This window comes from Lacerta agilis, chromosome 10 (assembly GCF_009819535.1).
Source record: "Lacerta agilis isolate rLacAgi1 chromosome 10, rLacAgi1.pri, whole genome shotgun sequence".
Taxonomy (NCBI): domain Eukaryota; kingdom Metazoa; phylum Chordata; class Lepidosauria; order Squamata; family Lacertidae; genus Lacerta; species Lacerta agilis.
The window spans coordinates 65,143,117-66,296,549 of NC_046321.1; the positions used below are offsets into that span (position 1 = coordinate 65,143,117).

General features: G+C 42.4%; 7 protein-coding genes across 29 annotated transcripts; 3 read left to right on the forward strand and 4 right to left on the reverse strand.

Moving 5' to 3' along the window:
* Positions 1-487: 487 nt before the first annotated feature.
* On the forward strand, positions 488-40,380 carry RSBN1L (round spermatid basic protein 1 like). Of its 2 annotated transcripts, XM_033163508.1 has the most exons (9): positions 488-1,252; positions 19,036-19,155; positions 19,480-19,740; positions 20,059-20,123; positions 29,388-29,525; positions 30,239-30,381; positions 32,988-33,155; positions 36,460-36,568; positions 36,659-40,380. In XM_033163508.1, exons 1-9 carry the CDS (start codon positions 607-609, stop codon positions 37,301-37,303), a joined length of 2,295 nt encoding a protein of 764 aa, XP_033019399.1. In that variant the 5' UTR covers positions 488-606; the 3' UTR covers positions 37,304-40,380. The 2 variants fall into 2 exon arrangements, with proteins under 2 accessions (XP_033019399.1, XP_033019398.1); XM_033163507.1 differs by having other exon boundaries at positions 491-1,252; positions 19,480-20,123.
* A 3,742-nt stretch (positions 40,381-44,122) lies between these two features.
* On the reverse strand, positions 44,123-49,113 carry TMEM60 (transmembrane protein 60). Of its 2 annotated transcripts, XM_033162730.1 has the most exons (3): positions 48,948-49,112; positions 45,303-45,462; positions 44,123-44,790 (listed from the first exon to the last, which is right to left on the reverse strand). In XM_033162730.1, exon 3 carries the CDS (start codon positions 44,742-44,744, stop codon positions 44,340-44,342), a length of 405 nt encoding a protein of 134 aa, XP_033018621.1. In that variant the 5' UTR covers positions 44,745-44,790; positions 45,303-45,462; positions 48,948-49,112; the 3' UTR covers positions 44,123-44,339. The 2 variants fall into 2 exon arrangements, with proteins under 2 accessions (XP_033018621.1, XP_033018622.1); XM_033162731.1 differs by lacking the exon at positions 45,303-45,462 and having other exon boundaries at positions 48,948-49,113.
* A 726-nt stretch (positions 49,114-49,839) lies between these two features.
* PHTF2 (putative homeodomain transcription factor 2) lies at positions 49,840-125,045 on the forward strand. The gene is given in 20 exon segments (XM_033162897.1): positions 49,840-49,882; positions 68,073-68,151; positions 80,225-80,281; positions 81,237-81,248; positions 96,291-96,360; positions 97,805-97,963; positions 99,091-99,256; positions 99,709-99,873; positions 105,560-105,761; positions 107,543-107,701; positions 109,437-109,655; positions 109,859-109,987; positions 111,191-111,463; positions 113,775-113,829; positions 113,832-113,905; positions 117,006-117,092; positions 118,972-119,127; positions 120,342-120,437; positions 122,321-122,446; positions 123,974-125,045. Coding segments are annotated over 19 exon segments (2,271 nt in total). The 5' UTR covers positions 49,840-49,882; positions 68,073-68,106; the 3' UTR covers positions 123,995-125,045.
* Positions 125,046-138,330: 13,285 nt separating this feature from the next.
* On the reverse strand, positions 138,331-738,932 carry MAGI2 (membrane associated guanylate kinase, WW and PDZ domain containing 2). Of its 18 annotated transcripts, none has more exons than XM_033162890.1 (27): positions 738,562-738,931; positions 690,041-690,094; positions 617,078-617,194; positions 409,940-410,059; positions 370,061-370,276; positions 362,606-362,816; positions 354,809-354,888; positions 332,366-332,446; positions 302,024-302,081; positions 294,407-294,528; positions 292,708-292,836; positions 291,586-291,768; positions 273,223-273,858; positions 237,240-237,271; positions 234,423-234,612; positions 222,276-222,317; positions 217,714-217,805; positions 213,192-213,384; positions 211,876-211,962; positions 204,726-204,974; positions 190,414-190,599; positions 187,276-187,432; positions 182,683-182,923; positions 180,497-180,640; positions 165,949-166,087; positions 159,761-159,849; positions 141,158-141,347 (listed from the first exon to the last, which is right to left on the reverse strand). In XM_033162890.1, the coding sequence occupies exons 1-27, from the start codon at positions 738,860-738,862 to the stop codon at positions 141,291-141,293; spliced, it is 4,206 nt and encodes a 1,401-aa protein (XP_033018781.1). In that variant the 5' UTR covers positions 738,863-738,931; the 3' UTR covers positions 141,158-141,290. The 18 variants fall into 18 exon arrangements, with proteins under 18 accessions (XP_033018769.1, XP_033018770.1, XP_033018767.1 ...); XM_033162891.1 differs by having other exon boundaries at positions 141,244-141,347; positions 159,761-159,871; positions 738,562-738,932; XM_033162878.1 differs by lacking the exon at positions 159,761-159,849 and having other exon boundaries at positions 138,331-141,347; positions 292,708-292,833.
* Positions 527,706-528,170, reverse strand: LOC117054246 (ATPase inhibitor, mitochondrial-like). The gene has a single exon (XM_033162896.1). The coding sequence runs from the start codon at positions 528,162-528,164 to the stop codon at positions 527,817-527,819; it is 348 nt and encodes a 115-aa protein (XP_033018787.1). The 5' UTR covers positions 528,165-528,170; the 3' UTR covers positions 527,706-527,816.
* Positions 738,933-1,041,495: 302,563 nt separating the features above from the next.
* Positions 1,041,496-1,059,761, forward strand: GNAI1 (G protein subunit alpha i1). Of its 4 annotated transcripts, none has more exons than XM_033161775.1 (9): positions 1,041,585-1,041,667; positions 1,043,129-1,043,235; positions 1,050,648-1,050,693; positions 1,050,775-1,050,916; positions 1,052,118-1,052,275; positions 1,053,642-1,053,770; positions 1,054,703-1,054,832; positions 1,055,698-1,055,851; positions 1,058,890-1,059,761. In XM_033161775.1, exons 2-9 carry the CDS (start codon positions 1,043,163-1,043,165, stop codon positions 1,059,078-1,059,080), a joined length of 1,023 nt encoding a protein of 340 aa, XP_033017666.1. In that variant the 5' UTR covers positions 1,041,585-1,041,667; positions 1,043,129-1,043,162; the 3' UTR covers positions 1,059,081-1,059,761. The 4 variants fall into 4 exon arrangements, with proteins under 4 accessions (XP_033017665.1, XP_033017666.1, XP_033017667.1 ...); XM_033161773.1 differs by lacking the exon at positions 1,041,585-1,041,667 and adding an exon at positions 1,042,816-1,043,047; XM_033161774.1 differs by lacking the exon at positions 1,043,129-1,043,235 and having other exon boundaries at positions 1,041,496-1,041,667; positions 1,050,651-1,050,693.
* Positions 1,059,762-1,111,393: 51,632 nt separating this feature from the next.
* GNAT3 (G protein subunit alpha transducin 3) lies at positions 1,111,394-1,130,462 on the reverse strand. Its single transcript, XM_033163173.1, has 8 exons — positions 1,130,074-1,130,462; positions 1,120,373-1,120,415; positions 1,119,375-1,119,516; positions 1,116,418-1,116,575; positions 1,115,116-1,115,244; positions 1,113,538-1,113,667; positions 1,113,169-1,113,322; positions 1,111,394-1,111,792 (listed from the first exon to the last, which is right to left on the reverse strand). The coding sequence occupies exons 1-8, from the start codon at positions 1,130,189-1,130,191 to the stop codon at positions 1,111,602-1,111,604; spliced, it is 1,065 nt and encodes a 354-aa protein (XP_033019064.1). The 5' UTR covers positions 1,130,192-1,130,462; the 3' UTR covers positions 1,111,394-1,111,601.
* Between the last annotated feature and the right edge of the window lie 22,971 nt (positions 1,130,463-1,153,433).

The window sequence follows — 1,153,433 nt, forward strand, 5'->3', positions numbered from 1 at the left end:
GCGCGGCCCAATTAAGCGCAAACGCCTTTTTTGGCGACCCAAAGTCGTCTGTTCTCGCCTGCAACCCTCGGCTGAACGTTACCCGTTTCTGAAGGGCAACATGGGAAGAGCTGCGCTCCGCCATCCGAGCAACGCAGCCGCTCAGCCGCCGCGGAGAGGAAGGAAAATCTAACCCGCCGCAGAGATGGAAGACGCAGAAGCCGCCTCCGCCGCTAACCGCCCTTTCCCAGGTGGCCGGTCGCCTCTCCAGGTTCGCCTTCGCCGCCGCCTCTCGCTGCCCCTAAACCACCTGAAGTAACGCACGGAATCCGCGACAAGCTCCGACTCGCCCGGCCTCCCTTTCTAACTGCGCCACTCGCGGCGGCACCCGCCGCTGCTGCTGAGGGAAAGCGACCAGACGGGCCGCAGCTGCCCGAGTTCAAACCCCGCTAGGCGATTGGCGGCTTTCTTTGTCCGTCCAATCCTGGCGCCGCTTCCATTGGGAGCGGAGAGTGGCGCTCGCGAGCCGTGAGCCCGCCCATCTCTCTCTCTCTCCCCTCCTCCCTCTACCGCCCGGGCTCTCTCAAGCGACGAGCGCCGTGAGGTAAATACAAGCAGCATCTCAAAATGGCGGCGCCACCGAGTCCCGGACGAGGCGCGGTGGTAGCGCCGCAGCCGGAGCCCTTCTCCTCGAACTTGGCGGCAGAGAGCAGGGCCTCTCCGCGCGGCTTCCTGTCAGCTGCCAAGCGCATGAAGGGAGCAGAAGAGCGGACGCTCAAGGGGCCTAAGCGCGTTAACGGCGAGGGCGGCGGCGGTAATAGGCAGCAGCAACAGCCGCCGCCGCCGCACATACCAGGAGCGCCAACCCCGGTCGGTCACGGAAGCCCCGCCGTGTGGAGTTTCACGGCGTTCTCATCGGGCGGTGGCGGCGGGAGCGCGGCGAGCAGCGGCGGGTCTTTCGTTTTCCCGCCTCAGCTGCCCCACAAGTTGCTGCTGCCGCCGCCGCCTCCGCCCTCCCACCGCTGCCTGGCCTCGGGCGCCGACGGAGGCGGCAGCAACAGCACCAGCGCCGGCGGCGGCAAGACCAAGAGGCCCAAGGAAAAGCGGGACAAGGAGAAGAGGAAACTCGGGGCCCTGCCTGGGTCGTCCATGGTGGCGGCAGCAGGAGGCGGAGGCGGCGGCCCGAGCGCGGCTGGCCGGGAGGAGAACGGCGACGTGAAAGCGCTGCTGCTGCAACAGCAGCACCGCCACCGCCACAGCCACCGCCGGGAAGGTGAGCGGAGTTTGACCCTGGGGGAAGCAGCCGGCAGGCCCCGGTGTGTGTGCGGGGGTGGGGGTGTGTGAGCGGGAAAACGCCGAGAGCGGGGCGGGGAGGAGCGGCGGTGGGGAAACGGCCTACCCGCCGCGCCGACTCCTTCCTCGGGGCTCCCAGGAAAGCAGCCGCGTTCGGAAGAGAGGAGGAGGAGGAAATGGTTGCTCTCTTCAGCGAGTGACACCGGAATGGCTGACTCGGCGGCACATGGAATAAACACGTTGGCTCGTTGCTTCGTCGCGTGTCTCCGGTGGGGGGGTGGGTGCCCTTCGGCCTCCCGTCTTATAGGGGCTACATCTGGGAATGATTTGAGGCTGGTGGGCTCCGTCGGCATGGGGTCTGTCGTGCTGCTGGTGGCGTGTACGTTTTGCAGGGAAAGCGGCAACGGCAGCGCTGTCTGGCGGCTCCTGTCAAAAAGGGGGTGTGGAAACGGCCACTGCCGTGGGTGGAAGCTGCCAGAGGCCTTAGGTTTTCAGACCTATTAGGGAAATAAGGGTGCCTTGTAGCTGGCAGCAAAGAGTCAGATGGGGATCTTAACAATGAAATGACGTTTTATAGTTGAGATTAAATTTTGATTATATACATTAATGTCTCATTGAAAGGCTGCATTTATTAAGTGGGCTAATATTGATAGTTCATGCCCAGTGATAGGCGCACCAAACATATTACAGCTGTGTAAATGATTTGAATGTTCAAAATGGTGTGCTGAGTTCAAAATGTTGTTTTCCATTTTTAAACTAGAAATGGCTGACTTGTATTTTGCAGCATATAGGGTTTCAGCCATAATGCAGTCACCTAATAATTATGGAAATTGTAAAAGTGCTGTAAACTTGAGCGCAACTTTGACTGCTTTTAAAATCCCAATGGGATGATCATATAAAAGCTGTTTGATATCCTATCTAATATCAATATGTCTTTGAGCTGGATAGGATGCAGCTAGCCCAGTTTTGTGCTTATTTATGGGGAAGTAAACCGCACTTGTTCCCAAACAATTTAACTGTCTAACTGACCCTGCCCAGTTGCAGCATTATTAGACTCCACTTGGTACTGATGCAGCTGAGAAGTCTGGTTCTTTACTTCAGTATAGGGAACTTAGGCAACTTGGCTAAATCTGTACAACTGAACCTGCATATGCTTGCGTAAATTTCAAGTGCAAAGAAATGGGGTGTGGTAGGATCAGTGTTAGTTGGCGGGATTAGCTCCTTGACTTGCACTTCTGGAAATCTGCAAGCCAATAACAAGAGTGATGTCAAGGGAGACCACCATAATATAGTTTAAGAATAAACATGCATATTCTCTTCCATGCATGCAGCTGGCAATAATACTAAATGCACCCCACAACCACACACAATTATTGCTTAATAGAATAGCAAATGGACAGACTGATACATTTGTTACCAACTAATTGATCCATTTGGCAGCAGGAGTTTAGTAGTATCCATCTTAGCTGGTGTATAGAAATGGACTCCGTTTTTCAGAAGTACAGGCAGCAGAATTTAACATGTTGGAACAGGGATGGGGAATGTTTGGCCTGCAGGACTCTCTGTCTGGCCCTCAGAACTCTCCCCAGACCACATCCTTTACTGACCCTGTTTTTTACTCCCAAAAGTTTTTTTCGTTGCTGAAACATGCCATTGAGTTCTGATAATTCCCCTTGCTTGCCTGGGTGGAGAATAAAGAGGAGTGTGTGTAGAAACTAGCATACTATAGAAAGGCAAAAATTACATTTGTTGCTTTGCCCACTTTCACTTTTGCTACAGTGCATGTTGCTTGGAAGAAGTTCCCCCACCTCTGTCTTAGCAAGCTTTAACTGTAGTGCTGCAGGGACTGTGTATAGTTCCAGAACAGTGCTAAGTTGATATGGATACATTTTAGAGATGAATAGTTAGTTCGTGGTGGTTAACATTGCAAAGTTGCATTTTGCAGCTCACCCCTGTTGATTCAAGAGGACAGTATTGATCTATGAAATTTCTGGATTACACTAAAAGGAGATTTACAGTGTTGAGTAAAAAATGTTTACTCAAAAATAAGTCTCACTAAGTCTAGGGTTTACTGTCAGATACACATTTGATTGCAGCCTTTGGTGTTTTTGTTCATTGAAAAATAATCATTGTGGAATGCTGAGGTTCATTTGTGTCCTTAAATCTCCATCCAATTTTTTGTCAAATGAGATGTTCCTATTGATCTGATTTTTTGTAAGAAATGGCACTACATTGGTCTTAGTTGCTGTTCAGTGGCAGGATATGTATCACAGATAAAGACTACATAGAGTGGGGGAGAAATACTTGAGGACCTCACTCAGTGTGATGAGGCTGCCATGTGTATTCATTCATGTGCCTGCCTTCTTCACGTATAAGGTGTGGGGGTGGAGTTTGTTTATATAAAATGAAGCGCAAGGGTGAGTGGAGTGAAACTATCCACCTTTCAGCTTATCTTGCTATACTCTGATATCTGGAGCAATTTTTTAAAGCCCAGCTCTGATACTGGGTGGGGAGCCAAGTTGGGGACAAAATTCAGTAAAACAGTGGAGCACAGTAAAGTAAATCAGGAAAGACTTCAGTTCTTCTCACCTGTATGCTCCTTTCATGTTCTGCAACTTCATGTGTGAACTGGGCAAACGTGTATAAAAGCCATATGGCTGCCCTATTACATGTAACTTCAGTTGTAAAACCATGTAGATACTTGTCCTTTTCAAACACTGCTTAATGCACAGTAGTAAGCCTTTCACTTATTTTAACTTACCCAGAATGCTTCTATCTTTAAGTCTATAGGTATCACATTTTTTCTTTTAATGATGTACAAGAGCAATTTTGAGGTACATCACAGGTTCTTCAAGTTTGTAGTGTGAATATATATTACATCCAGGTAAACATAGCAAAATTTCTGTAAACTGGAAAATAATTGATTTTCTTTACTCTATTCCACCTGTCATGCTTTTGGTGTACAACAGATGGGAAAAAATAACTGTAGACATTCAGTCTAGTAAAAATAATAATACATGACTGGTCTTCTAATCACACCAATATGAAGAATGCTTTCCTAATATTTCTAATTAATGTTGTGTTCCACTTAGAGCTTTTATAACCCATAGTTTGTAGTTAGTGTGGTGTGTCAGATAGTGTTGAACTTGGATTGGGTAGAAGAAGGTTCAGCCATGTAGTTTACTAGGTTGGGCCAGTTGTTATCTCTCAGCCTAACCTATCTTATAAAGTTACATGAAAGTAAAAAGTGTTTGTGTGAATGGAGGGAAGGGAAGGGAAACTATGTACTCCACACTAAGGTGTTTCTTAGACTCATACAGTTGTAGAGTTGAAAGGTATCCCTAGAGTCATCTAGTCTAACCTCCTTTTTAGAGGAAATGTGGAATAAAATGTAATACATTGTAGATAAATTTGGCTTTTCAGAGTAGTAGCAAACTTTGTGAAAGATGCTTGTTTCTTATGGTAGTGACAGCTGACCAATCTGGATAGTCTTATGCATCTCTGGATATGAAGTACAGTCCAGGTGATTAGTGTGTCCAGAGTAATTTATCCAGGCCTCCTTTTCCTTTCACAGGAATTTCATCACTTGATTTCCCAGTGTTGGAGCACCAAATGCATGTTTAAATGGTAATATAAAAGTGCTTTGTCCTAGGGAGTGTTCCTGGAAGATGGAAAATGACCTGGCCTCTAGCACAGGGGTCAGCAACCTCTTTCAGCTGCGGGCCGGTCTACCGTCCCTCAGACAATGTGGTGGGGCAGACTATATTTTTTTTGGGGGGGGGAAATGAATAAATTCCTGTGACTCACAAATAACCCAGATATGCATTTTAAATAAAAGCACACATTCTACTCATGTAAAAACACCAGGCAGGCCCCACAAATAACCCAGAGATGCATTTTAAATAAAAGGACACATTCTACTCATGTAAAAAATGCTGATTCACAGACTGTCCGCGGGCCGGATTGAGAAGGCGATTGGGCCACATCTGGCCCACGGGCCTTACGTTGCCTACCCCTGCTCTAGTAAGTACCCATTTGTGCCTGAGAGTACTGCATCAGAAACCCAGGCTCTAGAATAGTGCAGGGGTTCTGTTGCAGCAGCAGCAGCAGCAATTCTAGTCTTAACTTTTCCTTGCTTGTACAGCAGACAAGGACGTCTGGTGTTGTGGAAAGGAAGGAAGAGGGAGATTCTCTGCGGCTCCACCAATTAGTCTCTTGTTTGACTTCTTGGAAAACTCTTAAGTGCTAAAGAGCCTTCTCGCATAGAAATCTCCATCTGCTTGTGTTTGACCTGGGTCAACACCAATGCTTCCAAAGGAGGTGTGAAAATATTGCTTCAAATGCTAAACTTTAAATTACTAGGCATTGATAAATTGATTTTATAACACTTAAGAATCCTTTTCCATAAAAGGGTTAGCTGTTATAGAGCTTTTCCAATACAGAAGCAAAGAAACATAACTAAAATCTACACAATTGGGAAATGCAGAGTACAGCTAATCTTAATCTGAATAGCTGTAACATTTCCCCCTCTCCTTGACACGTGGATATAAAAAAAAGAGGTAGATGTTGTCAGAGTTAATAGACAACGTTACAGGTTAATTTCAGAGAATTGTTGTTTTCATGTTGTGTCTCATAGACTGCAATTTAAGGTGTCGTGGCTGTCAATCTAAGCCAAGGTATATCTGAACAATTATACCATATTCTATACTGCTTAAACTGTAAATCCTCTGTATTGTATATATTTGTTGGACTTAATTCTTTTGGTTACTGGGGAGCTAACATGCACAGAAATGCTTTCCATGTTTGAGAGGCAGGATCCTGGTTCCTGCATTTTTACTTCTTTGAAAAGGAGGGATAAGGGGTTGGGTTGCTCAGTGTTTCTCAGCACAGTAATTTAATGTCCACTGCTCAACCCACACTGAACTAATGTCCTGAAGTTGGGTGAACAGATGAGTGTGAGCTATGAAAACAAGGTTTCCAAAGCTTGAGGAATTGCCCTGTTGTTGCCCAGGGAACAAGAAAATCATTTCTTGTAGGCCTCATTTATATATATAATTTTAGCATGAGCCTATGTTCATTTAAAAATGTTCTGTGGTCACTGATGGGATAGTTTTGACATTTACAGGACTTATTTAAAAGTCAAGTCTGTACCTGTCACTTGAGATCATGAATTTAGAATGATTTCATATATGTTAATGAGTTCATGGTGAAATGAGTAGGATAGAGCTTTCTGTTTTCAAGCTATGACTCAAAACTCGTTGTCCTAGCCCTTTGTTTAAATGATTTAATCATTACTTGTTTTAGTTGTAAGTTAATATTTTATTTTTACTATTCAGCTAAATAACATGGGCAACTTCTAATAAACATTCAAACAAATAAATACAAAACAGGATCATAAATTCATAGAAGAGAATCAAATTTAATACAACATTTATGCTATATTATAGCAGAAAATAAAATCAATGTGACAGTACTTTTTAATAAAAAGTGCAAAACTTTTGAAGCAGTTGCTTAGACATTTGAAATGGCTCACAGGGCCAGTACAGTATTCGTTTTTACTTTATCTTGTCTTTCTGCTCTTATACCAGCAGATTCCTTTTCAGTATTTGCAATGCTTAAACTATTCAAGTGAATTTGGTTTTAGTGCTGATGACAAATTTCTGGACTGAGACTCAGAAACATCCTGTACCTAAATTCTTAAGAGTGTGTCCACCTGGCTTTCTGATTAACTATTCTGCCCCATCCCTGTTTGGTGGACCTTCAGGTTTTAGTGAAAAAACCCAATCAGATTCTGAAAGCTGTGCTACGACAAGATAGAGAAAATGTTACTGCTTATTCTTACTAGAACAGTAAATATACATTTACATGTTACTATTTTCAGATTTCACTTGGAATGTCTTGAATATTGTGTTTGGAACTGATTTAGATCAAAATGATATTTGCCAGAAATGACAGTACTGAACTTGTGCAAAATAAAACTAATCCTCTTTGCACTTAACTGGTAGTAAATAAACACAATGGGACTTATGAGTAAGTTACCGGTAAATACAGTAATGAGAAAAGTCAATATAGATATGCAAGATAAAGAATGGATATGAATTTTCTATTATGAAGCAACAAATTTGATCAGCACAGACTTAAATGAAAACTTAGTGTAGGTGGTATTTAACTTCACATACACCTAGCACTATTTACTCAAATATGTTGGACAGTCTTCTCATGATAATTTTTTAACACAGCTTTTGAAATTGTCCAAAATTTAAAGACGCATGAAAAGAGATTTTGTCTAATAAACAGTACCCCTTTAATTTGGTTTAACTTTGGATTCTGGAAAAGTTTTACTAGGTTTTCTAAAAGAGTAAGTAGAACAGGTATATTTACAATTAATCATTCGGTTATTGGTAGCTTACACTTTCAGAAATAGTTGTTGCTAATTCTACGAAAACACGCATTACACAAATCTGAGTGGTTTTAGAAGATTTGGGAAATAGTTAACTTTGTTAAACATATTTTACAAAAAGTTATTTTAGATCTTATATCAAGAGGTTCATAGAAAGATTATCTTTGTTTATTTCTTGAATAATAAATTTATTAATGATTTGCAACTGTATAGTGTTATAATTTATCCATTTTTTACAGATTATGTCTGTAAAGCTTTTAAATCCTGTATATGTGATTTTTCTTTTGTTTTCATATTATGTTAAATTTCATAAATACAGGAAAAATGGACATAATATTTCTAGTTCTTGAAAAATAGTTTACAAACACTGAACAAATATTTCATTTTCTGTCACTCTGTGCTTCCTTTGCAAAAAAATTGTTACTCAAAATATCAGCCCTCAGTTTTATTTGTTCTAAAAATAGCTTAAGGTGTGTGTGGGGGGGGGGAATGGTTCTGGCTTTGCTATTTTATGAATTTATTCTTACAACACTAGACCACATTGATGCATATGATACATAGCCAGAACATGTTTTGTTTACCTGGCTTTTAAGAGGGCACACTTCCATTAATAACACACAATGAAACATTTCAAATTAACATAGATGATAGTTTACATAAGGAACCTACTAATTCTTTTAGTGAAGGTGTCGGAAGTTTGGGGACAGTTTATAAAGTAGGTCACGCTTTCAAGGGAGGAGAGGGTGCCAAATCCGTGGCGAAGGATGGATGGGGCACCAACTAACTGATGCCCCAACAGACAACGTAATTGGAGAAGATGACTTTTTTTTTAAAGACAACTTTGCTGATGAAGTCATCTGTAAGATGCTTCTTATTTTTCAGTCTCTGAAACTGACATCTAGAATTGGGAATGGTACAAAGTGCTACATAATCCATGTTGAGTTAATGCCAGAGAGTCGTTTTAACTTCAAATCTTGGCTTGCTGTGATATGCATAAGCAATAGAACTTTTCCTTTGCTCTAAAGCAAAATTATATTCAGAACCTGCAAAGGAGCATATTTTCTATTTTTATTTATGATAAGTGACCCCTCCCCCCCGTATTTTACACACACATCAACACACCCTGCTAGATTAAGCACAAGTGGAGTTTTTTATTGCTTCCAGAATGCCCTTCTTTTCCTTCTCACTTCTCCTCATTGTCCTGCTTTCACAAGATTTTCTCTCTTGTCAGCAGTTGGCTCTCCTCTCTCTCAGTGAATTCAAACATTCAGGAATAGCTCATGAGACTCAAAAGACAGTGCCACTTTGGGATTCAGATGCAGAATTGCATGCTGGAATATTCTGTCAAATAAAAATACTGTTTCATACATAAAGATAAAATGCTGGGAATAAAAAGTAAGATTCTATTGTTTAACCTGTACAGGCCAGCTTTGCTTTGCTCTAACTTTGCTGAAGCAGACATATTGCAGCCTGTGGTGTTTGGCAGCTGGAAAAGCAAAGATGAGCTCCCGTTCTGATACATGTGGAACAAAAAAGGGGCATTTACAATTGGAATGATCAGTGCTGATAACTGTAGGAAGGAAAAGCTGAAGCAAATTAGAAAGGAGGCCTGCTGCTTGTGTGAAAGGAATTGCCACTTGCCGTAAGTTATTAGACACGAGACAATCTTTGAAATTTTGGTGGACAACTAAGAAACTGGTATTTGGGTTGGTTTTCTTCCTTTGTGCTGCTTATCCATGTGGCCCAAATCTAGGTTCAAATTTGGAGGAAGAAGTTGGGTATATAAGTGAGTCAATAGATACCAGCTTTCTATTGCTGAGCATATTTTGAAACTGATGGACTTGCTAAACAATCATGTAGGGCAACTGGTTGCTATAGCTATTTAAAAAACCATTAGTTTTGCAATTAAATAGACTTAATAAATGATCCATAATCAAATAGCTTGATTATTTATCCTACATGCCTTTTGTAAAGTATAATTGTTTTTTTTTAAAAACGGAGATAGGTCTTTCTTTGTTTTCTGTATACCTGCCAAGATGCTACAATCACCTTTTTAAATCGCTTCCTGATCATTTTCATATTTATTTAAAATGAATGATCAGACATTTCCAGAAGAAAGCACAACATTGTTTTCACATAAAAGCATGAACATTCTTTCCATCTTTGTAATACAGGTAAGTATTAATAAATAATATGAAAGCTGAACATGAGCAGAGCTCAAGTAGTTGCAGGGCACAAGTTTTTCCAGGTTACATGATGTTCGTACATAAGAGGATACTCTTGGACCCTGGAACAAATTAATGTTTTGTCACTACTTCAATTACATTACTTGAGAAATAATATCATCAGCATGTTTTAAACTGTAGTTGTTAAGGAGATCCGTCCCCCACCCTGGCCAACTTTAAATGTTATGTCATTTGTTTTAGTCCTTTAAAATTGTAAACTACCTTGGGTGCCTTTGGCAAAAAAAGCAGTATATAAATGGAATGAATGAATGAATTCTTTCACTTCTTCTGGAGATTTTACAGTTAGGTGTTTCTTTTCACTATGAAAGTTTGATGACTTGTATGAGGTTAGGAAAGGACTGACCAAGGTAAAACGTTTGAAGTTTGTAAAACATTCTAATGCCATTTAGTAATCTAATAATTGTCTATGGCAATTTTTTAATATCTTCTCTCTCCTCTTACTTAGGCTGTCGCTATTTTATCTGTGACCTTTCAGTTCCTCCCATTATCTGATAATCTCTTGCCAACATTTCTTCCCGAATGACTCCTTGACTTTGCAAGTTAATTGTGATAAAGTCAGAAGTGCATGATACATAAAGAGATCTCAAAAGTGTGTTCACTGTGCTGTAAGCTTAATATATTTCTCTAAAATAGGAACAGATCAAATTTGGAAGGTTGTCATGCTCTTCCTCACTGTTTGACTGTCAGGCTTCTGCCTTTTCCTTTGGAGGCAACAACGCCTTGCAGCAGACTGCCTGAGACAGTAGGTGTTTTGCATTGGGACAGTCCCCCCCCCCCCCCAGGAGCAGCTAGGAGCAATTGCGAGAGGAAGGCAAATGAGTTGGGCAGGAAAGTGTTTTGCAACTGAGTACTTGAGATGGAAGTGGTGCAACTGTCTGCCCAGCTGCAAATTATGGATGCAACGGTCCCAAACAAACTGTCTGTTTGAAACTGCTTATATGGAAGGATGGAACATACGTTCAATATCTTGTCATAATGAACATTTGACTTTTAGCTTTACATCTTCAACTAAGTGAATAGGAACCACATTGCATTTAATATTAAAACAGTGGTCATACACCTAGAAGCCATGCATTTTGAGAGAGACGGCTGAAGCTATCAGTGATATAGTGCAGTGTTTTTCAACCACTGTTCCGCGGCACACTAGTGTGCCGCGAGATGTTGCCTGGTGTGCCATGGGAAAAATTGTGTTTATTTGATTCCTATTCAAGAGAATTACTTTATATATAGTCAATATAGGCACAGAGTTAAATTTTTTAACATTTTCTAATGGTGGTGTGCCTCGTGATTTTTTTCATGAAACAAGTGTGCCCTTGCCCAAAAAAGGTTGAAAAACACTGATATAGTGATATTGTGTTAGTGTGTGGCTTTGTTGTAGTGAATGGGAACAAACAGCATAATTTTAAAACTAATGCTGTTCCAGAGTTTTTCAGAATTCCTGTACTCATCAACTCCTGCACACTTTTTCATTGGTGTTATACAAGATTTCACTTAAACACACAGTGCCTTGGAACACAACCCCTGCATAAATTGGGAGTTGTCTGTAGGGCATTGAAATGTAGCAGAAAACATAAAAATAAATAAAACAACACTTCCTGTTTGAACTCAAGCTAAAAACGTATACCATATATAATTTGGCTCATAGGGTTGTATTGTTTGGGTGTGTGTGTGTGTGTGTGTGTGTGTGTGAGTGTGAGAGAGAGAGACAGAGAGAGAAATATATATATATGAGAAATATGTATTTGAAGGTACATTTTAGTATTTTACTCTTGCAGAAAATTGGAAGGAAATGTTGAAAATCATCAACAGCAGTAAACAATTGGAAGGTTTTTTAAATCTAGGTTTATACCGGTATATGATTTGCTGACCTCAGTATCATACTGCACAAGGAATATACAGTACTTTTCAGTGGAAAAAGCTCATAAAATATCCCTACCTTATAATTAAGATGTAGCAATATATTTGGATATTGTCAGTGCTTTGCTGTGGGCAGGAGTCTGGAGTGAGCCATGAACTGGAAACTATGGGACAAAGGAGAAGACGAGACCAGTGACTAACCAAAGATGTAGGAAAATGCCAATGGTCAGGAAGACATTGTTGCTTGAGCAAACCTCACCTTGAAAAGAGAGACTTTTATACTTCTTCCTACTGACAAAGATCCAGTGGTTAGCATGAGTGGGATGTCAGTATGGAATGTTTTTCACTGAGAAGGCTGCTGCCTGTAGTTGAATGAATCAACAGGGCAGCCACAGACAGATTGAAGCTGCATCCTATAAATATTTAGCTACTCTTGATAATATTAAATAATATTAAATAATTATTGTTATTATTTAATTAATATTAATTAATTAACATTAATTAATATTAAGAGATACTATAAAATTCAGATTATTAATTAATTAATATTGTTTAATATTAGTAAAAGGTAAAGGGACCCCTGGCCATTAGGTCCAGTCGTGTCTGACTCTGGTGTTGCAGCACTCATCTCGCGTTACTGGCCGAGGGAGCTGGCGTATAGCTTCCGGGTCATGTGGCCAGCATGACAAAGACGCTTCTGGCGAACCAGAGCAGCTCACGGAAACGCCGTTTACCTTCCCCCTGGAGCGGTACCTATTTATCTACTTGCACTTTGATGTGCTTTCGAACTGCTAGGTTGGCAGGAACAGAGACCAAGCAACGGGAGCTCACCCCGTCGCTGGGATTCGAACCGCCGACCTTCTGATCAGCAAGCCCTAGGCTCTGTGGTTTAACCCACAGTGCCACCCACGTCCCTAATTGGTGTCATAACAACCCATCATTTATGATTCTAACCCTCATGCTGATCTTTGTGGATATGAGAGAGTAGGAAGTTTGCAGAAGCTTAAAAAGCTTTTCTGCTGTTTCACATGTTTGTTTAGTTCCTTGATCATGTACATTTCCAAAAATTCATCACATTTAAACTGAGCTAGAAGTTGAAAGACTATATTGTGAACATAAATGTCAAAGCATGTCAGACAGCCAGATGGTACTCCTGGACCAAATACCTGAATGTAGTCTGTATTTTTCAACATTTGAGATTACTCTTCTGATTCCAAATCCAATGTCCCTTGTTTAGTAATCCAGTAAAACTTCCATTTCAGGGCTTGGTGAAACACCTATCCCTAATACACAATGGTGTGTTTCAGAATGCCTTTTCCATTTCTTTCAACACTAAAATGGTTGGCATTGTTGCTGTAAACCATCTTCACGGTCTGTTGTTTCTGCAATTTAAAAAGGAAAGCTTTCAATTTTTAATGATAAATTGATAAGCTGGAAGTCTATTGTATTTTTAGTATTGTTGCTGACAAACTCTTTTCAAACATCTTTCCTTGCACTCTTAGGAGATAATGAAAAAGGAACATGCTAATAAATATCTATACAGCCTCCTTGCTATCATTCAAAGCTTTCTGTGTCATAGTGCATGTAATGGATTTGGCAAACAATTATTACATCATAATTGTTTTTGTAAGTGATTAGTTTCTTTCTTTCTTTGTGCTTTTTATGCTTTGCTAAAAGAGTTTTGCCTGGAGTGTGTAGAGCAAGAGTTGTTTTCATAGTGCCTTGTACAATGACCTGTGATTAGATCTGTCTCTACTGCAATGATGCAGTAACCTTGCCCTCTTTCTGTGATGACAGTCCTTATTGTGTGGAGTTTTGTTGCATTAGCTGCCTTTGATCTTGATGTGGTTCTTGCATAATCTTTTAATGCTGAAGTGGGGTGCCGTCTCTCAGCTGATGCAAACCAGCTGCTGCTTTTGGCATCCTACATTATTTTAGAACAGATGGGAAAAACTTCTGTTCACTTGTAGGTTTTGAAATGCTTGGTCAAATACTGTTTATTTTGTGTTACTTGTATATTATAACTCAGAAGTTTTCTAGTAACTTGCAGTATATGTACAGTATATAAAGGTAAAGGTACCCCTGACTATTAGGTCCAACCGTGGACGATTCTGGGGTTGCGGCGCTCATCTCTCTCTATAGGCAGAGGGAGCTGGCGTTTGTCTGCAGACAGCTTCCGGGTCATGTGGCCAGGATGACTAAGCCTCTTCTGGTGAACCAGAGCAGTGCACGAAAACGCCGTTTACCTTCCCGCCAGAGTGGTACCTATTTATCTACTTGCACTTTGACGTGCTTTCAAACTGCTAGGTGGGCAGGAGCTGGGACTGAACAACGGGAGCTCACCCTGTCGTGGGGATTCGAACTGCCTACCTTCCGTTCGGCAAGCCCTAGGCTCTGGTTTAGACCACAGTGCCACCTGCGTCCCTATATATATTTGTTTAAATGGGCTTGTCAGGAGCTTATTTAGTTCTCCGCATAGGAACCACTGGGACATATTGAAAATGGTCTAGCAACTGAACCAAAACTTTCCAACTGATCAGAAGCTTGGTTGGCTGGAAATTTCCAATATTTGAGTTGCTGCATTCTCACAGATGCACAGTTGCTGTTAATTAAGCAGGTCTCCATGCTGACCTGGAGCTAGCTACCAGCCATAGTTAGGTAACATGGATGCACTCAATCCATGATCTCATCCTAATTAGTAAGAGCTGAGTTGTCACCAGAAACCATGTTCTCTGTTACCCAGAGATCTGCAAGTACCAGACTTCAGTCAAGGCCTAAACAGAATAAAGGCTTTTATTGACAACACCCACTCCCATCACCAGATGTCAGACACAGGAAAGTTAAAGTGGTGGCTGCAAAGGAACAAAGAGGAGTGCGTTCTAAGGCTATAGTAGAATCCCAATTATTCCTTTGCCATTGCATCTTGAATGTGGAACTTGTGTGAACATGGTACCTTTTTCTGTCAACTTCTCTTTTTATCAGATAGTGCCTTTGACTCTGACCTTCCCACTGCTTTTGACAGGGATTGGAACTATTCAAAAGATTGGTAACTTTTGGTTGCACTCCAGTTCATCTGATCGCCACCAAAAGCAGCCAAAAGGGTTGAGTCAGAGGCAGTATCTGGTAAAAAGAAAGGTCACTTCACACGTTGGCTGCTTCAGTTGAGGTCGTGTTTGTTTGTTTTTTAAAAGATTTATTTTCTTGATTCTACGTGACAACTCTCGGGTAACTGAATTGACTGTATATGGTCAGTTTGGCAGGACTGAACATTGAGCCAGCAGCTTCACATACCATAGGCAGTGGGTTGGCATGGGAACTCAGGACAGTTGTAATGGATTACATTAGAAATTTTCCAAAAGTTGAGTATTGATTTAAATGAGAACTTTTTGTAAAAATGAACAGGTGGCTCCTGTGGAAGAGGAATGTCAAAGGCACTAGCTCATGTCTAGTAAGCTTTCAGCAGTGTTTCATTCCAGCAGTATTTCTTCACATTATTTGCTTCCCATAGATAGTTCCCATCAGCAAGTCCTTTACCTCTTCTTCTCAGGACTGCTTCAGTCTTGTAGTTTCTTCAGAATGTCTAAGTTGTTGTCTTCTTTTTAAATTCTATTTTATTGGTTTTCTATTAATCCAGAATGTACAAAGTCATTTACAAAACATTTTGTTACCGAGTCTTATTTTTTCTGACCAGTCTCCTTGGTAGTACCGTAAGTTCCAAGCTCTGGGGTCATTAGTTCCTCCCAGAGCTGCCTCACAGTTCCATGGGAGGCTCCTTCCCAAAGAGAATGGAGTCTTCTATTTCATTACTATTTCCCCAGGGAGAAGGAGAGCTAGATAAGCATAGGTTGTTGGTATCTCAGACAGTGTTAGAAACTCAGATGTACAAGTGAGGGGCTAAATGGCACTTTAAACCTGGGTTGCAGTCACCACAACAGAATGTCTATTCTGGACTTGATGACCCTCGGGATCCCTTCCAATGCTACAATTCTATGATTCAATGATCTCAGCTATATTGCACGACTGTAGCTTGCTCTTACAACAATTAACTTGTTTCCAGTATGGAAGAGGGAGAAACAAGCACAATGGAAATGGTATTATCTATGGCCTAAGGCAAAGGTTTTCTAACTGTGGTCGCCAACTTGGCACCCAGAAATCACCACATAGTCACAGTTGGACCCATGCCAGTAGCAAAATGCACCTGGTGCCTGGCTAATTTCTAATGCTGCTGAATTTCTAACTTCCTGAAAAAGACCTCTTACAATAAGCAAGGACCACTTTAACCCAGCATCTGAAGAGATGCCTTATTTGGGCAGCCTGATTGTCTAACCTGTTGCCTGTGTTTCCACTGGATTTCACTCCCCTTTTCTCTTTCTGAAGATTTTTATATCTGCCCTGTCTCCCCTTTCTTCTTGGCAGCTGATGGAGAGTGCCTCATCCTTCTTCCACAGGTGGAGTCTCCAGGCAATGTCCGAATGTGTTCTTCTCAGGATTTATTGCCTGGTGGGTGCCTGCTGGTGCAGAGTGGGGCATACTGAAATGGCCAGGTGCCATCAAAGGACTGGGAAGTCCTGACAGCAATTCAGATAAAGGAACTGTGTTCCTTTTTAAACATTTGTTCTAATTAATGTGATTTTAATTTATTCCAATGGAGGAATTCTATTCTTTTATTTTTCTTTGTTTTTGCCTCACTCACTTTCACCTTTTGGCTGCTCTAGGCAGTGGCCAAACCACCTTCCACCATTAAAACAAGGCTCTTTTTTAACCCTTTCCTTCACCTGTACTGGAGTGTTTTTTCTTCTATGCAATATTAAAGTCTGCCCTTTTCATTGGTGGTCTGTCCCTATTCCCCTAGCAAGTTAGGGGTGCATGACTCAAGTCCTTAGTTTTCCCCCTACCCCTTTACCCTCCCTTTTTGTGGTTGAAGTGAATTGCTGGCCTATTTTCTACAGAAAAGAAAGTATGGGAACAGTTTTATAGTGCACAGTTATTGACTCCATATGTCTACAATCACAAAAGAACACTCTTTTCTTTCTCCTGTCCCCTTGCTTCCAGTATTGAGGTGTATCTTAGATCCTTGTTAATTCCATTATGGAGACATTATACCCACCATTCATATTGCAAGATCAGGTTGCCAATAAAACTAAAGTTATAGCCAAATAACGAGAAGAAGAAAGCACAGCCGCCCTATGCAACAAGAACTGGATTTCTTTAACTCAGACCTGAGCAGTGACAGAGTGAAAAGAGTTAACTGGTTACCTAGAAAGTGATAGGTAAAGGTAAAGATAAATGATCCCTGGATTGTTGTCCAGTCAAAGGCGACTATGGGGTGTGGTGCTCATTTCGCTTGAGGCTGAGGGAGCCTGTGGTTTTCCACAGACAGCTTTCCAGGTCATGTGACCAGCAACCACTTCTGGCACAACGGAACACCAAAATGGAAGCCAGAGTGCACAGAAACACAGCAGTACCTATTTATCTACTTGCACTGGTGTGCTTTCAAACTGCTAGGTTGGCAGAAGCTGGGACAGAGCAACAGGAGCACACCCCGCCACACACATTTGAACTGCTGACCTTCCAATCAGCAAGCCCAAGACGCTTAGTGGTTTAGACCACAGCATCACCCACGTCCCATGTCTATAAAGTGATACAGTAGCCCTGAGCTGACTCTAATGGAAAATCTGTAGAGTCGATTAAAGAAACCAGTCAGTCAGAAGCAACCAAGGAATAAAGCACAATTGATAGAAGCAATCATATTATCTTCGTTTCCATATTATAAAACCTGACAAACTAAAATCATTGGTTCATTCCATTGGATGGTGTTGTAGGGCTGTAATTGTGGCAAAAGGTTTCTAAACTAAGTACTAACTGAAATGACGAGAAGTTACAAAATACCCTTTATCATTTTTTCTGTGTATAACTTCTTTTATTTGTGTATAACTTTTGATAGAATAAAGATAATTAAACACAGTTTGTTGTATTATATTCTTTCTAATGATATTATGGCATTATTCTAAAAATGACTTGTTATAAGCCATCAAACCTCAGAAATACATATCTTCCAAAAGGTTTCCACAATTTTGGCAATGTCTAACTGGGTAAGAGAAAAGCAAGCATACAAATCATCATTAAAGCATTTGTATTGGAATAGTTTTGAAGCAGTGTTAGAAACTCAAGATACATAAGTTAGGCATCAAATGGCTCTTTAAACCAAGGTTGTAGTCAGCAAAACAGAACGTCTAGTTGCCATTTCTGGGCAAGATGGCTCTAGTGAGGGACTGACTGTGTTCATCGGTAAATCTTCTGGCTAGTTCAGATGACAACCTTCAGCTCAGTTGAGAACTTGGGGAACTTAAAGAAGAAAAGTCACTTGATCCAGGGACAGTTCTTGTAGCTATTTCTACCTCTTTTTCTTAATGGTGACATGGACCGTTCATAGCATAAAGAATATTTTTCACAACTGTGAGCAGAGCAGTTGGGTGGGGTAGGTGAAGACAAGCTACAACAATTAGGTAACTATGACATTGTTCACTGCTTCTGCTCAGGCTGCACAGAAAAAGCATTTTGGTTCCTGAAATTCATTCCAATTGTGCAGATAAAATATAACAGAGAGAATTCTACAGAATGTGGTATTAGTGTGCGAAAACAGTCAAGATCCAGTGATCCTGGCATGCACCTCCAGATGGTGGAGATGTCAAGCGCCATCCTGGCACCCAGGCATTCACTTGGTCGCAAGTGGCTGATAGTTGCAAAATGCGGCTTCTGCCTGGCTAATTTCAAACACTGTTTTGAAGATGTTTTTATTTATTTACACTAGTAGTTTTGGGGGAAAGCGTGGGATATAATATACAAAATAACAATAATAAATTATGCTTGGGAACACACCTGATTTAGCAGAACTGAAATCTTCCTGTTTCATTGTTTTCTTTATCCCAGCAATATCAACTCGTATGTCTTAAAATGTTAAGTTGTTTTCTGGGGGCTTGGGCTTCTCTTTGTTTTTGGAAATCTGATCTATTAGGCTGTTAGAACTGTGGCTCAGATTCAGTTCAGGAGTTTTGGTCATATGGTAGATGTAGAATATACTTGCTGGTTTCAATTTTTTAAGTAGGCCCCAAAACAGTTATATATGAAGTGTCTCTTCTAAATATCCGAGAGTTCATTTAGCCTTAGAACTCTGTAGAATATTTACTTAATATACAAAATACAATTGTGGTAATTTTTCTTTGTAAAGTTCTGGTTAAATATGAATTGTTTCCTTTTTAGATCAAATCATCAGAGACAAAATTGCAGAAAGGGATAAGGAAAAGCAGAAAGAAAAGAAGAAACACAGGTTAATGTCTGAAATTAAGAAAGAGAATGGAGAGATGAAATTATTTCAGAAAGGTAAGCACACACAAATGTATACTGTATTGTATAGCAGCTGCCTTCTTTCCTAGAAAATTGTACTACAGGCAATTCCCCATTTACATGAGAGTTGCATTCTGAGGGACTCTGTGTGCCAGCTTGCCCCAACCTTCTGGTGCCGAAAATGACACACACCACCTTGAGCTCCTTGAAGAAAAGATGGGATAATAAGTAAATAAAATATTGTTTGTGTTATGTAACCTCACTTGGCCTATCACTTCACTGTGCATGTAAATCAGTTTTTCATCTTCTTGGCATGTCTCTTTAGACATACAAAAATGAAAATATTTCTTTTTTTAATAGGTATAAAGGAGAAACCAAAAAGCAATGCAGAAGATCTACAGATTAAAAAAGTAAAGAAGAAAAAGAAAAAGAAGCATAAAGAGTGTGAAAAAAGGAAGCGTCCAAAAATGTACAGTAAATCTATTCAGACCATCTGCTCGGGATTATTTTGTGACACTGAGGATCAAGATGCCAAAGGCATAATCAAAAATCATCTTAAGGATTTCAATGGAAAAAATATGGATCCCAAGAAGGACTCTGAGTACAAGATATCAGAGAACAGTGAGTTTCCATTTGTCTCGTTAAAGGAGCCACGGGTTCAGAATAAACTCAAAAGGTTGGACATGTTGGAGTTCAAACAGTTCATTCATATTGAGCACCAGCCTAATGGAGGTGCTTCAGTTATCCATGCCTACAGTAATGAACTCTCCCACTTGTCTCCTGTGGAGATGGAGAGATTTGCAGAAGAATTTGTGGGTCTGGTTTTTAGTGAAAATGAAAACTGTGCAGCTTACTATGTAATGGGAATTGTTCATGGGGCAGCTACTTACTTACCTGACTTTTTAGACTACTTTTCATTTAATTTTCCCAATTCGCCAGTGAAAATGGAGATTTTGGGAAAGAAAGATATAGAGACAACGACTATGTCAAATTTTCATGCTCAGGTAAGGTTTTTTCACTTTCTAAATATTATTTCATACTGTGATTAATTTCTTTTGTATAAATGAAATCTGTTAGCAGAAGATTGAGTTGACTAAGGAAAATACAGTCAGATGCTCCCCCCCCCTCCCTAGGTGTGCAATGCAGGAACAGAAGGTATTCTCCATTATGTATGTTGGTACAATAATAATTCCCAAATTCTGTAGTTGGACAGGCTAATATGTTTGATAAATTGAATAATTAAAGATTTGTGTGAGTATGAGGTACCTACTCACAGAAAAGGTTGCCTATGGCATCACTGCATAATTTGTTGATTGTGGTGTAGTTCCTTCCAATCAGCCTGTGGGTGGGGTAAGGGAGAGTTTTTCTGTTTCAGTGGCATTGAGTGTGATGGAATAATTTAATGAGAGCAGAATGACCCAATCTCAGAAGAAACATAACTGACTAACGGAGAAACACAGCAGATATACCTCTGGGTGTGGGTAGTTCTTACTCCTGTACCCTCAAAAACTTATTGGACATCCATTTTTATTTTTTAAAAACTGATTTTTCTATAAGATTTTAGGAATATTTTCTGAACTTTTCCTTAGCATGCAATTGAGTAGCATGACCTGGACTTGGTAAAATGATGCATTTTCAATTGTATGTGCTCTGGCTGCAGTCCTATGAAAGATTCCTTAGGAATTGGTCCCTTTGGATCCAGAGAGGCTGACAGTCCAATCTAATGCATATTTAAAGCAAGTCAATTTGTTTTGCATTATTTATATCCTGCTCCACCCCTGAAAATGCCATAATACCCCAACATTAATATGAATTAGTGTCATAACATCTCCATAGCTTCTGACTCTTATTTTTCAGCATTGAGCTTTGTGAACTTCAGAAAATGAAATGCTTCTCAACTCCTTCAGCTGTTAGTGCATTTCCAGTCATCAGCTGTGAGAAGACAAAGACCTGGTTAGCATGTAGTGCTAATAACATTGATTTAATGTGAACCAGTGGTGTAGCAAGGTCAGGTGGTACCCGGTGCGGAAAATTTCTTGTCAACCCCCCCAATTGAAATTATTATTATTATTATTATTATTATTATTATTATTCCTCCTGCCTATTAAAAGCACCCAAGAATAGTGCAAAGCAGGAGCAATAAGGGAGTATGTAATCTCTCATACCTGCATGCTGCTTCTGTGAACAGCCATAAGTAAAGTGCTCAAGTGTAGTGGATTTTGGTGGTGTCATAGGTGCCCTCCTGTGCCTGCAGCAAGCCCCGTTGGGCCTTTTCACAGCTTGCTGCAGGCATAGGAAAGCCCAGTGGGGCTCGCCACAGGTGTGGGAAGGCCCAGCAAGGCAATTAAGCAGTTATAAATAAATGAGTCCCCCCACCCCGAGAATAATGCACTCAGATAAACTGGTTTGTGCAGATCTTTTTGGGTATGATACTTTAATCATAATAACAGGCTACATCCAACTAAATTCTACTTAGGGCAGACACTTTGAAATTAATGTTTGGATTTTTAATCCATTTCAGTGAGTCTACTCTGAGTAGGACTAGCATCTGAGGCAACTGTGTGTGAGAGAAAGGGGGAGGTGAGGGAGATCTGTAATTCACACAGGAGGAGGGCAAACGAGGGCTGAGCATATGTAAAAAGGATGGGACAGCTGCATATTCCTGCATTGCAGAGTGTTGGACTAGATGATCCTCAACAGGGTCCCTCCCTTCCAACTCTACAATACTATAATTCTAGGGGAAAGGAGCCAAAAGGGCAAAATCACTTCCCAAAGTTGTCTTTCCACGTAAGAAAGGATTTAAAGCAAGGCAGGAAACAGTTAAGCAGGGAAAGGTGGGAAGGGACACACACACACGGGGGGGGGGGGAGTCACCCTGTTAATTTGTTCCCAACTTCAGAAATATAGCCCATTACTCAAGAAAAGAAACCCATGAATACCTGAGTGTAGGTGCTTAAGAGATACAGAGTGCATGTCAGCAAAGAGAGAAGTGACTGCGCAGCTCCCAAGTGCTGGTGGGAGAGCTCTCTTTCCCCTCTCACCTGCCTCTGCCTCCTGGCGGTGGCTTTAAGGGTGATGCCTGAGCCTGAGTGGGTTCAGGGGGCAGTGGCACAGGCACACGAGAGGGAGGGGGGAAGCCCTGTGGCCAGCGGCGGAGCAAGCTGATCGGATGCAGGGTGGGGCAAGCTGGGCCTCAGAGGATATTGATAAGGATGTCCTTTATATGTTGTTTGTCAGTCTCACAGTTGCTCTTGAATCAAACTTGGGACCAAAACGTGTTCCTATAGTGCAGTGGTGGCGAACCTTTTAGAGACTGAGTGCCCAAACTGCAAACCAAAACCCACTTATTTATCGCAAAGTGCCCAGAGTTGTTGAGCTATTTGGGGGAAGCTGCTGACCAAAATTTTGGAGCTTTTTTGGGGGGTCTCACACAAAAGTTGCTTTGCTTTTGTGGGGGGGGGGTCCCCAAGCTGCTGAGCTTTTTTGGGGAGAGAGAGAGAACAGAAAAAATTGATGAATAATACCTTCGCTGGAACTAACGTGCAGCACCGACATCATCGTCTACCAAAGTGCCAAAAAACCCAGCACAATAAGGGTTAAAAATCGAACGCTGTTACGCCCAATCAGAAACAGCCACTGACGCAGCAAATTGAAAAACAGACCAATTGCTGAACACAATCTCTGGCTAACAGCAAAAAAAGAAAAAGAAAGAAAGAAAGAAGGAAGGAAAGGTTCCGGGTTTTAACAGCAGAAGCAAGCTGTAGCTGGGGGGGGGGGAGAGAAAATGGGGAAAAAACAACAACAGCACGGATGGGCCGATGGCGCTCGTGCCAGCAGTGAGGGCTCTGCGTGCCAAGTCTGGCACGCGTGCCACAGGTTCGCCACCACTGCTATAGTGTATATACATGCCACCTTCAGGTTTAGCCTGGATATTCCTTAGAAGGGTATGAATGTATACTAGCCTCTTCTCAATTCTTATGTAAATGTTATGGTTGATTTGGTTTAATCATAATTTATTATAGTGTTTAAATTGCTTCACTGTGTTTGTCGGTTGTCCTTGATCTGTTGATTTACAGGCTGCCGAATTGTTTTAAATGTAGCTTTTATTGATTTTATTTTGGGCTTTGCAATGGTTCTATGTGTTCAGGAATTTATTAAGCTGCCCTGAGTGCTGTTTGGCAGAAATGCAAAACTGAACGGCATAGCCTCTCAACATGAAGGTAAAAAAAGTTTCAGTTTGTGACATCTTCATTCCGATTACTTTATGGATATTATATTTTCCTTCACAGTTGGTGAAAGGATCAAGGAGATACTTATTGGGTACATATTATAAGAGTGAACCACTGTTCAGCAGTCATTTAAAAAGCAAGTCAATTTATTCCTGGTTGAAGGTAAACAGTAGATTCATGACTCATATAATGATTAAAAATAGAACAGTTAAGTCATAACCATGTCTGGCTATTCTGTTCTCTTTAGATAGCTGGACAAAATGCCTGCATTCAGCAACATTAAAAGCAAAACTGTTGGCTCTTGATGTACTAAAATTCCAGAGACAAGGATAGGGCTTGTTTTCCCTTATATTATACTTTTAAGAGTAAGATTTGGCCACATAACATAATTGTATGCAAGTTCTGAGAGCAGAGTTTTGGTGCCACTGGAAGCACTTTAGAATAAATCAGTGACATGAATCATAGGGCTTCCAGGTGTATGTCTACTGTGCTCTTCTTCACTATAGAAACAGGAATTTTACTCTTGGAAACAAAAGTGTATGTTCTGCTACTTAAAATATCTGCATTGAAGAATGGGAAACATCCAAATTTTGTATGCTTGACCAGTTAGCAAGTTGTTCATACACGGTTGATTCAGTTAGATCCAGGCTGGCCATCCTGTGAATGTGGAAGAGCTCTTTCTCTTCATAGAAAGGACCAGAAATTCCTTGCTAGATGAAGAAGAGGGATGTGGCTTTTGTCAATTTACCCTTCCTTTACAGTGCCCTGCACCACCTCTTGTGCTCTTCCAGAGTCCCCCAACTCTTCAAAGCAGATTTTCCTTGGGCTGAAGAGGGAAGAAGGAATTGTAAAAATAGACTTACCCCTTCCGTCTGGCACTAGTGAAATGTCACAGAACATGTGGGGAATCTGGGGATCCAACCCTTTCTGTTTGCACACACAAAAACCCTTAAGTTTCCCCCCCCCCTAAAAGCTTTTTGCATGGTAGAAACTTTACAGACAAATATTTTATTGTTTAATTTGAATTTCTTGGGCAGCATTCTTCTACGATTCAAATGCTCCATGTGCTTCACTATGTATAGCTGTGTTTTCTTGTTTTTTGAGTTCTCTTTGCAGTTTTCCCTTTTGAACTGTACTATAATTGGATGCAGATAAATTTCCATTTTGGAAGCATGCTGATAGGCCTAAAACAACAACAACTTGGATAGTCTGCTTAATTAAAAAGTTTGCATCTCTTCCATGGTTGTACACTCCTATGCTTGGTGTTCACCTCTTTCCTCTTTTACCAGAAAAGCCATAGCTATGTGTTTCAGCTTGTGATAAACTATGAGTAAGATGACAATTTTTTTCTCTTGCCTAGGGTAGCTATTTACATCATTTTGTAATATTTATAGGATGCTGAGATACAACAGAAAAGCATAGTTTAGCACTGGAGCCTTAAGTTTGCACACTCACTCCTCTTTTGTATGCTGCAATTAGTAATTCTCAATCCTAGTTTTTAGCAATCCTTAATTTATTGTTTCATCTGAAAAAGGCAAAATGTGGTGAGCTTGCATAAAACCAAGATCAAATCGACTAGGTATAGCAAGCTATTCTCCTGGAAGGAATAGATTGCTATTATTCACATGAGTGTGAAGGGTTAATGACCGTGCTATATTGGGGAAAGTAACTGTAAGTCCAGGATCATGTTAATCTTACGTAACTGTAGTTGCCAAGGGAACAGGTTCCCCTCCTATTTGAGTGCTTTTCTAGTAACCTTATCACAAGGAACAAATTGTGTTGCAAGTGTAGGTGCTCTTTGTTGCTTCCTTCCCCAAACTGGTGCTCTTCAGTTTTTTTGGAATAAAACTCAATTATTTCTCACCACTGGTCATACTCACTGGGCACATGAGAGGAAGCCTTCTCTGTTGAAATGGACAGGGGAGTGGCTCCAGCCTTTCTTCCAATAGCATCCTGAGGTACATCACCTAACTTGGTTTGCTACATAGTGTGATTTAAGCCTCACTATAAACCTATTTTATTCTCCATTCAACCCTAAAGAGTAAAAACCATATACACAAAATGCTACTCTCATTGTAGAAAAGCTAATCACCCACAGCCCCCCTCCTCTCTTGCTAATCAAACTTAGGACAACTGACTGTTTCTTGTATCTGGGAAGCATTATCCCGGATCACCCCCCTTTCTTTTGTAACATCTTCAGGGCTCAAGTGTATAACTAGCCAAGCTGACCAGACAGCACATGTCCATGCTCTGTCCCCATTCCTGAGTTGTGCTCCTTCTCTCCTCCAGACTCTTATTCTCTTGAGTCTTCCCTTTTCTGAGCTCCTGACTGCTGTCCATCTGCTTCCTGGGATCATCACCTCTTCTCTAATGTTCAGAGCCTAAGTAGAAGGCAAGGTAGTAACCCAACTGCTCCTTCTATTTCCCTGCCCTTTTCTCAGTCTTACTGCAGTCATACCCATTCTTTTCCACCCCTTTATGTGCAAGCTGAATACAGTGGTACCTCGGGTTAAGAACTTAATTCGTTCTGGAGGTCTGTTCTTAACCTGGAACTGTTCTTAATCTGAGTTACCACTTTAGCTAATGGGGCCTCCCGCTGCCACTGTGCCGGCGCCACACGATTTCTGTTCTCATACTGAAGCAAAGTTCTTAACCCGAGGTACTATTTCTGAGTTAGCGGTGTCTGTAACCAGAAGCATCTGTAACCCGAGGTACCACTGTATGTATTTTATACCCATTCCACCAGCTCACCCCACAAATCATCCTCCTTCTTCTATCTTCCTTTCTAGCAAATCCAGTTAATTGCTGCTTTAGCACTCTTTCAGTAAAGAAAACCTTTTTCGGTAAAGTCTTTAACTTGTCTCTTGCTCCCTGAGCACCTTACAAAGGCAATCCACTGCCCCAACTAAACAATATGAACATTACCAGCACTTAACTCATTGGTATTTTGATTGTTATATTAGCTGGAGCAGAATGCACCAGACTGACACCAGGCTGTTCTTTGGTGGAATAGGGCCATAGCCCCATTGGAAAGAGTTGTCTGCTGCACACCACATGAGTTAAATTTCCCTAACTGCTTGTGTCCTGGAAGGGCTTGTTCCATGGACACAGCAAAGTACTATGAAGACGTGTACTGAGTAAGTAAGCCGGGCAATGCTGTCATAATAGAATGTTGAGACATACAATGATCTCATAAGCAGAGTTGTGCTTCTTACATGAGCATCTTAGGGTATGAATTCCCCCCCTTCATTATTCAAAATACTTTCTTGCATTAAAATCACATGGCAGCAGAGCTGATTTGGCAGGTGCTCTGATATCAGCCATTTCCTCCCAACATGCCCCAGATATTGAATCATTACAGGGAAAACATGACAACCCCTACTGTTAACTTCTACTCCTCTCCCAATAGCTAAGGAATTTTGGAAAAATAAAATGGTAGGTGCTAAGTCATCACTAAAATCAGGCCTGTTGCTTCCTCCAGAGAAGGGTAAGCCCCACTCCCAAATGAAATTAATTGGATAATGAATCTGGATTCATTTCACTGCTTGATGATGTTTACTTTATAATAAGTATGTTAAATGAAATGGATCCCATTTGGTTCTATTTTTCATTAATTAAAAAATAAATTAACATCCCTTCTTCTATTAATGATGCGGGGCGAACACTTGCAGCAGCAAGCAAGCAGTCATCAAGATTTGTCCGCAAATGTTAAGCATTTTTTTTACAAAAAGCTGCTGCATATGTCAGCTTGGCCAGAACCTCTCCCCAATCCACCTGACCCCAGGGCATAGGTGGCAACTATCCAAGGCTTACCTATCACTCCCATCTCTGAGCCCAGAGCCCAGCATCTTAGGCCTCACTGATAAGCATAGTAACAAAGCAAGCCAATTGGCACATATCAAAGCATGTATGAGCTCATTCCCACAGCAACTATCAATTAATTTTGAGGTTATCTTGACTACCAAGATGACTGGCACAGGCCCAGTTGCAACCACACGGAGATTTCTGGACTGACATCTCCACCTGGCTGGCCTCTCCATCTTTCTTAAGCAGGTAAGCAGAGGAGCTTATTTATTGTGTTTATATCCCAACCTTTTTTCCAAGGAGTACATGGTTCACCGCCTCCTCAGTTAATCTGTATAGCAATCCTGTGAGGTAGGCTGTGGCTGCCCAAGGTCACCAAGTGAGCTTCCTGGCTGAGTGGGTATTTGAACCCTGATCTCACAGGTCCTAGTCTGACACTCTAACCACTACACCACACTGACTTCCTAGACGACTTCTGCTATGGTGCAGCTATATAAATTAAGTAGATAAATAAATAATGGGGAAAGCAAAATGTAATTTAAAGAAGGATCTGAACTAATTTCCTTAAAGCTTGAATTTTTTTATTTTAGATTGTTTTATTTGATGTTTTAATGTGTTGTAAATCTTGATTTTTTTAAAAAAAATAAAGCGGTATAGAAATGGAATGAAAATAATAATAAATATATTAAGTATAATAAGTTCCATGGAGTGGGGGGAGGTGCCTAGACAGTCTGTACTGGCAACCGCAACCTAGTTTTAAGGTGCCATTTGGCAATTAGCTTATATATCTGAGTTTCTAACACTGCAAGATGGCATTTGCAGGCCTTCTACAGAGAAAGAAACCTAGTTTGTAATATATGTCTTCATTTTTATGCTATCCATTCCTTTGACAAAATATTAAAACATCTTGCTACAAAACAAGAGCTGGGAGTGCCTTTTTCCAGCCTGAGTGCTTATCTTTCAATACTGCATGTTTAATTTAAATCTGACTACAGTATGTTGCCGTAACTAGTTGTATGTAGACAGTCCTAGGAAACTTAAAATTTCTTAATGGCAAGCTAAATCATCTATGTCTAAACTCTTAACAGTGTTAGCTGATTGATTATTAAACAAAAACTGGCTGTTGGCGTTTCTGTGGAGGAAACGTGTAGCATTTTGTTGCGTTGCTGACATTTAGACAGGCTGATTGCTGGTCAAGAAGTCACTGTATTTGTGTCAGTGGAGAACAGATGGTTGTAGGGAGGGCATATGTCCAAGAGTGGGAAATGAGGTAATGAAAGGGGGGGAGAGAAATATATATATTAACACATTTAAAATTGTCATAAGCATAAGGCTATAAAAATTAGGCATCTAGAAATTAGATACGGACTCATTTTAAAAGAACAGAAAGCAGACATTGCTGCCTAGAAGCTTTGAATACATTACCATTTAATGAAAAGTGCTGTCTTCTCCATTATTTTTGTATCAGTGCATAGGAAGGCAAATGTATAAGATCCTAGGGTTTGCATTGGACAGCACAGGAGAGGTGAATGTACTGGCTGGTAAATAATCTGCTATGCATATTAGTGTTGCTCCGGAAAACATCGTTTTCTTAATCCCTTGCTCCAGCTTTGTAGTTAAATTTATTGATATTCTACCCAGCAGATATTAGTTAGATATTCAAACAAGGCAATGTATTTTATAGTATAAATTCTCTTGCTTTTATTGTAATTCTCTTGCTTTTATTGTAAATAATTGTGCCTGGTAACATGAAATGCATGTTCTCTTCCTCTGCTTCTATTATGTTTGTTCCTGAAGAGAGAAATGAAAGTCATATATTTTTCATTATCTTTTTCAGTTGGGTTGCAACATTTTTATACCAAAATATTAAAATATAAATTAAACATTTTAAAAATACATATAAACAATTTTTTTTAATGCAGCCACCTTTTCTTATCTGCTACCTTTTGTTTAACTTGCATTGTTTAATTATTTTATTACCATTTGTGGGTTTTTTTTGCATTTCATGTTGAGTATGATCTTTTATTTATGTTGAAATGCTAAGCTAGCATTGCACTTGCCACCTTTTAGCCTGGTCAAAATTTCAGATCTCCTTTTACAGTACTATGAAAAATGTTTAATTTGTACTTCTGTACTTTAGAAAATATTTTGCATATTTGTGTAAATGTAAATTGTTTTGTAATTTATTCTATGTATAAAACTGACCCTTGTTTACTGTATATGACTTTCTTTTAGGTAAAAAGAACATATTCTCATGGTACATACAGAGCTGGCCCAATGAGACAAATCAGCTTGGTTGGAGCAGTGGATGAGGAAGTGGGGGACTATTTTCCAGAGTTCCTAGATATGCTGGAAGATTCACCTTTCTTAAAAGTAAGAAGGAAAGGGAATTGGGGAAGTAACTTTTGCATAGTTTTGTTAAATCTTAAAACTTTGTTTATTATGATAAACAAAAGCAAACTTCTAATATGGTGAAGAGATTAGATCCAAAATCTGCAAGTCTTTAGTACAGGGATTATCGCATGCTAAAATAAAATACAATCCAATGCAAGAAAATAAATAGTAGGCAACATTTTTGTTTATGTGCATTTTTCTGTGGAGGCGATCAATAGCTTTCAGGGTCCATGATCCCAAAAAAGTTAAGAATCACTGTTTTAGAAAGTCACTTCCCAAACTTGCAAATGATTGGGTATAAGGCAACAATTAAATGTATTGATTTTTCATTTTGTATTCTACATTCATATTTGAAGGCCAATTCAAGTTCTTCATAACTGATGCTATTAATTTCTTATGAAAGCTGCAGTCCTGATGAAATTTTCAAGGAGCACTGAAAACACTCAGATTCTTAGGTTGAAGAATACTGTGTGCCACAATGCAATTTATATATAGATATAAAATTGTCTTTGAGGTATGCATTATTTTGAATTGAAAATAAATGCACAAGTAAAATTGTGGTCCTCTACATTGATGAAATTGCCCCTGTTTTTCAGTAGAATAAAATATGCAGAGTTTTCATGTTGTGAGTTAATGAAAATGTTTCAATTGGTGGTGTTTTAAATAACCTTTAAATAACTGTTTCTTCTTAGTGTACTTTGCCATGGGGGACACTTTCTAGTTTGAAATTAGAGAGTCGTAAAGATAGTGATGATGGTCCTATTATGTGGGTACGTCCAGGAGAACAAATGATCCCTGTGGCAGACATGCCAAAGTCACCTTTCAAAAGGAAAAGGTATGTTGAAATATCTGGATTTATTTGATTCCATACTATAGAGTTTAAAACTTCCTGAGCAAACTTTAAAAGAATTTTTTAAATTGAAGCTAAAAAATCTCAGAATCCCCAAAGCTCTAAAAATCCTGAGTGAATAAAGATACCTTCATCTGGTACAAAAAGACATCAAGCTAAAAGCCCCTTTGGCAAAAGATTGCAGTAGTTGAGGTGTGCCAAAGCAAAAAATACCTTGGTGGAATCTACACACATATAAAAAACATTCTGAAAATGCTTTTTTATTTTTATTTTTAAAAATACATTAGTGTGCATGCACATGAAAGCTCATACCAAGAACAAACTTAGTTGGTCTCTAAGGTGCTACTGGAAGGATTTTTTGATTTTATATTTTGTTTTGACTATGGCAGACCAACACGGCTACCTACCTGTAATTGAATTTTCCATAAGGCTCACTATCGCCATCTAGTGTCACATTGTATATTGCACTTAAAACACACTTTATTTGCAGTTGTAAAGCTGAGTCCCTTGTCTCCAGAGTTAGACTCAAAGAAGGGCTTCAGAAGATGACCTTAATATTTGTGTAGGCTTATGTGAATGGGAGAAGATGTTCCGTATGGAATATGTTTAAGATCTTTGTTCTAATTTTTGTCGCCGTTGTCCACATACACTGGCCTTTAGAAAGATTTCTTAAGTAGCCATTCATTTCTAAAGGATCAATGAACCACATTCATTTTTAAGTTCTTTTTGAGGAGGTTGGTTTAAGCCCATGTTTTTTCTTCTTTTTGAATAACTTCTTATTGGGTTTTAAAAATCAAGGATCATAGGAATAATAAATTATACAAATAGACCAAGTCTTTTCATATAATTTATACATCACAAAAAGAGCACAATAAGTTTGCAGTAATATCTATGACATATGATTTATTATTAGTGGTGAGTATATAAGCTCTTGGTTCATTGATTGGTTAAACAAAAACAAAGGGGAAACAGGATAGAACAAAGTTAATAGATAACATTCAACATCACATAGCCCCTGTGGTTGTGCATAGATTAAGTATGAGTAATAGTCATTTTCCCTCTCATGTTATTAATGAAACAATATAGAGTGCTGCTTGTATATTGATGAATGGGGGGGGGGTTTCCAAAGTGAATATAATAATTTATGTTTACATTTAAATTTAGATAAACAGGTTGAGCCAAATGCTGATGGTGGGGGGGATTATTCATTTTCTGGAATATGTTTTGAAATTAAACTACAGGTATATTGGGGTAAAGCCATCTTTCTTGATCTGTCCATGTGTCAACTGTAGTTTATTTGTAGTTTATTTCTTAAGGAGGGCTGTTTCCCAAATTGTTTTGTACCAATTGTCTATTGTTGTGCCAGAAAGGTCTTTTCAGTCTCTAGTTATGTTGTGTCTTGCCACTTGTAATAAATGGCTTATTAATTCTTTAAGTTCAGGCCTTTTTGACTAAACATGTTATATTTTCTTTTCTGAATAGACACTAATACTGTGTACTTGTAATACTTGGCTCTGGTAATAGAATTACTGACTGAATTGGATAGAGCTGGCTCTATCTCTGAAGTGATGTACTTAGGCCCTTGTGAGATCAAAAAAGAGCACTTTGTTCCATAGAGGGAGAAAGTAAATGATCACAGAGAGCTGGGGTGGCAGCTAGTTCATCATCAATTATTGTTATGATTTATTTATTTTTATTTCAAACAGTTTTAAGTCACTTAATAGTTTTAACGTAGGGTATATACAACATAAACAGAAAATTATAAAACCAAGAATTCATAAAGTCAAAAACATCCCCTGAACGTATGGGTCAGGGGAAAACCAGGCAAAAAGTTATGTCTTTACAAGACACGTGATGCAATTGGCCAATTTCTCAGCCATGGAAAGCACTCATCCTCAGTGTCCCTGCCTTGCTGAGATTCATCCAGCCGACCACTGCATCCAGACACTGGCCCAGGTTCTGCATGGCATCTCCTGATTCATTTGTTATTGAGAACTAGAACTGGGTGTTATCCTACTCATGGCACCTTGCCCTTATGACGGCTCCCAGTAGTTTCATATTGCCTAGAGCATAATTGCTAGGGGGCTGAAAAGCACTCTTCTATTATTACTGTCTGAACTTGGCCACATGGGTAGCACAGTGCCCCCAATTCCCATTCCATAGCGCCAGTCCAGGAGAATGCAATACTGTAGTCAATGGTGTCAAAAGGCTCAGAGAACTAGACGTGGGAACAAGATTACACTCCCCTTGTCCTGCTCTTGTTAAACACAATCCATCAGGGTGGTCATGAGCGACTCAGTCCCATAGAATAGCAGTCTTTCCATTTCTAATGTATGTATAGAATGCAATTATAATATCAAATGAACATTGCACTGTGTACAAGAAATGTACAAAGAGATCTGGAAATGTGGGTACGTATTAGCTTGTTCGTTTGTTTTTAATCACTGCACAAAAATTCTAAACCAGCACCTTTTATATTGGATGGCATTCCTTTTATACTTGTGTAATAAGTTGCTAACAATTTTATATGAAGGGGGGGGGGGGAATTGGACAATTATTCTTAATTTTTCTTTCCCCCATCCTTTTAACAGAACAACCAATGAAATAAAAAACCTGCAGTACCTACCTCGTATTAGTGAACCTCGTGAAATGCTTTTTGAAGACAGGACACGAGCCCATGCAGATCACATAGGACAAGGGTTTGAACGACAGACTACAGCTGCTGTGGGAGTATTAAAGGCAGTGCATTGTGGAGAGTGGTATGTATTTGCCAGGTTTTTTTCAGGATAAACATCTGAAAAATACCTGCATGAATTGGACAGTGCTGAGATAGGTCCCAACTAATAGTCCTGTCATCACTCTTGGCCTTCAGTTGGCATGCAGAAGAGATTTGGCCCAGTATTGCTGCAAGTTGCTGTTCCTAATATAGGAAGTAAAAAATCCTAAAGATAAATGCTATTTGTGCATTTAGCTTGATGCATTCTATAACAGATAAGCATTCCATATCAAATCTGCGTTGGCACAATGGATAGGAAATGGTGAGATAGTGATGGAGGTGATTAGTAAGTGTTAATCTTGCCATGCAGAATGGAAATGGACAGGATTTTTAATTTGAGGTGTGATTTTCTTCCATTTTGAGCTCTGGACTAATCTGTTTTTGAAATCTTAGTTGGCTGAATTGTGCAATTTAATTGAAAACACAGATGAAATGTTAAGAAAGCAAAATGAGCATTTGCCTACCTTTTGATAACTGGATTTGAAAGTAAATGCAGCTTTTTCCTCTTTGTGTGAGTGTTTTTTAATAGCTGTGAAATATGAGAGAGTGGAATGTGATAAACAATTATGATTTAAACAATAATTTAATGTTTTGGAGACTGATAGTGTGACATATAAGCAGGTCATAACTTAATCTGTAGCTTCTGGGACAAGGAACCCTGAGCACTGCAACCTCTAATTTAAACTAATTTGCAGATGCTGTACATTACAGCTGTGTGGAAGAAGTAAGTAAATTACCGGTAGCATACCTGTACTTGCCAGAGCATCCTGTGGCTCATGTGAAACTAGTAGCTACCTAATAAAGTATGTGCACAGTTGGGTTTAAATATGTATGGGGAAAGGAAAGAATGATACCCTAAACCCAGGGGTCAGCAACCTTTTCCAGCCGTGGACCAGTCCACCGTCCCTCAGACAACGAATTCCTATGCCCCACAAATAACCCAGAGATGCATTTTAAATCAAAGGACACATTCTACTCATGTAAAAACACACTGATTCACGGACCATCTGCGGGCCAGATTTAGAAGGCGATTGGGCCGCATCCGGCCCCCGGGCCTTAGGTTGCCTACCCCTGCCCTAAACTGTAGAAGCAGTTCCATAACTGGGTGTGCCAAACCCCAGAACAACACAATCTTTACACAAAGAGAGATTAAGCGTGTCTAATTAAATGCTGATAATCTTAAAGTCAGTGTTTTATTGTGAGAAATACAGTGGTACCTTGGATTACATACGCTTCAGGTTACATACGTTTCAGGTTACAGACTCCACTAATGCAGAAATAATGCTTCAGGTTAAGAACTTTGCTTCAGGATAAGAACAGAAATCGTGCTCTGGTGGCACAGCGGCAGCGGGAGGTCCCATTAGCTAAAGTGGTGCTAAAGGTTAAGAACAGTTTCAGATTAAGAATGGACCTCCGGAACAAATTAAGTACGTAACCAGAAGTACCATTGTAGCATAGTTGGAATCCAGAAAAATTCTTCTTCAAAATCCTGAAATGGGGAATAACTTGTGCCATAAATGTGTACATGAATTTCATGTTTTAATTAGAAATGGAGCAGGAAGAAACTGGTCTTGTCCCATTCCTGGAATGCAGGGCAAAAGCAAGGCATAACTTACATACACTGGCCAAACTGGGAAAGCAGGCATGGGGAAGGGGGCACACACTGGGGAAATATCTATGTATAACTGATTTTATTCATGTCCAACCCATAGTTGTGTGTGCAGGCCTGCGTGCAAAAGATTATCTAATACTATTTTTGTGGTTTAAAATTTGTTGTACCCTGCCTTTCTGTTAAAACGATCAACACAGTTTCTCACATCTATAAAACACCAGAAGCAACAAACTTGAAAAGTGAAGACATAAAGAAAAATTCAAAAACATACATTGCAGGGAGATCTATGGGATGTGAGAGTATGTGTACATTTAGATGTAAAACTGGAAGCAGCATTTAGGAAGAGGGAAAGATGACAGAGGTTGCGTGCTTAAGGAACCCCAGAGTTCAAATCAGGATCTCTGCAGATAGCCCAAGAGTTCACGAAGGACTCCTTAGGGCAGAGCTTTCCAAACTTTTCATGTTGATGACAGACTTTTTAGACAGGCATCATTTTGTGACACAGTAATTCAGTTTTACTAGGAAACCGGAGGTTAAAGTAACCCCTTTCCAGCCCTGGGAGGAGTGCAGGGAGCGTTCACAGGACACACACACACACTGCAGCTAACACACTAACATGTCGTGACACACAATTTGGAACGCTCTGCCTTAGTAGTTAATCAACATACCTCCCCTGCCCCTGCTGCAAGCATAGGCCAAAATGTCACATTAGGAAGAGTGACACACCTCAAAGAGTACCTGAAATGTGATGTCCTGTAGATACAAATATTTGGCCAGTCTTGTATCATAACTCACAGCTCGTGAACATGGCCCAAATTTTATAATGAGAGAACTGCTTTCAATTGTCATAATAGTGCATAATAGAATGTGCAGCAGAATTTACCTTAATAGGTGTAAAAATAGACCAGATACATTACTACTGGTGAATCTGAAAACATTACAGCAAAAAAGAATCCTTTGTAAAATAAATGTAAATATTTGAATAACTTTGCATAGTTTTTGCCACACCAATAACCTAGATTTCAAATGTATGTACAGCATTGAATATGGGAGGTTAAATTTAGGCCCAATCTGAAGCTGTACTTCACAGATCGTGTTTAAGGATAAAATGTGTATCTGAACAGTGAATCATAGTGAGTCCCAATTAAGTGTCCACTTCTTTTTGAAATAAATACTTTTCTTGGATATTTCATATTATCAGTGATCAAACTGGCATGTGTACTGCTTTGCAGTAGTGATGGGTTGTATGTAACATAGTGTTTAGAGAAGTTTAAGATTTCTCCTCAGATTACTTAACTTGGATTTGACTGCTTTCATATAACCAAAGTAGAGAGCTGGGATATTTTTTTTTAATCAAAATTGGGTGCATGTTTAGTATGCCTTTTGCTTTTAGGCACCTGTAAAAGGTCATGCTTTCTACAAGGAAGTTGTAATAGAGTAGTACACACCTGAACACCTGTTATATTAGCATGAGAAGACAAAGGATCAGCTGCTGTGTTAGTAATGTTTATAAAAAATAAGTTTCAGTTGCTGCTGTTACTTTTCGTTGGACTTCTGCAAACTGAAAAACAACTGTATATTTTCATTGCTTTATTTTGTGCTTACAAGAGCAGCAAACAGCTGGCTGGTTTTAATATATTAACCTTGATGACCACACTTTCTCCCCTATGTATAGGCCTCAACAACCTCGTATAACCAAAGATGTAATTTGCTTTCATGCAGAAGATTTCTTAGAGGTAGTTCAACGAATGCAACTAGATCTGCATGAACCTCCGCTTTCACAGGTAAGTGTTTTGAAAGACTTGATAATTATTTCATTGAGAATTACCATGATCCAAAAAACATTTATTAATTTTCTTTTTTTCTCTTTCTAGTGTGTCCAGTGGGTTGATGATGCAAAACTTAACCAATTACGAAGGGAAGGCATTCGATATGCCAGAATTCAGTTGTATGATAACGATATTTATTTTATTCCAAGGAATGTTGTGCATCAGTTTAAGACAGTTTCAGCTGTGTGCAGTTTAGCTTGGCATGTTCGGCTCAAGCTCTACCACTCAGAGGGAGAAAATCAAAACATCTATGAAGCAGGCCTGCCAACAGATCCCACATCTTCTGCTATAGGACTTCAAACTGACAGTGTAATCCATGCAGCGAGTATAAATGCCTCTGAAGACACTAAATTTTCAGGCATTCTGCAAACTAAATATGTCAAACAGGAATTTTCATGCACACATGAACCTGCTGTATCTTTCCAAAATAAAGAGGAACCAATTATTGTTAATCTTCCAGAAAAGACAGTAGCACCTAATGTTATGGAATGTCAGAATGTTAAAGCAAAGCTGGATCATGGTCAGTTGACAGGGTCTACGTTTGAAACTGCGTCTGAATTTGAACCTGAAGACAAAGACTTGCAGGGCAGCTTAGGTCTGGGGGGTCATGTGAACCTGGAGGATACCAGACAAAGCAGTTCAGCATATTCAAGTCTGCATGGCAAACAAGAAGATGACTTTTTGTGTTGAAGTTAGTCTGTGTGTGTATATATATTTTTAAATTCATTTTTAAACATAATAATGTAAAGATGCTTAAATTCTGTGAGTCAGGTTTGTTACTTGCCTCACATCTGTTACAGAAAATAGTTTATGTAGCTTTGTAACATTCCTCAGTGCCTGTCCATAACTGTGAAAGTATCAAAGCACTTAGGGCCAGATGCACTGTAAACACTGCAGGTGTAAAATAAAGAAGTCTTTAAATATGAGTTGTAGGTTTTAGACTAGAGCTGACATTTAACATATATTTTTTGTAAGATAAGCCAGAATTCTTTTTGACAATTCCAGGCTTTTCCATAGAGCTTATTTATACCAATTTTTTTTTCTTTTTAACGTGTCAGCACTGTAGTGTAAATAGCATTTTTTTAAAAAATCTTTTTAGTGTGATTTATATTGAAATGTGAGCCACTTAATAAAGGTTCATAATAACAATAATGGGTTTTATTTTTCAGTCTCTTTTAAAAAAACCCTCAAAACTTCTGAGCTAATTTTCAAAACACTTAGTTTTGCAAGAAAGTAATATTATTGTATGATGAAACAAAAACCTTAGACATTTACGTTAAAATGCACAGTTTCACTTTCAAAGTGAATTTGGATGAGTAGTTCATGTGGTGGTTATACATGCAATGAACTTCTCATCATCTTATCTTACATTGGCAGGTACTTTGCTCACAATACAATTATGATAAACTTCAGAGATCCCACTATTTCCTGGTGTTCCCTACATGAAGAGAGATGAGTCAGGAATCCAAAGGGAAAAAATTGCACACATAATAAAAACATCAGTTAGAATGTTTTGGCATACCATACAGGGATACTTGTATAATTTTTGAAGGTTCATTTTGCAACCTGAAAATTCTGTAACAGCAGACAAGTATTGATAGGAGCCCAAAGATAGAAGGTGACTAGAATGCGTGACCTACCTGACCTTTGAGGGAACCCAATCAAGTTTTTGATTCTCAGCCTTTAGCTGAAACTGCATGCCTATTTTTATGCTTTAATCCACAACCACAAAGGCCAAAAGAACAACCATAAACTTGGACTTTGGGGATTTTGGAGAAAAGCAGTACATAATTGAATACAATAATCAATTTACATTTTAAAGTACTTGTATAACTTAATGCTAAGAAGGCCCCTTGATTAAATGTAAGACAGAATCTTCATAGGTGCACTTAAAGCACAATTATACATTAGGGCTGTATTCTAGAGGGTATTTAATTTTGTCTTTAGCTCTTGAATTACTGAATTGGCTTCTTTGGTAGATGCAGCCAGTTGAGTTTGCCCAGCCCATTGGAAAGCATGGCCACTGCTGCTGGAACTGCTAAGCCTCATAGGTTTTGAAAGGAGTTAACACGCAGAATGCTTAATTACAGCAAAGGTTTAACAGCCCACAACATCTTCCCCTTTCAGCTTTAAAAACATAAACACACTTCAAGGCAAGATGCTGCAAAGATAGGAGGCCCTTTTTTTAATCCCCAGTGCATCTTAGTAATATGAACTACAATTTGGGCTCAACTTGTGCATTCAGGGAAAATTGAAGGAAGGGTTGTCGCTCATACATTGCATATGTAAGAGGTCCCAAATTTAGTCACCCACATTTCCAGTTAGGGCTGGGAAAGACTTACCTGAACCCTTGGAAAGCTGCTGCCAGTCTGTAGATAGCTGTGACCTAGATGGACAAGTGTTGGGGTATAATACAGTTCCCTATTATCTTACAAGGTACAGCTTTTTTTGGATTGTGCCACTTCAAAATCCAGGTTGAGATGTAGTCCATATTGGGGAGTTATTGAAGGTTTAAGGAAAGCATTTTTAGCTTTGCCTTTTCCCAAATATTCTACTTTGATAGGTACAAAGGGTTGTTCACAGGGGGGGGGGCACTGCAGCATGCATTTTTCACCTTTATTCTGAGTGGTACAGTCCTAAAAGCACAGTGCAACATGGTGGGGAAAGGGATGTGCATCTTTTTGAAGTTTTTGAAAGGGATGCGATATTTTTTTTAGTTAACTAATGGGCTGAACGTGTTACCTCCTTTTTTAAAGCGCTAAAACCTGAGCACTCTTAAACCTCCAAGTTGTTCACCTCAAACTAAGCAGTAATTGGCTATGACTAGCTTTTGTTTACCACCTGAGATGTTGCCCTATGTATCTTCCTTTCAGCTAGATGCTCTCTACCTGAGCATAATTGGGTATAAAGTACCTTTTCCTATGAGATGGATAATAAGGCCTGCTCGCTCCCAAAACCCAAATCTCTAAATCTTGAGTGGACACCAGTTCCAGTCTCCTCAACTTACTCTCTACCAGTTATTACATCCTCTCTTTGGCATTCTATCCTGTATACATTGAAACTTACTTGAGGACTCAAGTTGGAATAAATATAGCTTGCAATAATGGAGTTGGGAGTTTAATATAGGAGGCAGGATTCCCCCCTCCCCCCAACAAACCCAAATGTACAAATTAACAATAGCCAGTCAATTTAAGCTGTTACACCATTTTGTGTGATTTGTCCTTTTCCATGAATGTTAACATATAAATTGGCTCAGAACCTGATGGTTTTTAAGTTGTACAAATGTAATTCACCTACATCTGGCCCTATACCATTTTCCAGGCAGAAATAAGTAGAGGTTTTAAACTCAAGGTTCATACTTGCATCAAGAAATGTCACTATTAGGTTGCTAACTGGTAAGACAGATACAGATGATTGTAAGAATCATTAAGGCTTCCATACTATGTACGTGTGCCTGAGAATAGGTCTAAATTAACTCAGTGGGGGCTTCTGAGTAAATATTTGTAAGATTGTGCTGCCAGAGCAAGTTCTCAGACTTCCAAGTTTTTCATAGAATGAAACAGCGTAAGATGGAGACATACCGAATTGCTAGTATATCCTGAGGAGAGGGCCTGACTCAGTCACCAGTTCTTACTAATACATTATCGTCTTAACTCACTACTCTCAGTCACACTTCTTTAGTGCCTACTGTAGCAAGAGACCTCTATTGGTAAATATAGTTGGTGCACCATCAAAACAAAAATAAAATAACAAATGCTCTAACTTAACCTGTGTGTTTTTAACTTTTGTGCAAGTTTGTTATATTTTACACTTGTTCTAATCCTTCATTTCATTTTCTAATGCGTAATACTGCTGTCAAGCGACATTTTTTGCTTCTTTTTAAAAATGCCTCTAGGTGTACACTTTGATCAGGAACTTCCATAGTGCTCTGTTTACTCTGGGTTGAATGATGCCGGACTTTTGTTTTGCTTCTTGTATGCAAGAGCCATAGAAAGTTTAGCACAACTGGCCTCTTGACATGAAGAAATGTTATTATAAGAAGTGTGCCGCCACAGCTTCTGTTTCTTCTTCCTTCCAGGCTGCCCCACCATCAACAACCACCTCTTACAATGGGCAGAGACCAGGTATTTACCGGTAGACTCCAGCTGACTCCCACTTCAGCCAATCAGATGAAAGTGGAGTAGAATTCCCTCTCCTGCATCAGACTACCTCATATCCAATGAGATGTAGACAGAACTTCCTAATCAGACCAGAGCTATCCAATTAAAATTGCCAGCTTTTAAGCCTCTAGCATAGTGTTGCTTCTCAAAGCTGCCACAACTGCAAAGCTGCAACTGCCTGCCATGAGCTGATACCACATAATTCAAAATTAACTGTTTACATTACCCCATGCTGTGAAACTTACCATTTTTTAAAAAAGCAAACTTTACAATACGCTTAAACAAATGGCAATTTCACCACAGTAGCATTCTATATTGGATATTAATTAGGTTCTAAACCCAAATAAAAAAGGAAATAGGAAATAAAATAGCACTGAGATGAGAAGGGCCCTCCATCATGTAGTTATGTGTTTAGCAATTTTTAAACTGGGATAACTTTTATAACTCTTGAGGTCCAGATGGCTAGATGTTTGTGCCCCTTGGAATATAGCCTGCAAGTTTGTTCGTTCTCTCTCTCAGCTCAAGGTGGCATACATGGTGCCTTGTCAGCTGCACGTTTTTGCCATTCAGAGAGATTTATGAAGGGTGGGATGTAAATTAATGTGCTGTGAAGGTGACTTGTTTTATCGAGCATGATCATATGATAAGGATGCTCATCACATCTAGGTTCTCGCTTAGCTCAGGGATTTTCCTACATAGGTGTGGTAAGCCAGCTGTGATTTTGAAAGGTCCTTTACTGGGGCTTCCTCGTGCTACGTGTGTGTGTGTGTGTGTACTATTCCAACAGTTACAAAAAACCGCAACCTATGGGGAATAATGCACATTGGATTGGAATGTATAGTAATAGCCAATCACCAGCCATTTTCTCTGAACATAAAAGCCCTCCTGCATCAGACCATGTGTCCATCTAGACTAGTGTCCTGCTTCCAACAGAAGCTGTGACCAGCTTGTGCCACTGCATAGAAGATGCACAGGACTGGAAGACTGCCTATCTCCGCATGTGCCTGTGTGTACGCCAAGATCTGCAGATATGCTTGGAAACATCATTTCAGCACCAGACAAAGACCTTTGTATTTTCCAAAGCTTTTATCTTCTCTATGTTGCTGCTGTTTGGTGTTTGATTTTAAAATTCTGCTAAGTCTGTTTATATTGCTTGTTAGTGTCTTTTATGGTTTTGGTTTTTTGGGGTTGATTTATCCTAATTTTAAACTTTTGCAAAGGGCGTGGTATAAATACAGAAATTATATGGAGTTTATAGCTCACCATGCCCATATTTCAAAAAACACCAACAAGCCAACAGTCATATAGTAATGTTAGTCATAGAAGTCTCATCTTAATTATGGAAGTGGCTGCTTCATTCTATAGCTATAACTATTCACAGCTATAACTATTTAGGTAACTAAAAGTCTTAAGAATATCATTACTCTGTGGGTTTTTAAACAGAAACAATGACTAAATCTGACTAAGCACGCATAGTTGGGTATATGTGACTGCAATTCTGTACAAAAGTACCAGGGTGAAAATGACTCTCTGCTTAAGGATATACAAGATTAAAGCCTTAAATAAGACATGGGGCCCCAACATCCATAGTTGTGTAATAGGAAGCAGAAGTAAGTGCAAAATACAGTCCTACAGATTTTTCCAGAGGATCTTCTGTGTGATTCTCATTAAGCTGTTGAGATCTTTCCCCTTTTTAAAGCATGCCAAAATATACCGGTAAGTTGTAGCAAAGATTATAGAATGTCATGCTTTAGGCTACTGCTGTTTCGTTACCACTACGGGACAGCGACAGGAGACATTTAGTAAAGATTAGGTAATTATGGTTTGTTTCAAAACAGGTGTGGACATCCACTCACACAATTAAGCTTTCCAACATCACTGCAGAACCCTTCATACCCCTCCCGTCTTTCCTGAGAGTCAGAAAAGCCTGACATGGGATTCAGGGCTGCAACAGTGAGGACAGAAACCCCATTGTGACTGGACTTCGGGTTGCACAGGTTTCATTGCAAGCCATTATTTTACAGAAGGAAACATAAGAAACTGTTGCAGCTAAGTAGCAAAATAGGTGGGAGCTGTGTCTACTCATAACCCTCCTACGTCTCGATCCAGCAAAACCATTCTGCCATCTTATTGCATGTTTTACAAGAGACCAAAAGAATTCATTGGTCGGAAAAGAGAGAAAAAACAAACCTACTCATAAGAATATTGGTGTGTCTTTTGTCAAGTAAAGCAAGAGTACCTTCAAGTTGGAGATGCAACTGGATTCTAGTACACCGTAGTCATTGGCAAGTGGAATATTCTTCCCATTCATTCTGAGGCTATGATCAAAGCACACTTAAGGGAAGTAAACTTCTGTTTATGAAAGTTGCCAACTGCGTCAAACATTGTGAAATGTCTTCTTTTACACAGCACCCTTACTACACAGAGGCAATTGTGTGAAGCACAAAAGCATGCTTTTATTGTTATCCCAGGTTTTGTTCCTATAATGCTAGAGTGTGACAAATATATTTTCGGGCACTCTGTTCTTTTTCCTCCCTTGACCTATTTATTTTCTTCAACAGGAAGATCGCACCCCCTGGAACAGGGTAGAGAAGATACAAGTAGGATGATGTGTTAAGACTTGGTGATTCCTGACTGTTTTATTTTATTTTGTACAGTAGTTTAACGTCAATTCAGTTCACACTGGGCAGCTTAGGGACAGGAAAAAAATGAGGAAGTGAAGGCAAATACTAGTTAACATATCGCATTAAGCATATACATTTATTACAATGCTTGAATCTTAAGAGCACAGAAAGGTTCTTATTAGCTAGAACAGGGTTTCCCAAACTTTGGTCTCCAGCTGTTTTGGAACCATAATTCCCATCATCCCTGTAGTCCAACAACAGCGGGAGACCCAAGTTTGGAAAACACTGAGGTACAGTAAACTAAAGCATTTTAAAATGCTTGCCTGCAGTGTTTCATTTGTAAGATGGAAAAGCATCAAATTTCTACAAGAAAGATCACTATCATTGAATCTTTTGCAGATTTTGCATGCAATGATTAACTAGAGCCTGTGTGCTTTGTAACTGTTATGTTCCTCTCAGTATTACTACATGATTAGTTACAAGTAAATCCACTTTGTGTACAAAAATATACTTCTGTGCCTTCAGCTCACTGTCTGGAGAATAATGTGACTGTTGAGAATGCAGAAGTTGGCCATCTGTTCCCAGCCATTTACAGAAAAGCCATTTCAATTTAGTTTTGTGCAATGGCAAGTTCTATAGTGTAATGACTTAACACGCTAGACACATACTTGACACACATACACACACACAAACAAACAAACAAACACAAGGATAAATAGAGAGAATACTTGGAAAATATTTTGATAATTTATTTACAGTATTTACATATAAATCAGATAGCTGTGCTCCACACATTGAAGAGCCTAGTCCAACGGCATATAGAATGTCAACATACAGCTGTTACTTGTAGTTCCTTTGGGTGTTGTAAACCTATAGCAAGCTAATGTTGTTAAGGAATGTGATGTTGGCTGATGAAAGGCTAAACCCAAGTCTATGGACAAGTTATTCCCTTCGTACATAGAAGATGTTGTATCCAAGTTCTATTATCCCTCCAATGAGCAACACCCAAAAGGGAATAAAGACATAAGCTAGCTTTATTTCAGCAAGTTGTTCCAATTTTGCACAGAGGGCGAGGCAGAAGGCCAACTTAAGCAGCATTGCTACAAGGTACCAAGCTTTCTTCTTGAGGTGACGGGAACCATTTCGAGGGTCATAGCCAGACTTACAACGGCGAGCCATTTTTACAATTATCATAACTAGAAGGATAGTATCAAATATCCAAACTGGGATAAATATGAGAAACCAGTTCCATGGTGCCTTTTCATCCAGTTTCAACACTAACATGATCAGGAACAGCAATGTGAAGAGCCATGTGAGCAGCACTCTCTGTGCCAAGGACATTCTCATTTAAACAGCTTTAGTGGGTGGTTGGCAAGAGTAGAAAAGATGGTCCCTAGGATAAAGCAGAACAAAAACAAAATGGACTGGGGAGATATCAGTAATTCTAGCAAAAACAAACCAACAAACAAACCGCACACCATCAAGCTAGGTTTATAAATGAAGCTTCACCCAACTTGCAATTTAAAAAGAAAGAAAACAGTCTCTGGGCCAAGTCTAGTTTACATTTGGGGCTGGATTCAACTAATTAGTTCCATTAGTAGAAGCCCACGCAAGGACTTCCACTGGCGCAATGGGGCTCCCCCACTGCCCCCAAATTGGCTTGTGTGTGTCAGGAGAACCCCAAGAACAGTGCAAAGCGGGAGACAATGGGAGATTATGCAATTGAGCAAGAATAAATGCTTCTGCAGATGGAGCAATCTTAGCGCTACGCTGAATTGCTCTCTTTATCTCCCGCATGTTGACTTAACCAAAAACAGTTGTGTCTGCCATTTTTATATGAAGCCATATAAGGTTACATGTTTGCTATTGACTTAGAAAACCCCAAACGACTTGGGACCAGGTTACCTGAATGAACACCTTTTCTCGTATGGACTTGCTCGCTCTCTAAGAACTTTGCATGAGGCCCTTCTGGTTGTGTCGCAGCCTGCTGAAGTCCATTTTGCAGCAATTTGGAGGAGGGCCTTTTCGGTGGTGGTGGCAGCCAGCTTGTGGAACAGTCCCCACTCTGAAATAAGGCAAGCACTAGCTGTAATAGGCTTCAGGTGCTTGCTAAAAACATACCTGTTTCCTTAAGCATTCCCTGACTACCAATACTCAGTCTTGCATTTTTTTCTGGTTCTGTGAATATTATGGTACAGTGGACGCTCGGGTTGTGAATGTGATCCGTGCGGGAGGCACATTCACAACCCACAGCGCCGCGTTTGCGCGGGTCACGATTAAGCACTTCTGTGAGCGCCGAAACCCGGAAGTAACCCGTTCCATTACTTCCGGGTTCGGCGCAGTGCACAACCTGAAGCGGCCGTAACCCGAGGTATGACTGTACTCTTGTTTTAAAGATGATATTACTGAATTCTTTTTATATTGGAATTTTTTTAAATTAAAAGCAATATAAAAGTGTTTAAATAAGTAAATAAATTTGAGTGTGCTTTTATTTTGAGAATCTTTAGTAAGCCATTTTGTGAGTCTCATGAGGCCATAAAACAGCATATAAGCATATTCTGCTTCCAGAATTTGTTATCTTCTTTCAGGTCTGCATAATATGTTACCCCTAGACTCAAATCCCTGCTCCCTGCTCATGCTGTCATTGTGTGGTGGTCAGGTGCAAAGGTGAGTCAAATGAACTGTAACAGGCTGGGCAGGAGGTGGGCACTGGAGATGGAGAGATGCTCGACCAGCCAGAGGATAAAGATGTAGCAAAAACACTGGCATAGGAAGGGCAGGGCACCCCGGGCAGCGGGATCCCGATACGGTTCCATCTCGGCGCGCCCCACCCCCCAGAATGTGCGCCATGTCCCTGCGGGTAGTGCGCCCCGCCACCAGAACGCGCATGAAGCTCCGCCACTGAGCAAAAATAGCATGTTTAGAGGGAGTTCCAAGCAGGAAGGGAACAAAGAAGGAGAAGGAGCAGTGGTAAAATAAAAAAATTAAGAAACAGGCAATGGGCAAGCTTCAGCAAGCAACTTAGGGTGGGATGAAGGAAAAAGCAGGAATTCCAGGGCTAGCCACTCGAGGAGGAAAAGTATTAACTGGACAAGCTATTTACACACCTGGTGGTGGGATTAACGGGGAAGGAAGACCACTTAAATAAACACATCTTAGAAAGGCTCTGAGGATGAGAAGTACTTGAAACGTGTCCAAGTGACCAGGTACTTTCTGAAGGCAAAATAACCTCCGAGGCCCTGAAAACCCTTTCGATCCACAATTGAAAGGTAGACACTCACACCAAACTATAGTAAAGCTCATATGTTTCTCTTCTTATGCTTTTGAAGTCCACATATTAATTCTACAAATTTGGGAGAAAGAATTTCACAGCCTGATTCTAACCATGCTGCTCAGAAGTAAAATATGCTTAGGACTGCAGCCTTAAAATATTGTAACTATCGGTTATATTTTGGCATCCACCAAGAAATCTGGTGATTTATTTCTTGCTAGTACCATATCAAAATAGCTGTAGCCTATAACAACAACTCAACATATATCCCATATTACTTTCAATTGTGGGTACACCCACCCTTTTCTCCAGATTTGGATTTTGAGGGGGGGGGAAATTGGTAGACTGAGATAACCTTTTATGCAAGATTTTCCAGATCACTGGTACCACCAAGTAACGAATTTTCTTATAAATCATAGTACATTAGACATTTTTTGTACACTGCTTCAGCATCCAGACATTGTAAAACAGCATGCAAAATTAATGAAGGCAATAAAATTATTTATATCACATCACTCAAGTGACTTTGCTATTGTAAGCAATAGTTATGTATATGATTGTCAAGAGAAAGGCAATCATTTGTTTGTGATGATTGCGAAGAATGCTGGACCATCTAATGTAGAAAGCCACTCCTTAAGCAAGACAGCATATTCAGGATCCCTTAGCATCAGATTGGTTATGCCTTATTAGTTAACTAATAAGGCATAACCAATCTGCAGCAAAGGGATCCTGAATATGAACTTTTGTAATTTCACACTCATATATAGGGGCAGGGAACAGCATCCTAATAAAAGAAGGCAGGTTGCAAAAGACTTTATTTAAAGATTACATGGCAATGGTTGCCTTGGTCCCACTTTTTATGAATGTTTAGATATTTAATTTTTATATTTCAGGATCTATGGATCTCCTTGCCACAGTAACTCAAAAGTACCTTAGTGTGACCTTTTCCTACTGCCACCTTACAATGCTTTTAAAATTTAAATAAAAGAATACCCTTAAAGCCTCATAGGAGCTAGGAATAATAGGTTTAGGTGTGAGACTGACACCAACACTGGAGACAAAATGTTTCTTAAATACATAAGGAAATACTGATATTTAGTTTTGGATCTTAAATATGCTTGATGACAGTTTCTATGGACTCAAGGGATACTGTTGCAGACACCTGTCAAATTCCCTTGATCTCTGTCTCAGCCAAATTCTCACAATCCTGTCCTGCTACTGGATGCAATCAGCCTCTGACCCCAAAGCTCCTCTGACTGTACTTCTAGCAGCTTGAACAGTTCAGCTGATTTTTTAAAAACTCACTTGGCAACCATTTTTTGGCAAGACCTTAACACAGCGTAGCCTCTTGGTTCCCTTCTTCTGAAGCAAAGTACGTATAGTTACCACATTGCAGAGGAATAGCTTAATATTCAGATGTCAACCATTCACCTTCAGCTCAGTCTTTGCCTCGCACCTCCATCATCAACCGACTTCCCAAATGCAATTATTTCTCCCTACTGACTTTCTTTGCTGATGAGAATTTGCAGCCAATCAGACAGTGCTGCTTCCTATACCAGTAAAAACAAATTTACCTAAGGCAGGCTCCATCTATAAATGCTAAAAGGATGGTGTCTCTCTATCTGCTTTCTGATCGAATCACCAAGCACATACTGCTACTCAGGCCTGCAACACAGTAGCAGCACAATGCCTCAAACTTTGACAGTTGCTATGCTCTGACATCAACAGAGGCCACAAAACCGTTCCCCAAAGCACAAAACATACATATGAAAAGTACAAAACGCAACATTTATTGGCACAGCTCCTTCCCACTGAGCCCTTGACCAGCATTCAGCTGACTAGGACCAAGATCACCTGAAGGGGGAGAAAAGGTCTAATTTTCTTTTTAGGAAGCCTTATGGGCCATGAATGGACATTCTCCCACTGAATTGCCTGCTAGAAGCTATTTAAGTTCTTGCAGTTTTTATGCCGACTTTTAAAAAAAGCGATTTGTGAAATATATGATTATCACCCCACTATGAGGGCAATAATACACTCAGGTAAAGAAAAACCCCTATCCATGTGTATTCAGAAGTAATGTTCTATTGAATTCAATGGGACTTGTCCCCGTGCAATGGTATCTCCCGCCCTCCCCCCCCGGGGGGCTCAACCATAGCAAGTAAGAGAAGGGAATCTATGAGGGGACATACCAAAGGGGACAAAAAAGGGGGGGGGGAGGAGGGGACTCCACAACCACCACCGGCCTGAGCTAAATACCCCATTAATTCCAAATTACCCACCAGTCACGCTTCTGGCGTGTCTCGCAGCAGCAGCCGCTGCCCTAGGACGGGGCCCCAGAGACTCGCTTCATCACAGCCCACCACTCGAGGCCTCGGGCAAACCAGCGAGAAAAGAGAAGCCAACGTCTAAGCTGCTCCGACAGCCCCAGAGCCGACCGGCCGATGATATATACGTCACGTCCCGGACGACACGCTCATCGGTTGCAGAAGGTGCCTGTCATGCCGCTTGCTCCAAGCCCATTGGGTTTCCCGCATCAAATCCCACCTCCTACACCGAGAATCGCCCGGCCCCTCGCAGGCAGCACGCCTTCGCTAAGTGCCCATTGGACAGGCCTGAGGAGGTTTCCTCCCCTCCTTATCCATTTCTGTCGAAGCATGACTTTACTACGCTCTCTCCTCCCTCTTCTCCTACTCGCGGGAACAGCTGCCCATCACAGCCTCTTTTAAAAAGCCCGTTTTGCGGCTACCAATCGCTTTTCACCGACGGGCTCCTTTCTTTGGCACCATTGGGTGAAACGCTCGCTCAAACCGCCTCAGCCCCGCCTTCTCCAGGGGCTCGCCGTCCAATGAAGGAAGTTGTTTATGTTGAGGAGGCCATCGGCGTCGAAGAGAAGCGGCTGCCCCTCGCTGGATTTTTTTTTTCGGTCGCCGCGCGCCGCATTCCTCCCCCCCCCCTTCCTCAGAGAGAGAGAGAGAGAGAGGGAAGGAGGGGCGATGATTGACGTGCCGCCTTTCCCGCGGCAGCGCGCTGTTGCTGCCGCCGCCGTCTCGAGCGCGAGCAGTTGCCTCGCGCGGCGGCTCGTGCCCTTCTCTGCTGACTGACTGACTGACTAACGGACGGGCTGACAGGCGGGCGGACTGACTGTTGTCTTCGCGGCGCGCCCCCCCACCCCCACCCGCCCTTTTCTGCCGCGTGCAGCCAGTACGGAGACCCGGTAAGATTCGAACCTCGCCGCCCCCCCCCCAACCGCGCGTGCGAGCGCTGAGGCGATGAAGGGAGGGGAGGAGGAGGGGGGGGGATGTATGGCGGGGGTCTCTCCGAGAGAGCGGGAACGAACGGCTGAGGGGAAGGGGCAGAGCGGGAGAGGCGGGCCAGGGGGCGGCGGCGGCGGCGGAGGACCGTGGGGGTGGGGGGGGCGTTTGCAGGTGGGCAGCGCGGCCCCCGGTGGTGAGGGCGCCGGCGCCGCGGGGAGAGGATGTCCAGAGGGCGCCTCCTGCCCTTGGAAGGGAGCGGGAGCGGGTCCGGCAGGGAGGCTCGGGGTCGGGTCCTCCTTGCTCCCCCGCAGGTGTGCCGCGGCGCCGCGGGCGAGGGGTGTGCCGCGCGTGTGGAGAGGCGCCGAGCGGGTCCGGTGCCAGGGACACACACCGGGGAGGGCCGGCCGGCCGGCGTGCGGCGCCGAGCGGGGTTCACGCCGGGACAGGGCAGCCTGTAATTGGAAAGCGAAGCGGGGAGGAGGAGGAGGAGGAGGCGACGGGCTTCCCAGGGCGCGTCTGAAGGGAGGCGAGGGCAGCCCGGTTGCGGTTGCAAAGCTGGCCTTATTATAGCCCCAAGTTTTTTCCATGAGCTGCCAGCTCGGCTTTGGCCCGCCTCTTGTGTTCCTCCTTGTAATTCTTCCAGCGTTTGCGCCTGAGTTGCTTCATATTAAAGTGTTTGCGAGTTCTGCTTGCTCCCACAGGATTAAGGTAACGGCTCCGATCATTTTGGATTTGTGTGGGATTCATACAGGCCGTCCTGGTGACTGCCATTGCGTCCTTTGCTGCAGGGGTGGTTGTGCATGTGCTGATGTGCTCTTTTCCAGATCAGTTAGATGCTCACAACTCTCAGAGAAAAAGCTAAGAGAAAAAAAAGAGGGGGGTATTGAGACCCTGTTACCTTTCTATCAGTGTATTCCCCCTCCCCGGCTTTATCAGTATCTTCATTGTGCTTTTCTGTCACTCACAACAAAATTTCTGTGGTCTGCACCACAAGATTATGCACAATCTGTTGCACCATTGTGCCTTTGAAATAAGGTGATTTTCTTTTGTCCAGATAATAGTTCAGTAAAGATGTACTGTATTGGGTTCGTATTGGTTACAGCAGGTGAATCAATCATAACCCTTGCTCTTAAATTCAACAATCTATACAACCAAACTTGTTGTTCTTCCCCTTTCTTTCTCACCACACTTCCCCATCTCTTTTAGTCAAAGGATGCTAACTTCTGTAGTCTATTTCACAAGCAGACCATGTTGATCCTTTCACCTGGAATGTCTTCACTGACAACATCTGCAGTACTACTATGTTAAAATTGTTCCTAAAATATTGCTTGGGATCTGCTCAAGGAGAATGAGACAAGTAATTGCAGTAAAATATGGGGTACTGAAACACCAAATAAAACCTTTAACTTTGGAAATCTGTATTTGTAATGAAAGCTTTTATGTTGTTGGTGGGAGAGGACAAGTAAGAAGACTATATAAAGAAATCCTTATGTAAAATCTTTGTAATGCAATTTGCCTTTGGAGTGGTCCTCTTTGTTCTTAATGGATCATATTCGGCAGTACACTATTACTGCTGAAAAATATGAAGAGTTTGCAGCAATGTTTACACTTAAATAAGGATAAGATTATATTGATTTGCAGTTTAGACAAATGATTGAAAGACTGCTTCTCTAGGAATGCAGCTGTAATAAAGTGATTTAAATAGTCCACTTCATTTGATAAAATTTGATAAAACCCTTAAAATTCTATGTTTCTGCATCACATACTGTCTTTATTTCACCCACTTGACCCAGTGATCTCTAGAGTGATTAAAGCTGATACTTGGCAAAACCATATCTTTAGAAATCCTTTTACTTTGACTACATCAGCCCATGAGCCTGAGGAACAAACTTTATACACTTTTGTAGCATGATTTCTGTTCATGTTTTCATGCACTCCCACAGAGTGCAGTAGGATTTACTTATAATATGTGTGCATATTATTTCACTTTTAATTAAATTTAGTTTTGAGACTTGATCTACTCTGGGAATGTCCCAGTGCAGGAATTAATGTGTTAAATTCCTTGGCTTGTTTCCAAAGAACTACTTTAGGCAAGCTTAGTATTTTTTTAAAAAAATCTGAATAGTGGATGAATATAACATATTGCAAGCTGCTTTGGAAACAGCCAATCTTTGAGAGTTGCTGCTGGAAAATACAAGCCCAAAGGCACACTGTATGTTTGGCAATGACTGAATTACCAGGAAAAATTAGAGATTCCTTGAATATAATCCACAAGCCGCACCTCCTGCATGACCTCCACCAGTTTAGTATCTTCCACTGAGCCTCATAAATCACACAGGGGTGCCTACTCATAGGAGCCTGTATAACAGCACTAAAATATGAGAAGTATGTCCTCATGAGTGTTATTTTTGATGTTTTTTTTTTTTTTTTTACAAAAACCTGGGGGCACAAAACAAACAAAACCTTGCAGCAATAATCATCTTCTTTGTTATCACTATACTTAAGGGATGTGGTGTCTGCAAAGGGAAATACCTCATTTGCTGGGCTCCTTTATTAGAGAATATTCCAGGGAAGTATTTATACTATTTTTATTCAACAACTGAGATATAGGGTGGATAGTACAGGATAGGAGTGATGAACCTTTCAAGTTGTGATTTTTTATTTGCACTACACAGACACCCTGCACTATTCCAGAATAATATTTAATAACAATACCACCTCATTTTATGGGTTGGAACCTTTTCTTCTACCGCTCCTTTAATCCTAGAAGTGAACTTTCGGGAATTCAATTGTTTTCATGTCTCCACTCTGGACTTTCATCTCAAAAGAGGTCATGAGTGGGGAAGCTGTGACCATTCAGATGTTGTGGTATTCCAACTCCTCTCATCCCCAGCCACCATAACGAATGGTGGGAGTTGCATTCTAACAATATCTGAATGACTGCAGGTTCCCCCATCCCTATCCTAAGTGTTTCTTTTGTAGCAGAAGTTCTGTCACTGCCCCAAAAGGAGATCTAGCCCAAGTTCCTTATGGCCACATGAGCTCAACTCAGTCCCCAGCCCCTCATTTTCCTGCTGGAGTTCAAGAATTGGCATATGTATGTAGCTGTTCCACTTGGCTAGTAAGTTCCCAGTCTACCAAGACTAATGCAGCTAGACATGTGTGCTAGAAGAGTGACTGAATTGGGAGTACTTGACCAAACCAAGTACAGTGGTACCTCGGGTTACAGATGCTTCAGGTTACAGACTCCGCTAACCCAGAAATAGTACCTCGGGTTAAGAACTTTGCTTCAGGATGAGAACAGAAATCGTGCGGTGGCGGCACAGCGGCAGTAGGAGGCCCCATTAGCTAAAGTGGTACCTCAGGTTAAGAACTGTTTCAGGTTAAGAACGGACCTCCAGAATGAATTAAGTTCTTAACCCGAGGTACCGCTGTACAAGGAAGAAGAGGGGCAGGGAGGCAGCTCACTAAAAAGAGATTCTTCTTTTGGACCTAACTTTGGTGGCAAAAAAAAAAAGCAGTGTAGCTGTGGAGAGATCGAGGCGTGGGGATCAAATCATGCCTCCCCCTCTAGACTTCTGAAACAATACCTAAGAGGGCCATCAAAAGGGAGGGAGTGCCCCTAGCCCCTCCACTCCTTTGGGGGTGTAGAATTAGTTGCACAGTTCATCTGATTCCTGACAGTAGAGAAATGACCAGTTGGTTTCCCCAGAAAAATGAAATATCACTGAGTGGGATAGCAAACTTTTTTTAGAATGAATAAAAAATAATCATGTAGCAGACCACTTTATAAATAAATTAAAAAGAGACATCTCCTACTAATTGAGGGTCCCTCATGTTACATGTGTGTCATTGCATCACTACATTGGGACTCCTTCATACATCACTTAAATAATGCTGGAAGATGTAGCAACAGTTCCCATGCTGTAAACATAAAGTAAGAAAGGGACTGAGCTCTTTAGCCTCATGATCACCATATTATTTGTTAATCTCTGAATTGTTCATGTGATAAAAATTAGCCATTTTGTGTAGATGACATGTTTGTGCCAAGTAAAGGAAGTCCTAGGAGGAATGAGAAAAGTTCTGGCAAATGGGTTCGGTTGATGTTTATATCACCAAGTTCTTGGAAACGTTTGATAGCATATTATACCCTGGAGACAGTAGCTTGGATCTGAACATATTCTTGTCCTGCCTGTAGACAACCAGGGTACTTAGAATTGAGGTAGTTCAAAAATAGCTTTTATATGGCATTCTTAATGAAGGGTTTTAACACAAACAGGCCAGGCATCATGATAACAGTGCAACTCTGTAGAAGCAGGACATGTACCATACAGGTCCACAGCAGAACTTGTCTGCAACTACATTCATCTCAAGACTACGAGAATAAACTTGACTGAGTGGTGGTATGGCCGCAATAACATATATGGTGCTTGTGAAAAGGATGCTTGTAAATTTGATCAGTGATGGAATTTGCCTAAGACAGTGATGAGGAATAGAAAGAATATGACTGGATTCTGCCTCCTCAAAACCTTCTTGGTTGGTGGGCAGGGCTGTCAGTCACCTGCTAACAAGTGGATGTTAGGTGAACCAAGAGATCCTGTTTTGGGCAGGGTTCAGCTGCATTATGGAGTGCCAATCAGTTGATTAGTGATCACAGTAAGCCACTGCAGAATATGATTTTTTGTCACTAACTTGAATTCAAGCTGGCAATTGACAGCAAGGAAAGGAAGCATACTTAAGAGGGTGTTCTCATTTCTTCATTTTAGCTGTGGCTTGAAGTTCATTGTATCTGATATCACATATGATGCCTAAAGTGGGGGAGGTGGACACGGTTTGCCCAAAGCAGCCTGGCAAGCCAATCTCCAATGCTTGGAGGTCTAGTTAGGCTCACCAGTCCTGATCTAAGCTGTGGAAAAGTTCATAAGTGAAGCTATGGTAGCTAATGAGGCATATGTATAGTAATGATGTAGAGAAGCAGGCTCATATATTGCAGAAGTTAGCATCTCTGTTTCAAATCAAAATAACAAAGCTGCAGTTGTGCAGGCAAAGTGCTGCCATTCATAGATCTGCTGGCAGAGGCTACTAGAAAGCAATGGGAAGTCCTTCTTTTCACTAGCCTTATGGATGAATGATTTTATTTACTGCAGTAGAACTTTGCCATAGACAAGGACTCCACTGTGTACTTATTTTGTAGTGCCTCAATAATAAGCTTTTATTATAGATTCCTATCATTTTTCACATGACAAGATTAAGGGGTATATTAAAAAATGATGTATTTCTTCGGTTTATTTATTTATACTATTATTAATTTTGCATACCGTCCTATAACCGCAGGTCTCAGGGCAGCTCACAGGATAAGATCATGATATAAAAAGCACAAAATACATAATCAAAATAAAAACAAGAACAACCCAATAATCCTTCCCCCCCAAAACACATTTTAAAATGGCATCTTTGGATTGTGTGGCCATGATTGAGTAGCACAAAGGATTATAAATACAAGTGAGTATAAGATCTAATGGTATAGCTGAGTGTGAAAACTAGTTGAGTATTTTGAGATGTACTGCGTATTGTGACAATCCTGGAATTTTTCTGAAGGCTGTATGTTTTTATAACCTGTAGAAAACCACAGAGTTGAGTTACATTACTTATTTCCCACACATATACACACAGAACTCATTGATATTCCTGAGAGATTAACAAAATAGGAAGAATTATATGACTCACTTTTGTTGTTCCAAAAATATTTTAGTAAAAGCTGTTATTATCCAATATCTTCTCTGAAATCCTCCGTCAAATCTAGTAGAAAAGGTCCAATTCATATTTTCACCTTCCTAAATTAAGAGACATTCAGCAGCATTTTGTATGCAGGCATCTCATAGTATGTGTGGTGTTCCAGAATGAAATGAATATTAGCTTAAAAACAACATCTGGGGCTGTCTGTTTAGTCAGCAAGGCGGCTGCTGAGTGGAGCCAAAGAACTTGAAGTGGAAAGTATTCTTACAAATATAGCAAGTGGTATAAAGCTTTTTGAATGATGATTTAATATACTTGGCTCCTTGTTGTAAAACTTTTGGATCACTTATGGGTTTAAATATAAAAATGTCCTACCACTAAATTGTCCAGAACAAAACAAGTTTTGCTGCTGCTAGAGGAGAAATGGGAGTGTCCCTCTGAGATTCATTTAGTTCAATGCCCATATAAGATAATACCCAACACTTCTGCGTGCGAAGTTTACCTAGTACCTGACATGACTAAAGACTCAAGTTGTAAAAACACTGGATTATGAACTTCTTTACAAACCAAAAGTTTGATTCTTCAAAGGAGATGTTATAAAAGTGCTGCCAGATGATATTTTAAACACAGCACCTTAACTTTATAGTAGCAAACTTTGTTTCATGGGTTTAGATTTCAAGCCTTCATCAATATAATAAAATAGAGATTATTGTTTTATCAAATTACTGTATTGCTTTAGTGTGTTAGCTGTGTAGCTCTTAGCCACACTTTCAGAGTACTTTTTGGACTAACATGAACATGACATTGTAGAATGAGGAAAGTTAGAAGGCATAAATAGTAGCATATGATCATTTAGCTGAGTAAATTATCCCAGTCAGATACATAATTTTGTCTCCAGAGCTCCTTAGTCCCAGTACCAACATAATATAGTATATGATATGTTGTTCATGATCCAAGCTTTAAATGTCTTTAACCCAGTGCTTTAGAGAATGGATCATGTTATTGAGAGTAATGTATTTAGTGGTAAGGGTTACTTCAACAGATTTGTCTAACCTCTTACGCATTTTATTTTAAACTAGTCTCCTTTCTCAGTCACTGCTTTTATGCTTTTTTGATCCAACATCATGTGAACAAAGGTCTGCTCTCACATGGGACTTCCCTGCCTCTCCTTCCTGTTGCAACCTCCTACCCCCCTCCTCCCAGCCATCCTGAAGAGTCAAGGGATCTGCTGGAATCAGGTAGGTAAAGGCCAGGCATGTCCAACAGGTAGATCGTGATCTACCAGTAGATCACTGGACATCTCTGGTAGATCATTGGCTCCCCCCAAAGAAGCTCAACAACTTTGGCTCCCCTAAAAAAAGCTCATGATTTTAGCCGTGCTTTCCTCCTCCCAAAACAGGGCTTTCCTTCCTTAAAAAAAAGCTCAGCAACTTTGACCTGAACCCCCAAAAGGGGGTAGATCACTGCCAATTTTTAACTCTGTGAGTAGATCGCAGTCTCTTGGGAGTTGGCCACCCCTGGTAAAGGCTATGGGAGGAAAAGGAATGGGCATGAAAGCCCCATTGTGTGTGAGCAGCCTTCTCATGCAAATCTGGATCCAGCTCCCCTGCCTTTAAGCCACTTTCAGCTATGTAAGCAGCCTGTTTCCCTTTAAAAGTACACTATAAAAAACAAAATATTTCCATTGAACCAACAACTGTAAAGTGGATGGAAAGAAACTGCTAGTTTGTTGATAGTACAGTAGTGGTGGACAAACATGAGGTTCTGTGAAGAAGAGACTTGTATTTTGACAACTAACTTAATCAGATATTTATATTTTGCCAGCACTTTGAAAGCTAGTAGTGTTAAAATGTAAGCTTTATTTGTTGTCCCTGCAATTTATTTAATGGGTATATTCTAGTACTTCCAGTGGAGCAGTTAGAGAGCAGTTTACCTGAAATAAATTGCATGCATGTTCCTTAGATTTCATAGTAGATCATTACAGGTACCGGTATGTCTGAAAATAAATGAACAGGAAGAGGAAACACAATTTTAAACTTTTTTTGTGCACTGGAACAGAACCTGGTAATTCTGAGAAAATGCAATCTAGAGGACATAAGTGTTTATTGTTATTATTATACAAATACTATTGTACTTAATTGTATTTGGTTTGCTACACTGGTTTCTTTCACATCTGTCTGAAGATATCTAAAGGTTATGCATGGCTTTGCCATTGTAGCCTGGCTTATGCTGAAGACATCCACTTGGACTCTGTGTGGAAACCCATTAACTTTAAAGATTGCAGCCGACTCCTAAACATGTTTACTTCATGGAAGTCTCACTTAACACATACTTGATGGTCATGTCTCCACTCTGGACTTTCATCTCAAAAGAGGTCATGAGTGGGGAAGCTGTGACCATTCAGATGTTGTGGTATTCCAACTCCTCTCATCCCCAGCCACCATAACGAATGGTGGGAGTTGCATTCTAACAATATCTGAATGACTGCAGGTTCCCCCATCCCTATCCTAAGTGTTTCTTTTGTAGCAGAAGTTCTGTCACTGCCCCAAAAGGAGATCTAGCCCAAGTTCCTTATGGCCACATGAGCTCAACTCAGTCCCCAGCCCCTCATTTTCCTGCTGGAGTTCAAGAATTGGCATATGTATGTAGCTGTTCCACTTGGCTAGTAAGTTCCCAGTCTACCAAGACTAATGCAGCTAGACATGTGTGCTAGAAGAGTGACTGAATTGGGAGTACTTGACCAAACCAAGTACAGTGGTACCTCGGGTTACAGATGCTTCAGGTTACAGACTCCGCTAACCCAGAAATAGTACCTCGGGTTAAGAACTTTGCTTCAGGATGAGAACAGAAATCGTGCGGTGGCGGCACAGCGGCAGTAGGAGGCCCCATTAGCTAAAGTGGTACCTCAGGTTAAGAACTGTTTCAGGTTAAGAACGGACCTCCAGAATGAATTAAGTTCTTAACCCGAGGTACCGCTGTACAAGGAAGAAGAGGGGCAGGGAGGCAGCTCACTAAAAAGAGATTCTTCTTTTGGACCTAACTTTGGTGGCAAAAAAAAAAAGCAGTGTAGCTGTGGAGAGATCGAGGCGTGGGGATCAAATCATGCCTCCCCCTCTAGACTTCTGAAACAATACCTAAGAGGGCCATCAAAAGGGAGGGAGTGCCCCTAGCCCCTCCACTCCTTTGGGGGTGTAGAATTAGTTGCACAGTTCATCTGATTCCTGACAGTAGAGAAATGACCAGTTGGTTTCCCCAGAAAAATGAAATATCACTGAGTGGGATAGCAAACTTTTTTTAGAATGAATAAAAAATAATCATGTAGCAGACCACTTTATAAATAAATTAAAAAGAGACATCTCCTACTAATTGAGGGTCCCTCATGTTACATGTGTGTCATTGCATCACTACATTGGGACTCCTTCATACATCACTTAAATAATGCTGGAAGATGTAGCAACAGTTCCCATGCTGTAAACATAAAGTAAGAAAGGGACTGAGCTCTTTAGCCTCATGATCACCATATTATTTGTTAATCTCTGAATTGTTCATGTGATAAAAATTAGCCATTTTGTGTAGATGACATGTTTGTGCCAAGTAAAGGAAGTCCTAGGAGGAATGAGAAAAGTTCTGGCAAATGGGTTCGGTTGATGTTTATATCACCAAGTTCTTGGAAACGTTTGATAGCATATTATACCCTGGAGACAGTAGCTTGGATCTGAACATATTCTTGTCCTGCCTGTAGACAACCAGGGTACTTAGAATTGAGGTAGTTCAAAAATAGCTTTTATATGGCATTCTTAATGAAGGGTTTTAACACAAACAGGCCAGGCATCATGATAACAGTGCAACTCTGTAGAAGCAGGACATGTACCATACAGGTCCACAGCAGAACTTGTCTGCAACTACATTCATCTCAAGACTACGAGAATAAACTTGACTGAGTGGTGGTATGGCCGCAATAACATATATGGTGCTTGTGAAAAGGATGCTTGTAAATTTGATCAGTGATGGAATTTGCCTAAGACAGTGATGAGGAATAGAAAGAATATGACTGGATTCTGCCTCCTCAAAACCTTCTTGGTTGGTGGGCAGGGCTGTCAGTCACCTGCTAACAAGTGGATGTTAGGTGAACCAAGAGATCCTGTTTTGGGCAGGGTTCAGCTGCATTATGGAGTGCCAATCAGTTGATTAGTGATCACAGTAAGCCACTGCAGAATATGATTTTTTGTCACTAACTTGAATTCAAGCTGGCAATTGACAGCAAGGAAAGGAAGCATACTTAAGAGGGTGTTCTCATTTCTTCATTTTAGCTGTGGCTTGAAGTTCATTGTATCTGATATCACATATGATGCCTAAAGTGGGGGAGGTGGACACGGTTTGCCCAAAGCAGCCTGGCAAGCCAATCTCCAATGCTTGGAGGTCTAGTTAGGCTCACCAGTCCTGATCTAAGCTGTGGAAAAGTTCATAAGTGAAGCTATGGTAGCTAATGAGGCATATGTATAGTAATGATGTAGAGAAGCAGGCTCATATATTGCAGAAGTTAGCATCTCTGTTTCAAATCAAAATAACAAAGCTGCAGTTGTGCAGGCAAAGTGCTGCCATTCATAGATCTGCTGGCAGAGGCTACTAGAAAGCAATGGGAAGTCCTTCTTTTCACTAGCCTTATGGATGAATGATTTTATTTACTGCAGTAGAACTTTGCCATAGACAAGGACTCCACTGTGTACTTATTTTGTAGTGCCTCAATAATAAGCTTTTATTATAGATTCCTATCATTTTTCACATGACAAGATTAAGGGGTATATTAAAAAATGATGTATTTCTTCGGTTTATTTATTTATACTATTATTAATTTTGCATACCGTCCTATAACCGCAGGTCTCAGGGCAGCTCACAGGATAAGATCATGATATAAAAAGCACAAAATACATAATCAAAATAAAAACAAGAACAACCCAATAATCCTTCCCCCCCAAAACACATTTTAAAATGGCATCTTTGGATTGTGTGGCCATGATTGAGTAGCACAAAGGATTATAAATACAAGTGAGTATAAGATCTAATGGTATAGCTGAGTGTGAAAACTAGTTGAGTATTTTGAGATGTACTGCGTATTGTGACAATCCTGGAATTTTTCTGAAGGCTGTATGTTTTTATAACCTGTAGAAAACCACAGAGTTGAGTTACATTACTTATTTCCCACACATATACACACAGAACTCATTGATATTCCTGAGAGATTAACAAAATAGGAAGAATTATATGACTCACTTTTGTTGTTCCAAAAATATTTTAGTAAAAGCTGTTATTATCCAATATCTTCTCTGAAATCCTCCGTCAAATCTAGTAGAAAAGGTCCAATTCATATTTTCACCTTCCTAAATTAAGAGACATTCAGCAGCATTTTGTATGCAGGCATCTCATAGTATGTGTGGTGTTCCAGAATGAAATGAATATTAGCTTAAAAACAACATCTGGGGCTGTCTGTTTAGTCAGCAAGGCGGCTGCTGAGTGGAGCCAAAGAACTTGAAGTGGAAAGTATTCTTACAAATATAGCAAGTGGTATAAAGCTTTTTGAATGATGATTTAATATACTTGGCTCCTTGTTGTAAAACTTTTGGATCACTTATGGGTTTAAATATAAAAATGTCCTACCACTAAATTGTCCAGAACAAAACAAGTTTTGCTGCTGCTAGAGGAGAAATGGGAGTGTCCCTCTGAGATTCATTTAGTTCAATGCCCATATAAGATAATACCCAACACTTCTGCGTGCGAAGTTTACCTAGTACCTGACATGACTAAAGACTCAAGTTGTAAAAACACTGGATTATGAACTTCTTTACAAACCAAAAGTTTGATTCTTCAAAGGAGATGTTATAAAAGTGCTGCCAGATGATATTTTAAACACAGCACCTTAACTTTATAGTAGCAAACTTTGTTTCATGGGTTTAGATTTCAAGCCTTCATCAATATAATAAAATAGAGATTATTGTTTTATCAAATTACTGTATTGCTTTAGTGTGTTAGCTGTGTAGCTCTTAGCCACACTTTCAGAGTACTTTTTGGACTAACATGAACATGACATTGTAGAATGAGGAAAGTTAGAAGGCATAAATAGTAGCATATGATCATTTAGCTGAGTAAATTATCCCAGTCAGATACATAATTTTGTCTCCAGAGCTCCTTAGTCCCAGTACCAACATAATATAGTATATGATATGTTGTTCATGATCCAAGCTTTAAATGTCTTTAACCCAGTGCTTTAGAGAATGGATCATGTTATTGAGAGTAATGTATTTAGTGGTAAGGGTTACTTCAACAGATTTGTCTAACCTCTTACGCATTTTATTTTAAACTAGTCTCCTTTCTCAGTCACTGCTTTTATGCTTTTTTGATCCAACATCATGTGAACAAAGGTCTGCTCTCACATGGGACTTCCCTGCCTCTCCTTCCTGTTGCAACCTCCTACCCCCCTCCTCCCAGCCATCCTGAAGAGTCAAGGGATCTGCTGGAATCAGGTAGGTAAAGGCCAGGCATGTCCAACAGGTAGATCGTGATCTACCAGTAGATCACTGGACATCTCTGGTAGATCATTGGCTCCCCCCAAAGAAGCTCAACAACTTTGGCTCCCCTAAAAAAAGCTCATGATTTTAGCCGTGCTTTCCTCCTCCCAAAACAGGGCTTTCCTTCCTTAAAAAAAAGCTCAGCAACTTTGACCTGAACCCCCAAAAGGGGGTAGATCACTGCCAATTTTTAACTCTGTGAGTAGATCGCAGTCTCTTGGGAGTTGGCCACCCCTGGTAAAGGCTATGGGAGGAAAAGGAATGGGCATGAAAGCCCCATTGTGTGTGAGCAGCCTTCTCATGCAAATCTGGATCCAGCTCCCCTGCCTTTAAGCCACTTTCAGCTATGTAAGCAGCCTGTTTCCCTTTAAAAGTACACTATAAAAAACAAAATATTTCCATTGAACCAACAACTGTAAAGTGGATGGAAAGAAACTGCTAGTTTGTTGATAGTACAGTAGTGGTGGACAAACATGAGGTTCTGTGAAGAAGAGACTTGTATTTTGACAACTAACTTAATCAGATATTTATATTTTGCCAGCACTTTGAAAGCTAGTAGTGTTAAAATGTAAGCTTTATTTGTTGTCCCTGCAATTTATTTAATGGGTATATTCTAGTACTTCCAGTGGAGCAGTTAGAGAGCAGTTTACCTGAAATAAATTGCATGCATGTTCCTTAGATTTCATAGTAGATCATTACAGGTACCGGTATGTCTGAAAATAAATGAACAGGAAGAGGAAACACAATTTTAAACTTTTTTTGTGCACTGGAACAGAACCTGGTAATTCTGAGAAAATGCAATCTAGAGGACATAAGTGTTTATTGTTATTATTATACAAATACTATTGTACTTAATTGTATTTGGTTTGCTACACTGGTTTCTTTCACATCTGTCTGAAGATATCTAAAGGTTATGCATGGCTTTGCCATTGTAGCCTGGCTTATGCTGAAGACATCCACTTGGACTCTGTGTGGAAACCCATTAACTTTAAAGATTGCAGCCGACTCCTAAACATGTTTACTTCATGGAAGTCTCACTTAACACATACTTGATGGTCATAACTTCATATGCCCCTATTCTTTAATGTGTGGCTTCACAAAATGGCATCTTCTATTATGTGTGTTTTATGTAGAGTTTATACATACACTGCAAATAGAAAAAAATGGTCCCAAGAAAGTTATTTGTGTCTCTTACAGAAAGAAATTAAGTGTAAAAGACATAGGATAAAATGAAAATGAATATAGGCAGTTCACATGCAGAAACAGGAAACCACAGAGCTACAGATGTCACTTGAAGTTAAGCACCAACTGTGAAGTTTCTAATCTTGTGAAGATTTACTAGGTTGTTTTGCTCATACAATACTGACAAACTGTCTTGGTGGCAATTTTTAAGAACTATTGTTATCAGGCAAATAAAGTGACTCTTTTTGGTAGTTTGAGTAGGAGGATTTTAGCAAATGTGGCATTTTACAAGTATTTAACAACAATTTAAATAGTTTGGGGAAAGGATGGGAGGTGCAATAAAAATAATGTTGTCTCTACTGACTACCGGTAATTTATGACTAACTTACAGTAAGACTACTTTGGATAGCCTAGCTTGGGCTTTTTAAAACCCCTTTTAGATAACCAATCGTTTGATCTCTTTGCCTTGAATAATGTACAATGGGGAGAAATTCACTTCTAGCCAGTGGAAGAAGTCTGCCAACAGAACTACGTAGATAAAAATATTTAAGGCCTACATTAGGGGGCTCACTTTTGAGGTTTGCCAATGTTACTGCTGGTCGTTCTACTGCAATTAAAGTCATGGTATCTATGTTTATGTTATGTAACATTTAATTGAGTCAAAAGGGTAAGAGCTAAGCAGGGGGGATGATAATCTATCATAGGGTATACATGGCTTGTACCAGGCCTCAGTCCACTGAGATTACCGGTAACTAGATTCTGGTGCCATGTGCCAGTCGCCCCCCCCCCACCTAACAACTTAGTGAAACACGATGGCTGTCACATATTTACTGGCACTAACTTGCGCTGGACCCTTGGGTGTTCTTCCATTACCCAGAGCTGACTCAACAGGACTGGCACTGCTAAGACAGCAGCAATCCAGAATATCAGAATCACCACAGTGGGATGAACCATGTTTAATAGCATTTCTGTGTCACTGTTGCTCCAGCCTGAATACAGGGTCCCACCAACCGTGCTCTTTTATAGTTTCAGTCTTAGTTGTGAGGTTTATAATGCCTTAGCAATTGTCAGGGACTGGCTGGATGCAGAGGAGTGTTGGAAGGCATCAGCTGGGAAACCCCGAAGGGACACACACACACCCCGAGCCAGGAGATCCGTGGTGGGACAACAATGAGTGGTCAGAGGGAGCAGACTGGGAGTAGGAGGCTGGAGAAGAGGGGAGCCAAGAGGCAGAGATCAGGCAGGCTACTGAAGAAGCCAGGGAGTCTCCCCCTCCTGCCGCAACCAGCTCCCCTCTCCACTGGTCTCCCAGAACCCAAAGAGGTAGCAAAAACGGACAAAGCAAAGGCGTCTCAGATTGCTTGGGAAGTAGCCGGGGGAGAAGGAGTCTTAGAGAGTGGTAGAAAGGCAGGGACCTTCAATCCTTGCAACTGCCTCATTGGGGCAATATCTCCTGGGAAGAGTTGCTGTGCTTACAAGGCCTGAGCTCTTTTTGTTTCTTTGAATAAAGATTTAACTTCACTGATATCTTGTGAGTTATTGCTGACCTGCCCCTGACTCCCGCCCTGGCAGCAATCATGTTTTACCTGTAATGTAGCTATTACTTAACTATTTCATCTGAGGTCCTTGCTCACACTTACTCAGTCGTGGTGCTGATATTGTGGAATGTCATCCCCTGCCTAGCCCTGACACAATACACTTCAGTGAGCACTGTGAAAACCTAGCTTATATGGAAGGTTTTTGGTACGTGCTGAGGTTGTTTCTAGGAGCTGAGTTTGGTTACAGGTTGCTAATTTGCTTGGTTTTGTTTCTTTATTATTTTGAGATTCTGTCATTATGCTGCTGTGGGTTTTTCTTTTCTTTTTTAGATTTGGTTCAACCGCGAGTTTGTTTTATAGAGAAGGGTGGGAAGTACCTTTTAAAAAAAAAAAGTACCAGGATTATCGGTAACCAGTATTTTCCTGAGCCCTTTATTCAGCCTTCACTTCCAGTCTAGGAACATATGAAGTGAACATATAATTAGGACCAGTTTGCACTTGTGCTTTGTGAGTAAGTTGTGTACAGTATTTCTGGCCCATATACTGCTACTCTGTATAATCCACATTCTGATATCAGGTTGTACATTGACTGAATACTGATGACACAGTTAAGAAATGGATCTAGGTGCAGGCTACATAATAGGTGTGACTGTAATTTCTGTGCTTTATCTGTAGCATGGGAGCAGGATCATGCTGTGCACTGGGCTCTTGTTTTCAGGTATTCAAAATATGGGCTACTTCCTGACCTGAACAAGAGCAGCAATTATGAGTGGCACCACAGTAGCCCTTCAAGAATTAACCTATTTGGGAATTTGCTTTTCCACTGTGTAACACATTAGCTGTCCTTGGTAAGTGTTGCCTTGATAAAAATGGATTCATTAATCACTGTAAAGACAATGTGATAGGAGCTTAGATGAAATCTCAAAATTTCTATTGCTGATTGCCAAATGTGTCTAATGAATGCTGGTTCAGGTCCTTGTTTGTGCATCTCATAGATGTTCTCCAGATAACAACTTTGCTCTCTGTTAAATAGAATCATTAGTGTCTCGATTTTGATATTTGAAGAAGTGTGCATGCACACAAAAGCTCATACCAATAACAAACTTAGTTGGTCCCTAAGGTGCTACTGGAAGGAATTTTTTTAATCGATTTTACAGGGTTGATATTAAGATGAATACTTTCATCTTGTTTCTTAAGGAGTGAGAGCTGCTTCAGAGGGAATTTCAAATTAATCTTTAGCTACTCATATAGTTCCTTATCTGTGCAAAACTTAAATTTGGGGCCCAACTCAACTATGATAAGTCCTAAACTCTATGACATCCATTCAGAATTATTTATTCATAATTCCACTACAGGATTGCAATATAGAATTAGGACTCAAATTGCCTAATTACCTCTGTCAAGGCAAACATTCACTGTAAGAAGTCATGTTGCTTCTGAGATAAATACAGTACTACATTCCACTCTCTCGCTGCTTCTCTCAGTTTTTTCTCTCCTGGTGGAGAGTATCAGCAAGCAACATGTGCACATCCACTTTTTTATTAATTTTACTAAAATAATGTATGTACCACCCTTCATTTTAAAAAGAAATTCCAAGGTGATTCACAAACAAACAAAAAAGAACAAAATATAATAAAAACCAGCTCACTAAAAAGAAGAAGTTAAAATCTCAATAACAAGGACACAAGGCTCAGTAATCATCACGTAACTAGCACTATGGAAATATAGCACAATGCAAATAGTAATTGCTTTTCCCAGAAGATATGGAGGGAGCTATAAGACCTACTGTCTCAGTAGTACACAATGGAATCCCAAATGAGCCATGAATGGCAAACAGGAAGTGATAAACAGGTTACAAACACAATTAGAACAAGTCTACAATTGATGAGGGGGAAGGCTTCAACTTAAAAGACTTCTTCAAAGAGGAAAGTCTTCAGGTGCCAAAAAGGTAACTGAGATGTCACCAATCTAATATTCAGAGTGAGGGAATTCCAAAGGGTAGGTGCCACCCTTAGGGAAGTTTTTAATGTTTGATATTTTGTCGATTTATTATTATTATTATTATTATTATTATTATTATTATTCTGTTGGGAGCCACCCAGGGTGACTGGGGAGGCCCAGCCAGATGAGTAGGGTATAAATAATAAATTATTATTATTATTATTATTATTATTATTATTATTATTACTACTACTAAAAGCCGAAACAAAATTAAAAAAAATCCTTCCAGTAGCACCTTAGAGACCAACTAAGTTTGTTATTGGTATGAGCTTTCTTGTGCATGCACACTTCTTCTTACTAAAGGCCGATTCCAACATTGTCCAGGGCAGACCTCCTGACTAGATGGTATCTGCAGAGTGCAGCGTGCAGCGATCAATTAAGGAGTGAGATGATCTTTCAGGTAGCCTGGTCCCAAGCTGTATAGGGCTTTATACTTCAAAACCAGCACTTTGAAATTAGCCCGTATCAGTTCCCTTGCATGCACAGTTCTGATCTTGCTGATTGCTCCCTGCAAAAGGTACCAGCCACCTTCATAATTGGCTTATTAACAGGCAGAATGGTTGGAGAAGTATGGTGTTTGCATTTCTAGTATGAAGCCTCCAGAAACCCAAGTACAGCTCTCCAATGCTATGCTTTAAAATTCTGATTATCTTGGCAACCCAAGTAGACTTGACTTTATGCATTTACTTTATTCTTCCTCCTGAATCCTGTGTTTCCTGTACAGAGATGTCAGCAATTAAGCAAACAGCAAGTAGGAGTTAAGCCACACTAACTAATTGGGAAGGAAGATGACCTTAACCCTCTAGAAAGAGTTGAATGAAAACTAATGCCTATTTCTAAACTAGGAGTACATACGTGTGTGATGCAGAGAGACTGTCCCTGGCTCCTGCAGCGCTCCTGTTGTTCCTATTAGCCCTCTGTCATTTGCATAAGGACAATCTCTGTTTGTTTCATTGAATATTTTGCAACATTTGAACTGGGTTGAATAAGAAGTGGTCAGTTAGCGGTATTTGATTGGTCACTTGACTAGCCTCACAACTTCAAATTAGAATAGTATGCATGTTTTTTATATATTTTTTTAAAATTCCCTTAGAATATGAATGTAAAATTATGCCTCTTTCTCTTTACAGCTAAAATGACTACTGTATAAATGTCATAGAATAAATGGCGTCCAAAGTAACAGATGCTATAGTCTGGTACCAGAAAAAGGTAAGCGATGATTTATCTAAAAAAAGAGAGCTTCACTTTGGTTTGGTATTTACTGGTAGCTAGTACTGCTTGTAATTGTTAAGAGTGCTTGCTTGCCACCTTCTATATTTGCTTGTGCTGTGCCATGTTTCCTTCCCCAGAGTCTTTTTGCTCCTGCATCGCCCACTGTCTCACCATCTACCGGTATATTTTCTCCTCAGAGGCTGGGAACTCTGAGAAGACAAGAGGAGAAGGAGCTTGCTTTGCATTTTAGCCTTACTCAAGAGTAAGGGTGTATTTTCTGAAGGTGCAAAGGAATAGGGGGAAGGTATCATTGAAAAGTGGCTGTGGTGCAGTACTTAAACAGAGCTGCTCTGTTGAAGCTCTGTGCTGTGCTCTGCTTTATAGCATTAGAATAAGTGTGTCCTTTAGAAAGAAGTTTGAGAGAGAGAGTTCAGTCCTTATAGACCTTGCAAAAGACAGACCAGAATGGACAATTAAGAGATCAGTTTTTCCTATCTTCCGCCACCCCATGTTTTCTGACAATATGGCTGCTGTGAACCAGCAAAATGCTTGTTTAAGGCTGCTTATTTGTTTACAGTACTACACACAGATCTGGAGATCTGAATCTGTAGTGTGTATAGTGAAGTTTGGGTACTAATTCCTCATTTTTGTATAATGAACATTTGGATAGGAGGACCTGCCCTTTCAAGCACAGTTTTGCAGCAGAACTGCCTATTCTCTCCCTATACTATTTCCCCTGGTTGTTGGCTCTTCTCACACCCCCAAGTTAGTCAACATTATGTGGCCCTTTGAGCATGCTTAGTCCTCATTGAGCTGTTTTCAGCTTCCCCATTTAGGCATTTTCCCTAAATAGTTTTTGTACTTCTGGAAACAATGGGGTTGCTCTGAACCTGATAGCACTTCCCTCTTGCGTATAAATGGTGCTCTTTTGGTTACATCAGAATCTACACTTAAAGAAGGAGTACACTCTTAGTATATATGATACCAACAATACTTTTTGTTTTTATCCATACTCAGTAATTGGACAACACAATGTATATCCGTGCAGTTACAGGTTTCAGATATACATATTGTAATTGTCACTTGTCATGTTACTGAATTTCAGTTCAATATAATGATAAAGCGGAAAGACCAATCTTGGTTATAAAAAGAGCTGAATTGTTTAATCTTCCTTGTTGTTTGGTTATATAAAAATATTTTGTGTATGTCTTACATTACGATTTCATGAGTGGCAGCCACTTTATTTATTTAGAAACTGGTTCTCTACACAGTTGGTCTTGGAGGGGGCAGAAATATATTTAAAGCTTAAATGTGGACGCTTTTGTACGGTATGTGGGGAAACGCAACTGAAAAATCAGTGATAATTAAGCTAAGATTTTATCCTCTCTTTTTGTAACTGAAATAATTTTTCATGAGTATGAAGCAAGATTATTCTAAGGTGATAATGCATCTGTTACATCTGTGAGCGAATAACTCATATAGTAGCACATCTCTAGTGTTGTCTATACTAAAGGCAGTGAGTTCTCACTGAAGCTTTGACCATCACATCAGTTGCTTCTCAGAATCCCAGCAGCAGAACCTAAGCAGTGGTCTTCTTCCACTGTTGGTCCCCAGCAACTACCAGTAGCAGTCAGAGGTATGATACCTCTGATCCTGGAGAGTAAACAGAAAGTTATGACTAGCAGCCATTTACAGCTTTCTCAGGGGAAATGTGCTGCAAGGAAGGGAGGTGATGGGAACAAATGTGGCTATTTAGTTTATCACATTATCTTCATGAAGTTGTAGCCCAAGGGTAGACTAGCAGGTTCCCTACACTAAGCGATAAATGTGATTGATGATGTAGAACATGGTACAATTAGGAGTGTCCTAGAGCTTTAAAATGCAGCATACCAAACATTTTGATGTTTCCTGGTTATAAATCTTTGTGAGTTCTCAAACCTCAACAACCAACTATTTAAGCCTCCTCAAGGGTAACAGTGTGAGATTATCTGAAAACACATGTTTTCCCCTTGAGTCATGAGAGGGGCAGATCAAAACAAAAGAACAGTGCTACAGCATTTTCTTTTTTTTAGGTTGGAATGGATCACAGAGAATCAGGAAATTAGCAAAAGGTAGAGGATTGCCCTATTGAACTCCAACAATGATACTAAGCATTGCATTGCATTTTGCATGGAAGGAAACAGAGATTTTTAAATATGTGTTCTCATTTTTTATTTTTGTTGTGAACGTCCCTGTGATCTTCAGATGAAGGGCATCATGCAAATTTAATGAATAATAATAGTAAATATATGGGTGGTAGTTGTTGTTTGCACCACTCTTTTGCTTGGTATAATTAAGGTAAACACAGAAGTGTGCATGCACATGAAAGCTCATACCAAGAACAAACTTAGTTGGTCTCTAAGGTGCTACTGGAAGGATTTTTTTTATTTTTTTTATTTTTTTTTGACTATGGCAGACCAACACGGCAACTACCTGTAAACAGAAGGATAGGGAAAGTCATAAAAATTTACACAATTTCTGAGAGAGAGTGACTTGCCTTAGACCAGCTTTCATTACAGAGCTAAAATCTAAACCAGGGACAACTAAATACATAACTGACTCTTGTCACTATTTGGTATCCAAGTGTATGTATCTCCATGTTGGCAAATTAAGTATTTATGAATAAAATAATGCAAAGTGTGCTTTTATTTGGGTTGATTTTGTGAAGCTCCAGAATTGTTTGAAGACTTTGGATCCTTCAGTTGTAGCTAGCAATGTATCATCCTGACATGGCAAATAGCTATGTTGCTAGCCTCACTTACGTGAGCTACGCCTTTCAAACAATATTGGACAGGTGTGCAAAGTCAGTCAACAAGTACCTTGACCACCACAGCTAGTAATGTGTGAATTTGGTCATTGTGTTCTCTGCTTTATTTATTATGCTTTTGAGTTTTTAGAAAAGCAGTACAAAGACAAGTTTTTTAAAAAGCACTTTAAGGAGCTGAGCCACCTCTTTGTCATCACCAAGTATTCCATAATGTTGACTCAGTGTTTAGGTCATTGAGCATTACTTAAGGTGAGTGGATGTTAAGTAAGGACTTGCATGCTTGCATTTTGTGGATACACCCCAATGAACATTAGACTTCCAATAGGAATTCAATTTATTGTGGCTTGGATCTAAAAGTATCTTGTGTGAGTTGAAAGGCATTTGTGCAAAGGAAGTCTACCAAATTCTCCCAACTTCCCTGTCCTGCTTCTGCAACACACAGTGTCATTTTACTGGATCACTTGACCCTCAAGAATGGTTTTTGGGGAAGCAGGAGACTGTGGTGATGAGGAGCCAGGAAAAATTCCCATTGCATGAGCACAGTTCCGTTCACTTCTCTGATTAGGCCTATGATGTGAAAGGAGTAGACTTACAAGATTCTAACCTATTTCTTCATCGATATGCACAATTGCATGGAATTCTCCTATGTACACACAGGTCCCACCATTGGAACACTTGTTACCTGAAATCTGTTATCTGAACACAAGGAATTATACCCAAACCTAGCTACATGAACAGCTGATTCAGACATTTGAACACTTTGCACTTCCTTAGTTGTTTTTGTTTTGCTGGTCAGTTTCAGGCAAAAACCATGGAGGGAAGGAGAGATAACAGACATATCGGGGAGCAGGAGAGAATTGGAAAAACCGTATTTCCTTTGTTTTGCTGTTGCTGATTGGCTGCAGAGAGAATGGATTGGAAATGTTCACATAGAAAACAATGGAAATCATCAGCTCGCTATGCAAACACTTACCTAACAAACTTTTTGCTAGGAATGCATTGTGTTTGGAAAGTGGGACTTGCACATATAACAACAACAACAACAACAACAACAATTTTATTATTTATACCCCACCCATCTGACTGGGTTTCCACAGCAACTCTGGGCGGTTTACAGGATATATAAAACATAAGAAAGCACCAAACATTAAAAGCTTCCCAATACAGGGCTGCCTTCAGATGTCTTCTAAAAGTTGTATAGTTCTTTATCTCCTTGACATCTGAAGAGAGGGTGCCACAGAAGACCCTTGGAGGAGGACCTCAGTGTCTGGGCTAAGCTTCTTCAGGTATACTGGGCCAAGGCCGTTTAGGGCCTTAAAGGTCAGCGCCAGCACTTTGAATTGTGCTCAGAAACGCACTGTATAAAACATTATTGTGTTGGAATGAGCAACAATTTACTGAAAACAATTGCAACAGATATGGCTGATGCTGTTACTACTTTTCAGTGCATGATGGTGATTATGATAATTTAATATTTGTACCCCCGCCCATCTGATTGGGTTGCCCCTGCCATTCTGGGTGGCTTCCTACATATATAAAAGTGTAATAAAACATTAAAAAGCTTCCCTTTATGCAAGGCTGCCTTCAGATGTCATACCTTTTGATGGTTCAACTAAAACTGTAGTGTAATCACTTTGTGATTTAAAAGACATGGAATTCATAAAAACAGGAATGGTTTTAAAGGATATACCACAGATGAAAATAGATTTCTACATACAAGTTACATTTAGGCTAGCCATGTGAACATTCCAAATTTAACTCTTATATACAATAGTTGCTAATGTTTTTAATACAGTGATATTCATTCCTTAAACTGTAGTTTTATTTGGAAGTTCATCCAGAAGTACATCTACTGTCACTTCACCTGGGCTTTCTTTCCCAATTAAGAGGATAAATATGCATTGCAGAATTAATACTGCTTAAATCTTGCTTGCTTTTTCTATTGCTTAAAATATTTTAAGAAAGGCTATTATAATATTCCCAGGTTGATTAAAACAATATTTATACTTGGGCTATCATCTTGGAGGATGGTCGTCCTCTTGGACATGAATTATAAATGTCTTCTGAAATATTTATTGTTTCTATTAGAAACACCAGGCTTCGTGAGTATTGGACTACAAGTTGATCCTATCACAGCCTATGCTTAAAGTGAATATCGGTGTCTGTCACAAAGCTCAAGTTTAGTCTTGGAAAGAATACACATTTTTCTTTCCACAGGACAGTAATGGGGAAGAACAAATCAATAGATATAATTTTTAAAGCAGTGATCCTTGCACTATGCCATACAGTGGTACCTCGGGTTAAGAACTTAATTGGTTCCGGAGGTCTGTTCTTAACCTGAAACTGTTCTTAACCTGAAGCACCACTTTAGCTAATGGGACCTCCTGCTGCTGCTGCGCCGCCAGAGCACAATTTCTGTTCTTATCCTGAAGCAAAGTTCTTAACCTGAAGCGTTATTTCTGGGTTAGCGGAGTCTGTAACCTGAAGCATATGTAACCTGAAGCGTATGTAACCCGAGGTACCACTGTACTTAATTTGTCTGCATTGGGTTAATTTGAGAGACATTTTGTGATGTAAGAAAGTTCATAGCAAAATGACCATTCTAAATGAGTCCCTCCAGATTTTATGTGAAATCTGAAGAATTAGGGAGTCAGTTATGATATTGGCAGGTAGTTGGCTTTCTTCAGCAAATCCAGAATTCTGTGACTATGATCCCCATGTTTCACAGTTGGGTATTTTATGCTAATTAAAATAATTTGCACAACTATTTGTAATATTTGAAGTTTCACTTTTGTTTGCTTGCTTGCTTGCTTTCAGAATTTATTGAGAGTCAAAGCACTCAAACACAAGAAGATAATATTGTAGAGAAAGGTGTGTGCATACTAATAGTTCTTATCACCATGTCCCAGTTAATTTATATATAGTAATATTTTCAGCAGGGGGCGGGAGTTGACACGATTTATAAATTACCGTATTTTTTGCACCATAAGACTAAGACACACTTTTCCCCTCCTGCAAAGTAAGGGAAAATTTCAGTGCGTCTTATGGTGTGAAGGCTCCCTGTCAAGCAAGCTGCCCCTTCCCTGCTCTGTGAAGCATCTCTGCTGCCCCCCGAAACCAGAGCAGCGCAAAGAAATGCCCCTTCCTTGCTCCGTGAACCATCTCCTCTGCCTCCCCCGCCTCTGCTGCATTCAGCGAGAAGCGGGGGGCGGCAGAGGGATGCTGCTGGTTCTTCCCCACCAACTCTGTTCACAAAAACAAGCCTGCTTTCGAGAACGGGGTTGGTGGGGAGCACACTGGTGGGGGGGAGGAAGATCAGCCCGGTAGTGATGCTGTAGCGGTGCTTCCGGGCTCCCCCTGCCTCCCCTGCCCCCTTCACCAGACTGGTCCCTCTGCTGCCACTGCCTCCTCCGCTCTCCCTCCTGCGCCCCCCTGCCAGCCTTTTAGAGGAGGAAAACCAGAAAAAATATTTTCTTTCTGCTTTTCCTCCTCTAAAAATGAGCTGTGCCCTATGGAGCGAAAAATACGGTAAGCAATTTGAAGAGGATCCATCATATTGTACCCAATATGTGTGTGTGTGTGTGTGTGTGTGTGTGTGTGCATAGGAAAAAAGAAGTACACCCTGCAAGCTGAAAGCCTGCCCTCCCCTTTACCTCCTGCCCTCCCTCCCATTCCATGTTTCCTTTCAGTCGTTCTCCTTTCTGTTCAGCTGCTCAAATCCCGGCCTGACCCTCGAAAAGCACCTAGAGTCAAAACAGGAAGTAAGAGCCATTCTTCCAATTCCTTCCTTCAGTGCTGTATCCTTTTCAAAGGAGGAAAAAAGCAACCATCCTCATCACATCACAAAGAAGATGGCAGTGTGTGGAGTGGGGGGGGCACTAGGTTGCTTTGCAGCAGCAAGATAAAGTCAGCAGAACCATTGTGCCCATGAGCACTCTGTTGGCACCCCAGAACTAGACTATAGTTCTTAGCTTTATGCTCCAAAATGGCCATTGTATGGCTTTTTCTTTGAGAAGAGAGAAACGTGCCATGGTCACTTGTTTAATGGAAGTTTTGAGTCACAGGTTTTTGCTCAAGTTGTTGGACTAATTTGAGCAGCGAAGCTACAGTGATATTTTGCCTTTGTTTATAATATATAGCCTTCTTCTCATTCTTTTAAAAGCTTTCAGACCTCCAAGATGCAACATTCTCTTCAAAGGAAGTTTTGTTAATCAAGGCAGCCTGAAAGTGGGTGTGATCAGAATTCAGCTGTTTGTTTTCCTCTGTCACCAGCAGCTAGTTTGCTATTCTAGAAACAAATCCTTTTAATCTGGTTCATTGGGGTTTTGCCTGCTTGGCACAAATGGATGATCATTGGGATTGTTTAGGCATGAATCATGAATTAGGAAATAAACAGATTTACAGAGCATGGCTTTGTCACTTAGCAGTAGTCATCTTAACATCTTAATAATATGTCACCTTTGTAATTGTCATATGTAAAACCTTTTTGGTTTAAATTTAGCCCTGGGGGAGTTAAACCATGGTTTGACATTGGCTTGTCTCAAATAAACCAGAGTTAACATTTTGGATTGCATAACTCTGGTGATTGAACAAATTCAGAATATAGTCATGCCTCCTGCAAGAGAAGGGAATATAGATATGCCAGCCCAAGATTTGCTGCCACTTGTTTCGTTACATTAAACTGTGGTTTAGCAGCAGAACTTGGACATCTAATAGTGCCCTGTATGTTTATATCACTTTTCAGAATTATGTTGCATCAAATAATTTCTCCTTCAAATGAGGAAGCCAAACCATTTAATTTTCTTGTTTTGATTTCATTGTAGTTTCAACTGCAGTTCTGATTCAGGCTAGTATTAGTTTAGTAACAGTTTCAGGAGCACTTTGGAATTGGTCCAGAATAGGTTAATGTAGGGGAATTTTAACAAAATGGTAATTGCATATGTGTTAAGGTGACTGATATTGTCATGTTAGTATAGCAAAAGGTAGCTATCATGTAGATGAGTTTTGAGAACCTGAACAATCTGAATGAATGAATTATGAAGTGTGTATTATACACGAAAGCTCATACCTTGAAAGTTTATACAGTATTTAGTTGATCTTAAAGACCACTGGAATTATTAAAAAAGATTTTTTCATCTTTCATCTTGTTATTTATTATAATCTGAAGTTCCTGCATTCTACTTTGCCAGGGTTCCTGCGGGTCTGATCACAGCAGATGTAGGCTGCAGTAGAACTCACTTCTTAATAAACAATTGAATATATGCTGTCTTTTAGGTCAAAAATTCAAAAGTAATTCAGTATTGATCTGTAGGACTTGCGCACCCCCAGCCTCCAGCTTTTCCAGCTACCGGCATCCATGGCGCGCAAGACCTCTCTCTTTTGCCTCTACTCAACCCTCCGGCTGAGCAGAGACAGGTCTCTTTCGCTGCCACCACCCCCTGAAGTTTGGAACCCGGCTGAAGCCACAGGACAAAACGCGAGGGCCGTTTTTCCTGCGTACCGGCAAACAGCCTTCCCAGCTCAAACAGAGCCACAGATGATTAACCCTTAACAGTAGTATGACCAAGCGGTAGACCTGGAATTAGCCAAGCAAACACCGGGGTGAACAGAAAACCAGAACAAAAGTTCTTTTAACCACTTTATTCAAAAGTTACTAAAACACAAAAGGCATAATTCTCAAACATAAGGTACATGCGATAAAACAAAAACATGCTTTCTAGACTAGTCTACAAACTTTCTCTCTAATCCCTCTCCATTGTTTGGCAAGGACTGATACTTAGCTGCATTTGCATTCGAACAGGCTGGCAAAGTCCTTAAGCGGCAAGCTGGCCAAGAGCCGCCTTCTAAGTTCTCGTTAGGCTCCCATCTTCAGATGTTCTTCCAAGCCATAGCCGGCGGAGTCAGGTGTCAAAAGCCCTCCAGCTCCTCAGCCCCCTGTTCTTCCTTTGCATTTCAAAGCCCGGGACAGATAAGGCATTCTGCCACGTGGGATCCCCAATCAACATCCTATAGGGGACCCAGCTCTTAATCCCGTTAGCCAATCACTGCCCCATGGTCATTATTCTCACCTGTCAAAGATGAGGGGCAGCTGCAGGTCTCTGAGCCGTTACCTCCCTAATTTTCTCATCCGCTTGATAAACACCAGCTGGCCCCATCCTAGTTCTTATCAGGAGCCAGGATGTCTCCTTGTAGCTGGGATCTTCACACCCCCAGCAATCTCCTAGTTGTAAAACCCTTCAAAGACATCCCTGTTACATTCCAAGCAGGGCACTTTTAGGTCAGTTTCCCATGGCACAGCACACTACCCATGATTCTGTTTTCCCAGAAATCCTTGCTCCAGAACCAAGGATTTTGGTCCGACACTACATGATCACTTAAAGTACATTTCAGTAATCTAATCTTTATGTGGGGCTTCTCTTGTGCTTGGTTTGGATACTGCATGGTTGCTGATGGGGATGAGACCCTGTAAGTATGGGGATGTGACAGCTGGGGGAGGCTTGGGAGTTGTGGGCGGGCGGTGTGCCGTTGTCCTGCACCCCTGATGGCCCTCCTGGGCAGCTATTTCAGCAGCGATATCATAAGGTCACAAATATAAGCCACACTTTAACTCTTCCAGTTCGGAATATGGGGGGGTGGTGGCTTATATTTGGGTCAATACAGTACATGGCAGTTCATATAGCCACCAATAGACTGAGAATAGGAAGACTAGCAAAGCCCTCCTGGTGCTGATTTGATCCTTCTTGACTTTTGCCCATCCTGGCTCATAAAATCTAGCCAGGCAGGGCTGGGCAATCGATTCTGTGGTGTGGTCAATGCTTCTCTCTGTGAGGGAGTCTTCCTGGAACAGTTAAAAGAGCTGTTACTAAACTTCTTGAAAAAAAAAACATATTTGGCCCCAACCATTATTGCCAATTATCTTACAGTCTCAAGTATTCCATTCAGCCTTGTTTGGAGGATGTGCACCATTTGGACCCTTTCCAATCAGGTTTCAGGCTCCACAGTAAGATTCAAACTGCCTTGGTTGTACTGGTCAATGATCTTCGGAAGGCTAGGGATAGAGATGAAAGCTATTTTCTGGTTCTGCTGGATCTCTCAGTGGCTTTTGATACTATCAACCATGGTATCCTTCTGGACCGTCAGCATGCAAATTAAAGCAAGTCAGAAATATACTTGGAAAAAACCGTGCATAAGCTCTGAAGCTATTGGATTGAATAAGCCTATACTACATTGTACCTGACAAGCATGTGTTGAAGATGCAAGCATTCCTTTTGACAGAGCAGCAATATGTAATACATTTGTAGTTTATCATACTTAGTTTCCTGTTGTGGTAAAGGGCTGGTTTGATGACTAAATCACTGTAATAAATTTTACTCACTCAGTTTGGCAATTATCACATATGTACTGGAACGTGAGCACTCTCTGAGTGGCATAATGGCAGTGGCAACTGTTAAATTTTCAGTGAACCATAGTAAGAGGTTAGGAGGCTTCTTGACAGTTCATAATAAAGTCCTCCCTGTATCTTTAGCGCTAGCAAGCTTCCTCACTTCCTTTTCCTTACCTTGTCCCCCCCACCCCCACCAAAAATAAATTAAAATCCTATGTACCTTTAGGTTGTATACTACTCCTATCCTCTTTATAAGATATGACTCCACTTGTCAGTTCTTGATTGAATTGCTTATTCTCTTCAGCTTTGCAAGCCACAAATTTTATTTCGTGTAAGAAGTTTGCAGTATCTCCCATCACTTCCCCCACAAGAGGAAAGTTTCCTGCTTTGTGCCATCTGTTTAATGTTTCATATCACTGGCTAGTGGTGTTCATGCAGTCACACTCAGTACTGAAGCCAAGCAAAGTGAGGCAGGGCCAAATGGTCTAAAGTTGTCTCATACTCAAGGCTCAAAAAATCCTGGAGGTGAGCCTAAAAAATAGACTTAATCATGCTGACAGAGAAGACCATTGTTGTAGCTCCACTCTGTGTGTTGTTTTTGAACTGCTGTTGTGTGTTCCATCTACAGCCGTGAAATTGGGAGGATTATATATTCAAATGAAAACAGAACCTCCTTGGGTTATTCAAGGTTATATGGGAACCAGATACTACCCTCCAGTCATTCAACTGACCCATGACCACATAACAACATTTTCAACTCATCTTCTTTTATTTCTTCAGCATTAGTCTGTCTCCAGTATTCCCTCTCAGCATATTTGTGTTCTTTCTCTTTTCCTTCATCTGGCTTATAATTATATTTCAGGGATGGCATATTACCAGTATGCAACTTGTGACTGTTTATATTCGAGTACTGTAGTAGTATATTGGGTAGATCAGGTATAGATCAAAGAAGAATCCCACAAACAAGAATTGCACATGACAGTATGCATAGGTAAACTATGGTCTATGCAAATCATGTTTTATCAGGTGTGTGTGTAAGAGCTTAAGGTTTGTATTTGGAATGCCATGCTTATGTCTGCATAGCTTCTTAACATTTCCAGTGATATCCTGAGTGCAACCTGATTTTTTGGTTTTTATTCTAATAAATTCCACTACAGTTTGGAGTCTTTCTGCCTAATATTTGACACCCAGGCATGGTCCTTATCTAAGCATACAGACAGGAACAATAATTGATCGAATGGGTTGTCCACGTAGCAAAAACTACATACAGGGCCTCACAGAAATCTAGTATTCTGCGAATGGAGCAGTTGTTGATATGTTATGTAGATTCCGATTTGGTATTTTCACATTATTGAGAACCATTATTGAAAGTGATATAAACCTCAAATAATTTCTATTGGTTCCCTTTCTGTCAGCACTGTTGAGTCTGCAACTGATGCTAGAAGAAATCCTGCGAGTAGTCAGGCACATAGACTGCATGTTGGGCACAAAGCAGATTCTGTGAGAAAAGTAGCTTTATTTGTCAGACAGTCCTAAGCAGTGTCTTGGAGCACTGGGGCAGAACAGTGGATCAGCCGCCATATCTAAAGCCCTGCTGACTCACATTGTCCAGGGCCAAAAGTGGGGGTGCTTGTATTGTTTTTTCCTTTTCCCACCTCCAGGAAATGGTTTAGGATCCAGAAGACCCATAGCTGGCCTTGCCTTGCCTCTGGATTGCCCTGTTCTACACTGGCCACCGCTGGCGGAAACACTTCTGGCAGTAGTCTTGGATCCACATGCTTTCTTGGAGACTTTAAGTGTGGTGAGGGTGGGCAGGTATTGTTTATGATTATACTGTGAATAATCTCATTTTAATGTAGACTTTCCTCTTTCCTGTTTAGATTGGGGCATATGACCAGCAAATATGGGAAAAATCTGTAGAACAAAGAGAAATCAAGGTAAAGTTTAGCTTTATTTTTATTGCTTTATGGTACTGAATGTCAAACTTCATATCCTCAACAAGCTCGCTCCAAATCTGTTAATTTTCTGCACAACTCCTGTGCAGAGGATTCTGGGGTGCACTGTTTTTTTGTGCAGGATATGAGCAAGGTCTCTTTGGGCTAGTTCTTGTCCTATGACAGCTTTGTGTACTCAAGAATATGTCCAATGTCCCCCTCAAATGTGTATTGTACGGGAAAGTCATTAAGCAGCAGGGAAGTTTTTGAGAAGCTTGTCCTCTGTTATTTATATTGCCATTGATAAAGCACGATAAAGCACATAGTTCTCAGGTATATAGTTTGAAAATCAGGGATCTATTGTAATTCAGAATTTATTTTGATAAGACTTCATTGTGACACAGGTGTGTGCTTTTTTTTTAACAAGACAAAGGATGTTCCATTGGTGAATTATTTTAATAGCATTTGTGAATTATTTTGTTATCATGTAGTGGTAGTAATGGTAATTCTTACCAATCTGCAGTTTTTTGTGGTGGGTGGGTTAAACTTTAAACAAGTTCTACTGAAATGAAAAGACTGGTAGAAGAGTTAGGGTGGGAGAGGACATTTTGTGGGTGTAGGAAATCTTTAGATTATGGAATCTTGGCTAGGGTTTGTCTCTCACTTGCATCAAAACTGTATGCTATTTGGTGTGGTTGTGAGTTTTTATGTGGAGGAGCCTCCTTAAAGGAAACTGCTAGGATAGATCTTTTACTTGGGGAACTCCCAGTTACAGTGCTTAAAAATAATATTGGGGTGTTTTTAGTTATGTTGCACTAAGCTGCATTATGCCATATCATAGATAATTCCATTCATATTTTACATGCTTTTTGGTCAGATATCACTGACTATCACATGGTTACCTTTATAGTTCCAGTTTACTTTTCCTCCTTTTTCATCCTGTCATTGTTTTGAACAGTTTATTAAATTGGTAAGTACTTGATTATGGAAATTTGTGTTAAACAAAACAGCATTTGTAGATTAACTGTGTCTCTGCATCTTAGTGTGACTAACAAAAGCCTTCAAGTATCTGATGAACAAGTAACTACTTCAAAAGGATCTAAATGCTTTAGCATCACTTCTGTTTTCCATTTAAAACAATTATGCTGTGATCCTACACTTTAGCCTGGAATTAAGTCCCATTAAGCTCAGTGGGACTTGTTTCTGAATAGACATTCATAGGACTACATTGTTTGGTTTCACCTACTCTTCTAAAGAGACAAGAAACTGTAATGCTGGGATTATAATAAACCCCTGCTTTCTTTGAGATGATATAATACCTTCTGGCCATGTTTTCGTGTACCATTTCCATCTGAAACAGCACCTTTTCATTTTCCAGAAATGAAATGGAAAACAACCATTAGATTCCAGCTCTGAATGTGCTGCACTTGAAAAAGGTTAAAATCAAGCTTCTGTTGGCTTGAGTGCTATGAGCTAACTATTGGGAATCCTGCTGTTTGTTCCACAAAGCTCTGCAACTAGTGAGAGTCCTTTCAAACAGACAGTAATAGATAACGTTGTAACATGCTTCTCGCCTTGAAACTGTTGTCTCAGTGCAAAGTAACCAAGTGGAAAATGCACTTGCCTGGTGGTTCCTCCTCCTGCTGCCTACCTGCATGCATTTCATTCAGTTGTGAGGCTGGCTGTGTTGCATCAGCTGGGAAAACACAGCCGAGCGATATGGCTGTTGTGTATGCTACCTGTGTTATCTCCTCTGTCAGGAAGAGAGATGGAGGAGTGAGATAAGACTGACAGAGTGCTGTGCCTGCTGCATGTACACCCGCTCTTTTTCCTGACAGAAGAAAGAACACACAGTAGTAGTGCTGGGAGGGGATATTGAAGCAGGGGGCAATGAGCAAGTACTTTCATTGTTTACAGGGGCAGTATGACTCACTAAGGGACGCGGGTGGCGTTGTGGGTTAAACCACAAAGCCTAGGGCTAGCCGATCAGAAGGTCGGCGGTTCGAATCCCCGTGACGGGGTGAGCTCCCGTTGCTTGGTCCCTGCTCCTGCCCACCTAGCAGTTCGAAAGCACGTCAAAGTGCAAGTAGATAAATAGGTACCGCTCCGGCGAGAAGGTAAATGGCGTTTGCGTGCGCTGCTCTGGTTCGCCAGAAGTGGCTTACTCATGCTGGCCACGTGACCTGGAAGCTGTACGCCGGCTCCCTCGGCCAGTAACGCAAGATGAGTGCCACAACCCCAGATTCGGACACGACTGGACCTAATGATCCCTTTATGACTCACTAACAAAGTACTGTATTGAAACGTAGAAACACACCAGATTTTCTCAGAATAGGCCAGTTGATGTCATTGAGAATTCTACTGATGTGCTCTTAGATCCCATTGGAGCTCTTAAGAACAAGCCAAGGTCCAGCTGGTCAGGCACTCTGCCTCCATCATTGGCTAACCAGATGCCCTTAGGAAGATTACAAACAAGGCCTGAACTTGAAGGCTTAATTTTTAGTTTTTGTGCCTATATATATATATATATATATCTACTGATGTAGATGACAACACTTTCTGGCAATGAATTCTGTAAGTTTTATCTAATGCATATAATACAGCTACTTTTGTTTGTCCTAAATACATCATCATTATATCAAAATATAATACTGACTGTGCTTGAATCTTCCTGGCACACTTGCCGTCTTCTCCTGCTACACTTTGTGAGAGGTGTACCTGTAAAGTGTTCTGCTCGATAATCCTTTTCCAAATTTAAACTTTTGTCTTCCTTTACAGAGGAAACACTTCAATCCTCTTATCATTTCAGTTGCTCTTTGTTCAAGCCAGAATGTAGCTTTCAGAATAACACCTGAAAGTATAATAAACATTAGAGTGAGTTTAAAACAAATAAGCATTAAAAGAGAACAATTGAATGGACCTATAGAATACCGGTAAGTACAGTGAAGCAGCAATAAAGTTGTCTGTACCTTCTCATTTTTACATGAGGCAGCTAGAACTGTGCACAAAATTCTACATTTGTGCACGTTATCAGTTTATAACATGAGATTATTGGCTGTTTTTATTTTATTCTTTATTATGATTGCTATACTGCCTAATTATAAATGTTCTTTGGACATAAGTTATTTGTTTTTTTTCTTTTTATCCCTTTCCTAACAATTCTCAATACTAACTTCTTTTATTGCAGTAGCACTAACAGATTTAGTGAATTTTCTACTATGGCCCCAGGATGTTTCTGGGGTTGTTGGTAGTCAGTTCAGACCGCATCAGCACATATGTGAAATTAGGCTTTAAATCTCCTGCACACAATTCTGTTCTTTGCTTTTGTTGGATTTTCAATATGTGGTCCATTCACACAGCTTTGAAATACCCTTTTGAAGCTCGTGGTAATCTGGGATTTTACAATTTTTAATAGTGGTCACCTGCAAATTTAGCTACCCTGTTTCTCTTCTTTTGAGTTGTGCCATATTGATGCTTTTTAATTATGGTGCTGGAGGAGACTCTTGAGAGTCCCATGGACTGCAAAAAGATCAGACATATCCATCCTTAAAGAAATCAGCCCCGAGTGCTCACTGGAAGGGCAGATCCTGAAGTTGAGGCTCCAATACTTTGGCCACCTCATGAGAAGAGAAGACTCCCTGGAAAAGACCCTGATGTTGGGAAAGATGGAGGGCACAAGGAGAAGGGGACGACAGAGGATGAGATGGTTGGACAGTGTTCTCGAAGCGACTGGCATGAGTTTGGCCAAACTGCGGAAGGCAGTGGAGGATAGGGGTGCCTGGCGTGCTCTGGTCCATGGGGTCACGAAGAGTCAGACATGACTGAACGACTGAACAACAAATATTTGGGTGACTAGGAAACTCTTCTAAAGGTTTCCCAGCAGCTGAAAATGGGAATGATTTGAAGTATTAAATCCCATAGATTCATAATGAGTTCATCATGCGCAGTATGGGATCAAGTTTTCCTTTGGGCAAAAAGAAGTGGAAGATTCTCACTTTTTATCAAGATTTGGATTTGACGCAACATTAAGCCCAACCAAAGCTTAGTTCTGAGTGGTATGGCAGCAGCAGCAGCAGGACTGTGGGAGAAGCTGGCCACCATCCAAGAACCTGCATGTTTGCTTGTTCACACTAAATCATTGTTTGGTTTAGAGTTACCTGAAAACTGTGCTGTTATTTGAATAACACAGCAACTATTACAGAATTTCCATAGGTAAAGCACAGCAACTAGAAAGGCCCACAGTATGCCTCTGCTGCCAGATTCCAAATAAATAAGTTTATTTCTATTCTCTGCTTCCTGTGTGTTAATCAGTCTCTGATTGATGAAATAACCTACCCGCCTGGATTATGACTGCTTTGTTTGCAGATTTTATTTTGGCTAGTTCACATGGCTAGTTTATTTTGGCTAGTTGAATTCTTGAACTCCTGGGCAAAATGCAACCATCATAGATGACTTGTTACACATTCTGTGTCCTTGTTCTGCCATAAAATAAGGTCTCATGAGTTTGTATGCTTCAGCTTCATTAAGATTTTCTGCAGTTTCCCCCTCTCCTTTATTTATTTTGGTCTAATGTCTCCATTGTACATCTTGTTTGCTACCTTGCTGCCAGTGTTATTCATTTTTACATCACTATGAAGTTGCTCATAAAGTTCCTTCTTGGCTTTCTTATTGTCAACCTATGTTTAGTTTGCCAGACCTTGCTTAGGTGTGTGTGTGTGTGTGTGTGTGTTCATGTTTTAATAGTTTAACAAGAAGTAATCTTGTCTTTTATAGTCTCATTTAGTCTGAAGTTTAACAGATAATTGTTTGAACTTGCCTTATCTAATAAGTGGTGTATGTTTAACTGGAAGCCCTGTTATCATTGTAAACAACTTCCAAGTGTCTCTAACTACCTTCTCAGTTTCCTTTTAACTGGAGCTCTACATTCTCTTGGCAGATCTATAATCTATTGTGGTTGCAGCAGTGAAGCCTTTGACATTGATTAGTTGAGCTGATCTGATAGCCTGGAATGCTGTAAGATCCAAACTGTTCAAGGAACAATGTTGTCAGTGTTTGCAGGCCCAGCTCTGTGAGGGAAAATAAAGTTTTAATTTTGTTTAGTGAACCATTTTTATCCTGCTCTTCAACTACATAAGGGTGTCTATAGAATAGAAGTTCAAACAAAATGCAGAGTTACATAGGATTAAAATGCCCAAGCAAACACAAATCTAAAAGGTAAAAATTCCACCTGGTACAAAAAGCATGTGAGGATCTGAAAGGGTTACACACAGATCTAGCTACGCCGTCACACAGGAACTGACATGGGATGTTATGCTTTGTAATATGAGACTGCTGTAATTCTCAGACCGAGTCTGAAGTCTGTGTGAGAAGGTTGCTTTCGTTTTTGCCTGTACCGGAGAGGAGCCATGAACGCCTCATCTCCGGGCTTTTGAGTTATGCTACGCTGCAATAAATCTGCTTTGCTGACAGTGGAGGAGTCAGTGTACGTTTGTTAAAGACTGCTGATTAACAAAGACGATATTGCAGGGGGTTTCGCTTCAAGAACGCTGTGCATTTGAACTCTGCTATGAAGGTGAAAGTGTTTTGGAACTGCGCGATCGGGAAGCCTGCCGGACCCATTTTGGTGATTTGTGGCTTCTGAACGCAGGGGTTTTATTGCTCCTGACCCCTCGCAACACAAAAGGTTATGGGCAAAAGGTTATGGGCAAAAGGTTATGGCTTTGCTAATTGCCTGCCTGCTATCGTCTTCAAAGGGAGGAATGGACAGCGTGCCACGGCAGTGAAACCCAGCTGGAGTGCAGCCAGGGCTGGCAAGCATTCGCTGGTGGGACGACGCCATTAATCCGGAGCCGGGAGTTTGAGTTCTACAGCAGTAAGTAGAAAAGCCCCGGGGGGAGAGAATGGCTGCCGCTGCTGAAGGAAATGAATCCTTTTCCTGCCCCTTTCCTCCACTGAATGGAGAAAATTATTTGGAATGGAGAGTGAAAGCCCAAGCTTGGATTCTTGCCAGAGGGCTTAGTGAATGCCTGAGAAACCCCCCTGTCCAAGCTGCTGCTGGCGCTGGAGCTGCAGCGGTCGCAGCTGCACAAGCTGAGCAACGCAGGGATGAGAGAGCCAGGGGAATGCTCATAATGGCCCTGGAAGGTTCCCAATTGCCCCTGATAGCTGGACTTGAGAGTGCCCACGCTATCTGGGCCGGGCTGGAAGGAATTTATATGAGACCTACAGCTGGTGCAAAAATCCATTTGACCAGGCAGCTGTATGGCTTAAAGCTAACTCCTGGACAGAGCGTCCAAGACCATGTGCAAAAGGTGATAGCCACGTTGGAAAAGCTGAGGCTTTTGGGCATCACGTATACGGAGGAGCAGAAGTCGTATATCCTGCTCACTTCTGTTTTTGATGAGTATGAGAGCCTTTGTCTCACTCTGGAAGCCATGCCTGCTGCAGATCTTAATCTCCGGTTGATTGCGGGACGCTTACAGGAGGAGGAGAGTAGGAGGCACAGTGACTCCGGGAATGGATATGCTGGAGGCTGCCCTGTTCCCAGCAGGAGAGGGGGGGCAGCTAGAAACAAAAGCCATGATGAGTCAACTGTGCAGGCCTATGCTGCTACACGTCGCTGTTATCTCTGTAATTCGAGTAGCCACCTGCAACGAGACTGCAAGGCCAGAGGCGCTGCTAATGTAAACACACAGATAAGAGGTTTTGGCAAGCCTGGAACCGCACGTAGGAGAGACAGAGGTGGGGGCTCGACTGGAACAGGCCCACGTCATCTTGCTGCTGCTATGGCTACCGTCAAGGACGTTCCTGTTGCTAAGTTACAGTTCATGATTGACACAGCAGCATCTCACCATTTTGTGCCATCTGGTGACCATGCTCGGGACTGCAAGGACATTGTTGGAGGCAAACAAGTTTCCCTTGCTGATGGTTCAAAGAAAAAGCTACAGACTGAAGCTACTGTCTTTGTTGATTTTTTACAGGCTGATCTTCAATGCTTTGTTCTTCCAGGCATGAAGCGCTGTTTATTGTCTGTGTCTTCTCTTTTAAGGGATGGGTATGTGGTTCATTTGGAGAATGATGTCTGTACCATCTCTAAAGGGGGTAAACTGTTGGTCAGTGTTCCTTGTAATGATGATGGAGTTTTTGTTTTGGAAACAGGTAACAGTACCTCTGACACAGCACAGGCGCTGTGCGCGAATACGCCGATGCATCGTGATTGTTTACACTTATGGCATCGACGCTTTTCTCATAGGAATTGGCAGTACGTAAAGAAGGCCCCAGGTAACACGCAAGGGTGCGAGTTTTCACCATGATCACGGTTTCTTGACTGTGCTGCATGCAAACAGGCCAAGGTAAAAACGTGCCATTTTCCTAGATCAGATAGAGTCACCACGGAGTGTTTTGCCCTAGTTCATGCAGATCTCTGTGGTCCGTTCCCGACGCCCAGCATGGGCGGAGCCAAATTCATTCTAACTCTCACGGACGACCACTCGAGAGCAGGATGGTCGATTCCGCTCAAACACAAGGGGGAGGCGGCCAACATGATCAAGGAGTGGGTCGTTGCGGTTGAACTTGAGTTTTCCTGCAAAGTTCGCAGCTTTCAGTCGGACCGAGGAATGGAATTCTTAGGGTCCACACTGCAAGGGTTTTTCCGCCAGAAAGGTATCAAGCACAGGTTGTCAGCTCCATATGCTCCTCCCCAGAACGGAGTTGCCGAGAGGAGGAACAGGACGCTGCAAGAGGCGGTGTCAGCCATGCTTTTCGATGCTAAGTTGCCTCAGAAGTTCTGGGCTGAAGCATGGAAGTGTGCTTCTTTCTGTTTGAACCGCACCTACAATTCGGTGGTAGGTGACACGCCCTATGCTCTGTTGTATGGCAAGAAGCCAAAGGTTCACTTCATGAGAGTGTTCGGCTGCCAGGCTTATGTGCTGCTGCCTAAAGCCAAGCGCCGCAAAGGTGGACCTAGGTCCCAAAAGATGATCTTCGTCGGGTACGAGCCAGCCTCCAAGGCCTGGAGGTTCGTCTACCCTGAGGGGAAGGATCAGTCTCGGGTAGTGCTCAGCTGCAGTGCTGAGTTCTGCGAGCAGGAGGGGTGGAAACGTGTTCACGGCAATCCAGAAGTTCTCACTGACATTCTGGAAGGTCCTGAAGATGTGGGACAAGCAGGTGCACCACCGGCTGGTGGTAGTGGTCCGGGTGGTGGTCCGGCTGGTGGACCAGGTCCAGCTGGCGGACCAGCCCCGGCCGTTGGTCCAGCTCCGAGAGGTGGTGGTGCTGCCACTCCTGGCACTTCTGGTGGTTCGGGCCGAGCACCCAACCAAGGCCAGGTTGCACCACGTCCAGTAGCTACTCTGAAGCAAGAGCCGCGGAGTGCACCAGTTTCTCCAAAGGCTAGATCTGGAAGACAGTTCAAGCGCAGTAGAACGTCTCCAGAGGCTGGTTCAGGGGAACAGTCCAAGAGGAGCAGGTCAGTAGGAGAGTCACCAGACGCCAGGGACTCACAGGCAGAGTCCAGCTCGTCTGAGTCAGAGGGGGACTCCGATGACACACTGAGGAGGTCCCAGAGGACCACGAAAGGAATTCCTCCTGACAGATACACAGCCACTAGCGTGTGGGCTTGTATGGCTCTGTGTGAGCCAGAGAGCTTTGAGGAAGTGCAGAAATTGCCTGAGCCGGAAGCCAAGAAGTGGCACCAGGCAATGCAGAAGGAGATGAACTCCATGAAGGCACTGAAGGTGTTCTCCAAAGTGACGCTGCCCAAGGGCGAGCGTGCTGTGAGCAGTCGCTGGGTGTTTAGGCTTAAACCCACAGCAACTGGAGAACCTCAGTATAAAGCTAGGCTAGTAGCCAGAGGCTTCACGCAGAAGAAGGGCTTGCATTACACGGAGGTGTATGCGCCGACTTCTAGAAGTGAAACTCTTCGCTTTTTGTTAGCTGTAGCTGCTCAGAGAGGCTTTGTAGTGCACCACTTTGATGTGGATGTCGCTTATCTGAACTCGTCTTTGGAGGAGGTTCTGTACATGCTACCTCCACCAGGGTTCGAGGGCAATAAGCCGAATGTCGTGTGGAAGCTACACAAATCCATTTATGGCTTACGGCAGTCCGCCAGGAACTGGAATTTGTGTCTCCATCAAGCGCTGGAAAGCATGGGTTTCCAGCGGAGTCTTGCTGACAGTTGTCTTTACCTGGCAGGTTCCGGCCAGGAGCAAACTCTGGTGCTCTGTTATGTCGATGACATCATTTGCCTTGCCAAGTCAGAGAGTCAGGTGCAGGAGTTTGCACAGGAGCTTAGTAAGCACTTCAAGCTCAAAGAACTAGGTCCAGTGAGTGTTTACCTAGGAGTCAAAATTGAAAGGACTGAGGATGGCAGTTTCTTGCTAAGTCAGGAGAGCAAGATCGAACAGCTATTGGAGAAGTTCAGGATGTCTGACTGTGCCAGTGTCAGAACACCAATGGAGACTTGTTACGTAAAGGACAGTCAGTCCGGGGAACACTCTGCGTTCCAGAGCCCCGAGGTGTTCCAGTCAGCACTTGGAAGTCTGTTGTATCTCTCCCAGTGGAGCAGACCGGATATAGCCTTTGCTGTAAATCTGCTCAGCCGGGAGGCAGCACAACCCAGTGTGCATGCCTGGAATGGCATCAAGAGGGTACTGAGGTACCTACAAGGTTCCAGAGATTGGCGCCTCAAGCTGTCATCAGAAGGTGGAGCACAGCTCTCTTGCTGGTCTGACAGCAGCTGGGCCAATCTGGATGACAGGAAATCAGTGTCTGGACTCGTTGTCAAGTACGGGGAGGCTCTGGTCGGGTGGAGATCCAGAAAGCAGAGTCTTCTAGCTCTCTCCTCTACAGAGGCTGAATTCAGTGCGTTATCTGAAGCCTGTAGGGAGATGGAGTTCTACAAGTGCTTGGTTCAGGAAGTCAACGGGGAGTGTTGTTTACCCATCACAGTTTGGGAGGACAACCAGCCCTGTATGAAGCTGGCAGAGACTGGACAGTTCAAGTCCAGAACCAAACACTTGGACATCCGGTTTAGGAATGTTTGTCAGAGTATTCAGACAGGCTTGGTGAAGCTGAAGTATTGTCCAAGCCAAGAGAACCTAGCGGATGGGTTCACCAAACCTTTAGGGTTCCAACTGCATTGGGAATTCTGCAATGGTTTGTATCTGGTGTAGGTCACAACCTGCACCATGCCCTGTGTGTCCGGCGAGAGGGGGTGTGAGGATCTGAAAGGGTTACACACAGATCTAGCTACGCCGTCACACAGGAACTGACATGGGATGTTATGCTTTGTAATATGAGACTGCTGTAATTCTCAGACCGAGTCTGAAGTCTGTGTGAGAAGGTTGCTTTCGTTTTTGCCTGTACCGGAGAGGAGCCATGAACGCCTCATCTCCGGGCTTTTGAGTTATGCTACGCTGCAATAAATCTGCTTTGCTGACAGTGGAGGAGTCAGTGTACATTTGTTAAAGACTGCTGATTAACAAAGACGATATTGCAGGGGGTTTCGCTTCAAGAACGCTGTGCATTTGAACTCTGCTATGAAGGTGAAAGTGTTTTGGAACTGCGCGATCGGGAAGCCTGCCGGACCCATTTTGGTGATTTGTGGCTTCTGAACGCAGGGGTTTTATTGCTCCTGACCCCTCGCAACACAAAAAAGCACATAAAAGTTGGTGCTAAGTGACCATCTCTGGGAAGTGGGTGTTGTCCAGTTTGGCTAGCGTTAAGTTTCTTAGAGGTATTTGTAGCAGTGTTAGAAACTGAGATATGAAAGCTAGGAGCTAAATGGAAGCTTAAACCTAGGTTGTGGGCACAACAATAGAATGTCTAGGTGTGCTTTTTTATAACAAGAATACAAAGCTGAAAATTAATGAACTGCAGCAAAAATATGTTCATTTTTCACATCGTCTAGTCCGGGGGTCAGCAACCTGCGGCTCCGGAGCCGCATGCGGCTCTCTGACAGGTCTCCTGCGGCTCCGGCATGCCCCCTTTCAATGCCCTTTCAATAATAATTAAATGGTTATCGGCAAAAAAAAAGGGCCAAAAAAACCATGAATAATCCGCATCAACGTTGAACAGCTGGGCGGTCTTTCTCAGCCCTCTCGGGGTTCCCGAGGACAGACCCAAGATTGATGTCCACCTTGACCACTCCCAGAGAGAGGAAGCGACTTCTTCACACCAATAAGCGTGTGGGGAGGGCTGAGCTTTTACCACCTCGGCGTGCCGATTGGCAGGACAGATCGCCCGCCTTGGCGCATAGGCTCGGAGCCGGGGCCTTACTGCCGAGGTAGCCACTGAGGATGAAGGCGGGAGGTGGGCACGGGAGAGCGATGCTTCGTCCGGCCAATGAGCCGCCGGGATGCCTGTAACTGTTTGGGGGAACATGCCAATGAGGGTGGCGTTAGGGCGGGGAGAAGAAGGAGCTGAGCTTTGCGAGTTATCGAGAGAGAGAGAGAGAGAGAAAAGAGTCGGGATAATAAACGCGGCGGGAGGTGGCGGCGGCGATTGGAGCGGCCCCTGTCGGGCGGAATCCTTTTCAAAGCGGCTGCGCGGAGGGTGGAGCAGGCGGGCCAGGCGTCGCCGTGACGGGAGGGCGGTGATGGTCGCCGACAGGATGAAGTAGAGCTGCTTTGGGTGGGGGCGGCGAAAACGTCTGGGCTGCTTCTGAAACCTCCGCCAACCGGTGCTTCGCCAGCGCTTGCTGCGGGCGGTGTACATGCTTAAGACGGCCCCAAGGGCGGCTCGGGGGCCCGGAACCCCGAGGCCGGCGCGCTGCAGTGCCTGGCGTGATTCCCCCCCCAACCTGTTTTTTGCTTTTTGGCTTTTTGCCTTGCTCTCCCACCCCCCTCTCTTTTTCTTCCTCCTCTCCTTTTTTAATCCAAGGGGAGAAATCCCATTTTTAAAACAAACGAAAAACAAACAAACACCCCCCACAGCTGCTGCAGCCACTCTATTTGAATTTTTATTATTACCCTTTTCTCCCTCTATCCCCCCTTTTTCTTTTCTCTTCCCCTTTTGTTTTTGTTTTCAAAAAAAGGAAAAAGAAGAAAAATATTTTCCCCCTTTATTTTTATTTTTTAAACTACTACATATTTTTAATAGATATTCTCCCCACCCCACCCCAATTTATATTTTTCCACCCCACTTTTCCATTCCCACCCCCCCTTTTTCTTTCTTTATTAGTTCGCTTGCCAACCTATCTTAGAGGGGGAAGCCCTCTCTCCCACCCACCACACCCCCCCAAAACAACTTTGAGCTGAACCCCAAAAAACGGGGGTAGATCACTGCTGAAAGTAGATCACAGTTTCTTGGGAGTTGGCCACCCCTGGTATAAGACATGTAACTAGAATAAAAATTTTAAAAAACCAAGCAAATAATTGTAATAACTACTGTAATAAAGCACTGCTATAATTATATATAATTTCCCTAAAATTTTGGTTTCATTCGCCTTTCCGTGCTGAAATGTCACAACCTGAACGACCATGGCTTGCCCACCCCCCTAGTTTTGATCCTGGGTACGCCCCTGAGTCAATGCAAAAAAGTAATAACTTATTCTTGTTGTTTTTACTAATTTTACTTTGCATTGGCTCCTATACGTTATTTATTATTATTGCATTAAGGTAAGAAACAATATATGCAGCGTTATATTTGTTTTAAATGTCGCAATGGTTTTGCGGCTCCCAGTTGTTTTTTTTCCCTTTGGAAACGGGTCCAAGTGGCTCTTTGTGTCTTAAAGGTTGCAGACCCCTGGTCTAGTCCTTCCCCTGCCCACCCACCTAATATTCTTAAGAGGGTCTCTTATCCAGTCTTCTTCACTACAGTGGTGCCCCACTAGACGAATGCCTTGCTAGACGAAAAACTCGCTAGACGAAGGCATTCGTCTAGCGGGAGGCTGCCCCGCAAGACGAAAAAGTCTTTTTTTCCCGTCTAGCGAAAACCGCGGTTTACATTGCTGCTTCGCTAGACGAAAAAACCGCTAGACGAAAAAATTCGTAGAACGAATTGTTTTCGTCTAGCGGGGCACCACTGTACTCCAGTCTTCAAAGAGTAGCTGGAAGTGGGCAGGCAGAGAAAGGTCCTCCATTCCTTCCACTCTGCAGTTTTAATCTGAAATCTTAGACACAGTACTGTGCCCAGAGCTCAGAAACTGCTCACACTAATGAAATTCCCTGTCGCAAAATGCGCCTTGAACAATTGGAGTTTGGAACACTGATTTGTAGCTTTGTGGGACAGGCTGAACACATCCCAGGAATTCAGAAAGCTAGAAGACCTGGAGACTAAAGATGGAAAAACAGGAACCTAAAGGGAAGGAGTGGTGAATAAATCTTTGTTAAATGAGTGGAGGAGACAGAGACTAGATGGTGCTCTAAAGAAAACCCAGTCTTCCAGTCAGGAAAATCTATATAGTGTCCTCTCTGTGTCCCTAGCAGTAGCCAAGAGATAGATGAAAGGAAGCAAGACAAAGTAGGTGTTATGTAAAATACAATACGAGGAAACAAAGGTTAAGGAAGACATGAGGCTACAGTAAGAAATAGCCGAGGATTATGTAATGACTGCATTAAAGCTTCACATTGGAACAGTGCGGGGGGGGGGAATGGATAAGCTTGGGATTGTGGGCCATGGGTATAGGTGTGATAGCTCTTCTAGAACCTAACAGGCAAATCCTACTGGTTGTGGCATCTACTATCACTAGAGTATTGTGATTTGGCTATTCTATGAGTCACATACTGATTTAAAAATAGTTGCCAATACTTTGGCTGCAGGTCTCCACTATGAATATTGTGAACTTAGCTGTCCATTTTAGATGCATCTGTATGTTGGAATTTGGTCGTATTGTGGCTACTGAGTCACATCGTTCTGTTGGGTTATAACGCCGAGGCCTGGTGCCTCCCCCCCAACGCAGCGTTGCCCGGGATTCATCACTCCGGTCTCCCGTCACGCTGATGTGGCCCATATCCAGAGACATGAGCACACAATGAGCAGAGTTCAAAACAGAAGCTCAGCCTTGAGGAGTAACATCTAAGCCTGATTTATTGCGTCATAAGAATTTGGGGGGGGGGCCTTGAAAGCACCCCAGATACATTATTTACAACAATTGCAAAATAAATCAAACGTAACAGAACAAAGAAAACATGGCTTCTCTCTGTGTCTTTCTTCCTCGGAGAGAGAACTGCAAAAGCAAAAGTTATACAGAGCGGAAACAGCGTATCTCAATTTCCTCTCGCAAGACTCCAATAATCAGTGCTGACATGGAACAATTCCACACACATCTGCAGCACGGGAGGAATGGAATTGTCAACATGTTCAGGGCTCTATCTATCTATCTAAAAAGGTAAAGGTACTCCTGACCGTTAGTTCCAGTCGCAGACAACTCTGGGGTTGTGGCGCTCATCTCACTCTGTAGGCCAAGGGAGCTGGCGTTTGTCCGCAGAGCAGCGCACGGTAACGGCGTTTACCTTCCCGCCGGAGCGGTACCTATTTATTGACTTGTACTTTGACGTGCTTTCAAACTGCTAAGTTGGCAGGAGCAGGGACCGAACAACGGGAGCTCACCCCATTGCACGGATTCGATCCGCCGACCTTCTGATCGGCAAGCCCTAAGTTCTGTGGTTTAGACCAGTGTTTTTCAACCACTGTTCTGCGGCACACTAGTGTGCCGCGAGATGTTGCCTGGTGTGCCGTGGAAAAAATTGAAAAATTACTTTATATATAGTCAATATAGGCACAGAGTTAATTTTTTTAACATTTTCTAATGGTGGTGTGCCTCGTGATTTTTTTCATGAAACAAGTGTGCCTTTGCCCAAAAAAGGTTGAAAAACACTGGTTTAGACCACAGCGCCACCTGCGTCCCATCTATCTATCATCTATCTATCTATCTATCATCTATCTATCTATCTTTTATGTATTTCAGCTAATTAATTTATATTTAGCATTTAAGCTAAATTCCAGTGTGTGTTTTCCATAAGAGGAAAATGCATATGATACTTAACAGCTTCTAGCAGAGTATGAAGAGGATTAAAATAAGTGGTCTCTCCTGCTGCATTTGATTCAGGATGCAGCTGAAGATTACGAGACGGACAAATTGATATTCAGAGCCATGTATCTAGCACCAGCTCTGGAGAATGTCATTGTAGGACAGTACCTGTCAGTAAAGAGGATGTTAAAGGGCTGCTACTGAAAAGGTTGTCCATGTGTGCTATAAGCAGTTGTAGAGTTTGAGATGGGCCAGGGGGGCCATGTTTTGCCATACTTTCGAGGACTAGCAGATAGGTTGTCAGAGATGCAAATAGGAATCTCTCTAGAGTAGGATGAATAGTAGCTAGATAAGTTTTGTTCTCAGTATCTTGGACGTTCTGATATTTTTCTCCAAAGTGACAAGTTAATTTAAACTTGTTTTAGATCCTTACTTTAGAAACAAATACTTAATATTGTGGTGTGTTCTGTTTTATTTAGTTTTTTCTTAGTCTGTAAATTTACACACGTTTTAGCTTGGAAGCTTTGTGATGTACGTTTTGTCTCTCAGAAAGACAAACTTCAAACACTTAGGAAGAGGCCTATAATAAGTTTTCATCTATTCTTGTACCACAATTTGAATTTCAAAGTCTGGTGGATATGTTTCTTTGAAAATTAAAGGCAAAATGAAATAGATGTCAAAGTAAGTATTTACTAACTGGCAAGCATGTGTGTGTTCGTACGTGGCTGCATAATTGAACTTAATTAACTCCTTTAGGTGTTCTGGAAAATATAAATAAAAAGACAGTAATTTTCATTATACCTTTGTATTTGCATCAGCAATATACTTGTATTTTTAAAGCAAAATTTATTTTTCATTAGTAGAGATACATGGCAAATTGGAATCTTTCTTAAAAGCAGATTTCAAATTGGAAATAGTGCACAGTTCAGGAGATGAAAACCTGATAACGTTAAGTTCACCACAATTACTGGCCGCTGCTCATATTGAAAACTGTTTTTCCTTTAATAATAATAATAATACAATATTATTTGCATATTACAGGGTTTGAGAAACAAGCCAAAGAAAACTGGGCATGTAAAGCCAGATCTCATAGATGTTGATCTTGTAAGAGGTAGGAATGGATCTCTTAAATACGGAATGCAGTATTGATCAATATGTCAATTTATTTATTTATTTTATTGTTTTACACGGTGGAGTGCATTTGGGGACATCTTTTTTTTAAAGGCAAAGACATATGGTGTTTGTGTATTTCCTAGCCTAGTTATACCCCGTCAGTGTGCAGCTTATTGCAGGTTGGGCAGTTGCAATGTAAAAACTCTGTGGACAAATTCATGTGTAATTGATTAAAAGAAACCAGAATGCTGCTCAAAATGTGCGTTCTCAGATTTATTTATTTTTAGATCAAGGGTAAGCTGGATTTGCAAGGTGAACTTGGAAGTAATAGCCTGCAGTTAAATTTTTGCTGCAGTTCTGAACTTGCATGTATGTGCACAACATGTGGTGTTAGATACATTCACCTCCAAGTTGTTTCCCTCTTCAGAGCAGTGAAATTCAGGTTACAGGAAGTAACTCCAATAAAGGTAGCGAAATTTCACAAAGCTGTTAGAAAACGCACTCTCATGACTTGACATCGCCTGTTTGGAGTATGATCACAAGATGAGGTTAGAGCGAGTCTCCCTCATCATAAGACATTTAATGATTGTAATTTCAGGAGCAATGAATGCCTCTAGCATTTGATTGTGACTAATCTCTAGTGCTCCTGAAATCATAATCATTAAATGTCTTACGATAAGAGAGGTCCCTCTAACCTTATCTTGTGATCACGCACTTGTTAACATTGCCAATCATAAGTTGATTACCATACATTGTATATCCTAGACGTATTTTGTTATTGTCCTATACCAGGGGTGGCCAGCTCCGAAGAGAATGTGATCTACTCAGAGTTAAAAACTGTATGTGATCTACCCCCGTTTTGGGGGTTCAGGTCAAAGTTGTTGAGCTTTTCTTTTAGGAAGGAAAGCCCTGTTTTTGCAGTCAGAAGTTCGGCGATTTGAATCCCCCGCGGCGGGGTGAATGCCCGTTGCTCAGTCCCAGCTCCTGCCAACCTAGCAGTTCGAAAGCATCCCAAAAAGTGCAAGTAGATAAATAGGTACTGCTCCAGTGGGAAGCTAAACGGCATTTCTTTGCGCTGCTCTGGTTTCGGTCTTCTGTTGCACCAGAAGTGGCTTAGTCATTCTAGCCACATGACCCAGAAAAACTCTGCGGAGTGGACAAATGCCGGCTCCCTCAGCCTGTAAAGCGAGATGAGCACCGCAACCCCAGAGTCGTGACTGGACTTAACTGTCAGGGGTCCTTTACCTTTTTATGAAGTACTACTACTTAATTTGCTCAAAGTGCACAGCTTTAGAAGTTCAGTTTCACACACAGGAATATGTTCCATGTAAATATGGCATATATATCTCACTCAAAGTCTTAGGATTTTATCTTAGTCAAATGGTAATTGTAAATTGTCTATATTGCTTGCAGCCTAAGTGATTTGTTTGTCTTCTGTTTAGGCTCTGCATTTGCTAAAGCTAAACCAGAAAGTCCCTGGACATCTCTGACTAGAAAGGGGATTGTTAGAGTTGTTTTCTTCCCATTCTTCTTCAGGTGGTGGCTACAAGTGACATCAAAGGTTATTTTCTTCTGGCTCCTTGTCCTTTATCTTCTCCAAGGTATAACTGATGACATTATTAGTTTTTTAAAAATGTTTTGATTAAAAAATGGACCAAATCCTATCTTTCAGAGTTCTAATGATGCATTTCCATTTATATTTTTTAAACTCAAGTTACCTCAAAAGTTAGAGGCTCCTATAAGGATGAAACTAAATTACAGCAATTCCCAAAAATGTTAACTTCTAAGAAAATGACTTCACAGTATCCCTTGATCATTAATTATCCACAATGCAGCACTGCAATAAATCAGTTACATTGATACATTATTCCAGCTCCTTCAAAGGTACTAATTTGCCTAAAGGTACAAATTGAGGATGCGGGTGGTGCTGTGGTCTAAATCACAGAGCCTAGGGCTTGCTGATCAGAAGGTTGGCGGTTCGAATCCCCGCAGCGGGGTGAGCTCCCGTTGCTCGGTCCCTGCTCCTGCCCACCTAGCAGTTTGAAAGCACGTCAAAGTGCAAGTAGATAAATAGGTACCGCTCCGGCGGGAAGGTAAACAGTGTTTCTGTGCGCTGCTCTGGTTCGCCAGAAGCGGCTTAGTCATGCTGGCCACATGACCCAGAAGCTATACGCTGGCTCCCTTGGCCAGTAAAGCAAAATGAGCGCCGCAACCCCAGAGTCGTTCACGACAACTTAATGGTCAGGGGTCCCTTTACCTTTACCTTACAAATTGAGGCACACATATTAGATGTGCTGCATTGTATGCCTGTGCCAATCCTATTTTGTTGTGACTGTTACGGATGGTTTTAAATATGTTTTCCAGTTGTCTTCTGAGATCAGCAGATTTGAAAGCTTGTGCCAAACATTTTAGTTGTTTGTATGCAGGGTAATGTAATCTTGATGTATACTGCTTATATTTAAAAAGTTTTGTCACAACAATATCGGAAAACATGTTAACTGTTCAAATAGAGCACTATAAAAAAACCAAGCTTTTAAGATCAATTGATTTCAGTGAGAGTTTGCTCATATGTTTAAATTTCCTGTATTGATTCTTTTTAATACAGTTTGATCATATTTATTTCTCAGTTTAACGAAAATGACTTATTAACAGTATCATTTCTTTAATTATGAATTATTGTTGTGGATTTAATTTTTCACTGGTTGTTTTCCCCCCATGTCTTTGAAAGTTGCTGCAGTAGTCTTGTTCTACACAGTAGAAGCCACACATAATATACCTCTGACTGAAGTAATAGGTCCTGTATGGCTCATGTTGCTCCTTGGAACTGTGCATTGCCAGATTGTTTCAACAAGAACCCCCAAACCACTTCCAAGTACAGGAGGGAGAAGGCGAAGGTACAGTTTATTTTAACATAGTGAGCCTTTTATGCATGTGCTTACTTTTTATTTCAGAATCTAAACTGTTTTTGAAAACGGCTTAAACATTATGCATTTTTAAAAAATGGGTGGTGGGTGGGTGGGAATGTTCTTGTTCCACTAAGTTCCTTTTATTTGTGTCCGACCTTCTCATGAAATTTTAGTGATTAGACAAAAGCGTTAAATGCATAATGTGCTCATGTTTTTGTTTTTTTTCTGGACTGGTCTAGCTCAGAGGGATGATTTTTGTGCTTAGAGGAGATGCTGACGAAAATGTAACTTTTCTCATGTGCAATGGCAAACTGTCTGTTAAGCCCAGGCAGTGGCTGAATTCAAAGCTCTTTGCATGCTTACAAGAACGCTGACCGTGTTGTAGTGCTAGCGAATGACACTTACAAGATGCCTTCCACTTTTAATCTCTTCTGATGAAGGAAATTAAGGAAAGCAGCACATTTGGAAGTACATAGGGAAGGAGATGGCTCTAGTACCACAGATAACACACAGGAAGGAACAGTGCAGAGCTACGGTACAAGCACCCCTTACAGTATTGGCGCTGTCTTCAGAGATATCTGGCATGCTGCTTTCTTTTTATCGGGGTTTGTATTTTATTCAAGGCTATGTTTGTCTTAAAGATGCACTATCCTTTTTCTGTACTGCTGACATTCTTCTGTACATCCAGCTAGCTTTAGTATAACCCTGTCAAAGTATTCTAGCACCTGTGGCTGTGTTCTTCTTACTTTAGCAAATGAAGACAACTTTTCTTACAAATGCCAAGTGGATATATAGAAACTGGAATGGTGGAAAATATTGTGCAGCCATTGCCAAAGGGCAAGAAAAAGTAAAAACAAAAACGGGTTCTATTCTTCTAAATTTGCTAGTTGTCTTGCAGTGTAGGTTTCCATATCCTGGTATTGTAGTTTCAGTTCATTAATGCAGTGGTCTTCAGCCATTCCAGATCTGGGCTCATCTTTCATCTCAGCCTGCAATATAGACCCTACTTTTAGGGGTCTTCCCCTCCTGATGTTATGCAGTTGTGAAGGAGAGAGTTAATAGTCCGTTTGTTTCAACTATAAGGGCTGGTACAGTGGTACCTCGGGTTATGAACTTAATTCATTCCAGAGGTCCGATCTTAACCCAAAACCTTTCTTAACCTGAGGTGCGCTTTCACTAATGGGGCCTCCCGCTGCTGCCGTGCCGCTGGCGCACGATTTCCGTTCTCATCCTGGGGCAAAGTTCTCAACCCTGCTAAAAACATTTATCTTTAGGCAAGCTTGTCAAGACATGTTGAATGTTGGCATGTGTTCCAATCTGGTTTTAGCTGATTGTTGATTTTAATTATTTTTGAAGGTTTTACATTGTTGTTCTTACTGATAATTTCATTTTTTATCCTTTTTGTAAGCCACTTTGATTGTTATTTTTTTTAAAAAAAAACAACAACAACCAAATGGCATATAAATTGTATGACATAAATAAACTTTAGAGTGGGTCATTGAAGCAGTTGTGGGTCATGTGCCATCTACTGAAGACCTATGCAGTAATGAAATGATGCAGTCTGTGACTGACTGACTAGCAAGCAAAAACAACAAAGGTGTTTGCTCCAATTAGATTACAAAAAAGCTAAGGTTTGTTAATTGGTGTAATATATGTAGCTTTAAAAGCTATTAAATCCTGCAGATGTAAATTATCATATAGCCTCCTTTTTAAACTATGCATCTGGCCAAACAATGATGGTTAGTTTCTTTAAAATTTGTTCCAAACGGTTCAGAAACAAGTATATTAATGCACATGTATTAAGCAGTCGGGGAAAAGGATAGTGCAGCTTCCTACATCTACATGTTTTACATTTTATGTGTTCAGCATTATTACACTAGCGTGTGTCACACTGATGCTCTTATATGATTATGCTGTTTCCTGTAAACTAAAATTATGGCCTATAATCATCACATGTTGCTTCTGGCAGGCTATTTAAGCACATCAAGGCAATAGAGGTCCCATCCTTCTTTAATTTATAAAACACACTTCTTCCTTAGCTCGTGCTTGATCTCAATTATTATAATTTTAATTCTGCCCTAATTTTTCAGTTGCATTTTCATCCTCTGTTTTAATGTTTTGATTATGTACTGTATTTTAATATTCTTGTGTAGAAATGTTTCTAATAAATTCTACACAATGCAATTTATCTTCCACTGTAAAGAAGTTTGCAAGGTATGGAAATCTTTCATTTTTAAATACATTTTTGGCTGTGCTCTGTGTTCAGAGCAATGGTGATCTAGCTATGCAGTCCCAGAATATTCATGACTTCCAAAGCAATTACATGCATCATCTACAATACAAAAATAGGCCTTTTTTTGGGGGGGGGGAATCCCTTCCTTCACCAAGACTCAGAGTCCTAGTCAAATTCTTTGCATGTAAACTGGCTTATTTTTATTTAAAGAGATGTGGTACAGCTTTTATACCCTAATGGAGGAAATTCAAAGCTGTAAACTTAATTTTGTTTTGTAGGAAATGTTGCAAAACATGGAGAGTCTGGGTTGTTTAAAATGCTGTACATTATTATGTATTTGATGTAGTAAGCTTGAAGCTCCCATATGAAAATGCTTAGACGGCTTACTTTAGCATCAGTGAATTTAAACAGAACTCTAAATATGCTCCATTTTTTTGAGAAGCATTGAAAAAGAAACTAGAATATGACACAGTGAGAAAATTTGTTTGTAGAGAGAAAGCGAATCCAATAATCTTGGAGTCATGAGATTGTGTCCAGTTAAACAATTGTTATTTGAAGCTATCCTTCACAAAGTCAAAGTGCTTTAACTGAAGGCTCTGTTCAATGTTAAATATGGCAACTGTTGGATGCTTTTCTTCAGAAGAGCCTTTTTGCAGTGGTAGATCACAGCAGAACTTGGCTTTATGAAGCTTCATGGTGTTGTTCCTCCTCGTCTTACTGCTAGTGCTTCAGTGTTAGGTGGAACAAATTAGGAATAATCTGATTAGTTTTTCTCCTTTTGCATAAGTGGAAGTACAAGTTTCAGGTATTTCCTGGGCAGAGAAATCTTACCATATTTTATCTGCCCTGAATCTTCCAACATTCAGCTTCATTGGATATCCACAAGTTCTAGTGTTAGGCTTGAGGGAGAAAAGATTTCCTTTATCCACTTTCTCTCTGCCATGCTTAATTGTATAAACTTCAGTCATGCCACATTGTCTTACCTTTTCCCTAAAAAACCCAAATGCTGTAACCTTTCCTAATAGGGGAGCTCTAACTTCTAGTTTTAAACAAAATGCACACTTGTTTCCCTGAGTGGTGAGAAGTTCCAGGGAAACAGCATTTAGCTGGCTTTGATTTTCTTTGGGAAAAGGTCTCATTGGAGGCTTAAGGTAGTCCTGTAATATTTAAGTTTCTTTAAATATATATATATATATACAGAATGAGCATAAGGCTCCTACAAACAGCAAATTCCGCTGTCCCACATCAGATGTTGAGATACAGTCCCTCAAAAGAGTCTTTGCAGATCACAAAGCCTATAATTTCACCTCTTCCCCAGTCCTACTTAAAAAATGCAGCTGCTGTTCCCTCTCTCTTGCTGGAGCAGGATAGTAAGAATGAGGCATGTTCTCTAACCATCTCTTCGCTTTCTTGACTATTTTTGTGCAATCTCCCCGACAACAGAAGTGTCTAGCAACTTTGCCTGCTGACTATTGAGGAAATTTATGCAATTGTTCTGGCCCTCATTGCCACCCTTTCTGTCAAAATTCCTTTGCGGTAACCAAATGAGTATCTTGGGAAAATATTGTTGCATGCATTTGAATCACTGAGCTACGAAAGACTCTTGGGGTTCCAGCACCTACCCAGGATTTTGTTTCCTTGGAATGAAGGTCAATTGAGACTCTGGTATCTTTATGATTTTCTTATATGTGGTTTTATTTACAAATATATACTACCTGAGAATGAGGTAGAGGGGCTCACAGCTTTAACACTCCAGCAGATCTTGCCTCCCCATTAAGTTCCCAGGGAGAAGCCATAGTTTTGGGCCCAGCATGGAGCATTGCAGGCCTCTTCCAACTTTGGTCAAGACCTGAACACATCCCCCCTTGGCCTATTGTTCTCTATCCTACCTGACCTGGGATCCAGTAAAGTGAAGTGGGAAATGGCCCACCCATTGCTCTATAAAATGCTGATGATGGGTACTTAGCTGAGTGGCTATTACCATAACAAAGGAACTGGTTTGACTGGTCCACTGAGTTTCCTCCTACAGATTCTAACCTCATGGGTACAGGATCAGAGGCCTGGAAGCAACCCAAGGGTATCATCCAGACTGACCTTCCCACAAGGTTTTGCACTCCCCCATGTAGAGTTGCTATTCAATAGAAAGCCAGATTGTATTAGATTTTCATAAGAGATTAGATTATGGCAAAAGGGTAGTTTAATTCTCTTCTTTGTTGATTGTACTTTGCTTCTTCTTTTTTAATATAGTGGCTTCTTTTGCAGTTCATTGACCACAGGCATTAACAAATTAAGGGTGTGTTTGTTTTGTTGACTTCCTTTGTTCTTTGTTCTGGATTATGTTCTCCCTATAGACTTGAAATAGAGAATATTTTTAAAATAGTGGATGTTTCAGATTCTTTCTCTTTTGAAACCCTTTCGTGTGTGTGCACATGCAGCTTAGCATTAAAAGGTGTGGCTATCCTTGGGAACCTCAGCTTCTCGTACCTGTGACCTTTTAAACACTAGTTACAGGTAGGTAGCCATGTTGGTCTGCCATAGTCAAAACAAAATAAAATAAAAAATTCCTTCCAGGAGCACCTTAGAGACCAACTAAGTTAGTTCTTGGTATGAGCTTTCATGTGCATGCACACTTCTTCCGATACACTGAAACGGAAGTCACCACTGTGACTTTTAACACTGTGATTTGAGGGATTAATTCAGACATACTTTGTATTTAGTTTTTACTTTACTGATACCCACATCTTACCTTCTTGCTTTAATATTTGATCCAAATTAATTGGTGACCTGAGGCCCAATAGGCAGTGCTGAAAGTTGGTTGGCTGAAAACTGGAATGTGAGGAAGAGTCCCAGGTCTCAACTTCCCAGTTTGTCTTCTGTATGAAGAAGATAGGTCTGAAGAGTCTTTTTATTGCTGCCATAAGGACAGAGTTGACAAGAACATACTTAGTTGGTCTCTAAGGTGCTACTGGAAGGATTTTTTTTTTTTTTTACTATGGCAGACCAACACGGCTACCTACCTGTAACTGAAGAGTTGGCAAGGACTGTGTTTTATCTCCCTGTTGCCTTGGGAATTACCGGTAGTTTCTCCAGAGGGCACATGCAGGGCTGTGCAAAGCTGGTAATAGCCCAGATCTGATGGGAAATGTAGGTCCCATTTCAGTAATCTTTACCCAAAGGTCCCCCTTTGCCTCTACCAGGGGGACTTGGAGTAGGTCTCCTCAAAATCATAGGCCCATGCCAATTGGCCCACCTGCTCTCTCCCCCACCTCCGTTTTGGACTAGGCACATGCATAGTACTGTAAAAGGATTGTGCAACCACACAATGGTGAAAGCAAAAGGTTTTGCTCTCCCTTCCAAGGATGCCATTCGCAGCAATGGTGTTCAGGACTACCATCAAGAGGTGGCTTCTCCCCACCTCGTAGACCATAATTATTAAATATGCAGAATATACAATCAAATCAAGGACCAATGAAACAAAACACAGAATAAGCAAAATAAAGTACCGGTAACTTAACTGGTATAATTTAAGCAGTGTGTTCCAAGCCACTTGGAGTTATTATGTATTTTGTGTATCCTTTGCTGCTGTTCCCTTTTGTGATGCATTTTATCACCTTCATCTAGCCTTTTGTTGAGATTCTGCTGCTTAGAGAGGCCTTATACTCTACTATTGATTTAAATAGTACATAGAAATAAATTTAAAGAGGAGTAAGGTACAATTAGCCGTGGGTGGTTCAAAATGACATTTTTTCAAGGGGGAACCATGGCAGTCATTATTATTTTGTTGCTCTGACAAAGTTCTGACTTACTTTGTTCATGGGCATATCCAAACTTTTGTTTAAGTCAAATATCACCTTCAAGACTAGCAGTTGACTTTGGCAGATTTATATATCCCGAATTAGTGATTCTTTGGGGGTACTTTGTAGATTAAAATGTACAATCTGTTCATATGTGAAATGTTGCATGCACATTTCTGTTCTTGTACAGCATATAAATTTGGAAGACAAGATGAGGAGGAACTGTAATGCAAACAATTATTTTATGTATATGTTTAACTCTAGAGCAAAGAAAGCAAAAAATTCAATAGATAAGTCAACAGAGACTGACAATGGGTACGTCTCACTTGATGGGAAAAAGACCGGTAAAAACAATGAAGATGTTTTACAATCCCAGGAGCCGCAGTGTGAAGTTATCAGATCAGAAGAGACATGCTGGAGCACAGGAGCAGTCAGAAATTCATTCAGTAATGCAAATCATCACAAAGTGAGTGTCTCATTTCTTCTAGAATATTTTTATAGTTCAACATCAATATTTTCATATTATGAGAATGCAAGAATTCCCATGCTGGGTTAAGACAAAAGGGCCATCTCACCCAATGCTGTTTCCCTCTCTCGACTGCATTTTAGATGATCAGATCTCATATGAATAGACTGAAATATAAACAAATCTTTTGCTCGCAGACACAGCCCCTTTATATGAGCTAGCAAAAAACAAACAAAGTGTTCCATTAACTGTAGCTTCACAATGATTGGTTAACATCTTTGGAATCAGCCAGGATCATAGGTTGAAGTTAGTCTAATATCCTGGCTTGCTGCAAACCTTTTAACTATTAGGTCCACTTAGGGACATTAAGGAAAATATTGTGGGAAATATAAGGGGGATCTTCTAAGCACAGGCAGGAAACATTAGCCAAGGATTTTTGAAACAAAATAGAAAATTCTTTCCAGTAGCACCTTAGAGACCAACTGAGTTTGTTCTTGGTATGAGCTTTCGTGCGCATGCACACTTCAAAAGCTCATACCAAGAACAAACTTAGTTGGTCTCTAAGGTGCTACTGGAAAGAATTTTCTATTTTGTTTCGACTATGGCAGACCCACCTGTAACCAAGGATTTTTGTCACACTCAATTTCTTTGATTTTTTACTTTTCCAGTCTAGGGTGCTGACTTTACACAGAACATTTGTGCAAAGTTAAAGGCACCCCACTGTAAATCTAGAGTTGTGTGTGAAAACACAGCCTTTTAATCTTAGACAGACAGGATTTACTTCCAATCTTAGACCTGTGATGTTTAGCTCTAAATTCAGAGAAAAAATATCCCTCTGTCTCTAAAGAACAGGTTAGGAATTTTATCTCCTGATTGGAAGATAAAATGTTCCTTCTACTCTTTAGAGACTGGACCCCAGGCAGATTACTTTAATTGCCAATCAGATTGGGAGATAAGGAGAAAGGGCAGTTCCCACAGCATCCTGGGCCAAGATGGCCCTGTTAGCCCATAGCGAACTCCTTGCTCTACAAGCTTGTCTCTTCAGAAAGTCTTAAGTCCCTTGACTTAAGGGGGACTTAAGTCTTCGAGGGACTTGATTGACCTCTCTTCAGACAGCGCTTTGTGAAACTGGAACATGCTACCACAAGATGTAGCAATGGCTACCAACTTGGATGGCTTTAAGAGGAGTTTGTACAAATTCATGTACAGCAGTGCAATGCAATGTATCGTTGGCATATTTCCCTGGCTTCAGTTGGCAGTAAAATACTGGTTTACAATCCCAGCAGTGTTAGCAACCTCCTTACTTTTAAATTCTTATAACCTACTTACTCATGAAGATACAGGGTGGCATTCAACTATGTTTTACTCAGAGGAGACTCACAGAAATTAATGAACATTAATTTAATGAACTTTGCTGGTTCTGGGAATTATAGTGGTCTGGAATTTCCTGGAATTAGAAGCCTTTGATTAAATTCCAATACTTATTGGTTCCAGGAATTTAGAAATGTCTAGCACCCACAAGCTCATAACAATACAGAAAGATACTTGTTGGGTTGGCTAATCATGTGCTCTGAATTTTTGCCTGCAATTCTTCAGTAAGCAGTGTGCAGATTACCTTATTGCATAGTAACAGTACTATGGTGATAGTGGAGACAATATTGCTTATGTCTGATTTTACGATTATAAAAATGTATAGAGAATAATTGTAATGTGTGTAAAGTGAAATTATGTTTTAGTAAAAAAAGTAGTTTTTACTAACAGCCAATTTTTAATTGATCTAGGATAATCACAGAACGGTGGCAAATGTGTCTGATGAAGTTTCAAGTGAAGAGGGACCGGAAGCAGGATATCCTTTGCGCCGTAATGCAGAACGTACTTCCAGCGACTGCACATTTCGGAATAGGAAATCCCATCATTATAAGAAACATTACCCTGTGGAGGTATGCTCTTGCAATGATCTCAAACAAACTTTCATGAAAGCAGTAAGATATATAATTGGAAAAACTATTCCACCCCCCTATAACAGCTTCCCTGCTTAGGGAGTTGATATTCTTGAGGGGTGGTGGGCTCAGGGATAGGGCTAAACAAAATCAAAAATTCTTTCTGAAGAATCTGAAGAAGTGTGCATGCACACGAAAGCTCATACCAAGAACAAACTCAGTTGGTCTCTAAGGTGCTACTGGAAAGAATTTTTGATTTTGTTTTGACTATGGCAGACCAACACGGCTACCCACCTGTAACAGGGATAGGGCTATTCAGGTTGCAAAATTGACTTTCTAGAGATACTCTCTTGGTGTCAGCTCTTTGTTTTTGTTGAGTGGTTGTGGTACAAGAATGTGTATGGCTGTTCTGCACTGGTGTAGAAGCCATAGCATGAGTTGTGTTAAACAACCCCCCCCACACACACACAACCAAGGGGGAACAAGGACAGAACTAAGTGGCATTATTAGAGCAAGGAATAAAATGTCCCCTTGGGCTAACAAACCCAGTGCTTTGTTATTTTGTGGAAAATAGAGCTTGTAATAGAGCTATAAACCTATAAAATTATCAGAAGACATACTATTTTAGAAATATAAGCATCACTATTTCTAAATACCAAATGTCTGTTTTTGCATGGCAAAAAGGCTTTATTTTTACAAAAAGGCCCCTAGGCATGTTTTTGATTTTTAATTCGAATTGGCTATCAACTGAATATTTAAAACAGGCTAATGTTTGGCATTAAATGAATATGAAGAAATTTCTAGGGGTTATGATGGCCTGGGGTCCCAGTGGAATAACAAGCAGACCCAGGCTTTGATTGAAAACTATTCCTTTACTGGCACAACTGTACCAAGGGAGAGTCTCCAGAAAATGAAAAGGAAACTGCAACATGGTACAAATAAGCAGCGTTCTTAAACATTTCTGTACTACACATGTGATTACCATTAACCAGTCATAGGCTTACAGTAAGACATCCTATAGCAGTCACAACCTACTTCATCAAATCTAAGCCAATCAGAAATCTTTTAACTCCTCTGACTCCCCAACTCTCTGATTTTAAAAAACGTATGATTAAATATAATTATTCTTCAATGTCCTTCTTTATTAACTTCTGATTATCTTATTCACTTGCTGTTCTACCTTGTTAATTCCTTTTTTTTTAATTCAGCAAACTGTGATTAAGTGAAATTGTTCTACCTAGCTGGTTTCTTGCATTCCTTTAGCATACCAGAGTACTGGTTGTTATGGTTGTTATCTACTAGTTCCAATAAATATTACCTACAGATTTTTTTCTTCTATTAGAAAGGGTTTAGTTCAGGGGTCAGCAAACTTTTTCAGCAGGGGGCCGGTCCACTGTCCCTCAGACCTTGTGGGGGGCTGGACTATATTTTGAAAAAAAAAATGAACAAATTCCTATGCCCCACAAATAACCCAGAGATGCTTTTTAAATAAAAGGACACATTGTACTCATGTAAAAACACGCTGATTCCCGGACCGTCCGCGGGTCGCATTTAGAAGGCGATTGGGCCGCATCCGGCCTCCGGGCCTTAGTTTGGGGACCCCTGGTTTAGTTAAAGTTCCCACTCCCATGCCAAGCTACAAGAATCTGGAATAAGAAGCAAATGCAGTTCTAGGAAAAAAATGAGTTTATTATTGAAACAAGAAAAAACCAAATATGCAATGTCTGTCTTTCAGGATATCCCTAAATCAGGCACTAGTTGCAGTTCGCGATGCTCAAGTTCCAGACAAGATTCTGAGAGTACAAGACCAGAGTCTGAGACAGAAGATGTATTGTGGGAGGACCTTCTGCATTGTGCGGAGTGCCGCTCCTCTTGCACCAGTGAGACAGATGTGGAAAACTCTCAAGTTAACACATGTATAAAGAAAGAGTATAGAGATGACCCATTTCACCAGGTTAGTGGGAAAAGACCACATTGCGTATCCTGCCAAATCTATCGTGAGTTAGAATTGTGGCAGAAAAAGAGGTAAACTCAAAAAAAATAGTTATTTGCAAATAGGCACTTTTGGTAATGAAATACTTTTTTGTAATGGTAAATTAGTGCTTGGTATACATTGTGCAGAATAACACCTTCTTCTTTTCTTCTCCTTTTACGCAGAGTCACCTGCCCTGGTTTCATAGCTCTAACCCTGGGCTCGAAAAAGTGAGTGCAATTGTTTGGGAAGGTAATGACTGCAAAAAGGCTGATATGTCGGTGCTTGAGATCAGTGGCATGATAATGAACAGAGTGAGTATCTATTAGAAATATTTTACTTGGCTTGATAATGCCCTTTACCCAAGTTAAAGATACTTCTGTTTCCCTGATGATGTCTGTACCATGTTGCAGTTCTGTAGGTTTCAATTTGCTTCGTATTCAGTCATAAAAGTGGACACGATCTTTTCTTTTTAGCAACAAGTGGGGCAGCAGACCTGTCTAGAGTTTGCCTCACTTCCTTTGCTCAGTGTGCAGATTACACAGAGCAGCTGACTATTAGTAGCCTATATAATAAATAAAAGACGCACAATTTATTGGCAGAATAAAATTGAGTCTGTAAAACTGGAACACCACTACACATGAGCATGAAAGGCTGACTAACCTGAACAACATTTTTTTTCCAAAGCTTCAGAAATATTAGGTTGGATTCAAAAGACTAATTGTGAAAGCAGGAGCATTTCCTTGATTTTTGCCAATTATCCCCTTCCCTCCTCCACATTCCATACTGTTCCCATGGGTTTCCCAACAATCAGGATTGACTTTGGGGAACAGCAGGGCTCTACAGTGAGTAGGAGGCAAGAAAAAGGAAATAAAGCAGTCTCCCTTGGGGGGGGGGCTGTGGACTCTCCCTCCTTGGAGATTTCTAAACAGAGGTTTGATGGCCATCTGTCACGAATGCTTTAGTTTAGATTCCTGCATTGCAGGAAGTTGGACTAGATGACTCTGAGGTTCCTTCCAATTCTACTATTCTGTCATTCTATGAAAACTGAATCGCATGAGTGGAATTTGCTTGAGATTCTTAGAATGCAACTTGTTATCATTTTTGATCCTTTGGTCCTTCATCGCCTATATGTATAGGCCCTAGGAGTTTCCCTTTTTATATTGCCTTTCAACTCTGTCTTAACAAATTTGAAAACCGTTCTGGTATATTACACATTTTAAGCGTATTTGCAAATAACTACTTTTATGGAAGAGTACTAAACAGTATTTCTTAACATGCCACTTTATATTATACTGCTGGGGTTTTGTTGTTTGTAGTATTTTTATAATATAGTTGGCTTGTTTGTTGTTTAGCTGGGGAAACCCAGCCAGATGGGCGGGGTATACATAAGAAATTATTATTATTATTATTATTATTATTATTATTATTATTATTATTATTATATTATTATTATTGTTATTATTATATTTGTCATCGTGTTGGGTTTTAAAAATATATATTTCTCTCATCTTTAGGTAAACAGCTATGTACCAGGAATAGGATATCAGATTTTTGGAAATGTTGTCTCCCTAATCCTGGGTTTAACACCATTTGTATTTCGAATTTCCCAAGCTAAGGATCTGGAGCATTTAACTACACATTCTGCTGCTGAACTTTATACTATTGCATTTGGGTCAAATGGAGACATAATGGTTCTTTCCATGGTTATAGTATGCTTCATAGTTCGTGTTTCCCTTGTATGGATATTCTTCTTTTTATTATGTGTGGCTGAGAGAACCTACAAACAGGTAGGCATTTGCAGCAAACTGCCCATTCACATGAAGAAAAAAAACTGCAATGTATTATATGTTATGCTTTTTGGCATATATGTTTTGATATAGAACACAGTTTTAGATATTTATTATCTTATTATTTTAAGATTTGCATCCTCTTCTTCAAAAAAATTATAGAATTGAAAATTAAAAGGAAAATAAAATAGAATTAAAAGGAAAATAAAAACTATTATTTTCCTATTATTTATGATTTATTGCATTTGTATTTTGCCTATCCTTGCTAGAGTGCTCAAAGAAGTAGTTCTCCCTTCCTGTACTTTAAATTAGTACAGGAAGGAGCTGTTTGTTTCGCATTGCTTAATTCACTAAGAAACTGCCACAAAACAAGGAAATGCCAACCTCAGGTAGAAAGCCACAATATAAAATTGTGTATGCATGTATATATGGCTGTGATGTTTTCCTTGATTTATATTCTTTTTTTGTAAACTACAGAGAGTTTTTAAAATAATTTTTTTACAATCAAGTGGTGTGTTAAATTTATGGCATTGTTTGCATCCAACTGTCTCAAAAGACAATGGAATGTGCTTCTGGGGTGAAATCAATTGCGTGTCGAGACCCCGCGGAGCCGCCCCCTCGGGGATGAAATAAAACACAACGACACAGGAATATAGGTTAATGTTATTGGGCAAATTTGGCCACAACATTATTGGTTACAGAATGTGAGCGGTATTGGCTTAGGCATTGAGTGGACCTGACTATATCTGACTCCTGCCCGCAGAGCAGGAAGTCAAGTAAGGGTAACCACTGTAGAGGGAGCTCCGATTCAGACCAACTCAAGCTCCCCTGGTTCCCAAGGGGTCGCGGCATGGCCTTAGCCCGCCCCGGGCTTCGGACAAGATCCGCACCCCCGGAATTCCTTAACGGAATACCCTTAAGCTTGGAGGGGCAGGCGATGGCCAGGTCTCCCCTCCCCCATCATAAGGTCAACCCAATCCCTAACCGCAACACCTTACAAAGTTGTGATAGTTGCTAAGCGGTAGGCGAAAACCACATGGCCAAGCCAATCTGCCAAGTGGAAAAATTCCTACCAGGCCCCTGACAAGGGCAGGCGACCAACCGAAGTCCAGAGCAGGCCATTGAAGAAAAACCTGCAAATAGGGAGGGAGGGTGGGAGATTGAGGAAGCGAGCCGAAAGGAAGCCTCCGGCTCGCACTTCTGCCTTTAAATGGGAGTCCCGGCCCGCCCCCCCCAGCTGGCCAGTTGGCCAGCTGTTTGCTGGCGTGGCGGGAATCCTCCGGGCAGCGAGGGACAAAGTCCCCGCCCACCGGAAGTGAGAGGGCGACCACGTGGTCCCACCACAAACTCCTTCCCACAGGCAATTGGAGCGGATATCTCATGTTAGCACTGAAGTGACCTCCCCAGAGCACAATCTGGGCATGTGTATGGAGGTCCTGGGCTGCCCAGACAACAAGATCCAAGGAAAGCAGAACATACATTTGGCACCAGCGTGGTTGCCGGAGGGAGGTGTACAAGGGCGCCATCCAACACTCTTAGGGACTCCATTCCAGATTTGTGTAGGGTTTACCCCTTAGCCCTTTCTTCTCCTGGAAGATGTCCTGCAAGCCAGTGGAGGTTTAGGAACAGAGTTTTCCTTTTCTTAGACGGGCTGCCTTCCCAGGGTGATGAGCCCCACCTGCCCCTCCTTTCCTTCTACAGCATGTGTAGTAACCGCCTTCCTAACTGTTGCGTCCACTATTCATCTTATCCACTCAAGTTGCCCAGATCCTGTCTTCTCATGCAGGGGAAGTCCCTAACTCACTGAGGGTTTGAGACCCATCAGCTACCTTCACCTGGTTTAGCCAGCCAGTCACAGCCATTGTGGCTGCTGTCTCATGCTGACAGCTTCTAGGAGCCTCAGGTGAGAGCTGAGTGGAGGGTGGAGATCAAGGTGGACAAAGTACCCAGAAGGAGCACAACATGTTCTCTACCAGTGCTACTACCCGTCGCCTAACATGCCATAAACATATACATTGCATATATGTATATAAATATAAAATTTGTAGTACAATATTTATACAAATATTTATTTATTAAATTTTATACCGATAATTAATATATAAAGTGGTAAATGGAAATTTCAACTTTAATTCGACCACAGTATTAAATATGGACAATATGTAACGCATCTAAAGTTACAACGTCTTACAATGGTTTAAACATCTGTATTGGTATTATGGGTATTTCCTAATATTATGAAAAACCAAATGTAATCAAATTCCAAATGCATTTCAGTTCTTAGCTCCTAAACATAACTTAGTGCTTACAGAGGCTACTCTTTGCCAAACTCTTTGGCCACCTAACATCGGCAAGAAGGGCACGGAAGTCGAGGTTCCTCACTTCCGACTAAAGAAGGTGCAGAATATTAAAATGTGGCTTTCCCTCCGCTCCTATCTAAAGGTTTGTTGGCCCTTATTTTTTGTTTGCCATGTATGCTTTTAAACCAGATGTGTGTTATACTGACAGTACTTAATACTGAGCATTGCCCTCTTCTGAATTTTTGCATTTCTCCTGAGCTTTGTAGTACAGGTAAGTAGTATTCTCATTGTGAAAATCAGAGGTGAGCAACTCAGATCTTCTGCCAGTCTTTAGTTTTAGCAGGTCACGTTTTATAAGGCCAGCTTTCTGTTTCTGGTTAGGCAGAGTGGTTTTTAAACGACACAGTTTGGCATAATTATTTCATTTCTGTAGTCTAAATATTGTGGAAAGAAGCCTTATTTGTAAAGAAGGGTGATGCCTTTTAGTTGTTTTATAAATCAGCTGACTCTTTGCCTAGTTAAGGAAGAAATAAAAAAATAAAAGGTGTTTTCTTGATGGACTTTAAAAGCACAGGACTAAAAATGTAATTATTAATAACACTTCTGACAGACGTTCCTGGGAAATTATGGTATTTTAGTCCTCATATGTCATCATTACTTTCCAGCAGCGTAGAGAATTCTTCTGCGTTGGTGTCGCAGGCATCTGTTAAATGCTGCTGTGATGCCGTATCTGATGCTGAATGTTACAAGACCCTTCCCCATACTGTGTTGAATTTTCTCTCCCCACTCCCCACACTCTGTGTTGTCTTTTGATTGTTTTCCCCCCTTCGGGTTCAGTTTGCTTGCTCTCTGGAGCTCATACTTTACGTTTCAAGAATAGTGATTCCCCTTGCAGGGGGGGGGGGATACCGTTTGCAGTGGCAAATGCTAGTACTATTACATTGCTAGCCATTTGCAGAGCTTCCACTGTGGGAGGAGATCTTTCATCCGAGAGTCATTTATACTGCAAGTGTGTTATGAATATGCTATTTAAATAATGTTTTTCCGCCCCACTCAATGTTTCCATATACGTAGATGGTACGTTTTTGTTTTTACCTCCATAGATTTTTCTACAGAACTTTAAGGGCTTCTCAAAGTTTATTGCACAATTTCAAAGAGAGAAAGGTTTGGTGGAACTTGATTTCCCTTTTTTCCTATATCAACGGCAGGCAACACTTCTTCTCCTATTCAGAGGTCACTGGAGGGGTTATCTTGCAGCTCCACAATATCTGTAGTGTCGTAATATCCATCTTAGTATGATCATCTGCGGCTGGCTTGTTCTTCCATGATAATGAATGTATTTGTTATCTTAAAACAATGAAAAATACTAAAAAAGTTTACTACACAAAATATTTGTTAATTGTAGAAGTGTTGACCACTTTGAACCACATAAATAAGTTGAGATATGATTGAGGCTTTTGACCACATGACCACATGACCAGTGACCTGGGTTCTCCCTTTGTGCAAGCTGGCAGAGAAATAAGGAAGAAATATCCTGTTAACAATAGTTTTCCCTTTTGTCTGAGCTAGGAAACCCTGATTAAAAAGTTCAGAACAAGTAATATATTACCGGTAAATCATGAAGTAGCCTTCATGTCTTTACTTGTTCAAAAGCTGTTAACCATGGCTTACCAGTTTAGATGAAACAGGAACCTTTAGTTAATGAAAAGTTTCTAGGTTTGAGTAAAGGGGTTGTATGAAAGGGTGTTCATACATTGATTTATGAAGCTGATATATTTACAGACTTTCCCATTGTCTCACCTTGCATCAAAGCAGTGGTATTATATAATAATCATAGCAGGACACCTTAATGTTGTTCAACTACCCCTTGTCCCCTATGTGGCTAAACACATTGTTCATGCCTCCTATTTTGTTCTTGTTGAAAATTTACGGATGTGTTAAAGAAAAAAGACCATTTTTTTGTTAATTGCTGCCTTACAATCCAGCAGAGGGAGCTAAAAGGCCTAAACGTAGGGGGTTACTCACCTGGAAGAACCTAGCAATGAAACTCATGAGTCCTACCATTCCAGGTTAGCATAGCAGTTCATTGTCCCTCAATAAAAGTTGCAGAATATCAGTGGTTCAGCTTCTTAATAAACCAGCCCTGCACTTTCCCTCTAATTCGAGAACTTTTGTTTGGCGTTCTCAAGTCTAGGTCATACTGTCTTTCTAAGCAACTGATATTTCTTATGTCTACACCCCATGCACAAGGCAGGAAATCCTACAGTAGGCTAATTTCTCTTCAGTCCTGCTGTCCCCAGTCTTAGAAATAGTGTTTTTTCTATGTCCTGCTTGTATGCTGCTTAACTTTCAGAGAGAATTGTATGCATTGTATTACTGTAGGTGACTTGTTAGAATGATAGCAGATATCTTTTCATGCCCCCCCTGTGCATTACTTGGAGGTGGATTGTTGTTGTTGTTCAGTCGTTCAGTCATGTCCAACTCTTCGTGACCCCATGGACCAGAGCACGCTAGGCACGCCTATCCTTCACTGCCTCCCGCAGTTTGGCCAAACTCATGCCAGTCGCTTCAAGAACATTGTCCAACCATCTCATCCTCTGTCGTCCCCTTCTCCTTGTGCCCTCCATCTTTCCCAACATCAGGGTCTTTTCCAGGGAGTCTTCTCTTCTCATGAGGTGGCCAAAGTACTGGAGCCTCAACTTCAGGATCTGTCCTTCTAGTGAGCACTCAGGGCTGATTTCCTTAAGAATGGATAGGTTTGATCTTTTTGCAGTCCATGGGACTCTCAAGAGTCTCCTCCAGCACCATAATTCAAAAGCATCAATTTTTCGGCAATGAGCCTTCTTTATGGTCCAGCTCTCACTTCCGTACATTACTACTGGGAAAACCATAGCTTTAACTATACGGACCTTTGTTGGCAAGGTGGATTGTAGCACATGGTAATTGGAGAATGGTGATACAGCTGAAATTCAGACTCTTGTGATCAAGACAATATCATTTCATGGCACAAAGCTGTCTTATTAGAACAATTTTCTTCCAGCCACTATTTCTCCCTTGTCATTATTAATAACCTTGCTTAACACCATACTCCTTTAAACCATAGGAAGGAAGTATTTGATATTTGCATTTAAAACTTGTCATTTAATTGCATGATCAGTCTACAGACATGTCACCCCATTTACCAGGTTTCTATGGTTAATCCCTCCAGAAAACTACTCACTAAGTTTCCCTTTTATTTTCAGCGTCGAGGTCCTCAACGGTCAGTGGATGTGATAGTCTCATCTGCTTTTTTGTTGACTATTTCAGCTGTATTTATCTGCTGTGCACAGGTAAGGAAAACCTGACAAGAACCAATTTACTCAATTTAAAAACCTAGCAGTAAAATAACTTATCTAACCATAAAATATGCGTACACACTCTGTGTGGTGCATGTGTGGGCCTAAAGATTTGCAGGACGCCTGAATGTCGTTCAACCATTTGCCTCGTATCTGTACTTAAAAAACCCCTCAACTGATCTGATCTTTCTGCGATTGGATTATGAGCCCAATCAAAGCTCTGTGTTCCACGTTTGCACTTAAGGGGAATTAAAAACTGCTATATTTCCCCCCTTTTTGCCAGAAGCAGATTAAATCTTCAGGCACAGGAGCTCTCCAAAGTGGATTAAGCCTGCTAATTTGCACACAAATAGGTCCAGGGGCTTTGGGGAGCAAAGGAAAGAAATACTCATTTCCCTCCCTAATCCATATTAAAGCAAATAGCTTTATTAGGCCAACTGAAACTCCAAAATCTATACCGGTTTCATATTTTTGAGTAGTGGTGGTGGTGGTGGGTTTTCTTTTACTCTTTCTTACCTTAATATAAGATGTGACTGACTGGTGGTGTCTGTTCATTATGGTGTTGGTTGACAACTTCCTAGGGTCTCCCTTTCAGCACACATCAAGTGATTGGTGCTGCATTTTCAAAGGAACTCCTCTCAGTGCCAATAAGCCGATGGATGCTGAGAGAGAGCCCCTGTTTACAACTGATAGTATACTTTCAAAGGGACATGGCCAAATTAGGATCATTGCATGAACTAATTAGACGCACAAGCCAGAGATTCCCCGCTACTGCATTACAAGGTGAATCTATCCTGAAGAATTCAGGAGGATTTTTTCCATAAGCAGCACAGGGCACAATTTTTCAAAAAGTTCAAATAAGCTTTTAACTAAAATAATAATCCTCTGCTTCTTTGCTTTAACCAAAAAAATCCTCCCGTGCTTCAAAGGCACCATTTTGACAGTCTTGCTTCTTGCAGAACCCATGGAACTAGAGTACAGAAACATAGATATATTGTATATTGAAAGGTATAAGGATGTAGAGAATAGAGAAAAACAAAACCAGGCTTTGTGGGGGCCCTGATCTGATTCCAGCTGCTTTGTTGATTTGTGATTTGACTCAGGAAGCCCAGAGCAGCTGCACACCCCGGTCCACAGACATGCCTGCATGAACAGTACAGTTCTACGACCAATGAAGTTGGTATTAATTAGGCACCATACTAATGAATATCAGGACTCAAATGAGAAATCAAATGATTTTAACCTGAGCGGACAGCCATCATGTTCTCCTCTGCAAACACACTGAAACAAACGGAGGTTCCCTAGACAATGTTGTAATTTTACACAGCTCCATTGAATTCAGTGAGACTTACACAAAAGAAATTACGCATTGTACCCTTAGTCTTTAAAGTACGCGGGTGGAGCTGTGGGTTAAACCACAGAGCCTAGGGCTTGCTGATCAGAAGGTCGGTTTGAATCCCTGCGACGGGTGAGCTCCCGTTGCTCAGTCCCTGCTCCTGCCAACCTAGCTGTTCGAAAGCACGTCAAAGTGCAAGTAGATAAATAGGTACCACTCCGCGGGACGGTAAATGGTGTTTCCATGCTCTGCTCTGGTTTGCCAGAAGCAGCTTAGTCATGCTGGCCACATGACCTGGAAAAACTGTCTGCAGACAAATGCCTGCTCCCTCAGCCAGTAAGCAAGATGAGCGCCGCAACCCCAAAGTCGTCCGTGACTGGACCTAATGGTCAGGGGTCCCTTTACCTTTTTACCCTTAGTCTTTAACTACATTGTAAAAGTATCTACATTGTATGATAACTTGATTCTCTGTGAAGTCTAGATAAATTTGAATGTGTTTCCTACCTTGAGTTTTGTTCTATTTATTTTCCCTTTCAGCTACTTCACGTACATGAGATCTTCCTTGATTGCCATTACAATTGGGAACTAGTGATATGGTGCATTTCATTAACTCTCTTTCTTTTAAGATTTGTTACACTTGGGTCTGAAACAAGTAAAAAATACAGCAATACCTCAATATTACTTACTGAACAGGTGAGAACTCTCTTGATAAGAGTGGTGAATGCATCTCAACATGCAGTGATGTCTGGCACTTTGTCTTGTTTTTTCAATATGATGAACAAAAAATGTCTTGCTTATATAGAGTAGGCATGGGATATTGTTGTTTGAACATGCATTTAAAGATTAGTTGACTTGAAGCCTATATAAACAATAATGTTATTACACTATATACATAATGCTTTCATTTCACATGACACAGGTCCACAAATTAACAGATTTACTCTTCAGAGTATGCTGCTGAGGAACACCAGAGATTCAAATATGTTTGACTATTTGAATAACACATGGACTTGAGTTTCTAACAATACATATTGTGGTAGTACCTACAACCGTTTTGTAAAAGGGAAAACTTGTTCCCATTGCTTCATCAGCTTTTAAAGTACTGTACAGTGGAACCTTGGGTTACGTACCGTCCTCCTTAAGATGCTTCGGGTAATGAGCTCCGCTAACTCAGAGTAGATGCCCCTCCTTGCGAGCTTTGCCCCGGGACGTGAGCGGAAGTGGCGTGCCAGTGGCGTGGCAGCAGCAGGAGGCCCCATTAGCGAAAGCGCGCCTCGTGTTAAGAATGGTTTCGCCTTAAGGACGGAGCTCCGGAACGAATTAAGTTTGTAACCGGAGATACCGCTGTAAATGAAAGTACTAAACCAGGAATTCTGTGTTTGACTTGGTGCACTCTTTCATAAATATGGCTGCTGTAGTGCAATACAAGTGCTGATGAGTTAGCTTTTAAACCACTCGGAACAAGACTTAATTTATAAAGTAAGCGAACCAGCTTCTACAACCTGAGCCTGTGTTCATCTCCAGAGGCCTTCTATCTTGAGTTTAGGTGAGTTGTGACCGCAAAAGGGTCTTCTCAGCTGTGACACCTGTGGTTTCAATGCCTTCCCAGAGCAGGTAGCCTGGCACTAACTTTGATAAAAAATTTACTTTTGACAGCACATTGTGTAGCTTGTTTTAACTGATATTTTTTTACTGTTCTGTTCAATTTTACCGGCTGTGGCTTTCTTGTTTCCAATTTAGTTAAAAACAGTAATGATTATACACTTTCCAGGGAACCTTATGTTGAAGTGTAGTTACGGATTTTCTAAATAAATTTTAGTTGGCTGATAGTGAGAAAGAGTTTTAGAAGCGTACTGGCAATTGGGCAGTGAATTCTTTTTTATAAACTTCAACCTATTTTTGGTTAGATCAATTTGTACTTGAAAATGGAAAAGAAGCCGAACAAGAAAGAAGAACTGACATTAGTGAACAATGTTCTGAAACTTGCTACAAAATTACTCAAGGTAAGAATTAACATGGAATGTAAGCATAGTTACTTAAAAATAAATGCTGCTTAATAAGATATTTTGTTATGCTTTTTCTTATTCCTCTACCTGACAGTTCAAATTATTTATTGATTGAAAAAATTAGATCCTGCCATTTGTACCCCCAAAAGGTGCCGAAGCATACTAATAACTAAATAAAGAAAATGCATAGTGACCATTAATATAAAAAATAAGAAAGAATTGTAAAATAGCTACACCCAAACTTCAGAATATAACATAAAGGATTTGGCGATATGTTTGACGGCTGTTTGATGCTTACAAATAGAACTTGGTTGTCAAGGTCTTTAAAATCACTTTGGCTGCTTTCATACTGCAAATATGAATAACTGGTTAAGCATTTATGTGTGGGGAAATGGTATTGCAGTTGCATACACTATCCACTATTTATGTGTACCCATTTTTCTGATAGCTCAAAGTGTTAACAGGTTCATATAAACTCGCTAAATAAATGCTGATACTGTAGAGAGAGTATGTAAGTGTGTGTATTCCCTGCCCACACCTCCAAAAAAAGGAACCCAGGAAGAATCGGCTGCCATGAGTGCTGTGCTGTTCTTTTCTCAGTGCAGTACTCAGAACAGTTGTTTTCAGTCCTGCATGTGATCTTGGGTTGCAGCCCTTTATTAAAAGCAGGAAATTCAGGGCCTGTGCCTTGGAGGCAGTACAGAAGGCTGCCTTTATCTCCCAAATATTTTATTTTCAGTTACCACCCCACATAACAGGTGAAAGTTATATGACTATGGAAACTTGCAAATTGCTCAAGACCCCACACACTGAACCCACACACTCGGCCCATGTGGGAACGGACAAGATTCGTTACAGCCAGTGGGGCTTGTTCAAGTAGATGTGCATTATATGCACATCACAGACTTCAGGGTGTACTTAGGTCCTGATGAGTCCTCGCTGAATGGCCTAGACAGATTTACCACCCATGGAATTATTTTTAACAAGACGTTCTATATGATATTTTTCGAATCTGCCATCCAATGTAGCTTCTCAGTCAAAGGTGTCCTCTCAAAGATTTGGCATAAATGCAAGAAGTTATTTCAGTCAGTGCATATACATGAACTGCTTGGCAAAAGGTAAAGGACCCCACAGTTAAGTCCAGTTGCAACAACTCTGGGGTTGTGGCGCTCATCTCGCTTTACAGACTGAGGGAGCCGGCATTTGTCCACAGGCAGTTTTTCTGGGTCATGTGGCCAACGTGACTAAGCCGTTTCTGGCGAACCAGTGCAGCGCACGGAAACGTGTTTACCTTCCCGCTGGAGCTGTACCTATTTATCTACTTGCACTTGGATGTGCTTTTGAACTGCTAGGTGGGCAGGAGCTGGGACCGAGCAATGGGAGCTCACCCCGTCATGGGGATTCGGACCGCCGACCTTCCGATCAGCAAGCCCAAGGCTCAGTGGTTTAGACCACAGCGCCACCCATGTCCCTGAACTGCTTGGACATCCCCCCAACTTACTGAGAAGTAACCCAGAAGCCATTCAGTAAGAATGGCTATACTGTTGTCCATGATTAGTTTGAGGCCTATTAGTAGTTCTCACTTTCCCTAAAAACAGATGTATCAGTTTTTGAATTGTATGCAGGTATGTTTGCAGTGCACTGGTTGTTTACGTGCTAAACATATATGTGCATAGCCCCACGGCTCCAGACCTCAAGTGTCTGAGCAGCTCCTTATGAAAGTCGTTGCAGCCATGGCATTGGGGGGGGGGGAGAGAGATGTTCAGGGAAGGACCACTCCTCCTAAAGCATCAACCTAGTAAGCCACTAATGTGGTATCTCCTCCAGCTAAGTGAAAATTCACAGGCCTCCACTTAAGTAAATATATTTCTCACTCCTAGGAACTGGACAGCCCCTTCAGGTTATACGGATTGACAATGAATCCTCTGCTTTATAACATCACTCAAGTTGTCATTCTCTCTGCTGTTTCTGGTGTTATCAGTGACTTGCTTGGATTCAATCTAAAGGTATTAAATGTTTTTCACTATTTCTGCCTTAATTAGTAATTTTGGCTCTTTTTAAAAAAGAAATCTATTGTTTAATGTAATTGATTCATTCCTATCAAAAGCTGGTTTTCTCTTTGAGTTAGTTGTGTTATATAAACAGGCAAACATATTACACGTTTTGGGAACTTCTTAAATATTTGCATTAGTATATTTGCCTGAAAACCAGAATAATTATCCTGGAATACTGTTTGACATCATGATTTGTGATACGCATTGGTTCACTGGTAAGTACACCGCCCAATGAATATTTATTTGCAGCTCAAGGCATATTAAAATGAAGCCACAGTGCAGTGTTTTAATAGTGACCTAACTAAAATACTGGTAGCAATTGCCAAAAAGAGCAATTGTCATTGTTTCTGCTGGTTTGTAGAATCATTGCATCAGCCTATTCTCAATTTTGGTTTTTTTATTAAAGTTAATCTTTCCTTGGGGTAACCCATCAAAAAACCCTCTACAATGGAGCATTCCATGTTCATAATGACCCAAGTTGCTTCAGATTTTTGTACAATGGCATACTATTGTGTACAATTGAGGGAAGGAGCATTCATCAGTGGCAGCACATGCTTTTTAGGTAGGCAGTCTTCATTGAAAGGAAATGGATATCACAGATGGGAAAGACCAGCTTAAGGACTTAGACCAGATGTGGAACCCCTGTTCTCCCTCCCCCCAGTTCTTGTGGGAAGGAGAAGGCTGCTTGGTTTGGCTATGTGTGCTTCAAGCAGCAGTGGGCAAAAGAGCTGGTTTCTCCCTCCCATCAGCCCACAGCTCTCATTTTCAACATCTGCTTTGCCCCCTTGCCTTGCTTCGGGATGGTGGAAGGTACATGTAAAGCTCCCCACAAAGCAGAACTGACAACCCACCACATTAGCTGTGCTAAGATTGAGCTTTGAAGTCCTGCCTTTGGGACTTCAAAGCATGACATCATTTGTGTCAGATTTGGCTTGCAATGCAGATAGTGGTAAGGATCTGATGCACAGAGCCTAAAAGGTTGCCTTACATAGAGAGCTACTACCGTACCAGTCATAGTAGGGTAGATGATCAATGCTCTGACTCAATATAAGATAGCTGTGTGTGTGTGTGTCAGAGAGATATACTGTCTTTTGTGGTTGATTACCTTTGACATTTTTTAGCCATAGCTTTCTTCCATGTTAGCAGATCGCTTAAATACTGAGAGCCAGTGTGGGTGTAGGTGTTTGGAGTATTGGACTAGGGCTTGGAAGGCCAGAGGTTGAATCCACACTCAGCCATTAAGTTCACTGGGTGTCCTTGAACCAGTCACTATCTCACATCCTAACCTACCTCACAGGGTTGTTGTGAGATTCAAATGGGGAGGTGAATTGTGCAACACCCCCTTGTGTTCCTTGCAGAAAAGGTAATATAAACATAATAAATAAATACACAATCTTATTGACAAGCTAAGCACAGCATAAAACCAAAACTGCAGTTGATCTTATTTCTAAAAACTTTTTCTGCTGTTTTAATCTTCAGCTCTGGAAGATCAAATCCTGACATTTTTTTCCAAAAAAGGAAAATGGACACAATCCTCTGGAGAAGAGAACTGATCGACTCAGCTGCCTCAAAGCAGTTGCTGATTCTATATTTCAGAAGTTTCGATCTCTACAAGGATTATTATCATTTGCAAAGTTGAAGTGTTTACATCTGACTGTCTTGTGCAATCTTAATATTTATTTTACCTTTTCATTTTTGTAAATTTTATTTTAGCTGACATTGTATTTCATTTTGAAACATTAATATGCTTTGGTTATTGGGAGGGTAAAAAAAATGGATATCCAGATACTTGAGATCCTGGCAATTGGTCACACTAAATTGCTCAAACATGCTTCATCTGTTATGAAAGGTGAAGCCCTAATGCTAGGCTTTTATACTTCAGAATTTCTTGTTACATCAATGTCATGCTGAAGTCACTTTATTGAACATGTACTATAAAATGTTTAAAACATTTTATTTTGTACCTTCCTTTCAGGGGTAGTATCAGAGCACCAGCATATTGTTGGTTACAGTAGAAAGTGACATTTACTGTAATTACAATGCAGTAGGCCAGGTTAACTACATTTTTATATATATATATATAAATGCTAGAGCCAGCACATTTCTTACTGAAGTGGTTCCAGGATCCTAAATATATCGATCTGAAGTTTTAAGCATTGTTGAAGATTACTAAGGTATTATAGCAGGTCAACAAGTGCTCTTTGATAACATTTTTATTGGAGCAATAACTGTAAACTGTTACTGTGCTGTAAGATATTTTGATAAAATTAGCTATAGTATTTATTTGAGACACTGGGCTGTTTGCACAGTTCTGACTGTGCCGCTCAATATGTGCACTTTTATGTTACTTAAATAGTGATCTTTAGCTATACTAAATCGAATATATTCTGGTGGACTATGTGCAATAGTGTTACCATTTGCAAGCTCAATATATTATGTAGGAATGCCTCTCCCACAGTACACTGTAGTATATGTGACTTATACCACACAGGGAATATAAAAAAATTGTAAGATAAGCAACTTTTGAAATTGTAATTTCCAAAACTCCGTCTTAATCATCCTGTATTGAAGAAAGTACTGATTAGTCAATTGAATCCTCTCAAATTGCAAAATGATTATGGTTTTATCCATATGTGCTTTGGAGTAAATCCCACTGAATTTAAACACTCTGGCTTAGCTTGCTGTTTACTCAGAAGTAAGTCAGAATGTTCATTGGGTTTACCTTCCAGGTAAGCGTTCAGCCTGCAGCTGATTTTCAGCGGGACGCTTTTAGGACTGATGCCAGATCATGACCACGTTGTATCTCTTTTATTTAATTTCCAGAAGACGTAGGCTGCAATTCTGTATTTTCCCCCCCCCCTTCTAGGAATAAGCCCCACTGACATCACTAGGGCTTCATATAGGACTGACTTTACAGATAACATTAGCCGGTGTTCTCTTAGCAGCAGGTAACTAATTTTAATTATGAAGTGGAAAGTGCTCATTTGAACACTGATGCACCTTTACCAAGCCACAGGATCTAGCAAAGTGCTGCATCTGATGCCCTGTGCCTACCTGAGACCTCTGGGATTGTCCCATTAGTGGCCAACTTTACACGCACCAATATATTAATATATTTACACCAAGCAGCCTCTCCCTTGAGTGGATGAATAATCCCCATGCTCAGTGTATGTATTGGAGCACACAGAATTCCAGATAAAGGTAAGGGCATCTATAGAGTTGACACTCTCTCTCCATATTGAGCTTCAATAGCTTTCAATAGCTGAACATTTTATAAGCTGTCAATTTGAGCTACAAAGAGTAATTCGAAACATCATGTCAAAAGGGACAATGCTATCATGTTGAGCATACATATAATATTCTGAACTGGATATTGTGTGCATTGTGCTTATTATTTCAAAAAAAATCTATTGGACTGTATAAACAATAGAAAATAATGTAGCTGATCTGAAGTAAATAATAATGAAACCTTCCAAAACTCCCAGTTCCAGAATTATTGCAATATATCTTGTGTGGTATAAGGTATTTTTATATATAAAGCAACACAAACATTTTATATTTTATTTGTTTCTGTACTAATGTTTAATAATGTTTAATAATGACCACAAGTGCATTCTGTTATTGTTGGGTTTTTCACCCCCAAGGAATGTATTACTGGAGCTTTAAGAACATGCTATGTCTAGTTTATAATGTACAAAACTTAGGTTCTGTGATCTATCGTCCTTCCTCTATGTTGTCTGATATTGGGATTGTTGTTTAGGAATTGCCTGTTTTATACCCCATCCCCCGATACGGTACAGGCCTGCACAGAACTAAATTTTGCACAGAATTGATTTTAAGAATAAAAAAAGGAACAGTTTGAGTTGGTAGGGGTAAAGAATGACTCTGTTTCCACAGTCTGCCACTCCCCCCTCCTTTTCAATTAAAAAGTTGTTTTAAGAATTAAAATGTTTTTAGACACTTAAATGTTGACTATGGTCTTGTTAAAGAGGAGCAGCAATTTGACTGCAAAGAAGTTTGATTGTAACTACACTATACCTCAGCAACTAGCAGTACGCTAGATTGTTGCACTAATTAGGACAGCATGAGAAAACCTAGAAATGAGGACTTGCAAATATGAAAAGTACCTCACGATAAAACAGGTATGTTTTAAATGGTTGCCATGCAAGTGAAATGCTAAGTGTGTTTTACATCCCTTATTTGGAAAAATAGAGGTGAGCAAAAAAAAAAAAAAAGGTGGCAGATCTTGTGTGCAAACTGTTCTGACACATGTTTGTAATAGACAGCATGATCAGGCTTGGAATAAAACATTCTGTGGCTGATGGTATTAAACAAAGCATTGGATTGCGTTTTTATTGTAACAAAATTAGCAGGGGCGTTACAGGAAGCATAAAGTAGAAAGGTAAATACAATTTCAGTACAATTCAGTTGGAGGAGAAGAACGAAGACATTAATTCAGCACAGCTTTTTGATTATGTAAAGCTTTGAAGCTCATATTTCAGTGCCTAGTTTTGGCAGGAAGAAGGCTTATTAATTGGGATAGTCTAAACTACCTTGAGGGTCCTAATTAGAAAAGTGAAGTATTAAATATTGAAAAAGTAAACACCATTAAAGTAATAAAGATAATAAAATAAAATAAAATACTAACCTTTAAAGTTGTAATCTGTTTACATTTACCTGGGAGTAAGCTGAGTTGAGCATTGTTGCATTTCTGGGTAAACACCTAAATAACTGCAGGACGAGGTTAGTCCTCTTATGCAGGAGTAGCTTATCTCAAGAAAGCGCAAGAATAGCGTAAGTTACGGTATAAAGTGGATGTATATTTCCTGGCATGTCGTCATCCCCATATCAGGTAATAGCGGCCGCCTGATCTATAAGTGGAAGGAACCCATGCTGTCTTTAATTGCCCTGTTCCAACAGGAAATCAGTTGAAAGTGCCGCTTGGCAGCTAGGTTGAAAAGTATGATCCGGAGTTGGGATTGAATGCTTCGAATGCTGTCATCTGTCATTGCAGAGCACAGGAGGCAGTGTGGAGGTGGAAAAGGTCTTTTTCCTCGGAACAATAGAAGGCCGGTCATTCATGAAACTGAGCAGGACCTGCACCAACATTTCAGCCCCAGAAAAATGGCCTGTAATAATCATTTTGAGTGCAACTTTCACCTTTTTGAATTGGAACACATAAGTAGTTTCCCCCCCCCCCCCCACATAATTAGTTTCCAAGAGTCCGCATATCTTTGCAGCTTACAGACTTGAGGCTATTTCATATATTGCACCTTCCTATGTTAAAATTATTTGGCACTTTATTATTTATTGCAGACAACAACCAGAGTTGTGGAGGCTTACTTGCCAAAGTAAAGATAAGGCATGAACAATCCATTGAATTGCATATGTTCTGTTTAAAAATGGGGGGGAGATGAGTGCCTTTTTGCTAGCGTTTGGGCAGAAATATCACTGACGCTATTTGGTGTGAGAACCTAATATTAGAGCTACAGTAATATGTTTTTTTCTGGTTGCTGGGGAAGCTGGGATTCTTTGACTGCTTTTCACTGAGGAATGGTGAATGATCTTGCCAGTTACTACCAATCCTTGCCTGCAGTTTGTATCCACAGCGGGAGAATGTTGGAAATCACTTCTGAGACACCACAATCCATAAAGAAAACCACCAAATCACTGTTTAATTTCAGTCTCAACTTCCTCTGAATGTGAGGTATTAACTAGGTGCAAAAAGACCTTTAAATATTCCTAAAAGGATTTGCCCTCCCTTTAGACAAAATAAAAATGGTGTATTTATTTTTAGTGTTTTAACAAACAATGGCCAAACTGTTCCCTTGTTGCATCTCATTTGACCTAATATAAATATTTTTTTCTGTTTAGCAGCTGCAGTCTCCTTTTATGCTTGTTCAGTCCTTAGAAGTCATTATTTACTAACAGCTCCCAAATGAGCTTAATCTATCTGTTAATGAAAGTTATTTATGAGGCTACCATCATTCTAGCACAATCATAGTCCTAAACCCTAAACCCTGAAGACATGATCGTGAATTAAATGAATATATTTTCTGTTTTTCTGAAAAGTGCAGCCAAATGGGATGGAAGTCATCTTAAAAGCCCAAATGGCTGTATTTCTATGCAAGCTCAAGCTGATGGCCACACAGAGCATTTATAGGATTTGAACCCCCTCTTCTCCTTTACCACTAAAAGTCACCATCAGCAATCGGTTCCTATTGCCGAGAGGCGTTTTTGAACACCAGTTTTTCGTCTTTGAAATGGGTATTTTGTGATGTCCCTCAATGTACAGCGGAGATATCATCTGTGTCACATCTTCTTTAACAGCATAACACTGCTGCTTGAGGTCATCTGGAAGTTTGGGGCAAAATGTTCTCAACCTGCAGATGACAATGTTCTTTCCTTGAAATTCAGTTGAATTAAATGCCCGCTCAGTGCCTAGTTGCAAGTGGCAGAGGCCTAATAAACTGATACTCAAGTTAAGACAAGAGGGAGTTATTATAACTATTGTTAATCTGCCCAAGGGTGTGGTCTTTACCATGTACAAGGCAGACCCGTCCCCCCAAAGAACATGCTCACCATTTAAGAGTCTTTAGTGTTTCACCTTTATCATTAGAAACTCAAGTGGAGTGACTTTTGCGAGCTTCATCTGGTACATGGACCTTGACCCTACCTAGACAGAGATAGCCTGGCCACAGTTATTCATGCTCTGTTTAACCTTCAGCTTAAGACTACAGTATTGTAGTGCAATATGCATGGGGCTATCTTTGAAGGCGTTCGTTAGTCCAGAATGTGATTGCCAGCCTGGGCATTTTGATAATATTCTGTCTGTGTTAGAACCAGCACTCAGTCAATTTCTAGGCCCAATTCAAAGTGCTGGTCTTGAGCTTTGAAACCCTTCACAGCTTAGAATGAGAATAGTTTAAGGGCCATCTGCTTTTGTATGTATCTACCTGTGCATTAGGGACGCGGGTGGCGCTGTGGGTTAAACCACAGAGCCTAGGGCTTGCTGATCAGAAGGTTGGCGGTTCGAATCCCCCGACGGGGTGAGCTCCCGTTGCTCGGTCCCAGCTCCTGCCCACCTAGCAGTTTGAAAGCACGTCAAAAGTGCAAGTAGATAAATAGGTACCGCTCTGACGGGATGGTAAATGGCATTTCCATGCGCTGCTCTGGTTCGCCAGAAGCGGCTTAGTCATGCTGGCCACATGACCCGGAAGCTGTACGCCGGCTTTTCTCAGCCAGTAACGTGAGATGAGCACCGCAACCCGAGTCAGACATGACTGGACCTAATGGTCGGGTCCCTTTACCTTTACCTTTACCTGTGCATTAAAAGCTTCAGTGAATGGCCTCCTACAGGCGTCTCTCACATCTGAGGTGAGCTGGCTGGTTATCAGAGAGGATTTTCATGGTGGTGCTTCCTCAGCTGTGGAATGCTTTACCCAGAGAGATTCACATGGCACCTATCTTGTTATCCTTTGGGTGCCAGGTGAAAGCCTTTTCATGTCCCCAAGCTTTCTTCTTTCTGCTGCTTTGTGTGTAGCTTTACTCTTCTTAACCAAAACAAAATAGAAAATTCTTTCCAGTAGCACCTTAGAGACCAACTGAGTTTGTTCTTGGTATGAGCTTTTGTGTGCATGCACACTTCTTCTTAACCAATTTATTCTCATTATTTTCCACTGTGCGGATATAATTTAAGGATGGTATAAAAATACCCTCTTCCCTATGATAGAAGACATATATATCTTCCAGTTCATCTAGCAACTGGATGAAAGTCCGGCTAGGGGGAAGCATGTTGGTTGAAAATCAGCAGAGATATAATGTTCTACAGTAAAGGCAATACTTTTAGCGTAAGCCCAGCAGCTATTCTTTGGCTTGGCCCTCAGCGGATCACGGCAGCACCAGGGCTGGTCTACTATTATCCCTCTCCTTTGTTCATGCCAGCATGTCTAATCTGCAAAGCCCACCGCGGTAAGAGTTGCCCCTCTGGTGAACTTTCCATTTCAAGATTAATCCTACATCTGAGGGGGGTCATCTTAGGGAAAACGGGAGGGGAGTGCTCTTCACGCACAGAAGATTTAAATATGGGATTTAGAAGGGAGGAAAGCAAAGATATTTTATTTCCTGAGTTTTATAGTAATGCCAGCTGGTTGCCTGTATTGTTATAACAGGGATGAGGAAACATACCCTCCCAGACGGTATGGACTACAACTTCCATCATCCATGGCCTCCGGCTGGATTTGTTGACGCTGATGGGAGCTGTAATCTTGCAGGAAGGCCACAAGTTCCACAAGGTGCTTTTCATATTTCTGTTAATTCCGATGCAAATTAAAATGAGCCTAAAGCCTGGTTTACTAATTCTGCAGCTGACCACATGGGGTAATTACTCCTTGTCAAAACAAAATAGGAAATTCTTTCCAGTAGCACCTTAGAGACCAACTGAGTTTGTTCTTGGTATGAGCTTTCGTGTGCATGCACACTTCTTCAGTATCTGCATGCACACTTCTTCAGTATCTGCATGCACACGAAAGCTCATACCAAGAACAAACTCAGTTGGTCTCTAAGGTGCTACTGGAAAGAATTTCCTATTTTGTTTCGACTATGGCAGACCAACACGGCTACCCACCTGTAACTACTCCTTGTCAGTCCTTCACCTGCTAGGGGACAGATTTTAAAAATAGGAACCATAGGAAGGCAGATCCACCAACACTTAGTGACACCTGCATCTGACTTGAGCAAACACATGGGTCAGCTGGTCAGCCTTACCCACTATGATGAGGGCAGCAGTGGCATAACTGGGGGGGGACAGAGCAACGGCACCCCCCTCATAATGGGACCACTGTGCTAAGACAGGCAGGGGGTGTGCAAATCAGCAGCACGTTTGGGGGAGTTCTGGCAGCAGCCCTGCAGTTGCATCTAAATTTGCATCTATATAAATTAGCAAATGCAACTTTTATGCAGATCCTTTGTGATGTGTTCATGGCCATCCTGCTTGAAGGAGAGAACATGCCTGGAGAGTTGCAGAAGGAAGAAAATGGTGTAAATGACTTTGATGAAGGAATAGAGAGGATGCTCATCAAATCTGCAGATGACACCAAACTGGGTGGGATAGCTAATACCGCAGAATCAGGATTCCGTATGACCTCAACAGGTTAAAGAACTAACAAAATGAATCTGAAGTAGTGTGCATGCACACGAAAGCTCATACCAAGAACAAACACAGTTGGTCTCTAAGGTGCTACTGAAAAGAATTTTCTATTTTGTTTTAACAAAATGAAATTCAACAAGGGCAAATGGGATCTTCTACACTTAGGCAGGAATGACCAGGTACACAAATATACTTGCCAGTAGTGCGTGTGAAAAGGATCTAGGTGTCTTAAACCACAAGCTTAACATGCATCAACAGTGCGATGCAGCAGTAGCAGGAAAAAAACAAACAAACAAAAAGCCTAATGCAATTCTAGGCTGCATCAACAGAAGCACAGTGTTCCAATCAAGGGAAGTAACAGCACTACTTTATTCTGAAACCAATGGGATTTCAAAGGGCTTAACTTTGGAGGGATCACGTACAAAACTGCTCCTTACTATTCTTGCCTCTTTTTTTAAATATTAAACTTTCCCACCTCTGTAACTGGATCAGATCTCCACGACCCCTGGTATTACAGGAAATTGGGTAGGATTCATTCACCTCCAAATAGGTTTCAAGTGGAGGAGCGGGGAATAAGAACTTGTTTCGGTGCATAATTTCAGCTGTGGCTGTGTAGCTAAAATGTTGCTTTACTGTTGGGATCCTAGAACTGAGGGAGAGTGTTGTTTCTTTCATTTTAAGCTTTCACAGAATTCTGCTTCTGTCCCACTGCTGTTAGGCTACTACACAACCGACTCACTTACATTTGAAATTAGAGAATTCCATGGCTTCCATTGCAAAAGGGTATGGATTCTCACCTGACAATAAGTATATTGTCTGTTTATTATTTTATCTAAATGCCCAGGTGGAAAGAACCGAACAGGACTTGAAAGCTTGCAAGTTCTTTCTAGTTTGGCTAACTGATCAAATAAAACCATGATTTCACCTTCCAGATCTTTTAACACTTCCCCAATGCTGCCACCAGATGGCTCTGTGACCCAACAAAAGTCTGGAAGGCCAGCTTTCTGTATACATAGGGTTCCCTTCAGAAGAACTTATTGCTTTATTAGCCTGGAGTTAATATTATCACCTATTTGGTTTGTATCGGTAAAATATTGTAAATTTCATACAATTAAATACCACCACCCAGTCTGGTTTCACAATTAAAAGTGAGATTAACACCAAGCGTGCTTCCATCAATGGAACTCTCTGCTCAGAAAGAGCAGATATTGCAGTGAATAACGTGAAGATGCCAAGTTGGATAGGAAGCATCCAGCCACTGCCTGCAAAACGCCATGCGGATGAATGCATATTTCTGCTTATCTTGCACTGAATAGATGCACCCTTCTGCTGTCTCTCTCAGGACAAGAAATCTGATTTATGTGCAAACCTGTTTGCGTAGGGCCCGGACCCTTATCACACGTATTTTAAAAAGTCTCTATTTGCACCACCATATCTACTACCAGATAAGGTAGTGCAAATAGAGATTACTACTGGTTTTCCCAGTAGTAATGTATGGAAGTGAGAGCTGGACCATAAAGAAGACTGATCGCCGAAGAATTGATGCTTTTGAATTATGGTGCTGGAGGAGACTCTTGAGAGTCCCATGGACTGCAAGAAGATCAAACTTATCCATCCTTAAAGAAATCAGCCCCGAGTGCTCACTGGAAGGACAGATCCTGAAGTTGAGGCTCCAGTACTTGGACAGTGTTCTCGAAGTGACCGGCATGAGTTTGGCCAAACTGCGGGAGGCAGTGAAGGATAGGCGTGCCTGGCGTGCTCTGGTCCATGGGGTCACGAAGAGTCGGACACGACTGAACGACTGAGCAACAACAATCTACTACCAGGTGCACCAGCTTCCCCCACGATTGAGGGGGCTGGTGCCTCACGATGTGCTGGTGTCACTTGGGGAAGGAAGGGATAAACTTCCTCAACCCACAGGTTGTGGTCTCAGTGACAAATCCCTTGTGACAGGAGTTCGAGGGAAAGTGCAGGCGTGGCTGCATGCTACACATTTAGCAGAGTGTACAGTTTGAACCAGAGTTTTCCCATTGTTTGCCAATTGCAGGTGCTGAACAGGTGCTGATGTTGCATGCCTTCATTCCACTCAGCTGTCTCAGCAAACAGTTTTTGCTTCAAGCCCCAGACAAAATGAAAAACACTATTTTTGTGTAAAGCTGTCGCCAGAGGCTTTTTTTCAGCCGGAACTCACTAGAACTCAGTTCCGACACCTCTCAGGTGGGTGCCATTGCCATTATAAGAACAAAGGAGGCAATTGTGGTGAGTTCCAGCACCTCTTTTTCTAGAAAAATAGGACTGACTTGCCACTAAGTCAATATTTGTACAGAGGGGATGGGGGGGCATTTTTTCCTTTAACACACCTTCTTTTTAACCTCAGGTGTTCCACCATTTCTAGCCTCCAAACACATGTAAAGGCCTTAAGAAGGCACATTTAGTGGTTAAAAAAGATTAGTCCCTAAAATGCTTTATTCATAAAAAGAAGCATATAATGAGTAATTCCCCAGGTAAAACAAAATCTGTAGATTTGGCACTAAACTTTCCAAGTGCAGTTTCACTCAAGGCCTGAGCTGATACACCCTCAATACCACCCCCTCTGCGGTCAGCAGTTGGCAATTCTCATTCTGGAGAGTCTCAGGTGCGGCAGTGAAAGAAGGTAAAGCCAGCAGTTTCGGTGTTTGCTGACCATCGTATTTCCGCTCCCATTATATCCTAGAGTGAGAATGAGGAGCCTGGAGCCCTTCAGATGCTGTAGGACCACAACTCCCTTCAATCCCATACAGGATGCCCAGTGATGGGAGTTGTAGTACATTTGGGGGTATTGCATTGGCTAGCTCTTGCCCAGGTGTCAGGTGGCAAAGGAACCAACACCCCCCATGGCAGGTTGCCAGGAACAGATAAGACAAGGAAAAGACCTTACTATCTGCCTTTTATTCTATATTTACAGAGAGAGGCTTGGAATGCAGCCTCTTGGAATAATGGCGTTGTCCTGAGCGACTCTCCACCCCACCTTTTCTCCCACTTCCTCATTCGTCATCTTCTCCCCTATGAGTGGCGTTAGGGCCCTTTGCTCCCCTACTTTCAAGGCTTGCCAGGTTCTGGGAGGAGGGGGGTCTGGAATGTTTCCTAAAGACACTGTGTCCGTCAGCTGTTGCCCTCCTGGTGCTTCCTCTTCCTCCCCCTCCTCTCCCATTATTTCCCAACTTCCCCCCTCATCTGCCTCTGTGCTGTGACCTCCCTCAAACCCCTGTTATAATTGTTAACTGCCTTCCTTTTTTCTGGAAGGGTCAGGCTGGGGAGGCAGTCTCCACCCTTCCTCCTCTGCCCAGTCCTTGACATCAGGATAAGGACAAGAATCATTGTCCTCATGACTACCATATGTGGTGTGTGTGTGTGTGTGTGTGTGTGTGTGTGTGTGTGTGTATATATATCTCACTACATATATATCTCGGAGATGCTATCTAGTGAGTAGAGTGAGGACTATGCTACTTGCCCTCACTAGCAAATCATGGGAAGGATATACTGTGCTTGCTAGACCCTTGCAACAGGCAGGGGCTGTGGCAGGAGCAAAAGTGGACAGCTTTTCAAGAAACATTCTGCACCCCAATTGTGAAGCAGAAGTTCTCTTAAGACAACACCCACCCGTCCTGAAACCCACAATTTATTGGCAAAACAAAAGGCACCCGTATACCTGAAGGAGCATATCCACCCCCATCGTTCCACCCGGACACTGAGGTCCAGTGCCAAGGGCCTTCTGGTGGTTCCCTTGCTGTGAGAAGCCAAGTTACAGGGAACCAGGCAGAGGGCCTTCTCGGTAGTGGCACCTGCCCTGTGGAACGCCCTCCCACCAGATGTCAAGGAGAAAAACTACTACCAGACTTTTAGAAGACATCTGAAGGCAGCCCTGTTTAGGGAAGCTTTTAATGTTTGACGCACTATTGTATTTTAATATTTTGTTGGAAGCCATCCAGAGTGGCTGGGGAAACCCAGCCAGATGGGCAGGGTATTATTATTATTATTATTATTATTATTATTATTATTAATGTTTTACAGAAGAACAGGGTCTGGGGAGCTAACAAAAATGTTTAAAGCAGTTGGGAAGGGTACAGTTTTTGCTGGAAGAAGTAGCAGGGAAGAGAGGAAATGCTTAATTCACACACACACCCCGCCACCAATGGGTTCTCCTATGCACCTTTCCCAAGATGTCCCCATGCATTGACCGTCCTACAGACATCTTGTCTCACGAGCCCAACTGCAGGAACAGTTGTAGGAGAGGGTGAAGGGGAGATGTGCAGAAGTGTTAAGCATCCACAACTCTCCCATTTCCTTATCAGTGTAGTGCCAACCCAAGGGGACTGTGGGGAAACCCAGAGCTCTGGGGAAATCAGGCAGCCTTGCTAATGTCCCTTCAGATGACTGCTTTTTGGATAAAATGTAAATATGAAGGAAAACTGGAAAAGATACCTTAATACTAGGAGCAGGAATCCCTTCCAGTCAGGCTGATCTTAAGCAGGATCTGTAATCAGCTCTTGTAGGGCCGAGATGTTTGCACACCTGAGCAAACAAGAAATTCATTCCTTTGAAGAAATATCTCTAACAGGTGCTAAAAGATATTCTTTAGAAATTCAATTTAATGTGTAGACTCAGGTTTGACAGCCCAGCAACCTCTGATTAATAATTGCATTATTAATCCCCCAGATTGCAGCAAATGTCACTTCAAAGTCAAGATGTCCCTTTGTCACACCCCACAAATATTTGATGGAAGCAGGTCAAAACAGGCTTTGAAACATTAGCGAACAGAAAGGCTTTGTATTCTGTACGTGGGCACATGATTGTTTAATGACCTTCGGTGAACTACGAACTATTTACTAAACCAGAGATCCAAAAAGAAGAACAGAACTCATTTTAAAGCTTATTTTTAAGGAAAGTCATCAAAAGCTATACTTCCGACATGGGTTGCCATATGTCCGGATTTTCCTGGACATTTCCGCGATTTCCACCCGGACACCCTTTCTGACAGCCGAATCTCGGCTATTTCTGGGAAATCCTGGACATATGGCAATCCTGCTGGGATGAAACTTGGGACTGTGGGAGGATGGCTTCTGCCTGGGGGGGGGGAGAATTTGTATTCCATTAAAGGTGGACTATGAGAACCGAAACAGTCAGCCTTAAAAATTCACTCTTTGCTGAATTTTGCAATGCAGTTCTTCAACCGGTCCTGACAAAAATGCATATATTAGGTGAAAGTGTGCATAAACAAATAATATATCAGTGAAACTAACATGCAAAAATGCATTACAGTAGGAGAAATTGCTTGCAAACATGTGTATGCCTGTCAAAAACTGCATTAAAACATGTATACATTAGAATAAAAATTCACTAAAATGCTGGGGAATTTTCATGCAGGCAGCAGAGCCATACTATCATACGTCCCGAGCAACAAAGACGTTAGGTTGGCCTCAACTAGGGCCAGGGCCTTCTCAATATTGGCCCCGACTTGGTGGAACAGCCTATCACAAGAGACCAGGGCCCTACGGGATTTGGCATCTTTCCGCAGGGCCTGCAAGACGGAGCTGTTCCACCTGGCCTTTGGGTTGGTTTCTGTTTAATATTTATGCTTCATCTTTTATTGGTGGGATATTTTGAAATTGAGACCTGCAGTTTTAATTGAATTTTTAAATTTGTATTTTAATCTGTTATTTTAAATTGATCGTTTTTATGTTTCTTGCTGTGATTTTAATTGATGTTAGCCGCCCTGAGCCCGGTTTTCTGGCTGGGAAGGGCGGGGTATAAATAAAATTATTATTATTATTATTATTATTATTATTATTATTATTATTATTATTGTAATTAAGTCTTGCAGCAGCTACATGTGGACAACTTCGGTGTAAGAGGGGTTTGTGTAGTCACCTTGTACAGTATGTGGGGAATCTACTGTGTAAATGCATGTGCTGAGCGAAACCAGGCTGCGGGTTAATGCAACAGAAGAAAATTGTTCACCTTTTATCACAGCACTGACTTGTAATTTGGTATTTTTTTTCCACTATGGGGAGGGGCGATGGCTATGTGAAATAACAACAATGTAATTCATGGTGGTGCCCTGGTGGAATCCTTGGTCCTCACTGCCTGATGTTGACGGTGTGGGTGCTGCTTTTGCATTGTTCTTCCATGAGCTTCTGGGTTCGCCTGAAAAGTCGCAGGGCATGCAGAGGGCACCCACATAGAAAGCCGCACCACTAGAACATTGCATATAATGGGGTGGCAGGGAAAGGAGAGAAGCCATTCAGAGCGATAACTGGGGGGTTCTGCATACAGACCAAATAGGACACGTTGAGATCATGCGTATCACCTTGCCAGTTTTCCATATATTCAGATCGTGCTTGTCAGGCCAGCGAGATTGTTCCTCCTGTGCTAAATAGCAGATTTGGGGAGGGATTTTTTGTTGAGACTGCATTATCGGTTAATCCTTCCTCCCCTTCTGTCGAGGCCCAATTCTGCACCGACACCACAGCTACAATCTACAGGTTGGTTTTAAAGGTTCACACAACTCAAAGTGTGTGATTGGCTTGGTTGTCTTATAGAAAAGCGGCACTCTCTTTGCAGTGGGATGTGCATGGACACAATCAGTATTTTCATCATATATATCTCTCCCCCCCCCCCCCCCAATAAAAAAATTAGTACACAGCATAAGTTGGGAAAAAGATTCTTGGATATATATTTTATTTGAGTGGTTTAGAATATCATACAGTAAACAAGATTTCTGTAAAAGTTAATTTATCCATAGTGGTGCGTTTCATAAAAATAGTTGCTCACTTACAGCCTTTCTGTGACTATTAATACATGGAATTATATTTATAGCGATAGAGCTGTACAAGGTAAATTCACAGCTAACACTACACAGAAATATTATTTGGAATGGGGTTTAGATGATGTGCTGTCTTCACAGGTTATCAATTACAACCGCATAAAGTAATTACTGCACAAGGATTTGCTGGGCACTGTGCAAATTGGAGTTTATGCAAGCATAATCTCAACTATTTACTCCCCAATGCTGTTCGTTTCTGTTCATTATACATAGGAAATAATATTGATGGATGTGCATTTCCATTTAGATTAGGGAAATTTTGTCCAACATCCAGATTTAATAAATTAACAGCGAATTATGCCAAATGTCTAGGTTGGAGGATAAAGATATATCTCTAATTTCTTAATTAAAAACTATATATATATATATTTTGTAAACAGCTACATATCTTTGTGCTTTCTTAAAAAATTATAATGGGACTAGTTCTTAAAATAAGCATCTTGTTTAAAAGGTGCAAAATCCTTTCTTTTGACTTTTCCCAACTATGGTAGAACGATGCCTCTGTATCTCCTGGAGGAAAAAATGAAGCTTCAGCTGCTCTTTCTGATAAATGAGCTGGGAGAGCTAGCAAGAGGCTGTTCTCCTGCACTGCACATCACCAGAATGGCTAACATCCCATCACTGCCTCACAGCCTTCTCCAAATCAAAACTTCCACCAACAGGATTTTTGCTCCATCATCGAGCGATGTATTTCCCAGTTACACGAGAGTTTGCCAAACACATCATTCCTAAGCACAGTTATCTTTGTGATTTTTATTTATTTATTACAAAAAAACCCCACATTATTACTGAGTTGCTGTTGTTTGTATTGCTGTTGCTGGGAAAATAGCAAACCTCTCAGGGATAAAGAATTGATTAATGGAGCTCATTGGAGAAGCTGTACTTCACCGGCGTGGGATGAAATGTTCTCATGGCACTTGAGATTCGAAAGTTAAAAGCAAGAATGTTCTGAATAAAAATATGGAAGCAAGATAAGAGCTGGATGCCTGATGTATATATGACTTTAGATAACGGATGAGGGTGTCTCTTGGAACTCTGCCTTAGAGAGTGTGATGGGAGACAAAAACCCAAGGATAGTCATATTAAGTGAGAGTTGGACAAGTGTTGAGACAATTATTAGTTCCTGCAGGAGATGGAGGCTTTCTGAAAGGAAACTGCATTTTTCAATCTTTCAAGAATCACCTTCTCATCATAGTGGTCTGGAAACTGCATGTCACAGTTCTCCATGTCAAAATTTGTGTGGTACCAAGTAATCCTGGTGCATGGCGGGGGGGGGGAGAGTGTAAGTAACCTGTGGCAATCTCCTTTTTGAGGCTAGGTTTGTGGATACAATTCCACCCCAACGTACAGAAATATGGGTCGTTCACAAAAATGGCAGTAGAAATGGTATCGCACCAGCTAATCCGCTAGGATTGCACACTTTGCATAACGAATTATGCTACTGGTTTTGGGTGATCTTTTCCAAAGTGTTAACAGTGGAGACATGTCATGGATATACAATTTCAAATGCTTCAAACCCCTGTCTGGATATGTTGAGAACAATTTATTTACAACATTTAACTCAGATAAAAGATTTCTTTTTTCCACTTTTAGCTTTCTCCGTGCAGTTTTATTTAAGGCGATGTTCCAGTTTGTGATTGCTCTAACTTCTTCCAGTTTCTTGATATAAAGTTTGAACGAAAATCCAAAGTCCTTCATGCAGTGGAAAACAACATACTAAAGCTACACTGCACTGTCCTTGTGGTTGACTGTCCTTCATATTATTTTGGTTTCTTCCATAGCTGCCAAAGTCTCTGAAATGAAACTGGGGGGACTTTAGGGTCACATTTAAATACTGTGTGACTATATGCTGCTTCAACTTATTAGGGCGCTATGCACGTTGTCATGGAAATACATGTTACTGTTTCCATTTCTCAGTGTTTTGAGCATGTATGTGTGTGTGTGACAGTTAAAATAAATTAAAGTAAATCAATGTGAGACAGACGCTAAGAAGAATGTTCTGCATCACTGCGAAACAGTTAGAAGGCAACAGTCCCTGATTTATCTGCTCATAGCTGAAGTGCCAGATTTTAGTACATCAGGTAGCTTGTCAGAACCAGGAATCTTCCATGGTCCTGGTGAGACAGTTGCCTTCCGGGCTGTCGTGTTCGTGCTACGTGTGCTAATGGAGTGGAGGTGTCCCTTCCGTGGGAACTCACTCAGCTTCCATTCGGATTCCTTCTGGCTGTGATCCGTGTCACTTCCATGCGAGCTGCTGCTATTGCTACTGTATGTCTTTGTAGCACCAATGGAATCGAGCTTGATGTGTTCGGGAGCTGCAGCCAACTTCTTCCCTCCTGTGGCAGCTGTGGCACTGTGATCTTTTGCACCGAGCGACCCTCCTCTTTTGCTTTCCACCCACTTGGATCTCCCGGCCAGTTCATCATTGGTTCCTGCACACCCAAGATCTCGTGCCGCAGCCTCGGCCATGGTGCTCAGTCCAACCGCCTTGCTTTCTGACACCGGCCGGCCGCTTTCACCAGCCTTACCCTTGCCTTCTGAGCTTCCTTTCCGAGAAGCCTCTTCATGCTTTGACCTGTCAACCTTCTTAGGACTTGCCGACCTCTCTCTCTGCTCACCTACCCTTTTCTTTTTGTGGCCATTTGCTGAAAGCTCCTTTGGTTTTCTTACATCATGTTCCCTCTTGATATCCCATGTTGGCTCTGGGTTTATCTGGTGGGAAGGGTCAGAGGGTTGGGCTAGATGTGATGAAGATAATGGTGAGACAATGTCATCAAGGGAAATAGTTACTTCCGGCAGACCTGGGGAGGTGGCAGAGGGAGAACTCCAGGAGTTTGGTTCGTCTGTTGCAACAAAAAGGAACAACAGTTATTTCCACTGCTCTTTCACTGAATCTGCATCACAATTCCTAGCAGCTAAATTTAAACTCTAGAGACATTTTTTTCAGGTGTAAGTCTCCCCCTTAGGTGAGAGGAGGTGGGGAACCAAGACAAATCACGCCAATGGAAATAGTGATCATTGACTCTGGAACATTGTGAGCAGCTCTAAATGCTAGCTTCTTAGGGTCAGCGGGCTACACATGACATGGAAATTGTGACTGGAATTCCCATCTCCTTTACCTGCTCACCTGCTCTGCAGCTTTATGGGGGCACTTTAAGTTAGGGAACTGATTCAAGGGGCCCTCCCTCAGTGCCATAAGCCTAATCCAATTTATCCCCCCAAACCATTGCTCACGATTGCTCTTTCTAAAATAAAAAGATGTTGGGAGCTCCAATCAGGGAATTCCTACATCATGTGTAGTTTGACCCTTGCACACATAGACTCAACTTTGCTATGAATAAAAACACTGGTAAAAATAGGCTGGATTAACCATTATGCTATGCACCATACAGAATGGAGATAAATTCATACTGGAGCGCTATCTATTTTGTAATTCACTGAAAGCACTGTCCTTACTCTTCTAAAATAATCACAGCTTATTGTCCAACGCAGCTCATAATGGATTGCTCTGCAGATCCTGTGATCATTTTGTGGCCACTTCAAATGTTACACATTTCACACAAAGAAAGCACTTCTATATATGGAAAAAAGACTGATTTGGCTGAATACAGACTATGTTAGCTGAAGCTAATTCACATTGAAACCACTCAAACTTAAGTCACGACTAACTTGCCCCATTTATCTAAATTGGTCTAAAGACCAACTAACTTAGATTGGATCTAACACATTGCCTGTGGTATTATGGGCAGGTCTTATGATTTTCTGTAATTAAGCAATTTATTTTGTTAAGGTTGCAATTCTTTGCACTCTTACGTGGAAGTAAACTTCATTGGACACAATGATACACACTTCCAAATAAACATGGATGCTGCTGTGTTGTAAAAGGCCAAAAACTTGCAAGCAAACAAAAAAAGCCAGGAGCCACATTTCCAAATGTGTGCATTCAAGAACACGTCTCATTAACATAATATGGACATAGAGAGGTATGTTCCTGAATTCACACATACTGAGTTGTGGCTCCTTGTTTCTGCAGCTGTTATGGACAGGTGTGAGACAAAATGACACATCAGTGGAATATAGTGGGAAAATCTTTGCCAATCCACTTAAAAAAAAAGTAAGATGAGCTGAACTGGGGTGGGTGGGGTTTGTGAACATAGACTTGGTGATTTGGTTATGCTCAAAAGGATGTGAAAGTGCTCATGGGGGGAAATGGAAGACATCTCTGTTACCTTTGCTGTGCTGGATTGTGCAATGGTAATGAACTTACTACAGCTTGGCAAAAGTTAGAGCAATGTTCCATAGAAACATCTGGGAATAAGAGAGTGCATATGAATATAAGGAACATCCTACTCATCAGAGTATACTTAATAAAAAGTGTGACTGAATGCCCATTGCAATGAGCACAAGTCGATTTAGAGCAGTGCTTCAGAGTACGTCCATTCAGTTGTTACCTGTGTGAGTAAAAAGAGGCTTTTGCCTTTAGGCCCATTGGTAGGAGGCTCCTTTGGGCTTTCCACATGCTCAAGGCAAACACTTGCAGCGAGGCCCCTCTTGTGCACTCCCTGTTCAATCTAGAACCTGGCAAAATCTGAGTTACATCTTCATCCAGCTTCCCTGATGTCACCATGCAGTCAAATCTGAATAGCGCTGTGATGACATAACATTCACTACATGATGGGCCAGATGAACATAGAAGTCTGCCACCGAAGTAGCAGTGGATCAGGGAAAACAATGTTTTCAAAAATAGGTGTGAAAACGGCACAAAGTGGGTAGGAATGGGAGGGTGAAATCTGACTCAGTTCATACCTTAGGGCAAACCCACAAAATCCACATGTTTCTTTTGAAGCAAGACATGAAACAAAACACAGTCGTCATTCTAAATTTATGCTTTTTTGAATTTTGCAGTGCAGCTCTTCAGCCCAGTAATCTGTACAAATATGCATATATTATGGTAAAGTGTGAATGAAATGCATTCTATTACAGAAAATTGCTTTGCAAAACCTGTATCTCAGAATAAATTCTAAGACTGGATACAAAATTGGATGCAAGTTGGATACAAAAATGTGTGCATTAGAAGAAATTCACACTAAAAAGCTGCTAGTTTTCATGAGGACATGGTTTGTTTTTTTAATTGCAAACTGATATTGGACTGTAGAGAACTGAACATTAGATTAGAAAAACAAGAAACAGAGAGAAACTGAAATGGACAGAGTAGGGGGTAGTTTTCACATCCCCTGAAAGCATACAACTTGTCTTCAAAATGTTTGAAGGTGAAAATTCAACAGAGCTCTATTTAAAAACATCCATCTTCATAAAGGCAGTTAACAAACAACTCCATTAATCTGCTTCTCCAAATCATTACTGAAGAAGGGGAAGGGAAAACTCCACACCAGTTGCAGGTCTAATCAGTATCTACTGATCCAAGGCTGTACCAAATTATCGTTCCCGTATAAATAATTATCAGGCACAAACTCAGTTTCATGAATTATATGCATGTGCAGAGCTATCTAACAGATTTGAATCCCTTCCGCCTCATATTATACTTAGTAACAAGCCCCAAGGGGCTTAGACTCCAACATTTTACAGTGAGAAGATGACAGGGAGGAGGACAAGGGGAACGTGAGCGGATACCTCTGCTTGGTTTCTTGGGCACATGGGGATACAATGGCTGGTTCGCACGTCACACTGAGTCAATCCATTGCTACGTGTGAATGTGTGAGCATGTGGCCGCTTGGATGCTGTACCTTACTGAGCTAAACTACGGCTTGGTCTAGCTCTAGCATGTTGCCCATAATCCTGCCTGTCTGGGACCCAGGTGAAAATTCTCTTGATCTGATGACCTGCCTGTGAACCTATGCACTGCCAGCCTTCCTCTTTCTCTAGCTGAGGGTGCACAGGAAATTATTACCACCTTTGCTGTTATCATCATCATCATCATCATCATCCCGGTTACCTGTGTTGTTTTGGGGGTGGGGAAATTTAAAATCTCTAGGGTATATCACAGGCCATTAAGATCAAGTGATTTGCTGCTCAGAAGGAAAACCTTTAAAGAGCTCTGTTCAAAACATAATGGCTCATTTGGAATTGTTCAACCATTACTAAGATGATTGCTTTTCATAACATATCCAAACATGAAAAATGCACAATTTTACGCTTTAGAGCCATTGGATTAATGCTTTTTCTCTTTCCGTGCTTACAGGAAAATTATGGGGACATTTGGTAGTATTTCTGAGGTTTTTACTCTTTAACACTTTGCACAGACATAAATGAAATAGGGTATCTTTTCCTTCACAGCTCCGGCAATCCTATCAAACATCAGATGAATGTTTTAGCAGTGTTTCTGACTAGAAGCACAAAAATTGTGACATGGTGAACAACAATTTTTTCCATATGGGCTGGATCTTGGAAGTTTTCCTATATTGCTGAGTTGACATTGTGAATAATTGGACACTGCTGCTTATTTATGTATTATATATTGCTCAATATTATGAATTGTATTTACATAACTGACTGTTTTAAAAGGTAAAGGGACCCCTGACCATTAGGTCCAGTCGTGTCCGACTCTGGGGTTGTGGTGCTCATCTCGCTTTATTGGCCAAGGGAGCCGGCGTACAGCTTCCGGGTCATGTGGCCAGCACGACAAAGCCGCTTCTGGTGAACCAGAGCAGTGCATGGAAATGCCATTTACCTTCCCGCCAGAGCGGTACCTATATATCTACTTGCACTTTGACGTGCTTTCAATCTGCTAGGTTGGCAGGAGCAGGGACCCAGCAAACTGACTTTTAATTTCGAGTATTTTATGAAAATTATTATATTAGGAATGCATAGTACATTGTTTATTAAGTTTAAAACACCCTATGGTCTTGAGAAACATATAAATGTCTAAATACATACATACATACATACATACATACATACATACATACATACATACTTTAAATCTTCTCTCCACGGCATTAAGAGTGGCCTGTCTGTTTCACTGAGACTTCTGTCTAATAAGACAGTGACTTGTTAAGATGCTACATAGGGAGAGTCACACCTAAGTGGGGATTTGAATCTACATTTCCTAGAGCTAAACCCTAAGTTCTAACCCCATGACCTCATGGCTTCCATAGTTCACAGGCATGAGATTGAAAACATTTAATAACTTTGGATCATCTACACTGGACAATCGCCTGAGACAAATCTATCCAGGAATGCAGTGTAAGGTCACAATTTGGATGAAGTTACAGGGATGAGAAGTTCTAGCTTAGACATCCATGGAATTCATGTCATGAATTCATGTCATGGACATGAATATTTAGCTCCTGCCCTTTTCTGTTCTCCCTCCTACAGTCATGGAATCCCAGCAGTGGTCAAAAGGGATATTATTATTATTATTATTATTATTATTATTATTATTATTGGTATTATTTTAATATTTACAACAGTTTTCTAAGGTAGGTCCCAATTATTGCAGACTGGAATTGAGGTCAAGAGAGAATCGCCTACCTAAGATCAGGGACAGACTTTGGTAATATAGTGATCTGAGGGAGGACATCAGTTGGTGAACTCCCCTACATACATAATTCTTATTTTCACAATAATTCCTTTTTTAATTTATCATTATTTTGCGCCCCCTTGGCTCAGAGCTTGTGGGGGAACCACCCACACTGCCCTAAATCTGGTGCTGCTAATGAACAAGCTGAGGAGAGATTCCAACTACAGAATTCCTGATTTATAGCTCATGCTCTTAGCCCCAGCCCCAGCCCCAGCCAGGTCTACACCAGCCTCTAAGCATGTCCCAGAATGTTCTGTCTATGCAATTGCCAGAAAGGCGGTGGATTTTACTCTCTACTGCAGATACAGCTAGTAAAGACCACAATGCTAAGGTTGGGATGGTGTCATATATCACAAAGACTTTGTTTCATTTCAGCCTTTTGGCTTGAAATCTTAGCACACCAGCTATTCTAGTAACTAGGGTTTCCCGCAACCTTTGCTCAATCAGATCTTTGAGTCACAACCGGCTTTGTTTTGCTGCTTCCGCATCGCAGCACTGGAAGACGTTACTTTTTTTAAAAAAAAGCCCGTAAAAAGATATATTACAAGCTTGTTTTGATGAAGGCCTGGGAAACACTTAGCAGATTTCGTTCAATTAAGAACAAGCAACAAAAAGTCACCCAAGCCCCAAATCCTTCCATCATGATTTAAGATATTGCTTAGTTCAACTTCTCTCTTCTTTGTCTCTCCACGGCTGATTCTGTTGTTCACAGAGCCTCCCTGGGTCTGAGTCTCTCCAGAAGGAGAGCAGCTACCAGGCCTGTGCGGAGGGCAAGGGGAGGGCAGCCAGGTACTGTCGCCCATGCTGCTTTTCCGTTTGAGTTTATGGCTTTCTTCTAACGAGACTCCTGCCCCAGGCCTCAGACAACCTCTGCAAGGGCCTGGCAGCCACTACGCCCTTGTTGCACATGCATTAAAATAATAGCTCAAACACCTCTAACTCTCTGATCCTGTTACAGGTGGGTAGCCGTGTTGGTCTGCCATAGTCGAAACAAAATAGAAAATTCTTTCCAGTAGCACCTTAGAGACCAACTGAGTTTGTTCTTGGTATGAGCTTTCGTGTGCATGCACACTTCCTCAGGTATCTGAAGAAGTGTGCATGCACACAAAAGCTCATACCAAGAACAAACTCAGTTGGCCTCTAAGGTGCTACTGGAAAGAATTTTCTCTGATCCTGAACAGGGATGTTATTGAGCACTGCAATTACAGGCAGCTCCCTCCCCCCCCCCCAGTTGCCGAGTGTTTAATATGTGCACAATAGGTGCATCACACCGCATCCAGAAGTGACCCGGAAACGTCATAAAGATGTCACTGGAACATCACTAAGAGGGAGGAATGGGGGCAGAACTGGGGGCTTGCAGGCTTTTTCAATGCGTTTCAATTATACACGATTTCACCAACACGTGTGGTGCCTCAGAATGTGGTTTGCCTTCAGCTGCTTTGCATACCTACATACACTGTTTAAGTGAAATTAAATATGAATCAATAAATGCTTTTTACTAGTCAAGTAAATAGTCCCATAATACACTATTATTATAAGCTTATGAAGATATGAAAGGAACCAGTATTCATTTTCATTTTGTTTTTTTAAAATCTCTTTTTATCTACTTTTAAAGAAACTATTTAGCTCCTTATTAAATCCCTTTTGCCTAACTGCACAAAAACCGATTTCACACTGCACACATATATTGACACTGAATAAAATGTGTCTAGCTGCACATTAGAATAAACCCAGTTCCTTTATTGCATCTTTACACTCCCCCCCCCCCCCCCGGTTTGAGAAAGGTGAAAGCCGTAATAGACAATGGAAAGTCTTTGCTGAGAGAGTGCTCTATGGTCCTTAAGTTGTCTTTATTCAAAGAGACCGCCAATGCCCTTTTCACGACCCACTTTTTTGAAATGACATCTCAAACACTGCAGTCTCTAGAAAAATCCTTGATGCTCCATATACATTGTAAATATTATGTTGGAAAGCAAAAGACTAGCTTCACAAGGAATGAAGATAAATGTTCTACAAAAAAGAAAAATCCCATCACAGTGAGGGAAAAGGAACGATCCAACCAGCATATCCATGAGATGGATACCAATGGATCAAGAGGCAACCCCCTTTTCAAAACTCATTTCAGCTGAAGGTGGAATCGATTCTAACGGAACAAGAACATTCTAAAAAGCAGTGAGACTTGTTTTCCCCATTAATTTTTTTTTTAATGAACAGCAATTTTACACACTCAGGAACAGGAAAAGACATGCTTTTGGGTCTCATTATCTGAAAGATGTTGATAGATAAGAAAATAATTGCAGAGTTAACATGAAATCTCTATTGAACTTTTCTTTTCATTTTTCTCTCAGTTATTCACGTTAAGTTCTAATTTGTGAATCGTGACGAAAGAATGAAGTATTATGACTTTTCGACACCATCTTCAACCCCTTGTCCCTGCTTACAACAACTTCTTCCGCATCTTCCTCTCCCAAACTTTAACCTGCCCCCGTTCCAGCGCTCTTGATGCAGGCAAGATTGTTGTCCACATGCTTCCATTAGTGACCTTGGGTGCATCAGAAGTGTGGAGGTGGGGATTACCGTAGGTTAACGCGTCCACTTTCCCAGTGAGCCTGATGCTGCCAAAATTGCTGCAATCTATTCCCCCGCATCCAGCTGATGGCTGGTCAGTGCGGGGAATGGAAGAGCAGTTTCCCAGGACCAGGCAGGCTGCATGGAGAGGGGTCAAAGGCTTCATGCATGTGCTCCAGTACATCACACATTTTGAGCTTTGCCACCCCAATTTTTCGCCTTAATGCTTTGACATCTTTAAAGTAACTAAAAAGACAACTTTCCTACGAATAATTTCCTTTCCTTCTTCAGATGAACTCCATCCGGGGAGGAAGAAGTCCTGCCAGAATATAGCTTGTGCAGAGCGGGAGGAGAGCTGCAAAAACTGTATCACAAGGTGCCGTAGAATTTGAAATTATAATGAGTTTTGGATTAGTTTTTATTAATCTAATTAAGCCAGAGCCAGTCATAAGATGGGTCCATAAATAATGTAATAAAGGGGGTAACTTTAATAAATTAGTAAATGCGCTATATATTATATACGTGGAATAATTTAGGAGTTAGGTAGTGCACAATTTATTAGCCACCATCCTGAAGGCATAAGCGCCTTTATGGTGATTGCTTTTACGTTAAGCCCACAGATAATGACAAGGCAACCGTTCTCCCTCCCTCCTTCTTTGCCCTTTCTGCCCTGCTCAAGAGGAGTCGGGAGGGCTGTGCATGCAGGGAAGGAACCGCTACTCCGTGCTTCCTTGGCCTTTCCTAGGATCGCTCTGTCTGCATATTTAGCAATGCAACCGATAAGCAGTTTACATTTCCAGAGCTTCACAGATAACACTCCTGAACTTATCAATTAAACAACAGTTAATAGATAGAAAAACCTGGAAAACTAGTTGTGAGCCTATGTTTGATGTAATACTCTACTGAAGGAGTGCCCCCCCCCCACTTTCTTTCTTTACCAGCCTCTTATTCTATAATTTCCTGCCAAGGCTTTGAACAATGTTGGCTTGAAGGCCTGTCACTCTTCCTCAGCCTATTTTTTTTCTGCTCAGATAGCTCTTCGTATTTCCTTGTCTTTCCTACTGGTATGCCAGATCAAATGCTTTCAGATTTCAGCTTCTGTCTATTTGTTCTGTCACAAATGCTTTTGTGGGATGAAGGACCGTATCCTCTTTCCAAAAATGACCAGAGCTGACATGGTGTTTCCCCCCTTCTTCTTACAACCAGGCATAGCAATAATGTTTGTGAGGTTACTGATCTTCCAAGCCGGCAATTTCTGGGAACTAGTTTAAATGCTTCTGCTTTTGAGATCTACAAAAATAATTCCCACACAGTAGCACAGGCTGTGTTTTTGTGTCCCCACAATGTGCTCTTGTATAATTCTCCTCTATCTTCTCTCTTCTTCTGTGTCCAGTTGACTGCTTGGACACTCTGCAACATGGTAGGCTCATCCCTTGGAGTTGAGACTTTCCTATGCCTTTCTGGCAGCCCATTCGTCCAGCAGATCCCGGCCCATAGGCCGCTCACATGGCAGAGGACTTCTCAGATCAAATCCCATGACACAGACCCAACGGCAAGCTTGCAGATCTTGTGATCCAACCACAGACAAATCAAAGCCCACCTGCCTTGTACTGGGGGCTTGTCAATAGTGTCTTCTCCTGCTTTTGAGGTTCTCAAGGGACAGCAAAGAACAAAACAAAACAAGATTTTTCCCCAAGCCCTTGCTGGTGGTGGGCTGCCCTACATGGTTGATGGGTTTATTGGGCTTGGTGGGGTCATAACATTATGCAGGTCTAATCTGAAGGCACTCTTCCCAAGTGCCTATTGTAAGAGAGACCCTCCAAGAGAACAGTTTCAAAACAATCCTTTTACAAAAGGGGAGGGGAGATGATATATTCCAGTTATCCCAATAAATAGTTTATCAAACTGTGGGGCTTCTTATAATCCTTTTATACAAGAACATTTCTATGTAGTGCCAGCTTCAGGCTTGCCTCTTTTATCTTCCTATTTAGCCCCTTCGATGTTCATTCCCCACTGAATTTAAACACCAAATATAAAGAAATCCACTACACATACTTTACAATTCAGGTATGTTTTGTCTCCTGACTGCCAGTTACCACCTATTTATTAAATCCTTCAATAGCTGTTCACCCAGAGGCAGAAGACGGCAAGAACATTTTGGATATCACATTTGAAATGAAGGCTACAGAACAATGTTATTAATGACTAGTTTGATCCATTTAATTAATCTCTTCTTTTCCACACCACGGGTTTTTGAAATTGGTAGAAATGAAGAGTATGGCTACTGGGAATGATATATTAATATGAATGAGCTATCTTAGCACAGTCAAGGTTGTCACAAGAAAGCTGGCGCCAGAAGCCAGAATAACTATGGGGGCAAGACTGTCTGAGCACATAACACCAATCCGGGTATAACTGCACTGGCTACCAATCAGATTCTAGGCCCAATTAAAAGTGATGGTTTTGACCTATAAACCTTATGCAGCCCAGCAGCCCAATATCTCAGCTCAATACATTTATGTGTGGGGACTGCCTCCCCCCCTTCTTAGTAGTGGTTCCCCGTTTATGGAATGATCTCCCCGATGCCATCACTATCTGTTTTTTCGGTGCCAGGCAAAAACATTATTATCCTTTGGACCTTAATTTTCTGCTTATCTTTTGGTGACAGTGGCCACACACTGGGAACAGCTCCAACTGGCTGGCTAAACCCGGTGACCGCAGCCAATGGGACTCAAAACTCTTGGTGAGTTAGGTTACTTCTGCTGCATGTGAAGACAGGCTCTGGCGGATTAGGTGGACGAAACCAATAGTGGGTCCAACGTTCAAGAAGGTGGCTTCTGTATGTGTTGTAGAGGGAAATGAGGTGCAGGTGGGGGATCATCAGCTTGGGAAGGAGATGGAAAACTCTGATCCTAAACCTCCGCTGCCTTGCAGGATATCTTCTGGACAAGAAATGGCTGAGGAGTAAAGGCTACAGAAAGTCCAAAAGACGGCTGGATGGTGCCTTGTATGCCTCCTTCCGGCAACTCCTGCAGTCATGCTGGTGCCAAATGTGCTGTTCTGCTTTCCTTTGGAACATATCAGCACGGCTGAGATTTGAGTCTTGTCATTTGAGCAGCCCAGGAGCTCCATACACACTGCCCAGGCTTGTGCCCTGGGAAGGTCACTTCGGTGCTGCTAATGCTGTGGTTTGAATTCACCCCAAGAGGTGCACTCCATTGTCTTTTGAGACAGACAGATGATGCCGCCACCACCACCACACACACACACACACAATGCTAAGTTGTTTTGTCCTTGTTTTTAATGTTAATTTTTGTAAGCTGCTTTGAGTTTCACTTTTCTGGGGGAAAGTGACTAAAAATTATCTTCCTCTATGTGGTATTCTCGAAGCTACCAACATGAGTCTGATCAAACTGCGGGAGGCAGTGCAAGACAGGAGTGCCTGGCGTGCTCTGGTCCATGGGGTCACGAAGAGTTGGACACGACTAAACAACTGAACAACAACAACATCATCATCATGTGGTATTCAATAAGCATTCCATGCTACTGGCCTTTTCTTTCATAAACAAGAATGAATGGCAGACACTGACATCACCACCGTATGTCTGGAATTCTTGTGTACGTAGCTATTATGCTTCATTAACATCAATTTCCTGTGTGGCTGCATCTTTTAGTTTAGAAGAATATTCAGAGGTTTTAACACTGTGATTTATGCCATCTGACTGAGTGCAGACTGGTCTAAAAACTGATCTCCTTACAATATTGCACACTGCTCCACAACTCATTATTTGCTTCTGTCAACAAAGGGACACACCCCAAGGATGCATGCAGTTAAAATTAGATGCGCTCTCACTTTTTTCAGGTTCTGACTGCTGTAATTTGTAGAGCAGAGTCACGTACACTTTATGCATACTGATGAAACAGAAATGCTGATTATTTTATGCCTTCAGCAGTTCTCCAAGGGAAGTACAAATGGACCCCATTGTGCGAGAGATACTGCCTGTGCGGATCTGGAAAGCTGCAAACTACTGGCCACATACTCCTGCGATGCTGCTTCTACGAGGAGGTGCGAGGCGAGTTTATCCACTTGATGCTGGCTGAGCTACCTGGATGCTTGGACAATTTCTACATAGAGTGGCTTCTCTCAGATGCTAACGCTAATGTGACAGCAAAGGTAGCCAGGTTCTGTGCTAGAACCATAAAAATTCGGCCCGATCTAGTTCGCAGTACCCACACAAATTCAGGACAGAGCTAAAGACGAACCAGTGCTATAACCGGCTGTAGCCCACCTTTTAAAGTAAAAATTTAAAGTATATTTATAGTTCATATTTTATCTAAAAAAATTAAAGTATATTTATAGTTCATATTTTAGAATGTATTTTGGATTGTTTTTTATGGATATGTGTGTGCTGGTTGAGAACCGTAACAATAAATCTATCTATCTATCTGATTATTTTATTCATTGACATCTTGTTCCCCTGGAAAGACTAAAGGGTTGCCTTAGAAGTCTTCTGGCCTGGTTAAGACCTGCTCAGCTTCCAAGACGAAACTGCATCAGATACTTTCAGGCCATTGCCATTTGGCAAAGAGTCTTTGTTCTGAGGATGGACTTTCTCCAACTGCAGGGTGGTGGCTGTTCCTCTCTTGGCAAAATATTACAAGCGGCAACAATGGCAGTGCTTGCAGCAACACTTTCAACCCCAACTAAAGAAAGATGCTTGTAATGGGAGGGAGATGGGTATTCACTTATTCCTTTAAAGCACCCAACTGCTGCTTTTCCACGCAAGGTCACAAAAACATCAAAACTATTTTAAAAACAGAACAAGCAATTATAAAAAAGCCTTCCATAACTGCCTCCTCCCTAGTCAGCCACAATTTACAAAGAAAAGCAGCAAGAAAATAATTTATTCCAAAGTTTATATGCCAAATGCAAAATAAATGTATATTTTTCAAACCACCAAGAAGAGTAAAAATGGAAAAAAGGGGAGGGAAAAGTGTCTGCTAGGAATGAGAGTGGGGCAGTGGAGAGAAAGTGGTTCAGTCTGCATTTTAATGAGAACCTACCTAATTTGCACTTCCCAAAATTTAAATATACAAATTTATAGGAAGCTACCCTTCAAACTTCACGCTTCTCTGAATTTGGTAATGCAGTCCTCCAACAAAATAATGTCTACAAAAATGCATATATTAGGACAAATTGTGTATAAAAATGCATTACAAACAGGTAAAAATGTCAAAACAAAACAAAAAATTCTTTCCAGTAGCACCTTAGAGACCAACTAAGTTTGTTCTTGGTATGAGCTTTCATGTGCATGCACACTTCTTCAGATACCTACAGGTGCTACTGGAAAGAATTTTTTGTTTTGTTTTGACTATGGCAGACCAACACGGCTACCCACCTGTAACTGGAACTAGGTAAAAATGTGTACCGTATATTTAGGCAAAACTGCATACAAAATCCTGTACATTAGAAGAAGCACTAATATGCTGCCAAATTTTTGTGAGAACTTAAAAAAGGCAAATTAAGGTGGAGACTGGAAGCATGAGAAACAGAGAAATCAAAATTGATAGATTAATCCTTCTCTGATGTCCAGCAGCCATTGGTGTCCCTCCTTCCAGAGGTAAAGAATTCCACAGCCTTGTTGGTAAAAAAGAGATGGTTGAGGGTAGAAGACAGACTCAGCTTTTGCATTTTAAAGCCATGCAAAAGACTCGGCTTCAAACAGCCACTCAGCCATGGAGATCAAGAGCTGTTGAGTAGCTGACCCCATGTTCCATCTAACCCACCTGCTTTTGTCTGGAATAAATGAGTTATGAAATATAAAACCCTTTTAAACTGACAAATGCTACAGAAATTATAAACAAACGTGCTTAGCATGATGCGTCTGCCTATATACAATGGCGGCTGCCAATAATCTGTTTGTGTCTTCAAAGCATGAAGCGACAATTGGCCTCGAGTGCAGATCCCCAAAGTTCATTTTGGAATCTTTTATTTTATTTAGTTTTTAAGGCCACGATACAAGGTCTGGATCCCTGTGTGTACATGGGGATCTACTGTGTGTAGAACTTTACATATGCCTGACCTCAAAGGAACAGATCACATGGCCAAAAGGCAGGTCATGTTTCTATGCACTCCCATCATACCTGCCTTCACACTGGCAGCAGCAGCAGCAGCCAATTTTGAAGCTCCTGAAAGCATGAGAGTTGCCATGAAGTGCAATCACACGCTACTGGCACATATTGTAATATATTTCTCCATTTAATCTTGTACTCGGGAATAGGCTTGCACAGAAAAACAAGCCAAATCTGAAAATGGGTCTAAGATACATTACAAAGAGGAAGTCTTATGCAGACGCAGCAAGTGCTTGGGAGCAAAGTGATTATCCCTCACCTTTCCTGCTGCAACCATCCCTTTAAATCTGTGTTAAGGTCTATTTTATTCAGGGCCCAAGGCTGGGCAGATTGAGTCCTCATGGTTTACTGTCCTTGCATCTAGGAATGTGGTATGGTTACAATACACTACGTGCTATGAAACAGCCTCCAACAAGTTCTAACCTAACAGAACCATCTGTAGCACAACTGTGAAATTCATGCCCACATTTCTGCTAGGGTTGTGAATAGCTGTGTTTGCACATAATGCAAAGCTAAACCATGGCTTAGTGGGACTTGCTTGCTCCCAGGGAGGAGATCTCATCCACTTTGCATCTCGCTAGTGCATATGGCGCAATTGCCTCAATTTGAGCGGGGCACCCCAGATTCACAGAAGCCACCTCAACTTCTGATGCCAATCCCAGATGTCCCATTTTAGCTCTCTCTGCCTCCGTGGCCCCCACCACTGCTGCTGCCACCTCTGCCATAATTCCAGTAGCAGGCACCACAATAGCCTGGGATCCAAAAGATGTGTGTTTTTGGTGCCACACTCTCCTATTCCTCTGGTCTTGCTTCCTGACATACATGTGTGTATGGGGGGCAGTGGGTGACGGTGCTGGATAAGGGCGTCTGGTGGTGAGATGGAGGTGAGCAGCAGTGGTGGTGTGTAAAGGTGGCTGGGGCAGGATGGTGTGGAGGCAGCAGCAGGGGGGAGGTCATGTCCCAATTTGCCCTCCCAGAATGTTGGATGGGTACGCTAGTTCTTTTAGCTCAGTGGGGTGCCTATTAGCAGTCCACATTGCACAGATGGAACTACATTTGAGAAAAAGAACAAGCACAATTTGACATTAAAAAATAAAGATGCAACAAACAAACATGTAAATTCCTCAGTGCAGCCATCTTTGGAAGGAAAATTTGGTTGGACATACAGAACCTGAGTCCCATCAAGGAAGACGGCAGGGTATAAATATACAACAACAACAACAACAACAACAACAACAACAACAACAACAACAACGGGGAGCAGAACCTATTCAAGAATGTGACCATGTGAAACAGAATCCAATTAAGGCTTTTTCTGACATTCTAAGTTATGAGAATAATTTCTGACTGTTTTTTTTTTTAACCAGGTATTCTCAACTGCATTGTTCACAGAGGAGGTAATAGCCCTTTTAGAAACTGAAGAAGACTTTAGTGTAAACAACCCATTAACTGATTTCTCTGACTTGTGGCCTACAGTTCCAGTCCAGCATCTGGTGAAGTAGGGTAATTGCTCACGGAAGCTCAAGCTCCATTGATAAAAAAGGTGCTGTGGGAGGAATTTTCAAGCACTCCAACGCAGAGAAAAGAGTAATTACATCTGTGATTGCAATGCCAGTCCCAAGAAATTAAATGGTTCAAAGTGGTCCAGATGACTGAGTCAGCTTCTTTGATTGAGCTAATTGTGGTAAAGAAGGAAGCTTTGCGGTTATGTGGGCACCTTCTTCAGATGAGAAAAGCAGGATACACACCCTCTAAACGCTCAGATAGATCTCAGCCATAACAAGGCCCTCAGATTAGTTAGAGCCCCACTCTGTAAAGGTAATTAGCATAATGGTTAATCCAGCCTGGATATCAGATCAGCATGGCATGCTTGCTGAAGGGAGTGAGGAGAGGTAGACCTCCTTTTCTTGGAGCACACGCAGAAAATCAGATGTTAAGAAAACCATGATCACAGAGGAAGTTACATTGCAATGATTTGGCCTTTCAAAAACTTGTGAACAGGGTATACTATTTTGACATGCGTTTGTCATGTTAACTGTAATAGTTTACTGGGGACTGGAAAATAAGCATACATTTATGGCACCAAACGGAGCTTATTTCCATTCATCCTGAACCATTTGCTGTGCTGTTTGAAATGGATAAAACAAATCAGACTGCAATCAGAAATCTTTTTACTTTTGATCTTAAATGGTTTCTGGATTGCAGCCATGCAAGTGGACTGTTTTATTTCAGATGCTGCCCAAGTTTTGTACACAGATACTGACTATATACAGTGGTGCCCCGCTAGACGAAAATAATTCGTTCTGCGAAAATTTTCGTCTAGCGGGTTTTTTGTCTTGCGGAGCGGCAATGACAGCCGCGCTCCGCAAAACGAAAAAAAAAAAGACGAAAATTTTTCGTCTTGCGAGGCAGCCCCATAGACTTTTTTGTCTTGCGGGGCAGCCTTCCGCTAGACGAATGCCTTCGTCTAGCGAGTTTTTCGTCTTGCGAGGCATTCGTCTAGCGGGGTACCACTGTAGTTGGAACTTGAACATGTTTTGAATAAATTGCCAATCCTTAAAATAAATAATTTGCCATGCTATGCCATTTTTTAAAAGTACATTTTCACAGCTTGGTTTTGGCAAGGGAGCTGAACTCCGAAACCACCGTTTCGTTGTGGGATGCACTGATGAGCATGGAAATGAGTGATGGGATAGAGAATATTTTGGCTCCACGCCTTTTGTATGCGCAATTCAAAGCTAGGCACATCCGAATGCCATCAGTGTTAGCTATTCAAGAACAGGGAAAATTCATTCTGAAAAACTTGGGTAGACTGAAAAATTAATCCAAGCAGAAAGTGCTTTACTTTGACCTCTTAATTAAAGGATGAAGGCGAGCTTGCTCACACCCCAGTATATTGTTCTGCCAACACCCTGTCAAACTGCATTTCAAATGAACTGCCTAAACAAAACACTGTAGTGCTTAGAACGATAATGGACTGCTATATTTTGTATGTTGTCCTGTCTTTCATGAAGGATTCATGCCTTTTGTTTTATGATGGGGAAACTCCATCAGCACAAGTCACTTGTAGGCTCTTCATTCTTTTCTATGGGAAATTAAAGACTGCACTCCTGTACTCAGCCCTGCTGAATTGAACGGGATTTACTCCCAAATACGCATGAATAGGAGGAGTGCAGCCTTAACTCTGTCAGCTAGAGTTCATCAGGTTTCATTAAGGTTTCTTCTCACCTTTTCACTGTGAAGGTGAGAGATGAGCAATGAAAAGTGACCTACTGGTAAAAGATTTTTTTAAAAAAGGTATCTCTTACTTTATACAAAAGCATCTAGCATTCTTTTTATGAAAGCAGTGAAGGTTCCATCACGATTCTAAACACGATATGCATCATGGGAGTTGTATTACATATAAGAAGTACTACACTGGACATCAGCAAAGCGTGACAAAATGATACAAACATTTTAGGCATGGGGAAGTAGAGAGAAATTTGAGCAAAAAAGAGCCAATTGGGACAATCTAAGTTAGGTTGCAATCCTCTCTACGTGTGCATGAGTGATTTATCACCGAGTAAACATGCTTCGGATTGGACCACAAGACTCCTAAGAGACTTAGAAGGGGGTGAAATTTACATGGTTCAAAGTTGTATCCCCACTGCTTGTGGAAAGCAGCTTATGTTCATTTGAAAATTAATTGTGCCTTGGCTGTTTTGGGATGTAATACCAAACTATGCTTTACTTTAGTAAACTAACAGCCTTAGGGAGCCTCATTTTTCATGAAGTGTGGGAACTCTGGCTAGTTTGAACTAACCTTCAAGTCTGGATGTAATGAGAAACATTATATATATGTGTGTTATATGTGTTATAAGTGAACCCAAGGCTCTCTGCTGCTTATGCATCTAACACTAAACCATGTTTTAGCACAGGTGTCCTCACTGTGGCATGCACAGGTGCAATGCCACTCCTGAAGGCCTTCCCGAGGCCTGTGAAGCCTCTGTGCTCCCATTTTGCTAGGGGTGACCACCACCTTCTCTTAGGGAGTGAGAAATGAACCATCTCAGCCTTGGAAATTACAGAGTTGAGAGAAGAAGAAGTGGAAAGAGTGTCTCTCTTTCCCACTTCCTTCTTCAGCTACTGTATCTAGTTTTCTAAGCTGCGATCTGCACGCAAGCAGAAAGCAATGTGATGGGGAGACAGAGTGTCTTGAAAATGTTTTGAAAGAAAGAAAAAATATATTTTGGGGGGGACAAATGGGAGAAGTGGAGGATGAGGAGTGGGGTAACCTAAAAGGTAAGGGCCAAAGTATGTGTGCTTGCTATTTTCTTCCTCCTCCTCTGTTTTTTTTTTTTTGTGTGTGTGTGTGTGTAGGGGGGGGGGAATTAATATTTGTACTTTGTTTCCCTCTGGGTTGAGGAGAAATCTGAGCTTGGTGGCCACCCTACTTTCTGGGATTTGTGTTTCCTCCCTCTACCATATGTCTCTCCCAATCCCAAAGAAACCCATGCGCAGAATGTGCAAGTGAGGGGCAGGCCCAACGATTTGATTCTGTGCATGCCTCAGGCGGCAGCCATTTTGTGACTGGCGAAAGCCATTGTGGCAGCAATTTTATGGTGACGCCCAGAGTCCTTTTTTGAAAATTCCAAATGTGTCAATGTTTCAATGAAGCTTACTCCCTTGTAACTATACAATTGCCGCCTTAGGATGTTGTTGAGATTCCCTTGTATTCTTTATGAACTTTATGTGTATATATATAAAATCCTGAAATACAGGGATGCTGGGGGAAATAACAGGATTAAAGAAAGCCCCATCTATCAAATCAAAAAATACGTCCAAGGCCTTGTGTTAAAAATATGCACTTTGATCTTGCCTTTTAAAATATTTTCAATTTCAAGGAGATTGTAGAATGAACAGAGGCACCAAACAAGTTAAGTTGTAAGAGAAAACTTGTCAAAGACTCAGTTAAAACAATTCTGTAAAATGAAAGCATATTAGAGAACAATAAATATGCATGCAGAGTTTACACACCGTGTCTTTAGGGTGGCCCAATAAGTAGAAATAAGGGGAGCCATGCTTGTCACTTTTCATGCACATGGAGAGGCTGGAAGATACCATTCCTAAAGGAAGGGGAGGAACAGCCTAGGACCAATCATTAGAATTAACAGAACCAGTGACATCAAGACATATTATTATTATTAATTATTATTATTATCATTGCAAAGAATTCTTAGCTTATTAGAACAGCTGAGCAGATTGCTTACAAGTAATAGCCAATTTATTTTTTCTAATTAAAGTCAGACAAAGAGGCATGCAGGCGGTTAATATTAGTGAAAGAATGAAGTATTCTACAGACATATTTGAGAAGCAGATAAAGAAATGTGAGATAAATATTGAGGCGATTTGTAAAACCATCCTAAGTCAGAACAAATTTAAAGTGTGAAGGAAACCCAAAACTGACTTGAGATGGACCTGTTTCTGATGGACCTGTTTCTGAGTTGCATTAATGAATGCGTACGGTCCCTCCAGTGTGCACACAAAGGGGAAAGGATGCATAGAATGCCACTTATTGCTCACAATGCCGTGCTAACACACCTCCTGCTTAACACGTCAGCTCTCTTCTCCTCTGCAGAGACCTAACCATCAAGACATGCCATTTCTGGCCAGAATTTATTTGGCAGTTGTAGCTCTGGAGAGGAGATAAAGGGCTGTACAAGCTAGCAGAGAATGTGCCGCTACAGCCTCCTCTTCGGGGCGATGACTGGCGGGCTGCACTTGCACCCGTGTACCAAGGAGGAGGAGGGCAGTAGGAAGGTCCCACTGATTCCTACGAAAACCCCGCTATAGCATCAAGGCTTACTTGTATGGGCTATTTATTTCACTGAAAATCAGGCCTGCAGTTTGGGGCTAATTCATAAATCCACCTAGGTTGGGGTGGTGGTCAGAAGCAATTTTGCTCAGCAGAGATTTGCATGCTCTCATCCCCAGGTGTGTGTTAGGTATTTGGATTATTACAGGCTTCCTGAACCTCGGCCCTCCAGATGTTTTGAGACTACAATTCCCATCATCCCTGACCACTCGTCTTGCTAGCTATGGATCATGGGAATGGTAGGCCAAAAACTTCTGGAGGGCCGAGGTTGAGGAAGCCTGGATTATTACAATATGCTTGATGTGGAGCTACTTTTAAAGACTGAGGACTTTGGGTTGGTTCAGAAAGCTATAGCCAGTCTGTTGACCGAGACCAATTACAGGAAGTCTCTTTGGAACTTCCTCTCTAAGAACATCCAGCCCCCTTGTTGATGGCCGGGCAGGTAAGCAGCCATTTGGCCTTGTGTTATGTACTGAGTTGAATAGGATCCAAACTGCAGCAGTCTGATTGGTCCTAGAACAATAGGATTGAGATTGCAGCAGTCTGACTGGTCCCAGAACAATAGGATTGAGATTGCAGCAGTCTGATTGGTCTGCAGGAGCCACCCAATCCAGCTCCAGGTGGAAGTGAATCCGCACTCTGATTGGCATACAGGAGTATCCCTGAATTAGCCAATCACGTGGGGCCCATTGTGTAAATAGTGTATATAAAGCAAACGTTTTGGGGGAACTACATTCCTCACTACTATGAGCTGAATAAAGAGCATGAAATTCACACTCGACTCCGAGTATATTTCACCTTGTGAGTGGATTCGTTGTTCTCTCTGCTGTGTGTTAATCTGTAAGTTTAATTTAATAACATTTTAAAACTGGCAACCTTTTTTAAATTGACTTGTTAACTCATGCCTGGTTTTTATATGGCTTCATTGTATTACTACTTATTATGTCATGTGGGTTGGTTATTTTTCTGCTGTTGTTTGCTGCCTTGGGCATTCTTTCATAAAAGGTTGAGTATAAATGCAATATCTAATACAGGCAGACCTCATTTTTATTGCCTTTGCTTTATTGCACTTCGCAGATATTGCTCCTTACGAGAACATGGGTGCAGCTGTAAGCAGCCACTCACCACCCCTTTTCTGGCCATGGGAAGGGGGTCATGACTTGGCCTGGAGGCAGGTTTTCCCCCTTCCGCCCCTGCAGCCAGGGGGGGCCTGGCTTAATAGACCGCAGTAGCTGCAAACATAACTTTTATATGCACTGAGAAACAAAACAAAAAAGTGACTCGCTTTAATGTGATATTTGCTTTATTGTGGAGGTCTAGAACCGACCACCTGTATGCCAGTGTGTCGTTTACACTCGGCCTTTCCATTAACCCCCGCCACTAAACTGGGGACAAGTAAAAGGTAACAACTCCCCCTCCCAAAACGATCCAGTACTGATGAAAACACCACCATGAGCAACAGCACCAACAAAAATTCAAAATAAATATACAGACCAAAAAAATAAATAAACAGTGATCTAAGTGCAACATTAATATGAGAGTGTGTGAGTTGGATGAGGCTTTTGGTGGAATTTTTAAAAATCAATATATGACTCCTGTACTTTGAGGAAGTCTGAGCAAGGGCCTGCTATGGATGTGCTTTGGGAGGCAGGCGTGGGGTGGCCTATTTCTGGAAGGCAATGTGGGTTCCGACAGGCCTGCATGACTTCTGATTCACCAAGCAGAATGGAGCCTCTGGCAAGGCTCACCAACCTCTGAGTTGCGTTGCCTGCCCAGAGGCTGCAAAAACACCGAAACTGTGAAGCACCTGGCAGCCACAGTGAGCAAGGAGCCTTTCGCTTGGTGATTCACAAGTAGCTGTGCAGGCTGGATTGAAGTCAGGGTACATGGAAGTGGACAGGAGGAAGGATGGGGTTTTAAACTGCTAGCCAGCGCTGATGAGAGCTATAGCCCAAACACCTAGCGGGCACCAGTTTGAGGAAGGCTGGCCTAGGCATTAGCAAGAAAAATAGGGGGTGGGGTGGAGTTTATCTGTATCGTTACTGTGGGGTGTAAAAGAGGACAGGAGCAGTCAAACACAACTTTTGCTAGAGTAGACATAAAGGTTGTCTCAGTCCTTGAGCTGGAACTTCCTGCCTTCCTGGACTGAGACAAAACTTCCTTGTATGGGTGCGGCCTCTGCTTGAAGAACCACAGGCCAGGCCTCCATTTTGCCTCTTCAGTCTTCTCTCTCTCATTGCCATCTTAACAGCAGCATTACTAAGATGCCCCCTTGGCTCTAGGCCAAGAGAAGAAAAGGGGGACTTTCTCCCATAAGGAGATAGTCACCACATGTATACTGTTTAGTAACTTTTAAGTCTGCCTCTGGGATCCTTTGTGTGAACAAATGGTTTCTTGTGAGTAAACGTTTTATACTTTACTGAAGACTGTGTAGTGTTTTATTAAAAGAGGGATTAAAAGGGGAAGACACCAGGATAATATTTCTAATGACTCTAGCGAGTCTGTGCAAGCTATCTGCTGTGTGTGTGCTAAAAAAGGGAATGTTAACTATGCAGATATTATAGAACTTGTAAACACAAGTTGGGACAGGATATCTTAAACAATATATTCTCCCCCACATCCCTTAACATTCCCACAGTTACTGCAACAGTTTCTGAATCTAAAAGAGTTGAAAAAGCAGGTTATTTTGCAATGGCCTCCAGCAGCCATGTTGGGCTAGTACCCATGACACATTTATAAACATATGAGTCCCAGCACCTCTTTCTTCTACCAAATCCCCCTATGTATGTGTTTGTGTGTGTTGTGATTATTTAATCAGTTAGATGTCTTGAGTTTCACTGGAAAGTGGGATATATTTTTTAAGAATAAATATGACAATGTTTTTAATTGCTCCCTGCCTGTTTTGATGTAAACATGCTACAAAATTTACATGCCATTTTGGGTGGACGCTGAACAGCAGCACTTTATTTTTTGAGTATAAAGCTAAAAAGACATTAGTTGTTGGCCGTGGATACTATTTCTAATTCCTGATCAAGCCCAAGAGCCTTTAATTAGGGCATTTTGCACTGCAGTGCATCTCAGAAACCTCCACATTAGCTGGAAAATTGAACTACCTTCTGAAAAACAAGATAAGGACTCAGCCACAGAAGTCAGCTACCAAAATGAAATGAAATTTTGGGAGTCTGAAATTGAATCTGGGAAGATGCCACGTTGAATTCTAAGTGCATTTATGCAAACTGGGAGGCAGGCAGCCATTTCAAAGTTAAACAAATGAAGGAAGGTAACTAATAATCAGCCTGCTTCAGCTAATACTGAATGGATAGTTTTTCTGTGGGCTGCCATCTTCTGTTTTGTTTTAGAGTTAAGGGCCAGCTCACACGTAGGGGACAGTTCTTTATTTAACATTTTTAAGCTGCTTTTCTGGGCATACCTATCTGAAACCAGATTACAATATTAAACTTCCCCACAATGAATAAGCAAAAATAAACTATTAATAAACAATCCTGTAAAATCAAAATAGTATCACCTTTTAGGCAATAAAACAATCTTGTGTGTGGAGTTATACTGGAATCTTGTGTGAATATGCCACCAGGTATGCGGCAGTGCCTACCAACTCTGGTGTGGGCAGAATCTGCATACATCTGTATAGATGCACACTCAATTGACTGAATGAATTATATGAATTGGGTACCTATACTGTACAGCAAGCCAGCCGCTTCATGTATTTTAAAGATGTCTTGCCATTCCCTCATTACTTGCTTTGAAGCCATTTGTCAAAATGTTGATTTTTTTTTTAAAAAAAACAACTCAGAGAAGTGTGCTCATTCTCCCTTGTGAAGATTTCGGTTCCTCTAGCCATTATTATCCTCAATAAACAGGTTTTGAGATATGAGGTAGATATGCAACATCCATTTTCCTTAAGCTATTAGCTGGTGCATCCTTCTGTGAAGGCAACTCCACTGCCAGAGCATTAATCAAAGCTTTTCCTCCCGTAGAGATATCCTGATCAAATCCATGAATGACTGACTGGGCATGATCAGGCTACATTTGGGATTTTCTGCTCCCCACTCCTTTTTTTTGGATTAGTAACAGAATCTTTTATTTCTTTCTACCCAAATACTGCATTCCCAGAGACAACATGGAGATTACATTCTTTGTACTGTGTTTATATAATTAGTCCATCTCAGCCTATAATCTCCAGTGAATTTTACAGCGAAATCTTAAGGAAATACACATGCAATTTTCTACTTCCTTTACGGAAACTGCTGCCAGGCTCTAGTTAACTGGGTGGTGGTGAAAATGTTTAGAAGCATAACTAAGTATCTCCCCAACTGGGGATTCATTGATATCTAAGCTGCTTCCCAGAATGCCCTCATGCCAGCCTTTTGGGCTGTTCCCAAGGCTTTGGAGGAGCTGGCAGAATTGGGGAGGAAGGCTCCGCCATTGGAACTGTATCTTTAAAACTGATCTATCCCATGGCAATATTCCAGGGACACAGTCTTTATAGTGCAATCCTCCAGGTACCCTGACTCCACCTTTCAAACCTGGGACTTGGAAATGAGGACTAGTGACATCTAGAACGCTTTGCAAAGCATCCCATGAACTGTGAAGCTCTTGACCCATGCCTAGTTCCTCTGGCTCTCTTGCATCTTTGCATGGATACAGAAACAAACAAGGCTGGACAATCTTAACGATATATTATGCATGTTTATACTTTTTTATAACTTGTATTGTGTTCCTGTTTTCTAGTCTATTAGGTTCCCCAAACAGCTTGCAATTCCCCCCCCCCATTGCAAACAAACAGTTAAAAGCTCATTGAAACCACTACCATAAAACCAATTTTAACCTCCCCCCCCCCAACCGCACAGAAATGAAACTGATCACAAAGCAGCAAAATCGACAACTAATTCAAAACAGACATCAACAGAAAAAGAAAACGCACACTCTGGAAATCTCTTTTGATGATAGTATTCACAAATGTTTGTTATTTCGATTAGCAATTGAATTATGTACTTCTCCCCAACAAGTTTATGCAGCCTGTATATGAGAGAGCTACCTGAAAATCATTGATGAAACTATCCTTACGAGTTTATAGCATCTCTTCCCCTGTCAAGCATTGCATCTAATGGGTCCTTTGGGCCCTGTGTAGCTGGGAATAATGCAATTCTACCTCTGCTGCTGGTAGGTATCTACAAAAGGCATACAGCCATTTAACTACGCATTATGGCATGTACTTCCAGAGGGATGCCGTACTGATTTGACACATTTGCAATTGACACATAACACTGAACAGTAGCAATTTCCAAGACAAAAGAATCACAGATTGATACTAATAAAAATGAAAACCCACCATATTCTGGGACCTGCCCGGTTCCACGTTTCAGTAGCAACCGCACTCTCCTGCCGCCAGATTTGATTAGTTCTATTGCTCTGGCGTGTGTCATGTCCCTTGTGCTTTCCCCATTAATTTCAATTATTTGATCCCCCACCTGCCAGACAAAAAGAAAAGAGTGCCAAGTTAGACGAAGGTAAACAAAGCATTTAATTTTGAAAACACGTAAACACACAGTATCATTCACATATCATTCATTTAATGCAGGGCCCTCCAAACTAAGGCCCGGGGGCCGGATGCGGCCCAATCGCCTTCTAAATCTGGTCCGGGAAACAGCGTGTTTTTACATGAATAGAATGTGTCCTTTTATTTAAAATGCATCTCTGGGTTATTTGTGGGGCATAGGAATTAGTTCATTCCCCCCCCCAAATATAGTCCGGCCCCCCACAAGGTCTGACGGACAGTGGACCGGCCCCCTGCTGAAAAAGTTTGCTGACCCCTGATTTAATGCATTGGGATGTACTAGATACCTTAACATATTTTTTCCTCCTGCCTTGAATTAAAGATGAATGTAAGATTAACCTCAGTCATATCCTAGGGTCTCTCTCCTCCCTGACCCATAAGCCACATTTAGTTCAGACCGTAACTTGTACAGATGCTCAGGACCTAAGAAACAGAACTGTAGTAATGGGTGATGATAGAGTTTAACAAGAACCATTCTGCTGCATATCCGGAGCACCTGGGGAATTCTGAAGGCCCTAATCCTGGGAACGGGATGGGCGTATTCACAGCTGCTCTCATAAACTATGCCAGTGGGCCAAAGTAGTCTGAAACTGAAGGCTGCCGTGTAATTTTAAGCTTTCATATGGAAGATATGGAATAAAAGCAACAACAACGGCACAACGTAGCAAAGTCAGCCCATTATTTAAATCCCATTTGTTTTCGTGATGGAGTTAAACATGTGCTTAACTTTCTCCTACTGAAATCAATGAGAATGAAGAGTGCTTAACGTGGGATGGATTGTGCCCCAACTATAAAAGAAAAGAAAATCCTAGCAAATGATAGGGCACTTAAGACATTCTTTTTGAAAAGCATGCTGCCTGGCAAAAGTGAGGAGGAGGCCCAATCTTCAGTTAGGGTAGGAAATAGCAACCCTATTGATTGCTTTGTCACTGTAATTACAACACTATTCTTATGCCATTCTTAATCCATCATTATTTTCTGAAGAATGTATTATGGCATTTTCCTTTACATCACTGTGTCTTCAAAGCTCATCTTATTTTTTTATGTGAAGATATTATTCTTTGAAAGAAGCAATCTATACCAGTACACTGAACAAATGGTTTCAGTTATAATCTTGAGTCAGGTATTTGCTCCCTGACCCACCGGATGGCAAAAGTGCAAATTTCAACCCAAGTTAAATTAACTCCCTGGTTTAGCAGATTTTTTATTTGCTGCTGTTATTACTGTTAATGTCTTTTTATGTTTCGTACTATCACCCTCTCCCATCTTTGGAAGAACTATACAGTTCCAGCTGCCTTAAAAAAGTAAACAATATTTTACAGGATCCATCTCATCCAGGATACAGTCTTTTTGCACCACTGCCTTCGGCCAAGAGATATAGAACAATTAAAGCAAGAAGAAATAGATTAAAAATAGTTTCTACCCCAGAGCTATAACCATCTTAAATGCTGTAACCAGATAATATGACCTTGGAGAGTTGTGATGGGTGTGTATGTATGTGCATGTTTGGCTGAAAATGTGTTTTTTGTTTTTTGCCTTGTTTTTATGAGATGGCATTCAATTTTGGTGCACTTGTACAACATTGTGCTTGTACTTGTACAATGACAATAAAGATATCTTATCATCTTGTTGTTCAGTCATTCAGTTGTGTCCGACTCTTCGTGACCCCATGGACCAGAGCACGCCAGTCACCCCTATCCTTCACTGCCTCTCGCAGTTTGGCCAAACTCATGCCAGTCGCTTTGAGAACACTGTCCAACCATCTCATCCTCTGTCATCCCCTTCTCCTTGTGCCCTCCATCTTTCCCAACATCAGGGTCTTTTCCAGGGAGTCTTCTCTTCTCATGAGGTGGCCAAAGTACTAGAGCCTCAACTTCAGGATCTGCCGTTCCAGTGCGCACTCAGGACTGATTTCTTTAAGGATGGATAAGTTTGATCTTTTTGCAGTCCATGGGACTCTCAAGAGTCTTCTCCACCTTATCTTATCTATCTTATCTTATCTTATCTTATCTTATCTTATCTTATCTTATCTTATCTTATTGCTGTTCCTACTGTTTTGGATTGCTGTTAGCCTATGAGCTGCCTTGCAGGCACCCTGAAATTGGAATAGAAATATATAAAATAACAAATCAATAAGCTGGCCTTCTTTTTTTTAACTTCAGCATAATTCATACCTAGGTCACAAGCTGCTTCTTTTATGCCATATGTGCACTCTATATTTATAACTGCTCTGCCTTGTGTTTTTTTTGAGAAACATGTTAGAAACTAGTTCCCATGAACGAGTAGCTTGATTTGTCAAACAAGCTACACTGATAAGAACGGCCAATGCGACACCAGGGCTCCCTAAACCCCACAGCTGTCTGTTTTCTTGCGTATTGATGGGCCAGAGGTTATCACCCACATGAACAAGAGCATGTGGGCTCAGTCAAAGAAGCACAGTATCAACAGAACAACAGCAGCTCATTTTGTTGGGACATTTGATCACTGCAGCACAGAATGTCATAAAACTTAGATGGGATTTTCTAAACAAGTAGAGCTGCTGGAGAGCAGGACACATGGCTGAGCAGATTAAATAAGCACATTTATCAAAACCAGAGCAACACACCTGCTCTGCAATAGCTCAGCATGGGGAGAGCTCTCCCTGAGAGCATGGAGACAATTCTCACTATGGGAGGTATCTGAAAATCAACTCAGAATTTTGGGTGGAAATCTAAGTAATATTTGAATCCGAATGATTTACACACACACACACTCTCTCTCCACCCCCACCCCCCAATGAAGCTACCTTACCCTTCCCTATCTGATTGGAGCTGGATTTGTTTGTTAGCATTGATGTCCACGGTTGGGAAGCCTTTGTGTGTAGACCTCTATCAGTGTAAGTTTCCTGGATTCTGAAATCAGGATCCTGCAGGGCCCCAGGGCCTAGGTCTGGCTATGCACAGAGAGAGATGTACAAAGGCTTCCTTGCCTCAGACATCTACACTAAAATGATGTGGGTGGTGGGGCTGGCAGGACCTGCATGTCATTGGTGGGCCTCCCAAATGTGCTTCTCACCAGCTCCTTCCTAAGCGCTTTCACTCTTCATACAAGTACAGTGGTATCTTGGGTTACAGACGCTTCAGGTTACAGACTCCACTAACCCAGAAATAGTGCCTCGGGTTAAGAACTTTGCTTCAGGATGAGAACAGAAATTGCGCAGCGGCAGTGGGGGCTCCTATTAGCTAAAGTGGTACCTCAGGTTAAGAACGGACCTCCAGAACGAATTAAGTTCTTAACCCGAGGTACCACTGTAACGGGAAAGCCATTGGTGTGCTTTTTTCATGGACACCAATGCATGCCAGTGCTACCTTAAACAAATGTCCTTGAGATATTATTTTTTCAAGTCACATTCAATGACTGAAAAACACAAATTGTGTGGCTATTTTCTCCTAGGTTCTAGCAGATGACGAATCTTGCTTTGATCCTTGACACTACTTTATAAAAAGCATGTGCATGCAGAGTCACAGCCCTTATGAGACCTAACAATTCTAAGAGTTAGAAAACTCCCTTTCATAGCAGTAGTGGCCCATGAAGTTGGCAGTTACTTAAGGTGCTACTGGAAGGATTTTTTTATTTTTTATTTTGTTTTGACAATGGCAGACCAACATGGCTACCTACCTGTAACTCTCCTATACTGGTTAGATTAAAAATGCAGTTTCTGCTCAAGAGATTCTACATTCCTATAGTTGCTAGCAGTGCTATATTGGTAGAAAAAGAGGTGCCAGAACTCACCATGAATGTCTCCCTCATTCTTTCTCTTAGAATGGCAATGGCGCCCACCTGAGTGGTGCCAGAACTGAGTTCTGGTGAGTTCCGGCTGAAAAAAAGTCCTGGTTGCTAGCAGCATTTCAGCCGATGGGCTATTTGTTCCTGACCATTCTGACTTAAGATGGGAAAGGATCCAACATCAAATGCAACTTCACTCAGGGAAGTGTGAGGTCAATTGCCTCTAGTCACCAGACCCTTAAAAGCTACTGAACAACTAATTTTAAATTATAAAAGTAAAGGTAAAGGGACCCCTGACCATTAGGTCCAGCCACGGACGACTCTGGGGTGCAGTGCTCATCTTGATCATGTGGCCAGCATGACTAAGCCACTTCTGGCGGACCAGAGCAGTGCATGGAAACGCCATTTACCTTCCCGCCAGAGTGGTACCTATTTATCTACTTGCACTTTTTGGCAGGAACAGGGACCGAGCAACGGGAGCTCACCCCATCGCGGGGATTTGAATCGCTGACCTTCGGATCAGCAAGTTCTAGGCTCTGTGGTTTAGACCACAGCGCCACCTGCATCCCTCAATTCTAAATTATATCTACACATAAATAAATAAAAATACTCTCAAAAATCTACAAAGTTATCTGCAACGTGATGACAGCAGATCTAATCTCATTAAAATCTATATGGGAAATGGATTTATACTGCAAAATTGATTACGCACACTGGCAAAACCTTTTAAGTCATTGTCAGCAAAAATGAGTGAAAATAGTTTTTAAACAATGCACAGATGCTGCTACACAGGTTCAGCTCCCGTTCAAGTCGTTTATGATGCAGAGGATGTCAACAGTTAGGTTCGTATTTCCATACATGACCAAAATGAAATCCTGTACAATTGCTTTGGAAAATCATCTTTCTTCTATTACAGGACAGGTAATACAACCCGATCTGGAGTTAGCTTTATTAAATCTGTTTATAGATGACCCAAATAATTTACTGTTTAAGGGCCTTCTAAACTTTTTAATGTCTGCAGCTAGAGTGATATTAATATTATTGGAAAACAGCTACTAACTTGACTCTACAGAGGCAGGGTGGAATAGATTGTGGAACAATCTTACAGCGAAACTAACCCAGCATCTTAGAGTGCTAAGGAACACAAAGAGCAAAGATGACTTTGATACATTATGGTACATGTTTATTCTGCACACTGGAAAGGACAATGTTGTTCCCTCAACATTAGCTATCTATGGCTCACTCTGGGACAATCTGTTAAGTTGGAGAGTAGAGGACATTAAACTGCTATAATAACCTCATGTTTGGCTGTATCTTTTACATTGCATATGCATGGAATATTTATTGGGAAGTGGAGGAATGTGTGTTGTTTCAGGGAGGAATATTCAGGAAAGGGAAGGCTTGGGTGGCAAGGGGGCTGGGAGCCAAGGATCTGCGATGATATTTAGGGTGGAGATGCGGGAGTTGCCATGCCCAGCCACTCATGTACCTAGCTGCTTGGTGTCGGCACACCCCAAAAATAAAATGCAGGCTTTCATCAGAACACAGTGTTCGTGTCACACCCCCACACAAAAACTTCGTTTGCATTTTTGATCCATTGTAAGCTGTGTCTTAATTACTCTTTTCTTTTATATTTATGAAAGCAGGAGGGTGTGTTGCTTTAAAGAAAAAGCCATTTCAGTTCAGATTAATTCAGATTCTCCAGCCAGGCTCCGGAACAACTGAGCTATGAAATTGAGCGGCCTGTTTTGTGACAATAATGAGGAGATAATATTCCTAGGGAGCATCTAAGTGACATTTTTATTGATAGGTTAATTACAAATAAAATGGTAAAGCTTTTAAAAACCATTAAAATAAAGAGACTCAGATGTATGCAACATTTGTATGTACTTTTTTCTTTTAACCCTCTATTTAGCAGGTAAATCATTAATAAACTTCCTACTATATTTCTCCCAATAAATAGCTATATTATTTTCTTTGACATGCCAGGTTCCCGCAGATAAGTGTATTTATATTGATCCGGCAGAACTGCATTTCTGATTACTTTCCCCTTAGGATTCTGGTTTGGCACTACATGAGATGCAGGGGAAGCATTTCTTTTGGTGGCGGGGGGCGAGGAAGACTAGTTGGTCTGGTGCAGAATTCGGTGGCCAGTTTGCTCACCAGGATTTGAGCATATTACACCGATCCTGGCCAGACTGCACTGACTGCCAATTGGTTTCTGGACCCAATTCAAAGTGCTGGTCTTGACCTATAAAGCCTTAAACAATTTAGGAGTGCAATACCTCAAAGACTGCCTCTGCCCATTGGAACGGACTCAGACCCTGCGATCATCCTCTGAGGCATCTCTTCTATGAGAGGTCTAGAGCAGGGGTCAGCAAACTTACCGGGCCTCGGGCCAGTGTCTCCAGTGCTAATCACGTGGTGGGCTGGAGGGCGGGGGAGCGCGCACCCATATGCGTGCGCACATGCTATTTCTGGCGCACTTCTGGGTCGGAGGAGCAACAGAAATAGCTTGTGCGCATGCGCACGGGCCTCCCCCGACCCGGAAGTGCACCAGAAATGACGCTTGCGCATGCTATTTCCCGTGCTCCTCCGACCTGGAAGTGGACAGCTGTGCTGGTGAGAGCGGATGGCAGCAGCAGGCAGCGGGGGTTGCCACGGGCCAGATAATGGAGTCCCGTGGGCCGTATCCGGCCCACAGACCATAGTTTGGAGACCTCTGGTCTAGAGGGTGGCAGAATGAGAACAGACCATTTCTGCAGTGCCTCCCTGTTTGTGGAATGCCCTCCTCAGGGAGGCTCACCTGGCGCCTTCATTTCATGTATTTAGGTGCCAGGCAAATACATTTTTTCTTCAACCAGGCCTTTGGCTGATTAACATTCTGTGGCCTTTTGGGTATGTATGTGGGAATGGGGTTATTGGTTTGTTTTGCTTTTTAATGTATTTTGTGTTTTCACTTTGTATTTTTTGTGTTGTGAACCGCTCTTTGAGCTTCAGATGAAGGGCAGTATACAAACCTAATAAACAAACAAACAAAATTTAGAGGGGCGCAGAAAGATCCTGCAATGACTTTGTACAGCTGTACAGTTTGTGGAGGCTGCCTTTAGAAAAACCAGACTGCTGGATCAGGCCAAAAGTCCACCATCCTGTTCTCACAATGGCCAACGAGATGGCTATGGGAAGCCCAGAAGATGGACCTGAGCGCAACAGCACCCTCTCTGTTTCTGATTCCCAGCACCTGGTGCTCAGAGGCATACTGTCTCCAACCATGGTCGTAGAACCTAGGCATCATGGCTGGTAGCCATGCAAAGCCCGATCCTCCATGACTTTGCCTAATCCTCTCTCAAAGCCATTCAAGTTCATTAATTGAAGGTTCTAGTATTATGGGAGTATTAACCCCAGGTTCTAGTATTATGGGAGAGGGAGAAACACCTCACTTTCTTCCCACCACACGTTTTGCTCTGTGTACGTGCATGAATCATTTTACAATGAGGAAACGTATCGTGTGAAGTATTCCTGGAGGAGGGAGGGTTCACTCCTCAGGAACTCCAGTGATGTCTGGGAATGAACCTTGGGGAGCCTCTGTCTGCCAGGGCAGGCAATACTGAGCCAGAGGAACCATGGCTCTGACTCAGCTTCCAACTTCCCTGTGAGAGCCTGGAAAATCGGCAACAGAATAAAGATCTAGGAATTGGAATCAAAGGAATATTGAGGAAAGAGCTGAATTGTGGTGGGGGTCAGTGGGAAAGACAGGCATTAATTGGGCCTTTTGATGAACGTAGGTTACTAGATGTGCTTAGCAGGTTAGTAAATATTTTCAGCCGACGTGCATGGTTGGTTTATGACGTGTCTAAGCAATTACAGTTGCCTAACTTAAAAAGCAAGTTGCCTGCTGTGCCATTCTTGAATGAGCAGGCCTCTGCCAACAAAAAAAAAAACTCATTACAGGTGTGCCGCTTCCCTGCTGCACCAGAAATGAAGGTAATTGCATATGCGGGCTTTCAACCTGCGTTAAGTGGGGAAATTTAATGGTAAAAACAGCCCCCGATGATTGTGCACAAAGGGCACTGCTGTCTGCCATCTCCTTAATGCATTTTATAATTAAACCTCTTGAAAGAGACTAATTACCCTATGGAAAGTGACATCTCCTATTTATATGTGCACTGTAGCTTCCAAATTAAATATTCAATATCTTATTACTTTTTTTCATCCTTCCTTCCGATAGAAAGAGGCAGCCTGGGAAGGGCCCCGCATTGTGCAACTTTCCCCATAGCATGGGGCTCCCTCTCTCCTGAGCCGAAAGCCCCTCTCTCAGTGAAAGTTAACTCATTAAAGCAGTCCTCACATAATGGATCTCATTACAGCAGATCCAACGCACAGGCTGTTGCCATTGGTGGATGGTGTAGCGTAATGGATGGGAGCTGAAGAGTTCCTCAGCTCAATTTTTGCTCTAGCCATTCACTTACTAGGTGGCCTCAAGCAAGCCATAAGAATGTTGGACAAGGCCAGCTGGATCAGGCCAATGGGTTAATAACTGGATTGATTAACTGCCCGCCCTTTGAATGGAAGAACCTAGACAGCTGCCCAGGAGAACGGACAGATATTAGCTTAATTGCTTCCAGATGGGGTTTCCATGATGACTTCCCATCTGGGTACTTGCTCAAGGGTGTGACTGTCTAGAGTCCACATGGATTTGGTAGTCCTCTTGCCAAATACAGTGTCCTTGGTTTTATCATAGTTAATTTTTAGGTGTTCTTTTTTCTACAGCTGTCCAAATTTAACCAGTATCCTCCTGAGATATTGGAAGTGTTGAATTTTTGGCGAATATCCCAAAAAAATAGCTAACAACTTTTGTGTCCGGATTTTCACTTCTTGAAATATGGCATCCCTAACCAACACAAGTTCAGTAGTAGTAGTAGTAGTAGTAGTAGTAATACCACCTTTATTGTCAATGTACAACATGTGTACAATAAAATTAGGAACATGGCTAACAGCTCGGCACTGCCTACCAACCAAACTTGCTTCCACCAAGCAGTTGCCAGTTCCTTTATGTCCTCCTAAGACCCTACCTACTCCTCAGCTCAAAGTTTCCCTAGCAGCCTTAAACTACAGCTGAAAACTTAAACTCTGTGCCCTTTGTTCTGCTACTTGCAAAGCCTTCTCTGCTCAGTTCAGTAGGAACAGCAAGCTCCTGGGCAACTTCTGCAAATACTGTCCTCTCCTCCCGCTTCATCAGCAAAGCCTGTCTTGCTTTCTGCACCTGGCTCTTCTTGTCCACTCACATCTGCTTGCATCTTCCAGCCTCCAGCCATTCCTCCCCTCCCCCCCTGACCTCTCCTCAGTGTCCCACTCCCCTGGTTCCGAGCCTTCCTCTTCTCAGGCTTCCCTAGGGGGCTCCCTGGCTGGTGCCTCCCACCACTCCTCTTCAGCCAGCCAGTCCCTGACACAAGGAAGTGGTCTTTCAGATATCTGGGGCTTAAGTTGTTCAAACACTAGCGTGAGCACCTTAACTTCAATCAAGAACCAAACTGAGTTCTAAAAGGAATCCAAATCAGGATTCTGGCCACTGTATTCTGCCAAGATGACGTTTCTGAATTGTCTTCAAGGGCAACACCACCTAAATTCCTGATCCCAGACAAGATCTGCACACGACCTTCCCTTCCCCAAGTCTTTCCCAACCCCCAGACATTTTTTTTCAGCCCTACCACTAGGCAGAGTGAGGCAGTCACCTCAGGTGGCTGATAGAGTGGGGAGCTGTGGAAGCTCCTCTTGAGCCACTGGCCATTGCTCTTAGCTGGAGAGATTAGAGCTGTGTGTCCCATGACCTGCAAGGAATCTCCTAAACTGCCCTTTGGTGCAGATGGGCGATGCTACCCCATTGCCAGTGTTGAAGGAAGATTCAGCTGCCAGTCCAGTCAGCTCCTGTGCATGAGATGGAGAGGGACGTGTGCAGAGCTGACATCCATACAGCAGTGTGGCATAATGATGCCCCTCATTGTTTTCTCTGCTTGCTAGGCCTTTGCTTTTTGTCACAAAGAGCTTCTCATTTGTCTCACTGGGAATCATGTTCTGTTTTTATGTTGGTGCAAAGGCCTAGCCTCCAGGTAGGATATTTAGAGATATAGCATATCATTACAATGCCCCTTTTTATGGTATGGAGCATGTTGCACTAATTTTTCGAGAGCTGGCGCGCTGCTCTCCCCTAACGTGAGGCAGAAATGTTTTCTAGATTGCAATTTAAAATATTTAAAAGGTTACAACTGCCTGTGATATTCTAACGGCAGAAGACTTAAAAGCATGAATGTTGTGCAGCATCTTAGATGAGAGCTATACTTTTAAGAACTTATTTCAAACACTAATGTATAATTTTTGACCAAACTGTGGGAGGCAGTGGAAGACATGACTAAACTACTAAACAACAACAATGTATAATTTACCAACGGTCATGCTAATCCACTCCACAGAGCCCAAAGTGTGTATAACTCCGGCAGATAATGCAGTCTCAAAAACAATTCTGTTTGAAATTTCATTTTTTTTTTATTTTTAAAAAAGTTACATTAAAAGTTGAGATTATTAGCTGACCTTTCTTTTGTGGCTGCTGTTAAAGATTTCCTCTGACCCATGAGATTCTAAAGACATTTCTAACAAGACAACCTGAGTTGTTCTGGAGAATCAAGTCAACCATATATAACAGCAATCTTGTTCCTTCCCTCTTATTTTCCCTGAAATAGATTCTGTGGATTGTCCATACTGTATAATGGATCACCCATTTGCTTCTGATTTATGATAGCATCAACTGCACAGCTGAAATAGATTTAGCATCCTAGAGGAACTCATTTTGCATTTCTTTGTTGTGTATACAATAAATCTCGCCAATTTATGTCTCTTTGTCAATACAAGTCTGCTTGGGACGAGTGTTTGCGGGAAACTAGCAAACTGGTGCCCCTTGCCACACTTTAGTGTGCTGTGTAACTCAGGCATTAGTGCTCAATTTAGTTTCAAGAATTATCAGAGCAGTCAGAATCCAATGCCAGTTTTGCTAAAACTGGATAATGATATATGAAGCAGGGAATTAGGATAAAGTCCTTCAAATGCCTTCAGAGTCTGCTTCAGAAAACAAAGGATGGTTAAACATAGATCGTGAGTTTTGAGGTTTATTAGAAGCAGATTAATTTAAATGTACGGTTCAGACCACAGGCGATGCACAATTTTCAGGCAGGAACTACAGTATCTGAATTGCCAGTGGCTTCCTAGTTAATGATTATAGACAGCCTCTGTAAACTACTATACTTATCCTCGGTCATTTTCACAACTTTGTTGGGGCATGTTAGGTTGAGAGATGCAAGTGACTTGTTCCACGGTCACCCAGTGACCTTCCAGGCTGATGGGCAGTCTGTGTGCAATAGGTACATGGAGCAGACTGTGACTGCTGGCTGGCCCCCACATCCTCTGCACATTCACTAGAAACTCTGAACAGAGCCCATGATGTATGCAAACTGGACACATAGGGCTAAGGTAGTTGGCAGCTGATAAGCTTTCAAATATGACACTCATATTTCAGGAATTGGCATAGAGACTGCGAGACTCCTTAGCAGCAGAGAAACATGTTGAATAGAAGGAGAAGGAGAAGGAGAAGAAGAAGAAGAAGAAGAAGAAGAAGAAGTAGTAGTAGTTTGGACTTGATATCCCGGCCTTTCACTCCCTTTAAGGAGTCTCAAAGCGGCTAACAATCTCCTTTCCCTCCCCACCACAACAAACACTCTGTGAGGTGAGTGAGGTTGAGAGACTTCAGAGAAGTGACTAGCCCAAGGTCACCCAGCAGCTGCATGTGGAGGAGTGGGGAAGCGAACCCGGTTCACCAGATTACGAGTCTACAGCTCTTAACCACTAGAGCACCGTCATATCAGAAACATTGATTACGGAAAAGAAAACATCTTCAGGTAATTTCAGCTGTATGTTGACTTGAATATCTCTATATCAATGTAACCTAAGTAAAGAGTTCTGTTTACTCAAATATTTTATTAGCGGAATGTCTGGGGCAACTAGAAAATGAGATTGTACTGTAATTTTGCTCTCAGCACCCAGGAGGCTTTGATCCGTTGCACTTGTTGAATACAAATGCGTCCTGTTTGCTTTCTGTTCCCGGCTGCACTTTCAATTGTTTTTTTTACCCTTTGGTGTTCCCAATGTTTCTTCTATAAATGAACACCTCTTCTCTAATCTCTGATGAGTTCAGTTCCATCAGTCTTGTGTACCCAGCATTCTTAGTTCCTTTATTTGTACTGGGTCTATTGACCCATCCAGTGAGCCTCACCAAAGAGGCTCTTGCACATCCTGTTAAATGCAGGACTGCCGTTTCTTTTTATTTCACCTGCTTTTCTCTCTCGCATGAGTTTGCTGAATGAGCTCCAAGCATCCCAGCCAACTGCAGCCTTCTCTGACTCACAGATACCTTAGGGTAGAATGCTTTTGGGTAATGCTTTATTGATGATGACAAACTCTCACTGTGCGACGCAAAAGGCTACACACTCCCCAAAAGCACCCATTTACAGTGAAGTGCTTCGAAACCACCAGAGTTAGTTCCTCAATAGCTTAAGCACCACCTGTACTTTGAAGGCATGGGCAATTTTGGTGAGTGTAGAATTAGGAGGAGTACCTCTCTGCCCCCAATTCAGTGTGTCATGAATGAAAGGTGCAATATATGGCAGGTTCCCCCCCCCCCCCGATAGGATGCTTATATATTGTCAGAAAGAAACTGCAAAACAAATCCGGGGGTATCAGGGAGTAGAGGCATCATCAAATCCACAATGCACGATGGAAGAGTCTTGTTTATCTTTGTGTTATTTCTTCCCTATTTAAAGGTAGCACTTTTGGAATGATTATGAACGCCTCTATTTTTAGTTCTCAGGTCTCTTTCTGATCATTCACACAAAGCCCAACAACAAATACATAGTTTGCAATAAAAAAGTAAACAAAATACTCTACAGGCTGGTAGTTAATATTTAGATATTGCCCTTCTCAAGTCCCTGAGTGCTGTCTCATAGATTAATTCCCGAGGAAAACCCTTAGTTGCATAGAGATCACTGCAAAATTATGGTTTCCAGGGCTAAAAATAACTTTACATTAAGAGAAGCTATTTCCTGCATCAAGAAGAAAGAGCAGCCTCTGAACATTTGGATGAGCTCCATGGACTATTATGCATGAGTAATCAGGCGCAGGCATCTTTTTAACTTTCTGACAATGCAACCCTATACTGTACGACGTGTTTCACCAGAAGGAAGGTCCACAGAGTTCAATGAGGCTCCCTCCCAGATGAGGAGGTATAGCGTAAGTACCACCTCAAGACTCTGGAGAGGGAGATGTTTAAGAGAAAAAGTTGCAGGGCAGCATTCATGCAGCACAGTCCTACATGCTTTGAGTCCGGCTGGGAGTCATTTTCAAGTAAGTGTACACAAAATTGCAGCCTGACATCCTGACCCTCCACATGCTTTCTTCAAAGTACGTTTGACTTTGTCCAATGATAGTTGCAGAACAACCAGTACGTTTGTGTTGGTGCTGACCTTTAAAGCCCTAAATGGCCTCAGTCCAGTATACCTGAAGGTGCGTCTCCACCCCCATCGTTCCACCCGGACACTGAGGTCCAGTGCCGAGGGCCTTCTGGCGGTTCCCTCGCTGCGAGAAGCCAAGTTACAGGGAACCAGGCAGAAGGCCTTCTTGGTAGTGGCACCCGCCCTGTGGAATACCCTCCCACCAGATGTCAAAGAGAAAAACAACTACCAGACTTTTAGAAGACATCTGAAGGCAGCCATGTTTAGGGAAGCTTTTAATGTTTGACAGACTATTGTATTTTAATATTTTGTTGGAAGCCGCCCATAGTGGCTGGGGAAACCCAGCCAGATGCGCAGGGTATAAATAGTAAATTTGTTGTTGTTGTTGTTGTTGTTGTTGTTGTTGTTGTTGTTGTTGTTGTTGTTGTTATTTGTTGTTGTTACCATAACTATAGAAAGCCACCATAGTGCACCCCTAGTAAAAACTCAATTCAGGAGGAATATGACTTAATGGCTTCAAGTTACTAAATAGCAGGAAAAACTTTCTAATAGTTTGACTGTGGAGCAGTCTCCCTTGGCAGGGTTGTGGACTCTCCTTCCTTGGAGGTTTTTAAGCCGATGTTGGATGGCCATCTGTCATGCATGATGTACCCGAGATTCCTGCATTGCAGGGGATTGTGGACCTTGGATTCCCTTCCAACTCTAGAATTCTATGGTTCCATGATTCAAGGACTTATACCACCAGTGTATGTTTCACCAGGTTTTTGGTCACATGACAAACCTGAAAGGGGTTTGGAAGTCTCTCCTTGCCCCTTCCCCAGAATTTCCCCTTTTGGGGACTCACACTGTCTTACATTAGACTGGCTGAGCTGGCTGAGCCACTGCTAAATTGGGACAGCCCAAGATCCGCCAAATCCACACTCTCTAATCCTGCAAGATTGTGGGTTTGGATTGTGCCGTTCCTTTCAAGTACCTCTGCTAGCTCCCGCCTCTTCAACCCAGCTTACCCTCATTCTTCCGTTTCTTATTGCTGGCCCATCTTCTGCCAACCTCAACACATAGAGATCCATTTTATACTCTCTTCCTCCTCGAATACTGAATCCAAATCCTTTGGCTCCCTTCTCCATGTCCACAGTAAAATAATCAAAGTCCTGTATGGTCAAAGAACAGGGGGGGAAATGAATCATTTTAATGAATGGAGAGTGATTTTCTTGTATCGAGGCTACAATTCTCAACCCATAGCTAAATTAAATGAAAATACTTGTGACTCAGCTTGATTTACTGCAGGCATGGGGAACCTTTGGCCTTCCAGATGTTGCCGAACTATAACTCCGATCACCCTTAGCAAACATGGCCAGTGGCCTGGGATGGTGGAAGTTGTAGTTCAGCAATATCTGTAAAGGCCAAATGTTCCCAACATCTGTTTTAATGTTTGATGCTACAGCCTGGTTCAAACACTTACTAGTTGGCAGCAGTTATCACGTGGTGAAAGGCAACTAAAATTATGTGTGATACATGTAGTCCACATGGAGGCTGATACTCAAAAAGGCCTCATTCCAAAGACCATTTGTTCTTTTTTTGTTGTTTTACTGGGAAGAATCATGCAAATCTGGTGGTTGTGTTTTCAGCCTTAGATGTGTGTTGAAGAGGAAAGGAGTGTACTTATTTCTCCACACAGGCTGTTGTTATCTGGTAAGTATCTGAACTGGGTACATGGGTGTTTTTATATGTTTTTGCTGCTTTGGGGGAGATGTCTGAATGCAGCCGTTATATCAGCAGATAAGCACTTTGAATGGAGTGTGCCAATACCTATGGCGAATCAGTGTCACAAACCATAGCTCCTTAAGATCTGTCCCAGGCAGATCGATCAGTGGAAAGAAAACCTGGAAGTAATCCTTGTGAAATAAATGGGACATACTTCCATGGAAATGGTTATATGATTGGGATGCAAAACAGCTTAACTCTTAAGTATTTCAACTGTGGATTGCAGATAAGGCAGTGAAGGAGATTTTGAGGGTATTAAACACTTCTCTTAAAAATATTAAAAAACGTATACATAAACAGAAGTTTTCTTACCCTTCTGAATCACCAAGGCACTCTCAATCTGAATTATACATGATGCATTAATAATCTCTCTCTTTCTCTGTGTAAATTTCTTTCCCCCTCCTCTCAGGTCCACTTTATAAAATTAGCAAAACCAAGCAGGAAAGCTTTCCCTAGGCTATGGGGTGACGGAGGATTGCATGTCTGAATGCTTCCCCACAAAGGAATACTTGGAGCTTATCCACGCCATAGGTGCCAACTCCTAGGGGCCCTGCTCTGCTGCCCCTCCAATTTGGGGATGCCCTCCCCAATGTTCAGAACAATCAGGGGGCGGAATAGGCCAAGCATGGGGCTGAGTGTAGCACAGCTCCAGTGGCCAGCTCCTCCTCCTCCTGCTGCTGCTGCGGAGGGGAAGAAGGGGAGTAGCAGCCCCCAGCCGGTGTCGGTGACAGGAGGAGGAAAAGGAAGCTGATTGTGGAGCTGAGCGCAGTTCAGTGCAGCTTCAGTGGCCGGTGGCTCCTCGTGGCGATTGCCCGAAATAAGCTCAACAACTTCTTTGTCGATCAAAGCTTAACAACTTTTGTTGGGCCACCGATCGTCTAGATTTTTACTTCTTGAAATATGGCAGCCCTACCAAAGTAGCACTGAGTAATGTAAAATCTGTTCCAGGTTTCCCCCTGCCCCAATCCTCCACAGCAGATTTGGGGAGGAGGGAAGGAAAGTGGGGGAAGGCCCATTGCACAAGTAGAAATCCTCGTGCTGAGGAACGTGTTAGTTGGATACTGCCCGTAACAATGCATTCAAAATTAAATTGATCCTGTGAATCTGCCTTATACTAACTCATTAGACCAACTAGTCCAGTACTGTCTACTCAAACTGGCAGCAGCTTTCCAAAGTCTTTGGCAGAGCCCTTTCCCATTGCCTTTGTTTAAGTGGGCATGTCAGGGATTGAGCCTGCGAACCTTCTACATGCCAAGCCCATGCTCTACCCCTGACTGGTGTCTCTTCTCCTTTCCCGCATGCAAACCACTAGGTTTGGGATTTCAATTAAATATCAACAGACAGAAGTATCAAGCTCCATCATGAACGGCTTTGGGCATGGTTTAATGGAAAAACGTTATTAGAACGATAGATACAAACAGACAGATACCTGGGGCTGCCTGTAATCTGATAAAGGGTATTGCCTGGTGTCAGGAGAATGTTGCCTGTAGTCTATCAACGGGGGCTGTCGGTAGTCCAGAGGTGGCGGTTGCTGGTAATCCAAAACTGGAGGGTGTCGGTAGTCTAACGGAGGCTGCCTATAGTCCGTTGAAGGCTGCCTATAGTCTGTAAAGGGAGGTTGTCGGATGTCGGGCTTCACATCCTGCCTTGCTTTTACCTCGGACCTATAACTAAGCAATAAAGAATTGTTACGTCGGAACCTTAGTAAGGCATTATTTAAACTGAAAACTGGGCAGCTGTTAAATACGTTTCAAGAAATGAAAAGCATACTGCTGGGTTGCAAAATGAGGTGAACTGAATTTGGGATTGGGTGGGAAATGATCTGTGTCAGGAGAGACCATAGGGCCATTCCATTGTCACGGATGGGACACTTTGACCATGTTTTTTGGTATTCACACATGTGTAACAATGTAAATATACATAAAAATTAACAACCAAAATTTAAACTATGTTCTTAATAAGATACTGAACATTTTACTAAATTTTTATTATTAAATGTTAAAAGTGTTGTCACGGGTGGGACAAAAAAAGGACATGGAGCTTGAGATGTTTGATTTATGGAAAAACTCTGTGAGTTGGGAGGTGAATCAATGATAAACACAGCATATCTGTTTAAATCAATGTTTATTGGTTACAACTATGCAATCAGGAATTAAGTTTAAGAAATTTAACGATACAAAATTAAGGAAAAAATGCTGTCACGGGTGGGACAATCATCAGAAAACTTTTAACTTGAACACTTCTGTGAAGACTACGTGGGTGGACTTTTGAAAAGGAGGTCCATAAAATAAACTTCTTTTGTCTTTAGCTTTTAAAAAAATGGTTAGACTGCACGTTTGGAATCTTCCTCACCAAAGTCCAGCGCTCATCTAGCATTCTTATCAGGCTCATTTTTCATGGAATGGCCCCATACCAGATCAAGGGGGTAGTTAAAAGCATGAGGCCCACGGTTGGTAAATGGCGAGTGGAGACTGTGACCTGCTCAGTGTAATGAAAGCAGGCAACTGCAGAGTGTCTCGTTGCCCACGCACAGATGTGACTGGTGGTAGCTGGGCAGTCAGCAACTGCGCTTGTTTTTTTTAGCACTGACTGCACCATCCTCTGCCTCCCAGCTGTTGCTGGCGAGGACATACTTATCCTCCCTCTTTGATTGTCCTACGGTAGCTGTAGGTGCTTTGTCTCAAATGGCTGCTGGTATGGGGGAACACATGCGCTCTAGTGCAGTCCAGACTGGCAGCACCTTCATTCTTTGAAGCTGGCGTGTGGCTAGACACCACTCCCTTAGGAACAAGACTCATTTTCAGAAAGCGCAATATAAATGTTTGTCTAGTTTTTGCCCTGAAGATTAAATAAAACAAATGTGGGCATTTATTGCAATGTTCCCCATTCCATATTTTTAAAATAACTGCATAAAAAATTCACATGCATCTTCAAAGGTCAGAGTCAAAAGAGTGTAGGGCAGGCATAAGGCAAACTCGGCCCTCCAGATGTTTTGGGACTACAACTCCCATCATCCCTGACCACTGGTCCTGTTAGTTTAGGGATGATGGGAATTGTAGTCCCAAAACATCTGGAGAGCCGAGTTTGCCTATGTCTGGTGTAGGGTCACCCCCAGTCTGCCATTCCCCTTCTCCCTCTCCCCCTCTCTGCTACTCCTTTCACTCTCTTTCTCCCACCTTTCTTCACTTTTTTCAGCTACCCCCCCTTTCCTCTCTCTTTGCCACCCAGATGACACTAGGCCAAAGGCCACATGAAACTGAGCTGTTCTCTACTCAATGTCAAGGATCCAAAGAACTGAACAACTAGCTTCACCCACTTACAGAAGTTCTGGCCCTGCGTTTCTCTGACTTCATCCTTCGTAGTAGCAATGTTTCTTTATTTCTATTTGACATTTATGCCCCACTGTTCTTCTGTCCTGGAACCCAAGGCAGCATACACAAGGGGCACAAGGCATCAGCCTGCCATCCTGAGCCAAGCCTACTTGGCTTCAGCAAAGTTGGTGCACTGGGTTCCTTCAGATCTTGCCCTACAACCTTCTGAAATGGAAAATATGTTCAGAAGCAGTTTGTGCTAAGGAATCAGGAGGTCTACTCTCCAAAAAGCACAAGAAGTTAACAATCAAAAGCTCCCACTGGGTGCACCTAAGCTTTTTAAAAGTACCTTATAAAGATTTTGCATCATTAGCATCTCAGTCTCCAGCACGTTACTTAAAAGTAGACCCCACTGATTTCAAAGGAACTTGCTTCTACAGTTAAGTGTGTTTAGGACTGCAGCCTTAATTTTGTAGGAGTGTTAAATGAATACGACATACAGAGCATTGTACTTGAACCACAACTAATTAGTCCTTTTTATAACACTGTGTAGGAACTTTGAAACTGTCATTTACTGTTGGGCCAAGGTTTGGACGAGGTACATTGGTAAATCAATGATGTGAAGTGACTATAATGATAATGTATTAGGTCACATTTTACAAGATGAAAGTTAATCCAAGGACAAAATATAATTGTCCGGAAATTACAAAATGGCCATAGACGTTTAACCTGATACTTTCCTTTAAGGTAGAGCTTTCTTACTTGTGTCCATGAGGGATACAAAATAGTAGATTGGTAACTAACATTCAGAGATTAATGATCTGCTATAAACCAAGAAAGCTGTAAATTTGCTTGAGAAAATGATTTCTAATACTGGTTTGTTTGTGTGGCTCATGGGAGGGAGTCAGTTTTAAGATTAAAAAGATGGAACAGCATCATAACCATATCTGACCCTCATGACCACTTCTGATGTAGCGGTCATTCAAAGTAACTTTTGTGCACCATTTTCACATGATAAGGTGTTCTATAGCAACAATGCAAGTCACATTGTCAGGAATCTGGCAGTGCAACCAGTGATCTAATATTCTGAGGCAGTACCATAAGAATTCTTAACATGAATAAGGTAAAATCGTGTCAAAAGTCATCAAATGAAAGCTTTGGCAATTACTACATGGGCAAAGTGCCATTTGCGCTAGGTTCTACTAACAGCAAGTGATAAGTAATCACCAAATTATGTGCTGTTTCATTGTGTGTCAAGGCCCCGAACCCTCCCCCATTTGTTGAATAATGAAAGACATGGACACCAGTATTTTAGGTTAATGGACAAATTAAGGCCACAACTTTATTGGTTACAGAATGTGAGTGGTATTGGCTTAGGCATTGGAATTGAACCGACTGTATCAGACTCCCGCCCCCCATGCAGGTAGTCCAGCGGAAGCAGGAACCAAGAGAGAGACCCCCGGCTGCGTGGCTGCTTAAAAAAGGTAAGCCACACACCCCGGCCAACCGGATTGGTCGGCCGGGGGTGTGATGCAGCCGGGGACTCCCTATGACGTGGGGGCACTGCCAGGCCCCTGCTGTGCACAGGGAGAGCTTGTGGCCTGCCCGCAACACCGCACTGCCAGGAAGTGGAGTAGCCTTAGTGTAAAGGGCTGGATGCAGGTAGCCTGTGAGAGGAATTCTGCTCAAAGAATGGTCCCTCTCAAAGAATACCACTTCCGTGCATGCGCAGGAGGTGGCATTGTGGGTATTCATGACCTGATCACATGCACAGGGGCCTGTGCGACTGGAAGGATTCCCACCACATCGCCCGAAGGCTGACCAATCCAGTCGGCCGGGGTGTGTGTCCTGCTTCCCTTTAAGCAGGAAACGGCGGGAATCCTCTCTCTTTCGCTCCGGACCCCAGCTGCAAAGGTTCTCCCACCCACCCGCCCTTTAGGTTAGCTCTTGACCTTGCTATGGACTTCGGTTGGTTGCCTCGGTTGGCGGAGGGGGCTGGTAGGATTTTTTCCACTTGGACTAGCCAAGGCGGTTTTTTCACCTACCTCGTAGCAACTCGTCACAACTTTGGTTTGGCGGTTAGGCATTGGAAAACATCAATAGAGGTGAGAAGAGGAGGTAGCGCCATCACCTGCCCCTCATTTGAAGGGTATTCCGTTAAAGGATTCCGGGAGCGTGGCCCTGTCCGAAGCCTAGGGAGGTTAGGGCCTAAGGCACGCCCCTAACGGTGATCGCAGGGGGAGTCCCAGCAGATACGCATCACTGGGCTCCTTCCTGGTGGTTAACCCTTCCCGGACTTCCAACACACGGGTTGGGGTTGGATATAGTCGGTTAGGGTCCAATGCCTAAGCCAATAGCGCTCAACATCCATAACCAATAAAGTTCCGCCCATCAAACCTATATTACATCTCACGTGTCATTATTTCCCACTGGGAGGGAGGGACATTGCCACGCAAAGAGTTGGGGAGGTACTTCCCTGACTTAGTTCCTGTAGCTCCTTCTGTTTCTTAAAAATATGCTCTGGAACAATGCATGAGTGGGAGCCTCTCCTGATCACGAATGGAAAGAGCCCTTCTGTTTGTGGGAGGGCTATTCCGATCTGAGCCAAAATGTTGACCCAAAGGGTCTTCCAAATCCACCATCAGGGAACCACAGTCTTTCATTGTATACCTGGAGAAATCAGAATGCTGGATCACCTGCTCTTTCCTTACCTGTTTTCGTGTCCTTGGGACTGCAGAGGCTGTGGAGGCACCGGTTGTGTTACGGGGCTCTGCTGGGATAGGGGGCTTTGTTGAGCCATGGGGCTGTGCTGCTGTGCCATGGGGCTCTGTTTTTCTGAGCTGGGTGCGGAAGCTGGGCTGTTCAGCTCTGCATAACGGAACACTGGTGATTAGAGAGCTGTCACCGCGTGGCATTTGGTAAAGGGCAAAGGGAGACAATCATTGCCGTGTCATTCCCCATCTCAGACAATTTATGTTCTGTTGCTTTTATTATCATGGCTTGTAATTAGATTTTAAGACACCTGAACTTAGAAAGCTTCATCTGATCGTGTTTGAAATCTCATCCCGCTCTGGCTGGCATGCGTGTTATTCAAAACCCAGTTGGAATTGACATACACATTTCATTTCTCAGAGTTCCTTCCAAGGGCAGAGAGAAATATGGAAAGGTTCCATTTTGAGAAAAAGAGAGAAAATGAGAGCCCGTAGCAGCTCACTACAGCTCTGCAGTTGAAACTTTAGACGGCTTAGGCCCACATGTCTAAAACGTGAGCACAACAGTATCCGATGGAAGATTTTAATAGATAATATCGTGCTCATGCAAGGTTTCAAATCTGGACCCCTGGACCTGTGAAGCATGATGTAAGAAGGAGAGGAAGATGATAGTGAAAGTAAAGGGAACTGGAAGAGAGAAATCTTGCTGGGATTCAAAACCATTTGTCCACAGATAATAGCTTTCCCAAATATATGTTCAAGATCTGTTTTGAATGACTAACAGACCAATCACAGACTTCCCACAGGGTTCATGTGCATGAGGAAGTGTGCACAGGATTGCAGCCTTATTTACTCAGCGAAAAGGAGCTGAAGGATCACCCGTGTCACAGTAAATCTTTGTCAGTCTTCTAAGGCACCATAATATTCTTTGCGCTTTTCTTAGGCTTTCCTTCTTCTATTCTCCATGCTCTGTTTAACTTCTAAGTACCTAAATATCTAGCCAGCTATTAATGTACAATTGCTATTACCCACTTTGAATCTGTTGGGCAGTGCACATTTAGACAAATAAGACAGACAGGAAAGCAGAACTATGTAGGCTGGATCAGCTGCCCTTGAATTCAGCTAAACATTTGCCATTGCCAAACAAGGTCAGCCCCTCTTAGGTGCATAGGATATTAACAAATATTGTAAATGTGTATATGATATAGTGTTCTTTTTCATACTTTTCCAATAGGGAAAATATCTCCAGGAAGCAAAGGAGTTATCCATCCAGCAACACAGATTGCTACAGAATCACTCAACTTGTGTATTCAACACCTCTAGTCTTTTAGTATTGTGCTACTGGGATGTAAAGCTACACAGACTACTTAATGAAACAGAACTCATCTCCTTGCCCTGTACCTCTAAGAACACAATTCTCATGCCAAATGTTGATTGCTTTGTGGGCAGAGATGGTCAGAGAGAAATCTGTTTTTCTCCAATCTGTCTTGCATAGTCTGCAACTATATTTATCTCTGCATAAGCCCATTGTAGCAGCAGCAGCAGCAGCAGCAGCAGCAGCAGCAGCAGCAGCAGGAGGCGTTGCTGTGGCATAACAAGAGGGAGAGGTCAGTGTGGTGCAAACACACAGCTAGAACCAATCTGGTGTTCCTACCAATGTGCTTGCACTATGCCAACCTCGTCACTTCCTTGCCCCTCCCTCTCTTGGGGCACTGCAGCAATGCCAGCGCTGGGACATCAGGTAAGTGCTGCTGTCCAGCCACCCACTGCTAGCTATCAGTACCAAAATTTGGGAACTGGCTAGGGGAGTAACACTGGGTTGCAAACAACACAGGAAGCTGCCTTATATCAAGTCAGATCATTGGTCCATCTAGCTTAGTCTATACTGACTAACAGCAGCTCTCCAGGGTTTTAGGCAGGAAAACTTCCCAGCCTGGAGAATGCCAGGTATTGAACCTGGGACCTTTTGCACCCAAAGCATGTGCGCTATCACTGAGCAATGGCCCTTTGCATGATGCAGTTAAGGAAGACACTTGATTTGTCTTCAGACAGTTCCAAGCCCCTCCCCCCCCAAAGTGCCCCCAGCCTTCTTGAAAGGTAAGTTTTCTTATAGAAGAAAAACAGCAACAACAGAGTACTGTGATTTATCAGTGGGGACAGCCAGAGACATTGTTGTACTAGAGGCAAAAAAATCCAGAGAGCGCCTCACAATGGTAAAAAATATAATAAATGAAAATGACCAATCATTTGCTAGCGGCCCGTTAACCTTCTGACCAAGGAGGGCCATTCAGCTTGCTATCATTGAGTTTGATCCAGATGAAGTTAGTCAAACTTGATTTTCGTTTAATTTAATGGAACATTATGAATTTTTCACGTTGATTTCAGTGATAAATGTGCAACTAACTTAGTTTGAATCCTGCCTGTTTAAGTTAATCAAATGGTGAAAATTATTATATTTTTAAAACATTTTATTCAGTGACAAGAGACAAACTGTTAAAACTGAGAGGGGGTGGGAATCTGTATCTTATGTTGCTTGCAATGGGGAAGGAGGATGAATTTATGCCTTTCCGGGCAATAAGGTATGAGCAAAATTACCACCATTAGATCAGAATGCTCTCCTCATATTTTGGGCAGAATTTAACACTGTGTACTCTGTGAGTACACAAGGTACAAAACCATTGGCAGGACAAGTTCCTAATGCTGAAGAGTCGTCCTGTTAGTGCTCCTGTGGTTTTGTATCTGTTCTCAGTTGCACAACTGGGAGGAAAAAAACCCAAGCAAAGCTGACGTCAGTGGAGTTGCAATTATGTAAAGTGGGGTGAAAATGGAACAGGGGACGCTAGCGATTATTTCCAACTGCTGTATAATGTTAGTTCTCCCAGGAGGCAAAGGAGCAGACCCTGCAGTGCTTCATCAAGGCCTCTCCTGGTGGTTCAAATATACTTTTGCCATTTGAAGTGTTTCTGAAGGGCTCAGATTCTCTTCTAGCAAGGTCTGCGGGGATCCAGCAGTAACATTCATATAATGCCACGCACTGGCTGCACATATAACAACTTCCTCGCTTTCCCAGGGGTGCAGTTCAGATTAATTGGTTGCTACTTCTATTTTCCTCCGGGGTTTTAAGGGTCAGTTACTTACCCTCCTGAGGAATGATGCGAAGAGTTACACTAAGACCAGCATCTTTAATTAGCTTCACGATATCTGCATGAGGCATGTTAATAATAGACTGGCCATTCACAGCTAAGATCCGGTCTCCGACTTTGAGCTTTGCGCAGCGATCAGCAGGGCTTCCATCAATTATCCGGCCTATTTTATGGGGTACAGCTAGAAAAGAAAAGGAGAAATGTATATATATATACACACACACCGTTAACCTAAGACGGCAGTCGATACAAGATAGCAGTTACAAGGAAGTAAACTAATGTTTGCATGTAGGCAAAATGGGTTCCACTGGGAAATGTCTAGACGGTCTTACTCTGCTTTGTAAGCAGCTGCAGCATGCAGTCCCCGTCCCCCCCTGCGCTTCCACTTCAGTGGGTTTGGGTTTCTGTCTAAAATCTCAACAGCTAAATCAGCATTATTGGAGCTTATGCCAATAACAAAGTAAAGTATCCACCATCATTTTGGAAGTCATGACATCCATTAGGGATAAGTCTTCTTTTCGAGATTAACCAGGAGAAAATGTCCTTCCTTTTCTGCATTTTCCCTTTGCCGTCTGTTTAGTTGACTAAAGGTCAATTGGAAGAGCAGAGATTCAAAGGTCTTTAATTTTTTTTACTTATTTGTTTAGGAAACTTCTAGTCCACCCTTTCTCATTGCCAACACACACACACACACACACACACACACACACACAGAGTGGTACCTCAGGTTACAAACATTTCGGGTTACAAACAACGCTAACCCGGAAGTAGTACCTCGGGTTGAGAACTTTGCCCCAGGATGAGAACGAAACCGTGCGGCGGCAGCGGGAGGCCCAATTAGCGAAAGTGCACCTCAGGTTAAGAATGGTTTCAGGTTAAGAATGGACCCCCAGAACGAATTAAGTTGGTAACCCGAGGTACCACTGTATTTAAAAGCACACAGAACCTTTTTCCATATGTGGTGGACGTGCCCCAAAATAAAGGAGTTCTGGGAAAGGATTTATAATGAAATGAAAAAGGTGTTAAAAGACACCTTCTTAAAAAAACCAGAGGCCTTTCTTTTGGGAATTATAGGGGAGGAAATCCCCCAAAAGGACAATATTTTTTTTTCCTGTATTCCACAACAGCAGTAAGAATATTAATTGCAAAGACCTGGAAGAACCACGAGTAACCAACAGTAGAAGAGTGGCAAATGAAAATGATAGACTTTATGGAACTTGCCGAGCTCAGCGAGACCAGAGGGACGAAGTGGTGCAGAAAGATTGGAAGAAAATAAAAAATTATTTGAAAAAATATTGTAACGTTTAAATTTTTGAAATTCTAGGGAAGTATCTATAGGTTTCTGGTTGAAAAAATGAGATTATATGATTTAAACAATTTAGGGTATTATTAAGTAATAATGAAATAATAAGTGATTGCTACTGATAATAGATAATTGATTAATCTATGAAACCGTTAAAGAATAGTGGAAATGAAATCCAGAAAGGAGAGATTGGGGAAAGTTACCCTAAAATGTTATAGAAAAAATATGAAGATTGATAAGAAATGTATGTTTTGTGTTTGTTTGTATCTGTTTTGTATGTTTTCCTTATCTTACAAAATGAATAAAAATTAATTAAAGAAAAGCACACAGTGCATATCAAAACAATGTACTAAAAGAGCAGATAAAAGCCTATAATAACTATTATTTATTAAATTTGTATACCACCCTTCAAGATTAATAGTGAAATCAACAAATGCTGGGGTAGTTTTAATAAAATATTTTGCATTCCATCCCAATAAAATCTTAGGAAAAAATAGGTTTTAAGCTGGCACCAAAAAGACAGCACAGGAGATGCCAGCTGAAGTTAGTTTTTTGGGGGGAGGGGGCAGGGACCAGAGAGAAAGCTTCTTGCCATGTTACTGCAGAATGTACCAGCCCTGGATGATAAAGAACATCAAGAACAGCCTCTTTTCTGACCTTAACACCAGAGCATGTTGCAACAGGAAGAATGGCCATTTCATATACCTGGGTCCTAAGTCATGTTGATAGGAAGAGTAACACCCTGAGTTGGACCAGGTAACCTATTGAAAACCAGGGCAAATCCCGTAGAATCATAGTATTACGATTCCAGCTGGTTGACACACTTAATAATCTGGCCACCACATCTGCACTTGCTATAGTTTATGGCCCAAGGGTAGCTCCACATAGAGCACATTACAATAAACCAAACGAGATGCTACCAGGCATTTAAACCATCTGGAACTGGCAACAGGTACTGTGTGATGATAAAGGAACACTCCCAAACTACACAACTGCCCTTTCACAGGGATACCCCATCTGGTCATGCTGGGTGTGACACAAAGTTGTCCAATGAAAAAGCTTATGATTGTTCTCTGCTGATTTCTCTTATGGGACGATAAATTAGGAGGTTAAAATTAAGCAAATATGGAATGCTTGTAAAGACTGCACAAAGAGGCAAGCATCCCAAAGCTGGTTTGAGAGAAAAAGCATACTGAAGGCAAAAGGTAACTAGACATTGCAGGCACAACCCAAGATTTGTTAATTTCCCTTATATATCCGAAGCACTGATTTGTGAACAGAAACCCCAGGGTCACCTTTGCAGTATGCAGTGTGTTGCTTCACAACCAGGCCACACACATCACAGAATGCCTTTCCATGCCTAACCGCTGGGAGCATCAATTTCTTCCAGGGCTCTGCATGCTCCTGTTTATTCCAGCAGCCTGTGTGCCAGGACCGCAGGTGATGTTGCTAGATACTTTTAGGAGAGACCTGGAAGGACTTGAGAAGCTCCCAGCCATAGTGGGGCAGGCCTGCAAAGCAGTGATGCTGTAGCAGAGGTCAGGACTACTCTAGCTTCTACATGGCACTTCTTCCTGCTGTTTTACATGTGTAGGCACAACAGGATTGCACCTTTGGTCCTTAGAATGCAAACAAAAACATGGAAAAATGAATGGAGATTTCCTCACAAGCGGATGGATCCAAATGTTCCTTTCCTCTAATAGAAAGAGCTTCTCTGCTGGAAGAAGGCAACGTCTGGATTCAACCCAAGTTCAGAAAATATAATTTTGAACTTCAGCTTTAAGTCCATCCATTTTTACATCTAAACCTGTTGATGTTATCCATTAGATTAAAAATGAAGCGTCAAGTTGGAAGCTTGGCAACATAATTCACCACTGCCACCGCCCCATGCTAAAACACTTCCTGAGCCAATATCAGGAATACAACTTCTGAAACTTGCTGATTAACTATAGTTTTATTTTCAAGCAAAAAGTGCTTTCATAGGGCTTTTTTTCAAGATACAAAATAACGATGCATGGCTTTTAGTACAGAATTAATTCCTTCTCATTAATTTCTAGTGCTTTAGTATTTGAAGCCCTTTTAATTAAGCAAATTGTAATTTGATTTAATGCTCTGCTTTAGAGGCACACTTAAGGAAATGCAAGACAGTCTGGATATTTGCAAATTATTCAGTTTAAAATAAAACAACAATATGTAAACTCTAAAAAAAAACCAACCCTATTGATTTATTAATTCTAGGATCTAAGTTGAAATTTTACTGGACAGGCAAAATAGCCTGTAGTAGCCACAGATTTTAGTCAGCCAGGGCTCCCTTTGTCCAGTAGGCCTACTATTGTGAGCTCAAAAGGCTGGGGAAAAACCTGACCACTATAGTCAGGCATGTACTGAGTGCAGCTTGGATTGGCTATTTCCAATTTTAGGAGGCAGTTACAGTCACATAATGAAGTGCAGTGTTCAGCCCAGCAGCAGCAAATGAGTATTATCCCACAAGCTTTATAAATTCATCCTGGGCCATTCAAATATGCAGATCAAAAGGTTGTGCTAATGAGTTCTACGAGTCAATGAAAAATTATATGGAGGCATTGCTAGGGCTGCCATATATCTGGATGGTTTACCTAAAAACAAACAAACAGGGTGTCCTGGTTTTTACTTTTTTAAACATGGCAACCCTAGGCATTGGTACAGAGCTGGTTTTGATCACCTCTCAAACGCACATGGGAGAAATCACTTGTTTGTAAACACCATGTTAACATTTCCTTGCATCCATTTTAAGATGAATGAAACACCCCAGTATACTGGTGTTTGTAAAACTATTGTTTCATGTTCTGCATTTGTTGCTGGCCAATTCATCCATCCATTAACTGCAAAAATTATATGGTTCTTTGCTTCTTCTTCTTCTAAAAAACAAACAAACCACTTTTTGCAATGTGTCTTCCAACCCCTTTTATTTCCTGTTGTTCCGCCCTCCTTTTCTATTTCCTGTGTCTGCACGCTGTAACTACTGGTATGCTATTGCTGTCCCTCTGGCACAAACTATGTATGGCATACAGCCACATGGATTGTTTAAAAAAACAAACCCCACCAAACCCAAACTAAAAGCAGCCTCAGAGATTTGCAGTATTGAGCAGAGGATCAGCAAGAATAGATTTACAGGGGGCAGGAAGGGCCGTTTAATACTTTCTCCTCTGGCAATTTTTCCAGTCAATATCCCCAACCTCCCAGCTGCTTTTCACTCTGCCAGAGAAAAGATAATGGTAGCCGCAGCTATTCCTGTAAGGGCAGAAAAAGCCAAGGAAAGGAATTCTGAGCAGTAAAATGGCTGGATGGGAAAGGATTAAGCCCTTCCCTACCGCCCCAGGCTGTTTTTGGCTTTCAAAGAAACTACCAGAAGAGTAGGGGACTTCTGCATGTTTACATGTAGTTTCAGTGCCATTTACATTGTCATTTGATTACTCCTGACTTATTCCCATTTCAAAGATGCATAGAGCATTTTTAAACAAATGGGAAAAAACCATACCGTGTAGGAAGGTTCCGCCTAGCCTCTTCCCTGCCACGTGCATCATTTCACACTTGGAATGGGAGGAACACTGATGGCATAACTTGCAGCCTCAAATACTAACTGTCAGTGCATATATTAATTACCATAACGCTAATGAACCTCTCTTTTGTATTAATCATGTCCCTCACAGTTCTACAAACCATTATAGACTTAGAGACCTTTAGCTGCCTATTATATGAGCTGCCATTTCCAGGTTTGGTCTCCAATCGAAAGAAGCTTGTACAGTAGTCAGTTCTGCAGACCCCAAGAGACTCTAATCATTTCATTTGGGGAAGGATTTAATGTTTGATGGATTATTGTATTTTAATATTTTGTCGGAAGCCGCCCAGATTGTCTGGGGAAGCCCAGCCAGATGGGTGGGGTATAAATAAATTATTATTATTATTATTATTATTATTATTATTATTATTATTATTATTCCCCGACAGCACATTCCCTGCCACCCCACATGGCGTCTCAAGCTCTTATTTCAGAAGAACTTCAGAAGCAATTTCTGAAATAAATAAAGTACAAGGCATGGGAAAAACCAATTGGTGGACTGGAATCAGAAGCCAGAACAAAAGGCAGTTTTGAAATGGGGAAGATCAGGCTAAATGTTACTACCTATTCTTCAGTAACAGAAAAAGTGAAATATCCTATTTCATGCTGCAGCTAATTACATATATTCGGTGTCAAGATATCTATCTATCTATCTATCTATCTATCTATCTATCTATTGATATAGATATGTACCACATACACACAGACATAATACATATCTATGTCTATGTATATAATTTCATCTATATAGGTTACCCAACTTCCATCATGGAACGGAAAGGGCCATACATAGGATTCCCAGACAATCTCTCCCATGTAGACACTGACCAGGCCCAGAGCTGCTTAGCACCAGCAAGATGGCTGCATCACATGCCCTCAGATCATGAGGCACTTCAATCCAATGATCTTTTGAAGCTTCCTCCTTATGAAGGCCACTTTTGTGGAGCTCCATAAGGACCAAGGGATATTTGTATAGAGCTGTGTCCTGAAGGGTAGAGCGGCCTCTCTCTGCTTTACATCATAGGATGAAAATCTCCCAAGGTTTCAATGTGCTATTCTAACCCTCACCCCCAAATCACCGCATTACAAGAAAAATAAAAGCAAAACAATAAAATATTACAATATAAAAAATGCTGAGTTATTAATATGATACTCTTGTTTCCCTCCAAATTTGCATGCAGAAAGTTAGAAGAAACACTGGGCGCTGAAGAAAACACTTCACCTTTCTGTTTCTTCTTCTTCTTAAAACAAAAATTATTTCTCTTGACAGAAAATCACTAAACTCATACTGAGCTCCGGCTAATATCACAGCATGCCCCCAGAAAGCGCTGATCGTTACAAGCTGGTGTCAGTGACAAATAATGTTTCTCACTTTTACAAGTACGGTGTCTTTTCATCTGTTCTGTATGTATTTCCCATAACAGCTGAGAGACTGTATTTTGTAAAAAGTCACTTGCCTGTTTTCTCACATTTATTTCTGTACACTGGGTAAATGTCAGATGCGATCAGGTGTGTGTGTATGTGTGTGTGTGTGTGTTGGGGAATCCAAACCTGTATTGTATCTACTATAACCTCTGGCAGATAATAACTTCTTACAATAGTTTTGTAATGTAAACAGAAACCAATAGAAAACTAAGCCAACAAGCCCTCCTGAGCCAGCTGTCCTTTCCAATATGTTACACAGCTGATCACATGAATATTTATTGTGCCCACAATTCTCCATAGGTGCGAGAGCTTTAATTCAGCTTTAACTCCCAGCATGCCATGATTTAATTGGGAGATATAACACATAACTCAGTATGGTTAGCTTGTTTCCCTTCAGATGCCTTTTTGCCACCTAACACCAACTATCAATCACTCCTGCGGTCTTTTCCTCGTGTCTCCTCACCAGTGAAACTCCAGGAGTTGTGGGGCAGCCAGAAGATGCGCAATACACAGCTATCAGAGGAAGATGATGTGAGAAAATGCTGCCTGACGTTCCCTTCCTGTGGACCTCATGTTCCTTGAATAAAGGCTTTATGCCATAGTTCAGGGGGCGGCCTGTCCCGTTTTGCCGCCTGAGATGAAATGGGAAGGTGCCCTGCAAAAGCTTGGCTTACCAGGGGTCAGGCTTCCGGTAAGATCTCAATGAACTCTCACAAGATCTCACGAGAGCTCTTGCCGGAAGCCACTGCTGCTTCTCCTTGCTTTTCTGGTGGCACCCTGCAGGATTCCACCACCCAAAACAGCTGCCTCAGTCCGCCTCATGGGTGGGCCGGCCCTGCCATAGTTCCACTGAAACATTTTTGTTAAAGCTATGCTAGATATGAGGAAGTGAGGATGGAAACTGTCCCTGAACCGTATATCCCTCACCCAAGGGTTAAACCCAGTGTAAGAAGAAGAGTTTGGGTTTGATATCCCGCTTTTCACTACCCGAAGGAGTCTCAAAGCGGCTAACATTCTCCTTTCCCTTCCTCCTCCACAACAAACACTCTGTGAGGTGAGTGGGGCTGAGAGACTTCAGAGAAGTGTGACTAGCCCAAGGTCACCCAGCAGCTGCATGTGGAGGAGCGGAGACACGAACCCAGTTCCCCAGATTACGAGTCTGCCGCTCTTAACCACTACACCACACGAGTCTGCCGCTCTTAACCACTACACCACACTGTATGTACACAAAGGGCTATTTGTGTACATGCAGGACTTTTTTGGAGGGGTGAGGAGTTCTCAGATGCAGTGGCAGAGCCAATTAGAAATTCCAGTTGCTGTGCCCACACTGCGCTGAACTCCTTGCTGCCTTGTACCTCTTGGTAGTGACACGCGGTCGCCGCGGCATTGGGAAGCCAGGAGAGCAACGTTGCCCTGCCTTGACTGCCCCACCGATTGTTTCCAGCCCAGCATTCTATTTTGGGCAACCTAATGAGGGTCACATGCAGACAGAGCAACGAATGCCAGTTTGTACAGTGGGCTAGCTTCTGCACAGACTCCCTGGTATCCTCCACCCAGGAGACCAAAATGCATGATCAGTACTCAAGGACACATTTCAGGCCCTTCACATTTCAAGGAGACTATGCAGTAGCGGTGGCAAGGGATATGACCTGGGGAGAGGAAGTGTGTCCTAAGGAGATTTCCGAGGGTCAGACTTGGAGGGGTGCATTTGACTCTCGGGCCTCAGGTTCCTCAACCCTGTTCTAAAGAAGCAGGGACCAGAATATCTGAAGGACTGCTTCCTCTCACATGAAGCTGCCTTCCAGTTGCAGTTATCACCTGAAGCTCTGCTGCCATACTGGGCATGTTGGACAAGGCTTTTTTTGGTGGAAGCAGCCCAGTTATGAAACACTTCCCTGAAGGAAGTGTGAGTGCCTTTAACAGTTTTTAGCAGAGGGAAACATTTTTATTTCCTGAAGCTTCTAAGGATTTGTAAATGATGCTTTAATACTCTTCTTTTGATGATGATTCTATGTATACCCTTTAAGATTTTCCTGCTCTCGGTTCTTACTGTGTTAAGGTATTTGTTGCAAAATGCCCTGAGGGCTCTCTTGAGAGTGCAGAGGTATTGGGTAACTATTTTAAATTAATAAACCATTCTCAGTGGCAGGAAACAGGTGAGCTAGACCGCACAGCTCCTTGTCGCTATGCATCTGGGAAAGGCATGGCTGGAAGCTGCCTATGCTCCGGGAGGATTTGTTTAGGAGGCGGAGGCCCTGGGATTGCTTCTTGTGATTGACGAGGTAGTGGAAGAATGACTGACATTAGTGGAGTGGAATGGATAGCTGGGCAGAGTTAGAGTTGAGTGACTGATAGTGTCTACTATGACAGAGTGGAGGCTGGCTGTGACAGACAAGAGAGACTGAGGGGAACACAAGATGGTATTTAATAGAGTTAGGATAGCTGTTATGACACTTTAAGATAGACAGTGATGTTTAATCAGGAAACTAGAAGTGTAAGAACTCTGTAGAGAAATATTACTTGTTCTGAAAGTTCTGTTCCTTAATTAAATCTATGTTTCTGTTTAACTCTCTGGGTTCTGGCCTTGATGGATCCCAAGGAAGGAGTGGCCACCAGGGAGCCTGTGTGTGTGCGTGTGTGTGTGTGTGTGTGTGTGTGTGTGTTTGCACTGTGTACAAGGACAGGACAGGTCTGGGGCAAGGCAACAGCGAGGCCAGAATAGTGCTGCCCCACTGGCACTGCCCCAGCCTCACTGCTACTGTGCCCCATCCCCACATCATCCCAATACATGGCAGCAATGCTGGCTGCTGGGAGGCCAGGGCTGCAGCTGCTTCTGTTTATCTCATTCCACATACTTGGTGTAGATGTGCTTGATTCAGGGTGTAAAAGGAGAGTCCTACTGCTTTCTCTAAGTCTGTAATATTCAGGAAAGTGAAAAGGAGGCACTGTGCAAAGTTAAACTATGGAACATGCTCCTACAGGAGGCAATGATGGACACCAAATGGTAAGGCTTTAAAAGAGGGTTGGGCAATAACATGGAGGACAGGGCTATTGATGGCTCCTAGCCATGGTTGCAATGTTCAACCTCCACTATCAGAGGCAGTATGCCTCTGAATGCCCGTTTCTGGGAGTTGCAGGTGGGCAGAGTGTTACTATGCTCATGCCTAGCTTACAGGCTTTCTACAAGCATCTGTCTAGCCACTGTGAGAACAGGATACTGGACTAGATGGGCTATTGGCCTGATCCAGCAGGCTTATCTTATATTCTTAGTAGGTGGCGGCAGCAAGCACTCTGAGAGAAGTCTACACCCAGTGTAATAGCTGAGGACTGGACACAGTGGCCACTTGAGGACAGCTCGAGGTGACAGGGAATGCCACATTACTTTTTCTCATAGACAATATGCTCTTCTATCTTGCCTGCTCCCCATAATGGGCTGGCCATTGAAGTAGACCTGCTCTGGCTCACCTACTTCCCTCATGGCTGTCACACCTACCTTCTTAAATTATTGAGCATTTATGTGACTGGACGTGGTGCCAGGCTACCAAGTAAGAAATTAGAGAGGGAAGCAGACCCTCTGGACTTGTCAAGGCTCATGATCTGGAGACAGGCAGGTACCTAAGCCAGGGAAGAGGCTAAGGAGTAAACAGGGACTGGTAGCCTGGAACAATGCCTGAGTGAGTTGCTTAAACTGAGGAGCCAAGCCAGAGTCAGGTGCTTTATGGGACCGGGCAGAAGCCAATTGGTCCCTTTAGTTACCTGACCTCTAGCTGCAGTGGTTGCACTGAAGCCCAACTCATCTCTCCCTCCTCTGGCAAATTCCCATGGGGATGAAAAGAACCAGGCATCTCCCAGTTCAAGTCCCCTCAGCACATCACCTTGTTTCCAATGCCCAGGCCTAAAAAATTCCAATAATATAAGGAGAAAGTTGGTGCTGATAAAACCTTTTTTAAATGCACAAACTAATCTTGCTTACTGTTCTGCCCCAAAGGTTACCTCCTATGTGGGTATTTCTTGGGCTGTACTTATTCATGCCAGCTCTAACAATTGCAAATAAAACTGCAGGACTCTATTTGAAATCCTAAGACCAGGGGGACAATGCCTACCTGACATTACAGACAATTCTCTTTCCATTCCTGTATTTTCAATGAATTCTCCCCTTGGCTGGCTTGCAGTGAATACATTAACATTTTTACTGAACATATTTAAATATTTATTCTTCACCTCCTTTGTTTAATGCTATGGCACACCATGTAGGGTAAGAAAGAATGGCTGGTTGGCTGGTTGCTCTGAAAGCTTGCTTGTGAAAATGTCAACAGCGTTGGCTGTCCAATAAATGTTCAGCTTCCAGGGCTCAGGGACCTACTGGGGTTTTTTTTGGCTTATATTACTCTCTATAGTGCTGTGCAACACAGTTGCTACATAAGGAACTAATAAGAATAACATTTTTTTAACTTTGCAAATATAACAAGCATACATTAAATGACAATAGTATTTGCAGTAACAGAATTTAAAAGCAAGTTGCTTCGATGCTCTTTTAGGCTACTGTGAAAGCAATGCAACATCTCCTTCCTGGCATCTCATATGAGGTTGGGCCATAGTTCAGTTGGCATTGCCCGCCAAAGGTCCCAAGTCCAATCCCTGGCATCTCCAGGTAGGTCTTGTCTGAAGGCCTTCAACTTGTGTTAGCCATGGGATCTGCCACAATTGGTAGTGGCGGTGGGATCTGCTTCAAGTGATCATGAATTTTAAATAGATCTCCTCTGAGTAAAACTTAATTGAATACCAACCAATTACTTAAAAAAAAATCAATACAAGTCTAAAAACCATATGGTTCAATTCTGTACCTCTTCCCACAATATATATTATTTCAGGCATAGGTAAACTCGGCCCTCCAGATGATTAGGACTACAACTCCCATCATCCCTAGCTAACAGGACCAGTGGTCAGGGATGGTGGGAACTGTAGTCTCAAAACATCTGGAGGGCCGAGTTTGCCTACGCCTGTATTATTTAATAATACACTTATGGCATAATCCTATGCTTGCTCACCCAAACTATTATCCTCTGTATTCCACAGGGCCAGGAAAACTGGGTACAGGATGGCTAAAGCCCCTTCTCCCTCTCTGATTTAAAAGTCAATTACATCACTAAAGCTCTCACTTCTAACTGGCTAGTCCTGGTTGGCAGCCTAATCCTCTGATTGGCTACTGCTCACCTAATCCTCTGATTGGCTACTGCAGTGGCGTCGCTAGCCTCTGCGCTGCTGGGGGCGGCGGCAGCGCAGAGGCACCCCCTGGGGGAGGGGCACGACGCGCGCGCCGTGACGTCATCATGACGTCACGACGCACGTGTATACAGAGAGGGGGGATTTCCCCCTTTCCGAGGCTTTTTTTCGGCGGGGGGGTGGTGACCAGCAAGGAGGGGGTGACAAGGGTGACCCCCACCTCGCTGGTCGGGGCCCCCCCGCCGAAAAAAAGCGGCGGAAAGCGGAAAAAGAAGCAGAGCGGCGCTTAAACGCGCCTGCTCTGCTTCCTTTCCAGGCTTTCCCCGCCCCCCCCGCAGTTTTTTCGGCGTGGGGGTGGTGACCAGCGAGGAGGGGGTGACAAGGGTGACCCCCACCTCGCTGGTCGGGCCCCCCCCCGCCGAAAAAAGCGGCGGAAAGCGGAAAAAGAAGCAGAGCGGCGCTTAAACGCGCCTGCTCTGCTTCCTTTCCAGGCTTTCCCCGCCCCCCCGCGGTTTTTTCGGCGGGGGGTGGTGACCAGCGAGGAGGGGGTGACAAGGGTGACCCCCACCTCGCTGGTCGGCCCCCCCCGCCGAAAAAAGTGGCGGAAAGCGGAAAAAGAAGCAGAGCGGCGCTTAAACGCGCCTGCTCTGCTTCCTTTCCAGGCTTTCCCCGCCCCCCCCGCGGTTTTTTCGGCGGGGGGTGGTGACCAGCAAGGAGGGGGTGACAAGCGTGACAACCCCCCTCGCTGGTCGCCCCCCCGCCGAAAAAAAGCGGCAGAAGCACCTCATCCGTGTGCTGCTGCTCCCGGGGTGACGGAGGGAGCGGCGGCGCGTGGGAGTGGCGGGAGGGGCCGCCGCTTGTCACCCCCACCCGCCGCTGCTCACCCTGTCACTGGGGGCGTACCGCCCCCACCGCCCCTCCCCAGCGACGCCCCTGGGCTACTGCTCACCGTTATTTAACTTAAAAGATGAACAAACTTCAATTTTCCCTATACATTTGTGTGTGTAGAGGGGGTTTAATCACCTCAAATTGTTTCCCAACTGCCCGGCCCAGTTTTAAATGTCCCAGTGACGACGATTTTCTACAGTCCATGGGCAGTTGACTCAGAAAGGCACGCTTTGCTCTTGACAGTCCTTTGAAAAGTGGAATAGCTAATAATGCTGCTGCTGGTGAATAATAATAATCTGGAAAACCTCTGCACAAAGACCCAGTCAGATGCTGCTATATGGAAGGGAGGTGAACGCTGAAATACAGTGGGCACAATCCAGAGAAAGTTAACCATGAAATCAATGGGACTTAAGTGCTTAACTGTGAATATAAATCCCATTGATCTCAACTGAACTTAAGCTCACTTAGCTTTCTCTTGATTGCATCCAGTGGCATCTTCCAGCCTAGTCCTCTTGGAATTCAAGTAGCTTAAGGCTTAAAATGGCTCAGTGAGCAGCAACAGCCCCAGTAATTTCTCAAAACATCATGCTTCCATCAAGGGAACTGCAAAACAAACAAACAAAAACCCACGGCAAATTTCCACAATGAAATCAAGTCACACCTGCTGTTCAAATTAACATATGAAGTAAAATTAGATAAAAGTCACAGTATTAATACCTATCTGATTGTTGTTTAGCTTCTTTTGAGGGCCACTCACCTCCCATGTTACATTTTAAATTTGAAGGTTATCCAGAAAGTGGCTACTGTTTAAAATACTGTTTCAACAATACTGTTTAAAATTTATTTATTTGCTTCACAGGTTACCTTGTGTCAACATTTATCATGCCAGAAGACTCAGTGTATTCAACTGCTTCTTCTTTTTTTGCAGACTGCTTAAATGAATGTCAGGTACGGTTGCCATTTCCAAAAGATGTTGCTTTGTCCTAGATCTTAGGCAAGTGAAAATCACTTTTTTGGCATTTTTGTCAAAATAAAAATAAAAAATCTCAACAACTTTTGGGTTTTCCAAAAAAACAACAACACTCAACAACTTTCAGGGTGTCCTTGTTTTTACTTTTTTAAATATGGCAACCCTAGTTTCAGTTTCTCATTAGTTTAAGACTGCGATTTAGTCGTTTAAAAAAAAATCCTAATGGAAATCTGTGAGCATTTTAGTATAAACTTCTGATATATATTTGTGTGTTTGTATGCAGTTTTAAGTAATAGACGCGGTTTTTGCAAGCAATTTCTCCAACAGGTGAATTTTTGTACACATTATTTGGTTGTATTTTTGCATTGCAAACGCCTGAGAAATGCAAATTTCAAAAAAATAATTGTGTTTCTGTCTGTGTATGAGAAGTGCAATTTAGGTACGGTAGTTTCTCATGAAATTGAAACAGAATTGAATTTCTCCCCAACAAGTATTAGGGGTGAAGAGCAAACACAATTATACCCCTAACACAATTCTGAATCTAAAATTTCCTGCAAATTATTGAACCCACTATTTTTAGTCTGGTTGTTTGATGTACACAGTGCTTAATGCCTTATTGATAGCTTTATTATTTCAGAGCACAGCCTAACGGGAGACAAAACCATACAAATAGAATCTCTCTAAATCACGGGCAGGAAACATTTGAAAGAGAGAACTGTGTGAAATGATTGGTCTCTTGACCCAAGGCACACAAGGATATATGACTTTACAAATGCTGAAGTCTATGAATAAATAGAACTCAATGGATTAGTTGCATATACAGTTGGGCAAAGGAAAATTTACAGGATTTTTGTAAAGGAATTGGAATAACAATTGACAGATTTTTTTTTTTAAACTTACTTATTGTAGATCCAGATTCAGGCCTGTTCAAGGAGCTAATGATAACGAAACCAAACCCTTCATTTTCTTTGCGATGGATGACAACGTCGCTTGTTTGCAAGCTGTGCGAAGCAAAGCCCTCTGGGGGTGTAGCATTGCTACTTGATGGAGCATGATTGCTGTTAGCATATGTGGCATAGTCGCTTCTTGGAGAACTGTGGTGCGTAGACACAGAGCCTGGACTTCTGCCATTCTCAGGGCACGGTTCTCCTGAAACAGAAATCACACAAAGGTTATGAATCTAGGTTGCCTGTTGACAAAACAGATGCTCACCAAACTCAAATCCACCTGGCTTTCTAGAACACAAAATACTGGGCATGCGAAACAAAACGGCACCCAATATAGGAGGACTGGATCTAGTAACAGGGATCTACTTGATAAGGCAGCAAAACAATCAAGGCGCCCTTCCTTAAACTAGTACATATGATCCAAAATAGAGACCTAACATTCAGAGCAGGTAATTACTAGTGAGACCTGACTCAATTTAAGTCTTGTCTATTGTGGATTTATTTAAATTAACACTTAATCAGTTCTAATTGGACCTGATCCACCGTAATTCTGCCTTAGGAATACATGGACCACTGTAACGTTTTCCCATAGACCAGACTTCTTATGATTCAAGTCAGTGACCACAGTTATCACTGATAACAATAGCAAGCAAAAGAAGTAGAAACATTTTGGCAATGAAGGGTACAGAAAGCCTGAGACAGGAAAACAGTGGTGGCCTTTTCAGTGACGGCATTCTAGCTCTGGAGTTACCGGGAAGGTTCACTTACAATTTTTCCGCACCACGTGAAACCTTTTTACGTTCCCAGGCCTTTAAGATCAATCCACTTTAATAATCTAGGTGCTATTCAATGAGTTTTAAAATGGTGGCTATTGTTTTTATAGGTCTGATTGGTATGGATTTCAGCTTTTACTGTAAACTGCTCTAAGAATCCACCTGAAAGCTCAGAATCCAGGTACCATCAGAGCACTGACTGGAAACTATGGAAATTGAGTAGTAATCTGAATTGTGTAAGCGATTCCACAACTGCTGCCACGCACAGCACCTCTGCTCCCCCCAGTGAGAGACTAAAACTATATTCTGTGGGGGTGGGTTGCTTATGTTGTGCACATGCTGTACACTGATAGCACATTAATAATGCTATATAAAATTATATCATTACTAATAATGGGTGTTGAATTCCAAGGAAATGAATCAGACATTTCTTTTATCTATCTATGTCTATTTGTTGTTGTTGTTCAGTCGTTCAGTCGTGTCCGACTCTTCGTGACCCCATGGACCAGAGCACGCCAGGCACGCCTATCCTTCACTGCCTCCCGCAGTTTGGCCAAACTCATGTTAGTAGCTTCGAGAACACTGTCCAACCATCTCATCCTCTGTCGTCCCCTTCTCCTTGTGCCCTCCATCTTTCCCAACATCAGGGTCTTTTCTAGGGAGTCTTCTCTTCTCATGAGGTGGCCAAAGTACTGGAGCCTCAACTTCAGGATCTGTCCTTCTAGTGAGCACTCAGGGCTGATTTCTTTGAGAATGGATAGGTTTGATCTTCTTGCAGTCCATGGGACTCTCAAGAGTCTCCTCCAGCACCATAATTCAAAAGCATCAATTCTTCGGCGATCAGCCTTCTTTATGGTCCAGCTCTCACTTCCATACATTACTACTGGGAAAACCATAGCTTTAACTATACGGACCTTTGTCGGCAAGGTGATGTCTTTGCTTTTTAAGATGTTGTCTAGGTTTGTCATTGCTTTTCTCCCAAGAAGCAGGCGTCTTCTAATTTCGTGACTGCTGTCACCATCTGCAGTGATCATGGAACCCAAGAAAGTGAAATCTCTCACTGCCTCCATTTCTTCCCCTTCTATTTGCCAGGAGGTGATGGGACCAGTGGCCATGATCTTAGTTTTTTTGATGTTGAGCTTCAGACCGTATTTAGCGCTCTCCTCTTTCACCCTCATTAAAAGGTTCTTTAATTCCTCCTCACTTTCTGCCATCAGGGTAGTATCATCAGCATATCTGAGGTTGTTGATATTTTTTCCGGCAATCTTAATTCCGGTTTGGGATTCATCCAGCCCAGCCTTTCGCATGATGAATTCTGCATATAAGTTATGTCTATTAAATACGTCTAATTCAACATTTAATTCAATATTAAGGTATTTGCCTTCAAACTAGAAAAATTTAAGCAGGCAACCAACAGAGTAATGGGGATTAATTGCTTGACTTCCCTTTTAAAAAGAGAACAGCCTATTCAAAAGATGTTTGTGGACTAGAGGGATTAATTCAGGGAAGATTAATCCCAAATAAGAACCTGTTATCAAATATAGGTTGTCTTACAAAAAGAAAACCTGTCCTTTTACACAGAACTAGAATCATTAGCTTCACTTACATCATGGACCAGCCTTCTCTCAACTGGTTAAGAGCATGGGGCTGATAACACCAAGGTCGTAGGTTCGATCCCCATATGGGGCAGCTGCATATTCCTGCCTTGCAAGGGGTTGGACTAGATGATCTTCAGGGCCCCTTCCAGCTCTAAAATTCTACAATACTCCATATACTTTATATACATACAAATGCAGAGAACGTATAAGGATAGAAGTAGTATTGTATTTATATCTTTGGTGGTCAGCAAAAAGTAAAAAAATAAAATGTGAACTTTGGACAAAACACTGCTCTATTTCTCTGGCAGATCCTTTATTGTAGATTAATAATACAGTAAGAGACGTGGGTGGTGCTGTGGTCTAAACCACAGAGCCTAGGGCTTGCCGATCAGAAGGTCGGCGGTTCGAATCCCCGCAACGGGGTGAGCTCCCGTTGCTCGGTCCCAGCTACTGCCAACCTAGCAGTTTGAAAGCACGTCAAAGTGCAAGTAGATAAATAGGTACCACTCCGGTGGGAAGGTAAACAGCATTTCCGTGCGCTGCTCTGGTTCGCCAGAACGGCTTAGTCATGCTGGCCACATGACCCGGAAGCTGTATGCCAGCTCCCTCGGCCAGTAAAGCGAGATGAGCGCCACAACCCCAGTGTCATCCGCGAGTGGACCTAACTGTCAGGGGTCCCTTTACACTTTACCTTCAAGAGCTACTGAACACAATGCAGCATAACTCATTCCAGGTGCTAAAATGAAAATGGTACCAGCAAGAGGGAGGTTGGTTCACTATGAACACTCAGAGCTACCAGCCACAGAAGAATTTTAGACTATGATCCTTTCTCCTCCCTGGTCAGTTCTATAAAGCATTCTTATATGGGCCAACATAGTACCCTCCAGATGTTCCTGACCATTGGCCATGCTTCCTGGGACTGAATCTGGAGGGCACCCTGTACTCGTCCGCATCCAGGTAAGCAATCAGGAAGCCATAGAGCAGGCATAGGCAAACTCATCCCTCCAGATGTTTTGGGACTACAACTCCCATCATCCCTGGCCACTGGTCCTGTTAGCTAGGGATGGTGGGAGTTGTATTCCCAAAACATCTGGAGGGCCGAGTTTGCCTATGCCTGCCACAGAGCCTCCCTTGTGCCTCGCCCTGCTAGCTTTGAATATGCGAAGTTGACAGTGCAGTCTTACAGGAAAGCTGGACAAAAACGTGATTGTCTCTCTTCAACAAGAACAGAATGGACATTAAAAACTCTTGGTAATTCTAGCACAACTAGTGATTAAACCAGAGGTTGCCAACCCAGCAAGACTGATTGGCACTGCTGGGCAGGTGCTCCAGATGCTGAGCTTTTTCTTTTTCTTTAAAAAGTATTTCTCTAGCCCTCCTAGAATATAAGTTATGGGGCAAAACGTACAGGTACTTTCTGATAAATTTATGTGAAATGAGAGTGAGTGTGGCGTAGCTATCTTGTATATCTTCCCTGGTACTGATAAATGTTCCCTGTGGCTATTAGACAGCAACCAGTACCTCTCTCTGTGTGTAAAATCAATATTGTGTGATCTCTACAAACAGTAGCAACAAGACACAGCTGACACCCCATGGCAAGCATAATAATGCCAGGGGTCTCTCTCTCTCTCTCTCTCTCATAGAAGAAGAAGAAGATGAGTTTGGATTTGATATCCCGCTTTTCACTACCCGAAGGAGTCTCAAAGCGGCTAACATTCTCCTTTCCCTTCCTCCCCCACAACAAACACTCTGTGAGGTGAGTGGGGCTGAGAGACTTCAAAGAAGCGTGACTAGCCCAAGGTCACCCAGCAGCTGCATGTGGAGGAGCGGAGACGCGAACCCGGTTCCCCAGATTACGAGTCTGCCGCTCTTAACCACTACACCACACGAGTCTGCTGCTCTTAACCACTACACCACACGAGTCTGCCGCTCTTAACCACTACACCACACGAGTCTGCCGCTCTTAACCACTACACCACACGAGTCTGCCGCTCTTAACCACTACACCACACGAGTCTACCGCTCTTAACCACTACAACACACTGGGTGTTATGTCACCCCCCCATCCCCCATGACCTTTTTGACTCTCTCTCAAAATTCTGTCCACTGGTCCAAAAAGGTTGGTGACCCCTAGATTAAACAATATAATGATGCTTTTCATACCCTATGCATGAATTCACATGAATTCAGTGAGGCTTATTCCCAGGAAAGTGTGTATAGGATTGTAGCCGCAAGCTGGCTTCCACTCATAAAACAGATAATGGGTCCATATTTGGAATGCTTTAATTTCAGATAAAATCAAATCTGTATTCCCCCCCCCTCCAACTGATAAAGAGGCATATTACAAAATCGCTGATTAGCTTTCTCTCTGTCACACACATCACAACATATCAAGCAAAATCTTCAAAGTGCAAAATCAAGTTTGGTTTCTCTGAATCAAGGGTAAGTCTCTCTTTTCCCAGGCAGGTTAGCATGTCCTCTAGCAGTCCTTGTGCAACTTTGAAACGAAGTGATTAGCGCAAGGGAGACGGAAGGAAAACAAACAATCATTATGCCGCCACGTTAGAATTGAAAATCTCCCAAAGTTATTGAACCGGAGCTGCAGCTAAATGCCATAGTCAGTGACAAGAAAGATCTCATTTTCTGGCTGTCATGTTTTAGAAGCCTGAATGCGGTTTATGTCACTGCGGGTGCAACAGAAAGAAAATTATCTTACCCCACAGAATTACCAAGTGCTGCCTCAGCTATAAATGAATGTAACAGATTCCCATTAAGTACAGGAAAGAATGATAAACCAGGTAGAGCAGATTTTATATTGCTATTGGATATCCGTCTATTCTGAAAGATCTGTCCATGGGAGGGAGAGTTAAAGATTGGGTATGCTCTCCACAAAGACTAGCATTTTAGTCCTTCTATACATTGGAATGTCACTCTTTCCTCATCAAGTTTCAATACCTGGCATTTCTCTTCCTCATTTTTTTTTAAGTTCTGAAGGTATTATGGCTCTTTAAATCTATTTAAATATTAAATGCTCTCAGAATGAACAAGCTCAAACATACTTTTTCCCTGTGTGGTTGTTTCATGACTGGACTTTATTAGATCCCTCCCATTCTTGCAGTTTTCTATGCCGTATTCATTCTCAAGAGCTTCGAAAGTACTTGAGATTTGGGGACAGCTATTACCCAGCCATGAAACACTGGCTGTCTTCCCTCCAAGTAGGTTTTTGCTCTTTCAAGAGTGCTTCCTCAGGCCTGTTTTAGGTTTTTTGGGGTGTGGAGGCATGGGGCAGTGAAGATTATGGAGGAGACTTTGCTTATCTTTCCTAATAGCAGCTATACATTGGGGATGTGGCTCTCAAACCCATCACCTCCATGATATGCTTGCTCGCTGGGGCTATAGCCAGAAGCTGGTGAAGATTCAGCATGGCCCACTCATCTGCTAGAAGTTCTCATTCTCAAGCTGGAGCTTACCAAAGTGTCCACCCCCCTTGCCGTATGAACTTAGTGAGTGGATACTACATTCCAGAGCGCACAGTCAATTAGAGAAATGGTCTGGCGTTTTGTACTATAATGATACCATGACAGAGCTGTGTGGCAACAGTGGTTTCAGCCCACAAACCTGAGCCACCTGGGAGGGAATGGCTGAGGCACAAACTAAAAATAGCAGAGTGCTGGAAATGGGTGTGTGGGTCTGTGCATGTGTGGGTCCATCTGCTTAGAGCTTCATGGGCAGTCTGGTAATGATGGCATGCTGTGTGACTGTCAGGGTTTCTCTCTTAGTTTTGTCCTAAAACCAGTGCTTTTTTCTGAAAAAAAAAATGTTTAGGGGTACTCTCATTTTCCTACTCATATTGAAATACTGCTCCTCAAGGAGGTCAAACTTAGATTCACAATATGTTTAGGGGTATGTGTACCCATGTGTCCCCCCCAGAAAAAAGCACTGGTACTAATATTCTGTTATAAAGGCTGTCAACAACCTGACTCTTCACCTCAAACTTTGGGCATGACATCCTGACTTTGTCTTCCACAAAGTTAGGCTGGGAGAACTTCCAGTACTTTGGGGGAATGTGCATGAATATCATTTACTTTGACGAGCGGGGATTCTTTTGCTTATTGCCTATGGAGGCAGCCATCCTTTTCCCATACAATCCCACAGCAACAATGCAACATCATCCAGTGGGCATGTTCACCTTAGCCATCTCCAAAGTGAGTGGCAGCCACGCACTCAGGCTGGGAACCAAGCCACTCTTAGCACTTAAAAATGGTTTCTAAAAACAAAGCAAAGCAAAATACGAAATGAAACAATAAATAAATAAATTGAAAAGAAGTGAAATATAAGATAATAAATAAAATAAACTTGTCCACCTCACTTAGTTGTAAGTTAAAGATCCCTCTCCAAAATTCGCCCACACACAAAATCCTTTCACCACCCCTCCGTAGCTTTACGGGAGGATTTTTGCTTACTGTCTCTCTCAAACATGCTGAAAAGTTTGCTAATAGCCTATTCAAATTGTTTTTCTGAAGATAGGTTCCTGTTACTCAATACGGGATTGATATTTGCCACCAAAAAGAATATTCAGCTACAAGTTCCAGACCAGAAGAAGTTCCTTCAGCTGAAAGTTCCAGACATGCAATTAGCAGCAAGGACCAGCAACAAATAAAAGTGGTCACCCCCACAAGCAGAAGCATAATTAATTTCCTCAAGGAATTAATCATCAGGTGCTGTGTGTTACCTTGGCTATTGGCCATTTTCCTAAGGTTTGGGGAGCTGCTAGGGGGCGTTGCACCAGGCTGGAGAGAATTTTTCTGACTCCAGGAGTCTATAATGGTCAACAGAAGAACATCAGTCTCCTTAGTGGAATGACTGCAATACGGCTAACAATGGGACATAGGACTGTGCCAAAGAAGAAGATGACACTGTGAAGAATGAGATGGGGTTGGAAATATGAGGTTTTGATCAGCTACAATGTGTAGGAATGGAAGGCAACTAGCTAGGTAAACAGGGTAGAATGAGTTCTTTACTGAATGGGAAGGAGTAGACAGAAAGGGGTTTAAAGTCATATCTGCTTATTCCAATTGCTCAGTTGAGTGCACTTGTGACAAACGTATCCCAGATATGGCCTCCTCTTCACACATTACCTTTTTCTAAGTGTACACCTAAAAATGTAAAATGTGAATGTGTCAAACCAGTTTTTGAAAACACAAGAAACCTATTGGTATTCTTATCAGAGTGCAGGATTGCCTTCAGCTCCCTGTTGACAGTAGTATTTGTTTCTGTGTCCTGTCTGAAATGGCCCACAGGCAGTAGGCTTTGAGATGTCCTGCACAAATCCACATATGGCAACATTGCAGAGAAGTGAACAGACTCATAGAAAGACACTCCAGATGAAAACTGTGAGTTAAGGCCTCATCTTTGGGTTATCTATATCTAGAAAAACAAAACCACTCTGATGACTCCTTAAATGTCTTAAGAGTGAAATAATTCTGTATCTATGGTTTAGATTTTAGTATAATGCCGACTGGTTAAAAGAGACAAGTCAGCTGCCCTATTTCTAGCTGTTGCTGTTTGGTTTGTGCTAAAAGGCTTTTACATTGTGCTCCTAATGAATGGGTATGAGCTGAAAACTCATGAAATCACTTCTTGCCCTGGAGACCTAACAATCTTGACGCTTATTTCATTTGCCTGCAGTCTGTGGGTCACACAATGGCTGTTAACAGGACAGTTGAATTAGCAGGAGGACGGCATGTGAGGTGATGGTGGGAAGAACATAGAGCCAATAGAAAAAGGAATATGGAACAGAGTGACTCATGACTAGTACAGTTCTATGCCAGTTCTACTTTCCTAGTCTCTGTAAAATAACCAACATACTTTAGCATTTGTGTCAGGAACATTGTAAGGGGAAGCTGAAAAACAAACATTTTATCTGATTTCTTTTAAAAGCAACATCTCTCTGAATATTAATGCCCCCCCCGAACATTTTATGTATGATTTGTCCTAAGTTGCATCCCAATTCTGAAAGATATTTGGTTTCCCTTCTGTTGAACATACCTGTGGATAGCACCTTTCTTCTCACAGTTAGATTCACTTGCCCATTTCGAGCTGCGTTATGCATGAGGTCAATCACGTATCGGTGAGTTTTGCCAGCCACTGGAATTCCATCGACGAAGACCAACTCATCACCAGGATGTAGGCGGCCATCTCTGTCGGCTGAGCCCATGGCAATTACTGCTCCAATTAAAATCTAAGTAATGGGGGGGGGGGGAGGAGTGTTACAAGCATAAATCCAAAGGGCAAGGCAGCAAAGAAATCTCCAACACTTTCTGGTGATGCGTAGGCAAAACTTTTCTCTGTTGCAGAGTGGTGTCCAAGATGCTGCTGCCAATATGCCAGCGCTCAGATAAGCCTATGAGAAATGCCCCATATCCTTTCCAATTACAGTAGCAATTAGTAGTAATTAATGTTACACTTTTTCCTAAAGGAGTAATGAGATTAATAACCCAAACAGCAATGAATATTTTAAGAATTACAGCGCTGGCTCACTTTCTTCTTAGAAAATACATTTCATGTGTGTGTGTGATCATGAAATTAAGAAAAGTATAATCATTAAGGACACTGCAGGCACAAAGGTTTCAGGGTAAGGCTATGTGTTTGGCTGTTAAAGGGGATTAATACACAATATCTAAAGATTAGACTTTCAAAACCCTGTCTCCCCTGTCCCTTAGATAAATACCATTCTTTGTGATGGTGGGTCACTGCAAAACCTATTGAACAGACTCTGTGATAAGACAATTACAGTGGCTTGATCCTGTCCACTTTGCACATCTCTTGGCATTTTAATGCGATAATAGATTTCTTGTTGTACAATGTTGATTGGGGATTTGTGCTATCAAAGAAGTGGCTGGTCCCTGTAGAGGGGAAATGAACGTTTTGAAAACTGCTTTGAAACTCTTTGGTATTTCAGAGCTGATTTGCGCAATACATTCAGGCTTGAATGAACCATATAACATGTGAGCTGGGAATCTAAAGCAGTCAAGCCATAGCTAGGTACCTCTGCCATTTTATTACAGGAACTTAACATTATAGCATCATGGAAGTTGCTATGGTTCCTCACTTGCACCACACACACAGCTTGTGTGTTTGCATAAGAGGGGGAAAAGTACTAGTAAGGTCCTTCGTTTTGAGAGCCACCATGTGCAAGTCAGTCATTAAGTGAAGACATCTAGTGATAAGGCACTGAAAGAGGTACATGCATGGGTGAAACAGCCATTAGCAAATATATTAGTCAATAGGTTCTTAGCCTGGGGAGAACCAATATGCTGCAGCAATATTAAGCTTCATCATGGGGAAATGTACTAGCGCAGCCATTTAGGATCAGAATGCTAACTTAAAACTAGCTGAAATTTTTATATATCTCCACCCTTCAAAGGTTTCTTTATGAAAAGGTGGCTTCAGTTCAATTGTGCACCCTAAGGCAATCACCACAAAAGCAACAAACAAGCAAAAGATTTAATTCCTCCACCCCATGCTGAAAAATTCAATACTTTTTTTTTGAAAACGATAAATATTAAAAAAGAGAGAAATAAAGGCTTTCTCCTGAGCTCAGAGAAGAAGAACAAAACAAAAAGCTTCTCCAGCATCTCTCAGGCCTTACATGATTGAAAAGTTAAGCAGCTGGTTGGAATAAAGTTGTGTCCAAGCCAGTTTTCACATTTAATTTAATTTAATTTAATTTCTCTTCTCTTCTTTTCTTTCATGTGCTAGTGCAAAACTTTGTGTGTTTCCAAATCATGCAACCATTCTCTGTCTCCAATTGCAATATTGGATTTTATGGCTTCCTCTTAAAATCATACTGAATCTATCCAATTACAGCCACATGCCAGCATTCAGACATCATTACCACGAACATGCCAAAAAGAAATATTATCATAAATTCACCAAGGGCCAGGGCAGATGTTGTTTATTACACCAATTAAGAGACTTGTGCCTGAACATCCCACCCTCCTCTTCCCTATTGCTTTCTCTGGAGTGCCTTGATTCAATAAGTCTGGGATTGATCAAATTCTAATTTTATATTTTGGTTTGTAAACAGAATAACAGCACAATCCAAACCCAAGAGTTTGGATACAACACTTCTCGCAAATTCTTACTAACTTCCAGTGAATTATGTATTGCTTAGATTATCAAATTATCCTTTTGGCTAGATCTTGTATGGTAGATTATAGTGTGTGTGTGTGTGTGTGTGTGTGGGAATACGTTTTCAGGTGCTCCTGCACCTTGCCGTTTGGTAACCTTCCGCGCTATGCGTGGAAGGCAAGGAGATCCGGCAGAGGTTTGCTGCCTGGATCCCTCCGCGCTTGAGGCAAAGCGCGCCAAAAAAGCCTTTGGTAACAGTCGGAGGGAAGTTTCCCGCCCGGAAACTCACCCAGATACAGTGTTGTGATTGGTTATTGATGATGTTATGACGTTGTTCAGTTTACTAATAAAAAGCCCCTGCTCTCTGTAGCGGTGTGTAGAGTGCGCGAGACAAGCCAAGAGAGAACAACTGTGCGAGACAAACCAAGAGAGAGAAAGCGAAAGGAAAACTAAGCCACACAGAGCAGTAGCTGGGAACGCGCAACTCCACCATTGACTGCAGTCTCTTATTTCATTTTATTTCTAAGTTTTATTTGGTCGCTTAGTTTTGGCCACCTCCTTCATCTTTTTCCCTTTTGGAACCTCAAGCCTTCGTAACTCCAGAGGAGCCTTCGTGACTCCAAAGAAACCTTCGGAACTCCAGACAACAATCTCACGACCTTCAGCATCATAACCAACGTAAATTACCCGTTCACGGCCAGTGGGAGCAGGCACTCCGGGAATTACTGGCTGTCCCAGACGTTGGTTATCCCCACATGTGTGTGTGATAGAAAGAGCACCATTGCCCCATTTTGTGTAAAAGTTTCCTATGAATCCAGCATTTACCAACGCACTTGTCATGAATCATGACCCTGACAATAGGACAGTGTAAATAGCTTCCACCATTCTGATTCTAACATTAGCACCAACCTGTTTGATTGCTATGTAACCCTGATATAACTCCAACATTTTTATTTTTATTTTTGGTTTTCAGCGATTTTATGGTTGCAAAACTGGCTAGAATGCACTGTGATTTTATGGGCAAGGGCAAGGGCAAGGCAATCTAGCAGGGACATTACAACCTCGATCTCTGACTTCTAGACAAAATTGGATCTACCACCGTCTTTTTTGGATAATGATGATTATTATAATTTCATTTGTTACGCATCTACTGCAAAGAGCCTTGAAGTGACTTAACAACACCAAAGAAGTTGCACTGCATTTCAAAATATACAAAGGCATCAAAACAGCAACACAACAATACAAAATATACAAAAGAATTTAAAGGACTAAAAATAACCACAGACCAATTCTACAAGCACCAGACAGAAACCCCACTTTCCTGTAGCCACATCATAATTCTTGTATATAAAACTTCTACGAATGGAAAGCAACTGGCCCATATCTGGATATCTCAGCGTTGTGTGTTTTGTCCCATCCCACCAGCCATCAGTGATGTCTGTACATTCAAAATGCTATGATGTCAGAAGACATGTAAGTTGTCATAGATATATTTGTCATTGTTGCCGGAAGCCCCATGTTTAATGTAGCATGCATTGCAATCTATGACCACAATGTCTTTCTTCCACAGTCAGTTGCACAAGTGTTTTATGCTGAGACAGCTTGTGCTTCTCACCATAGAAGGCGGGGGGAAGGGAAAGATTTTTGAGGTCTATTTTGGCCAGTACAAAAAAATACAAAATCCAGAAGCCACCAAAAATGTTCGTTTCCTGTCCTATCTGCATTCAATAATATTTAAAGCCGTATTCTAAGATTCTTTACTGTACACTGGGATGCTGAAGGGCTAAAAATACATCCAGAATATGTAAAATAAAATGATTACTACTTCTTTTTCTATGCGTGATGTACTAAAAGTCACAAGTCCTTAAGCTTGTCATGGCTGAGGAGAACTATCATGGGAACGTTTCTATTTTGATACCGCAATCTTCCAGTATATGACTAATGGAAGTCACTACTGTGTGTACTTCAGAAAGCAATATGTCTCATTTCGGGATGTCTGTTACATTTTCTCAAGAATGTACAATATAAACAGTGGGCAGTTTCAAATCTCAAAATTACTGTATTTTTCCAGCAAACGTTTCTCAGTGCTGCGTCTCTCAAAGCATGACATTTGTTTGTTCCCACTAAGTTTGAATGTTGTTTTGCTGTTGTAAAAGCAAGTCCCTGACCATCTGCAGAAGTCATGTAAGTCAGTAATTGAAAGATGTCACAGAAAAATGAACTGTGTAAAAGGCTGGAGAATATACTCCTGGCAACTTAATACAGACTGATTCACAATGACAGATTTTAGATGGAGACGCTGATAGCTCGAGAGTCCTGTCTTTTTCAATGTCTGAACAAGAAAAAGTGCCATTCCAATATGACCATTATACAAAGTGATATTTTTCTGACAGATAGCAAAGATGCTGAAGCTATAAAGTCAAAAGAAACAACTCACGGGCTGTCCGGGTTCATCTCCTCCAAGGATTCTGAAGCCAAATCCAGATTCCATTCTCCGAAGATGAACATCCAACTCCTTGTAATCTGGACCTGGTATAAAATAAGACGTCATTTTTAGGTGTAAAACGCTTTGAGTTTCTTTCTACAAAAAACCTAGCTGCCCAGTGTTTAGATCATTAAATGATACATGACAGTCCCACCAGAGCCGATGCAAACAGAAACAAGACGGAGTGTGTTGAATACAGACAGGAAGGAAACACAGGTACTTGAAGATGGAACTATCAAATCAAATGCCACAAGGAAAATTGACTGCTACACATAAACTGCTCTGCATTCTGAATATGAATAAGAGTATTTCTAAGAGGCACATTGCGTTTTCCTCCTTCCAATGAGAAATTCTCTATTTAGAAATAAGTGGGTTTACCCTGATGTCTGAGGAGTGGCGTAAACATTTTTAATCATGCACATATGACTTCCTGCCACTCCTTTCCCAATATTTTCCCACCATAAGGAATGCCTTAAGAACATACAAGAAGTTTTGCTAGATCACAGCAGTGGTCCATCTAGTTTAGCATCCTGCTTCATGCAGTTGCCAGCCAGATGCCTTTGGGAGGCCCACAAGCAGGAAGTGAGCTCAGCGGCCCTCTTCACCCCAAAGGAACTCCAAACATGGAATCTGCATATAGTCCTCATGACAAGTAGCCATTGACTGACTCTCCTTGATTTGGTCTGTTCCTCTTTGAAAGGCACTTGAGCAAGCCAGCCTGTGGCAGTGAACTCCATAAACCAATTTCAACTTGTCATTTGTTCTTTGATGGAAACGCATTCTTTAAAACCAGGGAGATTTTGTAGCACGAGAAACCTGCTGCAAAAACTTTCGAGCCCTGTCACTGAAAATACCAATTTTGAAGAACCCCTGCTCTGAACGCTCATGATCACTGTCATTAGTGCCACCTGTAAAAACTGAGGCTGAGGGACAGATTAGCTGTGATGTTGACAGTTATATAGGTTTAAACCTGGCTCTGCCCATATAACATATAGAGCAGTTCTGATTTTTAACAGCAAAACAGGCTAATAAATGTGTGCTCTGAAGCTCCCGTATCAGGGAAGGAAGCTGTGGGCAGGAGAAGGGTGGGGCACACCTCGCTAGAGCAGCCAGCTTTTTCTGTGACTGCAGTACCACCCTGTGATGAAATGTAGTATAATTTTTTAAAATAATAATAACAATATTATTATTATTATTCGAAACAAAATAGAAAATTCTTTCCAGTAGCACCTTAGAGACCAACTGAGTTTGTTCTTGGTATGAGCTTTCGTGTGCATGCACACTTCTTCAGATACACTGAAACAGAAGTCACCAGATCCTTAAATATAGTGAGGGAGTGGTGAGGGGTATTTGTATCTGAAGAAGTGTGCATGCACACGAAAGCTCATACCAAGAACAAACTCAGTTGGTCTCTAAGGTGCTACTGGAATGAATTTTCTATTTTGTTTCGACTATGGCAGACCAACATGGCTACCCACCTGTATCCATTATTATTATTATTTATTATTATTATTATTATTATTATTATTATTATTTATCTGGACGGACACAGACCTGCCACTGTCATGTTTACTTTGAACCTAGATTATTGTAAGGTTACCTGAAATGCATTTGAAATCTTCTAAAGGGTGAATAGTTTTATCTGTAATGAAGATAGCAGGGATTTAGGGATATATATATATACTGTATTGGGGGGGGGGAGCAAGTCCAAAATTGTACGCCCCCACCAGCCCCTGTACTGCCTTCCCAAAGCCGGCTAAGCGAGGTGCCGGGCTTTGAGGAGGTGCAAAGCTCTCCCATCTCCTTCCCAAAGCTGGGAAAGTGATAAATAAGCTTTGCACAGGAGGAAGCCCAGCACTTTGGTTGCCTGGCTTTGGGATGGCAACATGTTGGACCACCCTGGTCTAGAGGAAGGAGGTTGTCCCAGGAATGAAAAACTTCCCTTTTTCTAAACAGCAGCGATTGGTGGCTCTCTATACATTCCACTCCCCCCACAATAGTAAAATGTGTGTGTGTGTGTTTAAAGAACATCCTTACGCTTTGGAACTAGCAGAATTATTCCTGGGATATTTGTGTTAGTAGGGCTCTTTTGCAATTCCTATATGAAACTATTGTAGCATAGCAGGTTGGACACGGTCAGAATATGCCCCAAAGAAAATAATTTGAAAATTCTTTTAAAAAGTCAACATGTATACAGTAGTAAAATCCATAACTATTAATAATTCAACCCATGTTCATTGATTTGCTATGGAATGTCCCCAAAGTAATGCTTCGGAGCTACTCAGAAATATGTTTCAGCAAAATAAATACTGGGTTATTTAGTAATAATTGAAGCGATTGGCTTTTTTTGGGGGGGGGGGAACAAATGAATAAATAACAGCAGGATCCAATATGGGCTGTGAATATGCATACTCTACCGTTTTTCAAGCTGAATTTTTCACTATGCGTTCTTAACAATTTATTGTTGATAAATGTAGAAAGTTGTATTTTATGAATTGAGGCCTCACAAATGTTTCAGGGGGATTAACCTTTCACACTGGCTTAAGCTAGAAACGCTGTATTATGTATTTCTGTACTTGAATCTTGTCTGCAGTGTAATGAAAATAAATAGAGAGCTTCATGAAAAGGAATGGTGCCCATGTTTATTCAGTTTTCCCGGAAACCAAACCAAAACATCCGAGTACAATAAGCCCTCTAGGCAGAGACTGTGCTTTGTAAAGCAAACAGCCCACTGGTCACCAATGTTAAATAATAGGAAGTGGCAACAAGAGGAGACTTTTCCCTTTATCTTTGCCCGAGAGACAAAATGTCAAGGAGGGAGAAGTAGAATTCCAATGCAAATGTTTTTTGGAAACGCAGTGAATTGGATCCACTAGAGGAAGCTTCTTCCTTTAGGGAAAGGGAACCTTTGCATCCAATCCAATGTTTTCAATTCAGCTAAAGAGCAAACACTGTAGAAAAGTAGGAGGGGGAGAATTAAAAATACCGTGAAGGCCAACCTGGAGGCTTAGGTTAGGTTTGTGAACTTTGGGCAGCCTCATGAACCTTCCATTAACAGTTCCATAGCATGCAGAAATTCAAGAAATGCCCCTCTTTCCAGCAGGGAGGCCCAGCTGTTAACTATATCACTAGTCCTGCTGGATGAAAAAAGAGTAGTAGCCTTCATTACCATAACAACATACTCACTGGCGTAGGAAGGCTGGGGCATAGGGGGTGGGGCTGGGGCATAGGGGGCAGGGTGCCCTGGGCAGCGGGATCCCGATAGGGTTCCTGCCCCCAGAGCGCACGCCAGCCCCGCCCCCGGTGCCGGAGCATGAAGCTCCACCACTGAACATACTGCCCTCCATTGTATGCATTCTTTGAAGATGACAAAGGGAGCCACCACTTCACCCAGCAGTCCTGCTGCGCACACAAGCCAGGGGGGAAAGCGGAGACAGTTTCAACCCATGGTTTGCTGCACCCACTGGTTTGTGCACACTGCTGGTTGCTGAACCAGCTTAGGACACAGCAGATCCTTGGCCCAGGCCAACTCCATCCTTCCTGCGTCCCACTGTATCCCAGAAGCACCACGTTTTGATAGTTTCCTGCTGGTAGCTATAGCTTTCACTTCCCATGCTTTCAGCTTCTGCTGGTGGAGCCCAAAGGAGCCAAGCAGAGCCACGCATAGAGACAGCACCACTTCACCCTTTCGGTTTGTCAGATCAGGGGGTTGTGTTGTTCTGTGAACTTATCCATATGCCCATGTATTTCGTCATAATGCCAAGCCCATCAGCGCACACTGGTGGGGCACTGGTGTTTACCTGAACTCTGGTCATTTGCATTGCTGCTGCTTACTGGGAGGGAGAGAGGGAGAGGCCAGGTTGGTGCAGTGCAAATGCACCTGAAGGGGCACTGGATTGGCTCTGCTGATGCATTTGCACCCCACCAACCTCGCTGCCTTGCCCTTCCCACTCTCTGTCCTGGTAAGCTGCAGTGACCTGACTAACTGGAGGTCAGTTGAGAAGTTATGCCCCGGCCTGCCATCTGCTAATGATACCATTATGGCATGGAAGTGAAGGGCTACTTTTAAAAGAAATAATAAAAATTAAAAAATTAAAATTACATACAAGGATGATAGTTATAGAACAGGATCCACCTCTCCTTCTATCCCACCATTTCCTTAGGCAGGGCAGCCTATATTATTGTGAAAGCCTAAATGTCAATTAATGTGAACACAAATCCTCTGGACTTTGATAAGTTATTAAGCTTATTAGCCTAATGATCATAAACATGGCCACATGTTTCCACATATGTTTTTGAGATTATTTTTTTTAAAGGAACACCTGCTCCATCTCATAATGGGTATTTATTAGATGAAAAGTCTTTGTCTTTTTAAAGGAGAAAAAGAACACAGAAGGATGATTCGGCACTCATGATTTACCCGACCCCCGAGCCATGATTAAAATAAGCACAGTCACTAGGACATGCAATGGACAATTGTTATGTTAGCACAATGAAGGCAGAGGAATACTTGCCAGAGGAATCCATTCGAAAACCAGTCCTGGGCGGCACTTGCTCTGAATAGGAAAATGTGGAATTAAAGGTGAAATAAATTTGTCTAGACACGTAAATACGCAGTTCTGCTTTTTCTGCTTCAGTATGAAATAGCAAACTCTTTTTATTTATTTATTTAATCTTTGAACATACTTTTCTCACGTTATTGTGTCTGGTTTTAGCTGAAGCACATCTGTATGGATACATTCTTTGAAAACAGGGCAAATTAAGAAGTAACTTCAATTCAATGATATGTCAGTTGCTTGTTATCAACACGCAGTTGTTAAAAATAAAAAATAAAAAAATACCACACTTTCTTTTCAAATGACAGCCTTCAGCATTAAGTTAAATACCTCAAATGAAACAAGTTTGCCCTGCTCAATGAAGTTGCCCTTGGACAGGTGCTTGAGAGATGTATATGTTAAAGGGTATTTTGGGACATTTATAAGATTTACAACGCAACCCTGTACACATCTACTCATTTTATTTTAGTCAGGCAAATAAAAAGTACAAAGTTGTGTCTATGTTCATTAGGTTTCACAATATGCAGGCAGTTTATAGCTTGCTTGGTCACAAAAGCAGATGGCAGGAATAAGAAATTCATGCTCTTTTCTACCTCTTCTGCAGAGATGAACAGCATGGATTTCATTTTTCCCCCAGCTGTGATGGAAGACTGAACACCAAAGACCCCTCCAAATAGAACTGACAAATAGAACTGACTATAGATTTACAGGAAAACTTGGTTATTAGCTGCCCCAGGGCACAACCTGATCCCTGGATGGTTGAGTAATAGAATAGGCAAGTATAGACTTGTCCTTCTGAACATAAACACAGTGTCCGTGGTTGCCCATACATATGTGGGGATCTTGTCTGGGTTAAGAGGAACAAAAGCCAGGAACAAACAAGAGCTATGTGGAGGAAGAAGAAGAAGAAGAGTTTGGATTTGATACCCCGCTTTATCACTACCCGAAGGAGTCTCAAAGCGGCTAACATTCTCCTTTCCCTTCCTCCCCCACAACAAACACTCTGTGAGGTGAGTGGGGCTGAGAGACTTCAGAGAAGTGTGACTAGCCCAAGGTCACCCAGCAGCTGCATGTGGAGGAGCGGAGACACGAACCCAGTTCCCCAGATTACGAGTCTACCACTCTTGACCACTACACCACACTGAAATGGAGGCACTCTGGCTAGCACAGTTACAGCACAACCAAATTATATGAACACAGACAAATTAATACTTCTGAATCTCATATGTGACAGCCCTCAGTTCAAGTTTGGACAAATCTCCAATGCTCAAGCAACTGTTGCTGAGGGGCCACATCTAGCCCAGTGTGGAAGAGAGAGATCAATTTCTCTTGGATTTTCAGTTTGACTTACACTGCAGATTCAGGACAAACTAGTCATGATGCTGAATGGAAGAACATTAGGGACTATTTATTTATTTGTTTATTATTATTATTATTATTATTATTATTATTATTATTATTATTATTATGTAAGCTGCCTTGAGCCATTGTTTTAATTGTTTTAATAAAATTATGCTGGTGGTGATGATGATGATAACGACATGTGGAGTGGACGGAGATTTTCATCAAGACTGCTATACACAGAGGAACAGTTTAACCCTTTCATCAGTGGCTGAAATGCCCCTCTACTGTATTAGTCTCGTAAAAAATGCTTTACTCGCTTTGGGGGCGATTTTCAAGGATTTAGTCTGGGAAGGGTAAAGTTAAATCTTCCCTTTGTGTACTGTACTCCCGATGAAAATTGCTCCTCCCCCAGCTATTTTATTTTTATTTTTAAAAAGCTCAGTGATGTCTTCCAGCTTGGCTCTTAAACTGGTCAAGTCTGGGTCTTCATTCTCACCAAGGAAACCTGGAAATGGTGCTTCTCTTCCCCGGCAACCTCAACATACTACAATTCCCAGCATGCTCTGGGGGAAGCTACAGCACTCAAACTGCTGGAATACTGATGTATGCATACAGCACAACCCTGCTTCTAGAACTGCTCTTAACCATCAGTGGAGTGGGTCGGGGTGGAGGCAAGACTCACTGATGCTCCGTCTGCACTCTACATTTAAAGCAGTATCATACCACTTCAAACAGCCATGGCTTCCCCCAAAGAATCCTGGGAACTATATATACCTATTCCGCTCACAGAGCTACAGTTCCAGAGTTATTTTACAGCTGATCCCTCTTCAAAGGAAGCAACTTTTAACATTTGTCCAAAATTAGATGGGCATAATTTGTTAGGCTAATTGAACAGCAATGATCATAATGAGATGTCCTGTCCTGCCCCAAGTGCAATTTGTGTATTCATTCGCCTTTTTGTTCCCATTCTGGAATTGGTGCGTAGCATATATGCTGGGAACTATCAAATAGATCTTGGAAAAACCAGTGGCTACATATCTGGGGATTTTCTGCATTTCCAGCTTCAGTGAAATTACATATACCTCTTTTCTATCCCCCCCTCCCCAAAATAAAATCAATTAATTTGGTGAATAATAATCGTCCAGTAGATCATGTTAGGTATTCTAAATAATTACTTGTGTGTGACAATAAATATTTCAATAAATTATTCATTCCAGCTTTGTTTCCATGGAAAGCAATATATCTAGTGTTGTGGTTCTACAATGCAATGTTTGGATAATTACTATTTAAACTAGAAATCTCTGGCTGCCATTTCCCCCCCTGAGAAAAACATTTCTTATTATATGATTATTGCCCAATATGCATATTTTGTAAACAAACAGAAAATGAAATCTGGGAGAAAAATGACCCTGAATACTTAGAATCATAGAATCATAGAGTTGGAAGAGACCACAAGGGCCATCCAGTCCAACCCCCTGCCAAGCAGGAAACACCATCAAAGCATTCCTGACAGATGGCTGTCAAGCCTCTGCTTAAAGACCTCCAAAGAAGGAGACTCCACCACACTTGTTACATAGTTGGTCTATTCTGCTCAGCCTTTTCGGAAAAAAAAAACAACAACTCCCTATATTATTTCTTTTAAAAATAAAATAAAGAAATCAGGCCACAAGATATTATTTGATCCAGCACAACAAGTGCTGAAATGAAGGTTCTTGTGGTATGAGAAAACTGTATCAGAGGCCAGATCACATGAAAGTTTTCAAACAACCGTTCAGAAATGGAGCTGATGCACCGTAAGGATGATGCATCAAGGCTAGAGAAGGCAATCAATCCAGAGTAGAGGCAGCTTCCCAGTGGGGTGGAGACACAGCACTAGTTTCCTGGCAGTGGCATTGCTGATAAGCCTGCACTGCGTTGACCTCCCTGCTGCTTTGTTCCTCGCCCTCCTATTGAGTGAGCCACTTCTGATCCATAGGAAGAAGCAGCCAGCTCTTATGCCTTCCCCTTCCCTATCTTTCCAGTATCAGTCCAATCTTTGCTGTAGGAGAGCCAGTGTGGTGTAGTGGTTAAGAGCGGTAGACTCATAATCTGGGGAACCGGGTTCGCGTCTCCGCTCCTCCACATGCAGCTGATGGGTGACCTTGGGCTAGTCACACTTTGAAGTCTCTCAGCCCCACTCACCTCACAGAGTGTTTGTTGTGGGGGAGGAAGGAAAAGGAGAATGTTAGCCGCTTTGAGACTCCTTCGGGTAGTGAAAAGCGGGATATCAAATCCAAACTCTTCTTCTGTCATCCTGTGGACACTTCTACACAGGCATACACCGTGAGGATTCACTCCTATGAATGCTACATTGAACACAGTTGGTCTTACAGCTGTAGGACTGTACTTTTAGAGGATAATAAATTATGATGGCTGGTTTATGTTTCATTCCTTCAGTTACATGGTGAAATTCCCATGGCATCGCTTCTCAGACAAAAGCCTTCTAATTGTCTAACCGCAAATGTAACTTGTGCAACTTTTTCCTAAATGTATGTGTGCAGGGTTGAAGAGCAGCTGATTGCTACGTCTTCTTAATACAGCCATCAGTCGCAGAGCTGGCACGTCTATTAGCGTAACTCCTCTGGGGCCGCCTTGCCAGGCCGCAATCAAAACCACTTCTCATCCGCTAGCACTTTCTCTAATGCTGATATTTTCATAATCTCATCTGAAAATGCTTTGGATACATTGTCAGCTTCCATAACCAACAAAACATTTTGCCATGACGAGTAACTCTTTCTGCCAAGATGAGCCGCACAGGGAAAAGTTTAATCTTTGCTGCTTACATTTTCCTCTCCATTTGATGCATATTCCCTGTGATGCCAGGAGGGTTAATTCTTATTTTAAATCCACAAAATGTATGAACTATCACATATCCTAGATCTGGAGGAAAGAAGTGTAAATACGTATTTTGTGTGTATGCATGCAGGAAACGGGACAAATAGCTTATGATCATTGAAGATACTTTACGGCAGGGATGTGGGACTGGATGTTTCTGCATCACAACTCTCGACGTCCCTAACTGTGGCCATGCCAGATGGGAGTGATGGTCACAAGTTTCCTAGCCCATGATCTAGCCTCCGAATAGTTTGAGAAATATAGAATATGTTTTGTATTATCCAACATCTAGATGTGCTTTTGAAAAGTGGGCAGGAAAGAAGCTCTAGTACATTTTTTTTTTCCAGAATGAAGGCAATTTACTGAATGCCTGACAAAAAGGCAGCTCTAAAGATTAGTTTTTAGCATGTCATTTTTGGGGAGGTGGGTGGGAGGCGGATATGCACAGACTGCAAAGTTGCCATAGTAGCTCACAGGAGTCCCCCCCCCCCCAAAGTAAATAATGGTTGTTCTGCCAGTGAAACGTTATATAACGTGTGTGCTCTACTTGACACTCACAGCCAAGAAAGAGATCGTGGCCACTCTAACATGCAGTTGGGGTACCAGAGCCTATATTTAGTCCACTGGAAACAGTAATGTGTGAAATACTAAATTTGGAAACAGAGTTCCGATTCCCCATCCTGTCAACGGGTGAAAACTATTCTATAGTAACATTCTTCGCCATTCATGGCAGGGTTTCGGCAGGGTTTGCTGAAACCATTAAGTGTGTGTGACTATGCAAAAATGCAGCTACAGAGATGTGGAAGGGAAGAGAGATGGATTTGGCAAGCTTACTAAACTGAGAATATTGCCCATTTTCAGTCTGAACATCTTCTTAACCTTATTTTTAATCAAAGCTCTAACTTCTTGTTATCTTCTCATCACCCTCTTGTAAAAAAAAAAATCATTGTGTTTTGGACCATTTTAAAAACCGTTTCAGCTGTTTTTAACGGTATGTTTGTAAATCACCTTGAGATATATATGTAAAGGGCAATTTGTTAATTATATTGCACACAAATTGCCTATAGCATACCGGGCAAAATATATAGGTATGTGTTAATTTGATTGTTATGAAGCAGACAATGCAATGGGAAACCATGGAGATGTCTTCCTCCATGGGGATTGGAAGGAGGGTGTAGATTCCACCATAAGGGCAAAGAAGACCTCCCCCCGCCCGGCCATATATTACTCCAGAGGTTCTGATCTGGTCCTAGGTTCTTAGAAATGCCACAAAGGGGACAAAGCAGGGATTTCGCACTTCTTGTATTTCAACTGTAGCTAATAATGGCTGTAGTGGATGCCAGGTGACTTTTGAACAACAGGCTATCTATGGCAGCCACAGTAAATTCTGCCACCACCTTGTACCTCCACAGACGCTGATGCTTCTATTAAGTGCACAGGTAAGTGTGCATAGGGAATCTATGCACACTTACCTTGGAGTAAGTCTCATTGAACTCACTGGAGCTTACATGTATAGAATAACTCTGCTTGCTAACTCATAAGTCCTTTTGGCTAGAATGGGCTTAAGGAGCACTGTAACGACTTAACATTCTACTTTACTTAACATTCTCCTTTATTTAACACTCTCCTTCAAAGAGATATACTACAGATGCTCTTCAGCCAATTTTACCTGATTGCATATGTACTTAACTAATTCTCAAATTATCCGAAGACGGAAAATATGAAGTATGCATTAAAATGCAGGAGCAAGTCATTTACAGAAAAAGCTATTAATAAATCCCAGGCTGTAAATGTTTAGGGTTATTAATTCTGCCCCTTTTCATACTAGGGAAATCTGCGTCTAGGAGATCTCTTTCAAGTAAACTTGAAATGAGTCTTACATCTTTCGCAACCTTGTATATACTAATCAACACCACAAAGTAAGAAACACTCTCTGACTGGGTTTTTTTTATAATACCCAGAAGTTCAGGAATATTTGTAGCCTCTTTCATCATACTAACAAGCATTACAAGCGTTTGGAATAATAAGCATTTTAGGCTGTATACCTATACCAACTAACCCGGGAGTAAATGCGGTTGATCTCAGTGGGACTTACTTCTGAGTAGATGTATGTAGGGTTATGCTGTTAGATCGACATTTTAAAGTTCCTGCTTGTTTTTTTTTTCTTAGTTAAAGCTGAATCTCTTATGTTTCACATTTTAAGTTTCATCAGATCTTCTCAGCAGCATCTTGTTTTCCTGTTTAATGGCACTTGCATGTCACCCATCAGCCTTGGATTGCAATTTGAAGTGCTTCTGATTATGTCTATGTGTTTGTATATACATACATTAAACACAAATTGTAACCTCACAAGCATTGTAACCTCAGAAACACAAAGCTGCCTAATGGTTTTGTGTTACGGAAAACACAAAGGATGTTCCATTGTGTACTTTAGAATTTTCTGTGGATTTCTGCCAACTTTATACTTTGGTGCATGATTGACGTCTTAATATAGAAAGCTTCAGGGAAACTCTCACTTTAAATCCAGCAGCCAATTTTCAAAGCAGAAAAATAACTGAGGGAAGGAAGTGAGGACTGGTGTAGCATCTCAAGCAGGTTTTATGTAAAATCAAATGAAAAATACAACCACTCTCACCCAAACTCATTTGCTCATTTAATACCACCTCTAGAATTTCCCTTAGTTTAGCAAGCAATACAGCTCATTTCACTAGAAAGATACATGTCCTGCTCTCACTGGGGAAAAGTCTTGGAATCTGTAAGCAATATCAGCATAAAAATATGCTAACGATGACCATGGGCTGCTGAACTTATAATATTCTTCCTCAGGCGAGAGGAAACTTCCATTGGCCAGTATTCAAAGACGTGATGCAGCAAGCCTCATAATGACCCTCCCATCTCCTCAGTATAAAGAGCACCTTGGATTGTACCCTAAAGGGAAAATGAAGTTGAGGAAAGGAATGGAAACCCCTCAGGGCATTAACTCAAGCTCAGGTGCAGATTTCAAGAGAACCACTAAAATCAGACTGCACCCAATGTTGACCTTCTGCAGGTGCAAAGCCCTTTCTGCTAGCACAGGCATAGGCAACCTTCGGCTCTCCAGATGTTTCGGACTACAATTCCCATCATCCCTGACCACTGGTCCTGTTAGCTAGGGATCATGGGAGTTGTAGGCCAAAACATCTGGAGAGCCGAAGGTTGCCTATGCCTGCGCTAGCAGAAGGCTGTTTTGCAACTTTGCATAAGAGAGTTGCATGAGAAAAGGGTGCCCACATCCAAAGTGGAAATTTTGCTAGCTTAAGATGTTATGCAACATATTGGGCTAATTATTCTGCAGATCCCCTGCCAGTCTAATTGCTGCAGCATGCCACGAACCTGTTGGGGTTTCAAATTGATGTTGAATGTTCCCAGGGCACTTTTCTGTATAGTCTTGCTCAGGAAGCAAATTACACCCAATAAAACAGGCAATCTAGTTAATATATTAAGACAATATAATGCAGGCACAAGAAATAGAAACAATGCATTGTAGCAATGTGAAGACGGGCATATGGTGGTGTAGTCTTAAGGCTTGCTTGGCCAAGGGAACCCTTGATTGAGGCTTTCTGCAATGTATGTGTTTGTTCTTAATGCTTCCTTCATTATACAAGAACAAAGCCCTGCTTGATCAGATCCATGGTCCATCTAGTCCAACATTTTGTTCCCACTGGGGCTAACTAGATGCCTATGGGAAGCCCGTAAGATGGACATGAGCACAATAACGCACAACATTTTGATTTTTTGGTGCTAAACAGTTTGCTTCAAAACCATTTATGGCCATAGTGGGGAATCTGTGGCCCTCCAGATGTTGCTGGACTACAACTCCCACTATCCCTGACTATGTTGGCTGTGGTTGATGGGAGTTGGAGTCCAACACTATAAAGAGGGTCAATGGTCTCCAGAGATAATTTGCTAAGAATCACAATCTACTCAAGCAGTCATGTTAGTGTTATGAGCAGACTGACAAGAAGTCAGGCGTGTGAGTTGCATAGATTTTAACATAAGAGGTTATTTTTTTTCGTTTCCAGATGAAGCAAAATTGAGCAGCCTCTGTAAGCTCACCAAAGTGTTGGTGCTGGCCTTTAAAGCCCTAAATGGCTTCAGTCCTGTATACCTGAAGGAGCATCTCCACCCCCGGATACGGAGGTCCAGTTCCAAGGGTCTTCTGGTGATTCCCTCAGTGCAAGAAGTGAAGTTGCAGGGAACTAGGCAGAGGGCCTTCTTGGTAGTGGCGCCCAACCTGTGGAAAGCCCTACCATCAGATGTCAAACTGATTTGCCCCAGCCACTCTGTATGGCTTCCAACATAATAAAAACACAGCAAAACATCAAACATTGAAAACTTCCTGATATCAGGCTGCCTTCAGATGTCTGTTTATCTGTTTGACATTTGCTGGGAGGGCGTTCCACAGGGCGGTGGCCACTACTGAGAAGGCCCTTTTCCTGGTCCCCTGTAATTTCACTTCTCTCAATAAGGAAACCACCAAAAGACCCTCAGAACTGGGCCTCAGTGTCCAGGCTGAACGATGGGGTGCAGTGGCGTACGGAGCCGCTTTGCCGTCCGGAGCAGCAAATGCGGGGGCAACCCCCAGGGGCGGGGTGCTGCTCCGTAGCATGCGTGCGCCGTGACGTCAAGACGCAAGCGTGTTACAGAGTGCAGTCTGTGTGGGATGCCGGGCGCAAGCAGCCGCATGGATGGGCTGTCTCTGCCCGTCCGAGCGGCTGCTGCTCGCACCTGGCATCCGGGACGGAGCCGCTTTGCCTCAGCTCGTTCGTGTGGCGGATGCTCATGCAGCAACTCGTAAGGCTGCAGTGCGCGAGCAGAGAGTTGCCACGCAAGCAGCTGCCGCATGGAAGTGGTGCCAGGCGGTGGCTTGGGAATCGTGTGTGTGTGTGTGTGTGTGGTGGCGCCGAGTGTCACCCCCCCTCTAGGCTGGAACCAGGGGCATGCTGCTCTCAACTCCCCCACCTTGCTACACCACTGTGTGGGTGCAGATGTTCTTTCAGGTATACAGGAACATGTGGGATCCACTGCAATAGTTTTTAATATAGGCTACAAGGTTCAAAACTTACTTAACTTTAACTTTTGCTTAACTTTTGCTTAACTTGAGCAGTCTTAGTCATCTTTTTGTAGCATCTTGCCACAGGAGCCCGTGCGGCTTCATTTTTTCAAAGTAATGAGTTTTGTCATCAAAATTGTTTAGGTTAGCTAACCTGAGTTCAACTAACATGAAATAGTTTGGGAGGATTCTCCCCCTACTGCTCTTTATTCTTTTGGTTTGACTTTCGTAGCTTTCTGTAGTTTCTATAATTAATTCCCCTCTGAGGAAACAGACTCCATCCAGTGAAACGAGAAAAGAGCCGGCATCTCGTTAGGGTTTTTGTTATGAGGGTTTTCATTTGAGTTGTATATTCTTGTCTAATTCCACTTAGTTGTTTAGGGGCCCTCACCCCAATTTTTTGGAGTTGTGTTTAGTTAAGTTTGGTTTATATCTTTACAACATCTCCATCTCGTTTCAGGGATTGTCATGGCTGAGTATTTTATACTTTTTTCCTTGGTAACTTGAAGATTTGGAATGACATTTAGGCCAAAATATGAATTAAATACTACCCTTACAAATTACTTGATATTAGGTAATTTTCTGAAAATATTATTTTTCCCAGGCTGAAGATTATAATCCAGGGATCAGCAAACTTTTTCAGCAGGGGGCCAGTCCACTGTCCCTCAGACCTTGTGGGGGACCGGACTAATTTTTTTTGGGGGGGGGAATGAACGAATTCCTATGCCCCACAAATAACCCAGAGATACATTTTAAATAAAAGGACACATTCTACTCACGTAAAGACTTGCTGATTCCTGGACTGTCCGGATTGAGAAGGCGATTGGGCTGGATGCGGCCCCCATGCCTGAGTTTGCCTACCCATGTTATAATTCTTCTACTGATTTATGCCTTCTCTAATTCTTCTTTATCTCTCAATTCCTTTTTTTATTTATTAACCAGATAAAAGTTAATCTTTACTCTGCATTTTTCTGTTCTGTCTATGGTAGTTTTATTCAAGAGCCTCCCTGCTGAATAACAAGTGCAAGACTGTGAAAATATTTCATTTACTGTTGAGCGACTCCCATATGGGGAGCAATTATTGGGGAAAAGGACTGCCCTGTCTTTAAAGTGTTAGATCAAGTCAAGTCAAAGATGCTGAGTTTCAAAAAGTGCTTGCTAATTACAGGTCCTCCCGTCACTCCTTCTGACAACCATTCCCAGAAGGGAGTTCGCTGGGGAATAACCTTTCGGCACCACATCCACATTCTGCCATTAAAGCAATAGATGCACCAAGGGGAAAAGGCAAGTCAAAAATCAATCCAAGCTTGTTTTCCAAAAATGGGTTTGAATAGGGTCATTACTAATTCCATTCCTGCTGTCTTGGTCCACATTTGTAGAGGTAAAGGGACCCTTGACCATTAGGTCGAGTCGCGGACAACTCTGGGGTTGCGGCGCTCATCTTGCTTTATTGGCCGAGGGAGCCGGCGTACAGCTTCCGGGTCATGTGGCCAGCATGACTAAGCCACTTCTGGCGAACCAGAGCAGCGCACGGAAACGCCATTTACCTTCCCGCTGGAGCGGTACCTATTTATCTACTTGCACTTTGACGTGCTTTCGAACTGCTAGGTTGGCAGGAGCTGGGACCAAACAATGAGAGCTCACCCCGTTGCGGGGATTCGAACCACCCTAGGCTCTGTGGTTTAGATGACAGCGCCACCCGTATCCCATTTGTAAACAGGCCCAAATGAAGGTAATTCTGAGAAACACCATGGCTGAAGCCCACAACCCTTTGCACTCATGTTACTCTTTGTAAAACTGAGCTCAGCATGCAGCTATAGCTTTTTCCAGCTCCATAGCAGGCCATGTGAAAGATTACAGCTTATGTATTTTCTGTAATGTTGGGAGAATCTTTTGTACAAATACCTAATGCAGTGCCCAAGTAAGATGTGTGCTGCCTCATAGGAGGCAAACGCCAAGAGCCTTAAGTAAGAACGAGATTATGGGTGCATTCAGACATAACACTAAGTCACAATTTAGCACTATGTCTAAATAACGCTCTGTCTGTCTGTCTGTCTCTCTCACACACATAGAGGAATGAGAATATGACTTCCCATTCTAGTAGAAAGCTCTTTGTATGCATGGTCCCCTCTTTCGCACCCACAAAGCTCCCCCATCCACAAGAGCGTCCTCATTCGCTCATTTCTTTCATCCTGACTCAGCCATTGTTCCATCTAATTTGGCCCTTGGAGACCAGAAGCTGTAAATATGACACCCTATTGTAAGATGCTGGAAGACACTTTATAAGATCCATAAAAACGTGTGGGTCTTATTTTCAACACAGCGTTCTGATAGGACTGCGAATACACCAGGGGAAATAGATGTACGTTTTCAAGCACTTCCATCGTGAAATATAACAAAGGTTGCATTGTAAAAATTACATTCATTGTTCTGCATTGTTGGGCGGGAGAGTCAGAGCAGGTAACCTAAACAAAATGCCAATTTACACGCATGCAAATGATTACAGGCATCAACCAAAAGCAGTTATGGCTTCTGGAGAGCTCCCATCTATTTATATTCAGGTTAATCAGTAGAGACATAGATGGAAGACACTCTCAAATGGAGGCAAATTTGGGATAAATGTTGGAAGGCACTCGTGGCAGTGTTATTTTTGTAATATCTACACTAATTGGAATCATTATTTGTTTTGCTTTGTCATGGCAAGCAGTGCCACTGTGCCAGCTTTGGAACGTGTATAAGGCAATGTTTAAAGTTTCCAAGTGCTCGGAGGGGAGGGGGCCATATTTTTCACTTACGCCTACTTTCATAAATAGCTCGTGATTTCTCATACAGCTCATATGGGTCAGGTTTCCTTGGGTCAAAGGCCTCTGTTGAATCAGGAAAAGAACTCCTGTGAAGGGCAGGTGGAAAGGGGATGTTCTGTGGGATAGCTGGAGCAGATAAACTTGTCTGCGGACTGCCTTGATTCTCCCATCGTTCCATCATCTATAATAAATAACACAGACAGCAGAAAACAAAGGTTTAGACTGTGAACCTGCAGGCGAGGGCTACGTCTTGTTTATACAAAACTGTACAATGCCCATGCGGTTCATAGCTTGCATGCTGTACCTACTCAGAAATAAGCCCCATTGGGTTTCACGGGCTCACGCTCAGGTAATATGTATAGGATTGCAGCCTTGAGCATTTTATCAATAATGAATGTGATTATTACAAGGTAAAGCACGGTTTGTATTTTATCTTGTCCTGTTGTCTTAGTCGGCAGATACCACAGCCAACAGCACTTTTTAAAAGAAGCGTGTTTTGCATCAGTGGGGATTTGGGCTGTGATTTGCTGAGGAATTTTATCTGTAGCTGGCTGAAGCAGCTTGGGTTCTCTTTCCCTGCCCTCCCCATCAAGAGTCTCCAAAAGCAGGATTTGATGTATTTGCAGAGTACATGGCAGCTAAAGAGCAAAGGTAAAGGGACCCCTGACCATCAGGTCCAGCCGTGTCCGACTCTAGGGTTGCGGCGCTCATCTCGCTTTATAGGCCAAGGGAGCCGGCGTTTGTCCACAGACAGCTTCCGGGTCACGTGGCCAGCATGACAAAGCCGCTTCTGGCGAACCAGAGCAGCGCACGGAAACGCTGTTTACCTTCCCGCTGGAACGGTCCCTACTTACCTACTTGCACTCTGACGTGCTTTCGAACTGCTAGGTGGGCAGGAGCTGGGACCGAGCAACGGGAGCTCACCCCGTTGCGGGGATTCGAACCGACCTTCCGATTGGCAAGCCCTAGACTCAGTGGTTTAACCCACAGCGCCACCTGGGTCCCTACATGGCAGCTACTACTATGTAAAATAGGGGTGGGGAAGCTTTTCCATTATGAGGGCCACATTCCTCGGTGAAGGATATAAATAATTTTACTCCTTTTGCCATTTCCGTTAATTCCCTTTGAGAGAAATACAACAGAAATATGTTGCGTTCACCATGTGAAAAGTAGCTAAACTATGGACTGTTGAAAATTCTATAGGAGACACATTAGAAATGCTTGGAGGTCTTTGTCAACACGCTGAAGACAGGGATGGAACTGCTGCCAGCTGATAGGCTTTTATTTCCCGTTCTCTCTCTCATTCTGCTACCCTTTTCCCAATAGTGGCCAGTGTGGTGGGGCAGAGCCACCAACTGCCCTCCTGACACCGCCATTGCTACAGCTTTATTTGGCCTCTGGCTGGCCTTAGTCCTTATCTGTTGCCTGGCCTTCAGAAGGTTGCCCAACGGGAGAACATGGCCCTATGGCAGAAAATGGGTTTTTTGACCCTGACCCTCCTTGGCTCGAGTTTTCCTGCAGGTCTAACATGTTGTTGCCTAGCTTAGATAACAAATACCTGCCTGCAGCCAGGCCACAAGGCAGCCAGGATCTAATATAATCTACTTACCTTTGGGCTAATCCTATTGAGAAATGCTTTGTGAATTATGCTGAACAGACTGGTGGAAGCAAGGAGGATTAGATGCTAGGAAGAAAATACTAATTAGCTAGCTGTTTTTGCAGAGAGTTTTGAAGCACAGGAAGCACTGTGGTTCCAGGTCAAAACACAGGAACAAAGGTTACACTATAATCCTAAAAATGCTTTTCCGTAGGTAATCCCCACTAAATTCAAAAAGGCTTACTTCCACGTTGTGACCACTCTGCAATCATAAGGCAAACTTGCTTGAAATGAGTACAGTATAAAATCCTGAAGAGGTAAGATGTGCTGATTGATCTTAAGCATATGCTTTCAAAAGGAAGCCCCATCCAGTCCTATGGGGTTTATTTCCAGGTGTTTATGGTTAGAAAGGCATTCTGATAAATAATCACATAATACACAATCCAGCTAAAGTAAATAATATTGTTCTCAATCTTAATTGATGTTGATTTGGTGCTCCCCTCAGTAGCTATAATGGGAGGGAAATTTTCAGGGAAATTTTGTGGATTTGTTGGGAAGAGTAAGGAGGCTACATGACGGCCTCCAGCACCACAAGTCTGGGAATCCCCTGTTTTAGAGGGGGGGGGGGGGGACTCTTCGCTGGGAATGGCACTTGGGCTATAGCAGGGGTGGCTAACTCTCAAGAGACTGCGATCTACTTTCAGAATTAAAAACTGGCAGTGATCTACCCCCCGTTGTTGCTGGGTTCAGCTTAAAGTTGTTGAGCTTTTTTTAGGGAGGGGAAATAAGGAAATAATGTTTTTAGGGGTGAAAAAACAAGCTTTTGGGGGGACTTCTGTTTTTTGGGGGGTTAAAGGCAAGGGACAAAGAGGTGAACTCACTCACGAAAATATCTCTATGAATGAAAATAGCAGCACAGAGATCTCTTCCCTTCCAGAGATCAAACAACAATGGAGGGCGGGGTGAGGTGGTGGGGTAGTTTTAGCGACGCTAAGGAATGGGAGCCAGAGATCGACCGTGATTTGCCAAAACCTCACAGGGATCTACTAGTAGATCGCAATCAACCTGTTGGACATCCCTGGGTTATAGGATTGCCACTTCAAGCACACAGTTACTGGTAATTTTCTCCCACTGAAATTGATTGCACTCTAAAGCAATAACTAGCACATAATCACATGTTAAAATGCAAAGACTTTGAGAAGTCAACTTACAGGTTTAGGAGTCTTCCATGGTGAAAAGAATCCTAAAGAAAGGAAAAGAAAAGAGAACATCAGTGCATCTTTGTTTTATTTTTATTATGCAGATTGGACAACAATAGACCTTTTTGTTGTTGTTCAAATGTGTATTTTTTATTAATGTTGATGAGAGCACACAATAGTCCCTAATGGGAGGTAGGAAGGGCCTAGGAGAATATTATTAATCTGAACATCCAAGGTCACCTTAACTTCTACGCAGTGGAGTCAAAAATACATTTGACATTATCTTTAGAAAGAGCATGTTCAGGCACAATTTCCCAAAATTCAATTCTCTGCTTGCTCAAGTTGTACCGGGACCTAGAGAGTGGATTTCAAGGTACTCAGCAGAGTACCACTGAACACAGCTAACAACTCAGAATAGCTACAGTACTTGACTATAACATAAAACATATTATTACATTATATTTAAATTATGTTATCAAGCAACACTGCCAAATAAATCAAGGAATAAGTCTTTTTTTCTGCATAAATAATCCTGCAAATATTCCTTCTCCTAAGAAACTTTTTATCTTCTTATGAACACCAGAAACTTCAAACTCAACTTGTAGAAATATGGCTTGTTTATTGGAGAATGGAACGAGCAACATATTGATAATTAATATTGATACGAACATATCTAAATGTTTTAGGGAAGTGATAAAATGAATAAAGAAATGACCTATTGTTATTTACTTTGGTAACAGAACACATTGAAAAACATTGCTTTATATGTGGCTTCTATGTTAAAAACAAGTTTCTGGCAATAAGTACTTGAAAAGTGGAAGGCTTTTTTCATGGAAAAGTGTCTGACTTTATGCATACTTATTTTTGAAGGTCCAGAAACATTTGTCCAAAGACTGTGGACTCAGCTATACAGCTGCAAATAAAACATTTTAAGTGTTTTAAGTGCAATATATAATATGACACTAGATGGCGATGGTGAGCCTTATAGGAAATTCAATGTACTTTTTAACACTTTTTTAAAAAGAAGCATTTTCAGAATGTTTTTTATATACGTGTAGATTCCACCTAAGTCCCCCCCCCCCTTTTCAGGATTTGTGTTACTAGAAAACAATACCTTGATAAATTTAATTCTTTCTAGTATGTTATGGGAACTATGATTTGGACTGGAAGTTTTGCTCCATTCACAGACAGTGTGCATGTTCCTGGAAGGAGAATTAAGTTCACCTAGGGGACCTTTCTGTGAGCAGCAGAAGCCCCCCTGTCTATGTAAGCATGGTGTTGGAGATTTGTGTAGGAAAGCACCTTATAACAGCCTCTGCTGTGAAATTTAATCAGTACACTAAAGATGTCTACAGTTGATCTAAATGTTAAGAGTAAGAAGTTGGGCCTTGAAGCAAAATGTGACACTGTGGAATCCTTCTACTGATGGTTCCCCCGACTTCACTCCATGCCTACCCACCCCATTTCCCCCCACCCAACAGTCCACCAGCATTCCACACTCAGAGGACTGTGCAGTTCTTACTGGCCTGTTTTGAGTCCCCCACCCATTTTGGGTTTTCGCTCCATTATGGATTGCTGGTGTGTGTTTGTGTGTGTGTGTGTGTGTGTGTGCAGATTCACAGCTACTGTACATTAAAATCTGTGACTTTTCCACCGATATTTACGACCAGTTATTTCTCCCATCCCTAGTGACATTTTAAAATAGTTTCCCAGCGTGACCTATCTAGACAATGAAATGTTTCTTTCTACTGTTTTCTACCCATTCCTTCATCCTCCCTCCCTCTCAGTCACTCAATATTCAATGTCACTGAGTATCTCTGGGACTGCTTGGGTATTTTTTCCTTCCTTCTTGGGCCTTTTTTTTTGGGGGGGGTACCTGTTATTTCCTTTCTTGCGTATTGGTGGTACCATTTTTGTTGCAGCTCTGTCATTATGGGATAGGGGTGACTGCCTAGGAGCTACTCGTATGCTGTGTTGGATTCCACGACGCAAGAAAGGCTGGTTATATGAATGTAAGAATGAATGAATGAATGAATGAAGATTTGAACTGGAAACCGAGAATGATTTTGTATCAATATTCATTAACATTCTGTGGTATTTAAAAGAATGGCTAGGCTAATGTTCATTGCTTGTAAAATGAAAATGTAATTATAACAGTATTCTCATTCCACGGTGTGACGCTAACCTCAACAGGAGTGTTCCAGAATCCATCAAATTCCATGATTCTGTTAGAGTGGGCCTTCTCAGTAGGTCCCCCCTCCCCCCGTAGTGCAAAGTAGCCATGTTCAGCCCAAACCTCACCCAGGGCATGGGAGAACATTGGTGATATACCATCAATTGAAACAACCATTCATCTCTATGATCAGATTGCTGGGGTAACTAGGATAGGAATTTTATGACAAAACATGCTCACATACCACCAGTGGCAAGAGAGCACATTTTAATCACAATAAGTTACCAGTCAGGAGAGCAAATACGCTCTCTGGCGGCACCTATGGTAACTGCCCATCAAAGAATAAGATCCCACTCACTGTCTCCCCTGGTATACCCGGTGGTTTCATTCCTGTGGCAAACAGCCTTGAATCTCTCCCAGCAGGAGATTCTGGAAAAATCCATTGGTGGATTCTGGCTGTGCACAGTTGACCTTCAGTCATGTGTTATATCTCCTTTGGAGAGAGGTTCATCTCACAAGGAAACTCAAGAGGATTCAGTAAAACAATGTCACCCTTGTTCTTGGCTATATTAAATACCCACGTAGATCAGTCTGACCCTGTCCTTAGCAACTAGTCCATAGGCCTTGGACCTGAAGCACTGGCCAAGAACCAATCATTCCTTACTGATCTGAGAGGGGATGTTGCTCTGCTTCGCAGGCTCCTCATAGCCCTGGAACCAGCACAGCCTGACAGCAGGACCAGCCACTTTCTTCCTCCAACTTTCACTTTCAACTTTCATTTTCAGAGTGAAAATGCTGTGTCCTAGCAGCAGAGACCAGGAAACAAAGCTGCTGAGCTGTTCTGTTCCATCTGGAACAGTTTTATTTGTTCTATCATTGCAACTGTTTTATCTGTAATTGTTTATTATATTGTTATAATCCGCCCTGGGACTTTAAGATGAAGAGCGGGTAAAAAACACAACAAACAAACAAACAAAAACGAAAAAACCACCCTTATAAATAAGTAAACAAAACAAAACAGCCCCCGTAGCTTCAGGGACTCAGCTCTGAAATGGCTGCGTTTATCCTGATTCTCCACTTTTGGGATGTGTTTATAAGATACATTTGCATAACAGTTATGTACATTTCAATAGGGAAATATGAAGCTACAAATACTAGCAAACTAAAATGATTGTGTATCCGACTACACCTGGGGGGCCTAGGACACCAGGAAGGCTGTGACGTTGCAGAGAAGGACAGGTTTCATTAGCAGACAGACCCAACACACTTTCAGCCCAGCAAGAAAGCTCTACACGGCAGCCACCTCCCAAACATCTAGCTAACCACGGAAGCCACAGCAGCAGGTGCTGCTGTGAGCTTTGCTGTACCTGCTGATTTTACCCTGTGTAAGATTTTATCCTTTTACAGCCCGATTTTTGTGTGTAATTGTTTTCCAGCTTCTCTTGTAAGTCACCCAGAAAGATTGTATTGCCGGGCAAGAGGAAAATGTCAACAAAAATATAGTGGAGTAAAAACAAAATAAAAACAAATGGTTCAGTTCCACAGAGCTCAATGTCAAAACCCACACTGATCTTAATAGAGATAGACTCCACCCCAAATGGCATTCCTTGTTAATTGAATTAACAATTGCCACCTGAAGCATGAAGCTACTCTTCTTTCAGTATTAAAAAATGGCCTTTGCAGGAGTGCCAAAGATAGAATGGGATATATTATAAGCACACACAGTTAAATTTTCTGAAAACAGGCTGATTAAAAAGATGGGCAATGCAATTATACAAAGACAAGTTTTAGATTTGATATCCCGCTTTTCACTACCCGAAGGAGTCTCAAAGCGGCTCACATTCTCCTTTCCCTTCCTCCCCCACAACAAACACTCTGTGAGGTGAGTGGGGCTGAGAGACTACAAAGAAGTGTGACTAGCCCAAGGTCACGCAGCAGCTGCATGTGGAGGAGCGGAGACACAAACCTGGTTCCCCAGATTACGAGTCTATGGCTCTTAACCACTACACCACAGAGTGTCACTCTGTGAATTGCCCCTGCTGCATGTTCAGGATACTAAGTTCCATTCCCAAGAGAACAACTGGTGGGGAGGGGTGGCCCCACGGACCTGGCCTCCCACCAGCAGTATTGCTGTCACACTCTGAGATGGTACAGGGCGGGGAGATGGCAAGGTGGTCCCAAATCACTCCCGCTCACTGTCACCCTGCCCTTGCCCCATCCTGGAACCCAGCAGTGCTGCCACTGCCCAGAGGCCAAGCAGGAGCTCTCTTCACTGGGCTATTTGGGAATTAGACCCTCTAAAGAGTGTTTTCTAAACCCCCATTTTTTCTCTCTCTACACTTAGGGAACCATGCTGCTATTTCCTTCTCATTGCACAGCTGTCAAAACATAGCACCCAAGTTCATTGTAAGTACATACGTACAATGCTCTTTGGAAAAAAGCTTTAGGCACATCAACTACAAATAGAGCCTCGTGCAACTTAACTGGCATAATGAAGGCAAGTGGGGTGGGAATGTAGCTAGAACACTTGTTTTTGCCAAAACAAATAAAAAATTCTTTCCAGTAGCACCTTAGAGACCAACTGAGTTTGTTCTTGGTATGAGCTTCTGTGTGCTACTGGAAAGAATTTTTTATTTTGTTTTGACTATGGCAGACCAACACGGCTACCCACCTGTAACTTGTTTTTGCATTCAGTTTAGCTCTTTGTGAAGGAAAAGGGCAAAGTCCAACTTTTAGCCGAGCCCTAATCTAAGATGAAATCTTACGGCAAATGACAAATTACCCGGTCACATTCATTTTATTTTATTGCACTTTGAAAACATACACATAGTTTCTACCTACTAGCCTGGCAAGGCCATTTACAGTTTGCAAGGCTGTCTACAGTTAATATCTGTCCTTCATACCGTGTATGTTCTAGTAAGTATGAAAATTCTTCTATTTGGAAACAGGGCTCCAACTTTTGACTTTATAACCTACTTTTACAATTCCTGTCACAGCTGTGTCTGGCGAAGCTCTCTCTCTCATCCGTTCACATTATCTTAAGATGTTGTGCACTCTTTTGAAGCTTCTGAAAATTTTCAGCGATGAGCATTATTCTGGATGCTAATAACAAGTAAGGTTGTTGAAAGTTAAGTTTAGTCAATGTTTGGAAGTGAGTGAACTCGGAACCTTTACAATAAAATTTAAGGTAGGGGTCGCAAGCCTGTTGTCTCTTAATCTCTAATCACTGGCCATGCTAACTGGGGCCAATAGGAGTTGGAGTCCAGCAACCTCTGGAAGGCCAAAGTCAGTCACTGCTGATTTCATGGATGCCATCTTGTCTCCACACCACTTGATGCATGGATGATAAGGTCCATAAGACTTTGCTTATTCCATTTTGTCATCAAAATGTCTCTTCGCATATGGCTTCCTCAGCTATTTTGCAAAGGAACAGAAGGTTGCCTGCACTTTCCAGGGGGATAACTGATCTTGGCATGTACTTTCAAGGTCCTGCATGATGCAACCTTTAGTTCACTTAATCAAAAACTTTCTTTCCCAGAGTACAGGTCATTGGTTTCATGTTAGGTTTACATTCAATTTTGTGGCAGTACTGTCTTCATAAAGGACAAATTCTATGTTTTAGTTTTCATATTAAAAAGATACCAGGGCTGGTCCAATATTTCGGCACCTGTGGAGAACCACAACATGGTGCTTCCTTCCCTGCTGGGGAAGAAGAAATGAGTGTACTGTAGATCTAAAACAAGAACAAGGGGGAATACAGTTCTCCATTGGGGACTGGTGCCCCTGTGGATTCTGTTGTCTGAGGCAGTCACCTCACTTTGCCTCTTGGGTGGGCCAGCCCTTCTGTGGATGCATGTTGGGGCACATCGGTGATAATCAACTCCCTTTTGTTAGTTGGTACCATGCCCTTGTGTTGTACTCAGGGATCCTTAAGTTCTTATCCTCTCTGCCCCCCAACACCCCATGAGGGTCACAAGGAAGACCAATTTACCTAGGCATCCAAGTGCCCTGCCTTTATCATTAAACAGACCCTCCAAGTATCCCTATTTTCCAGGGACAGTCCTGGATTTATCCCATTTTCCCCGAGAACGTCTCTATTTTCATCAGAGAAATGCTGGAGGGTATGGAGTTATGAGACCCCCCAAGCCAAGGAGGTAAGTAACTAGGCAACCTTTAGAAGACATCTGAAGGAGCCCTGTATAGGGAAGGTTTTTTAATGGTTAATTTTATTAGTATATGCTGCCCTGAGTGGTTGTTATTATATATGTTGGAAGCTGCCCTGAGTGGTTGGGGCAACCCAGTCAGATGAGTAAGGTATAAATAATAAATGGAATTATATTATATTATATTATTATTATTATTATGGAATGGGACGTCCCTATTTTCACTAGAGAAATGTTGGAGAGTATGAATTAAACCCACAACAGAACAACCCAATTGATTGTAGCTGCCACCACCTACTGAATAAAGCAGTAGGACTCTATAATAAATAATAATAATAACAACAATAACAATAGCAACAACAACAATTTATTATTTGTACCCCGCCCATCTGGCTGTGTTCCCCAGCCACTCTGGGCGGCTTCCAACAAATATTAAAATACATGCTGCACCTTGGCTAAGAGGCGCAAGGCAAAGTGCTCATGGTCCCCTGGGATTAAGCCACACCAACTGTACTTTAACCAAACAAACTGATTTTTGAAGAAAATCTACTGAACTTGGTATTGCAGTCAAATAAACAATGAAGAGTTGTTGTAACCTCTGAACTCACCCTAACTTAATATTAGCAGGTAGTTTCTCCTGCATGCTTGAGGGCAAGTTAAGCCCTGAATCAGCGGTTTCCTGTCTTCCTGGCAGATCAACAGAATGGATTTTGTTAGGTTGTGGGTGGGACACAGCAGACACAGTGATTTCCAAGCAGCTCTTGTTTATTCTCTGGCTGGAACAGAAGTGAGCTGAAGGCCTCAGCAGCCTGATATAGAACTCAGCTACAAAGCAACAGTAACAACTTTCTGTAGTTAACCAATCCCTGAACGTCACTTTACAATCCCTCCTTTGCATATGCTGACCTGAGTGAAAACTGCAGCAGAATGAACTATACACACACACCCTAGTGGCCTAGGGTGAGAACTTCAATACATAACAGATTTCATGGAGCTTCACCACCTGACCCTAACAGAAGACCCCAGTGCACAGCTGAGCTAAGCATCCCGAGACGAAATTGACAGAGCACAAAATGGCATCAGGATTTGGGCAGGGGTGAAACAAGGGTGGCAATGGTTGGCCTTGATTATGAAGGAACACAAATGGCCACTGAGAACAGTTTTTGTTTTTTCCATAATTTAAACCTACTCTCTGTGATAGCACTGAAGAGAGAGATTTAGGATTCTTACACATGGATTCAAGGACATGAATTAGTCTGGATAGATGTAGATTAACTATTTATAATCACAGGGAAAACCTTTCATAAGAAAATGCAGAAGCATTTCAACTGGAGTTATGTAAAGGGAACCAGCAGTTTGACTAGAAAAAAACAGTTTAAAAACCAAATATGCTTAAAAGGTTAAATGTATTTTTAAAAATGCCCCACAGTATAGCTGGTTTGAAAATTATAGCAAGTTACATTGATAGCAAGCATGAAAAACGGCAACAGTTAGTGGTCCATTAATCCACAAAAAAAATCACCACCAAAAGTTCCCCAAGCTGCTAAAATTAACGTGTTTTAGCTTGGGGGTCAAAAGCAGGTTATAGGTGATTGAAAGCGTAAGTTGTTCAGAAACATTTTGGTGGTATAATAGGCTGTCAGTCTCTCAAACTCAGAATAATGAGGGTGTGTCATGGAACACGGAGGCCGACTTCAGCCCTATGTGATCTATTTTTATTTTATTTCAGTAGAGCCCAGGATATGCAAAGCAGAGCCAGTCATAAAATGGTTTTTTAGAGGCAGAAGCAACCACATTTACTTCCTGTACCCTATTTACCTCAGGGTGACCTGCCTATGCAAATACAAACCCACAGTCCCTAAAATACCAGTGAAAATACCTGGACATTAACCAGAGACAAACCAGGGATCAGAGACACCCCTAGGAACTAGTTTTGGCTGTTCAGTGGTGTGATATGTGAAACCTGTCAACCTAAGATGTGCAGTTATTTCATGTTCCTTGAAGTTCCTCCCAAATAACGCTATCCACACAGGAGACCACAAATTGCGACACAATCCTGACAACAACTGTACCACAGTCACAATACTACAATTAAAGAGTAGAAACCATAAAAAGTGCATTCACGTTGAGCCAAGTCATAGACTACAGCTCCAATCACACACTGCTTAAAAGATTTGGGGCCTGGTTCCCTGGGTTTCACTGAGAAAGTGCTAAGGGTAACAAGAACAGGGCCCAGTCATCTTGAGTGGTCATTTTACAAAAGCTCATACCCTCAAGTGCCCCTATTTTCCAGGGAAAGTTCTGGAATTACAGAAGCCTCCTGGTTTCTGATTTGATCCCAAAATGTCCCAGTTTTCCTTTTTCCTCCCCTCCACGTCTCGGAGAACAGTTAAAAGTGGTGTGGGGGGTGTGTAAAAACGGAATCTTGTTTATATTGAAAATAAAATTCCTGCACCCAATTAAGGAAATGATGCTGTCATACAAAGCCCTTGCTATAATTTTGAAGGTGGGAGGCAAAGCATGTGGAACAGAGAGAGGAGGACATGATGAGAGATGCTGATATATGCATGGTGGAACTCAAGATGGTGGACATCAGGTTCTTAGGCAGTTTCACATCCAGCCATTAACCAAGCAAGGTTGCTGCATCATGTGCCTTCTTCTGTCTCTTTCTTCTCTTTCTCACACAAAAGTAATGGGAAAGGTACTTGTGCCTGTTCTGATTCTTTCACCGATTGCTGTTTTACAGTCTTGTTCTATATACAGCTACAGTTTCTACCTGGTAGGCAAGCCAGTTAATTTTGGATTTGGCCACTACAAATGCTGCTGCTGCCACCACTGTTCTTGCCGGGGGCGGGGGGAGAATAGGCAGAAACGTAGGAAGGGTTTGGGTAGAATTAGCATATACAAAAACATAATAAAACATCAGACATTAAAAACTTTCCGATAGAGGGCTGTCTTCAGACGTCTTCTAAAAGTTGTATAGCTATTTATCTCCTTGACATCTGATGGGAGGGTTCTACAGGGAGGGTAGCTTTCCATGTTCCTATGTCCTAGCTGAGCTTCCAAATAGCTTAACTGTGATAGACAGTAGCAGCCATCAATATTGGGAGGATGAGCCAAGAAAACATGGACCAGGCAGGTGTTGGGAGGAAGTAGCTGCTGTTCTCAGATCCCACTTTTGTTGACCTCTGAAGTTTCTTTCCTGCTAATCCAGGACAGGTGAGTGATTTGGGTGTCTGTCAGAGGAGCACCAAAGTCCCATTGCACAAGCTCTTCTGCACAACCAGTATCACTTCCAATGCACAGCACCATGAGAGGAAGGAGCAGGCCAATGGCTGTTAAGTTTGTATTTGGTGGGCTCTGTCCCTAGTCTAGGCCAGTGCAATAACCATGAATGGTATTGTGGTGATGACACAAACGTCGCAAGAGATTGTGGGACTCTGCTGACAAAAAGGCACACTCGTGTGTGGAAGTGAGAACCAGCAGTGGGTGGGGGTGGGGAGACCTCTTAAAAATAATGGCACTGAAGACCCAGCAAGAATCCCTGTCCCACTGAAACCTGCCTGCAGTCAACCACACGGACATTCTGTGGCCCTGCCATAAAGGATCCTTGTACGATTTGATTTCAGAATGCCCAAATGAAAATGTCACACACCAGAGAACCCCATTGGTAGGAGCTACAGGCTCAATGTGGATCTCCTCTCGTTTCATTGCAAAGGCAAATGATGCAAACAAGAAGTTCAGCAAAACTTGGTTTTCAGTGGCTTGCAATGCAGCTATGGTTGCCAGCACTCCACAGCTCTTTCTTAAAAATGCTACAGATGTATTTCATTTTCTAATCAGCTTTACCTATAGCGCTTATAATTTAATAGCAGAGCAAATATTTAGTATTTAAAACCACAAAATACTCACGAATCTCCTGTTTGTTGATAAAAGCAGCGAAAACAAATGCTTATTAATATCATTTGATTTTGTATAGAAAACCAGGTTTTTTTGGGGGGGGGACGACTCCCAGATAATGGCATGTACCGCAATGCATTTCAACTTTGTAAGTTATGTATGATCTGTCAAGCTCAAAAGCACTGGATTAAAACAAAGGATCAAATGCTGAATAAGATCCCTTTGTGGTCTTGAGCATTTGAAGCTCTATCAACTTCTTTTCTCGAACATATACACAATCTATTCACACTCTCCATGCTTCAAGTTTGACAAAATGGCAGCAAAGCCTGTCACCGGTATGCCCTCCTTTGATTCCTAGATTAAAGTACTTGATATGACACTTTGAAGAGTTATAGCTAAATGGCAACAGAGGGGGCATTACAGAGGGTGTGATTTTATAAAAATGATTCCCAGTAGTGCAAGTTCAACTCAAGTTGGTACTGGAAACATCAAGGTGGGATGGCTCCAAATGGTGACATTCTCATATGGATGGAGGCAACAAGGCCTCTTACAGAGTTTGAAGCTCTTACTGCTAATGCTAGCTCTAAAAGCAAAGTATTAGTCTCAAGTATTTAGAAGATCTTAATAGAAATTGTGACAGGCTCCCGTAGAGGATTGAAAGCAGTTTGGGAGACAGATACGGGTGAGCAGATTGATGAAGTGAAATGGACAGATTTGCAGTGTTCTAGACCAAAGAACTGATGCTTTTGAATTATGGTGCTGGAGGAGATTCTTGAGAGTCCCATGGACTGCAAAAAGATCAAACTTATCCATCCTTAAAGAAATCAGCCCTGAGTGCTCACTGGAAGGGCAGATCCTGAAGCTGAGGCTCCAATACTTTGGCCACCTCATGAGAAGAGAAGACTCCCTAGAAAAGACCCTGATGTTGGGAAAGATGGAGGGCACAAGGAGAAGGGGACGACAGAGGGTGAGATGGTGGGACAGTGTTCTCGAAGCTACTAACATGGGTTTGGCCAAACTGCGAGAGGCGGTGGAGGATAGGCGTGCCTGGCGTGCTCTGGTCCATGGGGTCACAAAGAGTCGGACACGACTGAACGACTGAACAACAACAATATTGGGGGGTTCCAACTTACTCAAAAAACTCCCCTCCCTCAAAACAGCTTGGAAACTCATGGGTTGTTGGGTGGCAATCTGCTCAGCAACACCCACTTAACCCCTTGTGCTTATAGCACCACACTTGGGTGTGATTTTGTTCTTAGGCTGTGTACACACAGTAGCAGCTGGTGTGGCTGTATCCCTGCACACAATGCTGCGCACTACTGCCAGTTACTGAGAGGGAAGCAGCGGGGACTTCAGCATGGCACACTGGCAGAGCCAATCCAATGCTCCCACCTGTGATTCCCTGAGCTTCCCCACCTCCCTGCTCTTCCCCTTTTGGTAGTCAGCAGTGGTGCATGGCACTGGGAAGCCAGGATTGTGACACAGCCCTGCCCACACACCCCACTGGCCTCTACTTGCATGTTTATAGCACACCCACCACCCCAAGAATCCTGGGAACTGGAGTGACGTGCTTAATTTAAATGTATGCTATGTATGCAAAAAGCCCTGACTATTTGCTTTCTTAGAATTCTGTATTTTCTAAATGAGGCACTACTAAATTTAATGCTGATATCAAACCAGCAAAGGATACAACCTCTACTCTACTGTTGAACAGACACATGGCATGGTCACGCTTATGCCCTCAAAACATTGTCCACTTCAATATATGACACCAAATCATCCAATCAAATGGTACAGGACAAAGCTGACCTTTCAATATTTGAGTACATAAAATAGTAGGCACCAGGGGATCAACAATGTTACCTAAGAAGTAGGTACAAACTCATTGCAGAAAGGGAGGTGTTGTATCCCGCAGAGCCAGAGGAGGGCTCACGGGAGGGTCTGGATACTCAGTTCCCAAAGAAGGCCCCCACACTAACATGCTGGACAGGTCTTAGTAGTTTATTTAAAGGGAAAGCAAACTCACAACAAAAGTCTGAAGGCCTCCTTGCCCTGCTTCCAGCAGTCTTGGACAGACTCCACAACAAGGAGATGGCTTGTCCACACCCTGGCATTGGAGCAAATGCTTTATACAGTAGAGCAGCCCACAGGTGGTCATGATCTCCATCACCCTCAAGGTCCCCACGGTTGCTGATAGTTGCACATGTGGTCTGGAGCCTAGTACCCCCCACACCATGGTAATTCCCTTCCTTGAGCAGTCAATTAGCCTGCTTCACAAGTGTGTTGTGTGAAAGCTTAGCACTACAGCTAATTGTGAGGTTATACTGAAGCACAACAATCATCATTCAGAAGACCTTAGGCAGTTTACTGAGGCAATCCAAAGGGCTTATGCTTCCCAGCAGGGCTTTGGCTGTCAACTGATGACATGTTGGCCATGATGACTAATTTCCATTGAAAGGAACAGACTGCTCTCCATTTTATGTGGCTTCCCATGGCTTTGTGAATTGCCTCTGAATGTGTGACCTTTAAGAAACTTTCTGTAGTTTTAAAAGATAATCAGTAAGGACCAACAGTCTCCCGAGGAGTCTTCATGTTCATGTTCAGAGAAGTAGAAACTAGTATTCACTATTGTTCAGTCACAGTAGTGTGTAAATTGAAATAAAACAAGAGTAGCAGAATTGCCTATTGAATCCAGCTTCCGAAAACTATTTTGAGACATTGGAATATAGGGTAAAGGTAAGGGACCCCTGACCATTAGGTCCAGTCGCGGACGACTCTGGGGTTGCAGTGCTTATCTCGCTTTATTGGCCGAGGGAGCCAGCGTACAATTTCCAGGTCATGTGGCCAGCATGACTAAGCCACTTCTGGTGAACCAGAGCAGCACACGGAAACACCGTTTACCTTCCCGCCGGAGCGGTACCTATTTATCTACTTGCACTTTGACGTGCTTTCAAACTGCTAGGTTGGCAGAAGCTGGGACCGAGCAACGGGAGCTCACCCCGTCGCGGGATTCAAACCGCCAATGTCCAAATCTCAAGTCATCCTTAGTGGTTAATAGTTTGCATGTCACTGTCTCTCAGTCTAACGTGCTTTACAGACTTGCAAAGCCCATATATTTCTCTTCTTAGATAGAAAAGAGATATGTAATAAATACATTAGTTTTAAAGCATCCCAATGATTTAATGATCAAGGACGACATCTTGAACAAAGGCTGGAAAGTTTAGGGCAGCATCCCTAGAAAGTGAAAGTATGAGAGTTCAAAGTGGGATGGGATGAAGTGGGGTTTGGCCAACTTTGGAAAACAGTGAAGATACAGACAAAATAAATAACTGGGTTCTGAACCTACTGAATTTCGCTCCCATTATTGATGGTAGTTGCTTGTTCTTGTGTGCAATGCAAAAATAATGTTATGGGGTACAATTTGAAAGGCCAAATGTATGTCCAGTAAAATATGTGTAGCTTACAAAGACCTGTAAAGCAGTTTCTCCTCTGTGTACAATAGAAACTAACAAACCAAGTTCAGGCCGCTATTAGCTGATGTTTCGGCAACCACAGGTGTTTCTCCTTGAAAAATGGTTTGCTCTCTGGGTTGTTAGTATCTACACAGGAGAGTCTAAGATTAAACTGTTCTGAAAGCAAAGGTGGAATGTTACAAGCAGGTGTTAGATCTGTGACAATCGGTCTCCTTTGCAAAACGCTTGCGAGTGTCAAAAGTTTTCAGTAAGCAGCTCTCCCTTCGCTAACCAACAGTGCATGCGATAAAATGTTTCCACCCAGAACAATGTCACAGAATGTGGATGTGTGGCCTTATTCACAGGATTGGTGGACAATACCTTCAGTAGGACCATCAGGAACATAATTATTATTTGTTAAATTTGTATACCAAAGTGGCAATGTTTAAGCCTCACAGCAACACTGATAGCACTGGGGCAATTTACACAGATGCTATCCCACCAATCTACAAACTGAAGGGAACAGAAAAAGGAAGCAGAAAGGAAGGCTATCAAACCAGAGCTCACATAGCAAACACCAGAATGTCATTTGACTAGGAATGTTATAAACCGTGGTCACTTGACTTGTCTAAATGCATCTTTGCTATATGGAATGGTGAAGCAAACCAGAGATGTGAATTAATTGCTTGACAATGCCTCAAGGGTGGGGCTGGCCTGTATACGTACATGGGGGACAGCTGCAGCTCAGTGACAGAGTACATGTAAATCCCGGACATTTTCAGGTACTGCTCAAAAAAGACTCCTGCCTGAAATGCGGGAGAGTTGCTTCCAGTCAGATGGAGCAATGATCTGACTTTGGATAAGGCGGCTTCCTATGTTCCACGTATATGTTGGTATATGCCTTCTCCTTTAAGCATCTTCTAAGCCCTTTCTTCCACATGTGCCAATATTATAATTACAGTCCCAACACTATGGAACTATATGCCTCCCATGATCTCCAGGAAGCAAAGTCTCTAGAGACAAGTAGCAAATTCAAACCCTGTGGATGTGTTTGGTGGTTCCGGCTAAAATGATGCCTAGGTGTCCCATATTCCTTGATAGCACAACCACTTTGCAGAGCGTGGAATTAAAGAGAGTTGCTATTCCAAAGGCCTGTCTAGAGAAGGGTACGCAGTAGCTGACACAAAGCACAGATGATCAGAGTTGAAATGATTTGTATAAATGATTTGCCTTCAGCGCTAAGGTAGCTAAAGCCAGTTCACTTTGATTCTTCAGCGGGGCAGAGGCATTCTGTTTCCGGTACCCTACCATGAATAGTGAATGTGCAGGCTAAAGTGGCATTAAACCAGGGCTGGGGTATCTGTGGCCCTCCAGATGGTCCTGAATCACAGGCGTGCAGTGAAATGTTTTGTAGGCAAACAGTTAGAGCCAGAGGCACCAGCTTGTGGGGTGTGGGGTGTGTGTGTGTGTGTGTGTGTGTGAACATCATTCCCACCCTCCCTAAGCTGGACAGAAGCTTCCTGGGCTTTGAGAAAGGGGGTGCCCAGAAAACATTTAGTGGACTAGCCTAGTCCCCTGACCTGAATTATAACTCCCATCATCCCTGACCAGAGGCCCTGCTGGCTGGCCTGATGGGCGCTGGAGCTCAATAAGAGCTGTGGGGTGACAGGTTCTCCATCTCTACTTCAGACATTCAATTACTATGAGTTCTCCTATGTGCAATGCTTGGCACCAGCCATATGAAAGCACACATGAAATGCAGGTATTTTTTGGTAACATGCCAAAGCCAATGGAAGCCTGCAGGTACAATAAATAGATTATTTGGGGGGGGGGGCTGCTGCTAAATATACTCTATTGGGAAGTTTCATTCAAGCGGAAGGGACAGACTGAATGCCTTAAGATCGAGAAGAGCTTTGGTAAATAAATCACCACTGCCCTTCACGACAGCTCATATAGCATTATGCATTGAAAGAAACTATGAGCAAATTAGGATGCACGACAAAAGACCCTGAACACCATTGCAGCAAAGTCAGCTGTGAAATGGGGAGGGGGGGAGTCATTCAAAGTGGAGAGTTTCAAGCATAGAACAAGTGCACTGAAGATGATACAATTGGTACCAAAAGAGTGTTTTCTTTAAGCAGAGAGAGAGGATGCTGCCTTCAGATGAGATGCTGAACTGTGGAAAACACACTGATCAGTTTACTTATTCAGTGGCTGGTATTAAGGAGCACATCCTCAGTCTCCTTCAAGGCAGGAAGCAACAGTGTCACTCCTGCGCTTTTAATTCCCACCCCTGCCTTGAGTTAATCATGCCATCCTTTTTTTTAATTGTGCATCCATGCACAATCTCAATTATCTACTATTTTTTTCCGTCCAGTTATTCCTCATGCTTCTCCTCCCTTCAAGCCTTTCCCCCTTTAGGCACTGCCAACAATTTTTCCATCACCTGACATGTAGATGTATAAAGGCCATGCAATATTAGAGATAGTGAGGTTTTCGGTATAGCAGCACAAGAGCCCAATCCTCCACGCAGAAAAAGGCATTCAAACTGTAATGAAATCAGAGGCTGAAGATGACTCAGCAACCAGCTTGCATGATCAGACTTAAATCATCTATGCTGGTTTAAAAGATTTAGTGAGTATGGGCAGGAAATGAATCAGATTCTTTTCACACATTTTTTTGGGGGGTGGGTGGGGGCAGATTGTAGCAGCAGCTGCCTGTCACCACAAGGAGAAGGTACCAGTTTATTACGATACACGGAAGGACAACTTAAATTCACAGTGAGAGAAGAATGCAAGTCTGTCTACGGCCATACTACCCTGAACACGCCCGATCTCATCTGATCTCGGAAGCTAAGCAGGGTCAGGCCTGGTTAGTACTTGGATGAGAGAAGAATGCAAGTCTGAGTCTCTGTGACAACAGTGGAGGTACCAAGAAGATGAAAATGCAACCAAAGAGCTTACTATCTGTCAATGGGACCAGTGGGATATCCTATTAATTTGCTACTGGTGCTTAGATTTCCCACTGAATTACAAAATATCAAGTTTCAGCTCCTGGTTGTAAGATGCATTAAGCTGTCAAGATATTTCAGACTAACGTTAATTTGTGTTTAGAAACCTATTTCTGTAACAACAGGAAACCTAAGTGCATTAACAATGTAGCATTTAAATATTCCATTTTTTAGACATGCAGCTTAGTGATGGATGCTTTTGCCAGATCTCTCTCTCTCTCTCTCCTGATGCCCTACATGACCAGAGTAATTAGATCTTATTTAAATAATAACATACTTCACATAAATTAATTGAGTCTGGCTTCTAAGTTATTTATTTTTATTTGTCTGGGGCCCGTATCAGTTAGTTAGTGCTGTAGACACAGTTCAATATACATGTTTTAAGAGTTAAAGTTCAAACAAGGAGTTTATATATCGATGGAGATTGCTGTAAGTTTTGTTCTGCTGGAACTGTAAATAAACACTTTGGGAATGTTGAATCTATTTGCATTTTTAATTAGCCTGGGCATAATTCAACTTTGTTTTCTGTTCCTGTCTTTTATTTTGTTGACACAAATTACCGGTACATTTTTTCTTAATATTTGCCCACAGCAAGCAGGGACCTTAGTTAGTCTTGGGCCCTAGGTTATGACTTCACTTGCCCCGTGGCCTCAGAACCTGACTTCTGGTGGCATCGGAAGTCAGTTTCCAAGGTCACAAAAGGCCTCACACAGCATCTCTGAGGTCTCATGAGGCCTTGGACATGACTTCCAGTGCTTCACAAGGCATCAGAAGTTGCACCGGGGGCCCCTTTGTTGTGGGTGCTGAGCACCCACAATAACTTTTTTGTGGCTGCTTGGGCCCCCGGGCCCTCCTAGAGATGGTGCCCCTGACAGCAAGGAAGACATGGAATTAAAGGTAGTAAAAATATGAAGCTTAAACTTTTGAATCAGAACTTTTGCTGTTATTAAATGATTAGAATCTTGATTTTTCTGCAAATGTGAATATAATCTAAAATAATAATAGAGAATTGTTTTGAAATAAACTCTAGTTTAGAATTTCATATGTATGTTACCTAATATACATTTGTTCATTTGTTTGATGTAATAAACAAATGTAGAAATGCATATTAGATAACATACATATGAAATTTATAACCCATACTTCATCCCCAGAGGAGCCCAGGGACACTTACAGCCATAAAATTACATAGAACAATTCAAAACATCATTATAGCCTACACAGCAATTAAAACCAGGAGAAAACTTAGTAAAACTATTAACCAAAAACCTGGATAAATAAAAAAGGTTTTTAGATATTTACTTAATGCAGACGCGCATTCTGCATGTCCATGGGATACATCCAAGGGTGGATTTGTAAATTTTAGTTTCTCTCAGTTTCCACATTACTTTGCAATTTTTTAAAAAAAGAAGGCTTAAAAAAATTAATCAGAATTTTAGAGGAAATTTATCCTAATCTACACCTTTTTGCATGTGAATTCGCCTAATAACCACAGTTCTGGAAAGCAATTTTCCTTAACGGAATGCCCTTTTTTAGACTCTTTTCATTAATACATGCATGCTGGCGTTGGGTGAAGGAAAGATGGCGTCTTATTTCACTGGGCTATAAATTTATCCATAGCATCTTCATTACTTTTTGCACCTGTGCAGCAGTTCTGAAACTGACAGAGTTAACCCCCACCCCAAATTCTTTCAATACTGAAACATTTACAGCACTTCTCTGAGGAAGAGATGTTATTTAAGCAATACAGAATAAGTCCCAATGAAAATAGTTTCTTCGAAGAACGGGAAACTGGTGAATGACATTCTGTTAATTGCCTTGCTGTTTGGTTTCAGAGCATGCGATGATCCCTTCATTGGACAAACACCAATTAAAAAATTGGGATCTGGGACTAGAGATACTTATGAGGCCTGCAAAGTGCTTCATGGTTGTCAGTTCCGCGATGTTCTTTAATTTAACATGTCACGTTTTATTGCACTGCTTCCAGCTTCCTCAGTATTGAACAGTTACTGGTATTTCCATTTTGTTAAGCGTGTGTTTTAAATCTGAACATTCTGAATCAATTTCTGTCCCAAAGAGAGATGGAGAGCTATAAAAGGAGATGGGAGTGTCATACACTCTGAGATGCATTTCCTTTCTTTTTTTTAATGTGCTCATTTAATATGGAAACTAAGCTCTTGCCAATTGTGTTGGTGGGATAGCCTTTTTGTGCACTCATTCATTTTTTTTTTTAAAAAATAGTGCCACACAATAATGTATGAAAATATGTGGTCGTTCCAATCACCACAAAGTGCTGACTGCTATTGATCCTTCTCGTAGAATCATTGGAAGTTATCACATTGGAAGGGACCACGAGGGTCATCGAGTCCAATCTCCTGCAATGCAGGAATCTTTTGCTCAATGTGGGATTCTAACTCAAGACCGTGGGGTTAAGAGTCTCATGCTCTCATTCAATTCTGGGACACCTTTTACTCTATACCATCTGACTGATGTAGGAATTATAGTTTAGCTCCCGGTGAGTATGCAGACATTAGGAAATCAGGTATAGAAGCATGCAGAAAGTTTAGTCATTAAGATTTTTAGTCAGGCAGGAATTCAGGAAGCAGTTCTCATAGCTAAATCTTTTGTTATGGGATGTTTTCATGCAGGGATGTTATTGAGAAGATGGGTCATTCATTCAGTAGATTTCAAGGCACCCCCATCAGATTTCTCACTCCCAGAAAAAGGGGTCTCTCCCCCTTCGCTCTCAAAACTGCAGTTAGAGCCTCAGAGAGATTTTTGGTCACAGGAGATCGAAACCTACCCCTCCTCCTGTGCCATTAGTCTCCGAGGCAACAGTTTTGCCAGCTAATTCTCCAGGAGCAATTAGAATGGGTTTTAGGACAGAGCAATTGATAGGGATGCTTACTGCTACGGAACTTGTTTCATGGGTTGTAGATGCCCAGGGGCAAATTCAGTATCAGTGGGCTCCTGTATCTTATCAGGTTTTGAGAGAGCAGAGGACTAGCTTCCTGGAAACAGGCTTGCTTTCTTCATTTACACAGGGTGATTCTCTGCTCCCAACAGAAGGGGATGTTAACCCTTCGCTCTCAGATTTGCATGTAATAGCATTTCAGAGAGCTAAGTCATCAGTTTCTTCTCTAAAGGAGTCAATGAGAGCTGAGGCACTGAGATTCAGGAAAGGGTTAAAAGCAGAGCTTCAGTCTTTCCGTGCTATGCAGGTAGGAGTGTCTTGAAAAGGCAAGGAGGAAGCAGGGCAAGCAGACAGCTGGCAGGATTTGTTTAAGGGAATTCTGTTTGTTGGTTTTGATATTATTGCTTTTGTTATTGTTGCTGCTGCCAGAAGCACATGGTAGCCAAGCCCCCCTTTCTACCTCTGTTTTGTAATACCTGGCCTTTTAAGAAAGTTATTTTGAAAGTCTCTGCTTCAGGCAAGCTTAAAGTAGCTTGGAGTTCTTTTTATGCAGAAAGTTTAAACTGGATGCAAGAGAGAGAGGCTGGGTGCCACGTGGGCTCCCCATAAAGAAATTTTATAGGATCATTGAGACAGGAGGAGAACAGGTAATCAGGAAAAAAATAGTCCATCTCAGATTTAGGAAAGTTTTTTGTTGGGCAATGCAAATGAGGGTGGCTGAGAAACAAAGGCAGCTTCCCCCTCCCCTCGCGTGAGTGGGGGGGAGGGCTAGTTTTGAAATAGCATGTTTGGCTTTTCCCACGTGTTTGAATCTCTTTGTTTGAATTTCTCTTAAATTTCTTTTAAGCTTCAAAGTTTTTGATTGGTTGCTATTAACTGAAAGGCACAATCAGAGAAATTTTCATTTTAGGGGACCCTGGGGCAAGGCAGAATAAGGTTTGGGAAACCTTCCTTTAAAGAGATTGCAGGATAGGTGAGAATGAGCTTATAGGAATGGTAGTGTAGGAATAGAATTAATTAGGAAGATAGATTTTCCATGGGGTTGTTATTCTTATGCCATCTCTATTAAAGGGACTCTTGCCAAAACATATTTATTAAATGGCAGGTCTTTTTGAGGTATGCTAATCTCTGCCAAGCAGTGGCCCCCAGATTGGCCCATTAAAGAATAATCTTCAGTCTGGGGTATCTGAGGAACTCAAAAAGCACATTGCAGTCCTTCCCATTCATGTTAACTTGTGGGGAAGGGACTTAATGAAGCAGTTCAATGAAAAGTTAGTAATAAGTTAATTGTAGATGACTAGAGTTTAGTAAAAAGTTATTTATAGATAATTAGAGAACAATCATAGGTCTTTCTATGCTCACTGCCTACCTATAGTGTGATGTTTTACAGACTCTATTTGAGAAAAACAGTTGCAATTTACTCAGGAGAAGTAATTAATTCTTAAAGCATTGGTAATTAATCATTTTAGCCTTTCACTAATTTTTTTGTAAATATCAGGCAAGTAAAAAGATTGTTACAATGTGGTTTTGCCTAATCCTAATTTGATTACAAGTAAGCTTCCAGGTAATTTTGAGTATTGTTTTTCCCCATTCCATTGTGTAAAAAGTTTTACCACTAGGCATGATTTGGCACAGGCTTTGAAACGCCATCTAGAGGTTTATCTGGTGCATTACAAGAGTTTTGCACCTGGATGGCTGGAATAAATTTTGAACAATTTGGCTTAATTTTAGTTTGCAAATTACTCCTGAAAAAAGTTCAGCTGCAGAAGTCATTCTTATATTTGGCCTATAAACATATTCTCATTCACAGATACTACAACTTAAGGTGGCAGATTCTCTTTTCTTTTCTTATTTTCAGTTATTCTTTTTTGTTTAAAGCTTTGAGATTCAAAAGGAATCCAGCAGAACTGGTTTTTAGCAGACCTTGTTGGTTAACATCAGTACCACAGGCAGTATTTCAAAGGGTTAATGCCAGGATGGCACAGCATTGTCTTTAATCCTCATCTCCATAGCTGGCCAACAACAGGAAATTCAGAAGCACAGGCAGCTAAAGAGAAAGTTTTTTTGCTAATTTAGAATAGATTTCTCTAGTGCATACACGTAAGTTTTATTGTTAATATTGTAGTATATTTAAAATTAGAGAGAGAAGTAAAGTTCTGATATTTAGATTTAGTTGATATAGTGATCCCTCTGCCACTGAGGGAATAGGAAAGAATGGTTTATGCAGTTGCAAACAGTTTTAACAGACTATGTGGAAAAAAATTTCTTATCATATTCCATCAGATCCTCATCTGTTTGCTTTTGATCTAATTAAGTTTATTCTATAATTGCACAGCAACCTTTACAAGATGCTCTTATAATTTTTTATTGATCGAGGTCCAAGGATTAACTGTAGTAACTTTAGCACTTCAAGAATTCCTAATGCAGGATATTAATATTATTTTAGATAGTATATTTGTCAGGTTATTTGCTTTTCTTTCAGGATCTATATCACACCAAGCATAGCAGAAAATCTTTTAAGTTTGTTTCTAACATGGCAGCAATTAGTACAAGCATGCAGTTGCCAGCTTTATATTGCTCATATTAGATCGCATCAGTCCTTTCCTGGACTTTTATCACAAGGCAATGCTAAGGCTGATGTGGCCACAAAAGAACAGATTTGTGTTATCACACCATGGGACAGTCATGCTATGTTTCACCAACATGCAAAAGAGTTGAAAAAAAAAGGTTTTAGCTTCTTTAGAACATGCAACAGCTATCTTAGAGCAGTGTCTTCAATGTTCTCAGACTGCACCATCACCTTCTACTGGTGTAAATCCCAGAGGGTTTACAAGCGAATGTAATTTGGCAACACAATATTTCTCCTTTGTTTTCGTTTTTTGGACACATTCTCTTTATATTTGGACAACTCCTCAAGAAAGGAGAAGCCACAAGGCAAGTTCTCAAAACCTGCTTACTGTAGTCATAATTTTGCAGAGTTTTGTCAAAAAATGGAAATTTATTATTAATTTGGAATATATTGAGAGATTTCACAGCACCTTAAAGGCTGCTTTTGTTAAAATTAAAAGGAAAAAAGTGGAAATGGTTTCCCCGCAAATCAGGAATGGTAGCTAAAGATTCTAAGTTCTAAATTTAAACATTACAAATTTATTTAAACATTACAAATTTATTAATTCAAATTTATTAGCTCCAATTGGAAATCATTTTGGCCAATCCCAAACCACAGGGGAAATGGGCGGGGCTATGTTTTGTGCTTACTTTTTCAGATTTAGTTTGGTTCCAGTTCACTGCGTAAACAGCTCGCTGCGTGAAACCATGGAAAGATGGATTGGTGTCAGGATCCAATGTTTCACCTGACGCCCAACCTAGCATCACTGCAGATCCAGGATCCAAGACTCGCACTCAAACCCGATGCTCAACCTGGCCGCACTACAAATCCATGACCCCCAGAGGGACCAGAACCGCGTGTTGCTATAGCGTTCCAGATTCAAGACCCACAGAGAGGCACTACAGCATCATCATGTCACTTGGGGACAAATCAAGGCTCTCTCATCACATCATGGCAGCTTTTACTTGTCTAGCACTAACTCGTTGCAGACACATGAACATAACAACATTAATGTGTCAACAACACGTTTATAGAAGACACCACCCCTCCGTTGAGGAACAAGTTTATTTTGTTGAACTTTTGACACAGACATTAAGCTATTGAGCCCTCACTTTCTGAGAGACTAAAAAGTATTCTTATTGCTAATTGTTTCATTGTTTGATGCAAAGTGTACATAGGGTTTTATATAAAGTTTATGTTTGTATAATGTTTCATATGAAAAGGTTTACAAGGTTAATGCAATTGTTGCACAAGTTTTGCCTCATGACATACACATTATGCCCATAAAAGCGGCATTCCTTACCCTCTCACAGAAGTGACTTTCCACGCTTGACACAGATATGCTGACACCCTTGCTCATCTAACTGATTTGGCCTTTTGCATTTAATAAATTAAAAAGGGGGAGATGTAGGAATTATAGTTTAGCCAGGCGTTGGCATACCACGCCGCTCTTATCAAGGTAGAATAATTAATATACAGTGTTGGCATACCACACTAAATTAGGTAAGCTACAGAGCTTCATTTGGCATACCATTTGGCTCTGTGGGCACCAAGTTGGGAAACACATGTTTAGGCAGAGCAGGAGAACAAAGGAATAGGTGGAAAAGTACTGGGGATCATGAGGTGTTTAGAGGAGGGGGTGAGTGATAGAGCTGTAAGCATGCATCAAGTCACGTACTGGATGAAGGGAGGAAAAGGGTGTGTTATTAGGAGGGGCTTTCCATATTTGGTATCAGAAGGCACACCTTTCCTTATTTGGTCTTTGGAGTTCTCTGTGTATGTTAATGTTTAACTTAGCTGTGAGTTTTCAATAAAAGGAGCCTCCTAGAATGCTCTGGGCGGCCTTCCCTTCACATCATCCTGTTCATCGCGTCAGTTAATTTCCCACAAGCAACAATATCTAATATTGGTTTTAATATCTAATATTCCATAACAACAGACTGATCCCTTTTAGATAAGTTATTTTAGTTTATTTCAAAAAATTTAAATATTGATGATGTAATGCAATTTGTTGTGCTGGTCGGTGACCACAATAAAGAATTGATTGATTGACTCTATACTATAGCATCCTTCTCCCTTCAGGTGTCATAAACAGCCTGCTAATTGCTGCTTTTTGCACTGAAAGTACATCTACAGCACCATCTGTTTATTTGACTTTGTACTCTTGTCCTGCCTCTGTTGCAGTCAGTCCTCTCTTTGCTACGGTCCTTCAGTTGCTAGCCTCTCTGTTCTAGAGACTCAGAGGAAGGAGCTTAACCCAAAGAAAGGCAACTTTATCAACTCATGCAGTACTAAGAGCTAATTAAGGCATCTTCAAAAGGCAAATAGGAAAAGTACTTATGTAGGGGCAAGAGGAGCCAGAAAAAGTAGGAAAATACTGTCCTAGTAAATAAAGACAGAACTTTAAGAGGGACTGCATGGTTAAAAGTTTCTTTACTAGATTCAAATTGAACTTGAAAATCTATACGGTAAAGATAAAGGTACCCCTGACCATTAGGTCCAGTCATGAACGACTCTGGGGTTGCACCGCTCATCTCACATTACTGGCCGAGGGAGCCGGCATACAGCTTCCGGGTCATGTGGCCAGCATGACTAAGCCGCTTCTGGCGAACCAGAGCAGCACACGGAAACGCCGTTTACCTTCCCGCCAGAGCAGTACCTATTTATCTACTTGCACTTCGTGCTTTTGAACTGCTAGGTTGGCAGGAGCTGGGACCGAGCAACAGGAGCTCACCCTGTCGTGGGGATTCGAACTGCCAACCTTCTGATCGGCAAGCCCTAGGCTCTGTGTTTTAGACCTCATACCAAAAAATACAGATAAAATTACAGTTACAGTGGTACCCCATGTTATACTCGTAATCAGTTCCAGATCACGCTACGTAACACGGGCGTGCTTAACAGGAATGCCTCCCCAAAACAAAAAAAACCATAAGTTTGCGCGTTTTTGCGCTTCTGTGCATGCGCAAAGTGCGCAGAATGCTTCTGTGCACCTGCGCACTCCGGGGAGGACTTCCGGGTCGCGGAGGTCCGTAAGTCGAACGTACGCAACATGGAGCGTACGCAACTCGAGGTATGACTGTATGTGCTCAACTCTGTAAGGTTGTAAATAATAATAACAACATACAATAATCACATAAAATTGAATAAAGCAATTAATTGATTACACCTTCTTTAGAGGTTTTTTTTTAAAAAATAACAATATTTCCTACTCCATACTACGAAATATGGGTTGGCAGATAAAAGATACCAAGTATTATGTATCTAATCTCAAGGTCGTTTTATCACCCTAGCCATAAAATGAGTTTCCAAGATAGCTATATCTCACGGAAGTAGAATTCTTCACTCTGCACTAGGCTGAAAATACTCGCACTGCACTTCTAAACGAGTTGCCTAAGGACCAAGCTGGCTGTTATAGCTGCAAATCTACATGTTTAATAGAGACCAGTCCCAAGCGCGCAGAAAGATGGGGGTAGGCCCATGGATCAGTGAATCAACCACTCCCCCAGTCGCTGCTTACCTTCCCATAGCCCTGCCTCCAAAAACATTTCTTCCAACTAGAAGAAGAGTATCTGCTATCTGAGATTGGCTGGTTGGGAAAGCTAAACTGCACTACTTACCTATGAGTTCTCTTTGCTATTAAAAATGCCCCACCCCATGTTTGGGAAACATATTGAGATCTGATTTAAACATGACACAAGTTATGGGTAAAACACTGATCTATGGAACTGTCCTGTCCATACAGCTACAAACATGTTTTTTTTCCTGCTTTTTGTTGCAATTTTAGAGACTTTGTTTCCCTCTTACTTTCAAGTCCATAATTTCCTCTGTTTTCATCAAAAGAGTCACTTGCCAGAGGGGTAGCCATGTTAGTTTCTTGCTGCAGAAACAGCGGAGTCTTTAAAGAGGAACAAATAAATTGTTTTTGTTTTTGTTTTTTAATTACAGACTAATCCTAATCAGGGTTAAATCCAACAAGACAATTAATCCACTAAGCAAAAGTTTTAAAAACCGCAATGTTACAGTGAAATGCAGCTATGCCTATTTTACTCAAAAGTAAATCCCACTTTGTTCAAGGGGATTTTACTCCTTAGTAAGTGTGTATATTAGCCTATAGCTTATATCTCATGAATGCTTAATGATTACATCACCCCTTTCTACTCTAGGGCCAAGACCTCCATTCAAGGGTCAGGATTTGCACAGAGGATTGGAAATCAGGATTTTGACAGGACTTGCAGCAGACACACAGGAACCAGAGCAGGAGATGCTCATTCAGAATGCAACAACAGGGGCTTCTTTGAGAGAGTGGAGCTTAATCCGGAATAGACTCTAATTGAGGCAAAACCAGGACTAAACGGAAACTTCCTTGGACTGAATTAATTCAGACTCACTGCAAGGCAAGATAAGGGTCCAGGATAGATAAAATGGACATAGGATTTTCAGGGGGGAAATTCTGAAAGTATCCCCACAAGGACATGAGGAACAACTAGTATTTCATAACCTTGTTTCATCTAACTTTTGGAATTTTAAAACATGTAGATTATACTGAAGTAGCAAAACTATCTGCATTTTTTTTGAGGCTAGCTAATCCCAGATGAATTATTTAGCATAAGCTACTTTCACTCTTTTTTTAAAAAAGAATAAAAAAAGAAGAAGCTGCTGCATCGATTTATTTCCCCTAGACATTAGCAGACTGCTCTGTTAGAAATGCTGAAATGTAAATTATTTCTAGCCTCAAAGAAAATGACAAAGCCTGGGCTTTAAGACTCACATGTGGAGTCTCTGATTTCTCCCCATACTGAAAATTCATACATTGATTTTTTTTAAAAAAAAATCATAATAATTAGATATCTTAAATCCCTCTACTGTGCTAAAGCACAAGGCAGGGAATCATTTTATTTTTTTTTTAAGAGAAAAAAGATGTCACAATACTCAGTAAGCTGAATGCACACAATAATACTGTTACTTAAATAGAAATGTCTTCCTTGCCTATAAAAAAATCTATACTCTGTATAAACGAAGGCCCACGTGAAGAGAATATGGAATAGATTGATTTAGAGTTAGCCTCACAAAATAGTCAAAAGTATGCAGCATGTATGCACAGGTGAAAATATAAGCATGATTTGAAAAGCCCCTGGGCAGATCTACACCATAAAGGATATGATGTCCCCATTAACCTTCCCCTCACAGAGCTACAATTCCTAGTACTCTAAACAAACTACAACTCCCAGGATTCTTTGGGAGAAGACAAGTGCTTTAAATGTGCATTGAATTTACTTTAAATGTATGGTGTGGGTGTCCTCCCCTGTTTCAAATTTTACCCCAGCCAAGAAGAATCCACCTGGTGTCCCTAGAGTTATCACTAAAAATGCAACATGTAGATAATAACACTGGCCTACCTTGCAGGGCTCTTGCTAGGATTATGGAGCTAGTGGGTTGCATCCAATGTTAGACATACCCAGAGTAGACCCACTGAAATTAATTCATAGAACTGTAGAGTCAGAAGGGTCCCTGAGGTTAATCTAGTCCAGCCCCCTGCAATGTAGGAATCCTGCCTATGGCCATCCCTGGGTGGGCTTGAACCACCAACGTGGTTGACAGCCAGACACACTGACCTATTGCACCACTGGAGGACATCATTAACAGGACCAACTTAGGTCCCTAAATTTCAATGAGTCTACTCTGAGTAGAAATTAGATACAACCCAATGGGTGTGAAGCATTTTGAAAACAGGAACACTAAGATAATCATTATTATTTCTCCAGATCTGTCTGTCTGTCTCAAACAAACAAACATCTTATTATGACTTTTGGTTTCGGTTTTTTTTAACAGTGGTAAATCACTGATCTTCTGAAAAGTTTTTGAAAAAAATCTTTTGGATTAAGTGTGCAATATATCTGTGCGGAGTCTGCCAAAAATAACTATGGAACTAAATGGATAGGTGAAAAGCTGACACTGAAACAGTGCTGCTTTAGCATTTGTTTTCACTTATGTGAGATTACTACTCAACAGGAGTTTTTGAAACAATGCTTGGTTTGACACCATAGACCACAATTTTACACTTACATCCACAAAGCAAGGACCGTCACCATTGCCGTACATCAGGAATGGGGAACCTGTGGCACTCCAGATGCTGTTGATTACGACTCCCATCCCCCTGACCATCAGTCATGCTGGCTGGGGCTGAGTTGGAGACCAGCAACATCTCGAGGGTCAGAAATTCCCCATCTCTGCTTTATATGGAGGGAAGCTATGAGATCTCACCTGCTTGTCTAATGGGCTTTTGAACTTCACAGGATTAAACATCATTGTAATTCTCTGCACCTGCAACAACCTTTCAATTAGCTGAAATGGGAGTTTAGCAGATGGATCAGCCTAACTGGATGTTGCTGCCTCAAAATGTGCACCAATCACAGCTATCTGGATCTAAGGAGGAGGCATGAAGAAAGTTTTCATGCTTTTGGAATGATAAAGGAACTTCATCTGGTAATTCATCACAAAGAAACGCTACATCTAATACCTCTATCACAAAAATGATTTCACTTGTTTCATAGTATATTATCTCATTTTATTTCTGTTATTGCCACAAAATATTGTTCTGAGGTTACAAATCACATCATCTACACAATGTACTCCAACAAAAGCTCAGAAGCCCAACAGAGAGATTAAAAAGAATATTACACATGCTGTGTGGACTAGAAGGAAAGACATTCAACATATTTTGCTAAATCTTACATACACCCTTATACACAAGCACAACATTTTCAGTTAGAAAGTCAGGTATTCCTAATGGCATCTCACTGTTAAGTGTCATCTAAGTTAGGGAATGGAACTTGTGGTTCTCCAGAGGTTGTTCAACTCCAACTCCTCCCATCACTGCCAACCACTGGTCATTTCGGAGTTAGAGCCCAACAACTTTTGGGGGGTCACAGCTCCCCCTTCCCTGATCTAAGCCAATCTCAACAGATAGACAAGATTTGGTTTGGGTCAGGCATAGGGAACCTTTGGCTCTCCAGATGTTTTGGACTACAATTCCCATCATCCCTGACCACTGGTCCTGTTAGCTAGGGATCATGGGAGTTGTAGGCCAAAACATCTGGAGAGCCGAAGGTTCCCTATGCCTGGTTTGGGTGGTTCTTGGGCAATATGCTTCAAGTCCAAAAATCAACAGGAATCCTGCTTCCCTTCAAGCTATTGTCTGTCTCTCTTCCAAATGAGCATTAAACCAGCATCCCACTGTGACGATTGGATATGCCTCCAAAATTTGCCATTTCCCCCAGTGATGCATAACAAAGAAATCCCAGGCACTCCACACTCAACATTGTACAAGACTTTCAACAAGGACAAAAGTTCACATCCTGACCAATATCCAATGTAAGCAATTACTTTCTGCATAGCTAAATAGCTTTGCTACTTCATATTGAAATAAATGTTCAAATTTTGTCCTAAAGCTATTCTTGGCAGTTTTATAATAGCTACAGAATTAAAACAGCACACTATAGCCTTAGTTTGCATACAGAGGCTTTAATGTGTAGTTCCAATATTTCATGTAACAGGAATGCCAACATCTACATATGCATAAATGAATATTTCTGTCTAATAAAAAGCATTATTCGGAGATGTGTTTCCTCTTACTGTGTGCAATGCAACTCTCAATAATGCTAATGGAAGTTAACTTAGGATATATATATCCCCTTGATAGCTGGCCCTTTAATTTATTTACAAAATTGCCACTTAAGTTTAGTACATACTACTTAAGCAAATGTCTGGAGGCTGTGCTACCATTACTAGTTATAAAAACAGCTATATCCACTAATTTTAAAGCCTGTCATGAAACATATAGGAAAATTACATATCTAACACAAAAGCAATATTATACAAAAGTACATAGCACAAAGAAACTTGTAACAAGGGTTGACATTTCCATATTGCTACTTTATGAGTGCGATTAACATAGTTTTTTGTTGTCACTGTTTATTATTACTAAATAAAACTCATTCTTGTCTTTAACAAATTAACAGACTCGCCACAGTGATCTATGTTTCCCTATCTCTAATTCAGAAATATGAAGCAATTGCAAACTGCTCTACAGAGATGCACAACGAAATATGAAAGCTATTAATACAAATGTTAGGGTGCTTAGACGTGAATAAATAAACACGAGTAAATGTTTATATCAGTTCCCATAGGTGTGTATTTGTTCCAGTGGTATGGAAGGTGGTTGACACACAGTATTTAATTAATTAATTAAATCTGTATACCGCCCTTCGTCCGAAGATCTCAGAGCAGTACACAGCATAACATCGAACTTTCTGGAAACTTTTGCACTACTCAATCTCTTTACACTCAAAAGATTTCCAGAGAACCTTCATGTGTGAAAATGAAATTGTTTTGATGCTGAGCCTGCTAAGATTCTGATAGAATCTTGAGATGCAAAGCCATGAAAAGACAAGGAGAAAAGTTAAGTGTGCATTCATGCCATCTTAAACTGAACCCTGGAAAGGTTAGTTAGAGGCTATGGGATAAATGAATAGTGGCACCAGGGCACGGCATATTCCGAGGAAACAGAAAAGAGAAATGCTTATGCAGTCAGACGCTAGAAATAGGAGAGATAACAGAAGGCACGAGAAGGAATGAGAAGCAAAATGGGAGAAGCAGCAACGAAGATGGTTGGACATGGTTCAAGCAGGTCACAGAAATGTCTTTTTTCAATAACCTATTCACATTTTTTTAAATTGATGCTGAGAACATGGGCTTGACATGATCTATGCAAGTCCCACAGCAACAATGCAGTCCAAATCTGTGACTGTGAGGTAGCTGTCTGGGCCCATTCAGGGATAGGAGAGGACATAAACCAATAACAGAGCAGGCATCATAGATGGGTGAACCAGAGCTTTATTGACTAATAAAAGCAGGTGGGGCTGGACGAGGCCTTCTGACCCTGCAGGCCCTGCTGGGACATACAATGGGAGTTATCCAGCCTTGAGGACCCAGCATGGTGCAAAACCATGTGACTGGGACAGCTGGTAACTTGACCTGCCAAGCTAGGGCTGGGAGCTGGTTGAGACCTCAGGGCCTCCAAGGGGTGGGCCCCCCTTTATACTTATCAAGCCCACCCCATCACATTCCCATCAAGTTGCGACTATGCATATAAGATGCCTAACAACTGCTTACTACCCACTGAGAGAAAGCCAAGATATCCCTCCACACCAAGGGCCAGTTGTGGTTGGGAGTAAAATTTCTTTCTGGCCCTGTAAACCAGTGACAACTGAAGCCCTCAATGGGAGCCTGTAGAGGAGGAGGAAGAAGGCCGAATGGGATGGCAGCAAGCCCTTTCAAAGGGGAGCACAATCCCACCCTCCTCGAGTTCCCGTTCCCCAGCCATGGTGGCCGCAGTGCTGCCCTGCAAGTTGGCCAGCAGCTTCAACAGGCTCACGTGGTGCAATGCCCTCTGGTCAGTGAGGTGCAGGAAACTGGGAGTCACAACTGGCCTTTTTCTGTAGCATTGCCCAGACTTTGGAGTTTGCTTCTTGGGAAGGATAGACTATCCGCCTTACTGTGTGTGTTCAGGAGGAACTGACATCCTAAATATACTTGGTAGGACACAGTGAGACTTACTCCCAGGTAACCATACACAGGATGTGCATTAAAAAGTATTTTTAAGGTAACCACAGGGTGTGCATTAAAAACGTATTTTTAAACTACAACTAATCCAGAATGCGGCAGCTAGACTGGTGACTGGGAGCGGCCGCCGAGACCACATAATACCGGTCTTGTAAGACCTACATTGGCTCCCAGTACATTTTTGAGCACAATTCAAAGTGTTGGTGCTGATCTTGAAAGCCCTAAACGGCCTCGGTCCAGTATACCTGAAGGAGCGTCTCCACCCCCATTGTTCCACCCGGACACTGAGGTCCAGTGCTGAGGGCCTTCTGGCAATTCCCTCGGTGCGAGAAGCCAAGTTACAGGGAACCAGGCAGAGGGCCTTCTCGGTAGTGGCACCCGCCCTGTGGAACACCCTCCCACCAGATGTCAAAGAGAAAAACAACTACCAGACTTTCAGAAGACATCTGAAGGCAGCCCTGTTTAGGGAAGCTTTTAATGTTTGACGGACTATTGTATTTTAATATTTTGTTGGAAGCCGCCCAGAGTGGCTGGGGAAACCCAGCCAGATGGGCGGGGTATAAATAATAAATTACTACTACTACTACTACTACTACTACTACTACTACTACTACTACTACTACTTTTCTTATTTTGTATACCAGTACTTGCTGTAAAGCTGGTGGGTATCTAATTTGGAGTGGAAGAGAGGGATAAAAATGTTTGAATAAACAGATAAATAAATAGCTTGGCCCATGTTTATTGCACTACCACATAGGAGCTTAAAGTTGTGTTGTTGTAACATAGCCTTCCCCAACCTGATGCCCTCCAACACCCATCAACCTCAGAAGAAGAAGAAGAAGAGTTTGGATTTGATATCCCGCTTTATCACTACCCAAAGGAGTCTCAAAGCGGCTAGCATTCTCCTTTCCCACAACAAACACTCTGTGAGGTGAGTGGGGCTGAGAGACTTCAAAGAAGTGTGATTAGCCCAAGGTCATCCAGCAGCTGCATGTGGAGGAGAGGAGACGCGAACCCGGTTCACCAGATTACAAGGTTGAGGAAGGCTGCTGTAATAGATGTGGCTTGCCATGGGAGGCAGTGCATGGTAGAGGCTGGGTGCATGTGCAGGCTACAATTATCCCCACCACCACCACCATGCACTTAATGTTTAGCTTTGTGGAAAACAGGCTTTTATCAAGTAATCTAACCAGGGGGTCCTTTATTCACCCCATTAATGATTACAATAAGCCTCAGGTCATGTGTGCAATCTCCAGTTCACTTCAGAAAACCTACTTTCCATTTTACGTCAATTGTACATAAAACACTACAGCTTTCTATTGTCGGCTCCCAAGAAATGTTGACAGTCTAGAATCTAGATGTACAATATCACTGCTTTAGTTACAACAGTGTAAAGGGGGAGAAAGTATTTCATAGACAACTATTCAGGATTGGTTTTTTTTTTTAAAGGCACTAACTATGCAATCCTATGCATGTCTACTCAAAAGTAATCCCCACTGAGGCACCAAAGAAAAAACACATGCACCAAAGAATATTTTTTTAGGTACCAAATTTTTATTGCTATGTTAAATACCAGGGATTGAACAGCTGCACTATGAGAGTAATTTAGGCTTCACTCCAAGGCCCAATTACCTGGCAGTAAACCCCACTTAACTCCGTGGGATGTACGACTGACTAGTCATGTATAGGATTGCAATGTTAAAAACAGAGGAAGATTAGTAAAAGTTCAAAATGCTACATTTGAGTAAAATATATCTTAAACAGAAAACAGAAAAAATTGTCAGGAGCTAACTTGGTAGAGCAACAGTTAAAATCCAAAACCAGTAATGGTTTCAATAAACCAAAGCTTCATTCTTCATATGTTCATCTCTTAGATTTTTTAAAAAGATGGTTGCTTTAAACCACTTTGCATTTGTTTTGCTATTCACTGCTTAAAATACTGAAATTTGTCTTCCCTCCTTTAAGTCATTTCTGGTATTTGGTCTTATTTAGGGCTCATTGACAGGACCAAAGCATTTTATTCTAGATGTTTCAAACAGTTATACAGTAGGATTGCAAGTTGCACAGATTTTACTTAGGTGATCACAGAATTAAAAGTGGGGTGGAGGAAAGAGGGGGGGACTGCCAGAAGGGGCCATCCAAGATGGTGTGAGGGCTTCCCAGGACCAAAAAAGCAAGGAGGAGAGCTTAAGAAGCTCTTTCTACACCAGGTTTTTCCGGACACTGTGAAGTATTATGTGAGCTCTGGAGGCTCCCACAAGATCTTCTGAAGGCTTCCAGAGCAAGCAATGGGGAAATCAAGCATGAAAAGAGCATTTTTTTTTCAACCCTCCACATTGTTTCCCAGGCTCTGGGAACATCTTGTGTGGGCTTTAGAGGGCTCTGTGAGATCCTGTGAAACCTTGGATGGCCCCACAAATTTTGCAGTAGCTCCGGAGGTGGTCCCAGGGGGGTTGCTCTGACTTTAAGTGATTTTGCCTTTACACACTACCTCCCAGAAAGTAATATCAAGCAAGATACGTTCCTACTGTACATCTGATTAAATTCACTGCATCACACTAGTCCTGTACACACACGACATGTGTGTTGGATGAATGTGTGGCTTTGTCCTGCACCTACATGCATAATATTGGCATAGAGCCTGTACCAAGTGAATGTATACAAGCTTTCTGCAGGGAATCCAATTGCATATGTGAGATCAGTGAGAACGGCATATGAGCACAGTTCTGCTCTCCCCCAGGCCCTTATGCATAATTAGTGTACGTACATGTGATGTGAGTACAGTATAGGACTCTAGAAACATTGAAAAAGTAAGAAAATCCTAGCCTATGCCTAGAAATGGAAATAGGTAACATTTATTAAGAGATAACAGATTCATATTCAAATGAGCATGATCTACCCATACTTATAGCCAGCTAAACACATCCTATCTAGATACAAACTGTTTGGAGAAATTGACTCAGTAGCAGTGATGTAATGCAATCAAAATATAGGATAAGAAATATTATTATTATTATTATTATTATTATTATTATTATTATTTGAATTTATATACCGCCCTATACCCAGAGGTCTCATCAATGCTCCCCAGCACAAATTTAATTCAGAATTATACTAAGAAGTTCAAACCAAAACTAATGCACGTATTTAAGTGGGTTTCTTAAATCAAATGCTACCCATTCAAACATTTCTCTGCTTCTTCATAAATAAATATTCTTCATTTCAATGACTTTATTGAGCCCAGTGCGGCAGGGACTCGCCCAGGAGGGATCATGGTTTAAAGGGAAGGGATGAAACCTCCTCTCTTAATACACACAAACATATAGAAAGGCAAAAGGAATGCCATCCTAGTTTCTTATTAAATCACATATGTGTTTGCTTGCTACTATTGGTTTCTGGAAAAAAGTGCTGAAAAAACATTTTCAATTTTACAACTGCAATGAAACTTACAAGTTTTCTCAGCTCTACATACATATTACTATTTCATCTCTTTTGGGTAGTCTTTTCAGTTAATTTTAATTCCACAGGGTAGCTTCTAATTAAATCTAATCTGTAGTAATTGTTCATCAAAGTCTTGTAGATATAAGTAATCATATATTTATGCCACAGGGAGAACAATCAGATATGTAACTAAATCTCTTAATATGGACTCTGTGAGATATTAGATTTTCCAAATCAGAGAACACTCTCAGAATCAACTGATACATCTGAACATGTTGTGGGTGAATTTACAACCTGCTTCATATGAACCATGTACTCTTGGTTGAGTGGATCATTAGGTCTCTTGATCCAATCCGCATATGAGAATTACACTTAAATACTGCAACGCCATACATCTTGTAACATTCTACGTACAAACATCATGCATAAACAAAACAAACTAACAAAAAACAAGAAGAAGCAGCTGGGACACACAAGAACATCTACATTTTCCACTTACAAAGACAAAAATTCTAATGGGTGTTAAATGTCTCAAAACATAACAGAAGGGCAATTTAAACTATAATATCACATTTTGCCTACATGCCACAGTATGTATACATTTTTTCCTTCCAGATTCAGGAAGAGAACTTTCTTCCACACAGTGACATAGCAAACATATTTTAGATCCTTTCATACATATTATTGTAATTGTGCAGGCTTTCTAGACTTACCTCCTCTATGGATAATCAAAGAAGTCTCACTTCCAACTGGACATTCTTTAAGTATATCCACTACTTCTGCATGGCTCATGTTCTGTACATTCTGCTGGTTGATCTCAACAATGAGGTCACCTTCACATAAACCAGGGCACCCCTGAATGTCTAGAATTTGCTTCACCCTCTGTCCTGTGGGACTGTCTGCTATAGTGAAGCCAAAGCCCTGGGCCCCTTTCACAATGGTTAAGGTCATGAGTTCAGCTTGCGTGGCCCCAGAAGAAGCCATTGATACATTATCATCATGAACAGGTGGTGGGAATGTGCTATCAAGCTGACTATCTGCTGGAATGGAGTGCAAGGAATGTGGTGGCCGATCTGTTACATCTGGAACAGACTGAGAAGTTCTAGAAATGTATTCCAAATAAGTTTCATAGTTATGTCTTCCATTTACTACTACTGGAGGCCTCTCCATGACTGCAAGTGGTGGCACCATGCTGTTGGCAGGATCTTCAGGATCAAAGGGCAGAGGGTATCCACGACATAGCACCAGGTTGACACTCTGACCAATGGGAACAGACTGGAAGAGTTTGACTACATCTGCGTGAGTATGCCCAAGGACACAAACTTCATTAATATAGACAATGACATCACCTAGAAAGAGAAAAAAATAGTGATATGAGATAACTTCAACTACTCTTGAATATAAAAAAGTGAATCAGTTTGGGATCTCCAAAAGGGATCACCATTTTCCTGCAGCTGTTGACACAATAAAGTATGCCTGCCTGCAAAAATAATGTTAGAAGCTGAAAAAGTGGCATGGATTGACCTTAAGTTTTGAAATATTTTCAAATTAAAAATAAATCACAGAGGCTACTAGGAACAGATAACTTTTCATCTGTTGTGTACATAGAACTGGAGTTTTTGTTCTCCCATAGACACAAATAAAAGCAATATCCTCTTTATTTTCTAATTTCTTATGGAAACTGATATTTAAAGTTGGATCCTTTTCTTCTGAACACATTTGTGAAACAGGATTTGTTTATTATTTTTGCATGTGACATACTTTCAGTCGTGTTTATTTTTAGAAAGTTGTAGCATTTAACCTCCTGCCAATATCCATTGCTTATTTTTGTGTGTGCACTGACTGCTGAACATATCTATACTACATACTTCTAGCTTCCAGAGGACATTACAAGATCCATTTTTCTATAGCCAATCCCTGTGATACCACTACATATGTTCCAGAACATTGGACAGGGACATACTGTAAGAATTTACAACAGACATTTTTTTTTAATAAAAAAAATCACACTATGAATCCAACAAAGTAAAAAGGCCGTTCAGCAAGGACAGAATGGCACCCAGAAATGATCTGCTTCAAGACTGAGCCAGAAGAGACAGTGATAGAACACCATGTGCTGTTACCTAAAAAAAATCCAATATATCATCGATAATCTATAGTCCACCCTAGAAAATGATACTTGCCTCTCCCAAGTCCAGGGTGGTAGACCTGCCCTTGCCTGTAGAGAGTTCCCTAATCTATAATGGATGCCCATCAGCAACAACCGAATATACACAGGGACCAGACCCTGCAAGAAACCCAGATGCGCCAGTACCATCACATCAAAGGTTCATTCACTAGATCATCCTGGACCTGCCAGCAACGCCTTTTTGCATAACAATTAGATAAATGAACAAGAACAGATACAAATTTGACAGGAGGGAAGGTTCTGATGGCCTCTCCCACAGTCAAGGTACACATTGGTGGTGGTGGTGGATGTTTCTTGCCCAGGCACATAGTCTAGTTCCACTCCTCAACCGCAATCCACCTAGACACTTGAATTTTCCATCTCATAATAGATCAAGTTCAAATGCTTGTGTCTGGGTCTTACTTTCCATCTTCGATTGAAGCTTTAGAGGGGGGGGGACAACCTAAGGGGCAGATAACCCCCCCAAAAAACACCCCATATGTACTAAACGGTACGGGATGTTGAGACAATGAATGCATGTGTCTGTGAGAGAGAGAATAGAATGGAGCGGCTGGAAAAGGAAGACATTTTTATATATAAAGGGTAGAAAGAAGCTTCTGGTGAAGGGTGGCTAATAAATCTAATACCACGACCACCACCAGGGTTGGTATTCAATGAGACATTTTATACAATAGGACAGAGGGAGATGGTGGAATTGTAGATTGTACCACTTCAGAAGGCAGGTGGTATATTAGCATATCAGAAAGTTACAAGAAACTCGGGTTTGGGAATGGATGGTTTATTCTGTTTCTGGTCTGTGTTGCTTAAATTCATTTTCTCTCAATGTGTTTAAATTCATTTTCTTTCCAAATTTGCCTTTCTAAACTCCACCCCCCTTAAAATGTGCATTAAAAATGCATTTTGATATTTTTGGAAGTGAGGATTGCACCTCAGCATAAGGAAAAGTACAAAATCTAACGGGGAGCTACATTCTAGTCTACACGTTAGAAAAGGCACAACTGTATGCTTTTACAGATGAAGGTTGAATCAATTGCCAAAACATGCCAATCATAATCTCTTAGGATTTTGTGTCTATAAAAGCAGCAGGCATCGATTGGGAGAGAGCTGTATACTGAACATGTTAGATCTTACCACTCTGCAATTAGCTTTAAAACAGATCTAATAAATGACATTTTTGCAGACATCTGTAGAATTAAATAGGTAATTGCAAAAGAAAGGACTCCTGAGAAATCCATAACACTGTCTGTAGCTTTTTGTCTTTCTGAAGTGTTGTAACATCAAACTGGAAGGAGATTTCGGCAGCTTTGTGCCACTATGAGCGAAGCCATGGTTTGGCTTAGTGTGTCATCCAAACCAACGTTCATGGTTTGTCTCACCCAAACCTTGGCTGTTGCTTGTACTTTTCCCAGGTTTAAATGACCTGCTAAACCAAACCATGGTTAGTTCACAGTCGCCGCCATTGGTAGGTTCCATCCTGTTCACTTTCTGCATCTGTTCTCAGCAGCCATGAGCAACTGTAGCAAGCAAAGCATCAAAGCTATGATCATATGTTTCACATGGGGGGAAATCCAAATTCTGATGTCTTAGTAAGCGCAGCGCAGCGGATCAGGGCACTGCAACAATGGGCCACACCTGTAGGTCTAGAAAGGACTTAAATGTCTTTAAGGACACCAAAGGCAAAGTACATCGTGGCATAATCTTATGGCAATCGAAAATGACTGCCTGATACAGACATATAAACATAAGGCAGAGATATTTGATGGAGAATTGAGCCACACTCACAGGGGGGGGGATTTATCCAGATGGAATTCCTCTAGAAACACAACAGCAACTGAAGGAAGCTATCCACTGCACTCAGGTTGTTTTTTCTTTTTTTCTTTTTTTAAGTGTGTGTTTAATAGCAAAATAGCAGGGGAATAATGTACTCCATTGCAATGTGTATTTATTTATATTTGAATTTTAGATTCCTTTTGTTAAGGGGCTGTAGTACCCAAAATGCTGCGGCAGTTTTGGGACAGTGGGGCTTGAGTAGGCATTTCCTGCAGTGCCCCTGACAGTGGAATGCCCTTCCCTCCAAGATGTGTCTGGTTTCATCATGGTATGCATTTTGATGTCAGCTCACGGCGCAGATTTTTCCACAGGGCTTTGAGGGGTGGAGGTGGAGGATGGTATGTGAGTGATGCACCCTAGGAACGCACAGTGAAAGGTGAGATATAAATGCCTCTATGTAAATACATAAAACAAACCAGGGCATTTCTGATAATAAAACTAGTTATCCACAACAGAGCTACACTAAGTGGGGGCTCTTTGGGCCAGTGTCAGTCCACAACCTGGTACCTGGCACGCTGTGGGGAACAAAATGCTGACCCACCACATCAGATAGATTGAGAGTGGTTGATCCATCACATCAGAGTTGTTGATCTACAATACCTTTGGTTAGTTCCCTCTTGTTCCTATTGTAAAGTTGAAAGGGACTCTGCTTGCTGACCCTTCAATGGCTCTGTGATCTTAGAAGAAGGTTCGGTTAACTTTAAGCAGTTAAGCAGCCCATCTCTCTCTCTCTCTCTCTCTCTCTCTCTCTCTCTCTCTCTCTCTGTGTGTGTGTGTGTGTGTGTTTTGCTGGTGGGACTGTCTTACCCTACCCTCACTTCTCCATAATACAGCACATCTCCTCCTGCCTTCCCTGCCTTCCTGAAAATCCTTCAGAAATGTGGCCTGGAACAAGATACAAGCCCAGAGAGATTGTAGCAGGCTTATTAGAAACGTAAAAGTATATTTGGTTAAAGAAAATAAAATAAACTTAGCTGGTGAGCCTGACAGGAAGTGGATATTTTTTGATAAGGATCTGCCATTTTATATAGGCTTTTTTTTGAGAGAGAGAGAGACCTAGTATAATTCTACTTTTACCCTGTGCACATGTTTTAATTAAAAAGCTGGCTTTTCAGAAAAAGAAAAAGTGCTTAACCAGCATGCATCCGGTAATTACACACAGGCAGATGTGGATTAGCCGGCGAGGCTATTTACATTTCCATTGTATTCTACATACAGCGGCATGATCTATTTAAATGAAAGCATTTAATTTTTTTTTCCAGGAAAGGAAGTATAAAATAAATTATGAGAATCTAAAGGCTTTGATTATTTGCTGATGTGGTAAACATGAAACAGCGGAGCTTAAAACTGCAAGGATAGCACTAAGAAGGGAATCCAATAAATGAATACCAAGTACAAAAAGCAGGCAGGTTTCTCTTTCGGTACCAGATGCTGCGCGGAGAACTGGTCTTAGGAGCTTGCACTGTGCCAAAGAGAAACGTATAATAAACAAAAATAATGAATCCTTTCTCATCAAGACCACATGAAATAAGAACAGCTCTACTCACTGCAGAAGGTTTCTCTCTCGGGAGGTAAAATAAGTCACTCTGTTCTTGCCTTTGCGTATGGAAGCCCTTTATCATAATAAAAAACCTGGAGCCAGTGAACTGCATAACAGGACATCAGTGGATTTGAAGAGCATAGTGAAAATTGTCTCCCACACTTACTCTGCTATTTGGGAACTGTGAAATATATTACTGCATGTGGAGAAACTCTTGCGCGCACACACAAAATTGGGTTTTTTAAATGTAAAGAGGTCAAAATTTATAATACATTTGTGCTTCTGAGGATGCTGTACTTTATTTCTCCACACGAAGCTTCACATTTATCTAGGTAATGGCTCCCAGAAGCAGGGAAGTAGCTCTGCAAGCTTCTCGGCAGCCTAAAAGCTTAGCTATATGACAAAGCATGAGGTAACTACAAAGCAGCCACTGTTGCTGCCCAGGAAGACTGGCCGGGCGCCATGTGTCATCAGCCGATGAATATCTTTGACTGCCGCCTTAACTGTGCTGGCCCACAGTTCCGAACTCCCCTAAAAAAATGGCTCCATAGGAAGGGGAAACAAGAAGTGGGGATAAGTGAACTGTTTTTATAAAGAGAGACAGGAAGGGGTACTAATCTCACCACTTCAAAACACATCTACTTTTACCTGAAATTTTTGACCATATTTATGACGAAGATTTAAATTCTTATCCGGTTGAATACAAAGCCAATTGTCTTTCAGTGGTTACGAAACAGATCCATTATTTTAAAGGCCACGAAGCTTAAAATATATGGCCTTAAATAAGCAATTTGTCAGTGGTTAATACTCTGAATGAAGTCTGTGCCTCTGAGGGCAGAATGAGACGTTCCAGTTTGTCTGGCAGCCAGACCCTGCCAAGCACTGGGTGCAGCTGCAGCTGAAGCCAGGCACAGCACTGTGGCACATCAGCGAAAGCAAATCTACCAGAATGAGATGCCTAACCAAAAGGCATACGTTCACTTTTTGCTTAGTAATTCAGTTCTGTGACTTTAGCTATTTCTTTACAGTATTGATATTGTGTCTTACAGTCGTTGTAACTACAGCTACCCAATTAATTAAAAAAAAATAGTGGGCTCTGGAAAACTGGGGTTGTTTCATGCATGCTACAGATTTTTGTTTTTAAATAGCAAAGTCATTTCCATGAAGGAAATTACATGAATCATTATCGGTATGATCCTAAATGTACATTAATCCCATGTACATGCTGCTATTTATATTTATGTGGGATTAACGCATCAAAAGTCACACCCAGGATTTGCAGGAGCCCCTAGAGAGGTGAATGTTTTGTGTGAAATTAGAGAAGGGTGGCTAATTTAACCAGTGTAATGTACCATCCGTACATCATTTTCATAACCTCCCTCTGGCTGAGTCACTGCTGCATACATACCAGGATGGAGAGGTTGGCATGGTGCAAATGCGCCAGCAGAGCAGCTCCAGTGTCCAGTCAGTGCTTCTGCAGAGAGCTGACCTTGCCACTGCCTCAATCCCTCCTCTTCAGCCTGGTATGCAGCAGTGACTTAGCCAGATGGAGGTCAGGTGAGCAGTGCAGCCCCATCATGCCATCTGCTGTAGCTAAATGGAACCTCAATGTGAAGAGGTAGCTAACTTCTGAATATCAGATGCCACAGACAAATAGACAAAGGCACTGACATTGTCTATTGGAAAGAGAAATTTGATTAGGAACCTGGATGAGAAAGTTAAAACGGGGATATCTGACTAGCTGGATCTTGGTTGGATCCAACAAGAGAGTCACATCCACTGAAATCAATAGAGTTAGATTAACCACAACTAATTCCATTTAATTCAGTGGGTCTATACAAATTTAGGATGCAGGTGGCACTGTGGTCTATACCACTGCGTCTCTTGGGCTTGCCGATCGGAAGGTGGGCGGTTCGAATCTCCGTGATGGAGTGAGCTCCCGTTGTTCCGTGCCAGCGCCTGCCAACCTAGCAGTTCAACAGCACAGCAGTGCAAGTAGATAAATAGATACTGCTGTGGTGGGAAGGTAAATGGTGTTTCTGTGCACTCTGGCTTCTCTCACAGTGTTCCATTGCACCAGAAGTGGTTTAGTCATGCTGGCGACATGACCCAGAAAAGCTGTTTGTGGACAAATGCCGGCTCCCTTGGCCTGAAATAGAGATGAGCGCTGCAACCCCATAGTCACCTTTGACTGGACTTAACTGTCATGGGGTCCTTTACCCTTTTACCTTTTTACACAGACTTAGTTGCCTACCACCCTATGTTCTTAAAAACAATTCCAACTTGTTAAGCTATAGCAAAACATGTGCAAAGAGCACAAAAAATCCCTAGGCAAAACATACAGTGATATGCATTCATATTACTTTAAGCCTATTAGAATTTCAAGGCACAGATTTATTTAAATTCTATTAAAATAAAAAAAGGTTATGGGGTGTGCGTGTCTTGGTCACTTCCAATACAGCTTATTTATCTGTAACATGATAAACAAGTTTCAGAATTGATCACTACCTGGCTGAAAAAATGAGGGATAGTTTAGAGAAAGTGAGGAACAGCAAAGTCAGGTGCACATGGTCTCATACACCAAGAAATATGTAAAAGATTAAAAGCTATCTCTATTAAAAAAAGAAATTGCCTATGTTAACATTAGGCAATTTCTTTTGATATCCCATCTCCTAAATTAAGGAACAGAAGGGCTGCCTAATTCAAACACAAAAATATATGAGGTGTTCATTTGTCTAATGGCATGCATATAAAACTGCATTATATCTGACTGAAGTGCATGTACGCACATGGGGAAATGTTCAGGATTTAGGACTGCACTTGCACTGCTTTATTTAATGTTCCAAGAAATAGCATGACACTGAAATCTGAAATACATTTATCTGGCAGTTCTGATTTTCCATCTGAATGGCGCTTCTGCAATTCTGAATGTAATGTTGATCCAACATTTCTGTTTATTTAGTTTTTCTTTATCCTAACCTCTCAGAAGCATGAATGAACATGAAAACGGTTCAGCAGAACAGCATCTGCTACACTGGCCCAATACTTGAAATGTCCTGGATTGCAAGGGGGAAGCTCTCAACACTGTAACAATGTAATGGAGGGGTGGAATAGGAACAAGAATTGGGTTTCAACTTCCTGTGAAGCCATGAAGACCTTTGGGTGGACTTTGGCCAATCACCCAACCACAGGCTTGTGAGCAGGGAAAACTCCATGAGTTATTCGATGGAAGGACAAGATACCTAAAACAGTAATATATAAAAATAGTTATATTGTCATTGTAATAGATCTGACTAAGCTCTAATGATCAAGGCATAATGGTCCATGGTTACATGCAGCTTCCTCACTGTTTAGACTACGTGTGCCCTTGCAAACCGTCAAGACGTGGAACTATTTGCTCTCCGTGAAGCCAAAAGATGCAGATGAAGTTTAGCTGCTAAAGTGTCTCGGGCTCACTCTCTCCTGAAGAATACCCCCATGGAGACTACAATCTGACAGGTTCTCACATCAACACTTCCTCATTCCCGAGAGGATTCCTGAGATTCACCTGTGTGCAATGACAACCACTTAGCAAGAGCTGTTCTTTCCACCAAGGCTCTCTGAAGAGTCGTCATAGTCCTTTATCAAAAGCCCAACTCCCTTTGTTGTTTTAGCCCAAGTTTACTAATCACATCTTTCTGTAGTGATCCGACCAGCATTTGATGCAACCTGTTAACAACTTTCAAACTTCTCTAACACCACCACTCAGGCTCTTTGCTGCTCTTTCCTCAGAAGGAAAAGGGACCCAGAGCTCCATTATAATGTTACAGACGTGTTGCTGTGGTCTTTTTGAGTCCTAACTATATAACTAGATATTGCTTATTCAATTGTGAGACACCCCAGGCCTGTGATTTTATAATACTCCATGAACATATAATGGATTATATGTTTTCTGTTATTTGCTTTCAACCCTTTTATATCTTAACTTAAATTGTTTATTTGTATCATGTGTTGCCTCCTTTTTGCGGACCCCATCATGGGAGGAATTCTTTAATCCTAAACACTTTCCTATACCTTTAGGGTGATTTATTAACTGATATGTAGCTTTCTTTTTTAACGCTAACTGCAGCAGTTATTTCAATGGCCACAACAAATGTCTGTAAGTTTGTATCAGATGAGAGCAAACAAAAGTGCCTATATTTAATTAGAAGGCAGGCAATTTACTTCTTAGGACAAGAGCAATACAAGAGCTCAGGTCTTCAGCGAGAGGAGTTGTGCAGAAGTTTGAAATGGTGCCTTTGAAATGCTGCCGTAAGAAAGCAGAAGACAAACATAATGAACTCAGAGATAAACTTAGCATTTGGTTAATATTAAGTTAGCTGCAAGAATGACTTATATTTGATTTGCATGAGCTTGATAAATAGATTCTGTGCCCACACAGCATCTCGAGGAGTTATGGTCCCAACTAAGGTAGACCCAAGTCATCATGTTTGTCATTGACAAATATGTAGCATTTGCAGCAGCAGCAGCAGCAGCAGCAGCAGGAAGGAACTGCTCAAGCCTTTGGGCATCTAAACATCAGGCCAGAGCACAAAATCATACAGATGTGTCTTCTTAAACAAGTGAGCCATACAATCATGAAGCCAGGAGGTGATCAAAAGAAACCCCTGCCAACAGTCTCTAGCCTGGATAGCTCAGCTGGGCAGAGGGTGGTGCTGAGAACACCAAGGTTGCAGGTTCAATCCCCATATGGGGCAGCTGCATATTCCTGCATTTCAGGGGGTTGGATTAGATATTCCTCAGGGTCCCTTTCAACTCTACAATTCTATGAGCCCATCGATCAACCTATAGAATCAAAACCACACAATAGTCAGAGAGCAGATATGCTGTAGTAAGATTTCTGTGGAACAAGATTCCCCAGGGCCATTTCAAGACATTTTGTTGCCTGAGGCAAAGGAGAAGATGCCACCCATTTCCATATTCAGAAACTGAATTTCACTTCAACACTGGCAATGGTCCCTAAAGCAAGGTATGAGCATACCAGCATGGAAATAATATGAAGCACCAGAACAATGAAATCATTCTAGACTCCAAATCTGGAGTTTCACAGTTTTATCCCTCGTATGAAACAAATAAGCAGCAGCATTCTGGTTCCAACACCAGCTTCTCTTTCTATGGGTTAGATGCAGGCTTGCTCTCAAGTCTCAGAGTTTTCTAGCTCAGGGGAGGGGGATAAAATTATGGTAGGGCTTTGGGATAGGCAATAGGATTTGTCTTGATGTTGAAACTCTGAGCTTTTAAGGCAGTGCAGGTGTTGCTGCAGCTGGCCAGCCCCATTACATGGCATGATGCCGGGAATGGAAACATACAGAAGACTGCAGCAAATGCCTCTCACCACAACACAAGTAAAACTGCAAGATTTGTGCTTGCCGTGGCAGTTAGCTGCTGGGACCTTCCATGGGTCACCACTTCAGATGTTAGTTTATACACAGAAAAACAACCAGCAGATCTTTTAATATAGAACATCAGTGCAAGTTCTTAAGCTAGATCCCATATGCTACAAGATGGGTGTAAATGTGTTGAGCTGGTCTCTGAGCTCTTTCTCTTTCTCTCTAAATACATCAATATCTATATAATCTACAGCCCAAGCTTCTTTTTATCTGCAAACCAGAACTCTGATTTCTTTTTCTTAACAACTTCCAACCCTTTTCACCCTCTCCCTCTGACAAAAAGGGATTCTCAGTTGTGCTGGGGAACTACACTGAACAGGGCCATTCATAGAGACAACATGCTTCCTGTTTAGCATTCCACTTGTGAGGGGTTTCATGAGAAATCCTGTAGCTCATACATTAAAGGAGAATAAACCTTCATGCAATTGGTCATGACAAAGCAGTACACTGTCCCTCTTCCTAGCCATAGTGGTATCCTTCCATTCTCGGAGCCCTGACTATTTTTAAAAAACACTTAGGCTGCAATCCTGTGGCCTTTTACCTAGGAATAAGTCCCACTACTAAACTAAATGAAACTTACTTCAGAGTAGACACAAATCTGTCACCCTCCCGCATTTCCCGACACATTACCTTTAACAGTAGTTTATGACCGACAGCATAGGTATAACTGGGCAAGTTTACAAAAATTAACAGTCCAGGTTCATAATTTCAGGAGGTGAAGGATGCATTGTACTGGAAATGTAGGTCGTCTTCATACTGTTAGTATTTTGTAAGAGGGTTTCAAGTGCATACCAGTAAATTTAGGTTTGCTCAGTTGGAGTGGATAAAAGTGTTTTGTTGCCCTAGCAAAACAAATCCACTTAAAAAAATAAATAGTCCCCCCCCCCCCGGGTTAGGAAAGTGATGAGGAAATGAAAAGTGTGGAGTGAATGGGTGATTAATGGGAATACATAGCAAATCAGGTTGGATGCTCTCTGTCATATAACCTCCTTCCAAACCATTAAGAACAAAATGCTCAGTATGGGCTGTATATAATCTAACCTCCGTGTAAGCTTTCTGCAAGAAAAACTGGATAAAAGCTCAATAAATAGGTCATCCACAGGAACGCATAAGCTTTGTACTGGGACAAAAAAGGTACAAAACTGATATAAAAATAAAAGAGTGCTAATGCAGACATAGACGTATATGCTGTCACAAGTAAATATGTCAGATGTCTGATGATCCAAACAACACTACACACACACACTGAGAGCTGTATTATAAGAGAAGTTCTTCTTAATAAAACCACAAGCAGAATGAAGTTAAGGATGAAAATTCTGATGGGAGAAACTCCTTTCTACCATGTGAATCTAGCTATCTTGATAAATTGGAAAAGACATGTAATCTAATATGCTGATATTCACACTTGCCATTTAATTTACTCCGCAAATTGTTTCCGTATCTACTGAGAAATCAAGAGCAAAATAGATTAGTAAATTGCTCATAATGCTTATTTCAAGGGCTATTTATATGGCAGTATAATACATCATGGCAGTATAATATATCACATATGCAAAGAATATTAGCACTTGAGTCGGTTTAGCTTACCGTATTTATAGCATTTTGTACCAATGACCTCGAACATCTATATAGGTCTGCAGGGCATAGAAGTTATCTCAAAGATTAGAGCACTCTGAAATTTCCAAAAACTCTTAGGAGAACCTACGTGATAGGTGGAAGTGGAAGTGAATCCTGAGGGCTAATATGACAGGAACTAGAAAGAGCCCCCAGCTTGTTTGCCTCTCCCCATGGCAGCTTGCTTTTCTCAGCCAAAGCCCACTTAACACCATGTGTTACATGAATGAAAAGGGGGGGGGGGCGACAGAAGAGGAAGAATGTAGCTTCTAGAAAAGAAGGAAGAGAACCTTTTACTTCAAGTCTATCTATCCTTTTGCAGCTACTTACAAACAGGCTTCTGGTCACCTCATGTGTAACGTAGCAGTGTTGATTATCAAATGAAAGGAGAAGAACAGACTCGGAGCAACTGTCCAACTTTAAGGGCTTTGACCCAAGTGGGCCTTGATTGAAAGGTGGCGATAGAATGAGTGCCATGTGGCCCAGAATCTGGACTAGAGGATGAAACAAGTAAGGTGGCAACAGGACAGGGAGGCAGGGTTGCCAAGGTGTAAGAGAGCAGCCTTTCCTCAGCATATGCATTGGGAACTTGGTGGTACTAACACAATTCCTCCACTCATTTGTGATGGAGGATGGAAGAGACTGGGCGATCTTAAAGTGACATATGGCATGCCCATGTTACAGTTCATGCCAACGAAAACCAAGATCTATAACCTCACAGTTTGAGACAGTCATGAAATTTCCATGCTACTAACATAGGAAATGTGTTTGGTAGTACAAATTAGCTGCAAACCTCAAAAGAAGTAAAACTGATTTATGTAGAGCTATTCATAAATCAGGCACCATAATTACAACCCACTGAAGTGGTTGGGCTCTGCTCCATTGCTGGCCACAGAAACCACTAAACTTTGCCCAGGGCTTGTTTCTGTGGCACCAAACCATGTCTTGGCTTAGCATGAATGAATGTGTGTATTTGAAGTGTGCATGCATTTTTTAATTTTAAATTTTGTTTTGACTATGGCATACCAACACGGCTACCTACCTGTAACTGAAGTTACATACTGTGAGGGGGAAACGAAAACGTGAGTTTGAAATGAAATGATAGCCAAATGGGCTAAGTATACCCGGTCCTCATAAGTTCAGGTAACACTTTTCAAGAGAATGGGGGGGGGGGGGAAGTTTCACTATAGTTATCCTACATCCTTGCATATGACCACTGGGAGGAGCATAGAGAGGAGAAACGCCATGGTGCCTCTGTAACAGCAAAAATGGATGCCTTCATCTCAGTGGTGTGCAGTCATTGGACTAGGGAGCTAGTCTAGTCCCCTAAATGTTCCCCTGGCGCCTTCTTCCCAAAGCCCTGGAAGCTTCTGCCCCGGCTTAGGGAGGGAGGTGCAATACTCACGCATGTGGCACCCCCCCAATCATCCTCACTAACTGGCGCCTCGTGCCCTAACTGTTGCCCTACCAAATAAAAAATTAAAAAATTCGCCACATGCCACTGCCCCTCTCTTGTATTGGTCTCTCTTGTATTGGTCTCCACAGCCACAGCTGTATCTTGAGACAGGTGGTTGCCAACAAGAAGTGCATTTTATTATTATTAATTTTTGTGGAGGTCCACATACTTTCAACTTAGAGACTTGCAGTTGGTTTAAAGATAGCAGTCTGCCTACTAGATAAAAAGTATCTGCTGGAGAAGTACAATGCGGGTGGGGGATTATATTATATAAAATAACAACATGTAAAAATGCAGTGCCATTAAGTTGAAACCAAAGATGGAATGCTGAAATGATACATTTCAAAAGACAGTTCTAGGTTATTAATCTTTATACATCACTACGAAGTCTCATTTGCTTGTCATTTGTTTATACAAGACCACCAGATCCTTTCACCCTCCTGATACCTCATGTAGTGAAACAATACACATAATTTGCCATTAGTGAACGAACTGGGAAATTAAATTGTGACAACTACCATTTCCAATTTGGAGATTTTTGTCATCCTGTGCAAACAGAAAACCAAAGAGATGTCAGCTCTGCTTTTCATTAGACTCCCCCCGCCGGCAATTGCTTCATAAGAGCTCACAGGGCTAGGGTCTTTCTTGCAGCGGGGGCTGGAATCATGACAGCTAGGAAGGGCTATAAAACGTCCCGTCTGCAGCATGCCAGGCCCAGTTAAGGATAGACAGCTGCATGGTTGGTGCTATGAGGAAGATAAGAAATAAATGAACAAGCTCCATATCATGTTACGTTTTGTAGGGTCTCACAGAAGGGGTCTAGATGGCCTATCACACTGAAAGATGGCACAGGTGGGTGGACCTTCCCATGTAGATGACACCACAATAATGCCACTTTACAGTGGTACCTCTAGTTGCAGACACAATCCATTCCGGGGTGCCGTTCACACACCGAAAAATCTGCAACTAGAGCAGCGCTTCTGTGCAAGCGCGGAGCATGATAGAGCGCTTCTGAGCATGTGCGAAGCGCACAGAACGCTTTTGCACATACGCGAAGAACGCTTCTGCGCATGCGTGAAGTGCGCAGAACGCTTCTGCGCGTGCGGCGAAACCCAGAAGTATACACTTCCGGGGTTGCTGCATTCACAAGCTGAAAAGACGCAACATGAACCTAACGCAACACGAGGTATGGCTGTATTTAAAAAATGAATATGAAATCGCATTCTCTGCCATCACTTCAGAAACTGTGAAAACAGAAACTGTGAAAACAGGATTTCTGGTTGGAAGGATTTCTGATTAGGGGCAGACAAATATTTCAGTTTCAGTTTCTCATTTTTCCAATCCTGACTTCGGTTTTCCACATTTCCATAATAGCTTGTGGATTATTTTAAGTTCTCATGAAAATTCATCAGCACTTTAGTGCAAATTTGTCCTAGTATATACATTTTTGCGTGTGCATGTAATTTTGCTTAACGTATATATTTTACAAGCCAAATTCCCCTAACAGAATGCATTTATGTTAGTATCACATGATGTCAGTGGTCAAACTGGGATATAAGGTTTCATGTAAGTATCTAAGGTACAATGGGTCTAAGCTGTCTGGGGCTTTCTCAATTAATACAAGAATTTCAAACCTGGCTTGCTAGCAAATGGGCGGACAGAACGGATGCTGGTGGCCATGTTCCCTCATCAGCAGACTAGCCTCTGCGTTCTGCACCAGCCGGAGTTCCCAGAGCACCAGCATAATGCACTGCAATATAATCCAGCCTCAAGGCTTCCAATGCATTGACTACTGCGGCCAGGCTACTCTTGTCTAGGAATAGATGTAGCTGGCAGACTAGGTAAAGCTAGGAAAAGGCACTCCTGGCTACAGAGGAGGGCATGCCAAAGGTAGCTGATGCAGTAGCACAGCAGACTGATCACAGAGAAAGCCAAAGGCATTTCGTGATACTTGCCTGATATGATCTATGTTTGGTCCTGGGGCTAGTGGGGCAGAAAAGAGAGTCTAAAACACACAGAGAGACAGACAAATGCACACGAAAGCTCATACCAAGAACAAACTTACTTGGTCTCTAAGGTGCTACTGGAATGAATTTTTTTTATTTTTTATTTTGTTTATAGAATCATAGAGTTGGAAGAGACCCCAAGGGCCATCCAGTCCAACCCCCTGCCAAGCAGGAAACACCATCAAAGCATTCGTGACAGATGGCTGTCAAGCCTCCGCTTAAAGACCTCCAAAAAAGGAGACTCCACCACACTCCTTGGAAGCAAATTCCACTGTCAAACAGCTCTCACTGTCAGGAAGTTCTTCCTAATGTTTAGGTGGAATCTTCTTTCTTGTAATTTGAATCCATTGCCCCGTGTCCGCTTCTCTGGAGCAACAGAAAACAACCTTTCTCCCTCCTCTATATGACATCCTTTTATATATTTGAACATGGCTATCATATCATCCCTTAACCTTCTCTTCTCCAGGCTAAACATACCCAGCTCCCTAACCCGTTCCTCAAAAGGCATCGTTTCCAGGCCTTTGTTTAGACAAAAGCGAGTTATGTTCTGGCTGGTGTGTTATTATTTTTTAATAAACAGAAATGCAGCCTGTCTTTGTTGGCAAGTCAAATCTGCTAGTCTTTGTGCCACCTTAACTGGTCCACTAGGGAAATGTTTATGTGCCACTCTGGCCTTGACTATGCAGTAGCTATTGCTAGTTCCCAAGACTTCCACTTGTCTCCTTGCATCTGCTCAAGGTCTTTGAGCCTGGTCCCTGAAACTGATGTGTGCATAGAACTGTTCTAGAACTGAGTTGTAATAAAGATCATCCGAGTGCCCACAAGCTCAATAAACAACTGGGGTGAAAGCAGCAATTAGAATAAGAACGGGAGCAAAGTACCGGTATATCAGACAGAAAGACAGAAAATAGAAGTCTATACCCAAGAACAACTGAATAGCATAACAATGTAATAATGTAGAGATGTGAACAAATGAAGGTACGGTAACTTTTCATGGAGAAAAGGTGAAGATAAGGGGAAAAGATAAGGGAAAATGGCAATGGAACAATGGAAATGAACAGGCAATGTTATTTTAGTGGTTGTAAGTAATACTTGCCTCCAGAAGCACACATATTGATGGAACACTGAAGCTTTTATCTGAAGATTAGCTTTTTTCCTGAAAATTTAAACTCTTCTAGATAGGCCCCAAACCAATGCCCATTTTATGATATTTTGCTCTTTATTCATATCCCATTATTTTTCATCACAAACCAAGAAAGTCCTGAGCTCTGCAATATTTGAAATCTTATTTGAAACTGTGGCTTATGTAAGGTTTTCAACAGCGTGCAGAAAATATAGAGATCTGCCTAGTTCTGATAGGAAGGCGGGGGGAGGGGGGGAGCTCAGAAGAAAATGCAATAAAACTGAAGCCTCAAGAGGATTTGAATTCAATAACTCTGAAATACAAGAAAATACCTTATCCAGAGATTTTGTTTAACATAAATGGGAATATACAGGTATTATCTTGGCACTGGAGGAAGCTCAGATTGAATGAAAGTGATAGAATTACTGTGAAGTAAAACAGAAATATTAATTTTCAAAAAGATGAACACCAGGGCAATGAAGTCCCTCTGTTCCTGCAAGGTCATCTTAATATGAGCTGAGACCAGGGTTTAGTGAGTAACTTCATTTGAGGAATGTAAGAATCTGAATTACTCCAAAAAGAAGATGTTGCGATTGTCCATTGTAAGATCATAATGGTTGTAAATGGCTGTCATAGGAAGCTCTCTACAAATACTAAAGTGAAAAAAGAAAGGAAGGACTTAAGAAGGACTTAAGAAGTGCTACTTTTACACAGCATATTCATGTGCAATAGATATGACAAAGGGTGCCATGAAAAATCAGAAAAATCAGAAAGGACACAGACCCATTTTGCATTAATTCCATTGCAACACAGTGCCTATATATGCTCCTATTTTTTCTCACTTGCAAGCAGCACCCTCTTTTTCAAATCTTGCCCAATCCTGCTGCAACAGTTTGCTTATGTGAGTGAAAAGTCAATGTACCTGTATAACATAAGCCTCTGCTTGTAGATACAAGCCTCATGGTATCATCCCTGCTGAGCAGTTTAAAACTTGTCTGCTTTTATATCCTGTTTACCTCTATTCTATATTCAGAATTCAAAGTACCAAAACAACAAGATAACTATATCCAGTATACAACACAAACGAAGATGCAGATCTGTGGGACACCATCAGACAGGAGTTCCCCATAAATCACACAGGCTAGGGAATATGTAAAGCCAACAATCTGGAGCACTCTTAGTAATGAAACAGCAAAGCTGGTGTAGAAAACTAGATTCAGGGAAGATATCTGGTGATCGGGAACTCAGAAGGAAGCAGAAGTGACCTTTTCCTATGTTATATTCAAGACTCAATTTCAAGTACAGTTGTACCTTGGATCTCAAACGCCTCTCCTCTTCACATATCAAACAGGATGGCTAAGAACAGACTTGGAACATTAAGCTGTGCCCTAGCAAAGCATAAATGCACACTCTTTGCATGACTGAATACAGAAGTGGAAATACGTCCAAGTGCCATTTGAAATCTGGCACTCTTGTGACTTGCTGGACCACGACCTCTAGATATTATTATTATTATTATTATTATTATTATTATTATTATTATTATTATTAAAAGTGTAAAATAAACACACATCTGTTAAATAAAGTTGCTACCTCCCAAATAGTCCTATTCTCCAAGAAAGCAAGAATGAATTGATTCATTTTCAACCTCTTGCTTGATCAAAACATAGTGCTAGCTCCGCTGTCTGAATTTGAAGTTAGCCAGTCCTACAGTCCAAATAAACAGAGGAGGGGCAATCACTCTGTAGAATGTCTGAACAGAGAAAGAACAATCTGACTGGTTGCTCTCTGTGTGCAAAGGTCTAATGTACACACAGGCCAACTGGGAAATAACAACGGGTGCTAAGTTTAAGCCATCCTCCTCTAAATTAAGGAAAGCCTCCGACTTACCTGTTTCCATTTTGGCATCCTGTGCTGCAGGCCCATCAGGAATGACACTCTTCACCTGGAGAAACTCATCGGGCTCATCCCCACCAATGATGGTAAATCCAAACCCCATATTGCTTTTTTTAAGAGTCGTGCTGAGGAAAGTCCCTTTCAGTTGTGAGGCATCACGGGTGAAGAGCGGTTTTTCTACATCAGTCAACATAAAGAGAAAACAAACAATGTTTTGGCTGTGCTGTAAACAAAGTGACTGGGTCCCCAGAGTGCAGCAGAAGCAACAGCAGGCAACAGGGTGGCAGTTTTGAAAAATAAAAGCAAAATAAAAGTGCAAGCATTCCCAGTGAAACAAAAGCATTACTGAGTTATCTTCTACTGGAGGTAAAAACCAGCAAAGGCAGGGTTTCCTTATCTAAAGTGTCTTAGAGTGCAACCTTATGCACACATCTAATTGGAATTAAGTCCTATTCAATACAATAAGAGACCCACTGAGTTTGTTCTTGGTATGAGCTTTCGTGTGCATGCACACGAAAACTCATACCACGAACAAACTCAGTAGGTCTCTAAGGTGCTACTGGAAAGAATTTTCTATTTTGATTCGACTATGGCAGACCAACACGGCTACCCACCTGTAACTAATACAATAAGACTTAGTCCCAAGTGAGTGAGTACAAGGTTGCAGTTGTTTGTTTGTTGCAAGTTGTAAAAGAAAAGTTAGTCATTCATTTTTTTTTAATTTATTGAAGTAGCTTTGTAAAATAATTCCAAATAGCAGTGGAATTTGCTTAGACACACACAGCAAATGTGTGTGTGTGTGTGTGTACACAAGCATACACATTATGTGAACAAGCAGGGTTTTAGTATGGGACAGATAACAGTTACAACTTGTGAGACGGTTCTGTGACCTAGACATCAACGTTCAGTGTGATTCTGTGTAAAGTGTGACAAAGACCAGCAGGCAAAATTAAATGGCCTCACCTGACATCCAGTGCCTCTGCTCTGTGCTTTATTGTGTAAGAAAAGGTATGGGGAAAGGTGAAAAGGGTGGTTTTTTTTCCTTAAAAAAAAAATGCAGCTCGCTACTTGTTTTACAAAAGTGCCGCCTGGGTAAACAGCAGCACTTGAACATACCATAAAGCCTGTACACTCCAGCAATGTCCCGCCGATACAGAGACAGGTCACTCACACTGCGAGACCTCTGAGGCGCTGGGCACGGGTGAACAAGTTTGGGCCTAGGTAATGTTGATGAGGAGCTTTCTACTGTTATAAAGGAGAAGAAGCCTCATTCTTTGGCTACAAGCTTAGGTAAAAAAATAATAATCTCTATACCCATATATAGATTGTTAACCAGCATGTTTCCGCATCACCAAGGTATTCAATCTCAAAACTTCCCAACAAGCAGGGCTCTAAAGCCATCGTTCTCCAAATGTGAGGAACAGCTCCCTAAGAAGAAGCTTCAATGTGAGGTAAAATTCCTCTAACAGAACACTGTCCAGGTTGACTGTATATCACTGGCCCCAAACAAAGATGACATTAAATGCTTGAATGCAGTTAATGTGTTTGGTTCTCCCCCTTTAACAATAGTAGCTGTGGAGTGGGGAGCGATGAGCAGGATGAGGAACATGGCACATGGAGTTTGGGCCACCCTTCCACTCACTCTATGATCCTGATCCTTGCTTGTGCTATCATCCCCACCAGGGTTAATATCAAGCAGTTTTTGTGGGGAAGAGGATTGGCGGGATCATAGTGTACTGCACCCTCCCCAGGCGCTGCAGCTAAACTTGTTAAAGGAGGGGGGGGAACAGGTATGTTCACTGCATTCACATATTTAATGTCCTGTCCATTTTGGTCCTACAGCTGGACCAGGAGAGACACTTTGAGCCCCTACACCCTGTGAGCCGCTCTGTGCATACTTACTTGTTGAGGTGACAGGGCAGAGGACCCATGAACCACCTCTTTTCTTTTTATTTAAAGTTTATTTGTATTTATAACCATCTTATATATCACCCACTCACAAAAAAATACCAATAACAATAATATATACAATTACAATAAAATGTACGATACATAAAAGCAATACAAAATAATCATAAAATGACTGACTCATCTTGAAAAGAAGAACTTAACAGGCATATTGGCATAAAAAAAGAGAATGGCCACTGAATCTCCACTAGAAGAGTATTTCATAGCATGAGACCAGCAATACTAAAGGCCTGGCTTCTATGGTAGTTGAAGCCAGCTGGTGTATGAAGCATGGGAGATAACAAACAGCAGCTCTCTGGATGATCTCAGTGATTGAGATCACTGGAATATAAGGGCTCAGGTGGTCATTCTGGACCCACATTGTTCAGGGCTTTGTATTTTTATTTGGGTTCTTGCTTCTTGGATGGCCCCTCCCCTGAAACTTTAAAAGCTTCCTACGGTCTCAAATGTGCAACCCCAATACACTTAATTTTATTTGTTCTTTCTGTTTCCATGCACAAGAACGAATCCCACCGGCTAAGAAATTTAACTTTTATTTTGTCTTATATAGGCTGGCCCATACAGGATCATCCCCCATTGGTAAAACTTTACTATGACAAAATCTAAGACTCCCTGTGGGAGAAGATTCAGTTACAACATGTTTTTGCTGGATTTGTCATCTCAGAAAATTTAAGAACACGAGCTGAACTCAAGGGTAACATTCCTTTTCATATTTTCTTCTCTATTGTGGAAAAATAGAGGTTACTTTCATTTCTATATTTATACATTGATCATTTTGCCATAAGAATTGGAACATTTAATGGAATTGATTTAGTTTTAAATATGGTGCACTGACATGATACTGTACCTCGGAAACCTTGGGCCGGCATAGGCTTGGTTCCAAGTTCTGCATTGGTCATGGCACGCTGCTGTAGCTTCCTCTTTGCTTCCAAAACAGGATTTTCAAATTGTGTTCTTCTATTTATGTGGCTGAGGGAAAAGGTAAGACTGTCAATCCCAGTTGATCCTTTTCCAAATCTGCGTTTTGAATAGTGATCATTGGCTGCACTCTCTCAAGCAGGCAAACCTGAGGCATCCCTATAGTGAACAATTTGTCAGGATACATTTAGGTCCTTTAGCAGGAAACTGTTAGGGTTGCTTTTTTGTGGGGGCAAAGTTGTTGGCTGAGCATTTATTTATTTTTTGCCCAAAGTTCTTGAGCTTTTCTTGACCATACATCCGGATTTACCCAGACATTTTTACCGATTTCCACCCGGATACTGCTTCCGACTGTATGGCAACCCTAGAAATGTAATTTTGAGATGGACCATAGAGCACATGGTTTGAGTGCAGAAGATCCCAAGTTCAGCTCCTGGCTGGCAGGCACTTCCAGGTAGAACTAAGAAAGGCTCTGCCTGAAACCTTGTCTGCAGTGTAGACAAATGCTAATGGACTGACTGGGTATAAAGTCGCGTAACTCAGCTTCCTATGAGCCTAAGGAGAATTCAAGGGCAGTATTTCTGGAGATGATTCATTTGAATACATACTGTTATTGGAAATATGATTATTGAAACTGAATGTGGTGTAGTAGAGTGCTGGGCTTGGATGTTGGAAATCCAGATCTATGAAGGACCATGGCGACCTTCCAGCTTATCATATGCCACTGTGAGACATGAATGTCTCTCTGGACTCCTTGGAGGAAGGGCAGGGCACTAAACAAACAAATAAGCAAACCATACAAAGTCAACGCTACTAATTTTTTAATATGCACAGTTTAACGATGCGTGTCAATGCAAGAACATTAAGAACGGTCGCTTGAGGCTGAAGTGGTCTTGGAGGGCCTTCCATCAGCTTCAGCTTTTGGCCCAGCTGTGATCCTATCTGGACAGGGACAGTCTAACTTCTGTCTTCTGTGCTCTGGTAACCTTGATGTTGTACTACTGCAACGTGCTGTACATTGGGGTGCCTCTGAAGTCAGGTTGGAAAATGCAGCTGGCGCAGAACCTGGCCTCACAGTTGTTGAGCGGGATAAGGCAGTCTCAACATATAACACCAATGCTAGCTTCCAGGCTGAATTAAAAATGCTGGTTTTGACTATAAAGCCTTGTAAGGTTCAGGACCCCAATACCTCAAGGACTGTCTTTCCCTCACATGAACCAATCCACAGGTGTTCATCAGTACAGGTGAATGAGAATTTCATCACATCCCAATACCAGAAAAAAATTAACAGCTTCTTTGAATGGAAACTCTTACTCAGAACCCCCAAAATTGTTGCCAATGCACTTTTTAAAGAAAAAAAGTCATACTTTCTACTTTGAAACATTTGCTAGCAGATTTGTATCTGACCACCACCACTGCACAGAACATAATGAATGCTCTTTTTCATCACATCTTTAAATAAATACTGTTTTCCAACGAGATAGGAATTACGGTCTGTGGTGTATACAAAGAGGAAGCTAGAAGGCAGTCTAACAAACATGTCAGTTCAAGCTTTAAAAGTGCAGTCCGGGCAAGTAGGTAGGTGCTACTGAAATCAATGGGATTTACAACACATATATTTACTTGGCTGAAAGTGTTTCTCAGCTAAATGGGACTAACAAAATTGATGAGAAAGGCATGCAGAGTGGAGGTTAGAGCGGCCACTTCTGCAACACCAAAAACAGGGGAAATGCACTACCAAAAAAATAAGAAGACAATATTTGCATAAATTTTCATATGCATATCTGTATGTAAAGATGCAAATTTAGAAACAGAAATACAATCCATCTCATCATAGTGGAGAAGAGTGTAACCGGGTGACCTATGTGCTCGCTCAGTCTCCTGTACAGCTGTTAGGTGTTGATGGGCGATTTAAAGGCCCTGTTCTCCCTTCCAAGGATTCATTTTCTATAAGGACAGGGCAGTCATTTAAATAGAACATTTCTACAAAGAGAGGCCTGTCCTCTGACAGCTATTCAAACAGAGAGGAGTAATCTAGTTGTGGATCTATTCTGCCTTGTTTATGAGACCTGCAACCACATGAGAAGATTAATAAATGAAATTAACAACAATCGCCACCACGAGAAAAGCCACCGCCTCAAAAGGAAACTGTAATATTTGCACCATCAACATTTGCATCAAATACAGATTCTGCATCACTAGATCTGCCAATTGTTGTTGTTGTTCAGTCGTTCAGTCGTGTCTGACTCTTCGTGACCCCATGGACCAGAGCACGCCAGGCACGCCTATCCTTCACTGCCTCTCGCAGTTTGGCCAAACTCATGTTAGTAGCTTCGAGAATACTGTCCAACCATCTCATCCTCTGTCGTCCCCTTCTCCTTGTGCCCTCCATCTTTCCCAACATCAGGGTCTTTTCCAGGGAGTCTTCTCTTCTCATGAGGTGGCCAAAGTACTGGAGCCTCAGCTTCAGGGTCTGTCCTTCTAGTGAGCACTCAGGGCCATTAACGTTGTGAATATTCTTTATGAACTAATCACAGAACGATACATGTAGAAAGGAATATCCCAGGGATATTTTGCTCCATGGCAGAGCACATGGTATTGCGTGCGAAAGGTTCTAAGTTCCATTCATAGTATCTCCATTCAACCAGAGCTTACCCAGAGCTTACCCAGCCATTAGGCAGGCTGAGGCCGCTGCCTGACACAGCAGAAGCCTCCCAGGCAGCATGTCCATGGGTGCCCTGCCAGACCCGCTGCCGCCACTAGCAGTGGAGAAGCGCCACCACCATTGGCACCGATTGGGGGCAAGATTGTGTCCATTTGGAATGAGATCTTACCTGAAATTGCCTGAGCAAGATCTCCCGCAATTTTGGAACAAGATGTCACGCAATTTGGGACCAGGTCTCATCCAAAATCAGTGCAATCTTGCCTGAAATTGGTGCTGCCAAGGGCAGAGAGTGGCAGCAGAGTGGCAGGCAGTGGCGACGGCAGGAGCAGGTAGGGAGTGGCAGGAGCAGCAGCAAGGCAAAGCGACACTTCCCATTTCCCACCTCAAGCATTGAAATGGGAAGTGCCCTCCCTGATTAGATGCTACACAAGATGCTGAAGAAAGAGCCGCCACCAAGACTGCAAACTTATGCTGGTCCCCTGGCTGGGAGATGTGTGAACTGACCCATGGAAAGAAAGAAGGTGTCTTCAAAAACTGAGGAGAGCATTCCCCCACCCCCCACTCCAAAAGACCAAATTTGCTACGCAATTTAACTTTTTATGATTTATCCATTTTTATGACATAATTAAGACACTATATTATAATGGGATATTGTCTCCTTAAAAACCAAGTCATCTGTTAAACACCAGTAATAAAGGAAAGTGTTACACTGTCACTTTTTATAATGAAAAATGGGAAGCAATTTTCACTTCGGGCCTATTGAGCTTAGACAGCAGATTAAAACACAGATCTTTATGCTGACGATAAAAGACTTTATGAACATGAGAGTGCTGCAACTTTTAACCCCACCAGGGCTTCATCATATTGCAGGTCTTGACCAAAACACCTTTTATAGATGATAGATAGATAGATAGATAGATAGATGCTGCAATATGTAGAGGCACATAAACATTTTTTAAAAAAGAGTTAGGGTATGTGCTGGGGAGAAAGCAGCCTAAAAATATTTTAAGTTAATAAAGTAACAAGGCACCAGAGGGCCGTTTGTGGGCTGCTCCCAACAAAGTTGGATTTTAGTAGTAGAGCACCAACTTTCCATGCAAAAACTCCCAGGGACAATCCCTGGCTGGAAGCGACTCCTCTTTGAAACTGTAGAGAGCTGCTGCCTGTCGATGTTCCCAGGCTGCAATTCCCTTCAGCCCCAGCCAGCATGGCCAAAGGCACCATGTTGGAGAAGTCCATTGTAGACAATACTGAACTAGGTGGGCCAGTGGTCTTATAAGGTAACTTCCTAGGTTCCAAAAATATTGTTTGCTTAAATTATCTGAAGTGGAGAAACAGCCACCAGGAGGATCAGGTGTGTGTGGGTGATTTAAGCACCCTCTTTCTCCCTTCCATTTTCCCAGTCTAAAGCCTTATCTCCCGTAGTGACTTTTCCTCCTCCTGCTTTTAAAAGGAGCACAGAAGCTTTTTGGATGTAGCTAGAAACAGTGTCAGAAGCAATTAAGTAGCCCGTAAGGACTTACGACAAAATAAAATTTGACAGCAAAATTGGGAGCTGCTAATAGAAACAAAACTGCTCTTTACAAGCCTGATATGCTGACCAGAGAAAGAATGAAAGGGGAAAAGGGAAATCATGGGGAAAGTAGGTAATGATTTGTCTCATAAGACTCCCGCTTCATTCGAGGAACAACTTTAAAAGGAATGAAGGCAGATGATCTATTAGTCAGTCTCCATTGTAATTTGCTACCCTATGGGTGGGTTCTACTGCCTTCGAGAATTGCTTCCTGTAACGTGACTAAGCAGATTCATTTCATGTAATTTAAAGTCCATATACAGCTTTTCTTTTATCCATAGGCAAATATGAAGAGCTTGAAAATACATTTAAGCTAGTGCTGATTGCAAAATGATCCATAAAGCAACCTTTCCGTAGTTCCTACTTGGTATTTTTCAGGCACTTATGATAGTTTTGCATAGTGCTTCTGATCTGCAATGGGTATCTAGCCCATGGCACTCCTTGATGTGGCCAGATTGCAGTTGCCACCCCCCTGACCACTGACCACACTGGCTGGGGCTGATGGGAGTTGGGAGTCCAACAAAATCTGGAAGACCACAGATGCCTCATCCCTGTTATGTAGCCTTCATTGTTGCCCTCACAACACACTATAACTCACATTGTTTTGTTTTGTTTTTAGCAGTGAACTGAGGCAGAGAAATTGCATTTTGCTCAAGGCCAATATGATGCGGTAATGTACTAGCTAACCAACCAGAATATTATGTGGCTCAGCCAGGTGGGTAGCTGACCTACAGGAACCGCACGTAATGCGGTCATCAATCCAACAGAAACATGATGTGCATAGGCTCCAAATGTCGCCACACAGAGCAGGATTGAATGTGAGTTTTAGAAAGGAGACCTTTTGCTGTGAAATCTATCTTGGGCCAGGGAGCAGTTGCAGCCCTGAATGTTGGGCTTAAGCCTTGATCCTGGTGAAGAGGGACATCCTTGCAAGCCCTTTGATACAGACAGGCCAGGTAAGAGGTGTACATTAATCCACTTATAGGTTTGCCCTTCAGCTTATCAACTGCGTTCCCTGCAATGAACAGCTGCCGCAAAAATGCTCCAGAAATTACAGTGTGCACCCGTAGGCCACATCCCTGTTAGCCAATCAATTTCTAGCTGCCTTTTTACCACAGGCAGTTCAACTGTATGCAGGCACCACTACTAGAGAGTAAGTCCCAGTGGCATCGGGGGACTTACTTCTTGAGTAAACCTACATGGACTCCTGCTCGCAATCTTTAACATTCTGGAAAGCTATGCTCTTAAAAGCTGTCAACTCAAGGAAAACAGTTTGACTCAATTTATTGAGGGTACTTCCAAACCTGTACTACAAATGTTATGCCCATCTCCACTGTAAGATAATGCAGTGCCAATGTCAAATCCAACGTGCACAGAGATTTATTCCTTATGATTATGCATTTCTGGCAGTGTGGTTTTATTAGCTCTTCCTACATATACATAATACATTAAAAAGAGTGTGTGTGTGCGCGTGTGTGTGCGTGTGTGTGCAAATAATGAAGCATTCCTTTGCATTTCTTTCTCTTTCATTGCTTGCAGATTTGGAATAGTGTCTCACTGGGGTAAGATAATTAATTTTGTCTATTTATGGAAGCAATTTATCCTTATAACCTACTTGCACAGAGAGCAAGCTGAAGATGCATACACATAACGCTTTTTGAAAACATAGATTACGTTGGGAAAATATTAGAAGTGATATTTCCCATGGTAAATGTCATGTAATTGAACGTACAAAAATCTGGCTTGTGTGCAATTAAAACTCTTCAACTAAAAGATGATTACATTTTATTCCCCTCCTTTACAGGCATTGCGAATAGCTGAGGAATGTAATTGAAGTGGCAAATCTCATTTCCTGCCTTTTACATATGATGGGAAAGGTGACAAACTGTGTTTCCAGGCAGCCTCCTGTCCAGGCACTGACCAGTGCCCGAGAAGGATAGATGAATCTGTCAATTCCAGTATCTCCCAGTTTCTAATTTTTCCAATCTTTAACTAAGTTCTCCTCATTTCCACATAAGTTTGCGTGAAACACATATGCCTGTTTGTGGACATTTCACCCAACACACACATTCTGTATGCGACTTTGCCTAATATAATAAAATTATTGTTGTTATTTAGAAGACATCTGAAGACAGCCCTGTTTAGGGAAGTTTTTAATGTTTGTTGTTTTATCACGTTTTCACTTTTCTGCTGGGAGCTGCCCGGAGCGGTTGGGGAAACCCAACCAGAAGGCAGGGGTATAAAATTATTATTATTTATTATTATTATGGGATATAAGGTTTGAGGAAAGATGGTGCAACATCATGACAAAATGGTTTTCGGTATGTTCCACTACTAGTAGTGAATCCACAAGCATACTTGTTTATTTATTTATTTAACATAACATAAAATTTATACCCTGCCGTTCAATGCTCATAATCATAGATAAAATTTATATATTACAGAATAACAACAAAATATATAATTTTATCCGATTCATAGTCATCATCTTAGCAGACATAGTTGGAATGGGTGGACATCTAAAAACATAGAGAAAACATAACAGTGCAGAAAAAAACCACACAAATCAGACCAAATACTTGACAAAATAATGAATTTACAATTTGCCTTAAAGTGACTAACAGCACAATCCTATGCAAATCTACTCAAAAGTGAATCAAATGAAATTCAGTGGGATTCACTGTCAAGATTGCAGCCTAAGGAGAAAACCAAATGGACCTCTCTAGGTAAAGGGTGCCACAGTTTGGGTGCCACATCTGAGAAGGCCCTGCATCCCATCCAATACTTATGACACACAAGGCAGCAGGAAAACACAGCTAGGCCTCAGGTGACAAGTGAGAGAAAGCAAGTCTTTAAAATATTCTGTGGCAGCAGTATCCAGTCACCGAGTCACTGCTCTTGGCTTAGCTACTCAGATGTCACAGTGGAACATCAGCTTTGGGTTTGGCAGCTGAGTTATAAAATCCACATATAATTTTTGTTATATCTAACCATGTAAATAACGTCTACAGCTGTGGATTTTTGAATAAGATGATTTCTTATGTTGGTACAAATGGACTGAGGAGCTTCAGACCTCAACGGTTGCTTATGGTATGTGATGAGGAACACATGGGGATCCCAAGTTCTCTGGATTTCACATTAGAAGTTTGCAGATCTTTTCTATTGAGTCTTCTATTTCCTGACACATTTCTATGTGTAGGCAAAAAACAGTGGGGTACACATCTTCTCAATTTGAAGCACTGTTCTGGGACATAGACAACAGTTTATGCAAGATTAATAGTAAATTAATATTGGTCTTGGAAACTTACTCAACATAATAAGTGCCATAAATGGGATCATCAATTTTCTCCCAGCCATATGGTAGCTCTGAAAAACAAAAAGTAATGCCTCTCAGTAAATACAGCACTGGATGCCAAGATTTCTAATACTGTAATAATGAAAGAGTATTGTTGTCAAGTGTGGCAACCACATTACAAAGTTAAATATAGTGCTCAAAACCAATGCCAAATTTTAGACATATCCCATGGCAGTCACAAGTAGCTCCAGCTTGAAAGCTGGCATGAAAATGCAGGGTAATCACCGTCTGAGAAGGATTTTAGCTACTCTCTTACTGTGCAGTTGTCTGTGCCAGAAATAGTAGCATATCGGCTACGATATTATTGCCCAGGGAAATCAGGGAGAGTCTTTTCTACCCAAGAAATTGTATTTGCCATAGATGACAAAGACAAAACACGAAAAATATTGTAAAACAAACAAAACAAAACAAAACAAAACAAAACAAAACAAAACAAAACAAAACAAAACATCACCACTACACAACACCTGCAAGAGGAATGTTCCCAATTCAGTACAGAGACAAAGCTGCATGTTACTGCCTAAACCAATTCACAGGGCGGTTATTGAAGGAGGATGACAGCTGAGCTCAACCAGAGAAAATGATTTTTGGGAACTGCAGATTATTTATGATACCATCAGGAAAAAATAAAAGTTTTTATTTGAAACTAATCACGTGTTGCTTATTTTTTAACTCCACTCACCAGACTGCAGCAGCACTAATTGCACCATCCCATTTTACAACCAGAAAAGGCTATTGCATTATAAATATTACACTCACTGCAAAGGTGATGACTGTTTATGGGAAAGCTAGGCCATCTTTAACAGGTTAATCACTTTGTCCTTATTGCTAAAGAGTGGAAAATAAGAGGGCACCCAGTGATATTGGGAGAACAGCCTCAGAACAAATGGTTTGCATATACAGTGGTACCTCAGGTTACAGACGCTTCAGGTTTGACTCCACTAACCCAGAAATAGTACCTCGGGTTAAGAACTTTGCTTCAGGATGAGAACAGAAATTGCGCGGTGGCGGCACGGCGGCAGCAGGAGGCCTCATTAGCTAAAGTGGTACCTCAGTTTAAGAACAGTTTCAGGTTAAGAACGGACCTCCAGAACGAATTGAGTTCTTAACCCGAGGTACCAGTGTAATTCTTGCTATCTCCAGGCAGGGCTGGGAAAAAATCTTCTCTGAAATTTTGGAGAGCTTCCGTCAGTCAGTATGGAGTAAAAATCAGTAGTAGATGGTGCAGTGGGGGTTTGAAACAGACAAATGAATTACATGGACATGTTATTTCCAAAGTGAGTAGGGATTACTGGTATACATGGCATGTGACATGTGACCATTTCTTCCCCTAGATCAGCCTCACACCTGTGCATTGGATGTAATTGGATGGGCTGTGTCTGCAGAGAGCCTAGTGTGCCAGGGCACCATCCATGCAGTCTTTGCTCGCCAGTTTTGAGATTACGTATTGTGTTGCATACCCTCCAACATTCCTCAGGTGAAAACAGGGACACTTCTTACTCCCCTCCAACTGACCCTCCTTGACCCCTCCATTTTTATCCCCCCCACCCCCAGGACCGGTGCTAGGGCTTCTTGCGCCCTAGGCGAACCACCTTCTGGTGCCCCCCGCCCCCCGCCAAAGCCTGCTTTAGCGGGAGGTGGGGGGGTGGAGAGAGAAGCAGCAGTTTCTCCGCTGTAGTGGAGAAGCTGCTGCTCACCCGTCCCGCCGCCCCCCCCCACCAAAGCCTGCTTTAGCTGGAGCCGGGGTGGTGATGTAGGGGGCAAACAGCACCTCTCACTGCTAGCCCGTCCTGCCCAAGCCTAGCCAGCGCCTCCTCTATTTTGGCGCCCTAGGCAATTGCCTAATTCGCCTAAATGGGCGCGCCGGCCCTGCCCACCCCGAACCACAAAGCACCACTTCACCAACAGGACACAGCACACAACACCCTCCACTGTCCTAACCCCCTCCCTGAAATACCTATTTTATTTTATTCTTTGGTAGATTTACAAAAATAAAAGCACACACCAATAAATAAAGTTTAGAAAGGGACAAGATTAGACGCAGATGCACAAAGCATTGGGTTTTTTTTTAAAATTAAGACTCCTTGCACTCCATTCCGCTTCCCCTTTCTTCCCATCCAGGGTGGCCCTGCCCTCTGCCTGCCCCTCAGAGCTGGTGGGTCACAGGAGGCTGCCTTTCCTCCTCCTTGTCTGCTCTCCAGCAGCTATGAGTTGCGTGTTTAGACCTTTAAACCTCCCCCTTAAATAAATTAAGACAAGACTCAAATTTTGGTTTGGTTTTTTGGCAGAATTTAGGCCACAACTTTATTGATTACAGCAAGTGAGTGGTTGCATAGGCTCTGGTTCGACTAGCTCCCTGCACTGTTGCAGGTAGCGCTGACCCAGGTCACCAGCATAGGTCAGCCTAGGGTGAACACCCAGAATGGCGGAAAGCCAGGGACATGCTATGTCCACCACCCAGATGTCCCCCTGGACTCAGGCACGGGCACAACCCCCTCTCAGGATTGACCAAACCATCGAGTCCCTGGATTCCTTTAATAGAATACCCTTTACATAGGGATGGCGAGAGCGTTCCCCCATCCCTATCACCTGAACCAGAGCCTATCCGCAACCTTACAAGTTGTGACGATTTGCTACGCGGCAGGCGAAACCAAAATGGCAACAGGCAATCAGCCAAGTGGGGAAAATTCTTGCTGTGCCCCCATCCCAACGAGAGACGACACATGGCGGCATAGCAAGGTCAAGCGCACAAGCCCTAAAGTAGGGAGAGATGGGAGGGTGTTCCAATGCACTGACCAAAAGAAGAAGCTCTGGGTCACATGCATGAGCATATATATAGGTCCCTTGATCCATTTGGCTAGCGTCCCATTGGCCTGATTAAACCCAGCATCAAGGGACCTACCAATAGGGTGTTGTGGCTATCCAATCGTACCCACCCACAACACAGGGTTTGGTTGCCATGTCTCACCGCAACACGTGCCCTCTTTGAGGGAGGACAAGATATGCCAAAGGGAGGAGTCTGGCCAGGGAGAGGCTGCGGTGAAGAAGCAATGGGGTGCTCCCTCGCAGTTGCCACTGCTGCTCTGTACAAGAGCTAGGTCATTTCCCCTCCCCAAGCTTGCTGCATGTGATGCAGGCAGGGGAAATGGGGACATTCTGGGATCAAATCAGAAGCTGGGGTGGCTTTTGTAATTCCAGGACTGTACTTAGAAAACAGGGACACTTGGAGAGCACAGAAAGTCCTGTGTAGATTGGACTTTCCGTGCAAAGATCCTTTCAGAACATCCCCTGTGTGCAAACACAAGGATAGGCCTGAGGAGGGTGATCTGGACTCTCGGTCACACTTTCTCAGACGTTTGTCTTCTGAAAATGGAAGCCAAGCACGCCCTAGCCTTTTAAAGCCTAAAGAGATAGAAGAGGGGGTTTTCAATGTGGAAGAAGCAAAAACGCAACTTTATACTGCCTGTTAAGCAGGTCCACTGGACCCTGACTGTAATAAAAAAAAAATCAGCACTCATAACAATTTTATGTCCTAGATGTTAGTTATTTAATTATCACAGGCAGTAATCCTGAATCTGTCCTAAAGGTAGGAATACCAGTGCAACTCTGTTGTATTTGGGAGAGCAGTTATCCTGTTTAAATATCCATTAATTTACTCATTCCTACTAAACAAAGAACTTCTGCTTTCAGCACAGCAAGGGAGCGTTTCCATATAAATGAATATATCAATGATTTTTATATCAATGAATAAATGATTATAATCCTTCAGGAGGAAAGACAGAACCTATAGCTACTGTTGCTTTATGATATGTTATTTACATTCCGCTCCTTTCTCCTGTGCCATATCCAGAAATTGGGAATTGGGGGAAGAGTGTTCGGAGCCCCTGGGTGCTCACTTGTGGCTGGGTTGCCATGTGTCCTCTTTTTCCAGGACACGTCCTCTTTTTCAGGGGTAAAATTTGAGACAAATTGCATTTATTTGCTTTGAATGGCCGTCATATCATCCTCTTTTTTTGCTCTTCAAAATATGGCAACCCCAAATTGTTTACTAAGTTTCTATGCTGTTCTTATTCCCAAATATGTCCAGTGTGAAAAGACTGACATATTTTCATTAATCAATGATATTAACCACATTTTATCTTTCATTCTTCTGTTTATGTTCCAATAGACTAAGAGAACAGATGAGTGGGTACTAATCAGAAGTAAATTATCCATGGTCTGATACTATATTTGATCCTCTTCCATTATTTTAAAACTAAATGTAAGTATATATTTATCTGAACTGGATATAATACCTCATCCACTTAATAATTATTGTATATTCTGTGATTTTTTTGCACAGAGGAAGAAAAATATATGAGTTACTCCTGCATGTTTTTCCAGTGCAATAATGCATAATGGTATTTGTGTGGTGGGCAAACAATGAAGAGTTCAGATAGCAAATCCCATTTTTGAGTGTAAAAGTCAGTAAAAATTTAATGAGTTGGGAGTATTATAAAGGACCCAGTTTTTTAAAAGGCAAGTGCAGAACTGCTAACTATATTATACCCATTCAAGCTGCAGGTTTTACAAAAATTAAATTTCAGTACTACTGTTGTGGATCATTAAAAAGCCATATAAATTCTTCACAAGGGTATGTGTTAATTCCCTCTGCGTCCGTGATGCAAAATGTGAGCTCTACATAATTAAAATTCTATGCAGGCCAGTAAAACAGAATTAGTAGAGCTCAAACTCTGGGCTAGTAGTTGAAGGTTGAAAGATAAGGTTGGCCAAAAGATAAGAGTTGACCGCAGAACTACTGTTTGAAGACTTGTCTCCTGCATTTTTATTCTAAGCCAATTTGTGGTTATTTTTCATTAGAGAAATATTGAACTGTATGTGTGCGTGTTTATCTCCTCAGCTAACATTGCAGCAAAAAGACCTCAACTTTCATTGAGGCTAAGACACACCAACTCCACTGAATTCAAACATTTTAACTTTATGGGATGCTTCACAAGTTTATCTGTAAAATGCTTATTAGAAGCAAGTCTCTGAGAGTGAATAAATAACCACCCTTGTCCAGCACAAACAGTTCTCCAGGTACACATCCCTTCTCTTCTATGCAGAATCACAAGGACAGAGGACACTGCCTTATCCAGAGCCCGGCCACTGATTTATGTGACCACTAATTTATGCCACTGACTTTGCACACATCACCGTCTTTCAGGATGACCTACTTTACAAAGCAGTTATGTTGATACTACAGGATAGTCCCTTAAATTACCTGCTCAACTCTTTGAAGAATGATAAATAATGAACTGGGAGTCTAGGGCGTGTCATTGTAGACTAGGGTGAAACTTATTTTTTGCAAAATTCTTCAGTGAAAAATATGTTTGTGGGTGTGAGGAGATCAAATCTGCTGTTATTTTGTGATTGGCCAACATCTAGCTTGGGAAACCAAAGAATTTCAATTTTACCATCTGAAAAAATAATATATAACTCCAAGTACTTTGCAATCATTTATTGATTTCTATGCAGTTTTACTTAGAAAGCTAAACTAAATTATATTAATTTAACTAAAACATTTCAGGGGGTGTTGGGACAGGTGGAAAGGCCTTCAAAGGTCTTCAGTAGAACCACTACACACATATTGTCATGGAATCGTGGATACTTCCCCCTCACATTGTAGAAACATGTGCTCAGCTGAAACCGACTTACCCTATAAATGCCTGTTAGCTTTAATCAATTCAATGATTAAATTAGAGGCTGATTTGGTTTGACAGCTATATATTATATCCAAATTACACTACCAGTTCTATATCTTCTTCTTCCTGCATTACTCAGATAAAATTTACCCAGCCTGAAGTGCTTCCGTCAATATTTTACCTTTCTTTTTACAATTTTACAATTGCTCAACAAAACACAGAACTTGAGCATTTGCATCTTGCACACCATAAAAGCAAACCTCACAGTTTTTCACATAATTCATTTTTTAATTAAAAAGGTAAACATACAGGTGAAACTCAAAAAATTAGAATATCGTGGAAAGGTTCGTTTCTTTCAGTAATTCAACTTAAAAGGTGAAACTAATATATGAGATAGACTCATGACATGCAAAGCGAGATATGTCAAGCCTTTATTTGTTAAAATTGTGATGATTATGGCGTACAGCTGATGAGAACCCCAAATTAACAATTTCAACTTTGGGGTTTTCATCAGCTGTACGCCATAATCATCACAATTATAACAAGCAAAGGCTTGACATATCTCGCTTTGCATGTCATGAGTCTATCTCATATATTAAACTCCTGTAGCTAATGAAAACAATTGCTTACATAAATGGACTTTTCCACGATATTCTAATTTTTTGAGTTTCACCTGTAGGCTTCAATCAAGAGTTGTGTGGGCAGACTCCTGGCTCCTCCTTCATACCGCAGCCAAACCACCAAAGTCACAAGCTCAAAAAGCAGGTGCCTTGAGGACATCCCTCTCCCCTTCCAAGACCATCATCACAGCCTTGACTAAGCATCCCTAAAAGTAGTTGCTTGTCTTCTCTCTGATTCCATTGCTGCTTCCAACTACGCTGTCCAGATGTAGCAGTAGGATGACCAAAACGGAGCCAAACTTGCCCTGAAACTTATCCATCTTAAAATGAAGCAGTACAGATAGAGGAATGAAGTGCATACTGTATATGAAATTGTGCAGAACCAATATAGCCCCATCAGCTGTTTGCCAGTAAGCAAGGAAAAAATTATCCTCCAGAGGAAAAAGCAGCTGGGTGTCATATAGTCCATATTTTGTCAGAGTTGGAGGAAGTGGACTTTATAAAGCCCAGCTGCCCTGTGCATGGTCAGATGCTTCTCGCAAGCTCTTTGGGCTCATTAACTTTTCCAGACACAATTACCATTACCCAAACCCCAGAGCTTTTGTAAAGTGAAATGTTTTCATCCCTTGGTCATCATTTTACCACATACATACATTTTTAAGAAGCCCTCGCTGAAATTTGTTTTTGTTTTTGTTGTTGTTTCACAATAGATAAAAATCATTTCTGTTGTATATTACTGCCATCTGGAAACAACTAGCAGTCATAGAAGTTATTCCTCATCATCGTACAATAGCGATGGATATACAGATGAAGGCATTTGTATTGAGTCATTCGGAGTTTGGAAATTATGTTGAACAATACCCATACATTTGAATGACAAGGAAGTATGTATGCACTTGGAAGCTTATTTTCCTCTATTTGAATTGTAATGCCATCTGCCAAAACTAGCTCACTCTGTCTGCCTCTAAATGGTTTTCTTCTGACAGCATCATCAGAAAAGGAAGCCTTCCTGACAAAGAGGCATCTGGTCTTAATCTAAAAGTGACACATTTTGTTTGCATTTACCATGACACAAGGGCATTTTGCAGATTTTGGGTCCAATTAATATGCCACTTGACAAAAATAATAAGATGCTTAGCTAAATGACATTTTCTTATTCTGTAAAGGATAAAAATAAAATAGTTATAAAAAGAGCTAACTGTATTTTAATTAAGCAACATTAATTCATATTTTTCTTAGTCTTAAGCATATGGATTATGTTGGGTGTCTGTGACAGAGACAGAAAAATGCATATAAAAACCCTGTTACTTGAAATCGTCTGCATTTTATTTTGTTTTTCCAAAATGTTATGAATTTGAATTGAATATTATTTGCATGGCCTATGTGACTACCTGCAAAACTAGAACTGAACAGATGAACAATTTTGTTTTGTCTTGACAACTTTCACTGAAACTATTGTTTATATCTGGTGCGATGCAATTGTTTTAGTCAACAATATTATTCAACTTTCTACAAGTCCTTCCTTGGATTAAATTATACAGTGGAACCCTCGGTTACGCATGCGATCCTTTCCGGGTCGCCGTGCGTAACTCAAATGCACGTAAAAAACTCCCGAAAAACTGGAAGTTGCACAATTTGAGCACTTTTGCGCATGCACGAAGTGCGCAGAAGCGTTCTGCACATCTGGCGGTCACGCATGCTCCCGCAAGCTCCAGAAAACACTTCCGGGGGGCAGGAGTGTGTATCCTGAATGTACGCAACAAGGAGCGTACGCAACACAAGGTATGACTGTACTGTAGTTCTCTCATCTGAAGCAAACTATGAGGTTACCTACTAATGAGGTTTTAGACCAGAACTCTATGTTTTTCAAAGTTTCTGCCCTCAAGGTTCATTTCACCAAGACCTGGAATGTAGGATATCTTTGAAGAAGCACTCCCCACTGCACCACCAGCCTTTTATCCCTGCAGCTCCAGCAACCTTGAGAAGCCATCAGATCCACACATCCCAGCCCCAGGACTGGAGGTCCCCATAGCAATTGCCTTGGTTCCCAGAAGCTATTGGGCATCCTACTACTTACTACCTCCAAGGCCACAGGAGCAGAGGAGTTGGTGAGCTAGGAAAGAGCTTCAGGGTTGCTGGCAAAGTGCCTGGCTTGCTGTGCATGAGGCTACTTTGAAGGAGGAAACATATGCAAGTACTTGCCTGGATCAAGCTCTGACTGAGAGCCAGAAAGGGTATAAATAAACTCCAGCTCTTAGGTAAGTTCTCCATCTGAGCTGCCTCACTGCTAAAGCAACAGCTCTCAGGGAGCTCCAGTGCAAAGCCTTCGACAAAACTCTTTACATTGACCTAACATAGCACAGAATTTCAGGGAATTCTAGGGCCAATGCTTAGTTCATATGGAGAACTAACCAGGCTTGTTGGATATCACTCCTGTGCTCTGTGAAGCAGGAATGCAACCTGGAAGACACCAACACTCTCCAGTGCCTATACATTGCAGGGAAAGACTGATAGCAAAGGACTAGTTGTCTTTCAGATAAGCTTGTCCACATTATTGATTTTCTCTTTGAGGAATCCCTGATGTTTCTAAAGAACCTCAGGAAACACAGTTTCAAAAACAACTGCAACAAAGTCATCTCATGCTTCTGTCTTGCTTTATACTTCATTTTCATTGAAAATCTCAAACGGCACAACAAAAGAAATAAAATCTCAAAAGGTGGTTACAACTATGTGTAGATGACAGAAAACAAGCGGGTACAAGAGTTCAAACGTCGTTAAGTAAACAGTAACAATTTTGTCTTTTGTTTGGTTTCAGGTTGTTTTATGAAGAGATGGCATCTTTAGTATAACTACAAGTCTAACTGTGAGTTCCAAAACAAAGGATAAAGGTGTGGCACTTGTGTTTCAGTTGGAATCAGAAAACCTTGCCAAGTTGTTATGACGGAGTTTGTAGCATTATCATCTCTCAAGGTTCTGAGGTGCCATATTAGCTCTTCCTTTGGTTCCACTGCTTTTCATAACAGCCTTGGAAAATCAGTTCAATCACATCTTTGCCCTGCTGCACAATGACAAGTCATGCTGCTATTAGCAAGTATTGTATCAGTTCCTTGGAGGGGGCATACACATTTCGCCCCCCAAAAGATCAAGTGTAAGTACAGTTTTTGGTCTTTTATCATGGAATAACATATAATTAGTTCAGCAACAAATTATTCAGATTCACTTCAGCTGGAACATCTTCTTGATATATGTATACCATAAGGTACTCTCACAATAAATAAAAGAATGGTGTTCAAAAGCTACCACTTCTGCAGCTATTGTACTACCAACCTTATGAAACATGGACCACTTAGAAACACCACCTCCAGCTCTTTGAAAGATTCTATCAACGGACTCCAATTTTTTTTACATATCACTTGGAAAGACAGGCGAACTAATGCCAGTGTACTGGAAGAAGCAAAGATCACCAGTGTCGAAGCAATGATTCTTCAACATCAACTTCATTCGACTGGTCATGTTGTGTGGATGCCCAATTATCGTCTTCCAAAGCAACTACTCTATTCTGAACTTAAAAATGGAAAGCGTAATGCTGGTGGTCAGCAAGAGGTTTAAAGACTGTCTCAAGGCAAATCTTAAAAAATGTAGTATAAGCACCGACAATTGGGAAACACTTGCCTGCAAGCAGTCCAGTTGGAGAACAGCCTTTACCAAAGGTGTCATGGGTTTTGAAGATGCTCAAACTCAAGATGAAAGGAAGGAACAAGCTAAGAGGAAGGCACGCTTGGCAAACCCTCACCATGATCATATTAGTATTTCACTCCTCTGATGAAGCATTTGTGTTTGCTGTAATTCACATGCCTGTCTGAGAATACTGTGAGAAAGGAAGACGGTCTTATATCTCTTCCGCTGCGGGTACTGTGCTTTCACTTTTATTTCTGCCGGTTTGTTCTCTGAGAGCTGGAGAGACCAGGCACCATTATGCCTTTGTCTGTATATAGTGTGTAAATAAATAGTAGATTAGACTACGATGTTTCACGCTTCCTGCTGCGTTATGCTAGAAGATTAGTGTGCATAAATCAAGCTGGTTTATGTCACTGAGTGCCCTGGAGAAGAAGGGAGATGCCTTTTCCAGTGCTGCGCACACCAGAGGATGCTCAGAGTTCCGGAAGCTTGCAGGCGGCTCCAGGGCATTTTTCCAACATATCACCTCCCGCCCGGAAACCTATGTCCCCACTGTGGAAGGATGTATGGATCCAGAATTGGCCTCCATAGTCACCTACGGACACACCATTAAGACCATGCTCATGGAAGACAATCTTACTCGGCTACGAGTGAATGCCAAAGAAGAAGAAGAATGCTACCTCTGGAGAGTTTTCTCATACTACTGCAGAAACAGAGTGTAAGGGCTTGGTTAATGAAAACTCTTATTCAACTAGCCACCATGGAATTAGAAACCTTGGAACTCAAAGAAGATTGTCCTGGAAACATGGGTCCTGCAAAAACAGAAGCCAGTGTAATGCCAATCCTTCTCTTTTGAAAGAGTGATTTAGGCAGAATGAGATCAAAACAATTTCTACAGACCTACAGAGCAAATAAATATTGGAACAAATGCAACACGTGTGGAAGGTGCATTAAAAGAGCTTTCCTTATTCGGTTACCAGGCAGGCATCTAAGGCTGATGCACTTTGAGATATTTGTGCTGAGAACTTGTTTGTTTGTCAAATCAGCACAGCCTGAACCAGCTCTGTTCCAGGAATCTAGCTTTTCCTGTCACACCAATCTACACTGCATGGATAACCATTTTGCTGATATTGAGTGGGAGTAGCTAAAGCAGATGGCTTTGGCCAAAGGTGTGTTTGTGTGTATTAGGCTGGCTGATGCTGAACGCTACCTGTTTGAATACACGGGAGTAGAGAATCTACTCTAACTCACCAGTCTCTTTTACTTTGCTGCAGGCTGCTTTCTTGCTCTGGGTGGGAAGGGGGGAGAGCCATGCTAAGAGAGGAAGTCTGTCCCTCCTCAGGAATGCTCTTCTCAGTGGTGCTCTTCTTCTCAGCTGTGAGGGTCAGGGTGAAACCGAATACTGCCCTATCTGAAAGAGTGAAACTGTGGTGGAGCTCCCCTTGGAGTTCTCACAGGAGGTTTTCGTAGAAAGTCCTGTCTGTCAGCCAGGAAGAAGTACTACCCAAAAGTAAGTAGCTATGTTGGTCTGCCATAGCCAAACAAAATAAAGAAATAAAGAAATAAAGAAATCCATCCAGTTGCACCTTAGAGACCAACTAAGTTTGTTCTTGGTATGAACTTTCATGTGCATCTGAAGAAGTGTGCATGCACATGAAAGCTCATACCAGTACTTTGGCCACGTCATGAGAAGAGAAGACTCCCTGGAAAAGACCCTGATGTTGGGAAAGATGGAGGGCACAAGGAGAAGGGGACAACAGAGGATGAGATGGTTGGACAGTGTTCTCGAAGCGACTGGCATGAGTTTGGCCAAACTGCGGGAGGCAGTGGAGGATAGGGGTGCCTGGCGTGCTCTGGTCCGTGGGGTCACGAAGAGTCGGACACGACTGAACGACTGAACAACAACAAAGGTGCTACTGGAAGGAATTTTGTTTGTTTGTTTGTTTTGACTATGGCAGATGAACATGGCTACCTACCTGTAACTGTAACTATTATTTTTTATTTTTTATTTTGTTTTACCCAAAAGTAAGTAATGCTCCACCTCTGAGCCACTGGAGAATGCAACAATGTTTTACTGGCATCAGATGACCACCAAACAAAGTGACATGGTCACTAGTAAGAATAAGCTCAGTGTCTGCTCCAATGCTGTTGCTCCCATGAGTTGGTGGCTGGGATTTAGCAATACTTGAGGAATTTGATTTCTGGGCATTACACTGTGAAGTGATCTGGTCTTCTCCCCCCAAGACTAATGTGTGGAACTACCGTAGATGTATTTATTCTTCAAACTTCGTACTTTTCTGAAATTTGTGATACTGTCCTTGGCTCAAAAATACTGCCTAAGACAAACGTGTATTATAGCATAAAATACATTTGAAATGTGTTTTTTCTAAAAAAAGTTTTGATAAAATACATAATATGCATTTAAATACAAAATGTTTGTAGTTGGTGTCTTTTTCCTTAGAAAAAAACAACAGATTAATGTGAAAGCAGGACAGGACAGACTACGAACACATGCAAAATGGATCTGGAAGAAATAGAAAAGGCTTATTTTGCTTCCATGATACAACTTTAATATTTGAAGGAGATGAGAAACTGGTTGAACAGATGCAAAGCTAGTCTGTGAAGTGTAAGGACCTAATTACATATCAAAGGAGCAAAAGGGGACCAAACTGTGTCCACAAATCCTGCCTGTAACTCTGTACAAAAGGCAAACCTAGCATCTGATCCTATATACATATACCTTTTCTTCAAAGGTGTCAAATACAGTAGATAAAACTTCACTAATTAGTGATCAAAGTCAGGCAAAGGATGCATGTACATAGAGCAGCCTGCTTGCAAAGAAGACCCCAACCCTCGCAAATATGTAGGCATAAGATGAGTTCCAGACTTTTCAGCTCTATGGTTTCCCAAACTGCTGCCATGCAATGAGGCACAGTGGCAGAGGAAGCCTCTTGGCCACGTGGGGCGGCGTGCGGAGGCAGCCCCCTGGGGGCGGGGCGCCGTGACATCGCAACGCATGTTGGACGGGCTGCGCATGTGCGGAAATTCTGCACGTGCACAGTCCATCCGCCCTGGCGCTGCTGCTCATGTGGCGGCCAGGCAGCCTGTGAAGCGGGCGGTGGGTCGTGGGGCTGCCCCGCCCGTGCTGCTTTACAGACGGGGCGGCCCCGTGGACCGCCGCTCACTCAGTGGCTCGCTCAGTCGCCGTGGGAGCAGCGGCACCGACTCGGATGCACTGTGCATGCCGGTAATTTCCAGGCATGCGAAGTGCATCCGGCCCGGCGCTGCTGCTCCCATGGCAACCGGGGGAGCCACTGGGCGAGCGGCGGCTCATGGGGCTGCCCTGTCCGTCTGTGGAACAGCACGGACCGGGTGCCAGACGGTGGGGAGTGGCCGCCAAGTGTCACCCCCCTCCCCTGGAACCTGGGGTGCCACGCCCCTATCGCCCCTCCCTTGCTACACCACTGATGAGGCAGGGTGGGAAAGTGGCTGCATTTTCATGCATAAAAGTATCTGAAATAGCAAGGAAGCAAAGGCACTGGTAACAGAACAGGCAAAAAGGGGGAAAGAAGAACTGAGAAAAGGTTTGCGAAGTTATACCAGCTATAAACAGGGTTGCCAAACTCTGCAAATATTATCCTTAGGTCTATAATTTTTACGTATTTCCTGTAGTCCTTATCCCAACACACCTGAGAACTGGCCTTTTCACTGGTAGTTTTCCTCTTATGAAATGCTCTCCACAGGGGCATATGGTTAGGTGAGAAATCGCCTCCTGGGTCCAATGTATAGTGGGCAATATAGGAAATAGTGCAAGATGTCTTCCACCTGCAGTTGCTCACATATTCAGAGTCTGTCTTCATATGGTACTGTTATATCATCCATCTAGAATGGCGGATGGCATAGCTTGAAAACACAGCTCAGTAAAAGTGAATCTAAGTGAGGCTGGCCGGAGATTCGACAGGTAACTGGCTCTAAAATGGACCGTTTTTAGAAGGGGGAACCAAGGAGAGCGTTTAGAGGATTAGATCGGTTGCAGATCATGTAGTGATTCTGTCCAGTGGCACCAATCCCTGAATTGGCATAGGTGCTAGGCAAAAACATTTGTGCTAGCCTCATGTACAATTTTGGGGTACATTTTGTATAAAGAAAAGTGACTAAAAGTGCAGTAAATGATTATGAAAATTCTACTGCCTCACATGAAAAATCATTCAGATATCCACGCTACCCTGTTTCTGCACCATTACTTTGAGACTTCTGACTGTCATATTTTCCTTTATTTTAAAAATTAATTCCAGACAGTCACATTGAATCAAATGGAGCATACTCCCTAGTAAGTATGTTTAATTATGTAAGTATGCAATCATATACCCACCTACCTGGGAGTAAGCCCCACTGAATTTAATGGACTTACTTTTGAGTAGCAGTATGTAATACTGCAGTGTAATGGTGCAATTGAATACATGTGTACTCAAAAGCAAATCCCAAATTGACTTCAATGGGACTTTCTCTCAGGTATGAGAGTATAGGTTGTCAGATTTAAGTTATATCAGCTGTGAGGAACATTTGGCCTACCAGTTGTTGCTGAACTACAACTCCCATCAGCGCCAGGAAACAAGTCCAAATAGCAATAGATGATGGGAGTTATAGTTCTGCTGCATCTGGAGGGTTAAAGATTCTCCATACCTGAGTGTAGGAGGAAAGAAGGTTTAAACAACTACTACTACCACCACCACCACCAAAAGAGAGAACAACAAAAATCCAGCTAATGTAACTAACTGAAGTTGTATGGGATATTTTCTTATTAGCACTGGATGAATCTGGGACAACATCCCTCCCTCAATCCAAACACTATTCAACGCCCAAGCAAGAACAAATATGGTAGCATGGCTTAATTCAATTGTATGGCTCAGCTCCGATGTGCCAAATTTGCCTGAAGGGTTAGAGGTAGATGAAAAAATTGGAAGTCCTTGGGGGAATTCAGGTAATCAAATAGAAAGGTTGCAAGGACTCAGGCCAGGACGAAAAGAAACAATGGTTTTTATTTGGTAATCTATTTTTGTTGTTTAAAGTATGAAACAAATTCCAGCTGCAATGATTTTCTGACAATATTATCCATTTTGTCATTTCTATCAAAACAATTGTGTGACAAGCATTCCGACATCCAGAAAAAGTTTATCTATGTTTTATCATATCTATATGAAAGAATACACATAAAAAATTATATATAGAAAATTATAGCAAATAATATAGCGATTCATGTAGCAAACAGAGGCAGCTCACCTGTCATTTCTTAGTTTTATGGTCAAAGTGTACTGAGTGTGTCTGACTAGCTAACTCTGTTTGCAACTTATAAATGTAAGTTGAGGTGTGATCTACTACACAGTTAAAGAGACAGGACTACATCTGCAGACACTCAATTCAGCTGAGCGAGTTTAAAGAGGCGGTGTACTAATAGAACTACAGACTGTATATAAGCGTAATATAAATTATAAAAATGCCAAGGGTCCAAATTCATACATCTCTTCAATACGCTACATCCGTGGGGGTTAAACAACAGTCTTGACTTCTTAGCATTTTTATAATTTATATTACGCTTATATACAAAGAGAACGAACAAACAATAAACCAAGCACAAAGCAAGAGCAACCACCATCCTTATTCCCTGGAGGCCTGGAAAACATCCCCTGCAGCAGAAGGATAAACTGGGTTTCTGCCGTGGGGCGAAAAGTGGGCAGAAGTGTCAGAGAGAAAAGCTGGATGTGTTGGTGACCAAGGAGAAGAACAGATTGCGTCCTCTTCGTGTTTAATTTAAAAACACCTCCTTATCCTTATTTCACTCTGTTAGCAGGATGTTTTTAGATAACATTTATCTTTACAGCTTTTTTCTGGTGGTGGTGAAAGGGCGTTAATGGACTCTAGCAGGCTGCTGTGCTGCAACATATGGCTACCCTGTCTGCTTTTGTCACTGAGCATTTCTGTCTAACATCCGATGCATACAAATAGGCTTATGTAAGGTTATTTTTGTTGTCAGAAGTGAAAAACAATGTAAGAACAGTGACAGCATGCAATATGTCTTGTGTTGCTTGCTGGAGTGCAGGAAGCATACTTTATTTTCATGATAAGAGAGCATACCTGGGACTTCCTTGTTAGTTTTCTAGGTGGAGCTAATCCTTCCCCATGATCCATGATCACTGCAGATAGTGACAGCAGTCACGAAATTAGAAGACGCCTGCTTCTTGGGAGAAAAGCAATGACAAACCTAGACAGCATCTTAAAAAGCAGAGACATCACCTTGCCGACAAAGGTCCGTTTACTTAAAGCTATGGTTTTCCCAGTAGTGATGTATGGAAGTGAGAGCTGGACCATAAAGAAGGCTGATCGTTGAAGAATTGATGCTTTTGAATTATGGTGCTGGAGGAGACTCTTGAGAGTCCCATGGACTGCAAGAAGATCAAACCTATCCATTCTGAAGGAAATCAGCCCTGAGTGCTCACTGGAAGGACAGATCCTGAAGTTAAGGCTCCAGTACTTTGGCCACCTCATGAAAAGAGAAGCCTCCCTGGAAAAGACGCTGATGTTGGGAAAGATGGAGGGCACAAGGAGAAGGGGACGACAGGGGACAAGGTGGTTGGACAGTGTTCTCGAAGCTACCAACATGAGTCTGACCAAACTGCAGGAAGTGCCTGGCGTGCTCTGGTCCACGGGGTCACAAAGAGTCGGACATGACTAAACAACTAAACAGCAACAATCCTTCTCCTGCTCCCTGGTGGCAGTATGTGAACCCCAGGCCAGGGGAATGGAAAGGCAGTGATCCTCCCCCTCACTCCCCCTTCATGCAAAGAGGGTGTCAACGTGCATAAAGGTCAAGTTAAAATGAAAAATAATGTTTAGGGCAGGCATCCCCAACCTGTGGCCCTCCAGATGTTTTGGCCTACAACTCCCATGATCCCTAGCTAACAGGACCAGTGGTCAGGGATGATGGGAATTGTAGTCCAAAACATCTGGAGGGCCAAAGGTTGGGGATGCCTGGTTTAGGGTATTTGGATATGAATGAAATTTAATATGTTGAATTCTCTCACCCTTTTTGAGAGATTCCCAGGAACACCGGACTCAAACATTTGCCTTTGCCTGCAGCCTCTTTCACCTGTGGTCTGTCTCTGTGTCCCGATTCTTCCTGAACTGAACTCTGATCACATGACTTTTACTCCCGCTACTCAACATTTATCAAGAGCCAATATTGAGCTGCACAGGCCAGATAAATGATGCAATCACAGTCCAGCAAGCATAGCGTGTAAAGAAGATAAGCAAAACGGGAAGGAGATTAGAATGAAGAAGTTATCAGGATGGGAAGGGGGGGATGGAGGGTTACCTGGTAGCTGATAAGGAGAAGGCTCAGTTATGAGAAAGTGCATATTGTTGCCATCTTAGATTCAAGACAGATTTTTAAATCTATAGCAAACACAAGTAAGAAGTGCACCCCTGGACCAGACCAAAGGCCCAGCTAATCTAGCATCCTGTTTTCCGCATGTTCACATGTAAGGCCAAACCACAGTTTGCCTCTCTGTGTATGAGCCACAGTGAACATGAATGAAGCATCAGGCTCACTTACCGGTATTCCCCTTCTCTCTCCTCTTCCTATGTGCCAAATTTTCTTTCAGATTCAAATAATCTTGGTTTAGCATTATGAGTAAATTAAGAATCCTGGTTTAAAACAAACAATGATTAGTTTAACAAGCCAGTTTCCTAATCCATGAATTGGGCTTGTTCAGTAGCTAATCTTAGTTGCAAACCGGGATTGCTGATTCATGCAGAATGCTAAAACAGATTTCCTTGAAACTGAAAGTAAACACATAAGTCCTAATTCAAGCCATGCACAAGAAACATGCAAGTCCAACTCTTCACGTGGGCTCACTTAGGCGTGTCCATGTACTGCTGTAAATTGTGGTATGGTAACCAAAAACTTCCAGGAAGCCCACAAACATTCAATATGGATTGTGTTGACAGACAGAATGAGCAGGAAATTTATTCCTGGCATAAGACGATGGGTGGGTGGGTGGGGTGGAATGACAGACAAAAGTGAGGACAGATGAACTTTCCTGAAGTGAAGAAAGTAATTCAGGGAAGGTACAAGGAGAATAATGTCTAGGGATTTGAAGTTGACGTAGTAAATGTCAGGGGTCTGGTACACAGAAACGTAAGATGTGTTCATAGCAATGAAAGAAGGATTATTTCAACAAAAGTATACTGAATTAATAGAAGCATTGCGATCACAAGAGGGAATCCAGTTAGAGAGAGTACAGCACTCAAGATATGGAAGGGAATATAAAGATTTGGCAACAGCCTAGATATGCAGGACAAAGTAAATGGGAGAACTGAATACCCCACTCCCATTGTATGCCTAAAACAGGGGTCCTCTGGTCAGAATGGTAGGAAGGTAGATTCCAGTGCTGGCATCCAGTGAGATGTAGGGATGTTTAAGGCAGCCATTCTATGTGGAGAGACCAAGCCAGTGCATCAAGTACTGAGCAAACAATCTCTAATGCAAGGCAGATATTTGAGAAGATATTTACTTAGACCTTTCACAGGCAGCAAAGGGCACACTGTGACCCCTTGCCAAAAACAATCACAATGCACTTTATTAGCAAACAATTAATAGTTTTCCTTAATGATGCTTTATCTTCACAAAATGTATACAAGCAAGTGATGAATTACCATGTGTGAAGTACAATATAGTTTTAATAGTTAATTCATGATGACAGAGAGTGCTTGGGGCAGGGCACTGAACAGAGGTCTTTAGGGTCCCAGCTATGTGGTCTGCCAAACCACTTTTTCCTATCATACACAATGGATAATATGCTACCATGTCTAGTCCAGTACACAATGTATGGTGTACAAAAATTAGACAGGGAAACACCTTAAGCAAAGGATATGAAGGGAAGACTCCACTTGAAGACTTTCCATTCCATTCCTGCAATGAGCTGCTGTGTTTTTAATGGCCAAGTCTGTAACATGGGACAATCCAGCAATACTAATTTTGTAGCTGCCAGATCCTATCAGATGACTCCGCTCTGCTAACATATGCAGCCAGCTTCCATTTTAGTATTAGACTCAAAGGTCTCGTCTAGGTTTTGTCTTTATGTATATGTGAGAGGATCTTGGCAGGCACAGCTAGTCTCTGTGTGACTCCTTGACTGATCAGACAAAATGCAGAGGTGTTGGGATCAGAAGTGGAGCTGCCCAGGGCAATACATGTTGGAAGAATACAGACAGAAAATGCACTACCTAAAGGGTGGAAGGAAAGAGGAACAGCGCATAAGGGTCTGGAGTTGCCAGTAATGAGCTGGGGAGGGGAAAAGAAGGGAAGTGTCATGGACTGGCTGGAAGCAGAGGAGTGGTGGGAGACACCAGCTGGGGAACCCCCTAGGGAACTCCCAGGGGAAGAAGGCTCAGAACCAGGGGGTTGGTGGTGGGATGACAATGAATGGCCGGGGGGAGGGGGCAGACTGGTGATCAGAGAGGGAAGAAGCAGACCGGGAGGAGGAAGTGCCAGAAGCAGAAGAGGTAACAGGGTGTAGTGAACAGGAAGAGGCTGCGGCAGAGCACAGCTCAGACACTGAGGCAGAAGCAGAAGCCAGGGAATCTCCCCCTCCTGCTGCGTCCAGCTCTCATCCCCCTGGTCTCCTAGAACAGGCAGAGAAATGAAAAGAGTAGAGCAGAGGGAGGTTGTGTGCGGACATAGTCTGAGACTGCATGGGAAAGACCCTGGAGAGGTGTCCTAATGGGCACTAGGAAGGCAGGGACCTTCAGTCTTCGCAACTGCTTCATCGGGGGGTAAGATCTCCTAGAAAGAGTTGCTGAGACCACTAGGCTGGGGCTGTGGTTTGTTTCCTTGAATAAAGAATTAACTTCACTGGCCTTGGTTGATATATTGTTTTGTTGCTGACCTATGCCTGATTCCAGCCCTGACAGGAAGGAAGGGTTGGCAGGAGAACGAGGGAGTCTAGATCTTATAGATCTCATTAAACACAGCTGTCCTCAATAATTAGGGGAAAACAGGATAAAACCAAACAGGAAGATAAACTTTATTCAATGAAAGAAATTGAAACCTGGTGGAATTGCTGGATTAAACACCAAAGTTTTCATTGACTATAGCTAAGCAGTCGTGTTTATCATCCTGTGCCCTGGGTAACACATTTCCATTAGGCTAAATGGTCTAATTAAAGCTGTTCTGAGCAGGTATCTCAGAAGGAACTTTATTACACAAAGTGCACAGCAATTTAGACAGATGACAAACTCAACTTGGCAAAGACCATACCATTGGTCTATCTACACAATTTATGTGATTATGAATAAGTGTTTGTTTTGTCCTAGTTTATCTTAGGAGAATATGAAGGTGATTTAGAAGATAGTGAGCTTCAGAACATCTGTCCTAGTCATTCATCTAGGACAGGGGTTGGCAAACTTACCAGGCCTTGGGCTGGTTCCTCCAGCACCGATTGTGCGGCGGGCCCATACACGTGTGTACTCACTATTTCTGGCGCACTTCCGGGTCGGCGGAGCACCAGTAATAGCTTGTGTGTGTGCATATGGGCCTCCTCAGACCCAGAAGTGCGCCGAAAATGATGCTTGCACATGCACACAAGCTATTTCCGGTGCTCCACCAACCTGGAAGTGGGCAGCCATGCCATGCCGGTAAGAGTGGGTGGCGGGGGTTGCCGTGGGCCGGATACAGACCCGCGGGCCTTAGTTTGGAGACGGCTGATCTAGGAGTACCGCACTGAACTCAATGGGACTTTCTTCCTGGTAGACCTGTATAACACTGTGGTGTTAGTGGGATAGCAGACATGTACATCCTATCTGAATAGTTGCATGTTATTGTACTAATGCAGTTCTTACGCAATATTATCAATAACTAGAACATTTGGCTTGAATGCATTCTGTTCTTGCCAGAAATAGTTCTATCCTTGACATCTGCCAGACAAATACAAAGCCCGCAATGAAAGGAAGCAGAACCGTGTGATAAAAGTCTCTTATCTGAAACTAGAGGAAGCTTTAACTCCAGCCAACAGGAAAACAATTTAATTTTCTTATCGAGGCCGGTACTGCAGATTGAGATAGCTGAGTGATGTGCTTAGTTGAGTTATGTCCTTTTCACAGCATTTTCTCTTCTAAAAAAAATCCCACCGAATATTTGCTACTTATTCTGTTTTCCAAGTAACATTTGTTAATGCCTCTTTAATCCAGTTTTAGTCTGGTTTGCAATGCAACTTCCACTTGATTTCCCAGAGCTTTAGCAACCAGAAAATGCTCAATAACGAAAAATATTTGCTTTTTATGTTGCTCATTTTTTTTTTTAAATCACTGCTCTTTGGACTGCTTACCAATCCAGTTGCTCATGGTTGGGGCTTCACTCTGCACCAAGGCAGACTTGAGGGGTTTTCACCTTATTTTCACTGGGCAGCAGGCTTTTATTAGGCATTTAACCAACTTACCTGCTACAACTTAGGTGGAAATGGCATTGGGCAGGATCTAAGCATAAGGCGGAGCCTCCTACAGGGTCCTGAGAGGGTGCACCAGCTCCTGGCCTGAGCTCAGGTGGGCTGGGTATGGCGCCCCTCACTTCAGATTGCCAGTGGGATTCCAGCTGCATTGGTCTGTGCTGTGATGGGTCCTTTTATGCTAGTTAATTTCCACAGATCCCCTAGTGCGCCTGCCACACAAATGAATTCACCTGCCCTCATGCCTCATCAGGTGGCTTGTCCAGATTAAACAAATAAAAAATAAAAAATAGGTGTGCATAATTCATCTACATTAAAAAAAACCATGTTCTCAGAACAGGCAGGTTTTTAGTGATGTCACAAGCACTAGCCAATCATATTCATATGAGAGAAAGAAAAACACGTTTCCTGAGTTTAATTAAACTGCAGCACTGTGTCATCTCCCCCCCCCCCAACCAGGCTTGCCTGAGAATGGAAACATGTACATGGATTTAACAGTAAACACAAAATGCTAGCAATATACTTAAAATATGACATCAGTCTTCATCTTTAAAAATGCCTAAGATGACACGATTTCACAGTTCCCTTTCTTGGCTCCCCAGCATAGCAGAATACCATAGGTTTGACCCATCTAGCTCCATATTGTCTACACCGACTGGCAGCGGCTCTCCAGGAATTCCAGCAGAAGTCTCTCCCAACGGAACCTGGAGATGCTGAGCATTGAACCTGGGACCTTGTGCATGCAAGGCAGGCTCTCTACCACTGAGCTACAGCCCAGGCTAGCAAACATTGGTTCTCATTCTAAACTTCATTCTCCAGATATGTATTATTGTTTCCTTGCAGATATCTAAAAATATGTGTTAAGGGAGCATTTATGTTTCCAGGTGGTATTACTAATTTATTTTGTTATTGTAGACACCCCAAGATATCATTTTATTAGTCTGTAATATACCTTTATACACGCGTTTCCTGCACTGCTTTGGTTCGCCAGAAGCGGCTTAGTCATGCTGGCCACATGACCTGGAAGCTGTACACCAGCTCCCTCGGCCAATAAAGCGAGATGAGCACCACAACCCCAGAGTTGGACATGACTGGACCTAATGGTCAGGGGTCCGTTTACCTTTAATATACCTGTTATTGCAATATAAGTATGATTGGATCTTTGAAAGGACATAGCATCATTTTCATGTGCAGGAGCTAAACCCTCCATATTTAAGTACAGCTTAGGAATTAGAGCTGTACTTACAGTGTCAGGTTGTAAAATCCCTTTGGATATAAACTTTAGGTAAAGGTAAAGGGACCCCTGACAGTTAAGTCCAGTCGTGAACGACTCTGAGGTTGTGGCGCTCATCTTGCTTTACTGGCCGAGGGAGCCGGCGTTTGTCCATAGACAGTTTTTCTGGGTCATGTGGCCAACATGACTAAGCCGCTTCCGGTGAAACCAGAGCAGCGCACGGAAATGCTGTTTACCTTCCCGCTGGAGCAATACCTATTAATCTACTTGCACTTTTTTGCTGTGTTTTTGAACTGCTAGGTTGGCAGGAGCTGGGACGGAGCAACGAGAGCTCACCCTGTTACGGGGATTCGAATCGCCAACCTTTTGATCGGCAAGCCCAAGACTCAGTGGTTTAGACCACAGTGCCACCCGCATCCTTATTGCAGCTTAAACAGAAGAAACAGATATGCTAATTGCCGTCCATTAAGTTAGGACAATCAGAGAGGCTGCATTCACAGAAACACGGAGCCAAACCATGGCTTAGAGCAAACAGAAAGGCTCCCAGGGAGGAGATCCAAGCCGCTTTGCTCCCTGGTCTTTTTAGCACAGCACAGCAGCTAAACCAATGCTTGGTTCATCTGAAACCAGGCGCATAGTTTTATTATTATTTTTATTATTAAAGATTTTCTTGATTTACAAAAGTGTGTGCAATGTCTTTCTCTCTCGTATTTTTCCCATGTAACATTTTTACACATCAGTTTGGACTCGTGAGACATTAGGGAGAGAAGGGGGAAAGAGGGGAACCAAAGATCACCACAGCCAGCCAGGCTCACAGTTAAGCTTTCTCCTCCTCAACTACTACAAAAGCATTCATGTGTTCAGTACGAATGTGTGAATGAGTGAGCCAGCCTCACCACCTACTTATGCTCTAGTCATGTCCTCCTGAAAAATGTATGCAAGGCTCTCCCTATGGGGGATCTTCACACTCATGCTTATCACACTCATACCATGCTGAGGGGGCATGGCCAAAGCACTTGTTGGCATTGAGTGGGTAGGGCCGTCTGTCTTGTACATGAGTTCCCATTCACACATTTAATGCTGGATGCCTGTTGAAGGGGGCTTCTGTGTGAGCACGGCAGAGGTGTTGATCTGATTCAGAATTTGGTTGGCTATTTGGCCTGAGAAATGGCTTGGCAGAGGGGTGCCACAATTAAAGGTACCAGAACCTAAAACTGAATGAGATGTACCATTCTGATATTTCACCTGGATTACCTGACCACAGAAGGACAACTGAGCGTAGAAGCAATGGTAATCTATCTAACAACAAATAGTCACATTTTCAAAGAACAATAGCTGGCATTAATTAATTCCATTTGTATCCCGCCTTTCCACTGAAAGGAGTCCAGGGCAGTAAACAACAAGTGATAAAACATCTTTCTTTCTTTTTTTAATCCAATACAGATGCAGACTGGGGAAGTTTTGCTGAAAGAGGAAAACGAAGGGCCTTCCAAAGGGCAAGAGCCACAACACTAAAAGCCTGATTCCTGCATTGTAAGGAATTGATCTCCTAATAAGAGGATATCTGCAGGAGGTGCTTACCTGTAGAACACAGTGATCGACTGCGTATACAGGTATAAGGGGTGAGACAATCTTTCAGATACCCTGATCCCAAGCTGTATAGGGCTCTATACACTGAAACTAGCACCTTGAACCTTGCCTAGTAGCTAATTGCCAGTCACTGCAATTGTTTCAACAGCGGTTGCTGATATCCTGCTCCAGTGAGCATTTTACATCAAACTAGCTTCAAGGACAGCCTGACATTGAGTTACCATTTCTAAAATTCAACCTAGAAGTTACCAGTGCATGGATGGACAACAGTGGTCAGGGTATTCCAGTCCAGAATTACTGCAGCTCCAACCTAGCCACTATGGTCAGCTGGGCATCTATTGACAAAGATGGATCCAGGAGCACTCCTGATCTTTCAGAATAAATATGACCCCATTCAAAGCAGGAAACTGACCAACTATTTAGACTCAGGAACCACCACCCACAGTCTTGCCAGAATTCAGAGTCTGTTTCTTGGTTCTGATCCAGCCTACCACCAAGAGCAGGAGGAAGCCCCAGAAGTTATTTTCTCTGAACCCAGATCTGAAGAGCTTCACTTATAAATTGGATTTATTCATTTGGAGTCAATGAATCTGTTCTGCCATGGCTTATGGTGTATTAATGTGCTGCTGATTTAAGCTTATATTTGTATTTATTTATTTTTTTGTCTTCCACTGGCATTTCAGGTTATTTCTGTAAGTGTTATTTTAATATATTCAGTCTTATCAACAAACATTATTTTGGGCTATGTGTTGGTCTCTGTGAAGCAGTTGTGTGATAAAGGCACTTTGATGTCTACTGGTGATCATATTTGGAAATCCCGATAAAACCACAATTTACGGGTTTGCTATGGAAGGTTTAGAATTTGTTGACATACATATTTATTGCAGGTATTGATGTGAAATGGTTGTCCTAAGGATAATAAATGCCCACACTCAAATGTGAGGCACAGAAGCTGATTAGTATCTTCCTGATAATGGCCTCCCAGTTCTGCAGTAAATATCACATATAAACACTTGACCAAACCCTGCTAGTGGGATAGTGCACTGTTAGGCTCCGATTCACAAAACAGCAGAAGCCAGGGGTCCTTTCCTTTAAGCCAGTTCAGTCTTATTCAGTTCAGTGTGCTAAGTTATCTGAAAAGCATGTGTGTCTCTGCTGGCTCAGTTTGTGCCCTAAAAAGTAATCCGGTTATTTAACAGCACTGCATGATTGATGAAGAGAGCCAGGAAAAGAAGACTTGCCAGCTGAATAGTAGGCCATTAATTCCTGTTCACACACGGTTGAGAATTAAGCGGAGTAAAATGCAAAGTTCAAGTCTTTGGAGCACCTGTACGTAAGTGTGTGAAATGCGTAGATACAAACACGACACAAGGGCAACCTCGAGGTGTTATGCTTTCTGTGCTATTAATACATGGAAACAGTCTTCAGCAAACAGAGATTAGCTGGATATGAAACTGTGAGATAAGCAGGTTGATTAAAAAAATAAAGTTGCTTTTGATCACAATTTTAATGCAATCCATCCCAATCCACCTTCCAGTAAATGCTGCTGGAACAATAATTGCGAGCATAAACCATGAGGTTTTGAGGCATCTCTCGTGTTTTTCCCCCTCTCGTGTTTTTCCGTGTTTAGCTTCTTTCTCTCCCCCACCCCACCCCCAGTTCAGAAAATATAATTATTTCAAAGCTCATTGGACTGTCCCTAGGTGTAGGTGGTCTCTCATGCAGCTACTGGTACTCTGGCTGGTACTGGCCTGTGTAGACTGCTCTAGGCATTTCCTTCTCTATGGTCTATCTCCTTCTATTGCTCTCTGGCGCACTGTTCCCACGCCACTGACGGTTTGGATGCAGCTTGATCCTGCAAGTGACCACGACTGCAGTTTGGCAAGGAGGCAAACTTGAGATGCCACTTTAAGGATTGGTGTCCGAGTTTCCTTTTGTGTCATGACCTTTCTATTATGAGCTTGCCAGCAGGAATCGCCTTACTTTTATTGCACTTATGTAAACCACTTTATTTTATGCTTTAAATAATTAGTAATTAGTAATTAGTAATTAGTAATGGCACTCTCCAAATATTTCTCCCTTAAAGGAACATTCACATATCAAGAAACTAGAGCAGTCTCAGCTACCAAAACAATATTGAGCGGTAGTGTATGAGAACCATAAACCCTGTACATATGCCGTACATTTTAGAATATGATTTGGGAGGGAAATGCATTTCAGGGGAAAGCTGCGTAGCGTGCCATGAAGGGGTAATTTCGGGAAGCTTGAGGAACAGATGTGGAGAAGCAGGCACATCCTTTCTCGTCTATATATTATGGCAGGCTTTTAGTGTGTAATTTTAGATCTTGCTGCTGCCTTGATTTTACTGTCATTCTTACTGTGTTAATGGATCATCTGTGGTATGCTGCATTTTTTTAAAAACAGTAATTAGATTTTACTATTATGTTTTATTAATTTATGTTTGCGAGCCACCCAGAGAAAATGGTTATGGGGTAGCCTCTATATATATCCCATAAATAAATAAGTTTAATTAATGTTTATTTGAATTTATTATGATTTTTAAAAAGCCTTTAGCCTCTCTGAATATGTTAGCAGGCGGGAAGGGAAGAAGCAATCTATTATCATCTTTTGTAAAAGTTTCTAGTTATGTTATCATTCATTTGAAAATGCAGAATGGATTCCTGGCAAACGTAATGAAGTCTATATGGCATAACTTGATTTCAAAGATTACCGTTATATCTTATTGCAGAGGGTCAATGAAAGCAAAACAAACACTCCTTATTTCAGAATAATACAACTTCTCAAAACTAAAGAAAAGAAGTACTTCAGCTGTACCATATCGTCGCCATTTTCATTGTCCAAAATATTGTATAGGAAGAAAGTTAACTGAGGTTTCTATGGCATATTGAAGCATGCATTTTGTGTTTAGAACTTCCCTGGTCCCAGTTTGATACTGAACAAGCTTCAATACATATTTATAAACTTGATAATTTCCCCATTCTTTGAAATAAAAGTCTGCGTTTGGAAGGATGTAACCTATTCAGACTAAGTCAAAACTTGAAAACACTGTTTGAGGCAAATATTGTAGGAGTTTACTAAGTGAATAATAATGGGACCCACAGAAGCCTGTGTTCACAAAATAAATGTGCTCAAAAAATATGTGCTACAAGACAATTTGCTGCCATAGACTAATACAGGAGTAGGCAACCTAAGGCCCGGGGGCTGGATGCGGCCCAATTGCCTTCTCAATCTGGCGTGTTTTTACATGAGTAGAATGTGTGCTTTTATTTAAAATGCATCTCTGGGTTATTTGTGGGGCATAGGAACTCGTTCATTATTATTTTTTTCAAAATATAGTCCGGCCCACCACATGGTCTGAGGGACGGTGGACTGGCCCACGGCTGAAAAAGGTTGCTGACCCCTGGACTAATACATCTATCACTCTGAGATACGGCTGAACATGGATGAAACAACTGAAGATACTGATTATCTCAGTTAGCGGTATGCTACTGTTTTGTTTCACCAAGTGAAAAGTCTCCACATAGTAGTTTGAATTTGTATCCTTGTCTATTCAGTGAAACAGTGGGTGGTATTTTGCTAACAAATCCTTTCATTTACACAACTGGACTTCTCCTCTCTCCTTCTTTGTGCACCCCTGAAGTGATGTGCAGGCAGAGATCCTTGTGCTGATGGAATGATTGCCTTAGGGTCCACTCAGCATGCAGGTGCTTCTCTCATTTTATCCGAAGTCTCTTTATATTTGTTTAGATATACAGAAGCAGAAGGAGCACACTGTGCACTGAGTACACAGGTCACTGTGGAGGTCCCTGCTGTAGTGTGGCAGATCCAAACACCCCTCGTGTGTTCCCCCTCTCAAAAATAGAGCATTGTGGGCAGAACAGGGCTGGCCATAGACATGCTGGATCTTGAAACGGACCAACTCCCCAAAAGGAGGCCCACTTGGTTTCTTCAGCTGCACCAACCTGGAGCTATCGCAGCTAAAATAAAATGTCAAAGGCAAACAATCCAAGCACCCCCACCTTCTGCCATGGCTGCTGTGAAGTGAGAGCAGCTTTGCATGTGGCAGTTGATCTGCCTCTCTGTCTTGATGAACCCTACCAGGGATCACTTTGTTAGCCATTCTCTGTATTGGAACTTTCTTTTCTGTTTAGCTGGATACAAAGATGGAACAAGAGTGCCTTTATTTCTACCATCTAATTTGTGTTTGTGTGCGTGGATCTAAACAAGCAGAATGAGTACAATAGTTATTTTTGGCCCCTGGTTTGGATTTCTATTTATAGAAATAAAATCTAGAGTGGACTCCACTATTCCCTCCACCTTTTTGGACCCGTTTGTATTTGTTAAGATTTAAAAAGTTAACAAAGTACACAGCTTAGTTATTTCCTATCCTTCTTTGGATTTCTACTTCTATTTACTTGGGCATGAAGAAGAAACAAAACTGTATTCAGTTATTCTGACATCTTATAGGAACTTACATTTGTGTATGTTTGGATAAAATGAAGTTTTATATTATTTGCCTTTTACTCTTTGTTATTTGGATTTAATATGAATAATCTGAGTGATTAAGCTGATTTAGATGTCTGACGTGATTACTATTCCTTGAATGGATTGTTATTTTTTTTTACCAATTAATGTATGATTTATTAGAGTTGTTAATTCTTTTGTATAATATTGAAGGATTAATATTATACTTTTGTATAATATTGAATGATTAAATGTATGACTTATTAGAGTTGTTAATTCTTTTGTATAATATTGAAGGATTATTTTACTTTGGGCTGTATACAAACAGAATAGCTCAAATATTTGATGGAATTTACATTGACATAAGGGTAAAATAAGTTAAGGAAATATTTCCTAAGCAGACATATCTGACTGACCCCCTCTTGCTATCTCATTTCTCCAGCATATGGCTGAACATTTAAAGACAGTAAAATAAATTGAAACAATGCGAAGAAAACACCCAAGAGGAATGATGCTAAGGAGCAGGGAAGGGGAAGGAAAGGGTCAGGTTAGGGAGGTGTGGGTGAACTGAGAATCTTGACTGGTGTTATTTTAAAACCAAAACATTTGAAAGAAATGAGAGAAAAAAGAATTTGAGACTGAGAAAACAATTCAGAAGATTCAGAAACAAGATAAATTACAAAGCACCATAGATAGCAAATAACAAGAGGGAAGGTTGTAGGATCAAAATTAAGGGTTTATTTTTCAAAACAAAGGTAAACTAATAGGTGGGAAATTAAACATTATAAGGGACAAAATTCACTGATTGAAGCCAAATTGGGTAAATCTTGAACACCTAAGTGAAACACATATTCACTATCAGGAAGAGGCAGTTATGCTGGTTAAAAAATAAATAAAAAGGTTGTAGGATGTATGTATAAATTAGAATTGAACACAGAAGGGGCAAAACTAGAAATAATCCAGAATGAAACAAGAAGACATAATTTAAGAATTCACGGGGTTCCTGAGACAGTAGAAGGAAATAATTTGGCAGAGTAACTTATTTAAATTTTAGAATGGGTGGAATAAAAAGGCTGAGTACATCTGGTGCCCTTGAGCTCACAGATGGGCTTTTGACCCAGTGGAAAGCTCCTCACTAACAGGAGAGGAAGGCGGCTGCCCCCCAAAACCCAATTCACCCTCTACCCACATCCCCAGTGCCTCCTGAACTTAATCTCCAGATATTTAGGAGACCCTTCAGCACAGAATGTAAGGCGGCACATGGAGGCTAGAAGAGAAGAAGGAATCAGTTAAAATCTCCTCCCCTTGTCTTCTGTTAGCAGATGCGTCCAGGGGATCAGAAGCATTTTTACAACTGCAAGAGTATCAATTGCATTTCTTTGTTTAAACAGCACTGCAGTGGCAGGGATGAAACCAGCCTTCTGGATAGGTGCTGGCATTGTTAAAAACTAAATAAACCCAGAGACATGTTAGTTACCTTTATTACGTTAATTTTTGCTTTATTACCTTTATTCTCTTCCTCTGTCAGAGGAAAGCTTCCTCCGTTGGAAGAAGGGAACCTTTGGATCCGACCCATTAGATTAAGATCTGTATGGGGAGAGGAAATTGACGACTGAGGGCCATGGCATTATAGTTCTCAATTACATTTATCCAGAGATTGGGACTTCCAATTTTTAACTAACAAACCTAGGTTCTAATTTGAATATTCAATTTCAGTTAAAAATATCTATCGTATGGGGAATAATGGAAACATTTCAGGAGACTCAACAAGTGCTTAGGCCCCTATGCAGATCAATCCTAAGTAGGTCTGTTTAGAAGTAACTCCCACTTAGTTCAATGTAACTTACTTCTAGGCAATAATGCATAGGATCAGCCATAAAGGACTTAAAATATACACCTACAAAGATAAGAATTATTTTGATTTCCCTTTAACAGCTCTGTCCAATAGCAATGACATTTACTCTTAAAGATCATCACGATAATAGGTAGCTGTGCTTTATCAGTTCTCTTTCTCTTCATATAGCGTATGAATAATAACCACAAATTCCTTGAAGTTTCAGTTAATGTCAAAGGACCAAACTTTCCAAATAAAACAACTTATTCATGACTATCTAAAACAGAAAAAAACAATTTAATTTATTCAAGTCACATATAAAAAAGAGAGACAAATACCTGGAACAAATAAGAGTTGGCAGAGTTTATGTTGCATGTAATGGAACTAAAAAACCCCACACTTTATCTATTATAGTTAAAAAATAGTGGGGAAATTTTGAGTAAGTGCTAAAAGTGCCAGTCCCAAAATGGCTTCAATGGGAGCAAGGCACAACATGAAACGGCTGTCATGGGCGACATGACGTAACACATTGTTGCTCCCCCCCCCCCAACCTGGACATGCTTGCTGTGGGAAATTACATATGTCCTGCAAGTCCTAATTGTGGAAATGATACAGTATTAATTCCCACAACACTCCCAGTGTTGTTGCTGTTTAATAACAGAGAGCATCCCAGGAAAACTATGCAAATATGTACCACTCACTGCACATATACCTACCACAATCACACATGGATTTCCTCTTGGGATAAGGACATCACTCCCTTTAAAAAAAAATCTCAATTGTCCCTCTCAAAGAATAAAATGAAAATAATTTAAAATTTAAAAAATGCACAAGGGTTATCAACCTAGTGCCCATGGGCACTATGGCACCTGTGGGAGCCAAGTTGGTGATCCCTGCTGTATGCTTTCCAACATCTATATGATGCCACCGGGAGCTATCAGTCAGGAGCTTCAGGTGCAATGTAATGGTCTGGGAGGCCAATACCCTGAATCTGAATATAATAATAATAATAATAATAATAATAATAATAATAATAATTTATTTGTACCCCACCCATCTGGCTGGGTTTCCCCAGCCACTCTGGGCGGCTTCCAACAAAGATTAAAATACAATAAAATGTCACACATTAAAAACTTCCCTAAACAGGGCTGCCTTCAGATGTTTTCTAAATGTCAGGTAGTTGTTTATCTCTTCGACATCTGATGGGAGGGCGTTCCACAGGGTGAGCGCCACTGCCGAGAAGGCCCTCTGCCTGATTCCCTCTAGCTTTGCTTCTCACAGTGAGGGAACCACCAGAAGGCCCTCGGCGCTGGACCTCAGTGTCCCAGCAGAACGATGGGGTGGAGACGCTCCTTCAGGTATACTGAGCCAAGGCCGTTTAGGGCTTTGAAGATCAGCACCAACACTTTGAATTGTGCTTGGAAAGTGGTTAGTTCTCTGGTCAAGGAATTATGGACTTAACTTGTTCTGGTCGGGTAGCATACCCCCTGCTGTCTGAGGGCCCTCCTTGATGCCAATTGTCACTCAAAACACTGGGTACATTGGTGGTGAGGAGTGCCTATGCCCAGTTTTGTCTGTTTTTACAGGTATGGCCGTTCCTGGGATGCAAGTGTGGCCTCAGTCATATCAATGAAAATGTGGACATAGCTGGCCATGCAAATGCAGTGTAGCTAGTGCAGAAATAAGTGGCTTAACGGTTGGGTAGATCAGCCAGAGAAGAGCACACTACTCCAATTCTGAGAGCACTGCAGACCCCCTCGTTTGCTATTTTTAGGCAGAATTTGTCTAGGCCAGGTATGTCCAAAGTTACTTTCGGGAGCCTAATTTGGCCCTCTGGTTGATTTAATCCAGCCCCTGTGGCAAAATCCTCCCCCAAAGCTCTATAACGTCTGGTCAACAACTTTGGAATAATCCCTCAAAATCCCTCAAAAAAGCCCAACAACTCCAATCCAAACTCAACAACTTCAATCCTAAAAAAAACGGTCGACAACTTTGATCGGCCCTCATTCATGTTCACTTCATCAAATCCAGCCCTCTTTGGAAAAAGTTTGGGCACCCCTGGTCTAGGCCTTTGGAAGGGGACAGGTACAGTTCAGTACTGTATTTCTTTGCATCTTTTCCTTTAATCATTCTATATGGTTTTATCAGATGTTATGTTATTAGTTCCTCTGGACACCCTTCAGGGTGGAAGGGTGAGATATAAATTTTAAAAATTAAGTATTATTTGTCCCTTGCGCCTATAAAGCAAGCAAACTCATTTAGAATTCAAACACGCCCACTCCCCAACACCTTCCTCATGTGCTGCTCCCATACCTACCAGGGTAATGTGGTGAATCAGGGTGTGGCAACAGTGCAGCCACCTGCTTGAATCTGGCCATAATTCCCTTACACTCCAGCCCTAGAGGGAGGGGCATAGATAGCTGCTCCAGCACCCGGAGCGGCGGGGGAAGGGCGAGCCGCCTATGGGGGCAGGGCAGCAATCCGCGCATGGGGGCACTGCAGTGAGCTGCCCATGGCAGACACAATCTCCATGCTGCCATTTCGGGTAGTTCAGAGCCCCAAGCCATCGCATCACTCCTAGGAAAGACATGTGGCTCGGGCGCAATGCAGGCCAGGCCCTGCGGTACGTGCCGCCGTCCGTGGTGTGCCATTTTGTCACCCCCTCAGGGATGACACCTGGGGCGGCCTGCACCCCCTCTCGCACCGCCCTTCTTACGCCCCTGCCTAGAGGGCACTCCTATGTAGTAAAGGGTGATATACATCACAGTGCCGAAAGGGAAAAATTGCATTAACAGGTTTTTCCTAGAGCATTCATGGTACTAGTACTATAGATAGCAGTTGTTATTCACTTCCATTTTGGATACTATCCCAGCTTGCTTAATGGCAATGAAGGAAAAGAAGGCAATCAAGAGGTGGATTTTTCAGGACCCTGGACAGCGCCCAGGAAGCCTGAAACTTTTGTGAACGATAGGTCTGCTGTCAATTGAGCCTTTTTATGCTTCTTGTGCCTGACTGTACTTCTCAGGCTCTGGCCCTTGCTGTGGAATCCAGTGGTCAGGGGTGATGGGAGTTGTAGTTCAACAACAACTGGAGACCCATGTTTGAGAAACATTGCAATAGAAGCTTGGTGACCCAGGGGCAAACGTTACTTTTCAACTGACCCTAGAGTTAGCAAAGAGAAGTTCACAAATCTTTACTTAACCGATATTTCAGGTTTCAGTGGATCCCAATCTTTATAACAGATATGCCAGCAGAAATAGAGTGAATATTAATTGAGTGCACTGATAATCAAATGCTGATTACCCTAGAATGTATTGCATTGTAGAAACTCGGTTCATTATTGTCTATCTAGCTAGAACATCTTTTGTTTTCTCCCTTGACAATAGGCAGAATATTCCAATTAAAGAATAAAGAGTCCCTGGCTAGAACACTAGCTATTCTGTAGTTGCATCAAAAGCAGGGTGCATTATAATCTGCCTTAAAGTTCATAACCCAAGCTAAAACATGCAATTGAACAGAATCCTTGCAAACACACAGAAACAACATTAAAACTCAATGCATTACAAAAGGAAAGTACTAGCGTGGGTGTGCTATGCTTTTGCTATGTATTTATCACATAGCCCATAGAGAGCTTAATAAATAACCTTACACAAAGAAGCCAACCAGACCTGCAGCATGACTGAAGAGTAACAGTGGATAATGAAGTAGTAGCACTTCTGAGCATTCGAATGCCTTTACGAAGGCATCCATTTCAGAGGCAAATTTTCTATTTTATTGCCTGTGGATCTACACTTTCATTTCAAGTGGCCAATTAAAAATTCAGGGATATAGACAAAAAAAAGTTTTGCAAAATAATAAATAACAGTACTATCAATGCTAGTAACATCAATTATAGGGCAATTTTTTTAAAAAAGAATGCACATAAAGTGAAAATGAAGTTTTTACTCTCTTTGCTTTTATTACACATCACAGTATAAAACAGTCTAAGGGAAAATTATGTCACACTTTCTTACATTAATCAATTTAGAGCATGTATGTGGTCTAGTTTTGCTCACAATCCACTGGAATGACTTATGGTTTACTTTTGGTAAACAAAATCACCAAATGCTGGTGTAGTAAAGGCAGAGCAGCAAGGTATATTTTGGCTTTTCTTTTGGTGACTTTGTAAGCCAGAAACCAAGCTACTGCTGGCAATTTCAAATGACCATGTATTTGCCATGAATGAAATTGCAGAATTTGGCATCTGTTTGACTTTTTTTTAAAATGTGCGTATTAAAAAAACCTGCTTTCCTTGACATGGTGGACAACAGCAGTTGCTGTTTGGTGTGGCCACGGTGGAGAGGGCTTGGCTTTGTCATGGCTGGCAGGGGGTCACTTCCTTCTCCACTGGCCATGCTGCCTGCTGGGACTCTCTTGTGGGCTTTCCATCTCCACCGTGCTAAGCAGTTGGTCCCTTACCCCTCTCACCCTGATCTCGCCACTGTGATCTATGTGACGGTCACCTCCAGGCCCTCCACTCTACGTGGGGCTGCCCTTGAAACTGACCCAGATGCTCCAGTGGGTGCAGAATGCGATGGCGAGACTCCTTATAGGGTCTTCACCGCGGAATCACATTCATCCAGTGCTATACCAGCTGCACTGGCTCCCGGTGGAGTACAGAATCAGGATTAAGGTGCTGGTTTTAACCTTTAAAGCCCTATATGGCCTAGGACACTTGTGCCTACAGGACCGCTTCTCCTGGTATGCCCCATGGAGGACCTTTTCGGCCTTGGCCCCAGCCTGGTGGAATGCTCTACCACAAGAAATCAGGGCCCTGCAGGATTTGACATCTTTCCGCAGGGCCTGCAAGATGGAGTTGTTCTGTCAGGTGTTTGGTCAGGGCTCAGCCTGACTCCCCTTTTCTTTTGTATAAGAACTAATATGAAAGAGACTCCCAGCATTCTCACAGGCCCATATAAGATCAGCGTAAACAGTTGGGCCGATGAACACTTACTATTCCCAACCCTAGCCCTGCAGAAAGCCATCTAATTAGACTTTAATTTGATTTCAACCTGTTTTTAGGAGGTAATTTAATTATTGTTTGATTTTATACTAATGTTATATATCTGATGTTAGCCACCCGGAGCCTGTCTTCAGCCAGGGAGGGCGGGATATAAATAAATTGTTGTTGTTGTTGTTGTTCAGAAAATTGTGAGCAAGCAGGGGGCACAGTTTGGGAGTAGAACACAGGGAATACTTCTTCCCTTTGGTCTGCTCCCTCGCTATAAAAGTCAGCTGCACCCAAGCTCCAGTCTCAGTTCTCTTTGGATTCCCCTCCATCACTCCCTCCCTCCTCTTTTCCTATGCTTATGTAGGCAGAGCTGCGTGTGAGACCTTGTTATGGAAGTTCTTTGGACACTGTATTTAGGGCCAGGAAGAATTTGCCTGCAGACTAACTGGGCCTGTCTGAAGTGACAGTGACTTGCAGTTCCCTCACAGGGCCAGTGAAGCAAAGCTGGAGGGCTCCTGCCTCCTCTGGGAGGTCCATTGATTTGTATTGTATTTTAAATTTGTATTGTATTTTAATATTTGTTGGAAGCCACCCAGATGAGCGGGGTATAAATAATAAATTATTTATTTATTTATTTATTTATTTATTTATTTATTTATTTATTTTATTATTATTATTATTATTCTGTTTCTGACCTATCCTGGGTGATTTTCTTTTATGCATCTGTGATGGACAGCTGAGCCAGACCAGAGTCTGGTGATGCAGTGACTTGGAATTCCACCAGAGGGTGGAGCCTCTCTCTGATTGGCTACCAAGACAGGGGGTGAAGCAGCACTTGGGGGGGGGGATAAAAGGAGCAGTTTCTGAGAGAGAGTTCGGAGAGGGAGATGGATGAAGAAAGAGAAGGAGGGAGAGAAGGAGAGTTGGTTCTGATCTGTGTGTCACATCCACTATGAGGAAAATGTCTACAACTAGAGAAAGGAGTCTCTGAGCTTAGATTGGAAGACAGTGTTTAGTGTCTTGGGAGAGTATTGAGACAGGAGTTAACCGGAGAGCTGAGTTTGAGCAAGGAGAAGGTGTGTTGATACAGTCTACTTGTGTCTCATTTCGGTCAGGAGAGCAGAGATCTTCTAAAGGAGAAGACTCTCAAACCAGTTAAGGGATGGTGTGGTGATTCCCTTGGTCTGTTATACTATTCAAAAGACCTCACGCGTGTGATTGATAGACGGTTGGGAAACAGACAGAAAGTGTCACCTTGCTTGAGAACCAAAGTCTTAAGCATAACACCTATGCAACAACTAAGTTAAGGAACTGGAGTGAAATAGCTGGAAATAAGCTGAGCATTTACCATCCTGTCTAGACACCTGTAACATCTAACTCAAAATAAGCAACTGAAAGTTAAAAGAAGCCAAGCATTTACTACCTCGTTTAGAAACCTGTAACATCCACTAGATTTAGTAAAATTATTAATAAGTTAACTGTTTCCTGAAAACACACTATCTCTTGACACATTCTTTGTTTTATCAATCTTTATTTGTTCAACTTCTACCTGAGTCTCCAAGTGTCAAAGTTTTACCTCATGCAAAAAACCATAAGACAACCTGTGATGGTTATATAGCGTCCATGGAGGGGGGGGAGTCACCTCATTTTGGTGGTAGTGGTTATAGCATGTATGCGTAGGTGGGATCCAAAATTGGTAGCCAGATCTTCTGCATTTTGGTGAGAGTGGTGGGATCCACTACTACATCATTGCTCTGATGTCACAACAGTAGCACAAACTTCTTGCTGCCCACTTCATTGCAAAAGCCCATCACTCAAGACCACCCATGTGGAATCTGATCTAGACTGATCTTGACTGCCGCTATGGTTCCTCCATTTGAGCCCATGGCATTTGGTTAGAGTATGCTGCTGATAACACCAAGGTTGCGGATTTGATTCATATGGGATAGCTGCATATTCTTGCAGTGCAGGGGGGTTGGACTAGACGATCCTCGGGGTACCTTCCAACTCTATGATTCTATGATCACTTCCAGGTCAGCTTGATCATCACTTCCAGGTCATCCTGCAGGTTGGCAGCACCCAGAGATGATGGTGGATTTCAGTGGCTGTAGCCAAGCTACAGCCATACAGGTGCTTTGTATATCAACCACTACAGAGAGTGTTAACATAATTAAGGTTTGCAGGATTTGTTTCCATGTTTCCTTTGATAATGCCTTGTCACGCTGCTTTTTAATTAATCACTTCAAGGTCACCCTATTTATTTAAAAGGTAAATAATATTTAATGAGTATTCTACTAGTGGCAAGGCTTAATTGAAGGCTGTTAAAAAGAGTACTTAATAGGAACAACCTAACCTTCTCCTACATGCCTTGGGTACCGACACATACTTGAAAAGGGTAGTTTGGGGAGGGAGCTCAAAGCCAGTGTCTTCAATGGAACTTGCAATGATGATAATCTGAAGAGAAATATCACATTCATTGAACATTCAGAAAAGGCTGCAATGTACTAAATTTGGGCTTGGAAATTACTGATCTAAACAAGGTCAGATGAATTTATTTAATAATGTATCCAGCACTCCCTGTGCTCAGAAAGGACTTGCAGGAGTAAGAACAGTAGCCTACGCATGAGGAAGAAGGACCTGCCCTATCTTCTGCAACACACCTTCCAGTGTTGGTACAAGCGATGTGGAAAAGAGTTAACAAACACCAAGCTCTGTCTGCCATGGAAACCTCAGCTTCTGAGATGTAAGCAAGGCTTGGTTTTTGAAATACTGGCAGTCATGTTTTCATTAAAATGATAATGCAAAGAAAAAAAAGCTAGTCTTTGAAAGCATATTTCTTCAAATGAGTGAAGCTTTCCTGTAAAAGATTAGAGCCCCAAATGCAGCATGGAAAGGTGTGACTAATTAGTGCACAGTTCCAAAAGTGGGAAAAATTGAAGAAGCAGGAGACACATCTGCTGATCCAGAAGGAAAAGGTTGGGGAAAACATTGTTGGTGTCGTCAAGTAGTGCCTACCTGTTTTCCCAAATGGATATGGAATAGTCAGTGCAAGAAACACCAGCCTCCTAAATTCTGCCACACACTGCCTTAACCTTGAGCCCTATGTTTCCCACTTACTGTTAGCATTCACCTCTCTCTTCAGCTAAACCAGAGACGGCCTCTGTTGCAAAGGTGTTGGTTCTGTGGTCTACCAGTTCCCAAAGGAAATGCGAACTAGCAACAGGGAACTAGGCAACCACAGAGACTGATGATCAGAGTGGTTGTAAAAAAAGATGTAGTGCTGGTGACAAGGACCTCTGAAACTGGCACAAGGAGCCCACACAGTCTCTCCAAAATACTGAGCTCTATATTATTGTGTGTTTTTATGTAAGCATTAGTGGTTGGCGGACTGAGGCTGCTCTGCTTACTTGACCTCCTAGCATGAGAGTCACTGTGGAATACCAGGTGGGAGAGAGAGATGAGCAAGGTGGCAGCAAATGGACCAGTAGAGCCAATCTAGCTCTGCCATCAGTGTATCTGCACTGTGCCAACCTTGCCGACACCTCACCTCTGCTACTCTCCCTCCCAGTAATCTGCAGTGACTCTGTTACCAGGCCAGGTAAGCAGCAGAGCCCCACCCTGTAACGGATCAACCCTTAGTCTGGGTATGGTCAGGAGCCCAGCGTATTATGAGTTAACTCCCACTCTATGTGACTGGCGGCTCACTTGCAGGAGGCGGGGCTTTTCGCCCTTTTAAAAGGGGGGAATGGCAGTTGGGCGGTTGGTGAGGGTTAGAGGGTTAGAGGGTGAGCGGGTTGGAGAGAGCTCATGAGAGGTTAGGCTTTGGGAAGGGAAGGAAAGGTCTTTACCCTTGCTATGTTGTAACAAAGCTGACTTACATGAAAAGAAGATTTGTAACAGTATTAACCCCGGACATCCATGTTGTTTAAGTTGCCTCAATAAAGTTAATTGTGTTTCAACGTTCGTTGACTCTGGCAGCGCATCAGTGCCTTAAGAGGTGTGACTAAGGGGAGAGAACAAAGTTTTCCTGTGGAAGAGGAAACGGTTTGCTTATTCTCCTGTCATACAGAGGGCTGGGCAGTGAAGCCAAAGGTGCCACGCAGTTGCCAAAAGGGAAGGCAAACTGCAGTAGTTGGGAACCCTGGGAGGGAGATCCCATAGGTGGCAAGAGGATTTCGAACGTGGAGCACTGAGGTACCCCAGAGACATCTCCCATATGAACACTTTAGGATTCATTTTAGTCGTCAGTGAAACCTAGGGAGAGACACAGTTTGGGGAAGCATCGAAAGCGAGGGATCGGGAATAAGGGTCCCTCACACACCCCAACAGCCACTACTGCACATAATTATGTATTAATTCATTTCAATTACTCAGTGCAAATTAATTACATCATACTAACATGTTGCACTGAAACCAGGTTCCTGCAAAGCGCAAATTTCCAAATGGCTTACAGAAGTGACCCAAGCTTCACCTAAATGAAATGGCAAAAACCTCAAAGCCATTAGCTAGTCTGATTTATGGGGGGAAATTGCTTGCTTGTAAATTATTATTATTATTGTAAATACTGCAACTGGTTAGAGTGAATTAGAAGAGCTTGTCTACAAATCCATTATCCAGTACTGGTGTACTTCAAACAAATCTCCTTTTTGGGAAATTACCGGTATTTTCTAATACAGTACAAGTACTCCAGTGCCCATGAAGATTAATAAATAGCACACCCATCACCTTTCAGTTATCTGTTTGAAAGTTCTGATTCATTATTTAATTTCCATTTTATCAAGAATTTTCTGTGCCAACCAAAATTGAAAAATCTTGTTGTGATGTTATTGTGTTTATGTTGGCAGCCAGCACGTTCAAAATGGCAAAAAGTGATAATATTTTGCTTGCTATTTTTGTCTTAAGCCTTAAAAAGATTCATTCTGTGCGCAAACAGAAGGGAGAGTACATTCTATTTTTCTTCCACTTCAAAAATAATGGGGGATATATTTAGCTCTTACCAAACAAACATTATTTTAATCCTATTTGTATAAGCCTTTCACAGTGTTTATGGACTCAGAAGTATTCTGTGTCTTGTCATGTTTCATATTTTATTTTTTTTGGGGGGGGGGAAAGAATTTTCATTTGAGATTCGCTATCCCTTGTACGATTGTGATTAAACACTTTTTTTAAAAAAGGGGTCTGTACCTTAATGTGAGGCAGTACAATTTCCAGAGTGCATGGATGAAAACACATCCAGATAAAATAAAACCCACTTAACTAACCCTATAAGATGGGCGAGACACAGAGAAGTCGAGAAAAAAATGCTCTTAGATCATTCCTAGTATATCATACATCTGCATCACATCCTGTATTGTTTTCTGGTATTTTTCCAACACCAGAAAAAAACAAATTCCACTTCTGTATGAATTATTTTTTGTTGTTGTCTGCCCTCCCTGGCTTTTATAATATTAGTAAGTTTGACCTTGGAAGCGAAATCCCAAATCCATCGGAGCCCATATTCAATAGATGGTGGATTAGCGTTTCCCAATTTATAACCAATAGACAATTGAGCATTTGTCAATAAGTGTATGATTATTCTCTATCATCAGGATGAATGATGATATCACATATCCAAAGAGAATGGTTAAATGGTCAGGAGGCAATTTGTATGAATTTTTTGCCAACCAAAATTTACTATTTGAGCCCAGAAATGCCTGATTTTTGGACATGCCCAGAATATGTGGCTCAAATTAGTACAACCCATAACACATCTCTTGCGCTTGTCTATCATGCTATTGCATATTTGACTTGGACCTTACGTTCAAGTAGAAGTCTGCAGTAGGTTGAAGGTGGATAAGGATTTAACTGTGCCCAAGGTCGTTCTATGTTTATGAAAGGTGGTTTACACCCACTTTTGGACAATTCCCTGCTCCTCCAGGAGACTCCTGGCCTCCATCTCATATTGTTGACAAGGGTTCCCTGATACTAAGAAGAGGCTTGGGAGGGTCACAGGGGAATGGAGAAGAAAAGTCGGTGGGACATTTCCTTATACAAGGCTTCCTTCTGCTAACACTAGCTCTGGATGCAACCCTATGGTTGCAAGCTGTTTGGGGGCTTCATATTTAAACAGGAAGGTGTGGGGAAACTGAATGAGCTGACACCAGCAATTGTGATGCTAAACTTAGCTATATCCCAAAGTACATTTAAAACCCTTTTTTGGGATGATAGTTTTTATGATGTAAAATGTACATTGGTCCTGTTGTTTCCTTTAATTTTAATGGCAGGGTTTACAAGTTATTTTCTAGCTTTTTCTCATCACATATATATGAAAATAGTACTGGAATGGTGTCTAAGTGCTCTATATTGCTGTGAAAATGTTATTAATGCCGTTTGGCCTTTTGCATTGATTTTGAATCATGAATATTATACATTTTAAAGAGCACTGCACATCAAACTGTTTCTTTTCATTAGGCAGTTATATATCTTAACAGATAATAATATATAACCCTACAAAAAGAGTTAAATGCAACAAGAGCATTCCTGAGTAGAAACAGGTTGCAGCTAGGTTCAATATCTATTTGATCATTTTTTTTTCATAGTGAAACATTAAACTACTTACCGGGGGGAAAGGCTTGTGTAGCATAATCTTTCATAAAGTGAAATCCACTCTAATGACATAGATGCTGTTCCATGAAAGCATTCCCCATGATAAAAACATAATGAACTGCAACTACACTTGGACAAAAAAAATGAAAGGCACAAATACAGGATGGGTGACACCTGGCTTGAGAGCAGTACATGTGAAAAGGATCTAGGAGTCTTGGTAGACCACAAACTTGACACGAGTCAACAGTGTGATGCAGCAGCTAAAAAAGCCAATGCAATTCTGGGCTGCATCAATAAGAGTATAGCGTCTAGATCAAGGGAGGTAATAGTACCACTATATTCTGCTCTGGTCAGACCTCACCTGGAATACTGTGTCCAGTTCTGGGCACCACAGTTCAAGAAGGATACCGACAAGCTGGAACGTGTCCAGAAGAGGGCAACCAAAATGGTCAAAGGCCTGGAAACAGTGCCTTATGAGGAACGGCTTAGGGAGCTGGGTATGTTTAGCCTGGAGAAGAGAAGGTTAAGGGGTGATATGATAGCCATGTTCAAATATATAAAAGGATGTCATATAGAGGAGGGTGAAAGGTTGTTTTCTGCTGCTCCAGAGAAGCAGACACGGGGCAATGGATTCAAACTACAAGAAAGAAGATTCCACCTAAACATTAGGAAGAACTTCCTGACAGTGAGAGCTGTTCGACAGTGGAATTTGCTACCAAGGAGTGTGGTGGAGTCTCCTTCTTTGGAGGTCTTTAAGCAGAGGCTTGACAGCCATCTGTCAGGAATGCTTTGATGGTGTTTCCTGCTTGGCAGGGGGTTGGACTGGATGGCCCTTGTGGTCTCTTCCAACTCTATGATTCTATGATAACTGCAAAAGCAGGGGGGGGGGGGGGTTGGACAGCTGACCTCTGGCTAGTTGTGCTGGTGCTGCTTACCGAGAGGTAGAGGGGAAGGTGAGAATTCAGCGCAGTGCACATGCACCACCAGGAATGCCAGACTGGCTCTGCTGGTGTCTTTACACCACACCAGCCTTGCTGCCTCCTCCCCCTTCCATCTACCTCCTGATACACCACAATGACAAGAGGTCACACTGATAGTGAATGATGCTATTTAGAAAATACTGAGGTTTCCCAGTAAAACCAGTTAGTATTTTTTTTTAAAAAAAATCTGATAACTCTTTGGTTGGAAACAACAACAACAACAACAACTTTTTTAAATTAATATCCTGCCCATCTGGCTGGGTTTCCCCAGCCACTCTGGGCGGCTTGCAACATATCTAAAAACATAAACAAAGAAAGATAATGGCATGCGTACATCAACGGTGAAATAATATTTGTACCTGTTTCTATGTTTAAGAGAACAAATGCATTAGCTTCACAAGTGATATTTTTCTAGTTGTGAAATTGGAGAGACAAAATATTGTTGTTATCCTTGTGGCGGAACAAAGGATGGAAGGGGGAATGAATCCTGGTACTGTTGTGGGTAGCTTGATTATGTCTTTCCCTGCTGTGTAGAGATTCAGAGTGACAGAAACTGGAAACCTGCATTATTTAATTATGTTAACAAAGAATGGAATGGTAGTTATTGCCATTTGGACCATCTTTCTGGAGCATTTAAATGGCGTTGCCATATGGCAGTTCTGGTAAGTTGTCAGACAGGGAAGAAGTCCCAGCTGCTTATAAATACATCAAGAGGAAGGGCTATTCATATTTGCTTGGATATATGTAGAGAAGGTGGAATGAAGTGTAAACTTCTCAGAAGATGTGCCCGATATATTAGATATAGACTTTCCTGTTGCCACCTAACAGGAATTCTTATGAGATGGCATAAATTTCATTGCCGAGGACTTTTAGTCGGCTTTATTTTCAGAAGGGGGTGCATCCTTTCCTTAGGAAATTAGAAAGGAATAGGTGCAGAATGGAATGTATTGCTAAATCTGGAATTCAAGTGTGTTTTGAATAAGCTCTTTCTGGGGGAAGAGATGAAAATGTAGTTCAAAAGGTTCTGAGACTTAAGTCCTTTTTCTGAAGATATACAACTATACTTAGAGGTGAGTAGAAGGAAGTCATTCCACCATACAAAGTTTTGGTAGAGAGTGGACTAGATTTGTTTCTCTGTATCAAATCACTGGTGTGGCCTACCGAAACTGGAATGGACTCAGCAATCATTCTCTCCTTTCCCCCCCAAACTGCAGGTGCTTAAGCACCATTTCCCCCTTATGCTTAGTCTTTTACCATTCTCTGTGTTTCCTGCAAGTGTAGGCAGTTTTTCTTCCTGCAAAACATTTATGTAACTGAGACAGGCTCCCCTGACATCTTGGCACCCCAGGGCACTTTCCCAGTTCCCCTCTGTGGTGAGGACAGACTTATGACTATGTTTCTGAAATGATGATACTGGTAGCGTGCAAGGCAAGAGACAGTGGAGAGAAGGCCAACAATTGGAATGGGGAACCCCTTCTTCCCCTGACTCATGTGGCCAGACATACCCTCAATCTGGTCTTTGCCCCAGAGCAGCTTGGTAAGAAGAAGAAGAAGAGTTTGGATTTGATATCCCGCTTTTCACTACCCGAAGGAGTCTCAAAGCAGCTAACATTCTCCTTTCCCTTCCTCCCCCACAACAAACACTCTGTGGGGTGAGTGGGGCTGAGAGACTTCAGAGAAGTGTGACTAGCCCAAGGTCACCCAGCAGCTGCATGTGGAGGAGCGGAGACGCGAACCCGGTTCCCCAGATTACGAGTCTACCGCTCTTAACCACTACACTACACTGGTAACCGTTGATGTGGTGAGGTCTAGGTTGAATACAGCTACTCCACTCTGGAAGACAGACCCTCCAAGTGCCTGTATTTTTCAGGGACACCCCTGATTTAGAGAAGCCGTCCTGGTTCTGATTTGATCCTGAAATATCCCTCTTTTCCTTAGGACAGGGATAGGCAAGCTAAGGCCCGTGGGCCAGATGCAGCCCAATCGCCTTCTCAATCCAGCCCGCGGACAGTCCGGGAATCAGCGTGTTTTTACATGAGTAGAATGTGTGCTTTTATTTAAAACGCATCTCTGGGTTATTTGTGAGGCATAGGAATTCGTTCATATTTTGTCCCCCAAAATATACTCCGGCCCACCACATGGTCTGAGGGACGGTGGACCAGCCCATGGCTGAAAAACATTGCTGACCCCTATTTTCATCAAGAAATGTTGAAGGGTATGAGAAGGCATGGAGATGGTCTGCCCAGAGGGATTTATGGAATCTGGTGAATTCCTGATCACTCGTCCTTGCTGCTCACACAGAATTCAGTTGAGAGTCAAATGTGGCCCTCAGGCCAGATTCCCCACCAAGCTTTAGAATAAAGAAATAATGAACTTCCACAAATTTTACTCTAATAAAATAAATTCTTCTTTTCTTTTTTACTCCTGGATATCCAAGGCTACTCCACAGGTTTTCTAATTTTGTTCATTATGTTCTCTAATTTTTCCACAGAGACAAAATCCAGTACCTATTTGATAGACAACTGCTGCACCCAGCTGGCTTTCTCTCCAGCAGTGGCTTTGATTCAGCATCACGTGATCTTCCTCATTACTTCAGATAAATTATTCAGAAACTCCCAGATGCCGAGTCCCACAGTTCACTAAGCTCCTGCCTGAATTTGACAAAAATGTGAGCCTTTCACATCACAAAACAAACGTGAGTTTGTGAATACCGTACATTCCCAATTAGCCATAAGAAATCATGTACTGGCTCATGGGTCACTGAGTTGTATTTAAAGAGATTAGCATCTTTGGTTTGGGTGCCCTGTCAAGGCAAAGTTCTGCTTTTTTGTTTTACCACAAAGGTTTGTAAAGTTTCTTCTTAAGAATTACCGGCCAAAACATCTAAAGCAACATTTTAAAAGGCAGCTAGTTCCCTTACAGTGTAAGAAGCCAATAGGTGTTGCATTTGGATTTGAAACTGAGCTCTTGTACATCACCAAATACCAACATGTAAACTGTTCAACAAGGGTTGCTAAAGTTTGTGTGTCTGTAAATACTGGTTTTAAAAGGTGTCAGTTGTGTCCCAGTTTAATTGAGGTGCACTGAGAAGGTTAATACTTCAGAACTGCTTTGCACATTATGGAAAGACGAGTTTCTCTTTGTCCACGTGCCTCTGTGACTCAAATTTAAGAAAATGGTGGGAGATGGCTCAGAGTTGTTGAGTTTTTTGGGGGGGAAATGCAGAGATTCACTAACCTGAATGGCAAACGCTGACAATCGTGCACGTTGCATAAGCCGACATACATCTGTCCGCTTGCCAACAGCAGCCAGCAATCACACAGGAGATTGCCGCAGTGTCAGCCAATCCACAGCAACACTTGCCGCAGCAACCAATCACCCACCCAAGTACCGCAGCAGCAGCCAATCAAAAGCAGCCACAAATCTATAACCAAATCGCCACTGACAAGCTGCAGATCGCGGCTCCAACCAATCACCAGTCCCCCATATGCACTATCCGTGTATAAGACGCCCCCCATTGCATTATTTTAGAGTAATAAAAGGTAGTCTTATATACTGAAAAGTACGGTAAATGGTTAAATTCATGAAGGAGAGGTATGTCTGAAAACATGTGGTTTCTGACAACAGCAAGGAGGCAGCTATCATTTTGACAGTTTGCATCAGGTGTTTGATAACAATCTATAGCAGGCATCCCCAAACTGGGCCCTCCAGATGGTTTGGGACTACAACTCCCATCATCCCTAGCTAACAGGACCAGTGGTCAGGGATGATGGGAGTTGTAGTCCCAAAACATCTGGAGGGCCGAGTTTGGGGATGCCTGATCTATAGGATCAGGCCTGAGATTATTTTTAAAATAGGCCTTAAGTGTTTGGGATAGAAAAGAAGGCAGGGGGAGAAGTGTGCTACATTTCTGCTAAGAAAATCCCCTGCCTAAGCTGTATTCAGATTTCCACTGTGGGTATAGTTGGGTCCTACCGTATTTAATTGTATTTTTCTGAAAACCTAATAAAAATATATTTTTAAAAATGTTTAATTGAGGTCAATAAGCTTCTTTGGCTCAGATTTTTAATATATTGGTATTACAGAGTAATATTTTTTTTTTTTGCTGTTAGTTATTTTCAGGTTGTAGTAAGTACAACCTCTAGAATGACTCTTATGAAGATGAGGAACAAACAGAATGCCAGTAATGGCCTGAGCTGTTTCTTTCCCCTTGACTATGGTTTTGTGTGTGTGTGTGTGTGTGTGTGTGCCAGTTATATGCATTGATATATATTACTGTGGCTTCCTTATACTCTTGAGATTCACTTGCTAGAGCAAACTAGAAACGAGGCTCCCTGCCTTCTCTCCTTGATATTTATTCTAGTGCTCAGGTTGATTGAACGACAAGGCAAGATGCTTAGCCTGGGCTGGCACTTCATTTATTCTCTGCAGGCCATCAGTTGATACAGGGGCAAAAATGCCAGGAAAAATCTTCCCGCACTTACATCAACTACACTCAAAGCACTAATGTGTTGTACATCTACAAATGTCAAATGCGTGATATCGAATCAAGGCCAGACTGGCTTATGTATAAGAAAAAGGTGGAATACATGTAAATCTGATAATAAAAAACTGATTAAAATTTCATGGAGGGGGGGGGATTCCATTTTCCTGGGCAGCCTGTCAAAAACCTCAAAGCCGTTGTCCTAAAACAGAGCATCTCCAGGAAACAGCTGGATCATTAAGTGTCAAAAACTTATCCAAATGTGTAAATGAAGGTTGACACAGGGACCAGAGGCTTTTCTCCTAAAATGAGAAGAGCCTTTAAAGAGCCTTTTAAATCCATCATGATCCAGTAGCATGTCTTAAGGCTCTTCCAGTCAGCATAGGAGAAAAGCCCAGTTTCAACCCTCATTTACACATTTAGATTACTCCATGTTAAATATGTGAATTTTTGTATGGGGCATGTCCTATAAAATGCTGCCCTGTTGATGGCAGAGTTTTCTGTGAAGGGAAAATGGTGGGAATTGTTGTGTTTGTTTGCATCTACTGAACATCTATGGGAGTTTAGGAAGCCACCCTGCTTCTATGGACCTTTTATGCTGAAAAAAGTTTAAGTGAAAGAGATGAACTGAGCAGATGAAGCTTTTCCTTCTTCACTACATAAAAAAGGTAAAGGACCCCTGACAGTTAAGTCCAGTTGTGAACGATTCTGGGGTCGTGGTGCTCATTTTGCTTTACTGGCCGAGGGAGCCGGCGTTTGTCTGCAGACAGTTTTTCCGGGTCATGTGGCCAGCATGACTAAGCCGCTTCTGGCGAAACCAGAGCAGCGCACGGAAATGCCGTGTACCTTCCCTCTGGAGTGGTATCTATTTATCTACTTGCACTTTGACCTGGTTTTGAACTGCTAGGTTGTCAGGAGCTAAAACCGAGCAACGGGAGCTCACCCCGTCGCGGGGATTCGAACCGCTGACCTTCCAATCTGCAAGCCCTAGGCTCAGTGATTTAGACCACAGCGCCACCTGTGTCCCTTTTTCACTACATATGTCCATACAAAAGGGGTTTCAGGCTGTGCTTAAAGATGGCGACCACAGGACTCAGAGGAAATGGAGTGGAATGGTGGGAGTTAAACGCCACATATTGATTTGAATCAAGTACAACATTCTTAATTTGCAGGCTTGTAGGAGCCTATCTGGCATGAGGCCGAGATGGCAAAGTGCAAGGCAGCAACCATATTGATTAGAAGAAAGAAGTGTGGTCATGAACAGGCTGGAGCTACAACACTAGATTGGACAGATAAAGTGAGGTGGATAATGGTGAGACAGGGCAGGGCAGGTTCGAGGAAAAGGAAAGGTGAGGTGAAGTATGTACAATGCAATGCAGGTGAGAGAGCTGGTGTTGCTACTCGGTGCAACTGGTTGCTCAGACTGAGAAGCTAGGTTAGATGTTTTATTGGGCACAATGCCTCTTCACTAGGTTGGGAACCTAGCCTGATTGGCTGGCCATTAGTGATTGGCTGGCCACAGAATATAAGGTGCCAAAGACCTGTTGCTGGTTTGATATCCCTCTCAGATGGGCACAAATTTAGAGTTATTCCAAATGGCCAGTCTCCCCTCCCAGGCACCTCAATATAAGGGCTTAGTAACTACTGTGGATGTGGCAAATTTTGTCAATAGAACTTTTCTCTGCATGCCTGCCAAATGACTACAATCGTCTTGCCAAGCAACTTATTTGGGCACTCATTCCAAAGTGAGAAATACAAAGAGAAGCCCACACATGCACAATATTGTTCTACCTCTGATCCCTGGAGAACAGAATCATGCAAAAGCTAGTTTTTTCCCTCATGAATAACACACAACACTACTTCCTGGCCTTTATATGTCTTGGCAAAAGAGTAGAAATGCTAAACAAAAGGAATATATATTGGTTTCCCTTTTCATCGTAGAAATTAAGAAGCCCATTGGTCCCCTGCAACACCAAGCAACGCGAAAACCAAGTGAATGGGAACCTAGTGTCCATGTCCTGGCCCAAAGAAGAGAAAACAAAATAACCAAGGCTGTGATGTATTCTTACAATGCATTTTGTGTGTTTAGTGTTGGCATTCCATTATCTGATTATAAAACCCATAGCTACTGTGCCGGTTGAGGACAGTGGGTGGTGCTGTGGGTTAAACCACTGAGCCTAGGGCTTGCCAATCAGAAGGTCCGCGGTTCGAATCCCTGCGACGGGGTGAGCTCCCGTTGCTCGGTCCCAGCTCCTGCCAACATAGCAGTTTGAAAGCACATCAAAGTGCAAGTAGATAAATAGGTTCCGCTCTGACGGGAAGGTAAACGGTGTTTCTGTGTGCTGCTCTGGTTCGCCAGAAGCAGTCATGCTGGCCACATGACCAGCTGTCATTGCACTGTGCTGGTTTAGTGCAGCGCACGAGTGGGCATCTCGGTTCGGGGGTGGCTCATGGGCCGGTCAAACGACCTCCACTCAGTTTATTATTTATCAAGAAAGCGAATTAAAAACAAAACCCCCTACTGTTTATTTCAAGCTAATCTTATTTTCTCATTTATCTTGTGAATATACTGTTCTCCCCCACCAACACAAACTTCGGTTAAAATAGCTTAAGAGGATGAGCACCCCTTAAAGGAAGAACTTTCTGGTGGTAAGAGCTGTTCAACAGTGGAATGGACTCCTCCAGGAGGTAGTGGACTCTCCTTCATTGGAGATTTTTAAGCAGAGGCTGGATGGCCAAATGCCATGGACGATCTCTGCATCGCTGGGGGGTGGAATAGATGACCCTTGGGGTCCCATCATCCCTAAGCATTAGCCATTCTCTCTGAGGCTAGAAGACACCAGTTTGGAGAAGGGCAAAAAAGGCACAGGAAAGGAATGTTTGGGTGCAGGGCGGAGCATGGTTTCTCCATAAATGTGCCCCACCATCTCTCCACATTTATTTGTGAATCTCTTAAAATCTGCACCAAAGTACAGATCTAAATAAGTATGGTTAAATTTTCTCTCAAAATATGCATTTTAAAATGTGTTTTGCTATATTCTTGAGGTGAAAATGATGTAGGAATATGCAGGAATTGCAAATGCCTGTTGATACCTAAGTACCAATTTTCACAGATCTCAGGTCTCGGTCGCACAGGCCATCACTTTAAGAAGGACCTTGTTGGACCAGATATACGTTGGAATTGGCTGAAATTGGGGTGGGTTTTCCCCAAATATTCTTAGAGTGGAAGTGAAATTCTCCGAAAACACTCTTCTGATAAATTTTGTTGGATGAAACTCTTATTGCTAGTTCATTAGAAGGATGAAGAGAGGAATACTGGAAGGAGTAAGGACCAACCCCGTTTGCTCCCTTCAACAATTTTAGAATAACATTAAACAATACTAAAACCACATCGACAGAGGCACTCAAAATTCAGAAAAGGTGAAACTGGGGTGGCCATTTCACTGAATATTCTCCAGGAAATGGCTGAACAGTTCTGAAGCTCCAAAAACATTTCTCTCAAAAATCTATCAGAAAATTGCTTTCTGGGGGGGAAATTGGGCCCAAGTTTCCTTTTTGTATCACCTTATTAGCAACGACACTGGTGGTTATGGCAACACTCTACAGAGCACCAGATGATCCTTAGACTGGAGCATCTCATCAAATTTAAGAAGCATGTATTAGCTGCTGTTTAAGGAGCACATAAATTTGAGGGAATTCCAAAGAGATAGCCAAAAAAGAAAAAGAAAAAAAAAGGTTTGGAACACACAACTTATGGTGAAAAGCTGCAAGAGCTCACTTTATTTAAATTAGGGTGGATTTACATTATTTTGTTTTAGTCTTTTTTTAAATGATAAAAATTAACATTTTCTACAGTATAGTTCACAACATCAATATTAATCTGCCACCTCATGGTGACTTTCTTCACATAAAATTACAGTGAAAATTCACCTTCAGAGAACATAAATGCTTGGGTGAGTGACGTGCTGTTTCAAATATCTAACAAGTTGTCATAAAGAAGACACAAAGCAAGTGTTAATTACAGCTCTCGAAGGCAGGATAAGAAACAACAGATACAAATGGAAGTCGAAAAGATAAGTTCTCCGGGGAAATCTGGATATGTTCTTCTCCTTAGTATTTAAACGGAAAATGGATTAGTACCTCTGGGGAATTTTTCCAGCCCGGGGGTTTTCAGGTTCTGACTGATTCTATAATTTCAAGGTTGTAGCCTGCTACTTTAAAGAATGGACTGCTTCATAGAAAATTCTTGTTCATGGTACCCTAAATATAATTACAGACGATCGCTAAAAAAAATATAAAAAATCTCAGCAGCTATTTTTAGCACTTAAAATGGCTTGACCAACCTAATTTGCATGCACATTGCTTGTACTGGAAAACGTGAAAAAATGGGTCGCTTATGAAGACAAACAGATCTGTATTATTTACTTGGTAACAGTCGTTAGTCCTGACAAACACACTGATCACCATGGTTCTACTAACACAGTCATATAGAGGACAATAGTTAAATAATTGTTCACTGTTGTACACGATTCCAGGGGGCTAAAAATATCCTTCTAACCGAAGAAGCGACTGATCTGACACCCCTCCCCTCCTCTGATTCCTCTCCCTCCCGCTAAGTAAACGTTGGTTTATTTAAACTGTCCACCACTTAACTGGCACAGAACTGCCCCTTTGCAAAGCAAATCACATCGTAATAAGCATAAACCACCTCTGTCACAATAGCTTTCGGCACTGTGTGTTTTACACATTTAAAAGCTTGGGATCTAAGCACGCTCTGCAGATCCAGATAGGAGAAAAGGCAGTCCAAGAGTCACATATGCTACAAATGACAACCCCCCCCCCCCTTACACACACACTTGTTATTATCGATACCAACTTCAGAACAGATATTACATAGAACAGAAGCAGAAATACATGGTACATTAAGAACTGAGGAACACACACAACTACAGCAGTGATTAAATGCCTTTCCCCCCCCTCATTCCTTAAATACTTTCTACAATCTACAGTACAAGGAAATAAAAGTCATCTTTTTTTTCTTTCTTTCAGCAGCAACAATGAAAACTTAATAGCCTACCGTTTTCTTTGCACTCTTCGGGAGGTTTAGCCTTTTTCGCAAGTCGTGGATCCAGCCATGATGTTGTCTTTGTGTTATGGCTGAAAAGAAACGAGATCACCCTGATCAGACACATGCTGAACGGAACCAAGTTTATTCCTTCCGATACAGTGGGGGAGGGGAGGGGGGAGGTTGGTGCAAAATTGCAATCAATATACTGTACTCGATTTGCTTACTGGTCTAAGTAGACTTGAAGGAGGTGTAAGAGAAATTGTGGAAGGCAACCTCTGAATTTGGCAGCCTAAACTCCCTATCCTCAAAGCAGCTATTTTTATTAAAATCAACCAGAATGTTGCCAAGTTAGCCTAATTGAAAATGCAAAACTCATCTAGGGCAAAAGGAATGTGCAGCGTTCTTCAGCTGAAAGGGGGTTGCAACCAACAGTCTTCTATACCCATTTGCTGAAGTTTGGTTTTAGAATTTATTTTAGACCTCAAGGATTCATAAGTATAGGATGGTTATTTCTCAGCAGCTATACTTTCAGAATAAGATGCAAACTGAAGTGTCCCTCAGTGTACTCTCCATTTCCTAACAGGATGATTAATGACGCTTTGATTAACCAACTGTTATCTATTCCATATCTAATTCCGCTCCCATGATAAAAGTACATTTTGCAGAACTGGAAGTAATAATGTGTCTCGTTCTACAAAGACCAGCATAGCCTTTTAAAAAGAAAGAACCTGACTAAGCTGGTAAGACACTGTTCACAAAAGAACAGTTTCCCAAATGAATGGATATTTAGAATAGCTAAGGAGCTACATAACAAGATTTTTGAAAACTGCTTATCCTTTTTCTTTTTTACAGCCAAGTGAATTTGTAGTGTCATAGCAACATAAGGACCATAAACCAGAAAGGAGAAATTAATATTAGTTCCATATTTTAAAGGAATTTACAAATTCTTCTTACAAATACTCTCATCTCTCTTCCTGTTTCATGCACACACTGCCAGCCCTTTGTAATGCATGTTTTATTTATTAAACACATCCTGGGAGGCTGTTCACTTTGTACTGTTTAGTTTTACATATTGCTGAATTATTAAGGTTTTTATTTATGTAGCATTTGCTGACTAATTCAGAAATGCATGCAAGCCCTTTGTTATAAAGGGTAGTGTTGATGGGGAAAATATCTCAATGCCCTGTAAAAATCCAGATGCATTGCTCCTATTGATTTATACTCACGACTCGACTGGCGGGACAGTCTGGATGCAAATGGCGGTGCCCTGGGTTTTTAAGTGTGGCTTCTTTACTTTGAGATAAGTAGTTAATTCTGCAGCTGTATATGTTGCTTAAAACCGTAACATTTAAGCAATGTACAGTAAGGTTCCTATACAGCTCAAATTCTACCTGGAATTAGAAAACTTACTTAAAATGCCTGATGAGATTTAAAAAGTTGTCACCAGGACTTGAAGAAACCGTGGAGAGACAAAAAGATGGTCCCTCGCAGCCACCACTCATCCCCCTCCCAAGCTTGGTGAATGTATCACTGGTGTGAGAAATAGGGACATTCTGGGATCAAATCAGAAGCTGGGGTGGCTTTTGTAATTGTGGGGCTATCCCTGGAAAATAGGGACACTTGGAGGGTATGTAGTTTTTTATTTTTTTATTGAATTTATATACTGCCCTATACCTGGAGGTCTCCTGGTGGTTGTACCTATAAAAAAAACCACAGTGCTGTGTGATTCTCTCTTCTGCCCACTCCCCTTGGCTGAAGCAAGCCATTCACTCTGCTGCAAAGAGTATGAGCCTTTATAACCCTGAAGCCTCCACTCCTCTGAACTCATAGTACCCACTTGCATTCAACTTCCCAGACTGTGCTTTTAAAGCTTAACCTTCACCAACCCAAAACTTCAATTACAGCGAACTTTTGAAATAAGAAAACCAAGAATTATTTTCTAAACGTCACCTTCTGCTCACCCACTCATTCAAGGGATTTGTGCCACTCATGCACTCATTCAAGGCGATCCATTCAAGGCATTCATTGAAGGCAAATTATCACTGGCAGGGAGGATGGAGTGGAAGGATACAAGAAGAGTACCCAGAAAGAGATGATTATTTCAGTGCCATTAACTTTTTATTTCCTAGCTGGCTACTGTTCGGTCAGCCAAGAATCCAGCTGACCTCATCACTAGAAGAAGAAGAAAGCACCCAGTGAAACCCAACTCTTTATAATCTCCCATAGCGTGTGTACTAAATTCACTAATTAATTTGGAAGGAATCTCTCTACTGCTGGAACAGGGAACCTATGGGCCACAGCCACAGCTCATCCAGCATGATTCATGTGGGGCCCCTCTGTAAAATAAATTATGAGGGGGCCCTTCCAATTCAGATTGATTATACACCAGCATCAAATAACATACTTTCTGATCTGAGATGAAACATTATTATGATAGGAGGAAACTGAATTACATTTGAAGTACATGAATTCAGAATGCATAAATTAACGCCTTTTTCAAAGAAAATTCACATCTTCAACTAAAAACTATCATAAATGATGCATTTAACAAAATGATTGCATATACTTTAATATTTTTGGATTTGGTGGGCCTTAGAATCCATGGGGACTCATATACTGCACATCCTGAAAACCTCTATGGTCACACACCAGCACATCACACGGACGCAATGCAAGGATTTCTGACTGTGGCTTCCCAGCCAATTGTGAGCCATGCCTCGTTTTTTCTGCAGTCTTGGCTGCTTTAGGGTAGAGGTGGTTTGCCCAGAGCAGAGGGAAAGCTGAAAGGGCCACATGGATCTGCCACCACATACAATGAAAGTGTGGCTCTTATTTTTTTTTTAAGAGGGGATGGCAGAAGGATGGAGGGAAGAGTGAGAGACATGGTGTGGCAGGAAGAGAGAAAAGCCAGCTCTAAAGGACTGCAAGTCAACAACCCTTTATAGAATGCAGTTCCTTCCTTATGTCCTTCCTTTAATATACAGCGTGCATTTGCAAACCTTGCTAGACAGATTTTCCAAAAAGCAATGAAAACTCACAGCAGCTGCTTAGTAGCAAGATGACATAATTTACTTTTCAACTAATTATTGCTGTCCTACATGGAAAGGCTGATGACGGAAGCAGGAAGGTATAAATACGCCAGAGCCTGTTTGCAGAGGGGCTCCCAGACCAAACCATTACAAGTAGAGGTCTACCCCATGAAGAGAAAAAGGGTCCAAGGGCTGGAAGGAAAAACAGAAGCTTCACAGAGAATTATGCCATGCCAAAGGTTAGATGGGTGAGCTATCTGCCTCCTGGTCAAATAAGGAGGGGCCACAGAGGAGTTTGCACCTCACTAGTAATGACAAACCTAGACAGCATCTTAAAAAGCAGAGACATCACCTTGCCGACAAAGGTCCGTATAGTTAAAGCTATGGTTTTCCCAGTAGTAATGTATGGAAGTGAGAGCTGGACCATAAAGAAGGCTGATTGCTGAAGAATTGATGCTTTTGAATTATGGTGCTGGAGGAGACTCTTGAGAGTCCCATGGACTGCAAGAAGATCAAACATATCCATCCTTAAAGAAATCAGCCCTGAGCGCTCACTGGAAGGGCAGATCCTGAAGTTGAGGCTCCAATGCTTTGGCCACCTCATGAGAAGAGAAGACTCCCTGGAAAAGACCCTGATGTTGGGAAATATGGAAGGCACAAGGAGAAGGGGACGACAGGATGAGATGGTTGGACAGTGTTCTCAAAGTGACTGGCATGAGTTTGGCTAAACTGCGGGAGGCAGTGGAGGATAGGGGTGCCTGGCGTGCTCTGGTCCATGGGGTCACGAAGAGTCGGACACGACTGAACGACTGAACAACAACAACAACAGGTAATGGAAACTATGATTTCTGAAGTCCCTGCTTAGGCTGTAAATAGATACACTTTAATAAAGCAGCATTTCCCAGCCCCATTGCTTGGGTTGGAGGCACTGAATTAATAAAACAAGTTTGTGGCAGGGACTCAATGTATGTTGAAACTCACAACTTTTTAAAATAATGATAGTAGGTGCCTGACCAGGTGGAGCAGAACAAACCAATCCTCAGATGTGCTAGAAGGTCTAAAGCAGAGATGCCAATAAACATGACCGATGCTCAGGGATGATGGGAGTTCAACAACATCTGGCACGGTGTGTGTGTGTGTGTGTGGACAGGCTCCTCATCCCTTGTTTGAAGTGTTTGAATTTTCCTGCTGAATACAAACTCCATGCACTCCCAATCCAGCTTCCTAATTGCGAGGAGACTATATATGAAACAAACCATTTTACATTAGGATCTGAATATTCTGTAAGACACTTACAACCAGGAAGTCAGGAGTTTCTCGACACAATCTGCCTGACATACCTCAGCTCAGAGACTTCCCTGCCTGCTCACCATGATACCACTGAACCGTCTTCTAGTCAGAAGTAACTACCTGATAGTCATAGCTTTTTGAACACATAGAGAGCCACTGAGGTTGAAAAGATGCCGTCAAGTGTCACAGCAAGAAATCGTCTTAAGTCCTGAGGGACAGTGATTCTTGACCAACAGGGTTAGTTGTCACTGCAATACAGCTATAATAGGGTAATGACCAGTTAATTATGAACCCACTAATCTAATGGTAATCAACTGGCTGAAAAGCCCTGGGCAATTCACTTTGCTTATGAAATATGGGTAGCATTCAAGACCTCTACTGTACAGCCTTCACTACCAATGAGAGCTGAAAATTGCAAGCTGCTAATCATGACATACATTCCTTCCAAACGTCGTGTTCAAATAATGACTTCAGTTTGGTGCAAAGGGAAGCAAAAGCTTTATTACATACATAATTTACAATGCACCATGAGATTAGACTATTACAATTACTACAACCAATTCAAAACAAATGCTTGCTTAGATGGCTAATGAGTGGGTCTGCAAATGTAAACAATTGCAAACACTCAATATGCATTAGAGAAGAAATCACTTAGAAGCAATGGATACTTCAAGCAATAGCAAAAACAGAACATAGTTGAGAGAATAAAAGAAGAAAAAAAGGAGATTGGAACTCTAGGCGAAAGAGGCTAAAAATAATCACTCTTCTGAGTGACGGAAAATCTCCACCTCATAAGAATCCAGGATTTAGTTAGTGTCCACTGTGGGTATATTTTATGGCTTTTTATGTGGACAGTATGGCTATAGAACACCTAGTAGAGACAATGCTGTTATTTTTTTATTTTTTTTGACAATGCTGTTATTCACCCAATATTGATACTGGATAAAATTCAGATGTTGAGCAATCATTTATTCACAAACTCTTCCCTGCAGTTCCCCTTGTGATTTAGGGCCAAATCACATGTTACATTAACCATAGTTCTTCAAGTTTAGACATTGCCGGCTGAGGGAGCTGTGGTTAATGTAAAGGTAATATTGTGATCTCTTCCTCTGGTGCATAAAGAGGAGGAGAGGGGGGGAAGGGAATGCACACTACTGTAGGTTTGTTCATGTTACAGGAAACCGTAATTTAGTTTGACCTATTCCCACCCCCCTTCTGAGTAATACCCCTCCTCACCCTATCACTATATATAAAGGGTCTGGTGACTTCTGTTTCAGTGTATCTGAAGAAGTGTGCATGCACACGAAAGCTCATACCAAGAACAAACTTAGTTGATCTTTAAGGTGCTACTGGAAGGATTTTTTTTATTTTTTATTTTGTTTCGACTATGGCAGACCAACACGGCTACCTACCTGTACTTAGTTTGGTAAGGTAAAGGTAAAGGGACCCCTGACCATTAGGTCCTGTTGTGTCCGACTCTGGGGTTGCGTTGCTCATCTCGCTTTATTGGCCGAGGGAGCCGGCGTACAGCTTCTGGGTCATGTGGCCAGCATGACAAAGCCACTTCTGGTGAACCAGAGCAGCGCACAGAAACACCGTTTGCCTTCTCGCCAGAGCAGTACCTATTTATCTACTTGCACTTTAACGTGCTCTCGAACGGCTAGGTGGGCAGGAGCTGGGACCGAGCAACAGGAGCCGACCTTCTGATCAGCAAGCCCTAGGCTCTGTGGTTTAACCCACAGCGCCACCCGCGTCCCACTTAGTTTGGTAGGTTGGTGTTAAAGAGATCAAATCCCATTTTTGAACAGACACTTCCTGTGTGTTCCTGGGAAAGCCACGTGAGGATTATTGAAGCTATAATGCATTTATTTCAATAAGACTAATATGCATACAGATGAGCACTGGATTGTGGCCATGTGTATAAATAGAAGCTCCATCCCAACATGAATGGGAAGAAGGCCAATAACAACATGGAACTGCTGAAGGTGTTTTGTAAAGGGGGGGGGGATATCAGGCTCATTTTGCAGCTACTATTTTGTCATTTTGGGAATGCCTGGCAAATTAAAGTAGCAGCAGATAGCTGCAACTTCAGTTGCTGGTGCTGTGTACTGGCAAGCTCCCTATGGCGTTGCCCAGCTTCTAGGCCCAAAGTGCAGCAGAGGACAGTGGGGAGAACAGCAGGCAGGAAAAGATTGTGACGGTGGGTGGGAGAGTAGCAGCAAATTTGCTCAAAAAGGTAAACAAAACAGGCTGGTATTGGTGGCAGCACAAGCATGGTGTTTCGATCTACTATTATTTACATGATATAATATCTGATATCATATTTGTTACTTAACAGTCTGATGGGCTTATTATGATTCTCTTTAAGTCCTCTTCTTAACTCATAAACTAAGGGGCTAGTTAATAGGACCTGAACAGCACGAGATTCTTCTTAACCCTGTGAACTCTGGACAATTCCAAACAAGAAAGCAGTAAATACTATATAGGTCCACACAGGGCCGTAGCAAGGGGGTGCGGGAGGTGTGTCCCCACTGAGGGGGGTTACAAAATGGTGGGCGGCACTGACCATAGGGCCTGCAGCACACCCAAGCCACGCATTTTTCCTGGGAGTGACACAGTGGCTTGAGTGCCTGCAGGCTCCACACTGCCCAAACGGTCTGTTGCTTCCACCTCAGCTGTAGGGTGGCTGAGTGGGAGGAGGCAGGCAAACTCCGGAGGCCCCACAGTGCCCTTGTGGGCGACTGGCCCCACTCCCGGGCACAGGGCACACGCGCCACCCAAGGCGCCCGATTGGCTTGCTCCGCCGCTGGGTCCGCATTCCATAAATTAATGGCAATCAAAAATATACCATATATTTAAAATAGGTATATATTGGGAGTGACTGGGCATGTTTACTTTACAGTTGGTACTTGCACCAATAAAGGGTTGTAATATTTCAAAGAGTAAAAATCTGGAGACAAAAGTTGTACCTTTTTTTGCCAAAGTTGTTTGCAAAAGCAAAAAAAAAAAAAAAGAGTTTTGGGGCTATTGTTAATGAAATTCATCAAAATCTACACTTCCGACATGGGCTGCCATACGTCCGGATTTTCCTGGACATGGCAGCAATTTCCACCTGGTTGCTGCTTAAGAGGGAGAAATACCTGCTCTGTCAGGAAATTCCGGGTATATGGCAACCCCACACCAATAAAAATGAGAACTGGTAAAATTTAAATGTATAAACCACATATTTCATCTCAATACAGTTTTGTTCCAAGAACTAGCAATATATCAGCAGTGTGGCCACAGGAAATATTTTAATTTCATGCATGCCCCTATCATATTGGTTCAGAATCTGTTGGCTGCAATCCTACCCTCACTTACCTAGGAGCTAGACCCACTGAATTCAATGGGCCTTACATCCAAGTTGCCATGTATAGAACTTTGCTACTAACTCCGTAGCTTGCATTGAGAATGGCACGCATCTTCTTTTCAAATGTGAAGTACTTACTCAATGAAGTAGACTTCTCCCTTCTCCGTGTAAGCCATTTCCCAATTGTCAGGCAATGGGCCCAATTCATCATTTTCTTCTGGTTTGGGTTGTTTTGTTACATCCATATCCTCTTTTACCTCTTCAGGTTGGCTATATACTGGTGCAGGATAAGGCTGTGAGGAAGTTTCACCTGAGGCACCTGTACTCTTCTCGTCATGCTCACTTGATTCTGCACAAGAGAAGACATGCGTGTCAAGATTGCTGTGCTATTGAAGTATCAATTGTAATAATACAGTAAAAAGACAACACACCACCAGATATTAAAACTAGGCTGAAGCAGGAAGAAACATAAAACAGGAGCAGTGGGCTGTACATTTGCAGTGATATGGGAGAGATTATAATCTCGTGTGTGCTCCCTGTCGGCCACAGTCCCACTAGGTGCGAGTATCACTTGTCCAAACCTCAAGAAATTAACCATGGCCTGGGTCTGTGCAATGGAACATGTGGGATACGATTAGACAGCTGCCTCATAGACTGTGGACCAACCCTAGTTAAGTCCCACCAAATTTTGGTGCATGACGATTAAGAACATAGTGAATTGGAAGTTTTTATTCTGCTGAGCAACTTCATTGTGGGAAGGATCCTGTCAGCTATCCATGGGAAGGGTAGAATTCACTTTTGGAATAGGGAACTTAAAAGTCTAAAGACAAAAAAAATGCCTAGGTGCATATTTATTTTATTACAAAAACTGATATTCCACAGATTTTTTCCAATGAGATTCAAGGTGGCAAACACTCAAAAATCCACAACTGAATCTACAGTTCAACCAATTCATAAATCAAAACAACAGTACAAAAACCAGGATCACAGTAACAATTATAAAACAGTCACTAGAATTAAACATCGACATCAAATTCTCATGCATCAATCAGATCCATTGCTGCATATTTTAGGAAGGACAAGTCATTTCCAATGACTAATTAAATTGCACAGGATTTAGAAAAAGATGGTATTCCTCCATTTTCTTCTGGTTCCAAAGGATGAGAATCTCCATGAGAGGAATGAACATAAAAATATGAGTTCACAAGCTTTTTTTATCTGATTAAAATCCACTTTGGGGTGGTGCTAAATGTTTACTGCTACACATGATAATAATTCTCCTGCAGTCCTGAGGGATTTCCTTTGGATATTTGCCTGGTCAGCAGCAATTATGAAGTGAAGGTAGCTTTTCCTCCAAACCCCTACCTCCCTAAAGCTATGTGATCTGATGGAGACAATCCATAGTTTAATTAACGGAAACGGGGGAGGAGTTGATTTTTTTTGCTTCACAAAAACTTCATTCTATTGCCTGGGTTCATTTAATCAAACCTTTTAAGTATACACATATATATCTACACATAGAACTAGACCTAGAATCTCTATCTTTATCTAGATCTATCTATCATCTATCTATCTATCTATCTATCTATCTATCTATCTATCTAAAATCCAACAACCAGATAACTTAAGTCAATATATTAAACATAGGTCAAGTTTCCCATGATAGAAAATGAGATTCTAAATTAATCCAGCTTCCTTCCTGTAACCAGAGGCAACGTTCTTACATCTTTAGGTGACCTACTTTCAAAAATTAAAATACTTCAAGCCTGGAGTATAAAAATAGTGCAAATCTGGTCTTTCCATGATAGTTCCCCCCCCCCACGGGAGAAAGTCAGTAGCTGATGACTTCCTATTCTAACATCCACCCCAACAGAGAGATGCTAGTCCTCATGCTTTTCACACTGCTGGTTCACAATTTAGTTGTCCAATGCTTTATAAAATTATCCATCCTTTGAATTGTAACACCACCACCACCACCTACTATGCATTAATATAGCACTTCATATAAATCATCAAAGCACTTCTTATACATCCTGGTTGTAGGAATGGGAGGGGGAAAACCCGGCTCCAGCCTTAGCCAACTCCACTGTTGTGGCCAGAAGAGGAGTGGTGGCAACGGGGGCTTCTTTTCCTTGGACACGGCCAGGCTGCCTGCTGGCTGATGCACTCACAGCCTCATAAGGAGCAATATCTGTGAAGCGCAATGGAGCAAAGCGGAATAAAATGAGGTGTGCCTATATATGTTACAGAGTAGTGGGAGGAAAAATTCTGGCCACTGTGGTGGCGTATAAAAAAAACTTTGATCTTTCCCTTTAATCTCCTCACCTACCAAACCAAGCAAAAACACCTCAGGTTTTTTTGGGGAATGTGTATTGAAGTATCTTCTTTAACTCATTATATATTGTCTCCCAGTAAACTCTAACTTTTACTGGCTCAGAATTGGAAACTGAAAGGTATACCAAAGGTAGAGGATTGGAGAATGAAATTAATGGAGTATTCGGAACTAGCGAGACTGACTGCGAGGATAAGAGACCAGAGAGATCAACAGGTTCAAGCTGACTGGAGTAAATTTTTGAAATATTTAGAAGTCTATAATTATGTAATTCACTAACAGGTGTGATAAAATTCTTGCAACCTAGTAGAACGTATGATTAAAGATGAAGGTATTGTAATATGGAAAATACAATTTGGGATTTAAGGGAAAGCGGATGAATGATGGAACTTAAAAAAAAACTAAAGTAGAGAAGGAAGGAAGTCAGAAAACTCGGCGGAGTTTAGGTATTATTGTAAAAATTGTATCTGACAAATGTGTGTTAAGCTTTGTTTATTTTTGGAAAATAAAAAATATATCTGCAAAAAAAAAACAGAGTAGTGGGAGGAGACTTGGTAGAGAGATACCATTTTCTGAAGCAGCCTCCTTTTATTTGTAATGCATGAGTTTTGCTCTGGCTTCCTAATAATAATAATAATAATAATAATAATAATAATAATTTTTTATTTATACCCCGCCCTTCCCGATTTAAAAACCAGGCTCAGGGCGGCTAACAACAAATATAAAACATTGATCAAAAACAACTTTAAAAACAGCACAAAGTACAACATAAACGTAGCATTGCAGGGCTAACTGGCCAAGTTAGTCCTTCTAGGGCCAGCAAGGAGACCAGGGAAGAGTTTAAACATGGGGTCTCAGAAGGGTTTCTTCATAGAAAAAGAGAAGGGGAAAAGGAATGAAGGATGAGGATAAATTGAAGGCCAGGCGGAATAGCTCATCTTAGAGGCCATGCGGAAGGAGATCGAGTCCTGCAGGGCCCTGGTCTTGTGGGACAGAGCATTCCACCAGGTAGGAGCCATCACTGAAAAAGCCCTGGCCCTGGTGGAGGATAATCTAGCTTCTTTAGGGCCCGGAACCCTTAAGCTATTATTATTCATGGACCTTAGAGTCCTCTGTGGGACATACCAGGAGAGGCAGTCCCGTAAGTACGAGGGTCCTAGGCCGCATAGTGCTTTAAAGGTCAAAACCAGCACCTTAAACCTGATCCGGTACTCCACCGGGAGCCAGTGCAGCTGGTAGAGCACTGGGTGAATATGCTCCCATGGCAAGGACCCCGTGAGGAGCCTCACTGCAGCATTCTGCACCCACTGGAATTTCTGGGACAGTTTCAAGGGCAGCCCCATGTAAAGCGAGTTACGGTAGTCAAGCCTGGAGGTGGCCGTCGCATGGATCACTGTGGCCAGGTCGGGGCGGGAAAGGGAAGGGACCAACTGCTTGGACAAAGGCAGGGGAAGGAGGCACAAGCTTAAAATGAGGACAAAATGCATCAGAATTGCTCTGTACATCTTAATGCAAATACAGTATTAGCTTTTTAGGAAAACCACCTTCCTCTTCATTGCTACAGAAATAAGGATTGTATGTGTAGATAAAATTACAAAAATGTGCTTTTGCAAGTCTTCCAGTGAGTAACATACTTGCTGCTTTCTCCTTCTCGCTTACTTTTGAGTTGTGAGACGGGGAAGTGACTTCCATTTTGTTTCTCATCTCATCAGTCAAATTGCTAGCTAAAAGCTGACAGCAACCCCACGAACCTGACATTTTCCCCACAGTAGGTAACAGAAAGCATGACTAAGAACTACAGGGAACAGAGGAGGCTCAGCTGGCATGCAAAATATTGCACAGAAGGGCAAAAGAAACCAAGTTGAATTCCTTGGAAATGGGTCTCGCAATTAGGAGAGAGATCTTTCTAGTTGTGTAAAAAAAGAGGTATGAAAATTGTCTCTCTGCTCCCACTTTGCATTCTTTTTGAGGATCCGTTTGAGCATTTAAAGCATTTTAAACAATGGCATGACATTGGAATTACAACCTTGGAAATGAACCATCTGGCCACTCGTCTCCCTTAAGGGGTGACCACCTGAAAACCACCTGAGAGACGACGCGGTGGAAAAAGAATGGGGAAAATTTAAATTGTATTTAAAAAAGTATTGTAATATTTGAAATTTTGATTCTAGAAGAAGGATAGGCTGTCACATGTATAATTTGAAGCAAATGAAAATTTCAGGAGATTATAGAATTTAGAATTTGATTGAGAATTTTTTTAGATATAAATGATTTTAGATTTTAAATGTTTTAATTTCGAAGATTGAATGGTATTTATAAAAGATAAGGGTTAAATTCGGAAGTTACGTGAAATATTCTGAGGGACGTAAATTAGGGGAAACAGGAGGAAGTCAGAAAAAGATGATAAGAAAATGGAATTTTTTTTAGCATAATGACATATTGTTTTTTGTTGTTATTTTTGGATGTTTTTTCTTTTAACTGTTTTGTATTTGGTTTTTCTTTTTTAGTTTGTTGTTGTTGTTTTTTGTTTTATTTGTTGTTGTTTTTGGAAAATACAATAAATATTATTTGAAAAAAAAGAAAAAGAAAACCACCTGAGAGAACAATGCACACTTTCAAAGAGTGAGTGCCATCAAAGTAAATGTCATAACTTAGGGTAAGCAATGTTATTGCATAACAATATAAAAGAAAAAGAAATATATGCTTGGATGTGAAAAACACCATAGTTAAGAATAAAGCAAATAATGGTTTCCAGTGAATCAACGAGTGAGTCAAACCGCACAATGTAAATGACAGCAGTCCCCTGGCAAACAAATTGCCATGCGCCACAAACCTAAGGAGGCTCACTGAGAAAGAGTCCCCACACTATCCAACAAGCCATAGTCCCATGCACACGCATGGTGCCTTTGTGATTTGAGATCCCTCCTCCCCAAATCTCCATGGCCTTATCGCAATTCCTTTTCTTTCCCACGAAATCGTCTAAGCAGAAACCTCCCACGCGTACTTAAAAAAAAGGAAACTCGCTTCAGGTGAAATCCAGTAGCAACTTTACACCTTGGTTTTAGTCCGCTTTATCAACTGCCTAATAAAGAGCAGCACAGCTCAACTAACGAACTGTAGCCGTGTTGGTCTGCCATAGTCAAAACAAAATAAAAAAAATGAAAAATCCTTCCAGTAGCTCCTTAGAGACCAACTAAGTTTGTTATTGGCATGAGCTTTCTGAAGAAGTGTGCATGCACATGAAAGTTCATACCAAGAACAAACTTGGTTGGTCTCTAAGGTGCTACTGGAAGGATTTTTTATTTTTTATTTTGTTTAAACCGAATGAATGTTTTCTATTGATTCCTAGTAGGAGGTGTACACAAAAAAGCACCTTAAATGAATTTCAGTTCTGTTACCCTTATCTTCTTGTGCTTCCTGCATAATTCTTCACATTTGCCTTCTTTAGCGGAAATCTGGTGGCCAAGAAAGGAACAGTGTGCATAGCAATGTATTGTATTTACACCATTGCATAGCAATGGCTTGTATATACACCACTGTATACTTGTAACGGCAACGTTTTGTATGCATCTCTGTATGAGATTGGAAATCATTTTTATGTATCAAATTGTCTTGATATATGAATTTGTTTTATTGTTGATGTCTTTATTGTTAAATCACTTTGCGATGTTTTACAGCAAGCCATTGATAGATGGAAATATATAAACAAATGATACTTTATGGAGATGGGGGGACTCATTCAAATTGAATGTGCTATTTTCCTCAAATGGAAAAAAGGAAGTCCTGTATTAAAAGCTATGTGTATATAGTGTAATTTTTACAGTTCTTAAAGATTAGGTGCTGGATTTATTGTTTTATATGTGCTGTATATTCAGAAGCTTTTAATGCAATGATTTATCCTTCAATCTATGCTTCAGGAAATAATATTTCACTCTTTTTATTGAAACTTATTTTTTCCAATAGGATTATTAGGTTCTAAATCACATATATTCTGTTTCTACGGAAGAGAAATGAAACACCTATTTCCTACACATGAAAACTCAAAGAGTTTTCAGAATCTTTTATGTGATGTACACTTTTGAACTGTTCAATTAATTTCTTAAATTAAAAACAATTTTGTGCATTAAAAGGCAGATTGAGAGACCCAACTTGATAGCCTTCTAGACCTCCCTCAAGGACATAGTTGTCAACCTTCCCTTTTTTTGCAGTGGGAAACAGCGCTGGAATAAGGGAATTTCCCACAAAAAAGGGAAAATTGACAGCTATGCTCAAGTACGAGGTAAATCAATACAGAAATGACTTGAATTCTTCCGAGCGCAATGCAAGTATGGGCCAGAAAAGATTCTCGATGGCTAGAAACTATCAGAGAAGAAAGCGGGTGGGAGAGACCACACCTGTACTTTAAACAACATGATCTCCGGTCACAGTTCAAGACATTGCTAAAGAAGCAAGTCAAAGCAGCAGTGTCTGTAATTGCAAGCCCCGACTTTGAGTCAATGAAATACTGTAATAGATTCTGGGGTCATATCCAAGTTTCAGCATCTGGCATCCAGCAGGGGTAGACTTTGATAATATGGCACCTTATTAGGACAAAATTTGGTGTCCCCTAACTTTGAGCAGGTATAAATTTAGGTTGTATCATCATCATGATACATGAGAGCCAGTGTGGTGTAGTGGTTAAGAGCGGCAGACTCGCAATCTGGTGAACCGTGTTCGCGTCTCCACTCCTCCACATGCAGCTGCTGGGTGACCTTGGGCTAGTCACACTTCTTTGAAGTCTTTCAGCCCCACTCACCTCACAGAGTGTTTGTTGTGGGGGAAGAAGGGGAAGGAGAATGTTAGCCGCTTTGAGACTCCTTAAGGGGAGTGATAAAGTGGGATGTCAAATCCAAACTCCTCCTCCTCCTCCTCCTCCTCCTCTTCTTCTTCCTCTTCTTCTTCTTCTTCTTCTTCTTCTTCTTCTTCTTCTTCTTCTTCTTCATCAACATCATGATGTGCCCCCTTGACTCGGTGCCCTGTGGGGTGGGGAACCACCCACAGCGCCCTAAATCCAGCATTGCCAATGGGCCCCACTGTTGTTACCTGTTCCAAGTCCCCCATTTTTCCGGCCTGGTCCTCTGAGCAGCACTGGGTGGCTCAGTTTAGCTATCACAAATTTCACACAATGCTGCTTGCTGTTAACGTCACTGCTCTTTTGCCTTTAGCTACAATGGCAAGGAGCTGAAACCCACGTTAGACATAACAAGAGGAAAAGCACTGACCTGGTGTTATTGCCATGCCATTTCCGTTGACGACAGATCTTTCTTCCTCCTCTTCCTCTGGGGGCTCTATCCCAGTCTTCTCCATATTGCTCACCGACTTATTTCTTTTGCGTTTGCCTTCAGCACTGGGTGTTGCACCGGGGAGTAACTGGTCTGTTACATTTAACAATAATGGGGTTGGCTCTGCTGGAGGCTTTGGGGTACCGTAGTAGTTGTCTAGGACAAAAAAAGAAAAGGAAAAAAAGAGACCACAAATGGAGCTGTGTGAAAACTACCCATTTATTTCACCATAGTTTTCAGCTTTGCTTTGTCTCCTCTCAGACTTAGGTTTCCATGAAACATCTGTAGAGTGTTTTGGATATCTAAACTGAAAAAGCAGCTGCACAAACTGCGGTGCAGCATGATAACAGAGGTCTGGCGCATGCATGTCAACTAGTTCCTATCCTCTAGTTATAGAGAGGAGTATGTATTAAAATGTGCATCAAAATGTACATTCCACTGAGAGCGATGCAGTACTGGCTTTCTTCTTATAAAAGTCCACAAGACGTAAAAACCAATGAAACAACTTTTTAAAAGAACTACACCACAGACTTAGAAATAAAATAGAGGCGAAATGAACCACAACCAACAACATAATAAAATAATCAGCTTGTCCACGCCAGAGTTTACTGTGTGTTTGTAGCTGTTTGCATTCCTATTTTATTTGACTCGTTCACGTGATGTTACTCCCAGGCTGGATCTAGACACATCAGAGAAGCAATTCAGTGAAACGCATTGTAAACTCATACAGGGAAATCTGGTAAGGAAAGATAGGACTCCAGAGGGCCACCTGGTGTCAAAGTGTTATATCGCATATACAATGCATATAAAGGGATTTTTCTTTACCAATCTAGCTGAGTCCTCAAACAACACAAATCTTGGGGCTCCCTCCCTGTAAATTTGGCTATAATCTGATAAATTGGGAAAAATTGGGCTCCAAACCACGCAACTGAGTTTAGTGTTTTAGGGTGGGGGCCACTTTCTGCGACAACCCTTTCCATGCCCACTCCTTACTCGGTGCTTTATTTTCATTTCTAGCTGTGCTTGCAACTATTTGCAGCATGCTACTGAATGGAATAGGGACGCGGGTGGCGCTGTGGTCTAAACCACAGAGCCTAGGGCTTGCTGATCGGAAGGCTGGCGGTTCGATTCCCCACGACGGGGTGAGTTCCTGTTGTTTGGTCCCAGCTCCTGCCAACATAGCAGTTCAAAAGCACGTCAAAGTGCAAGTAGATAAATAGGTACCGCTCCGGCGGGAAGGTAAATGGCGTTTCTGTGTGCTGCTCTGGTTTCGCCAGAAGCGGCTTAGTCATGCTGGCCACATGACCCAGAAAAACTGTCTGCGGACAAATGTTGGCTCCCTCAGCCAGTAAAGCAAGATGAGCGCTGCAACCCCAGAGTCGTTTGTGACTGGACTAAAATGTCAGGGGACTATAGCATATATTTCCTTTATATTTGCACAAAACTGCACAGAGAACTGAACCATATCAAATATTGTCAGCTGAGAATTTTCAATTGCCAGTGTGCTTCTGTGCACTTCCTAGGTGGGGGTTGTTGTTGTTGTTGTTGTTGTTTAAACCAAGGCACTCATACAGCTATCTGCATGCATGCCCTATCAGCATTTAATTGGCACCACAGAATCAATAAGTTACAAGGCGAGGAAATACAGAAAAAGGAATGCCTGCTGGTGTTATGGGAAAGATCAAAGATGCGCCTCATATACAAATTCAAGTATGTGTGGCTGTGAACCACTCTGATCTACTTCAAATAGGGGGAACTTGGATAAATAACTAAATAATGCTCAAATGTGGACAAGGCCCAAATTAAACAGAAAGGTCTTTAAAAGGCGGGGGAAACTAACTAGGGGGAGCTAGAGAGATCTCTCTGGGCCAGTTATTAATATGTCAAGTGTCCTTTACCCACAACAAGGGGTAAATTGGTTGGAATCTGGGAAAATGAGGGTTTTGGACAACTGGCTGCAACAGCAAGACAGTATCAGTGCTAGAAATTGAAAATAGTGGATTGCTGCTTCATCTTTAACCAGCACCATATTTAAGTTCTTAAAGCACATCTGTTCCTTCCTCTTGCCTATGCTCCCTGAAGAGCCAGTGATAGCACATTTGTAAACATGGAGCTGTTCTGCTATTTTTAATTGAAATTGTATTTTGTTGGAGAGACAGTTTGAAATGGTTCAGACAGGTAGCGTCATGTGAAATGCAAAAAACGCCGGGGATTTTGAGGCAGAATAAATTCACAGTCCAACCCTCAGCACAAATGTTCTGAGCTAAGCAAGCCTATCAAAGGCAATTATTTATTTATTCCATCAAAAGAGTTAACTGCGACACCGATGGGTGTACAGATCGCTGCAAGGTAAGAGAATACTGGCTGACCCAGGGTTACGCAGGGAACTCTACGGCTCAGCAAAGATTTGAACTCGAGTCTACGTGCAGCCATAGCCGGCTGACACTCTAATCACAACTTCACGCTGCCCTTATTGGCACAACTGCTATGAGGATGTTTAGCCAGAGTACGTGATTATTCATTGTACTGTATCTTTTCTCAAGACATGGGACCTAAAATTATCAATTTAACCTTTAAAGCCCTGAATGGCTTAGGACCAGAGCCACAGGTATCTGTCATGGATATTTCAGCTGAAATTCTTGCATTGCAGGGGGTTGGACTAGATGACCCTCGGGGTCCCTTCCAACTCTACAGTTCTATGATTGTTTTATCACGTTCCCTCGTATGGACCTGCCTGTTTGGATGTCGATAATCAGCCCCAGGGAGAAGCTGGGCTGCAGCATTTTGTACCAGCTGCAGCTTCCAGACACAGAGTGCATTGCAGTAACCCAGTCTGGATCAGTAGAAGGTGTACAGACTATAGCTTTTTCAGAAGTGGTTGAGTCACTGCTTTTTTCAAGATGTCTGGGATCACTTACTCCTGCAGGGATGCCTTTACCTCGGCCCATGTCACCTCCCCCTCAGCATGCTTTAGTAATCCCAGAGGGGCAATGGTTGGGGGGGACACGTGTTTGGGTGCATCACTGAAGGCACCTGGTCCACATCTGAAGGCCACATCAACTCAAACTGATTCCATGATGTTACAGTAGATGCACTGGACATTTCATAAATGAAATAAATAAATACATACATTTTAAATAGCCACCGCTAAGACAGACAGACAGACAGACAGACAGAAAGGCGCAATTTCACATTTCTTTCAGCAAAACATTAATGTGTCAGAGAAAGCCACATGCAAAGTACTGAAAGGCAGTTACAAAGTTCTCTAGAACCACTGAAGCAGGAGTGGCTTATCTATGGCCCAAGAGATGTTCCCACCGACTTTTAGGTATGGACTGCTTTTAATAAAAGGGCTGGTGTCATGCTGTTTTGATTGTCATGATTTAAACAGATTTTATACATTTATTTATTTATTTATTTATTTCTCATATTTTAAGTAAATAAATGTATGTATGCTGTGGTACCAGAATTCCCACTCAGCATGGCCAAGGGTTAAGAATAACGGGAGCTGTATAGACCAGCAATGTCTAGGGACCTCAGTTCAGCCACCCCTGCTGGTTGCAAATATTTCCTCTTCTTCACTGCAATACTTAATCATATGTGACTCCTCTAATGCACTCTACTCCGAATTGCTCTTGAAGGCGGTTTGGATGTTAGTTTGAGTGAGGGAAGAATATAGCAGCTTATCTGGTGACTACAGCATTTGACATAAATCTTCATGAATTCATTTATTCATGCTGTTGGAATCGACCACACAAACTGTTCACCTGTGGTGGTGAGGGGGACGGAATATGCTCCTTGAAATCAGAGTCTGTATTTTGTGGTCTGAGGTGCATCATTCACCCCAAAGTCAAGCTGTATAGTACCCAGAGCTGGTGAAATTACTATGGCAAATGGGGCAGAAAAATCCCATGAGGGCATCTCTCCCGGACAGCATAAATACAACAATAATAAACTAAACAACTATTTGCTGCTCTTGTGTGACATCCTAAATCAGCTGCCTGAGGAGGTTGCCTTCCTTTCCCTGGCCTGGCTTGCAAGAAATAGCAAGAAAGTGGAACAGTTAACACTGAAATGAACACAGTAGCAGAATCTGAATCTGCTGTTATCATGAGAAGTGGGAAGTATGACAATATACCAATAAGGCATTGAAAGTTCACTTTTCATCCTCAAGACAGTTAGCTGGATTTCCCCCCCTTTCAAAACTGAAAGAACAGCTGACATCGTAATCCACCAGCAATGGGCTGGATCCATTTCCTTATGCCAGTGAGGAGGACAGATGTGCTGAAGCGGGGTTTTCCAGTGATGCTGGAGCTCTTCCAGGGAAAGCAGCTTTCGGTAACTTCTGGAGAGCCCTGATAAACGAGAGCTTAATGTAACTTTCGGCATCCATCCTCTCCAACTAGCCTGCACACAACTTTGTGGGGTGTGCGTTTTAGATATGCTTTCTGTCCCCAGACACCACCCATACAGAAGAGAGAAAGCCCCAATCACTCTAGGGACTAAATTTGTCTGCTACTTCTTTAAAACAAAACAAAATAAAAACACTCCACTTGTCATTAGAGAGGGCAGAATTCTTCTTTCATCCATCCGTCCATGCATGTGTGTAGACAGACAGACAGACATGCACACATACACATTTTGGGCACCATTCTTCATCCGGACACGGCTCCCAGAGCGGCTTACAAATCCCAACAGTAAAACATTTTAGGTTCAACATTTCATATTTTCATTACATCCTGGTTCAAGTAGAGCCCTTTTGTCCCAAAATGTTCCCTAGTTCCTAAACAAACCCCAGTCCATCCTCCGATGGATTATCATTGCTTTGCTCTGCCACAGGTAGTGGCATCCCTTTGGTCAATTGGGCTGATGAAGAGGACTCTGATTGAGGCGCTGAGCTTTTACCTTATGCATGACAAAAAATATAAAGCATTTTGTTATGAACTGGATTGGTATGGATGTTTCTCTCACAACAAAATTATCAGAATAGGTAACAAGCCAATGACTGACAAGTTCCTGTTGCTTGGTACATCTGGCTTTCTTCCATCTTTACTTTTCATTTCCCTTAGTTCAAAATTTTGATTGATTTCATCTTGATTTGAAAGATTTTAAAGAGTTGGAAACCTCTGTGGGTCTAACAGCCAGTCCTAGCATTTTATCATTGATTATAAACTGTCCCTCAGTTCTAGGCACTCAGTCAGAAGCCATTTACAGGACATGCTATGAACACAATTTCCAAACATTTGTTATCTTAAAATGTGCATAGTGCTTCCTGAAATGATCTCATTTGATTCCTCAGAAAAAAATGGACCATGAATTGCAGCCCAAGCCTCTCAAAGTGACGTCCCATGCAAAATCTGGAGTCGTATTTCAGTTTTCTGTGAGTGTTTCTCTGAAGTTGGAGAAGCAGAATTGGTGAAAGTCTTGTCTCAGTGAACAACATATTAACTATTTTCTCTTGTAAAGCTTTCAGTCAAATGTTATATAGATTGTGCCAAAAAAAAAAAAAGTTGCCTCGAAGTGCAGGAGATTTGCTCAGGATTCAAAGTCCTTTGCAGTTTAAACCTGAAATCCTGTATAGCTGCATTTCTGTTAAATCAAACTGAAGTCAATTGGGGATTATGCATGCAGATCCTTGTAGAGGACTGCAGCCTCTGGACACAAGCCATTAAGGTTCCATGTCTCTTTTGTAGAAAATGTATACCTTTTGTGTGTTTAGGGAAGTTTTTAATGACTGATGTTTTAATATATTTTTAATCTTTTGTTGGAAGCCGCCCAGAGTGGCTGGGGAGACCCAGCCAGATGGGCGGGGTATAAATAAAATTATTATTATTATTATTATTATTATTATTATTATTATTATTATTATCATTAGCTTTTACTGGCACACATTTAGCCCCACAGGGTTCAATGCAACAATCATTCCCCGTGGTTTTTACCTTAAGTACCGGTAAATGTCATCATGAGTTAGAAACTGCCATGCCCAAATTACCAAAGCCCTGCTTCGTTTGGAGCGTATGGTATTCAAGGAATCTGAAAATACTCCGCTTTCTTGGTGTAACATAAAAGCAGAGTTTTGTCCTGTTCCCTAAAGGTGTGCTTCTTGTCATTTGTGAATTAGCAGAGATGCTGAGATAATGTTACTCTTAAAAATGAATGCCCTTTATTTTCTGGTACGCATGCTTCGGTCCTTGTTAGCTAAGTCAGAAAGTACAATTCTAATTATTTTTGTCAGCCTTGTCCCTAAATGTTTGGTAACAGTGTTGAGTGCCCTTTAAGATCTAGGATTATTAACTACCCTGGCACCCCGCAAATACAAGATTACATCATGTCGAAACTACCAAAAACTTTCTCCCCTTCTCAAAGTTGCACATCACTATAGAGCTCCAACTTCTCACAGGGCTTCAGGCTAGTTTCGCAAAACTACAGTTATTATAGCTTGTGGTGCAAAGGCCTCCTGACATTAAACCATTTCAATCCGATGCCTGCCTGATTTCAAATGGGAGAGAGTTCCATAGAGTTGGGCCCACTGAAGACACAACTCCTTGTTGACACTTCTGGTCCATGGGTAGGCAGCATTAACCTCCCCAGGTGATTTCATTCATTGACCAGCGGCATACAGGACAAAGTAGTTCTTAAGGGATCCTGGGCTTAAATTGCTGAGGACTTAGCTCCCAGTGGCACGGCAAGAGCAATGGTGCAACAAAATGACCACAGTTTTTGTACTGTATGGCACCAAGCTGGCCTGAATATACTAACAAGGCCAGAGGAGTTTGTTTCCAAGCAGACGTGTATAGTAGTGTTCTGTTAACATATTTTTGTTTACAACCTAGTCGCAGAATGAGGTGTACTAGACATAGATCTAGATCTAGATTAAAGAACACCAGTCACTAAGAGTATGAGTTGCCATTTGTTACACATTTTATCATGGTTTCGGGCCAGGATCCAAAGATACGGTAACTACTTTTCATATGCCAGATGGGTTTCCTTATGATTCTTGCAGTCTACTATCCCCAGACAGCACACTGTTATTCAAAAAACACTACTGGGCATCAAAGGGTAGGGTAGTACAACCGGTATGGTCGCACTATTGTGTCATGCTGCAGGGGTTACCAAAACAATGCTGTAGAATGGAAGGTGTGTTCGTGTGCTGAATTTTAGCATCACACAGGGCAGTGCTGAAATCTGAGAGCCAAATCCACCACTATGAGCATGCTCAGGCCTTCAGGCACACCTAAAGCATCTGCTTGGATTCTGCCTACAATCTAAATAGTACAACTGATGTGAAAGCTGTTGAGTCTTGCAGCACAACACAAGGAGGAAAACAAAATGCAGAGCTTCTAAGGGATGGAGGGCATGTAAGGCGATCAGTAATAGAAAGAGGATTAGTTTAATGAATAAATTGGGATTACGGTGTGATTTCCTATTAGCCTCTACTAATGTTCTATAAGCACTTAGATCAATATCTCCAATGCAAGTGGAATTGGGATGCAACAGTTTGCTAACTAAGAGACCAAAAAGTGAACCCTTTCATCAAGGGCAACCAAATGTTTTTGAAGTTTAAGACAGTCACACAGTCCGTGCAGATTGGAATCAATGTCCATGGCAGATTAATGCTTCTTATCTTTGGTTTCTCATTGACAAGCCATTTTGCCTGGGGCTGATTGCATTACTTCTGTCTCATCTCCCACCCTGTTTTCTCGGACACGTGCAATTTTGATACATTTCCACTGAAACATTTGTCTGCTGGCTACTGGAAACAAACAGTATCAGTTCTATAAATTCTTCTTGATGCAATGGTTTGCAGGCCTGTTTCTGCAAATGTATCTGTTGCATCACAAGCACACATCTAATCTGGGGGCCCCTGTTTAGGTCTGAAAGGTGGCCCCAGAATGCTCTTGCTTCTAAATGAATGAATGAATGAATGAGCTGGAAAGGCTGGAGGGACATTCTTTGTTCAACTCTGGTTTGTATAAACAAGTGTACAAAATAAACTCCTAAATGGGGCAAGTAAACACAAAGTAGGGATGAACAGAATTCAGACTTGCGGCATCTGCTTGGTTTCTTTGTTTTCTATTAGAAGGCCAGCTGTGGGAATACACTTCATGGGTTCCTTTGAACCCGCGGTTATTTGTTTAATTTAATGATTATTTGTGCACTATTTTATTTATACTTCCTCACAAAAGTTAAAGTAAAAGTAAGAGACAGTGGACATTTTGCCACTGAGATCACTCCGCCTAAAAGTTAGTTCCAGAGGTTTTTTGAAGTTTTATTCTGCTTCCCGCCTTTTTGGGGGGCAGCAACAGTGTTTCTATTGGTTAATATATTGGTTATGATGTCACTATTGGTTATCAATAAAAGGCTGAGGCTCCCCGCTTAGGCATCTCAGTTCGGTTATGTTATTTTGGGGTTTAGTTTAGTTTAAGGGTTTTTGGGGAGCGGGCTGGATGGGTTGGATGGTTTAGAAGCGCGTGTAGGATTTAGTTAGGATATAGTTTGTGGAAGATCCTTTGGTAAAGGTTTAGTTAGGTTTTAGTTTAGCATAGGCTTAGATCGCGGAAGATTTCTCGGTTTAGTTTTATTTAGCCTTAGCATTGCGGAAGATTTGGCGGTGCAGGGTTTGTTAGTTTAGGGAGAATTTTAGAATAGGGCTAGGAACAGTGAAGTGTGAAAGCCTATGCGGGTCAGCCAAAGCCATTCAAAGAAACATCTGTGTCTGTATTTAGTGTTTATTTAGAAAAATTTCGGGGTCTACTTAGCCTTAATGCTTGAGTACATAACTTTAGTATAACTCAGGAGGTTGCAAGTATTTGTAGCTATTTTCACGAGGCATTTTCATCCGAACCAACTCACGCACCTTCAGACTTAGCTTGGCAAACAGCAATCCGGTGTGAGTTTATGCTCCGGAATTATCGGATGCCTCGTTCGCAGGCCGGCCGGCGCCCGTGCTTTTTACGCATGTGAGGTGCTGGCCGCTTTTCCCCGGCAACTGGAATCCCACGTGTAGGTGGCCTAAACTTACACGTGGGAAGCTCCAGCAAAGAATCCCCGCAGCCAGTTAGAACCAGGGGCAAAAGATATACACTTAGAATGGTTGTGAACAATTCCTGGGCCCACCTCTGCACTGATTCCACTCACCAGCCCAATTTGTGGGCCTTGTATACATGAGGAACACCAGTGGTCAAAGGGATGGGCAGGCACACACACACACACACAGTGCAGGCAAAATACTTTAACTTGATTCATGACGGATACAACTTGATGGGAATTCCCTCATGACTGCTTAACGAGGAGTGGGGAAAGCATAACATGAGACCATTATCCCTATTAGAGCTTTCTGCTTCATAGCTTTATTTCACAGCTCAGTGGCAAAGCACATCATTTGCACGCAGAAAATCCTGGGCCACACACTAAACAAGTGAACTTGGCACCTCCGCTTCAGGTAAGAAGTATGAACAAGACTTTACCTTGGAGAGTGACTTGACATAGTCCTGAGCTCGATGGGCTAACAAGGCAGCTTTGTGTAATGTTGATGGAAAATAAAGCTCCTGGTTTTAATCTAAAAACTCTATAGGAAGATGGTACAGGCATGTAAAAATGATGCATTGCTTGTGAAATTAAGTACACCACAACTATTCTGGTGTATGCTAGAGATGTAATTTACGATACAGGTATTCTCCTTTGGTGGCACTGTGAAAAAATTATGGCAAATTTGATCACAGAAAATATTTTAAATGCGACTTTAGACTTCATAATAACCATAATTCTATTGCTGGTTTTATTTGGATTAATTAAAGGTGTGCGTTCCCTCATATTAAAAAATAGATCTGATTTGTCTGCTGAGTAATATAGCTAGAAATTGAAAATTAATTAAAATTGAATTAAAAATTGAATTTGGTTGAAATGAGTAAGTTGCCTTAGTTAAAGAAAATGAAGCTGGAATTACTCCTAAAGCATAACTTGGCAAACTCCAGGAGTTGCTCGAATCAAGCAAAAATATCTAGCCAAATTGTCAAAGGCCAGAATAAAGAGGTGCATCTTCAGCATGTGACAGAAATTACATCATGAAGGTGCCGGATGCCACTCTGTGGGGAGGGTTTTTTTAGGGGCCACCATGGAGAAGGCTCTCTCCTGCACTCCCCTCCTCCCCTCCACAGACTTCTGGGCAGAAGAACCAAGTGACACCTCCTCTGCTGGTCTTAACAAGAAGGTTTGTAAGGAGGGCAGTGGTCTTTCAGCTATTTGGGACCAAATACCTTTAAGGGTATTTTGGAGTATGTGTGTGTTTTACACTTTTGAAAAAAAATGATTTTATCCTCAGAAAAAATATAAATAACATAACTTACAGTATAGATGAAAATCACTTCCAGAGACTGATGGGGACAGCAAAAATTACACAGGAATTGCTCTTCATTAAGTACTGTATAAAGATACCAAGTTACTCTTATTGTTATTACAGCATAAATAAAGAACTGTGAGCTCTACAAAGTAGCATACTGAGATGGCGGCGTTACATCATTCTTTTTCTTATTCACATACAGTACAAAGTCAAACCACCTATAAATTAGAGGTTTTTAAACAAAAGTTACTTTTGCACCTCTTTCCATTTCTTTGCAGCATCAACATGAATTGTTGGTTATACAGTGAAATCTAATTTTAATAGATTAATCACTCAAATGACACTAATGTAGGTGTTTAATCAACTAAAATCCATTTAACAAGTTGACTGTTCTAGTTTTTCGGGAATGACACCAATCAGTGACATGGACTGCAGCAACAGGGTTATGTAAACGAAATAAAATATTTTATGATGGCACAAATGCGTGAATTTCTATTGTTATCATATCTGCATACTGCCCCACGCCCATAGATCTCAGGGTGGTTCACAACACAAAATCACAATATAAAAAACACAAAACCTGGTAGCTTCAGCAATAAGTTGCCCTGATAAAAGTCAGCAGATCTGGGGACAGGGGGCGGGTGACTATATAAGACTGTGGCATGCGATTGACCCTTTCGTGCCACCTGACCCCACCCCACCCCACCCCAAGAGGCCTTGGGGCTGTTGTGGTGGAGTCCCAGCTTGAACAGCCCACAGGTCGGTCCCAGGTAATCCAGAGAGCACCTGATATGCAGAGCTCTGGCTCCAATTACACAGCGCTTGACAGAACAATAGTATTGTGTCTACAAATCCATCAACGTTTTTTGTATATGCATTTATTACTGTTTTAGAATGGCACTTCTATTGGGATGATTAATTGGTTTACACAATGCCTTTCTAATATTAATATGATCTGTTCTCTCTCAAAAGCTAAAACAAATTCCTGAGCAAATCAACGAAATGATTAAGTAGCAGCATCTGTATACTCCTTTCTCGTAACATTTATTTGGCTCAAAACGGGGTGTGTATGCGTGTGACAGCTTTCCCCTTAAAATATTTTCAAATATTTTAAATCGCTTTCCAGAGGAAATTGAAATGTACAGTACATGTACAAATATTTGATCATTTAAACAGAAATCTATCAAATGCAAGGGTGCTCTTAAAATGTTAATAAGGCACAAATATTCAACGGAGTACTGACTTCCCTCAGCAATTTCATTTTCATAAGGTCATTTGGGTCATGATCAATTTCCCCTGCTTTAAAAGGCAAGTTCTTAATGGGGGAGCTATCTTACCACAATGAAAAACAACATTGAGCAGGGATGGGAAATACAGTGGTACCTCTGGTTACGTACTTAATTCGTTCCGGAGGTCCGTTCTTAACCTGAAACTGTTCTTAACCTGAAGCACCACTTTAGCTAATGGGTTCTCCCGCTGCCGCTGCGTCACCAGAGCACGATTTCTGTTCTTATCCTGAAGCAAAGTTCTTAACCTGAAGCGTTATTTCTGGGTTAGCGGAGTCTGTAACCTGAAGCGTATGTAACCTGAGGTACCACTGTACCTGGCTGCCCGGAGGCTGCTGAACTACATCCTCCATCAGCCCCAGTCAGCAAGGCCAAGAGTCACAGCTAACAGAAGTTGTGGTCCAGTAACATTAGGAGGGCCAAGTAAATGCCAAGTCCTGTGTATGTTGCTAGTGCCTGCTGGTGCTCCGTCAACCATTTTTTTCCTGGGCTCTGCAAAGTGGCATGGCTGTGCCTGTGGCTGTTAAGCAAATATGTTTCTCCTTTTGTAAGGCTCTATTGCCTTGCTTGTGCTCTGCAAACCCATTTTCTTTCTTTGTACTCTGACAGCCTGTTGTTGAGATTATTATCTCCTATCTTACAAGCATGGGCAGCCCTCTTGTTTTTCACCTGTTGTTCTTTTCTTGTCTTCTCCCCTAGGTTATCCTTGTATTACCAGTCTCCTCTTTTTTTCTTATGGAGATGCTTTCTGATGGTACGTTTTCCTTCACATGACCACCAAGATTCAATGAATTAACCTCATTTTTTTTTCTTGTGGTTTACTTAACTATCTACCTTTGGTCAACCACTAAAAAGAATGGTTACCGTATTTTTGGCACCATAGAAGAGGAGGAAAACAAGAAAAAAAAAAATTCTGAATCAAACCTGTGGGTCCCCAGGCATCTCACCACCTGGGAAACAAATTTGACTTTTTGAAATGTGGAATATTCCTCAAATGAAGGAGGAAACATGAGCCATGCTTTTCATTAGCCCTACTGATTTCTGGAGAATCACTTCATGTGTGCTTCCTGCTCCACCCCCTGCAGCTATCTTTTAAGCTTTTTAATTAAACTACCTCTGTGGTTTGTGGCTTAATTCCAGGTGTTACCTGGATGAAAAGGTAACTGCACAGTGGCTGTGGGGTCCACACACTACAGTGACAATATCTGCAAAACTTAATGATGTGGTTAATCTGACCTACACTGGGATCTTCCATGCCAGCACCACTTAAAAAAAAAGTTCTGCCTACATTCTGAGATCATATAATGGCAAAGACACCTTCCACTTGGGTTTTTTTTATCCCTTCCCCATGCATACATCTCAGCACGAGATCCATCATTTGTGTGCAAAGCAAGGCATTAAGCTCTAGAGCTGGGCTAGGGGATAGAAACTGACCCAAGTCACAACTGGGTGGAAACCCTCTTTCTCGCCCTCTCAAAGCATCACCCACCACCTGGGATTTTGCCACAGTGGAGGCGCTGTGGCTAAAGCTCTTTGCAAGCCAGCAAGTGCATCGGAGACATTAATGACCGAGGCACTGACCAGCATTGATCAACTGGTGCTGGTGTGCGTGTGCAGCTGAAAGATGTAGAGGACAAAGCATTCATTGCCTGCTAAGCTTCAAATGTGAACACAGCCTTAGTTAGAAAGTGGGAAGGATGGGGACAAGCAGGGGCACCTACAGCATCAATGACACCCAGTGGGTTTATATATGAATAATTGACGGAGGTGGGGTGTGTGGGGTGTGTGGGGAACTGAACATCCCTGAAATCTTTATTTTAAGCTTCTCAAGGGCAGGGGTCGCCCCACATTTCTCTTTGGAAAGCATTTAGCATATCTGGGATGCTAAATATATGACAAAGTTGTCAACTACAGGTAGTACTGAAAGGAATATTGAAGGCAATCTGTCTCCCCAGTTGCAAAGAGTGAATGGCTTGTTGCGGCAGTGCTTCTTCCTTCTGAAGGAGCATGGGGGGGGGGAGAGAAAGAGTTCAAGGTGGGCTACTTATTGTCCAGCTTTGTCCCCTTCAGTGGCCTCAGAAATGTGCTGGGAGCAGCTGGGCTTCTGCAACCCTCGCAAAGGGGTGTGTGCGAACACACCTGTCCCCAAGTGGCCTTTGGGATCCACTGGGAATGTGGGCTGGCATCCATCAGAATCGGACCCCAGAGGTCTTAAAATAAAGCTATTCAAAAGCCGTATCATTCTGAAAAGCCAGATAAATGCAACCAAGCAGCATCCCATTGAGCTGGAGGGAACCTCAGAGGTCTCCTAGCCCAGCCTCTTCCTGCTGAAGCAGGGTCCCCGCTGCCATAGCCCCTGATTTATAGCCTCCAAGTGCCCTTTCTCCAGGAAGCCCTTTCTGGTGAAAGCCACAGGGCTCTCCTGCGTTGCCTGCCTATCTCCGCCACGGGAACACGAGTGGCGAGTGGGAGGAGGAGGCGTTGGCGGTGCTGAGACTGGCTCATGAGCCTGCCTTTCCTGCCTATCGCCACCCTCCTCCTCCTCCTCTTCCCGCCACCCCTCCTCCCTGGCTCACTGTAAAGGAAGTGGAGGGAGAGCAGCGCCTCACTCGGACACCAGCTGAGGGATCCCGCTGCCGTCCAGTGCCTTCGCTCCATGGGCTGCACAGACATTTCCCCTTGCTTTTTAGGAGGAAAAAAGTGTGTCCTATGGAGCCAAAAATACAGTAAGTAAAGCTTTGGAAATATGGGAATGGACAAATTGATTGACTGGACAGGAAGAAGAAATGTGTTTGCCTGCTTCTATATCAATGAGTGGTGAGATGAATGCCGCTGGTGACTTAAGGAGGAAGACTGTTCAGGAATCCAAAACACTGTAAAGGGCTTTTTTTTGGGGGGGGGGGGGGTTATTTGGCTTCTGATTGCTCCTAACAGTAATATGTTATGTGTTCACAACTTATGATAGACCATGCATGCTGCAACTTGTCTGTGTTAGGCCTGGTAGATCACAGTAGGCTGAAGATGGAGAAATCAATTTCTCTGTTGCAAAGTGGATGAAAACACTTCAGTGTAAATGCAATCTTCCTGACTTCAGACATGATATGGTCATGTACAGTGCTTTTTTCAGGGGGTACTCAAGAGTATGCAGTACTGGTATCTCTTTTTTGTTGTTCAAAAGTGTGGCACTTACTGTAACAACTTCATGGGGGGGGGAAGCACTGGTCATATACTCTGAAGGTCAATATGGACTATGGACTCAGCTATACAGCTGCAAATATAACGGTTTAAGTGTGGTTTAAGTGCATTATACAAATGTGACACTAGATGGCAATGGTGAGCTTATGGTAAATTCAATATATTTTTCAAAACGTTTTTTTAAAAAGCATTTTCACAGTGTTTTTTATATGGGTCTAGATTCCATCCCTGTCTCAGAAAGGAAAATATTTTGAATTACGGCGGTACCTCGTGTTACAGACAGGATCCGTTCCGGAGGCCTGTCTGTAACGTGAAAAGCCCGCAACTTGAAGCACTGCATCTGCGCAGGCGCGCGGTGTGATTTGGTGCTTCTGCGCATGCACGAAGCGCGATTTACAGTGTCTGTGCATACGGCAAAACCTGGAAGTAACCCATTCCGGTACTTCACGGGACGCAAGATGAAAACACGCAACCTGAAGCAGGCGCAACATGAGGTATGACTGTACAGGATCCAAAGACAATGATCCTTGATAACTTGGAAAATACACAACAGGCAGTGGGCTTGTTCAGATGTAACAGACAATCTAACATGTGCTCTGTTTCCCTCCCTAACTTTCTGGTTAGGGAAAAATAATAGTGTATTATAGCCAGGTTTGGTAAATAGAGTCCAAAGTGCATTTCCCATCCTGTTTTGGAAGGCAAGCATAAGCTACAGTTTACCTGTTTGAACCTAACAGCAAGCTTTGGTTTACCTAACCATAAAGCCAGGAAGAGAACTAGAGCAAGTGAAAGCTGTACAGAAGGGAGAGATGGAGCATATGAAGCAGAGGCTGAGAATAAATGGTGAAACCATGGCATGGCCATTGCACATGAAGCCAGGAAAAGCTTTGTTTGAAGTTGTGTTGATTCGGATAGGCCTTTCCTGAGAGGTGATCCCAGCCACGCCCCTCTGTAATGAAACAGCAGAGTAATGTTTCATATTGTCTGGTGTGCTCTTATTATTATTTCATATGATTTGCTTTTGTAAACCCTGTTTTACATTGCTTTGAAATTTATTTGCAAATAAATACATCCAACTGAAAATCCCAATGATAGAATGTAAGCTATGCAGGCAGAAGCAGATGGCATGGTTGCTGCACTGAGTTCTGCTGCTGTGTACTGGAATTGTGAAGGAGAAATGTGACACAGCTATGAGGTCAGCATGCTGCAACCACACCAGCACAGCCAGTTAGATGCTCCTGCTGCCATGTTCACAACAGGGTGTGTATACTCTTGACTAGCTGTGGAATTGTACATGCAGAGGTGTCTTCCCACTTGACTGATATCCTTGGACTGGAGATGCTGGAGACTGAACTTAAAACCTCATGTGTGCAAAGCACATGCTATATTAGGGAGCTACAGGCCCCTCCCTACAATCTTTCTGTCAATAAGATGAGGATGGGGAACCTGTGGTTCTCCATCTGCTGCTGTTATCCAACATCCATAAGCCCCAGCCAGCCTGGCCTGCGCTCAGGGATGATGGGAGCTGAAGTGTAGCAACATCTGGAGGACCACAAGTTCTCCATCCCTGACGTAGGAACTGATCTGAACATGCAAGAGATCTATTGAGCAGGTTTGATGAGGAAACTGCTTGGCCTGCTTTCCACACCCCTTCCTTGTTTTCTAGCTCCTTTTCCACTCCTGACACTATATGTTATGTCCTAAGATCTCACATTCACCTAGTAAATTGCCTTCAAAGTCATGAAATGCTTGAGTCCAATTTGTTAACTCACAGTAAATCTATGTGATTAAATGGGTGAGTGAGGCATTTCACTTTGTGCTACATGCTGTTTTCCTTCTCCAAGTCGCTGTATGCCCTCAGAAGATATTGAATTCCTCTGTGAATTTTCTGACAAATGATATTTACCACTTTCGCAAAGTCAAGTACATCCTGCTCACTAGATAGCACTCTGAGGAAGTTATTTCTGGTTTAGCTAAAAACTCAGTGATGGCAAGAAATCCAGGCTTTTAAAAGGTCAGACTTTATATTGGGTTTTTATGCAAGTCACTAATATCTAGAAAATCCAGAGCAATTAATGACTGGCATAACTTATGAAATCATCTTCTCTTCAGGAAATGTTCTGGAAGCTTATTTCTGTCTTTCTGTCTTTCCCTTTTATTGCCCCTGATGTTTATTACAGCTTACATAATTATATAATGTGCGTGCCCCATGTATCAGTTTTCTACCTTATATAATTATGCATTAAGGATCAGGTTTCATGTATGTTTGGATACAATTGGACATCATCTTGAATCAAGATGACTGACTGAACCTTTCAAAACTGAACTAATTTTAACAACTGATTTCAAATTTGCACTGATTTTTTAAAAAAAGTTTCTTAAACAACAAGTAGAATTAAATGTGTGTTTAATTAACTGATTTGTCCTGTCCCCCCCCCCACTTCACATCTTTTCCATTTTTGCCAGACAGAAGAAGAGATCAAACTGGGACCTTTGTTCTTTTACGAAGCAACTACAACAACAGTGACAAGTGATTAAATAAGTCAGTGTAGTATCATGGATAGATTTATAATTTAAATGGAGAGACCTGAGTCCAAGTCCTAAGTCAACCATGAAGCTCACCGGATGGTATTGAGACAGTCACTTTCTTTCTACATCAACAAGTCATTACAAGGGTAAAGCTGAAATCCAGCCCCATGTACACTATGCTGTGCTCCTTAGCATGAAAATGTAGCATGGATACAAAACAAAACAAAACAAAACACCATTGTACAATATTTCATATCCAGCTTGCATTTTATATTGCCCCTCCCCTCGTCTGCTACTGCTGCCTTTGGTGTTACATTCCTATTCCCCAAGCTTAATGTTTGCCCTCTTGAAACTTCCCCAGTGTCTCCTTGCAATCCAAGTCAGGCAATGATGTGCTACTTTCTGGGAGAGTGGGATTCTGCTTTAAGAATGGGGTATTTTGCATATCTAGGCCAAACAGCATGCTCCTTCCAGGGAACTGTCTGTTTTGCAGTTTTCTTGTGGCCAAAAGCATATTAGGCAGAGGTGTGCATATGAAGTTCGGGACTCCTCACACAGCAAAACAAGACCACTTAAAAATCTGGAAGTTGGACAACCAAATCCACAATTCCATGCCTACATGATAAAAACCCAATAGCAAAGGAAATGAATAATACTATGCTCATAGTCAGCCACACTAAGAGAGGCATGCAGAGAGAATGCCAATTGCCCATCTTTTCGGGGCACCTTGTCTTTCTGAAGCTACTGTTGTGCTGTACCTGCTCAAGGCATAATTATATTTTCTTTCAAAAGGTCATTAAAAAAAATTAAATGGTGGGTATTCACAAAGTGGGAGGCTGTCATTTACAATTCAAATGAGCTGACACGCAAAGCATTTAAATCAGCATATAACTTATGGTATTGCTGAAACAGCAAGGCCTATGTCCAATCTTTCTGATTAAGGATATTTAAATACATTATCTGAACTGCTGGATCGTCCACCCAAAAATATCCTTCTGAAGAGGTAGTTTAAATTAATAAGTGGGATGGGTGGTGGGATAGATTTTTCAATGTTCCACAAATCAGAAAATGTAAACCAATAAAAAAAGGAATATAACGCATTACCACCACTTGTAAACTATTTATTACATGATAAACTCTGCAATTTACATTTGCTGGAAATAACACATTATAATTCTGGGTTTTTTTTAAATACCTTTGATCAGCACATCTCTCAGAGTTGTACTTTCTGGGTTGTTTGCTTGGGATAAAACTAACAGTGAGATGAACCCATTGCTGGCTCCGGTTTCTGGCCAGGCCTTAGGCAAGATTCTTTCAGGGTGAGCCTGTCTCCTCTTGGTTGCCATTGTCACCAATTGAGGCCTTCATGCTTGCTTCCCAAGGGGAAAGTTGGCAAGGGGGTAAGTGAGGAAGCAGAAGCTGATACTTCTCCTTACCTGTAGGTTAGAGGGAAAGGCAAAGGAGTAGCAAGGATTGGCAGGAGTCTGGGAGCTCTTAGCCATTGGGCCCCTGCAGAGATGTTTCAGTGACTGCCCAATCATGCCAACTGCTGATGACTGTCCCAGATAAACCTCAAATAAAGCTGTACACATCAGGACTGCAATGCCTCAAGGACTGCCTCTCTCCATATTAACTGAACTGGATGCTTTGATCTTCATCTGAGGCCCTTCTTCATGTGCCTTCTGCACAGGAGGCCCAGAGGGTGGCATCGCAAGAACAAGCCTCTTCTGCAATGGCTGCCTGCTTGTGGATCGCTCTTCCCAGGGAGGTTCGCCTGGCACCTTCATTACATATCTTTAGGTGCCAGGCAAAAACATTCCTCTTCTCGCAGGCTTTTGGTTAATTAAACTATCTATGGCCTTTTAGAGAGATGCGGGTGGTGCTGGGGAATGAACCACGGAGCCTAGGGCTTGCCGATCAGAAGGTTGGCGGTTCGAATCCCTGTGACGGGGTGAGCTCCCGTTGCTCAGTCCCTGCTCCTGCCCACCTAGCAGTTCAAAAACACATCAAGTGCAAGTAAATAAATAGGTACCGCTCCAGCGGGAAGGTAAACAGTGTTTCCGTGCACTTCTCTGGTTCACCAGAAGCGGCTTAGTCATGCTGGCCACATGACCCAGAAGCTGTCTGCAGACAAACGCTGGCTCTCTTGTCCTATAGAGCGAGATGAGCGCTGCAACCTCAGAGTCGTCCGCAACTGGACCTAATGGTCAGGGATTTGTTGTTGTTCAGTCGTTCAGTCGTGTCCGACTCTTCGTGACCCCATGGACCAGAGCACGCCAGGCACGCCTATCCTTCACTGCCTCTCGCAATTTGGCCAAACTCATGTTAGTAGCTTCGAGAACACTGTCCACCCATCTCATCCTCTGTCGTCCCCTTCTCCTTGTGCCCTCCATCTTTCCCAACATCAGGGTCTTTTCTAGGGAGTCTTCTCTTCTCATGAGGTGGCCAAAGTACTGGAGCCTCAACTTCAGGATCTGTCCTTCTAGTGAGCACTCAGGGCTGATTTCTTTGAGAATGGATAGGTTTGATCTTCTTGCAGTCCATGGGACTCTCAAGAGTCTCCTCCAGCACCATAATTCAAAAGCATCAATTCTTCGGCGATCAGCCTTCTTGATGGTCCAGCTCTCACTTCCGTACATTACTACTGGGAAAACCATAGCTTTAACTATACGGACCTTTGTCGGCAAGGTGATGTCTTTGCTTTTTAAGATGCTGTCTAGGTTTGTCATTGCTTTTCTCCCAAGAAGCAGGCGTCTTCTAATTTCGTGACTGCTGTCACCATCTGCAGTGATCATGGAACCCAAGAAAGTGAAATCTCTCACTGCCTCCATTTCTTCCCCTTCTATTTGCCAGGAGGTGATGGGACCAGTGGCCATGATCTTAGTTTTTTTGATGTTGAGCTTCAGACCATATTTTGCGCTCTCCTCTTTCACCCTCATTAAAAGGTTCTTTAATTCCTCCTCACTTTCTGCCATCAAGGTAGTATCATCAGCATATCTGAGGTTGTTGATATTTTTTCCGGCAATCTTAATTCCGGTTTGGGATTCATCCAGTCCAGCCTTTCGTATGATGAATTCTGCATATAAGTTAAATAAGCAGGGGGACAATATACAGCCTTGTCGTACTCCTTTCCCAATTTTGAACCAATCAGTTGTTCCGTATCCAGTTCTAACTGTAGCTTCTTGTCCCACATAGAGATTTCTCAGGAGACAAATGAGGTGATCCGGCACTCCCATTTCTTTAAGAACTTGCCATAGTTTGCTGTGGTCGACACAGTCAAATGCTTTTGCGTAGTCAATGAAGCAGAAGTAGATGTTTTTCTGGAACTCTCTAGCTTTCTCCATAATCCAGCGCATGTTTGCAATTTGGTCTCTGGTTCTTCTGCCCCTTCGAAATCCAGCTTGCACTTCTGGGAGTTCTCGGTCCACATACTGCTTAAGCCTGCCTTGTAGAATTTTAAGCATAACCTTGCTAGCATGTGAAATGAGTGCAATTGTGCGGTAGTTGGAGCATTCTTTGGCACTGCCCTTCTTTGGGATTGGGATGTAGACTGATCTCCAATCCTCTGGCCACTGCTGAGTTTTCCAAACCTGCTGGCATATTGAGTGTAGCACCTTAACAGCATCATCTTTTAAAATTTTAAGTAGTTCAGCTGGAATATCATCACTTCCACTGGCCTTGTTGTTAGCGAGGCTTTCTAAGGCCCATTTGACTTCACTCTCCAGGATGTCTGGCTCAAGGTCAGCAACCACATTACCTGGGGTGTATGAGACCTCCATATCTTTCTGGTATAATTCCTCTGTGTATTCTTGCCACCTCTTCTTGATGTCTTCTGCTTCTGTTAGGTCCTTTCCACTTTTGTCCTTAATTGTGGTAATCTTTGTACGTGGTTCATGGTCAGGGATACCTTTACCTTTACCTTTTATGGCCTTTTAAACTGTGGGGGTTTTATAGTTTTGTTTGTTACTATGTTGTATATTTTGGTGTTTTTATATTGTAAACCTGTGATCCTTGGATGAAGTACGATAGAAAAATTCAAGAAAGAATAAAATAATAATAATTTCAGTTTGAAAGAAAGTGGCCATGTGTCCTATTTTACAGAGGACACTTCTCTATTTGAAAGAGTTTTATCTTTGAAGAGCTGTCTAGTGCAAGAGAGAGACATGAGGCTGGGAGGATGATCTTACTTGGGAGAAGGGGGTTACTGAAACCATGCTTTGATTCAGGAATGTGGAAAGAACCACAATACAGTATCATGTTGTACTGTGCATACAAGAACTCTTTGGTCTTCATCAACAAAGTACACCTTATTCATCTGTTTGCAAGTAACCTATAACTACAACGTTCTACTCTAGAACAGGTAACTTTACTGGGAAATTGGAAGCACTAGCTTACAAAGCAGAAATTTTTATCTGATTGCCTACTGTTATAAGAATTTTAAGGTCATATATAAAAATAAATAAATGTTCTTAACTGTATATAGGCAGTGAAGGATAGGCGTGCTCTGGTCCATGGGGTCACAAAGCGTCGGACACGACTGAACGACTGAACAACAACTGTATATATAAACCACGTGTCTGAAATCCCACAAAAAGAGGTCCTGAACAAATTGACCTCAAATATTTCTCTGCAAGGTCAAAGTGGGAAACCTCCCCATTGTCTCTTTCCTCACAAATCCTGTCTTTAGGGAACATTCAAGATATGAACAGGGTGTGAGCCTGTGACCTAGATTCAGGAATTACGTAGTTATAATAACGAAAGAATGGCCAAAACCCAGATAATGCAATCAGGTAACTTGCCAGACAGGAGATAAACAACGCACTCAGATTTCTGTTGTAGACCACCTTTTCTGCGATGTAGGTATGATGTATCTGGGGGGTGGTCTTGGGCTACACCCCTTCTGTGATGTACTGTATGTATGATGTTCCTGGGGGTGGTCTTGGACTCCAGGGCAGGCAATTTAAAATGTCTATATAAGGGCTTGCACACATGGCTCTGGGTCCTCCTCCTCCTCTCTCCTGCATGTGGGGGAGCACCCTGTTGCAACAGTTAATAAAGATCAGGCTTACTAGCTGCTTTGCTTCTCAATAGTCCCTGGTTGGTCTCTGTTATTTTCTCTTACTGATAGAGAACCTACAAAAGGACTCTATATGGGCTTTTGGGTACCCCATAAGGGAAAAGGAGCAGGGTGTTTTTTTTTAACTTCTATCACTACCATGTATTAGTTATAGGGTGACCAGGAGTAACAGAGGACAAGGTTCAATAGTTAGGTAGAAGAGGGAATTTCAGCAAATGTATCTTGTTACACAACAACAGTGAATTGTGCAGGAGCTCTGCCTATATTTGCTTGTGCATATTGCAACATAAGGCTGCCTACTTTCACCGAGAAAACTGTATGGCAGAAAGGAAGACAGACAGTGATGGACTTGTGGTGGTTCAAGTTATGGAGCCTGTCATTAACTAACAGTAGAATAATGTGTCTGGAAAAGCAGCAATCTTTCTCCAAGATACATCTGATGGCATCCAGAAGCTTTCATCTCCATTCGTTTAATGAAGACAAATGCACACACCTCAACGCTGCTCAGCATTCTAAAGCACCCGGAGTCTCAGGTCACTAGGTAGTTTTGGAAACCCTTTACACAAGCCTTTCTTTATTTACAACAAGCGCTGAGATTTCATTAATTCCACTTTTCATCCCCCGACACCCTGCTGCGAAGTTGTCCTTCGGCAAGCCAGACTCAAAGTGACACAGATGTCCCATGCACTGAAATAAAAAGGAAGTGGTTTCCTTGGCAACAATAATGGCACAAAAGCGCTCTGAATTTACTCTCTCGCTCATGCAGGGCTCCAGTAATCCAAACAGTGCAGAAGAATAATAAGGAGCATCTGATCTGAATGTACGGCAATGGAGAGAGTCAGGGAGAAAGAGAGAAAAGGTATGTGTATCTCTGTGCGTGCGTTTGATTGATAAACCTGGCCCAAGTGTTAATTTGCTTCTGAAGGGAGTTATTTGCAGTGGCTTTTTAAAAAAATCAAAATCAAAACAGGGTGCAAAGAATATCCTCATATTACATTCCAGCCATACCAAGATTAGACAACAATAGGAAAGGGGGGTAATGCGGTCCTTGAATGTTGCCTTGGAAAAGAGCCAGGCATGGGGGGTGTTGTAAAAGGCAGCGAAACTCTAATGGATTTATGCATAATGGAGGAGATTAGCCAATTAAACTTTTCAAAGAATCCTGATGACTTTGTGGTTTTGGAGCTCTCAGTGGTACTTGCCCTTCATGCCCTAGAGATTTAATAAGAGCATGCTATATTTCCTTCAAACAACAACAACAACAACAACAGCAACAGCAACAAAAAAGTATCTCTATAAAACCCTTTTTTGTTTGAAGGAATTTGGCAATTAAGTACAACTTTTGGGTAGGGTGGCGGCAAAATTGGGTCAGTAAATTGTTAGTCTTTCGTATACTGTTTAGACATTTATTTGAAGAAGTCCTATATCGTAACAAAATAAAAAACAAAAAAATCCTTCCAGTAGCACGTTAGAGACCAACTAAGTTTGTTCTTGGTATGAGCATGCACACTTAGAAAGGTTATGGGTTTTTTTTTTGTATGGTATCTATTTATATATAACCATTGAACTTTGACAAGCAATATTTCAGGTAAGGTAGTGATGAGGAGATCCAAGGGTCTTGACAGAAAGACACAACTGTTGAATATGTGTAGATGTGAGCTTAGCTACACATCTGCTACAGTTTTAAGAATAAAACGCAGTGCACTCCATCTGTTAGTTGTAGGTGTACAAAGCTCAAGGACCTTTAAGAGTCAGGTAGAAGAGAGCTATACCTGTTGTCATACAAACTACACCTTCCCTCTTCCGCACCTGCAGTAAGCTGCAAGACAAACAGGGAATTTAAAATTTCAATGTATGGAAGGAAACAAAAGCCCTCAGGTTTTTCCACAGATACTTGCCTGTAACCACTTCACGAAAAACAAATACTTCATGGGTGGCCTATATTTTGAACATGCTTATCGTTTTATACCAAAAGGTGGTATAAAAATACTTGAAATCAACCTCCAATTCAAAAAATAGACTTTGGGGCTTCAACCCTTCTCTTTCTCTCTCCCCATTAAATAACTGTCTTTCTGACACAGAGATAAAGAAGTGCTTAGCAGACAGTGAACGCTGATATCACTCTTCAGTTTAGCGGCTTACATTTCAAAGTCATGTAAGCATATAGTTCTGAGGAGGAGAAGAAAGCTTAATTACATGGAAGAGGAAAATACTAGTTGGGCAGATATTACAGGGAATAATTTGTTTAGGCTACCGTTTGGTTGAAAGTCAATACTATAGGAAAAGGGGAATGTCACAATCATTTATATAATTTTTTTAATTAATTGTCTACATATTAAAACACTTAATACTTATTTTCCATAACAAGAAAAATACATATTATTTCTAAACAGTATTCTTTCTCACTTTGTGTCATGACTTCCTCAAGACCCTCCTTACTGATTTCCTTATATTTCGTCTTCAGCAGTCTTCTAAATCAATTTAAACATTCTTGTTTATAATTCTCTAATTTACCTTCCTTTTCTTTCTTTCTTATCTATTCTTACTATGCTAATTCTAATTAATTCCAATTTCTAATTTCACACCTAGGTCTCAACTTCTTCCAAAAACTTTCCTCTTTTTCAAATATTACAATTTTTTTTAATAATACATTATACGAGCACTACCCAGTTTATAAGGGGCAGATGGGGCTCATCAGCCTTGGAAAGTAGCCCATCTAGGAGACTCTGGATAGTGCCTTGTACACCTCCTTCCTTCCAGCAACTCCTGCAGCCAAGCTGGTGCCAAACGCATTGCTCTGCTTTCATTTGGACCACATCAGTGAGGCCAAGAAGGGGGTCTTATCGTCTGGGCAGCCCCAAGACCTCCATACCCACTGCCCAGGCTTGCGCCCCGTCATGGTAACTTTGGCCACTAACGCAGCCCTGGAGGCACACTCCATTGTCTCTAAACATAGATAGATGCCAACAAATCTCAGTGTAGAAGCCTTTGCAGAATTCCTTTAACATTCATTGCAACGCAGAAAACGGAGGCTGATTATGTTCCATGGGACAGGGAAGCAGTGAACAATTTTATAGCTTCAGCAAATCTGGATTTACTTAGCACTGGGTGCGGGGATGTGTTGCTGTTTATGGAAGCAGTTGCACCCTATGTTTCAGACCACACATCTGAACTGAATGCTTCTCAAGTTTGCTTCCTGGCTTAAAAGTAGAATTTTCAGATGGGATGAGTGGGGAGAACTCTATGAAAAATCCTTTCAACATATATCTTTCATGGCCGCTTGCTACTGCTCACAGCCATTTCCTCCAACCCCCTGCTGCATTGGCAGCTGTTGTTATTCTTTGTTTCATCACTCCTCAGCCAATCCAAGATCACATACTGCCCAAGAGGGATAAGGAAGAAATTTGTTCACTTTGCATTTTAATGTAAACCAACCTAAAACCATGTTTTCTGAACACAGGACGTGATCTGAAATGCAACTTGACCCCTGAAGGTGCACTCTTTCATTGTCTCCCGAGACAGATGGATGCCACCCAATAAAGATTGGGTGAAGCCAATTTAAAGCGAGGGCAATGCTTCCTGTGCAGGTCACATGTGCAATCCAGCTTATCAATGGACATTATACAATTTCAGCTATTTCATAAAAATGCTGGAGAAATTGCTGAAACAAGAGTCCTTTTTGTTTCTGATTAGAAGTCCAATGATAACAGGATGGGGCCCTTTCAGCTGAGCCCTACACATAAACATGCTTCAAGAGGTAACACCAACAAGTAATGTACTTGGCTGGTCAAATCTGTTTTATGTCCAGCTGAGGAACAGAGATGGCTGAAGTGGTGTGCTCACTCCCGATGCCAGCTCCTTGAAAATGGTGTCTACCCATTTCATTGACGAGACTCATAGATCCCTTTACAAGTACCAACACTTCCAAACAGAAAACAAACAAAGAAATCAATTATATAAAAGATTGATACAATCCAAGCTCAAGCACTTTCATAAAAAGGAATGGGGAGCTTAAGTTTATCAAAATGTTCATGCATCAAACACTTTAATAAACACTCTGAACAGTATTTATCTGTCTTTATTTTCCTAATTTAATCTTTTAAGTATTTGGTAAGGAGTGTCTCATTACCGGTAAGTAGCTGACCTATATTAGCATATCAAGTAACCTAGTCAGGTGGGACGCAGGTGGCGCTGTGGTCTAAAGCACTGAGCCTAAGGCTTGCTGATCGGAAGATCGGTGGTTTGAATCCCCGCGATGGGGTGAGCTCCCGTTGCTCGGTCCCAGCTCCTGCCCACCTAGCAGTTCGAAAGCACATTGAAGTGCAAGGAGATAAATAGGTACCGCTCTGGCGGGAAGGTAAACGGCGTTTCTGTGCACTGCTCTGATTTCGCCAGAAGCGGCTTTGTCATGCTGGCCACATGACCTGGAAGCTGTCTGCAGACAAACGTTGGCTCCCTCGGCCAGTAAAGTGAGTTGAGCGCCGCAACCCCAGAGTCGTTCGCAACTGGACTTAACTGTCAGGGGTCTTTTACTGTTAGCATTTAACCTAGTCAGGTAGGCTATGGAAAACGTATGTGAGTTGGTCACCCAATCATGTGAGTAGGGTATGTTTATGTCATGTGATAAAGGGTTTATATGACACATAAACAGAGGAAATGTTCTGGCAGCAGCTGTCTCGCACCAGGGAAAAATTCTGCCCTCAGTTAGGAGAAGGAAATGTCAATGGTACCTAGGCATATCCCTGAACATCTGTATAGTAAGGAATTATCCTAGGATCACAGGCATCAAGCCATAAAGCAAGCTGTTTTTATGCATTCATGTTTACATGCTCTGCCACAAAGACGAATGGTGCTTATTACAAGTGCCCTTGCCTAAATTTATAGTCATAGAACAACTGTGATTTCTTCTGAGCCCACAGCTTGGCTTTTCCGAGTCCTGCGGTTCCATCTGCAGGGAGACTGTCTCCTTGGGCTGTAGATCCAGAAACTTCATAGGCCTCAGCAGGAATCTGGCAAGGCTATAAATATGCTGATCACAGATTATTTCCTTTTTCTGCAGAAGCCATGCTTCCCCTGGTGTGAGGATGAAATGCAGACAATGAATTCAAGTGTCTCTCATTTTCATCCATAATCTGAGTGCGCCCAATACTTTGCACAAGGAACGCCATCTAGTTTTGCTGTACATACTCCATAAAATCTTTAACCAGTCACTATTCTAAAGGCACAAGGTACATTCACAAAGCCTCACAGGCTGCAGGATTGCATGGAGACATCTGCTTGGTTACTTGGGCCGTAGCTCAGTGATAGAGTCTGTCTCTTGTGCGCAGAAGGTCTTACATTCAGACCCTCAAATCTTCAGGTGGTTATAGGATATACTTCTATCGAAAATCCTGGACAGCAAATGCCACAAAGCATGGCTATTACTGAGCCAGTATAAAGAGACTTCCTTTATCCCTATATTCACTTCCAGGTGAGCAGGCAGGTGATTATTGCAAAACAGAAACACAAAGTTAGAGTCAACCTACCTTGAAATGAAGCAACGAATGGGAGGAAACTATTGTTTGATGCACTGCACTTCAAGTACTGTTGTTAAAGTCTAAATGAACAATGCTAACTGATAGGAAGTTGTAGAAAGCAACTAGTGCAGGGGTCAGCAGCCTTTTTCAGCTGTGGGCTGGTCCACTGTCCCTCAGACCATGTGGTGGGCCGGACTATATTTTTTTTGGGGGGGGGAATGAACAAATTCCTATGCCTCACAAATAACCCAGAGATGCATTTTAAATAAAAGTACACACTCTACTCATGTAAAAACATGCTCATTCCCGGACCGTCCGCGGGCTGGATTTAGAAGCCAATTGGGCTGCATCCGGCCCCCAGGCCTTAGTTTGGGGACCCCTGAACTAGTGGAAATTGGGTTGGGGACTGCTGTACAACTTAATAATGAAACCGGGGTCGGGGGTGGGAATCCAGTGGGGATGTTTGTGAATAATAAAATAGTTTCTGTGAAATTCACTGTCTAGGACTAGGTAATGTAGTTTCTTTTGCTGATCTCCCTTATCTAATCAGAGTGCCACACTTCAAAAGCAACAACTCGAGCAGTTATAAGCTATCATGCCAGTAAACACAATATTTTAAAAGATTATTTACAAGCACTGTTCTGTTAAAAGTAAATATTGCTAACAACGATTCTGTATATGTAAGATAAAACTCTGAAGAAATGTTCTGAAATATGAATGATTCCCGTAGGATATTCTCCTTTAATCTTTTTCAGGCTTGCTGTTGTTTTCTGCCCCATATCACTGATAAAATTGCTACTGCCAGAATTGACAGCTCCTTGAGGAAGATGCGTGCAGACAAGGAGCCAGTGAGTTCTCCAGTCTGCAGGAGACTTTCCTAAAAGGCCTCAGAAAGGCACCTTCTCGACAAACTGACCCCATTTTAAATTAAGACTAGGTTAAGACCTTCAGAAAAGTTACATGCTCACAGTTTTAGAGAACTGTGAAACTGACTATGGTCTGCTTCACACATTATCCTTGCAAGAATGACTTCCATCACGAAGCCAAGCTATATGGGCCTCTGTGTATGGTTAGCCATGTGTGTAAAGGAAAAAAGATGTGTGGTTTGGGCCAATTCTAACAAATGCCAAATGAGCTCCACATTTCTGGCAAACAGCAAATGAATAATAACAGATTAAGCGCCAATATGCTTAACTGAAGAACACATCTGCACAATTTGTTGTGTGTGATGTAATATACACACTTCTACTTTTAAAAATGGCCTACTTAATACTCTACCTTAATACAATGAATTGAAACAAAAAAACATACCCTCCATCATTTCCCCGATGAAAATAGGTGTGTTCCATTCCATAATGATAATTTTACTATTTATAACTCACACATTATACTGGGTTGCCCCAGCCACTCTGGGCAGCTTCCACCATATAGAAAAACATAACAAATCATTAAACATTAAAAAAACCCTCCCCTATAAAGGATTGCCTTCAGACGGCTCGGGGGTTGGGTTACTCCATACTCTCCAACATTTATTCAATGAAAATAGGGATGTCCTAAGGTAACCTAAGGCCCGTGGGCCGGATGTGGCCCAATCACCTTCTCAATCAGGTCCGCGGACGGTCCGGGAAGCAGTGTGTTTTTACATAAGTAGAATGTGTCCCTTTATTTAAAACGAATCTCTGGGTTATTTGTGGGCCCCGCTTGGTGTTTTTACATGAGTAGAATGCATGCTTTTATTTAAAATGCATCTCTGGGTTATTTGTGGGGCATAGGAATTTGTTCACATTTTTTTTTTTCAAAATATAGTCCGGCCCACCACATGGTCTAAGGGATAGTGGACCGGCCCACGGTTGAAAAAGGTTGCTGACCCCTGTGCTAAGGAAAAGTGGGACATTCTGGGATCAAATCAGAAACCAGGGTGGCTTCTCTAAATCAGGGACGTCCCTGGAAAATAGGGACACTTGGAGGGTCTAAAAAAAATGCTAAATATAGCACATTAGTCTCAGAGTATGGTAGTACTATAAGACATGAAGTGTTACAGTAATTTGTCCTTCTAGGGCTTGTTCTCCTGGCTCTAATAAATGTTTTTTAAAAAGAATTTGATCTAATCTGTAATACCCTCCTCCTGTACTTGACTCTTCCTCTGGGCTGGGTCACAAAATAAAAATAAAAAATTAGCAGCAAATTCAATGATCATTACAGCTAGCAGTTTTGTGAAGCTTTGATCTGATTGTTGCACTATCATATAGTTGGATCAATTTTCGGCTCACAGTAAGATATATATCTTCCCTCATTCAAACCTAAATGAACGGATGAGGACATATAGTCCCTGACAATCGTCCTCTGACGGAATAAAACTGTCACTCTGTGAAACACATTCCGCATAATTCCTTAATGGCTTTTTGTTCAAAAGAAACTCAAAGCAACGGACAGAAAACAGAAATCAAACACAATAAGGGCAATTCCCCATTGACGTGGGAGTTATGTTCTGAGGCACCACAAGTTTAAGTGTGTATCTGAAGAAGTGTGCATGCACACGAAAGCTCATACCAGGAACAAACTCAGTTGGTCTCTAAGGTGCTACTAGAAAGAATTTTCGATTAAGTTTAAGTGAAATCACGTATATTGGGAACAACATTGAAAAAGCCTGCAAACACCCTCAAAACCTCTGTAAAAAACCGAAAATGTTAAGAACTCCTATATTTCCACCTTTCCATGGGTGCTGGCAAACTAAGACATTCAAGCACCAGCTAAAGGAACATAATATAAGATGTGTCATGATGCTGCCTTCAAATTTTTCGGCAGAATTATGTTTGACATTGGTATAAAACTGAGCCAGGGTTAAAAAAAAAATTGTATGTAACCAGGAGGAACTGTGTCTCACTGACCTCTCTGATCCCAATTATCAAGTCTTGCAAAACTGCAGAACTTGCAAGGCAGTTGTAAATTGTAACTGTGAAAAGTGAAGTGTAAAACCTAAACATCCAATCAAAAAAATATTTACTGGAGTGAGTGTATGTGTTGTCTCTCTCTCTCTCTCTCTCTCTCTCTCTCTCTCTCTCTCTCTCTCTCCCCCCCCCCCCACCCCAATTTCATCTCTTTTTCTTCACTTAGAAATTGGCCAAACCCATCTCACTGTTGATACAATAGTTATTTATCTTACAAAGATACCTAATGTAAGAAAATAACATTTTCAAGAGTTCAGCTCTAACACTCATTGAGGTGTATTAGATGAGTTACTTTATTTACTTTACTTTTTTTTAAAAAAAACCCACTTTTATATAATACCACCTTTCATAGCAATCCTAATGTGGTTCATAACTTAAAAGAAAATCCAATTAAATACCCATAAGACGCCTTACAATAAATACAAATTAAAATACACAATCATAAATTCAATAACCATGATTTATTGTTATTTTACAACAACAACATTTATTAGGTTTGTGAGGTCCATGCCTTTACACAAAACACCATACAACACCATTAAAAAGTAAACAATAAAATTATTAAAATAGGTTTAAGATTTTAAAAGCCTGTGCCGCGCTGCCGCAGCAAAGGGGACAAATCCAGACCAAACAAAAAAAACAAAGAGGCAAAAAATGAAACCCAACACCCCCCATACAGGAAAAAGGATTCAACAGGTTAGGAGAGCGATGGGAGGGCCTTCTCTGCCTCATTCAGGAACCTCACCTTTTTTTTACGGCAATAAACAACACATGTAAAATTCCAGCAAACTGGAAACTAAGTGTGGTAGCCCCTATCTACAAGAAGGGAGATATTCAAGATCCAGCAAACTACCGCCCTGTAAGCCTTCTGGACATCGCATACAAACTTTATACCCGGTACTTATTAAACAAGTTGGTAGACTGGGCGGACCACACCAACCTGTTCAACGAGGAACAGGCAGGATTTAGAAAGGGCCACAATACGATAGGTCACTGTATGGTACTACAGACCCTGGTAGCTAAATATTCAAAAGCGTATAAGAGCAGACTCTTTGTGGCCTTTGTAGACTTGACATCTGCCTTTGACTCAATCTGTAGAGATAGACTATGGAAAAAACGATATGAAACAGATATTGACAGACGACTTTTAAAAATTCTCAGAGAGCTACACACAGATACTACAGTTAAAATCAGAACTGGGCCATCGGGAACTCTTACGGACCCACTGCCATTGGGGAAAGGGGTCAAACAGGGATGCCTGCTAGCCCCATTTCTTTTTAACTTTTATATAAACGACATTGTCCAGTATATGGCAAAGTACAAGTCATCGGCTCCAGCCCTCGAAGGTAAACGTCTGAATATACTGTTATATGCCGATGACATGGCTTTAATGGCACTCACCCGAAGAGGCTTACGCAGCATGTTGGAGGGGATCGCAGCCTACTGTTCCCATAACTCACTAAAGATAAACTATGACAAAACAAAAATTGTGGTGTTCACTAGAGCTCGCCACACTTTTAGATGGTCTTTAGATGAACATGTGATTGAACAGTGCCCTTTTTTTAAATATCTGGGTGTTACATTCCAGGCTACATCTAGTTGGCAAGCCCACTTTAAGGCTGTAACCCTCCTAACACGAAGAACAATTGGTGTCCTGCTTAGCTTCTTCTATACCCGGGGAGGACAATTGGTGATCCCGGCAATAAGAGCTTTTGTTGGGAAAGCTATTCCCCAGATGTTATATGGGGTAGAGCTCTGGGGGTGGAACCAGAGGCTGTTGGAACGGCTTGAAATTTTGCAATAACCAGAACAGCTCCCAAGACTAAATATTTGTAAGCCTCAAAGACCTGGACTAAATGTATTATTCAGCCCAGACTTTTCTATTACAACAATATGTAAAAATTCCATAGCCTAGACAAATCTAGTTTCATATTTATCGTTTGGTGTGCATAAAGCACTGTTCTTCCTAGTCACTTGGAAGAGCCACTGAAATACAGTTTTTGTAGTCGACAGTAGTCTGCAGAAGATAGGTGTGTTGAGCGGTTCAAAATTGACCTACAGCAATTCAGTGCTATAAATATACCTTGAAATTCCTACAGAAATTTCTCCTGAAGAGAACCCTCTCAAGTCGCCTTGTATTTTGCATTCGACTTCCTAGAGCTGTGATCTCCTCCCTCCCAAGAAAGTTCACATGCTATCCCTCATAATTCCTACATTTCGTCTGAGCAGATGCCTTCCACATTACAACTGGATTTGGGATTAAATTACACTTTTAGCAAATCTCTCTCTCTGTGTGTGTTATGTGCCATTCTTTAGAGGGTCGACAACTGCGTCCCTCTTGGCAAGATCTGATCCCCTGAGTGATATCAGCTGGCCTGCAGCTGCCAGCCAAGGTGTGAAAGAGATCTGAAGAAGAATTTGTCCAAGGAATAAAACTTGCCAGCATATGCTCCTTCGTGTATTTAAAGCACTCACCCGTCATCCTTCACTCACTTTTTAAAGTGTATTTCTGAGGGGGAAACTAGTTGCTGATGAAGCCGTGCTGGGCTCCCCTGTGATCTGTGAATTGATACTAACGAAATCATTCCTTTGGCAGACTCAATGGAATTGAGCTTGATAAGATCCACTAGCGCTCATAACCTAGGAGGGTGCTGTTTTGGTTTTCTATACTGCAGCTCCCACCCTGAACCCTACCAATTCAAAATTCAGATCAGTGTTTAGATGTTGTTGTTGTTGTTGTTGTTGTTGTTGTTGTTGTTGTTGTTGTTGTTAAGGTGAAGAAGGGGATAAACTTTTTTTTTTTAAAAGAAAATTCCATTTGTGTATAGAACTGGCCCGCATACCTCTCTGGATGGTAAATTCTAGGAATAGTGAGACACACTCCCTAGGGCACAGTTGCATGAGAATAATAATATGTGAAATCAGCTTTTACATTCTATTTTTGTTCTGCACATTACTGCCTAACGAAGAATGTGCCATTGAAAGCTCATATGCAATATTTTAGATGACTAGTTGATCCAATAAAAGGTGTCACTACACTTGGCTCTGCATCTCTTATCATCAGTTTTACAAACTAAGGCAGTAATACCCTGATCCAATTAAAAACGAGTAACTAAAGTCAGACCTTTTTTTCCTCTTCCAGCCAAACACCACAGAAAATAGCTGTATCCATAAATGAAATACATACTGCACATTGTTTTATCTCAATTTATAATCCAATTACACCATTTATAATTAAACCCAGGATCAATGTCAGGGGATTTCTTCTTCAAGCACATACTGATGTGTTCTAGTGAAAATGAATACAATTGCTTTTCAATAACTTCCCTTGCTTAAGTTCCACAAAAATGAACTGGAGCTGTGCAAAAATAGCCATGGTGCTTTTGTGAAGCTTTCATATATTCCAGGGGACCTCCTGCAGAAAGAGCTTCAGTCCAGCAGCCCCTGACATGTTTGAGTAGCAATTCACTCATAGGAATGATGACATTAGGCTACATTTCTCTTTTAGGCAATATGTCAATACTGCTCTAATTGAATCAAGATTTTCCCATGCCACAAAGCTTGTTAGAGAAAAATATCTTGTTAAGATGCTGAGATACAGAATGCCAATTATTAAGGCAATCAATATTTATACAGTAGGTAAAATTCACCTCAGGCAGGTTTGAGAACCATCTGTCAAATCATCTCTAAACTGCAGAAGTTTAGAAATGCATGCAAGATACTGTTGAAAGTCACCTTCCCAGTTTGATAATACAAACAAGATTGACAAAGTTATCTCTTGAGAGAGGGGGGAAAAACAGAGGAAAGGATAATTAAAAGTTAATTTCATTTTTCAGTGCAGCACATGACTGCATACTGAACAAATAACTGATTACATAGTGTTGCTGCTATGACTGCTGTAAGTGCTGAAGATACAGAAAAATTATAATGGGAATGATCCAACTCCTGTTAGCTACTTCAAGATCTCACATCAATTTTCTTGAATAAGGTTAAGTACAGGTTTAAGACGGAATCCTGAGGAGCAGTGGATGCGGTAAAGAAGAGCTCAGCTGGTGAGGGGGCACTGATACCTCAGGTCTAGATGTAGTGCCAGCCAGTAGGGCTTGAAAGGGGAGGCCTTGGACTGGCAGGATCCGAAGCCTGAGGGATCCTGTGAAGACGGCATAGTGATTTGATCCCCCATTTATGCTAATAGGAATTTTTTTTAAATAAAAAAAACAACTACAGGCAATTAGGTCCAGGGGATTTTGTGCTCAGCACCTCTAAAATATGTTTTTTTAATGTGGTCTTTAATAAAAAAGGAAATGTTTGTAACTTTTTGGCGGCAGAATCAGAAAACTGCAGACCTAAGAAAGGTGAGAAACCTGCCAGAGTGCAGACAAATAGGTCCAGGTAAACAAATGGGTAAAGTTGATTTGAGGGAGAAACTTTAAAAGATCTGCTTTCTGTGTAAAATCATACCCTATGACTACAAGCTTGACCTGCATCATCCCACCCTGAAATTATAGTACGCCTCGCAACATTATTTTCACTTCATCGATATGTCTGTAGCATTTATTTCTTAGTCTGACATCTGAATTGCAAGGGCACCTTGAGCGAAGCACTTCGGTGGTCCCTGCCTCAACTGGGGGATGTGATGCAGCTCAGGGGTAGAAGAACGCCAATTCAGTCCCTGAAATCCCTGTGGAACCAGGGAACTGGTCAGGGGAGAAGGTGCCACTGAGGAAGAAAACCACGTGTGTCTGAATTATGGGTGGGCGTTGGGTGGGAAACAGTGACAGTGGCCTTCCTCCTTGAAACAGCAAGGCTTTGAGAAGCCAGTCAAAAATGACGATGAAGATCTGCTAATACTCTATAACAAAATAAAAAAAATTCTTTCCAGTAGCATCTTAGAGACCAATTAAGTTTGTTATTGGTATGAGCTTTCGTGCGCATGCACACTTCTTCAGATACTCTATATAACATACTTGGCAAGAAACAGGCTAATGTTAACATTCCCCTATGGCTGGACAACATATATAGGTCCCAGTCAATATCATCTTTAAGTTATTTAACAAGATACTGACATGGATGCTATAATGGGATGCCACTCATTTCTCCCAGCTTCTGTAAAGGCCAATATTGCTGTATTTGGAAACAGAGCTTTGTTTCCTACCTAAGAAATGCAGCCTGTACCACACACACTTAAACATTAGCTGGGTTTGAAGACTGCCTCAACAGAAAGGAGAGGAAACAGTGGGATCAACTGGCAGATGAATCAGATCAGATGACATCTTTTTGACAGATTTCTATAGGCAAAAAAAGAAGTCCTTTCCCGCCTCCCCCCCCCCACCTGTGGCTGTCACAAAAGTGAAAGGAGGAAGATGGAGGTAAATGGAGAAGGAACTTTTCAATGACTTCAGTAAGCTGAGTTACAGGTGGGTAGCCGTGTTGGTCTGCCATAGTCAAAATAAAATAAAAAATTCTTTCCAGTAGCACCTTGCAGACCAACTAAGTTTGTTCTTGGTATGAGCTTTTGTGTGCATGCAAACGTGTGCGTGCACACGAAAGCTCATACCAAGAACAAACTTAGTTGGTCTGCAAGGTGCTACTGGAAAGAATTTTTATTTTTATTTTCAGTAAGCTGAGTCAGGTGTCTACTTGCCAGTGGCAATAATGAAAGTGTCCTAACACTGACCATTTTCCACAAAGGGTTTGACAGGTCTTGATGTCAAATCCAAATTCTACCCCTCCCTCCCACCCACCACCCACCCCGGAAAACAGCAGCTTTATTTATTTATTTGTTATATCAACAGTTTGTTCTTCCTCCAATAGCTCAAGTTAAAGCTACACTCTACACTGAAAAGGAGTGTAATATTAATCTGATAGCTAAGCATCCTCGAGGAGGGAGGATGGGGGCAGGGCAAGGAGATTTTGTTCCCCTTAAACTCCATGCCTAGCAGGTAAATATGACCTTTGCTGGGAAACATGCCTATAATCTTTGCTTTGCAAATTACCCCCTCCCAAGGATCATGCTTTGGAGCATAGAAGCATTTGTCTAAGTAAGATTATACAACACATTGTAACGTGTTTTTTGGCATTTAGACCATATACGGTTCCAAGGTGGTTTTGCAATCAAGCGCTATTCAGGTCCAAACTTTCTTAGCTTGAAATGTGCCTTCAAGAACATTCATTGGAAGATACCACATCCTACAATTAAATGGTAGGTCAGCAGGACAGAAATAATGTTAGTAATATGTTCCTTTAAGCCTCTGGATGTATTTGTCAATAAATATACTTGATATATTTGTCAGTTAAACACTGTAACCAGTTTTGGTATGAAAGTGATGGCACTTTAGTCTCTCACTGTGCAGCCGTCACTAGGAATATTACAAACAATGAAGGGAAGGTTCTTGCATAAGAGTATCTGAATGTTTATGAGGAAGACTGGGGTAAGCAAGGCTCTTTTATCTGGGGTTGCCATTTTTCAAAAAAGTAAAAACCAGGACACCCCAAAAGTTTTTGGGAAGACCCCAAAATTTAGGAAGACCCCCCAAAATAACGTGGTTTATCAACTGACTTGCCTAAGATCCAGGACAAAGCGCCACCTTTCGAAAATCCTCCCCAGATGTCAATTCTGCCTTTGAAATCCTGGAAAATCTGGACGTATGACAGCCCCATAACTGGGTAAATACAGCCCTACTTGCTGTGACCCACCAGCACCCTCACCCTTCTCCAATGGGAAGAAACTCATTTTGGCGTAAGGGGAAGGGGAAGGCAGAGGTAGCAGCTGCAGATGCTCCCAGCAGAACAGTGGTGGCAAACCTCCAGTCCATGGGCCCAATTTGGCTGGCAGGGGTCTGAATTTTGTCTGTGAGGTAATTTCCCCCAAACTACACCCATCTGCCCCACACCTGATGTCATATGCGGGACAGGCAAAGATGTACCTGTATCTGTAAGTGAACCATTGGGAGCTTAAAGTGTGCTCCTGATTGTTCCTTGGTCTTGCTGAAAGCATCCAAGAGCAATTTGGAGCTGAAACTGAAAGCCCCTTTTGAAACTGTCCATTTGCAGATGCAGTTTGGACTCAAACTATGCCTTCAAAGGGATTTTTTTTTCCTGCTGGAGACCAGCACTGTAGACAGCTTTGCCAGTCTGCCAAGGAAAAAAAATGTCTGTTTGCTGGCATGGTTTGAATTCACATTGCACTTGCCCACAGATAAAGTGTGGCTTGCTATCAGCGCCAATCACTTCTGATATGATGGCAGGTGGCTGGGCCTACCCTCTGTCGAAAATGGCTCGTGAATTGTGGGCCACTTCCAGATCCAGTCATCAAGCTAAAAACAGTTCCCCACCTCTGCAGTAGAATGTCTTATATATGTATTTATTCCGTCAGAGACCAGGACTGAAAGTATCAGTTGCAGCATCTCCAGTGGGTAAATGGTGCTGCCTGGAACCATCTCCTTAGTGGGAATGTTGCATCCAATGTCATTTTCCTGGTGGAGATGCTGGGACTATTAATTCCAGTCCCAGCTGCTGGTGGGGAAAAATAAGTTCCTAGACAGCAAAAACAACATCATTTTAAATTATAAGTCTGAGCCCTACACTGTTCCTTCACAGACAGATGATATCACCCAATATATTAGACTTCTACGGAATGTACTTGTTTTTAATGCGCAGCTTGCAAACCTATAGTATCTAGAGATAAGCAGTCAAAAAAGACCAAAGACATGATATAATGTGGTACTGCATTTATGTACTATAAGAAACGTGTTGTTTACAAGTTTCTATGGTGTTGTGGGTTTTTTATGCACATTTCCATTCCATTCCTCTTCCAGTATTATGCAACATACTTCCATTTCACACACATTTTTTTTTTTATTCATCTTGAACAAGTTTGACATGAGGTGAATCAACAGTAACCCTAGAGGTATCATTAAGCCGCCAGCTTGTCACTTCTCAAGCAGATATTTTAAAATCCCATTGCGGAAATTCCACATCTACTTGCCATGGAGTTAAGGTGCTAGGATTTTTATTTCTTTCTTTTTAAAAAAAGTTCTACAAAAATCTGCATGGCATCAATTTTAAAAATGCCGATTCAGCTTTCAGTTTACACAATTATCTGCAAGATCGTCAACAATGTATGGGTGTGTGTGTGTGTGTGTGTGTGTGTGTGTAGAACTGTCCACCTCAATCTAGCATTTTCATTCACCCTCTCTGCCCTGCAACAAGCAGTGCCTGGCTTGAAGCATTTGCAAGTTAGGCTCAGGTTTTTGGTGTAATGGTAATCTCAAACAATTATGAAGCATGATGATATTCAAGAATCTCAAAATGAAGGTTAGACAACCAAATACACACTGGCCTGACTCTGGTTGCTGTGTTCAGAAGACAGGAATGAGCCACAACTGAACACATGCCCTCCCCCCTTTAGTGCAGCTGGCCCAGTGAAAATGCCCCCAAATACCTAGATACAAATATAAAGGTATATTGGTTAACTCCCTTGATTCTCTGACCTTGTGGAATCCTTTTGACTCAGCTTTAATGCTTTAATTTATTAATATTTGTTTTATACAATTTGTGAATTATTGCCCAAGGACATTAACTCTGTCTTTTTTTTGGTATGTATTCTATTATACCTTATTTCGTTAATTAAATAAAAAAAACTTGTTTAATGCCTTAACTTTGCTGAGCGCTGAGTGGTTTAGCTTTCACTTTTTATTCTCCCTTCCCCTTAACTGACACGAATTCCAATTAAATTGAGCCCATTTGCATTTAGATATTTCATAGGAGAGAAAAAAATACTTTCACAACTACCATCTGGCTGCTCATAAATTTAAGATAATGGGTGCTATGATACAATCTAATGGGATGTCCTAATGTAATTCCAGAAAATGGAGGAAAACATAATGAAAACATAAAGCAGATTTTGCAATTAAAGAACGCAGCTTACCTTCATATGTCCCGCTTTCTAAAAGAGCACCACTTTTCTCTAGTTCCATAAAATCTTCAACAGTGATGAAAATATAATCCACACCAGGGACTTCCCCCTCCTTATGAGGCCTTGTAGTGCCTAATTTGAAGGAAAGAAAACACAAACTGCTATTATGAACATTAATGGGCATCTATCTGAAAGACTTATCTCAGGTTTGGTTTATTGTATGGTTTCGTAAAAAGTACAGGTTGCTAACTACAATATTTATTTGCTGCAGATTGCAGAGCTTCACATATAGGCGTCCATATGACTGACAGTGGGCATGGCCCCTGGCAGGAGGAGGGGTATGTCAAAACTCCTGCCCTCCACTGATTCTACTCTCATGAACTCATATAAGATGAAGTTGGAGCTTTTGTACTGCTTTATTGGTCAGAGTTAACGACACCCTTCCCTGTTATATCACTTTGCTTCACCCTATCCTTTTGGAGACTGGCTTGGCAGTGAGTCAGAGTTCTGTGCCCTCTTGGTCTCAGGCAGTGCTCCCCCACAGGGGGTACTCAAGTGTATACAGTACCAACAACTCTTTCGTTGTTGTTGTTAGAAAGTCAAAGAATCATAGAATCATAGAGTTGGAAGAGACCACAAGGGCCATCCAGTCCAACCCCCTGCCAAGCAGGAAACACAATCAAAGCATTCCTGACAGATGGCTGTCAAGCCTTTGCTTAAAGACCTCCAAAGAAAGAGACTCCACCACACTCCTTGGTAGCAAATTCCACTGTCCAACAGCTCTCACTGTCAGGAAGTTCTTCCTGATGGTTAGGTGGAATCTTCTTTCTTGTAGTTTGAATCCATTGCCCCGTGTCCGCTTCTCTGGAGCAGCAGAAAACAACCTTTCACCCTCCTCTATATGACATCCTTTGATATATTTGAACATGGCTATCATATCACCCCTTAACCTTCTCTTCTCCAGGCTAAACATACCCAGCTCCCTAAGCCGTTCCTCATAAGGCATCGTTTCCAGGCCTTTGACCATTTTGGTTGTCCTCTTCTGGACACGTTCCAGCTTGTCAGTATCCTTCTTGAACTGTGGTGCCCAGAACTGGACACAGTATTCCAGGTGAGGTCTGACCAGAGCAGAATATAGTGGTAGTATTACTTCCCTTGATCTAGACGCTATACTCCTATTGATGCAGCCCAGAATTGCATTGGCTTTTTTAGCTGCTGCATCACACTGTTGACTCATGTCAAGTTTGTGGTCTACCAAGACTCCTAGATCCCTTTCACATGTACTGCTCTCAAGCCAGGTGTCACCCATCCTGTATTTGTGCCTTTCATATTTTTTTTAATTTTTTTTTTGCCCAAGTGTAGTACTTTACATTTCTCCTTGTTAAAATTCATCTTGTTTGCTTTGGCCCAGTTGTCTAATCTGTTAAGGTCATTTTGAAGTGTGATCCTGTCCTCTGGGGTATTAGCCACCCCTCCCAATTTGGTGTCATCTGCAAACTCGATCAGGATGCCCTGAAGTGCGGCACTTACTGCAACAACTTCATGGTGAGTACTGGCACACATTTTTTATAGAAAAAAGCACTGAATCATTCCACTTGGCAGCTTCACCAGCTTCGATTCAGGCTGCACCTCGGATCAGCTGCACCAGCCGTCTGAGTTAAATCAGTGTCGTGGGTGCATGAGGCATCTCCTCCATCCTGTCTTTCCTCGTCCTGCAGCTGCTCTTCTCCCATTTTCTCTGTTCTTAGCTTAATCTCTGGGGGCCTAATCTCCCCGACTTCCATTTCAAATGGAAAAGAACCAAGAATCATCCCTGAATGTGACTCCCACAATGGTTTATTATGGGATACCATGGTATCACATGCGTGCTCCAAAAGCATTTTCGAGGAATACAACATGAGGACATGATGTATAACAAAATGCTTTCCATATCCCCAATTCACTTGCAGCTGTGGTGGGTGCATAAATTTAAAACCTAAGCTTTGTCATATTCTGCCAGTCCCAGCTCACCCCCCCCCATTCAGTTCAATGGGACCTTTGTCACCAGAATCCCCCTTTCCTCGGATCACACTATTAGTCTACTTAGATGGTTTTGGGGGGCGGGGCTATTTCACTGAGCAGTGAAACCATTTGCTGTCATTATATCAACAAACACTTTGGGACTACTTGGGATTGTCCACTAGCTGTGCCATGATAAGTCCAATTCCTCAACTTCTCTGGCTAAAAAATCTGATGGTACCATGAGTGTGCCAATTCTGACAAATAATGCGACAGTCTGTCTTTATTATTCTGCACTAAGTGACACCGTACTATATATAATCCTGCCACATTTGATGCTGAAAAGCAATTGCTATTCAAAATCAAGTCTCCCTCGCTCGCTCGCTCTCTGTCTCTCAACATGTAATTTGCATCTTTTGTGAAAGGACTTCATAACCCTGATGTTGCTGTAGCTACTGAGAGCAATTAAAGGGAAGTGTGGTTCCAGGTAGGCTACAACACAATAAAAACACAAAGGGCCATTATTACCCATGTGCTTTAAAGAAGAGTTATACTGCCCCAATTTCTCCAACTGGTTAGTTTCAGGGATAACACAATAAGGATCTATTTGCCTTTGGAAGAGCACACCCTTGAGACATACCCATTGGTGTTATATTTATTTTATTCACAAATATGCAAGGAGAGCCTAGCAGGTGCAAGCGCACTGCTATAAACATGCAACACAGTCTGTCTATCCTGCTGATCAGGGCTATCATGTTGGGGGGCAGGGGACTGAGGGCCCCCAAAAATGTTCAAGGAGGGAGCCTAGCCCCCTCAAAATTCCATGGCAATTGTGCATGCACGCCGCACATATGTGCTTCCCTCTCTTGTGCATGCCGCACGGCATGCTTGTGCCACACCCACAAGCCACGCAGCATGCACATGACGTGTCAGCACATCACACAGTGTCCATGAGTGACATCAGCATGCCCCGCGGCATGTGTGCATGATGTCGACACATTGCACATGTGTGCATAGCATGCACACGCCATGCTGCCTCGGCCCCTCAATTGCAGGGCAAGCAGCACACTTGCTGCTGCGAGACCAACCACATTTTAGCCTGAGCGCTGCAACAAACAGCTGATTCCAAAGTTCCATTCTAGATTGGCATGGGCATAGCGGGGGGGGGGGAGGTCAAAAACCTCACACATTGCCCTTAATAGACAAACACAATTGAGCACAATGTGCTCACACTCTTGGCGAAACTTTCACACATACATACAGAACTGCCCATTTCAAAGCATATGTGCATTTTATTGGGAAGCACAAAATAGGTAGGTCGTCATTAAATTTCTCTCCCATCCGTACATCTGGGACCTTGATAGCTTTTGACAATGTTTGCATGTACTGTTTGGGTTCATTTGTTTCAAGGGATCTTTTCTGGAAATGGAAACCGCAGGTGTGAGAGGTCTGATCTACACTGGGACCACAATGGGCGGCAAAGGACTAAACCCTCCCTACCTTCAAATCAACATGGGCATAGTCAGGGACTGGTGCTTGAGTTGTCCCCCCTCCTTCCTTTTCCCCTTTTCTTTTTTGTTAGATTGTAAACGTAAGGGCAGGGACTCTCTTGTATGATATTGATCTCATATAAGCCACAAAGTAAGAATGCTTTAAATAAACAATGAAACCAAGCTAAACTGTTTAAACTGACTTTGATGTACTTAAATCGGCATAGCCCTGTACATTTCAAAATAGCTGTATATATTTTCAGATCTTCTACAAGAAGCAATACTTCCCTGCCCACTTTGCTAAATAAAGAATTCTAGGCCGACATGGCGTGCAAGAGCCATATTGGTATGTTCAACATGTTGACATTGCTCCAAGCCCCCCAGTGTCATAACATGGCATCCAACGACTTTTTAGGCTCAAATCATTTGGGGCCAAGATATCTGGACCTTAGTCCTCATGACCCCCCACTACCACAACAGTTGCTAGGAGGTCAGGCGGAGTACTGCAGTTTTCCAAGCCTGGGGGGGGGGTTACTTTGTCCTCAAAATACTTCCTCCCCCCCCCCCGACTTGGAATTTGCTTGTTTGGGATGTACTCCCAACTAGTTTGAATTATATGCTCAATTTGCTGACACCATGACAATCCCTGAACTCTCTGTGTGGCAGATGGGAAGCTGAAAGCCATCCACATGGGAGATCTTTATAATTTATACGCCTTTTGTTTCTTAGTTGTTTCTAAGGCATTTAGAATGTGGGAGTAGAGGATGAAATCCTTCAGACAGGAAATCTGCCAATCCCCAGCCAGCACACGATAAACTAAAAGGGTGGAGGGGGAAAGGGTTTACAACCAACCTCCAGACATTCTTCTTGTTGTGCTTCTGAAAGCAGGTATAGGGTGCAACCGCAAAGAGTCTGACTGGGAGCCAACAACCAATTTAGATGTTAAGTCTCTTGGTGGCCTTATGGCAAGCCACTTTTTCTCTCCCCATCAGCTCCACATCGGCAATAGGGCAGTTCTGAGGATTAATGATATGATAGATGTGGAGTACCTGGAATGCTTAAGGCAAACTGCATAAATGGCTATTGTTGCAATTAGTACGATTTTTCCAACAAAATAGATATAGTTAGCTGATAAGCACAAGGTACTTGAAAAATTAATAATTAGAAATTGGTGAAGCAGTTGCATTGAAAATCACACTTAAACATAAGTGAATGCTGAAAGGAAGGGAATCAAGGCTGGTGCACATTGCTAGACAGGCCATCCTGGACTCAAGAGGGATCTCCAAAGAAGACGACTTGCTTCCTGGGATTTTGTCCTATAGTATTATTTCAGCTTGAACGAGAAACACATCCAAATGTGGACAGGGCTGGGTGTCAAACTACCTTGGCAAACCAGCAGTTTCTTCCTCTGATTAGCTCCCTTGGTGAGTAGCCACAGCTGTGAACAGGAGAGTGTGAGTCTGAACTTATGATTTATCTCTGTAGATCATGGCATAAGTAAGAAGATTGACAAGACATAATATGACACGAGAGTCTCCATCTTCAACATTGCTTGATACCAGCCTCATCTCAATCAACTCCACTGGACTGGTCAAGGTTGCGTGGATGCCTGATTATTGCCCTCCAAAGCAACTACTCTATTCCGAACTTTAAAAATGGAAAGCATAATGCTGGTGGTAAACAAAAGAGGTTCAAAGACGCTCTCAAGGCAAACCTTTAAAAATGTAATATAAACACCAACAATTGGGAAACACTGGCCTGCAAGAGCTCCAGGAGAACAGCCTTTACCAAAAGTGTCATGGGTTTTGAAGACACTCAAACTCAGGATGAAAAGGAGAAATGTGCACACTTGGCAATCCCTCACTGTGATCAACTCCCACCCAGAAACCTATGTCCCCACTGTGGAAGGACGTGTGGATCCAGAACTGGCCTCCACAGTCACTTACGAACTCACTGTTAAAACTGTGTTTATGGAAGACAATCTTCCTCAGCTAGGAGTGATCGCCAAAGAAGAAGACAGGATACTCAACTCCTCAATGGGAGCCATCCACAAAGGTACTTTGCAGGCAGAGAACTAACAAAGGTATGGCTAGTTACAGGTAGGTAGCCGTGTTGGTCTGCCATAGTCGAAACAAAATAAAAAAAAATTCCCTCCAGTAGCACCTTAGAGACCAACTAAGTTTGTTCTTGGTATGAGCTTTCATGTGCATGCACACTTCTTCAGATACACAGATATACAAAGATATGGCTAGATTCAGTTAAAGGCTCACTATCACCATCTTTTACTCTTTTGTTAAGCAAAACACTCAAGAGTGAGAAGCAAGCAGGATGACCAGTTTTCAGTCATTTTCTCACTATAGAATGGGCAATGGTGAGAAAGGGGCAGGACTTGTTCATTTCAAAGCCTCTCTCTGCCCTACTGGGAAGAATATTGTTGCAAAAACTCAGATAGGCAATTGGCTCTGCTGGTAGGCAGTTAGCTTTTCTAGCTCCAACAGGACAGAATTTACCCAGCACTCCCCAGGAAACAGTTAAGGCACCCTGTCATTCTTTAGATCAAGGTGAGTACAGTAGTATGTATTGCAGAATTTTGCTGTCTGAAGCAGCATTGATATACCCTGTAACTTAGATTTTGTATAATAAACCAAGCTTCTTTATTCCTAAATGTGAGAGCTTCTTGTAAAATACATACTCTCAGACAAGCGCAAATTGCACCTCCAGCAAAAGAGTCTAAACCTCTCAGCGGTGTGTCTATAGATGGCTGTATAGCCATGAGTGACGGCTGTGTACTTGTGAGTCCAGGTACATACTTGTAACATAGTAGGGAATCAGAGAATCACAAATTAAAGCCTCAGTACATGTGACATACTGCTTATGCCCTCTCTACTATCATGTTATCCACCATGTTAAAATAATTGCTTTGGCTGCAACCTTCCAATGTCTGAAAAGTGGCTTTCATCCACAGAGCCTAGTTTTACTGAAATTACAACCTTCAGCATTGGTTTTGAAAATATAAGTAGCGTTGCTGGACAAATGAATTCAGCAAACTGCCCTGCATTCGGTGCAACAGATACAATTTACTTTGTGGTCTTCGCACAGGAAATAGTCTGTGTCTTACTATCTTTGTCAGTACTTAGAGCACTTTGATAATGTCTGCTGGACGTGAAGATTTCGGTTCTTGCACACTCATTTACTTATGCAAATGCATTAGCTACCTCTGAACATTTGCTATGTCTCTCATGTGAATATTGTTAGTGATTATTAGAAAATGAGATGCATATTTTTTTTGGGGGGGGGTGCCTTTCTTAGCAGGCATGGCTCTATGCGACAGAGAGATGTCAAATGATAGAACACAGGAAAAAATATGGTAGAGCTTCTCAAGGAGTTTATGCATAAGCTGTTCCTTGCATAATACATATATTTTTGTTTGTTCACAGGCCACATATTTCCCCATCAAAACTGATTCCGACAGTTGGTAGCATCACTGCTCCTGCAATTGTGTAGGGGCACTGCTGGGTTCATAAAATGCTAGAGTGAGATATGCAGAGACACCCCGCCCCCTTTTGAATCTTTAACTCACAGTCAATGCGTGGGATAAAATACACAGCCCTCATGATTTCTGTGTTGTGACTGCTTAAAAAGGGGGGCAGCTCCAGTAGCACACCTCCAACAAATTGAATTGGATTTGGAAGCATATTGTAAACCAGTGCAGATATTTAAGGACTGGTTTAATATGAGCCTGGCCAATGGTGCCCATTAGCACTTTGTGTTCTGCATTAGTTGAAACAGTCTTCAAGGTCAGTCCTACATTGAGACACAGTACTAGTCCTCTGGTGGTTGCAAGAGCATGGACCGTAGTAGACAGACTACCCCTATCCAGAAAGGCCCATAGCTGGTGAACCAGCCGTGACTAGAAATAGGCACTTTTCGCCACCAATGGCACCTAAGTGTCATGTGGCAATGCTGGATCAATGAATAACACCAAGCTATGTAGTTGTTGTTGGTCCCCCCCCCCATCTAGAACAGCCTTTCTCAACCTTGGGTCCCCAGGTGCTTTTGGCCTACAACTCCCATGATCCCTAGGTAGCAGGACCAGTGGTCAGGGATGATGGGAATTGTAGGCCAAAAATATCTGGGGACCCAAGGTTGAGAAAGGCTGGTCTAGAACCAGTCACCTATGCATTTCTCAGACTTGAGAGCCTGCGACACACAATACCTCTGTGTTGTCTGGATTCAGTTTCAATTTAGTGGCTCACATCTAGCCCATTACTACCTCCAGGCAACAGCCCAGCACCAGAACTGCCTGTCCTGATTGAGATGTCATGGCTGTCATTGGCATACTGAAGGCACTTCAGTCCAATTCCTTTAAGAAAGCAGAGCACACTGTGCAGAATCCTAAAAGAAGGTTGGAGCATGCTTTTTGAATGATCATATGGAGAGGCCTTCAGTGTCATTTCCAAGCACAGAAAAATAAACTATTGAAGTGAAGAAAAGCCTTAGGAAAAGATACATCTTTACTGTTCAATTTATAGCAAGGAGGACTGCAAGGAAATCTCCTCAGTATATGATGCTCTTTGGTTTTGCTGGACACGTACCTAGAGTGAATGCATGTTCTGCAGCTGAAACAGCTTGTTACTGACAGATGTATGCAAGGCTTATCATGCCTTAATATGGCCAGAGGGCTCCTGCAGAATTGGATTGCTAATCTTCAATAATCATCAGATGCAACCTTACTATGACCTTGAATACACCTTTCCATAGCAAACCTCAACAATATTTAATGAGCCTTCTTTGCTTGCTTTGCTACTTTATATAGGGGTAATATTGCCATAAGCAATAAAACTGCCTGAGAACGTCTACTCATCTCTGTCAGAAGAACATAAAACAGAGATATTCTGCATTTGTCTTGTTCTTCTAAAACTCCCAGATGGCACAAACAGTGAACATTATTTTCAAGGAAACTGACTTTACATGTATTACCAGGCAGGAAGCTCCAAGGGTTTATGATACTTGCTCTGAGTAAAAGAGTGAAACACAACACCGTAAAAGTTTAGAAATCCTTCCCTTGCTGAGAGTTACAATGAAAAAGGGAGGGGGGGGCTACATTGTTGCTGCATTACGCGATGCGCATGTAATGGGTACAGATACACCATCACAGTTCAAATAAATGTCCCCATGACACCCTGTCCCAGACAGCCCCCCCCCCCCAATACAATGAAAGCAAGTGTGTTGATAGTCATTGCAGGTAGGAACTGGGTCTTAAGAGAGCAATATGCTGGGACCATATTGTGTAATGACATATACTCCCCATTTTCAGCTTGACTTCGATAGGCCCAGTTATTCTTAGGGGCATAGTAAAATACTCAGGGAAGCAAAAAATCAATAGCCTGCATTCAAATGCCTGCACCTGAAAGATTTTCAAAAGGACCATAGCTCAGGAGCAGAGAACATGGTTTTTGTATGCAAGAGGTCCCATGCTTGGCATCTCCACAAAGGGCTGGGGAAAACCCCATGCAGCCTGCACAGTCCTCAGCTAGCTGGACCAATGGTCCTAATTTGGTATAACATTTATTTATCTCTTAAGATTTATATGCCACTTGATTGGAGATAAAACCTCAATGCAGTTACAAAAAAAGGTAAAACAATAAAATTTTCATTAAACATTTTGCAACCATAATTTAAAAACATACAGAAGGTTAAAACTGCAATAAAACAGGCTAAAACAAATTCAAACTCCTACAACCTTTGAGTAAGGTAAAGGTAAAGGGAGGACCCTGACCGTTAGGTCCAGTCGCGGATGACTCTGGGGTTGCGGCGCTCATCTCGCCTTGTCCAAATAAGAATTTATTCAGCAGGCACCAAAAGGAATACGGTGAAGATGCCTGCCTGTGTTCGAAAGTGCTGGTGCTGCCACACTAAACTAGTTTGAAGTCCATATTGTGGTATCGGTTTCATAATTTTTGACCTGGCAATATATTGTGGATCATGATGTGGGTGCTCCTGTGGGTGGTATGCAAAAATCACAATGTGGGGGAAACCGTGAAGCCAGCCATCCTTATTTCAGACATCATGATATATTAGTATATTGCGATGTTTAGCTGGTGACACATATCGCCCAGCCCTAGTCTCCAGCACTCTCCAATAGCAGTGCCACTCCAAAAGGTCTAAAGCAGGCTTCTTCTGGAGCAGTCGCTTCCTTTACTTATTTGTTTGCTAAGAATCTTGTCATCTGCCATGGATGCTTTAAGTGAGAATCCTGCCTTGCAGTGGGTTGTACTAGACGACCCGCAGGGTCCCTTCCAGCTCTACAATGCTCTGCTTCTATATTGTTCCAATCTGCAACTGGTGCAGACTGGTATGGCTTAGCTTTGCTCCACTTCAGGCAGCTATGTTGGTATCCTCATAGGATAACAATGCAAGTCAGTGCCAGAACTGATCTGTTGGGCATTTTCATGACCATATAGCACAAGTTTGATCCAATAGTGCCCTTTGAAATGTGGAGGACATGTGAAAGACCGTTTTATACCTTGCACTGAAATACATGAAAACAGTGGAACTGAAAGAGGAGAACTTCTGTGATACATACATAAAGGACCTTCACAAACTGAACAGTTCTGTTAGTGTGGAATGCTAGTAGTGATTTGCTTTCCATTCATGGTTTTCAGATCAAACGCCATGACTTTCAGACTAGCAATCAAAGTGTTAATTGAGTCATCTTTGTGCTGTTGGCAAACTCCCAATTCCACCTACAATGAATCTACTCTCAAGAGTAGTCCTGACCGAAGATTAAACCCGTCTACAAAGGAGCTCATTCTTAGCTCTGTTCCTAACCCATAAAACATCTTTATTCCATTATCTTTGCAAAGAAGGCATTTCAAGATGTTAATAATAATATTCACAGGGTAAAGAACCTTAATAGTAAGAGGTGCGAGGTGAATTCATTGAGTTAAATCAAGCATGGAAGATTATTGTCACGTGTGTACATGTATGTGGGTATGTATTTGTAACAGTATGTTTGTATATAGGAATGAAATGAATACAGCTTTTTACATTGCAGAAGAACACTAAAAATGTGCTCTGCATAGTTTTGGGGTAATTGTGTGATTTTCAATATTTTAGAGCAACAGAGGAGGCTTGGCGTTTAAATGCTTGAGACTCCTCAGTTAAAGATGAAAAGAGGAGAAGTGATGTTTGGTAGAAATTCAATCTGCAAATTGCCATTTCAAAAGAAAGTATAATGCATGTGATTCAGAGAAGCTAATAGCAACCATCTGTAAAAGAGCTTCCTTTAATTGAATTTACAGGTGCCCAAAGATCCTTTCATAAAGTGCCCCCCCTCTAGGGTCCCTTTTCAGTAATATATGTTAAAAGCATTACAGAAAAGTTGGATATTAGAGATTGCAAGAGACAGACAGGAAAGAGGTTTCTTTGTTCTCTACAGGAAAAACAGAGGCATGCTGCACTGCAATGAAGCGCTGTCCAAAATGTAGGGTAAGAAGCAGCTTAGAAGGAACTCAAGGCATACAACAACAATTATTTTATGATTATCCATATGCCGGCCATCTGACTGGGTTGCCAAATGTTTAAAATGTTTTGCAATACTCAGGTTGCCTTCTGGTATGCACAACGTGGCCTAAATGACCTAGCCCATTGGTTTAAATTAAGTAGATGCTTCAATCTCCTTGAAATCAACAGTAGTCGTTTAGAGACATGATGCCCAACTGTAGTTAATCATTCTCCAGTGTGCTGTTCAAGCAAGTTAGTACCTAACCGTAGTTTATGATATCCTGGCTCATTAACAAACCATAGCTTAAATTAACCAAAATTACCCCCAGTTTAGACATCATACTGGGGAATTCTCTTTAGCATGCCCTCCAACATTTCTCAGATGAAAATAGGGACACCCTATTCCACACCAGGAAGCCTCTCCTGCGTTTGATCTCACCACACACAGAGACATCACATACATCAGTCACCGTGAACCAACTACAACCTCTTCGCTGAACCTACCTCGCAGGATTGTTGTAAAGAAAAAATATGTGACGGAAGGGATCGTGTACAACACCTTCCACAGATAAATGGAATGAAATAAAAATTTAGCTGGAAGCTGCCTTGCTATCAGGGGGGAAAGGTGGGAAAGAAAGAAAGAAAGAAAGAAAGAAAGAAAGAAAGAAAGAAAGAAAGAAAGAAAATAATAGTAGTAATTGAAAATGATCCTATTTGACTCAGTGGGATGTAGTTCTGGGTAAAAATGCTTAAGATTGCAGTGTAAGGTCTTTACCCAGTTACCTGAGAGTGAGTTCTATTGAATACAGTGGGTCTTACTTCTGAGTAGACAGTGTAAGGCTCCATTTACAGCAAATGAATCAATACACCTTGTGTTTCCTAGGAATTGTCTGGCTGCTGAAGCACTGCAATGAAAGAACTGAAAGCGGATGGGAAGCGGATGGGTGACCTTTTCCTTCAAAATTATAGGAAGGGCTTCGTATAGCAGCATCACCATTTCCTTCATATGGTGCAGGGATTTTATTTTCCGTATAAAAAAGACTCCATTTTTTGCACCTACACACACACACACACACACACACACACCACTTTTAAATGGGGCGGGATAGAGGAGGGTCAGTTTGCAGGGGAATGAGAAATGATCTACCCATTTTTGTCTCTGGCCCTGCCAGCCACAGGCCTGCATCCTGTCAAAGTCTGCCTACAAGGGAAGGCTGAGCTTAGGATGAAACTAGTTACAGGTGGGTAGCCGTGTTGGTCTGCCATAGTCAAAACAAAACAAAATAAAAAATTCCTTCCAGTAGCACCTTAGAGACCAACTAAGTTTGTTCTTGGTATGAGCTTTCGTGTGCACGCACACTTCTGTACATTTAAAGCACACAACCCTCTCCGAATAATCCTGGGAACTGTAGATGGTTAAGGGTGCTGTGAGGGGTAAACTACCCTTCCCAGCATTATTTGGGGAAATCAATATGTTTTACATGCAGACTTAGAAGCAAGACACACTGGCTTTTTTATATGCAAAAGAACAAAAACTACACTTGCATGGGAGGAAGGAAGCTCCATTGACTAGGTGGGTCTTCCGAGTGGACGTTCTGCAGTTAGACTAACACAGGCATAGGCAAACTCGGCCCTCCAGATGTTTTGGGACTACAGCTCCCATGATCCCTAGCCAACAGGACCAGTGGTCAGGGATGATGGGAATTGTAGTCCCAAAACATCTGGAGGGCCGAGTTTGCCTATGCCTGGACTAACATCTTTAAGAGGAAGAGCCTTGGGCCTGATAGCCATCCCTAGTACTAAAGAGTTGGACGGCAAGACCAAGAGCTGGTTGTTGATTATCTCTGCATTCAGTAATGAGGCAAATGACGGGCCTGTTGCATGATGGAATTACATCACATGGTTTCATTACTAAGATATGCCAAGATAAGACATCTATAAATACCTGCATCTATACTACAAAATCATTACTTAGAAGTCTGTTAGACATCTAGTACATGCTCAATACTTCAATGTGGCATACGAAATTAAATGAAATGTTAAGACTTATTTTAATGAGCTTATACAGCCTTGACTAGATAAAAATAATACATGAAACCAGCTACACTTAATATTTATGTTTGCTCTCTTCTTAAAATTTCTCGTGCTTTATAACATCACAAATTAGAGATTAAAGGGTTTAATCTATTTTAAATCCAGTGAGAAAATATTTAGATAAAATTGAAGCTGCAAAGAAATCCAATCATGCCTGCTCCCCTCCTTCAAGAAAACAACACATTTGTGTGTCAAGACTTCTCATAATTCCTCCAGAACCAAAGGCTCTCTTTAGAAGTTGAGCACTTTACCTCAACTTCTAAAGGAAGTGTGTCTTTTGTGACTTTGCACGCTCCTGATAACATAGGGAGCTCCAGATCTCAGTGTGTCGATTCTAGGATAACTTGTGGCAGTTTGATACCCATTCAGTTAAGCTGAATATGTTCTTAGCACTGAAGAAGGTTTAAAGGACAAATGCAGAATTTGCAAAGCAAGCTAATAATAAAAAAGGGATATTACTCATTGAGAGCAGGGTATAACTTCTGCCATGTAGCAATGCAACTGTACAAACAACAAATGATCTATATAGAAAATGTATTGGCGCCATATTTGTTATGCTCATCCCAACCCAAGCAGACATTTCTGTTTAAAGCATGAGTTTTATGTTGTTATGCAGTGTGGCAGCAGAGTACAAGTCCAACATTTTCTTCTTCTGAGAGACACTAAGCTGCTCTGCATTCATAGGATTTCTTTGTCCTTTGGCTTGGTCTCCCCAGTCACCTTCTTTGGCAAGGACAAAACATAAGGCAAAGCGTGAGAACCAGGAACCAGGGCAAAAGCATACTCTAGCTCATGGGTAGGCAACCTAAGGCCCGGGGGCTGGATGCGGCCCAACTGCCTTCTCAATCCGGCCTGTGGACGGTCCAGGAATCAGCGTGTTTTTACATGAGTGGAATGCGTCCTTTTATTTAAAATGCATCTCTGGGTTATTTGTGGGGCATAGGAATTTGTTCATATTTTTTCTTCAAAATATTGTCCGGCCCTCCACAAGGTCTGAGGCACAGTGGACCGGCCCCCCGCTGAAAAAGTTTGCTGACCCCTGCAGCTGAAGCACATTGACTTGAATTGAGCCACTTTAGCTAAAGCTGTTTAGTAAATTACTGCAGCCCAGGGGCTTTAACATAGATAATGACAGTTGAAGTTATTTAGGTAAAACTGCTCCCCTCTCTTAGGTTCCTCACATTCCCTTTAAAAAAAATATAGTTGGGGAATCAGCCAGGAATCAATTACCTCAACACCATTTACCTCGCAAGCAGCTTATCAGAAACATGGTTGCAGCTATATCGGTCAGATGTCATTTGGCTAACCCAGTTTTGGATCAATTAGGTTCTAATCATCAACAATCAGATGTAGCTCAGTGGCTCAGAAAAACTCCCAATTTTAGTCTCAGGGCTCTGTTTCAAATCCAATTCACAGGCTGCAAAAGGTGAGAAATGATTCTCATTGTAAGCCTCAAAGGCTTCTGTTAAGATTTCATTTTTTGCAAATTCAGACATTTCTAGATAGGATGAATCACACAGTCTTTTTTAAAAAAGTAAATATACGGTACTCTTCAGTCAATAGGTTTACATTGGCATAAACTCAGTCAGTATTTCTTTCTTTCTTTCTTTCTTTCTTTCTTTCTTTCTTTCTTTCTTTCTTTCTTTCTTAGAATCATAGAGTTGGAAGAGACCACAAGGGCCATCCAGTCCAACCCCCTGCCAAGCAGGAAACACCATCAAAGCATTCCTGACAGAAAAGAAGGAGACTCCACTACACTCCTTGGCAGCAAATTCCACTGTTGAACAGCTCTTACTGTCAGGAAGTTCTTCCTTAACCTTCTCTTCTCCAGGCTAAACATACCCAGCTCCCTAAGCCGTTCCTCATAAGGCATCGTTACCAGGCCTTTGACCATTTTGGTTGCCCTCCTCTGGACACATTCCAGCTTCCCAGTATCCTTCTTGAACTGTGGTACCCAGTTCTTCCTCTTTTATTTTCTCTCTGGAGCATTAAGTATGAATCAGGCCAGTTAATGGCAAGTCATAACTAGGCTCATGTCTGCTTAGTGCACTTTTAGGTTATTAGCTCACCTTTTCCATCTTCATATAAGCTGAAAATGTACACTCGTGAATGTGTGTACTAGCATATGATTCTCTCCAATTAACAGCAAATACCTCCTATACCTCATTTTACCTCCAAATGGCGCTTTTAAAGAAAAATATATCCCTATAAGTGTAACTATTTGAATGAACATGACCAAAGCTATTATTTTATCACCATTAATTTTGAAATAATAAAATATCAATTTCCTTAGCCTTTTTCTATGTTTTTATCATTGATGTTCTGCAATGTGTTTTTAATGTTGTATACCACCCTGGGATCTTATGATAAAGGGCAGTATATAAATTGAGTAAACAACAACAACGTCAACTTAGAAGTAAGACTCACTGATCTGAAGGAGTACTTCCAAGTACTGAACCTTGATAAATGTGGGCCTGAGATCATCTTCTGAGGCCCCTTTTGTGTGCCTCCTCCAACATGAAGAAGGGTCTTTTCTGCAGTGGCTCCGTTTGTGGTATAAAGACTGACAACTGGGAAACACTGGCCTGCGAACGCTCCAGTTGGAGAACAGCCTTTATCAAAGGTGTCTTGGGCTTTGAAGACACTTGAATTCAGGGCGCAAGGGAGAAATGTGCTAAGAGGAAGGTACGCTTGGCAAATCCACACCGTGATCAGCTCCCGTCCGGAAACCAATGTCCCCACTGTGGAAGCACGTGTGGATCCAGAATTGGTTCCACAGTCACGTACAGACTCATTGTTAAAACCGTGTTTATGGAAGACAATCTTACTCGGCTACAAGTGATCGCCACAGATGAGAGAGATAAGAAAACACCTTTAGGTGCCAGGCGAAAACATTCCTCTTTAACCAGGCCTTTGGCTGATTGACATCCGATGACCTTTTAAAATGTGTTGGGGAAGGGGGTATTATTGGGTTGTCTTCATTTTTGTTTTTATTACGTATTTTCTGTTTTTTTAAATTGTAAACATCCCTGAGATCTATGGGCATAGGGTGATATACAAATTTAATAAATAATAATAAAGCAAAAATATAGCATGTGCATGTCCCCCACCCCCTTCTTCTGGAAACAGTGCTGACTTAAATAAGCTAACACCTTAAATTCCATGTTTGACGATAAAACACAATAGAGAAATCTCTGTATTTCTTTTGCCTGCAGAAGAGACATCATTCACCATTAATGCAGTGAAATATGAGGTGAAAAAGTGTGCTACTATAAAAATGTGCATTGAGTGTGTATTAATGTGCTGCTTTTGAGAAATGAGGCAAGAAATATTGACGTACTTGAGATGAAGAGAAAGGGCACTTAAATTTGTTGACAGTATGATAAATAAACTAGGAAAGGAGCATGAAGGGGAGAGAGAGACAAGAATGAAATGAACCAACGCACAACATAAACAAAAATAGGACCACACCCAAATCCACTCACGGAAATTTGAACATGGGATATGGGGAAACTGCAATTCAGACAGGGGCCAGCTTGGTTCAGAATTATTGTTACTGAGGTCTATGAGGTTCAGGCTGGGCCTCAGTTGACAAAGAGGAGGAACCTGACCAATGGGGTTACCAGAGGAAGAGGGCAAGTTGGGGTGTCTGCTTGGTGGAAAGGTGGGCGTTCCTACTCCCATTGCTCCTCCTCTGAGATCAGGTTTGAAGTTGGGGTGAAGCTGAATACTTCATGCTGGCTCACTATCCTTTTGATCTGGATGGGGTAGGAAGGAATCACTTGAAAGCACGTTCCACGGCTGCCTTTAAATTTGGTGGCATACTGACAGTAGCTGGACAACAGCCAGGTCCTACCATCTTTGCTCCCAAATCTTAGAAGTGAAAGAAAACCAGCAGGCCTGGATGCCCACCTTAGCTGCCTACATTTTTAATAATGCTGCAAATTGAGAATCAGAATTGGCCTCCTCTTACCCTGTCTTGTCCACTGAGGGATTGCAGTAGGGAGAGGGGTGGAGAGTCCCCAGCATGCATGTGGAGTGGAACACACAGCTCTTTGCCCTGTGTGCGATTTCCAAATCATAACCAAATTCTGCGGATTATTACACGTGCAGCTTCCATTTCCCTCAATTTCCACAATGCCACCTATCCTTTATTGTTTCCAGGCCCAGCTCACACGGTAAAATGTTTTATGGCCTTGGGACCACAAGCGACTGGATTTGTTGCTGGCAGCACTCGCTGAACGAATATCATCTACAAGAATCTCTATATTGATTCCCTCCCGCCGCCCATCTGGGGAAGAGAGAAAACATTAGACATAAGGCCAATACCCTGCAGTTAAATTGCACTTGACATTACTGGCAGCCTGACTGGGCTTGTAGTTAATAATGGCATCCAAAGTACATTGTGTACTAAAGAAGATACATATATGACATCTTATTTGTGGTATTCTGTATTCTCCTTTGCTTTTCAGCTGCACGGGGCTGGAGCAAACAACACTTATCTACGCATTTTATTCCATAGCTACTTTGAAGAGAATGTTGTGCAAAGTGGGAGGGAGCTTCAGGGGCTCAGGGTTACATTTCTAACAAAGAGAGGCAAGCAAAGAAGATGCACAAAAGCCGTACTATCAGATTCCTGCCCTTGGCCTTGTAATGCCATTGTCATCAATACAGCTTTTTGGATGCTGCAGACCAAAGGGCTACATTTCACAAGCAACACATTTCACATGCAGAATTACTTCAGATTGGAGAGGAGATTCTCCCCCAAACCCACATGGGGCTTGCCTCTTGAGCAATGATGTAGGAAGCCACTCAGGCACCCAGAGCAGCAAACCCAGAGCAGAGGATCCCAGCACCATCCATACAGCGCTGGAGCGGTGCCGTCGGCAAACCGCGTGCCTTGTCACCCCTGGAGACGTGGCACAGGGAGTGCACTGCCCCTACCGCCCCCCGTTTGCTACGCCACTTCTCTTGAGTTGCTTCCTCATTCTTGCAAGCCTCCTCACACACATGTCATTCTCAAGGGTTACCTCAACCTCCAGGAAAAGATTTACAGGGAGCTGCAGAGGGAAGCGGGAGGCAGGAAAACCCTGTTCTATGAATGAGAACTGTGCTCCATTCACGGAAGAAAAGTTAGGATCCAAGCCATACAACACTGGCATGTCTGGGAGAAGCAACCCTTCTTGTGGATCACAGTGCCAGGAAGCAGTTGTTTTGGGAAACAGCAAAGAGTAGGTGCCTGTCATAGCTCAACATGGATGCTATTCCACAAATCAGGAGCAGCTACGCTGAAAACCCTGCTCCAATTGCTCTATTTCAGGAGACTTCAAAGAGAGACTGTCTTGCAAAACACAGCAAGCTATTGGGTATGTAAGGAAACTGGTCGTAAGCTGCATAGGGTCTTAAATGTTACTACCGAAACCTTGAACTTGGCCCAATAGTAGACTGGCAGCCTGTATAGATCCCAGATCCCAAATGATGCACATAGAGACCTATAAGCTCAGCCAACTAGCCAGGCTAGAGGCCTTGTGCCTATTGTTTCTTTGTAGTGCCTTATCTGGTGCTAGGAGCAACTTTAGTCCCAAAGTTGTAAACAACATTCCTAAGTGTCTACATTTGACAATGAGACTGTGCTGTGCTCAAATGTGCTAACAGGGGCTGCTTATAGAGAGAGAGTCTTTTAGAGTCATAGAGTTGGAAGAGACCACAAGGGTCATCCAGTCCAACCCCCTGCCAAGCAGGAAACACCATCAAAGCATTCTTGAGAGATGGTTGTCAAGCCTCTGCTTAAAGACCGCCAAAGAAGGAGACTCCACCACACTCCTTGGTAGCAAATTCCACGGCCGAACAGGTCTCACAGTCAGGAAGTTCTTCCTAATGTTTAGGTGGAATCTTCTTTCTTGTTGTTTGAATCCATTGCCCCGTGTCCGCTTCTCTGGAGCAGCAGAAAACAATCTTTCACCCTCCTCTATATGACATCCTTTTATATATTTGAACATGGCTATCATATCACCCCTTAACCTTCTCTTCTCCAGGCTAAACATACCCAGCTCCCTAAGCCGTTCCTCATAAGGCATCGTCTCCAGGCCTTTGACCATCCTGGTTGCCCTCTTCTGGACACGTTCCAGCTTGTCACTATCCTTCTTGAACTGTGGTGCCCAGAACTGGACACAGTATTCCAGGTGAGGTCTGACCAGAATATAGTGGTACTATTACTTCCATTGATCTAGACGCTATACTCCTATTGATGCAGTCCAGAATTGCATTGGCTTTTTTAGCTGCTGCATCACACTGTTGACTCATGTCAAGCTTATGGTCTACCAAGACTCCTAGATCCTTTTCACATGTACTGCTCTCAAGCCAGGTGTCACCCATCCTGTATTTATGCCTTTCATTTTTTATTTTTTTTTGCCCAAGTGTAGTACTTTACATTTCTCCTTGTTAAAATTCATCTTGTTTGCTTTGGCCCAGTTGTCTAATCTGTTAAGGTCATTGGCCCAGTTGTCTAATCTGTTAAGTGTGATCCTGTCCTCTGGGGTATTAGCCACCCCTTTTGTTTCCTTGCCTAATGAATATGTAATGAAGAAAAGACCATACATGGTATAATTAGTATTGTGTTGCAACTTTAGATTGGAGGAAGTTTGTGCGTATGTATATCCTTTGGTGGCACCTGGCATAAGGCTTCAGTATCTCCCTAAGAGAAATGTATTTCATGATTTAAATGCAGTGCTCAACACTACCTTCAGATGCTCTAATATTTTTATTTGTTCAAGGAGGAGAGGGTACTGGATGAGACCTACAGGAGACCATGCCATGGAGCAGGAGTAGCTTACAGGGATTTGGTGGCTGCACACTAACTCTGTGGTAAAACACAGAAACTATTTCAGTGGGAACTATTAAGACTTTGTGTTAACAGGGTGTATTTAAACTCACTCGGGGGCATTGCTACAATTCTTTAAAACTTTCGGGAAGCACCTGAGAGTACAAAACAAAGGCAATCATTTTTACTGGCTGCTGGGACATCTATTGTAAGAAGCAAGGCAGCGTGTAGAGAACACCCCAAACATCCCAAGGCTCTGTTCAATCATGTGTTAAATCTTCATTGATCTTCTTGTATTTTTTGTGTTTCAGAGCAATTTGCACCCAGCAGGAGCTGGCAGCTCTGACATAAAAAGACACTGAAACTGTCCGGCCTCCTTCAAGTGTGGATGATCTCCAAAGAGCCTAAATGTATCTGGCAGATGTAATAGGGTTAACGGTTGAAGCAATAAGGATATTTCTCAGGGTGCTGAAAGACACATACACTGCAGCTGCTTCACTTATAAATTTGCCAGCTGAATTCAATTAAGTTACTTGCAGTTATTTGAAAAGCTTAGGAAAGAAAAACCTACACTTTAAGAAATGAGTATTTTTCACTCTCAATTCTTCTAAACACAAGAATCACTTTAAAAGAAACAGCATTCTGTTTTCAGCAATGGTGACACAGATGCCTGCAGGCACTTAGAAGCAGGGATTGAAAATGATGGCTTTCTCCTTTTCTTTCTGCACAGCACCTGCTATTCACAGATAGACTGCCCCTGAACATGCATCACAGCTAATAGTCAGGGCTCTTCCTACCATTAGGCAGAACGATGAAGCAGGGCCTGGGGGCTCAGGGAAGCAGCAGCAGCAGCTTCACCCCCAGGCCATTTCATTTTACTGGAGGATATAATTTGGTGTGCCCCATAAGCGAGTCTTATTGGTGGAGGATCCAGATGCTTCTACATCTGGAACTGGGTTGGGCTTGAAGGCCCTGTGCCTCATGCAGTGAAATGGCTTGGGCCAGTTATGCTATCTAGTCTAACACTCTCAGGCTTGAACAAAAGAACCAGTGTCTATTACCAATAGCCTCCCTCCTGCAAAAGTAAGATCTAAAAGCCAATGAAGATATGACAGATCAGGATGACAGATCAGCAATTAATGCAAGCTATGGAATAAATATATTGACTTACACATTTTTAGGAATTTCAAAGTGTCCATCAGTAAAAACTCTCATGGGAGTGTTCAATAAAATAATAACTATATATATTCTTTCTAGTATGGGAATACAATTCTGGGCAAAGCTTCACCTAAGGACATTCTGTCTGGCACACATCTTACCATGTTTGTGGCCTGTCTTTTTCTGTGAGTCAACAGTTCAGAAACTTCCACTGGCTCAAAGAGCTGCAGGCGGACTCTTGTCTGGGGCTGGTTTTAGGGAGCATATGACCAGTGCTTTTTTCCCTACAAAAATGGGTGCCGGTGATCACTATGAAGTTGTTAGCTTAGGCCCAAGCTAACAGAAACATATTCCCTCATACAAATCTGTCCTGGTTTTGAGATCTTCAGGGGATGCCCTTCTCTTAGTCCGGCCACCCTCACAGGCACACTTGATGGGGATGCAGAAAAGGGCCTTCTTTGTGGCAGCTCCCAGACTCTGCAACTCCCTCCCAGGAGAGGCTAGACTGACTCCTTCCTTGTTGTCTTTCTGCTGGCAGGTGAAGACCTTCTTGTCCCAACAGGTTTTTGGGAACTGACTGCTTTTGATGAAAGGGCAAGTGCCATGCTGTTTTTATTCTAATTTGTATGTTTTAAATGGATTTTTTTAAATATATACATATTTTTATATATAATTGTTTTAAAATTATTTTTGCTACTTTTTTTTTTAGTGATTCTTGTTTTTTATCTGTAGGCTGCCTTGAGCTCCATAAGGGGACATGGCAAGGTATGAATAAATATATAATAAAATAGATAAAAAGTTTCCCACTGCAAAACAAAGAGGTCCAAATGGCAATAAGACATCACCCATGTTCACAGCCCTCCCCATTATTGTATTGTATTGTTTCTAAATATGCATCTATACACAATAAATTAGCATATGCTGATTTTATGTAAATATCTGTCCTTTTTTCTGGGTATGGTGAAGGGCTCAATCTTCATCAGTAACAGGGCCGTCTTAAGCCTATCCTGCGCCGTGGTGCAGGGATCTCTCCGGCGCCCCCACACCCCCCCATCCTTTGGCAAACAGCGCCCGCTCGGGACCCCTCGTGTTCCTTCCCGTCGCCCCGCGCCCTACTCCAGTCCTGCGCAGCGGCAGGCTGGAGAAGCGCTCAAAGGAGCGGCGGCAAGTGGCGTAGCGTGGGTTGTCAGCACCCGGGGCAAGGCAAGTAATTTGCGCCCCCTAACCCAACCAGATGCCTAAGGGAAATCTGCAAGCAGGATCAAAGCATAACATCACCCTCCCCTTCTGTGGATTGCAGGAAGCATTTCTGCTATTGAGGCCAAGCTGCTTAAAGCACAGGAACCCCTTTGAACCAGATTGGGAAATATTCTCTGCATGAGCAGGGGCAAGTGAGGAGCAGAGAGCAGTCATTTTGTCATGTAGGAGGCCACTAGCCCTTTAAGACAAACCTTGGATGACCAATTGAGGAGCGGATCGAGGCCGATTTTGTGTGCATGCACACTTCTTCAGATACACTGAAATAGAAATCACCAGACCCTTAGGTATAGTGAGAAGGTGGGGAGGGGTATTACTCAGAAGGGTGGTGGGAATGGGTGATTGGCTGATAGGTGTGGTAAACCTGTTGACAACTTAAGGACAGCAATTGGTCTTACAGGACCAATTTCAGTGTATCTGAAGTAGTGTGTGTTATTTTATGTGCATGCACACAATAGCTCATACCAAGAACAAACTTAGTTGGTCTCTAAGGTGCTACTGGAAGGATTTTTTTTTTAATTTTTTTTTTACTACAGCAGACCAACATGGCTACCTACCTGTAACTAGAACACAGAGGAGAATGCATTAATATAAGCTACTATTATTATCACAACAATTGAAACGCAATACTCAAAACGGTTTAAAGCAAGCAGAGAAACTCCCAGTTTGTCTTTTGGTTCCTTAGGGAAACGTGCAGAAGGAACAATTAACCAGAAACAAGAGTATCAGCAACAATAGGCAAAGTTAGAAAACACCACCTCTTTTCAGAGGCTCTCAGATTAGGAGCATCTCACTCACCTCAATCTGAGAGAGAGAGAGAGAGAGAGAGAAAAGTATCGTAACTTGGAAAGCTTTTCCTACACGGCTCCCTGCGTCATTTGCTGGTGGGGGGGGGAGAGCCTGGCTTTGTGCATTAATGCAGGCTGGGGAGGGGGTTTGTTTTCTTAAAGGTGCACGTGTGGCCAAAGTTGGTGCGCCGTCTTCGGGGCGCGCGAGCCAAGGTGCCCTCCTCCTCTTTCTCCCGTCTCGAGAAGCCGAGGAACTGGCCGGGTTGCAATCGGGAATGGACAGCCGGCAGGAAGGGGCTGGAGCCCAGCGCCCGAGTGGGAGGATCCGCTGCAGGAGCGGACGACGCGGGGGCGAGAGAGGGGTTGAGGAGCGGATCGAGGCCGCTGGGTTGCCGAGGTGCTGCTGGGGAGGTTGCGCGCACGGCGCACGGTCGGGTGCGCTCACCCAGCGCTGGGGCCGCTTTTGGAGAGGGGCCAAAAACAATATCCGTCCTTCCCAAAAGACCCCTTGGCTCCTCATCTGCTCATCTGCTCCCCCCCACCTCCACCCCTGGCTTTCCAGAGCGGCAGGGGCAGAGAGCTGCGGGGCTCTGCGCGCCCTTCCAGTGCTCCCGGGACGGGATGCGAGGGCGGCCAGCTCGCAGCCCGCCCGGGAGTGGCATGGGCGGCAGAGGCTGTGCTGCCGGCGCGCGAGCGCCCGGCTGCCAGCCCGCCCGTGGGGGCGGGGGCGGGTTGGGGAGGGGGCGCCCGGTATGCCAGCGGGCTCACGGGGGCGCCCCTGGGGGGCCCGGCGCCCTGGCGCGCCGCGCCACTAGCCCCTATGGGTGAGACGGCTCTGATCAGTAAACTTCTGTTATGCACCTCTCTGCACAGTGACATTCACATTTCCTGAGATGGGTTGCTCCGAAACTGCCACTATTTTAGAAACTCATGTTTCAAAAGGAATCCCCACTAAAATATGACAAAGACCGTAACACCAAGATAGACCATACCCAGTTGCCAGACCCTGATAGTTTAGCTTTTGCCTGCTTCTCTTGATAGAAGATAATCAAGTCAGCGGAGGACATTAAGAAAATCCAGAGCAGAGGAGCATTGATAGATTGGTCAAGCGCCGTGAGCAAGAGAAGATGAGGGCAACCAAAGTGAGATGAATCTATCTTAATAAACCTGAGTCTGGCTAAGAAAAAAGAGACAGAGAGAAGATGCAGTGACAACCTGCATTTTTGCAAAGCTGTTGGCATTGCAGAATGCTAATAGAGACTGTATGCTGCTAAGGCTGCCAGTGATGCTATACGGAGCATATAGAAAGCAGACTACAAGGAGCTTACGCTTTCAGCTTCACGAGGTGCTGCAGAGCAATTAAATGCTGGTGATTTTTGTTGTGTATTGAAGTTCTCACCCTAGGCCACTAGGGGGTGTTGTGTATATAGTTTCACTCTGCCCACCGTGGCTGCAGTTCTCACTCAGGTCCACAACATGCAAATGAAGGATTGAGAGTGCTGTTCATGGATTGGGTAGCTAGAGAGAGTTGTTACTCTTGCATGTTACTGAGTACTATATAAGTAGGCTGGCTGAGCCCTTCAGTCCAGTTCTGTTCCAGCCTGAGAATAAACAGAGCTGCTTGGAGAATTACTGTGTCGTCTGCTATGTCCACCCACTACTTAATAATTTTGTAGTCTGAAATGGCCATATAAAGGCTTCTGTGACCGTGAATGCCACCGAATGGCCGCTGTGCTTTTCATGCCAACAAGAGCTTGCTTGGAAAAAGAGCATTCATATGCATGCCTTTTATTCAAAATAATGTGCTTTTATTACGACGACTATCTACAATTCTGTGATTCGTCTTGTTTTAATAACCCCCTTTGACCTATATTTGCACCTAAATCGAGCAGTTGAACTCTTTATTTAAAAGGCCAAATAGCTTGAGCAGTCTGCTCTGAGCAGTGCATGGCCTGACCCATAAAAAACCCCACAGGGTTTAAGCTTCCATCTCTTTGCTTGTGAGCTTGGAACTGTTGCTCCAAAGGTTTCCACGCATTTAAGTCTACAAAATTTGTGTTGTTTTCTCAGCTAATTGTTTTGAAAAACTGTTGATGGCTGCTGGTGTATCATGTTAAGATTGTGACAGTGAGCTAGGAAGTTCAGATCTCATCTGAGTCATGAACTTACTCAAGAGAGTATTAGCAAACCTCCCCCCCCCCAATATACTGTAGCTATAGGCCCACTTTAGAGAAATGCCATAGGTTTCTGAGAGAAGTACTTAGAACATAGAGGAATTATTGAATCATAGAATTGTAGAGTTGGAAGGAATGTTGAGCATCATCTAGTCCAGGGGTGGCCAACTCCCAAGAGACTGCGATCTACTCACAGAGTTAAAAACTGCCAGTGATCTACCGAGCTTTTTTTAGGGGAGCCACAGTTGTTCAGCTTCTTTGAAGGGAGCCAATGATCTACCAGGGATCTACCGCAGCCGTCCAGTGATCTACCGGTAGATCACAATCTACCTGTTGGACATGCCTGATCTAGTCCAACCCCCTGCAATACAGGAATATGCAAATGATCCCCATTCAACCTTCAACCTTGGCATTATCAGCACTATGCTCTAACCAACTCAGCTATAATGTACCATATATATCATCAGTGAAAACATTGACGTACTGACCTGGTTCACATGATGACATGATAAGCACGCTTGCAGACACTTTTGCTCCTCCTTGCTCTGTTTGGCTGCCATGCCAAGCTAAGCCAGCTCCCAATCTGGGTCTCACTGTAAAGCTCCATAGTCACTAACCAGGAGCTCCAGCCAAGGTTTCTTCTTGGTCAGAGGTTGCAGTTAGTGAGAAGGGGGCTTAATCCCAAGTCCCAGTTGAGATAACAGGCAGAATCAAACCTTGGTTTAGTTTAGCATGACAGCGTGGCAAAGAGGACCAGAGGGAAGCAAAGCTACGAGCTCACCCTTTCCAAGAGAAAATGCGGCGTAGTGTGTCAAGCAAACCAGAAAACTGTGTTCCATACCAAAGCCAAGACAACTGGAGCATTTTTCATAGGTGCCTGAGGATTCTCTCCCCACCCCACCCTGGGTCCTGACTGTAACTGGGGCATAAAGGAATAAACCCACCCTGGCCTGGAAGAACCCCCTGCAATGTGTCTCCTTCTCCACCGCCTTTCCATTTCCTGCTCTTCTTCCTTTTTGTTCATGTGTATAGTTAGACTGTGAACGTTTGTCATTCTTAATTCTGTGTTTTATTCTACATAACACCTTGTTTTCTTTTAAGGACTTAAGAAATAATAACTATTATTATTAGATTGCCATGTTTTAAAATATTTTTTCCCTGCGCTGCTAACTGAAACGAAGACTTGAACTGAAAATCTATTATATTTGCGCAGAATGTATAAAATTGCTAAACAAAAACCTGTTGTAGGGCTCATCAGCTGGAAAATCAGGAGAACAAAGCAAGCATATACATGTTGGTTTTAAAAGTTCATGGAATTATAATTGGCCGGCATATTAGAGAGCAAAAAGGAGAGAGGAAATCCCCAATCTGATGGTGTATTCATATAATGAGACCATGTAAGATGCTCTCAGCTGTCTATGGTAGGGTCACCATATTTCAAAAAGTAAAACAGACTTTCCTGAGCTATTTTTAAAGGAAATCGGCAAAAACAACACTGCCAGTATAGCTTGCCATACGTTCGAATTTTCCTGGACATTTTGCAGATCTCCGCCCAGACACTGCTTCCAACTGCTGTATTCCAGGTATGTCTGGGAAATTCTGGACATATGGCAATCCTACTTGGTTAACATCCTAACTTGGCTAACATCCTAATTGGTTAACAAACCTGCACAGAAGCCAAACACACACCTTTACAGGCTTGACAAACCTTTCTGTTTCGGATGCCAGCTTGGATTTTTTTTTCTTTAAATGTGCATGTACGAACACAAGGATTCCATACAAAAGCTTTCTTAAGCAAGCTTAAGAAATGCACATGCCGTGTGTTTCTGTGCTAAACATGCATACTGCATTGCTGTCAACCTTTCCCTTTTTTGTGGGAAATTCCCTTATTGTAGCAGTGGGGAACAGCAGGGAGGGTGGACAGCTATGCCATAAGTTCTAATAAATTCCACATTCTTCAGTTTTGATGATAAGCATGTAAGGCAGTATGGGGACGCTTAGACCTGGGGGCCAAACATCTGCCTGCCCCCAGGCCACACCCCTCACCTGAAGCCAGGAGTGCCAGCTTGGCCCCACAACCTTGGGTGCCCAGGGCAGTGGGTGCCATGCAGCGTGCATGGCCTGGCACCAAAATTTGTGGGTGCCTGGCCCCTTCATGGGAAATTTTGTGGGTGCTCAGGCGCCCAGGGAGTTGGCACCTTTGCTTGAAGCAGTGCTTCTTTCTTAGTGTAATATTATCCATGTAACCACTATTCCTTGATCCATTTGCACTAAGGCAGGGCTGGGGGAACGTGTGGTGTTCCAGGTATGCTGAACTACAACTCCCATCGTCCCCTGACCATTCACCATGCTGACTGGTCACAGGTTCCCCACATCTGTCCTAAAATATATAAATAGCTGCCACCATCCAGGTACCATAATCCTTACACAGAAAGAAATAGGTCCTGGAACCTGTTTGTGATGTGGGGAGCAGGCTGCTTTGCTGAGGGATTCCCACCCCACCCCACCCCACAATCTGCCTGAGACATGTTGTGTTAGTTGCTGCCTCCGTCCCCAGGAGGTTGATGCAGTGAGAGACTTTCCAGTAGGGTGGGAGGGAGGAATGTGTGGTCCAAGACTATTTCATGGGATTATTTCCCATGTTGTCCAAGAAAGAGCCCACCACACAGAAGGCGGAAGTACAACATACACATGTAGATGACAAACGAATGCAGAAGCACCAAATAGCACATTGCATTATAGCTTTCTACAGCAGGAGGAAAAAATTATTAGGAAAGAAGAAAAGCAGACTACAAAAGAAAGAGACTGAAAACACTCATTTATATGAGGCGCATGTATGGTATTGCCATGGTGATTCTGAGCTCTGGGGCGTCACATTTTATGTAGCAAAACTGAATACTTCCCATTGAACTTACTATATAATTCATCTAAAATCTATTCTGATATTCATGAGAAGTTGGTTAAGATATGGGGAAGCTTTTTCAATCTTTACAGGTGAACAGAACAAGGGCCTCTATTTATGCATGAAGCATTTTAAGAAACATTTCATTTTCCCTATCGTCTTGGGCTGTGCATCAGTCTAGAAGATGCACTTTCTTGACACCCTTTTTCCATTCTTTCGAATGCACTTCTTGAGGTTCCACTGCATCAAAAGATTATCTGTGTATGGACTATTTTGTATAAATTGCCTGGTCAATTTGCAATACAATCTTGCAGAGTTATCTCACGTACAAAGCTATTTCACCTTGGAGTACTGAGATTCTCTATTTTCTCACATCATACTGTGCCTTCATGCACACCAAAACAGTATTCTTGAAATGAAATTGGTTGCTGATGTTTTGAAAATTGAAACAATACCAGCCTACTTATTAACCAATTTGTGTGATCAAGTCTTGTATCCCCAGGAAAGTTCAAGCACACTTTCAATTCATGAAAGTAATTTTCAAACATCAGTGTTTACAGCAGCAGTGTGGATAGGTGGTCAGCAGTTAAATTACTATGGTTCAGGAGTTTTAGAAACCTCTGAAAACTTGGGGCAGGGCCATTGCTCAGTGTTAAGAGTTCCTGTGTTTCTGAGGTCTGAGGTCCAATTCCTGGCACCTTCTGTCTGAAACCCAAGAGTATCACTGCCAGTTAGTGTAGGAAAATATTGAGCTGGGTGGATCAATAGTCTGACTCAGAATAAGGCAGCATTTTCACCAACCCACTGAACGGTGCTTGGGAGCAATTTCACAACTGATGAAGACACCGCAGTGCAAACCAGGTCAAAAACTGTGTGTGCTGGTCCCAAACGGAAGGTACTGCAGCATGACCCAAGTGTTTCAAGATCTGTTAATATGTAAAGTAGATTGATATTTTTCATATTTTGTTGCTATGGATCTGAAACCAAGTAACAAGAAGTCCTAATCCATCATACTTATCTGTTTCTGGACTGAGATGTAGCGTACACCATTAATTTATTCATCTTTTTTTTGTATATAACTCTTCATAAAAAATGTGGTTCGCCACCACCACACAACAAAAACTGCATTAAAAAAATACAAAATTTGAGATCATCAAGCATTACGGAAAGACATTTTTCTTAACAGCCTGCAGAAGCTTGGCAACATAGTCAAGTTTTCAGCTAATGTTTAAGGCTTAAAACAGAAGGTTTCTGCTGAAACTCAGTTGGAGAAGCATTCCACAGAACTAAGCCAATGACACGAAAGGCTTGGTTTCGTGCCACTGTACAGTATCTCACCTCTATTACTCAACTTTTCTGAGAAAATAGCCTTTGGGTTGTGAGACACCATCCTGAAGGATTTTGTTCATCTCATCATCGGTCTTCTAGCTTCCCTTAACATCCTTCAGAGGTTTTGCCCAAGTAGACTACTCCACCCCCACCCCCCTTTGGTCAAATCTGTCCTGAGGTTCATTTTAGGTGAAATGTTGTGGTGGCAACTCTGCTTTACAGGGTAAGATTGAGTACATGTCCTTCCTTTTAAAGGAGATTTCTACTAACTGAGGCAACAATTGAAGCTCTGTTATTTCCCTGCACATGGCCTTTTCAGCTGATACTGTCAAAAAAAGGATGCCATTTAAAGCGATTTCACAGTGTGAACACATCTATCTACAAGAAAGGAGACAGACATTTCCAGCCTAATTTCAAGCTATTACACTTATCAGGTCACTAAGTTAGGTCACACAGAACAGGTCTATTGCTGAGTTGTAGATCATAGATCGAAACGCAGTAAGACATAGTGATTATACATCCTTATTCAGAGACTCTCCAGTCTAAATGTTGACACATTACTGTATCTTGGCTGAGGACCGGCTATACAGAAGATTCTGGTAGTGAGTTCTCTGCAACTTAAAAGTGTTCTTTCAGTTTATTCTGATTCCTACAGTGATTCCTACAGTCTTCCGACCTGAAACTTAATATGCAGCTCTAGTTTCGAGCCGTTCTATGAGAATATTTGCAGAAGAAGCACTTGGGAGTCATCTGTAGATAATAAAAAGCAAGTGGTTATATGGTAATATGCATTCCATGTGCACTGCTAATAATACACAAGTTTCTTCTTTAATACTTGGATTCACCTCACTGTGGCAGGAAGCTAAAAATATCAGAAACTCACATTACACGTCAGTACGATGAATTGTATTCCACCCCCCCTACCATTAGAAGTGTGTGGTTTCCATTGAGTACTATGGGAAGAAGGAAAGGAGTCTGAGAGACACAGCTGAAAGAGAAGCAAGAACTAGCCAACAACCCAGGCTCCAATAGCTCCAGAGTCTGGGGGCAGACAACATGCTTACCATTGCATCTTTGAATGGTGTGGTTTTAAGTCAGAGTTTAACTATGCCATTATGATTGGGGAGAGGGGGTGCGCATTCAGAAAGTGAGGCAGGACTCTTTGAAGTGATGAGGAAACACTTGTGTTAAAAGTTGTGCTTCTTTGTTTAAAAAAAGAAGTGTGTGCCATTCTGGACAAAATGCAGAAGCTGAAAGGCATAGTGCCATCCTGCATCACTCAAATGTCCCCCGGCTCTCTGCTTCATTAGGTCTCTGTTTTATTTCCAATCCAAGGGAAAACTGCATGTTTCCCCTCTGCTGTTCTTCTAAACTCCTCTTCCTCCTCTTCAGTATTTAACTCTCTTATTGCATTAATTAAAAGCAGCCAAGCAGAAGGTGATGCAGCTTGTGGGAACAAGGCTCAGAAACATTTTGTACTGTCGGTAACTACACACGGCATGACATCGCCCCACACTGTTTGCAGTGGTGCACAATGGCATATAAACATTTTATGCCACAACCCAATCCAGAATTTACTGTGTTTCAGCTCCTTGGTTTCTGTGGATTCCAAGACAATTAACTCCGTGATGCAAAGTGAAGTCTAAAATGGATGAATAATGACAAAAACACCATCTAACTAAATTTGCATAAAATACATGTTTGTTTTTGCAGATAAATATGCTGAGCATACTGAGTTGCTTTTCAATGAGATGGAAACATCCCTAGAAATAGATCGGGTTTTGCCTATCCAAGTTTTTAAGCCCTATTGGTTTCTAATGGGAGAGATTTCAAGCGGGGTGTAGCAAGGTAAATCGGTACCCGGGGGTAATTTTTTTGTCACCCCCCTCCCCCCCGAAGCATGGGAAGGTCAGGTGGTACCCGGTGCGGAAAAATTCTTGTCAACCCCCCCATTGATTCCCCCAGCAAAAATGGTTTTAAGTTATTTCATATTTTCTTACAAAGGAATAATAACAAGTAATAATAATAAAAAAACTTTTATTTATATCCCACCCTCCCCGGCTGAAGTCGGGCTCAGGGTGGCTAACATCAGATACATAACATTGGTATAAAATTGGTATAAACATTGGTATAAAATCAAACAATAATTAAATTACCTCCTAAAAACATCTCAACATCAAATTAAAGTCTAATTAGATGGCTTTCCACAGGGTTAGGGTTGGGAACAGTAAGTGCTCCACTGAACTGAAATTTCAGCCTTCACAACATAGGAAAACAGCCAAGTGAACAGCTATTTTGGTGGAGGGTCAAGATATTAACCGATATGCATGAAATTTCATATATAGCTATGTAATCCCTAGTATAGTAAGATAAGACCTTCGGAGCAGGCATTTAAAAAAAAAAATCCATTTTTTTTTAAAAAAATTGTTCCTTGGTAATTTGTCACCCCCTCCATTATGGAACCCAGGGCGGACCACCCCCACCCCCTTGCTACGCCCCTGATTTCAAGCATTCACTTTATTCTTCCATTTGAGATGATGGAACTTAAAAGTAGTTGACTGGTTGCATTGGACCCCATTTTTTCAAAAGGGCACAAATAGAAAGTCATTTGTTTTATTCATTCACTTCCTCTCCTCCTTGAAATGGGCAGTGCCAGCATGAAATTCTGAAAGATACATATTTCCAGCACAGTTGCTTTTGTTTCTGGCTTTTGTTTCTGGCATCTTTTAGATTGCCTGGCAGCATGGAAGCTGGAGCTGTTATCTGGCCTTCTCAGTGTTCCTGCTGCTGTTTTCATATGGATTCTAGAGATTTAAACAATAATTATGTATTTGTAAAACAAGACTTCTTTTTAAAATATTACGTTGACAGGCTCTGGCTCTAAACATCTCAGCAAATCTTTATTTGCTAGATGTTTTTTTGACATTTTTGGTCAGGAAGCAAATAGGCAACTTGGTGCCCACAAGTTTAGTAGGAAAATTCTGCTATATATTCTTGGACCTATATCTGTGTTTTTTTTAAAATTCTAGCAAACATTTTGCCAATGACATCCCAAACTAGCTTGGGTGATTAGCGGGGGACGGACGGACGGACGGACTGCAGTTGATCTTCTCCAGTTCTTTATACGAGTACCAGGTCATTTAAAATGTTACATTTCCGCATCTCAGCCACACAAACATGCAGTTTTTTGAAGTTATTTTTATGGATCAGTAGTGAATTTTAGTGCTAAAGATTTAATTAATGCAAACCTTACTTTGTTGAATATTTTATATACAATGTCTGTTCTGAAATCGTCTAGTCTTCTATGCCTAGTAAAGGTTATTGAATTGAATTGCAGTTTTTTAAATAAACATTTAGAATACACATACAAATCATTTTGCCGCCATACACATACCCCATTCTTGCTATAAATTTTCACAAACACACAATATTTGCACAACTTGCAACAATAACAGCATACATTATATAACAAGAAGGTGAAACAGCAACAATAAAAAAAGAATCTTGTAGCACGTCAAAAACATTATTATGGCAGAAGCCAGACAGTTGTGATGAACATTTTTCCTTTGAGTCTGTGTTGAGCTTTGTTTGTGGTTGAAGTCAACAAATATACACACACACACACACACACACACACACACAATATTAAAATATGTGTAATATGCAACAGTCTGCCTAGATCAAAAAGTTGACAGCTGTGTTGACAGAATTTGTTAACTGCAAAAAGAGGAGTATGGTACAGTGGGGTAAAGATAAAAATTGGATATTGAAGCAGGAGGATGGTCAGGGTTATCGGAGGAGTAGGCTAAAGATCATGGCTTTGTACCATTTGGGTGGGGGAAATGACACCTTCACTGGTATCCTTTAGGCTCACAACAACACTGCAAAGTAGGCTAGCATGAGAGAAATTTTCTCAAGGCTGAGCATAGATCTGAATGTGACTTTCAAACACAGTACACATTTCACTTATACCCAAATACACCATGTAAGCGTGTGGCGCTGTGGTCTAAGCCACAGAGCCTAGGGCTTGCCGATCAGAAGGTTGGCGGTTCGAATCCCCGCGGTGGGTTGAGCTAACTTTGCTTGGTCCCAGCTCCTGCCCACCTAGCAGTTTGAAAGCACGTCAAAGTGCAAGTAGATAAATAGGTACCGCTCCAGCGGGAAGGTAAATGGCGTTTCTGTGCACTGCTCTGGTTCACCAGAAGTGGCTTAGTCATGCTGGCCACATGACCTGGAAGCTGTCTGCGGACAAATGCCAGCTCCCTCGGCCAGTAAAGCGAGATGAGCGCTGCAACCCCACCTTTACCATTTTAAGCTAGAAATAGGGAAGTGACAGCCATGCTGGCTGGGGCAGATGGAAGTAGGGAGTCCCAACAACATCTGCGGGCTAATTGTCAGGGATGAAGGTACAGCAACACCTGGAGGGCCACAGATTCCCCATCTCTAACAGAGCCAGTGATTCTACAGTAGCAGCCATGGAGATCCATCCAAAGCCTCAGGAGACAACAACAAAAATTAACATTGGGAATGGTTGTTTAAGAAAATAATAGTTCAAATATATGGATGAACATGTAGCAAATCCAAAGATGTTTCCTGCACCCCTTGGGGATCTTCTTTCCAACTATCTACTTTTCTGTGTGTCTTTAGACATGCACACACAGTGAGGTAACTCCTTCATCTGATGAAATAAACTCTCCTGAAAATGTATGTCGCAGTAAATCAGTTCTACAAGAGTCAGTTAGGAATTGTTTTTGGTTGTACTCTCCTGAGTGCTCCTCCCAGACAATCTATTTATTAAGCATTCTTCCTGATTTGCTTGTACAAAGCTTTGACAGAAGTTAGATTATATCCAGCATTTATTGAACATTCATTCTGATTTCTTTGTGTTGAGCTTATATAAGAACATAGCAACATAATACAGTAAACATTCGTTCTAATTTGCTTGCGGGGACTGCGGGTGTTACCATATGACTTCCATTAATCATTTGTTCTTTCCCTCAATGCATTTCCCAGTCACTTCTCTAACAGCAAAAAGTCTGTTTGGTTTTTCTTAAGTGTATCTGTTGCTCTGAGGTGCCAGGGCAAGTTAACTCACTTTAGTTGCAGAAGCCTAAAATTTCTGGTATGAGCTTGAATCCCTCCTGCAAAATACTGACAGTCTGGACTGGAGGATCCCTGACTCCTACAAAGAGATTGTAGAACAAGACAGAGCTGCCCCACTTACCATGAACAGACCTGCCTCATTGCTTCCCCAGTAAAAGTTCCTTTATGCCCTGACACAGTAATGTATATGTATCCAATAATGTTGGCTGTCTGTGTTGTTATGCGAAAGACTATCTGGAGTTGCAGCGTGATCTTTTCTTTGGAAAAACACATTCAGTTTCCAAGGCAGATTATGTCCCATTAGCAGACTCTGCTATGGACTGATTTAACCTTTTGTTCTCTTTTAATAGCCACAGAGTGTTCCTTTGAAACAACTCTCAAATGCATGTCAGGAATATATAGAAGACATGAATGCTCATGGCAGGAGTTGCCCTTCAGTTTGGAAGGTGGGAGAGAAATTGTCTCTGTTTGCTTACTGCACTTCTCATTTGACTGTGGCAAAATGAAAAAGGGAAACTAATTACATCGCACACTTTCAGTTTTTCCTCTTGCACAGAGAAAAACAACACTTTGAGTAAAACTGTTATTGGTAAAAAGAATATCCCTTCAGCTGCTTTTGATCATTGCTTCTGTTAGGTTGTGGGTGGACACAGCAGACGACACAGTGATTTCCAAACAGCTCTTGTTTATTCTCAGAAGTGAGCTGAAGGCCTCAGCAGCCTGCTTATATAGAACTCAGCTACAAAGCAACAGTAACAACTTTCTGTAGTTAACCAATCCCTGAACGTCACTTTACAATCCCTCCTTTGCATATGCGGACCTGAGTGAAAACTGCAGCAGAATGAACTATATACACACACCCCTAGTGGCCTAGGGTGAGAACTTCAATACATAACAGCTTCCACAATCCTGATCAGGATTGGGATTTTATACGATATGATAATCTTTATTGTCATTGTCCCATACAAAACTGAAAAATCTATAAACTCCCATTAAAAAATTACTCTTTGAAACTTTTGCTTCCTGGTGGGTGAGCTCTCCTCCTTAAGAGGAGCGGTGGTAGCACAGAACATTCTGAGCCAATCCAAGCCCAGTGGATATCCCATTGTGGCTCTATTGCTCTCCACACCCATGGAGTCACCAAAACATATAGGAATGTGAGGCTGCTACAGATTTTTCAGGAGCCTGACGTATATGGTAATAGGAGTGACATAACAAAGGAAGTCATGCTCTTGGCAAATTCCTGCATTTAATGGGATTTGTGCAGTAGAGGGTCCAAGTGGATTACTCCAGTAACTGTGAATAAGCACAGCAAGTTGTGTTTATGCAGATTTCTGTAATCTTGTTATCTGAAGACCCCACTAACAAAAGGTTGGTTAATAAAGGAGGTTGCCACCAAATGATGTGGAAAGTCATCTGCATATATGCTGATTGTTTTACCAAGTCTGTTGAATGGAATGCAGGTGGATACTCAGCACTGTTTTATTAATGTGTGTGTGGAAATGCCCATCTGAGGGTTCATCCACACTTCAGCTTAACCCATATTTTGATTTTACAGCATGCCAATTAATCCCCCCCGCTGCTGAGTCTGAGAGCTTTTCTCTTTGTTCCACAGCTGTGCCTTGCCAAAATCCGGTCTTACCCGCTGAACTGAAGCTCAGTTAAACAAAACCTCTCTGAAAATTTTCCGCACATCTGATATAAGATCAGACTCAGAATTGTGCCCATACCTTCCTGTGGAACTGGAAGAAACTGATTTCCTTTCCCAGATTCAACTTGGGAAATTAATATGCAGGTTGCAATGGTTTGTCTTGTTTTACCAATCTGTCTTCCTTACCTTTAAAACATCCAAGGTGTCAGATAGAATGAGGAAATTATCTTACTGCAATTTTATGACAGCATAGACAATGAGGCTCATCTCTCTCTCACACACATAGATATATGAGCTGCAGTTATCTGCATTTTGTGTTAATTATGAAATTCATTTTTCACTGATTTATTTCTGTCTTTTGTAGGAAGTTATCAGCTTTTACTGATGATTTTAAAACAGGGGGGTGAAACCTGTGAGAGTTCACGAGGGACATTCTAACCTTCAGCAGCATAAGAGGAGTAATGGAGGACAGTAACAGTTCCAATAAATAATAAACTATCTACACACACACACACATGTAATTTACTTGTATAAGAATTTGCTTATGCTGAATATAGGTAAATACAGCATTTTTTTCTCCTTTGCAAATGAAATTATGTGGTTGTTTAAAGCCAATTGAAAAGATTTCAGCTCTCAAAGGGCTCCAATGTACAGAGACATATTTTATATTCATTTACAATTTTTGAAATAAATAAAAAATTCTGATGATACTGGATTTTGAGATACACACACACACACACACACACACACACACACAATACAGTTAATTTTGAAAGGGTAAAAAAATCCACTCTTGTGTCCCATTGACCTGTATTCTGTTCCTCTTGTTTTCCCCCCAATTGTGTATTTCAGAAACACCCAGTAGCTTGAATCTAGCTACTCCTGTGAGTGCACAGGGCCTCCAACCTGCACAAAAAGCTGTTTCCTTTTTTTTGGTTGGGTCCAACACCATGTCTGCTTGAATGAAACAGATGCATTATGCTTCCCTGACAATGAAGCAAATAGAGATGCTCTTTTTCACCTGGAAATCTACCGGTAAGTGTGTATTGGGTGACAGCAGAGCCTAGCAGAGTAGCAAGTAAATTAAATCCTGATGCCATTGAAACTCCAGGGTTGTTTTTTTAATTCTAATTAAGCATGTTGCAGTAGAGTTTTGCCTGACAGAAGTCTGCTTGGAAGTAAGTCCCATAGAGTATAACGGCTCTTAATCCAGGTAAGCATCCATAGGATTGCAGTTTAGCAGATCAACCTGGCCCTGTCCTTTCCATGGTTTTCACACTCATTCATTTTGCTCCAGCATCACCTTTGGTCAAACAGGTTTTGCAAAACTTGCAAACGAAGGTGATCCTGAGATGACTTTTAACTCTCTGCCTGCTCCCAGCCTAAGAACGAGAACGGCTGCATAAGCATATGGTTTTTCAAGATCCATTTTTTCCCAATGAGTTTACGGACTGTGTGTGCATATACACCTGGAATTATAGGTACCAAACACGGGCAGTTATACCAGATTTAAATAGCAAACTATGGGAAGATTTGGTCTTGTAGTCACAACAGGCTTATATATACAACAGGGCTAGTTTCAAGAACATACTATTATGGGTGTCGTGCTTCAAAGTTCTGGGAACCAGAATGTAACCCACTATGTATCAAGAAAACATCAAATTTGAGATAATTGAAACATTATTAAAGTGGCATGCTTAATAACTAGCAATCTCCACAGGGTGAGATCTTAATGCAGTCTACCAAAAGAGAACCATAGGAACCAGCATGGTGCAGTAGTGCATCACAACGGGGACATGAATGAATATGTGTAAAATTCCATTGCCCTTTTCCATTTCAGAGCTAAATTTTCTGGTTTTCTGCCAAACGTTTCCATCTCGTTGCTATTACTGAATCTAAGTTTGTGTCAAATTAAATAAAATACCTGTACGGGGTTAGCTATTTCTTACAGACGCGGAAATAATTAGCATAGTAAATGAAACCATAACTTTTCTGCTTGCCATTCTCTTCTACTGATTAACTTTTTATTCCTGCATTGCAGGGGGTTGGACTAGATGACCCTCAGGGTCCCTTCCAACTCTACGATTCTATGATCATTCTATGTAGCTGTTCATATGCCCTCCGAGAACCCTGACTTTGGAAGCAACAGTCTTATCTGTTGAACACCATCCATGGGCTATAAGAAATTAAAATAAGCCTTCTCACGTTTATCTATTTGGGATAGGACTTTAATATTTTTATCCTTATATTATTCCTGTAAGCTAGGAAAATATATTTTATCTACAAAAATGCATCTATAAAGCTAAGTGGTGCCCAGCTACACAGCTAACACGTTAAGAATAGAACTGCTAGGAGGCAGGAATCCCTTTGTTTAAATCTCAGCTTGTGACCCCAGACAAATCATGAACTGTAACCATGGTTTGTTCTTGGTTTACCACTCATGGTTTGCCTGCAAAAGACAAACCATGTGCCCGACTTTGTACAGAATACTAAGCCAAACCATGACTTAGCCCTGGGTAGTGTGACAGCACAGGAGTAGTGGAGCAGCTCGATGACTTCGACTTTTGCTCCAGGAACCCAAATGTTTGCTTGTTCATGCTAAGCCATGTGCAGCTTAGCGTTATGTGCAAACTGGGTCTATAAAGCCTTACACAATTATTGTTGTTGTTGTTGTTGTTATTAATTTATTACCCACCCTTCATCCTAAGGTCACAAGGTGGGTTGCAATATTAAAACATGGTATTAAAACAACTTAGAAACAGTCTAAAAGAATTCACAACCACACAAACAAGATGGGTCCTGGAAACATGCATCTCAGGTGTCAAAAACCAGAATTAATTCATTATTTGCCAGAACCAACTGAGGTTTCTGACTTGTATTCAAGGGGAATTAAATGTAGAGCGCACATTATGAAATTATGAAGCACAGTGGTCAAGTCATCTCTGTCTGAAAGATGTTGTAGCTGCTGAATCAGCCAGAGCTGAAAAAGGCTCTCTTTCAACCTCTGCCCCTCCAGCCTTCCTGATAAAGATAACTGCACACTCTAAGGCTCTTGTAAAGATAACTGAAATACTCTAGTTCTTCAAATCTCCGCAGCAACCCCCCCCCGCAAACCGAATTAATCCTTTCTGGGGGGGGGGGGGTTGAATGAAGTAATAGGTGGCCATCTTGACCTGTCCATAGCTTCCCTGAGTAATTCAAGCCCCTTTGCCACGACAAGGCAGTGATCCAGGAAGGGGAGATGGCCACCTATTACTTCATTCAACCCCCCCACTACTAATATGAGTTTGGCCAAACTGCGAGAGGCAGTGAAGGATAGGCGTGCCTGGCGTGCTCTGGTCCATGGGGTCACGAAGAGTCGGACACGACTGAACGACTGAACAACAACAATAGGTGGCCAGACCTGGACTATGATTTCTCAGACTCAGGCTCCTTGCATTTAGATGCTTAAGAGCAGCATATGTTAGATATTGCTACCTTGACTAGGTTCACAGTCTAGTCCTATTTATACCCAGCTGGCCAATCCCATGGTTCCATACTCCCTGTCAATCAAAGGACCTCATTCCCCTACTGTAGCAGTGATTGGCTGAGCTGTTTTAGTGTCACATATGCAAGGCTGACCCAAGAAGAAGAAGAAGAAGAAGAAGAAGAAGAAGAAGAAGAAGAAGAAGAAGAAGAAGAAGAGTTTGGACTTGATATTCTGCCTTTCACTCCCCTTAAGGAGTCTCAAAGTGGCTAACAATCTCCTTTCCCTTCCTCCCCCACAACAAACACTCTGTGAGGTGAGTGAGGCTGAGAGACTTCAGAGAAGTGTGACTACCCAAGGTCACACAGCAGCTGCATGTGGAGGAGCAGGGATGCGGACCCGGTTCACCAGATTACGAGTCTAGTGCTCTTAACCACTACACCACCCTGGCCAAGACATTTTGGCAACCGAGGCGAAGCACTGAATGGTTTTCCCCACCCACCCAGCCGCCAGGGAAGAAGGGGTGAGCAAAGATCTACATCAGGAACAAAGGGAGGAATAAAGACCTACATTGGGATCTGCTGCCCCTGTGGATCTTCTTGCCTGAGGTGGTCGCCTCACGGTTGGGCTGGTGCTGTAGATATGGATAACGCAGGAAAGGTCTCTGGTTCTGTCTCAGCTGCTCTGAACTATTCATTCATTCATTCATTCATTCAATTTATTTTTTTAACCGCCCTTCATCCGCAGATCACAGGGCAGCACACAATATGAACTTAGAGGGGCAATCTGGGAACTAAGTGCACAGGGTGCTCACTAAACCCTGATTCAACCTTCACATCTTCTTATAAGTGTCTTAGAAATGGAGCTAGGGAGCAGGAAGTATTAGGATATGTGCCATAGATACATGATCTGGCAATCTTCTGCGTATTTTTAGAATCTGAAAGACAGACTGATGCTAACCTACGTGACCATCGCATAAGATGTGTTTTACGAATGTTTGAAATCATTTACAGCTAGGCTTTCCTGCTCTTAGTACTGTAATGCATAACCCTAGTGTGCTTACTAAAATCTCCTCAACTGTATGTCCGCAGGCAAAAATATGACCTTGGCTGAGAAGCTGCTCTGTTAGAGGTCATCATTTCCTGAAATAATAAGCCAACTGAGTGTATTTGATCAGTAGAAACCAGAAGCGTGAAACGAATTTTAGTTTGAGCGCCTAATATTATGTAATATTGAATACACAATGCTTCCAGTAAAAAAATTAAATATATAAATAGTTGTCACGATGTGAACAAAAGCACAAGGTTCAAATCTTGTGCCAAGCTCTGATGCATATATCTCGTTGTCAGTCACCTGACTGAGGGCCTATGTTTTATTTAGGTAAAGGATTTTTACTCTGCCCTTCCAGGACAGTTTATAAAATGTTACTTTTTTTTTAGAAACACCAGCTGCAACAATAAAGCAGTAGCTAGAAGCGTTGGGGGGTCCCCCCATTTTTTAAAAATTTACCAATACCTGGAAGTCTTGGAATAAGAAAATGTCATTTTTCTTAGTGTCTGAAAAAAATAACGATGTGGGTATCAGGTGAGTTTTCATGGGGAGAGATTACCACAGTCTGGGTGCCACTTGTATCTATTGATGCCAACAGTGTTTGGGCTTCCTAACTGTGTGCAGAATTGCAAGCTATGTCAGTAGGTGAAAGGGGGCTTCTCATTTCAGATATGGATGAAAGTATATGTATACCCAATGAAGATGCTCTCATTAAAACAATAACAAGCTCAAGGGGTGGGGTGGGGTGAAAAACAGATTGTAATCCCCAAAAAATATAATCTATAATGGGGTATAACAATGGCAAATTATCCGGGGAAGAGTTTTTCCATGTGTGCGTGCCTTATGTCAGTCAAAGACATATACATAAACTGCAATCTGTTCAACTATTTGAATGTTGAAAACGCAACATTTCCTCAAGTATATGAATTTGGAGTATGCTAAGCAGCCATGAATATGTATGGGTTACGTTTCAAGTGAAGTTTCAGAATGAGATGTCAGTGCCAGTTTTGAGAAAGAGTGAGCATTTCCACTTTGAACATCTTTGCATGGATTTGAAATGCAGGATATGAAGCTGGAATATATATGCACATGTCATATAAAGTTTTTTTAATCGTATTTTTAAAAAATGAGCAACAAACATAAAAGCATATGCTGTATGGAGGTGCCCCAGTTGACATAGTGTAGTACTTGGACTTTCAAAAATCTTTTGACCAAGTATCTCAAAGAACTCCTTCCAGCCCAGATAAAGTGCATATTAGCATGTAGCCGCCTCATGCTCATTCATTTGCCTTCAGCTCCATACACAATGTACTTTTGCCCCAGGAAAGGGTCACATGTAATTAAGAAGCATCTCACTCTTGACTTCCCTTCTCTCCAGGGCAAGTAGCTTCTTTATCTCACAGAGATGCAACAGGTTAAATCTAAGAAATGACAAACTATATTGTCTGAAAGTTTGTGCCTGGCCTCTGTTTCACACAAACCCACAACCTGCCTTGTACAAAGGTACGTGGTGATTATTAATGTTATTTTCACCCACCTATCAACCTAAAGCAGGTCCTGCTATTGCATTAGTTTCACAGGCAAGGTCCTATAAATATGAAACCTCATCTTTTGGTCAGGCTCTTTAGTTGGATCTAGGCTGTTGTATCATCATCATAATCAACAACAATTATTTTATTATTTCTATACCCCGCCCATCTGGCTGGGTTCATGCTGCATGCACTGCAAAGAGGTCAGGGAGAGATCCATCCTATGAGCTTCCAAATTACTCCAGTCTTTCTGATGCCCGACGTAAGTCTATGATAGTCAACCCCATACTTTCTACCTTCATCTTCCTAACCCTGTACCTATCCATCTAAATACCTAATCTTCACGGAATCATAGAATTGTAGAGTTGGAAGGGACCACAAGGGTCATCTAGTCCTAAACCACCCCCCTCAAATGCAGGAACATTTTGCCTAACATGGACCTCAAACCCACAACCTTGAGATTAAGAGTCTCATGTTCTACTGACTGAGCTATACGAGTAAAAGACCTTGCTGGTGTATATGTGATGGAAGCAGGTGTGCTAACACCTTGGATATCTGCTGACTAGACAGGAGCTTCCTGTTTTAAATGCTGTGCCTTATTTGTTCTCTGAGTCTCATTCCTCAAACTAGGCATGGAACGGAGATTTGGGTTGTACAAGATTGGGCTGCACTGAAGGAATGCTATGGATGAGAGAGAAATTGTGTATTTTTTTCCCTTTTTGGGGGGTGGGGTAAGTGGGAAATGAACACACTGGGTATAAATCCAACTCCTTTCCTCCCCTCCTAATCACAGACCACACTTTCCCCCGTACTGTTCCTAACCTTCAACTTTATTGTACAGTCTATAAGGACGAGTGCTTTATTTTCTAAAAGACTACGGGAAAGCTTGCATAAAGTTTAATAGCCTAACAGCACAATCCTGTGCATGTCTCCTTTGAGAAGCAAGTCCCATTGAATTCAATGGAAATAATCAAACTAGGATATGTGTAAGATTGCATTTGAGTTCTAATTCCACAACAGGACTTCCATTTCTTGTCCTCCTCCACCCCAAAATCTATTATGGAGAGTCTCCCAACCCTGATTTTGAAGGCAGATGGGGGCTGGAGGGGACAGAATGAGGAATGGAAGTTCCATTGTACACCCAGATGTCTGTTGTGCTGACAGAGCTAAAGAGTTTGATATAGTACTAAGGCTACAATAATACGTCCACTTACATTGGAGTAAGATACATTGAGCTCAATGAGTCTTAATTCTGAGTGGACATGCAGACAGGGGTGCCAACTTGAATAAAATATGCGGGGGGCAGGTAAGCCCTGCCCCGCATAATTGATCACAAGACGTGGCACACAGAACCATTTGAATGGCAATGCCCATCAACTTGGGGGGCCGCCCCCTCAATTATTTTGTTGGTGAGGCCGAAGGGACCAAGGAGTTGCCTCCTATGCATGCAGAGGATTCCACTAATTGGTTTCTTTTCTTTTTTTACAGTGGCATCAGAGTCAGGGAAATGGCAGCTAGGATTGACAATAACAGAAATCACAAAACTATTTGCAGAGAAAAATAAAGCAAGGAATTACCAGGCGTAAGAAAGGGAAGTTGCCATTATGAAGGACGCTTTATTAGATCAGCAGTCTAAACCAGGCTTCCTCAACCTCGGCCCTCCAGATGTTTTGAGACTACAATTCCCATCATCCCTGACCACTGGTCCTGCTAGCTAGGGATCATGGGAGTTGTAAGCCAAAAACATCTGGAGGGCCGAGGTTGAGGAAGCCTGGTCTAAACCTACACAAAAGAAAGTGGTCACTACATTCAGTGGGACTTATTCACAGGAAGAGTTTGCAGCTTTACTTATAATATATAAAAATATCTTAATATTGACTTCACCTTTGGGGGGGGGTTCAAAGATACATTACATACAAAGGGATATAAGAAAACTCAACCATCTGTTTAATTCTTATAAAAGTAACTTAGAAAGGGATGATTTGAAATGGGATGTCAGGCGAGGGGCTTGCCTTACCTTCCCCAAGGGAATATGGAACGGGCGTATGGCAATCCTGCACTGTTCATGCCGGCGAGCACTATGTCACGGTAGTTTTCAGCATTACAACTCGGAACAAATGAACAAAAAACGCAACAAAGTGCAGATCATGGGAGTATGGAGAGAATGAGAGTAATATACAACTGATTCACACATCCCTGGACGTGTATGTATGGGCATGCCTGTGCTCATAGATGAGATGAATGAGATATACCTTTCCTGAGGCTGCTGTAGTAAGCAGATTTAGTTACTCCTATTTCATTTAAGGAAACAAAATTGTTGACAGTATAACTTATTTCCCTGCTCAAACAGCAGCGGAAAGAATGGTTCCCGCAGAATAAAATGAAATAATTCAAAAGAAATGGAATGACTCAGTGCCAGGATTAGATTAACAACGGAGGTAGTCAAGGAAAGATTGATGTATTGGGACAAAAACTGTCTAAAATTAAATAAGGTATGGCACTTGTGGACCAGCAGGAGGGATACCTTCATTGCCCTTTGCAATTTATAATGGCATCCTCCAGATAAATTTCCTTGTCCACTTTTTATTGAAAATATTAACTGACTGGTTGTGTAGGCAGTGTTTTCAAAAAGCAAGGACACTAGTCTAACATAGCGATGAGGATACTGTGAAGTGTAGAAGTTTGCTTCCAGGCAGCACATTATCCAGCAAAATCCCTGAGAGGACCAGAGGCTTTGATTTAAAATGCACCTTTAAGTCTTTTGGCTGCAGGTACAGTTTAAGAGGATAAGTGCCCACTAAAGGCTCAGGGATTGTGGATAGGGTTATTCATCATCAAAAAGAGGACATGAATCCCACCCCACAAGTGTGGATAAAACTTTGATGAAAATTTAAGAAATCATTACTATAGCATGAATATATAACACAGCTGCAGCTGTCTCTGGAGCCAGATAGCCTGGCCTCAGTTGCCGATGCTTTGATGACCTCCCACCTGGACTCCTGTAACATGTTTTATGTGGAGCTGCCCTTGAAGATGGTCCAAAAGCTGCAGCTAGTGCATAATGTGGGTGCTTGGTTGGTAAGTGGGGCAGCCTAATAGGACCATGGGTCACTAGAATACTACTGCCAGTGAGTTACTGGGTCCAGTACAAGCTTTCAGTACTAACATAAGGGTAAAGGGACCCCTGACTGTTAGGTCCAGTCGCAGATGACTCTGGGGTTGTGGCGCTCATCTCGCTTTGCTGGCTGAGGGAGCTGGTGTCCAGCTTCCGGGTCATGTGGCCAGCATGACTAAGCCGCTTCTGGCGAACCAGAGCAGCGCACGGAAACACCATTTACCTTCCCGCCGGAGCGGTACCTATTTATCTACTTGCACTTTGACATGCTTTCGAACTGCTAGGTTGGCAGGAGCTGGGACTGAGCAACAGGAGCTCACCCCGTTGCGGGAATTTGAACCACTGACCTTGTGATTGGCAAGCCCTAGGCTTAGTGGTGTAACCCACAGCACCACCTGCATACATAAATACAAAGCCCTAAATGGCTCAGGACCCAAGTACCTGAAAGAGTGCCTTTCCCAGTATCCAACATCTCAGGTCCTATGATCACATGCCCTCCAGCAGTTCTCTGATGAAAATAGGGACGTCGCATTCCATAATAATGATTTTACTATTTATTCCCCACCCATCTTACTGGGTTTCTCTGGGCAGCTTCCAACATATATAAAAACTTAATAAAACATTAAACATTAAAAAAATTACCTATACAGGGCTGCCTTCAGACAGTTTGGGGGTTGGATAATTCCAAACCCTCCAACATTTCTCCAATGAAAATAGGGATATCCTAAGGAAGACCAGGATCAAATCAGAAACCGGGATGGCTTCTCTAAATCAGGGACTGTCCCTGGAAAATAGGGGCACTTGGAGGGTCTGTGATCAGCAACGGGGGTCCTGCTGGTGATGCCACCAATTGGGGGTTGCACAAGTGGTGGTGACCTGTGACAAGGCCTTCTTGGTGTTAGTCCCCCATTTGTGGAATGTCCTCCCCAGTGAGATGCGTCAGTCTGCCTCAAGAGAAATTTTAAAAATATTCCTGTTTACTTTTGTATTTTGATGACTGAAAGTTAATGTCCTTGGCAACCCTGAAATTATTAGTTTGAGAACAGCTGATTGCTTTCAGGAGTTTTAAACACTTTGTTAGGTGATTGTTCTGCATTGGGGAAACTCAGCCAGACGGGCGGGGTATAAGTACTAAATTATTATTATTATTATTATTATTATTATTATTATTATTGAATTTTAATTATATTAGCATTGATATGTTTGTCACTCTGGGCTCCTTTGGTGTGGGGTATAAATCTAATGATGATGGTGATAAGCTAATGACTCATTAACAATCCTTAGCAGCCATCAGTTTTACCCTCCTCCAAATGATAAGAAGGATTTTAGGAGGATCTGAATGGCAAATGGTTTGTCTGCATGGATGCTTGTACTGATAAGGAAAGGTGGAGCAGTTGGTGCTTGGAGAAGGGTGAAGAGGCTGGCCCCCTCCCTAGCAACCACACACAGAGCTTGCTTGCTTGCTAGCTTAAGCTATACACAAATTCTAAACAAACTCTTCCCCAGCCATTATCCTTAAACAAATACTGTTAGCTCTGATTTTTATTCAATCTTTAGCAACCTACAGGGGGCTAATAGAGGAACTGAGAAAGAAGGCGAAAATGGCTTATATATTTCTAATGTCCTCATTTTTTAAATATATCAGTAATTATTTTCCTTTTTGTCCCCCCCATCTGCTGCGCGCGCGCGCGCACACACACACACACACACACACACACTCTTAGTGTTGTGACTCCAATTGATCTAGCTTCGCAGAACATGCCCAGACAACAAGAAAATGGTTTCTCAGGCAACAGCAATTATGTGGAATCTGTTTGTACCCTGCCTCCTTCCTATTTCTCTTTACTTTTAGCTGTTCACAAACAAGCAACAATGAGCTGGTGGACCCCTAGCATTTAATTAAAATTTATCAGGATAAGTAATGGCAGGACAGATTGCTTTAAATGGCCATAACCCTGGCCGTAACCCATGTGATACAGTAGTTTTGGATAAGGACTTGGGAGACCAGAGTTAAAATCCTCACTCAGTCATGAAGCTCACTGGGTGACCCTGGACCAGTCTACTGTCCAATACCATTTTTGTTCCAATGCTTTACTAAAGATAAGATGACTCATTTCATTTACCTGCTTTGATAGAGCCAAACATATTTTATTATTTGCTTGAAATAGGGTAGAAGGCAATCAAGGAATCTTCTAGTAATCAGATGTCTCAATCAGGTCAGTTGCAATCAGAAAAAAAGATCTCCATAATATTTTGAATCACTTGCTCTCCTTCCCCCAATTCCACTGGTGCACTGGAGATGGTAACGGTAAAGGACACCTGGATGGTTAAGTCTAGTCAAACTTGACTATGGGGTGTGGTGCTCATCTCACTTCAGGACCAGGGAGCCGGGCTTGGTCCACAGACAGCTTTTCCGGGTCATGTGACCAGCAGGAATAAACAGTTTCTGGCACACTGTGACGGAAGGCAGATTGCACAGAAATGACGCTTAGCTTCCCAACACAGTGTTTCCTATTTATCCACTTGCACTGGTGTGCTAGGTTGGTAGAAGCTAAGACAGAGCAATGAGATGACAAGGCTGTTGAACAGGATGGCATGTGCTAAACATAAGAAAATGTTTTCTTGTAGGAGGTCCAACATATTAAAGTGAAGTAAGCTTTCCCTTATTCAGGCCACTCCCTCCACAACAGATTGTTGTTGTTCAGTCGTTCAGTCGTGTCCGACTCTTCGTGACCCCATGGACCAGAGCATGCCAGGCATCCCCATCCTCCACTGCCTCCCGCAGTTTGGTCAGACTCATGTTGGTAGCTGTGAGAACACTGTCCAACCATCTCATCCTCTGTCGTCCCCTTCTCCTTGTGCCCTCCATCTTTCCCAACATCAGGGTCTTTTCCAGGGAGTCTTCTCTTCTCATGAGGTGGCCAAAACAGAAAAGGTGCCCAAATGCTACCCAAAACACCTGTGCAGGTACCTACTAGAGGAGAAGATCAGCTCTCCCTCTGCTTGCTTTACAGCGAGCTGGGGAGAAGGGATGGATGGGAGCCCTGGCTCCACTGGCAGAGGCATCCCTCTGGTCCTGACTGCAGCGGTAGCTGAGGGATCCCGCTGCCGCCCAGTGCCTTCGCTCCATAAGACACACAGACATTTCCCCTTAGTTTTTAGGAGGGAAAAGGTGTGTCTTATGGAGCGAAAAATACAGTACTCACTGTATTGAGGAACTCCTTCAACCAAGGAACCACAGGGTTTTCCAAAACAATTTCTTGAAAATTATCTAACGCATGGGTCAAGATAGGTAAGTAATGCCTTCAGTTCTCCAATTCTCTGATACAGCAAATGTTCTCCCAAGGAAGCTATTAACAGAATCATCAACATAAGTAGCACTTTCCTCTTTAATTGAATTGCTCATTTCACATTAAATACCTGTAGCACAGGATGTGATGAGCTACTTTCCTGTAGTACTCAGATATAAATAGTTTCTTTTATCTGAAATAACAAAGTGGTAGAGCTTATAAGGCCTGCCAAGCTTCTTCCAGTAGGAATAATGTCATCATCCTTAACCAATGTGCTTATGGGTGTATTCCAGAAAGAAAGAAAGATTATTTCTGAACATTTAAATGCCACTGAACTATTAAAATAGTGATGATACTTGGTGTCTGATTTATAAGTTTGAACAAGCACTGCAGAATTAGAAAATCCTGTTTCAAAACAGCCATTGCCTATATTGCAAATGTTTTCACAGACCTTAGGAGCTCACTTTGTTTTTTAAGATCTGGGTTTGGGTGAAGACCTTCCGACAGCTGCCCAAAGAACAAGAAAAAGATGTCCGATCAATACTATTTCTTATTGAGGTCAGGAAACTTCCAGAGAAGAAGAGGAAATTCCAAAGTTTTAATCAGCAGCCTGAGGTGGCCTGATCACACCTCTGCCCAGGAGCTTTGCGCATGTGCTTTCTTCAGTAACATATTCATGGGTCATGGATGCACGAAGGGTGAAAGCTATCTTCCCTCAGACCCTCTGATATAGAGTAATGAAGATTTTGCTCCTACAGGTGGGTGGGTATGTCCTGTTCTCTAGAGGTGTTGGGGAAAGGATGGGGGCAGGCTGGCTTTTTGTCTATAAACTGAAATTGGGACTGATTTACTTCAGAGGTTTGCAAATACAATAAAGATGGTTAACACAATTTGCAGCTTATAAATGCTAGCTATAGACAGTCACATTAACACACAACCCCCTCTAAGACCACCACACAGTATTAGAACCAGCTCTCCTCCTCCTCTATCCTTCTTCTCCCTTTTCTCTCTAATAACCACTGTTGACATTCCTTGCCTTCCTCCTTGACTTCTATCTCCTTTGTCTGTCTGTCTTTCTTCATTCATTCATTCATTCATTCATTGAGAGCCAGTGTGTTGTAGTGGTTAAGAGCGGTAGACTCATAATCTGGTGAACCGTGTTCGCGTCTCCGCTCCTCCACATGCAGCTGCTGGGTGACCTTGGGATAGTCACACTTCTCTGAAGTTTCTCAGCCCCACTCACCTCACAGAGTGTTTGTTGTGGGAGAGCAAGGGAAAGGAGAATGTTAGCCACTTTGAGACTCCTTAGGGTAGTGATAAAGCGGGATATCAAATCCAAACTCCTCCTCCTCTTCTTCTACTTTCTTGCATTTCCCATTTTTAACTTTCTGTTTTTCTTTCTCTACACAAGCATCTCTAATTACTATGATTTGCATCAAAGGTTCTTTGTCAAGTTGTACTACCTTTGGAGTAAGGTAAAGATAAAGGATCCCTGGACAGTCAAAGGTGACTATGGGGTTATGGCGCTCATCTCGCTTCAACCCACAGGCAGCTTTCTGTGTCATGTGACCAGCATGACTAAACCGCTTCTGGAACAGCAGAACATCAAGATGGAAGCCAGAGTGCACAGAAACCCCATTTACCTTTCCGCTGCAGCGGTACCTATTTATCTACTTGCACTGGCATGCTTTTGAACTGCTAGGTTGGCAGAAGCTGGGACAGAGCACCCCGTTGAGCAGATTCGAACCGCTGACATTCTGATCAGTAAGCCCAAGAGGGTCAGTGGTTTATAGACCACAGCGCCACCTGCTCCCTAACCTTTGGTGTATAACTTAAGGCAGGGTCTTATCTGCGATGGCACCCCAACTCTCCAGGGATCACTTTATCTTTAATGCAGGGTTAAAAACAGTTTTGCACTGTCATCACTTTTCTGTGCCTTACAATGCTTCCATTCCTACCTACTCCTTTTAAATTTTTTCCTCCCCCGTTCTCTTTCTTCTTTGTCCTCCTTAGCAGAACACCTACCTATATATCTGCAATTCTAAAGAAACTTGGGGTAGGGATTGAACAGCGTGGGAATTACTTATCAGAGTAAGCATGCAGGGCATTGCACTACATAAGTCATTAAGAAAATTTATTCCCATTGCAATTTGTGGAAAAGGAAAATTCGATTCTGAGAGCTACACACTATTTGTTAGGAGCTGCACGAGTCAGCTGCAGTTTAGCACAGGCATAGGCAAACTCGGCCCTCCAGATGTTTTGAGACTACAGTTCCCATCATCCCTGACCACTGGTCCTGCTAGCTAGAGATGATGGGAGTTGTAGTCCCAAAACATCTGGAGGGCCAAGTTTGCCTCTGCCTCTGCTGCTCAGTCTATTAAGTTATTGATGTTGTTCTTTACTCTGCCTTTATAGGGAGGATATTGTTTTCTCTTTCATAGGTGCTGGACATAATTAAATGGTCTCTGGCAATCAGGGTACTGCAAACTTGCATTCCTGATAGAAAATGTGTCACATCTCATTAGCTTGTATGGTAAAAATGTATTTTCAGCACAGCAATAACTAAACACCAACTAACGATCTGCACAACCTTTGAAATTTTTACTAGAATCTGAGCTATTATTTTATGCACCCAGGCAATTTGACAAAAAGGCAGATTTTTATAGCCCTTGCATGATTTTTATCAACTTTCCACAGGATTTTTTTAAAAAAACTTTATGTGACAGTAGTATATTTGATGCCTGCAAATGGTTGAAAAACCATTGTAATGGAAAGGGGTCATGTAATATTGAAGTCTAAGGAGGCCAGCAGCATATTGTTCAATATACTAAAATACAAAATGGCTTGCAATAATGTCATTAATCTATATCACTTTCCTCAATGTAATTGTTGTAAAAAAATATTGTGTGTTAATATTATGTTAGGTGGAACCTGGAGTGAAGGAAGTGTAGAACCCTGATGTTTCAGTCTTTACAGGCAAGCCAGTTGAGTTACCTTTAAATGCTAAAGCATATTGAACAAAACCCAGGCAAAACTCAAGAGGCTATCTTGAGGCATGAAAAGCCAAAGACATGCATTTCCAGAATGATTTTAAGAAAGGAAGTGAGTCTGCTTTGCAATACTTTTTTTGTAATTGTCATAGTCAACTAGTGCTCTGCTATTTTCTTATATGGGGTGTTGAGGAGCGGTAATAAAGCTGGGGGGGGCACGCTGTGCTCCTTCTGGGGCAGTTTGTCCACCTTTGGTCCCCACCCTGCACTCAGCTCTCACCCGTGGCTCCCATAAGCTGTCAGCATGCGACAGCAGCCACACCCCGGGAAAGGCTTCGACTGGCGGGCTAAACCAGGTGAGGGTAGCCCATGGGTCTAAAACCCTGGGTGAGTTAGGGATTTCTCCTGCAGGCAAAGTCAGGATCTAGTGGATTGAGCAGACAAAACCAACAGTGGGTCAAATGATCAAGAAAGTGGTTCTGCACATGCTGCACAGGGAAGTGAGGGGCAGATGGGGCTCATCAACATGGGAAGGTAGCCCATCTAGGAGAAGGAAAACTCTGATCCTAAACCTCCACTGCCTTGAGGAGTATCTTTGGGAAAAGAAAAGGCTGGGGGGTGTAAACAAATCCAGAGCAGAGTCCCTAAGGCAGCTATGGATGAAGGAGATTCTTCACTTCAGTCATTCTGAACATTCCATTCTGCAGCCCTGTGTTTTATGCAAAATCTTTCATCAGCTCAACTCTTCATCACTAACAGTGAAATATAATACATGTCCACTCAGAGGTTTCACTGAGTTCAATGGGGCTTACTCCCAGGTAAGTAGGCATAGTATTTTATGCTGAAATGCTCTTAACTCTAGGTTTACCCAGGCATTTGAAAGACACTCTTCCTAGCAACCATGAAATCACCGGCTAAGAGAATGTTTTAAACTTCTTTTTATAGCATGCTTTTAAACATGTTTTTATTATTGATGTTTTTGCTGCCCTGGACTCCTTTGGGAAGAAGGACGGGATGTAAATTGAATGAAAGAAAATATAAATGATAAATATACACCCTTACCTGTGAGAAATCACCAATAAACTCGCTCACTTAAAATTACTGCCAAGTAAATTGCTTGCGACTGTGTTTCAAGTCTGAATGAGTAGTCAACAGCCCAGTTCATTTATTAACATTTATCCAACCCCACCCACCAGGGTTCAGGATAGTTTAAGCACCTTTGAACATTAAGATACTGAGGAAGCAAGTGTGCAACATATTTCTACTTCTGCTTGCTTTGTATATAATGTCTGAAGCAGCACAGTGCACGTCTTGAATCCAAGGAAAACAAAATATATACAATAAAACTAAGGGTAGTATACTGAATCTAAAAGAGAAACATACATGCATGAGTTAGTCATTCTTTAGACAATCTAAGATAGGGGTTGGCAAACTATGGCTCGTGGGTCGGATCCAGCCCAATTGTCCTCTGGATCCGGCCCATGAACGGTTCTGTAATCGCTGCTTGGATCAGCGCAATCGCCATTCCCCCCTTTTTTCCAGGTGCCCTTTTTGCAACCCCCCCCCCGGGAGTATATCTCCCAGCATGCTCCGAGGTTGCTCAGACCTCCGCGACGCTGGCCAATCCAAAGCCTTAGCAACCTCAGGCCTCCCTTCCACTGGCCGGTTTGACGCGAGCTGGTGGCCAATGGTGACCCTTCCCAAGACTCGCTGCTCCAATCAGGGCGGGGCGCAGGGCAGGGCACCTTGTTGACATCTAGCTCTGAGAAGGGAGGAGGAGAAGCGATGGGTCGGGAAGAAGTGGGAGCCGAGAGCCTGTAAAAGGGAAGGAGGAGGAAGAGGAGGACTCTTCTGTGCTGCTCGGTGGTGGCACATTAGCAGCATGGTCATGGACACCCTGGGGTAGGGGCCCTTCCTGGCAGGGTGGCTGCGGCCCCTACGTGCCAGATGAGACTACGTGCAAGATATTAACATTGTTAGCATTTAAAAAGTATTTATTAACATGGTTTCCAAAATGAATGTAATCAACAAGTACTGAACAATTTTCATCTTCAAGATAAAAAAGCTGGTCCTCTTCAGCAAACAAAAGTTAAACCCTTTTGGCAGTCAACTTGCTTCCCATTACTATTATGTGACGGTGCCTCACCTTGTTTAATAATCTTGCACATCACAAATAGGCTTGACAGCCTCTCCAGAAGAAAGAAAGAGAGGAGAAAAGGCTAACAACAAACGATTTTCAATTAAGCACAGCAGCACACAGCTAGCCCTGGTCAAAGCCTGTTTTACAAGGGCTCACAAATGTCGGTGTCTTCATCAGTTTCTATTGTATGAAGAGTAAAAGAAAAAAGGATGAAAGGAAAATGAAGAGAACGATCTCAGGAGAGAAATAATGAGTGAAACATCCTTACTACCACACTGAAGGCCTACAGAATGATGACAGAATGTAAGACTAAGGATACAATAGTCATTCATGTGCTCAATGCAAGGTTATGTCAAAGACCATTAAATTCCATGTGATAATAGTCACTTCAATGGACTAAATATCACCCATTTAAGGAAGTGCTTGACATACGTGGGCTCTGCACTTGAACTCTATGCATAGTTTATCTTAGAAGACACTTGGTTCATGAAAAAGAATTTCCCCCATACCGTCTTCATCTTTGCACTATTATGAGACAGTAACATCTAAATAGTGAGGGTCAAAAGACTTTGCGTTAATTAGGGAAATGTCACATCTCTAGTGCTTCTCAGAACCTATAGAGTCTAAAGGAGGAGGCAGAGAGTAGACGTGTGAAACGGTTACATTAAAATCAGTACTGCAGTGGTATCTCTGCCTTTGTCCGCAGCACTTTGAATCACAATGCAATCCTGGACAAAGGAACACAATGAGAATACAAAGAAGAGATTGCTGCGACCCCTGTGCAAGGATGACTGCAATGAGTGGGGCTGTGGGGCACTACGCGAGATAAAGCCATTTTAAACAATTTGGTGGTGGGGATTAATGCAAGCACATATTTTGGAATGGAGCAATAGGAAGCTGAATAAGATGTTTGTGAAGAAATATTGGTATGAAATACGTTGAAATGGGGCATGTTTAGGTATGATAAGAGAACACCTCTGAGTGTTACCTGCCCCATCTGTATGCATGAATATAGGTGTCAATATAGGTGAAAAATACAAAGAAAGCTGACCATTTTCAACCAGACCATACACTCTATTCTATGTAATTTTTCTTAAATATGTGATAAATGAAGAGAGAGAGAGAGAGAGAGAGAGAGAGAGAATGCTTAAAGTGCTAGCTAAAAATACCCTTTTCGTCTTACCATGAAGAAGGCACCTCCCAATTCATGATTTGCATTATAGATGTGAAGCGGTGTCGTGTGTTAACAGGTTTCTCACAATGAGATAATGCAGTATCATTAGGCGGACTCCTTGCAAATTGCAATGATTGCTAATCATGCTGGTTAAAATGGTCTGACACAAGATCACAGGACTATTGACCCAGAATGTGAGTGGCAAAGTGCAGCGAAACCTATCCTTTCATAGGTAGGACAGTCTATACTACTATACATCACAGTTTGACTGTGCATGATTAAGACTAAGCCATTTCATTCATTAGCAACCTAAGCACTGGCATGACTCATAAGAATATGCATAAAGAGATTTGTTTTCTTGCAAGTTGCCAATTTCATAGGGTTATAATCAAGGCTGAACTCCAACAAACGATACACAATACATAGATGGTGTTTGTTTTTATATATTTGTGTTGTTTCTGTATGGTATTTTTATTTTAATAGAGCAGGTGGCAGACAAAGTTGAAGCTTGCAAACACTTAAGGGCTGTCACAATATTCATGCAATTTAGTTTAAAGCAAATCCTTTCTGTGTTTACTTAGACGTAAGTGTTACTGGATCTAGAATTTGCATTTTGTGGATGGAAAGGCCATCCACCACGGAAGGCTTTTGATTCAGCAGGGGATCCCACATTGGAAAAGTATAGAAGGCGATGCCAGGGGCTGAAGCGGGGGGGGGGGGAATTGTCAGAAGGCCCCCCACTGTATCCATCCCACGGGGCTCTGGACAGTTCTGAGTCCAATTTCAATTTACTCCAGAGGGCAGCTGATGCCAGGAATCCAGTGTGCAATCCCATCCCCATTGTTCACAGACATAATACAATTTAGCCTTTAGAATGTCATCCTTGGACTGACTCAATGCCCACTCCGGATTCATATTTAAAATATTAATTGAGCTATGGATACATACCATAAGCTTTAACAAGTAATTTTCTTTTGGATCTGTGATATGTTCCTTGGGGATCATGAGGAAAGCTGTAGCAATGATTCTGAATATTTCTGATAACTATTTTAAAATATGCTGCATTTAAGAATAAAACCGCGATGTCAGAGTTAACCTGATTTGCTTCTGATCCCTATCAGGACAAACATAATTTGCTTGTATTCCAAGGTGTAATCCTTAATATAGCATGTATAATACAGTTACAGGTGAGTAGCCGTGCTGGTACAAAATAGAAAATTCTTTCCAGTAGCACCTTAGAGACCAACTGAGTTTGTTCTTGGTATGAGCTTTCGTGTGCATGCACACTTCTTCAGATACACTGAAACAGAAGTCACCAGATCCTTAAATATAGTGAGGGAGTGGGGAGGGGTATTACTCAGAGGGTGGTGGGAATGGGTGATCAGCTGATAGGTGTGGAAAATCTGTTGACGACTCTTAACGGCTGCAATTAGTCTTGCAGGGAAAGGCAAGGGGTGAGATGGCTAAAGATAGCTTTGTTAAGTATAATGAGATAAGAATCCAATGTCTTTGTTCAGACCAGGTTTCTCCGTGGTTCTAAGTTTGGTGATTAGTTGCAATTCAGCCACTGAATTTCGACTATTTTGTTTCGACTATGTATAATACAGTTAGGAGCACTTAATGCTAAAAGCTAACAAGCGCAAATTTATAAATGTGGTTTATACCCAAACTGTCCTAAAAGAGCAATATTTTCTTCCAAATTAATACGCTCTGTATTAGACTCAAACTATATGCATACCTTCTAACTGAAACTATTAAGGCAGATCAGTAGGTTTTTACAGTATAATTCATTGTGCTATAAAGCACAGGCACTAATTAAAATAATTGTGAAGTGACTTTTAAATAGTAGGCCTATTTTTTCATATTTTGCAGTGAAAGAAAAGACTTGACAGGACACCATAAGACAACTGCTGCAGCAACTGTCCTACCTCCTTCTCATATAGGTATAACTTTATTGGGACAATCACACCAACTTAAGACTTCTTGCACGGTTGGAGCAGCAGGGAGGCTATGCCAGATTGCTTTTCGTAGATTTTAGTTTGACATTTAACACCATCTTACCGCGATGTCTGGGGTCTAAATTGGGAGGTTTGGGGCTCCCGCCATCACTCTGCAGGTGGATATTGGACTTTTTGTCAGATCGCCCCCAGAGGGTCCAGTCAGGCCCCTATACCTCCAACATGATCAGTACTAATACAGGAGCACCCAGGGATGCGTGCTTAGCCCACTCCTTTACACTCTATACACGTATGATTGTGTCTCAGCCTACCCTAGTAACAGGATTGTTTCAGACGATATGACTGTGATTGGGCTCATCTCTGATAAAGAGGGTGAGATGGATTACAGAGATGAGGTGGAACGGTTGGTAAAGTGGTGTAGAACCAACAATTTGCTTATAAATACAAAGAAAACAAAGGAGCTTGTGGTGGACTTTAGGAAGCAGAAAAGCGATGTTCAGCCGCTTTTGATTGATGGAACCTGTGTGGAGAGGGTGACAACGTTCAGATTTCTGGGCATTGAGTTACAGGAGGATCTGTCCTGGAGTGTCAACGCAAGGGGGCTTGTGAAGAAGGCGCAGCAGAGACTGTACTTTTTGAGAATTCTAAGGAAAAACCATCTTCCGCAAAAGCTGCTGCTTGCCTTCTATCACTGTGCCATTGAGGTATCTCTAAGGTGCTACTGGAAGGAATTTTTTGTTTTGTTTTGTTTTAACAAATATTCATGCAGAGGTGGAAATAATCCTGGAATAATATGAATATATCTGTTTAGAACAAATATTCAAAACTATGTTAAATCTCTTTTGAACCTTATGTTGTATTACTATAAGTGGGGAAAATATTAAAGCAAATAAATGAATTTAGCTATGTCTGAGTCATTGACTCAGTAACTTCAACAAAAAGATCCAAGTTAATTTTTCTAGGTTGATCATTAAGTCTGTATGAAAACCCCATATTCAGTTTATATTTCCCCCTTGAGATGGAGGGTTGCCACCTGGCTGGTTTATTTTAACGAGACATTACTTAGTGCTATCTGGTGTTTTCATAGAGTTATCAGTGGTAACCAGAATCTAGAGAGATGCTTTATTAAAATGCATTTTCATCCTTCATCTGTACAGTGAAGACATAAAGACAGCCAGCCAATTTAATTATAAATCTTTTCTCCATCCACCCTCCTTGAAGCAATGATAAATCATTAGGAGTAGAGAAGGCATTCATGTGAACCAATTAAAAACAGGCATTTCCTCTTAGCTACTTTTCATTGGTGAAGCACAACGCTCCTCTCCTTTTTCTTTCCTTGACGTCAGGCCTAAGTGCAATATTTATGAAGATCTTCAAATAAATTATATAGTGGAAAAAATATTTCTATTGGGTAATGAAATCAGGCACTGAAAGTACCACTAAAGCGAATGCAGCATAATTTGCTGAATCAGCTTCAATATTCATTTTAACAGAGAAATGAAAAAACAGGCAAAATTATCTGTCTGGAAGCTGGAAGGTTAGCATTTTTTGAAGATGCAGGACAATAATAGACAATATTTTGGACAACACATTGCAAGATAAGATAAGCATAACTTTTCTATTTATATTTATGAAGGTTAAATAGCAATTTAGCAAACTACAGGTCTCTGTTTATCTATGCTTAAACACTTGGTAGGCTAAGCAGCAGAGTGGGCCTCCTTAGAAAACATGCTGAATGCAGTGGAAATTGGAACTGAATTTCTTCTAGGAAGACTGGGGGCCCGGGCACCTGTAAGGTTCGCGTGATGGTGCTTCACGAGTAATGAAGCAAGAGCCCAAACAGTCTTTTGGCAGTTTTATTGTGCAAACTATTTACAGTGCAGAGCTACAAAAAGCATGTCTGTCTCAGTCGCTGGCAGAATCTGGGAGTGGCCCCTTCCGGCCCCTTCTCCAGCATAAGAACTCCAGCACCCCAAATCTCCTCCTACCCTCCTTACGTTTCATCCTTCTGCGCAATTGGGGCGCCGGAAATGGCGTGATTCCCTCCTGACCAGCCGAGCGAGGTGAGGTGCTGGGGCTCTTTGCAGCATCTCCAAGCCCTCTCCTCTCCCGTCTGGCCACTCCCCCTTCCTCCCCACTGGAGGTGTGGCTGCTCTTCACGCTAGAAGAGGTGCTGCTACTCAATTGAGGTCAGGGCTCTCTGTATGCTAACGGACCCTCCGTTCCACTCAGCGAGCCAAGAGGCAGTTCCCTGACAGCATCTCAATAATTTGTTCTAACCAGGGGCGTAGCAGGGGGGCGGTCCGCCCCGGGTTCCATAATGGAGGGGGTGACAAATTATCAAGGAACAAATGTTTTTTTTGGGGGGGGGAATTTGAATTTTTTTTATCAATTTTTTTTTTTAAATGCCTGTTCCGAAGGTCTTATCTTACTATACTAGGGATTATATAGCTATATATGAAATTTCATGCATATCGGTTAATATCTTGACCCCCTTCCACCAAAATAGCTGTTTACCTGGCTGTTTTCCTGTGCCATGAAGGCTGAAATTTCAGTTCAGGGAGCACTTAATGTTCCCAACCCTAACCCTGTGGAAAGCCATCTAATTAGACTTTAATTTGATTTTGAGATGTTTTTAGGAGGTAATTTAATTATTGTTTGATTTTATACCAATGTTATGTATCTGATGTTAGCCAACCTGAGCCCAATTTCGGCCGGGGAGGGTGGGAGATAAATAAAAGTTTTTTATTATTATTACTTGTTATTATTCATTGGTAAGAAAATATGAAATAACGTAAAACCATTTTTGCGGGGGGGGGGATCAATGGGGGGGTTGACAAGAAGTTTTCCGCACCGGGTACCACCTGACCTTCCCATGCCTTGGGGAGGGGGGGGCTGACAAAAAATTTTTTGCCCCTGGGTACCAATTTTCCTTCCTATGCCCCTGGTTCTAACCTCTGGATTGATATGTATTGTGAGCAACAACTAAGGTCTAAGGCCATAAGCACTAGCCAAGTAATTTGGTGTTCCCAAAAAGTTGTAGAGATTTTCAGATCCCAGTTGCATTGTTGTTTTTCATCTCTCTTTCTTTCTCTGTATGTGTACACACACACACACACACACACACACACAATCATTTCCAAAAGCAAATAATGCAAACTGTAACGCATTTGAATAGCTCCACTGCTTATATGCAAAATCATGCTTATCTCTAGTTGTTTAGCATATAAACTAGAAGAGTTAATAGTGCCGACTAGTATTAATTCAGATTTTAACCAATGAATTGTATAGCCAGAAACTGCAGCAATATTATTAATCAATTTTATTAGTTCTGGTGTAGATGATTCAGAACTACTAATAAATTTGCAATGTGCAGCTATTTTAAATTCCGTTTATTTGTGTAAAAAAAACACACCCACGAATCTCTCTATTCTGCCTAACCGTGCATGCCAATGGTTCCAAATACTGCATAAATCAAACGAGAAAGAGAAAGAAGAAAGTCCTACCTCACATCTCACTTCAAACCAAAAATAATTCAATTTTAATTGCTTATGTTGTTGTTGTTCAGTCGTTCAGTCGTGTCCGACTCTTCGTGACCCCATGGACCAGAGCACGCCAGGCACGCCTATCCTTCACTGCCTCTCGCAGTTTGGCCAAACTCATGTTAGTAGCTTCGAGAACACTGTCCAACCATCTCATCCTCTGTTGTCCCCTTCTCCTTGTGCCCTCCATCTTTCCCAACATCAGGGTCTTTTCTAGGGAGTCTTCTCTTCTCATGAGGTGGCTAAAGTACTGGAGCCTCAACTTCAGGATCTGTCCTTCTAGTGAGCACTCCGGGCTGATTTCTTTGAGAATGGATAGGTTTGATATTCTTGCAGTCCATGGGACTCTCAAGAGTCTCCTCCAGCACCATAATTCAAAAGCATCAATTCTACGGCGATCAGCCTTCTTTATGGTCCAGCTCTCACTTCCGTACATTACTACATTACTAATGGCTTATAACTGAGGACAAACACATAAGATTCTAATCCAATTTATAAATTTCTTTTAAAAACCCCATCTTTCCCAAATAAAAAGAAACAAGCTGGCAATATATTTTGTCAAACATTTTTGTCAGTCTCAAAAGCAAAAATTGCAGCAGTATGTTAATTTTATTATTATGAACACAACCTTAAATTTTCTGCTCCCTGCCTTCAATAAATGAAGCCCACCTGACCCCTCAAAGAATTCTGGGCACTGTAGTTTACCCCCTACAGTGTTAAAATCCCCAGCAACCCTTAACAAATTGCATTTCCCATAAATACTATTTGAGGAAAAGCATGTGCTTTGAATGTGCTTTAAAGTGTGCATATAGTATACATGGGTTGCCATCGCAGCCTGAAATCTATTAGCAAATATTGCTGTTAAAAACTTGGCATCTACATTAATTAGATTGGCCTATAATTTGCACAACTATATTGTCTTTTACAGGCCTGGGCATAGCAGAAATGTGCACACACAAACACACCAAATTTGTATACTTCCTGATTGTAAAAAAACAAACAAACTTCAAACAAGTTTATTATGTCCCATCAGTTACACTTCCGTTACTTATGCTAGATTAACTATGGATTAAACTGAATTTCAAAACAAGGGAGGCAGTCCTGGGATTTATATATAAAATGACTGGATAGATAATTCTTGTCATTCTCCATTTTGTGCCTCAGGTACCACACCTGCTAGTGCTGAATGGCAGTATCTTCAACTACAGCATATTTTGGTGTCTATTTTTAGTCCACCAGCATTGAGTCCCTTAAAGGTAAAGGTAAAGCGACCCCTGACCATCAGGTCCAGTCGTGTCCGACTCTGGGGTTGTGACGCTCATCTTGCTCTATAGGCCGAGGGAGCCAGCGTACAGCTTCCGAGTCATGTGGCCAGCATGACAAAGCCGCTTCTAGCAAACCACAGCAGCGCACGGAAATGCCGTTTACTGGTACCTTCCCGCCGGAGCGGTCCCTATTTATCTACTTTCACTGTGTGCTTTTGAACTGTTGCGGGGCCTCCGATCGGCAAGTCCAAGCGGCGCAGTGGTTTAAACCATATAAAAGCATTTGTTGTTTAGTCGTGTCCGACTCTTCGTGACCCCATGGACCAGAGCACGCCAGGCACTCCTGTCTTCCACTGCCTCCCGCAGTTTGGTCAGACTCATGTTAGTAGCTTTGAGAACACTGTCCAACCATCTTGTCCTCTGTCGTCCCCTTCTCCTTGTGCCCTCCATCTTTCCCAACACCAGGGTCTTTTCCAGGCAGTCTTCTCTTCTCATCTACTCTTCTCATCTACTTGCACTTTGACGTGCTTTCGAACTGCTAGGTGGGCAGGAGCTGGGACCGAGCAATGGGAGCTCACCCCGTCGTGGGGATTCGAACCGCTGACCCTCTGATCAGCAAGCCCTAGGCTCTGTGGTTTAACCCACAGCGCCTTAGTATCTTCCATATTACTGGAGAAAATGATTGGATTTTTGCAGATACCTAAACCCCACAATGGCTGTCTTATCAACGTTGGAATGCTGTAAGTTAGATTTTCAGGACCTTAGGGACAAGTAGAATGGGGAAGTAGAATGTTCCACTCAGCTCAATGAATGAAAAGTTGCATCAATATGTAATCTTCCTTTAAATTTAAAATTGAGTTTGATTCAGCAGAAATGATGTTTTGGGCATGGTGGATTCCACAGTACCTTTATAGTAAGGAAGTGGCTAGCTGTCTTTCAAGATGCTGGTGATGTAATTATGATCATGCCTCTTTAAAGCATATGTGTGGGTGCATCCTGTGGTGTCCTGGTCAGAAAGTACTAGTCATTTTAACTTTGTTTTGGAAAAATATGTGTGAATATTCATACACTTTGAAACTATATGTATGTTGTGTGAGGACTAAGAGGTGGAGAATATTATAAGTGGCTCCTGGGAGCCCTTATGGTTTAAAAAGACTGATATTTCGGTGATGGAAAGATAAACATCCATCATCCATTGTCCTTTCTGTGTTTGAATTTTTATCTTGTAGTAATCAATCTCATTAGGATATGTGTGTGTGTGATGGATAGTTCTTTTAAACTGCTGATGTTTCTTTTTGTTATATTTGCAAAATAGTTTTAATAAGTCAGTAAATCATCAGTTTTCACTGTTAATTATGATAAAGTTTGAATACCTGGTAGCTTAAGCTGGATCTGAAAATGGCAAATGAGAGACAAATGAATCTATATTCTGTTGTCATATACACTTTCTGCTGTTTGCTGCACTACTGAAAGTAATTAAGAACCCGGTGGAAACCATTTAACAATTATTAGAAGAATAAACAGGGGACCATCAAGTCAAGCATAAAGAAGGTAATAAGAGATTTTGTGGGATGGAGTCCAAGTAATCCAAGTATTTGCTATCAAGAGGAAAGAATTTTTTTGTTACCGGTACTTTAATAACTAAAATGGATCTTTAATATAAATTTAAAATGTTCTCTGCATGCATTCTGTTCATTGGAACAAAATGTGCCAGAACGAACATTTTATTAATAAATGAGTAGTGGATAATGAGATAACACAAAGTGAGCTCCTCTGTTCAGCCCACCCTCCCCCTTTAAAGAATTTGCTGCCATCAGATAAAAGGGGGAGATATTTCTACAAGGCTGCCTTAAAAAACCTCCCACGGGTCTTCTGAAGCCTTTCTGAGTAGCACAGGTTTATGACTTTTGGGCGTGAGGGTGTTTGTTATAAGCTGGGGCCACACAAGTTTAAGAGGAGAAAAGTTTGTTGTTGTTGTTCAGTCGTTCAGTTGTGTCCGACTCTTCGTGACCCCATGGACCAGAGCACGCCAGGCACGCCTATCCTTCACTGCCTCTCGCAGTTTGGCCAAACTCATGTTAGTAGCTTCGAGAACACTGTCCAACCATCTCATCCTCTGTCGTCCCCTTCTCCTTGTGCCCTCCATCTTTCCCTACATCATGGTCTTTTCCAGGGATCTTCTCTTCTCATGAGGTGGCCAAAGTACTGGAGCCTCAACTTCAGGATCTGTCTTTCTAGTGAGCACTCAGGGCTGATTTCTTTAAGAATGGATAGGTTTGATCTTCTTGCAGTCCATGGGACTCTCAAGAGTCTCCTCCAGCACCATAATTCAAACGCATCAATTCTTCGGCAAAAAGTTTACCAAGGCAAAAATATGGTGTTTATACATAAGCAAGAGTTACAGAAAACCATTATTTTCCCCCAATAGAACCAATAATGTTTATATGGAATCCTCTCTGTTCTTCTTCGGTACAATCCTAGCAGGGTGTTTTTTTTGGGCATCATTCTCTCCCAGGCATACAAAAGCCTTTGATATCCCTTGAGCTCTGCCAGCCACTCAGCGCCCCCAGGCTGACTGCCCTTTGTTTACTTGCCCCCTACCAACCACAAGCTCTGCCTAGCAAGCTACAGGTAATCAATGAGACCCTTTGACCAGCAACATGATACCAGAATCCCATGTTCTACTGCCTTCTTCCTGGAGCCTCCAGCTATACAGCTATTTAACTATAAAAAACCCAACAACCAACAAATATATGCTTTCCCACATCACACACAACAGACCATAAAACAAGGTCCAAACCAACAGTCCCTCAGAGATATGCGTCCCCACATAATACAACAACAGTCCATACAGCAAAAGTCCAGAACAGCAAAGTCCAGTGCCTTCACACCTCTCCCCACCTCCTGCCATGGTGGGTGGTGCACACTAGACCTGACAGAGAGGCAGTTACTGTTGTTTTCTGCTGCAGATTTATTCTAATTATGCTGTTTAGCTATTTAACAGTTTATGCCCATGTTCTGGTGTTGTTGTTTTTTACACGTCATGGTTTTAACTTTCATTTGTGGAATGTCCAGAGAACTTTTTATTAATGAGTGGTATAGAAACGTTGTAAATAAATGAATAAATTTCTATTTCAGTGTTCCTTTCAAAAGTCAGATAACTTGGATTTGTAAATTTGGGATACAAAATAAAAGTATTTTGCTTTATGACATAGGAGTAACATTGTTTACTGTGAAAGAAAGCAGAGCCAGTAACCCAACCAGTGTGGCAAAACTGACTGTATTTTAATTTTCATTTAAAGTGGGTGATATACAGTATTAATCACATTCAACGTGAATCTTTGAAATAAATGGATTTGCATCCATTGATTTGAGTGGGTCTACTATGAGCAAAACTGACAATGGATATTACATACTATATTGTGTTTTTCTTTTATGACTCCCTTGGATTCATTGAAGCAGAATATGTTTTATTTTTAAAATATACTTTTTACACAAATCCACAAGCCACAAAGCATGGGAAAGGTTTTTTGTGTTTTTTTTTAAAGCAAGTCTGCAAAACACACATGCTTAATGTCTGATGATTTGGTCACAAGCTCAATGAGCACATATTTGTTTCCTTCCTGGTACTGTAATAACATGGATGGAGTTCAGTGACCCACAAGGCTACTCTCCCCTGCCAACCTCTGGAGAATTTGTACTTCAGACTATATCTGTCTTTCTACCTTTTTAAAGAAAAAACCCAATAAAAACAACTTCTAAAAGAAAAACCACCTAGTCGTCAATTTGGGTTGAAAAATAATTGTTTTTGAACTAAAAACATTTTTCAAATTTTCCACCGGATCTCTCTCTCTCTCTCACGCACACTTTTAATTCAAACAAATTAATACACAGTTAATGAAGAATATACTTTAAGACACACCTTTGATTTTCTTAGTTGAAATGCTAGTAAACATGGCTTAGGCATTTCCACAAAACGTAGAGCGCACTGGCAGATACCCATTCCATGTCTCCCTCTTCCTCAGGACATTATGCCTCACAGAAAAGGCACACAACACAGACGCTGGTTTTCAGATGCACGTATCCAGGGACAAGCAACCAATAGAAACTTAATGGGAGACATTTAGCAAGCAAAAATAGCAGCCAGAAATTGTCAACCCACACAGACCCGTTACACACACTAATTGGAGTAAATCAATATTTCACCACAATCACATTGATTTATGATGGATGACATATGATTGCAACAGTGACTATTTTTAGTATTTTCTTATTAAATAAATGATATTCCAGCATTTGTCAAGTGTCATGCCTCGTGCCTTGACTTTAATATTTTTGATACACAATAGTCCTGTGCAGATGTCAGAAATTTAGGTATGATCAATGTGTAGAAGGGAAATGCTTCCCCCAACCTTCACCAATTTATTTTACTGTGTGTACAGAGCCCAAATATAGGAGCAGAGCCTGCTCCCTTCATGTATTTCTTTAGTTGAACAACTGATAGCATCAAAGAATTTCTGAATTTCTGAATTTCATTAACCAGCAAAAAATAAAAAGGGTGGGTCCAAGATGTTCAACAAAAAATATTGACTACATACAGACACACACATCATTTTCCCTCTACAAAAATGATATTACTATATTTTTAGAAACATTGGGTAGATGCAAAAAAGTCAAAGAAACTATTGAATGGGAAAGAGCAATAGATGTTTCCAGGTCGCATGGCCTCAAAATGGTCTTTTCCTCTCACATCTGCCTCACAATGTTGTATAAACCAATGGGTGAGAGATGGGAAGAGAATCCTGGCATTATCCAAAATCAAGATGCATACAATGGCAGATCCACCTGGAGATCAGCATCACTTCATCCTAAAGTAGAGCAGCTGCTGTTGAAACACTATGGAATTTCAGCACCCATCCCATCTTAAGTTATATGTTGCAAACAGGCAGAATCACACTGGGTAGCTCTCCTGTTACTCTGCTGGACACTTCCCCTATGACTTCCTACTTGTAGCACTGCTGGAACGAAAGTGCACTTCAAGAGACAACCACCTAATAATGCTAAGGGATCTTCTCATCCATGTGGAATAACCAGAACAAAAATTTCGAAACAAAATCTTGACGTCTCAGCTAAAGGTAATCTCTGATGGTTTTCATTTTAAATGGTGGATGGATTCCATCTACTCTCCAAAGATAAAGCAACCGGGGGGCGGGCATTTTTAATTTGCAGAGGCTTGCTGTTTCTTTATAATGACAACCAACCTGAGGCCGTATACTGTACAGAAAAAAGGCAGTGCCCCACATTTAGCTAGTACCAGTATATTTGTTCAAATAACAGCTTAATTCAAAATCAGGGGAAAAGGGTAAAAGGCGGATCTAGACGGATCCTCATGAATTCATATGATTTTTTCATTCAAATGAAAAAAAACCACCATGATACTGTAGACCACATCTCAGTCTATATGTAGCATCAAAAAAATCATGCATCCACTGTATTGTGGGGCCACAATGGTGCAAAAACTTGTTTAAAAAACACGGATCCTCATGGATCCTCATGATTTCTGCATTGGGACACCCCAAACTCACCGTCAAATCACATATCATGTCCAGGGGCACAGCCTCCACCACAAAAATCTGGGATCCATGGCTTCCTCGCGACAATATGGCGCAAAAACTTGGTTTTGAAGCACGGATCCTCACGGATCCGCACCCTTTTTGCATTGGGCCACCCCTAACTCACCGTCAAATCACACATAATGTCCAGGGGCACAGGCTGCATCACAAAAAACACGGATCCACGGCATCCTGGCAACACCGTGGATCAAAAACGTGGTTCTGAAGCGTGGATCCTCACGGATCCTCACCCTTTTTGCACTGGGCCACACCAAATTCACCGGCAAATCACACATCATAGCCAGGGGCACAGCTTGCACCACAAAAAACACGGATCCAACGCTTCCTGGCGACACCACGGCCCAAAAACGGGGTTCTGCACCACAAAAACATAGATCCGAGGCATGGATCCACATGAATTCATATGATTTTTATATTGAAACAAAATAAAACCACCATGATACTCTACACCAAATACTAATCTATAGGCAGCACCAAAAAAAATCACGTTTCCACTATTCCGTGAGGCTGCAATGGCGCAAAAACATGGTTCTGAAGCGCGGATCCTCACGGATCCGCACCCTTTTTGCACTGCGCCACATCAAACTCAACGGCAAATGACACAACATAGCCAAAGGCACAGCCTGCACCACAAAAAACGTGGGTCCACCGCTTCCTGGCGACACCACGGCCCAAAAACGGGGTTCTGAAGCGCGGATCCTCATGGATCCGCACCCTTTTTGCACTGCGCCACATCAAACTCACCGGCAAATCACACATCAAAGCCAGGGGCACAGCCTGCACCACAAAAAACACGGATCCAAAGCTTCCTGGCAACACCACGGCCCAAAAACAGGGTTCTGAAGCGCGGATCCTCACGAATCCGCACCCTTTTTGCACTGCGCCACATCAAACTTACCGGCAAATCACACATCAAAGCCAGGGGCACAGCCTGCACCACAAAAAACACGGGTCCACCGCTTCCTGGCGACACCACGGCCCAAAAACGGAGTTCTGAAGCGCGGATCCTCACGAATCCGCACCCTTTTTGCACTGCGCCACATCAAACTCACCGGCAAATCACACATCAAAGCCAGGGGCACAGCCTTCACCACAAACATCATGGATCCACCGCTTCCTGGCGACACCACGGCCCAAAAACGGGGTTCTGAAGCGCGGATCCTCACGAATCCGCACCCTTTTTGCACTGCGCCACATCAAACTCACCGGCAAATCACACATCATAGCCAGGGGCACAGCCTGCACCACAAACATCATGGATCCACCGCTTCCTGGCGACACCACGGCCCAAAAACGTGGTTCTGAAGCATGGATCCTCATGGATCCACACCCTTTTTGCACTGCGCCATATCAAACTCACTGGCAAACGACACATCATAGCCAGGGGCACAGCCTGCACCACAAACATCATGGATCCACCGCTTCCTGGCGACACCACGGCCCAAAAACGTGGTGCTGAAGCACGGATCCTCATGGATCCTCACCCTTTTTGTTTTGGGCCACCCAGAAGTCACCGGAAAATCACACATCATAGCCCGGGGCACAACCTGCACCACAAAAATCATGTTGCACCACATTAAACACAAAAATACCCTCTCCTGCACTGTTAATGTGACCACTGGAACGTTTTTATTAGAGCCAAGAGGAGAATGTACGACTATATATTGTACCAAGATATGGTTCGTCTTCAAGAACAGATCAAATTCATGCTGAAGTATTAAAGAAGAAGAGAAATATGAATCTGCTTGTTGTTGTTGTTGTTGTTGTTGTTGTTCAGTCGTTCAGTCGTGTCCGACTCTTCGTGACCCCATGGACCAGACCACGCCAGGCACGCCTATCCTTCACTGCCTCTCGCAGTTTGGCCAAACTCATGCCAATCGCTTTGAGAACACTGTCCAACCATCTCATCCTCTGTCGTCCCCTTCTCCTTGTGCCCTCCATCTTTCCCAACATCAGGGTCTTTTATAGGGAGTCTTCTCTTCTCATGAGGTGGCCCAAGTACTGGAGCCTCAACTTCAGGATCTGTCCTTCTAGTGAGCACTCAGGGCTGATTTCTTTAAGAATGGATAGGTTTGATCATCTTGCAGTCCATGGGACTCTCAAGAGTCTCCTCCAGCACCAGAATTCAAAAGCATCAATTCTTCGGCGATCAGCCTTCTTGATGGTCCAGCTCTCACTTCCGTACATTACTACTGGGAAAACCATAGCTTTAACTATACGGACCTTTGTCGGCAATGTGATGTCTCTGCTTTTTAAGATGCTGTCTAGGTTTGTCATTGCTTTTCTCCCAAGAAGCAGGCGTCTTCTAATTTCGTGACAGCTGTCACCATCTGCAGTGATCATGGAACCCAAGAAAGTGAAATCTCTCACTGCCTCCATTTCTTCCCCTTTTATTTGCCAGGAGGTGATGGGACCAGTGGCCATGATCTTAGTTTTTTTGATGTTGAGCTTCAGACCATATTTTGCGCTCTCTTCTTTCACCCTCATTAAAAGGTTCTTTAATTCCTCCTCACTTTCTGCCATCAAGGTAGTATCATCAGCATATCTGAGGTTGTTGATATTTTTTCCGGCAATCTTAATTCCGGTTTGGGATTCATCCAGCCCAGCCTTTCGCATGATGAATTCTGCATATAAGTTAAATAAGCAGGGAGACAATATACAGCCTTGTCGTACTCCTTTCCCAATTTTGAACCAATCAGTTGTTCGATATCCAGTTCTAACTGTAGCTTCTTGTCCCACATAGAGATTTCTCAGGAGACAGATGAGGTGATCAGGCACTCCCATTTCTTTAAGCACTTGCCATAGTTTGCTGTGGTCGACACAGTCAAATGCTTTTGCGTAGTCAATGAAGCAGAAGTAAATGTTTTTCTGGAACTCTCTGGCTTTCTCCATAATCCAGCGCATGTTTGCAATTTGGTCTCTGGTTCCTCTGCCCCTTCGAAATCCAGCTTGCACTTCTGGGAGTTCTCGGTCCACATACTGCTTAAGCCTGCCTTGTAGAATTTTAAGCATAACCTTGCTAGCGTGTGAAATGAGTGCAATTGTGCGGTAGTTGGAGCATTCTTTGGCACTGCCCTTCTTTGGGATTGGGATGTAGACTGATCTTCTCCAATCCTCTGGCCACTGCTGAGTTTTCCAAACTTGCTGGCATATTGAGTGCAGCACCTTAACAGCATCCTCTTTTAAAATTTTAAATAGTTCAGCTGGAATATCATCACTTCCACTGGCCTTGTTGTTAGCAAGGCTTTCTAAGGCCCATTTGACTTCACTCTCCAGGATGTCTGGCTCAAGGTCAGCAACCACATTTCCTGGGGTGTATGAGACCTCCATATCTTCCTGGTATAATTCCTCTGTGTATTCTTGCCACCTCTTCTTGATGTCTTCTGCTTCTGTTAGGTCCTTTCCACTTTTGTCCTTAATTGTGGTAATCTTTGTACGAAATGTTCCTTTCATATCTCCAATTTTCTTGAATAAATCTCTGGTTTTTCCCATTCTGTTATTTTCCTCTATTTCTTTGCATTGCTCGTTTAGAAAGGCCCTCTTGTCTCTCCTTGCTATTCTTTGGAAATCTGCATTCAATTTCCTGTATCTTTCACGATCTCCTTCGCATTTTGCTTGTCTTCTCTCCCCCGCTATTTGTAAGGCCTCATTGGTCAGCCACTTTGCTTTCTTGCATTTCTTTTTCATTGGGATAGTTTTCGTTGCTGTCTCCTGTATAATGTTACGAGCCTCCATCCACAGTTCTTCAGGTACTCTATCCACCAAATCTAAATCCTTGAACCTGTTCTTCACTTCAACTGTGTATTCATAAGGAATTTGATTTAGATTGAATCTTACTGGCCCAGTGGTTTTTCCTACTTTCTTCAGTTTAAGCTGGAATTTTGCTATAAGAAGCTGATGATCTGAGCCACAGTCAGCTCCAGGTCTTGTTTTTGCTGAGTGTATAGAGCTTCTCCATCTTTGGCTGCAGAGAATATAATCAATCTGATTTCGATGTTGCCCATCTGGTGATGTCCATGTGTAGAGTCGTCTCTTGTGTTGTTGGAAAAGAGTGTTTGTGATGACCAGCTTGTTCTCTTGACAGAACTCTATTAGCCTTTGCCCTGCTTCATTTTGATCTCCAAGGCCAAACTTGCCAGTTGTTCCTTTTATCTCTTGACTTCCTACTTTAGCATTCCAATCCCCTATAATGAGAAGAACATCCTTCTTTGGTGTCATTTCTATAAGGTGTTGTAAGTCTTCATAGAATTGATCAATTTCGGTTTCTTCAGCACTGGTAGTTGGTGCATAAACTTGGATTACTGTGATGTTAAAAGGACTGCCTTGGATTCGTATCGAGATCATTCTATCATTTTTGAAGTTGCATCCCAGTACAGCTTTCGCCACTCTTTTGTTGACTATGAGGGCCACTCCATTTCTTTTACGGGATTCCTGCCCACAGTAGTAGATATGATAGTCATCCGAACTGAATTCGCCCATTCCTGTCCATTTTAGTTCACTGATGCCTAGGATGTCAATGTTTATTCTTGCCATCTCATTTTTTACCACATCCAGCTTACCAAGGTTCATGGTTCTTACATTCCAGGTTCCTATGCAATACTTTTCTTTACAGCATTGGACTTTCCTTTCGCTTCCAGGCATATCCGCAACTGAGCGTCCTTTCGGCTTTGGCCCAGCCGCTTCATCAGCTCTGGATCTACTTGTACTTGTCCTCCGCTCTTCCCCAGTAGCAAGTTGGACGCCTTCCGACCTGAGGGGCTCATCTTCCAGCGTCATATCTTTTATATGCCTTGTTATGTACTGAGTTGAATAGGATCCAAACTGCAGCAGGCTGATTGGTCCTAGAACAATAGGATTGAGATTGCAGCAGTCTGACTGGTCCCAGAACAATAGGATTGAGATTGCAGCAGTCTGACTGGTCCCAGAACAATAGGATTGAGATTGCAGCAGTCTGATTGGTCCCAGAACAATAGGATTGAGATTGCAGCAGTCTGATTGGTCCGCAGGAGCCACCCAATCCAGCTCCAGGTGGAAGTGAATCTGCACTCTGATTGGCATACAGGAGTATCCCGGAATTAGCCAATCACGTGGGGCCCATTGTGTAAATAGTGTATATAAAGCAAACGTTTTGGGGGAACTACAGTCCTCACTACTATGAGCTGAATAAAGAGCATGAAATTCACACTCGACTCCGAGTATCTTTCATGCCTGTTGTCTTTGTCCATGGAGTTTTCTTGGCAGGGATACTGGAGCGGCTTGCCAGTTCCTTCTCCAGGTGGATCACGTTTGGTCCAAACTCTCCGCTATGACCTGTCCATCTTGACCTGTCCATAGCTTGCCTGAGTAATTCAAGCCCCTTCGCCACGACAAGGCAGTGATCCATGAAGGGGTACAGGTACAGTACCAATTGCCTAACCTGTAAAGATTTTAAAATGCCAGTTTGGCTACATTTGTGACCAGTGCCTCCATAGAGACAAAAGCATCCAGGATCACACCCAGACTCCTGATGGCGGGTACAGGTGACTATTGTGCATCATCAAGAGCTGGGAGCTGGCAAACCGAACCAAAATCATTCCGGCCAAGCCATTGGACCCCCATCTTTAATGGATTGAGATTCAGCCGACTCCATTTCCTGCATCCCAGCACACAGACCTAAATATTGGCCATTATATCCAGGGCAGCATCTGGCCAGGACCACGAAGCAGTAGATCCATGCTTCTTGTGGTCAGATCTGTGGTTATGTACAAGATATTTGAATTAAGGGTGAATTTGGGGTCCCAGAATGCAAAAACCATGAGGATTCGCGCTTGAAAACAACATTTTTGGTCCACGGTGTCGCCAGGATGTTGTGGATCCGTGTTTTCTGTGGTGCAGGCTGTGCCCCTGGATATGATATGTGATGTGACAATGAGTTAGGGGTGGCCCAATACAAAAAGGGTGCGGATCCATGAGGACCCGCGCTTCAGAACCCGGTTTTTGGGCCGTGGTGTCACAAAGGAAGCGGTGGATCAGTGTTTTTTGTGGTGCAGGCTGTGCTCCTGGCTATGATGTGTGATTTGCCGGTGAGTTTGATGTGGCGCAGTGCAAAAAGGGTGCAGATTCGTGAGGATCCGCGCTTCAGAACCCCGTTTTTGGGCCGTGGTGTCGCCAGGAAGCGGTGGACCCGTGTTTTTTGTGGTGCAGGCTGTGCCCCTGGCTTTGATGTGTGATTTGCCGGTGAGTTTGATGTGGCGCAGTGCAAAAAGGGTGCGGATCCATGAGGATCCGTGCTTCAGAACCACGTTTTTGGGCCCTAGTGTTGCCAGGAAGCGGTGAATCCATGATGTTTGTGGTGCAGGCTGTGCCCCTGGCTATGATGTGTGATTTGCCGGTGAGTTTGATGTGGCGCAGTGCAAAAAGGGTGCGGATTCGTGAGGATCCGTGCTTCAGAACCCCGTTTTTGGGCCGTGGTGTCGCCAGGAAGCGGTGGATCCATGATGTTTGTGGTGAAGGCTGTGCCCCTGGCTATGATGTGTGATTTGCCGGTGAGTTTGATGTGGCGCAGTGCAAAAAGGGTGCGGATCCGTGAGGATCCGTGCTTCAGAACCATGTTTTTGCGCCATTGTGGCCTCACGGAATAGTGGAAACGTGATTTTTTTGGTGCTGCCTATAGATTAATATTTGGTCTAGAGTATCATGGTGGTTTTGTTTTGTTTCAATATAAAAATCATATGAATTCATGTGGATCCATGCCTCGGATCTGTGTTTTTTGTGGTGCAGAACCCCGTTTTTGGGCCGTGGTGTCGCCAGGAAGCGGTGGACCCGTGTTTTTTGTGGTGCAGGCTGTGCCCCTTGCTATGATGTGTGATTTGCCGGTGAATTTGGTGTGGCCCAGTGCAAAAAGGGTGAGGATCCGTGAGGATCCACGCTTCAGAACCACGTTTTTGATCCACGGTGTTGCCAGGATGCCGTGGATCCGTGTTTTTTGTGATGCAGCCTGTGCCCCTGGACATTATGTGTGATTTGACGGTGAGTTAGGGGTGGCCCAATGCAAAAAGGGTGCGGATCCGTGAGGATCCGTGCTTCAAAACCAAGTTTTTGCGCCATATTGTCGCGAGGAAGCCATGGATCCCAGATTTTTGTGGTGGAGGCTGTGCCCCTGGACATGATATGTGATTTGACGGTGAGTTTGGGGTGTCCCAATGCAGAAATCATGAGGATCCATGAGGATCCGTGTTTTTTAAACAAGTTTTTGCACCATTGTGGCCCCACAATACAGTGGATGCATGATTTTTTTGATGCTACATATAGACTGAGATGTGGTCTACAGTATCATGGTGGTTTTTTTTCATTTGAATGAAAAAATCATATGAATTCATGAGGATCCGTCTAGATCCGCCTTTTACCCTGGACCAAAATCAGGCACACTTGACGTAGGTTCCTAAAGGTTCCTAAAGGTTTCCAATGCATATTCATTTTTTGTTTGTGGGGTGGGGTGGGGTGGGGGTCAGCCCAGAGACAAAGGTTTTGGATAAGTGATTCGTCCTGCAGTTTAGACTGGAACATTGCCTATCAGACACATATTCATGGCTGGTGACATGGCCTCTTGTTGCTTTAGTGAAAAGCTCTAATCTCACATCTGCTTTAACATCTACATCTTTGAAGATATGCTGATGTGGGTGTTTGAACACAGCAGAACACCTGACACTGAAATTACACCATCAAGGTGTTCTGAGAGAGGCTAGAGCACTGCAAACAACCAACACATTAATTCGTTTAGGCCTTTGTTCCAGCATGAGCACAAGAAATGAGACACTATTTGTTTAAATTTTAGTCTTCCGCTACACATACTGTAATACGCAAACCATGTTCTTCATCAAGCTCATCCTCACCCCTAGGACCTAAATAAGACTATTCTGTTCCTAATAAAACAACAACAGAAATAATGCAAGGCTTTCAGTCAGAGTTGGGGATTTAGATTTGAACAACAGGCCCAATTCTTTCCCCACACCCCAAAGGTAGGTGGGGCCAACCAACTGTCCATCACTTGACATCATTACAACATCAGATGTTAACATGAAAGTGGCTCACTGATTGACACCAATCAATTTATGAATGCAAACAACTTGTGAATGGACCCCAGAGCAATGCTTCTCAGTGCTCATCAGCTGACTGGTGCTGACAGCGCTGTTGGTTGCACTAGGGAGCTCCTGACGGGGATCTCCCTCATGGAACCATCGAGTGGGGCTCCATGTTAGCGCTGATCAGCTGATTGGTACTGACCCATCAAAAGTGCACTTTAAGGTTCTGATTGTTCCTTTGCAGCCATATATTTACTTGTTGCACATTTGATGTCACTTAAAGGTGGGGGAAAGTGGGCATGGTTTGGGGAAAGTGGCCTGGGAAGCCAAACTAGAATCCCCCTCCAGACCTAGTTATGCCAGTGGTCCATGGGTCCCCTACCACTGCTTTCAGAAACAAAAGCTGTGACCAACCAAATAACATGATTCAATTACTGTCAGGGCTGGTTGCTGCATTTTAGGAGCTGATGTAACCGAGTGCTTTGCCAATGAAGAATTAAATGAGAGGCTTCGCCTTGCGGAATGTGGAATACTGGCTCTCTCAGCAGCAGAAGTGGAGGGGTGTAGCAGCAGGGAGAGCATGGGGCAGCAGATTCCCATTTTGCCTCAGGCGGCGAAACGGGACAGACCGCCCCTGCCTATTGCTTTGAATTTGAAACAGAACAGGTGCCAATCGGGCAGATATTCTTACACTGGCATTCATTTCTAAGAACAATCCCACTGACATAAAAAAGAACTAAACTTTCAGTTGTGTGTCATTGGGCAGCTTAGTAGGCTAAACATACCCAGGTTTATACCTGTAATTGTATACTATGGTCAATCTGAACAAGGAAGAAGATGACTAAAAGCTCAACAGTGACAGAAAAACAGGTTTAAGGAATTCTTGGTTTTCATGCAGCAGTGATTTCCAATTGCTAATCCTCAGCAGCGACCTTACTTTCCAGTGACCTGAACATTTCCATATAAAACAAAAAACCTGAAAACCAGACCACTTACTTAAGATATCTGGCTGTGGATTTAGCAACTGATATTTAAATAGACGCTTTTAAGGCTGGCTAACATAAAGTTATGCATGTGCATACTTTAGGCAGCTTCGCCTGTCTGAGAACTTTTTTTGTAATGGTCAATAGCGTACATTTCATTGACAAGGAATATGGGAAACAGCAGGGGTGCGTTGGGCACTATCAGGAACGTTATGGTTTTGATTCATGGTGAGCAACACTCCTGCATTCTGCCCCCCGACTACTTCTAGATGACAGAAGATCCCAGTGGCAAAAGGACAAACAAGAGCTCCATGAGGGGGTGCAGTGGGGGACAGAAATTGTGTCTTGTTCACTAAGACGTTCCTAATGGAGCTTTTTCAAAACATAGCCTCCCAGCAGACAGGCTAAAAGGTTCCTTACATTTAAATGGGAGCTGAGGAGGAAAAAGAAGCCACCATCTCTGTCCCAGCAATGTCATCAAAGTGCAGCCTGTCCAAGAGATAAGTCTGAAGCAAACACTTTTCAAATTAAAACATTCTAGGATTCAGGAATCTGAAAGTGTTTATCCAAGCAAATGGGAAGAACAGCTCCCTCCACTTCAGAGATTATTGGGTATTCTGCACTCACTGCTATTCTGGTTTTTTCAGAAGCATGACAACAGAAGCTATTTCCCAACAAATTCTACACATCTTGACAACAGGGCTCTCTCAATAGCATCCAATTAGAGTTTTCAGCTTTTTCACCAGTGCTGTGCTTCTCTGTCTTTTAGCAGCAGCTTGACCTGAAGGCATTAGCAGGTGACAGTCCTTCTCTCCTTGCTATGAACAGCCTCACCTACTGATTTCTGCAAATCAAGCTGCTGTTAAAAGCATAGGAGCAGGCCAATTAGGTTTCCGTGGGTCACTTGGCAACCCTGAATCCAATTACCGCTACCTTTGTTTCTTATTAATGTCAGACAGAATTCTTTTGCGTATGTGAACTACCCCACTCCTTAAGACTTCACTGGATGAACATTTTCTAGAAGCCCTGTTGCAAACAATTACTCTTGGGTAGGACTTGGAGCAGGGCCCTCATGGTAGCACTATTATGCTGACATACCAGTAATTGTGATCCACACCCATCACTACCAAAGTTTAGATGAGGGTGCTATTCTCAATTACTCTCCTCCGATAAATCTTTTAGTGATAGAATTCCAAGCTGTTTGAGGCTAAATTGCTATGTGGTGTGCTCTGATGTTATATGATAGTTGAGACCATTTCATTGTTACTGTTGTGTATTGATTCAAGGGTTATAATATCTGTATTACTATTGTCTGTATTCACATTAGGGGAAAGTAACTGCCTTCCTGTTCCAGAAGGAACAGCTACTATTGGTTCATTCAAGCTGCTGCATTTGGATACTCAGTCTTATTGGTTTCCACCAAAAGGCAGCTTTGTGATTGCTGGAGATTGTTCCCTCCAAAATGTATCCTTTCTAGCCAGTCTTTCTGTCCCTATAAATGTAGCATCCCTCTCCTCAGTTCCCCAGTCTTGTTTGTCTGAATAAAGAATGTTACATGAAGAAGCTGTCTCCTGACTGCTATGTCAGAGCTGAAATCACTTGCTGAATCACGATCCCCACGTTACAACAGTTACTATTCTGCTTAATTTTATTGTGCACTCTGATTTTTGTCAACTGCATTATTTTTAAAAATCAGAACATGCTTTTTTGCTTAAAAAGAAGAAATATATCCAATTATTGTTATGCAGATGTTGTGGCAAAAATACTCTGGCATTACGTTAATCTCTCTCTCTCTCTTTAAAGTTTATACATCCCAAAAATGACACAAAAGAAAATGATGTTGAAAAAGATGGAAAGAAAAGGGAGAAATCAGGATTGTAATAGCAGGCTTAAAACGTAAAGAAACTGTACATTACAAAAAGAAACCAGAATACAAAGCTTTTTCCTAAAAGAAAGAAAGAAAAAATCTTCAGTCTTTAGAGTATATTATTTAACAAGCTCAAACTAAATTATTTAAGTTTTAAAGGCTTCCCCAGCTTTCTTTTAAAACATTCTGTAAAATAACTTGTCTTAATAGGACTAGTTTTAAGTGTCTTATTCTAAAGGAGTAATTACTAATAAAGTGTCCCAAATGGACAGTGAGCCTGGTTACGCAGGAACCAGGGGAAGCAATTTCTGTGATTCAGGTGCAAGGACAATTACAGCTTTACAAGTCTTCCTACATAAATAAGGAGCAGTCCAAAAGACCACCTTGCAATGTAATTAGCTCCTATTAAGAGGAGGTATTAGACCACTAAATGAAAGCGGATATGCTAGTAATCCAGATTCAAGAAGTGGTATTATTATTATTGGTGGTATTATTATCATTATTTTGCCTTCATCTGCCCTAGCTGCAGTAGAACATGTCTCTCCTGTATCGACCTCTACAACCACAGCAGGCACTGTAACACTCCAGTGATTTGACTTTACTTCCAAAGGCACATTCCTTCCTTGTCTCTCAAGACAAACTGATGCCAACAACAACATTAAATGCCTATACTGTGGTTTACAATATAAAAACACAAAAATACGCAACATAATAACAAACACAAAACAATACCCCCCACCGTTTAAAAGCCTATGGATTAAGTAGTCATTTAGCCAAATTTAATGGTGTTCAACCTTGTGCCACTTTGTTAGTTGTTAGTATTTGTCAACAGATGTCTCATTTACTTTTTGTTGTTGTTGTTGTTATTGTTCAGTCGTTCAGTCGTGTCCGACTCTACGTTACCCCATGGACCAGAGCACGCCAGGCACCCCTATCCTTCACTGCCTCACGCAGTTTGGCCAAACTCAGGCCAGTCGCTTCGAGAACACTGTCCAACCATCCCATCCCCTGTCGTCCCCTTCTCCTTGTGCCCTCCATCTTTCCCAACATCAGGGTCTTTTCCAGGGAGTCTTCTCTTCTCATGAGGTGGCCAAAGTTTACTCATTTACTTTACTGTACCTTATTTGTCAGAATGTATGATTTTGCTGTTTTCATGATTTAAATAAAAGAATAGATTGAGGGGGGGCGGATATAACAGTATCAATCATAGGAGAGAGAGCTGGAGAAAGTGGAAAGTGTCTTTTGGGGACCTCTGTGTAAGTGAGCAAACAACGACAAACTCAACTCCAACCCATGGAGAAAAAAAACTTAGTCCCATTGGGTAGGTCATCCTGCACTGATTCCATATGTTTATACGTATATATGTTCATGCAGCTGGAGTCTCCACTACAGTTATGCCATTACTACAATGAAAATGTATGGCTGAAAAGTGATCAGCACAGAAGTACACAGCGGAACATCAATGGATAAGAGCAGCTCTGAAATTGCCCTTTTAAAATATGAGGAATATACATTATCACAGTTAGAAGAATATGCACCCTGTAAATGCTATGCTATGATGTTAGCGGTCAGGCAGTGGCAGAGCCCATGCCTTACAGGCAAAGGTTCCAGATTCAATCCTGAAACCCCGGGGAGGTACTGCTAGTAACTGTCAATACTGAGCTCAATGGATCAATGGTCCAATCCACTATAAAGTAGTTTCTTATGTTCCTATGGTTGTACCTTTTCTACAATCATCTTGTGAAACACACCTAACTGAACAATTGTTAAATTGAAGTTCTTCAAGAGAACTTGAATCTATGCATTTTCTCCGTTACAAGAACAGGCAACATTATTGCCTGTTCCAGGCTTCCTATTCTCCATCTGAACACTGACGTGGACCCCAGGTTTGGCTAGCCCAGGCACCCCCAATCTTCAGCCCTCCAGATGTTTTGGACTAGAATTCCCATCATCCCTGACCACTGGTCCTGTTAGCTAGGGATCATGGGAGTTGTGGGCCAAAACATCTGGAGGGCTGCAGGTTGGGGATGCCTGGGCTAGGTTATGTTTGGGTTGATGGGGCAGGATGAGGGAGATCATCTGCACAAGACTTCAGAGAGCTGTGTGGCAAATAAGTTGTTGTGGGTTGAGGCTGAGTGCCCTGGTAGAACGTCACCATAACAAAACAGAAATACAGGCCCTCATAATGAAGAAGTGTGGATAAGGCAAGTCAGGAAGGTAGAACACACAGCAGCACTTAAGCAGTGCCAGACTGAATAACACAGGGGATCTTCCCAGTCTGGCACCATGTTGCCAACAGTGACCAACCAGAGAGACAGGGGCTGGGATGAGTTGTGCAAAAGGCTGGATTGCTTTAATAAAACCCAACAATGGCCACAACAAGCAGTATATGGGGTTGAATTCAACATTGCACAATGACATTGTTCCAACAGTGCAAGCATTTCTGCTTGCCCGGCAGAAAAAGCTCCCATCTGTGTTGTTTTGGAGGTTCTTTTGACCCTCCAGAGTGGAGGCACAGGAGGAGAGTAAGCATGATTGTGCTGGCGGAAGTCCTTGTGTGCTGGCTTCTTCTAGTGTTAGTTTAATCAGGATCAGGGTGTGCAAACAATGACAGGCCCTGGTGGGATGCAATATGAATCCCCCTCCTCACGCAAATGCCAGTGCCATCTCAAACACTGGTCTAGACGTAGCTTTGAATCCTTTCAAATCATTTGCTTCTGCTTCTTTCCTTTATGAGAAACAAACTGTGCAATCCAGACATGGGTTAGAAGACAGGAATTCCTAACTTGCATTCATCTCAGATTTATTAATGCAATAGAGCGATTGGTGGGGGGTGAAAACAAAGGAAAAGAAATATAGGGCCCCTTTCCTCCATTCCACCAGAGATACTCTGTCGCATCTCAAGGTCCTATGCTTGATGAAAACATCAGCATCTCTTCATGAGGTCCTATGTTTGCCATTCCCAGTAGGCTAGGGCGTTTTCACACTGCATGCTGTTAGGAGAAAGGAGGAGCAAACGGTTCTTACCTGTCATGTATTCTTCGATTTAACTTCCTGATTCTGCAATCCAAATACGACCACAGCAAATAAACTATTTAAAACCACTAATCTGGGCCTAAAGAAAAGCAAGATGCTGGTGGCGAGGAATGTGTGTGAGAGAAGATGTATCAGCAAAACCTACCATGACTACTCTTGGGAAAGGCAGCGCAAAAGCGGAGGGTTTAGAAACACCTGTCCATTATAGGAAAAGGATTTGTAAATGCTCCACAGGGCTCTCAATGAGTATATGGATTTGACAAGGCTTTTCCGAATTTGGTTGCCTTGAAATGTGTCTTTTTGTTCCAACAATGAGCTAACTATTGTGGGCTATGTTTTATTTGCAACAAGATTGATCAGTGAGGACAAATTTTCTCAAATTCCGGGATTCCTAACTGTGTACAGACATGATATTGCTCTAGAGCAGGGGTAGGCAACCTAAGGCCCAGGGGCCAGATGCGACCCAATCGCCTTCTCAATACGGAATCAGTGTGTTTTTACCTGAGTAGAATGTGTCTTTTTGTTTAAAATGCATCTCTGGGTTATTTGTGGGGCATAGGAATTTTTCCATTTTTTCTTTCTTCAAAATATAGTCCAGCCCCCCCCCCCAAGGTCTGAGGGAAAGTGGACCGGCCCACGGCTGAAAAAGGTTGCTGACCCCTGCTCTAGAGTAATAGATAACATACATTCTTGCACATTTGAATTGTACACATAATAAACCTTAACACTAACAATCATTTAAAAACTGGTCTAAAAGTCTTCATTTTTCTAGTGTTATAAAAATCAGTGCAGCTTTTCACTGATTAGGTGCTTTAAATATTACTGTTATTAAAGCATTGTGGTCTCTGTGCTGTACAAAGGTTAAATCTAATTCCAGTATGTTCCCAAGATGCTTTCTTAGGTGTGTGTCGTCGTCCCCAATTCTTGCTTATTTCTTTTGTGTTCAATCTATTCTCAGTCCATGTTCACACACAAAAACTGGATTTGTTCCACCAAAGATTGGCAGTTAAAAGTTGCCTTTTGGTGGTAGCCTGTGTAAAACTTGTTCATGTGAATGGGTTCACTACTCACTGGAGTTCACAACATGTCACCCTTTATACAGGAGACAAAGTGCCATCTTAAAGGATGGGGGAGCATCCAGCTGCCATATTTTTAAAATTTTGCCCTTAAGGTGGTGCTTGGTTTGGGCTCTTTTAAGTGTTTCCACTAGTCAACAGGTAACAGATGTGTAAAAAAAAAAAAAAGTGATAAGATCCACTATCTTGTTACATCACATATGAACTTGTACAACTGATGAAGCCCAGGACGGCGAAGCAAGGTCAACATTCCAGAAATCCTTGTCTTAGACTCTGTGAAAGGATTCTGTGGAACTGTAACAACCCTTCATGTGGATTGTTCGGACGTTATGAACAGACACAGGTGGAATAGACACTAGTACATGTATGGACCTTATGCATGAACTGATCTACTGGGTCTTCTGCTTTTTCCGTTGAACTTTATGAGTTATTTCCATTGAAATCTATAATATGATACAGTGAATAGTATACTTTATTTATGCAAGAGTACAGCCGGTTACGTCTCGTGTGTTTATTGAGTATGTTTTACGTAACCATAGGTTTGATGTTGTTAGACACTAAACTGGAGCAAGAGATCAAAAATATAGAAAATGGATTTAAGAGAATGTAACTTGTGATGAAGGACTACATTCTGAAAGAAATTTCAGCCTACATACATCAAATTCTGTGTTCCCTACCTTAGCAAAAATGTCACTGAAGCCAGATGGTTTTTGCTAGCACAACAATTATCAGATTTGCCCCATAACAATGCTGTAGACCCCATTATCCTAATCTGATACTGAGACAAAAACAAAATTTTCTCTGCTGTATCCATTTCATTACCCTACCTATAGTTTATTCAGAAATGAACAACGGAGAAGGTGAACGAAAGCCACTGTTGTCTCGAAATATTTGTATTAACAATTATATTTAAAATGTTGAGTTCATAGCACAGGGGAGTCTTCCTTTCCCCTCAGCTATACTTGCTTGTTCTGTCCTATATTGTTGCAGGCTGGTGAAATGTATACAAGTACTACCTCCATGAGAATTTCAGAGAGCTGAATTCTTCTAGGTTTCCTTTCACTGTCTCTGTGTAGTAGCAGACAAGGGTGGTGCATCTGTTCTGTGGGCACCCCAAATAACAAGGTGAATTGGGAGGGGATTCAGGTCATGATCTCACATTCCCAACTTGGACTTTGGTGCCAGAAAAATGTCTAGAGGTGGAACAGAGACCCCGAAGGTTATTCATCACCTTATGGCACTAGTCTTCTTCCCCACTCTCCTTTCCTTTCCCTTTTCTGAGTAATGAAACCAAGCTGCCTAGAGGGAAGGAGATGTTGGCGGGACATTTCATTTTGACAGACACAGCTAGGTTTTCACAGTAAACTATTTTTCATAGCCACTCCAATCTTAGTAACTTGGAGGAGAGGTGTTGAAGTAGTAGACAAGAGTTGTTTTTCTTGTGGGTCCTTATTCTCCTTCCATAAGAAGCATAGCTAGACTACTAGTGTAGTTGACTTCTTTCCCAAACATTCTTTTCCTAACAATCAATTAAAACCAACAGTGCTCACTCTTTTTTGTTCACTGAGAAGGGGGTGGGGGCTCAGTGAGAAAAATGGACTTTGCCCATTTTTTTTATAACAAAGGTAAAATCACGTATCATTATAGCCCCTGGACCTATTTGTTTTTGTCAGGTTTCTTATCCAGCGGCACCTGCTTCAGTTTTCAAATGGGTTGCCAACAGAACCTGGAGGGGTGTGTGATATCTATCCCTCCCCACCTTCTGTTTTTTAAGTAATAGATTCCCAGCATGAAAACCCCTGAATGGATCTGCCTGGAATTTGATGGGCTTTAATCCACTCCTCAGGCACTCGCTTGCTTGCAGATTTCATCCACTTACCTGGAGAGGGGAGGAGGAGGGGAAAGAACCATTTTTAGCTTCTCAATTGGGGGGTGAAGCAGCTTTCGAATTAACAGACCTAAATAATGAATTGCTTCCAAATGGCTGACATTCATCTGTCTTGGGAGACAATGTGTGCCTTCTACGGTGAAGTGCCTGCTGTGGCTGTGGAGAGGTGCTGCTGCAGTTTGCAACAGTAGTAAGAAAACATTTAGAACAAATGTCCGTTAGAACAAAAGAAGAACCTGCATCCAGTGCCCAACCAGGTGCCTGTGGGAACCCATCAAGCAGGATTTGGCCACAACAGCACTCTCCCCTGCTTTGGTTTCTAGCAAGTGGTACCGGTATTTAGAAGCATTCTCTTGAGAGTCCCATGGACTGCAAGAAGATCAAACCTGTCCATTCTCAAGGAAATCGGCCCCGAGTGCTCACTAGAAGGACAGGTCCTGAAGTTGAGGCTCCAGTACTTTGGCCACCTCATGAGAAGAGAAGACTCCCTAGAAAAGACCCTGATGTTGGGAAAGATGGAGGGCACAAGGAGAAGGGGACGACAGAGGATGAGATGGTTGGACAGTGTTCTCGAAGCTACTAACATGAGATTGGCCAAACTGCGAGAGGCAGTGGAGGATAGGCGTGCCTGGCGTGCTCTGGTCCATGGGGTCACGAAGAGTCGGACACGACTGAACAACAACAACAACAAGCGAATGGAAAGGTGTCCCACATATCTTTCAGCCTCAAAGAGGTACCTCATAATTCAAAAGGATCCAGATCTCCAAGTGCACATGATGAGAAGGGAAATGTCACTACAATGTATGCATGCCAAAGAAGAGAAACCTCTGCATGTATGGCATAGGGCTGGGCGATGTCTGGCTTTCAACATCACGCTATATCACCAGCTAAACATTGCGATATTTCAATATATCATGATATCTGAAATATGGCTGGAGCTATATAGAGCTATGAACATGGTAATGTCCTGGCCACTGCTACTGCTTATGGGTCTAACTCTAAAACTGATAACATTTTAACATATTGTTACAACTGTTACGTTATAGTACTACCATACCAATAATAGCACATTTTCTCTAAGATTAAAGCTGTAGAAGTAATTAGTAGCATATATATCAAAGGTTTCCTAAAAATGTAGTTATATTACTAAACAAGAAAAAAGCAAATTCAGTGCCACACTTTTAGATATTCAAATATAATTCACTATTGAGTCTTAGTTGAATGTATACATCGCACAACACCACCATTTATTTGCTTGTTTGTTAATTTTGTTTTCCAAACCAGGCCAAAATAGAAAGAATGGATCGGATAAATTTTAACAGAACAAAATATAAACAAAATTTATATTTTTATTGCCTGGGAAATTTGCATTTCTTTTATAAACCAGGCCAAACCAGAATGAATAGATAAAATTTTACAGAACAAAAATTATTAAATGAAATTTATATTTTTTGCAAGGAAAATTTCCCCACTGAACACACTTTCAAATGGCACACTTGTTCCTGGGATAGCCAAAAACTTCTTTGCAAGTGCTTTCAATATTGGGAAGGATGCCTCGTGTGCCTTACACTACATTAGAGAGCATTCGTCAATGTCTAGCTATCTGAAGGAAAGAAAGGGGTGGAAATGGGCCCCTGCCAAATCACATTGCTGTCCTGTCTGTCGGCTGAGATGGCGAGGGAGTTTCACTGAGAATGTGACACATTCTTAAAGGCATCCCAGAACTTGGTTCCCTGCAATGACCCTTCCACAGACTGTGAAATGGAATGCCAAGTGCAATTCCTTAGAATACGAGCAGCAATGCCAACAGACACAGGGTGTTAAACCTGTCATGCACATTTGCCAGCAATCTACTGCTTTGCATTATGTATCAATTAGTATATCTGTTTGAAATGCTGTGGAGAAAATGCAGTTTCTCCCTCCGGATCAGTGTGTAGGTTATCAAGCTGTGTTGGAACAGAAGAAGGATTGAGTGAGCATTCGTAGCAGGACTCTTTCTGAACCATACCAACATCTGCTGCGTGATCCTGAGTAGATGTTTTTGAGGCTCAATTCGTCGACTGCACAAAAAACACTTTAGCAATCTCACACCTACTCTTATACACGATATCTTATCAATCAGCACTGGTGACATTTCCTCCGGTGAAGTGTGGACATTGCTAGGCTCTTTGAGGCAGTAATCATTCGGTTTCGTCCGTCCATTTCTGCACCTTTACTCTATTATCACTATTACTTCCAAACTTTTTGCAGTACTGTGCTGCCCCTCACCTCTGTGATCTCATTACCTCAGCTCTGCCATTCTCAGGCTCTAGCTGTTTTCAGTCACAATGCACTCAGAATTTCAAAAGTGTCTTTTGCTATAAACACATAAATAAAAGGACTATTCTGCATAGCAAAGGCCAGGGCTGACCCAGAATATTTTGCTACTGAAAAGAAAAGAACAAGATGGTGCCCCATCCATTCTATCTACAGAAGCTGACTGGACTAGCAGTTGAATCTTAATTTTATACAGGCAATAGGATAATAATAATAATAATAATAATAATAATAATAATAATAATAATAATAATTTATTTATTTATACCCCACCCATCTGGCTTGGTTTCCTCAGCCACTCTTTCCAGTAGAAAGCACCCTTTCAAGTAGTTTAACTAATATGGGGCAATGAAGCTACTTGCTCTGGGCACAAACCAGGTAATGATACACCATGGGCATCTTCTAATACTTAATACTTTAAAGTTATTAAGGGAATGTTATGGTGTAATGTTTTCTGGAAAGTATGGGGGAAGTGGGCAAGCTTTCAAGACAGTAAGTACAAAACTAGACTTAGGGGCTTAGTTGAACACTGCAGACCAAGCAGATTGGCACCAGTGAAGCTTATCATTGTTTTTCTCCCTGCAACCAAACATAGTAAAGCACACTCAGTCATTGATTACTGCTGGTGGGGGAGGAGAAGTCAAAGGCATGTAGCATTCAACAGCAGCAGCCCAAAGGTCCCCCCCCCTTTTGGTACAAAAGGTTCCGAACTGAAAAGTCACAGTTTGGAATCTCAAAAAACAGCACTCTGAATGGTTTGCAACTATTTTTAGCTCATCTTATTGCCAGCTCTGAGAAAGACTTGTAGAATTGGGAACCTGCAAGAGACATAGGAAAGCCACCTTCAGCAATGAACTTTTGTCCCTAACATAATTTTTTAAAATTGCATTGTGGGCACAGCATTGCAGGTTTCCTTTAGAAATGAAATTAATTGTATCCCGATATCAAAATGCCCACATGTACTGGAAGAACATAGGCAATCACCTGCTATTACCATTCTAAGACACCTATATACCAGAAGGCATTCTCTATATAGCCCACTTCAAGTGTGAAACCAGGGCCATCTTACCCATAGGCGCTAGGGGTGCGGGGCACCCGGGTGCCACGCTCTCAGGGGCCCCAGGCCGAGAGTCTGGGGCCCAAGAGTTGAGTCCAGGGAAGAGCCTGCCCGCCGGCTGAAGTGTTGCGATTGGCTCTTCTGCTGCGGGCGGCCCTGCGCTGTGAGTTCGGGGCGACCGAGCCAGCGAGACACTGAGGCAGTCAGCTGGCTCTGCCCTCCTGCGTGCCTGGGACTGGGCAACCGGGGGCGGGGGACACACCGGGCAAATCTTTGCACCCCGGCACCGCATATGCTTAAGACAGCCCTGTGTGAAACCAGCAAGGAGGGCATCACATGATTACTATTAAATAAGGGTGTGATACAGACCCTGACCATAGCATAGGACAAGCAGCTGCCCCCCTCCCCGACTCTGTCCATGCATTGCTGTCGTCTGCATTGAGAAGGTCTGTGTATGAGAAGCTGCTCTTGTGTAAGCACTATCAGTCAAGCAGTCCCTGCCAATGTGTTGACACCCACAAACACACACGACGTAACTGGCTGCACATAAATAATGCTCTTCAATATATTTCTCACAGTATGAAATATTTCTCTCATACATAATCAGCATGTAAAGATCAACAAAGTGTAAAGATCAACCAAGTAAATAGAAGTCCCAAGAAACCAGTTCCTTCATAAAGTCCAAATATAAGATAGTTTCTAATCCACATATGCCTCTGTGTATTCAGAGGAATCCAAATGGGAGCTTGCTACAGTTCCATGACAAGGATTTCTGGAATAATGGCCTTGTTGGTTTGCAATGTGTGGACATCTGCATGGGGGCAGCAGTGCCCCCCTTCAAGTATGATGTAATTTGTGCATGAAAGGAGCTTATATTTTCATAAAATCAGGTAAATAGTTGGAATATTTGGGCTGAATTAGAGATAGGCAAGTTCCTTGCTGGAAAGTGTAAATAAGACTCTGATCCTAAGTATGCTTAGTGGAGAAGAAGACTAACTGAACAGAATTTCCTCTAAAGTCTAAACAATCAATATTTCCAGGAATGCATGTATTTCATAGAATCATAGAATCATAGAATCATAGAGTTGGAAGAGACCACAAGGGCCATCCAGTCCAACCCCCTGCCAAGCAGGAAACACCATCAAAGCATTCCTGACAGATGGCTGTCAAGCCTCCGCTTAAAGACCTCCAAAGAAGGAGACTCCACCACACTCCTTGGCAGCAAATTCCACTGTCGGACAGCTGTTACTGTCAGGAAGTTCTTCCTAATGTTTAGGTGGAATCTTCTTTCTTGTAGTTTGAATCCATTGCCCTGTGTCCGCTTCTCTGGAGCAGCAGAAAACAACCTTTCACCCTCCTCTATATGACATCCTTTGATATATTTGAACATGGCTATCATATCACCCCTTAACCTTCTCTTCTCCAGGCTAAACATACCCAGCTCCCTAAGCCGTTCCTCATAAGGCATCGTTTCCAGGACTTTGACCATTTTGGTTGCCCTCCTCTGGACACGTTCCAGCTTGTCAGTATCCTTCTTGAACTGTGGTGCCTAATTTTGTATTGCCTTTGTCATAAGAACTCTGTTATAAGAAACCAGCAATTCAATAATGCTGCTAGTAAGTAATACATTCTACAATTTCTACTTTGCCTGTGTAACAGTTTCTTTCCCAAAAGTATTTTGTAAATTGTAAATGCTGCCTTCTGTTTTCTCTGAGGTTGTGCCAATGTGCCAACAGAGAAGTCGATAAATGCCTTAAGGACCACCCTCCTATGCTGTGAGTAAAAGCATACCAGAGGCAGTGTGTATATTAATACCAATATTGGTCTTCTGTTTAGAAGACATGGAGCTGGCTGAGATGTTGCAAATTGTATGTTGCCAGAAATGAACATTTGAAAGATGAAGGAATTCCATGTATGGGGGTTGTGCTTTCAAAAATTAAAAAAGGGAGAAAAAAATACTCCCATTATATTACCTTTTCAAGTCCTGGTAATGCAAATATGGTGCCACACACTGCCCATGCCCCCAGCAGGGCTGCATTCCCAGCAGCCAGACTGGCTAGTAGGTGGAGAAGAATCAAAGAAAGGACTAGGAAATGCAAGAAGCAATGCAAACAGCTTGCTGTGCAGGCCATGTGCCAAAGGCTCAACATCATATCAGAGGAAGGTTTCTGCTCAGCTAATGCCTCGCACGTTTTTGGCCAATAAACAGTTTCCCCAGGCTACCACCTTGTGATACAGGTAACTTACTTATTGTCCCCTCTTATTCTCTACCTGACTTTAAAAAGCACAACGTACCGTATTTTCCAGCGTATAAGACGACTGGGCGTATAAGACAACCCCCAACTTTTCCAGTTAAAATACAGAGTTTGAGATATACTCGACCGCAGATTCTCCACCTGGCGTATAAGACGCCCCCCGACTTTTGATAAGATTTTCCTGGATTAAAAAGTAGTCTTATACGCCAGTCTTATACAGTATATGTCTTATACAGTATATGTTTTTCATAATCTCCCATGTGTGTAGCTGAAGAGCCTTCGGATCAAGAAGCAGAAATCTCAGCCTATTGAGTGCTAAAGAAACACTAATGCCTTCTTGCCCTTTGTAGGACTGTCATATGGTATCTGAGCATCCTTTAGGGTCTGGCTGGTCTCAAGCCTCACTTTTCCATTGGTTGAAGTCCTAACATACGGTAAATCACCTGCCTCTGAGCAGTCTTCAATCCCACATAGTCTCTCCCACCCCCCACCCCCCATATCTTGGTTACAGCTCATACTAAATAAGGAAATGACACTGAATACAAGTGGCACATGCCAAGGAACAATTGGGGGTGTGTGCTCTGACTCCTCGATTATTCCTCTGCAGCTGTGCCTTTAGAACCACTGCTGAGACTAATGAGATCCATGGACCAGTGAGTTCCCACCAATGATCAAAGATCAATCGTTTCTGACATCCTGAAATGAGTTTGAGTTGGCTCAAGCACATCCACCTATTTTTCCAGATTTCTTCATAACAAATAGTCTGGTGCTTGGGATTTTTGGGCGAATCTACATTTGGAATGCAATGAAATCAATTCTTTTAATCACTCTTGTTTTTACTGATCAGAAATGAATGGCATTTATACAGGCCTGCTTGTACAAAAGATCCCAACTTTGGCACTTTATTCGCTTCTCAAATATCATTATTTTGCATGTTAGCCCTTAAATTACAAGGTTCTCTATTATCAGAGACTTGAAAGTCCTTTATAAAGATGTGTTTATCCTTTAGTTTATCTTGACATTATTGCAGCAATGTACCCGTTCTTCTACCACATGAAAAGTAAAAAAAGGAGGAACAGCTAGATAACTGGATTTTTCAGTTGCAGGCTTCTATCTTTCCCCCTCATCCAGATCACACATTACCTGTTCTTAAATTTGCAGAAAGTGAAACGCTGCTTTTTCACACTAATTCTCTGTATTCCTGTTTTTCACAGCAGTTTATAGATCTAGTCTTCTCTCTCTCTCTCTTTTTCTCTGTGCATTGTAAAACTCATTACTCATGAGTTTGTTCCTCATTATGGGTGTTTGCACTATGGGATATCATTAACACATTTTACTCCCATCTTTGCCCTTCACTCTGTTAGAAGATTATAATAGCAACAGTCAGTTAAATTTAAGCTAAACAACCCACTGAACTAATATTACACTCACCCACTCATCAGCAACAAGAAGCAAATGACGCTTTGGACTCAGTTTGGCTCTGCTTTAGCGATAATGATTTGCGCTTATACGTGACTTGCTTTCTTTTTATAAATCATTGAGTGTGGTGCATCATAGTGTAATAAACCATTTTTGATAGTTAATGAGATACATTTCTAATTAAAAAAAGAAATTAAAAATTGAGATACACTTTTAAAAACATTATAGCTGTACCATCTCATGGCACAGCTGTAGCACCTACAAACCCACCACCACATAGGTGGGGTCAAAAACAGAGAAGCTTAACACAAATTTATTGCTCAGCCAGGATTGGGGGTGAATATTTTGTGCTAAGGATTTGCTCAGATGCCTCAGCCACATGACTGTGTGCATTTTGTATGTTTACAGTTAACGTTTGGGCGAACGGGTGGAAAATGGCTCCTTAGTGTGGCTGTATTGCTTAAAAAGCAACTGAGCTATCCCCTTCCCCCAGATATCTCCAAACCAGAATAAATCAGCTGCAAAGCAGTAACAGGATCCTTGTGACTCGATATCCCAAAGTTCCACACATTCAGCACATTTTAGAAGGACAAATTACTGACCATTTTGCACTTTACCATACCTATTTCATGGTGGCGGCCAAATGATTTGGCAAGTGAGCTACAGATCAAGTCCAAAGAATGAAACAATGCCTCTCTAGTGTTCACTACAATGCATATGCAGCCATCAGTGCCTTGGAATGGTTTTGGCTCTAGAAAACTGAGCTGGGGAACAGGAAACTGTGCAGGAGAAGCAGAGATGCAGTCAGCCATATTATGATGATGATGATGATGATGATGATGTACTGCCCTTTATCAAAAGATCCCAGGGCAGTGTACAACATTAAGAACACATTTTAGAGAAAGTTCTGGCCCCTTTACTTTGGGGGGTCCATTTTGACCCTTTCTGCCTCAGGAGTGGACACAGTTCTTGCCCCCTGCGAAGGGTGACCCCTTTGGGGTCAGTTGGTGCCCTTCCCGCCTCTGAAATATGGCATGTGTATGTGCCATTATTGTCCTTTGTCCTTTGGCTGGCTTTGTGGGAAGAGACCACTTTGCTGGTCAGTTTTTGCCACTGTGGGGTTCTTTTTATGTATATATAAATCTTTTTTATTCAATTTTACATTCTACATTTGAATTCAAACATCAATCAGCATCATCCCCATTTAGGATTCCCTTACTTCCCACCACCCCTTCATGGTTTCCATTATCAAACTTTTTCTGCTGCCATCACATATTTTCTCTGATTTTTCTTTCAATAGTCCATTTTTACCTTAGTGTTTAATACATTACAAGCGTTTCTCAAATCCTGCCAAAGTTTTTAGTTGTTTACAGTGTTCTCTCAAGTAAATTATGAAGTTTCCCCATTCCTTAAAGTTCACTGTGGGGTTCATTCTTGATTCCTTCCTACCAGGGAATGGACACTTGAGAGCAGTTCACACCCTGAATCCACCAGAGTTGTCAGTTCCTTAAACTAAATCAGGCTTCCTCAACCTCGACACTCCGGGTGTTTTGAGACTACAATTCCCACCATCCCTGACCACTGGTCCTGCTAGCTAGGGATCATGGGAGTTGTAGGCCAACTTGCCGCCTCTCTCCTCCGCCCACACCGCTTCCCCTCAGGCAGGCAGCCTTTCTCTTCGCTCCCCCCCCCCAAGCAACGCGGGTCTACACATATGTTCTAGCGCCCATTATTTTAATGGGCTTAAACCACTAGTAATATATAAATAGCTGTGTTACAGACAGGATCCCCATTTCCCCTTCTTCTCTGTCAGAGCACAACATCCTCCTTCTAGAACGACAGTGCTCTAGAATAGTTACACTAAGGTTGCCCATAGTAATATAAGTGGTGATATTTACCCATTTCTTGACTTATGTGTGGACAGCGATTACATCACATCTAGCATAGCCCAGCAGTAGAGTACATGATGCCAGTCAAGTCTACATGCATAACACTGAACTAGACGGACTAATTGTCTTACTTAATGCAATACAGTTTCCTATGTACTATTGTTCTAAAACACCAGCCAGAAGCACTATCAGACCCTCCAACATTTCTCCGCCTCATTCCATAATGATAATTTTACTATTTATACCCCACATCAGTGTTTTTCAACCACTGTTCCGCGGCACACTAGTGTGCCGCGAGATGTTGCCTGGTGTGCCGTGGGAAAAATTGAAAAATTCAAGAGAATTACTTTATATATAGTCAATATAGGCACAGAGTTAAATTTTTTAACATTTGCTAATGGTGGTGTGCCTCGTGATTTTTTTCATGAAACAAGTGTGCCTTTGCCCAAAAAAGGTTGAAAAACACTGCCCCACATCTTACTCGGTTGCCCCAGCCACTCTGGGCAGCTTCCACCATATATTAAAATAATAATAAAGCATTAAACATTTTTTAAAAAACCTTCCCTATACAGGATTGCCTTCAGATAGCTTGCGGGTCAGATAACTCCATACCCTCCAACACCCTCCTTAGGGACATCCTAAGGAAAAGCAGGATATTCTGGGATCAAATCAGAAACAGGGATGGCTTCTCTAAATCAGGGACATCCCTGGAAAATAGGGACACTTGGAGGGTCTGTGTGCTGGCCCCAAGGGTTTGTCCATGAAGCGAGGTCCAAGTCCAGTCCTGGGTCTAGGGGTCCAAAGGAGGTCAGTCCGGCGGGGAGCAAGGCAGGGAGCAGGTCAAGGTCCAAGGCAGGTTCAGGCACAAGGTTGCAGGTTGAGCACACGCTTGCAACTAAGTTGCTCACGCAACTTGGGCTGGGTCTGGCTGGCTTTTATCTGGCCCTATGCTTAGGGCCGCCCCGATCCTCTGGATACTCGCCTCTCCTCCGGGCCTGGAGGCGAGCACTCCTCCTGCAGACACTTAACTCCCTTCGCCTCTCTGCCCTGAGCCTCTGTAGCTCAGGAGAGGCTGGTGGGTTACCGGACCCAGGGGATGCCTCAGCTTCCTCTGAAGCGGCTTGGAGTGGAGCACCTGCAGGCAATGGGTCCTCCCTCCCATCAGGAGCCAGAGCAGACTCTGCTGATGCCTGCACCTGGGGATCCAGCACAGGTGGGGATCCTTCAGGCTCAAGCCCTGGCCCCGGCTCAGCTGGTTCTGGAGGCGGGGAATCCTGTGCAGGCTGGGATCCCTCAGGTTCAGCATCAGAGTCTGACTCCCAGGCCATCACACCATCCCCCCTCCCAGGCCTCCCCCTCAACCGAGGGGCCGGACCAGGCTTACTGGGGTAAGCTGCATGGAAATCACGGAGGCAGGCAGGTGCGTGGACGTTTTCCGCTGGTTCCCATGAACGATCCTCAGGCCCATACCCCTTCCAGTCGATGAGGTATTGGAGCTTCCCCCTGCGGTATCGTGAGTCGAGAATGCGCTCCACCTCGTACTCAGGCTCCCCCTCAACCAAAACTGGCTGCGGTCGTGGATTGTCTGGGTGGAACTCGTCGGGCGGGGCGACTGGACTAAGTAGGGACCGGTGGAATACTGGGTGAACCTTGAGTGATGGAGGTAACTGGAGGCGAAACGCCACCGGTGACACCTGCGCAGTGATGGTGAATGGGCCGGCAAACCGTGCATCCAGCTTTCGTGAGGGCCGAGAAGGATGCAGGTGACGGGTAGAGAGCCACACCCGATCACCAACATGGAGTTCTGGCCCCTCCTGACGATGTCGGTCAGCCTGGGCCTTGTATGCGTCCTTGGCCTGGCGCAGTTGCTCCATCAATAATTGTTGCTGGGACTGAAGCTCCTGAAGCCAGTCTGTCACTGCGGGGACCGCGGAAGCTGGCAGCACGTCCGGGAACAAACGTGGATGGTAGCCGTAGGAGGCCTGGAACGGGGTCTGCTGGGTGGAGGCGTTCACTGCGTTGTTGTAGGCGAACTCCGCCAATGGCAAGTGATCGACCCAGTCATCCTGCTGGAAGCTGCAGTAACACCGGAGGTACTGCTCCAGCACCGCATTTGCCCGTTCCGTCTGGCCATCGGTCTGCGGGTGGTGGGCCGAAGATAGACAGACCTCCGTCCCAAGGGTCTGGTGCAGGGCTCGCCAGAAGTGGGATGTGAACTGGACGCCGCGGTCAGAAACCACACGCTCGGGAAGGCCATGCAGGCGGAAGATGTGCTGCAAGTACAGTTGAGCCGTCTCCTTAGCTGTGGGTATGGACGGGCAGGGGGCACAGTGCACCATCTTAGTGAAATGGTCCGTGAAAACCAGGAGGCAGGTACAGTGACGAGATGGGGGCAAGTCGACCACAAAGTCCAGTGAGACCGTGTGCCAGGGACGTGGTGGGACTGGTAATGGCTGGAGCAGACCGGGGGGTCGCCCAGTAGGACCCTTGGCCCGCCGGCAGACATCGCAACCAGCAACATAGCGTGCCACATCAGCCTTCAGGCGGGGCCACCAGAACTCCCGGCTTACCAGATGAGTGGTCCGGTACCGCCCAAAGTGCCCTGCTGCTGGGGCATCGTGGGACATCTGGAGAACCTCAGCCCGCAATGGTCCTGGTGGGATGTATAGACGACCCTGGTGCAGCAGTAGGCCCTGGTGCAGGGCCAGCCCTGGATATCGAGGGCATGACCCGTCAGACAGTTCCCGGAGCCGTTCCTGAGCCCAAGCGTCGACCCGTTGCTGTTCTCGCACCCGAGCCTGCAGTGGCTTGGCCTTCTGAGTGGCCAGGAAGGTGGCTGGTGGTAAGATAGTCGTCGGTACTGCCTGCTGTACAGTGTCTGCGACGTCCTCGGGTTTCCGGGACAGGGCATCCGCTTTCCGGTTTTGGGAGCTAGGGATGTAGCGGATCCGGAACTGGAACCGGGAGAAAAACAGCGCCCACCGGATCTGCCTTTGGTTCAACTTGCGGGTGGTCTGGAGGTACTCCAGATTCCGGTGGTCCGTTCTCACTTCCACCGGGTGTCGTGCCCCCTCAAGATGATGGCGCCAGACCTCAAAGGCCACCTTGATGGCCAGTAGTTCCCGCTCCCACACGGTATAGTTACGCTCCGCCGGAAGAAGCTGCCGGGAGTAGTAGGCGCAGGGTAACAGCGGCGCATCGGGTCCGCGTTGCTGAGACAGGATGGCACCGAGAGCCGTACTGGAGGCATCAGTCTCCACCACGAAGGGACGAGAGGGATCAGGATGCTGTAAAATCGGCGCCCTCTGGAAACAGGCTTTCAACCCCTGAAATGCCACTTCAGCCTCCTCATCCCAGGAGAAGGGCGTCTTGGGGCGCAGCAGTCGGGTTAATGGGGTGGTGCGATGAGCATAATCTGCAATGAAGGTCCGGTAATAGTTGGCGAACCCTAGGAACCGCTGTAAGTCCTTGCGGTTCCGGGGTGCTGCCCACTCTCGAACCGCAGCCACCTTCCCAGGGTCCATCTGCACCCCGTCAGGGGAGAGTCGGTGTCCAAGGAAGTCCACTGACCGCTGGTGGAACTCGCACTTGCTGAGCTTGGCATACAGGCGGTGCTCCCGCAAGCGCTGCAACACGGACCGAACATGACTCTCGTGACGGGCTGGGTCACGGGAATAAATCAGAATATCATCTAGGTACACCACCACGTATTTGTCTAGCAAGTCCTGGAACACATGGTTGATGTACCGTTGAAACACGGCGGGCGCGTTGCATAATCCGAACGGCATAACCAGGTATTCAAACTGCCCATACCGGGTCCCGAATGCCGTCTTCCACTCGTCCCCGGCACGGATCCGAATCAAGTTGTAGGCCCCTCGGAGGTCCAGTTTGGTGAACATCTGCGCCCCCTGCACCCGCTCCAGCAATTCTGCAATAAGGGGCAAGGGGTACTGGTCTGGGATGGTGATCTTATTCAGGGCCCGGTAGTCATGGCAGAGGCGAAGCTCCCCACACTTCTTCTTAACGAAGAGTACAGGAGCGGCAGTGGGTGAGGTAGAGGGCCTAATGAACCCGCGTTCCAGGTTCTTGCGAAGGAAGTCCTGCAAGGCTTCACGCTCTGGCTCCGAAAGAGAATATAGGCGGCTTACAGGCAGGGGCGCCCCAGGCTGGAGGTCTATGCCGCAGTCGAAGGACCGATGAGGTGGCAGCTGGTCTGCTCCCTGTTCCTCGAACACGTCTAAATAATCCTGGTACACGGCAGGGAGCGTTGACACAGCCTGCCCCATGGGGGCAGCTGCTACTAACTCGGACTGAGCATGGGGACCCGGGTCTGGGAAGCGTACAGTCCGATTGACCCAGTCGATCTGAACATTGTGCGACTCCAGCCAGTCCATCCCAAGTACCAGGGGAAACCGGGGCATGGTGGCAATGTCCAGGGTTCGCACCTCCCGGTGCTGCTGGTAGCACAGGACCAAGGGCTGGGTCTCCCGAGTAACCGCGCCCGAGCGTAGGAGCCGTCCGTCAATTGCCTCCACCTGTACTGGTTCTGGCTTGTTCTGAAGCGGCACCTGATGCTGAGTGGCGAAGGCAGAGTCCATATAGGAGCGGGTTGCCCCCGAATCCACCAGAGCGTGAGTGAGAATCCAGGGCCCACCGGGGGGGTATAAACGCACCGGTATCATGAGGTGTTGCAATTCCACTGGTGAGGGCCAATGCCACCAGCGCAGCCGCCGGGTCAGCCATGGCTAGTAGTTCCTCCCGAACGCACCCCAGCGAAGGGGGAGTGCGGGTGTGGCGTGAGCAAACTGTGCTGGCCCCAAGGGTTTGTCCATGAAGCGAGGTCCAAGTCCAGTCCTGGGTCTAGGGGTCCAAAGGAGGTCAGTCCGGCGGGGAGCAAGGCAGGGAGCAGGTCAAGGTCCAAGGCAGGTTCAGGCACAAGGTTGCAGGTTGAGCACACGCTTGCAACTAAGTTGCTCACGCAACTTGGGCTGGGTCTGGCTGGCTTTTATCTGGCCCTATGCTTAGGGCCGCCCCGATCCTCTGGATACTCGCCTCTCCTCCGGGCCTGGAGGCGAGCACTCCTCCTGCAGACACTTAACTCCCTTCGCCTCTCTGCCCTGAGCCTCTGTAGCTCAGGAGAGGCTGGTGGGTTACTGGACCCAGGGGATGCCTCAGCTTCCTCTGAAGCGGCTTGGAGTGGAGCACCTGCAGGCAATGGGTCCTCCCTCCCATCAGGAGCCAGAGCAGACTCTGCTGATGCCTGCACCTGGGGATCCAGCACAGGTGGGGATCCTTCAGGCTCAAGCCCTGGCCCCGGCTCAGCTGGTTCTGGAGGCGGGGAATCCTGTGCAGGCTGGGATCCCTCAGGTTCAGCATCAGAGTCTGACTCCCAGGCCATCACAGTCTGCACTATACACCAGTGGTGCCTGGTACCTGTTGGACCGGTAAGGCAGAAGGCAGGGAGCCCAACAGGAGGTAGAGCCAGAGAGAATTACAGGTGGAGCCAGCTGGATTCTACTTTTGCCTCCATCCTTCTCCGTGCTGAGTTACACATGGGCAAAACTCAGATTATGTAAAATGATTCGAAATTGGAGTTAATGGGGCACGGCAGGGCAGGGGCAGAGCGGAGCGGGGGCAGGGCTAGCCAGCTCACAGGGGCGGGGCTAGCTGCCCGCACGGCGAGCATCCTTAGCCGCCTGCTGCCAGTACAACGAGCGTTGGGGACACCCGCATAGTGAGCACGGGGGTGGCAGCGTGACAATGTCACCCGCCCTCATGGCTGACACCCAGTGCACACCGCACCCCCTGCACCCACCTTCCTCCACCTATTTGCCCTAATGGATCACAATAGTTCACTAGGCTCCCCCTTTGCAGACCTTAGATTCTATAACAGGGGTCCCCAAACTAAGGCCCGTGGGCCGAATACGGCCCGCACGGGCCAATTATCCGGCCCTTGACCACCGCTGCCCGCTCTTACCAATGTGGCATGGCTGCCCATCTCTGGGTCAGCGCGGCGCCGGAAATAGCTTGTGCGCATGCATCATTTCCGGTGCACTTCCAGGTCTGCGGAGGCCTGTGCACATGCGCACAAGCTATTTTTGGCGCCGTGCCAGAAAAAGTGAGAGAGAGCGCGTATGGGCGCGTACTTCCCCGCCCTCTGGTCCGCTGCGCAATCAGCGCCGGAGGAACCGGCCCGAGGCCGGGTAAGTTTGCCAACCCCTATTCTATAAGGTTTGGAAGAACAAAAAAGTTTTTCTTTCATGATGTTTGCTGCTGTTAAGTGTTCCAGGAAAGCTTACAATCCTGCAGTTAGTGAATCAAATATATCGCACTTCACTGGAGTACTATTTTGACTTTGAAACCAATTTATTGTTTTAAAGAAAAGAAGGAAATGGCATAAAACATTTTAAGCCTACGTCAGGTAATCTCTTGCTTTGAACATGTCTCAATACAGTAAGTTGGATTTAGCACCCCTTTCGAGTATTTCTGAATGCATTGTGTTTAGGCATAATTGGATTTTTTTTTAACCTGATATGTACTTAATCAAATTGAAATCAAAGAATAGTGCCTCACTTGTAAGCCTTTCAAAATATAAAAATGATGGGTCTCTTTTGAAGAAAGATCTGTCAGGTCCATATAGCATTTACTGGAAACTTCCACTTTATGCAATTAATGAAAAAAAATTTTTTTTACATTGGTTGTCCGCTTTCTGTACTCAAGTTGAATACCACAGGAAAAGAATGCACCATGTGTAACATGTTTCACAACACTTAATGTACTTTTAGATGTGATAATGAGGGAAGGATTAAAAAAAACCTACATAATAAGGGAAGGAGCAATCTGAATATGAGGCATAAAAGCTGCCAGCCAGCTAAAACTTTGAGGACTTTTCAAAAAAGATCATCTGGGATTGTCATTTCCCTCAAAGCACCCATGTTATATCTGATACCAAGATTTTGAAATATATGTAAAATGTAGTACATCTTTGCTATACATGTTGCTGTCTCCTTACAATGTTTGTTTGTTTGTTTGTTTATAAAAGGTGCGTGCATTTCCACATGATGAAAATAAACCACAAATCAATCAAATTCCCTATTGTGTATGCATGACAAACATGCAGCAAAATGGCAGTAGGGTAAATGGGTGATGAATTTCTCTCTCTAAAGTGAACATTGTACTGTTTTGTCCTGCACTTGTCACATCTGCTTTGAATATGTGATGTGAAATACGTCCCAGAGCAGTTGCGTATTGCAAAGTAAGTCACAGATAGTTTAACTATGTGGATGGAAGTACTTGTTGCACCCAAAGTTGATATGAACTGTGCACAGAAATCCCCACCGCTCTTTAATTGCCAACAAGACTAGAAGAGATTGACACCATGCTTTCTCTGTCTGTCTACGTAAAAGCCTTTCCCCAACATCCCTGTCAAATTCTAGCAGTGGGACAGTAGACAGCAACAGTGGAACAGAAAGAGGGGAAGGCATTCATTTGATTTCTGCCCTGCCAAGTGGGTCCCTGTAATATAATAAAATCTAACAATGGCGCTGTGGGTTAAACCACAGAGCCTAGGGTTTGCTGATCAGAAGGTCAGCGGTTCGAATCCCTCGAAGGGGGAAGCTCCCGTTGCTCAGTCCCTGCTCCTGCCAACCTAGCAGTTCGAGAGTATGTCAAAGTGCAAGTAGATAAATAGATACAGCTCTGGTGGGAAGGTAAACACAGTTTCTATGCGCTGTTCTGGTTCGCCAGAAGCGGCTTAGTCATGCTGGCCACATGACCTGGAAGCTCTTTGCTGGCTCCCTCGGCCTATAGAGCGAGATGAGTGCCGCAACCCCAGAGTCGTCCGTGGCTGGACCTAATGGTCAGGGGTCCCTTTACCTTTTTAACAATACTATGGCTCCTTCTGTGTCCTGCGGCAGATAGTACTGCTACGGGGTGAAGCATTATTTTCATAAGAACAAATTTCTCATTAGGATGCTGTTCCCATCACCTTGCCTCCTGTCTGACTCTCCCAGCTGGTTCTCTAGGTTGTTTGTTGCATTGCTTACTCTCTTCTCTCAAGAAAGAGACATGTTGCCTTTCTCCCCTTCCCTAAAGCCCAATCCTTTGGCTGAACACATTACAGTATTACCAACATAGGAATAGCATCAGCGACAGGGCAGGGAGTGGGACTGCGCACCCATCTCATCGGAACAACCCCCTTCACAACGCTATTTGTAAACACTGATGGAGGAATCAGGCAATGAGAGGGTAGCAGCAGTGATGATAATATGGGGTCCATAAGGAGTGGGGTATAAAAAATATACCTTATCCAGGACCCTTCTTATCAGAAAACCCAGTGCTGCTGAGAGAAAGAGAGAGAGAGAGAGAGAGAGAGAGAGAGAGAGAGAGGACTTTGAAATTATTGTACTATGTGGAGATGGCGAAACTGATGGCCAAAAAGAAGAAACGCTTGCAGACCAACGTACTCTGTGTTTTCTTGGTCTACTTACTGCCTCCATTGGCTCCAGCTCCCTACACAGACATCTTCTCGCACCATCTTAGCAACAGACTCGTAGCCAGCCTAAATGTTTTTTGGGGGGGAGGGACCAAAAAACATTGGGGGGAAGTTTATCCCTGTGTACATGCTAATGTTTTACATGAATTGATTACGGCGATATTAATGATACTACTGATAATAATGATAATTTTTACTGTTTTCTGCAGAGACCCTGGGGCAGTAGTAGGCCAGGTTGGAGGGGAACTATTTCTGGGGTTGCCAGAGCACAACATTCACCTCCTATCTTTCCTTCTATTTTTCACCTCTTTGTTTTCATCTATCCATCCATCCACTGGTTCCCTTCCTTGTCCCCTCCACTTTTCTTCCTCTGCTTCCTTTAGCTCCACTCCTTGTTCCTTCTGTGCTGCACCATATAATCCGTTTTATGATTTCCACATTCTTTTTCTCTCTCTCCACCCTACATTCTCTCCATTTCCATTCTTCTCCTTCATCTCTTATTTGCCCCACTTCTTTCCTGGCATTACCCCCTTCCCCTTTGGGTACACACACTTTCTCCCACCTCCCACAACCAACAAAATTATAACAGTGCTTACTCTCCTCTCCCACCTCGTCAATAAGTATGTGTATTTACATAACTTCTAATTTATCCTTCAAAGGCAAACCCACACCATGACTGTCTTATTACCGATTTCCTTTTCTGAACAGAGGGTCAAAGGATTATGTTGTGTGAATAGGTCAGTAGAATATAACCCAGGGTGTGGTACCTTGGGTTAAGTACTTAATTCGTTCCGGAGATCCGTTCTTAACCTGAAACTGTTCTTAACCTGAAGCACCACTTTAGCTAATGGGGTCTCCCGCTGCCACTGCGCTGCCAGAGCACGATTTCTGTTCTTATCCTGAAGCGTTATTTCTGGGTTAGCGGAGTCTGTAACCTGAAGCGTATGTAACCTGAGGTACCACTGTACTAGCCATTTTGGGCATAAAGGATTCCACATGCATTTCAACAGAAGCCTCCAGAATTCTTTTTTCACCCCAGCAAGTTTTTCAAACCATCAACCCACCCCAGATTGGAAAATGAGGCCTTTTCAAGAGGCTTTCCTCCTCCTCCTCCTCCTGCTCCTCCTCCTCCTCCTCCTCCTTCAACAATGCACTTTCAAAGGAGAAAAGGTGTGCAGCTGAGTTGTCCTGACCAAGGGAAACCTGTGGGCCCTATCTTCTGTCTTGTGATTAAATTTTTAAAAAAAGAAAAACGATTTCCCACCCTGCGTGCATGCGCGCGCGCACACACACACACACACACTGCTACAAGCTAACTAGGGAGATGTGCAGGTATGCATGAGATATGCAGACATTTAAAATGCATGCTTGTCTTTGGCTTAGTTAGTGTGCCTGGAGGCTTGCTTGGCCTCTGGGAGAGAAGGGAATGACCTTTTCAACAAAGACTTCCCTATTGAATTAAATATTGTTTGTAAAACATTTAAGGAGGGGAGAGAAAGTTTTTTGGGGGAAGCACCCCTAGCTATGGCCCTAATTAGCTGGTCCCTTGGAGCTGTCCAGGTTCCTGTCCCTGTCCTCTATCTCCTTTGAACTGGACTTCAGCACAGTCCGCTTCCTCTGGTAGCATAAGGTTCTTATGGAACGAGACACAGCTTGGTGTAGAATATTGATGGAACCAAATACAGCAAAATAACCTGATCTTCATGTTAATAATCTAGCCAGAAAACCACCTGGAAGCAGCACCCAAGATTGAGGCAACATTAAAGGCTTGTGGCTTTGTTGTTGTCTTTCAGCCGTGTCCGACTCTTCGTGACCCCATGGACCAGAGCACGCCAGGCACACCTATCTTTCACTGCCTCCCGCAGTTTGGCCAAACTCATGCTAGTCGCTTTGAGAACTAGCTTTAACCGTGCCTTTAATTCACATATTAATGGAAGTTGGTGTTCCTGCTAGGTTCCTCCAGGACCGAAGAGCTGTCTACACCACATTGCCATGGCAACACATGGATGCATATTCATTTAATCTGAGACTGCAACTGTTCCTTAAGCAGCTATTCAGCTCAGAACTGAACACCTCTCAGTTAAAAAAATGAAAGGGGTGGAGAGGCCAAAATCACTGGAAAAAAATAGTAGCAAAAAGCTGGGCCACCCTCAGAAGCTCAGGAAAGGTGTATCAAATAGTGAGCCCTTTTGTAAAAACTGAGAAGGCATACTAGTCTTAAAAAAAATTCTAAATAGATGACTCCTCTGAGACTGCCACAGTCTCTAGGGAGATCTGCATGTGATGGCCACTGCTTGTATGTGATGAAGATAATGCTTTCCTTCCATCAGATAATGCTGATACAGAACGCAAAGTCCACCTAGGCTGCCTCAGGACAACCACACCTGAATCTATCCTGCATGGAAGAATTTCATTGCTAATACGCAGCACTATTTTTGTGATTGCACTCACCAGTATGGAGTATAGTCACCTCTTCTGCCCCCCCTTGCTGCTATTGGCAGCTGTTGTGCGTTGGCACCCACACCACCTTTATCAAGATAGGAGTACTGGCACCTCATTTTTTTTTTACTTTATTTTTAAAAGCATTAGTAGCAGGTCTAGTAGAACTAGTTCACCACCAAAGTTAAATAAGGAGTGTGCCTTCTGTCCTTTGCAGCTGTTTGTTAATATACTTCTTGTATATATACTTGTATATACTTGTATATATTCCTTCTTACTCGCAATAGCAAGCGCTTCATCATCATCATCAGGTGACAGAGGCAAGAAGACCCCTAGCCTTCCAAGGTACTCTGGAACTGAAGCGGGGGCAGAGTCAGTTCCAAAATTGGCCTTTGCCCAGAAGCAAAGTCCAGCTATGGAGAAAGTCCCTGCCCATCCAGTTGGTATTGGGTTGTTAAGGTGGGCTGAGCAGTTTGGCAGCCTAGCACCAAAGCAAGCCCCAGCTTTTCCTTCTAGCTTTAGTGCTGGCTCATCACCAGAGGAGGAGGAGGAAAAAGGATTTTGACTGACCTCGACAAAGGGTCAGGACAACTACACATTTTGGCTTGGCTACCATGGTCAGCCACAAGTGATAAATCAATTCTTATTCATATAATGCTTTCCCTGCGTATGTGTGCAGTATATGAGCAATTAAGAAAACGCACATCGGCACAGCGGCTGCCTCTATGATGCAAACATCAGGTATTGAGTAGCCATATGTCTCATCATACAATCATCAAATTCCATATGCCTTTCTCTGCTTCTGAATTTACACACGTTTAAAGAAAACATAATATGGGTAAGTGGCCCTGTGAATATTTCCTCATACTTTCTTTTCATTTCAAACTTACAAAGAATCTGCTTTGTGCGTATGTGAATTTTTCTGACTGCGTTTGCTGAGGAATGCGCACAGCAGTCTCACAAGTTTCCTGGTGAAATTGATATGCATTCTCATGGAAAACCAAAGGCAGGCATTGTGCCTGGAGGTGCTCTGCTATATATATATATGGAGCTCCACACAAACAAGGACTGCTTTCTTCTCTGCCCATCTCATGGTGAGGAGTGTATGAATCATTTTCTGATAAGGAAGAGAATCCCTGCTTTCATGGTGCTCCATCAGTGCACTGGATCTCTGCAGACCTTTGGACTGTAGCAATAGATTTTAATAAGAACCAAAAATGGAACAAGGAAGAAAATGAAATAAGAATGAAACACAGGAAGCCTGCACAGTAAATGGGCAGAAAGACATACGTTCCTGCAGCAGCTGCTGCCAATATTTTTCTCTGCTCCCCCCCCCCACAAGGTTGTATGGAGGGGGGGGGGGTGGCTGAGCACCATCCAGGCTTTCAGATGAGTCATTACTGCTCGGAACAATGAAGCATGAAAACCATTGCTCCTCTCAAATTATAATCCTTTGTGAGAGCAATGCTCCAAAGCTGCTCTTTTAATCTAGATTTCCTATCTCAGACTGAAAACCTTCAGTGAACCCTTCCTTTAGGTGGTTTTAAAAAATGACAGATCTCCTTGCTGTTTTTAAGACTAGTCAGGAAATCAGACATACTCTTCTCATTCTTTCATTGGTGAAATCAAATTCATACCACCAAGATAGGATATTTTCTTGGGGAACATAACACAAACATCTTATAACAAATGCCCAAGGTTATAAGACTAGTTCTTGATTGAAAGGCAAGCCTGCGAGCAGAACAAATGTCGTTTCCAACCCAAATTAAGACAATGTTTTTTTCTTTCCACTTTTTTCAGTCATGGTAGGTTAACTAATACAAAAGCCATTAAAACTAACACAAAATTGGTGAGAGGGGGGGAATGTACACAAGGCTGTGGTTCTTCTAGGAGAGCAGCATTCTTAATTTCTCATCAAAAAGGTTGTTTTTCCACATACATGCTAACATTCTCAATAGACAAGGACCATGTGTAAAAGGAGGGTAGGATAATAATGGCCTTGGCTTCACCAAAATTAGCCATAACTCAGTAACAAAAAATCTATTATCATGGGTATTATCTACTAAGGAAAACATGCATCAATAAGGAATATTAAAGAAAACAAACACAGAGAAGGATCCAAAGGATTGCACATGGTGTTCACCTAATGAATCACTGCTTTTCAATCACATCATAGCCTCTTGGATCTGGAAGGTCATGGAATCATCCACAGCAGCAGCATTCCATAACTGTACTAAATATTGAAGTTGGAAATAAAATTTGGCAACCACCTACTGATATATATGCTTTCCATGTATAACCTGCAGCCACAGTGACTAGGAGATATAAGCCCCTCTCCACAATGTCTGGGTAACTATTTTAAGTGGTACAATTTTAACCGGGAACACTGGCACACATAAAGGAGCAGAAATCGCTATTATAATGCATTTCAACAAGAAGGAAGGAAGGATTAAAAGGCAGGTTTTATGTGATAATGAACTGTCACTGAACAATTTCACAGATGACTAAAATAGAATAGCGTTTAGAAACTGTTTTATTTATATGGACAAATAAGGAGATAGTCACATTTTTGCTATTGCAATTATTAAAAATATATTTTAGACCTCACACCTTTCCCTCCTCCAAAATAACATATACACTGCACATATCACACTTCATATTAAGGGAGTGGCCTCTTCTACTGCCCTTGTTAAGAGTCCTGAAGCTAGCCCTCACACTTTTAATAAGAGCAAAACTGATATTGTCCAGATGATAACATGCTGGCGGCAAAAAGACTAGACACAGATGCCAATTTTCAAAGTAGCTGTAGGGTCAATAAGATAAAAAGGTGGCATGATCAAGCAGCTTTATGGTCACATTCTTTCTTTCCACATTGCTACTGGACAGAGTTATGTTTTTAGTGGGAAAGCCAAAAGCAGGGGAATCACAGCATATATTTATGACGTGTTCAGAATCACAGAATTGTAAGTTGGAAGGGACCCAAATGATTATCTAGTCCAACCCCCTGCAATGCAGGAATCCCACAGCTATCCCTGGGTAGGCTTGAACCACCAGCCTTCTGGTTAACAGCCAGCCACTCTGACCTACTGTGCTACCTGAGATGCCAGAAATTTCATGGTAGGGAGCTGGGACAATTGGAGCTACCCAGCTTCTCCTAGAGCAGGTGGTTTCTTTTTCTGATACTAGGCTAAGTCTGGTCCAGCTTCAGTCCATCACTCTCAATTTTTAATGTTGAGCCAAGGATTCCAACCTGATGACAAAAATGAACGCTTGCGGGTAATTATTAAGTGATCCCAAAAATGATCTCACTTACATTTTCCTATGAAAGCCATTAGTTTGCTCTTGATGCTAATGAAATATTTCTGTTTTTACAGACTGAATAACGATGGACAATTCATTTCATTTTGCATTAATATGCACTTACACACACAAACATGTGCATTTATATTGGTGTTTTCAGTAAGTATTTGAATGTATATTCTCTCTCAAACTACTATTTGAAGGTAGGTAGCCGTGTTGGTCTGCCATAGTCAAAACAATTTAAAAAATAAAAAAATTCCTTCCAGTAGCACCTTAGAGACCAACTATGTTTGTTCTTGGTATGAGCTTTCATGTGCATGCACACTGTGTATCTGAAGAAGTGTGCATGCACACGAAAGCTCATACCAATAACAAACTTAGTTGGTCTCTAAGGTGCTAATGGAAGGAATTTTTATATATATATATTTACTATTTGAAGGTGTATTTTTTTTCCGTTGCAGAGACTGATATACGTAGGTTTATGTACTCGGAACCGATTCGTGATCTTGCAATTGTTCTTGAGCATCTGAAGCCCTGACTGCTAAAATTAAGATTTCTGTGTCAATGTGCAATCATTTGAATATCACACTGTGTTTTTTTAATAACCAGTATGTGATCACAGCTGTTTAAAATAAAGTCTTGAAATAAGACAACGCTGCAGTTCAGATGTAAATGGAAATTTGCACATATGGATTTTGGGCAAAAGAGGATTCCAACTCTTGAGTCATATTCACAAGGTTCAGATCATGGGTTGTCTTTGTCAACACCTCATGTTCAGGCATTGCTCTGCCTATTTTACCAAAATAATCTAGCCCAAATATCCTTCATTGTTTATGTTGTCTTCAAGTATCATTACAGATGTGTCTTCCAATATGCAGGAACACACTTTCCTCATTTCTACAGTGATCGCAACAAGCCAGCGCCCATCCAAGCAGGACTTTCCATCTTCTGCTTCTCTCTCTCTTCCCCCCACCTCTCATTAAGCACTTTCTAGAAGGTATGGTTGCACCAATAGATGACATTTTGCTAACAAGTAATAAATTGTTTCTTTCTAGCAGCAACAGAGTCATCAGAATTTTTTTTTAATTAGGTCAATTAAACTTATCAATAGTCATCCCTCACCCTTGTCAAGGACACCTAGAAGCAGCAGCAAATCTATTTCCTCACTTCAGTTTTAAAGGGAACGAACTGAATGAGCAATTCTAAATGTATTAGGCAGTAACATCCACAGTTGGAAAGCATAATTACTAAGTGCCCTCACTCCTTACAGCTCAAGGTTATAACCAGGATTAACCACTGGGACTGCTGAATCTGCAGAATTGAATAGTAAAGCTTCCTAAATGAACACCAACCCCCAAGCCTCTGAAACCATAGTGGGGTAGCCTGGTTTGTTTTTGTTTTTTTGGTGTGTGTGTGTGTGTGTGTTAAGTTGGAAGTGAGTAATGACATATCTTAAAAAGCAGAGACATAGCCTTGCTGACAAAGGTCCATATAGTTTAAGCTATGGTTTTCCCAGTAGTGATGTATGGAAGTGAGAGCTGGACCATAAAGAAGGCTGATCACTGAAGAATTGATGATTTTGAATTATGGTGCTGGAGGAGACTCTTGAGAGTCCCATGGACTGCAAGAAGATCAAACTTATCCATCCTTAAAGAAATCAGGCCTGAGTGCTCACTGGAAGGACAGATCCTGAAGTTGAGGCTCCAATACTTTGGCCCCCTCATGAGAAGAGAAGACTCCCTGCTGTTGGGAAAGATTGAGGGCACAAGGAGAAAGGGACAACAGAGGATGAGATGGTTGGCCAGTGCAAGTGCAGTCATGGTTGAGCCACTCCTAAAATTTGTTGCCAGTGAACCATCTACATGGGCTTCTAATTTTTGAGAAAGGAAACTTCCACGATGTTGCAAAGACTCACTGTTTTCCTTGGTAAGGGCATGTCATGTTGGCATTTTCGAATGCAATTCAATCTCTACCGGCAAATTCAGGTTGCACAATTCAAGCTGAGTTGCGAGTTTTTGCAATAAGGAAAGTATAGTGGTACCTTGGTTTAAAAACAGCTTAGTTTATGAACAACTCGGATTAAGAACGCTGCAAACCCAGAAGTAGGTGTTTTGGTTTGTGAACTTTGCCTTGGAAGCAGAACATGTTCCACTTCCTGTTGAGTATGTTCCATTTGTAAATTGAGTCCCCTGCTGCTATGGGAAAGCATACCTTGGTTTAAGAACGGACTTCCGGAACGGATTAAGTTCGTAAACCAAGGTACCACTGTAATTGGGAAATGCAATGGAAAGTGTGGGGATAACACTCACTTTAACAAAACATGATCTAGGCTCTCTGTAAACAAATATGAATGAATGCTCAGTAAAAAGCCAACATCACCTAATATTCCTGTGAAGAAATCAGGATGACTACTCATTAAATAGGTTGTCTGGAAGTGAAGCAGAAGAGCATACCGGTAACAAAATAAGATGATCAAGCCAATGGACTACCAGATGCCTGTGGGAAGCCTGCAAGCTGGACATGAGTGCAACAGCACTCTGACCACCTGAAATACTGCCTTGACAAGTAAAGAGATCCCCTGTCAAATTAGGCAGAAGCAATCCCTGCAAGCTTCTGGGGGAAAAGGTGGGAGAAGCAGAGCTGTGCAGGTCCTCTAAAGTCTCTCTCTCTCTCTCTCTCTCTCTCTCTCTCTCTCTCACACACACACACACACACACGGAGAGAGAGACATATACACATACACATCTACTTTATGCCAGCATAGGAAGAGTGTGTGACGCTGTGGTCTAAACCACTGAGCCTCTTGGGCTTGCTGATCGGAAGGTTGGTGGTTCAAATCCGCACAAAGGGGTGAGCTCCTGTTGCTCTGTCCCAGCTTCTGCCAACCTAGCAGTTCGAGAGCACACCAGTGTGAGTAGATAAATAGGAACCGCTGCGGCAGGAAGGTACCGGTAAACGCCATTGCCATGTGCTCTAGCTTCCGTCATGGTGTCCCGTTGCACCACAAGCGGTTTAGTCATGCTGGCCACATGACCTGGAAAGCTGTCTGTGGACAATTGCCAGCTCCCTCAGCCTGAAGCGAGATGAGCACTACACCCCATAGTCGCCTATGACTGGAATTAACCGTCCAGGGATACAACTATGACTAATTCCAAACAATGCCTGACTTTCAGGCATATTGATTCTGACAACAAACACTGTATAACTGAAAAGCAAGAATGCTATTTAGCAAATGCACATCAGCTAATAAAAATACAATGAGTTACATTAGAATCAAACAAATAGTCCTTCTAGCCCAGCATTTCAAGCAACATTGCTACATCAGATCCTTGAAGTGCAAAGGCCTTAGGCTGAATTCAGGACTTTCTGCACAATGAAAAATATTTCCTGCAATTGTCTTTATTTAGCCGCTTAGTAGCACCAACATGTTTAGGTTGCAAATTATACATGTCACAAGAGATCAATTTTACTCTAGACTTATAACATGACGTCATCTAATCTAACTGATTCTAAATCAAGCTGCATAACTGCAAAATAGTATGTTGTTCTCATAGCAAGGCATTACAAGACTAGACATTTTAGAAAATGTGGCATTATTCACTTTATCTTATATTCATGGAGATCTTCCCATTTTAAACCTTTTTTCATGTAAAAACATGTAAAAGCTATTCAGTTCCAGTTAAATACAAAGTTGCGGGTTGAAGTCAAGCAGCTGGATCTCCTACAACCAGATTTCTTCCTCACCAGTCATCACATCTAAGGTCTTCTGACAAATCCATAGAAACACAACAGCTCCATTGTGGTCTTCATGCTAAGATTTTTGAAGATTAAGGTTTCAATCCTACAACCAGTTACCTAGGAGAAAACTTTAATTAATCCAATGGAACTTTGTTCTGAATACACATATTTGGATTTTTGCTGTAAGTTTCCTAGCACCGGTGCTTTAAAGGAGTGCTGAACTACTAACAATATGGTCCCATCATCTGCTTGTTTTAATTAACTGATGGCTAGCTGCATGCCATGATTAAAATTATGTCTACTGTTTTGCCATGCTCCAAACATATTTGTTCTGCAAGAGAAAGCAGCTTTTGTTTCCTATTGCATAATGAGTCATTATGTTGGCCTGTCATTGTTCTGACCCACCAACATTTATGCATTCAACTGGAAGACTTATCAGAGGGGCAGGATGCACAACACAAGGTTTCTGAGGGCCACTCTGCTCTTTCTCACAAAGTAAACCTGTGTGAAGCAAGACACTACTAAAAAGGCTTTTACCTCTTTACTGTCCCAAGGAGAGTCACAAGGAAGACTTTTAAATTCATTCAATATTAGGGAAGCAAGCAGTAGATGGTTTACCTGGCACTAAGATTTGCTACAGAGATGGCCAAATGGCCCAGACTGCCCTTGGAGCCACTCGGTCTGGTTTCTGAGTCGCCTTACCAAATATCTGTCACTCTGACAGAAGGTTTTCCTACAGCTTCATTTGTAGAAAAATAAAAACGCTACCTGCTGGCAACAAAAAGAGACACCTTTATTTTATTTGTCCATTTTGGATTTTATATATAATGCTCTGACTATATCTGAGTGCATGGCTTCCTAACTGCGAGGCCTTTACTCAATGCCAAAATTTGGCAAGCGATCTGCCTTCCATTCTACGCCATAGTTGTGGCACCTTCGAGGCTCTGTGCCCAGTGCAACCGAATCAGTCATGTTCCCCTAAATCTGCCTCTGATTTACTTCCTGATGGCGCAAACTTTATTGCAGAGTATGGCCACTTGTGGAGAGAGAAGTCTGTGCAGTAAGATACTCTTCCAGGCCCAAGAGTTTAATCTGAGGAATAGAATAGTCTCTCAGAATACCTAAACTGGCTTTTCAAAGTTGCCTTTAAAAAGGGAGAGGCAACTTTACTTAATGGAATCATTTTTTAATTGCTATCTCTGAACATTAAAGGCACTGCTGTAATGGGAAATGAAAAGGAACACATGAAAGATTGTCTTTCCTTCTAACTGGCCTCTCAAATGTCGAAATCTAATGCTAAACACTGCACCCAACTCAGCATGTAAATGTGAAAGAATTGGAAATGTCTTTTACCAAGTAAACATCTGGAGTGCCGTGACTATTAGAAGTCTTACAGTGCAATCCTATACAACATGTCTACTCAGAAGAAAGTCCCATAACATTCAATGTACAGTACTTACTCCCAGATAATGGTGTCTTGGATTGCAGCCTGAGTTAATATGCCCAGCAAAGCTAATTTACACATTTATTTCCAGAGGAAAAGGAGAACATGCAACATTTCCTCTTCCATTTCTGGGCAAATGGATTTGGATGGTTCATTCTGCTACAAACAATTCCTCACTGCAACCACATCGGTGATGAACAGAATGTTCTGGGTAGTCAACAATTTGCCCTTGTCTGCCTGCCTTTATTCAGAATGAGCTTGTTCTCAGACACTTTGTTTTTCTGTCTTTTCTTGGGAGCCTGTATTCAGCTTTGTTGAACCCTTCCATACAAAGAGTGCAAATCTGAAAACTAATCTCTGCCTGTGCAGCATTTTATTTTCATTGTTTACACTTATGAACATAAATAGTTGGAAATCAACTGGATTGTCTAGTATCCAAAGCTGCAGCTGCACTGCTCGATGCTCAAACATGGCCAGCTGAAATTAGGCATCTGGAATGCCTTCACAGTTCCAATTATTTAAATTCTGTCTGTAAGGGGTGTGTAGTGTTGGCATGACATTATTGTTTCTCTGGTGGCGTAAAGGATGGCTAGTATCGAATCCTCTTTTTACATTTCGCCACCTTGTAAATTGCATCACTTTCCTCTCAACAGGCCATTTACGATGGCGAAATTATCTACGTTTATAAAAGCATTAATCAGACTGCATGTGTGCACTTAAAGGTCCATTTTCACCATTTTCTCTGATGAAGTGGAATTACACTGCACCTTCAGGCTTTTAGTTCTGTGGAAACGAATTGAAACATGCATTGGGGAAGAGTGTTTTGATACATTACACCATTTCTAAACAGCCATCTGAAGGGTTGTGCCTTTTATACTGAGTAATTGGCACCACATTTGTGCCACAAGAATAGAAGCTCTGAAAATTATTGCTTGCTTGCTGCCAGTCATGTCGGAAATTGAATATAAACTATTGCATTTTGTAGCCTCGATACCGAGTGTTATTTGTGTTTTTAGGAAATGCTAATTTCACATTCAAAGATCAATCATCAATTCATCTAGCCACTATTTTTGGATACCATGTCCTCGCTACCCATCCCATTTCTCTAGCCCACTCTTTTGCTGGTAGCTATTTATTGTGACACTTTAACTCTTTCTGGGCACTGCAGGAGTGGGAAGGAGATTCCATTTCCTCTTAAGCCAACTCCAGTACAGCTCAGCAAATCATATCACACATGGCATTATGGAGGAAAGGGAAGGCAGTCAAGGCTACACCCCCTACCTTTCCTTTCCCTAAACACAGTGCTTTTCAGAAGAGCTCTCCTCCTGTTTTCTGCTATCCAGAATACATAGACAAAACCAACAACAATGCTTCAGGTTTGCCAGTACTCAATAGCTCTTTGATTCAGTGATTTCCATCAATGAGTCTGTCTTGCAGCAAAATAAAATAAAGATTTCTCTCTCCCTTCCTCACAGTTTAGTTGTATGCGATCAAGAGCTTTCCCTTTTGAATTCCCTAGCAGCGATGTTATCACAAAAGCATGATTATCCATTCAGAAATTGACCATCTTCTAAGGATTGGTGCTTATGCCTTTCAGTTCTCAGTAAGTGCTGTTTTTGCATTTTGTACCCCCCACCTTTCCAGTGGGTGGTGCATTATCTAAGCCACGTACATTTTAAACACACTTCTCTTTTCCATTAATACTGTCGGAAGTGGTGCTGTTGGCAGAATTCATACAGCCCCGTCTGTAATAAACATTTCCTGTCTACTGAGGCAGTCATACTGTATTGCCATGGGTTCCTACTTCAAGGGGGGGGGGAGAAAAACGCCCACCAACCTCTCCCACCCCCACCACACACTTCCCAGTCAAGTATCCCTGACAATACACAGCAGAGGTTTCAAACAAGGGAACTGAAATGAACCAGACAGGCAGCCTCCGCAAAGCACAGTGATTAAAACAAACAATTGTTTCACAGAAATGCATGGCTACTCAGAGACCATCTTCATGGAAATACAGAAGAGATGTGGAGCCATTTTTCACTAGTACCCAGAGAAAATGTCAGCATGCTGCTGCTCTGTGCTCTGTGCACTGTCAAACTGCATCCTACCTTGGCCAAAGGGGGGACCCAGATAGTCATCCCTTATGGAGAAAAAATTTAAAGAGCACATTACAAATCTGATTTACTGCTGTTCTCCTGTGGTGCTGTCTGTTGTGTGTTGCAGATTTTGGTGGGGCATGGAGCTGAATGCCAGCTACCACTAAACGCAAAGCTTCTGTATGCATTTCAGGTGGCAGGGATTAAAAACATCCAATATTACCCCAGGGCCAGCTATTTTCCCAATTTATCCCCCCCCCCAGTTTACTTCAGAATCAAGCCGAGCATAACCACACAATGGGAGGTTTGTATACATGGCTTTCACTAACATTAAAATAAATAAAAAAGCCCCAATGCATTCAGATGCAATGCTTTTTTGTTGTTGTTGTTCTTCCAAAAGGCAGAGGCAAAAGGCATGTTCAAGAACAAAAGGAAATCCACCATTCACCATGAAAGGAACACAAATGCTTTCAGGTCTGCTAGATATAGCTAGCTTTTATTTTACATGACAACAGTCACACTCAAGCGGATACAGAAGTCTGAAACACCAAATCCTGGCTCTTCCCCAGCACTAGCTTTTAAGCCATTGGGAACCAGAGTAAAAAAAATTTTTTAATGGTTTCTCTGCTTTTAATAGCAGCCAGAAAGTGACTCTAAAGGAACAAGCTGATTTTGGCATTGCTGAAGAAGGAAGCCTTCAAAAGTTAACCTCTTGACCGTTCATATAATGAACAAATAGTCAAAATAAAATTGCCCCTCATTTCCTAATCATGTTGCTGCCACCTCAAGAAACTCCAAAAAGTCCATTTTTCCTTTGTTGCTAAAGAGCCAATAATCAATGCATCTGTTCAGCCTTCCTGGAACTCTGGATTGTTAGTTCTTCTGCTTTTTTATTTTGCTTCCTACATAACAATTATCTGATACTTCCTGAGTGAAAAGGGGTTGGTTAGCAGAAGAAAAGCAGCACAGAGCTTCACAGCAAATACCGAACACCCTCGATATATCCAAGTGAGACTCAGGATCAAGTTTGGGTTGCACATCTGTTCAATTACAGGTAGCGCTACAAATTCCAATCTGGCAATGTGGGATTTAAATGCCCCACAACTGGAGCACCCCCGTCTCCAAACGGAAGCACTGGCTCCAGGCAAGAATACAGGAAAGGAAGGCAGGAGTGGAGAGAGAAATAAGAGCTGGAAAATCAGGCAGAGCCTTTCCCCTACCTTTCCATGGTCCTCATTTAGCCAGTCTGCCTTCTCCTGATAGTGAGGCCACCTGTACTGATCCAACCCATTTGTAAGGGAAGAAAATGATCTTCTTGAGAGGGAAGAAGCCTTCGGCTGTGCTTGAGAGTTTTCAGCGCGGGTGTCTAGAATTTTCCGCTAAAGCCAGACACAGCAACACAAAACTGCAGCTGAGCGCTTTTGTTTTCTCTCCTCTCTAAAGGCAAGCAGGCAGCAGCTCCGGAGTCTCTCCGTCTCTCCCCCCAACCCCCACTAACTCTGGCTCTCCTTCAGTCAGGGTCCTTTAAGCATCTGAGCAGCGACGACCTATCCTGTGCCCATCTCTCTACCTATTCCTCTTGGTTTCCCTCAGATAAAAGAGCACGATGAGGTGGCAGTCAGGTGACCCCTTCCTCTCTTAAAAGCAGAAGACACACCAATAGAAGCTTTTTTTTAAAAAAAAAAGGAGATAAAGGTAGCTCATTTACATTACAAAGCAAGAGGAAAAATATAGCTATAAGGGCTGGTAATTAGTGTTTTATCCCACTCTCCCTCACCTCCCTGAAAAATCAATGAAAGATAGTGTCACACGGGGGGGGGGGATATATAATTAAACTTTTCACTGTTAAGAGCCAGGCATGGACACAGAGGCGTAGTGTGAGCAGGGCGAGGGGGGGGGCATTGCCCTGGGTGCAGTTTTTGGGGGGCACATTTTGCTCCTAACACCACCCCTGACAGCCCCACGCTGCTTTGTGAGTCTGTTTTTTTTTCCAAATAAATTTTTATTATTTTCCAAATATATGCCAGCCTCACAAAGCAGCATGGAGCTGGCAGGGCACCAGGAGGACACAACAGGCATGCTGCACCCTTCAAATCAGACTGATTGGAAGGGCAAGTGCCTACTCTGTTGCATCCTCCTCACATTGCCCACCTCACCCCCAGTGTGCGCGCTCATGGTGCCACGAGGACACGCCCCACACTACACATGTATGTTATACATCGCTCTTGCATGGATGCAAGCATACCAAAACAAACAGACCCAGCTTTAATCATTAACAGACACCAACCCAAGTGTTTTCACTCAGGTAGACAAGGAGAGATCTATTAGAAATGACTACTTCAAGGCAGGCAGGGGGCTTCCTTCATACACTACTATTGGGTCGTGGTTACCACTTCTATTCAGGACATAAATACCACCTGCATACTGGAGTAATTGCATTTTTATTTGTCATACTCTGCCCCTCTCCCAAGTAGCTCAGGGTGGTGTTCATGGCTCCCTGCTTGCATCCTCACAACACCCTTGTGTGGCAGCTTAGGCTGTGAGGGCGTGACAAGGCCAAGAACACCCAGTAACTATTGCGGTTGAGGGCAGATTTGGACCTGGGCCTTCCTGCTCCCTAGTCCATCATGCCACCCTGGGAGCACTGGTGAGCTCAAAGTAACTATATGCAGAGGTGGCTGACAGGTACATTTCTGCAGGTATCGCTGTGCTGGCCTTGCTTTCCTCCAATGAGGCTCAGCTGGAGGCCGGTACTTCAACTGTGCTTCTGCACTGGGGGTGATCGAATGATTCAATCATTTCCAAGCAGAGATGCAGCAAAATAATATCCCCTCAGAGGAGCACGTTACCTCTGGTTCTGCAGGAGTTTATCCTCTGGGTTTCCCAATCCAGAAATATGCCTGGATCAGCACCTTCTGAAGAAACAGAAAAGCAGGGATCCTTTCAGGGTGGGGTGTGGGAAGAGTCTGAAACCTTTATGATAAAGCTTCTTTTTTTTTAGAGTGAGTTGTTTATTTCACACTGTGATAAGAGCAAGACCTTGTATGTCAGCAGACACCATTTTTAAAGCAATGCCAGATACATCTCACACCAATAAGGTCTGAATTTACTTAATCATCATCAGTAAGCTTCTTGATCTTGTACTTATGACGTTCAATTTCCTTCTGCAGGTGCTCTATTTCTTTCTTCCAATGTTGTATTTCATCTTCATGATGTTTTTTCAATTCTGCCAACTGTTCTCTCTCTTTCTCCCTGAGGTAGCACTCCTCCATGGCGGCTTCCCACTTCCCAAAGGCCCCGCCAGCCTCACGGACAGTCCTGCCTCCGCTGCCGCCCTTCCCAGCCCCTTTGCCCAGCTCGGCCAGCTGGTCAGCGCCAGAGGTCCAGGCCCGCTGTTGCTGAGGCAACACCAGGGCTCCTCGAAAACCACACCTCAGTACGGAACCCACCCCAGCCATCTCAAGTCTGCCAATGATAAAGCTTTTTTACAGTAAGAATAAAGTGCAGTACCAATTTGAATTCAGAAAAAGTACACCTCAAAACAAACAAAGATCATGGCCACTGGTCCCATCACCTCCTGGCAAATAGAAGGGGAAGAAATGGAGGCAGTGAGAGATTTTACATTCTTGGGCTCCATGATCTCTGCAGGTGGTGACAGCAGTCACGAAATTAGAAGACGCCTGCTTCTTGGGAGGAAAGCAATGACAAACCTAGACAGCATCTTAAAAAGCAGAGACATCACCTTGCCGACAAAGGTCCGTATAGTTAAAGCTATGGTTTTCCCAGTAGTAATGTATGGATGTGAGAGCTGGACCATAAAGAAGACTGATCGTCGAAGAATTGATGCTTTTGAATTATGGTGCTGGAGGAGACTCTTGAGAGTCCCATGGACTGCAAAAAGATCAAACTTATCCATCCTTAAAGAAGTCAGCCCTGGGTGCTCACTGGAAGGGCAGATCCTGAAGTTGAGGATCCAGTACTTTGGCCACCTCATGAGAAGAGAAGACTCCCTGGAAAAGACCCTGATGTTGGGAAAGATGGAGGGCACAAGGAGAAGGGGACGACAGAGGATGAGATGGTTGGACAGTGTTCTCAAAGCGACTGGCATGAGTTTGGCCAAACTGCAGGAGGCAGTGAAAGATAGGGGTGCCTGGCGTGCTCAGGTCCATGGGGTCACAAAGAGTCGGACACGACTGAACAACTGAACAACAACAACAACAACAACAACAACACCTCAGCTGACATAAATCTTGGAAACAGTAGTGTAGTGGAGGTTGATCATGGGGATGTGAGCTGAATATATGTTGTTGAGATAGACAACATTTGTGTAGAAAGTAACCACATAATGACTGGACTTAACTGGTTGTTATACAAACGTTACAACTGCAGTGTTTGACTGGACAATAGCCTACCTCTATATGAATTGTTACTGAGGGAAGCCATACAATGTTCCACCACACATGGAGTCACGAGAATAAGCCCTCAGTAATGCTACAGCCTAAGACAACGTTATGGTCTTTATACTCCTTTTTCATGTTACAGTAATGTGTCATAGCTTCCTTCTATCAAGTCACCCTCAATCCTGAAAACTGTAACGTGGGAAAGGTTTAGAAGTGCATCTACATTACATTACACTACACTTTTAATATATATCCCACCTTTTTCCCAACGAGATTCAGGCAGCATACAGTAAGCACACAACTTATGCACACTTACCGGTATTTTGTGCCCATTCAGCTTTATGTGCATGGCAATACTATTACTACTAATAATTAATTAATTAATTAATTAAAGGGGGTGGAAAGTGAGCAGGAAAGGCTTCCTGTTTCCTGTGCACCAGGGGATGGACGCCTCTCTCAACATCCCAACACCCCAGAGAGAGACAGACGGAGATAAACAGAAAATGATGGGGGAATAGCATTTTCTGCATTCCTCTTTGGTTGGGAGAGGAATCTGGCTCTCACCCAGAGTTTGCTTGGCGGTCTGGCACTCACTTCCCCATGGAATGCCAGGGCAGGCAAAGGCACTGGGTGCATGGAGCACTCCGGCTGCCGCAACCCCCAATCCTGTTCCTGGAAGCACAGGTTACTCTGCTAATTGGTTGTTTTTTTTTAATGGAGTAAAATACAGGCGCATGCTAGAAATGATGAGATAAGAAACTGCGAAAATGAACCCAGCTACAAGGATTTAAAATGTTTAGATTGAGAGGGGATTTCATTCGGTGAAAGAGACGATGGGGGGAGGGGAGCCCACGGTTTGCTTTTATCAAAGTTTTTCTCTGCATTTATGATACAACATTCTTCCCTGGAATGCAATCTTGTTTTTTGATTTTGTTTTTAAAAATCTGTACAAGTGAGGATGGAAGAAATTGGAATATAAATATGGAATTTAACAAAACTGGAACTGCATGTATGAGAGAAAGGAACTGAGAGGGAAAGGGGGGGTGCTACACTTTGAAAATATGGAGCAAAGTTCTCCCTAGCCTCCATTATCCACAAAGGAATGTGTTTGAGATAAGGACAATTGGCCATAAGTCAGTGGCAGGGAGGAAAGGGGTCTACTAGCTGCAGGAATAGAAGCTTTTGGATTAATTTCTGCAATCTGGATTCAGACCGTTCTTCCTAGGCTGGAAAAATGGTGAAGATGGCTTGTTTACTGGAAGCCAAATCATGGGCCGAAGTAATGCAGTGACTTTTGAAACTCTGTGATAACCACTTCTCCCAAGGCATGACGGGAACCATCAACAGTTGTAGGAATGAAGGATATAACATCCTATATGGACAGGAAAACATCGGGGGGGGGGGGGATTGTCATGTGCAGGAAAGAATAAGGATTACAGTTAGAGTTCCTCACTTGAGACTTTCTAAATTACCTAATATACCAACACGAATGAAATCACAAGATTGTAGTTGTTTCATAAGGGATTATTATATCTGAATGTAATATAATAGAAATTATTAAGATTTTGGAACGCAGAAAAAATGTAGAAGAACAAGGCCATCAAATCTAGCAAAAGAGGAGGCCAGTTTGATTAAATTGTATAATTTAACCTTTGAATAATTGACATTAATAATTGTATTAACTGGATAAAATTGGTATTGTTATAATGAGACTGCTACTGGATCAATATTGGAAAATCAATAAAACATATTTAAAATAATAATAATAAAAGAAAGCGGGCAGGAAAAATGACTTTGGCAATCCCACCCGCTATTGAACCCAATGTGTTTTGACTATACACAATTTTTGCTCTATGCGCAATACCCAAAATGTACTGTACCTAGTACTATATTGTTCCTAGTTTTCTCAGCCCCCTCAAGCTTGATTGTCTTGCCCAAAGTCAACCAGTGAGCTACATGAGAGAGGATTTGAATCTGAGTCTTCCCAGCCGTAGTCTAATACTGTTCTCCCTATGCCACACTTACAGGATACTTTTAAATGAAAATGAAGCAAACAGTCTGAAGTCTGTCTCAGGCTTAGAAAGGGGTTCCCCGTTAAAAGGGAAAATGCAATGGAAAAATATCATGTCCTTTCTAAGGCTTGGATCATGGGTAGGCAAACTAAGGCCTGAGGTCCAGATCCGGCCCATTCGCCGTCTAAATCTGGCCTATGGACGGTCTAGGAATCAGCGTGTTTTTACATGAGTAGAATGTGTGCTTTTACTTAAAATGCACCTCTGGGTTATTTGTGGGGCATAGGAATTCGTTCATTCTTTTTCTTCAAAATATAGTCCGGCCCCCCACAATGTCTGAGGGACAGTGAGCTGGCCCCCTGCTGAAAAGGTTTGCTGACCCTTGGCTTAGATGCATGGGTGTTCACACTTGCCTCACCCCAGAATCCTAAATGTATTTATTCAATGCACACAGTCATAGGCACAGCCAGCTAGTCAACAAGAGTTTACAGTGATCTTTGAGACCACTCCTATTGATAGACTCTCCACATTTTCTGGAGGAGAGCCTTCCTGAGCTAGCAAGTAGCTCAGGTAAATGCTGCTTGTTCTGATCTAATGATAATGATCTAACGATGGTTGTGCACATGTCGCAAGATTTGGAAACTCTAGAAAAGCAAAGATAATATAAACAAAGGCTATTTTGTGATCAGGTGAGAAGTTTCGGTATGTGGCTGAACTGACTCCTGCTTTCTGAGGGGCAGGTGGAGCAGTGACCGATAACAGAAATGAAAAATAACCCAGTAGAATAGAAATTGAAAGTGCTTATAAGGTACTCAGGAAATGGGTAGCCTTAGGGTTGCACCTTGCCAACAAAGGTCCGTATTGTTAAAGCTATGGTTTTCCCAGTAGTAATGTATGGAAGTGAGAGCTGGACCATAAAGAAGGCTGATCGCCGAAGAATTGATGCTTTTGAATTATGGGGCTGGAGGAGACTCTTGAGAGTCCCGTGGACTGCAAAACGATCAAACTTATCCATCCTTAAAGAAATCAGCCCTGACTGCTCACTAGAAGGAGAGATCCTGAAGTTGAGGCTCCAGTACTTTGGCCACCTCATGAGAAGATAAGACTCCCTGGAAAAGACCCTGACGTTGGGAAAGATGGAAGGCACAAGGAGAAGGGGACAACAGAGGATGGGATGGTTGGACAGTGTCTTCGAAGCGACTGGCATGAGTTTGGCCAAACTGCGGGAGGCAGTGGAGGATAGGGGTGCCTGGCGTGCTCTGGTCCATGGGGTCACGAAGAGTTGGACATGACAAAACGACTAAACAACAACAAGGGTTGCAGCCCAAACAATGCAATTATGAAGTACCTTACTGAATCAGATGAAAGACCCATCTAATCTAGCATTCAATTCCAACAGCAGCCATGCAGAGCCTATGGAGAGCCCAAATCTTAAAGAATTAGCAACCAACTATTTTACAATATTTAGTTATTATTACAACACACATGCAGTTCCACAGAACTAGCTTTATTTTAAAAAAAGCAGTGCTCTGATTTCAACAACAGTACAGCGGACAAATGTTACCAAATTATTCAGGCGCTGTACATTAAATACTCTTTGTAGACATCTTTCACAACTATTTGCACCATTTGCAGCACTACTAACCAAAGCAGTGTATTCTTTTACGATCATATGCCACCCATAAAATTCCTATAAAAGATTTTATTTGTAGCTGATAGCAGCTAAAAGGAGTTTGAAAAAAAATGCACGGTTATTTTATTAACATTATTTCTGTTCAAGTTAAATATTTTGAATTTATATTTGCAACATGAAATGACAATAAAAGTTGAGTGGCTAAGACAAGTTTTGTTTGATTTCAGGAATCAAAATATTTCAAATAATGCACTACACGTCCTGGCAATACCTGAGCTCAGCATCATCCACTGTGATCTTAAGCCTGAGAACATATAGTACTGCTGCTGGTTATTGCTCTTAGGAAGTGCTCTTGGGATTGAGGTCAACCCTTCAGGCATAATTAATGTAAGGGTGCACAATATTTCCATCCCACTGATTTGAATAATATCCTGCTAGTTCTTTCTTGTTTTCTTATTTTTCAGAATTTTGAGTTGAGTAAGGGTGGGTGATAGTATATATTTCCTGTGAAGAAATCTGTGGTTATGTTCACTTTGTAATTCACTACACTCGTTTGGGGGCTTGTAATTATATTTTATTAATAGAAAAAAACAAATAAATAAATAACATGCTGAGGTGGAAAGGAGTCTCAGTGCTTGTAAATTACACTAAGAACAGTGAAACCATGGGAATATATTATTTCTTTAACTTGGTTTATATTAAAGTGCCCAAATGTTCCTTTGTACAATTTCACACCATTATAAACAGGGAAAATAAAAGACATCCATCACACTCATTGGAAAACCTTTTGCTGAGATCCAAACCAATGTATTGTATGGTATCATGATTACACTTCATCCTTTCAGGATCAGTTTTTTCAACCTGTGACTCATTGACTGGTGAAAATCTCACAGATTAGTTCCTTGTGGAACCAAGTGCAAGCATCTTGTGGTTGGCTAGAAAGTTCCATTCCATCTTTCTTTCAGCAATGAAGATGCGTCCATTCCTAAGAAAGAAATCCCTGACATACTCTACCGCTGCTTAAGTATAATAATAATAATAAAACTTTATTGCAGCTATAAGCTCATACATAAATAGACACGCAAATCATACCTGCCTTTCAATCCATGCAAAAACAGCTAAAATAATTACATTAAAATAAAAATAATAACATAAAATATTTACAATCAGGAGAAATAAATATAAATTCAACCTATGATACTATCAGGAGTTATAGGCCCAAAGGGGGTGGAAAAGAACCATTAGGATTCCTGTAATAGGCCATTTCGCCTCTTATAGTTCAGAACCAAAGTCAGATACCTTGCCACTTGCAAGGTTACTGTTGGGTTAGAATCCTGGAGTAAAAGGGTAAGCTGGATCTCAACTGGAAGTCCAGAGAATTTTTGGACCAGTGGGCTCAACAAATTTCTCCTGACATCACTGTATAAAGGGCAGATAAAAACAATATGCAGGAGGGATTCCCTCGACAACTCATCACACGAGCATAAATCTGATACACGGCCCCTAGAGAATCTATGTGACATGACCCCGGAAGGAAAGGCATTAAACCTTGCCTTAATAAACGCAAAACGATGTTTTGCAGTGGTAAGGGATGAGAAGTAAGATGGGAGATACTGCGTAGATGTAATACCCAAATGCCGGGGGGAACATACTCCCCCCCCAACATATGATTATGCTGCAGTTCGATATCGTCTAGTCTCAAATTGATAAGTTTTTTTTGCGGAAATCAATTCTAAATTCAGGACTTCAGAAGGAGAAATTCCAATATGCAGAAGTTTGGCATGGATCTCTACTGCTGCTTTATGGGAGAGGTTGTGTGAGCTACTGAATCTTTTTCACATTCTTCAGCTGGGCTCTCAGTAGTTTCAGCATATTTAAAAAGAATAATATACCTCCTAACCCAGAATTGTGAGGTACTGGGTAATGGGCTTAACTCTGAACATGCAGAAGTTCTTTGTCTCACTACTCAGCCCAGAACATTATGCATGACTGCTGCTCTAGGTTTGTACACATGTGCGCATACATCTGTGTTTGGCCTATGTTGTGGCTCTTCTAGGAAACTCATGTCTGAGTGGTCATACATGGAAATTCAGAACACAGTAAACCTACTAGCCACACGTTGCTGAGCCAGTACTACCAGACAGTCAGGGGCAGCAGGAAGATCATAGGCCAACAGGAGCCCATGCCTAAGTAACAGGGCACAAGGTCAACAGCTTCTCTCAAAGGGGTAAAGAGCTAGAAGCAATCCCTCAGTTGCAGGGCTATAAAAGCCCATGCCTGGCTGCAGCCTAGAGCGGAGGCAAATACCTTAGCAGCGGCTCATAGTGCTTTGCATCCAGCCTCTTCCTGGAAAGAGCTAACCAGGGTCCTGAACTCCTGCAACTACCAGTAATCTGCTACCAGTAATCTGCTACCAGTAATCTGTTAAGTCACAACAGCAATGGGCTCATTTGGGATATTCCAAATGTTAAAAGTTTGTTTTCATTGCTTTTACAAGGAACAGCCTATGGTTCATAATACTGAGGACCAGCATCCTTGAGGCTTCCCATTCTGCTGGAATTCATGTGGTATCATTTGTGGAGCATATTTATTGTTACACAATGCCAAACTGCAAATTCCACGGGAGAGAAACTATTTTTAATTATTATTTCCTAAAAGCAACTGCGAATGGTGGGGCGGGGAGGTGATTCAGCACAAATGCTATTAGGAATGGAGGGGGGGGGGAACACATGGGCACAACATGAGCATTTTACATTTTCCTCCCAGGACTTAATAGTAGCACCAGGAAGGAATGATTTGTACAAGGACCTTGGTGTTAACATATTCCTCTCCCGGCTCCAGCTCCAAATCCACAAGTCAAACTGTCTACCCTATGGGTGCTTTTAAGAAAATAGGCTATCAGAAATTTCTTTAGTAATGTGTAGTTAGGCACCCTAAAATATAATGTATCATACAATATTTACTGCATTCAGCCAACAAGCAGTAAACTGCCTACTGGGACTGAACTGGAGAGATACTGAGTAGCCAAAGTCTAGCCTACTGTTAGTACATGACTGAGTAGAAATGTCACTTTAGCTCACCTAAGCCCAAATCTAGCATCCAAAGTATCTCACTTTCAATGACACTTGACTGAGTTACACACCACCTTCTTATTAATTCTTCTTCTACAAAAGGGAGAGCAGAACAGAATGGTGACAATTGCTTTTATTACACTGCAACGCAATTACTTTAATAAAAAGCACACAATTTGATATTGGTATTGTAAAACAAATTAAAATTTCCATCTTGCTCATCTAGCAAGTTCTCACAATGGGTGACCTACATTTGAAAAATGCTTTTCAGTGGGTACACAGATTTTATTTGAAGCTATTATAGGCATGTCCTTCTCCATCTGTGACTGTATGGGGAGGGGTGGAATACACACTTGACAATCTGTTTACAGGACTAGAGAAACTGTATTATTAAGTATGCACAATAATAATGCATTAAGTGTTAAATATAGTGTAATTTTTCATCCATGTATCAAAATACAGTGGTACCTCGGGTTAAGAACTTAATTCCTTCTAGAGGTCCATTCTTAACCTGAAACTGTTCTTAACCTGAGGTACCACTTTAGCTAATGGGGCCTCCCACTGCCGCTACACCGCCAACGCACAATTTCTGTTCTCATCCTGAAGCAAAGTTCTTAACCCAAGGTACTATTTCTGGGTTAGCGGAGTCTGTAACCTGAAGCATCTGTAACCTGAAGCATCTGTAACCCGAGGTACCACTGTACAGATTGGTCGCCATTTTCATAAGGCTGTAGGAATGGAAACAATGTGAAGGACATACAAAATAAATGGCCTCTACCATTTATGTTTTGGAGAAATCCTCCAAGCATAACAGACCAATCTGATTCTGAGAACCTCGTGCTACAGAGTTTTCACAGCAGACTTGAAGTACAAAGTACAGTTCCACTTAAACTCATGCTCCAAAGGATATTATTGATCTGGAAAAGGTATTTAAAAAGAGTGAATAAGAGGGGGAAGAAAGGCTAAAGTTCTTAGGGATTTTTAGTTCAGGATAAATATGAATTAGCTGGATTATCTGTATAATCCTGCCAAGGTGTAAGGTTAATTTTACCATATATCTAGTGAAAATTGTGGCAGGACATTGAGTTTTTCACATGTTCTCACACATCAATGAGTGGCTCCCAGATGGCTGAGCAGTCATATAAATGATCCAAACATATGGCAACATGTCACACAGAATCTCTCTCCCACCAGGATGTTGATTTTTGTGGGGGAAGACCCTGCAATCAGCCCTAGTCACATTTAAACATTTCCCCAGCTGCACAGGTGTACTCATGGATGAGATGCTCCCTTGTGCCTGGGAGAACATGTAAAGTTCACAATAATGGGAAAGTGGTCTACGTTGTATGAACGCATAGTATTTTTAAATTTATTTTAGTGATTAGGTTAACACAATATGTAACCATTTAATCCATGCATTTCCACTTCTCCATTTTGTGGTTACAGCTGTCAACAGTGTTGATAAATCAAACATATCTTTAATTAGGTGCATTTCCCATTACGGCCTGTGGATTTATTGATCTTGCTTTTTCTAATAGCCCAGGAATCAGCATTAAAATGGATTCAGTTAAAAACAGCTCACTTACAAATTAGATATTTTACTCCCTGGATGAATGAATGTTTAAATCCAATCAATTCCAGCAATGTTTAATTGCTAAAAAATACAGATGAATTTTCTGCTAATAATGCTGATGTGACCATTCAAGAACTGCCTTTCTGGCAGATTTTGCCTAGCATGTCCGGCATAGCTCTGGATGCTAATAGACTACCCAGTCATGAGGATGGATAGTAGATTAGTGCCTGTACAGAACTCGCTCTGTAATTTTCAGGCAGGTGATCTGGGAATTGAAATTGTAATAATTAACACTAATATGTTTTGCTCTCCCTCTAGCAAACAAGTGAAGCACACCCCCGTGTGCACGCCTAACAGAATCAGTGATTAACTTAGCATTAGCTCTAGAAAAGTAACATTGCATTGACACAGCTTGCTTTGTCTATGAGAGTTTGAGGGCCCATAATAAGATGGGTTTAATAATAAAAAACAGACACTGCACTGTACCAGGAGTGTGAGTATTGACAGTTACAATTAAAACAAAACCTCCCCACAGCACCTACAAAATAATTTGCTTGAATACACGACTCTATCAGTCTGTGTTTATACGGGCTCACTTTGTTTTCAAACTTGCACTTTTCTCATATCAGCAACAACTTATTTCTTCATGACACAATTATTAATTTGAACTCATTTAACCAAACCTAAATAATTATGTGCCAGGTGTCAACCAATAGTATTTAGGATGTGAGATACCAAATACTGTCTCTTAGGGCATTATCATAAAATATCTGTATTGGTCAGGCATTGCAAGGATTTATTTCAATTTATGCTAGAAGGGCATTGAATTTGGTGCTGGGTGGGCTTCCGCAGGAAGAGCTTTCTGCATACAAATACCACAACTGGGGGGGAAAGCCCTTTCTAGGCATGATCTACCTAAATTTAGAAGGCCAGGGATCTCAAACAAGGGCATAAGATGAAAAGCATAATATTCAAGCAGGGAGAATGTTGCAGGAACATATCAAGGTTTCAGGACCTTGAACAGCTACACCATCAGCTAGCTTTTAAAACAATTATTGTTTCTCCCTGCTTCCGGATGATGAACTCTTTCCTCTCTTATGCAAATTATATGGCTATTTTCTTGTATTGCCCAGAGTCCTTAAATGCTTATTATCTCACCTTAGGTTTATTATCTCACCATGTGGGAAATGATCTAACCCTTAATCAGGGAATGAGCCAAAAAATAATAATCACAGAATTATAAGTAACCTCTGGATGTATCAGTTCAAGTTTAAAGTTAGTTTTTCCTATTTAGGAGTCAATAGCATTTGCTATGGAGGGTGACTTCTTGTTATAACAGATATAGCCAGATTCAGTTTTTTTACCTCCCCACACTTCCGGCCAGGTGATATGGGGAAAGGTTTAGGTCTGTCTGGACAAATAATAACGATTTTGAGTGCTTTAAACATAAACTTGGTATTTTTGCTTTCTCTTGCATTCCCTCCTTTAAAAATAAAAATGATAAAAAAGCAAATGGCCACACAAACTGGTTTACAGTAATAACCTATACATGTCTACTGAAAAGTAAATTCTTTTGTGTTAAATGGAGCTCATCAGGTTAAAGGAGGGTGGGAGGTTTGATGAAACAACACCAGCATCATTCAGGGATTTCAGATTGCTATTTAATTGCAAACATCAGTTTCATTGTTGGTTTGTTGGTTGGTTTGAGGCATTTATATATCATTTAATCTTTAATGTTTGTAAAAATAAATCATACGGAGTATGAAACTCACAGTTGTGTAAGTGCTGGGAAGAAGGGTGGAAGAGGGAGTGTGATTTCCAGGTCAGGAAGACTAGTTTCCCTTCCTTTGTTATACGAGAATGGCATGACAGGAGCAAGTTGTTCTTCCTTGAGGCCACCACACCAGCCCAGGCTGGGCTGTAGTCTTCCAAAACTCTCCTGAAGGATCAGTTACAGGTGGGTAGCCGTGTTGGTCTGCCATAGTCAAAACAAAATCGAAAATTCTTTCTAGTAGCACCTTAGAGACCAACTGAGTTTGTTCCTGGTATGAGCTTTCGTGTGCATGCACACTTCTTCAGGTATCTGAAGAAGTGTGCATGCACACGAAAGCTCATACCAGGAACAAACTCAGTTGGTCTCTAAGGTGCTACTAGAAAGAATTTTCGATTTTGTTTCTCCTGAAGGATGCCAGTGTGAGGCAATATGTCTTTTGTTTCTTGCCACCCTCTTTTGGAAGCTGTGGCTCTGTGGACTAGCTGAAAGTTGGGCTCTATAAAGTCCTGTTCCAGGGAACTTCTCGGACTCCCCTTTTCGTGTCACTCATCTCTCTAAAGGGTGTGCCTAGAAGCTCTAAGGCACAGCCAAGCTACAACAGGGATCTTGAAACCTTGGTTACCAAAACCTACCATTTGGAACTAAGGTCTCTCTTGTATCCTTCACCTGTTGTGTGTATATATTATACAATTATACAAAATTGATAATAAATAGAGAAACAGCCTTTTGTGTATTTTAGGAAAATTTCATGGAAGACGAGTCAGTTTATGAAGGCTACCCAAATGGATCACAGAAGTCATATAAATAGTTGTGAAGTAAAATGTTGTTTCCTTCACTGCTTGCATTTAGGAGGGTAGTTAAAACCTCAGGCTTCTGAGCTTTCCCAGATATTTTTACTTTAAGGTTTTCCTTTCTCTCTTTGTGTTTTAGTGCATTTCACTCTGTTATCTTTAGGGATGAAGAGTGGGATATAAATGATTTAAACCAAATAAATGTACATTTCGAAGTGTGATTTGTTAGCAAAGTCCATATAAGGGTTGGCTTGTGCTCTGAGCACACTGGGCCTTACCCACAAGATTAGGAAATGGGAATCCATCTTTCATAAAGTCACTGAAAATAGGTGGTTAGAATTATTATGTGATCTTTTGGTAATACATTACCCTATTGCCTCAGTTTCCAGCATATAGAACTGTCATATAAAAAACATTAATAGCAATCAAGATACAGTGGTACCTTGGTTCTCAAATGCCTTGGTTCTCAAACAAATTGGAACCCAAACACTGCAACCCTGGAAGTAACTGTTCCAGTTTGCGAACCTTTTTCAGGAGACGAACATACTCCGTTTTGAGTGTTATGCTTCTGTTTTGAGTGTTATGCTGAGGTCTGTCTGTTTTTTCTATATATTTTGTGATTTTGTTTTTGCGGCTGTTTTGTTTTGTTTTTGTGACTGTGTGGAACCCAGTTCAGCTACTGATTGATTGATTGATTGATTGTGTGACTGCAGTACATTGCTTATTGCTCTCATTTTATGGATCAATGGTATCGTTAGATAGTGAAATTCATGCTAAATTGCTTTTTTAGGGGTTGTTTTTAAAAGTCTGGAATGGATTAATCAATTTTGCATAACTTTCTATGGGAAAGCATGCCTTGGTTTTGGAACACTTTAGTTTTGGAACGGACATCCGGAGCGGATTAAGTTTGAGAACCAAGGTACCACTGTACAGGTTTCTTATTTATTACATCATTTTTAGTCCTAATTATTTTCACTCAATATTTTATATACATGAATATTATAGGAAATTATTATTATTCAATGAAATAAAAGAAACAATGCAGATATCCCCACTAACTGGGCCTTTGCCTGGTTGTCAGGTACATCGCTAGAAGATTAAGTCTTCCATATTATATATATTCACTCTTCCATATATATATATTCACTCTAAGAGCACCATCTCACATAAACAGAAACCCATTTTCACATACATGTCAACATTTCTAAGATCATATTTCATCGGAACTCTGAAGCTACTGAAAGGACAAACTTTAGTCAGGGCTTAGGTGTGTCTCGTTAACTCTTTAGATATTAAATATTCAGAAAACAAAACTATTATTTATGTAGTGAAGCTATGTAGTAACAAAAACCAACATTATTATGTTACTGTGTTCTGAAAAATGGGTACTTTGGCCTTAAAAACAACAAGCAATGACATTCATTGAAAGGGGGGAAGCCCTTAAGTATGATCTGGAAGACTTCATAGTGAAATATATTTGATTAAGTTAATCCAAAATTGTCTACAAATTGCCCATTTGAGGGCTAGTGACCTTATCTCATCTGTGGTCTTCACTCTGAAACCTTTCCAAGTGTCTGCACTTCAATTAAAGCCCAGGGAAAGACATTATGAGGCAAGTCTTAAGGGGCTTTTGTCATATCAGGAGGTGCAGCCAGCCAGTGAGACTTCAGAGTGCTGGATAAATGTTTATTGGAAAGAAAGAAAAAACACATACCATCCTCAGATACCTGCATCAAGGAGGTAATCTCAGAACTCTGCACCTGTTGGAATTCTTACGGAATTCTCAAGTGCCCCAAGAACAAGGCAGAAAAATGCAATGCTCTTTCACATCACGGTGGATGGAAACCTCTGAGAAACTGAAGGACAGATTTTAACACGGGACTAGTTTAAAAGGTGCTTGCAGTATAAGCTAGACCATTTGTGCACCATTAGCATTATGATATTTAAAATACAAAACTTAAAATCAATGAGACCAATGAAGGTACTATAGACACTCATAGAATAGTCAATTGCAATAGGATTCCGATGCCCAGACCTATTAGGATCCTTTTAAAAAGCCCTGCCCTTGAGACACAGGGCCATTAGAAAGAAAAGTGCCATGGGATTTTGGATATAATTAATGCAAATCCCACAAAGGTTCTTTCCCTTCACTCCGATTCCTTCACAGTTGAACAAACTGAAACATGAATGGATGCAATTATGATTACTGGGCTGCATAAAGCTGTGTGCCCTTAAACAAGGAAACTGGCAGCCCATCCTAGTCCAGCTGGACAACGAACGATGTAACAGCCTTGTTATTTCTCTCAACCGCAGAGCAAAATTACTTGGCCACTGCATTCAGAAAAAAAGCAACTTTACATTTACCAAGAATGACGTCACTTTCCTTACTTGATTAGAAATTATTTGCTAGTGCTGCTTTAGAAGTGCACCTCCACTAGTACGTTCATCCTCTACTGACTGTGATGCGAGCCTTTAATGAAAGAGTTTATCCAAAAGTGCTACCACACCATTCGCATTTGTATGTAAGGATGCTCTCTATAACACAAAGTAGTCCAATTAGGCAACCGTGCGAGAAACAAACCTTTCCTAGTCCCTCTAGTCTACTGCATAGTTGAGAGAATACAAATGATACTGCAGTCCTCTTTAGAGACCCACATGCAGCCATTTCCAATCCATCTGAAGGAGCTCTTTCTCACTGGGGTTGCACAGAAGGGCAATTACAAGCCAGTCTTAACATCAGCGGTGGGGAACCTGGGAACCCTCCAAGCACCTCTATCTGACCCTTAGGACTCTCCCCACAGCCTATTATCAGTGCTGCTGTTTCTCCAAATAATTCAGGACAGCACATCCCAATTTATCCTCACAACAAAGGTAGGTTAGGATGAGTATGTCTGAGTGACTCAAGCAGGGGTTTCAACCCAGGCTTCTCTGGTCCAAGGCCAACATTTTATACACTACTCTGCATTGATTCCAATTTGGTACATTCCTTTGTGGATTGTGATACCGATATAACAAACAGACGTACTTGTTTCGATATACCCCATCTTGTCCTTTTGATTCTGGCTAACTTCCTCTGCTCTAAAGGTAAAGGTAAAGGGACCCCTGACCATCAGGTCCAGTCATCTCCGACTCTGGGGTTGCGGTGCTCATCTCGCTCTATAGGCCGAGGGAGCCGGCGTTTGTCCGCAGACAGCTTCCGAGTCATGTGGCCAGCATGACAAAGCCGCTTCTGGCGAACCAGAGCAGCACACGGAAACGCCGTTTACCTTCCCGCCGGAGCGGTCCCTATTTATCTACTTGCACTTTGACGTGCTTTCGAACTGCTAGGTGGGCAGGAGCTGGGACCGATCAAAGGGAGCCCACCCCGTGGTAGGGATTCGAACCGCGAACCTTCTGATCAGCAAGATACTGTGGTTTAACCCACAGCGCCACCTGGGTCCTCTGCTCTAGGAACCATGAAAACAAGGTTCCAAACATAATGCCAGTCCACCAGTGCCCTTCTAGAGATATGAATTGGTACTGCCAGAAATACATAAAACTGCATTTTGACTGTCCAGTTGACTAGGTAAAAAAATAAATTAATCTCTGAATAGCTTTAGCTGTGGTGCAGTAGCCAAAAGAGCTTACCATAACTTTTGAGAAAAGAAAAATATATAATGTTACTTGACAGGCAGAAAAGGAACATATTAGTTGTGTAGCTACATTTCAAGAAACGAAATGCTCAACAATGATAGTTGCATCATGACAATGGGTGTGAAAAGCAGACCCTTGCCTAAAATTCTTAAAATAAAGAGACATTAATGAATATTCAAGATGAATTGTTTAGAAAGCGAAGAATGGCAAAATATGCAATAAAATTAAATGCATCATGCCTATGGATAACAGCCATGATAATTAGTGTAAGAAATAAAAATAACAAGAAATAAAGCAAACTTTGAGGCACCATGAAACTTGTACTTCAGCAAATAGGAGATTGGTGGATTAGAGGGCTTTATAGAGTCTCTCGTTTGCAGCTAAATCCGAAGTGAAACACCAGAGCATTAGAGTAAAAAATAAAAAGTCTGGAGGTTAGCAGTTCTTTCAATGAGCAAAGTATTATGAGGATTCCCAAAGTGAGCATTTCTTTTGTTATATAAATTCTTGTTCACTGAACTGATTTCCCGTTAGTAGACTCAACCATGGATTAGGTAAATTTGATCTGAAGAATGTTACTAATGAAACAAATAACCAGGAATTTTTCTTTTGTTTTGTTTGTTTGTATAAAGCTTAGAGTGCAACGGGGTTTATACAGTTACAATTCCTTCCAGCAACGTGTGAAAAAGCAGAGATCATGGATCAAATCAAAGGTAGCTTTCAATATATGCAAATTGAATTTAGAGGTTAGGAAAAATTACCACTGATACTTAAGAGTTTGAGTCACCTGAGCAAGAACATACACCTACATTATGTCTACACAGAGGCGTAGCATGGGGGGGTACCAGGGGGTGTTGGGCAATTTTGAGAGGGGGCACAAATAGGCACCCCTAGGGCAAGGCTCCTTCACTGGAACCTGGCACCATGCCAGAAAGAGCTGCACCTTGGCTGTGGCGCTCATGCTTGGCACAGCTCCACCGCCCGCCCCCCTTGGGACAGGCCTGACCCAGGGGAGGAGAGCAGGCGGAAGGGCGGACCCTCCTTGGCTGCAGCACACCTCGCGCCTGGTGGCAGCACCTCTGCTGCCGGGTCAGGCCCGACCCTGCGGCGGAGAACAGGAGGAGAGTGGACAGCAGCTTCCCCACTCTTCTCCTACCCTGAACTGTGGTGCCCTCTGCATCCCACACCCCTCAAGTGCGCACCCCATGAGCTTACTCTGGGCAGTGCGGGCATACACTCTGCCGCTGCATCGACATTAATTATAACACAAAAAAGTGAATAATTTTAACAGAAAATTAAGGAGTACTGTGGGAGATAGGCAATTATAAGCCCAGTGCTCAGTCAATCCCTCAGGGGCTTGAGCTATCCTTAGTATGCAGCTCAGCTGCTTCTCTTCTGCAAGGACACATTACTTAACACATTTCTGTTATGTTTCCTTCCTCATCCAGATGTCTTCTGAAGTAGAATCCAGTGCACAAGTTGGAGCCATCACACAAGAAATCCCCCCACCTCCAAAGCCCACATCTCTGAGCAGTCCATATTTGGAGCTTAAAAAAATTATTGAAACTTTTCAACATAGAATACAAAAAAAATCCAAACTAACCTAAATAAAAATAGAAAAAAGGAGAAAACCAACCAACCAAACACACAAAGAAAGAAAGAAAGAAAACAGAGAGAAGAAGTGGAAGGAAAAAAAATACAAAATCCTCTATCAGAGGTGCATCTTAACCTTTGTCCCACACAAAAGGTGGTGCATCCACTCAGCTCTCACCTGGGAGCTTCCCTTTCTTCTCCCAGCCTCCTACCCTGGGAGATCTTCCCTTCCCTGCCAGAGTCCATCATCCTTCTATCACCTTCCTATGTGTAGCCTCATTAACTCTGAGTATGGGTAAAGTTAACAGAAGAAGACAAAAGCTATTGTATAAAAGAAACATAAAAAGAACGCTAAAAGATAAATAAATAAGGGGGATTTCCGGTTCTCCATCTGCCAATTATGTATATAGAGAATATTCAAAATATTCAAAACATTCACTCCTGGATAGTATGTAGCTGGATTCCAGGATAATGTCCAGCTGTTCCTCATTCTGCTAGGCAGTGTTTTCCCAATCTTCAGTCCCAGATATCTCAAGTTCACTTAGTTTTCTTTCCACACAAATAGTCCAAAAGGGGTTCTTCAACTGTTATTATTGCTAAATGTCAAGAATAGTCTTTCTCCAATCCAGTACAATGACTTTTCCCCCAAGAGAATGCAAGAACTCTTATCTGAGTAACAGTCCACAATTACTTACTTGTTGTGTCTCCATTAATTCTTACCCAATTCCATATTTTCTAGTCCCATTTCCTGTTGGTCATGTTTTCCTGTCTTAATTTAAAGAAAAGGGTCACTCCATTTCCATTTCTTCCATTCATTTTCCAAACACATCATCAGAAGCTTGATGGCTTTTTCATCTGCATTCACTTCAACTTGTACACAAGCCTTTCTCTTTTAGCTCTATCTCTGCCATCTCTTGGATGTTTCTTAATGTCTCTGTCCAAAATTCCATTCCTCTCTTACAGCATCCCAATGCCATCATTTGTTGGTTTCAGCCCTCCAAACACCTGTGTGGAGATCATTTCCTCCTCTGCTGTTTCCCACTTTGCCTTTTCACTCTCATCTTCAGGTAGATCTTGAGCAACACTTTCCTCCCCCAGGTCCTGGGAATTCTTTGGTCTGGTTTTTCTCTGAACCATTTTCATTCAGCGTTCTGCATATCTCGGCTTTGAGTTCTTTCAATTGTTCATCCAATAATTGTTGCATGATACCAATCATCAGTAGAGTGTTCAATGGTATTTTTGTGAAACTGAATTATATAAGTCTCTCCCTTGGCAGTCTCTGCCTTGGAAAAATTGTGTCAGTCTCCTCTATCACATCACATCTCCATCACAGGACAGAGAGTTACAAGTAATAAAAAATGAATATTTTTAACACCTCGGAACTTCCTTATCAATTGTACTTTCTAATCACTGATTAGATAAGCTTTTGGGGTTGTTTTTCAGCCTGTTAATTACCTGTAATGCCTCTTCTTACCTCAGCAGTCATGTGTTCACGGTGATAATTAACTGGCAGATAAATCACCCAAGTCATAATTGATTCCAATTTCAGCAATAACTAAAAGAAAGGGGGTTTTGCTGTTCTGATGCCCTGAGTTGAAGGCTATTATGTGATTTCTGGGCTTGATAGCAGTTACTTGCTCAAGCCACTTCTCTGCATTCAAAAACATCTTGCTCCAGAGTGACAAATGACTTTTCAGAGCATGTGAGGTTAATTCTCGATCTCCTGATCTCAAAACAGAGGGCATGATAACCAGGATCTTTTAAAAAAAATAATAATGATGGGAGTGCAACTAACAGAAAGTGAACATGACAGTATTTGACATAGTTGCCAAATGTAACATAGGATATGGCTGTAGCTATGCCCGCCATGTTACTGTGTGCTGTTGTAGCTATTTATATCTGTAGGATACAGTGTGCCAAATGTTCTATATGTGACTATCGTATCATCATATGCCAAGAGAGCTCAGTTGTTATGTACAAAGCACTTGAAGATTAAGCGTTAGCTATGCGCGCGCGCATGCGCGCACACACACAGCAGCCTTTGCTCTTGAAATTGTGCATTTATCTAATAATGTAAGCATTTTGAGGCTCTGGCACATATATGCCATAAGAGCACACTTGCTTCCAATCACAGATTGCATCATTTTTCAATTCACACACACATACACAGAGCAGAATTGAAGTAGGGCACAGGAGGATATCAGTCTATACCAATTTTGTAGTAGACTCCATGTGAATCTAACAGTCGCAGTCTCCAAGGTAATCAAGTGCAGTTTGCTTAAGGACATTTGATATGGCTAGACAGTTTGGTTGGCAGAAAGTCAAGGATATGTTCCCAAATAAGAAAGCTAGAGCAATGCCCATGTTTCAGAACAGCAGAAATCATGCAGCACAGCTTCAGTATGATGAAGACATGGGGATTATAATATCTATTGTTTAATTTTGAGATAAAAAGCAGATTTTACAATTAATGTTATCAGACAAATTAGTGTGGCATGAAGCAGGGCTGTGGTGACTTTAGTCTTGGGTGGTCTGCCCTTCACCCTCCTTTATTTTTCATGTTCTTAATTTTTTTATTAGAATTATTGTGTGTATTATGTATGTGGCATTTAGAAAGATGTCTTCTTTCTTTTTGGAACCTCTGGGATTCCTGGGGTGCATTCTCAGGATCACTTAGCAGATCTTAAGTGATTCTGAATTATGCACATCTCCTCCTTCAGAACATGCTTTGCTGAGTTAGGCAAAGGTGTTAGCTCAGCAGTGAAAGAATCCCAGAAAGCAGCCAGATGTTCAACTGGAAATGCCTGGTAGATCCTTGGCATACAACAATATAAGCTGCGTTAAGAACTGCTAACAAGCTGAAAGTGTAGCCTGCTAATTTCTCCCCTGAATGTGTGGAACCGCCTGATGCTGCAATATTACTGGAGGTGAAGTGTTATGCCATTTTCAAGCACCCTGGTTAAGGAATACCTTTCCCAAGGAGGCTTACTTGATGCCGTATTTATGGTCTTTTGAGCATCAATGGAGCCATTTCTGTTCACATAGGCCTTTTAAATAACTTAAACAACTTAGGTAGTATGTTACAGGTAGGTAGCCGTGTTGGTCTGACGTAGTAGAAACAAAACAAAACAAAAATCCTTCCAGTAGCACCTTAGAGACCAACTAAGCAATACCTTCTCACTATATATAAGGGTCTGGTGACTTCTGTTTCTGTGTATCTGAAGAAGTGTGCATGCACACAAAAGCTCATACCAAGAACAAACTTAGTTGGTCTCTAAGGTGCTACTGGAAGGAATTTTTTTATTTACGTAGTATGGGCATTTATGCTTTAAATATGCTTTTCTTTTCTTTTTTTTTAAATTATAATGTGTTAATTAGATTCTTTTAAAAAATCTTTTTTATTGTAAGCCCCTCATTTGTATGAGATATAAATAAGATACATTAGATCCCAATGTAGATCATGGAACCATAGAATTTTAGAGTTGGAAGGGACCCCAAGGGTCATTTAGTTCAACTCCATGCACTGCAGGAATCTCAAGCATCCATGACAGATGGCCATCCAACCTCTGCTTAAAAATTCCTAAGGAAAGAGAGGCCACAACCTCCTGAGGGAGACTGTTCCTCTGTTCCTCTGTTGAACTTGATTCAATCTTCCCACCTGCTCTTGCCCCTGATGTAGATCTTCACTCACCCCTTCTTCTCTGGTGGGAAGAGGAGTGCCATTTGTGGTTGGACTCAAATTTAGGCTTAGGAAAAAAAATATGACTTGGGCTGACCCTGCTTGTTATTTCAACCTGGATACAGTAAAGGTGGTGGTCCCTGCATAATTTTTAAGACCAATTATTTTAAACCTATATTAAACTACAAACTGAAACCTGTTCTTCTTCTTCTTTTTAGATTATGATTAGCCAGATCTAGACTGCATCTGGATTTGTGATTGGGGGAGAGTCTGTGAGGGGGACTTACGGTAACCCTGTTTGTAGCATATGCCAGGGGCGGCCAACTTCCAAGAGACTGCGATCTACTCACAGAGTTAAAAACTGGCAGGGATCTACCCTCTTTTTGGGGGTTCAGGTCAAAGTTGTTGAGCTTTTTTTAATGAAGGAAAGCCCTGTTTTTTGGGGTTCACGTACAAGTTGTTGAGCTTCTTTAGAGAGGAGGAAAGCGACATTGAGCTTGTGTTAGGAAGGAAAGCCCTGTTTTTGGTGGGTCAGGTCATTTTAGGGGTGGAGGGCAAAGATGTTCAGTTTTTTAGGGGAGCCAAAGTTTTTTAGCTTCTTTGGGAGGAGCCACTGATCTACCAGTGATCTACCACAGACGTCCAGTGATCTACTGGTAGATCACGATCTACCTGTTGGACATGCCTGGCCTATACTAACATTACATCTTTTTACTACATTGTAGAAGATAGAAATAAGAAAAGCAGAATTAAAACTAGTATCAATGGAAATACACTCAAAAGGCCAACAAATAAGAAAACAAAATATAAATCAACATATAGAAAGTGGATCACATTTCACAATGATAAAATAGAAGTCAGAGTATCTTAAGTAGCATCCATTATTATGAACTAACAATGCACACTTACAATAGCACTTACTTCTGAATACACATGGACAGAGTTGCACTGTAATTCTAATGCTTACCATGTTCTACAATTCCTCTTCCAGGGATTATTTTCTACTAGCCAACAGTTTCCCCCTGTTCCATATTTCCCACATCAGCCAATGCAATCAGCCAATGACCTTCTCAAAATACCACCTTCGTCATAGGTAAGGTTCCGTTGCAACAAAATACAGGGCTTTTTTGGGTAATGATGTCCCAGGAATACCTAGCACCAAATATTTTTGTCTTTTGGGGCACCAGACAAGAACTTTGTTAATAATGCAGGCATTTTAAAACAATTTATATTGTCTTAAGTTTTTAAAACTGTTTTGACTTTTTAACTTTTAATTTCACTTTTATCTTCTGGCTGTTTTGAATGTATTGTTTATTTCATCCCCCCCCCCTTTGTAATCTGATTTAAAATCATTGTTGTAGATGAAATCAATGATAGATGCCTTTATGTATCAAAATCCTTTTCCAAATGCTTGTTCCCTTCACATACCCAAAGATGGCATTTGTTGAGTGCTTCCAGTATCTATGCTCCTAAATGGGGCTGGAAATACGCAAAAGATCCACGGATTCCGTCATTTCACAATGGTATTGGCAAGCTTCTGAGAGGCCTCAGAGTTTTTGTTCCCCTGCTAGAGTGGACTCACTGTGCCCATTACACTACCATGGTTATGACATTAGAAAATGAGATTTTTTTTCTAAAGGGTTTTTTTCATCTGAAGGTTTTGAAATAATTAATCCACCAAAGTGCTAAATTGGTTTGAAGCTGAAATATATACATGAATCTCCTTCCATAACACAAAGGATGTAGAGATGGGTGCCTGAGAAGCAAATGATTCCTTGCAGAAAATGAGCACAAAGCCTTCATTTCATGAGTCATTATATAGAAATAATTATGGATAGGTGAATATTATTTTGTACTAATGAAGATACAGAGAAAGAAAATGGCCTTTACTGCAGTGAGGTATAGACAATTTCCTCATTTCTAATGCTTAAATGATATTACAAAAAAGCCATATTCTTGGGAAGTAAAATGAACTGCTTCAGCTTATAAAGAAGAGATTTGCATGAAACTACATTACTCTTATCGGGGGTGGGGGAGTCTTACATGAATTGAAACCCTGTGAATGTTGGGCAGAAGTCAAATTAAGAACACAATCCTATACATGTATTCTCAGAATTAGGTCTTGCTGTATTCAATGGAGCTTCCCCTGGCAAGCATGCACAGGATCAATCCATCAATTTACAGTATTTCTAGGCTTGTTTTCAGCACAGAAAAACCTCCCAAGGAGGCCTACATAAAACTGTAAACACACAATAAAACAGTACTCAAAAAAGAAGAAAGCCTAGCAACCCATAAAATTAATTAAACCCAGGTTTAAAACCAGCGGTGGAGTATCTATTAACAATGCAAAATGAGCCCAAGTTCTAAACCAATAGATGTGTTACCTAAAAGCAATTTGAAACAAAAGGCTCTACAAACTCCAGTTAAAAGTCAGAATTGATAGGTTCAACTGAACATCTCTTGTGTGGGAATTCCATAAATAGGGAAACTGCAAGAATGAGATGCATTAATGTTCCTAGTTGGTCCATGGAGCAGTGCTGAACTATATCACTGATGCAGATACAGATTCAAAAGTTTCTGACTCCATTTTCCTTGCTGGGATTTATGTTATCAGTGTGATAACACTGGTGGGATGATAAACTTAAACTATCACTTAAAAATGCACAGCAGGCATTTCCAAAATTCAAAATGCTGAACCTTGCTACTTTGTGGAAGGGGTGAAGCAGGTTAGCGGATACAAAGAGAAATGCACTGCTAATAGAAAAATGTAACAACATGGGAAGGACGTAAGAAAAGCCCTGTTGAATTAGTCCAAAAGCCCATCTAGTGCATTATCTTGCTCTCACAGTGGTCAACTGGATGCCCAATGAAAGCCCACAGGCCTGAGTGAAACACCACTGAGTTAAACCTTTAGCAAAATAACAAAACACACAAAATACAGGACAACTTCCGAACCAGAAAGAAGTTGCTTGTCGACACGTTTCCCAGGTAGTAGCATCTGTAAGCTAAATCATTTGCTGATCACATATGAGACACATGGAAAGGCTAATGCAGGGAAATGCAGCTTCAGTTGGCTGAATGATGCCTTCCTGATGCTGGCAGCAAAGTGTTAAATTTACACTTAAAATTTTCACATACGTAATGCATGCAACCCCATCCCAACAAAAATAGAAGAACCAGGAAGCCAGAAGCTACACTTTATTTTTGATCCACGGTCTTCATTACATCTGGCAAAACTGAGTAAAGATGTACTTAGAAGTATGCCACTCTCTTTTAAAGGTTCTGAATATAATGTTTGTTGTCTTTATGGATTTCACTAGTGGGTCTAATACAGAAGTTTGTATTTCTGTTGCATATTGTGGCGAAATGTACAGAAACGTTTTCACCTGGCACCCAAAGATATGTAATGATGGTGCCAGGCAAGTCTCCCTGGGGAGAGCATTCCAGAAACAAGGAGCTACCATAGAAAAGGTCTGTTCTCATGTTGCCACCCTCCACACTTCTCATGGAGGAGGGGAGGCACATGAAAAAGGGTCTCAGATGATGATCACAGGGTCAAGGATGGTTCAAGCCAGTGTGGTGTAGTGGTTAAGAGTGGTAGACTCGTTATCTGGGGAACCGGGTTCGCATCTCCACTCCTCCACATGCAGCTGCTGGGTGACCTTGGGCTAGTCACACTTCTTTGAAGTCTCTCAGCCCCACTCACCTCACAGAGTGTTTGTTGTGGGGGAGGAAGGAAAAGGAGAATGTTAGCCGCTTTGAGACTCCTTTGGGTAGTGATAAAGTGGAATATCAAATCCAAACTCCTCCTCCTCCTCCTCCTCCTCCTCCTCCTCTTCTTCTTCTTCTTCTTCTTCTTCTTCTTCTTCTTCTTCATATGGGGAGAGGTAGTCCTTGAGGTTGTTTCAACAACTCCATTCCTGAGTTGTTGAAGGCTTTATAAATGCTTGACATTTCCAGAGGAGGTGGCTCAAACTGGGAGCCGAGCTCTGGATAACTCCTTTTTTTTTTTTTTACAAAGATTTTATTGGTTTTCCACAAAAACAAATGCAAATACAATAAAGCAGATACAACAACAACAAATACAACAAACAAAACAAAAATAACAGAAATACAAACCTACACCGTAACACCAACATTTCTTTCATTAATTAAAAATCTTGTTTCGAATCTACTTGGGGGGTTTACTCTCCTTTGCTTCCAATTCGAATTTACTTTAATAACTTCACATCTCTAAAACTTGAATCCAATTCCATCAAAATATCCAAATATACCTTCTTAATACATAATTTATTCATAATACAAAATGTTACTTCTTACATCAAATCTTAATATCTTATTTTACTTAAACTACTGCTAATAACCAGTTCATGTATCTCTTCATAATTCAAATCAGAAATTCTTAACACACTGACTTCAGGGTACCATGATGAGCCGTCCTAAATACATTTTTAAAAAAATTCGCCCTATCCCTCTTCTAACCATTTTCCTTTGCCATCTCGGGATCACCCACCAGACTTCTCTCCACCTCCTTCCAAGATCATAGTCCAGAATGTCCTCTTTTTCTTTATAACCAAAGGTCAGAACACAGTCCACAAACAACCTTGCAGAGAACTCCAGGGGATACAAATCATCACCTTCCAGCATCTCCATTTCAAACTTCCAGCCATCTTCTGATTGTAATTTCCAAAATTGTTTTCCCTTCATTTCTGGGCTCTCACCCCAGAAATCGGATATAAAATGTCTTCCAACCCTGGGTCTCTCACACCAACAGGATTTTCCATCTTCTTGGAGTTGCATAGTCACTGTATCAAATATTTCCTCAAGTTCCCTAGCAAGGTTTTCTTCCAGTTTAGCAAAGTTCTCAAAAGTCTTTCCCGTTACAAAAATCTTTCCATCAACATTCTGCTTCAACAATTCTAGTTTCTGGTTTAACAGTTCTAACTTCAAAAGAATCGTCCTTTGTCCATGGGTCATACCCGGATCTAAAGCCAGTTTAAAAACGAAACCAAGCATGGTTGAAGTAGGCAGGGGATATCAAGTTTCAGTACTTTTCCATCTTTAACCACAAGTTTCAGCCGCCATTTCCCCCCAAATCAGGGTGAAAAGATTGTAATCCAACCGCTTTAAAGAAGAAATACTTCCAACGTCTTAGTTCTCCCCTAACGGGGGTTCAGCTGATCGTACTTGTCAAAAAGCTCCGTAGAGACATTGTATCCACTAATGCAGCAGCAGTTAGAAACATTGTTATTCTCTTCCATTCAGCAGGGAGAGGAACGGGCTTCCTTTTAACATTCCTCCCAGATAGCCAATTCAAAAGATTAAAGTCCAATTAACCTCCGTACTTACGGCTTACGGGGTTCTTCTTCTTTTGCTTCAATTTAGATAAGAATGACACGCTCATTGCAGACGGAGCTGCCACTTCGCCTACCCGGTTGGGGCATCGCCTCCACAGCCCCGCGCCGTTGCCCCTTCACCCCCGCGCCCCTTTTACAAGGGGAACGAAAGAAGGGTTCAGCGCAACATGGGGCCAGCTGGAGAGCCCGTGCCACTCGACCCATGGTTTAGCGGAGCCCGCTGTGCAGTAGCGGAGCTCCTACCCCCGGGAAAGGCCAGGGTCGTTTCGCTGCCGAAACGACCCTCAACCGTCCACAATGGCGTCCTCGCCGGAAGTCTGAGCTCTGGATAACTCTGCTGCGGACAACTGGAGCAAAGTATTAGTGTTGTAGCGCGGGGATAGTGATTCAGCAAGTGATTTCAGCTCTCTAACATAGGCAGGAGACAGCTTCTTCATGTAACACTCTTTATTCAGGCAAACAAGACTGGGGAACTGAGGAGAGAGAAGCCACATTTATAGGGACAAAAGACTGGCTAGAAAGGATACATTTTGGAGGGAACAATCTCAAGCAATCACAAAGCTGCCTTCTGGTGGGAACCAATAAGACTGAGGATCCAAATGCAGCAACTTGAATGAACCAATATTAGCTGTTCCTTCTGGAACAGGAAAGCAGTTACTTTCCCCTAATGTGAATACAGACAATAGTAATACAGATATGATAACCCTTGAATCAAAACACAACAGTTAGTTTAATGCTGTAGTTGTAGTTTAATGCTACAACTTTAAGAAGTTTGGGTTCACTAAAGCCAATGACTTTCCAGTCTGATAAATGTTGGGTTCTTCTTCTTCTTTTTTCAAATAAATGTGGAATCCTATTCTATTCTATTCTTCAGGTCAACTGAAAGGTTATGCTAGTCATGGGAGTTAGAAAAAATACAGACCTGAGAGGCAACCTTGTTCTTGACAACCTTCTTTCTACAGTTTTCTCCAATTTATATTTGTATGATTTTGTTTATTTATAGGTTTAAAATATTAAAACCAACAAAAGGCCAAACACCATTAGTGTGTTAGTACTTGCTTTATTTTAACTTATGAAACATTAACAAACTCTACAGATGTAAAATAGATCAACCTTTTGATTTTCTTTTTTAAACTGAAATAGAGCGGAAAAAGTGCACAAACTCCAAGGCACAAAATCAGTTCCATTAAAAACCAATGTAGATCTTACCACTGACTTCAAAGGTTGTTGATTACACTCCAGATGATTGATATATATGGCATGGGGATAATGGGTTGCTATGGGGGAAAGGACAACACTGAGCTTTTCAAAAGGGCTCATCTGTTACAGTGGCCAAGTGCTTACTGCTCTCAAAGGTAAAATATTTTTAAGAAAACTGTTCTAACCCGCAGAACCACTAGTGGAGGAGGTTAGGATGCCAGAGGGGGTGGAGGGTGGGCTGGCTCTCTCTCCTGTCTGCATGCCACATTGCATCACAAATGGCAGAGTCTCCAATTGGTCTACTATGCAACAGTTTCTTGAGACACTGTGGGCATTGTGACGTATTTTCTGCACGTGTGTTTTCTCCTCCCTTCCTGAGTTCAGCATGCATTGGTTATGCCAACTGTCCTAATGGTGTAGGAGGACTGGCCCCAGTGTAATATGAGTATAGGATCGATCTGCCTGTTATCTAATTAAGTGGTTAAAAATTAAAGGGGAGACAGTACTCTCAAAATATACACACTACGTTTAATAACCTGTCAGCTTCCAGATCCTACATGTTTCTTGTCCATTTTCATCAGCACTTCAGAGAAGCACTTTATGAACTATTCACAGAGACCTCCTGCTGTCACAGACACATTCCCCTTGAATGGTAAAGTCAGTTGTTTGACAGCTAACAAAGCAATTCCTTTACTTGTTTGTCATAATTTTCATAAACAAATTAAGAAATGTCAGCTAGGATTTTTTTTTAATACCAGTTTGTCTCTTTAATTAATTGCAGAATTCAGCCCAATCACCACCCTGTATGTCTTAGCGTGTCATATAATGGCATGGTTGCGATTTACAGCTGACATGTTAGCTGGGACAACACATGCTGAATAGAAATCTGTGGAGTCTGGCAGGTTGTAACACTACAGCTGTTGTTCAGATCCAATACAGAGAACACGAGGCAGTAAAGCCAACTACAGTTCACAGATTATTTTCAGAGGTCTCCAGTTCTACTCACTGCAACCAGCATGGCAAGTGCTCCACCAGAACAGGGGTGAGATACCTCAAGCCAAATTTTCCCTGGGGGTATTTGTGGCTCTCTAGGTTAAAAAAGATCCACCACCCCTGCTCTAGACACAATGGCTACACACACATTACCTGCTTAATGGGCAGCTAGTTCGTTCTTTTCCCCAGTTAGGATAGAAGCTGGTCTGTGGGGAAATGAATCAAAACACAGTGGGTGGGATTCAACTAACCAGCCCCATAAGCTCTGCACAAGGTTTTCTGCTCAGCAAGGGGCTGTCAGGAGAACTTCCAGAACAGTGTGTGAAGAGAGGAGAGGAGAAATCATTCCATTTGGCAAGCTGCAGTGCTTGCACAGATGGAATGACTGGAAGAGCTCATTGTTGAATTCCACTCACCAGTTTCGTAAGAAACAACAGGATAGATACAGCATAGATATGGATTGTGGCTAATGTTGTGTGAACTCTCTTTGCAAATCAACAGCAGGAGCACACTGGACGCAGAGTAAACAGGAGTGTGTACACAGCTTGTTTGAGTATGTTGCTTCAGATGTCAGGAGATATGGCTCAATTGGACATACCATCCTGTGACGTATGTCAATCATAGCAGCACAATATCTGGCCACACAGTAGGTCTAAAACCGAGGGTAGGATTTACATGTTTTATGTGTTTTTATTTTATGTTGGTCTACTGTATCTGAGAGTATGAGTATGTGTACCCTCTACAGTAAGCTGCCTTACTGCTCATCTAGTATATTTTATTTATGCATGAAGGTGCTTTTATCTTATTCTGGTCTATGGCCGTAATAAAGATTTGGATTAGCTCAGTGGGATTTCTGACACAATGCATTGGAAGGAGCTCTCATGATGCGAAATAAAATGAGGAATGGCCCTTAGATGTGGGTGGCTACAGTACACATACACAAGGGCCCCCTACATACCGAACTGTGCTTGTGCCTCTTTCATCTTTTTACAAGTGCCTCTCTCTGAAAACGGAGAATGAGAGGTTGAGAAGTGCATGCAAGCTTAATGCCTATCTCTTCCAAGAGACAACCAACATGACACTGCACATATATTTATTTTGCTACTAAGTTAGAAAGCACCAGCTCCTTAAAAAAAACTCTCATAACTCAGGCAATACGTATTTGGATGTTAAGACAACCTATTCCCTGACACTCGGAACAATTTATGCAACTGAAAAACGGTTGTTTTAAAGTGCACTGGTTTTTTAAAACAATGCCTCCATTGCTTTTAAGTTGTGCACAGGTCATGCCCAGTCATATAAATTTAAGAAAATTAATTAATCAAAATGTGTTAGAACTGTTTTTTGTAATATCAAAGAGCCCCCAGATCTTTGAAGCGTCAAGGTGCTTCTGTGAACACTTGGCCTACAGAAGTATCACTTGTAGTTATTATCAAACAGGAGAAGCACAGCTCCACTGAAACGTGATAGCAATTTTTAGGCAGGGGAATAATATCCCTTTTAGAAAGGTTCAACTTACCCATCTCTCCTCCCTGAGTCTTAATTCATGCCACCTAGGAATTAGTTCTGTGCTCAGTCAGAATAATCAATGGGTTGGTGAGTCACGAGTGACTTATGATCCATTGATTTCAGTGGTTCTGTTCCAAGCACGATTAAGGCTGGATCCAAACCATGCTTTTTTAAGCTGACTTGTGGATCTGGTTTTTTTTTTTTTTTAATTAATGCTATGCTTTTGTCTTTAGTGTGCTTTTACTATGAATACTTAAATAGATATTAAATATTGTGTGTACTCCCTTGAATGGTGGCTACTGGCTTGTTGCAATTGTGACAAGATAAACACATTCTATACCAGAGATGGTCAACTCCTGGCCCACAGACTGGAGCCAAGCCCCTTGAAACAGGAATTGCTGGCTTTAATGCCCTAACGACAGGTGTGCTCAAAAAGTCTGTCCACAGACTCACTTTTAAGAGGGGGAAGGTCATCAAGTTGTTAGAAAAATCAATATTCCACATTTTAAATGTTTTATCTGTTTTCAACTTGGTATGGATTATATCTTTGCATGGTTATATCTGAGCATATGTGGTTCCTAACTGTGAAGATCTTAAAGTGAGGTGTGATGAGGCTAGGGGAGATGCCAAGGTAGTTTGGCTACCTGCCCACACCAGCTGTTTGAAAGCAACCTCAGATATACTGAAGGGGGTGGAAGAAAAGAGGTGTGGGACGGGCTGTTTCTGCTCTATAAGCAGCAGAGGAAAACACACAGATGGAGGACTAGTGAAAGAGAAGAGCAGAAAGAAATAGCAAATCAAGATTCTGAGAAAGGTTAGTGTGCTTGTATGAAGTATTGGAGACAGATCAGCTGCCCACAATTTTACCCAATGATATGTTGGGTCTCTTCAGTTCAAGAGCAGCTCTAAGCCAATTTGTCTGGCTGAGAGCACTCTGAAGTTTGTGCTCTTGTGGAGAATGCTGCAAAAGACAATTACAATTTTTATCATAGAGAATACAGAAGTTGTCTATCAGTGTTCTACGCACATCTTTTATTTGTAAATTTCATTTACAATTGTAAAATGTAATTGTCACTTCTTGAAAGTGCCCTATTATATTTAACTTATGCAGATGAACTTTCTGTGTGGTTAAAACTTTAGGTGTGTAAAATTTTGTTTCTTTTTCAGTAAATGTTAATGCACCATTGACCTCAGCAGAATCAAAATGTTGTTCAACATGTTTTATTGATCTTGCTGTCACATGAATCAATCTTAAATTTAAATAACTGTATTTCCCTATTCCCCTCTTGAAATTCAGAAGAAGTAATTACAGTCTGCTGCGTGTTTTTTTTTTACCTAGGAAATACTAATTTCAAAATGCATACATACATAACTGCTTTTATTTACCAAGGACATTTAAACCATAAATCAAAATGACTCTCTGTCAAAGCTTGTTTTCACTTTCATACAATATAATCATTTTGATTGAACAGCCTACATATTTCCCTAATGATTTTTTATCTTTTCCTCTGGAGAAATGAATTTCCTACATTCTTGTTTGTGGAATGAATGCCATAACTCATGACGAATCAACTTATTTCTAGCTTGTTTGATAATAAAATAGGAGGAACATGATGGATGATTTATTATATGTTCTCAAGCAGTATTGCCATTCAAAAGAAAAACATTCAACCATTGTTGTCATGTTCCCTTTCCCTTATTTATGAGAGCAACAATTCTCAACCTTTCCATTATCTATAAAATAATACTATTTCGAGTTGATTTCTTTACATACTGGATAATGTTCAAGCAACACAAAGATATACCTGGAGAAATATATGTCACAATTATTTGCAACTTGTTTACCCCCCCCCCAATAAATGCTACAGAGTTTTATATTTATTTCTGCAATGCTGTATTTTGCCAACTACACTGTAGTATTTTTGTTGTTGTTTAGTCGTTTAGTTGTGTCTGACTCTTTGTGACCCCATGGACCAGAGCATGCCAGGCACTCCTGACTTCCACTGCCTCCCGCAGTTTGGTCAAACTCATGTTAGTAGCTTCTAGAACACTGTCCAACCATCTCATCCTCTGTCGTCCCCTTCTCCTTGTGCCCTCCATCTTTCCCAGCATCAGGGTCTTTTCTAGGGATTCTTCTCTTCTCATGAGGTGGCCAAAGTATTGGAGCCTCAGCTTCAAGATCTGTCCTTCTAGTGAGCACTCAGGGCCGATTTCCTTGAGAATGGATAGGTTTGATCTTCTTGCAGTCCATGGGACTCTCAAGAGTCTCCTCCAGCACCATAATTCAAAAGCATCAATTCTTCAGCGATCAGCCTTTTTATGGTCCAGCTCTCACTTCCATACATTACTACTGGGAAAACCATAGCTTTAACTATATGGATCTTTGTTGGCAAGGTGATGTCTCTGCTTTTTAAGATGCTGTCTAGGTTTGTCATTTCTTTTCTCCCAAGAAGCAGGCGTCTTTTAATTTCATGACTGTTGTCACCATCTGCAGTGATCATGGAGCCCAGGAAAGTAAAATCTCTCACTGCCTCCATTTCTTCCCCTTTTATTTGCCAGGAGGTGATGGGACCAGTGGCCCTGATCTTTTGATATTGAGCTTCAGACCATATTTTGCGCTCTCCTCTTTCACCCTCATTAAAAGGTTCTTTAATTCCTCCTCACTTTCTGCCATCAAAGTTGTGTCATCTGCATATCTGAGGTTGTTGATATTTCTTCCGGCAATCTTAATTCCGGCTTGGGATTCATCCAGTCCAGCCTTTCGCACGATGAATTCTGCATATAAGTTAAATAAGCAGGGAGACAATATACAGCCTTGTTGTACTCCTTTCCCAATTTTGAACCAATCAGTTGTCCCACATAGAGATTTCTCAGGAGACAGATGTGGTGATCAGGCACTCCCATTTCTTTAAGAACTTGACATAGTTTGCTGTGGTTGACGCAGTCAAATGCTTTTGCATAGTCAATGAAGCAGAAGTAAATGTTTTTCTGGAACTCTCTAGCTTTCTCCATAATCCAGTGCATGTTTGTAATTTGGTCTCTGGTTCCTCTGCCCCTTCGAAATCCAGCTTGCACTTCTGGGAGTTCTCGGTCAATATACTGCTTAAGCCTGCCTTGTAGAATTTTCAGCATAATAGTGCCAGAATTAGATTAAAATTGCCATATTTTTCACATTATAGAAAATCCATATTTTCTAATCCTTGAATTCTTTCTGCTGTTTCCTCACATTATATCTGATGTATCCCTCCACATATGCAACTGAAGGTGTTGATAAGACTGAGTGAGCACTCCCAGATAAATACTACGTTTCTCCCTTCCTAGCATTTGAAGAACTTTGCCTACACCAGAGTCTTCACTTCCTCAAGTTCTTAACTTTTCCGTGGGCTTGGTAACTTAGAAGAACTTTATCCAAAACACATTTTATAGCATGTTGTCCTTCAGGTGCTTCTCCTGCTTGGGGGAACAATATCTGCAAACAGTTCCCACGTGCTGGAGAGAATATTTAAATGATCTAACAACTATATAGGTAAGCCCATCCTCCCAGTTTATTATTTCACTGTAATCACAAAATAAATAAATCAGAATTATAATAAATCTTGTGAATGTACGTTATATTTTCTTATTTTCTTATATTTGTATAAGAAAATTCCATTATATTAAATTGGGCTTACTCTCAGACCTAATTGTAAAACTAATAGACTCATTTGTAAGGGATACAGTTGTGTGCCGAGTTTTCAAATTATAGTCTCATGCTCATTTGTGAATGTGTGTAGGGTGGAAGCCCAAAAGACAAGAATTGTTAAAGCCCAAAATATTTTAATACTCCAACCACTGTGCTGCTACAGGTTTCCCCCTCTCCCGCACATATTCCACATATATAACCCTTGCATAATGTTATGTCTATATTGACAGTAACCATAGTTAAAATCATAGTTTTGAGAACCGGGGTCAACCCACCATTTGGACTTGATAAGAGCCTCCCGATTTGACGCTATCCGGGCATTGAAATCGCCTCCTATAATAGATGGAACATTTGGAAACTTGAGAAAACCGGATAGTAAAAAATCTAGGGATTCCCATCTAGAAGTGAGTTCGGCAATTAAACCTCCTGGAGGAAGATAGACATTTGTAATCAGTAAAGAAAACTTTCCCCCAGAGATCAGCCCAGTAAGGGCATAAGGCGGTAAGGCATGCACAAGGGAGAGTTTTGCCCGTAGTTTAAGAGATATGCCAATTGTGAGACCTCCCTTAGGGCGGCCACCTTTCAATTAAGGATTAATGCTAACACACTCCCCTTGCAACCATGGGCATACAAACAATGATAACAATCCTAGTTAGCATTCATCACATGGTTTGAACACCTACACCATGGTTTGAACAAAACTGGTCCTGTAGTTGAAGAGAATGTGGGGGGGGGGGACTGCTAAAAGAACCCGTCATCCCCACCACTCAGTTCTAAACTAAATGAAAATCTATTAACCTGACAACTTTGTCATGAGTCCAAGCATATAGCTTCAATCCTACAGAGGTTTGCAAGCAGTGCTTTCTCATGGAACAAGTTTTTTCTTGCTGCATAACACATCTGAATCCAGATACAGGTAAGGGAAATGAGAGAATTCTGCAACTCCACTGTGAAGAAAGTATCTCAGACCCCAGTCTCATGCACAACCTGAATTGATATACACTGGAGGGTTGAAACTCCTAAAACTACATTATCTTTTCAACTAGGTTAAATGGACTATTGTCTTCTGGGTGCAGGGGCAGATGGATTGCAAAGATACACATTCTTTTGGGAGAGGAGCCCCTGCAAAACTGGGAGGGAGGTTACATAACATGGCCAAAGTCTACGCCACTGTATTTTGTGGAAGAAATACCGGTAAGTGTAAAAGGATTCTACTACTTTCTGTTAAATCCTACTCTTGCCAAGTCTGGGTACTGGACAAGCGACTGAAGTGTAATTCATTGCTCAGAACAGTATTTTTAGACCCACTTTTTGAGGGGAAAGTCAACTTGTCTGAGCTGGGGTGTGTGTGTGATTTCTTGTTGGCTTCTAGTAATAAAGCAGCCTTTTACCTATGACAAGATTTGCTTTGGCAGCTGTCAAAGCACATGCCAAATTTTTATCTTGATCATCATGTGTTAAATTAGATTTAATGTTATTGTGATTATTGTTTTTTGTAGTTGTTAATTGTTTTCTGTTGTGACCCATGGTTGAAACATTAAAGACTGGTCTGTGCTGCATAGGACAGTAATCATTGCTCTGGGTAGAGCATTAAAAGGCAAATATGCACACTAGTTGAAAAGGTCATGCTTAGGCCTATGTGCATATTGGAAACCAGTTGTACATCACAGATAAATTGTTAGGAATGAAACTGAGCTAGTGGACTTTTTCTGTAGTATTTTAAAAGCCACTGAAAAGATACACATGCAGCCTGTCATTCTACAGAACTTAAATATAAGTGAGTAATCATAGTTTTAAATTCACCATAGTACTTTAATTGTAAATTAATATTTCCTAAAGGTCATCTGTCCATTCTTGTGGCCTTATTTTGAGCAGACAAGCCTTAAGTGCTTAGACAATTGTTCTCTAATTGCTGAAGTTGAGCTGGTGCCCTGCATATGATGATTTAATTGGTATGAGGAGTGAAAGCTGATTAAGTTGGAGCTGAAACATGCAGTAATGAAACAAAAAAAATAAAATACTCCTCATTAGGCAAATTAAGAAACTTCAAACCTTTGAAAATGAAGGGGAAAGCCAGAACTTGGAAAATGCAGTCTAGCCATTTCAGTCAATACTTTATGCATGCTACTTTTTGAAGAAATGTTTGAAAGTAAAACTAAAAGTGAAGGGGGATTAAGGGCACTTGGATGCACAGAGCAAAAAGCCCAGCAGTTTTCAATAGACCTAAATTATCTGATTTTTAAGCCAGGTGCTTTAAACAAACCTCTTGTGAAGCCCAAGGGGAGGTTAACAAGTCAAATCAGTTTAGGTAGGCACTAGCAGTCAGTGTGGTCAGGTGGAGTCACCCCCTCAACACAGGTGTCATTGCAGTTTACCTGGACAGGGAGTGGGGCAGCAAGGTGTGTGTGGGGCTAAGCTGAAGTACTGTTGGGTTGGCTCCATCAGTGCAACTGCACAGCCCCAACTGAGCTGATGTTCTGTCCCATCCACATCAGCTGCAGCAGTATGGTCCTTGAAGGCCCACTGTGTGGGTCCCACCCACCAGTAAGGACGTGTCTTGCTGGAAGAACTGGCCATAATTCAAATGCTATATAGCCCCTGAGCGAGGCACTTGAAGCTTGAATTATGAACACTGTTATTGCAAAACATTTTTCTGCCTAAAATGGAGCCCACTAAGGGCAATACTTTGAAAGGCATTGCTGCAATTTTCAAGCACCAATATCTGTCTTCATCTATTCCCCAGCTATGGTGTCACCAGAAGAAGGCTGCTTCACCCGGCTGTCTGGTAAGGCTGACCCTCTCCAGGAACATCAATGTGATATGCACACTTAAAGAATGCTAACCAATACCTAAAATCGCTTGAATTTGGGTGGGGGAAATGTTTTATGCTTTCAATTCGTATGCATGTTTGGGGACATTAGTGAGAATTCCACTGAAGCTAGTGAGATGGTCAGAATTATACCTTTAATTTCAGGTTATGAAGATCGGCAGTTTCTTCAGGTTGTATCCAAGTCTGTATAAAACTTGGGGGAGGGAATACATACACTGTGCTTTTATTCCTGTGGGTGTATTCATATCATATGTTATCAGGCCAATTCCATAATTCATTCACAATTCTGTGCATGAACATAAATTACTATAGATAATGAGGAATGGCCCACCTAATAATATGAGTAGAACGAGACTTTACAGAATGTGGGAATTTCTGCAAGCTTTAATGATAGAATCCTGTTTTCATAATTTTTTCCAACCCAAAACTAACTAACTGCAGGAAATGGGCACCTAATTTCAACTTTTAACAAGCCAATACTTTTAGCCAACAGCAGACTGCCATGGATCCTAGCTCAACTTCATTCCCTCATACATCGTCTGATCTTGCAAGAGGTCCTCTCACATTAACCATCTGTTCTGACACTGAGAGAGAGAGAGAGATGCATCAGTTCACTGCTCTTATGGCTGCCTTAATGCTTTCCTCCTTTTCTCATGATACAACAGCTACCATTTTTATATTCCTTTAATGCGGGTGTGGGAAACCTTTGGTCTTCTGGATGTTTTCCCAATGCCTGTTTTTGCTGTATGCCCAGCCATGTGTAAGTCCCAACATTCACATCTTCAAAGATATAGTTCCACTGGGAAGGTGTTCGTTTACACTTGGCTAACCATTCTGTCACATTCAGCATTTGGAGCTCAGTAGGACAGACATTAAGTTTAGAAAAAGACCAAACAACTTGTCTGTAGGTCAACTCAACAGTTAAAGAATATTGGCTTTATTTCAAAGCATTAGGTACTTACACAAAACAAACTACTTTTAGTAAAAAGCAAACTGCATGTGTCATCAAACAATACACATAATGTTACTGGCTGAGTTAAGTAATAGGCTACAATAACACAACAGCACACCTCACAAATGGTGCAGCTGAAGATTAAAATGAGCAATGGCTCTTTCAGTTTGTAAACCTGAAGCCAAGTTTTCGATGAGCATTGGCTAGTATTAGCAACATCTCACAGCAAATATTGAATATCCAATTTAAAAAGATGACTTGAGTTTTCATTTGAAACTTGTGAATGCTAACCAATCAGCCACATTTTAATTGTGTTCCAAATGGACAATTAATTAAGAGCGTTCTAACACAAGTTTATTTTTTAGCTTAAATTGTGAGCCTATTATCCATCCACTCACAAAGAAAAAGAGAAGAGACAAAAAAAATCCATCCACCAAATTCTACTATATATTAAAAAACAGCAGTGATCAGACTATTTGGTATCTTAATTACCAGAAATATCATTAGCTTTGTATACTGGAAAAGTTTTCTTTTATTACAGCTATAATTTTATTTGCCAGCACTTGAATTGCACTGCAAGATAAATTGCTGTGTACTCAAAATTTCTGAGAGGTAGTTAATATACCGACTTGATTATGTTCCCCCCTTACTATTTATAGATAGAATTAAAGTAGCTATTTTTATACATTCATTGTTCAATTTGTCACAAGTTGATCAGAAATACAATCCGTGAATGGTGAGGTTATCAGGGAATCGTGGTTGGGGCTTTCCAAGAGGAAAAACGTAGCTTTTTTTTTACGGATCAAAGCTTTTGACAACCTAATGCATTTAACCCAGGCTTCCTCAAACTCGGCCCTCCAGATGTTTTTGGCCTACAACTCCCATGATCCCTAGCTAGCAGGACCAGTGGTCAGGGCTGATTGGAATTTTAGTCTCGGAACATCTGGAGGGCCGAGTTTGAGGAAGCCTGATTTAACCTATCAAGGTCAGGTCTAATAATAATAATAATAATAATAATAATAATTTATTTGTACCCCGCCCATCTGGCCGGGTCCCCCCAGCCACTCTAACAGCAAATGCAAACATTCAGAAAACATGGCATATGTCTTCTAGTACTCTGTCACTTCAGAATGTAATGATCCCCACATGAGGAACTCTTTGTGCATGGAGCTCTAGCCTACCATTCTTCCTATGTGCCATGCATACAAGACCTTCTCAATTCGAGGAAAATTCAGAATATGTGGGAATCCATGTACACCTCAATATGAGGAAGAATTCAAAACATGTGACACACACCCCTCTGCATAAATACCCTTTTTATTATGAAGTGCTTCTTTTTCAATCAGCCCCCACAGAGTTAAAATTCCCAGCACCCTTCACAAACTAGTTACAGTACCAGGATTATTTGGCAGGGAGCGGGGAGGAATCATGACCACTATAGTGATATGAGTGTTTTACACATGTGGTGTGGATGTGACCAATTAATCTGGTTCTTTCATCCACAATAATCTTGATTCTCCATCGGTTTCTGGAACAATCAAGCACCATTCTGGCACCTTGACCCATCGCTTTCTTCCAATATTCAGGTGTCCCTCACACTGATTGGACAATCCCTTTCATCAGTGTTACTTAAGCTTGCCTAACTTCCAAGTAGCTCTAGACCAGACTTACACAATTTGTGACCCACCAAGATGTAGCTCAGGATCCACATATGAAGAACAACCATAACTTGATGATTTCTTTCCTGGGACCACAGAAATAGGGTGTGTGAGAACTGAAAATACATTGGAGGCAGACTATTTTCAGCTTGGCATGTCGCATGTTATGTTGGCCTGCTGCACAGTGAATTTAATGTGTGTTTTCTAACTGGTTTTTCCCAGTTTGGAGTAGCAAGTTATCTCCTTGCCTGGTTTTTAAAGTTGTTGTTGTTGTTGTTGTTGTTGTTGTTGTTGTTGTTGTTGTAACGTGGGGATCGTGATTCAGCAAGTGATTTCAGCTCTAACAGAGCAGGCAGGAGACAGCTTCTTCATGTAACACTCTTTATTCAGACAAACAAGACTGGGGAACTGAGGAGAGGGAGATACATTTATAGGGACAGTAGAGGACACATTTTGGAGGGAACAATCTCAAGCAATCACAAAGCTGCCTTTTGGTGGGAACCAATAAGACTGAGGATCCAAATGCAGCAACTTGAATGAACCAATAGTAACTGTTCCTTCTGGAACAGGAAGGCAGTTACTTTCCCCTAATGTGAATACAGACAATAGTAATCAGATATGATAACCCTTGAATCAATACACAACAGTTGTTGTTGTTGTTGGTGGTGTTGTTGTATAAATCTGTGTTTTAATCATGTTAGAATGAACTTTCCTAACACATAGGGATGGTACTTTTTGTAATAAATATACTCCCCGCTCTTAATCTGCAAATCCCTCCAACAAATATTGGAGGTATAGGATGAAATTTTTGAGGGGGAAACATTGGGAAGCCCACCAGAAGTTCATGAATAATCCAGAAGTGATTTGTAATTAAGAGCTCTTGGGGTTGGAACTTAGGTTATTTTTAAAGGGAATTGTGGTGCATAAGAAGGGGTGCCGAATGAAAAGCTTAGCTGGGGCTTTATTTAAATTTTCATTAGACATACATATTGGGTTGAAATATTGTGGTTCACACATTTGAGAATGCTCATGAAACCTGGTTTGACACCATTTCCCATTTGATCCACTGAAGAATCCAGCACTTTGTCTGCCATTGGTTCCATGATGCCACTTCATATGCAGCCTCAGTTGCTGCTGGTTGGTTTCCTAAATTATTATGAGCACATTGGCCATTGCACCCAGAACACATTATGGGGAGGGGGAGGGCATAGCACTAAGGAAATGCCAAACCAAAATGGCTCACAATTGTAAGACAGCATCTGAAAGGTTTAGAGAGCACAAAACTGTGCTAAATTAAGAACTCAGTGTTGCGTCTCTGTCCTTTAGGGCAACAGCTATGAGCATTCTTAGAACCAATGGATGTTTCTAACAGGCTAATGCTACCACGTAGCTCTGTTTCTAAAGCAGTCCAAATTCCTTCCATATCTGCTACAGTGGCTGTGTTGGATGGGCCTCATAAGAACAGTTAGAGTAAGAGCTTTTCTACTGGTGCTGACCTTTCATCAGCCCCATCAACCATATGGTTTTTCTGCTTAGAGACACACAGGGGTGACCTCTTTGCCATAGTATTAGGATTGCCTGAGTGGAACAGAGAGCTGAATGGCCAGAGAACAGAAGATTGACAGAAATGTTTGCAGAGCTTCTCTGAGTTCAAATAGAAGTAAAAAAAAAAAAATGTGGGTGAGACAGGAAAAAGCATGTAGTGTTGAGATTTTGGAGGGATTAATAAAATAAAATAAAATCTCAACGTTCTCCTTGGGAAGACTGTGCCTCAGTAGACCCAGTGGACCAGCTTCCACTGACTGTAGCATGCCCAGTGCTTGACAACACCCAAAGTTTGCAGTTCCAGGAAATGGAAAGAAAAGGAAGGTTATGCAATGCCATCACAGTCCACCATACATTTTAGACACTATTTTTCTGTGCTTTTTTTTTACTCTCTGCTACCAAACTTTATATGGTGCCATTTGTTTACTTGCATAGTTCTGTATTTTGATTGCAGATTAACATGCTATTGTTTCTAAGTTACCCAGAGAACAAACTTATTGAGAGGCATATAGATGCTGTTAAAGGTAAAGGTAAAGGGACCCCTGACCATTAGGTCCAGTCGTGTCCGACTCTGGGGTTGTGGCGCTCATCTCACGTTACTGGCTGAGGGAGCTGGCGTACAGCTTCCGGGTCATGTGGCCAGCATGACAAAGCCGCTTCTGGCGAATCAGAGCAGCGCATGGAAACACCGTTTTACCTTCCCGCCGGAGCAGTACCTATTTATCTACTTGCACTTTTGACGTGCTTTTGAACTGCTAGGTGGGCCGGAGCTGGGACCGAGCAATGGGAGCTCACCCCATCACGGGGATTTGAACCGCCAACCTTCTGATCAGCAAGCCCTAGGCTCTGTGGTTTCACCCACAGCGCCACCCCCGTCCCTATAGATGCTGTTACAAATCATTAAATAAATGCATGGCTGGTAGGCTGCTTCAACTTGTTGGGTCACAAATTGTGCAGGCTACTTTTGATGAAAGAGAGAGGTCCCATGCAAGCATGGTCATTGCTTCCTATACTCCTCTGGTAACATACCCAATGGAGTGACCATATGAATGGGGAAGTAGTATGACTAGTCACTTCTGCTAGTGCAGATGTCTCCTTGGCACTGGTTTCACTGTTGTGAGAAATAAACTTATCATATACCCCATCAAGGTGATCTTCCTATTTCACATACTTCCAGAGCAGCATGGGGAAGAGACAAGCAAAATTGGCCATCATGCTGGTAAGTTAAAAAGTGGAACTCCTCAGTGGACTCTCTGAGCCTGTGAAGAGGAGAAAGCGGCTGAGCTCATTAGCACAGCAGAGAGAAAACCTGGGCAGCCATACAACGAGGGAAACAGCTCATCAAGAATTCCTTTTTAAAGACAGCCAAAGCAAAGAAATTCTCAATGCACAATTAAAAGTTATATCACTGATGTTCCACTAATGAAATGATGACTTAATTACAGTGTTCAAATACAAATGCAGATTTTAGAAGATAATTAAGTCTATTTTTGCCTTCTCTGTCAATCTATTGGACATCAGCAATGCCTAAGTTTTCTTAATTAATCTATACTCAAGATATCCAATAAACGACAACTTCAAGCAACTTAAAGAAGCAAGCTGTGGCATATTTCCAGTGATTATTTTCACTAGGGAGATCAGCCTGCACAACTACATTTTTCATCCAGGGATGACCAACCAACAAGCTAGTTACAGTCTTAGTTGGCTTCAAATTGTGTTCTGTGGTAACATAAGGTTATCTAGAAGTTTATTGTAGCTCAATCAGTGAGAAAACTAGCAGTGATAAGCAATGTTCTTTGAAACAGAGAGACTGCCTTTCACTTCTGAACCTCCACTGCAGTATGCGGCTGCAGAACATTAGGCTTCATCTCGGTCAAACATGGGCAGGAGCTGGAATATGGTCTGTCAATCGGCCACCTTGTACCTGCCAATTCATGGAAAGAATGCTAGGTGGACCTTACTCTGATCCCACAGACTCCATAAGCCATAGTTTGGCTTACTGTACCATGTGAATCAGCTCAATGAGAAGTTCTGAAGCAGAACCATCAATTTGCAAAAACGCATTTAAATTTTTATTATAATTTTTTTTATTATAATTTTTTATTATAAAGCCTGTAATGAATAATGGAAGAAGAATATGCAGTACTTTCCTCACTGGCTCCCATATTGGCAAAGGGACCATCTTTGCCACCTAATTAATTAGAATGATAATGAGAGCTTGCATTTCTTATCAACTTCCAATTCAGTTAGTAAATTTTAATCTAACACCAATTTTCTGCTTGGAAAATTTACTGCTTCCCATGCACTATAGTTAGTGAGAGATCATGAATTTTAAGAAGTAAGGGCTGTACATATTTTGTTAATAAATACAGTGGTACCTCGGGTTAAGAACTTAATTCGTTCCGGGGGTCCGTTCTTGACCTGAAACTGTTCTTAACCTGAAGCACCACTTTAGCTAATGGGGCCTCCCACTGCCGCTGCGTCACCAGAGCATGATTTCTGTTCTTATCCTGAAGCAAAGTTCTTAACCTGAAGCTTATTTCTGGGTTAGCAGAGTCTGTAACCTGAAGCGTATGTAACCTGAGGTACCACTGTGCATATTTCTCAGCCATAGTACTGGGAATGTCTGTTTTCTTCTTTTGTTGATATCACTGATGTAATTTTACTCTATAAGCAACAAAATTGATGCTTTGCTTAGATGGTAAAATTTGGAAATCACATTTAAAATATGTGTTCTCTACCACTGAAGGACACTTGCCTACAATACAAATGCCTCAGACTACAAACCAGCCTAATAAGTGTCCAAGAAACAGGAAAGCTTTCAGTTCATTTGTTCGTATATGATGCCAGCCAGTTTAATATTCTGCACGATGAGACATCCATATAAAGAGGCAGGCAAGAAAATCCACAAGTATTATTTGTTGTTGTTGTTCAGTCGTTCAGTCGTGTCCGACTCTTCGTGACCCCATGGACCAGAGCACGCCAGGCACGCCTATCCTCTACTGCCTCCCGCAGTTTGGCCAAACTCATGCCAGTCGCTTCGAGAACACTGTCCAACCATCTCGTCCTCTGTCGTCCCCTTCTCCTTGTGCCCTCCATCTTTCCCAACATCAGGGTCTTTTCTAGGGAGTCTTCTCTTCTCATGAGGTGGCCAAAGTACTGGAGCCTCAACTTCAGGATCTGCCCTTCCAGTGAGCACTCAGGGCTGATTTCTTTGAGAATGGATAGGTTTGATCTTCTTGCAGTCCATGGGACTCTCAAGAGTCTCCTCCAGCACCATAATTCAAAAGCATCAATTCTTCGGCGATCAGCCTTCTGATCACCGTATTATACGCCGTATTATAATTCACAAGTATTATACACTGTGTTAAAATAACAGTAAAAGAGTAAATCTTTGCTTTGTTCAATATTATATTCTTTATTATGAAGACCACAAATAAACACTGAACAACATATTATGAGCAAAACAAGTCTTTCTAATTGTGTATAGTTTATACTATTATTCAAAACTAATTCATATGATCAATTTTCAGAACGCTGCATGCAGTTTTGTTATCAGTTTCAGAGATCCATCAGCTGCATGCTTGAATACGGCTTTTAGCATAGTTGTCAGAGGCTGCCTCTTTCTTCCGAGATTATCTTACCACCAGACAAAGAGAGCTGGAACAGGATAAGAATGATCCATAAAATGCGGAAAGGGTGGGGACTGCAGGAACAGCAACTACTGTATAACAAGCCGCGAAATCAGTGGCAGGTTGTCATGTGAAAAACAAAGCACTATCACACCTAAACTGATACTGTACTATGAATTGCACGCAAGTTACCTCCTGATGTCAACCTTATTATTTTCCTTAAAAGGATAAGTAATGTACAGTATATATGTTTGTGCAATTGACCTGTTAAGTGTCTTATTTACTGACAGCCCAAACAGAAACACTTTTTTCTTGGCTTTTCCTTCATTTTTTTGGGTGTGTGTGTGGGTGTGTGTGAAATATTCCTTTAAGTAAATAATTGTTTATTCCACTCTCCAATATGCACAATCATGTAAAATTGAGTTTTATTTCTAAATGATAACAGGACACATTGAAAAAAGTTGATAACATTTTGCTGATTTTCCAAACTATTCACACTTTTTATCAATTTTTTTCATTCTCCATTGGGAAACACAACCCTCTAGATTGTCATATGATGATACAATTATAACACAGAATATTCTACCACCACCACAATGTAAGACAGAATGGGAGAAATCATGGACGCAATGCACATCACTTTCACATTTCAATAATTTGTTTTAACAGAAACAGCTTTAATTCATGTTGTAATTTTTGTCCAACAAAAAAAATATATACTCCAGCTATGCCACTACCATAAGCTTTCTATAATATTTATGACATGTACATCTGAATGTTGATGCTCCATCTGTTGTTCAGTCATGTAAGTGATATCAAGTTTACCAAAAATGAGTTTTCCATACAAAATGTTTTTATGGTCTAATTATTCACTGGACTGCATGATGGCCTTTTGCCTCTGAGAACTTTGGTTACTTTCCAAGTCATTGGAGTCCTCATCAGCATACTGAAATTATTGCAATAAAGATAACTTCTGGATTTTAGGTTAACCTTTGTGAAGACCTTTGCAGATATCTGACGACAAGTTCTTTTGCTATAGTCTATCGTAAATTCAACACAGACTAAACTGAACTGACAACTTGTGTGAAAGTGAAGACTCGATGCCTCTTGACTGTGAATGACATTTTCTCTCATGCAATTAAACTGTGTTTCGATTATATCAAGGTTTTAAGTTGATGTTGGTGATGACAGGAAGGATGCTGAATGTGTGTGTTGCTTCTCCCACACCCTTGGCCAACCGAAATGTCTGCCAGTGTCACAGTTATTTTATACGTTGTGCATTTAAGAGATCATTTCTAGTAAGTTTCAATGGTATGAGGCTAGGAAATGATAGCACAATTAGATGCTATACTTTGAATTTAACTTTCTATTATTCTGTAATAACAAAGTTAACCAGGGACAAATGTAGGCTAGCGACACACTCCAAAACTCAAAGTGACCTCACTCAGTGATTTCATATGGATGTTAAATAGCAGGGGGAACCGCACAGCACCAGCTGGAGTTGACTGTCCAAGGAGAACCGAAACCACTGCAAAGCGTACTCCCCTCTGCACGCAACTTGGACAGTCACTCTAAAAGAAAACTCTCAAGAAGAATTGAGTTTTTCTTATAGTGACTGTACTGTAATAGATCCAGAAGCACCTCAAGCTACAAACCTGCAACTTCAGGGGAAGTTTTTCACCTTACACAGGTCATCATACAGGGCAATTAAGGCAGATTTAGTACTGAATCCAGGCTTGGACCCCAACTGAAATGGATACAGAAAAAACAGTCTTGTCCTAGAGTGTCTGGATCACGTCAGCAAACACCTCCTCAAGAAACCTGTCCATTTGTGTCCAGTCTAAAGTTCTTTAGATCTTCTGGGTCTGTAGAAGAGTTTTTCAGGAAAGGTCACATCGCAGCTGTTTTTAGGTAGCTAGAGACCACTTCCCTCTCAACCAGGCATTTATCATCTCCTTGACTTAATCAGTTGCACCATCCCTGCTAGAATTTATAAGGCATGAGGGAGACTCACCTCCACCCTTTTCAGTTCAGGTGAGGATAGAGGCCTTTCCCAAACCTGCTCTTCTTCAGTCTCTTCATGGGGATACGCAACATACCAAGATACCGCTCATGCTTTCATTTATCACTTTAAATTTTATTTTGCCCTTAAATTGTAATGTGCTAGAGAAGACCTCTATCTAAATGAAAGTTTGGATCACAGGCTTTACAAAAGGAAATGTCCTTTGGTGAATGGGTTAAACTGCTGCTGTCTGCTCAGGCATAATTAGCACAGTTGATATGCAAAGAATTGCTCTGTCAGGAAATGTCACTGTCATTAAGCAATGTTCCCCAGTTTGCATTCAATTTTCTGTCTGGCTCAGAAAAAGTTAATAACAGGTCACAATTCATATGAAAAAAAAAATCTAAACCTATTTATATTTTTAAAGATGTCTCCGCCCCAAACTTAGGTGCCAATTGTATTTTTTTTTAAATCACCATGTGCTAAATGTTACTTAAGTTTTCACATTTGCCCTTTGTTAGCTTAACCAAAAGCCTTTTAAAGTTAACTTTACAGTCTGTTTTCAAATGAGAAGCTTTGGGGAGGGATGTGTTGGTTCAAGACAGCCTTCCCCCAATTTCCAGTAATTATACATTTATATCTTACCTTTCCTCTGAGAAACTCAAGGTGGCCCAAGGTCACCCAGGGAGCTTCATTGTCAAGCAGATATTCAGCCCAATGTTCCCACAGTCCGGGACTGAAACTCTAATCACCACCTCGGGTTACAAACACCTCGGGTTACAGACTCCGCTAACCCGGAAGTAGTACCTCGGGTTAAGTACTTTACCTCAGGATGAGAACAGACATCGTGCAGCGGCAGCAGGAGGCCCCATTAGTTAAAGTGGTACCTCAGGTTAAGAATGGACCTCTGGAACGAATTAAGTTCATAACCAGAGGTACCACTGTATAACAATATTAAAGGGATAGTTTTCCATCTGAAATTAATAGGAGGTAACACATCAATGCTGAAGCTTAAACTGCTTACTTTTTATTGGAGTGTGTAAGAGTAAGGCTATAGCTTAGTATTAGATCATAACAGTGCATGCTGTGTGTGTAAAATGTCCAAGGTTCAATCCCTGGGATCATTACTTTAAAAAACAACAACAAATAAGGAACAATTAAGCAGGTGATGGGAAATGCCTTTGTCTGAGATCCTGAAGATGCATAGGCAGTCAGAGTAGACAGTACTGGGTTAGATTAACCCGTGGTCTGACCTGGTATAAGACAGCTTCCTCTAACCCCTTTCAGCGGAGTTCACCACCAACACTTTACCCCAAAGATGGGTTGTCATGCTGCATCTCTTTCTCAACAGCTACAGAATGACACAATCACATACATGCAGAGATGAGGGAAAATTCCCCCTTTCCATTGGAGGAGCCAAGGCTAGAGCAGCAAATCACAAAGAGGCATAGAATGGGCAGAGCTCATCTGTGGTGGGTGCTTTGGGCTCACGATTATTTAATTCTTAATACATCTGCTGTCTACAGCACATTTTATGGGTGATAATATTCCAGGAAGAATTTGTTGCCCAGTTTCTTGTTTTGCTCAGAAGTTTGCCTAGTTCTGCATCAACAGAAGCGACTGGGCAACACAGTAATAAACATCGGCTTCAGAGGACAGCATCAGGGGGAATGAGCACAAACTTTATTTCCAACAGCTAGTGTCAATGACTATGCTATCTTCTGGGGACAGGAGGGCATTGTATATGAAAAGTATTTCACCCTGCTGTGGGCACTCAACAATAGCAAAGGCTGATCTATAAACAGACTTGCTAACTTGAAAAAGCCCTTATGACATTAATGTTTCTGCAGCATATTGACACTGTGAAGTGTGATAGAAGATGTGCTAAACATTATGCAAACAGCTACCTATTCCAGTCAAATGTCCTCACCCAAAAACAGAAGTGCAAGGTTGTTTATGTCAGATTACCAATAATATCATGGAGGAAAATGAAACAATGCTGCCTTGCTGTTTTTAAAGAGAGAGTGAGCCATTTTCATTGTTTCAGCAATTTTAGTGGATATGGGAGAAAGGATTGTGTTCTACAAATATATTACATTCTTGAAAGATAGGTTTTATTTACAGGCACATACACTCTTGTGATCTAGACATCTCTGCTTGCATCCTGGAAAGACAGGTCTGACATGAAGGGGCCTGTATTACTGACCAACTGCCAATGCCTAAACCCCAGCATGGGGTTACTGCCAATGCCTGGAGCATCCTGGACATGCTATTCTCCCTAATATTGCTGTCTCTTTACTTAGAATCATAGAATCATAGAATTGGAAGAGACCACAAGGGCCATCCAGTCCAACCCCCTGCCAAGAAGGAAACACCATCAAAGCATTCCTGACAGATGGCTGTCAAGCCTCCACTTAAAGACCTCCAAAGAAGGAGACTCCACCACACTCCTTGGCAGCAAATTCCACTGTCAAACAGCTCTTACTGTCAGAAAGTTCTTCCTAATGTTTAGGTGGAATCTTCTTTCTTGTAGTTTGAATCCACTGCCCTGTGTCCGCTTCTCTGGAGCAGCAGAAAACTTGTAAGCAAGCAATGAGAGGAGAAAGGAGGACCACTAGAAAGCTCTCCATGCTTTATCTCACCCCTCTCTCTGGGAGATGCTGACTGGGATATGATCCATCAAGATTTCCTTATTACGAACCAGTCAGCATTCTTGTTACTTGCTCTGAGCTTGCTCCTGCACAGGAAGTGTTCTGTCTGGACATCACTTACATGGTGGGCTAAACATGCTGCAAGGAACCATATTGGTGAATGCCATTAAGATTCCTCAGCATGAGAACAACTGAGGAAGTGGCAGAAACCTTACCAGATTGTTGGCATCTGTATGTCTTGGGAGACAATGGAAGATTGTGCCTTCGGGGGGTGAAGTCAAACCATTGCAGAGTTACAGTGCCTTCTGTGGCTGTAGAGACCAATACTGGAGAGACATGTTTTGTTGCAGCTGGGGCAGAGGAAAGGCATCCAGCTGGCAACACCTGGATGCCTTTCCTTTACCCCAGCTGCAACAAAACATGTCTCTCCAGTATTGGTCTCTACAGCCACAGAAGGCACTGTAACTCTGCAATGGTTTTACATGTTTTACATAGTGTTACATGTAAATGGGGTGTATTATGCCAACCCCGATTGTCTTCCTTCATTTATAAAAAAAACTAGAATCACTGTGTTCAGCCAGCACATTTCACCTCCGGTTTCCAAACGTGCTTGATAGAGGCTGGCGTAGTTTGCAAGTTCCCTGCTTGCAACTGGAACTCTGCGGATGTATTCCATATAAGAACCTTTCTAGCAGAATACAGGAATAAAAGTCGAATTGCCCTGAACTTGTGTATGCAGCCCCTCCTGGGACGAGAATACAGATAACGAGTAAATGGAACACTTGCATAAACAGCCTGCCCAAAGCAATTTTCCTGCCCACCCTCTACACCTCCCTTTAGGACATATTTTACTCCACCTTTACCATGTGAACAACATGATTTCCAAGGTAATGAAAAGTGACAGGAGCTAAGTAATTAGGAAGGCTCTAGCCTGGCGTGCATTTTAAAAATGGCTAACTACAGTTCTGGAATAAATAAGTCAGCCCCCTTCCTAATTTTCTTCTTAATTGGAAAGCTGAATTAATTCACTTTTAATAATTTCAATATATACCTTTCATGGGTAAGTAATTGGAAAGAAAAACACATTATCTAATAACTTGTTAGAGCATGGTTGCTCAGCCTCAGCTACATTTTATTTGGTTATCATAATCTGGTAGGCACAGATATGAGGCTGTGTTGCATTAAGGAATTTGTATTTTCCAGATGCTCCTACACATAAGGCACTTGTGTTGGGAAATCCTCCAAGCAACAACCCTAAAAAGAAGGCCGACTGCACATATTCAAAGTTTCCTCCACTAGGCATTGGACAGAAATAAGTAGATCCCCAGGAAAACATTTTGAAGGTCCAGATAAATATTTGGGTAGCTCTGGAAAATATGTAATCTACTTTTTTGTTGTTGTTGCATTTGGCAGCTACTCATGGGAAAGATCCTAGTGGAATCTTTTCCATAACACAAAAGCTGCACTCACTACGTTACCTAGCAGTGGGCACAATTGTATGCAGGCAACCTATTTATAAGGACACTCTGTGGTGAGAACATGGTGGGTTGAGTTGACTCCACTCGACCCTAGCAGTTGATTAGTTACCCAGTTCTTAGCATGGATTCCACAGTACACTGTGTGACAGCCAAGTGTTGTGTTATGTTTGGAAACAAAACGTTTTGTTTCTTGCTTTTACAATTGTAGCTATTTTACAGAATCATAAAGTCATGGACTTGTAGAGTTGGGAGGGCCCACGATGGTCATCTAGTCCAACCCCCTGCAATGCAGGAATCTATTGCCCAATGTGGAGCTCAAACCCACAACCCCGAGATTGAGAGTCTCATGCTCTACCTACTGAGCTATCCCAGAAGTATCTGCTTTTATAACTCCCCACTGTTTCACTGCCACGATGATGTCCACCCCCTCCTTTGCTGTTGTTCATTCTCCCTACTCTATGGTTAACATACCTGGAGATACAACTGTTATTCACACCAGTTGCATAGCCCAGCACCTGAATTCTAAGCCAATTTGATGATGAACTAAATGCCACTAGTTTCAATTATTTTCTATGGTAGGCTGCCTGGGCTAGGAAGGATGCATTTTTCCTCTTAAATATCTTCTACTCTAGATTGTGTCACTTATTTTCTGTTGGTTGTTTCAATGGTAGAAAAGCAAGTGACCTGTATCCTAACAAATACTCATGGACTTGTGTGCCCTGCCTATCTTCCTTTCCACAGATTCCCATCCCTCACCCTTCATCCAGTCTTATTATTAGCCAAGTGATATTCAGGACCTGTGTCGTTGAAGAAAACATACATTACTTTGCCGGAACAGAGCAAGGGGCCATTTAGTTCAGCATTCTGTTTATAAAGGCCAGGCAGATGCCCTTGGGAAGCTCACAAGCATGGCATGAGAGAGGTATCTTGTTCCCAGCATCTGGTACTCGAAGATATGTTATTTCTGAACATGGAGGCTTTATTTAGCAATCATCAGTACTAGCTACTTGGAGACATGTAATCCTTTCTCCATATGCTGTGCAATATCACAGATATAGGAAGAGAGGAGGAGATAATACGGGATTATTGTGCGGAAGGGAAGATAGATAAAATGTGTATCTTGGATATGCCATGAACTTTCTGCCACACATGCCCACACATGCCCACTTTCAACACAGGCTTTCCTCCCAATTCCAGGTTATATCAAATATGGTGTACATGGACACTAAGTATTCATGATAGATTTTTCCAGTTATGGGCTTCTTTGACTGCTGTCTAGAGTCCATTTCCTAGGAACTGAAATCAAGAAAACGTCTGAGCAGAACTTATTTAGGATTGGGCTACGGGCCTATTCTCTTAATTCTTCCCACCAAAGAAGCAATCTAGGTAATTTACAGGACAAAATGATAAAACGGCAAATTATTCCTTGGTTTCTTGTTCACATCAGCAAAGAAGCGGAATAGGTAGTTGTTGCCGGATTTTTTTAAAAGTGAAAGAATGTGATCTATATTATCTTGACTACATCCTAATTGAACAGAAAACGGCCAAAGGTTTGAAACATGTGCATCTTCCACTCTAGATTTAAAAGCTACCTGCCTTCTTCTGTCTTATATGCATCTGCTAGATAATAAATCCTACTGAACTCAGTGGGATTTACTTCCAAGTAAAAAAGCACAGGATTAAACTGTAAGTCATTAAATAGAGGCTGGAAAGGTAGATTTATTTATATCTGTAAAGAAGCATTTTTCTATAAATTAACCTCAAGGCCTGCGCCTCATAATTCGGCTGACAGTTTATCAGTCCTGAAAATAAATACAGACATTTTAGATGAAGGATGGAGACAGCATCCTCAAAGCTCTGCGGTACTGCATAAAATGATTTCCTTGAGCTTACGCTCTTGGTCCTCTAAAGGTTAACAGGCACCAACAACAGCGGAGCTTCATGTTCCGGCACTGTGGGCAAGAAGCAGGCGGGGGCGGGGCTGGCGCATGTTCTGAGGGTGGGGTGCGTCACCCACAGGGGCGGGGCGTGCGTTCTGGGGGCGGGGCGCGCAGAACGGGTGGGGCAGCAGCAGAGATGGAACCCTACCGGGATCGCGCTGCCCGGGGCGCCCCGCCCCCTACGCCCCACCCTTCCTACACCAGTGGGCACCAATCAACCCTTTTGCTTGGCATTACGAGTGAAAAATCAGTTTGGATGTCTGCTCAGGACATGGCACCTGAGAGACAAGGGAAGGGGGAACCCACTAACGGCAGGTGCTTGTAAATCATTATTTTATTAAATTTGTGGGAAGGTGGATGTGCTCATATGGATAACACATATAGTCTTTATGTAAATATGCATTAGGTCATCATTATGATTTAACATCGATTACAGAATATTACAATACCAAATTTTCTTTAAAGTCAGAGGGCATGTAGTGAAACAAAGGAAACATGATGAAGTATCATTACAGGCTTGGTAAGCACCACATGGGAAGACGATTATTCCTGCATCTTGCAGATTATCCATAAAAATGGGAACAATAGGTTTTCTGTCTTTATTGGGGTGTGGGAATAGAACAAAGCAGCAGTACTAAAACAGCAGTTCATAAATTTAATGTAAAGAAATCTTGAGTGACAAGGAGATGTAGTATAGCTTTTTCTCTAGCATCAATTTTTTAATTAAGTTTTTATGCTGGCAAGCACCCAGATATGCATTTTCCCCACATCAAAAGTATTACAATCCCAGGAAGGCTGCACTTTGGGGGATTTGTGGACCCATTAAGAAAGCATACACAGGCAACTTTACTATGGAAAGTGCAGAACATATGGCAAATATCAGTCACCATAACTTGTTATAAGAGCGAATGGCTAGACACAGGGAAAGGGCCTTAACACGGAGTACATTTCTCACATGCAGAAGATACTAGGCTCAATTTTTGACACCTCCAGGTATGACTGAAATCCTGAAAAGCCACTGCTAAATCACCACAGATTAGCAGACAGTCTGACTCGGTATAAGGCATCTTTAGATGTTTCCTACACTTCAGTCTCAGTGTTAAGTGATTGGACTAAATAACTCTCCTTTCAACTTTTTTTTCTGTGATGCTAAAACGCTATTCAGCAAAATTATTCAAGTGATGTTATGCAAATGTCTTCCAAAACATCAGTTAATTGACAAAATAATGAAAGCCTCTTCTGTTGTTGGGAGGATGAAGTAGTTGCAAATAATAGTACGTCCCCCCCATCCCCCCCCCACTGGTGCTGCCTTTTTGCCAGTCCAGGGCACTTGGAAATCAAAGGTGAACATAATTTTAGCATTTCAATTCACAGCCACCCTTTAGACCTCCCTGCAGCCACTTTATATCAAATATGCTGCATGAATAAGATTGTGTTCATGTATTACAACGAATGTATGTCATACTTTTGTTGGCGATGTCCTTGTGGCTGACAATTAGCCAAAGTAGGTCAGGAAAAGCTAAAATAAACACTGGCTCCTTTTTATCCCTGCTGTCGCTTCACAGAGCCAAAGAAAAATGCATGTAATTTAGAAAATAAAACTGAGAATAGTAAATACACTGCTTTCTAAAATGCATGAGGCTTATTGGAAAAGGAGAAATAGTAGTGAAAGCTGATGAAAAGCATCTAGAATATTTAAACGAATGTGGACTTTTAAGAAATGAAGAACGTTGCTTAGGGCATTTTATTCATCCATCACACTCACTACGTATGTCTAATCACAGCTCTCTCCTTGCTGGTAGCTGAGTATATAATGTTTGAATAAATAACGTCATTGAGATGTCCTGAAACATCCCATTCTTTCCTTGCACTGCCTTCTGCTATCTTATGAGACTTCAACAGATTCAAGGGGTGCGCACAGGTTGAATTCCTAGTGTTTTACTCCTCCTAACAGTTATTCTGAGCAATCTGAGGGCTTCTAGTAAGTTATGGATACTATCAAAATTTAATTACTACTGTCAGCATGTAAAGGGGGGGGTAGGTGTAATCAGTGGCTCAATGTTGTCTATAGAGCTGGCTTAACCTTCCCCTGTGCACTGTTCCCAACGAAAACGTCCCTTCCAAAGCTGGTACTCATTACAGCAGGGAAACTAAAATGGGTGTTTGCAGCAGATTCCCTCCTGAGGTATTAAGCAGCTGAGGGCAGGGACATTTTCATCAGGACTATTTTGTGCCCCCCCAAAAAAGAGGTTTTACCCCCCCCCATTTCTTCCTTTTGACCCCATGCCCATGAGCCTGATTTCCCCACAGCCACTATTTATAAACTGAAACCAAGACAGACACTATCTAATTAAACATTATCTAATGTAAGGTGCGATTTGGCCATAAGATACAGGATTATAGGATGGCCTAACATGGAGAAAATGAATAAGAAGTAAAGATGAAGAAGCAAATGGTGGCAATTTAATTGAGCTTCTTTAATGAAGAAAGACTTACATACCTTCCAAGTGTCCCAATTTCGCAGGGACAGTCCTGGAATTATGAAAGCCATCCCAGCTTATGATTTGATCCCGGAATGTCCCTATTTCACGCGCCAGTGCCACCGCCACCAAGCTTGGGAGGAGGATGAGCCGGCCCTTGTTCCAAGTGATGGAGGTGGCGGCTGCAAGGGAGCATACAGTTGGCTCTCCATGAACTCTCCATGGCCTCCGCTGTCAACCAGAGCCGTCTTTCCCGTAGGGCTTAGTGTTGTGTCGTGCCAGGGCACTGGCTTCTCATGGGCGCCCCAGCAAGTAGGGGAGCTATGCGGCTTTGCCAGCGGTCACCCTTTTCCCTGCATGCCCACCAAGCCTCCTCGGGAGGAGAGCGATCCCCGCAGAGGCTTGGGATGGAAGCTGCACCCCGCCAACCATATGGCTCGCGGGCACGCAGTTTCACTCCCAAGCCTCTGCAGGGATCGCTCTCCCGCAGCAGCATGGGGGAGAGTTGCACCCCCCAACCGGACGGCTGGCAGTGTGCAGCCACGGCCACCCCAACACTATCCGTGGTATTTTGGGGGCGCTGGGTGGATATTTGCACCCTAGCGCCTCATCTGCTAAAGATGGCCCTGGCCAAAGCCCAATCCCATGTGACGTGCCAGCTCAGAGGGACAGGCAGAAGGCAGGGGCCGCCCTGGGTGCGAAGAAACAGTGCAGTGCAGTGCAAGGAGTCTTTTTATTTTATTTTAAATAATGCTTTGTGTATCTGCGCTTAACCTCCCCCCTTTCTAAAACCTATTTATCTGTGTGTGTGTTTTCTTTTTGTAAATCTACCAAATAAAATAAAATTGGGATTAAGGGGTGGTCAGGATGGTGAAAGGCATGTGTGTTGTGGCCTGGTGGCGGTGGCAGCACTTGCCCTTCTGATAGGAAATTGGGGGGGGGGGGATCAAGGAGGGTCACTTGTCAGGGGAGTGAGAAATGTCTCTATTTTCACCAGAGGAATGTTGGAGCCTATGGACTTAAAAATTGAGGATTTATTCTCATTTATGAAAAATACGACTAAAGGGAAAACCTGATAGCAGTTAATTTAGTGCTCTTTATATATAAAATATGAGGTGCTGGAACTCAAATATTGATAAAAATGCTATTAATATATCAAAATAGCTGCCATGGGCAGACACCCCCCCCCCCGGTGCTAGTATTCTGTACCAGTGAATACCATCACACAAAAGCCCTGAGTTAATTATATGGAGAGTTAAATTTTCCTACACAGGTTAATTTTACCCTACCTTCTCCAAAAGGTTACAAGGCAGCTTTTATTTTTTTATTATCATAGCAAAAGAATAAACACTATAACCTATGAAACTTAATACACAAGAACAAAGTTCACTGAAACCACAAACATTCTCTTACCAAAATAAGCCACCAACCAATTCTTCCAGGTGCACAGTAACTGAAAGCCATCAAATAAGTGAGCAAAAAGGGTGGGGGTGGGGAATGGATATTTCTGTAACAGATCATGAACTTGTGCAGTTCGTTGCCACAAAATACAGCAATTGCCATTAGCTCAGACATCTGGAAAAGTAACCCACTAATCTCCATATTCAAAGACAGTGGCTTTTAAGTTCAAATGGAAAGGAAACTGTTGAATACACACAGGGCTGTGCTTGGAGCCACTCAACTCTACTGTAGCTCAGGCCCAATTGATGCAAATCGTTGCATCACAGCACAGCTGAGGTTGTTCAGATCAAATCCAAAGTGGATGGAAAGCTTCTAAGAGTCTTTCTCTAAAACTAGACTTTAAAGAGTGACATATTCAAACATTTTAAAACTTGTTTGTTTAAAATATCTGTAAGAAAAAATACAATATGCATGAATAGTACAATTGCCACCTCTTACCCTACACCAGAGAATCTCCTTTAAATTATGCGAGTCAGGTGTGGCTTACCTGGAGCCCTGGAGCAGGTGAGGAAGGGGTGGAATAGAGAGCAGTGAGGGTCAAAGGCAGCAAAAGCAACTGCAACTTTAACTCACATCCAGTGTTTGGGGTGTCAACCAGTGGTGGAGCAAGCCTCCACGCCGCCCGGGGTGGCAGCAAGGAGGCACCCCCCTGGGGGCGGGGCACCACAACACGTGTGTCGTGATGCCACAATGCATCGGATGCACTGCACACTTCAGGAATTCAGGGCATGCGTAGTGGATCTGAGATGGCGAGCAAGCGGCGGGTTGGGCAGCCCCACGACCTGCCGCTCGCTCACCGGCTCCCCGTGAGAGCAACGGACGGGGTGCTGGGCAGCAGGGGAGGGGCCGGGGAGTGTCACCCCCCTCCCCTGGAACCCGGGGCGGAGCGCCCCCTACGCCCCACCCTTCCTACGCCCCTGGTGTCAACTCTAATGCAGGTATGGGCACTAGGAAAGCTGTAGGAGGATACATTTCTAATACAGGTAATTCATTGAGGCCAGTGAGATCATTGGGGGGGGGGGGGAGAAATACAGTAGTACCTCGGGTTAAGTACTTAATTCGTTCCGGAGGTCCGTTCTTAACCTGAAGCGTACTTAATCTGAAGCATACTTAACCTGAAGTGTACCTAACCTGAGGTACCATTGTATTTACAGCCAACCAATCAAAATCATGTTGAAAAACAATTCCTTGGAGAAAAAACGAAATAATCTTTGCAATCAGAACTGATCTATCAGGCGAACGTTCACTCACTGTCCTTAGAGGTTTCTAGGAGGGGGGGAAATGTCTCTGGAAGGCGACCTTTTCCCGAGGCATTTGTTAAAACTTTACAAATGTCAGCACAACAATAAAAAATGTTTCAAAAAGCTGTGCCATGAGGAAAGGACATTTTGCCTGTAGTTTAGTTCAGAGTACAGACCACCACTAAACATATACAGTAATAAATAATTTGCCAAATTCTGGTTTTTATATAAATTTACGTAAGCAGGTAGTGTCCAATCAAAATCTAGCTTTACTTAAGAAAAAGCAAGGTTTACCCCCATGTCTACCAGAAGAGTTGTATTGAAGATGGATAATAGGATTTGTTCTTGTTTTTGATGGGATGCGGGTGGCGCTGTGGGTTGAACCACTGAGCCTAGGGCTTGCTGATCAGAAGGTTGGCAGTTCGAATCCCCGCGACGGGGTGAGCTGGTGCAGAAAAGTGGCAAAAATGAGAAACGGAAAATTGACCGATTTCCTCCTCCCTGACAGCAACTGACTGATCCACATCTGCATAGCAGAATAAGTGCTTGCATTTTAGTTGAAAGACGGTTTGCTAATCTTAATTAAATCTATTTTTATGTTGGAGGATGAAGAAATAGTTTAAATATTAAAATAAAGTATCAGAATGACAGGAAATATGGGAAGCAGTATCTTCTTTTGCAAATTATGCTGGGTATAATACTACACTGAAAACTCTAACTGCATTTGGCCAGAAACATTTTTCACTGATCTGATGTGGCAGATTTGAGGTGTGGAATAGAAAAGAAGGGTTGAGACTTCTGGAAAATCTCATGCATCTAATATATCCTTTCACTTTCTCTTTTTCACCTCCATTTAACAAAAAAACCCAATCAGACCTGCTTTTGTTTAGCCTAAATCCTAAAGTAAAAGAGATTTTCTGGTCATATTGGCTTGATTATTTTGATCCTCACCTGCTGTGTGTAGGATTATATTTGTAGTGTCATTTTGCATAGAGTCACATCAGCTGACACAAATCTCACCCCTCCCCTTTTATTTCCACATGTCTAAAAAAAGTAAGGGTGGGGTGCTTTTGTGTATACACTGTTATTTATTTTTCAAGCATGCAAAACAGTTAAGCAGCTATGTGAATCTATTAGTAGAAACTCTCTAATCAAAAATGCACAGTCCCATTCTGGCTACTTATCATTCATTCATGTTTAAATAGAAATGCCATGTGAATAATTTAACAGATATCAAATTACTACTTCATGTTTTGTGCATACAGCACTTTACTCATCTACTTCAATATTGCATGGTGCGGTGTGCCACTTACATTGCCAAAAAAGTTAATTATCGCACACTTCATGATTTATATCAAATATAGCCGCATTCTCAATCAATTACTAATATAATGATTTATAACAAACTTGGCAGGCAGTTGCATTGCACAGCATGATTCACAATAACATTCCCACATAGATTCCATGTGGGTTAAAAGCAGTCAAACCACTCTGTCAAGTAATCTGTAAATTTGTGGGTTAGATGGCTTTAGTTTTATTTATTTAATAATAGCTGCTTCCCCCCCCCCCACCAAAAAAGTAACTCAAAATCCTATACAACATTAAATAAATAACAGATACATTAAAAACAGCATAAAACAAAACACACAAAAACCTAAAATTGCTTCTCCTTTCTATCAAATGCAGTTGAGGTGACAAATGTGCCAAATGTCAGTAACAGACTTGAAAGCCAACAAATAGGCTCAACTCAAGTAGGAAATAAATATTGTCGCCCGAAACCCAGGGAAGCAGCTACCTGTCAGTGTAGTTAATAATACAGGGTTAGGTCAACCAGTCACCATAATGAAACTTCATATGGGCTTGGTTAGTTTTGAAAATTGGATATGGTTAAGAACAGGGGGTGGGGGTGGGGAGAAATTACTTGGGCAGGAAAAAATGTGGTGAATTTTCCTTTTTCTTTTGCAGTAAACTGACAGGTAGCTGCTTCCCTAGGTTTCGGGCAAAGGTCTTTACCAACTTGGAGATCTTGGATCTTTTTACTGGAGATGCCTGGGAATGAACCCGTATGCAAAGCATGTGGTCTACCATTGAGCTACGGCCCTTTCTGAAGATGCACTAAAAGCTCCCGTTGCTCGGTCCCAGCTCCTGCCAACCTAGCAATTCAAAAGCACGTCAAAGTGCAAGTAGATAAATAGGTACCGCTCCGGCGGGAAGGTAAACAGCATTTCCGTTTCTGGTTCGCCAGAAGTGGCTTAGTCATGCTGGCCACATGACCTGGAAGCTTCACGCCGGCTCCCTCGGCCAGTTAAAGCGAGATGACCGCCGCAACCCCAGAGTCGTCCGCGACTGGACCTAATGGTCAGGGGTCCCTTTACCTTTAACTTTATGCAGAATTTTGGGGTGGTCCCATCCAGATACTCTTGTAACAATGATTGGGTGAAACAATTATTTTACTAAGTTATGCAGGAGAAAAACCAGGCAAAAGTACTTTACTCTTGGGGGGGGGCTTATCTTATGGTTACTTGGAAAATACCCATTTATGGCATTCAGAGTTTATATGCTTTGATCTTGCTTGTGCATTCATACTCTAGTACCCTATCATGGAATAATAAAAAACCCCTACTTTCTTGCATTGTATTACAGTACCCTCTGCTGGTTGAGCTGGTGCATCTGCTCTTTCGGTTTATTTTCGAAATTTGTATCTTAAAATTTTATTCTTGGATCCCTTTTTACCCAACATGGCATATTCCAGGAAAGAGATGTTTCCCGGAACAACCTTCACAAATCACTACTTTTAAGTGGTGATAAGGATATTACAGTCCAGCACACAAAACAGTCACATCATATTAAAGAATATCCCATTATTTACAGGAGGAAGAGAAACCATCAAAGCCTATTTCTGACGGTAAAAGTGCACTAAGGTGCCAGGGTAATTAATCCTCTTCGCCCAGCCCTTCAGCTATTGAACAATCTATGGCCTTTTAAATGTGTGTGGGGGGGGAATGTTATTATGATTATTATTGTGATTGTTTTATTGCATTTTATTATTATGCGATGTAATTTATGTTTTTAATGTCGTACACTGCCTGGGATCTTCGGAAATAAATTGAATAAATAATAATAAAAATAATAAAATGATCCTTCATATATTTATTCTATTGGTAAAATAATTAGTTGGTGGAGCCGATGTGGGGTAATGTCTACAGTGCTAGATGTAATTCACAGGAAGGTGTTGATAAAGACACTGTATTTTAGGAAGAACTATCTCAGGGTTGTTATTTGGCTAACACACCCCCTTCCTTTGGAGAAAGAAAGGCCAAACTAATGTACCGTAATAAACAATCAGCTTTTTGGGGGGCTAAACAAAGGAAAGTAAAATTAAAAACTCACCCACCCTTTAGAGTAATTCTAATATATTTCCCATCCTGCACCGAGAGAATCCAAGGAAGGTTTTTGAGAATTTCCCTAACGTTGGAAGGGTGGGTAGGGTTGGGAACCTGTGACCCTCCAAATGATGTTGACTATAATTTCCACCATCCCTGACCATGGCTCGGACTGATAGAAGTATCCACTGTGCAGTTTAAGATGGCTGATTGCATTCACTGGTTTAGTTGCTGTTTTTAATTTATTATACTGTTCTATTTTAAATGTAGATTTTGCTGTACCCTACCCTGTGAACTTGGAAATGAAAAAACAAATAGTTATTTATTTAATAAAATTTATACACCCCTGGATTGTAGAACTTCCGAGAGGTTTACAAAAAGTTAAAACAATAAAATCAAGAAAAAAATTACAACCATACTTAAAAAACAAACAAAAGTTAAAAATACTAAAACAGATTATACTTACCCATATTTATGGGCCATTAATATTTTAAATAAAATGAAGAAAGATCTGGAGGGCCACAGGTCTCCCCACCCCAGATCTATAACCTTTCCAGTGGTGATATCTACTGAAGTCCATTTGGCCCTCATTCCTACTGGTGATCAATGATGGGTGAATACCTTTTTATTTAACGAAACCTTATTTACAAGTAACCTGGAAGTAAATTCCACTAGAACCAATGGAATTTATTCCCTGAGTAAACAGGATTGAACTGTAAATATACAACAGCGATCTCAAACCCTGAAAATTGCAGTTTTACTTGAGAAATCTGATACGGAATATTATGTAAGTGCTTTGCTTGTTCTAATTAAACCATCTCAAATGTCTGCAAACACTGCTACAAGTTTGTTCTGGATGAAATCCATTCATTTATAGGTTGCAGAAAGAGAAGTCTTATGATCTCTGATGCTTCTCTATGGCAGTGAACAGCATAACCGTGGAGGTGAATTCTCTTTTAAAATGTGCACAGGTCATCCTCTGAATGGTTATCTTTAGTTACATCTTTACCTTTGGTCACTGTTCCAAAATATTAATTAATGAAGCTACAGCTTCCAAAAATGAAAACACCTCCTGTTTGAATATCTTGCATTACTTAGTTGGCAAATCACTACTATCAGAAATACTTTACTGTTCTCCAAGGCAACTTCTGAACATTACAACCTAGGATTTATTGCTATGGTTTTGTTTTGATCAAAAGCAAGCATCAATGGCACAACTGCTGGAGTCTGTTTTTTAAACGTTGGCATTCACTGCAGACATCCTTAACAATTAGCATCTCTCTTGACATTCAAAGACTGTTAACTCTTGACACACACACCCCCACGGAGACTGTGAGGATATTGATGTTTTTATCTGATTAGCTGGCTTCAAAATATGCATTAAAAAAACCACCCCACTTCCATGGAGTACCTTACCAGGATCCACAAATGTTCTAAAAAAACTGGAGATTTCAAGTCATTGCTCAGCTATTCCTTCTCCAAAAACAAGCCTCATTTTCTTCCAGATGTAATGCCTTCAGTGGGAATGTGCTATTATTGGTTCCAGTTGCTAAGTCAAGTGGAGATCATTATGTTAGAATCACCTTCAGGCAAACCAGAAACATTTTGAGAAAACGCAGCATAAACCATGCTCATAGTATAAGTGTAGGAAAAAAATGTTGGATGCATTTGTTAGGAAGCGTTTTGCATACCAGCATTATAGTTCTAAGTACTCCAAGTGGCCCAGGTGAAACATTTATGAAGTGCCACTGAGTGATGTGATGGTTGGGACATGCCATGCAAGTAACACCACATGAGTCCTCCACACATTAAATCACTAAGTTGTCTAATACACATGGCCCATCCTCCTCAACTGCTTTCCCATGGGTTGTCTTTTAAAAAAAGATATAAATGATTTTTCAGTCTCCATTGCTTCTGTTCAGGTAGTGTTCGGTCAGTTCTCTCTATTGACTGAGGGAATCAGAATGCAGATGCAAAGAATGGTTAGTTAAACCAGTGTTTTTCAACCTTTTTTGGGCAAAGGCACACTTGTTTCATGAAAAAAATCACGAGGCACACCACCATTAGAAAATGTTAAAAAAATTAACTCTGTGCCTATATTGACTATATATAAAGTAATTTTTCAATTTTTCCCACGGCACACCAGGCACCATCGCGCGGCACACTAGTGTGCCGCGGAACAGTGGTTGAAAAACACTGAGTTAAACAACGAACTTGCCCGGCAACTAACCAAATTTTGTTCCATGCCAGGATTGCTGGTTTACAGAGAACACAAAACCAAGATGTTTTTGAATGGAAAGTACAACAGATCTCCTGATCTTGGGAAGAGGAGAGGGGTGGGAGTTTCACTATCGATTACAATGTAGCATATTGTGAAGCCAGCCTTTTCTGTGCTACATAATGAACATTCGGAGAAGGCAGAAGGATAGGAAGCAGTTGCTACGAGAAATCATCACAGAAACAAGTTCGATACTCGGTGGTTTTCAGTGGCTTGTTACAATAGTTTAAAGGGAAAACACCATTTTATCCTTTTACATACTTTCTCAGCAACCCTAAATAAAATTAGCTGTCTATATTTTTTAAAAAATTAAAGCTGTAATTTTCAAGCATGTCACATGAACTAAGTTCACTAGAAAATAACAACAACCCCATTTAGCTATGCAAAAAATTAATTCAGATTAACATCTATTCTGGAGGCCATTTGCTCTAAAGTAAATATCCTACATCTTTCAAATTTCTGCATGATGTGTTTCGACATATTTGGAGAGTTGGCTTTTTGCAGCTCAGCCCAACCAGAACGGTTTAAAATATGGCAATGGTTATTATTATTTACAAAGCAGCACATTATGTTTTACAACAGTCAGGAAATCATATATTTTATTAAGTACAGCACATATCTAGAAATGTATGCTCTTGTTATAGTAACTGTTGGTTTGCTGTGTTAAGCATACTGCTTTGCTTATGTTCTTGTTTTCTGTGTAAGTAGTTTTGCTGCACTGCACCCCATATACTTAAAACTGCTGGTAGGATCACATTTGGGCATTTCAGTCTCTTGTAGCACCCTATAACACTTAAGCCACTTCCATCGACTTTTTCCATTTTACTGCTTCCTAGAGCCAGAGGACAATAGGACACAAGGGTCTGGTTGGACATTTACCATAGTTTTAACGATTTTCAAGGATAACCCCACCCCATTTTTGTGGCATTCTCCTAATCACGCCCTGCTGAGTTGATCTGTGCTGCCTGGAGTAATTGACCTAAATTCTTTCTCTCATTCTTCCTCTGCAGTTCTGGATCCTGGACTACTCACATATGGGCCAATTACAAGCTGTAGAAGAAGAAGAAGGTTTGGAATTGATATCCCGCTTTATCACTACCCGAAGGAGTCTCAAAGTGGCTAACAATCTCCTTTTCCCTTCCTCCCCCACAACAAACACTCTGTGAGGTGAGCGAGGCTGAGAGACTTCAAAAAAGTGTGACTAGCCCAAGGTCACCCAGCAGCTGCATGTGGAGGAGCGGAGACGCGAACCCGGTTCACCAGATTACGAGTCCACCACTCTTAACCACTATACCACACTGGCTCTCTGTAAAACATACAACAGGGCAGAAGGGCTTGCTGAAACAAAACAACCAGTGTTGCTGTAAAATTATTTTAAGCATCAGGGCAGTTGACAAAAGAAGCACTTTGGTGGTGACGAGTAACAGTTTTATAATGGCTAAGTATAACCTAATCAATCAAATCTTTGATTTAAATAAAAACCCTATTGAATAACAGAATTCGCTGTAAGCCATCACAAAGCAAACAATTCACCTTTAAAGCCAAATGTTTCTACAGAGTGATGGATTTACTTTCCTCTTTCTGAAACCTTTTCTTCAGCTGTCATGCTTGAGCAATGAAGGGGCTGAGATGCCAAGTATTTTCGTTAATGTGCCCAAGGGGATGCTTTGCATATCACCTGAAATATCTTACTGCTGAATGACTGCTGCAAATTTTTTTATCAGGTATCTCTATATTTGACAGCCAATAAAAATGTGAGATTCCAAGACACATTTATATTCCCACCCCCCATTTAACTAGGTCCACCAGGAATGATACGTTAGATGTTTTGAAATTGTTGTTGTTGGTGAAGTTGTTCATAGGAATCATAGAATCATAGAGTTGGAAGAGACCACAAGGGCCATCCAGTCCAACCCCCTGCCAAGCAGGAAACACCATCAAAGCATTCCTGACAGATGGCTGTCAAGCCTCTGCTTAAAGACCTCCAAAGAAGGAGACTCATGTTAGTGGTGACATGAAGATGGATAGGAGAAGACTGCATTTTTGTAATGTGGCATAACTGCGTTACTGCTGGCCTGAAGTGTCACAAGTAGCAAGACTCCATAAAATACTCAACTATTAGACTGTTCGTGTGTGTGCCGATGTTTAGTTGATTAATTTGACATTACAGAAATGAAAACAGGTTATTATCATGCAGAGTTATTTTCAACCCAACACAACTTTGAAAGCTATTTCTCACCATAGGAAATACACACAACAATTCACATACCTGGTTCCAACATAACACAAAGCCAAGCCATGTCTTAGCATTACTCCCCTAGTCCTGCTGCCACCATGCTACCCGGAGCTAAACCGTGGTTTGGTTTAGTGTTGCATCTTAATCTAGGCTTGTAGTTTGCTTCCCCCACAAAAACCATGTGTGGTAAACAAAGGAAAAAAACCCGGTTAGAGCTCATGTTTTGTCTGGAGTGAGGCAATCTATAGGCCCTGTTTTCTTACGTGTAAATTGAGCAAAAACTTGCTTCTAAAAATGCTATACTATGTATTATGTTTGTGGAATAGCCCAAGAATGCAATCTTTTAACCATTTACCTGGGATTAAGCAAATCTGAATTGAGTGGGATTTATTACTAAGTAGACATTTAATAACTTATTAAACTAACAGGGGAGGGAGGGAGAGAGAGATGATAGATGATAGATAAGACAGACAGACAGACAGATATAGATGATGATAGATATAGATAGATGGATAGATAGATATAGATAGACAAATGCAAAAACTTCAGCTTGCAATGCTAGCCATTATAATGAATTGATTAATGGTTTTGCTTATTTCAGTAGTTTGCTTGCTGTAAAGCCATAAACATCTGGTCTCAAATTTCAGCATGTTGCAGAAGATTCCTAGGATGCAGCTTTAAATCATTTGCTGTTATCCTGTGTGAATTCAGTGTATGTCCCAGAACTTTTCCAAAATGCCTCTGTGGCAATGCATTGCAAGGAAAGATCAATAATGGCAGATCAATAATGGCAGACAGTTTATCTGTTGTTACTGTGCTTCTCATTGAGAAATTTCTAATAAACTACAGAGTTTGTAGTAATATTGGCTTGTTTCAATGTTCAGGCAACAGTATTGTGGATTTTATCAATCAGGAAGCATAAACTATACAAATCTGTGGTTTAGATAAGCATTGTTAATGGGATAAATCAGGCAAATGTACTTTTGATTTCAAAAGCAGTCCAGAATTTTGCTGATGGCACTAACATATGGAGGCTAAAAATATGTGCAGATGTTACAGTTTGCACTAAGACAGCTACAGTGGTTTCTCCTAGGTATGTGCAATAATAACAAGATTCGCCTTTTATCTGTGGTGGATGGAAGCTTCCCAATCTGTTTCGGATCTGCTCTGCATCATTCCTCTTTGATTTGATGCATCTGTCCCATTGATTATCACTTTACCCGTTCCCTTTTCACATAAGTGCATGAAATTTGTAGGCAAAGGAGCTCCTCCAGAATGCATTAAGCCTGCCAAATTCCATGCAATTTCATCTAGTTTTGTTTTTTGGCTTTAAAAAAATAATAATTTAAATGATTAAGAAAAAGTCTCTACTCGAGTTTTAATTGTTAGGAAAATATACGATTGGGAAAGAAGCAAGCCACTGAATGTTCAGTCAATCAAAGGCCTAGTTATAGTGGAACATTTTTCACCTAGCAACTAAATATACGTAACATAGGCGCAGGTGAGCCTCCCTGGAGAGAAAATTCCACAAACAGGGAGCCACCACAGCAAAGGCCCATTCTCATGTTGCTGCTCTCCAGGCCTCTCCTGGAGGGGCACACAAAGAAGACCATCAGATGATGATCACAGTGGCCAGGTCAGTTCATATATGGAGAGAGGGAGTCCTTGAGTCTCAAACTATTTAAGACTCTATAGGTCCCAGAATTGCATCCAGAAACTAATTTGCAGTCAGTGCAGTCAAGGCAGGATCAATCTAAAATGCTCAAACCATATTGCCCCAGTGAGAAACCTGACCACTGAATTCTGGACCAACTGAAGTTTCTGAACCGTCTTCAGAAGCAGCTCCACATAGAACACATTGCAATAATCTAACCTAGAGGCTACCAGAGCATAGACAACAGAAGTTAGGCTATCCCTGTCCAGATAGGGGCACAGCTGAGCTACTTGACGAAGCTGATGAAAGGCTGAGCCTCACCCCCCCAAGCTGTGTATCTACTTCAGAGGGGGTGTAGCCCCATCAAGAGCAGGCAACCTCCCATCCATTTGGTCTAAGGAACTGCCCAGTAGCAGTGCCTCAGACTTAACTAGATTGAGTTTGTTGTCTCTCATCAGTATGTGGTCCTCTTGCTGAAATGGTCCCCATGCATGGATTAAAAGCTAAATTTGACTGTCAAATGGAAAGATTCCCTCACCTTTCCCCCCACTCACCTGCCCTCAGGTACTTCTGCAGCCAGTTTGGCTTCATTTCTCAGAAAAGGAAAAGAGCAGGGGATAATGGTAGAGAGTTTATGGGAAATGTCAGCAACAGAGCTACTTGGGAAGCTGGGCACTCCTTGATCCATCTTGATAAAGGCACAATCCAACTCAGTAATGTGAAAGACTACCCTAAACCACCCTGATACACCTCACTATTTGAGGTGACACAGAGTTTTTATTGACATACAGGACACTCTGGTAACCCAAATGGCTTTAGGATGGTGCAAAGATTTATTGTCCCTAATCCTGCCAACACAACAGCTCTGTGTGATGCTGCTATTAATTGGTTTGACAGTAAATTGTTGCTGTCCACACTATGGAAAAGACTAATCCTGTAGTGCAATTTGTAACGCTTATTATTGTTCATATATTCATGTATTCTGCTCTTATTCCTAGGAGCCCAAGGAGATGAACTTTGTGTGTTTCACAACAAACTACCACTACTTTGCCAAACCTTTATTAGGCATTACAAGTATGGGCCATCATAAAACATCTGGATATAGCCCTGGAAAAACATCAGACCGACCATAACTGTGACATAAAGGAACTTACACCACGTATCCATACAGGCTGCGTGGACTATGAAGTAGACCTGCACACGTTATACCGATTCACCATAGCAGCGAACAACAGAAATCTGCAAACCTTAAATCTCTGGCACCAGAACTTCTTGAGATCGGTGAACAAGAAACTGCTTTGCAAATAGTTCCTGCTCAGCAAGAACAGCTACATGGTTAAAAGAAAAATTTGCATCTACCACCGCCCTCACTGATGCCCTTATGTAAGACAAAGGCTAGTGAGACAGAGCTGCCCACAAAACCACAGCCGGGAAGCCCAATGAAAGCAAAGGTACCACAAACAGCCCTGACAAGCTGGGAGGAAGTGGACACGCCCAAGATGAATTCTCAGAACCATCCTCAACAGCAATATAACCAGGAGGGTCAAAAGGAACGGCAGATACCTCCAAACAAAGAACCCAAGCGTTTGAACATTTCGTAAACCCATTGGAGGATTACTTTCTCAGCTCCTGTAGGAACCACCCTCAGGAAGACCAACAAACAGCCATTGACAGGCCTGCCTGTATTCACAAGAAACTTGTGAGGTAGGTTTGGATAAAAGTGTATGATTGGCCCAAAGGCATACAGTGATCTTTATTGGGCAGGAATTAAAACCCAGCTCAGCCCACCAAAATCCATCACTCTGTCCATTACTTTCTATGGGATCTCATTCTGGTTTGGGGCTGGTTTGCATTGTACACAATGCTGCAAACTGAGAAGTTACTAATAGCAATTATCATTCATTTGATGTATCAGTTTAATATATGAGATAGACTCATGACATGCAAAGTGAGATATGTCAAGCCTTTGTTTGTTATAATTGTGATGATTATGGCGTACAGCTGATGAAAACCCCAAAGTTTTGCATATATTAGTTTCACCTTTTAAGTTGAATTACTGAAATAAATGAACCTTTCCACGATATTCTAATTTTTCAAGTTTCACCTGTATGTATCCGGTGCAATGTCTCTCTCCCTCGCACTTAGTTTTAAAACAATACTCATGTTAAAACTATTACTGTGCTGAATGCACATTGTTCTCCAAATGGCCAACTCATAGGACCTGTACCAGCCACAAAGGGAGTCAAGCAAGGATGCATTTTAGCTCCGGCACTCTTCAACCTATACATAAATGACATGGTCCAGTGTCTAACATCTCCAGAATTCCACGCCCCTCAACTGGCCGCAAAACCAGTCTCTGTGCTTTTATACGCTGATGATGCGGTTCTCTTATCCCAAACAAAAATAGGCCTAAAAAGACTGATAGGACAATTCTCAGTGTATTGCCAGAGAGAACAGCTGGCCATAAACTATCAGAAAACCAAAGTCATGGTCTTTTCAAGAAAATATAGGCCCCACAGTTTAATCTAACTGGTTAAAGCTTTCAAATATTTGGGCCTTATTTTTCAGTCCACGGGGTCATGGGGTGCACATCAAAAATGTGCAAAAGAAAAAGCATCTGAAAGCGCCAAAACCTTGACCCATTTTTTCCATACAAAGGGTGGTAAGCATATACCATCAGCCCTAGAAGTTTTTCAAGCTAAACCCCTAGCACAGCTATTATATGGGGCCCATATTTGGACTGGTAACCACCTTAGCACTTCGGAAGCTGTTCAATCAAAGTTTTTAAGGCAGTTCTTTTCTGTCCCGCCATGCGTCCCAAATGCATCATTGCGACTGGAGGCAAATCTTCCTTCAGTAGAAGTACGGATTTGGCAAAGAACCTTTAACTTCTGGCTCCGCCTAAATTCAACCCCCCTCCCTCCCCCCGGCTTGTTGTCCCTAGTACTTCAAGACTACCATAAAAGCACCTGGACTAAAACTGTTCATCAAAAACTCCTCTCCTGTGGCCTATCCCAACAACACCTGCTCAAGATGGGCCCTACCAAAGCAAACAGTCTAATTGGCCAATGTTTAAAAGACATAGAGCATCAGAATAACCTGGCCACTATAAAGAAACTCTGCCCCTGGTATGCTCATTTTACACCCTCCCATTTCGATTCTCTGGCTCCGTATCTGCATAAACTTATTATTCCAAAACACAGACGTGCTTTTACACTTGCAAGACTGGATGTCTTGCCACCTGCTGTACTTGAGGGTCGATTCCAAAAGATCTAACCTGAGAAACGACTTTGCCCCTGAGGAGATGGTAGTACAGAAACAGTGGCACACGTCTTCCTGTCTTGCACCCGCTACAAGGATCTGAGGAATGAGATCATCACCCCACTCCTATTAACCCTCCCAGGGCACCCAACCATGGCCATAATGTCCTTTCTTCTATCAGACCAAAATGAGCAGATAACGGTTAAGGTTGCCATGTTCATAGCAGGGGCGATTAGAATAAGGGCCACTAACTGATTGATGATTCAGGATTTTAAAATGTGCTTTTAGATCAGATTTTCTTTTCTGTATACATTGTAATGTTTTATTGTTGCTATGGCCATTGGCTAATGCGAATAAAGTTTTATCTCTCATGTTAAAACTATTTATACTTTTCATATTTTTAAGCATCATAATATAATGTGTTATAATGTATTGCAGACCCTGCTTTGAGTGTGCAGTCTTCACTGAACATAGAACCTTGATTTTGCTTTCCAAAAACAATTAGTTCTCCAGAGGGAGAAGTCAGCAGACATGAAAACATGAGCTTAATGGTACTGCCACAAGAATCTGACACCATTTTCCCTAGCACAGTGTGCTTTCAAGGCCAAAGTAGTAAATATTGCATAACACAATATTTGTTCCCTGAGGTTCTGTATTATACACAAGATTTCATTCTACAGAGAAAAAAAATGCCATTCTTCTGTAAAGTGACAAAATCCTTTGCCAAGAAGCTGACAGAACATTTAATTATGAATATTTCTCAAGGCATATTGTTACAGTACAAATACCATTTTCTTGAATTACTGACGCCTATTATGATAAGATATGTATCATTACTTATTTCGTAATGACAATGTTTTTGTGACCTTCACAAGCAAAGCATAACATCAGAGTACAGCAACTTTAAAATGTTACTCTTCAAAATTATAGAAATTTTTAGTTTTCATGTTACCTGAACACTGTTAAGTATAATACTATTACCATGTAACATTTATATTGAGTTCCAGTGAGATCGGGCTAAACAGCCCTGGCCTTGGAACAAATTAGACCAAATATGTATTATCTACTGTTAAGCACTATGATTATGGTGATACTATTTTATTTTTTAATAAAAAAAAAACCCCTCAACATTTGAACCCACTTCGCTGGATTCCTAAATTTGGTCCTGTCTCAAAAATCATTCCTCCTGTGATCCATCAACTTTGCTTGCAATGCAGGAATCCCAACTTAAGCATCCATGACAGAAGGCCATCTAATCTCTGCTTAAAAACCTCCAATGAAGGAAAGTCCACAACCTCCCGAGGGAGACTGTTTGACTTTCGAACAGCTCTTACTGTCAGAAAGTTTTTTCGTATGTTTAGTCAGAATTTCCTTTCTTGTAACTTGAAGCCATGGGTTCGAGTCCTACCCTCCGGAGAAGGAGAAAACAAGCTTGTTCCCTCTTCCATGTGACAGCCCTTAAGATGTTTGAAGATGACTATCATATCTTCTCAGTCTCCTCTTTTCCATGCTAAACATTACCAGCTCCTTCAAGCGCTCCTCATAAGGCTTAGATTCCAGACCCTTGATCATCTTGGTTGCCCTCCTCTGCACACATTACAGCTTGTCAACATCTTTCTTAAATTGTGGTGCTCAGAATTGGACACAATATTCCAGGCGGGGTCTGACTAAGGAAGAATGGAGTGGTACTATTACTTCCCTTGATCTGGACACTATACTTCTGTTGATGCAGCCTGGAATAGCATTAGCTTTTATTTTGTTTTTCGGTGCTGCTGCATCACACTGTTGACTCATGTTAAGTCTGTGGTCCACCAAGACCCCTAGCTGATTTTCACATGTACTGCCAGTAAGCCAGGTATCCCCCATTTTATATATGTGCATCTTGGTTTTCCTAAGTGCAGAACCTTGCATTTGTCCCTATTGTAGAAGAGCATAATGACAGCATAATTTCAAATTTTATTTCACAGCTTAGATATTATTTTATTTATTTGAAGCATTTCAATCTAATATTCAACCAAAAAGGCTCCCAGAGCAGTATATGGATCAGTTCCAAAGAAGATAGCCCCTACCCTCAGGCTTACAGACTAAAAGGCACAACACACAAGGCAAAGTGATTGAGAGGAAAAATGAGGATGTAGGAAGAAGTTCTTAAAGCTATAGTTGTTATAATGATAAACCTGGATGGAAACAGTTCAAGTAACCTGTTGGAATGGCTGCTATGGGTGACAAATGACTTAGAGCAAAAGGCAACTCATCTCTCATTTATTGTGAAGGTTGCAATTTATACTTACTTCTAAACCAACAATCATCATAATCATTATTATTATTATTATTATTACGGCTGTTAAAATCCCTGCAACGGTGTGAGCTCCCGTTGTTCGGTCCCAGCTCCTGCCCACCTAGCAGTTCGAAAGCACGTCAAAGTGCAAGTAGATAAATAGGTACAGCTCCGGCGGGAAGGTATAGGAAATATGTATTACTTTGTATCTTTCATGCACTGTGGTTTAAATTAAAAGAATTACAAAGAGGTGAATTTTAAGAGTGTCCTGGTTAAAAGGGGGGAAAGGTTAGAGGAAAGAGCATTCATTTGTGGTCTCCTATTATGTGTGTACAGTATATGAAAATGGAAAGAATAATGTGAAACCGGACAAAAGATAACTCCAGAATTTCAAGGAGAAGTGAAGCTTCAGTGCTGGCTTGTGATGAACACGCCAGCTGTTCCCAATGGCTCTGACTTTTCAAAGATGAAACACTTGGCAAAATATTTTCTATCTACGAGCACTGTGAAATTGTGTGCCTTAGTGAGAATATCTGCTCAGACATTCAATGACCTCTTGTGAAGCAGCACTGATTTCTCTTTTAGTCCTACATCAAGGAGTATTGCCTCCATTCTATTGGGAAACAGTGCAGCAGGAACTGTTCGTCATTCACAACTTCAGCTGCAGACCCTTGATATTCTGCCAATGTCTGTACTACAGATCTCTCTTACTTAATGGGCACAGTGTAATCACAATCTAACCTGGGAGCATTTCCCCCCATTTAAAACAGATCCTGAACAGTAAACTCGAGATTCACTATCTCAAAAAACCCCACTATCTTATTCGTTTGCTTCTCTCCACTACTTTCCCCCCAACTAATGCTTTCTCCTTCTCATACAGCCAATAAACAAGCAAGCAAGCAAATAGCCTTTAACCCTGGCCTGGCATTGACCCCAGCTAAGCCACAGGAGGTCGTTTTTGACATGTATTTGAAAACAATAATTGAAAAAACACCATTATGTTTAAAATTAAGGATTATTGTTGGAAGGGCAAGGGTAAAACTGTACAGAGAAAGTATAATGGCCCTTCTATGTGGTGGCGATAGGTAACTCTGAAAGCAACTGTGGAGGAAAAGAACTCTACAGAGTCAATTACCAGGAGCCCAGCCCAAACATACAGCTAACTACAGTGGTACCTCGGGTTAAGAATTTAATTCGTTCTGGAGGTCCGTTCTTAACCTGAAACTGTTATTAACCTGAGGTACCACTTTAGCTAATGGGGCCTCCCGCCACTGCCGCGCAATTTATGTTCTCACCCTGAAGCAAAGTTCTTAACCCGAGGTACTACTTCGGGGTTAGCGGAGTCTGTAACCTGAAGCGCCTGTAACCTGAGGTACCACTGTAGGAAGAGCCACAAAGGACAGAAACCTGATTGAGAAACAGAAGCTGGACATGAGTAGAGTAATGCAGGTCATAATGCCTTGTTGGGAGACACAACCCAGTTAAGATGTCCCAGATATATGCAGCCTGATTAGATGGTTCAAAGGTGTCAAGATGGAAGGCTCTTTAGATGTTCAAAAAGCTACTAGCACTGTGACTTCAGAGCATATATAAAGACAAACTAACTTTCCACATCATATGTGTAGCCATTATTAATAAACACATTTATGACAAGATGGTAATCCTGTAGCTGACTGACGATTCCCCCTGATCTGATCACTGCTTCATTTTTTCCAGTGGAGCATAAGAAAATCACATACATGGCATGTGGAGACATACCTTTCTATTTCTGAACTTTAAAATGAGTGACACAAACTATAAAAAGGATGGGCAATAAGGGGCGATACACATTAGAATGAAAGACTCAACATTTACTATAAAAAATGCAACCCTTTATATGGAGAAACTCTATGTATTGGTCTTCTGTCATTAGGCCAGGTTACCCAGCCACAGAGCCAAAGAATTGTAGAGTTGGAAGGGACCCCGAGGGTCATCTGGTTCAACACCACGAGATGCAGCCATGCTGCCCACAGCCTTTCCTGGCTGGGCTCAAACCATTAACCTTCTGGTTGACAGTCAGACATACTGACCCATGGGAACTGAATGCAAGAAGGAAGAAATGTTGACCCACCTCCCTCAAGTATGGATCACTGCACACTTGTTTACATTGAACTGCAGTTGCAATTTCTTGCCCATAAACCCAGTTGGGGCAGATCCTTCGGGAGCTCCTCACACTCGCTTTCTGTTTTGGCCACCTTTAACAACTTGGTACCATCAGCAACCTTGGCCACTCACTGCTTACCACTAATATGTTAAATAACAGATGTCCGAGTACCAACCCTAAGGGAACTCCACCATCAACATCCCTCCATTGGGAGAACTGTTCATTTATTCTTACGCTTTGCTTCTAGTTATATTTTTTACTCCAACCACGTGGAGTAAAGGCAGCCTGTCCTAGATATTATTGAACTATGAATATTTGAATATTGAGATTGATGTATCCTGATTATAATCCTGGAAATATCTGGTCCACGACAAACATTCAGCTTCATCCAGTGCTTTTTTCTGAGGGAATGCAGGTGTACGCACACCCCTAAACATTTTGTGAATCTAATGGGAGAAGAAACTAAAAGTTTTTTTAAAATTTACTTTCTTCTCTAGCATGGTGAATCGTCAGTTCCATTGATTAGCATGGTGAATTATCTGTTCTGTTGCTACCCCCAATGGCGGTGTTTCCTGAGTTTCAGACGAAATGAGAGTACCCCTAAACATTTTTTTAGAAAACAACAACAACACTGGCTTCATCTATTTGTGGGTACAAAAGACATATCTGTAACTGGAAATGTTCTGTTTTGGGGAATTCATCTTCCCACCAAAAAGAAGCTCATGGTGAAAATACTGTTACTAAAGTAACACTCAGACATGTTAAGATGTCAGTAGAGAGGTCATAATGGATTTATAACTAAATGAATGCATCCTTTTCTAGCCCTGGGATTTTATTGTAAAAGCAAGGGACATGGAACTAACCCTGGGAAGAGTTATTTGTCCCTGGACAGCCATTATAGTAGACACATAGCTTATTGTATTTTGTTCCAAAATTAGCTAGAGCCAGACCTGACTTGCAAAAATAAGATATTCTTCTACCATGAAAATAACAAACAAGAAAACGACCTGTAATGACCTGTGCAATGGCTTCTGCATTCAAATAATCTTACAAGCAAACATACTTTTATTTTACTTTCTTATTTTCAAATTGTTTAGAACATAATGTGTTGTAGGAATGCAGCAACTGAATGGGCTCACAAAATATTACTGCAAAAACATCTCTGCAAGGTAGTTTACAATTAGAGACCATGACCAGCCCAAAGTAGGTTTATGGCTGAGTGGGGCAAATAGACTATTATTTCAGAGAAATATCAAGCAAGATAGGCTTCACAAGCTTGCCTACACCATCAGTTTACCATATGTCAGTATAACGCCAGAGTCTGAACATTGCTCAACCATCTCATCCTCTTTTACTATCCCACAAATATTTCTGTACCCTGAACTCTCAGACCTCCTCCAGTTCTCTTCTCTTTACTCCTTGCCCTCCTCTCTACAGGGTTTGAGGGCAGTTTATATATTCCTTGATAGAGGTTGTTGTTGTTGTTGCTGCTGCTGCTGCTGTTGTTGTTTAGTCGTGTCTGATTCTTTGTGATCCCATGGACCAGAGCACGCCAGACATTCCAGTCTTCCACTGGCTCCCGCAGTTTGGTCAAACTCCTGTTGGTACTAGCTTCGAGAACACTGTCCAACCATCCTCTGTCGTCCCCTTCTCCTTGTGCCCTCCATCTTTCCCAACATCAGGGTCTTTTCCAGGGAGTCTTCTCTTCCCATGAGGCAGCAAAAGTACTGGAGCCTCAGCTTCAGGATCTGTCCTTCCAGTGAGACTCTCCATGGGACTCTCAAGAGTCTCCTCCAGCACCATAATTCAAAAGCATCAATTCTTTGGTGATCAGCCTTCTTTATGGTCCAGCTCTCACTTCCATACATACTTGGAAGACTAGAGCAGTTAAATTGGGGGCTTCTCTTTCTCCTCACCCAGCATGGAAAGCAAACAGCTTTCCTGAAAAAGAAAAGGGGCTATTTGTATCCTATCCTGTTTTCAGGGTCTTCCCAAGAGCATGTCAACTCCACAGCCATCATATTAAGTTACTTGGGCATAGAGAGTGTTATGTGTCTGATGCCAGAGATTTTTGAACTACTTCCCCACATCCAAACCCAATCACAAGGGCTCCCCTAAACAACAGAAAAAGCATTGTGAGCAATCAGAGTCAGAATCACACTCAACATCAGGCAAGCGGGCCAATCAAAGCAATTTAGTAAGAGATCGAAACAAATGGAGCTCTGATTGTATGCTAATACAAGATTGAGGACAAAGAAATAAAGCACATGAGAAATATTTAAGCACTTTTGAAAACTGCTTCTGAATCACGAAGGCTAGGAGTCATTTCTAAGAATTATTTATGTCTCCTCTTCAGTATAATCTTGCAGTTTTATTAATCCTCCTGGCCAGCAGCACGAAGTGTTTTGTGTTCTTTCTTTAATTTAACGGACCTGACTAAATTGATCTGCGGCTGTTTCAGCTTTGAAGTATCACTGCTCTTGTGTACAACACATCTTTAAAGACGCCACAAGGAATTTAGAGTGAAAGGAAATTAAGATGCTACAAACATTATAGCAGTGTCCAGGGGACACTGGAAAGTTGTTATACTATTTTAACAAAATGCAAGCAGGGGCAAAAAGGAATCAAATTAATTCCTGCTTCAGCTGCACTTTGGGGAGTGATTAAAGAAGATAAAACTCAAGATGCCTATATGCTGCTGTGAGGATTGTGGGAGCAAAATGGAGAAAAGCGGTTAGCTTGGTGTAGTACTGACACAAAAGATATGTCAACATGAAATGAAAAATGCAGGAAGAAACATAAACAAGTTCAAGCACCGAAGGAGTACCTTTAGCGGAAAGGGTAATCAGCTACATCACACATACCCATACATTTAAGAATAAAGACATAAAACAACGAAGAGCTCAGGCATGCACAACTGTGACTTGCCAACAGGAAGACATCCAATCAGTCATGAATTGTTGGTAGGTTGGAAGGAGCACAACAAATTGCTTTGTACCAGGTCATGCTATTTTGCCCATCTAGCCCAGTATGGTGGTCTCTGACAGGCAGAGTTCTCTGGAGTCTTGGGGAGTGGTCTTCCTGAGCATCTGCTATTCAATATTGTTTTAACTAGAGAAGGATTGAACCTAGGCTAGCAACCACTGAGCGATGGAACCTTCCCATATGAACCATGTGGTGGTTTGCGGGGCAGGGATGGTGCAAGCATGGGTTATGTGAATAAAACAGAATTAAGGGGTATCAAAATTAGTTTGGTAGGAGAAGAGAACATTAAGGCATTAAGGCTAAGTAAACTGCTGTTTTGATGTCAATTGTAATTGTAACTGTAATTGATAACAATGGTAAGGTTGCAAAGGCAGAAAAACAAAATTCTGGAACTTGGGGCGAGGGACCTTGGGGAAGGACATACCGGTAGCTAGTTCATTAAATAGATCACTTCCTTTTCAGGTTTACTTCCTTCCTGCTTCTTCTCCAAGTTCAGTTTGTGTGAGCAAGCATGTGTGTGTGTTAGCCTCTTGACTCCCTTTTTTGCCACACCCCAAGCCTGTCCTAAGAATGGATTTGTTTGCATTAAAGTTATAAGCTTTAAATTTCTTTATTCCTTCAGCTAGCAGTCTTACCAAATTATTATTTCTGTACCAAACTCCAACGTGTGTGTGTGTGTGTAAAAGTAACTCTTACTTTTTATAATGACCTATATTCTTTCCCCACTGCCTTACCTATTATTTGATACTTGAAGTTCAGACTTTGATTTTAAATATATACTTCCACATATATGCCAAGCCCTCTGACTCCAGCAGTTCCACATATTGCTGATGTCTTCCTGAAATCCTCATGCAGCTCTAACAGTAAATAATCCAGTTCAAATTCGAGAAAATTTATTTTCTGTGTAATATAAACCAAGTGAATCTGACCTAGCTTTCACCATAATTAATACTAGTGGAGATAGATTTAGACCTTTGGATGGAATTCATTTGAGAAGTCTGCCACTTTTATTTGAAAAATAAGCCCGAAACATCTGAAAATGTTTGAAAATGATGAATGAGCTCCTAGGGTTTTTGGTTTTTAAAGCCGGAAATACAAGGCAAGGTTTATTTTTATCTTAAAAGCACTAGGGGAAACGCAAGTGTTTATATTTCACATTTCTGAGCTGTTCTTATGACCTATATTCTTTCAAAACGTTGCATGTGCATTTCTAGGTTTTAAAGTATTAGGTTTATAAAAGGTTATGATTCTAACTTTACTTACATGTCATACTGGAAAAAAATAACATCTCTCCTCATTTATGAAATACTGTATGTACAACTAAAACTGTTAGTTGACTTAGTCTATGCCCAGGAAGCCAGATTTTACTCTCTTGCCATCTTAACTGGTGATACACGTCAGTGGTGAGTGATGATATATTCATCATGTTTATCATGTCAGTATGGAAGGTGTGCTTTCCCATATAACTGAATAAAAATCATACATCATGTTGAAACGTAAATGTTAGAACAATATATCCTCACAAATTTATAAAGCTTGAAAACAGGTCCTCTAATACAAATCCAGGATAACTACATAATGGCTGACATCCTATGTTAGTCACTATGTTAGTCATACTTATAGTAGACCCATTGAAATCAATGGGTATGACTAATGTTGGAAATCACTCAGTGTGCTGTGAGAAATCAGCTACATTGCTTCTCACTGGTAACATTTGTACCCAATGATACACTATAAACTATGGTTAGGTAAATTCTCCTGTGCTTGAGCTGGGTGTTGGTGCATACAGTCCAATCACTCCTGTTTCACTCTTCCATTACATAAGCAGGGAAACAAACTACAGAGTTCCTGGCTGAGTATTATGACTGGACTAACATTCATGGGTTGTTTCTCTCAAAATAAACCACAATCTGTAGGCAAGGTTTCTTCTTGGCTGTCTGATCCATTGTTGGTTTGTTTGAAGACAAGTAAGCCAGGAGTGCCAGAAGAAATATCAACCACCTCAGATATGCTGATGACACAACCTTGATGGCAGAAAGTGAGGAGGAATTAAAGAACCTTTTAATGAGGGTGAAAGAGGAGAGCACAAAATATGGTCTGAAGCTCAACATCAAAAAAACTAAGATCATGGCCACCGGTCCCATCACCTCCTGGCAAATAGAAGGGGAAGAAATGGAGGCAGAGAGACATTTTACTTTCTTGGGTTCCATGATCACTGCAGATGGTGACAGCAGTCATGGAATTAAAAGATGCCTGCTTCTTGGGAGAAAAGCAATGACAAACCTAGACAGCATCTTAAAAAGCAGAGTCATCACCTTGCCGACAAAGGTCCGTATAGTTAAAGCTATGGTTTTCCCAGTAGTGATGTACGGAAGTGAAAGCTGGACCATAAAGAAGGCTGATTGCCGAAGAATTGATGCTTTTGAATTATGGTGCTGGAGGAGACTCTTGAGAGTCCCATGGACTGCAAAAAGATCAAACCTATCCATTCTGAAGGAAATCAGCCCTGAGTGCTCACTGGAAGGACAGATCCTGAAGTTGAGGCTCCAGTACTTTGGCCACCTCATGAGAAGAGAAGACTCCCTGGAAAAGACCCTGATGTTGGGAAAGATGGAGGGCACAAGGAGAAGGGGACGACAGAGGATGAGATGGTTGGACAGTGTTCTCGAAGCTACTAACATGAGTTTGACCAAACTGCGGGAGGCAGTGGAAGACAGGAGTGAGTGCCTGGCTTGCTCTGGTCCACAGGGTCATGAAGAGTCGGTCACGACTAAATGACTAAAGAACAACAAGCCAGGAGTGCCAGTTCAGATGTAACACTAAGCCAGCCACTCCATGGTCTGTTTCCCGGCTTCACAAATTGGGCTACGTGTGCCAGTACGCAGCTCCTGCACAGGAGGATTTGTTTATGACAAAGTCATAGTTTATGGCTTTGTGTCATGCACAAACACAGCTGCTCTTCCAAAGTAAAATCCTATCCACCTCCCCACACGTTGTTTTCAGCAAGGCAACAGTTTCGTAGCTCTCCCATGTTATTCTAGGAGAATTATAAGGCAATGCTATTTCAGACTTTGAAATGTCCCACAGAAGGCGGCTAGGATGGATTTACCAAAACAACAACAACAACAACTACAACTACAACTACACAGCTAGACTGTTCTTTTAGATAGTTTTTCTAGAAGGCAGCTAAGGAGACTTGATTCTCCCAGTCAGAGGAAGGGTTGTGTTCTCACTAACAAATTCTCCCCTTTCCCCTTACTCTGTATATTCTCATACTTTTTATTATTATTTCATAACTTCCAGGCTAAAGCCAAAGCACCGAAAAGAGAATACTGACCAATATTTCACATGACTTTCAAGGGCTCTCCTGTGAAGGACAGAAAGGACACAGCTGGTGGGCCTAGGAGTGGATTCTGCCAGCAGTGTGGTCAGGTGGAGCATTGCAGAGCTGATGAAATCCAGGCTGAAATGTGTCAAACTGAGCACAGGAACAAAAATTGATTCTAAGCAGACTGCTTTTGATAAAGTTTATTGACATTTATTGGTTGCGTTTATACCATTTAGAAGACATTGGTCTCATTTTCCATTTGAGAAGCACCAGATTGGCTGCAGGAGTTGCTGGAAGGAGACATACAAGATGCCATTGAATGGTCTTAGGGACTTCACTATGTAGAGTTTACTCCTTCTCCCGAATATGTCCTGCAAGTTGGTGGGTATTTTAACTGCAACAGGAAATGATTTCCTTACAAAAGTTCATGTTTGTAAGGACGTTGAAACTTTGCAGCTGCCATTTGTATTACAGAGATAACGTTTTAACTATAAAAAAATCTCAGCTAGTCTATTGTTGTATGTGTTTTCCTTGTACTATGACTATGATTTGAAGTGTGCCCACTGGCAGATTCCACTTGTAGTTCAGATCTGAAACTGTTTAACCCAAAATGGAGTTAGAACACAGTAGCAGCTCTTATCTTAGATCTCATCTTAGATCTATAACCCCAGATAAAAAGTGTTAAGAATACAGAGATTTAAACACAAGTCTGGCACGCAGCTTTTATGTTACCGGTACTTATTGTGGGATTCTGTGATGCAGGTGCCATACAGCAAGAAGGAAAGAAAAAAACACCTGATAATCATAGTTCTCACTGTTGAATGAAAACTGGAGTTTTTAAAGACAGGATCTAGTGGTATTGAAAGCAAACCATTACTTTTACAAGGTGGCAGCTTTATGACAAGGCCTTAAAACAATGACACAACATAATCTAAAGTCATGGAAACATATACATTAGACAGCAACACACACAAAGTAATTACATTGACACAAAAGTGAACAGTGAAAACAGAGAGAGAGAGAGAAAATTAAGTTCTCTGTCCTTCCAAAAACAAAAACAAAAAACCCAGCATATTATCTTAATGTTTAAACCTTGAATCTGTTTTGCTGATATGGCTGGAGATCAAGGGAATCCTAAACTGCATGTTATAAAATACTTTAATTCAAACTGTGACTTCAGGAAACCTGATCGAGTCTGCAGGATGGAGATCTAACACAGTGGAAAACCATCGAGGAGAACAGTCGGTAAAGTTGAGAGTTCTAGATTCCAGTATTGCAGGGGGTTGGACTAGATGACGCTTGTGACTCTACAGTCCCTTCCAACTCTACAGTTCTTTGATTTTATAAATCACAGGAAGCCCTCACTGAAATTAGGAATGGAAGTAGGAAGCACAGGTGCCCAGGTCTTATCTGCAGAAGCAAAGAAAGAAACCGGAGAAGTCTTCTAGCAACCTAGCGCCAAATCCTTTCGCTAGCACTAGGATTAGGCATGTTAATGTCTACAATCTGTTTAATATGTGGCAAACTTTAAAAACCTTGGCACTTCAATATCTGTCTGTAGATATAAACAAAATGCCATTAATGAACTGCAACAATGCTGCCAGTTTTTGCATATTTGTAACCTGCCAGATTTGGCTACTTATCTGCTGTGATGTGCCAATTTAATCTTACTACTTCCAACCTATCAGTACTATCTTGCTGTACTTCCTCAACACTAATTGCACAGTCAGATAATTTCCCTTAATTAGGATTCCCTTTGTTGCTCTGATTTCAAACATATTTTGGAAAGTGAGCTCTCTTTCTCATTAGATATATATATATATCCACTGTGCAAAACAGAAACCTATGATTATGAGTTATCATCTCACACTGCAGTTAAACCAAGAGCTAAAATTAAAAAGCAAAGGATAACCTTTAAATCCTTTTTAGTTATTCATAATAAGAAAGCAAGAATTATTAGGTATTGATGTTGATAATATGTAGGTGCACATGTTTAATAATGAAAAGGGTAAAATGTGCTCATTTCACAGTCTGGGCACAATAAACCATGGTGCAATTAATGCAGCTATAATCCTTTGCCTAAAGTCTTCAAATAATTGGAAGAGGCAAAAGTGGCTTATTATAAGTCATTACATAATCTGTTTCCTATGACATATGGAGCTCCTTTACAATCTTTCTTTGAGCCATCATAATCAAAGACAGTGTGTGTTGGAGTTTATTTTGCTTGGGAGATCTAGTTGTGGATCTGTTATGCCCATGAGATGTCTTCACTTGACTTTTTTCAACCCTAGTAGAAAGTGACTGGCATTGCTCTGGAGTGAATTTTAACTAACAAACATCAGTGCTGTTTTGAAATCAGTGGTTAAAATTAATGCAGTTTTGAAAGGTTCAGTCCACCATCTTGATTCAAAATGGAATCCAACTGTATCCAAACACGGGGGGGGGGGGAAACCTCCTCTATCTCAGGAACCAGCATGAGAAATCTAGTTATGGTCTCATAAGAGGTGCCTGAATGCATAAAGAAACAAAGAGACAAACAACATTCCAAAATAGATAGGAGATGAGCTCTGAGTTGCATAACTTCAAGGGGGACATATTCCTTTTCACCAATGTAAGAGACAAGTAAGGGACTCGGTTGTCTCTTAAGCCCTTCATGTGAGCACAGAAAGTTATTAAAAGCACTGTCTTTATTACCCAGCCTTTGTTTACATATTTAAGCAATTATTTTTTTACAGCTTGTGTGAACATTCTTAACCATGAATAGGAGAAGGAGGATTAAAAGCTCATTATTTGTTTTTCACACTTGTTGCCTTTCATCCAAGGTGGTCAGTGCAGTATTTCCCTCTACTTCCAGTAGTGCAGTTAGAGGCTAAGAGTTTAATCATCAAAACCAAAGCAAAAACAGACAAACAAACAAACAAACAAACTCATTTGGAAAGAACCATCCTGTGTGACTGTCCTGCTTTTATGTTAGACCTAATTCACTCTTTACTAATGAAACAGAATGACACTTATCTGTGGCAGGATCCTCCGGGACAACCTTCCACCGTTAAGTCTGAATCCATACCCCTAATAGATTTATATCTTAAAACTAACACAATGAGTTCTTACACAATAATGTTTGTTCCTATCTACTCTGCTTAATAAGCTATTTGTGTGCTACTTTCACTGCTGTTGCTCATCACTGCCAGATGCAGGAACTTTATTAGACTTTTATGTTACCTGCCCCTTAGCATTGAATTTCAAGGAATCAATAACATTAATTATCTCATCAAGGCTTCTTTAGGACCTTTGCTGTCCTCTAACAGCCATCGTGTAGAAAGCTACAAATGTTTCAACTACCAACTTACCCCAGATGTTCATAGATACCAGTTCTACTGAAGGAGAACATTGCAGTATAAATAAATGTGATAACAACGGCAACTTCTCTCCCAGGATGAGTAACAATGCTTTGTTTGTGTCTCTTTGTGTGTTGGGACCTATGTCAATTGTCTCCTTTTCCAGCCATGGTCAGCCTCCCTGCAGCTCCTATTTTATGCACACCAGGCACAGAGAGGCAGGCATGTAGAAGCAATGATAGTCAGAGAAAGATTGGAGGTTAAACATAGCTACAACTTTAGTAATTAAAGTACAGGCAACTCCCCCCCCCCAACTTATGAAGGGTTTATGTTCCTGGACCCCATACTCAACAGCCTCTAAAATGCCTCCAAACACCCTCTCTGCCGATTTCTCCCAATTGTACCAAAAAGACTGCACATTAAAAAAAACTAGAATTGAAGCTTGGGTTGGAGGCTATGTGGGAATGAGGTGGTGGCAGCAGCGCTACCCCATGTGCCAGCTGTTAGGCAGGGAGGCTGAGCAGGCTAAATTGCTGCACCTCCCGTCTCTTCTAACATCCTCTTTGGGATCTGGGGAGGGTCTCCCCATGAGCCACAAGTTCTCTCCTGCCATTTCTGGGTTGGAGTCGATTTATTTAATTATTTTCTGGTGCTGCCCGTGTACACAGTCACACGCATGTGGGGGGATGCTTGTACATTGGGGGCTGGTGTGCACTGAGATAAGGGCAGCCTGATTGCTGACCTGGTATCCCCATCCCTGCCCACGTGCTGGTGGGTTGCCAACCGGAGGTTCCCACCCAGTGCAATTGAAGTTCATAACCCAAGGCAAGGGGGATGCATTGTGGTTGAGAGAGCGTGAGCCCAGTGTTGTTAAACTCATATTGCTGAGGGCTGGGATGCTGGGATAGAGCAGCAAATGAGAACCATATAGTAATAGTATAGCCCACCATTGTTAACTAGTCTGTTCATGTGTTGTTTTTTGGAGACACTGTTAAGTTAATTATGGAATCAACATGAGTGAGGGGGTAATTCCTTGCTTTTCTACCAATGGGAGAAAATAGGAGAATAAATTGCAGCTGTTGGCACAAATACTTAATGCACATATTTTTGTCAACAGCTCAAATCCTTTTTGCTAAAAAAAAAAAGAAATTAAAAGGGTGACTTTTTGACCTGCACTAGTAACTGTTTAAATAAATAATGATCTTCCAATACACTGGTGGTTTTTTAAACCAACAAGTTTACTACTGAGTTTACAAGCATAAAATCTGAACCTTAGTTGCTGTAAATCTTAGATCACCGCCCCCCCACTCGGTTTTGCACTGTTTGTAGCACTGGTAGCCTAAGATCAATTTATGAAATACCTTCAGTAATGGAACTTGAGTTGTTTGTGGCCTTATTGTGCATTTAACAGCTGTGTGACAGGCAGAAATTTTACAGGTTTAGCTATTTCTCGAACAAAAACATTATAGTGGGGAACGCTTCAACTGTTGACATTCTGTGTGTCTGTGGCTCCTGATTCATGTCCCTCTGCTCTACCCACAAAAGAGGACCCAAATTTGAATTTGGCACAACATATATGCAAATATGGGCATAATTTGTGGGTGGCATGAGCACTGGCACACCTGTCAATTCAAACAGTTCTGAAGTCATTACAAGAAGGAACATTAGTAGGTATGGCTAGTTTTTAAATTTTAGATATCATGAACGTTATTGATGTAACCATCTTGCACCTTAATGGTCAAGGGAGATGACAAGGGCGAATGACAAACACTGGGGAAATAGCGAAAGATGTGACTTACATGAGAACCTCACTTTTCTTGGCTGGTTATATAAGCAGAACATTTATAATCCTACGTTTACACAAAAAACGAAGGTTCAATTCAGTCTGTGCTACCCATGTTCACTGCAAATTACACATTACCCCGGTGGCTATAAGACTATTGACAGAATCACATATTTTGCTTATGTTGTTTCCCCCTAGGGCCTTACTGACAGCCACCCACCCTTAGAATGCTTCTATCTACAGAGCACAAGGTGGTAAGGGGAAGAGGAAAGGACAGAGTTTTGCACCTTTTTGCCTAATGGGTTGACATTTTCGTTCTCACTTCTTTAGAATGAACAAGGTGCATAAGATGCTTGTGGTTGCTCTCCAAGTCTAATTTAATTACCTCTAGCAAATGTAAACGGTAACTGCGTAGAGCAAGGGTAACCCATTGGCTGAAGCTGACCAAAGAAGTTGCAGGAAGTGGCCCTTCAGTCCTTTCACTACCTGACTCACTGTAGGTATCAAAACTTGGTTTGGAGGAAAACTGCTTCAGTCTGTAAGGCACAGTAAGCGTAATGTGTAATGGGCAGACTCCCTCACCATTAACTTATTCACAAATGGGGCAGACAGGTGATTGGGTAAGATATACACAAGAGAAGTCCTCAAATAATTGAGTGCAAGAGTGTGTAGCTTTGAGAAAGCAGCATCTCGAGGAATGTGCTGCCAGCCGTTGCTGTGGATACAGGGCCCATTTGGAACTGCCAGATCATATGAACGTCACTCCCAGTTAAGCAATGCACCCATATACACCCAAGACAACTGAAAAGTGACCACTGCAGGACCTAATTGATGGTCATGCACAAACCCTCTACATTTTGAGTGGCTACGGCCCTCGTAGGCTTCGCTACAATGCTTTTGCAATACTGCATGGAATGCTTTCACGCGTCAATGATTTTCTTTGCACCTTATTATTTTATTTGTGTCCACTGCCACCATTCAAGGGTTACCTTAGCCATCCAAATTGTATCATAAAAATATTAACACATAGGAATGCCTGAAATGCTTTTTTGTTTTTTTGATATATATGGTATACCCTTAAAAATAAATTAGCAGAGGCCATGCCATCTGGAGGAAAGCCCAGAAACTTCAACACCATTACTGATGAACCTATCAAACCAGCATTCACTCATAGCTGACTGAAAAGTATATGAAGCATTAAATACAGATTTCAACTTCGGCCTCAATACACATTTAAATAAATAAACAGTACAAGCTATATGATAGTGCAGAATGTACAGTATTATACCATTACAACTGTTCACACACAATGTACAAGGGAAGCATGTTTAACATGACCTGTGGTTAAAATCAAGGGATGCAATAATTTAAGCAGTTGCTATTGTCTAAGTATAGTCTTGAGCACGTGAGCCTATGTTACACATTGCCCTCTCCCACTCTACAAAACCCTGCATTTCCCTTCATTTCAGGTAAAATTTATCACCAGCATTCTTATCAGCAGTATCTATAAAACTGAACCTTCATTTTAAAAGTCCAACACTGTGAGAATGTTTTGCCCAAAAATACTTTAAAAGGTTTGGAAGAAAGCCCTGTGATTCTCTAGAGCATTTGCTTCTGGTTTACAGCTTGTGATAAACTGAGGAGCGAGAAAAGGTTTAACACCATTTCTAGCAACGTGCACCCTTACTTAGAAACCTTGCCATTGCCATTCACGTCACTATCACAGTAATTGAAATCTGTTATGATTGATGCTCCAGGCTTTGGCAGCCTTCCTTATCAGTATAAACAACTTCTTGGTCACCCTTTCTAGTCTATCCTAGTAGCTTCTAGCACAGCTTCTTGTGAATTGTTCTTTGTTCCATTCTACTTTTACCACAGTACTTTCCACCTCAGTTCACAAGCCATCTATGATGGGAACTAGCTTTGAAATTAATGCCCTTTCCTCTCCACGGTCTCTCTCATTGACGTACAAATCAGCTCCTGTATACACAGCTGTACAAAAACGACACGCCTCCCCGTGCCGTTTGACATCAGAATAATGTAGATTTATGTTTAATAATTTAATGTTAAGATGCATACCAGCCATCTGGGCATTCTCCCAACAAAAGATATAAAAATGGATTAGTAGAATGTTATTAATAGGTGTGTGTATCTCTGTGTGCATGTACAAACACACACACACACACACAGAGAGAGAGAGAGAGAGAGAAACATATATAGCCCAAATGACTAAGAGTTGCCAAGACCCACTGGGATGAGCTGATTAGAATCCAGCAGATCTCTGGTGTAGAGGTTACTAATGCAGCAGAGGTATGCAGGCCTAATTCCCTCATCCATGGTTTAGCCAGAGATAAGACGGTATACCTCCTCCACCCAAGCTCAACCAAGCTGAGCCTGGTGGATCTTAAGCTAGAATCTTCACACTTCTGGAATTTTTTTCAGAGTTACACTAACATTTTTCTTTGAAAATCACTTGAGATTATGTAAAAAACAGCACGAAATGTCATTCCACATACATATTTCCAACATTTCCCAAACTGCATTCTTTTTGCCAACATTTAAAAACTTGTAGACCTTACTCTGGCTCTCAAATGATATCACTAATGATGTTCTATGCATTCAAAAATTACAGCTATTAAGAGGCTCCGTCAGCAATCCATATGAGGATCATATTTAGTTGTTTATATAGAATAAAGCTACTTGCTCCAGGCAATACTCTCTTTACTGCAGCTGCAAAATGAAACAGAATTTTCAACACCAGCAAAGGCCTGCAAATTACTCATTCATGATACTCTCCATGCAAAAATTCAATAATAATCAGCCTGGATGGATGCTAAATTTTTCAGATTATTCCATCTGCAACCTAGTATTGCTGTTACCAATGCATCCATAAGAATCTGTAGTTTCATGTGACAAAACAAAACATGGACTCACATGGCACTGTTCGGAGGTAGAGATTGTCTCTGATGATCTGCTGGAGCTCGTGGTCCACTGAACCCTTCTGGAACCGTAAATTGAGGTAGCGACGAAGATCCTTATCAACAATGCCTCCTGGTAGAGTTAGCAAAACACATATTGATTAGTAATAAAATATGAAGTGTGATCAATTAGATTGCCTCCTTTTCAATTAAATATTTGGCTTTACCTATAACTGAATCAAACTATTTCCTTTTCCTTTATTGACATCCTAAATTACACATAACCATGATCCCAAAGAAGAAGGCTGTGACCTGTATTCAAATGTGTGTGCACATGTAGCCTTGTTGGACAACTAGAAATGATGTGGGTCAGCTGCTTGATAGAGAAGTGTGAGCCAGGCAGAGTAAATACAGCTACCCCATCACCATTTGCCAAACAGCTGGTTGGTGTTATTATAATTTTCTAGCGGGGCTATGTATTAGCAGCTTAATTATTAGCACATGAATATCCTCATCTAAATACAGATACTGAATTGGAACTGCACACACAAACAGGATTGGAGTTCAGGTTTCCTTTGCTGATATTGCCCAACTGGGTCAAGGTGTTCAGGTTTGAAGTCTGGATTATTATTCACAAATAGGATGATACCCTGCCAAGTTCCTTCAGGCTAGCTGGAAGGTGAACTCCACAGTTGCAACTGCAAGGTTAGTCATGCCTAGCATGGCCTGAACTTGAGATAAGGGTCAGTGAACAACTGTCCTAAAGTCAAGTAGAAGAACCTGACTCAAGCATACTTTGTCCACGTGCTTTTTGGACATCAGCAACTATATATTTTAAAATATATTTTCTCTATGTCCGGAGCAAGCGAAAAGTGAAGAAATATCCTTTCATTTACAGTATGTCACCAGCATGTAACCCTTTTGTTACCAAAACGGCAAAGGCATGTTTTGATTTGATTCATTACATTTCTGTGCTGTTCTTCATTCAAATGAATTCAAACACAGATAATAAGCAATAAATGATAGTAACATGATATACATGATGTCACAAATACAGCATAAATCATAGAGAATAATTAACTATCCGTGAAACAATTACACTGTATAAAACACTGTGAACCAAGTAGCAACTTAAAAAAATAAGCAACACATCACAATTAAAGCAAAAGTCATATTATATGATTAACAAATCAATACAGCAATTATAAATTATGAAACAATATTAACAGCATTAACAAAATAGCAACCAAAAAATAAACAAAGTACTGTTAAACGTATCTTTTGACCTTGGAGAAACTGAGTATCGTATATGTTTGGCACATTGTGTACACTGCATTTGTATATCAATCTCCACAAGTATCCAGACTAGGCCATTCTCCCAACCTCAGTCCATTCCTCACTTTAAACTTCCTGATGTCTTCTATGATTGCTAATTTACCGGTACTACATGCTTCCAGTGATATTTGCTCTGGGGAAAGACTGCAGTAAAAGAAAGTTCTGCTAATTATTGCAATTAGCCGCCCTTTTGATTGGCTGAAAAGACTAGAAGCTCTTCCTGCACCTCTCACTGCCACCACTCAGAATATGCACATGCTTCCTGACCTCTGAAAAGGACTGGAGTAAGCATGCCGTGTGCCACACTGGCACCAAGTTTAAAAATCCTGTTTTCCTAATAGCTGCATCACAAAGAGAATTTCAGCAGGTGTGGCTTGAAAGAAAATCCGCACCTGTTGAAATTTTCTCTTCTATGCAATTATCAAAGCTCTGGGAGTCCCATCTTATTTTCACTTGGCCACTGGAACAGCCAGTTCTATTTGCATATTGCCTGCTCACTTCAGTTAAGGTCTCCACACACACACCCTTGCCCTGCACGGTGAGTTTTCTGAACATTTCATAAATGTTGGTCTAAACCTTTTTGCAGTGTTCACATGTGGTATTCTCCTCATCCAAGTTGATGCCTGCCATTTCCCCCCTGCTAAATTCAGATTTTCCTGATCCCCAGATAATACAATAATGGAAGAAAATCCAATATAATCCAAACTTGGTCAAACTAAAAACTGCACTGCTTGAAAATTTTAAATATCGGGTCAATTATAAAAGCACTTTAAAATATTTTATAATATTTCTTGTATATTCTAGTTTAGTCCATTTCTGCAAAGCTTGTAATAAGACACTTTATTGAGACACACACACACACACACACACACACGGATATTAAACAGTCTGTAACTCATTAAAAGATCCAAGACCAGAGAGAATCGTTTGTATTTCTGAGAAAATGGCAAGAGATAAACACAACAAGGCTTATAATTTTCTTTAGCCCAGGGTATTATAAAAGTAGGGTTTTTTGTAACTCGCAGATGTTCCAGATGGGGGATTATTGCTGAGTTTTATTTTGCAGTTCAAGGCTGGTAATAAAACAAACATTGCTCTTTCTATTGCTATTCTCACAGCAGATATATTACTTAGCCTTAAAACATTTTTATTATATGCCCTTATAAAATATATTTGGGATGGCTTGTGAACTTCTACTTACTCATATTTTATCATAGCTGCTCTGTGAACATAACTTAGTATGGTATGCCTCCCCCCCCCCTTTTTTTTTTTTTACTTTGAGAATATAATTGATTGCATCTCAACCATGAACAATTTCCCCTGGTATATTGAGATCTGAAGTGAAACAATTCCATTTTCACTGGGATTCTAAAAATACTTTGCTTGTGGTTCAGCAACTTGTGTCATGTGCCTTAGAAAACATGGTTTTCTTAAACATTAGTTATGCATAACCATAATGATCATATTAAAAATGCAACTTCTTGTGCAGGGCTGCAAGTGTCAACAGCAAGGTGAAACATTTATTCCATATTATCCGTGAACAGAAGCAAAACCTGTCACAAAATAAGACTATCTAGGCCTAAAAATGTACAGCTCTCAAGCCAAAAAAACAGAGGAAGTTTATGATGCCCCCAGTATTCCACCACACATGGCTAGCAGGCAGCAGTTGACTGAGGAATGAACATCACAAGTTACTCAGACTTTATCACTCAAAAAACAACAAACAATCAATTACCAAGGCATGTGGAAGACAGATATAAATTTACAGCATGTTATGGTTTAAGAGAAAACTACATGAAAATGTTATATGGATGGTTCCTAACACCTAGTAGATTGGCAAAAATGTACAAATCAAAACCGAGTAAGTGTTGGAAATGTAAAGAGAAAGAAGGTACCTTTCCCCATATGTGATGGTCTTGCAATAAGGTTGAAGCTTACTAGGAAATGATATACAATGAATTGAAAAAGATAATTTAAGATAAAATTTGTTTAAAAGAACCCAGAAGCTTTTCTTCTGGGGTTTGTGGGATCAGAGCTACCTAAACAATATAGAAACTTATTTATGTATGCAACTATAGCCGCAATAATATTTGCCCAAAAATGGAAAGAAGAAGACTAGAGAAGAATGGCTACAGAAACTAATGGAATATGCAGAAATGGCGAAACTTACTGGAAGAATAAGTAATCAAGACAACAAACTTTTTATTAAGGAATGAAAATGGTTTATTGAATATTTACAACAAATTGTAAACAGATCAAGATATTAGCAGGACTACTGTAAAAACTTGCAACAGATGATTAAAAGAATAAGTTGAGACAATTGGGATATGCAGAGAAAGATGGAAATAACTTTAAGGAACTGCAAAAAGAGGATGGGGGAAGTCGAGGTTTAAAATGTTAGAATTATTGTTGAATGATTATTGAAATGTGTTTTTTGTTATAAATGAAAATTATGAATAAAAATTAAAAAACAAAAAAATTACCTGCCTAAGTAAATAGAATCTCATTATGCACGTGAAGCATTTTAAACAGGTAACAAGGTTAAATGACTTTTATTTTGCAGTTGTCTTTTGAACACACCTCATGTGGCTATTCATCAGTGGCTTCTCCCAGACTTTGAACTCCCTGCGTAGAGAAGTTAGATTGGCTCCCTCTTTGTTTCCTTCCACTGGCAGCCAAATACTTTCTTATTCCAACAGCTTGGGGTACTGGCAGCTTTTAATGAAAGAGCTGGTTCTGTGCCGATTTTATTGCGAGTGTGTGTGTGTGTGTACACCAGGCTTGTGATGAGGTTTGTCTTGAAAATGATGGTTCTGCTGTACAGGTTATAAAGGAATGCCATATAATATAAAAGGAATCTGGAGGTTCCAGTCCTTGTCAAAATCTCAAATTAAGTGTGTTTGTCTCCAATATAGCTCTATTCCAGAGTGAGCAGTTACAAGCATCCAGGGTAAGATTTTGGGCTGTTTTCCATTGAGTTGCTGCCAAGATCATATATAAGACCAACCCTTTTGACAATATATTTTTAATGGTATTATCAAAAATATTCAGTAACATTAATTTTGGGCAATAAACTATAGTTTCTTTAGTACTATTTATCAGAGGGGAGGATTTCTGTGCAGTAAACAGCAAGGGGAGGGGGGTTGGGCCAACTGTGAGGGAATGGGGAGGAGGTTGGGAGTTCATGGAGTGGATGATGGGTTTGGGCAAGGTGTAAAAGGTTGGCCAGGTATAAAGGGAGAGTGGTGGGCAGCGGGGGGGGGGTGGTTGGTGGGTGGCAGACAGGTGGAGTTGGCATGCAATGCAAGTGGAGGCAGCAACTCCTAGTTAGCACTTATGTAAAAAATGGGTAAACTTGCCCACATTTACTATGTGTGATCAATCTTGTTCATGCCAACTCAGTAGTAAGTCATGTTGAATTCAATGAGACTTACTCCCATGTAAGTAGGTATAGGATTGCATCCTTTATTCATATGGAAGGGAGCATTTGTAAAATATATTGTGAAGTATGATGTTGTAGTCACCCCCACTCTTAAGAGGACATTGCCTAAACATCACTAACAAAATAACGTTACTTTAAAGTGAATCAACAGGTAGAACCAGAATACATAGATCTGGATAATTTTTGTTTTAAAAAGGAGGTAGTTGCTATATATGGTTTCAACGCCCCTATAAAAATCACAATAAAACAGCCTAACAATCAGACAGATGGCGTTTTTACCATTTCAGAAAGCCCACCGAAGCCATTTTTGGCACCATGAATCTTATTAGCCTAGAATGAACATGGTGCAGTCAAAATACAATTAAATAAGCACTAATATTTTACAATGTTGAGTCATACATCAATGTAAAAATGAAAAATATAGTAGATTTTTAAATAGCTTTCTATTGTAATATTTTCTGCTTTAATATTCCCATTACTACTTATGCAGTTACATGATAAACTTCATGGAATAAAATATTAGGCAGCGTTTTATCCAGTAGAATAGGGTGTCTTTACAGTGGAGCACAGAATTGTACACATTCATAACAAAAAGAGATAGCCAGAATTTGCATTTCAGATACTGACCCAAAAAAGCAATATTATATAATGTTGTAAGGGTAGACTTTAACCCTGGTCGTCATAAAAACACAGCAAGGCAACGACAAATTGTATTAACTTAATCTTGTGGAGTTCAGCAGTTTTGAACCAGCTGTTCTGTGTTTTTAAAAGACTTATGTTCTGGTTGTGTTACAGTTAAGACTCCTAGTGCTCCTCTAATTAGCCCTGTTGGCAAATGCAAATGACTAAAACCAAAGTACTTAAAATTAGCCCGTTCTTAGAAATAAATGCTCTTGGTCCCATGGCCTTACAAGGGCAGAGGGAAGATGCCCCAGAACAGTCACAGTAATGGAATGAAGGCAACTGCCGTTCTCTGCTTCTAGGGAAAACACTGCTACAGTATTTGTGGATCAGAAATAGAGGAACAAACAAGATTGCTGCTTAAAATGTATTTATTTTTCACATTTATATCCCACCTTTCTTTTGCAAGTGTTGCCAATGGCATTTACGAGGGCATTCCATTTTATCATCAGCATAACAACCATGAAAGGCAAGGTTAGGCCGAGAGTGTGCCTAATTCCATGAGCTTTATGGAGAGCCAGTGGAAATACAGATCAAGGCAGAATGAATTTACCTGGAAGGGTGGAGCTGCAGCAATAGTCTCATAGAATCATAGAGTTGGAAGAGACCACAAGGGCCATCCAGTCCAACCCCCTGCCAAGCAGGAAACACCATCAAAGCATTCCTGACAGATGGCTGTCAAGTCTCCCACTAGTGGAGTTGGTGCTGCTGACTGGGAGGGATAGGGGTGAGGCTGACCTGAGGCTGAGTGGACTTGCCAGCAGGAACAATGGATTGGCTTTGCCAATGTGGCCCTCTCAGCAAACAACGGTGACTCCACTGCCAAGAGGTTATGGCTGCAACCAGGGCCAGCCCACCCAGCAGGCAAGGTGAGGCAACTGCCTAGGGCAGCAGATCTAGCCTCCAAGGAATGCATCACCTGCTGCTGCTATGGCAGCAACGGTTGTGGTGCCTTCCTTGGAGGCCAGATCTGCTGTGTCTACAGCAGCCTCTTGGCATACAGTATAGGAGGTGCTGCTGGTCCCCCACCCTTTCTGGTGTAGATCTTTATTCCACCCTTGTTCCCAATATAGATCTTTATCCTCACCCCCTTGTTCCTCATGTGGATCCCTTCTTCCATGGTGGAGTGTGTGGGTGCCATTTTGTGGTTTGCCGCAGGTGTCTTGGGCTGGTCCTGGCTGCGGTTCTGAGACATCATGTGAGCTGATCCTGAATCAAGGTCTTCCCAATCCATTTCTAACACACTAATCACTACTCTATGCTGGCTCTCCATTCTCTATCCATAGAAACCCAGCAACAGGAGAAAACAGAAATGATCTGAGATTCAGTTCTCGCCTTAGGACATATGGTACCACACTCTATTGTCTAAAAATTAATACGCAGTAGAGATCATAAATATTCTTAAGCATTTCATTAAGCATTTATGACATTTTCAACAGTTGTTGCTACTTAATTTAAATAGCACACTAGTGAGAAACATCAAGGGACAATAAAAATATTGGGAGGCTGTTGAATTACCGGTGACAGTAACACATTTTCTTTTCTATCTCTGTGCATTAAAAACCATATCCTGTAACATATGGTACAGTGATAATATTGTCAATAAATGTTTAAAGTCACTGTTGCACCTGGGTTTTCCGTCAAAGATTTGAGCAAAGCCTTCCCAAAATTTTCAGAGCAGAAATTTGAGTGGTGTTTCCAATTGACAAAGGAAAAATGACCCGGTCTGCTCTTTTGCCGCTTGTTGCATTTGCAGATATCAACCCATGAAGCTTTTCTATGATATCAATAGATATTGCTCTTGCAACAATCTGCTGTAGAACCTGTTGGTAACCCCAAACAAGAATGAAAAAGCCATCAATACTGACCCCCAAAGACTCTGAAAAACGTGTTTACAAAGCAAACAACATTTCAAGCTAGCATTTATGATTGCACCATGATTTGACCTTCAAAATTCATGGCTGTTTTTATCTGAGCTTTGCACAACCTAGATGTATAAAGCTAGGTGATCCAATTGTATATGTGGCAGAAACAAATGTCAGCTACAAAATAAACAACCAGGGTGATTATCTTAAAAGATGTAGTTGGGACAATTATAGCTGTTCAGCAAGGGGAAAAAATTATATATACAGAAAGCTGTTAGAATTTTTGTTCATGTATGGATTAAAGACACCTATGTTGAAATTGCTGGAGTGAAAGCCAGGTGGTTTAAACATTCAATTAACAAGATGTAATTGTATATTGGATGTAGGTGCACAAAGAAGAAGCAAAGGCTGGCACCTGAGCTGTAGAAATGGCCAGTGCAGTTTTAACAGTCCTATTTAGATTGTCTCCTTTATGGTACACAATGAAGAAGCATTGTTCCATAGAAGTATGTAATTACTGCAGCAGTAGCAGCTGCACAGCAAACCTCCAGACATTGTGTTGCCTCTGGATTAGAGCCAAACCAGCTTTGATTTGGGCCTGAAACAACAAGCCAAAAACTAGTCTTTCAGAGGATGTGAAGCACCAAATAACTTAAACCACAGGTGGCCCTTCCCTAATCCCTGGATATTTCACTGTACCCTAGTTGGACTCTCCACTTTTTATCCCACTGTTCTAGGAAATAAAAGTTGTAAAAATGAAGCTTGTTGAAAGGAGGAATAAGTTTATAGAACATTGTTTTGATCAACAGCCAAAGTTTAATTGAAACTATATTTGTATTTTTTTCATGCGTGTTCCTGATTAAAAGATATAATGTAAAAGGGCAAGTTGTATTAATATCACACATAAAGTACATTGAGAATGGCTTTGTTGCTACTTCTTATTTAAAAAAAAAACGAGCAGCAATGCTCTTTGGTTTATGTCATACTGTATATTTTCAAGCTATCTTGAAGGAAGAACATGCGCCTCTAGTAAAGGAAATATACCCCCACATTGCCACTGTATCAATGAAATGGATGCATAAAAAGAACAAACAAGTAGGTACTAAATATTTCATTTTTTGTTCACACATGTATTCTATATTTGATTTTCTTCTGCTGCCGGTCGCGATCTTCAGAATCAAAACTTTGAATCAATATACAGAAGTGTTCCCACCTTCTTTGCATGGGACCTAAGTACCTCTGAAGTATATTGTTTACTAGAGGAAAGGATCCTGGAGAGGGGTGTAGCCGCGAATGGAGTAAGATGGAGGAGGAGAGGTTGAGGCATGGAAAGTATTAGCAGAGGACATTGAGGGGATGGGGGTCAGGACACAGGAACCAGAGCGGCTCTCGTCTGCACAAAGACGGGGGGCTCTGAGGCGTATTATTAATTTGAATTTTTTTTTTTAATCTAATAAGGTGCTGTTCTAACTCCCCCCTCCTCCCCACCAGAAAGAGAGCCATCGTGATTTCTCAATAGCATTTCAATGTTACTTTGTAGTTGTTCACAGCAGAAATGTGATTTTCCCAAAAAGTAAGCACCGGGGGAGGTTTATACCATGTTGTAAGGTAAAGGTAAAGGGACCCCTGACCATCAGGTCCAGTCGTGTCCAACTCTGGGGTTGCAGTGCTCATCTCGCTCTATAGGCTGAGGGAGCCGGCGTTCGTCCCCAGACAGCTTCTGGGTCATGTGGCCAGCATGACAAAGCCTCTTCTGGTGAACCAGAGCAGCGCACGGAAACACTGTTTACCTTCCCGCTGGAGCGGTCCCTATTTATCTACTTGCACTTTGACGTGCTTTCGAACTGCTAGGTGGGCAGGAGCTGGGACCGAGCAACGGGAGCTCACCCCATTGCAGGGATTCGATCCGCTGACCTTCTGATCGGCAAGCCCTAGGCTCTGTGGTTTAACCCACAGCACCACCTGGGTCCCTATATACCATGTTGTAGCCAACCATAATTCGAAGAGTAACATGGCAACAATCCCTTAGGTTAGGCATAATTAAGTTACCCTTTGATGTAAATGCACTCTTTTCCAGCAATACTGTACTGTATAGACTGAACAAGTGCTTCATCTTTCTTGTAGCACTTTTTAAGGTTTAAAACATTTTTTTCCTTTACAATATTCTCAATTCCTGCTGTCTCTTTTTAACCTGCAGCACCTTCGGAAGGCTCTGTAAAAACCTAATCTCTAGCCTGTGATTTTGCATCTGCCTCTTTGATAGTATGCACATTCGATTATATTCCATAAATTATAGACAGAAATAATGGAATTTTTTTCAAGTCAAAGATGGAAATAACATTTTGAGGAGAGTGGAAAAAGAAAACAGAGGGGGGAGAAATTAATGAGGATGTAGAAATAGTTAAATCTTCAGCTAAACAGTAGCTGTACCATCTAGAGGAAAATAAGTGTTCTTTTCATAATGCATTTTCAACTCAAGCCTACAAATCTCTTTGGCACAGTTCCAAGAATGGATTTTTACTCCAACAAGAAAGACATACAGGCCTAAAAGACACAATTAATTGTGTCATCACAACAAATATACAGCTTTTCTCTTGTGATGTTGTAGAAATAATTGCATTGTGTGGAATGCCACTTTAATAATTGATTGGAGACTTTGAGGGAACCTGAGTATTACAAAGAAAGATTATTCTCTCCACAACTTGAAAGCCAAATATACCGGTAATTTCCAAATAACTTTTGACTCACATGGCCTTTAGTTTTTCCCCCCTTTTATGTTTGAACTATTTATTAGAAATTGGTGGTTTCTGTCCTCTGTCCTCGTCCTCCTCCTCCATATGCCAGGGGAGGCGATCAGAAACACAGATTTTAATACCCCACAATGCCCTAACCCTGAAAACTTTGGCTTGTTTATACTGTGATTTCAGAACAAGCTAGAATCTGAAACTAGGATTCGATTCCAGCTTGATCTCACTAATCATGGTTCAAACAATTCATAGTTCGACAAATGTGGTTGTCACAGGAAACTGTGACTTTTAAAAGAATTGGAAGCAAAAGAGGAGGAGGCAGAAGGGAGGACCATGAGAATTCAAAGGCTGCAGGAGCTGAAGACATACAGTAGCAATCCAAGGCTTCTCATTAAGCCTGAACTGAGCCGGACACATAAAAATCCTAAGTAATAAATATTATGTATGAGCAACCTACTAGTCAAGTGATTATAGTAACAATGCAGATGGTATAAGCAGAATGTTATGCTTCACAGACTCCAATCTCTAAGCAGTAAGAGACTTGAGCAGTGCCTGCAGAAACTTGTAATGAAGGCCACTGGGGACTCTGGTGTCTTTGTGATATGTGTTTTTCTTTACACAGGTACTGGCTAAGCGTAAGATGGAAGAGCTCACATCATTAGTACCCCAACAGAACTTGCTCCCTCCCACACACACATTAGGCTTTGGGAGGTCACAACATTGGTTCAGCACAGGCAGCAAGTCAGCCATTTGTGCCTTCCAGCTCCAGGCAAGACCAGACCCTGGAGTCTGTCCTGTCAGAAAGGATTGAAGTCAGCACAAAGCTGTGCCAATCAAGCCCCACCCAGACAGATGCCATGGCTTATGATATTAAAAATTGCTGAGAAGTCCAGGAGAACCAACAGGGTCACACTCCCACTTTCCATTCCATGGCATAAGCAATCCTCCAAGACAACCAAGGCTGTACCCATCTTATAACCAGGCCAGAAATCATATTGAAAATTAAATAATTAGCTTCTCGCAAAACTAGCTAATATTAAGATGTCATAACCCTCTCCATTGCCTTATTAAGGAATAACACATTTGATACTGGACAATATTTTCAAGGCAATAGGGATGACTCCTTCTCTCAGTGAAACATCACTCACTTCCAAGATCCATATAGCAAGTCCAAGCAACCTGAATTTCACAAGAAAGGAAGAACAAGTATCAAGAGAGCAAGTGATAGGCTCCAAAACATAAAGGAGTTTGTTCACATCCTCAAGTTGCACATACTGAAAAATACCCTAAGCAACATGACCAGATGGTGTCCTGACTCCATACATCTCTGACTCTGCCAAAACTCTGGCATCCAAAATGGAACAAATGGGAGTGGTGTTATTTGCAAAATGCAATGCAAACTGGACACAGAAAAACAAAAAGAAAACTTTGGCTTGCTAGGAAGGGGCTGAACTGCTGGATCACATCCATGATCTGTAACAAAATTGCTAGTAATTTAGGACATACATTGAGAAGTATATCCAGCAACCTAAGAAAATACATATAATTTAAGCTTCCAATGATAAAAAAAAAATCTAAATCACAGTCACATTTTTTACATTCATGGTTTTAGTTTCTTTTTAAAAAATTGAAGGCTATACGTAATGAATTACTGTTTGTTGTTGCTCAAAGCTTGTAGTGGTAAGTTAATTACTGAAAAGAGACCTTTAAATATTTCCCAGTTGAAAATTCTGATGATTATGCTGCCTCTCTTTATTGAATAATAATAACAGCAGCCCCAGCCAAGGAAAACTATGTATGTACATGCAATGAATTTATTGGAAAGATGCACAAAAGAACTTTCTGTGTTCTGCACTTTGGGTCCCAATGTGGATTCAAGGCTAAATGAGCATGAAGGTTTCAAAAAGGCTGTTTCCCTGGTGACCCTCTAGTCACTCCAAGAATGGCCTTTCATACCACTCTCTATGCAAGGCTGTTGGACATGACTATGCTTAAAAAGCACGACACTAATTTGAAGACCTCAGATTTCAGTTTGTGACTATTGTCTCATGAGAAAGGAGCACTCACTTGTGGCAGAACCAGAATCTCAGTGCCATGTTTTCTAGGTTTTGCTGACAACAGGAAAGTTCATGTGGCCAAGAGCAACAGAAGAACAGATTCCATGAGACAGCTTTAAATGTACACACTACAAAAGGATTTTGTTTTGTTACTTATGCTGGAACAAACTGTGCCCCCTCTTTGGGAAAGGACTCTGATACATTCTGACATGAAAGAACAAATCACACAAATATGGACCTTCAACCATATCACAACAATAGCTTGTGTATCAATGCGATGATAAACTATGGGGTACCGATACAGGAGTAAGCCAAGGAGAGCATCAGGCTTATTGACTCACCAGCAGAACAGCAGGGAGCAAACCCGAAGCTTTCACTTCAAGAATTGACTAACCAGAGTTTAGCATGATGTTGAAACCCTAAACTGTGACTAATAATAACCAAGATTTGTTTAAACTCACCAGTTTAATAAATTAGAGGTTAGCTTGCTTCAGTAAAGCATAGTTAAATCTAATAGCAGTTTGTCCAGGTTGAGATATAACAGTAAACTGCAATTAGTCAAGTGAAAGCTTCTGATCTTCTCTGGAAGGGCAGGGATGAAAATGAGCCCAAACTTCACCTAGGCTTGTTTCCATAATGGCAGTTTCATTGCATCCGAATAAGGCCTGTTATATCTGCAAGCCAATGATTGCCTATGTTAATAAAGAGATAATTTAAGTAACAGATAAGTTCTACTGCATTCCATAACACAACTTTTCAACAATTGGAAAGAGATATTCCACTTCAAAATAAATCATTGAGTAGCAAATATTAAGTATAGGATGGTCTCTCCCCAGGTGAACCAACCCAGACCCCAAGATCATAATCTGAGGCCTTTCTTCATGTACTTCCCCCACGAGAAGTCTGGAGGGTGGCAACACAAGAATGTGCCTTTTCTGCAGTGGATCCTTGTTTGTGGAGGCTCACCTGTCGCCTTCATTACTGGTACATATCTTCAGGCACCAGGCGGAACTTCAACCAGGAATTTGGCTGATTAACATTCTATGGCTTTCAAATGCGTTTGTGGGATGGGGACAATTGGTTTTTGTTTTATTATGTACTTTGCGTTTTCATTTTGTTTTTTTATGTTGTGAAAAATTCAAAAGTACAAACTCAACAAACAACAATATTTTACAACCTCCAAAAAGACATTAATAGTAATTCTAATGTATTATTATTATTATTATTATTATTATTATTATTATTATTATTACATATCCAATTCACAACACAAAGCCAACACTTAAAAATGGGGTTGGAAACACGCTGCCAATCAGCGCCACTTCTATAGTACTGGTGTTACATGATCTGGCAGTCTAGACCACATCAGGACTCTGGTGGGTGCATTTTGCACCAGCCGAACTTTCCAAGCTGTCTTTAAAGGCAACACCACATAGAGCTACAGTGGAACCTCTGGTAATGTACAATTCTCCTTGCAAACGCTTCGGGTTAACAAGCTCCACTAACCCGGAAGTAGGTGCTCCTGGAAATGAACTTTGCCCTGGGATTCGAGCGAGAGGCACACACGCAGCGGGAGGTCCCATTAGCGAAAGCGCGCCTCATGTTAAGAATGCTTTCAGCTTAAGAACGGACCTCCAGAACGGATTAAGTTCGTAACCAGTGGTACAACTGTAATTACATTAGTCAAGCCTGGACACGGGCAGGGGATCACTAAGGCTGGGTCAGACCTCGCCAGTTAGGGTCACAGTTGTTGCTCCAGCTGAAGCTGTTGGAACACAGGCCTGGGTATTGCTGCCACCTAGTCTACCAGGGTTGAGTAACATTTATTGAAGATACAAGTACAGTCGTACCTTGGAAGTCAAACAGAATCTATTCCAGAAGTCCGTTCGAATTCCAAAACATTCGGAAACCAAGGCGTGGCTTCTGATTGGTTGCAGGAAGTTCCTGCAGCCAATTGGAAGCCCTGTCGAATGTTCAGGTTCCAAAGAACGTTCGCAAACCGGAACACTCACTTCTGGGCTCGCAGCTTTCGGGAGCCAAAACGTTCGACTCGCAAGGCGTTCATCAACCAAGGTATGACTGTACATGCTTGCAGTCCGAAACATCCTCTCTGCTGTTATATTGATACAACAGCCGGGCTCAATCTCCGGGGGAACAAATTTCATTACTTAGGTCGGCCTCCTGTCTGCAGATATTTACTGTTGAGCCCACACTTGCTAGATATACCATTAAAGAAAACATAGAATTACATCATGCACCGCTGATCTTTTCCATTATCCCAGACAGGTAGAGGGATATAAGCTTCCAATTTAATAAATAACTTTGTAATGTGTCAGTGTTTTGGCTGCAGTTTTTAGCTTTGTATTCACAGGGTTTACAAAAAAGGAACCACCCAGTATGGCACTTTCCCAGATTTAGTACATGAAAATCACTAGATAATCTTCAGTAGAGTACAAAATGAACAATCTCATATTTAAAGATTAATGAATCTTTCAACAGCCTCTCACTTATTGACTTATTCATGTACAAATCTGTACCTAAACTGCTTGTGCTACCGATAACACTTTACTCTTCTGTACCTATTTACCTTTTATTTTAAAGCTTTCATGGGAGAGCTGCAGGAAACTAAATTGTTTCTAATTGCAATTTAGACTTGTGAGAGCTTTTTCATCCCCTTAGTAATAAAACAATTTGTACGTGATCTTGGCAAGTGAAGGTACTTATCTCCATATATTTTCATTCTATTTTTCTTCAGTTCTCTCTCCCCTCCCCCCCCCCTTCTCCCTGTGCTGTAGACATATCTGCATGTCAATATAAAGCCTAGATAATAATTTAAAGTGAAAGTAGTGGTGCAAAACTATGCTGGTGCAATTTCACACTGTTCTAGCAACGTGTGCTTGAAGGAACCATGTTTGTCAGGCCAATTTATGCAGTTCTTTTCCACGCTAAAGAGGTTCTTTTCTCCCCTGGACAGAAGAATATAATTGGTTCTGCCAACCTGGCTCCTTCTTGCATATGCTCCTGAAGTCGCATGAGATAGCCCCACAGATAACCAGCTTTTTCACCATGAATCAGCTCAGCCTTTAGAAAGCCAAGCAGGGCCATCTTAAGTAAATCCGGCACCCTGGCGCAAAGATCCCTCCGGCGCCCCTCGCGCTCTGCCGGGCAGGGCCAGGTGCAGCGGGCAGCCGGAGGGTGCGGAGGGGTGGGTGGGGACGCTGCCAGCTGTGCTCCACCTCCACCTGCTCAGCCGAAGCAACAGCGTGGTGCTGCCGTCCAGGGAGCCCTGGCTGCAGCACTGACAGGAGGCTCGCCGATGGCCTCCCCGCGTCCACAGCCCGAGAAGAGGTGGGCGAGAGCGGCATTGCTGGCGGGGCTGGAGGGCGCAGGCGCCCTCCTCAGGCCGTGGTGCCTTGCGCCAGTAGCCTCAATGGCTAAGACTCCCTGAAGCCAAGGTGGTACTTGATTGAGAATGTTGAGGGCCTGGCCATGGATTCGAACCCCTGCTCAACTATGAATTTCACTGGGAAAAGCCTAGTGGGAGATACTCTGGCTCAGCCTGTCCTATGGGTTGTTCTGAAGGTAAAATATGAGTTCAATGGAAGTACAGCGTTTTATAAAAACCTGTACAAGCAAATGAGGTCCAGTTTTCCTTATGATTCTTAAATGGGCAGCCACATCACTATGCACACTTAGCAACTGCTCTTTGTTTCATATACTACACTTGCTCAGTCTTTTAACTGACAAATATATTTCTGTCTGGGTACAGTTTGTGATTAATTCCCATTAGGACACTGTTCTTGAATAATGCTTCTCCAAAGAACTATAAAGAATCTTAATATATTTGTGCTGTAGGGATTTTAAGCAAAGCGCTTGTTAAGATCTGCATTACTGCTATACGTTTTTGCAATGCAAATGGAAATGATCTGTGACAGTATTTCAGAAGCAGAACCCTGTGGCTCAGCAGTTGTATGTTGTCAAGAACTTTGCCTTTGGCTCTTTGGGCTTACAAATCAATTGGCTCCTTCAAGCTTTATACCACTAATGTCAGTTTTTAAGCTCTTGCTGAACTCAACAAGCTGAAGACTTCAGAAAGAAAAAGAGAGAATGAGATCATGAAAAATTGCCTTGTGCTTGACACAAAAGACAAATACACTGTTCAACGGAAGCTTTATAGCTGCAAACCTTAAAAGAAAGGGGTGGAAACCACCTTTTTATGATAGCTTTGCTTTCTTAAATTTATTTGGGAGTCATAGTCTAACACCTTCAGTTTGTATTCAAGCCTGCAGTGATTTAGAAAATCAAGAGAGGAGAGAATTCAACAAAGCTTCATCTGCGATGAACAGAAGAATCATGAAGTTCTCTGTACACCAAACAAGTGTGACAAATTATCAGCAAACAGACCATTGGGTATGCTGTTGCTCTTTGGCTCAAAAGTCCCCAAAGTGGTGAACACCATATTAATACAATAAAATATATTGTTGTGAGTCCAGGGGTAGCAGGGAGCTGTAGGGGAAGGTCTCTACCTGGGTCAGGAGAACAGACTAGTGGGAAAGATTTCCTTCTTCTCTTCCCATCTCCCCATCTTGCCCCACAGCCCGAGTCACAGGCTCTGCTTCCATCTCTTTAGTTTAATCTGGAATTTTATTGTACTGGATGCTGTGGTGTTTTTTTTTTTAAAGTTAATGTTTAATTTTAAATTTTTTATTATATTGTAATCTGTGGAGTGGAAACATTGAATGCATATCTGAAAGTTGTCAAGGCCATTGATTAGTAAAATAAAGTTGATGACCGACTACCATATAGCAGTAAACCTAGGGCTGAATTCTGCGGGGTGCCTGGAACCCGCCACTTGAAGCCGCCTAAGCTCTTAACTATCAACCTGTTATGAAATAAAATATTTTTGATCAAGCTAGAAAAACAAAATACATATATAGCTAAGTATTACCGAAATGTATACCTACTGTTTCACTAAAGGACTTTCGACTTTGAGCGCTCATTTACCCAAGACGCGCCACACCAGCGGCGGCGCTTATCATTCACAATGGCGGCACATGACTCAACGACAGCGCTTGTCATTCTCAACGGCACCATGTACGCGAAATTGCCTCTTACATCAAAGGATTATTTACAGGTAGGTAGCCGTGTTGGTCTGCCATAGTCAAAACGAAATAAAAATCCTTCCAGTAGCACCTTAGAGAAAGCTCATACCAAGAACAAACTTAGTTGGTCTCTAAGGTGTTACTGGAAGGAATTTTTTTATTTTTTATTTTGTTTTGATCAAAGTATGTTATGTATTGTATGTTGAGCTGTGCTGCTATGCAGCAGTGGGGTCAGCAGCACCTTTGACACAACTGATGTTTCTCCTAAGTTGGTGCCTAAACAATACTTATAAGTTTAAGTGTGGTTGTGTTGTACGCTTAAGTATAAGTGTATCTATCTATATATATAAAATGCAAGTGTCTCTGCGTCCAGTCCGTGTGTCTCTGGGTTTGCGCAACTGAGCATGTGCCCCAGGGACACAGGGATTGGAGCAGAGAGACACGAGCAGCATCGGCAGTTCAAGCGGGGCGGTTTAAATGGAATGCCGGCGCTGCAGAGGACGAGGGGAAGCCGAAGAGGGAGGTCACGCTGCTGCTCCCGCCGCTACAAGGAGAGCCGGTTGCTGCTGACCCCCTCCTGCCCCGTTGGCCTGCATGGCGCTGCTGCCTCTCCTCCACCCCCCCACCTCCCGCTAAAGCACGCTTTGGCAGGGGGGGCAGGGGGGCAAGCAGGGCTTCTCCGTTAAAGCGGAGAAGCCCTGCTTGCCCCTCCTCCACCCCCCGACCACCCGCTAAAGCAGGCTTTGGCAGGGGGGTGGGGGGCGGGGGGGCAAGCAGGGCTTCTCCGTTAAAGCAGAGAAGCCCTGCTTGCCTCTCCTCCACCCCCCCACCCCCCCGCTAAAGCAGGCTTTGGCAGGGGGTGGGGGTGGGGCGCCAGCCCCCTCCACATATATTCTAGCGCCCGTTTTTTTAACGGGCTTAAACCACTAGTTGTAAATAAATGAGCAAATTAAAAAGTTGGTTTCTTTTTCCTCCCTTCTTTCATAAACAAGGCGTAAGCATGGTGTCTGACAAAAGCATAATAAAAGTTAATTTGGGGGCTAAACTAAATTTGGGGGCGCAGGGTGGATCTTTGCACCCTGGCGGCACATATGCAAAAGACTGCGCTGAGTAAACCCATAACAATAAACTCCTTAAAAAATAACACAATACAACAGTAAAATTGTTCAAAAGCCAGATACAATTATAAACCATTCAGTAAGATAGCAATTTGCAGCCTAAATGTGTTTCTGAAAAGGAAGGTTTCTACCAGCTTGCCCCTTAAATAGCCTCTCAAAATTGCTTCTTATTGTCTTCCCCTGAAGAGGGAGTCGGCTTTAATTACTGATTTCTTCTCCCCCTCCAAATTCTTTTCATTTTTTATGTAGCAAAACAAAATAATTTAAACTCTTTCCCAGGGAAACAAAAGCTGACAATAAAGAAGAGTTAAGCATCCTGGTTTCTGCTCAAAACATAGACAGAGGTTCCTACTTGTAAGCAAGAAAGACATCTTTATCCAGGCAACTAACAGTACAGGCTGGGCAGCAGACACAGTGCTCAGGAGTCACAATATAGGAGTTATGGAGCAGTGTAAGAAGTTCAGAACTCAACAGATGCAATGAAGATGTCCCAACAAGTTTCCCACCCTCCCACCAGCTTTTAAAGACAAGGCAGGGCATGGTCATTTGCAAGACTGTCTTGTGAATACTGCAAGTGCACCATCCTTTAGGATTGGTCTACTCCCATCTGAGAAGACAGTACCTGGTTTTAGGCTGTACCCTCCTGTTCCAGTGTTTGTTCAGTCATAGCTGTCTCCTGTTCCATTTCCACAGAGGTGCTCTGCTCCACAGGAAGGTCAGAAGAGGAGAGCCAGCATCCCTGACATCCCCTTTCCAAAGTGGCTAAAGCTGGGGTGGAAAGGTGAGATCCCCCCTCACCATTCACCCTCCTCTCATCTTCCTTCTCCTGTGTCAGAGCCTGCCAACCCAAGCCCAAACCTGATAGCACCGCAGCACTTGTGACATTCAGAGAAGCTATACACAGGGTAATTAAGGAGCAATGTACCATGAATAGGGGATGCAGGTGGCGCTGTGGGTTAAGCCACAGAGCCTAGGACTTGTTGGTCAGAAGGTCGGCGGTTTGAATCCCTATGATGGGGTGAGCTCCCATTGCTCGGTCCCTGCTCCTGCCAACCTAGCAGTTCGAAAGCATGTCAAAGTGCAAGTAGATAAATAGGTACCGGTCTGGCGGGAAGATAAACGGCGTTTCCGTGCGCTGCTCTGGTTCGCCAGAAGCAGCTTAGTCATGCTGGCCACATGACCCGGAAGCTGTATGCCAGCTCCCTTGGCCAATAAAGTGAGATAAGCACTGCAACCCCAGAGTCATCCGCGACTGGACCTAATGGTCAGGGGTCCCTTTACCTTTAGTCGTACCATGAATCTTCCAGTTGCACTCAACATTAGAGAAACAGGCTAAAGCTACAAGAAGGGTTTGATTAATATTGGAAAGAACAACAGGTTCCCAAGTTAACATGATGGAAGATTCTTGGCCATGGACAAGAAGATTGCTAGATAACATAGTGCTCTATTGAGCGGAACCTCAAAATGATTCTATGTTCTAGTTAATTACAGAAAAACAATATCTCAGTAATACTAAAGGCCATTAGTGTGGAAACAATCAAAGTCTACAATGGCATCGTCTTCATCGCAACTGAATTCCATCATCATTAATTGTTTGCTTGTTTTAAATATATAGTTTAGTGTTTCTTGGAGGATTTGTATCCCCGAAGGTGGGATATAAATAGCTGTAATTAGATAGATGATAGATGCATTGGAAGGAGTTGGAATAGATGTGGTATCATTTCCAACTTTAAAATTCTAAAAAATGTCTTACTGCACTTTCTATATCAAATCAGTGCATCTGTTCCACTGCTTTACCGCAGTGCTCATTAAGTCAATACGGTGACCTTCAGATATTGTTCAACTACAAGTTCCATCAGCTGTCCATCACCTGGCCAATGGGTCAGAGATTATGGGAGTTGTAATCCTTAGGGGGGGAATTTAGGGGGGGCATCACCTACTAATACAAAGGCTGAATACATGTTTTTTGGTGATTGTAACATTTGTTGCTGTAAACTGTTTAAATGATGCAAGTACTGTAGTAAACAGTTTAAATACTGGGAAACACTTGCAAAATATAAAACAACTGCTGCTCTTAGTTAAAAATCTTGTTTATGTCAGTTTGCCTTCCTAGCACAGTCCCTCATGTCTAAGAATTGTCACACAGCACACTGAAAATTTAAATACAGTCATGAATAACCTTGAAAGACATTACTATTTTCAAAGCATAGTATCTCTGCTGCATGCTTACGCCTTTTTCTGCTCAGCTGTGTACCTTCATAAGAGTTCTACATGCAGTTATGTACTTGTCCACCCCCACAAGATTAGTCACATGACAATGAAGTAAAGTACTGATTCAAGATATGCCATGAGAACAGATGGAAAGTTAAGCCACCACGCTGGATGTTCCCCACTGTCTGTGCCCCCTGGGGTGGAGAGACACCATGCAACACTTATTCTGTTCTCTCTGACAATATACTGCCCATAACATAATCCCTTGGAAGGAAATGGGGATGTACTGTAATTCCCTGAAACATACAGTATGGGCAAATCTGAAAAGCATCACAATCATCATGCAAAGTAATGGGAAACACAGAGTGCAAGATGCTTGCGGAAAATATTAGCTGGGCTATTCTACCATGCCTGTTGACTGTTCTGAGAAACAATTGAGAAAACATCTACCAGAGCCGTTCCACCCACAAAGTGGGGTGAAGAAGTAGCGTCAGGCTGGCAGGCTCAGAGCAGCTAGGAGGAGACAGCAGAAATCACCCCCAACTGCTGGCACTGTGCACCTGCCTGTCTCCTCTGCTGCGTGCTTGCATGCCTGCCACTGCCAGCAAAACGTCATGGACCGGCCCTGACATACACCATAAAAACAAGTGGTGTCCCTCTAACTTTAAACAACAAAAAGCAGGCACCATAAGTTTGGAAAACACTGCTGTGATGCTTTAGAAGACAGCTACTAGTGCCACAGCCTGAAGAGAAGAAGGGGATTAATATTCCAATATGGAATATTGAGTCAGAAAATGTTCTGGTACAATCCCCAGCCCTATGACCATTTTTGAACCCCTGCCCCTGCTGCCACCCCATGAATCTGCTTAAGTAAAATATACCCTAAGGCTGCAATCTTATACAAACTTACTTTGGAGTAATTCCCATTGCGTAGACATACATGTGATTTCACTGTACCGGTAAGTTCCATATGTGGGGATTCAATCTTTTAGTATGTTGGCACCCATGCTCTGTAACTCCCTCGCTTGTAAGATCAGGAAGGCATCTTCACTGTGCTGTTTCAAGTGCCTGCTAAAAATGTTTGATTGGCAAGCCTACCCAGAAATGTAATTTTATTATGTATACTTGTTTTTCAATCCTGCTGATTTTATTCATATTTTCAATAATATTATTATTTTAGGTAAAGGTAAAGGTAAAGGGACCCCTGACCATCAGGTCCAGTCGTGTCCGACTCTGGGGTTGCGGCGCTCATCTCGCTCTATAGGCCAAAGGAGCCGGCGTTTGTCCACAGACAGCTTCCGGGTCATGTGGCCAGCATGACAAAGCCGCTTCTGGCGAACCAGAGCAACGCACGGAAACGCCATTTACCTTCCCATTGGAGCAGTCCCTATTTATCTACTTGCACTTTGACGTGCTTTCGAACTGCTAGGTGGGCAGGAGCTGGGACCGAGCAACGGGAGCTCACCCCGTGGCAGGGATTCGAACTGCCGACCTTCTGATCAGCAAGCCCTAGACTCTGTGGTTTAACCCACAGCGCCATATTTTACTTGTTTTTAAATTTAGTTGACTTTACCCATTGGTTTAGAGAAATATTTTACATCATCAGAGACTTTTGATCAAAAGCCTGTACATTTTGATTAAATAAATACATAAATAAAATGTCGACTAATTCATTTAAAAGGCATAAATACAGTTTATTCTATTGACATGCTAAATAAAAAATGTGAGAGAGATTCACTAGCTTAATTTCATTACATGTTAAAAACTAACATTAGTTTAGTGAACTTTTGCTTTCCAAACGCCTGAACAATCATAGCAGGTTGTGATTGTGCTATGACCTGAAGTTGGAATGAAAGTTATTTTTCATCTCAGTTATTTCCTGCCATTCTTTTTATTGTACTTCATTTTTGCTCTCCACTCAGGAGTCATTTCTCAGTTAGATATGACCTAACCTTTTATTGGTGTACTTCATTCAAACCTTTGTTTTTTGTCTAGAAAATAAATGGAACAAAGAATTCCATTAATTTTTTTGTAACAGGCCAGTGCATCTATGCAAACTATAGTTTTCAGAAAATAAGGTCATGCTAGACAAAATTGTGTGTGTGTGTGTGTGTGTGTGTGTGTGTGTGTGTGTTTGGTTTTTACTGGTTTTTACAATATAGCAAAAACCAGTGAAAGCAAAGTGTTTATTGTAGTGATTTAAAGGGATAAAGTGTCAGACAGTCAATCACACTTTCCAATCACTTGATGATAGCAAGAACTAAAGGAGAACATAAACATCTTAGAAGCCATCTTTGGCAAATAAGTAGTATATAAATTAGAAATAAATAAATAAATAAATAAATAATTGTCAATTTAGCAGAAGGTTGGATCCAAAATTTCCCTTCTAATAGAGGAAGACTCCTTCTGTCAGTGGACAACTGCTTCCTTCAGACAAAGAGAACATTTGGACCTAACCCAGATTGCTTTTGAAACATGAAATGCAGCAACCATTTTTTTCCTAATCAATAGTAAATGGAAGAGTAAATTCAGACCCTGCAAGATTCCTGAAGTGAGCTGTCAAAATGTGAACGTTTAGAATTCAGAAGAAACGCCATTTTGCCAAAAAAAATCTCAAAACTAACTAACAAACAGTCTATTTTGGGAGCCTATGCATATGACATGGTATTTATGAGACGTTCAATCAACGAATATTGAAGGTGTCCATTTCTTACGACTTTAAGGACCAATTTACATCCCTGCTCACATCTCTTCTATGCGTCAGTTTCACATATGTCTTCCTGTTCTGCCCACCCACAGTGGAAGTTGCAGGAATCATATGAATATCAGATTCCATTCACTGAATGCTGGTCATATAGCCAAACTGGCACCATGCAGATATGAGACAGGTCAACAAGCTTGAGGGGACCCCAAAGTTTGCACAAGTACAAAAATATTTTTTTGGGGGGACAAACGCAGCTCAATGTGTATAGTCAGTTATTACAGAATACTGGCCAACTGATGGAAGGGTGCAGGGAGGTGTGAAATTGGGGAAAATGTGGCAATAGAATGACGTATCTTGGAGGAAAGCGTGATTAGATGCAAGGATGGAGGAATAATCTGACCTAATCAGATTCCAAAGTAGACTCACTGATCCAATTTGTGCAGATCATGACCTGCATCTGAACAGTGGTCCACTTCAGAATCTGAAGTCTGACAGAATCCATTCATCCCCTTCCCCTTTTTCCACTTTAAAACTTTTTGAAAACAGTATCCCAGTCACCCACAGCTATAGCAGCCAGTGCACAGGGCTCCTTGGTGCTGTGCCCTGAATTAATATAGAGAAAGTCTTCCTGGGCGTGATGATGATGATGATGATGATGATGATGATGAAGTTTGGATTTATATCCCACTTTATCACTACCCTAAAGAGTCTCAAAGAGGCTAACAATCTCCTTTCCATTCCTCCTCCACAACACTCTCTGAGGTGAGTGAGGCTGAGAAGTGTGACTAGCCCAAGGTCAACCAGCAGCTGCATGTGGAGGAGCGGAGACGCGAACCCGGTTCCCCAGATTACGAGACTACCGCTCTTAACCACTATAGCATCATCAAATTGGCTCACAGTGGTAGTAAATATTTTGAGTTCTTCTCAGCATGGGAAACACAAGAACAAATAAGTAAAATATGTGAAAAAAAATGACTAGCTTTCAAGAGAGATGTAACTCGTTATTATGTACCATGGGTGACCTTTATTATTCTTAAGCAAATATGAATTCAATCTTGGCGTGCTATTATTATGAGGAAACTAGCAGCCGAATTCTTTCTTAAAGCTGAAACAAAATTCATGTTTACTATTTGTAGTTGTTGGAATGTCAGTTCTGCATGTCAAAGACTTATGCAAATCCATATGAACAGTGCTCATGAGAAATTAGCTAGAAACTTCATGTCACTGCAGCCAAATTTAGATGGAATTCTGAGCTTAAATTTGTCCAATCTAGGCATGACATTCCTAGACAGTTATGCAGCAGCAATATTAATCATCTGCCAGGAATGCTTTGTAGTTTTAGGACAGAGATTCTCATGAAAGAGATAACAAAATGTTCAGAACAAAAATGCAGAAAAGATAAGACCACAGTTAATATAGTTATTTCTTGTGACACGTTTCTCTTCCTCTGCAATTCATATTTTTTTTAAAAAAATTAACCCATTTTCTAAATTATGTACAGGGTGTGGGTCAGAAACAGAGAAATTCTTGCTGTTGGTTGAGTCGGAATGACAGTTCACCAAAACTTGTGGGGGAGCAATATAGCAGAAAGAGGAAAAGGGGGGGGGGACAGCAGAATTGATTCATTTGTGAAGTTCCATATTCACAGGGGGTTCATTATTCACTCTGATCAAGTTCCACATGTATAGAGGAAAAAAAGCTTTGAACCATAACATGGATTCAAATAACATGGTCTTGGGTCTACAGCAGGCCAGCTTGTCAAGAATGTCTTTTTTGAAATAAAAATGGCCCTTTAGAAAGCACACCATCATCTTAAGTTGGAGCCTCCTCTGTGCGCTTCAGATGGTCTCTCACAGGATGACAAACATAGCAAAAGAATAGCAAGGGCCCTGTGGGATCAAGCCAAATCTTTAACCGAATGCATTCTGTTCTCACAATGGATAATCATATGTTTATGGGATGCCCACAAGCAAGACATGAGTTCATCAACACCCTCCCACTCATGATAACCAGCAACTAGCATTCAGAGAAGTAGCAGACATTGTAATGGAGTGATAATGCTCCCATGACCTCCCAAATACTGAGCCGCTGCTGCTGCTGCTTACCATGAGACACAGGCAAGGTTGGCATGGAGTAAATGCATCAGCAGGAGCCATTCCAGTGCTCCTGCAAATACACTTATACTGCAGCAACCTCCCACTGCAGAAGCAAAAGCAACTTGGCTGTTGGGAGGTGAGCATCACTGCCCACTATGCTATCCACTCAGCAATCAAAGAAGCCACTTGGGCATGCCCATAGAGGCCGGGTGAGCCGCCCACAGGGGCCGGGTGCACCATGGGGCCTCCAGAATCTGCCTGCCTCCTCCCACTCAACCGCCCTACAGCTAGGGGGAGACAGCGGGCGGATCGTTTGAGCAGCACAGAGCCTGTGCATGCCCAAGGAGAGACACTTGGCTCGGGCACACTGTAGGCCCTGCAGTGAGTGCCACCTGGCATTTTGTCACACCCCTCACTGATGAGACCTGGGGAGGACCGCACCCATCACACACCCCTTCCTCCGCCCCTGTATCCATTAACACTCTGAAGTATACTGTGTCACCATCAGGGCTTTTTTTCAGTAGGAACTCACTAGAACTTAGTTCCAGCACCTCTCAGGTGGGCACAATTGCCATTGTAAGAGAACTGGTAAATTCCGGCACCTCTTTTTCTAGAAAAATAGCACTGGTCACCATAATTACTAAAGCACTTTTTTTTTTTGCAGCATGTCTGCAGTTCTATGCATAGCTACCCGAGGTAAGTTCCACAATTGCAGAAGTTAAACTTGCAAACGCACTGAGCTGTAACAAAAGATCTTCAGCCAGCTCAAATGTAACCTTAAGCTTTAAATTAGATTGCAAACAACCTTACAAAGGAGTGTTGCCATTTAAATTGCTTGGACTGAAGCAGAAACTCCATAAAAGAAAAAGACCTGAAAACCTTGCTATAATTTCATTCACTTTCCAGAGTAAATCTCCGGACTCCTGCTCAGACCACAACAACAGATGTTCTGACCCAAGAGTAAGAAAGAAATCTATACTGAGTCAGAGTAGAGGCTATGGGCTCAGGAACAGGTTGTGAGTCACAGCAGCCTTTAGGTTCAGGCTAGCTGACAGGAGAGGCTAGAACCGGTGGTTCAAGCTTACAGAGTCCAAGCTAGGGGCAAATAATTCAGAAACAGACTCTTGTCCCAATGGGTTGGCATGCCTACCCAACAAGAGTTTACTAAGAATATTAATTATCTATCATCTAACTAACTAACTAACTAACTAACTAACTAAACAGGTTGATCCAGCCACTCTGGACAACTTCCAGCAAATTAAAACACCAAACACAGTAAAACATCAAACATTAAATATTTCCCCATACAGAGATGGAGCCACATGAGCTTTCTCATAAGACTCTTGTGCCTTGAGGGACTGTTGAATGTGCAGATGCTCACTGCATCAGGGACCAAAGAACCATAGAATTGTGAAGTTGGAAGGGAGACCCTGAGCATCATCCAGTCCAACCCCCTGCACTGCAGGAATATTTTGCTCACAGCCCTGAGGTTAAGAGCCACATGCTCTACTGACTAAGCCAACCCCGATGAGATGGCTCTGTTCCCAACAGCAAGAGTGCATCAGGTCCTGTGTGACCACACTGCAGCCTCTCATTCTGACTTTGGTTTCTCCACCCCTCGTGGTTGGATTCCAGTCCTATGCTCCTGGGAGGGATGAAGGGAGGGGAGAGATGTAGCATGGCAGAAGAGGATACCCACTTCCTCCAGTCTCTGCTTCAGTCTCTCAGCTCTCCCTGTGGCATCCTCCTCTTCCACCCACCCATCCGTTTAAGCCTGCCACTCCACGCCTGAGCCTACTGGCGAAGGAAGGAGGGTGCGGTGGGTGCAGTCTGCCCCAAGTGTCATCCCTGAGGGAGGTGACATCACCGTGCCTCCCCCCTGGATGCTCGCCATGGGCGGCGCCCCCCTGGGATGCTTGCCCTGCCCCCACGGGCAGCTAGCCCCGCCCCCGGGGGCACAGCATGTGTACCACTTCGGGTGCCAGAGCAGCTAGCTCTACCTCTGCCTGAGCCCAGCTATATTTCAGGATTCAGGATGGCAAGGAGTGTCCATCAGTTACCTTGGATGGCATTCCAGCAGATGATCACTTCTACTCTGAAAAAAGTCAAGCTGGACTTCTCCACATTCAGAGGATGTGGAGAGTATAGCAGGTCTCAAAGAAATCAACTAAATTTGTCCTACATGTAGACTTGCATGTACTCATTTACCTTGGGAATATTTCCCACCATGACTGGGACCAAAATGATTATTTCTAGTTGCTTAAAAATTCTAATTGTCTACCATGCACAAAAGTCAGCAACAGGATTAATTAATACTGCTGAAATGTTATATATACTCAAATATTACTTCGATATTTTTTAAACTTGAGGAGAATGGGGCAAAACAACTCTACTCAGTCTCTAAGCTATCCTCACACAATATAAACAAAACAGCACAAACAACTGATGGATAGATGCCTAAGGAGAAAGAAGCATTCAACTAATCTAATGGATTAGGTTAATACTATTGACAGTAGTGATTAATACTCATTTCATTTAGAAAATGTCTTAATTGCTTTATATTCAGAAGAACCTCAAAGTGATAAAGAAAACAAAAATAAGCACCATATATTATCAATAGGATAAAAGTCTATTAGAGTATACTAAGATTCCATGAAGCACATTAACTACTATTGCAGTGCTCCATTTTCATGTAAGGCTATCCCATGGTTTAGTGCTACATGGATAAACCTGAGCAACATTGGCCTCATCACACCCCTGACAAGACTTCGACAGCATTTAGTTTTCCTTTAATGGAAATCTAATTTAGTATTAACAAGCTAGTTACAAGCTCATGGTTTCAAAGCTGTCTAGTTATGAAATTTACAAAAGTTTGTTATTAATCAAAATACCCACTCTGCGTGCAATAGCAAGCCAAGATTATAAGTAAGTTCTCCCTCCAGGTGATTTGGTGGAGAAAAATAAAGCAAGGCCAAACTTTTGCTGGGGCTCAAGCAGGCTGTTTCGTGTAGTGCTGAACTTGCTTGGTGATATGCTTGAACATAGCCCAGAAATATTCCATAACCTGTATTGGGGCAATATCTTAATAAATAAAATAAATAAAATAATGAGTTCTCAAAACTCAAGGCTAGCCATCTGAGTCTGCATTTGGTAAGCGTCTTGGGATGATTTTGGAATGGGGTAGCAGACATTCCAGTGAAGCTGTGTTAGGTGCTATGCAGTTTTCAGGTGACACCAAGGCCAATTAGAAAGAGGACACATATAAGTGGCTGGTGCCTCTTCTCATGTTTGTATCGCTCAGGTCTGTTTCCATCCTCAGGTGAAACAGTGCCCAGTTTCACTTTCTACTTAACCATAGTTTAGCATTATGGAAACAAATCTGAAGCTCGCATGTTGCCTGTTGTGGCCTATTGTGCTCTCAGACAGCTGTGGCTGAAAGGATCAGATTGGCACTTATGATTTTAAATTAATCAGATTGCCTACTGTGTCCAGGGAGAGTTAAAACTGTGGTTTGTTAACAAGCCAGTATCATTAACCACTGTTTGATCCTGGCTTACTGGATGGTTACTATGGTTTACAAACCATAGTTCAAGTTTGGACGTAATGGCAACGTTGGGATGTAATACAGAACCTGAATTAATTTAAAAGTAGAGATTTTACTTTCTTGGGCTCCATGATCACTGCAGATGGTGACAGCAGTCCCGAAATTAAAAGACGCCTGCTTTTTCAGAGGAAAGCAATGACAAACCTAGACAGCATCTTAAAAAGCAGAGACATCACCTTGATGACAAAGGTCTGCATAGTTAAAGCTATGGTTTCCCCAATAGTAATGTATGGAAGTGAGAGCTGGACCATAAAGAAGACTGATCGCTGAAGAATTGATGCTTTTCAATTATGGTGCTGGAGGAGACTCTTGAGAGTCCTATGGACTGCAAAAAGATCAAACTTATCCATCCTTAAAGAAATCAGCCAAGTGCTCACTGGAAGGGCAGATCCTGAAGTTGAGGCTCCAGTACTTTGGCCACCTCATGAGAAGAGAAGACTCCCTGGAAAATACCCTGATGCTGGGAAAGATGGAGGGCACAAGGAGAAGGGGACGACAGAGGATGAGATGGTTGGACAGTGTTCTCGAAGCGACTAGTATGAGTTTGGCCAAACTGCGAGAGGCAGTGAAGGATAGGGGTGCCTGGCGTGCTCTGTCACGAAGAGTCGGACACGACTGAACAACAACTTCCAAACTCTTTGCAGATGCACCAGAGAATTGTTTTTTTTAACACTCAATTGGGAGCCGCCCAGAGTGGCTGGGGAAACTCAGCCCGATGGGCGGGGTATGAATAATAAAATTATTATTATTATTATTATTATTATTATTATTATTATTATTATTATTCTAAACAGCAGTTTAGCATCGGATGCAAAATGGGCCAATTCGCTTTTGAAAAACATAGTAAATGATAATAGCACTCAACTGCCCTGTCTATGCATGTATTTGTGGAATGGAGGGATTGTCACCAGGGTTTGCCCTTCTGTGCACCCGTCTTCCATGGGTTAGTTGGGACATGTGCATAGAAGCATAATCATGCAAAGATATTAATGGATCCATATTGTGGGGAAACATTGCCAAAAATGCATAGGTTGCTATGCACACATTTTGGCAAAGGTGTGGATGCCAAGTACTTGGGGCAGAAAGGCCCAACATTGCAACAGTAGTTAACCATTTCCTCATGCATAGAGTGAAAATGTCTGCACAAGGTTCTCATATTCAGGACACCGTGAAACCACCCCTTTTAGATCAGAGAGAGATATTAAAGCAACCAGATCCAGTCTTACTCCTTCAGACAAGAAATGCTGTAATAAAATGTGCAATATTTTTCAACAGATTGTTTTTTTAAAAATCAAGTAATAACACATTACTACTGTGAATTGTGTGTCATAAAAACAAGGACTTTTAAAAGAAGTATTTTTCCCTCTGTACATCTACATTTCTTATTCTCACAATTGCCCCGCTCCCCCCCCCAAAAAAAAGTATCAAGCAAGTGAGGGAAGAATGAAGGTTAGTTTAACAAACCTCTACTGTGATCATTTTACTTCACAGGAGAATTGATTCTATGTGAAACCATTTATGCTCCACTGAATTTTCCTTTTCCTTCTTTTTTATTTTTGGACATGATGGAACTTTTTGAATTAATAGCTTGCCATTCTTTCCTGATTTCTGAAATAGAGTGGCACATTCTTTATGGCAGAAACCTGCTATTTCCTGAAAACCAATGCCAAAACAGGCATTCCTTTAAATAGGGCACTTGGCATTAACGGCCTTATGGCATTGCTCTTTTATATAACATCAAGTATAATACTCTGCCAATCCAATGAAAAGCCCTGTCCTTGGTATTTCAGCAACGCCACTTGCCTGTGTTACTTCCATTTGCTTCCATTTCCTCTTCTTCACTGTCCACGTAAGGCCAGTGCAGTACATGAAACTGTGGTTTCTGCTTCTGTAAAATTCAGGAAATATGGTTTGTCAAGCAATAACAAGACCTAAGAAAAGTCCTTGTAGATCAGAAATGGGCATCCTGTTTCTAATAGTGGTAAGCCATTACTTATGGGAAGCTCGTAATAGGGCTTGAAAGCAACAACTCTGCCCCCGCTGTACTCATAGATTCCAGCTTGTCAGTAGAGTTTAAAGCGACTTCTATGGCTAGGAGTGTTAATGTACAGCTTAAGCTGATTCACCAGCTATGGCTGTTCTTGGACCAAGGTTGCCCAGCTTCTATAAGTACATATAGAATTGTAATTGTTAACTTTTATAATGACATACCATACCATACCTTTTCTTTTTATTTTGATCAATTAAACTGTTATTTAAAAACATTAATATAAATTTTAGACTACTGTAAGGCACTGTATGTGGGGCTGCCCTTGAAGACAGTTCAGAGCCTACAGCTAGGGTAGAATGTGACTATTAGGCTGGTAAGTGGGGCAGCCAATGGCTGTCAGTGAGTTACTGGGTCTGCTACAGATACTCTATTCAGACTTATAGGGCCAGTTCTCAAAACCTATTCTATGAAAGTGGTTTTGTTGTAACCTTTGGTAGTATCTTTCTGGTCATGTCTAGCTTTTCCAGATAATCATGACCAGATGGCTACAAACATTTAAGTACTGGAATTTTGTACAATTGGACAATTTCTTAATTTGGAACAGTCATGTGTTCCAGGTCCAAAATTGACAAATAATTTCAAAGGGAAATTCAAAGGGAATCTTACGATAAGTTTACTCTAACAGAAAATTTTAAGTGAAAGAATTTATCTCTTCTTAGAAAAGTTCTGCAGTTCCCTAGGTGACCACTGAATTTAATTTTTAAAAATGTCATTTGACACAAATCTGACTTTGAAGGAAGCCAAAAGGTGTTACTATGATATGTGCAAATTCTTAGAGGGATGGCTTTTCTCCTCCATCTCTTACTCTTATTAACAGTGTAAGGTGCCAATAGAATTGGCTACAAACAGTTGCTTTTAGGAAAAATTGCTATTCAGGCTTGGAACCTGTTTGGGCAAAGGCTGATAATCCAAAAAAATGGCCAGTTCGTTCTTTCAGCTAAGTTCTAAAACAGATATAATTGCCTTGTTCAGTGGGTTAATTCTAAATTCATTCTTGCTTGCCCAAAGAAAGGCGTTGCCCTGAACAAGAAGATAAGTACCAAGCAAGGAATCTGTAAAGTATCAAGATGCTTAGTGAAACTGTTGAACACTGCATCTCCCAGCATCTTAAGATTTAGTTGATGGGACGAGGAATAGAGTACAAAGCACATCCACAATAATGCCTCGATAACCCTTCTGCTTGAGAGTCTCCCACAAAGAGAGAGATGACCAAAATAGCAAAGGTGGAGGTTAGGAGGGTTGGTTTTATATTTATTGTTTTCCTGTACAAACTCCACAGATGGCGACACTTTAAAATGTACATAGTGTTATATCCCGCAGAGCCAGAGGAGAGCTCACAGGGGTCTGGATACTCAGGTTCCCAAATAATGCTTCCCACACTAACAGGTTGATCAGATCTTAGTAGTTTATTTAAAGGAAAAGCAAACTCACAACAAAACGTCTGAAGGCTCCCTCCTTGCCCCTGCTTCCAGCAGCCTGTGGGACAGACTCCACAACAAGGAGATGGCTTGTCCACACCCTGGCACTGGAGCAAATGCATTTTATACAGTAGAGCAGCCCACAGGTGGTCATGATCTCCACCACCCTCAAGGTTCCCCACAGGTGGCTGATATTGCACATTCAGTCTGGAGCCTAGTACCCCACACCCATGGATGAGGGTAACCAGGGCCGTCTTGTCATAGGGGCTGGGTGGGGCAGCGTGCCAGGGCGCCGGGCCCCCAGGGGCGCCCCCGCGAGCCCGCCGCCGGCTGCTGGAAGCTGATTTCCACCATGGCTGAACAGGAGCAGCAGCATCCAAAGCGAAACCCGACGCCTCGTCTGCACTCGACACGGCTCTCTGGACCATCCGCCGAGCCCACCATGCCGCCGGGAGGAAGCGGCGCAAGTGCCGCCTTGGCTCTTCCCCCCACCCCCGCCTTCACGGGAGCACCAAGAGTTAACGAGGCTCCGCGGACGCGCGTCTTGCGCTGGTGAGTGAGTAGGTGGCCGCGAGAGTCCGAGCTCAGGATGCATTCCAAAGAGGCTCAGGGAAAGCGAAAGAGGCGGTACGCCGGGGGCGCCGGAGGGATCACTGCGCCACGGTGGCCGATCTCCTTAAGACGGCCCTGAGGGTAACTCCCTTCCTTGAGCAGGTCAATTAGCCTGCTTCCCAAGTGTGTAGTGTGAAAGCTTAGCACTACAGCTAATTGTGAGGTTATCTTGAGTATTTGGCTGGTGCTAGCAAAGCTCCTGGAACCACTCACCTCTGGTTCAACACAACATAAGCATCCACAGCAACAAAATACCACAATCCCCCCCATCAAATCCTTAAAACATACATATGAAAGAAATATAGTTCAGAAAATATTCTTACCCCTTAAGACCACATCTTCAAGGCATTTTCTCTAAAATGCAGGAAGCCTGAAATATTAACCTTGCTGCATGACATACTTTTGTCCATTCTATTATTAGCTACACAAAAAGTGTGCTTTATCTTAAATAAGTAAATTCAGTGGATAATGGGGCTGGGGGCCCTATGCTCTTACCAGCAGGCACCACTTTGGAAGCAGAGGGTGACTGTGATAGCACTGTGGAGACATACAGGGCTGGTCAGCAGGAACAGGTGCAGGCACAGGTGGGTGCTAAGTGGTTTTCACACACACACACACACACACACACACACACACACACACACGAATTTATGCGCTCCCCAAGATCATATTGGATTCCAGGAACAAGCAAATCAGGAAAGAAAGCAGTGCAAATTTGAAGTAGAGCTAGGAATGAAGAAAGCACAATAAGAAAACAATGGCACTAAATAATGTTGTCTAGCTATTGCAAACAAAGAAAAACAAAAAAAGATGTTGCCTATTCACTCTTTTAAAACAATCTTTATCAAAATGCAAAAACTGGGAGATAAAACATCACCTAATGGAAGATCAGGGTTAATTTGAGAGATTCACAGCTCATTTGTTTGTTTTACTACAGGGATCTGCCCAAACATCCTGTTTTATTGTAGTGCTCAATTATATTTCTGCTGCTCGAGCACTGAGATGACAAAAAGGGAGAGAAGCAGCTCAAACAATGCTTTTGTCTGCATTGTAACTAGCTCTAAGCCAGGCCCTTTGTTATTTCTGTGTTATGCTCAAATGAGCAACGGACATGCTATCACTGCACTTTGACAGCATTTCCCCCGGCTGTTCTAATAATTAAAAATAAATCCTATACTAGCATGACATCATTTACACGGTATTAGGAACTACAAATGGTTCAGATGCTGTCTCCTCAGCCTTTCATTTTCATCTGAAATTAAACTGGTGCCTTGTGTCTGGGGCTCTAGCTCCCTCCATTGAGAAATGGAACAGTTATGCATTTAAGCTGCCGCCCAGGCAGGACACAGTTATATCTGTCCTCAGCCACATTGGTTTCATGTTATTGAGTGGATGGTAGCCTTAGTGATTCTCTTTCATCTCCCAGGCTGTTATAGCAGGCTGGCTGTTCTTTCCAACTCTATAAATCTATGATTAAGTAAACTTGATCCTTTGCTACTTGTTATGTACTGAGCTGAATCCTAGAACAATAGGATCCAGAATGCAGCAGTCTGATTGGTCCTAGAACAGTAGGATCCAGAATGCAGCAGTCTGATTGGTCCGCAGGAGCCACCCAATCCAGCTCCAGGTGGAAGTGAATCAGCAACCTAATTGGCCTACAGGAGTAGCCTGGAATTAGCCAATCACGTGGGGCCCATTGTGTAAATAATGTATATATAGCATACGTTTTGGGGGAAGATTCATTCCTTGCTACTATGAGCTGAATAAAGAGCATGAAGTTCACACTTGACTCCGAGTATATTTCACTACTGAACCACCTTACCTGTTTGCCAGGTCTATAAGTGACTGGAGTGTTTACAGGTTACCTTGGGACCTCTCCCCCACCCCCTTTAAAAACAGGCACTGAATAGCTGTCTTCCCCCACCCTTCTGAGACCCCTGTAGCTTTTTGAAGATCACACACACAGAGATATGTGATCTTTTAATGTGGTCCCACAATCATTCTGACCTTCCTCACAGGACTACAGTCTGCACAAACAGTATTCGAGCAAAACAAAGGAAAACCAAAAGCAGGAATCCATGTCAGGTATTCTGGCTCAAGATCACATTATGTGAACTGCAAATGTATTTATAGTAGAGTCAGAAGCACATGAAAAACAAATATGAATTTTAACGGAAGGACACCTTACAACCTTATGGATCCTCCACAGATTATTCCAATAATAATTTTAAATTCATACAGGATGTTAAATTTGATACTAAATAAATAAACAGAAAAATAGGTAAAACAAATGCAGTGTTTGTTTCTCTAATCTGACCTACAGGGTGATGTAGCAGTAGGCCTCTCGGGGTCCATTAAAACTCTACTTTCTACTTTCTAATATCTTAAACTGCCTGGAAGCAAGAAGAGTGGTGCTGACCCATCTTTGCTTCATCACTATTACAGAAATATCTGTATTGATTTGCTACTGTTGTTTGCCTAGGGTCAGGTTTAATTCAAATTACTCTATCCAATAACCTTAGGCCACCCAGAGCAAACAATATCACTTGCGTGCCTAACTTTGAAGTGAGGGTAAAGGTGCTTTCAACTTGCTTCAAATTTCTGATAAAAGCAAAAACGCAACAAGAACACCAAAGCAGTAACATTTCTAGGACACACTTCTGATGGTTTCAAGGGAAGCTCTTTGCTGCCCTCTATGGGCATGTTTTAAAAACTGCCAATTGTTGAAATAACTACTGTATTGTTGAAACACTGGTATGTCCAATGTTGTTCTAAATTGGCATTTCAACTCCCCAGCTTTGCACCTACATCAAGTGGCTCTGAGCCGAACTTCAATCGGAGAACTCTTAATCATCCTCCCAAAAGACTCCAATAATATTTCCTCATTGAAAAAAAAATACAAGAACCATAACTTTTATCATACTTTTAATATTCTTGTTTGAGACCATCAAGTTCAAGATGCTACAGCAAGAAACCAGGACCCCCAGAGCTGCCCTAGAATACCATGGCCAATGATACCAAAAGCCGCTAACAGGTCAAGAAGAACAAACAGGGTCATATTGCCACCATTTCTTTCCCAGCATATCTTCAATGACCTTGGTCTCCCTGGTTTCAGTGCAGTCACCTGAAGTGAAATGGATCTGATAATGAAACATGCCCGAACCTGGGCCACTGTCACCCTCTTAAGCGCATTGCACAAAAAAAGGAATATTCCCCACTGCGGAAGTAGTTGCATTCAGCCCAAACCTTAACAGTGAGGGATCATCCCAGAATAACAGGCCCACAAGAAGCCCCCCCCCCCCATCATCAAAACAGTACTAATCTGCTTGGTGGCAAAAAGAAAACGACAACAGGTCAAACATATGTCCAGTCACATGTATTGGGTGTATGTATGTGTGTGTGTATATATATATATATGTGTGTGTGTGTGTGTGTGTGTGTGTGTGTGTATATATATATATATTTCCCATTGCGTGCGCACATGACACCACCTTGCTCCGTAACCGCTGCACCACACAGCATCAAATTAGTACAAAGCGTAACATGACCATTGAGGAAGGATATGGCATAATAAAAAATTAAAAAAAACCACACCTGTCATGCCTAAAATATAGAATAAAGGCAAAAAATGACACTCCTATTATACCTCACCAGCAAAAGGAATGAAGATTCCAACAGCATCCAATAGAAAGGCAGATGGCCCGTCGACATCATCAGACCTGGCCAGAGCAACAATGCCTGTGCCCTCACCTAAAATGGCTGCTGCAGCTTCGCATGCTGCGAGGGGGGGGGAAACACGGAGCAGGAGGCATGCCTGAGAGGTCGCACTGAGTAAGACCAGCTCTGAGGGGATTGTGTCGCTGGGGTGCGTGATTTTGGGACTGGGTGATTTTGGGACTGGGGTGGGGGGGAAAGCTCTTTAAGGTTGCCAGTGCCCTCTCCTAAAATGGCCGCCGCAGCTTCGCATGCCTGGTGTTTTTACATGAGTAGAATGTGTTCTTTTATGTAAAATGCATCTCTGGGTTATTTGTGGAGCATAGGAATTAGTTCATCCCCCCCCCAAAAAAAATATAGTCCGGCCTACCACATGGTCTGAGGGAAAGTGGACCGGCCCACAGCTGAAAAAGGTTGCTGACCCCTGCTCTAAAGGGACAGGAAAGAATGAAAACGGGGAGCTTCCAGAATACTCTCAGGTTCAGGAGAATTTTAAAAAGGGGGAAAGGGGGGGAACCCCCCACAGCAATGTGTGGCCGGGCCAGCTAGTGATATATAAATTATCAAGGAGGCCATGAAGTTCCATTTGAGTTATCTTTAAAGTAGATGAAGGGATTACACCACGCCACACCTGAGATTATCTCCACCATCTCAGACACGGAGAGTGTAATGTAGTGGATGGAAGGTACATTAACAGCATGCCCTTCGCATCTCTGCAGACCAATACCATGAACCGTCTCTTAAGTAAAGACGCTATGCGGGCAAGGGAAGAGAACTGGAGTTTTTATGGACCATCGTGATTCCCCACCCCACAACTTTGACCTGCAATGGTACTGCACTGAGTATGCACCCACCCAGATGGAGGTTATACACAGTTTGTAACCTATTTGGTAAACTATACAGAGGAGAAATTTGTTGGGCACTGGGGAGGGGGATGCCCCCCTTTCCTGCTGTTGAGGCCAATGGGCTGACAATTTAGTTGGACTGGGAGGGAATTAGATGCGTAGCATAATACTACTATTACATGTTATTGACACATTTAATGAACTTCAAATAAAAATGGACTAAGTGCAAATATAGGTTTGTGTGGTACCCATGTACAATTTCCCCATTCCAGGTATTCAAGAGCACCTGAGGAAAGGGCTTCACCATTCATTCAGTGCAAAAAAAGGAATGCATGCATGGAGCTGACCTATACCCCATTTCCCACCATGAAGAGAATGGGGACGCCATCACATCACATACCGAACTCCAGAGCAAAAGCAGCAAATGGCAACATCTTATGAAGTGACATTCAATAAAATGTAGCTCAATACTTCAGCTATAGGAATGATGAAGCTTTTTACTTCTGAACACCTCTGTTGATTATTAAGTGGATAGATCCACAAATGCACCCCATCACCTGCCAGCTCATCAGTGAGTGGGCCCTTTGCGCTACCTGATAATTTATCGCTTAATCAATTAATAGCCAACTTCTACATTGTACCATTATTCATTAGTGAATACTACCTCACCTAACTCCATATTATGACAACGACCGGTATATACGGCAGCAATTAATCTGAAAATTCTCATTTCACACGGGAATCACTTGATACTAGAGTCAATTAAGATCTAATCCTATGCCTACTTAAGGTAAAGGTAAAGGGATGCTTGACCATTAGGTCCAGTTGTGTCCGACTCGGGTTGCGGCGCTCATCTCGCTTTACTGGCCGAGGGAGCCGGCGTCCAGCTTCCAGGTCATGTGGCCAGCATGACTAAGCCGCTTCTGGCGAACCAGAGCAGCGCACGGAAACGATGTTTACCTTCCCGCAGGAGCGGTACCTATTTATCTACTTGAACTTTGAGGTGCTTTCGAATGCTAGGTTGGCAGGAGCAGGGACCGAGCAACGGGAGCTCACCACATCGAGGTGATTCGAACCATCGACCTCCTGATCGGCAAGCCCTAGGCTCTGTGGTTTAGACCACAGTGCCACCCGCGTCCCCAACTTACCTGGGAGTAAAACACCATTATGTTCAACAGGACTTACTTCTGAGTAGACATGCATGGGATTGCACTGTTTGTTACAACCTATCACTTGTTGGCTAACAGCTGAGCTGCCTCTTCTGTCACAAGTGAAGTGAGGAAATAACAACTGCAATCTCTGATCTCTTAGCATACATGTGTGAACTCAAAACCAAAGCACCAAAATATTGTTGGGGGGGAACAAAAATATTTTTTATCTTTAACATGGTACAGATGAAATGAAAATGTCAGTATATTTTCAGGTCTTTTTTTATTTTTAAGGCAGACAGACACACAATTTCACCAATATGTAGCAAAGTGCATTTTACGTATTTATTATACACATTTATTTTCCTTGCAATAAAACAGCGATTTTATACATACTGTCTGACGTACATAAAAGTCATGGCCATATTTTCTCAAATGGACAAAATAATAGGCTGGCTAAATTAAAGTGCTTTCACTTAGAGGAAAACAAGTGATGTGGGGTGAAGGGGAGGATGTGCTTGTGTGAGCATGTACTTCAGCACATCCATGTGATTTCTTAACAAACTGTTACACACACACACACACACACACACACACTTAAATTAAATGAGACTTACTTCTAAGTAAACCTGTCTAGGATTTCATTTTAAATCAGTGTTCAAGGGTAACTCGTCAATGGCAAATTAATGTTGGACATACTGCTTAAAACACAGTGTCACGGATCTTCCCAGGTGCTGCTCATGAGTAACTACTAAGCATCCTTTGAAGTACTGAAGTTATTTATTAAGCATAGCTATTTACAAGCGGAGCTGGTTAAAACATGTCCATTCAATCACTATCAGAATCCGGAAGTACATTCCTTCTGCTACCCCCCCCCCCCAACACTAGATCTTCGGCACCCTGAAACGATGTCTCCTGGGTCCTCTAGCCCAGTGTTTTTCAACCTTTTTTGGGCAAAGGCACACTTGTTTCATGAAAAAAATCACGAGGCACACCACCATTAGAAAATGTTAAAAATTTTAACTCTGTGCCTATATTGACTATATATAAAGTAATTCTCTTGAATAGGAATCAAATAAACACAAAGAAAGTATTTTATAATTCTTGGACTTAAGAGCAGGGGTCCCCAAACTAAGACCCGGGGGCCGGATGTGGCCCAATCACCTTCTAAATGCTGCCCGCGGATGGTCCAGGAATCAGCGTGTTTTTACAGAATTGGAACCTGTCCTTTTATTTAAAATGCATCTCTGGGTTATTTGTGGGGCATAGGAATTTGTTCATATTTTTTTCAAAATATAGTCCAGCCCCAAGTAAGGTCTGAGGGACTCTAGTCTTGTACCTGAGTGACTTTTTGTGACAAAGACATGAGTGGAGAAGCTCCTGAGACATCCTGACATGATATAATTAACTGCCATGCCACACTTGAGAGCCCAGCCAATGTGGTGTTTCCCTTTTTTGTGATGATCTTGTGCTTTGGGAAGTTCAAAGAGGTTGGACCAGCAAGTGCGAAATAAATGCAAAAGGAAACCTACACATCCTAATTATTCATCATTTATTAGCAAAGTGCTCTCACCCAGCTGAAAGGAGCCAGGCTTGTTATTTCCTCCAAACAGTAAAATAATTCTTAATTAATTTATGTAGGTTGGAGATGACTGCACTTTGGGAAACATTTCCCTTGAGAGGTTATAGATGCGGTTTTGCATCCGATATGGTACTGAATCCTCTCTCTCTCTCCCCCCAACCCGGCCTCCGCCTCGCGCGCGCCATTTCCAAGCCCCCACCCACGTCCACCGCCAGCTCCCTCCTCCTCATCTCCGGTCCGCTCTTTCCATCCCCCCTCCCGCTTCTAAGATGCGCGCACCTACATTGGCCTCGGAACCCCACTCGCGACAAGGCACGCACGGCGTGCAGGACCCCTTCAGGGCCACGCCGACGGCTGAGGAGGTGGGGAACTCCGGCAGGCCGGAGGGCGCTGACGATTGGCCGGCGGGAGGGCGAAGGAGGGAGGGAGGCGCTTTTGAGGCGGCCGGCCCGGCTGCCGCGTCCAGGGCCGTGCAATGCAGTGCAGTGTAGCCTCGGCGCTGCTGGGGCAAGGCAGGCGTCTCTTTTCGGCTCTGTGTACAAACGTGCGGGCTGACCCTGATTGGCTGAAGGAAGGCAACAACAACGGCCGGGACGTTTTTCCCACGGCACACCAGGCAGCATCTCGCGGCACACTAGTGTGCCGCGGAACAGTGGTTGAAAAACACTGCTCTAGCCCCCCTGCGCTGCGCCTGTGCCGGAAGCTGTGGGCTAGCCTGGCTGGTGGTGCTGTGTCTTTCAGCAGTGTCCCGGAGCCCTTGCTCCTCTCCCTCGCTTGGAGACGATTCCTGTGATAGATTGGATGATGAGGAGGAGGAGGAGTCCGTCTGCAAAAGGGGTCCAGGCTCCCTATAGCTTCATGAGCTGTCTCCCCTTGAAGAGCAGCTTTCCCTGCCCTGCTCCTGAGCAGGGCTTTCTCTCCCCCTCTCCTCATGAGTAGCTGGGCTACTCCTGACACACAGTGTGCTGCTTCTCATGTAACAGCAATCCTTAGTTTTATAATTTAAACAACTTAATGAATTAAGTGCCATGCATGAGGAGGGAACAGGGAGACAGAGTGTGAGAATTACACTCACCAACAATAACCCAAACCATGTTTTGAAGGATCATCTGAACGAAATCATGATGTAAGAGATTAACATCTTGAGCTATAGAGAAAAGTTTGAAACAAAATGATAGTGTTATCTTAGAAAAAGCAGCCAGGTAGATTTTAAGCCTTGGCACCACGACACCAATTGGGCTCAATAAATCCCTTGATCTTCTTGCATAATAGTCAGCTTCCAGTTGCCTTCCTTTGGGGCAGATACCTGTCTATTCTACAGATAAACAAGCTCAGTTTATTTATTTGGTAGCAAGTTGTAAAAATGAGAGAACGGACATTCAGTGTAGTGGAAGAAAAAGCATGCCATAGTACACCTCCCCACTCACACTGTTCTCTGTACACAACTAGATTCGATGTTGGTGAACTAAAAGACTTTTCATGTCTCACAAGCTTAACTAATGTTTGCAACCCATTTAATATTTATTTAAAAGTACATCACCCAATAACAACCCTATAAAGTATTATTTCCCTGTTGCAGGTGGGATTGAATTATTTTAGCTTGGCTAAGGTAAGGATGCCTTCTGAGTTCATAGCAAGGTATTATTTCTAGAAGCAACTGTGTAATGCATCTCTTATCCACAAAGACACACTTACAGCTTAACCTGATCCTTTTGATTTTGATAACTATTTATGGGTTTGACTTTATGGGTTTCCTATTCAGTGTGGAGTATTATTTCATGGTCAAAAAGCTTTAAGTAACTAATTTAAATACGAAAATAACAATTTGTACTTCATGGAAACTTTAAACATCTTCAGATTAAAACTTTCTTTTGAAATAATCTTGTTACCTGTTCAATATGTTTCAAGACAAAAATCTGTATGCAATGTCACTTTCCATTTCCATTGTAACCAGTAAGTGGAAGAAAAAAACACAACTGGATAAAAAAAAACCTGTATTTTTTTTAAAAAATATATAACTTAAGAAGTGCATCAAAAAGCCAAACATCTACAATTATAATTTCAGTGGGCAAATCTATTCAGCTAATTTACCACCTGCTGTCGAGGATCAAGTTTTTAACATTTAAAAAAACTCCTGCCCTTTAGTTTTGCCATGTGATAACTACAAACTCTGAATGACCTGCTGATAAAAAATTAATGCTTAATCCATTATTTCAGAAGGTATTACAAAAAAGGCACCCACTCTACATGCTCCAGAAACAAAGTTCTCTAATTAAGAGCATGATCTCCTTATTTGAAAACGAAGGCTTTTGGCAGAACTGTAGTACAGTATAGCAAAGCATTCAGTCTGTGCATAACTGAACTTTCCAGCTTCCTTGTGTATATACCAACAAGGTATCGTTTTTAATGTAACAGGGTATTTGCCTACTTTATGTGGAAGATGTTAGCATCTGCTTTTACATGGTATCACAAACAATGGCCAACTGTTGGTTTTGCTTGTGGGAACCGTATCCAAGCACAGCCATTAAGCTCTCAGGTGTTCCTCAACATGTGACCATGGTTCCTTGGCATACACAGTTGTGTACAATCCACTTTCCTATAATTGTCCTAGGCAACTATACTTTCCCACCAAACCTGTTCCTTGTGTGGCTTCTATTGGTGTGTGTGTGTGTGTGTGTGAGAGAGAGAGAGAGAGAGAGAGAGTTTATGAGATGAAGTGTGAAGGAAACTAATTATCTTTGGCTCTGAGGCATGTTAAAGCTGGATGGTCATCTGGCTGCACAATAATTTATTATATTGTGGTAGAAACTCATTAGCCACCACATATTGAACTTTTTCAGCAGCAACACTACTTAAGACCTACAAATAAAATCAGACAAATTTGCTCTAAAATCTGAAAGCTATGGATAAGAACACTTCTTTTGAGACATCTATTTTCTATGTGATCCCACATATTTCTTTGCTTGCTTGCTTGTCTTTATGAAGAGTTGTATATTAAACCAGCTAGCTTGTTTGTTTACGGTCTGCTATGGATATAAGCATTTCCATTCATTACAATTAATGCAGGTCAAGAGGTAGAACTGCATGGTCCTGCTCCATGCATTCAGTGGGAAGAGTAAAATACATGGGGCCTTTTCTTATATAGGTTCCAAGAGGGCCATCTGGGGCAATATATAAGACCTTTATACGGATGCATAAATAAGCTAAATAATTTCTGTCTGTGTTCAGCAGGGGAGATGCCCATAGTGCAAAGGTGTATGTGGCTCTAACAGAACACAATATTATTAGTAATTAAGTAAGAAGTAAAGGTTTAGAACAATGAATACACCCTGAATACAATGAACTGCACCACAAGTTATGTATTTAGGCTACTTATAATCTCACTCCTTTGGGAATTTCAGAAAAGACAGCATGGGTCTCCCAGTGTTCTCTCTCCAGGTGCTGATTAGGACTTGATAGCTTCAGTAGTGACAACCAATTAGCATCCCATCCCCTGCCAATCGTTCACTATTGTGCAGTAGTGACTCTACGGATGGGAAGTACTCTTATCACCTTCCTTGTTTGTAGCTGCTGCAGTGCCAGCACACCATTTGGATTCCTGTGGGCCAAAGAGGCCCACAGGATACATCTCTAATGGGCTTTTAATGAATCCTTCTTGCCCAGCAAGAGCACTACAGTGTCCAAGAAGGAAACACCAGTGCAACAGGACCAAGAGAAACTTCTGCAGAGGAAATAAGGTCATAACCTGCACATCTGTGATGGGATGATCTGTTCCCTCACACCACTGCTTTGACCCTTAGGTCATATCCCATGAACAACGTTGTAGTATAGAATCTCACCATTATTTTAGCCTATCAAATTAATGTTAAACTGCAAAAAAACCCAAGAAGAATGCTATTTCTTTCTGATGAATGGTTTGCAGCTTGCACATAGGGCTTGTAGGTTTAAAATATCCTGAAAATTCAAACCCATAAATAGCTATCAAAACCAAAAGTATCAGGTTAAGCTATAAGTGTGTCATTGTGGATAAGAGATTCTACTGTGCACTACACAGTTGCTTCTACCAATAATACCTCTGCTATGAACTCAGAAGGTATCCTTACCTTAGTCAAGCTAAAAGAATTTAATCCTACCTGCAACAGGGACATAATACGGACCTACTTCATAGGGTTGTTATAAGGTAATGTACTTTTAATAAATGTTAAATGGGTTACAAACATTTATGCTTGTGATACATAAGAAGTTCTTTAGTTCACCAACACCCAATCTAGTTTTGTACAGAAAACAGTGTGAGTGGAGAGATACAATATGGCATGCTTTTCTTCCACGACACCAAATGTCAGCTCTCTCATTTTCACAACTTACTATCCAATATTGCATGTGTGAACTTTCCCACCTAATTGTATACTCATCAAAATGCTATCACGCTCTACAAACGTGAAGAACATTACACTCTTCAGTTATGTTCCATCTCTGCAGCGCTGGCTCAAAGCATTTTGTTCCCGAAACACAACCTGGGAGGTGAATCCAAGGGATTTTTTTCAGTGCTCAGAACCATCCTTGGACTGGGAATGGCTATGAATGATATGATAAATACAGTCTAGATATCTCTGTGACTTTGTAAGGAATCCAGGGATACAATTCTTGGCTCGTGTTATGCTTTTGTGAAAAACTATCACCCCCAAGAATGCAGGTTCTGCATTTCTAGCACAGAGCTCAGAACAATGTCTTGACTTCTGAATTCAATGCATGAAATCGTGGCACTTGCCTACCATCTCAGTTTAAATGCTGCTGCAGCACAATCACTGTTCCAAAAATATATCCACAGGTACATCTGTAGTAACCATTTGCAACCATAGTTATACAGGTGTCACCCCACTTACAGAGGGGTTACATCCTGTGCCCCCACATGCATAAGTGAAATTGCATAAAATGGGGAGCACCCTTTAAAAAGTCTCTAAATGCCCATTCCGCCCTGCTCTCCAGCACTCTCTCCCGCTCTCTCTCCACAAAACTCTCTCTTCAACTAGAGTTGCAGCTCTGGGGCCAGTTGGAGGCTGTAGGATGTGTGGGAAAGCAGCAGCAGCTGCTGCACTACCCCATGTGTCAGCTGTTAGGTTGGGAGGCTGAGCAGCCTAAACAAAGCCGTGCTGCACCTCAGGTCTCTTTGGTGCTCCCTCCACCCTCACAGACGTCCTCTTTGGACTCCAAGGAGGGTCTCCTCACAAGTCACGAGGACTCTCCAGCTCTCTCCTACCATTTCCTGCTACGATTCTATTTATTTAATTATTTCATGGTGCTATGCATATGTGCGGTTGCAAGTGAGTAGAACGCATGTAAGTGGAGGGGATGCCTGTACATATTAAAAATGCTTAGTTGTCCAGAGACTGAATCTAGTAATATCATAAATACAACAAGGCCGTAGGAAAGACTATGGCAATTAGGGACCAATAAGCTGCTATATAGGAAGAAGCGACTGTGGGAGCAATTGCTGTTGCTTGATGGGCTCTCATCAGGAGGCGACAGAGAAAATGCAGTGCTGATACAGCAGCTGCCATCCTGTCTGCCACTGCAACATCTGCTACTTTCTACTCATGCTATCACAAACAGGGCATCTGCCTGTACTGTGCTTGCTGATGAGCTGAAAAGATGCTGCAATAGGAACAAGATTGCTTCTTTTTTTTAAAAAAAAAAAAGCAAAAGCATGGCATTGGTGGGTATTTAGTTTTCTTCCAGTCCCCCGCTCCCTCTCCTAGCAATGGTATAAAGTAGAGTTCATTTAAAACCAAACAAAAATCCTGTTTTGAGATTTAAAAAAATCCTTCCAGTAGCACCTACTGGAAGGATTTTTTTAAAAAAATTTATATTTTTTTTACTATAACTGTCTTGAGATGTGAGTGTACTTTTGTATAAGGCTGCAAAGAGTGGGTTTTATTGGCTTTCCTTTCAGAACCCCCCCTCCAAAAAAAACCCCCAACAACCCTTTATCACATCTTTCTTTAAAACAGAGTTGTTAGTGCCTTTCTCATATGCAACAGAAACAAATTTAAGGATAAGGCTGATTAATTCCTACTATTTCATTTATTTATTACAGGTATTTCTATCCTACTCTTTGAATAAATTCCAAGACCAACGTTAAGAATCAGTATTAAAATAACCTAAAAACAATATACCAAAAATAACCCTACCTATAAAAGAGCAGCATGAAATCAACATAGAGATATTATTATTATTATTATTATTATTAATGATTGAATTAAAAGGCCTGGCAAAATAAAGTAGGTGCCAGGGAGGCTCCACGGGGGCAGCCCATGGGAAGGTTGTTTCCCTGTTAAACACCTGTTTCACTTTAGATGGTGGAGGTCCATCCCTGGACACAGCATTGCAGTTCCCATTAGAAAAGTACTAAACCTAATGTCTTATCCAAACCACCAAAATCGTCACTCTTGATTATGGCACTAGATTATTATTATTATTATTAAGCCTCTGACTGTTTGCAGTAGAATGTTCTGACACCAGTTCTCAAGAAAGTGAAACTTTGTCCCCAAATTTCTTAATACAATCCAACATATATATTGCATATCCCAAGCTATAGTCAGAATCAACAATTTAGAGTCACGACTTTGCTGCCTTTGATGTACACAGGGGAACAAAACAAGGATGCCCTGTAAAACAGAATCATTTTGTATCTGAAGAAGTGTGCATGCACACGAAAGCTCATACCAAGAACAAACTTAGTTGGTCTTTAAGGTGCTACTGGAAGGAATTTTATTTTGTTTCGACTATGGCAGACCAACACAGCTACCTACCTGTTTGTTAAGTATGTAAAGGATAACTCACACAATTTGAATCCATGTCCAGCATTCAGAAGTCTATGGCTGAGTTAACAAGCTACAGTTGATAATCCTCCCTCTCCCAATAGGCTCTCTATATACACGAATGGAGTGCCTGGTGCGCTCTGGTCCATGGGGTCACGAAGAGTCGGACACGACTAAACGACTAATCAACAACAACATAAGCTTAATGTATAAGCTCCTGCCAACCTAGCAGTTCGAAAGCACATCAAAGTGCAAGTAGATAAATAGGTACCGCTCCGGTGGGAAGGTAAACGGCGTTTCCGTGCACTGCTCTGGTTCGCCAGAAGCGGCTTAGTCATGCTGGCCACAGGACCCGGAAGCTGTATGCCGGCTCCCTTGGCCAATAAAGTGAGATAAGCACCGCAACCCCAGAGTCATCCGTAACTGGATCTAATGGTCAGGGGTCCCTTTACCTTTACCTAGGCTTCCTAGAAGCATCTGGACAATGACCCTTGGAAACAGGATGCTGGACTAATGGCCCCTGGCTCTGATCTAACATATCTGTTTTCCTATGTTCTACATTCCATATATTGAAAACTTACAGGCCATCCTCTGTTGCATTTCTTGTCCTTCTGCCTCTCTTCTCAATAACACAGTTTCTTACATTTGCTACTGCTTCCAATTATAGCAAACCAGACAACAGTTCCCCTGTGAAAAACACTGTTAACACCTTCTTCTTAGAAATCCTCGAGTCTCATTCCAGAAGGAGCCCCCAACTGAATCAGCATATCTGATGAGTTATAGTACTATATACACTAAACACGGACTCCACCTGGGATTAAGTGCGAAGAGGAGCACCTGTGGTTTCAGAAGACCAAACACTCTCAGAGCAGCTCACAAACAAACAAAAGTAGACAAGATTGAAACAGCAGCAATATGAGCCAGATTAAAACAGTGCTTTTAAAAGAAAAGGCTTGGTTCAATTAAAGGGGTGGGGGAATCTACTCCCAGCACTGAACAGGCATCTAAATCAGAGGAGGGAGGGCAAGAGGGAGGGAGGGGGAGAGAGATTCAAAACAGGAACTAGCGCAGGAAACAAGCTGATGTTGAGCACATCCCCAAATACCGGTAGTCAGCAGATTGGAACAGTTTCTCACCTTAAGAGGATGGAGTTCTATGGCTTAGCAAGAGGAGGGAAAATAAGAGCAAGAGGAGGCATAATTCTAAAAATTAGAAACTATAAGGAAAGGGAATTGTTACTTTTTTCTCAATTCGCTAAAACTGTGGGGCACCTCTTGAATTTATCTGAAGCCGTTTTAGGGAAAATCAAAACTGCGTAACCATGTAATTTGTTAAAAGGAAAAAAGACAAGTCTGTGGGTGGTGAGAGGACCGGCTGGAGACGTGGAGGCTTGCTCAGGCTTAATCCTTCCTGATTAACAGCCTTACGTATACCACAGAGGGCAGAGTGAAACAGGGATCTGTAATGTCATATCGCCCACAATGGACTGGATAGAGTGGACCAAGCTTAAACAAGCAGTGCATTACAAGTATTTTTAAAAACACAGCTCCAGAGATATAAAGACATTCCTAGAACAGGAAGATCTTCACAAATTTTCCCAACTTCTGGAAGGCAGGCAGAACTCCCCAGAGGAAAAGTTTCAAAGGACATTGGGTCTCCTGAGACTCCCGGTGAGGGGGCTTTAGCTCAGTTACCACTTCGGCAAATGCTTCCTATTTGGATGGTCTCAGGTTCAATCTTGGGCCTCTACTATGTAAAGCACCTTACTCCATTTCAAAGAACAGTTTTGGAGTTAAAAGGCAAATAGCAGGGCAAGGAAGGGCATCTGCTTCACATGCAGAAGTTCCCAGGTTCAATCCCTGGAAAGACCCCACTCTGAAAGCCTGGACACTAGTTGCCGCCAGTGAGTGTCAACAGGGCTGAGCTAGATGCGCCAGAGGTCTTCCTATGCACCAGATCAGGGGATGCAACCTAGTGACTCCTGTTTGGAAACAAAGAACTTTGCCTAGAAAGTCAAGGAAGAACATGGCTGGTATCTCATAGGTGGAATCTGAGTGACATGAGAATTCTGAAACCAAGATAAAATAACCTGCCTCCTTGATTACAATATTAACAAAGATTTAATGTATTGCTTCCTTCCCCTGGACTCTCTAAAACAAGAAGATGACTTCAGGAGAAAGTCTCAGATGTGGCAGTTTCAAAGATCCAAAGATGGGGACACACAATAGAGAATACCTACCAGCTCCTGCTAACCTAGCAGTTCGAAAGCACAACAAAGTGCAAGTAGATAAATAGGTACCGCTCCAGCGGGAAGATAAACGGCGTTTCCGTGTGCTGCTCTGGTTCACCAGAAGCGGCTTAGTCATACTGGCCACAAGACCCGGAAAAACTGTCTGCGGACAAACGTCGGCCCCCTCGTCCAGTAAAGCCAGATGAGCGCCGCAACCCCAGAGTCGTTTGTGACTGGACTTAACTGTCAGAGGTCCTTTACCTTTACCTTTATGCCAAAAGTACACTGAGGCAGGGGAACCCCTCATCTACAGATATTAAAGCATGAGGAGTGCAGGTTGAAGCATCTCCTTCAAGAGCCTCTGTCTTGAGTAACAACAAAAGCAACTTTGATTTTGTGTCAATTTAATTAAACCAGTGATAAATGCCCCTTTAATGTAAGTATAATAATAATAATTTTTAAAAAACACCTTTGCTGTGAACAGTGGTTGGTTACAAGGTACCTACTCTGAAATACATATTTCATAAAGAATGCATCAGGTCCTAGCCTTAAAAAGAGAGAGAGAAGATGAAAACATAATAAGAAAATTCCCTATACAGACATCCAACAGATCTACGTGAATGAAATTAATTCGCTTGTACATACAGATTAACAGGTTACCAGGAGGAAAGGACTAATGCATATAGATTATTTTAAAAGACCAATGTAAAAGAAAATCCTGTGCATAGATCATTCACTGTTCGCATCTCTGTTCATTAATTTCACCTCCAATATTGAGGTGATCATGAACTGCTTCATCTTACACAACATTAATAATGTACTAGATGGTGGCAGAGGAAACTCCACAAACGTGAGCCTTTATATCACATTATACCAGTTTGCACAATGGCTTTTAATAGAGCTGTTCCAATTACAAACAAAAGCCACAGCAAAAGCCCAAGAAGACAATATTCAAATCATATTTGGATAGCTACAACCAGATATATGCCAATGCTAGGCAGGAAGAACTGTCAATGTACCCCAATGTGTGCTTCATTTGGAAGCAATGAGTAAAAACACACAAACCAAAAATACAGAAGTGGCACAAAAATTATAGGCGCACCATGAGCTTCCCCGGAAACATCCTAAAGGCATGCATGCATATGGCAGTCATATGTGCAACGCAGTGTTCAGCGTTACTCATTTATATTTGGTAAATGTTAACTGTGACAAATAAAGTTAGATCTTCTTTTAACAAAACAAATAAATAAATAACATCATTGTGTTCCGCATTTGCACCCAGAATGGATTTATGCTACTAGCAAAAAAGAAAGAATAGATCTATAATTGTCTCTGTCAAAAGAAGTCAGCAAAATGTGTGTTTCTTTTGGAAAAAGATGGCAAGGCTTTTGAAATACTACCTCAAAGTCTAAATGTAAGTTGAAATTTAACACGATTAATACTGTTGTGAGCTGGTGAGTGCAAGACACCCTAAATTCCGGATCAAGCTAGTGTTAGAATTTAATTAAGGCTTGTGTGTTAAAACTGGTTGCTAGACCCATGGGTGTACTTGAGCTGTGTACTAGATGCTTCTAACACTCTGGAATCAACATGTGTCAAAAGCTAATCAAACCGCTAATAATAGCTAATCATATTTCATAAAAACACCACAGTCTCTGCTGTGCCTCATTTACCAAAAGCAAACACAGACCATGGATAAGCAGGCCTGGAACTCCTGGAATCTTGCACCACTCAGAGATTGGGGTGTTGCATAACAATACCTTCATTTTGTTAAGAGCACTATATCTACAGGTCTTTTATAATACAGAGTAGCAAAATTTGCAGTCACGAATAAATAGCTGGTTTGTACATAACGCTAACTATGGCTAAGCATGAATGTGCACACCTTCAGAGAGTTATTCTTCCCCCCATATTCTTCCCGCTGTGCTGCTGTGATACAGACTTAGTATGTCATCTAAGTCTCTGGAGGAGAGAAACCATTAACCCCAATTTGGACCACATGACAAGCCAAACTATGGCTTAGCTCATGGTAACACAACAGGAAGAAGATCGGGAGATTATGCAGTGGCTATAATATCCTCTCTGAGAACCCTGAGGAGGTTTGGCTAACTAGCTCCATGAGTTGTGTCGGGGTTTGGGTGCTGGAGCTCCTCGTGCACAAACTTGGACTGCTCATGCACGAGGTACCAGTAGCGGGGAAAGCGGCCAGCGTTCCGCGTGCTTTTGAGCACGGGCACCGGCCAAGTCTCACAATCCGAAGGAAACTGAGTAAGCCGGGTGATAACTCCGAAGGTGCATGAGTTCTTAATTGCCTTCTAACTAAAATATTGCCTCGAGAAATAGAGGATACCCTGAATCTGAATAGGTAGATCAACTCAAGGAAATTAAAAAATTTACCTTAAACCTTTTACTCCCCTTTTACCCCAAAGAAAGACAGACACCGGTTATATCTTTAGTGGCTTTGGCAGAACCCGCGTAGGCTCGTCCCCTAAGCTAAGTTCTCCTAAGCTCAAAGTCCCTGCGCGCCCAATCTTCCGCGAGGCTAACTAAATAATACTAAAACCGAAATATCTTCCGCAAGCCTAGCCCTAGGCTAAACCTAAAAGAAACCTAACTAAAGCTAAACCGAATGATCTTCCGCGATCTAACTCTAACTAAAGGAAAAACCCATCCAACCCATCCAGCCCGCTCCCAATACCCTTAAACTAAACTAAGGCAAAACGTCGTCTAACTGAACCAAAAGAACATAGGAAAAAACGTGCCTAAGCGGGGAGCCTCAGCCTTTTATTTAGGAACAAACGTGACATCATGATCAATGCCTCAACCAATAAAATCACTGTTGCTGCCCTCCAAAAAGGCGGGAAGCAAGTTTAACGCTCATTAATAACTTTGAACATGACCGGAACTACAAAATAAAGGCGGATTAATCTCATTGGTGAACCAAACTATTCATTCTTACTTTCACTTTCGCTTTTGCGCGTAGTGATACCAAAAGTAGTTCCCGAAAACCTCATTAAACAAATAAATAAATGTGGATCCTATGGCGGATCCGTGCAACGTATCCCGACAGAGTTGGATCCAGAGTATAGTCCTAGCTATAGGGACCCAGGTGGCGCTGTGGGTTAAACCACAGAGTCTAGGGCTTGCTGATCAGAAGGTCGGCGGTTCGAATCCCTGCCACGGGGTGAGCTCCCGTTGCTCGGTCCCAGCTCCTGCCCACCTAGCAGTTCGAAAGCACATCAAAGTGCAAGTAGATAAATAGGGACCGCTCCAGCGGGAAGGTAAACGCCGTTTCCGTGCGCTGCTCTGGTTCGCCAGAAGCGGCTTTGTCATGCTGGCCACATGACCCGGAAGCTGTCTGCAGACAAACGCCGGCTCCCTTGGCCTATAGAGCGAGATGAGCGCCGCAACCCCAGAGTCGGACATGACTGGACCTGATGGTCAGGGGTCCCTTTACCTTTACCTATAGTCCTAGCTACATTTAGTTCCCATTGATTTCAATGGCAACCAATGGGAAGTTATGTAATCTCAATCCAGCTCATATTTTTGTTTTGCATTTCTCGGTTTATACAAAGAATGTTATTGCTGAAATAATTCAAGATGTGGCATAACCATAAATTTTCAGTCAGGAAAATGAGTAGGCAGGAAGGAAGGCTTTGGTTAGGCTGAGGAATTCTAGCAGGAAGGGTCTTATACAGAGCCAGAAATCTTGATGTGGAACCAGTAGGCTTGGGTGATGTATCGTCCAAAACCTATTAATTTTTGACCTGGAAATATATCACGAATCATGATATGTGTGTGTTTGTGTGCTATGCAAAAATCACAATATGAGAAAAATTGTGAAGCCAGGCAATGCTTCTCTTCATTCTTGTAGCCCCTGTTAACTCTGCTGTCTGGCAATGAATCACAAGAGCAGTCACCTGGCAGGGAATCACGAGGCAGGAAGAAACGTGAAGCCATCCAATGCCTCTACCTAGCTCCATCCTTATTTCAGACATCATGATATATTGGTATATTGTGATGTTTAGCTGGTGATATATCAAGATGCTGAAAACCAGATATCAGCCAGCCCTCGGAGCCAGAAATCAGCACAAGGTAGCTTCATGTTTGCCTGTGAGGGGGGTAACATGGAGCAGCTTTATGACTGGGCTGAGGACAAGATATGCAACTACAGTCTCTGACCCAAACCAGAACTTGAAACCAACTTCATAGTACTGCAACCTAAATTTTCTGGTTCAGATAGAACAGTAAACTGGTTTCAGCTACATAGGATGAGAATACTGCTAATTAAATCTATCTGGAAAGGGAGAAGGAGGGGAGAAGACAATCTGTAGAGCTAGGTTATGTTTTCTAGGACAATAAATTAAATGTTAACAGTGCACGTCACTGACCCTTCCAAGAAGCAGGAAAAATGCTTATTGGTAACTTACGGCACAGGAGGAAACCTGAATATAGGTAATAAAGCTTTCTCTTTGGAATATATCAAGCGATAACAATCGTATTGCTCCAAAGATACATGACAAAGAAAGATTGGCTCAAGTTTTCAATGCTTCTGTTACACTGATAAGGATCTCCTGAATGTCTGCTCAAAGTGATTATACATGTCTATCTCCTCATCAGATCTATCTCAATGGTTTACAGGGATTTAAATCTAAAGAACAGAAGCTGTAATGAAACTCTGTGTTGAGATATACTTAAGAAAGGCTTTGAATCCTGCTGTCAGCAGAGAATTGCTACTGGGTAAACTGTATAAACTGTGTATTTCGAGTATACATTTTAATTGGGGGGGGGAGTCAAAACTGAAGACTCGCAGGAATCAACCATTACCATTTGTGCTGTCTTTGTTGTCTTGTGAAAGCTTTACAATTAATTATTTGTCTTTTAAAGGTGAAATGAGAATCTCATTTCAGTGATGTATCTATATGGAAATATTAAAGCTTAAAAGGAATTCAGGAGAATTGGGAGTACATTCATATTTACATAATTATCCATGTAAAGTCCTTTGGCATATACTCACATATTTATAAAACCTTTGAATTACTTTTATCGGCTCTTTTATTAGCATCCTATATGATAAACTCCATCAAACTGAGATTTACCGGTACATATTTATGTATTTATGTATATAGCAAAATTTTAGGGTGAAGTTATGAGAAAAATAGACCAATGAAGTGGAATACAGTGGTACCTTGGTTCTCAAACGCCTTGGTACTCAAACAACCTGGAACCCAAACACTGCAAACCCGGAAGTAAGTGTTATGGTTTGCTAACTTTTTTCGGAAGTTGAATGTGCTCTGATTTGAGTGCCACACTTCGGCTTTGAGTGTTACGCTGAGGTCTGTCTGTTTCTGATATTTATTTTGTTGTTGTTTTTGTGACTGTGTGGAACCCAGTTCAGCTACTGATTGATTGTGTGACTGCAGTACATTGTTTATTGCTCTCATTTTATGGATCAATGGTATCGTTAGATAGTAAAATTCATGTTAAATCGCTGTTTTAGGGGTTGTTTTTAAAAGTCTGGAACGGATTAATCCATTTTGCATTACTTTTTATGGGGAAGCGTGTCTTGGTTTTGGAATGCTTTGGTTTTGGAATGGACTTCCGGAAGGGATTAAGTTTCAGAACCAAGATACCACTGTACTGAGTTTAGAGCAGGGGCACTTTGATGTGGTTCCTAGTCAGACGCACAGAAGGGTCTGGGACCCGTTACAGTCCTTCCTTACCTCCCCTGCCAACCTGCAAAGTGAAAGTAATATTAATACTGCAACATGTATTTGTAAAATAGTTTACAAATCCAAGTGTGAAAACAGTTGATCTATTTTAACAGGAGCAATTTGGTCCATTTCAAATTTATTTCTAGTTCTCCGTTTTGAAACGTGTTTTGACTGATGCACCCTCTATACTGAAACAAATTATACATGACATGAAAATGTATTGCCTGGGCAGCATTCAAGGGCAGAATAATTGATTCAATTATTATTGATGCAAAAGTCAGGGGGGCAATTTTAGGTACTAAATCTTACATCTTATCTATGCCATATACAACACTTATTGTAGAGTAATCCCCAGTGATTTAGACAGACCTCAAGTATCCCTAAAATAGATCAATCCTGTGCCTGTTTTCACAGAAGAAAGCCTTGCTGATGTTAAAAGAGGGCTTACCCCCTAGCAAATAAACTGCACTGGAATCAGTGAAACCTACCAGTATAAAGACGCATAAAAGTTAAAGGGACCCCTGACCATTAGGTCCAGTCGTGTCCGACTCTGGGGTTGCGGTGCTCATCTCGTGTTACTGGCCGAGGGAGCCAGCATACAGCTTCCGGGTCATGTGGCCAGCATGACTAAGCCGCTTCTGGCAAACCAGAGCAGCGCACGGAAACGCCGTTTACCTTCCTGCAGGAGCGGTACCTATTTATCTACTTGCACTTTGGTGTGCTTTCAAACTGCTAGGTGTGCAGGAAAAGGCGCATAGGACTGTGCTTTAAAAGCATGCCAGAAAATAACCAGTTTTCCTTTGTGTGTGTTATTACATCTAATGTATTTAATAGGTGTGGTATAATTTTGATGCCAAATACGACATGTTCTCCCGTCCCTCCACTATAGCTGAGTGCTTTCCTGCTGGAAGTTGGCATGATTTTGCTGCATACTTATTTAATCCTATACTATGGAACACATCTAGTATTAAAGTTATAATTATAAGATGCTATTGGTACAATTATAATTAATAGCAGCAATTATAATCTGCTATTAATATTAATGATAACTGAGGCTGCCAAACATGACTCTGTTTATTATTCTGGCTCTGGAATAGAAAACCTAAGCAGTATGCCCTCCCTGCTTTTTATTTTTTTATATTTGTCTTGAGAGCCAGTGTGGTGTAGTGGTTAAGAGCGGTGGACTCGTAATCTGGGGAACCGGGTTCGTGTCTCCACTCCTCCACATGCAGCTGCTGGGTGACCTTGGGCTAGTCAAAACTTCTTTGAAGTCTCTCAGCCCCACTCACCTCACAGAGTGTTTGTTGTGGGGGAGGAAGGGAAAGGAGAATGTTAGCCCCTTTGAGACTCCTTCGGGTAGTGATAAAGTGGAATATCAAATCCAAACTCTTCTTCTCTTCTTCTTCTGCCTTGCTAAACACTATGCCCTGCTATAAGTACATATGACAATGCAGTAGATGGCACTAAGGAACCAGTAATGAATTAATGTCCTGCCATTAGGGTTGTTGACACAATTTAATGAGTCATTTTAAAAATATCTATATCTAAATGCGTGAAGATTAGTGTGTGTGTGTGTGTGTGTGTGTGTGTGTGTGTTTTTAAAAAGCTTACACCCTTCAGCCTCACCCATCAAAAAATGAGTAATGAATTATCACATGTATCACAACTGTCAAACTGGATTAAATGAACCAGTTACAAATATACTTAAATATCTTTTTTTCCAAATGTTTATTTTTACTTGTAGTCTACTCAGTTCCTGAAAGCAAAAAAATGACTCCTACCATTTACAACAAGGCTGGGGAACCTGTGACCCTCCAGGTGTAGCTTGAACTACAATTTTCACATCCCTAATGACAACGATGGCATCCCTTAGCAGTGCTGGCAGGGGCTGATGGTAAGGAGCTCAGCAACATTTTAAGAACTAAATAATAATAAATAATAATAAATTTTTATTTATACCCCGCCCTCCCCGGCCAGAACTGGGCTCAGGGCGGCTAACACCAATAAAATTATAATGAAAAGTAAAAGAAGGAAAAACAGTTAATATGGGTTAAAATACAGGTTAAAATACAATTTAAAATGCAGCCTCATTTTAGTAGTAGCCCATAAATCAAAACCATATGGGGAGGGAAACATAAGGGTCAGACTGAGTCCAACCCAAAGGCAAGGCGGAACAGCTCTGTCTTGCGGGCCCTGCGGAAAGATGTCAAATCCCGCAGGGCCCTGCTCTCTTGTGACAGAGGGTTCCACCAAGTCGGGGCCAGTACTGAAAAGGCCCTGGCCCTAGTTGAGACCAATCTAACCACCTTGCGGCTCGGGACCTCCAAAGTGTTGTTATTTGTGGACATTAAGGTCCTCCGCGGGGCATACCAGGAGAGGCGGGCCCGTAGGTATGAGGGTCCTAGGCTGCATAGGGCTTTAAAGGTCAAAACCAGCATCTTAAACCTGACCCTGTACTCCACCGGGAGCCAGTGCAGCTGGTAAAGCACTGGATGAACGTGGTCCCGTGGCAAGGACCCCGTAAGAAACCTCTCTGCGGCATTCTGCATCTGCTGGAGTTTCTGGGTCAGCTTCAAGGGCAGCCCCGCGTAGAGTTCCCTACCTTTGATTTACAACTTTAAAAAAATAAAAATCCATCCAACTGATTACCTTTTAGTGAAAGTTAACACTTGATGTCCTTGATATTTCCCTCCAGGTTCATGTCTTTATCTCTTTTATTAAGAACCTTTGGAAATAGGCAAACAACTAAACAAATTAATGAAATATAATGAAAAATAAACCACCACCACATTATTCTATGTTGTGGTCTTCTACTACAAACCTGGTAACATACAGTGCTACTTTTTTTAATAAATTCAACTATTGCTGATAGGTATGAATATCAAAGCGTAGACGAAAAGGTTTAACAAAAACTATCTCGGGAATTTTTCAAATGTCTTTTAAAAGCTACTTCAAACAGCTGAAGTTTCTTGTACTGTTCATTAACTTGAACAACAGAAAAACTCCCTTTAGTGTCAAGGGAGTGTGAAAATTAGATTTATGGGGAAATGGTAAAAGAGTGATATTAAACTGACAACGTATTTTCACTGGTCATGAAGCACTAAGCCAGGCTTGTAATAAGTCCTTGTAAATAAAATAACTAGACCACTTTTTTTTTCTAGTACTCTGTGTGTTTGAAAGCAAGAGCAGCATATTGCTTAGAGCGTGGGCTTAGGTTCAAATCCCTGCTTAGCTACAAAATTTGTAATGCATTACATTGTTGCAGGTTGACCATGCCACTTTAAAAATCATTTTTCCAGGCAGTGGTGCATGTCAGGCTTCCAAACCATGTCACCTCCTGTAGTAGAGATTGTGGCAGATATACCCAGGTTGCCCAGTGTCACGTGAACTGCAGTCTCCTAAAGTCGTGTGTGTGTGTGTGTGTGTGTGTGTGTGTGTGTACGTGTACCAGTGCTGCTGTGTATTTAATTTATTGCATATTTCTATGTTTTCATTTGTCTTAAATTATGTATGTTTGTAAAATATTTATAATATATTTATAATTATAGATCTCAGGGCGGTTCACAGCATGTAAGCAGCGTTTGTCTTGTGCTGATAACACTCATAAAGGTTTCTGTTAGATATAGAATGCATTAAATAACAATTTTGTCAAAATATACACTGCCTTTTTTCATTGAAACCTATAATATATTCCAGAGCAGGATAATGGACCTTGTTGAATGTTGCACTTTTCCTTTCCTTAAGTGATATTCCCTGATATTACAGTAGACTCATTTTTTATGAATTACACAAGCACCTTGCCTTGTAAAATATAAATACACTTCTATGTAAATGCTATTCCTATTCATCCAAGCCTCTGATCATCTGTCACAGGTTTCAATGGTCCCTACCCAGATTGGTCAGGAAGTAAAACTTCTGAAGAAGTCTGCATGCACACGAAAGCTCATACCAAGAACAAACTTAGTTGGTCTCTAAGGTGCTACTGGAAGGAATTTCTTTTTTAATTTTTAATTTTGTTATCTTTATGTTCTTTATAGACTGCACTCCTATAGATACTGAAGTCAGTGGAACTACTGCTGAGTATACATTGAATGTGACTGTGTTTTTAGATGCCTGTTTTTGCAATTACTGTGAGGTTGTTTTTAAACATGTATCAATTTATGATGAATTGTCATGTTTGCAAAACATATTTTGTGGTACTAATAATTAAATCACACCGTTACATTAAGCAAGAATCTTATTAGACACACAAATATAACTTGGTGAAAGAGCTACAATTTCAAAAAGTATTAAGAGGATGATCACACCCTGATATAAACATAAACACAGCAGTTTGTGTGAGCACCTGCAAACCCCTAACTTGTTATGATTTGATGAGTAGCAGAAAAATCACCTAGAATTTTCTTTCTAATTAGGTAGAGATAAATTAGGGAATTTTTATTTTTAAAACAGAATTTTATATACTACACAGTGTGTTCATAGTTTACAAATATAGGCACAGTACTGCTATCCATTGTTAAAAAGTAGCTACTTATAATAGAAAGTGGAATAAATTATTTAGCAAGGTATCACTTATGGGTCAAGAATCTGCCCTGTAAGGGAGTATCACTCACTGACTTCTCTGGTCCTACACGATGGATGAAGGGGCAGAATTTGATCTGGAATGTTTAATTACAGACATTGATTTCCTTTCTTAATAGCCAAACAATTGATTACTTCCTGAACTCTTTAAAGAAATGCCACAATATTCCCTCTCACACAAAATGACCTTCCGTTCTACCACATAATGCAATCCAAACAGGCTAACTGTTTGTCTAAGCAAGCAAAAACGTTGCAGGAGGGAGAGGTTAATATTGCCTGTTTTCAGAACATAGGCACATGCAAAAGTTTACATGATCTAAATTTGCTTTAAAATCACAACAGTTTTGAGATTTTAGGAGCCCACAAAGAAATAGAACGATGAGGAAGATAATGGAACTAACCAGGATTTACAAATATTATACAGCCAAGGTGAGACAGCTAGGGTTTAGAGTTAAGAAATTTATCCAAATAGTTCAGCTGTCTTTTAACAAAGGATCTTAAAAACTTCCTAGAAAGTGGAATGTTCTCAAATATCCATTGTAAAACTAAACAATAATGCAGCTAACACTCCACATTTGACAATCAGTTTTGACAAATATGTAGCAGCAGCATCACCGGATAAGGCAGAAGTCAAGTATATTAATCTTCAAAAATTGCCTAGAGGTTCATGTCAACTATTTTCCCTTATGCTGGCCCAGTAATATAATAACATAAGTACAGTTTCAATGTTTTTGCTATACTGTACATTAATAAAGGTGAGAGGAAGGTTTAGGTTCCAAGTTCCGTATCACCTATAACGGGGTTTATGAATTCAGCCTATTACTTGAGTACTTTTATGAGAGAGAAGAAAATCAAGGCTGCTTCTATAGCATTAGTATCTAGTAATAATTTAGAGACCAACTAAGTTTGTTCTTGGTATGAGCTTTAACAAGAACAAACTCAGTTGGTCTCTAAGGTGCTACTGGAATGAATTTTTTTTATTTTTTATTTTGTTTTGACTATGGCAGACCAACACGGCTACCTACTTGTAACTAGTAATAATTTGTTTACTTACAAATGAGCTGTTGTTATGGAGGTATAGAAAGAAGCACACCAACAGTACTAGAACCACAGTAATGACAGTACAACCCTCAAATCCTAAACCAGCTTTCCAGCCAAATCCAAATGGATTATTTCAGCTTTCTATTTATGCTAAGCTCCATCCATACAATTCAAATGCTTGATACAGCTAACTGTCCCCATTGTCTTCTGTCAATTTCTAAACCATGTACAGATTAAAAGGTAAAGTGACCCCTGACTGTTAGGTCCAGTCGCGGACGACTCTGGGGTTGCGGCGCTCATCTCGCTCTATAGGCCGAGGGAGCCAGCATACAGCTTCCGGGTCATGTAGCCAGCAAGACTATGCCGCTTCTGGCGAACCAGAGCAGCGCAAGGAAACACCGTTTACTTCCCGCTGCAGTGGTACCTATTTATCTATTTGCACTTTGATGTGCTTTCAAACTGCTAAGTGGGCAGGAGCTGGGACCAAGCAACGGGAGCTCACCCTGTTGGGGGGATTCGAACCGCCAACCTTCTGATTGGCAAGCCCTAGGCTCTGTGGTTTAACCCACAGTGCCACCCGCATCCCTATGTACAGCATAGGGAGAGTGATTTTTCCACTTTGCATAACAAAACAGCATGGTTCACAATAGTACTTCTTGAACTGCAACCTGCCTGAAAGCAGGCTAAAAATTGAAATAAAAGATGAAACCAAAGACCTATGAAGACTACAAGGGAGCTCATGTTGAAATGATATGAGAATGTATTAACCAAAAGCACAACTATTTGTTGTTTTTATAAAAAAAAAAGTTTAGAAAAGAAATATGCCATCTGTATAGGGCGTTTCATAGGCTGGAAGTTATTAATCTATTTAAATGCCTAACAGCAATGGGGTTTTATCATTTGTAGCGAGAATATGAGGACCTTGTAATGGCTGCATTGTTATACAGAATGAACTGGCTTATGTTTGACCTTTATATCTATTTTATGATTTTTATTAATGTTTTTATGACTGCATAGGCGTGTTACTATGGCAATGAAGCATTTTAGATATTTAAGACTTCATGGTCTGGGAGCTTGTTTGACATTCCAAGTCGTACAAAAAGTAAACACAGCCATATGGGCTCATTAGAAAAAATCCAAAATCCACAATTATAATTATTAGACCAACCCAAATACCACCAAACAATGTGCAAGCTTCAGAGTTCTCCAGAACTATTCATCAGGCAGATGGTAAATGGAGTAATGGGAGGAGGGGGGAATTGGCTGATATTGAAGCCTTGAAATCTGCTTCAGCGTGCAGTCTTTAAAGGGATCCGGTTGCACCAAGGCACACTGGGAAGAAGCAGCGTAACACTGGCTGACTCCCCATCTCTGAAAACCCAAGAACTAGCTGGTGCTCAGGTCCATCTCTATTCCTAGGTGAATCACACAGGTTCCTTGAGAGTGGAAAACAAGAACAGAGAGAAACTAATTATTATATTAATAAAGATGGAAGTTAATTTTAGGTTGTTTGCTAGGCAACAGAAGTCAAATTGGATTGCTTTACTTAGAAGTTGGGAGGGGGAACATTCCCTCAAAGAATAAAGTCACATCTTTCTCCATGATCAACCTACCAGTTAAGGACAGCAATGGACCTGCATAACAGCCTGGTCTTTGTGTGAGATTTTGTTCTGCCCAACAATGTTATTGTCCTAATATGGCTTTTGGAATTCAAAATGTGAGTAATTCACTCTGAGCCAATAAACCCTTGAGTCTTCAACCATGGGAAATTTTGAACTTTGTATGAAATGCAGGCTTTTGAATCCATACCAGACTAAAAGCAAGTTGAGTATAAACTCTGCAGTCATCATTGAGCATACCAGTTTAAGCAACTGCATTTTTAATACCCAATTTTGAAGATTAACTCAAGACTTTATGGCAGGATACAGTACTGTTGACACACACACACACACTGTTCACACTTTGCAAGATGTGTGGCCATTGCATTTTATTGTGTTAACATTTTGTTTTTTTAAAAGATAGCTTTTAATTGAAAAGTTTGGCACAGTACTATTATTTGCCATTTTAATATAATATAATTATAATATAAAAATAATATTGATATTTATTTATTTATTTATTTATTAAAAAAATTAGCTTCTTTTTCCACATCTAAATGGAGCATTTTTAGATCCTCCTTTTAAAAAAAACAGGACTAGAATTTGATATAGGGTATTTTATGGGCATTTTAATAAGACATCATTACAAAAATCAGCTTGTGAAAATCACTTAATTTATCAGCATGTGTTTCATTTAACTGCCTTTTAATTACTTGGGTGCTTTGGATAATGCTTTTCAGAACTATAGATTGATTTAATGCCACAATAAAGGCTTTCTGCTTTAATCTTTAATTACTTCACTGAACTTGCATTTACTTAATAGCAATGACTAGATTTTGCTGGCGATAGCCAGTTGTCAATGATGAAACAGCCTTTACTCCTCAAGGAGCAAAAGTGGTTCATATCTAAATTCAAAACATATCTTCAGCAAAAGAAAAAAGGTTTCAACTGGATAACTCCAATGCATTCTGACTTGGAGTTATCAACAACACTTGAATTTTCTTAACCAGCTACTCCCTCAATGTAGAAAACTTTCTACGTTCATCATTCATCATCTGGAGCCTAGGCCCACCAAATGCAGACACGTCTCTTGTACAGACTTCTCTAGAGGCCCACAGGGTTTAACAATCCTCACCCAGGAAGAAAGGGAAGGGAGCTCCCAGAGGAGGGGAGGCAAGATTGATAGGCCTGGTCTTACCAGATCCACTGACCACTCAGGGACTCAGCATGGCAAGTGGTAGCTTTGCACTAGCCAATGAGCTTGTGCACTGGTCCCTGGGCTGGGAGGATGGGCGTGGCTTGGGCTTGGCTAACAGGACTACTGCTGCTTTTGAGGTTTCCCCCCTTTTTGCATGCAGAGCAGCTCCTTGGAACAGAACAACCACTTTTTGGAGAACAGGGGAAATGTTTTGGATAAGGTACGATAAAAACAGATTGTTTAATCTCAATTTTAGGTAATTGTTGCATGTCATATGCTATAATTTAAACCAAGATATGCCTCAATGCAAGCCGGTTACACAGTTTAAAGATGGAAATGAATAAGAACTATGTAACAAATGTTTTAAGAAGACTTATTTTTCAGTGGAAAACTGCTCTTTCAGCGTGTTACTTGCAACAAATGTGCGTTCAAAACTACTTAAAGCACACTTTTGAATGTATATGCTGGACTTTACACGTAGGAGGAATTAGACACAAATGGGCTATACCTGTTGCTGTTATTTCTGTCACTGAATATGTTTGGTTTGAGACTAGCGGTGCTCACAGTCTATCGCTGATACGTTTAAATAAGAGGGCATTGGTAAATAAAGTAAACATAAACGATGTACAGCAAAATTTGATCCATGGCTCCAAAGAGAGAGTTAACTGAAATGCAGTTGTCTGAGATAGGTACAAGACATATTTTCCCACCATTTCACTGCTGACATAAATTTTTCTTTAGATCAAAAACATTGCAAGAATATTTTAACAGCTTCCTACTGTGTATACACAAATTCAACAGCCACTGTGGAATACTCTAGGTTATCAAGTTTGCGTAATACATACAGGAAGATCCACACTTGAAAAGAATGCTGTTTTAACATCTTTGTACCAAACAACCATTACTTAACAGTTTACACTTTTATCTTGTAAGTTGTACAGCTATATATATAAAAAAATGCCTACTTCGATGCATGTGGTAGTTTTTTAAAAGTCTCACTCCAGGGATGTTTTGAAAGGAACTCTAGTCAGCTTCTGTTGTTATGAGAAGATTCCGCCAGTACGCCCAAGTAAAAAAGAGAAAAACTTCAACCTCTTCAGTCTCATGCTTACCAGTCATATAAACCAGACTTGAAAATAGCTAGGCAGAAACCATCACGTACTGCTTCAGGCAATGAACACATGACAAAGCCCTTGAGAAAGCAGGCGGCCACTTAATGGCTGTGTTCACACATCATGGTAAAGCATAGTTAGTGGTGTTGTAAGAATTTTAAGGTATTTTATTTTTATATATAATAATTGTTATTAATGTACCAAAACAAATAAGGCCACATGTCTGAAAAACAGCACAGACAGGCCTCACTCCATTTTGACTCCCAACTAATCAAGCATTTCTTTGTCTCGGGAACAAAGGGGGGGGGGTTTGCCCCTCCAGCTACTCAGCAGCCCTCTGCCTGAGTGATAATCTCTGGCATCCTGATATCTGAGTGTCAGACAAAAAGGTGTGATTAACTTGGCTGGGATATAGGGAAATGTAAATATCTTTTGTTTCACTTGATGGGTTTTTGGTGGAGGGCAAGAGGAGACATGGGGGCAGGGTCCAAGATGCTCAGATCACTGCTACCAGACCCTCCCAATTTGTGATGTAATTCTAATGTATGGAGGGGTGGTCTTGAGCTGGAGGGGGGCAATTTCAAAAGTCTATATAGGAGCTTGCGCGCTTTGTTCGGGGTCTTTTGCTTGCAAGACACCCGGCTGCAGCAGTAACAAATAAAGGGCTATCACCTTGCCTTGGGAGATTCTGTATTGTCTCTGTTTTATTCATAAGTGCTCTTGAGAGGAGGGGAGCCCTACTAAGGCTCTCCCCCAGGTTCGTGGACTCCCTTCTGGGGTTGAACCTAATTTTTATAACAGTGGCTTACCATGAACATGCAGGTGGTTCCTGCTTCGCCCCTCCCCTAGCACAAGCGAGAGCAACAAAATCATGACCCCTGACTTAGCTTTACATCTGAACCAAGGACCTTGGTTTGTTTCGCTCCAAACAAACTATGGCTGTGTACACACTATACTTTTAAAGCACACACCCCCCCTCAAAAAGTTATGGGCATTTTTGACTGGTAAGTGTTGCTGGAAATTGTAACTGTGAGGGAGTAAACTACAGTGCACAGAATTCTTTGAGGGAAACAATGTCCTTTAAAAGTGTAGTGTATATGTAACCTATGATGGTAAGCCATGGTTTGTTCTTGACTTACTGACTGTGCTTTGTTTAAGCTAATCTCATCTGGACCTAGCAAACATTCTGTTGTTGTTGTTCAGTCGTTCAGTCATGTCCGACTCTTCGTGACCCCATGGACCAGAGCACGCCAGGCACGCCTATCCTTCACTGCCTCTCTCAGTTTGGCCAAACTCATGTTAGTAGCTTCGAGAACACTGTCCAACCATCTCATCCTCTGTCGTCCCCTTCTCTTTGTGCCATCCATCTTTCCCAACATCAGGGTCTTTTCTAGGGAGTCTTCTCTTCTCATGAGGTGGCCAAAGTACTGGAGCCTCAACTTCAGGACCTGTCCTTCTAGTGAGCACTCAGGGCTGATTTCTTTAAGAATGGATAGGTTTGATCTTCTTGCAGTTCATGGGATTCTCAAGAGTCTCCTCCAGCACCATAATTCAAAAGCATCGGCGATCAGCCTTCTTTATGGGCCAGCTCTCACTTCCATACATTACTACTGGGAAAACCATAGCTTTAACTATACGGACCTTTGTCGGCAAGGTGATGTCTTTGCTTTTTAAGATGCTGTCTAAGTTTGCCATTGCTTTTCTCCCAAGAAGCAGGCGTCTTCTAATTTTGTGACTGCTGTCACCATCTGCAGTGATCATGGAACCCAATTCTAACACTGTCTGTTTCAACAGTCCCCTTATTCAAGCTCCTGGGAACTAAATGATAAATCAATCACTTGTAGTAACATTTTGGCTCCATCCATATCAACCCTCGCTGCCTATTTTTCTTTCCATTAAAAATGAGCCATTATCAGTTAAAGTTCCAAAACATACACATATATACCCCATGGATAGAAAGAGCCACAAAATTCTTTCTTCTTGTAAGCACCATACAACCTGGAATTAAAGATGTTTACCCAACCCTAGGCCTAATTAACCCTAATTAAGATGCAGACTAATACATTTTTCAAATGTTACACTGAATGTGAAAAGAAATACAAAACGTGTAATCTCTGTTCCTCTCTCTACATGTTCAGTTAACCATCTGCATAGAAACTGCACGTGGACCCAAATATTTGCATAGGGTCCTGGGTTGTGAATCATAACCCTGCTTTTCAGTGCTGGGGAGAAAGTGGAATTTGTGTGTAGTTTCTATGCAGACAACACCTGGGAGGGAAAGCAGGACTGCTTGTAATATCCTGCTCCCCACACACCCCATTTAGCATGCAAAAATAGCTTCTGCATGTTGAATTTATTTAGGAATATTTTTGCTATTATTTCTGTGCCATTAGGAATCATGTTCTTGTTCTGTACCTTAAATCAAAGTCTTCTTTAGGAGGGGACAAACAGAAGAAGACACCTTCACCACGGTATCATCACACACACAGCCCAACAAGATAATGACAAAAATCTACCAACAGCATACAAATCTATATGGCTAACCTGACCGAAAACACCCACCCACCGCACTCACACAGGAGACCAAAGAACACCACAGCCAACCACAAAAGAACAATCATGCCCCACGCCAACCCCGATCTCTCTCACCACCAAAGGAGCACATGCAAACAACAGAGAACCTGCACAGACAACACTGACACCAAACTCTACACATATTAAGTGAAACAGAAACATCGTCACCCTACCCCAGCCATCTCCCCATCCCACTCACTTCTCTCCCCCTTCTCTCCCTAATGTCTCAACAACAACAACCGATTTGTAAAAATGTTATATGGAAAAATACGAGAGAGACATTGCATTACCTCTGTAAACCAAGAAAATCTTTAATAAAAATATTTTTTTTTAAAAAAAGTCTTCTTTAGGTTCATTGAAGCCTCTTGTTTCATAAACAAAACAATTACTGTATGCTAATTTAAATGAACATTATAACAGAAATGGCTCACGAAATATCGGTATCCTCTCTGTAGGTCAAGGTGTGACATAGCATCTTGGCTGTGAGTCCTGGAAGACCTGCTCCCTGCCTTGCAGGCACTTTTCCACTTGGCCTGAGAGGGCAGGGCCTTGATTGCTTTTGACCTCAAAAGCTTAGGCTTCTGAGTAAATTCTTGGCCAGTGGTATATTGTTTAAGGGTTGTTGTTGTTGTGTGTGGAGGGGTTGTTATGATTTATGTGGAATTGTTTGATGTTTTCATTGTTTTTGACTACTTTTATTGTCTTTGCAGTAGCATATTTTTATATGCTGTAAGCATTTGTTCTTTTTAGTACTTGATACAGTGTCATAAGACCTGGGACACTGCAAAGACTGAAAAAAACTTCATATGCTTTCAGCAAGAGAAGCTGGCCCGTAACTTCCCCGAGTAACCATTTCGCACACACACAGTTCAAGAACAGCTCCAGTTAAATCACAACTAATGTAGGTTTATAAACAGCACATATTTATATGCTAGAAACCATATTTTCCAGTAGGTGATCTGTGAATATTGCCATTGTCAAAACCAAAACACATTCCATTGCTTGACAAGATAAAGTGTGTGTTTCTTCATCCAAAACAAACATGTTTACCAAGCCTGGGAGGTTGAAAACTATTAGGAACTGGGAAATTATGAAGCCATGCAGAGATTGGCCCAATATCCTTCAAAATCAAAGCCATTTGCTATAGACTGGCAGAACAACAAAATCAACACCACCTTGGCAGTATTAATTTCTCTTGAGAAAGAGAATACCAGCATGAAAACTAAGGCTGTTTATTCTGTGGCATATTGCGGTATACACATTCTGGAACTAACTCAATAATCGGCTTAAAAATGGAAACAATGAAGTATGTTTATAAGACATATGAGAAAACACCTAAATGCTCAGTTAAGTAAGTTAAATAATAATCTAAAAGTTACTGATACACTTATTTCTGTGTTTTGAAAGTATCAAAATCAGTGGTGTAATACTGTACCTAATTAAAGCGTGAGGGATTTCACAGGAGAAGATTACAAAGCGTGACATCTGCATTAGGGCACACATACATAATCCCTGATCTATCTGATTTTGTTCTGTAACCTGAGAATTACACTGCTGTTTTACACACACACACACAGACACACAGACACATATTACAGAATTTCTCTGGGAATCAGAAACACATGCTAGATGTGCACACGCTGCATTTCATCAACATTAAAAGTCCACACGTTACTTTTCTCAAAAAGTTGGGGGCTGAGAGACAAGAAGCAGCACCCAGGTTATACAATCTGCCAAACTCATTTAGTTTATCCAAGTAAAAGTGATTTTACTCTAAAAATTCAAAATTCTTATAAAACTTGCAAAAGGCAAATATTTTTTTAAAATCCTGGGGACCACTTGAAAATACGCATTCATTGGGCATTTTAAAAGTGCAAGAAAAACAAGCTACGCAAAAATATATTTGTATATCTCACACATGCGCACACACAAAAAGACACACATTTTGTTTTTTTTGTAATGAAAACCGCCTGGAAAAGCGGTGTTCCGCAGCACACTATGCTTTAAACCAGGTGGAAGTTAAGGGTCCTTGAGGGATGGTATCTTTGTAGTGAATTCAAATAAAAACTGACCTGATCACCAAGTCCTGGACTAATGTGGAGATTGAAACTTATACAGTATATCCCACCTGTTTTGTCACTCCTCAAATGTTCTGACACAGTATTAAGTACTTTGAGAGAGAAATGATTTTAAAATGTATTTTAAAGTTGGGTTTTGTGCATTCCCGCCCTCCCCAAATCACAGGCTGAAACGGAGCTATGAGTGAGCCCGTGTGGAAGTAGCATATACTAGAAATAAATTGGTTTATTATTTCTAGTGTTAACATGAACGTTATACCTTCATTTCTTCACTGTCAAGTTGCCTTCACTGTACCCTTTGCCAGCTCAAGAAAGACTTGCCAGTAAAATACATTTGTTTAAGTACAGGTATGTGTCCTAAATATTTTGATACAATTATGCTGCTTTTTAATCCTTCATCCTCAAGTCAAGTGTTGCATTGAACAACATTATATTAAAATGCATTCTGTGGAAGTTAATACCCAGGACACTAGTACTAGGAAACATAGTGTTCCATGCACTATTTCTGGGGTGCCAGCAAGTATCTGAGGTTTGCTTTCCTTGGAATGAAGTCCTGTAGAGATGACGGTGTCTTTAACACTCCAACAAATGTTGCTCCTCTGTTAGGTTTCTGGGGTGGGGATCCAGCACAGAGAGCAATTGAAGCTTCCATGTCTCCCAACTCCAAACTGAAACTGGTCCTCCTGGGTATACTAATCTTTTCTTGCACATACAGTGAGTACCTCTAGTTGCGATCACAATCTGTTCCGGGGTGCCATTCGCACCCCGAAAAGTCCACAACTAGAGCGGCGCTTCTACGCAAGCGCGATAGAGCGCTTCTGCGCATGTGCAAAGCATACAGAATGCTTCTGCGTGTGCAGTGAAACCCAGATGTATACACTTCCGGGTTTGCCACGTTCGCAAGCCGAAAAGACCCAACATGAACCTAACACAACACGAGGTATGACTGTACCAGTGATGTTACTGTCATGGAGGGTAAATTTCTGACCTCAGTCCTAACACTTAAGAAGCGCAATGGATTGTTATATCCAGTTTGAAATTTTAATTTAACTTTTATCATATTCTATTCAGCTGAGCGCTTTTTAAAACCTAATTTATTGTTAGTAACTGTAAACCAGACTGTGCTGTTCTGTTTCTGGTTTTGGTTGTTATGTATATGGGCTTAAAGCCGAAATAAAATGAGTTGAGTTGAGTTGTCATGGAGGGTATGGGGAAGCATCTTCATTTATCAGTTCCTGTAATCTTCAGCCATGCAGAAAGATGCTTAACAGACTTCAAACTTTGCTAGCATCATTAAGTTAACAAAATACTGGTTTGACCACTTAAGCAGCTTTTTCCTCAACAGAAAATGAAACCATTGATTTCAATGGGGGTTCCAATGGCTAACACTGGAAATGTGTCCATAAAGCAGGTGAGATTTGAACAAGTGGTTCACATTTTCATCACACCAGTTGAACACCATATCAAAACCTTATGTTTACAATATCTGTATTTTGTCATTAAAAAAAAAAGATCCAGTGAGTTGCTTGCTGTTTTGTACTTCAATACTTCTATGTTCAAAGACATTTTCATCTTTTGCTATCCAAAATACTGAGAAAAAGATGCATACCCCAGAGCTTAACATACCAGCATCTTGCCTCTTCTTGTTTAGTTGAAGTTAGTCAACATTTGTGGCTCAATACTCTAGAGGCATAACAGCATTCTATTACAACAGATGTCCGGTTATGCCTTCCAGCTTAGCCACTGAATGCAAACATATAAAGAAGGAAAAATATACATCTAGTAACATGCTTCTGGAGAAAACAAATCCTTCAGGGATACAGTGTACTGGGGGAAGGGGGGAGATATGCTACTGCCACAATACGTTTACCTTGTATGCAGTTGTGGGAATCAGATTACACTGATATTAGATTACTTATGAAAGCAAAATGTCAAAAGACGTCCAGATTATTTTAACTAAGCAGACAGGGTTAGGCTGTGTCTGCAACAGCCCTACTTGTCTACCAGCAGGTACTAATCCAAGCTGCAGGTTTTGCATTGTGACCCGGCCTGGCACATCTGTTACCAAGACCAAGTAACACTGTAACTTAAATAAAATGCAAGCAACTATGTATCTTTAATGCAGCTATGCAGTGAGAATTGGGCTTCCCTGTATCTGTTACTGTATGACTAGTTTGCCACAACAGAATCTGCAGCATGGGGGAGGGCTGGAGAGACATGCAAGGAACTGGCTTCTGCTGAATCAGGCCAATTGTCCTTCCAGCCCCAGCTGGCAGCAGTTCCCAAGGATATGGGATACTTTCTGTATCTCTGTTCTTTAAGTTCGTTTAAGTCAATGGTTAGCTAAAACCTTTTGGTCCAAGGGCTGCATTTGCAGTCAGCTGCCCCACTGAGGTCTGAATGCCATTGATAGGCACAGCTACTGCACACACAGAGGTCACGCATTGACCACATATGAACCACACACAAACCCAAACATGCAGCAGACCCATTCACCAAAGATGCTGGCACACAACACTCTCTGTGTGTCTCTGTAGAGCAGGCATAGATAGGTTGTTTTGGGGGTGAGAGGAGAGCAAGCACTGTGTCTTGTTGTTCTTTTCTTCCTCACTGATCCCTCATTCCCACTTTCTATACATTAAGACCTTCTGGCAATGCTCCCACACCAAAGGGAGAAAAGGCACTATGGCAAATAAGTTGTGGGGGGGGGGCACCTGATTTTAGGACACTGCTGGCAGCTGCCAGGTGCAGCCCATTGGTCCTCCACCTGTTTTAACTGATTGGAAATTGATCTTGAGATCTTGAACATGCAAGGCATGAACATTATCAGTATGGTTTAGCCCACAAGGTTTTGCTGCTGTATATTATCGTCAACTGCGAGAGGCAGTGAAGGATAGGCGTGCCTGGCGTGCTCTGGTCCATGGGGTCACGAAGAGTCGGACACGACTGAACGACTGAACAACAACAACATTATCGTCAACATCACTTTATTAATTGCCTTTTGTACAATTGTCTCAAAGCAGTGTAAAATAAAATCAGAAAAGAAAACCCAGCAGATACGTTTAAAACAAACCGAAATGGCGAAGATCCATTTATCTAGCTGCAAATGCCAGTGTAAGAGGCAGCTCAAATAACTGGACCTTTCATGTGATTGTTTGGTTGTGCAAAATTGCTATTAGAGATTAGTTATCTCAGAACAACCTAGATTAAAATTAGAAAGCTTAGAGGGTGTTACTACATTAGGCATATGTGTTAGATGTGTCATGTGCCAATATTTGGTACATTTGTGCTACTTTAAATATGTGGTTTAAGATCAAAACTGCAGTTTGTGGTAATATATTGAAAATATAAAGACGGGGGGGGGGAGTATTTGCTTTGAAGCTAAGCACTACATAGCAAGACCAGTCATCTTAAAGCTACTTAATATTATTCATGTGGCAGGCATCATTACTGTTTAGAGGAATAGAAGAAACATTTTGCTACTCATGCAAAGATACAGAAGTGTGCATGCACACGAAAGCTCATAGCAAGAACAAACTTAGTTGGTCTCTAAGGTACTACTGGAAGGATTTTTTTATTTTTTATTTTGTTTTGACTATGGCAGGCCAACACGGCTACCTACCTGTAACTGAATCCTGTATTGTGTTTATGTAACATTCAACAAAGTACATAATCAGAGACAGAGCTATGCCACAGGGCCTTACCACTGCTCAGGACTCCCCAGGGCTGGAAGAATGCTGCTATCCTGGGCTTTCCACCTGGAAAAATACAGACAAGACTGGAAGAATATTGGAAGGACTGGAGTGAGTCCACAAGCCCATACCTAAGGGCCCAAATGAGATACTGAGACCCAACAGCCTATAATTAGGCTTTCTGAATCACAATCACCGCCAAGCAATAAATTTGAAACCAACTGTGTAGAACCCCAATCAGAGTTCAACTAAGAGTAGGGAAAGGTTCAACCCAACTTAACTCAACTTAACATTTAACAGTGATTCCAACAGTGTATGTGCCAAATTATACCACCACCCGCCTCAAGAAATGTGAAGATTAAATATAGCCTATGAAAGCATTGCACAAGGGGTAAATTATTGAATCTGTAATCTGTAGTTAAAAATAACTTCTATGGTAGGGAAAATAAACATTTTTAAAATATGCACAACCATTATGAAAACCTAAATGATATTTGGCTTAATTGTTTGGGCCTATACTTGAGACTGACAGTTTTGAGGAGGTTTTCTCCCCTTATTTAAAGATTCTCAATATAATTAAAGATTAAGGAGTTAAAAGAAAATTTTACCAGCACTTTGGAAAGATACAGCTAGGAAAAGCAGCAGGGATTTGTATTTGGACATGTTCTGAAACTGCTGTTCATTTGGCAGGTTATATCAGGTGAGACCATTTCATTCCATTGCCCTTAAAATATTTAAAGGAAGGTTGCCTCTGTTTTCCTTTCATTAACAAACATGCAGAACAACATTTTTAAAAAAGTCCTCTGTCATTTCATGACAATTCCTCATCAAAAAGAAGCAAGGAGTTGGAAATTAAGGTCCTATAGCATTCTTCTGCCACCTCTGGCACCTGAGATCTATATTTGTGGGACACATCCTATTATTGTGACTGAAATTTACTTTAAACTGCATTGTATTTTTAAATTGCTATAACCTGCCTTGGAACCTTATGGTAAAGGGAGGGCAAGAAATAACTGAGTCCAAAGAATTAAATAATAGCAGTCGAATTGCTGCAGTAGAGGCAATAACACACAATTACATATGTGTAACTACCTAAATAAGTAGACATTCCAATCAAAATTAAGAAATTCTTGGCCCCTCCTATTTGAATGGAACAGATTTCAGCATCATTGGGATTTGTACTTAACCTTAGGCTGACTCAAGCCCATAGCATTTTATCCAAAAGACTGTAATTGAAGCACATAAAATTATGGCTTTGAGAAATACCAAGATCTGAATTGTATGATGCAACATGGAACACAGCCTGAGGGCAAACAGACCAATCCTCTAAGAGAAAACTTGGTGCATTTTGAGAGACAACAGCTGTTTTAGAGAGGTGAATATGGTATGATTAAAGGCATTGCTGTTTGTCGTGGGTACACTCATTTTGTGTCTTACACTTATCTCTGCTCATAGAGGTTTTATCAGGAGATTTTAGTGGTTCAAAAATCTGCAAAGCCAAGTACTGTATGACAATGGGACAAGTGAAACTGCTGTTGTATGGCTTTTATTTTCAACTGTTTTAAGAGTACTCTATCTAATAAGTGTATTCTAGGTCCAGAGAATTTCCTTACCACTTCTGGTTCATGAGTTTTCACTGGTATATGTCAATATACGTGTAAAATGAAAAACCACATAAATAAATAAATACTACACTCAAAATAATACTATGAAGTCCATATACTGAACCTTCAAATACTTAAAATGTTGAACATTCATAAAAATTTTGTTTAGGCAAACCTATCCAGACATGTACAATTTATATGTGTCTTGCCTCATTTTAGCTACTGTTGATTTTAGTCATATTCCGAATGCTTTTCAATGCCTGTTTTTAACTTTTTATCATGAATTTCAATATTTTATTTTATATTATATTTCTTTTTACAATCCATTGGCATATAATTTTTTAAAAGATATATAATATGCACACAAACTTTTATGACACATTGCTCAAACCCTACAAACCCATATGGAATATCCAAGATACCATATATTTTAATTTTTTTAAAGGTTTGTAGGGTTTGAGTAATGTGTCATAAAAGTTTATGTGTATATTATATATCTAAAAATTCAACAAACGGATGAACTTGATACCAGCTTTTCACAGTCCGATAGGCACTTACACTTCCAGCACCCCATGCCTCCCCCTTGCCTCTTAGTACCCCCATCACCGTTCCCCAGAGGGCAGTGCAGCCCACTTTGGTAACCGCTGGTGTAGAAAGTAGCAGCTAGAGAGAGAAATATCGGTAGGTAGAAACTGTTGACTCCCCTGCTTGAATGAAAATACCGTATTTTTAACTCCATAGGGCGCACCGGACCATAGGGTGCACCTCGTTTTTAGAGGAGGAAACAAGAAAAAAATATTTTTCTAGTTTTCCTCCTCTAAAAGCCCTGTTTTTTTTGAGGATCAGCTAAAAGTTTTGAAGCTTTTTTGCAAAGGAAAAAGACCTGTCCTTTTGCAAAGGGGGAAAAGCAAAGAGGAAAAGACCCATTTTTATGAGGTTCAACTCACATTTCTGCAGCTTCTAAAGGAAAGGGAGCCTTTTCTACAGTTTCCAGGCAGATAATCTAATCAGCCAGTCACATGTCGCTGGGGAAACAAACAACCTCCCTCTGCAGCACATTCAACAATGGAGGCCTGGGCAGGGGGGGGGGCTGAAAGGGAGCCGGGACTCTTATCTCTCTCCCAATCTCTTGCTGATGAGCTGCTGAGCGGGGTCCTTTCAACACCCCCCTTTCTCTTTCTAAAATAAAAAACATGATCCTCTTTTGGCCCCTGGGCAATTCAGCTCCAGGGACCACCATTCGCTCCATAAGACGCACAGATATTTCCCCTTACTTTTTAGGAGGAAAAAAGTGTGTCATATGGAGCGAAAAATACAGTAACTCCCACACACCCACTCATATTGGGGGCACTGCTGGATCCAAACCAGAAAAGCAAAATGCTGGTTAAAACTATGAAACCATTATTCTGCTAATGAGCTTTATTCACAAAGAAATCATTTTTAATGACAATGCTATTTCCGCAGCAACACTTACGATAGATTTCCCACTAGCCAACTAAATCATGTATTCCTTTGACACCCTCAGCACAAAGGCTTTTAGAAGTATTTACTGTGAAGCTCAGTCCAAAGTTATGATGACAGGAATGTTTTACAGAATAATTTGGTGCCCTTTTCATGTCAGGTTTCCTGAACAGGCAAAATAAATTATTGCATTTCATTAAGTACAGCCTAAGTATTTCTAAAGGTAAAAGTGAATAACAGAACAGTACTCATAAGCAATTTCACACTGGGAAGATTATGATAGTCTTTTCCTGATGGAAAAACACCTACCCTAATTAATCACATTTTCTTATTAAGCAGAAGACAAAGAACAAATCAGGCATCTCTGCTGCAAAACATTATAAAATCTATGCCTTTGAATAATAAGAAAATTGCTCTAACAGAATTTCTGGAATAAAAGTAGGTAGGACAAAATATAACAAGCACAGTTACTGGCATGGCAATAAAATTCAGTTAATGGTTAGAAAGTAAGAGAAATTAAGGGTGGCCTGTATATTTTAAAATGAAAACCTTCAGCAAATCATACATTAATAAACCCAAATATATTGAAAACATTTGTATTTTGCTCTCAAAAAAATTGTATGTTGCTTGACTGTAATAAAAACTCAAAGCAATTTAACAAAACAGTACCACTCCAAATGTAAAATGATGAGTCCAGATATCACCCCTCATAAGAGTTGCAATGATCAAGCTTTTTCAGATGCAGTACATCGCACACCCCATCTTTTATCTGAGTATGCACAAAGATCTACTATAGAGGGGGTGTCGTTCCAGTCTTGATTTTTGTGACTGGTGACATTTCTGAACTAGTGAAGTTTTCTCAGCACAAACTCTTTCAAGCAGATACCTCGCTATGGGAAAATGGCACAGAAAATTTAGCACCTATCCCCACGAATCCCCGCAACGGGGTGAGCTCCCGTTGCTTGGTCCCTGCTCTTGCCCACCTAGCAGTTTGAAAGCACGTCCAAGTGCAAGTAGATAAATAGGTACCGCTCCAGCGGGAAGGTAAACGGCATTTCCATGCACTGCTCTGATTCACCAGAAGTGGCTTAGTATGCTGGCCACGTGACCCGGAAGCTGTACACCAGCTCCCTCAGCCAGTAACCCAAGATGAGTGCCGCAACCCCAGAGTCGGACACAACTGCACCTAATGGTCAGGGGTCCCTTTTTAATTACTTTTTAATTATTGTCTTTTCTATGTTTTAGCTTTTTCTGTTGTATCTGTAAGCTGCCTTGAGTCCCCATCTGGGAAAACACCAGGGTATTATTATTATTATTATTATTATTATTAGACTAAAGCAGTGCAATCCAAAATGTGATATGCCATTCTATATTTCTAGAAATGTATTTCAATTCTCAAAAGGATCCATGTTCCTGGCTGGCTCTTAACAACAACAGAGGACTGATGGGATTACAGAGAATAAAACTTTAAAATGCTTATTGAACATATTTCCTGATCTTAGTCATGTTTACTCAGCAGTAAAAGCGATTGAGTCTAGTCTGATTTATTCTATATGGATATGCTTAGAATTGCATCCTAGATTTTGCCTAGATTCTGAGAAACAGCTCATGATAAAGATGAACGACCCCTTTCTGGAAATTAGCAATTAATTTGCTGAAAGGCAAAATGTTAATCCTGTCAAGAATTAAACAAATTCACTCAGCATTGTGTTTTACAGATTTTCTACTTTAATTAAAAGAAGATTAAAATGGTTTCTTACAAAATCAGGGTTCATGATGTACCTATCTGTGCTGTGTAGTGGAATGATTTCATAAGAAGCATTTTTCTTTTAAGAAGAGGTCTGTGCACTGTTTCACCAAGGAAGGCCATACAGTGTTTTCATCTAACTGTTCTGAACTTGCACCTGCAGCAAAAACCTTTCCTAGTCTAAAACTTGTGAAGCTGTGCGGGGTGTGTGTAGGCGAAGTGCCTTTCTTTCACTCTCCAAATGACTTATTTATTTAGCATTGTTGATGCCGACAGAGTAAAAGCAGAAAGTTGTCCAGTTCACTAATGTCACAGTAGTCTAAAGCAGTACTGGACCAAGTTGCAGAGAAGTATGGAGTAGCCTACTGAGAAAACACTAGAACTTAAATGTCAAGGTCCAAAGACATATTCTGTTAAATTAAACTATATCATTATTCCATTCACATCATAGCTCAAATCAGCTAAGTGGTCTTTGAAGTCTTCAAATTAAACGTTACAGTCTTCAAGAGGTTGATGAAATTTGTAGTTTTAATACAGCTTTAATTTAGGCTGCATTTTTTAAAAATTCAGAACACTATAAGCCCCTGTGGGTGATCATTCTACTATCCTTTTGCAGCTGGTGTGTGATAAAATTCTCCTTACCCCTAGGTGAGAGGAGACACATGATCAAACTATTCAAGGGTGAGACAGTCAGTATAGAGTCAGGGCTCATCCAGACTTCCTTTTGCTCCCCAACCATTTCCCAGGTGTTTTGTCTTGTCCCAAAGTTTTCCCCAGGGAAATCTGCATTGAATCAGAGCAAATAGCAAAAAAATGGCTTAAAAGCCCAGACCTGTGCCTAGAAACACAGCACAAAAAGAAGTCTGGATGAGCCCTCAGTTAATGGTTCCTGTGTGGTAAAATCATCCTTATACCTGACAGGGTGATAAAGGCAAGCAAATCACTCAAAAATAAGAAAGCTCATCTCAAGGTAGTTGGGTCATCTGTATGGACTTGCTTTCATAAAGCAATGTAGCCCAATAATTAAAACAGACTATGAGACACTTCATCTTTTGGATGTGTGGAAAAGGAAAAGGGGATTTACAAGAAAAGGAAGTGGACAGCAGGGGGAAATTATAAATAAATTTTCTCAAAATAATTTGCTAAAACGATTAATGTATAAAACAACAAAAATGCATGGCAAACATGTAAGAACTAATTTGAAACACTAAGCTCATTGTATTTAGGAGTTAAAACAACGGTTAAATTTGAATGATCTTGTGTCATGTTCTTAAACTGGAGCAGCTAATGGATAACCCATTGTGTGACAAATCTCTCATCATCCTCAATAATCTATATCAACAGTTGGCACCAATGAAGAGAACTGGAGAAACATCTATTTTTTTAGGAAAGATGTTGTCATAGCAAAGTCAGTCAGTATAACCAGTGCTTTTTCCCTAGAAAAATAGGTGCCAGTTCGCACCATGAAGTTGTTACAGTATGTGCCATACTTTTTAACAACAAAAAAGAGGTGCCAGTACTGCATATCTCTGAGTACCCTCTGAAAAAAAAAGCACCGAGCATAACACCAATACTGAAATAAAGGAGTTTAAAATAAGTTAAGGACTACAGAGCCAAATCTGTTCCAATCATGAGCCTGATAATTATTAAAACATTTTTTACTGGGCTTTTAAGAAAAAAAAAGGACCTCTTACACATAGTGAAATGATCCTAACTTACAGTGGTGACTTGTACATAATCTTTAGGACTGAGCTGAATATTACCCAGTGCACTTTCAGGAAAAAAGTGGGATTTTCCAAAAGTCACCACAAGCTTCCAATTTCAAATTAGCCTGTTGCTGTTTTATTGGCTGCAACACTGGTACTACGTAATATTGTAAATCAGTGGTCTGGTCTGGTCTGTGATCCATCAGCTGCTGAGACTCTACCAGAGCTCAGGTTGGGCGGGGTGCTTCAGGAACTAAATATGACACCAGCCTCTGCTATATTGGGGGGCGGGTGCTAGTCCAGCACATCAGATAGTTTGAGAAGCACCTTAGAAACCTACAATGGAAGCTGGTATCTAAATCTGTAAGAGAAAAGAAAAAAATTGTCTGAACAGTCACTCTTCCTAGTAACACTAACCAGACTTTCAGCAAATGGAACTAATTTAAAGCAAGGGCAGTATCTATTCAGAAGCACTCCAGTCACTCTGTACTAGCTTTGTTTGATCTCAGTGATATCACCACATAGCCAAACCTGAATGGGTGTATGAAGATAGTTTAGGGTGAGGAGACATCTGTTGGGTAGTGTGCATGCATGTCATTTTGACCACACGTTAAAAAGCCCTGAACTCCTGAACTGGCATTATGCCTGTTCTGGAAACAAAAAAATAAGTAAGAGCAGTAAAGCTTGCACAGAATGACTCTTGGGAGGTGACAATGAAGAGAATGAGGAAGGAAAACAAAGCATGAATCATTTATAGTGGTACTTCGGTTTACGAACTTAATCCGTTCCAGAAGTCCGTTCTTAAACCAAAGCCGTTCTTGAACCGAGGCGTGCTTTCCCTAGTGAAGCCTCCTGCCATCGGTGCCCTTCCACTGTTTGGCTTCCATTCGTAGACTGAGGTGAAGTTCACTAACCGGAACACTACTTCCGGTTTTGCGGAGTTTGTATACTGAATAGTTTGTAAACAGGGCTGTTCTTAAACCGAGGTACCACTGTAATTAGAAAACAGCACCAAGTTTCAGAAGGTTCATGTTTGGTTCTAAGACCTACAATTCCAGCTACATGATTACCCAAGACTTTGAGATACAACCTGTTTATAGAAATAGGCTATACTATTTTCTACAGCAGTTTACAGAGAGTAAGTCTGTTCATTTGTATACTGTTGTGTCAAAAGCTGTGAGAGACACTGGGTGGATAGCCATAAATGAGGTCATTCTTCATTCATACTATGATAATTCTAACAGATAACACAACACTGAAATGTTGTGGGAATAATGGGCATTTCTCATCAGTAATAAATGAGGATTCCTATCAGTAAGTGCTCCCACAAGCATTAAGGCACTATTACATCTCTGTAGCTCCAGAGTACCGGTAGTTAACACTCTCAATAGAGGTGTAAAATAATTATGATGCCAGTTATTTGTATCCTAGTCTTCCATAAAAAAAAACTCATAATGACTAACAAAAAGTTGCCCTTCATTCTTATCCTAATAATCCACATGGGTGAGCAAGGATTCAACAGGATCAGAGCAGTCAGGGTCTAATACTTTATCTGCCATTACCACTGGCTCTCTTTACTCAACAGACAAGAAGGGAATATGTTTTCTTATTTATTTAATATAAAGCAAACTTACTCACTTTGTAGGCCCAGAGCAAAAGGCTGTTTATTTATGAACAAGCTAAAACAACAACAACAACAGAACATGAAAGTAACCACAAGAACGAGCTAAATGGTGGAGCCTTATCTTCAACCCATACTAACTAGAGACAATGTTTAACTCTCTTATTTCTACAGAATAAGACACCACTTCTACCTGTGGTTGCTGAGAATGCAGAATAAGAAAACTTTGGGTCAGTGACTTTTGTCGTCAGTATTGATTTGATGAGTATCATCGTGGTATAAGTTCCTGTAACTAACAGGTATCCAAGGTTCCTGATCCACTGGTACAAGAGACTTCCACTTGTTGAACGGCACTTTCCCTTCCTCTCCCCTACAGGCTGCTGCACACCCTCAAAATCAGATCCAAACGGTTGGGGGGGCCCTCTGGAGCAGATTTTCAGGAAGCACAGTGGGAGGAGAAGAAGGCTAAGCTCCACTGTGTGAGAGGAGTTCCAACAGTGGAGTTTTGGATACAACCCACTGTTTTCTAGCATACTGCAGAATACCACTCTATCTTACAGTCCCACACTTGGAAGCATTATTATGGGGGGAAAGATGACAATATTTATATTACTTGTGGTTGCTCTTCCACAGGTGGCCTGAGTTTAGCTTCTAGCTCAAAGAGGGAAAGATGTTTCGGAAGAGAAACACCAGTTATTTCTTTTCTAGGTGAATACAACAAGCACAAACCAGGCACATTAAGATATAAGACAAGGTAAAGAAGAGTTTCCACTAGAGTACACAGAATGTATCTAAATGCAGATAATATTATCCAGCATTAAAAACAACACCTGAGGTCATTTGTACTGCTCAGAGTATGCCTTTGGAATCATAAACTTAGCAGTCAAGCTATCTTAACCATTCAAACAGCATGACTAGCCAGAAGGTATGATTTTTCTTAGTTTAATAAAGAATAACCCAAAGGATTCTGAAGTAAGAGCCCAACGATGGAACCAGTCAAAGCTACAACACTCCAACTCTTCAGACTTCTGACAGTACATCCTGAGAGAGAGAGAGAGCATACGATCTTCAAAGCGACACAAAAGAGCCAGAGTTTTGCTCACTGTGCCAGCAGTTCCAATGCAACAGTTATGATACCAGTGCTGGAATATATTTTAAAAACCAGCAGGATTATTACGGCAACTCTCTGAAGACATGGTATCTTTCAAGTGTTTCTCCCTCTCCCTTCTATCAAAGGAGACATCTGTATGAATAATTAATATTGCATGCATCAGAGAAACTCACTGGAAAATTCTGCTAAGTCTAGTGAGTTTGCAACAGTGATAAATTTGACCCAATACGTCTGCTTCTCTTGTCATAGCTGGAGGTGCCAGAGGTGATTTATTTACGATTACAGGTAAAACAAGGGGGCTAAATGACTAAGCAGCCTGTTGAAACATGAAAGTCAAGCAATTTGCCAGCTTAGATTCCAGTTCCTTCCAGTTTAAAAGCTTAAGCAACGTTCACATATACTTTTTCCTCTTTAACATTTCTGTCAGAACTGGACACAATTTCCAAGCATGGTTATCCCTTCTTTAAAGATAACACTTGATATAGGATGATAGCTGCAGTTGTTCTTCCTAAATGGAAGACTTTATGGTTTGGGGGTGGGTATAATAGGAACCATGGGGGTATGGAAGAAAAAAGAACACAGGGAGGATATGGTGGCAGAGATGTCACCCGCATCCCCACCAAGAATCCTGCTACCCAAAGAGTTATTGGTGGTGATGGATGCTTCCAATTTTTGGGGAATGCAATGGATATCTTATGTCTTACCCAAGGTATAGGTGGGGTATGAGGAACCCCTGTCCCTCCATATGTGCTGAACTACAACTCCAATCAGCCCTAGCTATCATAGCTAATGGCCAGGTTTAATGAGAGCTGTAGTTCAGCAACATCTGGAGAGCCGAAGGTTCCTCCTGCCCAAATGACAAGCACAAAGCACTGTGATTGGAGTGCCCTGGGGATACCACTCACTGTGATTAAAACCATCCTCTCGAACTCTGGGTGGTTCCCCAGTCAGCTTGTTTCAGTTTTTCAGTAAAAACAAAATGGCGGTATGGTTTTTGGACATCCAAAGCCACAGAACCACTCAGAAGATTAAGAAGTCCCTGAGCTGCTTTGAGATGTCATTAACAGAATAATATAACTCCAAAACATAAGACCCGCCCCTATATCACCCCAATTCACCTCGTAATTCAGGGTGCACAAAGAACAGGTGTACACCCCCTACTTTGGGGTGCAATTCTTCTACACTCTAATATTTTCTATCTCTCTTACTTTAGAGGGATATACTGTATGCATCCAGATTGACTTTAGGAAAAAGATGCCCCTCAAAACTTTGGTAAACACTACTCTAAGATATAGTTTCTTAGGTTTTCAAGCATAATATGATTGTGTTTTATTTTAGATCAGCTCTCTTGGTAAACAAGCACACACGTATAATTATAATCAGCAAAACACATGGCAGTAGTATCAGTAAGTACAGAGAAACAACAGACCAGACTATGCAAGAAAGAAATACAGTTTAGGTTTGTTCCTTTAATTAATAATGAATCACTAATACAAGACTTTTTGGATATTCTCCAGCAGGCCATTCCTCAGTGACAATACTAGTGGGAAAGCCAGCAACAATGTCAAAACAACCTTAAGTAGTGTTGACTTTGTATGTTCAGTTAGAATATCAAGTTCTACAAACAATTGACAATTAGAGTGCAATTCTATACATGTCTACTCAGAAGCAAGCCCCACTAAATTCTATGAGACATAAACTAGGTACTTGAGAGTAATATTTCGTGTTTACTCAGGAAGTCTGGCAAATGCAGTTCAAAGTATCACATGTCTGTTAAGACACACTGCAGATGAAGAATTCTTTTTTAAAAAAATTGAAGTGCTACAATAAAAGCACTTCCACAAATAGCATTATGCTCTCTTTTTATTTTTTATATAATTCGAATATTAAAGCGCTCATCGTGCTCATGGCCTAATCCTAGGACATGCTGTGGCAGCATAAGAGTACTTAGGGAGAGCATGTACCAATGGCTATGACATTGCACTGCTGAAAACACAGGAATGCCAGCTTTGCAGCTTTGTGTCAGTGAAAATGTTTAGGGATACATTGTTAAATAATGCACAGGAAAGATCTTTCTACCCTTCAAGACTTTCAGACTTCAACAAAAATAAATATGGGACACCAGATAACAAACAATTCCACCCTTACCCAACCACCCTAGTTTTCCAAAGCCAGCTATTAGTTTTCAAGGGCTTATGTCAAAAGGCAAAAAGAAAAAAAGAAATAAAAAAGGAACTGAGTAAAACTAAATCCCCTCTCCAACCTCACATGTAGTATATTTTTTTAATATGGCAATTGTGTTTCCAGATCATCTTTTGTTTAGACAGTGTCACCTTACACCAGTGTTTTTCAACCACTGTTCCATGGCACACTAGTGTGCCGCGAGATGTTGCCTGGTGTGCCGTGGGAAAAATTGAAAAATTCAAGAGAATTACTTTATATATAGTCAATATAGGCACAGAGTTAAATTTTTTAAAATTTTCTAATGGTGGTGTGCCTCGTGATTTTTTTCATGAAACAAGTGTGCCTTTGCCCAAAAAAGGTTGAAAAACACTGCCTTACACTATCAACATAAATGTAATCACAGCACACACACATGTGTAAACATACACAGAGGAAATAATGCAGGAAAGCAAACGCAGCCTATGCTTTCAGATTTTATGTAACTTTATAGCTTTATCACTTGAGTTGTTTTTTTAATGGCTTCGGCTGTATTGTCACCAAGCCAGGAATGTTTTCAGCCCAAAGCACAAAGTTTCTCTCAATCGCTATGCAGGCAACTCCACATTTACACAGGAGTTACATTCCGAGGCACCACACTTTTACCGGTAAGTGGAATTGCAGATATTTGAAACACCATCGGAAAAGCCTGAAAATATCCTCTAAACCCCTGGAAACCCTTGAAAAACCACCAGCACTCACCAGACTCCCTCCAAACCTCCTTGCTCAAACTCCAACTCTGAACAGGTCTCAATGGTCAGTGCAAGGGCTCATGGGATTGCAAAGGCTCATAGGAGTGCCAGGTGAGCTTTCATGCCTTGTTGCCCTTTCCTGGGCACTTTTGGGGCCATTAGTGTCACTTCCAGGTTCGGTGTGATGCGTGCATGTGCTTGTCGCGCATCAATAGGACACGTAAATTGGTTGTTGCCTGTAGAAGGTGTGGGGAATGCCAAAATACTCCCTTGTCTCACTCTCATCTTTACCAGCTGCCTTCTTCAGTAAGCACTTCTCGGGACAAGTCTTTTCAGCATCATTTAAAGCCACTGCCCTTACGATAAGAGTTTTTGTACTAGAACAGCAGTCCCTCAATTATGTTGTGCTGCACAAGGGCTAAAGTGTACAAGCAAATGGTGTAACCCTTATGTACAAACATTCTATATATCCACAGAAACTCTTCCTGCTAAATCTCTAAACCGTAGAGGTTAATGCAACCCTCTCAAATATTTATATCATCTACTAATGCCGAGAATTAATTCAAACAGCCGAACACCTTTTGTACTTGGAGATATTTGAAAAATGGCAATAAAATTGCTTAAAATGCATTGCCTTCATCATTAGGATGGTTCACAATGAGTTGCAGTTTCACTTTTTTCCCCTTAGTAAGGCAAGTTCCTTGATGCCGTTTGTTAAATTTGGGATATTATTTCAGAGAGGCTTTTTTAAAAGTGTAATTTATCACTGTCAAGCCTGAAAAATGTTAACAATGGTATCTCTAATGTAATCTCAATTTTTACAAGGCACTTTACAATCTCCATGCCTTACAGGCAACGGGGTGTGGGAAATTGCATTTTTCAGTTATATTGTTTATTGTGCAGACTGCCATGTTAAACTAAGTTAAACTAAACTTGAACCACTGAAATATAGAGGTACAGTGGATGAGTCTGGAAGATTGGTCAGTTGCCTGATCTGGACTGGGTTGCACTCTCTCTGAAAGAACAAGTTTGTAATTTGAGGGTGCTCCTGAATCCATATTTGTAACTGGAGCCTCCAGTATCCTCAGGGAATAGGAAGATCTTTTACCAGCTACAGCTGATATGCAACTTACAGCTGTTCTTGGATACAGAGAGCATGGCCACAATGACTCATGCATTGGTACCCTCAAGTGTCAATTATTTCACTGCCCTTTTTTGCGGGTCTACCCTTGAACCTGGTCCAGAAACTGCATGTAACAAGTTGATAACGTTCTGTAGGTGAGGGCCTCTTTTTTTATTTCAGTAGTAAGTCAGTAGGTTTTCTGATTTTATCGTTAACTGCAACAATTTTTTACCTTTTTGTATAGAATCATAGAATTGTAGAGTTGGATTTTTGTAACCTTACTGCACACTATTTAGCGCAATATATACATGGTTGGAATAAGTAAATGTTATAGTATTTAACTGGCTCAGAGAACTTGCGGACTGTGTTTGGAAAAGCTAGAAAGTAAGTGAGTAGGAGTATGGATTCAATGGGTGAGAAGATCACCTGAAGACAAAGAAGCACTCCTTATTTGTTCCAGGCCTGTGATGATGTTTACATATGCACTATTGTATGAGTATGGCTCAAAGTGTTCATAAATGAACACGAGGAGTATTTTCCAGGTGGTTGTGGTAGAATTTGGTAGAAAACCTGATTTTGAAAATTTCAGTTTGAAAGATTGTTCGCACTATGACATGGAAGGAGGGGAGGAAGGGACTGCTACCAAAGAAACACAAGCACAAAGCTCCATCAGCTTGCAGAATGAATCATATAGTTCAGGGGTGGCCAACGCCCAAGAGGCTGAAATCTACTTACAGATTTAAAAACTGGCAGTGATCTACCCCTGTTTATTTGGAGTTCAGGTAAAAGTTGTTGACCTTTTTTTGGGAAGGAAAACCTCGTTTTGGGGGGGGGGGGTTTCAGATCAAAGTTGTTGAGCTTTTTTATGGAGGAGGAAGGCCCCATATTTGAGGGTTGGGGGGGGGGAACAGCTACTCACCATCAAACTGCTGGGGAAACAAACAGCCTCACTCAGTAAACTCCCGTGCAACAATGGAGGACGGGGCGAGGGGGCAGGGCCGGAATCAATTTTAGCAATGCTAAGGAAAGGGACCCAGTGATCAACCGCAATCTAGCAAAACCTCCCAGGGATCTACCAGCAGATCACGATCGACATGTTGGACACCCCTGATATAGTTGTTAGGATTCCCTGTGAGCATCCATAAGGGCTCCTGTGCTCATGGGTCCTGTGGCCTGCATTTCTGCATGCTTTTGTCTTGTGGGCAAACTTTCTTTCATTATTTACCCATGCCTTCTTGTTGCTTTCATTTTTTTAAAAAACAATATTTTACCAAAAAAGAAATAAGCACCACATGTAGAATAAAGCACGCAAAATTAAATCAGATTTCATTCTCATTTGCTTGCACAAATGGTTAGATAATACCCATTTGTTTTGAGCATTTGTTCTAATTTCTTTATGGGGCAGTTATTTGACAATGAACATTCATTCTGGCTTGCCTTCAGCATGTTTACGCATCCTTCTGTTAGTCATCCCACACTTTTCAATGCATTTCCCACTCACTTTTCTAACCACAAAAAGTATTTTTTTTTTTAAACTGGATTTGTTACACTAGGGCAACAGAGTATTTTAATCCACCTTAAATTCCAATGTGCAGTTGAATCCCTGTCACAAAATACTGGCAGGCTGGAGGCAACCTTAGATAGTGAACTTAACTGAACACCCAAAAGGAGAGGCCAATTCTGGAGCACAACACAAAAGCCCCTCCTACCAGATGCCAGACATTCTACTATTCAAATTAGGCTCCAGTGTTTTTCTAACAGTATTTTACATCTCCATCTTCACTTGAAACCACAAAAGCATGGAAAGAGAATGAGGAGCTCATATAAGCATCCTCTTTCCATGCTTCCACATTATATAAAAAAATTGCCCTAATTCAGGAAGACGGTTGACTACAACCTTCCATATCATGTCACCATGTCCTATTCAGCTATCCTGGAACTCTCAGTATTTCAGCTTGACCAACACAGCGTAAGGAGTTTCCTTGTCACAATGCATATTCACTAGGTGGGTTCCTAATTAGATATCAGACATACTCAATCTAGAAGACTAATGTTATGGGCAGGTTACCATTGTTATGAGAATTATAAAGGTCTAAGATATAAAATAAATATACCAAGCAAACACATACATGAATATATAAACCGCATCTCTGAAACAGTACAGTACTGGAAAAAAGTCCTGAAACTATTTTGTCTCTCCCAAATTGACCTCAAATGTTTCTATGCAAGGAGGAAGGAAATGGGGAAAAAATCTCCCCATTGTCTCTTTGCTCACAAATCCTGCCCTAAGGGCACATTTAAGATATGAATGGGGTGAGCCTGTGACCTGGACTCAGGAATTAAGTATTTATCATCACAAAATAATAGCCAGGCTGCCCAGGTAAACTCATTTAAATCCTGCCAGACATGATTCTGTTGTAGAACACCCCTTCTGTGGTGTATATATGATGTATTGAGGGGTGGTCTTGGGCTCCAGGGTGGGCAATTTCAAATGTCTATGTAAGGGCTTGCGCACCATTGTTTGGGAGTCCCTTCTGCCTCCTGCGTGTGGTTGTGAGCACCCTGCTACAACAGTTAATAAAGATCAGGCTTACTAGCTGCTTTGCTTCTCAATAGTCTTAGTTGGCCTCTGTTGTTTTCTCCTACCCATAGAGAACCTACAAAAGGACTCTATATGGGCTCTTGGGTACCCCCATAAGGGAAAATGAGCAGTGTTTTTTTCTTATAACACCTGTCACCTTGATAGGTGACCTTGTGATATCTTCCGGATATTAGCTGCATGTGAGAACCAATTAGTGGAGGCTGAAAGCCTGTTGAGCCAACCCTGTGGCCACCCTCTACACGATCCAGGGGCTGAGAGGCTGTCAATTTAAGAAAGCAATCTGGAATGAAGAATGCCTGAACCAACCACAGATCACCCTTAGTGCAGGGATAGCCATCCTTTGGAATAGCTCTTAAGCTACCTGCCAGGTTGTATTTTGAGTCATCTGGTGCGTTGCATACCTACTGCATGCATATGCATGTAGCTCACATTGCTTTGCTCTGGCTAGGTCAGGGGTCAGCAACCTTCGGCTCTCCAGATGTTTCGGACTACAATTCCCATCATCCCTGACCACTGGTCCTGTTAGCTAGGGATCATGGGAGTTGTAGGCCAAAACATCTGGAGAGCCGAAGGTTGCCTATGCCTGGGCTAGGTCCACTTCCCTGTGGCTCTGACCCATTATAGTTCAGAGAACCACCTATTTTGTAATGTTGTTATGTTACTGATATAAAATTTGTAGTGCCACAGATTTGATGCAAAAGGGGGGGAAATGACCTGATGCCCCCAAATGTGTGTCCAGGCTGCTTCAAGGTAATTTAACAGTGCCCTATCTAATTTGGGATTAGTTTCTCCTGTCTCATAGATATAGCTAAAGCTACAATAGTAATACTGATGTCTCAATAGGGAGCAGAGTTGAAAGCCAGCACATTTTGTTATGTTGATCAGCTCCACAGCAATGAAATACCACAAGGGATTTAGAGTTAATCCCTTGCAGTATACCCAATGGCATTTATTAACACTCCCATAGCATCGGGATATTTCTAGGCCACTCTTCACTACACTTTTTCCCCAGCATCAGCATTACTAACAGCTCCCTGCACTGAAAATACAGCAGCACATATGGTTCAAATCACTGCAGATTGACCTCAATATCCTGCTCTTGACCCCAAGTAGGACTGAGCTTCCTACTAGAGTATATGAAGTCAATAGAAGGTTTTTGGTGGAGTGCATGTGGAAAAGCCGGGCCCCTTGCAAAAATCAGGGTTGCATGTGATGGACGGGTGGAATTCCAACTCCTGGGATGTGAATATATTATTTGAATATGTGTTTGCTTTCCCCCCCTTCCTATCGCAAATTGGCATGTCAGCAGGGCTCTGCTGTTTCAGATGATATGGATGAAGACTGAGAAGATTCCAGTGGGTAAAATGAATTGTGCAAACATGTTTTATTGCATTTGTCAAACACACTATTTAACCAACATACATTATTAGTTTTGCTAATGCCAATCATATTTCCCTACTTTTCAAAGTACACTGAGGTTCAATAAAGATAAGGTAAAGGTAAAGGGACCCCTGACCATTAGGTCCAGTCGTGTACGACTCTGGGGTTGTGGCGCTCATCTTGCTTTATTGGCCGAGGGAGCCACTGCACCTTTTAAAACATTATTTGAAAACTGTAAAAGAGTTAGTAGAACCTTTTTGCCAAGGACAAAGGTCTAGGATAATCTTAGATGCCAGCTTAAAACCATGGAGCACATCACGTTAGAAATCGCAGGTGTGCTTTCAGGTTTTGTATCAAGTTCCTAGCAATGATAAAGCCATTTACTATTCTGACATTTTTGAAAGAGGAAACAGCAGTGGCAGGTCTCGTGCCAACAGCAAAATGCAAACAAGATTAAGAGTTCCATTCAGTAGCACCTTTGAGACCAACTAAGTTTGTTCTTTGTATGAGCTTTCATGTGCATGCAAACTTCTTCAGATATCCAAGAACAAACTTAGTTGGTCTCTAAGGTGCTACTGGAAGGAATTTTTTTATTTTTTATTTTGTTTTGACTATGGCAGACCAACAGGGCTACCTACCTGTAAATAGTTCCATTCTCACCATTCAAATAGTATCTTTTAGAGCCAACCATGCAACTCAAAACTTGGTTTATCCACACAGCGTTTTATGTTGCTATATAAATAAAGGGCAAAAGCATTTGACTGTGTCGACCACAGCAAACTATGGCAAGTTCTTAAAGAAATGGGAGTGCCGGATCACCTCATTTGTCTCCTGAGAAATCTCTACGTGGGACAAGAAGCTACAGTTAGAACTGGATATGGAACAACTGATTGGTTCAAAATTGGGAAAGGAGTACGACAAGGCTGTATATTGTCTCCCTGCTTATTTAACTTATATGCAGAATTCATCATGCGAAAGGCTGGACTGGATGAATCCCAAACTGGAATTAAGATTGCCGGAAAAAATATCAACAACCTCAGATATGCTGATGACACAGCCTTGATGGCAGAAAGTGAGGAGGAATTAAAGAACCTTTTAATGAGGGTGAAAGGGGAGAGTGCAAAATATGGTCTGAAGCTCAACATAAAAAAAAACTAAGATCATGGCCACTGGTCCCATCACCTCCTGGCAAATAGAAGGGGAAGAAATGGAGGCAGTGAGAGATTTCACTTTCTTGGGTTCCATGATCACTGCAGATGGTGACAGCAGTCACGAAATTAAAAGACGCCTGCTTCTTGGGAGGAAAGCAATGACAAACCTAGACAGCATCTTAAAAAGCAGAGACATCACCTTGCCGACAAAGGTCCATATAGTTAAAGCAATGGTTTTCCCAGTAGTAATGTATGGAAGTGAGAGCTGGACCATAAAGAAGACTGATCGCCGAAGAATTGATGCTTTTGAATTATGGTGCTGGAGGAGACTCTTGAGAGTCCCATGGACTGCAAAAAGATCAAACTTATCCATCCTTAAAGAAATCAGCCCTGAGTGCTCACTGGAAGGGCAGATCCTGAAGTTGAGGCTCCAGTACTTTGGCCACCTCATGAGAAGAGAAGACTCCCTGGAAAAGACTCTGATGTTGGGGAAGATGGAGGGCACAAGGAAAAGGGGACGACAGAGGATGAGATGGTTGGACATTGTTCTCGAAGCTACTAACATGACTTTGGCCAAACTGTGGGAGACAGTGAAAGATAGACGTGCCTGGCGTGCTCTGGTCCATGGGATCACGAAGAGTCGGACACGACTGAATGACTGAACAACAACATAAATAAAGGGCAAAAGACAAATAGCTTTTCCTATCTGTCCGGCTTTCTGTATCTACCATTTTATTCCTTATGTTAGTTCATCTTAAATTTTCCAGGTAGTAACAACGGCTGCTGCTCCAAAGCTGGGGGGCAAAATTTGTTCAAAACACAAAGGAATAAGGTTTCCAACGTCAGATTCTATCCACTGGCAATCTAGGCAAGAGACAATAGGACTGCCCTAGCCACTAATCTTTTACTCAGAATCTATTTTAAAAAACCACAACATTAACGTTTTTGCTTCTCCCACACAGAAAAGCTATTTTTAAGCTAACTTTATGTACAGGCTGCATTTGTGATGTGTCTGGTGGACAGATAATGCTAGTCCTTTGGACAAGAATTTTCCCAGGCAAACATACCACTAGCTTTAATAACATACTTCTAGCTATTTAAACAGGTATACAAATGGCAATAGAGGAAGAATTATACTTTTATTTGGTATAATTACACTGATGCTATCTGAAGCTTACAAACCCTCTTGCTATTTTCTTGTATCAGTTTCAGACCCCTAAGTAGTAGCAGTTGCCGGGACATTACCCCGTTCGCCTCTACACAGTTGCATCCTAATTCCAGACATCGTTAAACTGGAACGATGCAATGTTTCCAAAATGCTGAAAACCAGGCATTGCCCAGCCCTAGTCACTGGATAAGTGATCCTCTTGGTATCAGAGGATACAGTGGTACCTCAGGTTACATATGCTTCAGGTTACAGACTCCGCTAACCTAGAAATAGTACCTTGGGTTAAGAACTTTGCTTCAGGATGAGAACAGAAATCATGTGGCAGCGGTGCGGCGGCAACGGGAGGCCCCATTAGCTAAAGTGGTACCTCAGGTTAAGAACAGTTTCAGGTTAAGAACGGACCTCCGGAACGAATTAAGTTCTTAACCCGAGATACCACTGTACAGTGTTTGTCTACTGCTGTGCCAAAATCTATCCTATGTGAAAGAGGCTTTCATTTTTCTGCTTCATTCTCAGGGCACTTGATTCTTATTTTTTTAGAATTTCAATGGGTGCAGAGTTTTGAGTTTCCCTTAATTCTGTGAGGTGGCCCAAGTTGGTGCAGGTTTTCCCCTCCTTTCAACCTTTCTCTAACACGCTGCACTCTTCATGTCTGTTCAATCTTCTTGATCAGGAAAAAAAATATTTTCTCATTAATTGGTGGATAATAGTCCAGATGGAAGGGGCAAGTAAGGAGAAATGCTCAACACAGCACTAGTTTAGTCTGTGTCTTTCACATTTACAGTAGAACTTGCTCCAAACCTCTCTCAGAATAACTTTTCTGTCAAAAGTTATTCACAGAAACATACCATTTCCAAACAACAATATGTCCCTTGATGGGGAAAAAACAACAACTATCTATAACCAGTATATGTCTAGGATCTGTTCTTTAAAAAAAAACACCACCTCATGCAATTTTAATGTACAACAACCTTTTAAACTAAAATTTCCTGGATGAAGACTCTGTACATGAAAATTAAGACTGGAGCGGAAGTTATTTAATGGGGTTTATAATGCCAGAACTGAGAGTCTTTGAATTACTTATATTATTCAGCCATGCAATCATCTGATCATTTCTTTAATGTATTTAACAAGATTAGTGTTAGTTTGCTCTCTTGCTTGCCTTTCCAAAATGTACCAGAAAAATGTAATGCTTATGAAATATGACACGATCTGATATCCAACGTGGAAGGGAGAAAAACAGCCCTTAAGTCCAGGGTCATAAATTCTACCCCACCCTTTTTCTTCTTAAAAAATAACTTTCTTCTTCTTATTTTTTTTAAATAAAGACAAAATACAAATAACATCAAAATACTGAAACAGAAAGAGCTCTATCTCAGACTCTACCAAATCAATAATCAACCAAGCGAGGATAACAAGATTTCCATTGACTGGCTATATGCATTCTTGCCGCAACTAGTAATAGGAAGACCAGTGTCTTCTAAGATACTCAGGGGGTTTCTTTGCCAATTATTTTTAATTGGTTTTTCAAATCACAATTTTCAAATCACAATTATTTACAAAATTAATACAATTTTATTTAAGTGACCTCTCAAGGGATCTGTATTGCTTTCTGTCTAAAACAAGGCCAAGACTGGATGTGGTGCTAGTGGTTGAGCTATGATTTGAGAGATAGTGGTAAAAGCTCTTAAACAAAAACTGTATAAAGCTACACATCCCCACCACATATACATGTAAGTTCCAATAGTATTTCTGCCTCACCAGGATAGTGGATATTTGTATTGATTTTGGAAAGGTGTACCAGAGCACAATGCCACATACAGTAAGTATCATTTTTAGAGTGGATTCCTGAATCCTAGAAGACATAGTTTTTAATGGAGCATTTACCCAGATTTGGTCCCATTTATGTTAATCAGTCTGACATTTAAGGTCACCATCCCATGAAATCTTAAGACCCTGGGAAGAGCCCATTGCTTAGCTTATTAATAATTTGTAAATACTGGATACCACACCTTAGAATTCAGATATATTTGAGCAATTAGTTGTTCTCCATTTGTGAAATAACCTCCCTTGTTATTTGCATCTGTCTCTCTCATTATTTAAATGTTAAGATATTCCTGTTTGCCTAGGAATTTGATAGTGGCCATTGCAACCATGAAATTAATAACTGTGAGGCCATCTGATTGCTTTTAAGTGTTTCTAGATATTCTAAATGGTTTAAGTGTTTTAGACAGTTTTCAAGTGTTTTAAGATGTTTCAGACATGATTTCAGATATGTGCTTCTTAGGAGGAAGGGCTGGGATGCAGATTAAATAAATAGATAAACAAACAAACAAATAAATGTGTAATACTTATTCGCACAAGGACCACTTCCTGAGCTGGTCTCTATCCCACATGTTACACAGTGGTATATTATAACATTAAGCTTTGCATGATCTTCTAACCTGCACATGTAACTTACATATAATAGCAATAAACTAGGTTGTGTGAAGAAATATCTCTATATACTAAACATTAGTGTTCTTCAAGCAATACCTGTTTGAACAATGTGGATTATCCTTCAAAATATTCAATAAATTACAGTAAGTCAGTTGTGAAACATGGCTCAAGGCTAGCAAGTCAGATATACAAAAAACTTCACCCTAACAGAACTAGGTACCTCAACAGACAGTATAGTAGTAGTAGTAGTAGTAGTAATAATAATAATAATAATAATAATTTATACCCTGCACATCTGGCTGGGTTTCCCCAGCCACTCTGGGTGGCTTCTAACAAAATATTAAAATACAATAGTCCGTCAAACATTAAAAGCTTCCCTAAACAGGGCTGCCTTCAGATGTCTTCTGAAAGTCTGGTAGTTGTTTTTCTCTTTGACATCTGGTGGGAGGGCGTTCCACAGGGTGGGTGCCACTACCAAGAAGGCCCTTTGCCTGGTTCCCTGTAATATAATAATACAGTGGTGCCCTGCTAGACGAAAATAATTCGTCCTGCGAAAATTTTCATCTAGCGGGTTTTTCGTCTAGCGAAGCGGCAATGACAGCCACGCTCCGCTAAACGGAAAAAAAAAGATGAAAATTTTTCGTCTTGCGAAGCAGCCCCATTGACTTTTTCGTCTTGCGGGGCAGCTTCCGCTAGACGAATGCCGTTCGTCTAGCGAGTTTTTCGTCTAGCGAGGCATTCGTCTAGCGGGGCACCACTGTAATATAATCAAACAGGAAAAGAGTGCAAGCTGTTTTTGCCTGAACAACAGTTATTGCCGCAGTGAGTGGATAATCTGAAGACATAGAATCATAGAATTGTAGAGTTGGAATGGACCTTGAAGGTCTTCTAGTCCCAGCTCCCTGCAACTCAGGAATCTCAATTAAAGCATCCATGACAGATGGCCATCCAACCTCTGCTAAAAAAAACCTCCAAGGTAGGAGAGTCCACAGCCTCCCGGGGGATTCCATTCCTCTGTCAAGCAGCTCTTACCGCCAGAAAGTTATTGTTTAGTTGGATGCATTACATTCACACTTTCAGAATACACAGCTTTGCCTGTTAAAACTGGATTTATTTATTTTTTTAAAAAGGGTTCTGCTCCTGTTGTTCTGACCCTTGTGTAATTCCAGATGTGTTCAACCTCAATTTTTGTGGATGACTATAATTAAACATAAAAGCCTAGTTGCTTTAGTTGGGAGAGGTTGTGCTGAAGTTCCATTCTCTTTTTAAATTTATTATGATTATGATTACTTATACGTAAATGAGACATCACTGGAAACTAGAGTATCCTTCTACATACAACCATAGCATTTACAGAAACAAAGGAAAATAATGGTTCACATTTAGGCTACAATCCTATAAGGTTTGTTTCGAATAAAGTTCCACTATGTTCATTGGACCTTATTCCCAGGAGAAAATAAGTAAAAGTCCTCACCTAATAAAATGTTTATAATCCTGCCTTTGCCTCTGGCATCTCTGACATTTCTAGAAGTCTAGTGATATCTTTTTTCAGAATGGAAAGCTTATTGACTATCACTGCAACAAAGATCTGTTGTTGAAAAAACATTTTAGCTGATTGTTGTTGTTTTTTATGCCAGAACTTGTGGTGGTCCCTTTCTTTGTCAATGCTTTTAGAGATTTTTGGACTATTAGGCAGCATAAAGGTAAAGGTAAAGAGACCCCTGACCATTAGGTCCAGTCGCGGACGACTCTGGGGTTGCAGTGCTCATCTCGCGTTACTGGCCGAGGGAGCCGGCGTACAGCTTCCGGGTCATGTGGCCAGCATGACTGAGCTGCTTCTGGTGAACCAGAGCAGCGCACGGAAATGCCGTTTACCTTCCCGCCGGAGCGGTACCTATTTATCTACTTGCACTTTGACGTGCTTTTGAACTGCTAGGTGGGCAGGAACTGGGACCGAGCAACCAGAGTTCACCCCATCGCGGGGATTTGAACCGCTGACCTTCTGATCGACAAGCCCTAGGCTCTGTGGTTTAACCCACAGCGCCACCCACGTCCTTATTAGGCAGCATATAAAAGCTCTTTTAAAAAAAGAAAGTCCTATTGGTATCTCTTCTCTCATGCAAAGAGAACAGATACTGTGACTTACATTATATGATGCAATTTGAACTTCAGAATAGGGGGAAGTTGTGGGGCGGGGGCTGAAAAATAGCCTACCCGTTGCCATACAACATACAACACTGCACCAAGCAATCTGTCCCAGGGAATGTGTACGGAAACATTTTACAATCATAATATACTCAGGACCATCTTAAGTCTAAATACAATACTCTGTACTTCCATTACTCTTATTTATATATATACTGCCCAATAGTCCACGAATCTCTAAAAACGTTGACATGGAAAGTAACAGTACTGCATTTAAGATCAGCTAGAATAAAATGCTTGATTGGCTGATCTGCCTCCCCACCCCAGCTGCACACCCCCTGCATTTAAAGCACAAGACTTCTCCCAAATAACTGTAGCTCTGAAAGGGGTGGACTACGATTCCTATGATTCTTTCAGGGAAGTCATCATGTGCTTCAAATGTAAGGTGTGTGCGCAGCCTGGATTATTTTGAAGATAGGCTATGCTTTCTTCTACTCCACCTTGAGCCCCCAAGCTCCACTTTCCTGTCTCTTTGTCTGAGCCTCAGGCGACCAAATGACTGACCACAGAAACTCTAAAGTTGCTTTTCTCAGCATTCTTGAAAAAAATGTGTCTCTTCTTAACCTTGAATCCCAAAAGAAAAAGTTTTTTCAGATTTTTCACGCTTTGTACAAACCAGATACTTAACATGGTCATGACTTTACACAACATTTACACTATCACTTCTTTAGTCACAAGAACTGGGAGATGCATACAATGCTCTCTTTCAGCTCAACCACGATCTCTTTGCTAATCAAGTTCAATATTGCAATTAGTGTACTTTAGCAAAACCATGCTAAATTATGGGCATTTTTGCTGGCCAGCTTGAGTAATAAAGACGCCCAGGAAAAGTTAATCACAGTGCTGAAATTCAGCCTTGTTGGAGATGAGCCTGGAAATAAGTCAATGTGTTCATTAGCTTGACTTGGATAAACTGCTAACAGTACATCCTAATACGTCCAGGGCTGTGCCAAACTTCAAACTACCTTTATTTTTATAGACCGCACAAGGGTCATCTAGTCCAACTCCCTGCAATGCAGGAATCTTTTGCCCAACATGGGGCTCAAACCCACAAACCCTGAGATTAAGAGTCTCATGCTCTCGTCAAAAGGGAAAGGGAAATGAAGCAAATTCCTTCCAAAGGGAAACAGGCAGGGGGTGTGGTACAACGTTGTCTTTAAAAAAATATTTTTTGATGGGAGGGAATGTCTGTGTATATATGAATGTCACATACTGTATCAGGAAATATATTTCATTTACTTCAGACATTTAAAAAAGCCATGTGCTTGTTCACAGTGGCATGGGACTAGTTGCAGATGTGGCAGGGCTTCCTGGAATTAACATGTGGTCACACAACATTGTTGCTGCCCTGGAGTTTTTTTTTTTCTGCAGCAAGTCCCACGCTGCTGCAAGTGAAAGCAGGGCTTTTCTGAAGTTTTAAGAGCTTTGCTCTTTAAACCTTAGAAAAGACATATGCTTGCTCACAGTAACGAGAGTTTTGGGCAGCAATCCTATGCATACTTACCTGGAAGTAAACATGCATAAAATTGAATTTGTCGCCCTCTTCGAAAAATGCTGAACTAACTGCAAATAAACTGGGGAAATATGCAGTGAACTTTGCGACATGGTGGTGTCCTGCGGTCCATCAAGTCTCACAAGATAAGCAGGCCTAAACACATCTGTGCTGATATGCAAAGGCCCCTTAAGCAAGAGCACATTACAACACAAAACTGTCCCTGAGTTATGAGTATATTTTCCTTAACTATTCGTAAACAACTCTAATCACTCCCAGATTAGAGGGCAGAAAAAGCTAAGACTGCATAAAGACATCCCTCGGGGCTTGCTGTTCTTTTTTTTTTATCTTATAGCTCAAGTCCAGCTACATCCCTGTTTTGGAGAAGCCATTAGACAGATGTACCGGTCACCTAACTTGGGGCTCCTCCATAACTCTATTTGATTTGTGCCTAGAAAGCATGGAGGGAGGCAGCAATGCTTCTGAATGCTGTAACCCACAGGAGTGGGTTCTGAGTACTGTAACCCACAGGGAAGGGAGAGTGGGTCTTAGCCGAGGGTTTCCTGCAGGCATCTGGTTGGCCCTTGTGAGAGCAGGCTGTTGGAGTAGATGGGCCACTGGCCTGATCCTGCACGCTCTTCCTATGTTTTTTATGGGAAAGGATGTCTTAGCTCCGTGGTTAGAGTGCTGGCTTTGCATGCAGAAGGCCCCGAGTTCAAGCCCTGGCAGCATCTCCAGGGAGGACCAGGGAAGGAGTCCCTGCCTGAAACCCTGGAGAGTCACTGCTCCCAGCCGGTGTTGAGAGTTCTGAGCTAGATAAAGCCTCTTATGAAGGCGGGAGAGCAGTCTGGTTCTTTCTCCTGCTGGGGGAAGGGGAAAGCGGGAAACAGACAGATCTGTTGTGGGTAGGAGTGCCTCAAAGAGGTGGGGAGCTGATAGGGTGTGTGCAGTGTGACAGAACCTCCAGATGACAGCTTGTCTCTTTGCCTCTTTGTGAGCTGGTGTGGTGTGGCGACTGGAATGACAGGCTGTTAGGACCTGAAGGCCAGGGTTCAAATTCCCGCTCAGCCATGAATGGTCCTGGGCCAGCCACAGTCTCTCAGCCTAACCTACTTCACAGGGTTGTTGTGAGGACACAAAAGGGAAGAAGATAACTATGTTTTCCACCTTGAACTCCTTGGAAGAAAGGTGTGGTTGTTTGTTTCATTAAATGCTAAATTGATTAAATTAAAATAAATTAGGAAGAGGAACTGCATTGATTCCTGCATTGCAGAAGGTTGAACTATATGATCCTTGGTGTCCCTTCCAACGCTACAATTCTATGATTTGATTATTCTACAGATCCCACCCCCATTTCTGCTAGCATAAACCACCCACTGACAGACAGCCTACTAGTGGGTGCAAATCAGAGCTGGCGTAACAATGAAACTAAAAACTACAATACAAAGTAAAACTACAATTCAGTATAAAATAAAAACTAATTTTCCCCAAAGCAAAAACACAGCAAAACATTTTGAAAATATTTTGAGGGTTAGAGATTCTTTCCTCTTCCCTCTCCCTCTTGCCAAGGCACACCCTGACTCACAGTATATAACTTTCAGCCTCCTAACACACCCACTTCATGCTCAAATTCTGCCTCACATCTACATAATTCATTCAATATCTGCTACTCATCCCATTCCACTCCTACACTCCACAAGCTTCCATAAATACACCGCACACCCAATCACTCCAATATCTCCCATTCAGTCACCAACCATTTTCACCAATCAGTCCTCCCACTACTAAAAAAAATGTGCAGTACAATCTCAGATTTACTTATGCAATTTCAACCTTGCAAGGTTGAAAGCCAGACAGTTGAAATTGCACAAATTAAATGCAAGCAAGCAAGAGACTTTAAAAGCTCTTTTTGCAATGGGTTTCCCCAGTGCAGATATAGCTTTTAAGCTCTCTAGCTTACTTATGGGACAAGACCTGTTCAGCATACAGGCTCTGGGATGCTTTTTCTTGAGATCTCACAGGAACAACCAAGATCTTCTAATAACTTAAGACAGCCCCGTAAGATCTCAAGAGAAAGCTACTGAGAGCCTGCAACCTGGTAATAGGTCAAGAGAGCTTAGAAACAAGGCCCTTTCAGAGTGCTGCCTCTGAAAAGGTAAGGATGTTCAGACATCTAAGGGGGCAGTTGAAGTATCTGGCATATATCCCCCCCCACACACACACAAGATGTGAACATTTGTTGTTGTTGTTGTTGTTCAGTCGTTCAGTCGTGTCCGACTCTTCGTGACCCCATGGACCAGAGCACGCCAGGCACGCCTATCCTTCACTGCCTCTCGCAGTTTGGCCAAACTCATGTTAGTAGCTTCGAGAACACTGTCCAACCATCTCATCCTCTGTCGTCCCCTTCTCCTTGTGCCCTCCATCTTTCCCAACATCAGGGTCTTTTCCAGGGAGTCTTCTCTTCTCATGAGGTGGCCAAAGTACTGGAGCCTCAACTTCAGGATCTGTCCTTCTAGTGAGTACTCAGGGCTGATTTCTTTAAGGATGGATAAGTTTGATCTTCTTGCAGTCCATGGGACTCTCAAGAGTCTCCTCCAGCACCATAATTCAAAAGCATCCATTCTTCGGCGATCAGCCTTCTTTATGGTCCAGCTCTCACTTCCGTACATTACTACTGGGAAAACCATAGCTTTAACTATACGGACCTTTGTCGGCAAGGTGATGTCTTTGCTTTTTAAGATGCTGTCTAGGTTTGTCATTGCTTTTCTCCCAAGAAGCAGGCGTCTTCTAATTTCGTGACTGCTGTCACCATCTGCAGTGATCATGGAACCCAAGAAAGTGAAATCTCTCACTGCCTCCATTTCTTCCCCCTCTATTTGCCAGGAGGTGATGGGACCAGTGGCCATGATCTTAGTTTTTTTAATGTTGAGCTTCAGACCATATTTTGCGCTCTCTTCTTTCACCCTCATTAAAAGGTTCTTTAATTCTTCCTCACTTTCTGCCATCAAGGTAGTATCATCAGCATATCTGAGGTTGTTGATATTTTTTCCGGCAATCTGTACTGCAAATACAGCATGACACAATGGAACCATTCACTGACAGAACCATATAAAACATCAAAACAAATTCCCATCCATTAATCACACAGGTGTATCCTAGGCAGTACAATCTGGCTCACACCCAGGTTTCTGTCTCCAAGTCCTGCCCAAGACTCTCACACAAGGATGGGGGGAACTGCACACACTCCATGCCTGGTATTCCTTCCTCTCACAAGCAGTGTCCTCAGACATTTCATTCACAAAAGATGCCCTTCATAAAAAAAGAAATGACCCATCTTAACGGTGGGCAGCTCTCACTCTCACCACAGCTCAAAGACACAATCCTGGATGTCCACTAGTGGCAACCCACCACACCTCATTGGTGCTGTTTTTGCAGCTCTCTGACCAGCTGAAAGTCATCAGCTACAGCCCGGCTTCACTCACATTCTCCTCTGCCCCAACAAATGACACAGAGGTCAGAAGGGCTATCAGGTAAATGGCAGGACCAGTATGCACATCTCTCTCATCCCTTGCTCCTTACTACCTGGTCTAGCAGACTCACAGCCAGCATTTCCCTCATAGCAGTCTGTTCTCATAGCAGCCCTGCAACGCCTCTCCTAATGCAGTGCAATGCATGTTGGCAATGGCAGGTGCTTTCATTCTAGTACCGCTGCATGCCCAGTTGCTTCAAACTGTGCCAAATTAAGAACACATAGATACAAATTGACCCAGCTTGCACATAATGCTAAGCCAAATCGTGGCGTATGTGCAGGTTCACAGTCCCTTTCCTCCTTTTCTGGGTAGCTGTGGCTGCACTCCTATCTTGCCTCAGATAAACCACCAGCCGCACAAGTTAAAGCCAAGGTGTGTTCTACAAAAAGTGGCTTCAATCTTCTCCATGAGAACCTGCGCATTTTCTCATTTACACTAAGCCACGGTTTGGCATAGCATTATGTCTGAATCAAGTCACTGTGCAAGGCAGAATATTGATTGCTACTATGGACGTACGTATATTCAAGGATCACTCCTGAAGCAGAAAAAAAATAATTTTCTGCTCTCATTAAGAAATATGAACCACTTTTCAGGTGTGGGCCTTCAATTTTTAAAATTATTTTGTTCAGGAAAAGGGCATGTTTTAACATGGGGTAAAATGCCTTTAACTTAGAAAATTATGAAGAAATCTACACAGAGGGCTAACTATCTTTACATTTTCAAACTGCAGCTAGAGATGCTGTTTACTTCACAGAAGTATACTTCAACCAAATTTCAGGATGGCTAAAAAGTGGATTACCGTATTTAATATTTTCTGATGCACACTTGTTGGGTAAACAGGGATTCTTCAAGCCTCTATTCGTCTTCACTACCAATTCCTCAAGTCCTTTAGCAAGTACAGAGGACTCAAGGGAGAGGCTGTATGGAGAGGCTCGGATCAGGAAATAAGGTGTGAATTTGTTAACATTTCTAGCATGTCAGGGTAATTAAGAGAGGCATGAATAAGATGAGAGAATAGGAGTGTAGATGGTGGGGAAGGAACCTTTTCCAGCCCAATTTCTGCACTGCCAACCTCTGGGAGATAAAACAAAATAAAAAATAAATAAATCCTTCCAGTAGCACCTTAGAGACCAACTAAGTTTGTTCTTTGGGAGATAGTATGCCTATGGCGGGCGGGAGGAAGAAAGCGGGTGTGGCCGAATGAAAGAGGACAGGGCCAGAACTAGTAGTAGGCAGGGCTGCCTCGTTATTTCTCAGATACGTTTACATACACAAACCACACACATACAACAGCACACTCACAAAACTAAGCAGGGAATCTGTGGTAGTTTCCAAAGGAGCAGCCTCCTCTTTATGGCTGTTCAGCTATTTCACAGTCAGCTGGACAGCAGGGGAGGAGCAAACAGTATTTTGATTTTCATTCCATTTCCTAGCATGAGATTTTTCCTGTACAGCAAAACACCCCCCCCCCCACACACACACACAAGAAAAGCTCTCATGTTGCATTTTCCTGGAGTACAGAAGAAAAAGTGTGTGTGCTGTGGAAAAACACCCCTTTCCACTGGCTTATCAGAAATTCCCACACATTGTTTAAAAATGAATAGACTTTTAAAAAAAAAAAAAAAAAAAAAAACAACACTTGCTACTTGGTGGGGGAGGGGTGTTACTGTTTTGTTTTTATTCTTGTTTCTATTACGTATCTTTTGTTTTTATCTTGTGTTTTTATGCTGTGAACCGCCCTGAGATCTACTAATGAAGGGTGGTATACAAATTCAATAAATGAACATATACAAGAAAGTCGCAGCAATGGAAAGATTCCTTCAAAAACAAGGTTCAGAATGCCACTATCTTTAGAATAGTAGTCATGAATGCAGGTCAACAAGTGACACACAGTAGTAGTTTCACTGGTCAAGAATTATTTCTGCAATATAGTATCTAGTCTTGGAAGCACACTGGTTATAACAGTAAAGGAAAAGGTAAAGGTACCCCTGACCATTAGGTCCAGTTGCGGACGACTCTGGGGTTGCGGCGCTCATCTTGCTCTATAGGCCGAGGGAGCCGGCGTTTGTCCGCAGACAGCTTCCAGGTCATGTGGCCAGCATGAGTAAACCGCTTCTGGTGAACCAGAGCAGCGGGCGGAAACGCCGTTTACCTTCCCGCCCGAGCAGTACCTATTTTTCTACTTGCACTTGATGTGCTTTCAAACTACTAGGTTGGCAGGAGCAGGGACCGAGTAATGGGAGCTCACCCCGTCACAGGGATTCGAACCACCAACCTTCTGATCGGCAAGACCTAGGCTCAGTGGTTTAGACCACAGCACCACCCGTGTCCCATGGTTATAACAGTACTACACTACAATTCCTAGAGCTTCCTCCTAAGTACAGTAAGTGTTACAAGCAACACTTGGAAACCCACATTCAAACATTAGCATGAATTAGCACATTACTGAAACGTGTGGTTTATACCTCTCATATCACCTTCCAATTTCACCCATCATCCTACACAGATACAACAATACTTGCAGTGGGGTCTTTGTGAAAAAATTCGCCCTAGATGCTACACTTGTGACTTACAGCAGTTTCCTTTATGCCAATTCAGAGTGACGTGGCAGAACTTGTTTTGCATATGCTGGTGAAAAAAGTTTGTTAAATTTAATCTGTTCTAAACAACTCAATGCTGATTCTATTTATTTATTTATAGCACCATCAACCCAAGAAAGCTCTTTGTTACTGTCACAATAATGAATTTATTTTTTATTTTTTTAAAGAAAAAATATATAAGGAGCAGCTCTAAGGAGATTGTATGTTTGTTGATAGTTTGTGGGTGCCAGACTACTATATGTTATGAGTTTTACATTCCACCCTGTTATGAGTTTCTGGGTGCCAGACACTGAACCCCTGGATTCAGCAAATGTTAAAATATAAGCCAGGGCAGTTGCCTGATGAGATAATGGATCATCACCCTCAGGCAATTAAGAAGACAAAGGGAAAATGATGAGCCATTAGGAAAGCTAAAGAGAGGGGGCTCTCCCTCAACTCAGGGTGAGTCTTAGAAGGCAAAGCAGAGTTTGAAGTAGTAATTTATTCTTGACGTCGCCAATACCTATACTGCTGTGGTTACACTCTCCTGATCCAGCGATGGACACATCTGTCATGCCATGTAGTCACAGAAGTCACAGAGGCTACCTGGGCCTACAGTGACAAAACTGGATCCAGAAGCATCCCTAGATTGTGGACCTGCTGCTCCTTCAGGAGAAGTGCAACTCTGTCCAGGGCAGAAAATTGGCCAATTTCTTGGAAACAGGAACTATTCACCTACAGTGACTTTGTCTCATTGGCGTTCAGGCTCAGCTTATTTTCCCTCATCCACCCCACCATCTAGGACCCACACAGACTCTCCCACATCTTGCCCCCAAATCTCCTAATGGCCACTCTCATCGGCTTCGTTTAGACATAGTTTAATTGGACATAGCACTGGAGATAAAACATCCCACAGCATAACTGCCAGGGTGGCAAAGAGCACTTTCGCAATGCTACTGTCGGAATGCAGCCATGTAAATAGGCTTGAGCAAGGTGTGCTAGTGTATTCAGAATAGAGAATCTTCCAATGTTTTCACAGCACCCATTGCAGGCCATCGGAAAGGACTTGCCTAAATATGTCCAGAAAGGCCTGGATTTCAAATCTGCTGTGTGACTCTGATTTTCTAATCATCATGGATTGCTGTCTTCTGCTACCTGACTTAGACCTACCCATAATAGAATTATCACACATTAAGAACCGCAGCAGATAGGTACAATAGGTAGTGAGCAGAAAGGGAGAGGAAATACTGAAATACGTATGCTTAATATTGCAGAATTCCACAGCCTATCAAATGAGTAGCCATTACAAGTGTTGCAGCAGAGATGAATTTAAAGAAGGATTTAGGGAGGCTAACGTAGGGGCTTTGCAGATAATTAGCTGGATAATTACCCTCTGCCTAACCAAATCCCCTGATAGTTTTAAATGGAAAGGGTGTTCTTTACTTCCTAGTCCTGAATTCTTAGGTAGCTCTGCTGTGTACTGCTAAGAGTTGCAGTGTATTTCCGCTCTAGATACAACTAGACTTGGAGCGGCGTCTGGGTGAAAGATTTTTCCCTAGATGCTACACTTGTGACTAACAGTTACAGCACTTTGAAGCAATAAGTATTGAGTCTGCTCATTTTGTGTTATATAAATAATACATATAAAATACTTTAATTTATTGTGGAAACTTCTCGCAGGTCGTGTTTGGGAGGAATGACTTGAGGAACACAGAGCAACACTATGATGCAGCTGCTGTTCTACAGCCTTGTTCATTCCATGCACAACTTACCAATGGATTTGGTCTAATGCACTCACAGCCTTAAGAATTTGGATTGGGGGTGGGGGGTGGGCTGACATATTTGGTACAGAAAAGCTGGGTGGAAATCATTTTTAAAATCCACATATTATTTTTAAAAAATGTACACTTAAATAGATGACTATCTTAGAGCTGCAATAACACACTTTTAGTAAGATGTTTTCTTGGACTGCAAACTGCCTTTACGTTGTATTAAACTATATGTCACAATTAATGAGCTTATGATTCATTCACACAATGTTCAGAGTAAATACTTGGCAGATTTATACGAAAATCTTATGCCAACCAAGCTTTTCATGAAAGTTTTGAAGTATGGATAAAAGGTCACTGAGTGGGGGAGGGGGGGAATGGAGCTCATTGATTAGAAATATATCCCAATGCTAGGATTTAAGCAAGCAGAAGGCAACTAACATTTTTTAGGGAGGCCTGCTCTCAGACAAGTTGAGGAATGACAAGTTGAGTTCCGGTGAGTTCCAGCTGAAAAAAAGCCCTGGCCCTACCTATAAAATTGCATACAAGGTGAAAAGCCAGTTCGTAAGGCCAAAAAAGTCAGCACACCACAACATTAGGGAAGTGAAGACGTGTTGTGTGTCTCTGGGGTTAAACAAGGGAGAAAACTAAACCAAATATCTTGCTGATTCTAGCATGGTTCCACTGTTCATTCTTTTTTTATAGCGCTGCAGGCTTCGGAAAGGCCAATGGTTCTGATGCAGAAATAATAAGACTGCTTCTATGACCAGGCACCAAGAATATCCAATTATATTTGTTTTGACAAAGAACATTAAGTGTATGGAAGCACAGGCTGATATGCTATGTTGATCTCATTTTTGAGGATAGTTTGTTTGTTTGTTTGTTTGTTTGATATAAAAAGGTAAAGGGACCCCTAACCATTAGGTCCAGTCGTGTCCGACTCTGGGGTTGCGGCGCTCATCTCGCGTTACTGGCTGAGGGAGCCGGCGTACAGCTTCCGGGTCATGTGGCCAGATATGCTTGTTACCAAACTCTGTGTGTATCAGTCTTTCCTTCCTCACCTTGATGCTAATACAGTGGTACCTCGGGTTAAGAACTTAATTCGTTCGGGAGGTCCGTTCTTAACCTGAAACTGTTCTTAACCTGAGGTACCGCTTTAGCTAATGGGGCCTCCTGCTGCTGTTACACCACCAGAGCATGATTTCTGTTCTTATCCTGAAGCAAAGTTCTTAACCCGAGGGTTAGCGGAGTCTGTAACCTGAGGCTTCTGTAACCTGAAGCGTCTGTAACCCGAGGTACCACTGTAGTAGTTTCAGTTGGGGAAGTGTTTAATACCCCTCATAATAAGTATTCAATCAGTGCCATAACCCTGATCCAAGTTGGTGGCCCCAACATCTACTTTTAATAAAATAAAATGGCTTTGGAAGATCGTAGCACAGTTCTGCATCGTGTGTTCTGCATCTCGAGAACACATCATGTGTTCTGCATCACAGTTCTGCATCTCGAGTCTGAGCATTGAAAGTAGGAACTTAAGGGGAACTGAATATTCCAGCAGATCTCTAAACTATTGCATATCATGACCTTGTGAAGTTCTAGCAGTGGGAGTGTAACTCCCAGACAGCAAAGCAGGTCAAGCTTCTCTTAATATATTAGCTCAACCCATCCTTATCGCTGATGCAACTATGCAGAACTACTGAGACGGGATGCCTCACATATTTTAGATAATATTTGTTGGGGGGGAACTTTAGAACGATCTGTAGAATAAGAAGAGTTTGGAAGACAGACGTAGAAGGAATAATGCATGCCTGTATGCTCCTTTCAGAATAGTTTAGTTCAGCTACTTTCAGGCAGCTGAAGGAATACAGTATTCCTACTGCAATGGCCTTCCAAAGTACAGAATTCAACTCTCCACAACTGTACCACAGTATAAGAGGAAATGAAGAGCCGTGTCCTGGAACCAGGCTTGCTCCTCCAAAACAGTCTTGGCTATTATATACCACTTGTTTTGTCTAAAAGACTTAATAGGAGTTACTAACACAACAGCCACAGTGTCCATACATTCACTGCATACATTATTATTATTATTATTATTATTACCACCATCATCAAATTTATTACCTTTCCTTCACCACAAGTTCCCAGAGGGGTTCACAACAATGTAAAATATAACGTTAAAAACAAATTAGAACAAATTAGAATCACAACTAGAGTGGATCGACTCAAGTGTCAAAGGCCAGGATAAAGAGAGGTATCTTCAGAATACGACAAAAGCTGTAGGGCAACTCCAGATTTTCAGGGGGGTTATGTTCTGGGTAGGACTGGGCGATAACTGGTTTTCAATATCGCGATATATCACTAACTAAACATCACAATATATCGATATATCACAATATCTGAAATAAGGAAGGAACTATGCAGAGGCGAACAGGACAATGTCCTGGCAACTGCTGGTACCTAAGGGTCTAAAACTGATTAAGGATGATATTATGAATCACCTCATGGTCACTTTCACCAGCAGGCAAGCCAAAATGCATCTCAATGAGACTTTTGATTTTGGGCTTGGCTACCTACCAAATAGTGGTATTCAGAACAATCCAAAGTACGGTTATGAGTTATAATGAATACAAATAATCTTGGACTGCCAGACTACCAGCAGCAGACCTGCTAGGCGGCAGATGCCTATTGGCAGCAGAATCAACAAAGGCGGGGGGCGGGGCGGGCCAGAAGCAGTGGCAGCCTAACAGCAGTGGCACAATAAAGAGCAGTCTGCGAAGCCTCGCCATGGCAGTGGGTGGTGGCAGCAAAAGCAGCTGCAGTCTGTGAGGCCTTGCGGTGGTGGCAAAGACAGTGGCAGAAGCAGATGTGACCTGCAAGGCCTCGCTGAGGCAGGCTGCCACAGCTTCTACCACTGCTTCCCACTACTGTTAGGAGGACTTGCAGGCCACCGCCACTTCTTGCCACCACAACAAGGCCTTGCAAGCCCCACTGCTTGTGCCACCATTGCAGGCTGCCACTACTGCTGTCACCTCCTGTCACTGCCACGAGTCCCTAGAGGCTTCGGCCATGAGGACTCGCAGGCCACCACAGCTTCTGCTGCCACTTCCCACCACCGCCGTGAGGCCTCACAGTCCACTGCCATCATTTCCTGTCACTGCCGTGAGGCCTTGCATACCACCAACATTACTGCTGCCACTTTTCATTGCTGCTGTGAGGCCTCGCAGGCTACTGCTGTTCCACTGCCGCCATGAAGTCTCGCAGTTCGCCACTGCCGTCACTCTCTCTGCAAGGCTTCGCAGGCCACCACTGTTTGTGCCGCTGCTGTGAGGCCTTGCAGGCTGCCGCCACTACTGCTGCCAACTCCCGTTGCCGCCACGAGGCCTTGTAGGCTGCTGCCATTACTGCCGCCACTTTTTTTGTTTGCTGATGAAACTGAGGGTGTGACAATTGATAATATTGTCATTTATCCTTTTTAGACCCCTAAGTGGTAGTAGTTGTCAGGACACTGTCCTGTTCACTTCTGTATAGTTCCATCCTTATTTCAGACATTGTGGTAGATTGCAATTTTAAGCTGCTGATAACCTTGCAGTGTTTAGCTGGTGAGTTATTGCGATGTTGAAAACCAGATATCACCTAGCCCTTGCACACATTGTGATTCGCAATATATTGCCAGCTCAAATATTATGAAACAATCATCACGATGTGAACTTCAAACTGGTTTTGGACAATATATCGCCCAGCCCTAGTTCTGGCTCATCATGTGTGACAGCATAGTGTGTATAAGCGCACTCCATCCCCTTTTCCTGCCACTTCCGGGTTCACAGCGATATGTGCATGCAGAATCACAAAATTTAAAGAAGACCTATCATTGTGTGTGCATTTTTTTGTATAACCACAATATTTTATTTGAGAAAAGCTTTCAGGTATGTGATAGCTCATTCAATTCCACTATTTTTATACCAAAATTATCACCAAATGCCTATATGTTCACTTGCTTAAAAAGAGCAAATATGAGAAAATCAAGTCCAAACCATGCATGGACCAACTGCAGTGCTGCATGATCTACATTATTGTTATTATACTAGAAATTATTCATCTCCCAATGTGTTTTAACTATGAAACAAGAGTGAATGTTCAAGATTCCTTAGTAATTAACCTCAATTAAGGCGTTAATTGATCTTTCTTAAGAGTGACCCTCAGTATGCACTCTTGCCTAAAACTACATCTCTGGATCAGACCAAGGTCACCCTAATAGAGGCAACAACCGTTTTTCATGCATCCAATTGATGTGCAACCGTGATTGCACACATTGCAGTGACCCAGAAGTGGCTGGGAAAGGGGGCAAGGCAGGGGCATAATGGGGTGCAGCAGGGCAGAGAGGTTTTATGCATGCTGAGCCAATGCATATGGGGGTCAGGAACGTAACCCCCTCGTGCAAATCGGTCATTGCCTGTATAGCACTCTTGGCAAGAATGCTAGGCGCTACAAAGTAGGCTGGCACTACAAGATAATTCAACAGACTCTGGCTTGCAACTTCCCACTTGCAACTAGAGTACATATTATTAATTCACATGCTTGCAAAGCTTTATAAACTGCTTAACATTAAAAATGAGGTGTGCAAAAAACAACAACAACACATAACCCAAAACCAATATAAAGCACAATATAATGATTTTACACATTCCAGGTAACCAGCAGTGTTCATAATGAACAAAAACTAATCTGGGAAAGCCTGGTGAAAAGAAATGCTTTTAGCAGGCACCAAAAAACACATAAAACATAAAATTGCACATGCTCCTAAGAGCATCTGGCTTTAAGACAGTCCTAAAGAAAGGGAACACTGTGTCTCTTTACCCTCTCTTCATTAACATTTTAGAAAAGCAACACACAATGTGATGTCTCACCCATTTACTCCAACTCAGTTTTGTAAACTTGGTGCAAGGAGGTGCAAATGGTAATGATGTCACATTGGCATGTTACAAAAAGAGAGAGATCTCCACCTCATGTCTCTTTGTCCTGTCTGGTGTGGCCCTAAGCAACTGAAAATCTCTGTACTATGAAGATGCTCAAGCTACAGGTGGGTAGCCGTGTTGGTCTGCCATAGTCGAAACAAAATAGGAAATTCTTTCCAGTAGCACCTTAGAGACCAACTGAGTTTGTTCTTGGTATGAGCTTTCGTGTGCATGCACACTTATGAAGAAGTGCACGTATCTGAAGAAGTGTGCATGCACACGAAAGCTCATACCAAGAACAAACTCAGTTGGTCTCTAAGGTGCTACTGGAAAGAATTTCCTATTTTGTTTCGATGCTCAAGCTGTTAGTCTGTCAATTCCCCCACCAGGCTAGAAACACAGACTTTTAGCTCTATTTGCCACTGCCCTACATACTACGCTATCAGCACAGCAGTTTGAAACATCTTCTTGGCAGTAAAGCAAAGGCATGTTAGAGAGACCGGAATCAAGGGGATGAGCGATTCCACCAGCCTTGTCCTACCAGCACCACCGCAGAGTCTCAAAAAAAACCCTGCTGTCTAGATGACAATCCTGGAAGAAGAGATGTTTGATGTAAAGAGATTGACCAATATCCACACAATAAATGGTTGTGAGAGTTTAAAGGAGAAGTAGAAGTTGTTTACCTCCCTGGTGAGAAATGGAAAATGAACTGAGATATGAGAAGCTGGTGAGAGCTGTGAGGGGGAGAAATGAGAATTGTGGCTGGCATCCAAAGTGTGTAAGTTAATTGTTGTTTAGTCGTTTAGTCGTGTCCGACTCTTCGTGACCCCATGGACCAGAGCACACCAAGCACTCCTGTCTTCCACTGCCTCCTGCAGTTTAGTCAGACTCATGTTGGTAGCTTCGAGAACACTGTCCAGCCATCTCGTCCTCTGCCGTCCCCTTCTCCTCAATCTTTCCCAACATCAGGGTCTTTTCCAGGGAGTCTTTGGACACCCACTTACCTCTTTGTATACTTCCTTCTATGTCCCTCTGCAAATTTTGTTTTTACAACAGTGAGGCCACCTCTAAATTTCTGTGCCTATTCATTGTTCTCCAAAAGCATAGTTAGCTAGTTATACTAGTTTAAAGATTCATCTGCATAATAGATTAACGGCATGCGTGATGGAAGGCTGATCTACACATGCTAAAATATTGGGTTATAACTGCATAAATGTAGTTTATGTACTTGGGATAGATTCTGCACTTGGTGACATATCTGTACCTGTGTGTGTGAAGAGGTATTCAGAACAGCTGTGGATAACTCCCTTTCTTAGAGAGTTAACAATAGATAATCTGAGTATTTTTTATAGTCTTCTCTGTATGGTTTGGCTTTAGAAGCCAGGCCAAAGTCACAAAGTCACTTTTTATTCTAACATAGGTTTTGTTTAAAATAAGATTTAGATTGTTTTATATCCATTGTTTGTTCTTCAAAATGGTTGATGTTCGTGAGACTTTTAGAAGGGGTGGCTAAGAAATGGGGGTTGGACTGGATGGCCCTTGTGGTCTCTTCCAACTCTATGATTCTATGAAATTGACTTTTAAAAGTTACACCAAGAGACTACCTAAACCTACAATAACCTCAAGTAAAATTACTCATAACAAGAAGCCACAGATTTAAAATCCAGATTCAGCTCCTGGTGTACAATAATACTAAATCCTCAAGTCAATGAATGCTATGTGTCAAGGAGAAACGAATTATCTAGATATGAATGCTGGTTTCTGATGTTTTACAACACCAATCTCTGAGAAGAAAAATATCAGCTCAGGCATAGCATCAGAAAAACTCTGGTGTCACACAGAGTTCCTACTCAACATGGGCTTACCATTCAGGGCAGTGTCAAAGCAGCTGTACATACGCAATAGGAATAGGAAAATTTCAGCCAACTGCCAAAGCCACTGCATATTTAGGAAATTGGGCTTTCACAGGAATGACAAAACTCAGGAGTGGGGCATATAAAGTCTATAAATCAAAAGTCAAGGCATATACTTCACCAATGGGGGGGAGGGGGAGAATAATTTATATGCCATAGAAGGAAACTACTTTGCAGCTTACAATTACAGTAAGAAAGTAAAGACTTGGAGAATTGTTATAACTCAGTGGCTGAGCAGTTACTTTGTGTTTAAGGTCCCAGGTTCAATTCCTACCGTCAAGTAGGGCTGAGACTCAGCAAGAGTCCTGTCTGAAGTAGCAGAAAATACTAAGCTACTAGGTCAATGGTCGGACTCCCTATAAGACAGCTTCCTATGTTCCTGTACCTATGTCATTTAAGACAGAAACATCTTTTTTAGGTCCACCACTGCATTATTATGTTGGGCTACTTTACATAATTTTTGGTGAAGGCACAGACTTTTTATTCAATGCTATCTCTCTCTCTCTCTCTCTCTCTCTCTCTCTCTCTCTGTCTATCTATTATTACTGGTAGTCTGATATAATATTTGATATTCAAGTCCTTTTTTAAGGCCAAGCTCCCAATATTTGCCAACAGATAGAATGGTTACACACGCTTGAGGAATACAGACTAACACTATGTACATAGCGTCCCCAGGAACATTCCGGTCCCACCATCAATGTATCAAATAAGTTAACCTATTTTTATTGCTTTATTATTTTGATTCACTGACAAATGCAAGAAATAATAAACACTTGCTCCAAATCTCTAAAGTAGCATAGTAGTTCTTGCTGTGCTGCTACCCATTTCAACTATATAAAATCCACAAACACAGCTAACACTTCTGAAAAGAAGACTCTGACACACAGCTAGCTTGCAAAAGGTTCAAATGGAGCAGAGGTGAGAAACTGTGAGCTGCAGTAGAATTATCATCATAAGCAGAGATGCAAGGTCTCCCTATTAAGTACCATACTTTTCTGTGTATAACATGCCCCATGGATAAGACTATTTTGGGGGACTAGTAATTAAGAAAATCGGGGGTATGGCCCAGAGTTATTGAGCTTTTTTGTGGAGGATTGCACAGAGATGTTTAGCTTTTTTGGGGGTGGGGGTGGGATTGCCGATAATCACTCACACGCCTGGCCAACGCTAACACTCCCACGTGTCGCAACATCCTCCTAATGTCTGTCCCCTCGCCAGCAGGAGCAGCCTATTGCCCACACAATTGCCACAGCAACACATAATCAACAGCACCCCTTGCCGCAGACACCAATATCACGCAGCAGACCATCTCTGGCTCACTCCATCAACCAATCCCACACCCCCTCCACTAGGCACTACCCATGTATACGACGACCCCCGATTTTAAACATATTTTTTCAGTTAAAAAACAAACAAAACTAGTCTTATACACAGAAAAGTACAGTAGATTTCTAGATCTAAATGTGGTTTTTTCAAGTCATACTGCTTCTGAGTACACTCCCCAAAATGCACTTTAGGGTTGCCATATTCAAGATACAATGTAAGGGATAGAAGTTAGTGATAGTAATAAGTTTTTTGTTTTTATTGTAGGTTTGTTTTTTATGGTTGTATTGTTTTGTATTTGTTTGTTTTTGTTGATTGTTGTTTTTATAAAGTTTAATATATATATATTTTTTTTAAAAGAATTGTTGAGCTTTTTAGCACAATAAACCGATAGCTCCACCACCACCAAACAACAGCCTAAACCCATGCACAATTTATAAAACAACAAAATCCAGGACATTTGCTTTAAAATGTAAAATTGTAGGACCCCCAAAAGAGGCCATGTCCAGGAATTCCCATATGTATGGCAACCCTAACTTAGGCTGCCATGGAGCCATCTATGACAGTGCAGACACACCTGATTTGTAACCATAGTCTGTCAAAACAAGACTAAAATCAACAGGCAGCCTGGCAGAATCTGCGGTAGACTTGTAATCTGGGGAACCAGGTTCGTGTCTCCGCTCCTCCACATGCAGCTGCTGGGTGACCTTGGGCTAGTCACACTTCTCTGAAGTCTCTCAGCCCCGCTCACCTCACAGAGTGTTTGTTGTGGGGGAGGAAGGGAAAGGAGAATGTGAGCCGCTTTGAGACTCCTTCGGGTAGTGATAAAGCGGAATATCAAATCCAAACTCTTCTTCTTCTATTTGCCTTGCAAGGGGTAAGGCTATAGCTATGCCAATACATGCTATGCAATGTGCAGGTACAGCAACACATATAAACTCTAAGAATTATCTGGCAAAGGCAACCTTCTGCAATGCAGGCTATAAACTTGCTAAGTATCCAAGGACAATTACAAACTCCAAAGCAAGCATGGGAAAACATAGTAACTAACTTTGCATAGCTCATAACTGCACTCAAACAGCTACTTAAGGTCACTCATTTAGTCTGTAGTAGGATTTCAATCTATAGCTCCCAAAAGGCCAGGGCTAACCTCTTGTCTTCAAAACCAAGATGCCTGCTGAGTAAACAACTTCACATAATTCAAGCAATCCAGCCTAGTTAACAAACTACCCATTAAGAACACCTGCTTGCTTGCTTGCTTAGGATGAAATTCTTGCAAATAAGCACTGCGGAAATCTATATGGCTTACTTCCAAGTAAAGAGGCTCAGTCCTGGAGTGTTGTAAGGGAAGAGATCTGACAGGCTGGCTCTTCTAATCTAAATATGCTAGAGGCCAAAGGTCAATTTTGTAAGCCGCTAAAACATCAGAGAAACATTTTTTTTTTTACTGTTTAGGCAACTGAATGTAGTGAAGCAGATCCACAAATCATTAAAAATATATTTTAATTGTCTGTGCTAAAAGAGTTCAACAAGTTACTGTAAAACAAAATTAAACACTTAGTAATTTTGTTTCTGTAAGGAACCTGACAACTGATTTGTAATAATGTTCAAGAAAAATATGTGCTCAAACACCTTTAACCACCATAGTAGGAGGGTCAATGCCCTACCTACACATCTCATACTGTGATTTTACTCTGACAGCTCTTAATTCCAAGAGAGAAATGCCAAAATAGCCACATGGCCCCAGTCATGGTCATGGTGTTTTAATTAACTGTCTGCAGTGAAACATTTTATAGAGGGGATCACTGATAAGTGTATGCAAAATTTATGATAATGACTTAATTAACCTTGATCAGACATGTCTTAGAACAGCACAAGAACAAAGTTACAAAAACAGACATCATTCACTGACCACGACTCTTTGTTCTGTTCACTGTTTAGAGACAACAATTCACTGGGAGTAAACTTTTAATATAGGGCCTCTGTATTTCAAATAAGGAGGAGGGTAGAAACTAAATTGGATTGCATTTTTTAAAGGTCCAGTTGGCCATATATAAACTGGACAAGGCTTGCTTCTATAAGAACGCTAAGCTAAGTCATTCAATTCCCTGCAGAGGAGTTGCCAGCTGTTCCCCTAATCTAAGAGCATTTGCACTCAAACTGTCTTAAGAATGTAGTTTGCATAGAAACTGGTGCCCAAATTCTCAGTTTTATGTGATTTGCACATGGTGTAAATAAACCCCATAAAATGTCAATGGCCTACATATGTTTTAAATATTACATAGCAATGCATTGCTACCCTATGAAGGACTTCAATTCCAAAACAGATAAAATTTAACGATGAGAGATGGGGTGAAGCAGGATAATGTGTTTATCAACTAGACTTGTTCCCCCACCCCCCTGTAAGGAAGCTGAGTCATGTATCTTACTCCCTTTGGAGGAGCTGCCAGCTGAAGGACATTGAAGAACAGCACCAGTTACTGTAAGGAATAAATTAAGGCATATACACAGGCATAAGATTCTGATATAACCATATTGCATTTCCAACTATGGACAAAAATGCAAGTTATCTTAAAAAAATAATTCCATAATTTTGCATGTAGGTAAAAAGGAATGGCAGCTAAAATCAGTTTTAGCCTATTTGTCAATAATATTACCTGCCTTTTCAATCGGTAGGAGATATCTAAAAAGATGAGTTCGGCTATGTAGTCACATACATGTAAATCCCACTGAGGACAGTAACAATCAATGTGCAGGACAGCAGTAATGGGATCTCAAGTTCTTATCAACTTTGTTTTACAAAATAAAACTTTTTTCAACTTTCTGTCCCTTTCTTTCCGTAAAAAAATATTTTTCCCCCTGAGACATTTATATACTGCTTAATTATTTGTATTTCTAAGTAGTGTACATAAAAAAACTATTCATGGAAAATTATTATATCTATAATAAAACCAAACACTATCTTAAAATGCCTGCTGGAACAGGAAAGTCATGCAAGTGACGTTCAGCAAGGAGGGGTGCCTGTCTAATCTCAGCTCTATAGGGTTGAGCCCCCAGCACTGAATGCAGAGTTTTCCATGCCCTCACACTTTTCTGGACTGTACAACGTAGGCAAGTGACAGTTTGCTGCACAAAAATCAAAACACGGTCCTTTAACGGTATGACTTTAGTAGATGAGACAAAGCAGTGAAATTTCAAGTGCCTGATTCAAACTTTGGATCAGATCCATCATCTGAGGCATGCAAAAACACAAAAATCATTGAAAGTAATTAGCCAAAGAGAATAGCTAAACTTTGCCACTGGACATTGAGCTGGAGAAGGAAAACCATCTGTTACACATTGCCATTAATATTCTGTTTATCGTTCCAAATTAGTAGTAGTGGAATATTGCTTTTTACAGATTAGCATTACTTGTCCTACCAGTGTATTTCTAAGAACATGACCACACTGCAAATTCAAAGCAGTTTAACCCACAAGAGTTTTCTCTGTGGACCCCAGGAATTATTCTTCAACAAGTCCTGGGGAACTCTTAAGAGAATTCATAACAACATCGCTAAGCTACAATTACGAGGGCTCCAAAGATAAAGCCGTAACAATTAAATATTGTATAAACCAGTTTACATGTATAATGTAACTGTTGCTTCCAGGGGACCTGTTTTATTTAACATTCATTCTTATTTGTTTGCAGGGAAGGCATACAACACCATCATACCAAACAACTGTTATCTCACACTTCCCAGTGCATTTCTCCATCACTTTCCTTAGTGCAAGAAGTTGGGACGGGGGAGGAGAGCAGGTTTGTTGCACAAGAACACCAAATCCATTCTACTAGCACAATCTGAATCTCCCTTAATGTTATTTAAAACAAAATTAAAAATTAAAAAATTCCTTCCAGTAGCACCTTAAAGACCAACTGAGTTTGTTCTTGGTATGAGCTTTCGTGTGCATGCACACTTCTTCAGATACACTGAAACTTCTTCAGATACACTGAAGGATCTGGTGACTTCGGTTTCAGTGTATCTGAAGAAGTGTGCATGCACACAAAAGCTCATACCAAGAACAAACTCAGTTGGTCTTTAAGGTGCTACTGGAAGGAATTTTATTTTTATTTTTTATTTTGTTTTGACTATGGCAGACCAACACGGCTACCTGCCTGTTAATGTTATTTAGTACCACTTACAAAATAGGGAGACTGGAAGTGGCCAGTCTTCCTCATTCAGCGGTTTTCTACCTAATTTATGGGTTATCACTGTGCATATTTATTTCAATTTAAATAACTTCTATTGTTGATATCTGTTTTTAATTAATTTAGGACTCCAAGATTTGAGGGCAGCTTTCCATTACATATAGGGACCCAGGTGGCGCTGTGGGTTAAACCACAGAGTCTAGGGCTTGCTGATCAGAAGGTCAGCGGTTCGAATCCCTGCCACGTGGTGAGCTCCCGTTGCTCGGTCCCAGCTCCTACCCACCTAGCAGTGCGAAAGCACGTTGAAGTGCAAGTAGATAAATAGGTACCGCTCCAGCGGGAAGGTAAACGGCGTTTCCGTGCGCTGCTCTGGTTCACCAGAAGCAGCTTAGTCATGCTGGCCACATGACCCGGAAGCTGTCTGCAGACAAACGCTGGCTCCCTCGGCCTATAGAGTGAGATGAGTGCCGCAACCCCAGAGTTGGACACGACTGGACCTGATGGTCAGGGGTCCCTTTACCTTTACCTTTCCATTACATATTTGATATTTATTCATTTTTATGAACAAGCTTCCACCTATTCCCAAAGAGCTGCTTCCGAGTCTTGACAGTTATGCTCCCTGGAATGCCTTAAATTCTATTTTGGAATGGAGAGGGAAGACTCCACATCTAACCTACCCTTTTCTGTGTCAGCACTAAGTATTTCATAACATGGATTTAGCTTCCTTGGCAAATCACCCCACCTTCAAATGCGAAGCATAGCAGTACAACTCTATAAATGTCATGGCAACCTGCGGCCCTGCAGGTGTTGCTGGACTCCAAACCCCATGAGCACTGTTCAGTTAGAGATGATAGGAGTTGGGAATGCAAGGAAGACCACAGATTTACTTTCCCTCCTCTATAATTGCGGCATTGGCACGAAACCGATGGATTTTAGCTAGCTTTCCAATAAAGCTTTCATATGTTGGGCTGCTTAAACGCTCCTTGATGAGCAGCAAAGCCGTTCACTGCAAACCTTCTGTTGCAATCTTGCACTGCAACCTCCACCTTCTTTGAAGCTACCATTCAAAGACAACACTAAAAATAAAAACGAAGCACCTTTAATCCTGTTCCCGTTACCCCAATTTACCCTAGGTTTAAACATGGCTTTCTGCTGTCTCTAAACAAAAAAAAATAAAAAGCAACGACACTATTTTCAGAGGACTTGTTTTCGACCCAAGAAAACCCCTCGGCTGATTTTCGCAGAGGTGAGAAGCTTGTGGTGGTCAAGGACTTGGCACGCAGCGGCCAAGCCAGCGCCTTGAGGGGAACACGCCCCGCGCGTTGTGCAGATCTCGGGGAAAACCCAGCTGATGGACCAAGTCCCGCCCTGGCTTTCGCCCCGCCCTCCTATTGGCTGAAACTCCACACTCGGAATAATAACAATCGTCCTCCCAAGCGATTGGAACGCTCGCCTTGGCACGTTGCGGCGCCTTAGCGCAGGCTGGTCCCCTGCGCGGCTACTACGACTCCCCGGGAGGGTTAGTCACCGGGGATGCTTTCCAGGGAAGCCTCTTTATTGCAGAGCTGTCATAATGTTTAGCCACACTTCTCCCCCTCCTTCCTTCCATGGCATGCGTTGGTTGGTGCTACCGCTCCCCTTGCCAGGAGACGATTCCCTGGAATACCTTCCTTCTACTCGGAGGATCCCGGGGAGGAGGGTGTCGGTGCCGAGGCTTAAGTCTGCCTTGGATCCATGCTGCCCTTCCTCGTAGAGCCAGATCCTAGCCCTCAGTGAGTTCAGCCGGATTCACTTTCAGGTAACGGGTGCAGCGGCTGGCAGCCTCACAGCCCTTTCACAGGCATGTTTACTCAGAAGCAAGTCCCACGCACTGAGTACAGAAAAAGAGCTTACTCCCAAGTAAGTGTGGATAGCCCTGCATCTGTACTGAGAAAAGGGGTGAGAGAGGAAAAGGTGGCGCTCTGCACTTGCTCAGAAGCACTCTCTTTTATATATATATATATATATATATATATATATATATATATATATATATATATATATATATATATATATATATATATATATATATATATATATATATATATAAATCTCTCTCTCTCTCTCTCTCTCTCTCTCTCTCTCTCTCTCCCAGGACTCAGCTCTGGCGGGGGGTGTTCGGAGGGGGGCCAGACTCCGGGCTGCACATTTATGTCCTGCGCATCCCTCGCTCCCCACCCCTTTCCCCGCCGGCCGGCCTGCTCCCTCTTCAGTCCCAGCTGGGCCCTGCCGAACTTTCTCCGCTCCCCGCGGCTCTCCAGGCACTCCGCCGCTGACGCACATTTAATTCTGCACAAAAAGACACGCATCGCGATCCAGGAAGGCTGTGCGCCGCCGCGGCTGCCTCCCCTTCCCCAGCCGCAGGAAGGGGGGCGGCGGCGGCGGCGGCCAAACTGCCCCGAAGCGGAGAAGTTGCCGCGCCTCGCACGCACCCCGTCTCCTTCTTCTTCTTCGGGTGCTGCCTTCGCCTGGCGCCAACCCCCTACCCCACCCCCCACCCCCGCCCGCCCGCCCCGCGCTTACCTTGCTTGACGCACTTGAGCCGGATGGGGTCCTTGCAGTGCTTGATCACGGCCAGCACATCCCGGATGGTGAGCCCGGCCACGGGGGTCTCGTTCACCTCCAGCAGCAGCTCCTCGGGCACCAACTTGCCTCCGCTCTCGTAGACCACCTTGCCGGGCTTGACCTCCCCCAGGTACGGGAACTGCCCGTTCTCGGCGCCCCCCTTGAGCTCGAAGCCCAGCTGGCCCTCCTGGCTCCTCACGATGACACACTCATGGACTCGGCTCGTCCAGTGGCTTTTCTTCTTCAAGCCCTTGGACATTGCCGTGAGGGGGGAAAGGGATGGGCGCTTCTCCCTTTCCTTCCTGCCTGCCTGCCTCCCTCCTCTCTCGTTCTGCCTCTCGCCTCTCCTCTCCTCTCCTCTCTCCCTCTCTCCTTTGCCTCGGGGTGTCCTTGGAGTTTCCTTTAGCTCGTGTGGGGCTGGCGAGGAGGAGGAAGGCTGCCGAGAGAGGGGCGGGCGAGGGGGCTGCTCTTGCCTGCCGTTACCGCTACTCCCGCCCGCCTGCCGTCTGGGCCGGCGGAGAGCAGGGAGGATGGAGCGGGGTGAGGGACGGGGCTGAGGCGGGGAGGAGGGTGGCGGCGGCGGCGGCGGCGGCGGCTTCCCCCCCTTCTCTGCCGCTCTAGCTGCGTGTGCGCGGGGAACTGCTGGCCATGGCAGCTGCGGCAGCAGCCAGGATGCTGCGTGTGCGAGAGAGAGAGAGAGTATGGACTAGTTTTACAGTAACTGGATGGCGAGCCTGAGGGGGGAGAGCGAGCGAGAGGGCGGGCTGCGTGTGGATGCTGCTGGAGTAGTAGGAGGCGGCGTGTATGTGTGGGGAAGGGGGGGGGCGTCTCCTGCCTGCCTGCCTGCCTGCCTGCCTGCCTGCCTGCCTGGCTCGCGCACTCGCTCTCCTCAGACGGAGCCTCTGACCCGGTAGTGAAGGCCGAGAGGGAGGCTGGCTTGCCTGGCAAAAGCAGCAGCAGCAGCAGGGAAGGGAGGGAAGGGAAACGAAGAAGGGAGAAGGCGGAGAGCAGCCAGCAGTGGGTGGGGAGGAAGGAGAGGAGACGGACCCGCCGCCGAGGCAGGCACGGCCAAGCGCCGCCAGGCTGGGAAAACCTTCCCCTCAGGCTCCGGCGCGCGCGCGCTCCCTCAGCGTCTCTCGCTCTCCCTCAGGTTTGGCGCGCTTGGTGAAGGAGACGTAGCAGCCCACCCACACGACCCCCCCCCCCCGCAACCGCGCGCACACGCACAAAACGGAGCCGGCCTCGCGCAACCCCCGCGCGCTCCGTCTCGCCCGCGCTGCGCAAAGGCGCGATTCTGAAGGGAGCCGGCGCGCATCTGCAGCGAACCATCGGCTGAGGCGCAGTCCGGCCCAAAGGATCCTTGGAAGGGGGCAGATGGCCCCAGCCATAGGAGCCAACTCCCAGGGGCCACAGTCCCTTCACACACACACACCCATAAAATATTTGAGAGGGGAAGAGCCCCCCCCCACCAAAAAAAGTTGATGGGCATTGCCATTGCAGGGCAAGGTTTACCTGAGACCCTCCCATATTTTATTCAAGTTGGCACCCCTGACCCCAGCATTGTTTAGGATTTGACAGTTGCTGCAAAGGGGGGGGGGTGCTCTTGGGCTCTGATCCTGATTGCTGGTTTCCCCACTGTGAGAACAGGAAGCCCAACTAGGTCTTATGTCTGGTTTTCTGCAGGGGTTGGCTCAAAGGTCAACTCTTCATATTTTTTCCTTTTCCCTTTCTGTAGGTCAAAATCAGCCACTGCATTTGAAAGCAGGTTGGTCACCACTTGGGATCTCTGAATCCGCCCCACACCCCAAGATGCTTCAATTAACACACAATCTCATATGGCGTGTAACCTTGCCTTTTGCTGCTGCCTGTCCAGTCCAACACAAAGTAGGCGATGGGTTTTAATAGATAGGAGAGGATATATTAATTACAGTTTAGCCCTCCGGGTGCCCATGTGTGGGTTGAACATACAAAGAGAACGGTTTACTGCCTTGTTTAAAATGCAGGGCTGAGCACAGTTCAAAGTCTCACCCTTAGCAGAAAAATTGAAAGCATAGGAATAGGCTGTGAAGCCTCCTTTTATTTAAATCCAGTTGCAAAGCAGGCTGACCCCCCCCCTTTCTTACTCCTGTTAACAAAGAATCTGGCAACAGACTGAGAAGTAAGTTTAACACATGATTTACTTATTCATAGCCATGCAACAGCAGTAAAATAAATGCAGGCAAAATACTTACATTACAAAACAAAACAAAATCGAAAATTCTTTCTAGTAGCACCTTAGAGACCAACTGAGTTTGTTCCTGGTATGAGCTTTCGTGTGCATGCACACTTCTTCAGATACTCTAAGGTGCTACTAGAAAGAATTTTCGATTTTGTTTTGACTATGGCAGACCAACACGGCTACCCACCTGTAACTGGTACTTACATTACAGTATAAGCAGCCTCATGCATATGCCAAGATCAGTGGTGCAACCTGGGAAGGACTTTGGGGCAGAGTCCTGGGTCCCAATCGGCCTTAAGCGGCAAAAAGTCTTGGGCCAGCCCTGTACACATCGCCACTTTATCACGGTGCTTAGAGAGGGTTGGATTGGGACCTGAGAGACCAGGGTTTGATTTCTCTCATAAAGCTCATGGGGTGACCTTGGGCCAGTCGCCAGTAGCCTAGCTTACTTCGCAGGGTTGTTGTGAGGATGAAAGGGAAAAGGGGAGAGAACCATGTATGCCACCTTTCGTTCCTTGGAGGAAAGATGGGGTATAAATTTAATAAATAAATAAATACAAACCACCGCCACCCCAAATAAGATGACTGAGTGGTATTCAAAATAAAATAAAAAATTCCTTCCAGTAGCACCTTAGAGACCAACTAAGTTTGTTCTTGGTATGAGCTTTCGTGTGCATGCACACTTCTTCAGCTACTTTGAACTAGAATGGCCGGGTGAACATATGAAGATCTTTACATGAAGGTCTTTAAAGGGCTAGTATGCATACATATAGAGATCTCTGATGTGGTCAGGCAAGCAATGTTGCTTCCACAATCCTCCTGTCCTTTCTGCAAGCAACCATCCTACCCATTTATTTGGTTGGAACAGGGCTAGTGCCTTTCCTTTTCCTTTAAAAAATAAAACATTACTGTGTGTCCCAGTGCTAGCCCTCTCATATGGGCCTTTTCAACAGCAGAAGCAACATCTAAAGTGCTTGGAGACAGGGGACGTGGATGCAGGAGAAAGGACAGAGGCAACTCATAAGTATGTTTCCGGCAACATGATTGTAGGCATGGAATTAATAGGTGTGCCAGTTTGCCTTCATCACTCATACATATTTCCTTTGAATAGACTCTGTGTTTGTTTGTTTGTTTGTTTGTGTGTGTGCAGGGGGGGGAGGCAAAGGGAATGATGGCTTCTGCTGTTTGCTGCCTTGCTCTCTTTTTCCATAGCTGAACTTAGGAGTATTGTTTTCCCCCCCTCATCGCTCCCTTCACACTCCTAAAGAGTCTTGCAAATCTGGATTGTTGCAATGGAATCCTTTGTTAAAGAAACAAAAATGTAGTGGCACCAGTGCTTTTTTCTTAAAAAAAAAAAAAGTTTAGGGATACCTTCCTTCTCATACTGAAATACTGCCGTTCAATGGGGCCAACATCATGTGTAAAAGGTAAAGGTAAAGGGACCCCTGACTGTTAGGTCCAGTTGCGGACGACTCTGGAGTTGCGGCGCTCATCTTGCTTTACTGGCCAAGGGAGCCAGCGTGCAGCTTCTGGGTCATGTGGCCAGCATGACTAAGCTGCTTCTGGCGAACCAGAGCAGTGCACGGAAACGCTGTTTACCTTCCCGCCGGAGTGGTACCTATTTATCTACATGCACTTTGATGTGCTTTCAAACTGCTAGGTTGGCAGGAGCAGGGACCGAGCAATGGGAGCTCATCCCACCGCGGGGATTCGAACCGCCGACCTTCTGATCGGCAAGCCCTAGGCTCTGTGGTTTAGACCACAGCGCCACCCGCGTCACCTAACATCATGTGTACTTGGTTTCAAACACCAACGGTGGGAGTGCACTGTATCTGACGGAAACAGCAAAGTAAACACAGTCTGGGATGCAATGAATGCAGATACCACAACCACCATCTCCACCCACCAAAGTACTAACCCTACAAAAACAAATCATTAATTTGCCACTGTGGAGTGAGTGGGGAAGGGGCTCCTGTCATCCCATCTGGAACGCACATTCAACGTGTGCAGAGAAGACACAAGTGAATGATGGGAACTGAGCAGATTAAGGATTGCGCTGACATTTGGAAATTGATTGGCAGTCATAGCAATTTCATTACAGTTTAAGCACTTCAAATTATTTTTTGTGTGTGGAATGTGTACTGGTTGCATTGAGTGATTTGTAGTAACAAGTGAGATGGGCGTGTATTTAGAGAATAATGAATGAGAACAGGAACATTTAAGGGGAAAACAAAGAACAAAGACACTTTGATACAGCGTTCTACATGGGTGGAAACGTAGGTGTTAAGAGTCTAATTTCATGAAGGAGCTTGTAGGATTTGTAACCCAAATAGAGAACACTAAAAGGAAAGGAAAAGATTTTTTAAAAAAGAATAATTAATATTGAGGATGAAATTAACTTACACCAAGGAATAGGGCCAGAAGAACAGCAAAGGCCTCTATTTTCATAGTCCTCAGTAAGTGTGTGTTGAATTGCAGCCTTCAGGGGCATTTGTTTGTTCTCTGTCCTCCTGTCTGGGAGTGTCCCCCTCTAAAATCACCACACTAGGCTCCCCTCATCCAACAATAGCCTTTGCATGAGCTGCCTGGCCTGAGGGCACTTAATCCCTTCTGCCCAGAAGCAGGTAGCCTAGAGGTGTTGGGAACATGCCTTTTCTATCTTAATGTCCAACCAGTGACATATTTGCTCATTTGCTAGACTTTCTGTTTTGTTTTTTGAATGATACACTGTCAGAAACTGTGGTTAATGCTTGAAGTGTCGTGCTTAATGACGTCACTGGGGCCCACCCCTGGGTCTCAGGTTTGAGCCCTGAAATCTCAAGGTCTGGGGTGCTCCTACACACTGATTATGAAGGAACAAGAAGCACCAGGTTTTTACCTTCCTAGGCCTTGCTAAAAAAGGAAATTGCACATTCTTCTACCTGGGAGATGTGCAAGTTTCTGTTGCGTCAGGAGAATGTGCATCTCCAGGGTGGAAAAGATGAGAAAACTGGTTTTTTACTTAGCATCACCAAGTTTGATGGGACGAAGGGCTATTAAGGCTTCCAATCTTTTTGCCAACCCCCTTCCCTCCCCCTCTGCAGTTTCCCCCACTTCCCACCCTGCCATCTGCATCAGTAGTGGGGTTGCCCCAGTCAGGGAAATGGGCTGGGTCAGGCTGCTTTCAAACCTTATCCCCGCTCCCGACCCACTGTTCCTCCAAACTGAACATGGACTCCAGGCTTTAAATAATGTAAGTAAGGAACATATTGGCCCCACTTACATTCCAAAATCTGGTTCCTAGTTTGGAGGGGAAATCTCTTTTTAAATAAATAAATAAATAAATAAATAAATAAATAAATAAATAAATCTGTTCTCCCCTGCCATTCAGAAAAGTGTTCTTCCATTTTAAGGTTAGGAAGCTGCATGGTCATTTTAAAGCCCCCAGTCTATGGCTTTACCCTACCCTATCCGTTTGTTTTCCCAGTAGTAATGTATGGAAGTGAGAGCTGGACCATAAAGAAGACTGCCAAAGAATTGATGCTTTTGAATTATGGTGCTGGAGGAGACTCTTGAGAGTCCCATGGACTGCAAAAAGATCAAACTTATCCATCCTTAAAGAAATCAGCCCTGAGTGCTCACTGGAAGGGCAGATCCTGAAGCTGAGGCTCCTATACTTTGGCCACCTCATGAGAAGAGAAGACTCCCTGGAAAAGACCCTGATGTTGGGAAATATGGAGGGCACAAGGAGAAGGGGGCGACCGAGGATGAGATGGTTGGACAGTGTTCTCGAAGCGACTAGCATGAGTTTGGCCAAACTGCGGGAGGCAGTGAAAGATTGGCGTGCTCTGCTCCATGGGGTCACGAAGAGTTGGACACGACTGAACAACAACATCCGTTTGTCAGGGGCAGACTTTGGACTTTGAAATTTGGCACTGCCCCCCCTCCCACCTGTCACCTTCCCTTCTGCTCAGTTCACTATGTCATAGTTGTGACGCGCTGCTGCACTCCCTAGGCTCAGCACCCACTGCAGCAGAACCTGTTGCGCTGCCCTAAATCCACCTCTTCCTTTGTCTCCACCAGGTCTCAGCTCATCATTCTCAGGCACCAAGAGGGATGCTACTGCCTTCAACAGCATCAACCGTTCTGCCCTTATCCCTGGACCTGCCTCAGAAAACCTATATGGTGTGCTCTCCCCCCAAACTCTCCCTTCCAAAGCACATCCATTGCTAATTCGTTAATTTAGTTAATTAATTAAACAGCTAATTGAACAATCCGCTTTACCACAACACAAGCAGCTCCGTGAGATCCCACCACTAGCTTAACTCACGGAGAAAGTTCTCACTGGGGGCCAATACGGTGTGTTTGCTGCTTTATGTATCACTTTAATAATTAGTAGACGGTGCCTTTTATTTCCCAGTGCTTAAGCTTCCATATTGCCTTAAACAAGCTTGGTTCATCAGGATTATTTGCGGTTCTCAGTACTTGTTTGAATCTGATTGCTGCTGATCTGACTATTATGCTGAATATCCTGTCTTTTAAATGGTGCTTACTCCCACTTTAAAGTGTTTCCATTAAAAAACCTATCAGCAACAACCTGAGCCTGCATAGAATATTAATTTGTAACAGGTATGATCGTTTAGATAATTACAGGCCTTTGATTCTGCTGTCAAAGGCGTGATGGATGTGCAACTATGGAGCTGTGGTGGTTCGTTGGGAAATAATAATAATTTCATGTAATGGAGGAATGCCTGCGTGTGCACCAGGGGGCACAATGCAACACAGAGGCAGGAGTGCTTAAGTAGGCCAGCACAATATTCTCTAGTACACAATTTCACTTACACTTATCAAACCTTCATTAGGCATTTACATGTAAAATCGCGCGAGAAAAAATCACATACAGGAACTTTAAAATATATATACACAAAGAAACAACAATTAAACTCATAGGCTGATTGTATGTGTGTATATGTAAAATCTAGAATTTCCTCCTGTTAAAGTACTACTCCTTGAAGCGCTGCTGCCAAAAACTCGGCTATCCCCGCAGTCACCCCTTGGTCAATGTCAGAGAGACAGAATCCAACACTTCCACCCTGCTGCGGTTTCAAACCGTCCAAAAGGGGGGACAACACACGTTCACGCAGCGTACTGTGTAGTGGACAATAAAAGAGAATATGCTCTACAGTGTCCGGGACATTCAGGGAACATCTGCAGTATCTCTTGTTTCTGGGAATATTCTGATATCTACCCCTGACAAATGCCGAGGGAAAGATATTCAGTCGGGCCAACATAAATGTCCTACGTTGGGCTGGTATTATTAGTTTAGTAACATAGTTCAGTGTTTTTCAACCACTGTTCCGTGGCACACTAGTGTGCCGCGAGATGTTGCCTGGTGTGCCGTGGGAAAAATTGAAAAATTCAAGAGAATTACTTTATATATAGTCAATATAGGCACAGAGTTAATTTTTTTAACATTTTCTAATGGTGGTGTGCCTCGTGATTTTTTTCATGAAACAAGTGTGCCTTTGCCCAAAAAAGGTTGAAAAACACTGACATAGTTGATCCTGCTATCTAGGATATTTAAATCATAGAATATGGGAGAGCAAATTTTATTTACTGCTGCCATATATATTTTGTCTCTCAACATACTACTACTACTACACACACACACACACACACACACACACACATATATATATATATATTTCTTGAACAGCAGAGGAGGGTACAGGGAGAATGAAAATAGCAGAAGTGCTGCTTGAATTTAATGGAACCCTCCGATAATGTCGTGTGTGTTCTTAAACATTACCGTCTGCATTTCTGATTGTTGCCATTTCAGGAGAGTACCCTGGTTTTGAAAGATTCATCTGGAAAAATAAAATGGTCCTAATCAGAGGAGTCTCATCAAAGTGAATAGACATGACTAACTTAGGCACATTAATTTCAAAGGGCAGAAATGAGTTAAATACCACTCACAGAGTTGTATTCAGTGTAGTGCTAAGTTGCTTGTTCTGTTAGTGCGAGGATAATTTGAGCCCCATGTTGGGCACAGGATTCCTGCATTGCAGGGCATTGGACTAGATGACCCTCGTGGTCCCTTCCAACTCTACAATTTTATGATTCTGTGGTTTTCCCCAAAACCTCTGGAGCTGATGTGGGGAGAGCATGGGGCATGTGCAAGGGGAGGTGTCAGCACAAAGTTGCATTGTGCAGGTGTAAATCCTTGCACTAATGAAACAATGCATTAGGTTACCACCCAAAGTGCCTGAAGCTCTTTACAGGTTGGTCCTGGGCATGCCTACTCAAAAGTAAGGTCCACTGAGTTCAGTGGGGCTTGCTTCTAAGAAAGCGTCCAGAGCCTTAAGCTGAAATCCTGACCCCACTTACCTGCATGGAAGCCTCATTGAATTCAACGGGACTTACACCTGGGTAGACATGGTTAGGATTGCACTGCTAGGCTGCAATTTGGTGCTAACTTACCTTTGCCTCCAGACTGTCAGTACTGTTGCAGGTGAGATTCAGTGGTATGCAGGCAAATCAAGTTTGCACAGATGAAAGTGGATTTGGCACTCTTGCACAACCAACCCACTCTCTTAAAAAATGACTTCTTTTCGATAAGGAAATTAATGGGGAAATGCGCTGGAAAGTGTGGGATAACAACTGCTTGACACGATGTCATCTAACCTCCCCACAAACAAATCAAGATGCATGTTCAACAGACAGCCTGTGTCATATAATCTCCCTGCCAACTTTGTGCAAACAAACCAGGATGAATGTTCATTAAACAGGTTGTTTGGAAGTGACTTGTGTTCCACTGAACACACTGGGGCTCCCCCCTTTTTTTAGTACTCATACATAGGATTTTTCCTGGGTCTTGCTATTATTGTCAATGTGGTCACCTAAAATTGATTCCAATGTTCGAGTGTCAAGATCACTGGTGATTCTGTTAACAGTGGAAGACTACTTTTGAAGGGCTAAGCCAGGGGTCAGCAAACCTTTTCACAGGGGGCCAGTCCACTGTCCCTCAGATCTTGTGAGGGGTCAGACTAGATTTTTTGGGGAAATGAACAAATTCCTTTGCCCCAGAAATAACCCAGAGATGCATTTTAAATAAAAGGGCACATTCTACTCATATAAAAACATGCTGATTCCCGGACTGTCTGCAGGCCAGATATAGAAGGTGATTGGGCCAGATCCGGCCCCCGGGCCTTAGTTTGCCTACCCATGGGCTAAGCCTCCACATCTGCTTCCTTTTTCAAACAGGAACATTGTTCTAAAGCTAGTGTTTGATATGGCATCTCTCTTACTGACAGCACCAATGCATCTACACTAAAGCTTCAAACTGGTTTAACCTGTTATCCCTTCTTCTGAGGGGCACGCAGGTGGCGCTGTGGTCTGAACCACTGAGCCTAGGGCTTGCCAATCGGAAGGTCGGTTCGAATCCCCGCGACAGGGTGAGCTCCCGTTGCTCGGTCCCTGCTCCTGCCAACCTAGCAGTTCAAAAGCACGTCAAAGTGCAAGTAGATAAATAGGTACCGCTCGGGCAGGAAGGTAAATGGCATTTCTGTGCACTGCTCTGGTTCGCCAGAAGCGGCTTTGTCATGCTGGCCACATGACCCGGAAGCTGTACGCCGGCTCTCTCGGCCAATAAAGTGAGATGAGAGCTGCAACCCCAGAGTCGTCCATGACTGGACCTAACAGTCAGGGGTCCCTTTACCTTTACCTTTAAGGTTCTGTGTGGGATGATTCTGATCTTGGGAGGTTTTTGTTGGGGAAGGCGTAACCCTTTCCTTTCCAGTGATGTTTCTCCTTTCACTTTTCCCCAAACGTCTTTTCCCTCATGCAAGAAAATATGGGAAAGAGCAAGCAACGGAGAAGAAATGATTTCCCACAGAAAAATAGAGGGGAAAGAATTAAAAAGTTTATGTCCCCCCCCCCGCCCACAGTCTTCCAAGGCTGGTTGCAGGCTCTGCATCCGAATTGAAAGAACAAAGGTAATAAAAACCTTGAGGAAAACCTTGTGTAGTTTGGCCTGAAAACACTTAGGTAACCTTGTGTATGACTGTGTCCTGAGTAAACAAAGCAGAACACACTTTATGTTGATGTCTTCTGCTCAAATGCTGCCCTCTGCTTAGAGCACAGTTACATATGGTTACATTTGAAAAGATTATTTTCCATTTTTTTGCATCTCTTTTTTAAACGTAGTTTCCCGATTTCTAAGGATTTTTTAAAATAAAAAACACTTGATTTTTGCTGCTTGCTGCTATGCTCCAAACAAAGCAGGCAGAACAGCAACCCTTATTTGAGCGAAATTGGTGTGGGTTGTGTGAAAGGACTTTTAAATCCTTGCTTGCATACTGATGCTTTTGTAAACTCCTGTGACCCGCTTTCCAAGCACTACGTAGTACACAAACATGTTCACATCTGTTCTGATTTGAACTCTAAGCCGTTTGATATACGGTAGAACAGAGCTAGCTTTAGTATCATCTTGTCAAACTGTTTGGATCGGTTCCATGTTATTTAAACCGAGGACAGGAACAGGTGGGGTAAGTAGCGCCATGCATTCACCTGTGGTCTGGATGCTTGCCAGCTTACAAAATCATGCCAGGTGACACTAACCTTTATGTTGAAGGTAGTTGTAAATGCTTTCTTAGTAAGGAAAGGAGCAGGCACCAGCAAAAAATGTACTGGAGGCCCTTTTAAAAAAGTGTGTGAACAGGTGAAGCTGCCTTAATACTGAGTCAAACCAGTGGTCCATCTAGCCCAGTACTGCTTTCACTGGCTGGCAGAAGATCTCCAAGTATCCCAAATGATGGGGGTAGATTTGAAACTGGAATACAAACTTCTCCAATTCAGAAATCCATTATGAACCCAGCCTAATTTCAGAGGAGTTGAGGCGTGCCTATTAATGGGTTTTGAGTTTGCTTCCCTGCCAGTCTCACATCCACCCACCCACCCATCCAATGTATCCTTGTTTTACTGTTTAAAAGAAAGTTATCCTTGTGTAATAGTGGGCAAACTGATGAAAGGGTAGCTCACTGAAAAGAAGGAGAAGCCTCAATGTGTTTTCCTTGGCTTGGATGCTCCTGTCATTTCCCACTAGGAACTGTACTTCCCTGTGGCTCTTAATTCAATCAATTGAAAAATCTCATGCACCACCGCAGGGAATGATGCTCCTGAACATGCAGCTAAGCATGTTCAGGCATATCCGGGTCAATAAATGAAAATGGTGGTGAGGTGAGGTCAGACTCCCCTGTGTCTGGTGCCCAACCTTCCGAAAAGAACCTTGAGAAGGTCTGAGCTTTCCCCAAGAATCCTCCTAGAAATCTCAGGAGAACTGAACACACTAGAAAAAGATCCCAATTGCACTCAAAAACTCAGGGTTCAAGTAAAAGATATGCCTTTGCTAGAAGCCTAAATGGCAGAACAACTTTTACTTGGTATGATTCTTCCAATATGACGATCACAATCTTCTCATGTGATTTCATGAGCTTTGAGGGGTTTGTTTTTTTAAACATTCAAGCAGTGTTTAAATTTTATGATATATATATATATGTGTGAATTCAGCATTTTTACAGTAGCATGGCTTAGAATCCTGGAGAAATTGCCAACATCATACTCACATCATAATGGAAGAATCAATGCAGGGTCCACTTATAGAACTGGAGACATAAAAATTGAACCTTAAAGATTTGGAAAAGATCAGTACATACACCCATGGCCAATGTCTGTATTTTTATTTTTATTTTTATCTCCATGGTGATACTAACCTTTCACATATATGTTGGATTTCCTAGGCTATCTGTGCAAATCAAGAGATTGAGCTCACAGACAGCTAAACGAATTGGCATTAAAACAGTAACAACAAAAACTGCTGTCTCCTCTGCAGAGACAAAAACAAGGTATTCAAACAAGGTATTTTCCTAAATATGACTTTGATCCTAATAAGACTTCATGCATTCCAATACCAATAAATATGAAATGCAACTGATATTGGACAATGTTGCTTTGTATTTATTTTATATACTAGTACTGGAGTAAATAAATTGTTTTAACAATGTATATTTAAAAATAAATTTATGTTTATTACATTTCCTTTTTTTAAAAAAACAACAACCTTTATTTATGCAATTTTAACAACTTTTATACACACATCATACAGTATCCATCGCATCTCTTTTCCAAAGACTTCCCAATCCATCTCTCTCTGGCATTCTAGGGAAATCTTAATCTGCTGCTTATCCTGATATTTCACCCATTATCATCTCCAGTCTTCCTTTTTGATTTTATCTGCTGTTCATATGTTAAATCCTACTTATAGATTAAATTGTATATTGTGCCCTCTAAAATAATTTCCAAAACACCTCCACTATTCTTTTCTCTTTAACTCATCCTTATTCCTCAGTTTCATGGCTATGGTTACTAGATTTATGTATTCTATCAATATGTTCTGCCAAATCTTCATGGGTATCTCCTCTTTCCATTTTTCGCATATACCTTGGTTCTTGAACTTAATCCATTCCAGGAGTCCGTTTGACTCATGAAACTGTTCGAAAACCAAGGTGCGACTTCCAGTTGGGTGCAGGAGATTCCTGCACTCAATCGGAAGCCGCGTCGGATGTTCGGCTTCCAGAAAATGTTCGCAAACTGGAACACTTACTTCCGCGTTTGTGGAGTTTGGGAGCCGATTTGTTCAACAGCTAAGCTGTTCGAGAACCAAGCTACCACTGTACTATTCTAGCTGCAGAGGTCGCATACAAAAAGATATTGAGTGCCTTTTTTGGAATGTCATTACCTATTATCCCTAATAAAAAGGCCTCTGGTCTTTTGGGAAATGTGAGTTTTAGAATCTTTTTTAATTCTGTGTGAATCATTTCCCAATACTCTCTAGCGTACTTACACGACCACCACGTATGAGTCAGAGTTCCCTCTACCTCATGGCACTTCCAGCATAAATGAGCCCCTTTTTTGTACATTTCCACTAATTTGCTGAGTGTCAAGTGCTACTGGTACACCATCTTTTGAAGGTTTTCCTTAATAAGATAGCAGGCAGAGAAATTCATGTGTGTGTGTCTCCCCGCCCCAATAGTTTCCCCCATGCAAACAATTCTATGTTGTTACCAATATTTATAGCCCATTTTGTCATTGTTGCCTTTACCATACCGTCTTTGGTCTCTCGCTCCAGTAACAGTTTATAAATTTTTGAGATTAATTTATCATCCTTTCCTATTACAATTTTTTTTTTCAAATTCTGAACTCATTTCCACAGATCCCTTTTCCTTATCTCTTTTAAATAACTTGTTTGCTTGAAAATTCTGAAACCAATCTATAGTATACAAAATCTTTTCCATTTTTTCAGGTGAACTCCTCCTCCTTTAATTTCTATAAGGTCTTTAAAAGGGGCCCAATTCTTGACCATATTCAACCTTTCCACTGAGACTGCCTCCGTTGGTGATACATCTTGGGGTTTTGCTCTCTAAAAGATCTTTATGTCACTGTCAAACCATGTATACTTCTTCTTGTGACATGGTTTTGGAAACCTTTGTGCACCCTAGATTTGTCACCCTGGATCTGATTTGCATGCCATCCAAAGCGTAGGTCAAAACCTTCTCAGTTTAAAATGTTGGTATCCCTTAGCTTTATCCATTCTTTCATCCAACAGAGGCACACTGTCTCATAATAAAGTCTGATATCTGGAAGGGCAAAACACCCCCCTCTCTTACGTCTGTCAGATTTGTATAATTAATTTGGGTTTTTTCCCCTGTGCCAGATGAAGTTTGCCATGTCTTTCTTTCATTGTTTGAAACAGTTTGGGCTATTTATCACCGGCAGTGTTTGAAATAAGAACACCTTAGGCAACACATTCATTTTGACTGTGGATATTCTTCCTAACAAAGAAAGGTTCATTCTACTCAATTTTTTCTAAATCTTTTTTGATTTCATTCCAGATTTTAACATAGTGATCCTGGAAAAGGTTTAGGTTCTTAGTTCATATCCACATCCCCAAATATATACAGTGGTGCCCCGCAAGACGAATGCCTCGCTAGACGAAAAACTCGCTAGACGAAGGCATTCGTCTAGCGGGAGGCTGCCCCGCTAGACGAAAAAGTCTATGGGGCTGCCTCGCAAGACAAAAAATTTTCGTCTTTTTTTTTGTCTAGCGAAAGCGCGGCTGTCATTGCCGCTTCACTAGAGGAAAAAACCGCTAGACGAAATAATTCGTAGAACGAATTATTTTCATCTTGCGGGGCACCACTGTATCTATTTTTAATTCTGTTTTAATTCCCATAATATTCTCAAGTCTTCCTTTTGCCTGTGAGTCTAGATTTCTGACTACCATTTTTAGGTTTATTACATTTCATTGAGAGAGTTCAAACAATTTTTTTTTTATAGCTGATGTTTAAAGTATTACTTCATTTATTTGAAAATGTATATTCTAGACAAACTAGTCCATAAATGGAACTGTCATAGTGACCTGCAGTGAGAAAAACAGATAATGTAATATTAGTAAAAATCTATTACATTAGAGTTAAAGAAAACAAACCAGAGGGCAACATAAATGACACAGAACAGCCAGCTAATGGTGCACATGCTGTCCTACAAAGCTAAATATATTCTAAGAGGAAAAGACCAGTGAATAAGTAAGCAGGCTTCAACAAAATGATTGCCACCAGAAAGCCTGTTTTATCACTATTTGCTTGTCCTTTAAAAATAGGACCAAATAGAAAATTGTAGAGGCTTGGAATATATAGCGTTATGAATGCTAGCCTGCTTGGCCAGCCATCTTTTTTGTTATGCAGATTTTGCTAACACAAGGCTGCATTATTCTTTTGTAAGGAAGCCAAATTATTTTCCTTTTAAGTTGTTTGGAACCTTTTTCCTTCTTCATTTTACTACCAACAGATGAAGAGTTGTTTGCTGTAACTTCTGAAACTCTGTGAGTAAAAGCTTCACTTATTTGCAAAGCTATGTACCTGTGATTTATTCTAACCTAAGCCTTTTGTGGGGAACATTTAAATCTACCCTTATCCACCAATGAGGGTAGATGTAAATCTAACCAAGTTTTAATGTGCCTGGAGCAATCGTGATGGTGCTAACTTTGCTATGAGAGAGTAAGGATTTCTTTTCCAAACCTCTTTTAGCCATACACATCCCCTCACTAGCCTTGTTATGTGCTCTCCCTGAGTGTTTCTGCCTGGTTGGAATGTGCTCTTCAATTCTGATAAGGCATATTGCTTGCCTGGATGGAAAATAGAGAATGTAACAATATCAAAACAGTTACAGGTAGGTAGCCGTGTTGGTCTGCCATGGTCAAAAAATAAATAAATAAAATTCCTTCCAGTAGCACCTTAGAGACCAACAATTATTTTTTTCTTGGTATGAGCTTTCGTGTGCATGCACACTTCTTCAGATACACTGAAACAGAAGTCACCAGACCCTTATATATAGTGAGAGCGTGGGGAGGGGTATTACTCAGAAGGGTGGTGGGAATGGGTGATTGGCTGATAGGTGTGGAAAACCTGTTGACGACTGTTAACGACTGCAATTGGTCTTACAGGAAAAAGCAAGGGGTGAGATGGCTAAAGATAGCTTTGTCAGGTATAATGAGATAAGAATCCAATGTCTTTGTTCAGACCAGGTCTCTCCATGGTTTTAAGTTTGGTAATTAGCTGCAATTCATCAACTTCTCTTTCCAGTCTATTTTTGAAATTCCTTTGTAGTAAGACAGCTACTTTGAGATCTTGTATAGAATGTCCTGGGAGACTGAAGTGTTCTCCTACTGGTTTCTCTGTCTTGTGATTCCTGATATCAGATTTATGTCCATTTATCCTTTGGCGTAGGGTTTGTCCTGTTTGTCCAATATAGAGAGCTGAAGGGCACTGTTGGCATTTGATGGCATACACAATGTTAGAAGATGAGCAATTAAATAGTCCTGAGATGGTATGTTTGATGTTGTTGGGGCCAGTAATGGTGTTGTCCGGGTGTATGTGGCAGCAAAGTTGGCATCTGGGTTTATTGCAGGCTCTGGTACCAGTGTCCATGTTAAACTACTGGAAGGAATTTTATTATTTATTATTTTGTTTTGAATAAGAAAACAGGCATCATGTTTATGCTTAAAAGCAAACAACAACAACAACTACAACAATGCTCTCAATTGAGTCTGTGAACTAGCAGGAAGTTAATCACAACTTGGGATACACCCAAAAGGGAAGCATTAGTTGGATTTTTTAAAAAAAGTTTTATTCCCTCTGAAAATTAAATCTCTCTCTCCTTACGTCTTCTTACCAACAACTTTGGAAAGCCCCTTTTAGCTTCTAGGTGGTCTCAGATTTGGCATGCGTGGGGTCTGCTCTTGGTCTAAAAGCCCCCTTAGTCACAAGAACTAATTGTACGATTCTGTGGATTTTGGTCAAAGACCTTTTGCATTTAGACTGTAAACGTAACAGCTTTAAATCACTTGAAGCACCATTTAAAGTCCTGCTTTTCCCAAACCCCACTTATCATTTTCACGTGTAAATGATTATGTGCTGAATGAACTGCCAGAGGTTTGTAGAGTAACTAATATCTATCAGGTAGATAAAATTATGCAAAATGTAAAAGAACATTTTAATGTTCTGCATGAAAAAGCTCTCGGCTTTTCATGCCTTGTAAATTTGGAATTGAACATTGCCACAAAATGATGCTCCTGCTATTAAAAAATCCACTCATTATAGAACCTCAGAAACAATAGGTTTTATACAATTTTTCAAATTATGAATAATTACTCTGCACTTAATAAGCAGATTTAAGTTTCTGCCCACTCGCCTTATTTTATTTGTACCAAAAGGAGTAGTGATTTCCCCTGTGTCCCCCCCTTCAGGAGTTAACCAGGTAGCCTTAAAGGTCTTGTTCTACCTTTGTAAAAGTTACATGTTGCCAGTTTGAAGGAAGTGCTAGAAGTGGGGGACAAGGAAAACAACTGGCGTTTAGTTCCAAACTCTCTCCATTATTTCAACTATGTACCCCCCCCCCCATTTCACATGGACTTGTAGTCACAGAAAATGACTAGTATAGTTTTATTACAAATTATTCCACATCAGTAAGTATAGCAAAGGCTGTGTATACATTACATTTTATTCTAGAATCAATGGAGACTTGTTTTTTTTTTTTTCTGTTGGAATCCTGAAAGCCAAGAACCAAGTTTTAGGCAAGAACTCTTGGTGAGAGAACCCCAGCAGAGATCTAATGTTGCAAAACATGCAGCAAAGAAAATCACGGAAATGTAGTCTGCAAAAACTTTAAAATGTGTTCTTCCAGTGAGTCCCAAAACTGTCCCCTTTTAAAAGCTCTTTCCAATTTATTCGACTGTGGGGAATGGCAAGGGAACCCTAACTAGGTATGAGTGCTAATTAGAGCAGAAATGGGTTAATACCAGAGAATTCTGTTCCTAGACTCAGCTAGGTCATGCCTCCTCACCTCTGTGAGGGAGGAAGTGGTGCTGCTTCTCTTCCTTTCTCTCATTCTCTTCTCACCATGTAATCCACTGGGGCGGAAATGTCTGAACTTGCTTCAGACTGCAGGTTTGAAACAATATGTTGTATTTTGCACCCAACAGTAATCTACCTGTGTAGATTGCTACACAGAAGTAACACATGAACCAGACTTTTGGATTTAGTAAGTAAAGCATTTTAAGCTTACTTAACAGTGTGTGGTCTCTCCATTGCCAGAGGAGGAGAGAAGTGGAAGCAAGAGCTTTAAGGCAGACTAAATGGGATATGCAAAAGGGTTTAACAATCTATATTCCATGCTATGCTGCTAGTTAACTCTGAGAGTGTTTCTAACACTGCTGGGTGTCTCTCTCCTGCTGGAGGGTGTGCAAAAGTTCAGTTTTGTTCCTGAATGCATGAGGGAGTAAAACTAAGCCAATAAACCCCATGTCTGAATGCAGCCTAAATATGCAACATTGTTCTTTATTTTAACCCTCTCCTGGTTGTTGTTTGTTTTCTGCCCCTCAGTTTGCGATAAAGTGGAATCTGTTCTCTTCAGTTGAAAAGACTATGAACAACAAAACATGTATTTTGAACCTCTCATTTTCTTGCTCTGATACCACAGCAGTGATTGTGATTTAAACACCCACTGGCCCAACGTCTTCACCAAATGCTGTTGCAAGCTCAGCTGATTGGTACCATTTATCCCAAGGTCAAATTGTGCATTGTGTGATTTTGTATTCACATGCTCAAAAACCATGTGATGTACTCATTTTCGGTGATGAAAAATAAATTAAGCAAGCAACCATTCAAGAGGATTCAATTGCGCCATTGTACAGGCTCGGTTTTGTGTACAGAATGGTATTCTGCGAACACAGTCAAGTAGGTTTCTATTTTCAAATGGTACAATTGACTCAGCAAAAGCTCCCCACCCCGTCCTCTCCACTAATGATCTCGATCAACAAAAAGGGCCAACAGCAACACAAATTGGTTGTCAATGTATCAGAAAGTGATAGAATTGGAGGATGAGGCAATCACTCTTGCCCGTTTCTCACATTAAAAAAGAGAAAGAGTCCCCTGTTATACTTTGCTGGAAATCTGTGTGCTCTGTAGTTTAGGAGCAAATTCATAGGTACCAAGTTAAGAAGTAGGTCTGAATCTGGATGGGTAATTGCCTGGGAATCCCATGTATGTTGCCTTGAGTTCCACCACTGAAGACAGGTAGCTTGTAAATGTAAGAGAAATCAACACCTTCAGAAACCAACATACACCCACATACTCTGCATGCAGTACAACAATATCTCCTGCTCTAGAGGGGAGGACTCAAACCAATGGCTTCAAATTACAAGAAAGGAGATTCTGACTAAACACCAGGAAGCACTTTCTGACAGCAAGAGCTGTTCAACTGTGTGGGACAGTCTTCCTTGGGAGGTTGTGGACTCTCTTTCCTTGGAGGTTTTTAAGCAGAGGTTGGATCACCACCTGTCATGTATGATTTAGTTGAGATTCCTGCATTACAGAGGGTTGGACTAGATGACCCTTGGGGCACCTCCCAACAATTCTACTATTCTGTGCTTCTGTGTAGGTAGATCCCCTTCTCAAGGTTGCCAAATGCATGGCTACCAAGAGGTATGACTAGTGGTGGCAGTGGATGGGCTCAGTCCACATGATCTCTGGCAAGTGCTTTTAATGTAGGGAGGAGTGTCTAAACACCACAGTGCAGTATAGAGAGAGTGGGGGGAGGGGGGAACGAAGCAACCCCTCTTCAATATCTATGGATATTGAATGCACATAAGGGTGGCAGCCAGCACCTTCCCAATATACGTTTATTCAGACCTCTCTGTGTGCCGACAGTTTATTTTCAGCAGGCAATTTATAGCACAACCGTATTGATGGCTATTCAGAAGGAATTCCCACAGTTCAAAGGGGCTTATTCCCAGCTAAGTGGGTTTAGAATTGCAGGCTCAGTTTCTGGTGTAATCATCTGTCTCCTACACAAGTGGCGGAAAACCTCTGGCCTGCGGGTCATATACTTCACATAACATAATGAAAACCCCCGATTCCAAATCCCCAAGTTGTGCAAATCAGACACCTTCTACCCCTAGATTATTTTAGATATTTCTAAATCTTCCTATAAAGAAGGCTGATCACCGAAGAATTGATGCTTTTGAATTATGGTGCTGGAGGAGACTCTTGAGAGTCCCATGGACTGCAAGAAGATCAAACCTATCCATTCTTAAAGAAATCAGCCCTGAGTGCTCACTAGAAGGACAGATCCTGAAGTTGAGGCTCCAGTACTTTGGGCACCTCATGAGAAGAGAAGACTCCCTGGAAAAGACCCTGATGTTGGGAAAGATGGAGGGCACAAGGAGAAGGGGACGACAGAGGATGAGATGGTTGGACAGTGTTCTCGAAGCTACTAGCATGAGTTTGGCCAAACTGTGAGAGGCAGTGAAGGATGGGCGTGCCTGGCGTGCTCTGGTCCATGGGGTCACGAAGAGTCGGACACGACTGAACGACTGAACAACAACAAATCTTCCTAGCAGGTCATACAGACCCTGAAAACAGTTAAGAGGACATTTTCCAAGAAACAGTTAAGGCCTGTTATTGATACTTCTTTTCTTTTTTCACTCTTCTTCTTCCATTGAACAGTAACATTTACTACAACACAACTGATGTTTGCCTTCCCAACGTTCTGCTTAGATCGCTAGTGTACTGGTATATTTCTGGGAGATTGAAACACTGAAGAATATACTTCAACATATAATTATGTTTGGTTTTTTCTTTTTACAAGGAGTAAATATTTACATACAAATGTAGGGAAAGTGTCTTTATTATTGGCTTCTTGCACAATAGCTGGAAACGAAAGAAGGGCTACCCACGGTTAACTCAGAAAAAAAGTGTTGAATATTTTATCACCATCCAGGGCTGACTGGCTGTAGAGATATAAACAAGCATACAAAGGAATAGACTGCCTAAGCAAACACACTGGGGCTTTTGTAAATATCCTGCGAATTGCTTAACAAGAGCTGTGGCATCATTTCAAGGAAAAACTATTTAATTTGCTTGCTAACAGAACTGTGGCTCAGCTCCTGCAGTTCTTCCTCATAACGATAACTATCCAACCTTTTTTCTTTTACCCACAAACACGCAGGGGTGATCTGTAGCCTTAAACCATCCAGAGTGTGGTTAGAGTCCTGGCTCTTGTCCCGTGTCTGATTAGTGTGGCGACATAAGATAGTTTTTTCTCTTTCATATGCTTTGAATGGCTTCCCTAACATGACACTGACTTGAGATAAGTGGCTGCCATTTCTCTCTAGGTCAGGAGTAGAAAAATTGTGGCCCAATGGATATTGTTGAACTAGAATTCCTATCAGATCCAGTCAACATGGGCAATGGTCAGTGATGATGGGAGTTGTGGTCCAGCAACATCTTGAGGGACATTAGTCATCCATCTCCGTTCCAGTTCAAAGGAAGAGTAGGCAAGATCCCTATTCCCTAGCATGCTATGTTTCTGGGAGAAGACTTCAAAGTGTGAAAAACTATACACACATTCTTGAGGAAGAGCACTTGGACTCAGCTATCTTTGTTGCTCCTTCATAGGAAGAAGACTTCACCTCCTGGTAGAACCTACACCCTTATTAAATCAAGGTGACACTCTTCCGATCCAAATTAATTAATTCAGATAACATGTATGATTCACTTGTTCTCTGTTTACCCACCAAGCCAAGTTTAATACCTCCTTTAATCCATTAGCATGTATTAGAAAGAGTGAAATAATCTGCCCTGGAACCAAACTGGTGAGAACGGTGAAAGTGTCTGATGGGCAAATTAATCATGGGCTTTCAGTGTATGAGCAGACAGGCAGGAGCAGAAAAACAAGCAGGAATAACTCATGCTTTTCCATTCTTCTGGTAAAACATAAAATATAACTCATGGATCTCCCAAGAGGCCCAGATGTCTTCTGGAGATGGAACAAATGTTCCTCATGTTTCTTGAACTGCTGGGGGGTGGGTTGTCTACTTGGAGGAACACTCTGAGGAAATGATGGTTTGCTCTCAGGGAAACCAAACCCTTTCTTAAAAAACGCAACACTTTAAGCTCCAACTTCTTCTTCTACTTCTTCTTCTTCTTCCTCCGCCTCTTCCTCTTCCTTTTCTGAACTTTCTTTCTTTGCCAATTATTTTTATTTATTTTCCACATTTTAAACAAATTGTCACCAAATTAACACAAATTAATACAAATTTAAAAGCTGACTTCCCACCCACCCCCAGCTGCCCCCTCTATTTTCCTCCCTCCTTTGCCACTCCCAATAAAATAGCTTCCGTAACTATCATTTCAAAATACACTCACCCCTCTCACCCCTTCTCCATACACATTGCCTGTTCAACTACCAATTTCTGCTATGGCTTTTATACATTGTTATCTATAATAATCATTCATCAGTTTTCAAACATTTCCTTCTGATACCTCTTTGCCTGAGAAAGAGAGATTTTGCTTCCTCCCAGACATCACACACACATTCCTCCCTAACGTGGCCTTGAACATTGCCGTCTGACATCCGGCTCCAGCCTCACTGGTGCTGCGTGCAGAAAGTGAAAATGAAACCCCTAGAATTTCTTCCCTATAAATATATAATATACATTCCCCCTCTCTCACACTGGCAATCTCCCAGCGTCACCCACCCCTCACATTCTGCCAGATTTAATCCTCAATTTTACATACAAGCAGCTCATTAATAAATCATTAACAAATAAACACAATCCATCTCTCTTCTTCTCTGTCTGAAAGTCTCAGAGGCCGTCAAGATGGTCTACCCTGTGGCCCATCCTGTCCCTTTCACTGTTCTTATTTCCATCTTCAAGCTTCAAGGGGTGTGTGCGATGCGATCTCAACAAAATCCATGCTTCCTCTCCATCCAGGGCCATCTCAAGCATATCCGGTGCCGTGGTTCAAAGATCCCTCTGGTGCCCTCCCTCCCAGTTTCCCAGAGTTGTCAACATTTTCCCAAGCTTCTGCGGGGATCGCTCTCCTCCCGCGGAGGCTTGGGAAGGAAGCTCCACGCCCACCAGCCATATGGTTGACGGGGCACAGCTGGTGGGCGTGCAGGGAAAGGGGAGGCTGCCGGCAAAGCCGCGCAGCTCCCCCACTCGCTGGGTCGCCCCTGAGAGGGCAGCGCCCTGGCGCAACACGACAGTAAGCCCAATAGGAAAGGCGGCTCTGTCTCCATCCTTCCCCCTAAACTAATAAATCTTCCTGCAGTCCATTCTGCCGATCCTCTGATTACATCCAGCTCCACAGTTTATTGTCTTCCGAGTGCTTAACAGACAGTCAATCCAGTTGTTACCAATCTTTTCTTCTTTATTATTTTAATTTCACAATACAGCGTTCCAAGGGGTGGTCAAAATCCCTCAAAAGTCCTTCAGGGTTGTTACTCTCAGGCAAAGTCCTTAGTTATAAAATAAATCCATCACAAAGAGGTATCTTTAAAGTCCAATCTTCCTGAAAACTTTACATTCCATTGCTTTAGGGGAGGATAGATAATGCAGATTCTGAAAAAACAACAACCCATGACTTAAAATATTGCCTCCACTCCCCTCCTTCCACTGTTCAAACAAAGCAGAAATTAGCGTCTTTCATTCTTCCCAAACCTTTCCAAACAGATTATTTTCTCCTGCAGCATAAATCAGGTCTTTTCAGGGGGGTGCCTCTTCACTTGCCAACACAGGTGAAACTCAAAAAATTAGAATATCGTGGAAAAGTCCATTTATGTAAGCAATTGTTGTCATTAGCTACTGGAGTTTAATATATGAGATAGACTCATGACATGCAAAGCAAGATATGGCAAGCCTTTGCTTGTTATAATTGTGATGATTATGGAGTGCAGCTGATGAAAACCCCAAAGTTGAAAATGTTAATTTGGGGTTCTCATCAGCTGTACGCCATAATCATCACAATTATAACAAATAAAGGCTTGACATATCTCACTTTGCATGTCATGAGTCTATATTAGTTTCACCTTTTAAGTCAAATTACTGAAAGAAATGAACCTTTCCACGATATTCTAATTTTTCGAGTTTCACCTGTATGTCCGAATTCAAAGGTATTCCGCAGCTCACCACGGTAGCTTGTTGGGCCTGTCCTTGGATGAAGCCATTGAGCCCAGGGCCCTTGCCTTTTTGTCTGGGAGACAGGGATTTTCACCCCCGCTCACAGACAAAAAAAAAGGATATTAACGGATGACCTTTCGATACCCTCTGGCGGCGGTGGCAGTGGAGGGATGATGAGCGGCATGTGAAAGGGCTCTTTTTGCCACAGACCTTCCCAACCTTGTTACCCCTTCCATTTCAGATGCCTCCTCTTCCCAGTCTCCCCCCTCTGACCACTCATCTGAGCCTTCTTCCCTTGGGGGTTGCCCAGTTGGTTCTGCCTACCATTCCTCTGCGTCCAACCAGTCCATCACATCATATGACCTGGTTTGTACATAATGCTAAGCCAAACCATGCCCGAGTGTGAACACAGGAGCCCACAGGTTCCCAGAGAGGAAGATTACAGCCATTTTGCTCCTCCTCTTGTCCTCTGCTGTGCTGCAGTGAGCTACGCTATGGTTTGGCTTATTGTGTGATTTGAACCTGGACTTGTGGTTTGCTCCCTCCAGACTGTTCTTTGTTCACAGCTCTTGATTTGTCCAGAAGCCCAGGGTTGGCTGACACCCTAAGCCAGGGGTCAGCAAACTTTTTCAGCAGGGGGCCGGTCCACTGTCTCTCAGACCTTGTGGGGGGCTGGACTATATTTTTTTTTGGGGGGGGGGTTGATGATGCAAGAGCACCACGAGCAGCAGGGGCTGGTGGCAGCAGCGGAGGGACAATGAACAGTGCGCGAAAGGGCTGCAGAGAGGGGCTGCTTAAAATGGGGGGCTGCTCAAGTGCTGCTGCTGCTGGCACCAACAAAGCCCAGCCCCCTTCCTCCTCTAGGCAGGGCGGGGAGAAGCCAGAGGAGGGAGGAGGCGCTGCTGCCGCCGCCGCCACTGTGTGAGCGAGAGGGAGGGAGGGAGGGAGGGAGAAAGCTGGCGATCCACACGGCGATTCCCCGACTGTCCATGGGCTGGATCCAGAAGGCAATTGGGTCTGATCTGGCCTGCGGGCTTTAGTTTGCTGACCCATGGATTAGGGGAGACATGCCTTTTACCCCCCCCCCCAATAAATCTCTGTCTGGGACCCCTACTGGGCACCGGAGCTGCCAAGAGGATGAGCTTGCCTGGTTCGCTGCAAAACAGAAAGTCAGCCCCTCCAACTTCAGTCAGAAGCCATCCCCTACCTCCTTGCCTCCCTATTTACAGCCAGTAGCAGACCCTCCAAGTGTCCCTATTTTCCAGGGACATCCCTGATTTAGAGAAGTCACCTTGGTTTCTGATTTGATCCTGGAATGTCCCACTTTTCCTTAGGATGTCCCTATTTTCATTGGAGAAATGTTGGAGAGTATGGAGTTATCTGACCCCTGAGCCGTCTGAAGGCAGTTTTTTTTAAAAAAATGTTTAATGTTTTATTAAGTTTTTGTATATTTTGGAAGCTGTCCAGAGTGGCTGAGGCATGCCTGTAAGATGTGTCAGGTATAAATAGTAAAATCATCATTATGGAATGGGACATCCGTATTTTCAATGGAGAAATGTTGAAGGGTATGGGGTGGTGGGTCAGCTTCCTCATCCTTGGTCTGTGTTGCCCTTCTAGGACTCAACAAGGAGGTGGACGGGGACAAAAACAGAGCATTTGGCCCTGCCTATCATTGACTCTGGCTCTACCTACTGTTGGCTTCCCTGTCCATATGCCATGCTAGTCCTGATGGGCACCAGCCACCACTGCAGGCCCTTAATAAATACCGGTAACAGATTTATCAGTTAATAAATGGAGACAAAATGTCTGCATTTCTCTATGCTGCTGCTAGCCTGAAGTTCAGCGTTCCTTTCCCTTGAATAAAGCACCCAGCAACTACATACAGTCCGGTTACAATAGCCAGCTGGAGATTTCATGTGCTCCCTCGCAGCAAGAGCATGTGCTCAAATCAGGGATTTCCTGGGTCTGGCGCACTGCATCCTATCCCCTCACCCCAGCAGTCTCTGGACAAGAACTGCTGCTTATGTACATATCTTAACTTAACCTGGCATACTCCGTAGGGCTGTTTCAAATATAACCTTGAACTCCCGAACAGAAAATAATTCCTCATCACTGGGCATATTGGCTGGAGTCGATGGGAGCTGCATGTGGAGGAAGCCAGACTGGGAAAGCCCGTTTCACATTATTAACAGACTCTTTTGACCCTTGGTGACACCGTAAAGACCGCTGTGGCACAGAGTGACTGAAAGCGAAAGGATGATGAGTGTTCAATATTTCCTTCTTTCTATTAGATTAACATGTCTCCAAGAATTGCACGCAAGCAGCTACAGAGGGAGATACTTTGGAGAAAAAAACACCAGTTAATGCATTATATTGGCACTTGGGTTTAAACAGTTGAGGGCCATAAGCGGGGGATCCATTAGAGCTACTGAAACAGAAGTCTATTGCTAGAAGTCTGTAATGGGAGGAGAAGGCAAGAAGACTCCTCTTTCCCTGAAAGGTTAAACACATTAAAATTTGGATAATTAAATTTCTTACAATCTGTTAGAAGAAGAACAGCACACTACCCAAAGTGTTCTGTTTTTAATAAGGGGCTCAGCATTGATCCAGCTCTCCATCCACTGACAGCAGAATTCAGCTACTGGCATGACTTGAAGCTGAGAGAGGCCATTGGTGAGTCTTTTTCCTAAACCCTGCTTTGAAAGTGCACATTTTTTTGTCCATTGTCACCATCTGATTCTAATCTTTGCAGAATCTCTAGAATATTAATTAAGAAATGGAACCGTCAGAGGATAACCAATTTTTAATTCAAGGCACGAGCAACCTGCATCGGGATATGAACGGCAGCTGTTCTATTGTGTATTTTAATGCATTGCATGGAAAGTTACTTTTAGATTTTTTTTCTGAAGAAAGCCGTTTCATTACCTTCAAAGCTTAGGAAAGTCACCTTGCTGCTTTGACAATGATAATCGAACTGCAAGAGGGCGGGGCAGAAAAGGACCAACCCCAGACCACATTCACCTCCGATCCCAAACCATGTTTTAGCATGATGTGCAGGAGCTGAAAGGAGCCCAGGCAAAGCCTCAGGCCTGAGTTCTCTCTCTCTCTCTCTCTCTCTCTCTCTCTCTCTCTCTCTCTCTCTCTTTCTCTCTCCTCACCTCTCATGCAACTGGGAGGAGGACTTTACCAGCATTGAGATGGCAATCCTAACTCCATTGACCTGGCAATATGCACCAGTGAATTCAATAGGACTTATGGTACTTCTAGGTGGACATGGTTTGGATTGCACTGTTCATTTCACTTCCCCCTAATTCTGGCTTGTCATTGCACTCAAACTAGGGACCATAATTAACAACACATTCTGGTCACTTGAACAAGCCACCTTCATAACTGAGGGTTTGAACAACAACAACAACAAAAATCCTTCCAGTAGCACCTTAGAGACCAACTAAGTTTGTTATTGGTATGAGCTTTTGTGTGCATGCACACTTCTTCAGATACGAGGGTTTGAAGTTAGCCTGTTTTGAAACTGGCTGGAGTGTGTGATAAATGATGGTCCCTGATTCACACGCAATTAAAAGCTTAGTTTAGGAGACAGTGGAACAAAACACTGGTGAAGTCCTCTCCCTGTTGCACAGGAGGAAGAGTCCAAGGTTTGCGGGGTAGCCAACAAAGCCATCCTGTTAGTGCAAGGACATCTCCCTGTGCTGTGCCCAAAATCTCCTTTAGAGGGTTGCAGAAAACCCCAAAACAGATTAGGGGGAGGGGTATGAGAATACAGAAAGTTCCATTGCGCTGGGAGAAGTCCATGCACCAATGGGATAGCTAGAGTAGTACTATGCCTGAATGCAGCTGTTATCTTTCAGTTTCTCATAGCGGAATTCTGCTGTGTTTCAAAACTAAATATAGATACACACACACACACACACAATTAATGAGCATAAGAAAATCTGAGTTTTAAGCATGTTAGTTCTTTCATTACTTTACTCAGCTCTGCCATTTAGTTGTTGCTATTTTAGCTACATGTGGCAAAACTATAATGTAAGAATCCCTGGGAGTCTTGCATGAAAAATGCAGATTTTGTCATTGACTCTGAAGTCTGTAAGCATCCAACTGATGGTGAACGCCTTGTGCTTGTGCCAACCATGTAGGCCTCTGTGTAAAAACAGATACAAACAAGAACTATGTAGAAAATGCAAATCCTGTCCAACTTGCTTCCTCTAAAGATTGTGTGAGGGCTGAAAGGAAGGAGAACTTTGATTTAGAATGAAAAGAACCGATCTAGGAGAGCCGGGCAGGAGAGGGAACATCAATCCATGCTCAACTAAGCAAACCTAATCCATAGTGGCTATCACAGAATCAATAATGTAGTAGCTAGCATTTTTGTCCCTGGGTCCAGCCCTACCATTAGGCAGAGGGAGGCAGCAACTGCAGTGGTGGTGAAGTATTGGAGGGCAGAACTCTGTCTGTTCTGTGTCTTCAGATGTGCTGAACAATGCTGTTCAGTTGCCTTTCTGGTTCACTTCTGTATGTGGTATAGGATGGGTGCCATGTTGTCCTTCACCTCAGGCAGCAAATGCCTTGGCCCATCCCCTAATATTGTCCAGAACAAACAGGCATTTGAGCTTGACATGTGGCTCTACTAATGGAAGGGGTCCTCCTCTAGAGGAAGAAGTCTCTTCTGGCGCTCCTTCTGTCATGGGAAGGGACCTTAACTATCCAGTCCACTGAGTTTAAATAGCTTCAGATTGGTTGGCAGTCACATATTCACGGAAGTGTGTGGGAGCAAGTTTGAGCCTGAGCCAAACGGAAGAAGTTCCCATGATGCTCTGGGGGCATATCAGTCGGCCCCTGACTGGGCCTGCTATGCAGGCACTGTGACATCCTTCTTCAAGCGGTGCCATGGTGGCTGGGGAGAAGAGGCGAAATGAAGTCAGGAGCTGGTGTCTGACTGATTTAACAAAACTTTTAAAGTGTTCATCCCAGCTGGCAGGACCATTGTGGAAGCAAAAGTGAGTTGGTAAGTTGAGGTAAATTCGGCAGGTGGCCAGTGTCATGGAGTGTCAGTGAAGTAGACCAACTGAAATTAATGGGCCTAGCTTAGTCATGTTTATAAATGGGTCTACAATGGGTAAAACTTAGTTGAATACCACCTGTGATGTTTAGGTGCCTACTGAAGATGCTTTTGCTCATGAAGGCTTTCCCTTTTACACCTGTAGAAATGGTTTCAATTGCTTTTAGAATGTATATTATTTGTATATTATTTTAATTTTATCCTGTGGTACACAGCCTTGATGACCTCAATTAATTACGATTGTGGAATATTCCCCCCCCCTTCGCACTGCGACTTTCTCTTTAAAAAAAAAAAAAAAAAAGTTGCTTCTAAATTGTAACACTTTCTCCCCACAGAGAGGAAAGGAATGATAGCATTTGTTTTAGAACCAAAGCATTTGAAAAGGTGAAAGCAGACCGCATGGAATTGTTTTTTTGTAATGATAATTATAAGGGGTCCAGTGGGTCAGAATTAAGCTTTCACTGGAAAAATTAATTTTCTCCTGTCTCTTCCTTTAGTGTCATCCTGCTAAATAATATATTTCATCATATTCATCTGCCTTAGGAAAGCTGCCAGTTCAGAGGCTCCTTGTTGGATAGAACTCCATGAATGAACTGCATAACATTAAAAAACAAGAACCCCTGAATGGCAATGCTTGAATTTTGAGTAGAAATATTAACAGAGCTGTCATACTAAAATGTTTTTGATGCTAAGTTAGACATCACTCTTGCACCCAAGACGGCAGGTTCGGGTTTTTTTTTAGTATAAATGAAGTGAAAAAAGCAGACGATGAAAAAATTATTGTTTTAAATGATTTATCCATAAAGAGAAGCCTCAATATCTACTAAAATGTTACTGAATATTTTAGAGGTTTCTAATTCAGCTATCCACAAGCACATGCCCTCAAACAGCTATGCAGCAGAAATTATTGATGGCATTTTCACTCTATTTTATTTATATCCTACCCTTTGTCCAAGGAGCTCAAGTTGGTAAAAGTGGTGTTTTATCTTGCTAACATTTTATCTTGCTAACATTCATTGATCTTTGTGGCCAAGAGAGCTTCTGAACCCATGTCTCCACAGCTCAGATCTAATGCTCTGTCCTCTGTACCACACTGTGCAGCTCTAGAAAAATCCCTTTTTATATAAAGGATATGAAGGAAGCAGCCAAGTTTCTCCAAATAAAGGCTAGATCATGATGACGCCGAATTATTTTTTTAAAAAGCTCAGAAAACTAGCACAGGAGCCATCAAGTGTATGACATGAAGGAAGAAATAAATTACACTCAGTGGGATTCAATATTCTCTTCTGTCCCTGCACCAATGCAGAGTCTTGCCTTGGGTCCAGTTCAGCAGAAATTACTGTAATCCTCTAGGAAAGCAATCAGTTTCCCAATTTTAGCCACCTAGTGGTGGGAGATGCCTTCAGAATTAAATGCCCTCTTATTTCCAAAGAAGGAACATCCTGGCTCACTTTGGTCTTCCTTGCAACAGAGAAGAAAGAAGGAATCCAATATTTTAGTGCAGCTGTGACAAAATGATAGTATGACCCCCTGCATGCTACCCCTACAGTGGCTTCTCAGCAAATAGGAAGGCACTGCTGGGGGCTGCCATCTGGGGTCTCCTGGGCTCTGCACCCGCCCAGCGTCATTCAGAGTGGGCTCCTTTCCTCCCTCCAATGGCATCTGATTTCCACTTTATTCACCACGTAAGGCTGATTTGCTCTTTACCCTGTTTCCGATGTACACTAGAACTTCACTCACCCTTTCTTCCCTGGCAAGGAGGAGGAGGAGGAGGAGGAGGAAGAAGAAGAAGAAGAAGAAGAAGAAGAAGAAGAAGAAGAAGAAGAGGAGGAGGAGGAGGAGGAGGAGGAGGAGGAGGAGGAGGAGGAGGAGTTTGGATTTGATATCCCGCTTTATCTCTACCCGAAGGAGTCTCAAAGCAGCTCACATTCTCCTTTCCCTTCCTCCCCCACAACAAACACTCTGTGAGGTGAGTGGGGCTGAGAGACTTCAAAGAAGTGTAACTAGCCCAAGGTCACCCAGCAGCTGCATGTGGAGGAGCGGAGACGTGAACCCGGTCCCCCAGATTACGAGTCTGCCGCTCTTAACCACTACACCACACTGGCAGGGCACTATTTTGTGATGTGCCTCAGGTGCCAAAATGCCTTGGGCTGTCCCTGCCTCCAGTACAGATGGAAATAAAGTAAATTGTTGTTAGCTCCCTATTGCAGACAGGGCAGGATATTCCCTCCCAGGCAAGCAAGAGGCATTATCAGAGTTCAAGGACATACTCCAGTCAGGCAATAACATTCAGGGTGGGTGCGAAGCAGGGCCAATGAGTGAGGTCCATTTAGACACTAGGATTGAGATTTCCCCAACCCTGTTCCAGTTACACTGCCCCCTTTGACCCCCTCACAGCCCAGATCCAATGCTTAGTTGGATGCAGAAGCCTTCTGGAGAGCCAGTTTGGTGTAGTGGTTAAGAGCAGCAGACTCGTAATCTGGGGAACCGGGTTCGTGTCTGCACTCCTCCACATGCAGCTGCTGGGTGACCTTGGGCTAGTCACACTTCTTTGAAGTCTCTCAGCCCCACTCACCTCACAGAGTGTTTGTTGTGGGGGAGGAAGGGAAAGGAGAATGTTAGCCGCTTTGAGACTCCTTCGGGTAGTAAAAAGCAGGATATCAAATCCAAACTCTTCTTCTTCTTCTTCTTCTGCTCCATTGACATGTGTGCAAATGTGTTTCTAGATACTTAAAAAAAATCCACACAGAACCAGGAAAAAAATGTATAATACACAAACAATATGCATACTGTTTGGAAGACTGGAAGGTGGCAACCCTATCACTCATCCTAACCTTGAATAATACTGTACATGTGGGAAGTTCAGATGCTTTGTCTTATAACTCCCATCAGTCACAACCAACAATATGGGATTATGAAGTCTGTACTCCCACAACATAGGTTGGGCACCAGGTGAGCAAGCCTAGTTTAGAAGATGGTTCCAGGTTTCTGTTTGTTGCTTTTTAAGTCTGATTTCTTCCCTGAATTTCTTTGTTTTCTCTGGCAGAAGATTCTGTCGATGCATGGCAGGTCTAAATACAGCAGGCCAACACACCAATGGGGAAAGCTAAACCTGTTGAATTTCTACCTGACCCAAAGTAGCTAAAAGACACAGATCTATTTTAAGGTGTGGGAGTGGGAACTCTCTAGTCTTTACCCAGTCCTATATCAAATATTATGGTGCTGGAGGAGACTCTTGAGAGTCCCATGGACTGCAAGAAGATCAAACCTATCCATTCTCAAAGAAATCAGCCCTGAGTGCTCACTGGAAGGGCAGATCCTGAAGTTGAGGCTCCAGTACTTTGGCCACCTCATGAGAAGAGAAGACTCCCTAGAAAAGACCCTGATGTTGGGAAAGATGGAGGGCGCAAGGAGAAGGGGACGACAGAGGATGAGATGGTTGGACAGTGTTCTCGAAGCTACTAACATGAGTTTGGCCAAACTGCGAGAGGCAGTGAAGGATAGGCGTGCCTGGCGTGCTCTGGTCCATGGGGTCACGAAGAGTCGGACACGACTGAACGACTGAACAACAACAACAAATATCAAATATATAGCAGAAACCATTAACCTTAGTTAGACAACCACAGAGGTCAAAGCTGCATATTTATGAGAAAAGCATTGGGGGGTGTGTGTTTAAAGGCTTGGAGGAGTCTCCACTTTTAACTGCTGCAAGATGTTTTGAGAAAAATGCCAGGCAGACAGTTTTCTTGTTTACTCGGTTGATATTATGTGCAGGCATCTCGGCGCAGGAATGCAAGCAAGGATACTAATGCAAACAAATGAAAAATCCTTGGCACGCAAAGAGTCACCTGGAGGCTCCTGTTTATTGGCAGTGGGAAGGCAGACGTGAAATATATTTGTTAAACCTTGGGGTATGTGAAAAAAAGAGGAGGTTACAACCGCTTTGCTCCCTCTGGATCAGAGCACTTTAGACATTCATCAGAATGATGGTGCCATTTTCCAGTTGGAGGCACCATTTCTAGAGGACCTTCTGAGCCAGACAATTTGCTTATCTATTTCATTGATATCTTGCCTTTCCTCCAAAGAATTCAAGGGTGTGTGCATTTGAGTCCCCACCCAATTTAGAGATAAATATTTATGTCCGTTACATTAAAGGGAACTTGAAATGTCTGCAAGGATCACAAGGGAAGTTGTGACAAAGAATTGAAAATATTTCACAGTATTACGGAAAAGCTAGACTTTTTATTAAGGGGGAAAATATATCTATTGCAGACAAAGCTACATAATCAACAAAAAATAGATTTCATAAACAAGTTCATCCTGAACATCCTTGAAAGCTAAGCATGGATCATTGTTTCCAGACTTTGAAGTGCATCATTTCACATAAATCCCAGCTCCAATGTCACCAGTGAAGCAGCCATCTTGTTGGGATCAAATCGTCTCTATCTTGTTCTCATCAAGGACACCATTTCTGATTTCAACATGTTTGTTCGGGGCTCTAGCAAGCCTTGAGCAGGGGACCTTCTAAGGATGGGGTGTGTGTGACAGTTTCAGAAAGGGGGGGGAGGGGAAATTACGGTCTTTTCTCCTTTCCCACCTTTTGGAGCCACCCTCTGCTGTTCTGAAGATGGCAAAGACCCTCTGCTTCAGACCCTGGAGATAGAGATGATTCTATCAATATCAGTTTCTCTTTTTTCCAATCCTAAATTCAGTTCTTCAGTTCTCTACATCAGTTTTTGGATTTTTGTGTCCTTTAAGAAAGCCTTCATGAAAATTCACCAGTGTTTTAGTTCTTATTTCTCCCAATAAGAACATTTTTGTATGCAATTTCGCCAAGATACACATTTTTGCAAGTGGTTTTCCTCAATACAATGCATTTGTGAGTGTTATTTTGATGAATGTATGCATTTTGTCTGCACGCTTTATCCAAGTATGTTTATTTGTTTTTCATAATTACTTGGCAGAAAAATTGCATTGTAAAATTCACAGAAGAGTTAAGATTGCATAATGGTGGTGATCCAGTTTGGGAATTGCTTGGGAAAATGCAAATTAGGTAAGTTTGCCTGTGAATGCAAACTCATTGAATTCCTCTCTCAACCACTACCACAGGTTGTATCCAGGTTGTATCATGATCTACAGGTAGTATCCAGCCTTTGTATGTTTGTGTGCATGTCATCTAAGGCTCTTGCCATTTTAAAAAAACTGAATCCGATTCTCTTCTGCTTTGTCATTGTGGAGTTTTTCTTCATTACTCAGCAATAACTTCCTGCAGTGTGGTGTAGTGGTTAAGAGCGGTAGACTCGTAATCTGGGGAACCGGGTTCGTGTCTCCGCTCCTCCACATGCAGCTGCTGGGTGACCTTGGGCTAGTCACACTTCTTTGAAGTCTCTCAGCCCCACTCACCTCACAGAGTGTTTGTTGTGGGGGAGGAAGGGAAATGAGAATGTTAGCCACGTTGAGACTCCTTCGGGTATTGAAAAGCGGGATATCAAATCGAAACTCCTCCTCCTCCTCCTCCTCCTCCTCCTCCTCCTCCTCCTCCTCCTCTTCTTCTTCTTCTGGGCTCTGGTAAGATACAATATGTTGTCCTCCCATTTGCAAGATCAATCATCTGGTGAGCTAGGAGAGGGAGGATCTGAATCCTCATAGTCACTCTGAGATGGGTGGAAAGGTTTCAATCATTCCATCCATTGAGAACACAAGAACAGCCCTGCTGGATGTGACCAATGGCCTATTAGTCCAGCATCCTATTCTTACAGTGCCCAACCAGATGCCCATGGGATGTCTGAAAGCAGGACCTGAGCACAAGAGCCCTCTCCTCTTCTGCAGTTTCCAGAAGCTGGTATTCAGAAGCATCACTGCCTCTGACCGTGAAGGCAAAACAGAGCCAACATGGCTAGTAGCCATTGATAGCCTTATCCTTCAGGAACGTGGTGGCACTGCTGCAGCCCCCGGCTTTGCCACCCCCATTGCTTTCATGCCGTCCCACCAGGTGCAACTGGTGGGTACACCCTCTTGTTTGGGAGAAGTCTGGAGCAGCCACCAGCCTCCTCTTATGCTATGATAGGCTTGGCTCCAGGCCCTTTGCAATGTCATGGTCACTGCCACTATCACCAAGTGAGCCCATTTGCAAGCAAGAGAGCACACGGTGGGCCGAGGGGCAGCAGTTGCTGCTGTCTGAAGAAGTACTGCCAGGGTCCATGAGCCCTTTCAAATGCCTTTGCAAATGGCCAGGTATGGTGGCTGCTAACTGAGCTGTGTTCTGTTTTCTTTTTGTCAACATCAATTTGACACGGGCAACGAGCTCCAGAACGAGGCCCGTTCTCCTGCAAAGCTGAAACTGTCGACATGCCCATTTCCATCTCAGCAACTGACAAATGAAAACATTTAACTCTGTAACACTAAAGCCAAAATATTTAACTTGACAATACACCTTTATTTTATTTTTAAGCCATTCTTTATCAGAAAGGTCAAAGAAAAGAATGTCTAAGCTATTGTATTAATCCTTCCTTGACAAAGCTTTCCATAATTACTGGAAGTTAAGCAGGAAGGATTCCCTCCTTCTTCTTTTGACATTTAGAAAGTAGAATGGCTTAAAGGAAAGGAATAAGAAATGATGGAAAGATCTCCACTCGAGGAGCAATACCGAGAAGCCATTGATTTCTATGAACTGATTTATAAGTATGAAAAATGTGTATTTATTGTGTGCCCTTGTAGATAATGTAAGTAATTGATTTATTCGTTGTTGGGCTTACCTCATTCCAGAGTCATGACATGTTTTCCCCTTAACAGAATGCCATCTCCCAACAAATTGGATGCAAGGAAAGTTTGATTTCAAATGCATTTTATGATGTGCCAATTGAAGCTGATATTAAATCCTAGTCCTGAGAGAGATGTCTAATCAGATAGAATGCGCTCCCACTCCTTATTTTCACCACTTAAATCATATTAACGTTAAATAATATTAAAGCACAACAATAATGTAAGAGTAGATCAAAGCAAAGTAGAAAAGGTGTAAGCCAGTTATTAATATTGCTTTTTAATCTCTGTGTTTTCGCTATACAAGAAAAAAATGGGGAAAGCTTTGAACATGCAGCACATGTTGAATGATAGGTGTTCCACAAGACAAGGAGTACACAGAGGGAGTTAAAAATAGCAAAAGAGTCTGGACCATGAGAAGAACATGGATTTTGTAGAACATAAGAAGACCTTGAGGACTTCCCTGGGAAACCAGACCAGAGGACCCCCCCCAGTGCAGCAATCTGCTGCCCACCAGATGCCTCTTGCCAGCTCATAAAGAAGGCACAAAAGTGAGGCCTCCTGTTTGTCCCCAGCACATGATACTCTGAGTTATCGGGCTGGATCCAAAAGTATCATTTCTCCGGTGCACAGAGCTTTTTGCAGTAGGAGGTGGCTTCTTCAGTCATTTGAATGCTCCTTGCACTGAAGGAAGTTTCTTCCAGCAGAGGAAGGGAACCTTGGATCCAACTCACGGTTCTTGCTCACCGAAGCTCTATGCTGCAGCAACAGGTTTTCAGCTGTCTCTAGCTTAGGAAGCCCCCAATATGAAATAAATGAGGCATTTGCTGCTCTCTGGGCCTTTCCGGCCCATAGAGACCATGGCACCATCGCTGAATCAGTCAGGTGACCTTGGCCTAGCAGTCCCTGTCGCGTGGGGTGAATGGCTGCTTCCCTGCACTCAAACAGCTGCTCATGAACTGTGGCATGTGTCCCTGGCACCTGCTTGATATTGACTGTGAGGCGCCACACATCTCTTGCCTACCTGCACATTTGTCTATTTAATTTCTTTCTTTCTTTCTTTCTTTCTTTCTTTCTTTCTTTCTTTCTTTCTTTCTTTCTTTCTTTCTTTCTTTCTTTCTTTCTAGAGCTCACACACAAGCGGACTACATAGGCAGAGCCAAGGTATGTACATTCTGTATGCATGTAAGGACTGCATATACTGCTTAATGAATGTGTTCATGCCAAGACAGGGCCTGCCAGGCGTATTCTCCCCTCTAAGAAGCATTTTTCATCATCATCATCATCATCATGCCTAATGCCAAATAGGCTTCTAAGCCGTTTACAAGCATAAAAACCAATTATACAAAAATGAAAATATATAGGCATCCATAATCAATATACAAGAAGCAACAACCCTATTGAACATTAAAATAAAAGCATATATAATGAAATTATGCAATAAAACAATCCTATTAAAACAGCACAGTAATTAAAACAGAAGACTTGGGTCAAGAGATCAACGGAACACCTGTGCAAATAGGTGCATCTTCAAAAGCTGGCAGAATAGACAGTATACAAATCAATATGGCTATCAGAGAAGAGTTAGAGGTATCCAGTTTCCCGGGGGGGGGAGGGTTTACTCAAGGGGAGGAGGAAAGCAGTGAACCTATTAGAAGAGAGCAACAAGAACAACAGGGAAGGCCCAGATGTTCACAGGAAAGGCAAGGGTTAAGTCATAGCTCAGATTCCGGGGCGGGAAGATACAAGCCAGCTGTTGCGAGGAGGTTAGAAAAAAGAGCGGGAAAGTGAAAGGAACTTTCGCCATTTTGAGAGTTGCTGGTCACGGAGAAGCAGAGCTCAGAAGGTATCTGAAACAAGTGACTCTGAGGAGGATAGTTAAAGATAAGAACTGTTTATAAGATTGTTTGCTAAATACGCAATAAAAAGTATAAAAGAGCAAGAAGCGTCTGCTTGGTGTTCTGAAGAGGATAACGGCCAGCACTGACAATGGCTAACTTGACCCAACAATCCCTTCCCACCCCATGCAAGCAAATCTTACTGCAACCAACTCAAGACAACCGGCTAGTTGGATCCAAAGTCTACTTAATTCCCGTGTGAGCTCCTCAATTAAAAAGCAAGGCAGGTGAAGTGAAGCCATAAGATATGGAATGGTCTGTTTGTAATGGTCTGTTCATAGATGTGGCACATCACTTCAAGCTGCATCAGATAATAAACATGTGTGAACCAGCCCTGGCTGACTTGGAGCAGAATGAACTGACACCATCATGTCTGAGGGCAATAGGAGAGTTGCAACTGCAGTCGGGTGATTATTATGCACATAGGAACCACCCCACTGCCTCAATCCTACTTTCCTCCCTAAAGGCATCTGCTTGGAAGGAAGTACTACTGATTTCCATGGGAGTAAGAGATGAGGCACATGTTACACAGGCCATCTGAGTGCTGCCCAGGCTGCTGTCATTCCCCATGGCTGTAATTCCTCCAGCCTCTCTTATAGGGAGCAACATAAACGTTTTGCCAAGTAGGTCACCATCACAGGACAGAAAGTCTGTAAATTATCTACATTTTGGGCAGCTATGGATGGGGTGTGTGGAGACCACATGGCAGCCATCTGCACAGTAATGATCCTGTGTCATGGAGTAGTGGGAGCACCAGGGCTGGCAGGATGAGGGTGACCCAGAGAAGGGCACCAGCAGCTACTGGGATGTCCAGTCGCATCCCGTACTTGTTTAAATTTGCACCTCTAAACTGGGGGAGTGTGACCTGATGTGCATAAGAACCACTGGGAAACTTATCAAATGCCAAAAGATTAACAAATGTCCAAATCTGAGGCCCCCTTTGATCTCATGGCCCTGGGTGAAAATGCCTCCCCCCTCCATTGGCCCTGGCTGTATGCAAGTGTTCAGGCTGCAGGGAGGATGGCAACGCGGGCGCTAAACTCTCTCCCCCGCTTCTCATTACCATCCAATCTGCGGGCACCCAACTTCTGAAGTCGTAAGTCTCCTGTATGCCTGGAGGTCCCCTTGCAATTATGCAGGGTTCTAAATTATACAGGAAGTTTCCATGAGTACAAAAGCATGCTTTAGAAGTTTACGTGTAGCACTTACATTTCTATCCCACCTTTCCTCTAAGGAGCTCAAGGTGGGTCTTCTCTTTCCCATTTTATCCTCTCAAGAACCCTGCAAGGTAGGGTAGCTGAGAGAAGGTGACTGGCCAAATGTCACCCAGTGAGCCTCATGGCTGAGTAGGGGATGTGAACCCTGGTACCCCGAGTGCTAGTCCTACGCTCGAAACACAGCACTATGCTGCAGGAGGAACACCTGCATAGGATATGCACTAAAGCTTAAACTGAAGTACTGAAAACATGCCACGGGAGCTGCTTTTAGGGGCATATTCAGACATGTAGTCTTGTTGTTGTTCAGTCGTTCAGTCATGTCTTGACTCTTCGTGACCCCATGGACCAGAGCACGCCAGGCACCCCTATGCTCCACTGCCTCCTGCGGTTTGGCCAAACTCATGCTAGTCGCTTCGAGAACACTGTCCAACCATCTCATCACCTGTCGTCCCCTTCTCCTTGTGCCCTCCATCTTTCCCAACATCAGGGTCTTTTCCAGGGAGTCTTGTCTTCTCATGAGGTGGCCAAAGTACTGGAGCCTCAACTTCAGGATCTGTCCTTCCAGTGAGCACTCAGGCCTGATTTCCTTAAGAATGGATCAGTTTAATCTTCTTGCAGTCCACGGGACTCTCAAGAGTCTCCTCTAGCACCATAATTCAAAAGCATCAATTCTTCAGTGATCAGTCTTCTTTATGGTCCAGCTCTCACTTCCATACATTACTACTGGGAAAACCATAGCTTTAACTATACAGACCTTTGTCGGCAAGGTGATGTCTCTGCTTTTTAAGATGCTGTCTAGGTTTGGACATGTAGTCTAGTTCTTAGTAAATGCAATTAGGTTTGAGGCGTTAATAAGAAAGAGACAGATATGGTGGCATTAGGAGAGTGGTTTGATTCATACAGCACCTTGGATGTTGTTATTAAGGAAGACTCACATTAAAGGCCAAGCTTTGTATGAAAGAGAATTATGGATTAATGTTACAGTGCTCAACTTTTGAAAGAAATCTATGCTCAGATGAAAGCACAAAGGCATTGATTTTCACACGAGCATTTAGCTTACATCCATAAGCTATTTGTTGCTTGCACTGAACCTTGAATAAGCAAGCGGACTCACATTTCCGTTAACAAGATGCATGCTCAAACTCTGAAGCTTTTGCAAAGACAAACCCCCAGGTCTGTGAAAATAGTAAATAATATCCAGCAGTCACATTTTTAACTATTTATTTTAATGGGGATGTTTTCAAGCAGCCAGTTTATTGCTGAGCTGTTTTGTGCTACGCAATCTTTTCAGGATAATAGCTGGCGCTAAATTGGGTCAAAACATTTAATATTAAATGGAAATGAAAAAGAAACACATTGTAGGCTGAATGCATCAGAGAAAGCATGCAGGCTAAAGCAAGAACCCAACATGTTTAGACAGCCTTGATGTGAATCGGTACAGGAGGATGTCCAGGTGGAAACATGTCAGGAGCCCCTGGAAAGGTGCCCCCTTGAGGTCCCCAGTGCTTCCTAGGCACCAGCTCCCAGCAAACGTACTGGGTGATAGGGAATTGCAAAAGTAGGACCAGGGAAAGACAACTGCAACTGCCCATGTACCTTACTATGGAAAGAGCGGGCGGGGTGGCCAGACTAGGCTGTTTTAGCAGTGGCACATCAACATCCAGAAAGGTCATCACATGGGCCACCCTGGTTTCAGCTGGTAAGCTTAACAGGCACAGAGACAACGATCTTCTCCAAGCCAGCACAACTGCTCCCAACTTTATTTTCAATGGCCTGCAAGTGACTGTTGCCATTCTTGGGCATGCCTCTGCCTCTGCTACATTTTACGCTTTAGGCTCCAGAAGACTTTCATTAATGTAGATCCTGCAGTACCCTCCCATCTCAGAAATGGCTGCTTTAGACTATTCAGAGTGTACAACACTTTTGTAACAAGGACTACCTCTCCGCAGAGCCTAGAGCTTGCTGATCAGAAGGTTGGCGGTTCGAATCCCTGCTGCTCAGTCCCAGCTCCTGCCCACCTAGCAGTTCGAAAGCACGTCAAAGTGCAAGTAGATAAATAGGTAACGCTCTGGCGGGAAGGGAAATGGCATTTCCGTGTGCTGCTCTGGTTTGCCAGAAGTGGCTTAGTCATGCTGGCCACATGACTCAGTAGCTGCACGCGGGCTCCCTCGGCCAATAAAGCGAGATGAGCACCACAACCCCAGAGTTGGACACGACTGGACCTAATGGTCAGGGGTCCCTTTACCTTACTCTTTATTTTCATGGTGAATCTGTTGCTATGCATGATTCTCCTGTTTCCACCGTAGCGTCCAGCACGGAATACATATATCTTATTTGCTTCACGTTTGCCACTCCAGTTGCTTATGGTACTGTTAGAAAAGTTGGGTGCCTGCTCCTTTCTCTGCCAAGTGGTAGCAAGAGTCCATGGGGTCCCAGGCACTCACCCAGCGGGTTTGTGTTACTTTGGAGAATTGAAACATGGTGGACACTGTTGTAGCTTCAAGAAATATGGTTTATTCACTATTTACACCTTCAGTCTGCATAGAGGGAATCCAGATCTTACGGCATGGTCATTTCAAGAGGGGTTTGCCCCCCACAGTAGTGCAGCCCTGGAGTCCTACAGACATCTCCCCCAGCCAGCCTTCAGCCAGCCTGCCCAAGATGGATCTCATTCTTTTTCTCTCTCCCTTCTTCCCAGCACAACTTGCTCAAGGAGACACTCTTTTCCTGTCACCTCACACCCAGTTACCCTGCCCAGGCCCAATATTCCTCTTAGTTGGGCCACCAACCCCTTTTGTCATGTTAACGCCTCTATCCCAGGTGAGGCATGGGCTTGGAAAGGAAGCTTAGCCTGTACTTTTCCAATGACCTCCAATCTTCCCTCCAATACCTCAAATAATCAAGATCCAACCATTTATTAATTTCTTGGGTTTAAGGGGGGCACCCCCTGGTCTATAACAGTACTTTATGCTGGCAGCACAGACTTGGAGGACTGAGCTGTGTGATGGGCAAACAGTGAATGAACCAGACTTCTGTTGTCACGTGTGCCAAGGCCACACAAATCCGCACAGGGTGACATTTCCTTGCTATCATCCCAAGGCAATTTGATCCCCAAACTTTGTCCAGCTTCCTTATACCACTCCTCATCATGGAATTAGCCATGTCAAATGCAGCCATTGAAACCTGACAAATGCATTTCCGATGGCTGCATCTTGATTTCACCACTGGGGGGCACATAGCACATGCATGCCTGATGCTGATATAGCATTATTTTATTTTATTTTTAAACACCATGTGGTTGGCAGTATTTTTTTTGCTTTCAATGGAGGTTTTGTTTGATGATGCAAGTTTGGCTTTTGACTTGTTTCCAGCTTGTCTTTTGCACATGCTTTTTATTAGCATAGCTATCTTGTTATCATTCATTCCCTCCCCTCCTTTGCCAAACATTTGGGTTTGAATATGCATGCCACATTGGACTCTACTATGAAACCTGGCAGGTAAGAGGAAGAAGACACCCTGTTCCAAACTCACAGCTGGTTTTGATTTTAATTTCCAGCACCTCATATAGCCAAGCTGTATAGGCTACTTGATGCCTTCAGTACAAAGGAGGTTCTGCAACCTTGTTCTTTATAGGGAGGTTTCAGTCTAGTATCCCTCCTGGAAAGAACTCGTAAATCTCTGTGTGCTAATAGGTAAATACATGGTAAGTTATTGGTAACTGCAGAACAAGAAAGGAAAATCAATTGTGCAGCAACATTTTAATAGACCAAAAGATAATGAAACAGACAGAGGAACAAAACGAAGGAACATAGCTTCTACAGTGGTCAACTATCTAACCCAGTATGGTTGACTCGGACAGGTAGTAGTTTTCCAAAGTGCCAGGCAGAGGTCTTTCTGTGCCTGCTACTGACTCAGGGATCAGAAACCTGTGCCTCCCCCCAATGTTTTGGACTCCAGCTTCCATTGACAACCATCTGTATTGCCAATGCACAGAGGAGGGGAGGCACTCTGTGAATTTCTGGACATACAAGCAGACAGAGGACTGAAACCACCATTCTCTTGATTTTAACTCTCAACAAGAGCTTTGTTAAAACCAGGGAAGATGCACAGCAACATTAGAGAGTGATCTAAAAAAGAAGGATTTTATTTTTAAAAAAAAGCAAATTCCATGATTCTGTAATCCATTTAAATTGCCTTTGAGTCTCCTAATGTATTCTGCTCATGGATTCTCTTCCTTGGACAGAATGATTTATAATATCTGCTTCCCTCCTTCCTCAAGTTTCTTAAACCTTCCATTGAACAGAGATCCAAAAGCCGTTCAGATGCTTTTGCATTCTTGCTGGAAGTCTCTCCAGTGGTGTTCAGGAACACTTGTTACGCTTAAAGTTTACACTTTGTCTACATGTAAAGTGCAACTTGCAACAAATCATGTGAGAGACAAAGCAAGAAGCTAGCTTTATTGGCATTTTGCCCATCAGAGGGGTTTATGTGCTCATAATTTATGACATCTCTTTAATTTTATTAACTGAATTAAGTGGTGGCTTGTATTTCCCATACTCCAAAACCACATCCTTTGATAACAGATTTAGCACATTTCTCTGCTGTATACACACCATACTTTTCATAAAATCACAGAATTAGAATTGTAGAGTTGGAAGGGACCCTAAGGGTAATCTAGTCCAACCCCCTGCAATGCAGGAATCTTTTGCCCAACGTGGCAAGTCTCATGTTCTGCCGACTGAGCTATCCTGTGTTGCAAAAATCACTTTTGAGGCACATTTCCCACCCTCAAAGAATTCTGGGCACCATAGTTTGTGAAGAGTTGCTGAGAATTGCAGCTCTGTGAGGGGTAAATAACAGTGTCCAGAATGTGGGAAAGAATGTGTTTTAAAGGAATAGTGTGTGCAGCCTGCACATAGCTGTAGTGTGGCACACATGCACACACTCACACCCACATGTGTGCCAAAAATCCTACCAATTTGTTTTCAGACAGTAGGAGGACAGAAACTGCTATTCTCCAAGACACGTAACCAGAAAAAAGTTTTAAAAAATCAATTTTAATCCAATAAAACACTCTCTGGTCCAATTGTTGTGAAGCTACATAGAAGGAGGGGGGGAAGCTCTAATACTGTAGAAGTTGGGATGAAACCAACAGAAAAGAATGTCCTCTGATGTAATGGAAGAATGGACCACGCATGAGGAACACATCAGCATTTACAACACTACTCTGTGTGGATGGCTGTTTCCTTTTTAAAATATGGTGTGTGTGTCCCCCTTTTTTGTAGAGTGGGATGTTTTCTCTGCTTTTTAATATGTCTTTCTGTAATCTATTTGGACTTACAAAGCAGAGCGAAAAACAATAAAGATTAAACAAATAACATAACACAAGTTCAGGTGCTGGCCGCGGTCCTTGAGCCACAGGTTGACCCCATGTTTTTAAAAGGTTCATAGGTTGCATTTCCAACGGTATATTTGCAAGGACCGATTTTCAGATAAAAATGAGCACCCTACCTAAAACAACATTAACACTGCAGTCTTACACACACTTATCTAGTAGACCCATAGGAGTTGGTAGGTCTATGTTCTGATGTAGATTTGCACTGTAAATATTCAACTTTTGTTGGTTTTCTACTCATGTCTTACTCCCTCCAGTTTCTTAAACATTAGATTTCGAAACTGTAGTTACTAAATGAGGTTTGGACCTTGAGTAGCATTTTTTACTTCATTAAACACAGTAATTCTGCTCCCTTTGAAGGAATCCCACAAATTCTGTAAAAGCATGATTCTGACAATGACACCACTTGTTCTTCTGGCACACTAAAATCCTTAATAAAAAATTTTCCCCATTCCAATAGCACCTTAGAGATCAACTAAGTTTGCTTTTGGTATGAGCTTTCGTGTGCATGCACACTTCTTCAGATACACTGAAACAGAAGTCACCAGACCCTTATATATAGTGAGAGGGTGGGGAGGGGTATTACTCAGAAGGGTTGTGGGAATGGGTGATTGGCTGATAGGTGTGGAAAACCTGTTGGCGACTCTCACTATATATAAGGGTCTGGTGACTTCTGTTTCAGTGTATCTGAAGAAGTGTGCAAGCACACGAAAGCTCATACCAATAACAAACTTAGTTGTTCTCTAAGATGCTACTGGAAGGATTTTTTTATTTTGTTTCGACTATGGCATTCCAACATGACAACCTACCTGCAACTAGAACTAAAATGCTTATAATGCATTACTGAAGATACTGTTGGAAGGGCAGAAACTGACACATCTCTGATTTATTTTATCTTAGGCTTCTGCATACTGCATTCCATCACATGATTGCAAAAGAGGTTTCCACATAATTTTACCAATAACATTCAATAAAATACACTGAAAATACCATGAATACAACAACAAATAAACAATAACTATGCAGAAAGAGACTCAAGACAAAAAAAAAAATCTCTACACAATGAGAAAACAAGGTCTTCCTCATGCAACAAAATTCCATCAAGGCTGGGGAGTTACACAGCTGGGGTGACATTATTCCCAAACTTTAGTAATTTTCTTCCCAGGCTTATTTTCATTGGCCCTCCATCTGCCTTGCTCTGAGAACCATATCTAATGGGATCTCAAAGCTTTCCTGCTCAAGGTCAATACACAAATTATCTATCCAATAGAACATTGCTATTTAAAATAACAGCAAGGTTGTGCTTAGTTATATTGGGCATTGGCCTACCTCCTTTTGATAAGCTTTGGCATAGATTTGATTTCTGCTTTAGGGCTGTTCTGATACTTCTGAGTATGTTATCACTGTAAGTTCAGTATTAAGTAACAGAAAAAGTGGCACATCTCGGATCTCACTAAGCGGGAATCTGTTTATTTCTCAGGCAGATAATGTAGTCATTAACAACAGAACTTGGGTATATAATCAGCTGGAAGTGACATCTTATTAGCACATAGTATCTTTCAGACACAGGATGTGATGAGTGTTTTGCTAATCACACCAAAAGAACAAGGCTTTGAGATATAGAAAGTTAGGCTGCACCAAAAGCATACTTATTTCAGAGAACCATTGAATTAATTAGGACTTACTTTTGCTGAGTAAACATACAAGGCTACAACCCTATAATAAATGAATAAATGCATGCCATCTTTGAGGGTAGGACTATAGCTTGGTGGTAAAGCACATGGTTTGTATTTAAAAGATCCTGGTTCAGTCCCAGGAATCTCCAGGTACTCTTTGGCAAGACCCCTGTCTGCAACTCTTGAGAGCTGCTGTCAATCTGTGCAGCTCAGGGATGCTAGACTGCAACTCCCTCCCTCCATCTCCTGGACATTGTCCCTGCTGGCTGAGCCTGATGGTAGTCCAACAGCATCAGGAGGCAGGAGCATCTGGTGGGAAGGAGCGTCACAGCAGAGCTAGCCTTCCAGCACTGGCAATTCTGCTACAAACTGGTCTCGTGTGCATATGAGGCAACACACTGGTGAGGTGAGGGTCTTCATTGTTCAGTCGTTCAGTCATGTCCGACTCTTGGTGACCCCATGGACCAGAGCACGCCAGGCACACCAGGCACGCCTATCCTTCACTGCCTCCCGCAGTTTGGCCAAACTCATGCTAGTCGCTTCGAGCACACTGTCCAACCATCTCATCTTCTGTCGTCCCCTTCTCCTTGTGCCCTCCATCTTTCCCAACATCAGGGTCTTTTCTAGGGATTCTTCTCTTCTCATGAGGTGGCCAAAGTACTGGAGCCTCAACTTCAGGATCTGTCCTTCCAGTGAGCACTCAGGGCTGATTTCTTTAAGGATGGATAAGTTTGATATTTTAGCAGTCCATGGGACTCTCAAGAGTCTCCTCCAGCACCAGAATTCAAAAGCATCAATTCTTCGGCAATCAGTCTTCTTTATGGTCCAGCTCTCACTTCCACACATCACTACTGGGAAAACCATAGCTTTAACTATACGGACCTTTGTAGGCAAGGTGATGTCTCTGCTTTTTAAGATGCTGTCTAGGTTTGTCATTGCTTTCCTCCCAAGAAGCAGGCGTCTTTTAATTTCGTGACTGCTGTCACCATCTGCAGTGATCATGGAGCCCAAGAAAGTTAAAAAAAGGTGGGGGTACAGGGGCGTTTCTAGCCCCCTGGCTGCCAGGGGCGGCAAGCCAAGAGGCACCCCTGGGGGCGGGGCATTGCGGCATGTGCATGCGTCATGATGTCATGACGCACGTGCACAGCGCGATGCCACGCCCCTGGGGATGCCCCCGCAGGGGAAAAAAAGGAAAGCAAAGCGGGCGCTTGAACGCGCCAGCTTTGCTTCCTTTTCTCTCCCTTTTGGCGCCCAAAGGGGCGGCCGAAAGGGGGGGGAGAAGCAAACAGGCGCGTTTAAGCGGCCGTTTGCTCCCCCCCTTTCCCTTTTGGACGCTTCTTTCGGCGCTGGCTGGGCTGCGCCTCTGCAGCCCAGCCGGCACCGAAAGAAGCCACCGAAAGGGGAGAAAAGCGCCCGTTTGCTCCCCCCTTCCCCTTTTGCCGCCGTTCGTTCCGTCGCCCCAGGAGCAGCAGCACCGCACACACTGTGCGCTGCTGCTCCCACGGCGACGGAGCGAGCGGCGGTGAGCAGGGTGAGCAGCGGCGGGTGGGGGTGTCAAGCGGCGGCCCCTCCCACCACTCCCCACGCACCACCGGTCACCCCGGGAGGAGCAGCGCTGCACGGACGGGGTGCTGCTCCCGGGGTGACGGAGGGAGCGGCGGCGCGTGGGAGTGACGGGAGAGGCCGCCGCTTGACACCCCCACCCGTCGCTGCTCACCCTGTCACTGGGGGCGTACCGCCCCTACCGCCCCTCCCCAGCGACGCCCCTGGGGGTAGTAACCCTGAATTTGATGACTTAGCTGGACAAATGGTTCAAGTGAATCTCAGACTGCTTCTTAAGTTCTTATTCTCCAGGTGGGTATAATCCACTCCATGGACCCGACTGGTGTGGGAACAACGGTGGAGGAACCCTGAAATAGGTAAGGATTAATTTGAAGGGGAGCTTACAAATATTGCCTGCAAGGGTGACAGAGACAGTGCAAAGCAGTAGCTCTTACACCACTGCTAGTCATATCTGAAAGATCAATCACGCAGGAAGAGTTAATGATTTGGCTCCTTCCCCTGACAGATTTTTGGCAGGCAATCTTCTGCCGTTCAGATGCACCCTTGCAGGTCTAATAAACCACCTTTGTGCTTCCTACTATATCAGAGCTCCTAGCAAGGAAAGATATAGACAAATTCCCAAAAAGACAAGATGTGTGGGCAGAAGGGGCATTCATTCTTTGGCACTTCAACTGGGGAAATTTTCTTATAATTGTTTTGGACTTTTGTTTAAAGTTCCATTTATAGCAGGACGGCCTTAATCCCCCCGGAGAACCTTATAAATGGTATAAAAGAGAGATTTTTGATTTAGTTTGCAACCAAATTCCCAGTTCATTTTTGTTATTAGTGAGGCAAAATCTCTCATTTTACACATAACTGAATAAATTATTGTGCACTACTAGAGGCACAATGTTGTGTAGACATATACATATTCAATCCACATTCCCCTCTACATTCTACTATCATTTCTTTTCCTCCTGCTTATTAAAGTATCTTCCATTCCCAAAACCACACTAATTATTATAAAATAGTTGTATGAAGCACCAATTGAAAGACACAGGGCCTGTAATTGTACAAAAGTGAACATACGGCATGTCTTTTTTGGCCACTCTTGTTCTAAGATCTAGTTCCCAACATTCTGCCCCATTTCTCTACATTTAATTAAAAAACCTAACATGGACAGTGTTCTCGAAGCTACCAACATGAGTCTAACCAAACTGCGGGAGGTAGTGGAAGACAGGAGTGCCTGGCGTGCTCTGGTCCATGGGGTCACAACTAAACAATTAAACAACACAAACATGGGATTCCAGGGGAAGGAGCTAGTAGGGATCCAGTTGCTCACCCGCTGTTTGAATCCCCTCCCAGTCCATCTGCTGGGTACCTGTTGGGAGTTAACCAGTGTAAAAAGACCCACTTGTAGTGCAAGACAAGCATTGGGGAACCTGCAGGCAACCTGAGGCAAGTGATGCCTGGCTCAAGCCACTAAGCTAGGGCTGGAGTGGGTGATACTGCTCCTGTGACACACAAGTTTAACACACCAGCCTCAACCAAATACTAACACTAGCTTGATCAGGAATGTAGGGTGCCTTGCACCCACAAATCATAACAATATGATGAGTTAATTGCCAAGGCTTGCACATCACGCTGCACAGAGCTTTATAGGTGGTCCCAATCCGCTGATGGGCAGCACCTCTAACCCCACCTCCTGCAGGCCCAGCTGCATCTTTACCTGCCTCACACCAGGTGCCATATGTGATGTCAGTAATAGGGCAGCTGGCCATGGCTTGGCTGAAATGGTCTTGCAGTCCAAATGGGGAGGCCTGGGGGATCTTCTTTGACCTGTGGACTGGTTGTTCCCCACCCCTGTTACAGAGGCAGGAGCAGACCTCAAACATTATGTAACTGGATTGGCATTCATACCAAGCTCCACTTTTCTGGTGTGTGTGTGTGTGTGTCCATGAAAACAGCTTCTGCAATTTTATTTGTTGTTTTAATGTAGGCATAAGAGAGAGAAACACAGTTTCAATTAGAAATTTAACAGGGAATTTGCTAATAAATTTCTCTCTGGCAAAATCAGCTTGACAGAACCTTCCCTGGACTAAATGTTGCTTGGTGACTATCACTGCCTTTGTGCTTCCCATCTGCTCATTTGGGTATATTTATAAATAAGCTGATATATTGTGAAAATACCACAGGTCTCCAGTACTCTCCACTCACAAAGAAGCTAAGCAGCTTCTGTGGAACGTCTTCTTTCTGAGGAAAGGTAGGATTTGTGAGAGAGACATAATTTAGTGCTACAGCCCATAAGCTTTTGCCCGCTCTTGAACAAGCAGCCAGCAGGCTATCATCCCTGTAAAACACGCTGGATATTACAGTTATGCTAAACTAAGTGTTAATGGAGGATCTTCACAAAATGGCCGTTCAAAAATGGAAAGTTGCTGTATTATTTAAAACACTGTCTGGAATAAGGTCTAGGACACAGATTTATTAATATCACATACCCCTCAACTGTCCCAGTAAAACAAGGACATCTAGTTTTTGTGTGTGCAAGAGCATGGCAACCATTTTGTGTGGCACCCCAAAACACGTGTTCTGGGCTTCTGTTCTCTCATGTGAGAGCATGGCCCCCTCAAAGTGCATCTTTTGGGGCTGCAATCTCACACAGGTCACATGACTTGTGCGGGAATCCAGTCCCAGAAGATGCATGTCTCAGTTGGAGGGTAAATTCAAGAGGAGCTAATAAATGCCTTTGACTAATTAAGTAATTAGTCCTATAATATACTATTCATATAAGGTTATGAAAGAATCAAAAGTAGTCCATATTCATATTAATTTTCCTACTTTTTATCTTTCTCATATCTTTCTTTTTATAGAAACTACTTAGCTCCTTGTGAGATTCCAAATGCCCAACTGCGCACAAATTTATTTCACACTGCTCTCTCTCTCTCTCTCTCTCTTTTTACATCACACAAAATGTGTTTAGCTGCATGTTAGAATAAACCTTGCTACAGCCTGAGAAACAGTTGAGCTCCTACAATATTGCGAAGAAATTCCAGCTTGAATTACAGGCTTCTGAATGGTAGACTTCTCACTTTGTCATGAATTGCCTGATAGAGACATGTGTCTGATGACAGTTGCTAATTCTGGACCTCACAGCAGCATAGCTAATCACAGATTGCTGGTTTGGCAGCTGTCAATCAGAAGAGCTGCCAATCAGTAGTTGAAGGCCTACAAGTTTGGGTTCAGTTCCATTATTGAGCCTTTGTGCTGCAGTCTAAACATACAAACCTTTGGGGATGTCACCATTATACATGCAATAGAACAATGGTTGCCAAGCTTTCCTTCCCCAAGGGTGCATTTCAATACTGTGAACTGTCCTGATTTTCCCAGGAACACCAGTGCCTCCCCCAGCATCTCCTTGCAAGCCCCATCTTGGCTCCCCACCTGCAGAGAAGAACAGGAGGAACTTGGGGGTGGGGTGGGGGGTACTTGTAGATCTCAAAAAGGAGATGCAAAAAGTTTCTCTTTCCTTTTCCAGCCTCATGCACAACTTGTGCCTCTAGGTCTGCCCAGCAACTGAGTTGCAATCTGCTTTTGGTTTTTTGATTGGTGGGCACCTTGCTAAGAGATCAGTTCTGTTAAATAAAATGAAATTGAACCCTCCAAAAGTGTGGGGAAATGAAAAAGTGGTCCCTATAGCCCAGGGGTCAGCAACCTTTTTCAGCCGTGGGCTGGTTCACCATCCCTCAGACCATGTGGTGGGCCGGACTATATTTTTTGGGGGGAAAATGTGAACGAATCCCTATGCCCCACAAATAACCCAGAGATGCATTTTAAATAAAAGCACACATTCTACTCATGTAAAAAACACCAGGCAGGTCCCACAAATAACCCAGAGATGCATTTTAAATTAAAAGCACACATTCTGCTCATGTCAAAACACCAGGCAGGTCCCACAAATAACCCAGAGATGAATTTTAAATAAAAGCACACATTCTGCTCATGTAAAAACACGCTGATTCCTGGACTGTTCATGGGCCGGACTGAGAAGGCAATTGGGCCACATCTGGCCCACGGGCCTTAGGTTGCCTACCCCTGCTATAGCCTGTTGTTCCCCCTCCAATCACGAGTGCCTCCCAGCACACATAGCCCTGAAAACAAGAAATAGGTGGACTAGTTCCCTTTCTTAGTCCCAGTTTAATTTCATGAGGACTTAGGAATTAGTTCTCATTGTTTTTGGGAATAGCTCCTCCTTTAAGTCTGCATCAACAAATACTAGACAGCTTGAAACCCTTTCTAATTACATCTTGTACCCCTTATTGGAATTTTGGCGCATCCTTCTCATGAGGACTGCCAGAATGCTAAGAAAACTCTGGCTAAACTTTCTATAGATAGCGTTCTAATCCAAAATCTTAAGTAGCCACTCAACAGCTCATCAAATTCAGATCAGTACAGAAATACCTCATACATTTAAAAAAAGAGGGGTGGGGATGGGGAGACAGTAACAGAACTCTGTGGGAGGCCTTGGGCCTAGCTGCTAAGGAGCTTGGATTTGGGGCTATTGCTGCCCCTGGTCTGGCTGAGACGAGAGGGACTGAGGCCCAGATTCCAGTCAATGACCAAACCAATACAAAACAAAATAAAATAAAAAATTCCTTCCAGTAGCACCTTAGAGACCAACTAAGTTAGTTCTTGGTATGAGCTTTCGTGTGCATGCACACTTCTTCAGATACTCGTGCATGCACACTTCTTCAGATAGCCTACTCGTGCATGCACACAAAAGCTCATACCAAGAACTAACTTAGTTGGTCTCTAAGGTGCTACTGGAAGGAATTTTTTTATTTTATTTTGTTTTGACTATGGCAGACCAACACGGCTACCTACCTGTATCTCAAACCAATACAGTAATTTTAACGGATTATACAGCTCTCCATTTCTTTCTCCCCCTTTTGTAGATCCAGAGTTCTCCCTGTTTGCAACCCAGTAACCTCACATACAGTTAAATCAATGATTGATCTGATTAAATGGACTCAGCCGAACATTTCTTGTCCCCAGAACAATTTAAAACACACTCCGATTGGTCTGAGAATTGTAGACCAGTCTGTCTCCTGGATAGCTCTTCTAAAATATATGCCACTTGTTGTTGTTTTTTAGTTAATAAACTGCAGGTGTGGGTCTCCTCCCATTGCACTCTGTGTGAAGAGCAAGCTAGTTTTAGGAACTGTTATCCACCATCCATCATGGCTGTACTTTGTCCTACCTCATTGGGGAAACGGTTGAAAAGAATGCAAGGCTCTTTGAGATGTTTCTTGACCTATCACCAGCTTTTGATTCAATAGATAGAAACCATCTGTTGGGCCAGATTGCATGCCTTTGATATAGACCCAAGGCTGCTGATGCTCCTCCAAAGTCTGTGCAAATATGCTAATGCTAAAATCAGAGTGGATAGGAATGTCATGCTGTGCAACTGTCCCATTTTAAATGGATGTCCCGTTTTGGATCCTGCACACTGGTGGTGCCAGAGCGTGGGACCAAAAGACATGTGTGGCACGAGTCAGGTGGCCACCCCACACTAGAGCGCGGGATAAAAAAAAACAGAGCCCAAAGACTTGCCTACTTGCCTTCCCCTGGGCATCACTCACTCTTCTTTCTCCTTCCACTGCGGCTTTCCAGCTGACATACTTCTGGAAACTGGCACCACACTTCCGGAAGTGTGGTGCCGGCTTCTGGAAGTACGGTAGTGGTTGGATTGGCTGCAGCAGCAGGCGAAGGTGCGAGGGAGCTGGGGGGGGGGCAAAGTCGTGTTGCCTCACTCATATGTTGGAAGGTATAAAATGTCACTGGCCCAATTCCATCTGGGAAGGGCGTCAAACAGGGATGTGTTTTGGCATTCCTCCTTTTTAGCCTGTTTATTAATGATCTGACTAAATTGCTTGGGAAGTTGGATGTGTGCACTCAACTCTTCTGAGCCCACATGTCCATTTGTGTGGCTCCACCATGAGCTAAACAAGGAGGAAAAAAAGGGAGGCCATTGGGTCACTGTATCAAACTTTTATAGTCAACCGTGGCAGGGAGAGAACTAGGAGGAAGGAGGAACAAGAGAAGAAGGGAATATTGCTAATGATTGTGAGTCTAGTTAAAGTAAAAAGAGAAAGCTATCTCAAAGCTTCAGACAGCAGGGCCAAGGGGCTGCATCTGATACACAAAACGGAGGCTGCTGCTCTCCTAGACAAATGTAACCCAGTGTTCTAAATCAGCTCATTCCACACAGTAGGTCACCACTGGGTGGCAGACACCACTGGGTGTCTGTGAATTCAGCACACCCACCTGTCATAGGAAATGGAAGGGTGTGTTTTCTCCTATACGCAGATGATATGGTTATATTATCTCGAACCAAGGGTGGTTTGAAAAAGCAGATAGACTTGCCTTTACCATAGCTGAAGTAGCAGTGGGTAAGAGATCTCTCACATTTAACTGGGCAATTTCTAACAACCCTATTCAACAGACTAAATTATTATTTTTATTTTATTAGGGGTCAATTTCACAGCTAATTCTTCTGTGGTTATAGCATTGGGATTCTCATTAAAGCAATGCATCTTATAGTATCTATCCTTTTTTTTTTATTTACCTTTTTTATACAAAGACAGGGCAACTGGTTGCTCCAGTCCTTAATTTTTTATTGAATAAGGTTGTTGCATCCGTGTTAAATGGTGTAGAGCTTTGCGCTCTCAGTTGATTAGTGGTCCAGGAGCTGGAAAAGTGTCAAAATTCCTTTCTAAAGCAAGTATTGCCCCTACCTGTTGGCATTCCCACTGTGTACATCTGAACAGAAGTGGGTTGGCCACGTGTCCAGGCTAGAATACAAGTTTTGCTCTTAAACTCTCATAACGGAATGCTAAGTGCATCATCTTCGTGTCTGGTCTCCGTGGCTTTTAGCTCACCCTTAAATTCTCAACAGCTAATTACTACTTTACATATACTTCCTAGAGAACTTCATAGTGAGCTGATGATGATCTAAATGTCAAAAATGCAGGTTTATTTATTTTTGTATGACAAAGCTTCTGTGACTGGTATGTTAACTATCCATTTCTTGAGCTTTTCTAGGTTTTATCCATGTATTAAGGCAGACCATCAGAAAGCTATTTGGAGTTAATTACACTGGCTCCACATAGAATTGCTTCTACAGAATTAAGACGTAGCTCTCCGAGTTTCTGGATGGCTGCTATGAGAAATTACCCTTGGAACAGTGCTTCTGTGTGTTTTGTAAAAACTTACAGAGGACGTTGCATTACCTAGTGTTCTCTCCCTCTCTATAAGATCCTCATGAAAAATATCTGTATGAGTTTAGCAGCAGGATTTTTTTTTTGCTACACCGGTTGAGTTTGTGTGCTTTTTGCTGTTGAGCAAAGAAAATGTTGTTACTTTGCGTGCTTCTGTATTTGTGCTGGCTGCCAGGAGAGCCAAATTTGTGGCTCAACTCTGAAGGCCTTTTTTTACTTTGTTATGACTTATGGCTAAACAAATAAAATTGTTACTACTGTTATGTATTGAAGTTCTCCCCCTCGAGGCCACTAGGGGTGTGTGTATATAGTTCATTCTGCTGCAGTTCTCACTCAGGTCCACACATGCAAATGATGGATTGAAAGTGACGTTCTTGGATTGAGTAACTACAGAAAGTTGTTACTGTTGCTTTGTAGCTGAGTTCTATATAAGCAGGCTGCTGAGCCCTTCAGCTCACTTCTGTTCCAGCCTGAGAATAAAGAGAGCTGCTTGGAGAATCACTGCGTCACCTGCTATGTCCTACCCATTATTTAATAACTACTACAAGGAAAACCTGTTGTCTTTGTCCATGGAGTTTTCTTGGCAGGGATACTGGAGTGGCTTGCCAGTTCCTTCTCCAGGTGGATCACATTTAGTCTAAACTCTCTGCTATGACCTGTCCATCTTGGGTGGCAGTGATCCATGAGTTTGGCCAAACTGCAGGAGGCAGTGGAGGATAGGGGTGCCTGGCGTGCTCTGGTCCATGGGGTCACGAAGAGTCGGACACGACTGAACAACTGAACAACAACAACAACAACAAGGAAAACCCAAACTGTACTATTAGTATGGTAAGAGATTTATCACTTGTTCTGCTCAGAGAACACTTGGACTAAAACTGTCCTAGAGTTCTCAGACCAAATTTTTGGTGGTCAGCTTTCACCAAAGTTTTCCAGTAGTTGTTTCCTTGCTTTAGAGTCCTCCTACCCCTCTTTAAAAGGTAATGTGTTGACTTCCTTCAAATGGTCTTATGCAGCCCCTCCCACCTGTAGTGTGCATTATTTGACTTACAGTACTTCAAAATGTGGTGAGCCAGCCCGGATGTATTTGAGGACTCTCCTGCCTATTTTTCAGAGGCCTTCTGTCCCTAAAGTCCTGCCCTGAGTACACCACTGTACAGAGGCTTGTGCCTTCACAGATAATCACTATTTCCAGTGTCTCAGAAATGTAAAAGAACCTCCATGTCTGTTACTGATGAAACAGAAGAAAAATTCAATTGCAATAAAGATAAAAGCACAAAGGGAAATTGAACTTCATTGACTAGAGAATTTCCATAACAATATATACAGGGAAAAGGCTTTTGCCTCTGTGGGTTTCATTGTTGAAAAGCAGCTCCTTGGATGAAAGGGGGGGAAATGAATTAATCATTTTAAAAAATAGATTTTTATGATCAGCATGCAGTATGAATAACACCTTTCTAGGCAGCAGATGATATAAGTTGTTTTTAATATTAAAGCAGAATGTCAAGTATTGTACCGTGTTGTTTGTGTGGATTTGCAACCTTTTCATACACCAGGGTGTCAACATTGATCATAGATCTGAAGAGACTGTTGGTATGTTGCATCATTTACTTTAGATGGAGGTCATTTCAGGATAAAGTGGTGTTTCATCTATAATTTCAATACTGCAGATCAACTGGTACGTTAGGAAAGGACGTGTACATACTTATCTAATACAAAGATACATGAATGAAATTATTAGTCTAATAGATATACATTTAATTTAGTATTTAGCCTAGTATTTTTAAAAAATACTTTCCAAATATCATATCTGTCCATGCATAGTCTATATCTATAATTTTTAATGCACCTTTGTTTCCTTTCCCCCTTTTCCCTTTTCTTTTCTTTAATAGAAATATTTTCACTTAAATAATAACAGTGTTGTATGCTCTGATTGGCAGCACCTCTTGAGAGGCCAATCCTACCACTTGCTGCTTGGTTACTTGGAGATGCCAGGGATTGAACCAGGAACCTTCTGAACGCAAAGCACGTTGCTTTCACTGCATTAGCTCATTTATTTATTTTTAAAATTCTATACTGCCCTTTGTCATATGACCCCACACAAAACTATCTGTAACAGCTCCATACAATTGGCCAGATTCTCAGCTTCTATCAGTACATCATGCGCAGGCCAGCTCAGTAACATTCAGCGGCTTGGATGAAAACACAGATATTCAGATAATGTTGACGCTTGATCTTGGATGTTTGGCTTGAACATGCCTGCACATAAATAAGATCATGTGGTGGCTATGACTTTTTGCGTTCAGTCAGTCAACCAGCTACAAACCCACCTAACAGGTACCTCTTTTAGTCCACGTTTTACCAGTTTCACTGCAAGAATGTCATTGGGGACTTTGTCAAAAGCCTTACTGATATCAAAACACACTGCATCCACAGCATTTCCCTGATTCGCCAAGCTTGTTACTCTATCAGAAAAGAAAAGAAAAGAGAGGTTTGTCTGGCATGATTCATTTAGAAATGCTTGCTGGGTCTTAGTAATCACAGCATCCTTTTCTAAGTGCTCCAAGAATGAGTATTTAATTATCTGTTCTAGGACCTTCCCTGGTATCTATGTCAAGCTCACCGGTCAGTAGTTACCTGGGTCCTCCTTTTTTCTCCTTTTTGAAGATGAGGACAACACATTTGCCCACTTCCAATCTGCAGAGACCTTACCTGTTCTTCAAGATTTCTCAAAGATCACAAAGATTACATCCACAAGCTCCTTTAGCACCCTTGGATGCATGCAGCTCATCAGGCCCTGGAGATTTGAATTCATTTAAGTTCCCTTACCATCTCTTCCTGCCTTGGGCTGCAGCTCCCTCCTTGCATCGTTTATTGTGTTTGGGCACTGCTTTCCTTTTGGGTGAAGAAAGAGGCAAAGTAGGTGCTGAGCAGTTCTGGGCAATCTTTGACTCTCCAGATGTTGCTGGACTGCAACTCCCAGCAACCCTAAGCATTGGCTGTGCCGGCTGGGGCAGATGAGAGCTGGAGACCAAAAATTCCTGAGCCCTGTTCTATGGCTTTCAGTCTCTAACCTGAGGATTGATTTAGCTTACACAACCATATCTGTAAAAACAGTCAGCTTGGACTGAGCGGGAGGATGGGATAAGCCTCAATTCAGAGAAGAAGAAGAAGAAGAAGAAGAAGAAGAAGAAGAAGAAGAAGAAGAAGAAGAGTTTGGATTTGATATCCCGCTTTATCACTATCCGCAGGAGTCTCAAAGCAGCTAACATTCTCCTTTCTCTTCCTCCCCCACAACAAACACTCTTTGAGGTGAGTGGGGCTGAGAGACTTCAAAGAAGTGTGACTAGCCCAAGGTCACCCAGCAGCTGCATGTGGAGGAGCGGAGACACGAACCCAGTTCACCAGATTACGAGTCTACCGCTCTTAACCACTACACCACACTGGCTCTCTCAACCTCAAACACCTCTGTGAAAAAATGCAGAAAGAGACTCTCACAGAGAAATTTCAGCTGTACTTGAACACGCTTCCAGCAACACAGTACAGAAATGATAGAACAGAATCCATGCAGAGCTGGCCAGCCCTCCTGCTGACTGTTATTTACCCTAATCTTCATTTAAAAGAAAAAGAATAGCAATTCCTACATATTAGACCTTTATTTGCATTGCCTTCTACAAGTGTGTTTGTGGAATATTGTGTTTTGGAAAGATGTTCTTATTATTTTTTAAACCCTCATGGTTGAACTCAGGATATACAGATGGCAAAGAATAATGATGCTTAATTATGTAAATCAAATTATGCAAACTGGCAAATAAAGCAAGCAGCCCATGTGGCAGCACCCGTACTGCAAGTTTTTGTATGAGCCTAGCTTGTTCGCCACTACAGCTGAACTCCTTCCTGCCTAGCCATTCTGCATCCATTTTCAGTTGCCAGATTCTATTTCTCTCCCTCTCTCCTCCCCCTGGAATAATAAATAAAAAGCTTTCTCTATTTAACATGAATCACATTTTGTTTGTAAATTCATTAATCCAGAATAATGCCAAAAAGATTATTGAAAAAGGGAAAGCTTTAGCCAAAGCTTTGAACAAGGTTAATAAGATTAGCCCTTCAACATCCTGTGTTTCTTTTCCCTTTTTAAAAAAATCTTTCCCCTTCTTTTTCCTTGGGCAAGAATTCCAGAACTATCAAAAGGAAATATAAACCCAGATTGGTCACATTGAATGAATTCACTTCCCTTTGAGAACTTAAAGCTATTATAATAACAAATTAATGAATTTCACTTCTGCTCTTTTAAATCATTATCTGGGGGTAAGTTAAAAAGCAACTTTATTTGGAAGTTAGGAAACAATAAACAAAAACTGTAGCAGCAGAGAAGACAAAGGTGGTTTTAACGCCTATGGACTTACATTTTCCTTCCAACTACACCTATGTAGTTGACATTTATTTTCTATTATTGGCTAAAATCAGGGTATATCTCAAGTCTAGAACTAATCTTCTCATAGCTTCAGCCTGTATCTTTGGAAGCTATAAATCTGCCAACATGAAACCCCTAATTTAAAGGGAACAACAGTCCAACTGCCACAAAGATCCTGTGAAGGTGCTGAAAATTGCTTGTTGGGTGTCATCCGAACCTCATTTCCCTGAATTCCTTGAGCCCCATGGCCAGCTTCTGGAAACATTTGCAGGGTACAAAGATGTCCCCCTAGCAATGATTGTAATTTTCCTCTGCTTGGGGTCATGATAGCACATTAGCTGACAAAGGTGGCCAGAGATTCACATTGTATCTTTAAAATCGCTGTCACAAATGAGTTTTCTTGTTTATCTGTTTGAATGGTCTGAAATTCAAGGCACTTGGCTGATAATCCAACCTTGATTGATCATATATCAATGTGATTCTGACTGAGATAGGGAAATTTAATTTTAGCAAATGAGGCATGGTATCCAAGTAACAGGCTGAGAGGAGCTCTTACTTCATTTATTTTGCAAAATAATCTATTCATAGTTTGTGTTTTATGTGGTAGAGACTAAAGAGTAATTGATATAAATGGTAAGTTACTAAGGGTTCCTGCAGATGACCTGTTTATTAAACATTATCCTGATTTCCTTGTCAAAAGCTTAAGCAGAAGTGAGATGGTGCCTGATCTTTATTGAATATTCATTCTGATTTGTTTTGGGGCAGGTTATATGATAATGAGCATTCAGCCTGATTTGCTTGGACAGTGGTTATTTGTCTTCCTGTTAATTGTTGATTCACCCCCACAGTTTTCAGTGCCTTACCCCATCAAAAAACCAGAGTGCTTTAATCCACTTTAGTTCTGCAAACCTAATTTCTGGGACAATCACCAGTCCTTTTTAGAGTTAAAAAGGTAAAGGTAAAGGACCCCAACAGTTAAGTCCAGTCGCGAATGCCTCTGGGTTTGTGGCACTCATCTTGCTTTACTGGCCAAGGGAGCCGGCATTTGTCTGTAGACAGTTTTTCCGGATCATGTGGCCAGCATGACCAAGCAGCTTCTGGCGAAACCAGAGCAGCGCACGGAAACGCCATTTACCTTCCCGCCGGAGCAGTACCTATTTATCTACTTGCACTTTGACGTGCTTTTGAACTGCTAGGTGGGCAGGAGCAGGGACCAAGCAACGGGAGCTCACCCCGTTGTGGGGATTCGAACCGCCGACCTTCCAATTGGCAAGCCCTAGGCTCAGTGGTTTAGACCACAGTGCCACCTGCGTTGGTGGGTTAGGTGCACCTAAACCCAGCAAACATTGGCAAGTACCACTTATCGTCAGCTGGAGGGGAGCCATGCAGTGCTGTGATAGGCACTCCAAGCTCCACATGGTCATCAGACACCTGGGTCACATGGCCACAGTCTGTACAGGTAAGCAGTGCAGGTGAGTATATGGGCTAGGGTGTGGTGGTGAGATACTACTTTGCCTTACTATCTCTGTGGCATCCTTTATCCTGTACTTTGTTGTTGTTCAGTTGTTCAGTCGTGTCCGACTCTTCGTGACCCCATGGACCAGAGCACGCCAGGCACGCCTATCCTTCACTGCCTCTCGCAGTTTGGCCAAACTCATGTTAGTAGCTTCGAGAACACTGTCCAACCATCTCATCCTCTGTCGTCCCCTTCTCCTTGTGCCCTCCATCTTTCCCAACATCAGGGTCTTTTCTAGGGAGTCTTCTCTTCTCATGAGGTGGCCAAAGTACTGGAGCCTCAACTTCAGGAACTGTCCTTCCAGTGAGCACTCAGGGCTGATTTCTTTAAGGATGGATAGGTTTGATCTTCTTGCAGTCCATGGGACTCTCAAGAGTCTCCTCCAGCACCATAATTCAAAAGCATCAATTCTTCGGCGATCAGCCTTCTTGATGGTCCAGCTCTGTACTAGGCCCCCTAAAAAGGCACTGTTGGCTGTGCACACTGTCTCCCCTCCAGGACTCAGAGTTAGGGTGTACATTGCCTCATTGCCTACATCCTCTGGGGAATGCTAAGGGACCCATGGAAGTTAGGGGATTAGCCATGACAACAGCAACAATGACAACAGCGCCCAGCAGGCCCAGGGCAAGGGTCTCCTCCTTGCAGTTTTGCACTTCTGCAGGTTTTTGCATTCTCTGCTTCATGTGGCTACCTGTCCCCTAGACATCGAGTCGAAGGCATGGTGGCCCATACGTGTTGCAAATGCAAATCAACATTAGTTCAGTAGCCAGCACAACATTTTTAGCTTGTAATCACTGCGGATTTAAAATCTAAGTTCCTGATGTGATTCATTTCCATACGCTCTCAGACTTATTTTTCCAACTTTCTCTCCAGTGCCCATTCTCCTGAAGCCCATTTCAAAGCAGACATTTTGCGAGACACAGCCAGATTGATGCCACGGCCCCGAGAGCGTAGACAAGACAGAAGGCTAAAAGCCAAGTGTGTCACTTGGCTGCCTTCCACACTTAACACGCGGCGGAAAATTTAGATCTCAATTACAAAGCACTCAGAGGCATTTTATACCTCACAAGGGTTTAAGTTTCAACTCTTGAGGGATATATTTCAATGCTGTTACCATCCCTTACCATTTTGCTTTGTGGGGAGTGTAGCGTGATTTCTGTAACTTGACAATTATTTGTGAATCTGACTGTCACATCCAAACATTCAACAAAGCAAAAAATATGGACCCTTGTGGCTTGGCTGGTAAGATGCTCCAGTCATGTTTGTGACACAAGGGGAGATGCTGTTTGTACAGTATTACAGTTTTCTGGCTAAGCTGCTGTACTAGCAGATCAAGAAGGCAGAGCATCTCATTTACATTGCACTAGGACAGATGCCTTGAAAATGTAGATGAGGAAGTCACATTAGACTTGCAGATGATAAATCTCCCACTGTTGAGACTGAAAGGGAACAGACACAGAGATTCAGCTGTGACCAAGCTTTACCTAAAATATTCAGGTTGTTTTAAAATAAAAACAAAATGTGTTGTATACTTGAGCACTTGGTGTGTGTCCACAAACGGAAAACATACTAATTATATATATACATACAGAAAATGAATTATTGGTGTTCGCAATCAGTTGTGCTGTTAGTTGCTAGAATGCAGTTCATAATTTGTTCTTTTCATAGGATATCACATTCTGCATAGCTCAGCCTTACTGTTAAATCTGCATCAATAAGAGTCAGAACTCTGAATTTAGGTCCAATGTAGACAATCTGCAGGCTTACTTGATGCTTCTCAGACCAAGTTGCCCACTAGGTGTTCTCAGACCACAATTCCCATAATTCAGTGTCTGGATGTGTTTAAATCCTGGGAAGATGGAGGCTCTTGGGGTGGGTGGTTCCCATGTTGGGGAATCATAGAACCTTAGAGCTGGAAGGTACCCAGGGGTCATCTAGTCCAACCCCCTTCAATGCAGGAATTTCAGCTAAAGCATCCACGACAGATGGCCATCCAAGCTCTGCTTAAAAACCTCTAAGGAAGGAGATGGGAGCCTCCTCTCGTGGGAGCCTGTTCCACTGCTGAACAGCTCTTACTGTCAGAAAGGCCCAAGTGACCTGTGTGACTAGGAGTGCCTTCAGGACCAGTGGTCAGGGATGATGGGAATTTTAGTCCCAAAGCAGCTGAATACCCAAGTTTGGGAAACCCTGCAAGTTTAGCTTCATTCTGCCTGGGAGGTGGGGAGGAATGAGCACTGCATAACACTTCCTCTCCTGTTTGAGGAGCCCACCTGAAAATATTGCCGATAGCGGTGTGTGTGTGTGTGTGTGTGTGTGTGTGTGTTCTTTTCAAATTTCACTAATACAGTGTGGTGCATTTTCCTTTGCAGAGTCAACACAGTTTATTGAGTTGCATTCGTAATGTGCATCTTGAGTTCTTCTTACCATTCAGGAAGTTTCCACAGGAGACTTATTAAAAGCTTACAGGACACAGCAAAACCCTTTTAAAGTGGAGTCCCTGCTACTACAAGCATTTGCAGAACACAATAAAAGCTCAGGGATGAGCAGCAAGAGACATATCAGCGACGCAAATTACTGGGTCTCTTCTCAGTGGTAAATAATCACAACCCCTTTCTAAGGGATTGAAACGAGAATTGGCTTTACATCAGTTGTCATTTGCTACCTGCACAGTGTCAACTTTTTTATTGCTACTACTTGGATAAGTATCAGCATCTGCAGACCCTCCAAGCCTGAACGTTAAAAGCAGAAGAAGAGCCTTGCTGGATCAGGCCAAAGGCCCATCTAGCCCAGCACTCTGTTTTCACAATGGCCAAACAGATGACTCTAAAAAAGCAGGACATGAGCACAAGAGCCCTCTCCCACCTGTGATTCCCAGCAATGAGCCATTTCCCCACAGTGGCCAACCAGATCCCTATGAGAAGCCCGCAAGTGGGACCTGAGTGCAATATCCTCCTCTCGCTGTTTCACTCCAGTAACTGGTACTTTGTTGTTCATTCAGTCGTTCAGTCGTGTCTGACTCTTTGTGACCCCATGGACCAGAGCACGCCAGGCACGCCTATCCTTCACTGCCTCTTGCAGTTTGGCCAAACTCATGTTAGTAGCTTCGAGAACACTGTCCAACCATCTCATCCTCTGTCGTCCCCTTCTCCTTGTGCCCTCCATCTTTCCCAACATCAGGGTCTTTTCTAGGGAGTCTTCTCTTCTCATGAGGTGGCCAAAGTACTGGAGCCTCAACTTCAGGATCTGGTACTAAGCCCTATGTAAATACACATCTTTCCATCAAAAATTTCTCCATTTCTGCACCTTACTATTCGTACGAAATATTTAAAATGGCCTGATTCCATAATTGCTGCAACAGACATTACTGAACTCCAAGGATGCGCATGCCTGTTGATAATGGATTTCAACGTGTTCTGAAGTTCTGCATCTCACTGACAAATCAGGTGCCACCAGAGTGGCAAAGCTGAAGGTGGTTTTTGCCCACCATGAGAAATCGTGCTGCACGTGAGGCTGCAATTGTGAGGCTATTACAGGCAACCCAGGCCCCCATTTATGTGGGGGTTGTGTTCCAAGGCACTGTGTGTTTAAGTGAAACTGCACGTATTTGAAACGGCTTTGAAAAAGCCTTCAAACCCCCTGTTCTGCTCCCCACCCCGCTCCCGCCCTGCCCCGTTCCGCTCCTTTTTGTGACGTTTTCTGGGTTCTGTGCGATATGTGTGTGCCTGGTCACGCACATATTGTACATGTGTAAATGTGGTTGCCTGTCCGGTGAGGGATTGAATTGCAGTTGCAAAGCACTGTAGTGAAAAGGAGAAGTGATTATTGGCTAAAGGAATAAACATGTATGGGATGATATCCATGAGACCATATTACTAGAGTATGTCTATTGTCAGGAGATTATCAGAGAGTATCTATTGCTGTATGTACATTTTAGTGGATTGCTAAGAACATTCACGTGATTGTTCTTGTTGCATCAGCAAATAATTCAGGAGACCATTTTATTATTTTAGAAAAATCTGATATTCTCCTTCAGAAGGACATCTGCATTAAAAAAGGAGGTTATGTGAATTTAAATCTTGATAGTGACTTGATCTCTCTGCAGTTCATCCTGCCTGGGAATTCCCACTAACCAGAAGAGTTACTAATTAACCAGATAATTGTGGTGTGGGATTTTTTTTGGGGTGTGTGTGTGTGTGACTGACTTTTATCAGCATTTATAGTCCTTCCTTTGAAAAAGGTCAGTGACTCCCTAGAGATACTCTCTCCCTTCACTGTTTCAAAGTTTTGCAATTTTATCAGTTAACCTTTGAAATGCAATTATATCCATTTTGTTAACTAGAAACTTCTATTTGCTCAAAGCCTGTGGTGTTAGCTTGACATGACTTTGCCATTTGAAACAGTTACCCAGCTCTTTTCTAACTTGCGACCTCCTGCGATAATGGCAGTGTGTGTTAATCTTCTGGGTCACACACAAAGCACATTGCCTTTTTATAACCCACAGGGAGACTGAATAGAATTGGTATTTCCCCCCGTAATTCAAATCATGTAATGGCAGCCTATTATATATAAAAAGGCTTCTACATGTGTTTCTGAGGTAACCTAGTAGTTTTAGCACAGAGGCTTCAACTCCCTTAAGATTAAATACTGTGCTTGAATCCCCTCAATACCTTCATCCAAGTCATTTATAAAGATGTTGAAGCACATCAGGCCCAGGACAGAACCCTGCGGCACCCCACTTTTTTCAGGATGATGAAAAACTGTGAGGGAACACTCTGGCTTCAATCAGTCGACCAGCTACAAATCCACCTAACAGTTACTTTGCCCTGTCCACATTTTACCAGCTTCTCCACATGAATATCATGGGGGACTTTGTCAAAAGCCTTACTGAAATCAAGACACACTATGTCCACAGCATTGCCCAAGCTTGTTACTCATAAAAAAAAAAAGATATTCATCTGGCATGCGTTGTTTTTGAGAAACCCACCCTGGGTCTTATCTTAGTAATCACAGCATCATTTTCTAAGTGCTCACAGACCAACTGTTGAATTATCTGTTCTAGGACCTTCCCTGGTATCGATGTCAAGCTCACCTGTTGGTAGTTACCTGGGTCTTCCATTTCCCCCTCTTTGAAGATGGGGACAATATTTGCCTACCTCCAGTCTGCAGGGCCCTCATCTGTTCTCCAAGAATCCTCAAAGACTACAAACAGAGGCTCTGATATTACATCCGCAAGCTCCTTTAGTACCCTTGGGTGCAGCTCAATCAGGCCCTGGAGATCTGAATTCATATAAAGTTGCTAAGTTTTCCATTACCAACTACTTTCCTATCTTGGGCTTCAGCTCCCCAGCTCCCTCCTTGCATCATTTATTCTGTTATCACCAGGTTGGGTGCTACTTTCCTTTTGGGTGAAGACAGAAGCAAAGTAAATATTGAGCAGTTCCGCCTTCTTTCTGTCACCCAATAGCATTTCTCTGTCTTCTCTGTGCAGAGGAGCTACTACTTGCTTGTTCTTCTTCTTACTTTGAACATAGGCAAAGGAACATTAAAAAATTATTTTTACCCTCTCTTGCAATTCGAGCTCATTCTGAGCTTTGGTCTGCCTGACCTTCTCCCTGCTTGTGTATACTCTTCCTTCATGATTTCCCCTTTCTTCCATTCCTTATACATGCCCTTCTTAACTCTCAGCTCATCTGTAAGCTCCTTAAGAAACTCCCATCCATCTTGGACTCCCTTCTCTTTGAGTATTTCTGACCATGGGATCTCCCCCAGTAGCTCATTAAGCTTTTTGAAATCAGCCTTCTTAAGTCCAAAGTGTGCGCGCAACTACACTCAAAATGCATATTTTGCAATAATAAAGTCTAGAAATTTGCCATTGAAAAGAAAATGAAAGTTGAAATGTCTTAGGAAGCTGCATTTTTCAGCCCAGGGCCACTTTCTGAACTTCTCCTGCACCTGAGTGGAATTGTAACATCTAGTCCTGCCAAGATGAGACTGTGTTGAAGAATCATAGGTGGTCCACCTCCCCATTCTTATCCTTCTCCTCCTAGTATAGTTTATAGCTTGTCTTTTGACACTGCTGTACTATATCAGGGGCAACCCTGTTTGGAAATACACCTGCACTTTCTTGACTTTACTGTAGGGCTGCGGAACCTGTGGTCCTTCATATTTTTCAAGACTACAGTTCTCACCACCCCAGACCATTGCCCACACTCACCTGGAGTCGAACAACATCTGGAGAGCCACAGGTTTCTCAGCCCTGCCCTGACAGCAAACACACCAGGCAAATATATTATTCCAGAAGTTGAATCAATCTTGTGAGGCAGAATAGTTGCTCCCTTTGGATGAAGAACATAAATGGAATGGGTTACTATAACACACAGTAGCTGTGCACCCATCACACTATGATTCTTATATGAAAATGACATTGTCTAGTTTAATTACCACGCAGCTTTGTCTCTTGTTAGTTTGACTTCTCCCAGTTCATTGCTAATATGAATTAGACGTGCCATTACAAATCTCCTGTTGTGAGGAATCCTTTAGCTTTGTGTGCAAGGGATTCACAGTGACATAGTTTGTAGGCATCTTTATGGTACCATATAAATGCAAAGTTGCTTATCAGTTGTCCAGATCAAAGCACGGAGTTCTGCATGTGGGTTTCTTTTCACCATGATGGTTGTGAGCTGGTCTTCTTCATAGGCCCTAACCATTTTTTATGGACTGGAGATCTAATGGTTAGGAACACAGCATGCAAAGGCACAAGCCAAGCCCATTGATAGCTCAGTTGGTAGAGCATGAGACTCTCAATCTCAGGGTTGTGGGTTTGAGCCCCATGTTGGGCAAAAGGTTCCTGCATTGCCAGGGGTTGGACTAGATGACCCTTGTGGTCCCTTCTAGTTCTATGATTCTATTATTTCCATCTATTCTGAGACGGTTGGATGTCACTCTTTGTTTGATATACATTTGGGAGAGTGCAGCATTTGGATTTTGCCTTCTTATCCGTATAGTTGTTATCATTCAATCGTTCCAGCACTGAATAAAGGCAGAAGAAAGCACTTCTGAATGACAACTGAAGCCACATCAGTTGCAATACCACAATGGAAAAACACGTAAAAGGGAAGGATACTTTGAACAATGGGATGATCGAAGAAAATGGCTAGAATATCTGTTGCTTCTTATTGCTGAGGTCCCCAAGTGCTGAAGGCTTTATTTTTGTTGCTAAGCAATGATAATCTAAAATGGAACCATGTGATTATCTCACAAATAAACACATTTTTCTGTGGTTTCCTTATGTCTGCTGGATATACCTGGGAATTGTAAGTGTACTGTTCTGAAAACATTTTTAAATCCCCTTGATTAACAGAGCCATTCAGAGTTACAGGGCTTATCACTCCCATATTCAGAGCCTTTCATATAATCTCTAGATGTTAGTGAGTTGACTCTGAGCAGAGAGATCGAGTTCAAATCTCTCAATCTACTCTACCTCACAGAGTTGTGATGATAAATGTGGCCAGGAGAGAATCAGTGGCGTATGAAGGGGGAGTGGAGGAGCGCACCACACCGGGTACCATTTGGGGGAAAGGGTGCAATCACGGCTGCCCCCCTGGGACGTGCAACCCCGGGTCACGTGCCACACCCCCATGGTGACAAAACACGCCCCCGGGATGTGCACCAGCCACACCCCCGCCTGTTCTCCACTCTGGGGGCTGTAGAAAGTTGCTCCTCCACTGGGGAGAATGAAGTCTGCTTTCCAGATTCCTTTCAAAGGCTTTTTGTTGTTGGATGGACAAGAGCCAGTGTGGTGTAGTGGTTAAGAGCGGTAGACTCGTAATCTGGTGAACTGGGTTCGCTTCCCCGCTCCTCCACATGCAGCTGCTGGGTGACCTTGGGCTAGTCACACTTCTTTGAAGTCTCTCAGCCCCATTCACCCCACAGAGTGTTTGTTGTGGGGGAGGAAGGGAAAGGAGAATGTTAGCCCCTTTGAGACTCCTTCGGGTAGTGATAAAGCAGGATATCAAATCCAAACTCTTCTTCTTCTTCTTCTTCTTCTTCTTCTTCTTCTTCTTCTTGCAAGCCTTCACCTGTGGTACATAGTTTTGCCCCCTCAATCAGAACGAGCCAAATTAATCAGATCTTATGAACAACATCCTGGAGGACAACTAAGCATACTTTTATTTTTCAGGTTGTTGTTTGGTAGTCATATATTAATATCTTGAAGCTTAAAGGTGCCCCAGTAGATCTAGAGTGAGAATTACTACATGTTAATAAGCTATGATGAGAGAAATATGCAGAAGTAGTCTTCTGAAGTATTCTAAAAACAAATTTGTATGATAGGAAATTATTCCTGAGGGATTTTAATTAAAAAATATGCAAATACTCTTAGATGGAGAAATGTTCCTAAGTGTGCCAGAGATTTTAATGTGGCAATGTACTACAACAGTGCTTCCCAAAAAAATGCCCCTCTCTAAATATCATAAAATGGCATTACTGTATAGTGCAAAGAATGATTTTATTACTGTTTTGCAGTATGCTGCTTACAAAAGCTACAGCAGAAATTTGTACATTTTTGTGGCAAGTTCTGTGCTAATAAACCAATTATGCATTGCTTGAATATAGCAAATTGCCTCATTTATACTTCCTCCTAGAATCTTTGTTTCCTTCTCTCCTTTTGAAAATGCAGGTGTTGGAGCTTAGCTCTAAAATTACTGCACTAAATAACTCAAGAGCATTTCATTTTGGCTGCCTTTAGACCATGGACACTCTTGTGCGCCTTGAAAGTGCAGCTGAATGAAACATTGGTGCTGACATGTGCATTTTACAAACTGCTGGGGCAGGGTGTGGGGGGGTGACAATGGGGGGAAGTCATTGTAATCCCTTTTGCTCACAGTGATTTCCAAGCAGCTCTCTTTATTCTCAGGCTGGAACAGAACTGAACTGAAGGGCTCAGCAGCCTGCTTATATAGAACTCAGCTACAAAGCAACAGTAACAACTTTCTGTAGTTACCCAATCCCTGAACGTCACTTTTCAATCCCTCATTTGCATGTGGACCTGAGTGAAAACTGCAGCAGAATGAACTATATACACACACCCCTAGTGGCCTAGGGTGAGAACTTCAATACATAACATCTGTGGCATGTCGAGCTCGGTGATCAGTGTTAAGTTCGTGTTAGGCACTGATTTCAGAGGTCTAAAAAAATATATGGGTGAAGAGTGAGGAAACTACCACTTGCAGCCCTGTTTAGGGAAGCTTTTAATGTGTGATATTTTTGTATTTGATTTTTGTTGGAAGCTGCCCAGAGTGGCTGGGGAAATCCAGCCAGATGGGCGGGGTACAAATAATAAATATTATTATTATTATTATTATTATTATTATTATTACTACTACTACTACTACTACTACTTACTACAGTATTCTGGTGGTGAACTCCCCCACCCCAAAGCATAGGCGCCAGTTATCGGCCCCCCAATAAAATATTGCCATGGGCATTGCCATTCAAATGGTGTTTGTGTGTTGTGTCTTGTGCAGTGGGGCTTACCTGCCCCCAATATTTTATTCAAGTTGGCACCAGTTCCCCCAAGAACTACCATTCGTTTACCACTCGTTATTTGGTCTGCTAGACAGAAACTCAAGAGACGTTTCTGCCATGGTTCCTGGGTTAATTACAAAATGTGATGTGGGATTGCATCTTTTAAAATTGATGTGCTGTGCTTAATCAGATGCATTCAGCAAATGAGCTTGTATTTGCCTCTATTAATATGTTCACTACTTAGGAAAAGTTCACTAGGAGATTTCTTATTTTCTTTAGAAAATGGTGTGCAGCAGATAGTTGTTACCATTCTCCCCTCTAGTATAAAATCAGTATTTTATATTCATTTACAGCCACAAAGGATTTCAGAGGAAAAAAGCACAGTGGAAGTCTTTGTAAGAATGTTCTAGCCAAGACAGAGTTTGGTTCATTGCGTTGATGACAGTGTGATGCAGTGATTAAAGTATTGGATGAGGACATAGGGTTGGCATATTTCAAAAAGTGGCCAAAGTTGTTGAGTTTGGTTTTTTTTTTGCAAAATCTTAGACAGACAGACAGACAGACAGACAGACAGACAGACAGACAGACAAAAAACGTTTCTGAGCCAAAATCTAAAATTCTGACATGGGTTGCCATATGTCTGGACATTGCAGCAATTTCCAGCTGTGTTTAGGAAATTTCGGGAGTAGGCAACCCTATGAGGACATCTTGGTTAAAATTGTGGGATAACCATCCTCATATAACCAGCATGCTTAAGTCTAATTAATGCACGAAGGGGTTAATACCATAGAGTAAGCTGTCTTGCCATGCTTAGCTATGTCACTTCCCTATGTCTTGGTATGAAATTGTTCATCAAGAATTGTTCATCAAGAAGGGGAATGGAAGAATCATGTAGGCTGCTCTGAGCTTTTTGGAATAGTGGTGGAATAAAAATATTAATTATCTCTAATTTTGACAGAAAATTAAGTCATAGTCAGTTTATTTGTATATTGCTATTTGGTATAAAACACACTCAAATCACTTCCTAACAACAAAATGTAAAAAAGAAAAAAAATGAAAGAAATGGGGGGAAGGGGGGGCGGAATGCATGGAAATATTTGTGTTAAGCCTTTATAAGGGACATTTTCATGTTTAAAATTAAATAGCAACTGCTTTAATAAAGTATCTTATTCTGAGCAGGCCCCATGAATAAAGTGGCATGTTCTTTCTGCATTTGCAATACTGAAAAATCAAACAAAGGCAGCAAAGCCGACAAGCATCAATGGCTGCAGTTGAGTTCCATGCTGATAGGGAAAACAGTAAAATTAGAAACAATTAGATTTAACATTGAAATTAGGATGACAAAAAGATTTCATTAGTGGAACAGGATCTCAGCTGTAATTTGGCAGTTGACTCACTCCGACAATGACAGGTTACAGTCTGGAGAATAATAGAAAATTGCCTCTGGAAATAATTTTCCTTTGCATCTTTCTGCAACCACATTATCCATATAAATAATTTATCAGCGCATGGGTCTTCTCTTAACAAACTCCCAAACTCTTACCCAGTGATAGACTCTACTCTCATCACACCACCAAAGGAGGTAATCATTCCGGGAGCGCCTCTGTGATTAGGCTTCTTGAAAGCTGCAATCTGGCTTGCTGAAACATGCTGAAACAAATGTGAAAATCTCCAAGTTGTAATGCCTCTATTTGCCAAGGTAACTGTTAGGCATTCATACCCAAGGACTGGCAGTTGGCTAGTACCTGGAGCAGACAGTCTGGAGGTTGGGATGGTAGCCAGGTGTCAGGTGTGAGCCAGCAGTAAATCACACCGTGCAAGTTGGAGCTAACTCTTTATTAGCAAAAACACTATCTGCCTGGACCTGGCGGAGTGTCAGGTCTAATGAGCACAGCAGCACATCTTGCCCATAGTTACCTGCACTAATAGTCCCTGTCTTCCCACAACCCTCTATGTCTTCTCCTGCCCAGGGTTTTTTCCAAGGAATCTGAGACTGCCCCTACATAGCTCCTCCCATTTCATGCCTCTCTTGGTTCTGGGAGCCCAGGGATGGAGGAGCTTGTCGCAGCAGCAGCAGGGATGACAGCTCCTCTTCCCAAGCTCTTCTCTCTTTTCCCTATAACCACTTGTCGTCCCACCACTAGTCTCCGGGATCTGAACTTTCTTACTTTGGTGGTTCCCCAGCTGGTTTCTCCCACCATTCATCTGTGTCCAACCAGTCTATGACGTCAGGCAAGCTGGTGCCACAAAAAAACAGCCTACTTTAGAAGTGGGGCAGCTTTTTCACCTTGAGAGCCCCATTACATTCTGAGCAGCCTTCAATAGGCCACTTGCCACTGGTGGTCGAGGCCCGAAGGCAAAGGCGGGCAGGGCAGGAAATGGATTTTTAAAAACTTAAAAAAAAAAAAAAAACCCACAATATGCTGGTTCCAAAACACACACACTCTTTTCTATCTTCCTCCTTCCAGGCATGCAGGGAACATTATCAGAGTTCATGGACACATTCCAGCCAGGCAAAAAGCAGACAAGTGAAAAGATTCAAGGAGGGTCCTATTCAGAGTACATCCATTGAGAATAATGAGCCAAAGTTAGTCATGTTTATTAGCTTCAATGAGTCTACTTGAGCCTACTAGCACTGAATATCAACCAGGGATTTTACATTTTTGTTGAACACACCAAATCCTACATTTTCTCAAACCATATTGTTGCGGATGATTTTCTCCCACCCCTCTTTCCCATTTAGCTGCCACATGAAATTTTGCGGTTGTAAGGACAAAAATAATTGCTTCTTTATTTTCAGGACAATTTCAGATTCATAACATGCACTTTAAATCTCAAGAGCTGTGGAGGTGTACATTTACATTAATTGATGGAATTAGTCCAGATTTATTTTGGAAAACTTCCTGTCTGACTTCTTATCAGCATGTCACTGAAGAACACGGATACTTTAGAACCTCTCGTGCAGTGCCATAAATACAGGAAAGGGAAAATGAGAATGTAACAAGATAATTAGATGTGAATGAAGGCAAAACCATAAGCAAATTTTTGCACTGAATAATGATGAGCATGACCCTCATGGATACCTCTTACACACCCCTCCGACATGTCTCTGATGAAAATAGGGACGTCCCATTCCATAATGATAATTTTACTATTTATACCCCACACATCTTATTAGGTCACCCTAGCACTCTGGGCAGCTTCAAACATACATACAAACCTAATAAAACATTAAACGTTAAAAAAACAATACCTTCCCTATACAGGATTGCCTGTATAACTCAATACCCTCCAACACTTCTCCAATGAAAATTTTGTTGTCGTTCAGTCGTGTCCGACTCTTCGTGACCCCATGGACCAGAGCACGCCAGGCACTCCTGTCTTCCACTGCCTCCCGCAGTTTGGCCAAACTCATGTTAGTAGCTTCGAGAACACTGTCCAACCATCTCATCCTCTGTTGTCCCCTTCTCCTTGTGCCCTCCATCTTTCCCAACATCAGGGTCTTTTCTACGGAGTCTTCTCTTCTCATGAGGTGGCCAAAGTACTGGAGCCTCAGCTTCAGGATCTGTCTTTCTAGTGAGCACTCAGGGCTGATTTCTTTAAGAATGGATAGGTTTGATCTTCTTGCAGTCCATGGGACTCTCAAGAGTCTCCTCCAGCACCATAATTCAAAAGCATCAATTCTTCAGTGATCAGTCTTCTTTATGGTCCAGCTCTCACTTCCATACATTACTACTGGGAAAACCATAGCTTTAACTATACGGACCTTTGTCGGCAAGATGATGTCTTTGCTTTTTAAGATGCTGTCTAGGTTTGTCATTGCTTTCCTCCCAAGAAGCAGGCGTCTTCTAATTTCGTGACTGCTGTCACCATCTGCAGTGATCATGGAACCCAAGAAAGTGAAATCTCTCACTGCCTCCATTTCTTCCCCTTCTATTTGCCAGGAGGTGAAGAAATGGAGGCAATGAGAGATTTCACTTTCTTGGGTTCCATGATCACTGCAGATGGTGACAGCAGTCACGAAATTAGAAAATAGGGACATCTTAAGTAAAAGCGGGATATTCCAGGATCAAATCAGAAATTGGGACGGCTTCTCTAAATCAGGGACATCCCTGGAAAATAGGGACACTTGGAGGGTCTGCTCTTACACATATAGGGTATGTTCAGTCTCCCAGGACATTCTATACAAGATCTCAAAGTAGCTGTCTTACTACAAAGGAATTTCAGAAATAGACTGGAAAGAGAAGTTGCTGAATTGCAACTAATTACCAAACTTAAAACCATGGAGGGACCTGGTCTGAACAAAGACATTGGATTCTTATCTCATTATACATGACAAAGCTATCTTTAGCCATCTCACTCCTTGCTTTTTCCTGTAAGACCAATTGCAGTCGTTAACAGTCGTCAACAGGTTTTCCACACCTATCAGCCAATCACCCATTCCCACTACCCTTCTGAGTAATACCCCTCCCCACCCTCTCACTATATATAAGGGTCTGGTGACTTCTGTTTCAGTGTATCTGAAGAAGTGTGCATGCACATGAAAGCTCATACCAAGAACAAACTTTGTTGTTGTTGTTGTTGTTGTTGTTGTTCAGTCGTTCAGTCGTGTCCGACTCTTCGTGATCCCATGGACCAGAGCATGCCAGGCACTCCTGCCTTCCACTGCCTCCTGCAGTTTGGTCAAACTCATGTTAGTAGCTTCTAGAACACTGTCCAACCATCTCATCCTCTGTCGTCCCCTTCTCCTTGTGCCCTCCATCTTTCCCAACATCAGGGTCTTTTCCAGGGAGTCTTCTCTTCTCATGAGGTGGCCAAAGTACTGGAACCTCAACTTCAGGATCTGCCTTTCCAGTGAGCACTCAGGGCTGATTTCTTTAAGGATGGATAAGTTTGATCTTTTTACAGTCCATGGGACTCTCAAGAGTCTCCTCCAGCACCATAATTCAAAAGCATCAATTCTCGGTGATCAGTCTTATTTATGGTCCAGCTCTCACTTCCATACATTACTACTGGGAAAACAAAGAGAACAGAACAAACTTAGTTGGTCTCTAAGGTGCTACTGGAAGGAATTTTTTTTATTTTTTATTTTGTTTTGACTATGGCAGACCAACATGGCTACCTACCTGTAACATATAGGATAGACATACCTTGTGACTCTGGTACTCTTTAGATGTCCCTAGACTACCATTCCCATCATCCCTCATTAGCCACGGTGGCTTGGGCAGATGCCAATTGTAGTCCAACAACATCCAGAGAGCACCCCTACCTTGTTGCATAATGCACCATTATAATGCTCCTTATAGGATCTGTTTTTGTGGCTTCCTATGTGCATTGTCTAATTTAACCTTGTGACCACAAGACTGAACGGAAATGGACTGAAAAGCACCAACAAAGCCCACTTATCTCCACAATGAAGCAGCAGGAGCTGATTATGCTTATTCTTTTGCTTATTATGACTTGCAGTGGGGGAAAAAATTAAAGAGTCCACTCATCCAACATTTTGCCACAACGTGGCATTGAGTGTCAGTGGTACTTTTTGCTTTTCACCTTGGTCAAGGTTATTCCACAGTTAAAAAGTTCTAACACCTCCAAATAAGATCATAAGAGCCCTTTGGATTTGCTCAGCCTTTTCATCCATCTTAAAAAGTGAAAGTGAAGCCATCCGTTTTAGAAACACCAAAGGGGTTCCCAGTGGTGCTCAGGGTAGATTTCAAGGCTATTTTAAATAGTGTTAGCTGTACTAAAACTAAAGAAGGCCTTTAGAAAAAAAAGACCTAATTATAATTACTACTCTGAGATATGATGATACGGTAATATCAAAGCTGCTTCAGTGTTTCTCTTTAAGAGAACAGAAAGTTCAGATATAATTCTTGGTCTTACAGTGAGAAAAAGACCACAGAGACTGTGGCAGAGAACATGGCCAGGGGCACCATGCTCACCACGACTCAAGCAACATTCACTGCTGCTTCACCATTTTCAAAACGGGTACATTAATATTCCCCAACTTGGGAAATTTGCACAGTAGGCAATGAAGGTTTCATCCAGCTAAGTCAATCTCAGAGAATACGCATTGAAATTAACGGAATGAAGTTAGGCATAGCTATAGAGCGAAATGAGCGCGCAACCCCAGAGTCGTCCGTGACTGGACCTAACGGTCAGGGGTTACCTTTACCTTTAACCTAACTCCATTTATTTCTATAGGGTTTACTCCAACTCCCTATCCATCCGCACTATACAGTCGTACCTCAGGTTACGTACGCTCCGGGTTGCGTACTTTTCGGGTTACGAACTCCGCTAACCCAGAAGAACAACCCGACGCGCGCGCGATTTGCGCATGCGCAGAGCGTTTTTCGCAGTTTTTTCGGTGGTTTTCGGGTTTTGTCAGTCTACCAATTGTTCGGGTTACGTACTGTAAGCATTCTGGGAACCTAAGTTTGCTAAGAGAGCTGTTAGCTGTTATTCCCCACAAAGAGCAACAATTCCCAGAGCTCCCTGAGAAGAGGGATTGACCATGAAGCCACTTTGAGAACTGCAGCTCTGTGAAGGGTACAGGGCCTCACCAGCAAAATGCAGTTTCCAGGGTGCTTTGTGGAAGCCGCGACTGTTTAAAGTGGTGTGAGGCTGCTTAGTCAGACTCCACCCAGAGTATCTGTGGGTGGGCCTGCTAACATTACATTTGTACAGTGAGATATGCAGTGCAGTCTTATGGGTGTCTAATCAGAAGTGTGTCACACTGTGTCCAATGAGATTTAATCCCTGGCAAGAGTGTTTAAGACGGCAGCCTGTCGTTAATCATATACCTTTGTGGAAAGATTAACTGAGTAAAATTGCGCTTTCCCACATACATATCCTGAACTTCAGTAAAAAAAGAACTCAAATATTTGTAAGTCCCATTTCTGCTCTCAGTTACCCCTTCATTTCATGGTATAACTGACAGTTTAAGTAGCTAACTCTTAGTTTTATGCAGTTTTAAAGCAGACATAACATGCCCAAAGAGCAAACCCAATGCTGTTGCAAGTCTAATGTAACTGAGAGTTTTGGGGAATACCACCAAGTCTCTGGGTGTTTGTTTCAGTAACATTAAAAAACAGACGTTCTGTTCGTTAGGTGCAATTTCCTCCCCTTGTAGTTACACTGATAAAAGTAAATGCAATTGACTCCAAATCGGGTTCACTGATTCTATTAAGGCAAATGTTACCTGAGGGGGAACTAGTCTTCAAAAAGATTTGGGACATTTAGAGTGGCAATATTCAAGTCACAACACTGGTTATGCAGGGGTGTGTGTGTGTGTGTTTGTGTGCAATCATTACACCCCACCTCCCCCAGTTACAGCCATTAGAATCTAGCAGGAAATAGAAAAGTGGAAGAGTACATTTTTTAAAAGAATGTATTGGAGCAATTTAGCCCAATTTTGGACACACTGGGACGGAAAGCAGTGCAAGGATGCCAGTTAGTGTGACAGGGCTTCCCTCACTCTTCAGCTCTCCAATGTGCTCTGGAGAATCAAGAGAACCCCGGAAACAGTGCCTGAGGCGAGGAAAGAGGAGATTGTTGAATTCCACTCACTGGGTTGTATCCAATACTAGTCCTACTCAGAGTAGACCTACTGAAGTTAATAGACATGACTAAGGAAGGTTTGCGGTTGGCGCTGTGGGTTAAACCACAGAGCCTAGGGCTTGCCGATCAGAAGGTTAGCAGTTCGAATCCCTGCCACGGGGTGAGCCCCCGTTGCTCGGTCCCAGCTCCCGCCAACCTAGCAGTTCAAAAGCACGTCAAAGTGCAAGTAGATAAATAGGTACCGCTCCGGCGGGAAGGTAAACGCCGTTTCCGTGCACTGCTCTGGTTCGCCAGAAGTGGCTTAGTCATGCTGGCCACATGACCCGGAAGCTGTACACCAGCTCCCTCGGCCAATAAAGCGAGATGAGCACCGCAACCCCAGAGTCGGGACACGACTGGACCTAACGGTCAGGGGTCCCTTTACCTTTACCTTTAAGGAAGGTTTATTCCAGGCATGTCCAACTCCCAAGGGACTGTGATCTACTCCCACTATTAAAAACAAACAAACTATAATAACAAGATGAAAGATGAAAAAAATCCTTTTTTATAATTCCAGTGGCACCTTTAAGATCAACTAAATATAAGCTTTCATGGTATGAGCTTTCGTGTGTAATACACACTTCATCAGATACTCACTATAAAAAAACTGGCAGTGATCTACCCATTGTATTGACCAAAGTTGCTGAGCTTTTTTGGGGAAGGAAGACCCACAGTTGTTTGTTTGTTTTCTGGGTTTTTTTTGGTGGGGGGCAATCGATCAAGATCATGCGATCGACCAGGATCTAGCAGGGACACCCCGCGAACGACTGGTTGGACATCCCTGGCTTATTCCTTTCAGTGAATTTACTCTCAGTATAATGTTAATAACCCCCTTTAATTAAAATATAGGTGATGGCTTGCGTCCAGCGGTGTCATTTTGCTAGCACAAACCCTAGACTTGCATAATTGGAAAGTCCCATGTTGGTTTTGCCTCACTCAAGATTTTCTCCAGCCACTAGCACTAGTGCACATAGGAAAACCCTTCTTGCCACTTCATTATGCTGAGCAACAGCTGCAGAACTAGCGCTAGCTGTGATATTTGGCACGTTGGTACTTTCACAACCATTGCCACAAACAGAAACTGCTGGCGGGATTTTGGAAGCTCATCATCCATCCATGAGAAAGGTATCATTGGGTATCATTAAATGTTAGATTTATGCAGATCAGCAGGAATTAATATTCTGGGAAATGTCACATGAATGTAAGTAAACAAGCCTATCCCTTATATTGTTATCTTCAAACTGGCAAGCAGCAAGGGCTTTGAGATCTCTCCGTTTTTATTTCAGACCTGTCTTAAATTAACTCAGTAACATCATCATTAGTTTATTCCTGTGTGCAGATGGTTGCTTTATTACTGGTATCAAAGAACGAAAACATTTCTGGCTAAAACATACTGAATGTTAAATGAAAATAAGTCTTTGAACAAGTTACAAATGACAGTTTTATTAAAGAAATCTTTAAAAAATGCTGAAGTCTTTTGAAAGGCTTGCTCTCACTATTCATAGATTCGTAGCGTCATAGAATCGTAGAGTTGGAAGGGGCCATCTGGGGACTATAAATACACCTAACAATTTATAGGGCCAGCACTGCAAGTGGCAGTTTCCTTCTGCCGCCATTGGAGCAAGTACTTCTGTGTTTTATTACTTCCTGCTTCGGCAGCCTGGGAATGTAGACAAGCCGCTTGAAGAAGTGTGGCTGACCACTTGCTCCTTTGACCATTGCCCATCTTGGCTTCTTAAAGTCAGCCCTGGGGAGAGAGCAATTCTTCACCAGAGGAGGGGGAAGCACCACTTGCCTTGAAGGAGGCTGAGGTGTGCTACTCCCTAAGAAGACCTACCTGGTCCATCAACTGACACTCCCTTTGGGGGCAAGGTGCTCAAGAAAGTGGCAGCAGCCCAGCTTCATAGATAACCGGAGAAGAGTGAATACCTGGATCCATTTCATTCTCACTTCTGGCCTACCATAACACTGGTCAGGGACACACCCTGATAACCTTTATCGGGAGAGCTGACTCTGCTTGTTCTTCTTGAACCCAGTATCCTTCTGGGCTGATTCAAGGGGTTGGGGTTAAGGCCACTGTACTTCAGTGATTCTCCTCCTACCTCTAGCACAGTGGTAGGCAACCTAAGGCCCGTGGGCCGGATGCGGCACAATCACTTTCCCAATCCGGCCTGCGGATGGTCCAGGAATCAGCATGTTTTTACATGAGTAGAATATGTGCTTTTATTTAAAATGCATCCCTGGGTTATTTGTGGGGCATAGGAATTTGTTCATTCCCCACCCCACCCCCCAAAATATAATCCGGCCCACCACATGGTCTGAGGGATGGTGGACTGGCCCACGGTTGAAAAAGGTTGCTGACCCCTGCTCTAGCACTGTTTCCAGAAAGTAGTTATGGGATGCCACTGTTTGATGTCATAGACATTATCCTCTTCCCCCATTCAATTTAACCTCTATATGAAGCCTCTGGGAGCTGTCACCAGGAGTTTTGGAGCGAAGTGTCACCAATATGTGGATAACACCCTGTCTCTCTTTTCTGTCAGAATCAGGAGAGTCAGCTGAGGTGCTAGGTGGGTGTTTGGATGCAGTGATGGGCTGAATGTGGGCCAAGAAAGGGAAGCTGGACTCTGAAAATCAATGTATGTATTTGTGTCCAATATTTTATTAGCTTTTTTACATGTCCACCAAGCATGATGAAATGTCCCTTCATGTTCTTGCTGCAGTTCTGTTATGGATACTAAAACTGCAAATGCCTCCCCTTTTAAAATTACCTCCAGAGTGATAATTTATAACCTAAAAGAGCTTCTGCATCTGTCAGCAAAAACAAATAATGAGTGAGCAAACAGGACTTACTTCTGAGTAGACATGTATAGGATTCCACTGTAAAACCCAGAAAATACAATAATTACAATTTCAACATTTAAGTGCTGGATTAAAAAGGAAGTGGGGGGAGATCACCAACAGCTTAAAAAAAACCCAGCAGCATCCAGAACAAGCTGTAATTTCCCAGCACTCAGGCTTTATTTATAAGCCTCATTTTTAATCTCCTTTCTGGCATAGCTAATTTGAGGCTCTCTGGCATCCCTGTTCCTCTGTTGTATTTAAAACAGTTATCATTCAGTGTTGGAAAGGAAATACAGCAGCGATGACAAATCAGCAAAATAGCTCTCCTGATCCTGAACAGGCCCTCCAGCCGCTCGCCTCCCACAAGTCCAGGGCAGCCCTCTTCAGGCAGCACAGCAGGGTAGGGCAAGCGCATGGAAGGGAGTTGGGACCATGGGTGCTGGGCTGGCTCATGACATCCATCACCATATTTATTTTATTTTATGTATTGGCTAACAATATTATATTGCACGAAACACATATGAGTATTCAGTCAAAGCCACAAAATTACAGTGAATCATACCCAAACAAGAAGCAGGTATTAGCAAAACAGATATATATTCCATGTGCACATAGCACATAGAGATCATATGCACATGCAAGCTGTAGGCTGTTCAGTCTACACGATCTGGACCTGGTTTTAGTTTTAGTTTTGCAGGATATAGATCACACAAAGCTTTTAGGCACACAACATGCCTAAATAAATTCTGCTGAATTTATGATATAAGTTAGGGCCCTTCATTCTACATGTATCTCTCACCCAGACAGGAATATTGATTGTTGCTTGTTTGTCTGAACTTGCACCTTTCTGGAATACCACATTCCATTCCATAGGTTTTGGTGAAACCATACATCCTCCTCCTCCTCCAGGATTGGATAATGCTCTTTTGAGTATTCATAGCTTTTGTTCCTATACATTATTTGCGTTGTCTCCGCAACAGGTCTGCTGGCAGGCCATTGTTACAACCCTCATTTTGCAGAACAGGGGAGGAGGAGGGGGGCTGTAAAACTGAGACAACACCAGCTTCTGTAATTGTGTTGATGAGTTTTTAATTTTGAAACATATTCCCACGTCATCTCTGCTTTAGTCTTCTTCGATGGACTGCCTTCCTCTTCCGACGGACGTTCATTGTATTTGCGGCAACGAAAAGAGCCTTCCATCTTCATTACGCCTTGCAGCTTTGCCCCTTTCCACTTCATCTGCCAAAGCTGATACCAGGCAGCGTAACTCGCATGTTATCTTGCAAGGCCACGGGTAGCTTCTTCGCTCTCAGTCACTGCCTTTTTGTCGGTGCTCCAGTTATTCTTTCCAGCAGAAGTAGTTGACAAGTTGACAAGCCAATATGTAGTCTCTTCAAAAGGCATATTTTCTTTTTAACCCGGCATTGTGGATAATTTCCTGTTACCTCAGTCACAGTACAAAGTAACGTCTGCACAATTTTGAATGTGTATGTGAGACAGAGATAGATGGCCTGGATTCCAACAGGTAATAATGACCACCATTTTTGTTGCATAATAAGGGAACATGGCAAGCTGCCTTTTATCAAGTGAGATAATTGGATCATCTAGCTGATCGCCGAAGAATTGATGCTTTTGAATTATGGTGCTGGAGGAGACTCTTGAGAGTCCCATGGACTGCAAGAAGATCAAACCTATCCATTCTCAAGGAAATCGGCCCTGAGTGCTCACTAGAAGGACAGATCCTGAAGTTGAGGCTCCAGTACTTTGGCCACCTCATGAGAAGAGAAGACTCCCTAGAAAAGACCCTGATATTGGGAAAGATAGAGGGCACAAGGAGAAGGGGACGACAGAGGATGAGATGGTTGGACAGTGTTCTCGAAGCTACTAACATGAGTTTGGCCAGACTGCGAGAGGCAGTGAAGGATAGGCATGCCTGGCGTGCTCTGGTCCATGGGGTCACCAAGAGTCGGACACGACTGAATGACTGAACAACAACAACAAGCTCAGTAGCCCTACACTGCCTATATAACTGACTCTTCTTGATTTCACACAGAAGTGTTCCCCAACCCTACCAGTGATTGAATCCAGATCTATTGTATGCGATACATGGAGATACAGTCTTCCTTTGACACAATGAGCTGTTGCACATAGGGATTGGGTCAGCCAGAAATTCTTGGGACATACTGTTGGAAAGTACAATTCCAGCATCTGCATCTTTCTTGGTTTTTGTGAAAGCAACAAAAATGAATTGCAAGCCAAGTTTTGATTTTCTGTACTCTTTCTTTGACTTACTTGTGCCCACAGTCAAACTGTCAATGCTAATTTTTTCAAAAGGAAAAAAGGCCTTTGGAATATTGGCTCACAATACATCATTCTGTCCCCTTTTTTGGCCTGTCTTCTGTAATTTTCAATTCCTTGGGAAAAACAACTGGATTTCTTTTTTTGTGGTGGCAATCACAATGCATTATAGGGGAGAAATGCACCCCAGCAATGCCCTTTAACATCAATTTGCTAATTGTCCTGACCATATAGGCTTACAATCTTTTTATTATGATTATACACCATAAAATCACATCAGAAGGCCTATTCCATGGTCCAATGCTATTTTGATACAGAAACAATGTATTGGGCGGCAGTGGTTGAGGGAGAGGGCAATGGAAGCAGCTGCAATTGCCACCTTATATTTCTGAATTTAAGTATGTAAGGGTGAATTACAGCATGTCAGATCTTTTGAAAGACTTCACTTAGAACAGGCATGTCCAAAGTCTGTTTCAGGGGCCTAATCCGGCTTGCTAGCCGGTTTAATCTGGCCCCTGTGGCAGTTTATTTCCTGGAGTAAAACCCTAAAAAAAACCAACCTCAACATCAATCCTAAAAAAAGCTCAACAACTTCAATCCTAAAAAAAGGTTGGCCCCTCATGGCCCTTCACTTCATCAAATCTGGCCCTCTTTGAAAAAAGTTTGGACACCACTGACTTAGAACATAGCAGAAACTGCTGGATCAAAGTTCATTTAGTCCATAAGAGCATAAGAAGAGTCCTGAATCTGGATCAGGCCCATCTGGTCCAGCATCCTGTTCTCACAAGATGCCCCAATGGGACATCCATTGTCCTGTTTCCTGCAGAAGCCTGAAACTGATAACCTCCTTTTTACGAAGGTTTCATTTAACTGTTATGGCCGATAACTATTGATGGACCTACCCTGCATAAAAATGACCAATTTCTTTTCAGAGCCTGCTGAATTAGTGACCACTATCACATCTCGTGGCAGTGAATCCCACAAGTTAATTATGCCCCACCCCACATTATATCCATTCTGATATAAAGATATGAAGACAGGAAGAGGATCCAACCCATAAAAAGTTGAGGAACACTTTAGGCATGACTGGAACAGAAGTTAAGCACTTGAAAGGCTATTTGAATGAAACTTTAAACACAGGTGCTTAAAGGTGTCCAGCTGTGGCTGAATTGTGCCACAGTTGATAAATACATGTAAATGAAGAACCAGGATACCGCACCTGGTGTTATATTAATGGGGATTTTTGTACCTCATTTGTGAATGCCTACTGCTCACCACTGAACTGGAGCTGCAAGCAGGCTTACGGGAAGTGGGTCTTTATCCATGAAAGGAGAGCTCTCACAAACATATGACATCCATTTACTGTACCATGTCACTGCCATATATCAAAATGAATTGGTATTGAACAGTGATGGGTGAAGGGATCAATTTCTGGTCTATGTCTCTTTTGCATAGCTTCACCCATAAGCACTGGTGGAGGAAGCTGCTTGGCCGCCTGGGGTGTCAAACCTGGGGGCACCCGGGGGCATGGTTTTGCTCCACGGCATGCATGCGCAGTGTTGCTGTGTATGACGCATGCGTCATGACGCTGCGCATGTGTGCTGCAGAGCTGACCACACCACTGGTTTATGGGCCGCGGGGCAGGGTGGCCTCACTCCGTGGCTTGCTCGCAGGCCGCCAAGCAGGTTTGTGAGTGGGCTGCAGGGTGAGGCTGCCTCGTTCCGTGATTTGCTCGGGGTTTGCCGGCGGCACGCGCTGCTCCATGGTGGGCATGCGCAGCGTTGCAATGCATGCGTCGTACACAGCGATGCTGCAAGTGTGCGCTGCGGAGCGGTGGCACTGGCAAACCCCGGGCAAGCCATCAGCTTGCGTCTTTTACCGGGCAGTCGGGCTCGGCTCGTGGGGCGGGGGGCACACTGAGTGCCCCCCCTCCAGGTTGGAACGTGGGGCACCCCACCCTCAACGCCCCCACCTTGCTACGCCACTGCCCATAAGTCTGTTCTATCTCATTTGCGCACTAATCTGCAAAATTTCCTTTTTTGGGAGTAGAGGTAGGGGGTTATACATGAGGATGTGCATTTCACCATGTGCTTCACACACAGATTTCTAAATGTATTTTCTCTCAAAACATATTTTGATACACTTAACCTGCTGAGAACCAACTTGCAAGGTTCAGAGAAGTGCAATCATTGCGTTAGCATGAGAGGTGTAGATCGAGTCCATTCATGTTGGAATACACAAATGTGGACTTTGTCAAGCATCCTAGGCTTGAATTCTGCTTGATCCAGGTTTCTTTGTCAGCTTTAACTCCCCATCATTAAAATGGGACTATTTCTGCTCTGTTCTTTATATCCTTCTGTCATATTTCCATTCAGTGTCGAAATTTCTTTGCTATTCCTCTATGCAGCTTCAGCAAACTTAAGACCTCTAGAAGGCCAGTCATCTAGTATACTACAACCATAACAAACAAACTTTAATATTAGCACAATGACAGAACAGCAGTAGTTTTGAAAGATTAGACTTCTGATTTAGGGTAAGGAGAAGCAAATTTGGGGATTCTAGCCAGCGGTTAAAGAGCCATGTAAAATATAATTCACAATGCAGCAAGACTCCCAAGCAGAAACAAGACTAATATTACATGGATGGCTGTATATTTATTCTTGTTTTGCATTTGCATGTAAATGTAAATTGCAAAACAAAAGAAATCTCACTTGACTGATATTTCCTTCCCAAGAAGAAACAAATAAAAAACAATTACAACTGCGATGGGCATGAAGAGTTAGCACAGGGAGAGCTATAGAGAAGACCTGATATTTCAATACCCTCCCCAGTAAGTGACTTGGGGAATTAACACATTGCTCTACATGCTTCAAAGCTAGAGAGAAAGGAATTTTGGAGGTGGAAGAAAAATGTAGCTGACTTCATGATCTATGGATTCATTATCTTCTAGGAATTAGCCTGGGGTTTAGGCTGCTTGAAATGGTATGTCTCTCTTCCAAGTATCTATGGAAAGGGTAGGCAATCTGTGGCCCTCTGGATTTTGCTGAACTGCACCTCAGCCCTGACCACTGGCCATGCTGGCTGGAATTCTCTTCCAATTTCGCCTTTCCCTGTGTTTTATTCAGTCAATAAATGAGAGTGTGTGTGATTTGCAAATATTCAAAGTGGAGAGAAAATTCAGCAAAATTTTCATGGCTGGAGTAGTGTCAGGCTTTGCGGGATACGATCCCTCCCATGGTAGAAGCCAAGAAGCAGATAAATAATAAAAATCCTTACCAAGCAATATAACACATAGAGAGAGAAAGGAATGCAGTCTTCCCTAGATAATGGCATTGCTCCAAGTAAAGTCTCTCTCCCCTCCGTCTCTCCTATTCTACATCATCCCTGCGTTGGCTAATCTGAGCTTTCTGCCTCTGAGCTTTCTGTCTTACTACCCTCAATGCTCGTCTGGCCCTGGGAGCGGCGGGTCAGGAATGCTTTCCAAAGACACTGAGTCTGTCAGCTGTCTCTCCCCTGGTTCTTCTTCCTGCTGTTCCTCTCCCAATATTTTCCAGCTTCTTTCCTCTGCAGCCTCTGAACTATGAGCTTCTGCAAACCACTGTTCTAAATCTATATTGTCCTTCTGTTCTTGGGAAGGTTCAGGAGAAGGGGGCCCCCCACCATTCCTCCTCAGTCCAGCCCCTGACAAGTACCGAGTTTTCGTAGCATTTAGCTTACTTTCAAGGTGACTAAGAAACATTGTGAGTGTCTTCCTTCATTCCGGAAATAACCTCTCCTGTGATCTGCAGTCTGAATCTTTTCAAGGGGCCTGAACTCCCTGAAAAAAGCACAAAGTAGAGGAGAGAAATCAGATTAGATTAAAAAGTTTTGAGGAAGTCTGAACATACTTACCAGATTGGCTACATTACCACCAACTCAATGAGACATTTAAATTAGACAAACGGAAGGGTTTCACCACAGAGCCATCAATACAATCTAAAGAGAAAACACTCTCCAAAATGTATAGACTCCTCCTTGACTGGGAAGTCAAGGAGGAGGAGGCTAAATCAGTGATGGTCAAATGGGCCCAAGATTTTGGATATAATATCCCTATGGAAGCTTGGGAAATAATGTGGAAGGAAGGCCTGAGGTTTACTGCGTGCTATACTTGGAAAGAAAATTTTATGAAAATGCTCTATTGCTGGTATCTAACACCATCAAAGTTAGCAAAAATGTATAGAAATAGTTCAAGCAGTTGTTGGAGATGTGGAGAGGTGGAAGGCACAATGTTACATATGTGGCAGAAGTGTAGAAAAGTAAAGGAATTCTGGGAGATAATACATAATGAGCTTAAAAAGGTATTTAAGATCTCCTTTGCAAACCAACCAACCAACCAACCAACCAACCCTGAAGCCTTCCTATTGGGGATAATGGGCACAGACATCCCAAAAATGTGAGGGAAATGGTTTTTTTTACACCACAGTTACAGCAAGAATGTTAATAGCCAGAAACTGGAAGGGAGACTCAATCCTGACCAAACTGGAGTGGCAAGCGAAACTGCTGGCGTATGTAGAATTGGCATGAATGACGGGGGAACTAAGAGGCCACACGGAACAAACATTTAGGAGAGAATGGGACATGTATAGAAAATATCTTAGTGAGCATTGTAAAAATATGAATTCATTGGCAGGTCTGGAGTGACTTCTGAAGAAATATATTCTGAAGAAATGTATTTTCCCTAGGAAAATAAGATAAAGGAGATTGATTTGGACTGATAAAAGAAAAGTGTGACACGTTAAAACAGGCATCCCCAAACTTGGCCCTCCAGATGTTTTGGGACTACAACTCCCACCATCCCTAGCTAACAGGACCAGTGGTCAGGGATGATGGGAATCGTAGTCCCAAAACATCTGGAGGGCCATGTTTGGGGATGCCTGTGTTAAAAGTTTTTAGGACCCATGATGGGGTGACGGGAAGTCGTTATAGAAGCTATTATGACCAAAGAAGTTAATTTTGTGGAAAGGTGTGTTATTCTTTTCTTGACTGTTCGCTTTCTTTTGGAATTCAATAAAGCATTTAAAAAGAAAAAAAGGAAAACCCACAATGTCCTTGGTAAACATGTGGAAATGGTGAGCTCAATTCTCCACCCAGTGAAATGCTAAAGCACCCTGCAAATGAGGCAGGGAAATAGAAGGGGAGAGAACTTTCAAGAAATTGGGGGACATTTTACAGTACGTCACTAATCTATAGACATAGATTGCATGAAGCAGATGTCAATCATTCTTACCATGTTCATGTCTGCATGATGGGAGTGATACAGGAAGGAATAAGACCCAAAATGTTTGTGCAAACTCATTCTGGAGGTGATCTAGCTAACTGGTGAGAACCAACATCATGCAAGTGGAGTTTGACTCACGAGCAAGACCCCTCCCCTCCCCTCCCCTGCAGCTTCTCACACCCCCCCCCCCCAATATGTTCTGCAGGGTCCCTCAACCCTCTGGAGAAGATTTTGGGAGCATACAAAGATTATTCAGAAAAATGGGAAATCTTTTCCACCAACATTTGTCTGTTCTACTGGTGGACAGCCCCTGCTGGATTTCACCCATTGATTCAAATTGGACTTAAAGTGGTTGACTCTGGCTGGATTTTGTCCCTCTGGTTTAGAGGCTGCACCATTATATCGTAGTCTGCGGGGCAAATTAAAACTGAACAGTCTGAGAAGACAATGAAAGGCAGACCTCTACTGTCTGACAAGGTCAGGCAGAGAGTAGTTTAATTTGCAGGGAGCTGTAAGAAGAGCAGTCTGCATTGCTTGAGTATAAACAAGATCTGAAAACTTCAGGAACTCCACCGCCGAAACAATTAGAATTCAGACAAGACTCAGCTAATTTATTAGTGCCTTGTTGTTCTTGTCAGAGAGGCTCGCGATGCTTTCTCGTTCAGTTTTGCTGCACTCTGCTGCATGACTAATCGGGAGCTGTATCTGTGCCCTTGGTCCAGATGTTTACAAATCAGGGAGACCAGGAGCATTTGACTTGCTTATCGTTATTGGTAAACATGATGCACACGGGAGTCGGCAACCAGCCATGTCAGCCTAATCTGGTGCTGTTTGCAAGTATCACAGAGACATTTTCTGTGCGGACAATGAGGTAAAGGAAAAAACCAAAATGAAACAAAAATGGGCTACTCCCCTCCCCACCTTCACCCACCTAAGAGTAAATATCAATAATCGCAACATATGCTCCTGGAAAGGAGCGCTGTTCTTGCCACATTTGCAATGCTGCTGAGTAAACACATGATTGCATCCTAGAAATTAGAGCCGTCACAAAAATTTAATTCACGGACCTGGGCAGATCTGCGGCAGATGTTAGTAGGGAGCAGGTGGCTGCAGGTTAATAAGACACTCTGTGGGAGAATACCAGTGCCCATTTCTCAAATGGCAAGTAAGGCCCCTTCTGATCTGTTTTGGCATTAGTACTGGATGGTAGAACCTGAACCAGTGTATTCAAATTACGAGAAAGGTGGTTCCTTTCTTATCGACAGTAACACCATTTGACAGTGGAATGGCCTCCCCATTCCAGAAGAGGGCAACCAAAATGGTCAAAGGCCTGGAAACGATGCCTTATGAGGAACGGCTTAGGGAGCTGGGTATGTTTAGCCTGGAGAAGAGAAGGTTAAGGGGTGATATGATAGCCATGTTCAAATATATAAAAGGATGTCATATAGAGGAGGGTGAAAGGTTGTTTTCTGCTGCTCCAGAGAAGTGGACACGGGGCAATGGATTCAAACTACAAGAAAGAAGATTCCACCTAAACATTAGGAAGAACTTCCTGACAGTGAGAGCTGTTCGGCAGTGGAATTTGCTGCCAAGGAGTGTGGTGGAGTCTCCTTCTTTGGAGGTCTTTAAGCGGAGGCTTGACAGCCATCTGTCAGGAATGCTTTGATGGTGTTTCCTGCTTGGCAGGGGGTTGGACTGGATGGCCCTTGTGGTCTCTTCCAACTCTATGATTCTATGATTCTAATATATCTTTAACAATTTTTCATATTTCCACCCTCCTCCCCTGGATTTCCCTCATACTCCCGTTTTGTTTTATTTCCATATTGTTCACCCTGCGTATTGTTTCCCCAAAATTCTCCCAATACATATAGTCTTATTTTTTTGTTGTATACAGTTGTGATCGTTTACTCAAACCCTGCCAAATGAGTCCATTTCTTTATGTTGCCTCTTCATATATGTTGTAAATGGTTCCCATTCTCTTTCGAAGTCTTTGTTGTCCTTTTCATGTAGTTTTTTCTGTTGTTTTTGCCAGTTCTGCATATTCCATAAGTTTCCCTGGCCATTCTTCTTTCGTTGGTATTTCTTTTGTCTTCCAATCTTGTGCTAATATAATTCTTGCCGCTGTTGTTGCATACATAAATAATTTCCAATTTTCTTTTTTTTAAATCTTGATCTAAAATTCCTAGGAGGAATGCTTCTGGTTTCTTAACAAAAGTCTTTTAAAACTTTTTTTTCAATTCATTATATATCATTTCCCAATAATTTCTAATATTTTTGCATTCCCACCACATATGATAAAATGTACCATCTTTTTCTTTACATTTCCAACAAGTTTTTGACCCCTTTTTATTACATTTTGACAACTTTCTCTGGTGTTTCTCCCTTGGAGGTTTTCAAGCAGAGGTTGGATGGCTACCTGTCATGGGTGATTTAGCTGAGATTCCTGCAATGCAGGGGGGTTGGACTAGATGACCCTTGGGATCCCTTTTCAACTCTACAATTCCATGATTCTATGATTCTTTAAACATTTATATCCATTAGTTGCTTTTATACAAAAAAGGTCTAAAAATAACATAAAGAGATAAAACTCACCAAGGATTTCCTAAGGGGCGATCCATTTATGGTAATATATTTATTTGATCTGCAGATTTGTGATGTATTTTGTATTTGTGCAAATCCCTAATAAATACAACCATAACTTCAGGAAGCATTCATCTGCTGCCTTTGAGAGAGTTGGGTGTCCTTGGACAGCGCTTGGGACCCTGGAGCTCAAGCCTAGGCCATTGCCTGAAGCTGGAAACTAGTTTAGCAAGCTCCCTGAACATGAAGAGGTGGTGGATTTTTTTGAAATGTTTGCAGATCCTAGGAAGCTGCCTGAGTTTCATCTCAGAAGCTATTCATCCCAATCAAACTCAGTTCAATTTGCACAATGAAAGTGATGTCCAATATTTATATTCATTGCTTTTTAGAACTGGAGGAAAGAAATGGCGGACATTAAACAAGACATGGCATGGTTGCCCATCAGTGCAAGACTTTTGATCCAGAGGGTTTTTGGCACTAAATCTGAGATACTTCAAGGCAGCCAGACCTCATGCTAGTGCTCATGTCCATCTCTGATGACTCCCAGCACCAGATTGTACACAAAGACATCTTTTTATTTCTGTTGCTGCCCAAATGGAAATCACCAGATGAAAACAGCCAAGTGCTGAAATCCCTGCCCTGGCAAAACAACACAAGGCTGGCATGCGGAGTCTGGCAAGCAGGGCTTTCAAATAGATAAATAGACAGTGAGGGGAGAGACTTTGTCAGGCACAGTGTGACGGATTGGCCCTAAGATGGAGGAGGTATGACAGCCCAGCGCTGAAAGAGTTAAGCCACCTTCGTGTGTGACGGACAGTTCATCCTTTGGGGGCGGGGCGATCCCCGGTTTAAAAGGAGGGAATGGCCGTTTTGGCAGTTGGAGAAGAGGGAGGGTGTGAGTGGTGACTGCAAGAAGAGGGGTGTGGGGCCAGGAGAGTGGTGGTTAGGATAGGATAGGATGAAGATTAGTCAGTTATACTGAAAGAGTTGATATTTTTGATGTAACTAAGCTGATGAAATATCGAAATACGTGAAGCACGATGTTCTGAAATAAATAAAGTCTTGTTTTTTCTGTTGAGCCAAGAGAAAAGAGGCATTTATTTGGGCCAGCGATATATGGATGCTCATGAGGAGGTGAACTCAGGGAAAAGGCAAAACTAACCGGCAGGGTGATAGTTTGTGTCTTGGAGTTTCCCTCAGGAGGGGCAAAAGGGCAGAAACCTCGGTGAGGCTACACAGCTACTAAAAGGGTTTAGATAACTGACGCAGTGGGGGGAATCTAACGAGAGAGAGAGCCCCAGAACTGATAGAGCTGAGAGGTATTCTCAATCCAGGAGCCCGGAGCAATATATATACATATAAAACAGGCCACGACAGCTGGACAAGAGAACCCCGTTACCAAGTCATCCCTAGTTATAATAAAAGGGGGATTATCCTCACAGACGGACCTCAAGAATCGAGGTGGGGTATATGGAAAAAAGTGACCCTGAACACCTCAGAAGTAATACACTTGGTAACAGAGGGCAGGGAGGTTCGTCGCACACGGCCTCCTTCCACCTGCCTTGCCCCACCCTCCAGTCTCTGCTTCTCCGTTTGTATTGTATTATTTCATGCACTGTGGCTTGCCGTTGTTTTATTGATTGTAGTCTAGAAATTATTTATTCTAATTGTTAAAAGAGTAGATTTCTGTATAATTTTCATGTGCTAGTATTTAATATTATTTTATACTATTCTTATCAGTGGAGGAGCTTCGTGCCGGCGTGTGTCCTGGGGGCGCAGGCGTCCTGGGGGCATGCTGTGCCGCCTGTGGGGGCGTGGCACCCAGCGCAGGCAGAGAGGGCAGCCGCAATGGCACCCTACTGGGATCGCGCTGCTGGGGGCGGTGCGGTCCCCCCGCACTCCTCTTCCCCCGCCACTGATTCTAATGATTGTTGAATGTTACTTTATTTGATGTACGTTGCTTATTTTAAAGTTATATTTTATTATCACATTTTTGTATTGAATTAGATTGCTATAAGGTGTGCATTCTTTGCTTCCTCAGCTTGTAAACTGTCTTGGGTATTGTAAGATAGAATCATAGAACAGAATCATAGAATCATAGAGTTGGAAGAGACCACAAGGGCCATCCAGTCCAACCCCCTGCCAAGCAGGAAAGATAGAAAAGACGGTATACAAATTAAAATGATGATGATGATGATGATGATGATATATACACACACACTGTGCTGGTTACACAGCTAGTTGCAACGTAATTGGTTTTGGGCCATGATTAAACAGAATGGAAAGGCACCACTATCAAAGGGATTGTGGCTAATTTTGTACAACATGCATACAACATGTCCCTTACAGGGCACACATAGTTGTCTTGTTTACCAAGCTGTGGCCATAATGAAAAAAGCAACTAAAGTGTGTGTGTGTGTGTGTGTGTGTGTGTGTGTGTCTGTATCTATCAAAGAATGGAAATCAATCGATCCTTTAGAGGCAAAAAAATTGTTACAAGGAAATGCATGTAGCTCTCTTGCAATGGGCTTTTTTTTGTTTCTAAATGAAAAATGGAATTGGAGTGGGAGAGCGATAAGGGGAGGGTCTGCTTACCCTTGTTGGCCCTGGTTGATTTCCCATGTACAGTTGTTTCTTTCTTTACCTTTAAGGCAAAAGATACAGGTACTTACCCTTAATGAATTGGAAAGAAACTTAATGAATTGCATCCAACGTTAGACTTAATGCAAGTAGATGCTTTGAAATGGATAGACATGGCTACTCTGAGTCACACTTAGTTGGATATAACCTTAAACAGGCAAAACATCTACCCCACCCCACAATGAAAACTGTGCATGCTCAATAGTCAAGAAATCATGTAGCTCAGTTGGTTAAAGCAGTGTTTTTCAACCACTGTTCCGTGGCACACTAGTGTGCCGCGAGATGTTGCCTGGTGTGCCGTGGGAAAAATTGAAAAGTAATTATAAAATACTTTCTTTGTGTTTATTTGATTCCTATTCAAGAGAATTACTTTATATATAGTCAATATAGGCACAGAGTTAAATTTTTTAACATTTTCTAATGGTGGTGTGCCTCGTGATTTTTTTCATGAAACAAGTGTGCCTTTGCCCAAAAAAGGTTGAAAAACACTGGGTTAAAGCATGGTGCTGATAATGCCAAGGTCAAAGGTTCGGCCCCCATATTCCCGCATTGCAGACGGTTGGACTAGATGACCCTCAACATCCCTTCCAACTCTACAATTCTATGGTTTTGTGGTTCTATGAAATATAGTGTGAAATTCTGAAAGGAAAAGGCTAGCATGGTTGGGTGTGAGAAGTGGAATGTCCTACTTGATAGGAAGGCCAGCTGGAATCCTGAACAGGAAGGTTCTTTTTAAGAGGGAGGATGCACTGCAACATTTTGTTGCAGGGTCCACATGTTAAAAAAGGGGGGGGTGTAACTTCTGGATTGACAGAGCTGTACCGCTCTGTGAATTGACCCAAAAGGAATGATTTGACTTACTGAGTCAAGGTGAATCTCTAACTTTTTCTTTTTCCCACACACCCCACCTTTCAGATCTGACTACCAGGCAACCTTCCTTCCCCAGTCTCTTTGGAAATCTTACATTAAGCTCACTAAAGTACTCCAAAGAGGCTTCCCCCTCCCCCTCTCTCCTTGGGTAAATTGGTTAATCTTGCTGAGAACAGAGAAGGGAGAGATCAAAAACGCCGGGCGAAGGCATATTGCTGTGATCAGAATTCAAGACACAAACGACACAAGACACAAACATATAGTACATCTAATTACCACTCTTTAATTAAACCCCGGGGGATTTCTCGGCGAAGAAAATAAATGGATTCCCAGCATTTTCTCTTGCTTGGAAATTGAACTTTATGACAGCCCCGTTGAAAGCGCTTGCCAAAGAGTGGTCTGGCTCTGAATGGTGCTGGGGATGGTGCTGTAATTAAAGAATCAGCACAGACAGAGATTGCAGGGTTCAAGTAATGCATTATTTATACTTTCAGGAGCAGGGATGGGAAAGCTCTGAAATATTGCTATCCATTAACCCCTAAGGCTCACAAGGGCCAAATGTTCTGGGGGGGGGGGGAAACTATGGCTTGCAGAGCTATAAAGCTATAACCTGCAGGTCTGCATGCATGCGGTGGAGCCAACTGAATCCTTCCACCCACTTCCTGCCATTGTGGAGGTGATGTGCTTCCCTGTATCAACCAGTCTGCAACGGGGTGCATAGAGATTTCTGGATGCTGTTCCTCTCCTGGGTGCTGCAGAGTCACCTTCCAGGGGTCATGACTAATATACAGGTGAAACTCGAAAAATTAGAATATCGTGGAAAAGTCCATTTATGTAAGCAATTGTTTTCATTAGCTACTGGAGTTTAATATATGAGATAGACTCATGACATGCAAAGCGAGATATGTCAAACCTTTGTTTCTTATAATTGTGATGATTATGGCGTACAGCTGATGAAAACCCCAAAGCTGAGATTATTAATTTGGGGTTCTCATCAGCTGTATGCCATAATCATCACAATTATAACAAATAAAGGCTTGACATATCTCGCTTTGCATGTCATGAGTCTATCTCATATATTAGTTTCACCTTTTAAGTTGAATTACTGAAGGAAATCAACCTTTCCATGATATTCTAATTTTTCAAGTTTCACCTGTATGTCCAAACAGTATAGGGAGGAATCATAGAATTGTATATTTGGAAGGGACCCCGAGAGTCATCTAGTCCAACCCTCTGCAATGCAAGAGCTGGTCCTGGCAAGGTCTTTCTATTATTTTCGAGAAAAAGGGGGGGAAGAGAGCTCTCTGTCTTATTGCTGTTACCCTATGCAGTCATTTGACCTCCTAGATACAACAGCCAAAGGACATCCTTCTACTCTTGAAAAACAACATCACTTACAGTATTGATTCCCCTCCTAGCAATGTTGCATTGACAAAAGGCAGCAGGGCTCTCAGGCGGTTATGCTCTAATTGTTGTATGGCACCAAAAACATTTGGAGCAGAGTTGAAAAGACGCAGACAACCATTTCTGACTGGAGTATCATTGGTACCTCCGGCAGATAAGTGATTTATTCATACCGCAAAGCTACCACCCAACAGACATAATAGTGGTTCAATGTCTCATCTCCCATAAAGGCAACCAAGTAGTAAACAAGCTGGGGAGTATTGGGGCAAATGCCATGGAAGCCATTGCTGGAGCTTGTCACTTCTTCCCTTACCTCTGACCATGAGGGTGACATCTTCTAGCACATTGATTAGTAAATAAGTAAACACATATTTCAGGGACTGTTGTGGGTTAGACTCTCTACAGTCCACCCTAGTCCATCAAAATCCAGGCCAGTGAAGGGGAAAAAGGAAGGGATGGCAGAGAATTTTGTTTGTTTGTTTGTATTTTTAAGGAGTTCCCAGACTTGTACCCAGTTTGGAATGCACTTAATCTGAATTTTGCAATTCAGTTTCAGTTCACAAAAATGTGCATCAAGTGCACATTTTGTATATAAATGCATACAAAATGTGTGTTTTTGGAATGAAAATGCACAGGAAAGCATTTTGCTGGGTGGGGAGTCCATGGGAAATGAATACAGAATATATAGGAAAGGCATATTTTAAAGCACTATAATACAAAAAATGTCTTCAATTTAAATGTGGATTGTTTGTGTGGTTTAGGAAAAAATCTGCAGATAACAGAACAGGATGGAATTAAGACTGAAAGCGGATTGAAGACTGACATAGAATGGAAACAGGCTGATCTATCCACCCCTAGGAAAACATTACTCACACCTACATTTATATTTTTTTTCAGTTCCTCCCACATTTCCACTTTAAAAAATGCATAAGACCCATAAGAATCGAATTACAGCATTGATTTTAAAAACTGTCAATCAGTAAAAAAAAAATACCCCCCCATATATGTAAAGTATATTAAACCCTTAGCTTAGAGGCAGAGAAAATCTCAGAGTCCCTTAATTCTAGCTTTCAGCAGCAGAGTTGATAGCAGAGGCACAAACTTGTTAACGTGACTTGGGGGTGGGGAACAACGTCACACGGGCCAACATCACATCCAGAAGTCACAAGTGCTGATGTTGCACGTGTGATGTCCGAACGTCACGCGCCAGGTTGGAAGAGTCAGGAATGTGGCAGAAGCACGTCTTCCATGGCTGGCAGCTCCTTCACTGCTGGCTCCACCTGCCGCCACCTCCGGCGGCTTCCTGCTGCTTCCCCCCTCCTTCCCCTCCGTGGAAGAGAAGGTGGAGAAGGAGCTGGCCACTGAAGCCGTTCTGCAATCATGTTCCTGGCTTCTCCAACCTGATGTGATGAACATTGAGGGGTCCCCTGCAAACAAATATGAGGGGGGAAGGGTTTGGCCCCCAGAAGTCGGCACCCCTGGCTGATTGCGACACTCTGTTTATGTGACAGGGCAGGATAGTCTGGTGCTTGTGAAGTCTGCCGTCCAAATTCCCAAATGTGGCAGGAAAACAAAGACTTCACACTTAATATGACCAGCATATGTTGGGCAAATACGATGAAGTGCACAAATCAGCTCCTGTAACATTGCCTGGGCCTGATAAATCCCACTCAGATTTAGTAATTTTTGCCCTTCACGTTGTGCTGGTAGACTTCCCACAGGCATCTGTTTGGCCCCTGAGGGATGCAGGTTGCAGAACTAGAGAGGGCCTTAGCCTGATCCAGGAGGGCCAGCAGTAGACAGCATGGTGGGGCAGGAGCACTCACCTGACCTCCAGATGGTTGCATCACTGTTGCTTATCAGGAGGTAGAGGAGAGGGGTGAGGCATCAGTGAGGTCAGAGGGGTGCACTGGACTGGCTCTGCCTCATTGCCCTGCCTCCTCTATCTTCCAGTAAGCAGCAGCCAACAGGTCAGGTGAGTGGCATTGCCCCATCATGCTCTGGCTACTGAACCAGGGTCTTCATATGCTCTCACACGCTATTAGAAAGTCCAGTGGAAGCATCTGTTCAGTGGAGAAAATGGCAAGCCCAGGACATTATTTTGCCATATCACAACTGCCAGGATCTAGCTCTTAACAGTCCACGAGTATTGCTGTGATTCTGCAAATCTTGTGTGAACATTTACCAGTCTTCCCTACAACACCCCAGTTCTGCTCTGAGCTGAAGAGGGGCAGGAGAATTGCAAAGTATTTTCTATTTATCCATTCCTAACTTTGATACCTTAGTCAAAGATCTGAGGTAGCTAGCAATAAGTGTATGAGCAATTAAAACAAATCAGTGGGGATGGGTAAACCACTTATAGCACAGTGAGCAAAATGAAGCAGCAATAAACAGCAACACAACAAGGATGAAGTAGCAATATTAGATCAAACATCCACTAAAAGCCAGAGAATGTCTAAAGCCTTGATTTAGTGCCTAAGATCTATTGAATTCAACACTGTACAAATATCCCTGGGAATGGCATGTTCTAGCTGGGGCATCACCACCGAAATGGCCCTGTCCCCAGTCACATGTACTGTAAGTACAGTACTGGCAGCCTCCGTTAAAAATCTCAAAAGATGGGCAGTTCCTTTGGAAGCAGAATCCCAGGGTTCCAAATGATGATCTATCCCAAGGATGATAATAGCAAGTATTTACTACACGAAGATGAAGTTTCCACTCTGTGAATCATTTTCAGTTACTTTCCCCTTCAGGTAATTAAATATAATTTCTTCTCTAACTGACTAGCACAACCACCCTGTGAAACAAGTAACTGTTTTTTTTTCCAAGTTTCCAAGTTTCTGTGGGGTGTAAAAAAGGACTGGAGCAGTCAAACACAACTTTTGCTAGAGTAGACATAAAGGTTGTCTCAGTCCTCCAGCCGGAACTTCCTGCCTTCCTGGACTGAGACAAAACTTCCTTGTATGTAACTTGAGATGGGTGCGTCCTCTCCTTGAAGAACCACAGGCCGGGCCTCCATTTTGTATCTTCAGTCTTCTCTCTCTCATTGCCATCTTAACAGCAGCATTACTAAGATGCACCCTTGGCTCTAGGCCAAGAGAAGAAAAGGGGGACTTTCTCCCATAAGGAGATAGTCACCACATGTTTAGTAACTTTTAAGTCTGCCTCTGGGATCCTTTGTGTGAACAGATGGTTTCTTGTGAGTAAACGTTTTATACTTTACTGAAGACTGTGTAGTGTCTTATTAAAAGAGGGATTAAAAGGGGAAGACACCAGGATAATATTTCTAATGACTCTAGCTAGTCTGTGCAAGCTACCTGCTGTGTGTGTGTGCTAAAAAGGGAATGTTAACTCTGCAGATATTATAGAACTTGTAAACATAAGTTGGGACAGGATATCTTAAACAATATATCCTCCTCCACATCCCTTAACATTCCCACAGTTTCCAGATGGAGAACTGAGGCGGAGTGACTGTGATTTGTCTGAAGCCACCAAACAAACTCATGGTTGAGCTTTAAATGCAAATATCTGAAACTTAATTAGCATTCTTAATATTTTGGATGTCTGGGTCACATATAAATGGAGAAGCTGAGTTTAAAACCAAAATATTACTGCTGTCAAGGAGTTGAGTAACTATATAACCTCTAGAAGACATCTGAAGGCAGCCTTTTCAGGGAAGTACTGTCTAGATCAATACATTTATGTATGAAATATATACCCCTCAGATGGTTTTGTGCTTGAGCAGCAACTCCCAATTGAAAAGTATCATGAGCTTTGCACTCTTAAGGCTGCAGAAATAATAACATGAATGCAGTTTGTTCGCAGTCATGGAATTTGTAGTCTGCATAAACAGTTGTGTGCTAGCATATAAAACATAACTGGGCCGGGGGGAAGGGGGGGGAGAGAATTAGGATTGCTTGTTGTGCCAAGGATGACAGAACACTTTCAGAATTGACATGCAGTGGAGCTGACCAATGTCCCTCTACAGCTTCAGAATGAAACGCCACATTAACAGAAATCCCAATAATAAATCAAAATTTTCTTTCAGATAAAAATTTAATGGCCACCCTACTTCTGAAGTAGGTGTCATATTCTTGGTTTTGAGTATCAGCCCCTATTTCACACCAGAGCTGCCCTACTAAGTCCACTACTCTCTACATGGAATGCTTAGAAAGTTGCTCCAAAATAGCAGTCTTAAGTTTAAAGCTACTGTGGCACATAGATTATTGCTGAATAAACTGCAAGAGATCTAGCGCTTTGTTTAGTGCTCATACAGAAGCTGAGCTAATCTAAAAATCTGGCTCTAGGGGACACATTCTAATTCCACAGAAGATGATTGCAATTCTCATTGACTTCAGTAGGACAGCGATTTGGCCCAAAGGATATATTACCATTTTTTAAAAGGATACATTATTACAGTGCACAGATATTATGTATTCAAGAAATGCCTATCACATTTGCAATTTAAAATTACACCATAATGATGCTTCAGGAATCCACACAGAGAAAGAAAAGAGCACTGAGCATGCGCACGCACACACACACAAATGTACACACTGCTCAAACTGATTGGAAAAGGATTAGGTACTGGGAACCCCAACAGGTATAATAGCATGTCCACACCTGAGTTTCTCAGAGGACTGAGCGAAATTCTGCCAATATTTGCTACCTTGTTTGTATCTGTTGGCAAATTTGGGGAACAATTCCAGCAATTTTTGTGGACTGTGGGACATGGCTCACCATTGGTGGCAAACACAGCACTACCTTTTAAATTATGTGGCTGTTTTTAAATTGCTGCATCCACTCACTGGTGGGCACCATTGTTCCCTCCAAAGTGCCCCGTAGTGGGAGGGGTGGACAGCGAAGCCACGAGAAAAATGTAAAACATGGACTTGGGGGCAATCACAGTTGTAAAATGAAGCTGGATTGGAAACCAAGTATTTTATTTACTGAATTCTATCAAACACAGGCTGGAGCCCACCTCCTAGGTCACTCTGTGACAGTGATGGCACAGAAGAAAGCTGACTTCTGTGTCACCATTACACCTGCTCAACACCACCATCTTTTAGGTGCTTGTAGGCCTCTTTTACCAAACTGTCAGTAACCTTATTGTAGCCTGCTGTGAGCAGTTTGCATTGCTTCTAGTCAATGCAATTGCCAATTTCCATCCATTTCTTTCTGGGCTCAGTTTAAAATTTTTACTGGAAACAAAAGTCTCCCTGCTTCCGGCACCTTCCATGAGTTAGGAGGCAATGGCAATACTAACACAGGGAGGGCAGAAGGCACATGTCCCCTCTGCTTCCAACCCCACATGTTTGTTTCAGGGTACTTACAAAAAAAAAAAATCCTTCTAGTAGCACCATAGAGACCAACTACCGGTAAGTTTGTTCAGGGTGATATGCAGTGATATGGGATATTAGCCTCAATCCAGCCAAATTTAAGCACACAGTTCATGCTTTATCATTTTAATTAATCCTACCTAAAACTGTGTACCTATGATGGGATCATGCCTATCATTTCCTTTTTGATATAGTTACAAGCTTGGTGGATCAGGGGGATGCTGTGGATGTAGTTATGTTGATTTCAGTAAGGCTTTTGACAAAGTCCCCTATGATATTCTTGCAAGGAAGCTGGTAAAATATGAGTTGAAAGAGATAATGGTTAGGTGGATTTGTAGCTGACCAAACCCAAAGAGTACTCATTAATGATTCCTCATCATCCTGGGGGGAAATGACATGTTGGGTGACACACTTTTATCTCTGGAAGGTTGCCCACATAGGACTCAAGCTAAAAAACAGCATTGCTCCTTGCAGTAAAGGTAAAGGGACCCCTGACCATTAGGTGCAGTCGTGTCCGACTCGGGTTGCAGCGCTCATCTCACTTTACTGGCCAAGGGAGCTGGTGTACAGCTTCCGGGTCATGTGGCCAGCATGACAAAGCCGCTTCTGGCAAACCAGAGCAGCACACGAAAACGCCGTTTACCTTCCTGCCGGAGCAGTACCTATTTATCTACTTGCACTTTGACGTGCTTTCGAACTGCTAGGTGGGCAGGAGCTGGGACTGAGCAATGGGAGCTCACCCTGTCGCAGGGATTCGAACTGCCGACCTTCTGATCAGCAAGTCCTAGGCACAGTGGTTTAAGCCACAGCGCCACCTGGGTCCTCGCTCCTTGCATTACTGGTTTTTAAAGATGCAAGGCTCCTGGTAATATCATTCCAACTACACGAGAATGATTCTTCCTCCTCCGTAACCACTCTCTGCCAGCTGTGGTCAGTGGGAGCACATAGGAAGGTATATGACTGGAGAAATGTCTCATTCTACCCCCCCCCCCTTGCTTCTGTCAAACTGTGAACCAGGGATGGTGGCCCTGTGGCCCAGCAGATGTTGTTGGATTATGACACCAATCATCTCTAATTTTGGCCAACATCTGGCAGGGCTTAGGTCCCCTTCTGCTGCTGTAGATGCAATACTTGCACAAGGGCAAAATCTGTGCACCAACATCTCTTCCTACCATCAAACAGGTAGTCTTCTGACTAGGATGATTGCCAGTGAACCCATCCATAATCAAGATAGATGATGATGATGATGTACTGCAATTAGTTTTCAGTGAGAATTTTGTCTCAAGGCGTTCCACGCAAGACAGCAGATTCACTTTGATGCCATCCAAAATCCCACATATCATTATACAAAGAATATATATTTTTTCTTTTTCTGAATAAATTATTGTTCAACTTTATACATGGTGCCCCCAGGCTATCCAGATGAATGGGATAACAGAGCATACAGATGAAATCATCAGTTTCAAAGTTGTAGCTGTTCTAGTACGGGGGAGTGGAAGATTGTGTGGGTTCGTTAATGCACTCTGCCACCCCCCAACCCCCCGGAAGATTGCCAGAGCAGGAATAGATTCTGCTGTCCACTGCAGGCATTCACAAACTAGCATCTTTTCTGGTCAGGAGCAAATGATGAAGTGGGTTCCAGGATACAAAAGTTAATTCCATAAAAAATGTGTTCATTTAAGACAGTCTTCTTCAATCTGGAGTCCTTCCCATTAAGTAGTGGGTAGACATAGCAGTGATTCTCCAAGCAGCTCTCTTTATTCTCAGGCTGGAACAGAACTGAACCGAAGGCTCAGCCAGCCTGCTTATATAGTACTCAGTGACATGCAACGGTAACAACTCTCTCTAGCTACCCGATCCGTGAACGGCACTCTCAATCCTTCATTTGCATGTTGTGGACCTGAGTGAGAATTGCAGCCACGATGGGCAGAGTGAAACTATATACACAACACCCCTAGTGGCCTAGGGTGAGAACTTCAATACATAACACTTCCAATGATATGGACTACTACCTCACATCTGAAGAAGTGTGCATGCACACGGAAGCTCATACCAAGAACAAACTTAGTTGGTCTCGACTACGGCAGACCAACACGGCTACCTACTTGTAGCTACTACCTCACAGTTGGGTTTGATGGGAGTTGTAGTCCAAAATGTCTGGAGGGTGACAGTTTGAGGTACTTCAAGACTCTCTGGGCTGCCTTTTTATTTCATACTATGGATCTTTGAAGAATATGAAAAATAAATAGTGAATTATAGGTTTCTGTCAGTATAATCTTATGCATGTCTCCTCAAATCTTAGGCACGTCTGCTCCAAAAGGAGCCCCGTTAAGTTCAAAGAAAGCACATATAGGATTTCTCGTGGCCGCAGTGTAAGCACACATAACTTGAATTCATTGGGGTTCTGCAGAGATCAAGCTGTATAGGGACTCTTTTTACAGTCAGCAAACTGAATTTACAACACTGAAAGAGCAGTTTAGAATTGTGAATAATTATGCTAAAATCCAGCAAGCAGCATAATTTGTCATAAAGAGAAACAGCATCCCTACATCAGTACAGTGTCTACCCAGCATAACATCCAATGGCTCAAGCTAATGTTCCAATAAAGCAATTTGATGCAGCAAGGAGGAGCTGAAATGTGCACACAAGATGTGCGCATATTCCAAATATTTTCTGAAAATATCACAGATATTGCCGTGAATGTAATTCAGCTGTGAGATACTGTTTGATAACAACAAGAACAAGCTTTTGTCAACTAATCAGAAAGATAATAGGGCACTGATTATAGTTTAGAATCCAACCTGCATTACTTTTCAACTGCAGTAAATTAGAGGATTTTTGTTGTGGTGGTACAGTAGTAGTTTTATACCCTTGTTGCAGATGTGGATGTTTGGGTGTCCTTTAATGACATTGTTCATTACACAGTACACAGATTGTGTTATCAGAATATTATTTTTCAATGGAATGGTACTTCATCACAATCTAGCAGCATATAGGATATCCTTCCACATAAATGTGCACTGCAAATAAACACATGTTAGCAATATGCTATTCATTACAAAATCAATAGATATGGGGAAGATGCAGAAACAGGGACCATATACTGCCTGTGAGAAGGCACAATGTTTCTGTCTGCTCTGTGCACAGGCAGATGTTGACCTCTCTCCTCAACATTTCACCGACCAGTAAGGCCAGGTTGATCAGTTCAAGGCTCAGGGGGCAAATTCTGGCCCTGTCAACTGTGCCCTGGATTGCTGCCCATTTATTTTGCTTCCATGGACCAAGGGCATTCCATTTTGGTCTGGCCTTCTTCTTGGTTACAAATACAATTCTTACAACACACAAGAGAAGGCCTAATTAGGCCTGGTTTCATACTCAGATTTCCTCATGATTGGCTGGGTGGCACTTAACTCACCTCCCATCAGGCTTACTGGGAGGTAGAATGAGTTGGCACAGTGGGAAGGTCAGGACTTTTGATGTAAGGGAGGCTCTAGTTATTTATCTTTCTACTTTTCCTAATTTTCACTAATTTTCAGGGTGTGGTGGTAGTCCTGTACATCTATTTTGTCAGGGAAATCCCCTCCCCACTGCAGGTAGCATCCCAGGATCGTTTGGAGTACAGAGAGCCTCTTCCGTTGTTTACCAGCTCGTCATCCCCCTCCTCAGGAGGAAGCGACCATTCCTCCAGTGGGAAGTTGGCGCAGGGGCTGTGAGCAGATCGCCGAGCCCGTGCACCAAGGGAGGAGCGGGGAACAGGGACAGTTTCCCACGCTCCGAGGTCGCAGACAGGAAAGAAGTGGAAGGGGGAGGCGGGGGTTCAGAATCCCGCGCCTTTTTTGCTGGACAAAGAACCGGAAGGGTTCATTCCTGGACTCTGCAGAGGGATGAGATGGACGTTTGAACTTTTGCTCCACTGTAAATATTTTGCACAATAAAGAATTTAGTTTTAGAAGTTCTGCGTCTGGCTGATTTCTCATGAGCAACCACTGAACGTCCTTACATATTTTAACTTCTTAACACTTGCCAAACTCTTTTTGTGCTACTGAGCTTATGCAGACATCTATCTGTAATACTTAGTTGATGACCCCTGATTTTTAATTTTTATGCGGTTTTATTGCATCAATACAGTTGTACACTGCTTAAAAACTGCTTAAAATGATATGTGTGTGTGTGTGTGTGTGTCTGTGTGTCTGTGTGTGTAATCCCCCCCAAAAAAGAAACCTTTGACAGAGCTGGAATGTTTAAACATTTTAAAGTATCTTTCTGAGCATGGTGCAACTCATTTTATGCTGCACATATATGCCAACTTGCTTAATTCCCACGATTCACCCTGTTGAGTCTAATCAAAGTCTCTAACTACAGAGAGGGGAGCACACTTCAGAGTGCTGGTGGGTTATACATATGCTTTGGACTATGAGCAGGAGTTTTTAATTTAATGTAGCTGGCTGAACAGAAGACTTCAGGGGTCCCACTTCCAACATCATTTAATGTCAATCTGATACATAAAAAATGGGGAAAGTCTGTCTTAAAATAGAAAATCCCCCTCCATCAAAATGGAGTCATGTCTAAGAAAAACAAGTCTTTATAAATGAAAGCATGATGGAATACATTGAAAAGAATCATTTCCCTCCAAAGCTCAAAAATCACAGAAATTTTCCTTAGCAAATGGAAAAGTCCAGCAACTGCATAAGGAAAAATTGAGAATACAGAACTACCGTATTTTGCCATGAGTGATGCTTTGTCTCATTTGGTTCTCTAGGTGATTGTGGGAGGAACCAGCTTTGAAAAAAGATAAATGGGGAACAAAGCAGGTCTCAATTTTTCGCCCCCTCTTCTCGGTGCTCTATATAGGGGAACCACCCTAAATCTGCCACTGTCGCTGGGATCTCAATGCAACTAACTGCATCTAGATTCAACGCATATGAAATTATAACTTCACAAGAACGATGCTTTACAGAGCTGGGGCAATGATGGTGGGCAGATTGTCCTAGGTCCCCAGCACGCTGCGTTTCTTGTAGTGCCATATGTTGAGTGGGAGGCTTCCGTGTGGAAACACCTTGAGCACACGCAGCGATCTATGAAGATCAGGAATGAGGGTGCAAAGATACAGAGGGCTGCTTTTGTTTAGTTTCAAGAGCACATTGCTAAAAAGCAACACATTTTAAGAGTATTTCTGATGGCAATATTTTAATGCCGCAAAATAAATGAAAGATAGTCCATAAAATATGATAGTAGGGAGGACTAGCCCTCCTGTGCTCACTGGATAATAATTTCATCAATGATACATACCCAGCAAACAACAACAACAACAACAACAACAACAACAACAACAACAACAACTTGTGAGCTCTTTCTTTACCAGATGAAGTAGATTCAGCCTGTGGGGCTGAAAAAGCAAGGTGAATGTCCTTCTAGTTTTAAAGGATCTCATGTAGCACAGACAAAAAAGAATAGAGGCCATGGGTCGGTCAGAGTGGACATTACAGGGAGAGGTAAACCAAGACAGTTTGCAGCCTGAAGAGAAGGAAAATGAGGTGCCTTTCCAATTCCAACTCTATGTGAGCACTTACTGTTCCCAAACCTAACCCTGTGGAAAGTCATCTAATTAGACTTTACTTTGACCTGTTTTTAGGAGGTAGTTTAATTATTGTTTGATTTTATACTAATGTTATTTATCTGATGTTAGCCGCCCTGAGCCCAACTTTGGCCAGGGAGGGCGGGATATAAATAAAAGTTTATTATTGTTGTTGTTGTTGTTGTCGGAGAATATGTATGTATAAATCTATTGTTGTTTCATCAAATATTAATCCCAATTTAAGAGGGTCTCAAGAGATTTCTTGAAGCTTCATTTTGAATGTTAAAATCTCCAAAGTTAAAAAAGGACAAAGTAATAACTTTAGGATGGATTTTAACCTTTACATTCCTTTTAAATATAATGAGAAGCTTTTTGGACCACAGAAGGAAAGAGTCCTCCTCCATTTCTTCTCTCCAAATTCCATTTTCGGTTCATAGAAATGATTAAACACACGTTCCCAATGGTCTGGTCTACGTACAATAGAGATACTGAAGCAGAACTATTGATATTCTCTCATAAAAATGAAAAGGCATTTAAGAAAGGTTATGGAGATCTCACAAAGAATACAGAGTGAGCCTGAATAATGATAAGAGCAATGTATGGAACCAAGAAAGCCACCAGAAAAATCCAATAGAGCAATGGCTTTTTAAAGGTAATAACATTTATGGATCCAGCTCAATTGTCTGAAATGGTATAAATGGCAAAGCTCCTAACAATTGAGTTCAGGTTTTTGAGAAAGCATACCGTAACCAGCTGGTAGATTTAGGGATTGGAAAATAGTATTATGCTAAAATTAAATTGCTTAGGATCTCAATGACTTCTTTTACAGAGAACAAAAAGCAGTAAGCGTGCCATTTAATTAAAGGACCCTGTGTTTATGGGTCTTTAAAATGTTTTCTCTTACTGAGCAACTAGAGATTTAGCCATATACTTACTAATTATATATTACGATCTGTAAGTAATTATTATATCTACAAATAATTTCAGTTGATGGATGTTCTGCATAAATGAGGTATTCACTCATTAACGAAATATCTGTTCTAAATTACTACATTGAATCTCTTCATGTTGAAGACAACCCATGGTACCAGGAGTGAAACACTTTGTTTGAAGGTACTATGAAATATTTGAGAGCTCCACATCCTTTATCTCTCTTGCATGAGACAGCTGAGGAATGGAAGAGGGAGAAGTGAAGAATTTCCTTTCCTTTCTTCCAGTGCCCCCAACTTCTTCTTCCAAATGCCCGCTTTAACCTCAGCCACTTCCACCTGTCACTTTCCCCTGTCCCTCCCCAATTCTTACTTCTCTCCAACTTTCTTCCCCTATCACCGGAGCCCTAAAACTGTCTTTCTCTCTCCGACCTTTCTGTTCACTTCCCCTCATTCCCCAAAAGATCACCTTTACCCAATTCCACCTGCCCCTTCTTCAGCTCCATCTTTCTGTTCTCCGCCCCCCCCCCTCCGTCACCAGAGGACTAAAGCAGTCACATGCAGAAAGGCGTTCCCTTGACCCCCAAGTATCATTAATTACAGACATGGGTCCCTTTCTTTTTCTTCCTCCCTGTCCCTTCACCCCCTGCCCCTGAATTTAGGACCTTGAGAAACAATAAATGAAAACATATCACTAAGACTGTATCTTATTGTCCCACAGGAAACATAGTCCGACACCCCTGGAATCGCACAGCACTTGCAGATGGGGCAGAGTTGTAACGGTATACGTAGTAAGATTTGCATTTCTCCATTGCATCATTGGGAGAAAAGCAATGACAAACCTAGACAGCATCTTTAAAAGCAAAGACATCACCTTGCCGACAAAGGTCCGTATAGTTAAAGCTATGGTTTTCCCAGTAGTAATGTACGGAAGTGAGAGCTGGACCATAAAGAAGGCTGATCGCCGAAGAATTGGTGCTTTTGAATTATGGTGCTGGAGGAGACTCTTGAGAGTCCCATGGACTGCAAGAAGATCAAACCTATCCATTCTCAAAGAAATCAGCCCTGAGTGCTCACTAGAAGGACAGATCCTGAAGTTGAGGCTCCAGTACTTTGGCCACCTCATGAGAAGAGAAGACTCCCTAGAAAAGACCCTGATGTTGGGAAAGATGGAAGGCACAAGGAGAAGGGGACGACAGAGGATGAGATGGTTGGACAGTGTTCTCGAAGCTACTAACATGAGTTTGGCCAAACTACGAGAGGCAGTGAAGGATAGGCGTGCCTGGCGTGCTCTGGTCCATGGGGTCACGAAGAGTCGGACACGACTGAACGACTGAAAAACAACAACAACAAATTGCATCACAGCAAACCAAGTTATAATTATTAGGTTTAAAACAAAAAATAAAGACATAACCTGTGGCATATTCACTTTCTTTTACTTTCGGATTGTGGGGGCCGCTGACTATCTGTGATAAAGTTTGAGTCTCTTTGTTGTAAAATGAGATGGTCATATTATGCTTCTATTATCTGTCACAGGCCAATTCCGACAAAGAACTTCAATTGCAGCGGCTATTGTGATTGAAGTGAATACTGTTAATGACGGAGGTATTTGAGCATGAATACCCTACTACTAGATTAATTCAATCACCAAATGCTTAAATTAGGTTTGCATCCATTGTTAAAGGCCAAAGAAACAGCAAATTAAATTCCAGCCTGCAGAGTAGCTGATAGAAAATGAAGGATGGGGTAAAATATTTTCAAGAATTATATTCAATCAAGGGGAAATTGTTTTTATTAACTTCTGACATCACTTTGATTTTCACTGGAATGAGAGTCACTGATAGTGCTTCTCTGAGACAAGATTGTGAGGCACTTTTGAATTAATAGGGTAATATATAGATCACACTGCCTTTCATTGAGGGCAGCCTTAGGGATAAATAGCTAAAGAATAATCAGACAGGGAGGCACATTGCTTGAACATGAGAACCTGTGAGCTAAGCCAAAAGTTGCATTTCTCCCTCTCTCCATGAAAATATTTCCAAGCCAACACATCTTTCCAGCCTAACCAACCTCTCAAGGTTGTTGTGATATAAAACAGGAACAAACAGAGCCATGCATACTGCCAAGAGCCCCTTGAATGACAATAATTAAAATCGAATTAACCAACTTAGTATAAGTTAACAAAATTTCCATGCGGGCAGGTGTCACATGGACAAATGCAATTGCAGTGCCTGTGATTGCAATGTCCCCATGCGAGCAGAAGGATGGCAATTGCTGCCAGCCCCCTTTGAGACCACAGGATTCACATACTATTTTACTCTGTATAAATGTGCATTCGGGGTGCCCAGGGCCACTTACAGGACAAATGTATGAGTTGTATTGTGTGCTGCTGTTCTGCTAGCGCAACAGAATTCCACTTGTGCAGTGGAACTTCCCTCCCCTAAGTCTCACCTCCACTCACCCTCCAAATCTGTTCCAGAGGGTTGGGGAACCCTCCAGAGCATACTTTGGGGGTGCACAGGGAGAGGAGAGGAAAGGGAAGTCCCATTGTGTGTGCGGAACTCTGTTTGCACAGCATTGGTTGCCATTAATTATGAGCAGATTTGCACAGTAGAATATCTGATCTCCTTTTGTGTGCTTGAAGAAGTATGAACCTCTCAGGCTGCAATCATATGCACATTTTCGTGGAAGTAAGCCATGTGGAACACAATGGGACTTACTTCTTAGTAAAAAGACAGAGAGCCATACTGTTAATAATTTTATAGATAGATCAAGGGAGAGAGATTTTTGTCTGAGCCACATTGCCTTTCTGGTGTGTGCGCACCCCTGAGCATGTCGTCTTGCCTTCTTCAATGGCTTTTGGCAGCTTCCACTTACCGGTACTTGAAGAGCTGGAAAAGTACCGGAAGTTTCCTTCCCTGCTTACCTCCCAACTCTCTAAGCAGCTGGCAGCTGCTTCATAGTCCAGTAAAAGAAAAGAATGAGTAACCCTGGTGATGGTCCTCCATTCTCTTCTAACTGGCACACCTTGGAGTCTCCATGGAGGTGAAGGTGTGGATTTGGAAGGTTTCTGCATTTCTTAGCTTGAACACCTGAGGATTCATTAAGCAGGCTTGGTAATGCTTTCGTTCTGCTGCAGTGCTGCTGTTTCGGAAAGCTTAGGAGGGATCTTGGAGAGTCTTCATGAATGGCCTTTAGCTGATCTTGAAAAAGCGCTGCCTATTTTCAGAACAACTTGGCTGAGATAAAATGAAAATACATTTAGGGACAGCAGCCAAAACAAGACACTGCTTGTCTCTGCCAACCAGCTTCTCGTGTTACTGGGGTGTGTGTGTGTGTGTGTGTGTGTGTGTGTGTGCACTGAACACAAGATTCCATTTGGACCTTGATTTTGACATTCAGAAAGCAGTCCAATTTGGCTTGGTCTGCTTTGGACACTGGCCTCAGGTCCAAATCAGAACATCACTCCAGGAAAACCAAAGCTTTGTGCATCCACTTTGTGCATCATTACCGTGTGTGTGTGTGTGTGTGTGTTCAATGTAGCTATATCTCCTTTACCTTTTGATAGAGCTGGATAAAATTTGCAGGTGCAGTAGCTTCACTTAAGTTTATAAAACCTGCCACATTCCAGACAAATTGATCCAGGGTTTTTTGTTTTTGTTTGGGGCTTCTATCTCATCTCTATCTTCGGCTGTGTTTAGACGGACACAGATGATTTTGTCCATTATTTCCAGGTTACAGTCTATATAAGCTTGCTGGAGAAGAGAAGCTATTCTCCTGTCTCATCCAATGTTGGTCTACTTCTCAAAAGCCTGACGTTTTGCTCAGCCGAAAGGAGAGGACAGTCATTCACAAGGTGGCAATTTGTGCAGCAGCTGCTACAAAACCTAGAGGGACGTTGCTTGAAGCCAGCCTAGTCCCTTCTATGCTGCCTCTTAGATGCAGCATTTTATTATTGTGTTGTTCACTGTAATTGATTTGTATGATTGATTGTTATGGCCTAACCACTAAGGCAATAAAGTTTGTTTATTGACTGTACTGTCTCAGACATTATGCAAATGTGAGGTAAACTGGTCCTTATTTTAACCTAGCGTGAAAAACTCAACGTTATTATGCTTCTGAGATGCATAAAATTAAGCAAAGTTTTACTTACCGTGTAACATTTACTTGAGTGTGCAGGAGTGATAAAACCAGGATCTTAATCATGTCAGTTTCCGCAATTCTCAAAACATCTTCCATGCTCTGGGCTTTGATTTCAATAATGCAACACTGACGATTGTTTGCAGGATCGGAGAATTATATGGTAGCTGAATTATTTAAGTAAACATACTGAAATGGAGGCAAAGTATAGGTCTCCAATCATCTTTGACATACATCTAAAGCACGTGACTTCCCTCCAAGAATCCTGGGAACTGTAGTTTGCTAAGGGGGCTGGGAATGTACTTCTGTGAGGGATAAACTACTAGTCATCGGGTACTTTGGAGAAAACCAGTGTTTTAAACGCAGTTTAAACGCATGATGAGGATCTGACCCTGGTCATGATCAAAAAGTACAGAAAACTGTTATTCAATAATGAGTAGGTGGTACCCAGGTGGCGCTGTGGGTTAAACCACAGAGTCTAGGGCTTGCTGATCAGAAGGTCGGTGGTTCAAATCCCTGCCACGGGGTGAGCTCCCGTTGCTCGGTCCCAGCTCCTGCCCACCTAGCAGTTTGAAAGCACATCAAAGTGCAAGTAGATAAATAGGGACCGCTCCAGCGGGAAGGTAAACGGCGTTTCTGTGCGCTGCTCTGGTTCGCCAGAAGCGGCTTTGTCATGCTGGCCACATGACCTGGAAGCTGTCTGTGGACAAGCGCCGGCTCCCTTGGCCTATAGAGCGAGATGAGCGCCGCAACCCCAGAGTCGGACACGACTGGACCTGATGGTCAGGGGTCCCTTTACCTTTACCTTAGGTGGTATAACTATCAAAAAACCCTGACCCAAAATGCAGGATAGTGTTTCCTTGGGGGTCAGACGTAACTAAAATCCAAGTGTAAAACGAACCCTGTAGGGCAGTGTGCTGCCCACTGCTCCTTCTTTCTTTCCACCGTATCTGAGCAAGGAGATCTCAGACTGTACTCTGGATGTCCCAAGGATCTCGAGGAGCAAGAGCTAACCTACCACTCTCTGCTTCTCAGGCAATAGATGCCATTTCACACTTGAGCAAATGTGACCAAGAGACCTAAGACATTGGTTTCACCCAAATGAAGAGGTGGATATTTTATTGATAATAATTAAAAAAGCAGCATAGCATGAAACCTGTTATCAAACAGGAGGAATAGGAAAGGAAAACACCATTGATTTGAAAATCACAAAACGACAAAAGCAATAAAACTAGCTAACCTAGTCTATTGAATCCATGGCCCCATGAAAAGATGTAACACAGCTGTCGGCCAGGAAGGTAAAGGCAAAAAGCGAGACACATTTGCAGGGAATACGAGCAACTTCATACTTTCCTCCTTAGTAAAGAGCCTGAGTCTTTCTTCCCAACCAATCTGAAGATGTTTAGGCTGCAACTTTGTGTGACTGAGAGTCCTGGGTGTGCATGTGATTCCACAGTTGTGGGATCCCTATCAATCAGTGCTGTCAAGTATCCCATTTTCCCCGGGATTCTCCCTTATTTCAAGCAGTTTCCCACTGCTATCCCTTATTTTTTATTTCCCTTAAATTCCCCATTTTTAATGGAAGCAGCTCCTCCCCTGCTGGCCAGGGACTGGGTGGGAAGACCTCAATTACTTGGAGAGAAAAGCCTCAGCCCTCAAAGCAAGTGGGAACCATTTCCTGTGCTTACTCCCCCTGTATTCCTCCCCCTGTATCAGCCCCTATCCGTTGCCGCCGAGCCCCTCAGCCGGCCAATAGGGTTAGCTGGCGGGCGGAGCCTGGCTGCCTTTGAGCAGCTGCTGCTTCCTGTCCTGTTTTGATGGGATCAGACAAGAAGACGATGGGGCTCCATTGCGCGGAGCACATGGCTGCCCTCCTCTTTGCTGGCTGCCCTCCTCTTTGCTCCGCTCTGAGCCTGAGCCCGCTTGGAGTTTACATTGCTGCTCCGCCCACTTTTGCTTCTGGCTCCGCCCACCACTGACATGTGACTGTCCCCGGGATAGGGGAGACTGCTGATCCCTTATTTTCAAAACCGAAACTTGACAGCTATGCTATCAATTATATGGCCAGCTCTGGCCTTGAAGCACTGGTGCAGGCAAGAGAACACAGCTGCAATTTATGAGGATGCTGAGAGAAATCGAGAGAACTACTTTCTTATGATCTAACCTATCTACCCAGAAGCCTGTGCTTCTCCTGTCTGTGAACGTGCCTAATGCAAGACCCCACCCGCCATTATCTTGACAAGCTCCAAGAACTCTAAAAAAAATTGCTGGCTCACTTACTGAGATATGTGGGGAGTGTAAAAAAGACAAGTGGATCTGCTTTAATATATGGTGGCCACGTTAACTAGGGAAGACCTGCCTGTGCCGTCTTCACCTCCACATTTTAGGTGTAGGCTTACAACATTTCAGGTACTATCACATCCCAAAGGGCAGCTGCCTGTATATGAGGCAGTGGCATGTTTGGCAGGAGAGCCTTCCTCCTGACTCCAGTGTCACTGATGTTTACTGGGCTAGGCTGGGGCAGAGCAACGGAGAGGGCAGTTTGTGGAGCTACCCTGGCAGATCTACTACCATACAATCCACTGCTCCCACTGGTGCAAGAATGCAGCCTCAAACTCACGGCTGCCCCCGCCCTGTCCAGGTAAGCAGCAGGGAGGTGAGTGCCAGGAGGTGGTGCCATCTCTGCACATGCTCTGCTAAGGTCTCGTATGTGTTTACGTGACATTATAGGTAAATGCTGATTGCAAAGGAAAAGCCCTTTTGGGCAACATTTCCTTGTTTTGTTCTTGTCTGACCCCATAATACACAATTGACCCTGCTCATGGATAAATATCACAGCCCACAAAGTCATTACCTGGAGTGGGTTTGATTGATTATGACAACTAGCATCTGGCAAGGGGAAGTCTTCTGTGACTGCAACCAGTGACAATAATGGGAAGGTTCATCTTATTGCTTTTATAAAATGTGATCTATGGCATCTATCAGAAGAACCCGAGAAAGGAGAGCTATTGATTTTGAATCATGACGAAAACTCAGTGACTGATTCAAAACTCACACTTAATAGAGCAGGAAAGAGAATGAAAAAAAAAATCTTGCCCACAGCCTTTGCATTGCTCCACCTTTCACAAGTTCTGCAGATTTTAGCAATTCATCAACTGCAAAGACCCTCCTCTGTGGCCTCTGCTACACATCCTACTTCCTTGTCTTAAAGCAAACACCTCATGAAGTGTTGCATATTGTATAGTATCTGCCTGGGGTTACTAAGCCATCACACTGTTAACAAAAAGTGATGGGTTTATTCAAGACCTGTTCTTACAGCCTCCCCTGAACAAATAGCTGACAGGCTAGGAAGAGCCAAGGCAAAAAATTAAAATGATCCAGACAACTGTATTTGCATACCACCAAAGGGAATATTCTGTATACATATTTCTACATTAAAAATGCTTCTGAAGAACCATCTTTCAAACGCCCTTGAATTTTGCTAGGGGGCCAGTGGTTGCAGACAGGGCACCCATAAATCTGCCCAGCATTTGCAGGGACATTGTAAAGGCGTTTGTGGGATGACGGAGTAGTATTTGAAGTCACTGTGGTTCTTTCCAAAGGAGGGATTTGGAGTGCCAAAGGTATGTCCCCTCAGGCGCATGGGGAGGGGCAAATCTGTCCATTTCAGCTTTTTCTGTTTCCAATTTTAACGTCTCCACATCTCCACTTCAGTTTTGATCTTAAAAAAAAAACTCCTGAAAACTCACCAGCAGTCTAGTGAGAATTTCTCCCAATGTGCACAGTTGACATGCAATCACTAGAGTTTTCCGCTGCTGTCAGAAGTGTGTGTGGGGGGGGGGAATCTGCTTTACCAGTGTGTTCCCCTCAAGGAATGTGTTGGCAAAGCAGATCCCAGCAGGATGGCCCTCTCTGCTCACCAGCTGATGAGTGGATTGTTCAATCCTGCTAGGTGCAGGATTTCCTTCTTTCACCCCTCCTCCTTCTCTCTGCATGCTTAAAACAAAGACATTGGATTCTTATCTCATTATACATGACAAAGCTATCTTTAGCCATCTCACCCCTTGCTTTTTCCTTTAAGACCAACTGCAGTCATTAACAGTCGTCAACAGGTTTTCCACACCCATCAGCCAATCACCCATTCCCACCACCCTTCTGAGTAATACCCCTCCCCATGCTCTCACTATATATAAGGGTCTGGTGACTTCTGTTTCAGTGTATCTGAAGAAGCGTGCATGCACACGAAAGCTCATACCAAGAACAAACTTAGTTGGTCTCTAAGGTGCTACTGGAAGGAAATTTTTAATTTTTTTATTTTGTTTTGACTATGGCAGACCAACACAGCTACCTACATATAACTTAAAAACTCTGGTTAACCATGCAGCTTTGTGTGTGGGGGGGGAGACACAGCATCTCCTTCTTGCCCCACCCCCCAGTTGATTCAGGGTCCAGATCCATGTTGGGCCAACTCTGGATTGACATGGGGGCCACTCCAGATCAGGCTCCAAACTGGATTGGGGGAGACCCTGCACAGCCAGTATATGATCAATTCACCAGTTTCAATTTCAGCCTGTTTTCTGAGGTACTCCCATTCCCTCAATATTTTAGCAATTCCTCATTTTTACCCAGTGGCCCAGTTCTTTCCCCCACATGCATTTTCTCTTGAGGGAGCAACGAGCTTCGCAATTTTAAACTGTACCGACATACATGTGTAATATTGGCCTACATTTTTGACATTGGCTTGTTTGGTTTTGGAGGGGGCCTGGGGGAGGAATTATAAAATCGCTTATGAAACAGTTAAAAGCTTTCTTTTCTGGTGGTCATGCTTGATCTCCTAGTGGTAAGCAATAGCATAGAGCATATTTGTGGGGACAAAGTGCACAGCTTTAATGCAATGACAGAGCTGTAGTTGTACAGCTGGAGATGCCAGGGGTTGAACTTTAGGACCTTCTGCATGTGTGAAGCAGATGCTCTCCCAAGGAGCGACAAGCCCTTTCCTACCTGGCACACCTGCTTCCTTCTCCCACCCCTCAGCTTGCCACTCAGGGATGACGAGCGGTATCCCCTTTCCCTTGCTGTTGTTCTATTGAGATTAGTAGTAAAGAAACATTTGACTCACAAGTTACTATTAGGGTCAGATATTTAGGCTGACCAAAACAGCATTCAACTTAGATACAACTCTGGAGCCTGGTCTTTGGATCTTTGCACAAAGGCCAGAATGACCAGGGGGATATTACTCTTAAACACTCCCCCCACTTTGGAATCTGACTACAGAAAGAAGCTGATACTATTCTACTTTTGCATTCAAGAGCTCTGGCTTATCATATTTTTGACTTGGCAATGGAAACAGGATACACTTCTTACTAAAAGCCATCAACTGCTTTTACAGGAACCCCAGGGGACCACTGCTTCAGGGATGCCAGGGGCCTTCTGCCTTGTACCACTGGGCGAGAAAGTGTGCTTCCCCACAGGGGAAGATGTCACGTCAACTCTTATGTTATCTGTTGGTTCATAGTAGGCCAGAAGAATAAAAGGAAAACATTAAATGCAAATCATCACCACCTCCAACATGATTTGGATAATGTTGAAGCCTAAACATATTTTAATGTATTTTAATATTTGTTGGAAGCCGCCCAGAGTGGCTGGGGAGACCCAGCCAGATGGGCAGGGTACAAATAATATATTATTATTATTGTTGTTGTTGTTGTTGTTGTTGTTGTTGTTGTTGTTGTTGTTATTAACACCATCAATATTATTTGTTTTGATAGATTTCAGGCTCACCAACTGGGCTGGAAATAATTATTTGAGCTGAGAGTATGTCCTTCCCAACTTCTTTTAATAAAAAAAGATCTGCTATCCCTTCCTTGCTTATGTATGGGGTATGTAGGAGCAATTCCTTAGATACTCACAGTAGCCCAGCATCCATGAGTGTTTCTCAGGTCATTTTACTGAACTAAGAGGAAACAGGTAGGATCTAATCTCCAAAGTAGGATAAGACTTAAAGCTACAGTGCATTACAATTTGTAAGTCAGACATACAGTAGAAAACATGGCACCCTTCGGATGTTGCAGCTCCCACCATCCTTGACCTTTGGCCAAGTTGGCTTTGGGTGGATGGGAGTTGAAGTCCAGCAAAATGTGATGCTCTTCCAGGAAATGTGGGCTCAGAGTCAGGCAACTGCTAAGGCCTGTGGATTGGCAGAGGATACAGTGCTAGCTGGAGATGGAGGGGTGATCTTCCACTTGCTGACAGCGGTGCTTAGTGGCTCCAGAGAAAGCATCATCTGCAGAAAAAATAAATAGATTCAAATATATATGACCACTATCTGCACTGTAATACAATAAAAACATAATCAACATGAACATATTCCAAACATATACAATGCCTCAAATACCAGTGACAGCTATGAACTATGCATCACAGCCATCCATCAGCTGAGAAAGGCGTTAAGGGGATCCACAGTGGTGGTTGATAGTACAGTGGTACCCCGGGTTACGCATACCCCGTATTGCGTACGCCCACAACCCGGAAGTGTTTCTGGAGCGTGTGTGACCCGCGCGTGACCCCCGGATGCACAGAAGCATTCTGCGCACTTCGCGCATGCACAGAAGCACTTAAATCACGCTTCTTCCAGTTTTTTCTGCGTTCGTGATACGCACGTCCGCATTACGTACCGCAACCCAGAACGGATCGCGTACATAACCAGGGGTACCGCTGTAGTCTTTGTTATTTGGGGCTTTGCATGCCGTTATAACATTTTCATGTTGAAGATCTTTCCTATTAATACAGATATTATTAATATGCTGTAGATATTTAAGTCTTTTTATGCCGGGGTTCGGTGCTGGAGCTCCCCGTGCGTGAGCTTAAGCTGCCCACGCACGAGGTACCAGTTGCGGGGGGAAAGCGGCCAGCGTTCCGCGTGCTAATGAGCACGGGCGCCGGCCAAGTCTCACAATCCGAAGGTAGCTGAGTAAGACGGAAAATGACTCCGAAGGTGCGTGAGTGAATGAATGCCTCAAAATAAAATAGGTGCCTCGAAAACTAATGGATGCCTCGAATCTGAATTGGAACTACTTGTAACCTCCTGCACTAACGTTTAGAAATAAAGGAAACCAAACCAAGGATGTTATTTAAGCATGAGATTTCTCTGGCAGAAATTAAAAATCCTGAAACCTTTACCCTTTCCCCCAAATTGACGACAGACACCGAATCTATCTTTAGTGGCTTTGGCAAAACCCGCATAGGCTCGTCTTCTGGCCCTAAGCTAAGTTTCCCTAAGCTCTCAGTCCCTGCGCGCCAATTCTTCCGCGATGCTAACTATATAAAACTAAGCCGAAATATCTTCCGCAAATCTAGCCCTAGGCTAAACCTAAAAGCCTAACTAAAACCTCACCGAAAGATCTTCCGCAAACTAAACCTAACTAAAAGAAACCCATCCAGCCCGTCCAGCCCGCTCCCAAAACCCTTAAACTAAACTTGACTAAGCTTCAACTAAACAAAACGTAAAAGAATGAACGTGCCTAAGCGGGGAGCCTCAGCCTTTTATTTAGGAACAGGTATGACATCACGATAAATAATTCAACCAATAAAACCACTGTTGCTGCCCTCCAAAAAGGCGGGAAGCAGGATAAACGTTCATTGATAACTTTGAAACATTACCGGGACTACAAGTTAAAGGCGGAATAATCCTAATGGCAAAATGACTCTTCATTCTTACTTTCACTTTCACTTTTAAGTGTAAGGATACGAAAAGTAGTTCTTAATAACCATTAAAATAAACAAATAACCGCGGATCTTTAACGGATCCACGAAGTGTATTCCGACATTTTTATTTATTGTGTAAATTGTTGTGAGACTCCAACTGCATGCATCCTTAGCCAGAGGTAGCATAACACGGCAGAGTTGGCCAGAATGAGTAGAAAGGTGTTTGATATAGAGTTGTGCTTTGTGCTGTTACATGTGCATCCCATTAGGAAATGATAGAGCTCCTCAGAAGATCACTACCTGGGACAACAAAGGGTCTATTGGACTCTTCTATCTTTGTTCCCGTTATGGGTGTATTAATTACAGGAGCTGCTCAGCTGGTCCCAATTCACTCTACCTGCCTGATGCTTCCTGGGAGTGAAATCCTAGTGTTGGACCTTCACATAAAGACAGTTCAGATACCAAGGCCAATTACAGTATTTGCAATGTTGGTCAGCAGTAAGTGGTACTCCACACTATGGACCTTCACAGAATTAAGTCAATATAGAGTGGATAGAAGGAAAGGGGAAAGTGATGCTTTTGGGGGGCACAGCAAGTGGCCGAAAGAACAGTGGAGATTTTTGTGTAAGCACCATCTGGTTTTTGGCCCTGCTCATAAACACACCTCTGCACCCACACTTTTGGGGGAAATTGATTAGGGTAGAGCCAGTTGCAATTGATGAGGTCCTTCTGCTGTATTGATATGGCTGGGATTTTTATTATGGTTTTTATGTTATTAGATGCTATTGTTTTAGTGCAGGGTTGGCTAGTCTATGGTCCTCCAGGTGTGACTCTCCCATCAGCCCCAGCCAGCAGAGCCGATGGCCAGGGATTCTGGGAGCTGCAGTCCAGCAACATCTGGAGCAGGCATAGGCAAACTCCAGCCCTCCAGATGTTTGGGACTACAATTCCCACCATCCCTGACCACTGGTCCTGTTAGCTAGGGAGGATGGGAGTTGTAGTCCAAAACATCTGGAGTTTGCCTATGCCTGATCTGGAGGATCTCAGGATCTCCATCCTGAATGCAGGTGCTCTGCCTAGCCTTGCTGAAAGACTTCCCTCATTTCCCACAAACACTTGGCTCAGTTTGTGCAGATCTGCGTATTCTCCTTCTTCCTATTGATTGCTTAAATGGAACCCAAACTCTGCAAAAGGATTACACAAGGCTTTTCCTGGTCCATTTATCTTCTAAACTGTGAACTCAACAAGGGAAAACAGAAATGATATTTCTTAACACCCTCTGGTTTTTGCTGCTAGAGGCATCATTTGTGGGCATTTTGGCAGCCCCTGGCACATCCACTTGGCATTTCACAGCATTTGCTTCCATATTTTCATATGAATTTTTAATCAGCAGCCTGGACCTTCCTGATGTTGCCCTGAGACTGGTGCAGCTGTTTGGTTTTGATGCATTAAAGCTTTGGTTCTGTGATTGCAACATCACAACTTTTTATTGCTAACACTTCATTAGAAGACTGGGCCAGTCTTGTTAAAACAGAAACCTTCTGAATGAAATGTGGCATTACTAAAGGGACAATGTTCTACAGATGTTATCCCAGGTGTCTCATGCCAGACCATAATCAGCCATATCTTTTTTTTTTTTTAAGAACACAGACTTCCCTATGTTATGTGGTCTCTACAGCATTTGAATAGATTGCATTGTTTTCCTAGTTTTTCTCCAGGTAGCTCTTGCTATGTAGTGTTTCAGCACTCTATATAAAAGCTTTGGCACAAACTGTTGACACCAGCAACATGACCTTCTGTTTCTTTACTGCAAAGTCAGCAGCTCAGAGATCAGGGACCTGGTTCACCTCCAGGTTTTTGCTTTATTTTACTTCTTAATTACAGCATTTTAATGGCTAGGGTCTCTCTGTCTCCTAACACCTTGCTGCAGGAGTCATGATTTATCTGGGTTTTCGAGAGCAAATCTCTTCGGAGGGCAGGGGAGCGTGCGCCCACACGCTATTTCCAGCACACTTTCGGGTTGATGGAGCACTGGAAATAGCTTGTGCACGTGCACAAGCATCATTTCCGGCGCACTTTCGTGTCGATGGAGCGCCGGAAATAGTTTGTGCACATGCAGACCCGGAAGTGCGCTGGAAATGATGCTTGCGCATGCGCACATGCTATTTCTGGTGCTCCGCCAATCTGAAAGTGGGCAGCCGTGCTGGTAAGAGCGGGCGATGGCAATGGGCAGTGGGGGTCGCTGCAGGCCGGATAACAGAGTCCCTTGGGCCGCATCCGGTCCGTGGGCCTTAGTTTGGGGAAGCCTGTATTAGGTACTAATACAGCCCAATCCAACTAGAAGACCGCTGACAACATCCAACACAGAGCTCTAATGTAACTGAAGCGTAGGTGGTCCAGATCTCAGTGGGAACAGGTGGACCATCTATGTCAGCTCATGACAAACAACCTTTTGGTTAAGTCGGGACTATGGGATATATAAATTGCAAGTCTCAGCTGTAACATTGATGGTACTTTCTCATTCTCATAGATCTCCTTAATGTACTTTGCCATTGGGAAATTAAGTTTGCCCATATATTATTAATACAATTGGTGAATTATTTAAAATAGAAATGTACAGTATATGTACGATACACATTTTGGAAAACAGAGGCAGAATGGTAGCAAGCCATACTACGTGTAAAAAAAACCCTGTTGTTTCTTTCTAAAACAGATGCACAGACTTGTAAGCATCATTTGAGTTATTTTTTTCTGTATGCCAGCATCTCCCACAACATTACAGACACTGATTTCTTAATTGTTTTAGCTTCCTTTCATCCACCCTTGAATTCATGCAAGAGCTGGAAGAGAAGAAAACCCTTGCATTTTCACAAGGCTATAGAAGCTAGTTTGAGAACATAAGAATCATATTCAGAGAGACTTTGACAAAGAGGTGGAATGGGGGAGAATCATATAGTTTTAAACCTTTTGTCCCTAATTGTTACTTCAATCCTTGGCATGTTTACTTAGAACTCCCTTCATCCATTAGTGGCTTCACATGAGACAGATTGTCAAGTGACAGCCTAATCTTAGATATATTTAAATGGAAACAAATCCCTGGGGTTTATGAATGGAACTTACTTCAAGTAACCCTAATTATGATTGTGCATTTAAACACCAACACCGGATGTGATCATTCCTTTATGAAACATTCCAAGTAGAAATTTAAGCACGCACCTAAGTCTCCCCTTAACATCAATAGGATATTAGCAGTGTAATCTTGCACATGCCTACCCAGAATTAAGCTCCTTTGAGTTTAAAGGGATGCATTTTTAGGTAGGTTAAGCACAGGATTGCTGCAGTCCTAACCCCATTTACCTCCTGCACCACCCAGATTCTTTACCGAGTTCAACTGCATCATGAGACCATTGGTCCAAGGGGGACATCAAGGCACTTCTTGCTGTTCAGCTGATAGTAGTACTTCCTTTTGCTGTGTGACTTAATGTTGCTTTCTTCTCCACCATTAGCTTTGCACTGGTGATGTTTCTTGCTACTGCGTTCCTACCAATGCTGCTGGTTTTTGCCAGAGCTGCTAAAGTCCATCTCGGGCTTCTTCTCCACAGAAGCCAGCAAGGGCATTGGGTCATCGTTTGCGGTACCCCATAAGTTGTTCCTGCCTCTCTCTCGAGAGCTCAGAAAGGGTACAAGCAGGCACCAGACATGGTGTCAGAGACTGGCAGGGCTCCAATGAGTGTGTGGCAGACACAGTAGGATGATGGGGTGTGTGAGCATGTCTTCAAGGCACCTGGGGGTGTGTGTGCATGGGCACACTGGGGTGGGGGGATGCAACTGGAGTGATTGGAAGGGTGCATGCCTGTTGTGCCCTCCTCACACTGCCCTACCAACACAGGCTGGAAGGGCGAAGTCAAGAGGGTACAAGGCCGCTCCACTTCCTGGTGGGGCAGTGTTGCGGGCAGGCTACGAGTTCTCCCCGTGCACAGTGTGGGTGTGGCAATGTTCCTGCGTCACAGGAGAGTCCTGGCCACGTCACACGCCCCCAGCCGACCAATCAGGTTGGCCAGGGGACATGGCTTACCATATTTAAGCAGCCGCGCGGCTGGGGATCGCCCTCTTGGTTCCTGCTTCTGTGGATCTCCCACCCTCTTTTTATGCGTTCGTCATCTTAGCCTTGCTATGGACCTTGGTTGGTCACCTGTTGAGGGGGCCTGGTAGGATTTTTTTCACTTGGCAAATTGGCACCAGCCACTTGGTTTTCACCTACCTCGTAGCAATCGTCACAACTTTGTAAGGTTTGGCAGTTAGGCATTGGTAAAACCTGGTTTATGGGAGGGGAGGCTGTGGCTGTCCCCTGCCCCTCCTCATTTAAAGGTATTCCGTTAAAGGGATCCAGGGATGTGGATCTCGTCCAAAGCCCGGGTATGGGCTAGGGTCATGCCATGACTCCATTGGGGACTCTGGGGGAGCTTGCAGTTGATGTACATCATGGGTAGGCAAACTAAGGCCTGGGGGCCGAATCTGGCCCAATCGCCTTCTAAATCCAGTCCACGGCAAGTTTTTACATGAGTAGAATGTGTGCTTTTATTTAAAATGCACCTCTGGGTTATTTGTGGGGCATAGGAATTCATTCATCTCCCCCCCCCCATAAAAATATAGTCCAGCCCCCCCACAAAGTCTAAGGGACAGTGGACCGGCCCCCTGCTAAAAAGATTTGCTGACCCCTCATGTACATCAACAGGGCTCCCCCCTACTGGTGGTTGACCCTTACTGCATGGCTGGCAGGAATCAGATATAGTTGATTCAGTTCCAATGCCTAAGCCAATACCACTCACATTCTGTGACCAATAAAGTTGTGGCCTTAATTTGCCCATTAACCTAAAATACTGGTGTTCATGTGTCTTATTATTCAACAAATGGGGCAGGGCTCAGGGCCTTGACATGCAACAAGGCCAGCATGTGCCCTTCCAATCAGTCTGATTGGGCTGATTTGAAGGGCACATGCCTGTTGCATCTTCTTCATGCCCTGCCAGCCCCTGTTTTGCAAGCCAGGGATGTGAGATCGGACTCACAAAGCAGTGCAGGGGCAGCGTGAGGAGCAAAAGGCGCCCTCAAAGAAAATGTGCCAGGCCGTCTCATCCATAGGGGCTACTGGCGCCGGGCCCCCCAGGGGCGCCCCCGCGAGCCCGCCGGCATACCGGGCGCCCCCTCCCCAACCCACCCCCGCCCCCACGGGCGGGCTGTTGGCCGGGCGCAGCCGCTGCCGCCCATGCCGGTCCCGGGTTTTGGCTGTGAGCCGGCCGTCCTTGCCTCCCGTCCAGGGAGCACTGGAAGGGCGCGCAGAGCCCTGCGCCACTCCAGCACCACGCCCCTCATACCCCGCTCGCCCCCCCCCTCCTGAGGGGCAGCAAGCACGTGAGGGAGGCGGCGGAGAGGTGGCACGCCGGGGGCGCCGGAGGGATCACCGCACCACGGCGGCCGATCTCCCTAAGACGGCTCTGGCAATGGCCCCTCTCACCCCCACCCATGCTAAGCTTCTGTGACCTGGCAAGTAGCGGCAGTGGGATGGGGGGAATTGGTGTGATTTGGCAAGAGGCGGGGGCCATGGGGTGTGTGGGTGAGCTGGCAAGTGGCAGCCACAGGGTGGGGGTGGGAGAAATGTCCCAAATTCTTTGTGGAAATGTTGGAGCCTATGGACTATGTGCTCAGTGAGTGATAAATATTTTTGTGATGCTATTTTTACAGCCCACTAGAAAGTGTCTTTGGGATTTGTAGTGTAGCAGTTTCAGAGAGGAGAGGTGCTGGAACACACAAATGCAAGAATATCGGGGGGGGGGCGTGTTCAGGAAAAAGCGGCAGGCAGGAAAATGGTTAAGCATCCTTTTTTTCCTTCTGAACCAGTTAATTGGCTCCCCATGGAAAAGCAATGACCACAGTAAATATTACATACAGCTGTGTTGTCAGGTATAGCTTGTCCTCAGGTGAGAAAAGGAAGTTTGTGTAAAGTGGCCCTTTGTGCTAACGCTTTCTTGTCTTTTAATAGGTGCTTCTGTTCAGAGTACGTCTCCCATGACAGAGTCTCTGCCCGATTGCTCTCCTGCGCTCTTGACCTCATTGCCAGGAAGACGAGGCATCGCTTCACAATGACATTATTAAATGAGAACCTAAATGCAAGAGCAGTTCATCATGGTGGACTACGCTGCGGAAGAGGCACAGCATAAGCTCTGCTTTGCAAAGACTATAAATTCTTTTAAAATCTCATGAACCAAATGCACTCTGTCAAATATGTACGGAGCCTTAAAGTTCTTAAACATTGGAAATGCCTCTATGTCATTCTGGGCTGAAGGGTTCATTGTTTTAATGGGTCAGCATGAAACAAGGGCCAGGTGGTTTTCTCTTCTGGTTTCTGTTGTTGTTGTTGTTGTTGTTGTTGTTGTTGTTGTTAATATATTTATACCCCACTCATCTGGCTGGGTTTCCCCATAATAAGAACCACCACCACCTGCATGCTGATTCCACTTGGTTCAAACTCAGAGCTTCCTCTGTCTGTCCATCCCTGCATTTCCCAATTCCCATCTGTCATTTCTGCTTGGAAATTCATTTATCATAAGTGGGAGCTGGAACAAAATGTTGCAGCACAGCAACATTCCAGGCATTCCATTCTGCCTGCTCCTGTTTCTGATCTCCTATTCCCACAACAGTCAAATTAGCATTCAGTGGCCACTGAGAACTCTCGGTCAGTCCTCATGGCACTGCCTGAACTTCCTCGCCTTTTGAAATTGGCCCCACATTTTGTGGGGAGAAGGAACTTCTGCAGACTTTGGTTTTCTCCAGAGCCTGCTTGTATCTCCTTCTTGCGTGTGTCATTTTAGCTACATAAGCACTCACAGCCTGCACATACAGTAGAAGTTATGATGTTACAAGCCACGCTAGGCTAGACACTTCTTGACATTGAATGTTGCATATGAAGGATACACAGAGAACCATTCCAATCTGGAACTCTGCCATCTCTAGCTTAAAGTGGTAAGGAACAAACGTACCATATCATCTGCAAGGTTATGTGAACTAGGATTCAGGGGTTGGCTTCAAACAATCCACTCAGCTGCAAACTCAAGCTTAGGAGGAGCAATGGAAGGATGTTAATGCTGGCCTGCCTTACAGGGTCATTGTGAGACCTAAAGGGTAGATTTTACACAGAGTGAAATAATAAATCTGTGAGCTAGAATGTAGGAGCCAACAAACATCTTCCCCAGTGTCAATGAACTAGAAAATATAAAAACACACACACACACATAAAGAATGCTTTTGTACTGTTGATTGTTTAAGAAAAGTAAAATAAAACAAAAAGCTCAGGGCACTGTAGACACAGTGCAGCAAATAATAAGCCAATTTGGACTTGTTACATATCATTGTAAGGTGTTGGAATATAAATTTGCAAGGTATTTCATGATGTCAGTTCCATGTATCACCAACCCACCAAAAGATAGCTTATGTTTCCCAGAATAGAGTTTTCCCATTAGGCCTGAGTTGATATTTGCAACTGCCTCATTGAATTATGGGCAAGTAATGGAGGACAACTGGATAATGGATGATTAATTGGCCAGCATTTAAAGTGAACTTTTCAAAGCCACCTAGGAAATCTGCATGCCAAGTTCCCATTAATTCTGGACATCCAGGAATAGGACTAGCCAAATGTCCTAGACGGATATGCGAATCTCGGTGGGGAGGAAAGAAATCCCCTGGTGACATGTGGTTTGTCTCCATTTGCTTCCTAATGAAAGGAGAATTTTTTTGTGATAATTTGAGCATACCGTGGAATCTGAAGCTAAAATTGCAGCTCCTACCCCTTCCTCTCTTCCCCTAAGTGCCTTTGAAGGGAGAGTTATTAGAAGAGATGTTGATGGACCTTAGAAAAAATCTGTGTGAGTCTAACCACATTATCATATATGTCAGTGATTCCTAAACTGTGTGCTGGTGCGTGCGCTGCATGAGAACTCCTAACACACGGCAACGAAGGAAGAAGTCAAGTGGATAAGTATAACAGAAGGAGATCAGCAATGAAATCATGGTCTGAGCCAAAAGCAGCCACTCGCCAAAGAGCTTTTTCCTTGCACCTCTTGGTGTCGCTGACTGCTCTGAGCTACAGAAGTGAGATGATGGTGGAGCCCATTAGCTTACATGGTTTTAAAAGGGGATTAGGCAAATCCATGGAGGACAGGTAATTTGTCTGACCCCTAAATTGTAGTAGTTGTCATCATCATCAACAACGTACCGTAATTATATTTATTTATATTGCACCTTTCCCTCACCAACTTACAACAAATTAAAATACTCAACAACCTATAACAAATCAAACTCAACTCAACAACCTACAACAAATTAAAATACAGATTAGATGAACCAATGGGCTGACTCAGTCCAAGACAGCCTTGTGGGTTGATCTGAACCACATCAGCAGTCAATATACCATTTGCATGTCGATATCCCGACCCCTCCCGTGAATAAATAAGACACAAGACACCATAAATAAGGTTAAATGGACAATAAAAGGCCACAACTTTATTGGTTCCGGATGTTGAGTGGTATTGGCTTTAGGCATTGGATCTAACTAGACTATATCCGACTCCAGTACAATGTGCTGGCAGTCCAGGAAGGGATAACCACTGTTGGGTGAGCCCTTGCTGCTGCACATCAGCTAAGGACTCACCCTGTGATCACCGATCTGGGGCGTGCCTTAGGCCCTCACCACCCACGGCTCCGGACACGGACACGCCCCCCGGACTCCTTTACGAAGTACCCTTCAGCACTTGGGGGGAGGTGTTGGCCCGTCCTCCCCCCACACCTCCTAACCTTCCTGACCTTATCCAATGCCTAACCGCCAAACCAAAGTTGTGACGAGTTGCTACGAGGTAGGCGAAAACCACAAGGCGGAGCCAATTTGCCAGGTGGAAAAATTCCTACCAGGCCCCTCAACGGCGACCAACCGTGGTCCATAGCAAGGTCAAGGAAAACCTAACCTAAAAAAGGGAGGGTGGGAAGGGAAAGCAGGAACGAAGGGAGCCCAGGAAAAGAGGGCGAGCTCTGGCTGCGAGCCCACTTAAGTGCAGCGGGCACGCCCTAGCCGGCTGCACCGGTTGGTCAGCCAGCTGGGCACCGCACCCAGAGCTCACCCAATAGCGGCAGGGGATGCAAGCATCCCCTTTGCACGCGGAGGGCTCGTGCTAACTGCAACCCCCCTCCTTTTCTAAGGGTGGAAGGGGCTTTTAACATCCATTTGGTGCCAAACGCCATCCATTAGCCACAGATCGCTACATCTTCCATTAAGCCATAAATACAATCCTGTTCTTTACTTCTAGGAACTCCAACAGCCAACCACTGGAGCAGGGAATATGGAAATGTGAAATATGGCTAGTTGAAAGAAGCAAGCTTCATAAACTATGGTTTGAAATTAGCTTGTATCGGTTTTAAGGTACCGTACATCACAATTTGTCAAGTTCAGGTGACACAGCGAGCTGTGGGTAATTTAAAAAACTTCCAACAACACATGACCCATAGAGGGCAGTGTGCAATGCCAAGGCTTTATTTGGCTCATTCCTGTCATGATAAACCATGGTTCATTGTGAAGTATGAATGCAACCTGCACATGGTAGAGGTTGAGAGGAAAACTTGACACAAAGCTACAGTTTTCAGTGTTCTTATGTTTCATATAACAAGTGCTTCTGCCCACCATGTTCAGATTCAAGCAGCAGAGAACACTACATGTGCTACACAAGAGGATTTGGCAAATTCCTAGAGGATGGAACTCTCAATGGCTACACATCGTGATACCGGTAGTTGTCTGCTGTTTCCAGGATTGGAGGCAGCGTGCTACAGTGGTACCTCTGGTCACGAACGCTTCTGGTTATGAGCTCTACTAACCCGGAAGTAGCTGCCCCAGGATGCGAATGGAAATCATGCACCAGAGGCATGCGGGCAGTGGGAGACCCCATTAGCGAAAGCGCACTGCAGGATAAGAACGGTTTCAGCTTAAGAACGGACCTCCGGAACGAATTAAGCTCATAACCTCTGTAGTTCCTAGGGAATAATGATGGGAGAGTTCATGTCCTGTTGTGAGTTTCCAATAGGTGCCTTGGTTGATTAGCTGTGGGGAACAGGATACCAGCCTAGATAGACCTGTGGTCTCACCCAGAAGGGCTCTTCTTAATGTTCTTAGTGAGGATGCTATCATTTCTCCAAAGGAATAACAGAGGAAGTGGGTAGTGAACATCCAGTGACATTCAGCAGCTGTTTGCTTTGTGCCATTCTGCTGCAGTGAGTTCCGATTTGCTTATATTTTGAATATGCGGCATATTCCCATGAAAGGCAGAGAAAAAGTAATATTTAAAGTGAATTATCACCCAATTAGTACAGAGAGCCGAGCCCCAGCGTAATTGAAAAGAAGAAGAAGCATACATCAATTTATTAAAGCCAGGGTACTAATGGGTAAGTGCTTACAAGACCCTCCTAGAAGCTGTCCGCATGTATGTAAATATATGCTAATTACTGTTCTCCGCAGAATGCTTGAAAGACAATGAGCAGAATATACAGTTGTGAAAGGTCAACTGAATGAGAGTTCCCCCAGTGCGCCTCTAATGGCAGAGTGCCCGTTTTGACACAATGGATGTCACTTAAAGTAAAACTCATTTTCCTCATCACCATTTTCTTTCAGAAAATAAAAAAAACAAGCATAAGCAACATTATATAGCCAGAGGGCTTAAACAGCAGACTCTCCGATGACTTGAAGGCGAAAGAGAGGCTACGATGCGCACCAAATGTAATAGGAAAAACAAACAAGGAGGCGAGGAATATGTGCAGCTGCTAATGAATATAGAATAATGTTATGGGCAATATTTGTAAGTTAATTGCCCAGCTATGCCATTTCACCATTTTGTTCGCTGCCAGTGCTAGCCTTGCATTTTAAGTGAGCAGGGGAAGGCTGTGGTCTTGTGGGTACGTTGTAGGGAGCAAGAGCTCAGTAGGACTGATTTCTGAGCCATTAAAAATGTGCATAGGGCATAGCTGTCAACTTTTCCCTTTTTTTAAGGGAAATTCCCTTATTCCGAATAGGATTCCTCGCAAGAAAAGGGAAAAGTTGACAGCTATGGCATAGGGGTAGACGATACGCATTTTCAAAGCAGCCCTTGCACATTATCCCAGTAATCCTTACAACAGCCCTGAAAGGGGGGCATTCTAGGGACACAAAAGTCTTCTGGCACCTGAAAAACAAAGCTGATTTGTGAACTTATCGCTGGACTGGTGTCCACTTCATCTGAGACATGATGCATTATCAGTTGGCAGCTCTCTCTCTTGTTCTGCACCTCATGAAGTCCATAGAGAATTATGCCTGTAGGTTAAGGTCAGCATTTGTTAATTACACAACTGAGACCTGCAACAAAATAACTGCAGCGTGGCCGTGGCGTCCTCTGGTCAGGGTCCCAGTCTGCCAGTCATGCTTTCTCCCAGGACATTCTTCGCCTCCTTCCACTTGTTTCATGGCCCATGAGCATGCTGCTTTTGAGTACCCTCTTAAGATTTTCCCCAAACCTTTGAGGGGAGGGCTACTTCTGAAAACCCAGAAGCAGCTTAATGGGAGGGGGGCTGTGGAGCAGGTGATTCACTGCAGTTTACTGGGAGAAAGAGGGCCAAGGTGGCAGGGATGTCCGTACAGTGACAATGTGTTGGTGGAGCCGTTGTGGTACTCCGGACAATGAACCTACATTGTGCCAACCTGCCTGCTTCCTGGCCCCACCACCTCTCCCAGTAAGTAACAGAGACCCAGCTGCTGGGAAAGTAGCATAGCTGCTACTTCTGGTTCCCCCCAAGCCTGCTGATGGTGAATTATGTATTTTTGGCTGCATCAGGCTCTACACTCAGAGAACTGAGTTTGCTAGTCATATATATGACATTGCAGAAGGGTAACTAGGTCTGAAGGACCTTGGCTTCCCTAAGGCCACTTAATGAGTTTGTGGCTGGTGTGAGGGTTGAACTGGGGGCTTCTTCACAGTTCCTACAATGCTGTGTGCTACACCATGTGATGAACGCATTACATTATCCAGCTGTTTAAGATTCATTCCTCGGTGGTGGGGGGGGGAAGAGGGAAGCCTTTCCCCACAAGATATATTGAATGCAGCTATGCTGCGAAATGTGCTGTGCACATGTATTTGTGAGTGTGCACACGATAATGTGGTTTTGCGAGATAGTGCCCTTTCAGTTAATGTAATGACAGTCGGCGATAAATGGATGGACACTCTATGCTGTTTTATTGCTAGACTGCAGAATTCGTCTAATGTCCTCTGGACAAGGGTAAGCGCATTGCAACAGCCATCCAAATCCCTTTCCTAATACTTAATGATAGCTTAAAAAAAAATCTTGATAGTTTCCTGCTTCCCTTTTAACAGTCTTGCCTGATTTCAACATCTCCATCTCATTTCAGGTGCTTATGTATGGATTTCAGGTTTAGAACTAAGAGATGTATTGAGGGGGGATGTTGCAGCAGTGGGGGACTTGGTAATGTCCTTAATGCCTTTTTTGCTGACAAGGAGGTTGCTGGCCAGTAGCCAGGTCTTCCTAGCTGGCCAAGCCACTGCATATGTGATTGGAATGGTGAGCACAAGAAAGATTGCACAGGGCAAAGCAATTTTGCAGAGCAGAACTGCATCATCCAGGTGTCTGTTGTGTTAGGGAGAAGTCTATACATATGGCAGTTGCCCATGCAGTTTAGATTTAAACACTCCGATTGACAGGTGATGGCGTACTGGGGAAATTAATGCAGAAGTCTGAGCTTCACAGGAAAGTAAGGGAAAATAAAGGGAAGAAGGATCTACAACAAAAGAGAACAAAAGAGAAGGTACCACTGTATACTGATTTGCAGACATGTTAGGAATCCAGTGCCATTTCAAATATAATGTATTGTATATTATATCATATATAATGTCAGGTATATAGGGCAGGTGGGTGTTTTTTAGTCAAAATAACCTTGCTGACCAAATGGGGATGCCTGATGGGCCTAATGAGGCCTGTGGGCTGGAGTTGCCCCACATCTGGCTTACAATGTAAAAGACACAACATTAAAGGAAAAGGGATTGATGAGGGAGGGAAGCAAACCCAGATACTAGTTCCTAGCTGCAAAATCCTGATACCAAGCAGCCTTGATGGATGGAGGAGCCTGATGGACTGGTGTCTCAGCAGAACTGGCATATTGCCTCAGAACAGAACCCCAAGTTGCTAGCAAAGAGCAGCATCATATCACTGACCACACATCTGGCCTGATATGTCAGCCAGAAAAGAAATTAGATGTATAACAGTGAAACCAGAAAAATGTGTTAAATTTACCCACACCCCATTGCTATGTTGTTCGCCCTTTTATCCTGTAAGCATACAGGGTGGTTATCTCTGCAAAATAGCTAGAATTTTTGTGTGTGACAAACACACAGGGGAAAGCACCTTGTATTTGAGGTGAGGAAGGCTTTCAGGCTTCCTTGTTCTTCACCAAAGTACAAAAAAGGCATAAATACAGGAAAAAAAATTGTGGGTCACCTTTAAATTTGCATGTATAATAAAACACAGTTCTCTATGAGAACAGATAATCCTAAAAGCAGAAGGTGGTCTTCCCCATTCTGAAAAAAACAAAACTGTGCAAAGTAGGCTATTGTTTAAGGATTAGACACAGGAAAATAAGGGAATTGTAATTCCAATCTCAAAAGGAAAAAAAAAAAAGACAAAAACAAGACTCTGTTATAAACACCATACACTAAGCTGTAAGCTTAACATAGTTGTGTTTAGCAGAGGTAAGGTAAACAGATTAGAGATGAAGGTGGCACCGGAATTCAATCTGATTTAGTTGCTATGAATACATATTCTTTGCAATCTAGAATATGTAGTACAATTTGAGGCAGTAGTCCTGCTGCTAGTGTTGTGTGTGGCACTGCTAATAGACAGGTGCCAAATTACAAGGCAAAAAAGGAACACACATAGATGTGGCATCTTGATTAAAAAATCCTTGCTTAGTCGGTCAATTCATACCCCACAATGTTGACAATAGTCCATTATTTCCCCTTGTCTTCAAGCCTGAGGGATTTTCCAAGGTGCCTTCTGTTCTTTTGATGGAAAAGATTTTTTTTGGCATGCCTGCCTCCAAACAGGCCAAAACACCCTGGCTATTAATCTGCTGGTACCGATTCCCTCATTTGTTGCTCAGGTGAAACTGAGCATTATGGAACCTTGCCTCAATAATCTGCTGGTGGGTGCTTAAACGCAGACTCAGCATGCTGCCTTTTGTTGGAGATCTGTGGCTTCTTATTTTCCCATCTAACAGGGCATTGCAGTGTTAAAGAAAAAAAAAGGCCTCTATTTTCTACTGACGTGGAGCCATTAATACGCTGTGCACCACACATGTCATGAAAAGACCAAGCATTACCAAGTACAGTGGTAACATGGTGTACGAACATAATCCGTTCCGGAAGTCCGTTCTTAAACCAAGGCATTCTTAAACCAAGGCATGCTTTCCCATAGCAGCAGGGGACTCAATTTACAAATGGAACACACTCAACAGGAAGCGGAACATGTTCTGCTTCCAAGGCAAAGTTCACAAACCAAAAGACCTACTTCCAGATTTGCAGCATTCTTAATCCAAGTTGTTCATAAACTAAGCTGTTCTTAAACCAAGGTACCACTGTAATACCTATCTACCCAAAGAGAGAGATCTAGTGCAAGTTGATATTCAGCACCAAGGACAGGGCCATGAATGGAGTGTTGTGTAGCTCATTAAGTCAGACTACTTATATAGATAGCAAGAGATGCCAATAAATTATTTACTTTTCTTATGTCTTTGAGGGTAATTATTTTCAAATGCTTGACATTTTTAAAAAGCATTTTTTTAAAAGCAAAAGCAGTGAAATACCAAAACTTGCTCGCTCATTCACTCAGTTTACACAGGCATAATCACACCTTCAGGAGGCTTTCTCATTTGTAAGGTGAAGTACACCTGTCAGCCTAGTATTTTTCACACATTTTAAAATGATACAGTTGTATCAGCTGTTCATCCTGCATCCTTAAGGACTGCCACTTCTCCCACCACAGCTATTATATCTTTCTGACTGCACCTCTTCTGCAAGAGCCTACCAAGAGGCTTTATCCAGCGCTGCTCTCACTTCTGGAATGCTTTCCTGCTGTGAAGCTATGCATATTCCAGAAATAATGCTAGCTCTTTACTTTTAGTATGATCCAGGAATGGATAGCTGTGATTTCCCTCCCCCCAACCTACACATCACCTACTGATAAGACTCTGACCTATTAAAATAGTTGCGCATAAACTTAACTTTATTCATAGCTGGATACCACCAGTTAACACCTAAGTCATACTCTGAGAACCATTGAAACCAAAGGCCTTAAAGTGATTTAGTTCAGTGGGTCTTCCCGGAATACGACTTAGTTGGATTTAAGAGTCCAAAGATGTAGTTTCTGTTTACCTGGACATTTCTCGGTGAGCGTTTCATTATAATTTGTGTTACTGACTCTACTGAGATGACATGTCAACAGCTGCAAAAACGTGTAGTCCTAGCAACAAAAAACTACGAGCACAACAATGTCACTTGGTTAAATAATACACACCCATCCAACAAAGGGTCCCAGAGTGGTTCCAATGTTGTGCTGAGATGTGATGTGTTGATTTATATTTACTCCACATTTTGTTGTTTGCGAACTCCACCCCTCCTGCACCGTTGAAGTGGAACTCCAGAGTATCTTCTTGCTTTGAACTAGTGGCACTGACAAAAATTGATCTGCCAGCTACATTAGCCAGCAATTCCCAAACAAGCCTAGACAAGATAGATCATATCCTCACCTCTTTTTCTAATTGCATGTCTGCAGACCAATAGTTCCCAGAAACTGTTCATCTTGCTGCATGGTGGCACATTCTGGGCACTGAGTAGCAATCTGGACATTGACCTGAATGAGCTTGCAAAACTGTGCATGGTCCTTTCTCTCTTGTTAAGGAGTAGGGCCTGCAATACCAGGGCCAGGGCTGAGATGTAAAGGCTCACATGAGCTCCTCTTCGTGGTCCCTGCCTTGCAGTCCAGAGCTATCTGCTGTTGAGAGGCTCTTGCTTTCAGCCCAGACTCAGTCCTAGCCTCCCTTGTGGTCTTCTTTCCAGCTGCCCACCATCTGTTTCAGCTGCTGAATCCCTGTTACTGGCTATCATCCCTGCTGCATCCCTGCTTCCCTTTCACTTATTTATCTATCTGTGTGTTCATTTCATGAAATGTATATACCACGACTGTAAAAAAAAAACCCAAAAAGTTGTTTATAAAAAGAGTAAAACAATGAAATTATCAGTTAAAAAACACTTTAAAATTACAACTTTAAATATTCAAAAATAAATAAAAATAAATGATAAGCTAAAAACCCCAAGTCAGCATTCTACAGTACATGTATGTCCAGATAGGTTTGCCTAAAGAAAAATGTCCAGCAGACACAGAAAAGAGCCAGCAGACACAGAAAAGAGCACAGTGAAGGCACCTTCCTGATGTCAATTAGCAGGGAGTTCCAAAGGTATCTGCTGCCAAATAAAAAGTATTATTATGAGTATTGTGTGGCCCCTGCAATGGTGCCCATTCGGTCAATCCTCAACGCCTGGGTGTCCTCACGACAGGGCATGTGCAGGAATTTCAGCAGGCGCCAAGGATTCCCTTTAACTTTACAAACCGATTGGCAAACATTGCGCCTAGGTCCTTCTCTCAAGAAAACTGGAAGGGTTGTGGGACGTGGTTGTCATTAGCAAGGAAATCTAGTCCCTCTCCTCTCCCTTCCATCCACGCTTTTGTTTCAGATCATTGCATTCTGATACCCAAAGATTTATGCAGGTGAAGACAGATCTGTCTTAGGTGTGTGACGGAAGGTGGTTTGCACATACATTCTAATCTCTGCCTCGAAAACAAATGCCTGTAATTAATGTGCATTCAGACAACTATTTTCAGCACACTGTCTCTCTCCCTCCTAAGACAGCCACACCCCAGTGTTAAGGTAACTGAATCTGCAGTTTGTAGAGAACCCAAAGTAGACAAGCAGGGTCCTAATCTCACTGGCAGATTAATTTAAATTGATACTGGGAGAAAATGAGGTCATTTCTAAACTGAAACTGTGCAATGTATACTTTTTCTTTAATCATGGTTTGAAATGACTAAATTCTGCACAGAGCTCATGTTTGTATGGAAGCAATATAAAGAGAGAGAAGATCAGAATACGCCATTGCAGTGGGAAGGTTCTCGAAATGTGACCAAAAGGAGAATGACTACCATCACAATCTGTGCAGAGTAAACGATGCAAGTTAACTCTGAAGTGTGTTATTCAAAGGGACTTTTCCCCAAGGTCCAATGTGCACAGGCTTGTGCGCAGCTTAAAAACTGCAAAGAAAGATACATTTTACCTGAGAACATAATGCAGAACGTAACTGTTTTGTTCCTTTTGAAACCCTCTTACCTGCTCAAGAATTACAATGGTTTTATCTGCTTTTGTAATTGTATAGTCTGTGGTTGTGATGTGCCCTGGAACCACATGGTGGAAGACAGGTAAGAAATTACTAGAAAGAAAACAACAACATTGAGAGTCCTATTTAGAGAAATGTTGATGCATATTTGTTAAACTGTAGTAGAACATTGCAGGTTCATCTGCGATCATGCACATGTTGTCTGTTTCACCAATTATGCACTGAGAAAGCACCAATGTGAGCACCAAGCTCTATCTAAATGCTTGGCCAATTGGGTAACGGGGTCATGTCATGAGGCCAACCCATCACCAGCACACAGGATCCTTGGGCAACTTCCAGGACCTCAGCATCCTGACAAGAGCCCAACTTGGCAATGATGCTGGTCTAGGAGCCACCAACCATTTGAATTTCCCATAACGTTGGGAATGTTGGGAGATGGGGGCTTTTAGTTTCAGCAACTGATTTCATGGAGTAGGACCTATAAGGCATGGGCTGCTGTGCTCATTAAGCCCCAAACCCAGCCAAGCCTGTGAAGATCCTGTTTTTCTAATAAAGAGTTAACTACAGCATTGAACTGTGTGATTTACTGACCGGCTTTGCTCTGTGACACTATGCTAGTCGTGGGGAACCTTTCGCCCCCCAGATACTCCCACCAGCCCCATCAAGCCTGGCCAATGGCCAGGGGTGGTGCTATTTGCAGTTCAGCAATGTCCAGAGGGCCAAAACAGACTCTGTGCATTTGATCTAACAGTGGTGTGGCATGTACATGTCCCAGACATATACAGCTGATAATTTTAGGGCCCAGATTGGGGAGATAAAGATGGTTGGCTTTTGTTTGGCAGATGTAGGCAGGAAGGGGTGTGTGTGTGGGTGTGACACAAATGATGTAAAGACATGGATGTGGCAGGAGCAAGCAAGCTGCAAACCCATTGCCACAAGACTTGATGAGTTTCCCCACGTTGCTAAATTCGCATGAGGCTTTGGGGTCAAGAAATCAACCCCTCTTATTTTATCTGTATCTTATCACTAATGAGTGCTTTTCTAGAAATAAACATCCAATTAACCTTTCTGTTTTATTTGATAAAGGAAGTCATATCAATGCCCTCCAAACTGAACTATGAAATAAAGAATTAAACAATGTGCAGCAGACATTGACTTCTTAAAAGCTCTATTGGTGGTGGGGGGTTACATTTAAAAATGCATAATAATATAATTTATTCTATGCTTGCTTCTCTGTTTCAATAGATTTCAGATTTCATCTGATCTTATTTTAACAGTAGGTTAGTTATCTGACCGTATTGTTGCTGGAGTTTATAATGAACTGGTTTAATTAGATGTAGTTATTAAAATCTGAACACTTGGAGCTATTAATACATCCCAACAACAACAAAACTTGTTAATTCACAAAGTACATTAAACAGCAGTGCACACATAAGAAAACAGGTGGATGATTAAATTGAACCAATGCAGATTGATGGCAGAGATCTCTCTCAATTTAGAAAGATGGGCACTGCTTAGACTCAATATCTGGGGGTAAGGTTAATACACTTAAGAGGACTATCTTGCTGTGGGCAATTTTTATGCTTTGTGGTATTTCTTTATATACTGTCAGGGACCGGCAGGACTCTGATGTGTAAGAGACAGCATTGGGGGCGCAGAATGTTTCAGAAGCAGAGAAAGAGGCTGTTCCGGTGAGGGATGAGCCAGTCAAATGCCCTCCATCCCCTGCCCACCTGTCTCCTAGATCCTGGAGAGTCTTAAAGAAGGAAGAGCAGCAATGGTTTTGTGCAGAAGTCTCTGGTTGTGTGCTCACACTCCACCAGACAAGGGCACATAAGCCTGGGACAGAGGAGTGGTCCCAAGGTCGCTTTAACTGCTCCACAGGGAATGAACCTGGGAAAGTTAAAGTCAGCTAAGTAGGCACTGGAAACATGGGCCCATGTGCACCCAGTTCACATTAGAAGCTGCTGCAAGTGTGTGTGTTTGTCAACAAAGAATTAACCATCAGCCGGTTGCGTTCCTTGGCTGGGTGGGTGCAGGCCATATATTCCTGAAAGGTATTTTCAAAAATGTGTTGTGACATTCTGGAAGTTTATTTGGTGGACTTCCCCATCTCATTTCTTCACTTAAAAATATGGTTGTGTCAGTAATGGAAGCAGGATTTGATTTTTATGTCTTATTTTAGGGCCTATTTTTTGACTCATACAAATAACTGGCAAGCCTCCTTTTCTGAAGATACCCCTGCATGAGGTTGTGTACTTGGCACCACTTTATGGATGGATGGTTTTAGAGTCTATTTATATAAAGAGGAGAAGGCTATATCCACCTGAAATTTCAGCAACTAAAGAGCTGTGGTGTATAATGTCTTACATTTTGACCCATCGGCTTATGCTAAATTAACTCCAACCTAGAGTTGAAGAGGGCATAAGGAGAAGGGGACGACAGAGGATGAGATGGTTGGACAGTGTTCTCGAAGCGACTAGCCTGAGTTTGGCCAAACTGCGGGAGGCAGTGGAGGATAGGGGTGCCTGGTGTGCTCTGGTCCATGGGGTCACGAAGAGTCGGACACGACTGAACAACTGAACAACAACAAAAGAGTTGAAGATAAGAGTGGTGGTCTTTTCTGTGGAAGAAATTTGCTGATGGGGGAATTTATACATTAGATCAGTTAATGGAATTGTATTGAGAATTTTTGGCATTTTCAATACCACAGTTTAGGGACCACTTACCTGTGAGTGCTAAATGGAAGCATCTTCAGCTACAGCACCTTTTGGAATGACAGCTTTGAGTGTTTCTGCATCTTTTATGCTACTGGCGGGGATATTTGGCCCTTTACAAAAGGCTAAGCCCATAAAAATAACCCTAATGGGAAATTCCCTACATGTGAAATTCAGAATGGGGGTACCAGCAGATACATCTTGACAGTCTCATTGTTTGCCTCAAATCAGAGTACTACAAATTGTAGGGAAATTACCGTAGACTCTTCGGTATCAATCTCCTCAATCTGTGTAATTCCCCAGTGCATATACACCTCCTTGCTAGACATTTTGCCTGTGGTGTCTGTATATTCAGCTTTCACTTATAGTTGCAGTTTAAAAACTTGCTGCGTTTGTACCACACCCCTGCTGGTCTGCTAAGGAGCAAGACTTAAAGTCAAGCGTCAGAGGGAATGAGGCAGATGATGTCATTGTTCTGCTGCTATGTGGTTCCCCTGACTATTACCCCTGGCAAAAATAGCATCCTATTACCATGTAACATAGGGACGTGGGTGGCGCTGTGGTGTAAACCACTGAGCCTGGGGCTTGCTGATCAGAAGGTCGGCAGTTCGAATCCCCGTGATGGGGTGAGCTCCCCTTGTTCGGTCCCAGCTCCTGCCCACCTAGCAGTTCGAAAGCACATCAAAGTGCAAGTAGATAAATAGGTACTGCTCCGGCAGGAAGGTAAACAGCGTTTCCATGTACTGCTCTGGTTCACCAGAAGCAGCTTAGTCATGCTGGCCACATGACCCGGAAGCTGTCTGTGGACAAACGCCGGCTCCCTTGGCCTATAGAGCGAGATGAGCGCCGCAACCCCAGAGTCATCCACGACTGGACCTAATGGTCAGGGGTACCTTTACCATGTAACATACTGAGGGTTAGGATGTCACCACCACCGGATAACATGACCATTGAAAGCTGAGAAGATGGCAGCTAGTAAGATTCCTTGGAGATGTAGGAATGGGAACTAGGGTAGCAAAATGGTCTTTCTCAATTAATGCATGTTTATCATTTACATTCACTTCTAAGTGTGCGATTCCAGCAGATGTTATTGTTCTCTTCAAAGAACACACCCAGTCTTGGCAGTAGGCAGCAACTGTCTAATATTAGACCAATGGTGGAGAACCTGTGGCCCTTCAGACATGGTTAGACACATACCCCCCCCCCAGCTCCAATTAGTCCCAGGCAGCAGGGGCAATGGTCAAGAAGGATGCAAATAGTAGTCCAGCAATATCTGCAGGCCCAAAGGTTAGACTTTCCATTGCACTTTGTAATCTTTGGGTTTGCTTTTCATATAGTATCAGTTAAGGTAAGTTTATCAAAGTTGGCTGCAGAATGAAAGAAGAGGTTTGTCCTCCTCTCTATGCAGAAGCATCCAAACAGAGTAAGATTCATACTCAACATAGTATGACTAAAGAGTGTTGAAACTACTATCTGGAAGAACTTCCACAAGTAGCCATTCCATGTCAAACTCTTCCTCTCCATTTAAGAACACTGACTCCCAACTTGTGATTTTTTTTCTGTTGAATCACAACTATATTATCTTAATCTATTCTTTATCAACCTGGAAGGTATGGGGGTAGTATTTTTTATTTTTGTGTAGTGCCACCAGAAATCAGTATTGCTGCCCATATGAATGTAACTTATCATGAACAGGTGATAAGACCCTACATTTGTCTTTCTAGCAGATTGATGTGACTGCCACCCATCACAATTGTTTTGCTTCATTCATTGTTCTTTGTCAAGGACTGAGCTGCAGTCTGACAAACAGTGAGAAATGCCTGGTGTGTTGCTGACAGCCCTGTCACTCAAAAGCTATGTGGGAGAAATGAGTAAGCAGATTCATTCCACTGAGATTGTCAGAGAGCGTAGGATAAACACAGAACTTTCTTTCTTTCTGGGAGAGCTCTGCTCTTTGAATCATATGGGGGGGGGATTTCCCCTTAAAATTTTCAGAGTGACAGACTGAAAACTTTGACGTTTCCTGTGGAAGTTCTGCAGAGAGAAATGGCCAGCAAACAGCTCTGTATTATTCTAAGAATGTCCAACTAGTACAAGGCAGACAGACCTCATGTATACCTGACTTACGTGAAATGAATGGGAGCAACACCTAAGGAATATATATGGCTGGGCCCAGTATGAGAGAAAGCGGAGTTGGAGGCTCTGAGCAAACTCTCCAGTATTCATTGTGGACTGAAAGCCATCTAGCAATTAAAGATGTAGCTCAGTTGAGTTTTCAGATGTGGCTCCCCTCTGTGCAATGCTCTCTCCAGTGTGGTCCATCCCATGTCAGGTAAAAACATACTTCTTTCCCAAGACTTTTGATACAGGGAGGTGTTGTTAGTTGTGTGGCTGAAGTGTTTTGCTCCTGTTATTGAGGGTTGCTTTGTGAGCTTTTAATGTGTTTTGATACACACACACACACACACACACACACACGTATATAAAATCTATACTTGTGTTTTTAAAATGTTCAAAGTTACTTAGAGGCCTTTTTGTGGAATAAGCAACTAACAAGCAACAACAACGCCTAACTATTCACAGACTGAGATTTCACTGAATTGAAAACCAAATTCCTGCAGTGGCCCTCTTTGTAATCCCCTCCACCCCAGATTAGGGAGCAGTACAGTGGTATGTCAGGTTACAGACGCTTCAGGTTACAGACTCCGCTAACCAAGAAATAATACCTCGGGTTAAGAACTTTGCTTCAGGATGAGAACAGAAATCGTGCGGCGGCGTGGCAGCGGGAGGCTCCATTAGCAAAAGTGGTACCTCAGGTTAAGAACAGTTTCAGGTTAAGAACGGACCTCCAGAACGAATTAAGTTCTTAACCTGAGGTACCACTGTATTTGCCCTTGTGCTTTCTATGGACCAGAATAATGACTTGAAAACTCTACGGAATGAGCCAGCCCTGCCCTTAGGCAGATACATCAGGCAGTGGATGTCAGGGCATGGGAGAAACCAATGACAGCAGCTTCGCTAACTGTCCCCATCCTCCTGAACCAGTGCTAGAGAAGCAGGGATGCTAGTTTGTAGCTGGTCTTGGCTGGCCAGCCATCTAGCCTAATCCTCTTCTTCCAGTGTGCCACAGTCAGTGCCACTGGGAAGTAAGTGAGCAAGCAGGCAGAGGAGCAGTCAACCCAGGATGCACTCTCCAGCTGGTCACAGATTGGTTTCTTCATAGGATGCATAAAGGTAAAGGGACCCCTGACCATTAGTTCCAGTCGTGTCCAACTCTGGGGTTGCGGCGCTCATCTTGCTTTTCTGGCCGAGGGAGCTGGCGTACAGCTTCCGGGTCATGTGGCCAGCATGACAAAGCCACTTCTGGTGAACCAGAGCAGCGCACGGAAACGGTGTTTACCTTCCCGCCAGAGCGGTACCTATTTATCTACTTGCACTTTGACGTGCTTTTGAACTGCTAGGTTGGCAGGAGCTGGGAAAGAGCAACAGGAGCTCACCCCGTCGCAGGGATTCGAACCGCCGACCTTCTGATCAGCAAGCCCAAGGCTCTGTGGTTTAACCCACATCGCCACCCGCGTCCCCATAGGATGCATAGTGGTGCTGAATTGCAGCATTTGTTTGATTAGCGAGGTGTCAGGTGAAATGGTGCAGCTGAACAGTGAGGGGCTGGTCAGATATGTATGTGCCACACCAACTGTCTTGCATCCCCTAAGACAGCTTGCTACCCTGGAGTGTACTCAGGGTTTTCCCAGGGGGAACTCACAGGAACTCAGTTGCAGCACCTCTCATGTGGGCGCCATTGCCATTTTAAGAGAACGAGGGAGGTGTTCACGGTGGGTTCTGGAACCTCTTTTTCTAGAAAAATAGCACTGGGTGTACCAGAGAACTCTGTTTCATCGTCTTTGTTGTGGTAAAATTCGGCTGCCAGTAGGATCAGCTTCTGTATGTGGAAAAGGGAGAATGGTGCCATCTTGTTCCTTAACCTCAGGCAGCAAGGTATCTTGGCCAAGCCCTGGAATAATCCACTAATTAACAACAAATATAATGCCATTACAGACCATTGAAACAAATGTGTTATAATGGAAATTTGTTTAACTCTGTGAATTGTAATTAAAGAGTTCCATTTTACCTGCTATGGGGTGGAGTGTCATCTCAGGGGCAAATTCCATGTCTAAAGAACTTTGCTTCATTTCACGGTTCTTGCACATAAATTGTACATGAAAAGTCATTACATTAACTTGTAAAGGTAGCTTTAAAAATACGTCTAGAGGGAGTTCTCATCTTCTCTTAGTAGAGGACCTTTAAGAAGAAACTGAAGTGTGTGCAAGTAACTTGCAGAGTCACTAAACCAACAGCGCTGCTAGAAACTCCTAAACTCACATTTTCGCTACAACAGGGCTCTCTACTAACTTTTTGGAACTGAAAGAACATTGGGATAGCTAAGGATCTGCCACACACAACCACAAAATACCCACTTCACAGAAGAAGAAGAAGAAACCAGTGAGGCTCAGAACTTCCCCACCTCCTCGAGAGCCAGTTTGGTGTAGTGGTTAAGAGCGACAGACTCGTAATCTGGGGAACCGGGTTCGTGTCTGCACTCCTCCCCATGCAGCTGCTGGGTGACCTTGGGCTAGTCACACTTCTTTGAAGTCTCTCAGCCCCACTCACCTCACAGAGTGTTTGTTGTGGGGGAGGAAGGGAAAGGAGAATGTGAGCCGCTTTGAGACTCCTTCGGGTAGTGAAAAGCGGGATATCAAATCCAAACTCTTCTTCTTCTTCTCCTCAAAAAACTAGCAAAACATCTACACAGACCCTAAAACAAATAAAACAAGGAGACAGAGAAACCAGGCAACAGACACTCTAGCAAAACAAAATCATAAATTGCAAAACACCTAAATTTTGATCAGACAAATGGCAGAGGGGCTTGGTGGCCAACAGCATGTGTAGGGTCAATATGGGAAGCGTTCATCCACAGAACATTCATAGAATTGTAGAGTTGGAAAGGAGCCTGATCATTATCTAATCCAACCCCCTGCGATTCAGGAATATGCAGTAGTCCCATACAGGGATCGAACCTGCAACCTTGGCATTATTAGCACCACTCTCTAGCCAACTGAGCTAGCCAGGCAGGGATTAATAGCAATGTAAATTATTAAAGATCTCCTCCCAGAACATTGATGGAACAGTTTGCGATGGGGTTGAGAAACAGAAGAAACCAAATAGCTCTATGATTCTCTCAGGATATTGCCTCTTTGTTGTTGTTGTTCAGTCGTTCAGTCGTGTCCGACTCTTCGTGACCCCATGGACCAGAGCATGCCAGGCATGCCTATCCTCCACTGCCTCTCGCAGTTTGGCCAAACTCATGTTAGTAGCTTCGAGAACACTGTCCAACCATCTCATCCTCTGTCGTCCCCCTCTCCTTGTGCCCTCCATCTTTCCCAACATCAGGGTCTTTTCCAGGGAGTCTTCTCTTCTCATGAGGTGGCCAAAGTACTGGAGCCTCAACTTCAGGATCTGTCCTTCTAGTGAGCACTCAGGGCTGATTTCTTTGAGAATGGATAGGTTTGATCTTCTTGTAGTCCATGGGACTCTCAAGAGTCTCCTCCAGCACCATATTACCTCTAGAAAGATGAAATTAGATATGACCATGCTACTTTTTAAATGATAAAACAAATTGGGGCTCTTTGCAGAGAATTGTTGGAGGCAACTGTAAGTGTTGGAGCTGGTGGAGGGGAGAACCTGGTGAATTTTGCAGGAGAGTCACTAATGGAATGACCTTGTGTGGACTTCCCCCCCGCCCTGGAAGCAGGTGCTGTCTTTGATAAATGACGCCTGTAAATCAGGGCTAATGCTCGACAATCCCATCTGACACGTAAAGTGTAAGTGCTCCTGATGAACTTTATAAATGCCAGCCAGCAGGTGCATTTTGTGCCTATTAACATTCATAGATTTTATTATAAATCCTGAAACAAAGAAATTTAGCTTAATGGAAATGTTGACCACCCTGTGAACACCTATTAGGACTGAGCTTTGTCTGTGTGATCACTGTCGCTGCTCACTGAAGGGGAGCATCACTACGATATATCAAATTACAAAGAACAAGCCAGCACAGATTGTGTAAAATGGGGTGGTAAATGTGAACTTCTTACCGGTCAGTATGCCAGAAGCTGGGATTGATAAACTGCACTGGATAAACTTTTTCTTGAAGGTTTTGAAAAAGGGCCTGTATGCGGAGCTCTCTAGGTCTGAAACTCTCTAGACAATTTATAGTACAAAATGTACATTGTCAAGAAAGAAACATAAAAATTGCAACAATTTGCAGCGCATCAGTTAAGCAGATAATAATTTATTATCATTGAATCGTTTCACTTCCAAAATGGCTGCCAAGCTGAGGTGGACATTTTTAGAAAAAAGGGAAGGTAAAGCGTCCACGATTCCTTTATCCAAATCTACATTCGATTCACAAGGGATGTGTTATGTTGCCGGGGGGGGGGGCATGTTGTTGGTTTTTGAGGCGAACATGAAATTATTTGGGTGGTCTGAGGGACGTTCTTATCATTTCCTTTTTAAAACTTTAAACAGCAAACACAGTATTTTGTCATTGGTTGTGGTGGCAGCAACAGACCTCTTCTCATCTTGACGTGGTATCGTTCCAAAGCATTTTGGGAAACAACAACACACACTGCCACAAGTGACAGGAATAATACTTTTTAAATTGTTTGAAGTTTCTTGAGCCTGCAGTCCTGTACACACTAACCTGGAGCAAGCCCTTGTGAATTCAGTGGTGCTCGCTTCTAAGTATACATGCATATGACTGCACTGTAAATATCCCAGTGTAAAGGGGGTTACACAGGAAAACGTCTCTGTGGGTTGACTTGAAGAACAGTAGGCTGGTCTCTAAATCTTTTAATTTTTTTAAAAATAATTCTTTATTGGTTAAAATCATAAACACACTTACATATACCTCACATACATTTTACATCTTCTAAAATATATACATCTAGTTTCTATTACATTCACACATACTTAAACTTCCAGTTATCCTCTTTGCATTTTGTATTATTACATTTGTATATTGTACAGTTACCGGTATGTATATCAATTATTTCACAAATTTTTCTTCCTCTTATTCCTTTTCATCTATATCCAGGTTCAGTCAATATCTGCCTTTAGGATTCCATTTATACCATTACTCTCTAGGTATTCCTTAAATAAACTCCATTCTTTCCATACAGTTTGTTTCATTTGTCCTCTTATTTTTCCAGTTGTCTTAGCTAATTGTAAATATTCTAACATTAAGTTTTGCCAATCTGTCATAGTTGGTACATTTAGGCTGGTCTCTAAATCTTTTAAAATTAAAATTAAATCAAATTATTCAAATATATTATCATTATAATTTTATAGCATTGTAAAAGTACCCTTGCTTGCTACCCCAAAGTTGCTAGTGCTGCTTGATTTGTGGAACGAAATGCACTCACCATGTGTTCAGAATGTCTAGATAAAAATTTAAAAAATCCCCTTCTTGCTTAGCTGCCATTCCCTGGAAACAATTCCAGTCTGATTATCCCCTGACCCTGTTTTCCTAAATCAAACCCTACCATAGCTGTCAACTTTTCCCTTTTCTTGAGAGGAATCCTATTCGGAATAAGGGAATTTTCCATTAAAAAAAGGAAAAAGTTGACAGCTACGAACTCTAAGCTCCTTGTGAAATGGGAAGAGAGCGAGAAAGAGCCTGCCAAGAATTACAATAGTATTTATTGCTGTTTTGTTTTCTAAAATAGCCCCTTTGCCTTTCATAGCTGAATGTGAAGCAGAAATTGGAACTGTTGTGAACTTTGGCAGTTGTTTCTGTAGAGGCTAAAAACATTGCCCAAATGCTTCTATTAAATGGGCAGTGCTTTCTTTCTCCCTCAAACCCTATATAAATATTTTTTAAAAAAACTTAAAATGTTTATTGCCCACTCTGTATTCAGTGGATAAAAAAACCCCTCATTCCACTAATAAAACAAGCAAACGGATAAAACCATCACAGCAACAACAGTCTTAAAATGCTGAGCAGCTGATTTTCTTATCTTACACAGTGGAGTTAAGCATTCATAAATGTTGAGAAAATAGCCTGGTCTTAACCTGGTCCCAAAACTGAATAAAGGCTGATGCTAGTCAGAGCAGGAGCCATTCCACCGCAATGGAGAAGCCCCTCTCTCGCATCGCTACACAATGTTTGGTTCCCAAAGCTGGGATGTAACAAAGGCCTCTCCAGAAGGTCCTCATGCCCAGGCAGGATGAGGCGCTCCTGGGATCTGAGCTGTTTAGGACTTTATAGGTCACCATCAGTGTTTTGTGATTCCATCAAGCTGCTCTATCCAACAGCTGCAGTAGCTACAGGCAAACTCGGCCCTCCAGATGTTTTGGGACTACAACTCCTATCATCCCTAGCTAACAGGACCAGTGGTCAGGGATGATGGGAGTTGTAGTCCCAAAACATCTGGGGGGCCGAGTTTGCCTATGCCTGAGCTATACTTTCTGGGACACCTTGTTTTGTATTATTTTATTACAAATAAAATACCTCAGTGGTACTTGCTTCTGAGGAAGTTGCACTACGTCTTGGTATTGCTGCCATCAATTGGGAGGGATGGACTTGTCAACAGCCATGGGGTAGCAAATCTAAAGTCACTCAAATGCTGTCGGGACTCCACCTCCCAGCAGCCTCAACCAGCGTAACCAATGTTCAGGGATAATGGGAGCGATTATTCTATTATCTTCAAGCTCTGGAGGGCCACAGCTTCCTTGCCCTGGATCTGAAGAGTGGTTCTTGCTGTCAAGAGTAAAACAGAGTGCGTCTCTCTTTCCTTGGAGAATTGTGTTAGCCCCACAGCAACAGAAGCAGCTGCTGTTGTGCTGGATCTCTTCAGCAGGACTGAACTGTAATATTGCTACACAGCAAAGCCGGCAGCTTTAAAATACGGAGAAAGGAAGCTGGCACAAGGGGGCGGGGAATCACATTATTTCAAAGTCACCCATCAGCTAATCATCGCAGCAGGAGATGGACCTTGGTTGACCTTCATCCTCCTGACAGAGATATCACGGAAGCAATTTCTCCTGACACTTTCTGTAATTGTCGCTCTTCATTCTGTCTGAAACAGTTCAGACTCCTGAATATTTTATATATTTTGGGTGATGTTGGTATTTATGCTGTTTAATTGGAATGCATTTTTAAATTTCTGCCTTCCAGCTTTGTAACAGTTGATCAAGATTTCCACTTCTGACAAAGGAGAAAGATGAAATTACATTTTTTTAAAACACACCCACCCCACAGTTTTAATGGGTTCACTTTAGAGAAGTAAACCAACTCCAGGTTCACAGATTAGTTTCAAAGAACTCTTGCTTCCTTTTGCTTTAATGTAGTGCTGTGCCAACCCTCCTCTCTCCTCAATAATCTTTGCACCCTGCAAAAGAGGTGTCATTTTCTCTGCCTCTTTTTACCAACAAGGGCTTGGACACCAGATTTAATCTGATAGGGTGCCTAACATCCAGGGCAGGACACAACTACTGCCAACACATCTGGAATTGCTGATCACAATACAATCTTATTCAAAATAGAGGCAAGCAGAAAACTGAACGGAAATTTTAATTGGATAGTGTGTTCTTTAATAATAGTTGGATCATTATTGCTCTCATCTTTGCTTTTCTACTCATCAGATGTCTTGGTTGTAGAAGACAACTGCAGGGTATTTGTGCTGGCCCCAAGGGTTTGTCCGTGAAGCGAGGTCCAAGTCCAGTCCTGGGTCTAGGGGTCCAAAGGAGGTCAGTCCGGCGGGGAGCGAGGCAGGGAGCAGGTCAAGGTCCAAGGCAGGTTCAGGCACAAGGTTGCAGGTTGAGCATACGCTTGCAGCTAAGTTGCTCACGCAACTTGGGCTGGGTCTGGCTGGCTTTTATCTGGCCCTATGCTTAGGGCGGCCCCGATCCTCCGGAGACTCGCCTCTCCTCCAGGCCTGGAGGCGAGCACTCCTCCTGTAGGCACTTAGCTTCCTTCGCCTCTCTGTCCTGAGCCTCTGCAGCTCAGGAGAGACTGGTGGGTTACTGGACCCAGGGGCTGCCTCAGCTTCCTCTGAAGAGGCTGGGAGTGGAGCACCTGCAGGCAATGGGTCCTCCCTCCCATCAGGAGCCAGAGCAGACTCCGCTGATGCCTGCACCTGGGGATCCAGCACAGGTGGGGATCCTTCAGGCTCAAGCCCTGGCCCCGGCTCAGCTGGTTCTGGAGGCGGGGAATCCTGTGCAGGCTGGGATCCCTCAGGTTCAGCATCAGAGTCTGACTCCCAGGCCATCACAGTATTAATAAAGTAGTTAAAATCCAACACAGGTATAGTTAATGTCAAGCTAGAAATGTATGTTCTGAGCCTGATATGGACAAGGGAATGTATATAGAACCTGGCCTCCATGTGCATCCCTAAGTATTAGGAATTGGCATTGCTTGAACCTGCCTGACATCTTTCTTCTTTTTGTGATACAGCAATTCTTTGGATCCTTCCATTCACCAAACATACAGTATATAGCCTTCTGAGGGAGGTCTGTCTGGCCTCATCACAACTCACTTTTAGAGAGCAGCAAGAATGACCTTGTCACAACAAGCTAGGTAGCATTTCATTCTTAATAGATGTTCTGCTGTTGCTTGCTTTTACTCATTGAAATTTTAGATTATTTCTGTGACTTTATGAAGAATAAATACAGCAAACAACAACAACAACAACAACAACAGTTTAGCTCCACACCCATAGTTGCTGTTCTCTTCCCTCTCCCGTTTGTGGAGGGTAAATCTGAAGTTGGTGGGACATACTTAATATTGTTCTTGTGAATAAACTGGAATAGACGAGGATCAATGGCCTGGCCCCATTGATACTGAAAGACAACTATCAATCTCCCTGCTCCAGAGCCATTGAAAACAAGCTATTAACTACAGGCCTTCAGGCAGGGTGGATTTGATTTAAATCAAACTGATTTAAATCACGATTTAAATCACTAGTCAGTAAGGCTCAGGGCCGATTTAAATAAAAAAAAACCAGGTTTTTTGATTTAAATCAGATTTTTTTGATTTAAATCATATTTTTTTAAATTTAAATCGGCCCTGAGCCTTACTGGCTAGTGATTTAAATCGTGATTTAAATCAGTTTGATTTAAATCAAATCCACCCTGCCTTCAGCCAACTCACCTCATCTTCGGCGATTACAATACAGCCAAAAACACAGTCAAACAGAGATTAATTGACACCGAGAGACAAAACGATCTAAATAAAGTTCAATCTTTTCTGATATTGGAAGAACAAAGATATTTGTCGATTCCAGCTAACTACCTGACCCATCTAGAGATACCATCACATAGAAGGGCGTTCACTCTGGCCTGGTTCCATGTTCTCCCGTCAGCAGTTCTATATGGGAAGTATAGACAAGTCCCATTAAAAGACAGACTCTGTCCATGCAATTCCAGAGAAATAGAGGCCACCACCCATGTTTTTTTATCGTTGCTCCCTTTACAGAGACCTCCGGAATCTATCCTAAAGATATTTGACAAGTTACCTGGACAATCGGAAGAATGGCTAACTGAATGGCTCCTGTCAGACTCTAATCCAAAGGTCACCGCTATGGTGGCAAGATTTTGTGCCAACGCTATCAAAATTTGGTGCGTCTACACAGGAGGCACTTAAACCAACTCTTGACCAGAGCCAGACAGACTCTGATTTAACTTATAGTGTTTAGTAAATGATTAATATAAATCAAAGGATGACCGGTCCCTTTTAGATAAGTTATTTTAGTTTATTTTAGATAAGTTATTTTAGTTTATTCCAAAAAATTTAAATATTAATGATGTAATGCAATTTACTGTGCTGGTTGGTGACCATAATAAAGAATACTACTACTTCTACTACTTGTTCTTGTGAAGGCTCTTTGCTTTCAGAAGTTTTCACTCCATGAATTGGAGGGCAAATGGAAGAGTAATGGGTTGGAGCTCATTCTCACAGCTGTCCCTGCTCCCTGGTTACCTAACATGGGATTAGAATGCCTTGGGAGGCCTTTAGTCAGATGCCTTCATTAAACTTGGTAGTTATTCTAACAAAGGGGGCAGGACAAAATGCCACAGGTCAAAATAGGCCAATATTCTCTTCACACTACCCAGCAGTGTAGAACCACACACCGGGGAAGTGGCTCCCACAGAACTCATTTGTGGGGGAGAGACGGGGGTGAGCTCAAAGGATGCCACTGTGGTTAACTAAGAGATTTCTGAGAATATAATAGGGAAGAAGATTTTCACCTCTTGATGCATTCCATAAGTGAAGGGGGCATGGAGCACAAATGTTGGCACAGTGCGTGCAAATCCACAATTAGGTGGTTCCAGAAATGAAGAGCAAGTTGCCAAAACACGAAGACAACCTTTATTTAAGGAAATAAACCCCTCAAGAGTCGGACACGACTGAACGACTGAACAACAACATCTCCAGGTAGGGCTGGGAATGTCCTCAAACTGACACCACGGAAAGCCATTTCTAATCAGTGCCATTGATCTGATTCAGTACATGGCAGTTTCCTATCCTGATCTGTACATCAGAATCAGGCTACCGGTGAGAAGGCAATGTAACGTACAACTGGGGGAAATTGCCCAGAAACGAAATGCATTTTTCCCCGTATGTCCCATCACCGCTGAAGATGTCAGTAAGAGAAGCCTGCTAGAGTGCTTGAGCTCGATAGTGGATAAAATATGTATGGGATCAGTGTCACTTATTATTAACTCCATTGCCAACATGGTGGTGGTTTGGGAACTGTAATTGCCAATGACTGCTTTAAAACACTCTCTAAATAGCGTGTCATTTGAAAGCGATCAAAGAGTGAGGCAATAGCTAAGCAGATGCTTCGTGTCTCAGGCATCTGTGTAAGGATCTGTTTACACTCAGGTAGCTCAGATGTGAAGCACTGACTTTAAAAGGTGTCATTGAGGAAACAAATTCATAAACCAAAACAAGACAGCCACACAAATTATTTCTAAAATTAAGCCAGTAATTGCTGTATGCCTTTGTAAACTTGCCATGTTGGGTTTGTTTTTGTTCTTTTTTACTACACTCTTATGTACAAAAGCAGCTGTGATTAAAAAAAAAAAGCAAGCTGAGCCAAGGCAGCCCAAATATTTCATTTGCATCGTATTTCACTTAACCCAATATACCCAAATATTCCTTCCCCACACGTTTTGTGTAAGGAGGCACAGAATTATCTACAACAAGCTCTGTTGGGCTTATGTTAATAAGTCTTATTCAACCACCTGTGACACAAGCATTGTTATGGCTGTTGGCTGATGGGAATTGCAGCCCAACAAATCCTGGGGGGTACCAAATGGGGAAGGCTTCTGGAACCTTACAAGAAACTTCTCTGAATTTATGGATACTCCTTTCTCTTCCCATATAATTTATTAAAATGCTTCTCTTGGACCAATGAATTTTGCTTGAGGTAATGTTAGACTGAGTCTTGTTTTGAGTCAATTGCATCTTTTCAAACATATTGTTAAAAACTAATTGCATTTAACCTGCATTAAAAAGAATCTCAGCATATCCTTCCCACTGTTCTAAATGTTTATTTCCAAGAAACTGAGTATCACATTCTAACCCCCACATCTCCCACTTAACTAAACCAGAGAAATGTACAGCTTTATGAGAGGTCACGAGATCAGCTGTAACCACATAGTTTCTCTTACAAGGAAAAAGACCCTGCCAAAGTAAAGTCTCATGAAAGAATTAATATCATGGTTTATTACCCCTATCATAGAGTTGGCTAAAATCAGTGTGGCTAAAAGTTTCATAGCTGTTGGTTATTTTTGTTCCTGATGTCCTTGATGTGCTACTTTGTAATACCCCATCTGAGGAGTTTCCTCAACGCATTCCTCATTCATTCTTATGTCGCTGAAGTTGCAGGCATGTGGGAGAGGCCTGCTATAAATCTCTGACGAAAGAGCTTTGGAAAAATATTTTTGCAAGCAAGGATCTAATTAACTGCAACAGACGTTTGTCTATTTTTTTAAAAAAAGAATGAGTGATTACACGAGTTTAATGTAAAACCAGTGGAACTAATCATGCAGAATTTCATTTTAACCGGCACTTTCCCTTTTGTCTTGCTACAAGCTGCCACAGCTGGTGGTCTAAAGGTAAACAGGCAGCTGAATAGCTTGGTCTGCATCTTGGCAACATGATGCTTAGAATGAGGCCAGAGTTAGAAATCTTTTTGGCTCCTTTCATCACTTGATCTTTACTGGATCAAAAACTGCAGTACCCTTCTCAACCATCAGCAGTGGTGGTGCTGCAGCACATCAAAAACTTGCCCTGCAGTTCTTTTCCACTTGTAAGCTGAAACTAAAGCCCCTCTTCAGTTACATAGGCACACAGGAAGCTGCCTTATACTTAGACAATCAGCCCACCTAGCTCAGTATGGCAGCTGCTCTTCAGGGTGTCAGACAAGGGTCTCTCTCAGCCCTACCTGGAGATTCTGGGAAAGAGATGTGGCTCCCTAGACACAGTCATGGCTGCCACCAGGAGCTTACACCAAGTTGCACACAATAAAGTTAATGTAGGATGAGTTGCATTTCCGGCAAAATATTTTCTGCAGTAGGTTAGTGGTGCATTTCAGAAGTTGCATATAATTCTGACAAGCTGGTCTCTAGCTCCCACCTACTTCCCCTGCTCTTCCCTCTTGCTTGTTGGTTACATTTCTTTTTCTTCTTCCCAATAGGATATGAAGAAGACCTTGAACCTGGATGAAGCTGCTCTGAGAAGGGAAACAGAGATTCCTCCAACCAGGAGCCAAATAGATTAGGTGTGCTTGTTCCCTTCGGTTCTGTTCACAGTTGGATGAATTTAAACTCCACATTTTCTCCCTTGAGGGTAGACATGTGTTTCCCCCTTAAAACTGGGGGAGACCCTCTGAATGCCATACACTGGGGGAAAACAATGGGGACAAGAACAGCCATTGGGGTGGGCCATTGCTGCCTCACTGGCCACTCCTAATAGGAAAAGGAGGCTCCCTTCATACTCTTGGTCAGGGTGTTGCATTGGGCAAAAGGCCCTTCTTCTGAGCTACGCCAATAAAACTCAGAGACTAGAGGAGCTAGGAGTCCATTTTGTTTTCTTTATTGCAAAGCAATAAGGGTTACAGTCGAATCATTTTCGCAAGCCTGCAACCCCGCCCAAAGGTCTGGGCAGGAGTATTTATAACATTTCAGACAAAGCATTTCAATTTAACCAATTATATTTCATTACTTCATTTTAGTTTAGTACGCATGTACATTACCTAAGCTAATACGCATGCGCAATAAGCATTGTTAACTAAACCTTGATTCTCAGAGATTGTTACATTTTCGTTAGTTTGCGTGCATGGGAATCTGTGTTAGGCCTTTGTTCTGTGTATCAACTTATGTTCTAGCTTATGAATGTGATTGACGTATTTGCTGTCCTTCTTTCCCTGTAGGGAAGGTCTCATGCCAAATCAACTGTTTCCTTAAAGCAACAGGTTACCATAACATTTCTATTATAAGCATATTCAATGATTTATTGGGGTTCACTATTCATTGTGGCCCCTTTGGGCCACTGCTACAAGGGGTCAGCAAACTTTTTCAGCAGGGGGCCAGTCCACTGTCCCTCAGACCTTATGGGGACTACTTTAAAAAAAATAATGAACGAATTCCTATGCTCCACAGAGTTGCATTTTAAATAAAAGCACACATTCTACTCATGTAAAAAGATGCTGATTCCGATTTAGAAGGCGATTGGCCCGGATCCGGCCCCCAGGCCTTAGTTTTGTGGGCATGTTTATATAATATAGTAGCAGAGTTAAACGTTCTTTATTTAAACCTGCACAGCGGCCAACGGCTGCTGACCCGTTTGAGTCTTTTGTCCTTTTTTCTTGATTGTCAATCCCTTTATGCCTCTCAAAATGAAGATACACATGAATCTGATTAATAACCAAAGTAAAGTAATTTACTGACAGATTCATTCATGTACATATTTAGGTTACAAAACAAAAGATATAAACTATATTAGTGAGTCTCTTAACACATCTTTAAGCAGCAGCAGCCTAACCGACCAACAGACTAAAACTAACTGACGCAAAGTGGCAGTTGGTCCTCCCTTTGAATGTTGGACTTGACTGACATCATCCCACAAGTTTGCTCTTGGTTATGAACTTTTCAGAAGAATGTCTGCTGGGCTGGAGTGACCCACGTCCTTCACCCTGAATCTTAACTATAGTTAGGGTTGAAAGAAACTAATTTTTGGTTCTCTCAGTTTCTCATTCTTTGCAGTCTTAAATTCCGTTCCCCACAGTTCTGCAGCAGCTTGAACTTTTCTTTTTAAAAATGTTCGGCAATGTGAATTTCTCTTACTAAACACAGTTCTGTTTTAACTAAAAAAAATTGTGCACGATATTTTCACCAGTATACTCATTTTTATGCACATTTCCCGTAATATATGCTTTTTTTTGGAAACACTGGTTGGAGAACCGCATCACAGTATTTGGAAAAGTGCTAATTTTGAAGGATGGCTAGACTTCACAAAATGCTAATTTGATAAATACAGCTTTAAATGTGAGCTGAGTCGAATTTCTCCCCATCCCTAACTTACAGACTTTGAATATTCAACATCACTATGTAGACCTTTAAAGGCAAAGAAACAGGTAGAACCAGTGTGTATTTGTATATTGTTGATTAAATTGTTATTTCTTCTTGTACAAAGCTGGCAACATTGCCAATTAAGGGAAGAAATGCAGCTGATGTTCCAAAAGTGCAAAGTAAATATCGCCACCAAGACATGTGTCCACTTATTCTTTAGTTGGCCCAGCCCTCTTAATTACTCAAGTTTTATTTCTACTTGATGGCTACTTGTTTTGGTTTTAAGATGCTCATTGTCTTCTTCTCATTCTTTAAAATCCCCAAGTATGATAGTCCTCCTTGCTAGTCTTCTCCTCTCCCCTAAGATTATGAAAAGGCTAAAGCACTGTGCATGAATGGGAAGGAGGCAAGAAGCTTGTCTGTTCCTAACCCACTTACACCAAACTGGATCTGGATCAGTCAAAACTTAATAGAAATGTGTTCCAGATGTTGGAAAAAAAACCTATAGATATGTAAAAGAAAGCAGATGGAGGATTTCAATGCAATTGGAATGATTCCATATCTGGGCTTTTTTTTTTTTTTTTAATGGATTGAAAAGAAATCTGGGGAGAAAAAAATTTCAACAAGCTGATAAATCACTCCACCAGATAGCCTGTCAACAGAGGTTTAAAACATCATTTAGATTTCCGCGGGAGAGGCAAAGTGGTTGCCATAAACCTGTTGACGATCCCCCAAGAATATGTAAGTACAGTCTAGAATTGGCCACATGAGTTAAAGATCAGTTGTGCTTGGGTGGAAACCCAGTATGTGAGATACACTTAAACATAATTTTTGTTGCCTGGGGGACTCTTTGACTCCATCTTCTGCATTTCTCCTGCTGCCTCTGACACTATTCCATCTGTTTCGTTTACGGAGACCCAGTTAACATGATTGATGGGCTTTATGTATGGTTGTGGGGAATGAGGTTGAACACAGTCAAAAGTCTGCTAAAGTAGCTTGAGACTGAAAGGCCATTCCTAGAAATATGCACTACATCCAGTGGAGATTTTATTTATGATATAAATTGATTCTTCTGTCTGTTTCGTCATAAATATCACAGACAAATTATGAGAACTCTATTGAGAGTATATGTAGGCAAAAATCTTTAAAACACCTCACCCTCTTTGTTTCTCTCTCTGGTTTTAATCCTTGTTGATCCAGAAGAATACGGAATAGACACTAGGATGAACAGAAACCAGAAGCTTGATGTATTTGGGGTTGTCTATTTGGGATATGGACACGGGTGGTGCTGTGGTCTAAAACACTGAGCCTAGGGCTTGCCGATCAGAAGGTTGGCAGTTCGAATCCCTGCGATGGGGTGAGCTCCCGTTGCTTGGTCTCTGCTCCTGCTAACCTAGCAGTTCGAATGCACATCAAAGTGCAAGTAGATAAATAAGGACCACTCGGGCGGGAAGGTAAACAGCGTTTCTGTGCGCTGTCTGGTTCTGAAGAAGGTATCTGAAGAAGTGTGCATGCACACGAAAGCTCATACCAAGAACAAACACAGTTGGTCTCTAAGGTGCTACTGGAAATATTTTTTTATTTTGGTTCAACAGAAGCGGCTTAGTCATGCTGACCACATGACCTGGAAAAAATGTCTAAATGTCGGCTCCCTCGGCCTGTAAAGCAAGATAAGGTCCGTGTAAAACAAGATGAGCGCCACAACCCCAGAGTTGTTCACGACTGGACTTAACTGTCAGCGGTCCTTTGCTTTTTTACTTTTTTATTTCGGATATACAGGACTAATAAGCACCTGCACTTTATATAAATGGAGCCTGTGAAATAAAATAAATATATCAGCAGAAATTGCCTCAATATTAGATCGTTTACACCACAATTCTATACATGCCTACTCACAAGTAATCCCACCTACCTGTACAATTACACACACACACACACACACACACACACACACAATAAGTGAATGGGTGAGTTCAAAACATTTCAGAATGGTCAACCTTTTATCACAGTATCCAATTTGGTGCCCTGCATATATTGTTGCCCTCCAATTTCCATCGGCTGCAGACAGCTAGACCAATGGTCAAGGAAGATGGGAGTTTTAGTATGATGACATCTGCAGTGCATCATGTAGGCTACCCCTGCTTTCTACTGTAAGATAATACATGGAATACGAAGTGGTACATTTTTGTGGGGAGGGGGAGAGTTCTTATACTTGATACCCCCTTGGAGTATCTTATTATCCTAAAGACCAGAAGAACCACTGGACAATAAGAAGCATTTCCACTTTAAAGCCAAAGTCCACCCCCCCAAGTCAAGAATAATCAATTCTGTGTGCAATAAACGTGATGGAGGATAACCAACCTTGTTCAAAAGGTTCAATGGGGGGAATTGCAATCCTTGCTTTGGACTTAAGAGGAGTGTGTGAACCAACCTTCCTATGGGTCTTCCTCAGAGTAACGGTGTTGCTGCTGATTCAAAAACAGAAGGGAACTCTGTGCACAGATTCTTTCCTACCACATCACTTCTGGTTTGTCATCAGACACCACAGTGGTATTCTGGTCCAGGCACACTGTTCCCAATCCCACCTCTCCCACCCTCATTATTACAATCACTTAAAATGCATTCCCCAGCTGACAGCGGATGCCTCAAAGAACAGATAAAAGTGTCCCTTGAGCTCGCTTAGAATTTAATGTGTACGAGCAAAGTACTTTCCTGTGGCCAGACTTTGATATTTTATGACTGAGGTTCACTTCGTTTTACTGTTTAGCCAGCACAATTTCTTCCAGCTGGAGAGTCTCATTTGGATGACATTGTCCTGCGTTCATGCCACACATATTTTGACATGAGCATGTTGGGTAGGATCCAGGCTACGTTAGTTGTACTCATGTCCCACTGAAATCTGTTAAGTAGTGGGTGGACACAGCAGACGACACAGTGATTTCCAAGTGGCTCTTGTTTATTCTCAGGCTGGAACAGAAGTGAGCTGAAGGGCTCAGCAGCCTGCTTATATAGAACTCAGCTACAAAGCAACAGTAACAACTTTCTGTAGTTACCCAATCCCTGAACGTCACTTTTCAATCCTTCATTTGCATGTGCGGACCTGAGTGAAAACTGCAGCAGAATGAACTATATACACACACCCCAAGCGGCCTAGGGTGAGAACTTCAATACATGACAAAATCCATGAGATAGAAAAGGCATTATTTAATGTGCCCCATTGGTTTCGATGGGAACTAAGTGCAACTAAAAGTCTGGGTCCAAAAGCAATCATAAAGCAGGGAACCTTTAAAACTATGTTCCCCATAGACAGCAATAGACATCACTCTCCTCCTTCCTCCCAGAACCCAATGAATCTTTCCTGGACTCACCTTCTTTCTCTCACTCATCCTCTTCCCACTCGGCCAGGCACATAAAAAGGTCACATTAATTAATGGAAAGAAGATAAATAGCCAGGAACAAAGTAGGGGGCGAAATGGGGAGAGAGAACTTGTCATATGGAGAGAAATGACCACTTTCTAAAGTTAAATTCTGAGAGGTGGGGAAGGGGAACAAAGGCATGGCTTGGCAACGGGTCCCAGCACGTTCAATGGGATTTGCCTGTAAATCAGATGCCCCCTCTTCACATGTAACCAGTGCAGTGCTGAAAAGAGTCCTTCTGTTGAGCCCCTTGCTCAAAGGCACTGTTCCTCCTGCCCCACCACCACCACTGCCACCAACATGATCAACACAATGCCAGCAGCAGTGAGTCAACCCCTTTTGCTGAGATTCCTGCATTGCAGGGGGTTGGACTAGATGAACCTTGGGGTCCCTTCTGTAACGGATCTGCCCTTAGGCAGGGTATGGTCAGGAGCCCCAGCGTGTTAGGAGTTAACATACACTCTATGTGACTGGCAGTTCGCTCGCAGGAGGCGGGACTTTTCGCCCTTTAAAAAGGAGGGAGCGGCAGTTGGTCGAGGGGGAGAAAGAGGGAGTGAGTGGTGACTGAGGGAGAGAAGGTTAGAGACCAGGATAGTGGTGGGTAGGTTAGGCTAGGTCGAAGGTTTAGTATATTATACTGAATAGAAAGCCTTTTATGCTGTTATGAAACTACGTTTAAACATTTGATTCTCTGAAACCATTATGCTCTAAAAAGAAAATAAAGACTAGTTTTGTTGCTATAAGTCAGTTGTCGTCAATTTGTGGGTCCAGCGGGTTATAAACTGCTAAATGAAGAGGTGAACCCAGGGAAGAGTCCAAACTGTCCTGCGGGGTGTTAGTTTGTGTCTTAGGGGGTTTCACTCAGGAGGGGCTGGCGGGGTGAAACATTGTGTATGCCACTGAGTTGCTAAAAGGGTTTAGCAGACTGATGCAGTGAGGGATCTAGAGAGAGGCAATAAGGTGTTTAACCCCTGAAGCCCAGAGCAAGGATTATAAACGGCCGCGGCAGCTGGACAAAGAAACTCCAGTTACTAAGATACTCCTATTTTATAAATACAAGGGCGCGAACTTCATTGACAGACCTCCAAGGGACAGGTGGGGTGGCTAATTAGTCTGACCCGGAACCTGAGCAAATAAAAATAAAAATAAATAAACTTAGTAACATATGATTCTATGACTGTATGAACAGAGCATCCCTGTGTGATTTTAACCTCAGGAAGATCAAGCTAGTGACACCATCCAACTTAATAAGGAGCTTTAGTTCGGTTGAAATTAATTGTTTTCAAAAATGGGGGAGGGAGTGTCTACTGGCTGGTTACTGGCTCTTTTTTGGGGAAACAGATCCACCCTATTAGAGTTGCTAGGCACGTTCCCTAAAGTGGAGGAAGAATCGGAGTGTCTGTGTGCATATATATATGGCAGGGGGGAAGAGGAGGTTTCGCATTCCAGGGAAATGAGCTACGGAAATTGTAGAACTAGGACTCCGTGGGAACTTTTAAAATGGTAGACTCATATTCTCCTCCCCCGCGTAAATCAATCATTTTTTTTTCTGACACAGGACGGCTACCCCTTTTCTCTATCTGCCATTCATTAAGTCCAGAGACACAAAAGGAGAGCTAGTATTCTCTTATTGTCCCAGCATTACGTTTGTGAAGGCAAACGCAAAAAATGTCACTGTTTAAATAACTTGGCGCATAATATTTAACATCTCATTAAAAATAGTGTGATACCACCCCAAAAAAAGAGGGCGAAAGAGGACATAACCAATTTTGCATAAAATCTTCATGGACATAAAAATCTGTAAATAATTACTGTAAATTACGCAAATATATAATAAATCTCCCCAGAATGGGGAACAAGACTGCGTGCAGATGGCCCATGTGCCTGTTGGTGCCTGAACAGTCTGCTGTCCTGGTGTTGATGGCCAACTTTAAGGTTCTCCTTGTTGTTGTTGTTGCTGTTCAGTCGTTCAGTCGTGTCCAACTCTTCGTGACCCCATGGACCAGAGCACGCCTATCCTTCACTGCCTCTCGTAGTTTGGCCAAACTCATGTTAGTAGCTTCGAGGACACTGTCCAACCATCTCATCCTCTGTCGTCCCCTTCTCCTTGTGCCCTCCATCTTTCCCAACATCAGGGTCTTTTCCTGGGAGTCTTCTCTTCTCATGAGGTGGCCAAAGTACTGGAGCCTCAACTTCAGAATCTGTCCTTCTAGTGAGCACTCAGGGCAGATTTCTTTAAGAATGGATAGGTTTGATCTTCTTGCAGTCCATGGGACTCTCAAGAGTCTCCTCCAGCACCATAACTCAAAAGCATCAATTATTCGGCAATCAGCCTTCTTTATGGTCCAGCTCTCACTTCCATACATCACTACTGGGAAAACCATAGCTTTAACTATATGGACCTTTGTCGGCAAGGTGATGTCTTTGCTTTTTAAGATGCTGTCTAGGTTTGTCATTGCTTTTCTCCCAAGAAGCAGGCGTCTTCTAATTTCGGGACTGCTGTCACCATCTGCAGTGATCATGGAACCCAAGAAAGTGAAATCTCTCACTGCCTCCATTTCTTCCCCTTCTATTTGCCAGGAGGTGATGGGACCAGAGGTTCTCCTTAAACCCAGCCAGATGGGCGGGGGGTATAAATAATAAAATTATTATTCTTATTCTTATTATAGTTATTCATCTTTAAACAGGGCATAGACTGAACAGGTGTTCAAATAAAAGACACCTAGGACTATTCTCTTACAGGTCTTCTGACAGCGGACTCTGTAAAGTAGGTCTAGCCTTTCTAAATGTTATGTAAATATTTTAATTACAAGCAACTACAGCAGCAATGATTGATTCATGCCCCATTCAGTCAGGTCCCAATTATTTGCATTTCATTTATTTATCAAAAATATTTATAACGCCCCATTAGTTCTGCATACAAAGCAAGAAACACAGTAGCTAAAACCACAATGAAAACATACAGAGAACTCAAATATATTTGAAATCAGAGCCTGTTGCAAGTCAAATAGTGTCCACATACTAAGAATGTCTCTGCCTAGGCATGGGCAAATCTGTAAATTTCAGTTCCTCTCAGTTTCTCATTTCAATGTATATTTATCCCAATGTATACATTTTGCAAAGCAATTTCCTTTAATATGGTGCATTTTCATATTTCTTTTCATGAATATATGCATTTATATGCATGCAACATCTTAGTATGTGCATATTACTTAGAACTGCATTACAAAATTCAGGTATGTGCAAATCTGAAACATTTGATTATTGTTTCAGAAACTGCAAGTTAGGTAGGTTCGCCTTTAAATGTGAACTTAAATGAATTTTTCTCCCATCTCTACCTCTCCTCCAAAAGGAAAACAGAGCTGTCAATTGTCTGATAAATATATAAACCATGGGATTGTCCTTGGTGGAAAAGGTCAGCTGGAGCATTTGGCAAGAGCTTTCTTTGAAGTTTCCTGTGCATATTATATTTTGAAAATACCAAGCAAGGAAAAATGTCGTGGGCAAATATATTGTTTTTGAACAACTACCTGGTCTTTATATCCCTCTTCTCTCCCTCCCACAAACATATTTAATTTTATGACACTCCACTTCCTCCTTAAATTCAATTTAGATCAATTTAAGGCTATTCCACTCCTTCCTTTATGTTTCAAATAATCTCTTACAAAAAAAGGGGGGGTTTTCCAAGGAGACATAAATCACCCAAGGAGGCAGTATATAAGGAGCCATTATTTGTAAGCACAACATCCTGTTCCGTACATCATCATTTCCCACTCCGTCCCAGGACTCATAATACAGATATATGAGGAAGCATTGGAACAGCTTTGTGAAAAACAAGCAGCGATCCAGCAAGTGAACTTTTGCTCATGATTTTAGCAGCTGAGATATAATGCACTTTCCCTTTACATCCATTTCCCCTTGAGCATGATTTATGGCGTGTGCGTGTGTGCTTGTGTGTCTGCAGTTTGGGCTTTGCACACCAAAAAAAAAAGAACCCCATGGCATTTTAAAGAACACTTTACAAGCCATGTTTCTGTTTTCCAAGATTAGACTCATCAGTGAATATCTCTTCACTGTAACCAAAGCAGCCATGTCTGCAGTGCATTATCAACATTTTAAAGGTCCACCTCTGGCTTGTCTAAATAGACAATTTTGCATGGGGATGCACATGCACATGCATGCATGCATGCACACACACACACACACACACACACACACACACACCCCTTGCAGCCTTTATCCTGAGTCATAAACATGTTTGAAACTGCCCCCCCCATTTTTTTGTCTTACATCTCTCAGGCCCCATCTGTACAATACAGGTGCCCCATCATGTTCTGGGGCCCTGCGCACATAGTGAAATTGTGTAAAGTGGGGAGCACCAACTAAAAAGCTTCTAAGAAGCCTCTAAATGCCTATTTTTGCCTGCTCTCCAGCTCTCTCTCCCACTCCCTCTCCAATCCAGACCAAAATATCCAGAGTTGAAGCTCTGGGACTGGCTGGGGGCTGGAGGATGTGCAGGAAAGCTGCTGTTGCGCTACCCCACATGTCAGCTGTTAGGCGGGGAGGCTGAGCAACCTAAACAAAGACCTGCTGTGCTTCAGGTCTCTTCAGGGCTTCCTCTGCCCTCGCTGATGTCCTCTTTGGGCTCCAGGGAGGGTCTCTTCACAAGCCACAAGAACTCTCCAGCTCTCTCCTACCATTTTATCGTATGACCTGCAGGTATAGGGTGGTATACAAATTTAATTATTATTAGCAAGTATTTCTTTCCAGGTGTAACACATAAACATGTAAGTGGGGGGGATGCATGCATCATATCACTTCAGACATTCATGACTTCAGCCAAAGGACCCTGGGAACAGTTGTTTGTTAAGGGTGCTGAGAGTTAGACCCCTCTTCCCCTCAAAATGTAGTAAGATATTTCTCCCTGTTGTGGCTGGTGATCTCTGTTGCAGTCTCAGATTTTGGTCTGCCAGTGGTTATTATGGGTTCCCAAGAGTTAGTTGTTTTAGTTTAGATTGATGTTTACGAGGAACTTACCTATTTGTTCCGGGCTGCTATAAGAAATGGATTTTTAAATTGTATTTCTGGTGATGTTTTCCTAATGTAAACTGCTTACATATTTCTTTGAAGTATGAAGCAGTGTGCAAGTTGCCACCTTCTTCTCCTCCTTCATCTGGAGCCATGTTTATTTCTCTTTGTCTCCACTTGCTTCAGTTTGCCCCAATTCACTTTGGGCTGACTTGAAGATGAACCTTGATTATCTTTCTCCCATGTTGGAAATACATTTTCCGTTCCATTCTGAGGCTTCCCTGCCAGCCAGCCCCCTGATCCCCAAACACCCTCCCTGCCAGATTCCTGCTCCTCAAAAATATGTTCTCCCTTCTCCTTAATGCTTTATTTTAGCTGGTGGCTAAAATAAAATTCTGTCCGTTCTGCCTTGCCTACCAGGGTGCAAGGCCCAATGGCCCATGGGAGATGTCGTTCACCCAAGAGCTACTTCAATTTCAGTCATCCTCAGAAGAACTATATCTTCCACAGTCCACCAGACCTCAAGCCCTCCTACACTATGTAGGAATGAGCCAACATGCTGAGATTTTTGGGAGGAGTTGGGTAATTGGGAAGAGAGAGACCTCCCTTTCCCCCCTCTTTTGAGGTGAGCTTTTGCAAGCCCCTGTAGTTCCTTGGAGAATTTCACCAGCACCCCTGTTCACATGGCTGGAAAACAAAAAAGACCGCAGTAGCCACACAAGGTTTGTGAGCTCATCCTTGGATTATTGGGAAATATACTTCTCCACATCCAACACTGCCACACACTGACCCTGGGCTCTGCAGTGTGTTGTTGTTCAGTCGTTCAGTCGTGTCCGACTCTTCGTGACCCCATGGACCAGAGTACGCCAGGCACGCCTATCCTTCACTGCCTCTCGCAGTTTGGCCAAACTCATGTTAGTAGCTTCAAGAACACTGTCCAACCATCTCATCCTCTGTCGTCCCCTTCTCCTTGTGCCCTCCATCTTTCCCAACATCAGGGTCTTTTCTAGGGAGTCTTCTCTTCTCATGAGGTGGCCAAAGTACTGGAGCCTCAACTTCAGGATCTGTCCTTCTAGTGAGTACTCAGGGCTGATTTCTTTGAGAATGGATAGGTTTGATCTTCTTGCAGTCCACGGGACTCTCAAGAGTCTCCTCCAGCACCATAATTCAAAAGCATCAATTCTACGGCGATCAGCCTTCTTTATGGTCCAGCTCTCACTTCCGTACATTACTACTGGGAAAACCATAGCTTTAACTATACGGACCTTTGTCGGCAAGGTGATGTCTTTGCTTTTTAAGATGCTGTCTAGGTTTGTCATTGCTTTTCTCCCAAGAAGCAGGCGTCTTCTGATTTCGTGACTGCTGTCACCATCTGCAGTGATCATGGAACCCAAGAAAGTGAAATCTCTCACTGCCTCCATTTCTTCCCCTTCTATTTGCCAGGAGGTGATGGGACCAGTGGCCATGATCTTAGTTTTTTTGATGTTGAGCTTCAGACCATATTTTGCGCTCTCTTCTTTCACCCTCATTAAAAGGTTCTTCAATTCTTCCTCACTTTCTGCCATCAAGGTAGTATCATCAGCATATCTGAGGTTGTTGATATTTTTTCCGGCAATCTTAATTCCGGTTGGGGATTCATCCAGTCCAGCCTTTCGCATGATGTATTCTGCATATAAGTTAAATAAGCAGGGAGACAATATACAGCCTTGTCGTACTCCTTTCCCAATTTTGAACCAATCAGTTGTTCCATATCCAGTTCTAACTGTAGCTTCTTGTCCCACATAGAGATTTCTCAGGAGACAAATGAGGTGATCCGGCACTCCCATTTCTTTAAGAACTTGCCATAGTTTGCTGTGGTCGACACAGTCAAATGCTTTTGCATAATCAATGAAGCAGAAGTAGATGTTTTTCTGGAACTCTCTGGCTTTCTCCATAATCCAGCGCATGTTTGCAATTTGGTCTCTGGTTCCTCTGCCCCTTCGAAATCCAGCTTGCACTTCTGGGAGTTCTCGGTCCACATACTGCTTAAGCCTGCCTTGTAGAATTTTAAGCATAACCTTGCTAGCGTGTGAAATGAGTGCAATTGTGCGGTAGTTGGAGCATTCTTTGGCACTGCCCTTCTTTGGGATTGGGATGTAGACTGATCTTCTCCAATCCTCTGGCCACTGCTGAGTTTTCCAAACTTGCTGGCATATTGAGTGCAGCACCTTAACAGCATCCTCTTTTAAAATTTTAAATAGTTCAGCTGGAATATCATCACTTCCACTGGCCTTGTTGTTAGCAAGGCTTTCTAAGGCCCATTTGACTTCACTCTCCAGGATGTCTGGCTCAAGGTCAGCAACCACATTTCCTGGGGTGTATGAGACCTCCATATCTTTCTGGTATAATTCCTCTGTGTATTCTTGCCACCTCTTCTTGATGTCTTCTGCTTCTGTTAGGTCCTTTCCACTTTTGTCCTTAATTGTGGTAATCTTTGTACGAAATGTTCCTTTCATATCTCCAATTTTCTTGAATAAATCTCTGGTTTTTCCCATTCTGTTATTTTCCTCTATTTCTTTGCATTGCTCGTTTAGAAAGAACCTCTTGTCTCTCCTTGCTATTCTTTGGAAATCTGCATTCAATTTCCTGTATCTTTCACGATCTCCTTCGCATTTTGCTTGTCTTCTCTCCCCCGCTATTTGTAAGGCCTCATTGGTCAGCCACTTTGCTTTCTTGCATTTCTTTTTCATTGGGATGGTTTTCGTTGCTGTCTCCTGTATAATGTTACGAGCCTCCATCCACAGTTCTTCAGGTACTCTATCCACCAAATCTAAATCCTTGAACCTGTTCTTCACTTCAACTGTGTATTCATAAGGAATTTGATTTAGATTGAATCTTACTGGCCCAGTGGTTTTTCCTACTTTCTTCAGTTTAAGCTGGAATTTTGCTATAAGAAGCTGATGATCTGAGCCACAGTCAGCTCCAGGTCTTGTTTTTGCTGAGTGTATAGAGCTTCTCCATCTTTGGCTGCAGAGAATATAATCAATCTGATTTCGATGTTGCCCATCTGGTGATGTCCATGTGTAGAGTCGTCTCTTGTGTTGTTGGAAAAGAGTGTTTGTGATGACCAGCTTGTTCTCTTGACAGAACTCTATTAGCCTGCAGTGTAGCTAAGCCCTATTTAGTACCTATTTCTGTCCAAGGGTTTCTCTCGGAAGAAGGCAACATAATGTTTCAGAGGTCAGAATTCAACAAGCTATCGTGGACCTCAATTCAGCTAGTGTGAATGAGCTGCAAATGATAAACTGACACTAATTAACCTCAGGTTGACAGGAAGTGGTGAATCTGCAGTAACCTGATGTTTTATAGTGAAGCAGTTCTTGCTCCTTCAAATAACAGTGAGATCTACCCTCAACATACTCTTCTTTGGCTGAATAGCTCAAAGTCTTTTCTTTTTTTTGCCACTTAAGGTATCACTCCTGCCCCCTCAATGAGAAAGCAAGTGAATGAGGATAGACTCTAATGATCTACAGTCATGCTACGTTATGGACAGGCTAGCTGAATAAGATTGTGAGTGGATGGGAAATGAGGTGGTTATGCAGCCTGTACAGCAGGGGTAGCCTTGCAGATGTCGCAGGACTACAACACCCATCATTCCCTGACCATTGGCAATACTGGCTGGGACTGATGGGTGTTGTAGTCCACAAATATCTGGAGGGCAACATCTTGGCTACCCCAGACGTACACCAATGGGGATTGTTTGTTTAAATAAAACAACAAAAACACCTTTCTTGTATGCTTTTATTTTCTTTTTAGATAACAGTAGAAACTTCAGCTGAGCAAGCAAAACCCCACCTCCTGACAATTAGCAGCCCAGCAAAGAATGTCTGCATTACCAACCCAGCAAAGAATGTCTGCATTACCAACACAAAAAGTCACCAAATACTCATGAAATTTCGCTGAATTTAATCAGCAGAGAAATACACTCTTTAAAGAAATGGAAGAACTGATTGTTTGGATATTCATTTTACTGGTGCTACGGCTGATATGATGGGAGATAATAATAATAATAATAATAATAATAATAATAATAATAAATTCAGTGATCACACTTAAGAAACGTCTGGTTTTGCAAGTATTCCATCAGCATAAGTGAATGATGTAAATGGACATTTGATTCTGTATTGCAAATTTCCTTTTCTGCTTCAAGTCTCCTTTTGTTTCCTGGTTTTATTTAGATTATGAGCCCAGGAGCCATATCAACAAGTGATGTATTTAGGTGGTAAAAAAGGCTGAAGTTTATGTAGAACAATAATCTGACTCTGTGCCCTTCCTTATTGGCATTGTGAGGACAATATCTGGCTGTCACTGGAGTTGAGTGTTTGCTTGTTTTCCATTTTTGGCTCTAATTCTTTAGCTTCCTTTTATCACAAAGAGAGAGAAAACAGCCCCACTTGCACTCTTAAGTTGTAATTCAAAGTCATGGGGAAGGGTTGTGATGCAGGAGTAGAGCTTTGCATGCAAAAGGTCCCAGGTTCAATCCCTGGCATCTCCAGGTAGGACTTGGAGAAAGTCTTGTCTGATACCTTGGGAGAGCTGCTGCCAGTCAGTGTTGACAATACTGAGCTAGATGGACCAGTGCGTCTGACTGGTGTGAGGTGGCTTTCCGTGCAGTTCTCATGTCATTGTTGTTGTCATCTGTCTGTCTCAAGAGACAATGGAGTGTGCCTCTGCAGGTTAAGGCAAACCACTTCATTAGCAGCACTGAAATGACCTCCCTGAGATGCAAGCCTGGGCTGAAGATCCTGGGTTGCCCAGATGTCGAGACCCCTTCTCAGCTTTGCTGACGTGGTCCAAAGGAAAGCAGAGCAATACGTTTGGCACCGGCTTGGCTGCAGGAGTTGCCAGAAGGTGTACCATCTAGCCGTCTTAGGGACTCCACTCCAGATTTGTGTAAGGTTTGCTCCTTAGCCTTTATTTTTCTCCTGAAGACATCACACCAGGAAGTGAAGGTTTAGGATTAGCGTTTTCCTTCTCCCAGATGGGCTGCCTTCCCAGGTTAATGAGCCCCATCTGCCCCTCACTTCTCTCTACAGCACATACAGAAACTTCCTTCTTGATTGTTGGGTCCACCATTGATTTAATCCACTCAATCTGCCAGAACCCATCTTTGCATGCAGGAGGAAGTCCCTAACTCAACACGGATTTGAGACCCATTGGCTACCCTCACCTGGTTTAGCCAGCCTGTTGAAGCCATTCCTGGGGTGTGGACACTGTCACGAGGAGCCACAGGTGAGAACTGAATGCAGGGTGGGGACCAAAGGTGGACATCTCCCAGAAGGATCACGACCTGCCCGCCACTGGAGGTGCTACCCCTATGTTCACGTAGGTTTATTTAATTTGTCAATCCCCTTCCCCAACAAAAAGTTCCAAAGCGACTGACAACATGAATGAAGCACATCAATAAAGGTACATAAACATATTAAAACATAGTTGGAATAATAATAATTTCAAAATCCAATCATTGACGCTGCACAAATGCTCAGGTAAACAAGAATGGCTTTGCCTGGTGCTGAAGCAGTGACTGTGGGTGCTGGTGGGTTTCTCTGGGGAGAGGAGTCTAAAGACAGGAAAGGCCAATTACCTTGTGACTCTACTCTGGACCTCCCTCAGAGTAGCATGCACAGAAGGGCCTCAGATGGCAGTCTCTTGGACAACATGGGCAACATAATGTGTGGAAATGGTTGGAAGCCACGCCAACTTAAATATGTACACATTTTTTTGTCATAGAATAAGGGTACTTGTTAGCCACCAGGCCAGACATTCTCTTATGTTACGGTTAGGCCAAGACTGAATTCAAAATTCACCTTTAAATGTGAACTAAATTTAATTCCCCCCTAGCATTTTAAAGTGACACAGTCGTTCTATGCTCCTCCCATGCTGTTGTATCCTTTATTTCATTTATTTATGAACCATAAAACACCCCAAAATGATTTAACAACAAAAACAACAACAGCAAAACACATATCAGGACAATTTCAGTCCAACTGGGATAATAAATCTCCACCCAAAATGTTTATTTGACGAGGAAGGTTTTCTACGCTGATGTTTTAGTTGAGGCAATTTAATTCTATTTGCATTAAATTTGCATTTTTTAAAAATGTATTCTTGTATTCTAGTGTTTTCAGTCTGCAAGCTGCCTTGGGGGCCCTTTGGGGAGCTGAAAAACAGGGTAGGCATTATCTAAATAAATAAATAGTTTAGTATTCACAAGCGACAATTTTGGATTCCCTTTCTTTTCCCCTTTAAATCTAGTTACATGAAGGGTTCTGGATGAATCAGGGTTCGATTCATTACACCCTTTTGTCTAATTTATCCATTCCTTGTGCAATTCATCCAGGGATTCTTCTCGCTGCTGTCTCCAAAAAAACACAACACACCCCGGACTAAGTAAAATATCTAAATGAGAAAATTAAACGCGAAAGGGACTAAAAATTATTTATGGTACACTGTGGTGACAGGGTGTATGTGTTATCTCTATCCAATCTTCACAGAACAACTTCTCCATAAAACTTTTGCTACGGAGCTACGGACACAAATAGATAAACAGTTTCAGTTTTTCACAAAAATTGGCAGGTCTTTTCAAGAACAAACTTATCCTATGACAAATATGCAAGTTGCAACACAAAAATAGAAACCCGTAGAAGTTTAACTTAGCTATAAAATGCAGTTTCATATTTCCCAGTTCCCCAAGTGGCAGGAAGTTCCAGGGCAGCTCTACAGCATCCGTTTTTCTCGGCAGAGCTGTGGGAAGTCAGGCAGTGCATTGCTGGAAAGCACAAGAAATCCACAGAAGAAGCACTATAGCCTGCCCAAGCTCGCCCTTTTACTAGTTCCAGAACTCTTTCCCTAGTTTAGCTTGTTAATTCTGCATTGAAGCCAAGATAAGAATGTCCTGATAGCTGCACATAGTCCATTTTTTAATGTATTTTTTTCCTGCCCTTTATTATATGGTCCCAGGTTATAATAATACAATATGCAGTTATAAAAAGACAGGTCACTACAACAAGTATAAAATAAGTACAACCTTGAAGTAAAATCATTCCAAATGGAACGGGACACTAAAAATTGAGCAAAAGAGTTGGGTCCCATGGAGAAAATTCCCTTAACTGTCAATGGGTAAAGGGGTGTTTCTTCAGCATGTGATACGTACAATATAGACACACACTTCTGTGGGAGATCCACAGTTCAGGGGCTGGCACAAAGGAAGACCTCTCCCAGGCTGCCACACCTCAATACTTCTTTTTTTAATAATAATATTTATTAATTTTCACAATTTAACATTATCATCACATAAGTATAAAAAGAATAAACCACACAAAGTCAAAAAATAAAACAAAACATTTTCACACCATAATAAATTCATATTTGGGGATTGCTTAGATCCCTTGACTTCCTCCCACTCCCTTCCCTAGTTCTTTTGTATTTTCTTCATTTATACATGTCAATAATCTCCTTATCTTTAATTACTTTAAATTAAAGTGAGAGCCAGTGTGGTGTAGTGGTTAAGAGTGGTAGACTCGTAATCTGGGGAACCGGGTTCGCGTCTCCCCTCCTCCACATGCAGCTGCTGGGTGACCTTGGGCTAGTCACACTTCTCTGAAGTCTCTCAGCCCCACTCACCTCACAGAGTGTTTGTTGTGGAGGAGGAAGGGAAAGGAGAATGTTAGCCGCTTTGAGACTCCTTCAGGTAGTGATAAAGCGGGATATCAAATCCAAACTCTTCTTCTCTTCCTCTTCTTCTTACTTCCGAATTAAAACATTCTCCTTAATATTACAAGTGGTTTTTTTATATTAAAAAAACCTGTTACTGTATTAACTTCCTTACAACATTTTCCATTCTTTTTTATATTTGTTGTTGTCTTGATTTCCAATTCTTCGGCTTAATTTAGCCATTTCGGCATATTCCATTAATTTAAGTTTCCTATCTTCTTTAGAGAAGATTGGCCACACCTCATATTTCTGAGGGCGAGGAACTACCAAGAGAGACCCCTCTGTAGGTGGTTGAGAGGGTTGGAGGTGGCCTTTCAGATATTGGGGGCTGAAGTCATTTGGGGTTTTGAACATGAATGGGATCACCTTGATTTTGCCCTGGAAACATACTGATGTCCCTGCCCTTTGCCGCTGGGCAGCAGATAAGGCACTGAGCCTCTGCCACTTCCAAGAACTGCTTGAGCTGGCAGTGACTTTTCCAGAACGGCCAAGTCCCTGCTTTCAGACCTGAGTTGATTTTTTTCCATTGTATAAGAAAAGCAGCAGCAATACCAAACGACAACTCTAGCTGAATTAATCCCAAGTTGCATTTAATTAATATACATTTTAAATGGGGAAATATCTTGCCGCACACAAAAGGCCTTTTCCTGTGAAGCATTGAGTGATGTGCTGTAAAGTACTGGCGGGTCTGCAGCAGAGCTGCTTGGCAGACCCTACAGGTTATTGCTGCAAGAAATCTTGATGAGCAGACAGCAGAATGTAGGTTACGTTAAAACCAATAATGAAAGCCTGAGCAGCGAGCCCGGCATAACGTCCTTTGTGACCAGAATTGCTATTGATCCCACATTCCTATCAATCGTCCTCTGCTCTAGATACTATGTCCATTCCATATCACGCTTCCAGTACTCTGTATTCCAAATTTGGTCACTGGGTAGATGAGTTGCAGCGTAATGGTCCAGAGTTGTCAACTAATGGTGATGAAGGAAATAATGGGTTCATTGGACAAAGCATCACAGGAAATGTCAAGGAAGAGATTAGCTTGTAAGAAATTGATCTTTTAGTGTGGCATAATCTTCATACTAGAACTTCCTGGCTATTGATGACATCAGGCAGGTGGGTGCCTTTGCCATTCTCTTTTGGGTGCCTGCTTAAAACATTTTTATTTAGGCAAGCATATCCAGATGTGTGGGACGCAGGTGGCGCTGTGGGTTAAACCACAGAGCCTAGGGCTTGCTGATCAAAAGGTTGGCGGTTCGAATCCCCGCGACAGGGTGAGCTCCCGTTGCTCAGTCCCAGCTCCTGCCCACCTAGCAGTTCGAAAGCACGTCAAAGTGCAAGTAGATAAATAGGTACCGCTCCAGCGGGAAGGTAAACGGCGTTTCTGTGCACTGCTCTGGTTCACCAGAAGCGGTTTAGTCATGCTGGCCACATGACCCGGAAGCTGTACGCCAGCTCCCTTGGCCAGTAACGCGAGATGAGCGCCGCAACCCCAGAGTCGGACACGACTGGACCTAATGGTCCGGGGTCCCTTTACCTTTACTATCCAGATGTGTAGAAGTTTCATGTGTTTTATTTCTTTTTAGCTGCCGCTGATTTTAATACTGTAATCTTCTGTGAAGTTTTAAACACCTTTTAAAACTATTTTTTTTATCAATAATGTTAATGTTTTAAATCTTTATGAACTGCTTAGAGGTCTTGGAGATTTATTTTTATTTTTTACCATCAAGCGGTGTATAACTTTTTGTAAGTAAGTAAACAAAACAAACTGTGCTGCTACAACCCAGTTGCGCAACAAACACATGTTTGGGGCTCATCGAGGCTCTTCATATACAACGCTGGGAAAATGTTATTAAGACGAGAAGGTTATGAGACGGGTCTCTGTAGCTAAAGTGACCAGATGCAAAGGACGGCAGGACTTTCCCCCCTTTGGAATCTGGCGTGTGGGGTATGCCACTCAAGTACTGATGAAATTCTCCCTTCTGCACCATATTAAAAGGGCAGGCACCTGTCATCCTTGTGCATTCTGTGCTTGCCCTGCAAATTTATCGTCAGGTGCTGGGGAGGCGAGCCTTTCACTGGCAGAAATTTGGAGCACGCTGGACCATTGACATCCCTTGTTAACGGGATTGGGTGGTAGATGGTGGGAAGTATTTCTGTCTAAAGCAGGGGTAGTCAACCTTTTTATACCTACCGCCCACTAATGCATCTTTCTTGATGGTAAAATTTCCTTACCGCCCACCAGTGCTCAATGGAAGGAGGATTCAGCTTGTGCCGTAGAACCCCCACCTACTGCCCACCTAGAATCCTCAAACGCCCACTAGTGGGCAGTAGGGACCAGGTTGACAACCCCTGGTCTAAAGCAGGGGTCAGCAAACTTTTTCAGCAGGGGGCCGGTCCACTGTCCCTCAGACTATATTTTTGGGGGGGAAATGAACGAATTCCTATGCCCCACAAATAACCCAGAAATGCATTTTAAATAAAAGGATACATTCTACTCATGTAAGAACATGCTGATTCCCAGACCATCTGCGGGCCGGATTTAGAAGGCAATTGGGCCGCATCCGGCCCCCGGGCCTTAGTTTGGGGACCCCTGGTCTAAAGCTTTAGAGCAGTGATGGGAAACCTGTGGCCTTCCCGATGTTTCTGGGCTACAACTCCCCCCATCCCTGTCCATGCTGGTTAGGGCCGATGGGGGTTGGAGTCCTACAACATCTGGAGGACCACAGGCTCCCCATTCACTGCTTTAGAATGACACTGCTATTTAGAATAGACAATAAGTAGACCAATGGCTAGAGAGTCAATAAAAAGCAACTTCCCAACTCTTCAACACCATTTGCTAGCAATTGCAGTGGGCAGAGTGCCGTTGCATTCATGTTTGGCCACTGTGAGAGCAGGATGCTAGACTAGATGGGGCACTGGCCTGATCCAGCAGGCTCACCTTATGTTCTTAAAGTGAGGCTTTTATTTATTTTTGTTGTTGTTCAGTCGTTCAGTCGTGTCCGACTCTTCGTGACCCCATGGAACAGAGCACGCCAGGCATGCCTATCCTTCACTGCCTCTCGCAGTTTGGCCATATTTATATTATAGCATATTTATATTATATGCTAATTACATACAATAATGATCTTGGTTCTCTTATTTTCAGAGTCATTAATCTACATTTCCCCGAAGTTCACTTTTGTCTTTAGTCTGCTCCTCTTGATAGGGATGCTAGAGAATTTTTGTCAGAAATGGAAATACGAGAGGAAACGGCTGCAATTCACATGCTCACGTGTCCACCCAAGGTCAGGAAGAATAACCAGGCAAGTGAATACAAGTGGTATTTGCTACCATTGTTTTCTTCTTCTTCTTTGAAATCATTTTTATTGATTTTACAAATACAAAGTACGGATGAACAATTTAAAAACAAAACAAAAACCTATCAATATAAAGAGATTCTCTGAATCTCGGGACTTCCCCCCATCCCCTCCATGGGGTCTCATTTTAAACATCTACAACTGCATATTCATCCATACTCCAATTTCTATAGCAAACAATATTATCCATAGTGATTTTTATGCTACAAGTGAAATCAAAATCCTGCTCTTGTTTCCATCTGCTTACAGTGGTCTCCTAAGTAACTTCTAGTTCCCCCCCCCATTCTGCTACCATTGTTTATCTGTGCAGAGATATTACATAATGAGGCTATTTTCCACATAGGTTTTGATGTTTCTCTTTCAGTGAGACAAATAATGTAGGTTTTAGCAGAAGCCAAACTGTAGTGGAACAGAAACAGTGCTGATCTTTATGCACACAGGGTGGGGTGAAAATTGCTGCCTTATTACATCCCTGCTTCCTCATCACTATTAACCCCGGCTGAGAGGCAAAATCAACCACCGCTGCATGTATGCGAAACTCAGCTCTGGCAGTCAGTGAAGGGTTCAGAATTACATGTGCAAAACATAAATGGTTTTATATACATGGTGAAAAAGTGTGTGAATTACTGAGTGGTCAGTTCTCTCCTCCAAGTAGTCTGCTCTTCTACCCAACAGCAGTGACATGTTCCTACATACAAATTTTATCTGCACTGCATGAACCAAGTCATTTCTGGAAATTTAGAATAAAACTAAACTCCTCAATAATAATCTGGGAAGTGACTAAGCCAGCTGATTGATCAATTAATTAATTAGGTGACTCTGGCTCTACTATGTCTTAATTAACAGCTTGTAATTTAAGCTTTTAGAAGTCTAATTTTTTTGCATTATGTCCACAATTACCACAAGATGTTCAAGCAGACATACTGCAAGAGCAGCTGGGAATTGTATAGAGAATTATCTTCCAATTACATCCTTCTGAGCTGCTCTCGCATAAACTGAAATTAATGCAACACAATCAGGTGGGTGGCTGCGAAACCTTTCCAAGCATTTTTTTTTTCCACTTGCAATTCTGTTACTATGTTTTGTAGTGGAATTAACTTCTGAAATGAAAAGAGAAAAACATACCCCACAACCAAACAACTGCACGGTCAAGTGCTCGGATTGAGATTTGGAACGCATCGTTGTTGCTATTTGCTCCGGGCTAGACACACCTGATATGTGCTCAGGTAAATGGTTCCTTCCTTGCCCACGTGGCTCTGTCATGTTAGAATCATAGAATCCTAGAGTTGGAAGAGACCACAAGGGCCATCCAGTCCAACCCCCAGCCAAGCAGGAAACACCATCAAAGCATTCCTGACAGGTGGCTGTCAAGCCTCCATTTAAAGACCTCCAAAGAAGGAGACTTCACCACACTCCTTGGCAGCAAATCCCACTGTCCAACAGCTCTTACTGTCAGGAAGTTCTTTCTAATTTTTAGGTGGAAACTTCTTTCTTGTAGTTTGAATCCATTGCCCCGTGTCCACTTCTCTGGAGCAGCAGAAAACAACCTTTCTCCCTCCTCTATATGACATCCTTTTATATATTTGAACATGGCTATCATATCACCCCTTAACCTTCTCTTCTCCAGGCTAAACATACCCAGCTCCCTAAGCCGTTCCTCATAAGGCATCGTTTCCAGGCCTTTGACCATTTTGGTTGCCCTCCTCTGGACACGTTACAGCTTGTCAGTATCCTTCTTGAACTGTGGTGCCCAGAACTGGACACAGTATTCCAGGTGAGGTCTGACCAGAGCGGAATACAGTGTAAGTTTGAGAGAACTTAGAAGGACGCACAGCCACAAAAATCTCCCTGCATCCCACGGTATGGGAACTCAACAATTCTGCATGTAGCTTTCAGGCAATGAATGAATATCACCAGCTGTCACCAAACTGGAAGCCCCCTCGGTGGAGGAGGAGAAGGGTTGCAGGACTCTACCTCAGGGGTGGTGAACCTTTTTGAGGCTGAGGAGAGCATTCCTTTCTGGGCAACTTCCCAGGGGCCACATGCTAGGGGTTAGTGGGGCCAGAAGCAAAAGTGGGCAGAGCAGGGAGTGTGAGCTTTCCCTTTATACAGGAGCCTCCTTTCCGCACACGCTCCTCTTTGTCTGCCATCCAGGCCAGCAAGAGGCATTGTCAGAGCTTTAGGAAACTTTCCAGCCAGGCAAAAACCCTAACGAAGGGTGTGAAGCACAGAGGGGCATAGCCTTTGGAGGGGGGAATGGCTCTGTGTGTGGGAAATCTCGATGGCAAGATAGAGGAGCTTGCAGAGCTGAATTTGTCTCATGGGCTTGTGGTTGCCCACCTCTGCTGTGCTTAGTTCCTTGCCCGTCCCACAGCACTGGCGCAAACAGAACAAATGACGCAGAATATTCGTACACTTCATTTGCACAGTGCTATTTGATCTTGTCGTTTTATCAAAATCTCTGTACAGTGTGTGTGAATGCACACACATCCTTCCAAGCTGCACAGGGTTGTGGGGGAAAGGAAGAAAATGAGGAAGGCAGGGGAAGTAATTTCAGTTGCAGTGTGACTTACATGCAAACTGATGAAGTGCAACTCATTCTAGCTCTCTTGTTTTTTAATTCTCCTGGTGGGATGCAGTACTAGCAACAAACATCAGTCTATTTGCATATCACGAAATGACGAGAGAGCTTTGCCAAACTCTGGTTTTACGTAGAGAGTAACTAATGTCTGCTTTGTCTTTCCCCGCATTATAGCACCATATCTTCCCTGGGAAATTTGGATAATCATAATAAATACTGTCATGATGCACTCACTTTTTTATAGTTGTAGTAAGTAAATAAGACAAACTAGAAAATGACAAACAGCAGAAAGAAAATGCCTTGGGGACTATTACTGCTCAGATATTATCCGCTTGCATATTGTTCACTTTGAAGATGGTTAAACAAAGATGTCACACGTTGGAAGAAAGCAACAGTGGCCGGTGTGGTGCTACAGCTTATCTGGAAGTGGTTAGAGTGGGGTGGAGCAACAACAAGGTTGGAGCTGTGTAGACGCACCACCAAAGCCTATCTGGTGCTCCTGTCAGTGTGTCCACACATCCCCAACCTTGTCACCCCCCTGCTCCACAGGTCTACCCCACCACACTAAAGAACACGAAGTATTTTTTTTAATAATTAAAATATTATCCTTATGCAGATAAGGAGGCAATGGAAATAGTCCATGGAGGTGAAATTGTTGCATATTTTTTAACCACAGCACTCTAAAGCTGCACCCCTAAAGCCTAATAGGTAAGCTTCTATTTGAACTTTAAATCAAGGTTTGCATGCCAGTAATTCGAGAAATCGGATCGCTAGGCCATATTATGAGCTACAGAATCAACATGGCAACCCACCTGTATACAGAAGTGTGAATTTGATCCTATTCTTCAGTCTTTGCGGTAAAGGCAGGGTGATTGTTTGTGGGGTGGTGTGATTTTGGAACTAGGTAGCATAGCTGATGAAATTCAACAGAGAACTGATACATGATAGGATATACATCAGGTTCCAGTTTTTGATCCACCAACAAAATGGGAGATGAGGCAGGCATGGCTTCTTCAACAGATTTCACTCGGGTCTCTTCATTTGCTTTTTTCCTCACTTGCTATGGTGAGCAGGTATCCTATATTGCAAGTGGGATGTGAATGAAAGAATCATGGAACAACAGCTGATGCATTTTCCATGCCATTGTGGATTTAAAGGAAAATAGCAAATATCCAAGTTGGTAATTGAATTTTGAGCAGGTGTTTGGTTTGGTGTGTTTTGAGAAGCTATATTGTTGTTCTCAGTGCTGCCTGCTTCTGCACTTTTGCGATACCAAGTTGGTCTCTAAGGTGCTACTAGGAAGAATTTTCGATTTTGTTTTGACTATGGCAGACCAACACGGCTACCCACCTGTAACTAATACCAAGGGAAGAAATTCAAATCTCTTCACAGTTAAATGCATACCCTCGTGTAAATTGTGCATGTAACTGCACATAGTAGTAAAATTAAGATACAAAAATTTTATTAGGAGAAAATGCTTTACAAATATATATATATATGTTAAGCAAAATTGCATACCAACACATGTCTGTTAGGAAAGATTTGCACTAAAATGCTGGTGGATTTTTCATCCACAAAACTCATGTGGAAATGCGGTGAATGGAACTGAAGGGAAAAAAATAGAGAAATGGAAAGAAACTGAAATGGACACCTTCCCTCATTCCAAATGAAGAGAAAATCCAGTGAGATGAAACAATTCTTGTTCAAGATGAAGCTCAGTTCTAATATGAATTTTGTATGCTGGTGGAATTTTCCTTGGAAAATGGTAGCTGTGACATTTCCCCCTTGAAAGCCAGACACCTGATAGAAAATATCTGAGTACAGAAGCAAGGAAGTTTGGGTGGGCTGGGGGTGGGGGGATACAGAGAGAGAGTAGAAAGCATGCTTTATATAGAATACAGACATTGCAGCATGTCAATACTTTGAAGTTGACTCTATGGTTCTGCAATATTGATTTCTATTGTTGTATTTTTATAGCTACTGTGTTATAAGATTAAATATTTTTTTGCCACTCAGCATCTACTTTCTCCTTGGGAGGAATTGCAACATATTCTGCTGACATTAAAGAATCTACTGTTTTGCCATACCAGTAAAATGGATTTATATTATATACTAGTTCTGCCATGCACTTGACGCTCTATACGATTAAGAAGATTGTGCTATGATCAGAGGCTACCAGATAAAAGTCTTATTAGAAGCATCTTAGCATCCTTTTTCAGTGTCCTCTCTTACAGAGTTCCAGCTGACATTAAGGTGATAGATTATATCCTCCTACAAGAATTGACTTTGGCTGGCTTCCAAAGCAGTATATAAATCTATATACCCTAGATGAAACTGCTCTGTGCTTTGGACATTTGCCATCTCATTCAAACAGGAAATAGCTGGAATTGCCAGGCTGGAAGAGGTCATATGGCAGAGGAATAAAAACTACTGCAATTTTATCCTGCACCACCATATTTGAGACTTGGTCCCAATGATAAATCCTATGGATATTGAAGTGCCATTGTGTAATCAATACGTTGAACAAAACTTATGAATGGCTACAATAGTGCCTTGTCTTGGTTTCTGAGTAGAGAATTCTTTCAGGAACGAGCACCATGCCACTATTAGGTCGAGCACAGAATTGTTTGATAGCAGACTTTAGCCCAGAAGTGAAGGTTTATATTATATATCCGCCAAGAAAACAGGACCAGTTCATTGACTGGATAAGTGGCACGTTAGTTCTCAGACAGCAGAGGATGTCTATCAAGTGGGTGAGTGGTTCATTAATTCGAAGTGCTGCTTGTCTCTGCCATTTGTGCTGCTTACAACCACTCGGCTTCATTTCATCCTACACTACAATGCTGGCAACACCAGATCAGCAGGTGCAGCTTTATATTTATTTATTCTTCATTAATTAGTGAATATCATTGCTTATGATCTCAGCCTGGGCCACATTCAAATAAAAACAATACAAGAATGTGCAAAAACAGCAATGAATAGCAAAACCATTCAAGTTTGTAAAATGGATTTGAGGTGTACTCCCTGTTGGGGCTGTTTACGTATTAGATTTGTCAGTCGTATAAGAAATTTGCAAGATTGTGCTGAGTTTTCCCAAGGCTGCGTGTTTTGGAGCGTCAGTCCCATGTCACTCTACCCTAACTGTGCACTTAAAATGGTTAACCGTGACTGCAATAAAGGAATGCATCATATGTAGGCAAACTCACCAGAAAACAAGCTGCAGACTGCACGGTGGAGGACCTGGTGGTGTGACACTCACCTGACCTCTGGTCAGTCACATCTCTGCTGTTTACTGGGAGGTAGAGTAGGAGAGACAGTGAGGTCAGTGCAGTGCAAACCAGCCGAGTTAATCTGGCAAACCTGCCAGTGCTTTTGCACCGCACTGACCTCATCACTGCTTCCATCTGTACCTCCTGATAAGAAGCAGTGGCACAACCCACTGGAGGTCAGGGGAGTGCTGCCACCTCACTATGTTGTCTACTGCCAAGTTTCACCTCCGTGTCAAATGTGCACTTGTGACAGACCTGGGTTTGCCATACAAAATGGCCTCATATAGCACAAAACAAACAATGACTGGATAGAGGCAGTCTTCTGTGTTAGGTTAACTTCCCCCCATTTTGGTGCCCTCCACAAGTCTTTGACTACAACTCTCATCAGCCCCAACCAGATGGCCAATTGACGGGAATGGTGGGAGTTGTAGTTTAAAACATTTGAAGGGCACCAGGTTGGGGAAGGCTGTGCTAAGGGGATGCTATGGGTTAAGCTATCTATATATATATATATATATATATATATATATATATATATATATATATATATATATATATGGAGTCATTGTGTAGCTTCTGGACTTCACAGCACTCCATTAGCATTTTTCAGCTCAAACAGAATTGTATGAGTAAAGGATTCCTGATGAATGCACTCTCAGAATCTGCTCCTGAAGCATTATAGTTTATGTTCGCCATCTACTCATAGGCATCAACCAGAGACATTTTGTTCCCATAAATGTTTACTGAACAGATCAGTCTGAGAGGCCTGACTCAAAGTGCAATTTCTATAACAACCATTATCCAATCCTAGTGATGCACATAATATATATGTGTGTGTGTGTGTGTGTTTTGTAATCCCGACAGATGCATAGATAAAATGTGCTGCAGCCTGAATATAACCTCAACAGCTGTACAAGACACAAAGGCAGCACCTGCAACAGAAAAGGCTGGAAGTTTTATCAAGTACAATTAGTCTGCAAAAAAAAAAAAAAAAAAGGAGTAAGCAAGAAGCCATTGCATAAATGTTCCTCCATATTAACTTGGGGCCTCCTTCCTTTACTGCCAACGCAAAGAATAATGAATGAGACCAGGATTAATTACATTTTAAACAATTGTGCTAGTGTGACAAAGGTGGGGCAAATGGGCAGCAATGTTGAACACCGCTGGCAATTTGAGATAACCTTCTTTTAACCCTAATTCTACCCATTAGGAGATGTTGCGTGAGTTAGGATACCATAAATCACTTATGAATAGTAATACGGCTCATTTATCTTTGTAAGACTTGCCATGTGGGAACCTCATTAAACCAAAGGACTAATTTACCACCATGAGGGCCAGTATGCCTTTGGCTTTTTAAAAGTGGAGGCAAAAGGTAGGGGTCTTGTAAACTGTTGTTTTCTTAAATAGCTTTGTTTCTTCCTTCCCTTGAGGGATGGGAAAATCCATGCCAGTATTATATGGCCAAGTTGCCTTTGGGAGTCAAGAGCTGTGGTGATTTCAGGGTCCCTCCTGACATGTATGCATGCAGGAGGGTGGCTGATGTGAAAGGAGGGCAGCCGGAAGAAGACAAAATGTTGTTTGTGGAAGTCATCCCACCTTCCCAGGAATCAAAGCTAAGGAAGACCCTAGGTTGCTTATCACAGGGTTTGGTTCATCTACTCTGGACTAACGTCAACTCTGATTAGTTACCTTTCCCAATTTATTTATTTATTTATTACATGTATAGCCAATTTTTCACCACCTAGGTCTGAAAAATGGCTTAGAACGACCAAAAAAAAATTCAAATATGGAAAATTTAAAACATGAATCAGGAAGCCTACCGTATTTTTCGCTCCATAAGACGCACTTTTTTCCTCCTAAAAAGTAAGGGGAAATATCTGTGCATCTTATGGAGCGAATGCTGGTCCCTGGAGCTGAATTGCCCAGGGGCCAAAAGAGGATCATGCTTTTTATTTTACAAAGAGAAAAGGGGGTGTTGAAAGGACCCTGCTCAGCAGCTGATCAGCAAGAGATCGGGAGAGAGATAAGAGTCCCTGGCTCCCTTTCAGCCGCACCCTCCTTTGTTGAATGTGCTGCAGATGGAGGTTGTTTGTTTCCCCAGTGACATGTGACTGACTGATTAGATTTTCTGTCTGGAAACTGTAGAAAAGGCTCCCTTTCCTTTAGAAGCTGCAGAAATGTGAGTTGAACCCCATAAAACAGAGCTTTTCCTCTTTGCTTTTCCCCCTTTGCAAAAGGAGCTTTGCATTTCCCCCTTTGCAAAAAAACTGCAAAACTTTTAGCTGATCCTCTAAAAACAGGATTTTTCCCTTTGCAAAAAAGCTGCAAAACTTTTAGCTGATCCTCAAAAAAACAGGGCTTTTCCCTTTGCAAAAAAGCTGCAAAACTTTTAGCTGATCCTCAGAAAAACAGGGCTTTTCCCTTTGCAAAAAAAAAGCTGCAAAACCTTTAGCTGATCCTCAAAAAAACAGGGCTTTTAGAGGAGGAAAACCAGAAAAATATTTTTTTTCTTGTTTCCTCCTCTAAAAACGAGGTGTGCCCTATGGTCCGGTGCACCCTATGGAGCGAAAAATATGATAATTACTTTGACCCTGAATTTGTAACAATGCTTAACCATCTATGGGAGCAGAAGTCCCCTCCCCAGATTGGTGATGGCACACCCTGCTGTGATGGCACAAGGGAGGTCAGAAGAAGGTTGGCAGGGCTGGTGTAAGGACATCTCCACCCAGTCCAACTTCACCTGCCAGACCAGCACAAAAGGAGTTTGGATTGCTCTGTACAATACCAATACCAATCTAGGCAAACTTGCCATGTTTGCATCCATTTTATAATGTATATGGGGCGCAGCAAAGATGTATGATGGCATGGCTTAGCTGTTAACTAAAATGCCTGCCAGGCAAATTTGGAATAAGGAAAATTAATGAAGTAAAGTTTTGAAGTGGAGAAAACTGCTCTCCAAACATGGCTGGCGTCTACAACTGGCTACAGTTTTGTCCATGGAGGATCACAGAAATGTGGAGTTCTTGTAGAACAATTGCTGGCATTCTCTCCTGTTGGTCCCCATGAAAAGGCTTGGCACCTTCCCTATTTATTCTTATGAGGGAGAAGATTTGAGGTGGATTGTCAAAATGGTTTCCAATTAGAAAAATAAATTTGATTTCATCACATTGAAGGGAAAATAAAATGGCGCTTTGTAATTGGATTTTTCTCAACCTGTCAAACTGGGCTCTCACTGCTCTATCTGTCCCCAAGAAGAAATCTTTCTAGCAATTGTAATTTTTATTAGTGCCTCTGATCAAAGCAAACTTATGGATTTAAATCAGGGACAATGTCTTTGATGGGAAATGTAAATCTGAGGACATCGTTATTATCTATTGGGGGATTCTCACGCAGTGGGAGTAAAAACATAAGTTTCATCTAGCTGAGGCAGACAGGTAATTTTAATGACTGAGTTGCTAGGCAACACCCTTTTTGAAACTATGTTTTCATTTATGCAGAAGGAAAGCTGGATGTCCGCCTCCTCCACAAAATCGGGAACTGCAACCAGGAAAGAGACCAACCTACGTAAAAAACACCTGAGAAGGAAGCAGGGCTCCCAGTTCCAGAGAAAAGGGAAAGTCTTCAAGGTTGCAATCCTGTGCACTTACTTGTGAGTCATTATGGGGCTGGGGGAAGAAAATCAATTTGCTTTGCATTTGCAAACCATGGCAAACCAAGGCAAGCCTACCTAATTGGCACTTTCTGAAATAATATGCGAACCGAAGCACACACCACCGTTCAAAATTCACACTTCTCCAACTTCTGCAGTGCAGTTCTCCAGCCAAGAAATCTGTACAACAATAGCTATATTAGGATACCGTGTGCACAAAAATGGATATACTGTATTGGTGAAAGTAACATACAAAAATGTATTACATTAGGGGAAATTGCCTGCAAAAATGTGTACTGTAGGCAAAACTGCATGCAAAAATATGTAAATTAGGGAGAAATACTAGAGGTTTTAAAAATGAAATATGAAGACTTTTCATAATACAATAAAAATGTACTAATCTAAACAAATATAAAAAAGAGATAGGAGAACACGAAGTCCTTTCTCGCAGGTATGTGTATCTTAATCTTTGCCGCAGTCAGAAAAAGGTGAGCCCTCCCAGCTCTCACCTGGAAACTTTCCCTCCCCCCCCCCCATCCTCTCACCCATGGAGATCTCCTCTTCCCTGTCCCTCACAAATGGTCCTTCACCAACTGTCCCTCACTTTCATCTGCATGCAGTTCTTGCTTCCTGAGGAGAAATTAACTTTCTGGATCCTCATGACCTCACTGGTAAGAAAGTTCAGCCCAGAGAAATGAACAGCAAGACTCTACATGAGGCCAAGGCAGGAGAATCCCTTCCGCCATACTCAGGTATGTTCTGCTTTTGGACCTCAGATGGGGGCCAACAGTGAGAGCCTTGTATCAGGGCATAATACCGCTTAGAGTAGAGGTAATGTAGTAATACTTCTTATAGTAGAGGTATTATACAGTAACTGCTGATAGCCTTACCTATGAAGAAGAAGAAGAGTTTGGATTTGATATCCCGCTTTATCACTACCCGAAGGAGTCTCAAAGCGGCTAACATTCTCCTTTCCCTTCCTTCCTCCCCCACAACAAACACTCTGTGAGGTGAGTGGGGCTGAGAGACTTCAGAGAAGTGTGACTAGCCCAAGGTCACCCAGCAGCTGCATCTGGAGGAGCGGAGACGCGAACCCGGTTCCCCAGATTATGAGTCTACCACTCTTAACCAATACACCACACTGGCTCTCATGAATTTGTATTATCTGCTTTTATAAGAACACAGTTTCATAGCACTGATGTCTTACCACACAGTTTTATGGCACTGAAGGCTGTTTCACATACTACTTTTTCTGGTGTGAATATGAATTCTCAAGTCATAAAAAGGAATATGTGATCACTCCCCGGGATACGGACGTCTCTAACAGTGCAGATATGGGAGTGACATTTCGCAAGAATTACAACTAACTTTGCTAATGTTCCCTTAGAGAGATTTATGAGACTACAGCCTTTTTCTAGCAGTATCTAACAGCAGGGTTTTGTGTGTGTGTGTATGGCAAGCCGCCAATTACATTTCTTCCTGAATTTAATATGCTCGGATTTCCGTGATATGTTTATGATAGTCACTTAGCTTCTTGATCCAGACCGTGAACATCCTTTTCAGTTAGCTAATGCAAAGATGAGGTGCACTTTTAAATGATCCTTATTTTTTTTCTTAAAACAAAACAAAACTTGAATTTCTCTACAGCCAGTTGATTGAGGAAGGGCCAGTTGTCAATGACAAAAAACAATATATGCTAAATTTAAGAAATTATCGGGCAGGAGAAATCACTAGCTGGAAAGCCCACAGATAGAATTCCACAGACATGCTTGACATTCCCCTATGTAGTGTGCATTCCCTTCATTCAGAGTTTTATGTAATGTTCATGGTTTTTAGTCTTAAAACTGCATAATAATAATAATAATAATAATAATAATAATAATAATAATAATAATAATAATAATAGATCCTATGGTTTGAGACTGTCCTCATGGCAGTGGTTCTGTGGATAATGTACCCCATTATTTCTTTTATTGCCACATATCGTCTTTGATCAGAACTGAATTTTAAGACTCACTTATTGTGGAAAAAGCCAACTGGTCTGAGCTGCAAATAATTGGTGTTTTGTTGGCTTCTTGTAACGAAATAACTCTTTTAGCTGGCAGAGCTCAAACCTATTTTTTTACTTATCCATAATTTTTTTTTTTACTTTTTATTCATGTTACTGTGAAAATTATTTTTGTTTTTTCGTTAATTGCTTTCTTATCTCCTGTTGTAACCTATGGTTAAAACATTGAATACTAACTGACTGAAAACTACATAAACCCTCAGTTCTTCTAACATGATGAGCATTTTCAGCTGACGTCACATTGCACAACATAATTCACCATCTCATAGCTGCACATTGAGTTGTGTTGAAAATTTTGTTTTTGACTGTTTGTTGGATTGTTGCCAGTGGGGGACTTTGGAAATTCCAGAGGTGCCTGTTGCACTTGACAAAAGTCAGCTGAACACCCACGCACAATGGAGCATTTCTGGGGCGTGGAGGAAGCAGAGAAAGGGTCAAACTAGATTGGTCAAAGATCTGCTGGGTCCTAAGCTGGTCCAGGTACCAGCAATGGGCTTGAACTGGATGTCTTTGCTGTGCTAGGGGCTAGCACAAATGGTAAGGGAGGGGGAGAATGGGGCCAAACTGTTTGCCCTCCACCTTGGCCAGCATGAGCATCAGAGTTTGGGATGTGGCGACAGCTCTACCACTCCTAGACGAAAGTTAGGCTTGCTCTCTAAGTGTAGTTCATAGAATCTGGATTGGTGTACGCTGCTGAATATGGCACTTTCCACAGAGGATATTTCTTTTCCAGGCCACTCTGCTAGGTTGTTTTAAAATGTATATGAATCTCAGAGCACAATGGTTATGTTCGCCACGTTCAGGGATAGCTCTGCCCCTCCGTTATGACTGGCTGGGGTATGTTTGTGGTGTTTTCATTTTCAATTCCCACAGTAGAGGTAAACTGTAGGACACTTTCATTCATTTCCATCATGCATTTGAGGCCCTGGGTACTGAAGACAGGAGTAGGGTTTTTGAAAACTGGGAAGATGTTAATCAAATGAAGTGTGTAAGGGGAGGGAAAAAGGAAGGGGCGAATGCATGAACTTATTCATTTAATCAAACCATGGCTTGCAGCTACATTTGCAGTATTCCTCCCCACCCCTACAATCTAGGTTCTTCAGTGAAGACTACTCCGAAGACCTGCTTCCACATATATAGCTTGATCTATATATAGCATGTTTATCAGAAAATAACTCCCCGTGGATTCAGTGGGATTTACCTTTTAGTAAGTGTGCTTAGATTGCAGCCATACTCCATATTCAGACAAGCCCTAGAATTAGTCTCTTCTAGGCTCAAATGTCCCCCAGATTCCAGCCTACTCAGCATTTTGAAACAGAGAAGTGATTACTCACAGTATTGACCAAAAACATGTTTATGAAAATCGGATCAATACATGATTTAGAGACATCCAATTTCATTTGAAAATGGTTCATGGTAGATTTTATTTACTTTATTATAAAAAGCCTTTGGCCTTATAGAAAATCAATCCTCTGCCATCTAAATGTTGGCATGTAACTCTGCATGGTCTTCATTTATTCCCCCCCCCCCATTTTTGTACCTAGTAATGGAGCTTTATATTTGAAAGAGCAGCCAAAAAAGCGCTTTGTTGTTTTGCTGGAGGGATTGTAGAGATTTGGAAGAATAATGGTTAAAGATTACTGTACCAAGTTTGTTAATATTTATATAAATATGCATTTAGTTTTTAGAATGAACGCTTCATTAATCATGAGTGTTGCCACAGATATGAATAATGTGCTCAGCTGCCTCAAAAGCAATAATTAATTAGTCTAACAAAGCTAGACTCTGGATTAAGTTTCTACCTTCTTAGATGTATTGATGCAATTTGATGCAATTTCATGATCATCCCTTTGGAAAGAGAGAACAAGCTGACTCAGACATCATATCTTGGGCTTAATCTGCCTTAACCCAGAGTCATTGCCCTAAAACCATGCCTTCTGATCTGAGAGATTTGACTCCTAATCCTATTACATACACCTGGAGTTTTGAAGTGCATTGTCAGCTATATGCTGATGACAAATAGGTCTGCTTCTCCTCTGCATGTGCAGGTATGGCGGGGGAAGTGCTGGGTCATTGTGTTGCCTCAATAATGGACTGGATGAGAGCCAATAAACTGAAGTTCAATCCAGATAAAACCGAGGCACAGTCAGGAGGCAGTTTCCTAAACCGGATGGATGGGAGGTTGCCATCTCCCTATCAAGTAGCTGTTAGGGCGCCAACAAGTTGGCGTGCTGTAGCGCATAAGCCAAGGTCAAACAGTCCGGGTCAGAAGCCAGCTGAAGTCAGGTATTTGTATGGGGTCAGGAGAAGCCGAAGTCAGAACAGTCCAAGTCAGGAACCAGCCAAGTCAGTCAGGGAAAAGCCAGGAACCAGGAACAAGCCAAGGGTCAGGAACAAACCAGGAGTCAGAAACAAGCCGAGGGTCAGGAGCAAGCCAGGAGTCAGGAACAAGCCGAGGATCAGGAACAAGCCAGGAGTCAGGAACAGAACGAGCAAGAGCAACCACGCACTCAGCATGTCAGTTGCAGGTGCTAGTGAAGGGAGCATTCAGCCTTTGTTAAGTAGCTGGCCTGCAACCACGTCTCTTACGAGTTGCAGCTGCCTCTAATTGTTCCCTGCGTCTCTCAGCTCTACGCTCTACAGCTGAGAAGGGAGGAGGGAAGGGCTGTTTCTCTCCTCACAAGGGCCTGATTCTGGCTCGACTTCCTCCTCCACCTGTTCTGGTCTTTCCCCCTCTCCATCTGACTCTTCCTCTTCCGAGGAGTGCCGTCACCAGTCTTCTCCAGGTATGAACTCCTCCACTTCCCCAGGTTCTTCCGTGGGTGCAGCCTCACCAGGGGGGGCTTGCCACCACTCCTCCTCATCTGGCTCAACCCTGACAGTAGCTTGGGGGGTACTCCTGGATCCTTTGCTGTCACTTGAAAGTTGTCTATGCTCTGGTAACCTCTAAGTTTGACTACTGCAATCCATTATAAGTGGGGCTGCCTCTGAAGATGGTTCAGAAACTTCAGCTCGTGCTGAATTCGGCAGGCCAAGATAGTATGATCTTATTACACCGATCCTGGCCCAACTGCACAGGCTGCCAATTAGTTTCCAGGCCAAATTCAAAGTGCTGGTTTTGACCTAAAAAGCCTTAAATGGCTCAGAACCACAATACCTCAAGGACCGCCTCTCCCCATATTAACCGACCCAGATTGATGACGAGCAGGGTCAAGGTTTTTTGGTCCCATGCTCTGGTGTGAGCCAGCTGGCTCGTGTCATAGCGCAGAACCAAAAAATGCCTGTCTTTTGGCCCCGTGCTCCTGCACAGCCAGAGCATGAGAGCCAAAACAGAACATCTGGGGTTGGGATCAAAAGCCGGGGCGGATTCTGTCAATCTGGAATGTCCCAGTTAAATGGGGATGTGGCGGAATAATGCCTGCTGATGATTCAGGTTCATCATGGGCTAACCTATCACTCCCATGTTGGGTGGGTGTTCCCTGGGAGGCGGAGCTAGTTGGCGTTCTAAAAGGAGGGGGAACAACCGTTGAAAGGCAGTTGGGGGTTTGGCAGTTGGGGGTGGAGGATTAAAGAGGGAAAATGGGAGGTTAGGCTTTGGGGAATGGGAGGAAAGGTCATTACCATTGCTAAAGGCATGCAGGAAATATTATAACTAAGCTGAATTACATGAGAAGTTTTGTACCAGTAATAACCCTAGACACCCATGTTTTCAAGTTACCTAATAAAGTTAAATGTGCTTAAACGTTCGCTGACTCTGGCAGTGTATCAGTACCTTAAGAGGTGTGACTAAGAGGAGAGAACAAAGCTTTCCTGGGGAAGAGGAAACTGTTTGCTTATTCTCCTGTCATACAGAGGGCTGGACAGTGAAGCCAAGTGTGCCACTTATTTGCCTAAAGTGAAGGCAAACTGCAGTAATTGGGAACCCTGGTAGGGAGATCCTATAGGTGGCAAAAGGTTTTCAATCGTAGAGCCCTGAGGTACCCCAGAGACAACTCCCATAGGAACACTGAAGGATTCATCCTAGTTGTCAGTGAAACTTAGGGAGAGTCACTGTTGGGGAAGTATTGAAGGGGAGGGAATAGGATCCCTCACAGGGGACACTTGCATCTAACAAGAATGAGTAAAAACAAATATAGAGGTGAAACTCGAAAAATTAGAATATTGTGGAGAGGTCCATTTCTTTCAGTAATTCAACTTAAAAGGTGAGACTAATATATGAGATAGCTCGCTTTGCATGTCACGAGTCTATGTCAAGCCTTTATTTGTTATAATTGTGACGATTATGGCGTACAGCTGATGAGAACCCCCAAATTAACAATTTCAACTTTGGGGTTTTCATCAGCTGTGCGCCATAATCATCACAATTATAACAAATAAAGGCTTGACATATCTCACTTTGCATGTCATGAGTCTATCTCATATATTAATGTAGCTAATACCAGTAGCTAATGAAAACAATTGCTTACATAAATGGACTTTTCCACGATATTCTATTTTTTTGAGTTTCACCTGTAATTATCAACTGAGTACAAATAGCAGTCGAGAAAGGATAGGAAAAATACACAAAGCTGTTAAAAGCAATTTCCCCAACTGTTATGTGAATCGGTTACACATCAGAATGTAGCATGCACTGAAGTTAGAAAGAACCCCCGCCCCCCCCAAACCAGCCTAGTGTTCCATAGCGTCAGTTTTGCTGAGGTTGTTCTCAGCTACTTCACTAGTTCACACGCAGGCTGCACAGGGCATTAGGCTAAAAAGGATTGCTTTGCTTCTGTTTTTCCTTGCTCTGCCGGTGTCTCCTACTCACATTCTTGCGGCAGATGTTTGTTCTCTCCAACACTGTGGTCTTTTCTGGGAAGACAATTCTTCTAATACCCCACCCAGTCTCATTTGCGGAGGGGCAGCAGAATGGAACATCTGGCCCCTCCCTGCCATGATTAAGCAAAGCACTCCTGCCATTAAAAATGCCACCACAATCAGTGCCTTCGCTTGAGCCTTTGAGAAAGCAGAGCTGAGTCAATGCTCCGGCCTTAATGAAGTGGCTCTCCCTTGTTAAGGCAGTACAATATGCAGAGCACTAATGCAGGACTTTAAATTTTTAAAAGCTTTTTGTGGAGGGAGCCCGAAGCTCTCTTAAAAAATTTATCGTGATTCAATAAGTTCATTAATCACTTCCTAAGCTCTAAGTGCTAGAAGAACTTAGGGGCTCTCAGTCTTCCTTTTTCTCTTGTTGCTCTCTGGGTAGTTGTGGGGATGCGATCATTTTTCAAGAATGAGCATAAATGATAGTGCCAACCAGCACGTATTCTCACCTGTGGTGCTGGGATTCCCTTAAATGTTCACGCGCCTAATTCTGCCCAGGCTGCTATGACATTTGCTTATGTGCTTACTCTCATTGTGTAAATACTGTAGAAACAATCCTGCAACCAATTACTTGATGAGTAGCCCCATTGGTAGTCTCTAGGTGCCTTTGGGAGGGTGATGTCTGCAAAGCAATTTCAATAAATGCAGGCGCAGCTGTTTTGAGTAAGGCTAACTGTTCAAATATTGACAAGAAACTTACAGTCTGAGAAGAGGATTTATCGCTGATGTGCAAAGCTCAAATCTCCACTCCTTATTTGGTTATTAATGTAATTAGCTTCAGCATGGGCTGCTTTAATAAGACATGGTCTAAAACAAACATCCGTGTGACCAATGAGACACAGTCCCAAGCCATGTGCCCTATTATTATTAAAGTCTCCTTAGGTGGGGTTAGATACTGGCGCTGCTGCAACTGGGTGATGAGTTACACCATATATTACGCTTTGTTGTAGTGATATGTGTGGGGCAGTTGTAAATACATGTGCAGCTGTTTCTGATATTTCCTCCCTATCACTGAATTTAACTGAGAGAAAATATGACACTGGTATAAAGTTGCACTATTGATGGGTGTATGGCCATGGATTGAAGGGCATAGAATAAGATCTGGCATAAGTTTGCTCCTCCCTTTGTCACTGACATACTACCCCCGATTTAACCCTGTTTGGGCCATTTTGGTGGAAAATTTTCGCGGTTGGAACAGTGTCCCAACAGCCTATCTGGGGTACTCCACCAGTGTTACCTTTTGTACTGGCTACATATCTTGGGTTCTTCCAGCACTGTGGAATCCTATAGCCCTTCAGCTGGCAGGTATCAAGTACAGTGGTACCTCAGGTTACAGACGCTTCAGGTTACGGACTCCGCTAACCCAGAAATAGTACCTCGGGTTAAGAACTTTGGAACAAATTAAGTATAGGACCACCCCCATAGTTACTCTGCTAAAACATTTTCCAAAGCAGAAGAATGAAATTGGCTAACCAACTAAACTAGTGGTATGTGAAGGCCCAACCAAATAAAAGGGGCCAGATCATCTTGTTGCAATGGCTTCTTTTTTACTTCCTTTTTCCCATAATCCTATTCAAGTACTGCTAACCTGGTCTTTGCCTGGGGCAAATGATAAAACTATATAATCAGAGACAATATTGTGTGACTGGCTGTGCAAAGCATTGAGGAATGTTTATTTACCTGTTTGTTCGTTCAATTTATATCCCAGCCATCATAGGTTCCTTTGATCGCAGGGCAGGTTACTTCCTAATGCATGATAAAACAATCCAATAAAATGTTTATTAACGAAGACACCAGCCAACTGAAATGCAGCGGCAGACAGGTAGCTGGGAGCAGTCCCAACTGCTTCACCTCACTCCATCTGACACAGCTGGGTGCCAACAAGATGCAAGAGCAGCCTGGAGGTTCTGACTCAGCCCCTGCCTACATCTAAGGCAAGCAGCGGGAAGAAGAAGCAAGTACAGGGAGCAGAAAATGCAGCAGAAAATGAAGGAGCTTTAGGAACAAAGTCACCACAACAAAGAGGCAGATTTAAGGACTGCAAGTGGAGCAACAGCACAGTTGTGGACATTGGAGTGGGGAGAGATTCTATAAAACTTTGGACAAGATTAAAACTGTGCAATTAAGACTCCCAGGAATCTTATGAAGAGAAGGTTCTCAGGACCACCACCACCCCCCTTATCAAAGGAAGAAGAGTTGCAACAAGTCACCTCTACAAACTTGAGTAGACTTGGGGCTCTGAAGGATGTGGGATGTAAAACTGCAGTCAAGTACAACATTCCTACAGTAGACATGTGACTTGAAGTGGGTGTGTTGTGTTGTACTAGCATGGAGGAGCACACAGCCTCCATGTTCTGATCAGTGTGTCTTCTCCATTTTGGATGTTACTGTGTGTTTAGAGAAGTGACTGCTTAGTCACAGTCACTTGGGACTAACTTCTTTATGAAATAGGTCTAGTTGTTATGTAACCTAAGCCTTCCTTCAGGGATATGTCTGTGAACCTGAATGAATCTGTGAGTAAACTATTTTTTATTAACGTTAATCAGATTCTTGTGTTTATTCTTTTTAAGAGGGAAAGGCAAGGGATTTTACCAGGAAGGAATCTTTAATAGTAAGACTCAGGTGAGTCGGTAACAAGCTGATCGCTGCATAATTTAAAAAGGAGGATGTTTGGAACTCTGCTAGAATATGGAACTTGTGATTCTGTAATGGATATCAAAGAATTGATGTTGAATTTGAGAAAAGATATTCAGGACCTAAAAAAGGAGCTAAAACAGGAAATTAGTGAGAACACACACAAAAAATGAAGAGCCATTTCAAAGAATGGGGGGAAAATTGGATCAGAATGTTAAGGCTACAGAATCCTTATCCAAGCAGGTGGAGGATTTGGCAAAGAAAAATACAGAATTGAACACAGTGGTACAAGATCTAAAAGGGAGGACACAGAGTTTAGAGGAAGCTACAAAAAAATTGGTGCGAGAGGGGAAGGAGGTCAGGAAAGAGGTGAACAAGAACAAGAAGGAAGTTCTGAATTTAAAATCGGAACAAGAATCCATCTTAGATTCTCTGGCTTTGCTACAGATGCAAAGGAAAGAGAAAACTTTGTGTCTGAGAGGAATAGTGGAGGAAGTGGATGAGAAACTGGAGGAGAAAATACTGGAGGAGAAAATACCGTCAGTGCTTGCAAAATGGTTGGACATGCAGGAGCCTTATCTGGCTCTTAGTATTGAATCTGTGTTTAAAACTAAATCAAAAATTGCAAAAGCAAATAAGTGGCCTGCATATTGTTTGGTCACTTTCAGCACAATGGAGCTAAGGAACAAGATCTTACAAACTAGTAACAAGAAAAAACTGGAGATTCAGGGGAAAGAAATATTGATTTATAAGATCATACCATACAGATGGTTGGACAGTGTTCTCGAAGCTACTAACATGAGTTTGGCCAAACTGCGAGAGGCAGTGAAGGATAGGCATGCCTGGCGTGCTCTGGTCCATGGGGTCACGAAGAGTCGGACACAACTGAACGACTGAACAACAACAACCATACAGATTGCTTAAAAAAAGAGAAGGGTATAAACCCATGGTGGAAGCTTTAAAGAAAGAAGATATAAAGCATAAATGGGAATACCCAGAGGGGATATCCTTTTTTTTATAAAGGTATGAGGAAAAAATGTTTGACAGGTGCGGATATGGAAAAATTCCTGAGAACGTATAGTAACGACCAGCACACACACACACACAAAAGACACATACAGAATCAATAATAAATGCACTTTAAAATTGATCTGAGATTTGATCTAAAAGGGGTTGGCCGTATTAAAATTAAAGTACCTTAAAATTAATAATTATTGCTTTAAAAGAATAAATTTAGAAATTAATTTAAAAATCAACAATTCAGATTATTATAATACTTAAATCAAAGAAGGATCAGGAGCCACCTAATTGTGTGGACCGAAGCTTAATAGCGACAGCACAGAACTTTGCCACCGCAGCTGTGACCTTAGGGTTGGCATCTGAGAGGAGCCAATGGGCGTAGTGTTCTTCGGGACATGCAGAAGAACAGGCAGGATTCCGGAAAGGAAGAGCTACCATGGACCATTGCCTAGTATTTCAACACCTCATCGAGAAATACATATCTTGTAAATCTTCCTCCCTCTTTGCGGCCTTTATAGACTTAAAAACCGCTTTTGATTCCATCTCGCGAAATAAGCTTTGGGAGGAGATGAAATCCTCAACAATTGATCCTCGCCTTTTCCTTCTTATACGATCTTATACAAACACAAGCCTCCTGGTCCGCTGCTCCCATCAGGGACATCTGACATGGCGGGTGTCTACTCAGTTGGATGTCAAGCAGGGATGCGTACTAGCCCCCCTGCTGTTCAATTACTTTATCAATGATATAATATCTAAACTATCAAGTTCTGATTTCCATCCACCAAACTGGCAGACAGGCCTATCTCTATTCTCCTGTATGCGGACGATGCCCTGATCTTGTCCAGGACTCCAGTCGGATTAAGACGGGTGCTCCGGTCCCTTGCTCAATATTGTAAAGAGGCCTGTCTTACTATTAACTATCAGAAGACCAAAGTAATGACATTTGCTAAGCGTCCTAAGACACGACCTTGGAGTATCAATGGACGAAAAATCGAGCAAGTCCATTGTTTTAAATACTTGGGCATAGTCTTCCACGATAGAGGGTCGAGGAAAGCCCACTTAACACAAGTTGTGGCTGCAGCCCAGAAGTCCACCTCTGCAATCTTAGGTTTTTTAGGATCCAACGGTGCACACTATGTACCTGCGGCTCTAAAACTCTTTGAGGCTAAAGCGCTAGCTCAATTGCTTTATGGGGCTCAACTTTGTGCCCCTCCACCAAATCTGACCCTTCTTGAAAGGGTCCAGTCAAAATTTATCAGAGCAGCCCTCCAGGTGCCTCCATGTGTGCCAAATGCTGCTCTTCGTCTCGAAACAGGCATGGTCTGCGTCGAGGTGAGACTCTGGACACAGGCCTGTAACCTTTGGCTGAAAGTTCATCTTAATCCTCAGGGCCTTGCCCCATTGATATTAAAAGATAAACATCGCTCCTCTTGGAGCAAAGCCATAGAAAACAAGATGATGAGCATAGGTCTACATCCAGCTTACCTGTGTTCACATAGTTACAACAGAGCAAGGGCATTAGTCAAGCAGAGGCTAATGGCTATCGAGAGGCAAAATGACTTAAGTAAAGTCCCTCTTTTTTTAACCCCAGAGGAGCGGAGATACTTACAACTCCCAGCTAGGTATTTTACTCAGCTCGAGGTCCCATCCCACAGAAGGGCATTCACACTGGCCCGAAATCATGTCCTGCCATCTGCCGTATTGGATGGGAGGTATAGGGGGGTTCCTTTGGGTGACAGACTCTGTCCATGCGACTCCGGAGCAGTAGAGACTACAGACCACGTACTTCTCCGTTGCTGCTTTTATAGGGCTTTACGGAATGAACTTATCTCTCCGCTATTATGTGAGAACTTATAAGGGGGATTTTGGTGATAAAAAGATGCAGGAAACTGAAGTAGGAGAACAAGCTGATGAAGAAGAATCTAATTAAAATGTATTTCATAACTGCATAAATTTTTATTAATAACTGAATAATAAATGATGAAATTGAAATATATTACACACAGGTGTATTCACCCACTGCCAGATGTGAAACCTTGCGCATGTTGTTAGCTGTTGCTGCACAGAGAGGTTTCATGGTAAATCACTTCGATGTTGATGTTGCATACCTGAATGCTTCATTGCAGGAAGAGATTTACATGACACCACCGCCAGGTTTTGAAGGTGAGTGGCCAGGTCAGGTTTGGAGATTGCAGAAGTCCATCTACAGATTGCGCCAATCCGCTAGAAACTGGAACTCAACTCTTGATGCAGCTTTGCTGAAGCTAGGCTTCAGGAAGAGTTGTGCTGATAGCTGCCTGTACCTTATAGGGGCAGGTATGCATCAGGTGTTGGCTCTGATATATGTAGATGACGTGATTCTGGCCTGTAAGTCAGATGCACAGGTGCAGAAGTTTGCCAATGAGCTAGGTCAGAGTTTCAAGCTGAAGGATCTAGGCTCAGTTAGCATGTACCTAGGTGTTGAGATTTCCAGCTCTCAGGATGGCAGTTTTCTTTTGAGCCAGCAAGGTAAGATTGAGCAGTTGCTAGACAAGTTCAATATGTCTGCGTGTGCAGGTGCAAAGACACCTATGGAGACTTGTTTTGTGAAAGACAGTCAAGCTGAAGGGACTCCTAAATTTCAAAAGCCAGAGGTTTTTCAGTCTGCTCTTGGCGGGTTGTTGTATTTGTCCAAGAAGCAAAGCCGGAAGCTCATTCAAGCTCTTCTATAATGATGTCCTCTGGAAGAGAATGAAAAAGAGAGACAGAATTAACAGCCTCTCTCAACAAAGCCCGCTAAACAATACCCAAACCCAAGGTTTCAACCACCTCAGCTTTTGTAGCTGGAGTCAGTCAGGGCCCTGCCTACTGAGGCAAAGTGAAAAGGGCCTGCAAGGCACAGCAAATACAGCTAGAAAGCCTGGGAAGTCTTCCTCGGGCATGAACAATAAAGCTTCTAAGTGAAAAATCAGCTCCGGGGACGCTTGCTGCATCCCCAAGGTGTGGAGATTCATTTACCTTCTTTCGGTGCTGGCCCAACACGTGCCCGATGTCTTTGGGCAATGGCCTTCTGCAGAGGAAAGAGAAAGCTGGATTAGACACCATTTGTAACACTACAAAACCCACCATTAATGTGTGCAAGAGAGCCCACAAGCAGGCCCAAGCCAGAAAAGACTGGCCTCCCTCAGGCTTGGGCCTGCTTGTGGGCCCAGAGGACCTCCATGGGACCTGCAGCCTCCTGGGCAGAGGTGGAAGGGCAGCACCAGGGAAGAGGGCAGGACATGCCTCTGGCACCCCAGGGACACACGCCACATTATTGGCATTAGTAGTCGAGGGTGGGGGTGGAAGTATTCAGAGACTGCAGAACTGTCCCCACAGTACTAACCTCAAGCTCTGGAAATGTCTGGAACACCTTTTTCACAACTGCAACAAGAGGACATGGGAACAGGTTAGTTCGTCCCTTAGCAGCTTCCAAGATTATTCCAATAACCTTCTCCTTGATTTCCCTGCTTCTACACTCCTACTACAGGGGTGGCAAAGCCCAGACCTTGGGGACTAATCTTGGTCTGCAGCCCCCAGAATATGGCTCACAAGAGAATGTGGCCCTCTAGCTGACAACTGTCCCCAGCCCTGTCCTATCAGCTGCCTCTGCCTCCTGCTTCCACTAAAAATGCTTCATCTCTCTGTCAATAGCATCTTCATCAACCCCTCAAAACTGGCTGGCCACTGGGGTGGGTTTCCAGATGCTGGACCAGATGAGCCTTGGGTCGGATCCAGCAGTCTGGCTCTTTCGGTTTCCCCCCCCCTTTTCTTACTAGCTTCCCCTCCCTCACAAATCCCATACCCTGAGCTGCCACCCTAGCCTATTCCTGCCCTCCCCTTCCAAAAATGGCATGGTGGGAGTGGGGGGGGGGGTGCTTCCTCACCTGGTGTCACAGGCTGCTGCTCCTGCTGGAGGGCAGCCACTTTGTTATTTTTTTCTGCAGCATGTAATTTCTCATGCGCCTGAGCCTAGAAAAGACGAAGCAGGACAGAAATACGTTTAGCCTAATAGAGAATCAATCCCTTCCTATTCCTTCCCTCTTTCTGTAGGACTTCATAACAGCTGCAAAGAGGCAGCCAATAGCATTCGGGGCTTGGAGAGAAAGAGATACCAGCTCTTGCCATTCCCGGACCGAGAGACCTTGGCATCGGCATTGGGTGTGTCTCCCTCCCAGCCCCCCAGTCGGGGGGAACTGGGGCTCGTCAGGGTGAATGGGATATGGGAGGATGCACAGCAAGGCGCTTCTGTACGCTGGCAGCCCACCCCATATCCCCACAACGCAGGGGAGTTCACTGACAACCTTTCAGTGTATGGCCAGTGACTCCCATATACAAACCCCTTTAAGAGGGTTAGTCACAACTTCACCCCCCCCCCCCGATTTAGCGAAGATAGACTAAAGGATTCCACGGGCAGTGCAGCTGTCCCATGCAGGGCCTGAGCCTGCAACCTTATCAGCCCCACGTGATGATGGAACCTACAGGAATCGTTCTGGGAAGGAGATGTGGCAAAGAAAAGGATGGGGCCCCACAAACTTACCACTCTGTCCCACGAAGGACAAGTCCGCTTATCCGCCCTCCTTCTTGAATTTCCAGAACTGACCGCATTCCTTCTGCTTCGTCCGCCTCCTAGTTAAAATATACTGCCAACCTCACCTCTCCTCTCTAACCCACAATGGACACCTGTAGTTGGTGGCTTTTAAGGGAGAAGCAAGAGATGTCACAAAGGAGGGCAAGTCATTGTTCCCATGGCAACCCACCCACCTTGACCCTGGGCCAAACCTGCCCCTTCTTGGTGTTTCTTCAGAACTTTGAAGCGCCTGCTGTTCCGCCTGCAGGTTTGCTGGATCTTCTCTTTTGGAGTTCATGTTTTTATATCAGATCATTATTCATTCAGCCACATTTCAAAAGTGGGACAATCCCAACGTCCCGTTAAATGCAGTAGAAGACTCCCAAGTCTAGGGGTGTCCATATCACAGGATTAGACAATCTGCTCTGCATTATCAACCTCCTAGATAATCCTGCACAACATCTCCAGGTGGGGAAGAGAATGTTCCCTGTCTGAAACCAGTCAGTGTAGACCAGTGTTTTTCAACCTTTTTTGGGCAAAGGCACACTTGTTTCATGAAAAAAATCACGAGGCACACCACCATTAGAAAATGTTAAAAAAATTAACTCTGTGCCTATATTGACTATATATAAAGTAATTCTCTTAAATTAAGATAAATTCAACCGTGTAAATAAGTTTTTACTGATGTAATAATGGAAAGCTGAATGGTTTAGTAAGTTTATATAAAATATGCAGGGATTTATGTTGTGCAAAATGAACCACAGAAAGAGAGGAACTGAAGTCACTGACATTTTAAGGTGAATATTCTAAAATGTAAAACAGAAATTTAATTTTAAAAAATTCATTCTTGCATCGTGATCACAACTTGCGTCGCACTTCTCCGTGCTTCGGGTTGCAATACCGCAGCAGGTTAACTCAACCAGAGGCTGACTTCTAAGTATGCCATGCTTGGGAGCGCACTGTTAAAGCGAGAGCTTTGGGCATTTCCCTCCTGGGTAGGCAAGACAGAAGCCGTTCCAACTCCAACTAAACCGTTCCAGCTCCCAACTAAATCACTGCATCTCCGAGCAGGCAGAGGGCAACAGCACAGCAGAAGCCATCCGATTTCGCGGGCTCACACCTTCCACCTCTTACAGCAGGCAGAAATCCAACAGGTGCATGCCATCCCTTCTCCCGCTGTGCTGGCAGAGGGGGAAGCTGTCCCGGCTGAATCTCTGCCCGTCCCAAGGAAATCGGCATATACAAACAGACAGACAGACAGACAAACAAACAAACAAACAAAGGGACAAGGAGCAACCAGGTCGTGTCCGGCGGCTCTCCAAGGAGTTCGGATCCTTGGAGTGGCCACCCTCCCGCTAGAAGCAGGGCTTGGAGGAGGCCGGAGAGCCCGCGGCCCCCTCTGGGGAAGGCAGGCCTGCAACCCCTCGCAGGCGGGGCTGGGCAGGAGGCGGTGGCAAACGCCGCCAAAGGACCACGATGCGCCCTCGGCACCTTCTTCATCCCCTCGGCCGGCGGCGGGGACGGCGGCCCGCGATGGAGCCCCGGAGCCAGGCTTGTTGTGTCGGCTGAGAGGCCGGCTGGCGCGAGGTGCGCCCTGGCCGTGCCACGGCTTCTCCTACCCAGAGGTGCCGGGGCTGAAGCGGCGTCTGCTGGCGGTCGGGCTGTCCTGCTGCACCGTGCTGGCCTTCTACGCTGCCAGCAGCCTACAGGAGCTGCCGCCCGCGTGGGGCCGCGGCAACGATGAGGGTGACGAGCCGGTGACCGTCCTCATGCAGTGGGAGCCCTTTGGGCGTAGCCGGCCTTTGGGCGGCTGCGAGCGCCGCTTCGGCATCCGCGCCTGCAACCTTTTCAATTTTCCCCACGGCACACCAGGCAACATCTCGCGGCACACTAGTGTGCCGCGGAACAGTGGTTGAAAAACACTGGTGTAGACAATGCTGAGGTGAATGGGTCAATGTCTGACTCTGTCCAAGGCAGTTTCCTATGAATGTTCCTCTTAAGTAATTTACCCTGAAGGCAAGCAAGCTAACTTCTCCACAAGACCAACAATCCATTTCTCTATTTAGAAGACAATCTTGGATATGAGAGGAAGCAAAATTCAGACCTCTGTAATGAAGCAATAGGCAAAGGGTCCTGAAGCAAGGGGGGGCATCTGTCAGGAACTCTTCAGCTGTGATTCCTGCATTGCAGGGGGTTGGGCTAGATGGCCTTTGGTGTGACCCCCAGTTCCACGATTCTGTAATTCTAGGTTTGTACTCTGTACTGGGTCCTGTTAGATTTATGCAGCATCACTTTTCTATATGCCTGGAGACCTAGTTCATTTAGCCTTCAAACGCATGTCTGTAATTTGGTACCTCGTCGAAGGTGCACACCTCATTCCTGGCATCTGTCTACCCTGTGCACACTATAATCACATTTGGGATCTTTATTGAAAGTTTGGCTGAAACATAAACATTTGTTGGAGCTGCTGGTACCTTGGTGGAACTCCCCCTTGGAAGCCCAAGCGATGAGACGTGGCAACCTAGAGTCTGGATGGCCGACATATCAAACATTGCTGGAAGAAAAAAAATGATAAGTTAGAATTAAAATCATATGAAAAATTAAAAAAAAAACAGTAAACAATTGGTTTACATATTATCAACTCTTTGAGAGGTTCAAAAGAGATAGCAAAATAGGTTTCGAGAAAGGGCAATCAAAATTGCATCTAGAAGTGGTAAACTCAAAGGTTAAAACCCTTTCAAAGGCATACTGCTAGATTGGACAGTAATGGAAGAACAAATCAAATCCACAATGACGCATTGGGCGCAGGATATAGGTCATGATATAATGATGACAAGGTGGGAAAATTTATGGAAATCAAGCTGGAGCTTCACCACATGTAACTCGGTCAGAGAAAATTTAATAAAGATGTTTTATAGGTGGCACATCACCCCCCACAAGCTCTCAAAAATGTATAAGAACGCGAGTAATATCTGTTGGAGATGTGAGGAGGTGGGAAGTTGGTACCATATTTGGTGGGAATGTAGTAAGATAGAAACATTCTGGAATGAAATACATTTAGAAATGGAAAAAATTCTCAAAATCAAATTCCTTAAAACACCAGAAGCTTACCTTATAGGAATAACACCCCCAGATATACCAAAAAAGATGAGGAACTTTTTTCTTTAAGCCTCAACAGCTGCAAAAACCTTGATAGGGTCAAATTGGAAAAGTGCAACAATACCTAGCAAAAAAGAATGGTTTTATAAAATCCTAGAATATACAGAGCTCACTTATCTTTCAGAAAAGGTAAAGGATAATCTGAGGGGAAAATTCATTGAGGAATGGAACAGCTTTTTGTACTATCTAAACAAGCAGTGCAACATCAACACAGTTTTGGCTCTAGAATAACTCTTGTATGGTTTAGAAATGGTATAGTAATGAAATGAAATTAAAAAGTAAAGGAATGGAAGGAATAAAAACAAAGAAAGGGTAATCGAGGTCAGTCATACTTTTATGTGTTTCTTATTTATTTATTAAATATTTATTAGAATTTAATGAAGAGATGGATCAGGGAAGTCAAAGAATAAAATTATCTAATAATTTAGCCTTACTGTTATGAACAGATGGCTAAAAAGTATGAATATATGGATTTAAATTAATTATTGCCATAATGTGATATTTGTCAAAAATGAATATGGAAGATATGGTTGTAAGTATATTGTATGTGTATAGTTTTTTTGTATTTGTATTTGTACTGTTGGTCGGTATGTTTGTACGTATGTTGGCTTGTATGTATCTATTTTCGTATAATAATTTTTTTTTAAAAATAGAATATGGAACTTGCTAGCGCAAGTTTGGAAGAATATTATTAAATAATATATCCTCTCCTGCCTCCCTAATCATCCCCACAAAGGTATCTGGTTATGCCACAACCTGCAGTGAGACTGCAGAAGGCCATTGCTAGTAGCTAGTGGGGCATTTACTCAGTTCCTACCCAAAAGCCTGGGCAAAAATATGTGTTTGGGGTAAGTTTGTAGTAAAAAACAACAACAGTGCTTGCCTTACCTCAGTCTCAAAACCAAGGTGCCACCATGGAGACGGTTCTTTCTACCTCCAACATGCCCCTAGCAGTGGAACCACAAGAAGTGACTCCTTTGGGAGAACACACCCACATGTTGGAGGGATTCTGAATAACCTTCCCCAACATTGTGAGGATGGACCTACGCGTCTGACAGACATTTGCTATACCATCTTCATCATTATATTGAACATTATATGGCACTTTGTATTTTTGCACTTTGTAAATTGCACTTTGTACTAGCACTTTGATGATTTGAAGCATATATAGGTTTACCTCTGACGAAATATTTATAAATGCCCTTTGCATTATGATATTGTCACTTTAGTTTCATATTTATGCAATTCTTCCAGTGATATACACGGTTTTCTAATTTTTCTGAGGTACAGATACCGTGACTGTCTGTTGTTGTTTCTACTGTATAAAATAAGCAGTAGCAGGATTTCTATGCATTTGCGAAATATAAGCCATACCCCGAAAATAAGCCATAGTGATAGGTGCAGTTATGGAGGGCACCAAAAGCCCCCACAAAGCCCTTGGAGGACCCCCCCCCCGCCCAGCAGACCAGAGTAGCGCAGGGGCCCCACTGCCGCTGCAGGCTCGGAGGAGATGCCGCCATTGTCTCTGTCCCGGCCCCGCCGCTTCAGCCCCTCTCGTGCCCCCTCGCAGGGAGCCAGTGAGCGAGAGGCGCGCACAAACAGACCCCTCTCGCCCGAGTCCTGCCCTGCCTGCTCCTGGCGCGCAGGGAGCCAGCGAGCGAGAGGCTGCCGTGGCCCCCCTCCCCAACAACTGAGGGAGCGAGAAGCGCTGTTGCGTGCGAGGAGATGAATACCGGTAAACGACAAGAAGGAACCCGTGGTGGGAACTTGGCGGCGCTTTCAAAACTTCTCTCCTTCCCTCCCTCTTCCCATTTCTTAGCTTTGCCCCAAGGACCGCCAGAGCAAATAAACCAAATAACAGTTGTTGTTTTTTGTGGGGGGAAACCCCAATCTCGCTGCACTGCCCCGCTGGGGAGGAGGAAAGACACTGCCCCACCACAGAAGAGAGGTACTGGTAGGTGGACAGACGGAGGCCTAATAAAAACAAGACATCCCCTGAAAATAAGTCATACTGTGTTCCCCCCCCCCCCCGTAAAAAATATAAGCCGGTATCTTATTATAGGGGAAACACGGTATCACAGAGTTTCATAATTTACTTGTGGTGCTAGTATTTAAACAGAGGCTGTAGGAGAGCAAGTGCACTGTGGTAGTTGTTGTGTTGGGTTGAATTTGGTCTGGGGAGTCATGGGCCAGGTGAGAAATTCAGTCTTTATGAAGGCTGCTATGAACTCACCTCAATATTCCGATACTTAAATTCACATTTGCTTAAAAAATGCATTCTAAGACACAGTGGAGGTTGGTCTATCTGGGCAAATGGGGCACAGCTCCACCAACCTCAGTCTGGCTAGCTTAGCTAGACCCCACTTGCCAACCTTCCTACTTACAAGCTGTCCAGGGTCCTGCCAGGTTCCTCCTCCTTCCTCCCAGGTTTGCTCTTTGTCTAACTCAGCAGGGGAGGAAGAAGGGAACAAAACTCCAAGTACAGTTGTTGGCTCTGCTTTTCATTGGCTCTGGCTCCACCTATTATTCACTTCCCTACCTTCTGCCGGTCCCAATGGGCCTCAGTCCTCACTGCTAACATGTGTATTTTGCGAAAAGGCATGTTTAACTTGGCAGATTTTGAGAGAAAATGCATTCAGAATGGCAGGTTTTGAGGGTGGGAAGGAGCCAAATGTAAATGCAAATGTAATTGTGCAGATTCAAAACAAATTGTAGATTAATGCAGAAACGAGGCAGGAGGGATTTATGTATGAACACCTGCAAAAGCAACACGGACTGGAAGTGGACTGACTGGTCCATGCCTACCGGCTTTCTATCCACACTGAGCTTTGCAACTGGATATTGTTGAATAAATCACTCTCCCTCTGTGGAATCTACCTTTCAGGGTTATTGCGATTGCAAATGAAACTATAAGTAATCTCATGTATAATGCCTGGAGTTCCTAGAGAAAAAGGCCAGCATATAAAGAGCACTGCAAAAAACACATTTTTATTTTTAAAGGAAGTATGATGGAAGCTGCCAGCTTGCTTGGTGCCATACTTAGGAAACTTTGTCCTTATCCTAGAATACTACGAAGAATGCCTGAGGCGTTTTATTACATATGTATCTTAAGCCATTCTCTCTCCTTACGCTTCAGCTTCACTACCCAAACTCTCAGATTCTTTCACATAACAGAACCCTGTGACCCAAAGTTTTCAGAATTATTATTAGGAGTCCATTTCTTTGTTGTGAGGGCACCCTCAATCAATACTGCAGCTGAGTAAAGCACGGTGAGCGTCCCTGGTTTGACAGCTTGTCAATAATTCTGGCCTCTGGTGCAAAAGGTCCCTAGAAAGTATTCCTATCGCCTAGACTTAGGAGGGGAGAAGTTGACTGACCTCACTAAGGCTGGAGGGAAGCAGGTGATAAAAGCTTGCTCTTTTTTGAAGGTAGCAAACCAAAGGCAGCTGGCCGGGAGAAAAGCATCCTGAATTTTTTAAACAAAGAACTCGGATGCCCATCAAAGTGTGTGGCGAACAAATAATTAATGAGAGCTTACTATTAGGCTGTGGGACACCAGGCACTTACCCCAGCTGTACACCTTGTCAGTTTCAGACAAAATAATTTTCCAGAAGTTAGATGCCTCTTCACCTTCCCCACTTTTCGCTACATGCACAGAGTCTTCCACCTACTTTTCTGGAAGGCCTTTGGGGAATGTAAGAAAGCTGAAAAAGTCGAAGCACGTGTTGTTCTTACATAAGGAGCCCTCAAAGGGAATCGCTCTGCTTTCAGGAAGACACCTCCTGTCCTGGTGTTCTGAACTGTGAGTGCTTAGAAATGGTGCGCTGAAGTGGAAGACCCAGGAAAGCGGGTGTGGATAAAGCCGTAAGGGATGCCTTCCTTTTTTTTTCTTGCCATGGGTCTGTATTGCGTGACCAGCTTTCAAGGGGTAGCTGCTTGGACTTATTTAGAAAGCTTGTGCATGTCATTGCAGGGAAGTTTGGTCTTGAACGTGCCTCTTTCTAGGGCAGGTTGGGGGAACGCCTAGGGCAATCTGGCCACCTGAGAGCTAAGCAAGACATTCTTATGTGGTGCACTTTGTGCCTGCGGGTGGTGTGCTGGAAATTTTTCTGCACCTAAATCACTCCCTGAATATAGACAATGAGCACATCCAAGAGAAGGCTGACCTAGAGCCCTCCTCACTGACATGTATAAGTAGGGAGTAGGAAACTTCTTTCCATTGGGCCCACTGGCAGAGGAAGTGGAGTGCTGGGGGAGCGCCCTGCCCCCGCAATCCTGGCAGGGTGCCATCACGGCTGCACTCCGCCCACGCTGGGCGCCTCACCCCCGTAGGTGGCATCCCCCGCCCCCAGGACGCACACCAGCCACGCCACGCCTGCTCCCTGCCCCCCCCAGTGGCGAAGCATGAAGCTCCACCACTGATTGGGCCTCTAATGAGGAGAAAGCATCATAGGAATTGATCCAGACTTTGGTTCTCTTTCTGACATCAATATCTTGACATTCCAAAGCTAGAACTCTGATATGTCAGTTCTTTTTGTTTGAGGAAATGCGATTTAGACAAGGCCATCTGTAAACTCCATTTGGTGTCCTCGTGTCCCCTGTCTGCTGCTATCACAGCTGACACTCTCCTTCGCCTGCTATTGCTTCCATTTCTATTTTAGTCACATGGCAGAGTCCAGCCAATTGGGGACCACATAGCGAGAAGCATGGCATAACAAGACTATTAAGCCAATCAGATTTGTCTTGATGTTCGGATGCCACTATGGTCCATTCAGAGCATGGACAGCGCTTCCCAAACTGGAAACACTTTTGAAGCAATCGCTAACAAAATCACTGGAAATGGTTTGGGTTTTTTATATATATATTGCTGGAAATGTGGATAAAAACAGCAGGTGCTTTGGGTCCCAGTGTTAATGCCATTTTAGCATTTTTGTGTACTATACTGAGCAGGAGTGTGTATTCACAGGTGTCGTCTTCTATTAGTTGAGGGAATGTTTATTTTAGATGAGATTGGGCAGGTTATCCTGCTTGCAGACTTGGCCTTTCTCTGTGTGGCTGCTGCCTGCCAGTCCTGTGTGATTGAAGGAAAGCCTGGTACTGAAGAGAGCTGACAAACCATTGTGATTTATAATATGAATCAGCTGGGTAGTGTACAGATCTCCAGATCATCTCCAAAACACATTTGCTCTCCTTGGGTGGCAGTTGTGGCATGACAGCACTGCAGATTCAGTAGCAATGTGCGAAGACCAGCCTTTGCCAGCCTGGTGCCCTCGGGAAGTTTTGGACTATGACTCCCACCAGCCGTGGTTAAGCCTCCATGTGTTCATGGAGCCCTATCCTTTGCTTCCTGTCTTAACACCTCCATGAGGGAGTTCTAACACGTTTGTATTTATCGTCTTCTTTTTTAAAAGTTGCCTTTAAGCCAAGCAGAAAATATGTAGAGTCAACTTACAAGAATTCATTGAGAGTAACATTCATTCATTCATATATATTTTGGATGCAGGGAGTCCAGATCTTATATACAGCATGGTTGTCTGGGGATGGTTCTCTTGTATTGCCAATGACCCTCAATCATTTCTTAATGGCCCTAGCTTTGTACAGGCTAGCCCAGGAATTCCTCTGCACATTGTATTTCTCCCTTCACACCACAAATATCAAAATCCCGCCACTTATTAATTACTAGGATTTAGCCCCACCCCCAAAAAACCTTATAGGTAGAAGGACAGACCCTGAAGTTGAGGCTCCAGTACTTTGGCCACCTCATGAGAAGAGAAGACTCCCTAGAAAAGACCCTGATGTTGGGAAAGATGGAGGGCACAAGAAGGGGACGACAGAGGATGAGATGGTTGGACAGTGTTCTCGAAGCGACTGGCATGAGTTTGGCCAAACTGCGAGAGGCAGTGAAAGATAGATGCGCCTGGCGTGCTCTGGTCCATGGGGTCAAGAAGAGTCGGACATGACTGAACGACTGAACAACAACAACAACAACAACAACAAAGGTAAAGGGACCTCTGACCATTAGGTCCAGTCGCTTTATTAGGTCCATCTCGCTTTATTGGCCGAGGGAGCTGGCGTACAGCTTCCGGGTCATGTGGCCAGCATGACTAAGCTGCTTCTGGCAAACCAGAGCAGTGCACGGAAATGCCATTTACCTTCCCACCAGAGCGGTACCTATTTATCTACTTGCACCTTGATGTGCTTTCAAACTGCTAGGTTGGCAGGAGCAGGGACTGAACAACGAGAGCTCACCCTGTTGCAGGGATTCGAGCCGCCGACCTTCCAATCGGCAAGCCCTAGGCTCTGTGGTTTAGACCACAGTGCTACCAGTGTCCAAAAACAACAATAAAACAAAAACAAAAACCTTATAACAATATACTAATTTAAAGCTCAGCTGAAATCTCCATTTAACTATCCCATTCATGGGTGGGAAAATGGTGTGTGTGTGTTATGTTAGAATTTTTTTGGCGAGAGAGATATTACCACCTACCCAATCACTTTGTGTATTTGACATGGAGGGCTATATAATATCAAGCTAGAAATAAATGTGTCTGTCTTTAGGATGCTGCAGCAGCAGGACTCATTTTGACGCAACATACTAGCATGGCAACTCTTCTGTAATTAATGGAGTATTTCAGAGGGCAGGCCATTTTGGCAGCTTGTGTGTGTGGGAGGAGAGGAGGCAAGTGTTTTGCATAGAGTAATTCCTAAATATGATTAATTACAGGGATTTTGCACAAAAGATGGCAAGGGATTCTAGAGGCGTGAGTTTTCTTCGCACAGAAGTGTGACTTTCAAAATGCATGCTACCATGAACTCCCTCTTTTCACTCTCCTTGCATTTGTGGCTGTTTTAAAATGCCCACATCAACAGCAAATCCTTTAGAGTTTGCAGAATCAGCACAAAATGTACCCTGAATTTCAATTAATTGTTCAGTAGTCTGCAGCATCATTTGAGACCTTTTGAAATTACAAATGCACATCAAAATGGCCGTTTTCAAATTTGATAAAAGGCCTTTATTAATTGCTTTAGGAAACTCTTTGGAGCAAATGATGCAGGAAAGGTGAATTTAACCCTCTGTGTTTGCTGGTTTGCTATGCTAATATAGAATCATAGAATCATAGAGTTGGAAGAGACCACAAGGGCCATCCAGTCCAACCCCCTGCCAAGCAGGAAACACCATCAAAGCATTCCTGACAGATGGCTGTCAAGCCTCTGCTTAAAGACCTCCAAAGAAGGAGACTCCACCACACTCCTTGGCAGGAAATTCCACTGTCGGACAGCTCTTACTGTCAGGAAGTTCTTCCTAATGTTTAGGTGGAATCTTCTTTCTTGTAGTTTGAATCCATTGCCCCGTGTCCGCTTCTCTGGAGCAGCAGAAAACAACCTTTCACCCTCCTCTATATGACATCCTTTGATATATTTGAACATGGCTATCATATCACCCCTTAACCTTCTCTTCTCCAGGCTAAACATACCCAGCTCCCTAAGCCGTTCCTCATAAGGCATCGTTTCCAGGCCTTTGACCATTTTGGTTGCCCTCCTCTGGACACGTTCCAGCTTGTCAGTATCCTTCTTGAACTGTGGTGCCCAGAACTGGACACAGTATTCCAGGTGAGGTCTGACCAGAGCGGAATACAGTGGTACTATTACTTCCCTTGATCTAGATGCTATACTCCTATTGATGCCGCCCAGAATTGCATTGGCTTTTTTAGCTGCTGCATCACACTGTTGACTCATGTCAAGTTTATGGTCTACCAAGACTCCTAGATCCTTTTCGCATGTACTGCTCTCAAGCCAGGTGTCACCCATCCTGTATTTGTGCCTTTCATTTTTTTTTGCCCAAGTGCAGTACTTTACATTTATCCCTGTTAAAATTCATCTTGTTTGCTTTGGCCCAGTTCTCTAATCTGTTAAGGTCATTTTGAATTGTGATCCTGTCTTCAGGGGTATTAGCCACCCCTCCCAATTTGGTGTCATCTGCAAACTTGATCAGGATGCTCTCAAGCCCATCATCCAAGTCATTGATAAAGATGTTGAATAAGACTGGGCCCAAGACAGAACCCTGTGGCACCCCACTAGTCACTTCTCTCCAGGATGAAGAGGAGCCGTTAATGAGTACCCTTTGTGTTCGGTCAGTCAGCCAGTTACAAATCCACTGAATGGTAGCCTTGTCCAGCGCACATTTTACCAGCTTCTTTACAAGAACATCATGGGGCACCTTGTCAAAGGCCTTGCTGAAATCAAGATAGGCTACATCCACAGCGTTCCCTTCATCTACCAGGCTTGTAATTCTGTCAAAAAATGAGATCAGATCCTCATGACATACTCAAAAAGGTTGGTTTTACAAAATAAGGAACAAATGTGTCTACTGTAAGAGATTCTTTGGGGAGTAGCTTGTAGAGTTCAATCAATACTTCTCCTGGCTAAAGACCAGGAAATATAACTTAGGTGACCCCTTCTGAATATAAGGCTCCTTCTGACCTGCTTTACAAATCATTAGCTAATATACACAGGCCTATTTTTAGTCAAGGTGAGAAAGTCTCGCCTCCTTTCTGGTATGTTACCTCTTTGCAGAGAAAGGGGAACAACTGATGCCCTTCCATTACTATCGCAGTTCAGAGATCAGAAGCAGACATGGTGGGTTCCTCGCTCCCGCCCTACTGACCGTGGTGTCCATGCAACTCACCATGAGAGTCCAAGAGCAGTGAGGAGGCTGCGTCTGGGCAGGTGGATTGGGCCTGGGGTTGGGAAGCTTTTGGCTTGATTTTGTTCCTGATTTTATAATGTATTTGTGGTTTTTTACTTTTATGTTGTGACCTGCCCTGAGAGCTACACATGAAGGGTGATATACAAATTTCTTCTTCTTCTTCTTCTTCTTCTTCTTCTTCTTCTTCTTCTTCTTCTTCTTCTTCTTCTTCTTCTTCTTCGAAACAAACCAACATAGCCACCAGAGCACACACTCAACCTCAACCCCTTTCCTGCCCTGGTCCTTTCCTACCTCAGCATCCTGGGAAGTGCCAGCCAAGCTGCTGTCAGGAGAACTGTGGTGTACCACTGCCCCACTCCTGCTGGTTTTGCTCTGAACTGCTCTGGTGTGTTTATTTAAAACTCTTCTGAGTCCAGAGTAAAACTAGTGCCACCTTTGGTGGTTAGCCACCTTCCCATTCTCATTGTTTATCCTCCATTATTCTATTCTATTCATAAGCCGAGGTTAACAGGTGTGGGGGAGGGCCTGGGGCAGACAATCTAAATGGGGCCCTTTCAATTCAAAAATGGCCAGGGGTGAGGGATGATGGGATCTGTAGTTCAGCAACATTTGAAGAGGCATAGGTTCCCCACTCCTCCACCCGAGGTAGTGCCATGAAGCCACTTTGGTTGGGTGGGGAAGGATAACCATTTTTGAGAACTTGTGTTATAGATTTCCCAACTGGTTCCATAACACCAGTTCCCCAGTGATGGAAGAACTACCTAGGATGGTATCATCTGCTTTAGTCAAAGCCCTATTTTCATCCCTATAATGGCGCCCTTTTCTTATATGTGTTTTTTTTCACTGAATGGAGGAACTTCAATAAATTAAAGAAATTAAAAATGAGGTTGCGCTCAAATTCTGTCATTCATGAAACTAATTTGCTTCCTCAACATATAATATAAACTGGGAACATTAATAACGGCTAAAAACTTTTATTAACTCTTCCATTTGATGAATTCTGTAATTTGAAATACTGAGCCAGTTTTCTAAATCTTAAATAAATGGAAACAATTAAAACTTTTGCCTCCACACAATTGATCAAAATCAGACAGAAACAATATAGTTATTAAACATAATGTCCTCTTAACTTCATTTTCTTTCTATACTGTACATTTATTCCTGGCAGTCAATAAGATATAGCTAGTTAATAATGTTATCCTCTTGACAATAAATATGCTTAATTAGCTCAGCTTTTAACAGAAAATATTTGTACAGAAATAGAATCCAATGTCGTCAGCATTTATTTGAATTTCCTCACAAAGTGCTCATCCACACTTAGATTTTGCCATGCGCTTTCTAGGCTCAATCTGTGCTTTAAAGCGCCAAGTCTGCCCGTTGGTCTTGTTCTCCTGGTGCTTTCCCTCCGAAAACCCACTCTGTCACTGAATCAGAACAATTCGTCCTTGCTCCGATTCAGCAGCAAAGAGTGGCTTTTTGCAGAGAATGTGTAGACACAGCACTTTAAAACACAGACCTGTGCCTAGAAACATGACACAGATTTTGGAAAATAACCAATTCATTGGGGGGAAATCAAAGGTGGCACAAGAGGAAGTCTGAATGAGCCCTTAAATAATAGTTCAAAGGATGCTGATCCATATACGACTCACAATATTCGTTTTTACGAAGAACCTGGAGAATTTATTGCTGGTTACCTTCAGTCCCATTTTACAGAAAAGAAAACAGATACTGAGGGGGGGGGTGAAAGGAACTCCTAAAGGTCATGACAAACGTTAATTTTGCTCCTATTTCACAGGTGAATTAACAGATGGAGGGGAGGAGAAAGTGATGCTTAAGTGAACAGTGAGATCTGAAGCTAAGTGTATCACAGAAGCTAAATATATCATGGAATAATAGAATCATCTGCAAGTGCTGCACTCTGTGGACTCAATCACACTGCCTCTCAGGGCCAAACGAAACATGGTGCTCAATGCAGAATCTTTGTATTTAATTTACAGGGTTTTTAAAAAATAATAATAATGTCAATGGAGGAGGGTATTAATTTACAAAACCAGAGCAGGGATGGAAAGGGAATTTAGTATTTGCCTCCTTTGCCGTGTGGTCCTAAGGAACATTCTCATCTGAAGCTATTATTTGCATTGGGGCGAAATTCCCCATAGGTGCCATGGTTTCATTCAGACCAAGGGGTTATTAATCAACTTCTGGGGATGCCCCAACAGCAGCTTCTAGCTTGGTTTGGTAAATGCAGACCATACACTTGAAATATACTTGGTGAATCTTGATTAGAACAAGAGGAAGAATTTGAGGGCAGGGGATCACTCCTCAGAATATTCTGAGTTGGGAAAAATCCACATTCTTACCTCACTATTGTCAAATTTCAGCAGCGTAACATGTCCAAAATATACCATTAAGAACCCAACTCCTCTTGGATTCAGGTAGTAGAATTAATAGGTATTTTAAGGTCTAAAATGGTGCTGTAGAATTAGAAAAAAAGATGGGCTGGGTTTAAAAGGGCCACTTGCAAAATTAGCATTGCTTAATTTCATATGAAACACAGCCCCCGTTGTATTTTACACAGAACAATTAAAATTGGTGAAGGGGCGGAGAGAGGGGTTGTGGGGAAAAGAAACAGCAGGCGGCTGTGAAGAGGGAGAAATAAGGTCGAGAAAGTGTTTTTGCGCTCTGCAAGAAGGAAGGGGGGGCCTCCCCTCCCCAATGGGCAGCACACCTGCTGCTCAGGCACCTCTGTGGGACCATCCTCCGTATCCAGGTGTTTGTGCTGCTGGATCTTGGAGCTGTTTTCTTTTCAGGTAACAGTAGATTTCTCCAGTCCCCTTGCCAGACGCCGGCCCATCTGTTCCATGTTGCTCCGGCTTAATGATTGCTGGAACATACCCCTAGATGGATCTCACCGGTGGAGGCCAAGGCCTATAAGAGACCTAATATGTCTGCAAGATGGTTAAGATATGCAGATATATTGCAGCAGGAAGGTGATGCGTTTAAATTGAAAGGTTATGATCAGGTAAAAAGTGAGGTCACCGACTGGCTGCAATATCATCAAATATATGAGATTTTCAAAGCAGACAAGAAGATTGGTTTTCAAGTTGAAAAATCAAAACTGGAAACAGAGCTAATTGAATCGAATTCAAAAAACCTTTCCAAAATGTATAACTTGTTGCTAGAATGGCATACGAAAGATGAAATGGTTAAATCAACAATGATAGATTGGGCAAAGGATGTGGGGCACAACATCATTTTGGAGGACTGGGAGAGATTGTGGAAGGAAGGTATCAAATTTACAGCCTGTAATAATTTAAGAGAAAACATTATGAAAATGCTTTATAGATGGTACTTAACACCAGTTAAGATTGCTAAGATGAACCCGTCAATGACTAATACGTGCTGGAAATGTAAATCAGTGGAAGGTACCTTTTATCATATGTGGTGGACATGCCCAAGGGTTAAAGCCTTCTGGGATAAGATTTACAATGAACTTAAAAAGGTAATGAAAATTACCTTTAGCAAGAAACCAGAGGCTTTCCTTTTGAGCATGACCAACGAACAGATACCCAGTCAAGATAGAGTATTTTTTATGTATGCCACAACAGCAGCTAGAATTTTACTGGCAAGAAATTGGAAGGGTGAAGAGATCCCAACGGTGGAAGAATGGCAGATGAAGTTAATGGAATTCATGGAGCTTGCTGAACTGACCGCGAGAATCCGAGACCAGAGGGAGGAGAAGGTGTCGAAGGAATGGAAGAAATTTAAGGACTACTTAGTTAATGGTGTAAAGTTGAATATCTGAGCAGAATTAGCTGTTGAACAGGCTTTAGCTAGATAAATTTAAGTTAAATTGTTGGTAAGAAGTTTATAGTATAAGATACAAATAAGAATGTCTAAAGATTTGAGAATAGATTAAGAACTATGTTTTTAGTAAAGGAATCTAAGGATAAATAAGATGGTTAATAGTTATGAAAGTAGATATATAGCTACCTAAAGTATATTTGGATTAACAATGCAGTGGAGGGTGTGGGGGAAGTCCTCTATGCTTAGAAGATAGAATAAGAACGAGAGAAAGATAAGTGTCTAGACAGGTTTGTATATGTTTTTCTTATGTTTAATGTGTTTTTGTTTGATTTGTTTATTGTTTATTGTATTCTGTATTTTCATTGTATTTGTTTATGTTCTGTTTTGTTTTTATATATGCATATGGAAAATAATAAAATCTTAAAAAAAAAAAAATGATTGCTGGAACATGCAGCCCTCAAGAGCTTTCGCTCAGCATTACGCTGACTAATAAGGACTGCAGCGTCTGAATGTCATAGGAAGCCTGTTTTAAAATGTGGTGTGCGGGCAGAAAGATATTAGCTTTAAGCAATTGCACAATTGCCATGAAAAGAAACCCAAGCGAGCAAACCAAACAGAGAGGTCTCTCCAAGGATGGGGTAGGGGGACAAGAAAACACACACACACACCATATAATGTTAAGCACCATATTAAAAAAAAACACACTAATATGAGCAATATATTAAATGGTACAAGTAAACACAATGTAGTTTAAAAATTTAAAAGGATGTAAATTATTTAAATCATCTGGGCTTTGAGAAGGGATTGAATTTATCTCTGTTATGAAGGGATGGCATAACAAAATACTTTATTTAGTGTTCAATATAGCCTCCCAGATGTGTCCCAGAATCCTAGTCTCCCACCTGCATGCTCCCTCCTCCCCTTTTCTCTCTGTGTGTCCCCTTTCCATTCCCCTATTGGAAAAAAACAAAAACCTGCCCCCCACTTTAAAGATAGAATGAGCATGTCCACACAGAAGCAGCTGCTTCTCTCTCTCTGTCCCACCCCTAATCCCCCCAGCTCCCCTTTGGGTAGCACCTGAGGCTTTTGCATGATGCCTGCTGGCCGCTGCTGTTTATCTTTTAAAAATCTCGCCCATAAACAAAAAAAATCCCGACTGTTTGCAATACTCCCACCCTCTAAGAACGCCTTCATTTTACATAGAGGGATCGAGAAATGCAAGAAAATAGCAAAATAGCTGTATGGCATGTGTGCCTGGAAGTGTACGCGTTTCCCCTCCTGTTTGGTTTTTTGCTTTTTCGTAACACACACCCCCACCCAAAAAACCCCACCAGCACCAATAACCTCCAGTTCTACAAGGAAGGATTCTAAAAATCTGAAAGTGTTTTCTGTGTTTCTCTCTCCTTGTACCCCCAATATCCCTCCCCCTCGTCTTCTCTACCTCTCCCCCCAGGCAACCTCCTTCTCCCTCTCAGCTTTTTGGCGTCAGGGAGAATGTTGTAGGGAAGACCATTACAGTACTGCATTTGTGTGTCCTGTGCTGTGTGTTTCTCACTTTCCATCCCCCCATATCAAAAAGTTTCTACTTCTGATCTTAATTCGTTTTGCCCTCTTCACCCCCTCCCACCAATGTGCACACTAATTCTGGGAGAGGCAGGCTGGGGCTGCTGTGTGGAGCGTGTCGGCTTGGCCCAGCAGAGCAGTGGCATTGCTTGGGTTCCTGTTGGTTTGACTGGGGCTTGTGCAGGAGAACTTCATGCCTGGTTGTGTCTTGTGCATTTAGGGCTAGTGTGTGTGTGTTATCACAATGACATTCTGTCTTTTCTATAGGGAGCTCAATGTGGTGTATGTGGTTCTCCCACCCCCCACCTCAGTCCCCACTCTATCCACACAACAACCCTGCAAAGTAGATCAGGCCGAGAGGCAGTTACTGGCCCCAAGGACACGCCCAGTGAACTTCACAGCTATGGGGAGGATCTGAAGCCCTGAAGTTGCCCTAGTTGGCTTGATCATTAGTCATACCCCGGATTGCGCACGCTCCGTGTTGCATACATTTGGGTTAGGAACGCCCACAACCCGGAAGCGTTTCCGGAATGCGCACGACCCCCGGATGCGCAGAAGTGCTCAAATCATGCTACTTCCGGGTTTTCGGGTGTTTTTTTGTGCGTTCAGGATACGCCCGCCCACGTTACACGCGGCGACCCGAAACGGATTGCGTGCGTAACCCGGGATTCCACTGTACGCTTTTACTTCAGTTTTTCCAACTCTTCAAAATGGGGCAACCAGAGCTCTTTGCTTGATTGCAAAGCCACACATTTAAACAGAGGTGTAGGCATCTGTAAGACATTTAATTTACTCTTGAGTAATATTAGAAGCAACCCAAAAGCCACAAAGGTTGGTCCTCTCCAGGGTTGTCTCAGGCCATAAATAAAAGTATTCCCCACCCTCACTCTGCTCCAAATAATAAAGCATTTATTTACTGCCCTTATTTACATGCTGCCCAACAAAAGAACTTTCAATAAATAAAACTGTTTGGATAAAAAAAAAATGTCAAACTGTAAAATCAAGGCAAATGTTAACAATGATGGCATTCTCCTACAATTGCCAGTAATTGTGGCCAACTGATGTTTGTTTTGACCCAAAGTTGCCTGCTATTGTATTCCTTCTGCTTCCAGAATTTCTTGTATCCAACAAAGCAATATGGAAATATTCTTTAGTCTGGCAAGCACTACTTAAAAGCAAAACAGGGGAATCCCCACTTGCATGTGATTGACATGTGCGTTCCCGCTTATACGCTCTCCAAAAGTGCGTGGGGCTGGAATGGGGAAATCCCAATTTACGAATGTCCCGGTGACACGAATGGTGGCCCAGAATGGACTTCCCACATAAGAGGGGATCCAGTGCTATTTTTCTAGAAAAAGAGGGGCCAGAACTCTCTTGTTCTCTTAAAGTTGCAATGACGCCCACCTGAGAGGGTATCCCACCGGGGAGAATGTGGCTGGTCAAGGGAGCCATGGACTCAAAAAGGTTGAAAACCACTGCACTATGCCACAGAGTGATATAATCCATGTAGCACATTTCTCTTATTTACTTGGGTTGCAATGTTACAGAATGAAGCCATCTCAGTGACAAAGTCATGCTGTCTTTATCGCAATAAGCAGAACAGCACAATTGGCAGCGCAGGTCTACAGATGTCTACTCAGTAGTATATTCCATTAAGTTCAGTGTGATTTATTCCCAGATAAATGTGCAGAGAATCGCAGACTGAAGATGACGTAGAGGCAGTTGAATCTCTGCCATCTCTCCTTTGAATTGACAGAATTTCACAAGTCAAGGGCCAAACTGAACTTGCTTCTTTCTGTGCGACTCCTGACATGGCGATGATCTCCCTCCTTGCATCGGCTCCTGTTGATCAGCAAGGAGAGCCCAACGCCGCAACAAGGCTTTGCTGGGTTTTGTCAGCCCATCTGCAAATCTGCAGCTTTCTCAACTCTTCATTCAGCTGTGTACAGAACAGTTCTCAAAAGCAAAGATATGGGAGGGGACTGTGGGCAAGTCTTGGAAGCTTTGAAGACACACACTGCTATCTAGTGGCAAAAAGGGGTGGCATCATCCAGCAAAAAGGGTTTGTGACAACACGATTTCTGAACGTCATCTGACTTTATCAGTAATGAATATTCTACCAGAGTACCGTGTTGCAACTAATGCCCTTCAGCTTGTAAATTATGTTGGCTAGTAAATTCCAACATGCACTCCTGGGTAGCTAGACTGAACGATGAGCCTCTCATCCCTGAGGGCAGAATGTGGCTGTGCCTGGGTTTACTGAAAAGATATTGTGCGAATGCTAATCGTTGTGGGAGCACAGCCACAACTCCTCCCCTGCCCTAATCCACTCTAGAACATGGGCTGTTAAATAACAGGTATAGGGTGGTTTTACTAAGGGCTGCAGTGCATGGGCAAGGGAGATTCAACTCTTTCTTCTGTGTTGCAATCCTGATGAAAATTCCTATTATTTCCATTAGCTCTGGAATGTGTCTCTGTGTGTGTGCGTGTGTGTATTTTTCATCAGAGTCACAGCACAGAGGAAAGGACTAAACCTCTCCTCTCCGGCGCTGTAGTCCTATCACCCCTTCACCCTACTGCCAATGGGGGCTTTGCTTCTGGGGCTAATGGCAAGCCAGGGGAGAATGGGTGGAGCTTTGCCTCCCTGCACCCAGCAATTGTGACACACACACACACACACCCATCCATGCCTTTTATCAATTAAAAACAGCGCCTCTGCAGACTGTGGGAATGTTTTGGGATGCAGGAGAGGATATACTGTTTAAGATATTGTTATCCTCACTACTATGAGCTGAATAAAGAGCATGAAATTCACACTCGACTCCGAGTATCTTTCAGATATCCTATTCCAACTTGTATATTCCCCTTTTAAACACACACACACGCAGCAGATAGTTTGCTCAGGTTTGTTAAAACCTTGTAATAAATGTCCTGGTATTTCCCCCTTCAATCCCTCTCAAAATAAGACACTACACAGTGTTCTATAAAAGTATAAAACGTTTACTCATGAGAAATCATCTGTTCACAATTGGATCCCAGAGGCAGGCTTAAACTTGGTAAAAGAAACATTTACTCAGGAGACTGTTCCATAAGGGAAAAACAGTCCCTTTGTGTTCTCTTGGCTGGAAGCCAAGAGACCCTCATAGCAATGTTGTTCCTTTGAGAACGGCATCCAAAAGAGGAAGATGGAGCATGGTCCCTGTGGTTTTGTGTTAACCTGCCCAGGTGAGAAGAAGAAGAGGAGTTTGGATTTGATATCCCGCTTTTCACTACCCGAAGGAGTCTCAAAGCGGCTCACATTCTCCTTCCCCTTCCTCCCCAACAAACACTCTGTGAGGTGAGTAGGGCTGAGAGACTTCAAAGAAATGTGACTATCCCAAGGTCACCCAGCAGCTGCATGTGGAGGAGTGGAGAAGCGAACCCGGTTCACCAAATTACGAGTCTACTGCTCTTAACCACTACACCACACTGGCTCTCAAGACCACACCCATCTCCTGTTACACAGAGAAAGTAATCCTAGACCAGGGGAAACAGCAAGTTCCAACTGGCTGGCCTAGAGTTCCCTTTCTATGTCCACTCTAGCAATGTTGTGTTTGACTGCTCCTGCGTTTTACATCCCACAAATGAAGCCAAGTTTGGCCCTCAGATATAGCGTGCCCATCTCTCCCAACCCCTCTTCCTCGCTTTCTTTCTCTACCAATAGCTTGGGCTCCCCCTACTTCTTCCTCATCTTTTTCAGTCACCATTTCTCCCATCTTCTCTCTGGTCACATCCACAGTACACATTTAAAGTCCTCTTATATCACTTTAACAGTATTGGCTCTCTCCCCCCCCCCCCCCGCAGCCGCAAAAATAGCATCTCTGGAACTACAGTTAGTTAAGGATGCTGAGAGTTGTTATGAAACCTCATAGAGCTTTGATTTCCAGCAGCCTTAGCAAACTGCAGAGTCTCGTATGTTTTTAGGTGCCAGACATCTGGTCCTTCATTTTCTACTTATCTCTTAGTGGGGTGCAGTTGAGTTGAATCTGAGAGAGAGAATATGAATGGATTTTGTTGTTGTTTATCTTTCTTTCTAATGTTCATTTTGGAAGTCACTTCAAGTTTCTCCTTTGTGGGAAAAGAAAAAAGAAAGAAACAGATAATAACCTGGTGGTGATAACCTGGCGGTCACCAGAGCATAGACAACAATTTGAGAAGATGGTCTGAATCTTTCAAAACAGCCCCCGTTTTAACCACTGATTTTAAAATGGCATTGATTTTTTATTTCTTAGAATTCCCAAGGAACACCTGTTCTCGTAGAGAATAATTTATGTAGCTTGGGGCCTTGGATAGCAAGATTTGCTGTGGAAATCTGTTCATGTCAATTCCATTCTTTTACTATTATCAGATGCTCAATTCATTTAAGAGTTCAGTATATTTTCACACATTCATTCTTCCCTTGCGGACATATTGCACTTACTGTCAGGAAACCCCCCTCCCCGCGGCTGGTAGGATCGCGGGAGCATCTGCAGTATAGAGAACCCCAGAAGCTGATTACCAGTTCGTCCTCCCCCTCAAGCACCGGAAGCGACCATTCCTCCAGTGGGGAGGGGGAGTCAAGAGGCAGGAAGGCGGTGCAGGGGCTCTGAGAGGATCGCGGAGCCTCAGCACCGAGGGGATAGCGGGGAACGGGGTCAGGTTCCCACACTCCGAAGGGGTAGACAGGAAGGACGTGGAAGGGGGAGGCGGGGGTTCAGAATCCCGCGCCTCTTTTGCTGGACAAAGAACAGGAAGGGGTCATTCCTGGACTCTGAGGAGGGATGAGATGGACGTTTGATCTTCTGCTCCACTGTATATAGCTGTGCACAATAAAGAACTTAGTTTAGAAGGTCTGCGTTTGGCGCTTTACTCACGAGCAACCACTGAACGTCCTTACACTTACGTTGGTTTTTTTTTCTTTTTCAGTCCTAAGAGTTTGTAAACAGAGTTACATGCTTGCGTGTTTTGACAGGGGCTGCATTAGAAAGGCACATGCATGGGTATCAGGGAATAAGTGTTTTGTTAAGGCCCTTGCCAAATTCAAAGAGATCGCGGAATACAGAACGTTCATTGTCACTGAAGAAAATCACTAGGCTCTTTCTGGATAAATCAGCATGAATTGTATGGATATGATTCATCTGCCAGCTAGTTTGCAACACTTTTCTGCTCTACTAGAAGTGTGCATTTTGAACAAAATTCCACTTTAAGTAAAACAAGATGGCATATTCCCCATGCTGCCCTTACCTCAGGCATTCTGCTGGCTCTCACCTCCTATGTTGCCCTAATACTGTCAATAGCTCCAATTAAGACAAGTTAATAAAACGGCTGAAGCAAGAACTCAGCAATTTCACACAATCCCCTTAATTCCCATTATATTTTCATGCCGGAGATGTAAATTAATAGAATTTGTCGAAATGGCCAAACTGACCGCTAACATTAGGGGTCGCTCAAACCAAGAGTTAATTCAAGAGTGGGAAGGGCTTAAAGAATACATGGGAGAGTACTGCCCTGAATTAACGTTGTAGTAAAAAAAAAAGGTGGAAAAGTGCACGGGAAAATAACGATAAGAAATATCGTGAGACAAAATAGGTTTATTTTTTGTAATAAAGCAACTGGGAAAGTAACAGGAACCGGATAATTCAGGTATTAAATCACACTTGGGGGAGGGGAGGGATATGCAGGGTACAAGAGTATGACACAATATTGTGGAACCTATATGGGTTGTGAAATGTTTTCTTTTGCTTTTGGAAATGTTTGAGATTTTGTTTGATGTTTTGTAACTGATATGGGATTGGAAATAAAGTTTTGCTGTTGGTGGAAAAAAATATTTTCTTGCCGAAATAGTTTTACTGTCCGAGATTATTTAAAAAAAACAAAAACAAAGAACACTGCGATAGTTTCCTGTGACCATTTCATAGAGCTAGGAATGTCAAGGGGCATGCAACAACAAACCTTTATGTTCGCTCCAATTTCTGAGCGGTGAGAGATTTCAGGGGTGCCAGCACATACCCCAGGTTTAGTTTCCTTAGAATGAGGGCCACTGATGTCTAACTCCAAAATAACCATTCTGGAATTTAAGTGCTATGTAAATTGATTTAATAGCAATAATCAGGGCTTTTTTCAGCCGGAACTGAAGAACAAGGGAGGCATTCATGGTGAGTTTCGGCACCTTGTTTTCTAGAAAAATAGTACTGATAATAATCATTATAATTCTATGAGAAGATGTTTGAGATAGAAGGCTTCAGAATCTCCAGGTAAATTTCCAAATATTACGCTGGCCATGGCAAAATTTCTCTTGGAGGTAATAGTGATTGCCTTGGAATCTTTTTCCTGTATCTCTGCTGCATTTTCCTTTTGAAACTGTTTTTGTTGGTCTTTGGGCCGTAATAAGGAACATGTGTATAATTATAATTTGTATTATTATTCACCCAAATGTCTGGATAGGGCTACGGCATTATGTGAAACCTAGAGTCCTGACACAAACATCTGAAATCACCAAAAGCTGTTTTTGTAAAATTACTAATAGTGTTGTCTATTTATTACGGTCTATGGCAGGCTTTGAAAGCATCACGGTGGAAAGAAAAACTTCACAGGAGCTCTGTGGGATCCAAATCTACATGGTATATCTTTCTTAAATATTTTAAAGTACGGAGAACATTGTTTTAGAGGCCTCGGCCAAGTGATTCTACAGAGAGAGATCTTCAACAGTGATTTCCAGTGGCATCTAAACTGCCACAAGAGTCCTGGCAATTTAATGCCTAGATATGATTATCAGCAAACACCTGGATCAAATGACTCCTTGAATAAAACCAGTAAATAAAGCTTCTTTTAGTGACAAAGAAAATGCTTCAAGGTGAAGCTGCCAAAAAATGAATATTGCTGCACATAACTCAAGAGCATGGTGAAAAGATTACTTGGAAGTGTGCTTTATTTGCAGAGCTTGTGAGAAAAATTCCCTTCCCAAACACTTCCATTCCCTACTACTTTATTGCAGGTGGCAGTGTTGAACAAGGGTCACTTACCGTATATACTAGTGTATAAGCCAACTTTCCCAGCACATTTTTATGCTGAAAAAGCCCCCCTCGGCTCATACTCGAGTGAGGGTCCCACTTACCTGTTCTCTGGTGCAGTGTGGGTGTTCTCCGGTCTCTCCCGCTCATCTGCTGTCGGCGGCGGCAGTGGAGGAACGAGCAGCCCGAAAGCAGCCCCTTTGGGCTGCTTGTTCTTCCTCCGCTGCTACCGCCAACAACCTCTGCCTCTTGGCAGCACCCTAGGTAGGTTTAAGTTCACTATTAATCATTTCAGCACTTGCCAAAGAAAGAAGTAGTTTACCTAATTCGGTGTCCATGTAATTTATTTTACATAGGATCAACCATTCGGTCGGTGGGCACATGCATAGGTGAAAACCGTTCCCGGATTAGAAATGCAGTGTTAGAAGCACCCCTGGTGGAACACTTTTTATCTCATAATCATTCAGATTCAGACTTGCTGTTCACAGTTTTGTGGGTGAATAAGAGGAATGTTAGTACCAGATGTGATTATGTTAAATGACTTAGACAAAAAGAATCACAGTTTTTTTTTTGTTCCAGGACTCTTCATCCACAAGGGATTAGATTTGAATTGTTTTATTTAATTTGTTTAATTGTGAGGAGTAATTGTGAGGTCTGTCTCTTTAAATGTCTTTCTGCTCTATAATTTGACTAGATATCACCTGTGGTTGATTTTGTGTATGCTAGGTTCTGTGCTTTCCATGTCAGGTCGTAGTGGTTACATATGGCTATGACCGCTACTCCACGCAAGGAGCATGTATATTAAGGTATGATTTTTATTTCTCTTAACAATATAATATTTTTCTGACTATATTTTTATTTTTCTGAATATTATTTTGGACTCTTGTTGATGCTGAGCATTATCCTTTATATGATCCTTTATATGATTGATTAGATGTATATATTCTGTTTTGTTATTCTTTATAGTTATGAACTGAAGATTACACCAAAACAGTGTACTTATCCGGAATGCTGTCTTCACTGCATATTATTTGACATTATAAAGAAATTTCGCTGCATAACTATGACCTGGGAGATATTGGGAATATGGATGAAACACCTATGACCTTTGATCTTCTGAGCAACAAACTGTGGCAAGTTTGGGAGACAAAACTATTTTACTCAGAACCACAGGAAATGAAAAAAAAACCATTTCACAGTCGAGAATGGCCACTGGGCATAGTCAGCTGCCACCGAACTTCAATATGAGCCACCCTGAACAATGGCCACAGGATAAGGAGCTACGTCTGACTGCAAGGCTTTACCAGTGAGATAGACAAAGTGGACGTGCTACTGACGGTGCTGGGAAGTTCTGCCATCACCTTACTGGAAGGTCTGATGACACCCAAGGACATTGATGTCGCGGGCCCTTCGCCCTGTACAGCCCACCCCCGGACGTTTTACGGTCTATGAGTGCTGCACCAACGACAAACAGTCCCCAGCTGCCGCCCTTCAGACTACTAGCTGGATCCTGCTTACTCCATTCACCACAGACGAGGATATTGTGAACGAAAAAGATGTTTATTGCGTACAAAGCTTGTGGTTGCTGATAAATAAAAGGTTGTTCAATAAGCTTATAACAGTTGTCCTATACCGGCCTAATACCTCTAAATATTACCGGCCTAATACCTCTAATAGTAAACTAAATATCAATAACAATGCTTTTCACAATCTCTTTATCCTCTCTGCTAACATCCACCTAAGACTCTAAACTCCCAGCTCTATCTCTTGACTCACACTGCTCAACTCCAACTCTAACTCCCCGCACTTAACTAACTCCTCCTGCCCACACTTAACTGCCTTACTGTCCACTGGGAGGGGTGTTTTATACTCAGGCTAAGCCCGCCCCTGAGGGTTCTAACTGTCAGATAAGTTAACCCCTACCTGGCCTTGGGCTAGTTCTCCACATACCTCCCTCCTTTTTAGGTTTGTATCAGAGGAGTTACTAGCCAAAGTATCCCTCTGATACAAACAACAGTTTAACACATCAACATAAACAATACATTTTATAACTCTTACCTATTTTCCTAACTATAGCATAATCAGTTACATCTTCAGTAATAGTACATATAGTTGTGAACATTATATACAATAGTTCATGCAGCGTTAGGCTTTTATTGCAAGAAAAGCCGTAACTGTCCATTAACCTTTGTCTTTGGGTCTTCATTATAAGGCGTCTGCGATGATGTTTCGGGTCCTTTCACGCTTCTTATCGTCCTTAACCGTCGCAAGAAGTATCTTTCTCGGGGCACCAGTCTTTTCTCTGCCAAACGCGATGGGATGTAAGCTGTCTTCCCCGGCCAGATGACACCGTCCCATTCCGATCTCTGCACTCGAGGCGTCTGTAACGATTGTGGATCCCAAGCTGGGTAGAGTCCTTGTTTCTCAGGGTCAAAAGCTCTCTTAGTTCAACCTCTCCCTCCTTCAGGATCTCTGTTAAATGTTTAAGCTCGCAGACTTGTACACACATCTCCAGGTCATCATAAGCTGCATAAACACTGGTTGTCTGGCTTTTAAATGCACTGGGAACTATTTGCAGAAGTTTGTGGATATCTTCTGTTTTAGTCAGCTTGCTGAAGCTTTCTAGGCAAGCGTGATCTCTTAATGAAAGTAGGCTAAAAAGCTCTGATTGCTTATTGCTCATAGCAATCTCCCTTGTTGTCAGTTCATCTTTGGTCTGTAGTGATTTATTAGTTCCCACTTCGAGCAATTTTAAGATTACTTTTGTATGCCTTTGACGTGGTAGCCCTGTTAATGCTGTGTAACTACATTCATTTTGGACATTTATTTGTGTTGCATGAGCAGCAGGGTACCCATCCTCCCACCACACAATCTCTAGTGTAGGAAACACTTTCACTTTCATAGAAAGTCGATGGGACCCCATGCCAGCTATAACTTCCAGTACGTCTTTCTTTCTATCTTTCCAACTGATGAATGGTTTATCATAAATTTGACTAGTTGTTCTAACTGATCTCACAGATAGGTCACTGGTCACATTGCAGGTAGACACTCCTTTACCAATATCACAGGCTTTTTCAATAACGTGACTACTGTAGTCTAGATTGGGTTCATGGTTTAGTGACTGGGTTGGGTTTATCATATTCTTATGCATGACCCGCCTCCCTTCACCATGCTGAATTATATTGTTTATATCATTCATTTTTGAAATGATCTTACAAGGACCTTCCCATGTCAGTTGTAACTTGTCACTGTTTACTGATCTGATTAATAAAATATCTTGTCCTGGCTCAAAAGATCTCTCATGTGTTTTCGTTTTATCTTGCCCATGTCCTTGTAATTGACAACTATGGCACGTTCGACAAAATAACTTTATTTGCTTGCCCATCCCAGGCCAAAAGAAATTTTGGGACACCCTTTGTTTGGTTCTGGTGATTCCCAAGTGACCTCCAAAGATACTGCCATGTGCATGTTGTATTATCTTGGTTCTAAATTCAGTAGGTACTATCAGTTGCCTGTGGATCTCATTACCCCCTCTATTAGGCTTTAAAAGAATCTCCCTGTATAGCAACCCATTGTTGACTATAAACCGCTCCGGGCTTTCAGGGGTTAATACTGTATTCACGGCTGTGGCTTGAAAATATTTCTGTAAATCTGTATCTAGTTTCTGCTTGGCTGCAAAACTAGCTGCTTGACTATTTGTAACTGGCATTATACTTGTATCTTGTGTCAGTTCAGCAATTGTATCAGGCCTTTCCTCCTGAGGTAACTGTCGCAGTTTTTGTGCCCTAGTTATTACAAATGCACTCTGTACATGGTCAAGGAGATCCCACCCGATTAACATTGGAGCTGGGATTTCTGGTGAAACTGCTACTTGCCATTTTCCAGACCATTGTTTATATGTCAGATTAACTAATGCGACTGGCAAGATTTCTGGCTGTTTTGATATTCCTTTTAAACTGATTGTTTTGCCTTTAATAAAGTCTTCTGGCTTTAACAAATCAGGATGTACAATACTAATCTGAGACCCTGTGTCTTTTAAGCCTTTATATTGTTTACCATTCACCCAAATTTCTTCTCCTGTTTTGTGTAATAGCATGTCATCTTGTTGAATTATATAGCACCTCACAACTTGGGCCACTGGTAACTCATCAGCCTCTGACTGGGCCTCGGTTGTCGTGGCAACCATGTTGGCAGTTGGCTCTGTCTCCACAGTTTGGACACAATATGTCTGCTTCTGAGGGATAGTATTTGCACTCCTAGTTCTGATTTCAGTTCTACAGTCCAGTTGTCTATGGCCTTTTTTCCCACATTGCCAACAGATTAATTCAGGCCTTTTACCCTCACTATATTTATTTACTTTTCCCTCAGTCCCCCCCCGTTGTCATAGTCGTGTTATGGGGAACATTTGCATTGGCGGGAAAAATTTTCTTGGCAGTTTCTGTGGTAAATTTTGTGGGCTGTTGCATTCTCTTAAACTTATTTGTTTCCCACTGTTTGTCCTTATATTTTGGGGCATCATAAGCGTGTTCTCGGATTTCATTTATTTCATCTGCCAGATTAGCAGCTTCCAGGATGGTTTTAGGGCGTCTTTCTTTAATTAAATACTTCAGATGACTATTAATCGTGTCATAAAATTGTTCCAATGCGATCACCTCTTTTATTTTTGCCACAGAATCAGCACCCTCCTGTTCTAGCCACTTGTTTAAATAATTTGTAGTTTTAGCTCCTAGTTGAGCAAATGTTTCCTCACGCACTTTTTTTATTGTTCTAAACTTTTGTCTCAGTTGCTCTGCAGTAATTCCGAACCTGACATAAACCAACTGTTTAAATGCTTCAAAATCTTTGGATTGATCAGATGGCATTTGAGAATAAATCTCTGTTAATGTTCCACTAATACGCGCTCTCAGTATTTGCATTTTCTCCTCATCTTTTACTTCAAAATCTTCGCAAGCCCTCTCAAAAGAAATGATAAACGCTTCAGGATCGTCTTTATCTTTGAAGTCAGGGAATCTTTTTAAATCCACCCTGCTAGGATTTTGTGTGGAACTATTGTTGTTGTTTCTATTTTCTACAGCTGATAATTCAAGTCTTTTCATTTCTAGTAAATATTCTCTTTCTTCCCGTTCTCTTTCTCTCTCAATAGCTAAGGTCATTTCTTTCTCTTTCAGTTCTCTCTCTTTTGCTTCAGCTTGTAACTTCAGTTCTCTCTCTTTTGCCTCAGCTTGTAACTTTAAGGTCATTTCTTTCTCTTTCAGTGCCATTGCCTCTTTTTCTCTCTCTCTCTCAATATTTAATTCTCTCTCTTTTGCTTCAGCTTGTAATTTTTTTTCTCTTTCCTCAGATTGCAATCTCAATTCTAATTCCTTCAGTTTATATTCTTGTTCTAGTTTCCATTTCTCAAATTCCTCTGAGGCTTTAAAACTCGTCCCCTCAGCAGGATTTTTGTTAACTGTTTCAGTACTGGTTTCCTCAATCTGGGAAACCCCATTTTCTTCTTCAGAGCTTTCTACTTGTGAGTCCCTAAGAGCTGTTTTAGTCTTTCTAGGTGGCATTTTCTATTTATTTAGTGGTATTATTTCTGTACTTAAATCAAGGATGTTTCAGTTAAACTATTTCTCCAGGCTTAGTTTCCACAGTTTAGGTCCAAAGTCACGCCTAAAGTTACCTCAGTGCACTTTATCCAGCGTACTTTTCCGACCTCTCACTATAAACCTTTCTGCCTGAAATAGTTTCAAACGCAAAGTATCTTTGTAACTCTCTCACAATCTCACAGTCTTAGGCGCTATCACACCACACCCTAGGGCCAGGTAATTCCTCTCTGAATTCCCCTTCTCCCTTTCCAGGTGTATGCGATCCCCTTTCTGACTAGATTGTAGAGTCCCACTGAAGTTTGCTTAAATCCTCTTTAAGCCTCACACTTCACACAATGCGTCACCCTTAAATCTTTCTTGTACCTTGGCACTGCTTGCCAACACTTTAGATCTTTGATCTCAATGTGACCACCACTTTATGACTATCTTTCGTCCCGACGCTGCCACCACTTTAATGTCGCGGGCCCTTCGCCCTGTACAGCCCACCCCCGGACGTTTTACGGTCTATGAGTGCTGCACCAACGACAAACAGTCCCCAGCTGCCGCCCTTCAGACTACTAGCTGGATCCTGCTTACTCCATTCACCACAGACGAGGATATTGTGAACGAAAAAGATGTTTATTGCGTACAAAGCTTGTGGTTGCTGATAAATAAAAGGTTGTTCAATAAGCTTATAACAGTTGTCCTATACCGGCCTAATACCTCTAAATATTACCGGCCTAATACCTCTAATAGTAAACTAAATATCAATAACAATGCTTTTCACAATCTCTTTATCCTCTCTGCTAACATCCACCTAAGACTCTAAACTCCCAGCTCTATCTCTTGACTCACACTGCTCAACTCCAACTCTAACTCCCCGCACTTAACTAACTCCTCCTGCCCACACTTAACTGCCTTACTGTCCACTGGGAGGGGTGTTTTATACTCAGGCTAAGCCCGCCCCTGAGGGTTCTAACTGTCAGATAAGTTAACCCCTACCTGGCCTTGGGCTAGTTCTCCACAGTGAGATAGACAAAGTGGACGTGCTACTGACGGTGCTGGGAAGTTCTGCCATCACCTTACTGGAAGGTCTGATGACACCCAAGGACATTGAGGCCTGCCCCTTCGATGAGCTGACGCAGCCTATGACCAGACATCTCGCACCTCAGTCAACAAAGAACCACCACTGTTATGATTTTGCACACAGAGAGCAACAAGCGCAAGAGTCAGCGAGCGAATACATCGCAGTGCTCCGAGCAATTGCGATGTATTGCCAACTTGCTGACCTCAATGAACGACTCCTTGAAAGGTTCATCACTGGCGTGAGACAGCCGTCTCCGCCGCAAGCTGCTGGCGAAAGATGACATCACAATGGTGGAAGTCATGAACATGGTCACAATTTTTGAGAAGTATAGCGCCCACGAGAAGGCCCACAGCCCCCGTGCTGAAGGGGGTACTCACTGCATCCAGCGTGACCGACTGCAGACAACATTCAATTTTTTTTCACTTGGATTAATAATATCCACCCTAATATTAAATATACCTTTCATTACCACAGTCAACAGGTAACTGTCCTAGATACCATAGATGAATAAATTAACAGTCTGGTCCTTCAAGAAACCTACTGACAAGCCATCATATCTCCACTATAAATCCTTTCACCCATTACATCTCAAAAAGAATTTACCTTATGGCCAATTTTTAAGGGTCAAGCGTCACTTCACTTCTCTTAATGATTATATCAGAGACAGTGAAAACATGGCATTAGAATTTTTCTCTAGAGGATACCCACGGAAGGTAATAAAAACAGCACAAGTCAGAGCACTCAACAGGTCTAGACATAGTCTTTTTGAGAAACATCTTAGAAAGGAAGATAATTTTATAACCTGTGCCTTTGATTATACTCCTTTGTCACATTCTATCAGAAATATAATCCAGAAACAATGGCATTTAATAGAAGACATACCAGGTTGCTCCTCACCCCCACAAATAGGTTTTCACAGAACTAAGAATTTTAAGGATATACTTGTACATGCAGGTGTAACAGACAAAAGTCAAAATTATAGATATGGCATGCATGGCTACTTTAAATGTGGAAAGTGTGCAGCGTGCAACTTAACAAAAGAAGTTAAGGAATTTACCATGCCAGGAACTAATAACATTATTCAATTAGAATCATTTACCACCTGTGACTCCCAAGGGGTTGTGTATGTTATCCAATGCAGTTGTGGTTTGTGGTATGTTGGAAGCACCATGCGTTCCGGTTAAAACAAGGATATTAGAACATAAAAATCGTATTTTAAACAAGTCATGGAGGCACCCCTTTCTTCTCACTTTAATGAAGTTAATCATAATGTTACTGATTTTAAATGGCTTGTAATTCACAAGCACAACACCCCAGAGATGAATGGAGATGTATTAAAAAAGAAGTTACATCAGAAAGAGGCTTATTGGATTTATAGATTTGGTTCTCTAGCTCCTTCAGGCCTTAATCTTTCCATTGATTTCAGTTCCTTTTTGTAATTTGTTTTTATAAGTCTGTATTCTATGGCATGAATCCTCTGTTCTGTATTCACGTTATATTATTCTGGCCCTTTAAATGGCTTTTAGCATCCATGTATTTAACACAGAGAAATTTACAGCTTGTATCAGTTTTTGCCAACCTTGAGGATTGTATGTAACGCAGGAGCTTTTTAGCCATTGTTTAATTCCTTTACATTGTCCCCTTTGGTGAGTATAAAGATTTGCTTTGTGTAAAAGAACTCTAGATTGTTACATGTAGTAATTGATTGATTGTATTTTATTATTAAAGATAGAGCGTGTTCCTTCGAGGAAACTGGATTTTCACCAGTGAAACGGGAGGATTTTCTTTTTTTAAAAAAAAAAGCTTTATTTTATTATTCGCCAATACAACTATTAATACATTCGCATATTACAAACAAAATAAACTAACATTCACTCATTATTACATTCACTCATTTTTACAAACAGAGTAAACTAACATTCAATTATTTACAGAAAAACAACAACAACAACAACAAAAAACAACAGATAAAGAACAAAAACGGAAAAAAACCAAAAGATCGACCAGTCTTCCCTTGCATCCTTACATCTGTTTTCCCCACCACCTTTCAACACCCCCCTCACCCTGTGCTTGACTTCCAGTCAACTCAGCTGCAATTCATTTCCACTTATCCTTTTTCTTTCAACACACTGTTATTCCCATTTCTTATTTCTTTACAATTCTCCTTTATTATTCAGCTTGTTTAATATCTGATATTTATAACGGAGTACACCATTTTCTTCCTCTAATACATCTTTATAGGTAATCCAATTCTCCTTCATGTTCCATTTTTTCACTGCTACGATCTCTGCTGGTGACGCCCACCATGGTGTTTTGGGCTCTAGGATTCTTTTATGTTTTTCCCAGATTTTGTATATAGATTTTCTAATTATATGCCCTAGGAAGCCTTTATGTACTTTAACTTTTTCATCAACTAAATAGGCATGCCATCCAAACCTCGTCTCCACTCCTTCTAGATCCAATACATCCGAATCCTCTAATTTAATCCATTCCTTTAGCCAGGTCAGACCCACCGCATCATGATATAATTCCAAATCGGGGAGGCTGAATCCACCTCTTTCCTTCTTATCAATCATAATTTTATATTTTATCCTCGGTTTTTTCCCGGATCAAATAAATGTTGCCAAATCCTTTTTCCAATTTTTGAAACATTTTTCTCCTCCTAATATTGGGATACATTGGAATAAGAACATCATCTTGGGTAAGATATTCATTTTTATTACTGATATTCTCCCTAATAGAGATAAATTTAGTTTATCCCATATTGATAGATCCTTTTTAATTTCTTTCCATATTTTCCCATAATTTTCTTCAATTAAATCCATAGTATTTGTTGTTATATTAATTCCCAAATATCTTATTTTTTTTTGAATTCCCAATCCTGTGATTTCTTGTAGTTCCACTTTGTCTTTTTCTTCCATATTTTTCACTAATATTTTTGTTTTCCCATAATTTAATTTAAAACCTGCTACTCTACCATATTCATTCATACATTCTAGTATTCTGGGTACACATTGCAGAGGATTTTCCGTTGTTATTATGATGTCATCTGCATAAGCCCTCAACTTATATCTTTTGATACCCACTGCTATGCCTCTTATTTGATTATCCAATCTTATTTTCTTTAGCAGAGTCTCTAATACCATTATAAATAGCATTGGAGATAGGGGGCATCCTTGTCTTGTACCTTTTGATATGTTAATCTCTTCACCCATCTCTCCATTAATTATTATTTTTGCCTTTTGTTTATTATATATTGCATTTATACCTTTTTGGAATTTTTCGCCTAAATTCAATTCTTCTATTAATTTCCCCATAAATTCCCATGAAATTTTATCAAATGCTTTTTCTGCATCAATTGAAATCAAAGCTGCTTGTTTGTCAGTTCTAATTTGTAAGTATTCTATTATATCTATTATATTCCTAATATTATCTTTAATGTGCCTTCCCTCCACGAATCCAGCCTGATTTTTATGTACTATTTTCCCTATTATTTTCTTTAACCTATTAGCCAGTAATCCTGCATATATTTTATAATCTGAATTTAATAACGAAATTGGTCTATAATTTGAGATAGATTCCAAATCCGTGCCTTGTTTCGGTAACAATGTTATATACGCCTGGGTCCAAGAGTCCGGAATGTTCCCCTTCTCCAGTGCTTCCTCCATTACTTCTTTTAATGGTTCGATTATTTCCTCTGCCAGTTCTTTATAATATTCTGATGGTATGCCATCTGGGCCTGGTGACTTTCCTATTTTGGTCTTTTGAATTATTTCCTTGATTTCTGCAGTTGATATTGGTTCATTAAGTAATTTATAGTCTTCTTCTTCTATTCCTGTTAATTTATTTTCCTTTATATATTTCTCTATATCCTCTTTTAAGACTTCATCTTTCTGATACAATTTTTTATAATATTCTCCGAATTCTTTTTTGATTTCTGCTATATCCTTTAATGTTCTTTCCCCTATTTTTATTTTATTTATTAATTTTTCACTTCTTCGCTTTTTTAATTGCCAGGCAAGTACCTTGCCTGGTTTATTTGCCAATTCGAAATTTCTATATTTCCAAAATTTTATTTGTTGTTCTACCTCTTGTTCTATAATTCTATTGTATTCTGTTCTCAATATTTTAATTTCCTCATTTAATCTCTCCTTATTTTTACTCACATAGGCTAATTTTTCTTTCCTCCTAATTTCTTCTAAAAGTTCCTTTCTTTTCTTTTCTTTATTCTTATATATTATTGAGTTTTGTTGTATGAAATACCCTCTGACGACTGCTTTCCCAGCATCCCACACTGTTTTGATATCTATTCCTTTCTTCCAGTTATTTTCAAAATATTCTTTTAATAGCTTTTTAGCTCCTTGGATCACACCTTGATTTTTTAGCAAAAAAAACATTCATTCTCCACCTTTTGTTTCCCTTCCTCTCTCTTCCCTTAAGTGTTAATGATACTGGGTTGTGATCAGTAAGTGTTCTTGGTAATATTTCCGCTTTCTCTGTGTTTAATGTCATATCTTTTGTTACCCATATCCCATCGATTCTGCTGTGAGATTCGTTGGGATCTGAGAAATAAGTAAATTCCTTTTCCACAGGGTGTTTATGTCTCCATATATCAACTAAATCAAAAATCTTCACCATTTCCACAAAACTTTTTGGTAGCTTCCCTTCATTTCCCCCCCTCACTTTCTGCAATCTGTCCAGTTCCGGTTCCATTACTCCATTCAGGTCTCCTAGCAGGATAATTTTCATATCTATATATTCCATTAACAGAGATCTTACTTTGGCATAGAATTCAGATTTCCCATTATTTGGCCCATAGATACCAGCAATTACAATTGATTCTCCTTCTAATATTATTTTAACAATCACTATCCTCCCTTCTTCATCCTCATATAATAGTTTGGGTTCATACTTACTTTTAACATATATTACAACCCCCCTCCTTTTTTTAACATCAGATGAGATGAATTCTTCCCCTAGCCTTGGCTTTACCAATACTCTCCTATGTTTAATATTAACATGTGTCTCTTGCAGACAGATTAAATCCCATTTTTGCTTATCTAGAATGCGTTCTATTTTTTGTCTTTTCCTCCTATTGTTTAAACCATTTACATTCCAAGATAATAATTTAAATTTCATTCTTTATTATTTAAAAACTTGTAAGATCAATAGAAAGACTTTAAGCTTCCTATGGTGGTAAAAGAAGTGAATTTTGTGTTAATTTTTGGTCTGGTTATTACCCCTGGCACAGTTCTTTATCCTTCCACCTTTTGGTTGGCTCCTTCTTCTTCCTCCGATAGTTCTCCCTTTTTCCTTTCATCCGTTCTTCCTTCACTTTTCCCTCCTCCCAGTTCTTCACGGTATTTCCTCCAGAATATATCCGCTTCCTCAAATGTCTCAAATCGTCTTCTTCTTCCTTTAAAGTTGAAAGAGATCCCCGCTGGATATTCCCATCTGAAGGATATTGATTTTGTCCTTAGTGCTTTTGTTAAGAATTGGAATTGCTGTCTCTTTTTCCTCAGCCTTGGTGGGATTTCTTTCATGATTATTATTTCTTTTTGATCTATCATTAATTTATTCTTACTCTTTGTTTGAAGAATCTTATCTCTCATCCAGTTTGATGCGAATTCAATTATACAATCTGCTGGCCATTTGTTCATTTTAGCTTTCCTGGAGTTCACCCTGAAGATTTTCTCTGTCTGTTCTATTATGTCTTTTTCTTCCAGATGTAGCCACTTTGCTAAGATATCAATCATTTTCTTCCAAATATCTTCCTTTTCCTCCTCTGGAATATTTCTAAATCTCAAGGTCTTCTGTTTGATCTGCATCTGTATCATTGACAAAGCATCCCCGGTAGCTTCCTGGATTATATTTAGGTCCTCCAGCTCTTTTTTCAGTCTATCTATTTCTTTTCTATATTCCCTTTGTTCTTTACTGAGTTTTTTCACCACCTCTTCCATTTGCTGATTTTTGTTCTTTAATTCTTGCACTTTTTTATCCGTCTCCTTCATTCCTTCCAACACTTCTGATAATTTCTCCTTTATTTCTTCATTTTCCTTCTCATTTTTTTCCATTGTACTTTCTAATTTTCCTAATTTCCCATCAATTATATTAATTTTTTCGTCCAGTCCTTTTTTCATTTCTCCAATGTCCCCCTTCAGGCTCATAATAAGTTCTCTCAAGTCCATTTCCTGCTCCAAGCCTGAATTCCTTCTTTGTTGTTGTTGACTTACAGTTCCAGTCTGTTTCCTGACTCCTTGAGACATTTTACGTTCTTTTTCCGACCACCAGGTGTCCCTCTGTCACTTTTAAACTCTTTCCTAGTTGTCCTTCTTACTCTGTCCAGTGGGTGTCGCTGTGCTCTTTGTTTCCAGTCCGCCAGTGTCCTCCTTTCTCTAGCTTGCTTCCGCTCTTTGTCTCTGTTACTTCCTTCTTCTTGGTGGAAGCTCAGCTTTTTCAGACCATCGTCGCCATCTTTTTTGCTTTGTCCTCCTTCTTTCCCCCACAGCGATCCTTTTTCCCTTGTCCTTGCCTTCCCTTCAGAGATCTGCGTTTTATTTCAGAGCGGCTGCTTCACGCTCCTCCCTCCCAATCGCCAACTGCCTGCACCACTCTGCTTCGTTTGGTTTCAAGTCCGTTTCGGTTAGTGTGCTTTTAATGGAGTTAATTACAGTCTGAGTGACTTCTTTATGTTCTCTTTTTATTCCTTCTATTCTTCTTCTGTTTTCTGTTTTCCTATTTATTTGTGGTAGCGCTATTTTCCCTTCCGCTGCTTATTTTCTCTCCCTTTTTCCTTTTACTACAGTTCACTCTGCGGAGGGTTTTTCTTTCCCTTTTATATTCTCGTTCCTCCTTTCTTCCCTTCTATTTCAATCCTTTCCCACTGCCACCACTTTATGTTAGTTTGATATAAAAATAGAAATTTCACCGTCTTATCGCTGCTTCGGTAACCTGAGGCTTTCTGCCGGTCTGCGTGTTGTTCTTCTCTGTGCCTTGGTTCCCCCCCACCTCAGCCGTTTTTTTTTTCTGGCGAGGGGTGCCGGGATCCCGAATAGCACTGCCGAAGTTCCTTTAGCTTGGGCTTCCTTCCAAGCCTTCTGGGGGTCGTTTTAGCCTAACGTACCCCCCCCCCCAGACCGGCGTACACCCCGACTTGCTAACTGCAGTCGGAGCTCACTCGTCACAGCTGCGGTGAAATCGGTGAAAACGGGAGGATTTTCAGCTGGCAACCCATCAGGAAAGACAAGGAATTTTGCTTGAAACAGAACATTACTGAATATCAACTTTATACTTACCTGGAACATTTATGATTCCTAAGTGATTTATTGCACTACAGACTGGTATTGACTAGTAGTGTTTATGCACCATTGAATATACGTGTCAGGCCATCGCGTTTGCATTTTATATTTTGTAGCTATTATTCTCACTGTTGCTATAGTATATTTATACATTTTTCACTGTCTATTGTCACGGCTCTTTGTTTTGTGTTTGCTTATATTTTCCGAGACTGTCTGTTATTTGCTCATTATTTATTATGAAGATGGCCACGGCTTTTAGGAAGAATAGCGCCCACGAGAAGGCCCACAGCCCCGTGCTGAAGGGGGTACTCACTGCATCCAGCGTGACCGGTCGTCTTCTGGGGATTCCCGCAATGAGGATGTCCACCAAACTTTGGACTGATCTGACTGCAACCGCCAATCCCAAGCTGCAAGGGCATCGTCAGACCAGTGATCGTCCGACCCTCGAGGGACCTGCGCCAGCTGCAGGGAGAACCATGGTTGTCAGACACGCAGGTTCTGGGATGCCACATGTTGCTCCTGTGGAAAGACCGGCCACATTGGACGAGTCTGCTGCTCCAAGACCTCTAGGGCATGACCCAAGCATTTCCCCAAGGGCTGAATTCAAATCGATCTGTCAGGAGTTTCCATCAGTCTTTGATGGAACTCTGGGCCTGTACAATAGGCACCCGATTTCCCTACATATAAACCCCATGGTGCAACCCATCAGGGTCAAGGCCCATCGGGTTCCGTTTGCGCTCAAACCAAGGATTGATGAGGAGCTTGATTGTTTAGTAGCACAGGGAGTCTTAGAGCCGTAGCTTTGGGGACCTGGGAAACCCCAATCGTCACACCAGTGAAACCGGATGGCTCAGTCCGTATCTGTGGCAATAACAAATGCACCCTGAACCGGGCCCTGCAGGACCACACATACCCAGATCCTGTAGTGAGCCATGTGTTGGCGACCCTGGCTGGGGCCAAGAAATCTTCGGGAAGCTGGACTTAGCACAAGCTTATCAGCAGCTTCTTGTTGACGAGGCCACCGCCGACACCCAGACAATCGTTACCAACAAGGGTGCCTTTAGGGTCAAACGCCTGCAGTTTGGGGTTAGCAAGGCCCCGGGGTTATTTCAGAGTCTTATGGACCATCTCCTTAAAGGCATCCCCGGAGTCATGCCATTCTTCGATGATGTGCTTATCGCTGCATCAAGGGAGGAATTTGCCACCAGATTAAGGACAGTGTTACAACGCTTCCAGAGGGCAGGACTTAAAGAAAAACAGGGAAAGTGCCTGTTGGGGGTGAGCAGCATGGACTTCCTGGGGTTCTGGGTTGGCGTGGATGGTTTCCCTCCAGCAGAGGACAAAGTGTGCACCATCCATGATGCCCCAGACCTGAAGAACAAGGCAGTTGCAAGCCTTCTTGGGACTTTAATTTTTACCATGTGTTCCTGCCGCACAAGGCAGCTGTGGCTGAGCCTTTGCATAGGCTCATGGACAAAAGAGTGCTGTGGGTCTGGGGCCGACAGGCAAAGGCTTTCCAAGGGGTCAAGCTTGTGTCTAATTCAGTGTTAACACACTTCGATGAAACGCTCCCGGTAGTGCTGGCTTGAGACGCTTCCCCCTACGGAGTGGGCGCAGTACTGGGCCACCAACTACCGGACGGGAGAGAAGCCCCAGTGGCTTACTTCTCGCAAACCCTCATGTCGGCAGAACGCAACTACTCTCAGATTGACAAGGAGGGTTTGGCAATAGTTAAGCGAGTCAAAAAGTTTCATGACTTCCTTTATGGTCAGCCTTTCACTTTCGTGACCGATCACAAGCCCCTCTTGGGACTCCTTGCGCCCGACTGCCAGACACCCCAGACGCTTTCGCCGCGAGTTTTGTGCTGGTTCATCTTCTTGGCCGGCTAATACTTGTTACAGCACCGACCGGGGAAAGCCATGGGAAAAGCAGATGCTCTCAGCCGCTTACTGCTGACAGAGAGTGGCCCAGACCCTGCTCCAGCCCACCAGATTCTACGGCTGGAAGACTTACCTGACCAGCCCCTGCATGTGAAGGACATTGCTGCCATGACCGTGAAAGACAGGTTGTTGGTCCGCATTTCGGAATTGGTGGGGAGGGGGTGGTCCGGAAAGCCGGGACCAGAGTTTTCAAAATATGGACTAAATACAAAGGAATACTTGAGCAAAGATAGCCCTGTGGACTTCACCCACTGAAGCTATGGCAGTAAAAAGAAAAGAAAAGAAAGAAATATGAAAGGAGAATGGCCCACGTACAGATCAGTCCTAGAAACAGATAAGCCAACATGGAAGAAATATGAGGAAATTAAGGATTCCCTAACAGACTGGTTGCAGTATTTCCAGCTACATCAAAGATTAGTTATAGATTCAAAACAAGGAATTGCAAAAAATAAATCCAGATTCGAAAGAGAATTAATATTAAAAAGAAAAACGAGAATGATTATCTTTTGGAATGGGAAACAAAAGAAGAACAAGTCAAAGCAGTTATGGTAAGATGGGCACAGGATTTTGGGTATAATATACTCATGGATAACTGGTAAATTGGCAATCAATTAAAGGCAATCTCCATGAAAATTTACATTTAAATAAGCATTTAAATACACTGAATGTATTTTCTCCCTAAATATGCATTTAGAAACATGGTTCATCTTATCACACACATTTAAAAACACACTTTAATACATTTTTTTTTTTAAAAAAAGCTGAGAGCTGCCTTGTAAAATTTCGAGAAGTGCAAAAACCAAGTACCAAAGGGTTTGTATTTAACTAAATCATGGTGGGTGGGGAATGCCTTCTGCCCCCTAATTGACTTTGAGGGTTCTTTTCCACCCCTCCAGTGAAGCGGGAGGGGGGAGATTTGTTGTGTATGAGATAGCCATTCTGTGTGCGCAATGATTTAGTTGGACACAACCCTAGGTTCAGACCTGTGCATTAGTGTAGGAAATGCGGATCAGAATTCATAAAAAAACAACTTCAACCGTCCAGAATTTAAATACACATTTTACGGGAGGCAGTGGAGGATAGGGGTGCCTGGCATGCTCTGGTCCATGGGGTCACGAAGAGTCGGACACGACTGAACGACTAAATATTTTATATGGGTTGCTATCACAATGCATATGGGAAGAATGCTGCTAATCTTGCCAGCATCCTTTCACTTGCTGGTATAAAAAGTGTGAAAAGTTTCTAAGCCACAGAGATAAAAGAGCTTAATATTGCTGCAACGCAGAATTTTTACTGACCAATAAGATTCTTGATGTGCTGAATGCCACGGTTTCTATTTTTTGCTACATGACCCAGTCTTTCCAGATATTCTCCAAAGCTCAGCAGTTTTTAAAGTTGCCTTTTCATGAAGCTGGTACATAATGTGCTCTCCTATATCCCTTTGTGTAGGAAATTATTCTTTCAAAATGTAAAGATAGAATTCCCCTCCCCAAATCGCTGACTGCACTAGAAAGAAGTTCCTTAAAGTATGGCTAATATACTGATGTTTCCCGTCACAGAATTAGTTGTAATAAATGACGTTGCATATGATAGAACTGATTTGTTGAATTTCAAAGTTCTCCAAACAAGGACTTCTCCTTTGGGAAGAAAGGCGGGATATAGATTTAATAGATCACCACCACTCTATTTCTGAAGCCAGATACCAATAGCTCTTCACACCACACCAGCGTGACCTAATGACTTGAGTGGTGGACTAGGACCTGGGGACCAGGGTTTGAATCCTCAGTTGGCCACAAAGCTTACTGGGTGACCTCCCCCCCCCCTCAGACTGGGGACTGGCAGTCATAGTTACCCATTTTTTTAAAAAGGGTCAAAGAACGATCCAGCAAACTACAGACTAATCAGTCTACTTAACACAATTAGAAAGCTCTATGCAAGACACATACATGAGAAATTCTTGGATAGGCTGGAGCAAGAGAACATTCTAGCAAAGGAACAAGCTGGTTTTAGGGAAAGGCGATCTACTATTGAAATATACTCGGAGTCAAGTGTGAATTTCATGCTCTTTATTCAGCTCATAGTAGTGAGGAATGCAGTTCCCCCAAAACGTTTGCTTTATATACACTATTTACACAATGGGCTAATTCCGGGATACTCCTGTATGCCAATCGGGTTGCGGATTCACTTCCACCTGGAGCTGGATTGGGTGGCTCCTGCAGACCAATCAGACTGCTGCAATCTCCATCCTATTGTTCTGGGACCAATCAGACTGCTGCAATCTCCATCCTATTGTTCTAGGACCAATCAGACTGCTGCATTTTGGATCCTATTCAACTCAGTACATAACAACTATCAATCAATGCTTCATTTTACACCATTTGATTGTAAAATCCTCTTCTCAAGTGACTGAAGTTTGCCCACCCCAGTGATGAGCCACTCTGTTGAAAAAGCTTTCCACAAAACATTCCCTCCCATTATATCCCTGACCATGGTCTCATCCTGGCTGGGGCTAGAGGGAGTTGCAGTCCAGAGCTTCCACCAGGTTAGGCAAGGCTGCTGTAAACTATAAAAAAAAACTAGCACTGAAGTAACAAAGGTCCTTCTCTGTCCATCTGGTGCTAGTTTTCCACTTACAGGGAATAGTCTAGGTATTCAAAAAATCCCCCATCAGAAATTTTGTCAACCATTTTGACATTTGCTTGGTTTGTACAATCAAGTGAGGTATAAATTTTCTGACATAAATCAAATAAGTAGAAATAAATTAGTGGAGTACACTGTACTCCACCAAGATTGTACTGTTTAATTCTGCTATAAATGTAGAGTATTATACATAATGGATAGTCCCACAACGATTCTGGTGGCACTTACAGAATAGTTATAATTATGCCAAATGCTGCCAAAATCTCTGGGCTTTTTCTAAACTCTGAAAATACATATCTTGGTGGGTTTGTAAAGGTTACCTTAATATGATAGAATCATTATGAGCCAAAAGTGCTTTGTCTTAGATAAAAATCTGAGCTAGACGAGAATATAAGCCCTTCCTTGTCTCCGAGGCCCCTCCCCACTCCCTAAATACCATTTTTGGCTGTCCTGGCAGTAGTAGAAAGCGGACTTGCTCCCACATCCCATCTGTGATGTCTGGCACACTTCTATAGCACTGGGGAAATTGCATTTCCCAGAGCTCCCTGTGGCTGGCATGCTGCTGCAACGGAGTGTCAGGCATCACAGATGGAAGGGAGAGAGGCCTGCTTCCATTCTCCTGTTGCTGCTACCATGACATCAAGGAGGAAATTGGGTGGGCAGGATTGCAAGGAGGCTTACAAATAGGGCACGATTTTAGAAGCTCACCAGAAGTCGCTAAAAGCTTTCTGGGAGAAGATTTACAATGAACTCAAGAAAGTAATGAAAATTACTTTTAGTAAGAAACCAGAGGCATTCCCTTTTGAGCATGACCAATCATGAGCTACCCAGTCAGGACAGAGTGTTTTTTATGTATGCCACAACAGCTGCTAGAATTTTACTTGCAAGAAACTGGAAAGGTGAAGAGATCCCGACAGTGGAAGAATGGCAGATGAAGCTGATGGACTTTATGGAACTCGCTGAACTGACCGCGAGACTCCGAGACCAGAGGGAGGAGAAGGTGCAACAAGATTGGAAGAAATTTAAGGATTATTTAAAAAATCGTGAAAAGTTAGACATTTGAAGCAAAATCAGTTTGTTTAATTGGCTTTAGCTAGATGATGTTAGATAAAAACAGTATATAAGAAGTAATGTTATAAATGGCTTAGAAATGTTTAGAAATGTTTAAGGTTATGTAATGAACTATATATGATTAGCCAGTATGTTAAAGTATATTGAGAATAATGGTGAATGTTAAGAAAATAGTTACAAAGTTACCAAAGTATATTAGTATTGAATGCAGTTGAGAGAACGGGGGAAGTCCCCCAAAGAAGATTTGAATTAGAACTAAACAATGATTTATTTAGTGTTCCTGTTTAGGTACGTATAAGTTTTCTTTTGTTATTTCTTATGTTGTTTTAATGTGTTTGTTGTGTTTTTGGTTAATTGTTTTTGGTTATTTGTTTGCTGTATTTGTTGTTTATTGTAGAAAATAAAAAAAAAATATAAAAAAGAAGTCGCTAAAAGCTATAAAGCTTTTGAAGCCCTCTAATTTGAGAATATCATCATACTAGAAGTCTCTATACATCCAACCATGCCTGCCCCCCAATTATCCTAACATGGTGGGTTGTGCTTACCTTGGGTTATAACAGATTCATAATCCTGAATATTGAAGTGAATGAACGAAGTAACAGTTTTGCCCCCCTCCCTTCAGATCGGTTACAGTACTTAAGAGATCATAGAAAGCTTGTTAATCTGCAGCTGTTTTCTCAAGAGACTCTTTAGCTGCAGGACAGAAATATATTTAGAAATCAAAAAACCGAAGAGGGACCCATGTCAAAAAAGACCACATGCAGCCACCAGGTGGCAAAAAAGAGTTTCCAACTTCCAAGCATTAAGAGTCTTTTCAGTAAGAAACTATTTTTAGTTATGTTCTCCTAAAGAATATGTCTTGTGCTGGATTTATCCATCTGGAGCTCATTTGTTGTTCGCCCCACATCGACAAGCAACATGAATAATACAACTGCAGTGCTAGGTCTTCCGACCCTTGGGAAAGAATGAAGATGATGACAAGAATCTGATTTGTACAGAGCCCTTATCTTTAAAAAATTATCATATGACACACAGGATGACGAACACTGAAGAATAACACATCTGAACTTAGCATTGCCACATCATTGAAATCATTACTGAAGGAAAACATGAAACATACCGTATTTTTCCGTGTATAAGACAATGTTCTTTTCTAAGTTTTTCTCAGTCAAAAATTTGGGGTTGTCTTATATGGGGGGGGGGGGGCTCAACGAGTTTAGGCTATCTTCTTCCCACGGCTGCCATGAAGAAGCTGCCAGAACCACCATTTACCATTTGCGTTGTGAGGGTATCATTTTGGCATTATTACAGTATACTGCAATAACAATATTTTGAGTGCCAGCCCATAAAAATGGCAGAAAATAAAGAACAATTATCATATTCTACAAAATTCAAGTTTTGTTGTTGTTCAGTCGTTCCCGACTCTTCGTGACCCCATGGACCAGAGCACGCCAGGCACCCCTATCCTCCACTGCCTCCCGCAGTTTGGCCAAACTCATGCTAGTCGCTTCGAGAACACTGTCCAACCATCTCATCCTCTTTTGTCCCCTTCTCCTTGTGCCCTCCATCTTTCCCAACATCAGGGTCTTTTCTAGGGAGTCTTCTCTTCTCATGAAGTGGCCAAAGTACTGGAGCCTCAACTTCAGGATCTGTCCTTCCAGTGAGCACTCAGGGCTGATTTCTTCAAGGATGGGTAAGTTTGATCTTTTTGCAGTCCATGGGACTCTCAAGAGTCTCCTCCAGCACCATAATTCAAAAGCATCAATTATTCAGCGATCAGTCTTCTTTATGGTCCAGCTCTCACTTCCATACATTACTACTGGGAAAACCATAGCTTTAAACTATACGGAACTTTGTCGGCAAGGTGATGTCTTTGCTTTTTAAGGTGCTGTCTAGGTTTGTCATTGCTTTCCTCAATTCAATTCAAGTTAAAAATCATCAATTATGCAAAACAACATGGAAATCTTCAGAGGCTGTATGGACCTCTTTCCACTGAGTGTATGATCAGACAGTGGAGAAAACAGGAAGAACAGCTACCCAAGGTGTCAAAAAATAAGAGGGCCTTAAGAGGAAAACCAGCAAAATGGCAAAAACTTGGAGCAGAGGCTTAAGACATGGATTATGGAGGAACGTCAGAATGGGATGATTATGTCTACTAAGTTTATTCAATATGAAGCAAAAAGGTTTACAAAGGAAATAAACATTACTGAATTCACAGGAAAGGCAAAATGTTGCTTCAACTTTACGAGGAGAGAAGGATTGGCCATGAGAACACGAAGCAAGTTAGCACAGAAAATGCCATCAGCTTTAGAGTACAAAATTCTAGAGTTTTACTTCCTGTGTCATAAAACTCTGGAAAAAATATATGCTTTTGAACCAAGTCAGATTGCAAACATGGATGAGATGCCTCTCAATTTTGATGTGCCCTCCAACAGAACTGTTGATATGAAAGGGGTCAAAACAGACGTAATCAAAACAAGTGGTCATACTGCAATCCTTTCACGCTGTCCAGATGGTACCAAGCTGTCTCCTATGCTCATTTTTTAAGAGGAAAATGTATGCAAAATAAGCCATACCATCTGGCATTCTTGTCCAAGCTCATGAGAAGGGCTGAAGGTATGAAGAGATTATGGATATATAGTTTGCAAAGATTTGGTCCAGAAGACCTAGAGGGCTCTTGAAGAAGCCAGTTCTGCTTGTGATTGATCAGTTCTGAGAACATTTAACAGAAGATTTGCAAACACAGCTAGCAGTTATTCCTGGTGGACTTACAGGTCAGCTACAGCCACTAGCCTGTTTCAATCAACTAGCCCTTTAAAGCACTGATGAAAGAAGAATGGAAGAAATGGATGCAAAAGGCAGGTGCTCCTTCAGATATTTGCCTTTTTTTGGAACCCACTTATAATTAACAAACACATTTATTTATGCAATTCTTTCCTTTGGAGAACTGTGGTGCACCATGCAGAGAGGAGAGAATTTTAAAGGATAGCTGCATTTTGGTAGTGCCTTGGCTCAGAGTGTGAATCAGGTTTGTCGGTCAATTTCTTCCCTACACTGCACCCCACCGATTTCGCTAAAAAGTGGGTTTTAGATCTGGGTGGGGGACAGCAAGCATATAGCATGTTTGCAAAAGGGAAGTGACCCAAATTGAGAGAAGTCCCCCACCAAGCAAAAGATTGATTAGTTAGATGTCGGCTCATAAAATTGAGATCAATCAATAAGAGTTTCACAGAAAGCAAGAGGCCGAATTCTTTCAAATGAATGATAAAACAGCTGGATGGCTTTATAGCTCTTGTAGTTTCACAGGTAGAATTTGACAGCAGGTGTGTAGTAGGATGGACCCTGACACCAGCACCCTAGGGCCACCCAATCAGCATGGAAGGAGGCGAGTCAGCCACCATGGGCAACGTCTCTTTCCATTTCTATCAGAAATTTTTCAAAATCTTTAGCTGGTATCTAGGTATGGTAAAGAGGCAGCCCAGCTCAGAAAAGTCACAAGTCTGCATAGCAAAGGACAACCATCCCATACCGGGTACGGTCTATAGTCCATTCGTGGGAGTGCAGGCTCTTCAAGTTACTTCTTATATTGTCAGCTTTAGGTTTGAAGTAGTATGAGATTTTAGACTGCTTTTCTCTTGTGGGGGGTTCAACCGCTTGTGTAAGGGGGATTCCCAGATCTTTATAGGTTTTCCTTGTTAGCACCATCTCAGGACTAGCTTTAAGTTGCTTTTCCCGGCCGAAAATACGTAACCTCGTTCAAAGCGAACTCCAAGGTTATAATTAATCTTGAACAGACCACAAAAGGGCAGAGGGTTTAAAATACCTCCTGGCGACTCCCGGAATCCTTATCTGGCTGGAATATAAACTTTTATCCCAGGGGTTCATCCTTTTTCTTGATATTTGAAAAGCTCTTACTCACTCAGTCGAGACACACAGGAGACTTTGCCTCCGCCATCTTCTCCCTCTCCCTCTCTGCCATGAAAACAAGAGCAAAAGAACACTGATCTGGCAAATTACTTCCTCTGAGTCTGGAAGGCTCCAGGGATACCAGAAGGTTGTCAACCCCGTCTTAGGCATACGGTTCCTGACCTATCCTTTCTGCTTCTGGCTTCAAAATACACACATACCTGTACACTCATTGTGTCCTTACCAATAACAGCTGCACTGCGCTATGGATAGGCAAACCTTTAGGGTGGGGTTTCTACATTTCATGTAGACCTTAGACAAAAACTGATAGCTCCACTCTTAGGCCACCTTAGCCTGGTAGATGGAGAATGTCAGGTTTCATTTTTGGTGAATAATTTTACTGGTACCACAACCTTTGAGGTGGCCAAATTTCTTTTTTTGGCCCTTAAACGACGTACGGTTAAAATCGATAGTATTGATATGGGTCTTTATGTACAATCTACTTTTAGTGTATGTTTTAGTGTAAACCCCTCTGAGTTGTCTCAGGTTTTAAAATTTGTATGGATAATGATTGTGTTCTGACTGACGGTCGAATAGATTGTTGTTGTTGTTGTTGTTGCAAAGGACAACTTCAATCAGAATTCAAAGAAAGCCAGCAGGATAACACCTTAGCCTTTAAGCCTCACAAGAAACCTACTTCATTTTTTTCTTCTAGTCATCCATTACACTTAAGAAGAAATTTACCTTATGGACAGTTGGTAAGGCTTAAAAGGAATGCCACTGAGGAGAATGACTAAGCAGAGCTCTAACCAATAGGGCTATCCTGACAACGTGGTGCAGGAAGCACCAAGACGCGCAAATAATTTAATTTGGAATGATTTACTTAAACCACGATCCAATTGTAGCAACACAAAACCCACACGCCTGGTTACGGCGATGGATTATACACCCTTGGCCAGCCACATAAAAAACATCATAAATAAACACTGGCATATAATTGAGAATATCCCCGGCTGCAAAGATCCCCCCCCCCTTTTGGGTTTGAGGAAAAAAGAATCCTTACGCAATCAATTAATTAGAGCTGACTGCCTCGAATTACCAACTACCAACACAAATGGTCGCTATAGGTGCAGCAATCATAACATGTACCGTATAGCCTACAAGTTAAGGAAATTAAGAGTGCACATATGTGTTTTGCATTTACAATCAATTCAATAATTACCTGTAATTCTAAAGTGTCGTCTATTGTATTCGTTGTCCATGTGACAAACTATACATAGGAAACATGACACATCCCCTTAAATTGCACATAGGCGAGCACAAATCAAGAATTCGCAATAAGGTTATGGAGGCTCCTTTAACGCAGCATTACCTCAATATGAAACACAGTGATACCCATTTATTATTCTTTGGGATCTGGCAATACATTCCTAGGAAGTACAGTAAACAGGACATCAAAAAAATACTGAAACAACAAGAAGCAAGATTAATATTTTTATTTAAAACATTACAGCCGGCAGGATTAAATTCCAAATTTGATCTTTCAGTTTTTATTTAATTGCAACTATGGGTATTGGTATGTGAAATGTATGTGATGCAAGTATTTGCAGTATCTTCTTCATCCTCTCCTCCACCTCCCTACTAATGTTAAACACCTGTTGAGAAACCTATATTGAGAGAGCGTATTTATATCTGTAACCAAACAGGGTTACCGTGCTAAGCAACCTAGTCTTTTAAGCTTAAGCCATGAAACTATCTTCAATGATATATAAATACATATTCATGATTTTTTTGCAGCAAATTTGATTTGTTGTATAATGTATATTTGTCGGAATACGTTGCACGGATCCGCCATAGGATCCACATTTATTTATTTGTTTAATGAGGTTTTCGGGATCTACTTTTGGTATCACTACGCGCAAAAGCGAAAGTGAAAGCAAGAATGAATAGTTTGGTTCACCAATGAGATTAATCCGCCTTTATCTTGTAGTCCCGGTCATGTTCAAAGTTATCAATGAGCGTTAAACCTGCTTCCCGCCCTTTTGGAGGGCAGCAACAGTGATTTTATTGGTTGAGGCATCGATCATGATGTCACGTTGGTTCCTAAATAAAAGGCTGAGGCACCCCCGCTTAGGCACGTTTTTCCTGGGTTCTTTTGGTTTAGTCAGACGACGTTTTTCCTAAGTTGTTTTGGTTGAGTTAGACGACGATTTGTCTTAGGTTTAGTTTAAGGGTATCGGGAGCGGGCTGGACGGGTTGGATGGGTTTTTCCTTTAGTTAGAGTTAGCTCGCGGAAGATCATTCGGTTTAGCTTTAGTTAGGTTCTTTTAGGTTTAGCCTAGGGCTAGGTTTGCGGAAGATATTTCGGTTTTAGTATTATTTAGCTAGCCTCGCGGAAGATTGGGCGCGCAGGGACTTTGAGCTTAGGAGAACTTAGTTTAGGGGACGAGCCTACACGGGTTCTGCCAAAGCCACTAAAGATATAACCGGTGTCTGTCTTTCTTTGGGGTAAAAAGGGGGGTAAAAGGTTTAAGATAAAATTTTTAATTTCCTTGGGTTAATCTATCGATTCAGATTCAGGGTATCCACTATTTCTCGAGGCAATATTTTAATTAGAAGGCAACTAAGAACTCATGCACCTTCGGAGCTGTCACCCGGCTTACTCAGCTTCCTTCGGATTGTGAGACTTGGCCGGCGCCCGTGCTCAAAAGCACGCGGAACGCTGGCCGCTTTTCCCCGCTACTGGTACCTCGTGCATGAGCAGTCCAAGTTTGTGCACGAGGAGCTCCAGCAACCAAACCCCGACATATATTTACTTTGTATTTAATTGAACACCTAGAATTGCATTAAGTTGATTCTAATAAGATTTTGTTTGAATCATTATCAGTTAACACTAGTAGACGCATCAATACTTCGAGACTAGACTACTGAAGAAGCCCAGAAAACAGGGAGTGTGCTATCTGCCTACTCCAACGAGTCAGCCCCACTGGGGGCGAAACAGCAGCCTTTTAACTACACAGACTGCTGGGGCGAAACAGGGATAGAACGCTGGCACCCTGTCTTCTTTACAACTTTATACATTGATTTATCAGCATCCTACGGCTACCAGGAACAACGTTGAACTTTTTTTAAAGTAAGTTCAAGAAGAAAATAACAAAGAAAACAAAAAACTGAGTCAAGAATTTGCAAGAACCTAGTCAAATCAGACATTTTAAGTTCACTTTATTTTGAGCAGTTCGAAGGTTTTTGTGGCACTTTGCAAGTAATTGTCTCTTTCTCACAAATCTGATAAATGATGTAAAACTATTTCTGAAACAACTGTGTGAATATTTGTCGCCAATGTGTTGTATGAGTTGCACTGATATCCAGAGTGGAGCTAGCTCTCTGGATTGGAGGAACGGGGTTTATAGAGGGCAGTGGTGTAGCATGCATTGCTAGGGCCTGGGGCCACGCGGAGGAGGATGGAGGGAGGGAAACAGGTGGAGTACGCATGCGCATTCAACTGCCTAGCAGTGTCCAGGAGACCCAGGAGATCGTGTTGGGCTTTTGTTTTACCTGGAAAAGCCTCAAAACCAGTTTAGCACTTGGAAAACACCAATGGCGTCCAGCAACGCTTCTTGCTGCCTTTCCCATTGCTTCTCCAGTGCTTTTGCAGAGTTGTTCAAACTTCTCCTGCGCAACGGTGTGTGTGCCTTTCTTGCCAGCATATAAATCCCACAGAGTCCAGCTTGTTTTAAGCAAGCAAGCTTTATTTACAAGCATAAATCACGGACATTCTTTCCCAGAGATACGGACGTGTCTCCGGTCAAAAGTGAAACCAGACTGAAAAATAAACAGTGCGTCACAAATCACACAGGCTTCGCATACAGCAGATACCTGGATGTATGACACATTCTTCCCTGTGGGCGGGGCGAACTGTTGAGCTTATTAACCCTAAAAGCTCTAGACCTCACAGATCACAGCCACAGAGATAAGGAAGAGTTGTTCCATTGTCTGGAGAGGTCACTTCCTGGTTTGCATGGACAAGCCGCTTTCAATGGAGCGTAGCAACAGAAGTGTGTAGCTGCACTGAGGCAGCACAAGGTGCTGAAATTTTGTGCCCCTAACAATTTAGCACCTGGGGCAACTGCCCCTGTCCCCCCACTATACCACTGATAGAGGGTGCAGAGATACAAACTAGGGGCATTTAGATGAGTCATATAAGTGTGCAAACAAACACTGTGATTTGAGGAGTTCTGAACGTCCTAGTGCAAGAGTAAGGGATTCACCAGTCCCCCTCAGTTAATGCTTTAAGGATCTTCTGAGTGAAGAGAAGAATGTGAGGAAAGACAAATTAAGTTGGAACGTTACATCATATGGGGGGAAAACCCTAATGAGGGATGTGATCAGGCAATATTATGCATCTGTAATGTTTTCAAATGGCACAGTTAAGCCTATGATTAGCTCTCTTCCATTGGACTTCAAAATACACTAATGTTAGCTGAATCATGTCCAAGATAATTAGAGTTTAAAAAGAAGGTGTGCAAATAAAATCAAAGTATAATTGCTTGCTGACAAATAGATTTTAATTTTCTAACACATGGGGAAAGGGTGTTCATATCCGAGTCCATTCAAATTAGGCAGCAAACAGGCACAATTTAATATGGCGTCAGGCATGTCAAATGTACTTTCAACTAATCTAAACTCTTGTGCTAAAAATACAATTGTTCTAAGCAATCGTAAATTTAGTATTCAGCTCCATAATTTTAGTGCCTGTGTAGATTTGCTGCCCGTTTGTTATTCAAAATAGCTTCTGTGTGAGGTTTGACTGAAGCTGCCTGCCATTCTTGTCCCCGAGGTAAGTGTATTGTTTTGATCTTCTAAGAAAACCCTGCATTTTAAATGCTGCTCAAGGCATGGTGTGGGCTTGACCAAGAAAATGTTATTTTTTATTTTTTGTCTTGAAACACTTTCATATAGACATTCACATGAACAGATTGACCCTCTTTTAGGCTCCAGCCAGGATTCACTCTGCTTCTTTGACCCAGAGGGCAACACTACCAGAGCTTACTGCAGATACAGAATGGACAGAAAATATGGAATAAAATAAGTCTAAACCAAGCTAGTGCAGCATGCTTATAGTTTTGCTCAATTTTTAAAGACCTGTGGTGGTGCTGGGTATTTTAAAAAAAGAAGATTTTTAAAATGTAAAACTTCATTTCAAAGGGTTAAAACTCATTAAGCCTTTGGAATGTATAATAAATTGTCATTACTAGGCGCTGCATGTTTGCTGACCATGCCATTACCCTCATATCTACGTGTGGCGCTTAGTAAGTGAATTTCTTTCTTGCAAGCTTTACTCCCATACATTATGTCCCCTGGAGATGTGATGTTCCAAAAAAAGAAAAAGGAAAGAGGAACATTCATTTAGAAATGCTGCTTCAAATAAATGAACACCTGGCAACCCTTATATAAACTAAGCATGAATAAATGTAATTCTGAAAATCAAGATGGGGGGGCTGGAGTTTCTGAACATCACAGAAATAAAGTGATGGACTATTCTTTCTCAGGTCAAGAAACAGGCTAATTTTAAAGTGGGGCTCATTCATGCTATTATTTTGATATGCCATAGATATTGGAGAGGCAAAATGTCTTAGGTATTTCAGGGAAGCCAAAAGAGTTTTGATAAGGCCAGCTTTTTCTTTTTTTTAAGGAGTATTAAATTCCTTGCTTGGGAACCACTGGAAATATTTCATGCCGTTTCTTAGTCAAGCTGTTCTCCATGAGTCATTAGAATCTCAGGTTTCCTTTTCAAGACCTCAGAACTGTCCAGAGGAGAAATGGAAGAGGAGGACAAGGCCCGGGACCACAACTGCTACTGAATTCCTCTTAATGTTGGTATTTGAGGCAAATCTGACCGTTCCTGCTGAGGAGAAACATTCAAGAACTTTGGGAGAGTCAATGTGTTTTGATAAAACTCAAGAAGCTTCTCAGGAAAACTTTCTGAATCTTTCGTTTTCTGGAATGTCTGAGGGAAGAACTTGGTGGCAAGAGCTTCTCTCCCTTCCTGGCCTGAATTCATTGCCGCCGTTTCTGCTCCTGGGTGTCATCTTCAGGAAAGGGAGAGCTATTTATCAAGGGCAAGATTGCCAGAACCATCACTGACAACACCTGTAACTTTAAGAGCTTGGGCTGAGTTTGCTTCCCCCCTCCACTCCTCTTTCCTCGAGTGTCCTGTCTTTTTAGATCTACACCCCAAGGACATTTAAACACGTGGTTCCTTACCTAAGAAAATTACAGGATATACTTATACAATTTCTTCAAACTTATATGACCCCTTTAAACTTAGGTAAGGAACCACATGTTTAAATGTTGTGTAATAATCTATAATTTTAATTTTAATCTATGCAACCAATGCAAAATGTATTTTCTTGTAATGTTTGATACTTCCAGCTGATGAAGGTGAATACATCGAAACAGGGCCCTGTCTTGGTTTCTGATCCATAACTGACTTGTGCTCAGTGATTGAAACTAAGATCTTCACATCATACCTTACTATGGATTAACATGAATTTGTCTCTATTCAAAGACTCTCATTTCCAATGCTGTAACGCTTGGGGTCCTTTCTAGCACGTAATTCTGTGTTGCTGGAACACCTAGCAAAGAGGCAGGTTCGTGATGAATTATATTGAAGAGTTGTTTACATTACGCAAAAGCAAGAGTCTGTGTTTGCAAGTAAGAAATGGCTGCCAGTTACGGATGATGAGGTAGAACAATCAATTTTAACTGTGGACGATAAGTCTAACATTGCATTAGCAAATTGACAGAAACCTCTTATAAAAGCAAGCCTATTTTTTTTTAATCCCCACACACTTTTACTTGCAGTAAAAATACATTTTTAGAATGGCATTTTAAAAAAGAACAACCCTTGATGGCGCCGATATTGCTGTAACTTAAAAATCATATTGGCAAGAATGTCACCTTCACCAATACCATTTCTGTTTGGCAACATGTCCATGAAATTCAGGGTTTGAGAGTGCATTCCCTTTCTTTCCCAAGATGACAGAAGACAGGCTCATGTTTATTAAGCAGAATTTATGTGAATATGTGCAAAATGAGATGTTTTTCCTGCCAAATATTTCCAGTCCCTGCTGCCACTGATTCTGTTTTATTTACCAAGGCAGATGGAGACATTATGTGTTAACAGAGTGCTATGAAGCTGTTCAGAGGAGGTCTCAAGAAGATGTTAAGAGTAAAAAATATTAAATATTTCTGGGACCTTATTGATAATCATTCTACTCTTAAATGGCTAATCCGGGAACATGAAGCATTAGCAGAAACAGAGAGGACTTACTGACTAAAGGCCAAATCATGAAAGTAGGGTGAGTTTCCCATATCTCATCTGGAATTAGCTTCAAAATAATCTGTGATATTCAGGAGCCCTCAGGAAAACAACATCTCCCACAGTCCCCTGTGTTCTGTCATCCTGTTAACCAACACTGCATGCTAATGGAGAAGATGGAAGGGCAAAATATGTCCATCAACTCTTCTTCTACTTCTCTATTGCTGCTTTCAGTGCTGGACAGCTTCAAGGCAAGGAAAAAGAAGAAGTGCATTGCCCCCCATAAGCTGGGTCAGTGTCTACAAGACATGATTAACAACTAAAGCAGACAACAATCTGGATTAAAAATGGCCACAGTTTTATTGATTACAGTTTTGGCTCAGGCATTGGGTGTATATCCATCCCAGCCTCCTGCCGGAGGGATCTGCTACAGGGTTGCGCCAGGATTATGGCCTCCCCACTGAATGCCTTAACCACCACACGAGGTGGTTCCCCAAGACACCTCACTGTGAAACCACCTACAGCTGCAAGCAATCGGAGATGCGCTGAAACATATCAGCTAACCGGCACGCATTCCCTAAGACAGATAGGTGAATGCCATCGGGTCTGCAAAAGTCAAACTTATCTAAATTGATATCCAAATGAGGAATGGCTTGCCCTCCACAATGCTCGGTCAGACGCAGCAATGCCTTGACGATTTCCTGAAGAGAATAATTTCTATCTGCAGGCTCATTTGCTCCCCACCACTCTCGCAAATGAGCTGAAGGAACTCTGACCTCAAGAACTCATGGAGACCCAAATCATTTTCACCCAGCTGGTGGTCCAGGAGATCTGGCGAGCCGTGAATGGCAATTTCACAATTTAGTTTTGCAAGGGCATCCCACCACAAGCCACGGTGTCCCATCCATGTAAACTTCGCAGTGGGCTGAAAGCCAAGGCGCAATGCCCCAGGATGATGCTTCAGCATGCTGTTGCTCCCAATAGTCATTACTGTGGCCCACAATCCAAACTGGCTTACCTGAAAGAGAAATTATTGAAAGGATGCATTAAGACAAGGGATGTATGGATTTATATAGTTCTTAAATGCTCTAGACCTACAGGGTCCAAATGTTTTATGTGCTCTGCCCTGTAGTGGAAACTCGCAGAAGATCTTTGTAATCACGAGGAGTCAGGTTGCATATGCTCCTCCCTTTTCCATCCTCAGTCTTGAAATTAGCAAAGTAAAGTTGCTGGTGAGGAAGATACAATTAGTTGAGAACACCTTCAGCTGCCAATGACCTTAGCCAAGCCACACCCAGGTGCCTGACCATTCGGGAATGGTACCTGATAGCCAGGTGGAATCAATCAAACCTATTAAGTTAACTATATAAACAAAGGAATGGAGGGGACCGATTGGGCTTCACCACAGACCAGGTACTGGGTGCTGTGGGTTTCCTGGCATGGGGTCTCTCCCACCGCTCCCTTGGGGCCCCGGGCGGCAGAAGAGGAGATTGTGCTTGGGCTTTTATCAGGTATGCTACGTTTGTCTGCTGCTGATTGTATCTAGGAATAAAAGCATATTTGTTCTTCTTCCATTGGTGTGTTCATTGGATCCAGATCCCAAAAAGAACCCTGCCCCTTGGCAGAACATGCCCCTAGACCCCACTTGTATGCTGTGGTAGCGGCACCAATGCGGAAGGAGTGACTCACGTAATCTTTGGGGTTCCGTCCACACAACCTTAGCTTTTTGCAGTACTGGAGCAAACTGGCTGTACTACATGGCTGTACTCTACTACACAGAGCTGTACTGGTTTTGTGCACCAAAAGGGGCCATCACATGAAGGTCTTAACTGCAAGAACATCCTGGTGTCCTTCACGGGGCAAGGGCCATTTGTGCACTCGCCGACACGAAGGGCACCAAATAATGTATTTTGATTACTATGGAATCTCATTAACCGAGGCCAGGCCTAGATTCCTTGATTCAATCATTTAAGAAGAAAACTTCCAACACCACATTTTGGGTGCTTAACCAAGGATAAATGTGGTGTAATTTCATTTTGCAAGGGTGACCCCCCCCCCCATGAGGCAAGGTGAGTCAACCACATCAGGCGGCAGGATCCACATGGCAAGGAATGTATTGCCCACTGCTCTGGTGGCAGAGAAAGCTGCAGCACACTCCTTGGAGGTCAGATCTGCCTCCTCCTCAGCAGCCACCCTCCTCCTCTACGCTGTCTGCTAAGCCACTGCTAATCTCCTTCCAACCTTGTTTCTGATGTAGATCTTCATTCGCCCCTTCTTCCCTGGCCAGGCAGGGGACTTTTTGTGGTTCACCTCAGGTGCCCAAATGTATTGGGCTGGCTCCAGCAGGTATAACACAGTCATTGTGTTAAGAGATGACTACTAAACAGGGAGAAATTGGTATTTCAGTTTATTGCAGATATGGGAGAGAATGGTCCCATTTCTGTTAGAGGAGACAGAACAGGCAACCAAGTTTGACCTATGATTGTTCATTCAAAATCTCTCATCCCGTTGCTCAGGATAAATATTTGGTTAGTAGATGACAGAGTTCTTACTTTATTATAAAGCTGCTCTGGTTTTCCATTTTATATATTAAAAAACACAGTCAAGCTACTGAGAGCCAACATGTTTTCTTCCCAGGGACTGTTTTGTTGTGTTCAGTGAAAGTTAATAGATTTTTTTTTTAAAAAAAGAAAAGGGCAAAAAAAGAAAAGACAGCTCTGTTTCAATTTGGATGAGAGGTGATTTTGTTACCTATCTCTGTGCTACAAGCAAAGTCATTGGAAAAGTCAGGAGCATAATCCAGATGCTCTGCTGTCTGGTTTTATGCTTTGAACATTGAACTATGGTTTTCAGCAATCAAGACATACTACTGGTACATTTTGCAAGTAATGTCGTTTTCTGCAACTTGGTTCATTATTTATATGTTCCATGAATTGTTTTTTCTCACAAAAGGGGACTTAAAACAACGTGTAGAAACCAAACATTTTAAAAAGCTACCTAAAATGTTCACCAATAACATGTATACAAAGGCAGATCCAACTCAAACCCACCTTCAGATACCTTTCACTGACCCACCCCATAATCAAGGTTATATACACTTTACCCTTCTCTGAGACAAAGGTGGGCAGACTTCAGTCTTTGGGGAGCGAAGGCCACTTCCTTTATTAGACCCATGAAGTTCATCAGCCAGAGCAAGATACAAAATGGTGGCTCAGGAGCCGTGGCAGGAGATCTGCTGGACATTTTGGCTTTTTCAAGACCATCTACTGGCTCTGGTTCAATGCAGACATTGAATGCTATTTCATGGCTTGTCATACCTCATATCAAACTAAAGACTGACCTGGCAAACTTGCCCATTTACCATTTCCACTACAGACCACTTTGGCACCTTATAAAGGATTCCACAAACACAGTAATTATCCCTCGTTTGCATGCAAACGTGCACCCAATTTTAGTGGACTTATTATTAGTACATTCAAGACTGAAGGCTTCACAGGGGTCTAACAGAACATTAGATAACTGGATTGTTGTTGGAACAGTTTCCCTGTGGTAATTGCAGCGTCTGTTCAGATTGTAGTAATAAAGAGAATGTATGCAAATTGGCTTTGTTTACACAGGTTTCATTTTCCTTGGCACAGAATTCAGATTAATTTTGTGTAGCATTAAAATAAAATAAAATGGTAGAGTACACACAACTATATAGCTATGGATTATAGACATACAATTTACTGCAATCTTCTGCTGAAATAGCTCCTAAAAATCAAGCCCTTGTCCTCATGTTTACACAATCTAAAATACATGAATATTGTTGGCATCCATCGGTCTCGAGAGACAATGGAATGTGCCTCTGGAGGTGAAGTCAAACTGCTGCATTAACAGTACCAAAATGACCGCCCTGGGGTGGAAGCGTGGGCAGTGAGAATGAAGGTCCTGGGCTGCCCAGACAGCAAGATCCCTTTCTTGGCCTTGATGATGTGGTCCAAAGAAAGAAGAGCAATGTTTGGTACCCACTTCGCTGCAGGAGTTGCCAGAAGATGTACAAGGTGTCATCCAGCCGTCTTGGGGACTCCACTCCAGATTTGTGTTGGGTTTACTCCTTAGCCCTGTCTTCCAAAGATATCCCGCAAGGCAGTGGAGGTTTAGGACCAGAGTTTTCTTTCTTCTAGATGGGCTACCTTCCCAGGTTGACAAGCCCCATCTGCCCCTCACTTCCTTCTACTGCATGTGCAGAAAAGACCTTGACCACTGGACCCACTATTGGTCTTGTTCGCTCAATCAACTTCACATGCAGAAGAAGTCCCTAACTCACTGAGACCCAATGGCTACCCTCCCCTGGTTTAGGTAGCTGGTTGAAGCTGGGATGTGCTCATTGTCACATGCTAACAGCTTCTAGGAGCCACAGGTGAGAGCTGAGTCCAGGGTGGGGACTAAAGGTGGACAAACTACCCTAGGAGCATGATGTGTCCCCCACCAGAGCTACTACCCCTCCCCTAACACCCACACCCCAAAAGGCATGGAGGCCACACTCCTTCTAACTCTGTTCCCTTCCTAGCAGTATACATGGAAGGCCACTCAACACCAAAGAGCTGTTGAAGACACATGACTCTGGAGATGAACTGGCTATATAAAATGCCCGATACTTATGATTCATTATTGCTTTATCTTACTGTTGCCTGAGCACACATATATAAATGTACTACTAGTCAAAGTTTCAGGGAAATCATGTCACAGTCACGCTGTGAATACTTTGCATTAATTCTGCGGGAGTCAGACCAGGATTAACAATTTAACAGGTTTCATCCATGAGAGACACAAGAAAACCAATACAAACATCAAGCTAATTTTCTTGGAGACAACAGTGCTACTCTTCTTGTTACACAGGAGTCATCAAGCGCTAGAGCAAGGGGGGTTTAAGTCTGTGCCCCAAGGGCTGCATTTTGCCCTTGGCCTAATTCCATGTAGGTGACAAGGAGGGGGGCAAACAGGAGGAAGGGGGCTGGCAGAGAGAGCATGCAGAAAGTGATGCCCTGGCCACTTTTGACTTCAGCATACCCATTTTGGGTTTCATCTCCTGCATCTGCATCACCCTTAAGGGAATGTGGTTCTCAACAGAGTAAAGGGTTCCTCAGAAAATCAGCTACAAATTCTCTCTTTAAAACATCAGATCATCGGCAACTGTGTTATCCTTAAAGGTGCAGGTTCACAGTTGGTGGGGGTTTCTGCGTCCCATCAGCTTCTGGGAAACCCTTCTTTTTAAAATTACTCTTTATTAGTCTTATATATAGCATCCAAACAACACAACACAACACACACACACAAACATAACATCCAATACAAAGAGATCGTTACATAAAAATAAAATAACATTATGTTTTGACTTCCATCAACCTCAACGTGGGTCCTCTGTTTCCTTAGCAACTGCCTATTATATAACGTTTGACTTAACATGAATTATATTTTAATTATATATTTCTAACATAAGGCATTATATTGCAATAGTTAATCGAAGCATATTAAAGATTTCATATGGGAATGACGTTCTTTCAAATATGTTCTGTAAAAATCCCACTCATTATTCTTTTGATTTGATTGATTCCTAATTTTCGCTGTCATCTTCGCCAATTCCACATATTCAATTGATTTCACCTGCCATTCCTCTTTAGACAGTCTTTTATCTCCCTTTCATCCTTTAGCTATCAACATTACTAGACAACGCCAAACACCGATGGGCTTTCTCCAGGGCTCGCTTTAACGCTCTTCCGTCAGCCCACCTAGAGGGAAGATACAATAAGATCACGATCGAACAAAGATTGTGTCCCTGTAATAGCAATGAGATAGAAACTACCGTATTTTTCGCTCCATAAGACGCACTTTTTTCCTCCTAAAAAGTAAGGGGAAATACCTGTGCGTCTTATGGAGCGAATGGTGGTCCCTGGAGCTGAATTGCCCAGGGGCCAAAAGCAGATTGTGCTTTTTATTTTACAAAGAGAAAGGGGAGTGTTGAAAGGACCCCCCTCAGCAGCTGATCAGCAAGAGATCGGGAGAGAGATAAGAGTCCCGGCTCCCTTTCAGCCCCGCCCTCCTTTGTTGAATGAGCTGCAGAGGGAGGTTGTTTGTTTCCCCAGCTACATGTGACTGGCTGATTAGATTATCTGTCTGGAAACTGTAGAAAAGGCTCCCTTTCCTTAAGATTTTTCAGAAATGTGAGTTAAACCCCATAAAAATGGGGCTTTTCCTCTTTGCTTTTCCCCCTTTGCAAAAGGAGCTTTGCTTTCCCCCTTTGCAAAAAAAGCTGCAAAACCTTTAGCTGATCCTAAAAAAAAACACCCAGGGCTTTTCCCTTTGCAAAAAAGCTGCAAAACCTTTAGCTGATCCTAAAAAAAAACCAAAAACAAAACAAAACAGGGCTTTCCCTTTTGCAAAAAAGCTGCAAAACCTTTATCTGATCCTAAAAAAAAACCCAGGGCTTTTCCCTTTGCAAAAAAGCTGCAAAACCTTTAGCTGATCCTAAAAAAAAAAACCAAAACCAAAACAAAACAGGGCTTTCCCTTTTGCAAAAAAGCTGCAAAACCTTTAGCTGATCCTTAAAAAAAGGCCTTTTGCCTTTGCAAAAACAGCTGCAAAACCTTTAGCAGATCCTCAAAAAAACAACAACAACAAAACCAGGGCTTTTAGAGGAAGAAAACCAGAAAAATATTTTTTTTTTCTTGTTTCCTCCTCTAGAAATGAGGTGCGCCCTATGGTCCGGTGCGTCCTATGGAGCGAAAAATACGGTATTGGGCATGTTATTTTACACTGCCCATTATATCGAGATTCAAGAAAAGAGCTGATTGAACAGATTCTGAGGAAACTGCCTGGTAGCATAGATGATACCTACACCAGACTTCTCCTAGCAGATAAAGACCCCGAAATTACCAGGGCTGTGGCAAAGTACTGTTACATCGCGACTAGAATCAGACGAGTAGTGATGTCAACAATAGACTTCGAACTTTAACCCTGATGGAACGATAATAGTTAGCAGAGACCAATGAATTTAAATTTTAACTACTAAAAGGCTGAAATTTGGCTTGGATGTGGGCGTCGGTTCTATGAATTGGCTCACATTCCTGTTTTTTGTTTGTGGCATAACACAACTTACACTAATATGTGGTTTTATAAATTGTTTTCTGGTCCTTGACCGTAATAAAATTTTTACCAATTTTACCAACATTGCGTCAAAATGAGCGAAGTAGCTCGGCGGCTGCAACAAAGGAACGAGCGATGTTCCCTCCAAATGAGAAGTCGTGCAAGCGTCTCAGCGCCGGGCTATTTTTCTCGGCAGTTGCTCTTTGTCGCGGCGAGGAGCCGGGACACGGGGCTGGCTCAGCGGCCAAAACTGGACCCCAGCCCTAAGTGCTCCCAGCCGTCTTGCCAAAGTAAAAGAAATCCAGCAGGAACAAAGGCTCAATAAAAACAAAGGAAAGCGATGAAGAACTATGGAAAGCCTGCAAAAAGAACCGATGCAGATGGGGTCCGGAGCGAAAGAGAGGATTCCCACTGTTTCCTGTTGAAAGGGGAGCAGGACACGCCCCCCGGCCAACTGTATTGGTCAGCCGTCGGGAATCCTTCCAATCGCACAGAGGCTGAGCTCTCAGCCCCTGTGCGCATGATCAGGTTGTGACTGCCCACAATGCCACCTCCTGCACATGTGCGGAAGTGGTCTTCTCACAGCAGTCATTGCGTATAGGAATATACTCCTCCCTTTGGAATGTCTGCAGCCGTAACGCCTAAGAGGAAGGCTTCCGGATTTTTAGTAAAAAATTAATCTAAACATTTTTTAAACTTCATAATAAATAAGTTTCCCAAAAGCTTTTGATCTTTTTACAATTCCACCACATATATTGTTTAGCTTCTTGGAAATTCATGGGCATAGCCAACGTCATGGGCAATAGTTTTACTAAAGGACAAATTTCAATACTATGTGCATGTGACAACAAAACTATAGAATCTCTCCATCATATATTATTCTGTTGTCCCTTGCACATGGATGCCCGGACCAGATTTTTACACCCTTTAATATCAGAAACTTTGGATGAGACCCCGGAGACTCAATTAATACACCTGCTACAAGACAATGTTCCGAACAGAACACTGCTCATAGCAAGATATTTGATTACAGTTCTTTCGTATAAAAGGAAAAACGGTTTACTTTATGATTATTGACATCTTAATTTACTACCTGATTTATAGTAGAGACCTCCTGAATTAAATGTACTGTCACATTTATTTTAGCTAAGGAATTTATATAAGTTATAATTGTATATATGTATTGAATTATTTTAGTTTTTTATCTACATATTTTTGCTTCATTTCGTTTCATTTTACTCTGTTTCACTTACTGTTGATATATATTGTTTTGTATATGGCTTTATATTGTGGACCTATGGTCGTAAATAAAATATCTAGGCAGAGGATGATAGTGGGGGTGTCCTGCCCCCCCCCAAAAAAAATCCTGGCTACGTCCATATGTATATTCAGTGTATTGATAATTTTACTTTACAAACACATTCACATTGACAAATGCACTGTTATCAAACCTGTTTAAGAATGAAATCTGAGCTAACAAAATCCTGGACAGCTGCTGTAGACAGACACCAGTCCTGGTGTCTGCAAACAATTCTGCTAATAAGATTAATAGCTCCAGTGAATTATTCTCAGCTACCTCCATTCTGCCACAAGCTGTGTTTATAACAATGCATGATTAAAAAAATTCAACAGAATCTGTGAATATAATTTTATTCTTTCTTTGAATACACTCTGATGAGCATGTTTTTTTCTCAAAAACAAACATTTATTTTATGCTGGGTATTATAGCCTGAATGTCATTCATGAACAGGTTACTGTAAACAGGGCTATGTACAGTAGGTGGACTTTAGGTCTCTACGGTAGAAGCAGACGGGAATATGAGGAAGCTATTTCTTTCTCCTCAGATTCTAGTTGTACAAGATTTGGGGAAATATATTGATGAGATGCAATGGAGCTGAAATTTAATGACATCTACCAGAATATCCCAATTACAATAGCTTCCTTGCTAATAATATTAAATCAGTGAATCAGTATTATACAATGATCACTGAGTGATTAGTTTATCTACAACGCAGCTTAACACAAATTCTACATTAACATAGCAGCATAAAGAGCACCGTTGAGTCATGCAATGGCTTATTCATACTGTACTTTGCTGTGTGGAGGGAAGAATCAGAATGTATTACATCCTTTTCCCTGGCTTCATTAGCAATAAACAGCAATAAATCATGAAACAATGATTTGACCATTGTTCCAAAACAATTAATTTAGATTAGTTCAATTAACTGGTGGCTTCTGAACGGAATCTATAATCTGATGTAGATGTATATTCCAATAAAGGATTCCAGTTCACATCACATTGTGAGCACAGTGAGAGTCTCAGAAGGAAAGAGTTTTATTAGTTGGGGTTATCGCTTTAGTGTTGGACATGAGAAACCTCACGCAACAAGCAGCAGGCACCAAACAATTCAGTTTTATTCAAAAAAGAAATAGCACACAGCATGTTGCCTGTACTGCTTCCCACTTCCTCTAGGACAGACATGTCCAACGCGTCGATCACAGTTGACCAGTTGATTGTGGGATGGATTTTGGTCAATTGTACTATGGCTCATAGGAATTGAAAGCCGTATTTCAATTCCAAGGTCGCAATTGCGTGAAACCCGAAAATCGAGTGCAAGTGACTTTTTCACCGGAGTTAGGGCTCTATTCCATTCTGTAAAGATTTACGACTTTGGCTCAGGCACGTAACTTTTGCTGGCTTGGGAGATTTTAAAAATAATATTTAAAGCCATGATTTTTTGAGCCGTAATTACATGCCATTCTCATTTCTGAAACCCGGAAAGGGAAGATGTGATTCCCCGCGCTTTAAACTGAGGTGTACAGTAAATGTATCAATTTATATCAAGATAATTACATTAAGTTCTGGAAGGAGATCAAGAGGGACTTGGAAATCTGGAGTAGGCTCCATCTCTCGTTTAGGGGCAAATTTTCAGTAATTAAAATGAGCGTTTTGCCAAAACTGATTTTCTTGTTTCACGTCATCCCAATTATGGGAGGCATGAATTGCTTCAAAATTTGGAAAAGGGACATTACAAAATTCATTTGGAATGGCAAAAAAGCAAGAATTAAACATCAAATCTTAATAGACCAAAAGGAGAGAGGAGGATTCGCTTTGACTGATTTGGAATTGTATCTTTGTTTTACCCGCCCCCTGCGTTCTGTCCCATTCTATCAATGTTACCACATTTAGGCGGGTAAAACAAAGTCAGGAAGATTACCAAAAACTTTCTTCCAACTGGCAGAAGACCTAAACCTAAATCAAAGAGAAAAGCAATTTACATTTTATTCTGATGCCAACAAATCTGCAAGTAGAATTGACGCAATATGGGTGACAAATACTCTTATCACAAAGGTGCATAAAATAGAAATAATGACATAATCAATTTCAGACAACAATCCAATGACAATAGAGCTAAGAGAAACTAATAAAATAAACAAGAGGTGGAGACTAAATGAGAGATTATTGAACAATGATAAGATAGTAGAGGTGGCACAAAAGTTAATGAAATAATTTTTTGAAATAAGTATGACAGATGAGGTTGACTTAAGGGTGGTCTGGGATGCGGGAAAGGCTTTTATAAGGGGCTTCTATATAAAGCAAAATGCAATACAAAAGAAGATAAAAGAAGCCAAATACAACAAGAAATAGCACAAAATGAGAAACTTTTGGCAAAGTCACCCAAAGATGCAAAATTAAATCAAAAAATAAAAATGCTACAAGCCCAACTTATGACAGAAAGCATTTGAAGAAGGCAACAGACCTGGGAAACTCCTGGCATGGCAGGTGAAGAAGAGGCAAAAGGAGAGGCAAATTACTAAAGTAATATTGCAGGGAGAAATCTTAGATACGGAAGAAAGGATAAAAAAGGAATTTCAAAAGTATTTTGCCAAGCTGTATAGGAAAGGAGAGGAGACAGAACAACAAATTGATCAATATCTGCAAAATAAACAGGTGCTGAAGGTTGAGAAAGAGAAAAAGAGGAGATTAAATGAACCAATATCAATGATGGAAGTTCACCAAGCAATAGTGGGGCTTAAACTGGGGAAGTCACCGGGTCCAGATGGGTTATCTGCAAAGCATTATAAAAAAATGGAAGATGTTATACTGATCCTGTTAAAAAACTTAATGAATAAGATAATGAAAGAAGGCAAGATACCAAATTCCTGGCAAGAAGCTAATATTACATTAATACACAAACAAGGTACAGAAAGGCAAGAAATGGGTAACTATAGACCAATATCCTGGCAAATAGATTAAAATTAATACTAAATGAGACTATCCACGAAGATCAGGCAGGATTCCTTCCAAATAGATATATCAAATCAAATACGAGGACAGTGATTAATTTGCTAGAATATTTGGACTTAAAACCTGGTAAAAGAGCGGCCTTCATGTTAATTGACAAAGGCATTCGATAACATTTCAATAAAATATATGCAAAAAAATTATGGAATTAGCGAATTTGGGTTAAAATTATAACAGAAGTATAAAGGCAATATATGAAAAGCAGTATGCAAACCTGATAATAAATGGTGATAAAACGGAAAGTTTCTCGATAGAGAAAGGAACAAGACAGGGCTGCCCCTTATCGCCGCTTCTATTTATATTGGCACTGGAAACTTTGTTGACAGAAATTAGGAAAGAAAAAGAAAAAACAGGGATAATGTTAGGAAGGGAGGAATTTAAGATTAAAGCATTTGCGGATGACATTATCTTAACAATGGAGAACCCGGAAACAAGTATAATAAAAGCAATACAAGTAATGGAAGACTTTGGGAAAATTTTGGGGTTTAAGCTAAACAAGAGAAAGACAAAAATTATGGTTAAAAATATGCAAGCCCAAGAACAAGTGAAATTAGAAGAAAAGGTGGGAATCCAGATAGTGAAGAATGCAAAATATTTAGGAGTAGAATTGACTATGAAAAATATAAACTTATTTCAAAATAATTATGAAAAGGTTTGGAAAGAGATTAAAAACGATTTTGAAAGATGGAGCAGACTGCAACTCTCACTTTGGGGGAAGAGTATTGATATTAAAGATGAACGTCCTACCAAGACTGCTCTATTTATTCCAAACAATTCCGGTTATTAATAAAGAAAACTGTTTTAAAGATTGGAAAAAAGATATCACAAATTTTATTTGGCAAGGGAAAACACCTAGAATAAGGTATAAACTATTAACAGATAGAAAGGAGAGAGGAGGATTGGCGTTGCCCAATTTTAAGTTATATTATGAGGCAGAATGCCTAATTTGGGTAAAGGATTGGATTAAATTGGAAAAAACTAAAGTGTTAGACCTCGAAAGTTTTAATAACAGATTTGGCTGGCATGCCTATCTGAACTATGAAAAGGATAAAGTCAACAGACAATTCATGAATCATATATTGAGAGGGGCATTATTTAAAGTCTGGAATAAATACAAAAAATTCATAGAACCAAAAACACCTTGGTGGATTTCCCCAGTGGAGGCCTTCAGCATGTAAAAAGTGAACACAAGGGCAAATTGGCCAACTTACAAACAACTAACAGTAGAGGAGCAAGGTAATTATAAATTAAAACCATACGAAGAATTAAAAATACTGGGTTTAGATAGATGGCACTACATACAACTAGCGAGTGTGTTCAAAGCAGACAAAAAGAGGGTTTAATAAGAAGGAATCTAAATTCACTACCAAAATTATACAATCTAACAAGAAATTATTACCAAAGACTTATAATCTGCTATTGAACTGGGATGTAGTTGAGGAAGAGGTTAAGGAGACAATGATAAAATGGTCAAAGGATCTGGGGCAAACTATTAATTTGGAGCAGTGGGAAAAATTATGGATGGTTGACATAAAATTCACGGCATCATATACAATCAGGGAATTTTTTTATCAAAATGTTCTATAGGTGGCACTTAACTCCTGTTAAGTTAGCAAAGATATGGAAGGGGAATATAAATATGTGCTGGAGGTGTAAGAAAGAGATAGGATCGGTAATGCACATGTGGTGGACATGTGAGATAATTAGGCCATTTTGGATAATGATACATGAAGAAATCAAGAAGCTATTAAAATTATCAATAGTTAAAAGACCAGAAGCCTATTTATTAGGAATAATAAATAAATAAATTCCACAAAAAAACAAAAAATTATTCTTGTATGCAAGTACGGCAGTGAGAATAATAATAGCTAGGAACTGGAAAGCACAGAAGACCCCAACGAAGGAAGATTGGATAAATAAATTAAATGAATATTTAACCTCAGCAAAATTAACAGCATCTATTCGAAATCAATCTAACCAAGAGTTAAGAAGTGAACGGAAGCTATACGAAGATTATTTAGAAAAATACCGCTCAAAAATGATATGCTAATGTGCCTAGATTAGAGTGTGAGGAATATAAAGGATTGAAGGAAGGATTATAAATCTTTAGATTAAGAGATAAAAGATATAAGGAACGCAAACTGAAAATAAAGTATGGATTAAAGGAAATCGAGAAAGGGAGGGTGGGTGGGTAAGGTTGCCTATGATTGTAAAACGTGTTCTCCTTCCTAGAGAGCACGTGTTGCGGTTGGGGCCTAGCAAGACACCCTGCTGGAGTTTTGGGGCGGGATCTAATTAGATAGCTAGGATACTGATAGGGGCCGTTGCAGTTGTTGGGGAGAATAGCATGTTGCAAAGTTTGATAGACAGGTCAGGGGTTATATATACTGGGTGTTCTTAGCAACTGCCCCTCTTTGCTGCGTGCATCGGATCTGTTTAGTCCCGAGCCTTGCTGAGAGACGCGTTCCAGCCTAACGGTTGTATCGTTGCCCTATATTTCGTTTGCCTTGGCCCTCCTTTCCTTGGCTATCCATACGCTCTTGCCCCCCCACCCCTTATAGACCCTTTATCGTCCTTCCCACCCCCTTCCCCATTCAGCATCCCCCCCATTTAACCTTTGCTTTGGTTTATCGTTTGGCCCCCTGCAATAGGCTTGAGACACCGAGTCCCAGGGGCGGGCGGGCGCCATCCGCGCAGGGCGGGCTCGCGGCGGGGCTTGGGCCCCTCGGTTTGCCGCTCCCGCCTCTCCGATTGTTGCGGCTAGCGCCGCGTTCCACCGGGGCTCTCGCCGGGCTCCCTGCCGCCTCTGCGGCCTCCTTTTGGCCTCGGCCACCACCCCCTGGCGCAGTTCCTGGGGTGGAGGCCGGAATTCGCGGGCCTGCCCCCGTTACCTCTGGGCCTGTGGGAGCGCTAGGAGGCTGCCCCGAGTCTGCTTTGGCGCTCGGCATCTCACCCCCCCGCGGCCCCGCGCCCACGCCGGGCTTCTCAGGGCGTAGCGGGAACGGCCGGCTGCTGCCTGTCGGACCACCTTTGTGCCGCCGCAGCCCGGGCCGCTGGCACGACGCCGGTTCGGCGCGGCTTCTCCGCCTTTTTTCTCTGGCCCCAGAGGAGGCCAGGACCGAGCTTCCCCGGCTCCCGTGGCTCATCGCTGCTAGCCGGCATCGCCCAGGCGGCAGGAAAACCCACGCGGCTGCTACCGGCCAGCGCTGTTGCCTACCTGGTCCCGCTGGTGACTGGGCTGTTGGAAAGGGGGTTGAGCGTGGCTCCTGCCTCCTTACCTTTCGTTGCTGGCTTCTTCTCCTGGACGCCATTGTTGTGCTCCTTCCCGGGCTGCTGGCGTTCTCTGGTGCTGCTGCCCCCTGGTGGCCAGCCGGCCTTTCTGCACGACGTGCTCCTGAGCTGCTCGTTGCTGCCTCCAGTGGCCAGCTGGGTTACTACACCTTTCGCTGTATTTTCTCTTTTGGTCTGCTTTCTCTCTGCTGCCACCTTCTGGCCAGTCCTGTTACTGCGCCTCTAGTAATTTTAATTTGAGCTGGCCTGCTGCCCCTAGGGGCCATATATAGTTATACGTAGATATAATTAGTTTTTTTAAAAAAAAGGTGTTTTGTCTTTTCTTTTGCAATTTAATTCTGCTCTTAGTTTTCTCAGGGAGTTTCCCGTTGCCTGGTCGGGGCTTTGACGCCTGTTGGTCTCCAGTCGTGACTGACCTCTTCAGTGGACGCCGTCTAACTTAATTGTTTCGCTTGCAGCTCGTATGGCGCCAAAGAAGGCCTCAACGCAGGCATCGCCTCCCCGGTCCCAGAGGGCCATCAAGGGCCCATCCCAGGCCTTGCGCTCTCCATCCACGGCGCACACTATGCAGCGCATTCAGTCCTTTGTCGCCAGCCTGGCCAGCGATCCGGCGGCCCTGGCCTGCTTTTCGTCGGATGTGGATGGCATCATGCAACGCGCCACACCGCAGTCCAGTGACCAAGCTGGGCCTTCACTAACGGCCGCTCCTGCTTCCCCGGATGCCGCGGATAGCGACCAGGGGGAGCGCATTCAGCCGTCAGGGGTCCTGTTTTCGGACGCCCAGGCGTCACCGACCCCGGGTCCATCCGCCCCCGGGCTTCCACCCGGGGTAGGGGGGTGCGAGGTCGCGGGGCCGCCACAAGGGGGCGGGCCCGGGCCACCGGCAGACGAGGGGGTCGATCGCAGCACCGCGCTGCTACCTCGCGGGATTCACCCTCTCCTTCTGGTTCTGTTCTAGCGCTTTCAGGTATGTCGCAGCCGGCCCTGGAATCACGTTCCTCTTCGGAAGGCAGCACCTACGTGGCCACGCAGGCTCCGCCGGGCAGGCAACGCCATAAGGAAGGCGGCGGCCGGAGGCAGTCCGGGAGGAGCAGGGTCACCGCCGCGGCCTCATCCCCGGCCCCAACTCCGGGCACATCTCGTCAGGGGCGTCAGTCCGAGTCGTCCTCCGAGGACTATCTACCGATGCCGCGCAAGGCTTCAAAGGGGGGAAAACGCCGCCACAAGCATTGCTGTGGGAAGCGTGCCAAGAAGTCCCGGGACGGGTCTTCCTCCTCGACTACAGGTTCGTCTTCCACAAGTTCGGAGGAGTCTGTGGACTCCTCGAAGCTTTATTGGGGTTTCGGTGAAATGGCCTCAGGCTTACCTAGGTGGGCGTGGCGTAGGAGGGCGAATTCTCACCAGGCCAAATATGGAGCCGCTCAGGAATTTTTGGACGGTTCGCCAGTACCTGAGGTCATGGTGTCCACCAACAGGACAAAAGACATTATACCGGGTTGCCACTTGTCCTCCAAAATTCGCACTAGAATTTTGGAAGGACGCTATGTGGACATCTTTAAACTGGCCTCCCCGGAGGATGGCCCGCCTGGGCAGGATAGAACAACCGCCTCAGCCAAGAAACGTGCGAGGCTTGATAGGGTGGAGAAAACTTTCGAGCATTGGCTCGATTGTTTCCAAGTGTTCGCAGGGGTGATTGTGGCTGCTTATCCCAAACGAGCCCTGCATATGATTGTGTATCAGTCTATCGTGCGCTCAGCCTACGCAATGGCGGGGGAAGCGGCGTCAATCACGTACGATAAGAAGTTCAGGACCAGAGCCCATAGGATTACTTCGGCACGTTGGGATCGTAGGGATCTTGACGTCTGGTCCACTTATGTGGCCCCCCTCATTGAGAAAAAGACCCCCGAGCCGCAGAAGGCAAAGGCAGCGGCTTTTCCGGCGCCTCGCAGAATTTGTTGCTGGGATTATAATAAGGGGGCCTGCCAGCGCGCATCCTGCAGATTCCCGCACATTTGCGACAAGTGTGGGGGTAACCATCCCATCTTGACTTGCTTTTCGCGAAATGCCTCTGGTTTCTTACAAAAGGTAACCTTCATTTTTTAACTCAAGAAGGTAATGAAGGTTACCTTTTGTAAGAAACCAGAGGCATTTCTTCTGAGCATAACTAATGAAGAGATACCCAGTCAGGATAGAGTGTTTTTTATGTATGCCACAACAGCAGCTAGAATCTTATTGGCAAGAACATGGAAAGGCGAAGAGATACCAACGGTGGAAGAATGGCAGATGAAGATGATGGAGTATATGGAACTCGCAGAACTGACCGCCAGAATCCGGGACCAGAGGGAGGAGAAGGTGTCACGGGACTGGAAGAAATTTAAAGACTATCTAGTTAAATCAGTAAAATTGAATATTTGAGCAGAATTAAATAGAACAGCGGCTTTAGCAGGTTTATGTTAGATAAAATTGTTAGCAAGATATTTTTGTGTGAAAGATTTATTTGTTAGAAAATATGTTAAGACTTGGTGTTTAAGTTAAGATATAATTAAGTAAAGTAAAGCACATTAAAAATTGAGCAAATGTGAATAGAATAAGATACAAAGCTACCTAGAAGATATATATGATTTTGAAGACAGTGGAGGGAATGGGGGAAGTCCCCTAAAATAGAGAAGATAGTAACAAGAAAAGTAAGAGGATAAGTGTTAGTTTAAAGGTTTGTATATGTTTCTTTTTATTGTAATTGTTTGATTGTGTTTTTGTGTTGTATTTTTGTGTTGTATTTCTGTATTGTTAATGTTGGTGTTTATGCTATGTTTTTCTTTTGTCTTAATAGAAAATAATAAAATCTTATAAAAAAAAATGACTTGCTTTTCGCGGAAACGGCCCTTTTGGGGGGGAAGAGGGGGCACGCGCCCAGCTGCTAAGGCAGCCCTCTCTCAACCAGCAGCAGGTGCCACAAAATAGTGTAGATATGTCTTTGGCCCCCACGCCGGTCCGTATCGCTGATCTTTTACCCTGGTTGCAGTTCTATCCCGATCAGAAGGCGGCTACTTATTTAAGGGAAGGTTTTTCCCTAGGTTTCAGGATTCCGGTAGCCTTGACACCCGTGGCACGCAATCCTGTAAACCAAAAATCCATTTCGGAAATGCCCGAAGTGGCTCAAAGAAAAATTGCTAAAGAGATCTCTTTGGGCCGCATTGCGGGCCCGTTTGCCGCTCCCCCGTTCCCTAACTTGCATCTTTCCCCCTTGGGGATTGTGCCCAAGAAGGCCCCGGGGGAATTCCGCCTCATTCATGATTTATCACGTCCAGAGAGTACGTCGGTAAATGCTGCCATCCCTCAGGAGCTTTGCTCAGTCAAATACGCTTCTTTGGATCACGCGATTAAACTGATTAGAAAATACGGCCCTGGCGCCATGCTGGCAAAATGCGATATAGAATCGGCATTCCGATTGCTACCCATTCACCCGCAAGATTTTTGGCTTTTAGGTTTCCAGTTCAACGGGTCCTTTTACTTTGACAAAGCTATGCCCATGGGCTGCTCGATAGCCTGTGCGGCTTTCGAAGCATTTAGCACTTTCTTGGATTGGGCCTTGCGCCATAAGACCGGCCTAGACGGGGTGACTCATTACCTCGATGATTTTTTGCTGGTTGGGGCGCACGATACTGAGGATTGCGCAGCCTTGATGCGGGCTTTCACTGCCCTGACTGAGGAATTGGGGGTCCCCTTGGCGGCGGGAAAGACCGAGGGTCCTTCCACGCAGCTAATTTATTTGGGCATCCAGTTGGATACCGTTGCGCAAACCTCTCGCTTACCGGATGCCAAGTTGGTGAATCTTAAAGAGATCATCGAGGCTTTACTTCCCCTGCGCAAGGTGACCTTGAGGCAGCTCCAATCCCTATTGGGCCACCTAAATTTTGCTTGTAGGGTTGTGGCGCCTGGTAGGCCTCTGTTCCCGCTTGGCCAGGCTTACTGCCGGCCTTCGGTCCCCACGTCATTTCACTCGCCTCCCGGCGGACGTGAAGGCGGATCTCCGGAACTGGCTGGTTTTCTTGAGAGATTTCAATGGGGTATCCTTGTGGCAGGATACATTAAACCTGCACAACGATTTTCAAGTGCATTCTGATGCGGCTGGCTCCTTGGGTTTCGGCCTGTATTGGAAGGGCCGGTGGTGTGCCGAACACTGGCCACCGTCGTGGCAGGGCGAGGCAATTTCCCGTGACTTAACCTTCCTTGAATTCTTCCCCATCGTGGTCGCTGTCCACCTGTGGGTGGACGAGTTTAGGGACCGCCGGGTTTGCTTTTGGTCCGATAATCAAGCTGTAGTGTCACTGAGATCCAGCGCCGAGGGCCTTCTGTCGGTTCCCTCACTGCGAGAAGCAAAACTACAGGGAACCAGGCAGAGGGCCTTCTCGGTAGTGGCGCCCGCCCTGTGGAACGCCCTCCCATCACAGGTCAGGGAAATAAACAACTACCTGACATTCAGAAAAAACCTGAAGGCAGCCCTTTTTAGGGAAGTTTTTAATGTTTGATATTTTTGTATTTGGTTTCTGTTGGAAGCCGCCCAGAGTGGCTGGGGAAATCCAGCCAGATGGGCGGGGTACAAATAATAAATATTATTATTATATTATTATTATTAGTGCTAGCTAAGCAGTCCTCTCGCTCCGCGAGGGTATCGGCCCTGCTCAGGACCTTTGTACTGCACTGCCTGCGGAATAATATTGTATTCTCAGCCCGTTTTATTCCAGGGATATCTAATGAGATCGCTGACGCTCTGTCCCGTTTCCAGATGGAGCGCTTCAGGTCCCTGGCTCCAGAGGCCCAGGATTTCCCGGAATCTTTTCCAGTCCATCTCTGGAACCTTGGCAGCAATTAGTTCTGCAAGGTGTGGCTGCTTCCCTTTCCCCTTCTACACTGAGGGCTTACAATAAGGCTTGGAGTGATTTCGTAACTTTTTTCAGTGAGCCCCGACAGGTGGCGGTGCGGTCGCCGCCTTCTACTTCTCAGGTGCTTAAGTATTTAGCACATCTTTTTCAACAGGGATGCGCCCCGAGGACGCTTAGGATTCACTCGGCTGCCATCTCCTTTTTCTCTAAAGCTTTCTTTGATAAGGACCCTAGTGCATCCTTCCTAGTGCGTAAAGCATTGGAAGGCTGGGGACGACTTCGTCCCCCACGGGCAGCAGCCAGGAGGCCCATCACATTCGATGTCCTCACTAAGATACGTGCTGTTTTAATTTCCATTTGTGGTCTAAGTATGAGGCTAGGCTTTTTGCAGCAGCTTTTTCCATCGCATTTTTTGGGGCACTCCGGGTTGGAGAGGTGGTTCTTGAAGCCGCCCAGGGGGCGGTTTCCAGGGGATTGCTTTTGCAGGACGTCGCCTTGTCTACATCGGAGCTGGTCCTCACTATTCGGAATTCGAAAACGGACCAGCTGGGCAGAGGTGCGCTTCTCCGGCTCCCGGTTACTGGAGAGGCCGGCCCGTGCCCAGTGAAGGATACGGCCAAGTTTATGGTCATCAGAATCCCTGGGGACGGCCCATTCCTAATCCATCAGGACGGCGCTCCACTGGCGAGGCGACAGTTCGCTATGGTCCTGCGTAAGGCTCTGTCGGCCTGTGGCTTCCCGGCTAATGATTTTGCCCCCCATTCTTTCCGCATAGGGGCAGCAACTACTGCGGCTCACTGGGGCCTGTCGGTCGAAAGAATCAAGAATTTGGGAAGGTGGAAGTCTGATGCCTATAAGGGCTATGTGCGCGGGAGGCCATGACTTCCCAATTTTAATGCTGCCTGTTTTTCATCTCTCCTAGGCTTAGCAGTGGTTCGCGTCTGGATTATGGGACACAGTATTGTCCACTGGGCCGGTGTCAGAGCTCGTGAATCGGGAATGGGACCCGCACTGGGTCTTCCTCGTCATGTGCATGTGTCCTGGTTCGCCAGACGGGGATGCTTTGGGGTGAACTGCTCCCGCTGGTGCGTACTCTCGTGTCGAGGGAGGGCCCCCCCTCGGCTATTGTGATACAACTGGGGGGAAATGACTTGGTTTCGGTGGGCTGCCTGGCGTTGCGTTCCTTAATCCAGAAGGATTTGGAGGAACTGGTGTTAATTTTACCGACCACTAAAGTATTTTGGTCGCATTTCTTGCAAAGGCGTGTCTGGCGTGACAGCCATCGTCCTGCTGCTACAGAAAGTGCTAGGAAGCGGGTTACTGCGGCGGCAGCCCACAAAGTCGTGTCCTTGGGCGGAGCAGTTATTGCGCACCCAGAGATTACCTTCAAGGCGATGACCCTTTTCCGGCCGGATGGGGTGCATCTATCACCTGTGGGGTGTGACACATGGCTGCAAGCCGTGGCTTCAAACTTGAAGTTTGGGCTGGGTTTGTGAGTGGTTGGCGGCGAGCTCGTTTGCTCGGTGGCGGTTAGGCATTGGTTATTTAATTTGATTGGGGGAGGGGAAGTGGTTCGCCGTGCCTGCCCCTCCAATGCTGCTGCTGCGCAGGGAATTCCGTTAAAGGAATCCAGGGGCTCTCCATGCTTGTCCGTCCCTTGGTCATGGGTTAGGGCCACGCAAGGGCCCCTGGGAACATTAAGGGAGAGGGAGGGTCTTGGTCGCCCCGTCCCCAAATCCTCTCCTCAAAGTGTTTTCCCTCTTGCTGTCTTCCACCAAGCGGTTGGAAGTCAGCCTGTCCCCTAGATGGGACTTATAGTCAAACCAATGCCTAAGCAACCACTCACATGTTGTAATTTAATAAAACAGTTGTGGCCAAATTTTTATGCCATTAACCTTAACAAAATTTCTGTGTCCGGTGTGAATTACTTGGGGGTGGGCTTGAGGACCTCTACACGCAATTGCTGTATATGATTACTAATGTACATTATTAGATATCTGGACTATTGATCATGGAATGTATGATTGTCAAGCAAAATAAAAAAATAAAAATAAAAAAAAGATTTGGAATTGTATCATGCTGCAGCTGGGTTAGTGTGGATTAAAGACTGGATAGTCTTGAAAGTTACGGATTTACTTGACCTAGAGGGCCACAACAATTGCTTTGGATGGCACGCGTATATGATATACTATAAGGTGAAGGTCCACATGGGTTGTTTTGAATCATATAGTAAGAAAATCATTATATAAGATGGAACAAATACAAAGATCTTTTGGAATCTAAGACCCCCTGGTGGACCTTAACACCTTAAGTACTGATGTGATATAAAAATACTATGCTAATCAATAATAAATTTACCAAGGTAATTTCGATACCAAGAAACCAACAATTCACCTTCTGATCTATGCTACAAATTACTTGAAATTGATTTCTTTATTGTCATTTGCATATCCACTCTGCATATTCCCATGACTTGTAGGAAGTGTTTAACAAGGTCATTTTTTTATACTTGACCTGCAGTCTTAGCTGGCTATAGGCTTCACTGGAGTAAATATTTTAACCCTTTCCCTGCTCAAAACGCTATCTGCTTTATCTTGTTCCAGGGTTATAGTTGCATAATTAACCCTTGTAAACCAGACATCTGGAATCCCAAACAGAGTGGGGAGGAGAGGAAATTTTGCAAAGCTTTGTATCCTAAAATAATCCATCTTTGTAAGCCGTTTTCACAACGTGCATTTGCATGGTCAGCTTAATGGGAGTATATGTGTTTTTGTATACTTTGTGTGACTAGAAAATTGCACTGCAATTTTTTTTTGAGAGATGAGAATTTGAGGGTGGCAACGTTTTGGTTCTCATAGTTTTTCCGAAGCCCTGCTTTAGTATCCCTACTTATTTTATTTCCCAATTTAAAACTTTGGAACCTACAGGTCTAAACACTGAATTTTGATTCTTTACAAAAACAGTGCTGGATCAATGTTTAGAATGTGAGGGGTTAATCACCCTGAGATTGCAGTGTATTTTTAAAGTGTAAGAGACCACCCTTGGAAAGATCTGTATGTGCAATTATTTGGTGAAGATATAGGATGGTATTTTTGGAAAGCCTCATGGTAGTTTAAACGGCATGTGATTTCATTTGTAGAATTACGAAAGCCATTACTGAAGCTGTGAGCCCGGAAAGGGACAGGTTAAAGCAATAGAACGAACACTCTCTCTTTTTGTACAGAGTATTTACTCCTGGTCTTTCATACCAGATAGTTTAAAAGTATCTTCATTATAAGAATCCTTATGTAAACCACTTGTCAACAGTCACTGTAGGCTATATGTGAAGGGGTAGCATTTCTTACCAAATGTAAGAAATATTCAAATTATCATTTTGAAATCATTCACCAACTTATTACATAGGCTACATTAAAAACTAACCACACAGGTATTTTCATATATTGCACGTTGAGAGCTGCAGGTCAGCACTGCTGTAGAAGCAGGCTTCAGGTTCATCACAGAAAAGTTGTATGTGCATCCCAAGGGGATGAACAAGTCCTCATTTAAAAGTGATTGAATGCACGTTACTAGAGAAATTATTTCTGCAAAGGAGAAAGAAAGCCAAAAAAAAGCTACATAGAAACCAAGTCCAGAGGAGGAAAGAAGAGTTGGTTCTGAAGCCACTGAAATCCTCCCCACATGAAACGTGATGGAAATCAGTCCAGAAATCCCAAGTCATGGTTTCTCTTCAGCATGATGTGCAGAGTCCCGTGAGCTAGCTGGGAATAGAGGACTGGAAGGACCTCTTAGGTAGTTATTGGGTCCTGAAGGTGGCAAGTCTCTGGCAGGAGGAGGGTAGTCCCTTAATCCTTGCAGATGTAGCCATGGATGGCCTGGAGGATCTCTTGGGTATGGAGGCCGAGAAGGCGGTCCGTGCTGATATTCTCTCTGATGAGAAGGTGGTAGTGGACCACGTGGAAGGTTTCTCATTCCATATAGAGGGCCAGGTGGATAGTCTCTTGGAAGAGTTGGTGGAGGGGCTCCACATACTAAGGGCATTGGCCGATGCCCATAGGGTAGCCGAGGTGGAAGTCCAACGTGAACTGGAGGTGGTGGCACATGTCCAGCTGCTGGTGGTCTCATTCCGTGGGGCCCTGGGTAAGGTGGTGGGACTTTAGGAATCATGTTAACCATTCCATCCACTACTGCAGCAGGAGATGTCCTTGGCCCACAGGTCATTAGGGATGAACACTTTAAAGTAGTTTGAACTTCATTTAAACATTAAAAAACATTAACTTGTAACAAGAAAAAATAGAAATTAATATTTGGATATATATATTGTTAGAGACATCTCTGCTTGTAAAGAAGGTTTGAAAGAAGTTATAAGCCTGGGGAACTTGTCGCAGAGCAAGGGGAAATCATGAAGTAACACACCCTGCCCCTGCAAATAAAGAAGGAATCAAACAAGCAAAGACTTCGCCATGGTTTTTTTGAATGCAGTTTTGAATTGTGTTCTATAATGAATACTGCCTTTACCCCTTTTGTATAACTGCATTGGTATCCCCACTAACATTAACATCTGTAAACAATAAATCATCTGGTTTAACCATATTGTGATTTTCCATGCTTTCAGATAAGCACTGTAAAGCACAAGTGGAACATAGAAAGTCGCAGGGCCAGAACTCTCCAAACAAGCCCTTGAAGGCTGCCCAAATTCAGTACAAGCCCAAGCTATTTTTGTGTCTGAAATGGGGCACAAATGATATCCAGTTAAGACATCTATAGGGGAGATGGTAGAGCCATTCAGGGGCATCTACTTTGCTCCATCCCCACCTGAGACTCATAGGGTGGGGCTGTTGCTTCTGATTTTTCTAACATTTTTGTGCAGACTGTCCTTTGCCTTTTTGGCAGGATCCTAATGTCTCTGGTTTTTAATAGTTTAAAAATGTCAAGTTTTGTGTTTTTTGAAAATAATGCATTGAATTGTTAAGGGAATCTGATGGGGGAGGAGAAGCAAGATGGCGGAAGGCAGAGAAAATGCTGAACCCTCGCAGTGCTAAGATAAGAAACCTTTTCTTTTTTGCCGTATGAAAGCTACAAACTTTACTTCACTTTTCTTATCTTCACTTACCTATTTCTCTGCCTCCTACCTCCTAAGGTGAAGTATTCGAGTGTGAAAGTAAGACACTCTTAATTATTGTGGACCTTCCTCTTAATCTCCGCTATGGGCCACGGCGGCAAGCAGCCAAGAGACTCTGATGAGGCAATGCCTCAACAGTCAATGATTGACTCGTTCTTTCCTAACCATGGCAGAAATAACGAGGATGCTAGCTACATGGTGGAAACCTATAATCGTTTTAATCCATTAACTGACTTTGCAGCCGACAAAGTGGAGGAGATGACCACAGAGGAGACAAATAATGTTAATGACAGAGAGGGGAGAGTCACCTTGAAGGGGGAGTCCGGGTTGGACCTGGGTGATGGCATGGGACTTTTTCAGTTCCAATTAATAACCAGGACCCTACGCTGTATCTTTAAGAGCATAAATGGGATCTCCTTGCAGGTGGACAAGGTCCATCAAAAGCTTGAAACCTGCTACAGATTTGCAGCACGCGCACACTCCGCCTCCGAGGGAATTAAAGAGACAGCGGAACACCTTCCCCAAATAGGCTTGAAAGAGGCACTTGTGGACACCTCTTAAAGAAAAGCTAGGACGTGATTTGTTTACAAGAAATGCATATTGCAAAAAAAATGCAAGAGTACTAATAAATAAAAGGTTGGGCACAGAATTTATAGCTTCAGATATAATAAAAAAGAGGAATAGTCATATATACAAATGCAAATTTAGAAGCCAAATTAATATTTAAAGATGATGGAAGAACATTGGATAAAGATTTTTAAAAATTGCTAATACAGTATATTCTGGCGTATAAGACTACTTTTTAATCCAGGAAAATCTTCTCAAAAGTTGGGGGTCGTCTTATATGCCGGGTGGAAAATCTGTGGTTGAATATATCTCAAACTCTATATTTTAACTGGAAATGTTGGGGGTCGTCTTATACGCCGCAATATACGGTAGGTGTATATGCGCCAAATGGGAATCAAACTGTATTTTTTAGAAAATTACAAAGGAAATTACTAGAGTATAATAATGAAGATATAATTGTATTGGGGGATTTGAATGGGGTGAGCTCAACGAAATGGGATAGACCTGAAAGGTTAACAAAATCTAAAACAGAGAGACTCCCTACAACATTCTTCCAGATGGTTGACGACTTAAACCTAAAATACGTTTGGAAGGGGGGGGGAATTCAAATGTACATTTTATTCAGATGCTAGCAAACCAGCAAGTAGGGAAGATGCATTATGGGCTTCTAATAGCCTTATACTGAAAATAAATAAAATAGAGATAATGCCTAAATCACTTTCAGACCATAATCCAATGATGCTAGAAATGAGGGAGAATAAAAAGGGAAATAAAAGCTGGAGAATGAGAGATTATTAAATGATGAGAACATAGTAGAAAAAGCGCAAGTTAATGAAAGAATTCTTTGAAATTAACATGGCACAAGAAACCGACCCAAGAGTGATATGGGATGCTGGGAAGGCCTATATAAGGGGTTTTTATATAAAACAGAATATAATACAAAAAAGGGTTAGAAAAACTAAATTAAAACAAATTTAGCAAGAAATAGCGCATTAAAAAAATTATTGGTTAAATCCCCCAAAGATGTATCATTAAATAAAAAAATTAAACTATTGCAAACTCAATTATCAACATTATTAAGTAGTGAGGTGGAAAACAAGATAAAGTGGGTGAAACAAAAATCATTTGAATTAGGTAACAGGCCAGGTAAACCTCTTGCATGGCAGATAAAGAAAAATCAGATAGACAAATAAAAAAGGTAATGCATGAAGGGAAGATATTAGATATGGGGGAGATAAACAAAGGTTTTGTAAATTATTTTGCTAAACTATATAGAAAAGGATCGGAAACGGAACAAGAAATAATGGAATACCTTCAGGGCAAACACATCCCAAAAATAAGGGAAGAAAAAATGAAACAAATGCACCAATCACGATAATGCAAATACAGGGGTACCACTGTATAATGTATTTCACGTAGCCCACGAAACCACCAGACCTGGATGGGCTACGTGAAATACATTATACAGTGGTACCCCGCAAGACGAATGCCTCGCACAACGAAAAACTCGCAAAACGAAAGGGTTTTGCGAGTTTTTAGTTGACTCGCGAGACGAATTCGTCTATGGCTGTTTTTCGCAAGACGAATTCGTCTGGCGAGGTACCACTGTAAGCTGGCACCGGACCTTTAGTTAACTGCAGGCAAATTATAAACTGTCCCTGGTTAACCTTTGTTAGGTCTTGTCAGGTCTTCTTGACAAGGCATCTGCAACAATGTTGCAGGATCCTTTCATGCTCCTTATTGTCCTTAACCACAGCAAGAGGTGTTTTTCTCTGGTCACTGGTCTTTTTCTTTGCCATACATGATGGGATGTGTTGTGTATTGATTCAATGGTTTTTATATCTGTATTACTATTGTCTGTATTCGCATTAGGGTAAAGTAACTGCCTTTCTGTTCCAGAAGGAACAGCTACTATTGGTTCATTTAAGCTGCTGTATTTTGGATCCTCAGTCTTATTGGTTCCCAACAAAAGGCAGCTTTGTGATTGCTTGAGATTGTTCCCTCCATTAATGGAAATATTAATGGGCTAAATGAAAAAAAAACAGAGCAGGACATATTTTTAAAAAATCAAATTGGGACGTAATTTGTCTGCAAAAGACACGTCAATAAAAACATGAAAGGTTATTAATTAATACAAAATTGGGAATAGAATTTATCACTGCTGATGAAAAAAAAGAGGGGGTAGTGATATATGTAAAAAGGAAATGGGAACCGGAATTGATTTGGAAAGACAAAGAATAATGGTGGAAGGGGAACAAATGATTATTGCAGGAATATATATGCCCCAAATAGCAGCAAAATGGATTTTTTCAGGAATTTGGAACACAATTTGATTGACTACCAAGACAAACAAATTGTTATCCTGGAAGACTTTAACGGAGTTACGGAACATGAACTAGATAAATCAAACAAGAAGAAAAGAGGAAGGCAAAATAAATTACCCATTATTATTTTTTAAATGGTAGATAGTTTTGATTTAATTGATGCATGGTGGTACAATCACCCAATACAAAAAGATTATACTTATTTTTCTTCCATACATAAGTCAGCAAGTAGAATTGATGGTATATGGGTTACCAAGGAAATAACAACAAGAGTGGGAGCAGCAGAAATAAAACAAAAAACATTATCGGACCATAATCCACTGATGGTAACCATAAATGAAAAAGATAAGAGTATAAGAAATTGGAGAATGAATGTGTTCCTTTTAAGAAATGAAAAAATAGTCCAAGGAGCTAGAAATTTAATGAAAGAATATTCCGAACTCAACACAAATGGAGAAACGGATATAGGAACAGTATGGGATGCAGGAAAGGCGGTAGCAAGAGGATGTCGGGATGGAGCACATCAGTGAAGATTCCCAGCTGTCTGATGTGGGTGTCAGTCCGGACCTGCAGGGGGGGAATGATGGAGGAGTTGCGGAGGAAAGAGAAGGAGGGGAAGTGCAACTCCGAGAGATAGAAGAATGTAGTTCTTCAGAGAGTGATGCTCCACCCCCCCAGTCTGCAGGAACGCCGGAAGGGTGGATTACAACCGAGGGGGGAGTTAAAGTTATGTAAACTACGTCAGAGGGTGGGCCCTTCCATCAGGTGTTAAATGGAAGGGGAAGGACACTGCTGAGTAGATGAGTCATCATTAGTTGTAACCAGCAGTCGTGGGAGCAAGCGTTTCAGCTCTGAGGCTGGTTGTATGTTTTCTATTTGTTATTAAATTGCAATTTATCATAGAGTGATCGTGTCGGCTCCTGCTTACAGAGGATATTTTATACAAGGAGCAGAACTAAAAAAATTGAGAAAAGAAAAAACAAGATTTACTAAATGACATTAGGAGAAAAGAAAAAATACTATATAAATCTGAAAAAATCAAAGATAATAGAGAACTTCAAATTTTAAGAAAAGAATATTAAAATATAACCGATCAAGAAATAGAATATCAAATTCAATTTTGGAAATATAAAATTTTTGAATGGGCTAACAAACCTGGGAAAATCCTAGCCTGGCAGATTAAAAGGAAAAAGAATGAAAGGATAATTAATAGGATTAAAGTAAAAGAAAAAATAGATAAATCATCCGATATAATGAAAACATTTGAAAGCTTTTATGCATCCCTTTTATAAAAAAAAAGTTAATGAAACAGAGATAGAAGACTATAAAGAATCACAAATTACCAAAGGTATCGGAAGAAAAAATAAGACAAATAAACAAAGAAATTACCATAGCAGAAATAAAAGAAATAATTCAAAAAAGGAAAAACGGGAAAGCGCCAGGCCGACGGGTTTCCAGCAGAATATTATCAACTTTTAGAAGAGATTATTATAGTGCCCCTAACCAACTTAATGAATAACATTCTGAATAAAGGAGAAATGCCAAAAACTTGGAGCGAGGCGATAATAACATTATTGCCAAAACCCAATATGGACCTGGAGTTGGTAAGCAATTATAGACCAATAAGCCTTTTGAATTGCGATTACAAGATCTTTGCAGGAGTTCTAATAAAGAGATTAAACAAAATATCTGAAGACATAATACATCAAAAGTGGCAGGATTTGTGAAGGGGAGACAAATAAAGGATAATATTAGAATTCTATTAAACATACTGGAATATTTAGAAAGCGATAGAGGAAAAGAGGCGGAGATTATGGCAATAGACGCCGAGAAAGCATTCAATAATATTTATTGGCAATTTATGATTAAAACCTAAGAATTAGGTATTGGAGAAAAAATAAATAAAGCAATTGGAACTATCTATCAATACCAAAATGCCAAACTAATTATAAATGGAAAAACAACACAGGAAATACAAATAGCTAAAGGCACAAGACAGGGCTGCCCTCTGTCTCCAACATTATTCATAATAGTATTGGAAATACTACTAAGAAACATCAGAGACAATAAAGACATCAGAGGTATAGTAATGGGGGGGGAGGTACCAAACAAGGGCATTTGCAGATGACATAATTGTCACAACAGAGGACCCACTAAATAGCATCCCTAAAGCATTAGAAATAATAAATGAATTTGGGAAATTGGCTTTATTTAAAATTACAAAAAAACAAATATTCTAACAAGAAATATGGAATCGGAGCCAAGGGAACAATTACAATCAATAACAGGGATAGAGAAAAAAAAGAAAATGAAATACTTAGGGATCCAGATGACATCTAAGAATATGGATCTACAAGAGCTTTCTGGGCTAAAAATTTCAAAGAAAATAAAATATTTAGGCATCCAAATGACGATTAAAGGCTTAGATCTGGTACAAGAAAACTATGTGGAAAAATGGAAGCAAATAAAAAACAAACTGGAATCGTGGTCTAAATTAAAAATATCCTTACTAGGCAGAATTTCAATAGTCAAAATGTGGGTACTAGCTAAAATGAATTATTTATTTCAGAATTTACCATTGTTAGGAGGGACGAGTTATTTCAAAGACTGGAAAAAAGACATCTCTAAATTCATATGGAATGGCAAGAAGCCTTGAATCAAATATAAAATATTAATTGATCATAGGGAAAGAGGCAGGTTTGGGTTACCGGACCTAGAACTCTACCACGATGCGGCAGCGTTGTCCTGGATTAAGGATTAGATGGAATTAAAAAAACAACGATTTATTGGACTTGGAGAGTGATGGGCTTGGATTTGGATGGCACTGGTACCTTATGAGGGAAAAAATAAACAAGCAAAATGTGTTTATGAATAACATAAGAAAATCACTATATAAAATTTGGATGAAATATAAAAGGTATTTTGAGCCAAAAACACCCTGGTGGCTATCCCCCCTTGAGATTGTGACCGTAAAAAGCGAAATATGGATATAAATTGGCCAACATGTAAAATATTATTAGAGGAAAAGGTGAATTAAAATTAAGAGTATGATGCAATCAAAAAATATTTAACCAGTTGGCTACAATATTTTCAAATTAATCAGAGATTACAAGAAGATAAGAAAATTGGATTTGAAAAAGAAAAATCAAAATTAGAAGAAATATTATTGGATAAAGAAAAAAGTTATATAAAAAACTTTTATTATATACTGCTAAAATGGGAGACAGAAGATGAGCAAATTAAAGAAGCTATGATAAAATGGGGACAGGATTTGGGAAAACCAATTATGCTAGAAAAATGGGAAAACATCAAAGAAAACATACTAAGGATGCAATATAGGTGGCATCTGACGCCAGTTAAGCTGGCCAAAATGTATAAAGGTATAAATAATCAGTGTTGGCGTTGCAAAAAAGAAATAGGCACGTATATGCATATGTGGTGGTACTGTAATGAAATCAAAATGTTTTGGGAGACGATATACAAAGAATTAGAGAAAATCATTAAATACGTCTTTAAGAAAAATATTGAAACATTCCTTTTAGGAATGCTGGGCAAGGATATCCAGGCAAAAGACAGAACCATAATCATGTATGCAACAGTTTCAGCTAGACTCCTAATAGCGAGAAACTGGAAATCAGAAAGAGTACCAAATAAAGAGGATTGGCAACTAAAAATGATGGCGTACGGTATTATAATTTAGCATCAAAATATGAGGAATTAAAAGGGATAAAGGAAAAGGAGAGAGAAAATAACGAAGTCATTTAAGGATTATATGAAATTACATATTGAAAATACCTTTAAGTTAAAAGAATATACTGAGGTCAAATCACAATTAAAAGTCTGGCTCCAATATTTTCAAATTAAAGAGATTTCAAAAACATGTGAAACTTGGTTTTGAGAAAAAAGAATCTAAATTAGAGGAAATATTAATAAAAGGGGAGGGAAATATATAATATATATATGAATTATTACTAGACTGGGAAACAAATGAGGATCAAATAAAGAAGACAATGGATAAATGGTCCCAAGAGTCGGGAAAGCCTATAATATTAGAAAAATGGGGAAACTTGTGGACAAAAGATATAAAATTCACTCCCAACTACGAGTTAAAAGAAAACATACTCAAGATGCAATATCAATGGTACCTAACACCGATGAAATTGTCTAAGATGTACAAGGACAGCAATAATACCTGCTGGAGATGTAATAAAGAACTGGGTTCATTCATGCACGTTTGGTGGAACTGCAAAGAAATAAAAAAAATGGGGGGGATATATAATGAAATAAAAAAAATAGTCAAATACGCCTTCAAAAAAAATCTTGGGGGATGAAATAAAGGAAAAGGACAAATGTGTGTTAATGTATGCCACAACGGCAGCGAGGCTCCTGATTACAAAAAAATTGGAAGAGTGCAACAATACCAAATTTGGAAGACTGGCAAATAAAATTATTAGGATATCAAAACATGGCTAGAAAAATAGAAGTAAAAGGAGTGACAAACGAAGCAGTAGAAAGAGATTGGGAATCTTTTAAGAACTATATGGGAAACATAGTGGAAAGAGCCAATCTTCAAACCAATGCATATGTGGGTCTCAAGAGTAAGTTAAGTAAGAAATAAATTAGGTATACAAAAAGACATAGTTAGTACAAACCGCAATAACAGTAAGGCTGGAAGCCGATATGGGGGGGCACATATTGTTTGTTTGTTTGTTTACTGTCTCACGTATATATGTATAAATGTATTTTTTATTTCTCTTTTTTGTAATTGTTGCAAAACTCAATAAAGCTCAATTAAAAAAAGAGATTGTTCCCTCCAAAATGTATCCTTTCTAGCCAGTCTTCTATAAATGTAGTTTCCCTCTCCTCAGTCTCCAGTCTTGTTTGCCTGAATAAAGAATGTTACATGAAGAAGCTGTCTCCTGCCTGCTATATCAGAAAGCTGAAATCACTTACTGAAATCACTAACCCCACGCTACAACAGGATGCAAGCTGTCTTCCTCTGCCGGATGACATAGTCCAACTCCGATCCGTGCAGTCAAGGCGTTTGTAATGATCGTGGATTCCAAGCTGCGTAGAGTCCTTGTTTCTCAAGGTCAAAAGGGTGGTGGCAGCAGACTATCGGGGAAGTTTTGGGGGCAGCCTGGGGGGCTGGTCCCAGACAGACACGAGTGAACGCGTATCCTGGGCGCCAGCAGTGGGAGGCTGCTGGGCAAGGGGGTGCACGGTCACTACACACACAACCTCTAGTGTAGGAAACACTTTCACTTTCATAGAAAGTCGATGGGACACCTTGCCAGATATAACATCCAGTACGTCTTTCTTTCTATATTTCCAGCTGATGAATGGTTTTATCATAAATATGAATAGTGAAACAAGGCAAAGCCGCAGGCCCTGACACCATCCCATCTGAACTAATCAAAGCAAAGACAAAATTGGTGAGCCCCGATTCTAGCGGAATTATTCACTGTGGTGGATATTACTGGAATAATGCCTAACTCATGGCAGGAATCTATAATTATTCCAATTTTCAAAAAGGGGGGCAAAAAGCTGCCATCCAACTACCGACCAATAAGTCTATTGTAAAATATTGGGAAACTGTATGCTAAACATATTATCCAAATTAACCATGTGACTCGACACGAATAATATCATAGGCCCAGAGCAGGCAGGGTTCAGGCCAGGGAAATCCACCTTACGTAATTGCATAGTGTTATCCCATCTAGCCGCCAAGTATACGCAACACCATAAAGAAGGCTTATATGTGGGCCTTTTTAGATCCCAAGGCCGCTTTTGATTCAGTCGATAGGGGGCTGTTATGGTCCAAACTGGAATTACTGGGCCTAGATCCTAGGTTACTTTTTTTGATTAAAAAGCTGCATTCAAATAACACCTATCACATAAGAATAATCCCAGGGTGCGAGGTGTCGGACTCTGTTGCTATAAATCGAGGCGTGAAACAGGGCTGTGTACTCGTGCCCTCTCTTCAACCTTTTCTTAAATGACCTTGCCCCATTTCTAAAACAGGTGGATTCACACAGCCCAAAACTCAATGCATCAAAAATTCCCATCCTTTTATATGCAGATGGCATGATTCTGCTCTCACGCACAAGAATTGGCTTAAAGCGTTTGCTAAATGCCTGCATTGACTATTTATCTAGAATGAAAATGAGCATGAACTTCGATAAAAGCAAAATAATGGTTTTCGGGAACTCTCACAAGAGTTATACTTGGTTCTTTGGTGGGAAATACATTCAGCAGGTACCCAAATCCAACTATCTGGGGATCACTTTCCATCAAAGGCTCTGCTGGTCTCCGCACTGTGCAGCGGCAGTACAGGCCAGCATGCTGTCCATGCAGGCCATAACTCGCTTCTTTTTAACAAGAAGTAACCAACACATCCCTTCTGTCCTTGAGGTTTTTTATGCTAAAGACAGAGCACAACTGATCTATGGAATCCCAATCTGGATTTCAGGGTTCACCCAGTCAGTGGAGCGAGTGCAGGCAGCCTTTCTATTCAAGACTTTCGCTGTTCCATGCTGTGTTCCTTATGCTGCCTTGTGTTTAGAGGGAGGCCAACATAAGCTCGGGACAATCGCCTGGATGAGCTTTCTTTTATGTTGGCTTAACATTTCTTTCTCAGCAGATAAAGACACTTTATTCACCGAAGTTCTGGCAGACTCCTTCCCTTCCACTGGGTTACAACTGTTTTGCAAAGATACCTCAGCTTGGGCTTTCTGAGGATCTCCTAGGTGCCGTGGCTTTCCCAACTGCCCAAGTCATGTTAAAAACTAGGTTATGGGACATAGAGCGTCAAGAACTAATTCTAGCGGCGGAAAAAACATGTTCCCCCCTTCATTTCCAACTCCCTTAGGCACAGGAATTCAATCCCAATTGTATAATGATCTTCGGCAACAATATCTTGATCATCTACATTTCTCAACAAGGAGGCCAGAGATAGAGATTGTACGCTTCCTATTGCAGGGGAGAGACCAGCTCACTGGGACAGTGGCAGAGTTCCTTTGTTTGATTTTCAGCCGCAGAAGTGCATTGCAGGTCCCAGACATTGCTGGAATCCCAGAGGGAAACTGACTGCTTTGGTAGGTGACTGAACTGATGGTGCGACGTCGAGAATGTACTGGCTTATTTATTTTACATGTTTGTAAGTGATGCCAATAAAGGTTTTTGATTGATTGATTGAATATTGTGGGAATACACTTCGTGGGTTCCTTTGAACCTGCGGTTATTTGTTTAAATTAATGTTATTTATGTACTATTTTATGTATTCTTCCACGCAAAAGTGAAAGCAAAAGTAGGGCTCAGTAGGCATCTTGCCACTGAGATCCCTCCGCCTAAAATGTTAGTTCCAGAGGTTTTGAAGTTGTCAATGGTAGTTTATTCTGCTTCCCGCCTTTTTTGGGGCCAGCAACAGCGTTCCTATTGGTAAATATATCGATCATGACGTTGCACTTGGTTGTCAATAAAAGGCTGCGGCTCCCCGTTTTAGGCAGATAGTCAGGATTTATCAGTCACTTGGGGTTTTTTGGGGAGCGGGTTGGATGGGTTGGAAGCACGTGCAGGAGGTAGTTAGGTCTTAGATTGCGGAAGATTTGGCGGTAAAGGTTTAGATAGCTTTAGTTTTAGCATAGGCTTAGATTGCGGAAGATTTGGCGGTATAGATTTAGTTAGCCTTAGCATTGCGGAAGATTTGGCGGTGCAGGGTCTGTTAGCTTAGGAAAAGCTTAGAATAGGACTAGGAATAGTGAAGTGTAAAAGCCTATGCGGGTCAGCCAAAGCCATTCAAAGAAGTAACGTTGTCTGTCTTTATTTCATCTTAATTTAAAATTTTCGGGGTCTATTTAGCCTTTATGCTTGGGTATGTAACTTTAGAGTAACTCAGGAGGTCGCAAGTGTTTGTAGATACTTTCTCGAGGCATTTTCATCCGAACCACTCACGCACCTTCAGATTTAGCCTGGCGGATGGCGGCACGGTGCGAGTTTATGCTCCAGAATTATTGGCCGCTCCGTTCGCAGGCTTGGCTGGTGCCCGTGCGGAAACGCATGCGAGGCGCTGGCCGCAGATCCCCAGCAACTGGAATCCCGTGTGTAGGTGGCCTAGACTTACACGCGGGAAGCTCCAGCAAAGAATCCCCGCAGAATATTGTGGCGTTCACCCCTATAGGTTCTCCAAGGGTTAACTTGGCAGGGAGGAGCTTGACCAATGGGAGCTCTCCAGGCAATTAGAGTGTGGAAGGATGGCAGTTAGAGAGGATAGAAAAGGCAGTTAGAGGTTAGAAGTGAGACAGTTGAGTTGAGTCAAAGTGAGAGAGGGAGATAGAGCTAAAGAGCAGAGCTAGAGCAGGTTGAATAATAAACAGGAGGCATTAGGGATAGTTATTGGAATACTAGGTAGAGAGTTGAAATAGACTTATCTGAATAACCATACAGTTATATTAAACGTTTCACCAAGTCATTTGAAACCATTACGCTTTGTACAACCAATAAAGGAACTTATGTTTTATTTTACCAACATCTGAATCTGAAGTGAGTTATTCATTGCCAGAGTGAATACTGGCTGGTGGCAGCGGTTATACCATATGTCGTTGGGGCAGTTACCAATAGACCGTTAAACGTCCGGGGGTGCTGCTCAGGTCTGAGAGAGTGACCGCGACAAATATGAATAGTTGTTTTAGCTGATCTCACAGATAGGTCACTGGTCACATTGCAGGTACACTCTCCTTTATCAATATCACAGTCTTTTTCAACAACGTGACTACTGTAGTCTAGATTGGGTTCATTGTTTAGTGACTTGACTGGCTTTTGAGGCTTTCAATTGGACACTACAGATTTCATTGTCCATCCTGAATGTCAGGGTATTTTGTGCTGTATTCATGGCCCTTAATTCTTGTTTCACAACTGAGAAGGCCTATGAATTTATATATTGCATTTGGTATCATAAATCCCAGATTGTCTTTCCATCAGGAATGATGTTAACTCCTGGCATCACTTTTAATGTAATCTGGTACTGTAACTCTGCATGGGATGATAGGTTCTGGCTTTTTCACAATAAATTCGATTTTCCCACTCCCTCAGATAATCTTTTCCAGGTGTGGGTTTCCAACCCATGTTAGACTTTGAAAGGGAATGCCTTCAGATATCCCTTCTACATGCAAATGCTCAGTGTTTGTCTCAAAGACAGGATAAGGAACTTGCACTGCTTCACTCAGACTCAGATCTTGTCCAAAGTCTAGGTTACACGGTTGCTCCCCTCTCCCTTACCAGCATGGTAGGTCTGCTTCGTCTGGGACCTCTCGTATGGCATCTCTCGTATGGCATACTCTAAGGACCTTCGCAACATATTTTGCAAGTTGTATAATAGTCCGTTGCTTATACAAAATCTCAGGCCTTTCAGGAGCTAAAGAAACGGCAGAATTCTTAACAGTTTTAAGGATCTATTAGTGCACACTGACATTCACAATACTAAGACTGGTACATACACTGGACCTAGGGACATTTCAAATGTGGTAGATGCTCCTCCTGCCCATTAGCACTGCAAACTATGATTTACAATGACAAAGGGAACTTTAGATTTACGATTAACCACTTTAGCACGTGTCAAACAAAAGAGGTGGTGTATTTGATCATATGTCTGTGTAATCTGTTATACATTGGATCAACTACATGGGCAGTAGGTAAACGTATCAATGAACACTGCTCCCGTATTTGGAATGCGGTGGTTGAAGCTCCTCTTGTCAAACACTTTCTATCACAAAACCATACTGACACGGATTTACTCTTCAGTTTTATGGATCAACAGGAGATCCAATAATAATAGATGTGGTTTTGTAAAAAGATTAAGACAAAAAGAATCTCTCAATTCATTTTCATGTTTAGGACACTTCATCCGGAAGGTTTGAATTCAAACCTGGATCTTGGTTGCTTCATGTTGCTTTAACTGTGCTCGTATATGATTGTAATGAGCGTTCCCCACATCAAACGGGGTGCGCATGTTGCGAGGTTGTGGGGAGGCCCGTTGAATCACGGTGGCAGCTCCTGGCAGTTGGTCTGGCTTCACCTTCCCAGGTTGGGATACCTGTGGACTCCACCTACACTAGCAGCCGCCCAATCCTGGCTGGGGAGGTGTTGCCAGGGGGATTGGCCAGATAGAGGGAGGGATTATGCGGTACACACAATACAACCTGAGTCGTACCTGGGAAGCGGCCGTTGGATTCAGAGCTCCTGAGCCTCGCTGGTCATCTCGTCTTCAAGGTAGGCCTGGAGCCTCCCCCCCCCCCCACCTTCATAGGAAAAGGACATTTCGGATCCTCCACGCATTTAATTTGCGATTTACTTAAACTGGAAGCTTCCCCCCCTTTTTTATGTTGCTTTACTTCCTTATTTTTCCCCCTCCCCTGCCTCTTAGGGTGGCAGGATTACCTTGAGGGTGCAAATTAACCAATTTGCTTTGTGTTACAGCCTTTGGTATCGGTTCATTCTGCGACTCAGTGCTTGTCACATACCCAGATAATTTGCTATTGCATTTATAGAACAGTTTCGACAATGCCCCACCACACATCCAGGCAATTTTCTTGCAAGCCTCACCTAGTCTGGTACCATGCCACCTAAGCTCCAGGTAGTCCCCCCCCCCGCACCAGAAGAGGCACTGTACGGGGTGCACCTCCCAAGCCATCAAAGGGCCAGGCGTCAGTTCACCGGAAGGGGCGCCCAACCAAGGGGGAACGGGCAAGGCCCGGGGGAAGAGCAACTGGAGGGTGCTCCAGTTCCACCAGCTCCCTAGCATCAAGGGGCCGTGCGGGCGGGGGGGGGGCAACCTCCAAAACATCTCGCAGGGCAAGCTCTTCCTCCACACGCTCATCCATTGGTGGTAGCGCTTCGCGATCTGAACGTGGACGCAGCATGGAGAGGACCATCGCCCGGCTACGACGGCGCCTGGAGAGGTATGAGTCCCAGGAGAGCTCAACATCACCTCGCCGTGGCAAGAGAGGGCATAGCAGCAGTTCGCCGGACCGCCATGGGCGGGACGGCAGGTCAGCGTCTTCAACCACGCATGCTAGACGTAGAGGTAGGTCCCTAGCTCTTCTGACATGTGCAGGAGTGACAGGAGCCCTGAGTCGCATGGAATGTGCCACCACGGGAGAAGATGCCATGGATGCAGAAGGCGGGGACACAAATGCAAGAGGGAGTCCTCATCGTCATCCAGCTCCTCAGGTAGGTCCAGCTCCTGCGACAGCGGGAATGGGCGGCGCATGAAAGGCTACTGGGTTACAGGCCCTCATGCCCCAGGGCTACCGCAGTGGGTGTGGCGCCACCGCAACCGGAGGCACAGGCGCGAGCATGGCGCTATCGCACCTTGTGGTGAAGAGGGCATCGATTCCAGAGGTCACATTAGGGAATCGAATTTTAAGAGAACCTATGACCCCCCAGGCATTCGCCTTCGTACAAAACTGAGGGAGAGCATCCTTAATGGGGAGTTCGTTGACCTGTTCTCCTTACTATCCCCTGCCTCCACTACCAGCCAAAAATCCAAATCGGCTGAACGACGGAAAAAAAGATAAGAAAGTTATCATAGAGCGTACCTTTCGCAATTGGCTAACAGCGTTTGCCACCTACGCGGGAGTAGTGTCAGCATCTTTACAATTACATGCTCATTATCTTAACTGCAGCAGCAAAAGCAGGCGAGTCGGCAGCACTTGCCTACGACCACTCCTTTAAGGAACGAGCTGCCCAAGACCCCACATTCAGATGGGATGTGCTGGATAACAAAGCATGGTCTGAGCTAGTCGCTCCATACTTCAAGAAAAAACCCAACTACGCAAAGCAGCCGAAACAGGCCGCCAAGCTCCCAAAGAGATCATGTTGGGAGTTTAACAATGGGGCCTGTTTCAGGGGAAAGTGCCGTTTTGCTCACGAGTGTGAGAGATGTAGTGGGCCCCATCCCACCACAAAATGCTTTCAGGGCAAGAAGCCTTTTCGTGGCCCCCGCACTACAGGCGCAAGCACATCTCAGGCTGGAACATCCACAGGTGCTTCTGGATCACAGTCCGCCAAAAGTAACACCCGCAACTAACCTTCTTCTTTCCCTAGCTCCCTCACCTATCTGCCTTCCAGCCATGCTGCCATTTCTACGCATGTACCACAACAGAGAGGCGGCAAAATACATTGAGGAAGGCTTTAGTGAGGGCTTCCGTATCCCAGTGGCAGGCACACCTTCCCACACAGATCTTCCCAATCTGAAGTCAGTACGCGAAATGCCACACGTTGCTGAGAAAACATTGCCAAGGAACGTTCACTTGGGCGCGTGGCAGGTCCGTTCCATGAGCCTCCTTTACCTAACCTCATAATATCACCACTGGGTATCGTCCCAAAGAAGGTACCAGGTGAGTTTCGTATGATACATCACTTGTCATACCCGAAGGGAGGTTCAGTGAACGACGCCATTCCGCATGACCAATGCTCTGTCAAGTACGCATCCCTTGATCAAGCGATCAAGTTGGTCAGGGAATGCGGCCCAGGCGCCCTCATGGCAAAATGTGACAGAGTCAGCCTTCCGTCTGCTCCCAGTCCATCCACAAGATTTCTGGCTGCTGGGCTTCAAATTTCAGGACATGTAGTACTTTGACAAAGCCATGCCCATGGGCTGCTCCATAGCCTGTGCCGCATTTGAAACTTTCAGCACCTTCGTAGAATGGGCCATGAAAACTAGATCAGGGTCTCGCATTACTTAGACGACTACTTCCTGGTTCAGCCAGCAGGATCAGATGCCTGTGCCAAGGCGTTGGGACTGCTTCGTCCAATTAGCCGCGGAATTTGGCATCCCCCTGGCAGCAGACAAGACAGAGGGCCCGACCACGGTCATCTCCTACTTAGGCATTGAACTAGATTCTGTTGACCAAACATCCTGCTTACCGCAGGCCAAGCTCATGGCGCTAAGGGAATTGCTGTCCACCATGATCCCCCGACAAAAGGCCACAGTGCGTCAAGTGCAGACGCTCTTAGGGCATCTCAACTTTGCATGCAGGGTCATCGCACCGGGCTGTGCATTTTGTGCACGTCTAAATCGCCTCATGGCTGGAGGCGTGGCCCCTCATCACCACGTCAGGATCACAAAAGAAATACGGTCAAACTTAGAAACGTGGTTGTCCTTTTTGGAAAACTATAATGGAGTTTCCTTTTGGCAAACCTGGCTGCAGCCACGGGAAGAACTTCAGATACACTCAGACGCCTCAGGGCGCTGTGGCTTTGGGGTATGCTTTAGGGGGCACTGGTGTGCCCAACCCTGGCCAGCGTCATGGCACGCAGCGGGCATTACACATGACTTAACATTTCTCGAGTTCTTCCTAATCTTAGTAGCGATTCGCATACGGGAACACCATCTTAAGGACACCAGGGTGTGCTTTTGGTCGGATAATCAGGCGGTCGTAAGGATCATTGCAAAGCAGTCTGCGAAATCCGACAGGGTGATTGATTCGTGTACTGCATCTCTTCGTGCTGGAATGCCTCAAAGGTAATATCTCCTTTTCAGCAAGGTTTATCCCGGGCCCCAATAATGACATTGCGGGTGCCCTGTCTCGATTTCAGATGGAGCGTTTCCGCAGCTTAGCGCCGGAGGCCGACCAGCTGTCAGAGGCATTTCCAGCAGATCTCTGGGAAGTTGGAGAAGCGAAGTGATGTCAGGAATATTGAGTGCCCTTGCTCCGTCCACACTGCAATCTTATCTCAGAGCCTGGTCCCCGTTTGAGCAGTTCAGAGCTAAGTGTGATCCACGACACAAACATGCACCCAGGGAACCCGGCGTGCTAAAATATCTAGTGTACATAAAACAGAGAGGCATGGCCCTCAAAGCCATTAGGCTACATAAGGCCGCAATCTCTTACTTCAGTAAGTGCTTGCGGTACCCTGATCCCTGTAACACATTCAGTGTAAGAAAATTAATTGCAGGCTGGCAACGTACACCCCCCCCGCGCCCGACAAACGGAAGCCAATCACCATGGAAACCCTCAGAATGATTTGGGACACTCTCCCTCGCATACGTTGGTCCCGCTATGAGGTTAAGCTCTTCAGGGCGGCATTTTCACTGTCATAATTTGGCGCTCTCCGGATAGATGCAAAATCAACCGCCCGTTGACCCGCTGTCAATTCGGCGCAGTTTTGAGGAAGGCCATTCAGGCCTGCGGGGGTGATCCAGCGCAATTCTGCGCAATGGAATGCACCTGGTGATAAGAGTAGGTTTATTAGCTCCTGAAATCCTGAGAACTACCAGCAGTGGTTACATATTCTTATGAACACTGCTCCGTAGAAAATTGCTTCCAATGTATGTTGAGGCATGCTATTATGTTACATTATTATGTTTTATTGTATCGTGCATATTTATAACAGATATATTGATCTCATAGATTACTGGGATACATTTCCATGCAGGTTTTTGTTTATTTATTTATTTTGCAGTCATACGCTGAAGAAGATGTACACAAAACAGTGTTAATACCCGATCACTGTCCGTTGTCTTACTATTATATACAATGTAAAAAATTACACCATTTTTATTGGCCGTTGTGGTGTTTGTTTTGGTTTCTACCATCCAATGAGAAGGCAGATCAACCGCAAATATTGATATTGCCTGGCAACCGCGCCCGCCATTTTCTGCCTCACCTCACGTGGCTCAACAGCCAGGGAGAACAAAAACTGTGATATGTAAACACAGAGCAGTCAAACACAACATTGCTAGAGTGGACATGAAGGTGTCTTAGTCCTCCAGCCTTAACTTCCTGTTTACCTGGACTGAGACAACTTCCCCTATTGTAACTGAAGATGGGTGTGGCTTCACCTAGGCAGGTTTATACAAAACCACAGGGACCAGACCCTTTTCGATCCATCTCTTCAGAGAAGAACATCTTACAGACAGAATGCCTTCTTGGCTTCCAGCCATGATAGGCCCAGTGAATCCTGCTTCTTTATGGAGCTAGTTTCTGCATGTAAATACTTTTATCTAAGCTAGACTGCCTTCTGAGACTATGCTGTAACTCAGTATGACTGTAAGTAAACTCTTTTATATCTCATAAACAGTACTGTGTTGTGTCTATATTTTTAAGAGGGAAGGGGAATATACCAGGAACATGTATTTCTTATTGAGGCTTTAGCAAGCCTATGCAACCATCTCTGCTGTGTTTTAGAAAGGGAATGGAACTCTGCTAAGTTTGGAGCTTGTTAACACGAGCTGGGATGAGATATATAAAAATATATCATCATCCACACTCCTAAGCATTCCCACAAAAACAAACAAAAATTGCCTAGAGATCCAGGGCGTAATAAAAAGCCGCGTCCATAATTTCCTCACTCACCTCGCCCATCTCCACAGCCATGGGAACAACAACAAAAAATTACTTCAACGTTTTCGGCGACCCCACCACCCAGCCTCCAGACCCCAACCGGCCTAAAAGGTCGCTTTTCCAGCCTCCGCCACAGACCCGGAACATACAATCGAGAAAAAAATAACTCAAAAACTTCAATAGTACTAATGATGAGTATGCAAGAAGACAAAAACAAATGGGGAAACAGAAAAGACCCAGCCTGGACTTAAAACGCTTAAACCTGTAGAGAAAGGTACGATTTCTCTTTTATGCTGCATCTTCCTTTCCCATTTCACTAAATCACCCACAGCAACGCGTGGCCAGGTCAGCTAGTTCTATATAGTGGCTCCTTTCAGATTCCAACCCAAATGTCACCACCATGGTGGCAAAATTTTGTGCAATGCAGTGATCCATGCAATGGTCACCTCCAGGCTTGACCACTGTAACTCGCTCTATTTGGGGCTGCCTTTGAAACTGTCCCAGAAACTCCAGCAGGTGCAGAACACGGCAGCGAGGCTCCTCACGGGGACCTTGCCATGGGAGCATATTTTACCAGCTGCACTGGCCATGAATATGATCGTTCTTTTGTACTTTGCAAGAAACAATTACCAGCAGAACAGTTCAAAATAAAACTCAAGTCCAGTGTTTTTTTGTTTTTTTTAAAGGGGGGAACTCAAGGGTACACAGTTGTGGAGAACTAGCCCAAAGCCAGGACTAAGCAATGTAAGGGTTAAATTTTGTACCAGTTAGTACCCAACGGGGCGGGCTCAGCCCGGGTATAAAAACCCCTCCCTGTGGTTAGTCGGGGAAAGAGTGAGTCAGGAGGGAGAGCTAGGTCTAAGAGTCTGAGGTGTAGCATTGGTGGAAGTTACCAGAGCGGAAAAACCATTATTGTGAAACGTGCTCTTGTTAACTAGTGGGTATTATGCCCGTTAAATTAACCGGCGCTAGGACACCGTGTCACGCTCGGCTGCACGATCTCGAGCCGCGGGCGGGGCTGCAAGAAGCGAACGGCGCTGTTGCTGGGGAGGGGGAGGCGATGTCGACGCTCTCGGCCCGGTCTCTTCCGTGCGCGCGCCCAGCCTCGCAGACATGCCCCCTTGCTCTCGTCCCCGCCCCTTCCCGCTCTCACGTCAGGGCATTCCATGGCTGGCTTGCCGCCTCCTCACTTACAGACAGCCAGCCGGCCCCGCCCTTCCTCCCTCCCACCTTCTCCTCGCGCCGACCTTTCCCGAAGTGTTTCTGCGTTCCAAGTCCCAACGGCTGTCCGTGGGGCACATGCGCAGTAGCGCAAACCCAGGGACACAGGGACTGGACACAGAGACACTTGGATTTTATATATAGAGATTAGTTGACTGTTAGAGGGAATAGGCCGGTATCATCTAGCAGTAATAGGCCGGTATAGGACCTTCTTTCTAAGTTTCTTGAATACTGTTTGTTTATCAGAAACCCCAAGCTTTTGTACACAATAAACAACCTTTTTATTCACATAATCCTCGTCTGTGATAAATAAAGCAAGCTGGTTCCAGTTAGCAGTCTGGTGGGTTACAGCTGTGGACCGTTTGTCGTGGGTGCAGCATTCATAGACCGTGAAACGTCCAGGGGTGCTGTGCAGGGATGAAGTGCCCTTGACATAAGTACCGGCACATTTTTTTGTTGTTGTTAAAAAGTGTGACACTTGCTATAACAACTTCATGGTGAGTAACAGCACCTATTTTTCTAGGGGGGGGGGGAGCACTGCTCAAGACTAAGGTATGAAAATGCAAATTGTGCACTGGATGATGCTTTATTTTTCATGATCATGCACTTATGCTAGAAATTACTAGGGAATTTAATTTCTGGGCATCCCTGAGGAGGTGGTCACCACCAAACAACACTAACACATAGCAGAACATTTGGGCCCCACTCCTCAGGCTTCCAACCTCTGACTTACACAGTTTTCAGTCAATGTGATCTCTAAGAAGGTACTGTAGACTGAAGTCCTCTTTACTTTCTGTCTTTTGTCATGGGGACAATTTGCAAGATCAATTCAGGGAACAAAATCCATTACTTGAAGAAATATCTGAGCCATTATGTCTAAACAAGTGGATACTGGCTGAGTGCTGCAATAAATGAACTGACACCAACTGACACCTGGATGATTATATAGCCTGGGGTAACTGATGGGTATTTCAGGCTTCATTACTCTGCTTTTGTAGATGTTTGCAAGCAAATTTGAGGTCAAGAACTTGGATTTCCAACAAACTTCCACCTTTCTTTGGCATTATCTCATTATAGGTCACCTACTTCTCAAAATGCTGTGCTGACACAAAACTGATTAAAATTACTGGAACTTGCTACTCTAGATTGTTAGGAGGACTGCAGGTGTTTTGTATAATTAGGCAACTGTTAACCTAACATGAGTGTTGAAATATTTTATTTAAGGTCATCAAAAGGGAAGAACAGAAATAACCTAATTAAAACTCCTGCTATGACAGAGCACATGCTAGTCCCAGAGATTTCTCATTCAGTAGCTCATTTCACATAAATTATATTGTAATTGTCAATATTTCACTTAGTGAAAGAATTCTGCAGAAAGGATAGTGAAAAAGCAGTTACATAAAACAATGCTTTATTGCTTGCACCATTTTATTGTATGAGTCAGCTACTAGTAAGGTCTTTATGTAAAAATACACCCCCTGTATTGCTGTCTGATCTCCCCATCATCAATTACAGCACCTTGTTATTATGGTGTTGTCGTTTGAGGCATATGTGCCCCGCCCCAATTTATTCTCAGTGACCTACTAGTAGTTGCCAACCACATAAAAGGCATGATGCTATTCCAGTATAAAGTTCAATAGCTAAAAGGATAAAAGGAATGTATGGTGCAGCTGTATTTCAAAAATTCAAATTACACCCAAGCATTTCTGACCATAGGGGCCTGTAATTTTGATTTTATTTGCATTAAAAAGCACCTTCATGGCTGTCACCTTTGTTTGTAGCAAACAGCCCTCCAGCATTCCTCTCCCTGCAAAGGATTTCAACTGTAAAGCTCCCTCAGGTTCTTGCTTTATATTATTTTTTCTTCCATATTTTACACTTCTCAGCTTTAAACGCATCCCTCCATTCCCCCATTTTAACTTATGTGCAGATTCTACTCGGGGCCAGCCAACCCAAGGAGCAAGGTGAGGGTATAAGATTCCATGATAGAGCCTGACTCCCCCCTTGTTCCTGATCGTCATTCACCCCTTCTCTGGCAGGAGCAGGGGCCACCGATTTTGTGCTTCGCCTCAGGTGGCAAAATGCCCCCGAGTCCACAAACCGAGTTAGGACCCCTTGGAGAATGGCTGCCTGACCCGAGCCATGGAGCGCTTGGGCATCGCGAGGACCCTTTATAAAAAACCGCCACGGTGCCACCTCTCCGTAACCCAAACTAAACCTAGAAAGCGGTAGTTGGGCTGTTATTGCTGCGCTGCAAAATTTAAAATAAAGGCGGCGAGAGTGTGCGCGGATCACAGAACTAGTTAGAAACGCGCCGGGAGAACAGCGCAAACCAATTCGGTCTCCTGACTCTCCAGAAGAGCCTTCAAGCGCCCGGGCGTCTCTTTCTGAAGACCCCCAGCATTTGTTCTCACAGGCGTCTAATGAATATTCAGGCACCTCAAGAGCTGTCGCCCCCTAACTCTCTCCCAAGACCCCCCTTCGTGGCGACGCTCGCTACTAACAGTCGCCGCCTCAGCGCCCGCCCCGTCCCTTCCCCGCCTCAGCCACCCCAGAGCCGTTGGCCGCCTCAACTGCCGCGACGCGCGGCTGATTTATTTAAACATTGCGCGCGCTGACGTCACGCGCAGCCCCCCCTCTAACGGGCTTCTCCACGCCCAAATGCTAATTATCCTCCCCCCTCCGACACCGCCGCGCCCAGACCTGCACATGCGCACCTGACTGACGCCCGCTCCCCCTCCCCACCTTTTCTTAAAAAGAGAGAGAGAGGGAGGGGGAAGTGCTCGCGTGCACGCGCCGCCGAGCGAGGCTCAACAGTTCCGTCGGTTTGGTAGGGGGGGGGGCGCGCGCGCGCGCACGAGGCCCTGCTCTCGGCTGGCTGGCTGGCTGCGCGAAGGGGAGCGGAGGCGGCGGCGGCGCCTGCCTCGGAGTGTCTTGGCTGCCCGCGCGGCTTCGGCATCGTCCCACCTTAGGCGGGGGTCGCGGGCGCGTGTGGTGTGGGGGGGAAACTGAGGCAGAGTCATCGAACTGGGCGTCTGAGGAGGACAGGAGAGAGGCCGTGCGGGGCTGGAGGGCGGCGGGGTTTTTTCCCCCCGGCGGCTTTTTGTTTTGACGGCCGCCTTACTTCGTCGCTGCCGCCCGACCCTTGGATGTTATTAAGACACTTGAAGGAAACCACCTCAAGCGCCTCCTTTTTTTTCCCCCCTGAGGGGCTTTTCCCTCCCCATCCAACCAGCGGGGCTACCGCTTTCTTCTTCGAGACTGAAGACAAAGGAGATTTCCCTTCCCTCGGGTGTTTTTGTTTTTTTCTGAAGAAGCCGAAGCCCCTTCAAGATGGGCTGCACTCTGAGCGCCGAGGACAAGGCGGCGGTGGAGAGGAGCAAAATGATCGACAGGAACCTGAGGGAGGATGGCGAGAAGGCGGCCCGGGAAGTCAAGCTGCTGCTCTTGGGTGAGGACGGCGGGAGAGGCTTCTTCTCCTCCTCTCTCGCTTTTGCTGCTCTCTGCCTCTCCCCGCACCCTTGCCAGAAATTGAATTCTCCACGGCAGCATCCGGCAGGAAAGCAATGCGCTGTTCTAGCCCCGTGTGAATGGTCAGTTGCGCGTCAGGTTATGTTCCTACCTCCCCTGCAAGGGCAGTCCCACGCCTGTCTACTCAGAAGTAAGCCTCGCTGAGTTTGGTGGGACTTGCTCTCCAGTAAGTGCTTGCAAGGCTGAAAGGGTTGAGACACTGCATCCTGGAGATCGCACCCTTGGCCTCCTCTTCGCCTGCCGCCTTCCACTTTTTGCCCTGCCAGTTAACAAGTTATCAGCCTCTTGATCTCAGCTGAAAGGTGCAGGGGAAGGAACTGGCCTTCTGAGCATCCTAATTGTGATTGGGGTGGTGGTGGTTAAAGTGTCCGTAAGGTAGAACACCTCTGTGTTGAGGGATCAGTGATGTGTGGTCAGCTGTAAAGGCATTTTCATTTGAACGAAGCCATATTCTCAGGTACCATATTTGTAGCCCTTACTGCAGTATGTCACTTGGGCTCCTATTGTTTGCCTGAATGGTCTGCTTCTGTTGATGGCAGAAGCATAACTACAGGGCTGTGTAGGTGAAATGCTACGTAGTAGCATGAATGCTGCAATTCAGACCTGACTGTGAAAATCCTTTGAACTCAGGTCAGTGGGACTTAGTGTTGAGGAATAGGATGGGAATGTTCATGGGCTTGAGCTGTAAATTTCTTAGAATAGTTGGATGACTGGTGTCAGGAATAAGAAATGGCTTGGGATTGCTAAATGAAAACACCCCTCCCGAAAGTAAACAAGTCCACATACACACTATAGAACTTAAGATAGTTTGGGGTACTGGTGTTAGATGAAAATCACTGTAAACAGTAGTTTACTATACATAATATGTTGTGTTGTTTAGTATGGAAGGAAAATACTTGTGTGCCCCACCACAATTCCAGAAATGTGTATTGCTGCATTAGGTTGTTGCTTATGAAAGTTTATACCAGATAATAAAGCTTGTACTGCTTATTTTTCATACGTATTCCCCTGCCCTGCGCACCATGGATAACACTTGCTGCATTTCAGAGCACTTTCATGCATGTTAGTTTTCCTATATTGATATTGTTTATGTGTTGATAAAAGTGTGTAAATCTGTCATGTGTGATAAATACAAATATATTTATCCTTTATATTGCAAGCCCAATAGCACATCCTATGCTGAAGTGATATCTGTAGTCTAGGAAAATTGTCATTGGCTATTGTGGCCTTTTTAGCCTGATTGACTATGCATTTATGACTACATTTATTCAGAAGTGACTTCAATGGGACTGTCACCTAGGTAGATAAGAACAATGGAAGCCATTGGTCCTTTTAGCTCAATATTGTCAACACTGATAGCATCAACTTCCCGGGTTTTCAGACAGGATTTTTTCTCAGCCCTGCATCAAGATGCCATGCAAGAGATTGGCCGTGGCTCCTTCTGCATGCAAAGCATGTGCTCTACTACTGAGTTACAGCCCCTCCCCTTAGAATAGCATGATCTTCATATTGTATTTACCGAGAAGTGCGCCTCGCTCCTGCATGTGAGTGCATAAGGTTACAGTCTTACCTGGAAGTACATCCCATTGAATTCACTAGAATTGAATAAATATGCATAGGGTTGTTTTGCATATATACATATCTAGAGTATTCATATAGGGTATTCTAAAAGCCGGTCACTTCCCGGTTACAAGGATAGAATAGGAGAGTAATACAAATTAAACAAATAAAAGTCTTAATTTGCACTGCAATTCTTCATTTAACTAAATACTGTTCTGGTTTGCCTATATTTCCATATTTTGACACTTAGGGCCAGATTCAGCTCACCTGGTGCACTTGCAGAAGCCAGTGTAGTGTAAGGACTCCCAGTAGCACAATGGGGTTCCCTCCTTCCCCCCATTCCTTCCTCAAATCTGCTCTGGAGATATAGAACTGCTGCAACAGCACACCAGGGTGGGAGGTTGTTTCATATGGCAAATAGATGCTTGTGCTGATGGAACTCTACCCTTAATTTTGTTAGGCTAGGTATTTAAGTGTGATTACCCACAGTTTGGACAACGAACATAATGATAGGCATTTATATAATGCTTTCATGCATTCAAAACACTTCACATATATTATATTGTTAAGCTAAAAGGTAAAGGACCCTGGATGGTTAAGTCTAGTCGAATTTGACTATGGGGTGCAGCACCTCTCAGCTTTCAGGCCGAGGGAGCCGGTGTTTGTCCACAGACAGCTTTCTGGGTCATGTGGCCAGCATGACCAAATTGCTTCTGGTGCAACGGGACACTGACGGAAGCCAGAGCACTCAGAAACACAGTTTATCTTCCCGCTGCAGTGGTACCTACTTATCTACTCGCGTTGGTATGCTTTTGAACTGCTAGGTTGACAGTTAACCTTTCAACAAACATGTAAATAGGGTTTACCCACAAAATAGTTTACATACTATCTCCACATTGAAGATGGAGGAGGTCTTTGGTTGCATCCAATAGAGTAGTTTGCCTAAGGACATGCCATGAACTAATGGTAGAATTGAGATACAAACTGTGAGTGGGCTGATTTGTGTCTTAGAAACCATGGGTGTGTACTAAAAACAAGCATTATATGGATAGTTGAAGCTTTTCTGTTGACTCTGCCTGTAATTTTGATTTTTTTTTAATGGAAGCAACCTTCCCCCACCCCAGAGGAGCTAGATCACTGGACAGTTTCTTAAACTTTCTGCAAACATAACTGTTGGCATGCCCCGACCCGTCTCCAGTACAGTACTTACCGTATTTTTTGCTCCATAAGACGCACTTTTTTCCTCCTGAAAAGTAAGGGGAAGTACCTGTGCGTCTTATGGAGCGAATGGTGGTCCCTGGAGCTGAATTGCCCAGGGGCCAAAAGCAGATTGTGCTTTTTATTTTACAAAGAGAAAGGGGAGTGTTGAAAGGACCCCCGCTCAGCAGCTGATCAGCAAAGAGATCTGGAGAGAGATAAGAGTCCCGGCTCCCTTTCAGCCCCGCCCTCCTTTGTTGAATGTGCTGCAGAGGGAGGTTGTTTGTTTCCCCAGGACATGTGACTGGCTGATTAGATTATCTGTCTGCAAACAGTAGAAATGGCTCCCTTTCCTTAAGATTTTTTCAGAAATGTGAGTTAAACCCCATAAAAATGGGGCTTTTCCTCTTTGCTTTTCCCCCTTTGCAAAAGGAGCTTTGCTTTTCCCCCTTTGCAAAAAAAGCTGCAAAACCTTTAGCTGATGCTAAAAAAAAAAAACCAGGGCTTTTCCCTTTGCAAAAAAGCTGCAAAACCTTTAGCTGATGCTAAAAAAAAACAAACCAGGGCTTTTCCCTTTGCAAAAAAGCTGCAAAACCTTTAGCTGATCCTTAAAAAAGGCCTTTTGCCTTTGCAAAAACAGCTGCAAAACTTTTAGCTGATCCTTAAAAACAAACAAACAAAACAAAACAAAACAAAACAAAAACACCCAGGGCTTTTAGAGGAGGAAAACCAGAAAAATATTTTTTCCCTTGTTTCCTCCTCTAAAAATGAGGTGCGCCCTATGGTCCGGTGCGTCCAATGGAGCGAAAAATACGGTATGTGATTGTACTGGAAAATGTAGGGACCACCAAGTTTTACAGTGAAGGATATGATTTCTTTGTAATGTGGTGATTCTTAAACTTTATAATAATGTGGACTGTTCTGCTTTGAGTTTTTCTTTATAGGCCATTTTCATTTTTGTTGCTACGGTATGTGCAATGCCGATTGAAAGACTCACAAGCTAAAACTCAGTTCCTTTTGAACTCCTGTAGTAGAGCTGAAGTGAGAGGGTGTCGTGGGTGGGGAAGATATTGCTAAGAACTGGCAGTAGCTAGATATGTATCTCCTATGTATCTTCTAATGTGAATTCCATTGAATTCAGTGGGACTTCTAGGTAACTTGGGCTAGAATTGTTGCCCAAGTTACTCCTGTTTAGTGAAAATCTTTCTGTGCTGAAAAAGGAGTTTGCAATTTTCTTCTATTATTTACACTGCTTAATATGGAGGACAGCAACACAAGAGTGGGCCTTTTCTTTGGTGGCTCCCTGCTTATGGAATAATAATAATACTTTTATTTATACCCCACCCATCTGGTTGGGTTTCCCCAGCCACTCTGGGCGGCTCTCCCCAGGGAGGATCACCTGGTGCCTTTGTTACATATCTTTAGGCCCCAGACAAAAACATTCCTTTTCCAAGCCTTTAGCTAATTAAACAAGCTATGGCCTTTTAAACTATGGGGGGGTATTGTTTTTGTTCGTTACTATGGTTGCATTTTTGTGTTTTTATATTGTAAACTGCCCTGTGATCCTTGGATGAAGGGCGGTATAGAAATTTAACTAATAATAATGGATACCTGAAAGCATACAAGGACTATAGTTTACAAATCATTGTAATAAATTACTGTTGAAAACTGTATGGAATATTATCATGGAAGTCCCTCTCATTCGAAGTATACCAAATCTCATGCTTAACCACATTTCAGAATTAATGTAAATTAGGACCTCAGGCCCAGGGGCCAAATCCATCCCTCCAGGACTCTCTATCTGGCCCTTAGGACACTCAACCCCTTAGCAGCTTTGAGGCGGTCTATACACATTTTCTCATATATGAAGCTTCACCATCTCCCCAGACACATTTTAAAGACAGCCAAACGGCCAAAAACCTGGTTGAAGAGGCTTAAAGATATGTAAGGAGGGTGCCAGGCGAGCTGTGGATGCAAGCAGTTTTACCCTCAAAATGCTTTCCAAAAAAGTCATGTTGAGATACTGGCAGTTTTGCCACCTCCTTCGAGCCAGTCGGTAAAAGACCCCACACTTCCCAGACATAGTGAGGGTGCATACTGCCATACAGTATGCCTTCTTTTTGCCTTCACTGTCACTGGTTAGGCTCAATAATGAGTTCTCACCAGTGTTCGATAGCATTCAACTAGAGTTTTCCTTCACTTGCATGCAAGAAGTTTCCCAGTTTGTTTCATTGCCCTAAGCTCTTGAGTACCGTATATCAAGGAGCCAAGCAGGCTCTATGAAGCTGGAGAGGGCTCTCGGGGCAATGACCCATGGACCTATTTAGGCCCAAATAAAAAAGACCAAAGGAAGAAACTTGCCCCCTCAAAGGACCCCACCCTACAAAGCTAATAAATCCCCTGCCCCAAACCTGGAAAACTCTATTTTAAAATATCAGGAGGAGCAGTGGGTCTCAGTCAAACTTTATGTATATTACACAGGAGTACTCTATGTAATAGGGTACTGTACTAATAGCACTCCTTTCTAATGTGAATTACTTGGGGATGTTAGTTTCTGATTTAATTTAAAACACGCAAATATGTGGCCACAGAATCATGGTTTAGTTGTTTTAGGCACAATTTAACAGGAGCTAAGGTTCTTCTTTTCTCAGTTGCAACACTGATGTGATTTTTCAGTGATTCCACCTCCGACCCACAATACTCATTTTCCATTAAATAGGCCCATATGTTTGTTTGCAGACTTCTGAAAAGACAAATGTGTTCAATGTAAATGTAAACTGGTTTCTAGGTAACAGAATGAGTTCAAATTGAAGCGAACAGCGACACAAGTACAGTAAAATAATTCAGACTTGAAAATATATTTGTTAAGTCAACCAGTAACTTCTCTTTCTTGTTAAATCATCTGTCTGTATATTGATTTAATTAAGGACAATAGGGCACTAGGTTAGTATGTCATTGGATATGGCTACAGAAGGATCCAACCAAAATCTGTTGGCAAAGTTAATATAACAAAAAGATCTATGGAAATGTGTGGGTTATTAAATGCCAAAGGTCCCAAAAGTGAGTTGAAAGAGATATGGATGAAATATGTGGCAGATAATGCTGAAATTGGAATAGAATGGGGCTTATATTTGATTTTTGAGATAGTCTGAATAAATTGGGGTAGTAAAATTGTTGCCAGATTTTTATTTTTATTTAAAGCAAAGATTCTAAAAAGGAATGAGAGACAGTGGCGGAGCTTCATGCTCTGGCACTGGGGGGGGGGGCGGAGAGCAGGTGGGGGCGTGGCATGATGTGCATCCGGGGGGCTTGGCGTGCCGCCCATAGGGGTGGGGCGCCCAGCGCGGGCGGGGAAAGCAACTGCAATGGCACCCCACCTGGATTGCGCTGCTGGGGGCGGAGCACTCCCCCCCCACTCCTCTTCCTCTGCCAGTGATGAGAGAAACAATATTTCTGCATGAAATTACATAAAATTAAAAAGACAGTATGATCTTGAATAACAATAATAGGAAGCCATTTTATGCTTTCTTTTGTGGTTTGAAATGAGTAGTGTACTTGATATTTTGGTATGTGGCTGGATGGTCTTCCTAGAGATGAAATGAAGCTGTATCAACTTTTTTTAAATTTTGTGATACTACATTAATCTATCGTCTCCCACTAATTTTTATCTTAATGTTACAGCTATAGAGACTTGTTTTGTTTTTGATAATTCACATTTCAAAAAACCATGATTTTTGATCTTGGCTTATTAGGAAGCAACTTTAACCATCATTATTTAATCCAAAGAATCCTGGGATCTGTAGTTTGTTAAGGGTGCTGAGAGTTGTTAGGAGACCCCTATTCCCCTGTCACAGCTACAGTTTCCAGAGAAATTTAACGAGTCCTCCTTCCTAGGGAACTCGGGGGATTAGAGCTCTTTAAGGGTATCCCCCACATACACTTGATACTGAAATCTGCTACATTTATCTTTGATTTACTAGAAATTTACCTGGTAAGCCAGGATGGAAAAATGTGATGTAATTATCATCCGAGTGAATTTGAATATAGCCGCATATTTTTTCTTAAGTGGTGAAGTAGTTCATGGGAAAAACCTGGTGTGGACAGACTTAAGGCTTGCAGTGTTTTCTGTTTTGTTTAGTGGAACCATCTCCATCAAATGGTGCTTAGGTACAAAATACTGGTTTCACCCCAGGCTTAATCAGTAGCCCGGAGTAGCCAATGTGGTGCCCCCCCCCCCGATGTTGGGCTGCCATAATTCCCTGGCAGAATGGCCAACAACAAGTATGATAGTCCAACAACATTTGGAGAATATCACTTTGTCTGTCCCTGAGTAGCCTGATTTTGGAAGGCTGTCTCTGGTTTAGAAGCAAGCATCAGACTTTTGTATCTTCCTCCTGTTGGGCTGCTCTCCTGTCAATTACCTGATGTCATCATGGATGACCCAGCTTCAAAGGAAAGAAGCAGGAGTGCGCTCCAAGTTTTTAATGTGATTTCATCAGTAAGATGCATTCATGAGAAGGGAGCATAATTGGAATCCATAGAGTTATATTTGTTTTTATTCAGTTTCTTACCTGTGCTTTACTGCAAGGTCCCAGGGTGGGTTAGAACAATTGTTTACCTCTTTTGTTCAAATTCATGAAATCTCAGAATTGATAGTTAGATCTCTTAGTTTTATAAATCATTAATTTAGTTTAAATTTACTGAACAACTTTAAAGTACTAAAATACTTCTCTCCAACAACTTTAACATATATTGCAATAGTAGTGTGTGGATGTTCACATGTAAATATTGTAGCAATACAATTGTTTCTTATGTCTGTTCAGGCAGTGACTGTAACTTGGTAATAGAACATACGTTTTGCATGAAGAAGATCCCAGCTTCAGTTTCTGGTGTCTCCAGGAAAGAGTCAATTGGAAATATTGGAGAGCTTGCTACTGAGCAAGATGGAGCCACGGTCTTTGCTCAGTATAAGGCAGCTTCCTAGAATTACGGTATATGAAGCTTGCCTTGTTCCCAGTAGTTTACCTACCTCAATGCTTCTCTGGTGGCAAGCAGCCAGTCACCTCTAGCCTGTATGATGGTGATAGCCTCTTGTTTTGTGTTCATTCTTTGGAATTTTGAATTATCCTAGCTCTTGAGTTATATTCCTGACTCACACCCACGTTGGAATATTATCTTCTAGGAAGTAATTTGCAACTAATCGGATTATGGTGTAAATGTGAAAAGAAACTATTAATAACCATAATAATGTGTGGTGGGGTGTGTGGAGAGAGATTGCCAATAGGTTCAACCTTGTTGTTTTAATGGCAGAGGTGTGAACATCATTATTTCCATTAATAGCAAACTCCAGTGTGTTGAGTGCTGAGTCGAGGAATCAGAATAGGTTCACTGACAAGAGGGAGGTATCAACAGGCTCAGGAACCCTGAGACAGGCAGATGTTACAGTAATTTAAAAAATCCTAAAAGGGCTACTCAACTCCAAACAATATAATAAACAGTACTTGATAGCATCAAGGAACCATGCAAGGTTGAGCCTCAGTTGGAACAGAGATATGGGAAACGGGGAGTTGAGGGGAGAGTGAATTGGCCTCTTGCAGATTTCTGAAGGAAGGGTATGACCAGATGACATGTTTAACAGGAGTGTTCCTGGGGATACACTTCTAGTATTTGTACAGATTCCACTTGTTTTTCCTAATGATGATGAAATAATTGTTAATATAAGTAATTGAAACTGCCAAATGTACAGAAAAGGGCATTTTAAAATGTTCCACATATAAAATGTTGTAAAACACATTTATATTAAAAATAATATAATAGAACAGAATTCAAACTTCCTACAATCAGTTTCACACTGAATTCCAAGCATTGCAATGTAAGGTGTACTGGCAAGGCCTGCTTAGGCCTCATGCATGAATTGAGACACCAACATAGAATGTGCTCCATAGTTGCCTATAGCTGGGCTTTGCAAGTGAAGATCAGTAGTGGTAGACAAACTATTTTGGTTTTTTTAAAGGAATGTGGACTATTTCTGATATTTTGTTTGCACAACTTCTCAACTTCAGTGGAAATAAAGCTTGAAAAGTGCTGATATATGGAATGAGCAACAGGCTTTTGGTTAACAATGTTTTGGGTACTGTTTTTCATAGGAGCTGGTGAATCAGGAAAAAGCACAATTGTCAAACAAATGAAGTAAGTATGTTTTAGGAGTGAAAACAAAGTTAATAGATGACTTTTAGTTAAAACAAAGACTGATTTTTCTTTCTTTTTTAGGATTATCCATGAAGCTGGTTATTCAGAAGAAGAATGTAAACAGTACAAAGCTGTTGTCTACAGTAATACAATTCAATCCATTATCGCTATCATTAGAGCAATGGGGAGGTTGAAGATAGATTTTGGGGATTCTGCCAGAGCTGTAAGCATTGATGTACTCCTTAATGTTCACTTTCATTGCTGTACTGTACTTCTGAAATCCATGTGAAATAGTTAATATTTTTCTTTCAACACATCTCTGACTGGACAACAAGGAGTCAGCTTGCAAAATAGGGCAAGTTTTCATATCCCAAAATCTTGGCTTGGGTGAAAGAAGTAAAATACTAGATGAAAATAAAGTCAGTTAATTTCAAGACCTGTGGAAAATTTAAGGCAAGACAAACCTGTCCCCCTTCATGCCTAAACAAGGTGGAAGAAGCCTGTTAGATGCCATTAGAGTACATCTCCTATCATCTGTGACTCTTGACCATGATTGCTGGGGCTTATGGGAGTCCAATAACACCTGCTAGGTCACAGGTTCCGTACCCCTGCTCGAAAGTCAACTTGTATCAGATGGTTGTATAAAGCTTTCAAGAAGTAGTATGTTAAATAATTTGACTGCATTAACAGAAGTGTGATGTCCAGATCAAGGAAAGCAATAGTACCACTCTATTCTGCCTTGGTCAGACCACACCTGGAATACAGTGTCCAATTTTGGGCACCACAATTTAAGAAGGATTTTGACAAGCTGGAACGTGTGCAGAAGAGCGCAACCAAGATGATCAAGGTCTGGAAACCAAGCGTTAGGAGGAATGGTTGAAGGAACTGGGTTTGTTCAGGCTGGAAAAGAGGGACTCAGAGGAGATAGGATGGCCATCTTCAAATATCTCAAAGGTTGTCACATGGAAGATGGAACAAGCTTGTTTTCTCTTACTCGGGGGGGGGGCCTTCAAGTTACAAGGAAGGAGATTCCGACTAAACATCAGAAATAATTTTCTGATAGTAAGAAACGTTCAACAGTGGAACAGACTCCATGGACTCTCCTTCCTTGGAGGTTTTTAAGCAGAGGCTAGATGGCCCTCTGTCATGGATGCTTTATCTGAGATTCCTGCATTGCAGGGGGTTGGACTAGATGACCCTTGGGGTCCCTTCCAACTACAATTCTATGACATTTTGGAAGTCCCCATTTTCTTTAAAAAAAAGCTTTCTTGTAATTCAGACCTTGATGTTTTTTGTTTAATTTTATTTATGTGAATTGATTGTCAACTTTGTAGCAAGGTAAATAGCTGTTTTGCTATTACGACAGTTTGAAAGCTGAATAGAGTTTCTGGGAGCCTTCACAGTTTTTCTTTCTTTTTTAACAGGATGATGCTCGTCAACTCTTCGTTCTCGCTGGATCAGCAGAGGAAGGCTTTATGACAGCAGAACTTGCTGGAGTTATCAAGAGACTGTGGAGAGACAGTGGTGTTCAAGTTTGTTTCAACAGATCAAGAGAGTATCAGCTTAATGACTCAGCAGCATAGTAAGCTTAAAACAAGGACCAGCGTTGCTGTGATGGCACAGTTGCCAAATTCATTTTGCTGCTGAAAAGAGAGGCAGCAAGCAAGGGATACAAGTGAGGGACTCTTTAAAAAAAGTCCAAAGAGACTTTGAGATGAGCACATTCTTATCACTATATTTCTGATTAAATCTCTAAACTAGCTGAGCAAAGTATAGCAATATTTTTTTATTTCCAGTATAGTAGTGGTGTTTTTTTAAAAAAAGATGTTGCCAAATAGATGAAATACATTTAAAATGAATAGTACTGTCAGTCTATGATGAATTGCTGTCAACTTTGCCAGGATAGAAATAATCACAATGTTCTGAAGTTGTCATTTTATACATATATGCATAGGATAATACAGTATTCAACATCATTTATACTCGGAGTAGACCCATTGATAATGTTAAATAACTCCAATACATATTCATTTACACAAACACACACACACGTACACGTGTATGTAATATAAGATAACAAAATCCATAGGTTATATTTACTAACAAAATGGCTACACCTGGATAGTTGAGTCAGATTAACCTGGCAAGGTGGTAAAATAAACATAACCTTGCTTTTAATCTACTATTCCATACTACACATATTCTACAAACTTAATAATGGGAATGGTATTTCTTGCCATCTCCACGTGCTTTTAGATAAGCCAGAATGTGTATGAAATCAGCCTTATTTTTCCCAACGGGTTTTTACATGTAGAATCATCCTTAGATTTAATTAATTGGTAAATCAACATTTAGTTTAATTTCCTGTTAGCATTTCATCTAACATATTTGTTCCTTCTGAGGTTATAATCGCTATCCTACCAATTGTACCTAAAAGTGAATCCCACTGATGTTGGTGGGACTTCCTCTGAAGAAAGTGAACATATATATGAATGTAACCTTATAGCTCAATTCTATATCTGTCCAGAAGCAAACCCTACTAGGTTTGGTGGGGCTTACCACCAAGTGTGTGTAAGATGACAGTTTTAGGTTGTGTGCATTCTGTGCATTCTTACTTGGAGGAAACCCCACTGACTACAGTGGGACTTGTCCCTAAGTACACATGCATAGGATTTTACTGCGAGTGTTGACTTTATTTATTTGTTAAATTATGTTTTTAAATCACTTCTGAAAAGGTAAAAAGTCTGCTTGTATTACCTAAATGTGTCAGGTGGTGTAGAATAGAGTTATTCGAAACTGCTCATAATTTATATGTACCCTACCAATACCTGAGTAGCATGAATTTGGTATTTACTGTCCATGCCATTTGTTTTAAATTGCATGTTATGTTTAAGTATCAAACTGCTGATTTTTATTTTTATTTTATACATTTAAATAAATACTTCTAGCTACTTGAATGACTTGGACAGGATAGCCCAGACTAGCTATATACCAACACAGCAGGATGTCCTCAGGACTAGAGTGAAAACCACAGGAATAGTGGAAACTCATTTTACTTTCAAGGATCTCCATTTTAAGTGAGTAGTCTCAGGAAATATGATATGTATATATTTTGTGTAAATATTTTGTATAAAATGTCAATATTTTCAAAGAGTAAAAGCTACTTGCATTTTACAAATGCAAGTAGCTTTTACTCTTTCCTGGTGTCAATTTGAAAAATTCTACTATCTGTTCTGAGGCATTCTAAAGCAAGCAAATAGTGGAAACTCATATATATTAACAGTTCTCTTTTCCAAGTATTGTTCAGGGCTTCTTCTAATTCCTGCTTTCTTTGCTGGATATTCTTAACATGCCGTTTTTCAGTTTGCTCTTCATAACTTATAATTCTTCTTTACCTCCAAAAAAACCAATGAATGCATGAATCTTGTAATTTTCATATTCATTTTGTCCTTGCTGCTCTGCAGGAGGAGGAGGGGTGGGTTACATTAGATAATTTACTTAGCAATATAAAGCAATCTGAAAAAAAATTCATTGCATTTGATTGTGATAGAATAAGAGGGCACTAAGCTGCACAGCACATCAGTTACACAACTAACTTTCCACCCCATTTCCCAGTGATTGGTTCCAGAGTCCCTTCCGTCTCTCTTTCCTGGTGTTAACATCTGAGGAAGAGAGGCAAGGACATATGTAATTGTCAGGTAAGATTAGAAAACTGCAGGCAAATATAGTGCTGCCCAGTAGGCAAGTATCTGTAGCATTACTCTTCGGCTCTTATTCTAAAATGTGGATTTATTGATAATCTGCATTAATGAGCATAGAAACCTGTAATTAAAATGTTACCTGGTTAAATTTTGCTCCCACATAACAGTGTTTGGAGGCAAATTTGGAGCCTAAAATTGCAATAGCCTACATCTTCAGCTACATTTGACCCTATCAGAAGAATCATTCTTGAATTTGGGGGGAAATCCCGTTTTAAAATAATCATTCACATTTTTTCCTTTTTTTCCAGGATGTTTGATGTTGGGGGCCAAAGATCAGAACGGAAAAAATGGATTCACTGCTTTGAGGGAGTCACAGCCATAATTTTTTGTGTTGCACTGAGTGATTATGATTTGGTCCTTGCTGAAGATGAGGAAATGGCAAGTAAACCCACTTTGAAACAAGGAACATTAGGTAGGCCAGGCCCACCCAAGTTAGAACAGCTCTTTGTGTTACACAGTAGTCCTAGGTCCCCTTCTGACAAATGACAGCAACATGAGGTCTGTTACAGCATATGAGCTTCCTGTGCCACTTTTATAACACGGGACATTTTAGGTTGTCTATACAGACTCGACAATGTCAGCACTGCTCAGTTTCCTTTGCATGAAAAAGGCATGTAATGGGCTCTTCCTATATTTTCTGGATCTTCCAAAACTATTGTGTGCTGCAGAAGCAAGAGCACACAGCATCAGCTCTTACCCCACCAAAGTTAACTGTGGAATACAGGAAGGAGCCCCTGTATTCTTTGAAGCTTCTAAATTAAATACTGTCCTGTTATTTATAATCATTAGATAGGCAATGTGAGTGGGGTAATCACCATGTCTAAGCAGATCGTGGTTTATAGATTTTGTGAACTGGTAATGCAACCTTTTCCTGAGCCAGGTCCCACTGAAAGCAAAATGTACAAGTCTCCAGGAATATAGAAAAAAAGTGATCACTGTAAATTAATGTCTCTTTATTCATCCAGAGTTAGGCAGTTTGAAAGCCCATTTAATTCCAATAGGAGAATTAAACATATAAATGGAATTTCAAAGTGTTTAGCTTTGGATTGATGGAGGCCGTTGCTTGAAACAAATAATCAACCATTAGAAATTACTATTTTGCCCTTCTTCGCCTAATCCATTGTCCTCCTGGAGAGTTCAGTAATTTGGAAAATGTCCTGACACTCAAGCTTCAAAAAAACCAATATGTAGGCTTTTGGGGTTTCATTGGGTTAAACTTATATATCATATATTTCCATTGCAGAATAGGATGCATGAAAGCATGAAATTATTTGACAGTATCTGCAACAATAAATGGTTTACAGACACTTCCATTATCCTCTTCTTAAATAAGAAGGATCTTTTTGAAGAAAAAATCAAAAGGAGTCCCCTCACTATTTGCTACCCAGAATATCCAGGTATTTACCATTTTATTTCCAAAAGAAACAAAAACTGAAATAGAGAAAAGAATGTATTGATCTGATACCTCAGGTTATAACAGTTGAGAAAACCATACTTGTAAATAAGTACCAGATTACTGTAAGTCAGAGACTTTCAGTGTGCAGCTCATGTAGCCCACTCTAACCCTTTACAAAACGTAGTGTAGTATTCTAATAGTATTGTTTTGCTGTCTGATTAAATGAGAATATTATCTGCAGTTTGTAGAATCAATGTTTGAAAATTTGATTTGTGTGTAAGCCTGAGGGCAAAGACTGCATTGTTTTTTTATTTGTTCAGTATCCAGAAAACTAGATGCTTCAAAATAATAATAATGAACCAAATTCTTATATGAAAAGCAGTGCTTATCAAACTTTTTCATGGAATTCTATCTCTCTTTAGCAGCTCATCAGGGACTCCTTAGTGAGGAGAAAAGTAATAATGCCAGATTTATACTTTAGTGCACAGCTGAAAGGAAGTATAGACTTTATTATTGTGTATACTTTCAATTAGGGATGCAGGTGGCGCTGTGGGTTAAACCACAGAGCCTAGGGCTTGCCGTTCAGGAGGTTGGCTGTTCAAATCCATGCGATGGGGTGAGCTCCCGTTTTTGGTCCCTGCTCCTGCCAACCTAGCAGTTCAAAAGCACAACAAAGTGCAAGTAGATAAATAGGTACTGCTCTGGCGGGAAGGTAAACGGCGTTTCCGTGCACTGCTCTGGTTTGCCGCTTAGTCATGCTGGCCACATGACCAGGAAGCTGTACTCCGGCTCCCTCGGCCAGTAAAGCGAGATGAGCACCGCAACCCCAGAGTCGTCCGCAACTGGACCTAACGGTCAGGGGTCCCTTTAGCTTTATATTTATACTTTCAATTAAGGCAGAGCAGTGGTAAGCCCAGGAATCCTGTTGCGGTGCCCAATCAAAAACTATCTGAACTATAGACCATGACTCAGAATTCTTTGCAACATGCAGGAGCTTCATGGTATCAACTTGGGGGGGGGGGGGTGTTAAGCGCCAAAAGAGATGAAATGGGAAGTTTCTGTGACAGTAGAATGATTGAAAAATAATGTGAACAAGTGTGGCAAGGAAGGTTACTTTGTACATTACTTAGCAGGAAGGCAATATACAAATTTTATAAACAAGCTAAGTTTATAATGACTGTTTATAAATCTGGAAGGTTTGTTTTCAGCATGTGATGCGGAAATTTGCCTGCCACAGCAACATCTCAGATAATCCAAATTTATTCAGGCTAAGTCTTCACTACCAAATTCTTATTTCAGAGTTCTGATCTACCTATGACAAAAAAATCTGCAGTGATATAATTCATGTAGATCTCTTCAAGCATTCTTCTTTTTGCCTATTTCAAATGACATGATATCTCACTTTAGAAGTTTTAAGACAAAGTCTATGATTCAGTGAGAACTTTATGTTCTGAAAAATGCTATGCCTGATAAGGATAAGTGTAAAAATTTAGGCAATAATCCTAATACGCACCATTGAACACGAGAGTGGCTTATTTCTGAGTGAATAGGATTGCACCTTAGATCTGCTGGAGTTTATTTGTTTTACATGTTAATCACTCTGAATGGTTTTAGGGATGGCTAACATTTTTAGAGCCAAGGGTTTGACCCTTCAGGGGCCACATACCTCCAGTGGGTATGGCCACCACATGCTCTCACAAACACCCACACAGCCCACCCCTCGGCAGGGAGGGCAGTTATTGCCCCACCTTGCTCATCAAATGATTGATAGGATGATCAGGGAAGAAGTGATTGGGCTGAGAAGTTTAAACTTACCCATCCACAACAACAGCATGTCCGCTTTAATTTTTTGTTTATTTTTACTACTGAAATCAGCAGGGTTTGATGCAGGCCCCAGCCCAGGGATTAGTCACCCCTGGTATGTATTAAGCATTCTAGAAAAAAATTAAATTATAATTTTTCTACTATTTACTATGCATAAGTAAAAACAAAGTGTGACATCCTGGGATTGACCACCTATTAGTGAAATGGACTTCTGCTGTCAGAACCAGAATGTCCCTTCCTCTTCCTGTAGCCCCTCACACAAACAACCCCAAATGTTCACTGGAGGGTTGAGAGATCATCTAGAGCAGATTTGGGGAGACGAAGAAGAAAGTAGGGGGCTGCATTGTGCATTCAGAAGTCTATATGCACAGTAATGGATTCCCCCCCCCCCGAGTTCTTTAGCTCCTTTAAAAACTAACAAGACTACTATGACATTGCTTTTGTAAACTAAAGCCCACTTCCTTGGCTGCAGGAAGTATTTTTGTTGGTTTGTTCCTGTTTTTATCATGTATTTGTGCTTTTTTATGTTGTGAACCACCCTGAGATCTGTGGATGAAGGACAGTATAGATATTTAATAAATAAATCTTAATCTATTCATATTAGAAGACACACATACAAAAAGAGAGAAAGAGAGGGAAAACATTGGGTCAGGTGTCATGAAATAGAAAATTACATGCATACAATTCAATTGAAAATTAAATGTATGCAAAATAAGCTCAGTGACAATGTCAGTATTTTGTTGACAACGGTGATCTTAACATTGCTAAATTACTGTTGTGGGATAGAAAATAATCATCTTAGTTCAACATTCTAGTTGAGTTCTAATTCTGCAATTTCATCCTATAGTCTCTTTTGGAAATGTGTTTGCTGTAGAATTGCCACGTTTGAAGATTGAAATGTTTCCCCATTAGTTTCTGAATGTTGCCCTTTCTAATGTAAAGAGAGATCTGTTTGCCATATAAAAAGAGTATTCTTGATAGGTATTACGGTAGCTTAAATCACATTAGAAGACTGAGCATTAAATTAAACTTTGAAGTTACTAGAGGTGATGTTACTAGTTCCTTAATGGTGTTACCTGAGCAGGTATAAAGATGATCCTTCAAATAAGACAGATCAAAATTAGTCAATCTTTCAGTTATTGTCCCTGTTGTTATAAAGTATGTGCTACAATCTTCTGTTTTAGAATTTTGTTGTGCATTTCATCTTTTTTTTAGGATCAAATACATATGAAGAGGCAGCTGCATATATCCAGTGTCAATTTGAGGACCTGAACAAAAGAAAAGACACAAAGGAAATTTATACTCACTTCACATGTGCTACAGATACTAAGAATGTTCAGTTTGTCTTTGATGCTGTAACTGATGTTATCATAAAGAATAACCTAAAAGACTGTGGTTTGTTCTAAACATTAATATCAAATTGTACTTTTTTTTGCATTAACCAAATGAGTCACAACTTCATTTTTTTAGACCATAAATATTTTTATGAGTGATACCTAAGTCATACTCAAACTAGACACTCTGAAATTATTGGACTTAAATTTATTGATTTCAACAAGTCTACTCTGAGAATGACCAACATTGGCTACCACCCTATGTTTTTGTTTATGTTTCTGATTTTCCTAGTCTTGATTAGGTTGAAACATAAAATTCAAATCTACAGGTTTATGTGGTAACATGAAAAAGCATTGGCCAGACCAATATTGTACTAGCTTATTTAAACAGTTTTATTTATGTTTGTTGTATAGATTTAAATAGTGTTGAATAACAATCAACACATGATGATTGTCTGTTTATGTGTGACTGTGTGTTGTTTATGTAAACACTGAACAAATATTTTAACGCATCCCGTAGAATTTTCATGTTTTAAGGACTGCTTTTTCTGTAGGAGAAAATGTTTTTCCTTTTAGATTTTTCATTATTCAAACAAATATTTTTAAAAAACAAACAAACCCTTAATTTTCCATATAATACACGTGACATAGTTGTTCTTAGATTTTATTTATGCCCCTGTAATTAGCAGAGTAGGCTTTTTCTTGATTATAGGATCCTTTACACTTGCTCAGGATTAAATAAGAAATGCCCCAGTGGATTTCCCTGAGTTATTTTCTCCCAAACTTTTAGAGAACCACTTTTGAACATTTCAGATTTACAGCAAACAAGCCATTCTTGCATATTTCTATGCCAAATGTTTTAACAGTTAGAAGTTAGAAGAGAATTCTTGCTGTGATTCAGCATGTAGAATCATGATCCTCAGAAAGTACATGACCAAGGCATTCTAGATTTCCTTCTGTCATAGCTAAATCAATAGCATTTCCCTAGATGGAAGCATATTTTTTTACTTGTTTTATATTTTATTGGTTGATTTTAGCTTGTGTGTCTCGTGAGACATGATAAAAGAAAAAGTATTTGAATTAAAATCAAGGAGTTGTGTTCAACCAAGTCTTACTCAGAGAAGACTCACTAAATTGAATGAACCTAAGATAGTCATGTTTATTAACTTCACTCTGAGTAGTCTGAGTAGAATATCCAGTGTATACCATCCAAGGGATGGAAATGAAGATTTTAAGCTTCGTGCAGTTTTACCAATGTAAATTTTATTTGCCTTTTCTCAGGGGAATGGCCTTCTACTTTTAATATGTGTTCCATGAAAGCTTAATGCCAACTTTTTTAAACACAGAGCAGTGGGCCCATGATCCATTGTAATTGAAATACATATGCAAATAGGGGTTTTTGCATGCTTTCAGAAAGAAAATCTTATCCAACCAGTATCATTTGTGTCATACAGTAACATACACAGCGACTGGGATCCAGAGAGGCCCATACACAGGTGCAAAGCACTTCCGTCCACACAAGGGGACAATATCTTTCCCCCTACCTTATGGCAACAGTTCCCTTATTTGCGAATGCTGTTTTTGAGGGCCTCCAACCTTCAGAGTTACATTTGTGGAGCATAGAGTGCTACTGCTAGAAGGGAGAAGCTGGCAAGTCCCCATGTATGTGTGGTGCACTGCACAGGGAGCTTTGAATCCTTGCCTGTGTAGATTCCGTGGAGGTTTCCTCATCATTTGCTTCTACTCCCAAAGAGGCAAACTATTATGGCCTGCCTTTTTAGCAGTTAGAGCTGCTGCGGGAGGAGTCTCAAAAACAGGCTCAACTTACTATGTTGTGCCTTAACTAAAAGGTTACTTTGAATTGCAGATATATTTTACATTGCTTTATGATACAAGGCTGATTGCAATGTCTATACAGATTTCTAAACACACATAAACATGAAATAAGGAGCATTGTAAATAAACGTTGACTTGGCTTTCTCTTTATCACTCTGTCACCTAAAATATTGATGTAGCCAAGTTGCAAATATTGTTTTCTTTTGGTATGTTGGTAGACTTCCAACAGAGAATGTGTACTATGTTTCTGTCTATTCGTCTCTCCCCAATCCAAGTCAAACAAAACTCAACCTGGTCCTGTTTAGTGTTATGTTCCGAAGGGTTTTAGTCCAAACATAACAAGATCTCTACTGTTTTTCAGTATTGATCTAAATTGTCACCTTGCCATCCATGTTCCATTCTGGGGAATATTTAAATTATTGGTGTTAATCCCATTTGCATCCCTGCCTTTCCTCTAAGAAACTCAGGGCAGTGTACATGTGCTTGAAAGCACAAGTTTACTAGAGAAAACAAAATGGCAGTAATAGTGGTGGAAATGGACGGAACAAGTCTAAACAGACTTGTAGTATTAGCACCCAAAAAAGTGGTTTGTGTACTCCGACAGTTGTGCATCATAGTGCTTAATTCGTTTAATTCTGTCACTGAAGTATTTGGTAGTAAATGTATCTATATCATTAATATTAGATTTTGTACATTATTGCAGTTTTTTAAAACAAGATTAAACTACAAGAAAACTTCAATTTAATTTATTTGTGCCTTGTCGAAAGAAATATTTTTTCATTGAGCACAACTAGTGAAAAGCCTTCTGTAACCATAAGTGAAGTGCAAACAAAATAAAAGTTTGAGTAAGTTCAAATGCTGTTTTGGAAAGATAAGTATATCTTAATGGCAATTGCTTTGATGAATTGCAAAACTACTGGTTACACTTGTTACTATTCTCTCCACACCTAAGAATCTTTTCTGTATAAATATCTACCTGCCCTCTATTTATAATCTGACACTGACAGCCAAGATTTGGTCAGATCTAACAACCCTACTGTGGAGCAGTTCAGTCAAAAATTCCCCACAGCACCTGTAGTCCTTGGTGGGGATTTTATGCCCCAATTGGAGCAACTGCAGAGGATTCCCTTTAGGCTTAGAAGGTTTCTTCCTAACCTCCATTGTTCTTTGGATAAGAAATTTAACGCACAGGGCCTGAAATTGTTGGAATTTGTATCCCAACCTAATTTATTTACTCTTCACGGTAGTCCTGTAGAGATGCCTAAAGGTCGATACACTTATTTGAACAAACATGGGGGAAGAGCTATCAACAAAATTATAGTCTTCTTTATTCACATTTGTGAACACTTGAAGTATTAGAACGAACAGAAAGTGACCACTTTCTAATATCTGTGACCCTATGTCCCCTAATAGGACACATACCAACAACTGGATCTGCAAGAGTATGTGGAGAACTGCATAGCGTGAAAAGACTGAAATGGCCTCACAGATTGAGCAGGAAATGCTATATAGTAATCCTCTAAATACTCATAGCCCTGCATGACTATAGATGACTTACCCATCATTATCCCAGTATGAGTGATTTTTGAAGAATTATTAAAGTAACATTACTGACTATTGTGCCAATAGGCTGTGTGAACTTGCCAAAAGTGTTCTAATTTCAGTTTGCCTCAGAATTGATTTTGTGCTGTGTTGTAGTTGTTAGATACTCTCATGCTGCCCACCAAATAGTCATTATTTGTACCATGTAAAGATTGGGTGTAGCTGAGTGAGTACCATCGCAGATCTCTTCCCAGCTTGCTTTGCACAGCATCTGTCATCCAAGTGATTTGTATGGCTTTAACCTTTGCAATTGTATTGATAGAAACTGAGCTGTAATGTCTTCATCTACTGGGGATCCAGCTCCTCAGGAGAAGAAATATATCGGAGGCAGTTTTCTGTACAGCTTTTGTCCTCTGTAGAAAAAAAAATGAGCAGGAGTGTTCATTCGTTTTATATGACATGGTTGGAAAACATTTTATTCGGAGGGAGGCAGACTCAGGTGGAAGCTTTTGCCTGGTCTAGCTTTGATGATCAAGGCATTGACACTCCTCCCATTCAGGCTGTAATCTTGCTTCTCCACCACCCCCAGACATTTCAGAGTGAAGGCAATGTGATGCAGGAAGCACTGCTTTTTCCTGGAGACATTATTTTTGCTTTGTTTGCCTTCAGGGGTGGCATCAAAGCACCAAATCTTATATTCTGTGCAGTGCTGTGACATTATCATGCTCACTCAGTCATCCTTGGTTGACCAGGATCACAGCGATCATGGAAAGAAGCATTGAGGAAGTGAGGGGAAGCTGCTGAAATAGAAGAGCTTGCTTAGGAGGAGGCCTGAAAAGAGACAAATGTTTGGGTAGACTTTTTGTCTGTGAACATTTGGTGCACTGTTAATGTTTGAAAAGCATGGATCTTCCAGGCTCATGTAGAGATATTCACTGAATGTTTCTGCAATAGTCACTCGTGGGGTGCAAGAAATTCAAAGCAGACTTAATATAAAATTCAGTTACAGGTAGGTAGCCGTGTTGGTCTGCCGTAGTCAAAACAAAATAAAAAATAAAAAAATTCCTTCCAGTAGCACCTTAGAGACCAACTATACAAAGAACAAACTTAGTTGGTCTCTAAGGTGCTACTGGAAGGAATTTTTTTATTTTTTATTTTGTTTTAATATAAAATGTCCTCAGTTACTTGAAGCCATTTTATTCAAGAAAAATATTCATAAAAGCAAATGCCACCTCTGGAAACAGTACTCTGGTAAGGGTTTATGCAAGCCAATAAAATATTTAACGGTCCAGTGAAATGCACTCAAGGATATTATCTATGGATGAAGTCAAAGCAAAAACCACAACTTGAGTATTTCTGTTTATAGTGAATTCTTTCTTTTTAATGGACTTTCAGCTATTGCAATGCAGGCTTTTTTGTTATTCTAATTTATGAAAGTTGTTGTGCCATTTATTTTGAGTATTGGGCTGCAGCATTTTTATTTGAAATCTTGTTCTGTCTTTCCATAAGTCAAGCCTGTAGGTGGATGCTTTGCACATTGACTTCACCATCAACTTTTTTTTCTACTCAGAAGTGAGTCATTGAGCTCAGTAGGGCTTACTCCCAAGAAAGAGGGAACAGACTGCATCCTTACTTGAGTATTTATGATTGCATGTTTTGTAGACAGTCACAGCTCTGGTAAAATAAAATTTAAAAGTATATAATGCTTTATTTCCAGCAAAAAGGCTTTTTTCAATGTTAAGGCTGCAAATTAGGAAGTGTAAAAGCCATGATTTCAGGCTCAAGGACTTAGATCCATATGCATGTTATTCATGTGTACTGTACACCATCTTCACTGAAATTTGTTTGTTTGTTTGTTTGTTTTGCAACTGAATGCATGTTGTGATAATTCCCCATTTGTGGAATCCCTTCCCTAGCACCTGTCATTATTAACATTCAAGGAGGAATTTAAAAACATTCCTGTTCACCCAGGTATTTGATGACTGAAAGATCCTGTTCCTGGCATCCTTGAATAATATAGCTATGAGAGGTGACTAAAAAAAAAAAAGTTAATAGATGTTTTTACTTTTTGATTATGTTGTTTTGCTCATTGCTGCCCCATGCTCGTTTGGGAGAGAGGGCAGGACAGAATGAAAAGAATGAAATGGTTAGCAGGAAATCCCACTGAGTTCAATGAGATTTGCAATTTGATGCATATTTTCATGTTGGAAGGAAAGGTTGCATCCCACATAGGCATTAGATTTGGAGTGCCTTGAATGTAGTATTCAGATTCTGCAAGTTGTGCTGAAGACCTTGTCCAGATGTCCATTTTAGATGTGCCCTATAAGTTTGTGCATTTTCAGCACCTCATCAGAACGCATTGTACTACCTCAGTGCAGCAAGGCAGCCTGTACAGCAGTATAAGCACTTGTCAGCTTCAAGCCTTTGTGGCTTGATGGGCCTAGATTTGTTAAGAGTGCAAGAAAACAACACTGTGTATATGTCTCAATTTCACGTGTAAATACACACTGGAACTTTGTGGTAGGTCATGCCTTCTTTATCTTGCATTGCTGAGAAGTCTATTTTAGCAGAACCCATTTGTCTGAGCCACTGTTATTCTTCGGATCATCTTTCTCATTCTTATTTCCTTTTAGACAGGCGCTTTCACCCATTGTAAGACATTCCATCATTGTTTCTGAACTCACACATCTAGCTACCAATGCAATTACAAAAGAGAGCTAATTCTTCATAGGTGGAACTGGAAGTATTTGGCATGATCCAGTCCTAACCATAGTAGATTGTGTGTTGACATAGACTGCCAAATGTCTGGTATGTGCTGATGCTCATAAAGTTCTTCCCCTACCTGCATCATGACAGTATGAAGCACGTAACTATTGCAGACAATCGATGGCATCTCCTGGCTAGGAATGCACAATCGCATAATGGCTGCTCCAGAATGTCATATCAGCTGGCAGCAGCTGCCCAAGGTCTCCACAGAGACAGAGATAGTTACTATTACCTGTTGCCTTATCCTTTCCCTGCGAAGGCCAGGAATCAAACGGAACTTTCTGCAAGCAAAGGACATGCTTTACCACCCAGCTTTGGCCCCTCCAACTTTTTTTTAAAAGTCTATTGTTTGAGTTTGACTTAAGATGACTACTCTTTGCTGCCCTTGGGAATCTGCTCAGAATTCTGGGTTGCAAAACCCCTTCATGACCAGGATCTGGCAAGACAAGATTTGCACAGTTCCAGCTGTGAGTGCGCGTTGATAGAAATGTTAAGCCTTGACCTCAATTTCTTCTTATCTTCATCCCTTTTTAAAACATTAGGTTGATTAGACTGGGTTTTATCCAGGTGTGCTTGGCCGGACAATTGTATAAGACTGTTTAGAAGTGCTCTTTGATAATGAAAAACAGTCAGATCAATCAGAGAGAGAGCAGGAGCAAAGCATTGTTTGACTATAGAGATGCCTGCTGGTAAAGACACTCAAGGTCGTTCCTATAAATAGGACATATTTTCCCTGCGCAATCCTGTGCACACGGTCTGAAAAATTGATTATTATGGCATGCAACAGGAAGCTTTATCTTTCTTTGGTCAACTCACACGGAATTTGCAATGATGTCAGATCCATAAAAGATGTGGGCGAGGGCATCAGAACATGACTGTTTATTTTCTTTGCTACAATCATGCACAAAAATAGAACCAGATAAGATATCGGGCAGCTCTCTGTTTTGATGCATTTAGCAGGGTGAATAGATGTTGGCATGAAAGCAAACTAGAGAAGGGCTATTTTAGGCATTTTACAAGAAAACCTTTTTTGCTCATAAAAAGACGGATCCATCAAAGGAGACCTGTACATGTAGATAGGCCTCCCTATGTGCATTGCTTGATGAATTGGACATATTTTTCCTGCATGTTTGAGTGAAGTTGTAGGTGATCTGCTCCATATTCCCTGTGAATGGGAGGCAAGATGTGCACATCACTTTCTTTGATCTGAAACCGGAGCTGAATTGGGTGAATGATCCAAAGAGAGCCCACTTCAGGTATTAATTACTGTTTTAAACTCATGGAGGGAGGAGTAGGGCTGCATGCAACACCCCTGGCCCCCAGTGTTTCCTGTGCACTGTCTCCACCCTGGACTTAGAAGCCTCCCTGCAATTGGGAATCCTGCCTCAACACACTTAGAAAACCTGCTATGCATACAGATCTTAAGGGCATAGGTGATGTGCACAGTCCTGTGCCCTTTAGTTGTGTTCTAATTCCCTATTTGAGCATAGTGCCTTAACAGGCCTCTTAAATTTGTATCTGCTTCATTAACTTTGTTCAGTCGTGTTCCGACTCTTCGTGACCCCATGGACCAGAGCACGCCAGGCACCCCTATCCTCCACTGCCTCCCGCAGTTTGGCCAAACTCATTACAGTCGCTTCGAGAACACTGTCCAACCATCTCATCTTACATTCCAGGTTCCTATGCAATATTTTTCTTTACAGCATTGGACTTTCCTTTCGCTTCCAGGCATATCCGCAACTGAGCGACCTTTCGGCTTTGGCCCAGCTGCTTCATCAGCTCTGAATCTACTTGTACTTGTCCTCCGCTGTTCCTCAGTAGCATGTTGGACGCCTTCCGACCTGAGGGGCTCATCTTCCAGCGTCATAACTTTTATATGCCTGTTGTCTTTGTCCATGGAGTTTTCTTGGCAGGGATACTGGAGTGGCTTGCCAGTTCCTTCTCCAGGTGGATCACATTTAGTCTAAACTCTCCGCTATGACCTTTCCATCTTGGGTGGCCCTGCATGGCATAGCTCATAGCTTCCCTGAGTTATTCAAGCTCCTTCGCCACGACAAGGCAGTGATCCATGAAGGAGGCTTCATTAACTATGAACCCCCAAATATGGGATCCTCTCAAAAATGGTGCCAAGGTTTTGCAGTGCTTTGTAGTGAAAACCCCACATTTTGCCATGCCACACAAATGGAGCAATAGACCCTCAAACCTGGGGGTCATGAAGTCACCAAAAAACCCAACGTCGTCCAATTCACTCCCAACCTGTGCCAATGTTTGGCAAAGGTTTTGCAGTGTTTTGCAGCGAAACCCCCACATTTTGTATTGCCCCACAAATGGAGCAATAGACCCTCAAACCTGAGGGTCACAGGGTCACCCACACCTTGAAATGTATTCCTTGATGTGCTTTCTGCAAAACCTTTGCCAACAAGAGCCACTCTTGATATGTAATGTTCTGCACCCCCTCCATTGAAAGATTCAGGTTGTAGATATGGGTAAATGAACCATATTTCATGAACACACTAGCCCCCCATTGTGTTTTACTTTTCTGAAGGAAACACAAATCTGGGTTAAGTGCCAAGACCCCTGGAATCCTGTGCTCGGCAGAGACTTGAGTGGCCTGTAACAATACGGAGAGAACTAGACACCTACTGTTCCAGCTGATTCTGGATGAAAGACTTAAGCTCAGATCTCGTTTTCTCCCATATTGCTCAGAGAAGAATGTTACAAAAGCATAACAGGTGCAGAGCATGGCCGGGCAAGCCAAGATGTAGATCCTGCAGTTGGCCCTGAGCTGCTATGCTATAAAGGAGACACTAGAAAGCCCAGCCACAAAATTAGAAGACGCCTGCTTCTTGGGAGAAAAGCAATGACAAACCTAGACAGCATCTTAAAAAGCAGAGACACCACCTTGCCAACAAAGGTCCATATAGTTAAAGCTATGGTTTTCCCAGTAGTAATGTATGGAAGTGAGAGCTGGACCATAAAGAAAGCTGATCGCCGAATAATTGATGCTTTTGAATTGTGGTGCTGGAGGAGACTCTGGAGAGTCCCATGGACTGCAAGAAGATCAAACCTATCCATTCTTAAAGAAATCAGCCCTGAGTGCTCACTAGAAGGACAGATCCTGAAGTTGAGGCTCCAGTACTTTGGCCACCTCATGAGAAGAGAAGACTCCCTAGGAAAAGACCCTGATGTTGGGAAAGATGGAGGGCACAAGGAGAAGGGGACGACAGAGGATGAGGTGGTTGGACAGTGTTCTCGAAGCTACTAACATGAGTTTGGCCAAACTGCGAGAGGCAGTGAAGGATAGGCGTGCCTGGCGTGCTCTGGTCCATGGGGTCACGAAGAGTTGGACACGACTGAACGACTGAACAACAACAACAGAAAGCCCAGCCCAGTCCATTTGTAAAGAATGTGGGAAGGGAACATGCACTGTTGCTCTTCATATCTAACCGCAGAATCTTTGCACTGCATTCCCTACCTACAAGGGCTTCTCCATTCATTTGAAGGGGAAAACCCTGGTTTATTTGTTTCAGGCACCTAGTCCCCACCCTTTAGCCATAAAGGCTCTTAGAGCAGCTTCCCAAAATCAGTACTAAGATGGTCCTCTCCCTTGTTATTACCCTCTGAGCCTCAGGGCTCCGGAAAAGGGCCTCAGATGAGGATCTAAGAGTCCCAGTGAATTCATATTTTGCTCACAAGCCATTTGGATCTGAACATTGTGACATGATTCCCCCTCTGCAAGCACCCCAGGTACTAGCTTTATTGTTTTTGCAAGAATACCAGCAAAGTAGTGTTTCCTGCACTGTGAAAATGTACCAGTGCCTGTGTGTGTAATCCTGACCTTTGTAGTATTCTATAACATGATCAGTAACAGAGCCACAAACCCACAGGGGACAGGTAGCATGTGATTCCAATCAGACCAAGTGCACCAAAATAGTCACTGTCATTTCTATAATCTTCTGCAAAATGTGTTAGGATTAACCTTTTGAATCTCAGTTCCACTCTTCTGCTTAGATGCCGGTGCTAAACTGATTGCTATATGTCTGAGAGATCTGCCAGATGAGCTAACTCCATTGAATAGTGTGCTTGAGAAAATGTTGCGTGTACCAGTCATGACATTACATCTGTCAGATCTCTTCAGCCATGTCAGTCATCACTTGAAGTTGCAGTTATCAGGTGATGAGTATGCATCTGTGGAACTAGAGGGACTGACTGTTAGAGCACTCTAGTAGTCTAGTATTCCCAGAGTGGTTTAACAAACAATCCTTCTTCACATAGAATTCTGGGAGCTGTAGTTCTGTAAGGGGAATAGGTGTCTCCAGTGCCGTTAACAAACTACAGCTCCTAGAATTCTGTGGAGCAGGCCATGACTGTTTAAAGTGGTATCATGGCATGAATGTAGCCTTTGACTCATTTTCAACCATCCTCTTTGAACCCTCTTTTCTTCCCAACTTCTATCAGCATTTTCACACTTTTCTTCCTGCATTGCCTTTTGGAACCATCTCCTTTTAAAACTCTCCCATCACTTTCTTCCTCCACTGCAGAATGCTCTCTCTCTCTCCTCTTGTGTGTTCTTTTCTCTTGAAACCATGACTGTCATCTCTTGCTAACTCCACAAACTTGGATTACTGACCCAACCATCTTTCTGAAGCCAGATCTCCCAGTCACTCCATCTTATAGCCCTCCCTTCTCCTTGTTCCACCACAGGTCCCTCTGTCCCCATATCTGTTATATTCCTTTCCTCTTCCTTCTACATCTCTCTGCATCCTTGTACTGTCTCGGACATTCCTCTTTCTTTCCCTCTGCCAGATCTTTCTCTGCCTCTCTGTAACCCAGTTCAATCCATTTCCTCACTCTGCATCACACAATACTTTCTCTTCTCTCTGTACCACCACAGGCTCTTCTGCAGCTCCATCTCTGTTACTTCCCGTGTTTTTACTTTGTCCCTCATCTCCCCTCTGTTTCCTTTTCTTCCTCCAGCCTGGTTCTGCTTCTGTCCACCACTTCATTATCCCAATTCTTCATCACGGACTACAGCAGGAACATTATACGGGCCATGAATTCCCCCAGCAACTCACAACTGATGAAGGGGTATCCGAGCTAGCTGAGCTGTGCAGCAGAAGAGAGGCTGGCAACAGCAGACTGGAGAAACTGGCATGAGCTTTACCATGCACACCTGATCCAGAGAGGAGTGCAGATGCAGAAATCCTTTCATTTATAGTTCCATTTCGGATGGACTTGAGCCGTCTCTGCATATTTCCAGAAAGGCCAGCAAACAATGGGTGTTTTTCACCCAAAGAACTGCCAATCTAGAAGAACTTGCAATTAACCAATGGACGTTATGTCGTTCCACCGAGGGGCCTTTCTAAATCCTGTTTTGTCACTGGTGGAAGATGCACCAGCATCATTTAGAAGTGTGCATAGGACACTAGAGGTTGAAAAGGACCCTCCCCTAAGGCTGCACTCCAACCCCACTTTCCTGGTAGTAAGCCCCACTGAGTTCAACAGAGCTTTGGATTCAATAGCATTTACTTCTCAGTAAACATGGTTAAGTTTGCACTGTAGAATACTAACTTAGACCTGCAGACAATTCACTGTAAGAGTTCAGCCAAAATTATCATCAACTGCTATGACCCAAAGTGGAATAGGAATAGGAATAGGAATAGGAATAGGAATAATTTATTATTGGCCAAGTACATTTTCCAACATACTTGGAATTTGTTTCGGCTACATTGCAATGTAAACATACAGACACTGTTCCTCTCACAATACAATTACTGTTAATTCTTTCTGCCCTCTAGGAATGCAGAAGCCCCTGAATCCTTCATATAAAAACTAAAAAGCCAGTTGCCCAATAGCCAGCCAAATGCTGCACAGCGTTTAAGTATGTAGGCAGACACAGAGGTTCAAGTCCATGAACGCAACAGATTAAAATAGGTTTATTATTAGCTCAGTTGGTTAGAGCGTGGTGCTGATAATGGCAAGGTTGCAGGTTCAATCCCTGTATGGAACAGCTGCATATTCCTGCATTGCAGGGGATTGGAGTAAATTATTCTCATGGTCCCTTCCAACTCTACACTTCTATAATTCGGTGTCCTGCATCTAGCTTGCTGCCCTGTTTACCTGGTCTGATTTGCGCTGCTGAAGGACCATTAACTCTGACATTATAGCCTTAAAAGTAACAGTGTTAAAACTTGATGTGTAAGAAACAAGGGCAAAGTCAGGAGACTTAAATCTACCAAATCACACCTCTAATTATCCTTCCTAGATGGCTCATACTACTTTAGTCATGTCTAAAAGCCCTGCTATAGCGTAGACTGCAGTTGCTGGAGGTTCTTGGCAGGAATCCATCATAATCACTGCTGGATAAGGTTTTGCCACCTCTCTCTATTTTAACATAATTCAGACATAACTTTGATTATTATAATAATAATTATTTAAAAGGCTGGATTTTTGAGATTAACTTCATTTCAGTATTCTGGAGGAGTCTCATCAATGAAACTGCTGCACACAATTGATGGATGAACAAAAAGTCTTTGCTCAGCAAGAGTCTTAGGATTTAATTATACTGTCGGCTGTGTTTAATGCTTTTAGGCTGCTGATTAACATTCATGCCTTGTTTCTTTTCATTCCCAGCACCTAAGATAGTTGTGCACCTTTAAATTTATGTTAACTGTTTTTAAAGCAGCAAATCCCTCTGTCTTTTGTTTGCTTGCTGTGTGGAACACACTCATCTGTGCTTGAGATAAAGGGGGAAGTGGTTAACCTTGGCATGCATTACAATGTCATTTGGACTCTGTTCTGGAGTTCAAATTTTAAATCAAGGCACAGGTTTTTTAAAGTAAACCAATTTATTTTTACAAATTTTATTTTTCCTTTCTAAAAGCTGCTTTTAAATAGCCAGCTTCACAACTCATTCAAATTCTGTGGCCCGGTTCTGGCATTTTTTAAAGGCAGTCTGGCAAGAGTCTTCGTATGAAGGACTTTCTCATGCACCACACATGCACATAACATCACAGCATTCCACATGAATACCCAATCACACAGATGCTTAATTTCATCAAAAATGGAAGTGGAGATTGCATTGAAGAAGAGGGTGAACCTGATCTTCCCCCATTCAAGGACTGTAAATATTTGATCTGCTCCTCCAGGAATAGGGTGGCAGTGGCTTCCATTAGGAGCTGCTTTCTTGCTGCAACAAGTTTCCTGCCCATTATGTTTGTACATTGATCAAATTAACAGATCAGGGCTAATGGCATGTTAATAATTAAGGGGAGGTTGCATCTGTTTCCCCAGACTAATCATCTCTTGACAGCCGGTGCACAGGAATAAATTATAGAGTTGATCTCAATTTCTATGGAAAAGGAATATTCCAAAGTGACAGCAGATTCTCTGATTCATAAAGTTGCTGGCCTCTTAGGATTCAATCGTTGATTAGCACTGGCAAGAAAGCCAGTTATTCTGCATGGTATTCCACTGACATTGATAAAGACCAAATGACTCCCTCCACCACCAGCACGTGGTCCCATTGCTGTAAAATGTGTTGTGCGTGTGTCATTTGCACATATCCACTGACTAACTTCCGCAAACGCTTTTGCTTCCTTTCCCCTCTAATCTAGTATATTGTGAAAAGAAGCTGTAAAGTGCTGCCATAACACTGGGGTGTATTTTAGTTGCTTAGATGATACAGAAGCCATAGTAAATATGGAGTGACTCCCATTTAATGGGTAATGGATGACTCCCATTATCTATAGATTAAGCCTTTATTTCCTGGTGTCTTTCTCTTCCCAATTGTATCCTGTCATGTTGAATAGAGTAGACTCATGTCAAAGTTTGGCTGAAATTCAAGCATCACATTAAATTTCAGTTACAGGTAGGTAGTCGTGTTGGTCTGCCATAGTCAAAACAAACAAACAAACAAATTCCTTCCAGTAGCACCTTAGAGAGAAACTAAGTTTGTTCTTGGTATGAGCTTTCGTGTGCATGCACACTTCTTCAGGTACACTGAAACACACTCTCACTATATATAAGGGTTTGGTGACTTCTGTTTCAGTGTATCTGAAGAAGTGTGCATGCACATGAAAGCTCATACCATTTTTTTATTTTTTATTTTGTTTTGATTAAATTCCAGGTAATGGCTTCTATTGCTTCTCTAAATGTATATAATCAGTTACCCCATGTAATTTTGAGATTGTGTTATTTAAAGGAGTTTTTTACAATAATATTTCCTTATTGTGGGAATAATGATACTAATCTCCCCTTTTCATGCTTAGGGTTGTCCCAGCCCTACAGAGATAGGGCTTTGTGTTGAATGTTTGCGCTGACTTCCCTCTCCTGAAACAGCCCATTCCTAATTAAAAGGTGACTCTTTTAATTCCTAATTAAAAGGTGACTCTGTTAACGTTTTGCTTCAGCTGCCCACACAGGATCCTCTACAACTGCATCCCAAAACTCAAACAAGACAAACTTTAGCCATTTGCCATGAGTCATTCTTTATTAAGCTCTTGGTTTTTGTGCCCTTATCTTGTATTCTAGTCAGCCTTGGCTTTAGTTATTTAAGAAGTCGTCTCAGAATAGCATCTCTTAAAGTCAGGGCATATTTAGACCCAAGCCATGTTTATTCCTTTTTAATGTGTCATTCTACGCAGCCAAGCTCCCAGCAGCTTCCTTGTAGCCAAGGCTAAAGCAGAGATGCAGAATAAATGAGACTATAATAATGATCTCCTCCCCACAAAAACTTGGAAACAATTCCTGACTGGACCAGGCAATGAAAATAATGACCTCTCCGAATTGGATGCCTCCCCCCACCCCGCCGCCGAAAAATCTGCGGAAGTGTTATAAAAATGCTGCTGCAGCTGCACTAGGATCTCTACACACCCCTTGGGAACAATAAGTGTTGGGGGGGGGGTGATTCTGATAATGCTGTGCTCAGCACCCTCACCCCCTCCTCACCTCTCCATGCACACACTTTCCCAAAGCCCCTCCCTGGCCAGAGCAGCTTCCCAGTGCTTCCTCTAGGAGCCCAGCAGGCGGCAAAGCAAAGAGGAGGCAAATGGGCACAGTGCATCTCCGTCTCCCTTCCCCTTTCAGAAAGTTCTGTGAGCATCCAAAGCAGAGGAGGTGTAACAGCCTCAGCACGTTTTCCACCCCCCAACACCCTCCCCAAACTCCAAGGGGGGGTGTTATGTACTGAGCTGGAATCCTAGAACAATAGGCAGGTAGGATCCTAGAATGCAGCAACCTGATTGGCCGGCAGGAGCAGGCCAGTCAGGCCCCAGGAGGAAGTGAATCAGCCAATCACACGGGAACTGTTATGTAAATCTCTCTATATAAAAAATGTTCCCATTGCGTGCGCGTCCGGCCGCACCTTGCTCCGTAACCGCTGGACCAAATCACATCAAATTTAGGACAGAGCGTAACATGACCATGGGGGAAGGATATAGCATAATAAAAATTTAAAAAAACACACACCTGTCATGCCTAAAATATAGAATAAAGGCCAAAAATGGCGCGCCTATTATACCTCACCAGCAAAAGGAATGAACACTCCAACAGCATCCAATAGAAAGGCAGATTGCCTGCTGATGTCATCAGACCTGGCCAGAGCAATAATGCCTTTGCCCTCACCTAAAATGGCCGCCGCAGCTTCGAATGTGCCGAGGAAAAAAAACACGGAGCAGGAGGCATGCCTGAGAGGTCGCACTGAGTAAGACCAGCTTTGGGTAATTTTGGGACTCGGGTAGGGGAGAATGCTCTTTAAGGCTCCAGTGCCCTAACCTAAAATGGCCGCCACAGCTTCGCACGTAAAATGCATCTCTGGGTTATTTGTGGGGCATAGGAATTTGTTCATTCCCCCCCTCCCAAAAAAAATAGTCCGGCCCACCACATGGTCTGAGGGAAAGTGGACCGGCCCACGGCTGAAAAAGGTTGCTGACTCCTGCTGTAAAGGGACAGGGAAGAATGAAAACAGGAGCTTCCAGAATACGCTTGGGGTCAGGAGAATTTTAAAAAGCAAAAAAAAAAAAAAAACCCAAAAAAACCCACAGCAACGCGAAAGTGGGGGGGGGGAGACAGAGAGGTGCCAGGCAAGAGTTCAACGGGAGAAGCTGTGGGGAGGAAGGCAAAAACGGGGAAAATACGGAGAGGAGGCAGGCGGAAGTTCAACGGGAGAAGCTGTGGGGAGGCAGGCAAAAACGGGGAAAATACGGAGAGGAGGTAGGCGGAAGTTCAACGGGAGAAGCTGTGGGGAGGCAGGCAAAAACGGGGAAAATATGGAGAGGAGGCAGGTGGAAGTTCAACGGGAGAAGCTGTGGGGAGGCAGGCAAAAACGGGGAAAATATGGAGAGGAGGCAGGTGGAAGTTCAACGGGAGAAGCTGTGGGGAGGCAGGCAAAAACGGGGAAAATACGGAGAGGAGGCAGGTGGAAGTTCAACGGGAGAAGCTGTGGGGAGGCAGGCAAAAACGGGGAAAATACGGAGAAGAGGTAGGCGGAAGTTCAACGGGAGAAGCTGTGGGGAGGCAGGCAAAAACGGGGAAAATATGGAGAGGAGGCAGGCGGAAGTTCAACGGGAGAAGCTGTGGGGAGGCAGGCAAAAACGGGGAAAATATGGAGAGGAGGCAGGCGGAAGTTCAACGGGAGAAGCTGTGGGGAGGCAGGCAAAAACGGGGAAAATATGGAGAGGAGGCAGGCGGAAGTTCAACGGGAGAAGCTGTGGGGAGGCAGGCAAAAACGGGGAAAATATGGAGAGGAGGCAGGTGGGAGTTCAACAGGATAAGCTGTGGGTAGGCATGCGCTTTCTTTCTTTTTTTACATCTTCCTTTGCCATTTCACAAAATGAGCCACAGCAACGCGTGGCCAGGGCAGCTAGTAATGTATATAAAGCCAGAGTTTTGGGGGGAATTTCAATGACTGTTCCTATGAGCTGAAATAAAGAGCATGAAATCACTACTGGACTCTGAGTATATTTCAGGTGGCAAAATTGGGCAAAAGATTCTCGCATTGTAGGAGGGTCAGGCTAGATGGGAATGGCAGCACATGGAAGAGCCGGTTCTAGTTAAGCCTGGGAGCCATTCTCTAATGAGCCAGTGGGACAACTCACATGCTTAATGTTCAGTAGGTGCAGAGTCGAGGCTTTAGCCTCAGAAGGCCAATAGTTTCCTCTCTCCTTTCTCCGTCAGTGAGCCTCTAGGCCATGGGTAGGCAAAGTAAGGATCCGGCCCAATCGCCTTCTAAATCCGGGCCATGGACAGTCCGGGAATCAGCTTATTTTTACATGAGTAGAATGTGTCCTTTTATTTAAAATGCATCTCTGGGTTATTTGTGGGGCATAGGAATTCGTTCATTCCCCCCCCCCAAAAAAATATAGTCCGGCCCCCCACAAGGTCTGAGGGGCAGTGGACCGGCCCCCTGCTGAAAAGGTTTGCTAACCCCTGGCCTAGGCCATGGGTAGCTGACATGTCACACTCCAGATGTTGGGGCTGCAACTTCCATCATCTCTGACCACTGGTAATACTGGCTGGAGCTGATGGGAATGGGAGTCTACAACATCTGGAGGGCATGGCTTTGGCTGCTCATGGCTTAGGCATGAAATCTAGCGACAGGTAAGTAAAGTCTCTCAAAACGGAGGCAGGTGCTACACATTACCCCAGCAAGTATGAGTTCCACAAACCATGTTTGCGAGGGTAACATGAGTATGGTTTATAAATACTTATAAATAAATGCTGGAATTGAGTAGGGTCGGAGTGAGCAAGCATCTGCACAGAGAATCAGTGGGTGTGAGGTATAGCTGCTTTTGCTAACATCTGATTGGCCTTGTGGGAAATATGATGCTAGACTAAGTAGGCCTTTGGTCTAATCCTGCAGAACTCTCCTTATACAGTGGTACCTCGACTTACGAGCGACTCGACTTCCAACGTTTTCGACTTCCGAATCAGTTCCGGAAGCGAAAAAATGGCCGTCGCTTCCGAAATTTTCGAGTTACAAAGGGAAAGCGGCGGCACGATACCTCGACTTATGAGGTTTTCAATGCGGTTTTTTCGACTTGCGAATTTTTTTCCCCGTTCCAAGATGGCGCCTTTGACTTACAAAGATTTCGACTTACGAGGGCGCCTTCAGAACGGATTATCTTCGTAAGTCGAGGTACCGCTGTATTCTCAACTCTTCACCATGCACTCTGTTTTTCTTCCACACAGGCTTCCCCCATAACCAGTCTTATTCCTAGTCTTGGGAGTCTGGCTGTGGGGGAAATGAAACACTAAAACTGCTTTCCCAAACTCACGTTGGTGCTAGAAGGCAAACATTCCTCATAAAGTTTGGTTCCGGCCTAAAGCTTCCCTCACATTTTTGCTAGTTAATAAATGCTATTATCCTGTCCACCACCACCACCACCCGCCCCCGTTCCGTGTCTTTTCCAGAAAAGCTTTTTCTGCGAAGAAGAGCCTGGCTGTTTGCCATCAAGAAAGCCAGAAGAAAACGGAGGAGGGGGAGAGAGAAGAGATGACAAAGCAAGAGCTTTTAAGAAGAAAAATAGCTACAGCCAGCAATTCCATATGTGTGCGCTGCATTTGCAAATGGTTTCAGGTTTCCAAATTATGCTTAGATTGGATCATATTTCAAATCAAACATGCAAAATAACAGCATGTGAGACTATTAGTACAATGTATGAATGCTCTTATGGGGGTAAAGCTAGTGTTGTTGTTGTTGTTATATAAATAGAATCTTGAAAGACAATGACGAAACGCTTGCAAAAATACTCATCCTCAAATGTCAACATGCAATGGAAAAAGTGAAGTCATTTTAAAAGTCAGATGCCCAGGTCATACAGTGAAGGCACTGAAAAGGAAACTCAAAGGCCAAAGTTCAAATCCTGATGGGAAGAAAAAGATTCATGGAAGGAGAGCATTTGAAAACTGCCGTCTTGAGAATAGCAATAGGTAAACTTCTATTGATTCAATTTGGCATTGGATTTGGCAGATTTCCCCCTCCCTCAACAACAACAACAACAACAGCAGAAGTACAACAGGTTTCAAATTTCTCCTTTTATATGAAATTTGAAACCTGTTGTACTTCTGCTGATACTAGAAGCATGAAAGGGTTTGTTCCCACCCTTTGCATGTTAAGATCCCAAGACCTCCCTCAATAAATTGACACAGAATTTGTTGTTGTTCAGTCGTGTCCGACTCTTCGTGACCCCATGGACCAGAGCACGCCAGGCACCCCTATCCTTCACTGCCTCCCGCAGTTTGGCCAAACTCATGCCAGTCGCTTCGAGAACACTGTCCAACCATCTCGTCCTCTGTCGTCCCCTTCTCCTTGTGCCCTCCATCTTTCCCAACATCAGGGTCTTTTCCAGGGAGTCTTCTCTTCTCATGAGGTGGCCAAAGTACTGGAGCCTCAACTTCAGGATCTGTCCTTCTAGTGAGCACTCAGGGCTGATTTCTTTGAGAATGGATAGGTTTGATCTTCTTGCAGTCCATGGGACTGTCAAGAGTCTCCTCCAGCACCATAATTCAAAAGCATCAATTCTTCGGCGATCACAGAATTTAGTTTAAGGTTATTGGCATAATTTTGGCCACAACTTTATTGATTACAGATCACAAGTGGTTTGCTTAGGCATTGGTTCCCGACTAGCTGCACCTGACCTTAGCAGGGCAGCACTGATGACTGGTCAGTACAGGTAAACATCATGGGGGAGCATTGGACCAGGCACAGTCTCAAGCTCACCCCAAATGCTCCCAGGGGCTCTGGCGTGGCCCTAACCCCTGGAAGGGGGTCGGACAAAAGCAAGGTGAGCCCCTGGATTCCTTTAACGGAATACCCTAACGTTGGAGGGGCAGGTGCTCCAACCTCCCCTCCACACCACATTGAACCAAAGCCTAACCCCCAAACCTTACAAAGTTGTGATGATTTGCTACGCAGCAGGTGAAACCCAAGTGGCACCAGCCAATCTGCCAAATGGGAAAATTCCTACCAGGCCCCTGTCCCAAGAACAGACGACCCACGACAGCATAGCAAGGTCATAATGAACCCTAAATATAGGGTGGGTGGGCAGGTAATCTGATGTTTGTTGTTGTTCAGTCGTTCAGTCGTGTCCGACTCTTCGTGACCCCATGGACCAGAGCACGCCAGGCACCCCTATCCTTCACTGCCTCCCGCAGTTTGGCCAAACTCATGTTAGTAGCTTCGAGAACACTGTCCAACCATCTCATCCTCTGTCGTCCCCTTCTCCTTGTGCCCTCCATCTTTCCCAACATCAGGGTCTTTTCTAGGGAGTCTTCTCTTCTCATGAGGTGGCCAAAGTACTGGAGCCTCAACTTCAGGATCTGTCCTTCTAGTGAGTACTCAGGGCTGATTTCTTTGAGAATGGATAGGTTTGATCTTCTTGCAGTCCATGGGACTCTCAAGAGTCTCCTCCAGCACCATAATTCAAAAGCATCAATTCTACGGCGATCAGCCTTCTTTATGGTCCAGCTCTCACTTCCGTACATTACTACTGGGAAAACCATAGCTTTAACTATATGGACCTTTGTCGGCAAGGTGATGTCTTTGCTTTTTAAGATGCTGTCTAGGTTTGTCATTGCTTTTCTCCCAAGAAGCAGGCGTCTTCTAATTTCGTGACTGCTGTCACCATCTGCAGTGATCATGGAACCCAAGAAAGTGAAATCTCTCACTGCCTCCATTTCTTCCCCTTCTATTTGCCGGGAGGTGGTGGGACCAGTGGCCATGATCTTAGTTTTTTTGATGTTGAGCTTCAGACCATATTTTGCGCTCTCTTCTTTCACCCTCATTAAAAGGTTCTTTAATTCTTCCTCACTTTCTGCCATCAAGGTAGTATCATCAGCATATCTGAGGTTGTTGATATTTTTTCCGGCAATCTTAATTCCGGTTGGGGATTCATCCAGTCCAGCCTTTCGCATGATGAATTCTGCATATAAGTTAAATAAGTTAAATATAATCTGATACACGAGGTGAAAAGAGGAAGCTCAACGCAACATGCAGCTGTATATAGGTCCCTTGGTTAATGCATGAAATGATCCCATTGGCCAGAAATACCCCAGCAACCGAGGGACCACCCATCGGGTTGTTGTGGCTATCCAATCGCTTCCACCCACAACAGCAGTGAGGTCAGCCCTGATGATCTCACCCCAATGCGTGCTCTCTGGGAGGAGGACACGATTTGTGATCCTCCCCAATTTACAAATTTATGGACCCTGCCTGCTTTCCTTCATCTTTACCTGGCAGTGCAGGTAGCCAGGCTGGAGGCCTCTCTGTTCCTTCCTCCCTTCTTGATACTTGATGCTTCTATTTAAGGACTCCGGCGCCTTTAAGAACTACATTTCCTGGGCAGTGCTCAAGCCACCATATTATCTGGGCAGTCTGTTTAATGCAGAGCTTCAGAAGGACCTTTGGGGGGAAATGCCACTATCTTCCCAGCATTACAGACTAGAGACTAGTTTGTATTCTGAGCTAGGCCTTGGGTATCATTGCTGCTTGGGATATCAAACTTAATCTAAACAACCCCCTGCCTTTGAATCTGAGGTAGTGGGAAAACCAATATGAGAATTCTGTTGAATATGAAAAGTATTTTGACTATCTGTGTCAGCACTAGTATATATCTACATATTTTACAACCGTGATTTCAAAAAAACGTTTCTGCAAGTTGCTTTGCCATAAAAAGTGTAAAAAAAAAAAAGGCTCTGTTTGGGAAAGGCTTATTTCTAGAGTATTATATGCTCCCGTAAACTATGCCCTGTGATATACTGTGGGCCCTTTCTGTTTATTAGATGTACATACACAAAGCCTCATACTTCAAAATGGCAACAATAAACTTTATGGAGATGATTAAATTGCATCTAATTCCACCAAACCGTTTTAGACCAGCTTTCACCCTTGGCTGACAGTGCTCTAAAATATTTATATGGGCTGGGATTTCTACCTTAACTGCATGCAAGTACAAAACCAGCTTAGCTTAGCGGATGAGTTACCGTATTTAGGAAATAGGTCCTTAAATCCTCAAAAGAACACCGAAATCAGCAGCCTGTCATGAATAGCTGTCACTACTCCACTGCTTGGACCTCATATCTTTAAAAAGCATCCTTTAACTGCCAAGATTGGGTTTGACAACTCTTGTGCAAGGATCCTGAAGCTCTTTTTTCAATCTTAATTAACTTAAGATTGTTCAAAAGTCTGAAGACATGCAGTTCAACAGGTATACTTGTTCTTCTGATTCTACGTCCCGACGAAAAGACGCTCAGTGTTAGTCTTTACGGTGCCACAAGACTCCTACATGAATGCAAGGCCAGGTCTATTCAAAATAGCACACTCTGTCATTTTCATAAACTGCGAAAGTGTCTCCTGTGGTTTGAATATTCACGGTCCTCACAATAACTCAAACATCGAGGGATGTGTGAAATGGGCCATCACAGAGGCAACGCGACAGGCGAAACATTTCCGCATCACCTCAAACACAATGCCTGACAATGTTGTCGGTTCGTGCATTCAGCTGACAGACATCAATCGTACAATTGGCTCGTTCCAATTGTGTGGAGGAGGGAGAGGAATCAGGCACGCCCCATTCCCCCATTTTCATTGTAAGGTCTGAAAGACCCTCTGTTTAGGCAGCTGGTCTTGTGGAGAAAGGGCTCTCTCCATCTGAGAAGGAACTCTGCTTTTGCCGACTGCATAGTTTTAAGAGCTCCCAATACTAAATGCAAGGAAGTCAGGGTACCACACACACCAAACACACACACACACACGTGTCCATACAGGGCCAGATTTTTTAAAAAATTAAGGGATGTGCATGCAACATGCGAAGAACTCAGTAACTTTTTTCTTTTCTTCTCTGTGAAATTGTGAAAGATGCTTTTCTTAGTGCATGGATTTTTATTTGAAAATCCTCAAGAAATGCAGTATCATTGAAGTGACAGGCGTTACTCCTTGCATACAGCAAACTGACTTGGTTTATAAGCTCCCACCTTTCTTTCTTTTTACTAAAGCAGACAGCTCTGTTGATTTCTATAAAGGTGACAGCAGCACTGTCTAAAACAGGAAGATTGCAGAAAGGGATATACCAGGCTGTGTAGCAAGAAGTGCTGACTTGATATGTTGAAATCGCTCGGAAATCCCTGCTGTTAGGCAAAGAACTTGCATGATTTGGGGTGTCATGGAAAGGCAGCCAGTAGCTCTTTATTTAATACAGGGTTGTTGTTTTTCATTTTTTCCTGCCTCTGCAGGAGAGAAGTGATGGTGGGAATTTTCTGCCTCGAGAGTCAAAATGACTTCACCAGCCTTGGGTACCAAGATTGGAGAAAGCATTTGCTCCTCTGGCTTGGGCTGAAAAGTGTCTTGGACTGACTTCTGTAGTTCTATGAGGAGATTAGAATCATAGAATCATAGAACTGTAGATTGGGAAGGGAACTGGAGGGCCATCTACCCCAATCCCCTGCAATGCACCGTCCCCCGTCCAATTTAAAATATTTTTGGACTGATTAGCTTTGCAAATGTGCTAGCAGTTTTATTGCTGCTCAACTCTCAGCACACTTAGCAAACCCAGAATTATTGGGGGGAAGCCACAACTGTTTAAAGTGGTATTATATTTCTTAAAATGTATAATGTAGCTGAAACCTTCGTAAGAGATTTGACTGAGCCAAAATTCTCTTGTGTTTCTAAAGTGGTAAGTGGAAGGAAGACACTACAAGACACTACACCACTCTTAAAAAAAATATCTTCCAAACCCAATAAAGCCACACAGAATTAGTAGAAAAAGAATTCCTTAATAAACAGATGGTGATACTGCAAGTCATTTCAAGATATTTTCTCTCTGGCTAGACTAACAAACATACTTCTATATTTATTTTTATTTTCTATTTAGCCTGAGGCAATGATACATTGGACTTTTCATTTGACATTCTTAAGTTCATTTTATGGACATTATCATTCCTTGTTCTCAGTGTGAGTGAGAAAGTGCCCTCAGGACAGGCATATTTTCATGCCGGAATTCTTAAAGGAATATGCCCTACGTTTCTTAGATAAAAGAAGTGTCCCAGATCCTGACACTAGACCTGTGTGTTCACTATGGAATTATTGCATTCTGCTCTTTCAGCACGGGCTGGTGAATGGACTGTGTAGGAGTAACCAACACCTCACATGTAGCTGTACACGGGGCACCGGTTGCTGTGGCAGCCTGCGGACGGGACGGCCGGTAATCCTGGAGCCTGCTCCCACCGCGCTGTGAACAAAGGGATCCGCTGGCTGCGATCTGAGGGTTGAGTTCTGTGAGTCCGTGAAGATTTTGCCTCGTAAATGATTGCAAGCGTCTGTCTGGTCCAAAAAGCTCCAAAGAGGAAAATAAAGCTAAAGGTGGCCAAAACTAAACAGCCAAATAAAAGACTTTTAAGTAAAAGTGAAAATAAAACAACTGAGACTGCAGTCTGAAGGAAAATGGCTTTGGCTGCCCTGCGTGGATGGTTTCGCTTTCGTTTTGCCTAGGCTTGTCACGCAACGTTCTTCTCACTGGGCTTCTCCGCGCATTCTCCACACCACAAACAGGGAGCGGCAGCTATTTATTGAGTGAATAACCAACGTCATAATCAATACAAGAACCAATCACAACTCTGTTGCTGCCCTAAATTGGGCGGGAAGCAGATTAACTGACCGTTGCCTAATTCAAAGTTTGGAGCCACTAATACCCCATGGAGGGATCCCAGCAGTGAATCGCCTGCCGGATCCTTCTGCTACCTTTCCTTCCAGGTGGAAGGATACAGTAAAATTAAGCACAAATAAACACAAATAAACACAGCTGCGAGCGCACCTGCAAGGTATATTCCCACAGGACTGAACAACCTTGTGAATTTGGGACTGAATGACAAGGGGACATTGGTCTGCAACTTCTTCACAATGCAGCTATCTGCAATGTTCTGTGCAATTAACAAAATCAGGTAAAAGTGAAGCTTTCGTGATGAAATGGCCAAGAGGAAACAAGTTGGAAGGAGAAGCAAATCACACAAGCGGCTTGGATTTCACCTGTAATTGGATTTCACTGTATACTTGATTTTCAGAGGGACTTGGGCATGCCTATTTTCTTGATATGGCACTAGGAAATCGGGGGGGGGGAACTATCCATTTTATCCGGTGTGCACAAAGTAGTGAGTGACAAAAGAGTTTTGCGGGCATTGGTTAATTTGCGTAATCCTAAGAATTTGCATCGCTGCCCCAGCCATTTAATGCATGCAGATTTATGATAGCTAGAAAATAGCTGGCATTGCTTGGCATCACACAACTTGCTGTTGAGGACTTGGCATTGCATGATGTCTTTGCCCTCTGGTGTTGGGGTGGGAGTTCTGCAGCTTTACCAGTTTTACGTTCCAACACTTGGGGTAACTTTGGTGCCCTTTGGACATCACAACGAGGGATGAGGTCCAAATGTGATATTAACGAGAAGCCAATTCACACTTATTGAACCAATTTGCAATATGCATACTATATTGCTCCCAGTCAAATCCCCTTGGGAGAAAGTGCCAATGTTTTCAAAAGTGTTGACTTCCAAGTAAGCACATGGAAAAGGAAGAGTTTCTCTTAGACTTGAATCTGTTCCATTTCAACTTGCTCCAGAGCAGGCACACACCATACACATTCAATGCACATTTCCAGGACACAACTTCTGCCTGGGAACCATAGTATCCCCTTACAGGGCTACAATTCTCAGCACCCTTAACAAACTACGGTTACCAGGATTGTATGGGAGAAGCACTGTGTGGATCTGCCCTTTGATTGAGAGCAGTACATGTGAAAAGGATCTAGGAGTCTTGGTAGACCACAAATTTGACATGAGTCAATAGTGTGATGCAGCAGCTAAAAAAGCCAATGCAATTCTGGGCTGCATCAATAGGAGTATAGCGTCTAGATCAAGGGAGGTAATAGTACCACTATATTCTGCTCTGGTCAGACCTCACCTGGAATACTGTGTCCAGTTCTGGGCACCACAGTTCAAGAAGGATACTGACAAGCTGGAACGTGTCCAGAAGAGGGCAACCAAAATGGTCAAAGGCCTGGAAACAATGCCTTATGAGGAACGGCTTAGGGAGCTGGGTATGTTTAGCCTGGAGAAGAGAAGGTTAAGGGGTGATATGATAGCCATGTTCAAATATATAAAAGGATGCCATATAGAGGAGGGTGAAAGGTTGTTTTCTGCTGCTCCAGAGAAGCGGACATGGAGCAATGGATTCAAACTACAAGAAAGAAGATTCCACCTAAACATTAGGAAGAACTTCCTGACAGTGAGAGCTGTTCGGCAGTGGAATTTGCTACCAAGGAGTGTAATGGAGTCTCCTTCTTTGGAGGTCTTTAAGCAGAGGCTTGACAGCCATCTGTCAGGAATGCTTTGATGGTGTTTCCTGCTTGGCAGGGGGTTGGACTGGATGGCCCTTGTGGTCTCTTCCAACTCTATGATTCTATGATTCTATGAAACAAGTAATAGTTAGGGACTGCTATCCCAATCCATATAAATATTCCATTTGCAAAAATCTAACTATAAGCAGTTACTTAAAGGGAGCCTGGATCCCTCCAGACGGTGCTGGACCCCATCTCCAATCGGTTCCCTCCAGCATGGCCAATGGCCAGACGTTAGGGCAGCTGTAATCTTGCAATATCCAGAGGGCCACATGCTCCTCACCGCAGATTTAAGGCGTCGCATTGTCTCATGTTTCTCCTAAAGAGCTTTCTCATTTCAAATGGAGGATTTTAAACAGCTCTGAATCTGACAGCCTCCCTTGTAACCCATCTGTAGGCAATTAGTTTGCTCTTCAGAACACATTTCCTCATTCTTGAATAGTTGGCATTATAGGATCAGCATTGCTAGGAATGGAGATGATGCATAATCATTATTATCATGGGCTGTGTGCTCCTGGCACTCAGAAGACAATCATGCTCTGGGGATAATGTGTACAAAATGTTTAGGTGTACTCTTATTTTCCTACTCATATTGAAATACTACCCCTTAATGGGGCCAAACCTAGATTCACAAATGTCTTAGGGGTATGCATCCCCCTGTGTCCCCACCCCCCAGAAAACAGCACTGCATATATATGTGTGTGTATACAACTGAAAAACAACTAGCAATCCATCTGTTTTCATTCTGACTTAATGCTTTCTGTTCCTTGAAAAAACACCTTAGCAATTTTATCAAGAAATTAAAACAAGCATATCAAAGTTCCAATTGTACTTAAAAAAAAAACCAGAACCCTTTATAATTTCTTTGACACAGATTTGTTCTGCAGTTGTGGAAGTTAAGAAGTGCTGTGCTCAAATTTCTAGAAAGGTGCAATCAATGGCTCAGTCAAATTGTAAATGTGAGTTACAGGTAGGTAGCCATGTTGGTCTGCCATAGTCAAAACAAAATAAAAAATTTAAAAAAATCCTTCCAGTAGCACCTTAGAGACCAACTAAGTTTGTTCTTGGTATGAGCTTTCGTGTACATGCACACTTCTTCAGATAGGTGCATGCATACTTCTTCCGATAGGCATGCACACGAAAGTTCATACCAAGAACAAACTTAGTTGGTCTCTAAGGTGCTACTGGAAGGATTTTTGTTTGTTTGTTTGTTTTGTAAATGTGAGTGACAGGAGCCTTGTGGGCACCCGAGCCAAGTGTGAGTAAATAACACTCAGGACAGGTGTGGGTGAAGATAGGCCACTTTTTATTGGCTATAGTGGTACCTCGAGTTCCAAACGCCTCAGGTTACAAACACTTCAGGTTACAAACTCCGCTAACCCGGAAGAGTTACCTGGAGTTAAGAGCATTGCCCCAGGATGAGAACGGAAATTGTGTGCCGGTGGCGCAGCGGCAGCAAGAGGCCCCATTAGCGAAAGCACGCCTCTAGTAAAGAACAGTTTCAGGTTAAGAACGGACCTCCGGAACAAATAAAGTTCGTAACTAGAGGTACCACTGTACAGTGAAGAAAGAAGGGGTGCCATGGCACTGGGTCAGAATCTGTACGACTTCTGATCTGAAACCCAATAGACCATCCCAGCATGGCTCCTTGGGAATGCCATAGGAGTGGACCAGCCTAGAAGGACCCAGAGTGGTACATGTCATGTGACTAGAATCTGCCCGGTAACCCAAAATGAGTGGCATCGGGTCCAGCCCACGGGAGCTCAAGCCTGGAACTAGGTCACCTTCTCAAGACCCCTTATGAGGACACCCCTTACGTTTTGATCCTACCTAATGCCATTCCCATCCAAGTTGTGACAAATGGATATGCAGAATGCTGTGTGGCTCTGGAATAGGGCAGCCATGCATTCTGCTTTTCAGAGGACAGTCCAGCGTTTGAACAAGTCCTCCATGTTAAGGGCTGTCTGGTCCAAATCTGGTTTAAAATGGCAAATCTTCAGATGGCTTTAGATGAGGATTAGACAAATAAGGCTGTCAATGGCTTCTCGCCATGCACTGTGTTCCATCTCTACTGGCAGAGGCAGTCTCATTGCTGGGAATCACAGCTACTCCTATTTTCCTACATGTTCTGGAGAGGCCTTCTCTGAGCCTGGGCAGTTCTACTGCGTGTATGATGGATATTCTAGCGACTGAACATTCCAGTCACTCGAATGCTGCAGAGATGGCATAATTTACATTATCCCTATCACAGGCTGATTGGGTGGAGGCAAAACTTGGGCAGTAAATCACAGAGAGCTGCACCAGGCAGCTTATTTTCTGGGAGAGTCCAGTGGTCTCCCAGGAGCCATTCATTGATGAAATCATTTCTCACTGCACATTAGCTGTTCCCTCTTAGCACACAGCTTGGGCATTAATCTCCTGTGTGTTTAGGTCTCTGTCTAGACTTGCAGTTTCTGATTTCTTTCACGGTCAAATTTCATTGATGTAGGCAGCCATGAGGACATCTAAAACATGCTGATAATGAAAAGTTCCGACAAACAAGATTGATTAAACTGCAATCTTACATGTAAAATGAAGACAACATTGTAGTTGGTTTCTAGGAGTTTTGGGTAATTGATATTCAGTATCTAAGAGTTAAACTAAAATCTAAACATCAACCTTAAACTAATCCTCATAATTCATCAGTAATATACATATAATATACATATTTTATAATATAAATATACATATATAAATATTTTTATACAGTTTTGAGCAATATACACATTTTTCCAAGCACTTCGCGTGGTCAGGCGGAGCCCCCCAAACCCCAGGCAGCCCCTGAGCGGAATAATGACACAAGACAATGTGCTATGGGATTAAAATTGGCCACAACTTTATTAAGATTCAGATGTAGGGAGACCTTGGCTCAGGCATTGGGCGTTTATCCTTCCCAGCCCCCAGCCGCTGGAGGGGGAGGGTAATTACAACCTCTGGGTGTATGGCCAATGCCTCCCCCCAAGACCCCTTTAACGGGAACCCTGGTATCAATGCCACAATGGGGGCGTGGGGTCACCGCTCCACGCCCCCCCCCCCATTTAGGAATATGACTAAAGGATTCCGCCCAAGGCCTGCAACCGCCAAAGTTGTGACAAATTGCTACGGGAAAGGCGAAACCTGCCAATGTAGGGAAATTCCTTTCCGGCCCTTCAACAGTGGTCTTGACATAGCAACACCTGCGTGCGTGTGGAAAAGAGGTTAACCTGCAAAGTAAGCATTAATTGAGGGAGTGGAGGGTGGGAGAAGCTGTGGAGCCCGACTGCTGTTTCCCAGGTAAGCTACACCCTTTATTGTGTGGGCTGGGTAGTCCCTCCCCTTACCTGGCCGTTCCCCCTGGCGACACCTTCCCAGGCAGGATTGGGCAGCTGACTGGGTAGGCGGAGACCTCAGGTATCCAGCCAGGAAAGGTGGTGCCAGTCCGAACTGCCAGGTGCTGCTCTGGGATCAAAGGGGGTTGCGCGCGACCACGCAAAACGCGCACCCCATTTGATGTGGGGAACGGTCATTCCCATAATGAGATGCATATTTGCTTGGTTTTTTAAAAAATAAATATGTGTATATTTTTACACACACTTTCCCCCCAATTTGTGCACTTCTGCAGACATTGGCTGAAGAACTCCCAAAGCTTGTAGAAAGATAGCTGCATTTTGGTTCATGCACTGGTTCATGAAGTGCAAATGAGATAATATCTGATTAAAATGCAAGCAGTACTAAAGTTCTCCCCCATCTCAGCCTTACCATGTTGCCTTACACTGATACGTTCCGTGAACAGGGATATAGTTCTGCGAACAGAGATATGGCAGGCACCCACTATCTTCACTTTCCAGAAACAGTTGAAGACATTTTTGTTCTGACCAGATTTTGCAGCTGGATAAATGCTCTTGGTCATGAATATCTATTTTGTACTGTCTCAGTTTTATCTTAACGGCATCAGCTGCCTGTTTGTGTTTCAACTGCTTTTTACGGCTGTTTTATTGCACATCACCTTGAAATGATTGTGTAGAAGGTGATTAATTAATTAATTAATTAATTAATAATAGTCCTGCCACTCAAGACTCAAAATTTACTGCAACAGCATTTTTGAAGTGCAGGACTCTAACCCTTTTCTTAAAGGTAAAGGTACTCTGACCGTTTCTCCCTAGAAAAGACCCTGATGTTGGGAAAGATGGAGGGCACAAGGAGAAGGGGATGACAGAGGATGAGATGGTTGGACAGTGTTCTCGAAGCTACTAACATGAGTTTGGCCAAACTGCGGGAGGCAGTGGAGGATAGGCGTGCCTGGCGTGCTCTGGTCCATGGGGTCACGAAGAGTCGGACACGACTGAACGACTGAACAACAATAACAACAACTCTGATCGTGGATGACTCTGGAGTTGTGGCGCTCATCTTGATTTACTGGCTGAGGGAGCCGGCGTTTGTCCGCAGACAGCTTCCGGGTCATGTGGCCAGCATGACAAAGCCACTTCTGGCAAATCAGAGCAGCGCACGGAAACACTGTTTACATTCCCGCCGGAGCGGTCCCTATTTATCTACTTACACTTTGACGTGCTTTCAAACTGCTAGGTGGCAGGAGCAGGGACCGAGCAATGGGAGCTCACCCCGTTGTGGTGATTCGAACCGCTGACCTTCTGATCAGCAAGCCCTAGGCTCAGTGGCTTAGACCACAGCGCCACCCGTGTCCCAACCCTTTTCTACGATAAAAAGAGCCATCACCTGCAATTCTAAGGGGAATTTATTGGCAGAGAGAATCATAGAATCTTAGAGCTGGAAGGGAACCAAGGGTCTTCTAGTCCAACCCCCCGCAATGCAGAAATCTCGGCTAAAGCATCCATGACAGATGGCCATCTAACCTCTGCTTAAAAACCTCCAAGGAAAGTGAGTCCACCACCTCTCATGGGAGTCTGTAAAGCAACTTCTCAAGTATCTGTAGAGGACAAAATATACTTGAGACACTCAAGTGTCAAAAACATCCTTTGTATGCTATGAAAATATTTGTCAGCAATGCTTTTTTAAATCCCTAATTGGTTCTCATTAAGGCTAAGAAGTGTAACCAAACATGTGCCTCTTACAGGCGCTTTTAATACACCCTGTTTGTTCATAGCTAGAACACTGACAATTCTCTGTAATTAGGTTGGACCATTTATAATTAGTGTATTCTGTCTGAAGACCTTCTGGCATGTACTTATAAAATCTATCATGGAATTTAAAAAAAGAAAGAAAGAAAGAAAGCTGAATCATAAGATGCCTTAATTAAATGGGATGCAGAGGGAGGGAGGGAGGGAGGGGGGGGGGAGAGAGAGAGAGAGAGAGAGAGAGAGAGAGAGAGAGAGAGAGAGAGAGAGAGAGAGATTTAAATGAAATTCAGCCGTGACGGACACAGGCCAAATATAGCCTTTATAAATGCTGTGGCCTGAACAGAAAGGCATTTCCAAAATAGCACCAAGGACATATTTTAAGTGCTAATGGGGGGGGGGGGAATTGTGATGACGAAAATGTACAACTGATATATTTAAAGCATTATTTCATTGCTGATGGCATATGTTAATAAACCTTGCTGTGTAATGATTGTGTGAGCTCTGTTTCCAGGGGAATGCAGCTGTTTCTCGTGGTTTGTTTTTCAGCAGAATGACGGGGCGAAGACTTGCATACAGATCTTCTACTGAACATGCAGGGTGTGTGTTTGTGTGCGTGTGTTGCAGGTGTGTGGAGTTGGCTTTGGGTCAGAGAGGAATAGGAGGGAAACTCCTATTAGTGAGGGGCAGGGATGGGCTTGTGAGAGAACCCGTGGGTGAGTGCATTAAAGGTCTTTTTCATCCTGGATTAAAATCTGAGCAAGAGAGCAGCTTCCAGGCCCATCATGCTAGCCCTTCAAGCAACAAGGCTGCAGAGCTACCGGAGTGGCATGGTGCCACACCCTCAAGTTCCTTTGTTCTTGATCTTCTGACAGAAATGGAGCCAGCTGTATTCAAAATCTGTCAATCATCCTAACTTTCATGTGGGATTGGAAAACATCAGTCAGCATGCCAATTTACTTACTTACTTACTTACTTACTTACTTACTTATTTATTTATTTGCATCCCCTTCAACTATAGCTACATTCACAATTGCTGCAATGCTGCTCATCTCTGTGCCACGAGAAAGTTTGGCTCCTGGTTTCTTCAGATGAAGAGCCTACTAAAGAGTCAAGAGCAGGCCAGGCTGGCTTTTTTCTGGTCAGCTGGCAACCCTAAAGATAAATCTAGATCACACAGTGCTGTCAAGTATCCCGTTTCCCCCGGGATTCTCCCTTATTTCAAGCAGTTTCCCGCTGCTCTCCCTTATTTTTTATTTCCCGTAAATTTCCCGTTTTTAATGGAAGCAGCTCCTCCCCTGCTGGCCAGGGACTGGGTGGGAAGACCTCGCCTACTTGGAGAAAAAAGCCTCAGCCCTCAAAGCAAGTGGGAGCCGTTTCCCGTGCTTACAGGGGGGTGTATTCCTCCCCCTGCATCAGCCCCTATCCGTTGCCGCCGAGCCCCTCAGCCAGCCAATAGGGTTAGCTGGTGGGCGGAGCCTGACTGCCTTTGAGCAGCTGCTGCTTCCTGTCCTGTTTTGATGGGATCAGACAAGAAGACGATGGGGCTCCATCGCACAGAGCACATGGCTGCCCTCCTCTTTGCTGGCTGCCCTCCTCTTTGCTCCGCTCCGAGCCCGCTTGGAGTTTACATTGCTGCTCCACCCACTTTTGCTTCTGGCTCCGCCCACCACTGACATGTGACTGTCCCCGGGATAGGTGAGACTGCTGATCCCTTATTTTCAAATCCGAAACTTGACAGCTATGTAGATCAGGCATCCCCAAACTGTGGCCCTCCAGATGTTTTGGACTACAATTCCCATCATCCCTGACCACTGGTCCTGTTAGCTAGGGATCATGGGAGTTGTAGGCCAAAACATCTGGAGGGCCACAGTTTGGGGATGCCTGATCTAGATAAATCTGTGGAGAGACCCATTTCTAATACTCAGTAAGAAGCGGACCCCTGTCATAGCAAACAAGAAGGAAGAATCTTGGCTGGGGTGGACCCAGCCAGATGGGTGGGGTACAAATAAATTATTATTATTATTATTATTATTATTATTATTATTAAACCAAACTGCTTGTCCATGATTCTTGGTTTCGCCAGGCTTTCTAACACAGTACTAGACTCTGCCTCCTAGATAATGACAGAAAAATGTGCTACCCTCTGCAGTGCAAACAGAGGAATCTTCAAAATATAAAATCAACTGGAGAGATGAACTCTGGGTGAGTCACAAAGATTACCTCAAAGCAATAAACAAAACATACTCTGAAAGGTCTTTGCACAGTGATGAAGCCTCTCATCAGAAATAGAAGAGGAAAGAAAGCAAAAGATGCAGGCTAGGGTTAAAAAAAGAATTAGCGGGGAGAGTGATCTCAATACAAGCAGTCACAACTCAAAATTTAGCAAACAGATTTCCCCTGCACAGGCTTGAAGGAGCAGGGAGAGAGATCCCATAACAAACGACAGTTCCCATGATCCTTTGTGGGAAGCCATGACCAGAAGAGGGCAACCAAAATGGTCAAAGGCCTGGAAACAATGCCTTATGAGGAATGGCTTAGGGAGCTGGGTACTGTATGTTTAGCCTGGAGAAGAGAAGGTTAAGGGGTGATATGATAGCCATGTTCAAATATATAAAAGGATGTCATATAGAGGAGGGTGAAAGGTTGTTTTCTGCTGCTCCAGAGAAGCGGACACGGGGCAATGGATTCAAACTACAAGAAAGAAGATTCCACCTAAACATTAGGAAGAACTTCCTGACAGTAAGAGCTGTTCGACAGTGGAATTTGCTACCAAGGAGTGTGGTGGAGTCTCCTTCTTTGGAGGTCTTTAAGCGGAGGCTTGACAGCCATCTGTCAGGAATGCTTTGATGGTGTTTCCTGCTTGGCAGGGGGTTGGACTGGATGGCCCTTGTGGTCTCTTCCAACTCTATGATTCTATGATTCTATGACTGTTAAATTAATATAAGCTTTAACGGCTGTTGGTATCCAACTGTCTTGAGAAACAATGGAGTGGGCCTCTGGGGGTGAAGTCAAACAAGGAGGAAGCAGAAAGCTGCCATCTACACAAATAAACATGTTCCCTCACAAAGGCCAGGGAACATTACACTTCAGTACCCATCCCCATAGCAACACAAAAGCAACTGCAAACCAAGGTGATGAGTTGGGGAGGCCATATCAGAGCCAATTGCTTGCTATTGTACCAAGTCTTCCAGGAGGACATGCAAACCAGATCTTCCTGATGGTGATGGGCCTGGTAAAGGGCCCAAGAAGGACAGGAGAGTGTTGGAGAAGGATTATCAGGAGCATGAGGGGATTCACTTTTGCATGGTCACAGCACACCAGTGGAAAGTGTCCCTGTAGGTCATCCCTGCTGGGATCCACCAGGTCGGTCCCACCTCTGCAATCCAAGTGTTTAGCACAGAGGTAGCCCATTGGTGGCCTCCACATATTTGTTGTACAACAGTTCCCATCATCCTTGACCACTGGCCATGTTGGCTGGGACTGGTAGTCCAATAACATCTTTGAGGGTATCTTTGCTGCCTATCTCTAGTTTAGCACAACACCTGAAATGGAAGACTATGCATGCACAGCTGAAAAGGCATAGGCTCTCCACATAATCAGGAGACATGATCTCCCTCAAACTCCTCCAGATCTCAGTCTCTCACCCTGCTGTTGAAAGTCCAACTATCATTTACCTGCTCTAAGGTCAGCCAGTTAGAGTTCCTCATTCGCTCTGAACCAGCTCCACCTTGCATTCATTTCCCTTATCTCAGTCAGCTGGGAGGAACAGAGAGAACTATGCAACAGTAAAAGGAAATCTAAATTGCACATTTAGAAGAGAAATATCAGCAATTTCATAGGAAATATTACATCTATTCCCACTTTTGTTCTTTGGGGAGAACTTCTAGTAGGGGTGGGGAACTGGATCCTGAAGGAGTGCTAGACCCAGAACTGGACCACCCTCCATGGGTGCCCTGGGTGCCCATACAGGGTCAAAGAGGGTGCTTGCAACTCCTGGAATCCTAAAAGTATTTGTTTATTTTAATAACACCCAGGTGTGAAATTCAGCCTTAGGGGTTTTAAATGTTTGGAGACCTACTGTATATTGTTGTTCAGTGGACAGATTGAGTCTGTCCTCCATCCCTACTCTGTACATTACTCCATTATTGTTAAATGGACAAATAAAGCTATTTGTGAGAAGTTAGATCTGAAATGTACAGCTCTGTACAATACAGTAAACCACCAACAGGCACAGCCTACCACTGTCCCTTGTTGCTTCTCTTTGGCACCAGGTAAGGATAGGGGTGCCTGGCATGCTCTGGTCCATGGGGTCACGAAGAGTCGGACACGACTGAACAACTGAACAACAACAACAACAAATGGTGTGTGAGGTTCGGTCACAAAAAGACTGCACATGGTCAACAGCCTGTCCTTACCAGTCATAGACTTTGCTTCCCCACCCCCTAATCATTTCCGCTGATACCCATGGTGTGTGTGGGGGCCCCTCGGGCGATTCAAATGTTGAGCCGCAGCTGCAAAATTGCCTTCTGCCCTAGCCAGAATGTGGATGTGGTGGTGGCATCTCTGCTGCTCCCATCCTCCGCAGACCTTATCTAGGATTACTCTGCTCACCAGTAAATTGGCCCATTTTAGGGCATGCATTTATTTGGTTGTAAGGTCCATTGGAGTCAATGCAATATACTTCTTCTGAAGCATGCATAGGATTGGGCTATGCAAGACAAGAGACCTAAATAGAATGTTATAAAGTAAATCAACAGCTCTGTTCCCCTGGAAGCCCACCCTGCAATTTGAAAACATAAAGCTGGGCTCTTTATTATAGGGTAAGGGAGACGAGAGAAACCCCTTAGCTATATTTAAGACGAATCTTCAAAATATTTTGAGTCCAGAGCTGCATATTGTGCATGTTTCTGGGCTAGCAGCTTCCAGCTGCACATACTATAATTTTTGTGGCTACAGCAAATGATACGTTATACTTAACGAATGAGTTGGGGACAAAAGATCTCTTGCGGATGGTTTGTGTTTTGCCTTAGTGACTCAGCACGGAAAGCAAACCTATGCCTGTAGGATACCAGCTGCATTCGCTTGTTTGCATTCGTGTGGTGAGCAAAAGGAGAGAGAGGCTCCCAGAATATATTGCTCACAGGTGGTGGAGTTTACAAGTGCGTCTATTGGCCCACCCAACAATGCTGACACTCATAGAGGAAGTGGAACAGGAAACTCTTCGCAGAAGGACTTCCTGTGGTGGGTGATTTAGCTCTGATTACTTTTGGGGCAGAACAGTGCTTTGCCACCCTGTGCTCTTTTTTCTATACTAGCAGGATCTTGGCACAGGGAGTACTTTTCTGATTTGGTGGGTTACAATTGGCCAATATACTCATTCAAAATACTTATCACCAGTAAAGTCCCCCCAACCCCAGTCTTAGTTTTTGCCTGTTGACAATTAAGGGAAGTGGTGATGTTCTTGAATACAGTGGACGCTCGGGTTGCGAACGTGATCCGTGAGGGAGGCACGTTCGCAACCCGCAGCGTTCGCAACCCACAGCGCGCGATTCAGCACATCTGCGCATGCGCAAAGCGCGATTGAGTACTTCTGCGCATGTGCCAAAACCCGGAAGTAACCCGTTCTGGTACTTCTGGGTTCAGTGCGGAGCGCAACCTGAAAATGTGTAATTCGCGACTTCCGGCGGCGACGCCATTGCGGGTGGTCGTGGGCTGCTTCGGCTGCGAAGCACCCAGTCCATCCCGGGGGTTAGGAGCCCTGCCACCGCATAGCGGGGCTCCGGTTGGGGTGCGGGAAGAGCGTCCCGCACCCTGGGCTCCCCGGCTGTGCCCGTTGTGGCTCCGAACCCTTCCCCCGCTCCCCCTGTAAAGGGGGAGTGGGGGTGAAGGGACGACGGAGCCGGGCTATAGGGGACATGCCCCAACCGGGATGTAAATGCGGCGACAAAGCCTGTGATGAGCGTCTAAGTTCTACCTGTCTTTAACGAGCTGATAAGAACCCAGTGGCTGTGAGTATCTGATTGACTCTTTGTATTCTTGGAACGATCTGGGGGAAAGAAGAAAGGCAGCCCGCCTCCTTCCCTTCGGGAGATGAAAGAAATTAACCGTTTAAGTGACTGCTGCTACAACAATCGATAGAAAGTATTTGGAATTTGAAAACTGAGACTGCTGAGATTTCCCTTCGGGGGTTAACTGGGGAAAAAATATCTCCATTTGAAGTTTTGGTCTTTATACTCCGGCTTCGGAGAAATGGCGACGACTTGGACTGTCGTGGGAAAAAATTGAAACAAAGGAAGGAAGAGACAGGAACTGAAACTTGACACTCACCCTCCCTTCTAAAATGCTGGACTTTGTGTTTGCACTGGTATTGAACTCTGGTTTAAAGGATGAGGAAATGCTCACTGTCTTGAAGCTGGAACTGCTTAATCGGAAACTACAAGTTTTGAGTGGAATCATAAATAAAAAGGACCTACTTTCCACAGAGGAGGCTTTTCAAAAGTTTTATACAATGGAATCAAACCTTGGCAAAGAGCTGGGAGGGGTGCTTGAAGGATGGTTCAAAATGGCTGGGCAACTCCGGGAAAAGGAACCGATTTCTGGGGGTGGCAGCCCTGGAACGGGAAAATTTATAATATCCAGACTCCGAGGTGGCAGCTCGGGGGCAAGGGACATGGAATTAAGATTTCTACAAGAAGAAGTATGGCACAAAGAAACGGAGGAGCCCAGAAAGGAAGTGATAAACACCCTGAAGCTCGATGCAAGGTTTGTTGTGAATGTTGCCTGGATCTGTGGACACTCAGAAGAAGACAATTGGAGATCCGGTTCTGGTGAAAGACAGAAAAAGACAATGGACAGAGGGGGAGTGGGTTGAAGTATTAAATGTATAATCCAAATGGTCTGTCATGGTATCCGAAATCGGAGTGTGAAGTCTGTTAATTATAAGTTTATTTTAAATAAGTAAGGAGATATTGAATCTTAAGTCAAAAGCAGCATGATAAAAGATAGAAGAAATAAGTTTAGTTATAAGAATATTTGGTTATGATTTATGTTATAATAGAAAGATCAAGATAATTGTGTTATTTTTAAGTAAAGTTAAAATTTTTTATAGAGAAAAGTTGTTAAGGAAATAGTATATTGATTTAAAACCGAAGGAGAAAAGGCGGGGGAAGTCAAACGTCAAGATTCAGAAGTAGAAATTTTTTTTTGTAAGGTATACAAATAAGAAGAAGAATCCTGACATTATGTGTATCTGTATTTGTTTTTGTATTTGTAGGTGTGGGGTTGGGTTTGTGTTATATTATGAAAATGCTAATAAATTCTGTTTAAAAAAAAAGAAAATGTGTAATTCGCAGCGAACGCAACCCGAGGTATGACTGTACTCAGATAAACTTCAGAGAACACACCCGGGTGCTTTTTCTTAAACACATTTACTAGTCACTGGAGATCGGGGAGAAATTCAGTTCACATTTAAAGGCAAACTTACCTAATACATGAGCCAACCACAACTATCCTTCAAAATTTGCACTACTCTCGCAGCACTTTCATGCAAGGAATGTCCAGCGTGAGGAATTAATTCTTTGTTGTCAAAAGTACACTTACAAGTTAGGAAAAGGCATGTCCATCAGCCCTTCTTCTCTCAGCTACTCCTAGGTGTGCACCCAGTTGCAGCAACAGAGAGGCCCCTCCCTGACCTTAGAATGGGCGGGGGATAAATAATATATTATTATTATTATTATTATTATTATTATTATTATTATTATTAAGCTGCGTGCAAGCAGGAGAAGACTATGCCTGTGTTTAACCTGCTTCTGCTCCTCCCGCTCAAGGGTTAACACACATCTGTAACAAGTGCAAATTATAACTCCATTTATTTATTTTATGCTATTTATTTTGTGTTTTTGAGGCTTTTTCGATTAATTTGTTTTTGTGACTATGTGGAACCCAGTTCAGCTACTGATTGATTGATTGATTGATTGATTGTGTAACTGCGGAAGTGGATAAAAGCCCCCCATCCAAACAATGACTACCATCAGTATAGGTAAGAAAAAGTTAATTTAAATTTTTATCATCTAAAATACTGTCTTATTTATTTTATAGTACAGTACATTGATTATTGCTTTCATTTTATGAATCAATGGTCTCATTAGATAGTAAAATTCATGTTAAATTGCTGTTGTAGGGGTTGTTTTTAAAAGTCTGGAACGGATTAATCCATTTTGCATTACTTTCTATGGGAAAGCAAGCCTTGGTTTTGGAATGCTTTGGTTTTGGAAGGGACTTCCAGAACAGATTAAGTTTGAGAACCAAGCTACCACTGTTACTCAACGTAAGATGGGGAAAATGAGAAATGGACAGCAGGGCACCTGAGGTGAACCACAAAATGCCCTCACCCCTGCCGCCAAGGAAGAAGGGAAGAGATCTACAGGTGAAACTCGAAAAATTAGAATATTGTGGAAAAGTTCATTTATGTAAGCAATTGTTTTCATTAGCTACTGGAGTTTAATATATGAGAGACTCATGACATGCAAAGCGAGATATGTCAAGCCTTTTCTTGTTATAATTCTGATGATTATGGTGTACAGCTGATGAAAACCCCAAAGTTGAAATTGTTAATTTGGGGTTCTCATCAGCTGTACGCCATAACCATCACAATTATAACAAATAAAGGCTTGACATATCTCGCTTTGCATGTCATGAGTCTATCTCATATATTAGTTTCACCTTTTAAGTTGAATTGCTGAAAGAAATGAACCTTTCCACGATATTCTAATTTTTTCGAGTTTCACCTGTATATCAGGAACATGGAGGGAATATAGATCTACACTGGGAACCAGGCTGGGAGGAGACCAGCAGCGCCTTCTAGTCACCAAGAGGCTGTTGTAGAAGCAACACTGGGGGAGAGTGCCAAGAAGGCAGCCAATCTGGTCCCCAAGGAGTGTGTCACAGCTGTCACTGTCACCATGGCAACAGCAGCAGCAGGTGATGCATTCCTTGGAAGCCAAATCTGCTGCCCCTGTGGATCCTGCCACCTGAGGCAGTGCCTCACCTTGCCTTATGGGTGGACTTGCCCTGATGGAGAGAAACCCAAATTGATTGACAGATGCTGTGTCACTGCTGTGACTGCATGGAAATCAGATTGGTGCATCACATTGATGAGACTGGGGAGCAATTCTGAATTCAATCAGCAGCATTGTTCAAAGAGCGAAATGAAAACACAGAAGCTAGATTTGCAGTAGTTTATGCGATGCTATCCTTGAATGCAAAGATCAATAAATTCATTTCAGTTTATGGTCTGCAGACCATAAACATCCAATACAGTGTAGGGTTTTCAAGGCAGCCATTGGAGGGGGAGAATATGCACACACACAATTGGTGTCTTTCAAAATGAGAGCATAGCAAAATCCATAAATAATCCATAAAAATAATAACTAGTTTAAAAATATATTTTTTAAATGACTCAAAAATCTTCCCTTTAAGAATTGTGACCTGGTTTTGATGATGGCTACTGTGAGGAACGTTGCTATATTTCCCGTGATCTGTAATGGTTGGACTCTCTAAACTTCATATGAGTTCCCTAAGTATAGTGGAAGTCAGTGAGATATAAAATGGGATGTTATATCCCTATATATAAAAAAATCACAGTATTTATTTTATTTTATTTTTTGCTTTTTAAAATTCTCCTGACCCCAAGAGTATTCTGGAAGCTCCTGTTTTCATTCTTCCCTGTCCCTTTAGAGCAGGGGTCAGCAACCTTTTTCAGCCGTGGGCCGGTCCACTGTCCCTCAGACCATGTGGTGGGCCGGACTATATTTTTTTTTGGGGGGGGGGGGGAATGAACTAATTCCTATGCCCCACAAATAACCCAGAGATGCATTTTACATAAAAGAACACATTATACTCATGTAAAAACACACTGATTCCCATTACATAAAAGAACACATTCTACTCATGTAAAAACACCAGGCATGCGAAGCTGTGGCGGCCATTTTAGGTGAGGGCACTGGCAACCTTAAAGAGCATTCTCCCCCACCCCAGTCCCAAAATTACCCAATCCCAAAATCACGCACCCCAGCGACACAATCCCCTCAGAGCTGGTCTTACTCAGTGCGACCTCTCAGGCATGCCTCCTGCTCCATGTTTTTTTTTTCTCCCCAGCATGCGAAGCTGTGGTGGCCATTTTAGGTGAGGGCACAGGCATTGTTGCTCTGGCCAGGTCTGATGATGTCGATGGGCCATCTGCCTTTCTATTGGATGCTGTTGGAGTCTTCATTCCTTTTGCTGGTGAGGTATAATAGGCGCGCCATTTTTTTGCCTTTATTCTATATTTTAGGCATGACAGGTGTGGTTTTTTTTTTATAATTTTTATTATGCCAGATCCTTCCTCGATGGTTATGTTACGCTTTGTACAAATTTGATGCGCTTTGGTCCAGCGGTTACGGGGACATCGGTGTCCACCGCGCACACAATGGGAACATTTATATATATATAGATTTTGGAAATGTACCCCCAGTTTTTTTCCCTTTAAATTTTTTTTGGGGGGGGCCCAAGAGAGTGGGGCCCTAAGCTATAGCTTGTTTAGCTTATACGTAAATCCGGCACTGTGTGTGTGTGTTAAATGAAGGTGTGGATCTGCCCTTCAGGTTGTCAGAGCTGCTCAGGAGAAAGCTGGAAGAATTGGCACAGTCTTTCGCTTGAACTTACAAAACAAACCTGCTGTTCTCACACTGGTAAAAAAAAAGGTTATTATTTAATCTCCCCAGCTGAGTTCACAATGACTCTCCACAAAAGCCTGGTCTTGTATCTGATGCAGGAGATACCCCCTGCTTGCCCCTCCATGAAAAAGAATCTGATTGCCTGAGTGCTCTGCTTGATAATAAAGAGGAGTATTAAGGTTCTCGTCTCCATGGTGACGGATGTCAACACTGAAGCTTTGTCAGGGAGGGGGAATTCAGAATCTGAGGAAATGATGTTTGAATGCAGTGGGATCAGAAAAGTTTCCCCATTGTTGTGATATTTTACAAGTCCACCTCTCGTCAAGTCCACCTCCCGTGAACATACACACTGGGGGGAGATCCTAGCCATGGATGGTTGAAATTCAGGATTCCACTTACACAGGCAAGCGAGCAAGAATCCCTGCCTGTAATCCACAGGGAGGGACAGGCAATTTGCATTAGACCAGGGGTCAGCAAACTTTTTCAGCAGGGGGGGCCGGTCCACTGTCCCTCAGACCTTGTGGGAGGCCGGACTACCGGTATATTTTGAGAGAGAAAAATGACTGAATTCCTATGCCCTACAAATAACCCAGAGATGCATTTTAAATAAAAGGACACATTCTACTCATGTAAAAACACGCTGATTCCCGGACCGTCTGCAGGCTGGATTTAGAAGGCGATTGGGCCGGATCCGGCCCCCAGGCCTTAGTTTGCCTACCCATGCATTAGGCAGACCCCAGTTGAGAAGAGGTGGGGATGCTTTCTCTGGGAGCTTTGCAACAAAACAGGACAAAGCCATGCTTTTCAGGGCTGGCCCAATTCATGTTGGCACCTGAGGAAACCACAAAATGCCTCCTCCCCACCAATAGAAAGGGGGGGGGGAAATAAAGCTCTACCTCCGGATCTTCTGTCTTTGTGAATTCTCACATTGCCTCCTGGGTGGGCTAGCCCTGACTCTTTGGGACAACAGGTTGGAGCAAGATTTTGAGGAGCAGTACTTTGGGGACAGTTGCAGTAGGATAGAATTGAACCTTTATTATCCCAAAGAAAACAATCGGACCTAAGCATTTAAGGATACAGTCAAGTCCCATTGACTTCCATGCAACAGTCCTGCGCATACAATTTCGGAAACTTCAGCCGATGCAGAATTCAGCAGCCAGGTTGCTCCCCAGAGCAAGACAGCATGGTCATATTACACCAATCCTGGTCTGACTGCACTGGTTATCAATTAGTTTCCGGGCCCAATTCAAAGTGCTGGTTTATGAAGCCTTAGAAGGCTGAGGACCGCGGTACCTCAAGGACTGCCTCTCCGCATATAAACCGACCCAGACCCTGCGATCATCATCTGAAGCCATTCTTCATGTGCCTCCTCCACGAGAGGTCTGGAGGGTGGCAACAGGAGAACACCCCATGTGTGGGGTGCTCTCCCCACGAAGGTTTGCCTGGACCCTTTGTTATATATTTTTAGGCTCCACGCAAAAATGTTCGTAACAGTGTATGTCCTTTTAAATATGTTTGTGGAAGGGGGCAATTTTCTTTTCTTTTCTTGTTTTTATTTTTATTGTGTCTGCAGTTTCATTTCTACACATGAATAAGCTTCCTTATACAGGGCTGGCTTCAGATGTCTTCTAAATAATAATAATAATAATAATAATAATAATAATAATAGTTTCAGATCTTTGACTGAAGTATACAAATTTTAACAACAACAACAACAACAACAACAACAACAACAACAACAACAGGCTGATCAGTTTGCTAGAATGTGCCCACTATATTCCTCTTTTGGAATGCATAAGCTAGTATACAGCATATATTTCTTGTTAAGCTAAGACTATGATCTGTTTTTCTCAAATGACAAAAGGGGGTGGTGGCGCTTTCAGCCAACTGTTGATTGGCTTAATTTATGTGATCTTTTCCACTGCATGGTTCCTAGAATAACTGCTGGTGTTACCAAAATAATTGAGAAATCTAAGGGAGAGTGTGCGACACAGATGGTGCCAGCTCGCCCTCCTGTGGCTGAACCATGTATATTTATCCATACTGATAAAGAATCTTATAATTTCTCTTTCTGTCTTTTTGCCATTTGTACAGGCTCCTGTTCTTCCCCCATCTATGATGTGCAGGACATGTTTTCGGTGTGTTTTCCTGCAAGTAATACAGTGGTACCTCGGGTTACAGACGCTTCAGGTTACAGACTCCGCTAACCCAGAAATAGTACCTCGGGTTAAGAACTTTACTTCAGGATGAGAACAGAAATTGCACAGCGGCAGTGGGGGGCCCCATTAGCTAAAGTGGTACCTCAGGTTAAGAACAGTTTCAGGTTAAGAACGGACCTCCAGAACGAATTGAGTTCTTAACCCGAGGTACCACTGTGCTCTTAGAGGTTTCTGTAGGCAGTGTGCTTGGCACCCCTCCTGGAGTTTTCCTAGCATGTACCAATTCACCAAATTGTGGCCTGATCTTGGCCCAAACCTCCTGGACAAATACTAGACTCATATATTGGTTCTGTGTAGGTTCTGTGTATGAACCTGTTGGTTTTGGATCTCTACATTTCTCATTTTTCCAAATTTTAAGTCAGGTTTCCACATTTCCACTGCAATTTGCAATTGTGTATGTTTCTGCATAAAAAGGGACACGGTTGGTGCTGTGGTCTAAACCACTGAGCCTTGGGCTTGCCGATCAAAAGGTCAGAGGTTCGAATCCCCGTGATGGGGTGAGCTCCCATTGCTCGGTCCCTGCTCCTGCCAACATAGCAGTTCGAAAGCACGCCAAAAGTGCCAGTAGATAAATAGGTACCGCTTCGGTGGGAAGGTAAACGGCGTTTATGTGTGCTGCTCTGGTTTTGGTGTTCCGTTGCACCAGAAGCGGCTTAGTCATGCTGGCCACATGACCTGAAAAAAGTGTCTGCGGACAAATGCCGGCACCCTCGGCCTGTAAAGCAAGATGAGCGCCGCAACCCCAGAGTCATTCGCGTCTGGACTTAACTGTCAGGGGTCCCTTTACCTTTACCTTTATGTTCCTGCATAAGGGCTGGCTCAAAGATCAGCGCTTGACCACAGTGTCAACAGAGAATATATGTGTATAGCAATGAGATATCACAGATATTACACTACAGACACTTCATTATCCTAAAATGTAATGCTTTCCAAAGGAGTACCCTAACACATTCAGCTGCTTGTCATTATTATTTTAATAATCAAGTGCAGAAAAGTTAATTGATGTACATTAGTGTGTGAATAGGTCGAAGTATTTGTGGATTAAAGTATTAAACTCAGCTCTTCCTGCCTAGTTCATTACTTCCATGGGCAGAACTACGTGCCCCGGCACCCAGAGCGGTGTAGGGGTGGGGCTAGCTGTCTGCATGGCGAGTGTGGGGGGGGCACCGCTAGCCACCCATGGCAGCAATGTCCCAGGTGTTTTGCTGCCTGCGCAGCAAGCATCCGGGGGTGCTGCCCGCGCAACGAGCGTGGGGTGTGGTTGGGGGTGGCGCGGCGATGTCACCCACCCTCGCGGCTGACACCCAGTGTGCACCGCACCGCACCCCCCGCAACCGCCTTCCTCCGCCAGTGATTACATCTCGCCATTGTTGACTGTTCTCTAATCGAAGGTTTTGAACTCATTATCCAGAAAATGCATTTCACAATATCAGTGTTCTGTACTAATAAAGAGCTTATGTGAGGTTTTCCTCTCTTCTGAAATCCAGCTTTCCTGCAGCCTTCTGTGATGCCATTTCAAATTTAATCTAAATGGTACAGCAAATACATTATTTCTAGTTTTATTTAACAGAGTATGATGAGCTCTTCTCAATTAGCCTCGCCTAGAAGGTGGGAAGACACCTTCACCTTCGGAGTCTATCTCCCATGGGTCAACCCAACACATGAGGAATTAGCAGGATGGCACGGATTACCCCCTCTCCCTGTGCCAGCAGGCTTACCAGCCAAGGCCCTGCCAGCTGCTCATATAAGGGCTGAGTGAAGAGATCCTGTGCACACATGGACTGATCCCTCACACAGAGAAGTTCTACAAACATAGGGACCTTTCTCACAGTTGACAAATATGCATATGGTTTAGGAGGGGTGTTTAATGGGGGGCACCAGCAGCCCCATGTCCCTCTCCTGCCTGCTTTGAATACTTTAAGGACATTGTCTGAACATCCTCATAGCTTCTGGTGGGTCAGTGGGGAGGATCTGCCCTCACCTATGCCCCCCTCTGGAGCTTCGGTGGAAAAAACTGGCGTGATTATGAACACTACTAAAGACAACAAGCAAAGGAATCTCCAGACTGGGTGAGATCCACTGGTCAGCCGTCTAAAATTTCACAAAGCAGTAGCTGATGGTGTGATGCTCACCTGACCGCCAGTTGGTCCCGTTGCTGCTGCTGCTGCTTACTGAGAAGTAGGGGTGAGGGTGAGGTGATGGCTTGGTCAGCACGGTACAATGCATTGCTGGAGCCAATCCACTGCTCTTGGCATGCATTTGCAGCACACCGACCTCACTGCCACCTTGCCCATCTCTCTCCTAGCAAGCACCAGTGAAGCAACCAACCAGAGGTCAAGTGACTACTGCAGTGCTATCATGCTGTGCACTCCTGGCAAACAGGATTACAGTGGTACCTCGGGTTACAGACGCTTCAGGTTACAGACTCTGCTAACCCAGAAATAGTTCCTCAGGTTAAGAACTTTGCTTCAGGATGAGAACAGAAATCACGCAGTGGCGGCATGGCGGCAGCAGGAGGCCCCATTAGCTAAAGTGGTGCTTCAGGTTAAGAACAGTTTCAGGTTAAGAACGGACCTTCAGAACGAATTAAGTACGTAACCAGAAGTACCACTGTATAATATGTTTTCCATAACAAGGCAGATATTTATTCTGGGCATCTGCTTATCTTTGTCAAAATGTGGTAACAATTTGAATAAGGCTGCTGTTCATTTCTTTTTCTTTTCTTTTCTTTTCTTTTCTTTCTTTCTTTCTTCTTTCTTTCTTTCTTTCTTTCTTTCTTTCTTTCTTTCTTTCTTTCTTTCTTTCTTTCTTTCTTTCTTTCTTTCCTTCCTTCCTTCCTTCCTTCCTTCCTTCCTTCCTTCCTTCCTTCCTTCCTTCCTTCCTTCCTTCCTTCCTTCCTTTTTAAAATAGCTATTTTAATAAAGATTTACTTGTGTGCAGTTTGCAACACAGCAATGAAAAAAGTAGATGGAACCCGACTATCATTCTTTTGCATTAAGAACGTTGCGGTAGGAAGTCGAAATGCTGGGTTTTGCAGTTCCTTTTACACGCCATTGAGCTATGCTACTGCGGTATTCAAATATTTATACTGGGAGGCTTTTTAAGGAAACTTCCTATTGAGAGTATTTACTTTAGAAATAATTCATCGAATGACAGCATCTAGCAGTGCAGATAATAAATCAGTGAAAGTGTTGGGTTTCAAAAGCTCCTATGTGTGCACATTGCGGATGTGGCAGAGGTCACTTGGGTTAGCCCTTTCATTATCAATTCACCACTGTTGTGTATGTGTCAGGACCAGAGCTTGTGCTGGGTCTTGGACTAGAGACTGAAAGAATGGCAGGGTTTCCTCAGCAAGGAATAACTAGCCACATGGCCCTTGTTTGTGTCGCCCACAGCTGGCCCTTCCACCCTGTACAGCCACCCCCGGACGTTTCACGGTCTATGAGTGCTGCACCAACGACAAACGGTCCCCAGCTGCAACCCACCAGACTGCTAGCTGGAACCTGCTTGCTTCATATACCACAGACGAGGATAATGTGAACAAAGAAGTTGTTTATTGAGTACAAAAGCTTGTGGTTGCTGATAAATAAAAGGCTGTTCAATAAGCTTATAACGGTGGTCCTATACCGGGCTATTACCTCTAAATGATACCGGCCTATTACCTCTAACAGTTAACTAAATACCAATAACAACACGTTTCACAATCTGTTTATCCTCTCTGCTATCTTCCACCTCAGACTCTTAAACTCCCAGCTCTCACTCCTGACTCACGCTGCTCAACTAACTCAACTCTCCTTCTAACTCTCCACACTTCTAACTCTCTACTGACCACAGGGAGGGGTGTTTTATACCCAGGCTGAGCCCACCCCTAAGGGTTCTAACTGTCACAAAATTTAACCCCTACCTGGCGGTGGGCTAGTTCTCCACAGTCAGGTAACACTATGGCTGTGAAATGGGAGTGAAATGGGCACCTGCGCTGCCTATAGACTTGCTTCTTCTGGGAATGTTCACAAACTCTTCAGCCACCAAAGAAGAAGAAGAAGAGCCAGGCAGCACAGCACTGAAAGAGACAAGGGGTCACCCGATTGCTTGGCAACCAGGCAACTCACACTGTGCTGTACCAGATGAGTGGGAGAGCTCTCTGTCCAGTCGGCTGAATAACCCATTGTTGTGCTACAAACTGCAGAAGAACGTAAGGAGAGAGACATGCCCTGGAATTGCCTCCACTTTCCCTGAACTCTTCCTTAGCCAGACTGTGAGGAAGAGAAGGAAGTGCCCCCTGGTTGTGAAGAGAGAGCTCCTTCCCCCCCAAGCTATGCCCATCTCCAAAGCCCCTTCAGCACTATTGAAAGCTTGTAATGACTGTTCCCCACATCACAAAGGGGTACGCATTTTGCGTGGTTGTGCGCAGCCCCCTTTTGATCACAGAGCAGCACTTGGTAGTTCGGGCTGGCACCACCATCCCAGGTCAGATACCTGTGGTTTCCGCCTACCACAGTCAGCCGTCCAATCCTGCCTGGGGAGGTGTTGCCAGAGGGATTGGCCAGGTAGGAGGAGGGACCACGCAGCACACACAGTAGAAGGTGAGACATACCTGGGAAGCACCAGGGCTCCCGTTGTCATTGCCCTCCCCCTCCAGCGGCGGCCAATGGGGGCGGGCGGGCTATCTGCTTGAACATATGTTCTCCAGAGCTAGCCCAATCCCCCACATGCTGGATAACCCTGAAATTACCCAGAACCCCAGCTGGGGGGCTGGGAAGGATAAACGCCCAATGCCTGAGCCAAGGTCTCCCTACATCTGAATCTTAATAAAGTTTGGGGCAGGGGTCAGCAAACTGTTTCAGCAGGGGGGTGGTCCACTGTCCCTCAGACTTTGTGGGGGGGCAGACTATATTTTTTTTGGGGGGGGAATTGAATGAATTCCTATGCCCCACAAATAACCCAGAGATGCATTTTAAATAAAAGCACACATTCTACTCATGTAAAAACACCAGGCAGGCCGCACAAATAACCCAGAGATGCATTCCCGGACCATCCGCAGGCTGGATTTAGAAGGCGATTGGGCCGGATCCAGCCCCTGGGCCATGGTTGGCCTACCCATGGTCTGGGATAATGGGAGTTGTACCTCAACAATAGATTGTGGGCCATGGATTTCCCCATCTCTGGTGTGGTTACTAATAGACTGAATAGGAAAAAACAGCCTTGAGTTCAGTCTAGACCAGAATTATGGCAATTCTAGGATCCTTAGACTTGGGAAGAAAAGACCTCATGGATCAAAATTATCTCTCCTATGGTGCATCAGATGATCCAGGTTTTGGTGTGGTGTCTAGAAGGCTGGGTGGCAGCAGTAGCTCCAAGTGTCTTTTGCCAATTATACATCATCTTATATCTTCAACCTTTACTACAAGATGAGGACCTGGCCACTGTTGTCCATGCATCTGTAACCTCAGGAATAGACTACTGTAATACAGTGGTACCTCGGTTTACAAACTTAATCCATTCCGGGAGTCTGTTCGTAAACCGAAAGTGTTCTTAAACAGAGGCATGCTTTCCCTAATGAGGCCTCCCGCCGCCGGTGCCGTTCCACCATTTGGCGTCCATTCTTAGACCGAGGTAAAGTTTGCAAACCAGGACACTGCTTCCGGTTTTGTGGAGTTCTTATACCAAATAGTTTGTAAACAGGGCTGTTCTTAAACCGAGGTACCACTGTATATGTGATGTCAGGCTGTCCTTTAAGAGTGGTCAGAAACTGCAATACGTGAAGAATGAAGCAATCTGTCTCTTGATGTGAATCAACAGCTGTGAATCAATCGGATCTATTTTCAAGTCATGTTGACTTCCTATGAGCTTCTGCAGTCAATTTAACTTTTTGAAGCCTTAAACCAGCCTAACACTTGCACAACTTAGTGCTGACTTCTCCAGAGGGACCTTCCTGCTTGTTTCAGATTCAGCCATTGGGCTAATGTACCGGTAAGTTCAGCAAAAGCAGGAAGCACAACTTTATCTATCATTCTCCCTGTTTTATGATCCTCTCTGACCCGCTCTGGCATTACAGAGTTACTGTAGGCAAATTAAAACCTACTTAACCAAACAAGCTTTTGGTGATAGAGCAACATTTGCATACAATTTATTGACAAAAACTGCTTTGGTTTTCTATTAAGAGAGACCATGCTATGAAATTTAACCCAACAGATAGACAAAGGTGTCAGAAGACTTGCCACTTAAGACTTTGGGGGGGGGGGGATAGAAGACAGCTGCCTCTTATCCAGAGGCATAGCTGTCAAGTTTCAGATTTGAAAATAAGGGATCAGCAGTCTCACCTATCCTGGGGACAGTCACATGTCAGTGGTGGGCGGAGCCAGAAGCAAAAGTGGGCGGAGCAGCAATGTAAACTCCAAGCGGGCTCGGGCTCGGAGCGGAGCAAAGAGGAGGGCAGCCATGTGCTCCGCACGATGGAGCCCCATCGTCTTCTTGTCTGATCCCATCAAAACAGGACAGGAAGCAGTAGCTGCTCAAAGGCAGCCAGGCTCCGCCCGCCAGCTAACCCTGTTGGCCGGCTGAGGGGCTCGGCGGCCATGGATAGGGGCTGATGCAGGGGGAGGAATACACCCCCCTGTAAGCACGGGAAACGGCTCCCACTTGCTTTGAGGGCTGAGGCTTTTCTCTCCAAGTAGGCGAGGTCTTCCCACCCAGTCCCTGGCCAGCAGGGGAGGAGCTGCTTCCATTAAAAACGGGAAATTTAAGGGAAATAAAAAATAAGGGAGAGCAGCGGGAAACTGCTTAAAATAAGGGAGAATCCCGGGGAAAACGGGATACTTGACAGCACTGTCCAGAGGATGATATCACAAGCAGTAAGAATTTCTTTTATTTATTATTTTTCGATTAATCCCACTGATGTGAGATTGTGCAAAGGCATTTTTATTTCAGCATCTGCAAGGAAAAAAATTAGGACATGATCCAGTCAACATGATCCAATGGATTTCACCAGGAAAGTTAAGCACGGCCTTCATTGTCTTCCACTGTGATCAACTGAACTTAGCAGTGCGTAACTTTGGCAGAATTGTGTTCTTAATATATTTTGCTTCACCGCAACTTATCATGAAGCTCGTAGCACCCGTTAATCAACACCCATGAAGCAATGCCAATCACAACTCTGTGTCAACATTTTAGAAAGAGATTTCTGGCACTGTAAGCAAATTTGACAATGGAAACATTTAGAACTCGGTGTGTTATAGCACCATTTTATTTCATCTTGCAGTAGGGTACAGGCAAACAACAAGTCTCAGTAAGATCAAAGGAATTTTGGAAGATTAAATTAGAAGGGAGGGAGAGCATTGTGCCTGCAATGAGGTTACTCTACCCAGTTTGGCTGTATTAAATTGTGACGTGACACAAACATTTGAGCAAGTCAAACAGGACTAGTATTTACAATATTGTGTCCACTTCTCTCTTTTTGCTTTTGCAGCTCAAACCAATGCGTGTTTACTTCGAAGTAGGGATGGAGGAAAAAAGTTCTAGCTCAATATTTAAGCAAATCAACCTACCTTCCAGATTAATCCATGGACCAGAATGTAAATATCCTTCAGATTTCTCAGTTCTCTGAGGTTTGCTAGGTCAGCTGAAAAAAAAACACCAAAATGCTCAAAGAGCATATTTTAGGGTTATATGTGATTAGAAAGGTTTGCATTGAGATAGATGATGTATTTAAATATGTATCTTGTGAAAATATACATGTTCAAATACATATTTATGAACTTTCAATATTTAAAAAAAAACACATTTTTTTAAAAAGAAATGGGATAAAAGAGACTTATGAATGCACACATGGGGAACTGCCACAAACTAGTAGCAGACTGATCCATCCATCCCTACTCAAAAGTAAGCCCTAGAGGTTGCAATGGAAGCTTACTTTCAGGAATGTACGTGCAAGATGGCATCCTTAACCAGAAACATCCTACAAATGAAAGGGAGAGGCCACAGGGAAGAGAAACAGCAGGATGAAGGTGCCACAGGGTGGAGAGCTAAAAGAGTCCACAGTCCTTCAGGTTCTCTTTGATGATTATATCTGTCACAGCATCAAACACAAACTTAACATTCTGCGTGTCGGTGGCACAGGTCATGTGGGAGTAGATCTCCTTGTCCTCTTTTCTTAAATTCAGGTCCAAGAATTGGTTCTTGATGTAATTTCCTGCATCTTCAAATGTGTTTGATCCTAGTCAGAGAAAGACAGAAGGAACTGTCAATTAAAAAAAACCCATACTAATTAATTTGTTAAAAATAGCCCTTTCCCTTCCCTTGGAACAGTCTGCCGAGTTCAGCCTCCACTGACCTCTGACCTCCTCCCCAAACAAAAAGTATGGCATGCACAAAATCTTCAGTCTCTACAATTCTCATTTACTGCATGCAAGGAATCCCTTTTTCATTCATATAGAAAAGCAATGAGCCACGAGTAAGATTAAAAAATTACTTCCCTTTCCCAAAACTATCCCTTTGCATTCTTTTAATCGTTATCCTTATGGGAGTCATGAAAATGCAAAACTGTGTCCAGAGATGGACCACACAGCTGGACTCACCAAGCTGGACACAGCCTAGTCTTTTATGCTGGTCTGGGTGGCGCTGTGGTCTAAACCACTGAGCCTAGGGCTTGCCGATCAGAAGGTTGGCGGTTCAAATCCCTGCGATGGGGTGAGCTCTCGTTGCTCGGTCCCTGCTCCTGCCAACCTAGCAGTTCGAAAGCACGTCAAGTGCAAGTAGATAAATCGGCACCACTCCAGCGGGAAGGTAAACGGCGTTTCCGTGCGTTGCCCTGGTTTTGGTGTTCCATTGCACCAGAAGCGGCTTAGTCATGCTGGCCACATGACCTGGAAAAACTCTCTGCGGACAAATGTTGGCTCCCTTGGCCTGTAAAGCGAAATGAGTGCCGCAACCCCAGAGTCATTTGTGACTGGACTTAACTGTCAGGGGTCCTTTACCATTACCTTGGGCTTAAGAAAGTGGTCTCAAGAAGAGCTAAATATGTGTATCTCTGCTGACACCAAGTAATGCTGCCTTAATTCAGCAGTGGCAAATCATTTCAATCCGGGGACTATGTTCCTCAAGAGCAATCTTCAGAAACCAAAGAAGTGGGATGTGTAAGTGTTATGTACTGAGTTGAATAGGATCCAAAATGCAGCAGTCTGATTGGTCCTAGAACAATAGGATTGAGATTGCAGCAGTCTGACTGGTCCCAGAACAATAGGATTGAGACTGCAGCAGTCTGATTGGTCCACAGGAGCCACCTAATCCAGCTCCAGGTGGAAGTGAATCCGCACTCCGATTAGCATACAGGAGTTTCCCGGAATTAGCCAATCACATGGGGCCCATTGTGTAAACGTTTTGGGGAAACTGCATTCCTCACTACTATTAGCTGAATAAAGAGCATGAAATTCCCACTTGACTCCGAGTATATTTCAGTAAGCCAGCACTGGCCCACCTGTGGCCCTCCAGATGTTGCTGGACTACAACTCCCATCACCCCCGATTCTTGCCCTGCTGGCTGGGGCCGATGAGAGTTCAAGAACATCTGGAGGGCCACAGGTTCTAAACTTACCATCATATTCTGGAAAGCAGACACTGAGATGAACTTTCAATATCTTTTCTTGGAAGAGATCCTTCTTATTTAGGAAGAGCACAATAGAAGTGGTTGCAAAGTACTTGTGGTTACAGATGCTGTTGAACAGGTGGAGACTCTCGTGCATTCGGTTCTGTAAAAGGCGGGGAAATGTGGCTATTAGCATTACCTGGTGACATGCAAAGTCCAAAGTTATTTTTTAATCAAAGAAACAGGAATTCAGTGGGTTGGGGTTATCAGGGCAGGGAATGTGAATAATGTTCTTAAGGAACCATGCAAGGTTACCTTAAGTACTTTCCAAAAATTGCAACTCCCTTGCCCCCCCCCCCAACATTTGTTCTCACTCACCACTTCTTCATCTTCCACCAGGACCATATCGTAAGCACTTAAAGCTGCACAGAATATTATGCAAGTAACTCCTTCAAAGCAATGAATCCACTTTTTCCTCTCAGATCGTTGTCCTCCCACATCAAACATCCTAGGAAATGAAACAACAAGATAAACATGTACATCCATTCACTGCATCTCTGACACTGGTTATGGTGGACATGTTGGGGGTGGGATGTCAGGATTCTTTCACCACTACAAGTCTCAGAGATGGGCTGTGTTGTGTCTGCATGAGAAGTATTGTATACACAGTGAGCCAAAGAAGACTTCTATCTCCAATATGGGACTCCTGATCACAAATCATATACTGTAAGTGAAGTGCTGTGGAAACTCAAATGCGGAGCTTGTGTCAAACCAATCCACGCCTCTTGCATGGCAGCTTGTTGTTTCTTTGCTATTTGCTTGCCTAGCTTTGTAAATAGCATGCAAAGCATTTCACAAATATTTATTTGCTTCCACCTCCAACAAGAACCACTTTTCAAATACTGTATTAGAATGGGAAATGATATGTTCTGCCTGAAATACAACATGCCTCTCACACACAGCATGATGGATGCAGCAGGCAAAACAGTTTGCTCCATAGAGCTTACCAGGCAAAAACCAGAGGGGATGGGAGGGAGTGGAAATGCACACGACACCAGGCTGCACAAGTGTACATAAACAGTTGCAAGTTATGGACAAGTACAGAGGTAAGACAGTGGGAAGAAATGAGCTAGCTGCCAGGTTACCCGGCAGGCAACAGGAAGCCTGGAGTTCCAATAATGGTTTGAGCTTTTCCTGAGCACAAGCTTTTAAATTGTTCCCTACCACAAATAAGCTAACTGAGACTGCTCTGCACACGAGCTGTTTATGTGCTTAGTTCATGAATTGGGCAGTTTCCTCCATGTTACATCAAATCCTACCAGCTAAATCCTCCAGCAGTTTGGAGAAAAACCACCTATCTGCATTTACAGGTAGGTAGCCGTGTTGGTCTGCCATAGTCGAAACAAAATAAAAAAAAAATTCTTTCCAGTAGCACCTTAGAGACCAACTGAGTTTGTTCTTGGTATGAGCTTTCGTGTGCAAAGTGTGCATGCACACGAAAGCTCATACCAAGAACAAACTCAGTTGGTCTCTAAGGTGCTACTGGAAAGAATTTTTTTAATTTTGTTTCACCTATCTGCATGTTGAACTGATCCACATGACTGGTCGATGTAAAGTAATCTGCGCAGCTCAACCATAATATGTAAAGCAGCTGAGAAGAGAAAAGCCGGAGATTCAGAGACTTTCCGAATTCAGCAGCCCATGTGCAGCAACCCACAATTTTAATTCTGTTACTATTTTTTCCCTCTGCCAACATCATGGAAGCTGACTGTGTACAGCTGTAAAGTTTCCGTGGGTGGAATCGAGAGAGAGCATTTACAAAATGAATACAGCTGAGGAAATTGCAAGATTTCCTGGTAGATCATTGGATTTGGGGAGGTTCAGCAGCCTCTAATCCCAAACCACATGCATTATCTACCATACTTTGGAAGAAGCACGGAAGAACAGCTTTCATACCTAAAGTGCAGATCTTTGAATGAAAACTGTGTCTCAATAATTCCTGTTGTCTTTACTCGTGAGCGAAGGACATCTTGCTCGTTTGGGACATAGCCAGGAGCTGTTATCCTCTCCAGATCATTGAGATAGCTGCAGAATCAGAAAGAGAGAGAGGGATAAAGCATTGCAGGCTGCATCTTCCTGCAAGGTGGAAACAGGGACACTTGTGCATGTGTATGGGGATGATGATTAGGGAGGAAGGAGAGGATATATATATATATTTTAATATATTTATTAAATTTGATAAAAACAACAATCAACAAAAACAAACAAATACAAAACAATACAACCATAAAAAACAAACCTACAATCAAAACAAAAAACTTATTAGTATCACTAACTTCTATCCTTTACATTGTATCTTGACTTCCTCTCATCTCTCCTTCCTGCGTTCCTTGTCAATCATCTTTAGTAATTTCTTTACATCTTGAAATATCTTATTTTACTATTAAAAATCATTAATCTTATCTAATATTTTTACTCATTCTCTCACACTTCCTAAACACTTTATCTAACTGTAAATCTACAGTCTAGCGTTAGGTTAAGTGTTTAGGAAGTGTGAGAGAATGAGTAAAGATATTAGATAAGAAGTCTTCTCACGCAATTTGGATTCTACTCACAACATTGGTATTTCAACATTGGCTCATGTGATGTGTTGTGTGCCTTTCGGCCTGTTTGAATGTTTGCAACTGTAAAGGCCTTTGGCCATAAGCAAAAGAAAAATTGACCTGCAAAATAGCAGCATTAACCATAATGGAATTGGTCTCAAAGATACAGATATATGTGTGTGTGTGTGTGTGTGTGTGTGTGTGTGTGTGTATTCAATAACACACACACACACACAGAGGGGGGGGGTTATAGATACAATTTAATTTGTGATTCCTGCGCTAGGTGTCAACTTTAGCTGCCTGCCATAGGCACATAAAATGTGAGGAAGATGAAGACAGAGGAAGAATCATTGCAAGAAAGAAGAGTGCAGCTGATAACTGAAAACTGGGATGTTTGGAGGGTGGTTTAAAAAGGATCTACTGGAGAAGAGGATAATTAATTGTGTAATTTTGTTGTGCTTATGCTGGTTTAATAGCATCATAACAATAGCTTAATGCCCATAAATACAGACCCAGCACCCTGAAGGCAGAATCAATTATGTAACTTCTAAGCATATTATTGTGAAACGCAACAGGCATTAAACACACACACACACACACACACACACACACAAAGTTTAGGATTACAGAATTCAGTTGTAAACTGGCCCCTTACTAGGCAGCTGAGTCATTGAGCTGGTACTCTGATGCTCTTTCAAAGCAGGCCTGGATCCCTGAATCCTTCCACAAACGTTTGATGATCCCAGCCAGTTCAGAAGACATGGTGCCATCTTCCATGGAATCTGCAATTGCCAAAAGCTGCCTTTCATCTTCCTGAAACGAGATTTCTGTGAATCAGGCTTGACCATTGGGACCGATACTTTATTCTTTAAGTAATGAAAATTATGAATATTATGAATATGGGGAGGTGGGGAGAGGGAAGCAGGAAGAAAAAGGGTAGGGAGAAAAGTTGAATATCCAACACATTTATCAGGTTCTTCATCAGGGAATTTCAAATGCAGAAGTTCATTTTTTGCTTTTGTTATCTCTAGAGATAATAAGATATTCTTTCGGTTTTGTTGTTGTTCAGGGACACAGCACTACCTCTAGCGTCTGTTGGTCTTCTCAGGTTCAGAAGAGCAGCAGGGAGGATAAATAAGGGGTCACAGAAAACAGTGGTCTATATATGGCCCTGGGCCATAGCCCAACCTGGTACCTATCTTGGCATAGGTAAAGGTAAAGGGATCTGTTGTGTATTGATTCAAGGGTTATCATATCTGATTACTATTGTCTGTATTCACATTAGGGGAAAGTAACTGCCTTCCTGTTCCAGAAGGAACAGTTACTATTGGTTCATTCAAGTTGCTGCATTTGGATCCTCAGTCTTATTGGTTCCCACCAAAAGGCAGCTTTGTGATTGCTTGAGATTGTTCCCTCCAAAATGTATCCTTTCTAGCCAGTCTACTGTCCCTATAAATGTAGCTTCTCTCTCCTCAGTTCCCCAGTCTTGTTTGTCTGAATAAAGAGTGTTACATGAAGAAGCTGTCTCCTGCCTGCTATGTTAGAGCTGAAATCACTTGCTGAATCACGATCCCCACGTTACAACAGGATCCCTGACCATTAGGTCCAGTCGTGTCCGACTCTGGGGTTGCGGCGCTCATCTTGCATTAATAGCTGAGGGAGCTGGCGTACAGCTTCCAGGTCATGTGGCCAGCATGACCAAGCTGCTTCTGGCGAACCAGAGCAGCGCACGGAAACACCGTTTACCTTCCTGCCGGAGCGGTACATATTTATCTACTTGCACTTTGACATGCTTTCGGACTGCTAGGTGGGCAAGAGCTGGGACCAAGCAACGGGAGCTCACCCCGTTGCAGGGATTCGAACCGCCGACCTTCTGATCAGCAAGCTCTAGGCATACATAAACTTATAAGAACATAACAGCCCAGCTGGATCATGCCAAAGGGGTCCATTTAGTTCAGCATCCTGTTTTCACAGCAGCCAACCAGATGCCCATGGGAAGCCTGCAAGCAGGACCGAAGTACAACAGCATCCTCCCCAGCTGGTGTCCAGAGGATGCTGCCACCATCAGTGAAGGCAGAGTATAGTCACCAGGCCTAGTAGTCACTGATAGTCCAGGCCTCCATGGATTTGTCTAATTCTCTTTTAAAGCCATCCAAGCTGGCGGTCAGCAAAACATCTTGCCAGCCTTATTCATGACTGCTGTGAACCTCCGTTCCTCAGTTGGTTTGAAGAAAGAAGTGAGGTCATGGCAATTAACTGGTTTGCTTAATGTCACCCTTAACCAGGGGTCAGCAAACTTTTTCAGCAGGGGGCCAGTCCACCGTCCCTCAGACCTTGGGGGGGGGGGCGGACTATATTTTGAAAAAAAAAAAAATGAGCGAATTCCTATGTCCCACAAATAACCCAGAGATGCATTTTAAATAAAAGCACACATTCTACTCATGTAAAAAACACGTTGATTCCCGGACCGTCCACAGGCTGGATTTAGAAGGCGATTGGGTCACATCTGGCCCCCGGGCCTTAGTTTGGGGACCCCTGCCCTTAACAGTTCTGCATCTAAATCTATGAGGTCACTAAAAGTACGGTACTTCTGTCACCTTGTGACTGCAAGCGACAATACTTTCTTAGCATTGGTGGTTTTTTTTTAGTTTTTGTTTTTGTACAGCTCTGACTCATTATAGGCCTTTCAAATTAAACTGACAGCCATAGCCCAATGTGAATAATTGAAATTATGTTCAAAACAGTGTTCAAAGGGATAAGGAAATCTCTCACTGATGTCTTACCTCTGCTATAATAATATGAGAAGAAGAAGAAGAAGAAGAAGAAGAAGAAGAAGAAGAAGAAGAAGAAGAGGAGGAGGAGTTTGGATTTGATATCCCGCTTTATCACTACCCGAAGGAGTCTCAAAGCGGCTAACATTCTCCTTTCCCTTCCTCCCCCACAACAAACACTCTGTGAGGTGAGTGGGGCTGAGAGACTCCAGAGAAGTGTGACTAGCCCAAGGTCACCCAGCAGCTGCATGTGGAGGAGCGGGGACGCGAACCCGGTTCACCAGATTACGCGTCTATCGCTCTTAACCACTACACCACACTGGCTCTGTTCAAGGCCACAACTTCTTCACATTTTCATTTGAAGGAGTTGGGTCATGTCTGCCCATGTTTAACCCTAACCCTTGTATATTGCATAAGAATAAAAGGTCTGCATAAGAACTATGAGATCCTTTGCTCTCATATACAGAAATATATACATATGAGAATTAAGGGTTGTTTTTTTTTCAGAGCAATGGTCACTTGGTGACCCTGAGGCAGTTACTGTCTGGGCAGAAAGTCTCAAGCAAGCTTGTGAATGGGAGAATGTGCTTGACTGGCTGGATGAGGGCCAATAAACTGAAACTGAACTTATTCAACAGAATGGCAGCTGCGCTTCCCAGAGGTGAACTGAATTATGGCACTGCCGTGAAAGACCAAGAAAAGAAAAGAAACAGGGTGAGTGGGTGGGTATGTAGGATCATCCTGAGGTTCTGGTGTGAGAATTCAAAACTGGTGTCCTGGGGTGACACTGATTCAGAGACAAAATACCGGTAATACTAGTTGAGAGAGACATTATACTCACTTTGCTTTCTGAGTTCCCATATTCAATTCCTAATGTGGACATTGCCTTGACAATAGCCAGAATGGATTGTAGCATATTGCTGTAAACCACAGATCGATACTCTCTGCATTCCTGATCTGTATAGCCATTTTTATGGATGATCCTAGGAAGCAAAGAAGAAGACAAATCTCACAATACCCTAAAAGAAGAAGAGGGTGAGAGGGAAGGATCCTAAGAACTGGAACTGGCAGTCATAGACATGGCTGCATAATCAGATTTAAATGTCCCATTATCTAAGACAGGAATAGCCTTCCAGATGTTGTTGGCCTACAAATCTCACCATATCCAACCATCGGTCATGCTGGCTGTGGCAGATGCAAGTTGTATTCGATCAACACCTGGAGGGCACCGCATTGGCTACCCCTGCTCTAAGCAGTGACATCTGGTGCACCTGTCACTGGGGAGGTACACAAGAGCCCTGCCCATGCTCAAAGTCAGCAGGACCAGGGCTTGCTTTCTGGGGGTACTCAAGGGTACGCATTACAATGTTCAGATGTGAACTAATATGCCATTGAACACATCGGAAAGTCCTGCCAATGTAAGAAAAATGCATATTTGTTTTTGTTGATAAATACATTGAGCAGTGAATATGACTTTCAATGGCAGGAAAATAACTGCAAAGCTTTTAGGAAAGGATGTGGTTGTGTGTGTGTGTGTGTGTGTGTGTGGTGTCTCTCCCATCCACCCTAATACCTGTTTTAGCTGTCCCTCTGTCTTTAAACTGGTATCCTTGGCTTCAGATAGATGAGGCCAAGCACATATTGATATATTGGGCAAAACATCAGGTTAGTGAATGAGGTATAGAGGATTGCTATTTTGCACCCTCGTGTACAGTATCTGTTAGGATTAGATTGTCAAGCTTGATTTGTTTGATCGCTCCCCCACCTCGTGCCCTTTGGCATTGTGCTTCATGTAGCACTTTGCGCTACCCAATGTGACATGCATATTGATGCACCTACTTCATTTGTTTCACAATAGTGCTCTTCCCTGATTCTCCAGCTCCTGCAGACAAAGAACATGCACATATTGGTCACATTTAATGTCGTTAAAAAGGAGCCAAGTGGGGGAAACGAGACAAAGAAAGTAAGTGATGGAGGAAGAAAAGCACATATAGATTTGCAAAAGTGGTGGGTTTGCTTGCTTGCTTGTTTTTTAAAAATAAATAAATTCTACAGTGGTACCTCGGGTTCATAGCTGTCAACTTTCCCCTTTTTTGTGGGAAATTCCCTTACTGTATTCCAGCACCGTTTCCCAATGCAAAAAAAGGAAGGTTGACAGTTCTGCTTGGGTTAAGAACTTAATTTGTTCTGGAGGTCCATTCTTAACCTGAAACTGTTCTTAACCTGAGGTACCATTTTAGCTAATGGGGCCTCCTGCCGCCGCCGTGCAATTTCTGTTCTCATCCTGAAGCAAAGTTCTTAACCCGAGGTACTATTTCTGGGTTAGCGGAGTCTGTAACCTGAAGCGTCTGTAACCCGAGGTACCACTGTACTTGGAAAAAAGGCATTCTATTTCACCAGCACATGTTGGTCCAACAAAGGCTTCTGTGTATGTCCCTCAAGCAGTGCATGGGCTTTAGCCAATTGGGCAATTTGCACTAGCCATGGATTGGGGACATTTGTTTATGGACCAGGGTATTTAGCAAACCCTAGAGGAGTATCCCCACCTAGCAGTTTGAAAGCACGTCAAAGTGCAAGTAGATAAATAGGTACCACTCCGGCGGGAAGGTAAACGGCGTTTCTGTGTGCTGCTCTGATTCACCAGAAGCGGCTTTGTCATGCTGGCCACATGACCCAGAAACTGTACGCCGGCTCCCTCGGCCATTAACGCGAGATGAGCGCCGCAACCCCAGAGTCGGACACGACTGGACCTAATGGTCAGGGGTCCCTTTACCCCTTTACCTTTAGAGGAGTATGGGTCGCCTCTAGAAACATGCTGAAAGTGTATACTAATTTGTAGCTACAACACATTTAGCTACTCCAAACAAAAGTACTCAGTTTATGGAAGCCAATGTGAGCATATCAAGCTCTGATAAGCATCAAATAAAAGTGTTTATTTTCACAGGGCGAATGTATGGGGAAAGTGGAGACCTGTTGGACCAGAAATCTAAGCGTCTTTATTTTACTACTCTCTGGATTTCTTCTGATATGACTGTGGGGGTGGATGTAGATAAGGATCAAATGGAAAGGTTTTCACTGCACTGTCAGACCCATGTCTAGTTGCCCCTCGCAAACACAGTTTAATATTAGTGCTTTTAAAAAATATATACATCAGTTGCAGCAGCTGAAAAGACAGCCATAAGCAGTCAAAACATAGAATGATTGGGCAGAGAAACCACTGCAAGGGCAGTTTTTTGGAGCTGAAGAATCAAAAAGCACGGCAACGATTTTTCATTTTGTTCAACCTGAATTGTCACATATTATGAGCCAGAGATCTCAGATAATCACATCTAAACATTTTTCACCATAGACGCCCCAAGTCTTTAGAAATATGTGGCAATCCAGGTTTAAGGATTTTATTTTAAGTACGGATTTCTTTCTTTAAAAAATAAATAAATCCAAAATTAATGCAAAACCTTGAGAACATTTTTTTTATATAACATGTATTAAGAGATCTCTTGACCTACCTCACAGAACTGCAGCGGAAAAGAGGAATTTTCTTCTATTCTGGTTTAGAATAGTAGTACAGTTGTCCGAAAAATGCCCTCCAGATATTGATGGACTTCAAGCTCCAACCAGGGTGGCCATTGGTGAGGGAAGATGGGAGTTGTAGTCCAACAACATCTGGAGGGTACCATGATAGTACCTTCCAGTACTAAAGTACATTGTCTGCCCTATTATTTCCTATTTAGATGGTCTCTTTGGGAGACATCTCAAGTTTCAAAGCTCAGGATAAAGAGGTGCACCTTCAGCATTTGAGGAAAACTAGTCCCACAACTTAGGGGTTGCCAAAAAGAATGCCCTTTCCCAGATCAATCCCACCCATGTTTATAAGACAGTGGGGCTACCAGGAGGCCACTTCTGCTGATATTAAACTGTAGGGAAGGAGATGGTCTTTCAGATATTGGGGCCTAAACTTTTTAGGGCTTTAAACGCTACCCTTAGCACCTTGAATAGGGCCCAGAAATGAACTGGCAGCCATGTAATTTTTAAATGTGGAGGCAGAGGACATCTAGGTGGAATGCCAGCCAATCTGGAAGTTACCAGAGCATGGAGTACAGCCGCCAAGTCATTTCTGTTCAAAAGGGACCACAGCTGGCAAACCAACCAGAGCTGAAAAAAGCCACTCCCAGTCACCAAGGCCACCTAAGTCTCTAGGGACTATCCCCAAGCTATTGACCTGCTCCTTCAGAGAAGTGCAATCCTAGTCCAGAACAGGTTGTCTCCCCACCTCCTGGACTAGAAAACTAACCCTTACACTTACCCTTAACCCTATTTCAGTTTATTGGCCCAAGTCCAGCCCATCACCACATCTTTTGTTCAGTCGTTCAGTCGTGTCCGACTCTTTGTGACCCCATGGACCAGAGCACGCCAGGCATGCCTATCTTTCACTGCCTCCCACAGTTTGGCCAAACTCATGTTAGTAGCTTCGAGAACACTGTCCAACCATCTCATCCTCTGTCGTCCCCTTCTCCTTGTGCCCTCCATCTTCCCCAACATCAGGATCTTTTCCAGGGAGTCTTCTCTTCTCATGAGGTGGCCAAAGTACTGGAGCCTCAACTTCAGGATCTGTCCTTCCAGTGAGCACTCAGGGCTGATTTCTTTAAGGATGGATAAGTTTGATCTTTGTGCTGTCCATGGGACTCTCAAGAGTCTCCTCCAGCACCATAATTCAAAAGCATCAATTCTTCGGCGATCAGCCTTCTTTATGGTCCAGCTCTCACCACATCTTAGAAATGGTCTATCAGCTTAGCCACCTCCTTCAGTTCAGATGGAACAGAGAGATTGAGCAGGGTGTCATCTGCATTCAGGACCGGTGCTAGGGTTTCTTGCGCCCTAGGGAGACCACCTTCTGGCGCCCCCCGCCCCCGCCAAAGCCTGCTTTAGCGGGAGCCGGGGGTGGTGGAGAGGCAAGCAGCACCTCTCCGCTACAGCGGAGAAGCTGCTGCTAGCCCCTCCCCCCCCGCCCAAGCCTGGCCAGGGCCCCTTCCATTTTGGCGCCCTAGGCAATTGCCTAGTTCACCTTAATGGACACGCCGGCCCTGTCTGCATTCACTCTCAATCTCTCACTGATAGCTCCCAGTTTATGGCACTCTGTAAAGCACCACAAAATTGATGCTGCCAGTGTACTCACTTACAATCACAAACTTAGGACTCACCTGCACAGACATGTACTCTATGGGTTGTTAGTCATGACTAAATTAAGTCCATTGACTTCATTGGGTCTACTCTGAGTATGAGTTAGTCAGATACAATCCAGTGTTTCATCACTTATTAATTTCTGGCATAATTGCCTCCACTGGAAATGGCTGAATGAGATGCAGTATTGGAGTTCTGTAGGTGGGGCTCACCCACACTGCTGCTTTCCAATATAGCAAGGCTCCCACATCAAACCATCACTCAAGGACTGCAGAATGTATGTGAGACCTCACTCTTTGTGGAACGGATCCAGTCTCAGGACCCACCTAGTTTAAAGTTGTAGGGAAAGGAGATTGGGGTGGATGACCTCCAAAATGTTTTCAGCCCTGCATCCTCATTAGTTAGAATGGAAAAGTCTCAAAAGATATTGTTGAAAACAGACTTCAGCAAGTCAACGGTGAGTGATGAAGGGACAAATGATCCAATGTTACAAAAATGTATGTAACAAAGAAAAGGAATTTTTTTCTTTTTAAATGAAAAACCTTTTGGAGGCTGAGATTTTGAGCTGGGGGAAAGCCAAGTTAACCCTTCCCCTGCCAGCCCATTGCATCTCTCCAGCTTTATTTTCTCGCCACAAGTTCCAGGTAATGTGCTTACAGGATTGAGCATATTTCTGATCCGGTGCTGGTGTTGGTGAGAGTGGCTTGAGGGGTAAAAGGGAGGCACTGAGTAGAAAAATGGCTTCACTCCAAATATGAGGCTGCTAAGGTTACTGAGGTTACTTTTTATTTATTCATTCATCTTAAAAGGCTGAGCTTCATGATATGAATTTGCGTGTAATATGTAGCTTGCCCTAACTCAAGCAAATGAATCATGACAAACGAGCAAATATATGGAAAGTGATCCCTAAAGCCCACCATGTAAGAGAGAGAGAGAGAAAAACACAAGCAACAGGTTCCATGATTATGCAAAGTTCCTGCCTGCCACGTTCGTATAAATGATGACAACTTTGTCAACAAAAGCTTTTGCATCTGGGACTTGCAAATTCAGAATTGCTCCCTGCTATTTCCCAAATGCATTTCTGAATAAACCCAAATTCCACTAGGCACGGTGTTTTTACTGTGGAGCAGAAAGAGCACAAGAGCACCATATACATGCAAAGTACAGGGAAGGCTGAAGAATCACAGCGAAAATAATAGGCAAATGAAGCCCTTTCCTGGGCATCTGAATGGCAACGCCAAACTACAAAAAGTCTCGTGTTGGTAATCCCCAGGTTGTGTGTCGAAGCTCTTGAATGTGCTATGAGATTGTGTGTACAAGTGCCATGAGCCCCAAAGTCAATCTAATGCTGTGTCTGCAGCAATAAAGGACACACTAACACTTGTTTTGGTTCAAATCAGGCTACAGTTTTAACAATTACAGATGGAGGTTTGTTTGGCTTAGGCACTGGGTATCTCCTATATCAGGCACATCCAACAGATAGATCGTGATCTACTGGTAGATCACAGGACGTCTGTGGTAGATCACTGGTAGATCACTGGCTCCCCCAAAGAAGCTCAACCAAGTTTGGCTCCTCTAAAAAAAGCTCACCATTTCTGCCCTGAACCACAAAAAGGGGATAGATCACTGCCAGTTTTTAACTCTGGGAGTAGATCGCAGTCTCTTGGGAGTTGGCCACCCCTGTCGTTTATCATCCAGCCCATCTGCCAGAAGATTTCTTGGGGTTGATCCTGGGATGAAGCTAGCCTATGACATACATCAAATAGGTGCAACCTTGACTGGATCACCTCACTAGCAAATGCTATGGCCCTCAGCCCCCACCTGGGCATCTGGACAGAAGTACCTCCCCTAGGATTCCTTTACCCTACAGCCCAGAGGGGTGGTAGAGGCACACAAACTCCGCTCCTTCTGCCACCACTTTCCATTCTTGGTAACATGGTTTTAGTAGTAGAGTCCTTTAAGTTCCTGGGCTCTATAATTTCTTATAACTTAAATTGGTCAAGCAACATCAATAGTATTATTAAAAAGGTCCACCAGAGGTTGTATTTCCTGCGTCAACTAAGGAAATTTAAATTATCCCAGGAAGTGTTGATCCAATTCTACAGAGGCATCATTGAAACTGTTCTCTGTAATTCTATAACAGCTTGGTATGGTACAGCCTCCAAGAGAGGCAATAAAAGGCTCCAACGAGCTGTAAGAATTGCAGAAAGGGTAATTGGTGTTAGCTTGCCTTCAATAGAGACAATTTATGCTACCCGAGTTAGGAAGAGAGCAGAGAGAATTGTAGCAGATCCTTTACATCCCGGTCATCATTTGCTTGATTTACTTCCATCTGGACGTCGCTACAGGACTTCATATACAAAATCGGCCAGGCACAAGAATAGTTTCCCCCCCCTTGTGCCATTAAATTGTTAAATCCGTAGTTGTATAGCTTAAGGGGAAGTAAAATATGGGTGGGGTTTCTTTGCTTCTTTGTATTGTGAGAGGAACAGTGTCTGTATGTTTACATTGCAATGTAGCCGAAACAAATTCCAAGTATGTTGGAAAATGTACTTGGCCAATAATAAATTATTCCTATTCCTATTCCTCGGCTAAGGATCATACCCAATGCCTACCCTGCCAAAGTTGTGACAATTGTGATGAGCGAGGCAAAACCCACAGAATGAGCCAATAAGTCTGTGGTGGGAAATCCACCCCGGCCCCAAAATATGGCAGCTGAAGAATAGCAAGGTTGTACCAAAAGACCACCTTTTGACAAGAGGGTCCATTACAAGCAAAGAGGGAAGGGTGTGGGTGGGAGATCACATGACAACTGTGGCACTGAAGAGAGGTTGAATTTAAGCCAAATTTTGGTTGAATTTAAGCGGACCTGAGTGAAGACTCTGACTCTGGACCAATCAGGTCCGCTCCCCGGAAACCCATCTCCAGGCCTGCCTATGATTGGACAAATTCAGGCAGGCAAAAAAAAATAATTGAATTCCCAGTAGCCAATAGGCGAGGACATGACGCCTCCTGCCAGCTGCCGGGTACCATCAGCAATGCAGAACAGGAAGTAATGGAGATAAGTGGGATTCCCAGGAACTGGATTCCTACAGCATTGGAGCAATTACTGGGAAGGTTGTTTCCCAGCTGGACACACACCTTACCTCAAGGCAGGAGACTACAGAGCAGTCCCTCCGATGAAGAACAGAGCGAATGATTCTGCTCATGTCCAGCTACTTCTTGTGCACTTCTGATGTGCCTATGCACTTGTTATAGCCATATGTGCAATCACCTTTACTACAATTTTAATTTTGCAGATCACAGTTGATGCACACATGTACACCCTTGAATTAAATTGGGAAAGTTATAAATGAGCTGAAATAACCAAAATAAAAGCAACAACGAAACAATGGGAAATTCTCAGTCGGTGCGCAGTGGGGAAGGGCCACAGCTTAGTGTGAGGGGAATGCTGCCTAGAGTGCAAGGGGAAGAATCACCTCTGGCACTGTGCCCACATTTGCCTCTGGATCCGTCCACTTTTGCCTTGGTCTCTGTCCACCTTTGGGAAAGTGGCCCCCAAGAGATCTCTAAGAGAGAACGTGGCCCTCAAGGTGGAAAAGGTTCTCCACCCCTGTTTTGGCTGTAGGGATTAGAAAACAAACAAACCCCAGTTTGTAGGAGGGTTAAAAAATGATGTTCCCACCTGCAACCTGGAATGGTAGAGTCTGGATTCTACCACCCGATTCTGTTGCACCTGTCAACCAAACCTCAGGTTGTGATAAGGAAGCAGCTGTCTGTAAAAGTTAGGGAACCATAAAATGACAGCTGTATAGTTCCTCCTTATCTTTTGCTCCAGAAGTTCAGGATGGAATCACTCCACTTTTTTATGGCCGTAAATATTCCACAGGCAAATTCCCCTTTCCATCGACAGGCGTCATTTTGGTGTGACAAAAAGGGTCTGTGTGAGCTGCCTGAAAGAAACATCAAATGGCAAGCTCCCATGTGGTAGCTGTGATAATTCTATTAAAATCCCTGGGGTGTGATTCTATCCTCAGAGTCATGTATTCCATAGACAATGGATTGCTGGCGAATTAGACTCCCTAAATTTTGCAGGGAAATAATCCAACCTATTTGAAGTAAAATAAAAAATGCTAATGACAGAAATTAACACAGCTACGAATGACCCCTTTCATAAATTCAGAACTAGGAGCAATATAAACAGTGTACTGTTTTCCTTGCGTATACCAGGACTCTTAGTCAATAGCCGTTGAGCTTTTCTTCTTGGTGCTAAAGGAACAATACTGACAGCTGGTCCTTAATACGTTGGTAAAATAAGATATGGGAGTGTGATAATCATCCTTCTGTATGAAGCTCAGGATAATCCTTGTGAAACTATTGCAGAATAAATGGCTTCGAGATCATTCCTAGCAAGCAATGTTGAACACTGAGTATGAATTCTTTGGTGTCCACCCACCACAAAGTAAAAAAATAAAATAAAACAAAGGGGGGGGGGAAATCAGAAGCAACCACAAATTGTCTAAAGGAAATATAATTACCATCTACAATGTGTCACAGAGTTACCCCCAAATCTGGAGGTTCTTACTCTGGCCAAAAATGGAAGAAATTTCACAGGACGCAAGAAGAGTTTCAATAGCCTAACAAACCCATTTTTCTCTGGCATAGAATGCACACCTCTCCCATCCCACGGAAGTTCACATAAAGCAAACATTTCAAGGCAAATCTGATTGGGAATTATAAAGAAGCAAAAGGTCTAAGACTAGTGAAATTTACAACAAGGTTTCCACACATCCTTAGTGCTGCATCCTTAGTATATGGGCATAAAAGTACCTAACCCTTGCTTGGAAATATGCACTGTTTAAGAAGAAATAGCAACAAGATAATCAGGGTGAAATGCAGCCTATATATATATATATATATATATATATATATATATATATATATATATAGGCCCAAGATCAGCTGAAATTACTGAAACACCTACAAACACTGCTCTGATCCACATGTGGCACTCCCATTCATTTCCATGGAGCTCCAGCCTCAATGCCTATAAAGATTTTCAGGATTGCAGTTAGCAGCTTTTGAGCTAAATATTTTGCTGAAGATTTTTTAAAACTGCAAGCAGAATGTGCATTTCCCCACACTATATCATCTGTTAAGTATTTGATTCAACAAGCTGTAACAGCTTTATAAAACTATAAAATTAACCAGTAGCATCTGGTGGTTTTTTTAAAAAAAATTATTAATCAGAGAAACCATTAAAAAACATTTACAAGTGCTAGCTTTTAACTTTTTAGAATGTATTTTAGGTGATATGCTATATATTCCCCCCAAAAGCAGACAGTTTTACTATCAGATAATTATCCAGACAGTATACTGTTCACAATTTGTTCTATTCACAAATTCACATTTTCATATCTCAGGAAACTATATAAATCAACAGCCACAATTTGGCAAACATGATCTGCAAGCAAGTCTCTTTAGAGTTATTGACAAAACAAAATAAAAAAATTCTACTGGAAGGATTTTTTTTATTTTTTATTTTGTTTTGACTATGGCAGACCAGCACGGTTACCTACCTGTAACTAGAGTTATTGATACAGGTAGGTAGCCATGTTGGTCTGCCATAGTCAAAACAAAATAAAATAAAAAATTCAATAGATAACACAATAGAGTTATTGAGACATGTTTCTTTTCCTGTGTGCACATTCTTGTTCTGATTTATATCATATCAAGGCTACGGGGGCAGTCCACTCTGAACATTCTCCAGAACTGAACTCTATAGCCCTGTCCCAGAATCACCCATGCACTATCATGTGCTCTGCCCATTGTGATGCAGGAGGAAAGGCACATTTATAGCACAAGTGGGTTTGTTTCTTTTTAAATAGACATCTTCCATGTGCATTGCCAAGGATGCTAGTCAACTCAGTTTTACTCTAAGTTGGCACATGACTAAGTTAAGGACAATTAATTTCAATGGGTGTACTCCGAGTAAAACCTAGTTGAATGCCACCCCCAGTGTCACACTCGCTGATATGGATTGTGCACCCACGTCCATTCTGCGCATGCAGATCCAACAAGGGAGCGCACCTGTGAAGGCTGCATCCACACAAATATCTCCATTGTTGGTCTGAGTGTCTGGATCATCTCCAGGCTGGTGGGTGGCTTGTGACTTGCAGCAAATATCTGAAAACAAAAACCGCTCGTTTCCAGTTATATCAGTCTCTATCATTCGAGTTCGTGATTAAAAGAAGTGGCATGCCCAAAGTGAGCACTCAGAACACTTACGACTGTCAAACAACATCTCCCATTCGTGCAAAGGTTAACGTAGCCATTTCATGAATGAAATCACACATATTTACCCAATAAGAGCAACTTGACTGTCCTGGCATCCCTCACGGCATCTTCTTGGAGTCTTTTTTCAAGTTCCCGTGACCTTTTGGCTGATTCTTTAGACTCAGAGCTGACTCCACTGCCCATAATTGTGGAGCTAAATTATTAGCTTATTGTCCAAGCAAGCTGGTGATGTCTAATCACAAGGAGCCTACTACTCAAAGAGGCAGAACAGCAGAAGGGTTACAATGGAGCTTAGTTATTTCCTAGTCAGCCTTCTTTCTGCTGGCTGCCTTCACTCCAAAGAGCAGCTTCTGGTCTGTCACATGTCTCAGAGGACAGGACAGAAGGGATTTTGTAGATGCCTATGAAGTCAGCTTGCTATGATGTCAGACATGTAAATGCACCACATTGCTGATTTACCTTTGGAAAATCATGTGTAAAAAGCACCGATGAATGCAATGACTCTGTGTTTGTGTGTGACACCAGCGGTGCAGAGTAATTTCATAGGGGAGGGGGGGAAATATGGTGCAACCAAAATAAAGCAGTATTTTTTATTCCCATTGATCAAAACAGTTAGGCACATGCTTAACAGAATGAGAAAATCAGGGACCATGCCAGATGCTGCTCCTGCTGCCGATTTATCCACCCGTCACCTTCAGGTCTCAGGGCAGCTTATAACATTAAAACACAGAAGTTTTAAACAACTTAAATGAAGCTGAAGAACATGTAGCTGAATGTGTTCACCTCCATGCCTTTTTTATCCTCGCCCCCCCCCTTCTTGACTTTGTAACCCCACATTGTTTGCTTTTTATTCAGCTATGTTTTTATTTCATGACACAGAAGGCTTACCTTTTCCAAATGTACTCTTCACAACAACCCTGTGAGGCAGGTTGGACTGAGCAGGAATAACATCTGGCTGAAAGCTGCCCCGATGGAATTCATAATTGAGCTGAGATTTGAACCTGGACCACCCCTACCGAAGTCGAACGCTAGAGCTACTGCGCCGTACTGGTTCTTTATTGTAAGCTCTTTGGGGGCAGGGATTTGTGTTTTGGGGGATACATATTTGGATGGTTCACTAATGACGACAACAACTGTCAGACCACGGAAGTCAGTGGGACCTTTAAGGTGACTGGAGTGTCCCTTTGTCTGGTTGTGTCCTTTGCTATTGAGGGAGAAATAGCACTCTCCCAGTCAGCAGGCAAACCAACTCCATTGGTGTCTCCCTGTTCAATGAGGCCAGTTCATTGAACTTCACAGTTACGGCAGAAGGCTACGTAACAACAGGGTGGGAGCTCTGTCTTTCCCCCAAACTCTTCCTTTCCATGCTGCCCTGCATGCATGTGGTGAATGAGGCAGTTGCTTCTCTTGCAAATCTCATCCAGAAGGAGAAAAGGTAGTATTCATGTGGGAAAGTGACAACACCTATATTTGACGTTGTTGGCATTCCACTGTCTCAAGAAGCAATGGAGTGTGCCTGTAGGGTGAGGTCAAACCACTGGGTCAGTAGCATTGAAGTGACCTCCCTGGGGCGTATGTATGGAGGTCCTGGGCTGCCCAGACGACAAGACCCCACTCTCGGCCCCACTGAAGTGGTCCAGAAGAAAGCAGAGTAATCTGTTTGACACCAGCTTGGCTGCAGGAGTTGCCAGAAGGAGGTGTACAATGCGTCTTGCACTTGTGTAGAGTTTCCTCCTTGGCCCTTCCTTCTCCTGAAGATGTACCGCAAGGTGGCAGAGGTTTAGGATCAGTTTTCCTTCTAGATGGGCATCCTTCTCAGGCTGATGAGCCCTACCTGCCCATGCCATACATATGGTCCCAAATGGTGACCGCTAACTGGAGCCTTGCCAAAAGAATCCATGGGAAAGCAGTTCTCTTGCCACTGCCAATAATGTATAAAGTGACCCTCTTAGCCACTGCTGTCAATGGAAGGCAATATACAGTGCACAACAAGAGCAGGAGCTGGGCCTTTGCACAGGAACGGGGACCTGGTACCCCCAATGTGCTCCACCCCAGCAGCTTACAAGCAGAGCCTACTCTGTGATTGGCAATGGTCCATGCCTTGCCTGCCACTGAGGTTTTGCATCCTTATTTGCATTGTTTGAAAGCACAATGCAGCGATAAGCATATTTGGGGGCTTCATTTATTTTTCAAAATTGCAAACGGACCACACGATTTGGTTTGGAGCTCAATTCTTCAGAAAACAGCCAATTTGGCCTGGTTCTTCAGAAGCTGCCTGGTTTGGTTTCACTCCACATCCAAATCCTAGTTTCGAAAAGCAAAGTTTGGTGACTCCCTAATGCACTATAGGGAAATCTAGAAACAACTATACCTCTCTCCCCCTTTTAGAGTATTAGATAGAATTGCAGGCAAAGTAGCCTTTCCATCCATCCAAATGACAGAGAAATAGGTCCAGGGTTTTTTGTTCCATGAATTGTCTATACTTTTATTATTTATTATTCTTTCATTTTTGGCAGAAACTAGTGAAATTTGCCTCTTTGAAGGAGATGGATCCTGTCAAATTTCAGACAGATAACTGTAGTGATTTTTCTCACAAGGGCAGCCTTTACAGTTTTTGTTGTTGTTCAGTCGTTCAGTCGTGTCCGACTCTTCGTGACCCCATGGACCAGAGCACGCCAGGCACCCCTATCCTCCACTGCCTCCCGCAGTTTGGCCAAACTCATGTTAGTAGCTTCGAGAACACTGTCCAACCATCTCATCCTCTGTTGTCCCCTTCTCCTTGTGCCCTCCATCTTTCCCAACATCAGGGTCTTTTCCAGGGAGTCTTCTCTTCTCATGAGGTGGCCAAAGTACTGAAGCCTCAACTTCAGGATCTGTCCTTCTAGTGAGCACTCAGGGCTGATTTCTTTGAGAATGGATAGGTTTGATCTTCTTGCAGTCCATGGGACTCTCAAGAGTCTCCTCCAGCACCATAATTCAAAAGCATCAATTCTTCGGCGATCAGCCTTCTTGATGGTCCAGCTCTCACTTCCGTACATTACTACTGGGAAAACCATAGCTTTAACTATACGGACCTTTGTCGGCAAAGTTTGGAGATGGTTAAAAAAGGACTCACTTAATCTTCCCTATTGTTTGTTAGCAATTTGTATAGCAATATACATCCAAGAAGTGCCCCTAGGTAAAAAAAAAAAAAAACCCTGCCAAAGAGATTTAAGGGTGCTGTGGTGGATGCTTTAAAGTGGATTTTGGGGGTATCCCTTCTCTCCCTGTGTTTTTTGGGGGAGCAAAAGGTTATGTGATGAACATGGCATTCCATGAAGAGATGCTCCAGAAGAGTAACCTGCAATATTTCAGAAAGAGGAGTGCAGGGACCAGGGAGTTAAGATGAGTGGAACAAAACAGCTTCAGGATTGTGTTCTGCTCAGCTGGCACCAAAAATCACATATACTAAATTGCAGATTTGACACGAGCAGAAATGTGAGCCTGTGGCACCCAGTGGCGGAGCTTCATGCTCTGGTACCGGGGGGCAGAGAGCAGGCAGGGGTGGGGCTGGCGTTTGTCCCGGGGGTGTGGCACCCAGCACAGGTGGGGGGCAGCAGTGATGGCACCCCACTGGGATTGCGCTCCCCCCGCACTCCTCTTCCTCCGCCAGTGGTGGCACCCAGGCAGGAGGATGGGAAAGCCTACCTAAACCATGAACAGAACTAGCAAAGAGCACAAAACAGACAAGAACAAAGGCTGGATCTAGACACATCAAAGAAGCAATTCAGTTAAACGTGTTGTAAACTCATACAGGGAATCCAGTAGGGAAAGATGGGACTCCACAGCGCCACCTGGTGTCACAGTGTTATATCGCACATAAAATGCCTTTTCTTTATCAATCAAGCTGAGTCCAAAGTGATACATTACTTCAACAATCCTTCCCCAAACTTCTGCAGTTGGAGAGCCCTGGTAAAATTATTTCCTCTGATTAGAAGGTAAACCTGTCAGTCACAAAAGAGCTCTCTCCCCCCCTCCCACCCGCTACTCTCACTCACCCAGTCATTTCACGTGGCAAACTTGGGAACAGATGATTCTGGGTTGTAGTTTTTTGCAGACATGTTGCCTGGTCAGAAATGCTGATGTATTATCTGGATACCATTTTTTTTTTAAAAAAAAACATTTATCATCTTTGAAACATGCAAATCTAAAATAAAATCTAAAAACCCTGCACAACAAATGGCATTTTGAAGTGATGATTCTATTCTCTTCCATGTGCATTTGGTGGCAGATGCACCAAAAGCCATTTTGAGCCACAGGTGTGAACTCAGTTGTTTTCACTGAAAGCAGAACACTGGAAAATCTTTCCATGGCTTCACTTTAAGCAAATTAAATGACAGTATGGGCCTGGGGATCCTGGGATATCATCATTTAGGATAGAGTGTCTGTGGGATGTCATGTCACGGCCCATCCCAGATAATGAAGAAGCACACGCCTGATATTTTACTCTCTATTGGCAAGAGAAATCTTTGCAGCAGCTTCCTCCATATACACACGCATGCCTGCTTCTAGCCTGTAGACAGTGGTCCACAGGTCTGGGCCCTATGGAGCAGTTGCAGGAACAGTGGGGGCCCTCTGCTCCTTTGGCTTATGCAGGTATACCCTTCTCTGGTGGGTTGTGTGCCCACCACCTGAGACTTCTCCTGCATGGAAGTCATGGCTGCTCTGCCTTTTCCAAGCCCCTCCTGGTTCCAGGAGACTGTGGGGTGGGGGGAAGGTGGGGGAACTGTCCCTTCTTCCTCAGCTACATCCTGCACGCCTTCCTCTGCCTTGGACTCCCCTGACTCTCCCTCCTCCCCTGGCTCCTGCCTTGTGGGTGGCAAGACTGGTACCCACTCCTGGGTCACTCCCTGGTCTCCTGCCTTCGCCAAATTCTTTTCAGGGGCCCTGCATGGCAGATTTGGCCCAACAGTATTGCAATCTCAGCTTTCTTCAAGCCTAATTTTGGGAGAAGCAAGAGAGTGGGAATGTGTGGTTGCAGAGTGAGCATGATGCCCATAACATACTCTCTGGTTTGCAAATGTGCCCCCGAGTCCCAAGCGTTGGAAGCCCCCGAAACTGTTTTTCCCCCCCTATGTTGCTTTCTTTCAAAATACACATTTTCAAATGCATTTTGAGAGTTCTTTTGGGTCAAGAACTGGGTTGGAACAGCAAAAGCAGGTATGTAACAAAGTTCTGATATGCACATTTGTCCAGGGTTACCCTACTTCAATAAGTGAAAACCCAGACATTTGAGCAATTTGCAGCTGGACATTGTTTCCGATGATTGAATCCCAGCTATTTCCAGGAAATTCTGGGCGTATGGCAACCCTACATTTGGCCATCAATCTGGATGAGAATTCACAAAGATTGAATTTGCCAAGCACCCTCCACAGTCCTGGATGACTTTACTGATGGCTTATCTCAGTTTAAAGCAGCTTCCTATTTTTGACTGTGGCCTTGCTTAAAAGAAGGGTCTTGAAAAAAAAAAAGAAAAAAAAGAATTAGAGACTGTCCTTATCTCCCTGAAAAACAAATTCAGAGCTCTTCCAGGTTTAGTCAGCCTTCATCCTGATTTGTTGGCACTGCTGTTCTACAGCCTCACCACCGTTCCCACTTTCCCAGCTCTTTTCTTACCACAAACGTTCAGCCACGTTTCCTTTCATTAGTTGGCCTGTTACACAAGTGCACCAAACTCAATTTAATTAATTAACCTAAATCTGTCATTAAATGATCTGATGATCTGATACAAAATACTGCTGCTGTACACTAGATGGCGGGATAAACACCTGCAGATAATTGCTGCGGAAACTGACACACTGTATGCAATCTCTGACATATATGCATTTTGCAATACAAATATTATCTGAGCAAAGTGCTTTTGCATTCAATCAAAAGGTTCATATTGGTGTTTTTTTAAAAAACAAGAACAGCAGGCAACCCACGCAACTATATCTAACTTTGAATGTGGAAAACCTCCACACCATTTGGTCTGCCGTGTCTTTTCATTTGAGCCACCTGGTATCAGGTGCAGAGCACATCAAGGTAGGGAAGGCTTGTGCAAAGCTCTGTCCTTCCCAAGCACTGAGCACAGGGCTTGCACAGCCTTTGAGCAGTGCTGGGTGCCGGGTGTTTGGGAAGTGCTGTCAATCACCTGATGCCTTTATGATGTCAGATGACCGCCAGGTGGGTTGTCCCACCCACCTGCCAAAGTTGGTGCTTGTCAGTGAGGGAAGTAAGGATCTGGCCCTCTGTTTTCTACCTGAGCAGCTGGAGGTAAGGGATGAAGATTGCAATCCAACTTGGGAGTAAGTCCCATTGAATTCAAAAGGATTTATTTCAGAGTAGACAGAGGGGAGCGCACTCTGTCCTGCTAAGCCCGGTGAAAATCTGGAGCATTCCTCCCAGTGCAAATGATTCTCCTCATTTGTAGCTAAGCCCTAAAGCTGCAACTACATAAGGTCATAACACAGGAGAAGCTTGTTGTTGTTCCGTCGTTCGGTCGTGTCCGACTCTTCGTGACCCCATGGACCAGAGCACGCCAGGCACGCCTATCCTTCACTGCCTCTCGCAGTTTGGCCAAACTCATGTTAGTAGCTTCGAGAACACTGTCCAACCATCTCATCCTCTGTCGTCCCCTTCTCCTTGTGCCCTCCATCTTTCCCAACATCAGGGTCTTTTCCAGGGAGTCTTCTCTTCTCATGAGGTGGCCAAAGTACTGGAGCCTCAACTTCAGGATCTGTCCTTCTAGTGAGCACACAGGGTTGATTTCTTTAAGAATGGATAGGTTTGATCTTCTTGCAGTCCATGGGACTCTCAAGAGGAGAAGCTAATGGGTGGCAAAGAGTGCAAAGGTTCCATTTTGAAGGAAATGTTAATGGTGATTCACATCTGGGGCAATGCAACATGCTCTTTCCAAGAATCACTGCATGGGTAGGTGGGGCAATGCCTGATACAGAGTGTTCTTACTGGTGGACACCAACCCCATGGTTACCCATGGTGTGGCAATCTATATTTTGCAGGCCCTGAAACTCAGGACCACCTCGATAGGTTAACTTTTTTATTTTATTTTTAAGCCCTGGACTTTTGTAAATATTCTGAAATACCCATAGCCACGTGATTTATTACTGCTTTTACCATATCTTGTTTTATCTACCATGATTTTATATCTGTTGTTTAGCAAATGTATCTAACATATCTTGTATAACTGCGGCAGGTTTCTGCCTGAATTCTTTTCTATTGTGCTATGGCCAATTGGCTAACGCAATAAACTTTGATTTGATACAGAACGTTGCATAAATTTGCGGTGTGCTGTTCCTCAATCCATTATTGGTAATTGAACTGAATACCGATGCTTGCAAGTTGCAACAGGATTTGCTTTCCACAGTCTTTTAAACAGGAAGATTGCACACTTATAGTAAAGCAACAGTGCCGAATATATATATATTAAGAAGAAGAAGAAGAAGAAGAAGAAGAAGAAGAAGAAGAAGAAGAAGAAGAAGAGTTTGGATTTGATATCCCGCTTTTCACTACCCGAAGGAGTCTCAAAGCGGCTAACATTCTCCTTTCCCTTCCTCCCCCACAACAAACACTCTGTGAGGTGAGTGGGGCTGAGAGACTTCAGAGAAGTGTGACTAGCCCAAGGTCACCCAGCAGCTGCATGTGGAGGAGCGGGGACACGAACCCGGTTCACCAGATTACGAGTCTGCCGCTCTTAACCACTACACCACACTGGCTCTCGGTGCTGCTTAAAGCTATTTTGTACCTATAATTTTCAGGGATCACAGTGCCAACAACATTTATATTCCAGGTCTGGAGTGTACAGTATTTCTGGGCCTCTAGGGCTTCATTTTTCTGCTTATGGTGTATGATGTCGCCCAGTATCTAAGGACAGCAAAAGAAGATGGACAGAATACAGCACAGCCTTCTTTAAGAATGTCTGAACTGCATATTTCCGTTCGGAGGGGTATGGGCCCAGCTCAACACGGTGTTAGGCTTTTTGAATTCAGGACATTCACATCATGAGTTCCCCTTATTGTCTCTCTGCTGCCTTGAGGAAATCTTTGGGAGAAGAAAAGGCCATGGAGTAAACCCTACACAAATCTGGAGTGGAGTCCCTAAGATGGTTGGTACGCTTCCTTCCAGCAACTCCTGCAGCAAAGCGGGCGCCATACGTCTTGCTCTGTTTTCCTTTGGACAACATCAGCCAGACTGAGAAGGGAGTCTTGCTGTCTGGCCAGCCTAGGACCTCCATACCCACTGCCCAGGCTTGTGCTCCGGGGAGGTCGCTTTGGTTTCTGGTTTGACTTCACCCCCAGAGGCACACTCCATTGTCTCTCGAGACAGAGGGTTACCAACGGCAACAACTGGCAGTGGCTTTCAAGGATTTCAGGCTGGGTTTGAACCTAGGGCCTTCTGTATGCAAAACAGACGCTGTGCTATTGCCTTTCCCCCTTGCATCACAACATTCCTGCTCTAATAAAGCAAAGGGTTATGTGTATGGTTATGTGTTTACCACAGAGAAGCTTGAGGAAACTCTCCTGTGTGCAACTCTCACCTGATCCCTAATGCAAAAACAGAATGCAGCTAGCCATTAGATGCTGCCTGGCTCCAAATCTTGCAACATTATCTGTGGGCTCAGCTCTAGGCAGGAACATTGTCCTGAGACAAAAGACCTTCATCCTAAAAGAGTTTCGCCTTTAACCAGGTGCAACTCGTGTTCAATCCGGAAGCTTCAGTTAGTGCAGAATGCGGCAGCACAATTGCTGACAGGAGCGAGGCCTTGCAAGCGAGTAACACGTGTGCTCAGAGAGCTGCACTGGTTGCCAGTTTGCTACAGGGCCAATTTCACGGTGTTACTATTAGCATACAAAGCCCTTAGCTTACCTGCAAGATCGCCTTACTCTGCATGTGCCCACTTGACCGCTTCAATCCGCAGAACAGGCACGACTGCACATGCCACAGAATACCCTTTCTGTGTTTGTAAGAACTCAATCACAGCGAGAATGCTACTAGCCCAGAGATGGAAGGACAGAGAAATACCAAAAGAAGAAGAATGGTAGATAGAAACTGATGGAGTATGTGGAGATGGCAAAACTGATGGGGAAGATCCAAAACCAGGAACATCAAGTATGGTTAGAAAATTATCAAAAACCACACACACACACACACACACACACACACAATCACAAATCTTCCCTTCTTTTCTATTGGAGCATAATATCTGGATATTATTAGGATGGGTAACAAATTCAGGAGTCTTATGGCTCAAAAACCTCCTGCTCTTTTCTCTCTAGTTGCATTTTCCCGACTGCAATTCTCTATCTCTAGTTAGTACAACTTGCCATTGGGTGGGTGGGTTATTTGAACAACCTTTTAATTTGAATAACAGCTCTCTGTCAGCAAACATATGAATTAGAAACCAAATTTTATTCCATACATCGGTTCAGATTCTGTTTTCATTATTCCGCAGGATTTCTTCACTGGCCCGTTATGAATGGCCACCGGGAGATCAAATGGGGCCCTCTTCCTAGAAGAATCACCGCTGGAATTTGGACTTTCCCCCTTGTTCAGTTCCTTTCCAAGTATGTTTATTCATCCACAGTTTGCTGCTTTTTCCTCCTGTCTTCACTGTAGGGCAGGAAACGAGGTTTGTCAATCTGAAACCCCCCAAAGTTCCATCAAAACATGCCTGATTGGGGCTTGAACAAATCAGATTAGGTGAAGGGCTGAGATCATTTCCTTGGAAGGTAGCAAGTGGGTGGTCACTATATTCACCTACTGTCTATAGCCTTGGATCCGGAGGGGTTAGGTTAAGAATGGACAGCAACTCCTCCAAGCCCATCTCTTGAGCAATCCTACTGATGTAAAAGCAAGTTTCCGAGTTCAGGTTCGGATCTGGATAGATATCATTTAATTGTTTTGCTACTGTATTTCATAGAGACTTACTGAGCTCAAACCCACCTCCATCTTGGTGTACAGGTACCTTCAAAACTTCACTAACTTCAGTTTCTTTGCTGGTAGGTCTTTTCTGTGGTGATACAGTGATAATTTGTTGTGTCCACTAACCTGGCCAATGTACCAATTATGGCATTCAAACCTGAAACTTCTTTTTCCAATGTGTCCGTTCTGCTAAAGATTTGCTGTTTGTTTAGACAGGAGACATTGGTTGAGTAAAACTTCCCATAGTGAGGGAGTTTCAGTCTCTGTTGTGGGCCAAGTCTATTATGCCAAGCTTATTATTACACATACCGGTAGTTGATGTTTCATTATATGGAAGAAGTTGGCGTTTCCCTGGGAGGTGGGAGCATATATATCAGCTCCTAATAAGGCCAGACCAATTGACTAGTTAGTTAACCTTTCATTAGAGGAGTATGTAGCAAATCCTTTTATTTCGAATAAGGCACCTCCAACCCCATTCATTGCACACTCGACATGTAAAGGATCACGGCCGTCCATATAAAACAGATTAAGTAGCTTTTGCCACAATTGCTTTGCAGTTACCTCCACCTTCCTTGCTCCAGTTGCAGAGTCAGTAGTTCAGCATAAACTTCTGGATTAAATTTGGCAATGGAGTTCCGGAAGACTTGTTTGGAGCACTGAAGGTCTGTGCTAGCATGTTAATCCTGATGAAAGTGTCAAAACTGCAGAGTATCCTTCAGGCAAGATGGGTGGTTGAGCGTTCCTTATCAGCTGAACACTGTGCTGAAGCAGCTATTTTCCCACCACCAGTCCAATTAAAATACATGGCTATTACACCCACATAGAAGTAAAACAGATAAAACTCCTTTCCTGTATGTTACAATTAACACAGCTGAGGCAAATAAAACTATTAAAAAACAAATTAAACTAGAACAGACGGCAGAGCTCAAAGGCAAGCAGGCTTACTTGTCGCGATCTTCACCTCATCTTAATAAAAAATATTCCCTCCCATCATGACACGGCACCAGTGGCAAGTTTTATCCTAATATCTCAACAGGAGAAGGGCTACGTAAACATCTTCTCCCCTTCACCTCCAACTAGTATTTAATTTTTAAAGAACAACATGCTAATTTTGTTACTCTCATATTGTGTACTTAGTAAGAATCTGAGTGTTCAATTTACAACTGATGTGAAATCTGAATTGGGAATTTACAGCTAAGGAGCGGGGGTGGAGGGATTCAATTCAGTTTGCATTTAAAGGCAAACTTATCTAATTTGGACTTTCTGAAACAATGGGCAAACCGAAGCAGAGTCATATTCAAAATTCACATTTCTCCAAAATATGCAGTGCATATTTACTCCAGCCAAGTAAGGTGTGCATAAAATGCACATATTAGTAAAATAACATACCAAAAATGCATTATTAGGGACAATTGCTTGTTAAAAAGTGCATATTGGACAAAAATGCATCTAGTGGAAGAAATTTGCATCAAATTCTGGTAATTTTCAAAAGGACTTTTCTAACAAATATATTTTAAAAAGAAAGAGAAAACATTGCAAACTGATGTGGAAATGTGGAGAACAGAATTTAGGATTGGAAAAATGAGAAATGGAGATAAAGTGAAATTGACAGATTTGCCCATCCCTTTTTCCAGTTTACAGCCCATGAACATACCCACTGCATGATATAACCAGTTGCAGTTGCTAGTAGCAGTCATCTCAGTCCCCAGACAGTAATCTGAAGAGAGTATTACCTGTACGTGCCCAGAATATTCTCTCCGCCTCATCTAATTAAATTCCTTCAAGAATCTATTTGTATTTTGGTTTCACTCCTCCAGCAGTAGTTGCTTATGTTGGAAATAGGTCAAAGCATTACATATATGAGACGCAATTCCCTGAAACTTACCTCTTGCCGTCTTAATTCCTGTAACCATCTGGATTTAGCCAGGCTTTCATTTATGAATTTTTTTCCACTCTTGATCCTGCAGCTTCTCCTGGGACAATAGGCCTAATTCATTCAGTTCATGACAGTAGGTATTAAAAGGGACAGGTGGGCGGGCCTCTACAAAAGTTCAGGTAAGCAGACAAGTCAAGAGGCTCGTTCATTAGGGCAATGGGGCACTGCCACACCAACATCATTCTGGCCTCATTCAGACCTCTCATTCAGGCCTTTTTCTTATAACCAGTCCAGAGGGTGGAACTGGCTAATCAATGGTTCCTTGTCATCCTGGAAACAAGCGGCAAGTGGGGTGTCGCAGGGTCCCGTTGTTGTTCAACAGCTTTATAAATAACTAGCGTGAGGGTATCAAGGGGCTGCCTATCGAATTTGCAGATGACACAAAACTGGGAGGGAGAGCCAATGCTACAGAAGACAGAACTGGGATTCAAGATGACCTTAACAGGTTGAAGAGCTGGGCCAAAACTAACAAAATGAATTTCAGTAGGGGACAAATGTAAGGTTTTACACTTAGGCAGGAAGAACCAGCTCCGCAATTGTAATTTGGGGGACACCTGGCTTACTAGCAGTACATGTGAAAACGATCTAGGGGTCTTGGTAGACCACAAGCTTAACATGATGCAGCGGGGGGCGGGGGGGCTAATGTTATTCTAGACACCATCAACAGAAGCATCCAGATCAAGGGAAGTCATAGTACCACTCTATTCTGCCTTGTTCAGACTGCACCTAGAATGCTTTGTGCAGTTCTGGGCATCACAATTCAAGAAGGATGTTGACGAACTGGAACGTGTGCAGAGGAGGGTGACAAGGATGATAGTTCTGGAAACCAAGCCTTGTGAGAAATGGTTGAGGCAATTTGCCTGATAAGGAGAAAATAATAATAAAATAATAATAATAATTTATTATTTATACCCCACCCATCTGGTTGGGCTTCCCCAGCCACTCTGGGCGGCTATGATATGATAGCCATCTTCAAATATCTCAACGGCTGTCACATGGTGCAAGCTTGTTTTCTCCTGCTCATGAGGTTAGGGCCAATGGATTCAAGTTACAATAAAGCAGATTCCAACTAAACATCAGGAATGACTTTCAGACAGTAAGAGCTGTTTGACAAGGGGTGGTGGACTCTCCTTCCTTGGAGGTTTTTAAGCAAAGGTTGGGTGGCCATTTGTCATGTATGATCTAGTTGAGATTCCTGAGGTTGGACTAGATGACCCTTGGGGGTCTCTCACACTCTACAATTCTACGATTCTATGAAAATGGGGACAACATAAGAAGTAGTTGACTTAGCCTGTCACTGACTGTAGCTCCATCTTTCTCCTTTATGCCCTACCAGTTCTGGTGGGCACCACCCACCTGTGACTGAAGCCAATGGAAATGTCAAAGTACTGTCACAATGATTTCATATTGACCAGTCTGCAATCTTGCTGCCATATTCTGGATCCACACTGAAGTTTGTCTAGCAATCCAAAGGCAGACACATGCACAGAAACCCTGCATTTAGGGTGCTTCCAGGCAGTCACTATTTTCAGGTGGGGAGGGGGGGTTCAATCTCATGCCAACAAATTCAGGTCGTTTAGTTAAGATTGATTTGGCATCTTACCCAGCAAAACTGCCCCCCCTCCCCAACCCCACACTCTGACATTTCACAAAAAGGAAAGAGAAGGGGAAATGCTCTGGAAATTATGGGGTAACGATTGCTTGATGCCTTATCATATAACCTCCTCACAAACAAATCAGAAGGAACACGCAATAAATACCCAATGTTGTTTGACCTCCCTGCAGATTTGTGCAAACTAAACAGCAAGAATATTCCATAAACAGGCTGTTTGGAAGTGACCTTAGTTAACAACTTTAAAAAGAAGAAGAAAAAGAACTCTGGTATACACATATAATTTAGGAAAATTTGAGGCAAAGGTTCTGAATGGAGCTTTGAGGACATTTACGGAGGAAAAAAGCCACTAACGTTTGGACCAGATGATCAAGGCTGGGGATTAACCATTAGCTGCTGTGCTGCTCCTGAGGTACGTTTTCCGGTCTTATTTTGAGAGGAGGGAAGCGAGGCTTTCCTGTTGCTTCGAGGCAGTTGGCATTTAACCTCCTAGGCTTGCATTTGCATTGTATTTGCAGCAGGTCTGGGTGTAAGCCTCCAGAAAAGATTGCCGTTAACTGGTGTATTTACAAGAGGGCGGTGGGAAAGGGACACGTAAAGAACATCTACTTTCCGGAACACATCCATTCCCATTGTAGCACCTAAGGCTGTGCAATCCATCAGTCCCCACACCGTGCTTTGGTACACAAAATGGAACAATAAGGACACAGCCCTGCCTCTTGTTACCTTTCCTCCAATAACATGAGGGGACATGGGCACAAATATTTCTAAGTATGCTGTTTAGGCATAGCTCGTTCATTTCTCTGGTGTTTGCTCTCCATATCTAAAGAAGTTCTTTCCTCTTTACATTTATGTTTACTTCAGTCCTGGGGGGCTGGATGTGGCTTATACAGCTGCCCGCAACCCGCCATCCAGACTCCCCTTCTTGGCTTGCTCTGAGCACAGGCTGCAAGGAGGCTTCTCCATTGGAAGCCGATCTTAAACCTAATTTCCATGCAGATCATTTGGATGAGGGCAGAGCATCGGGTGGATTTTAAATGGCATTACGCCTTCCTTTGTATGCACTGTGACCCTCCGCTGCCCACCCCCTTCAGTGTGGCAATTAGGCTTGAATATTCATGGCAATTGTTTTCAAATTTAATGGCCACATGAAGTTGGAGGGTGGGGGAGAGAGCTTTGTGGAGACTTCAGTTAGTTGGAATGGATTAACCCTTCTTTCCCCACATAATATTAATAACAAATATTTTATTATTTATACCCCGCCCATCTGCGTGGGTTTCCCGAGCCACTCTGGGTGGCTTACAGCATATATAGAAACATGGAAAAATACTATGTTGGCATCTCCACAAAGATCACGAGAGAGAGAGAGAGAGAGAGAGAGAGAGAGAGAGAGAGAGAGAGAGAATAATGTGTGAACATGGCTTTGTGTGAGCATGGATTTGTGTGGACACTATCAGACCTTACAACAACAACAACAACAACAACAACAACAACAACAATGTATTATTTATACCCCGCCCATCTGGCTGGGTTTCCCTAGCCACTCTCAGCGGCTTCCAACAAAATATTAAAATACAATGGTCCGTTAAACATTAAAAGCTTCCCTAAACAGGGCTGCCTTCAGATGTCTTCTAAAAGTCTGGTAGTTGTTTTTCTCTTTGACATCTGGTGGGAGGGCGGTCCACAGGGCAGGTGCCACTACCGAGAAGTGTCACTATTTCCCACGTGTCCCTATTTTCCAGGGATGTCCCTGATTTGGAGAAGCTGTCCTAGTTTCTGATTTGATCCTGGAATGTCCCACTTTTCCTTAGGATGTCCCTATTTTCATTGGAGAAATGTTGGAGGGTACGGAGTTATCCAACCCCAAGCCGTCAGAAGGCAATCCAGTATAGGGAAGGTTTTTTAAATGTTAAATGTTTTATTTACAGGTAGGTAGCCGTGTTGGTCTGCCATAGTCAAAACAAAATATAAAATCAAAAAATCCTTCCAGTAGCACCTTAGAGACCAACTAAGTTTGTTCTTGGTATGAGCTTTCGTGTGCAGGCACACTTCTTCAGATACAGTGTGCATGCAGTGTGCATGCCCACGAAAGCTCACACCAAGAACAAACTTAGTTGGTCTCTAAGGTGCTACTGGAAGGATTTTTAAATGTTTTATTATATTTTTATATATGTTGGAAGCTGCCCAGAGTGGCTGGGGCAACCCAATAAAATGTGTGGGGTATAAATAGTAAATTTATCATTATGGAAAGGGGCATCCCTATTTTCATCAGAGAAATGTTGGAGGGCATGCACTGTGTGTGAACGTGTAGGAATGCATGTGGGAAGGATACAAGAGAAAGAGGGAGAGAGAGAAAGAGAGGGGGAGAGAGAGAGAGGGAGAGAGAGAGAGAGAGAAAGAGATGCATCCATGGGAATTTTTCTCCTGTGGGGAGGTCAGTAATACACTGAAAGGGGAGCACAGGCTATTTTTTAATTTTTTAATTTTTTTTTTGGAGAAGAGTAGTGCCTATACAGTTCCTCTCATATCTCAGGTTCCACAAATGCTAGAAACCTGCTTTTAAAAAAAAATGAAAGCTAGCAATCCAAGTGGTGTGAGAGGCCGACACACTGCCCCTTTGCACCCCGCCGTGCTGTGGAAGCTTATGGAGGTGTCCCTGCCCACTACAGTCATACTTTGGGTTACGTATGCTCCGGGTTGCGTACTTTTCAGGTTACGAACTCCTCTAACCCGGAAGCACAACCCAACACGCACAATTTGCACATGCGCAGACCGTTTTTCATGGGTTTTGTCGGTCTGTGCATGCGCAGAACGAATTGTTCGGGTTACGTACTGTAACCCGGGACAGATTAAGTACGTAACCCGGGGTACCACTGTACTGTCATGTAGCTCCCTGAAGGCCCTCGGGTTTTTTGGGGGGGAATCCCTTCCCACTTTTTGCCCAGTAAATAAAATGGATCAGGCCCTTCCTTTATGCTCCTGGGCCATATTTGAGGTTCTTGTGTTGCTCTACAGAGCCCTGAACAACTTGGGCCCAGGCGACCTTAAGGACCACCTGAGCATCCAGAGAAGCACTGTTAGTGGTCCCTCCTGTTGCAGAGGCCCAACTGGCCTCAGATAGAGTTTGGACAATTCACAATGTTGTTCACATGTTGTGGAACACTCTTCCAGTAGAGATTGGGCAGGCCCATTTGACTTTCAGGTGCCTTTTGAATACCTTTTTGTGCCAACAGACCTCATGACCTGTACTTTTAATGGTGTTTTATGTGTGAACATTGCAAATAGCCATGATATTATGTGGCAGGGTGGCATAGAGATGGTTTTATAAGTACAGTGGTACCTCTGGTTATGTACTTAATTCGTTCCGGAGGTCCGTTCTTAACCTGAAACTGTTCTTAACCTGAAGCACCACTTTAGCTAATGGGACCTCCCACTGCCCCTGCGCCGCCACCACACGATTTCTGTTCTTATCCTGAAGCAAAGTTCTTAACCTGAAGCGTTATTTCTGGGTTAGCGGAGTCTGTAACCTGAAGAGTATGTAACCCGAGGTACCACTGTAAATAAACAGGGGAACTCACTACTGCAACTGGATCTGGATCGTGCTCATGCCTTAGCAAACCTTCTCAGAGCAAGCATATGGTAGTTGCCAGCTGCATGAGCCATAAAATTTTGATTCAGACCTCGCCTTAGTTGTGAACTTAGCAGGTGGTTTCATAAAGTGCTTTCATAATGCAGCTCCAGCCTTCCATATTTAATAGGGATAATCTATGGGGCTCTTGCAGGGATTCCTAAGAAGCGTGTGTGAAATGCTTTGAACTGGTGCCACGTATTGTTGTTTCTCCCTCGCCCATGTCCAGGGCCACTAAAACCTCAAGAAAGGTGTGCCTTCTCCATTGGCTGGTATTAAACTGCTCTCTCTCTCTCTATCCCTGCCACACCTTCCTCAAGCCAGTAATAATTAGTCCTGCCTTCCTGTTGTTATGTAGATAATTACAGCTGGGACCCATTAGACTTTTCTGGTATTGTTGGCCATAGCCTCCTGGCAGCTCTTGTAAGACGACGTAGTTTGGTCAAGGCTGGTTTTGCTTATCATCCCTCGCATGTATCCTTGTCAGTGACTCACACTGTCTGCAAGCAAATTATTTTCAAGGCAACAGTGTAACACACAGCCTTGAATTGCTGAAACACAGTGGCGTAGCAAGGTAAATTGGTACCCAGGGGCAAGAAATTTTTTGTCACCCCCCACCCAGAGGCATAGGAAGGTCAGGTGTGGTACCCAGTGTGGAAAATTTCTTGTCAACCCCCCATTGATTCCCCCCCCCTGCAAAAATGGTTTTACATTAATTCATATTTTCTTACAAAGGAATAATAACAAGTAATAATAATAAACTTTTATTTATATCCCACCCTCCCCAGGCGAAGTCGGGCTCAGGGTGGCTAACATCAGATACATAACATTGGTATAAAATCAAACAATAATTAAGTTACCTCCTAAAAAATCTCCAAATAAAATTAAAGTCTAATTAGATGGCTTTCCACAGGGTTAGGATTGGGAACAGTAAGTGCTCCACTGAACTGAAATTTCAGCCTTCATGGCATAGGAAAACAGCCAAGTGAACAGCTATTTTGGTGGAGGAGGGTCAAGAAATAACCGATATGCATGAAATTTCATATATAGCTATATAATCCCTAGTATAGTAAGATAAGACCTTCGGAGCAGGCATTTAAAAAAAAAAAATCCAAAAAAAAATCGTTCCTTGATAATTTGTCACCCCCTCCATTATGGAACACGGGGCGAACCACCACCCCCCTTGCTACGCCCCTGCTGAAACAGATCCCTTTTCAGGATTCTCCCCTGCCCAAGGTGGTTTCCCATTTTACTCCTGCCTGGTTAGGAATAGATGAAGCTGCCACATAATGAGCTAGACAATTGGCCCATCTGCCTCAGCAGCTCAGCATTGTCTCCAATGACTGGCAGCCACTTTCTTAAGATTCCAGGCAGGAAACATTCAACCTGTGACCTCCTGCAGGTAAGGCTGATGCTCTGGCGTGGAGCCCATGGCCTGTGGAGGGTCAGCTTGAGATCTAAGGAAGCCCTACGCTGATGGACCCGCTTCCTCTGGCAGTGAACCCAGATGACATTACCTGGTTGCAGTGGCATCGTTTCAGGCTTCACTAAAGGGTGTTTAGCCACCCTTTTCATTTCCCACAACTCCCCATATCAGTGCTGCATCAGAGACCCTGAGGGAAATGAAGAGAGAAGAAAGAGCTAGCTGAATTGCAATGTTTGGAGTTCATATCTGTATATTTCAAGGGAGCTGTCCAAGGGTGCCAGTGTTGCCACTTTGGCTTTGCCCCAGTCCTGCTAAAATGGACATCCCTGGCCCCGATCCCAGTGAATGATTGCCACATTCCTGTGTACAGCTTCTACCATGACAATGAACATGACGAAAACATTTCCTCTCAAGGGGACCTTCGCCCACAAGTGTTACATTGCAGCTTCAGATGAAAACAAAAGCTTACCACTTTCCCCTAAAAGCAATTAACATTGCATTATGCCTCCCTGAGTGCTTAGATACAGGAATAATGTGTTTCCTGTCCACAATACATGAGGCCCACCCCTCCGAGGAACTTAAAAATAAAAATGAGAAAAAATAGAATGGCATATTTGTGGCTAGGACTGTAGCAATACCCTTTGCTCACTTACTAGGGCTGGGCCCCTGATTAGGCCAAGGCCCCAGCTAAATTCAGCATATTTGATGGGATTTTGATGAACTAGGTACAGACAGCCATGAATTGCTACAGGTCATAGAATCATAGAGTTGGAAGAGACCACAAGGGCCATCCAGAGCGGAATACAGTGGTACTACTTCTTCCCTTGATCTAGATGCTGTACTCCTATTGATGCAGCCCAGAATTGCATTGGCTTTTTTAGCTGCTGCATCACACTGTTGACTCATGTCAAGTTTGTGGTCTACCAAGACTCCTAGATCCTTTTCGCATGTACTGCTCTCAAGCCAGGTGTCACCCATCCTGTATTTGTGCCTTTCATTTTTTTTGCCCAAGTGTAGTACTTTACATTTCTCCCTGTTAAAATTCATCTTGTTTGCTTTGGCCCAGTTCTCTAATCTGTTAAGGTCATTTTGAAGTGTAATCCTGTCCTCTGGGAGCCACCCCTCCCAATTTGGTGTCATCTGCAAACTTGATCAGGATGCCCTCAAGCCCATCATTCAAGTCATTGATAAAGATGTTGAGTAAGACTGGGCCCAAGACAGAACCCTGTGGCACCCCACTAGTCACTTCTCTCCAGGATGAAGAGGAGCCATTGATGAGCACCCTTTGGGTTCGGTCAGTCAGCCAGTTACAAATCCACTGAATGGTAGCATTGTCTAGCCCACATTTTACCAGCTTCTTTACAAGAATATCAGGTGGGATGAGCCCAGAGCTCATAGCTTTCAGGCAGGAGGAAGAGAGAGGAAAAGCAAAAATGCATTAATAAAGAAAGACACTGAAAATGGTTATATATAATCAGATGATATGATGAGGGCTTATCTGAAGAGCTAAATGATTTTAGTTGGTTCAGGGTGATGATACTGAGTTACAACTGCTATGGGAAGATTGTTGTGACCCTTTGATTGGTTAATAGAATTCACATGTGCAATCTGGGAGTGAATAAGGATCATTGCTTTGGATATAGTTCTTGGCAGCATCTTTCTGATTTATTTTAGGAAGCTGATCCTATATACATTTGTGTTCAATGAAGGCCTATTATTTCACCTGGAGCCTGCATCCTTAACTTTGGGGTTTCTGTGAAGGATACATCCAGTCTAGGAACCCCTTTTAAATTTATCCATCATGGACACTGCAAAAAATTGTTTATGGGATGAGCACTGATCCAACAATAAACAGTGAATGCCCATCACAATGCACCCATAGAGTCTTAAGACTAACAAATATACCAAAGCATAAGTTTTTGTAGGATAGTGCCAACATTGACAGATGGGTTTTCTGCAGCTGGAGATCCATCATTTGATCAATACACAGACACATATTATCTACAAAGTGAGGTCAGATGACCCACTCATTCAGGATATAGGTGTGTCAAGCAGAAAACAGGTTCCAGTTCAAAGGATAGAATTTCTTGTCACCCCTCCCATTGATTCCCCCCCCTGCAAAAATGGTTTTGCGTTATTTCATATTTTCTTACAAAGGAATAATAACAAGTAATAATAATAATAAAAAACTTTTATTTATATCCCGCCCTCCCTGGCCGAAGTCGGGCTCAGGGTGGCTAACATCAGATACATAACACTGGTATAAAAACAAACAATAATTAAATTACCTCCTAAAAACATCTCAAAATCAAATTAAAGTCTAATTAGAAGGCTTTCCACAGGGTTAGGGTTGGGAACAGTAAGTGCTCCACTGAACTGAAATTTCAGCCTCCACGACATAGGAAAACAGCCAAGTAAACAGCTATTTTGGTGGAGGAGGGTCAAGATATTAACCGATATGCATGAAATTTCATATATAGCTATATAATCCCTAGTATAGTAAGATAAGACCTTTGGAGCAGGCATTTAAAAAAAAATTATGAACCACCCTAGTAGGGCAGTAATTGTTCCTTGATAATTTGTCACCCCCTCCATTATGGAAACTGGGGCGGTCCGCCCCCTTCGCTATGCCCCTGCACACAGTGGCCTCTTTGTCTGTGCTGGGTGCTCCTGGGTGCTCCTGGGTGCGCCTTCTCCTACATGGGGGCTTTGCCTAGGGGCTCTGTGACAGCCCACAGCAAGAGGGAGAAACTGGGGCATGCAAAATTGGGGCAGAGCCAGTGGGAGCTTCTCCTCCTCCACATGTTTAGCATGCATCTGGAGGCGATGTACCTGAATGGGGATCAGGCTGGTAGCACTTCACATAAAAATCAGACGGTATTTCTTGTCAAGATGGAGAAATAGTTGGGTTGCCTTCAGATCTGAGGGGAGCAGTGCATCCATTACTACAAAGTGAACAGAAAGGTTGATTTGAGCCCCAACCCCTGGCCAAGTTAGAAACCCCTGGTTCTGGTGTGATAACATGGCTGTGTTACCACTCAACACAAAAGGGTTTACTCTCCGTAAATGTGTATGTCAAAAAAAAAAAAGTTCCCATGAATTAAACATAAAGCATTGTATTTATTAGATCAAAATTTTCTGGCTGCTGAATAGGCATGGTTAACTTGAGCTTGTCCCGTTTTGTTTGTGTACTGCAGTCAACATGTTGATAGTGTTTTTGCAGAGTCCCTGCACTTTGACTTACATTAGGTGGTGAAAATAACGTTTGTTCTATAAAAGCATGCAGGCTATTAACCTGAGGCAATTTCCTAACATTGTCATTACTTCCTATTTACATGCGTACCTCCCCAAAGAAGAGGGCTTATTGACAAAGGTGGGTGGTGGCTTTGGCTATCCAAATGATGGTGGGTGATGGCTTTATATGGACTATATTACTTTGTACTTTATCAGTTTCGGGTCATTCTCACAAGAAGTAGCTTGCCACGGAGAAGTCTTCAGTCCACCTTCTTCCAGACATGCTATTTTTTTTGTATTCAATTTTTTTGTATGCTATTTTTCTGTATTATTATTATTATTATTATTATTATTATTATTATTATTATTATTATTATTAGTACCCCGCCCATCTGGCTGGATTTCCCCAGCCACTCTGGGCGGCTTCCAACAAAAATCAAATACATTAAAATATCACACATTAAAAGCTTCCCTAAACAGGGCTGCCTTCAGATGTCCTCTAAATGTCTGGTAGTTGTCTATCTCTTTGACCTGTGATGAGAGGGCGTTCCACAGGGCAGACGCCACTACCGAGAAGGCCCTCTGCCTGGTTCCCTGTAGCTTTGCTTCTCACAGTGAGGGAACCGCCAGAAGGCCCTCGGCGCTGGATCTCAGTGTCCGGGCTGAACGATGGGGGTGGAGACGTTCCTTCAGGTATACAGGACCGAGGCCGTTTAGGGCTTTAAAGGTCAGCACCAACACTTTGAATTGTGCTTGGAAACGTACTGGGAGCCAATGTAGATCTCTCAGGACCGGTGTTATGTGGTCCCACAGGCCCTGTATGGAGCACAGGGCTGGCTCGCTCAAGAGGCAAAGCAGTTTGTCTTGGGTGGCAGGATCCCATGGGGCAGTGCCCCACAGGGAAACCCCACCCTGGCTGCTGCCAGAGTTTTATGGTATTGGTGGCAGTGGCAGCAGCTACAGCTTCCAGCAAAATTTCACTGCTGTCACATGACCACAATATGTGAGTTTTCAAGGGGGGGCACCTTCACATTTCACCTCAGGCAGGAGACGGGGTGGGCCATCCCTGGTGGAACACCGTTCAGATGTATAACTCTTCATACACAACCTGAGTAGATTAGTCCAGAGGCACTTAAAAATACTGGTTTTCCACACCACACATTTACAGTTTCTCTCTGTGGTTAGTGCTGGGAGAATTCTCAATTCTGAAATGGGCTCAGAAAACCACCCCTCAAAGGGCTATTTTTCTTTTCCTGTACACAGTAAAATGTGGAGACTCTTGGTCTTTCTGGGTGTGGGTTAGAGTGGCTTCCTGTGACCGGACTGCAGATGCAAAGCATTAGAGCAGAGGTGGATAATATGGTGCCATCATCAGATGTCATGGACTTCAACACCCATCAGCCTCAGCCAGCATGGCCAATGTTCAGGAATGATGGGAGATGTAGTCACAACATTGGATGGTCTCTGCATACATGGATTTCTAGGAGCCAGTATGGATCTGCTCTGCTTACCTCATCCCAGTGCCTGCTATGGCTGCATATAGTTTCCATTTATTTATTTATTTTTAAAATATATTTATTAATTTTTTTCACATAACAAAAAACAAAAACAACGTAACAACTATAACAA

Bases quoted from the DNA above. Each gene is read 5' to 3' on its own strand.
- MAGI2 (XM_033162876.1), bottom strand. From the start codon at position 738,862: ATGTCCAAGGGCTTGAAGAAGAAAAGCCACTGGACGAGCCGAGTCCAT. The intron at 410,060-617,077 runs GTGAGTCCATGT...CCTTCAAATTAG, and splicing joins CTACCTCCGAACAGTGCCAT to GCACTACAAGGCCTCATAAG. The intron at 180,641-182,682 runs GTATCTGTCTGT...TTGACCATACAG, and splicing joins CAGATTACAGGCAGCCCCAG to GACTTTGATTATTTTACTGT.
- TMEM60 (XM_033162731.1), bottom strand. From the start codon at position 44,744: ATGAGAATGTCCTTGGCACAGAGAGTGCTGCTCACATGGCTCTTCACA.
- GNAI1 (XM_033161773.1), top strand. The intron at 1,050,917-1,052,117 runs GTAAGCATTGAT...CTTTTTTAACAG, and splicing joins TTGGGGATTCTGCCAGAGCT to GATGATGCTCGTCAACTCTT. The intron at 1,052,276-1,053,641 runs GTAAGCTTAAAA...AAATACTTCTAG, and splicing joins CTTAATGACTCAGCAGCATA to CTACTTGAATGACTTGGACA.
- GNAT3 (XM_033163173.1), bottom strand. From the start codon at position 1,130,191: ATGGGCAGTGGAGTCAGCTCTGAGTCTAAAGAATCAGCCAAAAGGTCA. The intron at 1,113,323-1,113,537 runs GTGAGTGAGAAC...CGCCTTTTACAG, and splicing joins TGGTGGAAGATGAAGAAGTG to AACCGAATGCACGAGAGTCT. The intron at 1,111,793-1,113,168 runs GTAAGTTTAGAA...TTCTCTGACTAG, and splicing joins CTGCTTTCCAGAATATGATG to GATCAAACACATTTGAAGAT.
- LOC117054246 (XM_033162896.1), bottom strand. From the start codon at position 528,164: ATGGCTGGGGTGGGTTCCGTACTGAGGTGTGGTTTTCGAGGAGCCCTG.
- RSBN1L (XM_033163507.1), top strand. From the start codon at position 607: ATGGCGGCGCCACCGAGTCCCGGACGAGGCGCGGTGGTAGCGCCGCAG. The intron at 20,124-29,387 runs GTAAGGTTTTTT...ACTTTCTTTTAG, and splicing joins TGTCAAATTTTCATGCTCAG to GTAAAAAGAACATATTCTCA. The intron at 29,526-30,238 runs GTAAGAAGGAAA...GTTTCTTCTTAG, and splicing joins AAGATTCACCTTTCTTAAAA to TGTACTTTGCCATGGGGGAC.